Here is a 1,153,433-nt window from a genome sequence, read left to right as displayed (position 1 = left end):
TCGAGACCTGCTGGGGGACCCGGCGGTGCCAACGAGGTCTGTGGCTGCGGCTGGCCCGAGCGCCCTCAGGGGCGAGGACGTGACCGTGCCCGGTGCCGGCAGCAGGCCCCCCTCTCCAATCCGACACGGCAGAGAGGACGGCAGGAGGTGCGCACCCAGCGCAACAGAGTGTACAGCAGCAGCCGCCTGCAAACGAGGCTCATGTGGCCGAGAGGTAAGAGCGGCCCGCAGAGTGCGAAGTACCATAGGCATACCCACCCTCTCAAGCTGCATTCACCCAGCCGGCGTGGGTCACCTGCCGGAAGGCCCCAGCTCGTCCGGGCATTAGGCACGACCACCTACTTTCATTGATAGACAAAGAGCCTCTCCACCCCCGCTGAACACAAACTAAGAAGTGGTACACCAGTGAACAGACGGCGAGAGGCCGCCCCCCTCGCCCGCCCGCAGGACTACAGCGGTCAAAGGGCCATGAGGCATCAGTGCCCCAGACCAGAACGAGGGGTGAAAAACTAGAGTGTGCCGCCACCCCGGCCTAAACGGGACCGAGAGTCAGGCCACTGTTGCTGACGCTGCCCCGGATCTTGGCCAGAACAACGACCACAGTGACTAGTGCCAGCAACACGCCTCCCAATTACCCTACGTCCGGGCCACAACTGTATCTCACCAACCCAGTGGTGAAGATGCCACACTACCCTGACATTGAGGCCTCCGTTGCAGTGCCACCCGAGAAAAGCAGAGTCCGCGGGCAGTGTGTGCTAGCAAGGGGCGTGCTCCCACAATGCCTCTCATCCAATCTCCCAAGAAGCTAAGAGCTCAGCACAATGCCTACTACAAACAAACTACATCAGCACTGACCAAAGAACCCCCTGAACTCCGGGACCCCGCGGGCGCAGATCTGCCACGACGCTCCGCGATCCCTGGGTCGCGCCATTCAGGATGCCCACAACACAGGAGCAAAATACACCTGACACCGCCGACTCCACCAAGTCATCACTGACACTATATATCCTACACTAGAAAACCTTACTCCAACAAGCAATATCCTGTAGCACATCATGGGCAAGACTGACAAGTCCCAGCGAAAGCTGAATTTTGAGCCTGGCTTCTCCAAACCCGAAAGCAGACCAGAGTCGTTCGTGCAAGATGACACCCCCGAGGAGGAGCGGACCCAGAACTCAGATATCTGAGAAATTCTACTCGACCTAAAAGCCGGAATAGGAGGGTTAGGCTGTAAACTGGACTCACTGTCCTCAAAGGTCGATCAATTGCAGCATTGCCTAGACAAACACGCAGACAGGCTAGATGAAGTTGAACAACAGGTATCGAATCTAGATGATGGCGCATTGTCTCTGGCTACAAGGGTGACATCACTAGAGACTCAAATGAAAGCAATGACAGCAAAAAACAAAGATTTGGAAGGAAGGACCCGCAGAAGTAACATCAGGATTGTCGGGGTCAGAGAGCAGCAGCTCAGAACCAAAATGGAAGACCATGTGGAAAAGATCTGCATAGAACTGTTAGGAGCTCAGTCCCTCTCCCAGCTATTCGTTGTTGAAAGAGCTCATAGGGTCCCCAACACCAGACCAATCCCAGGGGCGAACCCGCGCCTAATAATAGCCAAACTCTTAAACTATAAAGACCACGATTCAATTCTCAAGTCAGCCAGAGAGAAGGGAGACCTTCAATACGATGGGGACAGTATCCAATTCTATCCAGACTTCTCGCCAGCTGTGCAGGCTCAAAGAAGGTCGTATACGACCGTCAAACGTCAGCTGCAAGATAATGAGATACTGTACTGTAATGCTCTTCCCCGCAAAACTGCGCATTCAACACAAAGGTAAAACCCAGTTCTTCAATACTCCCGAAGAAGCAAACAATTACTTAGACCGAACTGGCTGCAGACCCGCCTCCAATAACCCCAGACCACAGCGCAGAGACCGAATGAGAAGAGAACCACCATAAGCCAACATCCGAATATAGCAAAAAATGGAACCAAGTCACACCACTACCACAAGATCGCCACCACAGAACCACAATCATACAAGCTAAAGGAGCCCTCCATCCTGGGAGGCTACGAGTGCCCCAAGCACAGCACTGTTAATGTTCTTGTTCATAAGGGAGGGATCAATGTGGGCCAGTTGGGAGTTGCCCACAGGAGGGAGGGATAACAGTTCTAAGAAGACGCCATCGACGGCCCACCTATTTTTCATCATGGCTCGGCCCCAAGCTCCCACCACACCACCCAAAAAAACCAACAGCTCCCTACATATCAGGATGGCACCACTCCTGCCCGTCAGCCACTGGATGGACACACTCAAAACATTTATCAATCACTCATCAGTACTGCTTAAAGTAGCTACCTGGAATATCCGGGGGGGCAACCAACCGGCGAAAACCAGGAGAGTCATACAATACCTCAGAAGGCACAAAATCGACGTGGCTATACTGCAGGAGACCCATCTCCTCCCCGACTCAGAACATCACTGGGCTAGATCATGGGGTTGTCACAGGTACTTCTCGTCATATTCATCATACGCGAGAGGGATGGCCATCCTGATCGACAAAAAAGCAGGCTTCAGCCTAATAGAATCCAAGAAGGACACTGAGGGAAGAGCGCTATTGGTGAGAGGGATTCTTGCAGGAAAAGAGATGACCCTAGTGAACTCGTATGCCCCCAACACAGATGGCTCAAACAACTTCAACTGGGTCATGTCACACCTCGGAACAACCAACCCAGGTACAATCGTCTGGGGAGCGGACCTAAATACAACACTGGACCCCCAAATAGATAAATCACACAACACAACTACTCGCCCCTCCAAAGCCAGTCTACAGGGTAGAGAAATCTGCCAGGCATTCGACCTGATTGATGCATGGAGACACTCTAACCAGAATCTGAGAGACTACACGTTCCACTCCGCCGTTCACAACACCAGTTCACGCATCGACTACCTCATGGTATCAGCGCAGAGCCCATTCTGATGGGGACCCAGTCACATCCTTCCCAGAACCCTCTCTGCCCACTCAATGGTAACACTCGAGTACACACTGCCTAACACCAAATCCACCACACTCAACTGGAGATTCAAACCAGGATCACTATCAGACCACATGCTTGTAACCGAACTGCAACAAGAAATCACATCTTTCCTAGTGATAAATAAAGATTCGTCAGCTCCCCAGGTACCCTGTGGGAAACGTTGAAATGCTACATACTGCATGGCAAAAGAAAATGGCATTCTGAAATTAATAAGACACGAACTGGCAATCAGCGAAGACCGACTAAAAGAGCTTGAACGCAAACGCACCACGTCTGACGACCCACAGCATCAAGCTGACCTAAAGGAAGAGTAGCTAAGGTTTAACGAAACAGCCACTCGAGAACTAGAGTTCCTCGGACGCAGACACCAAGTTCGGCAATATGGAGAGGGCCAAAAACCAGGGGCCCTACTGGCACGCTTGATAGCGCTTGATAAAACACCCACCCGAGTAGAACATGTTTACGACTCACAAGGGATCCCAGCATATACCGAGGAGGGCATCATTACGGTGTTCCCCACCTTCTATCAGAACTTTTATGGTTCCAAACATAGCCCACATCCTGAGGCATTGCAAAACTACTTAAACAACACAGAACTCTACTTGGTAGTCAGTGAACTCAGAGAACCACTAAACGCACCCATATTGTTAGAAGAAATCACCTTAGCCATTAAAAACCTCCCAAACACCAAAGGTCCCAGCCCGGGTGGTCTCACAGGTGAATTCTACAAAGCCTTTGCAACCACCATAGCCCCGCTCTTACTACAAGTCTACGAAGAAGCCTTAGAACGCAGAACACTCCCATCGACAATGCCTGAGGGCAACGTTATCCTTCTACACAAGACAGGCAAACCCCCAGACGATTGTGCCTCTTACAGGCCAATCTCCTTGATCAATCTGGATAACAAAATACAGGCCACAATTTTAACAACACGACTACTCCCCCTCATGCCCGCATTGGTGCTAGGCGATCAGGCAGGGTTTATTCCAGGCCGCAGTACAACGTACGGCATCAGAAGACTGTTTGGTATCATAGAGGCACTAGACCCCTCGCAACAAGCAATAGCTGTCCTACTCGATGCAGAAAAGGCATTCGATTCAGTCGAATGGCCTTTCATGTTTGCGGTTCTGAAACAAATGGGACTAGGGAATTTCTTCATCAAGCTAGTCTCGTTGCTTTATACCGACCCCCGATCCTTCAACACCTTAGGCAACATGAAATCTGCTAGTATAAAACTTGAACGCGGCACCAGACAAGGCTGCCCTCTGTCAGCACTTATCTTCACCCTAATAATGGAACCCCTAGCCTCACAGTTACGTGCCCAACAACTCCACAGAGGCCTTACTTTCGGACCCCATAAACTGGTTGTCACACACTACGCTGATGATGTGATCCTATTTGTGCACGATCCCCAAACCAATCTTAACCCAATAATGCGTGAAGTCAGGAAATTTGGTAACGTCTCTGGTTTTAAGACCAACCACTCTAAATCAGTGATTTTTCCCCTAACACGACAGACCATTACATTTGTAGACGATCACAGGTTCAGGTGGGAAGACTTCCAGGTCCGCTACCTGGGCATCCACATGTCCCTCAATCACGGTGACATATATAGCGACAATTACGGTCCGACACTGAAATCACTCCAAGAGCGCATACAGAGATGGAAAATGCTCCCGCTAATGCTCTGGGGTAGAGCCTCCTTGATCAAAATGACGATTCTCCCCAAGCTTCTCTACCTATTCACAAATATACCGCTACTCCTCCTACAGTCCTTTTTTAAAAGAGTTTAAAGTCTCATTCTAGATTTACTATGTGCAGGGAAACCAGCAAGAGTACCTACACAACTCTAATATTGCCAACGTCCCACGGTGGCCTCGCATTACCCGACCGATATGGAGAGGTACTTTTGGGCGGCTCAGGCACAATTCCTGAGCCATTGGTACACCACACACTTTATTCGGTCGCACATACAGATAGAACGAGCCCTAGGCTCACCTAATTTTCTGAGAGCAGTTATTATCTGCCACATGCCAATACCCCAAAACACAATGAATACTGTCCTCTCCACTTATGCCATCTGGAAAAAACTAGCACGAAAATATAATGTACAAGTTAGATTCTCCCCTCTGCTGCCAATCAAATTTATGCCAATCAAATTTATCCAGTGTAAAAGCTGTTCCACCAGTGGCGCGATAAAAAACAATGTCCAATCCCTTAGTGATCTGTTTCCTGAAGGCACATTTATAACACCCCAGACAGCCAAAGAAAGAGGAGGTGACTCATCACTTGACACATTCATGTACTTTAGGCTACGCTATACCCTGCAATCACTGTTCCCATCATTCCCCCAACAGCCAGAGACATGGGATCTCCTGCATAACACGATACAGGCAAAAGGAGAAGGGAGATTGACTTCACTGATATATAAATCCCTGCTAACAGATACAGTGACGTTAGACACCCGAACGAAGAGACGCTGGGAAAGGGCCACCCAAGCCACGATCCCAGAGGAAGACTGGACATATATCCTGCGGCAAACACAGAAAGTGGCAATAAATACATGCTTTAAGCAGATCCGTTTTAACTTTGTGCACCAAACTTATTTTACCCCAGCCCGAAAACACAGACAGCATCTGGAATCAACAGCACAATGTGAAATGTGTGGCGCCCAGACAGCTGACTTCTTCCACCCCGCTTGGGACTGCCCCGTAGTCTCTCAGTTCTGGTCTCAAGTACTACAAACGACAGCTGCAATAATAGGCGAGGAGCTAGTGCCACTCCGCTCGGGGGCCCTTCTCAGCTTGACCAAATACCTACATCCCTCAATAAGGAAGCTAGCAGCTCTTCTCCTGGTACTGGCACGCAGGAGAATCGCCATGTCATGGGCTTGCAGACCACCCCCCTCCCTGGCAGCCTGGAAAAAAGACATCCTGTATTGTCAAGACATGGACACTGAATTTCTGCGAACACTACCGCTACACGCACGCCCGCCGGACATATGGGGCCCCTATGTTGCACATCTACTTACGACAAAAGCAGACGAGAGCAGACCACATAAAACACTGAATCAGATGTGGACCATCCCAAAGCACTGCTATTCACGAACTGAGAAAAAGGGAGCTAGTCGCTGCAAAACGCCTGCGCACATTGATGATATGGATGGAAGAGTTGGAAGGGAGGGGGGGCTGGGAGGCGCTGGGGTTATTGCTGCACCCAGTTGCTGCAGGTTGGTTTGATTTTATGTATAAATCAAAAAAATAAAGTCTTAAAAAAAGAAACATTAAGAGACCTCGAGAAATGGGCAACATTGGTCCAATAAAGGTTGCCAAATACAAAAGGGAATAGTGAGAAGCCCAAAGGTTGGAAAGGTTGCCATTCAGGTTCGGAGGTACCTATCATTGTGGATGATGTGGATTCACATTGATACAGCCTAAATAGAAGCAGGAAAAGACTTGATCCTGAACACTATTTTTGGTATGGATGCAGAAAGGAAAGAAAAGTGGCAAACAGGCTCTACTTCTGGAGGTGGTTATCTAGAGGGAGATGAGCATCGTTTGTGAGGCGGTCCAGACAGGATCAATGGGAATGCTCTATTCCCCAAAAGCAGTTAACCTGCTTATGATAAAGAAGGCCATTGAGGTTGTTGTTATTATACTGTGAAAGTTACCATTCAAGCACTTATCGGTTTTGGTAGACGGGCAGGCGAGTAGACCCATAAGGCAAGAGGTGATTGCCCTGAAGAAACCTGATGAAAGGTTACACCAGGTAGTAGAAGGAGCAAGTGCTGAAGAGTGGTACTGTTGGAAAGCAACATATTACATTGTGACATTTGGGGGAGGAATTGTGAAAGCTGATTGGGGAAAAGTTACAATTCTTCCTGCAGTCAAACTTAAAGCATGCCATTCTTACCAAATCATTTATTGTTGCCATAGATGTGAAGGCGTTCGTATTCCAGGAGGTGTGAGGGTTTATCACTTTTTCTTTCAAGATACCTTGGGAGGGTTCTTAGTCCAGGAGGAGTGAGAGCTTTTGACTTGGACAAGTTACTTCATTCAAACAACAGAACTTTATGTTAAAGTTGGAATTCCTTGGTTTTCCTTTGAACTGTGAAGAGAACCCTTGGTTGTAAAAGGGAAGAGACAAGAGACATTGGTTATACTGTGAACCAGGTTATATGCTGTATACATTTGTTTAATTGAGTTGCTATATTATACCTTTTTTGTTTTGATTGTTTTGTTAGTGTGAGGATTAGAGATCCCTCGGTTACAGTGTTTCCCTTTTAGTTTACTTTAGGCAGGGATATTCACGTTAGGGCAGGGATAGTGAGACATTTATTTAATCTGTTTCATTTTATAAAATGACCGAAGTTAAAAACTCTTTACAAGGTGTCCGCCTCATATTTCTGACCCCTCAAAGTATTCAGGCAGAAGTGCAATGTGAGGGTGTGATGCAAGGCTGTGGCTGTCAAGGAATATGGCAAATGGGCCAGAAGATGGGTGGAGAGGTTCCTGAGCAGAGTAAGCTTTGCATTTCTGCACCCTGCACTAATGGAGAAAGTACAGACGGGGAAGGTGGTTGAGGAGATCATGTAGCAAATGAAGAAAATGAAGCAAAAAGGGGTCAAGGTAGGCAGTAGGTGAGGATAGTATACCAAGAGATACAAAGGCTTAATGGGACAACTAGGCCCTATGCTGAATAAGTTAATGACTTGGTCAGAATAGATATCCGCTTTGAGCTACTGTGATTACAGACTTAGTGAACCCTAACACCTCCTCATGTGAGAGCAAAAATGGTATTCACTTTTTAAACTAAGGACCGACAATATATAGTGCATCCTTTTACAAGGGTTTCACATGACTGTCAGGACAGAGAGCCGCTAGGCATGGGGAAGGCATTACGCCAGGTAGGTACTGTGTTGATCGTTTTTCTGTGTAATTGGGAGAAGGTGATGGGCAGCTGTCAAAGATTTGCCCTACCGATTCACACCGCATTGTGGCAGCGATTTTTCTCTCCTGTTACATCTGCAGGCGATTAAGCAACATAGGCAACATTAACGGGTTGAGGTTTGCCCTAAGATAACACACCCTCTGCTTCTGCTTCCTCTTGCTATGGTCTCAGTCACAGTCCTATACTATGGAGTTTGAGGTTCAGATTAGGTTTATAACCGTGCCAGTCTGGGTTGTAGCATGGTCGTCAGGGGGTCAGAGGGAGGCAACCAAAAGGGGCAGTTAGTCTCACCTGCTCTTAGATATTAGAGAGCATGGGAGAGGCAAATATTGGGGTGGCATTTGGGTAGAGGTTAGCTCTGTCCAAATTGAATTTGGACAGAAAGCAATGGTATCCTAAAGAATAGGAGTTTGAGGCATTGTCCCGGGGGATCATGAGGAAGGAGTCCATCTGCTGCACACTACTGTGATGAATAAGAGATGATCATCCCAAAGACCCCGGTCATGGACCCTTCTCATGTGGCCAGGCAAAGGCAAACACTTCCTGATCCTGACCCTGGGGGTGGTGTTCTGCAGGAGGATCACATGTGAGGGAACTCAGATCAGGAGAATTGAGAGACCCCTCTAACCAACTTCCCTAATAATCCCACAGTTTTAAAGGGTGTTTGTAAAATTGAAGCTTTGATGTTAAAAGGAACGAGAACATTAGGACCTGCAAGTCATATAATGCTCAAGCTTCTGGGACGAGGAAGATGGGATCAGAGGTGCTGAACTGTAGTGTGCAGTGTAGTGTTTCTAATGGCCCAAACCTGGGCGGGACTTGTAAACATTTAAACCCCCGCAGATGTAGGCCATTAAGAAGAAGCAGTGTAAGCAGAAGAGACAGGAGGAATGAGACAGAGCCACTGTTGTAGTGGAAGCGGGACGCTGCATCGTGGAGGTAGCAGAGGTTGGAAGCCCTGAAGAATGCAGAGGACATGCATTGGCAAGCTGTAAGAAGACTGACTGTCCCAAGGGAGAGAGGAGCTCTCCTGGTTCTGCGTGTGACTCTGGTGTGTGGTGTTCACCAGAGTGCGAGTGTTGCAGAGAAGCCTCCAACTACAGGAGGCGGGAGCGAGGCAAAGTAACCAGAGCTGTCAGATGCCATTGCAAACCTGACTGAGGAAGAAGGAGCAGCGGGTCCTTTGAAGGCGCACGGAAAGTCTAGTGAGTTGGCCAATCTCCATTAACCTAAAGGGCGCTCCAAAACAGACTGCTGACTCCAGATAATGTTTTTGAATGCCGAACTATTGCATGGTAACCAACTAAGCGCAACTCTTAAATTAAGAGAGATCGAATTGAGGGATATTGTATCCACCATTTTCAAAAGTGTGCGCAACTCTTACAATAAGAGAGATCAAGTTGGGAAGAATCAAAAGAGATCAAAAAGGGAAGAATATTCATACACCGTGTATGTGGTTTAAAAGAAAAATAATTTGTACAAGAAAATGATAACCAATGTTGCCAAAGCCATAAAAAGGCAATTAAGGAAAATCAATAATGCCAAAGAAAGGCAATTGAGGGAAAACAAAGATGGCAGAATAGAAGCCCTTCTTGTAACAATTATCAAGGGACAAAGGAATCATCTGCATTGCCTGGGGCAAATGAATCAGAGTGAGAGACATTGTCAATATGTTGTGACTTACTGATGAAACAGTTGTTGATCTTACATTTCCTCATTGAAGTGTGGAAAGTTTGAAGCAGCCTCACCAAAGAGTATCTGTAGTAGTGGAAGGAGTTTTATGCTGACAGGCGAGGATTCCAGGAAAGGCACTATCGGTGGTTAATCCTGGCAGGATAGTGGACCAGATAATTGAAGTACTGCAAAGTGGTAGAAGGTTGTGGAGGCAAGAAAGTGTCAAGTCCATTAATGTGTTGTTATGAACTGTGGTAAAACCATCCTGACAAAACTTTATTGTTTATGAAGAAGAAATGTGAAAGTGGTTGTTCTTTAAAGAAGAGAACGTATATTGAATACCGACTGGACTTGTGAAGACAAAGGGCCTCATCACGAGTCTGGCGGTAACCCTTAAATGCAGCGGTATCGCTATTACCACTGCATTTAAGGGTCCGCCAGATCATGGGCTTGGCAGATTTGCCCCCAGCTCTGAGCTGTCTTTTGGTTTATCAAGCTGGAACTGTGGAAATGTGATAACTATTTTGAGGAGTTTATGTTAATGTTAAACAGTATTTTTTCTGCGCACTATCAACACCGGCGTGGTCCCCTGATGCTCTGGCGGATCTGAAAAGGAGGCAGTGTGAAGGGGGGTGCGGGAGGTGGTTAGTAGGGTAAAGCAGGACTAGGTGAAGGGAGAGTTGCAGTGTTCTGTTGGCAGCTTCAGTTTGGTTTGCATCGTTTTCTGAGCTTACGTGCGTTTTTCGGGTTGGTCCAATTCCCATGTGCTGTTGTGCATGGTTATGTGTTGTTTGTATGTTGTTGCGGTGTGGTGATGTGCTTGCAGATTGCTGTGCAGAGCTGTGGTTGTGTGTGTTTGCGTTGGAGAAGTGTATGTGGAAAAAAACATTTTTTTCAACTTGGGTTAGTTTTTTGTTTTGTTTTTTCTTGTTTTTCTTTTCTGTTCTTACCTCCTTGTTTTGGATTTCTGTGCTTCTCATCTCTGATCGTCCTGTGTTGTTGGATGTTATGTGGCAGTCAAGTCGACAGGCACTTTGCTGGTCAGTGGCTTTCCCCTGTTGGTTCTAGCGGTATGTGGGCATGACAGGTTGAGGTGGCCTCCACCCGCCCACGGGCTGGTGATGGTTAAGTTAGGGCATTTGGGTCCCTCTTTGTTTTCCTAGTTGTTCACATCTGATTCTGATGTGAGGAACCAAGTTTTAAGTAGTTTCCTGAATTTCAGGTGATTCCTTGTATTGCCTATGTTTTTTGGGTATCAGGTAATGTTATCCCCATGTATATGGTCGCCGTAAATATTATCGCCGGGAAAAGGTTGTGGCGATATTATATGGGTGACCATATATATGGGGACAGGGACAGGGGCAAAAAAAACCAAAAAAAAAACAAAACAAAAAATTGGGGGTTGCGGGGGTGTCCCCCGCATGTTCCATGCAATAATGTTGCCACAAAAAACAGCCATTTTTCGGCGATATTTTTGCATGGCGACATTTTTGTGGCAACATTATTACATGGAACCGTTTTTTAGGAGGCAGTTCCAGGCTTTTGCTGCTAGGTGAGAGAAAGACGACCCTCCGAATGTTCTTTTATTGTATGATTTTGGTTATAGGCGAACGTCATTGATTGATCAAAGTGGTCTTGCTGGCAGGTAAATGGTTATTTTCTTTTTTGATGAACTCTGCCCCTTGGTCGTGGATTGCTCTTTGCGTTATGCACATTGTTTTGAACCATATCTGTTGTTTTATCGGTAGCCAGTGTAGCATTTTCAGCGCTAAATTGATGTGTTCTCTTCGTGTTAGTCTGAGCAGGAGTCTGGCCACTGCGTTTGGATTTGTTGTAGTGATAAATCCTGTATAGCAATTAGACAATTCAAGTGCTAAGTGAAAGACTTATGGAAAAGAACTTTGTGATGTGTTCAGAAACAGAACTTGGTTATTGAAAAGAACTTTCTTTATTTGAACTTTGATTTGGAAAATCCTGAATCAATCCTGCGGAAGGGAATCCGACCCAGGTTACAAGGATTTATTTTATTTATTTATTTTGACATTTGTAAAGCGCACTAAGCCCGTGGGCATCAAGGCACTGGTTACAGTAATGGGAAATGAAACAGAAAAACAGGCAGGAAATCAGAATTATAAACTTTGACCATTACATGGTTCAGCTCGCAGGCTTGCTTAAGACATAGAAACAGAACATGCTACACTACGGTGGAGGAAAACGCTTGTAGATAGCAGAATAAAGGAAAGGGTTCATTTGGATAGTTGGCAGAACTGTTACTTCAGGTCATGATCGAAGAGCCATGTTTTTAGGTGCTTACTGAAGGTCCAATAGGAGTTCTCCGCTCTCAATGCGGGTGGTAGGGTATATCAGTTCTGAGACGCAATGACCGGGAAGCTGAGACCTGCAGCTCTTTGCAATTTAAATCTAGGGATGATGAGGGGGTGCATATATGAAGAGCGGGTGGGTCTGGTAGAATGCCCTTTGTTGATTTTGAGAGATAAGTACCTAGTGTTCGAGAGAAATTTGTGTGTGATGGCCAATGTCTTGGACAATATGAACAATATACACTCACGAATAGTCAGCCAGTGCGCTTTTTTTCACAGCAGAGATGTAATATTTCTTTGGAATATTCAGGGTGGCTCGCAGAGCATTGTCCTGAATGATCTGTAGTTTGTTGATGTGCCGTGTGCTAGTGCTAGCGAAAAGTGAGTAGCAATAGTCAAGCCTAGATTCTATAGGCGCTCTAGCGATGGAGATCCAATTGTCCAAAAATAGAAAGGGCTTGCAGGCATTAATACGTTTCATGGTGCAGACTGCCGAAGAGGAGATATCATTAACTTTCCTCTTTAGATACAGGTTGGAATCCAGATAGACTCCGAGAGTCTGGACTTCCTGAAAGACTAGAATGGAAAGCCATCAATGGTAAATGATCTGTAGACTGCGCCAAGCTTGGTAACCTGGGATTGTGAGGCAACCAGAAGCAACTCTGTCTTATCGTCATTGAGACAAAGTGAGTGATGGGCCAGTGATGTATAGTATGGTAGATTGCTAGTTGGAGTCGGTGAGATAGTCTCCTGTGATAGGTAGGAGGATCTGGGTAGCATCCGCATAGTTTGTGTAGGTGATACCCTGGGTGTTGAAGAGGATGAAGTGGGGCTTATTGAAGATGTTGTACAGTGTTGATGAGACACAGGAGCCTTGTGGTATGCCGCAAGTGACAGGGGCTGGAGTGGCTGAGGCTATCGGGGAGAACACTCTCATGGACTTGTTAGAGAGGAAAGAGGAGTTCCAGGCGGTGGCTTTGCCAGAGAAATGGGCTGCATAAGTCAAGTGTTGGCAAAGGATTTGGTGATCCACCAAATCAAAAGCAACAGACAGGTCTAGTAGTAGGAGGAGAACAAGCTTGCCGGCATCCTTGAATTCATCCATTTGATTCTTTAAGTCAAGGAGTGCGGTTTCAGTACCATAGCCAGTTCAAAACCCGGATTGATGTAAGACTAAAAGGTCATTAGCTCCAAGGTGGTGCTGAATTTGAAGGTATGCCGCACTATCCAAAACTTTGAGTAGGAATGGAACTGTGCTGATGGCATGGTTATTAGTAGGGATGTTAGGATCTAGGTTTGTTTTTTTAGTAGAGGTAAACCGATGCATTTTTTAAAGTTAGTTGGTAATGAACTGGGGGCAAAAGAAGAGTTAGAGAGTGATGTTATGAATAGGGCCAGTCCTTTGGCACAGTCATTGATTACAGTGGCGAGGCAAATGTCACCTTGACATCTAGAAGGTTTAAGCCCTTTGATGATTTTAATTACCTCTGTTTCTGAGACAGGCTTAAGGTAAAAGAGGTGAATGTTATGAAAGTGTTTTGAGCCGGGAGCGGCAATAGGAGGTGGCACAGTGTTTTTCTTTAGTGCAATCGTTTTTGGAGGGAGGTTATTTTGCCCAGTAACCCGTTTTGTATTTTGGTACACCAGATAGTGTCTTTAGGGTAGTTGTTAATAGGAGGATCTGGGGAATGTTCTCTGAGTATGGCAAAATGTTCATGGGTGCTAGAGTTTGCTTTGCTGATTCGGTCGTTATATGTGGCATTCTTTGCTAGGAGTATGGCTAGCTTGTCATTAGAGAGAGTACAAAATAGATTTTTATTTAAAACTGGCGGGTCATTCCTCCAGGCGGTTTCAGCTGCCCGTTAGTTCAAACGGATTGCTTTAAGGTGAGGGGTAAACCATGAGTTAATGTGGGCGATAGGTTTAGCTATACGTTTCACCAGTGGAGCCACTGTGTTGATGTGTGTAATAGAGACTGATTGTAAGTGTCTACCATCTTGGATGGGTCTATAAAGGGGTCATGGTGGACAGTAAGAGCCTTCAGCAGTGGCAGGATACTGATGTTTCTGAAATGTCTGGTTACAGTGACAGGTGCAGGCTTGGTCAAGGCCTGGGTTTGGTTGCAGATCAGTATACTAAAGGCAATAATATCATGATCTGACCAAGGGCAAGGTTTGTTAGATAAGATAGTAATGTTAATACAGCCAACCAGTCTAAGGTCCAGCCTTTATTATGGGCAGGGCTGGTGATACGTTGCTTGAAAAGTAGGGCCTCAAGGTCGTTGTCTAGCGCAAGAGCATTGTGGTTGGTACTGTCATTAAGGTCTAGGTTCACATCACCTAGGAGGATGGTTCTGAATGTTGGCTTAGCTTCTGCATAGAGAAGTTTAATATCCTCAATGGGGGGCCTGGTGGTCAGTAGATCATGTGTAAGTTGAAGGTAGAAGAGTTCTTAGGTGATCATTTGATAGACAAGAGATCTCCTGAAGGGAAGTCTTGAATACGTGATTCTCTAATGCCTAGGGAGTCTTTAGCGATTATGGCCACCGCTCCTCCTGTGGTGTCCAGCCTATCTTTGCTGAAGATAGTGTAGTTAGTTGGGATTGCCAGGTATAGGGATGGTCCTGTGGCTGCATGCAGCCAAGCTTCTGTAATGGCAAGTAGGTCCAGGCGGCTGCTCGTGATCAGATCAAAGATGTCCAGTACATGGGCTATGAGGAACCTGGTGTTGATTAGGGCACCCCTTATAGTTGTGTTTATGGTCTGGCTGTGTTTGATCTTTGGGCTAGCCAGCGAAGGCATCCATGGGCAAGGCAATGTAGGCATCCCTGGGTTATGCAGCACAGGCATTCCTGTGGTACGCAGCGCAGGCATTACTGGGCTGGGCAGCGCAGGCATCCCTGGGCTGGGCAATGCAGGCATCCTTGGGCTAGGCAGCACAGGCAAAGAGCAGGTGGGGCCAAGTAGGATGGCCTGTGTAGGGTCAGTGGTTAACAGGCTAGTGTGGTGAAGCCAAGGTGTTGCTAGCAGGGGATATGGAGCATGTAGGTGTTAGAGGTGGGTAGGATGTGCCTAGGTGGCATGGATCATTGGTGCTAGTGGGCATGGGTGAGGAGAACGTTTTCTTGCGCTTAGAGGGGCCTAGGAATTCATGGAAGGTGAGTGAGTCACCGGAGTGGGGTAGGCTGGGGGCACTTGAAGTACTTCATGGGTACTCATTGTTAAAGAATGTTGCGCACAGTTTTAGACACTATGCATGACTCTTTAGTGGAGCAGCTGGATAATGAGCACTTAGATTGCTGAGTTCCTGATAGGGTAGTCGTGTGTAAAGTGCGGTTTAATGGGTGAGGCTTGTAAGCGCGTCTGGTGGAGGAGAACTTGGTAGTGAGGTAGGTTCCTGAACGGGATGTAGTTATGATCTGGTTTGCAAGGTGAGCATTCCGATCACACATCGCGGTATGCATACGTGATCCTAGCTATTTATTGCGGCAGAATGAATTCATGGGAGTAGCTTGCAATGTGCTGTGAGACACTGATATCCGAGTGCTCCTAGGCTGGGACATGTGGGTTGGCATAAGCTTGTTGCGAGAGGGAAGGTAGGTACGAGGCAGCAGGAAGTTGGGGGAACAAGTTTATCTTGCGGCAAGATGACAGAAACATATAATCTGATCGCATTTTTTATGACAATTACATTTTGAGGAACATACCGTGCAGTGGTGCACCCCATACGGCGACCTTCAGCAGCCTGACAGGAGAAGAAAATGGCCTTAGCAGTTGACCTCTGCAGGGCGCCGGCATTGACCCTGGGAGCTTGGCCAAAACAACAGAAGCCCAATCAGCAGCATTCAGAGGCAGGCTGAGTGCTTGCTTAACATCAGTGGAACAGCTCAGGGCAAATAGGGTGGCCATTTTGGAAGGGTCAAATTCTGATTCTAGCACACTCGCATCTGGGCATTTGAAACTTGAATCTTGGCAAAAATCTAATTATGTCATTTCGTTTTTTTCTGCAGCCCAGTAGGGCTTACCTTGGAAATTATTATGGTGCTTTCATGGATACATGGTTACAAAATTTATGTTTGAATATAACTGTTATTTTTTGGAGTTTAAATTGCCAATTGATACCTGTATGATTTGGTTGTATGTATAAGAGTGAGGGACAGAAACCCTTAAACCCTTGGATATTGGACTGTTTTACTTTAGTGTTAGTTTGACAGGCAGGGAAACCCTTGTTAGGTTAGGGAAAGTGAGGCATTTATCTCACCCTTATTATTTAATAAAATGGCTACTTGTGAGAAAACTCTATCTACTCGTCCCCCTCACATTTCTGACTTCTTATATATGGTGTCCGAGTGGGATCGTAATCAATTGAAACAAATTGGAAAACACTTACATTTGAGAAACTTAGTAGAAGAGCCTCTGATCCTACCATTGCTACTGAACAGACTATTGGATTTGATATCTATAAAAGTAGAGGAGAATGAATTCAAGTACACCTCAGAAAGTAGGTTGGTGAGTATGTTAGTGAGGCGCAAGTACAATAAAGAGTCCACAAGTAGAAGGGCACACAAGACATTTCAAGGTACGACAAGGCATAAAAGGCATAGCAAAGCCTTAAAAAGAATATCGAAGCACAGAAAGACCCAACAAGGCCTGACATGCCCCCCACACTCCAACTACTGGCCTCTACATCTAGTTCCAATGTGCCCCTCTTCTCCCCCTCTCTCCCTACCCTCTCTCCTCTACTGCTCTCTTACCCTTTCTACCCCCCTTTCCGCCCCCAGGCCGGATGATATGCTAGTGTTGTAGTGCTCTACCAAAATATCTTTGGTACTCCACTAACCTCTATCAATTTCATTGCAGCCGGGAGGCCAGGTTTTTCTAACAGCCATTCTATTAATCTCCTTTCTTGACTTTTTCTTGATTCCTATCCTGCCAGGTACCTTGAGGCGTCATTGCAAGAAATACACCATACAAAAATTACAGTGGATTCCATCAGAGAGGGTTGAGAGAGCCTGAGAAGGAGAAAAAGGGACATGTAAGAGACGAGGGGTCTAGGATTGAAGATGTTCTTTTTGTTTACCAGGAAAGATCCAGAGTCTTTGAAAGATCTGTTAACCTGACCACTCCTTTAGAACCTTATTTTGACATACCCACTAATCCCATCCAGAAAAGAATGAGGCCTAGAGACTAGAGGAAGCTTGTGTTGAGAGAGGGTCAGGCACTAGAAGCAGGGGAAAAATCACACTATTGTTTTTGTTTCTCTTAACTGCCTTATATTCCCTGATGAGTTCAAATCCTTTCCTGAGAAGCCTTGAGTAAATATTATACTTAATACAGTAAGTTAATCTTGTGTAGTCTTGCTGGCAACAAATATAAATATGGAAGAGTGTAGGTGGAAGAATAGTCTTGTGGGATTCTGTAAGTAGATAAGATGGTGTGGGTGGTGAAGGTGCCTTGGCATGCTTTGGAACAGCTGTTGGATAGAAAGGACTTGATTCATATTAGAGTTGCAGGTGTCGCATGGGCCACAGAAATGAGATGGTCAAGAAATATTCATTGCGGCAGAGAGATAGAGACGCGTGTGGCTATTTGAGTCACTGATTGAGCAGATGTTGTCTACCACACTCAGCATGGCATTTCAGTGCCTTGTTTTGATCAAAATGCAGATTGCACTGGTTTGAAACACTGTTACTTTCGAGGTGAGATTGGATATGATGGGCGGATAAAGAATCTGTGACATTTGTCACAAATGTGAAGACAGCAATCAATCTGTAATTCATTCAAGTTTTGGGATCGAGCATCAGTTTTTTGATTTGTGATTTAATCCAGGCGATTTTCATTGATCTGCAAAGCTGGCTTGAGAAAAGCTTAAGCTTCAGAGGTGTGAAATTAATATGGCATGTGAGAGACTCATTTCTGTGAGGAAGCAAGCAGCAGAACTGTCTGATAGAGGCGCCTACAGGTTGGTATTGCAGATTGTAGAATGATGAATTGATGAATGGTCAGTTTAAAGTGGAAATGGCAGAGCGTGAGTTACTTGCCAATAGGACAGGATATTGCATCTGGGAAGGGATAACACATTTAAGTGCATATAGTACTAGGTTTCACTAGTACACCAAATTAGAATTAGAATGAACTGTCAACCACAGTTATACATTCTCCTTGGTGATCCCCTTTGTCAGCCATCTTGACCCTAACCCTCTTAAGTAAGCTTTGTATCATGTTTCTATGCATGTTTTTGCACCATATATGTACATGAACTGCTCACAATTCATTAAATAGGGTTTTTATGAACTATTCCTGCACATAATACAATTTATTTTCCTGTTGAAGCACCTCAGGAAGTTACTTCTGAACACACGCTCAGTACAACTTTAAAGACATACCTTTCCTTGGATGCCGACGGCTTGGGATTGGCTCTCATTCAAAATGGACCCTACCTTCAAATTGTGGATATTGTTGAGAATGGTGCTGCTGCAAGAAATGGACGACTAAAACCAGGTACTTCATCTCCAATTATTTTATCAGTGCAGAATTATTCGGTCATAATACTCACAACTTCTGAATTTTGTGGGTCAGTTCCTAAGTGATGGCACAAGGGCTTCCAACAGCGTATAATGGCCCAATGTCATCCATATGTTTTTTGAAAGCACAAAGGTGAGGCTCAGAATCAAACCGTAATACTGATTTAATGCAGACATTAATCGGGCCTGGTGGTCATATGTTTCTTTTAAGGTCCCTAAAATAATGAGTGGTTTATAGTATTTGTTGGGGAGTAAATGTGGACACTCTGATGCACAAACACTTGCTATGCACCCTTTAAATAATCACTTGAAAAGGGCCTGTTTGGTCACTATGAAACAGTTGAGTAGGTATCCTGTCCTATTTACAAATTATTTGGTCTTTCCTTACACAAGTGTCAAACACGTATACTATTACTTTCTTGTTTAGAGATGTGAACATCAACGCATATAGTTGTCCTTGTTCTCTACGTCCTTTTGAAACGGGTATTGGTTGTGCTCAGTCTACCCGAGAGAGACATACTTCCACAAACTGGTACCCAATCATTTGTGTTCAATCTTTAGTCATAAAGCCCTGGCATCCTCCACATAGTAATACATGCTAAATTGAGGATAAGTTAAAAATGAATACAATTCTTTTTCAGTAACTTCAATCCACAGAGTTGTGGGAGCTGCTGAACCGCATGTTATGATATTCATTATGCCATGCATTCCAGAACCTAAGCTCCACCCCAAAGGTGGTATAAATGCCCAGCTGGCACTGCGGCTGGGCATAGCACTATATCCGATGCAAGATCTGGGGAAAGTTGGATCTCTGCACTTAGCACATGACAGGATTACAATTAGACAGCGAAATCAATGTGGATCTACCTCTAGAGTATCTAGAAACCAATGCTTATTGACCATCTTTACATGATAAACATTAGAAATATTTACTCTTGCAATGTCTTTTATGCACCTAAATAGAAACACATTAAACCTGCTCGCACTCTCTTGTTTAGAATTTTTATGTATAGCTATTCTCATGTACAGAGACTATATGTGCTTTCAAAATAGTATAGTCAAACGATATATAGTTCACAATATGACCAATAAAGCAATTGATTAGTTTCCCAGCATCCTACTCTTCTATTCCTTTCTAAAATGTTAAAGCAACCTACAAACAATCAGCATTGTGGCTGCAGCCTTTGTGATATAATAACACTTTAATTCATACTCACAATAGTGGTTCTTAAAGCCTTGGTGAGCCAGAGGATAGGGTAAACAGACCAACCCCTAAATAACCCATTAAATGGGAATGGTTAAAAATTGTGTCAGAATTCCATGGCTTCTAAGGACTGTTAACTAAGAGTACCCACCCTAAAAGCAATCTACAGCCATGGATACAAATTACAGGCAAAGCATGTTAAATACCCTGTAAGGATTCCTCTCACCCTTCTTCTGTGCTTTGATGGATCCACATATTCCCGGTCAAAGAAGTACGAGAGGCTGCACAGGCTGGTATTATGTGGTGAGCAGAAACTCACTACCATGATAAACTCTGTGTATCGCCAGCAGATGGAAAGTTAAAGGTTGCCTAGCAAAAGTACATCATGTTATCTATTAATGGTGTAACCATGGGAAAGCAACATATATGCTGCACACATTTGTATAAATGGCTTATTTTAGCCCTCAAAATATTGAAATAATCAAAATGTTTAATTTGGAAAAATTGACAAAAGTGCCACATTTAAGGCCCAAAAGCAGTTTTACTTTCTCAGGTGAAAGGCATCAGAAAGGGGTTTGCTTCTTCTTATTAATGCATTTCAGCTCTTTAATTTCAGTATGTGTTCTCTAATTTATAGAATCAAGCTTTAAAAATTAGAACTTGGAGACATTGGCAAAGTGACAATTCTAAGCCTATATATTAGAACTAAAATCACGACCTAGGCATTAATTTAGCCGCTTGTTTTCTCTTAGACAGTATTCAAATCTTGTGGAATCAGAAGGGCCCTCCAAACTCTGCCAGCCAGCTGTTATTTTCACCAACCTGGCCTCCGGCTGCTTTTGGAATTTGTAAGCTCTCTGCTATCAAGTGCACCTAGTAAGATAGGGTATACCCTTATGTCCTTATTAGCCAATCATGAATGAAATGTGGTTTTCTCTTATAAGTGTTAGGCTATCCTGGATTATGGACAGTTGCTAATCTTCACTTTGACGACACAACCCCAAGGGGTTATTAGCTCATCTTTTCTGAGCAAGACATTACAGATGGGACTGGTTGCTTTTATTATTCACTATTTTATTCGATTACACTCCACAGTATAGTGTATATTTTATATTTTGTTTTGTATATTCATGCTTATTTGTTGTGTGTATTGCCTTGATTTTGTTCACCTCAATTTATTGTTTACACATTTTGTTTAAATATTGGGTTCTGTAATTGTATGCACTTATGGTATTGTAGGGTAGCAACAGTATGTGGAAGCATCTACATGCAGCTTGGTTGCTTCATACTGTTTTTTATGGTTTACACATCTCTTAATTGTTTTTTATTTTATTGCCTATATTCGTTGCTGCACAAAATCTGGTTTGAATAATTTCTTTATACTTCTGTATGATTAATACACATGTATTACGTTAAAATTGCTTCTACAGACATTAAAACAACTTAATTTGACTTGTTTCCATAGTTTTGTTTTTGTATGGTGTACTCGCCCACTGTCATCATTTGCATTTATTAACATTTCTTGAATATTGTTTGGCAGCACTAGACTTGTGCTCTCAGGCATTAGGCTTCCTCCCTTGCAGTGTTAATCATTATTTATTCTGACTGGCCCTTTCTTTATCCCATAGGATAACATAGGATAACATGGGTTTTTTGCAAATATACCTTGCATATAATTGTATTTATTTATTTATACATTTGTTTCAGCACGCAAACCAAATGGGCATCTAGGCGGTAGTTACAGAAGGGTGAACAAAAGTCAGCGGGTGAAAAGAAAGGGGAAGACAGTTAGTCATACAGCAAAGTTTTGATGTGCCTTCTGAACATGTTGTATGACGGTTCAGATCTGATGTGTTAAGACAGCTTGTTCCACAAGGAAGGTGCCTGGACAGAGAAGCTTGCCGCTTTGACTAGTTTGTATATGGGCGATGTGGTGGTGGCTGTAGACTGCTCTGGTAGGTTTCAGAGAGGCATGTCTTTTAGGCAGTCCACCAGGTAGCCAGGCTCATCGTTAGCAAGGCAGCGGTGGGTGAGGGACACATGTTTGAAGGTAATTCTGTCTTTGACTGGGAGCCAATGGGCAGATCTTCTAGCCGCTGTGATATGGTCCCTTCCAACTATGTCCAAGGCGGCTCTGAGAGCATTGTTCTGGGTGGTTTGGAGTTTGCGAAGATTTCTGCCACTGAGCAGGGAGTTGCAGTAGTCAAGTTTTGAGCCGATCAGGGCTCGTGCAACTTCCAGGTGGTTGGTGGTGATGAGGAATGGTCTACTGGTGTTGATAAGTTTTGTAGCATAGCTTGCAGTGGAGGCAATGTGGTTGACATGGCGGGGCATGGATAGTGTCGAGTCAAGGTAGACTTTGAGGTTCTTGGTGTGGGATGCGACAAGGATCTTGTGGACATCGATGACAAAGGACCTGTACTCAGGAGAAAGACTCTTCCGACGGGCAGGGGATCCGATGAGCAAGAGTTTCCATTTTCTTATCATCGCGACAGAGACAGTGTTCAGCCGTCCAGATTTGGATAGTATCATAAATTTGGTTGATTTTAAGCATGTCTGTCGCGTGATTGCCAGTCAGGGGAATAAGGATTTGGGTATCGCCGGCATAGTTGGTTTACGAGATACCCAAGGCATTGAGACAGTCAAAGAGAGGCTTAGTGTATACATTCTACAGGGTAGGCGAGATGCATGAGCCTTGGGGCACTCCACATGAGTTGGGCATTGGTGTGGCACTGGCCTTGCCTGCAAATCCTCTAGAGGTTCTGTTAGCAAGGAAAGATGTGATCCGTTTGGTGGTGTCAGAGGAGAAGCTGTCAGGTGTCTTGACCCACGTTTGAATCATTATGCTACAACATTTGATGCCGTGGGCTTAAAAAATCCAAGACGGCCGAAAAGCCCACATTTGCGCCAGAATCCAGGAAAACCGCGCAGTTTTTGCGCACACCAAAATGGTTGCCTGACCTGCCACCCACCAGTGCGAGCGTGAGAGGCCAGAAGCACCAGGAGTGAAACGTGGTGCCAAAGGAAAAACAGCAGTGCCTGTTAGCTCAAAAAGCGCTTTGAAATTACCTTTGTTTCTCTGAATCAAAGCTCAAAATGCCTATTTCAAACATCGCAAGATATTCAAAAATATTACTGAACACCAGCAGACATCTGGCAGAATGAAGTCTTGTGTGCATACAAAATCTGGAAAGATTAAGAGCCTAAAATAATGTTCATAACAAAACTGGCTGAGCTCTGGATGTCAGCAGCTTAAGTGAAATTGGACTTAAAGCCACTAAAATCGAAATGTTTAAAATCAATGAGTGATTTTCTTTGGAGTGTCACATAGGTTGCAACTGTTTAAATGTCATAGTTTTGAACTTAGAATCAGCGTTCTAGCTGCATGTGTCAAAATTGTAAGTTTGATTTGAATGAAGAAAAATGGGAACAAAAGTGACATTTGGCTGAAGCCTGGCTTAAAGAGATTGAATTCTGACTGGCAACTACCCCCGACAGGAGTTGAAACTTGCCCAGCAACTGCATTCACAGGCCTGGCCTGTCTTCTCCTGCCCCCACCAAAAGGAGATTACACCTCTCTGATTGAATTAGGGGAGGGGTACCTGAGACTGCAGGAAACAGAACAATGAACTTTCCTTGGCTCAGGCAAATGCTAAATCAAGGGGTCGTAAATGGCTTCCTCCCGGAAGGAAATGGGAGGGGCACTGCCTCTGTGAGCCAGTTGAGCTTGGAGGCGGGGACGAACAAGGAATTCCCCATGTGCTTTGGGACCTAAACCACACCCATCTGGGCCAGAGCATAATTTTAGAAAGATGGATAATTCATAGTACATAATTGTCAAAATTATATCAATAATATCATGATTCCTGTGATTTTTCTGTGCACATTTTAAGAGGTGTTAGGACTCTGTGGTATGTTCTGGGGGGTAGTAGCGGAAAATAGGGTATTACTCCAAATGTATGTCTGTTAGAAATCTGACACTTCATCATCTAATGCCCATATTCCTTGCACACATTTGTGTAAATTCTGGAAAAGTTTAGAGGTTGTGTTCTGGATGAAAAGGGCAGAATTCTGTCAGAAGTGAACACAACATCTTCCAAAGACAGGGATAGGATGGTTTGGTGCTACAGAAAATATGTTAACTGGACATATAATATCAGAAAAATTGTACATAGATAAATATGCATTTAAGTCAAAAATTGATTTGTGTGCAAAGTGACAAGGGGAGTGTTCTTTCTGTATGCCATAAAAAGGATGCCGGATAACTCACAGTTCAGTTCCCCCGTCAGGCGACAGAGAATCCTAAAGCCTATCAGGATCCTCAGAGGGTTGGGCATAGAAAGTCAGTCTTCCCACCCACTTTCAAAAGACATAAAAATAGCCACTGAGACCCAAGGAGACCCAGTCACTTTCCACTTTCTTGCAAAGCACTTTGCCGGACCAGACAATATCCAGAAGGACCATAGACTCCAGATAGACTCCAGAACTTGAAGCAGAGAGGCCTGAACCAAAAGCTGAATCCTTCTCAGCAGGCCTCAGAATCCAGCCACCTAACCAAACTATTCAAGAGCAGGGAGAGCTTTTTGATTCTGGCTAGAACCCTGTGCCAAGAACTTTTGCCAAAAACAGAGACCAGACCAGGCCGCTGTGCAGTGCAAGAACTTTTGCCAAACCAGAGACAAGAGCAGACCGCTGTGCAGTGCCAGAACTTTTGCCAGAACCAGAGATCCAGACCAGCAGAGCAGAGAGAACCGCAGCTAAACCTGTTGACCAGATCTGTGACGAGGCCCATTCCTTCCAAAATTAGGAGTGAGTATCCAGCCAGAGCTGTGCAAAACCATCTCTCTTAGTTTAAAATAATCTAATTCAAACCATTTCAACCTATTTAGAACTGCATAGAAATCGTGTGTGCATTCTGTGATTTCGAACCTGTGAAAGTGTCATTTGTCATTTGAATCTTACTTTATTTCTGAGAATCTACCTCCACAAAATCGTCTGTATCTTTTGAACCATACGTGCTAGGAACGAGATTTAACTTCCATTTTAAAGCTAAGATCCTCAGCTTTCCAACAAGCCCTACTCCCTATAGTTTCTCTGTAATTGCAATTTGAATCAAATTTCTCCACCTGTCAAAATCGCTGTCTTTTGCTTGCATTGCTGAAATTCATTTTCAACCTGATAATCCCTCATGAATCACTTATAGTGTTGACCTGAACCAATCTTAAGTAGCTATCACCTACCCTGAATCTCCTATAGGGAATTAAAATCATTTTTAGCATATTTTTACTTCTTTGCAAATCACATTTAAAGTATTTTTGCCTGTGCTTTAAAATCATCCCTGTTGCTCTAAGCTTGCTTGGGGGGAACTGAATTGGTATTGTATTTGATTGTATTCCTGAAAATTGTGTGCTCTCCTTACATCTCCTTATATTGCATAGGGGGGGGGAGTGAATTGTCAAAAGAAAAAGTGATCATATTATCTCTTGAGGAAACCATCTCAGTTTATTTCTGTGCTGCATTCTTTTCCATCATTGCATTTCCTTGAAACCATAAAAGCATTCTCAGCTACTTTATCCTCTCTATACCAACTCCTAAGTAATTAAAAATATGTGCTAGTGTAATATTATCCATTGTTGATCACTGTCATATTCATAAGTGTGCTATCAAATATTAATTTATTTATAAAAGTGTGATATATATCTTGATTAATTTTTCAAATAAATCTTTTAATTTGCAAAACAAACCTACTTCTTGGCGCAGTGAGGTCAGGAGGATTCAAAGAGAGGGGCGTTATACAAGGGTTTATCATCCAGATCTATGAACTTGTCATAAAAATATACAATTAAGGGCTTCCCTTGGGCATCCCAGACTCGGCATTGACTTAGATGGAGTGCTGATTTGAGGTCACTTAACAAAGTGGGCAGTTGAGGTGAACGCTTGGCAAAGGAGATTGTGATCTATGAGTTCAAAAGCTGCAGGAAGGTCGAGGAGGAGGAGCAAGGATAGGATCCCTTATCCATGGCCGTGTCCTGTTGGTTTTTGAGGTCCAGGAGGGCTGTTTCTGTTCAATGTTGAAGGTGGAAGCCTAACTGGCGGATTCCTAGAATGTGGTGGAGTTCGAGGTAAACTTGGATTTGTAGGTAAGCTACTCTGTCCATGATTTATAGGAGAAAGGGGATGGTCGTAATGGGGCGGTAGTTGGTGTGGACGGCAGGGTCAAGGGAGTGTTTTTTAGGAGTGGTGAGATCCAGGATTCTTTCAGTGAGAGAAGGACGGAACAGGATGTGAAGGAGGAGTTGATGATGGCGGCTATGAGCGGGAGTAAGAGCGCCACACATTCTTTGATCAAGGAGGCTGAGAGTGCGTCACCATTGCATCTAGAGCGTTTAAGAGGGCAGTCACGGTGATGGGTTGGAGGATAAAAGGTGGTATATCATCCCTCACAAGGTCTGGTGTGGTGGGTGGGAGGCAGTGTGGCTTGCATTGAGTGGATTTTAGCTTGGAGAAGTTAGATTTACCCTGTGAAGGTGTCTTGAACCTTGTTGCACCATGTATTGTCTTTGGTAACAGCATCAAGTGGTGTAAGGGGGGTCTCAAGTTCACAAAAAATGGTGAAGAGTTCCCGTGATCTGGAGGCTGTGTTGTAGATTTTCACTTTGTAAGTGGCGACTTTGGTAGTGAGGATTAGTAGTTTATACTTCTGTGAATCTGAGGCTAGGATGCTTTTGTTATCAGGGCTGGGATTTTTGAGCCAAGAGGCTTCTGCTGAACGTTTTGCTGTCCTTGTGGCATGCAATTCTGGGGTGAACCAGGACTTGTGGTGTCTGTGGTTTTTAGATTTCTTGGTTTTAAGGGATGTAAACTTGTTAACAGCGTTGGAGTTCAACGTGTTGTAGTGGTCGACAAGGATCGATGGGTCTTGTGTGTCTGGCAGAGGGAGGTTGAGGAAGGGGGTGATGTTGGAGGTCGTCAAGTTATGAGAACTACGAGCCATGGTGGTGCTACTATCTTGGATGGGTTTGGGGGGGTTTACTGATAGCTGTGATGGTATGGTGGTCTGAGCATGGGCAAGGCAGCTTGGAGGTTACTGTGATGTTACATTGGTGGTCTAGCAAGCAGTGAAGGGTGCGGCCATGTGAATGCGTGGGGCCTAAGATGGTTTGAGTGAAGCCGGAAGCAGCAAATGCAGAGGCAATGGCAGAGTTATCTGTGTCGTTGGCATCTTTGTATCCTAGGTTGAGGTCACCTAGAATAAGAGTTTGAGTGGTGGGTTTAAGGTTTGTAGTAATGAGATGGTGAAGATAATTCTCGAAGGTAGCTATATGTCCAGGAGGGCGATATATGAGGTGAATGGCAATGGTATTGTTTTGTGAGCATCTAAGTTTGACTGATAAGGATTCACAGTTGGGAATCAATGTAGATGGGATGGCATGTAGTGGGAGGGAGTCTTTGTAGATGAGGGCGACCCCTCCACCTTTTCTGTCTTGCCTGTCACTACGGACAATGGCGTACCTATCAGGATTGGCAATGGAGAGGGTAGGCCCAGAGGAAGGGGATAGCCCGGTCTTAGTGAAGGCGAGGATATCAAAGTTGTTAGACATGATGAGGTCAAGGATTTTGTGGGGTGGGGCTGTGACGTTGTGATAAATCTACTGTAGTACACCCAGTTATGGTGAAATCTGGCTCTGGCTCTGTCAATACCAGGCTGATCAGCCACATGAAGGGTTAATTCTAACTTTCAGATGGAGGGAAATGATTGACAAGAATATTACCCAATCACTGTCTGTCTTCCAATTGACAACTATTGTTTTGTTTTCCTATATGGTTGCTAGGAGACGAAGGGAGACAAGATCCTGAACGAAGGTTAGGAGTGGGAATATTAAGTGTTCGGAGGAAGGAGAACTAAAATGAAGTTAAAAGGAAGTCTTGATGCGCCGTTGCACTTTTATTTAAAGTTTTGTTTGTAAAGTTAAAAGCGAACGTCTTAGTCGCTGTTTTGCTAAAATATCTGAAGTGCCACTTCGCCAGTTTCACGAATAGAAAACAAGTGCTGCCAGTGCCGTGGTTGGGAGTGAGAAAGAAGCGGCTCGACACAGTGTTCATTGGGAAGAGGGGCCTTCGTAAAAGCATCCCGGAACGGTGAAACGATACATCGGAAGGCTGAAAGTTGAGAGAGCAGCGCCGAAGCAAGCGGCAAAACTACGCTGCATTCCCAGCTGAGGGGGCAGAGTCCAGGAGACGCTGACAGGCCGGCTCCCCAGGCGAAGGAAGGGGGTGGAGTCCAACCGCTCTCCCGAGACAATTAACAGCTGAGCTAAACGGAGAATTGTATCGACTGAGCCATAAGTGCGGAGAAGGGAAGGAGAGAAAAATAAAGTGAAGAAGGTACGTGGAAGGTGAGGGTTGTTTTAAGCGGCGGAGTCGTAGAGTGTGAAAGGGTCATTTGAAAGCACGAATCTAAGAAAGGCCAGAAGAAGGGACCAAAGACTGAATGCTATTACTGTGAACATTTAATAAATCAGCGTCCTAGAAAGCAGTGTTACAAGGAAATTATCGATAACAGTTACAGGCTATCTAAAGGGGAGATTGTGAGCCATTAATAAAAAGACACTCAGGAAAAAGGCATGAGACAAGAACAAGGATAGAATAGTTGGTAAAGATTTGTAAATTCAGATAACAAGAGAATACTTCACAGAAAGAGAGAAGATGACCCAAAGAGACTGTAAGAGAGAACTGAGACGCTAGCAACGAGAGCATAGATGAATTCAAGTGAGAGAGTATACAGAAACATTGGGAAAGTTGTCAGAGACTTATCTGAGAGCAATCCAAGAGTGTGCTTGGAGAAGTACTTGTGTTCCAAGAACTCAGAAAAGAAGAAAATGTATCCTTTTCTATAAGAGAAAGAGAAAACAGAAGAAAGTTATATTGAATAAAAGTTGTTTCTGTAACAAAATAACACCTACTTTTGTTTGTCTCAGTGTACTTATTTGACAACAAACAGAGTGGCTGTCCTCTTTACAATTTGGTGCCAGAAGTGGGATTGAGATAGAACACCATGGAAGAACTCATTAAAACGCTGAGTGAAGGCCAACAGCTTCTCCAACAAGCCCTACAAATACAGAACCAACAAGCACAAGCGGATAGGCAAGCTTTCCAACAGGCCATCCAAGTCCAGCAAGCCCAGTTAATAGATGCTACCACCTTAAGCCGACATTCTCAAGTACCGGCTTCAGTACTTCAAAAATACACTGCTGGAGAAGACCCCGCCCACTTGATGTATCCTTTTCTATAAGAGAAAGAGAAAACAGAAGAAAGTTATATTGAATAAAAGTTGTTTCTGTAACAAAATAACACCTCCTTTTGTTTGTCTCAGTGTACTTATTTGACAACAAACAGAGTGGCATCTTTACTGACGGATCGAGTGTTGAGAAGGGAGCAGTGCAGGGGAGAGGTCTGCCGATAGTTAGTGCGTTTGGCAGTGTGTGTTTCGCATGACGGGTGGGAATCCGTGTGGATAAGAGAGGGTCCGGCAGAGTCAGTGGAAGGTGGATTGGCTGGGAGGCAGTGGACGCAGGATGTGATGGTTCTTAATTTCAGGGAAGCATTGCGTACATTGATGGTAGGCAGGAGTGAATGTGGGGCCACCAGTGTGGTCCTGAGTTGCAGGATGGCATTCCTGGTGGTGATGCTCGGTGTACGAGAGTGGTGACTTGGTTGCTTGGGGGTGACATAGGGCTTGGCTGCAAGGTGGCAGATGGAGATAGGATGGAGCAAGCAGTCTGGTGCTGCTGGGTCGGGCAACGAGTGATGGCTTCAGGTGTGAGCTGGGGGGCGAGGTGCATGCGCGAGGCAGTTAGTGAGGTCTGTGATGCTGGAAAGTTAGTGGGGACGAATCGTGGTGCGAACATGATGCTAGCAGAGGACATGTGTAGGGAGGTGGTGCATTTGGCATTGTGGGAGTTGTGCAGTCGTGTTTTGGCGGTGGTAATGACTAGGGCTGGGAGGCTTGAAAACAAGGATGTTCACCTAAACCACACACTCACACCTAGCACCACCTATCCAGTTCTTACTTGAGGGTGCAATATTATACTTTATTAGTAGTAGCTGGTTCACCTGTAACCCGTCGCAACACCCAAACCGCTATGTTTGTTTCTCTCTCCTCTGCACATGTTCTTGTCGGTACCATGTTCTCCTGTAAGCTCACGAAGTTCGGACTGGCTACTTTGTCATGCCTCTGGAATTAAGTAAACTTCTGTGTAACATCGCCGTGATGCCTAAGGGCTGCCTTGTACGCTTTATAAATGTAAAAAATAAATAAATGTGGTAGGGACTGGCAAGTCTGTCTGGCGGGAGTAGCTGATGAGGAGGTTAGGGCGTAGGAGGAGTGGGAGGAAGGTGGTCGGGGGCACAGGGATGGAGGTGGAATGAGGTGGTAGGTGGTGGCAACCATGATAGGCAGTGTCTGGGTGGGCACGATGCACTTTGTGGGGAAAGAGCCTGTTGTGTCCGTTTGACCAATGTAAGTCTGAGGGAGTGTCGAGAGGCGTAGGCGACAGATCGAGTTTGGTATGGCCATGTCGGCAGCTTTGAGATGCGGCAGGCGTTCTTGCATGCTGTGGTCGATGAGGCACGCAGAGGGGTGTGCGCAGTACCTGGAGGAACACCTGCTAGTGAGGGTGTCTATTGGCGGGCCGTTTGCTAGGATGCAGGTAATACAGAGGGCATTATGTAGAGCCAGGGGCTTACCTTTATAGGCAGGTTCTTTTTGCTCAGGAACGCGGCCTGCAGATAATGTTTTGCATCGCGGGAGCCGCGGCAAGCAGCAGAGCACTGCCGAGAGTGAAGCCCGCTTTTGCTCTTGGCCTTCACTTGTTGCCGGCTTCGCCTGCCGGTGGTGGGGCTGCATTATTAACGGCTGGATGGGAGGCCAATCAGGCACGTTGCTGCACAGAGGTGCTGAGGAGGCACACGGCCTCAGTCTGCCGTCGATGGCGGCGTCCATCTTTGCAGGGGTCACCATCGCTGTAGTCTGCTGTGTAGTGGCCTTCGCTCGTGGTGGGGCTCCATTATTATTGGCTATATGCGAGGCCAATCAGGCATGTTATTGCACCCAGGTGCTAAGGAGGCACACGGCCTCAGTCTGCGGTGGATGGCCATCTTTGCAGGGGTCGCTGTAGTCTGCTGTATGGGGGCACACTTCTTTGTAACACCCCCAGATGAGTCTCCTCCTACTGCAGGCCTCTTTCAGCTCATCTCTAAAAGATGTTCGGGTCGGCCAGTTCTATTTGCATATACTTTGCACTGAATTGCAAACATCACTCTGTACATGGCAATCAAAGAGTAATCTAAAAAAGTCATCCCATACTTAATCTTAGTCAGCCCACAAAGGAAAGACTGTTGTCATAAAAGAAATGCTCTATGTTATTTTAGCATGAAACCGCCAATGTTAATTTCCCATTGGCATTCAGCTATCTATTTTCCCATAGGGTATCATTGCCTTCTGAAAATACAAGTGTCCAACTACATGACATTTAAAAAATTAGCTCACTCTTCCATTGGCCCAAAGAAACAAAACGGCCGAAGAGCCGATTTACAATTCACATGTATTCTAATAATGAAGAATTTCAGCTAACTAGAAAAGTGCTTTGTTTTGTGGAAGTGGGAGGCAGGCTAAAATGGGGGAGGCCGGCCAAAATGGGGGAGGCCGTGTGGGGCACCCCAGTTAGAGGCACAGTTTTCGACCAGGGAGTCAACAAACCCAGTGGGGGTGCATTGTGTACTCAGGCGGACTGTATCCTCCTCTGCCAATAACAGACAGGCTGCAGTGAAAAGTGGGAACACAATGAAGGCACCAAAGTCTTTGTAGACATCAGGAACAGATTTATTACGGGAAGAGGAGTAAACTCATTGCCAGCAGGATTGGACTAGCTAGGCACACCCACTGGCATGGAACCCAGGGCCTGGGGAGTACCCTTGGATGTAGGGGCAAAGGGAGACCAAGGGAGAAGGAACGGTTGGATAGGGAGGCTGGTAGAGATGGTGAGGGGGAAAGGGAGAGAAAGAGAGGGGCAGGTGCAGAGGGGCACAGAGCGAGACACACAGGGAGATAGAGACACAGGGAGACAGAAACACAGACCAGGGAGGAAGCAGGGCATAGAAGATAAATAGAACAGTTTGGGGAAGAGGGAGAAAATGAAAGGTAGACTGGGGACAGGGGTACCTTAGATAGGAGGCCTCTCTGCCCTCAACCCCCATGGTCAGCACACACCACCAGCTGCCAAAAAGAAGGAAACCCCCAGTCCTCTCTCCACAGGCTTATATAAGGCAAGTGTTTGTTTGGAAAAGTGTTGCCAGGGTCGTTTCCCGGGCTAGCCCCCTCACTGATTCAAGTGTTTGTTTGGGCAAGAGTTGCCAGGGTCGTTTCCAGGGGAGATGGGATGCAGAGTGGGACACATACTTTCAGGTATTCTGTGTGATTCCCAGGTCAGGGGAGTTGGCAGTTTGAGCCCACAGGGGATGTTAATTGTAGGGTATGGGGCGATTAAATTATACAGTGCAGGGTAGTTGGGGCCAAATGGCATACTAATTGTTGGGTGGGGAATGTAGGTTCCCAGCAGGAGCTAGCTTGGTGACTTGCAGAGGGTAGGTCAACTCTCACTGGGTAGCAGAGGAGGGTCTCATAGGAGGGGAGTAACAATTCAGCCCTAGGCTGCAGATTACATTGGGGCTGGTTTCTGGTTTAAGGAAGCTGCTGAACAGGTTTTCCAACAGGGAAGTCGGCCAGATCTTTGGGAAGAATGTGATCCCTTTGTTACTTGCTGTAGGCTGGTGGCCTGGGAGTAGAGACCCCAAGTGAACAATGTCCAGTGTGCCAGAAACAAGCAGCTATAGGGATTATAAAGGTACAAAATATAGTGATCAGGCAATGTTGGGGAACATGCAAGCACTTGACAGAAATAAACAGCTAGCATAAACAGTGCAGTGAATATACATTCATATGCAGTGCAAGGTGGAAAATACATTTGGGAAACATGAAAGTCACGCAATACATTGGTAAAATGAAAACCTTCACTAAAGAAGTGACATATGATACTGCCATTTCCACAGCCACCCTCTGGTCCCGAAAGGGGCCACATCAATTGGGCTGGGGACCAGCGTCACCCCTCAATCAGGGAGAGTCTGTAAAGTTCTTGGTTTAGGGAGTCTGGATTCCAGGATGTTAGGGGGATATGAGCCATGGTCAAGTAGGGTCCAGGGGTTTGATAATGGTTTGATATGAGGCACCAGAGTACTTTGCAGATGACAATTAGTGCAAGCAACCCCCCAACAGCATAAAGATATATTAAAGCAGTTTTCCCCAGAAAGAGATGAACCAGTCTTTTATTCCTTCGAGAAAGTCTTTAGATGTATCCTTGGGGGTGGCCGGAAGGGAGGTGAAGTGAACGGCATGGTCAAGATTTCATCAAAGGGGTCTGGTACAAATACACAACACTGCTCCAATTTAACAAGTACACCCACTCTGCCATGCAAAGCCAAAATCATGTTGTGGTTTCTTTTGAGAGCCAGTTTTCTCAACTCCCTCTGCTCAGTGGCCAATGTTCACAGTGAGACAGCATTTGTATTGGCCCCCACTTCCAGAATTGCTTGCAACCAATATTTAGCCCAGTCTACTCTCATGACACCCATCTGGGCTATTAAGGTGGTGCCATACAGCTGTGCGTCCGTCATAGGAGTGTAAGTGATCATTAGGCCAATACCATTCCGGCAGGACTTATAGTACGGAATGAACTGTCTATTCTTAACGGATAAAGAATATACTACTAATTTTAGCCCCATTGCAATCAAATGTAACAGGGACTTAATGGTCCTATCCATTACTACTGTGCAAAGAATAAGTGCAGAAATACAGAAAGACCTGGATAGGGAGGAAGAGAACATTCTTTCGAACACAGCACCTCCGAATGCTCGTGAACAATTAAGAGAAATAAACAAGCTCTTTGATGATTTCAAAGCAGTCACCATCGCAAAAAAGACAAAGGGGGTCATTACAACCCTGGCTGTAGGGGGTTATCAGGGCCGGTAGAGCTGCCGGCCCTGTTAACCCCCTACCGCCTCATTACGAGGTCCGCTCGCGGGACCCGCTAAGGACGCCTGGTTAAACCAGGCGTCCTTAGCGGGTCCCGCGAGCAGTCCAGCATGCTAACGGGCCCTTCATTAACAGGCCCATTGTTAGCATGCTCCCCATTCCCATTGAGCCCTATGGGGGCTCAAATGGAAATGGGGATGCACAGGGTCTGGGATCCCTGAATGGGGAAATACCGGGCCCTCCAAGGTCAGAATGGCCCAGTATTTCCTCATTCAGGGAACCCAGACTCGGTACCCGGAATGGGGGTAGCCATTCCGCAAATAGCGGCAAGGCTACCTCCAATGTTGTAATGACTCCCAAAGAAACCAGCAAAAGAGATACGAGAATTAAAATTAGATCACATCTACCCATGTACCTCAGATCAATTTAAAGAGGCGGCCAAGAAACAACCACTTGCTCAACAACAAGGACAAGGTAAAAGGAGATGTGTGACCTTTTCAGACTCGAGCAGTGATTCGGATGACTCATCTAGATATAACCAACAACCACAGCCACCCCCTTTTTTAAAGACTCCTATACTAAGCCAATTTTTAATTTGATGAACATAGAACTCTCCCATCCCCAGATTTCTATCTTGTCCAAATGCCTATCATTTGTACCATCACAACAGAACGACGGGTTTGCATTGGAAATGCAAGTCTGAAGATTCCTGAGAACAGTTTGATTAAAAACTTCAAAGACTCTCCCAACAGCGAAAAAGAATTAGACTCAGGCTCACATGTACCATCCACCTTTACTCCACAAGATAACCAAATTCCACGGGATATTATCACATTTGAGAAATGCATCTTGAAAGATCTAAATGCATTAAAAGCAAAAAGAAAATTCCTCAAATATAATATCTCCAAAGATGAAAATGCAGCTCTAATAAGTCTATCAAAAAGTCCTGACAGAACCGTAAAACCAGCTGACAAAGGCACAGGGAATGTCATTCTGTCCACTTCTCAGTTTCAACAGATGGTAAACGTCCTGCTACAGGACACAGTCAGTTATAAAACTTTGAAGAAATACCCCACCAAGGATCTAAAAACAACAATTGCGGAAACAGTCAAATTAGGATTTGACTGAGGATGGATCACAGACAGAGAATCCGAGTTCCTCACAACCAGTCAGGGTCGCATCCCCACCATTTATGCCCTACCAAAAATTCATAAAAGTACTGTCACCCCCACCTGGCAGACCGATAGTCTCAGGTTGTGGCTCAATCCTTGAACCACTATGCAAATTTGTGGACACCTTTCTCAAACCAATGAGTATATTGACAGCAACAGATCTGAGAGATACCACTCATACCATTCAAACTTTTGAGAACCAAGAATTTGACCATCCAGACAACGGATGGTGACTATGGACATCAAGTCACTCTACACCAGTATACCCCAAGACTCTGTGATTGAATGTATGAGGGAACATCTGACTAGTTATAACTTACAAAATCGGGTCCCCCACAACTTTATAATTGAGTTAAAGACCCTTGCGCTTTATCAAAACTATTTTGAATTCAACAAACAATTTTATTTACAAACGAAAGGGACAGCTATGGGAGGGGCCTTCGCCCCAATTCTACCCATCCTATTTATGGTAAACCTTGAATCCATCAATATCCTCTCAGATAATCCATTTCGCAACCAGATTATGTGCTGAAAAAGGTACATTGATGACACTGGGCCTCATTACGAGGTTGGTGCTAGTCATGGCGCGTGTCCGCCCTCATTCAATGGGGACTTACCGGTCCAGTCCAACCTTGGCGGGACCGGTAAGTCCCCGTTGTAAAAGCCATTCCCCATTCCCATTTGAGCCCCCATAGGGCTCAATGGGAAGGGGGAAGGCGTCAATAACGGTACCGCAAATTGCAGTACCGTTATTGACCCCGGAATCCCTTAACGGGTCCCGTCCATAACGCCTAGTAAAACCAGGCGTTAAGAGAGGGACCTGCTAAGGGACCTCGGATAGGGCGCAAACGGATTACCGGCACAAGCAGTCATTGCTTGTACCCGGTATCCCTTTCCGCCCACCTCAGAATGAGGCCCATTATCTTCATCTGGGATGGATCTGAAGACAGACTCAAGTCCTTTCTAATATGGTTGAATAATGTAGACATCAATATCCAATTCCCTATGGAATATAGTAACATTTAGGTCCACTTTCTTGACCTTAAAGTCCAACATCAGTAAGGAAAATTCAAATGCGGCCTGTTCCGCAAGCCAAGTGATAGAAACACATTATTGCATTTCTCTAGCGATCATCCTCAACATCTGAGAGAGAATCTACCTTATGGACAATATCTCTGTATTCAGAGAAACTGTACAGTACTGGCAGATTTTTACAGCCATGCAAATGATTTGGACTCCGGATTTAAGCAGCAGGGCTATTTCAAAAAGCTTCTAAGTAGATCAAAAAACAGGCAGGATTTACCGACACAGATACCCTACTCACCCCCAAAACTCCACCCAATGTGGAACAAGAAAAAAAGATGACATTTGTGATCACACATGGCCGCCACACATTTCAAGTGAAAAAACTGACTTTAGCTAAACTTTGTCTACCGAATGAACCTACTCCCAGATTTGCATTCAAATGGGTGCAAAATCTGCAAGGCAAACTGGTACATTCCAAATTTACAAAACATACACCAAGGACTGGCCTTTGGAATTTACGAACTACCACTGGACATTTCCCATGTGGCAACTGCATAACATGCAAATTAACAAAAAAGATGAAATCCTTTAATATGGGAGACCACATCTGGACCCTGTCTAACCTATCCAATTGCAAAACTAAACAAGTGGTTTACTGCATCGAGTTCCCCTGTGGTCTTAGACACGTGGGACAAACCATTAGGCCCATCCACATAACGATTTCCGAACACAGGTCCAAAATCTGGTGTAAAGACCTCCAAGCACCACTTGTAAACCATTTTATTGAATATCAACACTCACGCAATTACATTCTATGGTGGGTGCTGGACACAGTAAAAGAATCATCCAACATAATGAGAAGCCTCTTTGTAAAAGAAGCCTGCTGGATCTACAGATTGGATGCTCATCGACGAGGCCTTAATGAAGAATTCCATCCATTACCATGACCGCCTCACTGATCCACTAGAATGGACCCTCTAGGCAGGCCTATCTAGGCTTCACAACCTGAACTGACGCACTACCACCTCCCACAGAGGTTGCATGAATCTCAATAACCTAATAAATCTACTTTGTGTAGCTGGGAACAACATAATACGACTAATAGGCGCAAGACACACTTGCTTCATTCCAGAGTCACAGGACACAAAAAACAAAAAGAGGGATTGAGGGAAACAAGCCCATATAAGATTGTCCTCAACAATCACAGCCCTGCATCATTCCGGAGCATTCGAGAACGGTACCTGTGATCACGCCACCATGTGTGCCAATATTTGCTTTCACCAGTAATATTCTCTGCCCCTCAGCATTAACTTTCACTTGGGACACAGCACACGGCACCTGCGCCGTGGTTACTTTGATGATGCGTATACACAACTAGACGCAACCACGTGTGATCACGCCAGCCGTCTGAACGTGCCTAATCCAGATGGAAGTTCAGGTTGTCATAGTGACGGTTATAAAAACAACCGCGTTCACTCCGCAGAGAATCTGTGAGACACGGCAGCTGCCAAACGAGGCTCCGACCTTCGATTCAAGGTACATTCTTAGGCACCGCTTTACTGCACGCACTACTTGGTCTCTCCTTTGACACGCCATTACAAATGCTAATTGGCTCTTCCTTTTTCCCTGCTTTTACAACCTGCTAGACCCACATGTACAGTTGAAGTCACACACTACCCTACTGTGCCACAGTCGCAGCACACATGAAATGGCACTGAATGAATACCAACTGAGGGTACTTCTACTTCTTTTCCAAACTATTAGCAACTCATGCACATATATACAGTTCTCACTGTAAGAACCAGCAGCAAAGTTAGTTTTGTCCACTACTCGAGTTGTATTTTTCTCGAGCTACCATGACTCCAAAACGAATGGACCCCTCCCATTATTTTATGTGCCTCTTTACCACAATTCAAACCAAATCAAACAAAAGGGAAGGCTTGACTCAGATTGCGACACCGCCTCTTGCTGGAAATGTGATATATGGAACTCCCCTGCACACCCATCAGAGGGTAAGTTTACCCGGGGAGCCTTTGAACTACAGGTACATGCAATCATATAGGGTACACCTGGCAGGTGTCAGTCAACTTACCCACTCCCCTTGTTGTCTGCTTCCCCCTAGGGTGTTCCCAACTGCCCTGAGGAAGGCATTATTGACTGGCAACTTGCTGGCCCCCGCCACAATGTGAGGCTGAATCCCATCACCATAATTGGGGTTCACAAACCCAGTCAGGATAAATACGTAGGCAGGCTCCAAAATGGACACTCAGACCTAATGAATGAAAGAGAAATCAGTTCTCTTAAAAATCAAGGCAGAAATGAATTGTACAATAGATCTTTCTGTTTAGTTATCTACAATATTTGTTCATGAATTTTGATGCTTGTAACTAATTGATTGTTATGAAATCGATTACCAATTGGGCAACTAATGACTCAGACTTAGCTCATTGATTGATGTCCACGATAAGCAATCAACAAATTATCTACAATATTTGTATGTTATAAGTCACAATTAATTGATTGTTTCTCTTCTTTGAGTTCTATCAAGTTTTATTGTATATTTTCCTTTGACTCTTCTGTGTATTGTGCTACTCTGATGTTATAACACTGGTGTGTGTTTCATCCCTTCATGAGTAATTGAATAAACTACTCTTCAACAGTCTAGCAGTTATGGGGTTCTTATCTTTTTATTTTCCTTTGTGTTTATAGAGCACCTTTTTGTTAATGCATTCAATATTTTTGTAAGGACTTTTGGCTTACTCATTGAAACAATTTGCTGTGTAAGATTTCCTGTTTTTGGTGTGACCCAGCGCGATATCCATGCTGATACACGCAACTATTATGAGTTAACTTTCTTCTAAATTGAGAAGTACTCAATATAGCGGGGACTATTTTCTTGATGATAAGTTCATTAGCTCATGGGCTTGTTGTAGGTCACAGGCATTTCAGATCTTGCCATGATGTCTTTCTTTGGTGACCAGATCTAGAAAACCTCTTGAGGTGCCAACCAGGTGTCTGTTGGCTGGCACTCAGGCAAGGGTATCTTCCGTACCTGGCAGGCAATCTAAGGTAGAAGGCGGTCTCACAGGGAGAGGCTGTCCAGTTTGTTGCATAGCGAGGGGTGCTCGTGCTACCCGAGCATCGTAGACTGGCATCTGGCGGTGGTTCCCACATTTTCTGCCCCTTCTCTTTTTCACTTGAAGCACACAGGGAAGGTGTCCTTGTACAATACCATTAGAGCCACTTTTCACAGGTGTGCACTGAGCTTCCCGGGATGGTGGAGGAGACACTGGCAGGTATCCACTGGAGCAGTAACTCTGCGCCATGATGGGGAGGCATATGGGCACAGACCCAGCAGTATGAGTTTGTGTGCCGCCAAATGACAGATCTGGAGGAAAGAGTTCTCTTGGTAGTCCGTTACTGCAGGAGGGAGGAACAGAGCAAGCGTGATTAACTGGCTGATGGCAGACATTACAAAATGGCTTTGGGGACCCACAGGGAGCAAGAACACCCGGATGGAGCAGTGCATGTGCAGATGAGTCAGTCTCTCCAGGAAGCCAATAAAAAGTTCACTAGATCCAAGGGGAAGCAGAGATCTCACAAGAAAGCAAGCTGGAAATAAATCAAAGCTGCTACATAAAGACAATGGCATAGTGCAAAAATGAAAGATGAAAGGGAAGAATGGTATGCTGGAACAGAAAATGTTAAATAAAATACACTTATAAAAAAGTGAGCTCGGTACACTGTAACCGTATGATGGTCACATTGAGATACTAGGTGACATTTCAAAAGCGGAACTGTTACTCCTTAAATGCAGGCCGAAATCCAAACACCCTTTGCCCCCTAAACACACCTACCTCCATTCTCTTCAACAATTACAACACCATAACCACACAAGCACTCAACAAAATTGCCCCCTCAAAACAAAAAAGCCCTGCAGCCACCATCATCAACCGTGGTTCAACAGATGCCCCCACTCTATCAAGCAGCCTAACCCATGACAGGCTGGGGAGGTGGAGGTAAAGCGGGGAATGTTAAAGAGTGTACGCACATTGTTGAAGGGAAGACTATGTCTTATTTTTCTGATTTTGAGGAGATTAAGTCTGGCCGCAAAGGCAGATTTGGAGATGAAGAACGAGAAGTTGTGATATGACTTTTGCAAATCGGCCTCCTTTTCAAGTTTCCAGGTGCGAGAGAGAGGGTGAGCTCGCCCACAATACTTAAATAGTTAAAAACGTATCCAAAGTCAACATGGATCAGACACAATGAAAACCTATTCACCCTGAGTATCCAAGTGTCGTCCTATATTACTTATTTGAGCATGATGGTCCGTCCTCCCTAATGATGAGCAGAGTCCTTTCACTCTGTAACGAAATTGAATTATTAAGAACGATCTCCTCGGCAGACATCAAACTGGTGGACTTTATACACCCAGAGCGACTTGACTATGTTCGTTTGGTTCTATACACTAGAACCATGTATGAAACATTCTTGGCAGCGAATGATGAATTTAACAGGATGGGTTATGATTTGATATCCTTTCTCAAAGACACTAGACCGACTTATCAAAGTGAAAACTCGAGTAACATCTTGATCGACCAAGCCAAAAAGTAAACCAGCCCAACCTCACTGAACCAAATAACGAGGAAACAAGTTGGAGATGGTTAGCCTTATCCCTGAGAGACTCTATTGCCCAATTAAGGGACATGAAGGCTCCTCCTTTTTAAAGTAAGAACTTTCGCAGTGCTCTCCTGGAATTCCAGCGGGCACATGAATCTTTTAAATTTACATGAAATCTGCAAAAAGCTTTCTGAATACTCTGTAATCTTTCTCCAGGAGACCTGGATGACAAGATCCTTCATATTAGACGGCTATCAATGTCATCAGGATATGGCCGCGCAAGACCCTATGGACCGCCCCTATGGGGGTTTACTCACGGCAATACAGATTAAGGACAAGTTAAAACTTTGTAAATGCAAATTGGTTGCAGCAGGTTTCTTATCCATACTTTTGGATATTGTGTCTTCCAAAGACACAGGGCCTCATTACGACCGTGGCGGTCCGGAAATAACGGTGGCGGTAAACCCGCCGCCACCGTTGTTTCCGGACCGCCTGATCCCGACCCCTGCAGGCGGGAGGTGATGTTCCCGCCAGGTCTGACCTGGCGGGTTTAACACCGCCCGCCTGCAGGCGGACGAGGAAACACCGGCAGCATTACAAGATTCCGGGAATCACGGAGGCGGAATGGTAATACGAGTCCGGCGTTAACCAGGCGGTTTTACCGCCTCGGTTAACGCCGGACTCGTAATGAGGCCCACAGTCTCTCTACTAATCATCAACATCTATTGGCCTGCTAAAGCCAATCTAGAAGATGCCTTATTACTTCTACAGGAACATGTATCAGATGAAATGTCCTACCGGGCTGGTCTGCAAATAATGATTGTCGGTGACCTAAACACGGACCTTACTCCTTACATATAAACAGAACAGGAATCAGACTCCTTCCATCATTTGTCATTCATTGATATAGGGAATGACACCAGAAAACTAAAGCAAGGCAAGCGATGGTTCACATTTTTCACCGACTGTGGCCTTTCCTCACCCTGTATGATCACAATTAAGGGTCATGCCGTCGCCACCTGGTCAAAGGGGACCCTCTCCTCAACAATAGACTATATATTTATCTCGCAATATTTACTAGACTCAGTCGCTAATTGTGAGACGCTTAAATCTAAATACAGTGACCATAGCATGCTCGGGATATCCATACTGTTAAGGGGACAATTCCCGGAACAAATTGTGAAGTTAATCCGTCAAGAACAAAAGTTAAATGGCATGAGGGTAACATCAAGCTAGCCAACAGGCTCTTTCTAAAATTTTTAGATAAAACCACAATTGAAGAAAAACAGATATTTTTAGATCACAACAATTTTCAGATCTTAGTAGGATCTACCTTAGAGACAATTCTAACCAGAAACTCCAAAAAAGAAGTTCCAGCAATGACTGGCAAGCACCATCATATCAACGATGAGGTTGTTAGACAAAAAAAATCCAGTCTTCAAAAAGAGATTAGGTTACTTAATAGACTATCCCCCAACTTAAATCTTTGTAAAGTCAAAATCAAAAAATTGAAACAGAAATATAAAAATTGGTTAAGAGGTTATAAACCTTCTCTTTACCAAACTGACAACGAAGGGATGATTTATGCCCTAAAAGACAACTCTTTGCAACAGTTCTGGCTAGCTATTAACAACTTAGAATTGCCACAATCCTCAGTGCAAACTAGCCCAATCTCTGAACAGGACTGGAAGGGCCATTCTGGTCTGATTTATAATAAAGCAGACCCAAGCAAGAATTCGTCCAAGTTAAATGCGGTTTTCAAATTTAACTCGACGAATTGGGCAAAGGCCCTTTATTTTTTATTATTGCAACAAGAACCATCCCAACAACTTGGCATTTATCATATATTATTCCGATTTTCAAAAAAGGGGATAGGAACTTACCTAAAAATTACCGCCCAATCGCTATACTTGATGCAGACGCGAAGGTTTTCACGGGTTTAGTATTTTTAGAAATAAACCAATGGATGAATATCAATTCCATTTGAAGTCCCTTTCAATATGGATTTAGAAAAGAAATTGGGACAGAAGCAGGTGGCATCATCTTAACAACCCTCCAACTTCGAAGTCAGAAAAAAGATGCCACTAGCATATATCTAGCGGCCATGGATCTAAGTATGGCATTTGATAGTGTTGATAGAAACATACTCTGGGGAAAACTACATTCTTTGAACATCCCCAAAAACCTCTTATTGATTCTAAACCATCTTCGTCTCCATTCTCGAGTCCAAATTAGACTAAACATGGATGGTCTTCTCTCGAATTCAATAGAAATTCAGAATGGCCTAAAACAGGGCTGCCTTTTTTCCTCAACCTTATTCAACCTCTACGTATCGGATGTGGGAACACCCTGGACAACAGTGCTTTTATTCCCCCTAAAATAGGCGACACGAACGTCGCATGGATAGCCTGTGCCTGACGACTTCCTGCGTTTAGATCAGTCCCCTAAAGGCTTACAGCACCTGATAACATCTTTCTACACATATACATGTGCCAACAAACTTAACATTAATGGAGCCAAAACTATTATCATGACTCTATCAAACAAAAAGGGCACACAATCTGGGAAAAAACACTCCTGGTTCCTGAATAATGAAAAACTGTGCGTACACTCAGCAATGATATATCTGGGCTTTCCAATTTTTGACAAACATTGCCACTTTTTGTATCGAGAACATTTTATGAAGTAAGCAGGACCTGTTACAGCACAATTAAAAAAACTTGATAATACATTTGGTAAATGTTCAATCATTCCCTTGCTGCACTATTTTAAACTAAAAGTGACCCCTAAGTTGGTCTATCGGACAGACATTTTCTCGGAGGAAGCTGTGAAAGAACTGACCAAAGTTGAGTCAAAAATATTAAAAAGAATCATGTACTGGCTTCCTAAATCAGTTCCACTAGATGTCATACATTACGAGTTAGGCTTACTGACTTGGTCTTTCTGGGTGCCATGGCGTAAATTATCTTCATACAGAAGATTAATCAGCAACTCAGGTGATAACCTATATAGAATCGTAGGCGAAAGCCTAAATAGCGGCCAACCGGGATTAGACCACTTACTAAATCTGAAAGCAACGTGTGAGAAACTTTTTCAAAAACTAGGAGTGGAAAAGGAGACCCTGTTAACGAATCCGATGCATGTAAAGAAACTGCTACAAAATGCAGATTGGGCTAATACCTCTGCAAAACTGACTGCCTTTAAACTCTATGGTCACTTAGTAACACACCAGAATCCACACAACGACTTGGAGCCACACCTAATGAAATATACCTCTCGTGCTATGCGCAATGAGACAATGCGTTTCCGCTTTAATGTGTACCCCACCGGCGAGATCTTAGAAATCCGTTTTGGCGGATCCCTGAAAGATGTGGGAAAGGTTGACTTTTCCTGCAGGTTCTGCCACCATTTAAAAACAAAGAAACATTACATCACCTACTCATAGATTGTAAGTCTCTAATGACAGAAAGGATAAAATATTTTTCTAAGTTTGTTAATTTAATTGAATTGGTTATATCTGACATGCTATGGTGGGAGATGCTCCATGGATCTGGGATTTCGCTTAAGATAGCGGTCTTTCAATTTAAAAAAGATGTTTGCAATATTTCATAACTCATTATCGTATTGTCATTCTGCACTTGAATGAATGCACCCCCCCAAAAAACTGTGGAAACGGCTTGTTTAGCACCCTTTGATAACTAAACGTGGTTCTTCATTTTGTCCTGAATGACGTAATCCTTCCATGACTTAGAACAAAGGAAACACAACTTAATGTATACTGCAATGGTGGGTTTATTTTTATGATATTTTAAGTCATAAATGCTGTATTTTATCTCTCTTAAACTTTTGTAAAGGTTTGTTTACGAGCCAAAACAATTTTAAAAAAAGAAGTTGTGATATGGGTCGAAGACGGCACCAAGGGTGTGAGCAGAAGCAGAGTAAGGAAGGTAGTCGGAAGAGGAAAATACAAGAGGGGGAGAGGAAGAGATAGCGTGTTTGGATGAAAACCTTCATTCAACATTTTGTCTTTAGGTACAAAACCCTCAGTTCAAAATACATTCAAACAGATTAAACATGTAGAAATGTTTGTACATCTTAAAAAAGACAAATCGAAACAATTAAAACTGCTGACCTAAGGGCAGCAGAATTCTAACACAGTACTAGTTTTACTATTCGGGTACATTTAAAGTCCAAGTTAGTTTACATGAGTTACAAATTCTTTAATTGCCTTACGTTGGTGCAACAGGCCGAATGGATGTATTTTGCCATCCAATACAGCACATCAAGATTGGCAGTAGGGGGGTGGCGTGTTGTTCAGCATGTGTGGCAAAAGACGTGCTCCTTTCAAACTCTATCAGGGCCAGTGATATCCTGAGTGAATTCGACCCGGCCCTGCAGGCTATGCCGACCGCAACTAAGTTCTTTCATTTGGTGACGGTGCCCTGACTGTCTTGCTTTTTTCCCAATCTGAAGCGGTGCAACAGAACACTGCGAGTGAACCACGCTCACTGCTCTCACTGGTGCAGTCCTGCCATGTTGGACTGGCATCCTGAGATGGAGGCTTCGGAAGAGCTCTGCAGGTGGCGGTGCTGCACTCCCGATGCAGACCAGACCATAATCGCCTGGCTGTTCTGGTTGGCCTGCACACCCCCTGTGTGAGTGAAGTTGTGGTGCTGCTGATATAGTGACAGGTAGGAGGGGGTGCCGGACTATTACCGCCTCAGCGGCGGGGGCCGCATCTATCTCTTTTTAGCCCATCAGTCATTATACCTCAGCACCTGTTGGCCGGTACATCATCACTGGGCCTGGGCCCGTACACCGATACATCTGGACCGGGGGAGGAGCCTTCCAACAACTTCAATGCGGTGCTCCGGACCTGATGATGTTTGAAGCACCCTCTATCTGATACAGACTCTGGGACACGCTAGCCAACATGGATGTAGCACATTGCACTTGCCGGCTTCCCCTGCACCTCTTGGGCGGTGCTCATGCCTGGATGCCTCTGAGACTAGTGCTTTTTCCTGGTGGGCCTTGCTGCTGAAGGTGATGGCGACCCGTTCCTCCCCCTTGCCCCTTGGTACTGGAATACAGTCTGCAAGGCGCTGCTAGTCTGGAGTGGGGGGGTGAGACGGAGACTGCCGCAGTGACTGGAGCCCTGCATTGTATATCTGCTCTCTGTCCCTTGCCTGCAGCGACCTGAAAAGGAACTACCTGGGCTGCACACCACATCTCCAGCCATCTATGAGACACCAGATTGCTCCTCTGTATAGGGGGGGGTTCCAATCTGCTTCTGTTATCCTGACTTTGGGACAACACCTTACTTGCAGGAAGTGCTTCACTGGACGGTGTGCTTCATCCTGTACTCCCGGATGATATGCCAAAGTTTGAGGTCTCTGGGACACGCTAAGTTGCCACGCACACCTGGGAGATCCCTGATTGGAACTGGGTCTATTGCCAGCGCTCTGACCCCCTAATGCCGTCAGATCTACACCATGGTCAAAGACAAACTAAAGAAGCCAGGGACACAGAATAAAATGGATCAGTACACTGTGAATACCCCTGAGACTTCCAGACCTTCTCCTTCCGCTACTATGCTGGCAGACAAAGAAGCCCTCCCTCCCTCAGACAAGGAAGCACTCACTCTTTGACGGATATGATGAGCGTCATAGCGGACTCCTAGACTTCTATGAAGGGGAAGATTGATGGACTTCGCTCTGATGTCTTGCTACTTTGCCATGATCTGCACATGTAAACGCACAGGATGGGTAAATCCGAGCAGCAGATCTTAAACTCGGAAGATGCTCTTCGAACAATAGTACGTTGTTTGTCCGCGGCGACTCAGAACATGAAGGCCCTTGAAGACCGAGTCAAGGATGGAGAGGGACAATCACAACAAAACAATCTTCGTTATCTGTTCCTACCTGAAAAATCGGAGGGTTCAAGTATGGACCTTTTTCTAGAAAGTTGGCTAAAGGACCTGAAGGGAAGGCATGGCATCAAAGTATGACAGACACAAGTGATCACAGTTCAAGGGTGTTTATTAAACTGTAACATGGGTGACATAAACGCCCAAGCTACACCTAACTCTAAGATGGTAGCAAGCTACTACGATCACATAATAATAATACAGTCTTTGTGGTGTCTAGTCAAATAAAAGGGCCTATACTAGAAAAAGCCTATTACCAATCCTTACCGCTATGTTACAAAAGAGTGCGGGATAATGCTCACAAGAAAAGAAAGAAGTCATCAAAAAAAATGATAAGTCAGGATGTTATGGACGGGGTCTCCCTTCCCAACATTTTTAGCATGGAACAAGGCAGGACTCTTGAGCACAGCACACTCCTGGGATTTTCCAGCACAAGGGTACAGTTCCCTTGCCTCAATATCAGGACCTTCTGTGTCCAAGTCTCTTTCATGCAAAGTCTCTTGCTTTAGAGGGTGTGATAAGCCATGAACAACAAAACAAAAGTTCCTTCTACTTATATTCACGTCTGGCGATTACTCATCACCTGTGGATCCCCCTCAGTCGGGCTCGATCCTTCTCTCAACCTTAGCCTCCCTCAGTCGGGCTCAGACCAACCACGCACTGTGGACATCCCTCAGTCGGGTTCACACTTGTCATCACAATGTTCACATAGTTTTAACACCAAAATGCGGGATTCACTTCCCTTTGCTTTCTCCTGGCATCCCTCCGTCGGGTTCACATTGCCATTTTCATACAGTTCAAAAGGAAAGTCCTTTTAGACCCCTTAGGTTCTTCCTTTACCCAAGTCTGGGTCTCAGCCCCCAGTCAGGCTTTCTCTTAAGCCACCAGCCAGGCTTCACGCAGTTCTATCATCACAATGAATTTGCATGCATCCCTCAGTCAGGTTCAAATTTGCCTCCACTACATGCCAAAGACTTTCTACTGTACAAGGGGTTTGACTTGACTCTCGTATGACTACTTTGACAGCTTACACTGGCCTCCCCTAAGTCCTCTTTGTATTAGTAGTCTCATCACTCTTAGTTCAATACTTTCTCCGGGTTCAGGAGGGGGGCACCAGCCAGAGACCTTTGAATTAGTGCCCACGTGGCGCCGGACCACTCTGTCTCTGGTGCTAATTTCACTCACAAAGTACACAAGGGTTTCCCTCTGTCGGGCTCGGACCCCTCTTAGGGTTCAAAAAGGCCTCCCTCCTCTGTGCTCGAACCCTTCTTAAAAAGTTTACAAGGGTTTTCCTCTGCCAGGCTCAGACCTCTCTCACAAAGTTCATAAAGAATACTTCCCTACGCTGGGCTCGAGTCTCCTCTCAAACCTCAGTTTTGAAAAAGGGTTTTGGGACTTCCAGTCCCTGAATGCACTGTCAGGATTTTGCTCCCACTTCTCAGCTCCCCAAAACGGCATTTGGCATTGGGAGCTGCAGGAGCTACAAGGGGATAATGCTCTGAGGTAAGGGTCTCTTCTGCTGACCCTCAGAGACCTGGGTTTACCTTACTGGCCCAGGGGAGGAGTCTTGCTGTGGGTACTGCTAGGCAACCCTAGCTGACCCTGGACTTGCCTTCAGGATGTACAGCTCCCTCTCCACAGTGCAGTCTCCTCTGGACTCACAGGGCCAGTGTTAGGGTGGTTTTCTTCTCCTCCAGGTCTCCCAAGGTCTCTGCAGCTCTTCTGGTCTTCTTCTGGCTTCCTGCACCTTCCAGCATCCCCAACTCACTCAAAGTATGCTTTCCTGGCTCACCTTTTATACTTCTTGGGAGTGGTGATTTGGTTCAGGTGTGCATGGTTGGAAGGGAATGCCTGACCCTGCCTGCCCTCGTTAGCGGGACAATATGGCAGTCATCCATAGGAGTTAATAGCCCAGGGAGTCCTATGGGTAATCCTCATTCCTCCTTGTTGATTCCTCTTCTTTGCAGCATTTGAAGGGCAGAGTGAATGAAGGGGATTCTGTGAGCTGCAGATTTTGGGAGAAAATCAGCTGAATATTTAAAAAAAGGTTTTTCAAAAAAAGAACAGTGATTATGGGGTTTGTAGTGTTCCAATGAAGAGGAGGGGAGGTTATTGTCCAAAAGGGGAGAACAGATGGGTTGTTGCGGATAAATGGGTTTTCTCCTGCCTTTTCTTAAAGGGAAGTACTGGGGTAGGATGGGACTGCGGTGGCAATATATCATAAAGACTAAAGACAGAGGGGTTGTTGGGTAGGAGTGCATCGCAGAAAAGGGCATACCGCGTCTCGCCCGAGGGCCTTCTTTCCGCAGTCCCCAAGGGCCCCTTGCACAGGTGATCCTCCCTCGCTTGCCCACCCTCAGGGTCCGGAACAAAGCGCAATGGCCTTCCCTTGGCCACCTGAACAAAGGATCCCAGGGTCTACCAGTGAGAACACTGTCAGATTTCTCACAGACCTCCTAAAACCAAACCCCCTCTCACACTTCTTTTCCATTGAAAGGGTGCACCGGATCCCAATGGGCCTGCTGATTCCCGGGGCTCCCCATCGTACTGTGATTGCCAGGCTTCTAAATTACCAGGACTGGATGCCCTCCTTCAGATGGCGAGAGTGAAATTTCTATCACTTATAATGATGCCAAAATCTCCATGTTTCCTGATTACACTAGGGAGGGCCAGTCTTTTGACGCAGTCAGGAGACGGCTCCATGCACATGGGGTCATATTTGCCCTCTTTGTCCAAGCGCGCCTTAAAATACTCCATAATAGACCGACCCATGTATTCTCAGATCCTCAAGGTGCGTTTTCCATGAGCAGAGACGCACCTGGGGAAGGACATATCAGTCGCCTGTGCGCCCCCTCCGCCCACTGACATATGCTTCATAATCATCGTGGAACGCAGGCTGAACTCTTTTGGACTTGGAAAATTTCACTGTCTCTGTGGCGGATATAAGGACAAGCCATGACCACTGCCCGTAGGCATGGCGTTGGGCTGGAAGAACTGGCCATCACTGGGATGATGCACCCACTGCCCCTTTTCTTTCTTTCTTTCTCTCTTCTTCATCAGATTGTCTCTCCTTTTCTTCCTTTCGGAGCTTCGTTTGTGAGATTTTGCAGACACTGCATTTATTTGCTTAATTGTTAGTTTGGTGACTATTTAGTCACATGTTTGGGCGACAGGTACTTCAGGTTGGAGTGAAGTATGGGGAGGTGGTGGTGGGGTTGTTGGTGCTTGGTTTTTTTTCTGTTATGAACCATGCACAATTGATGGGATGGCACAGTGGGCGAGAAATACACCTTGGCTGTACTTGGGATGCAAGATTACATTAGACACACCTCTTTCTTTTAGACCTGATTAGGACTGACAGTATGAATAAGAAGCTTTAATTGATGTCTTGGAACGTGAATGGCCTGTGTTCTTGGGATAAAAGGGGCCTGGTTCTCCAGTTCCTTAGCAGATTCCCCGCAGACATGGCCCGCCTTCTTGAGACACAATTGGCAGGGTCTGATTGCAACTTTAAGCTAACAAACTATAAGCACAATACATGGTGGCTTCTTCAGAGACTCCCGTGGGGTGTTGATGCTTATTCAAAAATAGTTGTGTTTTAGGATACTGTCTGCCAAACAAGACCTGCAGGGCATATTTGTCCAGGTTGAGGGGGAGCTGTCTGGGACGACTGTTGGTATCCTGGCCGTTTATGCCCCCGCTGTTTATGGACCTCATATACACCATTCAAAATGTGTTACTCTCCCGTCAGGCTGAATTGTGGATCCTGGGCGGTGACTTTAACGATGTGATGGACCCCACCACAGATCAAACTCACCTTTGGGACAGGGACCCCACCATATCCATTAGGTTACGCACAACTGCGCTTGACTTTTGTGATCTATGGAGGACGGTTCACGGGCAGACCAGTGGTTATTCATTCCATATGGGGGTCCACCCCTCTGTGTCTACATTAGACTACCTTTTGTTCCGCAGCAGAAAGCACATCTGATTGTATCGGCCAGATTTCTGGACAGAGGGGTTTCGGACCACTCGCCACTTCTTATAGAGTTGGAAAGTGGTAAACCCAGGCATTGGACGGGGTAGCGTTTAAACACCTATTATCTTTGCGTCCCTGAAATTATGGAAGGGATCATCCCAAAACTGAAGAATACTTTACACTCAACACAGGGATAGCCCAACAATACACTAGGAGGGGTATAAAGCGGTTCTGTGAGGGGAACTGATCTCTCTGACCTCAGGGCCCAGACACAAAAGATAACAGAGGCTGAAATCGTAGCTGAGAACCTGGAAGAGGGATTTCTCCACTCTGACACTCCTGCAATGCACAGACTACTTCTGAGAGCCAGGGAAACACTACGAAATATTCAACTTTTCAACTTGATAATGCCAAGCAGGTGCATGGGGATAGGCTAGGTAGAATCTATGAGGCAGGGGACAAGGCCTGGAGGATGTTAGCCTGGCTGGAACAGAGGTATGAGGGGAATAAAAATGTTAGGGAAATGCTCGACAAGAGTGGAGATTGTCATACGGTGGACTCTGAGATTGCGAAGTGCTTCGCTCAATATTATGAAGCACTCTATTGGACTCCTCCTGAGGCATGCACCTATTGGTCGTGACCCTCTCAACAGCATTATGCTCCCTGGCCTTTCGGAAGAACAGTCGTTAAGCCTGGATGTTGAGGTTATGGAGAAGGAGATCGTGGAAGCGATCTCCCAACTTCATCCTGGCAAAGCTGCAGGACCTAACAGGTTTCCAATAGAAGTATAGAAGAAGCAGGGCAACCGGACGCTTCCGCATTTGCTTAAACTATTTTTACACAGCAGAGAGATGGGCACCCTGCCATTGGACTTGCACCAGGCCACCATTTTAGTCATCCCAAAAAATGATAAACCCCCTACTATGGGCTTCCTATCGTTCTATTTCCCTTATAAATGGGGAGACTAAGATACTTGCGAAAGTGCTTGCCAATCGGCTTTTGCAGGTGTCCACCTCCCTGATACACTGAGACCAGTGTGGCTTCCTACCAGACAAATCCACCCAAATGAATATTAGGTGTCTCCATCTGTCACTGGACTGTGCTTCGGGTCTTCCTGAACCCCTGGCACTAGACCCAAACAGCTTCTGTCCCATTGTAAACACATGTCTACGAGAAAATGAAACATTTAGTGGACTTAAAGTCAATTGCTATAAATCAGTCCTTTTTCCAGAAAAGTGTGGCTGTCTGACGATTCCTCCTGACTGCCCCTACCGGGTCTCGCAGGAGGGTTTCAGATATTTGGGGATCCACAATGGTCCAGATCCAACCAAACACTATGCACTACTACTGGGCCTCGCAAATGACGGTGATCAGTGACTGGTTACATGGTGACCCTCACTTGACCCATAATAAGGCTGAACTGGCATGGGTGAGAGGAATCGCGCCAGGCCACATACTGTATGGGGGTGGCAGTGACCTTGCGTTACCGGATATAATTTGACACATCATTAAAGTTTGGAATGAGGTGACACTGGCATTGGATGGGGCGGGAAGCTGACGCGTGCCCAGCCTTTATGGCAAAACCCTCTATTACCTGAAAATTGCAAGATCAGTGTTTTTGGTGTATGGGCTTGCTGTGGCATTCACATGCTGAATCATGTACTGGCAAAAAACCTATGGGCTCCCGGTGATGAAAGTGTTCCGATATGTTCAGATTACCCACCATTGCACACTCAGTTCAATGATACACATGATGTCCCGCCCTTGTTCCCCCTGGCAGCTACTGTTATATCACAACCCATAGGTAGAAGGGTTACCTCTGTAATGTATGAATGAATAGTGTCCTTCTCAACAAGAGACTTGCTTGGACTACAACGTAGAAGGGAAGCAGAGGTAGGGACCATGAATCCTGAGTATTGGGTGAAGGCCTTGATGTTCCCGAGAGAGGTAGCAATTTCCCCCTGATTTTGCTTAAATCAGCTTAAAATATTGCATAGAACGTACTACTCGTGAACGCTGCTCTTTAGATGTGGTTGGGCGGCTCATTTGCAATATTTGAGGTGCAACCAAGCAGATGGTACCTTTTTTCATATCATATGGGAATGTCTGTTGATACGCCACTTCTGAGAACAAACTCTGGATAGGTTGGCGAGGGTTATAGGAGTAACAATACCTGCTGAACCCAAACTGATGCTGTTGGGAATGTGGGGAACTCACTTCTATGGCCACTTTGAGAAATTACTGATATCTACGGCTGGCATCCCGGTTAAAAGGAAAATAGCTATGATATGGGGGGTATCAGGTCATATTGTCTAAAAAAAATGTCGAATGCCATTTCGTCTAAAAAAATGTTACCAAAATTTTTTTTTCGAATTCATTTTTTTAATGTTATGTTTTTTTTGGGTTTAGCTAGTGAATAAAACAGTGTAAATAAAAAAAACGGGGTTGGGGGGGTGAACCCCCCCATTAAAAAAACAAAAAAAAAATCAACATTTTTTTTCCAGCATTTTTCATTCGGCAAAATGACATTCGAAAAAGTGACATTCGACATAGTCACTATAAACCGATATGGGGTACGCCAGATGTGCCTAGATATAATAAATGGGTATTGGAAATGGATATCTGTATGTCATATGAAAGGAGAGTGTATAATGCCCGACCAAATTCCCGAAGATAGGCATAAATGGGAGGAAGCGTCCTAATGAAGGTCCCCTTAGGGGTGGGTTGAGCGATGGGAACTGTATGTGTCCATAACTTGATTTGTTTCTTGCTTGATTTGCTTTTTTGCTTTCTGTATGCCCGGAACTCTTGGACAGTGTCAATCAAAGGTGCTGGTTTGGTTCTTTTTGTTATATGCTTTAAAACCATAAGGAAAGTGTTATAAAAAAAAAGATTGGCAGTAGGCTTGCAGAGTTCCATCGCATCGGCAACCCCACAAATGGTCCTTTGATTGATCAACGGCCTTAAGTAAGCTTTCCTCAACCCCCTAAATTTGTCACAGAGCAACATAAAATGCTGCACATTTTCCTCAGCGGTACTGCATAACACACATGAACCATTGTTTGACTCCCCCAATACTTAATGAAGGAGGCTACCTTTAAGGTGCCCAATCTAAACTGCAATAAAAGTGTTCATGCAAGAGAGGGAGTAATGAGGTCAAGGTAGGTTTCAGACCCAAAATGATATTTACTAGTAAGATTTCCAGTCCCCAGCCGCAGTGGCAAGCACGATTCCTCCATTCTCCTATGAGATAGAATCAGAGCAGATTGCTTTTCACCCGAAACAGCTGTTTTGTCAATAGTAGTAGGATTGAACCAGAGGCCGGGTAAACAGAGTGAAACTAATACCTTTCTTACATGTGCCATCCATGACAGAGACTTGCCCCCTTCTACTGACAGCCGGTGCGGGATGCTGTTAGGATGACCCATAACAGGACATCCTGATTTCTCCTAGAGCAACAGACTTAAAGATGGATTTTTTAAAATTTTGTTTGAGAATACAAAGCTTTCATAATATTTCAGAAGTTAAATTCTCACATAGATCAGCCCTACATACTTTTTGAACATAAGGTGAAACTGATAGTGACAGTAGCACTTCCATGTATGAGGACTTGTATGTTGGAGAGTTACTATTGGAAGAAGAATAGCACTGGTCCCTTTTGGAATGTTAGGTGTGACAATGACAGTCATTTCGAACCCATTGTTTGCCTTGATAAAGACTGATTGGGTCGAAACACGTGTCGGTGGGGGTTATTAGAACATTGTATGCAACACCTGTCTGAGAAAAACAATTTTTCAAAAATATTTTTAATTTCTTTCTCTTGATTTATGTTCTTAAGCTGATTTAAGGACTTATTTGATTTATTTGCTGGATTAAAATTTCATTTGGATAAGCGCAATTTATCTGGTCTGAACCTTCCTTTTTTCAACTGTTAATTTGTTATCAGCCAGGGGCTCAGCCTGATTAGACCAGACACTGCAGCTACTCAACAATCTGATACTACTTCAGCATCTATTGGCAACCTAAGCACACCACATTGCCTGGCTTAACCCCACAGCTCACACATATATTTTTGTTTCACTCTTTAATGCTTTCAAAACAGGGACATTTCTTACAATTAAACGCTACTATCCCATTCTGAGCAGGAGAAAATAAGGAGTAGGATTCAGGAACCTATTGAAACCCACAACAAAATACTTGGGCAGCATATTTGAAGAAGGGTTTGGGTCTCTCCGTTCCCTGTCCCTCAAATAAGCCTGCAACAAAAGAACCAAGAAGAAGGGTTTGGGACCCTGGTAAACCAGCAAAGAAAGACCCAGAAGAAGAGTTTGGTTCCCGCTTTAGCTTGCAATGCAAGGACTCTGGCCAAATGGTCAGTGATCTGGACTTTGAAGCCTTTGATTTAATTTCTCCCCATTTATTATTTTGCGCATTCTGTACACTTATCCCACATTTAAAGCACCATAAATCTAGATATGGGCCTTGTTCTCATTTCTGATCCTTGTCAACCCTGTGACACTTTACCCGCTCTAGATGCAGAAAAGGCCTTTGACTCATTCAAATGGCCCTTTCTTTTTGAAGTCCTTAGGCGCTCAGGAATGGTCCTTGCTTATGTGCGGTGGGTTTGCTTACTGTATGCTGCGCCGAGGGCTGCGATATACATGAATCGGATGATGGTGGAATACATCACCCCCAACTCGGGGCACAAGGCAGGGTTGCCCCCTGTCACCTATTCTTTTTGCTCTAGCAATTGAGCCATTAGCTTGCTATTTTAGGGAATACCATGCCCAACAGGAAGTGCATATCGATTCTCACATTTCTATAGTGTCATGTATGCCAATGACATGCTGCTGTATATAAAACATCCCCATGAAAAAGTACCTTTAGTGGCCCAATCGATCCGTCACTTTGGCGATCTCTCCTGACTGACAATCAACTCGTCCAAATCGGAGGTGCTCCCGTTGACCTGGGTGGTGCGACAGGAAGATATAGGGACTGATTTTAGGTGGTGCCCACAGGGGATGCGATATCTGGATTTACATGTTACAACTTCCCTGATCGCGTTATATAAAGAAAACTATAAAGAAAACTACTTAAAGGCGATTGAGTACTTAGAACATGGAGTAGAGGCCTGGATTCTTTTACCCTTATTGCAAGCTCCTCGATTATCCCTGGCCCAGATGGTTATCCTTCCGAAATGTTTATATTTGTTTAACAACCCCCCGACGTGGCCTCCGGTTACCTTTTGGTCCCTCCTACAGAAATTGATGGTCCTTCGTTTATGGGCCGGTAAACAGACCAGGATATCATATGATATCCTGACGTTACCCTATGACAAGGGTGGCCTGGAGTACTTTCTGTATGGTGGTGGTCCCCTTCCTCCGAGCTTCCACACGTCGCTTTGGAAAGGGTGATGGCTTTCCCGGATGATCTTAGAGGACTGTTGCGGGAGGGCCCTACTGTGGTAGGGGGGGCGCAGAGATTAAGCCATTGGAGATCACATGCAAGGCATGGAAGCGCTTAGTGGGCATCATCAATTAGGGTTCCCTTTGCTTCCCTGCATTTGCTATATTTGGGACTGGGGTAAACCAATCACCCATGAAAAGATATTTAGTATCCATTTTGAAAGGCTTTGGATTAATTAGTTGGGAGATCTTGTAGAGGATGGACGTCTGATTACCTGGGAAGCCCTGAAGAATAGGGATGAGTGGAACACGATGACACATGTTTTTGTATTTCCGGCTGGAAGAGGTATTTAAATCCAAATAGCCAGATTACCCTTGGGCACCTGTAACCTCCCTCCTGTTGCAATATATCACTACTTCATCATCCCCTAAGAGATTGATCTCCTCTATTTACAAGAACATCAGAATGCAGAGATCGCCTCAGTTTGGTAACTTCAGGGCCAGATGGGAATTAGCCTTAGGTAAGATACTATCTAATACTCAATGGAAGGTAATCTGCACGCAGGTGCGATTTCTAGCCTTAAACAATCGACTACGGGTGACCCATTATACGTTTCTACATCAAGCATATTTCTCAAAAGCGAAGCTGCACCGATTTTACCCTGGTAGGTCACCCACTTACACTAAATGCGATCTGGACATGGCTGACTTTCTTCACATAGCTTGGTCCTGCTCACGGATACGATAATTTTGGGCGGCAATAGAAACAGCGATGTTTACCATGTTACATACCCCATGGCAATACTCGGCCGAACTCTGGCTTCTAGCATTGGTAAAGGGCGGTTCCAGAACTGAGAAAAAACGAGTTTGTATGGCATCAGTAGTTGCGAGGACCGTTATCACCAAGTCTTGGGGGGTGGAGGGGACGTAAAGCACCGGACTTCCGAGAATGGTTGAATTACATGAATATGTGTGAAAAGAGGGAAACACAATATGCTGCAACACCACCAGCAGGCAACTGGACTATTAGGTCTCCTTCAGGCCGTATATGGCTGCTGACGTGGATGATTTGAACTCCCCTCATCACCCAGAGACTTATGATGATTTTGCTAAAATCAGTGACATAGACTGGGGGCACTGGGTGTTCCGTGTAGAAATATGCACTAGCATGTCCATAATTCAGAAGTGCTTACTACGTTCAGTTGTCAATCGCACGATCCCCGGTATATTTCTATGGTTCTGTGCTGCCTTGGTTTTGTTCTGGGCTTGGGTGGAGATGGTAAATGCGTATATTGGTTACTGTTCATGCACGCTAAAATAATAAAAAGAGTTTTAAAAAAATGAATATTTGAAGTATTATTATAACATTTTGTATCCAAATATTTGATTTCTTTAGTAGTCCTTCGGTATTCTCAAATGCCTTTCATTTATCAAATACCTATCTAATTATTTGGCCCCTGAAAGCATATTTAAATGTATCCCATGTAGTTGCTAGAGAAGTACAGGTTAAAGGAAAATAACTCTTTGTGATAATTTTGAACAAAACTCTAGAAATGTCTCACCTTACAATTATGAAATATTAACTTTCAGCGATTACTTTGACACTTATTATCCTCCATTTCAAATATAGTTAGGACAGGCACATGATCAAAGATAACCAACACACTTAAGCATGACTAGATGGCACTGTGAAAGCAAACAAAACATCAGAAACTCAGTACTGGATAGCAGTGGGTGACCAAGTCAGTTTATTTCTTAACAGTGGTGGGGAATCGGCAGAGTGTCCCCGTCCTGAAAAATGTTGCACCCGCATATAGATTCAGTGATTTTTAATAGAGTGTTAAACCATTAAAATCATACATTGATGTGATGCATTTAGTTACATTTGGACATCATGCTTCCTAACCGAACAGCCTTCAACCATGAGCACTTTGTTGGCAGAGCCACATCTCCTGCTTCCACGTTTCCACCTTTCCAGCTTTCCTAACCATGCGTCTTATTCTCTTCGCTTCTGCTGGCTTGCACCACTAGATGTGAGCATTAACAGTTTTGTGCCACCAACCTACGTGATATCCCTGTCGCTCTTAGAGTGAAACTGAGGCTCATTTTAATGGCTGGGTTTCTTTTGCTCCTGTACAGGGCGTTGTCCTAAACTGGGCTTTGCTTCACAGCCACATAGCCGCAATGCCTCATGGTACTTCTGTGATAATCAATTAAAGGTTCTAGTGGCTCTGCCTCTTTATGCAGCAATATTTATGACTGTGGTGCTGTCCTATTCAGGGCGTGTTGTGCCTCAAAACGTGAGAAACAGAAAATATTCATTAAGCCCCCACAAGACCAAAGAGTTGCAAGAATGAATAACGTCAGTCCACAAGGAGGATTTATGAACAGTGGAAAAAACAAGCAGGATTCAACCAATTCCTTCTATAATTTGTAAAAATTCTGGAGGAGTTTTACAGTTAACAAATCTTGCCCTAGTTTATCTGTCTATTGCTAAGTAAAAAGAATCATAACATTATCTACCAATGATTACATTATCTGAACCCAAATTCATCACTTTAATTTTCAAAAACACCCAAACTTCCTTCTAGTAGTAAGTAGGCCCATACATATTCACCAAGGTAATACTACCATTTGCCGATTTAAGAGTTACTCCTATTTCATCTGCCTTTGTCACCTCATTCCTGTGCTAATATCAGCAGTATTTTTTCACTCTGCTCCAGCAAATACTGATTCATTAATACATTGTTTTTTTGCTTTTTAGTTCCATTATTGATGTGTGTTTCTTGCATGCATACTTAAATTTTGGATTTTTGTTTTTATTTGGGAGATAGGGTTGGCGCTTCAACCAGAAACTTTATAAATAGTACAAATAGGTAGCACAGGCATTCCCATTTCAGTGTCTTGACAGTTACAGTAAATATGTAGGAAATGGTTGACTGGAAGGGTAGGCTGAGGATAGATGAAAAGGGGACACGTGACAGCAAAATGACATTCACAAATATACTATAGATTAGATAATAAGCAAGCAATTACAAGTTTATCTACATTAGGTTTCAATTACATAGAGAGCTTTTGAAGAAAGACAAGGAGGGCTAGGAACCTCAGTTTAAAGTTCTTTTGCACAAGCCATCATAAGCTTCCCAGCACACTCTCCTGCTATGTACCTCACTGTTTCATGACTTCTGATCAAAACCACCGACACCTTTTTGTCAGGTTTCTCTTGCATACAGATTTTCTTTTCTCAACCATTCATGTCTTTCAGCAATGTGCAATAACATATGCTTGACTCTTGGCAATGCTTGTTTGCCTCTTGAAAAATGTTTATCCCAGTTATTCCCTTAAGCTTGCATATTTGACTTTGTTTATGAGCATTGCTTTTAAAAGTTCATAACCTATTCACTTCATTGGTATCAATATTTCTTGTGGTTTTATCACCATTCATTACTTTCTGGTTGTACTTATTCTCTATTTTCCCCCAAATTGACTTAAGTAAGGGAATTCACTTAATTACAGTCTCTTTCTTTTATCTGCCAGTCATATATGCCAAATATCCCATTGACACCTGTGTCTGTACACCCAAAGTCTCCCAGTGCCCCGGGGCAGACTCACCAGTGTTGTTTGGCATGTTCAACGTCTGATGTGAGGATGTTGCACTGGTCGTGTCTCTGGGAAGCATTTTATGACCTGCCGGTCCTCTCGCGGCTTTGTGGACAGCTTCTCTCTTGCCCACCAGTCCATCTGATGCACCTCACTGCCTCTGTGACTCCACCAGCTCCTTCTCTGCTGTGGTTCGTTCAGCGGCGCTCCTTCGGCTCTCACCTGGCCCCTCCAGATGCATTTCCAGTTCAGAGGGAATCACCAGCTTTCCTCTGCAGAGATTTCACGCACCGGCCTGCTTTGTACCTGGCTTCCTGCTGCACTCGCTCTGAATCCCTCTCCGGTTTCTCAGGGTTTCGCTTCCACACGACTGCTCTCTCGTTCGGGCTTCCCTCCTTCTTCCAGCACTGGCCTTTAAATCACACTCCAACTTGATTGATTAGAGACTTGGCAACTAGACAGCGCAGAGTTAGGTCTGTAGTCTGTGTCAGTCTCTGTTGCATCTTCCTTGTTCCAGTACCAAAGCGGTGTCCATGTGTGTGGGAATTAATAAAGAGTGGAGGTATGGCTCTGGTGTGTCTCTTCCTCATTGCAGTACCTGACTGGTGTTTACTTGGAGATACTTTAGGTAACAGATAGGAAAGGGAGTGGTAATTACCTACCAAGGTCTGGGGGATATTAGATTAATTTGAAAAGGGAAATGGGGGATACCATGTCTCACCCAAGGGTGTCTCATCCCCACTCCCCAAGTCTCCTCCACATAGGTGATCCTCCCTCGCATATCCATCCACACGGTGAGGATCTGATAGGGATGGCCTTTCCCTGGCAGGAGGATATGTTAAGGAAAGAAGTGAGGATGTCCTCAGATTCCTCACACAACCCAAAGATGTATTCTCCAAGGTGGGGACCTCCTGGGCACCTGAGCTGTTTGTTCTGGCAATCTTTCTGGGTCATGGTTGGGAAGAAGGAAAGGAATGCTCCGCATTCTTATTTTTTGGGTCATTTCTTTCAGGCATCAGATGAGAGATATAGGGAAGTATCTGCCTCTGGAGCGCCTCCATGCACTAGGGTACAGGTCACAGGTTCACTCCCTTATTGATGGTCACTTTCTCTATCGCTCTATCCCCTGATGTGTCAGCACTAATGTCTTGATCTTCCTCCCACCTCTGTTGCTGTCTTGGGCCTGAACTGCCAACTTGAAATTTCATATTGTGATGGACTACTTGGGGAACCTGTTCTCCTCCCACCTTCTCATGAGATGTTACTTTATATGCCCTCTAGCTGGATGACTTTCTTCGGACCCCTTGACTTCCAGATCAGAACATCTGTCTGTCCCTCTCCCTCCCTATAAGGCCTCTTGCAGTTAATAAGTTGCTTCCGTCTCCTCCATTAACTTTCTCTCCTTCTCTAATAACACTCTCCTGATGGTAATCCTCCTTCTCCAATAACTCTTTCTCTTTCTCTCTGTCTCTCCAACCTTCAACTCTCTCCTTCCAACCGCCAACGTCTCCCTTTCTAAATGATAACACTCCTTGTCCAATATGACTTTCTCCTAATGTCAAGTCTCCTCCTCGTAGATGACCCTCTCCTAATGACAACCCACATCCACCAATATGTCTCTTTCCTTCCCACTTCCAATTAGCTTCTCCACCTCATTCTCCACATAGTACCATGCCTTTGTCAATGACTCTTATCTCCTAGTATTAACCTCCATCCTCCAATGTCAATCTCTTTAGATGGTGACCGCCTACTGCCACCCCTCCTCCTTCAGTGCAATTCTCCTCTTCAGTAATATACTCTAGTGGGGCCACCAAGCCTCCTCTTTATATACATTTCCCCTTTCCAGTAACCCCCTTTCCGGGTGTCAACCCTCCACCTTCAATACAGCTCTCCCCTTCCAACCACAAGCTCTCTTCAGCAGAACTCTCCACTTTCAATACAACTCACAATCCTACTCCTCCCAATAACTCCTTCCTCAATAGACCTCTCATCCGCCAAACTGCTTAAAACGCCTTCATCCAGCTCCTCCCCGGCATACTCTACTGCCAGACCGAACTGCCCCCGAGTACTGTGATCTGAGCTGGACTCTGATTAGGCCATGTTATCGAGGCCATGGGGGCTGTAAAGGGGCTAGTCTTAAGCTGTGCTAACCCTGGTGGCAATGTAGGAGTGTCAGGGAGAGCTGTCTGTGTTGGTTCTATGCCAGCATAGGGCCTTTGTTTTGGTAAGTACACATGAGGGGATCTCTGTTTTTTAAGATGTTTACAATGTGTCCTGATCTGTGTAATATATGTTAGTGAGCTCTCAGATTTGTTGACTTTGCAACCGGAACAGATCCAGATCCAGACTCTGAACAGATCCATAGATTCTGTATCTGTATCTGTGGAACTGGACGAATCAGCAAATCACGTGAAACCTTTGAAAATTGTGTTTTTGGTTTTCTGGGCTCACAGAGGTCTCACCAACAATGTCCTTGTTATTAATGGGCACATACAAGGATATTTTGGAGTTCTGGTGTTCTTGCGTGTTACTGTCCCTGCCTTACTATGGGGACCAAGTGTTGGCACTCTGGGTATCCCCTGTATACCTCCTGCTGGTCCTGCATCTACTCTCTCGGGGTGTCCACCAAACTCTTGAATCACACCAGTGTCATAGCTGGCAAGTTTCCCAGTTCCATGCAGAATCTTTGTGCCAGTCCTGTGTTTTTTCCCACCCTGCATGCTGAGACTTGTAGGCCCACACTGGGAAAGACAAAACTACATTTCCAGCATGCAATTGGAAGCAAAAACCAGGACTGGCTTGCGGTATGATGGATGAAACTGGGACACTTCACAGGGAGGCACTGTTGGTCATCATGGTTAGGCAGTGGACTTCATCAAAGACTCCACTGACTGAATGGGACTGAATCGATGTGAGATCGAATAGCATTGGTGTGGTGACGGACCTGTACGTTTACAGAGCAGAAGCACTAGGCAGCGGACCGGTGTCCTGGGAGAGATGGGTGGGTGAGGGCTAAAGAGTTGAGAGCCCAATTCAAAAAAGTACAGAGAAATTGACTCAATCATATACTAGTATGCTATGCCATGGACACATTTGAAAGCAAGGACAGAAACTTGAAAAAAAATTGATTGAGCATAGTCACCTGGGATGGTGATGGTATACAAGGTGGGAGAAGATCTAGGAAGGTTAAAGTGGGACCGTGTGACACAGTTTAATATTTTCCTGTGGGGAATGAAAGAGTAGAGTGGAGACCCATGGGTTTGATAGACCCATAGTCCAGTCTACTGACAAACGGGGTGAAGATGAGAGTTTTGGCAAAGCAGTGGATGTATAAGGGAAGATTTTTCTGATATTTAGAAATCCACAGCCCACAGTGGTAGCGACAGTGATAAAATGATGTAGTGGGTCTGCTGTCAAAGAGGACACCATGGCTGCAAGTTTTGAGTGGTGGCGTGAGGAGGACAAATGGAAAGGATGTAAGGAAAACGGGAGTGAGGTTGACATTGGAGGCCGGGAGAAAGATGACTTCAGTTTTTTTTAATGAGTTTATAATTAGACATTGCAGTGATTTCAAAATTGAAGGAGGGAAAGGAGAAACATATCTGGGTATCATTGGCAAAGTGGTGGCTTCAGAAGCTGAAGGATGAGATGGGTTTGTTGAGAGGATGCATTCAAAGTAAAGAGGATTTGGCCCAGTATTGACCCTTTCAGAGCGCCCACTGGGAGGGACGTAACAGACCAGGAGATGAAGAAGTGGTGCAAGAAAATGACTTCTGCCCCCGCAGTAGAACAAGGTTGAGCAACTGCTAAAAAGCCTACACAGCCCTAACACTTCTACAAAACAAGAGTGATCACAATCATAAAAGTAAAACAGGCACAGCTAAGATATATACCTCCTTTGCTTTAAATGTGAATTTGGGCCAAGAGAAGGCTATACTCTCAGAAGTGTTGTAAATGTGATCCAGTAACAACCCAAACAGCAAAGTGCAACAGTCCAAAATAAAAGGAATATCCAATCAAGGATTTATGAAAATGTATACTTTCATTAAACACACCAATGTACAAAACCTATAGAAACACTTTAAACCCCCATCCGTTTAGAGAGAATACAAAATATAGAAAGATGCAGCATTCTGGATAATGAAGCAGGGGTGAAAAGGCTATAAGCAACACAACACATTTAAAAGGAAGTGTCTTTCAGTGAAAACGGTACAAACGTGACCTAACCAGTCTTTAGAGTCCAAACGTGGACCAGGGAGATTGGTATGAGTCAATAGTACCTTTCCGCTGTTAGGTGGATCAACAGCATTGAGCCATGCTTCAAGCTGTATTGCAGTGTGGGTTGAACTAGGTTTGGGTGTGGCGAGTCATGCTGGCTCAACCAGCCAGCTGGCATCTAGTTGGGTCAAAGTGGAAGCTTGGTGCAGTTCGAGTGCGGTGTTCAGGTTGTGCAGTTGGAAGTTGTGCCCGTTTGAGAGATTGGAAACCACTGGTTTAGGTCAGCTTGGGGCACAATGCTTCTGCGGTCTAAGTCGAGGCCTGTTGGTTCAAAACAGTAAAGCAAGGTTCAAAGAGGCAGCTGTTCGAGTTTGGTCCACAGCAGCGAGCAGATTGCTCGAGTCAAACAGGTGACCTGCTCCACTTGGCACAATGCGGCAGAGAGCCAGTTGGGCTGCTGCAATGCCTCAGTAGTTTGATGGAGTGCCAAAAGCAGCATAAGTGAGTCCCTCTGGTTCGAGTGCTGAGAATATGGTTCAAATGCATTTCGAGCGACTTGATATGGTAGAACAGGGAGCTTTTTTCTGATCTGGTCCTCCAGATGCTATGAGACCCATTATAGGGGCTCTAGGACAGGATGAGTACTTTTAGGTTCCGCTCTCCCATCCTAGGGATATTTGTGGCAGAGTAGCAGGTCTTGGTCCTCAGCAAGAATCACCTCCAATGTCCCCTGGGAGTGGGTAGGAAGCAGAGCTTTGTAAGCAATATGAGCAGGAATACACACAGCCTGTTGATGGCTGGACTGGCTCACAATGTTGACACATGCACAATGCAGATTCAGGTGTGACTTTAATAATTTTGAGACAAAGCCTAAAGTCAGGAGTGTCTTATATGTAAAGTTTACAACTTCCATCAGGATAGTAACACTCATAGTTATGTGGTCTGAGATCAGAGGTGCATTTCTTAAATGCAGCGGCTGGGCTGAAGTGACTTGACTTTCATTGCACCTGTCAAGAGGGCACCTGTGACCTCTGAAACTGATCCATGCACTTGGAGAGCAGGATACTGATGTAGCACGCCACATATGTACAATATGCTTTTGGCATGAGTTTGCTAAATGGGGGTCCTTTCTGAGACAGAATTATTATTAATAAAACAAATCCAGGGCTCCCAGGTGTCAATCATTCAAAAAGAGGCAGAGTGATTTGAGGCCACTTGCGTACAGTATCCCTGAAGCCAGAGCAGGAAGGAGCAAGCAGGAATGATCCACATTGCCAAAGGTGGCAGAGAGATGGGGGTTGAATGATGATAGCAGACAGGCCAGAGTGGTAAGCACTCATGAGAATGTTCTAGAAATGAGTGAGGGCTGTCTCTCTGAAATGTCTGCTGCAGAACGTATATTGGAGGGTGTTGTGCAGAACATTGTTCTACAGGTAGTTGATAATGACGTTGTATACAATGCAAGCAAGGATTTAAGTGGGGTGTGGTAAAAGGAAGATGCATAGGTAGAAGGGAGATTGTTGGGATCATTAGTAGTTTCTTCAAGGTGGGTATGGCCATGACCACCGGGCTGTTAAGATGCTGGATGGTAGAGAGAGGTTGTAAAGTGAGGTGAGGTGAGAGCAGGTGACTGGGAAGCTCTTTGATGCTGTGGGTGTGAATGAGTTTATGGGAGCAGATGGGTTGGTGAATGGAGGTTGGGTGTCAGCTCAGTAGGGCAGGTATAAGAGAAGTGTGATAGCGAATAGAAGGTGGAGATTAAGGGCGGTGAAGTGAAGGGGGAAAGAGATAGAAAGGTGCCAGGGTGTCTCATATTTCTTTGTGATGTTAGTGAAAAGGGGGGAGATAAATTAATCAAGGAAGAGGTGAGAATTATGGTGTGAAGTTTAGAGATACAAGCATGGCTTGGTGTGGGTAATAGAAAGCTTGCGTGGGTGTAAACAGAAAAAAATTATGAGATTAACGTAACAGGATTTAGCAGAGTCTAGGGCAGTGGTGAGGGCAAGGAGAGCATCAATCTAGGCAGCTAGGAGAGCCGGCGTGCAAACGTTGTACCAGCGGGTCAAGCGAGTGAAGACACATGGTTGTTCTCAGCTGTTGAATGGCTGGGGAGATCCATGGTGTAGGGCAAGAGGTAGTGAAAGATCAAGAAGAGTAGTGCAACTCACAGGGGCAATTGCAGCTGTGCTGAACTCTGAAACTTCAATATAGTGAAGAAGTGGGGGAGAGAGAACTTGGGGCAGGCTCTGAATTGGTCGCTATAGGGGATAGTGGAGTCAGGTTTGAATTTTCAGTTTTCTTTTAGTGATAAATGAAGGAGGGGAGGGGAGAGTGTAGGGGGTGAAGATGGTGAAGTGGATGAGCGTGCAATCAGAAGATGACGGGTATGCAGAGAAGTAAAGGAAGATGACATATAGTGAGTCCCCGTTTTGTGAGCGTGATGGTTGTGTAGATTGACCAAAGAGTGGTCTGAGTGTTTGGAGTTCAGCTGTACGCAATGGGCATTGGTCAAGATGGTGAGGTTAATGTCTCCCATAAAGGCGGCAGATAAATCAGATTGTATTGAGCAGCAGGTTGAGGTTCAAAGAGGGAGAGATTGAGGGTGCCTGTTGGCCGGTAGATGAGTAGGATAATGAGGGGGGTGGGAGCAAGAACATCTACAGAGATGTATTCAAAAGAAGAGGGAGTAAAATCAGATAGTGGAAAATGTGCCTTGGGTGCTTTGCTAATCCTCAAACCAGCACCACTACTTGTCTTGGCTAGACAAGGCTTATGCTAGAAGAATGCCAGTGTGGATGACACCAGAGTGGCAGTGACAAGCAGAGGAATACATGTTTCAGTGACAGCAGTAACAGATAGCACAGTTTTATGTGAATCAAAGTGGTCAGTGATATAGGGTGTTTTTTTGCGGCGAGATTGGGCATTACAGAGACAGAGTGATATCAATAGGAGAGCAGGATGATGCTGAGAGGGTGTCCCTTGAGCTGAAACAAGTGGTGTAGGTGAGATTGGAATAGGTAGAGTGTAAGTGAGAGGAACAACTAGGGTGTTTGAGCGATGTATTGAAGATGAGGGTGAGAAGAGAGGAAAGGAGAGAGTGGAGGAGTGGTAGGACAGGTTGTGGGAGCCCTTAATACCCCCAAACAAAAGGAAGAGAGAGAACAGGCAGAAGAAGATGTAAAATGGTTAGCTAGGGTATCAGTAGATATGATGAAAAGAGTTGAAGAAGTGTTAGTAGGGGTGCGCAGAGTGGAGGCGCTCACTAGGTCAACTGGTGAGAAGTGGAGCGGGAGTTGATGCCTCTGCAGGCCAAACAGATGTCACCCTTAACCTCTTCCATATTGGTGGGTTATTCATATTGCTCTGTTCACATAGCATTTTTGCAACATAGTATAATCCTTTTCAAATGTATTTAGTTGGTTTTAATCCCCCCAGCATAGGTATTCTGACAAATCTATTTCACTTCTCACTCAACTCCAGAGCCACTTGAGCTTTCAAATACAACCAATCACACACTTGAGGGAAATATTTGTAAGTGGTCACACTTGAAACTTTTCTTTATAAGGTATATTTAGAGTACAAACCTGTCTAACTTGGCAGGGTTTTAGTTTTCATGATTGCACAGAACCGACACAGACAGGCAATGTTCACTTTGCCACTAACCTCGACACATTGATTTGTGAAATCAATTTATATCATCTATTTAATCAAATGTATTTGTTTACACAATGTAATCACCTGAACAACAAACAATCAGCTGGAGGATTTGTAGCTATAAGCAGCTGCCAGCAGACATGGGAAGAATTCCTGCGCCATGGATGAACTGGAGTAAATCATCTCTGCACGGACACATTGAGAGAACAGAACTCAGGTGCCACCTATGCTGATGCTCTGGCCTTGCCTGGACCTTGAAACAGGTGTCTGTCCCTGTCTCATATGAGTGTGTACAAAAAGGGGGTTTTGTCCTGGCTGTAGGAGTCAGAGCTAATTTCAACTTATTTATTGCAAGTCAACATTGTGGAGTATTCACTACCCTTCGGTGGCACTATTTATGCATATCCTAGGGTAGGTGTACATGAAGGAGAATAATAATCCACATGTGCTAGCTTGTTTATGAGGGGAGGAACAGTTGTTATTAAGTAACTGTCATTCCGCCCATATAACAGACCACAGTTCAAACAAATGTAAGCGGTAAGCATCGATCAAAGCCCAAAACAAATTGATGCATGAACATGCTGCATGGTAACAATGATAGAGAGAGACACAAATTCAAAGACATCTTATTGCTTCTAATACATTCTGTTCTTCTCATTGTAGACCATGTTTTTTATAGCAGGTTTTAAACAAGTTCACCTAACCAAAGTGGAACTAACATGACCTATTGTTCCTCTAAAATGAAGACCTTGGAAAGGTCTAACATAGCCAGGCTAAAGGGTGACCAAAATAATGGTCAGTTCTAGACTGCAAATACTGTCAGCATCAATCACATTTATGGGCCATTAACCCGCTCCCCTCCCCATCACACATGAATGGATGCTGCTCGCCTGGGCTGATGGCTGTGCCTCATTCAGACAGCCAGGCCTGGGAGCGTCATAAATCGGTAAGAGCTGTAAACAAAATCTGTAGGCGGTAGGACTGCATAAAAAGCAGTAGCCTACCACCTAAATCTGTAGGGTTGGCAAGTATGATTTAGCTGCAAGGAATCGGTTGGCTTTATCCCCATTTATATAGTACAATCGTTTAGTTTGCACAAGGAGGTGCGCAGCTTCGTCCGCCAGATGGGCTTCCAAGGCCGCCCTGACTTTTTTAAGTTCCTGCCATGCTCTTTGTGAGCCCCTATTTTTATACTCCATCTCGGCCTCTGCCACCTTGGCTTCCATGTCCCGCTTCACCCTTTCCCGTCTCTTGATATAGTTTGCTGTGTGCGCAATGAATTCTCCCCTTACCACTGCTTTACTAGCGTCCCAAATTGATGCTCAGTTTACTCCAAGTGTAACATTTTCTTGAAAATAATTCTTCAAGGCATGTTCTATGTCTGCTCTGAGGGCTACATCTTTCAGGATTACCTCATTTAGATGCCATAGTTTATGGGGCTGTTGCCGTGGGTTCAGAGCTTCCAAAGAGGACCGGGGCATGGTCCGATAGGCACCTCACTCCAATCTCCATTCCCGTGACCTGTGGGGCTAGCGAGTCCGAGATCCGCACCATATCGATCCAAGAGTGGCCCCTGTGCACTGCAGAATAGTGGGTGTATGCTTTTTCTTGTGGGAGAAAGAAGCGCCACGTCTCTATTAGGTGTAGATCTCTAATGAATTTTTCTAGGGCTTGTCTGAACTTATGGTCATTGGAGGTGGATGGAAGGGTTTTGTCCGGCGTCCATCACCCAATTGAAATCAACCCCCATCAGGCTCTGCCCCACTCCCCATTGTGCGATGATGGGTAGCAATTTCATCAAGAAGCGATCCTGCCCTTCGTTGGGGGCTTAGATTGATATCAGCGTGACCTGTTACCCCATCAGTTTCCCTCCCACTATCAGATAGTGGCCTTCTGGATCTTTCTTTACGAATTGTTTTTCGAAATTGATACCTTTAGCTAGCAGGATGCCCACTCTCTGTTTTTTCGTCCCACTAGAAGCGAAGTATTGCATAGGGAAGGTCCTGTGCCGTAGCCTATGTTCATCCTCTGGGAGCAGATGTGTTTCTTGCATCCATACCACCGAGGCCCACATATCCCCAAGCCTATTCATCATGGATTTTCGTTTGATTGGGGAGTTAAGCCCTTGTACATTTAATGTGACAAATGTTAATTCAGCCATTCTTATGCTTTGATCCTGTGCTTATCTTAGGTTTCCTGAGCCCTTCCCTCCTTTCAGATTTCTGAAGAATGCTTCAACTCTCCTCCCTGGCCCTTTAACCCCAAAACTTAAACTTTGCCATCCCTCCAAAACTTCAAACCCCCCCCCCCCTTCTCTCCCAGAGCTGTTACCCCCGCCCATTGTTGTTTCCCTAAAGTATTCAATGTTTGGTGCTCAGAACTATCAGAACTATCGTGCCTCTCCAGGCTTGGTGCCTCTTCCCCCCCACCCCCTTTAGCTTCCAGTTAGTTTCTGCTAGCTTTGGGGGAGAACCTTTGGCCATTCCGAAGCCGAGTGTCACAGATTTAAGATCTTTGTTCCGGCCCCTCGGCCGAGGGCGTGCTGGTCGCCATCGCTCCCTTTCTGATCTATCCTCCTTTTCTTTGCTTGCAAGCGGGGCATTGCCCCTGTCGCCACTCTCGGTTCTGTAGCACTCCCTGATGAGGTCATCCATTTCTTCTTCTTTTGTGATTGTGTATCCCTGTCACTTCCACTCAAAGCGGAGACCCGCCGAGAAAGCCCACCTGTACCACACGTTCCTGGTCCTGAGCCAGTCTGTGAGTACCCTCAGCCGCTTCCTCTTTGCTAGGGTGGCCTGGGCCAGGTCTTGATAAAGCTGAATAGACGTGGATCGGAAATTTATCGGTTCTTTTTGCCGGGCTGCTTGCATAATGGTCTTTAGTTGAAAGAGGTGTATCCGGGTCAGCACATCTGGAGTCAGGTTCTTGCTGAGCTGGAATGTGGAGTACACCCTGTGTGTGTGGTCTAGTATGATTTCTTTGTCATCCGCCGTCCCCAGGATCTGCCGGAACAGATCTGTTATGTATTGTTGCAAGTCGGAGTCCGCCACCGTCTTCGGGATCCCCCAAATTCGTATATTATTGCGTCTGGACCTGTTTCGGCATCTTCCTGTTTATTTTGGACCCGGTCCATCTGCTGTTCTAGTTCCAGCACTCTTCTGGCTAATTCATCATGCTCCTGTCCTTGTTCCTCTACCGCAGTTTGCATTTCATCAACCCTTTTTTCCACTGCCATTACCCCCTGTTGAGGTCCACAATGGATTTGGCTAGGCCTGAGGCACTTTCTTTAATGTCTTTTTTAAGCTCCTGCAGCATTGCAAGCAAATCAGATTTTCTTAACAGAGGGTCTTCTGGTTCAATAGAGCTCTCTGGGGGTGGGGAGTGTATCTGTGCCCCTGCCTGCTGCTGGCTGCGCTTCTGTGCCTCTGCAGTCTGCATCAGGGCTTGGATGTCGCCTGACCCAGCTCCTTTTGTTTTCGTTGTTTGCTTAGACATGATGGTCTGTGTGCCGGGGGGCAGTGTCTTTGCTTCAATTCAGATCCCCCCTTGTAGGGTCTGCCTAGTCTTGGTATCCTCAGCTTTGCATGGGTGCAGGAGCGCCCCTTCTTGTTTCCACCAAGGACTGCCACTTGCTGTCCTGCAGGTGCCTTCGCCATTCACTTAATGCAGCTGTAGGGGGTTAAGGCTATTGGGTGGCAAAGTCTATGGGCCACAGTTGTGGGGGGTACTGCCTCCTGCTCGTACCTGTTGTTTGCCTCTAGATCTCACCCACTTTGCACACGTGAGAACTCCTGCTCTACTGATGAAGGGTGCTGTTCGTGTGATCCTGTCAGGGTCTTGAAGCCTCCATTACTCTGCTTCTATGGGGGTTCCGCTGTGTTGGGCCATAGATCTGAAGCCTGCGTCTGTATCTGAGCGTATCTTATGGGCTTAGTCCATTGAAGATCGCCTATCTTTGCCGGCCGTGGATAATGCTGCTGGTTTTGTGGCCTGGGTGCGTAGCTTTTATTGGCTATTTAGCCTACAAATCTATCTGTTCATTGCGGGGCCATAAGTGTGTCCGCTCTCAGCTGGGGGCCGCTGCAGTGCATGGGTAACGGTCTCGGCCGGCTCCGTTCTAGGAGTGTGCTGGCCCTCTGCCCGATCCCGCCTCCTCACAAGCACTCACCGGCTCAGCGCCCCCCAGCCTCTCCTTACTTATGTGGGCATTGCGCTGCCCGGCCCCTCCGCTGTCGTTGCTGCAGTCTCCTTTCTCCCGCCGTTGCACCTTCTCCGGGCCGTGTCAGAGGGGGGAGGGGCATCCGCACACACCAGAGTTCCGGCTGGTTCAAGGGGGGGCGCCCTATTCCGTTCTCCTCCTGCAGCACCCCCCGCGGTCCATGTCGGGCGGCTGTTAGGATTTTCAGAGTGGGCGAGATTGTCTAATGCCTGCCCTTGTATTACTCGCGGCTCCGGCCCGCCATCTTTGCCATATCATGCCCGTGTCCCACGGTGTCCGCTCCAGCTCCGCCAGTTGGGCACCTCAGAGCTTAGAATTCCCAAGTCTGGTACCCCAGATGATCCTGTACCCCTGAATTCCACTGCTGGGGTGGATTCCTACATTTAAAGGTGGGTTTTGGGGCCCGGGCCGAAGGGGGTCACGGAGCTCACCGAGAAGGCATCCATCGGCGTCCTCAGTTGGCCACGCCCCTGATTTATGCACTTTTACTTTCTTCTGCCATTTTGTAACTCTGTGAGTGACATCTTCCATATTTACTAATTTGATATGTTTCATAAAAACCTATCCTAGATCCAAACACATCCTATCTGATTTACAACTGTTGCAGTTGGCTATTGGCTGTTTCCATAAAGGTCTTGGGAGATTTTAATTCTGCAAAAATACTATCCCTGACCCAATATGGTTCGGTGACAGGGAACAATGGTATTTCACTTAACTGATGGGCCTGAGTTGACAAAACTGCTTAATCCTTAGAACTTTTAAATGTTTGTTTTATTCATTTTTATTTTTTTATTTTCTTTATATTTTCAGCATGACAAAAGCACTTATAATTACACAGAAATCATGTGTTTGCCATGAATATTGTGACGTGAAGTTAAAAAGGCTGATATGGACACCAGTGGTTAATACAGAGGCAGGAGGTTGTTTATATAGCAATTCCATCATCTCCACGAAGTATCCCCCACGCCGAACTCCTCCAACATGGGAAGATAGTGCAATCAAATTTGTTTGAAGGCTTTTTTGGCATCAAGGATAATGACGACTCTATCAGGGTCGTCTCTTAGAGCGATAAGCTCAATAAGGAGCTGAAAATTGCCAGACAATAATCTCCTCAACACAAATCCAGTGTGGTCTTGGTGAATTAATTGGGGTAGTAGATGTTCCAGCCTCATAGCTAGGCATTTGGCTAAAATATTTGCCTCATTGTTAACCAACAAGATGGGTCTGCAACCTGTGGCTTGCCAGATGCTTTGGACTACAACTCCTATCATGCCTGACCATTGACTATGCTGGCTAGGGCTAATGGGAGTTGCAGTCCAAAACATCTGAAGAGCTAAAGATTGCAGACCTCTGGTCTACAAGAAGCGCATTTAGTGGGATCTCTCCCCGCTTTATGGAAATCCCCAATAGTGGCATCATACATTAAGATTGGGAAAACACCAGTTTCACACAGGCCAATCTGTTGGCCAGCTGTTCAATGAATGTCCCATACACCTCAATCGGGAGGCTGTCAGGCCCTACCACTCCCTCCCCTTGGTGAGAGAGCTAATGGCTCAAAGGATATCATTTTGTGTCAGAGGAGCATTTGGTGACCTAAAATCTCCTGAGGTGATCTTTGGAACCAGTGTTAAAGATTGCCATCTGGTAAGGGCTTAGAAGACCTAGCTTTTTTGATTTTTATTACATAATAAAAGGATGCAGGTAATCCATCTCAGAAAGGGTGGCCTGCTAGTCAGAGCCCCCCCTTTCATAATGGTCCATGCCAAAAGCATAGTACACACATGTGCCCTGCTGCATCAGTCTCCTGAGCTGCAGATCATCCCCTTATGTGACACAAAGCAGGTTCATTTGTCACACATGCCATGCACGGCAGCTGCTGTAACACAACATTTCTGCAGACAGAGGGTGCCTTTAACTCCTGCATCTTTCACCCAAAAACCTAATAATTGTGGAATTGTGGCCCTACGCATCTGGAAGCAGGGTCATTTTTAAAAAATAAGCCATAACTGGTGTTGGTATGATGACTGATAGTGCACACAATTATTAAAGCACATAAAATTGGTGTCATATTCAAGTCAACCCTATGAGTTCAGGCCAGCTATGGAGAGGCTATGTGGATTAATGGCCCCACTGCATGTCCTGGCTTCAACAAGCAAGACAAAAGGGAGGAAGGCTGTCTCTTTTGACCCTAAGGATTGTGGGTAACAACTCTCCTGCACCCAGGAACCTCTCAGCAGGAGAGCTCCTGGTTACCATGCTTCAAAGAAGCACACGCATTACAATAGACAGCCTACACTAGAGTGTTGCATATCAATGGACCTTTGAAGTTTCAGGCTTGCGAAGGGGGTCAGTTTAGAGTAGACAGAAAGAGCAGAAGGGAACCGAGGGAAGGTTTTGCCAATTTGCTTTTCTGTGGGGCTTTCTCTTCTTCCTGTCCCCTCCATTTCATGCAGAACAGAGCAATCTCGATATTATGCTGGAAAGCAAGAATCACTTGTCACAGTGACAGAGATCGGACCCATTGCAGCAGGCTTACTTTTATCCAATCCCATGCAGCCTTTTTCTGGCATAAGAAAGGGGTCCCTGGCTACTGTCTTCATTAAGTTTGAGCTTACATCAAGACAGGAAGAATGCATTGGACTTCTGTTGAGAGTGCTTTCCATTCCAAAGTCCTCCAGCTGTGAGGTGAAGATGTAGTGGTTGAGAGGCAGATGTGAGCTCTCCCCCCTAACTATCCCCACGGAACACTGGGGTAACTTCTTTTTTTTTTAAACATCTTTTTATTGAGGTAGTGGCAGGTTCACAAATCGTCCCAACATCATAACAAGAAAAAAGTATACAGTGGCACTATGCATTTTCACAAGTGATACATATTTACAAGGGGTCTTCATTGTCCGACGGGAGTTCACATAAGTATGTCCTGAACGGGCCCCAGATATCTTTCGGTCGGCTCATTCTCGGCTGAGTCAGTGCATATTGTTCCTCGTTCTCATTCAGATAGGTCAATTCTCGTAAAAAGGTGTTCATGCTCGGAGGCGTGGGGCTTTTCCAAGCCTGGAGGATGCATTTTTTAGCAACTGCGCAAGAAACATTAAAGAGTCTTCTAGTTCTCTCCAAGCACTTCCCAATATCACCAAACAGGTATTTTTGTGGAGACAGGAATGGGGATATTTGTGTTAGTTCCGCCAGTAACTCAGCCACCCCCCCCCCACAGAACCGCTGCAGCTCAGGGCAGTCCCAATACATGTGGAAAGACCCTGCTTGTGGGGCGCCGCATTTGGGTCATTTCGCTCGAGGAGTCTGGTACAAACCTCGCTACTGCGGCCGGTGTATAGTGGAGTCTGTTCAGAATTTTAAATTGTATCTGGCGTAGCCCTGCATTGAGCGAAACCCTTTTAGTGAGTGTACAATACTTTACCCATTTCTCATCAGGAATGGCTGCCTGCAAATCTGCTTCCCATTTTGTTTTCACATTATTGATCGTGGGGGTGTGGGCCTGCACCGATGCATATAATTTGGAGACTCCGAGACCCCCCTGAGTCGTGATCATTTGTAAACAAGGGTGTGAGAGTGGCTCATCAGGAAATAGGGGCCATCTAGCCTGGAATGCTGATCTCATTTGGTAGTATTGGAGCGTTCGAAGCGGTCCTCTCCCCAGTGCCCTTAAAATATCTGTTAAGTTAACAAATTTCCCCTCTATGAACATATCCCCTACCACCATTTCCCTATTGGGGTCCCATGCTTCCTGCATGTCCGTGTTGAATGTGGGAGGAATGCCGGGAAAGTTCCACAAGGGAATCTGTGGGTTATAGGGCCTTTCAATTTTAAGTCTCCGGCATATTGCGCCCCAAACCCGGACAGTGCAGCTCACCGGGTCGTATTCACACACGTCTCTATGTCGTGGGGCGAAGATAATTGATCTCATATCCGAAGGTGCAACTGTCTGTGTCTCCACCCATGCATGCAGTGCTTCTTCTGCCGTCTCATACCAGTATCTCGCGAACTGCGCCTGGGCAACTAAATAATAAAGTTCAAGGTCCGGGGCTGCTATGCCTCTGGTACTGTATGGTTCCACCATTTTCTCCCATCCCATTCTAGCAGTCTTCCCGTTCCATAGAAATGTGGTCACCATTGATCGCAGCCTGGAGAAGAATTCCCTGCCTGGCCATATTGGGTTATTCACAAACAGGTACAGCAGTTTAGGAAGAACGGTCATTTTTAGCACTGCTATCCTGCCATGCAGTGAGATAGGGATGTGCCTCCATATCGCAAGCTTCGCATTAATTGACTGTAATGCCCCTTGGTGGTTATTGGTAAATAGAGATTGTCTGCTCCCGGAGACCAGAACGCCCAGGTATCTAATATATCTCTCTGTCCATTTAAGGCCCTCTGTCGTTTCCGGGCATTTAGTACAAGGGGAGAGTGGGAAGATTTCCGACTTAGAACCATTCAAAGTGTAACCAGAGTAATCAGCTGTAACGCTCACCTGACTCCCACGGAGGCGCTGGCCTGGTTCGCGCTGCTGTGACCCTTTCTAAGGTGATGCGCAGGGTTTGGAAGACGGACTGGACCGGGCCCCCAAATCTGGCTTGTCTGGCTCGCAGAAGTATCCTTCTGTAGGCGAAAATAGGGGATTAACTGACTGAGGGGTAATGCAATCAGCCTCCCACTTTCCCCTCTCACCCTCCTCGAAACCCTTCTGTGATTCCCCGTAGCGTCTCACCTTAGGGTCTGGAAGGACGAGCTCTCCATCCTGCTTCTGATGCAGGGGCGCGTTGGTATCCAGTTACTTCACTGGATTTTCTGATTGGTGAGAACCAAACTTGCTTGGCTTCCAGGTAAGTTTTTTGATAAGAGGTTCCCCTTGTGTCCATGCATTAATGTACTAATGCTAGTGTCTTTTTCCCCATAGGGGCCGGGGTACGGAATGCCGGGGAACAGGCACCGACCCGAGATGAGAGGTGAAATTCTTGTAGAAATCAGGTAAGGCTTTAATGAGCGTTTTTTGGTAATGTCTTTTCATTCGCTCATTAACGCTGATGTCTCTTTTTCCGCTTAGGGGCCGGGGTCCGGAAATGCCAGGATGCGGTGCGGACCTGAAATGAAGAGGGAATGAATCAACAGGTAAGTCTTATCATGGAGATTTAGCTTTCCTTATTCCCTTCTCTCTCTCACCTTTTGTTCTTGCTTTTTTCTCCCTAGGCGCTGGGGCGTGACTGCGAATCCGGATGATCGCTGCTGAACATGGAGGCGCCCTGTAAAGGTGAGTGGAATGCGGCGCTGCAGCGATCGACGCAATGAGCTTTTAAATAAAAGTCTTCCTTTTCAGGATTGTCGGTGAGATGTCTCCGGGATGCGGATTTAGCAGGTAAGGACTTTTCCTTCTTCTGTTCTCTTCTTCTCTTCCTTTGCAGGTGATCCAGGATGCTGGCAGGCGTGGCAGAAGTCAGGATGCAGGAGCAGACACGGTGAGCGTCCAGCTGCTAGATGCAGAACAACGCGAAGCACGCGTGGCTGTTCGGGTGGGGTTTAAATAGCCTTGGAAGAAGTTCCAGGTATGTATCCATCCTCCAATCAGGTATGTATCCTTCCCCGACCACGCCCGGATGGTAAATTAGTCCCACAGGCAAAGTAGTTCCTTTCAGGCCTCAAGGAGGCCGGGATCCTGCAGCATGGTCTGCATCAGGTAAGTGCACCCAAGCACTCCCATAATGAGCCTGGCGCCTATGGCGCCAGGACACTGTCCAAAGGGCCCCTATATGGGGTTGCTGGGTCTTTCCTTGGGGACTGGATGTCCGCTTTCGGGGATGCAGGGCTTGAACCGGCTCCCCGGGAGCGGGCATCATGGCATCAGCAAATTCGTGTATATCTGCCATTATGGGCACCAGGTTTTTGTCGGGTTCACGGATATATAACAGCGTGTCGTCCGCATAAAGCAAAATCAGCTGATTAGAGCCCTTCATGACTATGCCTTTATCTTTATGGCGCAATCTGACTGCAGCAGCCATGGGCTCTATTGTAAGAGCAAATAGGATTGGCGAGAACGGGCATCCCTGTCTTGTGCCCCTCCCCAGTTCGAAAATGTCAGACATGGTTCTGTTAGTTTATACTCTCGCCCCGGGCTTTGTGTAGTGTAGGCGGACATATCTGATAAAATTGGGTCCCACCCCGAACGCCTCCAGCACCGAGAAGAGGTACTCCCATGAGACTGAATCAAATGCCTTCTCGGCGTCGATGGACACCGCGACCGCCTGCCTGCCCGGGTCTATTTGTGCCATGATTCCAAACAGCCTACGGAGGTTTAGCACTGTAGACCTTTTGGGAATTAACCCATTTTGGTCCGGATGAACCAGTGCTGGAACCATGGGTAACATACGATTGGCCATGGCCTTCGCGAAAACTTTTGCGTCGGTATTTATGAGTGAGAGGGGCCTGTAAGAGGACATATCCTGGGGTGGGCGTCTGGGCTTGAGAAGCACCGTGACAATAGCTTCCCTCATTGTAGGGGGCAGTTTGTGCTGTTTGAGGGCCTCCTCCCAGGTTCTGAGTAGAATAGGGGCCAGCTCCTCATGAAACTCCTTATAAAATTCGGCCCCCAGTCCATCAGAACCCGGAGCTTTACCCGACGTGAGATCCTTGATGGCTGCAGTGATCTCTTCTATTGTGACAGGTAGCTCCAAAGCCAATATATCTTCATCTGGGAGTGTCGGGAGACCCAGTGAGGCCAGGTATTTTTTCGTCTCAGTGGGGGTTTTCTGGTCTCTATTCGTGTAGAGTGTTTTGTAATATTCAACAAATTCATTGTTAATACCTTTATCGCTTGTGACCATTACAGTTGAAGCTGTTTGAATAGCGGCTATTGGGGCGTTCTTTGTTTCATTTCGAAGCAGGTTGGCCAGCATTTTCCCCGTCTTATTCCCCTCCGCATAGCGACGCACCCGCATGGGGGCCGCAATGTATCGTACCTCCCTCGTGGCTAAATTGTCAAAGCTCCTAAGGAGTCTATGAATTTCACCCTATCATGGGTGCGGCTATATATCTCTTCCAGCTCTTTCAGTTCCCGTTCCACCCTTTCAAGGTCCCGTCTCACCCCCTTCAAGAGTCCTGTTGATTTGGACATAAGGATCCCTCTAACCCAAACCTTAAAGGTTTCCCAGACCATGGATATCCGGTCCACCGTCCCCAGATTGTCTGCAAAGAAGTTGGTTATCTCTTCATGTAGTGATTCGGCCACGTTTGCATCTCCCAACAGTCCCCCCGGCATTCTCCACCTCCTGGCCTGTCTAAGAACATCTTGGAAAACGAGGCTCAATAAGACCGGAGAGTGATCGGACAGTGTGCGGGGAAGGATGGTGCAGTGTCGCAGCGTATTCGAGATGTCAGAGGATATGAACCAGTAGTCTATACGCGATTCACTGTCATGCACTGTTGAGTAATATGTATATTGCCTATCATCTGTGTGCAGCACCCGCCAAGCATCTATCAGTGACAACTGTGGGAGGAGTTGGTTCAGGGTTATCGCTGTTTTAGTGGGAGCCCTCACTACACTGGTTGACCTATCCAACATGGGGTTGAGTGCAACATTGAAATTGCCGCCCCATATAATGATTTCTGTGTCGTGTTTGTTGAGAGTGTCGAACATTTTCAGATAGAAATCCGGGTCATCTATGTTAGGGCCGTAGGTGTTAACCAGGGTCACTCGTCTGCCGGCCATTTCCCCCCACACCAACACGTATCTTCCCATTGGATCGGCCTCGTGCCCCTCAGTGCGGAATCCCAGTGCAGGATGTATGAGTGTTCTGACCCCCCTGGATTGTGAAGAATATTCTGTATAATAACTTAGCTTGCTCCATTTAGCCATTATGTTACGGTTAACCGCTCCCTGGGCGTGTGTCTCCTGCAGCATTAGGATTTGAGGACCGTGTCTGGTGGCATAATTTCCTACCTTTCTGGCTTTCATCGGGTTGTTTAGCCCTCGGACATTCCAAGATAATAAAGTTATTTTCACCCCGTTACCCATTTCTGCATATATAGAATCCATGCCATGCCATTGTTTCCACCATGTCTAGTGTTTATCTGCTGTAGCCGCATCGTGCACCCGCCAGACCTGATTTCAACCAACCTGGAACTGAAATTAAACCAATCTAAATCCCAGGTCCCAAACATGCCCTGGAAGCAAAACAATCTGTAACTTCCAGACTTCCCCCAACCCCACCCTCCACCCACATCATCCACCCCAACTTGACGATGTACCCTTAAACCTTTTTGGAACTTTCCTGTGGGTGCCACGTTGTCGTCACGAGGCCACCCGAGAGGGCTCACGACCCGTTTCGAAGGTTACTCAGAGCCCCCCAGTGGGAGCAGAATCCCTTTAAACATCGACAAAACAGCTGCATAGGATAAGTGCGCAACCAAGTTCAGTCAACAGCACCCTGGTCTCCCTCTCCCGGAGGTGATCTTCCGTTCTGGTCCGGTCCACGGCCTCTAGGTGGTAGGGGTATATTTGCTTCCACATATGCCAGAGCGGCGGACGGAGTCTCAAAAAAGTGTGCTCTTCCTCCATACTGGATTCGCATTTTAGCCAGGAATATCAGCGCATACGGGACCTGACGCGCCCTCAGTAGCCGTTTGACCGGCTCATATGATCTCCTGCTGGCCTGTACTCCCGCAGCAAAGTCCGGATAGACATGTATGCGGTTCTCCTCATATGTAGTGTCCCAATTTCTCTGCCCTTCCTAAGTATTGCATCTCTGTCCCTGTAATTCAACAGTCTGGCGATGATAGTACGCGGCGGGCTCCCGGTTTCGGCACGGGGGCCAGAGTGCGATGCGCTCGCTCAACCAGGAATTGGCTTGAAAAGGATTCTGTTCCAAAAAGAGTCTTAAGTAGGTTTTCCACTTGCTGTTCCATAGCGCCTTTCCCGAACTTTTCAGAAACTCCCACAATCCGAATATTGTTCCTTCAGGATCTGGATTCTAGGTCTTCGCACTTACTCTGCAGTGCGGTCATGCCTGCCTTGAGCTGCGCTATGTCGCGATCGTGTCGCGCAATAGTGTCTTCGCTTGTACCAATTCTGTCTTCGGCCTCGGTGATTCTAAGGCTCTCCTTGTCAACTCTTGTTTTCAGTGCTCCTATAGTGTTGACAATGTTGTCTAGTTTCACATTCAGGGATAGGAAGCCATTCTGCACTATCGTGGTAAGGCGATCAACCCTGTCGCCGCCCTCCATGCCAGGCTCCGCCGTTGACGCCGTCGACGGATCAGGCTCGTGGCCAGCTGCCTGGCTACTGGTGTACGAATCCATCGGACCTTTCTTTTTCCCAGTCGCCCCTTCAGCCGCCTTATCCTGTTTCCTAGTGTTGCCCATGTTCGCCACACCTGACGGTATCCCACCACAACCCGACGGGGGCAGCGGAATCTGTGTGACTTTACTGTGGCGGCAGGCCGCCTGTGCCGCGTAGGATATTGTTTGTCAAGCGGGTTCGCTCAGGCCTGGGTATCACAACAATAGTGTTTCATGGAGCCATCAACGGTCAGGTATCAGCGGTAGTTTGCTAATTCGACCCCTCATGCGTAGAAAAGAGCTGCACCGTCCCGCCAACTTGCAGGTAATGTAGCATGCGTGGCGCGCCCCGGCTGCCGGCCAAAAAATGCAGTCGATTCCTCGGTCGGGGATGAGAGGGTATCACACCGTCCCACGATGGCCCACTTTCCAGCACCCGCCGCGCCGGGCAGGGAGCTCCGGCTCTCGCCCAACAGGATGGTCTCAGTAACTGCAAAGGCAGGGTTCCACCGGGCACACCCGGTCAAAACCTCGTTTCCGGTCCGGAGCAGGGCCCACGAGCCAGCAACGCTTGCACAGCCACGCGTACGGGGCCCAGGGGGGGTCACTCCAGTCGCTCCGCAGTGTCCATGGGCCTGACACGGCGACCGCGGCACAGGAGTCCCACCTCTCTATGTCTCTCAAGCTAGAGCGTCAGCGGCGCGGGGCGTAGACCAGCCGGATGTCCTCTGCGGCCACCTCCCGGGCCTTCTCCCGCTCACCACGCCAACGCCGTTATCTCTGTGAGTTTTAGCACGTCGCTCTCAGGATTTCGATCGGGTGTGGACTGGGTCAAGGTGCACCCTATGCTCGACTCCACTATCCGCTGGGGGCTCCGAAACAGGATTCAAATGTAGTTCGGATTTCTGTTGGGTCGGAGCTCTCACATCAGGCGGCCATCTTGGTCGTGCGCAACAGCGCCCCCCACACTGGGGTAACGTCTGTTGGATCAAGGAATTGTATCTGCCAGCTGCATCAGTACCTCACTGGAGGTGAAGGACATCTGCAGGTGCCATGTAAGCTCCCTGGACTAGGAGTGAAGAGGAAATTGACTAAACCTATTGCAGAGATCCTGAATTGAAGCTTGCAGCACCAAAGTAGTAAAAGCAGCTGGATTCCTGAGTTCTGCTGCTTCGAACTCTCCTGGTGCCTCAGTCGACTGAGTTCATATGCTTCAAACCATTCTTGACCTGCAGTGCTGCTTTTGGCACTCTTCAAAACACTGTTTGCTTCATTGAACCAGATTGCTGCTGCATCATGCCAGCAGAGTTCCTCACCGCTCCAGCTCGAACAAGAAGTTAACTGCTGTGGCAGTCTTTGAACTTCTGTGTTTGAACAGCACCTCGAACAACCAAGATCCTTCCTTTACTCACTACAGTCGATACAGCTAGTCAATAACCTAATGGAACCACAACTTCATCGCAAGTGGTCTTGCTTCGCCCTTACCCTCCTTTCAAGCTCCATCTTTGCTGCATCATCCCACTTGAACTCTCTTTCTTTTTCTCTCACCCATCCTGGACACAAAGTGTTACAGGGTAGCCCTACACTCATGAATTCAAAAGGAGTTATTTCTGTCACACTATGTGATGTGATGCGATACGAGAAAAGGAATCTGAGTAACCCCTTCTTAAAATCCAGTTATTTTGCATACTCATCTGCACTCATTTCTTTGGCCTACAAATTAATCTTTCTATCATCCCACTGGATTGAAGATCATATAGGCATGTTCATTGGTGTTCAATACCATGGTCTGCTAGAAATTCACACATCTCGCAGGATTTGAATTGTACCCAATTGTCTGAAACTATAAATCTTCCCAATTCTCCCAAGGAAACCAATTATGCTGCTTGTATTCACATCCCTCATCGGTTGAACTGCAGGCCATTTGGAGTAATAATCCATTATGCACACCAAATATTTGCAATCTTCCAGTAGCAGTTGAAACGGTCCGGAGATGTCTATTGTAATTTTTCATCCATGCTCCAGAGGGTAGATCCACAGGCATCAATGGACTTGCATTCTCACTCTATTCTGCACTTCAGTTTCCATTCCCAGCCTTCAAAAAATCTGCTCTCAATTTCCTTCTGGTTCCATTTATACCTGAATGGCCGTCGTGAGCTAGATGCACTAATCTTACTTTCAATGATCAAAGAGGTACCAAAACTTCTCCTCTAATTACACAATTTCCATTTACACTCAGCTTTTCTGGAACTTTCCAAAAGGTATTTCATCCTCTCCTGTGGTTTCTCTCGGGTGCCCCCACCCTTAAGCAGAATTCCCCCGCTTTCATCAAGACTATCTAATTTGTCTGCCTCTCTCTCTCCACTCTTCTATTGAAATAGCTGACTCTTCCAGCCACGCAATCCCTGAATATATTTCGCCTGCACTCTCAATACAGGTTACCTCACGTTCTGAGTCAGTTTGATAATTTGTTCTAGCTACTGGTAACCTAGAATGCAATCCGTCTTTCTATTGCTCCTCCCAGGTATATACTCCATTTTAAACTTATATGGTTGCAATTTCATCAATAGTCTCTGCAAGCTCACTGGCAAGTTTGTTCCCCCTCCCGGTAGTAAAAGATAAAAGATTGTGAATTGCTTACCCCAAATGAATATTTTAAAATGTTCAACTGCTCATATATAGCCAAGTGCTTCTCTTTTAATGACAGAGTACTTCTGCTCATGCTGCAACAATGTTCTTGACGTATATACCAATATTTTGAGATACACCCTCTCTCTTTGTGATAAAGCGGCACCCAACCCATACTGCTTGCATCTACATTTAGCATACACTCCTTTTCACACTCAAATCCCTTAAGAGGTTGCGCTTGTTTGATATCTATCTTTACCTTCTGAAAACACTCCTCCTCATTGGACCATGCACATGTCTTCCCTTTTCTTAATAACCATCTCAAAGGTTCTAGATTATGAGCAAATGATTCCACAAATGGTGAATAAAACTCTGCTAATCTAAAGGAATAACACAATTGCTCTACATGGGGCAGGTAGCCCTAAAAATGGCATCTGCATGTTCTGGTTTTGGCTTTGTTCTCTAACCTGATATTCTATGCCCTAAATAGTCATCCTTCGAAACTTGCATTCATCAGCTTGCAGTGTCATTTAAGGCTGAGTCAGGCTTATCTTTACTACTGCACCTGTAATGTCTCTAAGTAAATTATGCATTATTCTTTTTAAAAAATGATGACGTACATGCCAGGCCACTGAAGGCCATTCTTTTGAATAGAAATAGACCACTTGGGGTTATTAATGCTCTCAATGATGTGGATGTCTCGTGAAGCCTCACCTGGTGATATGCACTTGTCATATCTAATGTGCTAAACACCTTTGCCTTATCAAGTAGGGCCGACATTTCTTGCAAGTTTGGTAATGATGACAGTCAGCCACTACAAATTCATTCAAGCGTATTAAGTCTAAACACATTCTTATTTTGCTGTCTGATTGTTTTGTCAATGCCACAAAACGTATTCTGCACTGTCAATGGCCTTTATCACCCCATTGTCCACCATTTCAGCAGCTTCTCCAGTTCATTTCTTGCATTAATTGGTACTTTCCGCTCCTTGCTTTTAAGTGGAATTTTGTCCCAATTGCAAGCCCTCCATGGCAGCTCCTGAACCCCACTGTCCCCTACAAACTACACTGCGTCCCGCGAGAACAGAAACGGCGAGAAACAGACCAATTCAAAGGGAAAGGGGAATTGGAGAAAATATTAAACAACACAGGAGCTATTGGGTTTTCTGAACACTGCTACCTGTACAGGAACTAAACTATTTAATTCGTAACAGCATTTACATTCACAAACCAGTTACAAAATGGCACTTTTCCAAATTCCACCCTTCAATTACCTGTGCTTCCTCTGGTACTTGCCCAGGGGACAAGACTAACTCTCGTAACGGTTTTCTGTTTAATTTTCTCTAGCACTTATTTAGACCTTGAAAGTTAGTTCTGTTGTTAAACCATTCAAAGAGACACATGTGGTTCTTTGCATTTAAAGTCTCACTTACGTAACAAATTACAAATCGACATTTCCATGTTGCAGTTTACTCTTGAATGCATGCAGATTAAAATGTATTTTCAAATATTAATCCGCATGCTTCTTCGCTTACTCACTACCACTAACAAGAAAACCTGAAATGACCATTGAACTCTGAATTGAGTCTTCTTTCTGTGACTTTTTGGCTGCAACCGAAATATGGAGATACGCATCAGTGTCAAAATGGCAGCTGGAGCCCTTCACACAAATGCGGGTTAAACGCTGCCGGGAGATGAAGTTTATGACACAGCTGAGGAATCGGAAGAGAGCGCGGAAGACCTTCAGCGACAGTTTGCGCTCTTCTCGATACAGCAAAGATTTCGGTAAAAAAAAGTTTACCTCCTAAAGCGCATTTCCTCAATGCTCGCAAGACCGCTTCAGATGTGAACAGCTTCAGACTTTTGTTTACAATACAAGTGCCATTAAATGTTTCTTGATAAACTATCATGAACTGTAGACTATATTATTTGCAACTAACTACTTTTCAAATTGCTCTACGCTACGCGCTTTTAAATGCTGCACTCCCACCAGATTGTAGTTTAAACACAAATTTTGCTGTATAGAGCGCATTACAAATAACCAATAAATGAAAATAAAATATTCCATTAAATGCCGTAGTCTTTTCAAACCGAATTCTTTTAATATCCAGTCACAAATTGACCTCTCGCAGCAGAGACCTCCACAAACTCCAAACTTCCTGTCTTCACAATTATTCTTTATGAAACGCAGTTAGAAGTGGAATCCAGACCAAACATACACTCAACATTCTAATTTAGAATCATATTGTGTCAATCCTCCGCCTTGGCCCGGGTCTGATACCAATTCTCCATCTTGAGAGAAAAGATAGCCCGATCTCTGAAGCAAACAATCAAGGAATAAACAAACTTACATTATCTCCCCCCCCCCCCCCTCAATCTTACCACTACCAACTTCCTTCCCAACCTATGTAAATACCCGCCCAGTCTGAATGTTTCTGTTACACTTCTATGAAACCTGACACATAAGTCTAAACACATTCTTATTTTGCTGTCCGATTGTTTTGTCAATACCTCTGGTAACACCCATTCTTCACTGTCAACGGCCCTAATAACCTGATTCTCCACCATTTCTCTCAGCAGTTCCTTAAGTTCATTTCTTGCATTCATTGGTACTTTCCGCACCTTACTTCTAACTCGAATATCTCCTTCCCTTAATACTATTTTGTGCACAAAACCTTTTAGCACTCCCAATGGCTTCTCAAATACTTCTGGATATTTTCTCACCATTGTTTTCATGACTTGTTCACTCACGCACAAGGGAGGAGGAGGATGGCTAAAACTAGAATAACATAACACGGAAGCCATCCATCCACTAGGCTGCCCTTGATATGTTATGTGGGTCTTTGATGAAGCGTATGATGCCTGACTTTATTTTGGTGGATTTGATAACGAAGGCCTCAAGAAATCAATTGATTTTTATATGTGTTTATTTTAACATGAGATATATTATTTGCAGGTTCTTTGTAATTTAGGAGATTGTTGTTTTCAAACACATCTTTAAAGTTGTCTACGCTGCGTTCCCGCATGACGGCAAGTTTGTCTACAATTTTTGCTTGGCGATCACTTGTACTGTATGCCTGATGTATTTAAGGTCTTCATATTTGCTTTTTGCTGTTCATGATGTGTTTTATTGTATGTGCTTTTATTTCAATCTCTGCCGAAATAACGCTCATCGAATTATTGAATTACTATTTTGTTTTTCTCCTGGTTGTAATCTCATGCGCAACCCTCCCTGGTGTATCCAGGCCAGCATTCGAGCCCCCTGAGAAGCAATATAAACCTTGCCTACAGTGCTGCGATCCTTATACACAATTGTACATTGGACATAGCCTAAAATTGTTATTTTCCCATCTCTGTAACCACGTGTATAAATGTCTGGTGAATACAGTTTGCGCTCTTGAAAAACTTCTCTAGAATCTTATAGACCTAATAATGTGTACGTTGTACAAGAATCAACCATGAAACCTTTCCTAAAACCATTACATGACACCATGGTCTCTCTCGCTCATTAATGTCTTCTGTCTCATCCACCATTAGAACAAAGCCTTCACGCTCTTTTTCACGCAACTCCATATATAGCTCAGTGTAATTACTCCTGCTCTTATTTCTCACTAAGCACATTTAGGAAACATGTCCTCTTCTTCCATCGGTGTATCATCCTTTGTCAATCGCTGACCATTGTCTATAGATCTCCAGATAATCCGGTTTCCCACATCTAAAGCAATCATTTCTACTCACTCTGGCTGAGTATGCATTATGCCCTTCTGATACTCTCCTTCCTTTCTGATCATCACCAATTGCACAGATATAATCCGTCTTTTCTTCTTCCAATGTTTTCATACTTGCTTCTGAAGTTTCGCTGCTCATGGCTATTGCAATAGTAGTGTGCAAATCCGTGTTGGCTCCTGTCCCTAGTCTCTCTCTTATCTTTTTTATTGTGAACATTCATTAGTATTTGATCCCTCAGTACTTGGTCTGGTGTCTTTCTTTCAGCCACATTTTGCAGCCAAACCCCTCAATGGTCCCACATAATCATTTTTACTTTCTTCAGGCAGTTGTTTCCTTGAATAAACATTGAAATGCTCTACTACCACATTCGTTTTATCTGCAAATCTTTCTTTTGATCTTCCTAGCCAAACTGTACACAATGTCTTATCTTCTTCATCCTGATGCAGTGGCAGGTATTTCATTAATCTTACTGAGATGCTCTGAAGTCTTCAGCAACATCACAATCCAGGTACGTCTTAAACAACTCCTTCTATAATTCCTACTTCATACTGGGATTCCCGGGTTTAGGCAGAAATGGGGATGGAGTCGTAACAGTTCAATTCATCACTCTTCTTGTGGTCTCTGTACTTCCACTTTATTTCCTCTTCCATCTTGCTTGAATTCTTAAATCCGTAATTTCTTGTCTTCCTCCTTTCCTCTCTTTTCCTTTCCCCTCTATTTTACGTGTATTTCACTTATTTCCTCTTACATATGTACTTTGACATGCAGCCTTCCTTTCCTCTGACTGCTTTGCTTATTTCAGCATGTACATTTACATTATCCTGCTTCCTCTATTCGGCCTATAATTCCTTACCACTCAAGGGTATCAGGTAATAATGTCCCCATACATAATGTCGCCGGGAAAATCCATTGGCGACATTATATATGGTGGCATTATGTATGAGGACCGGTTATAGGGCTATCCCCTGCTCCCCTTGTAAAATAAGTTTAGGGGCTGCGGGGGTGTCCCCCGCTGTTCAATGTAATAATGTCTCCACAAAAAACAGTGACTTTTTTTTTATCAGAAGACATTTTTGCGGGGACATTATTACATGGAGCCCGCTCAAGCTGTATTTTCGCCTTGAGTTGTTCACTGCTCAATTCCCTGCTAACCTCGGGCTGTTATACACAGGGTTAATTCTGTTCAGTTCAGTTAAAAAATGTATTCAGAATAAAATTCCATTAACGCACTCCTTAAAACAACCACGCTCATACTCATACAACAATCTTTGGAATCTACTAAAAACAGATTTCACAAACTGCATTAGATCTTGCAAAAAAATAGGATCATTAGAATTAATAATCATTGACATAGTGTTCGAGCAACCCCCTAAATTGTCTCTAATAAAAAAGGTACGTAACCACTTCCGCCTCAAATCTAAGAAATGTTTCCAAATCATTAGCACCCTGAGAGGCACCGTCAACCAATGAGAATGCTCGGAACGCAGGTTATATTCACTACAGAAAACCTGTGTTCCGAGCACTCTCATTGGGGTTGGACACTTCCCTTCCCCGCTCCCCCTTAGCCTTACCACCTGTGTAGCTCCCCACATGGGTGCTAATGGTGTCTTTTTTTTTTCTTTAAAAGAAAAAAAAATCTACTTACTTGTTGTGTGGTCTGGCACTGCTCAGTGCTGCTTCTGCAAAGTCTGTTTTCATGTTCATGACGACACAGGCATCAACATGAAAAACGTACTTCAGCAACGGCAGCAATGCCGGCACTGGGACGTGCAAGCAAGGTACGTTTATTTCCTTTTTTGTAAAAAGACACCGTTAGTACCCGTGTAGGGATCTATCTACACTGGTGCCAATGGTGATAGGCCCCTCGGTGGCATGCTGACCCTGTAGATAACGGCCCGTCACCCAAGTTAAGGGCCGAGCGTGGGGCATTTCGACTCAATAAAACATGGTCAATGGTGTGCATTTGAGGGAAATAAAAACACTATGGTCTGTGAAGAAGGGCTGGGGTAAAATGGCTTCATCTGTGCTTCATCTTTGCGCCCATTATACAGGTTAACTCAAGAAGTCAGCATTGGTGAGTTTGGGCCGTCTTACCCCAGCGCTTCTTCACAGACCATATTGTTTTTATTTCCCTCAAATGCACAACCACTCCACCCTGGCGATCATGACAGCCACCCATTTGTCTGATTATCATTAAGGAAGCCATCTTTCCCCATCACGAGACTGCCCAAAACCACTACATGGTGTTACCTTCAGTTATGGGTTTTCTTGGGTGCTTCTTCCACCACAGTTTCGCTCACTGTATATAGCAGAATATACAATCTCTTATGGCACTAGACCGCAATAGTTCAAGTGTATTACAGAATCTAATTGTAACTTTGGGCAATTGCTCAACGGCACTTGGCTCGTTTAGGTTCAGCTGCTTCTCACACTCCACTGTTCGCCCCCCCTTCCCAACGGTTCCGCATATGGAATTCATTGAATGTCGATCCTCTATTTTGTTTGAACTCATTTTACTCCCCATGTTCACTTTGTTGCTTTTCCTGTCCTCACCCTCCCCAAACCCTGAAAATGTTATGTATTGATAATTTCGGTTTACTCAATTCTACTGTTATAACTAATGTTTCTACATGTTTTATGTCCACTGAACAGCTTCGACAAAGACAAAGTGTCATTAAAATCTTCCTTATGTTGGCTACATATGTAGTCAATGAACTCATGATTTCTTAGGCTAGCGCGACAAACTAGAACCATCTTGTCATTTCCTATTTAGTTTTTGAGGTTGGGAGTAGAGCCTCAAAGTTCTGGTTGCGCAGCAAGCTCCATTACAAGTAAGGACGAAGAGCGCACTGGTAGTCGGTCCTACTGACCCACTTTACATTTTTAATGTGGCTCCAGGTTTCACTAAGCTCTACTTCCATGGCCCTTCTTTTGACATTGCCTGTGCTGAATTTTTGAAATATTATTTAACACTTCAATATTCCCATAACCCCACCTGTTCAATAAGGTTATTCCCTTTCTGAACCACAGGTACCGGTTTGAAACCTGGGAAGCCGTCACCTCTTTAAGGGCGTGGGTTAAATTACAGTTCATGCAATCATCTAAGTGAAGCCTCCGAAAAAAGTCCAAGATCCTCCTCTGAGCCTGAATCACCTATGCAGGCTAAAAAAATAAGAAAGCAAGAGTGCGAATATTAAGGGTGCTAACGGACACCCCTATTCATATCGTAATCAGGTGTATATTCACTATAGTTTGTACATCCGACCACCAATACTGTGTCTGCGTACAGCAGTTGGATAAGCTGTAAAAGACCACCTGGCATTCCTATTCTGTCTGCTAGCTTTCCCCACAAGGTTTTATGATCTACAGAGTCGAACGCCTTCGCTAAATCCATGAGGGCCACATAGACCTGCCCGGCCCTGATCCTTACATAGTTCTGTACTATGATATGATACTTAGCAGGAAGCACTGGTCTGTTGTGGCAAAACCCTTCCTAAAACCTGTGTGGGTGTTAGAACTTATATTATTAGCTCTTCCCCAGTCCTCATTTGCGGCTAGACAATTTGCAAGTATTTTGCTAAAAACATCTAGCCGGGCAATTGGGCGGTAGCGATACAGATGCCGTATCAACCTTAATCAGGCTTCTTTTCCATGACAGTGAAGAAAACATGGACTGTGCTATTGATTTAAAGAAATGTTCCATTACTGGTGCCCACCAGTCCGGGAACCATCTGAATAACCCTGGGTGTATTACAGAGGGGCCCTGGCACTTTACTGCTCTTCATTCGCAGAAGGCATGTTTGTATCTCTTCTTGACTAAAGGCCCCTTTGTCACAGGCTGACAACTTGGGTGAGCTGTCACCAGAGTTGTCAAGCCCAACCTTATATAAAACCTCCCGAAAGTGGTTAAGCCACAATTCTGCGTGGATATAACTCCTTTTCCTCATGGCCCCTAGACACCAGCCAGCAGAATGTCTTGGAATTATTTTCACATACGCCCATGACCGCATTGTCGTTTTAAGAAATCCAGTTTCTTTTTTTAAGAAAATGTGTTTTTCACTACATGCAATTGCCCTGAATTATGAGCTCCCCTTTTGACTTCTGTGAATAAGCACTACTTTGCACGTATGCAATCTTCGTCAATCCACTGTGCGTCCATTTTCCCTGTTTCTTTAGGGGTCCATATGTCCCTTTTTTGGGAGTGAACTTTATTTTGGAGATTACTCAACATCAATTCACACAGGTCAACTATTGTTTCTGCCACTTTTCTGTTAAGTAGTTGTAAACGGAAGCTTGTGATGTCGGCATCTCGTATCCTGCGGGCAGATTGATCCTTATTATATCTTGCCCGGTGGTGGGGACCTCACGTTGTCTGCTATTTGGGCTTCAGAGGGCCGCCGGGACGGCATTGTCCAGACAATGACAAGAGGGTTATGACCACTCTCCACCCTATTAAAGATCTCAAAATGCTGGACCTTCTAATATGAAAAACAGACAACCATACACTAATCTGTAACCGAGGCCGTGGCTCTGCAATAAATGTGGTTTTTGGAATGATCTGCCGATGGCATCTCCCATTTAATTCAACCAACTGCTCGTTGCTCATAAAGTTGTCAAAAAAAGTGCTCTTTTGCGTCCTGTTTAGAATTCTTTATAGTTCTTAATGAGATCCCACGGGTTCCTTGAGTAGTCTTAGTTCGTCAGACCTGCACGGGGCATTCCCCAATGTTGTACTGTCTAAAATCCCCCAACATTATAACATCATGGATATTTACACTGCTCATAACATCGGCTTTAGACAGATTCAAATGAGTACATGTGGGTGGAATATACACATTGGCAATCAATCCATTTACAGAATGCTGACCCCCTGTATTCACTGCAGGGATCAAAAGGACGTCCTTATAAGGCACCTTTTGCTTCACATATTCAAGTGCTAAGCCTTTTCTGCACCGTCCCCTTGGTCTTTTTTCTGCATTTACTGTAAACACCAAAGAATCCTTAAATCTTTCCTTCAGACAACCAACATCCTATAACCACGTTTCCTGTAAACAGATTATGTCATATGAGCTTAAACGTCGTAGCCAGTCCTCACATCTTATGTATAACACCGGCATCATTCCAACTAATTAATTGGAAGCACTATCTTGAGCTTCAGTGCCCCAAGAGTACTTCTTATTTACTAAAGTGAGAGAGGAGGAACGCCGACGATGCACTCATAGACTATTTCAGCACCTTACCTTGATAAGAATATGCAGGGTTGTAGCCTAATGCTTCTCGGCGTCTGTGCCAATTCCCGCCCAGACAAATCCATTAGTACTGCAGGATTCCTGTTTTTTGGTATCCCTTGTTAGTTCAGCAAGTCCGCTGCCTTGCGTTAATTCTGAGCTCTTCTCTTGACACGGCCACCGGTCCAGGCACCGCCTCCTGGCCGGAGCGCAGTGCAGAGCATTCGCGCTGTGACAGCTCAGTTCACTCACGGCCCAGCACCATCTCTTGATGATGCCATCCTTGTCGCCACTTTGTGGGGGAAGAAAGAAAGATATGTAGCCAGGAAGTAAGTAATAACTTAAGGTGCTAAGGTGCGCAGAGAGGTGAACGTTCAGTGAGGGGAAGGCGAGGAATGGTAGCCCCAACCATCATCGAATGCTCAGGAGTTCCACGAGGTTCTCACGCACAGGAGTAGCCACGTGGACATTAACACAACAGTGTCCCACCTGAAAGCACGCCCAATATTTGCCGGAAGCAACCCGTGGTAGTCTGGGCTCGCACCCAGTGGGATCTCTCTTCAGCATGTAGACCCCCAGTGCCAGGGAGTCATGCCACTGCTCCCCGATAAGGCGAGGAATGGCCTCAGGAGGAATCAACCAATGTGTTCATCTCGTGGTGCAAAAGGGCGGCGACTGGTATCTTTACTCAGCGCCTCAGATCACTGGTGAGGTCCAAGACCTGCGGGGATTGTCTTCTCACTGTATGGTCGTTACTGTGGTGTAACACTTAGTCAGTTGACAACATGGAGTGCATGCAGTAACAAACATCACTCAAAGTATGATTATATGACGCCTAAACACAAATTATGCAATAAGAACCAGATGGTACACTTTTGGAGATGTAGTTGCTTGTGAAAAATACTCTGGCAATGAGGAGTCGATTATTAATTCCTTCTTAAATAAGAGAAATGTTGCAGTGGCTTTTTGTGGTTATCCAGGAGAACATCACCATGACTCAATACATATACTAAAAATCCATTACTAGGGTAGGCATTGGCACACCAATAAGAATTGGAGAATAGAAGCAATATTGTTAAATCCCAGCTTCATTTCTATATTTGTTGACAGCACAGCTGCTCCTTCCAAGGTGAAAGCTCTCAAACTGTGAAATGACTGTTCAGTCAGAGCACTCATCAGCTATTAAGGTTCCCAACAAATGAATACACCGACTAACCACTGTTATTGTGGCTAGGGCTAAAAATGGACCTGTTCAGTACAACACGGCCTAAGAACACTGGAGCCAGAACACTGAAGTGCGTCACTCCCGACAGTGCCGTTATTGCAGCACAGCTGTGAACCAAACTAAAGTATTGACATTTTGTTACTGTGACACGGTAGTAACTCACCTCTCCAGTCACAGCTAAACCAGGCAGACAGCTCTCAATAAATCCTAAAACCAACCTTGAACAAGCATTGGCAAAGTCAACAACTTTGGCATGTGTGTATTTCCTGGAACGTGACACCATATGACCAGACACTCCCACCATTACCAGCTGTTAACATCTTATGGCCAGGGGCCTGGCATTTGCCTATTTTATGCCTACACAAAAACTAAAACAGGTGACTTTGCCGGAGCTTGTTTTTGTTGACTGCGTTATGCCTCATTCTGACCTGCCTGTGTCTCTCTCCCGCATGTTATGGGGGTGGGGGGAGCCTGCCATGGACATCGCACCAGCCCCCTGCGGTGCTATGGGACACCAGTACCTCGGAGGCCCAGTGCCTCGAGGGATTGATGTGTGGGGGCTGGTCATGGACAACGCACCAGGGGTGGTAGGGCATGCCTTACCTGCACATGCGGACCCTGGCTGCCTTGCTGGCAGGGGGGGCCCATGGCAACCTGGCCTGCAGGTCCTGCATACAGAGGGTGGGTCTGCTGGCCTTAATGAGACACGGACTCAGGTCATTCCATTTCGGAGTCTGCAGCCGTTCTGTTTCACGTGCTTGCAGGGCTCCCTTTTATTCCATCTTAAAAGGGCAATACACGTGGGAGGGACACATCCCCTTAAAGGGGCAACACACAAGGGAGGGTTACTACACAACATCGCCCATTTCTTGTATTGTGCCTCCTGGAGAGTGATGAGATCTTAGTTGTGGATGCTTTTTTTAGTTTGGGATATTAGGTGTCACTTGCAACACCTTTAAGCCTAAACTATTGCATTATAGTACAGAGAGAGAGAGAGAGAGAGAGAGAAATGGCATATGAGGGGCACACAGCTTGTAGGTGTTGTTTGGTTATTTCCCCACCCATTGACTGCCATGGCCATGCTAATCCCTATGTCAATTTCCACCCAGTTCCTACCCCTCCACGGCCAAAAACACCTCCTCATGGGAACTCTTTGGGCTCGCTATAATCAAGCCTTGCCATCAAACGTGGCACTTGAAGTGCCTGCCAGTGTTTTCCAAAGCAGTGCCTGCCAGTGTTTTTTCAAAGCAGTCTGCTGAGAGTTGATGACTTAATTGGAGCTGTAAACCTACTACCGATGCAGTAAAAATGTCTTAGCTAGGTCTGCCTTCAACCATTCGATTTAGAAACACTATCCATGTCCTTCGCTGAAGTCCTGTAAAAAAACCAGCATTGACAAAGGCAAATGTGTTGGTTTCTGTATACACATTAGGCATTTGCCAGGCACTGCTATTAGATGCCTAGGCACTCGCACCATTTTGCACCTACTACCATCAATGGCCAGTTAATAACACTACGGCTGTGCCTTGCAAGTGCCTTTCCCATGCTTACACAAAAGCCCAACTGTTGGCATTGCCAGTGCTAGTTTACATTATAGTTATTCCTATTTGTGACTTTCCTCTGGCCATTTTGCAGCAGGGCATGACCCATGAAGTGGTTCTCTGGCCGTTAATCACATATAGTACTATACATTTAGCAATTCAATGTACAGTAACTTAATCGTAACAACTAGCTGGGTTACCCGGTGTTGCCCGTGTCGTGGTGATCGAGTGGTATCTCATGTGTCCTGGAGGATGTTACTCTTGTCGGCGAGTCTTGCTTCAGTTTGCTCTGGCATCTCATTTGCCCTGGAGAAAGTTGCTCTTGTCCTCTGGTCGGCAAGTCATGCTTCTGTTTGTTGTGTTTCAGAAGCTCTTATATTGATTTTCACTTTGCATCAGATGGAGCTTTTCCAAGTGATGATCGTTTTTTGTGCAGCATGTTTCAGTCATTTAATGGCTTCAGCACATTTGAGAAAATGTCCAAGAAAGATTGATTGTGCTCTCTTCTCGTGAATGAACTTAAGTAAACTGTAACCTTGACATTTCCCATATTTGGAGTGGCGTACTAATAAATAAATACATTTTTTAATTTTTTTTAAAATGCTTTAATAATCATTTTTGAACGGTAATACATTTCAAAGGAATAACAAACACATCGGACATTTTGCTTCAGACACTTTTCCAAATGTTGCCTCCTTCTAGTACTTACTGTAGTGAATCAGGGCGAGCATCAGTAAATGAGGGTGTCTACGGAGTGAATTTATTGCATCCAAACATAGACTACAATCTTGCCCCAGACAAATGAGGACTCCATGCAAAATGTGGTAGAAGTGGGTTGAACGGTGTGGATTTGTATAGCTGGACAAACATACACACACACATCCAAAATTTCCCAAATTTGTTTTGCATATAAGATTTTTGCATCCAAACATAGACTACGATCTTGTCCCAGACAAAAGCGGAATCCATGCAAAATTTGGTAGACGTGGGTTCAATGGTGTGGATTTGTATAGCCGGACAAACATACACACACATACATACATACATACATTCAGCCTTATATATAAAGATGGACAAAAAAGCAGTCAAATTGAAACAAAAATAAATTCTTTCCGGTTTAGGCAATTAAAAATTAATTTATCGGGCGAGGATTAGATATGAGGAGTTGGAGAAAGAGGGCGGGACAGGGGGAGAGCCCCATATGGATCCATGTACTGGAACCCATAAAGGAAAAGCACTTGCTTCTGCTAGTTAACGTTTTATCAGGAGCCCCATCTCATTACACATTGATTGTTTGTTTTAATAGTTATTTTTTATCTCAATCTGCTTGAAGTCGCGATCACGTCGTAACAAGACATTGTTTCGCCAACATCTCGCTTTTCAGCACTTTTTGACAATTTACATGCAATGTGGCTTCCGGGTGGATCAGTGTGGCAAATAATCTCAGAGAATGATTTTAACTGCCTGTGTGATGTGGGGAATGAGGTGAGCACACCAATCTCATGTGATTAATATGATTTTTTAATTAGGTTCACACAAATGCCCTTTCCACTACCAGTATGTAACAGCCTAAGCTTCACCAAGTAGGCAAGTAGGTTCTATATATACATGCATAACATTCTATTATGTCACAATGCAACAGGCTGGGCAGGAGCCTGAGTCTGAAGAAAAACAAACAGCTTTAAAAGAATACATTGACTCACGTGTGAAGTAGATGCAATCTGGTTACAAATTGAAAGTAAACAATGTAACACATCCCCCTTCTTTATACAGAAATGGTGCAAAATAAAACACCTCTTACACGCCACCCTGGCTTTATTAAACATTCTTCCATCTTCTGAAATCACTGCTCCACTCAACTCCTTTTTCATAGTTACAGGACCTTCATATCAACTGTCTCTTTTGGTAACAAATCCTGGTTTGCGGATTCAAACTTTATCCCCTCCAGACACTCTAGTTAGCCTGGCCCTTTTCTGACCATCATACCTCCTCTTCATAGTCTCCTTCTTGCTCTCCACCTTTTCTCACAAAGCCCACTGGTCCCATTTTACAAATGTAGACCTCCCCAGCCACACTGGACAAATAGCACTGGAAGACGTTCTCCTCCTCCTCAACAACTCAAACGGGACCAACCCTGTCGTACCATGCAGAGCCAACCTGTAGGCATGTACTCTTTTCTCAACCTCTTCTTCCCAGACTTTTCCCTCACTGACTGCCACACAGACACCTTACATGATGGTACCATTGAATCTTTCAACCACCCCATTGGTCTCGGAATGGAAGAGATCTACAATGAATAACGCCTATGCTGGATAGAAATTGCTTCATTATTCGGGACGTAAATTGCACACGATTATCAGACAGTAATTTGCAGTGAAAACCCTCCCTCTGGAATACTAGATCCAGAAATAACACCACGGCACTAGAGTGAGCTTCCGGAATAACGTATGTCTCCACCAACTTGGAGTAAATATCCATAAGAGCAATCCTATATTTTCTCACTCCTTGAGCTCCTGTTATAGGTCCTAAGATATCGATAGCTACACAATCCCAAGGCGTTTGGGGAAATTCTACAGGATTCAAAGGTTGAACACAACATCTCAGTGTTTTGGCAGATTCCTCACATGAGACACAATCTTTCACCAATCTTTCCACCTGGCTGTCTAATTGCGGTCACCAATAGTCTGCTCTAAAACGCTGTTTGGGTTTAGACATTCCCAGATGTCCTTCATGCCCAATTTCCAGTAGCTTGTCCCTGAAGCCCTGCGGTGGAACTATGCAACCAGATCTCAGCAAAAATCCCTCCTCTAATCTGAGCTCATCTTTAACCCCATGAAGAGAACGAACACCATCCTCACTTGTCTAGTCAGACCAGTTATTCCTCACCCTATTTAAATTATCATCCTTTTTCTCAGCCTCCTTCCATTCACTTTTCAAAATAGAAGGCCCACATGTCCAAAATATCGGTCTCTCATGACAATCTTGAACACTACTTTCGCCCTCGGCAAAGCAACTTTGATTCCTGGCCAAAAAAAATTGGCAATTACATTATCCTTGCCTGAAATATGCCCTGCCACAAATTGATGTCCCTGAAAGGTTGTGACCCATCTAAGGATCCTTTGTAAAACACCACCCAAACTCTTTGAGTTAAATATACTCACCAGCTGTTTGTGATCAGTAAATATAGAAAATGTTCTGCCCCACAGAAATGCCTTAAACTTCTTGATGGGTCCAAGCTCCACACACGGCCTCCTTCTCTATGACAGACTATCGGCCTCATTACACGGTAGGCGGTAACCATGGCGCTATTAGCACCATGGTTGCCGCCAGTATTTTACCGTGTCCGCCTTGGTGGATGGCAGAATTACCGCCCTACTCCAAGGTGAGCGGGGGCGGTAATTCCCCATTCACCAAGGCACTTCCCCATTCCCATTTTTGCCCCCATAGGGCTCAATGGGAATGGGGAAGGCGTTAATTTCGGTACCGCAAATTGCGGAACCGTAATTAGCACCAAGGTCCCTTTGCGGCACCCTACTTTAACGGCTGGTAAAACCAGCCGTTAAGGTCGGGACCTGCAAAGGGAACTCGTAATAAGGCGGTAAGGGTTTACCAGTACCGGTGCCCTTACCGGTACCAGTACCGGTAAACCCTTACCGCCTACCGTGTAATGAGGCCCTATCTCTCCTCCGCCCCTTTAAGACACCTGGAGGCAAATGCTATAACCTTCTCACCTCCTGCCTGCATCTGGAGCAAAACAGCACCAAGACCAGTATTGCTGGCATCCGTTCTCACATAATAAGTCTTGCAAACTGTATCAAAATTACTCAATATAGGTGCATTTAAAACAGCTCTTTTGACATCTGCAAATTTCTTTTGACATTCCAGACCATTCAAATGTAACATCCTTCTTACACAGTCCCCTTATGTGCCCAGGGCTCTCTGCAAACCCTTCTACAAATTTGTCATACTACTCAGCCATCCCTAAGAATGGCAAAACTCCTTGTTTGTCCATAAGAGCCTGAACTCCTACAATGGCAGACACTAAACTATCCTTTGATGCAACACCTTGCACAGTGAACTTGTGTCCTAGATAATCAATATCCCTAGTCCTACATCTACACTTGCTCTTTTACAAATTAAACCCGACCTTGCTCAATATTTCCAAGACTTCATCAGCCTTTGATCATGTTCTTTTTTCGAAATGCCCGTGGGCAAGCTATCATCTTGGAAAAACCAAACACCATCAATGTCCTTCAATAGTTTATGCATCATGCATTGAAAAAAGGCTGCGGCAGATACTAGACCAAAAGGCATCCACCTCTATCTGAAAGTACATTCTTGCATAATAAATGTGGTCAAGTCCCTGGAAGATGGATGCAAATAAATTTGGTGGCAGGCCGAAGTAAGATCTAAAGTGCTAAATCATTTGGCACCAGCCATCATGCATACCATTTGCCCAATATTTGGTAGGGGAAATATGTCCACCACCACACATTTATTCAAGGCTCTTAAGTCAACACAAAGCCTGACACCGCCATTGCCCTTACATACCACAACAACTGGGGAAACCCACTCAGGACCCTCTACTTCCTCTATGATGCCCGGAGGCAATAATTTTTTTATCTCTTTGGAACCCTCTTCCCTCAAAGCAATGGGGACACCGCAAGCCTTGGAGGTAACAAGAACATCATCCAGCTTGAGCGTAATACCGTGTGAAAACCCTTTTAGACAGCCAATATTGGTTTCAAACACACTCTCAAGCCTATCTTCTGGCTTGGCCAAAACTTCTGAAACAGTTGCTATAAGACCCGGAACCTTGGGGGTCTATTACGATTCCTAAATCTGATTGCTTAAACCAACCCAGCAGACTGCCACCTCTCTTAGACACATACACATTAGCTGCTGTGTTTCTTCCAAGGCAACTGATGTTGACTTTGAAATACCCTAAAACCTCAATGCGAGTACCACCATATGCACTCGCCTTTGCCCTGGGTTTGCAAATAGTTTTTCTTGAAACATTATAATCCCAAATTGTGTAATACGAGCCAGAGTCAACTAGCACATTGATAGATTTACCATTGATGAGCAGTTCAGCATGAGGTTTTCTCCTTTTCTTATTATTAACACTCACTTCACTGACAGGCCAGGTCACTCCTTCATCTCTGGCATCATCATGCTCCTCACCTCTCTCAGCATCTTCATCAGTCGAAATCTCTTTGACCACACCTTTAGTAAACCTTTTGTAACATCTAGCAAAATTACCTTTCTTATTACATTTCAAACACACCACCAGCAATGCCGGACAATCAACCACATTGGCATAGTGCCTAAAGCGACCACATCTAAAGCACTTTCTCCCTCTAGGCATCCCAGAACTGCCTTCCTTGCATTTGATGTGCTCTATAGGTTTGCTGCCTTTATTCTTTACAGCATAAGGTTTTTTTTCAGTTCATAAGGCGACCATTATTCACCACATTCAGTGTTCAGCAATTGGGACCTGCTCAAATTCAAATCTAGTTCTTTTACACGCGCCATGGAATGCTCTAATCTCTTTGCTATGTCAAGAACTTAGTCCAAATCCTCTCCCTTATTTTATTTTCCTTCACCTTGAGCATGAGCTGGTCTTTTAACCTTTCGTCATAGGTGACACCAAACGTGCACTTATTGGCCAGTTCACGGAGGGCATTAATAAACACCTCTACAGATTTACCTTCCAACTGGTCCCTAGTATTAAAATGGTACTGTTGCAATATAATGTTGACTCTCTTCTCATAGTGTTTGTCCATTTTCTTTATAATTGTATCAAAACATTTGGCACTTTGTCAGATTCCTCATCTCCAGCAGCTGGCACACAGAGATCAGGCAAGCTTTTACCAATACGCTTACCTTCAAAACCTAAACTGTGGATAAGCAGTGCTCTGTGCCTCTCTGTGCTAAAATTGGGGTCATGCACACACAGCCATGACATTATCCAAAAAGTCTACCTTCCATACTTCCCATTTGGCCGAGGGCTTCCCAGACCTGGGTAAAAACTGTACAGGTAATGCACTCATCCTGGCCACAGAAATATGGGCAAATCTTCACCTTAACACTAATCAAACTCGAAGGCAAATCACAGATTACAGAACAGGAAGCCAATAAAAGCCAAAGTGTTAACAGTGCAAATGCACAGGCAACGCTAATTAACAGGCTGTACCACAGAAGATGCCACCTCAAAGTCAGGCAGGATGATGTCAAGACAGTACAGTCAATGAAGTTCTAACTTCTTGGGATCACTCATGCTGTAGCTGAAATACACAATATATCGAGAATAAATAAACTAATTTCTTAGCGGGCGCACAAACGCTGAGGTACACACGGCAACAGAAGTGCTGCAAAGTCACTCCTGTGGACACTCCTTGCTTACTCGACCAGCAGAAAGAAACACCCTTGATAAGGACACATATGTCTTTGCTGAGCACAGCCCAACACTTCCTGGCAAGCGTCCTATGCCGGACATAAGCACTGAAGGACCAGAAGATCCTTTGTTCGGACGTCCTCATGGGGAGTGCTGCAGCAGACGCAACAACTTCCCACAAACCTGCAAACAAATTGGGGCCACCTGCACAGCGGGCACACACCGACTGCACTTGGCAGATATGTACTGCCTGCAGACCAAAAAGAGATGCAATGCATGCCCGGGCAAGGGGAAAAAGTCTAGAACCGGAGCTCCGGAGATCCCAAACACCACCAGTAGGAGCAATTTGTTCCAGGCTCAGTCAAAGGTCCAGGAAGGAGTTGTACACCACAACAAGGCCAGAAATCCAAGCACTGCTCTCCAGAAGACCACAACTCCTGGAACCAATACGCAGGGAGAGGGACAAGCTCCAGTTCACTGCCAAATGTGATATGGGGAATGAGGTGAGCACACCAATCTCATGTGATTAATATGATTTTTTAATTAGGTTCATACACATGCCCGTCCCTACTACCAGGCTGTAACTGTATGAGCTTCATCAAGTAGGCTCTATATAGACATGCATAACATTCTATTATGTCACAATGCAACAAGTTGGGCAGTAGCTCCAGTCTGAAGAAAAACAAACCGCTTTAAAAGAATACATTGGGCCTCACTACAAGTGTGGCGGTCCAGAAACAAGGGTGCCAGTAAGCTCACCAGCATCCTTGTTTCCGACCGCCACACTATGAGGCTGCCTGCCGGGGCCGGTGCGCCCAACAGGTCTGGCCCTGCCAGGGCGCAGCGGCCAGATTAGGCAGAGCCATCACAGTAGCACCGGCACCGTTAGCAGGTAAGTGCTTCCTCTATGATGCCTCTATGAAGTAGATGCAATCTGGTTACAAATTGAAAGTAAACAATGTAACACTGGGCTAGTAATCTGCCTTGTTTAGTAAACTGTCTGTAAATCAACAAAAAAGTACACATCAAAGAAGTCCACCAGCTGTAGTAACCAGCCCAATGTTTGGATGATCTCTGAAGTGCACTTCTATGAGTCAGCGTTGGGTTGCAGTTCATGAAGTGGATCAATAGGCCAGGTCACCCAAGGGGGTGTGCAAAGAAGAACATCCCCCATAACTTGAGGCCATATGATTTCATTGCTCTTGAAAATGCTTTGTGTGTACTCTGTGAGCAGGCAGTACCACGGGCATTTAAAGTACGCATCGATGCCGTGAGGAAGGATAGCTTAGGGGCAACACTTTTGTTTTGGACGCAAGACAACGCAGCCCAATTTTAGAAGTTGGAAAATGCAAATAACAGGACACGACACTGGCTGGAGCGGGAACTTTCTTTATTTTGTTTCGCCTTTGTGTATATAATATAGGAACTGGCGTTTCATTCCCAAAACCCAGACTCCTCCCTTTCCTCCCGCTTCCCTCCTCGTGATCCCCTGGGCCTTAAAGGCACAAGGTTGCCTAACGTCACCCCTGGACAAATGTTCTGAGGTCGTCTCAACATTCTTCTACTAGGCACAGGGGTCTGCGTATGGTGCTTTGTGGGCGGACCCAGCCATCACTTGGGCCTGCGCTTTCCAGGCTCTGTGGTCCGGCTGCCAGAGTACCTCTCGCTTCTTCTGGAGGTGCCCACAAGTCATCTTGGGCTTCCCTCGCCTCGGGCTCTTGGTCTACTTGGGGTGAGTGAAGTGTGAACATTTACTTGTGATTTCTTGGCTTCACATCCTCGTCGGCAGTTGTTAGAAATTGGAACATGCAAATAACAGGATGCGACACTGGCTGGAGGGGGAACTTTATTTATTTCGTCTCGCCTCCATGCACACAATATAGGAACTGACGTTGCTTTCCCAAAACCCTCCTCTTCCCTTTCCTCCCGCTTCCCGCCTGGTGATGCCCTGGGCCTTACAGGCACATGGTTGCGTAACACTCAACACAGGTTCGAACCTCGATCCTGGGCTTAGAAACCACTAGCTGGTATTATGCACGTTATAAAAGAACAATTATTATATTAACAGGCACTTCTCTGAGATTGCACTGCATCTGCAAAGTCACTGTTTTCATCAAACGTTGCACACTCCCTCAGGGCATATCTCTCAACTCACACGCTTTTGGCGGGTGTCACCCGCATTGCAAAGGGCTGACTCACCCGCCAAGCCTCCTGCACTCCCATTCATTCCAATGGGCGTCTCACCCGCCAAAAACAAAATCGGGTGATTTCACCCGCCTTTGCAAGGCAAATGGTTGAGAGCTATGCCTCAGGGTCTGCATTTTTTGTAATGCGCATGTTATATTCCCAAGCTAAATGGAAAGGTTTCGTGCTTTTAAATCATTATTGTGTTCATTGTTATGCAAGCAGGGGCCATGGTACGGACTTTTCCATTCAGAGCGTTTTATAATCGATGCTAAACCAAGTGCATGCTGGTATGGCATTTCTCTTAAACCACAAGCTTCTCATTCATGTTCTAAGTGCATGGGTGTAAAGACCAAGTGCAATTATAAAACCTCAATCAGCGATTTGAAACGTGCATTCTTTCTTCACACAGGGGTGCCAGCGTGCATTTGTTCATGAAATCTTCTGGCCAGCCTCTTTGTGCGGATACTCGTCGCATGATCAGAACCGCACGGGATGGCTGTGGCATTTTTAAATGTTCCTGTTTGTGGCCTATCATCAAAAGGCTGTCTTCCCGGTACCTTTGTGGTATTTACTGCTGCTTCGGGAGGCAAATTAGAAAAGGGAAAGTCATTGACCTATTCCAGTCCGAATCATAGATGCAATCAGTGTTTTATCGACAAGTCACTTGATCCTTGCCTACATTTCTTCATCTGCAAGGACCCACATAAGCTTATAAATCAAATGGCTGAAGGCAGACATGGTTAAGGCAGTTTCATGACAGCACAGGTGCTGGTTTGGCTGCTTTATAGCTGCTATTAAGCAACTACCTAGAGGTCTACTCAGAACGTACAGAGCTAAGCTCAGAGTTTTGGGTGGCCATGGCAGTTAATGGGTGGGAATGGCCATAGGGACTAGCATGGTCATGGCCAATACATGGGTGGGTAAATAATCAAACAACACCCACAGGATGTGTGACCCCCCCCCTCACATGTCATCGCGCTCCTGCAGTCACTTACCATAGCAATAGTTTCGGCTTATAGACAGCGCTTTCAGCACCATCTCATACTCCAAACTAAAAAAACAGACCCTACTTTGTTTTGCTGTGAGACAACTGAGCCACTTCTCAATGCGGTGTCAGCCTATCAGTGTTCCAGAAAGTCTGCCCAAAGGCAGGAATAGCCTAGGCATCGGCACGAGAAGCCTGGGCATCGTCCCAGGGCGCCAAGTCCAAGGGGGATGTCTTTAGATGCTACTGCATTTTTCCCTCTTCAATTCATTTGTTGATAATTAGTATTGACAATAAGGGATCTACAAGCAACCAGGGGAGGAAACGGGGAGTGGGGGGGATTGCCCAGTCTGAGATTAGGTGGAGAATGGAGGGGGTGTGGACCGTGGTGTTAAGGAGGAAAATCCAGTAGCATTCCTTTGGAAATAATCTCCTTGAATTTATACCTGGACACTCTGTCGGGTGAAAGCATCAGGCAGCAGAGGCTAATTACATCAATGGTGCTATATCTAGTTGGCTTCTTCTAGATCCAGTTGCTAACATACTTTATTTGACAATAAGATAACCTGTGCAAACGGCAAAAAATAACTATGCACCATTTTAATGCACCATTAAAAATAAAAATGGTGCAATATGTAACATTCACACTTTCTTCATTAAATGCGGAACCCACGTATGGTCATAAGTGCTCCTTCAACATTTTTTTAATTAAAAAACATATATTTTATAGTGTGTATTGTGAACATCTTTGCAGTTTTGTTCCTGTTTTAACACATTTTTCTTGCTTGAATTCTTGTAATACAGTACAGTCGTACAGGGTTTTTTGAATAAATAAGAGTAGTAGAAGGATCCCCTTTTGTCTCAATCAAAATGTTGACGAGTGGCCACACCCCCTGTTTCAGATCTTAGCCCTGCCCCCTTTTTATATACGTTGATATGAACTTAATGTACATTTGATATAAAAAAATATCAAAAGCTTTTGATATCAATTTGATATCAAATGTATATTTTTATAGGAAGTGGGTATCATTTTATATCAATGGATATAAAATGAATATTTTTATATAAAGTAGATATACATTTTATAACATTTTATATAAAGTAGATATACATTTTGTATCAACATGTTGTAAAGCTGAGAGCACCAGGCGGCTGTGGTCTTTGGATGAGGGTTTTCTTTGGATGAGGGTTGAGGGCGAAGTGAACTCCAAAGACATGTGAATCTAGGGTTTAGGAGAGTGACACAGTGATGACGTCGCAATGGGGTTCCGCCCTGATGTGATAGGATGCGGATATACATTTTCCAGATGACATCATTATTTTATAATTGGAATGACACAGGCGAAAGATGCCTATATATTTGATAATCATTTTGATCTAAAGGGATGGGCCTAAGGCTATGATGGCCAGGGAGGGGCTTACAACCCGGATATATAGCCGTTGTGGTAGGCCTGGGAAACACGTGCTCTCTTTCTGCTTCCCAGGGGCTATTCAGGAAATTATGATTATGAGCATCTACAGTTACAACAAGGGTAAAACATCCCCTGGAAGCCACGAGGGTTCTGAGGATAGTTATACCTCTTATTGTCTAATGGGGGGTGATGAGCTGGAAGATGCACAGGACTTGATGGTGGAACGTGAGACTGGTGAGCTCTGTGAGAACTTGTCTACACTCTGTCGACAGAAGCCGCCACTCACTGTTATGGTTATGGGGCGGTCTGTTGGAGATTGCATTCAAACGCCAACGTAGTGTTTGAAATGGATTGATGTATGACACGTGCATCCCACCCTTTATAAGTGTTTCTTGACGAGTCATTTGAATGATCCCGTCCCTGAACAAATTACAAGCTTATCTTAAAATGTTGATATCTTCTTGACAGTAGGCCCTTAACTCTTGGTGAAAGTCAAACACGCTGTGTTAATTCGCCTTGTACCACGCCATGAATTGATCTTACTCGCTAGGCATCATGTATTGAACGCCATACTGGTCCAGGGGTGGAATCAGGCCTATGTAGTTTTGGTTAGCTGCTGTATGGAAAAGATGGGGAAAGAAGCCCTTTGTACTGGGGAAACTAAAAGCTCTTGGGAGTTTGCGGAGTTTCATGGGTAAAAAGGTCAGGGAGTCAATAAAGTGTATCTGTAGAGGTACCACAAAGGTGGTGTCAGACAGGCATGATATCAAGAGAGCCAAAGACTCAAAAGGGTTTGTTTGAAAACCTTTATTCACTAAGGTTCCTGGGTTGGTGTAATGCCTGACTGGCCCTAACTCTAAAGCGAGCGATTCCTTTAACTGATGTTTCTAATGGTCGTCGTTGTTAAAGAGTCCAAAATAAAAGTCTGTCTGTGTCTAAACCTATGCTTGCCCTCACTCTGTACACAAATGTGAGTCTTTTCAAAATAAGAAAAATAGTGGTTCAACAAAAATGGAAACCAGAGTTGGTTTCAGGTGGTCTTCTTACCATGTGCTGCTTGGTAAATGTCACACAAATGATTTCAATCCACAGGGCTATTCGTAAGACCTTCTCCACAGGTCCCTTGTAGTCATTCTGTCTTTGAGTTCCTTGGGGTTCCTTGGGGTTCCCTTCCCCAAGGTTCAGCTGAATCAAGTTTCAAAACACCATGGAACATTGTAACAGTTCATTTTGTAAGCTTCTCGGGGTTCCCTTCCCCACACCTCAATCCTTTCAACAGTACAACAAATCTAACAAGTCTTTAACTTGGCTAGGCCAATTAGGGTTCCCTTCCCCAAGCTGAGGCCCCTTTCAACCTTTAAACACAAAGTCACTTTTATTAGGGTGCTTTCTTGGATAGGCGTCTCAGGGTTCCTTTCCCCCAAGCTTTAGGCCTCTTCTAGCTTTCAAACATAAAACATAATTTAGCATAGTTCTGTCTTGAGTTGTGCCCTTCCCCAGGTTTAGGCCCCTTCAATTCAAAATACAAATTCCATTGGTTAGGATGTACATTTTCTGATTAACAATCCTTTTCACATACCATCCTTTCATGGGGGTAGAATCAGAGGCTTTCAGAAACGCCAGGCTCTCTGCTTTTCCTAGGCGCGACCATCTGACCCTTTTGCCACTCTCTTTTGCCCCTTGTTCTTGCGCTCCCATTTCCTGCTACCTTTTTGTTTCCTTCATATGCTTCCTGCACCCCTTTTTCTTCTGCTTTCCTTTCCTTTCACACTTGCACTATCTGCTTTCTTTTCTGTGCACACTTCCACCCACTTTTCTGCTTTCGTATTTAGCGTGCCTCTGGCACCTTTCTTTGCGTTTTCTCGTGCCCTTCTCTCGTTACGGGACACTCACGACTTGTTTACACTTTCTCTTGCTTTCCGTTCCAATCAGTCTTTTACACGCTTTCCGTTCTGATCTGCTTTTCTTACTTTCTGCTTTCCTTTTACTTTTAGCAATGCTCGTAGCCTTTTCCGCTTTGCTCCTGTTTTTTTAGGCGTGCTTTCAGCCTTTATGCTTTCTGTTTCACTCTGGCTCTCCGCTGTGCTTTCAGACTTTTTGCTTTCTGCTTCGCTCTTACTTTCAACTTTTACACTTTCCTTTCTTTGCAATTCTGTGCCGCTTTGCCTGTCCGTGTCTTCTTCCCGCTCCACTCTCATCCAAGCACATGCTCCCGAGTTTCTCTCACATTCTCTACAAAACTCACTGGGCAGCATCACGTTGAGAGGCAAATCCTCCAGGCAATGCAGGGTTGAGGTCAGGGTCTCACCACCTGCCCCTCAGGCACCCTTGGGGTCAGCACTGGCCCCAAGGGAATGAGCGCTCTCCTGGACATGGCCTGCAGAATGCATGCTGCACTCTTCCGGCTCCTTGGAGGCATGGGTCCCTCGCCACGCTACAGCCCCTATTCTGCACCGGGCAAGCCTCTCCACACACCGTCTTCCTCCTGCCTGCAGCTTCTGCTTCTCTCTGCTCCTGGGCCCCACCAGTCCAGACAGCATCTCTAGCTTGCTCATTTTTCTGTGAATGACTACACCTTTTATAGCTGAACACAGTCAAGCAGAGTCAGGTTTGAATGGTTATATACAAATGTCTGACTCTGTTAGTGGGACAGTGGTTTTCTCTAAAGTAGGTTGCCCTTACCTTCCCCATGTTATTCCTATGGGTCATCTTTACTGATCTTAGTGGCCTCCTCCTCGTCTCAGTATTTGTTGGAAATGGTGATGGGGAGATGGAATGGGTTTGGAAATACCCCATGGAAGCTGAGGGAGAGGGTTGTAAAGTGAAATGGGATCATAAATTAGATTGATGGTTAAGTCTATTCACTAGAATAGTATTAGGAGATTGACAATGCAGGATGGGAACATCTTCTAGCCTTGTTTTTATTTAATGAGATAGCTTTCCATTGTAGCAGAGAATTCCATCTCTCTGCTGTTTTATTATATAGGCATAGGTCTTGATAGTATTTCCTGTGGTCTAGATGGGTGACATATGAATGGCTATTAATATCACGGTCCTTCTGTCTCTGTTGTGCTTGATCTTTTCACCCGATCTCATGTACTTAACGCTTTTCCTCCTCTTACTTGGATCATGAACAATGAGTCTTGAAGAAGTAAAGACACTGTTAGGGTCAAGAGTTATAAAAGGGTTTGTTCTCCCTAGCCGTCCAGGATATTTTATCTTCCCTTTTTGTGAGGAGAAGGTCGAGCGGTAGGATGGGACTCGGGTGACAATATCTCATGAACAACGAGGGTGGGTAGGATGGATTGGGGCAAGGAATGGCTCACCTTCAGTCGCCCTCCTCGCAGTCCTCAAAGACCCTATACCCAGGTGATCCTCCCTCGCTGGCCCACCAACAGGGTTGGGATCCCAGAGTGATGGTCCTTCCCTGGCCACCTGAGCAATGGATCCCTGGGGGCTACTTGTGAGAACAACCTCAGGTTTCTCACATACCCTTCCCCTATGCAGGTTAGACCAAAAAGCTTCACACAGAGGTTGAAAGAGAGTTTTCTTCACTTTGTTTTTGTTCTTTCTGCTCTAGTCTAAAGCTACAGGATTGACGGTCTAAGGAATCCCACATAAGCCTTGGGTTTGATTGTTTCCCTTCATGTACCTGGTCCCACTCTGAGGAAATGATACGTTTATTTTCATCTGCCCCCTGCTCAAAATCGGGACGTATCGGGAGATCTAGGGGACCTCATTTTCCTGACCGGTGAATTTGTTTATATGAACACCAGGGACTCCCAGTTTCTAATGTGGTTGATGGAGAAGGGGAACTCTCACTTTCTCTTCTCCTTTCAAGATCTAGTTTATCTTCACTCCCCTCCTGAACTATCTATTTATCTATATCATTTTTTTTTATACAGCGCCATATCGCCCATAGGCCTCAAGGCACTCACATAGACACAAAAAATCATACAATTAACAAAAAGCAGTGTAGTCACGAAAGGAGGATCATATAGCTAGTAGGGAAGAGAGAGGACTTACATCATCTCTTCATCAAACAAAAATGTCTTAAGTTGTTTTTTAAATAAGGCAATTGTTGTATAGTTTTTCAGGTCCAGAGGAAGGGGGTTCCAAATAGTAGGTGCCCAGAAGTTAAAGCTGATGCCACCAATCCTTTTGAGGGAGACACGCGGCTGATCCAATAACTGATTGCTATTGGAGTGAAGAGTCCTTCTTGCATGTACTCCTTTAATCCTGCTGGCAAGGTAACATGGTGCCGTGCCCGCCAGGCATTTATACACCAGAACTAAGCCTTTAAATGGTATCCTCTGTTTTACGGGGAGCCAGTGTAGCTTCCGTCTGGCCATTGAAATCTTTGAGCGTTGGCTCAGTCGGTAGATTGCCTGAATTGCACCATATGGATTACTTGCAACTTATTTTTGTTTGTTTTAGATGTGCCCAACACGGGGCTGTTGCAGTAATCCAATTTTGTATTAATGATTGCACCAGCAATCATAGCTTTGTTAGATCCGGACAGGAATGGGTGAATTTGGCGGAATAAATTAATGAAGAAAGCACAAGTTGATTTCAAATAGGAGATGTGCCTTTTAAAAGACAACTACGAGTCCATAAAAAATCCAAGAGTGTTTACATATTCAGACACCTTTATCTCATACTCATTTATCCTGAAACAAGCATATTGATCGTCTAGCTTTTTCAATTGCTGGTGTGTGCCAACAATCAATAACTCTGTTTTTTTCTCATTCAAGGCTATAGAATTCACTGCCATCCATATTCGTATAGCTTTAAAAACCTAATTCATTTTAAGTATATTATCCTTATATACACCAGATAATTCCGAGACTATCTGGGTATCATCGGCGTAGTTAGTAAACCGAACACCCATGCTTATGAGCATATCACAAAGGGGTTTGCAGAAAATATTAAAAAGTGACGGAGAAAGGCAATAGCCTTGTGGGACTCCACATAATAAAGGTGATTTTCCGAAAAAGCAGTTCCTTTGACCACTGCCGCCATTCCAGGACCTAGAAATGACTTAAACCAATTAGCAGAATGCAAAGTACATTTTCCACCTCGACTAGTCTGTCCACCAATAGTGTACGGTCAATCAAGTCGAAAGCTGAGGAGAGGTCCAGCAACATGAGCAATGCAGGATTACCTTGCTCAACGAGCCTGGCAATATTGGACTGTAAATCCAACAGCGCGGTCTCAGTACCATGAGTAGCTCGAAAGCCTGACTGTTCGGAGGCCAACATGTTGTTGCTTTCCACAAAATGTTGGTACTGCATGTAGGCAATCTTATCAATTAGAATAAATGGGACATTAGTGATAGGCCTAAAGTTTCCGGGAGCAGAGGGGTCAAGATTTTCTTTTTTTAATAATGGGGTAATTCAGTCCACTTTTATGTTCTCAGGGACATATGCCTCACTAAAAGAATGATTGACAAACTGGGTAACCCAGGGGACAAGTGTATCAGCAAAGTCCTTAAACAGGGAGGCTGGGAAGATGTCCCCTTTACACGAGGAAGGTTTCAAATTGTAGATATCTTTCAAGACATCTTTCTCAGGCACCTCCTTAAAAGAAAATAGCGTAGGGCAGACCTGTTCCGGCCTGCTTGTCGTATTTATTTGGTCTCGAATGGCTTGCTGATGCATTGTTTTTTTTTAACAACCATTGTGAATGGCTTGGCACCAAGCATTGGTTTCCGGAATCAAAGTTGTCACTGGTAACCCCTTTAACTCCTATACAACTTTAAATAGTGCCTTGGGCTTGGTTTTAGCTTGTTCCACTCTCTCATTTAAATTATTGGCCGTAGCTTTAAAAGATTTTTGCTAGTAAAGTTTAGCAGCTTGTTTATAGGAGGTATCTGATTCTAGCGTTGGCTGTTTTCTCCAGTAACGCTCAGCTTTGCGCTTGGCTCCTCTAGAGGATTCTGATCCCGGTGAATCTTGGGAAGGTATCTGAAGTGGGCTCGGTGGGGGTTCTTCTGCTACACACCACGCAGGAAGCCAGATAAATTCATGGGTTTATTAGTGCTCAACTGTACATTATAACTCTTAGTGTAGCACAGGGGAAAACACTGGCCCATCCACACACCAGCTCAGGGCACTCTAACTATCCATCTCGCACATTGTGCTGAGCAGGTGAGCGCTAGATTCTTGGAGACCCTCTGGGCCTTTTTTGTGTAAATTGTTTATTCTCCAGTGCACCCCAGGCCCGCGTGCAGCCCTGTCCTTCCCGGCCCCTGATTTCCTGGTTCCCCCCTCCCTAGCCCTCCCACCTCCCCCGATTGGTCCACTAACTTCACCTACACCGTAGGTTTAAGGAGCCCCCTCACTCCCTGCCCGCACTTCCCATCGTGCTGAGCAGGTGAGCGCTAGATTCTTGGAGACCCTCTGGGCCTTTTTTGTGTAAATTGTTTATTCTCCAGTGCACCCCAGGCCCGCGTGCACCCCTGTCCTTCCCGGCCCCTGATTTCCTGGTTCCCGCCTCCCTAGCCCTCCCACCTCCCCCGATTGGTCCACTAACTTCACCTACACCGTAGGTTTAAGGAGCCCCCTCGCTCCCTGCCCGCACTTCCCATCGTGTTGAGCAGGTGAGCGCTAGATTCTTGGAGACCCTCTGGGCCTTTTTTGTGTAAATTGTTTATTCTCCAGTGCCCCCCAGGCCCACATGCACCCCTGTCCTACCCGACCCCTGATTTCTTGGTTCCCGCCTCCCTGGTTCTCCCACCTACCCTGATTGGTCCACTAACTTCACCTACACCGTAGGTTTAAGGAGCCTCCTCGCTCCCTGCCCGCACTTCCCATCGTGCTGAGCAGGTGAGTGTCATGATGCATACCCCCGGGCATCCAGACCACGTCCGTCAGCCCCGGGAGAAGGCATTATGTCACCTTGAGAAAACCCAGCAACCCCTGCTAGGGGCTGTCTGGGTTCAGTCCTGGCGCCAGGCTCATATGGGACATCAGTCCTGGCGCCATAGGCGCCAGGCTCATAGGTGCACACTTACCTGATGCAGACCATGCTGCAAGAAGATCCAAGCCCATGTGAGGCCTGGAAGGGACTACTTTACCTTAGGGACTATTTTGTTACTCGGGTGTGGTCGGGGAGGAATACCTACCTGGGACTACTTTGGAGCCTGTTTAAACCACACCCGAAGAGCAGCACACGCTTCGCGTTATTCTGCATCCAGCAGCGTAACACTCACCGTGCCAGCAGCAGCATCCAGCTTTCTGCCACGCCGCCTCGAACCTGGAGCACCTAGAAAGAAGGAAAGAAGCAAAGGTTATAACAAGAGTATTACCTGATTTCTTACCTGATTCCGGATTCATCGCATCTTCAAGCCAGAGGAAAGACTTTGTTTTAACCGCGTCGCATCGCCAGCAGCAGCGCCGCGCCAAACTCACCGTTCCACGCAGCATCTCTTCAATCCGGCGCTGTCTCCATCTTTACTTCGCCGAATCCCGGCACCTAAGGGGGACAAGAAACAACAAGGTGAGCAGAGAGAACAGACAGAGACTTCTTTAGCCGCCATATGCTTACCTGATTTTACTGCCAGAGGTATAATTCATCAGCACGCCACATCTTCTTATGCCGCACCTGTAAGATAAGGAGAAGGCAGCAAGTTTAACCCTTGGCATTATTTACCGGACAGTGTTGGGTAACACATACTTTTGCCGGAGCGCTTTCAGCTGTCAATCTTCTTATTGGGTCAAAGCTGCAAGATAAAAGAGGAATTGGACAGGAGTGAATTCCAGAAATTTTGAACTCTTACGAACTATATACTTATGGCTCTTCGCCAGGATCTTTTGGAGTCAGGATTCGTCTACAACTCTTCCAATATCTTCAAGCCAGTGAAGTAACTGGTCAACAATGCGCCCCTGCGTGCTTCGCAGGATGGAGGGCTCGTCCTTCAAGAATATGAGGTGAGATTGCTGAGAGGGTGTTTCAGAGGTGATTAGTGGGGAGGACAGAGGGGTGCTATCACTTGAATCCACAAGTGGCTAAATCCATCTCTCCACTTGTAGGAGAATATTTCTACGGGCCAAGCAGACAAGATTAGGAGGGCAGATCCAGTCAGCCATCGCTGCACTATGCTTCACTTGGGGGAGGCCGCAGCAGTCCGGGTCCGACCGACGCCCCTGTGGGAGCCAGGTGAGCATAACAGTGAGCGCTAGATTCTTGGAGACCCTCTGGGCTTTTTTTGTGTAAATTGTTTATTCTCCAGTGCCCCCCAGGCCCGCGTGCACCGCTATCCTTCCCAGCCCCTGATTTCCTGGTTCCCGCCTCCCTAGCCCTCCCACCTCCCCCGATTGGTCCACTAACTTCACCTACACCGTAGGTTTAAGGAGCCCCCTTGCTCCCTGCCCGCACTTCCCATCGTGCTGAGCAGGTGAGCGGTAGATTCTTGGAGACCCTCTGGGCCTTTTTTGTGTAAATTGTTTATTCTCCAGTGCACCCCAGGCCCGCGTGCACCCCTGTCCTTCCCGGCCCCTGATTTCCTGGTTCCCGCCTCCCTAGCCCTCCCACCTCCCCGATTGGTCCACTAACTTCACCTTCACCGTAGGTTTAAGGAGCCCCCTCGCTCCCTGCCCGCACTTCCCATCGTGCTGAGCAGGTGAGCGCTAGATTCTTGGAGACCCTCTGGGCCTTTTTTGTGTAAATTGTTTATTCTCCAGTGCACCCCAGGCCCGCGTGCACCCCTGTCCTTCACGGCCCCTGATTTCCTGGTTCCCGCCTCCCTTGCCCTCCCACCTCCCCCGATTGGTCCACTAACTTCACCTACACCGTAGGTTTAAGGAGCCCCCTCGCTCCCTGCCCGCACTTCCCATCGTGCTGAGCAGGTGAGCGCTAGATTCTTGGAGACCCTCTGGGCATTTTTTGTGTAAATTGTTTATTCTCCAGTGCCCCCAGGCCCACATGCACCCCTGTCCTTCCTGACCCCTGATTTCTTGGTTCACGCCTCCCTAGCCCTCCCACCTACCCCGATTGGTCCACTAACTTCACCTACACCGTAGGTTTAAGGAGCCCCCTCGCTCCCTGCCCGCACTTCCCATCGTGCTGAGCAGGTGAGCGCTAGATTCTTGGAGACCCTCTGGGCCTTTTTTGTGTAAATTGTTTATTCTCCAGGGCCCCCCAGGCCCACATGCACCTCTGTCCTTCCCGACCCCTGATTTCTTGGTTCCCGCCTCCCTAGATCTCCCACCTACCCCGAGTGGTCCACTAACTTCACCTACACCATAGGTTTTAGGAGCCCCCTCGCTCCCTGCCCGCACTTCCCATCGTGCTGAGCAGGTGAGCGCTAGATTCTTGGAGACCCTCTGGGCCTTTTTTGTGTAAATTGTTTATTCTCCAGTGCACCCCAGGCCCACATGCACCCCTGTCCTTCCCGGCCCCTGATTTCATGGTTCCCGCCTCCCTAGCCCTCCCACCTCCCCCGATTGGTCCACTAACTTCACCTACACCGTAGGTTTAAGGAGCCCCCTCGCTCCCTGCCCGCACTTCCCATCGTGCTGAGCAGGTGAGCGCTAGATTCTTGGAGACCCTCTGGGCCTTTTTTGTGTAAATTGTTTATTCTCCATTGCCCTCCAGGCCCACATGCACCCCTGTCCTTCCTGACCCCTGATTTCTTGGTTCCCGCCTCCCCCGGCCTCCCACCTCCCCCGATTGGTCTTTCCCAACAAGACGTGAGCAGGTGAGTGTGTGCCCAGGCCTTTGTGCTGCCCTCTAAAATTTGAATATATTTTTGTTTGATCCGCGCCCTAAAGCCCTTAAGCCCTGTGTTGTCGGCCTCTCCCTCCCCACTCCTGCTTCCTGATTCTGTGAGCCCACCCTCCTCCCAGCCCGCCCCCTTACTGTGATTGGTCCAGACGAAAAGATTCCCCTCCATTATCAGTTCTCCCAGGGCAGCCCTCTGCCCGGCAGCCCATTCGGTTTAGGACCTGAGGCAAAGGACGACACCTTCAGAGACCACTCCAGATCGTATCTGCAGGTATCCGCAGGAGAAGCAAGAAGCCAACAATAAGTAAGTGTGGAAAGGGCGGGGCCAGAAGCAATGACTTCACGCAATGCTACCCTACCACTCAACTAAGGAAGCCTCACTATTGTAAACTCGTTATATCTGTGGCATAATTGCATTTAGAAACTCTGTGCTATACCTGTGGAAAGTTGAATTTAGAAGTGTGTCCAATAGCCTCTCTGTGCTCTGGCTGATTTTAGAAGTGTGCCCAATAGCCTCTCTGTGAAAGTTGAATTTAGAAGTGTACCCAATAGCCTCTCTGTGAAAGTTGAATTTAGAAGTGTGTCCAATAGCCTCTCTGTGCTCTGGCTGATTTTAGAAGTGTGCCCAATAGCCTCTCTGTGAAAGTTGAATTTAGAAGTGTGCCCAATAGCCCCTCTGTGAAAGTTGAATTTAGAAGTGTGCCTAATATCCTCTCTGTGCCCTGGCTGATTTTAGAAGTGTTCCTAATACCCTCCCTGTGCAAATCTGATTTTAGAAGTGTTCCTAATATCCTCCCTGTGCAAACCTGAACCTAAAGTGTACCCAATACCCCACCATGCAAAGCCGAACTTAGAACTGTGCAAAGTTTAACTCAGAAGTGTGTCTAATTGCCTGCCCTGGTTGAATCTAGAACTGTACCTAATAACCTCTGTGTCCAAGACTTGATTTTAGAATTGTGCCTAATAGCCTCTCTGTGTAACGTTGAATTTAGAACTGTGCCTAATAGCGTGCCTGGTTGAACTGACTAATGTCCCTAATAACCTCTCTGTGCAAAGTTGATTTTAGAATTATGCCTAATAGCCTCTCTATGTAAAGTTGAATTGAGAAGTGTGCCTAATAGCGTGCCCTAGTCGAACTGACTAGTGTCCCTAATAGTCTCCCTGTGCAAAGTTGAATTTAGAAGTGTGCCTATTAGCCTCTCTGTACAAAGTTGAAGTTAGAAGTGTGCCTAATAGCATGCCCTAGTTGAACTGACTAGTGTCCCTAATAGTCTCTCTGTGCATAGTTCAATTTAGAAGTGTACCTAATAGTGTGCCCTGGTGAATTTAGAATTGTGCCTAATAACCCCTCTGTGCAAAGGTGAAGTTAGAAGTGTACCTAATAGCCTCTCTATGCAAAACTTCTATGAATTTAGAAGTGCGGCTAAATATCCCCTCTGGGCAAAGTTGAATTTAGACGTGTCCCTAATATCCTCTCTGTGTAAAGCTGAATTTAGAACTGTGCCTAATGTCCCCTCTGTGCAAAGTTGAATTTAGAAGTGTGCCCATTAACCTCTCTGTACAAAGTTGAAGTTAGAAGTGTGCCTAATAGCGTGCCCTAGTTGAACTGACTAGTGTCCCTAATAGTCTCTCTGTGCATAGTTCAATTTAGAAGTGTGCCTAATAGCGTGCCCTAGTCGAACTGACTAGTGTCCCTAATAGTCTCCCTGTGCAAAGTTGAAATTAGAAATGTGCCTAATAGCGTGCCCTGGTTGAATTTAGAAGGGCGCTCAATAGTCCACCCTGGTTGAATTTGGAACTGTGCCTAATTTCCGCTCTGTGTAAAGTTGAAATTAAAAGTGTACCTAATAGCCTCTATGTGCAAAACTTGAAGTTAGAAGCGTGCCTAAATATCCCTTCTGTGCAAAGTTTCATTTAGAAGTGTGCCTAATATCATCTCTGTCTAATGTAGAATTTATAAGTGTGCCTAATAGTCTAATATCCCCTCTGTACAAAATTTAATTTAGAAGTAGGCCTAATATCCCTGGGTAAAGTTGAATTTAGAAGTGTGCCTAATATCATCTCTGTGTACAGTTGAATTTAGAAGTGTGCCTAAAAGCCTCTCTGTGCAAAACTTGAATTTAGAAGTGTGCCTAAATATCCCCTCTGTCCAAAGTTGAATTTAGAAGTGTCCCTAATATCCTCTATGTGCAAAGCTGAATTTAGAAGTAGACCTAATAGCGCACCTTGCCCGAATTTAGAAGTGTGCCTAATAACGTGCCCTAGTTGAATTCAGAAGTACCCCTAATACCCTCTACATGCAAATTGAACTTGGAAGTGTGCCTAATATCCTCTCTGTGTACATAATATCCCTCTATGTGCAATAGAGTGCCCATTAGCGTTGAGTTATTAGTTGAATATAGAAGCATCCCTAATATCCTATCTGTACAAAACTCAAATTTAGAAGTGGGCCTAATAGCGCCCCTTGCTTGAATCTAGAAGTGGGCCTAATAGCGTGCCCCGATTGAATTTAGAACTACAATTAGAAAGTCCTCCTAAACTGCACTTAAAAGTCCACCTAAAAGCATACCTGTGGCATTGCTACATTCAATTTCTCCCTAATAGCTTACCTGTATTCCAGCTTTCTAGAAGAAAGTCTACCCAATAACGTAACGTTGCAACTAAATAGGCCGCCTAACAGCATATCCTAAGGTCTAGCTACACTTCAAAACGGCCTAATATCTGCAGCCTAGTTACAATTAGTACACTAAAACCTAGAATAAGTGAATAATATCACCCTGCTTAGTGGAACCCTGAAACCAAGACTAATCTCACCCAGTGATATAGCCGAACTTATAAAGTCCAATGAAGTGTAAGTTGCACCTGAAACTACACCTAATAGCACGTACTAACCATGAGTGCACCCATTCCACCAGGGTCGGCCGGAAACGACCATCGTGGACCGCCTCCACTCTCCGGTCAGCCTTGCCTCCCTTACCCCCCTTCCCAAATCATCCCACCCTCCTTCACATCCCCTACCCTTCCCCTTTCCAAACACCAAGCCAGAGGGGCATGATGGTGAGCCAACCACCCTAAAACCACTGCTCCCCGACCAGCCTACGTTGATCATGCCCGCTCCCCTCACTATCATACCGGGCACACCCCGCACTGCAATCATGCACCCCCCGCTTTTCCCACTAACCCCCACCATCTTCCCCCCCGACCACATCCCTTCCCCTCTCTAAAAACTGCACGCCTAGCCCTAGCAAGAACAGAAGCCTCATCCCTCTCCCCCTCTGACCCACCTACCCTCTCTCACACACCAATCGCAACAAAGACACTAAAGAGGAAACATACCTGGTCCCTCTCAATTTCTCAGCACTCATCGCCTCGCCTGTCTCAACCCACCACCTCATTCCCCCAATCACCGCCATCCCCCCTCGCTTCACCCTTCCTAAAACCCCTCTCCCTCGATTTCTCACCAACTGCAACTGAAACTCCTAACCGCCCACACCCCACCTTCAAATCCCCTGTACCAAACCCAATCACCCTAACACACACACCAATCCACTCCACACGAAACCTGCCAGCTTTTCTGCTCGCCCACTTTTCCCATCGATCATCAACCACCCCACCCCTCTCCCTCTCCAATTCCACTCTCCCCCACCCCCTTCCGCTGCAGCTCCGACACCAACCACACCTACCAAAGTGAATTGCATCCTATTTAATCCCCGATCCGTAGCAAAAAACAGACACAGCATCTTTGACCTCCTCGCCTCTGACAAACCAGACCTGGTTTTCATCACCGAAACTTGGTTCTCTGACGACTTCACCCCAATCGCCAATGAAGCCTCCCCCCATCCCCGACTACTCCCTCTAGAGGTGGGGGAATAACATTCATCTTCAAGTCTCACTTCCACGCCTCAATCATCGACAATCAACCTTCCATTCCTTCCTGCGAATCACTCCTCGTTAAACTATCCCTCTCCCCGTCATCTCACACAGCTTCCTAATAATCTACAGACCCCTTGGCTACGAAAGACAATTCTCAAATAACCTCTGCGACTCTATTGCCACCCTTCAACTTAACCATCCCAACCTCACCCTTCTTGGAGATTTCAACATATGGCCCGACATCCCCACCAACCCTATGATACACTCTCTGGTTGACGGTCTAGACGCGATTAACCTCCAACCCCACATAAACAGCCTGACTCACTATAAAGGACACACTCTTGCTGCCATCTTTAGCTCCCACAACCGGATACATCTAAACCCCCCCACCCCTATCATCTGGTCCAATCACTTCATTGTTTCTTTTGCCATTCGCTCACCCGACCCGCTTCCCGTACTCGAATCCGAACCTCCGAATCTACGCAAATGCAGGAAAAAACTAATAATCATTCCTGACCTAGCCGACGCACTCCTCTAGTCTCCTCCACCTACCTGCCAACTCATAAACAACTAACCCCCGACGCCTTTGACTCATGGCTCAACACCTCACTAATGCGGCTCACACCCTCTTGCAAATCATCAGCCTGCCGTGGCCTGTTCCCTAGATGGTTCACACCTGATTTGAACACCACTAAACAACTATATAAATGCCTAGAACGCAAATGGCAGAAAGACAAAACCCAAGAGAGCAGAGCCACCTTGGCCCGACACCTTCATCAGTACAAGGCCGAAATCCGGAAAGCAAAAAAAGCCCACTACAACTCCCGAAACCTAAACTGCAAAAACCCCAGCAAAGAACTTCAAAAAATCATCTCCGAATTCACCAAAGTGGCATGCACTACCACCGTCCCGACCCCCTCACAATCACTGTGCGACTCTCTCTCCACTTTTATGCCACGGCTCTCGAAAGAATAAATGCTCTAACCACCAAACTGGCTCTCTTACATCCACCAGTCAACCCTTCCCCCATACCGGCTAACCCACTGCCTGCGACCTCTATGCAACCAACGTTCGACTCCTTTAGTCCAATATCACCCGACCAATTTCTCAAACTTCTCTCTGCCCACAAACCATCTGGCTCTCCGCTAGACCCTTGCCCGGTCACAACCCCCAAAGAAATGTTCGCTTCTACCTGCGCAGGAGAACACGCAAGATCCATCATAAATGACTCCCTTTCCTCTGGTATTTTTCCCGACGCATTCAAAACGGTTCATGTCAAACCTCTAATAAAAAAACCTTCCCTCGACCCGCTCGAGCCCAAAAACTACCGCCCCATCTCAAACACCAGGTTCCTTGCCAAACTCATTGACCGAACCGCCTACTCCCAACTAAATGCCTTTGTCGAAGCCAACAATCTCCTAGACCCTGCACAATCAGGTTTCAGAGCCCGTCACGGAACTGAAACCACCCTAACCTCAATCTGGGATGACCTTAAAATCGCGGCAGACTCTGCGGGATGCGCCGCATTAATCCTTCTTGACCTATCCGCCGCCTTCGACACAATCAATCACTCAATCCTCCTTGACCGCCTCCACTCCCTAGGAATTTGTGGAACCGCTCTCAAATGGATAGCTTAATTCCTCAAAGATAGGTACCAAATAACGCTACTCTCCACCTATTCCTCCCAAGCCTGACCAGTCGACACGAGAGTCTCACAAGGAGCATGCCTATCTGCCCTCCTGTTCAATCTCTACTTGATCACCCTCCCACCAATAATTCCTTCACACAACATCCTGTGTTACAACTACGCTGACACTCCACTAATTCTAAAACTCCTGAACTCAAAACCCAACTGCCGACCTGACCTCGCCTCCTGCCTCCTTGACATAGAGCTCTGGATGATCCAAAGCCACCTCTTGTTAAACCCCTCCAAAACTGAAATCATGGTATGTGGCAAATCCAAACTTCTTCCACACCCACTACCCTGGCCATCCGCCATGGGCAACTCACCGACTCCCTCTAACTCAGTAAAAAACCTTGGATGCACCCTTGACTCTGACCTAACACTCTCGCGCCAAGTCAACAACGTCTCAAAGTCCTGCCACTACCACCTTAAAACTCTTAGGCGCATCTTTCCATATCTCTCCTTTCCCAACAGACTCTCAGCGGTCCAATCAATTGTTATATGAAGACTGGACTACGCAAACCCCCTCAACCTCGGAGTCCACGCTTACCAACTGAATAAACGTCAAAGGGCACAAAACGCCACAGCCAAACTGCTACTTGCGCTCAGCCCGAGAGACCACATCTCCCCAGCCCTTAAGACTCTGCACTGGCTTCCAGTGGCCCGAAGGGTGACTTTCAAAACCTTATGCATTTCTCATCGAGCATTGCATAAAACCGGACCTCAATATCTTCAAGACAAGCTAAAACCCTATCACCCTCCACATACTCTAAGATCAAGCTCAGCCGGCCTCCTAGTCATACCTAAAACAAACTCAGTCAGGTTAGGCGGATCATCATTCTCAGCCTTGGCCCCCACGCTGTGGAACGCACTCCCACCCCACATCCGCCTAACTGAAGATCTAATGTCTTTCCGCAAACTACTGAAAACTTGGCTCTTCCCCTAAAACCAACCCGTATGCAAACTAACCCAAACAGAATATCAGCATCTCAATGACACCAATCCAACAAACTACTAGATCTTGAATAACAATAAGACAAATAACAATACAACATCAAAATACATGCAAAAAATCGACAACTAATAACCACTAATGTAAACTAAAAGGACAAACAGAATAGAACGAGTAAAGTAGATCAAAGCAGTTAAGTGGATAAAAAGAATAAATTGTACGAAAATAGTAATGAGGTTTAAATTAATGAAATGGATGTAATGAGTGCAATGGACAAAATTAACAAAATGGACAAAATGAATAAAAAGAAGAGGATGGAAAGATGAATATAAGAGACTGATGAGTACACAGACAGATGACTCCGACTGTATGAGTGCATGGCATAAATAGAAAGTACAGAATAACGAGATTCAAGTACACGAGACGGGTGTAGTGCATGAAATAGATAGAGAGCACGGAACGGATCCAGTGCGTATGACAAGTGACATGGCCTGAATCGATAATGCATGATGAATGAACGAAGTGAATGGACCGGATGAAATCGTTAGAATGGATGAAGCGCGTGGAACGTATGAGTGCACTCAGCAGATGAATGCGTTGATCGGATGAATGTATAGAACGGATGAGTATGCTGAGCGGATGAGTGTGTTGAGCGGATGAGTGTGTAGAGCGGACGAGTGTGTAGAGCGGATGAGTGCCTAAGTGCGTAGGAGTGTGTAGAACGCAGGAGTGCATAGAGCAGATGAATGTGCAGAGCGGATGAGTGTAGAGCGGATGAGTGTGTAGAGCGGACGAGGGTGTAGAGCAGATGAATGCAGAAGTGCGGAGGAGTGTGTAGAACACAGGAGCAGATGAATGTGCAGAGCGGATGAGTGTATAGAGCGGATGTGTGTATAGAGCGCATGAGTGTATAGAGCGCATGAGTGCGTATGAGCGAACGACTTTGTGGAGCTGATGAGCGCATATAGCAGATGAGTGCGTGGAAAGAACGAGCGCATAGAGCGGATGAGTGCGGGGAGCGGATGAGTGCGTGGAGCGGATGGGTGCATAGGGCGGATGAATGCATAGAGCGGATGACCGCGTAGAACGGATGAGTTGCGTAGAACGGATGAGTTGCGTAGAACAAATGAGTTGCATAGAATGAATTAGTTGCGTAGAGCGGATGAGTGCATAGAGCGGATGAGTGCGTAGAGCGGATGAGTGCAGAGTGCATGTAGAGCGGATGAGTGCCTAGAGCGAATGAGTGCGTAGAGAGGATGAGTGCGTAGAGCCGCTGAGTGCGTAGAGCGGACGGAATGGGTGAAGTATGTGGACGGAACGGGTGACGTATGTGGATAGAACGAATGATGTATGTGAATAGAATGGGTGATGTATGTGGATGGAACGGGTGAAATATGTGGATGGAACGGATGAAGTATCTGGATGGTACGGGTGAAATACGTAGATGAGTGCATAAAGCAACTTAGAATACACGGAACGGAACGGATCGGAGTACATGGAACAGATTCGAATGCATGGAGCGGACTGGAGTGCGTGGAGCGGACAGGAGTGCGTGGAGCGGACTGGAGTGTGTGGAGCAGACTGGAATGCATGGAGCGGACTGGAGCGCATAGAATTGCGCGACTTACATGGAATGGTTTGGAGTGCATGGAACGTTTGGAAGAGCATGTAACCCATCATATGACATCACCACGCTTACTCTCTTCTTTACACCACCATTCAACTAGAACACAGAGATACTATGAAACCATTCGGTATAGCTGTTCTCATACCAACATCTGCCTAATACTCTCCATCACTCTAACTAAACACTGCTGTTTACACACCCCCCAGCCAGGCGTTCTCCTCAGGTCTAACGCAGCCACAATCGGTCTGGATAAATCCTGCCAGAACAAACACATACTCTTGATCTCTCAACCACCACACCTACCGCTAAGAAGCAGCTATTACACGAATGCCACACCAGCTGCACACATATCCGGTGCTCACACGCACCGTTGACTCTCTCTACTCTCTCTACTGACTTGAACTCTGGTTCCCAAGGGCGTGCAACCTACCAGCGCCTTCAGACCATACCAATGGTACATAAGGCGCTATATAAATGCAAAGTAACATAACATAATCATTCAAACCACCAACAATCCACATGAAACCATCGAGTTCCACTGACAACCAGCACACTGATAAGTAATGTACAACAAGAACATTACTACACTTCTCCCCCATTTATTCATCACACAGACAACACAATAAACACATTACTACACCGCTCACCCCGTTCACTCATTACAACAAGAAGAACCAGACACCACACATGACAAAGGAAACACACCACCCCAAGCTCACCTGCCAGCAAAACCACAAGGGAGAAACAGATGGAAAAACCTCTCACCAGACAACCAGATCAATTCTGGTACCAAAACAGCCACGTGAGCATTAGACCTACCACGGGAAAACAAAACAATGCAATACAACAACATTGGAAATCCGGGAGCCTGCACAGCACACACAGCTAACCAACCACTGCAAATGTAGACAACCAATGCTGTCCACCGGGCACAGGAGATAGCAGATGCCTAACAGTAAAAACTCCTAGACGCACCATCCAACACACTGAACAAACCAACCACACTCACCACCACTGTAACCAACAATGGTAAAACAGGGTAGGGCAAACTCCCAACTGTTACCAGGCCCCCATCACCCATCACCACCCGCTTGTTTTCCTGCAGAGGTGGTGCAAGCTCACCCTGGCGGATAGATGGAAAATGGGCAAAGGATTTGTCGACAGGGTTCACTGGTGCATTAGCTAGGTTATCTAAAAATGTGACAACAGCAGACCTGACTTTATTATTCTGACTTTCAAAACCAGCAACAGCAACATTATCAGAATTAGTTATTGATGCAGCACCTTCATCGTCGCTTATCACAACCACTTTGTGCATGACAACCCCTAGCTATACACAGTTGCTTGCAGGAAACACCCCCTTCTGCCCAGGTGTAACACGCGTTCCCCTCCCTTGAGACCATTTTCTTGAGTCGCAGTCGGGACCCATGACAACGTGGCTGTCTTATGCCATTGGACTCACACTTAACATTGTGCCGTAACTTTTGCTGCTTGGAGCATCCAAAATGTACATTGCCACATGTCCGCTACCCACTTTAAATCCAGTCTGACCTGCGGCTTTACATTTTTAAAGCAGGTTTTCACCCCCACACCAGCGGGAGGTGTGCCTGAAGCTATTGAAAATATTGGTGCCCTCACCCCCTACCCTAGCCAAAGAAGTTTGGGGGTTCAAGGATCAGGTAATATCCGCCAGAGCCCTCGATCGTGCCAGCGGTGGAGGGGCAACTCCATGGACAGGGTTTAAAACAGGAGCGCCCCCTTTGCCGCTCCATGGTTGTTGGTGTGTTAAATGTGCCACCCAGTTGCCCTGCCCCTGGCACTGGTAGAACCAGTGGTCGAAGTGGGCGGGAGCGGTGCTCCTATACTTCTATTAAATAAGTTTTACCGTTCCTATACTTTTATTTTTAAAAGAAACCATTCCGGAACAGTTTCGTTTTAAAATAAAAATGTAGGAAGAAGTTGAAACTTGCACTTTCAATGCACTCGCACTGGACGTGCCCTTAAACAACAAGTGCATGGGTTTTGAGGTTTGTATTTTACATGGGAGGGGGTCTGGCAATGGGGTTTGTGGGGAGCGGTGCAGGCGAGTAGGGAACATAGTTCCACTACTTCTTTTTGTACACTTCGACCACTGGGTAGAACACTGGGAGGTGGCTTGCCCTGTCAGTCCCCTGGTTAGTCGTCCATTTGTCAGGCCATTTCCAAGGTATTGGATGTCACGGTCCAATGCGGCCACAGCACAGAAACCATAATAGCCCTCATGAATCTTAGATATCCCTTTATCACTCGATAGGGCCTCCAATCCAGCCATGTCCATTCCCACGTGTGAAGAAAAACTCTGCCGTGTTGAGCCCTCCAATCCGGCTCTCCCCGTTGTTGATCCGGCAAAAACATGTGCCCCCATCCTCAGACCCCCAGAAGATCCGGGGCATGTTGCATCAACCACACAAATTTCCATAAATCCAAGGGGTGACGCTTGTCAGTTGGCACAGGTTGTCTTTTCAGAATATGCCTGCTGCAACATCCAGTTGTTGGAATACATCCCGGCTCTGAATTGAAAGAAAATGGAGTCAGAATAGGCCATCTTTTACACAGATACAGTCCTCCATTAATACATAACACATCACCAACCACCAAGCCCGGTACAACACCCTGGTACTTGCCACCCTTAAAAAATCCACCATTCTAGAGTGTTGTGCAAATAAATCGCAGCCACACCACTTCATCAAAGGTATGATCTTTGACACATATTCAAATCCACTGCATCTTGGTGCGTGTCAATATTGTATAAAACATTGCAAAACTTAGAAACGTATTTTAAATTGCAAGCATACAATTAACAAAGCGCTGCTTCAAAAAATGTAAAGATGCCGGCTAACACTCTGCGCTTCTCTTGCAGACAGAGAATGGACACTTTTTGTTTTACTTTGTGCCACTCTGCGCGCAGAATAAAATAAATTGTAGCCCCTACTTGGAAGTATAAGACGAATCCAGCATAATCTAAAACATGCACTGGTAAAGTCTTAAAAATGTAAAAGAAGATGGGTTTTACAAATCGCCAAACATATCAAGCCTGGTATAACACCCTGTTACCTGCCACCCTTTAAAAAAATCCACCATTCCAGGTATTCTTTTATCAAACACAACATGTGATCTTTGGCAAATACTTAATTCACATTGCACGTATTTCAATGCAATCTGATTATTTCACACACTAAAAATACGTTATCAACTTTATCAGCGCTGTGAAACTAAAACACTGCATTGTGTGCGTACAAATATGCTGCATCACAAGGAGACAAGTGCACCAAAAGTGCATTCAGGGTTTATTTTGTGCAAAGACTTTGGCTTTTTTTTTAAAAAACTGAATATTTGGGTTGGCTATAAGGGCATAGGTGAGCTCATAAAAAGAAAGAAATAAAAAATGGACTATTAACTAGAAATGCATTTGTTGCAGAATATGATGAAATGTTTGCACTGTCAGATACTCAGTGAATTGCCAGATTCTGAATACTGGGCCGCTGAATTTGCTGTCTCGACCTTATACTTTCCAAACTTTACCATTGACGTGTTTGATTGTGTAGCCGCGCTATAAACACTTACACAACCCTCTCAACTTGTTCCCAAGCGCTGTAATCAAAATCTCAAAAAAGGTTCTAGAACATATGCTCTGTGCTGTAAGAACCCTGAAGGTGTCTCCATCGCTATTGGATCCAGTTGCTGGGGGTGGACCAGTGGAGGGAGGATCACTTGGATGGGGGCTCCTCAGGGAGTGGGGGTGGGACACCGATGGGTGAGATGCGATATCACCCTGCTTTTAACACCTTTTCCCCCTCCTACCACATAGGTCGTTTGCACTAAAAATCCTACCCATCTCGTCTTTCTCAGTCTACCAACCATTTTCTTTCTTGTGACACCTTTTCCCCACCCTACCCCGTAGGACACTTGAAACTTCTAATACCCTCTTGTTCCAATACAAATACATTTTGTTACTGTGATAGAAAACAGACTAATGTTAACGTTGGTTACCTGACTTGTCCCGATAAAAGGGTCAGGCAAAGTCAGGCAACTAACCAAAATCGCACACACCTGTCGGCCCTTTCCTTGCCCCACAGAGATAAAGGGTGGAGCGAGAAAGCACACTACGAGCACGGCAGAGAGCACAACGAGACAGCTAATCCGGCACGGCAGTTCAAGAGAAGGAGAAAGGTGGCAGGGAAGCAAGAGGGTGGCGAGGAGAGAAGTGACCTTGCTCTTTTCATACCAGACCTGTGGAACCTTCGTGTAGGAGAGCCTAAGGCCGCAGACAATAGCACAAGAGTCTTGCAACAGATGTCAACGGTACACAGAGTGTGTTGACGCTGACAAGCAGGCGCGAGGGAAACTCCTGCTACCGTGGTACCGGCCTTGACTCCAGAAAAGCCAAAAGCCAAGTGGTTCATCACAGCTGGTGAGTTGAGGGGAGAACCAATAAGAACCGGGCTATGTTGAATTAGAAACACAAAGTGGCAAGTTTGAAGCTAGTTAAAGGAACCGTGAAAGAACTGTAAAAGTATTGAGGGGAGACCCACTGCAGAGGGAACTGACATCACGTGGGTGTAACTATGAGAGACTCTGGTCAAACCCTTTTTGAGTTAATGAAACTACAGAAACCAGAAGGCCATAGAAGAGCCGCCAGAATAGGTCAAAGTGGTCATACTGGAGGTCTAGTAAAATCCTTGTACAATTGAAAGACTTTGATCTACAAATCTGAGAAAGTAAGGGCAGTGAATATCGCATGGTGAAAGTAAAAGGGAAGTGAATCCCATGAACATTGAGAGTCAAAGTGAATGTGAATTTGGAGAGACTGAACCCAGAAGAGGGTTGCTAACGAAAAGGGGACAAAGTCTAAAGTCCCGGAAAACAGGGTGTTGACAAAGGTAAACCCGAACAAGGGATGTGCACCAGAACTGTTTGAAAAGACATTGATATTTGTGAGCGAAGGGTCGGCACCCAGAAGAGGGGGACCCAGGAGTGAAGTCATCACCCAATGTGAACTGTGCAAGAGAACTTTGTGTTTGTTTTGTTATTGGATACATCAGGCCCTCGCAGGCAAGAAACTTTCAGAAGAAACGTGGCTTGGCCATCGACAATTCTGATTGCTGCCATTGGAACTGTTAACTTGTGCTGGGAAAGCTTGAGTGTGTGCTGTGCTCCAGACTCCCAACTTAACCAATACAGAAAACGTGGGGAAGTCCCATTTTACCGCATCCTGACATACTATTTACGAACTCTTCTTTCTTTTCCTTAAAACTATTCCACACCCTTTTTTGTATTAGTTGTGAGGTTTGGCAATAGGTTTCTTGGAACAGGCCTTTTTGTTTTGACACAACACCACTAGTACTGCCTTATTATTCATTTGATTGTCCTGCATACAAAATTAATTGTTCAATAAACACTCTTGAACTGTGATCACTATGTCTATCAGTACTGTTGTCACCATTAGTTCCTCAAAGTGCCTATGTAATATCACACACACACACACACACACACACACACACACACACACACACACACACACACACACACACACACACACACACACACACACACACACACACACACACACACACACACACACACACACACACACACACACACACACACACACACACACACACACACACACACACACACACACACACACACACACACACACACACACACACACACACACACACACACACACACACACACACACACACACACACACACACACACACACACACACACACACACACACACACACACACACACACACACACCCACACACCCACCCACCCAGCACCTCTGCATTATCCTGGCTGACATGCAAATCCACAAAGCATTCTTAGCAAACTATAAAACACATAATTAAAAGCACACAGCTGTTAAGTTTTATAAATGCACAGCATAGTACCTTTGAGTGCATTCTAAGTGGTATGAAACATCTTTAATCGGCCTGGATCAAAAAGGGCCTGAATATCAATAAATACAGTAACACACATCCTTATCTGCATGCTTGAATAAAACCACATCTTTTTAGAAAAATACACCCAATAAATACACACAATAAATTAAAGCTATCTTAAAATACTCCCACACTCACATTTTTAATGTTGTTGGAACTAGCTTGAATAAACACCAGTTTCCAATTAAGAGGCTTTGCAGGAGGTCTCCCAGAAATACGATCAAATCCAGCCAAAAAGCAGGTTCCCCTGAGAGTTACAATCAGCTCTTCCAAGTTAATTAGTGGACCACAGGCACCACAGGGAATCATCAGGTCAACACTCTGAAAGAATTCCCAAGCCCAGGCAAAAGGCGTACCCCTGATGGAGTCAGGCACACGCTTTTAAGGTGTGAAAACGCATACCTTTCCTGAGCAGTTTTCTTATCAACATACAGATTTCCTGAACACATGTATTTTGTGCTTACTTTGCAGAAATGGGGTTTGTAACAACTCTAATTTTAGCTGTTTCCTGGGTCCAAGCTGTTTCCTGGGTCCACAGACACTGTGCATTATCAACAAAGTACAGCATTCTATTTCCTGCATACTCTGCAAGAATTAGCGAGTGGCGCTGGACCCACGAAACATCTAAAATTAACCTCAGACTGCAGCTGGTTCCCATCCCATCCTTCTGTCAGTTGGATTTAGTTGATAAACAATGTCTGTGTTAATTTTCCTGGGTTGTATTTACACAGATGTTGCAGAACATCCTGATTCTGGTGAGCTAATTACAAAGACCTGCCTGTGTTTTCTGCTGATGTGGATAGAATGCTGTTCTGTGAGTCACCACACTTTGGTGATTCCACAGGCCTTGTAGATAAAACCCCACAGCAGTGCTGTTTTCTGGGTCACAGAGCGGCAGAGGGACACATGTAAGCTGTGCACAAGATGCTGTAGAATCAAAAAAAACAATAGTTTGACTTTTGTATGGGCTCTGGTAAGCACAGTTTACCTATAACGTGTACTGTTCATTATTTAAAAGAAACAAGCCTTGTCAAAGGCAATAGTTTGAACTTTTGTACTGGCTCTGGGATGCACACTTTACTTATAAAGCGAGTTTACGTAGGGCTACCGTGCCAGTCTCTATTTACACTCTGTATCAAAGCCAGTTTTATATAACATTGATATACATTTTTATTTCAAAATTGATATCTGCATTTTTTTATATCAAATCTTTTTGGGGAAGTTTATATAACATATTTTATAAGAATGTTATCTAAAAAAGATACATTTTTATATACATTTCTGTATCAAAAAATGTGATGTTTTATATTGATTTGTATAGACCTTTTATAACAAAAATATAATTTGTATATTAATGTTTATATTGATTTTCCTATAAAAATATACATTTGATATCAAATTAATATCAAACATTTTTTTATATCTTTTTTATATTAAATATATATTAAGTTTACATCAAAGTGTATCAAAAGGGGCAGGGCTAAGACCGGAAAGGGGGGGCGTGGCCACCTGTCACAATTTTGATGGAGGCAAAAGAGGGATCCTTCTACTACAAAGCCTAGATAAACAAATGCAGCCAAACCATGTTCTTTCATGTTTCTATATAATGTTGCACATAGATGTGGACTGTTATTGATATTTTATTTTGTATTGCGGGTGCAGAATATTATTTTGCCCAGGGTACTGTCTCTGGAAAGGTGACCCTAGTTCAAAGTCAGAGATGCTGTCAGTTTGTACCTTTCATGAATGTGCATTGGCAGTAAAACATCTGCATCAAAGGATTTCAGGATGAATAAAGAAAGTCTTCTTTCAATAAAATTGACAAAAAAGATAACCATCAGATGTATTTATTACTTTGTGGGGATAGAGCAACCGGAGCTCAGTGAAGAGTGGGCATCTTGGTTGGCTCCAAGCTACACAGCTAGCCCATAACCTTCTCAATCGATCACATACGTCATTGAACACTTTAGTTCTTTGTTCCCAATATAGTCTGAACTTTCCTTTCCTTTTCTCTCTCTATTATGTCTGTAGGGGCAAATTCGTTATGCATGTTTGTTCATTGACGACTACTTTTAGTAGTGTCACATAGTGCACCAAGTGGGGGACACAAGACAACTATCAGTGCTAAACAAAATATATTTATTATGTATAGAAACCATAATGTGATTCCGGCAGGACAAGTGTAAAGAACCACTCAAAACAAAAGGTGTGTCAATAAGGAAAAGGAAAGTCAGCTTTGCATCAGCAGGATTTCTTTCTAAAGTTCTCTTGGGAGTTCATGCTTCACACCCTAGATTAAAGAAACCATATGTTTGTGAAAAGGGTAAGGAAAAAGAGGGGATCCAGGGAATGTATAAGTATGTTTCTCAGATACCTTCGCTCAGTGAAAAAAATAGCAAACAAAAGAGTATTTTACAAAGTCCTAGGGGAAGGGGTAGGGTTGCTCTCTGCTCGTATGCCCAATCAGTGACCCTTTCCTTTGGCTATGGGTATCGGGTTTGCAGGTTACTGAACCCTTGTCAGTATGATGTTTAGGCTTTCCACAGCAAATTCTGGGCTTGAAAAAAGCCTGACAAGCTCCTCTAGGAAGTTGAGGCAATGGCTGAAACTCATCCACCCTGGTTCACTCCCTTAGGTTCTCAGCGTCAGGCTCAGAGTGTTCCCTGTCCACTCAGTTTCCCTGCACTGGGGTCCTGGTCCCTGGGATACCCAATGTTTGATCACTCCTGTTTTAAGCTATTTGATCCTCAGTGAGATGCACTGCCTCGTATGCCCTCCTGATGATATGATGCTAGATTCTCACCTCTACTACAGGAATGTATCTATATCTCTGGTAGGGGTATCTGTTCTCCTGCCTCTTCAGACATCTAGATCTTTCTCCCCACTAGCTTTTCTGTCTCCTTTTCTACAGATGGTAATATCTTTAGTCTCATTGCCATTCTTCTTTTTCTCCAACCTTTATTCTCTGTCCCTCTAGATGGCGAAAGGTTTCTCTTCTCTTTCCTTGAGATCTCGCTTCAGTACACAATCCTCTCATTTGAAATAAAATTTACTTGATGTATAAGCGCCTTACAAATGCACAATAAAATAAATAAAATAAATAAAGATGGTACTCCATTTTCCTTCACCCGCCTCTTTTTCTGATGATCAACTTCCTCTTTTTCTGATGATCCACCTCCTCCACTTCCCACCAACTCTTCTCCTCCAGAAAGCAATTGCCCTCCTCCTCTAAGTAAGCTTCTTCCTCCAGCCTGCATGATTCCCTTCCTCCACCAACCAAATCTCTCTCTCAGATGGTACTCCTTCCACCAACCTCCACAAGGCTCGTACGCCAACCTCCAACTCACTCCTGCTTTCTACTCAGGACTCCTGTCATATCTCCCCACCAAATTCCTATCTCCAACTCCTACTCGATATCACCACACTGCCAGACTAATTGGCAGCTTTGTATAGTAGGATCTTACCTCCCCCTGGTTGGCACTTAATGATATGGGGGACACCTGCATTCTGAGTGATGTACCATGGTTGGGCCATGTGTTGATGTTCATGTGTTTTGGGAGGGGTTGGCAGAAGGTTACATGAAGGCCTGCTGCCATTGTTGGTTTCAGAAAGGCCACTGATCTATGTAGTTTCTTTTCCTCCCTTTTGAGCCCCTGCTGTCATTGCCTAATTTAGTCTGGGTCCCTCCATGCCCTCGGTATGACAATCTGGAGTCAGAAAATCCTGTGATGAGAAAGGGAAGCAGTTTCTTACATTAACAATGCCTCTGTCATGGGGAATTTGCAACTTTGTAATCTCTATGAGGCTAGGGAGGCTGGGAGAATATTGCTAATTTGCTTTCTTGTTCACATGGTCCAATCAGTCTATTTATTATTGTTCAAACATGGCTTTGTAGACACAGGACTTACAGGTTGTGCCAGAAAAAGTTGTAATGAGAATTGCTTCCTTTGGCTTTGGGGCCAAAAGAAGAAATACATTTCTGTGCTCATCAGTAACTTTGAAATGCTGCAACTTTGTTCCCTTACAGGGAGAGTCTGTATTTCCTATGCTGGATATTTGAGTCTGGCTGTCTAGCTGGAATAGCTCTCGGATAGTATCAACAAGGCTTCTCCTAAATGAACTTGGCTTTCCCCCTCCTCTTATGGTCGTCGCTGGTGTGGGTTGGTGCGGTGGGGGTGTGAGTGCCCCAATGACTACCCCTGTGGTGATCCTGCATGTCGGTACCAGCATTGGGTTGTGAATGACCCTGTGACTAACTCCTAGGTGTTCATGGGCATCTGTATGGGCGAGGAGGGTGTGTGAGTGCTCCAAAGACTACCCCTATGTGATCATAAGTGTATGTAGGGATGGTAAGGATGTGGGTACTACTGTGACTGCCCGCTGCCTTGGCGCGGGGTCCCAGTTGGGGTGGTCTGGGCTCTGTGCACCTTCTCTGGGTCTGGCATCCTCTAGCTCAGAGCAGTCCCATTTCGCTTTGGCCAACTCATTGTCAATCCCCAAGATCAGGCATGGGATTTCATCACAGTAGTTATACAGTGAATACCAGGTTTTTTTTGGTTCATGGCAATTTCACAGCTACTGGGTCCCCATTGTTTTTCAGTTTGGATAGGCTAATGTATTTTGTATTTTTTGTGTTTGCTTTTATACAAAAACCTTTCGCAAATACGAAAAGTAGACATAAAACATTAGAAAGTTCATCTATTCAATAGGTGAAACAATATCATTCCATCTCTAATCAAATTTTCTTCCCTTAATAAAACAGGTTTTTATAGCTCAATTAATCCTAAATATGAGAAATGATAAGAAGCATGATAGATAAAGCAGTTGATCTACTCGATAGAACAAATGACCAAAAATAATCAGGGTCAAAGTACACAGGATTAGGCACAAATTTGTTTAAAAAAACAACATACGCGGGCTGGACAACAAGTGAGGAGAAGGTACATAGGCTCTACCAATGTAGAACACAAACAAAATCAGCTTATGGGTAAAGGAGTAATTTCTTTATTTCTTACATGGGCATTCTCGTTAATTAGAATTACATTTAAGTGAAACCTCATGAATTGTGTGCTCCATTTGGAATTAAGAAATGTAGCCAAATACAGGGAAACGCCCCTTTTTCTGTGTTCCATCGATAGATGTTTATGCAATTGATAATTTGTAAATCCTTCACAAGTTGTCCGCCAGTCTAAATCCCATAGTCGCTTCTTAACAATATCTCGGAACAAAAGTAATTGCTCAGACGTCACGTCCAAGCTACTTCATAAATTAGAACATTTAATTTGAAACTGTTAAAGTTAAACTGTTATAGTTTAGTACTCACCACTACCTTTAGTATAAAGATCCTAAAATTCTATAAATAGTGAATTCTGAGGAGGATCCAACAATTTTCTAAAAAGTAATAATTGATGCCATTCAACACTTGTCCTTAGTGATATTAAACCTAGTTCAACCCGCAGTATCCAAAGTGTGAGACAATTTGGAATACGAAAAACCAAGCACCAAATTCTCTTCCTCTAGACCTTTAAGCTCCAAATTATGTATAATCTCAAGTCCATGAGTGACCTTGGGGACAATTTTCATTTTATAATGTTTAAAGATAGGAAGTATTAAGAATCTGCTGTATTTAGAGTTAACTTTTGCATTTTCGGGATTAGGTTGTCTGCCTTGGCATTTAGCAAGTCACTCACAGGAGATTTATTCGGGCTAGACAAAACTGGAAAGCCAAGGTATGTAAAATACTTTGTGTATTCTAGAGTGGTATTGTCTAGCTCTCAGAGATTATAAGGCATACTATTTTTCATTTTGGCATTGTTCATATTTAGGCAATTTAATATCTTGAGAGTCGCTGCAGACCAATTTGAGTGTGGTCAAATAATACAACGTGGTCAGCGTATGCAAGCCTATGGAGGTGGCACAACCCTACACGTGGAAGCACAAAAAATGTATTTATGAAAAGGTCACCCAGTTCTGATATATTCATGTTAAAAAGACAGGGGGCCAACACACCCCCAGTCTCAATACTCTGTGTTTATTTTCTATGTCATAGTGTCTTTGAGGTTTAACCTTACTTTTATGCTCATATTCGTGTAGGGGTCTATCTGAATGTCCAATAAACTCTCTGCTAAACCCTACTTTGCTCATTTTGACAATCGGTCATGAATCACGTGGTCAAATGCAGACGTGAAATCTACAGAACCCAAATAAATTGGGACTATTTGTCGTCCCCATGACTTAAATTGATAGTCGATGACCTGCCAATTTATGGCTGTAGCCAGTCTTACTTTTGTTCAGATGTCCTATATTAATTGCCCATGCTTCAACCTCTTTAAGGACAAGAGATGACAATGAGCCTCATTACACGGATGGCGGTAACCATGGCGCTAGCAGCGCCATGGTTGCCGCCGGAGTCCGGCATGGTGAATGGTGGAATTACCGCCCCATTCCAAGGTTGGTGGGGGCGGTAATTCCCCATTCACCATGGCCCTTCCCCATTCCCATTTGAGCCCCCATATAGCTCAATGGGAATGGGGAAGGAGCAAATAACGGTACCACAATTTGCGGTACCGTTATTTGCTCTGAAGTCACTCAGCGGGTCCCATCCTTAACGTGTGGTTGGACCACACGTTAAGGACGGGACCCACTGAGGGACCTTGTAGTAAGGCGGTAAGGGATTACCGGCACCGGTGCCCTTACAGGTGCCGGTAATCCCTTACCGCCATCCGTGTAATGAGGCCCAATATCTTACTATCTTTGTCGATCAATGTAATGGGCCTCTAGTTACCAGGGTCAAGTTTGTTGCCTTTCTTTTTTTATAAATGAGTCCACTTAGGATCATTTCCATGGAATTGGGGAATTTCCTACTCCCTAAAATATTCCTCAATAGGATAAACAAGATATCAGCCCAAAGTTCCACAGGTTCTTTAAGCATCATGTTAGTCAAGCCATTTAGACCTGAAGCCTTTGAATTACTTGAGTTTCCTATCAAGGCCAAAATGTCGTTGCAATCAAAGCTCAGTTCCCAACTTGATTGCGATTCCCTATATTTGAAAAGCTGTTGGCTAACTATAAGGGAAAAGTGAGAACTACAGTGTTCGACCCAAATACTCTCTGATAATGGGTTTAACTGCAGGTTTCATTGTTGGATTTCCATGTTGTTAATTAGATACCAAAAGTTGCAATCATCTTTAGAGACACATATTTTAGCATACATTTGCTATCCCATTGAATCATGGCATGCCCGTGCTGGGACAACCCGGTCCTGTATTTTTTTTGCCAGCTGGCTTTCGCCAACCTTAATTTAGTTTACATAAAATAAAGTAAATAAACAATACAATACATACCATTAGGATCCTTGCATATATGTCTGATCTCCTGTCTCACTTTACGTTTTTTCTCTTGAATCTCTTAATCATATACATGTGTGTGCTTAGTAGTTAAGTGTGGCCTCTTTACCTTATAATTATTAAGCACGTCAATTAGGAAGATATCAAATGCATCAGGAGAAAAAATAGTGTTCTATCTTCAATTCCAAATTATTATACCTCTATTCGGTTATTAAACATCTGAGTGTTTACTAAGTGCCCAATCACACTAGTACCTTTAGCATTCACAATTAAGGTGTGCAGGCACGTAGAGGTTCTTGATGCAATATTTATGTTGAACTCCGCTGTCATCATATGATGATCGATCTTCCTAATAGTGAATGAGGAACATTTTTGGAGTAGGTAATCATCAGCGAACATATAGTCAATTCAGGAGGTGTTCATACCCTCTTTCCATGTGTCTGCCTTCTGCCAATCACCTTCAACATTTCCATTCATCTTTGACAATATACGTTCACTATTAAGAGATCGAAACCAGTAATCTCGGCGTCTGATGATAAGTGTGTCTCCAATTGGCATGGATGGTTTGCATAGATCGACCCAATCTTAAAACCCAAATTATTTTGTATAGAAATTAATAAACCCCCATGAGAGACACCCCTGTTGGGCCCGGGTAGCTACTTGAAATGCAGCATAGTAGCCATCCAGAATTGGGGGGGGGGGACATCAGCCAAGTTTCTTGTAACAACATAATAGAAAAGTCTTGTACAAGTGCGCACAAACTTACATTTGTTAACAACTGGTGGTGACCTCTGGTATTCCAGGAGCTGACCTTCAAGAAATTCCCCTGACTGAAGACATGATAGGTTGCCGCCCAGAAATGTTTTCGGTTTCATAAAGGCAGACAGGAGCAGGATCAGACTGATGTCACCATCGAGGGTCATAGAAATGGACTTGCCACTCGAACTCTCTGACCATGATCAGGAACCCCTTCACAAGTGATCTTGAGATCATCCGTTCCGCTAAATAGCAAGAAACTTACGGTAAGGTGCTTCAGATTAGTTGGTTCACTCTTGTCCTTAAATGGGGTCCACTCCTGTCCTTAAATGGTTCTGAATCGCTTTGTTTCTGATAGCAACATGTCAGATGATTTTTGATGTGATTTTGAGCGAGACAACGTCAGTTCTGTTATCCTTTATAAATTCCACTAATTCGATAAACTTTGATGTACGAGTCTGAGCTGGGGACAGAGCCAACACATTGGCTCTATTCAATAACGCAGGCTGACCTCCGTTAAGCATAAATGCAAGTAGTAAGAGTCTCGGAGCTCTTGTATGATAAGGCTAGTAGGACTTAGGTCTTACTCTCAAAGGTCTTGTACCCCTTAGGATTCATTGATCCTGAGTACCTGCAGCAAAAGCTGATCCTAACATTTTAATCGTAAATGGCCCTCTGCCTACAAACTTGAGTGTAGTAGCTCTGAGTCAGAAAGAGGAGCAAACACAGGAACATTTGCAGGGTGGAGATCACTATTTAGTTCCGGGGAGCTCTCTTCCGTTTGTATTCCCACCTATTTTGTGGTACGTGAGGTTCCTTTGCTAACTTCCTCTGGGACCTGGAGTTCTGGAACCTGAGACAGTAATATATTTAAGGCACCAACTAAGGCTGCCAAGCTCACTGTCTGGTTGATTTCTTTATGTTCTTTGTCAACTTATCTGATTTTGTCTCCAAGTTCTTTGCTTTTTTGTGTTTATTTATTTATTTCAGTGCACAAAGCTCTGAGGCATCTAGGTGCTAGTTACAGTAAGTGCTTGTTACAATTTGTAGGTACAAGGACACACATGGGGATTACAGCATGTGGCGGTAGGTGAAAGCAGACACCATATGTAACGGGGGGCTACATCAGGCATGCAGAATCATAGGGACAAAATAGGTGCAAATATACAGACTGGTCAAGCCTCACCTCATGTTACGGGGGGCTACATCAGGCATGCAGACTTCATAGGGACAGAATAGGTGCAAGTATACAGACTGGCAAAGCCTCACCTCATGTTATGGGGCGGCTACATCAGGCATGCAGGTATCATAGGGACAATATAGGTGCAAGTATACAGACTGGCAGAGCCTCACCTCATGTAACAGGGGACTACATCAGGCATGCTTACATCATAGGGACAAAATAGGTGCAAGCATATAGACTGGCAAAGCCTCACCTCATGTTCCAGGGGGCTACATCAGGCATTCAAACATCATAGGGACACCATAGATGCAAGTATACAGACTGGCAGAGCCTCACCTCATGTTACAGGGGGCTATATCAGTCATGCAGACATCATAGGGACAAAATAGGTGCAAGTATACAGACTGGGAAAGCCTCACCTCATGTTACAGAAGGGCTACATCAGGCATGCAGACAAAATAGGTGCAAGTATACAGAATGGCAAAGCTTCACCTCATGTTATGGGGGGCTACATCAGGTATCATCAATAAAATCAGTACAAATGAAGGAATGCATAGTTGGGAAAGCATACCTAAGTGCAGAACTATGTGAATAACCATTGCAAGTAGGTGGGGAGCACCTTTAGGAGTATTGCAGTTGGCCCAAGGAGGTGGGAGTCAGTAGGTAGTCTGGAGGAGACACATAGCTCACAGCAGGTGATGCAGTGTGTTTTCCGGGGCATTTTGCTGGCCCATTGTCAATGTCCTGTGTGCAGAGTGAAGAAAGGATAGTTCTGAGATGTGTAGAAATAAGGAGGAGGCATAATGGGAGTGCCTTCCAGTGCCGGACAGGGCCAGACAAGGGCCTTAGAGGTGGGCCTTTGCCAGGGGGGCTGGCTTTCGCCTGTCGGCTCCCCAGGTTGGCCCTTAGGGTGGAGGTCGGGCCAATCACAGCCGAGGCATGTAGGAACAAAGCTGGCACTCCGGTGCCAGAAAGGGAGGCGGCCATGATGGAAGTGCCAAGGGGCACCAGGATACAATGAAGCCCAATGAGGCTTTCTGATGCGGTGCATGCAAAATTTGGAAAAAAGAGCTGGAAAACTCTGCCACCAGTCTTTCGAATCAAGACAGGCAAATATTTCGATTTTAATGAGCGCTCCAAACTCACCTTGTAAATAAAGCGCAGACCACAGGAAACCAGCCCTCGTGGGATTACATTCAGTGTGAAGTGTAGCACTGCTCCTGCAGCCTTGCAAGCAATGTGGGGATGGAGTAGAGCTGGCCACGAGGGTCTTCCATGCAGGCTTTGTTGTAGTGAAGGGAGATCCGGCCAGACAGGGGCCTTAGAGGTGGGCCTTAGAGGTGGGCCTTAGAGGTGGGCGTTGGCAAGGGGAGGGGCGGCTTTCTCCTATTGGCTTCCCGGAATGGCCCTTAGGGTGGAGGTCATGCCAATCACAGCTGGGGCATGAAGGAACAAAGTCGGCACTCCTGTGCCATAAAGGGAGGTGGCCATGATGGAAGTGCCAAGGGGCATCTAGATACAACAAAGCCCAATGAGGCCTTCTGAGGCGGTGCACGCATACTTTGAAAAAAGAGCTGGGAAACTCTGCTGCCGGTATTTCGAATCAAGGCAGGCAAATATATCTATATTAATGAGCGCACGGCGCTCACCTTGTAAATAAAGCACGGACCACAGCAAAACAGCCTTCCTGGGCTTACAATTCAGAGTGATGTGCAGCACTACTCCTGCAGCCTTGCACACAACATGGGGATGGAGTAGAGCTGGCCACGAGGGTCTTCCATGCAGACTTCGTTGTAGTGTCATTTATTAGCCACCTCCTCCAGCTCGTGAAATGACATCGCCCTTAGCAATTTCCTTGATGATCTCCTATTTGAGATAGGCTTTTTTTTATTTTTAGACTTCTTCTTTATTGGCTATTTTAGGGCCTGCTGGTTTAATTTTTGTAGGAATTGGAAGCGAGAAGACTCTACCCCAATCCTCGATTACAACAACCTCCTGAGATCAGGACCCCATCCTGTTAGATGGAATTAACTCAAGTTGATCCCCCACAGTGGGTTCATTCATTCGACCTTGTATGCAGCACTCTAGCAAGCCTACTTGTGACTGAACAAGATGGCGTAGATCTAGAGTTGAACCCCACCCGTCCATTAGCATTTTTAATGCCTCAAGTAGCATTGTGTGGATTTTTATTTCTGCATTAATATATCATATAGGTCTACCAACACTACATTCAGAGCAAATATAGAGTCCATAGGTTGGTCATGTCTTTAGAAGTTGCCAAGTCACTTAATGAATGGCTGGACTTTTGGGAAAGCAAAGTAAACTGAGTCAATCGAAACAGAAAGATGCTCTGTGAAAATAGGTGCCGTGTTTTCAAGAGAGCCCAAAGATGCCCTTGATATTAATTGAGCTGTGCCCTCCTCTAGTGGCACACTGTCAGTCTGCGGTAGAATCCTGCTGTTACAGATTATCAACTGCTCCTTATAAGAAGCCAATGCTTCTTGGGTAGCATGCTCGAAGGACAACATACTCTATGGTTCTCATCTAGATGGGTTTCTATCACCACTGGACAATTCTGGTTAAAACAGTCTGACCATCTGCGGATCCCTCTGTGGTTTTCGGGACCTCGCCAGTCCCGACTGCCTGCACCGTCCTCAGTGGAGCCACTTCCACAGAGGGGTCGATCGAATCACCTACCCCCATTGAGCCTGAATCAGTGACTTTACTTTGCAAGTTAATCATCTTTGTTAGATGAATAGTGGTTGGTTGGATTTATTACTACCCAGTCTGAGGTGACAATTAAGGGGAGTAAAAGTGATGAGATTAGAGGGGGCCCTTACTGCTGTGTCAATCCAACAGTGTGACTTAGTTACCTCCTCAGTGCCACACACTTCAGGGTGCACAACTATTGTAAATACGAAGTTGGATTACTGTACCAGTCTTTTGGTGGGCACTACCAAGGCCAATATAAAAAGGCTCCAAGTGACACAGAATGGAGCAGTCCGAGCTGTATGTGGACTGGGTCGTTGCGCACAGATTTCTGCATCTCAGAGGAAGCTGTATTGGCTGCTAGCTGAGCAGTGAATCCAATTCAAGGGTTCTGTTTTGGTGTGAAAATGCTTCTCAGGTGAAGCCCCCAACTATGTGCAACTGCACTTGGGGCACTCCGATGGCGCTTAGCACTGAGAGGCTGTTTTTGTAAGGCAGGAAAGTGTAACCAGAAAACAGGTCCATGCAGCAACAAAGTCCAATGTTCACGAGTGCAAGTGCACTCAGGGCACTGCACAAGTGTGTTGCATTTGTATAACATTTTCTCTGACCTTTTAGTTTCACCAGATTGATGGACGTCTGACCTAGTCTCTTTCCTTGGGGATTTTGGCCCGCTGGCATGGCCATATATCGTGCACAGCGCTTTAGTGGTGCATTAGACGTTCTTGTAAGATTTTGGGCAACTGTAAATGTAATTCATCTATGGATATATTATTAATTGATATCAAGGCCTCCAAGGGTAATGCCACGGGATGTTGTCTGAAAACCCAACAAAAAGTAGAGCACCCAGTGGAGGTATGTTCTGCATCTTTGCATGTAAATTTTACAAGCATCACAGCCTCAATCCATTGTAATGCCTCCATTTGAGAATCCACCCGCATAGATTTGGTTACACATTGGGATAGATGTTACAGCTGTTATCAGTCTGCAAATGTTAACTGGGTAATGGGTTTATTCCGATGCTCATGAGGTCAACCAGAAATGTGAAATAAACTTCTATCCTTGATGAGATATTGGGTCTGATTCATGGAACGCTTTCTTGTGGGATTGCGCCAATATAAAACAATTCCATGAATCAGGCATTAAATGTGGTTGGTTAGAACACGTAGGCACAACTACACCCTTTGAGAGCACCAGCTAGCTAGGATGCTCTTAGTAATTCTTGAAATGGAAAATATAGGCACATTTTCTGCTCAAATTGTCTGCAACTGCTAAAAGGGTATTAAAACATTTGCTTATGGGCAATGTTACATCGATATCCTAGAATGTACAACATGTACAACACCCTGATTTTTCCTTCCATCATGCTTTGTTTGTCCACTCTATAGGTCACCTTGGGCCTGGAGCCTAACACGCTGACAGTTTTAGCAAAAAGCCGTATTCATTGTTAGGAGGGCATAGGTTGCTCTTGGAACGAGAATCAGGTTGAGCTCCTGGACCTTTATGGTCAAAATCTCGGATCTTCGGGACGAAGCTAGATAATTCAGGTAACCAATGGACTGAGACATTCTGGTGGCTGTGATCAATGAGCAATATGTTTGTTAAGGAATAAAAACAGCACCATTTGTAAGGAGCAATGTAGGTGCTTGCTAAAGACTGGCAATTCGTTGGAGGTACTTTCTGGTTGAGAGGCTGCACCCCAGAAAGAAGGCCTTCTCTCTGGTGACTCTCTTGGAAAGGAGATTGTCATAGATATATGATATGACTCAAGATCGTGAAGCCCTGGTACAGTCCATGAGAAACTTAGATATGCAGGACACATGGTGCCTACTAAATCACACAGCAAGGGACCATATAACCTTCTCCCCCTATACAAAGCTCATTCTATGAAATTCCAGGTCGGTGCGCAGGATTAGTGAGATTGCACTATTGCACCATGACATAGTTAAAGTGACTGTCAAAGTAAATAATACAGACAGTAGAACTAGACAACAGAGACTTGATCGCTTTCGTCTGTAAGACACTGAATTTGTGGACAGGACCAAGAAGGAAATTGTGGAATAGCAGGACAGAAACATGGGCAGTGTCTCAAACAAAAATGTTGTGGCAAAGTATTAAACCATTCCCAATTAGGCCCTTTAAAGAGGAAAAAGTGAGCACAATGAGGAGAGAACCACATAAAGCCAGGGCGTTGGAAGGGTGGATCAAGAATCTAACACAGAGTTTGAGTTTAGCAGAGGCACCTAAGAAATACTATGAGAACTAGAAATAGCCAATTATAATCTAAGCATATACAACACATGGACATCCATATTTTCCTTCCTAAGAATTTAAGCCAATTATTGGAAGGGAGGTAAAAAAAGCTGGAAAAAATACTACTGCATAAACTGGCCATTGTAGAAAGTGACGGGTCAATAACCCTATCTCAGTAAATGGGAAACCACTCATATGATACTTCAAACGCATTAACAATGTGTTTTTCACATTCTAGAAAAAGCCTGCATGCAAAAATACTCTTCTCGTGGGTGAGGGCAGTAGAGTTCCCGTACACACTCCTGATCCCCAGACTGTCAATGGCAAGCCGGGAACTTCTAGAAGGGAACATAAGAATGGAAGAATTGGACAGGCCCATAACTTCTCTGAGTGCAGGAAGTTCTGAGGGCTCCACAGCTACCAGGCCTTCTACAAAACATGAAGCTGAAATAATGGCTCTTCGGCAAACATCATATTGGTGATGACCCCATCGGGTAAAACCTTGGATTCTGTGAACTGTTGCAATGTCATTCTTCTGCCAAAAGAGGGCAGTTATCAAAACCGGCCTCACTGATCAACGTAGACTCCAAGATTGCGATAATGAGGTGGATGGAACAGGTAGATTTGGCAGCAAGAGAGGTGCTGCGTGGGTGTGTTAAGCACAGAAATCGGAGCTGGAAGGTGTGCATGGTCCTGGATGCAGTAGGCTGCACCAGGTCACGAGCGGAGCGCCAGCTTCTGCTAAACCTGGATGGTATCGTTGTTTCCACAAAGTAAATTACTTTGATGCAATTTACTTCATGGAAATTAGTTCGCCAACACTTCGAAATATATAACTACTTGGGGGTGAGGGGTAAAAGGGGTGGGAAGGGGTTTGGGGTGGGGGTTGTAGTGTAGGGGACGAATGGGGGACCCCCCCAAAGAAACTAAATTCTAAATGTTTTGGCAAAGTAATTTCAACGAAGTAAATTATATTGAAGTAATTTCCTTTGCTGAAATGACATGGAACCACTTGGATGGTTAGAGTGCTTTCGATGACAGATACTGGGAATATTTTAACGCGCTGCATGGACTTTCTTTGAAGAACAAGTCTGCACCTCAGGCCATACCTTCTGCACTGGTACAAGCAAAATTATGTATACAAATGGGTTGCCATAGGCAGAGCTGTCATTACTCTGAGGAACAATGGAGTGATCATTGCGGTCACCACTATTTTTCATCATAGTGCTTGAACCTTTGCCAATCACGACCCGATGTGACACCAACATCTTTGCACGATCCGATCCAAAGTGTATATTGTGAACATCTTTGCAGTTATGTTCCTGTTTTAATAAATGTTTCTTGCTTAAGGTCGTTACAGGGTTTTTTGTATGAAATAAAACACGGGGAAGCAAATGTAGACAAACCATGGTTTGTCATGTTGCTATTTAGTGTTGCACATAAATGTGTTTGGCTATTAAGATTTGATTTTGAATGAGGGTGCAAAATGTTGATTTGCCCAGGGTGCTGTCTGGGCAAAGGCAACCCTGGTTCCTGTCTGGGCAACAGGAAACTAAATGTTTCCTATTTGCGGACAGCATGCCCCTTCTGCTTACTGGCCTGCCCCCTTCCATCACCGAGCTTACCAGGGGAGTAAAGAATTACCGTGGATATTTTGGCTACAATATAAATTGGTTGAAATCTGCAGTCCTTGCAGTTTGAAGGATGGTGCACAGGAAGGAATATGCCCACGTGCAGTTCAAATGAGAGGGGAAAGAACTGCAATGCCAGGGAATTTATACTGTAAGTAGTATGCCATATGTGCTATCAAGATACCTCCGGTGACAAATCATGACACTGGGGATTTGCAGGTGAAATATGCTGGCTCTTTGGACTGTAGTCGGTCATCCTACAGACATGGCAAAACTGTATTTACCGATTTCACTTTGTACCCAGATAGAAGATGCTGACCGAACAGGGTGGTAGGGAGGAGGCTGGGGTATAAATAATCATAATAGCCACCTAGGTTTTGCATACTGAACTAGCGCAGGAAAGTACTGATCCTATTGAAGTCGCCGATGTGAGTATTATCCCACCCCAGTATTGGTAATGGGGAATGGGGCGCTGTTCATGCAAAAGAGCATCGAACAGTAATCTATGTTTTTGTTTGAACTGTGATGGACAGGAAAAGAGTTCTCTTTTTATTTTCGTGTAGATTTGGATTGAAAAAGAAAACATGTAGGTGTTCCCCCGGGGGAGGATTAGTGTGCATGCCTGGCTGCTTCGAACGAGTGAAGTGACTATTACATGTTCATCCCAGCTCAAAGAATGTGGAGGATGCTAGAGGAGGAAGCAAGGAGAGAGCCTTAACTAAGCTGTGATTGGACTATTGCACCCCCGGGGGTTCTGTTGACATCTACACTTTTCTCTGAGGTTTTATGATAAAAGTTGTTTGTTAGGGTGTTTCTTTGTTTGCCTCTGATTTTACTTAAAGAAAGAAGAGTAAATGATTTGCCCCTGTGGCTTCAATAGAATTAAGTATACATTATAGAGAAGCCAAAATGCCTTCACTCTTAGCCAATTAGAATGGTCAGTGATTTGTTTGGCTAAAGGAGTGAAGGGAAATTGGCCTCTATATAACCATTCCAGCCCGTGGCAATGTATGTATATTTCACGTGTGGTGCCTGGGAAGTCGAGGCTGAGTACCAGGTCCCTGATTTGTAGATTATTCAATAGAATGAAGACTTTCCTGTACTAGATTGGTATGGCCAGCATGCAGCAACAGTGTGGCCTCTCCTCTATGTTGCCTTTGGAATCCATTTGCGACATACCTGTCTCGCACATTATTCTGATGAAGCATGATAATACAGCACCATGCGCTTCCCTCTGGCCCAGGTTGCCCAAGGCAATGGTTTGCAATCTTTGCCTCTACAGAAGCTTTGGACTACAACTCCCCGCAGTCCTAGGCAGCAAAGTTAATGATGAGGGGTCATGGGGGATGAAGTTCAAAACATCTGGAGAGCTGCAGGTTGCAGACCACTGCCCTAAGGAAAACTACAGCGCATGTCTTGGACACATTATGCATAATCATGGTTTGTCAATACCATAAAAAAGTGTGAATAAAGTGTGTTTCTTGTATACAGAAATTAATGGACATGAACAAACTGCAGGACCTGCATGCAGTGCCAGTAACAGAAAATGACCCTCTGCAAGTTTTTGTGCATATAATTTTGTTTCAAGTATTCACACTTGCTAAACTGCCCCGGCATGCCTCTTGGCATGGCTAACATGTTTCCAATTTGGATATTTTCAAAAGTGCCCCTTTCGTACATACAAAGGATAAACTGTGATTAAGTGCACACTTGGCATTCTTTTTTCATGTGGGGAACAGAGACGTTTTTATGGGAGGGCAAAAGCGGTGCTTGCCCTGGGCCTCCACCTTGTAGGGGCCCCCAAAAGGCCGCCTGATCTAAGAAGCAAGATTCCATTGTTCACCAGGCTTGAATAGCACACATTGGGTTATTTTATGGCATGCTGCTGAGGCTCCAAACCTATTTATTGCCTATCTGTTTTGACAAGTACATTCTACCTTGATCAATTCATCATGTGATGCTTTCTGTGTTCACTGTCATATACAAATTGACAAGGGGGGTCCTGGGAGTCTCTCTGCCAGACATTAGTCCTGGTTACGAGAGACTTACCCAGAGTCTTTAGCTCACTATCTTTCACAGAGAAGAAATATCCCAAACATATCAGTCTTTGTCCTGCCCTGGGGCGGTCCAGCACCGAAATGATAGGCAATTCTCCTCTGAACAAGAGCACCAACAGCAACCCCAGACACGTGTTCCGGCCTGGTTGAACCTCATCAGTAGGGTGTAGCTGTGTCTCTCTAAGAATAGTGAGCAAGGGGTCCACGTCTGGATTCCCCTAGTAACTTAGGGTGAGACCCAAAGCTACTTAAATATGCAAATTAACAAGGGGGGTCCTCGGAGTCCCTCTGCCAGACATTAGTCCTGGTTACGAGAGACTTACCCAGAGTCTTTAGCTCACTATCTTTCACAGAGAGGCACAGATCCACCCTACTGATGAGGTCCAACCAGACCGAAACACGTGTCTGGGGTTTCTGTTGGTACTCTTGTCCAGAGGAGAATTGCCTAGCATTTCGGTGCTGGACTGCCCCAGGGCAGGACAAAGACTGATATGTTTGGGATATTTCTTCTCTGTGAAAGATAGTGAGCCAAAGACTCTGGGTAAGTCTCTCATAACCGTTTGGTCTATTCACCTGGCACTGTTGTTGTTTCTTCTTGGAAACCCGTACATTCTGCAGTTTGGGAGATAGCCTTGCTATGGCTTCTTTATCCAGATGTGTTGGCCTTTCTTGTTTAACTCTTTCTTGAGAGGATACTGAGGACGAAGACAATGAGGAGTCCAAGCCAGAAGAGCATGTTGGTTAAAGGCATGGTCTAGTAAAACATTTTATTTAAAAAATAGATAGGCAATATAAAAAATAAAATACTAGCATTCTCTTTGTTAAAACTTCCTATGTAAACTTCCTACTATGATAAGAACTGAACATGGGGCATTTTTATTCTGAAGGCCAGCACAAAGCATCAGTTAGCTGACCAGAGACCAGAGTGTTGGAAAACGCTGCGGTTTTTCTTTCCGAGTTTCTCAGGCTCCTCTGAGCCGGAGGAGCCTGAGAAACTTGGAAAGAAAAACCGCAGCGTTTTCCAACACAATAACGTTTTATTTATGTTTGCGGTCGCTTCAAAAGCGACCGCAAACATAAATACAACGTTTTTAAAGCTGCGGTTTTATTTCTAAGTTTTCCGGGCTCCTCCAGCCCGGAAAACTTAGAAACAAAACCGCAGCTAGTGCTTATTTTAAAAAAAAAATAAATAGCACTTACCGAGATTCAGCTGCAGCTTTCCTGCTCTGGTCTCCGGTCCCCGTCTCCCTCGTACAGCACTAATGAAGGGAAAGCCACCCAGCGGTAGCTTTTGTTTACTACAGCTGGCTGGCTTTTCCTTCATTAGTGCCGCAAAAGCAAAAGCCAGCACAGGAGGGCATCCATTTCACAAAATGGATGCGCCCATGTGCTTGCTTTTGCGAATTTTGAGCTTGAATAGCTCAAAATTTTACATAGGAAGTTTTAAAAAAGAGAATGCTAGTATATATTTTTTTATGTTGCCTATCTATTTTTTAAATAAAATGTTTTACTAGACCATGCCTTTAAACTCTTTTCCTTTTTCTTGAATTTCCCTCTTAGTGTTTCAATTAGCTCCTTCCAGTCTTATGACCCGACTTCCTTTTCTCCTTTGTAACAAGACACATTTCCTGGGCAGGGCTGCTGTCCGGGAAGCAGAGATTAAGCAGCTCAATGAAAGGGGGGTGTGCAGGAAGGGGCCCACCGAGACAGCTGCCTCTGAGCTCACCACCAGTCAATAGTTAAGTTGTTTCAAATAACGGAATGCATATTCCGAATGCAGCCTCTGAGCTATGATATGACATGGCATTTATAACGCGCCTATTCACAAGGGTTTTGCAAGTGATGCCTTGCAAACACCCACCCTCCAACCCCCCCCCCCCAGCTTTGTGTTGATAGAGCCTTTAAAGCAGGGGCAATTTATAATTGATGGCTCATTTAACAAGACATTGTTTTTACACCACTATGATAAGAACTGAACATGGGGCATTTTTATTCTGAAGGCCAGCACAAAGCATCGGTTAGCTGACCAAATCTATGTCTTCTTCCAAGAGAATGAATGTGCCACAAACAAACAGTTTTAAACTATGTTCTTTATTTTCATGTCTTTATTTGACGCACCAAAACTTTTTTTGTATATTACTTTTAGTTATGCATTCCTGAGAACGTTAACTGTCATTTTCATGTCCAAGTGGTCTAGTGGTTGCTTTGGGACATGGACTAAATGCATACGTTAAGCATCAAATAACTTTTTCTTAACACGTTAACCACTGCCAGATGGCTCATAAATGTCACTTGGCACCTTGATTAGGAAAGCAGGGTTCATTGTGTCACTGTACAGACCTTAGTCTGTGGCAAATCAATGCAATGATATGTGTGCAGCAATGTTTTGTCGGCTGCACAAGTCACCATTATGTTTGAAAATCTGGATATCCACGTACTAAGAAGAACCTGGAAAGTTTGTACAGAGAAATTGGCTGGGCCCCAAGATGGGGGGGGAGACACTACCTCAATGAAGTTATCACTGGCTAAACATGTCGACCTATGGGATTGGCAGGAAAATTACTCTCGCCTTAGCAGTCTCAAAAGATATAAAGTTCATATCCTACATGTTATATACATTTAAGAGCTCTCAGAAATATCTTAACCTCTGTCCTTCACTTAGGCTTAGAAGATTTATACTATTAGTTAGAATTGACAATCTTCCTGTTTTGGCGGTTATCAGTAGCGAAAGGCAGCTGTTGATAACGGAACGCATCTGCCGTATATGCAAGGATAATGAGATAAAAGAGACTGCCAAACATGTACTCACTGTATGCCCTAACATGTCTAAGGTGTATCAAACTCACTATGGAAAATGTGTACACCATCTGGAATCTGTAAGTGAGTCTACTTTCTGGCTTCAATGCTTAAATATGAGGAACCTTAGTCTACTCATATCACTATACAACGTCTGCCTGGTAATTGAGAAACTCTTGAATATACGTATATAACTATTGCAAAATCTAGTTCTGGATATGATGACAATGCAAGCTCCGTAATAATGAATACCACTGATCTACCGTTGGGTCAGATTGAATCATTAAGTAGATGATGAATTGTGTTTATTATTGACCTTGACCAACTGTTAATGTGATTTAAATTCCTGGGATCGTTGGATTCTATTTTAGATATTAGACATTAGAGAAAATTCATATATATGTTTTATTGATTTGTTAGTTAAGTTTGTTTAATTAACCTATAAAATGGAAATGGATTGTCTGTATGATTATGATTAGGGGTGTCACGGTATTAGTTTTATGGCAGTACGATAACCTTCTTGCCAAATTACGGTATATCATGGTTATCGCGGTATAGCAGGTGGAGTTAACTAATCTTAACAAATATTTTCATAAAAGGCCATAAATTGTCAGATATGTCATCACAAAGAAAACCAGGCACCCAGGGACAGAATTGGGCTTTTCAATATACTTTCCACTGAAATGCCACCCCTTGCTTCCACCAAACAACACAAACACACGTGTGGAGAGGTAGAGGGGGGGGCCTGCTGCGACTGGCAAAGCAAAGATAATAGCTTTTCTTAAGTGGTAATTTAGGCTTTTAGCTCCCCACTGGCTACTGGTGAAGATGAAGATGTTGCCATCTTGATAATCTGCATTCCACAGATCAATGGAGGCTGATTGTAGTATGCTCTTGTGTGCATACACATACACGCACACGCAGTCTCTCTCTCTTTACGTTACAGCCTTTAGTTTACTTGCGGGCCAAAAGGTGTTCAGTAATCACAGACATGTTACCCTTTGGTATGGCAGCAGGGAATACCCGCAGAGATGAGTGAATTTCGCGGTGTGACTTATTATATGTAAATTCAATGATCGAAACAGGGAAATCCCCCATTGTCATATGTTTAGAAAACATTATCCATTATAAATATATAAACTCCAAAGCCGCCAACCCAAAGTAAATCCTTTTCCTTCTTGGCACTGTATTTATTCTTCCTATTGATAACATATTGATTTTGTGTCAGGCACGTGTGGTTTACGGAATGGCATTAAAAACTGCTCCAACTGAAACTACTTGTACCAAGAACTTTTTTTTTACATTGCCTTTTTGCATTTGAAGTTCTTTAACTTACCATCAAGTCAACGCTTTTAAGTTAACTTACGAATACGCAAGCAGGATTTTCCAGCTATAGCAAGGTAACATTTTTGAAACTTGTCATATTTAGCTGATCCTCCAGGAATCTAAGGCGGCTGCAGAATTGGTCTTTAATGGCGCTCACTCGTTGATCGCCTTGAATGAAAGAGTGACTAGTGGCAGTGTTGTAATGCACATTTTGAGCAATGAGCTTGCTGCTCAGTCACAGGTCATCGCTTTGAAAATTGGCCTCGACTTGCATTTTTTTGGAACCAAATGGCATGGGCATCATGACCCCTTGCTGTGACAAAAAGTTTGTTTTGACAACTCTTTATCCCATTAAAGGGAGAAAAGTCACTCATGTGCGGTCTGAAAGCCCATGTCATTGTGATTCTTTTGTCAAAATGTCATAGCCAACACAGACACACCAACACAGGCACACAGAAAGGTTGCATAGTGAGCTAATCACTATAGCTTGTTTACCATCTGCCTGGTGTATTATAAAGGTCTGATGTTGGAGTTACCACTGACCATGTAATCCTAAAGGGACAGCATTCAGTTGGCGCTGTTGATTTCTTTGTTGATTCTTGCAATACATGTTCATTTACCTTCTTAAAGAGAGTGGCAAAAAATAACTTTAAAAAGGACAACGTTAAAATAAATATCGGCACAAATATGGCCTAGACCACTACCTCACCAGAGCCCCATCATTACTGTTTTCCCCAGGTCTGAGTGCGTTAGTGATGTGAGTTCAGAGGGAGAAATGCTTTCATGAGTGGTGTCACAAATTGAGAATAGACCTAAGAAATATGTCACCCCCATTGCTCTGGATACTTCCAATTGAATATAGATTCCGTCCTGCCTGCTTGAGTCCAGTGCCATATGCAGAAGGCAGGTAGGTGAAGGATCAAGCAAAGCAACAACTTTAGTGCCAATGTGCAAATCTACACAGAGGACGGGAGGGGGGCAGTTTATTTACTAGCAGAAAGCACTGATAGGCCCAGTGTTCACACAGTCTACAGCAGGGTCGGACTGGGGCATAAAATTGTCTTGGGCACCAACATAAAAGTGGCCCACAGTTACAAATGGGAATTCATTCCTTTTGGAGCACGGTTTGAATAGTACCCAAGGGGGAGATTTTTGATAAAATGTGATGCAAATTGTACATTTAAAAGAATATTTATTCAGTAACAGTGGTCAAAACTATTAGCCGCAAAGTGAAGTCACTCATCACACTGGCCCACTTTGGCCAAAAAAGTTCCCCACTTTGACCCAAAAAATGGGCCCACACAAGCATTTTACGTTTCTGGTTCGGCCATGGGCCTATTGCCCTAAAGGCCAGTCCCTGCCTGGTCTACAGAGCTAAAGTTGTTTGTGGACATGCATCAGATGGGCATCCAGTTCATTCCCTATTTGAATTCCAGGATGTGTAGTTCCCCATCTTTCAAATTGGTGGGAAACTACAAATCCCATAATTCTAAGCTAAAACATAACTGGATGGCGATCCCATCCATAACCATGACCATGAGAAACTTAAGTTCCTTGAATCTAAACCTTGGGGCGAGTAATTCGATATGCATGACTTCACTGGCCGTCCTTTTTTTTTTTTTTTTACAATTTGCACAGCCAGAGCAACAGCTGTTCCAATGTGTGTTTGCTTAGTGCAGTAGGACCTTAACTTACTGAACTAATGGCACATGATGCCAGGCCAGGCTGAATCGATACATTTCTGCTCCTGCTGGCTGAGTGGTTGCTAAGCAAAGTGCTCCTGGCTCAGATGTTTTGCAAGTCACTGAACGATTTATTACATTTGTTTACATACAAACAAAAGGAAAAATAAAATGATCACTTTCAGTTCAGGCCCTCAGCTCACCCTTGTGATGTCCCTGTGGACTTGCTAATTGCCAATTGAAAATCGGGACAATCACCATTGAAGATCTGACCTGTAGCGCGAGCAGCATGACTGTGTGAAAACATTTAAAATCTGTATGCTACCTTTAAAATAAATAATGCCTGAAACAACATAACTTTGTTCTAGTTTGCCCATGAAATCTATTTCTGGTGGAGTCTATGAACTGGAGTCTCAGGTATGCGTATAGAGCCAGTCAGTCAGCTCATCGTTACCAGCTTTGCATGGGGAACACAAAGGTTCAGGCACTGGGCAGCTTTCAACACAATTTGCATAAAGTTGGCTGCTCTTTGACCCGACTCTACTGATCACAGAGAAAGAGCGGTCACAGCAGCAAAACTGCATTTATGAATGTGGCCTCACTTTCCCTATGCTCTTGTCTGCCAAACAAGGCCCCCTTGGCAGACGGCACATGCAACAGCGCAAGACCAAGACTGCGCAGCACTTGCTTACTGCAGCCTTTCCAAATCAGATTGAAAAGCTCACTTAACGGTATAAACGGTATACCGTTATAAACAATGTGACGGTTATTATTGTTCAATTAAGCTGTTCACGGTATCTTTAATGGTATACCATTATACCGTTACATCCTTAATTATGATTATGATGTATGATTTATTATGTGTAAACTTTACTTGTAAACTATATCACATTAAATACATTATGTTTGTTAAGGCGTCTATGTGCTGCTCCTCTATGGAACAGCACATATTACTGTTTTTGTCTAATGTGTCCCATGTCCATGCAATAGCACACTGGAATTGTTTGTGTATGTAGCTCTAACAGGCATGCCATACTGTCCCCAGACTTAAACACATAAAGCAATCAAAGAAGTTGCCTCAAATTGTACATCCACTAGGCCAAACACCCTTTCGACACCGCCACACCATGATTTTCACTAGCTGCAGGCCAGCACAAATGAGAGATGTTAATGCCAGTTCTGGTAGATAAAGCATGGGTCTGCTCTCTTTTGCAGAAATAACCCCAGAGGCCTGCACAATGGTGAGGAGGTAGTGGTTGAGGAACTGTGGACCTTACACCACCTATCAGAATCCGGTTTTGTTTAAAGCGCTTCATCAGCTTATTACTGGTCAGGCTAACATTTGTAAGAAGTACAATCCTTTCTGTACATGTTTCCCTCTTTATTGGTTGACTATTGTAGGTATCTATAGATATGATTCCATACAGATATTTCTGTCTTGGGGTCTGGGCCTGCTCAGACTGAGACCCAGCCCCTTCTCATCTAGAATTTTCCAGAAACAAGAAGCAAAGAGCCCCTGTACCCCATTTGAGTGGCTGATGTTACAGGCATGTTATCTTAACATGCAAAAACTTAAGATGTCCGAATGAGTATGTATTGTTCATGGCTACAAACATTTTTTTTGGGGTGAGTTGTCTGAATAGTGACGTGAGCACCAAGCCATGTATCTGTTATGTATTTACTGATTCACACATACAACCATTTTAACACAGACCTGTTTATCAAATATAGAGATCTCTTGTCATTGTTATATTCCCGAAATGCTCTGTGATTTACTACAAAGCCACAGAACACTCATTGGTGCTATTTGTCCCCTTTCCCTCTCTCATAGGGGTATTTTGAAAGAGTACAATAGGAGTGTACCAGACTGTCCACCTTGTATTGATAACCTTCTATCAGAAAATAATTCACATCGTTAGTCTAGTGTTAGCCCTTGTGAAATACAAGTGAGGTGGTTTGAACAGAACTCCTGCAACACAGGGCCAGTGGTCAATGAGCCCTCAGACAGGGGCAGGCTGGTCAGACCACAGTTTGCCAGTATGGGCAGTTTCAAACTGCATTCAGGCAAGGCCTTCCCTCAGAGCAAGTGACAGAAGAACGATTTACTTGGGCAGCAACAGCTGTGTTTCACATTAGATTTCTTCTGTAAAGTACTTGAAATACAATGTAATGAAACCAGCTTCATTTGTTTAGCAACAATTTATTGATATTGAGGAGAGTTTTGTCGTGTTACACAGATGTGTAGTTTGGGAGTGACGTGTGCCAGTTAGGTAGGCGCATTTTAGTGTTTCGCCCTGGGCACCAAGGGCCATATTACAGAAACTTAGCACCAGTGCAAGTGCAAAGTTGCACGGTATTAGCACTAGGGCAATGGGTTGCCCTATTTTTGAAAACACTGGGGCATATTAGAAAACCATTGCATCATGACAAGTGCAGTGTAGCATGGTATACAAAAATTGCCCTAGTGCAAAAAAAGATAACTTTTTGATGCATTTTTGCACTAGGGCAAAATTTGCCCTAGTGCTAATACCATTCCATATTAGAACTAGGGAAAACATTGCCCTCATGTGAAAATGTATCTTTTTAGCACAAGGGCAATTTTTGCCCTAGTGCTTGTAACATGCCAAACTGCACTTGTCATGGTGCAATGATTTTCTAATATGTCCCAGTGTGTTTAGAAATAGGGCAAACGTTGTCCTCGTGTTCAAACCTGCAATGTATCTGTTTTTGGTGAATTGACACCAGTGGAGATAGATGCCTCTCGTTCCTTTTTACACTGCATAGCTGCACAAGTTGCCTCTGGTAACGTAGAACTTAAAAAGCATAACCATTTGCCTCAGGAAAATCTCTAGGAGTGTCCGATAATACCAGGAGTCAAGTCCTAAAAATATAAGTGGGGGAGCTCATCAAGAAATGCTATGGGGTGTGACGTCGCCAAAAATGTTCATATCAAGGTGAAATATGCACATTTCATTAAATTGGCTTTGCATAACCACCCAAATTGAACAGCACGAATGTAATTTGCCTTGCATAAAATCAACACACACAAAACCAAGACGGGATACTTTCGTCGAATAGTGTTTTTGAAAACGTTAAAAGGTGTGCATGTTTTAAACTCCAAGAACCAATACAAATGTTTTCCCAGGGACTTGCAATACCGAAAGGTGACATTTCACCTTTAGTTCTTTGTTATTTTTAATTAGGTTATATAGTGCAATGGTAAAGTGTCCGGCCTACAAACCTGACGACTGCAATTTGATCCCTTAGGTCGGCTTTAATTAATTTAAAGAGGACATCCGGTGTTTCTCTAGTGGGGACTGAGTCCCCCCTCTGAATAAAGTGGGTGGACTCCTTCCCCCCGCGTGTACCCTCGACTTGAGCCCAGACCGAATGATTTCTTAGCACTCGGTTTATGTAAAGATTTGTATTTTATTGTTTTTTTTTCTTTATTGGTATTGACTTGTTGCCACTGTTCATACATGTTTTTGTTTCTTAAAGGGGACATTTTGATTAAAATCGGACATGCCAATGTGCTAGGATGCACCCTTCGCGAGGTTAGACAGATGCTGGCCCGGACTCCCATTGGAACCGCACTCCAGATCATGGTTTATCGAGACCTGGTTGATGTGCCTCAAGAGTGGGAAGCCGAGAGCCCTTCCCAAGTACCACCAACGTAAGTGATGTTTAAAGGAAGCAGGCATAGAAGTCCATGTATCGAAGCATCTCCCCGCCCTCTATGAAAGTAAGCGTGTAATGCATCCTGTTTGGTCTCTTTTCGTTTCAGCGCATCTGGAACATCTCCAAACCCTTGTTTCATTTTTCCTCACCTTAGGAAAGTTCACTGCAAAGTGTGCTTCAGAAATAGGACTTGGTTTTGAGCATGCTCTTGCATATTTCCAGTCAGGGTCTTTGCTCTGGCTGGGCAGCCATTTTAAAACTTTCAGGAGTTTTGCCTTCAGGCTTTTGCAATTTCTTTCTAACACTCTTGCAGTCAAGTCTTCTGAGGGACGGAAATGCAAGAGAATGCACTTTTCAAGAAATGGTCCTTGCAGCCTAAATTGCAGGAGGTGTGGCGTAACACGAGGAATGTCCTGGAGACTTATACATTAGTCAGGTATTGTTTCTTGAGTTGTAAGGCTAAACTGGCAATGTGGCGACTCTGTCTGACTGCATTTGTCACTGTCAGCGTCGTGCTAACTCCTTCCCTGCGTCTGTGTGTCTCTTTGCTGCTTCTATGCTATGGAATAGTAGGCCCTTAGTTAAGCGCCTTATTGTATACTTCAAGCATGATCTTGCTTTGCCTGTGCCTCGATCATAAATGACCTTCCCCAATAAATAGCCTTGAACACAGAAAAGAGAACGTCCAAACACCAACGGCTCCAACTGGTATAGGAGAGTTATGCTATATTATGTTGCCAGGTCTTGCTCTAAGCATCTTTCTCCATTTAATTTGTAAGGTCATTTGGTGCTTGCTAGACTGCTTTTTTGTATGCAACTGAAAAAAAGGCAGGCAGACGCGAATGCTTTCCAGAACTAGGCCTTGGCAAATATTTCATGAGTAATTCACTGTCTCCCTGTGTCAGAGACAGGTTTTGGTGGCAAAGCAGGAGATGGGCTCCTCATGGGGCAGCAGTCAATAGCCTTTCAAGGGAGGCGCGGGCGCGTTACAAAGGCGTAGTCAGGGTAGGGCCTGAGCGAGCAAGGCCAACCCAAAATCTGCAAATGCCCACTTGGCAGTGCTGCGTGGGCATTTACAGATGCTAATGTCACTGCGGTGGGTCCAACTACATTAGCTTCAGGCCCCACTAGGTAGACACTCCTGGCTACGTCTCTGCTGCGTTGGGATCTGACAGAGCCCTGGGGCAGTAGGGGGTGACTGCTGCCCCTGCCCCTTCCCTATCTCTGCCACAGATGGCTCTTCCTAATGTCCAAGTCAGTTTCATGGCTCCCCTCGGACTTTTGGTACAGCCTAAATCTGTCTGAATCGCCTTTCTGCCCCTTTGTTCTCCAGGTGATGTTCGGGAGATTCAGGGTGATTTGTAGGACAAATCCATAGGCAGAAGATTTCAAAGGGAGGAAAGGTTACAGGCAATGAGGGAAGGAGCAGGGGAATGGCGAGGGAAGGGGGCAGCTAGGTAGGCGAATAAGGAAGAGGACATAAAATAAGAGCTGTGCTAAGAAAACTCTCTGGGCTGTTCATTTTAGTAACCACGCATTTTGCATGAAACCACCAGCCTCACTTTCATAAAAAAAACTCTGGCTAAACGTGTTGTTAATGGTTTGTACCAGGGTGGATCTCCCTGCCAATTGGGTGCATCACTATATCAATTATAGCCATATATACACACACATATGCACTTCCTGCTGTGCACAGCCCACTGACCCAGGAGCAGCAGTCAGGCCACCTGGTCACCTTTCAAGAATAACAGTCACACATATCAGAGAAATGTGGGCATGGGATACCGAGTATCACCTATTGGCATGAGGATAGTGCCTATATCAGTGCAGTTCCTTACTTGGCACCCCTGACCTTATTTCCACCAAAGCTATTAGTAAGTGGAAGGATACTGTTCATCTGTAACTGGTAGTCCCAAAATAATGCCTAAGCTGAATGGGGGTTATTCTTTAAAATGCAGCCCCCTGGGGAAAATGCATTGGCATTTTATTTGCGTGGCAGTACTTTAGCAGTGCCATCAGCATCATAAACGGATGCTGGAAGACATAAATGTAAAGCAGCTTCTATTGAAAGGATTCTGCTGTGGTGTTAACAGAATCAAAGTCATGGTCAATCTCCTCTTTATCAGTCAAAAGTGTCTGTGACTGGAGTGGAGCTAGTGTGGGAATGATTAATACCACAGCTCCTTCTCACAGATCTGACACCAGATGGTTTGGCACAGTGCAGCATTTCTTTCGTTTTTCCAGTGACCATTTGTGGTCCATAGGCCTGTGGTGGGAAGACCGCAAACATAAGGCCGCCTCCCGTACGTAGGTCTGTAGGGGGCGCTGCCTAGATGGGAGCCGGAAGTGTGTGCCGGAGCGCAGCAGGTCAGTAGGATGGGGCGGAAAGCAGGCAGGGGGTGAAAGCCATGCAGCGGAGGACCTCCCACACCCCGAATTGAAACTGGGAGAGGAGCGGTTACAAAAGGCCAACCGGGGGATACAGCCTTTGTGGCCTGGAATCTGCAAAGACAGCCTTTTTTAAGCGGCCAATGTTCACACTTCATTCACATAGAAAGGGGAAGCTTTCAAAGATGGTGCTGAACTCAAAACAGACTATTGGGGCCTGTACACCAGGTGGGGATTACATAGGTTTAATAATTGCAGTCAGAGTCCTTAGTTCTTAGGGAGGCAGGATACGGGGGAGGGCGGGCTGAGGAAGGATGGCATCTCCTAGAGAGGGAAGATTTCTTCCCCCATTTTTGAAACTCCCGGCATGCCTATCTCTGCCCTACAGCAGTGGCAGCTGTTGAATGTTTTAATTAGAGAGGCGTAATGCTTCCTATGAATATGCGTGAGAAACTGAGCGTGGCGAGAGTCCCCAGACCCACCTAGAACATTTTTAAAATATTGGATTATAATCGGGCATTTTCAGCACAGTTTCGTTGTAAAATTGGGCATAAAGAGCCACAGTTTGCAATCGGCTTTGTAGGGTAGCACATGAACAAATGCAAGTCACTAAGGAGCATTTTCCAACTCATTTTCATGATGCTTTTGCTCACAATATAAGCCAGTATAAACCATGTTCAAGCTGGCTTTCCCCACACGTCCATGGGGACAGCACCAATATATGCCAGTATTACCATATAGTAGCATGCGCCTGTTGGCTTTAAGAGTACAAATTGCCATGCCATAGTAACAAAAAATGTCAAGGTTAGCTGCACCAATGTATTCCAGTTAGCCAGACAATAACACTTATGTTTGTTTTACCCTTGATGTCTAGTAATAAATGTAATGCTACAGTAAGAAAATATATCCAGAGTGGGTGCACAAATGTAGGCCAGTCTAGCCATATGATAATATTCATCATGTTGGCTTCACCTTTGATGCCCAGTAAAATGTGATATGCTACAGTAAAGAAATATATTCAGAATGGCCTCACCAATGTGGGCCATTATCACACAAGAACATCCTTGCTGCCTTTACACTGATGTCCAGTATAAAATTCCATGCAAAGTAAAGGCATATTTCCAGACTGGCCCCACCAATGAGGGGGAGTATCAAGTTGGAACACTAATCAATGCCATGCCACAGTAAAGAAATATGTCCAGACTGGCCTTTTCAACGTGGGCCAGCACCACACAGGAACACTCATCATACTGCCTTTACCCACGATTCCCAGCACAAAATACCATTCCACAGTAAAGAAATATGTCCAGACTGGCCCCACCGAGGGGCCAGTACCATATAAGAACACTCATCTTGCTGCCTTCACGCTTGATGCCCAGTAACAATGCCATGCCAGAGTGAAGAAACATGTCCATACTGGCCCCCACCAATGTGGGGCAGTACGACATAGGAACACTGATCATGCTGCAATCACAGGTGATGCACAGTGAAAAATGCCATGTCACAAAGAAATACGTCCAACTTGATGAGTGTTCCTACTTCATACTGGTCTGACTAATGGGGCCTCACCAATTAGTCCAGTATAATGTAGGAGTACTCATGCTGCCTTCACCTTTGATGCCCAGTAAAAGAATGCCATGCCACAATAAAAATAAATGTATTTCTGCATGCCGTCCCTCCCTTCCACTGCTCCCCAATGAGAGGCCTGCTGCCCGGCCGCCACACATGCACCAGCCTTTATACAGCATTCATTCTTCATTCATTCTCACAATTACACACATGCATCAGAAATCCTTCTTTACTTACTCTTACATTTACCTCCAGAATCCATATGCTCTTATTCACACGTGCACCCAAACATACACTCTCTCATTCATGTCTGTGCTTACAACCCAAACTATTGCATATACACACACACACACACACTTTTTATTTATTTACCTGCAGCCCTACTCCAGATTCCAGTCGATTCAGCCTCATGTGGTCTGCTCCAATATGAAATTTAAATACCCACAAACAATAGATTCATAACCATGCAATACTGATGCATGTAGAAAACACCGGGGCAGGACACCCTTTGTTATATTATATCTAAATTGCCCATAGCTCCTGCCTGTACAGGATAACCCTTTTTTTTCCCAGATGGCGCTGCTGGGCACATAGTGCAGTGGGTGCGTTGGCGGCCTATGGAAGGGGAGCTAGTGGTGCCCCTGCTTCAATAGCGGGGACAATATAAAAATATCTGGCGAGGCTGATCTATCTTGTGGCTCTCCTGGGTTCAGAAGCTCTGGAATCGAGTGCCAAAATGGCCACCAGGCCCCTCCTGTCCCAATGGCACTGGCTGCAGGAGCTTTCAGAAGTACCTGGTTGAGCATCACTAGGGATTAGCAGCAGACCAAACATGAAGTGCAGAGACAGTACAAACAAAGACAGTGACAGCAATGGCTCTACCAGTGGCTGTGGCTGAGCCTTGCGCCTCTTGGCATTTGCGTTCTTGGAAGGAGGAGGCTAGGCCTTCCTAGCGATTATGACAGAGCAGAGTGAAAGGGCAATCCTAGCAGTGTGGCAGCAGTGAAGCCATTTGGCAGAGCAAGGAGGCAAAGAGATGGTGAGCTCTCATTGCAACTCGCCTCTGCTGAAGGATTAGCCAAACATGCAACACTGACATTTGTGGGGAATTGGGCTATGGTATACAAGAAAAGGAGGGAAGATACATACTGTCAGGGGCAGATTTCTTTCGCACCATACAGAAGCTACAGATCCAGTAGTGGATCAGGTGGAGCTTGGTCTTGGAAATTTTCAAAGTAGAGAGATGGCGGGAACTTCTTAGGGGGAAAAGGCAGTGATGGCTTCTATGGAGGCAATGCATAAAAAGATTGACAAAAGTGGCTAATCAATGCACACATTATTTTGGATTATGGTGGCAAGGCTATTGGAGTTAGACGTCAGAATCAAGGTAACTAAGTTCAGCAGCTCTGGAATCGAGTGCCAAGATGGCCACCGGTCCCCTCCTATCCCAATGGCACTGGCTGCAGGAGCTTTCGGATGTACCTGAGAGCGACCTGTAATAGGTGGACTGTGCGGTCTGCAAACTGCGCCACGGCCGGGGGGAGGGGGAGGCTAGGTGTGAGAAGGAATCGTTTGAGATACTGAAGTTGAAAGTCCGAAGGACTTGGTTTTTGCATGGGGTAGGGATTCCCACAAGCAACAAGTAAAGAGTGATATTTTCTGATGGAACATTTGTGAGTTATACCTTTAGTGTTTGGAAAAGAGGTAGCTTTGAACATTGGTATGTTGAAGGATAACCAGGCGGGTCTAAACTGGAGGCAAGGGAAGCCTGAGAGACCCTGTGAAGAAGTTAATCCATATAAGGAAAAGGTACTGTGAATTTTGCCAAGTGAATCGTGAGAACTTGTGGAACTTTCTTATCTTGAGAGTTTTGAACTTGGGGAAGGGAGCCGTGGAAGAGCTCCATTTTCACACTGACTTTGCTTTGAACAATTATTAAGTTGGCCAAATCCCACACACCCTATTACTTTGTAGAAGCAGAGGCGTAGCCAGGATTGTCTAGCAAATGGGGCCTGATGCTAATGTAGTTGGGCCCAATGCACTGACAAAAATATCTGTAAATACCCACACAGCGCTGCTGAATGGACATTTACAGATTTTGGGTGGGCCTTGCCCCTCAGGCCCTACCCTGCCTATACCTCTGTGTAGAAGTGAGGGCAGGCATAGCTTTTGACACAGACAGTAGTTTACTTTTAACTGACGGACTTGGACTTTCCAAGAACTGAGCATGAAGTATGGGACTTCATCTCAGTACTGCTCCCAAACTAAGGTGCTCTTTCCTGACTTAGTGAGTATCAAAGAGGCTTGTGAATTTGGAAAGCGCCGAGGTGTCCCTAAATTCCCTGAATAGGCCCAAGTGAGCAGGAAAATTGAGCAAGTCCAAGCGACTCAGGGTGCTTTCGGGTGGTTCTTCCTTGAGAAAGAATATTGAAACAGTGCGACACAATGGTGCATTTTAATATGCAAATATCTAAACAATTTGGTAAAACGCAGTACAATTGATAATTGGTTCTGTTGGGGAACATATGAAATACTACAAAAGATACAGGTCACCTAAAGTCAAAAGGAACATTTTGTTACACATTCCCAGGCTGGGTGTCCCCAAAGAAAACCATAATGCCCTGTCACAATATATACCTGCATTGCAACAGTAAAACACGTGTTCATGCCGCTCGTGTTGAACAAAAATCACAAAGTAGGTCCCAAAAATATATGCCAGCATTGCAACAGTAAAACACATTTTCACGCTGCTTGTGTTGAACAAAAATCACAAAGTCTGTCCCATCAATAACTGCCAGTGCTTGCCCCATGTCATGCTGATTGTTACCAAAGAATAACAAATCAAATCAAGCTTTATTTTTAAACATTTTCCCTAAAAACCAATACAATTCATAAGAACAATAAAATATGCAATATAAATCTGAATGAATTAAAACCATCATAAATTCCATTGAACACAAATAGCCGTGCAAAAAAAAACCTTTAAATGGTAACTATGCTCTTAATGATAAAAGCAATGAAGCCACAGAACAACATGCAATGTGCTAATAAAGAAAATGAAGGCAGGAACTTATAAAATGTAGCAGGCCTAGCAACCATTCCCCACAGCACATTTCAGTGGAGCGTGTCATCTAAAATTAATGTTTAAACTAAGAACAAAATGCAATGAATTAAAAACATAGTTAATAAAGTACGGTGCATCCAACAGCTACAAAACATTTCAATGGGAAATGTGGTTTGAAGTTAATTATTTTTGAGTTTGGCGGCATCTACGCCTCAAAGCCTTCCAAAGAAATGTTGACACTGCCTAAGTCATGTCTGGTAAAACTGAAGATTCACAACGATGTGAAGCAGGAATGAAATCAGATGTCCCATGGGTTTTCAGACATGGGTTTCATTATATTCAGGACATTACAACAATGAATCTACTCTTTTGTTGCTCTGCACAATGGACATAAATGCGACATCTCAGGGCTCCACTTGCAGGTAAATGTGGCTACTGGGAAAAACGACTTTCTTGATGAGTTTGTATTATATCCAGGCACTCTTTGTAACAATAATAGGTTTCAGTTGTTAAAAGGTTAGAAAGATGTGTATTGGAGTGGTCATTCTTTACCCACAATTCTGAAGGTACTCAGTGAAAATGTTGCCAACAAAAATGTAGTCCGTGAAAAAAGCCGTGGTGAAAATACCTCTGCTGTGAAGAAGTCGCTAAGCAAAGTCTAGTCATGAATTCAGCTGACAAGCCAGACATGCAGTGCTGGTGGGGTAGGGCTTGCAATTGCCTGGTTTAAGGTTATGATAGGCGTTCGGGTAAGGATAGGGGTTAGGGTTAGAATTAACATTTTGGCTAGAATTAGGGTAAGGGTTCAGGTAAGGGGCTTTGCAGGAGGGCTGGTGATGTTGTGGCTTGGCTAGTGGATGGGGAAGTGTCAGGGTAAGGGTTATGGTAGGGGTAATGGCAAGGCTAGGACTAGTAGAGTAATGGTTTTGGGCAAGTGCTGAAGCAATAGAGAGGCTGGAGAGAGTTTGTGATGTTGGCATAGGATAAAACAGTGGTTAGGGTAGAGTAAGGATTAGGGTAATAATATTATGTCATTTATAAAGCGCTTTTATGTAAAGCGATTTACACAGATAACTTTATACACACTTATTACCCAGTAAAGACTCATACTCATTTTATCGACCTTGGAAGAATCAAAGGTTGAGCCAACCTTGCCGGGATTCAAACCTGTGACATACAGATCACACACAAATTGCAGTAGGGAGCGCTTAACCTGCTGAGCTATCTTACTGGCTGAAAGTAAGTGTTACAGTTGTGGTTAGGGTAAAGTTAGGATTAGAACAAGGATTTGGGTTAAGGCAAGGGCTATGCAATTTTTGGCTAGTTGTTGATGGGGTGGGTTTAGGTTCACTGTTAATTTTCTATTTATTTTGTGTTTTGTATTGAGTCACATGCAAATAAAATGCTTTAGCTCACTTAAGGGTTAGTCTTCGGTAAGGGGTCAGGGCAGAATAATGGTTGGGCTCGGAGGATAGCTCAGGGGCAATGCGCTCGCATGGGAAGCAACGCGACGCGGAGCAACACAGGTTCGATCCCCGGGTCTGCACTTAGAAACCTCTGGGTATTAAGTGCGTTATAAATAACCAATTACAATAAGAGTTAAAGTAAGGTTTAGAAATGGAATAAGGGGGATTGTGGAGGTTTTGGGTCCTTGTTAGAGTTATAGCCTGGTACTTTTGTGCATTTAAAAATAGCTTTTTGGCGACCTTATTACTGGCAACATTTTCACACTTTGCATTGCTTATATTGAATGACTACATTTTTTAAAACGACTTTTTGCGGATTACTTTTTCACATGACTACATTTTCCTGGGGACATTTTCACATAGAATTGGAGGCTTCATATGATGTTTTGGAGCAAGAGGGCACCGCTGGTCTAGACTGGATTAGGCATATTAGTGATGGTGGTCGGTCAAAATCTCGAAAAAAAAATCTCGAATGACAATAAAGTCGAAAACAAAATCACGAAAAAAAAAAGTCGAATTACTCATTTTGTAATTCTATATTTATTTTGGGGTCCGGGATAAAAAAAAGGGTAAAAAAAGGTGGGGTTGGGGGGGGGGAACCCCCCCATTTCGAATAAAAAACGGCATAAAAAAAATTCAACTTTTTTTTTTTCGACCTTTTTTTTACCTTTTTTTTCGAGATTTTATTTTTCGATTTTATCACTATAAACCATTAGTGATACTTCATGTGAATTTGGACTCCCACACTACTGGGATAATCCAGCAAGCAAAGTATAGGGAGGGACCCCATTTCCGTTACTAAAGAAAAGTAAAGGTCTAATATGCCAATCCAGTCTAGATCAGCGGTGCTCTCTTGCTCCAAAACATCATATGAAGGATCCTTTTAAACCTTCAGCTGTGAACAGGTTCATAATTTAAGCCAGTACAAGACTAGTTTCCTGCTCATAAGAGCATCTATAGGTGTCCAGCCTAATTCCAAATATACAAATAAATATGGAGCAGACAGGGGTAACCCAAGTGCTTGCTTCAGAGATGTGCTTTCAATTTGGTAAATCTGTTTGGGCATTTTCTCGGGAGGATAGCTCAGCGGCAACGTGCTTGCCTTGGAAGCAACACAACGCGGAGCAACACAGGTTCAATCCCCGGGTTCGCGCTTAGAAACCTCTGGGTATTAAGCTTGTTATAAATAACCAATCATATCATATCATTGCCCCATAGTTCCGAGGCATGGACACTCGCCTTTGCTGCTTGAACTTTGTACAGTTTTATTAGAGGACCTGCTGCCTTACACAAACCCTGAAGCAGTGCTAGAATCCAGAATTAAAAGCGTGATAGAGGTTTCCATTTGATCTGTCCAAGAACCCCTCTAAAATTCCTAAACAATCCAACGTAGCGATCCTTCCGGGAATAATTCATTGAAGTTATTGTTCTCTTGTTCCCCATGCCAGGCACCACCTTGTTTCTTGATAATTATTTACCAGGCATTTGCTGTCGCCTCTTTCAGAAAATCATAGACAGTTGTTTCCTTAGTCCAGAAAGAGTCTTCAAAATTAAAACAGCATTGTCCAGGAATAGCAATATGCTCACGAGTGAGCCATTCAAAAATGGCGCATCCGTAATTAAGGATCCTGAATAAAGATCCAGAACATTGATAAAGAGAAAGAATTGGGCAGTGGCCGAAACATAACCCTGTTTCACACCTCATTTAACAGGGAAGGTTGCAGAATTGTCCCTCCCAAGCCCCACTTGACTGTTTACAGATAATTGTGCTACAGTCTTTCCATGGTCTAAATCCAGGATCTTTCATAGCTACCAAAGGAGCTGCCGGCAGATGTGTTGGTACAAAAGCAGTTGTCTAATCAACCAATGTCATATATCATTTTTGGTTTCTAAGGAGCACATACTTATCACTTGAACGGCGTAAACTGAAGCAGTGGTCCAACATACCAATGCCCAGCTGAAAACCAGCCTGAAAGCCGGAAATAACATTGTCAGCTGGCATCCACTCTTGCAAAGTAAAATCTGCTTCTGCTAACCAGGGGATTCTCTGCCCCCTTTTTTATAAATTGGAACTCTCAGCGGTAAGCCGGGGAGTGAGCACTTGGCCCAAGTCGAGCACAGAATGAAACAGTTTTGTTAAGTAAAGTGTACATATTATGACTTCATTTTTAAATAGGTCAACTAGGGCCCTATCAGGTTCTGGGGTCTTGACTGATAATTGATATAGGATAGCAGCCCTTCCTTCCTTTACTGTGAAATGAAGACTTACCTCAACATCTTACTCTATCACTTCAGTAACTTTAAGTGGGTTAGGGACATGTGCAGTACCCACCCTCATTGCACGGTTTGATGAAATGGCGAGCCATGTTGGTTCAGGGATGCAAGATCCCAAATGGCAAAGTTGAAATTACTACCACAAGTAATTCATTTCCAAAACTTTCTATTATCATTTATTTTTGATGCCGTGATAAGATCTTCCCAGTTCTGTTCAAATAAAGTGTATTATTTACTTAGCATATTGTTGTACTCGCTACGGGCTACCACAGTGTTATCTCTTTATCTATCAGGCGATGTCGTAACCAAACTGAGCAATTTACTCTTTGAAAATCTGCATGCTCTGTCATACAAAACAACTTTTAATTTCAGTCTTATGAATAAAATAAGAAGCCAAGACCAATTCAAGAACTGATAGCAAATTATTGTATACTTTGGGTGATTTAATATTGATGTCTCGATTTTCCCCATCTCACTCTCCCGTTCTAGGTCAAAAGACTTTTTAATAAAAAAACTATTTAAAAAAACGATTTAGAAAGACCGCTCTGAGAACTCTCTGAGCGGTCTTTCTAAATATTAACTGTCATGTCCCTGCTGGACACAAGTGCGCGCAAGGGCTGACAGGCTTACGGAGATTGGCAGGGGAAGATGTGTTACAGGTAAGTGTGTGTTTGCATGTGTGTATGAAAGGGGACAATGTTTGTGGTGGGGAGGGGCCTGGGGGGAAGGTGTGTGTGTGTTTCTGAGTGTTTTTGTATGTGAGGGGGTGCTGGGGAAAAGGTATGTCTGAGTATGAGGTGGGGTTGGGATGGGGGAGAGGTTGAAGAGGGGCTCGGAGGTGAAACCCCTAATTGGAGGAATTCAAGTATTTCAAATATTAATTAAAGGAAACCCAAAATCGGGCACAAAAGAAAAAATCAGTCTTTTTTTGGTGCTGCCTTTAATATTCGAGATAATGGCCCTCATTACGACCCAGGCGGTAATGGTTTAACGGCGCCGTAAAAGGCAGCGGTGCCGTTAAACCATTACCGCCTGATTACAAGGTCCCTTTGCGGGACCCGTACTTAACGGCTGGTGTAGACCAGCCGTTAAAGTGGGTGCCGCAAAGGGACCTTGGCGATAATTACGGCAACCGCTATTAGCGGTGCCGTAATTATCGCCTTCCCCATTCCCATTATGCCCTATGGGGCAAAATGGGAATGGGGAATGGTGAATGGGGAATTACCTCCCCCGCCAACCTTTGGATGGGGGCGGTAATTCCGCCATCCACCATGGCCGAGACCGGCATGGACCATGGTGCTAATAGCACCATGGTCCAACGCCAGGGTCGTAATGAGGGCCAATGACATAGAACCGCCTCTCCTGCGTTTTAGACCTTCTTAGAGGAAGCACACTGCCATGCTCTACACAATTGGAAGATTTTTCTACGTGTAATTTTTAAATTGGAGTAACTGCATCATGATCACCTCGTATGAGCTTTGGCACGTTAGTCATAATCTCTGTAAAGGTGCCTCATTCTCTTAGGAATTTGCATTATCACTCTGTATACATGAACGCGATTTGGAGGAAGGAAAAATAGAAGAACCTTGATTCAAATTGCCCTTTTCGATGGGAACCCTTGACTGGCGGGTTTAAGTTGTATGTTGGTTAATGACCATATCCACACTGGCAATTTTACTGTTGTCTTTCGATGCTAATAGCCGTTTTCCCAGTGGAAGCACTTTTCCCTGGTAACCAGATCACTGTCAATGTCTATCATTGACATCAATAACGCCTAGAACCTGTGGCGATTCCTGCAGCTTTTTTCTCTGTGAATTCCTAACAGGATCTCCCTACACACCGCTTCTTAAGCCATTCTATATTATTTTGGTCTCACTCAGCTCTTCCTCTAAGCTATGGATTGCTTCCTTTATAGTCGCGCCACATCCATTACCTTGAAGAGTATTGTAATTGAAGTGCTTGTATAAAACAAGTTGTCCTATTTAAATTAATGCACTCCGGTATTGGGATGATCTAATAACCTATTTTTCTGACAGTGAAAGTCCGATATAGGGTTGTCACTGCTAGGAGAGATTAAAGGCACATGTTGACACCCCGTTAATCTAATCCGAGTTTGCTTGAATTGGTCAATCCATTCGATAGATTTATATTCAGCCTCAAGCCAAGGGAGAAACCCAATTGCTCGTGTGCACATTTTCATCGATGATAAAAGACTTGTTTTCCAATGCATTTTCTATTGCTTCCGCCAAAGCTGTCGGGGTAACTACGCTACTCAGTGCTTTACTAGAGCTTTCAAGGGTTACCTGCCGAGGTAACTGTGGAAGATGGCTTTCAGCAGGAATTGCTAGTGGGTCTTCATCCCTCCCCATTTGGTTCGCATTGCATGCGGTGTGAGCGTGAATGCTAGCCTGAGGCTCAGGGAGTTGACAAATTGCATTACCCTCTAACCCGCCATCTGACTTTTTTCTCTCCATCTTGTAGCGAGGGGTCCTTACTAAAATCGCAAAGTTAAGATGCAATTTCAAGGAGTAGTTCATTTGTCCATCTAAACATAGCCATGAAGGTTGCCGATTTCTTTAGGTGTGGTCCAGGAGATAATGTTGAGGTTGTGTTTATTTTCGCCATCAAATCACAGTTCTAAATCAGGCAGATTACATGCACCAAAAAAGAAGTGTTCAGATTGTTAGTAATAATCGTAAAATATGAGTTCAACGAAAAGCTAATTTCTTAAACTAACACGCCAACACATTAATATATCAATAACAATCATTGGGTATCCACTAGGCAACAGTTGCTAACCACTGATAGCTATTTTAAATAATTATAATTGGTTAAACCCCTTTATCAGTGACACTCCGGGGAAGCAAATACACACAAAGCACAGCAGTGCACAGGAACAGCCAAAGGCTGTGAGGGTAATAAGGGTAGTAAACACAACAGCACAGTGCAAACACACACACTGTTCTCTTTTGTGTGCCCTTTTGTCTTACCCTGCACTTAGCCTGTTCATGCCTTTGCAGACGTCCACACTGTCTCGTTTCGCTCAGATAGAAAGAGAAAACACAATAAGAGACCGGAAACATTCTGGAAACCTCGTCCGGCCGTAAATCCTCAACATGGGCAGCCCACACCTCTGGAGGTCCTCTCTGAGCGTCAGCCTACAGAGAACAGCCAAGCAGCCAAACAGGATAAAATTAATGAATGTCATGGCTTTTCCGAATTTCCTGGACTTCCCATTCCGACCCGACTGCCGTTGCCCTGCCGCTTAGACCCTACTTCGCTATATAGAGCCATCTTAAGTTACTTCCTGCTGGGAGGAGCTACACCGTATTGAGGCACACGTGATGCGCGCTAATGCCGGGACTGCCGTCACTCTGTTGCTTCACGAAAGAATGTCATGAGACCTGTCAAAATAAATATACCAGCACAGAATGTCCCCCATTTAGATGGTGACCAAACTATCCTATTGCAACAATGATATATTCCAGTGCTTTTCCCCTTTTTCATGCTGCTAGGGCCCAGAAGAAATTATGAGGACTGACTCAACACTATGCACCAGCACCGCACCCCATTCATGATGTCTGTATCCAGAGAAAATCACGGGGCCTGTCTCAACAATATATGCCAAAGATTGGCCCCGGTTCATCATGCTAGGGGCCCAAGACTATCGCAAGTAAATGCGACTGGGGAAGCAGGCACCACCTCAATAGTTAAATCCTTTCAATAATCTTCATGCAATTACTTCATATATTTGGATAACGACAGTCCCCCCACCGTCACAGACAGTGGCTCAATTCATATTCCTTGCTGTGGGGGCCCGCAATGGACTTCCGGCGGGCCCCCTAGAGTGCTATGAACGCCAGAACTCACCAGGCCCAATGCCTGTGGGGGTTTGGGGCCTGCCCTGGACATCTGGCAGGCCCCCTTGGAACTACAGTACGCCAGCACCATTGGGGGTGGGGGCACAGCCAGCCATGTCCCTGACCGTGTGGACCTCTGCCACCGTGCTGGCACGAGGGTCCCACAGCATCAGGGTATGCAGGTGTAGGCCTCCGGCCTACATGTAATAAGACAAGGGGGGTCATTCCGAGTTGGGCGGTAGCCATGGTGCTAATAGCACCATGGCTGCCTCCCATACCGGGTCCGGGTCGGTGTGGCTGAATGGGGACTTACCGGGTCATTCCGACCCTGGAGGACCCGGCAAATCCCCATTCAACCAACCATTCCCCATTCCCATTTGAGCCCCCATAGGGATCAATGGGAATGATGAAGGCTCTAATAACGGGCCCGCGAATAGCAGGCCTGTTATTAGCGCCCTGGTCCCTTAGCGGGAACCGTAAAGGACGTGTGGTCAGACCACACGTCCTTTACGGTTCCCGCTAAGGGACCTCAGAATTGGGCGGTAAGGGATTACCGGCACCGGTCTCCTTAACTGTGCCCAGTATCCCTTACCGCCCAACTCGGAATGACCCCCAAGGACTCAGTCGCTCCCCTTCTGGAGTCTGCAGCCGCCCTGTCTCACGTGCCTGCAGGGGCTCCTTTTATTAGCTTGGGCCATAAAGTCATGGACAGTTATGGCCTAAAAGGGCAATACACAGAGGAGAGGGCATCACCGTTAAAAGGGTAACACACGTGATAGGGTCCCACCACCACATTCCTGAGCCTGAGACCAGGGGTAAGTTTCCCCCACTGCTGCTCAATGCATTGGTATTCGTTATAGTCAGAATCATATATATTAACCACAATTGGTTAGCATAAAATATACATTTCAATAAGGAGACAAAATAGGAGAGAAAAATGTCCAATGAGCCCTTCCCCGGGACAAATCCGTCTCATTTCTCACCCCAGATTTCAAATGTCCATCTCAGGAGGAGACATTTATCTCGGGAGGATAGCTCAGGGGCAACGTGCTTGCCTTGGAAGCAAAACAATGCAGAGCAATACAGGTTTGATCCCTGGGTCCGCGCTTAGAAACCTCTGGGTATTAAGCACGTTATAAATAACTTATAATTTCATCTGTAGCGGTTATAGTGGGGTAAGACTAGGAAGTGGTCAGGCAGTTATTATTGTAGCAACCACTGCTGTCCATCAGGTTGTGGGTCGGCAAATGGTGCCGATCAACACAAGACTTGTCATTCTGCTACTCCCCGAAGAGTATCAGGAATCACAAGGTACTGTCTCATTGTTAGATGCTAAATATATTTTCATGTTGCACTCACCCAGAACATACAATAGGGCCTTGTATCAATAATATATACCAGCATGCCACTGTCAAACACATTTTTATCTTGCTGGCTGTGCCCAAAGTAGCTCACCAGGAACTGTCCCAACAATATATGCTAAAACAGCCACTTAAAAACACATTTTCATACTGCTGGCTGCCCCAGTGCAGCTCCCATGTCACTCGCAAGATCCAGTATTGCCCCCATGTTGTTGCTTTCCGGGCCCAGTTCTGTTAATGTATTGCTCTCAGGCCACTGTTCAGTGTCCATTTCAGTCCCATCGCAAACGTCTGCCCCCATGTTGCTCTTAAAGCCTACAATGCCAGCATGTTGCTTCTGGGCCCATTATGCCCCCTGTCACTCTCAAAGTTCTTTGCTCCAAGCCTTTCTCACAGCACATTTCTGCCCCCAAATGATTGATGCTCTCAGGGCCTGGATCTGCCCTGCATCACTACCAGGACCCAGTTCTGCTCACCCTATCACTTTCAAAGCACCAGTATTGCTCCCATGTTGCCCTCAGTACCCAGATGTGCTTGCTCCCAATGTATCCCTAAGTGCCTGGTATTGTCCCCATGCCACACTCAGTGCCCAGTATTGTCCCATGTCACTAGTGCCCAATATTGCCACATGTCACTCTCAGGGCCCAGGTCTGCCCCATATTTCTTCAGTGCCTATCAATGCCCCGTGTTATTCCCAGGACCCAGTGTTGCCTCAGTTGTGCTCTTCATGTCCAGTAGTGGCTCCCTTTCCCTTCTCAGGGCGTAGTTCTACCCGCCATGTCACTCTTGGCGCTTAGGTCCACCCTAGGTCTGTATAAGGGTCCGGTATAGGCAAGCACATCACTACCAGGGTGCAAACGTGCCCACCATGACACTCGCAAAGCAATTCTCTTTCCCCATGGTTCTGTAAGTAGCTGGTATCACCCCTGTGTCACTCATAGAACTCACTGTTGCCTCCAATGTCACACTCAGTGCTCAGTATTGCCCCATATTTCTTTCAGATCCAGTGTTGCCTCATGTCACTCTGTGTCTGATAATCCCCTATGTCATTTTCAATTCCAGGTTCTCCCCCAATATTGCTCTCAGGGTAAAATTCTGCCTCCGCTTTGTCACATGCAGGGCTCAGTTCTGCCCCTATGTTGTTGCCAGAGCCCAATATTTCCCCCATATTGTCCTCAAGGCCTGTATTTCCCCTGTCTAGCTCTCAGCCCTGAATATTGCATTTATGTTGCTCTCAGGATGCAGTTCTGCAACCCATGTATCATTCAGGGGTGAGACCAGCACTGATGCCACTCTGGAGGCCTTGTCTTTCCCCTACATTGCTATAAGTGCCCAGTTGTGCCCCATGCCATTCTCAGGGCCCAGTATAGCTCTCTTGTCACTCCCAGTCCCCAATATTTCCCCTATATCACTCATAGGGCTAGCTGTTGCACCCATAGTTGCTGTTAGGCAAAACGTATCCCCCATAATGCTCTTAGGGCTGCGCTCTGCCTCCCATGTCATACCAAGGGCCCCTTTTCACCCCCATGATACTGCCCGGGTTCAGTTCTGCCACATGTGGCTTTTAAGGTCCAGTCTGCCCCTATGTTGCTTTCAGGAACCAGTAATGTCCACTGTGCCAACCTTAGTGCTGATGATTGCCCTCATGTTGCTCCCATTGCTCAGTATTGCCCTCATGTGACACTCTTCTTGTACACAGGGCACAGTTAATTATCCATGCTGATGCCAAGACCCAGTTGTGCTCCCCAATGAGCTCAGTGCCCAGTACTGCCCCATGTTGGTCACGTGGCCCAGTATTGCCCTAATTTGCCCTAATTTCACTCAAGTACCAGGTGTGCCCCACATCATTTCCATCATCTCCAGAGGTATATATCTACCTCCATGTTGCTTTTAGGGTCCTGTTCCTCCCCATGCCATTGTGAGTCCCCAGTATTTCCCCCATGTCACCACCAGGGCCCAGTTCGGCCCACCGCATTGTTCACAATGTCCCCTTCTGCCCCCATGTCACTCTCAGTACCATGTATTGCCTGTATCACTCTCAGGGCATATTGTTGCCTCCACTGTCCCTCTGAGTCGCCAGAATTGTTACTGTGTCACTCTCAGTGCCCAATAGTTCTTATATGAACAAGGGGGCGTCCTACCCGCCAACAAAGTATATGCAATGATTTAGTGCACAATGAATCAAACCTTTCTGAAATTAATAGTTAATCAAAAAAACAACAAAACATGTTTGTATCACTGAACACATCCGTTAATACACACATTATACTTATATCCGCCTATTTTATTTTGGCTTTAAATGTAAGTTAGACTTTTCAAGTGCATCTGAACAGTATACAAAAAACAAACAGTACAACATATACATCTGATTGAGCTTTATGCAATTTCATCAATGCAATCAACCGTGTATTTAAAGTACATGAACAATCATAAATTCATGAATCTGATAATGTCGCAACAATAGCTGTCATATTGTGTACAGCCTTCTAAAAGCGATTAGCTCGAAACATGAACTGAATGTGTGTGTGATCCATAACATCTACTAACATGCACTGTTGTCACAGTGCGCTCACCACTAGTATACATAAATGTCCATACATTCTGAAGACCTGCCTGTTGGTTAATAGCTAGGTACAGAGTCCCCAGTGTCTAGTGTGAGCTCCCACTCGGGATAAAAATGGAGACCTGGGTGTAAGGTCTACCACAGCCTGGCAAAAAGGGTGACCGTGGAACTGGTCAAGTTGCGAGGCTAGTCGCTCGGGTGAAAGAAAATTCACATCTCACGTAAAAAGGAAACGCTATGTAGAAGTCCCTATTATAGCAAGCGCTATATCTATGGCTAAGGTAACGGGAGGGACAGCCCAGTAGCAGGTAGGATCAAAGGGCTGAGAATCAGTATGAACAAGGGGGTGTCCTACCCTCCAACAAAGTATATGCAATGATTTAGTGCACAATGGGCCTCATTACGAGTTTGGAGGTAGCCATGCCGTTTTTACCGGCATGGCTACCCCCAAACTCAGGTCCGGGTCCCGAAAAATGGGAATTAGCGGGCCATTCCGACCTTTGCAGGCCCGGTAATTCCCATTCGCGGGACCCGGACCCAATACGTCCCCATTCCCATTTGAGCCCCCATAGTGTTCAATGGAAATGGGGAGCATGGTAACAACGGCCCCATTAATAACGGGACCGTTGCTACCATCCTCTTCTGCTAGCGGCCCCGCAAGCAGAACTCGTAATGTGGCAGTAGAGTGATAACGGCACCCACAGCACTACCGGCGCCATTATCACTCCCCATTGGCTCCCCCAATAGATGCATGCAATCACAATATACATTTAATAGGTCGTACTGGTAAGTACATTACCCGTGACCACTCCAAGTACAGCCCCTTACGAATGACACAATTGTGCAGTCAGCAGAAAATGCTTCATCCTGATTGGACAAAATTATCATCCCCTCATTTGACAAGACAAGATCATGTAGTTTCGGATGTGCAGTCCCATCGAAACAAGCAAATCATCTAGTAGGTGTAAACATTGAGGTCAACAAATTAGACACAGCAGTATCCTTTCCCATAAGCTCAGTCAATTTAGCAATCCCAGGCAGTTCTCAGGCCTTGTAGTGGTTTACTTTTGCAACACCTTTTGCAACTCCTGTTTTGAAACATGTTGCTATCCCTAGCACACATTCTTCCAGTAATCTCTGGGGACCCAGGTGGCTTCATAAAAAACATAACTGAGACTCCACTTCTTGGAAATTAATTTCCCATTTATTTGTGCTACCGGGCCATCCTATGGCAGACTCAGTTGTCCCATAACTCCCTAGGGGGCAGTATGACCACAAACTAGTTTTGACGCTTTGGCAATGCCTTCACCCAAAGCGCCCGTCCCACCAAAATGTCTTTTGCAACTATTGTATTTTATCTATTGTCAAAAACACAAACCGTTATTCAACATTTCACTAGAAGCTTCCTGGGAACAGCTAAGCCTTGCAACAGTAACTAATATGTGTTCTGCACCTCACCCTTCCTCCACAGACCTTGGCATGCTGAACACTTGTTGAGGGAAGCAGGAATAAAGTTTAATTAAATGGAAACACAGAGGCTCATAACTGCGGCCCAATGCCCTTAATAACAGAAATCTACACACTCTGATGAGGCCCATTTCAAAATGTCAGGACCCTTGCTATTGTGGCAAGAGGCCCTTATGCTAATAAAAACCAGTAACCATGTTTTTGCTTCCCATTATACTACCATGTGATTGGTAGTCTAGTGTTCTCTAAGATGTGGCAAAACAAACAAAACTACATCCCATTTGAAGATGACCTGAAACACTGTGACAGAAACACTAACACTGAAAATGACCAAATCTCCATGCTCATAGAACTTCTGCAGCTAATACTTCCCTACACATTTTGGGTGTTGCACCTGCATTCTAACATTCCCCCTTTAATGAATTCATTAACTACCTTATCTGCTTGTTTCATCTTGTCAAAATCAGTCTTTGGTACCCATACCTTACTAACCTAATGAAGGCTGCCTCCTTGCTCTGCGTGTTCCTCTGGGGTACATGTAAAAACAACACCTCTCATCCCCTGTGCAGTCAACATATTCTTCCCAATAGTTCTCTTAGCCAGGAAGGGAATAAGCAGGAAGAGTTCCTGCTGGATCAATCAGTTGCTCTATTCTAACCATGTGGTGCTCAATCTCGCCATTCCATTTGTCTGTCTGTGTGTGCACAAGTTTCAAAAGGGGAGTGGTGTCACCTGATTCAAGGATGAGTGACATCATGGGCAATCCCTTGACACTGTCGTTCTGCAGCAACCCATAACCAGCTGGCAAGTGCAAAAAACAAGGACATGAATCTGTACCTTAAATATGTTACCCAGCCATGATGGTACCCATTAAAACATAGTTGAAAACCAATCGTGGTCCGTAAAGCCCCCTCCTTCTCCATCCTAGTGAGCAATGTGTGTAGTGAGTGAATTAATTGTGCTAAACTGCTGTTTTTGGCATCATTGGAAGGTATGTAAGCGCAATAGAAGCTACCTATTCCCATGCAGATGCCATCATCATGGGGGTCCAGTAAGTTCTGAACATATCAGTTTTGGAGGGCGGTCAACTGAATTGCGTAGAGTTCTTCTCTAGTTTCATTTAGCCTTTTTTCCATCTCGTTTGCCAGTTGGAGGAGCTCCCAACTTGTTATTTGAAGCCATTTTGCAAGAAGAAGTGGAAAAAAGTTCTCAACCTTACTGAAAATCCTAAACTCCTCGGGAATAGCATTTCATCTATCACTTGATTCTTGGGGAAAGTAGTTGCTGCTTGCGTTGATGATGTTGCAAACCCAAAGAGTGCTGGGCCCGCTGATGCACGAGTTGCACTGGCTTTACCATGGGGTGTATGCTGAGGGTGTTGAGATTTACATTAGGAATAACAAGCATGGGGGACTGCAGAGTCACCAAGGAACATACACCTTTCCACAGTGGCAGCACTTGGGTGTACGCTAAACTCTCGCAAACCCAGTACCCATCCATGAGAGCTGCTGTCCCCCCAATGTCTGGGAGATCCACTGCTTACATAGTATTTAAGTCCTCACGGGCATGCAGCCATTGCCTCTGAAACACAAGAAGAATCGTGTGAGTTTCAGTACTTGGGTAGTCTTCTCATGTTGATCAATCCACATTCAATTTGTAACATACTTTTTCCAACAGCAGAACAGTTCTCAATTATTTTCAATACTGTACTCTTTGATGGTCTAATCATCCCCCCTGCTTTACACCCCATTTGTCCCTCCACCGAATCATCTCCATAGTAAACAGCACCTTCCCATCTACAATTGAGGTCTTATTTTGCACTGGAGCTGTTCCTGTCCTCCTCCCTCAGGACACCTGATTCGGGGTGGTACCATAAAGACAGCTTCACCTCTCCTCTGCCCTGTTGCCTATATAAGCTTCTTTGAACCCCTGTATCTGCTGCCGTCTTTATCTTTATGTAGTTATGTGTATGCTGTGGTGTCATCCAATTGTGCTTGGACCTTGTGTGGCTGAATCAATCCTTGCATCCTACATAAAGCAAGATGCACTAAACTTTGTACTACTTCTGGTGATAATTCTTGCCGTATGAATAGTCTGGGTGTGCCTATTGCATGGGGGATTAAATAACACACATAACAAGAGTCGTTTGACTTCTCTTTTGCCACCATCTTCATCTGTTGTCTGTTTCGGGGTGATGCACATCCTTAACAATTCCTAAATAAGCTGCTGGATTTGAAACCTCCCTTCTAATTCTGGTCATGGATATACTACTATTCACTGGTCTATGTGCAGGGATAGTGATGTTACTGGACCCACCCCTAGAAAACAACCATATACATTTGGCCATAAAAAGAGAGGGGAAGAGGGAGAGATAGAGAGAGCGAAGGAAGAGGGAAGGAGTGAGGGAGAGAGAGAGAGAGAGAGAGGCGGCGACAGGGAGAGGGGGAGACAGGGAGCGGAGAGAGATAGAGAAAAGACAAAATTATACAACAAGGTTTCATTCTCTTGACGTAGTCTGATGTTTCTCGCTGCGGGGGGAAAACAATGTCAATCCGCCCAAAGGGGCACACTGAATTCAGAGAATTTAAAGAGGTAACCAAGGCACTCATTTTATTCATTGTCCGTTTCCTTCTCCTTCTGCTGGGGTGATGCGTTGGATCTGTTGTCTTTCCAGGTATCTGTTATATGTATCCAGGTCTTCTATATCAAAACAAAACAATGATAGGTCAACTACCCCTAGCTGGTAAAACAATGTCTGATGTGATTCAGGGACTAAAGGAAGGGGTAGTTGACCTATCATTGTTTTGTTTTGATATATTAGTCTCCCATTTGATAGTGTCAACCTTCCATTATCAAAAAAATGGGAGTACCCATTCTATACATTACTGTTCTAAGTCTTCTAATCTGCAACCTTCAATGCTATGGACATGGTGTAGATGTCATAAGGGCCTTCACATTTTGGTTGATTCCATTTCCATACAAAAGTTTGAATGAAGATTTTGTCGCTGGGTAGAGCTGCTGCTGCTGCGAAGGTGCTGTGCTGTGTGGTGCTGTTGCATTGTCCGTTGCTGGTTAAGTGAGCTCTCTGCAATGGGGCCCTAGCTGACCGGAGATAAATCTGACAGAATTCCTTAACTCCCTAAGATATCCCTGAAACTCATCACATAGAATCTGTGCAGAACTTTGCGCATCTGAAGCTGTGCATGCAGGGGTGAGTGGAATGTGCATCCTCCTGTCAGTAACTATCTTGTGTGTAGTAAGATGATGATCTGACCCTAGCTGATTACGGAGAGCAAATAATGCCAAAGTAAGACAATAAAGCCAGCTCCTTTTCAATGCATCACAAATGTTTGCAAGATGATTTAATAGGCCATTGAGGAGTTCCACAACTCTGTTGGCTTGTGGTTAATAAAATGAACACAATTTGGGCTTTATACCCAGTAAAAGTGACATTTCCTTGAAGAGCACATTAAAGAAGTGTGTTCCATTATCAGATCTGAGGACTTCACATATTCCCCAACAGGAAATACTTCTTGTACTAGAAATGTGGCTGCCGATTTGGCATCAGGGTGTACACAGGGACCTGCTTCAAGCCAACGGGAGAAGGGGGCACACATGCAACAATTAGATAATGGAAGTACTGCACCTGCTAACAATGTCCCCGCAGTCAAAGTGGAGCTGTCGAAATGGCCCTGAGGGGCGGGGCAATGTCGCTTTCATAGTTTTGAGGGTGCGACCTGTAGTGTACGTTTGAATATGAAGTTATCAAGATGTTCTTGGAGGTTCATCACAAACCATTCTTCCTATAATTTAGCTGCAATGTACTGTTTTGATACATGCGCAGGGTAGTGCAACTGTTTGAGGGCAACTGCGAGTAGTTCCTGGGGCATCACCGTTTTCCCTTGAAATAATCTGTCTGCAAATTAAATCTGTGGTTGATAAGGAACACCCTCTCTTGATCCATAACTCCTTCTGTTCCTTGGGGGCTTGTGCCTGCAATTCGATAATCTGAGTCACTGGGATTTCATTTATTTCTACCTGCTGCAATATTTCCACAGGGGGCACTATGGGATTCAGTATTTTCAGATACACTGCTTCTTCTGCTGCATCATTGCCATAAGAAATTGGATCTGTACCCTTGGTGTGAAGGAAGCATGCTGCACAGGTGTGCCATCTGAGATTTTTTAACCCTCGCCTCTGCCATCTGTAGAGGCCTGAATGTACTGTCAATGTGGCATCAGCTGAATCTGAGTAATTGGTGGTAAAGCAACCTTTGGCTATTTGTGATGCCGTTATTAGTGCTATGAGGTTTTCCGCACAAGCTGAGTAGTGTAAACAATCATACCTTGGATAGTACTTGGTTCTCACCTTCTTCAATACTCACTACTGCTGCTCCTGTGTGCCTGATTCCTGTGCTCTGATCAGTCGTCGATGGCCCATCAACGAAGAGCACTTCCCCCTTCTTGAGTGGGTTTTCCCTAACGTGGGTAGTGTCATCTGCAGTATCTTCATACGTAGCGCAATCATGCACTTCATCCCCTTGCTGTACTGGCTCTGCAATGAATGTAGCAGGGTTGACAGTGTGACATCTCACTACGTGAATGAATGGGTTTGAAAAAATCAGCTCGTATCCTGATGCTATTTGTGGAGTGAGAGTGGATTTTGATTTCTCGAGTATGGCAAAGACTGCGTGTTCCATGTATAAAGTGACAGGGCATCCCATTGTAGTTGCGGATGATTTCTGTATTGCAAAAGAAGCTGCTGCAAGCGCATGCTCTCAGGGGAAATGTCCCTGCATTACTGGCTCTAAAAGACCACTGTAATAAGCCAAAGGCTTGTGTCCCATTGATGTCTGTTGAGTGAGGACAGCTGTCATCACTTGGCCATTTGGATCTGAGAACAGGAAAAATTGCTTTTTGTTGCCGTTTTTTTGTTTATTTATTTATTGAGTATTTATAATGTGCTTATACAGCAAAGGTGGTTCAAGGCACAACAAGACAAAAGAGTGGGTGGGGGAGAGGGATGAAGAACAAAAAACAGTCCTAGTAGGCCTTGAGTCATTCGGATTGTGCAAGTGCAGTAACAAAAAGTGCAGGGGAGAGGGTAGGAGGGAAGTGCCGGTCACAGCAGAAAAAAGGACCCATGTGTTAAGCAAGTGCTAAGGGGAGGCCAGGTGGACAAGTGGCAGGGGAATGCAGAGTGTGCAAGGGAAAGAAGGTCCACATGCTAAGTGTGAGGGACGAGGCTGGAAGGGCTCAATGGAGTGCAGGCCCAGCCAGGCTAGTGCAAGGAGAATGAGCCTGGAAGGGCAAGTGCAGGTTAAAGAGGGGGCGGTCAGGGGAGACCAGGTGCATGGGTAGACTGGTCGAGGAGGGACTGTTGCCCTGTAAGAATCAGAAGGCACCAGGCAGCCAGTTAAAAAGAGGCATAGGAGAACATTAGCAGGGGAGAGGGAAGGAGGAAGAGAAAAGGAGGGTCTTGAGAAACTTCCGGAATTTATGGAGATCCGGCTCAAGTCTGAGAGGGACAGGGAGGCCATTCCAGAGGGTGGCACCTGCAGAGGAGCGATATCTACCCCCCACTCTCTGCTTGGAAAAGCATCTGATCTGCAGAGAGTTGGAGCTAGAAGACTGAAGGGCTCTAGCAGCAAGGTATTTAGGGAGCGATATCTGGAGGTAGCAGGGTCTCATGCCCCAGAAAGCCTTGTGGATGATGTAGAGGGTCTTGAACTTGATCCTCGCAGCAACCGGCAACCAGTGGAGATATTTTAGGGCTGGAGTGATGCGGTCCCTGGGCTTGAGGCCAAGAATAAGTCTTGGAGTCCTATTCTGGATTAGATGAAGGGGGCGAAGGCAGGAATTAGGCAGATTGAGGAAGAGGCTGTTGCCTCTTCCTCAATCTGTCCAGCCTGGAGAGGACATGAGCTCTGGAGACATTCATGTGCTGGCTCTGCAAGGATTAGCTCGAAACCCTAGAACATTTAACAACTGAATGCGAGTCAATGAAGGATTTAAGAACAATATATTTTGGACATTTGCTCCAGAAGCCAAAAACATCACTTCCGAATTCACTTTGGGTCAGCCTGTGTCAAGGGAGAAGAAATACAGAGATTTTAGCCCTGATGTCCCTGGGTTTTTGTCCCAGGGCTGAGCATGTGTCTGCTGCATGTGTATCTGAGGGATATTTGTTACCTGTTGCATGTGTGCCCGAGGGAGATTTGGTGCTCGGTATTGGATCGGCTGTGGCTGCATGGGGCATCTGGGACAGTGGATGGCAAGTGAGCTGAAATGCTGGTCCACTGGGGTTGTTGTAGAAAAATGGTTTTCTACTGCTGCATTCTTGTGCAAAGTGTCCTATCTTCCTACAAGACCACCACGGCCCTCCAAACCTAGGTCTCTCAGTTGGCCCCATCTACCCCCTCTTCCTCTCTGGTAACTGCCCCTTCACCTCTGGAAAACACCCCTTTCACTCTGGAAGCCTCCCATTTCCGATCTGCCATGTACTGGCCCTTCTGCCATCCCTGCATTAGAACCTTCTGGGTGCTCTGTCCTTGTTGCCTTTCCATGGTGTTAGTAATCACTGCTCCCTCCATGCAGAATTTAGCTAGCTTTTTCTATACTCATTTAGTTTCACCTACTGTGTTTGCTCTAAACTTTCCTTCTCCTTTTGTTGCTTCACTCTACAATAGTGTACTATGTGTGGCTGTATTTCCGGCCATGGCTTTTCTTCAAGGCCAATCACCTTTTTCATATCTGCTTGTACCTCTGGGGGGAGACCTTTCAGCAACATGTGATAAAAGACAGCTACATTCTTGTCTCATCCCTCTCCTGTCTCTAACCATCACATCTGCTGTATTTGGTGAATGTAGGGCCTCATCTACTTTCATCGTGCAAGCCACGATAGAGGTTATTTCAGACGTGTCTGGGTACATACCATCTCAAAGCTTTCCATACATGTGCTCGACAATTTTTTAATGGGGCACCATCATGTGTATTACTGCTCAATTTTATTCCCTTATACACTGCCTTTCTCCATATCTCATCTGCCTGTTTCCCTAATAGGGCAGCAAACAAACTATTAATGTCCCCTACAGCTAATGTGATCCCTGCTCTCTGTTTTTCTAGAGCATAAATCCACTTGCCCGCTCTTGCTGTGAGTCAGGGCAAGATGTGCATTAAGTTATTCTGATCCATGTGGGGCCATGGCACATATTGTGCTCTCCCGGCTCCCATCTGTAGCAACGGGAACTTTGTTCCTCGTTTTTTATCCTGGGAAGATTTCTTCGTACCCTTAACTTGGGCAACTTGCCTGAACTGCAGTCTGAGCCAGCACCCCATGGTGTTATTTCCTCCTGCTCATCTGTCTCCCACTCATCTTCATTGTCCTCTGCTTCCTCTTCAGTGTATACTGAGTCATAATCTACGGTGTCATGATGCTCGTTCCTATCTTGCGGACCCTCAGGCACCTCCCTGGTTTGGTGGATTCCTTATCTGTGTCTACCCTAACATCTTTGATAGCTTTACTGTCGATCTTAAAGAAAATCTTGTGCCACCCTCCGTTTGTCTGTGCCTATCGCTGTGCACTACCCTTCCCCTTGTTCCTGTCCCGCTTTTGCTAGCTGCTGAAATATAGCCCAACTTACAGGGGTACCCCTTAATCACACTCACACCAGATGAACGTTCATCCCTCCAGGGAATTAAGGCCAAGAGTTTTCATCTTGCAAGGATAACAACTGTAATCTGTACAGAAATGAGGATGGGGGGCAAAGGACTCTGCCCCCCGACCGGCATTCTGTCCCTCTTCTGTGGTCGGCTCCCACAGAATGGTGCCAAGGAGGAGCCTTCTATACAGTTCAACTTGGTTACTGAATACTAGCATGGCTCATCCAAAACTGTCCTTCTTCCTTACAAGGGATGCTGCAGTCTTCCTTCTTGCATGGCCGGGTTTCCATTTAGGGCAAACTACTTCGCATACTGCTGCCTATGCAGGAATACATTGTAGCTCCTGTTTATCATCATTTTGCTATATTATAAACATTTATATATAAAGATATCTTCCCACCATACTCTCCACTCGATATACTCCTATTTTATCTGGTCCAGTAATTCCCCTCAAAACCTTGTTTTCCATAGTACTCTGTATGTCGTGCATTGAGTTTTTAGTCTGCATGGATTGTTGATGGACAGGAAACAGCTGCTCAGCCACTTTGTGCCTGGTGTCCGCTGCCAGAGCTATTGGACACCAGGCAATGCCTGTAGTGTATTTTTAGCACAGGCTGCATTCCTTTTGGCACAGAGCTCTTTACCGTGCTTTGAGATTTCAAAACTACATAGAATAACATGTACAAGTGAATCCAACTAATAGTTATTTACACCTTATATTTAAATACTATCTTCATTAAGTGCCTGGCCACGCCTGTGTGTGATTATTTGTGCATGAAAAAAGCTTTCTCAGTGCTCTAGTGCTTAGAGAAGTCTTGCCTAATTGTAAAGCACTTAGGGGGTGCAGGAAGGTGCTAGCCAAGGCACTAGCTCCTCCCCAACACTGCTATTCCACCTTCTGCAATGCCACCTGCAATTCTCTACAAGTCTTATTTTTAATTTCCATAATTAATGCGTCTCGGGTCACTTCCTCAGGGTTTCCCTGATATTCTCTTTTTTTGTCAGTTGGGGCAAAAACCAGGGGTTGGTGCACCCTGCCGCAGGCTGTAACGGAAAGCATGCATAAGGGGTTGAGGTGTTGGCCTGTATGCATACTTGATTGTTTCCATCTGTTCTGTCATTAGGGGCGTTCTCTTCCTCCTCAAACATTTTCCACAATTCAAGTATACTCTGCCTATTTTTCAACTTCTTTCCTTTATAAGTTAACAAATGTGTATACATATGTTCAAAGACATTTAAACTGTGCATGGGCCAAGGTTTAAAAATGTACCCACGGTTCCCTGAACCAACTCTTGGTGGTATGTCAGGATCTTCTCTTTGTATTGTGGGAGTGTTTTACACATGTGCTCCAACGGAGTACCCATAACAACATGAGATTCCAACCTCCCTCAAGACAGCAAAAACTCCACAGACACCGGGCCTGTGGCGCCTTATTCAAACCTCACAACACACTAATAAACCTATTATTCACACCAATATAAAGACACCTGACCCTAAAGCATGGTCCGCTGCCCACACTGGCCAAGAATGCCTTACCCACGAACACCTTTATATATGCAATTCACTAACAATGCCTAAGAATCAATGCCTCTATGTACACGCTGGCTACTGAGACCTGCAACATTTATATGCACAATTATGTAGACCCTTCCTCTGCCTCCTTGCCTCCAGGTGAGGGAACTCAACCCTCCTCAAACTCCCCTTTTAGAGCTGAGGGATATCCTTTCCTTTCTTTATAGGGCCATCATTTTGCATACAGCGCTGTCTTTCCCCATTTAAGAGGAGTTTCCCCACATTAATTCTTCATCTTTACTACTCTATATGATGTCATCGCTCCCCACGGCGGGGGAGCTTCACCTCAATACTTAATCAAAACTCATGCAATATCACATAATGTTGTCTTTCCCGGCCATCAACGAGCTTCTCCTTCTATCACACTAGCAATTTACAGGCAATGACAAAAATATCAACTGCACTGTGTTTCATGCAGGAAGTGCACTCAAGTTCTATGTGATCTCTGAGTTCCCCTGAGGCCTCGTCCCCTGAAAACTGCTTGCACAGACCAGCAGTACACACACTAGGGATCAAACAGACATTCAGAGTAACACAGCATCTGCTCACCGCTCTGTTTGTGTGCATAGAAACTGGTCTCGATATGCAGGGCACCGTGGCCTGGGCAGTACGCCTGGAGGACCGATCATCATCTTTGGGAGGCACTGGATATCAGGGCCGGGGGCACCAACAAATATAAGGTAGGCCCAAAAAAAACAATCGAAAAAATCAATCCACGGAAGCAAAAATGGAATGCACAATTTGTAAGAACAACAGTTTTAATAGATTCAAATTATGGCCGTGAGGGTCAGTCAGCTCCATGAAACTGAAAACTGAAAGCACTCCCGATCCTCCCACATTGAATTACAGTATTTAAGGGAAAAAAAACATAAAATTTGAATAAATTATAAATATCAAGTACATGTTAATCCCCTGTTCCCAATTGGCTCCCACCTTTAGAGAAATATAAACACAATACACATTTAATAGGTCCTATTTGTCAGTAAACTACCCGTGACCATTCTAAGTACAGCCCCCTATGATTGACCTAATTGTGCAGTCAGCAGAAAATGCTACATCCTGATTGGCCAAAGTTATACATGTAACAGTTTTCTAAAATACAGTTGCCTCATTGGACAAGACACGTTCATGTAACTTCTGATGTGCAGTCCCAACAAAACAACCCATTCATCTAGTAGGTGTGAATAGTGAAGTCAACAAATGAGACACAGCAGTTTCCTTTCCGATGAGCTCAGTCAATTTAGCAATCCCAGGTAGTTCCCAAACCTTGTAGTGGTTTACTTCTGCAACACCTTTTGCAACTCCCGTTTTGAAACGTATTGCTATCCTTGCACACATTCATCTGGCTATCTCTTGGGAAACAGGTGGCTTCATAAAAACCATAACTGAGGCTCCACTCCTTGGAAATTAGTTTCTCATATTTATTCATGCTACCGGGCCGTCCTATGGCAGACCAAGTTGTCCATTACTCCCTAAGGGGCAGTATGACCATGATGTAGTGTTGACATTTTGGCAATGCCTTCAGCCCAAGGCTCTGTTCCCATTAAAAGATGTCTTTTGCAACTATTGAATTGTGTCTATTGTCAAAAACACAAACTGTTATTCTACATTTCACTAAAAGCTTCCTGGGAACAAATAAGCCCTGCAACAATAATTAATATGTGTGCTGCACCTCACCCTTCCTCCTCGGACCTTGACATGCTGAACACTTGTTGGGGGAAGCAGGAATTAAATGTAATTAAATGGAAACACAGTCTCAGAACCTTGGGCTAGGGCCCTTAATAACAGAAATCTACACACTCTGATGAGGCCTAGTTAAAAATGGCAGCACCTGGGCTATTGTGGCAAGAGACCCTTATGCTAATAGAAACCAGTAACAATGTTTCTGCTGCCCATTATTCCATAATGTGCTTGGTAGCCTAGTGTTCTCTAAGATGTGGCAAAACTACATCCCATTTGAAGATAAACTGAAACTCTGACGAATGACAAACACTAACACTAAAAATGACCAAATCACCATAACTTCTGCAGTTTGCACTTCCCTACACGTTTTGGGTGCTTCACTTGATTCCAACACCAGGTACTTGATTCCAACACCAGGTAATAAGCAGAGATGAGTGGGGCACGAAACAGGCACCTTATTTTCTGGTAGGGAGATTTGGTGTATCGGGCTGAGAATTATTGAAAAGGGGGTGAAATCACATGCTACCAATTACAAGCCACAAAACAGGTCAGGCGGACTGCCTTAGATCTGACCTATTCTCACTTGACCGCAGGATATAGGGGAGTTTCAAAAACCCAGGAGCATGTCCAGCATACTAAACATTTCTGAGAAACCTCTTCCATCTGTCAGAATTCCTCATGGGGAGATGAAGGATGGGCTCCTCTCCAACTCCATCCAATTATTTAGGTACCCTTTTCCCATGGGGATGGCTATAATCTGACCCTTAAGCCCCTCTGAGGCTGGAAACTGTTATTTATTGGTGGTTCTGGGTTGTGCTACTTGTTATCCTGAGACCTTCCCTTTGAAGAGTAACATGATGCAACACATTCTTAAACCTCTAGTTCTGTATTATTCCAGGGTGTGGGTCACTAGGAAGATCCAAAAAATGAGGTGTCTACCTTTATGTCCCGCCTAACGAACGAGGTAAGAACCCTACACAATATAAAAACCCCTCAACACCTACATTCGTAGACAGCAAATGGATGGCCTAGTTGCGCGCTTCAACCACACTCTGAAGAACCTCCTGTACAAGTTAGTTGATGAAGATGCCAAGAATTGCGGTCAGGTTTGCTGTTCATTAAGACCTCACAAGCATCTACCAGTTTCTCCTCATTTATGCTGGTGTATTGGAGAGAACACAAAGATGTTTTGAATATGCTTACGGATAGCTGGGAAAGTCAGGAGGACACAGCGCTAACTACTGCTAAGTTTGTGTAGAAGACCAGAGGAAGGATAGCATTAGTGAGAGAGCTAGTGAATAAACACATGAAAGATTCCCAGGATAAACATCAAATGTTTGTAAGACCGCCAAGCCCTTTTCAGAAAGTTAAGATGGGCGATCAGGTCTTGGTGTCCCTGCTGGAAACAAATGGTTGGCTTGGTGGCACAGACCTTATCTCATTACAGAAGTTCCAAGTAGCCTGAACAACGGAAGCTAAAAGATGGACCAGAAGAATCCCATAAAATATTGGACCTGAAGGTCAGCGGCCATCCAAAATTCATTAGGCATCACTTATTGTTCTTATAGGAAAACCATATGGCAGATGATCTTTCTGCATCGATTTTCAGAAGGTAAATGAGATTAAATGTTTTTACTCCTACCTGATTAAGAGAATCAGTGAGATGGCTGAGAGAGTTGGAAGCTCCATATACATTGCCTCAATGAATAATTTAACAAAAGCTATTGGCAGGCTGCGCAGGCCATAGAGGACAAGAAAAAGACAGCCTACTCCCCTGCTACTTTCCAACATCTCATGAACTTACAATGGTTACTTCACCAAGACTATGCTGGGGCCTATGTGGATAGCATCGATTTTTTATTTTATTCATTAATGCATATGGCTAATACAATGAATCCTTTTGCATACAAATCATCACACCAATTACAAATCCATTAAAACAACAATTTAAAATGTACACATAAAAGCATAACTATTAAAATCCTTATCCATCAACACATATACAACAAAATCAAGTTATCATACACAAATAGGAGCATAGGCAGATTATATTATTTAGTTTTGGGAGTGTAAACTAATAACATGTCTTGTTTACACTCCCAAACATGCATTGCAGCTCCAGTAATCACAAGTGACTCTGCCGCCACAATCATAGACCAAAAGTGATCTGTTGCAATAATGTTTGGCCCGTGCAAAAACGGTTGTAGCCCTTAATGTAAAGATCAGTTACCTTTTCATATGACGTCAAAATGTGCCTACTAGTTTCTTTATGTTTGGCACACAAGCGACACAATCTTTTTTCTGGTGGTATGTTCTGCCAAGAGCCCTGTGTGATCTAATACCGGCAACATATTTAGCTAGAGATACGTAATAAAACATCTTAGTGTGCAAGAGCTGCCTTAATCAGGTAACTGCACAGCTTATGATATTTTAAACTTTGTTTGACACACTCCTCGTAACGCCTTTTATTCTCTAATATGCCAATATATCTCACTCGTTCCCCTTCCAATTATCAAGGGCAGTCCAATATTCTCCACATAATTTTGTACTTCATCTACCAATTCAAAATGTGCTTTATGCACATTTGATAATGTGCGTGTTCTTTGGAAATAGAAAATATATCAGGAAGTATCCATAGTGACACTTGCTTGATTTATTTTCAATAATAACTTTCTACAGGTTATTTTCCTAATCTAGTTCCATTCTCAACGCAGCCACAGGAACGGTTGTAGGAGAGCCCAGTAGTGACCCAATTATTTTTCCTTCTAGTTTATCTAACCAATACACGTGATTTTCAGGAACAGTTTCTAAACCATATAATATACATGGTACGATGGCTTTGGTGTCAACTTCCAAAAGACCCTCTAATGAATCTCCACCGACCCTCCTGATAAATCCCCTCAATACCAGCCATTGTCGCATAGCCTTAGCTTTAACATAGGCACAGTATTGTGAGGATGTAGGAGCACTATAGAAGGGTAGCCCAAAGTAGACATAGGTTTTAACCTGCTCCAGCTTTATATTCTTAATATGCCAGCAAAATAGTGTGTCAACCTTGACTGCATATGTCATAACCTTGGTATTTGCAAGGTTGATCTTTGAACTATTCTCATCTGTGAACTGGACAAGGTTGTAGATAGCTCCCTGAAGACCAAGAGGGGTGCGGTAAAGTAGAACCATGTCATCTGCGTAAGTGATCCATGGTAACGCCACACCTCCAATACGAGGTGGAAAAATCTGTGTCGTACTTAATTTCTCACCCAGGTCAGTCACAGAGGTTAAACAGGGGTGCAAGAACGCACCCATATTTTAGACCCCTATTTGTAGGCATGGGGGAGTAGATGTCTCCATCTTGAAAAAGGGAACCGTAACTGTTGTGTCGGTATATAGGGCCTTGACAAAATACAAGTATTTATCAATACCCCATCTTTCTAGTTTTCACCACAAAATATGATGGTCGACACAATCAAATGCTGTTGAATAATCGACAAAACATGTGAATAGGTCACCATCAGCCCCACTCAAGACATCTGTGGCCAGCAATCGAAGGGCCCACATAGCCTGTATAGTAGAATAGTACTTCCTTAATTCTAGCTGTTGGGGTTTTAGCAGATGTTTATCGCTAACCCATTTATTCAATAATTGCAACAGAATAACTGCAAAAACGTTGCTGCTAGTATCTAGCAAAGCTAGTAATCTATAGTTGTTAGGGTCTGTGCGGCAGCCATGTTTGTGTATCGGGATCAATAATGAGTTGAGCCAACTACTCTGAATCACTCCTTTTGTACATATCTTATTATACATTTTGTTTAATACTCTAGCCCAAAATTGAGGATTGGACATCAATACAATGTTGGCTAACTCATCTGGCCCAGGGGCCCGGGATGGTTTTAATCTTGCCAAAATGCCAAGTAGATCACTTATTTCTATATTCAAAACTGGGCCATTCAAATAAGCAAAGGAAAATGTACTTTTTCCGCAATGCTTTGGTCCCAATAGAGTAATTTTGCATGAACCTTCCAAGCTTCTTCTGCTATAACACAAACTTCCTTCTGAGCCATTTCGGCCAGATAGGTCCGATATAAGTACCAGAATTTCCGAGAATCATTTGTACATATCAATCTGTAGACCATTTCCCAATTTGCTGATGCATAACTGGCTTTGTAGCCACGCAACCAATTCTTTTGTTTAGAAGATAATACCCCAATCTTGATTTATTGTTCTTGGTAATTCAGGCACTTATCTCTCTTAAAGGCCCTCACCTTCTTACGTAGCAAATGCTTTTCAATATGAATCTGGTAATCAAAAATTCTAGGGTTATTCTTGCCTTGCACAGTCATCATCCCTGCCATATAAAGGCAAGACTTAATTAGTGCACATAGTACCCCCAAATCACATTTACAGCAATATAGTATTTCTTCCGGGGAGCAAACTATTTGCACAATATACTCGTTGGCCCTTTTAAATTAGCCGCAGACCACACAACTCTATTTCCCTGGGCATTAACTGCCACCTTGCATAGATCAACCTTCCTGTTCTTCTGTGCATTCACATATAAGTTAACTTTCATTATTGCATGGTCACTAACTGGGGTAAACACAGTTTCATATTTTAGTGATTTACAATGCACAGTGTCCGTAAGGAATATACTGTCCAAGCATGAAGTACTGCGCCCATATGTCCACGTAACCACTTCCAGTATAGTTTCATTCTTACTAAGCAGCAATGGTAGTAGGTTAAATTCCAGTAATACTTCCGACCACCTCCGACCCTTTAATGCTCTGTGAGCAAGCTCTATTGGTCTTCTGTTATAGTACCACTAACCAAATGAATGCATTGCACATTATAAAAACCAGCTTTAATTTTGCTCCACTTGGGATGCTTTAACTTCCAAGTTGATAGTATCTTCATCATCCATTTCAACATTGTGGCGGTGTCTGCACCATCAGGGGATCGTATACATTTAATATTAGAGTACAACTATTCCCATCAAGAAAGTTCTTAGTTTCAACTGCCAAACCATTGAGACACAGTGTTCCAATATTGTACGCCACTGTCTCGTAACCTTGTCTAAGGCCTATGCATAAGCAACCCTTATGTCTCCCCTTCCGGGCTCTAATTGCTGGTTGAAAAAATATTTGATAACCATCCATTGTGAAGGTCGACGTCAAACAAGTTTCTTGAAGCATTGATGTGTCAGTTATGGCAAGGGCTGCATAGCCAATAGTTTGAGTGGTGAACAATCTAAATCCCCTTGTATTCCAAGATAGGAGTAGATCCAAGTTAGAGCTGGCCGATGATCAACTCCATAGGTCTTCTGCTGAGGACACCCAAGGCTTGTTAGACAAAGTTGGTTGCGTTGATTTAGTTTGTTGTCCTAGATGACCCAACCTCTTTTTGGACCAAACTGATTTTGTTGCTGCTTTTCCCCCCATGGTATACATAGGGGTCTTGAAAGGTTCCTCTTTCAGTGTACCAAGATATAGTTTCCTACAATAGCCCATGGTGGACATCTCATCGATAAATTGCATGAGCCTTTCCACCAACACACAACTGACAAACTTTACCACCACTCAATTAAATTGGTAGTGGTAACTGGGTAATTCAACGCTTTCAATATCTTCCGATGTTAAGACTCACAACTCCTCAATTTGTTGGAACGATGTCATCAAATATCCTCTATTTAGAAATGGGCTATGGTGGTAGGCTCCATTTCCTCAATGCAAATGCAATGTGGATAATATGCTAATTTAGCATGTTGTTGGTTATAACCTCGAGTCCCTGCAGATGGACATTTTCCAGCAAGTCTTGTGTGGGGCTTAGTTGGTCTTTGACTATCCTTGTCCTATGATTAGGGGCCTGAATTAGCCCATTATCAGTTATTGGCTTAAACTTTGACATTAAGGCCCTGGTCTCTCTCAGTTGCCATCTGTGCAGGGTCACTGAATGTGGTCAATCTACATTGAGTACCCATATCAGAGTTTGTCTGTTACACCCTGGTGACTTGTACTTTAACCCTTTATGTGGATGTGTTTGTACATTTCGCTACAGGCCCGGCAGTCACACTCTCTTTGAGAAATTGTAGCCATTTATCTAAGGTACCAGATCGTCACTTAGGCTATTTATTTCCTACCGCTGTATTCTGGAAATTAGCTCTCTTAGTCTTCATTAATGACACATTCTTGTTTGCATTCGGAATAGCCACCAATGCTGATGTATTTTAGGTGCTTTTGCAGTTACTTGTTTTCTATGATTGTTGTTTAGTTTTGTTTCTCTTTCTGCGCTTCCGTGTTGTTTTCAAATGATTATTAGATGACGATCTGCGAGCTGGGGAAGATTTTATAGTTGGCTGCTCCTGCATAAGCCTCCTAAGGTTTGTATCCACAAATGACAGTGAGTGATCAGAAATAGAAAGAGGAGTGTATGAGCCTTATCCTCAACACTATTTGACAAAATAACATCCACTACCTTGGATGTTATTTTGGGCCAGAACCCTTTTTATCGCTCTCTGCTCACTTAGTGTGTAGCATAACCCAAAGATGGCGTCCATTTCAACAGTATTCAAGTTTGGCCTAAAGGTAGAGTCCTTAAAGTTGGCGTCATCTTGGGTCGTGCTTTTTGAAGTGTCTAGACTCAAGGCTAAACACAGTGGGTAAATGTGTACTCACAATTATTTCGAGATCAGGTGTTATCGACAGGTTGGTGGGGGGCAGAGATTTCGATGTTGGGAGTGTTTCCTGGTAAGGATGCTCGTCTTAAATTCAAGAACATGTGTAGTAGCGAGTTATTGTTATCACTGTTAACCATTGTGTTCGGTGAACTTGCTACTACAGGAGAGCATCCAGTTGTTGTCATGGAAAGAGTTGGAAAAACATTATTTATCTTCTCTTGCTCCCGAGCTCTTGTTCCCGGTTCAGGAACCACAGTCAGTCATTAATACAGGAGGGCTATCTCTTCTCCCTTCACACGATGTTTGGTCATTGGTGTTAATGTTCATCCTCTCTATAGTGAGCTCAGTCACCCCCTGCGTAGGGCGTGATTTAGGCATGTCCTGGTTTCTTTTGCCAATAGACCTGTGGCAAACCCCTTGGCTATGTAAAGAATATACACAAGGAGGTGGCGGTTTAGCAGTGGTCTTCTTGCTTTGTAGTCCTTCCCTTTTTGACATTAATCTCAAAGTTTCTTGTGTGAAGTCAATATTATATGTGGAGGGATGGAACGTTATTTTTGCCAGGATACTAGCAATGGACAACAGTCACTCAGGTACCAAATAACCACCACCACCACCACCCAGTCAGAGGTGGCAAATAGATAAGGGGCAGAAACAGGGCATAGGCCAACAAATGCAATTGTAGTTGAGTGCTTAATAATATCATAAGACTGCAGTGAAAATACAGTGAGATGCCAATATATTAACTCAGCTCACACTCATGTCCCAGAGGGAAAGTGCAGAAAGCAAATATGCACTTGAGCAAGCACACGTAGTAAACACTAACACGCAGCTACAGGCCACTTCTGACTAAGAGCTGTTACACACTGCAAAGCATATCAGGTGTATATCATATGTAACAATATGTAACAAAATGTATATCAGGTGTATCAAGCGCTCCCCATAAGAAAAGAAAGGAAAATAAGCAAAAAGATGGGGCCGCTTCTGACACGGCTGATCACACTGCTGCGCACGGTAAAGATAAGATAAATAATAACAATCACATCAAGACAAGCTGCGTGTCTCCTAACACCGCTCCGTGGTACAAGTTCCAATTAAACTCACAAGTCGGACTCCACGCTACAGATTCCAAAGCCACAGAAGCGCCCGGCTCCTTGCCTCACCAAGCTGCAGATCGTCACAGGTCAAAAACTACAGCTGGAGTGAAATGAAGCGAGGAACTGGCAAGGCTGGCAAAGACCATGGAAGAATGAAGAGATCACACCGAAGCAGCAGTGTAGTGCAGGCCATTAGGCCAGTGGCTAGAGGAAAGAACCCAGAGAAACATCAAGCTGCACCACTCAGGACCTCCAAACTACAACGTGCAACAGCAGCCTCTTCCGATGTCTCAATGTGTTTTCTGTACCAGCATAGTAATCCACAGTCATTTATGAGGTAGCATTTCTGGATGACATAGTGATCCACAGACATATCTGGTGAGAGCCCGTTGGAATGAGAAATCCTTTTTGGTAATCCAATCCGGAGGCAAGTACTTAGGCTTTCAAGTGGGGAGAGTTCTCCGTCCAACCTCAAGAGGCGAAAGTAGATACAATGAAGATAATTCCCCCACCAACTACAAAAAAGGAACTGTGTGCCTTTCTCCACTAGCAGTATCCACAAAGTTAAGCCTCACAACCCAAGGGCCCAGTTCAGTCATGCAAAAGATCTAACGGATCACTATGGGTGATGGATGGTTCCAAAAGTATGTTCTGAAAAGAGCGGCATCCTTACAACTTTCTAAGAAAGCCAAGCATCCAATCAGAAGAGCCAAGAGGAAAGTGCCAGGGCACTCAAACCCCAAAGAAAGGAGTGACATTTCGACAACCAGCTGGCAGAACACTATCAGAAAGAGGAAAGGACTGAAGGCCTATGGCCCTCCAGACAGCTTGTATTTTTAGGTTGTTTGAAGATTTCCACAACCTTATACAGTTCTATGTAATTAATTAGCATTTTTTGTTTTTAAATAAATATCTTTAACCTTCAGACCTATTTGCTTTGAATTGTCCGTTTATCGCTCAGACATTAAAATCACACAGCTTACACATCTTGCAGGCATTTGAAATGGGGACGTCTTTCCCATACCCCCCCCCCCCATATCCACACACACTTCCAGATCAACCCTACCCAAATATTTCCTTGCTAACGTGTTGTTTTGTTGAAACATGCTTGAACAGTGCCCCCTCTTGATCAGGGTTTTGAAACCCCCTGCCCGTATCTTCACAATGGAATAAGGAAGGAAGGTGGGGGCTGCTTGATGCTGGTTGGCAGTTATAGGAAGGATCCTCTTGCTAACTCCAACACACCATGAATGGGAGGTACGGTCTCACCAAACATGCTACAGTAAGAACATTGATTAAAATGACTGGTAGACTGGCTGTCCCTTCAAGGGATTCCTAGCGTGAGGGAACTTGCCTAACAGATTGTTATGTAATTGCATGGGTGCATATGTATTACAAGTTATTTGTACAGTGTATGAAGAGTGTTTCTAGGTGGAAGAGAGCTATGGTAGATGTGCACCACAAGCTGCGGCTGGGAACATGAAGTGCAAATGCTGTCAGCCCATGTGCCTGCCCAAATCGAAGGTGGTGAATGAGCCTCTTGTAGATCTGCTCTGTGTATCACACCGCCCCAAGGCCCTGTGAATACAATGGATTCAACAAATATTTTATCTATAGTGGGGTAAATTCGGGGGCAGGGAGTTGCCACAATCTTTAAAGCCCCCCTGTCAGCTGAAAATCTCTCCTGTTAAGCCACAACATTAATTCTGATATCCTATTTGGCTGCATTAGGATCTCTAATCAGTTTTCCATTCCTTTTCTTACAGTCTATCGCCCTCCTGGGCCAGACTGTTCATTTTGCAAGCAGTTCCTTGAACTGGTGGCTGATAACTTATATCTGGAATTCCCACATCTCGTGGTTTTGGGGGATTTCAATTTGAGCTCTATTTGTACACCGCATATCGCAGAACAGCAATTTCTGGATGCCAAGAACGACCTGAATTTGGAACAACTAGTTCATGGGCCAACACACAGAAACTAATTTTTTTCCACCCATCTTTAGTTACTGTGTTTGAACTGTTAACTATTTTCTGGTCTGATCATTATGCAGTGCCTTTTCGGCTCCCGACTCCTGCCCCTGCACACAACCTACCCACCGAAAGGTACTTAAACGTTGTTGGCGTCAAGTACCTCACAAAGATATAATCTCGAACATCCTAGATAACGAGGTTAACCCTCTGGATTTAGATCTGGTGAATGGTGCACAGACGTTCAGGGCAGTAGCTGATATGCTGGCCCCTCTGCAGATGTGCAGGGGTAAACCCTGCTCTTCAGAACCATGGTTCGATTATGCCTTAAAACCCCAAGGCAAATAAAACGCCAGTCAGAATGCAGATGGTGAGCTTATTCACTGTTGGACAGATCCCTGTTCACACCAAGTTCCAAAGCCTATCATTAAGCAATTCGCTTGGCTAAAACTAAATTCAATACTGGTGCTGGTGCACTCCCGGTCCACTAATAGCGACTCAAGCAACATTATCATTCCGTCGCTATCAATGTGTGATGCTTTAGCTGACTTCTTTATTACCAAAGTCAGCAACATACAAGCATCCATTGCCACCACTGGGCTGCCACAGATTGAGAGAAACCAACAGCCCACTACCATCAACAGCACAGACAACTGGTCCGTCTTTACAGTATTTACGTCAACTATGATCATTAGGGCCACAAGGGGCTTTAAATCCACTTCCCCATCTGATGCGATGTCTCTAGCTACCTTCGAGGGGATCATCGATTATATTGCCCCCTCGCTATGTACAGCTGTCAATCGATCTTGTTCGACTGGTCATATGCCAGCAGTCCTTAAGCAATCCCGGGTTATACCTTTGCTTAAAAAACCCTCTTTTGATCCAGCAATCCTGGCCTATTTCCATCCAATCTCACTGCTTCCATTTCTGATGAAACTTCTGGAATCTCTAATCTCTCCACTTGTCTCAGGGTTTTTAGAGAAGTCACAATTCTTGGACCCGTTTCAATCGGGATTCCGTCCAGGCCGGTGCACAGAAAGTGTACTGGTTTCTGTTATGGATGACCTGACCAGACTAGTCGACCGGGGGGATAGGGGCTCCGATTCTGCTAGACCGCTCAGCAGCTTTTGACACTGTGGATATTCCACTTTGCTGTTCTGCCTCTCTCAGGCCAGCCTCTCTGGTCAGGTGCTTGCCTGGTTTTCATCATTTTTAACAGATAGGTCCCATGTTCTTTCTTTTGGGTCTTTCCTTTTCTGTTCCCATAAATGTTTTTGTGGTGTCCCCCAGGGCTCTGCCCTGTCTCCCGCACTTTTTAATGTCTACATTCAGCCTCTTTTGCTCCTCATCCATTCGCACGACTTCCGATCATACTCCTATGCCGGTGACACCCAAATCATCGTCCGGCTGGATTTGGCCAAGCTGGACACAGCATGTCAGGTACGGGTGTGTCTGGCGGCAGTGAGTGACTGGATGGGGAGCAACTGGCTGAAGCTTAACAGGGACAAAACAGAGGTCTTGGTGGTGGGTCCTTCTGCCTCCCAGCGGGGTCCTCCTTTTTCATCCTCTTCTTCATCACTCTGGTCATCTGTCTTCTGGCCCTCTGAGCTTGGCTCCTGTCCTTCACCCGCTCCGGCAGTCAGGAACCTCAGGTTCCTGTTCTCAGAGTCTCTGTCTGCCACAGCTCAAGTTAGCTCGATATGCAAATCTGGCTACTTCCATCTCAGAGTACTAAAGAAGGTTTTGCCCTTCCTTCTGGCGAACCTTCGCCCTTTGGTGGTGTCCTCGCTGGTATTGAGCAAGCTTGACTACTGCAACTCGTCGTTTCTAGCCCAGCCAGCCTGTATTATCCATCGGCTCCAGCTGCTGCAGAAATCAGCAGCACATGTGGCCACTAACACCGCAGGACTGGGACTATATGCATCCCATAAGCAGTCACTTCACTGGCTACCAATTCAGAAGCGGATTATGCTTGAATCCCTCTATTGTCCAGCGTGCCTTTTATGGTGTGGTACCAGAATTTCTCCAGGAGAAAAGTACCTGCCGGGCCGCTCATTTACATCTGAAAAATCCCGATTGTTGATCATCCCTTGTTTCACCGTGCCCGTATGGGCAGCCGCTCCTAAATTGCAGCGGCTAAGCTGTGGAACACTTCACCCTTCTCGATTCAGGCTACTCGCGAAAATTTCAGTTTTCGCCGTCTGCTAAAAACCTTTCTGTTCTAAGTCCTCTCGCCCCTGATGCCCTTTAGCACCATGATGCTTTCTGCACATGTGCGCTTTATCAAATCCATTAACATAACATAACAGTCCACCAATCATGGTCTGAGAACAATTATGAGACACATCAGAGGAGCCAACAAGGGGTGGCTAAGGGGGGCCACAGCCACCCTTATAGAAACGCTGGACCCCCACCGGCCCACCTGCCGTTCATGTGTTTCTTTTGGTGCGACACGCCCAGGCCACCCCAATAAAAAATGTCTGGGGCCGCCCGAGAGACAAAGGTGCACACACTCACTGGGAAGCCGGACCCGAGGGCGGTGTCAAAGAACTATATAAACTAAAGAGAACATAGGGGTATGTGGGTGTTTGTGGACAGAGCATGTGGGCATTTGGCAATGACTAGAGGCAGGAGAATGAGCAGGACTCTTGAGACAGGTGAAAGGCTTGCGTAAGAGATTAGGAGGATGAGGGTGAAGCCTGCGCGTGTAAAGGGCGCGCTATTTATCACTGTTTGGCTGTTTGCTGTGCGCTGGACATTGGCAGTGGACTATTGTTGTCCATTTAGGCCTCAACACGAGTGGGCTGCACAATAGGATCCATAGTGCTTTGGGGACACCAATGGTTGGACTGTTTGTGACGATCCTCCAAAGAGGGGTACGTTTTGCTCTGCCACCTGGTGAGCCTCTAATTACTGGCACTAAAATTTTGTGTGGGAATTCTTTCCTACAACCTGTTTCGCCCTATACATCTAGAGGGTACTGAAGCGGATTTTACTTTATACTGTGTCGTAGTGCAGCGACTGCAGTGAACCTGCGAACTGGGTCTGGATTTTACCATCAGTGAACTTACTGCTAACTGAAAGGAGTTTTCTGGTAGTACCGCCTGTGGGGTGAGCTGGAGTTAGTGGTGACTCCGGGACCTAGTCCTTTGAGCCACGTAGCTGGTACTATAATTATCGCTGTGCTCTTTGACTGGAGCAGTTTATCGAATCGTTCCGGAGAGACTGTTGGTACCCAGTGGGCATCTATTCCTGCAACCAGTTTCTAGGTCCCAATTTCGGAGCTCTCAACCGACTTCCTGGCCAGGGGATTCTGCAAACAGGAGGTGCAATGTACGACTTACGCAGCTCAGTGCAAGGACCCCTAAATAGTCGGGACAATCAGACTAAGACTACTGAAGTGTCAAAGAAGTCACACTGTCCCAAAAAGTGGGGGGCAAGTCTAAGTTCCTTCAAGCCCTACAAGACAGGTGGAGGCATTTTTGTCCCTCCCCCCAGTATCTATCTATCCATCCGACAGTCATCTATGGGGTCAGGCTTCCAAAATGACTCAATAGATTCGAGATATAAAGGAAGTGAATCAACCCCGATAAATCATCCGATCCGGGGCTCTCTTCCAAGGAAACCTGGACTATACTATAAGGGCAACTACGATGAAAAAGGTGATTTCCAATCATCTCGCAAAACCTGCAGAGTTACCTACGAATTGCACTATCGATGCTCCAACCACCCAAGAAGAGTCCGTAATTGACTCTGGGGTCCCCCACCTGCAGTCAATCATCGGCCTCACTGAGCCAAGAGACAAAGATCTCTTGGAACTAGAAGTGGCGGGGTCACTGAATGGGCCCGTTCAACTAGATGCCGTTGAGGTTGGAAAAGCATGGGCTATTGACAAAGATTCTTGCGCTTATAAATCCATTAATCCTCCTGCAGAGGCACAATCAACCTAGGTCATGCTTCCAGTAAATACATCTCAGGAATTGACACCGCCTACAATAATGGCCTTAAACTTTGTTCTAACATCATTGCTCAAAGTTTTTGAAAATTTAAAGATGGAAGTCCAACAACATACGGGCATACCAATGGAGGTTACAAAAGAACTGGAGATAAATGAATCAACTATGATTGCTTTGAAATCTGCCATCAGTGAGTCAATGGGGGAAGCTGTGAAGGATCTCCAAAATGAAGTCAAAGTTCAATCGGCAAAAATTGTCCTTTAACAGTTCTATGTGGAGACCTAATGACAATGTCGGTGACCATCTCAGAGAAACTTGAGGACATCGACAGAAGGTCCGAGATCCAATAGAAAGTCCCCCTCCAGAAAACCACAGTAGAATCTTTTACACAGGATACGCCCCTTTCAACCTTGGTAATGGAAGAGTTTTTGAGGATGGCATTAGTGGTGGACAATGATCTCTTTCTAGCTGATCAGGAGCGGCCGATTAATATATCTTCAGGAGACTCAGATCACGCTCTTCCACGTAGAAAGAAAGTGAATGGAAAAATGAAAAAGAAAAAGAAAAAAGAAGGGAAAAAGTATCAACTGAAGCCCCAGCGCAGCCAATCATTCAGGGCAAGCATAAAAAGAAGCGCCAGTCATCAGAGTCCAAACAATTCTTGAAAAAGCTAAAAGAGGGTATGAAAAAGGATGAAAAGAAACAGAAAGAAGTTATGCCGAAAGGGGGTCAATGGAAAAAGTCTAAGAAGACAAATAAATCAAATAGTCAAGAAAATCAGGACCCGAAGGAAAAAGGAAAATCTGTAGAAAAACTAACTGTGGGAAGCCAAACGGACAAAACTGAGCCACCGAAGAAAATTGCTCCTATATTCCTGCTGGCAAAACGGAAAAATAAACCTGCAATTCCTGCAGTAAAAATTGCACCACTTTTTCTGAAAAACGCAAAAAGTGATGCCTCCGTAAACCCTGGAGGGTCCAAGGGTCCAAACAATGAAGTGGGTGTAGCAAGTACGGTTGCAGCTTTAAATTTAAAGGTCAGGGGGCCCCCGAACAAAAATTATGAAACAAACTCTCATGAGATCCAGGCACGGGACAAGTCACACAGGGGTAATGGAGGCAATCCATTGGAAGGTGCGTCTGGGAACAATGAGGAGGTAAGAGGATCTCAGAGTCTTTCCAATTTCTGCAATCAAAGAAAGGATTGTAGAGTTTTTCATCTCGAGAAAACTTCCTTTTACCCAAAACGCTATGCCTCTAAATCGTTCAACAATCCTCCGGGAAATGAAGATGATCCCCGCCTTAAAATACTTAACATCAGCTGACATTGATGTAGTGAGCTTTCATTTTGGGCCCGACACAAACACTGCGGAAATTACTTTGACATCAAGATTGAGTGTGGACGTAATATTGGGTGAGACATCGGCATGGGACCAGAGAGGTCTGAGGATATCCCAGATATGTCCAGCACAAATAACTCCCAATCCAGTGTATATAGAGTGCCAGAATCAGAAGACAGAAAGCAAGATGAAAGAGGGTAATCCTTCTAACCCAATAAATATGTGGGAGATGGTCCCGAAGATAATCTCACAGGTTTTCCAAAATGGGCATGCCCCAGCAGAGACTCTATGGAAGAAACAACTAACTGTTCTATCTTGGAACATCAGAGGTTATAATCTTTCTCCCAAGAACCAAGAAAAACACAAATATTTAAGTCATCTGATTTAATATTATTCCAAGAGACTTGGTTAACTTGTTCAGTTGGGTTTGATGGTTTCTCCATTTCTCAGCAATTGGCTCGGGGTTGAAAAGGGGGTAGGCCAACGGGAGGCTTATTAGTGGCATGCAATAATGAGATCTTTGAGACTTCGAAAGTGTACTAAATGTCAGTGAAGGTATACTTATGGTGAGAGGGACAAAGAGAGGGATTACAGGGGGTAATAGCTGGCTCATTGTAAATGTTTACTGGAACCCCAATGCTATCTCTCTTTTTGATTTTCTCCTTAATCTTTCGGATGGCCTGGTAGATTGTTTTCAGCAGTTTCCGTTGGATGATCTTATTATTGCACGTGAACTCAATTCTCAATATATTTCCACTATGGACCCAATTTCAGGAAAATCCCATAAGAAGACCACCAATGGAAAAATCTGGGTAGATTTTATGCAAGAATGGGGTCTCCAAATGTTTAATGGTAACATCACGGGGGATATCCCAAATGCTCCATCATGGCATAGAGGACCAGCGTTCTCAACCATTGACTAACTCTTTGCCTCGAAATTTATTTTTTTCATCTTGTTCAAGATTTCAACTGGTGGAGGGGAATAGTGATGACCATGTAACATAAGGGAATCTCTGGGGCTTGAGGGGTTTCCTGATGTACTGGTTTACGACCGGGAGCTCTTCACGAATAGAGCAGGTAATGTGGTAAAGAGATTTCACAAGGGGGGTAAAGTGTTAAACTGCAAATTGAGGGGTTTGGTGTATCAACTCAGACCAACAACTTTTGAACATTTGCAACAGCCCATTTCTCTCAATTTCTTTCCAATTTGGCACCTGCCGATTCCAACCCGCAGAAACCACATAGGACTCATAAACACATCTATAACTAAAAACTAAACTAAACTAAACTATAATGTTGAAATGATTGAACAAAAGAAGCATCTCAGAAAACAAAGAGGGAGGTTAAAGAGATCTTGTACAGATTTGGAGCAGCTCAAGGAAGGTCTGAGAGTCCTCAGTAACAACTATAGAAATTGGCTTAGAGCCCATAGGTATCTTTGGTGGCAGCAGGATGGGGAGAGAATGTTATCTGCTCTCTCGCGGGGTAATTCAAGAAATTTCTGGGCTATGGTGAGGATGAATGAGGTAAGTCAAAACCAAAAAATGGATGCGGTCATTCAACAACAGGTATGATGTGACCATTTTGCTAGGGTCTATGACTCCCCGAATGCCATAGTCCGGGATAGAAATACTCAGATCAAGTGGTCCCTGGATTTCTCTGCCTCGGATGTGGAATTGCTGATAAGAAAATCATCAGCTTCCAGAGCTGTGGGTCCGAATGGTTTGAGTAATTCAATCTTAAAAATGGACCCACCCCTATAGGCAAGGGCACTAAAAAAACGTTTTGATAACAATCTTGCAAAAGAGGTTCCCAGACTCATGGAAAAACTCTACAGTAATCCCAATCTACAAAAAGGGGGATAGACTGTTGGCAACTAACTACCATCCAATTTCCCTTTTAGATGCAGACAGCAAAATCTTTACAGGTCTCATTTTAGGGGAATTGGCAACCTGGCCAAAAAAGAAGGGCGTTATACCAAGACAGCAATCTGGCTTAGGAAAAGGTTTATCCACCTCTCTTAATGGTTTGGCTTTGAGCTGTCTGATCGCACCGTCTGTCCAAGGAGGGGGTTCTCCCCTTTTTGGGGCTTGGTTAGACCTCTCTCAAGCTTTTGATACTATTGACAGGAATCTTCTATGGAAAAAACTGGATGGCTGGGGTATCTCTCCAAGTTTACTGTCAGTCCTGAGAGAGTTAGACCACAACAACTCTATGCAGGTGAAGCTTTGTAGATCAGGCCTACTGTCAAACCCGATTAGGGTAGAGAGAGGGATGCCCGTTAGCTCCTTTTCTGTTTATTTTGTTCATGGCAGACCTGGCAGGGTGGCTGAAGGACATAGGCTTAATATCTCCGCTGATTGGAAAAACAAAAATCATTTGGATGGCATACGCGGATGACGTTGTAGTCCTGGATCATTCCCAAGTGGGGCTGCAGTGTCTCCTGTCTGCAGTAGAAAATGATGCCTGAAATAACAACTTCACCATCAATCCAGCAAAGTCCAAGATAATAAGATTGAAACAACCGAGAAAGATAGTAAAGTACTATGTCTGGAATCTGGATCAACTCCCGATTGAGACTGTCTCGGAATTGACTTATTTGGGAGCAACAATCCGCTCATTTCCAACGAAATCCGGTTTGTTGCTCTCAATTGAGTTATAAGTGGTAAAGCTGGGAGCACAAATGAAAAAAATCAAATCCCAATTCTGCACATTTTCTATTTTCCCGCTCGTGAGATTCTATATAGGCAAAGTAATTCCGATAATCCTTTTTGGCTTGGACTATAATTATTTAGCCATGGATATTGAGTGGGACTCTTTGGAAGCTAAACTCTGGAAACATACACTTGGATTACCGGATTGCGTCCCAATAGTCTCTCTTCACTATGAATTAGGTCTGCTGTCCCTTAGATCATGGCTCCAGTGGAAGTGGTTGACACTGTACAGACAGGTCTTAGACCCTCCCATGAATTTATATTTTGAGGAAATAGCTTGAGAGTTACATTCTGGTAAAAATGGTTTTCTGTCCAAGTTCCAGCAGAGATGCTCTGAAATATTAGAGAGAGAGCGGACTGTGATGCTGATCTGCTCCGTCAGAACCCAGATAAGGTTAAAGAAAAAATGAAACAGTGTGACTGGATTGATGCCATAGACAGTATGAGGAGGGCGAAGAGATCTGGCTCCTTTACTCTGGTTGATAAGCGGTTATCTATGGTCCCTTCCTATTTAAAAAAAATCACCGGATTTGCGTTTTGATTTATCCTTCCTTAGATTCCGTTTAAACCTGCTCCCCACTCTAGAGATTTTGGCCACCAGAGATAGTGAAGGGAAAACAGCACCATACTGTGACAAGTGTCTTAATAACAATCTGCAATCATCTAAACTCTTATTATCTAATTGCCCGGGCACTTGGAGTATGAGGGATAGGAGATTTGGTAGGTTTGTCCATCACATATCCTGGTTAAATTCCAATAAATTCTGGCAGAGATTATCCTCACGTCAGGTGTCTGGTCTTTCAATGGAACTCGTAAGAGCCCTAAGGGAACTCAATTTGATCAGGGATTGAGCGTTGATCTGGAGAGAAGGAAGTATTTAGGTAATCGAAGTTGTGCAGGTCCGAGCCAGTGTATTCCTTTTCTTCTCCTGGTTTGGCCAATGGAGATGTTTTCTGCACATTGCTGACTTTTTGGAGACCCATTTTACTTGTCTAGTTGGGAATATGGTGTCTGGTGCTCCTTTTCCTTTTTCATTTGTTTGAATTTTTCTTGTTTCTCAGGTCTTGTTTTAGTGTTTGTGATATAGCTTTTATTATATATTTTTTTAATTGAAGATTTTAGTGAAGGAAGTTTGTAATTCATTTGAAGAGTTTCTGTGTTATTTTATTTTTTTGTATCCGTTACTGTTCTAGTGTTAAAAGTCAAATGTTGGCTATTGCACAATAAATACAAAAAAAAAGATTAGGAGGATGTATAAGGAAAGCAACAGGAATGTAGAGAAGAAGAAAATCAGAAATAGAGTGGAGGAAAGTGAATGAGGGCAGAGGAGGAGGAGAAGAAGGAGGTTGGAGCATAGTGAAACTAGTGAATGGAAAGGACAGAGGAGGGGGAAAGTTGAAGGCGAGGAGGAAAGAAGATTTGTACAGAGAAGAAAAGGCGTAACAAGCAAGATGTTAAGAGATGTCAAAGAGGGAGTTTAAGTTGAAGAGTGGGGTGCGCCAGTCACTGAAGTCTAAAAAGAATAGGTAGTATCAGGAGAGAAAGAGGCACACCTTACATGATGTAAGCCTGGGAAGGGTGGAAGTTCGATCATGTGGTTGAGCATCAAGAAGGTTCAGGTGAAGCACAAGGAAAGAAAGAAAATCCCTTGGATAGAAGCACATGGGACAATGTCAAAGTGGAAAGTGAGAGCTAGCTGTTGGGTAGAAGTGCAAGGACCTACAGACAGGGAGGTGGCAAGATTCCTACAGAAAAGCCAATGGAAGATGTAAAGTGGCTTGCTGTTGTGAGAAACCTGAAGGTGCCTTCCTCTCTAGTCCCTGGGGATCTGTCATACAGGTGGCCAGTACACAGCCATCGCTTTTGGATACAGTTCCTGGGGGTGGACCAGTGCGGGAGAGTCACCTGGATGGAGGGTCTTTGGGGAGTGGGAGTGAGACACTGACGGGTGAGATGCGGTATCCCCCCCCTTAACACCTTTTCCCCATCCTATGTAGGATATTCCAAAACACTGCCCATCCCCCCTTTTCACACTGACACCATCTGGATCATGGAGAGGGCAGGAGCCCTTTCCTATCTTCCCCTTCAGACATCTGAGCCTCCGGAACCCTGCCACATGCTGCAGAAGCATTTAACAAAAAAAGGGGGGTGCCCCCTGCGTGTTCAGTGGGAGTTCGGGGCAAAGTACAAAGAAAACACAGGGTTTTAACTCTCACTATTAGTTGACCAAGCAATTATGGTCACGGTTCAGGTTCATTTTTCCCAACCAATAAATGTTCTGCTTCGTAAGAAGTCAGAAAGAAAATAGGAAAATGCCAAGGAGAACAAGTAGGGCAAACACGAAAGATATATTCAATCATACATTTTATTAATTGATACAAACAGAAAGAAAAAAATGGTTAAAATGAATAATGTTATTCATAGTTCTGAGTAAAGAAATTTTATACAGTGATGCTTATGGGCAATACCAAACAGAATTTGCCCATAAAATGTTCAGAGAAATTTAGTCACAAAAAGCAAAAACCAATCTCTTAAATGGTTAACATTTGTAAAATAGAATGATTCAAGAATAAATACAAAAAAGGGAAAAGAAAAAAAAGCAAATATTTTTATACATTGAAACAAACAAAGTACACAGTTAGATTAAGATGTCTTGCATTGTTAAATCAAACTTTTTGTTGAGCAAAGGTAACTATCCTTTGTACATACTCATGATCAGAGTCTGATCATGCTGGGTGAAACTGCCTACGTGCAAGTTTTTAACCTGTTAATAATTGTTATGAACACAGATCATCAGTAAATTACTGTTTAGAAATTTAGAGCTGTGTTAGCGGCACGTTTCGGCTTTAGAGCCATTAGTCTTGGCCTTGATTGAAGAGCCTTCCTCAGGGCGAATAGATCTATAAGGGATCTAAAAAAAACAGAATGAAAAAATAATAAAGAAAAACGGTTTGGAGGGAAGACAGATGTGTAATTAAACACATTCCAAAACATGCACTAAATGCTGTTGGCCCCAGTTTGTAAACTGGATTTTCCATTTTCATAAAACATGATGGGAACATGATAATGCTAAAGAGTTTAAACATCAAGGTGAAAAGCTACTGCACTGAACTCACCCTGTATGTGGCACAGGGTAGTGCAGAGGTTATCAGCCTATGGGATTTGTCGGTTGCGGGTGCCTCAACAGCCTGGGTCTGCAAGGGTTGGGTCCTCGAGCAGCTACCCAATATCCAGTATGGTTTAGGATGAACTCACTCTGTAAAGAAGAAAGGGTGGGATGGAGAATGAGAGCTCCATTTATTGCAGAGTGATGTTGTGAGAGAGATAAAAAAAACCTAGAGATGCAACGAAGAAATGCAAATGGAATAGAGATGCATCCAGATATGGAGAAGAACCCAAAATGGAATACTCAGAGGGAAGGTAGTGCTCAAAGAGAGAGACCCAGTGGCAACAGAAGCAGCTGGGTGTCTACGTGCAGTCAGTGCACCATCTAACCTGAAGGTGAGCACGACCGTGCTAGGGAGCCCCTTCTCGACCACGATTTCTACAGAGCTCCACTGGTCTGGATCACAATATAATATATGCTCTTGCTCGTTCCATATATTTAGATTTACTTGATGCCTGTCCGCAAAATGGCCACCAGACGCGTTGCTAGGCAACGGCGGTAGCTTTCTACAGCAGCATTTCCGCCAGCAGGCAGAAGCCGGCCCGCTCCCGAGAAGGCCCGTGGAAGAAAGGCCCTGTTTGCGCTGATCACAGCCACACCATCTGGATCGTGGAGAGGGCAGGAGCCCTTTCCTATCTTCCCCTTCAGACATCTGAGCCTCCGGAACCCTGCCACATGCTGCACAAGCAGCTGGGTGTCTACGTGCAATCAGTGCACCATCTAACCTGAAGGTGAGCACGTCAGTGCTAGGAAGCCCCTTCTCGACCATGATTTCTACAGCACTCCACTGGTCTGGATCACCATATAATATATTTATATATACTTGCTGTCTGTCTGCAAAATGGCCACCAGACGCGTTGCTAGGCAATGGCAGTAGCTTTTTACCGCAGCATTTCCGCCAGCAGGCGGAACCTGGCCCGCTCCCGAGAAGGCCCACGGAAGAAAGGCCCTGTTTGCGCTGATCACAGCCACACCATCTGGATCGTGGAGAGGGCAGGAGCCCTTTCCTATCTTCCCCTTCGGACATCTGAGCCTCCGGAACCCTGCCACATGCTGCAGAAGCAGCTGGCTGTCTATGTGCAATCAGTGCACCATCTAACCTGAAGGTGAGCACGACAGTGCTAGGAAGCCCCTTCTCGACCGTGATTTCTACAGAGCTCCACTGGTCTGGATCACCATACAATATATGCTCTTGCTCGTTCCATATATTTATATATACGTGCTGCCTGTCCACAAAATGGCCGGCAGACGCATTGCTAGGCAACGGCGGTAGCTTTCTATAGCAGCATTTCTGCCGGCCGGCAGAAGCCGGCCTGCTCCCGAGAAGGCCCGCAGAAGAAAAGGCCCTGTTAGCGCCTGTTAGCGCATTGGTGCGCAGGTCCGGTCCGCACCCCTCTTTGCCTGTACCTCCTAAGGTAGGACTTTTCCGTCCCTGGCCTCTCACCGTGTGCACTTGTGCTGTGATTATTTTCGTCATTTCCATGCACTATATGCTCTAAAGCATCTCATGCTTTCATCATCTCCTGGTCACTGATCGCAACCACAAGGACCGCTTCCTATCCTCGCATGAGAGTATATGTCAACCCCAACAGTCGCTCAATACCACTGTGTCAACTGTCTATCATATTCTTCTACATTTATCTCGTCATTATGCCTTCTTTTGAGTACCCCAACTTGGCCTTATATCACTCTGTTTGCACGTCCCTATCGATTATGTAATGTATGTATGTTAGCGCTATGCTGTTTTCGCGCTGTACCCGGCATCTCTCTTGAGTCCAACCTTCAGGAGCCTACAGTTTTGCATAGAACACCTGGCCCTGCTTTACTATAGCCTATGCATCTTATTTGTGCCTCCGCCTGTAACACTTTATTGACTCAGCGTTTGCCTGCTGTTTTTTCACTGTTTTAGACCGTGCTGCCGCCTGTAGCATTCTACTGTTTGCCTATTGCATCCCAGTGATTTAGCACTGACTGCGGCCTGTACCATCTCATTGATCCAGCCATTGCCTGCTGCATTTCAGTATATTATCTTTTGCCTGTTGTACTCCATTGACTTAGCACCTGATGCTGCTTGCTCCATTTAGTTGATTGAGCCCCGGCTGCTGACTGTTGCATCCTCTGTTCAGGATTCCAGTAGACTAGCTACAGTCTATAGCTTACTCTGCCCAAATGTATTATCTACTGCCTATTACAAGGCCCATTCACTAATGCATAGTATTAGTACTTCTCCATCCCCCTATCAATGAATGCCTAAAATTTGACACATTGCCTATATTCTAGCTCCCACACCTACTACAATGCACAACAGCTCGCTGCTTAATCTCAGCCAAACCATACGCATGCACTAAACCACTGCCATCATCATAAGAAGCAGATAGATATATACACGACTAGTGCACCCTCCTAACTCCTCCGGTGCCACCCCAACACACCTGCCCCAATGCAAACGTATGCCTCACCACACGCTGGCAAACATCACCCCCAGACCGTTAAAGCACAGTCTAATAGCTCCGGCCACATTCCGAGAACCCATTCCCAGAACTACAACACCATCGCTATCCTCAGCTCCCTCTTCTTACTCGTACTTAGAATTATACCTCAGCATATCATGCCCAACTGTATCACCTCCATCAAAATTACCACCACCAACTTTAGCTTCCAAACCGACACCCACACAGAAAACAAAGACTGCTCTAAAGGTGCATTCATACGGCACAAGACAGGTCTGGCACGGCTTTACTGCCCCAGACACCACCCTCTTCCCTGCCCCACGCCCTTCCTCCCCAACCACCCAGCATTCCCGATCACTCAGCAACTCCCTGCCCATGCCAAAACCAACCCCTACTGGGCAGTACCCACCGTACACGTCTCTCATCCAGGACCTCAATTATTACAAAATCTAAACCCACCACTGTTTCCAAGCGCAATCCAAGACCAACAGGACGCACCCATCTCCAGCACCCCCCCCCTCAATAACCATCTCCCTACCTGTTGCTTCAAAAGCAGCACAATACCTAACCGAGATTCAGGACAACACCGACACCAGCCACCAGCAGACAACCTTCCCGAAAGGAACTCTTACCAATCGTCCCAATACCAAAGTATCCATCACCCAACTCTAACCGATCCAACCTCCTACCCCTCCCAACACCAGACAGTCCCTCCGAGGAGCCCTACTAAATGTCATATCCCTTGGAGCCCATGCAATTGAGACACACGACTGTATATTAGAATTTAAACTTGACTTCTTAGTGCTCACAGAAACGTGGTTACACCCTGCCTCAGTTCCATCGATCACACTAGCCGTCCCTAATGATTATACCGTTCTCAGAGCAGACCACTCTGACACCCTAGGAGGAGGAGTGGCCATCATTCACAAAACCTCTCTATCTTTCAGAGAATGTAAAACGGAAGCTCTTAGTGGATACGAAACTCTCCCTCAAACTAGCTGTCAATCATCAAGAAACCATCAACTTCCTAATAGTCTTTAGAACACCAAGTAAGCCAGACATCGACCTACCCCTTCTCATCACACCTCATCTTAAACCTAAAACTAAATACATCCTCCTAGAGGACCTCAACTTAGGCTATGATGACCCGCCAGACACCAAAGCTACAGCCTGCCAAAATGCTTTCCAGGAGATGCAATTCTCCCAAATAGTAGACACCCCTACTCATTGCAAAGGGAGAATCCTCGACTGTATACTCACCCTTAATACTGCAGTATCCATTATAGATGTCCTTAACTTGCATTGGACTGACCATTGACTAATTAAATTAAAAATAAACCTAGACTCTGACCACTCACCTAAACCCTGCAAACTACCACCTATTCAGGTTAGAAATGTACGAAAGCTTACCCCTGAGAACTTAAACCCTGTCCTCAGCAACTTACTTAAGTCTAAACCTCTGGACAGCACCAACACAGAGAGCATCGCCAACTACTAACACCAATGCCTGAAGTTAGCAGTTGACGAAGTAGCCCCACTCAAAACTAAAATGCCCAAAACCAAATGCAGCGCCCCCTGGTTCAATCATGAACTCATAGAACTTAGAAGAAAAAAAAGAGCATTAGAACACCTAACTAGAAAAAACAACTCCCCAGATATTCAAACCAAACTACAAGACCTCTTCAAAACCTACAAACTCATTGTCCTTTCTCACAAAGCAGAATCTCTCAATGACCGTATAGCTGCTGCAGCCTCCAACACCAAAGAATTATTTACTACTATTAGAGAATTAGAAATTCCCATCCAACCCTGTAACCTCCAGCAAAGACGGGTGCACAACCATTCAGAACGCTTTATCCTCCAAAGTGACCACACTCCAAAACAAAATAGCTTCACAAAAAAAACTCTTAGATCGCTCTACCTTGCCCATCCACTCTATATCTACTACGACTACAACAGACACGCCCGAATTCCAATTTACCCAAGTCACTACTGCCCAAGTTCTTAAAACAATAGCATCACTTAAGCCATCTAATTGCAAAGGTGATCGCACACCAGCGAAGGTAGTCAAAGATTGTGCTACTATACCAGCACCCACTATCACTAGCTTTGTGAACGAGTCCTTTAAATCTAGCGAAATCCCAGCAGCCATTAAAGTAGCTTGGGTCACACCACTTCTTAAAAAGCCTTCATTAGACCCTACAATCCCCACAAACTACAGACCAATAACAACTGTGCCCTTCCTTCTTAAAATCATAGATAAAATAGCCTACACCCAAGTACAATCTCACGTTGAACAGAATCACCTACTAGGGGAAAGACAATCAGGCTTTCGCCCCAATCACAGTATGGAGACCGCCCTCCTGGATCTAAAAAACAAGATGGACGCTCTCAGGGACTCTGGCAAACTGTGTATCCTACTACCTCTCAGCGCCGTTTGATCTGGACGACCATGACAAACTATGCCAGACCCTATCCTCTAACTTCCACTTCTCCCAGAAGGCCACCGCCTGGATAAAATCCTTCCTTTCCGAACACACATCAAGAGTCACCCTAGGGGAAGTTGCAGCAGATCCTATCCCGGTACCAGTAGGTGTATCACAAGGATCCTGTCTCTCACCCACCTTATATAACGCCTACACTAAACTACTGTTCGCAGCACTAGATGCTATGGGAGTAATTTACACAAACTTCGCAGATGACACTCAAATACTTATTCCATTACAGGTAACTTGGAACAGGACACGGTCACCATCAACACAATATACTCCCACATTCAATCCTGGATAGCCAAAAATAGTCTCTGCCTTAACGGAGATAAAACGGAAATTCTAATAGTTGGGTCCCCATCCAGGCTCAGTAAACTCCAGCCAGACTACACCACCATAGTGATCGATGGTACACCCATCATCATATCCCACAGTCACAACACTAGGAGTATACCTTGATTCCAACCTCACTATGAACAACCACATCAGCGCCCTCGCCTCCTCAACGGCCTATACTGCCAAATTGATCACACCAAGCAGACCCCTCCTATCCTCAGACAACTGCCTGACACTTGCGAGAGCCCTTATCCTTACAAAATTAGAGTACAGCAATATTCTATTGCTAGGCACCTTGAAAAAAAAACCTAACCAAACTCCAACTCCTACAAAACAAAGCCCTCAGAGCAGCACTGGGCATAAATAGAAGAGAACATATTACACAACACAGAAGAGAGGCACACTGGCTCCCAGTTCACGCAAGAATCCTCCACAAAACACTTACTACCCACAAATGCCTATATGACAATGCCCCCACCTACCTCAATGGATGCATTACAAGCAAAGCATCGCACAGAGCTCTCAGATCCAACGTCTACACTCAACTACACATTCCACGCTTCACCACCACAAGAGCAGGTAACTCTAGTTTCCCCATAGCAGCCCCCCGCATTTGGAACTCATTGCTACCACATCTGTCCAATGAAACATCACTGCTTGAGTTTAAAAAATTACTAAAAACCTGGTTGTTCAATAAATACTGAAACTCCAGCACTAGTACGCCCGCTGAGCTGCAACCTTCCAAGTTCCACCAGACTACTGCATCATTTTATGATAACCAACGCAAATATTTGCTTGCACCATTCCTGCAAATCATAATGTATGCTACCTTGATATGTTAACTGAGATATATGTAACCTATTCTATGATACTCGTAACCTGCAATTACTTTTGCATTGAAAATCAATGAAAACTAAGATATATATAACCTACGCCGTGATACCCAAGGGTCTGGGCGTGTAACCAAATGCAATAAATAAAAATAAATAAATAAATAAACATGAATGACAACAGACTAACACCAGAGCCGTTTACATGACATGTCCCAATACGAGGGTCAGGCAAAGTCAGACAATTGACCAGAATCACACACACACCTGACGGCCCTTTCCCTTCCCCACAGGGATAAAAGGTGGAGCACAAGAGCACAGGAAGAGCAAGGCAGACTGCACGATGCAAGGGCTAACTCAGCATGGCAGTTCAAGAAGAGGAGAAAGATGGCGCAGAGTGAGAGGGTGACAAGGAGAGAATCGACCTTACCCTTTCTGACTAAAGCCTGTGGAACCTCTGCTGAAAGAAACTTAAGTCCGCGAACAATAGCCAGCGTGTATTGCAACAGATGTCACCGGTACGAGAGACCATCTTCCGCTTAAAACCAAGCCGGGGAGAGACAGTGGTCTCTGTGGTACCGACCTTGACTCAAAGGATAAAGAAAGCAAAGCAGTTCATCACAGCCAGTGAGTCGAGAGGCATATTGATAAAGAAACGGAACTGTGTTGAATAAAGAGTAGCAAGTGACTCTTTTTGAACTTTGAACAAAGAACTGTTAGTTAAAGGTGGAAAACCAGCCGCAAAGGAGTCCAACACCACATGGATGTTTCCCCAAAGAGACTCTGGGCGATTACCCTAAAGTAGAAAACTACAATAACCAGAAGGGCTTGTAAGAAGATGAAAGGAGGGCCAAAGTGGTCATACAATGATCTTGCAAAATCCTCAGTACCGTCGAAAGTCTTTGACCGACAGATGACTGTGAAAAGAAAAGGACAGGCATCCCACCTGGTGAAATGAGCCCATGAACAGTGTATCAAAGGGTTAAGAAGGAAAACCCTGGAGTGGCTTAAAAATACATTAAGATTTATGAAGCAAGGAGTGGTGCGAGACAAAGAGAAGTGAACTTTCCCGCTTGCCACCTTTGGGATCTGAGCCCGGCTGAGGGAGATCCAGGTGTGAAAAGTTATCATAATTGAATAAGACGGTTAGGGGTCAGCGTCCAGAAGCCTGGAGACCCAGGGGTGAAGCCATCACCCAAAGTGTCTCAGGGGGTCTGTGCCCGGAAGAGGCGGACCTCAGGGTGAAGCTATCACCCAAAAGCATTTGTAGAACAGAACTGTGAGTTTGTTTGTTGAAACTATCAAGTCCTCGAGGGCTAGAGACTTTTTTTAAGCCATCAGAGAACCTGATAGCTGGAGCAGAACTGTTGGCTCGTGCTGGGGAAAGCTCGAGTGTATGCTGTGCTCAGGAGTCCCACCTTGTCCCGTTCTGAAAACGTGGGGAAGGGAGACCCCTGGCAATCACATCCTGACTGATTTGAGAACACTTCTTTCTTTATTGAAACCCTATCCCACACTTCTTTTGTATTTAGCGTAAGGATTGGCAATAGGTTTTTCTTAGTATAGGCCCTTTTATTTTGACACGATGCCACTAGGACTGCCTTATTTCTATTTGATGGTCGACGCTCGCTCCCATCTTAGATTTAGGTTTAGGTTGGGCGTTTTTTCCACCCTGCATTCAGTGTTCAATAAACACCCTTGAACTGTGATCCCTTGTGTCTGTCTTTACTGCTGCCACCATAAGTTTCTTACACTGTTGGAGACTCTGGGCTTTTGTGAAGGTCTGACGCAGAGCCAACACTCTATCTAATACCAAGTGGCATCTGCTAACCTGGATTTGAAATTGTGGGTGTTGGTCTAGCCCAAAGTACGCAAACTACGAAAGACCCTGCCAAGCAAACAGTAGGACTACTAAAAACTAGAGACTGTGAAGGGCTGAGAGACATCTGCATGAGACCAGTTGTGAGAGACATTCTTTGAGAAACCTTGATTTCAAGGAGCTTTCCTGACTGTGGATTTGAGTTCTTTATGTTTGACTTTGGACAATCACTGAAAAATCCCAAATAAATATGGTTCACCTGCCTTCCTGCATTGTTCCTTTTTGTAGAGTCCTACTCTGCTTCGGAGCAGGTCCTATTGCAGAACATTTTGAACAAAGGCAAGAAAACTGTGCACACAAACTGATTTTCATTTTTGTTTGTACAATAAGGAACAAAACAATATATGTGTGGCTCTGCTTTCCCAAATGCAAGATGGGACTTTGTTTGAGGAAACATCTGTTTATGTCACGCAGAAGAGTACACAAATCAGAATGCCCCTAGTGCAAAAATATGGATTGGGCAAAACGTGTTTTCTCAGTTGTGGTAACATAATTGGTGGTAAATGCTTTTGTCCAATGTTTCCCACCTCTGCAATCACAACATAATCTTGTCCCATGCATGGATACAATAAGTCTTTATTCTTTGTAAGTACTTGCAGGTATTAACAGGCAGATCAAGGACGAGACTCTCTGCCAAACACCCACTGGATCATCCCTCTGCCCAGTCTGACTCAGTCATTACTTGCATCACACATACCAATATCACATAATCCTTACTTACCTTTCATTCACAAAGGATACTGATTTTGTAAGTGATTTGTTTTTTTCCGGACATGTTAATTTCACCTCATTTGTGTTCCTTATTAGATGAATTGAAATTACATTTGTGTTCCTTGTATCTATGGTAGTCTATCAGGATCCATTTCTTACCTCTGGTGAGCTTTCCTCTTGCTCTGAATGTTTAATATGTAGAGCACTGATTATTCTTTCCATGAAATGTTAAACTGAGTTTGCCGTTATTATGCAAACAGGAATGTCATTGGCCATGCTTCTGTTTAACGGTATGTTCGTACAGATATGTTTCTATTAAATATGTTAATTTGAAACTGAATTGCATTTTGCTGTATTTTAGTCCCTTCCCCAGCAAAGAAAAAGATGCCTGGACAAGCAGTGAAGAAGAGGAAGACGAGGATATCAACTTGGAGACAAATTTTAGACATGTTATGGCAACAAAGTCCTTTTGGTACGATTCCTCTACAGAACTGCCCCCAGTATCTAAATATTGGCATTCAGTGAACAAAAATACCAGAATTCTTACTGTTGGTCAAGACATTGGTTGCGATGTTATGATTCATAGGTCATTTAAAACGGGTAAACCATTTGGGACGGAGGAGACCCAAGCCCACGTTACTTCAGATATCACGGACTCGAGCGGTGACCGTTATTCGCCTTATTGGACCATGGTGGATGACGTTGCATCCTTATCTACATCATCCTCATCAGGATCAGATGCTTTTTGGATGGACGAGTGTGCTGTCCCCTTCAATTGAAGACACTGCCAATTCTACAGACCGTGGAAGAGCCCCAAAACTGCCCAGACATGTAACCTGTCACAAACTCATTTATGTAATCAATGGAACCTGAACAATGAACTAAAACGACGCTCGTGCGGCGACACTACCAGAACCGTGTATTGTGAATTTGCATGGATTTGTCGTAACATAAATGACGAATCTGCAATGTAAGTTTATCTGCAAGCACTAAACGAGCTTGAGAAGTCTGTATTGTTTGGGCTCATTTTATTTTCTCCGAGAGGTTGAATTATTGTGATCACCAGCTCATTGATTAAAGTCCATTCCAAAAGGGGCAGCATATGATACGCTGCATTCCCGCAGGCATGACTAAGAACATTTGGTATATAATAACGCCTATGTTTTCCCTGTGGAAATTATCTGTGCTACAGGAGTATATTTTGCATGATAGTGTCTTGAGTGTAATTTGACCATGGAGTCATATCCTTGATCTGGAAAAGGTCTTCGTCAAGTTTTCCGTTGGTGCTCCACAATGAGGCCATACAATCCCATTCCTTGATGAACATTTTTTTCTTCCTCTGGTGTAGTAGGATTTAGGAACATTTAGTCCTCTAACAAATCTAAATTCAGATCTTTCAATCATTTCTTATGTTGGAATACCACACATTTGGTAATCTACTTTTAGTTTCTTTTGGGATTCTGTTTCACAGAGTAACAGATAAAAAAAACGGATTTTTCTGTATTGAAAAAAAGAATGCATAGAGCATCTCGCCCGTGGCCCAATGGTCGTGCCCAGGTAAAATTCCCTGTGCTTCTTCAGTTCCTACTTGTCAACCATCTTTTGGACAGGAAGCCGTCGGCCTAACTGCAGTCCTTTTCTCATCTAAGTCAGTCCCAAGCATTTTTTGTGTTGCTTCTTTTGGTTTTTTGTTTTATTATTGTTTTTTTCAGTCACAAATTATCATGCACAAATCTTTCCTCAGCCACATTTATACAATGTTATATTCATCCCCTGCCTCACTTTCCAGGATAAGCATTAAATGTGGCATTGGCTCTTGGATAAATCTGTTCTAACCAGATGCTCAGAATTGGTCCTTTCGTGCTGTATTTCTTATTTCGTTTTTTTTCTCTCCTAAGTTGAATGCCACCAGGTCCAGTCACCGTCCAACCCTGGGTAATCGGCAATTGCAACATTAGACAGGATATGGAAAACAAATACAATGAAGAATTATTTTCACCCATCATTTCCCTCTGCCAAGCCAATGGCGCCATTCATTTTGTAATACAAGAAGAAATGTATAGCTTCAAATAGTTTAATAACTTGCTGTCTGCAGAGCATTCCCAGAACCTGTGCTCCTAATCGCCTTTCGATCCAGAGGACCCATGCTAGCAGAACTCCTGAACTTAGGTGGCCCAAGACAGGTTCAAATATTAAGAACGTTGAGTTTAGAAGAACAATTGTTGAAGGTGTGCGCCCTGCACCATCTTGCCAGCCATAGCACACGTGATTTCCACTCTATAAGCAGTGTCATTTCTCCAATTTTTTTCACAATTTTAACCGTGTGTCCAATAAGGGGAATAAGGCAGAAAGAAAATACAGACATCCCAGTATTAATCCCGGGACTCCTCGTCCTCTTCATAGTCGGTCAGATAGCACAGCTGGTTAAGCGCTCGCTGCAGAGATATGTATGTGATCTGCAGGTCACAGGTTCAGATCCACCGCTCCTTGTCCCACCACCCCCCGGGACAACTCAGCCTTTCATGTTATGTTATGTTATTATGCTTATACCGCGCCACAGCCTGTGGGCATTCAGGCGCCGGGAGACAGATAGGTGGGAAAAAAAAGGACTACTCATAGAGGGTTCATAGTAATTAAAGAGAAACTTTTCAACTGTTTCCGTAAAGCAAGATGGTTCTCTGTTTTACGCAGCTATAGAGGTAAGGCATTCCATGCCTTGGCTCCTTGAACATGGAAGGCCCGGCCAAAACCCCGGGCTCGTTTTACCCGGTGTAGTTCCAGTAAGGAGCCTTCTGCTGAGCTCAGATTTCTCTTAGGCTGGTAGAAATTTACTCTGTCCTTCAAATAAACTGGGGCGTTACTAAAAATGTACTTGTGGCATGTAGATAGCAGTTTAAATTGAATTCTTGCTCATACTGAGAGCCAATAAAGCTTTTTTTAAAGAAGTTATACTTTAACCAGCCGGCACTGCTCCTGCCTACTCCTTTACTCATTAATAATTAACTAACCCTGAGCACCCTGGTTTTCCCCAATTTTCACACTGAGGCAATATTTCCAATAGCCCATGCTGCACATGTGCTCTTTTGTTGAGATTGCATGAGCATAGTCTCTCAAGGCCAGAGATAATCCCATTGAACTCAAAATACACACACCATTTGGGCTCATTGGTCGCAGATTCAGTAACCCTCACAAACATTAAAGCGCCACATCACAGTAATATTGCTAAACTTCTGAGAGAGCTTCTTGATTAACAGTAAACAGTTCATTTTAGTAAAAAGGGAAGGAGTCAATAATAAAGATGATGAATAAAATGGAACCATGTGCCTATTTGCCCTACCTATGGTAGTTACTGGCAAAGGCTTCAACCTCTTCGTTGCATTGCTTACCTTACGGCTCCCTAAAAGGTGGTCGCAGTCAGCACGAGTAGGAAGCACAGAGACTGACACAGGGAAGTAGTTCTTAAGAAAATAGTCTTTATTTCCATAACAGAATCTGAAGTCTGATTCTTCAGTGGCAAATTGTGAGCAAATAAAGGGACTCTTACAAAAACAAAGCTTCAGGCTTGACAAGGCCGCTCTCCAGTGTACACAGTATTACCTAGGTCTTGGTCTTTGGTTTGCAGGTCCTAGGAACCCTTTTCTGCACGAATCCACAGTAATGTCCCTCTTAGGCAAACCGGCGACCTGCCTGGCAAAGTCTTATGTTCTCCTCGAGTAGTCGCAGACACTGGTGGATCTTTCCCAACAAAGGTCAGCTCTTCCTGGTTCTGAGGCACATGCTTGAGGGGTTCTCCATCGCCGAACCACCTACCTGATCTGGGGTCGTAGTCCTCAGGATGTTCCCTTCCTCATTACCCCAGCCAATTTAATGTCCTTCTCTTTGTTCGCTAAGGGCAACTTTAGGTCCACGGGACTCCAGCAGTCTGCACTGGTCCGACTCTTTCTCGTAAATGTTTCCTCTGGCAGCGGGGCAAAGAAATGAAGTGTGCCTCCACACTTGCTGGTGAGCTCCCAGAGGCTGCAACTCTGCTTCTTTAAAGGGAGAGTTCTGAATCCCTGTGCTGGGTGTTTGGGGCTGCCCTCTGGTCTTGGATAGCTCTTTGGAAGTCCCAGTGAGATCAGCACTGATCCCTTCGAGGGTTGTGGCTAATCCCCTTGCCTTAGGGATTGCTTGGGGTGTACATGAGTTCTCGTGTGAGTGCCTCCTGCTTTAGTGCGTGGAGCCAGTGGAGTTGATCCTCCATAAACCTCATGCTGGACTAGCATCAACTAGCTCGGGGAAGCTCCCGGCCCCTTTGACTACCCTACTGCCGGTCCCAGTGCTTAATTTGTAAGACAATAAGTGCCATTGCCCAAATATTTTCTAGCATGCCTGCTACACATTGGGGTGGGCAACTCCCCGCCCACTGTTTACACAACCCACGGATGCTCCATACTTTGTCAACATATTTTTAGTTAAAGCTGCAACTCCCACCGGTTAATTAAGGGTGATGGATCCACTGTGCAATTCACAGATATCAATCGACATAACTTATTATTTGTGTCTTGATATTAGCTACATTTTTAAGTGTTTCTTTAAAACACATCATCGTTGACATTTTCCTGATCCCATCAGTGGCAAGTGGAACATGTTAACCATCTATCCACAGAAATAAAAAGCAAGCATGCTTTCCTCCTAAGGTAAATTAATGCACAAATGCAGGCAAAATCATTACTTAACTAATGTTGTTGCCTATCAAACACTGCAGCAAGATTGTTTTATATAGGTTAACACTCATGACAGGAACTCCTCTTCGATATTGGCCTTTTCACTGACTTTGCCCCTGTATTGGGGCTGCTGGCTGATGACTGTCCTGTTGTTATCAACCCACCCTGATGGTTATTACATTAGAGAATTTGCAGCAATGTCTGGCAGCCTGAGTGGAGCACTGTGCAGACATGGCCAGCATCAGTACCCAGCATTGTGACCGTCCAACTCAATGTTATTCATGAAAATGGATAAATAGCCTTGCCAACCTTGGTCATCAGGTTCGTGAATAACAGTGAGCCAGCCCATGCAGAACTCTGGCCAGTGCACACAGCAGGGCTCGGAATTAAGATTCAATGAGCAGGAGCTAGAACCAGCTAAGTCACCCGGTAAGCAGGAGCTATGGCTAGGTAAGCAAGAGCAGGTACCCAGTGCACCATAGACGTAACTTCCACATGAGATGCACAGTATCCCTTTGTCTATTATGCATGATCCATTATGTTTAAACGTGTCCTAGATATGCTCTAGTTCTTCTTGATTAACAATTTCAAACACTCAAAGTTAATGTCACATATTCATGTTTTTAAGGTACCACTTGGAGTGGGGAGCCAAAAGTAGTTCCTGGTAGCTGTTGGTTTCAAGGTAACCAGGCTCTCCCAGGGTAGAGGTAAGAGCTAAATAGCTCCCGGCTCCCAGCAATTTCGAACCTTGCGCTGTTGTTATATTACTACGACTGACTGACAATTAAAGCAATAAAGTTGCCAAAACACCACACCATAATCATGCTGGAATCAGCAATAAGTGCAAGGGCTCAGAAATAAGTGTCAGTGCTGAGCCCTGTCAAACTCCCCCCCCCCCCCAACAAATTAAGCACTGGCCGGTCCTCAGATTAGGCAGGGAACTTCATCACAAGGTTTTATCAATGGAGTGCCTCCATGTTTTTGCATATCATTATATCAAGACAGCCCTTTGGGGCATCTGTATATACGTTCCGCATAGCGGATGGTAGTGTTAGCATCACAGCATTAAGCAAAACAGTTTGTCTTTGTTGTAGCTATATGAAGGTCTGACACCCATGTGCATTGTGAGATCATCTGTGGCCCACGGTCCAGAATCCCATATCATCAGCATGTAACTTTACACTCACTTCTTTGTCATCGGAACTGCCTAAAACCTAAGAATATAGTCTTATGATTTTTTCTAGCCAAGGGCTCAATATAATGTGCAAAGAATAAGGACAAAGATGGGCAGTCCTGCACTGGGTTGTCGTCACCTCTCCTACCTGATCTAATTATCAGCTTTGTTTCAACCCGAGTATATATTGTTCAGTATTTGAAACAAACCCTCTAGGAATTGCTCTAGTTGCATGAAACTCCATGGGAATCCCCAATCCACTGCATTTAATGCCCTTTCTGCATCTAGCAGGATACTAGTCATTGGAACAGCTTGTTTAACCACATATTACTAATCCAGTGATACAAAATGAATGATTTGCAAATATTCATACTATAACAAAGGATAAAGGGACACAATTCGTAGGCACAGAAATTAACCCACCTTTCAAAAAGCACATGGGGTTATCTACTGAGAGCATATAGGAGAGTAAATCACAGGCAGGGCGCTTCCATCTTTTATATGTTTCGGCACACACATGACTAAGGAGATCCCTTGTAGGATCACTTCGAACAGAGCAGTGCCAAAAGACTATAGTATTTTATTAGCTGTGGACGTACATGGGCCACGGACAGAGACAAAATCACAGCCATAGTTGTGAGATGGCGCAGTGAGCACAGCTACATTTAGGAAGGTAGCGTGTTCAGAAATCCAGTTTGTTGCAGCACACATGAAGACCCACAAGGCCATGCATGCATGACGTTAGTCTCTGTCCAAGGCACAGGTACGCCCAGTAACACACCCTGTGTCACCAATGAAGAAGTGTTATACCGCTGGAAAACCAGAACAGGGATTATGTGGGCTCTATGCATCATATTAGGTTTTATAGGTGTAATGGAAAGATCCACTGGGGGGGTGGGGGGGGGGGGTCTGTATCACATAGGTAGGCCAAGTGGGATTGTTCAGGTGCTGTAATGCCACACTTTCTGACATCAGAGGATGCTCTGTTAGGCAGTTCATTGTTAATGTAACCAACTAAGGGCCTCATTCCGAGTTTGCTGGTAATTCTGCCGAATTCCCAGCAAAATTGGTCACTGTACCCACCACTTGGTTCTGTGGGTTTACCACAGGATTACAAGTGGTGGTAGAGCGGGGTATGGTAATTCCAATGATGTTTGCCTTTAAAGTAGCACATTTACCTCTAACATGATGCTGGAGGTAAATCCTTCACTTCAACGCCAAAACCAGGGTGGTAAAAACAGCAGTAATTCCGTTGCGCCCAAGGAAAGTGGCAGTAACAGAATGAGAACGACTCAGGTATATATAGGGTAAAAACTCAGGCTTTCCTTCAGCGGAAAAAAAAAATTCTCTCTACTGTCTGGGTGACAATACAATTCATCGATATAGAAAAGAGAAAGCAGCTGTGAATTCTGCTTATTTTGTCTCATCTTATTCCTCTTCATGTTTCTTAGTTGGATGTTTTGATGAACTGTTCTTATTTGTTTTTTTCCGATTGATTTTATATTACTAATGAAATGAAAATAAGTTTTATAAATTGTATTATTAATTGTATTATAAATTGGTGCAATTTCATGTTATGTTATTTATACGTTGAAAAGCTGATTGTTTTTCAGCTATATCAACGTTAATAAAAAAATAAAAAAACACACACATTTTCAGACATAAATGTTGGTGACTAACTCCATCCCCTATTTAATCAATGAATCTCATGATTATTAATACAATTTTGTTACAAACATCTGTATTAAAAAGGGCATTGCACAAAATGTAACATCACATCAAACCCACTACATAAAACAACATACATAATGCAATTTGAAAACAACCTGTATAGTTACATTTGTAATACAACCCACACACGGGCCTACGTGTAGATCTACAATGGTCCAAACTGTGTGGTTATCTAATCAGACCAACGTTTCTGTCCCTAAAAACACAACTACTGGGACATTCTTCAGGGACTAAACAGCCACAAACTCTGAGATTTTTAACAGGTGGGAGAATTGTTCTTCACAGCGTAGAATCCACACCATGCACTTTATTCAAACTGCTCACTTTGCAGTTTGTATGGTATCCTTCTAAATGCACAAATTCAGTCATGCTCCTCTTTAATTGGACAGGTATCCAATCAGGTACAGCATCAAAAGGTCACCCACGCCAGACTCTGATCAGGCAGGTGGCATGCGTCGAGGTGACATGGAGTAAAGCGTGTGTCCTGTAAAAGGAATAGGATGACTTTTGGAACGTGTGTGAAGCGGTTGAAAGTTCTACCGTCACCTGCCTGGTCAGAGTTTGGCGTGGGTAAAATTTGGATGTTATTTTAAAATAAGGCCAGTTTTCGCTGTCCCCATAACTTTTAATGAAAACCATGAGGTGAGGAAGATTTTGCGGAATATTCATTTGCATCCAGGGCTGATCTGAAAATGTTTGTGGGATGGGGTTGTGGGGGTTGCAATCTGGACTCCTAGTCTGGCACTGTGATAAGACTTGACATTGCTTGGGGGAGTCATTGTTCCGCAAATGGGCAACACTTTTTTTTTAACATTTGGGCAACTAGCCTGTGCTTAAAAGCAGTGCATTTTATCCACTGTATGACAATTAATGCATGTCACTTCTTAAGAGAACCAGAAACGTTTGATTCACACTAGCTGCGCTTAGGTACCAAACACCTAGAACTGTGGGCTGTCAACATTCTCAACACGTTCCATAATTCACTTCAGGATAGTCAGGTAGGTGTGCAGATAGGGCGTTTGTTTAAACAATAGAGGCTGGGCGGATAGCCAACAAGTTAAGCACTGATCTCTGATATGGAATGAAAATATATTTTCCAGGTTCGAATCCTGCTCCATGATCGACTCAGCCTTTTTATCCTTCCAAGGCTGATACAATGAGCACCATTAAATCCAGTGCCTATACTATTGTTCTTAAAAGCCTGAGGAATCCTGCAGAAAGCACAATATAATAAACACAAACGCCGTATAGTAGTGTGAGCTTGCACAGTTATAGGGTGTGGTGGTTGCTAACTCTTGTGTCCTTTTCCCTTCTGTCTCAGAGCCCAGAGCGTTTGTTTAATATTTTGTCTCCATCCCCTTTGATATGATAGGTTATTTATAACGCGCTTAATACCCAGTGGTTTCTAAGTACGTACCACCCGGGAACGAACCCGTGTTGCTCCATGTCGCCTTGCTTCCAAGGCGAGGACTTTGCCCCTGAATTATCCTCCAGACTTGCTCTTGAGCATGACTTTCATTATATAATATTGCAGAACACACATCCCTTATCCTGCATGTGCTTGTTGTCTAGATTATATCCCGACATTTTATCCATTAAATATTCTGCTCGGACTGCAATTTCTTGTGATATCCTGATCTTGCATTTTAGCTAGGGCTGTACCAAATAGTATACTTAGTATTTGGCCGAATACCGAATAGTTTGTCAACTATTTGGCTGAAGCCAAATAGTTGCTTTATTTAATAAATCATGTTCCAAACTTCAAAAAACACACTTATTAAAAAAACAAATAAAGCACCATTGTAAAGGCATTCTATACTTTTATTTCTCTTCCTTGTAATTAATGTACCATCTTTATTTAAAGAATAAAAGCCAGAAATAAAGCGGATTTAACCAAAATGAAGGGACCGAAGGGACCAAATCTACAGAGGATTGTTGCATATTCAGTGGCAGTTAAAGTAGGAGGCTACACAAATGCAAAAGGACTGCCTTTGTGAATCAGATGCATTGCATTCTCTATCCAGTTGCAAAGTTGATGCAGTTGAGTTTCGAAACTTCTTTGCAGCTCACATAGAAATGTATAAAATGGTTCATGTCGGCTCATGCAGGACACAAGTCGAGAGGAAATCTGAAATGCGTGAACTCCACCTCACAACTTTTCACCTCACCTGTCATGACCACTGTGAGGGGGCACAAGTCGTGCCACAAGCAGGCTCCCACCAGAACCCTGAGGGTCTTAAAACCACTGCAAAAGGGCTCCTGGAGCCAGTCCTGGCGCCTTTGGCACCAGGCTCAGATGTAGGAAGGAAGGGCTGTTCAAACTAGGTCCCATTTATGTACATGGGCCTTTAAATCCAACATGGAAGCACCCACACAGTCTAGTTCTAAGAACCAAGCCATGCGGTCTAGTGTTTTGGGTGTAGCAGGCCTGGAACTACTTTCCCTGGTACTACTTTACCTGGGCTATATAAACCACACCTTGACTGCAGAACACGCTTCGAGTTATTCTGCAACCCGCAGCGTGACGCTCACCGTGTCCAGCTCCTGGTCTTCAGCATCTTCCGGTAATCCTGCAAGAACAAGATTATTCTGTTTTACCTGAGAAAACACCATCCAGCACTAAGCATCTCAAATAGGCTGCAATCTGTGGAAACCGAGAGAAGCAGAAACATCACTCACCTGTGAGTACTAGCTTAAGGACTTGCGGCGAACTGCTACCACAGCTGCTGTTCGAACATTGCGACCTGCAAGAACGAGAAAGGGAAAAACAATATTAAAACGCGCACTTCCAAAACATCGAATTCCATCAGTCTTACCTGAATACCATCGCACTACGCCACGTTTCCATCCGGAGCACCACAGCAACATCTGCAAAGGAAAAGAGACATATTCAGGTTCGCTTTCAATATTAAACAATGGCACAGTGCTGTACTTACCTTAACGGATTCCGGGGGCCTGTTTTTGATCGGGCTCTCATCCACTCGCAGCACCACAGCGGCCTGTGAGGAGAAGAAGAAGAAAACACAGGTTAGCAGGTTAGCTTTAATAGACAATAAAGGTGCTGCGCTTCACACTTTCTCTTACCTAGAAAACGTCTCTCTCCATCCGGCACGCCAGCATCAAGACCTTCTCACCTGAAAAGAAGGAGATAAAGACATTAACAAATTCACACCATAAACAGAACAAAGACTTACAATTAACAAACCTACCTGCCTACCAGCAGATTCGGGGTCACAGCAGGCCTGGGCCCAAGGAAGGCGTACTGCACCAGTGAAGAAACTCGAGCAGCTCGCCAACAAACATCAAGCGCCCCTGCACAAGAACCGCAGGACGGATAGCTCACCCTATAAATAACTAAGGTGAGAAAAGAACCCAGTGAGAAGGGAATTGGTCAGAGGGAGGTGGGAGATTCACCCATTAGAGACAGATATCACATATCCTCCCTTCTGTAATTGCAGATTCATTATTCAGCACTGGGCAACTACGCATCTGGGGTTCCAGATCTCAGAGCCTTCCAGACGCCCTCGGGGATATCAGGTGAGCGTAACACCACCCAAACAAATGCTGCTCACTTTTCACTTATCTTAGCCGCTCTTTCTCGTCAGTACACAAACATATGCAACTTATAATTCCTGATAAAATATCAGATAATGTTAAACTCAGGACTCAAGTCCTTAAAAAAAGAATAGGGGGGACTATGACGTACGCAATGGGAAGTGACATGACAGGAACTGAAAGTATCTACGCACATTTCATTCAGTTTGTTTTTTCCAACTGAAAAAAGTGCACAATACATATAAACATTTGCCAAAAAAGAAGATGTTCCTGTATTGTTACAGGCTAGGTATAAAAGATGAGCACCTTTTTTGTCTAAGAATCTGCAACAAAACATGCCCTAAAGAGCAGATTACAATATAAGATATTTTTCAGCTGTGTGATAGCAATCTGTCTGGTCTAATTCTATTCAGTTTTGCAAACTGAAGTCTATATTTGCCTTTCTGAGTTCCTGTTGCATGTATTCAAATGAGAATGTCAAAGTATTCGGCAAGAGCCCAATAGCTTTTTTTCAGCCGGAATTCGGCCTAATACTTACTAGAGCCGAAGTTCAGTACACCCCTAATTTTAGCCTGCAATGTATTTTGGTATAACCTCCTGTAACATTTTTAAAATATCCATGGCACTTCTTCCGGCTCATCGTTCTTTTTGACTGTTCCTGTAGCACACATAATTTCCATTGGGAACACGTGTGGTCTATTACTTCTGTATACAGATGTTGTGATTTGCCTTCTGTTTCTCTCCAATTCTTCAACGCCAGCCTTAAAACCAATATATTGATTAGGCAATGCTTCACATTCCTGCCCCATATGAATTCCATCTTTCGTTGTTGCATTTATTCACATTCTGACTCAAAGTTTTCTTCCTGTCATGACCATCAAGTGATGCTTTTCAGCCGAGCGAGAAACCCTCTGGACCTAAGAAAACTGCTGATGGACCAGGGCCATCTCAAGGAATTTTGGGACAGAGGGCACAGACACCTTCAGCCCCCCTCCCCCCTCCCCTCAAACTAAAGAAATTAAGGGATCCAGAATCTTTGGTCATTCAATAAACAATGGCACTACCTTAAAGTCCCCTCGCCCGCTTAATCCTTATTCGAATCCGGATAATAGGTCAGTGGGATTTCGAAGGCAGCATTAGCAGTTCAGACCAGTGTCCTTGTCTTCTGGCATAAGTACAGAGCACTTTTTAGCAATAGCAGACACAAGGAAGGTATTGGGCTGTAGAATAGATGCAGGACACAGATGAGTAGCTAAATCAAAAAGGCACACATAACCCGGCATAGGTATAGGGCTGAGATTAAAAGCCTCACACAATGTAAATGTGCTTAAGCATGGATACCGACGACAGACTGCAAAACTATCAAGGTGCACATTCCCTAGCAGAGGTAGTGGATACAGATGAGAAGCTACCAGCAAGGTGCATATATCGAGACATAGGACCTCATGAGTTTGGTGGGCACCAAACAGATTACCGTTACCGGCACTCGGTCTGCCCGAATTACTGGCACATTCTGAGTGCCAGAAAGGGTAGTTACTCCCCATTCCATGGAGTCCCATATAACTCTACAGGGGAGATAGCCGGTATTACTGGCACTGGTATACCGGCTGTTTTTAGCCAGTGGGGTGCCTGACTTACCTCCAGCTCCTGGATGGAGGTCAATCAGGCCACCTCACCGGCAAACTACAAGTCCAGAAACGTGCCAGTAATCGTTATTACCGGCATGTTAATTCCAAACCGGCAAACTTGGAATGATCCCCATTGACTGAGATAAGAAGAGGACCAGGGTTTTCAGGTGGCACTGCGGTTAGTGAGCCAAGAAACAAATGATATTATGTTGTGCGATATATCAATATACACTTAAAAAATATGTATATGAATGAATACCATGGCTAGTGAAACCATGAGTGAATTTGTTTTTGAGGAGTACACTAAGAACTAAATCACTGATAAGGGCTATCAATTTCGAACTATTTAGGGACTGGCAATTTTCACCAGTTACATGAGTTGACCAGGATCACACACTTTGGTAAAGAGATGACGCTGGGATATGCGCCTAGTGTGCCATGTCTGCACTATAGTCATTTCTTTCCAATTCTTTTCATATAGCTAGGTGCAAATATTTGTGTGTGTTTTTCTTTCATGAATTAAAAAATGACCCTGCTTTGTAGACGTGAATTGGAAGTACACAAATGGCATAATAACCCAACACAACAATGTACAGAAAACTTCAGAGACGCATGTCATGGTAATGAGGAATGATTTTAGCTTAATTTTCTGCATCAACAAGGGAGGTATGCAAGTACCAGAATACTACTTTATTTGCTTACATACAAACAAGTAAAGAAGGTCTTTTGGTCACAAAAGAAGCAAACAAAAGGTAATATAGCAGATAAACAGGAGGCAGTGAGCCTCTTAAATGCAGAGAGTTTAAGTGGCACGATGACAGTGTTTGGGAAGGAGTATATTGGTCAAATTCCAGGACCAATATGGTGGCTAACCTTAGGACAAGTGTTAGCGGGTAGGCATTCTAGCCAACTAAGCATGAGCTGTGACCTCAAACTATTGAGTGATAGTGTGGTGGGGAAAAGAGAGGGAAGAGTACAGTGAGCGGTGAGGGAAGTGTAAGTAGTAAAACTGGAGAGGTGAGTCAAGAGGATCGCCCAGAAGCGAGGAATTGGTCTTTCAATTGACTTTTGAATACATCAATGTGGACCGTGTTTGGGATTGCACCGGGAAGGGAGTTCCAAGTAAGCTGAGCAAGAAGAACACAAGAACGGAAGAACAGGGTGGGCGAGGTGCCACAAGGGTGGTGGTGGTGGTGGAGGCAGAGCAAAGGCGGCGAGAGGGGTTGGTAGAAGAGGATAGATCCGGCGGTGCCGAACCATGGGTGGAAGCATGCACCAGTAGGAGAAATTTGAATTTGTCCCTGTTTTGCATAGTTAGCCAGCCAGCCTGATGGTGATAGAAGGAAGGAGGGGTGTAGCGAGGGGGTTTAAAGAGAGTCCTGCTAGCAAAGTTAATATTCTTGTCAAGTGGACAGAGTGCATAGTTTGGGAGACCAAAGAGGATTCTGGCATAGTAGTACAGTTTAGAGAAGACAAGAGTGAGTAGGAAATGTTTGGTGGTTTTGAAGGGAAGGAGGCTTGTAGTGATCAACGGAGGCGAATTTATGTAATAAACAAGAAGTTTATTTAAAGCGGGGCCCGTCGTGCCGGTACACTCCCAGCAACTCCAACGGCTACTGTGTCACGCGAACCAAGCTCCAAAAGAACACTCAGGAGAATGGTTCACGTGCCACAACATTCCATTACATAAACTCTACATATCTCCACAGAAGCACACAAGGAAAGAGTGATAAAATTGCACACTAATAAATAACTCATTGCATTAATGAATTAAAACAACAACATGCATGCCTGAGATAATATAGGATAATAATATCTCCTACACTAAATGGCACGCTGAGATAAATATGTGAAAATTAAACACAAGAATCTTAACACTTATGACACATAGTCCTTCATCCAGACCGGCATGGACCTGTATCTCTGAACACTGCAGGAACTATTTTGAGCAATTTGAACACTTCCATTCTCTCCTCTCCTCCTCCCACCATTTTCATCATGCTCACTTGTTGCCACTCTAGTATCCATACCATACGCTTTAGCAATCTTGCCTTTAGACCAGACTTCCCCTCCTTCTAATAGGATTACACTCTTCCTAACTGCAGCAATTCTCTTAGGACCCATGAATTTGCTGTCCAAACACTTATTCACCATTCTAGGATTCTTCACATACACCATGTCACCCACCTTCCATTGCCGATCCTTCACTTTTTCACGAACAACAAATCCTACTTTATTCTTCTCTTGGCTCTTTTTGATACATTTCATTATCTGTTCTCTATCAACTTGAACCACTCCTGAAATTCCCAACCACCCTGGACACAATTTCGTCCCTGGTTCTCTTCCTTTGAGAGATACAAAGGGTGATACTTTTGTCACTGAATGTGATGTAGTGAGATAATTCCACGTCATAATCCTCAACATCTCCCTCCATGGCTGCTTTACCCTCATAGCTAACTGCAGACCTTCCTTCAAAAACCTGTTGACTCTCTCCACTAGGCCATTTGCCCTAGGGTGATACAACGCAGTCCTGACATGCTTAATGCCATAACCACTGAGAAACCTTTTCATTGCCATTGATACAAATTGAACCCCCATTATCCGAGACTAGCTCAGTAGGTACTCCTTCTTTAAAGAAAACCTTCTCTAGAAATTTAATGAGTTCTCTAGCTGTGACTTCTCTTACAGCCTTCCATTCAATCCATTTCGTATGAAAGTCAACTACCACAAACAAAAACCTCAATCCATTTCCCAGACCCATTATGGGTCCCATAATGTCTACAGCGAACTTCGTCCACGGTTGCTCCGGTACCTCATTGGGAACTAAAGGAACTTCCCTTACCACTTTAGTTGTGTCACTCCTTTTACACTCCATACACTCCTTCACCCACCTTTCAGCCATTTTATCAATGTGTGGCCACCAATCATTTTGATGGAGTTTTCTCTTCATTGCCTCTTCCCCTGGATGCCCCTCATGAGCCAACTCCAGAAGACTCTCTCTGATAGTCTTAGGAAGAACTACACATCGCCCTCTCCTTAGTCTGTCTCCCCGCAAATATAGCTCTTCCTTGACCTCCCACCATATATCGAATCTTTTATCCAAACTCTTTTTATTTGGCCATCCCTTCACAGTCCACTCTTTTTTTTTAATGTAATAAACAAGAAGTTTATTTAAAGCGGGGCCCGTCGTGCCGGTACACTCCCAGCAACTCCAACGGCTACTGTGTCACGCGAACCAAGCTCCAAAAGAACACTCAGGAGAATGGTTTGCGTGCCACAACCTTCACGTGCCACAACATTCCATTACATAAACTCTACAAGGCTCCTGTTTTTTTTTTCAGATTTTACTTGATAGCCTAAACAAATATCAACTGGCTATTGCATTGTATCTTAAACATTTAAATACACCATACTCACAGATGTGTGTTTTGTTTATTCATGATGCGCAGGAGAAGTTGTACAAAAAAGCAAACTATTTATTGTGTTAACTAGGCAGACCTGAAAATAAGTTATCAGCAAGCGTTGGACAGGTGGTTGGCTCTTTTCTGTTTAGGACCCCTTCCACTCAAATAGCCTACACATAAAAAGGAGCAATGACCTAAACAATCCCCCAAAATATGAGAAGGCAAAAATGTACACAGAAGACAGCATAGTACTATACACTGCGATAAGATGATTTATCCACGATCACTGTATCGTGTTATGGTAAAGCCAAAATATGAGCCCCAACACTTCGGTTCCACAGTCTCAAATCTGGCTATCTAATCCCAATCACACTTTATGATCATTATCGGGGGTGGCTGCTAGTGTTATCAGTCTGGAGGAACAGAGCTCTAAAGGGTCACCATACTGCGGGGGGCTCGAGGGATCATCTTGGATATCACAGGAACTTCTAGAACTAGGACCTTGCCGTTGCCTTTGGGTCACAGAGACATATGTGCGCTTCAGAACTCCACCACTGGAGCCCAGAAAAACAGAGCAGGCATGTAGTGGCACCATAGAGGAGGGACTGAGTGAGTCAAATCCCCACTGCACTTGCCAGCTTCTGTGTGGAGGGCACAGTGGGGAATTACAGGAACCTACCCACGAGAGTGGGCACAGAACACACAGTGGTTCCTCATTCACATCATCTCAGTGCACAGCGTGGCCTCGGAAGCTTTGCACTTCCGTTGCAACAGAGCAGTGGTAGATCCTAAACATGGGGGGAGCTTTCTTCTGGGACTTGTTGTATTAGCAATTCCACTTCCAGCGTTCCCCGCAATGACTTAACCCGAACCACTGCTGCGACTCAGCGTCAACCCATTAGGCTACTTGAGGCCTCCTCCCCTAGCACTTAGATCATCAGTTGACCCATCCAAAATATTGCAGTGAGCTGATCAACTTGAGTGGACACTGACCATGGAGAGATTGTGGCCCAGATTCACAGAGTGTTTTCCAATGGGACTTTGCCATTATAAAACGCGTCTGTGAATTGGGCCCTACGTGGGGGAGTCTCGATTCAGAGCACATCTGCCGGAACTCTGCCTGCGTTCCAACACTGCATTGTAGGGGGTGATGTTTACCATCAACAGGATTCGGGGAAGCGCGCCAGTTTATTCACCTGTGCCCATTTTTTTTTAGTAAAGGGCGTTGATGACTTGCATGAGGTAAGGCCAGAAATAAGGCTCATACACATAATGCTTTTCACAGCACGAATAATTATTCTGATCAACCCAAAAGTTAAAGCTCTGCCCAAGTTAAGCGAAGGGAGAAATCTTTTAGCACACTCCTGCGAACTGGAGAGAAAAAACATAGTTCCCAGCAATGAGAGGTTATGGGATTTGTTCGAAAAGTACGTTGAACACCTTCAGAGAGAGAGTGAGCGAAGCTGGATGGATGCAGTTCATGAAATAGACGATGGATAAGGCCGGCTCAGCTACACAACTGGTACCTGCTACCCTTCACGATGCCTGTTGAATTACAACCATCTGAGAGAATAGTGAAGGAAAGACAAATTAGGAGGGGATAATAGAAGTGTTTAGGACTTGGGAGTATAGCGGATATGGTATGGTATTGTTCATTTATAAAACGCCTATACACAGGCAAGTGTTTCAAAGCGCTCAAGGAGCATGGGAACATGGGGAGACAAAAAAACTGTCGCTCAGAGCCCTTGAAATTCGGAGACGATAATAGTCTGCACAGGCAGAGTAAGTGCGTATAATATATCTAACAGTTGAGACACAGCAGTTTTACCAGTGCTATTAAGGGGTGAAGACAAGGGAGAACAGATAGGCGATCTTCAGGCACGGTGCATTCGGATCGTGCAAGTGCGCAGATGGTCACAGGGAGGGGCGGTCCAAGTAAACCCAATCGGTGGAGACTGGGGTAAGTGCAGAGAGTGCCACTCTCTTGGGTTGTTTCTGAAGTGCAGTGAAGGTGGGTCAGTCCCTGAGGCAAGTGCGAGAGAGGACTGACGGAGGTGCCCGGGACCTGTGAGATTCAAAGGTACACCAGGCAGCCAGTCAGCAAGTTGTAAGGAAGAGGAGGGGGTGAGGGAAAGAGCAGACAGTGAGGTTAGCAGGGTAGAGGGAGAGAGAAGGAAGAAGAGAAGAGTAAAATCTTGAAGAGTTTCCGGAATTTAAGAAGATCAGGCTCAAGACGGAGGGCGGCAGGGAGGCTATTCCAGAGGGAGGCACCTGCTGAGTATAAGGATCTCCCTACAAATCTCTGCTTGGAGAACCTGCTCATTCGCTGAATGTTGGAGGTAGATGAGAGGAGGTCTCGTGAGGGACAATATTTAGGTAGGCAATGTTGCAGGTAGGTAGGTCCCCGGCCCCAGAAAGCCTTGTGGACAATGCAGAGGGTCTTGAACTTAATCCTTGCAGTCACGGGGAGCCAGTGAAGGGATTTCAGTGCCGGAGAAATGCGGTCCCTGGGCTTGAGGCCAAGGATAATTCTTGTGGTTCTGTTCTGGATGAAGAAGGAAGGTTGAGGAAGAGGCTCTTGCAATAATCCAGCCTAGAGAGACAGTGAGCCACTCTGGGAAAGTGAGAAAAAGAAGAGTACCTCTGAGGAGGTGTAGCTGATAGACTTTTTAGAGATGTCTGAAATGTGAGAGGAGAAGGAGAGAGTGGAGTCGAAGATGGCCCTCACAGGTGGGTGCGGACACAGGGCCAAGGGAGGCCAACCAGGGTGAAAGTGGGAAAGCGGGAGCAGGGGTCCCAATGCGAACGATCTCAGTGTTACTGGCATTGAGGCAGAGGTTGTTTGTAGCACACCATGACTGAATAGCAGACAGTCAGATAGTTGCGCGTCATCCCTGTAACACCAAAAGTTAGAGGTGAAAGTGGAAATCACATATGCCAGGGCAGCCATATAGATGTTGAAGAACCAGGGGGATAGGTTAGATCCCTGGGGAACGCCACAGGTTGAGAGAGCTATAGTCGAGAGAAAGGCACATTGTTCCACCTGGGATGGGCGGTCTGAGAGAAAGGAGGTTAACACCACCAGAGCCTGACCTCTGATTCCCAGGGAGTCATGGAGATGTGCGATCAGAATGTTGTGGTTAACCATGTCAAAGGCAGAGGAGAGGTCAAGGAGAATGAGGATAGAAGGAGTGCGCGTTAGTGTCAAGTTTTGAAAGCAGGTCTTCACGGTTGTCCAGAAGAGCAGTTTCCGTGCCTCTGGATGCTCTAAAGCCAGACTGATGGTCATTGAAACAACCAATAGATTCAGTGTGGAGGGTCAGCTGAGAGATAGCCAACTTCTCTAGGAGTTTGCCCAGGAAAGGAGTGATAGAGATAGAGCGGTAGATTGCCAGAACGGAGGGGTCGGCAGAGGGTTTCTTGAGCAAAGGGAGCGCTTAAGGGCAGTTGGGAAAACTCCAGTGCAAAAGGAAAGATTGCAGAGATCAGCCAAGGCTGGGGCAAGGGAGTCAATATTGTCCTTAATGGTTTTAGAGAGGCTTGAATGAAGACTCTTTTCTTGGAGCAAATGCAGAGTCGATATTGCCTTTAAAGGAGGTGGCAGGCCAGTTTGTCAGATGGTCCGCCACACTTGCGTTTAAGGGCAGCTAGATCGGAGTCGTACCAAGAATTGCACTTTTTGGAAGGCTTCAGTCGGACCCTCATGACAGGGGCAAGAGTGTCAAGAGTGTTGGAGATAGAGAGATTGAAGTTAGCAAGTGTTGTGTCAGGGTGGGAGTCAGCCACGGGAATGGGAGGAGGAGAGTAGGTGGAGGCAAATGCAGCTACTGTCACTCTTTTCATGGGTCTGGTGACATTGAAGCCGAGTGGCCTTGCCAGGTGTGTTGCTGCAAGAGGAGAGGAGTGCTTCAGGTGTGTTGAGAGAAGAGAGTGGTCAGTCCAAGAGAGAGAGAGGTAGTGAGAGGGACAGAGAAAGGGATGTCAGTAGATATGAGAGCATCCAAAGTGTGACCCGCAGTGTTTTTGGAGCCAGAGTGTAGGCTAGAGAGGGAGAGAGAGTCGCATAGGTTGCAGAAAGGTCTTGAGGAGTCAGGAGAGTCCAGATGGATGTTGAGATCACCCATCAGGATGAGATGAGAGGAGGAGGAGAGTGAAGAGGAGGCCAGGTCCGCCCATTCCGAGAGGAAGAGAGTGGACTGTCCTGGTGGCCGATAGAAAGTGGCCATAAGGAGAGAAGATTTAGGAGAGAGTGAGAGCCTGCAGACTAGGCACTCAAAGGTGGAGTAGGCCTGAGTAGGGATGATGGACACAGGTATCCATTCTGGGAAGATCAGTGCCACCCCCCACACCCTGTCTCCTTTGGTCTGGGCGCAGAGAGGATTTTGTAGCCTTCGGGGAGGAGTGTGTCAAAGCTTGTGACAGAGCTATCCTTGAACCATATCTCCGTGATGGCAAGCACATCAAGGTCCATGAGTTCAAGGAGGTTGCAGATGTCAGACGAGTGTTTGACAGCAGAACGAGTATTGAGCGTGGCAATGTGGAGCAGCTTGCCATCTTTGAGGGTCTTCCGCGGGGGGGCACAGGGGATGATGGTCTCCACCCCCCACCCCAGGGGTGGCAGGAGGGCCAGAGAGATAGGAGGATGGTGGAGGAGCCAAGGCTGACAAGGGAGCCAGGACAGTGCAGCAAGGTAAGGATGCTGATGCAGAGGAGGAAGGCACAGTGGGCACGGGAGCCTGTGCAGAGAAGGAGGAAGACACAGTGGGCAAGGGAGCCAGGAAGGCACAGTAGGCAAGGGAGCCAGTGCAGAGGAGGAGGGAGGCACAGTGGGCAGGGGAACCTGTGCAGAGTCGGAGGAAGGCACAGTAGGCAAGGGAGCCAGTGCAGAGGAGGAGGAAGACACAGATGGAAGGGGAGCATGGCCGGATTGAGAGGTGAGATTCGAGATGCAAGGGAGGAGCCGTCAAAGAGAAGAAGGTTGGGTTGAGGACCCTGAACCATGATGGTTCCTTTGAAATAGACCTTGATGATAACTCTGGAAATGGTGAAGAGGTCAAGGAGAACCTCCCAGTGAGTGCCACCATTAATGGGAGAAGAGGCGATAGGAGAGAGAAAGCCAACCATGTAGTGAGTCCATAGGTCAGGTGAGTTAACGAAAAAGAGGATGTCTGAGAGTCTCTCTGGCAGAAGCCATGCCATAGGAGTCTGCAATAGAAAGGCCTAGTTGGAGTCCAGTATGTCCTTCTTAAGTTTCTTCTGGCCAGTTTTAGTGATAGGAAAAGGATAGGAGATAGCAAAGCAGTTAGAGAAGATAGGAGAGATAGAAAGCAACATAGTTAGCTATAGTTGTACACACCAGTCTGAACTACTGAGGCACAAGGAGGAAGGGAGGTGGGGTGAGGGCACAAATGAGGGGTGGGAGACAGAGGCTATTGCACACAACTAATGAGACACCAAGCAGCCACTAGGCACAGCTAAATTCAAATTTTGCAGGACAGAAGATGACACAATGCACTCACAGGGTGCAGTTAAATTTGTTTTTCATTTTCTTTTTCGGAAAGCGTATGTGAGGTGGGAGTCCAGATGAGATGGAGTGAGGGTGGGACAGTAGAGTTATGGAGGTAGATGATCGATCATTATTGTGGAGGGAACTAACCTTTAGCGAGATGAAAAATGTTCCATTGATTGTAGTGCACCCAGAAGTGTACAAGTATTCCTCTGCCTCCATGTGCACATGTGGGGGAGTAGGGGAGGAAACTCAGACCCGGCCAGGAAACAGCCAGAGGGAACAGACAGGGCCTTAAGATGTGGGCCTTTGGAGAGGGGGCCGGCTAAAGCCTGCCGGTCCCCAATAGGCCAATATGTAAAGCTCCCACGCCAATCGGCATGCAGGTTAGGTTGGAGAGGACGACTCCAAGCCAGGCACACGGCAGCCATCTTGGAGTTGCTACGAGGACCACCAGGCAAATGGGATATTTTTGTAGATCTCCCCTTTGGCCATTTGCACGCCGCCCCAGTGTGATAGATGGTCAGCAAAAGGCAGCGCAGGGTGCGAAGCGATCAGAAAAGCACTATCATAAAAATATTTTGCTTTTTGTGATTTTTGATTTGAAAGCGTTCTTCACATTTCAGAAATGGTCCTACCTCGTGTGCAGAGTAGAGTAGGAGAGAACACAAATGCAACATCAATAGAAAGCAGGTGCACCCTCTGGGTGTGTAGTAGGAGCAGGCCAAATCTGAATAACAGCTGTTTTAATACCAGGACAGAGGGGCTATATTCAACGTCAAAGATGATGGCAGATAATTGTCTATACTACCTGTAATGTCCTACAATTTATTAAGGCTACAATTATTTGGGGATGTATCGTTTGTTGAGTTGACGCATGTTAGTCGGGGTGCTAACCCACAAACCCTAAATGTATGGTGGGTGCTTGTGATATTTATGTGAGTCCCTGACGGCAAGGAGGAACAGTATTCCGTAACGTGTACACTTTGTAGTAAGTTATTCCTTCATTGCCTAATATCCAGATACACAATCCTTGCTCAAACATACTCCTTGTTGAAAGCTGAATTAGTGGTATATTTACTTGGTTTTATTTTATTATTGTTTGCTTGTTAGGCCCTTATACAATAAAAATATACTGTTTCAAAGTGCCCACAGGGCAGGGAGGGGGTGGCAGAGAGTGGGAAATACATTACAACACAATATTTAAGAGCAGAGGGGAAAGAGGGAGGGGGACGAACCTACTATGCCTTGGGGGTATTCAGAACGTGCAAGTGCAGAAAGGAATAGGGGTAGGTGCTGGGGAGTCTGAGCCCGCGGGTGAGCCATGGCCGAAGTGCTAGGAATGTAGAGTGCTGCACGGCCTGGGCCGTGTAAGGGAGGTTTAAGTGCGAGTCCCCAGAGCAGAGGGTGTACAGATGCAAACTGCTGTGGAAAGACAGGAGCTGGGAAGAATTGGTGTGGGAGGTCAAAGCCCCAATGATGCATAAGGGCCAAGGACACAGATTCAGCAACTGTGGGATTAGCAGAGGAGAGAAGGAGGGGAAAGAGGAGGAAAAGAAGAAAGTCTTAAGGAGCTTCTGGAATTTGAGAAGATCCTGCTCAAGGTGCAGGGGGAGGTGGAGCCTAGTCCAAAGGAGGGAGCCTGCAGAGGAAAGTGAGCGACCCCCTGCTTTCTGTATATGCCGATCCCTCAAGGAGCGTCACAGTTACTAAGAGAGTATGGAATCCATATTTTTTGTATCCTATTTTGAAAATATAATAAAAACGTTAAAAAAAATACTTTCTAAAAAAACAAAGCAAACATTGCATTTTAGGTGGACATTTACAGAATGCAGCAGCAAACATTCCAGGATACTCACTTGGTGTGGAGCGGGGAGCACTGTGAGCCGACCCTCGGTCTATCCTAGTCTAAGAAAGAAACCTCCAGCCACTGGTCAGAGTCTTCACTCTCTGTGGACACGGTAGGACTGGGGCAGAAAATTGGCATGAGCAAAAATTTAAAAAGTCCTGGTTCTTTTTGTGCCGAGATAGCCAAATGAATAACATGATTCTAACTCAACAATAATAATGATTTTTTTTAAAAAACAGAACAGCACTAGAGTGTCAGCTCTTCCCCCTTCATTCATACACAAGGAATAAGGGAGAAGGCAAACACATGAGTGAGTCCACAGTTAGCTTCCATAGAGAGGAAGGTAAAAGGCGATGAGGAATCTGTGGGAGAAGAATCCATAGAAAGAACATTGCCAGTAAGTAATTTCTCCTTCAATGGATTGCATTCTCCCATAGATTCCTCATCTAGATAGACTCTCAGAGCAGTGTCCCTACCAGGTGGTGATTATTGAAGCTAAAACTGTGCAGCGCTGCCTTACAGAAGTGGGCATCCCTGCCTCAAGCAAGGTCTAGACTGCAATGTTTGGTAAAGGTGTGCAGCGAGGCCACTGTTATGGCCAGACAAAGTTCCCTCCCTGGCACACCCCTCTGGAAGGCAGATGATGCCACTATACCCCTTTTAGAGTGAGCTCTTAATCATGGCAGGCGCTTCATTTCCTGCCTTCTCATAGCATTGCGCTATGCATAAAACAATCCAAAGTAAGATTATTTCCTTTGTAACCGCCTGTCCAGGTATAGATCAGGAAAAGCAACGAAAAGTTGATCATCTCTCCTGAAGGAATTGGTTCTTGCCAAATAGAAATTCAGAGCTCTTTTGGTATAGAGTCTATGAAACCTCTCCTTCTCCTTGGATGGGTGATGTGGTGGAAAGAATATTGTGAGCTCCACACTTACATTTTATTTTAGGAACAATGGCTTACATGAGAGCACTGGTAGCTCACTAACATGTCTAGTGGATTTGATGGCCACCAGAGAGGTTGTTTTCAATATGAGCAGTCTAACATGAATATTTCCGTAAAGGCTCAAAAGGATCTGCCATAAAAAAAAGACAAGACCAAGTTCAAATCCCAAGCCGGGACAACAAACGGTGCAGGAGGGAACTTGTTTAAAAGGATGTGAGGAATTGCCATCTAGGTTGCAAAGCCCTGGTTCCTTTGATTTTTAGTACCTAAAATGATGCATGGGATTCCTTCTCCAAAGGGGTGATCTACTAACTAGATCTCCCTTTGTCGCAACTCTGTGCCAAAAGCATAGTGCACTTCTGCCCTGCTGCATCAGTGGCCTGATCTGCAGCACTCATTCTGCTCATAGTGCAGAGCAGGCTCAAAGGTCACAAGATGTCCACTCAACCACCACAGTGACAGCAAAGTCACTGCAGCACAGGTGCAACATTTAAGATGTGCCTTCTGTAACCAAACTACAATGATCACGAATACCCCATGCTGGTGGAAGGGGAATCTCTTAAGAATACGCTATTCCTGCGTTTAGGCATAGTGCATGGTGGTACTTATAACTGTGGCCGCCAGAAACCAATCGATATTGCACGTGTTTGCTCATGTGAGTCACCTCTGCTGTGGATGGAAATGTGCATTAGAGTCAGATGGGCTAATACTGCCACACTGCAGGACAGAAACCCAGAGGACCCAGCCTTTCTTTGTGAGGGCCAGTAACCAACCCCCCCCCCCAACCTCTAGAGACTGCTGCACAGCAGGTAGCAGCCCTAGGCCCGGGTATCTAAGGAACACACCCATTCAGGATGAGTAGCCTCACATCAGGGTGCTGCATGTCTAGAGGTCTTCTGTGGTCAGTAGCAGGTAACTGGGTCAGGAGTAGGATAGGCAGGAGTGCTCTGGACAATGGAAGAAGCCTACCACCAGCTTGTTTCTCGCTGTCCTTCTTTGCCTTTACCGTCACCTCTGCTTCCTCTGGAGGAAAGCACTTTGGGTGCAAGATCAAGAGGGCAAAGGCCACTCCCACAGAAAACAGGGATTGGTCCCCTAAAGCAGGCTAGGTTTAGACCAATCACCTGAGGACCTAGGCACCTAAAAGAAGGAGTCTTGCACCCCTTCAACATACTACCTTCAGCTCTTTGAGGATCCTTAAAGGCAGACAGGATGTTCTGGGGACACTCAGCGGGACTTCCTTTGGAACAGTTGCACTGTCCAAAGCACTTCACTGGTGTTGAGGAAAGATCTATCAGGAGTGACCAGTGCTGTGGATCAGGACCCAACCAACCGATCTTCTGTGCCAGAAGAGCCCACCTTGACATGGAGATTCCTGCTCTGAAGACCTCTGCGAAGGCCTCACAGCAACCTGGAAGGCCAGACCAGCAAAAGTTCCCTATTCACCCGCACCGAAACAATCACTCTGTGTTCCCTGAATCCTGAACAAGAGGGAAGGCACTGGTGTCTGGGTTCCTCGAACCAGCCAAAGGATTGCACTGCATCTCCTTCAACCAGACATGGAATTGCATCCTAGCAGAGCCCATCAACTGCCAGGACTGAAGCATTTGCTAAATGCTGAAAACCGTACTGAATCTCTGGAAAGTCACTCGCCAATCCTACAAGGAGGTTACCACACGGCTCGGCCCAGCTAGCCCGAGACCCATCACCTCATTGCTTGCACCGCAATGCCCCCTTGATCACCACTGCCAGCAGCTAAAGCACCATTGGCCTGGCCAATGTTGAAGTGTTCTTTGCTATTGAATGTATAAGGGAATACTTGACATCTAACCTTATTGAAGGCAGGATCAATATAGAATTCCTGGTAGAACTCGTTACTATTGCGCTGCAAAAAAAAACCTTTTTTCAGTTTAACAGATGTTTCTATCTCCAGATCAAGGGGACGCAGTGGGGGCAGCCTTTGCACCAAGCTTTGCAGTCCTCTACATGGCCTCATTTGAGGATCAGTTTATCTTCACAGATCAGAACCCTTTTTCAAAAAACAATTAAATGGAAATGATACATCGATGATGTTCTTCTGATCTGGCATGGAGCTGTAACTGACCTCAAAGAATTTCATATCTGGCTCAATGAATATAACTCCAATATCAAGTTTACCCTTGAAGGTAGTGTCATGAGTGTCAACTTTTTAGACCTCAATCTTAGAATAACTGATGGACTCTTTCCTGCTCTCTGTTCAGAAACCCCGGTGAAAGAAACACAGCCTTACACTATACCAGCTTTTAACCCTAGGGGTCTGAAAGACAACCTCCCATAGGGACAGTTCCTTAGGATCAGACAAAGCTGCTCCGACCTACGGGACTTCAAAACACATGCTGAAATCCTGGACGATACGTTATCCCAAAGGGGTTACCCCAAAAAACTCCTAAAAAAAATCTAAGAAGAGAGCTAGGTACACCCCTAAAGAATGCCTTTTGGAAAAACCTGCGAAGGATATGAGCAAAAATGTTACGACATGTGTTATCACCCACTCGCCAATAACATCAAAAGGTAAAAAGTACTATTAAAAAATACTGGCCCATTGTAAATTTGAATCTGCCGAATGAAGCTATTCCCATGTTTGCGCTCAAATGCGCACCCAATCTGAAGGATAAATTGGTTCACTCAGCATTTCAAAAAGAAGCTCCTAGCAACACATTATGGAACTTACGTCCCCTAATAGGCCACCACCCATGTGGGCAATGTTCAGTCTGCAAGTTTACCACAAACACGCTTTCCTTCATGGTAGGCACGAAGGAATGGAGACTATTGGGATACACTAACTGTAAAACTAAACAAGTAGTATACTGTATTAAATGTCCATGCCATCCAAGGTATGTCTGACAAACATCAAGATCCATCAACATTCTAGTGTCAGAACACAGATCCTGGATAAGGTGCAAGGTCACTGCAGCACCCCTGGTCCAACACTTTAACTTTTAGACACTCACCTGACATCAAGTGGTGGGTCCTAGACCACATTAAGTGCAACAACAATGTTGAACAGATATTGCTCCAGAAAGAATCCCGCTGGATCCACAGGATGGGCACCCACATTAATGGTCTCAATGAACAGTTTTTGATTTAATCTCAACTTCCAACCCTTGGCGAGTTTACAACCCCCATGCTAGAGCCATCCATGGCTTCTATCTTTTTTCCAACATTTTGATAAGCTTGGAGCGATTGGCAAGAAGTTAAAATGATTCATGCACAAATGACCTTGCATTCCTTTGCTTGTGATATGTAATGTGCTCTCCCACAACCATAGACCGTAAACATTGAATTAGTGCATATGTAACAAAACCATAGAGCAAAAGAACCTTGGTAGACTCTGGGGATAGGTTTGTCTTTATTCTGCAGAACCAGCAACCATCTCTTTAGCATTCCTCATCTCAAGATAACAATAAAAAAAAATCAAAAACCTAAATTAGAGTGCTTCTACTCCAGTAAGCCCTGACTGCCACAATTGAAATGACCAATTAGCTCTCCCTATTCTATTTAGGGAGACCAGGTTCATGCTACAATCCCACAGTACGAGCAGACATCTAAAATGACCTTTTCATATAAATCAAGAATGCCCAAGATGTCACAATATTAACCCGACCCCTGTCAGACGCTGCTGCACTACTTTACAATCCAATATTCTGTTCAATTAATCAAGAATGGCAGATGTCATGCTAGTAACCTTACCCTTGACAGAAGCTGTTGAATGTATTCTGTAATCAAGCATTTGTTCCAATAATCAAGAATGCCTGAAATGCCACGCTATTATCTCGACCTTTCACAGAACCTGCTGCATGTATTCTGTAATTAAAGGGATCAAAAACATATATTAAACATCTTTTTAAAGAAAGTTCCTATGTAAAATTTTGAGCAAATAAGGCTCAAACCCAATAATTTCAAGCACTAGGAGGCATCCATTTTGGGAAATGGATGAGCCTCCTGTGCTTGTGTTAATCTCTGCCCTCGCAGCACTAATGAAGCAAAAGCCACCTACTTGTAGCTTTTATTACAGCAGTTTTTGCTTCAATTTTGCTGGAGAGCAGAGAGTGCAGGCAGAAAGGCTGCAAAAAGAATACTTCTGTATATCTTTTACTCTCCATCGGTCCACCAGGGAGTCCTGTCCTGACGAAGGCGGTTAATTCACTGATGCCAAAATGCAGCCAAACTGCGTCGACCCTGGACTACTTGCAAAATTAATTTTGCAACTTTGAGATACCATGGGTCACTTTATTTGTGGTGGTGTTTAAAAAAAAATAATGTATACACTATGTTACTCGCACCAGCCTATCACTAACACGTTTGTAATACTGTTGGTATGCAAGCCTATGTTGAATCATGCAGCAATATTGTGTAGAAATGATGCACATTGTGAATTTTAACTAATGTTCAAACTAATTAAAATGCTTGATTGAATCAAGAAAAATAATATTCACCTAATCTCAAGTTCTTTGAACAAGATGCTGTAATATAACGGATTGATTTTGTATAAAGAATGAAATAATCTTCGAACCAACCACTGGTAGGAACATCCCTCTGTGTATGAACCGCCCAGATCTGCAGCAATTGAACAGCCGCCGGCCGGCCGACCGCAACAAGCACGTGTATTCACCCCTACTCAATGCCCACTTGCTTCCAGGACCTGCACTATCCTACTTGATGGACTGTGCTTGATCAGCTCACATCAACATTCAACCGAGTTATGATGCGTCAGCCCACCAAGAATCGAATTCAGGTACTGTGACACTGAACTGCCCCCCAGCTGCCCGCCCGCCCCCGCCAGTCTCCTGGGGCCGCAGAGACTGGTTAGGTCACAATCATCCCTGTCTTCACCAAGATATCCTTTTTCATAGTACATAGTACCTTACCTACCACCCCTGGAACTAAACTCAATGTGCTATTTTCTCCAGTTTGTCGCATCTTCTCTGTCTTTCCTCTGCTGTGGGTTTTTGTAAAGTAATGTCTTTTCATTCTACGTGCAGATGGTATGTTTTATTAAAGTGTTTATATTTGTATAGAATCTTGATTGGACATTCCCTCAATTTTGGACTGTGATACTGTGTTGTTTGGGTCACTAATGTTTCACCTTCACACCCCTCTTAGGAGTACAGCCTGCTCTCGGCCTACAATACCATAAAAGGTGGAGAAGGTATCTTTCTTAACTGTCCGTGTTTTACCTTTATGATTGCTATGTGTTGTGGTTTGTAGAAGTTAAAGGGCTGAGCGAGCCATTTTGTCCCTACTCACCCTTGTACTCCTGCGAGGCAGAATCCAATTAATTACAAAGGCTTTTTAAGAACTGGGCTACAGCTGGTATAGATAAAAAAGAGCCTTGCACCAGTGTCCTCTTAAAAAGAGACAGAGCGGCCAGACAGTCCTTAAACATGCCCACTTTGAAGACCCAATTTGCCCGAGACAGCAAGAACTCCATGACTCTGGAATTGGGAAAGTCTTTACACCACACCTCAAACTTTCTCCATCTGCAGGCATACAGACACCTAGTGGAAAGGATGCATGCATGCAGACAGCAACACCTCCAAAACCTCATCATTCAGGTCCCAGTCCTCATTCATCAACCTCTCAAGAGCCACGCATGTAGGTTGAGAGATCCTGGGTTCGGGTGAAGCACCCAATCTTCCGAATGGGAAAAGAGGACTAGCATCCAGTGGGGTGGGCAAAATGCCAAATCCAGAAGCTCTGGGTATCAGGTCCTCCTTGCCCAAACTAGGGCGATTAAGATCAGGCGGGCCGGGAATCTCCTCAACCTCCTGAGAAACGACAGAATGACTGGTATCAGTGGAAACTCATAGTGAAGGTCGAAGACCCGCTACATTAGAAATGCGTCCACCATAAACCACTTGAGTGAAATTCCCTCGAGCAAAACTATCTGCATTTCACATTGTCCCTCATCACAAACAGGTCTGCAGTAGGGTTTCCTCATCAGGAGAAAATCTCCAAAATGACCTCCAGGGAACTCTCCCACTCGTGAGAGACTGTGCTATGCTCAGAGGGGCCACCATCCTTTTCTCCACCTCTGCCAGATGGGAAACAGAGGTTGAGATGTCGTTCTCTAGTACTCTGAAGCATAGCCACATGCCTTCCCTTTACACGGGCAACGGCCACACACCCCCTTGCATGTAGAGGTAATGCATGGTCATTATGCTGTCCCTCAGGATAAAAACATGATTCCCCGCAGAGAAATCACAAAATCCACCAGGAATAGCTTAACTGTTGGCAGCTACAACAAATTGATGTGCCAGCGACTGACCCCTTGGGACCAAAAGTCACTCGCCTGCAGCTCTCTGCAGTGGACACCTCAGCCCCTCAGAGGCATCCGTGATCACCTTGCCCTCTGACCATAGGGCCCAAAAAGGCTCCCCCACCCTCATCCACCAAGAGAGGTTGTCAGCAACCTTCTCCAACACCAGGAGGACATCCAACCTCTCACCCGAGTACTGTGATGACTGGCTCCCGAGAAGCCACTGTTAAATATCTCATCTGGAGCTGGCCTCTGGCACCATAAAAATGCAGTAGGCCATGAGGCCTAAGAGGCAGAGGAAGGCAAATGCTCGAGTCCTGGAATAGGTTGACCATTTGTCCGGTGCTGGTAACTCCTCAGGAGGCAAAGCCTTTCCTGCCAAAGTGTCCAGGACTGCTCCACTGGAGCCTCTGTGTTGGTGCAATGTGAGACTTCTGCAATTTCAGGGAGAATCCCAGGCTATGCAACAGTGAGCATGTACCATTGCAATGTTTGGAAACCTGCTCTGGGGACCGACCCCAGATCAGCCAGTCGTCTAGGTATGGGAATACAAAGACACCGGATCTCCTGTGGTGTGCCGCTACCACTGCAATCAGCTTGGTGAATACCTTGGGTGTGGCGGTCAGGCCAAAGGGAAGCATTTTGAACCAATAAAGAGTGTCCCCAGTGATGAACCCAAGGAATCACCTGTGCTTCTGATAGATTGGCACATGGATAAAGGCACCCTGAAGGTCCAAGTACACCAAACAGTCCTGAGATTGTAGAGCCTGGAGAATTTCCTTCGGCGTTGCCATCCTGAATGTGTCCTTCCTCAGGAACTTGTTCAAGGCCCCGAGGTCCAGGATTGGACAGAGTCCTTCCTCTTTCTTGGGTACCAGGAAATAGTGCAAGTACCAGCCCGTACCTCTCTCCCTGGCTGCTACCTCCTCTTCAAGACGAGAGTTTGCAGCTCTTCCTGGATCTCTTGTTCTGGCTGCTAAGGAAGAGGTGGTTGTCTCTCTGGGGCTCTTCTGAGGCAGGGCAGGCATTATCCTAGTTGCACCAATTGGAGGACCCAGGTGACGGAGGTCATCATCTTCCACCTTTCCATAAAACCAGAGGCTTTCCCTCCTACTGGAGCAGCGTTTCGGGAGAACCCAAAGTGTTTTGTGTGTTGCTAGCAGTGATGATGCCTCAGATGCCAAAACCATGGAAGAATGGGCTTTTAACTCCCCTCTGCCTGGGCGCAAGAACTTTTTTTGCCCTTGCTTGGCCTGTGGCAACTGTCTTCTTGCTAGAAATTTGGTGTAGCAAGGGGGCGCTGTTGCGCAGCAGTTTAATGGCTGCCTGATTGAGGAGCTCTGATCCGGGTCAAATCCTGTGAGAAATATATCCACATTGGAGCCACCCAGAGATACAGACAACATAAATTCTAGTTCATAAAGAGTCTAAGAATATCTGATCCAACTCTGGTGGAAATCCGATTTGTCACGGCCGAGAAATCTACTCAGGAAGAATGAGTGGAGACAGTGAAGAGGACAAGCCGCCTGCAGGGTCCAGGCGGTGAGGCGTTGGTGCAGCGGAGGGTGAGGTGCCACATGTGGTGACTCGTACACCCTGCAACACTTCCTCCGTGTGATTCACCCCACTGCAGTTCACCATGGCCTCCGCTGCTCATACAGAAGACCTACTGAGAGGGGAGAACCACGCACGACTTACGGATTGAAAACAGAGCTTTCCTCCATGCAGTGCCCTGACCACTGAGGTGCGGCAAACTCCCCCGCCGTTGTCATGATCTCTGCTTCCAAAAGGTCAGGGTGTTCCCAACTCCCTTGGAAGCAGATCCATAACCCAGGTTCCGAGGGCCAACCAGTCCCAATTGGGACCTTTTGGACCCAGTCCTGGCGCCAGTGGCACCAGGCTCATAAATATGCCCAGTCCCAGCGCTGGAAGCGCCGGGCTCATAATGCTTGGGTGGATTTACCTGCAGCAGACCATGCTGCTTACTTGCCTGCCAGTTGAGTCTCTGATCCTCTTCTGTGTGGAACTACTTTTCCTGTTGGGTGGGGCAGGAGCCACTCCCTAGATTCAGAACACTGGAACTCTTCTGGAAGGCAGGAACTCTTTTCTTACCAAGGCGTGGCTGTGGAAGGAGACACCTAAGCACTACAGGAGGCTATTTAAACCACACCCGGTGGATGAATCTTGCTTTGCGTTATTCTGCATTCTCAGCAGCAGAACGCTCATCGTGTCTTCTGCATCTGATCCTGGGCCTAAGGAAAAAGGCTTACCATTCTGAATCCAGTCTTCAGCAACACCTATAAAGACAAGAAAGAACAGGTTAGCATTACGGTCTTCAGTGACAGCTCTTCACTTACCTGGTCCATCGGCTGCCACCAACGCCTCGCGCTGCATTCCGGCATCTGAAAGACAAAGGCTTACCTACTCTTCGTGCGCTCCGGATCTTCACATTACATTCCGGCATCTGAAAGACAAAAGCTTACCAACTCTTTGCACGCTCCGGAGGCCTTCGGCGCTGCATCCCGCATCTGAAAGACAAAACAAGGTGCGTTTAAAGACATTGGGGAACTTTAATACTCACGTGCCATTACTCCTTTCCACACCTAACCCAGTGGGTATTCCGGCACCCTGCAGCCGCTCCGAACTTGTACCTGCAAAATAAAAGACAGTTAAAGCGCATCGTGAAGCAGGCAACAAGCGCTTACTTACGTGCTTCCAGGCGCTTCTATTCATCACACGGACTCCATCTTCAACTCACTTCAGCCCGTCATCTGCCATCGCCGGAACCTGCAAAACAAGAGACATCATTACTAAAGACTTTAAAGACAATAGAATTACTCGAAACTTACCGTTCGTGCAGTAAACGACGGACAGCAGTCCTCTGAAGTCAAGAGGCCTGCGCTACCGATCCAGTGAAGAAACTGGTTACAGCGCCCTGCCCCGAGGCAGATGGAGAGCTCGGCATTCACTTACCTAAGGTGAGAGCGTTAACCTTTGGGGGTCTACAGGAGAGCAAAAAGGAAAGAGATAGGGACACCCCAATCACCCCAGTTCATTAATCCCATATTTTCTATCTGCAGACATCTTACTCTTGAAGTCAGGCATACAGTGCACAGAGGTCCAGCCCAAGAGCCAACCGGGTGCTACACATCACCTTGGAAGATACGGTAGTCGCCCAGTCAAGACCGGCGCCTCTGCGAGAATCAGGTGAGCGTTACAGAACGCAAAGCCTACCGCAAAACTCTCGCCCAGGCGCTATGGAAACCTCGGATACTGACCACCTAGCCCGGTTACTTGGGGAACTAAGGGCGGAAGTGCATGCAGCTCGTCAGGAAACGAATGCTCTAAGAAGGGAACTAATTATTTCCAAGGAGAGGACAGACGGTCTTGCTAGACAATTGCTACAGTCACAAGCCGGACAAACCCCGTTACCCGCATCAGGGGCAAATCTTCCTTCAACATCCTCTATGAATCCAGTGCAGATCAACCTACCTGGGAATGTACCTCTGGCTCCGCCCGAACGATTTTCTGGTGACCCAAAGAGGTTTGCAGTATTTATCAATCAGTGCCGGTTGCACTTCTTATGCCGGCCAGCAGCCTTTCCAACTGATCAAGCTAAAGTAGCTTTTGTACTTTCGTACCTTAGTGGCAATGCGGCAGACTGGTCGATCCCTCTAGTTAATCAAGATGATCCGGTTCTCCATGATTTTCAAGCCTTTCAGCTTAGTATGGAAAAACTGTTCGCAAGACATTCACAGGGGCAGGCCTTGGACAATGAGCTTCTTTCGTTGCGACAGGGTAATCAAGACCTTTTGGCTTATATTGCATCTTTCAATAGACTAATAGTGGAAACTCAATGGCCTGAGGACAAGAGGATTACGCTGTTTTATAGAGGTCTACGTGGAGAGCTCAAGGACGTTTTAGCCCAAGTAGTGAATCCCCCACAAGACTGTTCGGATTATATAGACTTGGTCGTTCAAATAGATCATAGACTGCAGAACAGGAAGGCCGACCGTTCCAAGTTTGATGCTCGAGTATTTTCCAAATCGCCAACTCCTTCCAAAGGAGTAGACGCCGGGGAACCCATGCAAATAGGGGGTCTGAAAGGTCCTCTAACACAAAAGGAGCGGGAAAGGAGAAAACAGTTGCAATTATGCCTATATTGCGGAAACTCAGGGCACTTTCTTCGAGACTGTCCGGTGAAACCTGCCAAGAAGGCAGTAGGAGCTGCAGTTACCAAAGTTACAAACTCTGAGCAGGGAAACGACCTCGCCCGACAAGAATAGAGGTCCTCTTGCCGAGCGTGAAAACCAGTTCCGTGACCTCGCATTTCGTGATACCTATGGTCCTCATTAGCCCTGATAACCCGGATCGATTACATGCAATTGAAGCTTACGTCGATAGCGGTGCCATCGGCAATTATGTGGATCATGAAATGGTTTTGAGGATGAATCTAACTCTTTGTCCCAAGGCTGTAAAGGACGTCATTACTACAGTGGATGGTACGGAGATAGCCTCCGGGCCTGTAACGCATACCACTCAAGAGGTGACGCTAGTAAGTCAAGATGGACACCATGAGAAGATCGTGTTCGATGTGATCAAGGCCCCTCAGTTTCAGATTATTCTAGGAATACCTTGGTTAGAGAAACACAATCCTCTGATCGATTGGCGAGCAAGAACGGTCCAGTTTCCAGAATGTGTCTCCACTTGTCACCCTCCACCTGGTGTTGCACTGGCAGCAATTTCTTCAGAGACTCCCCAGTTACCTCCCGAATACCTTGAATACCAAGATGTTTTCCGGAAGGATCAGGCTAACACTCTACCTCCTCATAGGTCTTATGACTGCCAGATAGACCTGATACCTGGATCTACTCCTCCTTGTAGTAGAATTTATGCCCTCACCGAGCCTGAGAACCTTCACCTTCGACAATACCTGGATCAATACCTGGCGAATGGGTTTATTCGTCCTTCCAAGTCCCCTGCTTCTTCAGCTTTGTTCTTCGTTCCAAAAAAGGAAGGAGACCTTAGAACTTGTATCGATTATTGCTCCCTGAACCAGATCACCGTTAAGAATAGATATCCGTTACCTTTGATCCCTGAACTCCTGGACCAAGTCAGAAAAGCATGCATATATACAAAGCTGGATCTTAGAGGAGCTTACCACTTGGTACGAGTAAAAGAGGGCGATGAATGGAAGACTGCCTTCCGCACCAAGTATGGGCTATTTGAATATCAGGTCATGCCCTTCGGACGTTGCAATGCCCCGGCTGCCTTTCAATATTTTATGAACGATGTCCTCAGAGAGCTCATAGATGTGTGTGTTGTTGTTTACATTGACAACATCCTCGTTTATTCTTCATCGGAATCTGAACATCGAAAACACGTGAAAATGGTCCTCGAAAGATTGCGTCAACACAAACTTTTCGCTAAGTTGGAAAAATGTGTTTTCAACGTGACTGAAGTTGAATTCTTGGGATTCATATTATCACCTGGCGGAGTACGTATGGATTCAAAGAAGGTCGATGCAGTTCTCAAATGGCCATCACCATCCTCCGTAAAAGGAGTGCAAAGCATGTTAGGCTTCGCTAACTTTTACCGCAGGTTTATCCCCGAATTCTCTCGAATAGTCCAGCCCATCACTGCCTTGTTAAAGAAAAACAAACGTTTTGAATGGTCTACCGAGGCGGAACAAGCTTTCCAGGATTTGAAGACTAAATTTATCTCCGCACCAATCTTAAAACACCCTCGCCCCGAACTCCCCTACATCGTGGAAACTGATGCTTCAAGCCTTGCCATGGGGGCAGTTCTATCACAGAAGGACCCGGTAACCAATCAGTTGCATCCCGTGGCATTTTGGTCCCGCAAATTCTCGCCTCCTGAAATCAATTACACGATTACTGACAAGGAACTTCTGGCTATCAAGTCTGCCTTTAAGGCTTGGCGGCATTATCTGCTGGGGGCCCGACACACCGTTACTGTGATTACGGATCACCGAAACCTGCAATATTTGAAAACCGCAAAAGCCCAATCCTCTAGACAACTTCGTTGGGCATTATTCTTTGCCGAGTTTGACTTCATAATTACCTATCGACCTGGTACAAAGAACGGTAAAGCTGATGCCCTTTCTCGGATGGGAGTGGAAGAACACTTGATCAACCCTACACCTGTACCAATCATTCCCGAACAAAGAATTCTGGGTGTAATCGCCACAGAATCAATAGAGGAAGTTAAGGATAAAGCCAGGCAACTTGTAACTCCAGCAGACATACAGAATTGGCATCTGCAGGGAAAGGACTTTGCAGTAAAGGACAACTTATTGTATTTCCAAGAACGATTATACCTACCCAGCACAGATTTACAGAAAAAGTAATCTCCTGTTATCACGATTCTTTAATGGAAGGTCATCCCGGTATGGCCAAGACCTCAGAAAAGATCAAGCGCTACTTCTGGTGGCCGTCTTGGAAAAAAGATATCAGAGACTTTATAATGTCCTGTGGAGTATGCGCCCAAAACAAGAGTCAAAAGGAAAGACCAGCAGGCCTCTTGCGCCCTATTGACATCCCACCTCGCCCTTGGCATACGCTTTCTATGGACTTCATCACCGATCTACCTCCATGCTCCGGATACAATACGATTCTAGTAATCGTGGACTTATTCTCCAAGATGGCGCATTTCATTCCGCTCAAAGGCTTGCCAACAGCAGCAACTCTGGCCCGAGAATTTCTCGAAAACATTGTCCGACTACACGGTTTTCCTTCGGTTCTAATTTCGGATCGAGGTAGTCCATTTATTTCTCATTTTTGGCGAAGTTGCTGTCGGTCGGCTCAAATTGATGTGAGACTATCGACCAGTCACCACCCTCAGACCGACGGACAAACCGAGAGGACCAATCAAACTCTGGAACAGTATTTACGCTGCATGCTGCAACAAACTGAAAAAACTTGGAAAGACATCCTTTGGATAGCCGAATATGCCTACAATAACTCTGTCCATTCGGGAACTGGGAAAACACCGTTTTTTCTTTTGTACGGCAGTCACCCTCGAACCTCGGAGTTGGATCCCCTCCAAGATCTTGAAACTCCAGCAGTAGACTACCTGCATTCTACAATCACCCAAGCCTTTAAGGAAGCTGTTTCTCACCTTCAAAGGGCTAAAGAACAATACAAGAAAGGAGCAGACCAACATCGGAAGGAAGCCCCTCAATATCAAGTAGGGGACCAAGTCTGGTTATCCACCAAATATCTACCTCTAAAAGGGCCACGCACATTCAACCCAAGATACCTTGGTCCCTATTCCATCACTACTATAATAAACCCAGTAGCGGTCAAGTTGGACTTGCCCCCGCACATGAAGATACATCCGGTCTTCCACGTCTCTCTATTAAAACCCGTGCAACCTCAAACCCGACTAACTAAATCTCCAAAACCCATCCTAGTTGATGGAGAACTCGAGTTTGAAGTCAAAAGCATTCTGGACTCCAAGATCTCCAAATCTAAACTATTTTACCTAATTGACTGGAAAGGCTACGGCCCCCAAGAGAGATCCTGGGAACCTGCTGAATATGTCCACGCTCCTCGCCTAATCAAAAGATTTCACCGAACATTTCCTGACAAGCCAAAACCCCCGGAGAAGCCCGATTTGGGAGGGGCCTTGAGGGGGGGTACTGTCATGATCTCTGCTTCCAAAAGGTCAGGGTGTTCCCAACTCCCTTGGAAGCAGATCCATAACCCAGGTTCCGAGGGCCAACCAGTCCCAATTGGGACCTTTTGGACCCAGTCCTGGCGCCAGTGGCACCAGGCTCATAAATATGCCCGGTCCCAGCGCTGGAAGCGCCGGGCTCATAATGCTTGGGTGGACTTACCTGCAGCAGACCATGCTGCTTACTTGCTTGCCAGTTGAGTCTCTGATCCTCTTCTGTGTGGAACTACTTTTCCTGTTGGGTGGGGCAGGAGCCACTCCCTAGATTCAGAACACTGGAACTCTTCTGGAAGGCAGGAACTCTTTTCTTACCAAGGCGTGGCTGTGGAAGGAGACACCTAAGCACTACAGGAGGCTATTTAAACCACACCCGGTGGATGAATCTTGCTTTGCGTTATTCTGCATTCTCAGCAGCAGAACGCTCATCGTGTCTTCTGCATCTGATCCTGGGCCTAAGGAAAAAGGCTTACCATTCTGAATCCAGTCTTCAGCAACACCTATAAAGACAAGAAAGAACAGGTTAGCATTACGGTCTTCAGTGACAGCTCTTCACTTATCTGGTCCATCGGCTGCCACCAACGCCTCGCGCTGCATTCCGGCATCTGAAAGACAAAGGCTTACCTACTCTTCGTGCGCTCCGGAGGTCTTCACACTGCATTCCGGCATCTGAAAGACAAAAGCTTACCAACTCTTTGCACGCTCCGGAGGCCTTCGGCGCTGCATCCCGCATCTGAAAGACAAAACAAGGTGCGTTTAAAGACATTGGGGAACTTTAATACTCACGTGCCATTACTCCTTTCCACACCTAACCCAGTGGGTATTCCGGCACCCTGCAGCCGCTCCGAACTTGTACCTGCAAAATAAAAGACAGTTAAAGCGCATTGTGAAGCAGGCAACAAGCGCTTACTTACGTGCTTCCAGGCGCTTCTATTCATCACACGGACTCCATCTTCAACTCACTTCAGCCCGTCATCTGCCATCGCCGGAACCTGCAAAACAAGAGACATCATTACTAAAGACTTTAAAGACAATAGAATTACTCGAAACTTACCGTTCGTGCAGTAAACGACGGACAGCAGTCCTCTGAAGTCAAGAGGCCTGCGCTACCGATCCAGTGAAGAAACTGGTTACAGCGCCCTGCCCCGAGGCAGATGGAGAGCTCGGCATTCACTTACCTAAGGTGAGAGCGTTAACCTTTGGGGGTCTACAGGAGAGCAAAAAGGAAAGAGATAGGGACACCCCAATCACCCCAGTTCATTAATCCCATATTTTCTATCTGCAGACATCTTACTCTTGAAGTCAGGCATACAGTGCACAGAGGTCCAGCCCAAGAGCCAACCGGGTGCTACACATCACCTTGGAAGATACGGTAGTCGCCCAGTCAAGACCGGCGCCTCTGCGAGAATCAGGTGAGCGTTACAGCCGTCCCCTGCCTCACAGCTGAACGGGCCGCATCGGTCGAGCCTACTCGGCCCATCACAGGCCCCGGAGACAGTTTCTATCACCTACACATGTGTGGGTCTGCTGCTGAGAGATCTGGACTGAGACGCCACGGCCAGTGCCCACAGAACATCGGACATGCGATATAAGGAACCTCTATACGGCAGCTACTACAGCACCCGCGGTACGATGCCACAAGTTTGCTTTCCTGCTAGGCTTGCCTTCTGGAGCTGAACATAAAGCTCGGAGATACCTATCATCTTGGTACCGGCCTGCAGCCCACGAGGAAGATCTGATACGGACGCTATCCGGCTCTATGTAAACGACACTCCGGTAAGCCGCAACCCCTTCTGTCCACTACCCCTCCCCCCTGTTTGCCCCGAACATACGGCAAGACCACCAGCACCCTCTTAGGCAGCCAGCACCATCACCACATGGGCTCCACTCCACGGGCCCATGGCACACCAGTCACTCGGGTGCGCATAATATATCTTGGTGCATGTGGAGTGGTGCCATCCTAATCCGTAAGATCAGAAGCTGCTGAGGCATCTTCTGGAAGCGAGGGTCCGCTCTACACTGCAGGGGGCCACAACTACCTAACAGCATAACCAACAAAATAGCAAGAACGGCCAGCAGAAGGACCAACATTAGATCCTGAGTATCAGCAAAGGTCCCTTTGATAATGTGGGAGGGCACAATCCATCCCATTACATGTGGTGAAGTGCATACAAAACTGCTATACGAGGCGGAGGTGTGGACATTTAGCACAAGCTAAGAAGGTATATGCACCGTGGTTTGCACTGCAGATGCAGGCATCTCACTGGGGTCATTTGGTTTCTAATATAACCAGTCAAGTGGGCCTGCGACCTACTTCCTCTAGCGCGAAGGACCTCTAAAGATATCAGCGACTACATTTGCCAGACTTGCCCGTAAATTGCTGTCTCTTCCACGTTCGCCTCCTGGAGCTGCGCCATCAAGCGCAGTGGCTGCTGACAGTGTGGTGCCCGCCCTACAACTACACATAGGAAATCCTAAACCAGTTCCATCTGGATCAATACAGTGAACGCAGCAGGTAAGACAAAATCCCCTTCCCCTGCCTTCTCCTTGACCCCTTTACTGACTTTGCCATGGAATGTTACTGGTAAGAACCCCGGCTATAAAGGGGCAACGCTTAGCACTGCACGTGTGCCCTGCTCAGCATATAGAGCGGACACTGAACATTCGGATACAAATAATAAATCCTGGTACACGTGGAGCGGCGCCGGCCAGACTTGTGTGTGTGGAGGCCATTGAGGCACGGGACAGCCGGGGGGGGTGCTTAATACTGCAGCGACCTGCAATCAGTAAATAATATAAATGGGGCAATAGTGGGGAAGCGCTACAGAGATATGGTCCCCTGACCCCTCCCTTTCCTCTCCTCTCTCTCCTTCTTACTTTGCTGAATTCTTCTCTGCTAAAATTCTTTCTCTTCGCCAAAAAATGAACTCTTCTCCTCCCAGCTCCCCTCCCCCTCTGTCCTTCCACTCCCCCTCCGCTTGCATGTCTGAATTCTCTCCTATCACTCCCTCTGACGTCTCCCTCCTCCTTGCTAAATCCCACCCCACTGCTGCCCATTCTGATCCCATCCCTACCCTCCTTATTCCTAAGATCTACCCCCTCTTATCCCTTATCTTACTTCCTTATCTGTATCTCCACGGCCTCCTTCCCCATTGCCTTTAAGCACGCCTCTATTATCCCTATTCTGAAGAAACCTTCTGCTAATCCCATTCTTGCTTCCAACTTTCGTCCAATCTCACTTTCACCTTTCCTCTCTAAAATACTTGAACGCTTACCCTACTCTCAGCTCTCAACCTTTGTTACTAACCTCTCTCTCCATCCCCCTTCTCAATCTGGCTTCCGCCCTGAACACTCCACTGAGACCGCTCTCACCCATGTCCTTAACTCCCTCCTCACCGCTCGCTACTCTAAGCAATCCTCAATTCTCATTCTCCTTGACCTCTCTGCTGCCTTCGATACTGTTGATCACCCTTTACTTATCAATACTCTTTCCTCCTTTGGCTTCAACGGTTCTGTCATTAACTGGCTCTCCTCTTACCTCTCCCAACGTTCCTTTGCTGTCTCTTGGGGTGGTCGATCCTCCCCTACCTTCCGTTTGGACCGTGGTGTTCCCCAAGGCTCTGTCCTGGGTCCCTTCCTATTCTCTCTTTACACTTCACTCCTTGCCCCTATCATCTCTTCTTTCGGGATCTCTCACCATTTCTACATATCACTTTCTTTAGATGACACCCAGCTATATCTCTCCTTATCTTCCTTTACCCCTGATCTACATCTAAAGCTCTCTTCCTGTTTTACCGCCATTAAAAACTGGATGTCATCTCACTATCTTTCTCTTAAGACTGATAAAACTGAAGTATTATTCTTTCCCTCTAACACACTTCCTCCCCCACACCCCTCCTTCCATTCATTTTCCCCCTTCTAACCTAGGCATTTACCTCGATCCTTCCCTCTCTTTTTCCCATCATATATCCCTTACTTCTCGTGCATGTCGCTACCACCTCTTATCTTCTCTTGCCTCTTCTATTGTTCTTCCCTCTTCCTTGGTCTCCCTGCCTCCCACCTTGCGCCCCTCAAATCCATCTACCATTCTGCAATCCGCACCCTTTGCCTTCTCTCTTCCCTTGACTCCATCTCTTATTCACTTTCCAACCTAGGCTGGCTTCCTTTCCACTGCCAACTTAAATTTCACTTCCTTTGTCTTGTCTTTAAATCTCTCCATGACCTTGCCCCTCCAATATCTCTCCTCTCATTCAACACTCCCTTTCGCTCCCTTCGCTCCGCTGATCTCTTCTTACTTTCTGTTCCCCCTCCCCCTTGTGCCTCTTCTCCTTTCCGCTTTCAGCTCCTTGCCCCTTTACACTGGAACTCCCTGCCTCTTTCCATCCGCTCCATCCCCACCTATTCTTCATTCCGTTCCTCCTTGAAATCACTCCTTCATTCCCCCCTGACATCCTATTTTCTTTCTTTCTCTCTCTCTTTCTCTCTTTCTCTCTCTCCCTCTATTACCCCATCTCAGCTCTATCCACTTTACCCCTTCCTCCCTATGATCTCTCTTCCTACTAAGTAATTTACTCCCTAATCTTTCTCCCTCACCCTTCCTTCCCCATCCCTCTCCCCTTCTCCTCCTCCTCCTCACATGCAAATTGTTCTGCATACTGTTTTTTGGTCTAATTCATGTATATTGTTTGCTTCTACTGTTCTATGTTTTGTGTATTCTTGTTGTTAAACTGTAAAGCGTCTTGGAGTAAAGCGCTATATAAATAAAAATAAATACAAATATCACCCCCTGATCCTGCGTAATAGCAAGATTCCCTTTGAAAACGTGGGAGAGCACAATCCATCCCACTATACGAAGTGCAGTGTTTACAGAACTCCTATGAGAAGCTGTAGTGTGGATACTCAGAACTGTTTATGTGAGCAGGAGCACAGAAAATTGCTCTGTGAATACAGACGCCTAGCTGCTGATACTTGGTGCCTTGCGAGACCAGTACAGGGGGCTGTGTGACCTACTCTCCCTGCTGCACTCCACAAAGCCACTGGAGCTGGGCCCCCAGGACATTGAGATTGGTGGAAGCTCTTGTTTGGGCAAACTACTCGACACAACTCGACCAAGGAGAGACAACATAGAACTACTGAACGATACAAACCGGCCTAAACCCCCATTACAGATACTCCTCCTTCAAGTTAGACACTGTTAGAACTGGTTTGTGAAGGAGGTCTCCCCCTGATGCACAGTGGCTACCGTAACTTTTGTCAAACGGGGTGGAAGGGCTTAATCACCAACAGGGCTATATGTCCTTGACACGAAGAGCTCATTACAACACAGTAAACACTGCAAATACAAGACCAGGCAGTATATTTCCCCACCAGCAGGGCAGCCGGCCCTTGGAAACTATCCCACCACTGGCACAGTTCAGTAGACCACTTCACACGACCCACGAGGTGTCAGACGTACGGTAACAACGATAATGACAAAGGGCACAGGTGCCAAGAAGAAGGGCCTGATGGACTTGTTCGCGAGTTTCCAGACCCCAGCAGCAACAGTGACTGCATTATCGCCTGGAGACACCCCATCAACATCCACAGGGAACCCCAGAGAAGATCACTTACTCGCCACTATGCAGAACGGATTCCTATCCATAAAAGTCAAATTAGATGACATTGTGGCCAACATTGGGTCGCTCAAGCGAAACTAGACAAAGTGCCCGGATAACAGAAACCGAGGCCAGGATAAGTGTGAACGAAGATAAAAATCGACCAGCATGACCGCGACATTACATAACTGAAAGGGGAACTCGCCAAGATGCGCGGTAAGTGCGAAGATCTAGAGTCCAGATCCAGAAGAAACAATATCCGAATAGTTAGAAGCAGAAATCTTGTGTAAAGGTCCAATGGAAGTCAATGTCAAAGCCCTCCTAAAGTCTCGCTTTGGCACTGCATCGTTTTCCAATCACTTTTTGGTGGAAAGAGTCCATCGCACCCTAGCCCCGATGCCTAAAACCAGGGGCTCCACCCCGCACCATTATCACCGGGATGCTCAATTATACAGACAGAGACTTGATCCTCAAAATGTCCAGAGAGATGGGAACGGTACACTACGAGAGAAACAACATCCATATTTACGCCGACTTTGCCGCAGGAGTGCAGGCTCAAAGGAGATCCTATGAACAGGTGAAGAGGCAACTCCGACTGCACCAAATCCCATATGCACTCATTTTCCTGGCTAAAATGCGGAGACAGCACTGAGGCAGGGCACATTGCTTTCAATAACCCTACGGCAGCCATGGACTATATTGAAGCCTCAATTCCATTATTACTGCGTGATCATGGAGCAGATCAGACCATGAGTCCACGGGCCAACAATGAGAGGAGAGACCCAGCAGACTGAATGCTGTAGATTGTCATATCCTTTATATTTGTTGAAAAGTAATGTAAATGGGTTGCACCGATACATAAATGTGAGTTAACACCCAGTCGGTGGCGATCAGTTGTGGCAGACATGTAGCTACAGCATACGCAGCTCGGGAAGGTTGCAACAGTTAAATGGGAAACATCATCTTGTTGGGGTTGATGGTGTGGGTGGGGTAAGGGGGATGGGTGTTCAACAGCCAACTCCTGCTGAACCTGGAGGGTGGTAGGAAGGGCTGAGGGAGGCCGGCCGAGTTGGGGGTGTTAAAAGGTTAAAAAGGAATGGTCATGCTGCTAAGAACAGTACGAAATATAAGAGTGCAAGTAATGATAGTGGCACATATGGCAAATGCAAATGGCACACAAAACATTTATGGAAAAAGGGCTGAAAACTGAGCTATTAACCTCTAATGTCAGGTGTCTCAACCCAGGTAAGGCGAAGAAGGTTGGCGCGTACGTAACACGACACAGCCCACAGATCCTAATGCTCCAAGAAACTCCTGCATTAAAGAAAGTGAATACCGACTATCACCAGCTGGGGCCCATTTTAATACTACACAGAGTATTCTACACAGGGGAGTCCTTACACTTATCCACCCTTCATTAGGTTTCCGATACATGAAAAGCAAAATACACCCACTGGGACACTATGTTCTGGTGTGGGGGGGAAATAGCTGGTCACCCAGTGGTACTGGTGAATACTTATGGGCCCAACATAGACGACCCAGAATTTTACCAGACTATGATGGATATGCTCACCCCACTGGATGAGACATGGGTGTTTTGGGGAGGGGACTTTAACACAATCCACAGCACATTACTAGATCGGTCGTCTGATGCACCCCAGATGCTCACGAAATCTGCTAACACCCTACACCAGATATTATCACAGTTACCCTTAACTGTAGTGTGGAGGACCCTTCATCCACAGGATAAACAATACACATATTACTCCACAGTACATGACTCAATCTCGAATAGATTACTGGCTGCTGACCACTTCACTTTCGAACATGGTGCTGAGCTGTGATATCTATCCACGCACACTTTCTGATCACTCTCCGGTCTCATTGTGTCTCGAATTACATGATGCCCCCCCCACATGCTAAACTTTGGAGGATGCCCTCTGCTATCCTTGGAGACCCCAATGAGTCTGAATCCTTGCACATAGAAATTGCGGAGTTCTTTGACATTAACAAAGGCTCCGTCAATACCCATGTAACACTGGGCCAGGTTGAATCCCTGCTACGCGATCACGAGAAGAGCTACAGTATTACACACAATATGGAGACCCTAGAAAATATTAAACTATTAAGTGACTTTCACAAGCCAGCTGATAGGGAGGGGCTATACATGACCTCTGCGGTGAGGGCTCGCACTGCGGTGAGGGCTCGCAGATACGGGGCGGGGGACGAAGCGGGCAGATCCCTAGCTAACATGTTGAAAACAGAAAATCACCATAACCCCATTGCCGGTATTCAGGCAATAAGCGGCACGGTGGGGACTCAGGAAAATTATATAAATGATGAATTCACACAGTTCTACTTGGCGTTCTACTCTAATCGGGACGAGATGACAGTGGACGAGGCTTCAGAATACTTAAGTAAACAGGGGCTCCCTATGCTCCCGCTTGAGGCTAAACACTTCCTAGACTTACCAATCACCCAGGAAGAAATTGTAGATGCCATTAAGGCACTGGCATCTGGGAAAGCCCCAGGATCTGACGGCATAGGAATTGAATTAAATAAAGAATACCACGGGGAACTGGCTCCTATCCTGCTGAACATATGGGAAGAGGCTATGGAACGGGGCATACTTCCAGAATCAATGTGGGAGGCTATCAACTGTACTACTAAAACCACATTGTCCCCCGCATGACATGGCCTCCTACAGACCCCTTTCCTTAATCAACACAGATGCGAAGATATTCACCAAAATTCATGCAACTAGGCTTCTCCCCAGCATTCCCAGATTGGTTCAACCTGACCAATCTGGCTTCATTCCAATGAGGTTCACTGTCCTTAATCTCTGCTGTCTATTTGGGGTGATGGCACAGGTGAGTCCAAAAGCGAAGGCTGTGGTGGCTGCCTTAGATGCAGAAAAGGCATTTGATTCCGTATCAAGGGAATACCTATTGTTGGTGGTTGGCTGTTTCGGGATGGGTCCATACTTCATACGATGTGTTTGACTCCTATATACTAGCCCAGGCGCAAGAGTCCTCATGAACCACACCCTATCTGCATTGTTCCTCCTTAGTAGGGTGACTAGACAAGGTTGTCCCTTCTCCCCTATACTCTTCACCTTAACAATTGAACCAATGGCCACTTTTGTGCGCAAAATACATAGACACAGGGGGATTAGGATGACTGGTCCTCCACAAATTATATCACTGTACGTGGATGACACTCTCCTCTATGTCCGAGACCCCAAGCTGAATCTCAAGCCCATTATTAAAGACATTCACAAATTTGCGCAATATTCAGGATATAGAATTAATAATTCTAAATCACAACTATTCCCACTCACACCAGCTACCAAATATTAGCAGATTCAAGTGGGCACCGGTCTGAGTTCGCTACCTGGGCATCATTGTGTCAAGGGAACGGCAAACATTATATGCCGATAATCAAGAAACTTACCTACAGTTGCTGGTTGTGAAGCTACAACTGTGGGCCAAACTTCCCATCTCCCTCTACAGACGAATAGCACTCCTAAAAATGGTGGTCCTTCCCAAACTCTTATGCTATTTTGGCAATGTCCCCCTGTGGCCAGGTAGAGTATTCTTTACCAAACTCCAATCCTTAGTCACTACGTTCGTTTGGGGAGCAGGGATCGCAAGGATGAAATGGGATCAATTGGCAGAACTATATTCGACTGGTGGCCTCGTGACACCTGATTTCGTGCTCTATTATTTAACAGCACAAGCCCAATTTGCCAAACACTGGTATGACCTAGATGACACTGCTGCACATATACCACTGGAGAGAGATGCAGCGTCCCCCACTGACCTTTGTTTCTGTTATATTCAGCAAACGCCATAAAGATTCCTGTGGATTTGACCCCGTTAGTGCCACTGTTCATGCCTGGTCGAGAATTTACAGAAAAATCAACAGAGACACCATATGACCATGAGGCCCCGCTTTGGCGCTTCCCCGGAATCTCCCCCACCTTCGATGAAGCTTTACAAAGAACCTGGGATCCAGATAAACAGCTGAAAATGCAGGACATGTACCCGGAAGGCAGATATGTGAATCTAGATGATTTTCTGAGCACCATCAGGGGCGGACAGTTGAAGTTATTACAATATCATCGCATGAGGGCTGCTTTCAGTGGGAGATGGCCAACGTTCCCAGAAGAACCTGACACACATGAATGTATACGAGCTATATCATCAAATGATGGCATGAAAGTAGGCATCTCCAAATTGTACGGCCGAATACAGTCACACATCCAACCCCAGAACACCATTAAAGCGACATGGGAGTCAAATGTGGGAATGGCAATAGATGACGAACAATGGCACAAATACTGCCAATTGACGAAAACAATGTCAAATGCCGGGTTACGCCTGATCCAGTTTAAAATCCTCAACCAGTTAAAAGACAACCCTGAAAAAATTGCAAAATGTACGGAGAACTGTACTGGGGATGTTTGCAATGTGGTAGCCCACAAGCAGATGCGTTTCATATGTTTTGGACTTGTCCCTTGGTCGTTGGGTTTTGGAGTAGTGTGGCTGAGATTATCGAAGAAATAACGCTAATCCCATCCACTCTTACTCCCCTGAAATATTTATTCAGAGACATTGATAAAGCCGCTGAAACCATGAGAAGACTTTTCAATGCGACATGTGCAGTTGCCAAGAGATGTATATTAAAATGCTTGAAGGCTAGATACGCACCTCGAACTGATGCTTTCCAAGAGAAGTAACATTTGTGAACAAATCTGAAGAACAATTTGTATTGTCCATGTCTGTAACGAACCATCCCAAAGATATATGGGCCTCTTTCAGAAGCTATTTATGTGATAGGGTATCGGATAATGACAAATTCCCTGCCCCTACGTCATGTTGTGTAAACCCCTAAATGGTTATTTGCTGTTGGAAATGCTTTGCACTATGAATGAATATTATTGTAATATGTGATTACTGACATGACCATTTAATAAACAGTTTGAAAAAAATAAAAGTAAAGTAGGTGCAGCATCTTAAGCCCCTTCCCCTTTTGCTGAAGGAGAAGGCCTGCTTAGCTGGCTGCTGTACTGCCAATCCCAATCTATTTGCTGTCAGCATAGAGTCCTTAAACCTTTCCAGAGACTCAGCCATTGGACCAAACAGGTGCTCACCATAGAATCTCATGCCGAGAGGTTTCACCTGGACATTTGCTGAGAAGCCTGATCCTCACAGGTACGAGGTTGGCACAGCATCGATGACGTACCCATCGACCTCCTGACGCAGACAGTCACGTAGATTCCAGCATGGAGGACTTCGCAAGCCATCTCCTTAACATCCTTGCTATCTTGAAAGCAATCACTGACTGCTCAGCTGCCTCCGAGATAGTCCTCCAGAGAATATGGTAATATTTGGTAAAGGCATAGGAAGCGTTTATTGCCTATAGCACCATACACAAGGCAAGAACCTTTTTGGCTAAGTCATCGATCTTCTCTGTTTAGGTCGGTAGGGAGGTTTGACATCGAGATCAAAGGCCTCGAGTTAACCATCGTGGCCTGAATCACCAGTAATTTGGGTTCTCGGATGCGCTGCAAGGAAGGGTAGATCGCCCATTGATGGGTTGTATTTTTTCTTGAGCTGGACGTCAGCCCCCTGCGTTGAGCATGGTCAGTGCCATTACTGTATGACCAGGTCTCATATGGCTGCATTAAATGGTAAGGCTCTTTCTACTTGTGGCCCCTTGTCCGGAATATCAGTTAATTTGTGTTGCTGTTGTGACAGCTACTTTCTCGACCGCTTTGTGGTACTGGGCCGGATGTGCGGGTGGGGACACCTTCTGCATCTCAATGTCTGGAGACGTATCGGGTCCACTTGCATCTTGCAGACCCTCTGCCAGTTTAAGCAATTCTGACTGGTTGGTCATGAAGTTGGGCATTTGGTCCACATCTGTCCCTACCAAGGGCTCCATCCAAAGGGAATGGGGCCCCCTTCCTCAATTAATATAGTCTGCGTGTACGTGAAAAAGTCTGACCTAGACTCAGTGGTGACCTCACTGCAGACTGTCGGCGCTCCCACCGCGGTTGTCGGTGCAGAAGTGACCTTTGCTTTGGTCAAGGGCATTAGACCTTTCTTCCCTACATTCGTGCCAGACAAACTGGGCACTGTCTGTGCCGTAATCACCGTTCGCATAGAGGCGGGAGCTCTACCCACCTTTTTTTTTCTCGAAAATCTGCATCATTTGAATTTTAAAAATCCTCCCACTCCTCCCTCTAAGCCCTCTTAGAAGGGTAGGCCTTACATCCTTCACCCGATGAGTCCGTTGTGCTGGCGTCTGTGCTTCTTTTTAAGGACGAGGAGGAAGAGTAGTGGGATTCACTGCACAAGAGCAACAGTTTTTTTTATTTTTTGTGGTTTCTAAGCTCCCTTCCTTTCTTCTTGGGAGTAGGCCCCTCGGGATCCTCTTAGGACTTTGAAGCCGATTTAGACGGCAATTTCAATCAGCGCCTTCCTAGCACTAGCTATGCCAAGCGTTCCCTTATGGCCTTTGGGTTCATCGACTGATAGGAACAACATTTGTCGGTATCATGTTCCCCTGTTCCCCTACTAGGCACAGTATGCTGATCTTGCGTGGGCCTGTGAGGAACATCTTTGAGTTGTAGTCCCAACAGCATTTGCATCCCGATGGCTTGGGCCCCGACATTCTGTTCTAAACAGCGTGCAGACAAAAGGAACTGAGATAAGGGGGTGTAGGGCACATCTTATGTACAATCGCCGACATCACATTCATCAGAGTCAAAGAACAGCACAGTCGTGGCACGACGTCGTCGAAAAGACATTGAGCCGCACTATGCCAGTCATAATTTTCCAAGTAGCCAACTCCGAGAGGATAATCTATCAAGATGAGGAATCGGTGTGAGAAGGCAATCCATTGAAACATCATTTAGATCTGCCAAGTGGAAATGTAATAATATTGGTGCAAGCAGATACCCCTGTTTTAATTAATTGTATGTCCTTAAACTCTTGTTAAGAGTTCACTTTTAGCTGACGCATCTAACATTGCCAGTAGGCGATATTTCTTTGGAGAGGGGCAATTGCCTTTCTTATACACAGGGACAATGATGCTTTGTTTCCAAATGGCAGGAAATACTCGTGTTGCTCATGGCTACAAATGCCCTGAGCAGTAGCAGCCCCCAACAATATCAATTCATTGGAAAGTCCATCTGGGCAAAGGACCTTTGAGGTTATCTATGAGATTCCTCCGCATCCCTATGTATTTTCAATGGCTCTTTGGACATACATCAAAGACAGCTACTTCTTTATGAGCCTCCCATTATGATGTTAAATAGGACACCCAGACTTTCCAATGTAAGCAAGGTGCCAAGGCCTCTTGTTGCTTAATGCCACTAACAAATACCCACATCTTTCTCTTATCATGTTTCTTGATTAGATCTAACATGTATTTGCCATTACCCTGGTGTTTTTAAGTTCAAATTAGCCTTCAATCACTACTTGTACAGCTGTTTTTCTCACCCACAGGCTATTTGCTCATTAAGCACATTCTTCTCCTTATGTGCCACAATGACCTTTTAAATTGTGGCATAGCACGAGCAATTTTTCTTTTTATTTATTTATTTACAATTATGTACAGAAGCAAAATACGAAAATAATAAAACAATTACAGAAGAAATAGAGGGAAAAAAAACCCTAAAAGAAATCATTAAACACATTCCAGATCTTCTCATACAAAGACAACTTATGTTTCAATTTGTAAATCAATTTTTCTGTTCTTGACAGGCAGTGCATTTCTTGGACCCATTCTTCAAATGAAGGTGGGATCTGGCTTTTCCATCCTCGAAGTATCAACCTCTTGGCCACAATGGAAGCTCTAAAAAACCATTTTTTAAGGGCCGAGCTGATATCAGCCAATCCAGGATCAGTCTTAAAATCCAGGACAGACCCCCCACCTGAAATCCTGTCACATACATCACAAACTTCGTTCCAAAAATCTCTGACCGCGCACAGCTCCACAGCATGTGTTCTAAAGACCCAACATCCTGAACACAACCCCAACACTCGTCACTGTCAGACATGCCCCTTTTGTGTAGTGTTTCTGGACACCAGTATACACAATTTAGAATCTTAATTTGCCGAGACCTTTCAGATAAGTTTAGTGAACACAAGGAGACATTACCACACACACGCTGCCAGGTACCGATATCAATCTCAGATCCAATTCTCTCAGTCCAAAACTCTCGCAATTTGTCGTTACTTCGATAATGTGACACAATTAACTTTTATAGTCTACTGGCCAGACCACCTTCCTTCCCATTAGAATCGGTCAGAAAGATGTTCAAATCCAGGGTACCGGACCAGTCAACTTCACCCACAGATCTCCTTAGACATCTATAAGCAGAATCTGACAAGTTACCAAAATTCCATCTTTCCCTCAGCTCTGATGCGTCAAACCACCGATCATCCTTCCCAAGATCAGAGATCTGCCTAATACCAATCAGGAACCAATCAGGCCAAAACATTGTTTTAGAATTATCCCGAATCTTGGGATTCAGCCAGATAGAGGCTTTCCGGCATTTAAAAGCATCCGTGCCCAATAATGACAACACTTCACTCCAAGATGTGCGCAAAAAGGACGTCACTAACATCACCACCAGCAATTTTCGTGTTAGTGGTCAACAAAGCTTCCGGTCCAAGTGACCCATAGGCATTCGATTCGGCGACCGCCCAGGTGTCTAATTCTCCATTCAAAAAGGGAACAAAATAATGAGCTGAAAAGGCTAAGTGATAGGCTTTAAAATTCGGAACCCCCAAACCGCCCAGGTGGACTGGAAGCGGTCATTTCCAAATACCAAGTCTCTGCGGTTTTCGGTCCCATAAAAATTCCTGAAAAAGACGATCCAGCTCTTTCCAATAGCAATTTTTATCTTCAGCGGAAGCATACTAAGGACAAAATTAATCCTGGGAGTCAAATTCATTTTTAGGGCATTTACCTTACCCCACAGCAATAGATTAAGAAGCGACCACCTGTACAGGTCTAATTTACAATCTTGAATGACCTTGCCCATATTTTCATCGACCATAAGTGAGACAGGAGACGTCAGCCAAATGCCCAAATAGCGCAAGCGCACGTCACACCATGTAAATCCCAGACCTGTGACCAGTGTTTTATCACACCTATGGGAAAGAGGCAATACCTCTGACTTTAACCAATTAATCTTGTAATCCGAACATTCATGAAAACCAGAGAATATCCGCATCAGACAGGGAAGGGACACATCCAAATTCTGAAGTACAAACAAGAGATCGTTCGCATATAATCACGCTTTTTGCATAACACCCCAGCAACCAACACCCTGCAAACCAGGTTCATTTTTGATGCATATAGCCAATGGTTTGATCGCTAAAATAAATAAAAGAGGCGAAAATGGACACCGTTGACGAGTGCCCCGTTGCAGACAAAAGGGCTCTGAGATGATCCCATTAGTCTTAACGTCTGCCGTTGGATTGGCATATAAAAGTTCAACCCAAGAGATGAACTCCTCACCAAGATTCATTTCCCTCAGAACTGAATACAAGTAGACCCAGCTAACCGTGTCGAAAGCTTTCTCAGCATCAAGGGAAATTACAGCGGCATCACAGCCCGCCGCACTAGCGGTTTCCATGGTAAGCAACAATTTCCTAATATTGCTAGACATACGTCTATCTTTCATGAATCCAGATTGTTCCTCATCAATTAAGGAAGGCAACAACGTTTGTAAGCGTAAGGCAAGAACCTTAGCCAAAATCTTATTATCGGTATTGATAAGACTGATGGGACGGTAACTCGCTGGAAGATTGCTGTCCTTCCCTTTTTTCAAAAACACTGAGATAGAAGCATGACTCGTACTTTTAGGCAAAGCCCCATCCAATTTACTGGCAATAAACATATCTCTCAAGAGTTCCAAGGGCCGAATCTGGGTGAATCCTATAAAATTCACAGGGGAGTCCATCTGGGCCAGGGGATTTACCAACATTCAACTTTGAAATAGCATATTTGATCTCATCAATCGTCAGTACCTGACCAAGAAGGTCACGTTCAGCATCCTGACTTCTAGGAAGATTTAAATTTCCAAAGAAGTCCCTCCCTCTACCAGATATGCCAGCCTCATTGAAATATAAATTCTCGTAAAAGTCACAAAAAACAGTTTATTTTCCTAGGATCAAAAGTTATTCTACCCTCTTGGTCAATCACAGAAGCAACCGCTGACTCATGACACCTTTTTCAACCTGTAGGCGAACCACCTATCACAACGTTCACCTTTTTCAAAATATGTACATCTAGAGTAGAATAGACCACGTTCTGCCCTGAGCGTCAAAAAATCCTCCATTTCTTTTTTAAGTTTCTTCAAAGCCGTCAATTTGACAGAATCAGCCGGGTCAAGCATCAAATCCCGAGAAATCTCACAGATTCTTAGGTCAAGTTCCAATCTCTTTTTTTCCTCTTTGATCTGTTTACCGCTAGACAGCCCAAGACATATTCCACGCATACAACATTTAAAGGCCTCCCATGTGTTTGCCACACTGATCTCATCTGAGCGGTTCTCTACAATAAAATAGTTGGCCTCTGAAACAATTTGTTCCAGTATATCATCATCTAACAAGATAGACGTGTTCAATTTCCATGAAAAAGACCGATCACAATGAAATTTAAGCTTCAAGCAGATCGTTACTGGGGTGTGATCACTCAATATAATATTACCGATATCACAAGAGACAACACCTTCCGTCAGCGCTCCGCCTGTAAAAATCATGTCAAGTCTAGAAAACACTCCATGGGCACTAGAATAGAAACTATATTGACGTTTGTCCAGATTCATAAGACGCCAATCGTCTTTCAAGTTATGTTCTAAGAGCGACCTGAGTGCCCTATGATGATGATCGCACCGTGACACCCGCCTGACCTGACTCCTGTCAAGCATAGGATCAACAACGGTATTGAAGTCCCCCCCAAGAAGAATATTAGGCGTGATTATTTCTAAAAGAGTTTGTGCCACCATTCTAAAAAAGGAGCCATCATCCACTATTGGAGCATACACATTACAAAGAGTCAACAATTCCCCCTGAATCTCCACCAACAAAGCAATCATTCTACCATCATTATCAGCACACTCTCAAAACCTTAATTGGCAGCTTCTTCCGAATCAAAACGGCTACACCCCTGGATCTTGATGTAAAAGAAGAGCCATAGGCGGAACCAAACCATTCCTTTTCTAATTTAGAAATTTCATCAGCTAAAATATGAGTTTCTTGTAAAAAGCATATATCAGCGTGCATGTCATGTAACATAGTAAACACTATCTTTTTCTTCAGGAGGTTATTGACCCCATTCACATTCCAAGAGACAACACGGAGAGCATTGTCCATCTCTACACATTTGACAGAGAAGCAAAAAAATTGAAAAGTAAAGATAGGAAAACAAAAAACTAAAAAATAAAAGACAAACGAGAAAAATCAAAAAACGAAGTGTACAAAACAAAGAACAGTCAAGACTGTGAAGTCTGTTCAGCCTAAAAAATAATTGAAAAAACATCGAAACCATCTCTAGGACCTCTCCCAAGCCCCAATACTAACTAAATCATTACATTGCATTGTAAATCGAACCCCTTAAACAACTTAAAATTTGCATAACTGAAACCCAAAACAAGTAAAGAAACCTAAACGCCCCCGCCCCCATCAATAACTCTGTGGTCCCTAAACCACATGAACCAACCTTTAATATTATCAGGTACCTATCTAAAACAAAAGAATTGCAGTATTACGCACCACCACAACACTGATACTAAAGCTGAGTCACCCCACAAATCTCAAAAATCAGAGAGTAATCTAGATACCATTTAGAAGTTCAGAAAGGGCAATTATCTCACATTATGGCATCGAGCCAGGCAATCATAGCAGTTGATAAAAATGTCATAAACCCATGTGGATTATGTCTAAGTGATGGCTTATTACCAACATTGTTCCAATCCCAGATTAACACAGTGCCACCCCCAACCACTTGTCCAGGCTTCGACACAGAGCACTGTTCAAATGTGCTGGATACGCTGGGCACAGTCCCACGTTGCCAACCTCACTCTGGGCATCCAGGCTATTACCACCCAGAAGACAGTTATGACCACCACCCGAATGGCCATGTACAATAGAGTCAGGCGGGGGCCACTTGCTCGTGATGGAGCACGCCGCCCAATTGTACATGGGGCGGGGGAACAGCAGCCATCCGGAAGCAGAGCCATCACGGACTGTAACACACCTGAACACCTGTCCCACAACGTCTTCAAGATCTGCATGTCCGGGCCCTGATGTCTTTCAAAATCATTGTAGAATCAGCTTTAGAAGCGGCCATGACCTACGTCTTAGCTGAAAGTGCAGATTTCGCGCATCCCACAAGAGGTCGCCGGCCAATAGACAACGCCGGCGACAGGTTAGCTGATATGCGCGTCATGCGTCAAGCGTTGCAGCACGAAGGTTCTTTTCTCACATCTGGCGTACGAAAACACAATAATGCCGGAATCAACACGGAGCGCAGATTAAGGATCGCAGAATGGAATCTAGAGTGAGTCACTGGAGCCATACGTAATATGCAGAGAGTCACAAAGGCATGTCGTAGCAAGATAGGTTCCATTGTAGATATTCAAACTCCAGCAACGTTAACTGACATTTCACACCGGTGCCATTGAAAGTATGCAAAAAATGTTAATAAATAAATAAAAGTGGTATGAAAACAACCAAATGGATGGGGGGGGGGGTGCAAGCAAACCCCAGGGATCATTCACCGAGGGGAGTCAGTTTATGTATCTCCTGCCAACTTAAAGCCTGTACCGGGTCAGAAGTGCTTTTCTCACCATCTGGAAATATAACTGTAAAGACATTACTCCTGCTGAGAAAGGCCTTTAGGTTAAGTTGCTTGGCCAAGTCTTTTGCACCTCTAAACGATCTCCTCAGGAGTAGGATCTCTTTAGGAAAATCAGGGTAAATAAAAACAGATTTACCTTTGAAAGAAGCATTTCCCACCAGTCTGGCAGCATTCATCAAGCACTCCTTTGATCTTTGATTCAAAAAGAAAACCAAAATATTCCTCGCCTTAGCCCCCATGTGCTTACAAATCCTGTAAGCATTATCAATGTTTCCAATCTTGATAGAAGTACAATGAAAACTCTCCTTAAGAACTTGAATAATCAAGGAAGGTAAATCTTCTCCATTTCCAGCTGGGTCTTCCACTCCAACCAATCTGATGTTCTTAGCCCTCATCCTAACTTCCCATTCCAAGCGCTGCTCCTTTTCTCTCTGTAAATCAAATTTCAGATTATTATATGCCTGGAAGCTGCCAGCTATTTCAGAGCTCATAGTTAAAGAAGATTTTTCCAAGTCCGTAACTCTGCCATCAAGCTGACCAGTTTTCAAGTTGAGCTCAGCCATAGTCAGTTTGATATCACAAACATCTTGGGGCAACTGAAGAATGATCTTGTAGACATCCCGAATGCTCGGGGTATCCTCGATCTCTGAAATCTGTTTGGGTTTCTTTGAAGCAGGGTTTTCAGCCTTGCCAATCTTTTTCATGGAATTCATAGTAATTTCTTGAAAATGTCTTCAGGGAGAGGTCCAGAGCAGTTGAGCTAAGCTGCTACTCCACTGCCAGCCATTCTAGAATCACCAGCACGAGCAATTTTTCGATCGTGACAATACCTTTTTCAATATGGTTTATTCGAGTGCACGATTATCCTCTGGCCTCACATAGGTTCCTTTCTTGTTAAAGCAATGACTCACACTTTACAATTGTCCAGCACAGCCAAATTATGATGTTAATGTGGTGATTCTTGTTGCACTAGCGGTTCCAACCGAACAACCTCTTAATGTTCTCATTATTAGCGCTCTGCCATTTAAAACTATTTCCATCTGAAATTATGTTAATCAAGCCAGTTTTGTTTAAGACGCATACCCTTTCTTCTTGCCTAGCTCAGTACACCTTCATATGAGAGTGGTGACAGTGTACGGGATTTGACTTCTAAAAATTGCATAATGGCATAATCCATGGATTTGACTTCTAAAAATTGTATAATGGCATAATCCATGCCGCTTCAAAGTGCATTGTCTATTGTTGAGCCCGAACAAGAAGGCAAAGAAAAAAATGACATACCTTTCGCTAATATTCTCTCTGATGAATGTTCATCCCATGGATTTTTCATCTGTGATATCCTATTCACAGCGCATCTTCGGAAACCTTTACCCAGTGGGGTATATATCAATGTGCTGTTCCCCAAGACCTGTTGTTACCATTTTTCCCTAGCACTTTGACACTGAGGGACGGTGGATCCAAAGGTGTAGTAGCTATCCGCCAAGTGGGGGTTGGGGGATAGGGAGGGCAACGTGTTATCGTGGGAGGAACATCCATCCAAAAGAACATTACTGAGAGGTATATCATTTGTTCTTCCAATGGATTCCTTCCTCCCTCGATTTGTCATATATGATACACCCCCATAGTGGTACGTGGATCTTCAGGAGGAGGAAGGGGGTGGGGGTCGAGCAAGGACACCACCTATACTAGAAAGCTCTGGAGGACTGCCCTACCAAAATGGGTACCCTGCACTGACTGGAAATCCTGGCAGTAATGTTTGGTAAACATGTGCTGCGAGGCCTACGTAGCCGCCTGGCAAATGTCCAGAACAGAGACCCTCTCTTTAGGGTAGAGGGAGCAGTCAATCCTCTGGTAGAATTAAACCCTTGGGCACATCCTTCCTAACCAGATCATAGCATTCCAACATGCACAGAAGGATCCACTTTAACAGGGTTTGTTTGGTCACAGCACTTCCAGCACTGGCACCAGGATAACCCACAAAAAAGCTGGTAATCTTTCCTGACATCCCTCATCCAAGAGACATAGTAGCTGAGGGTCTGTACCAGGTCCAGCCCATGGAATTGTTCATTAGCCATTGAAGGATGGGGCGAAGGAAAAAACACAGGAAGACAGCTCTTTCGAGAGAGATGAAAATCTAAGACCACTTTCGGGAGGACAGTCTCTCTCAATGTCATCACCTCTTTGGAGAAAACCAAATATTGAGGTTTAACAGACAATGCCTGGAGCGCTCTCACCAGTCTAGTAGTGATGACCAGGAAGATCACAGCAAGGGTACACAATCTAATCGAACAAGAAAGCAGGGGCTCAAACAAAGCATCCATAAGAAAGGTTAACACCAAATTCAAATCCCACGCGGGAACAACAAACTGGAGTAGGGGAAACTGATTGCACAATCCCTGTAAAAATGGCACAACTATGGGGATTGTGGCAAAAGATCTTTGCTCAGGGGATCATTAAAAACAGATAGGATCTAGGTACCCCCATCACGGTGCCAATCATCAAACCTGATTGTGTCAAAGACACTAGAAAATCCAGGACAGAGGATAGGGGGCATGAAATAGGGTCCAAATCCCTTTGCTGGCACCAAGTGATGAAAGTATACAACCAACAAGCATACATCGACTGAGTGGAGAGTCTTGGGCTGACAAGGCCCACTCTTTGTAGCTCACCCGCTCAAAAGACAAGCATGATGGTTCAGACTGCTAAGGTTCGGATTGAAGACCCGCCCATTCAACTGGGAACAGTCCACACTCCTTGGAAGATGTCAGAGAGGGCAGATGAACATTTCCAGAAAGGTGGTCCTGAACAGGTGCAGTGTCTTGAGAACCAGAAAAATTACACTGGTGGAGTCCCTAGTGGAGGCAAATCTCCTCTAGAACTTCCTTGCAGGGCCCCCACTCATGGGAGGCTGAGCTCTGTCTGCTTGAGGCATACTCCGTGACACACTATCCTGGCAAGATGGGCAGGCATCAGAGAGGTTGCTCTCCAGAGCCCAGAACCACAGTCACATTGTTTCTCTGCGAAGTGCTAAGGGCCCCACACCACCGATTGTTGAGGTAGTGCATGGCCACTGTGTTGGTCGTAAGGATCAGCATGCATTTCCTTTGCACAGAGGAGAGGAAGGCTATCACGGCCAGCCCAATCACCCTCAGCTCCAGCAAATGAATGTGCTCCAGAGACTCTGTAAGAAGACTGTGGTCTCCCTCAGTCAGGCATGACAGATGAGCGCTCCAAACTGTCAGGGACACATCGCCACTTGAGACCATGGTTAATGGAACAAAGTGCCTTTCATCAGGTTGTCCCTCAGGGACCATCATGCAAGGTCTCGTGGCACTAAACTCTATACCTGCAGAAGATCCAACATGTGACCTCAAAACTGCAACCACTGGCAACGAGAAGCCATTGAAGCGACCTCATGCATGGCCGAGCCTCTGGGACCACCAGAATGCAGAAGGCATGAGACCCAGCAGAAGGATTGGAGCACATGAACCATCTGAGAAATCATCAGCGCTTGGCAATTGGGTGGAAAGGCTCTGTCCAGATGAGGGTCCAAGACCTCCCTGATAATCAGAGGGACCGGAACAGCGAAACATGGGACTTTTTGAAGTTCAGGGAAAAGCCCAAGCTATTCAACAGGCTGTACATGCAGAACACGCCTCGATTAATGTAATGTATACCAACAACCAAAACCTGCAGGACATTTTAATAACTCAATTACTCTAGACAGGGGAGGAGAACATATTTTAAATTTCAATGTATAATAGAATGGCTCATGAAAATGGACTAAAAACTATTCCCCTCCTAAAATCTTTGATAAACAATTGGCGAGAGAGTGGCGAAACCAATACCCAAATCATAGTTTCTGGTGATCTTAATATCCAATTTGAGCCCCTACAGCCTACTGAGGGTTACTCAGAAGAAGATTTAACCTGGGATATTCCCAATATTATGTCTGCTTATCCTAAAGGCCAACACAAACACACTTGAGGTTGCACATATCTGGATCTTGCTTGGCATGAGAGCCTGCAATGGAAGTTTTGGTGGTGACAGATCTAACAATACCTACTGAAATGGGATCAATAGCAGCAACATTGACTATATGATAGAACTAGAATCATGGAAATTAATGAAAGATTTTGCTGTGCTAGATAGAAGTGATAGTGCCCACCGTCCCCTGTGGTTAACCCTAAACAGGGACACCAAAGCGGTTCAACAATTTGAGCAAGTCAAAAAGGCAGTGTCAGTAGCCTTAGAGGGACACTCAAAGGTGTCAGTTAAATAGGATCTACTTCAAAGAAGGGACACAATACCTTGTATGTATAATGACATTTCACGATTATTGGAAATACTGTACCAAATAACTAAAGACAAGCTCTCATCAACTTTTCCTATCCTTACAGCTACAATATCTCCACTAGTTACTAAACCAAACCCATGGATAATTATGAGAGCTTCATAAAAAAGCATTTTTTTTTCATCACAAATGCAAACTGAACCTATTAGGGTCCTTTAAGATGAGGTAACAGTATCTGAGATGGATGGGGATGCAGATCTTATACATCAATAACCAGATCGACTCAGGCAGCTGGCAGTACAACAGACATCAACAGACGCCGCACAGCTTGCTCAACTTGGTCTCAAAAACATTTCATTAAAAACACAACGTTATACTAAAAATGCGTCATTACTGACATACTAGGTGGCAAAATAAGGGGATGTGATGGCCTCAACAAGGACATTTAAGTATACTTTCTATAAGGGCAGGGATTGGGATTGGGTCTCGAATGTTAGGTGGACAACTAAGCCCACCCCAAGTGCAAGTCATGGTCCATGTCAGACTGATACACAATGTTCTATTGGCTTTGCAAACTATAGGGCTCCTTGCTATGTGGCCCTCTTCAATTGGTTGGCATGCTAGTACCCTTCTGGAATATTCCACTAGCAAGCAGTATGCAAGCTGGTACCCAAGTTGCTGGAGGGTTGGCCTGGTCATGCCTCCCAACCCAATTAGCTACGGTCTGCCATTCAATTAAGTCTTTGAACTTGGCCTTGCAGTAGCCTCTTGTCTCTGGGAATAAAAGGGAGTGTGAGCATGGCCTTATGTTCTGGTCTCAGTGTAGCTCGACCCAAAGTCTATTTTAATCTAACCATTTGACAAGAGGCCACATTTTGAGCTCCTTTGCTGCATTCAATACTATTAAATGAAGAAAACCTGGCACTTCTGGTGTTTTTCCATTACTCCTCATACAGGAGCACGACTTGCTTCTCACGTTTATTGCATCTTCTTGGATAGACACCGAGGCTCTCGGCGGCCCCGACACTTGACACTGGGCCAGCCAAGCCTTCTCGAATCTTCCTTCACCATCAGCTGTTTATTCAACTGTGCCGTACTTTCAGCCCTTTCATTCAAGGGGTCCAAGTTTGCTAAAACGTGTTGTGGAACATCTAGATTCTATACATACTTACATATAAATTGATGCATCTCCTGCAGTCTATTCACTACGTATACCCAGCCTTATGAGTACTTTGTCTACTTGCGTTACTGCATCTGTACAATTATAAAACAGTTTTGCCTTTTCTCCAGCGCTTCTCCGCACATGCAATCTTTATTTTGTTCCCAAAATGTTGCACAATTCTTTACTTCGCCATCAGATTCTATATTGTCCGTTCACCTTCTTCATCAATCATCTCTTCTTGGTGCATCATTTCTGCTTCAGGTGATGTCGCCAGTCTTCTCTTTCACTCATCTTCACACATTTTCCAGAACTTCCTTTAGAAGACTGTCATTTCTCTGAGGATACATATAGGGTTTTCTCAAGGGATACCTTGTTTCAAGAACTCTTCACGGTATACGTATCATTATTGGCTTTGCGCATGTCACAATTTCCGGTTCCCAACATATAGGCAACATAGGGGCAGGACTTCTGGTAGAGGTTCTTGACTCCTCCTCTACACTCCCCCCTGTCGGCAATTTATCGACCACCTTCCCATCACTCTTTACTTCCAGACATCCTCTTCTGAAGTGCTTCTTTGGAGTCCATATCTTTCAGACATCCCACCGATTTTACATGTTCGTCAACACTCCAGGTCATAAGACTACATTGTCCATTTGGACTGCAGTAAATCTATCTTCCCACATACTGCTTGTGGTTTCTCGGATACAGGAATTTCATTCCCTCAGGTGCAAACTCAGTGAACATAGCTGTAGACACCGCATTTTTTCTTCAAGCGCGTTCTTATAGTACCACATATACTGAGTTCCTAATAGCTGCCTACCGGCATCGCTTACCTCCACTATGTATTGGTGCCCAACTACTCTCCTCCACCTATTGTACACTTACATTGGACTTGGCAGCCCCACCTACATACTAACCATTACACATATACCAGCACACTTAAGGTAGCTATTACCCACACCTTGTGGATTAGTACTATGGCCTCTGTAAACCCATACTTGGATGATCCGGCACTGTGGATTCGCCACTTTGCTACCAGACCATCTCCTAATCAACCTTGTACTATTACTAATAGAAACCTTAGACTTAATTCCAGAACTACCCCACTAAAACAGCACACATACTTGAAGCTATATGATAGCTCATCCTTATCTTGCAAAAACATCACAAACAGTCACGCTCCTACCTCACCCTGCTCTCACTACCCTAGTATTTTAACTAGAAATTCTAGATTAGGAACCCGACTGGGTACTAAAAACCCCCAACCACATGCCCACAAGAGCAACAAACACTCGCGTAGAGATAACAACCTAGCTAATCTGGCCACAGATTCAAATAGCAACCGAGACCCCATCCCTTTGCATAACCTACCCCTACCTCCACAAAAAAACCTGAAAAAGACACATTCATCAAGCAGCCTTGGTGAATGCTAGGTCCCTCCCCGCCCATGCTCTGGACATCGCCGATTTCATAACTCATGAAAAGCTTGATCTCCTTGCGGTCACGGAAACCTGGCTAAATACAGCCTCTGGTCCATCTCTGGCCCTTGCTATACCTAATGACTATGCCATCATTAGACGTGATAGAAACACCAACCAGGTGAAGGGAGGCGGTCTCGCCCTCATCTTCAGAAACACCTTTGACATTAGAGTCATTCAGGACGCTCAAATCCCCTCTGCTGAATCCTTGTCCATCAAACTTCCATTATCACCTCACCATACAGCAACAGTACACCTTATCTACCGACCACCTGGACCTATTTCCACATTCATAGAGGATATTGTATCCCTTATATCCACGGACACTAAACCTAATTCACAAACCATCCTACTCGGGGACTTTAATCTTGGTTTTAACGACCCCAAGAATACCAATGCCCGTGATCTAGCCAACACCCTATCTGACTTAGGTGACACTCACATTATTCACAAGCCTACACATATTAAAGGAAGAACACTGGACTGGCTCACTAATATTAACTGCTCTATTGATCTCCTATCTAATCATCATAAAATAACCTTTTCCATCAAAGCCAACACACCTCACACGGCTCCCATCATCGCTCCAGCCACCCGCACGAGAAACAAGAAAGACATTACACCGGATAAATTCCTTCCACTATTACTCCCCCTTCTCAACAACACTGCCACCTCTGACCCTACAGTCTTAGTGGACATTTATAATCAGGCCATTCTTAAAGCGCTGAATACCATAGCCCCACTAAAACTGCAGAAATCTAAACCACAACGCCACTTAAATACATGGTTCACTCTGCATCTAAGAGAATTACTTAAAACTAAAACAACTGCAGAAGCACATTGGAAAAAATGCCCTACAGCTACCAACAAGAATATGCTAACCCTAGCATTCTCTAGCTACAAAGAAGCCATTTTACTCGCTAAAAAAGACACCTACAACAAAAGTATTATGCAAGCAGAATCCAACACAAAAGAACTCTTCAAGATCCTAAAAGAATTAGAATCACCTATTGCCCCTATTGACAAATGTGTCACAGATGCATTATGGTGCAGCAACATCCAGAAGGCACTATTAGACAAAATAGCTCGATTACAATCGAAAATCAAGGCGAAAAAATGCTTGTTACTCTCTGACCCCGATTACAAACAACTCCCCAACAAGTCACCCACTTTTGAGTCAACTTGTAAGCCATTCAGCTTCTCACCCCTTTCTGTTTGGGAAGTAGAAAACATCATTAGGAAACTTAAACTGTCAAAATGCCAAGGCGACGCCTGCCCTGCCCCGATCATCATAGCAGCAGCACATGACCTGGCACCATTCATTACTAACCTTATCAATGCCTCCTTCAAAACCGGAGTACTGCCTGATAATTTAAAAGACGCCTGGGTCATTCCACTACTTAAAAAACCAACTCTTGACCCTGCCAACCCGTCTAACTATAGACCGATAACAACTGTACCCTTTTTACTAAAAATACTAGATAGAGCTGCAAATACAGGCTTATCTAGAATCGAACAATCTTTTGGGACTAAGGCAATCCGGCTTCCGACCCAGACATGGCACGGAAACTGCCTTGATAGACCTCACTACTCAGATCCAAATCTTAAAAGACAATGGTAAACTTGCACTCCTTTTACTGCTTGATCTGTCAGCAGCTTTTGACTGTCAACCACCAAACGCTCTGCCACCATCTGAAATCTGCAGCACACTTCTCTGACGCAGCCACTGCTTGGATCAGCTCCTTCCTGGCGAACAGAAGTATGAGGGTCTTCTCTCCCACTGATTCTGCTGAACCTTCACCGGTACCTTGTGGAGTACCGCAAGGGTCCTGTGTGTCTCCTATGCTCTATAATGTATTTACGAAGCCCCTTTTCGATATCCTTGACCATCTGGGTGTCACGTATACCAATTGTGCGGACGACACCCAGATGCTCATTCCCATATCTGGTGACTATGCAACAGACAGCATAACCCTTAATGAAATATATGCAGTAATACAAGCATGGATGGCTAATCACAGATTTTGTCTCAATGACGAAAAAACGGAGCTGCTTATCCTTGGTACTCACGCCAAACTAAAAAAACTAAATACTGCTTTTAAACCTTTCACTATAGATGGCAACACTATTCCCGTCTCAAACAACACTAAAACCTTTGGTATCTACCTGGATGCCACCTTATCCCTCTCCAAACAAACTAATGCAGCAGCATCATCAGCCGCCTACACCTGTAAACTTATCACTGCATGTAGGCCGTTCATCTCCACACCTAACTGCATTACACTTGCTAGGACGTTAGTTTTGTCCAAAGTAGACTGTTGTAATGCCCTCTATTTAGGCACTAGTCACAAAAATATTAACAAACTACAAGTAATTCGAAATAATGCCACCAGGGCAGCCCTCAACATCCCTAAGAAGTCGCACATCTCTGAGACCACACGCATTCTGCATTGGCTCCCAGTAGAGCACAGAATATCCCTCAAAACTCTTGCCCTTACACACAAAGCCAGGGCCAACCTTGCACCATCCTACCTCACCAACCAACTTACCCCACACACATCATTAAGACCACTTAGAGCAGATCAAGCTAACACCATGTCCATACCGAGATTTAAACTCCATAACTCGGGAGGAGCTAGCTTCCCTGTACAAGCCTAAAGTTATGGAACACACTCCCTGCTCTCCTCAGGTCAGAACCCTCCTTCAACCTATTCAAACGTAACACTAAGCGCTGGCTTCATGACCTTGACACAATGACAACCTAACTTCCTAGATCCTGATCTTGTTGCCTGCCTAATGTATGTTTGTAAATAATATAATATACTATATTATATGCTATATTAGTATTTGCACCCTCCACTGCCTACCACATGAAAATGACAACTTGTATGTATGTATCTGTAACACGAATGTCTGTGCTTATCTGTAACCGTAACCTTGAAACCCTGCCTCCTGCATGCTATTGTATCTGTAACCTAGTTCTCTGTAACTAGATCTAAATCTACGCACCCGTATGCCCCTGGGCCTGGCTGCGCTTTATAAATAAATAAACAAATAAAGAAACCAGCATGAATTCTGGCCTTTACATAGTCTCTGATTTCTTCATCTATCAACTCTTTGGGGTCAAACCCTGACTCAACATCAATCATGATCTTCATTCCTGTTGCTTTCTTGGCTGTCTTCTTGCACTTTGTGATTATTATTCTGACCACACAAAATCCAAACATGATCATCACCAACAAGGCTCCAAGAAACTTGAAAATATTTGCCATCCATTGTGGAACCCATGAGAAGATTAATGCAAACCAACTGTCATCTGCAATATCTTCCGCTTCATCTTCCATCTTTATGAGTAAGTTTGTCAGCATTGTTATGGCCTCTGTCAAAGTCCCATTCTCTTCATCGTGAGAAGGTCTGAATGTGCAACATGATTCTCCAATTTTGGCACAAACACCTCCATCCATGGCTGTAATCAAATCCAGGACATATCTGTTCTGAAGAGTCATCAGTCTTATGGCTCTCAGCTCTTCCTTGATATCATTGAATCTCTTTATGGTAGTATTAATCGTCTGCAGGAGCTCCCATATGGTTATCTGTAACCATTTGGCATTTGCCATCGTCTGGATCCATGGCATTAAGATTGTTACGGATACTGCTGAAGTCTGACTGAACAATCTGTGTTCATACGGAATAGAGTTAAAGGAGTCTTGATTTAGCTGAGAAGTCATTCTCCTTCTTTGTTCGATTGAGGAATCCAACTGCTCCCCTCTTTCTCAGGTGAGCATCTGCTTTCGGAAACTCTCCAATATTCAGGTCACTCTTGGGTATCAACAATGCTGGTACATGCACAAGTGCTATAGAGCATAGTCCTTCCCACTCTCTGGGCAGCTTCATATATGCTCTGGATCCACAGGCCCAGTAGTGGTTGATTATCACTACTGTCCCATCCTTCATTCTTGGTACATCGAAAATTCAACCGCATTGCTGATTCTCTCCAACTTGTCTTGCAACATTGTTTCTGAAGCAAAGCTCTGCACTAGCCAGAGGCACTTTCTGCAACAGGCCTCCTTTGTCTTCGACCCATGGCAGCAACTTTGCAAGCTTCGGCCAGAGAGGTTTGCATCCTTTTTCCACACAATCTATAACAGATTTGTGATGTCCTGTTACTGCCACAGCTCTGCACACGACTATGCCTTCTTCCCAGGCATCTGGAGAAAGTACTGTTCCCCAGATTTGCATCTGGCCACTCTCCTTACATCTCTTTGTATGACTTCATTGTTCTTTCTTTGACAATTGAGCTTCTTGTTTATCTCCCATCTGATTCCTACCCCTTTCATTCCAGGCTGCTCGTATCTTATCAAATGATCTCTAGTGTGTGCTGTTGTCTTTAAATCTTGCACGTAATCATCATCTTCTGGAGCGGACCATTCAGTCACCCACACCAAGGATGCTGTTCAACCCTGGAATTGATCTCTTGTATGGCAGAGTGCAAAATGAGTCAGGCAATGAGCTGCCTGGACGTATATTTCTATAGCTATGAATATCGTGGACTTCCCCATAGCATAAGGTAGGAGAGCGCAAACATAGCAACTCTCCTCAGAGGTTCTCTTTCCCACTTCTTTCATGTGCTCATACCACCTGTTATTCCCCAAATGTGCTGTACTGTCTAGATAATTATTTAACTCAATCATCTTCCCTTGTGCTTCTCTTAGGTCTCTTTCTGGCTAAATGTGCTCGTATAAGAAGCTCATGAAATACATCATTATACATCCTTCCTACAGGGGGAATCATAGGAACACTTGTCAGAGAAATGGATGACTTTGCATATGTTACTGGTGTAGGGATAACCACATATGGCCTTGGTCTTTTTGCAACAGCTAATTCTGCATAGGTCACTTGTGTGGGAAGGATCAGAAGGACTCCTACCTTTCTGGAACCAACAAAGTAAGTGTGTGGATCAGCAGAAACAGAAAAAAATAATAAATGATGATGATGATGCATGTATTATGCACCAATACATGAGACCCCACTCCATTGGTGTCTCTCCACGCGCATGGGTGTAATTTTAAGGGGGGGGCAGGGGTTTTTGTTCCCCCCGAACTTTCATGGCAGACCATTTTGTCCCCATTCATTTGGCTGGGGCACCTTTTCTTCAGACATAATGTCCCCACCAATATTTTCAGCAAAGTTACTCCACTGTCCACACGTCGTTGAGTCTGCTCCCTTTCTGGAACTGCATTAATCTCAATGGTCCACATTGTGCCTGTGTACTACTTTCAAGGAAGGAAATAACCTTTTTAATCAGGCAGCCTTGTTAGATGATCAGGTAGCTGCAATATCTGCTCAATTATCACTGCAAGCATTCTTCTAATTGCAGGGCCGTTCTTAGGATCCTGCACAAAAGTACTTATGTCAGTGTTACGCCCAACAAGAGCAGGATAAGCTCGGAGTGTAAAAATGAAGACAGAGAGAAGGAGCCTATGGATATCGACATCAGATAGAACCATTAATCTAACCAAAGAGAAACTCAGTGAGGAACAAATCCGGGAACTGCTTTCTCTTCCAGTCGTCGTATATAAAATCAAGATCTGGCATTTTTAGCACGTCAGTACTTTCTAAAGTTCAAATTAGAGATTCCTGTGGCTCAAGAACAGTTACTTTTGCACTCCTGCTAAAAAATCTATAAAGAGTGTCCGTGGTAAGCCACAGTCCAAATGCACACATTTATTTATTCAGCAATCTTAGCGTCCTTCTTCCTCGTCATCGATTGAGTCTTCACGTGCTGAACTGATTTTTCTGGTCTTGCTTCCGAATCAACGGGTGGGGGTGGATCGGTCTCACCGGCATACAGCTTCATGTTACCCAAATGAATCCAGGCGCGCCTTTCTTGAACTTTTGCTGCAGATAGAGTAACATTCTCCACTATGAATGGTCCACTGAAACGGGGCTCATGCCACTTCCTTGTGAAGTTTCGTACTAAAACAGGGCCTCCAATAAACAATTTAGGTACAGGTAGCTCTTTAGATATGGTTGCTGAATGGTCTTCATCTATGTCCGGCTACCGACACCCCTTATGCTTCAGTTGATCTGAAATGACAGATATACTAGCGGTCATACATGTCAAAAATGCACATAGCTCATTTCCTAACAATTGTGCAGTTGTCTGGGCATCACTTCTACTCCTCGATGGAGGTGACAGGGCGTTCTCATTCGCCTTCCTGTTACTAACTCATGCGGTGTGAGGTGGTTGTCCGACCCAGTCTGATTCCTCAATGCATTTAATGCAAGGGGCAGGCAATACACAGCCATTCCTTCTTCAATGTCAATTTGAGTTTAGCAATTCTTTCCTTGAGAAGACCATTGAGTCTCTCATAGATTCCGTTGGCTTGCAGGTGATAAGCAGAAGAAAACTTGTGTTTTATTCTAAGCAATAGACTGATCTGTTCAAATAATTCATTAACAAAATGGGGCCATTGTTGGATCTCAGCACCTCACATACCCATCTAGGAAAGACTTCTCAGACTAAAAACATTGCAGTGCAAGTTGCATCAGTGTGTGTACATGGACCTGCTTTAATCCATCTTGAAAAGGGGCACACCACCACTATCATATACCTATATTCACTACACACTTGCAGCATATCAACAAAGTCGATATGTAAATGCTGAAAAGAACCATTTGGTTGAGGAATTACTCCTCTGATTGTTCGTAGTGTGTGCCCAGCGGTAAACCTTTGACATACAATGAAAACATTATGTTGTTTTCATAATCATCTCTGCCCTCTCAGGTGTGACCTTTCCCTCATGTGAGATCAACTGTCCTAAGTACAACACCTCCTCCTGACAATATTGCAATTTTTCCTGGTCTACTTTATTTCCCTTGTCTGCTAAGATAGTCCTCAACTAATTTGAATCTTGCCTGCACTAATCTTCTGTTGTACTACAAACTGAAATGTCATCTACGTACTGCAGCACAACACTTTGCAAATCAATATTGCTTCGGTCCATCTGAAGGACCCTGTTAAAGATCGATGGAGATTCACAATATCCTTGGGGCAAACACACGCTCTTCAGCTTAGTCTGACGACACATGAAGGACGTAAGGTCTTGGGAGTCCTTATGCAATGGGGTTGAGAAAAACGCATTTTTCAAGTCAATCACTGAAATATTGCGCCTCTATAGGAATACTAGATAGTAACATTGCAGGATTCAGAACAAAAGGAAACTCTGCTTGTACAATCTGGTTCATTGGCCTCATGTCCTGATTAGTCTCCACGACCCCCGTTTTGATTTTTTCACAGGATACACAACGGGTTTACACAGTAACTCTGACGTCACCAAGATGCCTTGTTCCATCATGGCTGATATGGTCTTAAAAATACCCTCATCTGCCTCTCGAGACATTGGGTACTGCCTTGCTCAAGGTAAAATTGATCCTGGTTTTAGCTTAATCCTAACTTCTCCCACCCCCTTCAATAGGCCTACGTCATAGGGGCCTGTGGTCCATTAAGAGGTTGGCACTTTTTCCATGTCATCAAAAAACACTGGCCGCTGCCGCACTATCATTTGCTGTGGGACCTCCCTTCTCTCTATTCTGATCCAATATGTAATACTCATTTCGAATACTACTTCATCCTCTAATGGATCATCTCTAAACATATCTTTGTCTGTGATGTCAGTCAATCTATACCCTTCCCCAATAGCAATCACTGTTCTCCATGGCCTGCCCTCATCATCGGTTCCTTCGAGCATGGCCAATTTCCCTCGCACTATGGTTGCTTGAATAGTCTGTCCCCCCTCTTTGTCCATAGGTACCTGTGGTCTGAACAAGAACTCAGATATCCTCATAATCTTCCCCACTAAGCCGGGTAGCCATGTCAACAAAATGCGTACCCCATAAAGAAAGGCTTCTGGCTCTAATGGCATTCCTCGCAGAGCCATTTGCCCTGTAAACACCATTATACATTTGCCCACGTTCAGATAATGTATCCCTGATGTGGAACACACTATGCCTTCATCAGTGAAGGAAATAGTCATATTCAGCTTGGTCATTAAATCTCGGCCCAGAATATTAACCGGTGTCTGCCTTGAATACAATAATGGAACAAACATGTCACACTCTCCTATGGAGACTGGAAATTCATTAGTAAAAAGAACTCTGCTTGCAGCTCTAGAGAAACCTTGTGCATTCATGCCATTTCCTGATAAGATATTTTCCCTCTCATATACATGAGCGAGAAGCCCAGTGTCTACAAAAAAAGAAAAGGATTAGCCTCCTATGATAACATAAACCCTTGGTTCCTCTTGAGGGTCTGGCGTGCCCGATAGTACAGAACACATCAAGTCATCCTGTGAGCTGTCCTATTGTGGATACATACTTATCCCCGTACCCGTAAAAGGACTTCCTCCTCTCACGTTTCCAAAGTCCAATGTTCCTAAATACTTTGAATATAAGCAAGCAGATCATCATCTTTCATTTTACGTGCCATAATTGCACCCATATCGGACATGTCAAGATACTGTACCCTGAGCGCTCGCCAAACGTCTGCTTTACAATTATTAAATGGTGCTCCGTCATGGGCTGTGCTCTGTGCTGTTAAGGATTTCAATCAGGCAATACACCCTGGTCTCAGCCTAGTGCGCAAATGAAATACTTATTTTATTGTGTCTATAGGTTCAATATTCTGAATGATATGCCACTCATATCACACCCCTTCTCAAAATACCCCCAGGTCACAATGGACCAGGAATCAGGCTGGTTGGCAAAGGTAATATTTATTTATTTATTTAAAATTCAAATCAAACATATTTTTTAATATATGGGGGCAGCATACAAATAAGAAAGTAGGTAATGCAGTTGAATTAACGTTTATCAACACAAAGTATAAAACACAGAGAAAAGAACAGTGTTGGCTTGTTTGAAAGATAGCGCTTAAGTTAAGATTTCCCCCTGCAACTTTCTCAACTCACAAATAAGCAATTCTACACAGATGCAAGGGAGCACCAGGTGTTCAGGAATAAAGAACAGTTTACAGGATTCGAATACAATCTCCCCTTCCCAAACAAGAGAGAAAAACGTTTTGGAAATCTTACACTTTTAAAATGACATTCGAAGGGTTGGCACCAGGGGGCGCACGGATGAGCTTCAACTCTTTGTGAGCTCCTCACCCACAGGTCCGTGACGTGATTTGAGCCCTGTCTCGTGACCCCCCCCAGAAAATAAATCGAGAAGTTGTCTGAAGACCCCCCCCCGCATGCCCAGGAGAAAGCCCGATTAAAATCGGACCATGGAAAGGGGAGAAATCGCCGTCTGAAGTGGAACGCTGAAGGACTCATCAAAAGTGAAAGTAAGCCAAGGGAAACCCACGCAGCAGCTCCGAAACGGACCGTCTGAGACGGTGATCGTCAGAGCGGGCGGAGCGTAGGACACTTTCCTCGAGCCTCCCCCCCATGCGTACCATCCCGTCGAGGGGGTTGAACAGTACAAACTTCGCGCCAGTGGTAAGCCGAAAACTACCACCCTGCAGTGGATTCCAACCCGCACGCCATTGAAGACTGCAGGCGACCCTGCCGAAACTCAAGGTAAGCGGGTCCCCCCACATCATCCAGAGCACAACGGAGCCTGCGAGGCCACGCCACTTGAAAGCGGAACGGCCGCAGATGGGTGCCCCAGACCTCGCGGGAGGCCCCGGGGACCCTGTTGCAGGCCACCCACCCGATGAACACTGACCCCGGGCGCGGGCGCGCTGTCACTGGGCCAGCCCCCCCCCCCCGAGACAACCAGCTGGCCAGAGGGTGGTGAATGAGGAGCCAGGATACCCGCTGATGGCCAGAATACTCCCAAGAGCATAGCCATGATAGTCCTGCTACGCGGAACGTAACCCAGACGCTGCCATAACTACTTGTAACACATCTTAACCTAACAACGCAACAAAGATATACCAGACCATAAGCCTGTTCAGCCTACCAAAGCTCTTCCGATGTTCTAACAAACGGTCCACATATAGAGCCATACCACCGGGACCACCAGAATATAGACTCAATACCAGAATACGCACCAAGCTGCATACCCAATGAGGAGGGTGAGCAAAAGTGGGAGAAGGCCCCCCTTTCTATGATCACTGCGCGCCCACACAGGGCCTCACTTTTGTGCACGTACGATCACTGGAATACGGTGGACCACCATATTGCCCTATACCAGAGTGAAATAGAGAGATTGACCTCAAATCTTAACACTCATCGAACAGAACCACTCAAGGTAGCCCAGAATATAAACGTGCACCAAATCCCACAAGATGGAAAAATAGCAGCGAGTTAGGAACCAGAGGGTCACCAGAATAACCCCTGTCTACAAGCGCCACGGACAGTGTCCAAGGACAAATAAGGACACCCATGCATCGCCCGCCTCCTACTCACACAGTGGCGCTGACCACCGCCCATCAACTGGAATCATCCTGAAGCCATATATTCCACCCAACCGGCCTCAAGGAACAAGAACAAAGAGACAATGGATGCCTCGGAGACAGGTGCAGCAGCCGCCAAGGGCGACATTGCAGCCCTCCTTAACGAAATAAAAAAACATGGGTGCCAATCTGGGCGGTAAAATAGACAAGATAAAACAGAGAATGGACAACATTGAAGAGAGACTAGAAGGGGTCGAGAACAATCAAGCCTCCATAGATATCCTTGAAACCCAAATGGACCTTAGAATACAGGATATCGAGAAAAGAGGAGGAATTTCGACTAAAAAATGATGATTTAGGAAACCTACATAGGGCCTGAGGGCCACCGGGTGGCCCGAGATCAGTTTTTGCCAGATTCCATCGATACCAGGATAGAACCAGGATTCTGGAAAAAGCAAGGTCTGGAGGTCCCCTCACCCTTAGAAGAGCCCAAATAACTATCTTCCAGGACCTATCCTCGCTCTCACCTTGGCCTTGAGATGCCTCTGTAATCCACTAACGAAATGGCTCAAAGAACAAGGTACCCGATACGGGGATACGCATTCTCCCTCAATTTCGAACATGGAACCAAGGGGATACAGCTACGAACAGAAGACGGGATCCAAGACTGCACCGCGGAACTCCTTGGGACAGGCCCGGGGGAAGAAGACCGAGGAGAACCTGAACAAAACAGAATGCGATGGGATCTCCAGGGACCAAGGAGAAAAAGAGTGAAAGGATCAAGAACGTACAGACGGGCTAACAACACACCAGATAGCGACAAATGAAAGTAACATTTCAATGGTCTACACCTAAAAGACGGGAACCGGGAAACACATCGAGAGCGACCAACAAGACTTAGAGACCCCATACCTCTTTGACAAGAGGTCAGACCCTTTGAAGGGATCCCCCCCGGTGAGGGGGGTGGAACAAACAGCTGACGGCCGGCCGCGAAATTGCATGTATCACCCCATATCCTTTTATGAAAGTTATTGTTGAGTTCTAACTGTTGGGGGTGAGTGGGGGGGCGGAAGGGGGCTCAAAACATTAAGATTGTATTTGCAACAAGGACCGTGCGGTAGCGGTTCCCACCGGTGGTCCGACACCGGACTGACAGTTTTCACCCAGTCGGAATCGGACGCCACCAAAACAAGGATGGAATCCTTCGATACAAAGGCTAAAGAGGGAGAACGAAGATGGAGAGAAGGGGGTACTGGGTCACAAACAATTAGGGGGTGGGGGTTGGAGATAAGAACATTGACGCCCAAGATGGTCAGGCACATCCTAAAGAATACTTCGACCTCGTTGGCATCCATGGATAAAAAAAGGGGACCCTGTGAATGAACGAATAAACACAACAATGACAAATAATTACATCACCGTAAGCGACAGGCTCGGCACAATTAAAATTGAAACACTGAATGTTAAGGGACTCAATTCCTCCACTAAAAGGTCACTCCGGACCAGGGAATTCAAGACGGCGAACCTCAATATACTCTTCGTACAGGAAACTAGATACATTAAAGGGGAAGAAATAAGGGTCCTGTACTCAAGGACCGGCGCCGAATACTGGGACTCAGGTCCACACAGGAAAGCCGGCGTCGGGATCTTAATCAGCCGAGGACTCCAATTTGAAGTTCAGAAAACTTGGACGGAAGTAAGCGGCAGAGCAATTGTCCTGGTCGGCAAGATACAGGGCACCACTATTACACTTGCCACCATATATGCCCCAAACTCAGGTCAGTCCAGCTTCCTACAACATATAGTCCCCAAAATCATGCTTGAAGCAGAAGGCAAAGGGATATTACGAGGCAACTTCAACATGTGGGCAGATCCAACACTGGACAGACAAGCCGGTTACCCACACGCAAATATCCCACCAGAAGCCAGCCGCTTGGAAGTAATAGAAATGATGGACACCTACAAGCTCAGAGACGCATGGCGCCATATGAAACCCCAGCAAACAGGCTTCACATTCTACTCCGCACCACATATACCAGAATCGACTATATATATATATATATATATATATATATATATATCTCACACCAAATTTAATGGAGGCATTGTCCACTTCAAAAATATCTCCCATAACCTGGTCAGACCACGACATGGTCACGGCCACCCTCAGCCGGATGGCGCTCCCCCGCCGAAGCTCGAAATGGTGCTGTAACGAAACGCTCTGAAGGACCCGATATTCCAAGACATTGCGAAGGACATTGGTGAATACACAGGCGAAGTCCCAAAAATCACAGTATGGGAGGCAGGGAAAGCCACATGGAGAGGCATACTAATTAAAGAAGGAGCGGCGAAGAAGAGGGTGCATCACCTGATAGGGAATAAGCTCAGAAATGAAATAGCATGACTAGACCAAAGCGCCCAATCCGCTGACACAGAGAGAGAAGGAAAAATAGCCGAGGCAAACAGAAAGAGAGAACTGCGCCAATTGGAAACTGATCATACCGTGCACAAACTCCAATACCTGAAGCAGAAACACTATGAGAAAGGAGATAAGGCAGACTCATTGCTCGCAGCCCGGCTCCGTGGACAATGCCAACAAAGATGGGTATCAACCATAGAAAACGAGGACGACCCCCGAGAGGACCACCCCACCAACATCCCCGAAGCCTTCGCTGACTTCTATGAGAAACTGTACACCTCATATACCACATCAGATGAGGGAGTAATCCCAGAATACATGAGCAAGATAACAATCCCAAGTTTATCCCATGATATAGCAAATGTCCTTGATGCCCCCATCATCGACAAAGAAATAGAAGACGCAATTAAAAGACTCCCAATGGGGAAAGCCCCAGGAAACTATGGCTACACGACAGGATTATACAAAACTTTCATTGATACCCTTCTCCCGTTTATGGTCGAGCTCTTTAACCACATCCTTCAAACCGGCTCCGCACCCGAATCCTTCTCTGAAGCACTAATTACACTCATCCCCAAAGAAGGCAAAGATCCCAAGCAGTGCTCTTCCTATCGCCCTATTTCCCTCCTGAATATGGACGCCAAAATGTACACAAGGGTCCTCACTGCACAGCTGGAAGCACACATGCCCTCCGTAATCCACAATGATCCGGTCCGATTCATCCTTGGTAGACAGGGAGCAGATTCCACCCGCAAGACCCTCCACCTCATACACGAAGCCAAGAAAATACCAAATACACCGGCACTGTTCTCCATTGATGCTGAAAAAAACATTCGATAGGGTCGAGTGGAACTTCCCGGAAGCAATATTAAAGAAAATAGGCATCGGTCCGACACTCTGGCAAGGAATCAAAGCAGTATACACTTCGCCTCGTGTGTCCGTAACAGTAAACTCTCAACACTCTCGCTGGTTCCTGCTGCACAGAGGCACGAGGCAAGGCTGCCCCCTTTTGGCAATATGGTTCGCCCTATCACTGGAACACTGGCTCAAACGCTCAGAACAGATGAAGGCGTCGAGGGATTGCGAGTACAGGGAAGGGAATACAAATTGGCCTTATACGCAGATGACATCTTACTCCATGCACAAAACCTGTTGACGTCAATCCCCCGCGCAATTCAAATCATTGAAGAATGCAGCTCCCTATCAGGCTTCAAAATCAATAGAACTAAATACATCCTCTTCCCACTACACCACAAGACAAAAACTGGAACTCGATCAACTAGGCCTCACCATCGGAGGCCCGACACTCAGATACCTGGGCGTCAACCTGACAAGAGAGGCCGCTGACATATACAAGGCCAACTTCCCCTAACTTCTCACTGCACTTCACGCAGACCTCGCAAAATGGTGACCCCTTACGATCTCTTGGATGGGACGCCTGAACGCCATCAAGATGGTCATTCTCCCACGCTTCCTATATCCATTCCAAGTTCTTCCAGTGACGATCCCAGAGGATTTCTTCAAACAAGTGAAAAGGGCAATAATAGGATTCCTGTGGGCTGGAAAGAAACTTAGAATACCCTACGAAACCCTCATATTACCCAAAGACCAAGTAGGAGTCGGCCTCCCCGACATTGAGCGATACTATCAGGAGGCCCAGCTCAGAGTCCTCGCCCCTCACCTAAGAGACAGGAAAGACTTACAATGGGTACAGCTGGACAACGATAACCTGACACCCGCTACACTCTCAGAATGGCTATGGGTCCCTAGACCGAAACTCACACGAAGACTACGTGACCACCCAATTGTGGGGACGATATGGAACATATGGAAGGAAGGGAAAGGAATGGCAGGAGTAACCACATGGCCATCCCCCCTGAACCACCTATGGGCCCCAGGCATCAGAGAAGAAATGTCAGAACACCCCAGATACCAAACCTGGATCGACACAGGACTCGAAAGGATCGGACAGCTATGGAGGGAGGACAAATTCATAGCAATTACAGAACTGGAGGAAGCCCTGTCATGATGCCTACCCCCGGAGCACCAGGCCAGGCCCAGCACCCCCGGGAGCAGGCATCACGCCCCCGGGTAAAAGCCCAGCGGCCCTTTATAGGGGCTCTTTGGACTCTGTCCTGGCGCCGTTGGCGCCAGGCTCATGTTGGACATCAGTCCTGGCGCCATAGGCGCCAGGCTCATAAGGGGAAGTGTTTGGTGTCCAGTGTTGGATCTGCCCACATGTTGAAGTTGCCTCGTAATATCCCTTTGCCTTCTGCTTCAAGCATGATTTTGGGGACTATATGTTGTAGGAAGCTGGACTGACCTGAGTTTGGGGCATATATGGTGGCAAGTGTAATAGTGGTGCCCTGTATCTTGCCGACCAGGACAATTGCTCTGCCGCTTACTTCCGTCCAAGTTTTCTGAACTTCAAATTGGAGTCCTCGGCTGATTAAGATCCCGACGCCGGCTTTCCTGTGTGGACCTGAGTCCCAGTATTCGGCGCCGGTCCTTGAGTACAGGACCCTTATTTTTTCCCCTTTAATGTATCTAGTTTCCTGTACGAAGAGTATATTGAGGTTCGCCGTCTTGAATTCCCTGGTCCGGAGTGACCTTTTAGTGGAGGAATTGAGTCCCTTAACATTCAGTGTTTCAATTTTAATTGTGCCGAGCCTGTCGCTTACGGTGATGTAATTATTTGTCATTGTTGTGTTTATTCGTTCATTCACAGGGTCCCCTTTTTTTATCCATGGATGCCAACGAGGTTGAAGTATTCTTTAGGATGTGCCTGACCATCTTGGGCGTCAATGTTCTTATCTCCAACCCCCACCCCCTAATTGTTTGTGACCCAGTACCCCCTTCTCTCCATCTTCGTTCTCCCTCTTTAGCCTTTGTATCGAAGGATTCCATCCTTGTTTTGGTGGCGTCCGATTCGGACTGGGTGAAAACTGTCAGTCCGGTGTCGGACCACCGGTGGGAACCGCTACCGCACGGTCCTTGTTGCAAATACAATCTTAATGTTTTGAGCCCCCTTCCGCCCCCCCACTCACCCCCAACAGTTAGAACTCAACAATAACTTTCATAAAAGGATATGGGGTGATACATGCAGAGAAGAACGAAGAGGGGAAGGGGGGAACAAGCACACTATTCAGCAGACAGTTAATCCCCTTTCTCATCTGCAGAAGGATATTCCTACGGGCCCGACAAGCAAGATTTGGGGGTCCTGTTCAATCGGTGGTCCGAATTCTGCGCATCACGCTTGAAGAGGCCACAGCAACCCAGACCAGACCAGCGCCTCCGTGGGAGCCAGGTGAGCGTTACAGCCCTTCAACTACACCCAATACCGATCTTCCTTTATCTATGTTTAAAAGGTGTCCTATCCAAACGAGAATGGAAAACCAAGATTCGTAGAGAACTTACCGCTTTCGAGAAAATCCTTGACACGGTTAACACAAACAAAGGCCTGATAGCACGCATGTACAGCTCGCTGATCAGTAAAGATCAGAACCCGAACCTTGGCCTGAAAGAAAAATGGGAAAAAGATTTTAACAGAGAATTTGACCAACAGGCATGGGACACAATTTCCAGAACACCATCCCGAATATCAATCGCCGCGCAATATAAACTACATGGAATAAAATGACTTCACAGATGGCAATATGATCCCCACAGACTATCGAATATGTACCAGACCAACAGTCCAAAATGTTGGAGACAATGCGGAATGAACGCCAACTACTGGCACATGTGGTGGGACTGTCCCAAAGTCTGCATATACTGGAATGAGGTACTCTGATGGATTGACAAATTGATGGCATAGAAAGAAATCCAACGCCTCTCCTGACTTTATTCGGCCTAGGAGGAGGATGAAGAACTACTCAGGATAAAGGGTCTGGCATCCCGCTACTATTAGAGGCAAGAGCCGGCGTAGTCATTAAATGGAAATCTTCAGACCTCCCAGCAAAAAAAGAATGGGTCAGCATTGCAATAAACATACACAATGGAAAAAATTACGGCTGCCCTCCATGGAAAAGCAGCACGCCACGAAGAAACCTGGAGTGACTTTGCCACACTACATATGTCTGTTTATGTCTATGAGCTTATATCGCGCCATAAGCCCGCAGGCATCGGGCGCGGGGAGACCAGAAATGTTGAATTCACGGCTAAGGACTTTCAGGATTTGTGATGTCCCAGCAGAGTTGTGGAGAGACACATGAACTTCGAGGCTATTGTAACAAAAATGTTTTCAATGCCTTCCTGAAGCTAAGATAGTTTCCTTCCTGTCTCAGGGCCACTGGTAGCCCATTCCAATATTTTGCCGCCTTGACAGGTAAAGATCTCCCCCTTCCAGTTGCCAGTTTGGCCTCTGGTATGTTTAGGAGACCTGTGTCTGCTGATCTTAGACATCCTTGGGGCACGTACAAAGAGAATTGTTTTTTGAAATAGGACGGCGCCTCCCCAAGGAGACAGCTATGGACTATCGTCATCGCCTTAAACTTGACTCTGTCCTCTATTCTGAGCCAATGCAGTTCCTTTCTTCCTTCTAATATATGGTCTCTATGTTTTTTCTTTTTAATGATGCGAACTGCATCATTTTGCATCAGTTGGCATCTTATTAACTCTCTCTTAGAGGCTCCCAATAACAGTGCATTTCCATAATCTAAACGAGACAACAAATTTGCTCTTTTGATGGTGGCTGTGTTTATCTCGTTTATGAAGTGTCTGATGGCTCTTAGAAGACGCAGGTAGTACATGTTTCTTTTGTACAGATAATTAACCTGTGCTTTGGAGCCTACTGACGCTTCAACCCTCATCCACAGAGTTTTTACTTTGGATACTACTGGTATGATGGCGTCTTTAATGTGGAAGGCCTTGTATTGGGAGTCGAGTTTGGATCTGGCCTGATTTGATCAAAAAACCATTAATTCGGTTTTGGTATTGTTTAGACACATCCAGTGTCTTTGCATCCAGATATCAATGATGTTATATATTTCCTCTATTTTTCCACTGTCTATTGCACAGTCACATATCACAAACCAGAGTCAAAGACAACCTGAAAACCCTGAGTCACCCTAAACCACACACTCATACGAGAGCCTGACTCCACTTACCAACTATAGGAGAAGAGACCTGTCGCACAACATGAACATACGAAAACTAACCGTGATAAACATCACAGTAGTCACCAAATACAGACTAAGTGCCTGCCAACGAACAGGATGAAACTGAATGCCCATCTTGGGGGTGGGGGGGGGGTGGACAGAACCTACTTGAACGTAAAGGGAATGTGAAAGTAGATGGTAACACTGGTATGGCCCATGTTGAAATATAATGTGATTCTGATGTAACAATATAAAGACACCATGTGTGTACCAGCTTGCATAACCCTAATATTTGAAAATTAATAAAATTCTAATAAAAAAATAATTACATTCGAAAATGGCTGAGCAACACAATGAAAAGTTGCAAAAACCCTTAAATAAATATAAATTCCTATAGGAGCAACATGGGACAGATGCTAACAATCATAAACTATAGTTTGAACAAAAGTAAACACTTTGAATCTTTATGGAAGTTTGGAAATAATTGAAATTGAAAAATCACACGTGTAAAATTTGCAGAAATGCAAATTCCTGCCTAAAATTCACTAACGGTTTTTAAGAAAAACACCATTTTGTGATGCGGTTTTTGTGTTGAGCTATAGCTACAGGTCTTACGTTTAAGTCAGAGTTGAAATGAAGACTCTAGCTATTAAATTGAGGAAGTTATGCAAGGTTGAGTGAGAGGCGTTTTTAGAAAAATAGAGCAGAGAAAAACAGAAATCGGTTTTAAAATGACAGGTTAATTTTACTTAAACTAGATTCAATGGCTAAGAAAAAGAGAATGCCACCGTGAATCTCCACAGTTACACGGCCGCGTGTAACCCTTCACGTGGCGGATACCCAGTTTTCTTAATGGGAATTACTTTATTTAATCAAAATCACTAATGGCTTATGTCTAGTCAAATAAAAATGAAGAGAACATCGGTGCTTACACTAGGAATTACAGACAGGGTTGCAAGAATGGTTCTGACGATATTATAGGTTCTGAAGGTAAATATAGGATGGTTTATAGATTAGGAGAGGACAAGGCAAGATATGCTATGATTTATTGTGATTCCTATTAATACTTACAGTCCTATTTAAATTAAGATTTTGGACCGTAAAGTGTTCTGGTCATCTCACGGATCAGGTCTAAAGGACAGCAGGGCACATCTGGCAGAATTAGGTCAGCTGGGCGGTTCTGGTCACGTGGACTGGCACCTCGGACTGGACTGCGCTGGTTACTGGAGACCAGAGATCAGTGGGATGGCGAGTTTGGAGCAGGCAAGCATTTAGTGGTAGCAAGCCAGCTGGATCAAATTGCTTCCCTTAAATTTTGTGATTGCTTCAGAATTTGGGCCCAGCTGAAAAGAAGATCAGCAATGCTGAGGCCTTGGCTTTGCAAAGAAATCTGGAATCGGGAACAAAGATGGAGGATTCAGGAACAGGGCGCCACGCAGAAATCAGGATGGAGTCAGGAATCAGTCTGTTTCTGTGTGTTGTGAGGTTCCCTTATTTATCATGCCAAATGACATCACTCAAGTTTATGTTAGGGGCAGACTTACTACCCACACCCACAAGGCCATGATTGGGCAAGAGCACAGTTCCCGCCTGCTCTTTGCTGGTTGGATGACAGAAAGGGCTGTCATGTTTTATATGATATGATCTGGAAACCTCCCATAGCTATTGGGACCAAAAACTACTTTCCCACAAATGCATATTTGTAGTTATGCCCTCTAAGAAAATCGGATACATATATTACATATTTCATGGGTCACATTCCAATCCAACTCCCAAGTCGGTGGGACCTGGTTTAGTCTTTCTGTTGAATTTTGGCAATTTTGACCATGAAAGGTTTGGCCTAACATTTCCCAATTCTGTACATATATGCACAATCACCCCTAGAATATGGTTACACAATATTATGTTTACAAAAATAAAAGTTTCTGCGCAATTGGTCATTCTTTATAACTTCAGTTCCTTACGCAGTAAGAAATTCTACCCAATTTTCAAGTGAATAGCAAAAATTCAGATTTAGATATATGCACTTTCACCCTTTTTCTTATTCTTGCTGCCAAGTTAAATGTCTAAGTTCAGTGGCAAAATAAGCATTTTAAACCCAAAGGTTACATGTCAGTTTTTTTCTTTTTCTTCCCAAGTGTGAGCAAATGGCAAATCCTTTGAAGTTGAACAAGGGGCCTCTCTCTGGAGAGTGGAGCTTCCTGCCCCTCCACTGGAAGGAGTGTCCAGGCCTGCTATCGCCTTCGCCTGGGGCACAGACGAATGTCTACTGAGGTCCCTTTGTCATGAGTACGCAAGTCCTCCCAGCAGCAATTAGCCTTTCCTGGCAGCAGTGGAGGTGTCAACCTTTCTCAGGCTCAGAGCAGGGTTGTTTTTTTATATAGTTTATTAACTCAGACTAGGCTTAGCTTCAAGTTCCACCCAAATCTTTCATTTAAACATAAAATCAACACAGTTTATAGGGGATTTTTTTTAACATTAGCAATCCTTTGACATTCTTAAAGAATTAAGCCTTTAAACAAGAACATACTTTAAAAACAGGCGATTTTGACTTTCATTCATGAAAAAGCACATTAAACTGATTTCTTTAATTCCGATTTTCATCTGCAGCAAATACACCTTTTAGTCCGCACAAGTTCTTCCCTTGAGTGCTGGGATTGTTTACAGCATGGATACATGCATAATGCCTTTGTTTAGAGTTTCTCTCTGCACAGCTGATTCTAATACTTGTTGCAAAGTTTAGCCACATTTTCCCGTGGAAAATGAAAACAAGGGTTCCTGGGTTGTTTTTATAAAGATACTGTTGCTAGGAGCTGTCATTTCAATGAGGCTGGGTTCCTCTGAGCCACACTGGATGATCCTGGGTATTGCAGGGCCATTTTAATCTCAATGATTCAGTAGACATGAATGGATCTCGTGCACTTTTTATGGTTGAAAAGCTGTCATTTTAAAGAGGCATTTTGGGTTTACAGCAAAGTATAGCTGCGTCTTTCCTTTACTCCATGTTGAATGTTGCAGAGAACACTGGCATGCTCCTGCAGTGAGAACTCTGTTTTCACCCCTGACTGTGTGCGGCTGTCACGCTCACCTGATTCCCACAGAGGCGCAGGTCTGGCTTTGAGTGCTGATGCTTCTTCAATGGTGAAGCGCAGGACTCTGATGATGGACAGGAAGGGCCCCTCTAATCTGGCTTTGCCGGCTCGCAGGAATATTCCCCTGTGCGTGAAAAGGGAGTATTACCTACTGACGGAATAATGCTCAAGCCTCCCACTCCCTTCCAACCCTCCTCGATACCCTTCCACGATTCCCTGTGAAGTCTCACCTTAGGGTCTGGAAGGATGAGTTCTCCATCCTGCTTCTGATGCAGGGGCGCGTTGAAACCCAGTTACTTCACTGGATTGAGGTTTGATGGGAGTTCAAAATAAGCTTGACTATTCAGGTGAGGCGCTGTAAGAGTTCTGTTGCAAGTTCAAAAGTTCAAGCTTAATAATGTTCATTGTCTTATTGCAGCAAGCGCTAATGCTTATGTCTTTTTCCCCTTAGGGGCCGGGGTTCGGAATGCCGGAGATATGGCGCCGACCCGAAGTGTAAGTTCTGGATGAGCGTTCAGGTAATGTCTTTGCATTCGCTCATTCAATGTCTTTGTCTTTTTTCCCCATTGGGGCCGGGGTCCGGAATGCCAGGAAGCGGCAGGACCCGAAATGAAATGGGAATGACCCAACAGGTAAGTCTTAGAAGGAAACTGAGCTTTTCCTATTTCCCTTCCTTCTCTCACCTTGTTTTTCTTGTCTTTTCTCTCTAGGCTCTGGGAAGTGGGTGTGGATCCGGATGATCGCTGCTGAAGATGGAGGCGCCCAGGAAAGGTGAGTGAAATGCAACGCTGCAGCGATTGAAGCGAAATGCTTTTAAAATGATGTCTTCCCTTTCAGGATCGTCGGTGTGATGTCCCCGTGATGCAGCTTTAGCAGGTAAGGTCTTCTTTCTCTCCAATTCTCTCTTATCTCCCTTTGCAGGCAACCCAGGATGCTGACAGGCGTGGCTGAAGTCCAGATGCAGGAGCTGACACGGTGAGCGTCCAGCTGCGAGGAGCAGAACAACGCGAAGCGTGAGTTGCTGATCGGGCGTGGTTTAAATAGCTTTGGAAGAAGTTCCAGGCATGTATCCTTCCACCGATCAGGTATGTATCCCAGGTGGAAAGTAGTCCCACAGGTAAAGTAGTTCCATTCAGGCCTCAAGAGGGCCTGGATGTAGCAGCATGGTCTGCATCAGGTAAGTGCACATTAAAACACTTGAACACATGTCTAGCTTTATGAGCCTGGCGCCTAAGGCGCCAGGACAGGGCGCCAGGACTGTGTCCAAAGGGCCCCAGCTTGGGCCCGCTGGCACTTCCCTGGGGGGAATGATGCCTGCCTCCGGGGTTGCTGGGTCGGACCTGGCTCCTTGGAGGTAGGCATCATGACAGTACTCCCCCTCAAGGCCCCTCCCAAGGTTGTTCCCTCCGGGGGTTTTGGCTTGTTCGGAAATCTCCGGTGGAACCTTTGTATTAATCGAGGTGCGTGAACATGGTTACTAGGCTCCCACGATCTCTCCTGAGGTTCATATCCCTTCCAGTCAACAAGATAGAAGAGTTTTGACTTTAACACCTTGGAGTCTAAAATGTCTTTAACTTCGAATTCTAATTCCCCTTCAATTTGAACTGGGTCTGGAGGCTTGGACAGTCGGGTCCCTGGTTGTACTGGCTTCAAAAGTGATGCATGAAAACTGGATGAATACGCATGTTAGATGGTAAATCCAGTTTAAAGGCCACGGGATTGATTATAGCCTTGATGGGATAAGGTCCTATGAATCTGGGATTGAAGGTTCGCGGGCCCTTGAGGGGTAAATGTTTCGTTGCTAGCCATACCTGGTCTCCTACTTGGTAAGGAGGAGTTTTACTTCGGTGCAAATCAGCATTTTCTTTATACTTTTTCTTGGCTTGCTGTAAATGAGTTGCTGCTTCTTTGAAGGCTCGGGTTATTGTGGAATGCAGATGATTTACTGCGGGCATTTCCAGGGTCAGAGGTGGATCTAGGTCAGAGGTCCGAGGATGGTGACCATACAAAGTATAAAAAGGAGTTTGTCCGGTTCCAGAATGCACTGAATTGTTGTTCTGAAAAACATCTTGGAATTCTTGGTATTCTGATGGTAGCTGTACAGGGGTGGAAGTTGCTGAGGCTAGACCCATAACTGGATTTCTTGGATAACAAGTTGGTTCACAATCAGGAAAACTTATCTTCTTTGCTCGCCAGTCGATTCTGGGATTATGTGTTTCTAACCAAGGAATTCCAAGAATTACTTGAAATTGTGGGGCCTTGATCACATCAAACACGATTGCTTCCCGATGTCCATCCTGACCCACCAGTGTCATTTCAACAGTGGAATGCGTTACAGGCCCTGAGGCTATTTCGGTTCCATCTACTGTAGTAATGACATCTTGGGTTACTTTCGGGCGGAGAGGGAGCTTAATCCTGGAAGCCAATTCACGGTCTATGTAGTTTCCAATAGCTCCACTGTCGATGTATGCTTTTACAGCATGCAACTTGCGAGGCTGTTTTGGGTCCACGAGCACCATTGGCATGACAAAATGCGAGGTCAAAGAGTTTGCTTTCAAGCTCGGCAAGCGGACCCCTACGCTTGTCGGGCTAGGTCGTTTCCCGAATCAGGTGTCAATAAATCGTTATCAGTGGCTCCAACCACCTTCTTAGGTGGTTTAACCGGACAATTTCGAAGAAAGTGACCGGAAGTCCCGCAATACAGACAAAGTTGCATGTGCCGCCTTCTCTCTCATTCCTTCTGCGTTAATGGTCCTTTAACACCGCCGATTTGCATAGGTTCGGATACGTCGGTACTCTTGGAGTTAGCGTGGGTTTTGATCGGTACTCGGGTTTCGTACTTGAACCGATCTGCTTTTCTATTTTGAAGTCTGTGATCAAGTTGAACCACCAAGTCTATGTAGTCTGCGCAGACCTGGGGTGGATCTACTATCTGAGCAAGAACATCCTTAAGCTCTCCGCGCAGGCCTCGATGAAACAATGTGATCCTTTTGTTTTCTGGCCATCCAGTTTCCACAACCAGTCTATTAAAGGTGGCAACGTAGGACAGGAGATCCTGATTACCTTGTCGTAAGGATAGCAGTTTGTTATCAAGGGCCTGTCCTTGAGAGTGTCGAGCAAACAATGTTTCCATGCTGGCCTGGAAGCCCTGAAAATCCTGGAGAATGGGATCATCCTGATTTACCAATGGAATAGACCAATCGGCAGCACTGCCACTGAGGTAAGATAGTATAAAGGCTACCTTGGTCTGGTCATTAGGGAAGGCCCCGGGTCTGCATAGAAAGTGTAAATGACATTGGTTCATAAAGACGGCATATTTCTTGGGATCCCCCGCAAAACGTTCAGGCGGGGCCAAAGGCATGTGTCCAGGTAGATTGATTTGTACCGGGTTATTCAAACCCATTGATGTGGAAGTACCTCCGGAATTAGGTAAAGGAGTGTGCCCTGCCTGGGCCTGCAATAACCTTTTGGCCAGGTCATCAGTTCTTTCCTTGGATAGGATCAGTTATCTTTTGAGAGCGTTGGTCTCCTGGCGGGCTGAGTGCACTTCTGCCCGTAATTCCCCCAAAAGCTGGGCCAGCTGATCTGTCTCGGAAGTCTCCATAGCGCCTGGGTGGGAAATTGTGGGTAGGCTTCGCGTTCTGTCACGCTCACCTGATTCCCACGGAGGCGCAGGTCTGGCTTCGAGTGCTGATGCTTCTTCAATGGTGAAGCGCAGGACTCTGATGATGGACAGGAAGGGCCCCTCTAATCTGGCTTTTCCGGCTCGCAGGAATATTCCCCTGTGCGTGAAAAGGGAGTATTACCTACTGACGGAATAATGCTCAAGCCTCCCACTCCCTTCCAACCCTCCTCGATACCCTTCCACGATTCCCTGTGAAGTCTCACCTTAGGGTCTGGAAGGATGAGTTCTCCATCCTGCTTCTGATGCAGGGGCGCGTTGAAACCCAGTTACTTCACTGGATTGAGGTTTGATGGGAGTTCAAAATAAGCTTGACTATTCAGGTGAGGCGCTGTAAGAGTTCTGTTGCAAGTTCAAAAGTTCAAGCTTAATAATAATGTTCATTGTCTTAGTGCAGCAAGCGCTAATGCTTATGTCTTTTTCCCCTTAGGGGCCGGGGTTCGGAATGCCGGAGATATGGCGCCGACCCGAAGTGTAAGTTCTGGATGAGCGTTCAGGTAATGTCTTTGCATTCGCTCATTCAATGTCTTTGTCTTTTTTCCCCATTGGGGCCGGGGTCCGGAATGCCAGGAAGCGGCAGGACCCGAAATGAAATGGGAATGACCCAACAGGTAAGTCTTAGAAGGAAACTGAGCTTTTCCTATTTCCCTTCCTTCTCTCGCCTTGTTTTTCTTGTCTTTTCTCTCTATGCTCTGGGAAGTGGGTGCGGATCCGGATGATCGCTGCTGAAGATGGAGGCGCTCAGGAAAGGTGAGTGAAATGCAGCGCTGCAGCGATCGAAGCGAAATGCTTTTAAAATGATGTCTTCCCTTTCAGGATCGTCGGTGTGATGTCCCCGTGATGCAGCTTTAGCAGGTAAGGTCTTCTTTCTCTCCAATTCTCTCTTATCGCCCTTTGCAGGCAACCCAGGATGCTGACAGGCGTGGCTGAAGTCCAGATGCAGGAGCAGAACAACGCGAAGCGTGAGTTGCTGATCGGGCGTGGTTTAAATAGCTTTGGAAGAAGTTCCAGGCATGTATCGTTCCACCGATCAGGTATGTATCCTTCCCCGACCACACCCAGGTGGAAAGTAGTCCCACAGGTAAAGTAGTTCCATTCAGGCCTCAAGAGGGCCTGGATGTAGCAGCATGGTCTGCATCAGGTAAGTGCACATTAAAACACTTGAACACATGTCTAGCTTTATGAGCCTGGCGCCTAAGGCGCCAGGACAGGGGTCCAACATGAGCCTGGCGCCTAAGGCGCCAGGACTGTGTCCAAAGGGCCCCAGCTTGGGCCCGCTGGCACTTCCCTGGGGGGAATGATGCCTGCCTCCAGGGTTGCTGGGTCGGACCTGGCTCCTTGGAGGTAGGCATCATGACAGCGGCAGGGTGTACAGCCTTTTTATGGTTGTGACCCAAATGCAGTTTTGAAGATTTTGGCACGCACAGGAGCGAGCACGGTCATTTTGGGCTGTTTCCTTCATCATTTCAGTACAGTGATGTAGTGGGGCACATTGGAATGGGTCAAAATATCCCACAATGTGGTGACGCTGGAGTAACCTGCTCTCGTGTAAATGTCATCAGCCCTTTCCCCAAGAGTGGCTGCTGAGAGACCTTTAATGTCCCCTATGGCTAGAGTATTTCCTCCTGCCATCTTTTCTAGCTCATAAATCCATTTTCCTGTACCTGCCGTTAAACTAGGAACTTTACATCTTAAATTATCCTTGCCCATTTGGGGCTAGGGAATATACTTCAGTCTGGCCCCTGCTTTCTCCAATAAGGGGAATTGTGTGACCCAAATCTGCAATCGGCTCCCGTCGTCTGTCTATCCATAGTAGGGACAATGGTTCCTGATTGCCTCCTACCTGGCAATGCCCTCAACCTGTTCACATAGGCAGTGATTCCCCCCTCTTAATATACAATCGTCCTTTAGGTCGCTCTGGGTACGCCATGGGATCTGGCATCCCGTCCTTAGGCTGTTATAAATCAGACCATCTTACTTACTTGTCTGTCTGCAAACATCCCTCGGGACCGCATGTACTTCTCCCTCCTCCCACGGTAGGTTTCCTTGTCTTCATCTGACATATCTAGTCGCCAACTAGTGTGTGTTTCGTCCCTATTTAAGGTCAGCCCATCTAAAGACAAGGCTCTGTGCTTGAGACTAAACAGACTTCCCCCCCTTGCCTTGTGACTGGGCAACTATAGGTCAATCTTTTCCTCTGCTTCCCGATACACCTCTTGCCCTCATCTCCTGACAAGCTTTATCGATCCCATCTCCAATGCTTCCGATCGCAAATTTCCCATCTAGGTTTACCCTAGATGGTCCTGGCGTTGCTCCCTGCGGTGGAAGGAGCTCCTCTATATCACCCAATGATATTACTGGACTTGGTTCCATCAGCTCTTTCTGAATGCAATCAATGTCGCGTACCCTCCGTCTCCTTTTTCGCTCCATTTCTTCGTCTAATTCTCTTCACTTTCTTGCTTCTCGTCTAACCCATTCCTCTTCTTGCCTTTTTTCTTCCCTTCTTTCGTTTGCTCTACGCACTTTCTGTTCCCTTCATCTTTGCATTCTTTTATCCCATTTCTGTTCTTCCTCTTTTCTCTTCTTTTCTAGTCTGTCTCGTTCTGTCTTGTCATATTTCCTTTGCTTCTCTGCCCTTTCTTCCTTTCTTAGGTGCTCCTCCTGATATATCTGCTCTCGTCTTTGTCTATTCTTCCTTTTATACTCATCTTCTTTCAATTGTTTCTCCCATTCTGTCTTTTCTATCCTGTTCATCTTGATCTTCCCTTTACCTAACTTCCTCTATACTTTTCCCATCGAGTTTGAGCAGTATCTTTCCACCCATCCATTGTGTACGAGCGTAATCTTGTCAGCTTTATCATTTTCTCCTTTCCATCTCTTAAGCTCCTGTTCTATATCTAGGGTCACATTTGGTTGTTTAATTTTCTCCTCTTTGTTTTGTAAGACCTTAAAAGCCTCCTCGTTTCCTTTAGCCTTTTCTGAGCCATCATCACTGCTGTAAGCAGGCAGTTCATATGTCAGATTACTATATCCTGTTGCCGCCTTTAATTCCCTTAATGGATATACCCCTTCATCCTTTGTACTATCGCCATTTACTACGAGCAAGGTAAGGGGAGCAGAAGGCTCGGCACCTTCCTCTCTACATTGATTAAGCATCTAGTCCTCAGGAGGTGGGTCTTCCCATTCCTCCTGGTACATCTTCTAGAGCTCTAAACTAGCTAACCTCTTTTCCAATTTCTTTCCTGTGTACGCAGTGTGCAAGTATGTGGTCATGTGTTGCAAAACCGCTTTTGACAGCGATCCCCCTTGTGGCCATGCCATGAACATTTTATCTGTTGCACCCTGGACCCATTCTGCACTATACGGTTTAAGCTTGGTTGCATGTTTTGGCAGTGTCTTACACATATGCATCAGTGGAGCGACATCCCCCACTGCGAGAAAGTCTCAATTGACTGTCGATACTTACCGTTATTTTACACAAAATAAGTTTAGGAAAAACAACAAATATGAGCACGCACCAACAGTCGCTGCTCAAAGCCTCTACTTCTCAATTTACTCCGATCTACCTCTTCAGTCAACGCCGACAATGACTAAAGAGATTGATAACTTTTTCCTCTTTAACCTTGCAATTTTACTGTTGCTGCGCAACACCTTTCTTCAATTTCAAAATATACAAACTAGTCGACTTTACATACATCTTTTCAGTGCTCTTCGCTTTTATCTCTTGCCCCTAAAAATATTCTGACAGGAGTTTGTTATTCCCTCTCATAGACCCGTCTATGTGCCACCTAAAATACCCACTTGGGGTTAGAAATAACTCCTTATAAAAGCTCCTTGATCTTAGGACTCTGGGCTTCATAGATGCTCCACGTCATATCACATTGACGTTCCTCGTCATACATTAAACAACCAACCCCTGTTAGTTCTTTCTATTACCACAATCCCCATTCTTTTAGTTTGCCACCCCCTCAATCTACTCACCATTTGCCTTTCAGCTCCTGACCCTTGGGATTGTCTCCTCCTCCAATCTGCCACCGACGCCTTCGGTCCGCTCAGTGCCTGTGGTAACCAGGAGGGATTTCGTGAAAGATGGGCCCATCCCACCTGTATCTTTTTATTTTACAAGTATTCTATATTGGCCACTCTCCACAGCTAAATGTTGGAGGATGCCCGATGTTCCAAAAATTCTAAAAGCCTACGTAGTCGACGGGTCTAACCATCCTTTTTCTGCTACCAAGTGAACCCATTAGGGTCCTTTAAAACGAGGTAGCAGTGTCTGAGATGGATGGGGATGCAGATCTTACTCATACATCAATAACCAGACCGACTCAGAAAGTTGGCAAACATCAACTGTTTTAATAACAAGTCTTTAAAACAGGGAGTACAACGGACGCCGCACAGCTCACTCAACGAGTTCTCAAAAACATTTAATAAAAAACACAACTTTATACTAAAAATTCAGCAGTACTGACGTCATACTACATGGCAAAATAAGAAACCTACTAGGGGATGTTATAGGCTCAATGGGGACATCTAAGTATACTTTCTATAAGGGAGGGGATTGTGATTGGGTCTCTAAGGTCAGGTGACAACTAAGCCCACCCAAGTGCAAGTCATCTTCTGTGTAAGACTAATAAATAACGTTCTATTGGCTTGTCAAACTATAGGGCTCCTTGCTACGTGGCCCTCTTCAATTGGTTGGCACGCTAGTACCCTTCTGGAATATTCCACTCGCTAGCAGTACACAAGCTGGTACCCCAGGTGCTGGAGGGTTGGCCTGGTCATGCCTCCCCACTCAATTAGCTCAACATCCATCATCGCTCCTATGGTCTGCCATTCAATTAAGTCTTTGAACTTGGCCTTGCAGTAGCCTCTCGTCTCTGGGAATAAAAGTGAGTGTGAGCATGGCCTTATCTTCTGCTCTCAGTGTAGCTCGACCCAAAGTCTATTTTCATCTAAGCATGTGATTAGAGACCACATTCTGAGCTCCTTTGCTGCATGTCATACTATTAAATGAAGAAAACCTGGTTGAAGGAATTGCTGCATATTAGCAAACTTAACCGGCCCCACCATTAGGAGAGCCATACTTGTGGAATCCAGGTATAAAGAATTAGAACAATTACTTGACAAGATTCCCCAATCACCCACAACTATTAGGCTTTGTTAACCCCTTAAGTGCCAAGGGTGAGGTGTCTCGTCCTTGGGATTACCTTGCTGTTGCCAAGGACGAGATACCTCGTCCTTTATGGCACTTTGTTTTGTGTGATCCCTGCAAACCAGGGATCACACAAAACTATAATCCAACCCCCCGGGCTATGTGAGGGGGAGGACCCTCCTCACTGCCCGGGGGCTGGATTACCTTCAGTTTCACGTCAGTGTGCGTAACGCATGCCAAAATGAAACTGAAAGCATTTTCACTGCGGCAGCCATTTTCGGCTGCCGCGGTGAAGAGAGAAGGTAAGCGCCCTTCTCCATCTCCCTCGATCTCCGGTTGTATTTCAAGCCGGAGATCGAGGGAGGTGTCGTTGGAAAGGTTCTCCCCTTTCTAACGACACCTTTTGTGTAGGCATTGCTGGCCAAGGATCAGGCGCAGAGTGCTCGATCCGTGGCAGCAATGCCACTGGACCACCAGGGATTTGTTGTCAATGCGGGGGGGCTGCTTACTAGGTAAGCAGCCCCCTCCTGAGGCCCCAAAGCATGGGGCCACAGGTATGGAGAATTCTGGGGGCAGATGGGTGATCATTGGAGAAAAAAAACAATTGAAACTGGTTTGGGGTTGTAGCCCTCCCTGGGGGCAGATTTCTGCCCCCAGGCAGGAGTACATAAGGTAGCCCCCCATCCAATTAGGGGGGGGCACCAGGAAAGTGGGGTCGGGCCCCCTGGGGCAGATGGGTACCCATCTGCCCATCTGCCCTAGGTAATGGGCCCAAAGGAACAAAAGAAATGATAAAGATTCATGGATGGGTTTGGGGGGTTGGGGGTGGAGTGCCCACCCACTAGACCACCAGGGAATTGTTTTTATGGAAAGGGGGTGTCACCCCCCCCACCCAAAATGCACTGGGGGCCATTTCATGCAGCCCTCCCTGGTTGCAGTTCTCTGCTCCTAGGAAGGGGCATCTGACCCCAGGGAGGGCTGCATGAGATGCCCCTCCTCTTATCCACCCCCAGGGAGGGCTGAATGATATGTCCCCCCTGCATTTGGTGTGGGGGGGGGGTAAGAGGGCCACCCCCCTTTACATTAAAAAATTCCCTGGCGGTTTAGGGTGCCCCTCAGCCCCATTAAAGTGCAGTCTACCATTTTCAATTTTTTTCTTTGTTTACCAAACTTCCCTTGGCGCAGATGGGCACATTGGTGTGCCAATCTGCCCCCAGGGGGCCCACACCTTACTGCCCCACCCACTGGGGGGCCCATAGCATTTTTTTTGGTGGCCCTCTCCCCCCACCCCAAATGGAGTGTGGGGGGGGCACCTCATGCAGCCCTCCCTGTGGGCAGATTTCAGCCCCTAGGAAGGGGCAAATGTGTTTTTATTGGGGGGGTGAGGTTCAGTAGACCACCAGGGATGGCTTGCGAGAGGGGCCATGATTGGAAAGTATGAGTAGGTTTGTTTTTGCTGGGGTGACCGTAGGTAACATGTTTTTTGTTTCATTTACAGCTTTTTGTACGCGAGGAGCTGCAATGTTATGCGAGTACTGTTTTTTATTATTCTATGGTCAGGGCCCACTGTCAGTAGGATGGGTGAGACTGGGGCTGGATTGTTGGTGGTGTGGGTGGGAATGGGCCGTCTGGGTAGATATTTGGTGGGCTGGGACACAATTGCAGGGGCAGGCCACAAATTGCCCCCCATGAAAGCAGAACATTGGTGTTTCCCTGGGAGCGGATGTCTCCCATGTGGGTTGACGGTCTGCAAGCACAGGCTGCACCTCTGGCTGTGCTATGTTACATATGTCACCTCCGGGGACGAATGGGGATCCTGTCGGGGCTCCCTGGAGCTGCCGCTGTGCTTAGGAGATGGTACACCCACATGGTAAACGGATGTCCAAAGCTGGGGACATCACCTCCAACCGTCCTGGAGTTGTGGCTGGGCTGCATTACAGATTTTCCCTTCTGGGAGGTATTGGCACACTACCGGGACTCCCTGGTGGGGAGAAGCTGCAACGCAGGCCAGCCAGACCTCCAGCAAAGTCAGCGGTAATGTCCCTGGCCTTGGGCACCCTTCTCCATGTGGGTCTTTGGTGGGGCTTGTGGGTAATACATTCTGGGAAGATTTGCACAAGTCAGACATCTTTGGATTCCCACAGGTGTCTTTTCAGAAATGCATGGGGTTCCCGGTTTTCCTTGGTGGCTTTGACACCCTAGTCCCAATTCTGTAGGTCGTCTCCCCACACCCGTTGGGTGTTCATAGTGGTTTAGCCTTTTCCCTTTGCGCCCAGGTAGGTGAACCCACACATTTGAGGTACCGTTTTCATCGGGACACGTGTGGGTATGCGGGAAGGTAGGCCATGTGTTGGCGGCGTGTTTCGGTGGGTGGCCAGAGCGAAATGTCTGAGGATTGTGTTTATTTCCAGCACCTTTCAGAGACATTTCCCTCTGCCCAGCCACCGAAACACGTCGCCAACAACAGATGTCATACCTCCCCGCATTCCCACCGGTGTCCCAACGAAAACAGTACCTCAAATGTGTGGGTGCACCTACCTGGGCGCAAAGGGAAAAGTTTAACCTAGTGGTAACCCCAAGCCTTTCGGCACAGCACATTTTGTTCATGTGGGCGACCTACAGATTTGGGCCTAGGGTGTCGAAGCCAGCAAGGAAAACCGGGAACCCCATGCATTTCCCAAAAGAGGACACCAGTGGGAATCCACAGAGGTCTGCCTTGCGTGAATCGCACCAGAATGTATTACCCACAATCCCCGGCAAAGTCCAAACTTTGTCGAAAACACACAATTTTCAGACATTTCACTCTGTTTACCCACTGAAATACGCCGCCAACAAAACATGGCCTACCTTCCCACGTCCCCATACGTGTCCCGATGAAAACTGTACCTCACATGTATAGGTGCACCTACCTGGTGCAAAGGGGAAAGCCTAAAACACAACTAACCCCAAGTCTTTTTGCACAGCAGAATTTCAGGAATTTTGCTCAAGCGCACACCATTCAGTTTTGAGCCTAGGGTGTCCAAGCCACCAAGGAAAACTGGGAACCCCATGCATTTCTGGAAAAAGGACACCTGTGGGAATCCACAGAGGTCTGACTTGCGCAAATCGGCCTGGAATATATTACCCAGAACCCCCAGCAAATTCCAAATTTGGGCAGAAAAAACAATTTCCGCACATTTCACTCTGCTCTCCCACCGACATACGCCGCCAACACCACATGGCCTACTGTCCCGCATTCCCACAGGTGTCACGACGAAAACGATACCTCATATGTGTGGGTGCACCTACCTGGGCGCAAAGGGGAAAGCCTAAACCACGGCTAACCCCAAGTCTTTCAGTACAGCAGAATTTCAGGAATTCTGCTCATGCACACACCCTACTGATTTGGGCGTAGGGTGTCCAAGCCACCAAGAAAAACAGGGAACCCCATGCATTTCCGAAAAGAGGACACCCGTGGAAATCTGCAGAGGTCTGACTTGCGCAAATTGCCCCAGTCTTTATTACTCACAATCCCCAACAAAGTTTGATATTTGGTGGGAAAAACCACAATGTTCACTTTGTCAGGGGTTCTGTCACTTTGTCTTGGGTTCTGGGTAATAAATAATGGGCCGCTTTGCCCAAGTCAGGACTCTGTGGATTCCCACGGGTGTCCTCTTTTCGGAAATGCATGGGGTTACCAGTTTTCCTTGGTGGCTTGGACACCCTACGCCCAAATCTGTATGGTGCGCACATGAGTCAAAATCCTGCAATTCTGCTGTGCGAAAAGACTTGGGGCTACCCGTGTTTTCGGCTTTCCCTTTGGCGCCCAGGTAGGTGCACCCACACATGTGAGGTACTGTTTTCATCTGTACACCTGTGGAAACACGGGAAGGTAGGCCATGTGTTGTTGGTGGCGTGTTTCGGTGGGTGAGCCGAGTGAAATGTGCGGAAATAGTGTTTTTTTCGCCACATTTCAGACTTTGCCGGGGGTTCTGGCTAATACATTCCAGGCCGATTTGCGCAAGTCAGACCTCTGCGGATTTCCACGGGTGTCCTCTTTTTGGAAATGCATGGGGTTCCCTGTTTTCCTTGGTGGCGTGGACACCCTAGGCCCATATCTGTATGGTGTGTGCTTGAGCAACATTCTACAAATTCTGCTGTCCAAAAAAACTTGGGGTTAGCCACGTTTTAGGCTTTCCCCTTGGCGCCCAGGTAGCTGCACATGTGAGGTACCGTTTTTTTGGGATACCTGTGGGAACGTGGGAAGGTATGACATTTGTTGTGTTTACGCGGTTTTCATAACGTTTCGACCCATTTGCTGCTGCCCTTTGTCACTTAACCCTTTCATTTCCCAAGTGTGACCTACATTTAATCTCTGCTTTAGGCACCATACACTTTTGTAACCTGCACAAGTCACCTACCCTTGAAAGGGTCTGCCTGTGCTCTTTCAAAAAATGTATGCTTTCTGTTCCTCACCACATTGGTTTTCCTGATTTACACATTCTAAGTATGTCTGTTTAGGCAGTAAGCATAAAACTCCTGTGTACCATGGCTCAGTTTTTGGCTTGTGATATAGCTTGTTTTGTGAACCATTACAAAAAATGTGTGATTTCCTAACTGCAAGAGTTGGGGGAATGTGGCAGAGCATTGTTTCGCTCAAAATTCATAGAAGCCATTGCCGTGCCAGGCCAACCATTTCCACCACATACCTTCTTTTGTGTCATTTTCCCCCTTGTTCCCCAAACTATGGAATTTTTCCCTACTTAGTTGTTGCCTGATGTAAAGATACTGGTGGGGGGTGCCTGTACTTCCGCTCTCTATATGGTAGAGGAGAGGCACAGAGGACCGCAGCCAAGATTCTCTAAAAGGTAGCAACGGACAAGCAATCAAGGCCAAGCTTCTCAGGGGGTGATGCAGGCTGGTTCTTAAGTACAGTGTAGTCCCCGAACCCCCACAAAGGAATGTCCACACACTGTATTACTGAAAACACAGTCTTTATATAATTAATATTCAAAGGTATGTACACGATCACAATAACGCACTTTGTATTCGGAAATCAACAATGATAAATATATACAATTCTAAAGTGGTACCACCAATGTTATCAAATCTCATTAAAGTGCATCAACTGTACAGTTAAAATGTCACACAGATCAATAACGAGGAAACCAGCAATAGAGATAGGAAGGAAGGCACGATGGTTGAAACAATAGGCAGAATACTGGCCCCTACCACTAGACACAGTTCTGTGTGGAGATCCCCCCCACCTGGGCAACCTGTAAAATAAAGATATATAGCACAAGCCCAGTCCATATATTGTTCAATAGTCTCATTTCCTCCTATAATGTTTTACTCCCCCAATGTACCTGGCGGAGTAGAGTTCTTCGAAGACGTGTCGAAGGATCCTCCTTGAGTGACTCCCTTTAAAGCAGGAGCCACGGATCGTCGAGAGGCGTCGAAGATGGTGAACTTGGCGTCGATGAGAAGTTCAAGGGTGCTGAGACCATGACGTCGATCCAGGCAGTGCTCGTCAGCGACGTCCTGCGAGGATGAGGTGCACGGGGCACCTCGGCGATGGAGTTCAGGACCGCAAGGAGTTTCAGAAGAACTATGGCCCAACAAGGGCGTCGATTTGTCAAAGTCTTCGTGGCCTTCAGGTGGCGGGAAACCCACCGGCGGATTCTCCTCGGCACGTTGGTCGTCCTCGACTTTCTCCGGCGGGACAAAGCGGTCGACGTTGCGGACAAGGGACCCCTTCGATTTAAATGTTCTTAGGCAAAGGAGTGGGCGGCTCTGGTCGGCGGCGGCACGGTGTCTCCACGGCTGGGCAACACAACTTCGACGGGCCTCCAGCGGTTACACAAACCTGCAAACCCTGGTCGACGGCAATAGACTTCGACAGCGGCGAAGTCCGGGTGCTTTGCTTCGTTCTCCTCAGCGGCCCCGTCTCGGGTCAGCAGCCTTTCGAGGGTCTGACTTCCAGGGAGCTTCGGCGAAGGTTAGAGGTGCTCAATGGTCCCTCGGAGCACAGGAAGAGGGTCCTCTCTCGGATCAGTCGAATTCGGCAGCTTTCAGATCAGGTTGAAGCCAATGCAACAGCAAGTATTCTTCTTCCAGCTGGGCGTCGAGGATCAGCAGTTCCAGTTACTCTTCAAGTGTAGACACAGCTTCTGAACAATTTCCAGTGGTTTGAGGTCCTGTCATGATGCCCGCTCCCGGGGAGCCGGTTCAAGCCCTGCGTCCCCGAAAGCGGACATCCAGTCCCCAAGGAAATACCCAGCAACCCCATATAGGGGCCCTTTGGGCAGTGTCATGGCGCCTATGGCGCCAGGCTCATAAAAGACATCAGTCCTGGCGCCATAGGCGCCAGGCTCATTATGGGAGTGCTTGGGTGCACTTACCTGATGCAGACCATGCTGCAGGATCCCGGCCTCCTTGAGGCCTGAAAGGAACTACTTTACCTGTGGGACTAATTTACCATCCGGGCGTGGTCGGGGAAGGATACATACCTGATTGGAGGAAGGATACATACCTGGAACTTCTTCCAAGGCTATTTAAACCCCACCCGAACAGCCACACGTGCTTCGCGTTGTTCTGCATCTAGCAGCTGGACGCTCACCGTGTCTGCTCCTGCATCCTGACTTCTGCCACGCCTGCCAGCATCCTGGATCACCTGCAAAGGAAGAGAAGAAGAGAAGAAGAGAACAGAAGAAGGAAAAGTCCTTACCTGCTAAATCCGCATCCCGGAGACATCTCGCCGACAATCCTGAAAAGGAAGACTTATTTAAAAGCTCATCGCGTCGATCGCTGCAGCGCCGCATTCCACTCACCTTTACAGGGCGCCTCCATGTTCAGCAGTGATCATCCGGATTCGCAGTCACACCCCAGCGCCTAGGGAGAAAAAGGCAAGAACAAAAGGTGAGAGAGAGAAGGGAATAAGGAAAGCTAAATCTCCATGTTAAGACTTACCTGTTGATTCATTCCCTCTTCATTTCGGGTCTGCGCCGCATCCTGGCATTTCCGGACCCCGGCCCCTAAGGGGAAAGAGAGACATCAGCGTTAATGAGCGAATGAAAAGACATTACCAAAAAACGCTAATTAAAGACTTGCCTGATTTCTACAAGAATTTCACCTCATCTCGAGTCGGTGCCTGTTCCCCGGCATTCCGTACCCCGGCCCCTATGGGGAAAAAGACACTAGCATTAGTACATTAATGCATGGACACAAGGGGAACCTCTTATCAAAAAACTTACCTGGAAGCCAAGCAAGTTTGGTTCTCACCAATCCGAAAATCCAGTGAAGTAACTGGATACCAACGCGCCCTTGCATCAGAAGCAGGATGGAGAGCTCGTCCTTCCAGACCCTAAGGTGAGACGCTACAGGGAATCACAGAAGGGTTTCCAGGAGGTTGAGAGGGGAAAGTGGGAGGCCGATTGCATTAACCCGCAGACAGTTAATCCCCTATTTTCGCCTACAGAAGGATACTTCTGCGAGCCAGACAAGCCAGATTTGGTGGCCCGGTCCAGTCCGTCTTCCGAACCCTGCGCATCACCTTAGAAGGGGTCACAGCAGCGCGAACCAGGCCAGCGCCTCCGTGGGAGTCAGGTGAGCGTTACAGGTCCCCAGATATACTATCCTGTCTCTCACACACTGCTGGATCACACGCAGTAGCCAATCATACAGAAGGGCATTCATGCAGTCAGTCAGCCAATCAAGCACACAGTGCATTCAGGCCATCCTCCTCCCTCTCAGACACTCACAACAAGGAATGTGGATTGGGACAAGTACCCAGCCATTCAACATTACACACTGCATTCAGGCCAGTTTCGGACAGGGCTGTCTCAGTGTTTGTCTCTCATACCAGAAACCAGACAGCCACAACAAGAAGTGCATATTGGTCACACACTCCATTCACCCAGGTCCCACCCACAGGGTGTACCCACAACATACAGTCACTGGGAAGGCTCCAGCCACACCATATATGGAACTTCCACCCAACAGTCAGTCAGGGGGAAGGGACAGAGTCAGGGCTTCCCATGACTTTGGGAAAACAAGGTAACAGGCAATAGAAAGCAAAATCTTGTTTTCCATCAGGAACCAACTGATTCCAATGGCAGGGCCTGGGTATCCCAATATGGAGGCTACTCAGAGCACCTGTCAAATTCAGCATGGAGCTGCCACCAGCCCATACCCTGCTCTGCGGGCCACCCACAGGTGCCCAAAAACATACACTCAGGGCACAGGGTTGTACCCCCACCCATGGGTGCCGTAAGGGTATCCCATGGGTCTGTTCAACAAACCAAAAGAGAGAGCTGCACCACCAGGAGTCCCACATGAACTCCTGCGCGGAAAACATGACAGAACACACAATAAAAAGGCAGTAAAGGACAAGGATACAGAGGCCCTGTCCCTCCGATGCATTTCCAGCATCACACCTGACCTGCGCAAATCACCCCTTCCTAAACTTGGAATTTTGTCTACTTTTCAGAAATGTATGCCTTTCTGTCCTCCAATTCAGCTTTCCTACCCTTTTCTTCCATTCCTTTCACGCATGTCCAATTGGCAAAAATGTCCAAAATCGCCTACCTCTCACAAAACGGTTGATGACCACATCAAAATAAGTTTCCACTCAACCTGTTCCTGAAAAGCCAGGAAATTGGGGAATTCAGCACAGCAAGCCATTTCTTCCTAGCTCTTACAAGAAAAAAAACACAGGCTTCTTTGTACATCATTTTAATGGCATTTTTTTTTTAAACCAAGATTTTCTCCCACCCCCCTACAGCAGCCTAGGATATATGTGGGGAAAAAAGGGGCTGAGATATCTGATGTAACAAAAAAGTGACAAGGCATTGTATGGCGACATACCGAAATCACCAAAAAAGGCCTTGGCACTGGAGGGGGGCGGGGGGAGCGGGGAGGAGATCCCATGGCAGTTAAAGGGTTAAACAACAATTGGATTACAAAAATTATCTGGCTATGATCAAACCCAATTTAGCATGTACACGGTATGTTAAATTTAGATGTGGCATTTTACCATTAGGCACTCACACTTTCTTATGGGGTTTGAAACCAGCGGATAATTGTCCACACCATTTTGAACAAAGCGAAACAGAGATTCACTTTCTTTTTTGTCCATTATACATGAACCTGAGAAGATCGTACTTGAGATCTAGACTTAACGATCTGAACATTCATAATACTATGGATGCTCCAAAAATATGTATGCAAAAGCTTGAATCGCAACGATCTTGATTCTGCTGTGGATTTCTTTTTTTTTTTTTTTACATCGAGCATGGGTTTGTAGAAAGAAATTGATTGATACTCTTTCAGCAATCCAGTTAACATTCAACCAAAATGCTTATATATATATATATATAAGTGAACATTTGTGGGTTTGCGCCAAAGCTTATGTTCCAAATACAATTCCACACCATTTCACCAATCTCCACCAAATTCTGTACAGTCACCTGATAGGACCCTCCGGACACCACTGGCTACATGACATCTGGACACCCTACCCCTTTCTCCGGATTTTAGCAAAAGTGAAAATGTGGGTGTGGGTTTGTGGCTTCGCAGATGTTCCCTATACAATTCCACACCATTTCACCAACCTGCACCAAAGTTTGCACAGTCACATGTTGGGACCCTCCGGGTATTACTGGCTGTATGACATGTGGACACCCCACCCCTTACACGGATTTCAACAAAAGTCAACATTTGTTTGTAGCTTGGCGAAGATTTGTTCCTTATACAATTCCACACCGTTTTACTAATCTGCACCAAATTTTGCAGTTACCTGTACCTATGAGGGCATGAAAGCCCAGGCAACACCAGGTATATCAGCTAGTATGAAATATTGAAGAAAGGAAAGGGCTTGAACCTCCTGCCATTGAAAATGTAATGTGAACTGATAATTTATATATATGTTCACATCATGAATTGCAACTATTTAATGTGGTCCTTTACAAATCTGTAAGATGCATAACTTGAAGAAAAGACCCAATACTTTTCCAGACATGTTATATTGCTTTGACTTTTCAATTGAAATGATCCATATTGTTATTTTAACTTTTATGTATACATTTGTCTATTTTTGCAACTTATGGCTCTCAGCTGAAGGATTGATAACATGTTCTTGAAGAAAAGTGCAGAACAAACAATTTTCAGGTGATCCAAATGCCCAATTCCACTTGAAAGCGGCCATCGCCAATATCCTCAAATTCAATTTCAAATACAATAATTTCGTGGAAAAAGACTCCATGAACTCCAGGTAGTCCTCAAATTTAAAACCTTAATTGGATTCTATATCAATGCAATAACTATTTCTTAATCATTTATCACTGCTTTTGCTAATATGCATTTTATCTATACTCTCTTTTTAGGTCGGTGGTCAACACTACCAATTGTTTTTGGACCCAACCTCTTTAAAATGTATAATGCACTGTTTGTGTGACTTATTTTCTATAATGAATGTTTATTACATTTTCCTTTATACTGTGAGAAACCTGAAGGTGTCTCACCCGCTAGTCCACGGGGATCTGTCATCCAGGTGGCTAGGACACAGCATCGCTTTAGGATCCAGTTCCTGGGAGTGGACCAGTGGCAGGAGGATCACCTGGGTGAGGGGTCTTCGTGGAGTGGGAGACCGGATGGCGAGACACGGTATCCCCTCCCTGGAACACCTTTACCCCCATCTTACCAGGTAGGATACTTACAAACTCAAACCCTCCCCCTTTCCCGACACAAACACTTCCTCACGGACAGCACACTGAGAGAACGGACTAGCACCCGAGCCGTATACCTGACATGTTCCAATACAATGGTCAGGCAGGGTGAGGCAATTACTGACCTTTACACACACACCTGACCTCCATTGCACTTGTCCACACCGATATAAGGCAGAGCACGAGAGCACACTCTGAGCAAGGCAAAGCACACGAGGAAGCAGCAGTTCCAAGATGGCAGTTTAATAAAAGGCGGAAGACAGCAAAACAGAAGGGGATCGGAAGGAGGTAAGTGCCCTTGACCTTTTCAACAAGAGACCGCTACTTTCATGAACCTTCGAGAATAGGAAACTTAAGACCAGGAATCGAGGCTGAAGAATCCTGCATTGTGTGTCGGAGGTACCCGGGGGCTCGCCCTCGTCGAGAGTGAAGGGGTGGAGAATTGATTGCCGCTGTGGTACTGCCCTTGGCTCTTCCAACAAAGCAGCGCCAGTGAAGTCAGCACAGCAGGTGAGTTGAGGAGACTGATACCAGGCCGGTCTTTGTTGAAGCTAAGGTTGCGAGCAACAACACTGTATAGCGAAAGCTAAAGCGAAGAGTGTATGAAGCGTATGTGGTAATTGACGTGAAGACAATTAAGCAGATGAGTGATTGAACTTTGCCCGTCATTTTGATCAATTCTGGAAGAACAGTCAATGAAGACAATCTCTCCTCCTGTGAGTGCATTCTCCTTTACTCTAGCGAGCTCATCACAGAACTCTTCATAGTTTGCACAATCATGTACAGGTTCTCCTGTGATTGGCTCAGCTATAAACATGGCCGGATTCACTATTTTACATTGGACTATTTTAATCGCTGGAGTCGGTATGATTATCTCATAGGCAGAAGCCCTTTGAGTAGTCAACATGCTTTTTGATTTTTCTAATATTGTGAATAAGCATGTTCAACAAATAACATCATGGAGCATCCCATCACTATGTTTGTTGCTTTCTCTGTAGCGAACGCAGCAGCTGCTAAACTTTGTTCGCATGGAAAGTGACCTCTCATTACTGGGTCAAAAATTCCACTCTAATATGCAAGGCGTTTGTACCCCAATGTAGTTCTCTGTGTAAGTACTGCTGTCATAAAAGTACCATCTGTGTGCGAGAATAAAAATAATTCCTCTGCATAATTGGGAATCCCTAAAAATGGAGCCGTGCAAATGGCTTTTTTCAGTTCATCAAACCCTTCTTCCATTGCCTCAGTCCACACGATTTTGTCTTTCGTGGCTTGTGTTTTCTTTAATGCCTGTAAAAGCGGCCTAGTGTACGAGCTGTAGTCAAAGACCCAAGCTCGAACATAATTGCATAATCCTAGAAAAAACTGCATTTATTTAATCGTGTGTGGCTTGGATGTTTTTTAAATGGCCTCAGCTCTTTCAGGAGTACATTTCTTTCCCTCATGTGAAATCAATTGGCCTATGTACAGCACTTCTTGTTGACAACATTGTAACTTTTCCTTGTCAACCTTATATCCTTTGTCAGCAAGTATAATGATCAGCTGAACAGAATCGTGTCTGCATTCTTCCTCTGTGGTGCTGCAAACTAAAATGTCATCTACGTATTGCTGAACAATGCTTTCTAAAGCAATGTTGCTCAAGTCCATCTGGAGCACTCTCTTACAAATCTATGGGGACTCACAGTACCCCTGGGGGAGCCTTGTGCTTTTAATCATACTTGTCTAAAAGTAAACAATGTCAAATCTTGTAAGTCTTTATTCAATGGGATTGAGAAAAATGCATTTTTCATATCAATCACTGTGAAATATCGTGCATTAACAGGTATATTACATAGAATCGTGGACAAGTTAGGGACTAGAGGGAACTCGGCCTCCACAATCTTGTTTATTGGGCATAAATCTTGAATTAGTCTCCAAGATCCCCCTTTTGATTTTTTGAAATCTGATAAACTGACTTCTTACAGGGTGACTGACGTCACTTAGATACCTTGATCCATCATAGAGGAAATCATGTTGAAAATTCCTTCATCTGCCTCACGAGACATGGGATATTGTCGTGCTCGAGGTAAAATTGCTCCTGTTTTCAATTTAATCTTCCCTTCCCCAACTCCTTTCAGTAAAGCCTACAACATAGGGGCCTGTAGTCCACAATGAAATTGGCACTTTCGCAATATATCTTCATCAAAATATTCAGGATGCTTCGTTGCTCGCATCATTCTCTGTGGGACCTCTCTCTTTATCGCTTTGACCCATTAAGTGATGCACATTTCAAATATCACGAAATCATCAGATTTGTCATCTCCAAATAAATCTTCATCAGTTACGTCAGTCACTCTGCGGCCTTCCTAAATGGCAATTACTGTGCACCATCGTCTACCTTTGTCATCATTTGCATCAAGAAAAGCCATATTTCCTCGGAATACAGCTGCTTCTATGTCTAAGGGGAAAATACGCCCCTCTACTTCATCTATGGGTATCTGTGGTCTAAATAGAAATTCATCTGGTATTCTCATGGTTTTGCCTACTAGAGCTGTCACCCATGTTAACAGAATGCGTATACCATAATGGAACACTACGGGTTCCAATGGTATTGCTCTAAGAGCCATTTGTCCTGCCTATGTCCTAATCATTTCGCACACGTTTAAATAATGCATTCTTGGCGTTGAGCATACTATGCCATCGTCTGTAAACAAAATGGTCATATTCATTTTTGTCATTAAATCTCGTCCTAATATGTTGACAGGCATTTGCCTTGAACAAAGCAGTGGCACCTTCATATTACACTCTCCTTTAGAGACTGGTAATTATTCTGTAAAAGGAACACGACTCATAGCTCCTGTAAAGCCCCGAGTATTCATTGCACAGCCAGACATTAAAAATGTGCCCTCACGTATACACGAGCGTGTTGCACCAGCGTCCACTAGGAAGGAGCAAGCTTTGCTGTCTATAATTACATCTACCCTCGGCTCCTCACGAGGATTCGGCGTGATAAATATGACTGAACACATCAGGTCCCCCCAGTGAGCTGTCCTATTGCGGGTACAGCCTCACTTCATCACTCGTGAATGGATTTCCTCCGTCAACAGTGACACCTCCTATTCTACGCGTCATAGGCTGCTCTGTGTTTGTGTTTTGCAGAAGTTGCATAGGAGATTGCTGCAATTGTCCTTGCAGTTGATTACCTGTTACTTGCTGTGGTTGCAAGCCTGGCTGCACTTTTGGCGTTTGCTGCTGCACTGTTTGATCTTGCGCAACTCCATTTCCTCTCTGCTGCGAATATGCAGGTGGATTTGGCATTCCCCGTCTTACAAACTGAGCATTCTGTACCATCCCTTGGCTTCTACACATACAAGCTATGTGCCCTGTCATTCCACACGTCCAACATACAAGCGGTTGTCTTCCCATCTGCCCATTTTGCATGTTTTTATTACTATTTTGAAAACTCTGAAACCTTTGTTGGTTGTTCTGAAAACATCCTCGATTATTCTGCCAATATCCTTGATATCCCCTTCCTTTTGGAGCATATCCATTATTTGTCTGATCATACTGTCTTTGGTTATTTATTTGCGGCATATGTACTGCTTGCTGTGGGTTTGATACGCCCACGCTAGTTAACATTGCCCCTTCAATAGCATATTTGGATACCTTTTTCTGCACTAACTTTGCTTCTTCCCCTTTTTGTGCCTCGTCTTTTTTTCGATTCTTATCCTGTAGGAGTCTGCAATACTGCGTGATGGTCAACTGAATTTCCGACCACGGTTTTGCTTCTATCCCCACTAATTTCTTGAGCTGTTTCTGCACTTGCTCTGGCAGCCCTTGGCATAATATATGATAAAATACAGGTATAGACTTCCCCCAAGCCTCCCGTGTTTCAAGCGCCCTTGCGTCTTGAAAACTTACAATATAAAGCAACGCATCCTCTCCTTCTTTCATCTTTCTTGTCATTATAGTTCCCATATCCGACACATCCGGATATAGCACTCGAAGCGCTTTCCAAATCGCTGCTCTACAGTTATTAAACGGTGCTCCATCATGCGCGGTGCTGGCTGTAGTCACACCAGGGTAACCTGCTTGCGTCCATATGTCATCAGCTCTTTCACCAAGTATGGCAATAAGAAGACGTTTAATATCTCCTATAGCTAATGTATTCCTTCCCGTCATTTTTTCGAACGCATGTATCAATTTTCCAGTATCGGAAGTTATATTTGGGTGTTTACATTTTAAGTTTTCCCTGTCCATTTGGGGTCATGGTATAAACTGTGGTCTGGCTCCTCCTTTTTCTAACAAAGGGAACTGTGATGCTCCAAACTCATTCTCATCTGTCATCATTTGTCTGTCCACTGCTGGAGTAAGATTCCCACATCACAGTCTACCTGACAATTACCTTGGCCTGCTTACACAGGGCAGGGACCCCCCCCATCTGACCATGGGGTTGCCCCTTATGTCGATCCGACTGTCAGTGGCTCTGATGCCTTGGACATAGGAGGCAACTTTAAATCCAACCATCTTACTTCTTTATCCAAAGGCGGATGTTCTTCTAGCTCACATATAAAACTCCTAACTTCCTTCGAGTAGGTTTCCCTTTGTCTGAACTTCTTGTGCCCAACTCGTGCAACTTCTCTCATCCTCATCTCTATTTATTGTTAACCTGTCTAAAGACAGCTCCTTTTGTCTCCTCCGTGTCATACAACTGCGTACTATCAAGACGCTAAATTTTACCCTTACTTTGTTTTCTTTCTGGGCTTGCATTTCGTGATAAACTTTATCAATCTTTTCCCCAATGCTTTATTAATAATAATAATAAAATTAGTCTTCCAGATTTACTCCAGAAGTGCTTGGAAATGGCTCAGACTCTGGAAAGAATTCATCTATGTCTTCCCAGTTTACCCGTGTATTGGGATCTTACTTCCCCTTTCCAAATACTCAATATCGCATGCTCGCTGTCTCCTTTTGCGTTCCATGTCATTATCAACTTCTCTGCGCTTTCTCGCCTCTTCTCTTATTTTATCTTCCTTTCCTTTTCATAACCCTTTGTTCATTTGCCCTTCACCTTTCCTCATCCCTTCACCTTTGTATCTATTCTTTTCTTCTTTAGTCTTTCTTTTTCCTCAGCTGCTGTTTTTATTATCATGCTTTCTTTGTTCTTTTGCTCTCTTGTTTTTTTGATTGCTCATCTTGAAATAACTGCTTTCGTCTTAGTCTATCTTTTCTTCTCGCTCCTTCATCTCTCAATCATACCTCCCTTTCTTTGCCTCTCCTGTCTTGTTCGTCTTGATCTCCCCTTTGTCTTACATCTTCGATGCCTTTACCATCGAGTTTAAGTAAAATCTGACCTCCCAACCATTCGTTCTGTACGAGCGCTAGCTCATCAGTTTTATCCTGATCTCCCTTCCATCTCTTTGTTTCTCTCTGTCTAGAGATGTACTTGCTTGATCGCTTCTCTCCTTATCGCATTTCTCCTTGTCCCATTGGACAACTTTGGACGTTATATCTTTCGCTGTGTCTTTCTCTTGGCCTTTGCGTAGGTGACTCGTATGACGGATTGCTATATCCAGTCGCTGCTTTAAGTTCTCTTAATGGGTATAACCCTTCATCTTTCTTAGTCTTGTTTTTCATTTCAGATCGGGCGGGCGGAGCAGAAGGCTCTTCATTCCCCTCCTAGCATATGTTGAGTATCCAATATAAAGGAGGCTCCTCCTCCTTCTCGTGTTGATACATCTTTCAAAGCTCTAGATTCGCTAGGCGCTTCTCTTTTTCCCCGTGTATGCACGATCATATGCTGTAGAACTGTTCTCGATAATGACCCGCCTTGGGGCCACAGCATAACATTTTGTCTGCTGTCCCTTTAACCCATTCTGCACTGTACTGTTTAAACACATGCTTTGGTAGCTGTTTGCAAAGATGCACTAATGGCGTAACTTCTTCCATTTCTACCTTTTACTTCTGCTTTTATTACCACTTTGCTTATATTTTAGTTAGTTACAGTTCTGAATTTTATATTTCAATCGACATACACTTATGAGCAAGCACCAATCGTCGCAAGCTCCAATCGCGTTATAATGCAATTTTTTACTTTCATCTTGCTAAAAAAACAACCATCAAAGTTCAATCTTAAAACAATCACTTTTTACGTCTTACTTCCATATTTCTTTATTTCTTAAAACATCTTTTTCGCAACAGTGACGTCACCACACTTTTCAACAACATAAAACAAAACAGATGGACTTGACTAGTCACATGCACGTTCACCTCACGATCCTTTCCTTAGGACTTGTCTTACCCTCTACAATTCTTGTCCCGACTGGAACTTAAGCCAATTCCCTTAAGAAAGTTTTTAAACTTCTCGTCTCCTATATGTCCCTCACAAAAATGGGCTCCGAGTTAAGGCTTCTGCTAGCATTCGTTAAAAACTAGGAACAGGGCGTATCCTTATAGTGTGGCTACACACCAATACTATTTTCCTTATATATTACTTGGAAACACTCAAGTCAATATCTTACCACATATACATATATTTGATGCTCTTACTGTTGCATTATATTTTATGCTGCCTCCCTCCGTTACTCTCCGTTATTTACTATGCATGAATCCCTTTTTGTGACTCTTTGGTCTTATTCACTCGCTGTTCGCATGTGTTTGTCTTCGGACCCTCGGGCTCACTGCCTTCATTACCGCCTTTTTGCGCTGCTGTTCAATCAGCTTCTCGTAGATGTGGGAGGGGTTCCTATTCAAACTAGGGGTCCCGTCAAACCCAACTTGCAAGTTTTTTTTGGGTCCTATTTCTAATCATGATCTACCGAGAGCTTCACATCCTGTCAGCCGAATGACAAGGGTCGTGCAATATTGCAGAGACTCTAAAGTCACTTATGTCGACAGCCGATGGTATGTTATCTAACCATCAATCTCTGCTACCAAGTGAACTGGAGACTACGTGGTCCTCTACAATTGGCTGGCTACTAACCTCCGTCAATAACTTTCCACCTACTGAAGATGAGGTGCTAAGACCTTGATCGTGCTTTTCTTCACCTCTTGCATCCCATCAGGCTCTCCTGGACGTTCTGGGGCCCTCTGTTGCTCTCTAGGGCTCTCTGTTACCCTATGGGACCCTCAGGCATTTCAGCAAAAGCAATTCAAGCAGCAGGCTGGAGGCAGAGTCAGGTTGATCAGGTTTTATTTCATGTCAGACTGACACAGACCACAAACGGCATTGTTAAGTACACAAACTCCTGCTCCCTTCTGTAAACAGAGCTATCTTTTTATAGTTTTTAGAGCAAAGTCGAGTTGAGTCAAACCCCCTCCTTTTCTAAACATGTCTAGGCAAAGTTCTCTGCTTTAGCTAATAAAATCACAACCCTACAATCTAAAATTGCAAAGAAGAAAGCATCCTCGAGTTCCACTGGAACTCATACTACCCATCTGACAGATTCACCTAGAACAGCTACACAAAGTAACTGCAAACCATTCAGATTTACCAACATATCCATATTGGAAACTGAAAAGGTGATATCCTCTCTGAAACCATCTAACTGCCAAGGGGACAGCTGCCCAGCACAAGTTATTAAGGACGCAGCTAGAGACCTAGCACCCTTCATCTCTAAATTAATCAATGCCTCCTTTAGATCTAGCACTGTACCCACAAACCTCAAAGAATCTTGGGTACAGGCTCTCCTTAAAAAACAGACACTTGACCCTGCTATCCCTACCAATTATAGGCCCACTACCACTGTCCCATTTCTCCTTATAATCATTGACAGAGTAGCCTACCTCCAGATCCAAAACTACCTGGAGACAAACCAACTACTAGGATCATGCCAATCTGGATTCAGACCACTACATGGTACAGAAACAGCCTTAAATGACCTTAAGACAAAAATTGACGAGTTGAAGGATAAAGGTAAAACAGCTATGCTCCTCCTCCTTGACTTATCGGTGGCCTTTGACCTGGTGGACCATGCAGTGTTATGCAACCACCTAGCGTCTGCCGCCTATTTCTCAAGCGAAGCTATAGCCTGGGTACAATCCTTCCCAGCCAACCGTACGATGAGAGTGTTCTCCCCCTTAGCCTCAGCGGACCCAATACATATCACCTGTGGCGTCCTACAAGGTTCATGTGTCTCCCCCACAATGTACAACATCTTCACTAGGCCACTCTTTGACAAACTTGACAGACTGGGGGTAACTTATACTAACTATGCAGACGATACGCAGATCCTCATACCACTATCTGGCAACTTTGTCGAAGACACAGCTCTAATAAACAAGATTTACCTCCTCATTCAGGCATGGATGGCCTACCACAGCCTCTGCCTGAATGACGACAAAACAGAGATACTGATCCAGGGTTCTGACTCTAACCTCAAAAAACTCAGCCGTAATTATCTCGCCTTCAACATAGATGGCAATATAATTAAAGTGGCAACTGAGGTAAAAACACTAGGTTTCTACATTATCTCTCAAAAAGCAAGTCAACTCCTTGGCCTCTTCCACTGCTTACACCTGCAAATTAATCAAGGCTTGCAGACCCTACCTCTCCAAAACCAATTGTCTCACACTAGTCAACGCCCTAGTAATGTCTAAATTAGACTACTGCAACGCCCTATATGCGGGAGCTAGTAAAACTGCCATAAACAAAATGCAAATACTGCAGAATAATGCTCTCCGAGCAGCCTTGGACATACCCCGAAGAGCGCACATTTCCAACATCAGGAAAGACCATCATTGGTTAAAAATTAGCGACAGAGTTGTCCTCAAGACACCATCTCGCACCCATAAAGGACTAAACAATACTGCGCCTCCATACATCTCGGCTAGACTAACCAGAAAATCCTCTAGTCACCACACTCAAGCCTCTAACCACTTCCTACTTGAAAATCCCAGATTCAGACTAACAAAAGCGGGTGGTGCAAGCTTCCCTGTTATAGCTGCCCGAGCCTGGAATGCACTCCCTGCTGCACTGAGAGCGAATCTACCCTACTCTAGATTTAGGCACAAGGTGAAAAGTTGGCTGTGGACCAAAGACGACTAACAAACTGATCCCCTGCTCTAGGCCCGGCCCATTGCATATAATTTACCCGATACCGCTGAAACTAGACTATAGACTATCTGATTGCCCTTTGTGATGTGAGGCACCCACATCTTGCATCTCTTGTATACATGTATTGTAATTCGCTAATAACATAAGTGGAGGGGGGCTGCATTCAGTTGCTGGTACCTCATCTTTATTTCAGCACCTTCATTACACTTCCCTGTCTTGAACGATCTTGGTTTCTAAAACAATTACTTTCAACCATATCCATGTCCACCCTCCTTGATACTTATCTAAAAAATGTTCTATCACAATCCTACAATTTGTCACATACTAAGGCATCGTTATTCTTAAAACAAAACATGTGCGTCTCTAAACTGTTTTTTCTTCTTCCATTTAAGCCCCACTTCCTGTCTCCATTTGCTTTAAACTAACTGTATGCCTTAGTTATTTTCAGCCATTGTGAGACGAGAGGTTGGTCAAACTTTGAGATAACCCATTAGCCTATTGTCTCTTCGTATGTCATATTTTGTCTGAAACTCCCACCCCAATAAAATATAATCTCTCCATCTTCTTCTTCTGCCCATGCATATATATATATATATATATATATATATATATATATATATATATACACACACACACACATTTTTCAAACTATCGTTCCCTCTTGTTCCACAAATTTTCTTCTTCCATATCTTCCACTTTTCTCATCTTAGTTTGGCATCCGTGGACCGTCTGTGTCCTGTCGCCTTTGTCCTTTCTTTTGAGCTGTTTTCATAGTCAGTCTCCCAGGTTCTTTTGATGCTTAGACCGGGAGTCCATTCTTTTTTTTTAACCTTTTTTCACAAAGAGTTCACATTTATTGCCTCTCTTTCAATCAATAAATACATTGTTCAAATGAGTCCATAGTTCAGCATGGGGACACAGGGTTGGGGGGGGAAGTCTTTTGCAGACACAATTTAAATGATCAACTTTGCGTAGGGCTTTCACCGGGTTTCTCTATGACCTCCCTCTTTCCTCACACGGTTCGACATTAATTTCCTAAGGCATACAGGTCCCTCGATGTATACCTGTAATATAAAACTGAATGAGTTTCTTTTGTAAAATAAACATGTCTCTTGTATTCGCCACATTCCCTATCAACCTGTTTCATTACAAACCCCTCTCATTCACATTCCAGCTCCCATACCCTATCTCCTAAAATACCGTGAGACATTCCCCCTTATTGAACAGCCCTGCCTCCTAGAAAAGCTGTAAGACATTTTCATTTACATATTTCATTTTATGGGTCATTCCAGCCTCAAACAAAATACCTCCCATCCCTAGCTCTGTGTCAGTTGGCTAGAACCGGTGTTTGTTTAGACCTAGCATAATTTTGTCCTTCATAGGACACATTTTTCTCTTGAGGGTGACACATGCAACCCTAAGGAGACGAAAATAACAATTAAAGACGTCTTCTTTTCTGGTCTTCTCGGCACATCCGTAGCAGATGACAGAAATGTCCTTTGGGGTCCCCGCTGTCTGCAGAAAGTCAAAATAGGGACAAAAGTCATTTGGGCATGGTAGGGGAGTCAGGCTTTCTTCCCAACTTCAACCCTTTCTTCCTTTTCTGCTATCAAAAAATACTTTCTGGATCATTCTCCCCTACTCGTTGGTGCACATAAACAACTATTTTCCAACCACCCCACAGGATACTTAGTTTAGGCTTGGTTCTTTGCCCAGTTTAGCTGCACGTGTTTTCTGGTTAGCAGTAAATACTTCCTCAGCTCAGCAGCCATTCTTCCTTTTCTCTTCTTGTCTTTTGTTGGACCACGGCCTTTGCTCATGCTTTGCATTCATCCTATGGAGACAAAACAGAGGCGTTTCGCTGCACACCGCCCCTGCCTAACTTAATCTAGGCTACCCCTGTTTTTCGAGACTATGACACCACTTCTTACTATGTACCTCCGATTTTTATCATACCCAACAATGTTTGCCTCTTCTAATAATTGCATACCCCTATCACATCAACCTTTGACATTATGAAAAATAATTACTCACCTTCAATTTAACTTCCGTTTTCTGTAGTTGTCTGAAATGGCCATGTTGTCATCTATTTTCTACTCTTTCCACACCTGATTGCACCTATCTTGGGAAAAACAGCTAAACACTTGAAGACATTGGGCCTCATTACACGGTAGGCGGGAAGGGTTTACCGGTACCAGTATTTTATCGGTACCAGTAAATCCTTACCGGCTTACTACGAGGTCCCTTTGCGGGTTAGGGAATTTAACACCTGCTTTTTGCAGGCGTTAAAAACCAACCCGCAAAGGGACCCAGGGAGCTAATTACGGTACCGCAATTTGCGGTACCGTAATTAGCGCCTTCCCCATTACCATTATGCCTATGGGGCAAAAATGGGAATGGGGAAGGGCAATGGTGGAAGGGGGAATTACCACCCCGCCAACCTTGGAATGGGGCAGTAATTCCCCTTTCCACCAAGGCGGTGCCGGTATTTTACCGGCATGAACCATGGCGCTAATAGCGCCATGGTTCTCCACCTACCGTGTAATGAGGCCCATTGTGTCTCTTGCTACCTCTTTTCCTGTTACTCACCTGGATCCTCTTACTTTTAGCGCTGATCAATTTTGTGTCCACACCCTTTTAGTGTGAACTAGTACTTACCTTTTTCTTTTTTTCCCTAATTAAGTCCATGCAGATATTTTTCATGCTTCCACGCAAAGGTCCATAACTTTTCTCTGTAAAATAAATCAAAATCGTTACAGGCACTCAAAAAATTGTTTTTTACTTACCTCACTATATGTTCTTAAAATGGCTTGTGTGTGATTTTCCCTTGTTTGGTTGACTCCATTTTTTGTCAGCCATACTCCTTTTCTTGGTCTTCATGGTCACTGATGCTTTTTATTGCCCTATGCTCTGTTTTTTTGTGTTTGGCCAAGAAACCTCATAAGTGCCTTTTGTTTTGAATTTTTTGGATTTTTTGTCTGTTTTATGCTTTTGAGTTTATTCCCCATCCTTTTATTCATTTGCCCAATTGTTCCCTTCCTCAATTTTTCTGTTATTCATTTTTTATTTAAGATAATCATTTTCATCTTTTCCCAATTTATTTTTTCTGATCCTGTGTAACAGAGGCCCAAAGTCTCCCTAACGTTTTTAATTCTTTATTCTAATCCTCTTATTTATGTTGTGCATTTATTTCATTTTTTTCATATATACTAAAACACACTTCCTTTCTTTTTCTGCATGATGCTTTAAGGAAAGTACCATTTCATACTTTATTAAGCCCTATATGGATGCACTGTCATCTGTGACGTCGTTTAACCTAAATCTTTTTATCTGAACCATTACTGTCCTTCATGATTCTTATTTCATTCTGCTTGCTTCTTAATCATTTGCCATGTTTCCCTAAATGATGGCTGCCTCTAATTTCCTGGAGGTCATCTGTCTCTTCCTCTTGTTCATAAATGTTCATGGCATGCGCCTGAATTTATAAAATATTTTCATTATTTCTCCACCAGGTCATACAGCTGGCTATATTACCATGCTACCAAAATAATAAAATCCTTTAGTTTTTACCCAAACAATCTCAGTGGCCTTCTGTCGTTTACCTGCCCTCAAAATGATGCTTGTCTCTAAATGGTGCATGCCCCAGATACACAAACATGCATTTCTTGATATCCTAAACACCATCATGCTTTCATGCTTTGTCATTCAATCCTTTCTTCAACCATCTGAATCCTACAATACTAGAATCTCAACTGATCGTCCTGAATCAAAAAGGTTTTTCGCAATTTTTTCAAAAATGTTTCTCCACGCCAGCCGCATAGGCCTCAAAAAGTGTAAAATACTACTCTTGGTATAACACCATTTAGGCTGTCCTATCACGCAAGGTGGAGCTCCTAAAAAAGGACCTTTAGGAGCCCCCAAAAATCCCCATTCATTGCATTATACTTATCCTCAAAGCTCCCCAAAAAACAGGCCACAGCCGACCCAATAACCCTCTTCAACTTCAGAGGGCTTCCCAAGTCAAAAGTAATAGAGACCATGAATAACATTAGACCATTCAGCTGCAAGGCGATGCCTGCACCTGCCCGCACGTTAGTTTAAAAACCCAGTGTAAAATCACTTGCTCCACATCTCATGATGTTCACCAATACCTCCTTCAATCCCAACGCTATTTCTGCAGCTGTAAAACAACCCTTAGGAGTGTTCCTCCACTCACTCTTGTCCATGTCATGCCAGGTTACATGCTACAATCTGTTCTGTTACACTTATCATTTGCATGCCATTGCTTCCGCTTCACTACCACATTCACTAATGCCATCAGAACTTTCCTTTCCCACAAAACTATTTATTCATTTCCCGTGTCATTATCAGAGTTAAATTGGACTACTACACTGCCATCCTTGCAGGCATCCTAGCAAAAAATCTTCAAAGGCTCTAAAAGGTGCAGAGTGATGCTGTGTGCAACTCTCAGTATTCGCAAAAGGATATTCATTACTCACGCCATGCGAGCTGCTCACTGGCTACCCGTGAAGGAACCGTTAATTTCAAAATCCTAACCATTATGTACAAATGTATGTCTCACACAGCACCAGTATATCTAACTGATGCTGTTACAAGAGTCAGTTCAGCCTGACACAAAAGAAGTCACCATGTCACTCAACTACAAGTCCCACTAACCAAAAGAGCTAATTCCAGGAGGTCTAAGCTTCCCCGTCTTGTTCCCAAACCAGGGAATGTTTCCTCTAGCGAACTTAGTGCAGCACCATCCTTCCTCATTTTGTTGTTCTTTTTCCCCAAAATCCTCATAACTACCTTATTTAACTACCCCTATTAGTTTCCCCAGCGGTGTCTATACGTATTCCCCCTGCTGCTTAATTAACCTCTATGCCATGTGTTTACTCAATTTCTACTCTATCCAATGTGAGCAAAACATGCAGCTCACCCATTGTAACTACAATATGTATTTATTTGTCCTATAACTACAGCCGAAGCTGTGGCATGCAACCAATTGTGTATGCCATTTTCATTGTACTCTGCAAGCCTCTTTGTAACAGCACCCCGAACCCGAAGGGCTTCTGTGTGCTCCATGAATTCTAACAAATAAATAAAGGATTTTTTCATGCATTCAAGCCTTTCCTTTCTACTAGGAATTGCTCATTCCTTGCCAAAACTAAAATGGGCACTAATACTGGATCACTACAATGACCCTTCTCTGGGCACTCATGGACCACTTGTCAATAAAAATATATATATCTCAAACAGAATAATGTCTCTAGGCAATCCCGAATATTCCCATACAGAAGCCTCTCATAAGCCAGGAAAGAAGTGCACTGGCTATCAGTAAACAAATACATTCCTTTTTTACCTTTTGTCTACGCCCTTTCATACTTATCAGAGTGAATCACTCGTTAGTCCATCAGACCCTCCTGGTCAGTCCAATATATATGTCTGCCTTTAAATATCCACAACTGGGGGCCCCAGCTTTAGCCATCTGGCTCCTAAAAATGGGAATGCCTTCCCGCTAATACTATGAAATGAAAGAATCTTACATTGCTTTTTTTCCAAAATGCTGAAAACATTAATGTTCAACCAAGCCTCTTGGTGATCTCATCATGATGACTAGCCAAGCTGGCTACGGCAAATTCATCTCTTGTTCAATGTGTTCTTGTACCTGCACCATTGCATCCCCTGTACTCGCGCCAAAATGCCCTAATAGTCACCATGGACATTCTTTCTTATCCATACCTTTGTTAAACATGAGTATACAGTTCCTTTGATACTTGGCATGCTAGCATGCTAAATGCGATAACCTTTGCAATAAATGTAAATGCAGAGGAAGATTGATTTGAATTTATGTGGCAGGACGCCGCCCCTATGTTTCAACAGTTTGCAGCTCTGAAGTCCTTCCACATCTTTTGAGCAGTCCCTTCTGTTACGTACATGGGCTAATGTGCGCCTACATGTTTAAATAAATACCATTGAAAGGCGCCTATTGAAATCGCACCACAGCTGGCACATTTTCCTCAAAAGACTGCCACATCTGTAATCTTAAAAGCCACCTGTGCTCCATGGATACACAGTCCCAATGTCTATCATTGGACCAAAAAATCATTTTTCCTTGCCATATTTCTCCTTCTATTCTAAAACCGTAGTGCCACTTAACTCCTCTAAACATATTCGGTCAACCTCTGAGGCTGTCCTACCGTGAAACACATTCATTTTCCTGTTTTGCAAAAATATTCCTAATGTTTAGGTTGACACCTTTTATTCCCAGGTGTCATTATGTATCCTGTGTTTGAGTATTGCCGAGCCTACATGAACGCTCACTTACTCGCCATCTGCAACAATTCATTTTGCATGTATTGCACTTTATTTTCATAATAAATGCAACGTATAAAACACACTCACTTGAGCATTTTCCAGATCAATAAAATAACTTAATTACACCAGCTGTACACGTAGCCGATACGCCCATGCATCATGCAATGCTGTCTCTCTTGACTTACTTAACCTATGGTTCTCAAGGGTGTTCAACCTACAAGTGCTTTAAAGTAATTCCACTGAAAATGTAAGGCGCTATACGACTGCCAAATAACATGACATCTTTGCTCTTTTTAATGTGTCTTTTTACCACACATTTTAAAATACTGTATCTAGTTTATAATGACCACCACGAGTCATAATAAAACAAATGCAGAATGTAATGACCCAACCAGATCCGAGCCCTGCGCCCACCAGAAGTGGGCCACGCAAACATGGGCCACATCAACTCTCTTCTCACTTCAACAGGTGCATTCGCCTGGTGCGCACAAGAAATGTCCTTCATCCAAAGAATGCCCCCAAACGTTTCAAATTGTTTTGACAAGTGTTTCAAAAATGCGCGACAATGCTTGACAAACGCCTCGTATCTACAATCTGCATTTGGCACATTGTTTTTAAAAAATAAAGCCTGTCTTTTACTGCACTTGTTTGTACGCGATCAGTATGGCTTTGCAAAATGCACGATCATTTTGCATTTCTTTCACCATGGAGCGATTTGCTTAACTTGGCAGTGTTATCTCAAGGAGCTGCCACATGCACATTCCTGTCTTGATGAATCACTGTATTCACTCTCATGGGTCATCCATAACCCTGCTTCTGAGTAAATGAAAGCATTTTTCTTTTCTCGTGTATTAATTTAGTTGCATCCTGCTGAACTATTCATTCTCAATTGCGTGTTTTCAAGCAGCTGCTCTGACTATTTTTCATGCTAAATAAAATATACTCATGTTTCTGTCATCTTACAAATGCAAGTTAATTTAAAATAATAGATTTTAAAAAAACTATCTTTTAAACAGCGGCACACAGGCCTCAAACAGAACATTCCAACAAAAAAAACACAGCTTGTTGCGCTTTTGCGAGACATCCTTGTCAACACCTTTCTGAATTGAAACGCAAATAAACCCTCAGCTAGCATTTCACCAGGCTCTGTTTTTGCTTTGAGAATCATTCACTCATTTCTTGTCTAAGAACCAATTATTTTTCACACCTCACAGACTTAGAGTTCATTTCATAAGTCATAAATTACTAGGCTTTTCTACCGCAGTTAGAAGACACTTCTATACAGTGCATTCCTTTCCTCAGTGCTCTTAAATGCGTGACAACAGCACTTCTATAAATCGTTGTAACTCATTTAAATGCCAAACTCTACCGTCCTTAGCGCGATCCATTCGTTATCTTGTCTAGTACTAGGAAATCACAATTCCATAGGTGCTAGTTTGAAAAAAAAAATATGGTTACGAGTTCAAAAGCTTTTTACACTTATTTCAGAACTGTTTGACTTCTTTGAGGTGAAATCACCAAACATTTGTGTGCCTTAAGTCATAGCATCTGATCATCTACATTGTTATTTTTTGGCATTTTCAAAACCTTGGCTGAACGCCAATTTTTTTAGATTAGCTTGAAAATATAAAATTATATTATTTCCAATGTTTTACAGTGCACACAGACAGTTACTCCATAAAATGAAACAAATGAACAGCCATAACATATAACAATTACACACACACAACATAACATATGTGACAAAAATCAGACAGACTCTGCGGCCGGCTACATTTAAGTGCACTTCCTAGTGTCACCTGACTCTGAAGGTACACTCCTACCCCTATATATGTGGGTTTCTTTACAAAACATGGGTTCACCACTTTCAAGGAATCTTTAAATTCTCTTGGTCTACTAATCACCCCATTTAACTGGGCTCTGGGTGCAAAAACTCCATCCAGCTGTCTTTAACTGCTAAGCAAATGGGCGTATCCTCTCTCTCTTGGGTGTGTTCCCTGGTATCTCCCCAGGTATCTTCCTGGTATCTCTCTCTATTGCTCGGGTACCTTGAGTCAATATTTTCTCCCTTATATATACACATTATACTCTTATTCTGATGTTATTTTGTGTTCATATCCCACCTTCCTCCGTTATCTTTTGCTGGGATTTCCCATGAATGTTTTACACTTGTGATTTTCTAAATGCTGTTCATTTCTTGGCTTTTTCACAAATCTGGACTGCATTGTCATTTTTCCCTGAAGAGTTACCACAAATATGTATAGTCTCTTTCTGCCATACTGTTCTCCCTCGCTGTCCCTTCTTTTCTATCGGCTAGGGCAGCTGCAGTCTGCCCCATCCCTCTCTTCTTTTCTATCCCCTTTTCTCCACTCTCATCTTGGGCAGAACAGTATGGCTCACCTTAGTCTTAGTCTTGATTGTCCAGGCTCTTTTCGGCTTGAAGAGATGTCTGTTCATCATCCTATCCGTCCTGGTTTGGCTTGACATATGAAGACGAGGTGCTAAAACCTCAATCGTGCTTTTCTTCACCTCTTCCATCCTATCAGACTCTCCTGGACGTTCTGGGGCCCTCTGTTGCTCTATTACCCTCTGGGACCCTCAGGCATTTCAGCAAAAGCAATTCAAGCAGCAGGCTTGAGGCAGAGTCAGGTTCATCAGGTTTTATTTCATGCCAGACTGACACAGATCACAAACGGCATCATTGTCAAGTACACAAACTCCTGCTCCCTTCTACAAATGGAGCTACCTTTTTATACTTTTTAGAGAAAAAGAATCAAACCCCCTCCTTTTCTAAACATGTCTAGGCAAAGTCCTCAGCCGTCTATATTCACGCACAAGGCAATTATTCCTTATCTGTTTAAACCTTCAAAACGAAATACATTCTGGCACACATCCCAGGTTTTTGCCGGCCACACTACCCCAAACATGGTCATGCAGCTGCTTCCCTTGGCTGATTTTTCAGACATAGCCCAATTAACTGTCTGGTTTCAGAGTGCTTATCTGGTTTTTCCCACGGCACTGCAACCTTGAATTGTTCAACTCTGGGCTGACTTATGCCGCCACTGTCTGTAGGGAGTCGCTTCATTTAATACATTCTATTTACTCATATAAAGGCATTGTCAGTTAAAGGCATTGTCGGTTACATAAATTGTAGAGTTCTTTTCTGTCTGGGTATAGAAAAAAAAAATCATTTTCCTACTCAATTTTTATAATATTCATTCTGTACCTTGCCTACTTACTAAACCATGATAAAAGCATTTTCAACCTTATACACATAACACCCTTTAAAATACTAATGTCTTTTAACCCTATGAGTTCTATTTTCACACATTTACAATACTAAATCATTCCGTACACATTTCTCTGCATAGCTTTAAGTGGAGGGGGGCTGTCCCCTACTGCATTCAGTTGCTGGTACCTCATCTTTATTTCAACACCTTCATTACACTATGTGAGCAGAATGCAGACTGAACAACCAGGTGCGGGTGAGCTTGTCTCGATATCCGCTTCTCACCTATTAAAAGGACACTCCATCACCTCAATGTTTCAGTGTCAATTAGTGTCTGAAGTTGACCTTGAGTTTGTACTCTTCTCTGGGATTTTTTAAGGAGTATGGGTACTGTCTGGCTTCCGTGCGTAGGTGTGGTGATCTCATGCATCCAGATTTCTTCCATCACGTGACTGGACACCAAGAATTGAGCCTTCTTTGTGTATTTAACTGTATTTTCCAATAGTCCTCTGACGACCTTGTTTATACTTGACCTTCTTGAACAGGAGCTTCTGTTCTTTCACGTTAATTGTATATAATGTCAGCCAATTTTAGTTCTGGTAAGACCTTGGCTCTTTGGCTCATCCAACTCCTTAGCTGAAATATATTTGGTTTAATTCAATTGCTTTTGTAGCTGTGACACTGAATTTGAGGCCTTCCTCGTTGTTCGAGACTGCTATATACATAGTGGAACCTTCATTCTTTATTCAATCCATATGTATCTAGGAGGTGTATATGTTGGCGCTTGCCGTGATCTATTTACTATAAGCATTTGGCTAGCTTCATGATGGCTTTGCTGCTTGTGTTCATTGCGTCTGTACACACTTAAACGAACTAAATATCTTCCTCATGTTTGTGGCATAAGTTTCTTCATCTTGATCCCAAAATGTCACTGGTCCTTAATACCTATTCATTCTTTGTAAATCGTCTGCCTCGCAGGTCTGATTATCTTCTATCTATGGAATCGATTTGGTTTCGTATGACGTCACCATTCATCCTGGTCAGTTTCTTTAGTTCATCAGGAATAGTATTCAAATGAGCATCATATTGTCTTGGATGTAGGTATGGTTTCCTTAGTGGATACTTCATTTCCCATATTCTGTTAGGCATAGGCATTCTTATGGGTCATTGCTGCTCTTCTTGCCTTCTGATTGGTGTATATGTCACATAATTTGGTTCATACTTCTCAAGTAATGTAGGCGGGGTAGGTGGAGTAGGGGTACTTGGCTCGTCCTCTACAAGCCATTTGGAAAATGTTATGAACTCAATGATCCTCTGGCAGGAAAGCCCTACCCAGGTGAGTGTCCAAGACTGCCTCGATAACACAGAGGGACTGGGATTGCGAAACGGGAGACTCCTTGAAGTTCTGTGAGAAGCCAACACTAACAGACTACATGTCAGTACAGACGTGCCAATCTAGGGAGCGGGTTCAGATGAGCCAGTTGTCAAGGCAGGGAAAGACATTAATGTTTTCCTCTTATGAGGTTAACCATGACCACTATCAGCAGTTTGGTGAAGATCATGTGTGCCGATGATAGACCGAATGGTAAGAGTCTGAATTGGTAGTGGCAGACGCCAACCACATATCTCAAGTACTTCCTCTGATTGAGCTGAATCGGCATGAGAAGTACGTATCCTGAAGATCTAGTAACACCAACCAGTCATGCAGATCAAGGTGCTTGGAGATCTGGGCCAGAGTTACCATCTTCAATTAATGTTTGCATAGGTAACAATTGTTGTGACCTCAGGTTTGAACCCTTTAATGGTCTCCTCAATGAAGGGTGACTTTCCTCCCAAAGTTGTCGTTCCCGGGAATCCCGTGAAGAAACACCAACACTGGGACTAACGGATCCGAACAAAAAAGCAGAATGGACACCCTTTTCCAGGCTGCGCACAGAAGAAAACACAGACTTAATGTTGGTTTTACGAATACCCTGTTGGTAATTGTTTCCCCCTTTGCAACATAACCTACCTGCGAATAGAATGAAGGGTGAGGAAGACCTATGTATTCAACAGACTTACCTTAGTATATTAGAAGTCCATAGGTCAGAAGAAAAACACCCGCCGGCTGACAAGGCGGCCGCAAGGTTAGTATTAGAGTTTGGTGGGATGTAACCCAGGCAGCAGAAGGGCGCAAACTAAGGGAAAACCGAGTCCAATTCAAGAGCCAGTTGTAGCAGGGAATCTAACAATCCAGAGGAAGAGCAGCGTAGATGGTAGAAGGTGCTCGAGAACCAATGGAACCAGCAGGGTAGTATTCGGTACACACACATGAGAGTACGAGGAGCCCAAGTCAGAATCTAGGGAATATCCGGAGCCAGTGTCAGGAGGCAGGCCAAGAAATTCTGATACACAGGAGACTAACAAATAAGAACACTAAGGTCAAGCTAACATACGGGTCACTTACATCATTTAAGAAGCACAGAGGAACCTCTGTGTCTGGCTTTTTTTCTCTCCTTGGGCTACTAAATAGCACTCCAGCACACAATAGTGTGACTGTGCAGGCGACGTGTTAGTTGGGTTATTGTTTGCACTGCTTACACACCAAGTGCGTGTCTGATGCTGCAGGAGTTTCCACGCCAACCACCAACCCAGCCGAGCAGGCTGGGAGAGGCCTCAGATCCTGACACAATATCTCTGGTGTACGACCTGCAAGGCCCAAGGGTCAGATGTGGAGCAACATTATTCTTTACTGAACTGGGAATTTTTGCTCCCAACTGGGGATTGATGATGGAAGTCAGCTTCACTGGGGATGAGCACAAGGGGCAGTAAAGGTCCCTGTTGAGGGGAAGACGCCACGTCTGGGAGCACCTCTACCTCTTCCCCTGAAGGGGCACATTGGCTGCTGCTTGCCTGAGGGTTACAGTCCTCTTCCACAATGGTCATAGGAGAGGAGGGGTCAAAACCCTCTTCGTCTGCTAGCAGGCGCCGAAGTTTGCTGGACCAAAAGGTGTAAGGACTAATCTGTGGTCCTAGAAGACTGGAATCTCCAGAGGGAGTCATCGGCCTTAGCCCCAAATAGGTTATACCTGTCAAAGGCAATATCCAAGAGCCTTGCCTGCCCATCCTGGGCCAACCTTGAAGTTCTCATCCATGAGTGCCTCATCCTCATCCGTGTGTGACCATTCTGCTGGTCTCACACCTGATGTCTTGATCGCCTCCGCCCTCCCCCTCTCTACTCCCCTAACCACTCCTCTCTCCTGGAGTGATCACTGCCTCCTCTCACCTTTCCATCTCTTCCCCTCAAGCCATACCTTCCCAAGATTGCCACCCACCTTCTCGGACATTCATCCCATGAAGCATGTGTCAGTCGAGGCTTTCGCTGCCCCCTTCTCCCACTCGCCCTGCTCCCAAAGCTGACTCTCACCCTGACGCTGCCCTGTCCCTTCTCTACTCATCTATTTCTGCTACTCTTGATGCTCTTGCACCTGTCATGAGGATCCCCTTGAAGTCCAAAGCCAAGTGCAACTCTTGGTATGACACTGACATAGCTACACTTAAAAGCAAGTGTACGGCGGCTGGGAGGAAATGGAGGGCTTCTTGTTCATCCTCTGACAAACTGGCCTCCCCTCTGCTCCAAAGACAATACCGACTCGCTGTCCGTACCAAGAAGAGTCCACATTCAAGCCCACATCTCTGCGGCATCTAACAACTCGGCCAAACTCTTTAAAATCTGGAAGGCGCTGGCCAACCCCGCTGCAGTCTCCACCACTCTTTTCGCCTCCCAGGCTCTCTGCAATTCCCTTGCCTCTCACTTTATTTCTAAAACTCAGGACATCCTGTCCACCCTCTCCTTTGCTCCCCCTCCTCTTCCCTCTCGGCTTGCTGACCCTCCCTCATCTACCCCTCCTCCCTCTTTTTCCTCCTTTCCTCTAGACAAGGTTGCTAGACAAGTCTGATGTATGAAAGCCTCATCAAAACAGGTCCATCCCTGTTCCTATAAAACCATTAAGGACCACATAGATACCCTTGCTCCGGCCCTCGCCAATTTCTGCAACCTCTCCTTTGCCTCTGGATCTTTCCCCTCCCCTCCGAAGCACTACATTGTGCATCCTCTACTCAAGAAACCCACAGCTGATCCCTCCTGTCCCGTTAACTATCGCCCAATCTCTATTACTCCCTTTATGGATAAGCTCCTGGAAAAGCTGGCCATCTCTCAGCTTAACCTTCATTCCGACTCTGTTCGCTCTCTCCAGGACCACCAATCTGATTTCAGAGCTGCCAGAAGCACGGAACTGCTCTCCTGAACATCCGTGAAGACCTGCTCTCCAACCTTGACTAACATTCCCTCTGTCCTCATCCTACTTGATCAAGCCTCTGCTTTCGACATGGTCAACCACAATCGTCTGTGACAACCTGGGTATCACTGATCAGGCTCTGGCCTGGCTGTCCTCTTTCCTTTCTGATCGCCCCTTCCAGGTACAACTCAGGTCCTTCCTATCTTCTATCTCCCTCTCTACCTGTGGTGTACCCCAGGGGTCTAACCTCTCACCCTGGCTTTTCAACCAATACCCGGTAACTCTTGCCTACTACATTTCCATTTTCTGCTCAAACTTCCAGTGCTATGCTGATGACACCCAACTCATTTTCAGGCTTCCTTCAGCCACCTCCTCTCCTTCCCTTATCTCCGATTGCCTAACCACCATTCAGAATTGGTGTGCTGCCAACAATATTGGTCTAAATGCCAATAAGACTGAGATCCTCCTCATTGGTACACCTTCTCCATCTGTTCCCCTCACTCTCTGGCCGGCCTCCCTTGGCTCCCCTCATACCTCTACCTGTGAGGCTAAGAACCTCAGGGTCATCTTTGACTCCACAATTTCCTTCTCTGCACACATCTCTGACGTCTCTAAAAGTCAAACTTCTTACTGCACCTCCTTAGAGGCTGTGCCTTTCCTCTCCTTCCCTCAGAAGCTCAGTGTCTCCAAGTTCTGGTTCTCTCTAGGTTGGACTATTGTAACAGCCTCTTTCTAAATCTACCTGCCTCTACTCCGCCCTTTACAACTAATCCAGAACAGGACTGCGAGACTTGTCCTCGGCCTCAAGACCTGAAATTGTATCTCTGCAGCCCTGAAATCCCTTCATTGTCTCCCTGTGGACGCAAGGATTAAATTTAAAACCCTCTGCATTGTACACAAGGCTTTCTGGGGCCTGGGTCCAAAATACCTTCAACTATCCATCAGTAAATACCTCCCCTTTCGAGCCCTCCGCTCCTTTACTTCCAACTCCCTCAGGGTCAGTCGTTTTTCAAAGAAACTAGCTGGGGGTAGATCTCTGTCTTCTGGTGGGGCCTCCGTGTGGAACAGCCTCCCGGCCACCTTGGAACTTGAGGAGAACCATCTCCGGTTCCAGAAGCACCACAAGACCTTCCTTTTCGCTTCCGCCTTTGCCCCTTTTACCCCCTGCTGATCGGTCTACTCTCTCTGTGCTGTGCACCTGGCCACCCTCTGTCCTTCGGGCCCAGTTACCTGCTCAACCTGCCTCCTTTTTGCACTGCCTCCGGGCCACCCCTGCACTGGGGCCTGTATCTGTACCCATACAGTCCCCCTCCCACTTTTCTTCTGCACTTATCAGATCTGCACTTATCAGATCTACCCTATCTGACTAATCTAGCACTTGCCACTTGCTGGCTGCACTTCCACTGCTCATCGCCTTTATTCTGTTTCTCTCCTCTGTTCCGCACTTTCCACTTCTCCCCTGCTTCCATGCACTTTCCCCTTTCTTCCCTTCTCCATGCACTTGCGCATTCTCAATGTCACTGAGCCTAGTAAGATTGTTGCTTGTTTTGATCCAAATGTACACTAGAAAACGAAAAAGTTCCTTGTCAAACCTAAATGCATAAAAATTTGATTTGCACTTAACACTTGCCAAATAAAAAAGCTACAGTGCACTATTGAAGGGCTCTATTGCTCGTCTTTTAGAACACGTATGACAGTTAGCTTAATGAAATAGCCATTGCCATATTTAGCATGCTGAATAATTTAGCCTTTACCAAAATATATAGGTAAAGAGACTTAAAGGAAGTGGCAGGACGCCATCCCTCTTGTTCCTGGTGGTGTTTCTCTGCCAGATCTAAGTCAACCGTAGGGATGGAGGCAGGCTTCTGCCAAACCTCTAACACTGGGGCCTTCACTGAGACAGCAAGGTATCCCTTTGGGGACTGTCATTCCAAATGTCCATTAGCTTGAATTGAACTTTCAGTCTTGAAGGGACAGACGAGCCCAGTGTCTCATCCAGTGCTCCAGATACGATTTTGAGATGCGAGTATTTTACTCCCCTTGTTTAAACTTTTAGAGTAAATGTGGTCTCACTAGAGTAAAAAATGAGTTATCTCCTTTGCAATTGAGTAAAATGTATGTGAAATCCGGCCAAGGTGTGCAAAAACTGTATGGAAATCATTACCATGTTGCAGCTTCGTGCATTGTGACAGAATACACCTTTAATTATAGTTCTGGCCATTTGATCTATCCTATATATATGTAAATGTTGAAAACATAAAAACCTAATGGTAAAGCAAACCTTTGTGTTGTGTGGATTAAGGTTCAATAGCCTTTTGATGTTAATGAAAGTCCTCATTTCCTGGAACTATTACTACCTAATGGTATGCCAATGTTATGATACAACAGTGCCTGCTAAATTCTATACCTAATCTCATGGTCAAATTGTTATTTATTTAGTGCTTTTGGCAAAGCGCTATACGTAGAACATGTTTATCATAATTATCACCAAACTGAAGCTGGTACTCCTTTATCAACTGCGAAAGAATTAAAGGCTGAGTAAGCCTTGGCAGGATCGAACCGGCAACCTACAGATCATGCACAGATCGCAGCAACAAGGGCTGAATCGGCTGAGCTATCTTAATGGGTAACATTCTTCGAAGGTTGGTAAACTGAGTATAGACGGAGATATAATATGCACAGTGCCTAGATGTTGGACGAACCATGCACAAAGCGCTACATAAAGTGAAATCCCTATCTGGATTATCATAGGGACCGGTTTTGCTGAGTTTATATTTCAATTACAAATGCAACTTTCATTTGTTTGTTTTTGAACAACGCTTGCACCATGCTCATGTTACAGATCCGCCAGAGGGCCTGGAGCCCAATTCTGTTGGTGACGGTGCGCGATATAAATGCCTTTAACATTAACATAGCGTAGCGTGCCGCGTGTCCATTTCACCCAGGCAAGACCCAGGTTAGTGATTGTGCCCGTGCGGCCCCCTTGATCCTTGCAAAATGAGTAAAATTTGCTTAAAATCCCCCCCCGACCCATGTGCAGCTGCGCTCTTCCCCTTGCCTGCCTCGCCTCCCTGTTACACCTCTCGCGTGTCCATTTCACCCATGCAAGACCCAGGTTGGCGATTGTGCCCATGCGCACCCCTGTGCCCCGTAGCCTGCATCCTAGGGGCTCCAATAAGTGCCGCTCCAAATAGTGTCTGCAGGTGTCAGCAGGGGAAGCCAGGGACCAGCCGTCAACTAGCATCAACCACCCAAGTGTGGCATGGGTGGGGAGCACTTAAAGAGAATCATGAATGTTAGCCTGCGTAGCTTCTAGATATAATTGTGGATAATAGCATGTGCCACAATTAGATGAAATCGTGGACATCACCCTGATTCGCATCTAGATGGAATTGTGATTGTTAGCATGTGCCACACTGAGATAGAATTGTGAATGGTAGCATGTCCCACACCTAGATGGAATTGTGAATGTTAGCATATGCCTCACTTAGATGAAATCGGGAACATTAGCCGGAGTCAGATAGAATGCAATTGTCAGCATGTCCCACACCTAGACTGAATTGTGAATGTTAGCATGTCCCAGCATGTCCCACACCTAGATGGAATTGTGAATGGTAGCATGTGCCACACTTTGATGAAATCATGAGCATTAGCCTGAGTCACATCTGGATAGAATTGTGAATGGTAGCATGTCCCACACCTAGATGGAATTGTGAATGTTAGCATGTGCGTCACTTTGATGAAATCGGGAACATTAGCCAGAGTCGCATCTAGATAGAATGCAATTGTCAGCATGTCCCACACTTAGATGAAATAGTGAATGTTAGCATGTCCCAGACCTAGACTGAATTGTGAATGGTAGCATGTGCCACACTTTGATGAAATCATGAGCATTAGCCTGAGTCGCATCTGGATAGAAATGTAAATGTTAGCATGCCCCACACGTGTGTCACTGTGTACCCTGCTTTCCTGTTCCCGATGATGTTGCTATATATCAATATGCCCCCCTCCTGTCGCTGTAATCCCAGCCCCTGTCACTGTGTCCGTGTGTTGCTGTGTTCCCTGCCATCCTGTTCACGTGCCTGGTCCTGGGTGCTTTAAAGATAATCATATCACATCACTGTGCTTACTCTCTACTATACACCATCACACAACTAGAACACAGCTATACCCCTGATAAATTTGGCCCAGCTGTTCACTTATGAATACTACCCCATGAATACCTTATCACCCTAATAAAAAGCAGCTAGCCAATGTCATTCCAGCCTAGTTGCTGACATAAGCGTCCTTCAGGCCTAACGCAGCCAGAACCCAGTCTGGGTGTCCACCCACCAGACTGCACACATCCAACTGATATCTTCAGCACCACACCCAATGCTAAGAAGCAGCTAACATCTTCAAATTACATCAGCTGCACACACTCACCCTACAACACTCTCTCTACTGACCAGAACTGCGGTTCCCGAGGGCATTCAACCTACCAGCGCTTTGAGATCATACCAATGATATATAGAACGCTATATAAATGCCAAGTAACATAACGTAATAGAGTCAGGTTTTGGAGGTTTCAATTGTAGTCTAAGATGCGAGAGGCTATAACACCTGTGATTGGTGTAATGACAATCACTCAACCTTGAGCAAAGACTGTGCTGCCATTGACCATTTATAGTAACGTACCTCATTGACTGCAAAATTGAATGGATGTAAATTAGACTGTGCATACTCATCATTTTACACACTGTTTTCATAGTGTGTAAATTAAATTATAAGTGTAAAAATGATCTGCCTCTGCATGATTATGAACACAGCACAGGAAAATTGTGCAATACTGCTTTGCTTTGATGGGGGTGAGAGGGAGCATAATTTGTTACAAAAGATTAATTCTCAATTGCAACTTAGTTTTTCATCTTATTAATTAGAAGATCGTCAAATGCTAGGAAAATAAATATGCAAAGTGCTTCTGTTTGCTCCATGAGCATCTACACCCAACACAGCAGAAGCTGAACAGAAAGAAACCATTCTCTATCACGGTGTGCCGTTTCCTTTTTTAAAGGATTCAGAGAAATAAATACTGTTTCAGAAGCTTTTCTTCATTGCTTGCAATTACATCCATGTAGAAGCAAATCAAAAGAAGTGTTCTGGTTTCTGTCAAGTAACCTGACCTTTGCACTGCTCTGTGGTCTTAACCGGTGTGTAAATGAACACAGGAAAATAATAAGGCTGTCGTATTTACAAGATTTTCATGCGTAAAAAGGCCTGGTACGACACATATCGGGAGGCCTGGTCTCATCCACTTAGGCCCTCAGTCGCTGGAATGAAGCCAGAGACTTCCCAGGATTTAGTGCTAGCTAGATGTCCAACTCTGGGGGAAGTATCCAAGCTACTGCCTCCTGCAGGTTCGAAATCGGCTCCAACAGCTCCTCTCCAGCGCAATAGAACTCCTCTGGAAAGTCTAACTTCTCTAGGACATAGGGGTTGCAGGCAAAAGGGATAGGGTCACCTTTTTGAAAATGTCTACCATCTTTGACATGAATGCCCCCATAGGAATTGGAGCATACTTGAGAAGTTCCGGCGTCACGGCCCAAGGAGTTGGAGCGAGATGCTCTGTGCCAGAGGGAATGGGTCAGCTGAGCCATGGATCTTATTTATTTATTTATTTGTATTGCGCACCTTGCCCGGAGGCTTGCGGGCGCATGTTTAGTAGGCAGTTACAAGTTGCAGAGGAGAAGTTACAGGTTCCAGGAGAAGAGGTTAACAGTTACATAGGTAGTGATACAGTATAACATGAACGGTGAAAATGACAATGATACAGTATAACATAACGGGTGAAAATGACATAGATAATAACAACAAAGTAGCAGTACCCAAGGTTACAGTAGAAGGGTACGCGCTGTGAGCAGTTACAAATTTACAGGATGTCTTGTTCCCGTAACCAAAGTTTAGCTTTGGTTTTGAATACGTGGCAAAGCGGAATGTTCCTTAGTGCATTGGGGAGTGAGTTCCAGAGCTTGGCAGCAAGGACCGGAAAACTTGACCCTCCTGCCGAGCGTAATTTGAAGCTGGGGATGTCCAAAGTGTGCACCTGGGCAGCTCTCAAGGGTCTGGTGGCTGTGTGATGCGAGAAACGTGATATTAAGTAGGCTGGAGCTGCATTGTTCTGTGCCTTGTGTGTGAGCACAAGTGATTTGAGTGATATGCGGTGCAAGATAGGTGACCACTGGATGTTGCGTCTGATAGTGGCTATATGATTCCGTCTAGGTATGTTGAATGCTGCCCTAATGGCGTTGTTGTGTGACCTGTAGTTTGTCCAGATTTCTTTGGCTCGTCCCAAGGTATAGGGCATTGCAATAGTCTATTTTGGATAAGATGAGGGTTCTCGCGAGGGTCAGACAATTGTCTGGAGTCAGGAATGGCCTGCAGGCTGTAATCAATTTGCAGGTGTAGGACGATGCAGAGACAACTGCATTGGTTTGTCGTGTGAGGGACAGGGTAGAATCAAGGTAGATTCCTAGAGTTTTGGTGACATTGGCCACTTTGATGTCAATCCCGTCAATAGTGAAGGAATTGTAGTTGGCGTCAAGTTTCGCGAGTTTAGTTTGGGAGCCCAGGATGATTAACTCTGTTTTTTCGTCGTTAAGGCAGAGCCCATGATTGGCCATCCAGGCCTGGATGACGGAGTAGACCGTATTAAGAGATTTTGAATCGGTTACAAAATCACCAGTGATAGGGATGAGTATCTGGGTGTCATCCGCATAATTAGTGTAGGAGACACCCAGATAATCAAGGATATCAAAGAGTGGTTTAGTAAACACATTGTAAAGGGTGGGAGATACACAGGATCCTTGTGGGACTCCACAGGGGACGTGGGAGGGGTCAGCCGCTGCATCTTCATCCATGGGAGCTGGGGCCAAACCTGTAGGTGTGGGGTTGCGGTACTGCACAGGGTTACCTGATGGCTTTTCAAATTGCAGTGGTTCTTGATAGCACTGTAGCAACAGGGCCTTAGCGAAGATGTCAAGTATCTTCAGCCGAAAAAACCTCTGGAGTGGAGGATTGGGTGGGAGCTGTCTCTTACATGGATGGAGAGGAGCCGAGAGGAACTGCTGGATGAGCGAGACTTGCTGCGTTGATTGCGCTCTTTTTGGGTGGTGGGTCGATTTTCTGAGTTCTGTTCTTTACACGCGAGCTTCAAATGAGACCTCTTTTCGTCTTTCACCTTGTGGAAAAAGGTGAGGCGCTTCGCAGCACATTCCTAAAGAGCCTTCGGGTGCATAAATTGACACTACCCATACTCCTAAGGATCATAGCAAGACATTTGCCATCCCAAGGGTTGAAGCTGGAGTCCCTTGCAGGATTCTGCATGATGCAAAACTCGAAGTAGCCGTGTTCTGGAAGAGAACAGAATGCGGGAAAAAGAAGGAACTGAGCTCATGGGGTAAGGGCCTTCAGCAACTGAGTGCCAGGGAAACAGGTGGAACTGAGTTCATGGGGCATCTCAATATATATTGGGCCAACGCCATGTCCGGCACAGGGCGCATAGTGGCATCGAGCAGAGTCGTCATACAGCCACGTTGCGCCCCAAGGTGGCAGAAAAGTTTCCAAAGAGCAGCTGTACTAGTGATAGATCAAAGAAAAGGAAATGTTTTCCCGTACCTTGGTTTTGTGGATAACCACATTTTGGTCATACACTGAAAGGCCAAGAAGCATACCAGGACAACTCGCATCTATTTCCATAGGGACACATTATTGCATGAATGCTTTGGCTGCATCTTTTTTCCTCTGGCTGCAGTAGGCGTTACCTGCACAGGCTTAGGCTTTGATGTGTGCCACAAGAGCAGTCGACATTAACTCTAACGGGTCTGACCTTAACAAGGGTGTGTTGCAGTGCCAAAAGGCATTGAAATGTCAGTAATGATCCATAGAAAACAGTTATAAATGAGGAACTGGGCAGGTGTTCTGATGACTCCTTTAAGTAATCATGGCAAACGTACAGCTTGTCTTGAGATGACCATCTCAAAACATTCTCTGTAAATCCACAAGTATTACTTCAATATGCACTACGAAGCTAGTAGTTATTAAAACTAAAAAGTGTGCAAGTTAGACTTTGCACACTAAACGAAATAGTAAAATGACTGCTTTACACTGCAGGGGCGTCTTTTTACTGTTTATTGTAAGCAATGTTTTATTGTGCAAACTAATTTGAACCCATTTGCTAGCTTTTAAAATCATTTACTATCTATGTAGTTCATATTTAAGTTAGTGGTAAATGGGCAGCATGCTTAGTGAGGATTACTATCTCGAGTCGCAACACGCACTGTGAATTCACCATGGATTACTATGTAGCGAATGTTTATTCAAGACTTTTTAAAGCTAAAAATGTGCAACAGACTTGCCACAATTTAACAATGCTAAAAGAAAGAGTAAAAAGATATCCGAACATTCCCTTTGGTTGTTGTAGCCAGGGCCGGCCTTGGGGCAGCTCGGGGTGTGGGGGGAGGGAGGGTCGGGTTCTTTCAAGTGCTCCCCCAGCTGGCGTGGTGGGAGAAAGCCCGCCAGGCGCCCTATTGAAATGAAATTCGCCCAGCACGGGAGCAGGACGCATTTAACAACAATAGGGTTCTGATGCTTTCGCATCAGTACCTTTATTGAGGTGATCACCTCATGCTTCAGTGCTGGGGCCGTTTTCATTAGAATAGGGTGCTGATACTTTCGCATCAGCACCCTATTCCAGTGAGTAATTCCCTGCTACGGCACGGGGGTGTGGAGTTAAAAAACAAATGTGGCGCCACATTTTTCTTTCACTGCCGCCTGCCTCTTCGGCTAAGGCCGGCACTGTTGCCCCCTTTCTCTGACTGCTGCTCAGCGGCAGGCGCAAACACAAGCCCTACTCCAGAGCAGCACCTTAAGTAACCAAAATGCTGCCCAGTGCCTAAGCACCCGGAGTCAAACTGTATTTGGTCTTCAGGGGGGCAGGAGGGGAAATCTCCACACCCATACACGTGTCCATGCAGCACTCTATGGCAATATGACAAACCATTGTTGCTCTGCGTTTTTAGCTTAGATTTAACTTAATTTAAAGACAACAAGCAAGAAACATGTATTACAATGGCCTATAAACTACAAAGATGTTCACAAACTACACATAGATCAAATGTAACGAATTTTATAGAAATGCATGTAAAGAGCAGTGCTGATCAAATGTGTGACTTGCTAGCAAGAAATGTCAAGCAGTGATTTGATTTTACCAGGTGAATTCCATATTAAAACACAGATGTTACAACTGGATCTAGTGGAACCACTTAGATGTCAATTGGAAGTTTCATTAGCATGAGCTATTGACAGCCAGCCTCGTTACTGCTTGGGATTCCTGCCCTCAGTGCTGGAAATGGAATGAATTTACTCTGGAAAACATCTCCACCTTGGGGGGCAGGGAAGGAGGTAGAATGGACTGTGCCGAGGCGCGTGCCTCCAAACCAGGTCACAGCAGCACAATATGGAAAGGAATGGCTCCTTCTTAACACCTAGGTCCATACACTGTCCAACTCCCCGCCATACCAGAGACTGGATGATCTGGACCCCACTGTTTCCTTCCTTGGCTACTTATAGAGCCCTTGCGGACAATTGCCTTTCCTCCCCGGTTACATCCCCACTCCATTGTTTCTCTGGTGTCTAACCTTGTTCTTCCCCCTACGATTGTAAAGTGTTTGGTTGCTTCACGCAGCTAGGTCCGCGCTCAATAAATACCCCAATACAAAATAACAACAGTATCACTTCATGGAATCCAAGCCTGCCAAATTACATAGTCAGCTTAACTTTATTTCGGTCAGCAGACCATAAAAGTATTAGAAATACAAATCAAACAAAATTCGTAATACATCAACTAAAGAACAATTTACAAACTACATTACTCACGGTTATGATTTTTAAAACATTTGTTTAAAAACACTATAGTGCTCCCTTTCATTCCTATAAATAAATTCTAAAATGCAGATTATAAAAAGTATGTATTATAAAAATCAATGTACACTGCACTGGAATAGGACTGGTATGCTGGTAAACTCTTAAATGCAGACAGACTAGTAAATTCAAAACACCAAATTGTCACCCCTATTCCTAGACAGAACTCTAGATTTAAGTAAAACAATGTGATCTTGCCCTCCGTGCAATCGTGAGATAATTGACCACCAAATAGAAAGCTAAATCATCTTTTGAATTAACACACAATGCTATGGCTTTGTTCATTTCTGACTGATCTGCACATAAGTAGTGGCATGCAATATCTCTTCCTTAAATGATAGAATGAGGGGTAAAATAAAAGAAAGTGCATTACAATCTGGATTTCATTTGAACAAGAGTGCTCACAGTTCCATCTGTTCCAAACTTCGGCTAGAGGTAGCACACCCAACCGGAGCTTGAGATAAAAAGTCCTTGAACATTTTGGTAACACAATGTCCAAATAACTTTCACATCCAAGGCTCTGTTTTAGTTCCCAATATTTCCTTCCTCTGCCACTACTTAAGATATCTACCAGGGTTCCATTTGCTTCGCTATACATAAGGGCTTCCTTGATCCGTTTTTTACCCCATGACCTATCAGTTGGGGTACAAGCCAGCACTCGCTAAAACCCAATGATTTTAAAAGCATCCCTAAGGTATTGCATCCATGCCAGAGAATGACCTCCCTACCAGGGATCGAATGTCTTCAAGTGCCAATCTATATGCAGCAAGCCCTGGAGAAGACCATAGCCTGACCCAGTAAAATAGGGGTTTTGACTTAAGGGGCCAATTCTCCACACATCAACCTCTAGGAAAACAGGTATATTACGAGTAGTGCTTGGAAGCCCCAGCAAGTTTTTAATAAGTTTATTTTCACTTCTAGTTAGTCTACTGCAATTTGTTTCTCCCATAACTCTGCCTAAAAAGTACTACTGTGCAGAGTATGCTTCCAATGATACTTTTACTGCCCCATTACCATAGTCCCGGGCAGATTTTGCAATGGCGCCGCCATATCGATTAATTGCGATATCTACCTTGGTAATTTGGGATGTCCAATTGCATTTGTCTTCAAATCGAACACCCAAATAATCATACTCCTTTACCTGCTCAACGCATTCCCCTTTAAGAGTTGGACTGAGTCCGTTTACTCTTTTAGTGTTGTCTTTCATTTTTTCACATTCATGGAAAGTCTTTGTATTACAAAACTCAAACGCTAACAATTGTTTTCCCAAACCTTGCAGTGTCAAACATAGGAGTACTGCGTTATCCACAAACATTAAAGTTGGACAATTTTCCCAGCCAGTGTTGGTGCATCAGATAGTAAATTCATCAATACATCAATTATACCATTAATAAAAAGACAAAACAGCTTGGGCGCCAATACACATCATTGGCGAACACCCATTTGCAATGGCATTTTCTTGGTAACCATCCCATCAGCACTCCAGCTCACCACAGCTTAATTCCCTGTGTATGATCTTCGTATTGCCTTAAGGAGGGTTGCTGGAATCCCCATATCACACAAGGTGCTCTACAACAACACCCTGGACACCTTGTTAAAAACTGTTTTTAGATTGATAAATGCCATATATAGTCACATTTTTCTTAGTTACATATTTGTCACATAATAAGCCCAACCTTAGGCACTGATCAATTGTGCTGATATTTGCCCGAAAGCCAGCTTGTAAATGATGTAAAATATTCCTTTCCTCTATCCAAGACTCCAGGTGAACCAGTATTGCTTTAACAAATATCCTCCCCCTGCGTTGAGCAAGGATATTGGGCTGTAGTTCCCCAGGTCCTCTCTACCGCCTTATTTTATATAATGGCACAATTTCATCTCGAGTCCACGTCTGGGGGACAAGGCTTGCTACCAGGGCCGCATTGAAAAGCTTAGTAAGATATGGGGCCCATACCAAGGTTTCTGATTTCTAAACATCACATGGCACATTGTCTGTGCCTGGAGCCTTTTCTGCTTTTTGGCTATTCAAAGCAATAGTGACCTCCTCCACTGTTAAACTGAGCACGTCCAAATCTTCCTCACTGACAGCTGTCATAGGGTGACTTAGATCTGTGAACTCTCTTACTTCCGCATACAACAATGTGAAATGTGAACACCAAACTGATTCTGGAATGTTTCAGTGGATATGCTTATGGCCATCACTACTTCCTGTCCCTATAAGACTCCAGAATCTTTGGCAGTAATGGCATTCAAAAGAACATTCCACGTAATTCTACAGTATTCCTCTTTCTCTTTCAGCAGGTTCTTATAAGCAGAACAAGCTGCTATTACTGTCTCCTTGGCCCCCACTCTTTTTTCACACTTTGGATTAAGATCTCCTTGACCTTCCTACATTCTTGATCATACCAGGGGCTGGTTTTTATTGTGTGCCTACGGTTCAGTCTGGCATTGGCCGCGAATGCTGGTCTTACATTGTCCACAAGCATTGCATGCAATTCCAATACATAAAGGGCAGTTCCACCGTCATCCAATAATACATTTTCTAGCATTGGGAGCATACACCCACATATTACAGCCACTTTCTCAGTTGTCTTAATTATTGCCCACTTTTCTGGCATTTCCCGCTAGCCTCAGTACTACATTGTCCAGCGGTTCACTCACTTTCTTCAGACCAAATAATTGAGGAGCAATCCTCACATTCAATGGCCGATGGTTGCTCTCCACCCTTTTATGTACTACAAACTCCATTATCTGCATCCACATTTCCAAGTTAACCACAATATAATCAATCAAATATAATCAATCAACGAAACAAGGGGTCCATTCACATATGTAGGTTTAGCCGGGGAATCGCCAGGAAACCTCCCATTACATGCTTGCATATTTAGAGACATGAAAAAGCTAGCTATCTCAACAGCATTTTTTGTAGGCCATCTGAGGGGTGCAACATTGAGCCTCTCCACGTTCCAGAAGCTATCTTCGTCCTTGCAAATACCCTTTGTCAATGCCATGGGGTCGTATTGCAGGTTAAAATCCCGAGTGATAATTACCTTCGGGTTAGTTTGGTGTTTCATCCTCCAGTAATTATCTGTATCCACAAGGAGACCGAACAATTCTAATTATTTTGCTTGCCCTGGTTTGTTATACACATTTAATAATAAAATGTTTGAGCCATCCCTCACATCTATAGATGTTTTTTATAGCACCAACACGCAGAAAGGCCTCAGAGCGCTCACAAGAAACTTATAACAAAGAACAGAAAAAGACATGGGCATCAATGAGAATCACAAATCATCAATCAGCTCCTTTGTCAAAGAGAAATATATTTAAACTTTTTTTAAAAAAATTGTGCCATTGATGGGACAGATCAGAAAAAATGTGACAAGGCATTCCAGTCAATGGAACCCAGGAATCAAAGCTGGACCCTCCAATTCTTTTCAAGGAGATGCAGGGTTGAGCTAAAAGAGGATCTTTTGATTCGGGAACAGAGATATGAAGGGGCATCACCTGCCAAACATTTGTATACTATGCTAGATGCCTTGAATTGAATTCTCTGCATAACCGGAAGCCAATGCCGTGTCCGACAAGCCATAGATATACGAGCTCGTTGATCCATACCACAAACTGCTCTGTTTTGGAAAACCTGTAGCTTTCTAATATTTGTCTTGTAGTCCCGACCAAAAGGCTATTACAGTAATCCAATTTTGTATTTATTGTTGCTGCTGCAATCAAGGCCCTCTTTTTTCAGAAAGATAGGGGCGGATTTGCCCTAACAGGTGTGTCATATTGACACAGGAAGAACTCAAATGAGAAACGTGCTTCTCGAAAGTTAATTGGGAGTCCGATGGATCTCTAGAAAGCTTGTTGAATATATTATCAATCTGGTGTACTTGGACATCTAGAGAGGTTTCTATCCATGTTAAGAGTCCCCCCATCTTCCCTTAACTGCGGGTATTGCAAAAGTTGTAGAACCCTGAAGGTGAATTGCCTCCGTTACCCAGGTCTCCTGGAGACAGATCAATTTGTACTCTCACAAAGTCCAGCCACTGGCCATCTACCATGTTCCTAGCCAGCCCGGCGATATTCCATGAATGTGCACCATGGACGCCACCTGGCCAGCCTGATCATCCCCCTGAGACACAGGGGAGTCGTGGTGCACAATCTCATGCTCTTGGTCATCTTTCCCCATTATTCAACTTGGGGTATGCTCTCCCATTTACCGTATTTACCATTGATGACATTAACCATGTTGCAGCAGTTGTCAGAGCTTGGCCCCAGTGACCAATAAGTCGCCACAGCCCCACTGGATATTTTAGAGCTTTGTTCCATGGGTCATTTTATGAGTATTTATCCTCTATTTGTGGAACTGCAACCCTTAAAACAATCTGGGACCCTACTGGTGCGTATGCCCGCAGCTCTATTGATGACAGTCCCTGTACAAGCTCTTTCCTTGTTAGAAACACCTGAATATAATCCTGGCAACCATTAAGCATTTGTTTCCTGAGATATTTAACAATGTCATCACGCGTGATAGAGAACTTTTTTTATGCCTTAGCCAATGTAGTGACTTATTCATTAGGTTCTCAAATAGACCCGACAAGTTTTGGTTCAGTGCGGAGAAAAGAAAACGTATGGCATATTTGAGTGAATTTAGGCTGTACGAAAATCTCGTATAGCCTAAAAATTTAAACATACAAACCATTACAGCGAAGAAGGGTATCGGGCCTGCAGGGGTGTCCCCCGCACCGTACTTGACTAATGTGAGCAGGGGATGCAGGGGGGTTCCCCACTTCAGTCTCAAAGTTTAAAAAAAAAGAAAAGGAAAAGCGGACCCTAGTCTTTTCTCCCTCGAACATTTCAGCTTTGTAAAAATCACAGTAAATCGTTTGTTGGACATCACTACATAACTTGTGGGCCTGAATTATGGGTGCTACATCACTGGGGCCGGGCCACTAGGGTGTCTATACAGTTTACCATCTGGGTAGGACTAACCCTCTTTTCAAATGGCAGGGGGGTGACATCAGGCGTTCTACCAACCAGAGGTTGTCTGTTATGACCAGCCCTAGATCCGACCTCCTTGTATCTTTTAATAACATCCACAATCGGGTCAGCCCATCTCGCCTTCTCTTTTACTTTTACAGTCTTCTCCCTCATGGTCTTTTTTTTTCCTGCCCACTGTTAAGCTCCTACTTGGGCCATATTATCACTATTGCCTACCTCTTGGCCCCTTTCAGTTAATTTCACTCCATTCTTAGCCGGTGGGTTAATTCCTGGTAACTTCTCATGTGGGGTTCCTACCTCTTTCTTTACTTCACAGACACTAGCCATTAGCTGATTCATTAATTTAGTGAGGGTTCTTAATTCACCTGCGAGATCAATACTGATGAACTCCTCAGCACAGTCATCTCTACAACATGTTCTCAGCTTTTTAGCTTTGGCTGTGTCTGTCTTAGCTAGAGTACCCTTTCTTCTATTTTTCCAAACTGATTTCTTAGAGCATAGTATTGGTCCTGGCCATGGTGTTTGCTCTATGGACTTACTACCACTGCTGGCCCTTCAGGGTCCTGACAGGGCTCTAAATCCTCTAGTAAAGCAAATCTGTTTAGGGTTGGTACCAAGGAAGAGATTGCTATTTGATTTTATAAGGACGTTTCTAAATCAATCGAAAGATTGAGTCCCACCCACCCTAATCTGCTTGGTGCTATCCGGAATGACCTCAATGGAGTCACTGAATGAATTGCTAAATCTAAATCAGCGACACTACAGTTAGATGTTGTGACTTTTTGTGGTGGTGTTACTGCTGACCTCAATATCAAATAAGAGGTCCTTTATTTCGATAATTAAGACATTGACCTCATTAATGGGCTGACACATTAAACAAAAATTCTTAGACCCTTCTCCTGGAAAAACATCAGTTGATACCTCCCTTTTAGACATTAGTTACTTCAATAAATGTTCACAAACCTAAAACTCGAAGGTAAGTTTACTATTTAATAGGGCTCGATTTCAACGAGCAGGGGGTCCACCCCTAAGGATTCGATATCTCTAGTACTGTTATAGAAAAATGTAATCAGCAATACTAATTAGAGCTAACCGTAGTGTTGATGGAATGAACAGCAACGTAGATCAATCAGAAAATTCCACAGTTTACCCTCCAAATTATAGCAGCAGTAATTCAAATATGCTACCTGTATACGAACTTATAGAATATGTAATAACACTAAGGGACCCAAAGTCAGAGTACAAAAATGCAAGTTAAAGAACAGAATATAACCAGTGCAAAAATACAAAATAAAGTGACCAGGTGCAAAAGCACTATACTATTGTAATAATAATTAAAAATGCTCACAATATGTGCTGCACACAGGAAACGGTGTGGCAGGTGCAAATATGCAAAGACTACAAGATATAAAATGGTCAAGTGCAGAGTTGCTAAAATACAATATTGATAGTTGGTATGTATATAGCGCACCATCACCAACGGAGTTGGTCTTCAGGCGGGTGCGTTAGTGGGTGAAGAGGCCGTAGGAAAGTGAGAGATAGTGTACTATTGTCAGCTTCAGTTCGGTTTTCACTGTGCGCTGAGCTTGGGTGTGCAAACAGGTTCGAAGCCGGACCTCGCGTGCTGTTGTTGCAATCTATGTGTTGGTTGTTGTTTGTTGCGGCAAGGAAGTCTGTGCGGTTTGCTGTGAGAGAGGTGGCTGTGTTGGTTTTGTGTGAAGTAAGCAGAAATTAGAGGTTTTGGTTAGTGAGTTATATGTCTCATAATCCCTGTAGTTTATGTATCAGGTAGTCATAGTGGGGTGGTATATTCCCTCTCTTGGTTTAATGATTGTCTAGTTTCTGTGGCGATACTGTGGCTATTTCAGCAGATACAATGACATAGTACCCCAGGTTAGGAGAGCATTGTGCCTAGATCGATAGTGGGGTTTTATTATCATTACCCAGCTTCTTTCTATCTATTTACTGTCGGTAGTTCATAGGGTAGTATAAACTTCTCTTCCCTTTTCTGACTGTCTAGTTTCAGAGCAGGGGAAAAGTTTGGCCCCCAGCTAGGCTGTTGAGCTTGGCACACCCAGGGTGCAGGAATAAGTCCTGCTTAGGTGGTGGAGTTATATTATCTCTCCCCGTTCTTTCCTATGCATTACTGTCTATGTTCCATTGCTACCTGTGCCACCGAAGTTGCCAGGTGCCATTGCTGGGTGATACCTTGCTCTCCCTTCAGATTGAAAGGTGGGTGTTCTAGTTGCAATTGGTGAGGATTGTTTTAATTGATAAGTAGTTATGTTACATGTCCATATATCTTACTGATAAGGGTTGATGATTTAGGGAGTCAGGGTAGGTTATCCTCTCGGCCTAGTTCCTCTGTGTATGTCCTTATGGGCATTCTATATGGTTATGGGGTGAAGAGCCATGATTTGAGGAGTTTCCTGAATTGTAGGTGATCGCTTGTGTTCCTTATGTTCTTTGGTAGTTCGTTCCAGGTTTTTGGGGCAAGGTGAGAAAAGGAGGATCCTCCGAGTTTTCTCTTGTTATATGATTTGGGTACCAAAACAATGTCGCTGCTGGATCTGAGTGGCCTTGCAGTGTGGTGGACGTTTAGTTTTCTTCTGATGAACTCTGCGCCTTGGTCATGGATTGCTCTGTGAGTTATGCACATTGATTTGAACCTGATCTTCTGTTTGATGGGTAGCCAGTGTAACATTTTCAGCGCTGGTGTGATGTGTTCTCTTTGAGGTAGTTTAAGGAGCAGTCTGGCCACCGCATTTTGTGCGCGCTGCAGTTTATTTAGGAGTCGTTCAGGGAGGCCTAGATATAGGCTGTTGGCATAGTCTAGTCTGGACATGATGAGGGTGATGAAAGCAGTTTTGTTGGCGAATGAGAGGAATGGTAGGATCCTTTTAACCGATCGCAGGAGAAAGAAGGATTTCTTGATTAGGGCGTTTACTTGTGGTTCTATCTAGAGTGAGTTCATTGTCCATCAGGACTCCCAGGTTTTTTATAGTTGATAATGGGGCTGGAGTTTCACCAAGTTCAGTTGGCCATGGGATGTAGAGGTTGTCTTCTCAGTTTCTTGTGATGATCATTATTTCTGTTTTGCCTGGGTTGAGTTTGAGGTAGTTTAAGTTCATCAAGTTGTATATTTCACGAAGGCAGTTCTCTAGTGTTGCGGTATCTTCTTGTGGGTGTTGTATTTTGTAGATTGTGTGTCATCAGCATAGTTGTAGCAGGTGAGGCCATATCTTTCGATGATGTTAATTAGCTGTGACAGGTATATGTTGAATAAAAGTGGCGAGAAGGATGATCCTTGAGGGACTCCGCATGATGATTTGAGGGCTTGATTTGTAAGGTTTCATCCATATTATTTCTGTTCTATGCGTTAGGAAGGATCTGACCCAAAGTAAGCTGTCGGTGATTCCGAATTCTTCCTGTCTCATGATGAGATGTTGTGGTTGACTGTGTCGAATGCTGCAGAGAGGTCTAGAAGAATCAGAGCTGTGCTGTTGTTTATGCCTGCGTTCGCCTTTAGATAGTCCCAGATTGAAATAAGTGCTGATTCTGTTCCTCTCATTGGTCTGAAGCCTACTTGTGCCTGGTTTAATAGGTGATGTTCTTCTATGAAGTCTTGGGTTGTTCTGTATATGTGCGTTTCCAGGAGTTTAGCTGGGTAGGGGATGTTGGAGATGGGTCTGTAACTGGAGAGGTCATCTGCGTTTCCTGTTGTGTCCTTGAGGAGTGCTTCGATGTATGCTGATTTGAAGGCTTGAGGCACTCTTCCTGTTGAGATGGATTGATTGAGGATATAAATATTATAAATATATGAGGATATAAATGTTATAAATATTTGCACTACACACTTGGCGTACTCTGGCAGGTAGGTTTGAAGTTCTAAAAGCTGACAGAATTTGGCCACAAACCCGCATATACAGTGAAAATGTAATAAAATCGTCTAAAACAAGCGTGCAGGATAATACATTAAATGTGTTAAAAATAGAAATGTTGGCAAAAGCCTGCACGGCTATACATTAAAAAAAAGAAATTACAAAACAAAACACTATTTGATTTCCCATACAGTGATTTAAAATAGTGACCTAGATGAGAACCATATTTTAAAATCCCTGGAAATTATTAAGAAAATCCTTTACAATTAATATGTACTTGGGGCCCGGGGGAATGCCCAACAGTTCAGGGGAAGACCAGAGTCAGACTCCCCCACCCCCTTAGGGCCACGCACACCAAGCCTTCCGATGGCTCCAATCAAGAGTTTAGTGCACTAAAGTTAACTGTTTTTAACTAAAGGCTGTGGTTTTTATGCTACTCGCCACTGCTCGCAGCTCACTATCAGTTACTCTCTGTCATGAATGCAAAATTACACCAACTGTCCCTTGATTCAAAGTCTCGTCTATCAAGTTACTTTGTCATATAGTAATACTTGTCATTTACCAACCGCCATTCTCCTCCAGTGTTCGGAGGTAAGAAGGAAAAAAGAAATTCATGTCCTTTCCAATGTTCGTATGCACAGTTGCGTGATTACTTAATTACTTTGTTGCTTGCACACCTTTGCTTTTTCCCATGATTTAGACAGGGAGAAGGCCATTTCCGATTTCCAAACGTTAAAGGCACAGGTATGTATATTTGTTTCCATGCTGTACCATGAATGGCATTACTCAATTGTGAAACACGTTTATTTATACTTGCAGTTGTGCTTGCAATGGGGAAAATAAAATAAAAGTAGTTTGCAAGCATCAGCAGGCACTGCCATATGGAAACCGTGACCCGCTCATAGCAGCGTGGCAAAACAAATGACGGCAAGGAGCAGGATTAAGAAATATCAACAGCAGCAATGATGAGAATATTGTCGGTTAGAATCCACATTTGGTGTCCATCGTTTCTTGCACTGAATATCACTATCTGATACAAATATAAAGCAGGAAGCACAATGCCCCACCACACAAAACTACAACTAAACAGTCCCAAGGATGTTCACCCCACGGAAATCAAAGAACCAGTCAGGGCAGAAGGATATGAACGTCTGAATACACACGCTCACCAAGACTGATCCACTAGGACAACACTTCAACACGACCCTGACCCTGAACCATTCAAAGCCTTAACCGACCAGAGTCACCCTAGATCACCTGAGAATAGATATCACCCACCTAGTCCCACACCTGAAGACTAAGTTCAGACGCACCCACCAATCCAAACTATACTCAATCGGATACAATTGGATCAGCGCAACACCACTGAATCGGCCCACGAGGAACCAGCAACATCGGAACCCACAGGTATACAACTCTAACGCAATCATAAGTACCTGAACCAGGATACAGACCCCACTAACCCAACCCTGAATCTTCTGCATACTTAAACCCACACAAAACACCACAACCATCTCTCTTCCAGCAATCCGCACACACTTTACCGCACCGCATCAACACAAACTTCACCCACAGCACTCGTGGCTTTCATCCGATCCGATACTAGCACCAAAGCCCAGCACTATGTGTATACCGAGCTGAAGCTGCCAACAGCACACCACTTCTCCCACTCTCCTTCTCCCCTCCTCCCAACTAACCCTACCCCCACCCTTCCTGTTTACAGATGCGCCAGAGCGCCTGGGGACCAATTCAGTTGGTGACGGTGCGCTATACAAGTACCCCTAACATAACATGATTGGCCAAGTTCCCTAGTTGGTACTAATATGCAGCACCCACAAACACCTCATGGAGTCCAACACGCACTTCCGCCTGCACTGTCTGTATTCTTCTTGCTGATCGATTTTATCCACCAGTGGTGATTTTTGGATACTGAGGTTTGAGCCCGATTACTCCATCTTTGTGGGTGGAGTATATAGTCGTGGGTTAGGATTCTTCTCGTCTGTGTGGACTTGTCACATTCGTGCTTGTTTCACAGGGTCTTCGCAGTGATGGGGCCGCCTGCACTGGGCCAGGGGTCTGCCTTTTAAACCTTGGGTGCAGTCCACTCGGGCTGGGGTCATGCAGCCCTGAACAAACACCACCTCACGGAGTCCAACACCCCCCTTCTGCCTGCATCTGGCCTTGCCTCTATCGGGCCAGGTGTCTGCCTTTATTTTTTTCCCCTCAATCTTTATTGGCTTATTTGCATGAAAACAAACCGTAACACCCCGCAACCCCTCCCCACAACCGCACATTCCTCTGTCTGCCCTTCCCTGTTCTCACCCAGTACATTTATTCATTTGAAGTACCTGGGGTCTACAACCCCCGCAAAACAGTAAACACAGTATATAGCGACACCAATCAAGCGATTACAGTGCATAGCAACCACTTACTTACCTATATTGACCAGATTTAAAAAGTAAAAAACTGGGTTAGGGCAACTAACATAAAAGTAGGACTGACTCGTGAAAGTGACCATTCAGGAACTATACACTTCAGTAGCATTTGGAGGAAAAAGGGGTTAAAGTGTTACTTTTCGAAGAAACACACATCATAATTAATCATAAACGAACACTATCTTAGGTTGTAAAATGCAGCATTGCTTATGTGCGAGATTGTGCATTCCTGACTTTCAGCTATAAACACCCAATACAAAAAAAACGGGACCACTGCAGTTTCCAATGGGAACATAATCCTGGGAAAGGGGGACAGAGCACCAAATACTGGGACAGGCCGGAGAAAACCGGGATGTCTGGTCACCCTATACTTACTTTCACCTCACCACCCAGTTTCCCTCCCTCATGGGGGATTCAGATCTGTAGAGGAACACAACTCATTTAACATTTCACGCCAATCCACTGCCACCCCCATCTTCCTGTTCAGGGTCACTGTTTTTCTGCAATGTCTCCGATTCCACAATACCACATCTACGAACATCTGCCGCCTATTGTTCTACCATAGGCCAATGGGGCCTCGGGTCTGCCTTTTAAAGCTTGGATGCAGCCTACTCAGGCAGGGGGCATGTGGCAGAGAGAACAAACACCAAAGAGTTCAACATAAAAGCAAAGAGCATTTTGGGAACATAAGAATGCCCACAATTTGAAATTTGAAACTTGAAACGTGTCTGTGCAGGCATTTCATTAAGTACCCCTTTTGAGCGAGTAATGGTAGTTGGACTCTTTCTTTTCATTGGTCACAATACTCAACTTAACAAAAAGAGTTTGTAAATTAAAAGACCATTTAGAGAGGCTCAGCTTCACATCACTGAGAACAAGGCCGAAACACGTGTCTGGGGTTGCTGATCGTACCCTTGTTCGGAGCAGAATTGCCTAGCATTTCGGTGCTGGACTGCCTTTGTGGGTGGGACAAAGACCGACATGCAAATGGTTATTTCTCTTCTGTGAAGTGAGCTAAAAAATTGTTGAAGACACTCCTGAGTGGAAGAAATTCTATAGAACAGGGTATTTTCCAGTACATATCTAGAAAGTGCCATGCAAGCTCCACTCTTTCTTTCCCCTTGCTTCTCCTCACCTATCCTACCCCCACTCCTCACAGACCTTCTCTGCAATGCTGATACCAAACCAAAACTATTGCCTTTGCAAACGCTTTTTTGTTTTTATGCAACACTTGTTAAGGTGGTCACTGTTATGCAATTCCACTTTTTACGCTTCTAAAGTTGAAATAGGCACACAGCGATAGTGATACGACCAGGACCATGCACATTTTACAACTGTGCCTACCTGAATTTGATGGACATGAATTGTCAAATCAAGGTAATTTACCAAGCCCCCCTCCCCCCCGACCCCCAATAATTTATTATGCACTGGGTAGAAATGATTGGCCACTTTGTTTAACCGGGGGCAGTTGCCACATAACTTACCTATTCGTGTTCATTCAGAGACCAATCCCACCACCAAGGAGCATTCCCGCCCATCAAACGTTGCAGGCTATCATTTGTTTAGCTTTTCTGTGAAAGACCCAAGACTCCTAGGCGGTGACTGGCCCACAAACCTGATTGAACAAAACATACATCTAGATAGCAATAGAGGTCATAAAATGCTACATTTGAAAGGCAATGCCCGCAAACAGAAATTGCAAGTAACGTTTCCCTTCTCCGGCATTGGATCTTTCATAGATTCACATACTGTTTGAATAGATTATAAAGCAGTAGAACAAATTACTTACCTCTCGGAAATGTTCTGATGGCTGTTCCTCCCACCGATTCCTCATATATGATATCCCTATCCCAGAGCTCCACCCGACACCTCTATGCACCCAGTGGGCAGGGTCAGTATGTATAGTGGTGCAACACTCCGTGACCTCCGTTCCACCCTTTTTCCCCAGCACTCTGAAGCTGAGGTACTGTAGAACCAATGGTGCACTACCTCCCTGCAAAGAAGAACAGGCAAGTAGGGTGATGAGGAATCAATGGGAGGAACATCCATCAGAAAGAACCTTACCGACAGGTAAGTAATATGTCCTTCTAATGGGCTCCTTTCTCCCACAGATTCTTTATCTATGATCGACTTCCATAGCAGTAAGTACATCTGCAGGAGAAAGGAACCAAGAACGCCACCTAAACCAGAAAACCTTGGAGGACTGCCCAACCAAAACTGACATCCTGGCAGGCAAAGGGATTACAAGCAGTAATGCATAGCAAACATGTGCAAAGATGACCAAGTTGCTGCCTGGCAAATATGCAGGACAGGGAGTCCCCTTGCAAGCCACTCCTCTGGTCGAATGAATTCTGCCTACAAGACCCTAAGGCACATCCTCACCAGCCAGATCGTAGCATCCTGAGATGCAGAGATTGATCCACCTGGACAGGTTTCGTTTCGTCACAGTCCTGCCAGCATGAGCACCAGCGTAACCAACAAAAAGCTGGTCATCCTTCCTAGACTCTTTAATACGAAAGACGTAGAACTTAAGGGCCTGGACCGGGTCCAGCCAATTGATAAATTCCTCTGCCTTGGAAGTGTGAGGCAGAGGAAATTAAACACAGGACGATGGGTCTTCTGAAAGAGATGGAAATCCAAGACTTTGGCAGAAAAAAGGGCCTCACTCAACATCACCTTCTCTTGGGAAAAAAAAACAAAGAGGTAAAACAGTCAATGCCCGGAGCTCACTCACCAGTCTTGCGGTAATCACTTGATGGACACCAGGAAAATCACCTTAAGGGTGAGTAATCAAACATAAATAGGACTATATCTTTGCTGAATTATCACAAGAAAATGTTAAGAAATGTGTACAAGCTGTTTCAGCATCTAGTGTGAGCACGCGGTTCTCAGAAAAGACTTTCAGGGTTTATGTATATGGTGCATGTTACCTAATGTGCCTCGGGCTGATCCGTAGTGCTTCTAAAACGTATTAATTTGAAACACTCTTGAAAATTGATTGAATAACAGTGGTGCTCCCCGCCTACATTCTTTTTGGACTTTGAGAACCATCCACCCTTGACGTGGCACAGCTGCACTTTCAAAGCCCTTATTCAGGCAAGTACATACTTAAATGTTTTCTAACTGGGACATATATGCCCCCCTGGGGATTAGGCGGAACTCATGACTCCAGTGTCGTCGGCACCATTGGACAGTAACCTAGATTGGGGGACCGAGGTCCAAAGCACTGTGGCCTTGGCAAGGATCTACAGAATCTTCATTCAGAATGTCACTCATATCTCTGGAATGGAGGAGTGGGAAGGAAAACGTACCTGCAGGGTCTCTTCCTCACGTCCTTCCTTGTAGTGGTTTCTACTCTTCTTCGAAGATGAAGAGTGATGCTGCAAAGAACTGCCAGGGGATCTAAACCTCTTGCAGTGGTACTTTTTATCCTTTTGGACAGGGGACTGTTTGTTCCTTGGTGCCACGGTCTGCACCCGGCAAACTCGAAGGGATCCACTTAACACCTTTCTCCTTGTGGAAGATGAAGTTTTGCTTCACGTTCTCAAACCGCCCTCAGGTGCATCGAGACATTAAAGGCATATGCGGTGTGGGTCAGACATGGACATCGCAAAGAAATACAGAGATGTAGCAACAAATTCAATAGCAAATACAGCTAAGCGGAGCATATTTCCAAGGTTCTTCAGTGCCCACAGCACCGACGTCCAGGATGAAGTCATAATCAGCACAGAGTCGGGCGGAGGGGAAGCTCTTCCCCTCTTCTTTGCCTGGACCGAGCCCGTAGGCATGCAGGAGTGTACTTTCTATTTTCAAACGCAAGCCAGATCAAGGATCTTATTTCAAAATGCTCATTGCCATTCAGTTTCTGAAAGGGGTTAACAAACACCTTTCACCCAGCACCCTTTTCTAGGACAGGCTTGGGACTGAAATCTAGTTCTGACCTTTGCAATTCAGGCTTCTTTCAAGCTTCTTACACGGAAGAATATATTTTGAGTGGTTATTACTACCACTTGCAAGCCAGATTGTTTTCCCTATGGATTTCCCCAACTTCAACCTCCTGAGAACTTGAGGGATGACAGGGACTGGCAGAAAGTGCATAGGAGTGGGAAATTCCAATCCACCACACACGTGTCCTCCAATGCTCCTCTATGGGGAAATTCCCTGGAGTAGAACAGATCACATTTCCTGTTGGGACCGGATGCCAACAGATCGACCCGAGGAGTTCCTCAGAGGGTGAAGATCTGTAGAAGGACTTCCTGAGCTAGTTCCCATTTGTGGGAGATCATGTTCTGCCTGCTCCGAGCATCCGCCATTGGATTCTCTGTTCCAGCCAAGTGAACTACCAACAGAGAAGGGAGTAGTTTCTTACCTGTAACTCCATTTCTCCAGTGTTGGTATCTTTCATGGATTCACATGCTGTGAATACTCCCCGTCGTCAGGCTGGGAACCTCAGTCATTTTAACTTAGTGTTTTCCTATGGAAAACTTCGACACTTCAGTGTCCTATCAAAGTCCTTTTATGGGTGCTTTAGCCACCACCAATAGGACGTTGGGTATAAATAGCCCTGCCCCCGCGGCTTCCCTTGAGATTTTAACCTCCAAAGTAGAGGCAAACCGATCCAGGTTTGCCTGCAGGGGCATCCGGCGGGCGCATGTGAATCGATTACATAGCAGTACCAAACATGCATGGCGGAGTGCAAAGGCAAACCAATACAGAACCAGAAACATACATGAGACCAAGAAACCCATCAGTGATAAAGATCAAACAAAAAATACCCCGAAGCTGCGGGGCCTACCTTATTGAAATAGGCGTTGCAGGACCGCCTGTCCCACCTGCACATCCTCACCATGCTGCTGCTCCAGACAGTAATGTTGAGGAAAGGTATGAGGCACTGCCCAGGAGGCCGCCTTGCAAATGCCCACCAGTGAAATCCCTGACCATAATGCCGCCGAAGCCGTAGACCTCGTCGAGTGTGCCCTTGGATTCCTTACCAAAGGCTTCCCAGCTTTAGTGTGGCAGAATGGGATAGCAGATGACATCCAGTGAGAAAGTCCTTGCTTGGAGATTGCCCGTCCCTTGACGGACGGTCCATAGGCCACAAACAGTTGTTTAGAAAGTCTGAACTCTTGAGTATGATTCAAATAAAACTACAACGCCCTCTTGACATCCAGTGAATGCAAAGCTTGTTCTGCAGGCGTGGAGGCTAAAGCGAAGAACGAGAGCAACATAATAGAAGAGTTTATGAAATGTGGTTGGCACTTTTGGGATAAAATGTGCATTAGTAACCAGCACCACCTTGTCCTTGAAGAACCTCAAGTATGGAGTGTCCACGGCCAAAGCTTGTAACTCAGACATCCTTCTGGCCGAAGTAATGGCCACCAGAAAAGCCACCTTCCAAGACAAAAACTGCAAAGGCGTTAACGACATTGGTTCAAACGGATGCTTCATTAGACCGGACAGAACCACAGTAAGACTCCAACATTTTGACTGAAGGTCCGAAACAATCCCTTCAAGAAATGCTTGATGAGACGATCACTAAACAGAGGCAATGCATGCAGTTTCTGAATTTATCTAGAAATTGCTGCCAAGTGTACCTTTATGGCGGAGAATGCCAGACCCTTTTCTGCCAACTGCAATAAGTATGGCAATAAGTATGGTAAAACTTGCTCCGGCGAAATGTTCAAAGGGTCCTTCTCAGGTCCTTCTCAGGACCTTTACACCACACACAACGTTTTCCTTTTACGTGCATAGGAGGCATTCGTAGACTGAGCCCTTGCTGCCTCCAAAATGCACCAACAGTCACCAGAAAGCTTCAGCAGGCCAAACTCTGAGAAGTCAGGAGCCAAGCCGTCGGGCTGAGAGAGCCCGGATCGTGGTGCCAGACAGCGCCCTTGTCCCGAGACAGCAGGTCTGGCGTCACCACCAACTGAATCGGCTCTGCCACAGACAGATGAAGGAGATCCGAGAACCACGGCTGCCTGGCCCAGAACAGAGCCACCAGAATCACACAGCATGGGTATCTCTGAATCCACTGGAGGGTTCGTTGAATGAGTGGAAACGGAGGACATGCATAAGCGAACCGGTTTGTCCACTGGAACGAGAACGCATCCCCTAGAGACTGGGGATGAGCCCACCTGCTGGCAAACTCCTTGAAGGGCTTGTTCTCCCTCGTTGCAAAGAGATCCAACGAAGGACAGCCCCACTTCCGGAAGAGCACGGCTACCTGCTGCTTCTTCAGCTGCCACTCGTGTAGTTGGCTCACCTCCCTGCTGAGCGCATCCGCTTGCACATTGAACACTCCCGGCAGATGAAAGGCTACAATGCCGATGTCGTGCAACAGAGCCCAATGTCAGAGGTCCTGTGCTTCCTTTGACAGCACTCTGGAATGCTTGCCCCCTTGTTTCCTGAGGTAAAACATTGTGGTGGTATTGTCCGTCAACACCCTCCCCACTGATCGGCATATGCGCGGCAGAGAAGATTTCAGGGCCCAATGTACCGCTCTCAAGTCGAGCACATTGATGTGGAAACGTGACTCCTCCCGAGACCACAGGCCATGCACCTGCGAGTCCCTGAGATGCGCCCCCCATCCTGTTTGAGAGGCATCCGTCACAATTGTAAAATGGAATTCCGGTTCCAGCAACGGCATGCCCAGAACCAGATTGTCTGAGCACTGCCACCATCGAAGCGCTTCCACCAGATCGCCGTCGATGACCACTTTGTCGGACCACAATCCGCGAGGAATTCCTGTACCGGCCTCATGAAGAGGAGACAGTTTTTCACCAGTGGAATGCAGGACGCCATGGCCCCCAACAGTGACATGTAGGTCCGGACGGACACCCTTGCACCGATCTTCCACTCCGCTGGTTTTTTCTTTAGCTTCAAAACCCTCTCACCCGAGGGCCTCACCAGCACCAGCTGTGTTTGAAACTGTGCCACCAGAAAAACCAAGTCCTTGGAAGGCGACAGAAAGGACTTCTTGAAGTTCACGGCGAAGCCTAGCCGTTGCAACAGCTGCATGGTAGCGGCGAGACCTTTCTGCGCCTCCCCCGGTGACAAACCGCGTACCAGCCAGTCGTCCAGGTATGGGTAAACATGATGACCTTCCCGTCAGAGCCAAGCCGCCACCGGCGCCAGACATTTTGTAAACGTTCTGGGGGACGACTTTAATCTGAACAGAAGCACTCGAAACTGGTAGTGATCTTCTCCCACGACAAACCGCAGGAATCTGTGGTGCCGTTGACGCATAAGGATATCAAAGTACGCATCCTGTAGATCCAATGAGGCCAGGTACTCGCCCAGTTGTATAGACCAAATAACCTCCTGAAGCGTGAGCATCTTGAACTTCAAGAGTTGCAGAGTCTTGTTCAACACCCAAAGATCCAGTATGGGCCGCCACTTGCCATTGGGCTTCCTTACCACAAAGTACCTGGAATAAACCCCCCTGGCCTTTCTCGGCTACCGGAACCAATTCTATAGCTCCTTTCTGCAGCATTGTTGATTTGTTTAAAATCAGATTCTGCCAAGTCCACTGCAGTGTTAATGCTATGATTGGACGCCTCCTCTCCTTCGCTTACCAACATCATAACCGCTTTACGCTGTTCCTCCGGTAGATGTTCCAGCAGAGGAGCCAACCGATGCCACACCCCACGATCGTAGCGAGCCATGATCGCTAGAGAGTTGGCCGCCTTCACCATCGTCGCTCCCACGGTCAAAACCTTACCAAAGGCATCTTGTCTCCTGGCCTCGTTATCAGGAAGAATGGTACATTTGTGCTGACTCCTGGCTTTCCGGCTAGCCGCCGCTGAAACCACCAACTCAGGAGTTGGTTGTGAAACCAAGCACTTCGGTGCTGATTCCGGGGCCTTAAACTTCTTCTCCAGTCTCCCTTTGATAGCTGGTTCCGAGAAGGGGTGTCGCATAGTACGTAGGCCCTCCTGCCACACGTGGTCCAGGATTGGCACGGAAAACCCTGATTTTCATCTCTTGCCCATGTGGTCAAACAGGAAGCACTCCTTCCGCTCTTCCTCAGGAGCCAACCCAAACTCTGCACATGTTTTAGCCATTGCATGAAACGCCCCCACATCAACGGGGGAGAGGAGGAGGCTGCGCCAGACTAAGATGGTTCCATTTCAATGTCCGAATCCCACGACGGTCTCTCGAAGGCGACAACGAGCCAGCGGACATGGTCTCCCTAGGCCCACTGTCTGATTCGGAATCCTGTAGCTCACCCTCCTCAGGGTGGGAACGTGGGTGATCTTCGGGCACCTGTAGGGGTGAGCGCAATTCAGCTGAAGCCGTCTAACACGGAGGAACACCTGCAGCGTCAACGGTAGGCCCCACCGGAGCTACGTGCACAGGAGGTACTCTGGAATCCAGTTGGCCCAACAGAGATTGTAACGTGGACAACACCTGGAGCGATAGCATTGCCTGAGGATTCACCAAAGGGTAACTGGTCGGATCAGCACCCACACCCATCAATGTCGCCGAGCCAATACACTGCAGGCCCAGGGCCGACAGATCCGCCACTGGATCCCCATCGCCCTCCACTTCCAATGCAGTCTCTTGCTGTAGAATAGTGTCTGGTAGACGAGAGTCAAAAGCAGAAGTCTGCCACACCTCCCTCGTCGGTAACAAGGTGCTCGACGACTACAGTATCGGGTCTTTTTCTCCTACCGGAGCTGTAGACATCACGGTCGACGACGGTATTGAAGTTGACAAGATTGTCGACGACGGGACTCCCATCGACGACGTAGTAGGAACTGCAGCTTGTGGCGCAGATATTTCAGGCGATCCCGCCGGCTTGGCCCCACTGGACCGATGATTTGACGACTCTACTGGAGGAGGACCTCTGATGGTCCCCTGAAGAGGAGAATCTCGACAGTCTTTCTTGGCCTTCACCCGAGACCCCTTCTCAGGCTTACTTCCAGATCCTCGTGACTGGTACAACCGACAATGCTTGGACGAAGACTTCCCTTTAGACAGATGTTTACCTGAAGAGGGGCGACCACTCTCACCGGTCACTGGGACAGGCCGGGACTTTAGCCAGAGGCTCAGCCGGTGCTGACTGGCGATAATCTGCCTCTGGGGCTGGCCTCTCCGATGCCAAGCTATGCACCGAGCACACCTCCAAGGAAGGGTAGGTACCTTCATTCAGCCAGCACACCAACCACCGATTGCGGTCCTTATAGATCTCACAAGATACGACCGAATGATGGGGGAAGAGGCAATAAAGGCAGTCTATATGCCCGTCCCCTTCATACACTTTCCGCAGCCCGCAGGTTGCACAGGAAAACGATTTTCCAGAAGACATCTTCACCAATCGCACCAACACGTGTAGAAATTACAACAAACACGAGGTAATCCCAACACTTTGGAGACGGTTGAAATCTGAAGGGAAGCCGCAGCGGCGGAGCTATTTATACCCTACGTCCTATTGGTGGTGGCTAAAGCACCCATAAAAGGACGTTGATAGAACACTGAAGTGTCGAAGTTTTCCATAGGAAAACGCTAAGTCAAAATGACTGAGGTTCCCAGCCTGACGGGGAATATTCACAGCATGTGAATCCATGAAAGAACCAATGCTGGAGAAATCAAATTTTTTTTAAAGCCCAAAACCAGAGCTGCATGGTCAACTTGCACAGGGGTAGTGAATCCTCACTCTTAGACTTGCCACCACTATCGACATTAACTTGGTGAAGATCCCCAGGGGGAGGTGAGCCCGAAATATAGCACTCTTAACTGATAGCGAGTACTGCCAATGACGAATCTCAGGCACTTCCTGTGCTTGGGATGTGTAGGCACATGAAAGTAAGCGCCCTGAAGAATGAGTGACACCAACTAGTCCTATAGCCTGGAGGAGATGTGAAAGTGTGACCATCTTGAATTTGTCCTTGCTGAAGAACTTGTTCAAGCACCTGAGGTCCAAGATGGGTCACGGTCTTCCATCCTTTCTGGGTACCAGGAGGTAAATCTAATACCAGCACTGGTTCAGCACCGCTGCAGGTATTTTATCACACCTTTTTCCATCAGGGAGAGTATCTTCTGCTAAAGAAGAGGATCAGGAACTCAAAAAGGAAGTATACTCTGGGGACAATCTGGGTCCCTTTTTAGGAAAGGAAGGCAGTACACATGGGATACTATTTGTAGTTCCTGGACATCCGGTGTAATGGTACACAATTCTTGTAAATGCAGGATCAACATTCCTTCCACTGGAGTTTGATGGACAAAGCGTTGAGTGGTTTTTGGGCTGGGCTGCAGGGGACGCTGAGGGAAGGGATGAAACAGTTGCTTGGTTGGTTTTTGCACCCTGGTCTCCAAACCTGCATGAGAGAATCTTCTTTGCCCCTGCCTTTGGGTAGCCCGACCTCTACCTCTTTGAGGGAGGGGGAAAAAAAAAAAAAAAAAAAAAAAAAAAAAAGAAGAACGAAAGGGTTTTCCTTTCCAACCCTTCGGGACGAATGCAGTTGCAGGCGAATTGCTGCTCCCAAGGATTTAGCTGCAGTTTTGGAAGCTTGTAGCTTTTCCAAGCTATCATCCGCTTAAGAACCAGATGGATGTCTAGCAGCCTAGCCTGAAGATTAGGCACAAAGCCAGACTTACTTAGCCATGTAAATCTCCTAGCCTCTGCACTGCAACCCATGGACCTTCCAACGCAGCCGGCAGCATCCAAACCCGATTGGAGGGATTGGCACAGAGCTTCCTTCCCGTCAATCAGATTAAACAAACCATCCCTCGGACCCCCCCCTCCTCCTCCTCTGGGATGTTATCTGCTGCCTCGGCAACAATAGTCCACAATGTATATGAATACTTTGCCAGTGTGTGGGAGGAATTGCCTTCAGTGCCATATCCTTCGAAGGACGACCCCTATCTAGACAACCTTATTTATCACCTTCCTGTATGCAGTATTCAGTTGGGAATAGGTATTGGGTTGCTTGAACTCTAATCTATGGGCGTCCCAAAGGTTTGGCCCTTTTTGAAGGCATAGTACTGGGAGACTTTGAAGCAGAGTGATCTAGAACAAGCTTTGATTGCCTCTCCTTCAAGGCCTTGGAAGACATCGATTGACAGGAGCTGCACACAATTTATTTTGTTAATTTTACTTTACATTTGGTTCATATTTAAAACCTTTCACACAAATCACCAGTGCAAATTATTTAATACACACAACACGTCATATACACAATGCAAGTATACTAAAATTAATTTTTCCAATTAAAAAATTCAGAATTAAATTATTTCAAAAAATTCTGAAATTGCAATTGATAAACTGGTTTCATTCAAATTTAAACTTTGGGTCCACAGGTGTGTGGAATGCTCTCTGCTCGAACATCTCTGACAAGCGTCTCAGTGATTCCTGAACCCTTTTACAAAAGCAACAACTTTGGTACTAGGTTCAAAGCCCTCTTGTGAACCGGGGACCTCCCTTATTAATAAAAGATTAATCTTAATCTCAAGGCCTTTGCTCGAAAATCCCTAGAGAGATGCTTTTTCTGGTAGGAGGACAAAGTATTAACACCTTTTATGCTGCGTTCGAAATGACCATTAAAACAGTAGTTCAAAGCTGTCCTGTTCTTTAGCCATTCATAAGTATGTAGTTTAGATTTCACTTTATTTGGGTTACTTACGAGTTCCACAGCTGAGAATTGAATCCTCCAATATATTCTCGCAATTATTCCTACCATAGGTAGGGTTGCAAGGTTTGCAATTAGCATTATTGAGTTCCTGTCCCAATCTTATATACATTGATGCATGCAGAGGCACCAGTATTAAGGCGCATGTTTGCAGCACTTTCCATTCTAAAACACCAAGGTGAAACAGTTGCAATTCATGCCTTATAGCTTGGGGAGGTGAAGGACCCTTCTGAACACAAGGGCCTCTAGCGATGACCAATCTATAGTAACCTCCACATTTTCAACACCAAAGACAAGTTTTGGTAGTATTTTTTGCTGGAAAAGTTTCAATATGGGCAAAGTTGAGGAATAACCATACATATTGTCAAACAGTCGTAACTGGGAGGCCGAAGCCAGGAAGGAAGATCTGCATTTCCTAAAAGTTTCCACTTTACACTTGTTCGAGGTCACCATGGACCCCAGATATTTAAACTCCTCCACCACTTCCAATGAGTGCCTCTGATAGACCATTTAAACGATCTCCATTTGGCTTTAGTTTCATTTAAGACTAAGACCTTTGATCACCCTAATCTGTGCCACTATGTATAGATACAAGGATGTCCATTAGTGCTGTCGGGCAACCGTGCTTAGATGATTTTGACCACAGTAATTCCTGATTTACGTAATCAAAGGCCTTGCTTACGATCCTGCACCTGGGCATCTAAAAGGCTAACCAGGAAACTGTTTAGGCCCATCCCCACTCACTTCTTAAACCCAGATTGAAACAGGTCCAGCTTGCCTGAATGCTGAGCCCATTCCTGCAGAACTAGCTTCGAGAAAATCTTACAGCTTGCGTCCAATAAAGATATCTGCCTGTAGTTTAGGGGCGAGAATCTGTTCCCCCCTCACCCCCTTAAAGATCACCACCACTGTTGAGAGTTTTCAAGATTGGAGGATGTCTTTCACTGAGATAATCTTTGCCCACAATATCGGGTCAGACTTCAGGGTCATAGCTGATAAACCGCCAGGGTCCGCAGCATTTAAACTCTTGCTAGATCAAATAAGCGTCAGCAAGTCATCCATATCCCAAGTGAGGGCACCTGACCAGAACACAGTGCAATCAACAGAACTCCCTTCAGTCTCTGCCTTGTATAATTTGTCAAAGTGGTCAACCTCGATAGGGGTTGAACCTGCAAAACCAGGTTGATCCCATTTGGCCTGATCAGTTGCCTAAAATTATCTGATTTGTACCCTAAAATTCATCCTAGCATCCTATCAGCGAGAAATGACTGGCTATTTTTTTTAGACTCCTGATGTTCCGTCTCAACTTTTTCTTAAGTATCGGTTTTGCCTTATCAAAAGCGTGAACGTGGCCACCAGAGCCGGCGGCTTTCACCAGCGACCTCGAAGAGCATAAGGCTCCCAGTGTTAATTGGACAATGGGGCCAAAACTATTAGGGTTACCATAGTCAGGCGAGATCCTCCTGGAGCCGCGACTCCATTATCTCATTAATGTTTTGAGCAAAACTGTTGCCAATGCACACTATGGTCCACTGTTTTAACCGATAGTGTCAGCTCCTCTAAGCCAACAGAACATGACCACAGGGGTGGAAACGCATACCAGCATTGAGTGATCGCTTGACTGAGTGTCGTACCTCCAGGGAGCCACCCCTGGCCTGATACTCTGAGGACACGAAAAGAGAGCGCCAGAGTTATGCCACGCAAATTTAGGGGGAATATCGGGCTGCAAACTCCATTCAAAGGGAACAATTCCCAGGTGAGGAGTTCTTGACAAATCAGGTTCCCATTATGGAGCTTTTTAGTTGGAACATCCAGTTGGTCATGTTTTTGATACCATGACTGGTCCAGGAATTCCGAATTCAAATATCCGACCATTATAACATATGCACCTTTGTCGGGGGCTTCCCCTAACAGAGTAGGAGAAATCCAATGAGCCCTCCAGAATTATACATTTAGAATTGAAATAAACATTAAATACAAGGCACTGAGTATTTATCAGATGCCAACGGCTTCCAGGACAGTAGCGTAATCAACCTATCCTTTCTTGTTGTGTTAATTAATGTACCCTTAATTCCTTGGTTGTGTTTGATGGCTGTCAGCAGCCCACCATATGGATGGCCTCTTTCTCCGTGTTCAGCCTGGACTGCAAAAACCTCCTAGCCATCCATTATAGGTGAGTCGCATATAAGTGGTTCTTGAAGGCACACAACTGGGAGAGCACTCAATAATTCTTTATTTCTAGATATGTTCACAAAATCCCTAGAGTTCAAGGACACCAAAGCTGTTAAAGGCAATCATGCCTGAGAATCTAACCTCGCCGATTCCCCATGCAGTGAGTTCACAATCCTAACACAATCTTAGTTGGCTACTCTCTCACTGTCCAATTTATTAAACTGTGATTTCAGAGGCCCCTGGCCTGTTTATTGCAGAGATTAATTGTCAAGCATTGGGTATGACCTCTTGGCATGCTAGGACACGGTGGAAAGCACTGGGTAACCAGAGAAATCCTGTGAGGATCTGCGATGGACATCTTTGATTAACAGTCCTCATATCTTTTGAAACCGTTTGGTTTCGGAGTAGACATTTTCTGGAGGAAAAGTCACAAGTATTTGATGCGCAAAAAAAACCTGAGGCAAAGCCCAAACATTCAGAGAATGCTTAGCATGCAGGAAAATGGAACGGAGGCAACGAGGCATGGTGCAAGCTATTTATATCACCATCAACGTCGCATCTGGACGACAGCGTGAAAAGTGTCGAGGGACCTCGTTGCATAGCACCCCCTGTAGTCGACATTTTTTTCCAGACATCTGCTGAAGCAGGAATCGATAAATAACATGAGGAATCCGTGGGAGGACAATTCATTAGAAATAAACAGTACAGATTGTGCATTCTCAGAAACGGTCCTCTGCCCACATTTGCTGCAGGTATTAGAGTCTTTCCTTTCCTATCTCGGACATTTCCATCTCCAAGCACAAAGTGGTACCCAATTCATTGACAATATGTATTCCTCACAAAAAGAACTCGAGAGCTAAGCACTGAAGGGGGACTCCATGCTTCTGCAAGTGTGTTTACATTCTGAGGTGTGCAGTAATAGAGGATGGAGCTGTTACAACAGGCATTGCGGCTGGTGAGGCAAAACAAGCCCAACTGACAATATGAGATGATCATGTCATATGTAGGACTATGGAAATTATATATTTTCTAATCGGGTGATACCCGCCTAGATATTGGAGAATATTCAAAAGCATGTGAATCTATAAAACATTTATTGATGGAGAACCTTTACTTCCTCCTGTGTCCCATACCCTTTCCTTCCAATTTCTGGGAGAATATCAAGCACACATTTTCCAGGGAGTACGGGACCAACTCAAGCAAAAAGGTTCTAAAGGACAGCATGGTCAACCCTAGTATCTGACCGAGCACTGGTGTACATGCAGTAATGCTTAAAATACCCAGACCGCGAGGACCAAGGGAGAAGCCTTGGTGAGAATACCCCAAAGAATGTCGGTGTAACACAATGACAGCCGTTGCTCCAGCTGCATGAGCATTAATACCCCTTGGGGAAGCGTTGTCCTGTGAGGAGTAGATACAAGTAACCACCCACAAGGGTAACAGATTCCTTTGTGACATTTGGTTGTTCTCAGCCGGGCCAGGAAGTAGACTTAATAATGTCAAGTTAAAACTTCAGAGCCTTCTTAACATCTTTGTAGTGGAGCATCCCATTGAGGGTCTGGAAAAGAATGGCTGATGTTAAAGTATGATATGATATTGGGAAAAAACTGGCGGCGAGTGCAGAGCGCCATCTTGTCTCTTTGTAAAGGAGTATATGCACAGAAGCAGAGAGGACTTGTATTTCACAGATATGGCCCACTGAAATAATGGCCACCATAAATCCACTTTGCAAGTAACTAACAATTTCCAATAAAGCCAGTGTCTCGAATGTTCTGCATGAAATGCTCAAAGCACTATGTTCAGATCCCAGACAGGGCGAGCTGCCCAGACTGGTCGAAAGATGGACCAGCCTCTCAAAATGGTGCACAATCGTTAGCAGCTGAGAGACAATTCAGAAGAGTCTCTTACACCACAATGTGTAATTTATCCCCCATAGCCACCAAACAGATTGCCTCATTCCTCGCAGAAAGAACAGCCCGTAATCACGGAGGTAGTGCAGCCGCCCACCCATCTTAAGTTCCCTGTGGAGTCCCACAAGGCTTCTGTGTCTTACCAATATTATACAATATCCATACCAAACCACTCTTCGCTCATCTGGACTCTCTGGGTATATCATACACCAACTTTGCCGATGATAACCAAATCCTCATCTCCTTCAGGCAACTATGAGAAAGACTAACCACATCAACAAAATGTATGACACTATTCAAACTTTGATGGCCACACACCAGCTTCGTCTAAATAATACACAGATTCTGAATGTAGGGCCCCTCCTCACGTCTTACCAAACTTGACCCAGCATACTGCTCCTTCACCATCAATGCCTGCACGATCCCTGTGTCTTCTGCTGTGAAAAATGCTATGCGTTCATCTAGACTCAGCATAACGCATGTCAACGCAATTGTTTCCTCAGCTGCACACAACATTAAACTTTTGAATGGAACCAAACACCTTTCCTTAAAAGGCTGTGACTATAGCTGAGCAGTAATTGGCTTGCAGCTGGACTATTGCCACTCCCTTCTTGCTGGTACGTCAGAGCGGAACCTCAACAAACTCGACTATTCAGAACAATGCCATCCAGTAATCTGTGTGCTTATCCAAACAAGACCATGTCTCAATTCATAGAAAAGCTACTCATTGGCTACCAATCAGAGAACGCATCAACTTTAAAGTCCTTTCCATTACTTATTGCTGTCTCTCCAACTCTACTCCGCCGTAACTCGCGCAGAGCATCACCAAACAATTTGACAAGGCTGACGAGGCCTATCTTCAGCCACAGACTAACCACCCCGTGCTTCAGATGTAATAGAGGCGGAGGTGCCAGCTTTCCAGTCATTGTCACTTACTGTGGAACAACCTGCCTCTTCACTTGCGCTCTGAGTTTATGTAATGGCCGTTCAGAAAACAATAGAAAACTATCTTATTCCACTAGCTTCAATCCTCAACTATGTACCCACTTACCATCCTCCCCCTCCTGCGTGTTCCCCCTGTCCCCCCGCACCCACTTGCAACTAGTGCCTTGATGCCCATGGGTTTGGTGCGCTCTACAAATGTCAAAATAAATAAATGGTACATGAACACCAGATGCAGATTTTAAAATGCCTATTTATTATTTTGTTTGGTTCGATTACAGCAAAGTTCAATGGCTGAAGCTTTTGGTACATAAACCATTTCATTCAACACTTTGGCAGAATAAGGCATGCTATCTGCCTCATGTAATGCGCCTGAAAAGTCAGCTTTGTTGTAGGCACCCGTTTATTTACTAGATTGGGTAACAATGACAGCAAACCACTTGTCACTGGAAATGGGGTACAGCAGCGATGACACATCCTTACTGACCTAGTAGAGTTCAAATCAGCCCAACTGGGGAGAGGATGCTCACTCGTGCTCAAAGGAGGATGCTGAAACTCACTCAGAAGGTGCTCACATTCTTTTCAAAAGGGTTGCAACAAAGAAGGCTGACACCCATGCTGCCACCACAAAGGCCTAATCTACTTTAGGTACCTGGTTCTGCAGGTGCTGAAACTGTAGAGGGAGGACCCAAAAGAACACATGACTTGCCCGTCAGTAATATTCTTTCTGATGAATGTTCCTCACACGGATTCCTCATCTTTGATATCCCTATCCCAGCACAGCTGTTCTCCAGACACTTTTCCGCCATCAGGGGGTGTAGCGTGGCTCTGTCCAACGCCTATGCGTGCTGGATAGGACTTCAGAGCCAGTATATATAGTGCGTCGCGCACCATGAACCTCAGTTCCACCATTTTTCACTAGCACTCGGAAGCCAAGGGACTGTATAACCGATGGAGCACCAACTTTGCCCAATGAGGGCAGGCAGGGAGGGCAATGAGGATCCGTGGGAGGAACATCCATCAAAAAGAACATTACCGAAAAGTAAATATGTCATTCTAATGGATTCTTTCCTTCCACGGATTCCGAAAGCAATACATAAACCTGGAGTAGGGAGGAAGCAAAACCACCACCTAAACCAGAAATCTCTGAAGGACTGCCCTACCAAAAAGGGCATTCTGGCCCGCAAGGTAATCCAAACAGTAATGCTTAGTAAACGTGTGCAAGGACGCCCATGCTGCCACCTGGCAAATATCCAGGATTGGCACTCCCCTCTGCATGGCAGAAGTGGCAGCCACTCACCTGGTAGAATGAGCTCCGAGCCCCTCAGGCACATCCTTACCAGCCAGAGTGTAGAATTCTGAGATGCAGTGAATGATCTACCTGGACAGGGTTTGTTTGTACACAGCCTTGCAAGCACCAGCATCAGCATAACCAACAAAGAGCTGGTCATCTTTCCTAGCCTCAATAGTAAGAGACGTAGAACTTAAGGGCCCATACCGGGTCCAGCCGATGGAATTGTTGCTGTGTCTTGGAAGGGTGAGGTGGAGGAAAAAACGGAGGAGGAAAAAACACAGGAAGATGGATCTTCTGAGAGAGATGTAAATCTGAGACCACATTCGGCAGAAAGGAGGGTCTCAATCTCAACGTCACCTTCTCTTTGGAAAAATATTGGTAGGTAAAAACAGACAATGCCTGGAGCTTACTCAGCAGTCTCGCGCAAGTGATGGCAACCAGGAAAATCCCCTTAAGGTTGAGCAATGTAAAAGAACATGATTGAAGAAACTGAAATGGAGCAACCATAAGAAATGTTCAAACTAAATTCAAATCCCACGTCGGAACCACAAATTGGCGGGGAGGAAACTAGTTACACAAACCCTGCAAGAACTGCAGGACAGGGATTGTGAAAAATGAGTCCCGTTCCGCTGATCTCTTGACTAACGAAATAGCGAGGTAACCCTTTAGCGTGCCAATCTTCAGGCACGCCTGGGCCAAAGATAGAAGAAATTCCAACATAGGAGATATAGGACACGATAAAGGGTCCAGGTCCCTCACCCGGGAACCGAATTGAAGATGTACGCCGCCTGCAGGAATACATGGATTTTGTAGCGGGCCTCAGAGCTGAAAGGAGCACATCGAGGATGTCATCCGACAAGTCACATTCCTTGTATCTCAGCCTCTCAGTAGCCAAGCATGAAGGTTCATGCTGCTGAGGTTTTGATGGAGGACCCGCCCACCCCTTCGTCTTCAAAATGGGAAAGAAGTCTACTCTCCTCGGAAGGTGCAAGGGAGAGCAGATGGACATGTCCAGCAATTTCGGATTCCACATTCTCCATGCCCAGTCTGGGGCGATCAGGATCATTGTGGTTCCGAACAGGCACAATCTCCAGGAAACTAGTGGAATAACAGGGATTGGCAGGAACACAAAGGACGAAAGTCCACCCGATCAGGACAATTCCCCCAGAGCTCCCTGACAAGGAACTTGCTGGAGCAGAACAACTCGCATTTCCTGTTGACACTGGAAGTGAAGAGGTCCACTTGAGTTCCCCAACAGACAAAATCTCCCCCAGAACTTCCTGACAGAGCTGCCTCTGCCTGCTCAAGGCACCCGCAGTGACACTCTCTCGTCTGGCCAGATGCGCCGCCGTCAGAGCGACGCTGTTCTCCAGAGCCCAGAACCACAGTTGCATTGGTTCTCTCCACAGAGGCAAGGACACCGCACCACCTCATTTGTTGAAGTAGTACATAGCTACTCTGTCATCCATCATGATCAACACAGTGTGGCAGACAGCCTGATTAGCCTCAGCTCCAGTATGCTGTGTTCCAGAGACTCTGCTGGAGACCACAGTCCGCTCAACAGAAGGTCCGACAGGTGAGTACCTCAACCCATGTGATGCGTCCGTGACCGCCCTCACCTGGGACCAAGGTTGGCAAAAAAACACACTTTTCTGCAAGTCATGTGGCCCACCACTCAAGATCCTGGGCCACCTGATCCGAGACCTACAAGGGTTCCAACATGTGGCCCTGAAACTGCAACCATTGGCAACAGAGGACCCATTGAAGCGATCTTATGTGCAACCTCTCCTCCAGCATCACTAGGATGCAGGAGGCCATGAGGCCCAAAAGATGCAGGAAGGCAGAGGGTGGGACTTGCCCCTCGGATTGGAGGACATTGACCATCCGAAAGATGTTCACCACTCAATACTCAGACGGGAAGGCCCTGCCCAGTCGAGTGTCCAAGACTGCAGTGATAAATCAGACAGACTGGGACAGCGAAACCGGAGGCTTTTTTGAAGTTTTGGGAAAAGCCCAGGCTGTGCAATAGATAGCATGTGCATAGAAGGTGCTACGACACAATCTGGGGAGTGAGCTCGGATGAGCCAGTTGTCCATGTAGGGAAAGACCTGAATGCCCTCCCACCTGGGGCAAGATGCCACCGCTGCTAGTAGTTTGGTGAAATCCTTGGGACCGAAGAAAGTCAGAACAGCAGAACCTTTAACTGGTAATGCTGTTGACCCACCACAAACCTCAGGTACTTCCTGTGCTTTTGATGAATCGACACATGGAAGTGGGCATCCTAAATGCCCAGGAAGACCAATCAGTTCTGCAGATCGAGGGCTTGTGGGATCTGGGCTAGAGTAACCATCTTGAACTTGTTCTTGTGTAGGAACAAGTTCAGCAGCCGCCAATTTAGGATGGGGCGCAACCCCAGTCTTCCTTCGGCACCAGAAAATAGGTGTAGTACCACCTTCCCTCGTTCTTTGATCATTACGGGCTGAACAAGGAAAGCCTCCCCTCCCACTGGTGACGAATGGCAAAGCCAGTCAATGAGGTTTGGCACCCTGGGGTGTAGAGGGGACATCTGCCACAGCAACGCCCCCTCGCTGGGCACCCTTTTCTCCTTCTCATAGGAAGCGCCTGGCTTGACCTCTTCCAGGGGCAAAGGCGGGAAAGGGATGAAAAACACTGCCCCAAGGCTGGTGTACTGCTAGCCCCAAAAAATTAACAGTCTCCCTGGACGACTGGACCCTTAGTGTGTCAGGTTATGGTATATCCAACAGCCTGGCAAGGACATCAGCAGCAAACCACTGACGTCCTCAGCCACAAGTGTCGTCTGACCGCTGTGCTAATGGCCATGGCCCTTCCAACACAGTTCTATGTCTAGTCCCGGCTGCAGCGCTCGACATACCATTTCGACGTCAGAGATCAAGGACTGGAAACAGTTCCTCATCTCTTCTATGGTACATCCTCAGCCACACTGGCCACTGCAGGCCAAAGGCCGAAGGAGCGCGTTGCCATGGTGCAAGTGGCATTAACAGCCCGCAGTGCATGACTGCTTGACGTGAACACCTTCTTGCCCCATGCGTCCGTGGGAAGGGACGGGAAGGTAGAGGTCTTCAGGCTAGCCATTGCAGCCTGCACTACCAAGCTCTCAGGCAAAGCATGGAAAGAAAGGCCAAATCCGATGGAGGAGGACAGCATTTTATTGCAAGAAGCCTCTCCACTGCCAGAACAGAGGCAGGTTTCTCCCACACCTCCAGTATGAGGCCTCACTGCCATATTGAAAGGCATGAGTGTCTCCTTCTTAGAGGCATCGTCCCGAAGGAGTCGAAGTTAGTACTGCACCTTGGACTTGGATGGAAGAGATAGCCCCAGAGTACTGCCCACCTTAGCCATCAAGCTCTGGAAGGCGGCACAAGGCTTTCCTGGGGTGAGAGCTGGCAAAATATCCATCTCCAAGGAGGCGTTTAGGCCACTGGCCCCCTGCAGGTCCTCTGCCAGGCCCAGCACACCCTCACCTTCCCCATAGAACTCTTTCAGGACATCCCTCTTCTCCCTGGACCATAGGTTTTAGCCCAAAAGGGACCTGGTTGTGCCCCTCATCGTAGAGGTCATACATCCTTGACATGAAGGCTTCATAGGGAGTGGAACATATTCCTGCAGAGCCGCATCAGTCGGCGCCAGGGCCTATGCATGCAAGGGTGGGTCCTGTAAGCGCCTAGACACCTCTGTCTCCATCTGGTGTAGGCCAGAGCCTTTATGTGTGTGGGAGAGGATCACAGAGGGTACCCTGGAGGTCGCAACAGCCTAGGTGGGACTCTGCTGTGCCATAGCCGGAGAGTATGGCGCCGGCACCATAGGTGATGGAGCCTCCGGCACCTTGGCAAAGAAGTCCAACATCTTCAGGTCGAAGGACTCGCATTCCTCCGCCGAGGAGGACTGGGTGGGAAAAGGTACCTGTGACTCCGAGGACAGTCAGTGCAAGGACTCACTCTGGGAGCGTGACCTCTTCCGATACTGCTGCTTCTTGGCCTTTTCCTTGATCGTAGCCGCCTGCTCCTCGGAGCGTCATTCCGTGCTGTCCGACCGAGACCACAGAGCTTCATCATTCTACTTGTGGATGAAGGTAAAGATCTTTGCTGCCCTCTCCCGGGGGGGCCCATCAGGTGCATGGACTGGCGTAACCTCCAATCCTGGGTGTCATGGTCCCCGCCCAAGCAATACAAAATAATCCTGTGCAGTTCTGAGGCTGAGATTCAACTGCCACGTTCTGCGCACAGCTTGAAGCCAGAGGCCTTGGTGGCGTAAGCATGGTAAATTTCAAAAGTAAAAAAAAACTCAAGTGCATTTCGATTAGCCAACAGTGTGTGCGGAAAAAGGGAACTGCAAGGCGCTGCTATATATACTGGCCCTGTCATTCTGTCTAGGGCGGGGCACTTGGAGGCATCGGACAGAGTCGCGCTGCGCCCCTTAGAGGCACAAAGGTTTCCAGAGAACAGCTACATTGGGTAGGGATCATAGACAAGGAATCTGTGGGATGAAAGAATCCATCAAAAACAGTCCTCAAGAAGCATCAATACCTGCACTGGAGACCTTCCTTGGATCAACCAGTTGTCCAGATAAGGGAACACATGGATGTCGGATCTCCTGAGGTGGGCCATCACCAGAGTCATCAGCTTGGTGAAAACCCTGGGAGCGGAAGTTAGCCCAATAGTGAACACTTTGAACTGATGAGTGTCCCCAATGCCGAACCTTAGAAACAGGCTGTACTCTCAATGGATCAGCAAATGGAAATAGGCACCCTGAAGGTCCAGTGCCACCAACCAGTCCTAGAGTCGTAGAGCCTGGAGAATTTCCCACAACATCACCCATCCTGAACTTGTCCTTCCACAGGAAGTTTTTCAAGGCACCGAGGTTCAGGATGAGCTGGCGCCCTCTCGCTTTCTTGGGTACCAAGAAATAGCAAGAATGCCAGCCCGACCTGAACTCTTCGGGTGGTACATCCTCCACTGCATCCTTTTAAAAGCAGGGCTCCTGTTCTGATTGCTGGGGAGGGTGCTATGGTCTGTCCAGTTGTCTCTTCAGGATGGAGCAGCAATATACCTGACGAGCTGCAAGGCCCAGGCATCAGAGGTTATCTCCTTCCACCTGTTCCAGTCCTCAGAAACCCACCCTCCAACCAAGTAACGTGGGGAGAACTGAAGAGGCTTAGTGTGGTCCGCCTCCACCTCTGATGAAGTAGACTGTCTTCCGAAAGGCCAGAAGCACATCTGGCCTGGTTTGGCCTGCTACAGCCGAGCCTTCCTTTTGAAAGGAACATATCACCTGTAACCTCCGCCTCTAGAACCAAAGACGAAAGAATGCTTGGCCAGAAGCTGCATTGCAAGGCCCAAGGATTTCGCAGCAAGGTTTGATTCCTTGAACCATTCCAGGGATCCATCACACATTGGGGAGAAACCCGAAATATGGAGGTATGCCGTCCTCCTGAGCACCACAGATGCCACCATTGAATGGCTAATGTAGTCAGCAGTATCAAGACTCGCCTGGAGGGCTTGACACAGCACTTCCTTCTCATCGATTATATCCAAACATCCATCCCTCACCTCGCCCACTGGGAGATGGTCTGCCGCCTCAGCTATTGTCTTGCAAAGTACATGCAAATATTTGGCGAAGGCACAATTAGTGTTTATTGCCATTAGCGCCATTCTCCCTGACAACTATAATTTTGGAAAGAGCAGCAGTCTTTTTCGATTCCCTGCCCGTAGTCTGGATGATGCAGGCCGTGAGCCGACTGTGGCTTTTTGGCCCACAAGCCCCTCTGTGGTAAGAAGGGCAGATGAAAACGAAAGGTTGCCCCCTGGCCAGTTTGTACTTCATTAGCTCGGCGTCAACCGCAGGTGTTGACCATGGTGGGATGATTCCGATTCCATTGCGGCTATAAACCACCAATGGGATCAGATAGGGCTGCCTTGAAAGGCAATGCCCTTTCTGACTGAGGACCCTTCATCAAGGATATCAGTTAGTTCATAGGACACTCCGAGCCAGCACACCCGCTGAACTGTCTTCCAATATTGAGCATTGGGATGTTCTAAGGAGCTGCCTGCTGCATATCGAGGTCAATTGAAGTGTCAAGCCCACTTGCCTTGTGCAGCCCTTCGGCCAAGGCTACAAAGTCAGCCTGGTCTGTGAAAAAGAATTAGCAGCTGTCCCTCACTCCCTGTGGCACCATTCCAAAAGGGACAGGGGCCCCCTCCTCCTCAAAGATGGTCCTCATTGACTCGAAGAACTCTGATTCAAACTTCCGGTAGGAAAGACCAATCCAGAACTGCCCCGACAGGGCCTCTAGACGCCAAAAGGGTCATCAGCGCTGTGGTCTACTTCGAGAGCGTCGAGGGCATAAGACCACACACGTCTACCTAACTGGTGTCAGTCTCCTGTGACATTGTGACCGGAGCCGTACCCACCGCAGCTTCTTCAAATAACTGGAGCATTTGCATCTTAAATGCCTCCCACTCTTTCTTGAGGCACCCTCACTCTTGTAAGACTTAGCCCTCTCCCCAGAGAATCTGAGTCACGCCTGTGTCAACGTCTTTTTCTTTGTCTAGTTGGAGGACGACGAATTGTGGGCCTCACCCCCTGAATGAGACCTCTCTTTTGCCTTCTTATAAGGTCTGTCCTCCCACTTGTGCATGTGTCCTTTGGTCTCAGGGCACGAGGACCCAGTGACTTCAAAAGGGGGGTCGGGGAGGGAAGGTAACTTTTCTGATCGTTCCCAGAGGGACTTCGGGTTCATGTGCTGACAACAACTGCGCTGCTCAACGTCATGTCCGGCCCGAGACTCAACACACAAATGTGTGGATCTGTGATGGACATCTAGGAGCTGCAGCCCTTGTAGTGTTTAAACCCCAAAGGTTTAGGGACCGACATATCAGCAGCACAAGTGCAAAAACTGTCAGTCACGAAAGGATTGCTTTCCAAACAGTGTACAGAGCACGCGTAAAAAAGCAACCGAGGTGTGGGGGAGTAATGACATGATATATATGCTACCAACATCACGTCCTGAATTGAGGAGTGGCACGGTCGAGAGACAACGCTGAGCTGCACCACACCCCCTGACAAAAACAATTCCCAGCAGCCGATGCAGGGTCGGATATCCATCAGATGAGGAATCTGCAAGAGCATGCAATCTAAACGAGTTTTGCTTACTTGATTATTTTCCTCATAAAAAAAATGAAAAGATGGTCGGTGGCTGAATGTACTTTCCCACCTCCTAAAACGTTCCTCAAGCAGACTATCGGAGTATCACTGCGTGAGCTAGATCCTATGAATGGACTGCATCCAAACACAGGGCATGGGGGGGTCTCAAACTGGGTCCTTATGCTTGGAAGACCAGCAAACTAAAAAGCAGTTTACAAATTTACACGGCACAGGGTGAAGGGAGCTCCTGAGTTTGAAGATCATAACCTTTCTGTTCAAAAAGAGCAGTGGATAAAACAAAAATCTTACCTTGCAGATATGCAAGGAGTTCAATCCCAGGTATGTGGAAAAATGAATGAAAACTGCTGGAGGACAGGGCCAGCACGTTATGGCATTTGCCATTCATGTGCGATAGCCTTGTAGAGGAGGGGGAAAAAAATCTCAAATGAGCAGTTTTACTGTGCAAAAGGCTTAGGTTCAGTCTCAATATAAAAGCATGCAGGAAAGACGGGACACAGGAATGGTATGTCAATGATGAAAATTCTAGCAATTGTTTCTCTAAAATCCTTGACTAAAATGAAAGACCACAATATATTATATGCTATTAATTGCACTGTTCTAGAAGCCATGGACCGAAAAGTCACTATAAACAATGAGACCAACTACATATTGCACAAGTAGGAATAGCCTCCAATTAGCCATAGCAAAGAACATTTTGGAGCAAAACATGTATTTGAACATACGTATACACCGACACAGCCATATTTTTGGCCAAGAATAGGATTTAAAAGTTTTATTTTCTCAAATTTCAAACATAAATAAATGAAAATGCACCGATTTAAGTCTTGAATAAACAACAATCTTTTATTTGAGATATTCTGTTCCTTCTGAAGAACTAGTACAGTTCAAGTATTAAACAGTGTAAACCCTATAAATCTTCAAGAAATGGGGTGCTCAACAGGTTTCCACTTGCTGCCATTGACTTCTTTCCTGCGACAAACTTTTTTGCAACCTGAAAAAATAATGAACATTTTTCAATTAATGAGGACTTTAACATTGCACCATTTAGTATTTTTGAATGAATTATGCTATGTATGCGTTAGCAATTCTGCAGATCAATAATTCTCTCTCTAACAAATATTTCCATTGGCTTGACTAAACATCAACTTACTGCCCATTTTCCTTTACTCAAAACCAAAAGTTCATCAGAGTAATAAGACAGAGTGAACAAGCAAGAAGCAAATATCCTTGCTTACCACAAGAAAGTTGCTCACCTTGCATTGCACTGTGCACCTCGATTTTCTATAAGTATTTGTCTCTTGAAATTTCACATAGCAAACAGAGCTTGAAAATCACCCAGCACTGACAGAACCAAGAGGTGCTACCATCAGATGAAGTGACCTCTCCCAAATTATCACAGTATAAAGGGTGCCAATTGCACCTCATGTATGTTATACATTTTTTTCTTAAGACAGAACAAACAGGTAAACCAGTGGTAATTTAAAAAAAGAAATTAAAACAAAAAAGTGCCATTGGTGAGGGAAAAACCTGCAGAAGAGTAAACAGTTGACTTGGTTAAACAACTCCACCAGACACACAGGTCTCCTCTCAGGTCTCCTCCCAAGTCCCAAGCAGAAAGGCCAGGGAGATGGACTGCATGATTAACATAGGTATAGGAGAGGATGCAGTGCACCAGAACCCACCGCCTAACTGGTGCCTTCCAGTGGGCACTTTGTTGCATGACTTTCTATAAATCGAATTAGCACGCCGGGACCCAGGTAAGTGTGCCCTTTCACCCCCAAACCACACCCTCCTTTAGCACATATTTAACGCCCCTGTTAGGTAAGATGTTCATATTTATGATAAATATTCCTCACCTGTGTCCACCCCAGAACCACCTTTGCTTGGACTGCTTAACTATTTTACCTTGTCCCTAGGTGAAGGGGAATCTTTTTCCCTTGTCACCTAGTCTTTTACTCTTTTATAGGAGACCTTATGTAGCTCCATAATAAATGGTTGAAGTTATAGTTTCCTACAACTTTTGGGCTTAGGCTGGGTTGCCCCTTTGGGCTCCCCTGTTAATTTCCCTTTCATACACTTGGGTGAACTACTGTTCCTAAGTAGTAAAGAGGATATTCATCCCATTTACATTTTGTATAAATGAGCCAGCACACCCCACCTTATGTGGAGTTCTGTGGAGATACAATGTACCCCCCCCTTTCTTACTTATCTGGTAACATTTTGTTACAACTGCGAGCTTACATGAATGGCTGGTGGCAGTGGTTTTCCTTTATGACTTTTAGACTTTAGTCGCAAAAAAGACCATTTTGCCAAAATGATGGGCTCCTTTTTTCGCCATTTCTTGTGTGCTGTTTGAGTGGAAGTTTTATCATTCAGCGGGAATCCTATGTATTCCCTGCCAAGGCACCAAAGTGTCTGAGAAGGCAGGAAGCGAGGGAGGAGTCCAAAACTCTACAGCCCTTTGTCTCTCACCTTGCGTGAAACAAGCACAGTCTCAATGGGGGGCTGGCTGGCCTGAGTGGACAGGCAGACACCCCACCCCCTTGCTGTAAAATGCAGGGAGAGAATACAGAAATTGTGCTGTAGTTCCCGTTTAATACTACAAACCTGGAAGCTGCTGACAAGTCAAAGACTGGAGCTGAAACCAAAGAGGAAGATGAAGAAAAGACACTTTAGTGATTTCCAGCGACCAGGGAGCTTGCTCTAACCCTTCCTTCCAATCGACCTTGGGGTCCCGAACGCGACATCTCCTACCGAGGGGCTGTTGAGATCCGCTGGTCTCACGAAGACCTGCAATTTCAGCCATCCCATGGCGTGCTGTGACCTTGCTGGGCTGCAACACCCCAGTACTCTGGGACCTTGAGCCATTGTGCGGTGCACTATCTTCCAAATTGCGCTGAAACTTGGTGGCATCCTCATGGACCTCCAGTGACGATCTGAATCCTTGAAGTGCCCCTCACCAGAGTGCTGAACCAGATTAGCGACGAGAATCCGACCAGCGATATTCAGTCTTCTGCTGGCTCCTGAAAAGGGCTCCAAGAAACACAGAACCACATTCTGCAGTGAAGAAACGCTTGCCTGGAGCCTTCCCAGTTGTTCTCTGCTGCAAATTCCCTTCCATTGTCCTGTCTTCAGGACAAGGAATTCATCTACCGGGTTTTTGGCTGCAGATCCTGAAGAGGTCCTGCTGCAAACTGGTCTTCTGCGCTCATGTACTGTGTTGGCCTGGGTAGTACTTTACCTTAAGCCTTTTGTGATTCCAGTGACGCTGGGGGTGATTCATGTGATGGGAGTCCTCTTCTCCAGTTCACCCAGGCCCATTGCTAGAATCCCTCTAAGTTGTATTCTCTGAAGTCCCTGGACCCTAACTAACTCTAAAGTGTACTACTTACTTGTTTTTAATAGATTTCTTCAGGAACTCTGAATTTCCCTGCAAACTGAACCCTATCTCACCCTGCCTACAGCAGGCACTTTGACCACAAGGGTCCCTCTTCTGCCTCAGAGAACACATGCAATAGACTAGGGAAGGACTGGATAAGAAAAGGATTCCGTCTTGAAAAGTATAACTCATGTTAAAAGGTTACTTTCTTGTGAAAGAGTTGGTTTGGTAACTGTCCCTCTGAAATATGACTGTTACAAAAGTTCTTACTATCCTTGGAATGTGTTTTGAAATTCTGAAAAAGTATATGACAATGCATTACTTACCGTAAAAGCATTTCTGATGGTTGTATCTGCTTAGATTCACATGCTGTGCATAGGTCCGACATCCAGTGGTCACTGCGGAGTATTGCATTTTGTTTTTCGTAGTCGAAAAGGGGACGTCGACAAGGCGTGTCTGTAACACTATCCCTATAGTGACGTGTGTTGTACCCACAATCCCTCACGCGTCGAGGTCCCTCTGTTTGTATTTTTCTGCCCTGAGGGAGCCTTCTAGACGTGAGTGAGTACAGAAAAGAGAGAAATATAGAAAGATGTCTATGTTCCTTCCATCCAAGCGGGGAGGAAGGGTGGGCGCATGTGAATCTAAGCAGATACAACCATCAGAAATGCTTTTACGGTAAGTAATGCATTGTCTTCTATTGTTTGTTAATCTGCTTAGAATCACATGCTGTGCATAGACTAGCGAGCAGTACCCGGAGTTGGCGGTGGGTTATGAGAAGGAACAGTAGAGAAAAGATGTCTTAATACTGCCTGTCCCACCTGGGAGTCAGATCTAGAGTGTGCATCTAGACAGTAGTGTTTTGTAAAGGTGTGCACAGAACTCCAGGTAGCCGCTTTGCAGATGGACTCAAGGGGAACATTTGCAATGAATGCTATGGACGCCCCCGTGCCTCGAGTAGAATGTGCTCTTGGCCTAAAGGGCAGTTCTCTCTTAGCAAGAGTATAGCAGAGAGTGATGCATTGAACAATCCATCTAGAAATAGTGGACTTTGAAACTGCATCCCCTTCTCTTCCTGCTGCCACCGAGACGAAGAACTGATTAGCCTTCCTCAGTGGTCTGGTTCTTTCCATGTAGAACATGACCGCTCTGCGCACATCTAGTGTGTGCAGAGTCCTTTCTCCCAAGTTGGAAGGATTTTGAAAGAACGCTGGTAGTTCTATAGACTGGTTTACATGGAATTTTGAGATGAATTTTGGAGCAAACCTTGGGTGAGTGCGTAGAACCACTTTATCTTTGTGAACTGTAACAAAGGGGTCTAGAACAGAAAGAGCCTGTAGTTCAGTTACTCTCCTGATGGAGGTGATAGCTATTAGAAAAGCAGTCTTAAGGGTGAGGTCTTTAAGAGATGCTTTGTGCATGGGTTCAAATGGTGAGCCCATGAGTTTGGTAAGTACCACGTTAAGGTCCCATCCGGGAGCTGGGTCAGCTATCGGGGGGTGTATTCTCTTTACTCCCTCCATGAAGGCCTTTATAACAGGGGTCTTCCACCATGACGCTTTGAGTTGGGAAGTGGTGTATGCAGAAAGTGCCCCTAGGTGGACTTTAATGGAATTGAACACTAGCCCTGAATCTAATAAATGGGTCAGGTATAGAATAATATGTGTGGGAGAGCAGTCAATTGGGTTGATGCTCTTTCCTCTGCACCAAATGACAAATCTCTTCCATTTGCTAGAATAGCAGTGGCGAGTGTTAGGTTTTCTGGCTTCCCTGAGGATGTCCATGCATCTCTGTGGGAGCTGTAGATGTCCAAATTCTATGATCTCAGGAGCCAGGCTGCTAAGTTCATGTTCTGGGGGCATGGATGCAGAGTCCTGCCCTTGTCTTGTGACAGCATGTTGTACGGGCAGGGGAGTTTCACTGGGGGAGATAGAGACATCTCCATCAAGTGAGCGAACCATGGCTGTCGGGCCCACATTGGAGCCACCAGTATCATGGTTACTTGTTCCTGGTGCATCTTGTGCACTACCTTGTTGAGAAGGGGAGTAGGGGGAAAAGCGTAAACAAATCTCCCTGACCCTTGAATCGACAGACCGTTCCCCTTGGTTCTGGGGGTACCTGGAGGCGTAACTTTGGCATTGTGAGTTCTCCAGGGTTGCGAACAGGTCTATTTCTGGGAACCCCCATTGCGTGAAGACGTCGAAGACGATGTCTTCGTGCAGTCGCCATTCGTACTCTTCGGGCAGGGGGAAGTCTCTGCTGAGTTTGTCTGCCAGCAGATTGAGTTCCCCTGGTACATGTTGTGACAGAAGGAACATATTCTGTTTGAGAGCCCACTTCCATATGTTTTGGGCCAGTTTGGACAGTCCTGGAGCGTGGGTTCCCCCCTGTTTGTTGATGTAGTACATGGCTGTGGTGCTGTCTGTAAGGACCATCACTGTCTTGCCTTGTAGGTGTTCCTTGAAGGCTTTTAGCGCCTTGAACACCGCTAGCAGCTCCAGAAGATTGATGTGTTTGGATGCTACGTTCGGAGTCCACTCTCCGTGAGCAGTTTGATGGGATAGGTGAGCCCCCCATCCTGTAAGGGATGCGTCTGTGGTTAGAGTGGCTTCCGCCGCGGGTGTGGCAAAAGGTTTCCCTTTTTCTAGGTTTTCTTTTGTCCACCACCGTAGCGAGAGAACTAAGGCCTGCGAGACCACCACTAGGTCGTCCCATAGTCCGCTGGCCTGACACCACTGGCTGTTGAGCCACTCCTGCATTGGGCGCATGCGCAGGCGCGCGTGAGGTACCAAATAAATACACGACGCCATCATGCCTAGCAAGCGCATTGCTTTGCGTACCGGCACCTCTCGACCGGGCACATATTGAGGGATCTGAAACAACATGTTTTGGACCCTCTCTTTGGAGGGGAAGACGAGGCCGTCCTTTGTTTGAATTAGAGCCCCTAGGAATTGTTTGATTTGGCTGGGGTCTAGGCTGGACTTCTTTTCGTTGATAGAGAAGCCCAACTGGAACAAAAGGTCTACAGTCTTTTGGGTATTGGAGAAGCATGTTTCGTAAGAATCCCCTGTTATGAGCCAGTCGTCGAGGTAAGGGTAAACTGGGATGGACAACCTGCGCAGGTGGGCCGCTGCCACTGCCAGTACCTTCGTGAATACTCTCGGTGCTGATGCTATGCCGAAGGGTAGCACTCTGAACTGGTAGTGTTTGCCCTCTATCATGAACCGGAGGTATTTTCTGTGCGCTGGCAACATTAAAATATGAAAGTATGCATCTTTCATGTCCAATGTTGTCATGTAATCTCCCTGTGATAGCAGTGGGATCACTTCCTGTAGGGTCACCATACGAAACTTTTGGGGTTTGATAAACTTGTTCGCTGGGCGCAGATCTAATACAGGGTGCATGGTTAGATCCTTTTTGGGTACAAGGAAGTACACTGAATAAATACCTTCCGTTACCTGAGATAGAGGCACGACCTCTATGGCTCCTTTTTCCAGCAGTTGCTGTACTTCTTGTAGAAGGATGGTAAGATGTTCCGGTGACATGCGTCGTCCCCTCGGGGGTTTGTATGTTGGGGAACTGTTGAATTCGATGCAGTATCCGTGGGCTACGGTGGAAAGTACCCAGCGGTCTGACGTTATACCCTCGCATGCTGGAAGAAAGGATGTTATCCGGCCCCCGACCGGTGTTGCATGGGAGGGGACGCGAATCTTCGCGTCACTTGGTGTTGTTAGGGGCTTGGAAACCTCTGGGGGTGGACCCTCGCCCTCTTCCTTTGCCCCGGCGCTGTCCTCTTTGGCTGTACTGGCCACTATTGGTCTGGAAATTGGTGGCAGGGTACTGTTGCTGCTGGTTTTGTTGTTGGCGTTGGCCACGAAAAAAGCGTTTATTGCCATAGCCGCGCCTGGTAGCGGGCTTAGAGATTTGGTCAAGAGTTTTGATTTATTTATTAAAGACGCCTGTGTCTCCGGTTTGAACCCTGAGTTGCGCAGCCATACGTGTCGTTTTAGGACTATTCCCTGAACTAGGGAACGTCCCGCAGTTTCTGCCGCATCCAGAGAGCTCTTTACAATACTCTGGTTGACCTGGGTTCCTTCGCCAATAGTTGAAAGCAGGCGTGTACGTAATGGTTCCGGCGCTTCTTCGGCGTCCTTGCGCAGTTTGGCCCACTGCGCGTCCGCATAGCTAGCGAGCAAAGAATTGTTGGCAATTCTTGCCGAAAAGGCGGCCGAGGATGTAATTCTTTTTGCAGGGGCATATAACCGCTTGCCCTCCTTGTCAGGTGGTGCCTCACTGGTGGAAAGTGGTACCCCTGCCCTCTTTCTTGTGTTGGTTACCACCAGGGAATCCGGAACAGAATGTCCCCTGATGTACAGCGGGTCTGAGGGTGAAGGAGTGAAAAGTTTTTCAATTCTAGGATTGACCCCTCTGATTAGTGCGGGTGTGGACAGCGAAGGGATGATTCTTCTCCTCACTGAAGCGAGGAGGGGAATTGTCTGACTGACCGGGGGTTTCTCCTTAATTACCCTTTCTACAAAGTCTAATTCAGGGGAGAGCTCCCCAGTGTCCAGTTCGAAGTGTGCTGCTGCTCTGCGCAACAGGGCATTAAATGTGGGTTGATCGTCAATGGGAGACGTGTTTCCAACAGGTGAAATGTCAGGATGATTTAGGTTCAGGACATCAGTGTCAGAATATATTGATGGTGATTGCCAGGGGTGAGAAGGTCCTTCTTCTGGATTTTCTCCGAAGTCTTCTCCTACCAAGTCTTCTCCTACTTCCTCCTGGTTCCGTCCGTCTTCCTCGTCCATAAAATCATCCTCTTCTTCAAAATAATGTTCTTCCCCAGTGAGGTCATACACACTGTGGAAGTCTGGGGCTGTGTCCTGGTGGGGATTGCCTAATCTTGGAATTTTGGCCCTGGGGTCCTCCTGAGGCCCTTCTCTTATTCTCTTTGGAGGGTTTTGGGCGTTCATAAACCTCTCCATTCTTTCCATGCAGAGATGGAGCCTTTCCATGGTTTCATGGGGTACCCCTGAGCGGTCTAGCGGGGGAAAATTGGTGTCTTGTAGCTGAAAACGGCTCGACCTCTCCCATAACGTTGAGGAAAGTGTCCCGTCGCCCTCCGAAAAGCCTTCAGGTGTGCTGGGAATCCCTTCGACTGAAGGAGATCGTCCCTGTGTTTTCGGCGTGTCTTTCGACCTTTGCGTAGCGCTCGACGTGTCTTTCGGCGTACGCTTGTGGGCGTCGGCTACCACGATCCTCGCCAAGCTCTCAGCGACTCGTTTGTCAGCGGAGAGCTGTGGTTTCGACGTTATGGGTGTCGAACGCTCTACGGCAGCATGTGCTTTCTGCTGATGCGCTCCGGCCGATGATTTGGGGGCGGCGCCCTTATTTGCCGAAAGCCCAGTTGCTGGTCGCGGCTGCGGTTGCGAGAGGGGCTTCGAACCCGAACGGTCCGAGGAGGCCGCCGGTGAAACCTGCGTCTCCTTGGGCGCCGATGCCCTCTTTGCCTTCGGCAAAGAAGAGCCATGGGTTGTGTGCTTATGTGTGGTCTTGTGTGCGTCAGTGTCGCCGGGGTGTTCATCCCCATAAGCAGGGCGTGAGCCGAGCCCGTCGGGGCCGGGGACAGACGACGAAGCGCGTGTGCGCTCTCTAGGGGGGGTTTACGACTTCCGTAGCGGAGGTCGTGGTATCACGTTCCTCGTCACTGTCGGAGGTAGCGACGGTGGGTGGAGCGTCGGCCTTCGACATAGCGTAGGCCGCCCACCTTTTGACCCTACGGTCTTTTAGAGTCTTCGGCTTAAGAAGCCGACAAGCCGTACAACCTTCCTCCTTGTGATCGAGGGGCAAGCAGCGGTTACACCGTGAATGCTTGTCCTTCCAAGTAAACTTGCCCTTGCAAAGCGGGCAAAACCTAAAGGGTGTCCTCTAGATAGCCGAGGCAATAAAACGTGATAACCACCCCAAGGGAAAGGAAGGGGAAAAGGAAAGGCATTCTTACAAAAGAATTAGAGATGTCCCACGACCCCCACTATCCCTACTGTATTTGGCCTGCGAGGCCAGGCCACGTGTTCGGCAACGCCGAAGGATCTCCTCCGCTCGTCCCCTCCGTCGAAGATCTTGCTCGGCGGAGACAGCTTCACAACAGCGTCGAGGGGGGGGATCGATATGTTCTATATTAATATAGGAAAACGACCAAAGGTCGAGGAGATGAAATCTGCAATGTCTCTCGAGGAGCTCCGCGTAAAGGCGACCAGTAGCTGGGCAGAAAAAAACAATCTGAGGGACCTCGACGCGTGAGGGATTGTGGGTACAACACACGTCACTATAGGGATAGTGTTACAGACACGCCTTGTCGACGTCCCCTTTTCGACTACGAAAAACAAAATGCAATACTCCGCAGTGACCACTGGATGTCGGACCTATGCACAGCATGTGATTCTAAGCAGATTAACAAACATCAGAAATAAGGTTATGTTACTTGTGAATTGGTCCTCCCACCCACTTTCCAAAAGTAATGCTGTTGGGCTTCACCTAACTATTTCTTTCAGAATATAAGCGTCTACGTTTAACAAATGGGTCTTGCTTCCCCTGACTTGCTGTATAGCCTGTCTAGAATACGTCTCCATTAGGTCTTGCCTACCTTGAATAGCTTAATAAGTGTACTGTGGGTTTTACTTGCCTTGGTCTGCCTTGTGCCATCCTAAAAGAGTTATTGCTGACCTCAAGCTGTGTTCAACTGATCTGAAAAGCAACTGTAATAGTTTGTTACAACATTGGGTTTTACCTACCTTGAATAACATTATGTCATTCTTGAAGTTTAACATTGGGTTTTGCCTTCTCTGGTCTGCTTAATACAGATTCTAAAACAGTTTTAGGTGTATACATACCTTTAAGTTGGTGGTGGCTCCTTTAAAAAGTATATAGGTCTTACTCCCCTTGATTAGCTGCTGCACGTCTAAACTTGTAACCCCGAGTTGTGCCTCCCTTGAAAATGCCTAGAGCATTTTCAGAATAGTCATAGGGTCCATTACTTACCTTCAACTACCTTGGGTCTTAAAGTGTAATTGTGTTTTACTTTCCTTGAATTGCTTAGCACATATGGAATGTTAATACTTATCATTGAGTAGCTTAAGACCCCTCCAGAAAGTATAGGAGTTGATTTACTAACTCTGAACTGAATTCTTAAAAGTAATGTTGCGAGGAATACACTTGTAACAGGGTAGGTTTACCAAGTGATTTCTTTACTGAGTGTCACCACATAACCGACCGGGTCTACTACCCTTGAATTACTGACTGTATTCAAAATGAAACAAGTTACTTACCTTTAACTATTGTTCTCCAGCATGGGTCTGGCATGGATTCACATGCTCATGAATATTCCCTGTCTTCAAGCTGGGAAACCTTGGTAAAAGAAAAACCAGTTTCACTTTCACTTAAAAACTGCATTTCTCCTCTAAACCAATCACTGTCCTCTGGATCCATCTGCCCTCAACCAATGACAGTCCTCTCCCTAAGCCCCGCCTCTGGCAGCCATCTTCAGATTTGGTAAGCAAGTAAAGTGGCAGTAGGACCAAGAAGAGCCGCATGGGGGCCGGAGGGAGGGTTTGCATGTGAATCCATGCCAGGCCCATGCTGGAGAACAATAGTTACAGGTAAGTAACTTGTTCCTTTGGCAGAATGGGGTCTGGTATGGATTCACATGCTCATGATTAACTAATACACAGCAGTACACATTACACAACCATGGGTGGCAAGGCTCAACAGAAGTAATCAACACTTACCGCTGGAACAGACTCACCTCAGGCGAACAGGTTGCGTAGCAGTTCACAGACAGCTGTGAAGTCTTCCGGAAAGCTCTTTGTGTGTGTCACGTAGAACTTCAGGGCACGAGCACCATCCATTGATCGCAAGGCCCTTTCCGCCGGCAACAAAGGTTTCGGGAAGAAAACAGGGTACACTAAAGGCTCGTTGAGGTGGAATTGCGACAACCTTCGGCATGAAAGAGGGGTGCGTATGCAGTACCAACCTTGTTTCGTGGAAAGTCGGGTACAGTGGCTTACAGGATAGGGCCTGGATCTCACCTACACATCCGGGAGAGGTGATGGCTACAAGGAAAGCAGTAATTTCATGAGGGAAACTTGAGTGGGCCTGATGCATAGGCTCGAAGTGGGCCCCCCATGAGCCTCATCAGAACCACGCTGAGCTCCGACGCCGGGGCAGGAACCTTCACCAGCAGGAAAAATCGGCAAAGTCCTTTGAAAAACTCCTCGACGAGTCTGTGGGACCAAAGCAAGGATCTTCCTAGGGAACTGGTGTAGCAGGAGATAACTGCCAGATGCACCTTGATGAGGCTTGCGCCAGACCAGCCTTTGCCAAGGATAGCAGGTATTGGACGATCTGTGGAACTGTGACCCTCAGAGAGGTAATCTTGAGCGACCAGCACCACACAGCACAAAGCACAACGCTTCCGCTTATGGCCATACCACTTTAAGGTCCACAACGCCCTGACCTTGGCGAGGACCTTCCTGCAGTCCGGTGGCAACTCAAACTACAAACTCTAAGGCTGCAGGAGCCAAGCCTTCAGTTTCGGCGATCCTGGGTCGTGATGAAGGATCGCACCTTCCTCTCTGGTGAGAAGGTCCGGAATCATCGGCAACTTGACGGGAGGCGACGCTGACAGGCTGAGAAGGTCCGGATACCAAACCTGCCTTGGCCATGCCGGGGCGATGAGTATCATCCTGCATGGACACAGTCGGAGTGTGTTGATGACTCGTAGCAGGAGAGGGAATGGAGGAGAGGGAATGGAGGAAACGCTTACAAAAACAGCCCTACCCACAGGAAGGAGAACGCGTCCCCCAGGCTCCTCGACTGGTGGAATCGGCTGGCAAACGTCTGGTATTTGGAGTTTGCCGCCGTCGCAAACAGATCGATCTGGGGTCTGCCCCATTTAACTAACAGGTGGTCCTCCTGATCCTGATGAAGCTTCCACTTGTGGCAGGGGCGCAGTTTCCTGCTGAGAGAGTCTGCAATGGCGTTCATGACTCCTACCAGGTGAAGAGGAACACTCCCTGTCTGACGGTCCAGTGCAATAAGTCCTGCAGTCCCTTGGAGAGCGCCAGGGATCGAGCACCCCCCTGCATCCCGATGTAGAACATTGTGGTGGTGTCCGTGAAGATCCTCACCACCCTGCTTTTCAGAGATAGTAGGAATGACTTGAGGGCCCAGGAACACTGCCCATAGCTCCAGGATGTTATGCAGATCTTTCTCCTCAGGCAGCCACAGGCCTCTGGTGTGCAGACATCCTGTGTGAACTCCCCAACCTTCCAGGGAGGCATCCGTGGTGACCGTCTCCTGGTATGGGGGGGAGCGGGGTTGAAATCCTGTGCCTTGGGCGATGTGGGAGCGGACGCCCCACCACTATCGCCCATCGGAATTTATCTTGTCCGTGAAGCTTCCGGACACCTGTATCCAACAGGCGTCCAGGAATTCCTGTAGGGGTCGCATCTGCAACCTGCAGAGACTAACAAGGTAGATGCAGGACATCATGCCCAGTAACGACTTGATGGCCTGCACCGTGGCCGTCTTCGTTGATGACAGCCGTTGCACCTTTCCTTGAATGGCTGCTTGCCTCTTCTGAGGGCGACGCCAGGCAAGACACTGGATTGACTCTCGTGCCTAGGAACATCGAGTTCTGCAATGGCGTTAAGCAGGACTTCAGATAGTCATCCAGGTACAGGTATATGCGTATGCCCTGTAGATGCAGATGGGCCACCACTGGTGCCAGGCATTTCATGAATACTCTTGGGGTCGACTTCAAGCCGAATGGTAGGGCCCTGAACTGGTAGTGCTGGCCCTGCACCACAAAACCTAGACATTTCCGATGTTTCTTGTGAATGGGGACATGGAAATAGGCGTCCTCCAGGTCCAACGTCGTCAAGAAGTCTTTTTTTTTTTCCAATTGGCCAAGCACGAGTTGCAACGTGACTATACTGAATTTTTTAATTATTTGTTCAGATGTCGTAGGTCCAGGATGGGTCTCAAGCCCCATGTCTTCTTTCTGACTATAAAATATCTGGAATAGATTCCGAAGCCCTGGAGCTACTGGGGAACTAGCTCCATCTTCCCTTTTTGTAGCATGGCGTGTACCACTTCCAGAATCCGAGAAATGTGCTGCTCCTGATGGGGAACCGGAGGGATCCGCAGACACTGGCATTGAAATTTTAAAGTGATGTCCTTGGGAGAGAGCGTCCTCCACTCGCTGACGAACCGCGTGAGAGGGTGGGGGGGCCCACGTCCTGGCCGGATCAGGCTTGCTTGGGCGCTGGCATCTGGACCTGCGCGTGGCGATGCTGTCCTCCGCTACAGTAGGCCTGGAAGCGGCCTCTGTAGGCTTCTTGCGTTGAGGATCAAGAAGGCTGTCTTTACAACGTGGAGAATCCTTTTAAAGACCTGCTCAACTTTCCCCTGAAGGAGCAAAAAGACGAGTTGTGCTGCTGGAGAGTGCAGAGGGAAAAGGCAGTCTCCATCTTGATGGCCAGGAGGGACTCATCGACGGCCTTCCCAAACAGATCTTCACCATCGAAGGGCATGTCCAGCACCTTCGCTTGGACCTCCCAACGGAAATGAGTGGCTTTCATCCATCCCTGCCGACGAAGGCAGACACCGTTTCCCTTTTGCCAGAACCCTGTGTTGGCGACGTCCAATGCCACTGTGATGGCGTGATCTGATGTCACTTCCCCGTCCTGCAAGAGAGTGAGTGCTACCATCTAATCTTCGGGGAGGAACTCCAGGATCGGTCCTAGCTTGTACCACAACTCTGTGGTACCTGGCCCGGATCACCAGTGTGTTGGCCACCTTGATCGTGGGCGCTGCAGTGTAAATCGCCTTCTTCCCCATGGCGTCCATCCTTTTCCCCCCTCGCTGTATGGAGGGACCGAAGACAAGGACAGGTTAGCGTTCCTCGTGGCCGCGGATACCACCGGGTGCAGTGATGGTTGCGACATCAGGCACTTGGGTACAGAGTCAGGTAACCTAGACTTCTTTTCCAGCCTATCCTGCTTGGCTGGAGCTGTGCAAGAGTTCTTCAGGAGGGCAAGGCCATCTTCCCAAACATCGTCCAGAAAGGGCACCGCCATGATAGTCTTCCTCTTGGCCTCTCGCGTTCGATAGACAAAGCCCTCCTTCTTGGTCTCCTCGGGCGCCAGCTGGAATAGCTGGGAGCCCTGGCAATCATGGAGTGGAACGAACCTATCTGATCTGGCGGGGAAACCCTATGTGTGGCAACCAAATGTGGTGACTTACAGTCTGCTGCGACAATGTCCTAGTCATCCGTCATCGTGGCCATATCTGTTTGCGTGTCTGCTGGGGGAGTTGGGGCCCAACGTGGTGGAGGAGGTTGATATGGGGACGTCAGATGATGCTTCCTCTTCTTGGACGGAGGCCAATTGGGGACCACAGGTATCGGCGCTGTAGGCATTCTCATCTGGATCTCTGACGCAAAGGTGTGGAGAGTCGACAGAATATCCAGGGAAATGTCTGAGGAGGCAAAACAGGAAAGCAAAATTGATGGGAAGGCAAAAACAGGAAAGCTAGGCGCTGCGGTCGCCATCATCGTCCTTGTGGACCATATGCATGGATACCTGATCTTCGTCGTCCATGGACGAGACCTCCATAGCTTGTGCGATGACCTGGGAGGGCTGTTTTGGGGCATCCTTGCCCCCCTCCTTTTTTACTCCCTGAGGGTTTTGAACTGGGGCCTTCTGGCGTGCCTGCAGACTTTGCCAAAGTCTTGGCAGCGGTGTCACGCCGTGGGGGCAGGGACACTTTCTGGGCCGAGGGAGCCACCCTCGTAAGATCAGCACCCGTAGCTGACGTGGTGGTAGTAGCAAATGGTGGGGTCACCAATGAGGTTTTCGCCTGTGCCGTTTAAGCCTGCTTGGGCTGTGCAGCCTTCTCCTCCGTCCTCAGCTTTTCGGATTTCTCCCGTAGCTTAGATGGGGTAGATGATTATTTCCTCTTCGAAGAGGAGCTTGATGGAAGGCTGGCAATGGAGGCGGAAGGTAATGCTGATTGTGTCCCATCCACTTCGGGACCCGCTTCTGCGGTGAACGTGGTGGACTCGGACATGCAGATCTTACCCCCCCCACGGATGAGGCACCCTCAAAGGACTTAAAAGACAGCTCCTCCACAAGGCATGACCCTGCTCGGAGCACGGGTCAGATGCCTTGCCCGTGTTCAGCCATGCCGTTAGCCTACTGACCCCGTCTTTCGTTGTCTTGGAGAAATCTAGGCATATGTCGCACTCTACCCCCTTATGGTCCGGATGTAGGCAGCAGAGGCATTGTAGGTGCTTGTCCTCCACAAACACATTTCGTAGCCCGCATTTGGTGCAGGACCTGAAGAGGTACCTTCCCCTCCTAAGTCATGGTCAGAGGGGAATTTTCGATGATGTTTGCCCATGAGGGGCGCCCAACGGATCCCTTCTGTCGGCAGATGAAGAAAAGAGCACACAGGCTCTTTGAAACAAAAATTATTTTTTTTCCGTTGAAAAACAAAAAACTTACAAATAGCCCATGGAGCAACTCTAGGACACCGAACACTGAAGCGTGTTAAAATCTGAAGATGGCTGCCAGAGGTGGGACTTAGGGAGAGGACTGTCATTGGCTGTGGGCAGTATGACCCAGAGGACAGTGATTGGTTTAGAGGTGAAATACAGTTTTTAAGTGAAATCTTTTTCTTTTACCAATGATTCCCTGCCGGACGCCGGGGGAATATTCATGAGCATGTGAATCCATGACAGACCTCATGCTGGAGAAGTATATGTAACCTGATTTTACTCCCCAAGAATAGCTGATTGTATTCTGAATGTGTTGAAGGTTTACCTAACCTTGAACTGCTGACTGCTATTCTTTATAAGCAAATACTTTGGGTTGTATCCCTTAAGTATTGAGTTGGATTTTAGAATTGTGTTTATATATAATGTGATAGTACTCATTTACCCAAGATTCATCTTGGCCTACTTGTATTTAAATAAACCTTTTAGGTTTACAATACAAAGTGTTTCAGTGTTTCTTTGGACCATATGTATGTTACAGTGTTTCTTTGTACTAAGCTACAACCCTCTCTCCCTCTAAAGGTAAGCATGGCTGCTCTGTCCATGCTACCACATTCTCATTATACTAAGAGTGAAGCTTATGTACTGCCTAACAGCCCTCCCCCACCAACCTCTTACCTGACGCTCCCTTGTCCCTCGCTGGCGCATCCCTGTCGCAGCAATGGACACAAGGGAGAAGGGACTATGTAGCTCCCTTCTAACTCTTCCATGGCGACCATCTTGGATTGTAGGGTTTTTCAAGCTGAGAAACTGCGCATTTGCCGTTTCTCAATATGAAGAAAAAAATGATTAGCTTCCAGGTATTATATTCTTCTACCCCGCTCACCCTCCCCCCCACCATTCCCCCCAGCCTACTTCTGCAGGAGTCTGTCCTGATACATTCTGGTTTGGTTTCACCATTACCATCTTGTGGCCAATGCTGGATTTGACTTTTATGTACTTCAATGATTCATGGTGCGTCACCCTTTCTAAACGCTCATGCTGGACTTGCATCTTGTACTCATGGTGGCCCTGAATCAAGTGGTTCCCATCTTCATCTTGTATCCTGGCTTGCAACATTATGTGTTACTATTGACTTCTGCAATCGTATTCGCTCTCCCTCTTGCTTCTCCACTGTTTTTGACTGCTTACTCTCCCTCCTCTCCCTTTTCACCATCTCCTCCCCTTACTTTCTTCTATGCACTTACTCTATCAGAATTGTCCCTGGACCTAGTATGATCGCAACCTCGTCCGTCTCCAACCCCCATACTCGTTTTTCCCCTCACCATCCCCCTCCAGCACTATCTGAAATGTCGTCACGTCTAGTACGATAGTCGCTTGTTTTGGTCCACCCCTCCCTTTCTGCACCCCTCTCCTTTTGTTTTTCTCCGGCTCTACCAGAAATGTCGTCAGGCCTAGTACGGTAGTTGCCTGTCTGTTCCCATTTCCTTCCCACTCTCCCCCTCCCTTCCTCATCTATGTCTTAGCTCTTACACTATCTGAAATGTCGTCAGGCCAAGTACGATAGTTAATTTCACATCCTTATTGTTCATGGCCTGTAAGAATGTAATTGTATTTTCCCTTGTTCCCGCCCTTGCATTGACGTGCTTTGAAACAGGGTATAGGTGCTATATAAATAAACATACATCATATATGCCGGGTTGCTAATAGCAATAAACCAGGAGCAGGAGGGTGGGGCATTACCGGTCAAATAATGCCCCGTGGCTAGCGTCGAGGCCCTGATGCCCCGGAGCATTACCTGACTGATAATGCTCCCCCTGCTGGGGGTTTATTGCCTAGGAATATCCTTGTCTCCTAATTATGGCTAAAGGGCAAATCACAAGCTAAAATGGTGGTACTAAAGCGCCACCTAAGAAGCAAAACAAATGCTGGGGACAAAGTGCCCCCTGCAAGTCAATGGCACCAGACACGACATCCTCTGTATAAACAGGGATCCATCTGAGCACTTCGACCTACATTCCACTCATTCTTCCCTAGTCACTGACCATATGATATGATATGATATGGCATTTGTAATGCGCCTATACACAAGTGTTTCAAGGCGCGACGAGGCAGGGAGGGGGTACAAAGGGAAGACAGACAACGATCCTACTAGGCCAGGTGTCATTCAGACCGCGCAAGTGCAGGGGTAGGGGGAAGGGAAAAATGCAAGGGGGAGGGGGGAGTGCAATACAAATAGTAGAATAGAAATAAAATAATAAATAAATAGGGCCAGCTGGTGGCAAGTGCAAGGTAAGTGCAGACAAGTGCTGGGGAGGGGGTGGGGGGGCTGTAGTGATACAGAGACAGTCCCGCAGTGCAGGGGTTGCCAGGGAGGCAGTGCAAGTGAAGAGTGACTGGGTCCAGGACCGAGGTCGGTGAGAGTGGCCCAGTTGCAGGATCAGTGCAGTTTTGGTGAAGAATTTAGCAGGGGAGAGGGAGAGAGAAAGCAGAAGCGAAGAGGAAGGTTTTGAGGTGATTCCGGAACCGGAGATGGTTCTCCTCAAGTTTCAGGGAGGCAGGAAGGCTGTTCCAGAAGGAGGCACCTGCCGCGGAGAGAGATCTACCCCCAGCTCGTTGCTTCGAGAAGCGGCTGACCCTGAGGGAGTTGGAGAAGGATGAGCGTAGGGCTCGGGAAGGAAGATATTTAGGAAGAGAGAGTTGAAGGTATTTAGGCCCCAGGCCCCAGAAGGCCTTGTGGACAATGCAGAGGGTTTTGAACTTAATCCTCGCAGCCACTGGGAGCCAGTGTAGAGATTTCAGTCCTGGAGAGATACGGTCCCTGGGCTTGAGGCCAAGGACAAGTCTCGCAGTTCTGTTCTGGATGAGTTGAAGAGGGCGGAGAGTGGAGGCAGGCAGATTAAGATAGAGGCTGTTACAGTAGTCCAGCTTCGAGAGAACCAGGGCTCGGGAGACAGTGAGCTTCTGGGGGAAGGAGAGGAAGGGAAGAATACCTCTGAGAAGGTGCAGCTGGTAATGTGACTTCTTAGAGATGTCAGATATATGAGGAGAGAAGGAGAGTGTGGAGTCGAAGATGACCCTGAGGTTTTTTGCCTTGCAGGAAGAGGGCCAAGAGAGGCCGGCCAGAGAGCTGCAGGGAAGGAGGGAGTGGGTGTGCCGATGAGTAGGATCTCAGTCTTACTAGCATTAAGGCAGAGGTCATTGGCAGCACACCAATCCTGGATAGCAGACAGACAGTCAGAGATGAGGGAGGGAGAGGAGGAGGCCGAGGGTAGCCTGAAAATGAGCTGGGTATCATCCGCATAGCACTGAAAGTTGGGGTAGAGGGCGGCGATGCGGTGTGCAAGGAGCGCCAGATACTGGTTGAAAAGCCAGGGAGAGAGATTAGATCCCTGGGGAACGCCACAGGTGGAGAAAAAGATGTCAGAGAGGAAGGACCCAAGTTGGACCTGGGAGGGTCGATTGGAAAGGAAAGAGGTCAGCCACGCCAGAGCCTGACCAGTGATACCCAGGTTATCACGGAGACGGTTGAGCAGGATGGCATGGTTGACAGTGTCAAAGGCAGAAGAGAGATCGAGCAGAATGAGAACACACGGAGTGTTGGAATCGAGGTTTAAGAGCAGATCCTCACGGATGTTCAGGAGAGCAGTTTCCGTGCTTCTGGCCGCTCCGAAGCCAGATTGATGGTCATGGGGACTGTCAACAGCTTCAGCATGGAGGTTAAGCTGGGAGATGGCCAGTTTCTCCAGGAGCTTGCCCAGGAAGGGAGTGATGGAGATTGGGCGATAGTTAGCCGGACAGGAGGGGTCGGCAGAGGGTTTCTTAAGGAGAGGGTGCACAAGGGAGTGCTTGAGGGGGGATGGGAAGACTCCAGAGGCGAAGGAGTGGTTGCAAAAGTCAGCCAGGGCAGGAGCCAGGGAGTCGATGTGGTCCTTGATAGTTTTGGAGGAACAGGGGTGAATCTGTTTAGATGAGACTTTCATAGATCGGACTTGTCTGGAAACCTCGTCAGCAGAAAAAAGGGGAAAGGCAGAGAAGGAGGGAGGAGAGGTGGCTGCAGAAGGGCCAGAGGAGGAGCAGGGAAGAGAGGGGGGGAGGTGATAGGAGGAGAGTGAGGACAGGATGTCCTGAGTTTTAGAGATGAAGTGGGAGGCCAGTGCAGAGGGCCTGGGAGGGGACAGGAGAGGTAGAGACTGCAGCAGGGTTGGCAAGCTCCTTGCAGATTTTAAAGAGCTCAGCCGAGTTGTTAGATGCCGCAGAGATGCGGGCTTGGATAAGGGCTCTCTTCTTGGTGAGAACAGAGAGACGGTATTGCCTTTGGAGCAGGCGGCAGGCCAGTTTGTCAGAGGATGAACATGAAGCACGCCACTTCCTCTCTGCCACCCTGCACTTGCGTTTTAGGGTGACGAGATCCGAATCATACCAGGAGTTACATTTGGCTTTGGGCTTCAGGCGGATTTTCATGACAGGGGCAAGGATATCAAGAGTATCAGATATAGCAGAGTGGAGCAAGGAGAGGGCTGTGTCAGGGTGGGAGTCAGCCGAAGGGGGAGGGGGGGCGAGAAGGTGGCAGCGAAAGCCGCAACTGACACGCGCTTCATGGGTCGAATGACCGAGAAGGTGGGTGGCAATGATGAGGGTGGCTTTGCCTGTGGGGTAGGGAGGGTGAGGTGGGAGGATAGGAGAAAGTGATCACTCCAGGAGAGAGGAGTGGAGAGAGGGACAGAGAGGGGAAGGTCAGAAGAGATCAGAGCATCAAGAGTGTGCCCTGCAGAATGAGTAGGCCCAGATGGGAGAATAGAGAGAGAGAGAGAGTCGCAGAGGTCACGAAAGAGTCCAGTGGGGGGACAGGAGGCATCCAGGTGGATGTTGAAGTCACCAAGAAAGAGGAGTTGAGTGGTAGAGGACAGGAGTGAGGAGGAGAGGTCAGCCCACTCAGAGAGGAAGGAGGAATGTTGACCAGGTGGCCGATAGATAGTAGCCACGGTAAGGGAATGGCTAGGAGAGAGAGAGAGAGAGAGAGAGTCGGCAGACAAGACATTCAAAAGAGGAGTAGGTCTGCGTAGGAGTGACAGTGGCAGGAATCCACTCCGGGAAGATAAGGGCTACCCCCCCGTCCACCTGCACGGTTGGGTCTTGGCAGGGAGAGGATCTTGTAGCCATCAGGTAGGAGTGTGTCAAAGCTGGTGACAGAGCTGGCCGTGAACCATGTCTCAGTAAGACCGAGGACGTCAATGTCCAGTTCCTCATGGGAATCAAGAGAATGGTGTCGTACAAAGGATCATGGAGAAATACTTAATCTAACAAAAGAAAGAAACACTCCCAATGTAGAACAATTTAAAGACTAGCAACTTTCAGCCTGACCTAGATCGTCAAGAGAATTAGGCCAATATTGCATTTAGGTCCTCTAATGTGAGATTAGGTAAAGGACAGTCCCCTATGGTTGTTAAATGCCTCCAAAATACTGGCTTTCTAATCACAACAGGCAATACTGCAATTCGAAAACGTAATCAACAATTTGTTCGTATACAATAGGATAAATTACTCACCATAATGATCTCTGTGGATTCTTCTCCCGCAGATTCCTCATCTTGATAGATATCCATCATCCAGCTTTGCTGTTTGGAAACTTTTCGTCAGGCGGCGTAGTGGATCCGTCTTGTTCAGCTCTCGATCGTCAGATCCGGAAGGGATGTCAGGCCATGGAGATAGATGAACAAGTTACTTACCAACTGTAACTTTCTTTCGATTGGATGTTCCCCTCACGTATTCCTCATTTTAGATATATCCTTACCTTTAGGTTTCGCCATATATCCTTACCTTTAGGTTTCGCCTCAGAATTTTTTCTCCCTCTCTCCAGCAGGGGGCGCTCCACTCGAGGCCGCGGCATCGATGTCCCTCGGCGGCATCCGTCGAGCACCGACGTCACCCCCCGTATAAGAGCCTCAAGCGCGCCCCGTTGGCTTCATTCTGTTTTTTCGTATATTATCGTCCATGGATTTTGATAGTCAATGACATGCCTCTTTTGACCCAAGCCCTAAAAGAGTTGAGTTTAATTCACGTAAACTGTACTGTGGGGCTAGGATGGGAGGGTCGATGAGGAATACGTGGGAGGAACATCCAATCGAAAGAACGTTACAGTTGGTAAGTAACTTGTTCTTCGAATGGATTGTGTCCTCCCATGTATTCCTCATCTTAGATCGACTCCCAAAGCAGTTTTGTATTGGAGGTGGGAGTACAGTATCTTTTTCTAATCGTGTACAGAATGTAGTACAGATTTCGCAAATAGACCTCCTTGAGAAGACGAGTCCAATGCTTAATGTTTTATAAAGGTGTGCATAGATGACCATGTGGCTGCTGCACAAATAACTTGCACAGGGACACCCCTTTTTAGTGCTGTTGAAGTTACCATGACCCTCGTCGAATGAGCTCTTAGTCCATCAGGTGGTTCTTTTCCCGCCAATATGTAACATTCTGTTATGGCTAAAATTATCCATCTGGATAATGTTTGTTTAGTTACCGGAAGGCCCAGTTTACGTCCAGTGTATCCCACGAAAAGTTTATCACACTGACGAATTTTTGCAAATCTTGAGATGTAAAAACTAAGAGCTCTCCCGGGATCTAGTCTATGAAGTCGCTCCTCTTCCTTGCTTGCATGAGGAGGAGGGTAAAACGTAGGTAAAGTTATTTTCTGTGACAGATGAAAATCCGAAACAATCTTTGGCAAAAAAGAAGGTTTAACCCTAAGAACTACTTTGTCCTTATAAAAGATGGTGTGAGGAAGACCGCTCGAAAGCGCCTGCAACTCACTTACCTTGCGGGCTGATGTCAATGCTACAATGAGCGGGCTGATGTCAATGCTACAATGAGTTATTGTTTTCAACGTAAGGAGCCTTAGTGGACAAGAATGTAAAGGCTGAAATGGAACACATGTGAGACATTTTAGAACTAAGTTTAGATCCCACACTGGAACCTGGAAAGGTATTGGGGGAAAAAACATTATTTAAACCTTTTAGGAATTGAATTATCAAGGGTATTTTAAAGTAAGATTCTTCTTCGGAAGAGCGCTTAAAGATGGATAGCGCTGCTAGGTATCCCTTTATCGTCCCAACCTGGAGCCCCAGATTGGCTAAATGTAACAAAAGATAAAATTGTGGGGATATTACATTGAAATGGGTCCACATTCTTTTCTCTGCACCAGCTACTGAACTTGTTCCAACGACACAGATACAGAGATTTGGTTGCTGGCCTTCTAGCCGAAAGCAAAATCTCCATCACGTCATCCGGAAGATCCCAATCCTTGTATCTCAGCCTTTCAGAAGCCATGCGTGAAGGTTGAGTATGTTGACCTCCGGATGGAGAACAAGACCTTCCTGTCGCGAGAGAAGATCCTCTCTGCTCGGAAGACGTATTGGAGAGCAGATGGCCATGTCGAGAAGGTCCAGGTACCACGTTCTCCTAGCCCAATCCGGGGCAATTAGGATCATGGTTTTCCCGAACTTCTTCAACCTCCTGATTACTTGAGGGATTACAGGGATTGAGGAAACGCATACAGAAGTGGAAACTCCAATTCCACCACGAACGCGTCCCCTAGAGCTCCTCTTGGGGGAAATTCCCTTGAGCAGTACAGTTCGCACTTCCTGTTGGCCCCAGTCGCAAACAGATCCACTTGAGGGGTTCCCCAAAGGGCGAAGATCTCTTGAATGACTTCCTGAGCTATCTCCCACTCGTGAGAGACTGTGCTCTGCCTGCTCAGAGCGTCCGCTGTTGTGTTTTGCTCTCCGGCTAGATGAATTGCTGATAGAGAGATCCCTTCTTGTATTGCCCAGAACCAGAGTTGCATCACCTCTCTGCACAATGGTAGTGACCCCACTCCTCCTCTCTTGTTGAGGTAGTACATGGCCACTGTGTTGTCCGTCATTATCAGAACATTCTTTCCCCGTACAGAGGGCAGGAAGGCCTTCAGCGCTAGTCTGATTGCCCTCAACTCCAAAAGATTGATGTGTAGTTTGGACTCCGATGGAGACCAACGTCCGCTGATTGTCAGATCGTTGATATGGGCTCCCCACCCCGTAAGTGAGGCGTCCGTCACTTCTGTTTTCTCCGGCCATGGCTGCCAAAAAGATTTTCCTCTGAGGATATGATGTCTGCAAGCCCACCATTGTAGATCCTGTGCTACTTGGGCTGGGACCGGCAGTAGATCTGACATTTCCCCTGAGAATTGGGACCATTGAGTTCTGAGAGCCCATTGAAGAGATCTCATTCTCAATCTGGCTTTTGGCACCAGAAAAATGCAGGATGCCATCAGACCGAGCAACCTGAGAAAATCGAAGGCCGGAAGATGCTGGGCATTCTGGAATTTTGTTACCATCTGCAGAATGCGGTGAGCTTTCTCTTCGGGAGGTGAGGGTTAGCCCGAACAGGTATCCAGGACTGCTTCTATAAACTGGAGCTTCTGCGAGGTATCATGTTTGACTTTTTTAAATTCAGAGAAAAACCTAGTTTGTGAAGGAAGTGACAAGTCTTGGACAGGTGATCCAGGGCTTGTTCTGGAGAACGTGCTCTGATCATCCAATCGTCCAGATAGGGGTAGATGAGACTCGCTGTCAACCACCGCCATCAACTTGGTGAAAACTCTTGGGGCCGTGGTCAACCCGAATGGCAGAACTCGAAACTGATAGTGAGAATTGGCAATCGCAAACCTCAGGTACTTTCTGCGCTTGAGATGGATTGGCACATGAAAGTAAGCATCCTGAAGGTCCAATGATACTAACCAGTCCTGGAGTTGGAGAGCCTGAAAGATCTGAGAAAGTGTGACCATCTTGAATTTGTCCTTCCTTAGGAACTTGTTCAAGTTTCTCAAGTCCAAGATGGATCTCAGTCCTCTGTCTTTCTTTGGAATAAGGAAGTATGGGGAATACCAACCCTTCCTCTCCGCTACAGGTACATGTTCTATTGCACTTTTCGGTAGCAGGGTTAAAACTTCCTGCAACAGGAGCGGATCCAGATGCTTGGCAGAGTTGTATTCCGGAGGATGATTCTGAGGTTTCTTTAGAAAAGGAAGGCAGTAAACCTTGGGATACTGTTTCCAGTGCCCAAGAGTCCCAGTCTGCCCAGGATTCTGTACTGTGAGGAGCTGCTGCTACTGTTCGTCCTTTGGAAAAACTAACTATTCTGGCCCTTTAAGCTGGTAGACTCCACCCTTAAAAGGGTGCTGCTGGCGCGAAGTGCCGCGCGGAGTCCCGTAGAGTCCCAGTCTGCCCAGTCCGCCTCAAGACGGCAAAAGATCGGGCGAGCACCAAGAAGCGAGTATCCAGTGGAAAAATGGCTGTGCCAGGCCCTCAGACAAGATTAAAGACGCTGTTTGAGCGCCGCCAGTCGAAATTGCCCAGAGCAGCTGGCCCCATGGAGTCCACCGACATAAATGGTGAGGTAAATGCCGACATGTCTCTATCAACGTGTACTCAGTTATCTGTGACTTCTCTGGTGCCAGCTCTACAGTCGCTTGCCTCAGTATCTGTAGTCCCCAGTCCTGAGGCGGCGTGTATAACTCAGGTTCTAAGTCCTTTATCTACACATCAATTACATGCACATGTTGCTTCTGAAGTAGCAACAGACATATCTGACATACCAGGCTCACCAGAAGTATCTCATGAGTCGATGCTGGGAGGAAACGACAGAGTCACGTTGCCGAACTCCGGCGGAATTGAAAATCTAGAAGATTTGGGACGTGGTCCTTTAAATAACATTATTGATCCCTCGCTGTTTCAATCTCCATTCGATGTCACAGACTCCGAATTACTCGAAGTACATGTTCCCTTAAACTCCATAGAAGGAACAAGTTACTTACCTGTAACTGTTGTTCTCCAGCATGGGTCTGGCATGGATTGACATGCTCATGAATATTCCCCGTCGTCAGGCTGGGAATCCTCGGTAAAGAAAAAATCAGTATCAGTTTAGTTTCTGATCTGTCTTTCGTAGTAGTAACCAATCACTGATCTCTGTCATACTGACCACAGCCAATGACTGCCCTCTACCTAAGCCCGGCCTCTGGCAGCCATCTTCAGATTTGGTAGCACGTGAAGTGGCAGTATGACCAAGTGAAGAGCCGCAGAGGGGTAGACGGGAGGGTTCGCACGTGAATCCATGCCAGACCCATGCTGGAGAACAACAGTTACAAGTAACTTGTTCCTTCTCCAGCATGGGGTCTGGCATGGATTCACATGCTCATGAATAAAGAATACATAGCAGTACACACGTGCACAACCACTGGAGGTGGCAAAGGCTCAACATTAAGCATTACATCAAACTCAACATTAAGCAATTCTTACCTCCTCACCAGGCTCACCTTAGGCGAACAGGTTGCGCAGCACTGCTTGGCCGACCCTTGACTCCCCCCTGGAATCCCGATCGACGCAGTAGAATTTCGTGAAGGTGTGCGTCGACCTCCACGTAGCAGCCCTGCAGATGTCCAGCAAGGGCACACCAGATAGGAACGCCGTGGTAGCTGCGATCGCTCTGGTGGAATGGGCTCTCGGACGGCCAGGCAGTGGTCGGTTTGCCAACCGATGACAGTACATGATACAGCCGGAGAGCCATCTGGAAATGGAGGCCTTTGAGAGAGCCTTCCCCTGATTGACAGGTCCAAAGTTCACAAAAAGTTGTGACGTCTTCCGAAAACACTTCGTGCGGTCCATGTAGGACTTCAGCGCTCTAGCCACATCCAGCGAGTGCAAAGTCCTTTCGGCCAGCGACGAAGGCGACGGGAAGAAAACAGGCAAAACCAAGGGTTCGTTGAGGTGGAAGTCCGATGGCACCTTGGGCATGAAGGAGGGGTGCGTCCTGAGCACTACCCTCGTGTCGTGAAAAGTCAAGTACGGGGGCTTGCAGGAAAGGGCCTGGATCTCTCCCACTCGTCGTGCGGAGGTGATGGCCACAAGAAACGCTGTTTTCCACGACAAAAACTTCAACGGAGCCGAGTGCAGAGGCTCGAACGGAGGTCCCATGAGCTTGGTCAGCACCACGTTGAGCTCCCACACCGGGGCCGGAGCCTTCACTGGCGGGAACGATCTGACAGTCCCTTCATGAATTCTTTCACCAGATGATGACCACAAAGACGTCCGCCCCGTGGTTCTGGTGTATCGGGAGATCGCAGCAAGATGAATCTTGATGGATGCGTGCGCCAGGCCTGCCTTGGCCAGCGTCAGAAGGTACGGCAGTACCCGGGGAGCCGTAATCCGTAGAGGGTTAATCTTCTGTGCGTGGCACCAGACAGAGAACCTCTTCCATGTGTGTCCATAGCATTTAAGAGTTGAGGACGCCCTGGCCTTTGCAAGAACCTCTCTGCAGTCGGCCGGTATGTCGTATCCTCCAAACTCTAACGCTGCAGGAGCCAGGCCTGCAAGTTCAGCGACTTCGGGTCGTGATGGACGACGGCGCCTCCTTCCCTGGAGAGAAGATCCGCGTCCACTGGCAGCTTGATTGACGGGGACGCTGACAAGTCCAGAAGGTCCGGGAACCATATCTGCCTCGGCCACGCAGGTGCGACGAGGATCATCCTGCACCGTGACCTCTTGAGCTGGTTGATGAGCCGGATCAGCAATGGCAATGGAGGGAACGCGTATAGAAACAGGCCCTCCCAGGGGAACGAGAAAGCATCGCCCATGCTCCTCGGCTGGGGAAACCTGCTGGCGAACCTGGGGAGTGGCCCACCGTCGGAAGAGGCGGTCCACTAGATCCTGTCGTAGTTCCCACTCGTGGCACGAGAGCAGCTCTCTGCTGGGCGAGTCGGCGATGGTGTTTTTTATCCCTGCCAGATGAAACGGCACCAGAAACATCCCTTGGGCGACGGCCCAATGCCACAGATCCTGCGCCTCCTTGGACAGGGCTGGGGATCTGGTACCGCCCTGCTTCCTGATGTACAACATGGTGGTGGTGTTGTCGGTGAAGATCCTCACCACCTTGCCCTTGAGGGACGGAAGGAAGGACCCGAGGGCCCAAAACACTGCACGGAGCTCCAGGACGTTGATATGGAGGGACTTCGCCGTTGGAAGCCAAAGGCCTCTCGCGTGCAGATTTTCGGTGTGCGCTCCCCACCCTTCCAGGGAGGCATCCGTGGTCACTGTCTCCTGGTGGCCGGGGGTCTGGAAGTCCATGCCCGCTGTCAGATGCGCGCGGGTGCCCCACCACCGGATTGCTCGTCGGAAACTCTCGTCGAGTGTGATCCTCTCCTCGAAGCTGCCCGTCGTCTGGATCCAACGCACGTCCAGGAACTCCTGCAACGGGCGCATCCGGAGCCTGCACAGGCGGATGAGATAAATGCAAGAAGACATCATTCCGAGGAGGGACTTGATGGACCTCACCCTGGCCGCGTCCGCAACCAGCATCCGCTGCACCTTGCCCAAGATGGCACTCGTCCTTTCCTCCGACGGAGAGGCCAGAAGCGACAGTGTCGAGCTTCGCTCCCAGAAACAGTGCGTCTTGCGCAGGCACCAGGTGGGACTTGGCGTAGTTTATGGAGAATCCCAGGTCCGTGAGTAGTTGGACTGTCCTTGCCGTGTGCTCCACAGCGAGCTCCTTCGTCTTTGCTCGGATGAGCCAGTCGTCCAGGTAGGGGTAGACGTGGATCCCCTCTCGGCGCAGCTGCGCTGCCACCGGTGCGAGGCACTTGCTGAACACCCTGGGTGCCGACCTCAAACCGAAGGGAAGGGCTTTGAACTGGTAGTGACGCCCTTGGACCACGAACCTGAGAAACTTTCGGTGTCCCTTTAGGATGGGAATATGGAAGTAGGCATCCTCCAAATCCAACGACGACAGGAAATCGCCCTCCTCCAGTTGACCCAGGACGTGTTGGAGGGTGACCATCCGGAACTTCTGTGCCTAGATGAATTTGTTCAGTCGTCGTAGGTCCAGGATGGGACGCCATCCTCCCGTCTTCTTCACGAGGAAGTATCTTGAGTAAACTCTGGAGCCCCGAAGCCTCTTTGGGACGAGCTTGTGGCGCCCTTCTTGAGCATCGCCTTTATCTCCAAGAGAAGTTGAGGGACGTGATGTTCTTTCCTGGCCACGGGGGGGACACGCGGGCACCTCTTTAGAAACTAGAGCGCGTGACCCTGAGCTAGGGCGTCCAACACCCAACGGTCGGTGGAGATGGACTCCCACACGCTGACTAAGCTCGCCAGCCGGCCTCCCACCGGGGTGCTTCGGTGGGGGCCCGACCCCACGGCCGGTTCAGTCCTGCTTCGACGAGGCTTTGCCGCCTTGTCCTCCTTGGCGACGACAGCGGGGTCCGCCTGACTTGCCTCGTCCCCTGTAAGCTTCCTGTGAAGACGAACGGGCCGCTTGACGGTAGGTGGAAAATCCGCCGCTGGAACCTTTGGAGGCACCCTGTTTGCCTCCGCCGCTCCGAAAGGGCGGCCGCCGTTGCTGGAGAACCCCAAGAGCCTGGGCCGTCTCCGTGTCCGCCTTGATGGCTTGAAGGGAATCGTCCACTGTTTTCCCAAACAGGTTGTTTCCGTCGAACGGCATGTCCAAGACTCTGGTCTGCACGTCCTGACGGAAGTCAGTAGCCTTGAGCCATCCACACCGCCTAAGGCACACGCCGTTGCCCAACTGCCGAAATCCAGTGTCAGCGATGTCCGTCGCAATCGTAATGGCGTGGTCCGACGCCACCTCTCCTTCCTGCAAGATCTCTAGGGCTTCCGCCCTCTTGTCGTCTGGTAGGAAGTCCAGCAGGGGGGCCAGTTTGTACCACAACTCCCTGTCGTAGCGGGCTACGATAGCCAAGGCGTTGGCCGCCTTAATCGTCGTCGCTGCCGACGAGATGACTCTGCGTCCCATCGTGTCTAATTTCTTTCCCTCGCCGTAGAGGCCGCGCCCCCCCCCCCGCTTTCTTCCTGGCCGCCACGGAGACGACCGAGTCCGGGGTCGGCTGTGCCCGAAGGCACAGGCCGCGTCCGGGACCCAGTACTTCTTCTCGTACCGATCCCTTCTAGCCGGCGTCGTGGATGGGTTCTTGGGGAGGGCGAGGCCCTCATCCCAAATGTCGTCCAGTAGAGGTACAGCGAGGACCGTCTTCCTCTTGGCCTCGCGCCGTTGAAAAAGCAAACCTTCCTTCTTCTCTTCTGGGCAGAGCTGGAAAAGCTCGGATCATGGAGTGAAACGATCCAATCTCGTCGGGCGGGGAAGCCCGGGTGGGAGGTGACGACGGGAGATCCTCGTCGTAAACCTCGTCGTCTGTACCCGTCGCGGCCGCGTCAGTCCCCGTATCATCCCCACGTGTCGTGGACGGGGAGGAGGGCTGAATAGGGCGTGATGGCTGAAAAGGAGGTGGAGGATGAATCCTTCTCTTAGGGGGAGGGCTCCCAGAAGGGCCTGGCTCCGGGTCCCCCGTCGGGAGCGGTTCCTCCGTTGGTGGTAACGGCAGTCTCGTCCTTATCTCCGAGCATAAGGACTGAATAGCCAACAAAATGGCCGCCGAGTTGTCTCGCGGCACTGGTTGAGGGGAGTACGATGGGCGGTCAGGAGCCCCGTCGGCACCCTCGACGTTCTCGTCTCCTACGTCGGGGTCACTCCCGACGGGCTGGTCTTCTTCCACGCCAACGCCGTGGCTTAAGACTTCGATCAGCTCCTCCTCAAAGGTTGAGGCCGAATCCACGACGACCTCCTGCCCCCCCTTTTTCTTCTCCGTCGGAGGTTTCACGGGGGTCCTGTCGATGGGCATGAAAGAGGACTCCCTCCGCGGTGGCAGGGAGACTCTGGGCCCCGAGGTCGCCACCACTGGTGTAGCCTCCACAGGCTGAGCCAGGGCCGCCGCGACTGTCTCGATAGAGGCCTTGGCCGGATGGATTAAGGCTTTCACCACCTTAGGTGCGCTCACCGCCTTCTCCTTGGGGGGAGGGTCACCGCCTCGCTCCCCCTCCGATGGGGCCTTCGAGCTCGACCGAGGTCTCTCCAGGAGCTTCGTGTAACGCTCACCTGATTCCCACGGAGGCACAGGTCTGGCTTCGAGTGCTGATGCTTCTTCAATGGTGAAGCGCCGGACTCTGAAGATGGACAGGAAGGGCCCTCTACTCTGGCTTCTCCGGCTCGCAGGAATATTCCCCTGTGCGTGAAAAGGGAGTATTACCTACTGACTGAGTTATGCTCAAGCCTCCCACTCTCTTCCAACCCTCCACGATTCCCTGTGAAGTCTCACCTTAGGGTCAGGAAGGATGAGCTCTCCATCCTGCTTCTGATGCAGGGGCGCGTTGAAACCCAGTTACTTCACTGGATTGAGGATTGATGGGAGTTCAGGTAAGCTTGACTATTCAGGTAAGGCTCTGTAAAAGTTCTGTTGCAAGTTCAAAAGTCCAAGCTTAATAATAATGTTCATTGTCTTTTTGCAGCAAGCGCTAATGCTCATGTCTTTTTTCCCCCGGGGTTCGGAATGCTGGAGATATGGCACCGACCCGAAGTGAAACGTGCAGTTCCAGTAAATGGCAGGTTAGTTCTGGATGAGCGCTCGGGAACTTTCTTTGCACACGCTCATTCAATGTCCGTCTTTTTTCCCCATAGGGGCCGGGGTCCGGAAAATGGAAGCGGCAAGACGCGAAATGAAATGGGAATGACCCAACAGGTAAGTCTTATTCCCTTCCTTCTCTCACCTCTTATTCTTGTCTTTTTCTCTAGGCTCTGGGAAGTGGCTGTCTATCCGGATGATCGCTGCTGAAGATGGAGGAACCCAGGAAAGGTGAGTGAAATGCAGCACTGCAGCGATCGTAACGAAATGCTTTTAAAAATAATGTCTTCCCTTTCAGGATCGTCGGTGATGTCTCTGTGGTGCAGATTTAGCTGGTAAGGTCTCTTGTCTCCCTTTGCAGGTGACCCAGGATGCTGACAGGCGTGGCTGAAGTCCAGATGCAGGAGCTGACACGGTGAGCGTCCAGCTGCGTGGAGCTGAACAACGCGAAGCGTGAGTTGCTGATCAGGTGTGGTTTAAATAGCTTTGGAAGAAGTCCCAAGTGTGTATCCTTCCTCCGATCAGGTATGTGTCCTTCCCCGACCACACCCGGGTGGAAAGTAGTCCCACAGGTAAAGTAGTTCCATTCAGGCCTCAAGAGGGCCTGGATGTGGCAGCATGGCCTGCATCAGGTAAGTGCACATTAAAACACTTGAACACATGTCTAGCTTTATGACAGAGGTCCAACATGAGCCTGGCGTCTTGGGCCCGCTGGCACTCCCCTGGGGAAAATGATGCCTGCCTCTGGGGGTCACTGGGTCGGACCTGGCTCCTTGGAGGTAGGCATCATGACACTTCGCCGGGTGCTCGGCCTTCCTCTTACCCGAGCCAGAGCGTTGGCTCGTGGTTGATGTGGGCGGGGAGGATGCGCCCTGCCTGGCGCCCGTAGAGCCCGACCGTTCGGCGCTCCCGGTGCCAGCGAACTCGCAGTGCTTGGCCTTCTGTTGGACCCCCGTCGCCGGGGCGCCCTCAAAGGTCTTAGAAGACCGCTCGGACGACTTCTTCTCGCCTGACGGGCTCTTTCCTTCCAGCCAGTTGGCGAGACGTTGATGGCGGTCCTTCATGGTCCGCTCCGACATATTGCCGCAAAACGCACAGTCCTTCTCCACGTGCGTCTTGTCCTCATGTAGGCAGTAAAGGCAAGGGGAGTGTTCGTCCTCCTTAAAGACATTCTGAAGCTGGCATCCAGGGCAGACCCTGAACAGCTTTCCGGGCGTCGAGCTTCCCTTCTCCTGGGCCATGTCCGAGATGGGCCTGAGAAACTTCTGGAGTCCTCCAAAAGTGTGGCTCGACGAAATGTTCACCCTTGAGGGGCGTAGACGAATCCGACACGGGTCCCCGTTAATCGGATGAAGAGGCTCTTTTGACCGAAAAAAGAGACATTTTTCTGAGAAAAAACGTGAAAAAAAGCACTAACGCTCGAGGATCCCAACACTTGAACGTGCGGTCAAAATCTGAAGATGGCTGCCAGAGGCGGGGCTTAGGTAGAGGGCAGTCATTGGCTGTGGTCAGTATGACGCAGAGATCAGTGATTGGTTACTACTAGGAAAGACAGATCAGAAACGAAACCGATACTGATTTTTTCTTTACCGAGGATTTCCAGCCTGACGACGGGGAATATTCATGAGCATGTGAATCCATGCCAGACCCCATGCTGGAGAACAAAGTGAAGTGTCGTTCGATCCCCAGCTCAAAGACGTTCTAAAGAAATGCCTTGTGGGTCCTGAAGTTCACCCTCTGTTAACTCGGGTTGAAGCAAGGGTTGGATCTCAATCGGCTTGCACAGAGTATTCCGCTGACTCTGAATTGGCTTCATCCGCTGAACCTCCGTCCATGCCCCGCTCTTGCGTGAGCAAACATTCTCTAGCTCCTTCCTATCTTAAGCAGACGGTGTTTGCTTTCCCAGGCGCCTGTGACGAGGCACTGACAATCACCCACGCGGCTACAAACTGGAATGCTAAAAATAGCTCAAGCGGTGTTCTGAGTGAAAACCGAATGACAATGGGACACGGAGCCTTTGGCCCTCATAGAGCCAGTGCTATTTCATCAAACAGGGCGGTTCTAAACCCTGTAACACCTGTTCCACTCAGCGTAAAAACAGCAGTGTTCAGACATCCTGAAATACAAACGTCTGCTCAATTAAAAGCAAGCTTTGATGTGGTGGAGCGCGAAGCGCGTTTAACAAAATGCTTGTCTGAAGACTACATGAAAATAAAAGACAAGCTGGTAAACAGCTTCTCATTATCAGCCAAAAAAAAAGCGGTGGAGAGCAATGTGGTTCCGAGTTTGCCTGGAAATAATGTAACCAGTACAGAGGTTCACAGTTCGTCAAATAATAGAGACAGAAAAAGTACTCCTGAGACGAACAACAAGCGAGTAAATGTGAGCTCTCATGGGTCAAGAAATACGCCGAATGTGTCAACGCACCATAATTGCAATGAGTCGATTTCGGAAATGTCACAAAATAATGAAAACTACTCAGCAGTTTCAAATGAAGGTTTATCGATTCAGCCACACAATGAGCTGCCACTTAAGGAGAAAGACGCCGAAAGTGCCTTGAAGGCAAACATTTCTGTGGCTGCGTCAATCCATATTCATAACAATGTGTTAGCCGCCACGTCTGTGGCTTTGCTCCCATTTGTAAAACTGTATGAATCTCTGAATGATTCCATAAGAGATCAAGGGTCAATAATAGCCAATTTGGACAAGAAATTGTCGGATTTAACACACAGTTTTGTGTTGTTACAGCAAAAAAATGAAATGGAGGCAAACATATCACTTCAATGGCAACATAGATTAAGCGACCTGGCAATGAAAGAGCACACCAAGTCAGCCGACCTTATGGATGCCATCCTTGAATGCATGGAATGGTTTCGCCACCTGGACAAAAATCGTCTGAATGATCCACCTCTCTGCTTGAACGCACATGGCTGTCAACATGTAAAGGTCGGTGAAAATACAGCCAACGCAGGCAATCTTCAAGAAGAGACGAGATCTACCATTCAGCTTCCTTCTCGTCCAGCGCAGGCAGTGGGTGTAAAAGTTCCAGTTACATGCCCCACTCCATCAGTCTCAGCCGAGATGGGTAAAAAAAAAACAAGATCAGACTCCCGCAGTCGTGATAGTAGAGTCCAGTCCCATTTCTGAAATACCAGCAGCGCCAGAGCAAAATAACACAAAAGAAAATCATTGCAATACCTTTGGCATTTTTTTGGGTAATGCGAAGTCTTTAGATCTCTCCACGAAAATGTTCGACGTCACCAACAATAAGAAACCTGCCGTAAAAAAACGACCGAGAAAGCAAAACCCTGCAAAAACGAAACAGTTTATATGAAACCTGTCGACACCAAGCAAACTGGGTCTTTTTCAGCGGGTGCCCCCTGGTAAGACACAGGCTGTCTCAGCAAACAATCTCAATCACCAGGGTGAGTCGAAGAAGGACGAACAACCTACTCTTCATCAGGAGAAAAACCCCAAAAAACGGATAAGGCTAGACTCAGAATCTAAAATAGCGGAGACAGAAAAAGAATCATTGGATTTTGTTGAGTGGTCAACCTACTCCATCGACGCAGATGACGACGCCGGTAGAGAGGAAAATGAGAGTGCGCTAGGTGCAAATTCGCATAGTATGTCTCCTGCGCCTGAATCGTCCAATCACTCGCCTTGCAGATGTAAATTGAACAAAAGCAAAATAAATCAAACAAATAATCGCAAGGTGGTCTGCAGCTCGGCACCTAAAACTACTGCAAAGAAGCTGGAATTTGAACCAAAGGATGTGAATCAAAAAAGAAAACAGCTAAACACAGCTCTAAATCCAAGAGCAACCCAAGCTCAAAGGTCAAAAAATTCCGCCAAAGAACCTCAAGTACGTTCTGAAAAAAAAGTAGTCCCAAAAAATTCGATTAGGAGAGTTCGGATTGATAATATATTTCCCAACAGCAATGAATTGAATCTAAATAGAAGCAATGTGATGCGCCTATTTCATGTTATTCCATCATTGCGCACAATTACTTCAGATGACATTTGTATTGTAGAATTCCTGTCAGAGTCGTGTTCCGATCAGGTATTATTACATATGCGCTCACAAGCAGTGGAAAAAACAATATTATCAGCAAAAGACGAACTTCTCTCCTACGGATTTGAGGTTTCATACCAGAACGAAGATCCTAACAAACAACGGTCCGAGAGTTCACCATCAGTTGAAGATAATCGCTCCGCGAATGATAAACGGAGAGATGTTTTAAGAGAGGTATTCAAAATACAGCCTACCGAGATTGACAATGCACGCGCGGACAATGTGGGAGCATCAGTGGATACGCAAAGAAGGAAATAACTAGACCAGCCGAATGGAAAAGTGATGTGTGAACTGGTGTCATGGAACACACGTGGCTTTAGCCACCTCCTTCAGGATCTACCATTCTCCTTAGACAACAATTTTGTGCTGTGCTTACAAGAAACGTGGCTGCGCAAACCCCCGGTAAGAGATGGCTACTCTATACTTCTAAATCCCGCTGGGAAAAATCACAGAGGTCGACCCTTTTCTGGGCTTCTAATAATGCTTAACAACTCATTTGGCTGGGAAATAACCAAAACATATATGCCTAATTTGTTTGTTCAAGGCATTTTGTTTGTTCAAGGTATTTTGTTAGAATTCAAGCCATCTATATTCAAAGTTTCCAAAAAGATACTTTTGATCAATACATATTGGAACCCTCCCATGATTTCAACCAGTGAATATTTGGATTCAATAACATTAGTCATAGATGATTGTCTATTGATATACCACAAATTGCAGATAATCATATGTGGCGACCTTAACTGTTCCTGGTTTGATGGCACCCAGCCAACAAATTGGGCAACAAAAGAACCAGCCGAGTCCAATGAAGAGAGAAGACCGCAATGGCAAGGAGTGATGAAAATACAAGACTGTGATATGTTAAATGGAAAGACGAAAAGTGATAATCCACCGAAGTCGACATGGCGGATCGAGGCACAAAACCCTAGATTACATTTGGATTTCAAACAACTTGTGGGTCGACATTGATGACCTAAACATCTCTAGGTGTGACATCAGTGACCACGATCCGATACATCTTTCCTGGTGGTGTGACAAATATACACCTGATGGTCGCTATGAGACTGCCGTCTTAGTCAACCATGGAGGGAACAGAATAAGTATCAACACAGCCCAACTAGTCAAGTTTTCACGAAAATTTAAGATGGGGAACCAATCTCCAAAAAGCAAAATAAATTTTGCGCCTATGTTGTCAGAATTTCATGTAATAAACAAAGCAGGAGCCGGTGCGCCGAAAGTACAGAAGCATGTCTTCAGTCGATTGGTGCAGATTGAAAAAAAGTTGCTGCGAAAAGATCTAAGGCAGCTCAAGAGACAACATGGTTATAATGTAGGCCCACTAATTAAAAAAAGGAAGCTGAAATACAGGAACTGGTTAAAGTCTTTTGCCTTCTTGCGAGACCAGGAAAGAGGGGAACACATGTTAAAGTTGATTTTGAATCACAAGTCTAGGGAAACTTGGAAGATCTTAAACCAAGGATCCTTAATCCAAGACTCTATGCAGTCAAACGGAATATCGAGGATGAAATGGGAAGAACATTTCCTCAATGTATTCGGAACAACATCTTCATGCAAACTTTTTCAGACTGAGAAAAGCATTGAGCCCTAGGACGTGAAAGAGAACATCGATGATATTGAAGAAGTCAAAGCATCTAAAGAACTCGAGAGCCGCAGGGCCTGACGGCATAACAAACATCATGCTCAAAGAAAAAAAAGAAAATTGGTCCCATTTCATTGTGTATCTGTTTGAATTAATTGCATCAGCAAAAGAAGTTCCTGAATCATGGCGAACGGCCATTGTCGTTCCAATATTTAAGAAGGGCAGTCGGGACGACCCTTCGAATTATCGACCGATTGCTCTTCTAGACACTATTGGAAAAATCTTTGCAACCTGTTTGCAACAGAAATTAGCGAAATGCGCACTTGGCGCTGGGTTGATGGACTGCAGACAGACAGGTTTCACCAAAGGAGTGGGAACAGAAGTAAATCTAATATTAAATCTGTTAAAATTGGAGACGCTAAAAAGAAAGTCGAAGCTATTTTTAGCATTCATCGACATGCGTCAAGCCTTTGACTCCATAAATCGAGTCAAATTATGGGGAAAGTTAGCCAAGTGGAATTGTCCAACATCGATATTGGATCCGGTGATAGCCCTTCATTCAAATACCACTATGCGTGTACGTATGAATGCCTTGGGGGAGCTATCGAATAAAATTCCTTGAAATAGAGGCGTCAAGCAGGGCTGCCCACTAGCGGCTCTGTTATTCAAACTGTACATCTCTGACATCTCATCGGCACTTGGCGACGTTCCGTGTTTTCCACCAAAGGTGAATGGGCAACATCTGAGTTGGGCAATTTATGCCGATGATATAGTATTGGTCGACCTCACACAAATCGGACTCCAACGGTTGTTAACTGGATTTCAAGCGTATTGTAATGACAATGATCTAACAATAAATGAAAAAAAGACCAAGATTCTGAGTGTTGGAAAGATATTAACAAAGAAAGACCGTTCCTTTAAGTGGTCTATTGATCATGAGAGCATAGGAAATGTTCCCTCCGTTCGCTATCTAGAAATCCTTTTTAACAACTCAATAAGCGAAAGACTGGATGAGAGATCTAAAAAATCGGATGGCCGGCTATGGACTACAGGGAGCCCGTATACATGCCGAATATAGAAAATTTACAATAATTCCAGTACTGACATTTTATAAACAAAAAGTAGTTCCAGCGATTACTTTCGGGGCCGAAGCTGGGTGGAACCTGAGCTTCCTTTGCTGGGACACACTAGAAGCAAAGTTCTGGAGACGTGTCCTTGGTCTCCCGGCATATGTCTCAATAAAAGCTTTAAGACATGAGCTCGGTCTCGATTCTCTACATACTACAGTGCTATGGAAATCTATTACAGCTGTACGGAAACTACATCTGAACGATCATATGCCTGCATATAAAATTCTGACAGCTTCCATACAACACCCACATGAAGGATTGTTGAGAAGCTAGATCAACAAAATAAAACTAATTGTCGACGCCGCTGACATCAAATGGGAATGTGATGGCGATACCACAACTAGCCAAAAAAAATTTCCGAGAGTGGAGTTGGATAGAAAACGCTGAAAATCGTGCGAACATGAAGACTTCTTTGGATCTAGGCATTGTGGCAAATAGCTTAGATAACCTACCAAAATATCTAAACCAATTCCCATCGAGATATCACCGAAATAAATTCCTGAGACTACGTCTAAATATCTACCACACAAAAGATGTGTTGTGGACCAGACATGATCCAAAAACAACAGACAGTACATGTAGATTCTGTCAGGCCAACGATGAATCCCTGAAACATGTAATAACTGAGTGCGAGAAGCTCCTATATGAGAGATCTCTGTATTTGGGCAAATATGCGCCTCTCAATGGCAACTGTGATGAGTGGTGGTTTAGGTTGCTCTCTAGTCAAAACATCCATCTAACCTGTGCAGTGATTAACTTTCTAGAAAAGATTATACCATGCGAAGTAATGACAACGTGAATACGAGTTAACAAGCGAAGGATCTTGTCGTTGTGTTTTACCGCTTTTGCAAGGTTTCCGTTTCTGTCTTTGTCTTTTGAAATGTCCTTTGATCATGCTTATGTATATTTGCTCATTTTTCTTGTTTTCGTGTCTGCATTTTGTTGTGTTCCTTTGTACCCTGGAATTAAGAAAGGTTGTAATAAAAGTTTGAATAAACTAAAAAATTACAATTAAAAAAAAAACAAAAAAAAGTAATGCCCCGCCATTCTTCTAGATGCTGTGAGATTCTCCCTCCCACCGGGGTCTTGTGGGTCAAAACCTCAGAGTGATTTTGCAGCAGCTGCATCAGCGGCTGATGGTACAGATACTGTTGCTGGGGCTGATCTAGCACCTTTTCCTCGTCCCCGAGGAAATGTTCTTTGCCCCCTCTGATTGGGCTGCCCTCTTCCTCTTCCAATTGAGGAATAATAGCGAAAAGGACGACCCCTCCAGGAAGATGAGCCTGTGTAGGGGCGTTGCTGAGGTTGTCGTATAGCGGCACTGAGAGATTTTGCCGCTGCTTTGTAGGTCTGTAGCTTCTCCAAACTTTCATCTGCCTTGCTACCGAACAACCTCAAGCCATCAAAGGGCATATTAAGAAGTCTGGATTGCACATCAGGAGCAAACCCAGACTTTCTTAGCCACGCAAATCTACGTAGCACTGTGCTAGTCGCCATTGACCTGCTGATACTGTCAGCTGTGTCCAATCCTGATTGAAGGCAGTCTCCCGAAGCCTCCTTTCCATCCCTTATAATAGCTGGAAAGCCATCACGTTCTTCATCTTCATCTTCTGGGATGTGTTCAGCTGCCGCCGACATGCAGTCCCACAGGGTATATGTGAACCTTGCCAAGGTACAGGTTACATTAGTAGACTTCAAAGCCATACTGCCAGATGTGAAGATTTTCCTAGACCATGCATCCACCTTTTTATCGTCCCTATCTGGAGGGATTGTAGGGTTTGCCGCATTCTTTGTGGAAGTGGCTGCCTGTACTACTAAGCTTTCTGGAGTTGGATGTTTGCTGAGGTATTCCGGATCAGATGTACAAGGTCTATATTTTGCCACAAACTTTCTATTTACTGCCCCTATGGCTTCAGGAAGTTCCCATGCAGAACTAACCCTTCTTTGTAAGGCAATATGAAATGGTAGAATGGGGTCTTTTTGGGGTGTTCCAGATAATATATCCGTCATGTCATCATCATCATCATGACTGACTGGTGAACTCGTACCCCACCCCATAAATTCTGTAACTCTGCTCATGAGTCTTCTATAACTCGTATCAACCTGTTCCGATGGGTCTGGTTTGTCAAATTCATACTCTGGAGAAGTATCCAGGCCACTCGTTGTTTGCAAACATTCTTGCAGATCTTGAATTCTTGATTGAGGATGAATTCCTCTGGGACAGATCTTGTGCCAAATTTAACACCAGCAGAGGTTACTTCCTCCTCTTCTGATGAGTCTCCCTCATAGATGGATGACATGGTCCTGAAAAAATCATGTTGACTCTTAGGATGAAAAACCTTTTCAGGCATTACAGGTCTTTCCATTATTAAAGGTTTGGCGCCGAAGTTTTAATCATTTCCTTCGACATCGAAGGAATTTTCGACGATCTCGATGTAATCGTCAAGGAAGCCGTGGAAATCGTCGAAGGAGCTTTCGTGGTGTTTGAGCGCGAACTCGACGTATTTTCCTTCGAGGGAGTTGTCGACTCGAGGAGCTTCGAAGTCTTCGACGGCGTTGATGTCGACTTCGATGGCGTATGATCTTTCAATGCCCTTTTATTTCCCTCTGCCTTCGATTTATGCACCGAAGGATCTGACTTACGAGGTGATCGAGAAGAGTCTCTCGATGACGTTCGACGTCTTTTTATCAGCCTTTCTTGTTTTGGACCTTCCTCTGTCACTTTTCTTGTGAGCAGGAGCATGGTCTTCTTTAGCTATTTTTGAGGGGGTCTGGGCCGCGTTCTCAAAAATTTTTTGCATGGAAACTCGAAAAGCTTCCCATTTTCTCTGAAAGTCATGTCTAGATGGACATGTGATAACCTGTTCCCAAGATGTCGAAGAGGATGAGGGAGATCGATGCCGTCTCTTCCTAGCCTTCTTAGCAGACGAAGAAGACTTCCTCGATCTTCTCGAATGATGTTTTTTATGATATGACTTCGAAGACTCGTCTGAGTCTCTCTTTTTTAAAGTGGACTTCGAAACACCCTCCCCCATTGCCAGTTTACCTCTATGCTCTTTTAGGGCTTTGTGGGTCATTGACTGGCCCGAACCACAGTCTTCGGTACGGTGGTCGGGACTGAGGCACCATAGACAGTTCTTATGTGGATCCGTCAGGGACATTTTCTTTCCACATTTTAGGCATTTTTTAAAGCTTGTCTTCGGATTGGAAGGGTTCGAAGACGACGACATTGGTTTTTCACACAAAATACTGAAGCGCTGTTTCACTCAATCCGAAGCGAAGCTAACGGAAAAACGGATCTGTAGCCAACGGGCGCGCTCGAGACTCGTATATGGGGGATGACGTCGGTGCTCGACGGATGCCGCCGAGGAACATCGACGCCGCAGCCTCCAGTAGAGCGCCCCCTGCTGGAGAGAGAACATTTTTTCCGAGGCGAAACCTAAAGGTAAGGATATATGGCGAAACCTAAAGGTAAGGATATATCCAAGATGAGGAATACGTGGGACGACACATATATATATATATATATATATATCACGTCACTAGACTACGCCACATGCTTCATCCACCCCACCCCCCTGCGTTTGAATGCTTCAGAAGGAAAAACCACTGGAGGTGGGTAATCAACCGGTAAAAACTTTAACAAGGATTCTTACCAACAGGGTGATCACCCACAAAAATGATTGAAAAAATGGTTCTTTTTTTTCTTTTCAGAAAAAAAAAAAAGAAAGACAGAAGCGGTCATCAAGAGCCATCACCAGGTGCCTTCTCGTTTGGGCAGAAGCGACAACCCAAAGAACTGAGCGGGGATGGATGGAGGGTTGATGAGGAATCTGCAGGAGAAGAATCCATAGAAAGATCCCTGTAATTTCTCCTTCAATGGATTGCTTTTCTCCTGCAGATTCCTCATCTTGATAGACTCCCCAAGCAGTTAGAAAAACGGAAGAGGGCAGAAAGATTTAAACCAGTAGATACTGTAGAAACTCTACCAAACCTTGTATCGGCTCCACATGTAACATCCAAGGCATAGTGCTTGGTGAATGTATGCAAGGATGACCAAGTGGCTGCTCGGCATATATCCCTAACAGGAACCCCTCTCTGGAGGGCTGTAGAGGCTGAAACCCCTCTGGTTGAATGGGTCCTGATGCCCGCTGGAAGCCCCTTGCCTGCCGATTGGTAACACTCGGATATGCACAAAATAATCCAACATGACCGGGTTTGTTTAGTGATGGCAAGACACTTTCCACACAAGGAATGGGCCATGAACAACTGGTCTGATTTCCGAAACTCGGATGTGTGAGCAACATAGAAACGTAACGCTCTCTAGCAATCAAGGCGGTGGAACGGCTCTTCCACTTTTGAGTGATGTGGAGGAGGGAAAAAGACAGGTAAATCAATAGACTGGAACAGATTCAACTCTGAAGCCACCTAAGGAAGGAATCTGGGTCTGACTTTAAGAGACTTTCTCACAAAAGAACTTCAGAAAGGGAGTTTTGCAGCATGCTAACACTCCTGGCAGATGTGATTGTGACCAAGAAGGCTGTCTTAAGGGAGAACAGCTGCAAACAACATGCGTGCATAGGCTCAAACTGAGCCATCATTAGGAAGGTCAAAACCAGATTAAGATCCCAATCTCGGACAGCAAATGGGGTTGGTAAAAACTGGGCCATGACGGGAATAGCAAAAAAAGGAACTTTGGTCTGTGGACCTCTTGAACACAGACTGGGCCGCCAAATACCCTTTGACTGTGGCAACCTGACGGCCTGAAGAGGCTATTGACAGAAGGTACTCCATCACTGTGGTGGAGGGGCAAGAGATAGGGTCAGTCTTGCGTTCCCTGCACCACGCCTCAAATCTCCACCTGCACGGTACACAGATCTTGTAGAAGGTCTGCATGCAGCCAGTAACACCTCAAGTACCTCCTCTGAGAGGTCATAGTCATCATTCCTAGAGCCATGTATGTAGGTTGAAGGAATCTGGGGTCGGGTGGAGCACTCAACCCTCCTACTGGGTGAGGAGATCTGGACGCCGAGGCAACCGTTGAGGTGGACAGATGGTTAGATCCAGGAGAACTGAGTACCACGTTCTCCACGCCCAATCCGGGTTGATCAAGATTGCTTGAAATCTCTTTCACCTCATGAGAGCCCAAGGGATGACAGGAATCAGGAGGAAGGCCTATAGGAGAGGGAAGATCCAATTCATCAGAAACGTGTCCTCCAATGCGCCGTCCTCTGGGAAGTCCCTCGAGCAAAACTGTTTGCACTTCCTGTTGAACTGTGGCAAACAGATCCACTGCTGGGGTACCCCCGAGAGTGAAGACCTCCTCTAGGACTTCCTGGCACACTTCCAACTCTTGCGAGACCATGCTCGGCCTGCTCAGAGCATCCACCAAGGTGTTCTATACTCCTGCCAAATGACCTACCGAGACCGAGATTTGGTGCTCTCGCAACCAGAACCACAGCTGAATTGCCTCTCTGCAGAGTGAGTGGGAGTGCACACCACCCTGCTTGTTGAGGCAGTGCATGACCACTGTGTTGTCTGTCAGGATGAGGACATGTTTCCCTCAGGGCTAACCTGATGGCCCGCAACTCCAGCCTGTTGATGTGCCACCTGGCTTCTGATGGAGACCAAATCCTTGCAGTGGTTGGCCCAACCCTTCAGGGACGCATCCGTGACCACTCGGGCCTGGGGCCAATGGTGGCGAGAAGGGTTCCCCCGCCAATAGATTGCTGCGCGTGTTCCACCAGCCGAGTTTATGGACTACCTGGCAGAACACTGAAAGGCGATCTGTGAGCGCTCCCAGATACTGAGACCACTGGTCCCTCAGGAGCTACTGGAGGGATCTCATATGCAGCCTGGCCTCTGGCACTAGAAAAATTCAGGAGGCCATGAGACCCAAGAGGCAGAGGAAGGAAGCCGCTGGAAGGCTGGCGTGGATCAGAAACAAATGCACAATCTCAGCTATGTTGCTAACTCTCCTCGGGAGGAAAAGCCTTCCCTACCCGGGTGTCTAGGACTGCTCCGATGAACAGGAGCCACTGAACTGGTGTCAAATGGGACTTCATGAAGTTGAGGGAGAAGCCCAGCCTGTGCAGTAGAAGGCAGGTGGTCTCTAGATGAGACAAAACCTGCACGCTGACTTCCCTTGGATCAGCCAGTCGTCCAGGTATGGAAATGCATGGACCCCAGATCTCCTGAGGAGAGTCGCAACTACCACCATGAGCTTGGTGAAGACCCTTGGAGTGGAGGTCAACCCCAAGAGAAGCACTTTGAACTGATAGTGCTTGTCCCCTAAGAGGAGCCTTAAGAACTTCCTGCGCTTTTGGTGTATCGGCACTTGGAAATAAGCGCCATGTAGGTCTATTGACACTAGCCAGTGCTGAAGGTCGAGAGCATGGAGAATCTCTCAATGTCACCATCCTGAATGTGTCTTTCCTCGAGAACTTTTCCAAGGCCCTCAGGTCCAGGAAGGGACAGAGACCTCCTCCCTTCCTGGGCACCAGAAAATACCGGGAATACTAACCAGACCCTCTCTGATCAGGATGTACCTCTTCCACAGCACCCTTCGACAACAGGACTTTCAGTTCTTCCTCCTGTACCGGTTGGATTGGGGGAGGTGGAGGTCTGTCTGGAGGCCTCTTTAGAAAAGGCAAACAATCCCACAGAATCAACTGCAGGGCCTAGGCAGCAGAGTTATTTCCTGCCACTGGGGCCAATGCCCTACCAACCGGTGCATCGTGGGAGGGGAAATTCAACAGGGCTTAGAGGGCGCGGGTGTCCCTGTCGCTGTTTGCTGGCATCTAGAGGCCCCTCTGCCCCTTCCGGGACGCGATAAGGGCCACGTCCCTTGCCTGGCTTGCGTGAGCTGCGTCCTCCTGCCATAGGGTACATAATGTCTATAGCCTCTACCCCTTGAGGCGAAGCTGAAGGCAGACCTGGCCGGATGTGCCTCTAGGCCCAATGATTTAGCAGCCAACCTGGGTTCCTTAAATTTCCAAGGATTCGCCTGCTTTGTGACTGAAAAGCAGGTCACCTTTAAAAAGGCATGTCCAGCAGCCTTTTCTGAACATTCGGAGAGAAGCCAGAAGTTTTTAGATAGGCTTGGCGTCCTATTACTACTGCTGAAGCCATTGCAGTTCACTACATTCAGGCTCGTTTGCAATAACTGCTTGGCTACCTCCTTCCCATCCTCCATCAGCTGCAAAAATCCATCCTGCATGGCATCCTCAGGGTCGTACTCGGCAGCATGTTCCACAGCCTTCCATAAGCCAAAAAAGTACTTGGGAAATCCAGTCTATGTTTGTGGCTTTGAGTGCCATGCTGCCAGAGGTGAACACCTTTTTGGCCCATGCGTCAGATTTATTTCCCTCTGTTCATAGACAGATTGGGAGTGGATGCTGCAGGTCTGGTGGAAATAGTGGCAGCCTGTATAACCAACCCTTCCGGGGAAAGGTGTGAGGCAAGGAAAAAATGGTCTCCTCTTGCAGGCCTATACTTCCCTGTAAAATTGGCATTCACAGGGGGCAATAGATACAAGGGTGCTGCCATAAGGAGGCTAAAGGGTCCGCGTTGGCTGGGTTGAATGGCAAGTTGTGCTCAACTGAGGGACCCTCGTCCAAAATGTCAGTGAGCTCATAACCCTGAAGAGGTGTGTTGGATGCCTTCAATCCAAGGGTGTCAAAAACCCTGTACACCTGATCCCCGAACTTGATATTAGCATGGGTATAGGGCTGGTTTTGTTGCAACTCAAGGTCTGAGGATATATCCAAACCACTGGCAAATTGTAGACCCTGAGCTAGGGCCAGTAAAATCAGCCTGGTTGTCGAGGGGTCATCTACGCCAAATATGGATTGCATCGAGTCGAAGAAACCCGATCTCGACAGTGGCACAACTGAGCCGTCGCCGACTGTCAGCATCGAGGGCTTGAGAATAGGTTTCGAAGCAGAAGATTTCGATGACAAAGGTTCTTTCAGTGCCGTGCAACGCTCAGATGACCGATGGGCATCTTGGGTCTCGGCCTTACGGCCATCCGATGACTTATGCCTAGTAAGCGTTTGATGTCAACAGAGTGGCTGGCTTGGGGTTGGGAGCATCAATCGCTGCTTTTGCCACCAAAGCTTGCTGGTCGGGGGCCGTAGCCGCACCTACAGCAGCTTGTTGCCTAAACATATCAAGCATGGACGTTTTAAAGCTTTCCAACTCTTCCCAAGTGGGCGGCCCTGCCGAGGGCTTACCTCGTTCAGACTAGCTGGATTTGCATCAATGGCGGTGGTGCTGCATATTTCACGAGAAAGGCGACGAGTAATGGCTCCTTGAGTGGGACTATTTTAGTCTTCTTGCAATGTCGTTCCTTCCCTCAGTCTCGGCCTCCGAAAACCAGATGAGGGACCGCACCAGAGATTTGGAAACTGGTCGGCCCAAAGCCAGTTTCCCGGCCTTCTCACATAGAGACTTCAGCTGCATCTTTGCACACGACGCACAGGCCTCTGTGTCGTGACCGACACGTAGGCACCACAGACACGTCGTGGGGGTTGATTAGGGACATTTTGGCATTGCAATCGCGGCATTGCCTGAAGCCTGAAAGAAAACTTACAACTATGTACAAAATAAAAACCAGAGTAAACTCGAATGGTGTTCCCGATGAAGCGTGCAAGTGTGTGAAAAAAAGGAACTGAAGCATGGGGCAGTGTGACGTGCTATATATACGACGACTGATGTCACTTCCGGAGCGGACGATCGAGAGCCGGACAAGACGTATCTACGGCCTAGTTGAGGTCCACAACGTTCCCTGTCGAAAAGTTTCCAAACAGCAGAGCTGGATGATGGATTTCTATCAAGATGAGGAATCTGCGGGAGAAAAGCAATCCATTGAATGGGCACCTTTGCAGTCTTGAGTTAACTTTTAATTTGATGAAAATGAATAACATTTTGCACCCACAGACAGGATAAAAAAATACTTCTCAGCAATTATATTGTGCATCTGATTATAATTGGTTATTTATAACACACTTAATACCCAGAGGTTTCTATGCGCGGACCCAGGGATCGAACCTGTGTTGCTCTGCGTCGTCTTGCTTAAAAGGCAAGCACGTTGCCCTTGAGCAACCCTCCTGATCTCGTGGATTATAGACCTAGTTTTTTAGATATAGCTGAGCAAAAGCCAAAAGAGAAGAGTTCTAAAGCAAAGGAGGAAGGGTTATGCCACATGTTACAGGTTAAGACCTCAAAGTAGGATGTTTTGAAGAATGGCTTTCCCATCAAGATAATTGGACTGCTGGAGAGGGTTAAGGGCCTCTGCATGGAATTGTTTTTGGAGAAGTTACAGTAAACGATTTGCCCAAAAGGCTTGACAAACTTCTCAAATGAAAGGGTGCCCAGGGTTCCAGGCAGAACACCCGTGCCTGGGATACCGCCTAGACCATTGGTTGCCAAAGGGTTTAATTTGTCAAGATCGGGATTTGATATTATAGGCTGCCAGGAGCAGAGGCCCGATCAAAGTGGAGAATGCTAGGGTTATGGTCTTTGCAGACTACACCTTCCAGGTCCAGCAGGCAAGACGATCATTTGAGGAAGTCGAAAGGTAACTGAGCCAACAATATGCCATATATGCCAATTTTCCCAGCCAAGCTCAAGGTGATGCAGGGGGACCGCACATGTATCTTCCAAGACCCGGAAGAAGTATGGGACTGACAGGAAAGCAGAGGGATGTATCCAGCGAGAGGACCAACTCCCAGGACACACTTCTCCCAGTAGGGGGGAAGAGCGAGAGGTGGAAAGTAGCGGGAAGGGGGAAAAACTGCAAATTCGGTAGAAAGCTCAGCAGAGGAATGAACAAGTTACTTACCAAACTGGTAACGTTTTTTCGATGGGATGTTCCTCCGACGTATTCCACATCTATGACATGTAAATGTCCACAGCTGTGCACTTCGGAAATTTTTCAGCAGAGGGCGTCTTGCGTCGCTGGCGTCGAGCCGAGGTCCCTCGGGGCCTCTGTCGAGGGTTGACGTCACAGTCTGTTATACATAGGACGCAAGGCGCCCGTTGCCTCAGTTTAGTTTTTTCCCCCAGAACGTGTTGCACCAGTCTCCTGCCAGTATAACTGCCTACAGCCTTGCAGAAATGGAAGCTGCAATCACAGAGGAAATTCTCCAGAGGGGCAGGCTGAGAGGGCGATGTGGAATACGTCGGAGGAACATCCCATCGAAAGAACATTACCAGTTTGGTAAGTAACTTGTTCTTCGAAGGGATTGTGTCCTCCGACGTATTCCACATCTATGACAGACTCCCAAAGCAGTACCAGACTATGAAGGAGGGAAAGAATTTAGAATGTGAATTTAGATTACCGAAATCAAATGGCCAAATAGAGGACCATCTTACCAAAGGCCAAATCCTCCCCATGGATGGAATCCAGGGAATAATGCTCAACAAAAGTATGGACAGTATGCTTCACAAATATTCCGAATAGGAACACCGCTTGGAGGCAGCCACACCCCTAGTGGAGTGCACCGTAAGCCAACCAGAGGGTCCTTCCTTGCCAAACAGTAGCACTCAGTGATAGTTGGGACACGCCATCTGGACAAGGTCCGTTTGGAAACAGCCTGACCCAAGCGGTGGCCAGCATAACCAACAAAGAGCTAATTGTCCACTCTGACCTGGGACATCCGTGAAAGATAAAAGCTCAAAGCTCTCCTAGGATCCAACCTATGGAGCCTCTCCTCTTCCTTACCAGGATGCGGAAGAGGATAACAAGGCAGAAGAATCACCTTCTGGCTCAAATGAAATTCAGACACAACCATCAGAAGAAAAGGTGGTCGCACCCGTAGGACAACCCTGTCCTTATGGAAAACCGTAAAGGGTGGCTTGGCAGAAAATGCCTGCAATTCACTACTCTGCGTGCAGAAGTAACCACAACTAAAAACACAGTTTTAAAAGAAAACAGTTGCAGCAGACAAGAGTTTAAGGGCTCAAACGGAGCTTCCATCAGAAACTTTAAAACCAAAATCAAATCCTAACCCGGCACCTGCAAAGGGGACGGTGGAAACACATTAGACAGTCCTTTCAGAAACTAAGATTCCTTTGATTTCACAAATTAAGAACACTCTTCAGGCGACCGCTTAAATATGGACAGCGCCACCAGGTAACCCTTAATGGTAGCCACTTGAAGGCCCTTGCAGGCTAAAGAAAGCAGAAAGCAGGTTGTTGCAGGCCGCCTGGCCGAAAGCAACACCTCCATCACATCATCCGCAAGGTCCCAATCCTTGTATCTCAACCTTTGAGATTCCAAGCATGAAGGTTGAGAGACCCGACCTCTGGACGGAGAACCTGACCCCCCCACCCCCTCCCGTGAGAGCAGATTGTCTCGATAGGGAAGAGGGAAGACGGCGTGGAGGGCAGAGGACAAAATCGATAAGGTCTGGGTTCCACGCTCTCCTGGCCCAATCCGGAGCAATGAGGATCATTCGGGAACCGAACCTCCGTAACCTGCCCAACACCTGAGGAATGATGGGGACTGGAGGAAACGCGTACAGCAGTTGGAATGACCACTCCACTACAAATGCATCCCCCAAGATTCCCCTTGGGGGAAATTCCCGCGAGCAGAAAATCTCGCACTTCCGGTTGACACTGGTGGCGAAGAGATCTACCTGAGGGGTTCCCCAAAGGGTGAAGATCTCCAAAAGGACTTCATGAGCCAACTCCCTCTCGTGAGAGACTGTGCTCTGCCTGCTGAGAGCGTCCGCCTCTGCGTTTCCGTCTCCGGCCAGATGAACAGCCGAGATCGAGATTTCCTGTTGGATGGCCCAGAACCAGAGCTGCATCGCCTCCCTGCACAATGGGCGTGAACCTGCCCCTCTCCCCCATTTTGTTGAGGTAATGCATGTCCACTGTGTGGTCCGTCATAATCAGGACAGTCTTCCGCCGCACAGACGGCAGAAAAGCCCTCAGGCCAACCTGATGGCTCTCAGCTCTAAAAGACTGATGTGGAGTCTGAACTCCGGAGACCAACGGCCGCTGGCTGTCAACTCATTGGCATGCGCGCCCCATCCTGTGAGGGAGGCACCCGTCACGATCGTCGCCTCCGGCCATAGTTGCCAAAAGGATGCCCCCTTCATCAGATTTCCTTCGTCGGCCCAACATAGAAGATCCTGGGCGACCGAGAGCGGAATCTGAACGGGATCCGACATCTTGCCGGAGAACTGCGACCCCTGCATCTTGAGAGTCCACTGCAGGGATCTCATCCGCAGTCTGCCCTCCGGCACCAGAAAAATGCAGGAAGCCATGAGGCCGAGCAACCATAAGAATTCGAAAGCCGGGAGACTCTGGGCACGTTGAAAATTGTCCACCATCTGCAGAATAGGATGAGCCCTGACCTGGGGAGGCCAACACTGCCTCAGGGACGTGTCGAGCACTGCTCCGATGTATTGGAGCCCCTGGGAAGGTGTCACATGCGTCTTTAAATTTAGGGAGAAGCCCAGCTTGCGAAGGGAATGGCAGGTGACGGAGAGATGATCCAGGGCTTGCTCAGGAGAGCGCGCCCTGATCAGCCAATCGCCCAGGTAGGGGTAGACGTGAATCACCCCCTCTCCTGAGGTACGCTGCCACAACCACCATCGGCTTGGTCAAGATCCTCGGGGCAGAGGTCAATCCGAATGGCAGGACCCGAAACTGAAAGTGCAAGTCGCCAGCCGCGAACCTCAGATACTTCCTGTGCTTGGGATGAATTGGCACATGAAAGTAAGCATCCTTGAGGTCCAGAGACACCAACCAATCCTGAAGTTGAAGGGCCTGGAGGCCTTGAGAAATAGAGACCATCTTGAACGTGTCCTTCCTGAGAAGCTTGTTCAACCAACGTAAGTCCATGGTGCGTCTCAATCCCCAGTCTTTCTTTGGGATCAAAACATTAGGGGAATACCATCCCTTGTTCCTCTCCGCTACAGGTAACAGTTCTATGGCGCCTTTCTCCAGCAGGGATAGGAATTCCTGCACAAGGAGCGGATCCAGACTCTTCAAAGAGCTTCCCGAGTGGATTGTCGTGAGGCAGCTGAAGGAAGGGAAGGCAGTAGCCGTAGGCTAAAATATTCAGAACCCACGCATCATAAGTAATGTCACGCTAATTCTCCAAGATGCTGCGCGAGTCTGCCCCCAACCGGCGAACCATGGGACATGGCCTCATGACTGAGCTGATGCGGCAGTGCCTGAGGCCAAGGAGGTAACTGCCCGAGCGGCTTTGGCACCCCGAGTTCCCTGTCCACCACGGGTACCCTTATGTTGGCCCCTTTGACTGGCAGCTCCCCTCGATCTACCAAAAGAGGAGTAGAAACGAAAGGAACCACCCCTCCAATGCTGTCCCCTAGGACGAAAAGGTGGAGGTTGACGTACTGCAGCGCTCAAAGACTTTGCTGCAGCTTTGGAGGTCTGCAACCTCAAGGCTCTCGTCAGCCTTGCTGTCAAATAAATGAACACCATCAAAGGGCATGTTCAGAAGAGGGTCCTGCACATCAGGAGCAAACTCTGACTTCTGCACCCATGCCTACAGCCATGAACCGGCTGACATAGTCTGCCGTATCCAAACCCGACCGAAGGGATTCACACATAGCACCCTTGCCATCACGCATGAGAGCTAGGAAGCCATCCCTTTCCTCCCCCTGGGGAATATGCTCAGTTCCACAGTGTGTGTAAATCTTGCCAAGGCACATGTGAAGTTGACAGCTTTTAGTGCCATGTTCCCTGAAAGAAAGACCTTCCGAGCCCATCCGTCGAAGCGCTTGTCCCTATCCGGAGGGATGGTAGGGTACGCCTGCTGCCTCGAGGTGGCTGAAGCCGCCTGAACCACCAAATTCTCAGGCGTGAGGTGAGCAGAAAATAGCTGGGGTCGCCAACAGATGGGCAGTACTTTTTCGACAAATTCTTATTGACCGCCGGAAGCGATTCCGGGGCCTGCCAAGCCGATGACACCTTTTTGCAACCTCAGATGAAAGGGCAATACCGGGTCAGAGGGGGGGACCATGGTCCAAGATGTCAGTAAGGTCATCCTGAATAAAATCCCCAGGAGGACTGGACCACCCCAGGTATTTGGAGACCCTAGACATGAGCCACCTGTAGGAAGAGTCTGCATGAGCCCCCTACCAAACTCAACTTCCGGAGAAGTATCCAGGCCACTGGCATCATGGAGGGTCTGCCTCAACTCCTCCAAAAGTCTGTCATCCAAAAATCCCGGAGCCTCACCCTGAGAAGCAGGGTCTTCATTCTCCGACCTTTCCTCCTCTTCAAAAATGTCAGCCAAAGGTCTGGAAAACCCTGCCTAAGGGACAGAAGAGGGCCTGGTGCCCAATACCGGCCTCCCAGACTTAGAGGAAGCCTTCCTAGGCATAACCACCTCCTCAGGAAACTCCTCAGACACATTACACCCAAAAAGCGCTGAGGGCCTCAACGCAGAGGGCATAAACGTCTAGACAGCCGAGGGCTTAGACGCGTACTCCGTGCTGTAGGTGTCAACGCCGAGACCTTCGGCGTCGATAACGCTACAGGCGTGGGCCGATAGGACGAGTCAGACTGCCCTGGCGCCGAACGAGTCGACGTCGATACCTCCACAGGTCTCGCTGGGGACAAGGACCGAGACGTGGACGCACGTCTCTTGCAACTGCTCTTGCCACGGGACCTCGAGGGCTCCCTGTGCGAGTCGCAGCGCGAGCCCGAAGGAGTGCGAGCAGCGGTTTGAGAGCGTTCTGTGCCAGCTCCATGAGAAGGCGCGACAGGAACTGTGCCTTGCGACTGGAAAAACGCCTTCATTTGCTCTTTAAAAGCCACCCACTCCTCCGGAGTCGAGGACTTCGTGGGACAGACTACCTTACGCACAGCGCTATCCTCCGAGGAGGACGGGGAAGGCGACCGGTGCAGGCGCTTCCTAGAGTGCCACGAGGACGAGGAATGGCAGGAACCACTCTGGGACTGAGAACCTCGAACCTCCTTCGAATGCAGAGAGTCGCCCTCGAGTCGTCGGTGGAAACCCTAGACTTCGATTCGGACATACAAGACTTTGAGGCCCCCCCTACCTACCTTGAGCTTCCCCTTGCGTTCACGCAAGGCCTTGGCGGTTAGAGACTGGCATTGCGAGCAGTCGCCGGTGTCGTGCCTCTCTCCCAGACACCATAAACAAATATGGTGCAGGTAGGTCAACGACATCTTGGACTTGGAAGTCCCGGCAAGTCTTGAACCTGGACCTTGGAGTCGGAGGGGTCGAAGAAACAGACATCATAAAGGTCGATGATACACACAAGGCGCGCTGAGTTTCACGAAGCAATACACGTTCGCTGTCGGAAAAAACAGAACTAAGGCAACGGGCGCTGTGCGTCCTATACATAACATCCAGTGACGTCGACCCTCGACGGAGGCTCTCGAGGGATATCGGGTCTACGCCAGTGACACAAGAAGCCCTCTGCTGAAAAGTTTCCAAAGTGCACAGCTGTGGACATTACATGTCATAGATGTGGAATACGTTGGCGGACACAATCCCTTCGAAACAGGTTTACAGTGAATTCATATGGCATAATTGCCAGGACCACGTTAACCCTGCTCGATGACAGACACACAGGAACTGTCTTCACAACAAGGGATTGATGAGACCACAGTCGAATGAAGGGAAGGGGACATTGGGTTGTTGCAAAATCGGTTGATCTCTGAGGGGAAAATGGTCTGTCTGAGGTGTGAAAGGGACTTTGCAGGCTTAGAGGAGAAAAGGACAGGGAAGATGGCAATAAACGCATTGGTCAGGGTAAGTCCAAAAGAACCAACAGCGGCCAACAAGACGATACTAGAGACTGGTGCAGCTTGACAGTTGCTTGTTTATTTTATTTAGTGTAGCGCTCCAGACCCGGGGGTAAATGGGCACTTGAGGTCAGGTTACATAGTTACAGTATAAAAAAGCAGTTATACACTTGTGGCGAAAATAGGCCATTTATAATATGTACAGGCAGGTAATAGCAAACATTTCAGAGTATGTACAGTATATACAGTTAGTACTGAGCTTATTCTATCTGAGGATTTCTTTCACCAGAAGCCAGCTAATAACAAGTTTTCTGAACAATTGGAAGGATTTGGTCAATTTAATATTGAGAGGCAGGGTGTTCCAAAGTTGAGGGGCGAGGACAGAGAAGCTCGAGCCCCCCGCTCTTTTGGCAGAGAATCTGTGCACAATGAGGCAAAGAGTATTGGATGATCTGGTGATTCTAGGGTTTGGCTTAAGAGTAAGTTTGTTGGTGAGGTACTGGGGGGCTTATAGGTGAGGCAGAGTGTTTATGGTCGATTTTTTGTTGGATGGATAACCATTTGCACGAGATTCTTATGTGGGATATGTGCTCTCTCCTGGGAATGTTTAATGCTGCTCTCAGCGCATTGTTTTGGAGGATCTGAAGTTTCTTGAATATAGCTTGGTTGGCGCCAAGGTAGAGGCTATTGCAGTAGTCGAGCTTCGATTGTATGAGGGCCCTCGCCAGAATGAGGCAGCCGTTTGTAGATAGGAAAGGTCTACAGGCCCGGATAAGTTTGCCTGTGTAAGCAGTGGCTCAGGCGGTCAGATTAACTTGTTTGGAGAGGTTAGTGTTGGCGTCAAGGTAGAAGCCTAGAGTTTTCACATTATTCACAACTGGAATGATGTTGCCATCTATGATGAAGTTGGAATAATCAGGGCTGAGTTTCTGTAAATTGTTAGGGAACCCGACTAGGAGGAGCTCTGTCTTATCATTTAGGCAGAGGCCGTGTGTGGCCATCCATGCCTGAATGATGGCTAAGATTTCGTTAATCCTAGAGGCATCAGTATTGTAGTTGCCAGTGATGGTGAGTTGTCTGGACGCAGGTCGGTCCTTTCCTCTCACTCTCTCCCTCTCTATCTCTATCTCTGGCTTGGTTGCTCGATCTCGCACTGAAGACGGTGAAGGCAGGCATAGATGCAAACGCCGATGCTGGAGTGCGGGGTTAATGTCGGCCAAATTGGCCGAAACTGGATCGCTGAGACCACCACCTGACTAGAGTCTTGTTTTCGTGTGCTATATGTTCGGACCATCTGTGGAGGTCTGCAGCTGCTGCAGCCGTCTCCTCTTGCAGGGGGTCAATGAGTCAGGTACAGACCGTTGAAAGGCTGTTAACTGTTAAGGTGAAAGTGGGTTATGTGTTGAGACAGTGTAATGGTACACATCTCACACTACCTAAGCTTTTAGAATTCCTGTACTACTCTGAGGGGCGCGCCGACTGTGGGCTTGTGGCCTATGAGTCGTCCCTTATGCAAGTTTTGAATCGCAACAAAGGGGTAGTTTTATAGGCCTCTTCGCATGCTGGGGACGGGCACCATGCTCTGCACGGACCCTCTTCTACACCTCACTTTATCTGAGAATATTTCTATCCCAACGGCAACCAATTTTCTGCCAAAACAAAAGTTAGTTTATTGAGATACATGTGGCGAATGGAGACAGCCTCAATCGGTCTGTTGGGGCACTGAGGACATCACCTGTGCTTGCTGGGATTTTTGAATTTGAAGCCGATTCTACAGGGAAGACACAGACGTCTGAGGTGCCGGGGAACGAATCAAGTGCTTCCGAAACTGTCATGAAAAACATCAGCACTGGAGAGTGATTCTCAACCCCATAATATTCCTCCTGCTACACTGCGGGCCTTGTTGACAGCCCAAAACATTTCTCCTTTTTGTAAACCGGTCCACTTTCATGCTGTGCCACCATCTATGCCAAAATTAACTTTTGGTCCTGTGAAACATCCTAAATCTGCTCCCTCTAAAATTCCCTCTGAAACACTAGGGTCAGACCCCTTTGTGTCACAACTGATCCACTCCTTTAACATCAGAAGACGGTCTGGCGAGGAAAATGCCAGCAATGGGATGGTCAACTCCTTAGAGACCAGACAATGAAGATTCTATGGCAGGTCTTCGGCCATTACATTTGAACAAGGATTCAAATTGGACAAACAGTACATAGGCCTATTCCGAGCTAATTAAAGGATGTTGAACTACTATCGGGCTGTGAAGTTGCCAGAATATCTACACTAAGTCACACTGAGTCCCTTAAAAGGGAGGGGGCGAATGGGAAGTGGGGATACTTCAATAAACGCTCTAACAGCTTGGATTTTGGATTCTCTCCTTCCGGTCTGTCAAGGAAGGATAGAGGGTATACTGGGGCCTCTGACAGATAAACATGGGGCTATGGATGTGGCGGGCACCGTTACCAACAAGGGGGGGTGTCCAATTGACATCTCCCATATAGAAGCTAGCGAATGTGCAAAGTATATCCCCTATGTCAGCCGTAACAACTCCTGCTGGGGATTTTTGGAATAAGCCATCTCCGGTTGAGCCCTATTGGAGTACTGCACACTCAAGCTGGGAAGAATTCTCGCCAGACATTAACAAAGAACTAATGGCTCTCGAACTAGTGTCATGTGCATTGAGATCCAACACTGCCATACTTAAGGTGTTGAACGAAAAAAATGTTTTTTTGTGGAGGGGTTTTGAGGGGGCTCGCATTTAACGAGATTGTTGAGCAGTACACTGAGTCGTTAATAAAGCGGGTTGAGATGTCCGACAATGTACTAGTTGATAATGCAACAAAGTCTCCAGCTCAGGCAGATGGTTATATAGAGGCTTCATGCATATGCATCAACACACCCTAATTGGCAATCTCCATTAGTGGATTTCATTGTGGGAGCAGCCACAGATGGAATACAAATAGAATCTCCAATGTTAGAGGACCAACCGGCTTAACCCTGTGTCTGAAGTGGATTACTCCCCTCCTAGAGAGAAAGCCTTTCCTTGGTCTTCTTAAAACTTAAGTGACCAGCCAAAGGAATCTCATGGGCTAACTGTAGGAACTGTTATCTTATCTCTAGAGGCACTACAAGTCTTCTTTAGTCCCCTGGGATAGACTCAGTTGGTTCCCTGTAGGAGAGGCCATGTTCCTAGTACAACCGGTGCTTCCCTGGCTCTTGCCCGTCCAGCTGGGAAGCTGCCTGTTGGCGAAGTCATTTAAGAGTAGAACACTCTTTGACCTCTGCTGAAGTCTGCCCTAAAGGTGCCACCTGCCGCCAGTAAAGACTGCAGCTCAAGATGGTCTTTAAGATCCAGATCTCCAACAGGGGGAAGGCCTTCTTCCAGCTCTAAATCTTCAGCAGCTGATACAACCTTTCCAGGTTGTTCCTCACACTCCGCCTCAGCTGGTGGAGTAGTCACATGCGTGACTGGACAGTCCTCTCGGGGATGTCCTTGTTGGAAGCATAGGAGTGCTCTCCTGGTTTTTCCTTGAGTCCCTGGGTTTACCTGGGGTCTCTTCTTAAAAATAGCAGTTAGTAGTTCCTGTGGGCTGGCTTTTATAGCTTCCTCCAAGACCCTCTTGAGAGTCAGTTAAGGTACTCTCTCTGGCCTTCCTTGTCTGTCCCAGTTTCCTCTTACTGGGAGGCTGGGGGTGCTTGATACAACTCCAAGAGTTTTTAAGTCATTCCCCAACATGACTCTCCCAGGCACCTCCCTCTGCACACTAACGGGTATCTTGACAGTCATGTTGTTGTGCTGGATGAGAGCTGGTAATTTTGGAAGCATTTGAACAGGGCCTCCAGCAAGCTTAGTGAGGCCTTTGGGTGCCTTAGCAACATCATCAGGTTTGAAAAAAGATGAATCCACCAATGTAATGCTGGCCTCAGTGTCTCTAATGGCAGGGGTCTCCTGACCATTTACAATTACACTGTCCTTATAATATTCTTTTGTTACCTGAATTGAATTATAGACATCTAAATTCTGCTTGTCCCACAGACCGGGGGACACTAAAGAAAGACTCCAATGGGGTCGTCAGCCAGTAGTTAAAAGTTTCCACTTGCCATGTGTACTTCTCCCGCTCGTGGAAAGGCTAAGGAGGCAGTGTGGACCCCAGAAGGTTTACCCTTGCATCTGGGATCCCCTTTTACATGGTCAGTAGACCCACAAGCATAACATTTTGCAAATGTTTTGACAAATGGGAGTTTCTGCTGACCTCCGTCTGGTTTAGCACCAGAGGTTTCACTAGCCTGATTCGGTTTCCCTTGTGGCTTACCTTTTTTCTGTTTGGGGCCTTCTTTTGGATTAGAGGTATTAGAATTCTCTTTGCCATCTTTCTTCTGCTGCTGCTTCCCTTCACCCAGTTTCTGAGTTGCCCCAGAATCCTTGTGAGTAGCCCTTTTGGCAACCCATAAGTCAGTAGCTTTGGCTAGTTTCTTTGGATCAATTTCCTTAGAGTCAGCCAAGTGCTGTCTCAGCTGAGGAGAGCAGGCATCAAAAATAGATTCTAACAAAAGAACAAGTTACTTAACCTATCTGGTAACGTTCTTTCGATGGGATGTTTCTCCGACGTATTCCACATCTGACAGGTAATGACCACAGCTGTGCTGCTTCGGAACCATTTTTGGCGTAGGGCGTCGATGACGTTGATACGTTGTTCGTCGAGGATCGACGTCACCATATGTTCTATATAGGACGCACAGCACCCGTAGCCTCAGTTGTTTCTTCCCAGAACGTGTGGCACCAATCTCCTGCCAGTATGACTTCCGAAAGCCTCACGGAAACATAAGCTGCAAACGCATAAGAAATTCTGCAGAGGGGCAGGCTGGGAGGGTTCGATGTGGAATACGTCGGAGGAACATCCCATCGAAAGAACATTACCAGATAGGGTAAGTAACTTGTTCTTCGAGGGGATTGTGTCTGCCGACGTATTCCACATCTCTGACAGAATCCCAAAGCAGTACCAACGTATGGAGGGTGGGGGGAAAGAATTTACAAATTTAGAATTTTAGAATGCCCAAATTGCTGAATAGAGGACTGCGTTACCAAAGGCCAAATCCTGCCCATGGATGGAGTACATGGGAATAGTGTCTCACAAAAGTTTGGACAGAGGCCCATGTGGCTGCTTCACAAATATTGCAAATAGGAATACCCATCTGCAGAGCAGTGGAGGCAGCCACACCCCTAGTAGAGCGAGCCCGTAAGCCTACCGGAGGGTCCTTTCCCACCAAACGGTAACACTCAGAGATCGTCAAAATGATCCATCTGAACAAGGTCTGTTTGGAAACAGCCTGACCCAAGCGTCTTCCAGCATAACCAACGCAGAGCTGATCGTCCACTCTGACCAGGGACATCCTTGAGAGATAGAAACTCAAAGCTCTCCTAGGATCCAACCTATGGAGCCTCTCCTCTTCCTTACCAGGATGTGGAGGAGGATAAAACGCTGGAAGAATAACCTAGCTGAAATGAAATTCCGACACAACCTTCGGTAGAAAAGAAGGCTGCACCCTAAGGACAACCCTGTCCTTATGGAACACATTAAAGGGTGGCTTGGTGGAAAGTGCCTGCAACTCACACACTCTGCGTGCGTAAGTAACCGCAACAAAAAAATACAGTTTTAAAGGACAACAGTCGAAACGGAAAAGAATGTAAGGGCTCAAACGGAGCTTCCCTCAGGAACTTAAGACCCAAATTCAAATCCCATCCCGGCACCTGGAAAGGCGACGGTGGAAACACATTAGTAAGCCCTTTTAGAAACTGAGAAATCAAAAGGAATCTTACAAGAAAAACACTCCTCAGACGAGCGCTTAAATATTGACAGCGCCGCCAAGAAACCCTTAATGGTACCCACTTGCAGGCCCTTGTGGGCTAATGAAAGCAAAAAAGAAAACCAAAGGAATGGAACATTGGAAAGGATCCACATTCTGTACTCTGCACCAGTCGCAGAACTTTCTTCAACGGCACAGGGCTTTTGTAGCGGGCCTTCTGGCCGAAAGCAACACCTCCATCACGTCTTCAGGGATGGACCAATCCATATACTTCAACCGTTCAGATACCAAGCATTAAGGTTGAGAGACTTGACTTCTAGATGGAGAACCCGACCCCCCCCTCCCGTGAGAGCAGATCTTCTCAGTAGGGAGGACAGCGTGGAGGGCAGATGAACATGTCGAGAAGGTCTGGGTACCACGCTCTCCTGGCCCACGCCGGAGCAATGAGGATCATTCGGGAATCAAACCTCTGTAACCTCTGCAACACTTGCGGAATGACGGGGACTGGAGGAAACGCATACAGCAGTGGGAAGGACCACTCCACTACGACTGCGCCCTCTAAGGCTCCTGTTGGAGGAAATTCCTACAAGCAGAATCTTTCGCACTTCGGGTTGACACTGGTGGTGAAGTGATCCACTTGTGGGGTTCCCCAAAGGGCGAAGATCTCCAAAAGAACTTCCTGAGCCAACTCCCACTCGTGAGAGACCGTTCTCTGCCTGCTCGGAGAGTCCGCCGCCGCGTTTGTCACCGGCCAGATGAACTGCCGAGATCGAAATTTCCTGCTGGATGGCCCAGAACCAGAGCTGCATCGCCTCCCTGCACAGTGAGAGTGACCCTGCCCCCCCTTTTTTGTTGAAGTAGTGCATGGCCACTGTATTGTCCATCATAAATCGGGACATTCTTCCCCCGCACAGACGGCAGAAAAGCATTCAGGGCTAGCCTGACGGCCCTCAGCTCCAGCAGATTGATGTGGAGTCTGGACTCCGACAGAGACCAACAACTGCTGGCTGTCAACTTGTTGGCATGAGCTCCCCATGCCATGAGGAACGCGTCAGTCATGATCGTCCCCTCTGGCCACGGTAGCCAAAATGGTGCTCCCTTCATCAGATTGCCTTCGACGGCTCACCACAGAGATCTCATCCGCAGCCTGGCCTCTGGCACCAGTAAAATGCATGATGTCATGAGGCCGAGCAACCTCAAGAACTCGAACGCCGAGAGACTCTGGGCATGTTGAAACTTGTCCACCATCTGCAGAATGTGATGAGCCCTCACCTGGGGAGGCGACCACTGCCCCAGTGATGTGTCGAGCACTGCTCCGATGTACTGGAGCCGCTGGGTAGGTGTCAAATGAGACTTCTTTAAGTTGGGGGAAAAGCCCAGCTTGTGAAGGGAGTGGTAGGTGACATACAGATGATCCAGGACTTGCTCGGGAGAGTGCACCCTGATCAACCAATCGTCCAGGTAGGGGTAGACGTGAATCCCCCCTTTCCTGAGATACGCCGCCACCACCACCAGCACCAGCTTGGTGAAGACCCTCGGGGTGGAGGTCAATCCTAACGGCAGGACCCGAAACTGAACATGAGGTTCGCGGTTGGCGACTCGCAGGTACTTCCTGTGCTTAGGATGAATCGGCACAGGAAAGTAAGCATCCTTGAGGTCGAGAGACACCAACCAATCCTGAAGTTGAAGGGCCTGGAGGACTTGAGAAAGAGTTACCATCTCGAACTTGTCCTTCCTGAGGAGCTTGTTCAAAGCACGCAAGTCCATGATGGGCCTCAATCCTCCGTCTTTTTTCGGGATCAAAAAATATGGGGAACACTATCCCTTGTTGCTCTCGGCTACAGGCACCAGTTCTATGGCGCCTTTCTCCAGGGATAGGATTTCCTGCGCAAGGAGCGGATCCGGACGCTTCAAAGAGCTTTCCCAGTGGACTGTCGTGAGGCCTCTGCAGGAAAGGAAGACAGTAGCAGTGGGCTATGATCTCCAGAACCTACATATCTCAAGTAATGGCACGCCATTCTCCTAGATGCTACGCAAGTCTTCCCCCAACCGGAGAACCATGGGACATGGCCTCATGACTGCTGATGCGGCTGCAGCAGTGCCTGAGGGCAAGGAGGCAACTGCCTGAGCGGCTTTGGAACCTCAAGTACCTTGCTTTCCACCTCAGGTACTCCTAAGGTGGCCCCTTTGACTGGCAGCTCCTCTCAATCTACCAAATGTAGAGTAGTACCGAAAGGAACCTCCCCTCCATTGCTGTCCCCTAGGACGAAAAGGCAGAGGTTGACGAACTGGAGCACTCGGACTTCGCTGCAGCTTTTGAGGTCTGCAACCTCTCAAGGCTCTAGTCAGCCTTGCTGTCAAACAGATGGACACCATCAAAGGGCATGTTGAGAAGCCTGGATTGCACATCTGGAGCAAACCCAAACTTCCGCAACCACGCACACCTGCGTATCACGGTGCTCATAGCCATGGACCGACTGACACAGTCTGCCGCGTCCAAACCAGACTGAACGGATTCAAACATGACATCCTTGCCATCTTGCACTAGGGCTAGAAAACCATCCCGGTCTTCCCCTTCGGGAATATGCTCAGCCGCCAAAGATGCGCATTTCAACAGAGTATGAGTGAATCTCGCCAAGGCACAGACAGAGTTGGCTTCCTTCAAAGCCATACCCCCAGAAGAAAATACCTTCTTCGCACAACCATCAAAGCTCTTGTCGTCCCTATCAGGAAGGATGGTAGGGTTCACCGCCTGCTTTGCTGGAGCCGTAGTTGCCTGCACCACCAAACTCTCCGGAGTACGGTGCGATGACAAGTAGCAGGGGTCACTACTAGCTGGGCGGTATTTTTTTCAGAAGCGACTTACTAACTGCTGGGAACCTCTCTGGAGCAGCCCAAGCCGCCGCCGCCCTCCTTTGTAAAGCCACGTGAAATGGCAACACCAGGTCAGTGGGTAGACCTTGAATCAGGATGTCCGTGAGATCATCCTGATCAAAATCACCAGGTGGAGCAGACCACCCCAAGTACTCAGTCACTCTTGACATAAGACGCTTATACAAAGATTCGGCATGTGACCCCAGGCTCAGGCCTGCCAAACTCCACCTCCAGAGAGGTGTCCAGACCACTGGCATCATGCAAGGACTGAGAGTTCTTCCATCTGACTGTGCCCCGACAAGTCATCAGGGACAGTAGGGGGCACAACCATCTCCTTATCAGACCCTTCTTCCACCTCAGAAATACAATTCAAAGGTTGGAACTAATCTCTGGCAGGAGGACCAGAATAGGGCTAAAAAATAGGCTTCACCGACTTACTAAGAGCCTTTCTCAGAGGTTCCACAGCCCCCCAGGGCACCTCCGGTAATGCCTCATCAAACGGCGTCCAAGGCGCTGAAGGAATCGGCGTCGACGTCGAGCGAGGCGCCGACAACCTCCTCGAGGACGGAGCCCCCGAGAGTGTCCCTCGACGGACCCGGCACCAATGGATCCACCGGTCTCAAGGGCGTCGAGGACCGGGACCTGGCACGGCGATCTTCCTTGTCCGATCAGGACCTCCACGGCTCCCGATGATCTCCCCGACCACCCGAGCCCAAAGGCGTGCGAGCAGTGTACCAAGCTCGTTCCCTGCCGGCTTCTTTCGAAGGCGCGGGCGAACAGTGCATTGCGATTCGAAAATTGCAATCATCTGCTGGCAGAATGCATCCCATGCCACTGGCGACGAAGACTTGGTAGGACAAGTCAACGGTCTCGTGGAATCTTCCGACGAGGACGGGGAAGGCGACCGATGACGGCGCTTCCTAGAATGCCTCGAAGAGTCAAAGGAATGGCAGGAACCACTCCGGGACCGAGACCCCCCCCCTAGACTTCCAGTGACGCGCAGTCACCTCTCGAATCGGCGGTCAAAAGGCCAGCGGATTTCGACTTATGGGGCTTAGACACCCTACCTACCTTCAACAACTTCTTGCGTTCCTGCAAGGCCGTGGATGTCAGGGACTGGCAGTCATCGCAATCGTCGGTGGCGTGACTTTCGCTGAGGCAGATGTCGGGCGGGTCCGTGATGGATATCTTTGACCCGCAGTCCCGACATTTCTTAAAGCCAGGCTTCGGGGTCGCAGAAGAAGAAGACATCGTAATCCAAAAATAAGAATCGAGCATGGCGACATTCCGAAGCAAACAAGTTTGTGGAAAAAAATGAACTGAGGCTACGGGCGCCGTGCGTCCTATATATAACATCTGGTGAGGTCGACCCTCAACGGAGGCCCTCGAGGAACAACGTATCAACATCGACGCAGGACGCTCTACGCCGAAAAGATTTCCGAAGCAACACAGCTGCGGTCATTACCTGTCAGATGTGGAATACGGAGGAAGACAATCCCCTCGAAATAGATTTCTCATTCCTTCAAAAGTGTTAACACTGTAACCCTTTACCCAACCATCTAAGTTCTTCAAACATTCCCACACCCAGGTAGCCCAAGGGGTACCATCATGCTCATTGAGGGTCCTAAATCTCTTAAGGTACTGGGAAGGAGTTTTCCCAAATCTAGCTACTAAAGCTAGCTTCAGATTTTCATACTCCAATCTTTCAAGTTCCCCCACCTCCATTACAGCATCAGTTGCAACCAGGGAGAGCTTAGACAAAAGCCAAGGAATCAACCGATTCCCTGAGAAACCATGAATCCCATAGTTCTACTTAAAAGCAGCCAACCAATCCAAAATATCAAGCTTCACCTCATACATACTCACAGCTTCCTTAGGCATGCAAGGTCTCTTAGGACTGGAAGACCTAGAAGACTCTGGGATAGAACCATTTTCAAGAGACAATTTCTTCATTTCAAGAGCATGATACATTTCCATTTCTCAGAGTTTGATTTCTTGACGTTTACTTTCAGTTTGCATTTGGAGCCTTTTGAACTCCAACTCCAGTCTCATTTTTTCAAGAGACACATTCTGGACTCTGTACTGGACCCTGGTAGAGTCCATGTGGCTAAACGTTGAGGCCCAAGAGCCTGTTGAGGTGCAGAGGGGCTCACATCCTGAGACTCCTCCAACTCTTCTTGCTCATCAATAACATTAGAGTTAGACTCTGAATCATCATCCGCATCAACATTTCCCACATTTGCTGAAGGAGTAGGTGTAACAGACCCACTTCTCAGACTTTAAAATCCCAACAATCTTTCAAATAATTCATTTTTCTTTTCTTTAACAGGGAGGTTCCTGACCTTACACATTTCCTTCAGTTCATCTACTGTTAAAATGATCAGGGCCTCCTGTCTGTAGTCCTCTATATTAGGCATGATAAAATTGCTTTTCAAGTGGTGCTTAGCCTTGTGAAGGTTACTATTTGAACAAAAGTAAAGCAGAACTCTCAATGTAACAACTCTACAATTTATCCTCCACGCCTGCCACCAGTGTTAGGCAAAGTTTGCATGCAATACACACAACTATGACTAAAGGTGTAAGCAAAACCAACCTTTGATATAAGTCTGCACCACACAGTTTGTGGTAACGAGCTGAGGAGCCAGGCTCATCTCAAGAAGGAATGTGAGCTTGTAATGAGGTTACACAGACGTCTACAGTTAGACACTTACACTCAAGGTTGCTTAGTAAAACACTTATTCATTTATTACACAGTCAGTTAGGAGGCAATCAATATCACACAAAAATATACTACAGTACATCACACCATCAGGTTCTGAGGCATTTAAACTACTTTGAAGGAGTAGCAAAATGGCATTCAGAGCATTTGAAGTAGGAGCAAAAAGGCATAAGATAATAAAACGAATCGTAGAGTTACTCTCAAACAGTGCAAATAGTTTGAGTTCACCACAAGAGTTGTTCCAATGCAATAGGTAGGCCAAAGTCAATGGGCTAGAGTCTTGTATAAATAAAAATGGTTCTGGTATTTAAACGGAAAAGTCTTTGCCACAGTTCTCAAAAGTAGTTAATAGAAGAAAGATTCATATGTCGGGTCACAAGCTGACTAGGCCTGAAAGTTGCCAAAGTTTCATGCACTTTCACAGTGAAAGAGGTACGTTCCCTTGGTCGGGTTTTCACAGTACCTTAGATTGAAGAAAAAAGATGCAGTTGAAAACTTCTGTTCCTGGCAGTTCCTGCAGATCGTGCTGTTCCTGAGTCTCAGTCGTGGGGACAAGAGGGAGGACGTCGGGGGACTCCTGCACTGTACGGAGCTGGCAAACTGGCAATTCTTCGATTCCGGTAGCTGTCTTCAAGCACACAAACTGGTGCCCTTCTCCCTCGCTATTCGGTTTCCTGCAGCACTCTAAGGAAAATGCAACTAGCTCCGAGAATGGTGTCCAGGTGGCTTACGAGTTGATTGGTCCCACCAACCCAAAGGAAGAAGTCATCCTTGAAAGGCTTCTCTGTCGAGATGAACTTGGCGATTCAGACCTGCAGCAGGGCTTCACCGGGCAAACCAACGGTCCAGGAGTTGCAGCAGCCGTCCTCTTCTAGCTCGTCTTCGGTTCTTTCGTTCCAGTGGTCGACTCTGCCTTCCAAGCCAAGAGACTCGCCTTTAAACAGTTTTCTCCCATTCATTCCAGTCTAGCTGCCACTCACCCAGCAGGGTGGCTGTCCTTGCCGGACAGTCAGCCAGCCAATCAAGCCAGAGTGCATTTGGGCCTCCTAGGAGACTAAGCACAGGGAGTTTTCAGGCACCTCCCTCACTTCCTGCCCACCCCAGACACTCAGGCGCTAGAGGCGGTCTTCAGTCCTGAAGCCCGCCAAAGGCGTAGGAACAAAGGGACCAAAACTGGTTTGGCGGACAGAGAAACTCTAGAGGAACCTTTCCAAAAAGAAATGGCGAAAAAAGAAGAACGGGACCCATTTAAACAAAGGAGGCTCAGACGCTATCTTCAAAAACATGGCTCCCGCGATTTAACGGTACCGGTGTTCGCGGTCAGGAAAAATCATGGTAGTTTGTTGTAAATCCACTGCCACCAGCCATTTCGAGAGGAAAGGCTAGCATTTGACTGCTACATGAGTTTATAGACATAGGGGATGGAACAAGTTACTTACCTGTAACTGTTGTTCTCCAGCATGGGTCTGGCATGGATTCACATGCTCATGAATATTCCCCGTCGTCAGGCTGGGAATCCTCGGTAAAGAAAGAAAAACCAGTATCAGTTTCGTTTCTGATCTGTCTTTCGTAGTAATAACCAATCACTGGTCTCTGCGTCACACTGACCACAGCCAATGACTGCCCTCTACCTAAGCACCGCCTCTGGCAGCCATCTTCAGATTTGGAAGCACGTGAAGTGGCAGTATGACCAAGTGAAGAGCCACAGAGGGGTAGGCGGGAGGGTTCGCATGTGAATCCATGCCAGACCCATGCTGGAGAACAACAGTTACAGGTAAGTAACTTGTTCCTTCTCCAGCATGGGGTCTGGCATGGATTCACATGCTCATGAATATAAGAATACATAGCAGTACACACATGCACAACCACGGGAGGTGGCAAAGGCTCAACATTAAGCATTACCTCAAACTCAACATTAAGCATCTTACCTCCTCACCAGGCTCACCTCAGGCGAACAGGTTGCGCAGCACTGCTTGGCCGACCCTGGACTCCTCCCTGGAATCCCGATCGACGCAGTAGAATTTCGTGAAGGTGTGCGTCGACCTCCACGTAGCAGCCCTACATATGTCCAGCAGGGGCACACCAGAAAGGAATGCCATGGTAGCTGCGATCGCTCTGGTGGAATGGGCTCTCGGGCGGCCAGGCAGCGGTCGGTTTGCCAACCGATGACAGTACATGATACAGCCGGAGAGCCATCTGGAAATGGAAGCCTTCGAGAGAGCCTTCCCCTGATTGACAGGTCCAAAGTTCACAAAGAGTTGTGACGTCTTCCGAAAACACTTTGTGCGGTCCACGTAGAACTTCAGCCCTCTAGCCACATCCAGCGAGTGCAAAGTCCTCTCAGCCGGCGACGAAGGCGACGGGAAGAACACAGGCAACACCAAGGGTTCGTTGAGATGGAAGTCCGACGCTACCTTGGGCATGAAGGAGGGGTGCGTCCTGAGCACTACCCTCGTGTCGTGAAAAGTCAAGTACGGGGCCTTGCAGGAAAGGGCCTGGATCTCTCCCACCCGTCGTGCGGAGGTGATGGCCACAAGAAACGCTGTTTTCCACGACAAACTTCAACGGTGCCGAGTGCAGAGGCTCGAACGGAGGTCCCATGAGCTTGGTCAGCACCACGTTGAGCTCCCACGCCGGGGCCGGAGCCTTCACCGGCGGGAACGATCTGAACAGTCCCTTCATGAACTCTTTCACCAGACGATGAGACCACAAGGACGTCCGCCCCGTGGTTCTGGTGTATCGGGAGATCGCAGCAAGATGAATCTTGATGGACGCGTGTGCCAGTCCAGCTTTGGCCAGCGTCAGCAGGTACGGCAGTACCTGGGGAGCCGTAATCCGTAGAGGGTTAATCTTCTGTGCGTGGCACCAGACAGAGAACCTCTTCCATTTGTGTCCGTAGCATTTAAGAGTCGAGGACGCCCTGGCCTTTGCAAGAACCTCTCTGCAGTCGGCCGGTATGTCGTATCCTCCAAACTCTAGCGCTGCAGGAGCCAGGCCTGCAAGTTCAGCGATTTCGGGTCGTGGTGGAGGATGGCGCCTCCTTCCCTGGAGAGTAGATCCGGGTCCACCGGCAGCCTGATTGGCGGGGACGCTGACAAGTCCAGAAGGTCCGGGAACCATATCTGCCTCGGCCACGCAGGTGCGATGAGGATCATCCTGCACCGTGACCTCTTGAGCTGGTTGACGAGCCGGATTAGCAGTGGCAAAGGAGGGAACGCGTAGAGGAACAGGCCCTCCCAGGGGAACGAGAAAGCATCGCCCATGCTCCTCGCCTGGGGAAACCTGCTGGCGAACCTCCGGCACTTGGAGTTCGTCGCCGTCGCGAACAGGTCGATCTGGGGTGTGCCCCACCGTCGGAAGAGGCGATCCACTAGATCCTGCCGTAGTTCCCACTCGTGGCACGAGCGCAGCTCCCTGCTGAGTGAGTCGGCAATGGTGTTTTTTATCCCTGCCAGATGAAACGGCACCAGAAACATCCTTTGGGCGACGGCCCAATGCCACAGGTCCTGCGCCTCCTTGGACAGTGCTGGGGACCTGGTTCCGCCCTGTTTCCTGATGTAAAACATGGTGGTGGTGTCGTCGGTGAAGATCCTCACCACCTTGCCCTTGAGGGACGGAAGGAAGGACCTGAGGGCCCAGAACACTGCACAAAGCTCCAGGACGTTGGTATGGAGGGACTTCTCCGTCGGGAGCCAAAGGCCTCTCGCATGCAGATTTTCGGTGTGCGCTCCCCACCCTTCCAGGGAGGCATCCGTGGTCACTGTCTCCTGGTGGTCTGGGGTCTGGAAGTCCATGCCCGCCGTCAGATGCGCGCGGGTGCCCCACCACCGGACCGCTCGGCGGAAACTCTCGTCGAGTGTGAGCCTCTCCTCGAAGCCGCCCGTCGTTTGGATCCAGGGCACGTCCAGGAACTCCTGCAACGGGCGCATCCGGAGCCTGCACATGGGAATGAGGTAGATGCAAGAAGACATCATTCCGAGGAGGGACTTGATGGACCTCACCTTGGCCGCGTCGGATACCAACATCCGCTGTACCTTGCCCAGGATGGACCTGGTCCTTTCCTCCGACAGGGAGGCCAGAAGGGACACTGTCGAGCTTCGCTCCCAGAAACAGTGCTTTTTGCGCGGGTACCAGGTGGGACTTGGCGTAGTTCACGGAGAATCCCAGGTCCGTGAGAAGTTGGACGGTCCTTGCCGTGTGCTCCACGGCGAGCTCCCTCGTCTTGGCTCGGATGAGCCAGTCGTCCAGGTAGGGGTAGACGTGGATCCCCTTGCGGCGCAGCTGCGCCGCCACCGGTGCAAGGCACTTGGTGAATACCCTGGGTGCCGACCGTAGTCCGAAGGGGAGGGCTTTGAACTGGTAGTGACGCCCTTGGACCACAAACATGAGGAATTTTCGGTGCCCCTTTAGGATGGGAATATGGAAGTAGGCATCCCCCAAATCCAACGACGACAGGAAGTCTCCTTCCTCCAGCTGACCCAGGACGTGCTGGAGGGTGACCATCCGGAACTTCTGCGCCTTGATGAACTTGTTCAGACGTCGCAGTTCTAGGATGGGGCGCCATCCTCCCGTCTTCTTCTTCACGAGGAAGTATCTCGAGTAAACTCCGGAGCCCCGAAGCCTCTTTGGGACGAGTTCGATGGCGCCCTTCCTGAGCATCGCCCTTACCTCCAGGAGAAGCTGAGGGACGTGAAGCTCTTTCCTGGCCACGGGGGGGACGCGCGGGCACCTTCTTTGAAACTCGAGCGCGTGGCCCCGGGCTAAGGCGTCCAGCACCCAACTGTCGGTGGAGATGGACTCCCACACGCTGACGAAGCTCGCCAGCCGGCCCTCCCACCGGGGTGCTTCGGTGGGGGCCCGACCCCACGGCCGGTTCAATCCTGTTTCGACGAGGCTTTGCCGCCTCGACCTCCTTGGCAACGACGGCGGGGTCCGCCAGACTTGCCTCGTCCTCTGTAGGCCTCCTGAGACGACGAGCGGGCCGCTTGACGGTAGGTGGAGAAACCGCCGCCGGAACCTTTGGAGGCGCCCTTGCCTCCGCTGCTCCGAAAGGGCGTCCGTCGTTGCTGCAGAACCCCCAGGGCCCGGGCCGTCTCAGTGTCCGCTTTAATGGCCTGAAGGGAATCGTCCACTGTTTTCCCAAACAGGTTGTTCCCATCGAACGGCATGTCCAGGACTCTGGTCTGTACGTCTTGACGGAAGTCCGTAGCCTTGAGCCATCCACGCCGCCTAAGGCACACGCCGTTGCCCAACTGGCAAAACCCAGTGTCGGCGATGTCCGTCGCAATAGTGATGGCGTGGTCCGACGCCACCTCACCTTCCTGTAGGATCTCCAGGGCATCCGCCCTCTTGTCGTCCGGTAGGAAGTCCAGCAGGGGAGCCAGTTTGTACCATAGCTCCCTGTCGTAGCGGGCCACGATAGCCAAGGCGTTGGCCGCTTTAATCGTCGTCGCTGCAGACGAGATGACCCTGCGTCCCATAGCGTCCAATTTCTTTCCCTCGCCGCCCGGTGGGGAAGTCGATGTGGAGGCCGCACCCCCCCCGCTTTCTTCCTGGCCGCCGCAGGTAGGCTGCGCCCGGAGGCACAGGGGGGCCGCGTCCGGGACCCAGTACTTCTTCTCGTACCGGTCTCTTCTAGCTGGCGTCGTGGAAGGGTTCTTGAGGAGGGCGAGGCCCTCATCCCAAATGTCGTCCAGTAGAGGCACCGCAAGGACCGTCTTCCTCTTGGCCTCGCGCCGTTGATAAAGGAATCCTTCCTTTTTCTTCTCCTCAGGGCAGAGTTGGAAAAGCTCGGATGCCCTGGCGATCATGGAGTGGAACGATCCAATCTCGTCGGGCGGAGAAGCCCTGGTGGGAGGTGACGACGGTAGATCCTCGTATACCTCGTCGTCCGTACCCGTCGCTGCCGTGTCAGTCCCCGTATCATCCCCTCGGGTGGACGGGGAGGAGGGCTGGACGGGGCGCGACGGCTGAAAAGGAGGTGGAGGGTGAATACTTCTTTTCTTGGGCGGGGGAACACCAGAAGGTCCCGGTTCAGGATCCCCCGACGGGAGAGGTTCCTCCGTCGGCAACGGTAGTCTCGTCCTTATCTCTGAGCATAAGGACTGTATAGCCAACAAAATGGCCGCCGAGTTGTCTTGCGGCACTGGCAGAGGGGAATCCGACGGGCGATCAGGGGCCCCGTCTGCACCCTCGACGATGTCGTCGTCACCTGTGTCGGGATCCATCCCGACGGGCCGGTCTTCTTCCACGCCAAGGCCGTGGCTTAAGACCTCGATCAGCTCTTCCTCCGAGGTTGAAGCCGAATCTACGACAACGCCCTGCCCCCCCTTTTTCTTCCCCGCCGGGGATTTCACGGGGGTCCTATCGATGGGCACAAAAGAGGACTCCCTCCGAGGTGGCAGGGAGACTCTGAGCCCCAATGTCGCCACCACTGGTGTAGCCTCCACAGGCTGAGCCAGGGCCGCCACGACAGTTTCGATAGAGGGCTTGGCCGGATGGATTAAGGCCTTCACCACCTTAGGCGCGCTCACCGCCTTATCCTTGAGGGGGGGGGGACACTGCCTCGCTCCCCCTCCGATGGGGCTTTCGAGCTCGACCGGGGCCTCTCCAGGAGCTTCGCCGGGTGCTCGCCCTTCCTCTTACCCGACCCAGAGCGTTGGCTCGTGGCTGAAGGTGCCGGGGAGGGTGCGCCCTGCCTGGCGCCCGTAGAGCCCGACCGTTCGGCGCTCCCGGTGCCAGCGGACTCGCGATGCTTGGCCTTGTGTTGGACCCCCGTCGCCGGGGCGTCCTCAAAGGTCTTAGAAGACCGCTCAGATTTCTTCCTCTTCTTCTCGCCTGACGGGCTCTTCCCTTCAAGCCAGTTGGCGAGACGTTGATGGCGGTCCTTCATGGTCTGCTCCGACATATTGCCGCAAAACGCACAGTCCTTCTCCACGTGCGTCTTGTCCTCATGTAAGCAGTAGAGACAAAAGGAGTGTTCGTCCTCCTTAAAGACGTTCTGCAGCTGGCATCCAGGGCAGACCCTGAACAGCTTTCCGGGCGTCGAGCTTCCCTTCTCCTGGGCCATGTCCGGGCCTGAGAAGCTTCTGGAGTCCTCCAAAAGCGTAGCTCGACGAAATCTTCACCCTTGAGGGGCGCAGACGAATCCGACACGGGTCCCCGTTGATCGGATGGAGAGTCGGTGGAGCTTGAGGCTCTTTTGACCGAAAAAACGAAGTTTTTGAGAAAAAACATGAAAAAAATAGCACTAACGCTCGAGAGCAATAGCACGAGGATCCCAACACATGAACGTGCGGTAAAAATCTGAAGATGGCTGCCAGAGGCGGTGCTTAGGTAGAGGGCAGTCATTGGCTGTGGTCAGTATGACGCAGAGACCAGTGATTGGTTATTACTACGAAAGACAGATCAGAAACGAAACTGATACTGGTCTTTCTTTCTTTACCGAGGATTCCCAGCCTGACGACGGGGAATATTCATGAGCATGTGAATCCATGCCAGACCCCAAGCTGGAGAAACTAGGTAACTCCTGCAGCACTCTATTGTAAGATAAGAGTGTGCTGGGTCTAGGAATTTAAAAAGACAAGTAAAGGCAATTTAACTTTACTTTCTCTGGGAAACAGTAGTTTATCCCAGAGAAGGTAATTAAACCTTGTGGCAGCCTAAAAAGGCTTCCCTGTGTCACTGCACTGAGGATGCTGTGCAACACACATGAAAAGATGATGCCTATGGAGTTGTCAAACTCCATAATCAAAGAACACAAGAGTAAAACACACATCAAAATACGAGAGAGTGGGAAAAAAGGCTCACACTCTCCAGAAAAAAAAAAGTCCAGAAATGTTGCTGGGGGTCTCTAAGGTGAAGGGAATTAGCACATTTATGAGAATTATCACTAACAGGTCTCTCTCTCATTTGTATAGCCCTACACACCCTTGCAGGATTTTTGGTGAATGTACCAGCGTGTCCAGGAGAGAGCTGGCTGCAGCAGTTACTTTCAAAAGCATGTTTGACTCTTTTCTATTGTCCAAACCGCGTTTGGCCCTGGACAGTGGTCAGTGCCTAAAATGGCCATGCCAGGAGGTTCTTCTTTCTGTCCTCTGGCCATTTTGTCCCTTTGCCTTCCCCAGGTCGAGCAGACCCGGGAGATTCCTTATTTGGTCATGCAGACCTGCACGCAAACAAGCTTTTGCAGGCTTCTGCATGCCTTGTGTGTGCGCGTCCAGGATGTGGGCTGGAGCCGTCTAGTTGCAATACACATCCTGGGTGCCAGGATGTCTGGTGTGCTGGGAATGACTGGGACCACCGTGGTCCATGATTGGTCCAGGTCTGGGATGGCTGAATGTGAGCAGGTCTCCCATCGTTCTCTTCTTTTTGGCGCCAAGATGATGCTGGATAAGAGAAGGCACACTACACCCATTCCAGGACGATCTTCTGAGATCACACCGAACTTAGTAAAGGAGCCAAGTATCCTGAACCAAAGAAGCAGATCCGTGGAACCCCATGTGACCTGCTGGAAGGTTTGGCACCCCGACTCCGCTGTTGTCCCGTCGGAGTCCCTGTTTCTCATCGATCATAGAAGGCATGCAAGGGCGCTTCAACCCGTTGGAGTAGGGGGACTAACTACTCTTGGCACCTCCTGCTTAACCTGCAAACTAGCCTGCTCTGAAGTGTTCCTGGACGACCCAATGAACTGACCAGCTCATACACGACCTTTGCCTAGGAACTGCCGCCGTCTTGAGTTTCGACCCAACCTTGGGAACCTGTAAACTCTGGGTAGAAGGCACTCTCCTGCTGAGTTTCATACACCTAGCATTCCTAGGTCTGGAATTAGGAGAGACCACCCGAACCAGAGCATATGCAGTACCAGGGTCACCCTGCTGTGGTGACGAGCTTTGTGGGTGTCTTGCCGCTGTGCCACCCTGTGCCCTTAGACGAGCTGCAGTGGAACTGGCCCATTCCCTTCACCAGAAGCGGAGAAATCACCATTGTCCGGCCACGGTCTGAGGTCCCAGAACACAACCCCTGAAAGCTGGTGACAACAAGGGGGGAGATTGCCTCAGCTCACCTTGCTGGTGTGGGGTCAGGTGAGGAGACACTAGATCATCCTCGCTGAAGTCATTAGAAGGGCTGTTTTGGCACAGGGCAGGGATCCTGTTGTCTCTGGCTTCCTCTCTGTAGCCTTAAGCAGGGCTCCAAGTCCATCTCTCAAGATAGACTCCTCCACACTAGTCACAGGAAACTTTATGGTAACCTTCCCAGGTCCACCAAGGCCTACTGAATAGTTTACCTTGCCAAGCTGTGAAACATGGCAAGGTCCAGACCACCCACATGTGTTCAAGGATTTACAAAAGTAAGTTTGACAGGAGCAGGTCCCACCTCCTTCTCTGGGGCTCACTAAAGGCTCCAATCAAACTTAAGAGCTTTGACAAGTGTCTCTCTCAGAACATCTTCCAATGAATGACAATTCAGCGACACTGGACAGGTCACTTCACCCTCCTTCCACTTGATCCAACCACTACTGAGCACAGCAGCGGAGCTACCCCAGGGACCGTCATTTAGTAAGGTGTCAACGACTGACTTGGCAGTCATTCTCTGTGAGGTGGCACAAGGACATATGGGATTGTGATCAGAAATCACCAATTGTAACCTATTGCCTCAGGTCTCCAGTCTCAAAGGGCTAATCAAATTACGGCCCTATTTCTGGTGATGAACTGAATTCCTGTCACACCTGTCAACCTGGTGACAGATAGTGAGACTCCGACACTGGTTTTCTTCTGGGGCCCCCCCATCATGGGCCAACAAGATTGTGTGTTCGACCACTCTGGTGGTATCCTGACACTAGGATGATCCACAAGGGGAAATTAAAGTTACTTACTGTAGTGAATAGAGTACTCATAGTCCCCTTTCCTCAATTCTTGTGGGCGTCCCCCAACATGGGGACAGTTCCGGAACCTTTGGCAGCGAAAAACTGAGCTTCCTCTTTAAATTTAGTGGTGCGTGTGTGTGCGTGTGTGTACACGCCTCGCCGAGGCCCCAGCCTCTGGCACCTCATATCAGTCCCCTTTGAACACTCCAGACACTTATATACCTGGCTACTCTTAGTACATATTAGTGCTTGGCATATCAGTGGGGGAAGGTGGGTGGGACATTTGGGGGGGAAGGGGACTATGAGTGCTCTAGTCACTACTGTGAGTACCTTTAATTACTCATACGTCCTGTACCCTTTCCTCCATCCTTGCGGGTGGAGAACCTTCAACCAAACAAGAACATAGGGTGGAGCTGTGGCAACCTGCCTCATAACTAGGACGAAGCACAAAAATTCTTCAGAAACGCCTGACCAAACTCTGCATGGTGCCTGGAGCGGATGTCCAGTGAGTAGTGCTTACAGAAGGCCGACGGAGTGGGCCAAGTAGCCGCCTTGCTGATGACATTCCTAGAAACATGTCTCTGAAACGCGACAGCCATGGCCTTAGCTCTTACCGCATGGGCATGAATCCCCTCATGGATGGGTTTGCCCATGGCTGTGTACGCCTCCGAAATGGCCTGAACCATCCAACGGGCGTTGGTAGCCTTGGAAGCCCGAGAACCAGGGGAGGAGCCCCCAAAAGTCAAACAATGCCTCAGACTTCCTGAAGGATTTCGTACGAGATAAAACTTGAGGACCATCTTGAGGTCCAAGGAATGTAGGGGCCCTCTCTGACTGTGGGTTTGGGAAGAACACCGTCAGGCAGATCTCTTGATTCAGATGAAAGGGAGAGACCACCTTGGGCAAGAAGTTTGGGTGAGCGTGCAAGATTACCTTATCGTTGTGAAATGTGGTGAAGGGCTTGCACGAAGACAACGCCTGTAGTTTGCTAATCCTGCGCACAGAAGTGAGAGCCACCAGTAAAACTGTCTGTAGTGTTACCAAGAGGATGTCCAAAGAGGCCACTGTCTCGAAAGGCTTGCGCTGCAAAAGCCACATTGAGGTCCCAGAATGAGTGCGGCCTATGCAACGGAGGGAAAAGCCTAGACAACCCCTTAAGGTTGGCCTTAACCACCGGATTGGCCGCCAAAACACATGCTCAGGGGAATTCTTGTAAGCCCCAATGGCCGGCAAATAAGTGCCGCAAGTATCCCTCTGAACTTCAGAATGAGCCAAGTGTGCTGAAAAAGCCAGTATGTCACCCAGAGGACAGGGTCCAGACCCTTGCCATGAGCCCAATGGCACAACCTAGTCTATTTACTTTTATACTGGGCCCTGGTCGAGGGCCTCCTGGCACGCTGAATGATGTCCCAGTTGTCATTCGAAAATTGAGCATGTTGAAGCCTCAGCTGGTCATGAACCAGGCTGCCAGCGCCAACTTGGCCAGGTCCAGATGTTCCACCCGCCCACCCCTGACTTCTCTGCTGCGTCAGGAATCCCCTGCTGGAGATTGGAAGGAACCCTGGGAGCACAACTGTTGCAGATCCGAAAACCAGGGTCTAGAAGGCTAGTAGGGGCAATCGGGACGAGGCTGCAACCCACTGAAGCCCAAAACCTGCGGAGAGACCGTTGGAGTAGAGGGCCAGTGCTGTGGGGGTTGGGGGAGGGTACTGGAATGCATAACCCCTGCGACCGTGCCAACAGATCTGGAAGGCATCTCCCAGAGACCCCCCAACCCTGTCCTGCCCACTAAGCAAACTAATTCAGAGGGGATGCAAACAAGTCCAGGACGCGAAGCCCCAACACTGGAACAGGGGCAACATTGCTGTCCCCTGGGAGGTGGACTGCTGAAATCAAAACCCCCTCCGTCAGGGCACATTCCCAGATCGATACTGCATCCATGCAGAAAGGGTCTGGGGGGGGAGAGAGACAGAGCCACCCTGCTTGTTCAAGTAAAACATTGTAGTAGAACTGTCTGTCCTGTCCATCCAGGACAGACATGTCCCTGATGAGGGGCAAAAACACCTTGAGGGCCGGGCCCACTGCCCTGAGCTTGAGCAGATATGCAGAAGGGCTTTTGACCTGGACCATGAATCATGTAACCCTCCATCCCGAAAGAGGAGTCTGTCGTCACCAAAAGGGTGGGCTCTGGTCGGGTGAAGCAGGCTCCCACTGAAATGTTGCCATCCATCGTCCACCAGCGAGGATCGGGTAAGAGCAGTGATATTGGTATCCTGCCTGAATAAGACCCAGTCTCCTGATCCCAATTGGCTGGCAGATGGAGCTGTAGGCGCATCATCTTGAGGCGAGCGTGCTGTACAGTGAGCATACAGGTTGCTATCAGGCCCAGAATATGCTGGAACCACCATGCCGAGGTGGTCAAGTTGGCCAGAAAGTGCCCCACCGCCTTGCGGAGGGACAGGAGCCTCTTGGGCGTAGGGAACCAGCTGAACCATAGTGTTCCAACCCACACCTAGGAAGCCCAGCTCCTGAGATGGGCGTAACTGACGTTCTCTGTTTGAGGGACAACTCCAGTAGATGTAGGATTTCTGGCAGGAGCGGGACACCCCCTCAGTTTACACCGCCCTCACCAGCCTGTCGTCCAAGTAAGGGTACAGATGATGGCCAGCCAAGCGGAGAAGGCCCGCCACTGCGTTCAACTTTGTGAAGACACATGGGGCCAAGTTCAGGTAAAGACAGATTTAGAAATGGCAACACTCAGGCCAGCCTGGTTGTTCTTGGGTACTGCAAAAATCCTAGAATAGTACCCGGAGCCACTGTCTGCGAGGAACCGGTTCTATCACCTGCATCTCCAAGAGCGACTGGACCTCCCGTAAGAGCCAGGGACACGATCGGACCAAGAGGAGGTGAGGATAGTAGAGGGAAAGCAAGAGGAAGACTGAAGCCTGTGCAGACTACAGATAGGATCTACAGGTTGTTGAAGACGCTTCCAGGTGTCCTGAAAGAGCCAGATGGCCCCCCCACAGGCGAGCTGTGTTCCCCAAACCTTGACGTCACTGCTTCTTGGTGGCGGGGGCAGAGGAGGGGGGAGCAGAAAAATCTGTAACATCCTCTTCTGCTTCCTCTTGTTGTCGCTGGGCAACCTGTCAGGCTTGGATTTCCCTTAGGCTTGGCCAAGGCAGCCTGATTCAGAGACCACGTGTTTGAAGGGTCTGGTGAGTATATCAAGACCCAAGTCTTGAAGACTAAGCTCACCAAGAACTCTTCTAGGAACTTCTCTCCCAACATTGACAGATGCCCTAACCCTTTCTCTATTCAGTGCTAATGAAAGGTGCTACTGGAACATTCCGAGGGTGTCTACCAGCAAACTGAGTATCCCCCACAGGATCTCTGGCAAGAACCTGGGAGTTTACAATGGAAGACGCTACATCAGTAGGACTGGGCCCAGTGTTCATAACAGTAGAGGTCCCTTATCCCTTTTCCTCTATCGACTTTGCTTCTCATTTCACCTTGAAAGTGTCTAACCTCTGCAAGGCCTATACTCTGGATCATCCTAGGCCTCCAAGTAAGCCCAACCTGTCCTTTGACTCAGTTTTCGCTTCTTTTGTCCATTTTACCGACACAGATACTGCATTATTCCTTCACAAGCTCATCCTACTGTATCACCATCTGCTCCTCTTCCTCCCTCTTATTTGTAAAATATATCCTCTACTAAATTTCCTATATTACTCTTCCCTAATTGTTCTGCAGTCTTTCCTCTAGGTTCCAAACACACCACCATTAGTCCAATCCTAAAGAAACTTTCACTTAATCCCTCAGTCTTATCTAACTTCTGCCCAGTTTCCCTTATTCCTTAGATCTCTAAGATCCTTGAAGAAATTCTCCATCAAATCTTGGATGACTGCAAATTTCTTACACCAAAACACTTCTAAAACAGATTTCATTTGTCCTCTTCTATTTTCCCTGCCTATTCCTCCTACCCCTATTTTTCTTTCAGCCATCACATCTCAGTCTTTCGATCTCTGCGCACAATATCAGCGTCATCTTGGATCCTGCTCTCATTTTCTCTTCACAAGGTCCAAGCAAAGTCCTTTCGTTTCCATTTGTTTAATATTTTTAAAGCTCAGTCTTTTCTCACTTTTAATGCCACCAAAATGCTTGTTTCTAGTTTTATCATCTCCCATCTGGGCTATCCTTCTCTTCTACTTGGATTACATGTCCCTCATATTGTCCCTCTGTGCTCTATCTTTAATTTGCGTCATCTGTCTCCTCCCCCACCCCCTTAATATCTTTTGACTCTTGCCTTCAATTCCACTTTTTAGGCCTGGTCTTTAAATCTCTCTATGCTATGGCTCCGTCCTTATTCGTCATCTTTGATTTCTTGGAACCAGCCTACCCAGTCTCAATTCTTCTAGTCTTGCCATCGCACCGCTTGTACCCGGTCACGTTTTCATTCCTTCTCTCCTGGCGACCTAAATGTAAGAACTCCTCCTTCCATTTGTTCCATTATTTATTTCTCTCACCCAGCTTAAATATCATTTTTCTCTCAACTACATAAAATGCATGTAATTTGCAACATGGTTGCTAGTTTCTGTACCGTTTAAATTTGTACAGCGCTTAGGCGTTATAAAAATCTAAATAACATTTTAAAAATACAAATTACTGGCAACTGAGTCACAGGTAGCAAGATAGTTTTTCAATGCTCCAATTTTGCTGTGACAATGGACTGAAGTCTAAGAACCTTAGCAAGACTCAAGACAGACGCTGCATATCCAACACTCAAAGACCACATTTACTGGGTGTGAGAAAAAGATGATCTGAGGTAATGTGCTGAACTATGTCAAATACAACGGGAAACAATGGATGCAGGCGCCTGAAAAAACAAGCAATGGGCCCATCACCAAAAATGAAATAAACATTTTTTTCTGCTCAGCAGAAAATGCATAAGATAAATGTTGAGGGAAGAAGGTGCATCAGGTTTGACATCCTACTGTGCACATTCTTTAATAACTGAAAATGTATCGGAGCTGGATCACATGGAGTTTTTTAAAATAACTTCATAGAAGGATTTTATGTGAATAATTTCTTTGAATTGTGTTTGCATTACTAGGTATTACATATACTTACATTTATAATATCTGTAGTAGACACTGATTCTATGTTGTGCACAGCTGTAGTTGAGGGTATATATGAACCAGAGGCCAATGCTTGGGATCCAATCTCATTGAGCAAACCATCCGATGACTCAACCACCATCAAGTATCTAACTATCAGTTGGTTTCTACAGGAAGGAAACAAATGAACACCATGTCAATGGATAGGAAGTTTGTATTAAAAACATACAATATTTATGAACAATTACCTTCATGGTGATTTAGGTTCTCTTACTTCATGATATCTTGCCCACAAAGGGTTGGGACAGCCTGCATTTTCGAGGCCTTATGCGCATGCATCCCTCCATGCTCAAGCTCCACCCTCACATCACCAACCGCTACACCCAGTTCCATTATGCTTTTCTTGCCTGTGGCAGTCGTAGCCAACTATGTGCTCTACTGAGGAGGATTGTGAAGGAAGGAGAGCAGGGACTAAGACAACCTGAATCATTATTGTAAGGGAGAATTCTCTGTAAGGCTAATTTCCCAAACCTAGCGAGTCCCCCAGCAGCTTTGCTGGATTTTTTGGGGTTTTTTTTTATTTTTTTCGCTCCTGCTAAGAGTGAGATTCTTTTGCTCCCATTTTTAGACATGATTTGAGGTGTTCCTTTAACTTTCCATGTGTTTTATGGGCTGTGGGGTCTTTTACTCCACGGGGTCTCATGTGTTTTTTTGATGTGGGTTACACAGCACCCGCCGTGCCGTAACCCAGGGGTGTCGTGGCGACCCCCCAACATAGACCCCGTCCCCTGGGACTGACTACTGCCTCCCAGGGCATGTAAAGTCACCATTGGCTTTGCTAGTCCCAAAGTATGAACAGAAACCAGTACAAACCATCATATTGTGGACGTAGTGGTCGGGGCATTTCGATTGCCCCTGGGTCTGTTGTTCGAGGGGGCACGTCTCCGTCCCCCCTGATCGAGTTTTGGCTGGTGGCAGTGGATACTACTTTTTACATTCGACCGCAAATATATCTCTATGGGATTTTCCCATTGTTCGAGGCTACCAACTTTAATTTTTTAATTCTTATAGCCTCGAACATACTGCCGGTTTATTTATATAATATTAATTCGCCGGTTGGTGTTTTTGTGCCAGAACTCGATTCTAAAATGGCGTTTGTGTTCTCTTCTGTGACTCCAACCCAAGCCCTTTGTTCCACTTTTTGGCGGGCTTCTCCACAGAAGCCTCCAAAAGTGGTGCCACTCTGTCTGGGTACCACAGGGGGTGTGGGAGGGGGTTTAGGCACCCTGGACTGAGTTACCTTGGTAACTCAAGTCGCACTCGTGTGATTGGCCCAAGTGGTGAGCCGGCTGGCTCACCACTTAGCATGTTTGATTGACAGCTAGACTGAGTGAATGGGGTATGCTGCATAAAAGCAGGGCTTTGGGGACTGGAACTTGAGCAGTCTCCACAGGACCCAAGAATCCGAGGAGGGAGAAGCTGAGCCGGCCTGCAACGACACCACCGGTGGAGCCCTGCTGAACCATAGCACCACTTTTCCCAACGACAGAGGAGATCTCCAGCCCGGAGAGTCTTCTTCCTTCGACTGGTGGGGATAACCAGTCTACCTTCTTTTCACCTTCCTGGAGCATCTCGTGGCCGCCTTGCCTGTGCCAAACACCCCGTCAACCGGGATACCATGTTTTCACCACTACCGCGAACCGAAAGGGTAGTACCTTTGTACCGAAGAACTCCGCGGCTGGTTTCTTCCCTGGCAGTGCAACGACCTTCATCTTTCCTCCACGACGAGATCTTCTCTTCCTCTGGACGACGCTGCAACTTGCACCCGCTGCCAGGAACAACTGCCCTCGCTGCAGGATCCTCTCCATTTAAGGTACCGTGTTCCGCCTGGCTTCCCTTGCAACCATTTGAACGGGCTGTATTAATTCCTCGTCTCTCGACCTGGGTTAGCCTGGGACACCTTAGCTAACTTTCCTGCACTGAACTAAACCTTTTTCGAACTATCTCCACAAACTTTGAAGACTCTGTGTAACTGTCTGATGTTGGGCATCTTCCGCCTGGCTCTCTTGAAAGTGGGCCTGGCACCTAAAACTTCCTTGCTCAACAGTAGTCTTTGCCTTGCTAACTTGCTGTGGTTGTTTAAAAAGTGGTTAGTGTGTATGCTTCCAGAATTCTGCTTTTTCCTCCCTTTTTATTTAACTTGTTGGAGTGCCATCGAACGTTAAGCGCTCACCTCTGTCTGGAAACAAGTGGTGTTAACTAAGACTTGTCCAACAAGTAATCCGGGATGTACATATGATAATAGTGATTGTGTTTTGAACTTATCTTACCAATTTAGTGCTAGTATGTTTTATAAGTGTGTGTTGCTCTATTAGAATTGGAACAAGAAAGTATGAGTTTTGAAGATCTAATGACAGCACCCAGTCTCCGCCAGATCCTGAGGCATCGTTACCATATCAAACATCTCCATAAGAAGAAACTTGTTTAGATTGGAAAGGCCCAGAAAAGAGCTTATGCTGCCATTTTTTTTGGGGAGTGGAGGATTCATAACATGCCGGGAGTAGACACCCTGAACCTTTTCCTCTTCTAGGACCAATTCTATTGCTTTCAAAGAGATTTAAAAATCACTCTGAAAAGCGCTGGCAATGCTTTTTGGAGCTTTGGCAGCAAAGGAGGCTAGGGAATAGATAGGGCTGGAGAATAACCAAGAATAATAATTATCAAAATCCAAGTATCCAGAGTAATAATTTCCCAATGATGTGAATACATTTGGAACTTCTACCCGGTGATGCATGTTCCTTTATGCGATTGGGAACCGGTGACGTACACATACCTGGGTTCAAATGTAATGGCTTCCTGAGTGGAAGGAGATGAAGTTGGAGTGGACTTCACTTTAGGCTCTAAAACAGTTTTCCAAAAGGACCAAACTATTGTGTGGGAAGTTCTCGAAAAACTCCACATCTGCCAGAAAGATTTTCAGTGCTTGCATGGCTTTAGGGAACTTCAAGAACATCTTTAATGGAGAGATAAACTGATTCCCCTGACCTGTATCAGTCTCATCAGAGACTCTGTTTTTACTTGGAGGAGTTGGTGCTATGTTCTCAGGCCCAAAAGAAGCTGCCTCTGAGCCAAAACAACTCTAAAACCTCTAAAAAGGGATCATAAAGCATTGTGTCTAATACGATTTCAGTAATTCTCTTGGCCATATTTTAAAGCCCTGCCTAATCCTCTTCTGAACACAGAGGATTTAGATGAAAAACCCCATCAGCAATTCATCAGGAATCAAAGTAAAATTTTCATAAATGTGATAAATCTTCCTTACCCGTGTCAATCCCAGATGATTTTGCTGGACTTCGTGATTTTTTTCTCCTTGTTCCTAGGTGAGTGGGACTCCCTCCCCCCTGACCTAGCCTTTTACTCTTTATGGGTGACCTTTTTAGGTCCCTCCATACTTTGTGTATGAATCTATAGTTCCCAATAACTTTAGGGCTTTGGCTGGGTTGCACCTTTGGGCTTCCCCTTTTAATTTCTCTTATTATCTCTTGGGTGAACTACTGTTCCCAAGAAGTAAAGTGGGATTCCTATCCCCTTAACATTTTATATAGTGAGCCAGCACACCCTTATGTGGAATGCTGTGGAGATGCAATGTATCCCCTTTCTCACTGTCCTGTAACATTATTGTTACAATAGCAAGATAACTGATGGCTGGTGACAGTGGTTATACCTTAATACTTTTTAGTCCTTTTATTTGCAGGCTGTCAAAACAGCCGCGGTAACGCATAAGATGGTCACCATTCTGTTAGAATGGTCGGCTTCTCCTTTTGTGCCATTTAAAGTATCTTTGTTGTTTCCTGGGTCGTCTTCTGACATCCTGGGGGGGGGGGGGAGATCCTGATTGAAGTTTTGTCTTCGGTGGGAACCCTTTGTGTTTCCCACCGAGGGTCTAGAGTGTCTGAAGGCAGGAAGCGAGGGAGTAGTCCAAAACTCTGCAGCCCTTTGTCTTGTAGTCAGCCTGAAAGAAACCAGTTCCTACTGGGAAGCTGGCTTTCCTGATTGGACAGCCAGCAGCCCCTTTCTGTAAACTGCAGAGCGAGAGTTTGCATAAGTTATGCTGTCCTTCCTGATAAAGACTCAGATTCTGGAAGCTGCTGACAAGTCGACCACCGAAGATGAAGATAAGACAGCTGTAATGAATTCCAGCCACCAAGAGCCTGCTCTGTAACTGGAGCCTGCTTTAACCCTTCCACTCGACCTGGGGGTCCCAAAGACAACTCCGATCCAGAGGCTGGTGGAACCCACTAGTCTCAAGAAGAACTGAATTTTGAGCCATCCCTCGACGAGCTGCGACCTTGCTGGGCTACAAACCACCAATACCCAGGGTCCCTGAGCCAGGGTGCGGTGCACAGTCTTCTGAAGTCAGTTTCCTGACAAAACCTTAGTGGACTCCTGCTGGACCTCCAGAGACACGATTCAAATGCCTGAAGTCCCCTCACCAGAGTGCTGTATCGAGAGAGAGAAGAGAATCCGACCAGCGATTAGTTCTTCATCTGGTATCAGTAAAAGGGTGCCAAATCCAGAGTCACGAGAAGCCTTGACGAATCAATTGTTGGAAGCCTTTTCTGTGGACTGCTGCTTCAAGTTCCCATTCAGTGTCTATCTCTTAACAGACAGATTGCAGGGACCTTGCTGCTGCATTGTGAAGCCATCCATCCAGGAGCTCTTTTTTTCTGCTGAGGTACTGTGTTGGCTTGGGTAATATTTAAATTCAGTCTTGTGTCGATCCTGTACGGCTGAGTGGGTGATTTGTGTGCTTGGGAGTGTGCCCATACCGGTCGCCCAGGCCTAATACTGGAACGCCTATAGCGATCCTTCTGTTAAGTCCCTGAACACTTAACTAAGTCTCAAGTGAATACTTGCGTGTTTGAAGAAATATTCTCTGGAACTCTGTCTATCCTGCAACTGAACCCTATCCTGACCTGCCTACAGTGGCTCCTAGACCAGTAGGGTCCATCTTATGCCTCTGAGAAAACTCATGCTCTAGAGTAGGGAGAACCTTAAAAGATAAGGTTTCTGTCTTGAAATAATATGTGTTGAAAGTACTCACTTGTAAATGAGTTTGTGTTGTAACTGTATTTAAGTAATAGAATAAGTTAAACTGTCCTTAAGTTTATTCATTTATTGATTGATATGTACACAGCCAACAAAGGCTTTACATATAGAAATAAACATTACGAATTCCAATTTAAACATCCAATATCAAGTAAAATCATCACGATAAAAGTCATTTTCAATTAAAACAAGGTGCCGAAAGTCAATTCCCTTTAAAATAGATGAAGTTACTTACCAACTGGTAACATTCGTTCAACTGTTCCTCCAACGTATTCCACATCTTTGACATGTAATGTCCACAGCTGTGCACTTTGGAAACCTTTTCTGCAGAGGGCTTCCTGCGTCAATGTCAGGTCGATGTCCCTCGAAGGCCTACGTCGAGGGCGACATCACCGGATGTTATAAATAGGACGCACAGCGCCTGCAGCCTCAGTTTTTTCCCTCAGAACGTGTGGCACCAGTCTCATGCTTGCTTGACTGCACATAACCTTGCGGAAACGTAAGCTGCAATCGCATAGGAAATTCTCCAGAGGGGCAGGCTGGGAGGGCTAATGGAATACGTTGGAGGAACATCCAGTCAAAAGAACATTACCATTTGGTAAGTGACATGTTCTTCGAATGGATTGTGTCCTCCAACGTATTCCACATCTTTGAAAGACTCCTAAAGTAGTACCAGTAAACGGAGGAGAGAAAAGAATTTAGAGTACCCAATCAGATTGCGGAATAAAGAACCGCTTTTCCAAAGGCCATATCCTGACCATGGATTGTATCCAGGGAGTAATGTTTAACAAAGGTATGAATTGACACCCATTTGGCTGCATCACAAATATTCCTAATAGGAACCCCCCGCTGGAGGGCTGTGGAAGTAGCAATGACCCTAGTGGAATGAGCTTGCAACCCATCAGAAGGGTCCTTACCTGCCAATCGGTAACACTCTGTAATGGTGAGGATAATCCACCTGGACAAGGTCTGTTTGGTAACAGCCTGGCCCAATCGGTGTCCAGCATATCCTACAAAGAGTTGATCGTCCACCCTGACCCTGGACATCCTAGAAATGTAAAAGCTTAGAGCTCTAAAAAGGGTCCATCCTATGGAGTCGCTCCTCTTCCTTGCCAGGATGAGGAGGGTAGAAAGATGGAAGAACCCCCTTTTGAATCAAATGATATGCAGATACTACCTTAGGTAGAAAAGAGGGACATACCCGCAGTACAATCCTGTCCTTGTGAAACACAGTAAAGGGTGGCTTAGATGAAAGTGCCTGCAATTCACTCACTCTTCGAGCAGAAGTAACCACAACCAAGACCACAGTCTTGTAGGACAGCAATCTCAAAGGACATGAGTGCAAAGGTTCAAACAGAGCATCCATGAGAAATTTCAAAACCAAATCCCAATCCCAAACCGGAACCTGCAAAGGGGACGGTGGGATTACATTAGTCAGTCCTTTAAGAAACTGAGAAATCAAAGGAATCTTAAAGTAAGAATATTCTTCAGACGAGCGCTTAAAGATGAACAGCGCCGCCAGGTAACCCTTAATGGTACTAACTTGAAGGCCCCTGTGGGCCAAAGAAAGTTAGAAAGACAAAACCATGGGAATGGAGCACTGAAAAGGATCAACATTGTGACCTCTGCACAAGTCGCAGAACTTATGCCAATGGTACAGGGATTTTGTTGCAGGCCTCCAGGCCGAAAGCAACACCTCCATCACGTCATCCGGGAGGTCCCAATCCTGATACCTCAACCTTTCAGATACCAAGCGTGAAGGTTGAGCGTCTTGACCTCTGGATGGAGAATCTGACCATGCCCCCCACTCCCATACCAGCGCGAGAGCAGATCCTCTCGGTAGAGAAGACGGCGTGGACGGCAGATGGACATTTCTAGAAGGTCCAGGTACCACGCTCTCCTGGCCCAATCCGGAGCAATGAGGATCATGTGGAAACCGAACCTCCACAACACTTGAGGAATAATGGGGACTGGAGGAAACTCGTACAGTAGTGGGAATGACCAATCCACCATGAACGTGTCTCCTAAGGCTCCTCTTGGAGGAAATTCCCTGGAACAGAATCTCTTCGCCACCAGTGCCAACCGGAAGCGGAGAGATCCACTTGCGGGGTTCCCCAAAGGGCGAAGATCTCCTGAAGGACTTCTGAGCCAACTCCCACTGTGAGTGATTGTGCTCTGCCTGCTCAGAGTGTCCGCCGCCACATCTTCATCTCCCGCCAGATGAAATGCCGAGATCAAAATTCCCTGCTGGATGGCCCAGAACCAGAGCTGCATTGCCTCTGCACAATGGGAGTGGCCCTACCCCCACTTTTTTGTTGAGGTAATGCATGGCCACTGTGTTGTCCGTCATGATCAGGACACTCTTCCCCCATACCGAACGCAGAAAAGCCTTCAGGGCTAGCCTGATGTGGAGTTTGGACTCCGACGGAGACCAACGACCGCTGGTTTTCAAATCGGTGGCATGGATGCCCCATCCTGTGAGGGAAGCATCCAGCACTACAGTCACCTCCGGCCATGGTTACCAAAAGGTTCCCCCCCTCAACCGGTCCCCTTTGCTGGCCCACCACAGAAGATTCTGGGAGACAGAGTGGAATCTGAACAAGATCCAACATCTTGCCCGAGAACTGACCACTGCATCTTGAAAACCCATTGCAGGGATCGCATCCGCAGCCTGGCCTCTGGCACCATAAAAATGCAGGATGCCATGAGGCCGAGCAACCTTAAGAATTCGAAAGCCGGGAGACTCTTGGCATGTGGAAACTTGTCCACCATCTGCACAATGTGATGAACCCTCACCTTGGGAAGCGAGCACTTCCAAGGACGTGTCTAACACACCCCCAATGTACTGGAGCTGTTGGGAAGGTGTCAGATGCGACTTCTTGAAACTCAGGGAGAAGCCCAGTCTGTGGAGGGTGTGGCAGGTGAGAACGAGGTGATCCAACGCTTGCTCGGGAGAGCGCGCCTGGATCAGCCAGTCGTCCAGGTAGGGGTAGACATGACCCCCCCCCCCTCGCCTGAGGCACGCTGCCATCACCACCATTAGCTTGGTGAAGAACCTCGGGCGGAGGTCAATCCGAATGGCAGGACCCGAAACTGAAAGTGTGAGTCGCCAGCCGCAACCCTCAGGTACTTTCTGTGCTTGGGATGAATCGGCACATGAAAGTAAGCATCCTGTAGGTCCAGAGACACCAATCAATCCTGAAGTTGAAGGGCATGGACGACTTGAGAAAGGAGTAACCATCTTGAACTTGTCCTTCCTGGGTCTCAATCCCCAGTCTTTCCTCAGAATCAAAAATAAGGGGAGTACCATCCCTTGTTCTTCTCCGCTACAGGCACCAGTTCTATAGCGCCTTTCTCCAGTAGGGTTAGAATTTCTTGCGCAAGGAGCGGATCCGGAAGCTTCAAAGAATTTCCCCGGTAGATTGCCGTGAGGCCGCTGAAGGAAGGGAAGGCAGTAGCCGTGGGCTATGGTATCCAGAACCCACGCATCTGAAGTAATGGCTCGCCATTCTTCAACATGCTGAGACAGTCTGCCTCCAAACGGCGAACCATGGGACATGCCTCATGACTGTTTGGAAGCGGCTGCGGCAGTGCCTGAAGGCAAAGAGGCAGCTGCCTAAGTGGCTTTGGCACCACGATTTCCCAACCCACCACAGGTACATTTTCACTGGCCCCTTTACTGGCAGCCCCTCTCGTTCTACCAAAGGAGGAGTAGTAATGAAAAGAACCTCCCCTCCATTGCTGTCCCCTTGGACGAAAAGGCGAAGGTTGACGCACAGCTGCGCTTAAAGATTTAGCCACAGCTTTCGAGGTCTGCAACCTCTCAAGACTCTCGTCAGCCTTGCTGCCAAACAAATGTGCGCCATCAAAGCGCATGTTCAGAAGACGGGCCTGCAAAGCCGGAACAAAACCAGACTTCCGCAACCATGCAAATCTGCGTATAACGGTGCTCGTAGCCATGGAGCGGCTAACACAGTCGGCCGTATCCAAACCCGACTGAAGGGATTCGCACATGGCATCCTTGCCATCTTGCACGAGAGCAAGGAACCCATCCCCTTCTTCCCCCTCAGGAATATGCTCAGCCGCTAAAGAACCAGTTAAACAGTGTGTGAGAACCTTGCCAAGGCACAAGTGGATTTGGCCGATTTCAAGGCCATGCTCCCAGCAGAAAATATCTTCCGGGCCCAACCGTCGAACCGCTTGTCATCCCTATCCGGAGGGATGGTAGTGTTATGCCGCCTGCCTCGAGGTGGCCGTAGCCGCCTTAATCACCAAATTCTTGGCAGTGGGGCGAGTAGATAAATAGCTGGGGTCGCTAACGGAAGGGCGGTACTTCTTTGTCAAAGATTTATTAACAGCTGGAAGAGTTTCCGGGGACTGCCAAGCAGCTGCCACCCTTATCTGTAAGGGGAGATGAAATGGCAAACCCGGGTCAGAGAACGGACCTTCATTTTAGATGTCCGTTCGATCATCCTGCACAAAGTCTTAAGAAGACTGGACCAGCCCAGATACTCCATGATCCTAGCCATGAGCCTCCTGTATGATGACTCTGCATGAGCCCCATGCTCAGGCCTACCAAATTCCACTTGCGGAGAAGTGTCCAACCCACTGGCATCATGGAGGGTCTGCCTCAACTCCTCCAACTGACTGTCTCCAGAAAAAAGTGGACCTTCATCAAGTTCACCAGGGTCCTCAAACTCAGACCTTTCTTCCTCTTCATATATGTCAGCCAGAGGGAGACGAAACCCAGGACTGGAGACAGAAGAGGGCCTGGAGTCCAAAACTGGCCTCACAGAATTCACCGTAGCCTTCCTAGGAGGATCCACCATATTGGGGTACTCCAAAGGCAGATTTCGGGCAAAAATACCCAAAGGTGCCCAGAGCGCCAAAGGCTTCGACAACCTCGATGTGAGCGCGTCAATACTGGTCCCGATGGCATTGTGGGCTGATAACATGGCAAAGCGTCGACTTCCGAGTCAACACCAGCATCGAGCTCATAGGAGGTTGCAACGGTCTCGCTGGGGAGGACTGAGACCTAGAAGCACGTCTCTTTCGACTCTCCAAAGCCTTGTACGAACAGGACCTCAAAGGTTCCCTATGCGAGTCGCGTCGCAGACTCTCACCTTCGGGCTCGGGCCACGGTACGAGATCAATCCTGGCCGGCTTTGTTAGAAGGCGCGTCCGGACCCGTGCCCTGCGATTTAAATATCATGAACATTTGCTCCTTAAAGGCAGCCCATTCCTTCAGAGTCTAGGACTTTGTCGGGCATGCCACTTTCCTCGTGGCTCCCTCCTCCGAGGGGGAAGGCGACCGATGATGGCGCTTCTGTGAATGCTGCAACAAAGTAGAATGGCGGGAAACACTCCGGGACCGAGAACCCTGGGCCTCCAACCGAAGCAGAGAGTCGCCCCTCGAGTCGTCGGTGGACATCCCTTTGGACTTGGATTTTCGGGACTTACTGGGCTTCGAGCCCCTACCTACCTGGAGCTTCCCCTTCTGCAAAGCCTTGGCAGTCAGTGACTGGCATTTCGAACAGTCGTCGGTGTTGTGCGACTCGCCCAAGCACCACAAACAAATGCGATGCAGGTCGGTGATCAACATTTTCGACTTGCAGTCCCGGCAGGTCTTGAAGCCAGACCACGGAGTTGGAGGGGTCGAAGAAAAAGACATCTCAACGATGAACACACGAGGCGCGCAGAGTTTCACGAAGCAACACGTTTGCGGAAAAAACGGAAATGAGGTTGCGGGCGCCATGCATTCTATTTATAACGTCCGGTGACGTCGCCCTCGACGGAGGCCTTCGAGGGACATCGACCCGACGTCATTGACGCAGGACGTCCTCTGCTGAAAAAGTTTCCAGGTGCACAGCTGTGGACATTACATGTCAAAGATGTGGAATACGTTGGGAGGAAACAATCCATTCGGAAAAATTAACTCATAACATTTCATCATGTGAAAAATAAGGTTCAAATAATTTCCATGTAGAAGAGATTCCCATATATCATACATATTCTCATTATTACTGGTGTTGTCGTATGCCTTCAAAAAATGTATTCTTAAGGAGTTAAGGCTCTCACAATTACAATGTGTTCTGCAGATTCTATGGCAGATGTACCACACAATCAACATTGTCTTAGTTACCTAGCAATACCATATTTTGCTCCCATAATTTCCATTGTATCACACATTAAATTTAAAAAGTAGATACTGCCTAATGGTGTTGCAGTCAGGGAAAGCAGTTTGATATTTTGGTTTTATAAAATCCTTCATCCAAAACTCCAAATATAGAGCACTATTCTTAGTTGCAAGATTAATCATTTCATGTTCTTTGCCATAATCATATATCAACGTTTTTAGCAACTGTTTAACCTTTGCATAAGAATATAGGCCATGACTAGGCATTTTCCGATGCCCATCTAAGATACACATCGAGTCTATTACATTTAGATCCTGCTGATTCTCCATTTTGTTAAAAACTTTCATCAACTCAACAATAAAAGTGGCATCATCTAAAGTGGTTAATTTCACAAATAGCATTGCCGTTTTAAATTCTAAAATATCACTAGCGCAACACTCCAGTAAAATATACTCAGAGGATAAAAATGTCGACATTCTGAATAAAATCCATAACATTTTTAGTTTGAGCTTATCTATTTCATTTTTAAAACATTTGCCACAGATTTCCGCAGCATACAGTAAACAGGGAACAATTTTAGCTGAATACAACAATGAAATAGTGCCAACAGAGAAACCCCCTTGTATACCAATAAAATGACTCAGTGCCATAGCAGATTTCATACATACATTTCATTTTTGTTTCATTCCATTGTTGCTTCCAACAGAGTTTATGGTCGATTATCACTCCTAGATATTTGTAACATTCAACAATTTCGATCTGTTATTAATAAACCACTTAAAGTTCATAGAGCGAGAGCGTTCGATTTTACCTCGGAATGAAATTACTTTAGTTTTGCTAATGTTAATTTCCAGACCATTTACAGCTGCAAACCTTTCTAAGGCATTCAATTTGGTCTGTAGTCCTTTAGGGGTGTAATCTAACAAGAGGACATCAGCGTAACCCAACCAGCCTAACTTCAAGGTGCCCAGTTTAATATCATCAGAAGGTATTTCGCAAAAGATCTGCCGAGAAGTCAGCTAGGTACAGGTTAAATAGCCTTGCCGCTAAAATGCAGCCTTGCTTGACTCCTCGCAGTGTGGTTATAGCTTCAGATAGTTCTGAAGTTTATACATATCTTGAAGTTGTTGGTTGCTCCTTTAAAAAGGATATCCGTTGGTTACTTTTAACTAGCGTCTCTCACTCTTAAAAGTACTGTTTTATTCTGAAAAGGAATGAGTGTAACAGCATACCAATAGGGTTTACCTACCTTGAATAACTATCATTCTTAAAGTGTACCATTGGGCTTTGCTTCCCCCGATTTGCTTAGTGCATATCTAAAACAGTCCTAGAGTTATTACTTGTCCTAGAGTTGGTTACTGCCCCTTTGAAAGGTATATAGGTCGTTACTTACCTTGAACTGCTGATTGCCTTTCTTAAGTCTACTAGAATTCTTACTTACCATCCAAATTGTATTCTACACTTCTGAAAAGTATCCTTGGTACAACTATATTGGGTAGCATATAGTTCATGTACCAATAGGGTATACTGATCTTGAATATATTCTGCTCTTCTTAAACTGTAATGTTGGGTTATACTTTGCCTGAAATGCTTTAGCACACTTCTAAAATAGTCTAATAGGTTCTTACTGGTCTAGGAGTAGCTGAATGCCCCTCTGAAAAGTACATGAGTTTGTTTACTCTCTCTGAACAGAGTTCTTAACAGTAGAATTGGTGTTGTAACTGCATCCATTCCTAGTAGAATAAAGTTACATGTGTTGCAAGATATACTTGTAACAGTGTTGGTGCAATTAAGTGATTCTATAACTGAATAACACTAGGTTTGGACCAAAAGGGTCTGCTGCCCTTGAATTAGTTATGGTATTCTAAAACTCTAACTACTTATGTTTTACTCTCCAAGAATAGATTAATTCCATTCTGAATGTATTACATTAGGTTTGACTCGCCCTGAACTGCTTATAGCTATTCTTAATAAGGTTATACTTTGGTTTGTATACCATAAGTATTAAGATGTTATTTATAATTGTGTTTAGAACTTATGTGATCATACTTACTCACCCAAGACTTATCTTGGACTACTTGGATTTAAAATAAACCATTATTTTTACAATAGTTAGTGTATCAGTGTTTCTTTGGGCCATATGTATGCTACAATTTCTTCGCACCAAGTTACAGCCCTATCTCCCCTCCTAAAATAAGCCTAGCTGCTTGTATACAAGAGGAGTTTTTGTGCTGCTTCAGATGAACAACTTACCCAGGGTAACGTTCTTTCGATTGGCTGTTCCTCCCACGTATTCCTCATCTTTTGATATATCCATTTCCAGCTTTAGCTGCTTCAGAATAAATGTCCAGCACAGGGCACTGCACGTCGATGCATGGCGACTCGATGTCCCTCGAGGGCCTTGTGTCCATGTTGACGTCCTCACTGGTATATAGTGCTTGCAGCGACCGCTGGCTTTAGTTCTGTTTTTGTGCGTAGTTCCAATTTTCTTTTTGGGTGTAGCTTATGCAGGACAGCGACTCACCCTGAAAGAACGTAAACTGCAATAACAAGGAAATTCTACAGCAGAGTAGGCTGGGAGGGGCGATGAGGAATACGTGGGAGGAACATCCAATCGAAAGAATGCTACCATGGTTCAGTAACTTGTTCTTCGAATGGATTGTGTCCTCCCACGTATTCCTCATCTTTCGATAGACTCGCAAAGCAGTGTTGCAGAAGAACAAGTTACTTTCTTACCTGGTAACGTTCTTTCGACGGCATGTTCCTCCGACGTATTCCTTATCTTTGATATACGTTTCCAGCTTGCTGGCCTCGGAAATGTTTTCTCTGTAGAGGGCGCTGCGCATCGACGTCCGCCGAGTCGATGTCCCTCGACGGCCACCGTATCGGCGCCGACGTCCCCATGCCCATAAATAGACACGCGCTGCGTCCGTTGCTCAGTTACGTTTTGTAGTATAAGAAAGACATGCCTGAATTGGTTAGTAACCTTGAAGGAGCGAAAGCTGCAACCACAAGGGAAATTACCACTGCGGGGATGGATGGGAGGGGCGATAAGGAATACGTCGGAGGAACATCCCGTCGAAAGAACGTTAACCGGTAAGAAAGTAACTTGTTCTTCGAAGGGATTGTGTCCTCCGACGTATTCCTTATCTTTGATAGACTCCCATAGCAGTGGTATGTAATTGGAGGAGGGAGTGATAGTGTTATATATCCCTTTAGGGATGGACCGAGAGTAATACGGCTTTGCCAAATCTGGTCTCTTGAGACGTGGAGGAATCCAGATTGTAAAATTTTGTGAATGTATGTGCGGACGACCATGTGGCAGACGCACATATGTCCCAGACCGGTACCCCTCTCTGGAGAGCCGAAGAAGCTGCGATACCCCTGGTTGAATGAGCCCTGAGGTTTTGGGGTGGCTCTTTCCCTGCTAGTCTATAACATTCCAGGATGGCCAAGATAATCCACCTGGAGATGGTTTGTTTTGTTATGGGTAGTCCCAACTTGTGACCCGAGTATCCTACAAACAGCTGGTCTGCTTGCCTGATTCTAGCCATTCTGCTGATGTAAAAGCTGAGAGCTCGCCTAGGGTCCAGCCTGTGTAGCCTTTCCTCCTCTTTCCCCGGATGGGGAGGAGGGTAGAATGAAGGCAAAGTGATTTTCTGAGTAATATGGAATTCAGAAACCACCTTTGGGAGAAAATTAGACTTCACCTGGAGGACAACCTTGTCCTTGTGGAAGATTGTACGTGGGGGTTTACAGGAGAGAGCTTGTAGCTCACTCACCCTCCTAGCCGATGTTAGTGCTACAAGTAGGACAGTTTTAAGTGTGAGAAATCTTAATGCGCAAGAGTGAAGTGGCTCGAATGGAGTGCCCATTAAGAAGTTTAAGACTAAATTTAAGTCTCATAATGGAACCTGGAATGGTTTTGGAGGGTAAACATTAGTCAGACTCTTGAGAAATTGTACCACTAGAGGAATTTTGAAATATGATGGTTCCTCCGCAGTGCGCTTGAAGATAGAAAGCGCTGCGAGATAGCCTTTTACAGTGCCAACTTGAAGGCCTGAGTTTGCAAAGTAGAGTAGAAACGATAGCACCGTTGGTGTATCGCATGAAAAAGGGTCGATATTCTCTTCCCTATACCAGCTGCAAAACTTGTTCCAACGGCAGCGGTCTAAAGACTTTGTTGCTGGTCTTCTGGCCGAAAGCAACACCTCCATGACGTCATCAGGGAGATCCCAATCCTTGTACCTCAACCTTTCAGAAGCCAAGTGTGAAGGTTGAGGGTTCTGAAGTCTGGATGGAGAACCTGACCTCCCTTCTGCGAGAGAAGATTCTCTTTGAGTGGAAGACGGATTGGAGGACAGATGGACATATCTATAAGGTCCGGGTACCACGCTCTCCTGGCCCAGTCCGGGGCAATTAGGATCATAGTTTTCCGGAATCTTCTCAACCTCCTGATCATTTGAGGAATAACAGGGACTGGTGGAAACGCGTAGAGGAGTGGAAACTCCCAGTCCACTACAAACGCGTCTCCCAGAGCTCCTCTCGGGGGGAAATTCCCTTGAACAGAACAGATCGCACTTCCTGTTGGTGCTTGTGGCGAACAGATCCACCTGAGGGGTTCCCCAAAGGGCGAAGATCTCTTGAAGGACTTCCTGAGCTAGCTCCCATTCGTGGGAGACTGCTCTGCCTGCTCAGAGCGTCCGCTGTCAAATTCTTCTCTCCGGCTAGACGGACTGCCGATAGAGAGATTCCTTCCCGAATTGCCCGAAACCAGAGCTGCATTGCCTCTCTGCACTGTGGTAGTGATCCTACGCCTCCTCTTTTGTTGAGGTAGTGCATGGCCACCGTGTTGTCCGTCATTATCAGGACATTTCTCCCCTGTACTGATGGCAGGAAAGCTTTCAGCGCTAGTCTGATCGCTCTCAGCTCTAATAGGCTGATATGTAGTCTGGACTCCGATGGAGACCAACGACCGCTGATGGTCAAGTCGTTGGCATGGGCTCCCCACCCTGTGAGCGAGGCGTCTGTGACTACTGTTATCTCCGGCCATGGTTGCCAAAACAGTTCTTTCAAGATGTTCTCTGAATAGGCCCACCACTGAAAGTCGTGGGCTACCCTGTCCGGAATCCGCAGGAGGTCTAACATTCTCCCTGAGAATTGTGACCACTGACTTCAGTGCCCACTGAAGAGATCTCATCAGGCGAGCCTCTGGCACAAGGAAGATGCAGGATGCCATGAGGCCTAGCAACCTCAAAAAGTCGAAGGCTGGGAGACGTTGGGCATTTTGAAACTTGGTGACCATCTGCAGAATATCTTGAGCCCTCACCTCTGGTGGCGAGGCTTTTCGCAGTGTCCAGGACCGCTCCAATGAACTGGAGTCTCTGAGATGGTATCATCTGTGACTTCTTTAAATTGAGGGAGAAGCCCAGTCTGTGAAGGAAGAGGCAGACATAATCTAGCTGGGTCCACGCCTGTTCCGAAGATACGGCCCTGATCAGCCAATCGTCCAGGTAGGGATAGACGTGGATCCCTTCCCTCCTTAGACTCGCCACCACTACCGACATCAGCTTGGTGAAGACCCTCGGGGCGGAGGTCAGCCCAAATGGCAGAACTCGAAATTGATAATGAGAGTTGCCAATTGCGAACCTCAGGTATTTCCTGTGCTTGAGATGGATTGGCACATGGAAAAAGGCATCCTGAAGGTCCAGAGAAACCAGCCAGTCCTGGAGCTGGAGGGCCTGAAGGATCTGAGAGAGAGTTACCATCTTGAACTTGTCCTTCCTGAGGAACTTGTTCAATTCTCTTAAGTCCAGGATGAGTCTCAGTCCTCCGTCCTTCTTTGGTATGAGAAAGTAGGGGGGAGTACCAGCCCTTGTTCCTGTCCGCTAGAGGTACCGGTTCTATGGCACCTTTCTCTAACAGATCCAAAATTTCCTGCAAGAGGAGCGGCTCTGGAACCTTTCGGGAGCTGTTCCCTGGTGGATGACTCTGAGGGATGTGTATAAAGGGTAGGCAGTAACCTTGGGCAACTGTCTCCAACGCCCAAGCATCTGACGTTATAGCCTGCCATTCCGTCAGATGGTGAGTTAACCTGCCCCCTACAGGTGTCTTGTGTGCAAAGGCCTCAGAGTGGTTTGGGGGCGGCTGATGCAGATGTCGAGGGTAAAGGGACACCTGCTGCGGTCTTAGTACCTTTCACCCGTCCACATCGGGTGGATCTTCTTTGGCCTCTTTGCGCCGGCTGTCCTCTGCCTTTTCCGAATGCGGAATAATAGCGAAAGGACTTTCCTCTCCCAGAGGTTCCTGAGGGGCGAAAAGGAGTTTGGCGGATAGCAGCTCCTAAGGATGTTGCTGCTGCTTTAGAAGTCTAACTTTTCCAGACTGTCATCAGCCTTTTTTCCGAATAACAAACAGCCGTCAAAGGGCATATTCAAAAGTCTGGCCTGTACATCTGGAGCAAAGCCAGACTTTCGCAACCACGCATGCCTGCGGATTGTTGTACTAGCCGCCATGGCCCTGCTGATACTGTCAGCGGAATCGATGTCAGTTTGAAGAGACTCGCACATGGCATCTTTGCCATCTTGAATGATGTTAAGGAAGGCTTCCTTCTCCTCTCCATCGGGTATGCAGTCAGCCGCTGATGAAGCACACTCCCATAATGTGTGACTGAACCTGGCGAGCATACATGTGGCGTTGATGGGCTTCAACGCCATACTACAGGCAGAGAAGACTTTCTTTGCCATAGAGTCGTACCTCTGGTCATCCCTGTCCTGTGGGACAGTAGGGTAAGCAGTCCTACTGCTGGATGAAGTTGCCGCTTGAACCACCAGGCTTTCTGGGGTCGGGTGTTTTGACAGGTATTCAGGGTCAGCAGCCGCTACTCTATACTTTGTCGACAGTCTTATTGACTGCTGGGATGACTTCGGGAGTCTCCCAATTGGATGCAATTTTTCTTTGTAGGGCTGCATGGAAGGGGACCACCGGGTCCTCCTGTGGGCCTTTGTCCAATATATCCGTTAGATCATCCTGTTGGAAAACAGGTGAAGGCGCAGACCAACCCATACATTCAATTATTCTTGCCATCAGGGTTCTATATGGTGTTTCGGCATGTTCCCCTGGGTCTGGCTTTACAAATTCCACTTCTGGGGAAGTGTCAAGTCCACTGGCCTCATGAAGTGAGTCCTGTAGTTCCTTCAGCCTCCTTTCTTCAGAGGTGAAATTCTCTGCAGCAGGCAGTGAGGATTTCTGTAAACCAAAAGTTTCTTGGTCAGAGTCTTCTTTTTCTTCATAAATTGAAGACCAGGGTATTCTGATCTCTGAAATGGAGTAAAGTCCATTTCTAGAGCTGAAGGAGCCAAACTAGTTATTGGACGAGAAAATATCAAAGTCGTCGACGCCGATGTAACCGGCCTCGAAGGCGCGGAAAATGGCATCGAAAAAACTGGAAGGGGCCTCGAAGAATTTGAGAGGATCGGGATCCTACTCGAGGGCATCGGCGACGGTCTCAGCGTCGTGCCGAAGGCCCTTGAAAACACCTTTGGCTGTGGAGACTTGGTCCTCTTTCATCGGCGTCGATCGACCGATGCGTCGAGGAACCCTTCGACAACGGCGTCGATGGCGCCGACCCGTTCGTCGAGGGAATCTTCGACGATGGCGTTGAAGGAACCCTCGACGACAAAGACGGTGCCTTCTTACCCGATGGCTCATGGCGCTCTCGGGTGGAATGTTTCGCCGGGTGCTGCGACTCGCAGCGTTTTGATTTTTTGGGTTTTTCACCCGGGGAATCACCCACAGCTGTCTTCGAGGGGGTCGAGGCCACGTTTTCGAAGACGCTTAACATTTTCTTTCTGAATTCCTCCCACTCAGTTTGAGAACTGTTTGGTGGGAGAGGAAACTCTTTCTGGGGACACCGAAGACGACGAGGAATGGGACCTTCGACGTCTCTTTTTTGAGTGTCTAGATCTCGACGAATGGTGGGAGCTGATTCGAGCTCTAGAATGGGAGTGTTTTCGACGGCGAGGAGACGAATGCCTCGACCGACGAAACCTTCGAGGAGGTTTTAGCTGACTTACCTCTCTCGAGCTTCCCCTTTCACTCCTTCAGGGCTTTCGCCGTCATGGACATGCAGTCCTCACACTCCGAACAATGGTGCTCGGACCCCAAGCACCATAAACAGACCCTGTGTGGATCCGTTATTGACATTTTTTTACCGCAGTCTCGACATTTCTTGAAGCCGGATCACGGCGTCGTAGGTTCTGATGAAGAAGCCATCGAGAACGATAAGGAATATTCGTCGAAATAGATTTAGATAAACCTGACTGAACTGAGCAACGACGTTCCGAGGCCCCACGAAGCGCGGAAAAACGGAACTGAGCAACGGACACAGCGCGTGTTTATTTATGGGCATGGTGACGTCAGCACCGATACGGTGGCCGTCGAGGGACATCGACTCGTCGACGCGCAGCGCCCTCTACAGAGAAAAAAATTCCCAGGCCAACAAGCTGGAAGCATATCAAAGATAAGGAATACGTCAGAGGACATAATCCCTTCGAAATGAATGTTATGTATGCACAGAGTGCAACACTGCTTTTCCAAAAGCAGAATCTTAGCCTGTGGAGGAGTCTAAACGGTAGTATTTAGTGAAGGTGTGCACAGACGACCATGTGGCAGCTGCACATATATCCTTTATCTGAACTCCCCTCTGCAACACAGATGAAGTTGCAACACCCCTGGTCGAATGAGCTCTTAGATGTTTTGGAGGGTCTTTACCTGCCAGTTTGTAACATTCCGATAGTTAGTATAATCCATCTGGAGATAGTTTGCTTGGTGGTGGCCAGTCCCAATTTGTGACCTGAATAGCACACAAATAACTGGTCATTCTGCCGCAATTTTGCCAATCTGGAGATATAAAAGCTCAATACACGTCTAGGGTGAAGCCTGTGAAGTATTTCTTCCTACTTCCCCGGATATGGTGGAGGATAAAAAGATGGTAATGTTATCTTCTGATTAATATGAAACGCAAACAATTTTGGGGAGAAAAATAGGCTTCACTTTTAGTACCACTCTGTCTTTATGAAAGACAGTATGAGGAGGCTTGCAGGATAAAGCCTGTAGCTCACCCACCTTCGGGCTAATCTAATTGCCACTAAGAAGACATTTTTTAGAGTTAGAAGTCTTAATGTACAAAAATGTAGAGGCTCGAAAGGAGCTCCCATTAAAAAGTTCACCAATTGAGATCCCATAGTGGGACCTGAAACGGGATTGGAGGGTAAACATTAATTAGTCCCTTTGAAAATTGCACTATTAGAGGAATCTAAAGTAGGAGACTTCCTCTGAATTGCGCTTAAAAATAGAAAGCGCTGCCAGGTATCCCTTGATGGTACCAATCTGTAGCCCCAGATTTGCCAGATGTAATAAAAAAGATAACACCATCAGTGTATTACATGAGAAAGGGTCAACATTCTCATCTCTAAACCAGCTGCAGAACTTATTCCAGCGGCATAAAGATTTGGTTCCTGGCCTTCTCCATTACTTCGTCCGGGAGGTCCCATTCCTTGTATCTCAGCTTCTCAGAAACCATGTGTGAAGGCTGAGAGTTCCGATATCCAGATGAAGAACCAGACCCTCCTCTCGTGAGAAAAGGTCCTCTCTTTGTAGAAGACGTGTCGGAGGGCAGATAGACATGTCCAGAAGGTCCGGGTACCACATCCTCCTGGCCCAATCCGGGGCAACTAGGATCATGGATTTCCTGAACCTGCTCAACCTCCTGATTACATGAGGAATGACAGGGATTGGAGGAAACGCGTATAGGAGTGGAAACTCCCAGTCCACCACAAACGCGTCTCCTAGAGCTCCTCTCAGGGCAAATTCCCTTGAGCAGTACTGTTCGCACTTCCGATTGGCATTGGTCGCAAACAGATCCACTTGAAGGGTTCACCAAAGGGTGAAGATCTCTTGAAGGACTTCCTGAGCTAGTTTCCACTCGTGGGAAGTTGTGCTCTGCCTGTTCAGAGTGTCCGCCGTCGTGTTCTCTCCGGCAAGGTGAACTGCTGATCGAGATATTCCTTCATGTACTGCCCAAAACCAGAGCTGCATTGCCTCACTGTACAGTGGTAGTGATTGTTAGGCAAAGTTTGTACGCAGTACCCTCTGGGAACACCACCAACAACTTTGACTATAGGTATAGGAAACCCAACCTTTGGTATAAGCTTGTACTACACAGTTTTGGTAGCGTGTTGAGCAGCCAGGTTTATTTCAAGAAGGGTCAATGTGAGCTGTAGTGGAGTTACACAGAGATTTACAGTTACAAGTATTCAAATAAACTCTTACATCCAAGGTTTCTTGCAGTAACAATTATTAATGTATTTATCAGTTAGTTAGAATAAGGCTTCTTCAGAAGGGCACAATATAAAGTAACACAAATACACTACAATCCTGTACACTTAGTTTCTAAATCAGTAAAGACCCTTTTGGGATGGCCCACAGACACAACCTACACCCTCAGGCAACTTCAGTAATTAGGGTGCTGGGGACATTAATATCTTACTGTTGGCATTTAGAATACTGTTAAATTTAGTAAAAGGAAAAGGTTATATTAGAACAAAAGACCACAAATATTCTTAAGCAGGCAATTACTTTTGGGTCCCCCCCCCCCCCAAGAAGAGTCATTCAGTTCAACAGGCTAAACCAAGCCAAAGTCAATGGGCAAATGTCTTATATGGGATGAAGCACTTCCGGTAGGTAAATGAAAAAGTATTTGCACAATGTTTTAGAAGTCTTTGGAGTAAAGAAGAATCAAATGCAGGGCCACAAGCCGATTAGACTTCCGAGTAGCAGAAGATGCAAGCAACTCTACAGTGCGAGGTAAGTTCTCTCAGACTTAACAGCACCTTTGCACTGAAGAAAAAGTGCAGCAGATGACTTCTGTTCCTGTGCAGCTCTGCAGATCTGTGTTCCTGGATCTCAGTTGTGGGGACAAGAGGGAGTACTTCTAGGGACTCCTGCACTGCAATGGGACGTCACTGCTCGCAAACAGCAATCTTCAAATCAGTAGCTGTTTAGTGTTTCAGCTCCTCGCGCCAACGGTCGAGGAATTGCAGCAGGTGTCTTCTTCGGTTCCTTCGTCCAGTGGTCGACTCTGCCTTCCAAGCCAAAAGCCTCAACCTTTTATTGAGGTCTCTCCCATTCATTCCAGCCTAGCTGGCAGTCATCCTGCAGGGTGGCTGTCCTTGCCGGACAGTCAGCCGGCCAATCACCACAGAGTGAATTTGGGTCTCCTAGGAGACTAAGCACATGGAGTTTCAGGCACCTCCCTCATTTCCTGCATAGCCCAGACACCCTGGAGCCAGAAGGGGGCTTCATTCGTGAATCCCACCAAAGGTAAAGCGAACAATGGGACCAAAACTGGTTTGGCGCACAGAGTAAATTTCAAGAAGGACCTTCCCACAAAGAAATGGGGAAAAAAGACCACCAGGTTAATTTTGACAAAAATGACATCCTTGGGTGCTTTACTGCAGCTGTGAACGCAGCCCGCGGTAAATGCGCACCATGGTAATTAAAACGAAACCACTGCCACTAGCCAGTCAGTAAGAAAAGGGTAACAAAAAATGTTACATGAGAAGCTAGACAAAGGGGATACTAGGTAACCCCTCCAGCACCCTATTGTAAGATAGTGTGTGCTGAGTCTAGAAAGTTACAAATGTAAGTACAGTCAATTTCACTTTACAGCTCTTGGAAACAGTTTATCTAAGAGAAGGTATTTAAACCTTTGGGAAAGACTTTCCTGTGCCACTGCACTAAAGGGACTGTGTGACAATTTAAATGATGATGCCTATGGAGTTTGTCAGGCTCCATACCCAAAAGAAACGGTTCAGAATCACATTAAAATACATGAGTGCGAAAGAGGGTCTTACTCTCTCCAGGTTAAAAAAATCAAGTCCTGAAAATCGAGCAAAGTTGCTGGGGGTCTCTAAGGTGGAGGGAATTAGCACATTTCTGAGAATGTACCCTAACAGTGATCATACACCACCTCTTTTGTTGAGGTAGTACATGGCCACTGTGTTGTCCGTCATAATCGGGACGTTCTTTCCTCGTACAGATGGCAAGAAGGCCTTCAGCGCTAGTCTGATTGTCCTCGGCTCTAAAAGTTTGATATGTAGTTTGGACTCCGATGGAGACCAACGACTGCTGATGGTCAAATCGATGGTATGGCTCCCCATCCAGTGAGTGAGGCATCCGTCACTACTGTTATCTCCGGCCATGGTTGCCAAAACGGTTCTCCTTTCAAGATGTTCTCCTGACGGGCCCACCACTGAAGACCAAGAGAGTCTCTGTTTGGAATTTGTAGGAGATCTGACATCCTTCCTGAGAATTGTGACCACTGGGTTCTGAGAGCCCATTGGAGAGATCTCATTCTCAGGCAAGCTTCTGGCAACAGAAAAATGCAGGATGCCATAAGGACGAGCAACCTCAGAAAATCGAAGGCCGGTAGATGTTGGGCATTCGGTAATTTGGTCACCATCTGCAGAATGTCTTGAGCCCTCACCTCTAGTGGCAATGCTTTTCCCAGGGATGCATCCAGGACTGCTCCGATGAAGTGGAGTCTTTGTGATGGTATCATGTGGGACTTCAAGTTGAGGGTGAAGCCCAGTCTGTGGAGGGAGTGACAGGTGGAGCCGAGATGTTACAGGGCCTGTTCTGGGGAACTGGCCCTGATTAGTCAATCGTCTAGGTTGGGGTAGATGTGAATTCCCCCTCTCATGAGACTCGCTGCCACAAACGTCATTAGCTTGGTGAAAACCCTGGGGTGGAGGTCAGCCTAAATGGCAGAACTCGAAACTGATAATGAGAACCTCCAACGGCGACTGTCTGTGCTTGTGATGGATCAGCACATGAAAGTAAGCATCCTGAAGGTCCAATGACACCATCCAATACTGAAGCTGGAGGGACTGAAGGATCTGAGAAGAGTAACCATCTTGAACTTGCCCTTCCTGAGGAGCTTATTAAAGTCTCTTAAGTCCAAGATGGGTCTCAATCCTCCGTCCTTTTAGAAAATATGGGGAGTACCAACCCTTGTTCCTCTCTGCTACAGGTACTGGTTGTAGAGCACCTTTCTCCAGCAGGGTTCAAATCGCCTGCATAAGGAGCGGATCTGGAATCTTCAAAGAGTTGTTCCTCATTGGATGACTGAGGTTTTTGCAGGAAAGGTAGGGAGTAACCATGGGCAACCGTTTCCAATGGCCAAGCATTTGAAGTAGTAGTCAGATGCTGCGACAATCTGCCTCCTACTGCAGTCTTGTGTACGAAGACCTCAGAAGTTTTGGAGTGGCTGATGCACTGGCTGAGGCAGCCGCTGCTGTTGCAATCTTAGTACCTCTCCCCCGTCCACCACGGGGGAATCTTATGTCCTCTTTGAGCTGGTTGTGCTCTGCCCCTTCCGAACTCTGAATAGGGCATACCTGTGGGGCGGTTTGGAGTTTGTCTTATTGCAGCCCCAAGGGATTTGGGCGCTGCCTTGGAAGTTTGCAGCTTCTCCAAACTCTCACCAGCTTCATTTCCAAATAAATGCGTGCCGTTAAAGGGCATGTTGAGAAGTCTGGATTTTAAGTCTGGGCAAATCCTGACTTTCGCAACCAAGCAAATCTGTGAATCACTGTACTAGCCGCTATGGCTCTGCTGATACTGTTAACAGAGTCGAGACCAGTTTGGAGGAATTCGCAGAGTGTCTTTCCCATCCTTAAAAACACTAAGGAAACAGCCTCGTTCCTCCCCCTCGGGGATATGGTCAGCCACCATAGAAATGCACTCCCAAAGGGTGTGTGTAAATCTCGCTAGCATGCAAGTAGCATTGGCAGATTTTAAAGCCATACTGCCGGGAGAAAAACTTCTTGGCCATGGCGTCATGGAAGGGGCTGCTTGCACTACCAGACTTCCTGGTGTTGGGTGCTTGGAGAGGTAATAATAGTGAGAACTAGAGGCTCTGGATTTGGCCGTTAGTTTTTTATTTACAGCTGGAATAACCTCTGGCGTTTCCCATTTGGAAGTCACTGTCCTTTGCACTCCTGTGGCCCCTTGTCTAATATATATGTGAGAACGTCCTGTTTAAAAACAGGCGTGGGTCTCGACCATCGCATCTATTGCATGACCTTTGTCATTAGCTGTCTGTTACCTCTGCATGGTCTCCTGGTTCTGCCTTTCCAAAATTAATCTCAGGAGAGGTATCAATACAACTAGCTTCATGAAGACATTCTTGTAAATTCTTCATGCGGGACTCCTCAGATACAAGTTCCTCAGGCACTGATGGTGTCCCACATTGCAACTCAAAGGGTCTTTCTTCCTCAGAGGACTCCTCTGCGTCTTCATAAATTATGGCAGTCGTCACAGAAGCCGAAAACGTCGAAATTGTCGACAAATGCGTCAATGGCTTCGACGATAGCGTTGATGGCTTCAATGATTGTGCTGAAGGGATTGACACATGTGGCACCAAGGAGGTTGACACTAGAGGCGTTGATTGCTTCTCCATCGGTAAGAGCACCGATGATGCACTTTTCGGTCCTGTAATAGAGGTTTCCTTCGACATCGTTTTTTTAGTCTTTGAGGAGACTCTCTCTCGACGGATGAGATTGCTCTCGAGGAGACTTGGCCGCCAGGTCCGAAGACGCATGGCGTCCGAAGACTCACGGCTCTTGTGCCTCTGAGGTCTTTGGACTGGAGCAACGCCTCTAGGTGTTGTCGAGGGAGAAAAGGCCACATTCTCAAAAACCTTTAGCATAGAGTCTAAACTCCTCCCACTGTGCTGGTGTCATGACCCTTAACCCCTGGCCCTCACTGGCAAGTCAGCCTTCCAGTTAGGGCCAGGTCAAAGGCCTTAAAACCTCATCCAAGACTCTCTTGGAGCCAGTCCTGGCGCCTTTGGCGACCAGGCTCATAACCATCATGAAGACCAACATTAGAATGGGACTATTTACTTGGGACTATTTAACTTGGGGGGGTTCAGCCAACATGGAGGCACACACATAGCTCAGTTACAAGGAACTGAGCTATGCGGTCTAGTCTTTTGGGTGTGGCAGGTCTGGGACTACTTTACCTGGACTACTTTGGGTGTGGCAGGCCTGGGACTATTTTACCTGGATTACTTTACCTGAGACTATTTAAACCACACCCAAACAGCAGAACAAGCTTTGCGGTATTCTGCTGTGGGCAGCGTAACGTTCACCGTATCCAGTTCTTTGATACCAGCTTACCTGAAACCAAGGACCTGCAGAGAGAGAAAGAACACTACAAAACTTACCTGGAACAGAATCCTGTCTTCAATCCATTGCCGACTTCAGTTCCACTCACCTGAAGGTACGAACTCCATCAACCGGCACCGCTTGCATCCTGGAATACCATAACCTGGAAAGAGGAGAAAGAAAGACAGCATTAGTAAGCGTTTACTCACGTTTCCTCCCGATCGAAGAAATCCAAACAATTCTTACCTGGGTAGTCATCTCCTGGTCAGTATCATCGCTAGAACATTACGGCGCTCGGCGAGGAACCTCGCGACCAGCAAGGAGAGAAAAGACACAGGTCAGCAATATAAAAGGCGAAACAGCGCTGCGCATTGCGCATTACTCACCGGACAGCATCACACACACTGCGCTTTCGCCTACCGGCCCATGCTCATCATCCAACTGCATGACACCAAAATACCTTTCCGTACCTAAAAGAAAAGCAGCAAGACATTATTCGAACTAAGAGGAACATAAGAACTGCATATAAAGACTGTAAAGCAACAAACCTACGGAGTCGCAGCAGGCCTGGATTCCCACAGGGGGGGGGCTTGCACCAGTGAAGTAACTTGGTTGCTGCTCGCCCCCCACATCTACGCGCCCCTGCCACGAGGAGCACGACGGAGAATCCACCTTTTACAAACTTAAGGTGAGGAGAAGGCCCAAGGGGGAGGAAGGAGTTGAGGCCAAGGGAGGTGGGAAAACAAATAATCTGGTATTAAATCCAGCTCTCCTATATTGCAAACGCAACATTAACCAGAGGCCTTACCAAGGGACTGGGAGAGGGTTCGAGAGTGCAAATCATCCAACCAAGGCTGGTTGGCGTCTCCGTGGATACCAAGTGAGCGTAACAGCTGGTGTACTAGATTTGGAAGGACAAACGACCTGTTCACGTGAACTGGACGACGAGGTGAACGGCGACCTATGGCGCCTCTTTTTTCCATGCCTCGAAGAGTGGTGCGAACCACTTCTCGAACGGGAACGTTTAGACCTCGTTCTCGACTTGTCTGAGGTCTTTCATTTAGATGGAGTAGAGTGGGATTTATTAGGCTTACCTGTCGCCAACTTCCCTCTACGCTCTCTCAAGGCTTTGGCTGTCATCGACAGGCAGTCCTCGCACTCCGAACACGGATGATTTGACCCCAAATACCACAGGCAGATTCTGTGCAGGTCCGTCACGGACATCTTTGCACCGCAGCACAGCACTTCTTGAAGCCGGATCGAGGGGTGGACGCCGCAGAAGACAAAGCCATATCGTGTCGAAACTCGAAGTGATGATGATTTTGAAAGTATTCCTGTCAAGAACTAGGCGTTACACATCCAAGCTGTGAAGCAACGAAAAACAGAACTGAGGCCAACGGGCACTGTGCGTGCTACATATATCTGCGGTGACGTCGAGGCCTCCGAGGGACATCCACTCGACCAGGGTTCGACGCACAGTGCCCTCTGCTGAAAAAACTTTTCAGAGGCAGCAAGCTGGATATTGGAAATATCAAAGATAAGGAATACGTGGGAGGACACAATCCATTCGAAGATTGTTCCTTTGGATTCCGGTACCGGATCTCCCAAGTTTGCTTTTCTTTTAGTCTTACATTCCTTATAAGTCTCTCCAGTTGCTAGAGAGAACAACCTTGTTTTCCCCTTATATTGTCAAGTGGATTTGTACCATACTGGGCTTCAGCACTGTTCCCTTTAGAAGTCCACCCTTGTGCAGCCCAGGTCTGGTCCCTGAGGTCTACTGTTTTTTTGCAGTCCATCCAAAGACAACTTGGCGGCACAACAGTGATCCCTAGCCTATGGGTTTCAGTAAGGAAATGTCCACTATGGTGCAATGTCTTTTTTGTTTCTCTGTGTTGTGAATAAGGGGGGAGATCGTTGGAAGAGGAAGTCCGGTTGTAACTTACTGTCATCCTTAATTTTCTATGTTTTTTATTTTCAGCCTGGGAGAGAGAAGTGCAGCATTCCTTCCACCTTTTCCCTTGAATGGAGCGTGCATGATTGTTTTCCACCTTTTATGCAGTCTTATCGGGAGGTAAGTATGCTGCTTTTCTGGGCGTTTGTTTTTTTTTTTAAAACTGGGTTCTGAAATATAAAAATGAATATTCATGCCCTAGCTATGCCCAAAACTTATTTCTGGCATATGGTCTGAGAAACAGAAAGCGTGAACTACCCAATAGGACTGGCAACAAATCAGTAAGAGGGTAAGGGATTTGGAAAAAAGAGGGTGCCCGAAACATGCTAAATTTGGTGCTAACACAATGTAAACCTGGGGAGCAATAGGGGATGCAATCCTATGGGATCATGTCCTAATCGTTGGTCAGCCTACTTCTGTACTCGTTTCACACACCACTAGATCCTTCTCATGCCAGAAGGAAATCGCAGGTGCAGCATTCTTCATGTAGAGATTATGAATGCAGAGGAAACGCATGCAAAGGTGAATAAAGGTTTACAAAATCTTTAGCAGTCAAGGAGGCAGACAGCAGGACAATTGGCTTTTAGCACCTAGGCATGGTTAAGTTCCTTCTATAATCTCCTTCAGTACAATGAAAACATGCATAATCTTTTCAGTGGTTGCTATATAAGTACTTGAACGTTACAATATTTGAAAATCTGTTAAATCATTTGTATGTATGACCATGTGTTGAACTTACTTCGCTCTTGTAACTTCAGCCTCAGTGAGTTTACCCTGAGCAACGGACTCAACCTGGCTCAGTGCAGCTTTGATTACCTAAAACAGTTGAAATAAAGGTGTTATTCATAATAAATGGAAGCCTATAAAGACTGCATAAACAATACCTGTATATATGTTCCTTAAATAATATAGTTGACATAACTACCCTGCTACATTAAGAAAAATGTTAGCACGATTGTGCAAAAATTTACTTTTAATTACCAAGCAATATCATTACATCTTCCCCGAGAAATGCAACGGCTGACTAACTTATAGTATACCATTCTTCTAAACTGTCTTTGACAATTATAATAACACATGTGTGCTAGTCTATTTAACAAATTGCTTCATTTCAGCAAAGGCGAGCATAAATCCACATGTTATACAAAGCCAACCTTTCAAGCGACTTACATTGGTTCACTAAATAAATTGTTGGTTTTATTTCCATTATACAGATAACTAATTTACACATCTCAAACCAGATAAAGTCCTCAAGTATTGAAGGGTGGTTGAGGTGATGTTGGTATACATTAGAAGAAACAATACACCCTCCCTACTTTGTAACACCTCTTACTCCAAAAAAAACAAACAAAAAAAAAAACATACTTGCGGTTTAATATTTCCCATTGACAAGCTGCCACTCTCGGGTAGCATTAGAAAGCAGTTAATAAGCACCATCAGTGTCATTTTTGGGCCTTTTGGCACGTATCCTTAGGTTAATTCCCATAGTTTAGTTCCACCCCTGGAAACAAACTTCATATTATGATCTGCACGTAGCACACCTGTTAGGGAGAATTCTCAGAAATGTGCTAATTCCCTTCTACCTTAGAGACCCCGAACACTTTTTGCTGGACTGAAGGCCTTTTAATTTTTAACCTGGAGAGAGTGAGACCCTTTCCCCACTCAGGTATTTTTTTCTGTGATTTGGACTCCTTTTTGACTTTGGAGTCAAAAACTCCATAGGCCTCATCTTTAAATTGTGGCACACAGCACCTTGAGAAGTATTCCAGATTTCCCAAAGGTTTAAATACCATCTCTTGGTGAAACTACTGTTTCCAAGAGAAGCGAAGTGAAATTGACTTTACTTACATTATGTAACTTTCTAGACCCAGCACACTATCTTAAAGGATGCTGGAGGGGTTACTTAGTATCCCCTTTGTCGAGTTTCTCATGTAACAATTTCATGTTACCCTTTGTACAATTAATGGCTGGTGGCAGTGGTTTACTTTTAACTACCGTTGTGTGTCTTTACCGCGGGTTGCGTTTGCAGCTGTAGTAAGGCACCCATGGGTGCCCATTTTGTCAAAATGGCCCGGTCTTTTTTTGCCATTTCTTGCTGGAAAGGTCCTTCTTGAGATTTACTCTGCGTGCCAAACCAAGTTTGGTCCCATTGTTCGTTTTGTCTTTGGCGGGATTCACAAGTGAAGCCCACCTCTGGCTCCAGAGTGTCTAGCAGGGGCAAGAAGTGAGGGAGGTGCCCAAAACTCCTTGTGCTTCATCCCCTTGGTTACAGGAATGCACCCAAAGGTGATTGGCAGGATGGCTGTCCTTAGAGGACAGCCACCTGCTGAGTCATTGACAGCTATGCGGGAATGAATGGGAGAAACCTGCATATTAGGCAAGGCTTTTTAGCTTGGAAGGAAGAGTCAACCACTAGACAAAGGAATCCGACGAAGAACTTGGAAGAGATGCCCGCGGCAACTCCTTGACCGTTGGTTTGCCCGGTGAAGCCCTGCTGCTGTGCTGAAACTCCAAATTCGCCTCGACTAGAGAAGCCCCGTGGGTTGGTGGGACCAATCAACCCCAAAGTGAACTCAGCTGGACATCCTCTCGGAGCTGGCTGTACTTCCACTGCTGCTGCTGGAACCGAAGTGCCAGGGAGAGGAACACCAGATTGAGTGCATCAATTTTAAGTCTGACCAGAGCTTGTGGAAGCTCCCCCGGACCCCCAGGAAGCAGGACTGACCAAACCTGAGCCACAACAGAGTGCTGGACCACAGATGCAAGGAAAGTCCATAGTTGTAGCCGAGAACCACGGTGGTGCCATTTGCTGAGAGGCGAGGAGCTGAAACAGCAAAGTGCCGCTGAATTGAAGTTTCCCCTTTGCTGCTGCTGACCATCCCATTGCAGTGCATGAGTCCCCAGACGTTCTCCCTCTTGTCCCCACGACTGAGGCCCAGGAACAACAGGATCAGCAGAGCTGTACAGGAACAGAAGCAAGCTGGAACCATTTCTTTTAACCAAAGGTACTGTAAAACTAAGGGGACTTGCCTGCTTGCTACTTTTGCACCTCACAAGCCTCCCAGCTTGTGGCCCTACATTGATTCTACTTTAGCTACAAAGACTTCTAAAACATTGTAAAATACTTATTTATCTGCAAGAAGTGCTTCAGCTCACCTAGACTTTCGCTAACTTAACATTGGCTGGCCTGGCTCCCTGAAAGAATCATCTTACCTCTGACTTTGTGCTCTAACTTTCCTCCAGCAAAGGGTTAATTTACTTTGCATTGGAGGGTTAAAACATACTTGCATGCTTCAGAATATTTGTGTGACCATTGTTTTATTCTTGAACCCTTTTCTTTGACACCAACTCAGTATTGCTCTAAATGTACCAGTGATATAGTAATGTCCACAGTGTCCTGGTTATTAAAGTCACCTCTGGGTGTAGGAATCTGTGTGCCATCCCAAATGGGTACTTGCTGATTTAGAGAAACTAACTGTGTATTTTGAAGTGTATGTGTGTGTGTGTGTGTGTGTGTGTGTGTGTGTGTGTGTGTTACCTATATATTGCCCCTTCTGAAGAAAGCTTATTCAACTGACTGTTAAATTAATAATTGTTTAATCAAGAAACCTTGAGTGTTAGAGTTTATTTGAATACTTGTCACTGTAAACCTCTGTGTAAAAACACAGCTGCTCGCATTGACCCCTCTTGAGATGGATCTACGTGATCAGACTGCGGCTGATTTTCCCGCGGCCGAAAAGTTTGCATGTGAAGTGTACGAACCACAAAAGGTTTGTACATTTCCCATGCGCACACACGTTCAAAACCCCTAAATACCCACACCCCCACCCATGACACAGCCCCCACCCACACCCCCAACATAAACAAACCCTACTTACCTTTTCTTCAGGCTGTGTCCCTGCGACGCCTGTTCCCTTTCACTTCTGTGATCGGGAACTGGCGCCGCAGGGTCCTTTTCTTTTTTTTCCCGGGAGCTGCAGGGGCTTCCCGCGCAACACCCACTCACTATACTCTAAAGTGTAGTGAGCGGGGTGTTGCAGGGACAGCCCTGCATCCCCCGCAGTCTTTTATATTTACCTACAATGCTACCACCAAAGGTTCAAACTTTTGGTTTTCGAACGTTTGGTGGTAGCATTCTTCTGACTTTTTGTACGGTCAGACCTTTTTTTCGGTCCGATCGTCCAATTCCCTTGAGATAAGCCTGGCTACTCAGCCACACTACCAACCTGTGTAGTACGAACATATACTAAAGGTTGGGTTCCTAGTGCCAGGAGGTCAAGGGTGCTGTAGTGCACCCAACGGGTACTGCACACAATCTTGCCTAACACCATAAATATGGAGCCTCATGTTGGGTTGGGACGGGTCACATGTGAATCTTTGTAAGACACTAATGCTGAAAAACCCTAGTTACAGTAAGTAACGTGACTCTCCAGCATTGCATCTTTCACAGATTCACATGCTGTTAAATAGATCTCAACACAGTAGGAAAAGAAACATCCAGCCAAATGCAAGGCAGCTCACCTTATGCAAAAACAATGTACAGAACTGCCCAACTCTAATCATCTGCTGCTTGTGTATCAATACAGTAAGACTTTGTGAATGTGCTCTCATTGAAGGGGCTTTAGTGAAGAGCTCCAACTGCTCTGCTGTAATGCAGCCACCTGGTGATGTCGCACTTCCAATATTCCAGAGCGTTTTCCACTGGTGCCAAAGGCTGCAAAAAGCTGTGAAGATTTTGCATAGGCTTAGTCTGTTCAATGTAGTATTTCAACATCCTATTATGTTGAGGGAATTTAGTAAACTGTTTGCTAGAGTAGATGGTTCATAAAAAAATATTGGAACCACCATTGGGTTCAAGTAGAATTAAGAAGGAACCTTAAATAAGAATCTTTAGCAAATATATAAAAAAGGGTAATTGATAGGATAGCCACAGGGGACACATTTAAGATCAGTCTTGTGCATAGGTTCAAAAGGGTGCCCTGTAACCTTTCCGAGCACTGTGCTTCGCCCCCATGCCAACCATTCATCCATGATGGGAGGAAAGACTGAATAGCCCTTTAATTCATTGTTTAATGCGTGTGACTCCTAAGTGAAGAGCCTTGAGGCTTTCGAATGTATGGAGACATTTTTTTGGAAAGTGCACATTAATGGAAGAACCAGTCAAGCCGTCCTTGGCGAACTAAAACCAGTCTGGCAGAAGTTTTTGAGAGCTGCAGTCAAAAGGTGAGATTGTGTGATGACTGCACCATATACAGATGTGCCTCCACTACTTGAAATAAAGCTTTAGGGCAAGAGCTGCTGGAACCAACATATCCCTACCCATTTGAGATCTATTTAAATTACCCAACTCCCCGAATTCAGGAGACACTCCATGAGGCTCAAGGTCACAGTGAAGAATAATCCCCGTCTACCTGGAGAGTAGGTCTAGGGTCAGCTGAAGATAGATGAGCTCTGTGATAGCTGATGGAGGTCAGAGAATCAATATTGATGCACACAAGACTGAGCAATCAGTAATCCTGCATTGCTCCAATTTCATTTTGTGTAGGACAAAATTAAGGGGAAGGTTGGCTGTTGGGGAGAATTCTAATTTCTGTGCCAATTCCCTTCAACCTTAGAGACCCCCAGTTCTTATGCTGGACTGTAGGACTTAATCTTAACCCTGGAGTAAGTGAGACCTTTTTCTCACTCTGTGTTTTGACCTAATTTGTATTATGAGTTTTTTCTGTTTTTGGAGTTTGACAAACTCCATAGGCATCTACTTTTTGTATGGCGACACACAACACCCTCAGTGCAGTGTCACAGAGAAATCCTTTAGATTTCTCAGAAGGTTTAAATACCTTTTCTTGTGTGAACTACCATTCCCAAGAATAGTAAAGTGAAATTCACTTTACCTACCTTTTCTCTTTGTAGGTTCAGCACATCCACCCCATTTTATGTGGAGTGCTGGGGGCTACCTAGTAGCCCCTTATCCTACATTCTCATGTAACATGTTTTATGTTATCCTCACCACTTTAAATGGCTGGTGGCAGTGGTTTAATTTTCCTACCATTGTGCTTTTCTACCGCATGCTGAACCCCCCCCCCCCATCTGCAGTATAGCACCCATGGGTGACCATTTCGTAATAATGGCCCAGTCTTTTTTTGCCATTTTCTGTTTGTGAAGTCTTTCTTGGGTTTTACTCTGTGTTGAGCCAGGTTTGAGTCCTTTGTTCGTTTTGCCCTTAGCGGGCTTAAGCCTGAAGCCCACCCCTGGCTCCAGTATGTCTGGCAAAGCAGGATGTGAGGGAGGTTCCAGAAACTCCCCTGTCCTTTGTCTCTATGAGTGCATGAATGCAATCAGTCCCGATTGGCTGGCACCCTGTCTTTTCAGGACAGCCACCCTGCCGTTTGATGAACAACCTAGGCTGTGCATGAATGGGAGAAACCTGCTTTAAAGGCAACAGTTTTGGGACTAGAGGCAGAGCCGACCATTGGGAGAAATACGAGATGAAGAAACCGTGAACAAAGCTTGCTGCATCCTCCTGGACCTTTGAATTGGCCGGTGAAGCCCTGCTGCTGTGTTGAAACTCCTTTTCCACTTCGACAGAGAAGCTCCGGAAGGGATGACTTCTTCCAGTGGGCTAGTGGGACCAATTAACCCCGAGACGAACTCCACTGGACCATCTTCCCTGACTGGCTGTACTTCTTCGCTGCTGCAAGAAACGAGTGCCAGAGGTCGAGAAATCCGAAGTCGAGGGAAACGTCTGAAATCCGGCCAAAAACTCCAGGAGCCCCCTAAGGACCCTCCAGAAGCAGGGCGACCTGAGCTCGAGTCCCCTCACCAGAGTGCAGGACCCAGGAGGGAAGTAAGCCAAACCAGTATCCAAGATACATGACGGTGCTGTTTACCGAGAGCTGAAACCGCAAAGTGCCCCTGTTCCGAAAAGAGCCCGTACCTGCCACAGGAGCCCTCCAGACGTCCTCCCTCTTGGCCCCACGACTGAGGCTCAGTAACCCAGGGTCTGCACCACTGCAACAGGACAGAATCCAGATGGACCACTCTTCTTCAAACCAGAGGTACTGTTTAGACTTGGGGTACCTACCTCATTGTCTTTTTGGCTGTGCTCTTCTCAGTTGCGAATTGCATTGGCTACTGTTAGAGTTGATTCCAACTCTCCTTTCACAGGCTTAACAGCTTGTGACCCTACCAGTGATTTCTATAAATTCTCTAACTTTGTGCAAGACTTATCTAAGAAGTGCCTCAGCCCCATAGACTGTGCTTCAATTGACTTTGGCTGTCCTGGCTCCCCGCAGACTTTTGTAGCCACTCACTGATATTTCTGTCCCTCATAGGTGGTAACTTGTTTTAGACTGTTATTGCTGGGAAAGGCTTGTCTAGATCTCATTGGAAGATTTAAGTATTCTCACATATACTGGAGAACCTGTTTAACTGTTTTCCTTCCTTAAACTTTTCCTTTCTGCAACCTCACAATCTGATATATAAATGCTGTTACAGTCCTTGTGAATGAAGTCACCTCAGGGTGTAGAAAGTGTGTGAAAAGCATATCTAAAGAGTATCCACTAACTTGTGCTGCTCTTGAAATGTATTTTTAAAGTATATTTACATTGCTACATGACTTCCCTTTTTAATGAATGCTCATTTAAAAATGTACGTTAAATATTAATAACAGAAACATTGAGTGTAAGTGTTACTTGGTTATCTGCATTTACGGATTTCATTGCTACAGCTCTACAGCTAACATTTACCCCACTTGAGATAGGCCTGGCTACTTAGTCACACTACCAACTTGTGTAGTACAGACGTATACCAAAAGGTGGGTTACCTAATACCAAGCAGATAAGTGTGGTGTAGTCAGACACAGTGGGACTGCACCAATTCCTATCGAAAAATACTACCAGGAGGATTTCTGTTTTTTCGTCATTTAGGCAAAGGTGGTTGGCGGCCATCCAGGCTTGGATTGTTGTGTATATTCTGTTGACGGTGAGGGATTCTGTGTCGAGGGATGGTGATGATTTGGTTGTCATCGGCACAGTTGGTGTATGCTATGCCGTTGGAGTCCAGGTGGTCTAAGAGGGGTCGGTGAAGATGTTGTAGAAGGAGGGCGAGACGCAGGATCCTTGTAGAACCCTGCATGTATATCTTTTTTGTTAATGATTCTCATTTGTTCACATGATAAATGCACTGATTTATAGACAGAGTTAGTTGTTGTATGTGTATCGATGGACATTTATTTTTGTACACACCAGATATTGGTGAGGTTCTTAAAGAATACAATGTTTGTAATGAATACATTCTAAGTAAAAAGAAAGCGAAGAAGCAGAGTCAAGATTAGGTCTAGCTAAAGCCTGTACTGTTACTCGTACTGATCTTTTTGGATTTACTAACATCCCATTTGTGAAATCAAGCACGCATTTATTAAGGGTACAACAGTTTCATACTTCATAAAATGGTAATCAGAAACACATCAAAGTGGTTAGCTGAATTAGAGACTGAGAAAATCACAAGTCTTACTTAAAACAGGCCCGAAAGAAGGCAGAATGTTAGAACTGTCTACTTAAAGGAAGCAGTTCCCATTCACCAACATGAAGACTTAACATGAATGAACAAGGGTAAACAATGCAACTTACTTCGGTGGCATCTCCAGCCTGAGATATGGTGTACACTCCAAAGAGACCACTGTCCTGGTAATTTACGTTGAATGCTGAAGCCTGCAAACAGAAGAAAATGCTCCACAGTAAATATTTTAGGCAGGCAACTCAAAATTATGTTATTTAATTTTAAAAACAGCATTTAATGTTTAGAACGCACAAAAAAGCAATCGCTTAAAAGCTATACTCACAGTAGCAGTGACCCAAGAGCACAGGGATTTGGACTATTTGTGAAGGACGCAGACAACTAAATCCTAGTGCCACTAATTAATTATGCGGGCCACACTGGCAGGAATTCCAGTCGCAGCCAAGTTATAGGCCCAATTCTTTTTTTTTGAAAATATAAATTAGCAATAACAAAATGTTTGCAGTGCAATCAAGGAACAATCCTTTTTGCTTCCATCGGCTATAAAATTGCCTTATGTTTGCATGGGCGATGGAGTGCATCTGGCAAGATGGTGTTTTATGCTTTGCAGCATAGCATTTTGAAAGCGAGGGCTCTTTAGCAGACTCAGAAAACCACCATCATTTTGCGTAGCAAAAATAAAAAAAAAACTCAGAACTGCTAACCCTTGCAGATTCTATTCTTTCACAACAGTGATGCATTATATTAAAGTCTCAATTAACTCATAGGTAAAAGCAAAAAATCCAGACTTTGGGTTGAAAATCATGGGACCTCTGGTCAGTAAGATTGTCATATCAAATGATAAATCTTCCTGACCTGTGTCAACCCCAGAACCTTTTGCTGTGACCAAGTAACAATTTCCCCTTGTCCCTAGGTGAAGGGGAATCTTTTTCCCCTCTCACCTAGTCTTTCACTCTTTTTATGGGTGATCATTTTATGTCTCTCCATAGTGTATGGTTGAAGTTATAGTTTCCTACAACTTTTGGGTTTAGGCTGGGTTGCCCCTATGGGCTCCCCTGTAATTTTCCCCCCTCTTTAGTAAAGAGTGATTTTCATGGCCGGGGTGGTGGTGTAATATAATGTATCCCCTTTCTTACTTACCAGGTAACATTTTGTTGCAATTGTGAGTTAAACATGAATAGCTAGTGGCAGTAGTTTTACCTTTATGACTTAGTCTTTATTACTTGCAGGCTGTTAGTTCAGCTTCTAATGCACATAAGGGCCACTATTATTCTAAAATGGTGGGCTCTTTGTTTGCCAATTCTTGTGTACTCGCTGTTTGAGGTCTTCCCCTGCCATTCTAGGCGGGAACTACTTCAGTGGTTGTTTTGTCTTTGGGGAGAATCCTGTGGATTCCCCGTCCAGGCTCCAGGGTGTCTGGAAAAGCAGGAAGAAAGTGAGTAGTCCAAAACTCTGCATCCCTTTGTCTTCCACCTTGCCTGAAAGGGAACTACCAGTGGGGGGCTGGCTATTCTGATTGGACAGCCAGGCCGCCCCTTGCTGTAAAATGCGGGGACAGAATGCAGAGCTTGTGCTGTAGTTCCGGATTAAACCTCCGAACCTGGAAGCTGCTGACAAGTTGACCACTGAAACCAAAACTGGAGAGGATGAAGAAAACCGAGCCGAGACAATTTCCAGCAACCAGAGAGCCTGCTGTGTAACCAGAGCCTGCTGTTACCCTTCCTTCCAATCAGCCTGGGGACTCCAAAAATGTGCGGCGACCTTGCAGGGCTGCAATATCCCAATACCGTAGGATCTCAAGCCATTAGGCGGTGCAAGGTCTTGCGAATTTCGAATGTGCTGAAACATTGTTGGCATCCTGCTGGACCTACAGAGACATGAATCAAGTGAGAAAAGTCCCCTCGCCAGAGTGCTGGACCTTGGAAACGACAAGAATCCGACCAGCAATATTCTGTCTTCTTCTGTGCTCCTCAAAAGGCGCCAAACCCGCACATCCGGATCCAGCCGCAAGGAACATCTTGCCTTGAGACTTCTTCCGTGATCCCTGCTGCAAAAGTTCTTCCAAAGTCCTGTCTTCCATCTTCTAGACAAAGGAATCCATCTAACAGGTTTTTGGCTGCATATCCTGAAGTCTTCCTGCTGCAACACTTATTCTGTACTGAGGTACTCCGTTGGCTTGGATATTTACTTACCTTCAGTCTCTTGTGATTCCTAATTATCCGTGGGGTGCTACTGTGATTGGGAGGTCTCTCGTCCAGTTCACCCAGTCCCACTGCTGGAATCCACCTAGGGTGTCTTCTCTGAAGTCCCTGGACCCTAACTAACTTTCAAAGTGAACTGCTTAGTTTTTTGCCCAGTCTTTCTCATGAACTCTGACTTTGCCTGCAACTGAGCCCCATCTCACCCTGCCTACTACTAGGGTCCCTCTTCTGCCTCAGAGAGAACTCATGTACTCGAATTGGGAAGGAGTAGAAACTTTAAAGTGTCTGCCTTGAAAAGTAAAACAAGTGTTGAAAAGTTTACTTGTAAATGCATTAGTTGGTAACATTAAACGCAGAATGAATAGTCGCAAAAAGTTATTACTTACCTTAGATATGTTCTGCCATTCTGAAAAGTATATATAGGATTTACTGACCTAGAATAAGCTGTGTGCCTTCTTAAATAAGTATTCTCAAAGTCTTACTGTCTTGCCATTCTAACAGAAAGTATATAGAAGGTTAACTTACTCACCTGTGAATTGGGTTTCCCTCTTCCCAAAAGTAATGTTTTTGGTTTCTCTTTATTATTCCCGTTAGGATAATTGTACGAGTGTCCAAAATTGGGTCTTGCTTGCCCCCCGACTTGCTGTTAGCCTGTCAGAATAAGTATGCCTTGGTCATAATTAACTTTTAGGTTGCTGGTTGCTCCTTGCAAAAGTATATAGGTTTTACTTACCCCAAGTATAACTTAATTTAAAATAAGTTATACTGCTTCCATTAGTCTGAACTTAAAAGCAACTGTAATTGAATATTACGCCCCAAGGTCAAACTCCCCTAGAATAACGGTTATCCTGAATCAGAGTTATGGGTTTTTACTGTTCCTCGAATAAGTGTTCCACTATTCTGAAAAGTCGATTGTCCAGTTGACTTACTATGTGATTTCTTGCTAAGCGGCACGGTACAACTGCTAGGGTCTACTAACCTGTATTACTGTAAGTAATCCAAAAGTAACTATTGGGTTCGACTTCCCTAGAACTACTGTTAGGTGTTCCAAAATAGGTTATATGCTTTGGTATGTGCACTTTCAAGCATAGTGTTGTGTTTTTATAATTGTGGTTATATATAACGTGATAGTACTTATACCCCCCCACCCCCCCCCACTCCCACGATTTATCTGGGCCTACTTGTATTTAAATGAACCATTTATTTTTTTACAATACATAGAGTTTGTGTTTCTTTGGACCATTTGTATTACAATTCCTTTGTACTGATTTATACAGCCCTCTCTCCCTCCTAAAATAAGCCTGGATGCTCTGTCTACACTACCCTGAACTCAGGTGCTACAGCCTTATACTAAGAGTGGAGTCTTGTGCTGTCTCAGTTGAACGGTTTTACTAAGCCCTTAGTTGGACTTCAGAAAAAAACTGTCCCAACAACCTCAAGATGGGCCCATAAAAAATGCCAAAAAGTCAAGTATGTACCCTTTTCAGTTACTATGGAGTAGTTAAAACCTTGACTGAACGACTCCTTTGAGGAAAGTTACTAAAAACAAGTCCATAGGCAAACAGTGGTTACAGTTTAACACTAGGTTAGTACCAGTTCTGCCATACAGGGACAATCAAAAGGAACACCAGAGGGGGTCCCTTTGAAGAGTTCCAGGTTTGAAGGATGGAAGCAAAGCAGGATCCCGACCAATGGAATCCATGGTGAATTGCAGTGTTGGGGGGAGGGAGGAGTGGGGAGGGGGGGGGTGTAGTTGAGTGCAGCTGCAAAACCCCACTACTTCTAGACCCAGTGGACCTCATTCTGAACAATGTATCCGGAGCCAGGGACAAGTACGCATGAAACCAGTCACCAAAAATGTGGTTCAGAGATGGTGCTGGAAACCGTTAAGTAGAAGCCGCCTTTTTCAGGACTGGGACAAGCATTTTTCAGCTGCGGACTTACCGCCAAACCAGTGAAAACTGCAACAAAGAATAAACCATGCTTCCAGGATTGCGACCCACCAGCCAGAAGTAAGCGCAGAGACTCAAAAGGCACCAGGGCGATGGAACAAAACAAAGGGCGACTGCAGGGCTTAATGTGAGACAGCCAGCTGACAAACAAAGGTCCCATAACAGGAGCAACATATTGGGTCGACAAAGGGTTTGGCGGTCTTTGTAGGTCTGTGACTCTGGTCCACCCAACACAGGATCTTTATTATGACCATGTGGGGGCAGAAAACAAGGCTACGCCTGTTTAAGCCACAGTAGTGGGTTCAGGTATGGTCTCAGAAACCAATGACAAATCATCCATTTTAAGCCTGCCTCCTGGTCCCTACAGACGAAGAGATGGGCCAAAACAAAATGGCTGTGAATTGGGCTTAAAAATGCATAAGTACCTGTTAAGATGGATTTTCAGAATCAGTCCCGAGGATAGATTCTGATCGGTCACCTTAATCAGATGAACAGGAAAAAAAAGAATTTCTAGCCAGACTATCAAAGTAGTGTGACTGAGAAGGATTAGACTTAGGACAGTGTGTTAAAGCACACACAGTGCATTAATAAAATATGTTAGGCAGAACGTATACAAAATAAAATGTATTTAGTCCCTGGATAACTCTTAGCAGTTAGAAACCAGAGGTACATGTTATACTAAAAACATACACCATTATATACTCATTCACTTTATGGATGCTCCGACTAAAGAGTACCATCACTTTACTTTTGAACACAGACTAGTTTTAGGACACTGCAATGTACCAAATCAAATGAAGAAAAACAGGTTAAGTAATAACCACATTGGAGAACTAGTATGCAACTAAGGAAGGTGAATGAAGCACAGTACAAGACTGTTCCCATGGGTGCAGGGGTCGAAGCACTAACGAAGGCCGGCTTGAGATCTGGACAGCCATTCATGGTAAATGCAAAAGTGCACAAGTAAAATGTATCAAAAACAGTAAAAATATCACAGTTGCCACCAGCTTGTGTTAGGCACACTGTAAAAATAACCCAAAATCCATCATATGAAAAGACACAAACGTACAAAGTATCTTATCTACAATTCATTGTAAGGTGATGAGTGCAAGTGCAACAATACAAGAATTCACAAAGAGGCCTAGTCTCTCAGTACGGATAGTCTAGGGGACCAGTCGGTTTCCCCTTCAAAAACAGGCAAGGGAAGTACAGGAGAAGGATTTACTCACCTTTATAAAGAGCAGAGTCCAAAATGAGCAAAAAAAGATAGAGCAGCCCATAGAAGTCAATGGGAGGAAAGCAGCAAAAAAAAAAAAAACCTTTAACACATCATGCAATCACAAAGTTGTCGAGAGAGAGAGAGTGAGAGAGAGAGAGAGAGAGCGAGAGAGTGTGAGAGAGAGAGAGTGAGTGAGTGAGAGAGTGAGAGAGAGAGTGAGAGAGAGTGAGAGAGAGAGTGAGAGAGAGAGAGACTCTTTTCCCACTCTCTCATATATTTTAATGTGATTTTAACAATGTTTCTTTTTGGTATTTGGAGTCTGACAAACTCCATAGGCATCTTTTTACATTGTGTCACGCAGCACCTTCAGTGCAGTAGCACAGGGAAGTCTTTCAGATTTCCCCAAAGGTTTTAATACCCTTTTCTTGGATAATTACGGTTTCCAAGAGCAGTTAAGTGAAATTGACTTTACCTACCACTGTAAATTTCAAGACACATTACACACTATCTTACAATAGGGTGCTGGAGGGGTTACATAGTATCATGCCCTTTGTCTAGCCTCTCATGTAACATTTGTATGTTACCCTTTCCTCGATGAATGGCTGTGGCAGTTGTTTACTTTTTACTACCATGGTCTGCCTTTACCCTGGGCTGCGTTCACAGCTGCAGTAAAGCACCCTTGGGTGCCATTTTATGTCAAAATGGCCCCAGTCTTTTTTCACCATTTCTTTGTGGAAAGGTCCTTCGAGATTTACTCTGCGCGCCAAACTTGGTTTGGTCCCTTTGTTCGCTTTGCCTTTGGCGCGATTCACGAGTGAAGCTGGCCTCTGGCTCCAGGGTGTCTGGTGGGGGCAGGAATTGAGGGAGGGGCCCGAAACTCCTTGTGCTTAGTCTCCTAGGAGACCCAAATGCCCTCTCGTGATTGGCCCACTGGCTGTCAAGTAAGAACAGCCATCCTGCTGGGTGATTGACAGCCAGGCTGTAATGAATGGGAGAGACCTGAATAAAAGGTTGAGGCTTTTGGCTTGGAAGGCAGTGTCCACCACTGGACGAAGGAACCGATGAAGACGCCTGCTGCAACTCCTGGACCGTTGGTCCGCCGGGTGAAGCCCTGCTGCTGTGCTGAAACTCCAAATTCGTATAGACAGAGAAGCTCCTGCAAGGATGACTTCTCCCTTTGAGTTGGTGGTACCCATCAACTCAAAAGTAAGCCACCTGGACACTCTTGAAGCTGGTTGCACTTCCACTGCAGTTGCTGCTGGAACCGAAGGGCCAGGGAGAGAGACACCAGTTTGTTTGCATTGCTTTTAAAGTGGGCCAAGAGCTCCACGTAGATCCTTCGGACTCCCAGGAAGCAGGACTGACCGAGCCTGAGCCACAACAGAGTGCTGGACCCCAGATGCAGATGCAAGGAAAGCCCATCTCGACAGCCAGGAACTGCGGTGGTGAAGTTTGCGGTAGACGCGAGGAGCTGAAACACAGAATTGCCACTTGTTTGAAGATTGCTGGTCGCTAAACGTCCCATTGCAGTGCAGGAGTCCCCAGAAGTCCTCCCTCTTGTCCCCACGACTGAGGCCCAGGAACCCAAGATCTGCAGAGCTGCATAGGAACAGAAGTCATCTGCTGCATTTTCGTTGAACTAAAGGTACTGTAAAGTCTAAGAGAACTTGCCTCTTGTTGTAGATTTGTGTCTACTCTTCACAAGCCTAACAGCTTGTGGCCCTTCATTAATTCTTCTTTTTCACCAAAGACTTCTCAAACATTGTGCAAAGACTTTTCTTACTTACCTGCAAGAGGTGCTTCTGCTACATAAACCTTTGCCCATTGACTTTGGCTTAGCCCGTTTCACTGAAAAACTCCTCTCCTCTGGTTTTAGGGAGGGTTGAAAACAATTTGCCTGCTTAAGAGTATTTGTGATCTCTTGTTTGTTCTAACATTTTCTTTGAAGCTCATCTCAGTACTATTCTAAATGCTAACAGTAATATATCAATGTCCACACTGTCCTAACTATTGAAGTCACCTGAGGGTGTAGGAAGTTTCTGTATGTCATCCCCAATGGGCGTTTGCTGATTTAGAAAGTAAGAGTGTGTCTTTTGAAGGTATTTGTGTATTACTATTTTATTGCTCCCTTCTAAAGAAGGCTTATTCAAATGACCGGTAAATAAATGTTTTTATCAAGAAACCTTGAGTTTAAGTGTTTGTTTGAATACTTGTCACTGTGAATCTTTGTGTGACCACTCTACAGCTCACATTGAGCCCTCTTGAAAGAAGCCTGGGTGCTCTACCACACTACCAACCTGTGTAGTTCAGACTTCTACCTAAGGTTGGGACCTATTGCCAGGAGGCCAATATTGTTGTAGTGCACCCTAAGGGTACTACCCCAAATCTTTACCCAACAAGCGATGTGTACAGTATAAAATAAACACGACATTTCACAAAGGGAGACAGAGTTCCCCTGCAGTGATCGCCATAGGGACTGATCAGTGCCCCAATACAGATGAGCTTAGCAAGTTGGTGAATGAACCCTTTGCGCTACTATAGGACAGCACATGATTGAGTGTTGAAGTCACACAGGCACACCATCCATACAAGTCCCTCTTCATAAAAATAGAGGGAAAGATCTGGGAAAAATATCAGGGGATAAAGGAAAAAGAGAACCCCAACAAGGAATGTCTGTCCTATAAGTAGAGCTTTTAGTGGTGTTCATCTACCTTGTGTCTCTAGTGTGCAGAGATGGACACCTCAAAACCAATTGAGAAGTGTGTATCCTAATTGCCATTTGCAGGGAGGGGTGGGGGAGGAGGGCGTGAAAGGCTGTTTTAGCAATAGGTTTACTGCGTTCCCCCATTTTAGAGTACTAATGACTTTGTTACAACCACTAGATCCTCCCATCTCCGGTGTCTTTTGTCCAACTTGCACTGAGCCACTGTTGGAGTGGTGGCATGTGAAGCTATTATCCTGGCATTTGCACGGCCTATCCCACTGTGCATTTGACATCCAGCTGTTGAAGAAAACTTGCCTGGAAAGCTTGAACCCTATTATTGGATTGGTGGACCATCACAATGTGTGTGTTCATTTTGGTTTCTAGAATTATGGACACTAAGACTGCACATTTATTGAGAAAGTGAATGCTATAGGTCTCTTGTATATGCTGGTAGCACTGCATAGCAAAATCCCATATGATCCAGTTGTCAAGTAGAGGAAAAAGTGTATGCCCTTTCAGGTGAAAATGTGTTGCTATCATCGTTGTAAATACACATGGTTGCCCAGACTTGTGGGGTTTGAAGGCAGCCCCAGGATCAAAATGAACTGCCTCTAGCCACATTGGGCCCAAGAATGCAGAAATCCTTTTTGTAATTGGAAAACATATTGTAGACTGGCAGAGAAAAACTGCAAGATCATGAAAACATTGTATTTCCTTGGATAAAACAGAGGCCAGGGAAATGTGGCCTTCTGCAGATTGAAAACCTGGAACAAGGAATATGAGACTACACTGCAGAAGATAATTCAAAAGGTGCACAGTTGGCTGACAGACAAAAGGGCACTATTGTACTTGCAACTGCCAAATATCAGAATGCTGTTTTCAGAGCAAGAGAAGAACAAGTTACTTACCAACTGGTAATGTTCTTTCGACTGGCTGTTCCGCCAACGTATTCCTCATCTTAGATGTTGAGGGTGACGTCATTGGGTATACAAGTAGCACACGTGGTGCCCGTTGGCCTCAGTTCTGTTTTTTTCCCCTCTTTCTCTGTTGTATAGATAGAGTAGGTAGCCATGTGTCAGCCTTGCGAAAGTTGGAGTGGCTACAACCCGGAAAATCTACAGAGGGAATACAGAGGATGGGAGGGCGATGAGGAATACGTTGGAGGAACATCCAGTTGAAAGAAAGTTACCAGTTGGTAAGTAACTTGTTCTTCGAATGGATTGTGTCCTCGAACGTATTCTTCATCTTAGATAGACTCCCAAAGCAGTGTAGAAAACTCTCTGGAGGAGGGAGTTAGATTTTTATTATGTAGCCGAATATAGTACTGCTTTACCAAAAGCGAGCTCTTTAGACTGGGAAGCATCCAGACAATAAAATTTAGAAAAAGTGTGCAGCGATGGCCAAGTTGCTGCTTCACAAATAGATTTTAAGGGAACACCTCTTTGAAGGGCTGTTGAAGAGGCTATGCCTCTGGTAGAATGGGCCCTTAAGCCTTTGTTTTGACACTGATTTACCCAATTTCCTTCCGGTGTAGCCAATGAAAAGTTGATTATCCACTCTAAGCTTGGAAAGCCTAGAAATGTAAAAGCTTAGAGCTCTTCTCGGGTCCAGCCGGTGCAATCTTTCCTCCACCTTACTGGGATGAGGTGGAGGATAGAATGCGGGCAGAATAATTTAATGATTTAAATGGAAATCAGACACAACTTTAGGTAAAAATTAGGGTTTAACCCTCAATAACACTGTCCCTGTGGAACACAGTATAGGGTGGCCCAGAAGACAGGGCCTGCAATTCGCTCACTCTTCGTGCAGATGTTAAAGCAACCAGGAAAGCAGTTTTCAACGTTAGTAATCTTAATGGACAAATGTGCAAGGGTTCAAAAGGGGCACACATTAAAAACTTTAGAATCAGATTAAGGTCCCAAACTGGGACTTGGAAAGGAGAAGGAGGGAACACATTGGTGAGTCCCTTTAAGAATTTTATTATCCAAGAAATTGTAAAGTAGGAACATTCTTCCGAAGAGTGCGTTAAAATGGAAAGCGCTGCAAAATAACCTTTAATGGTCCCAACATTGAGGCCTCCATGTGCCAGGGACAAGAGGAAGGACAACACTTCCGGGATACAACACAGAAAAGGATCAACATTCTTTTCCCTGCACCAGTTGCAAAACTTTTTCCAACGGCAACGGTATAGAGATTTTGTTGCTGGCCTTCTTGCCGAAAGCAACACCTCCATTACGTCATCTGGAAGGTCACAATCCTTGTATCTCAGCCTTTCAGATACCAAGCATGAAGGTTGAGAGACCTGACCTCTGGATGGAGAACCTGGCCCTCCATTTGTGAGAGAAGGTCTTCTCTCTGAGGAAGACGGAACAGAGGACAGATGGACATGTCTAGAAGGCCTTGGTACCACCTTCTCCTGGACCAATTCGGGGAAAATAGGATCATGCGGTTTCCGAACCGTCTCAATCTCCTTATGACTTGAGGAATGATGGGAATCTGAGGGAACGCGTATAGCAGTGGGGAGTTCCACTCCACCACGAACGCGTCCCCTAGTGCTCCTCTCGGGGGAAATTCCCTTGAGCAATGCTTTTCGCACTTCCGGTTGATTCCAGTTGCAAACAGGTCTACTTGAGGGGTTCCCCAAAGGGTGAAGATCTCCTGAAGGACTTCCTGAGCCAGTTCCCACTCATGGGACACCGTACTCTGCCTGCTCAGAGCGTCCGCCGTCATTCTCCTCCCCAGCCAGATGAGCTGCCGTTAAGGAGATTCCTTCTTGAATTGCCCCAATACCAGAGCCGCATTGCCTCTCTGCACAGGGGTAGTGACCCTACACCACCTCTTTTGTTTAGGTAATGCATGGCCACTGTGTTGTCTGTCATTATCAGGACATTTTTTCCCTTGACAGATGGCAGAAAAGCCTTCTACATTAGTCAGATTGCTCTCAGCTCTAAAAGGTTGACGTGTAGTTTTGACCTCCAATGGAGACCAACAACCGTTGATTGTCAGATCATTGGCATGAGCTCCCCACCCAATGAGTGAGGCGTCCGTCACTACTGTAATCTCCGGCCATGCTCGCTAAAAATGTTCTCATTTAAGGATGTTCTCTGTGCAAGTCCACCACAGAAGATCCTGCCGAACCTTGTTCTGAATTTGAAGGAGGTCCGTCATTTGACCTGAAAACTGGGACCATTGAGTCTTTAGAGCCCATTGAAGGGATCTCATCCTCAAGCGTGCTTCTGGCACTAGGAAAATGCAGGATTCTATGAGGCTGAGCAACCTCAAGAAGTTGTAGGCCTCCTGGAGATTTTGGGCATTTTGGAATTTGGAAACCATCTGAAGAATGTCTTGAGCCCTCGACTTGGGAGGCGAGCTCTTTCCCAAGGATGTGTCCAATACAGCCCCCATGTACTGGAGCTGTTGGAAAGGTGTCATTTGTGACTTCTTGAAATTGAGGGAGAGGCCCAGTCTGTGGAGGAAGTGGCACCTGACTTTCAGATGATCCAGGGCTTGTTTGGCAGAACATGCCCTGATCAACCAATCGTCCAGGTAGGGGGAGATGTGAATCCCCCTTTCCTGAGGTGCGCTGCCACCACTACCATCAACTTGGTGAAGACCCTCGGGGCGAAGGTCAACCCAAATGGCAGGACTCGAAATTGATAGTGCGAATCGCCAACTACAAACCTCAGGTATTTTCTGTGCTTGAGATGGATTGGCACATGAAAATAAGCATCCTGGAGGTCCAAACACCAACCAATTCTGAAGTTGAAGGGCCTGAAGGATCTGAGAAAGTGACCATCTTGTACTTGTCCTTCCTGAGGAGCTTGTTCAAGCCTTTTAAGTCCAAGATGGGTCTCAGTCCTCAGTCCTTTTTGGGAATCAAAAAATATGGGGAGTACCATCCCTTGTTTCTATCCGCTACAGGTACTGGTTCCATAGCCCTTTTCTCCAGCAGGGTTAAGACTTCCTGCTGTAGGAGTGGGTCTGGAAACTTCATGGAGCGTCTCCCTGGTGGATTGCTTTGAGGTTGCGTTAGAAAAGGAAGGCAGTAACCTTGGGCTATTATTTCTAGAGCCCAAACATCTAAAGTAATGGCTCGCCATTCTTGCAGATGCTGTGACAGCCCGCCTCCCACAGGTGTCTTGTGTTGCAAGTCCTCAAAGTGGTTTTGTGGCGGTTGCTGCGGCCGCTGATGGTAAAGCGGCTGCGTTTGGGGCTGGCTTTGCACGTTTTCCTCATCCACCATGAGTGGCTTTTCTCTAGCCTCTTTGACTGGCCATTCCTCTCGCCTTTCCATATGAGGAGTAATAACGATAGGATCGTCCCCTTCAAGATTGTCCTGATGCAGGTAAAGGCTTAGGTTGCCTAATAGCAGCTCCTAAAGATTTGGCAGCCGCTTTTGAGGTCTGCAACCTCTCAAGATTCTAGTCAGCCTTGTTGCCAAAAAGGTGGGACCAGTCAAAGAGCATGTTCAAAAGATGGTTTTGCACGTTTGGTGCAAAACCTGACTTTCACACCCACGCAAATCTGTGCATTACTGTGCTAGTGGCCATGGACCTGCTCACACTATCTTCAGTGTCCAATCCAGACTGAAGGGATTCCTGCATGGCCTCCACTCCATCTCTAACAATGCACTCCCACAGAGTGTACGAAAACATTTCCAAGGCGCATGTGGTGTTGGCCGATTTTAACATCATACTCCCAGCTGAAAATACGTTGCGCGCCCAACCATCCACACGCTTGTCGTCCCTATCCGGAGGGATGGAAGGGTACGCCACCTTATTTTAAGCTGTGGCTGCCTGGACCACCAGGAGTAGGATGTTTGGACAGATAGCGGGGGTCGCTACTGGAAGGGCAGTATTTTGAAGTGAGGGACTTATTCACCGAAGGAATAGAGTCCGGGGTCTCCCAATTTTTGGACACCCTATTTTGTAAGGGTAGAATTGGATCTTCGGTGGGACCATGATCCAATATATCGGTCAGATCATCCTGGATGAACTGAGTTGGTGGTCTAGCCCATCCTAAATATTCAACCACCTTTGTCATTAGCTGCCTGTATGAGGAACTGGCATGTCCCCCTGGTTCTGGCCTGCCAAAATCTGTTTCAGGTGAAGTGTCAATTCCACTTGCATTATGCAAGGTTTCCACCAGATCTCTCATTCTGTTTTCCTCAGAAAACAGGCATTCTGGGACATTCGGGGTGCCATCCTCCTCCTCAGACCTCTCTTGTTCTTCAAAACTTAAGTTAAGGATTTAAAATATTCTTTTCTTGGAAGAGGTTTTAAAAAAAATGTACGGAAGAGGTCTTCCAGTAGAGACTGAAGGCTTTGCAGCTTTTTCTTTTGCTGCTATTTTGACAGCTTCTGGCTGAATTGGAGCCTTTGAAACATTCGGCGCAGAGTGCTTCGGGGTCGACATTGACAAGGGAGTCGATGGCGCCGACGAAATAGTGGTCGATGGAGCTGGCTTTGAGGGCGTTGAGGCGCTCTTCGAAGGCTCGCCCTTCGAGGTGCGTCATGTTCCGGACGGCGTCTGTGACCTCGAACGGTCGACTCAAGCTATCTTTTTCGCTCGGGGTCCTGGAGGGTTCCCAATCTTTTCTCCTACGATCATCCGGGCTCGAGGGCACACTAGTGTCAGAACGGTAACGCTCCCGGCCAGCTTCCGAGGAAGGCGCGGACCGAGGCTTAGCCTTTTCAAAAACCTCCATCATTTTAATTCTTAATGCTTCCCGTTCTTCGGAGGAAGAATGTTTTGTGGGGCATTCCATTCTTTTGGGGGATTCGTCCGAGAATGAGGTGGAAGGGGACCGGTGGCGTCTTTTTTTGGACTTTTTCGTCAAAGATGAAGAGTGGTGTGAACCACTTCGGGACCTAGACCGATGCTTTTGCCTTTCGCATTGAGATTTCTCCCCACGGGACCTCAACTCAAAGCTAGAGGCTTTTTGGTCGGGTTTTCGACCGACCTGCAGTTTTCCCTTCCTCTCTCGTAAGGCCTTCTCCGTCATTGCCTGACACTTCGTACAGGCCTCCATGTCGTGGCCTTCACCAAGGACCACAGACATTCTCTGTGCGGTTCCGTGATGGACATTTTCAAACCGCAGGATTTACACTTTTTGAACCCCGAACGCGGGTTAGCCTGGGTCGACGACATTCTCGAATATCGCAATACAATAACTGCGTCACAGAACTACTCGAGGCGCGCCGAGTCTCCGAAGCAACACGTACGGGGGAAAAATGGAACTGAGGCCAACGGGCGCTGCGCATGCTACTTGTATACCCGATGAAGTCACCCTCGACAGAGGCCTTCGAGGCACTTCGACACACAGCGCCCTCTGACAAGAAACCATTTCCGAAGCAGCTAAAGCTGGATGGAATACATCTAAGATGAGGAATACGTTGGAGGACACAATCCATTCGAAATACAGACACTAAATGGGCCTATGCCAAAGGCCTGAAACTACTTTCCATCACGTGACTAAGGTCTGACAAGCAGATCAAAGAATGAAAGGTAACTTTACAAAAACAGAAACAGTTACAATGTAAGGTTATGGTGGTTTTAACAAGGTTTGAAAACAAACCTTTCACCTGGTGGCTACTAGGTGGCATTGTGCAATGTGCGACTTGGCTCAAATGATTTTCCTACTTTCACATTTTTAGGTGAAAGTTTTTTTTTCCCCAAACCTTTTTAAACCCACCTAACTTTCTTGGTGTTGTGAAAACGTGGCCAAATGCTCCAACCACAAGGCTGTCAGGACTATACTGCACTGATGATCCCCAATAAGGGTGAAACCAGGTTTGTAGCTGTCCAGCCTTGCAAAAAGTATGTCTTGGGTTGATAAAGCCATGTATAAAATAGCACTGCCCTCAGAGACAAAGGCAATTTCCGGGAGAAAAAGGTTTGCATTTGAGTTAATTTGCATGCCGACAATGACTTTCTGTTGTGGCTCAGAACTGGAGGTGAACTTCCAGCGATGGCTGCTAGGTGGTATTGCCGAATATGGGACTTGGCTCAAATTAACTTTCCTATATATAAGGGATACATTACTAACCATAATCGTATTTCTGGTGCTTGTATCTGCTTAGATTCACATGCTCTGCATAGTCTGAGTGGTAGTCGTGGAGTATTACAAGATTTGTTTTCTAAACTCGAAAACGGACATCGACAGGGCGTGTTAGTAATACTATGCCTAGTGTGATGTGTACTGTACCCATGGTCCTTCATGCATCAAGGTCCCTCAGATTGTTTCAGACATGAGGTTGCATAAAGTGTAGCACGAGTACAGATGTGATCAAGCAGAAACAGTGATAACTCAGAAAACATCTATGTGTCTTCTACTCCAAAAGGGGAAGAAGGGTGGGTACATGTTTAAGCAGATACAAGCACCAGAAATACAGTTAGTAATGTATCCTTTCTGGAGCTTGTGGATCTGCTTGGATCACATGCTCTGCATAGATTAGCGAGCAGTATCTGGAGAAGGAGGTGGACAGTGAAAAGCTACAGCAGCAAAGAGATGTTTTAGAACCGTTTGTCTCACCTGTGAATCTTTTTTAGAGTGTTATCAATGTTATAATGTTGTGTGAACGTATGGATAGAACTCCATTTAGCAGCTTTGCAAATGTCGCTAGAGGGACATTTGCCTTGAAAGCTAAGGTAGTTCCTGTACCTCTGGTAGAGTGAGCCCTGTGGGTGAAAGGTAAGCCTTTCTTGGATAGGGAATAGCAGTGCTGTATATGCACTTGACTAACCATCTGGAGATGCCGTTTTTTGACATGCGATTGCCTTCTCTTCCAGGTGCTATGGAAACAAAGAGTTGGTCTGTTTTCCTTAGAGGTTTAGTTTTGTTCATATAGTACAAGACCGCCCTCCATATATCAATTGGAGGCTTCTTTCTGCTGAGTTAGAAGGATTTTGAAAGAAGGTAGGAAGTTCCATGGATTAACATGGAACTTTGAAATTAACATGTGTTCTGAGGACAATCTTGTCCTTGTGTATTAAGAAGAAAGGGTATTGTACGGATAAAGCCTGTAGCTCACTGACTTGTCTTATAGAGGTGATAGCTACTAGGAATGCAGTCTTGAAAGTCAGATGTACCAGGCTGCCCTCGTGCATAGGTTCAAAGGGTGGACCCATGGGCTTGGAGGGCACAACATTGAGATATCAACCCGGGGGAAGGTTGGCTATTGGGGGGTATAGCCTCTTTAACCCTTCCATGAATGCTTTAATGACAGGAACTTAACACCAGGACACTTTGTTTTGTGAAGTGGTGTAAGCTGACGGGGCCGCCAGATGCACTTTGATGGAGTTGAAAACTAGGCCGGAGTCTAGTAGGTAACGCATGTAATGTAGGTGGTTTCCTGGGGAATATTCTGTTGGGTTCAGAGTTTGTGATGTGCACCATATCACAAATCTCTTTCACTTATTGAAATAGCAGTGTTTGGTGTTGGGTTTTAGTGCGGATATCCAAACACCGCTGTGGACGATTCAAGTGGCCAAATTCTAAATCCACTGGTCGTGGGCTGTGTGGTCAAGGAAGTGAGCAGCCCCCCCCACCCCCAATCCGGCGAGTGAGGTGTCTAGTTAGGATTGCCTGTGCTGGTGGAACATGAACGGGTTTTCCTCTCACCAGGTTGGCCCTGGACCACCAGCGAAGAGCCTGTACAAGAGTTAGCTAAACAACCACTAGATCGTCCCACTGACAGCTTGCCTGAGACCATTGTTTTGCTAACCATTCCTGCATTGGGCGCAGGCATGCGTGTGGAACCAAGTGAATGCATGAGGCCATCATCCTGAGCAAGCGCATTGCCCTGCATAGTTATCTAGTGACAGACTTTGTTGTGAGGTACTTGCAACAGCATGTTTTGTACTCTCTCGAAAGGCTGCTCCTCCTTTGCCTTTAGAATAGCCCCAAGAAACTGTTTTATTTGGCTGGGAACTAGGCTTGATTTCTTTTCGTTGATGGAGAAGCCCAGACTGAAAAGGAGGTCTATTGTCTTTTGAGCATTTTGTTTGCAAATTTGAGGAGATTCCCAGGTAATTAGCCAGTCGTCCAGATAAGGGTATACTGGGATGGACCTTCGGCGCAGGTGTGCTGCCACTACTGCTAGCTCCTTTGTGATGACTCTTGGTGCTGAGCCGATACCGAAGGGGAATACCTTGAACTGGTAGTGAACTCCCGCTATCTTGAAAAGCAGATATTTTCTGTGCGCAGGGGGCATTGAAATATGAAAGTATGCATCTTTTCATATCCAATGTTGCCATGTAGTCCCCCCGTTTCAGGAGCGTGCTCTTAGTCCATAGTCCCCTTTCCTCTATATACTGTATGGCCGTCCTTCACTAGGGACAGGAGACAACCTTTTTCACCAGAAAAAACCTTCTCCCCTTTAAATCTAGAGGTGCGTGGGGGTGCGGCCCTGGGAGCATGGGCTCCCCCGACTCGGCCCACGGCGCCACTCCTCAGTCCCCCCATTGAGGCGTCGACAATATTATAATTGCTTTATGGGGGGGGGGCTATGGAGGAAAGAGGACTATGGACTATGGACTACGAATAGTCACTACGGTTTAGTTACTCTTACATCCCGTCCCCTTTCCTCCATACTGAATGGTTGATTACAACTGAATGTAGCCCCAGGGTGGAGAGGAGGCCCTCCCCTTAAGACAAGTTCCTTAATGCTGCCTGCCAGAATGCTGCGTCTGACCTGGAGCCGGCATCCCAACAGTAGTGCTTACAAAGAGTAGAGCGGGTGGCATCCGTGGTCGCCCTGCTAATGACCTGCCACGGTACGCGTCTCTAGAGGACGACCGCCGTGGCCTTGGCTCTGAATGTGGGGGCATGCATGTTTGTCGGAGGTGGCTTGTGTTGCCCCTCCTAGGCCCCCCCATCCACCTTACTATGGAGGCCTTGGACGCCTGATATCCTGGCCCTAACCCTCTGAGGGTGATAAACAGAGCCTCAGACTTGCTGACGCTCTTAGTCCTGTCCAGTTATAAGTTTGGCGCTCGTCTAGCATGAAGACAGTGCAGAACCGTCTGAGCACCTTAGGGTCAGCAAAGAAAATAGGGAGTATTATCTCATCATTTAGATGGAACGCAGAGACTACCCCAGGTACGTACGCGGGATGCGCTCCAAGGACCACTCTGTCCTGTGAAAGTTAGTGTATGGCTAGGGTGCCATCGGAGCTTTGATTTCGCTGACACAGCGTGCAGACATAAGGCCCACCAAGAGGGCTGTTTGAATGGTGCCTAGCCTGATGTCCAAGGACGGTATTAGCCCAAAGGGTTTATGTGTCAAGGTGCCCAACATTATGCTGAGGTCCCACACGAGGTGTGGCTTCTTGATGGGAGGGTAGAGCATGGAGAGGACAGTCAAATGTCTTAACCACCGGATTGGAGGATGAGAAATAAAGTCGTCCTCAGAGTTCCGGTAGGCTCCGGTTGCTGCCAGATAGGCTTTGAGGGCGAGCCAGTCGACGAGGGCCACCTGTTCCTGATAGAACCCGCTCTGTGGACCCTCTGGCTGTCCAAAGTAGCTTCCCATCCCGCTAGGGATGAGTCCGTGGGGATGGTAACCTGCAGAGCTGGCTGACGAAGGGGCCCATCTGTAAGTTGCTGTCCGTGCTCCACCAGACTAGCTTGTGACAGATGCGGTGGAATGCTGACGACTCCGCCTGGGAAACCTTCTCCTAATTCCAAGAGGCTGCACAGTGTAACTGCAATTTAGGCGTTGGTACCACCATGCCGCAGTCACTGTTCTGCTGAGAATATGCTCCCAGGGCCTCTGATGGCTGTGATCTGGTCCTCTGAGGCGAAAATTCTCTCGGAGCTCGTATCCCAGATGAGGCCCAGGAATGTTAGGGTACCTGGGCTCCAGCTGTGACTGATGGGAAATCCCAACTCGTGTATTGGGAGCATAAGGGCAGAGCCGGTGTGGAGGGCTGCCTCCGGAGACCTTGACCTGATGAGCCAGTCTAGGTATGGATTGGCGTGGTGACCCTGAGCCCCAAGTGGGGCTGCCATATGATCATCCGTCCTGTACAGACCCTGTGGGTCGTAACAACAGTTACAGGTAAGTAACTTGTTCCTTCTCCAGCATGGGGTCTGGCATGGATTCACATGCTCATGAATATAAGAATACATAGCAGTACACATGCACAACCACGGGAGGTGGCAAGGCTCAACATTAAGCATTTCAACAACTCAACATTAAGCATCTCTTACCTCCTCACCAGGCCCACCTTCAGGCGAACAGGTTGCGCAGCACTGCTTGGCCGACCCTGGACTCCTCCCTGGAATCCCGGTCGATGCAGTAGAATCACGTGAAGGTGTGCGTCGACCTCCACGTAGCAGCCCTGCAGATGTCCAGCAGGGGCACACCAGATAGGAAAGCCGTAGTAGCAGCAATCGCTGTGGTCGAATGGGCTCTCGGACGGCCGGGCAGCGGTCGGTTTGCCAACCGGTGACAGTGCATGATGCAGCCGGAGAGCCATCTGGAAATGGAAGCCTTCGAGAGGGCCTTCCCTTGGTTCACAGGTCCAAAGTTCACAAACAGCTGTGATGTCTTCCGAAAACTCTTTGTGCGGTCAACGTAGAACTTCAGTGCTCCAGCTACATCCAGCGAGTGCAAAGTCCTCTCGGCCGGCGACGAAGGCGACGGGAAGAAGACTGGTAACACCAAGGGCTCGTTGAGGTGGAAGTCCGACAGCACCTTGGGCATGAAGGACGGGTGCATCCTCAGCACCACCTTTGTCTCGTGGAAAGTCAAGTACGGAGGCTTGCAGGAGAGGGCCTGGATCTCTCCCCCTCGTCGTGCGGAGGTGATGGCCACAAGAAACGCCGTCTTCCACGATAAGTACTTCAACTGGGCCGAACGCAGAGGCTCGAATGGCGGCCCCATGAGTCTGCTCAGCACCACGTTGAGCTCCCACGCCGGGACCAAAGCCTTCACCGGCGGGAATGAACGGAACAGTCCTTTCATAAATTCCTTCACCAGGCGATGGGACCACAGAGATGATCGCCCAGGAGTTCTGGTGTAGCGGCAAATCACTGCTAGATGTATCTTAATGGAGGCATGTGCTAGCCCCGCCTTGGCCAGCGATAGCAGGTACGGCAGCACTCTCGGGGCCATAAACCATAGGGGGTTAATCTTCTGTGCGCGGCACCAGACAGAGAACCTCTTCCATTTGTGTCCATAGCACTTGAGAGTTGAGGACGCCCTGGCCTTTACAAGAACCTCCTTGCAGTCCGCCGGGATATCGTACCGCCAAACTCTAGTGTTGCAGGAGCCAGGCCTGCAAGTTTAGTGACCCTGAGTCGTGATGGAGGATGGCGCCTCCTTCTCTGGAGAGAAGATCTGCATCCATCGACAGTTTGACTGGGGGTGGAGGGGGCGCTGACAAGCCCAGAAGGTCCGGGAACCAGATCTGCCTCGGCCACGCCGCTGTGACGAGGATCATCCTGCACCGGGGCCTCTTGAGTTGGTTGATGAGTCGCAACGGCAACAGAGGGAACGCATACAGGAACAGGCCGTCGCAGGGGAACGAAAAAGCACCGCCCATGCTCCTCGGCTGGGGAAACCTGCTGGCGAACCTCTGGCACTTGGAGTTCATAGCCGTCGCGAACAGGTCGATTTGGGGTTTGCCCCATTGTTGGAAGAGTCGATCCGCTTGATCCTGACGCAGCTCCCACTTGTGGCACGAACGCAGCTCCCTGCTGTGTGAGTCGGCGATGGTGTTCTTTATTCCTGCCAGATGGAAGGGCACCAGAAACATCCCCTGGGCGACGGCCCAGTGCCACAGATCCTGGGCCTCCTTGGATAGGGCTGGGGATCTGGTGCCTCCCTGCTTCCGGATGTAGAACATCGTGGTGGTGTTGTCGGTGAAGCCCCTCACCACCTTGCCCTTGAGGGACGGAAGGAACAACCTGAGGGCTCAGAACACGGCTCAGAGCTCCAGGATGTTGATGTGGAGTGACCTCTCCTCCGGGAGCCAAAGGCCTCTTGCGTGGAGATCTCCGGTGTGCGCTCCCCTTCCCTCCAGCGAGGCGTCCGTCACCGTCTTCTGATGTGCCGGGGTCTGAAATTCTGTGCCCGCCGCGAGATGTGCGCGGGTGCCCCACCACCGGATCGCTTGGCGGAAGGCCTCGTTGAGCGGGATCCTGTCCTCGAAGCTGCCCGGCGCTTGTATCCAACTGGCATCGAGGAACTCTTGCAGTGGACACATCCGCAGCCTGCACAGGCGCACCAGGTAGATGCATGAGGCCATCATGCCGAGAAGGGACTTGATGGATCTCACCCTGGCGCAGCACCTTGCCCAAGATGGCCTTCGTCCTCTCCTGCGACGGTGAAGCCAATCGCACCACTGTATCGAGCTTTGCTCCTAGAAACAGTGCAACCTGCGACGGAACCAGGCGGGATTTCGAGTAGTTGGAGAATCCCAGATCCGTGAGCAGTTGGACGGCCTTTGCTGTGTGCTCAACGGCGAGTTCTCTTGTCCTTGCACGGATGAGCCAATTGTCCAGGTAGGGGTAAACGTGGATCCCCTGCAGGCGCAGCCACGCCACCACTGCTGCTAGGCACTTGGTTAATACCCTGGGCCCCGACTTCAGCGTTGGCTCGTGGTTGATGGTGTGAGTGAAAGTGCGCCCTGCCTGGCAGCCGAGGAGCCCGACCCTTCTGCGCTCCCAGTGCCCTCGGACTCGCAGTGCTTTGCCTTGTGTTGGGCCCCCGTCGCCGGGGTGCCCTCACAGGACTTAGAAGACCGCTCTGACTTCTCACCTGCTGGGTCCTTCTCCAGCCAGCTGGCGAGCCAGATTCGACGATCCCTCATAATCCGTTCCAACAAGTTCTTGCAAAACACACAGTCCTTCTCCATGTGCGTTTTGTCTTCGTGAAGGCAGTAGAGACATCTCAAATGCTCATCCTCCTTGAAAACATTCTGTAATCCGCATCCAGGGCAGTTCCTGAACAGCTTGGATCCGGGCTGCCAACTGCCAACACATTACCCGCACCGGGAGGCCTGGAAAGGTCCAAAAGCCTCGGGACCCCTTGAGCGCTGCAAGTTGGAAGCAACTGCTATACGCAGTTCAAAGTTGGATAGTTTGCTGTTCTCATTCACTAGAATGAACGATACTACTGTTGGTAAGTCTTCAGGCGGTACCGGGGGGAGGGGAGGAGGCGAGTGGAAGGCGGGGGGAGCCCATGCCCTAATCCACACACAGGCGGGGTCCTCAATATCCGAACCACGAGCAATCAAGATGGGGAAGCAGGACAACCGTAATATCCTCTTCGAACCACCATGACCACAACAGCAATAAAAATAATGACATGGAACCTGAGGGGCCTGAGCACATACCTCCGCAGAAACAGAATTAAGGCCTACTTACATAGAAAAGGGGTGATGATAGCACTGCTACAGGAGACCCACTGCACGGCAGACTCCATGACCAAACTCCAAACACATTGGGGGGGGGGGACAGGGATTCGGCACCACTTATTGTAAATATGCTAGAGGAGTCTACACCTGGATCCACCCACAGCTCCCATTCGGCTTGGCCAAGTCAGAGATAGATCTGGAAGGCAGATTTGTAATGCTATGGAGACACATTGAGCAGACAGCAATATGCATCATGAATTCTTACCTCCCCAATAACATACCGATTTACCTGAACTCACTGTACCCCAGAACTGCACAACACAGAAGCGGCCTGTTTATCTGGGGGGGGGTGATTTCAATTGCGTACGTGACCCAACGCTGGACAGATCCATACCCCAAACAAAAGGCCCATCGGCAGCAACAACAGCCCTGGCCGCCATGATAGAGAGGCTGGACCTGGCAGATGCATGGCAAGAAACACACCCAGCAATGCAAGGTTATTCATATCTCTCGTCCCCGCATAATCTACACACGAGATTAGATTATATCCTCATAGGCAGGGAACACTTACCCCAGGTGGAAGGAGCACAATACTTAGGAAGAACCATCTTTGACCACTCCCCACTCTTAGTGACATGGAACCACAATGGCCCCAGACCACCGATCCCCATGTGGAAAATGCCTGTAGAAGTCCTGAAGGACATAGCCTTTAGAGAAGAATAACAAGATTCTAATGACAACTATATAGAAGTCAACACGGGCAGTGTAGAATACATAAGCACAGTGTGTGACGCTCTAAAAATAGTGATAAGGGGGGGGGAAACCATTGCAAAGGCGGGGGTATCAGGAAATTACTCAAAAAAGAATTAGACCAAGTGGAGAGGGAGATTGAAGGCCTGGAGGCCATCCCCACAAGCACCCAGCAGGGGGAAGCCGAACTCAAAAAACTCAGAAGAATGCAATTGCGTGGAGCAGGCTAGAAAAGTTCGACTACATCGCCAAAACAAACAGAGCACATGTAGAGGCGGACAGACCGGGCAGGCTACTGGCCTTGCTCTGCCAAAAGGAACACCCCAGACACCCTACCACCTCACTGCGAGATGCAGAGGGGGAACATACACCACACACAGCAAAACATAAATGACACTTAAATGTTTTTATGCACACCTATACTCCCACGAAGACCAGGTCACCCAAGAACAGATAATAGATACACTGGAGGAGATAGGGCTCCCCAGATTGTCCCCTGAACAAGCAAACACACTAAGCAGAAATCACGCCGAAGACATAACCGAAGCCATTAGGTCCCTGGCCACGTGCAAGGCACCTGGCACTGACCGACTACCCTCAGAGATTTATAAAACATACGAGTCCTCCCTGACACCCCTGTTACATGAGGTATACCAAGAGGCACACGAGAGGGGGATACTACCTGAAAGCATATGAGAGACGCTTGTGGTCCCGATCCTTAAGCCCAACAAACCGGCAGACCAATGCGACTCCTACCGCCCACTCGCAATGCTTAATTATGATGTGAAAATCTTAACTACAATATTAGCTAAGTGGCTGTCCAGAATAATAGGAGATATAATACACACCGACCAGCGCGGCTTTGTACCGGCCCGTAATACATCCATGAACCTACGCAAGCTGCAACATATTATAGCACAAACCGACAAAGACAAGGACTCCTAGGCACTACTATCCCTGGAGTCCATAAAGGCATTCGATTCCATATATTGGGAGTGATTAGTGGCTGTACTCAAGGAATTCGGCTTCGGACCTGGGTTTACTAGATGGATTACAATACTATACACTAAACCAAGAACTAGGGTGAATTCCGGGAAGCACGTGTCAGAGGCCTGGGACATATGCAGAGGGACCAGACAGGGCTGCCCACTATCCCCAATGCTGTACATATCGGGACTGGAGCCCATAGCCATCTACTTTAGGAAGCAGTTTTTCGACGCAGGCATAAGGCTGGGAGACGTAGACCACACCATCTCACTCTACGCAGATTATGTCCTTTAATATGTCATAAACCCACACCTCAATGTGCCCACCATGCTCGAAGTTTTGGACAATTACTCTAGGGCCTCTGGAATCCAATTCAGCAAGTCGAAATCCTGCCTGTTCCACCTAGCGGCCCTGAAACATAAGGACATGGAGGCACTCCCGGCAGTGGGGATAAAATGGCAGACTACTTCATTCCGATACCTCGGAGTCCAAATAATGCACACCCCTGCACTGATGCATGAACACAACACAAAGGCAGCACTTCCAGCACTGTCAAATCAATGAACTTTTGGGCGAAACTCCCCCTATCGATGATGGGCAGGGCCTCAAAAGTCAAAATGATTTTTCTCCCACGGTTGCTCTACGGGTTCCAGAATGTACACTACTATATCAACAAACCCTTTTTCCGACTGCTTGAGACTATAATAAGAGTTCTTATGGGGGGAAAACAGACAGGATAGCGCTGTCAGCGTTAGTTCTACCATACAAACAGGGCGGAATTCAACTTCCAAATCTGGAAAAATCTTACCTGGTAGCCCAGCTCAGCTTCGTGACCAAATGGTTAGCCGACGAGCCCACATCTGAAACGCCCTTGCTGCAAGCCATGATCCTCCCGTTTCAACTGAAGGAACTGGTCTGGGCACCCTCACAACTACTGGGAAACATACATTCCCTAGCTGCTCTGGGGAGGAAGGTTTGGCGCAGAGCGAAAATGCTTACCCACTCGCAGAACCCCTACGCTCCAGAAGTACCACTGATCGCAAACCTATGCACAACGGTCACGGACCTGAAACAAAGACTATGGGAAAGGGAGGGGGTCTACACCTGGGGAGACCTGTACGATGAGGGCACCTTCAAAGAGTTTGCCTCACTACAAGAAAAGGAAGGCATCCACACAGGCCAATTCCTGTGGTATCAAAGAGTCTGCACCACAGCACGACACAAATGGGACACATGGCTTGAACAGGATACGGATCCATTCTTAATGCTGCTATACAATCTAGGGGAGGGCTGCAGACCAATATCCCGAATATACGGCCACCTGAGCAATACACCAAATCACTGAAGGATGGAAATGAAAAATAAATGGGAAGTGGACATAGGCAGAGAAATGACAGAGGGGGAGTGGAACAGAGCGCTCACATTCCCCAAAGAGGTGTCCAGAAACCACAGATTCCGACAGATACAGATGAACGTACTACACCAAACTTACCTAACCCCAAGTCTAATAGCTAAATTTAACAAGCAAGCACAACCAAACTGTACCTGGTGCATGGGGGGAAAAGCTGATCTGATCCATATGCTGTGGGAATGCCCCAAAACAAGGTCACTGTGGGACAAAGTAAAACAGACTTGCAAGAAAGCAGGCATGATCAAATATAAATGGACACCCGAGGAGTGCCTATTAGGAATTTACCCCAGACTAGCCAAGCTCAAGCACACGGTAAGACTCATGGACATATCGTGCATACTGGCCAAAAGAAACATTGCAATGTCTTGGAAAAAACCTGCTGGACCACAGTACAAAGTATGGTACAGCGAAACGGAACGATGGGTGTTAGCTGAGACCAAGGCTTGAGAGGAATGCGTTGCCAGGTCCACTGACTACTCCAGCAGGGCGCTCGAGGCATGGAAAGAACTCGCCAGACAAATGTGCCACCCCTCTGATAAGCCCACATGAACTAAGGACCTCATACCAAGCATACCCACAGCACAAACAAGGGAAACCAAGGTGAAGCTACCGAGGACAATGTTGGTCCCCTGAGGACCCCCCCGCTTCTTTGATACTACCTGATCGTTCCCCTCCCACCCACCCCCTCCCCCCGGGACATGTAATACACACACAAACAAAACAAGGAGACAGTTATTGTTTATTATAATGTTAATGTTAAGTTAAAAATGCATTGTTATTTTTACATGTGTAAGGCACATTTGAATGTCATGTGACTGATACCACTATAAAATGCCAATAAACAAATTTAAAAATAAAATAAATCAAGGGATCCTGTCCTGGAAGTTCTGCTTCGACCGTGACTGGAGTGACGCCTGCTGTCGCCAGTGTGCAGTGACTGTCACTGGAACAAGCCCCCTCCACCTACCCCCATCTAGCAGTGTGTCCTGAAGAGGCCTGCATCGGTGCCTGCTGCCTTTGTCATTGCAAATGGTTGCACTCAGCTCCTGCACCCGACCAGAAGAAATGTTGCACCTGCAGCTCCTGGGCATCTTCTACTGTATCCAACGGCAGAAAAATCTACCTCTGGCGACTCCCAGTCGAACTGCCTAGCCACTTGGGAAAATATGAGTCAGGGGTGTGAGTACACGCAAAGCATTCTGCGGCCCTGTCACCCCTATAATAAATAGTAGAATAAACTTTGGTTTATTCCATTACATCGCTTTTTGATCATTTGATCAAAAAGCTGTTCTAAAGGATAGGAAAATAATCTTACCTACCTGTAATATTGTGGCCAAATCTTCTAGAACATTTTTCACCACCACAAGAACTCTTCCTACATCTGTCCCCTCTCCTAAGAAGGAGCTTTGTGACTTTTGGGCACAAGGCTCCATTCAACATAGGGACTGAACTTATAAAGTTAGGGTATCATTCTTTGTGAACTGGTGTTACTTACTGCATCACTACTTACCTTCTGTCAGTTGAATAAGCTATTGTATGCATTTCTACAAACCTAAGGTGACTGTATATATGTTTGTGTGATAATGCTACATGCTACTTTCATTTTGCTAGTAGGTTTCTAGGCCTATAATGAATAGAGTATTTTGGTACTTACCTGTCTAAAGTTAAATAGTGTGTGATTCACTGTGTGGACTCATTGTGGACCCTTGAGCCCACTCACTTTCTCCTGAGACTAAGCCTTGACCACTCCGAAAGTTTACCTTGATTGGGTGTAGCTAAACCACCCCCTCCCCCTCCAACCTCCACAACACATCAGAGTATCCCTGTTAATCAGAACTAGGGTGGCCTTCTAGAATCTTTACACTTTGCCAGATTGTAGAACTCAATTTTAACTGGTTGAACATAGTATCAGTCTTTCATGCCTTGAGTGCAGGCACATCCTCTCCAGACTTTAGAATCCAGTGGATAACCTCCAGAAAGGCTCCAGGAAAATTCGGATTTTGGTTTACCACTGCCCACCAACAGCAAGGATCTGCACCAAACAGATATGGGTGGATAATAACGGACAGCTACAAACCCCACATCTGCCCTACAGACTGCTAGGCAGAATTATATGCAGTACCCTTTGGGAAAACCACACACACTTAAGACTACAAGTGACAGTATAAATTCACCTTTGGTACAACCCTGTACTACACAGTTAGAGTGGTAGCAGTAGCGGAGCAGCCAGATATCTCAAGAGTAAGTGAGCAGTATCAAATAGTGACACAAAGGACAGCAATTACTATGATTCAGGCAAACACTGACTCAAGGTTTTCAAGTAAAAGAATATACATTTATTTCACTCTTCAGTTGTATAACATTACACAATTATAAGCAGTTCAAAAATCACACTCTTAATACACCACACCACATCCCATCCCATCCCATCCCTTAAATTCCAGACAAGTTAAACTCACAAAATGAAGTGAGAGCAGAATGGCACTCCAGCAATTTAAAAGGGAGGGAAAGACAGTAGTTAATAGAAATTAAAATCACACCAACAGGTAAGTACTCAGGGCAATTGAACAAGAGGAACTACAGTGACAGAATCAGGTAGAAAAGGCTTAGGGCCAAAGTCAATGGGTCAAAAAGTCTTTTGCTCAAGATCACACAGTTCAGGGTAGTTTGCGGTAAAGTTTTTGGCACAGATTCCGGACGAGGTTGGTTGATAGAAAAGTTAGTTCAAAGAGAAGAGAGGACAAGCCCTCAAATTGGAGAAAGATTTCAAACACTTTCACCGCGGTTGAACGAAACGGACAACTGGATTTGCACAGTACCATAAAACGGAGAGGGAGCTGTAGCCGAGGCGAACGTTCCTGGTGGTCCCTGCAGGCTGAAGCGACTGTCGGACTGACACAAAGTAGGAAGTTGGAGGGTCCTGCGCCACCCAGGGAAGAAGCCAGTAGCAGAGCAAAACAACGAATAAAAGGCGCACTCCTTTAAACCCAAGCAGGGGCCGACCTTCCTGGCTATCCGGCCCACTGTAGCTCTGTACAGCGAATTCGACCAGAGAAGGGGTCCTGGCTTGCAGTTTGGGAGAACTGGGTGGTCCCACCAGCTCAAGGGAAGAAGTTTCTCCGTCGTCGGATTCTGAAGATTCGGACCTGCAGCAGGGCTTCACCGGGCAGTTCAGTCATTGTAGGGGTCCTCTTCTGTCAGCTCCTTGTTAGTTCTTTCGTTCCAGTGGCGACTCTGCCTTTCCAGTCCCAGAGACCTGCTTTTTATGCAGTTTTCCCCCATTCATACAGCCTGGCTTGCAATCACAGCAGGGTGGCTGTCATGGCAGGACAGTCCCCTCAGCCAATCAAACAGGATTGCGACTTGGGTTACCAAGCGAACCCATGGCAGGGGTCAGAAGGCCCCTCGCTCACATCCTGCCTACTTAGACTTTCAGGAGCCTTAAGGAGGGCTTCTGTGCAGAAGCCCACAAAAAGACAGCGAACAAAGGAATCATCCCCGGTTTGGCGCACAGAGAAAAACACGCGAAAGACTTTAACAAAAAGAAATGGCGAATAAACCCAGCCAGAGCCAAAAAAAAATGTATTTGGTCAAGCGGGTTTATGTTCGAGACTAACATAATAGCCTAAAACAATACCATGATTATATAAGATAACCGCGGCAGAAAAGTTTGGGTAGTTACCACTGCCACCAGCCAAGTCTCGATGTAAAGGGAGCGAAACAAGGCTCCGAGAGACACAGACAAAAAGGGATAAGAATTAACCCTTTCCAGTACTCCATGGAATTAACCCTTTCCAGTACTCTATGGAAGATGGGGTGTACTGGGTCTGTGGTTTAAAGTGACTACAGTAAAGTTAATGGCAACTTTACCTTTTCTGGAGGACAGTAGTCAGCCCCAGAAAAATGGAGTCAGTGGGAAGTCTAAAAGACAACCATGTGTCACTGCACTGAAGGTGCTGTGTAACACATGAAAAATAGGAGGCCGTGGAGTAGGTGAGGCTCCAGTGCTCAAGATCACACAAAAGTGAAAAAACACAGCAAAACACATGTAAGAGTGGGAAAAGGCTCACACTCTTACCAGGTGAAAAAAAATAAATCCTAGAAATCCAGCAAAGCTGCTGAGGGACTCATTAGATAAGGGAAATCAGCCATTTATGAGAATTCTCCCTAACACTCCCCCCTATACCCCCCCAGACTAAGGGACAGGAGGATTTAATCCACTCCTGGATGAATCTCTACCTCTAGTCGGTTATAAACATCCTAGAGACCATCAGCATTTTGGTGGTGACATCTTGCTCTGTACTTCATGGTAAAATCAAACCCTTGCAGGCAGATTGACCATCTTAGTAGTTTTGGGTTCTCCCCTTTCATTTGCATTAACCATCTCAAGAGTTGGTGGTCAGTTTGAATCACAAAAGTAGATCCATACAAGTATGGTCTAAACTTCTTCAAAGACCACACAATGGCAAAACATTCACGCTCTATGGTTGCCCACCTTGTTTGTGGTTCCTTCAGTTTCCTACTGATGAAGCAAATGGGGTGCTCCCTACCATTATCCAGTTGACTAAGGACTGCACCTATACCTATATTGGAGGCATCTGTCTGCACAATGAAGGGTTGGTGATAATCAGGAGTTTTTAGGACTGGAGCTTGACAAAGGGCTTTCTTCAGGCTTTCAAACGCTTGAGTGCACTCCTCATTCCACCTAACCCTTTAAGGGAATTTTGGAGAGGAGATCACATTTGAGGGAGAAGCTATGGTCCCATATTCTCTATGAAATTCCTGTAGTACCCAATGAGACATAGGAAAGCTCTCACTTGGGTTTGAGTAGTAGGGGTGGCCCAGTTTTGCACAGCTTGTACTTTGCTGGGCAATGGCCTCATTTCACCTCCTCCTACCTCATGACCAAGGTAGACCACTTTACACTGACCAATTTGGCATTTGCTTGCCTTTATGGTCAGATGGGCCTGCTCGAGAGCCTGCAAAACATATCCCAGGGGATCAATGTGTTCTTTCCATGTAGGGCTGAACACTGCCATGTCATCCAAGTATGCCATGCAGAAGTCTTCCATCCCATTCAGAACTTGATTAACCATCCTTTGAAATGTAGCAGGTGCATTCTTTAGTCCAAAAGGCATTACCTTAAACTGGTAGAGGCCTGCTGGGGTGGAGAATGCAGTTCTCCTTGGCATGGTCCGTCAGTGCTATCAAATGTACTGAGGTACTTGGCTGAACCAAGTTTATCCACCAGTTCATCTGTCCTTGGCAAAGGGTGGGCATCAGTCTTAGTGACTGTATTTAAAGCTCTATAGTCCACACAGAATATCAACTCCTTGGATCCTGCCTTTGGTACTAGAACTGGACTAGACCATGGACTTGTAGAGGGCTCTATAACCCCGAGATCAAGCATCTTGTTGACCTCTCCTTTGATGTAGGATCTCACATGCTCTGACATTCTGTAACCTCCGCTTTTCACAGGTAAACAGTCACCAGTGAGAATAACATGCTGGCCCCAAGGGGTCAAGCCTGGTGATCGTGATAACAGGGAGGCAAACTGATTCAACAGAACATTGCACTACTGTTGTTCAGAAGTCAGCTGAGAAGAGATTAACTCCTATCTGTTCATCTAAAGGTTGGCCTCTGAGGAGGTCAGGTAGAGGTTCACTCTCCACTTCCTCTTGAGCTGAAGCTAGAAGCAAAGCTTCTACTTCTGGTGTCGAGACACAAGCCTTAAAAGGGTTGGTGTGAGACACTCTGGGAGCCTCCTTAGGTCTGCCTAAGTCAACCAAATAGTTCACCTCTCCAAGTTTGCCCACAACCTTGAAGGGTCCTATCCATTTGTCCTGCAAGGCCCTCTGCCTTGCTGGCACCATAACTAATACCAGCTGGTCTTCAATAAACTCAACCATGTTGGCCTTCTGGTCATGCCAATGTTTGACCAGAGCCTGACCTGCTTTTAAGTTATCACTTGCTTCTGCCATCATGTGTGACATACTCCTCCAGAGACCTATCACATAGTCAGTTACTCTGACTGGCTTGGGGGAAGGAGCACTCTTCAACCCCTCCTTGATCAGTGCCAATGGCCCTCTGACTGGATGGCCATAGAGAAGTTCAAAGAGACTGTAACCAACTCCCTCCTGAGGGACTTTTCTATATGCAAAAAGAAGGCATGGCAGTAGAAGGTCCCACTTTTTCTTAAGGGGTTCTTCTAAAGCACCTATCATGCTCTTCATAGTACGATTAAACCTCTCTACCAATCCATTTGTCTGTGGATGGTAGGCTGTAGAGAACTTTTAAGTGACACCACAGTTTTTCCACATGGCTTACATGTAGTGGGACATAACATTGGATCCCCTGTCGGTTATCACTTCCTTAGGAAACCCTACTCTAGTAAAAATACCAGGTAGAGCCTTAGCCACAGCCTGAGCCGTAACAGTTCTCACAGGTATGGCTTCTGGGTATCCTGTAGAATGGCCTACTACAACCAGGATAAACCTGTTCCCTGAAGATGTGGGAGGGTCAAGGAGACCGACAATGTCAATGCCCACCCTCTCAAAAGGAACTCCCACCACTGGGAGAGGCCCCAAGGGTGCCACATTCTTGCCAGAGGTTTGGCAAGTGTGACAGCTCCTACAGAATTTGTCAACTTCTGAACCCATCTTAGGCCAGTAGAAGTAGAGAGAGCCTTTCCTTGGTCTACTTGAAACTCAAGTGACCAGCCAAGGGTATCTCATGGGCTAACTGTAGGAACTGGAGTCGGTTAGAAAGGGGCACTACAATTATTTTGCAGTCCCCAGGGATATAGGGATAGACTCAGTTAGTTCACTGTAGAAGAGGCCATCTTCCCAGCTCAACCTGTGCTTTCCAACTTCTTGCCCATCAAGTTGGTTACCAGCCTGTTGTCGAAGACCTTCAAGAGTAGGACACTCTCTGTCCTTTGCAAAAGTCTGCCCTGTTGGGTCCACCTTCTGCCAGTAAAGACTGCAGCTCAGGATAGTCAACAGGGTCAAGATCTCCATCTAAGACAGTGTCTTCTTCTAGATCTGATTCTTCAGATACTGGTTCAACCACACAAGGTTGCACCTCACACTCTCCCTCAGCAGGTGGAGGAGTCACAGGTGTGACTTTGGACAATCTTGGGGATGTCCTTATTGGTAGCACAGGGGTGCTGTCTGACTTTTTCCTAGAGGTCTTGGGTTTCCCCTTTGCCCGTTTTCCTAGAAATAATAGTGAGCAACTCCTGTGGAGTCGGGGTGATAGTTTCCTCTGTCAACTCCTCTGGAGAGCCTCTCAAGGCTCTCTCCCTTGCAGACCTTGTGAGCTGTTTTCTTTTACTGGAAGGCCTTTGGGTGCTTGACACAAGGTCATTACTCAACACGACTCTCCCAGGCACTTCACTCTGCGCACTAACAGGTATCTTGACAGTCATATCATTACACTGGATGAGAGCTGGTAACGGGGGAAACATTTGCACAGGGCCTCCAGCTAACTTGGTGAGGTGTTTGGGTGCCTTAGCAACATCCCCCACCTTGAAAAATGATTCATCCACCACAGTTATGCTGGCCCCAGTGTCTCTGATGGCAGGGGTTTCCTGGCCAGTCACAAGAACACTATCTTTATAATACTCTTTAGTATTATCTGGGATGGAACTATAGACCTCTAAATTCTGTTGTTCCCACAAGCCCAGGGACACTAAAGAAACACTCGCTGATACTCTCATGGGTTCATCAGCCAGTAGGTGAAAGTTTCCACTTGCCATAGGTCCTTCTTCCCCTGGGGAGAAGGCTAAGGAGACAGTGTGGACCCCCAAAGGTTTACCCTTGCATCTGGGATCCCCTTTCACATGGTCAGTTGACCCACAAACCTAACATTTCCCAAATGTTTTGATGAAAGGGGGTTTGTTCTGACCTCCATCTGGTTTGGGTCCAGATGGTACACTAGCCTGATTTGGTTTCCCTTGTGGTTTACCCTTATATGTTGCTGTTTGTGGCCCTCTTCTGGATTGGAGGCATTAGAATTCTTTTTTGGTTGTCTTTCTTTGGCTGTTTCCCCTTATCCTTTTTTCTGAGTAGCCCCAGAATCCATGAGTAGCTCTGTTGGCAACCCACAAATCAGCAGCCTTAGCTAGCTTCTTTGGATCTATCTCCTTAGACTCAGCCAAATGTTTTCTGAGCTCAGGAGAGCAGACATCAAAAATAGACTCCAACATAACAAAATTTCTCATTCGTTCGTTAGTGTTTACCCTGTAACCCTTAATCCAACCATCTAAGTTTTTCAAACACTCACATACCCAGGTAGCCCAAGGGCTACCATCATGCTTTGAGGGTCCTAAACCTCAAGGTACTGGGAAGGGGTCTTCCCAAATCTAGCAATTAAAGCTAGCTTCACACACTCATAATCCATCCTATCCACCAACTCCATTACAACATCATATGCAACAGTGGGTAGCCCAGGGAAGCAATTGATTCCCTGAAAGACCTTGAATACCATGGTTATATTCAAACATTGTTAACCAATCCAAAATGTCAAGCTTAACCTCATACATACCCACAATTTCTTTAGGCATACACGGTCTCTTAGGACTGAAGACCTAGAAGACTCGGAGAGGAGCATTCTCAAGAGACAATTTCTTCATTTCAAGTTTATGATTCAACTCCATTCCTCTGAGTTTAAGTTCTTGGTGTTTGTGTTCAGTTTGAGCATTTAAACGTTCTAGTTCAAGCCTCATTTTCTCTAGAGCAATGAATTCAGGACTGAGTGTAGGACCTGTGGGGGTCCCAGTGGACAAGGGTTGATGTTGGTGAGCAGGCAAGGGAGCAGTGGGGCCTACATTAAGAGACATCTACCTCTTCCAACTCATCATTGACATATCATCCGCAATACTTTCAACATTTGCTAGAGAGTCAGGTATTTCAGACCCACTCCCCAGACATTAGTTTGTTAACAACTTTTCAACTAATTCAATCTTTTTACCTATGGCAGAGAGTTTCCTTTCTTTACACAGGTTTCTTAAATAATCAGCAGTTTAACTCAGGAGGGCCTCATGACTGTGGCTTTCCATATTAGACATGATTAATATTGCTTTTTAGTGAGGTTAGCCTTGTGGTTAGTTGATCCAAGATAATAGCAGCACTCCAAGTCTAATTACTATACTTTGATCCCACCGCTGCCACCAGTGTTAGGCAGAATTATATGCAGTAACCTTTGGGAACACCACACACAATTAAGACTACAAGTGACAGTACACATTCACCTTTGGTACAAGCCTGTACTACACAGAGTGGTAGTAGTAGCGGAGCAGCCAGACATATCTCAAGAGTAAGTGAGCAGTATCAAATAGTTACACAAAGGACAGCAATAACCTTGATTCAGGCAAACACTGACTCAAGGTTTTCAAGTAAAAATATACATTTATTTCACTCTTCAGTTGTATAACATTACACTATTATAAGCAGTTCAAAAAAAATCACACTCTTAATAGAAATTAAAGCACACCAACAGGTAAGTACTCAGGGCAATTGAACAAGAGGAACTACAGTGATAGAATCAGGGCCAAAGTCAATGGGTCAAAAGTATTTTGCTCAAGAGCACACAGTTCAGGGTAGTTTCTGGTAAAGTTCATGGCACAGATTCCGGACGAGGTTGGTTGAAAGAAAAGCTAGTTCAAAGAGAAGAGAAGGACACGCCCTCGGATTGGAGAAAGATTTCAAACACTTTCACCGCGGTTGAACGAAATGGACAACCGGATTTGCACAGTACCTTAAAACAGAGAGGGAGCTGTAGCTGAGGCGGACGTTCCTGGTGGTCCCTGCAGGCTCACGGTTCCTGAAGCGACTGTCAGACTGATACGAAGTAGAAAGCTGGAGGGTCCTGCGCCACCCAGGGAAGAAGCCAGCAGCAGAGCAAAGCAACAAATAAAAGGTGTGCTCCTTTAAACCCAAGCAGGGTCCAACCTTCCTGGCTATGCGGCCCACTGTACAGCGAATTCGACCAGAGGAAGGGTCCTGGCTTTCAGTTTGGGCAAACTGGTTGGTCCCAGTGTTAGGGAGAATTCTCTGTATAGGCTAATTTCCCAAACCTAGCTGGATTTTTGGGGTTTATGTTTTCTCCTGCTAAGAGTGAGACTCTTTTCCTCCCACTCTTAGGCATGATTTGAGAATGTCCTTTGACTTTGTAATGTGTTTTATGGGCTATGGGGTCTTTTACTCCATAGGGCTTCATGTGTTTTTGGTAAGTGTGTTACACAGCACCTTCAGTGCAGGAACACGGGTGTGTCCTGGTGACCCCCAAACAGACTCCACACCCTGGGACTGATTACTGTCTCCCAGGGCATGTAAAGTCACCCTTGACTTTACTAGTCTTAAATTGTGAACAGAACCAATACAAACCATCATATTGTGTTCGATTGCCCCTGAGTCTGTTTTTCGAGGGGGCACTGTCCAGTCCCTCCTTGTCGAGTTTCTGGCTGGTGGCAGTGGTTACCAAGCAAAATATTCCACCGGAATACTTCCTATGGGATTTTGCCATTAATTTTAAACGCACCACTTTTTTTGGTGCAATGTTAAAGATACCTCTGGGTTATTTATTTAACTTTTATTCCCTGTTTGGGTCTTTTTGCCGGGACTCGGTTTTAAAATGGCGTTTGTGTTTGCCTCTGTAACTCCAACCCAAGTCGAGCTCTTTGTTCCACTTTTGGCGGGCTTCTTCACAGAAGCCTCCAAAAGTGGTGCCACTCTGTCTGGGTCTACAGGATGTGTGGGAGGGGGGAATAGGCACCCTGGACTGAGTTGCCTTGGCAACTGAAGTCGCACTCTTGTGTGATTGGCCCAGTGGTGAGCCGCCCGGCTCACCACTTAGCATGTTTGATTGACAGCTAGGCTGGTGAATGGGGGTTTTGCTGCATAAAAGCAGGGCTTTGGGGACTGGAACTTCAGAGGTCGCCACAGGACCTAAAGAATCCGAAGAGGGGAGAAGCTGAGCCATCTACAACGACACCACCACCGGTGGAGCCCTGCTGTACGAAACTCACCACTTTCCCGACGACAGAAGATCTTCTTCCAGGAGAGTCTTCTTCCTTTTGAGCTGGTAGGACCAACCAGTTCGCCTTTTTCGCCTTCCTGGATCGTCTCGTGGTCGAATCGCCCGTGCCAAGCACCCCGGCAGCCGGATAGCCACACTTCACCACTACCGTGAATAAAAGGGTACTACCTTTTAACCCGGGACACACCACGGCTGGTTTCTTCCCTAGCAGTGCAACGACCTCCAGCTTTCCTCCACGTCGAGATCTTCTCTTCCCCTGGACGAAGCACCGACTTGCACCCGCTGCCAGGAACAACTGCCCCCGCTGGAGCTTTCTCACCATTTCAGGTACTGTGTCCCACCTGGTCTCCCTTGCAACAGACTGTTCAAGGTGTCCCGTAAATCCTTGACTCTCTATCCTGGGGTGACCCCGGACCCGTTAACATTAACTTTCTATCATGATCAAACCTCTTTTTGACTTTCCTGCAAAGACTTAGTGCATTTCCACTGTGTGATCTTGGGCACATTTCGCTTTGCTCTCTCCAAGAGTTGGCCTGGCCTATGACATTTTTTTGCTCTACAGTAGAACCTGCCTTTCTGGACTTGCTCTGGTTCTTTAAAAGTGTTGGTATTGTGCGTTTTTCCTATTTCTGCCTTTTCTCTCCCTTTTTAAATAATTATTGGAGTGTCAGCTATGGTTACGCGCTCACCTCTGTTTTGCTAAAGAAGTGGTGTACTAACCTAGACTTGTCAATTAATTAGGAAGGTGTATATATTTCTAGTGACTGTTTGAACTTGCTTGACATATTAGTGCCAGTGTATTTTTACAAGTGTTTTATTAAATAATTATATACTTTTATACCAAAGCTCTGGTCAGTGTTTGCTTGTGCTACTGTATTTTTGGTCCCATTGTGTATATTCTATATACTGCCTAACTCTTCTTGAGAGAAGCGTGACTGCTCAGCCAAAGCTATCAGGTAAATCTGGGTGGTGCTGACTGCTACCAATTGGGTTTACTGCTAACACCTGTAGTCTTAAACTTTTTGCAGTGGTCCCTAAGGGAGCTGCACAGGTTTCTGCCTAACACCCTCCAGCTCAAGGTAAGAAGTTTCCTGAAGGATCTTCTCCGTCATCGGATTCTGAAGATTCAGACCTGCAGCAGGGCTTCAATGGGTGGTTCAGTCGTCGTAGGAGGTCCTCTTCTGTCAGCTCCTTGTTGGTTCTTTCGTTCCAGTGGCGACTCTGCCTTTCCAGTCCCAGATACCTGCTTTTTATGCAGTTTTCCCCCCATTCATACAGCCTGACTGTCAATCACTCAGCAGGGTGGCTGTTCTGGCAAGGACAGTCCCCTCAGCCAAACAGGAATGCGACTTGGGTTACCAAGGGAACCCATGGCAGGGGTCCAAAGAACCCTCCCTCACATCCTGCCAACTTAGACTTTCAGGCGCCTTAAGGAGGGCTTCTGTGCATAAGCCCGCGAAAAGACAGTGAACAAAGGAATCCTCCCCGGGTTTGGCGCGCAGAGAAAAACACGAGAAAGACTAACAAAAAGAAATGGCGAATAAACCCAGCCGGAGCCAAAATAAAATGTATTTGGTCAAGCGGGTTTATGTTCGAGGCTGATATAATAGCCTAAAACAATACCATGGTTATATAAGATAACCGCGGTAGAAAAGTTCGGGTAGTTACCACTGCCACCAGCAAAGTCTTGATGTAAAGGGAGCGAAACAAGGCTCTAAGAGAGACAGACAAAAAGGGATAAGAATTAACCCTTTCCAGTACTTCATGGAAGATGGGGTGTACTGGGTCTGTGGTTTAAAGTGACTCTGGGGGACAGTAGTCCGCCCTAGAAAAATTGAGTCAGTGGGAAGTCGACAACCCTGTGCCACTGCACTGAAGGTGCTGTGTAACATGAAAAATATGATGCCATGGAGTAGGTGAAGCTCCAGTGCTCAAGATCACACAAAAAGTGAAAACACACACAGCAAAACACATGTAAGAGTGGGAAAAAGGCTCACACCCTTACCGGGTGAAAAGTAAATCCTAGAAATCCAGCAAAGCTGCTGAGGTACTCTTTAATTAAGGGAAATCAGCCATTTATGAGAATTCTCCCTAACACAGACACTTCCTGAAAATAATGACTATTGTCACAGTATCCAATCCAGCCCTAGTCCCGACTAATTAAACCACACAAAGTCCAAGCAGAATCCTACAAAGGTTCATGCCCTTATTTGTAGTTTCATGACCCGGAGGACAGGATGACTGTCAAGAATCAAGATTGTCAATGGACAGGCCTTAGACCACATGGAATGGCCATTTTGAGGATATGGTACTCAAAATGCCATTATGTGTTAAAACATTATGGTGCAAGGCAATGGAAAAATATGAAACACTATTCACTGTCACCAGACAGTCATAGGCACATCAAAAAGGCGTAAAGAATGTTGCCAGACAAAATTGAAAAAAGGATGAAAGGTACTACTACAGCAGAACTTGACTAGGGGAAACGGTCTCCATGCACTGGTAGCCTTAAAGGCCGACCGGTGCCCACAAAATAAATGAGCCGAGTAGGAAACTGATGCTAAAAAGTATTTACCCCAAAAATGAGGCAAGTGTTCAAGACAGAAAAAAATGGTGGGGGTTCCACTGAAATCTATGGTGGGGAAAATGCAAAACGAAATGTCTTCCGTAACTGTTTGACATATGCTATAGTCAAGATGGTGCTCCATACAATACTGGTTTAGGTTAAGATGCAACTGCCCAATCAAAGTTCCTCTCTGCATTACAGAGACGGTTGTTAGGGATTGGGAGCATCATTATATTGTTCAAACTAATGCAGCACATAAAAGGAAAATCCATCAAGATGCATGTAAATAAAAAAAAAAAGCTCTTAAAAGAAACGATAGCAAATGGTCTCCTGAACTAACAGTTGCACTAGCTTCTGCAAATTGTCCGATTCCAGTACAGAACTGTATTATGTACTCTAAATGCATCACGCAGCAACGAATTGTTGGCACAGCCAAACTTAAAACTGCTACAAAAAACGACGGCAGAGAGCAAACAAAGGCTGGCTAGACAGGCCTAAAAAATACGCGAAATGTTAAAAATCATCAACAGAAAGAAGTTTGACTCACATCAAATGGCTGATTTGTTGTCTTAGATATGCTCTGTGACAGTTTGCTTCCAAAAGAGCTTCCTCTCTTGATAGAAGGTCCAGCTCCCAAAACGTGTTGAAGAACACTGTAAGCATTGGCCTCTGCACTTCCAGTGGCTGCCCCTTCAGCCACAACAGCAGCATGTACAAGACTATTACCATTTTCCTCTCGAATCTCGGCTGGAAAAAAGTGACGGAGATTATCCTCTAACAAAATGAACATGTTCATAATAAAACATTTACATTCAAAAGGTCCCAACATGTAGAACAGACAATACATTTTAAGAATGAAAACACTTCATTTCACCTGAAAAAAAAACGATCTTCGCCATAGTGGATAGTGTACAGTTAGTGGGTTCTATGTGAAAATGTCGCCTGGGAAACCGCAGGTAGGCGACTTTTCCCTGCACCCCTAGAAGCGTTCCCCCACATATTCTAGGACGGGTATTATTTACTATTCTAACTCGTGTCATAGAATATTTGGGGAAGTGCTTAATTTTCTTGCGAGTGCAAATTTGGGTAAATGTCGCTGCCTTGCAACCTTTTCCCAGGCGACTATCACTGGATGCCTCTTGGTCCATAATGTCCTTGCTTTCAGGGTGATGTGACTTGAGCATTACACATAATGTGGAATGAAAAACATTGCGCCAGGTTCATGCACAGCAAGGTTCCTCCCTCGCGTATGCTCCCGTCCCAAACTGCTTATTTTACCAAACGCTCTTTAGCACAGGCTCTATATAAAGGAGGTGAAGAGAAGGCCAAATGGAGCAAAGGCAAACTTAAGTAGGAGTGCAGAGGTCACCAAGTCACTGCAATCAGTAACTAGTTGGTACTTCAACATTCATCCCCTTCCAGCCAATACTTGTGGGAGATTTCTAAGTGATCTGATAATTGGGAAGAACATTTCCACAGCCCTCTAGTGAGTGTTGAAAAATGATCTATGCTCATTGTCAGACAGGGTTCAAACCACAAGTTAAACCCCACTCTTATTGGTAGCTATGGCTTAGCAGAGAGGCTTCAACTCGGAAGAAAGCTGGTTGTGAGGTACAGCTCTTCCCAACAGACACCCCAAGGGAACACACTACACAGAAATACTGAAACCTATACTCTATTATAGAGATGGAACAAGTTACTTACCTGTAACTGTTCTCCAGCATGGGTCTGGCATGGATTCACATGCTCATGAATATTCCCCGTCAGGCCGGGAATCCTCGGTAAAGAAAAAAAATCAGTATCAGTTTCGTTTCTTATCTGTCTTTCTCAGAAGTAACCAATCACTGGTCTCTGGGTCATACTGCCTCCCGCCAATGACTGCCCTCTCCCTAAGCCCGCCTCTGGCAGCCATCTTTAGATTTGGTAGCACGCAAAGTGGCAGTATGACCAAGTAAAGAGCCGCAGAGGGGTAGGAGGGAGGGTTTGCATGTGAATCCATGCCAGACCCATGCTGGAGAACAACAGTTACAGGTAAGTAACTTGTTCCTTCTCCAGCATGGGGTTTGGCATGGATTCACATGCTCATGAATATAAGAGTACATAGCAGTACACACATGCACAACCAACAGGAGGTGGCAAAGGCTCAACATTAAGCATTACATCAAAAACTCAACATTAAGTAATTCTTACCTCCTCACCAGGCTCACCTTAGGCGAACAGGTTGCGCAGCACCGCTTGGCCGACCCTGGACTCCTCCCTGGAATCCCGGTCGACGCAGTAGAATCTCGTGCAGGTGTGTGTCGACCTCCACGTAGCAGCCCTGCAGATGTCCAGCAGGGGCACACCAGACAAGAACGCCGTGGTAGCAGCGATAGCTTTGGTCAAATGGGCTCTCGGACGGACAGGCAACGGCCAGTTTGCCAACCGATGACAGTGCATGATGCAGCCGGAGAGCCAGCTGGAAATGGAAGCCTTCGAGAGAGAGAGAGAGAGAGAGAGAGAGAGCCTTCCCTTGGTTCACTGGTCCAAAGTTCACAAATAGCTGTGATGTCTTCCGAAAAATCTTTGTGCGGTCCACGTAGAACTTCAGTGCTCTAGCCACATCCAGCGAGTGCAAAGTCCTCTCGGCTGTTGACGAAGGCGACGGGAAGAAAACCGGTAACACCCAGGGCTCGTTGAGGTGGAAGTCCGACGGCACCTAGGGCATAAAGGAGGGGTGCGTCCTCAGTACCACCCTCGTGTCGTGAAAAGTCAAGTATGGAGGCTTGCAGGATAGGGCCTGGATCTCTCCCACTCGTCGTGCAGAGGTGATGGCCACAAGAAACGCAGTCTTCCATGACAGGAACTTCAACAGTGCCGAATGCAGGGGCTCGAATGGCGCCCCTATGAGCCTGGTCAGCACCACGTTGAGCTCCCACGCCGGGGCAGGGGCCTTCACCGGCAGGAACGATCGGAACAGTCCCTTCATAAATTCCTTTACCAGGCGATGGGACCACAAGGACGCCCGTCCTGTGGTTCTGGTGTATCGAGAGATCGCAGCCAGATGTATCTTGATGGAGGCGTGAGCCAGTCCAGCCTTGGCCAGCGACAGAAGGTACGGCAGCACTTGAGGGGCCGTAATTCGTAGAGGGTTAATCTTCTGTGCACAGCACCAGACAGAGAACCTCTTCCACTTATGTTCGTAGCACTTGAGTTGAGGACGCCCTGGCCTTTGCAAGGACCTCTCTGCAGTCAGCCGGGATATCGTACCCTCCAAACTCTAGTGCTGCAGGAGCCAGGCCTGCAAGTTCAGCGACTCCGGGTCGTGATGAAGTATGGCACCTCCTTCTCTGGAGAGAAGATCTGCGTCCGTCGGCAGCTTGACTGGTGGGGACGCTGACGGGTCCAGAAGGTCCGGGAACCAGATCTACCTCGGCCACGCCGGTGCAACGAGGATCATCCTGCACCGGGACCTCTTGAGCTGGTTGACGAGTCGGAGCAGCAACGGCAACGGAGGGAACGTATATAGGAACAGGCCGTCCCAGGGGAACGATAAAGCATCACCCATGCTCCTCGGCTGGGGAAACCTGCTGGCGAACCTCTGGCACTTGGAGTTCGTCGCAAACAGGTCGATCTGCGGTTTTCCCCATCGTCGGAAGAGTCGATCCACTTGATCCTAACGCAGTCCCCACTCGTGGCACGAGCGCAGCTCCCTGCTGAGTGAGTCGGTGATGGTGTTCTTTATCCCTGCCAGATGAAAGGGCACCAGAAACATCCCTTGGGCGACGGCCCAATGCCACAGATCCTGGGCTTCCTTGGAGAGGGCTGGGGATCTGGTTCCTCCCTGCTTCCGGATGTAGAACCTTGTGGTGGTGTTGTCGATGAAGATTCTCACCACCTTGCCCTTGAGGGACGGGAGAAAGTACCCGAGGGCCCAGAACACTGCACGGAGCTCCAGGATGTTGATGTGGAGCGTCTTCTCCTCCAGGAGCCAAAGGCCTCTCGCGTGAAGTTCTCCGGTGTGCGCTCCCCACCCTTCCAGGGAGGCATCTGCCGTCACCGTTATCTGGTGGGATGGGGTCTGAAAGTCTGCGCCCGCCGTCAGATGAGCGCGGGTGCCCCACCACCGGATCGCTCGTCGGAAGGTCTCGTTGACCGGCATCCTGTCCTCGAAGCTGCCTGTCGCTTGGATCCAGCGGGCGTCGAGGAACTCTTGCAGAGGGCGCATCCGAAGCCTGCACAGGCGCACGAGATACATGGAGGAGGACATCATCCCAAGGAAACGCTGTACCTTGCCCAGGATGGCCTTCGTCCTTTCCTCCGACGGCGAGGCCAGACGCACCACTGTGTCGAGCTTGGCCCCCAGAAACAGTGCGACTTGCGACGGGACCAGGTGGGATTTGGGAAAGTTGATGGAGAATCCCAGGTCCATGAGCAGCTGGACAGTGTTCGCTGTGTGATCTACGGCAAGCTCCCTTGTCCTTGCTCGAATGAGCCAGTCGTCCAGGTAGGGGTAGACGTGGATCCCCTGCAGGCGCAGTCGCGCTGCCACCGGTGCGAGGCACTTGGTGAACACCCTGGGTGCCGACTTCAATCCGAACGGGAGGGTCTTGAACTGGTAGTGCCGACCTTGGACCACGAACATGAGGAACTTTCGGTGTCCTTTTAGAATGGGGAAGTACGCATCCTCCAAATCCAACGACAGGAAATCGCCCTCCTCCAGCTGTCCCAGCACGTGCTGGAGGGTGACCATCCGGAACTTCTGTGCCTTGATGTACTTGTTCAGTCGTCGCAGATCCAGGCTGGGGCGCCATCCTCCAGCCTTCTTTTTCACGAGAAAGTACCTTGTGTATACTCCGGAGCCCCGGAGCCTCTTCGGGATGAGGTTGATGGCACCTTTTTTGAGCATCGCCCTTACCTCCAATAGCAGTTGAGGGACGTGATTTTCCTTCCTGGCCATGGGGGGAATGCCGGGGTACCTTTTTAGAAATTCGAGGGTGTGCCCCCTGGGCCAGGGCATCCAGCACCCAACGGTCGGTGGAGATGGACTCCCACACACTGACTAACTTCGCCAGCCGGCCTCCCAGGGGTGCTTCAGTGGGGGCCCGACACCGCTGTCTGTTCAATACTGCCTGGAGGACGCCTTGCCGCCTTGGCCTCCCTGGCGACGACGGCAGGGTCCACCCGACTTGCCTCGTCCTCTATAGGCTTCCTGCGACGAGGAGAGGGCCGCTTGGAGGTACGTAGAGGAGCCACCGCCGAATCCCTTGGAGGCACCTGCTTGCCTCCGGTGCTCTGAAAGGACGGCCTTCGTTGCCGGAGAACGCCTAGGGCCTTAGCTGTCTGTGTCCGCCTTGTTGGCTTGGAGGGACTCATCCACTGTTTTCCCAAACAGATTGTTCCCGTTGAACGGCATGTCCAAAACCTTGGCTTGTACGTCCCGGCGGAAATCCGTCGCCTTGAGCCACCCTTGTCGTCTAAGGCAAACGCTGTTGCCTAGCTGGCGGAAACCGGTGTCGGCAATGTCTGTTGCCATCATAATGGCGTGGTCCGACGCCACTTCGCCTTCTTGCAAGATCTCCAGGGCCGAGGCCCTCTCGTCATCCGGAGGCCCTCTTGTCATCCGGTAGGAAGTCCAACAGGGGGGCGATCTTGTACCATAACTCCCTGTCGTAGCGGGCCACGATCACAAGGGCGTTGGCCACCTTAATCGTTGCCGCCGTCGAGATAACTCGCCATCCCATTGCGTCCAGCTTCTTTCCTACACCGTCCGGCGGGGAAGTTGACGTTGAGGCCGCTGGCCGCCGTTGAGACAACCGAGTCAGGGGTCCCAGATGTCATCCAGCAGAGGCGCGGCGAGGACGGTCTTCCTCTTGGCCTCGCACCATTGGTAAAGGAAACCTTCCTTCCTCTCTTCGGGGCAGAGCTGAAAAAGCTTGGATGCCCAGGTGATCGTTGCATGGAAAGATCCGATCTCGTCGGACGGGGAGGCCCGGGATGGGGGCGATGGGAGCTCCGTCCCGTCGTCACTGCCGACGTCGTCGGTACCCGTCGTGGCCGTGTCCGTTCCAGTGTCATCCCCAGGGACGGGGGACGTGGGTAAAGGCTGAGAGGGCTGAAAAGGCGGGGCTGGATGGATCCGTCGAGCCTTGTCCCGGATCCTCTGTCGGTGGTAAGGGCAATCTCATCCTTCTCTCCGAACATAAGGACTGTATCGCCAACAAAATGGTGGCCGAGTTATCCTGCGGCTCCGGAAGCAACGGGTGACTAGGACCCTCGCCCGTGCCACCGTCACTCTCGTCGTCACCTTCGTCGGGATCCCTCCCGTGGGGACGGGCCTCCTCGACGCCCTCATAGAGGCCCTCCAAGAATTCTGCCAGCTCCTCCTCGGATGCTGTGTCCGTGTCCACAATGGCCACCGGCCCCCAGCCCCCTCTTTTTCCGCCGAGGTCTTTTCGATGGGTCTGAAAGAGGCTTCCCTCCGCGGAGGCAGGGAGACTCTGGGCCCCAAGGTCGCCTCCACTGGTGTAGCCTTCACAGGCTGCGCCAGGGCCGCCGCGACTTCCTCGATAGAGGCCTTGGCCGGGTGAATCAAGGCCTTTACCACCTGTGTGGGTCTGTGGCCTTCACCTTGGGGGGGAGGGGGGGTCACTGCCTTGCTCCCCCTCGGCCGGATCCTTCGAGCTTGACCGGGGCCTCTCCAGAAGCTTCACCGGGTTCTCGGCCTTCCTCTTCCATGAGCCAGAGCATTGGCTCGAGGTTGATGGCGCTGTAGAAGGGTGCGCCCTGCCTGGCAGCCTAAGAGCACGACCGTTCGGCACTCCCGGTGCCCGCGGACTCAGTGTTTTGCCTTCTGTTGGGCCCCCATCGCCGGGGTGCACTCACAGGACTTAGAAGACCTCTCCGAATTCTCCTCACTTGACGGGCTCTTTCCTTCCAGCCAGTAGGAGAGACGAAGATGTCGGTCCCCGACAGTCCGTTCCGACATGTTCCAGCAAAACGCACAGTCCTTCTCCACGTGCGTTTTGTCCTCATCAAGGCAGTAGAGACATTTCGAGTGCTCGCCCTCCTTGAACACATTCTGCAGCTGGCAGCCAGGGCAAACCCTGTACAGCTTCCCAGGCATCGAGCTTCCTTTCTCCTGGGGGTAGGCAGCAGAAACTTCTGAATACTCCAAGAAGCGTAACTCGACGAAATCCTCACCCTTGAGGGGCGTAGAAAAATCCAACACGGATCCCCGTTATCGGATGTAGAGACGGTGGAGCTTGAGGCTCTATTTGACCGAAAAATGAGAAATTCTCTTTGAAAAAGCACAAAAACGCAGCAAAAGCTCGAGAGCTAAACACGAGGACTCCCAACACTTGAGCGTGTGGTAAAAATCTGAAGATGGCTGCCAGAGGCGGTGCTTAGGGAGAGGGCAGTCATTGGCTGGGGGCAGTATGACCCAGAGACCAGTGATTGGTTACTACTGAGAAAGACAGATCAGAAATAAAACTGATACTGATTTTTTATTTACCGAGGATTCCCTGCCTGACGGGGAATATTCATGAGCATGTGAATCCATGCCAGCCCCATGCTGGAGAAACAAATATAGCAACTATCAGTTAAAATAAGTAACGCAGGTTAAATTGAACACACAGTAAAACATGTGCAAAAAGAATAAAAAGGCCTAGGCAGACCCTTCACACTCCAAAGCTAAATGGATGGTGTATGTACCCAGAGGTTACCTCAATACCTATAAGGCAAAGAGGTTAGGAGAAAATGGATTCTTGGAGACGAGCATCACACTTTACATAATCATGTCTAGAACACACTATCAATATATGAACATTCCAATTATTACTCAACCTCTAGTATAAGTAAAAAGGTTACACAGTTAAAAACTATATACTGAAGTATGCACCTAGAGGGAAATAGGGTAACACATTTAAACCATACTCCAAAGAGCCAGGAAAATTCAAAATACAGTAAAACTAAAATTACCAGACCTACATGGTCTTATGACAGAAAAGAAATGGTAAGATACAATTTAACCACTATTCGACACAGTATCCCATTACATTTCAATGGCAGAAGTGAAGTGCAGTGAATGAATACATCTAATTCTGCAGTATATCAAAAGTAATTATTTCAGGGACCAAATGGGAACCCCATGTAACATGTCAACGTTCAGTTAAGTATCTTTTTAGGAGAGTTTTGAAGTTTTAAAATGTCCTTTATATGATTAATTGGAACATATCCAACAGGAAGAGCTGTGGTTATATAAACTTCGTTAAGTCCCTTTTCTAGCCATACATGTGGCCAAAGGAGCAGCCACTCTCAGATGCCACAAGATACCCCCCTGAAAAAGTTCCAGAACCAGGTTCGCGACCCAGATGACCAGAGAAGGAATGAAGCAAAGCAGGATTCAAGCCAATCGATTCCAATGGCGAAACAGTGAGGGGGCTCCTTTTCTACAGCTTGCCAGGGAGCAACAATGAGAAACCAATAATATACCAGTACCCCGTGTCAAGTACTGACGTACTACAATGCAGAGGACTTGGCCCAGGAATTGCGAGAATAGAAACAGCCGTATAAGGCTTGAACTAAAGAGAAAGGTTCAGGATCCGTTACTCAGAGGCTTGCACTCCACCACAATCATAAGGTCAAGGACCAAGAAACTCAATAGGAAAAAGAAAAAAGGTTTAGGGGACCCCCACCCTGCAGCCTTTTTGTAATACCTCCAAGCTTCCTTGACCCGTGGTATTCACCGGACCTGAAGTGCTATTGCCTGCTGCTGGGCTGGAACCAGAGAGGCATTGTGCTGCTGCTCAAAACCAAACCTACTTGCTCCTTCATGGGACATCTGGGCTTCAAACTCTGCAGCTGCACCTCCTCACGAGTCCTGCCCCAGTCTTCACTGCAGCATCCTGGTGACCAATTTTAAGGAACAAGTTACTTACCTGTAACTGTTGTTCTCCAGCATGGGTCTGGCATGGATTCACATGCTCATGAATATTCCCCGTCGTCAGGCTGGGAATCCTCGGTAAAGAAAAATCCAGTATCAGTTTCGTTTCTGATCTGTCTTTCGTAGTAATAACCAATCACTGGTCTCTGCGTCATACTGACCACAGCCAATGACTGCCCTCTACCTAAGCACCGCCTCTGGCAGCCATCTTCAGATTTGGAAGCACGTGAAGTGGCAGTATGACCAAGTGAAGAGCCGCAGAGGGGTAGGCGGGAGGGTTCGCATGTGAATCCATGCCAGACCCATGCTGGAGAACAACAGTTACAGGTAAGTAACTTGTTCCTTCTCCAGCATGGGGTCTGGCATGGATTCACATGCTCATGAATAAAGAATACATAGCAGTACACACATGCACAACCACGGGAGGTGGCAAAGGCTCAACATTAAGCATCACATCAACTCAACATTAAGCATCTTACCTCCTCACCAGGCTCACCTCAGGCGAACAGGTTGCGCAGCACTGCTTGGCCGACCCTGGACTCCTCCCTGGAATCCCGGTCGACGCAGTAGAATTTCGTGAAGGTGTGCGTCGACCTCCACGTAGCAGCCCTGCATATGTCCAGCAGGGGCACACCAGATAGGAACGCCGTGGTAGCTGCGATCGCTCTGGTGGAATGGGCTCTCGGACGGCCAGGCAGCGGTCGGTTTGCCAACCGATGACAGTACATGATACAGCCGGAGAGCCATCTGGAAATGGAAGCCTTCGAGAGAGCCTTCCCCTGATTGACAGGTCCAAAGTTCACAAAGAGTTGTGACGTCTTCCGAAAACCCTTCGTGCGGTCCACGTAGAACTTCAGCGCTCTAGCTACATCCAGCGAGTGCAAAGTCCTCTCAGCCGGCGACGAAGGCGACGGGAAGAACACAGGTAACACCAAGGGTTCGTTGAGATGGAAGTCCGACGGTACCTTGGGCATGAAGGAGGGGTGCGTCCTGAGCACTACCCTCGTGTCGTGGAAAGTCAAGTACGGGGCCTTGCAGGAAAGGGCCTGGATCTCTCCCACTCGTCGTGCGGAGGTGATGGCCACAAGAAAAGCTGTTTTCCACGATAGAAACTTCAACGGGGCCGAGTGCAGAGGCTCGAACGGAGGTCCCATGAGCTTGGTCAGCACCACGTTGAGCTCCCACGCCGGGGCCGGAGCCTTCACCGGCGGGAACGATCTGAACAGTCCCTTCATGAACTCTTTCACCAGACGATGAGACCACAAGGACGTCCGCCCCGTGGTTCTGGTGTATCGGGAGATCGCAGCAAGATGAATCTTGATGGACGCGTGTGCCAGACCAGCTTTGGCCAGCATCAGCAGGTACGGCAGTACTTGGGGGGGCCGTAATCCGTAGAGGGTTAATCTTCTGTGCGTGGCACCAGACAGAGAACCTCTTCCATTTGTGTCCGTAGCATTTAAGAGTCGAGGACGCCCTGGCCTTTGCAAGAACCTCTCTGCAATCGGCCGGTATGTCGTATCCTCCAAACTCTAGCGCTGCAGGAGCCAGGCCTGCAAGTTCAGCGACTTCGGGTCGTGGTGGAGGATGGCGCCTCCTTCCCTGGAGAGTAGATCCGCGTCCGCCGGCAGCTTGATCGGCGGGGACGCTGACAAGTCCAGAAGGTCCGGGAACCATATCTGCCTCGGCCACGCAGGTGCGACGAGGATCATCCTGCACCGTGACCTCTTGAGCTGGTTGACGAGCCGGATTAGCAGAGGCAAGGGAGGGAACGCGTAGAGGAACAGGCCCTCCCAGGGGAACGAGAAAGCATCGCCCATGCTCCTCGTCTGGGGAAACCTGCTGGCGAACCTCCGGCACTTGATGTTCGTCGCCGTCGCGAACAGGTCGATCTGGGGTGTGCCCCACCGTCGGAAGAGGCGATCCACCAGATCCTGCCGTAGTTCCCACTCGTGGCACGAGCGCAGCTCCCTGCTGAGTGAGTCGGCGATGGTGTTTTTTATCCCTGCCAGATGAAACGGCACCAGAAAAATCCCTTGGGCAACGGCCCAATGCCACAGGTCCTGCGCCTCCTTGGACAGCGCTGGGGACCTGGTTCCGCCCTGTTTCCTGATGTAAAACATGGTGGTGGTGTTGTCGGTGAAGATCCTCACCACCTTGCCCTTGAGGGACGGAAGGAAGGACCTGAGGGCCCAAAACACTGCACGGAGCTCCAGGACGTTGATATGCAGGGACTTCTCCGTCGGGAGCCAGAGTCCCCTTGCGTGCAGATTTTCGGTGTGCGCTCCCCACCCTTCCAGGGAGGCATCCGTGGTCACGGTCTCCTGGTGGGCTGGGGTCTGGAAGTCCATGCCCGCCGTCAAATGCGCGCGGGTGCCCCACCACCGTATCGCTCGTCGGAAACTCTCGTCGAGCTTGATCCTTTCCTCGAAGCTGCCCGTCGTCTGGATCCAGCGCGCATCCAGGAATTCTTGCAACGGGCGCATCCGGAGCCTGCACATGGGAATGAGGTAGATGCAGGAAGACATCATCCCGAGGAGGGACTTGATGGACCTCACTTTGGCCGCTTCGGCCACCAACATCCGTTGCACCTTGCCCAAGATGGTCCTGGTCCTCTCCTCCGACGGGGAGGCCAGAAGGGACACTGTGTCGAGCCTGGCTCCCAGAAACAGTGCGACTTGCGCGGGCACCAGGTGGGATTTGGCGTAGTTCACGGAGAATCCCAGGTCCGAGAGGAGTTGGACGGTCCTTGCCGTGTGGACCACGGCGAGCTCCCTCGTCCTGGCGCGGATGAGCCAGTCGTCCAGGTAGGGGTAGACGTGAATCCCCTCGCGGCGCAGCTGCGCCGCCACCGGTGCGAGGCACTTGGTGAATACCCTGGGTGCCGACCGTAGTCCGAAGGGAAGGGCTTTGAACTGGTAATGACGCCCTTGGACCACGAATCTAAGGAATTTGCGGTGCCCCTTTAGGATGGGAATGTGGAAGTAGGCATCCTCCAAATCCAACGACGATAGGAAGTCTCCTTCCTCCAGCTGACCCAGGACGTGCTGGAGGGTGACCATCCGGAACTTCTGCGCCTTGATGAACTTGTTCAGACATCGCAGGTCCAGGATGGGGCGCCATCCTCCCGTCTTCTTCTTCACGAGGAAGTATCTCGAGTAGACTCCGGAGCCCCGAAGCCTCTTTGGGACGAGTTCGATGGCGCCCTTTCTGAGCATCGCCTTTACCTCCAGGAGAAGTTGAGGGACGTGAAGTTCTTTCCTGGCCACGGGGGGGACGCGCGGGCACCTTCTTTGAAACTCGAGCGCGTGGCCCCGGGCCAGGGCGTCCAGCACCCAACGGTCGGTGGAGATGGACTCCCACACGCTGACGAAGCCCGCCAGCCGGCCTCCCACCGGGGTGCTTCGGTGGGGGCCCGACCCCACGGCCGGTTCAATCCTGCTTGGGCGCGGCCTTGCCGCCTTGACCTCCTTGGCGACGACGGCGGGGTCCGCTAGACTTGCCTCGTCCTCTGTAGGCCTCTTGCGACGACGAGCGGGCCGCTTGACGGTAGGAAGCGAAACCGCCGCCGGAACCTTTGGAGGCACCCTTGCCTCCGCCGCTCCGAAAGGGCGTCCGTCGTTGCAGGACTCCAAGGGCCCGGGCCGTCTCAGTATCCGCCTTGATGGCCTGAAGGGAATCGTCCACTGTCTTCCCAAACAGGTTGTTCCCGTCGAAGGGCATGTCCAGGACTCTGGTCTGGACGTCCTGCCGGAAATCCGTAGCTTTGAGCCATCCACGACGTCGAAGGCAAACGCCGTTGCCCAGCTGGCGGAACCCGGTGTCGGCGATGTTCGTCGCCACGGTGATGGCGTGGTCCGAGGCCACCTCACCTTCCTGCAGGATCTCAAGGGCCTCCGCCCTCTTGTCGTCCGGCAGAAAATCCAGCAGGGGAGCTATCTTGTACCAGAGCTCCCTGTCATAGCGGGCCACGATAGCCAAGGCGTTGGCCGCTTTAATCGTCGTCGCTGCCGACGAGATGACTCTACGTCCCATAGCATCCAATTTCTTTCCCTCGCCGTCCGGCGGGGAAGTCGATGTGGAGGCCGCACCCCCCCCCCCGCTTTCTTCCTGGCTGCCGCGGAGACGACGGAGTCCGGGGTAGGCTGCGCCCGGAGGCACAGGGGGGCCGTGTCCGGGACCCGGTACTTTTTCTCGTACCGGTCTCTTCTAGCTGGCGTCGTGGAAGGGTTCTTGAAGAGGGAAAGGCCCTCATCCCAAATGTTGTCCAACAGAGGCACTGAGAGGACCGTCTTCCTCTTGGCCTCGCGCCGCTGATAAAGGAAGCCTTCCTTTTTCTTCTCCTCAGGGCAGAGTTGGAAAAGCTCGGAAGCCCTGGAGATCATGGAGTGGAAAGATCCGATCTCGTCGGGCGGAGAAGCCCTGGTGGGAGGTGACGACGGAAAATCCTCGTCGTATGCCTCGTCGTCCGTACCCGTCGCTGCCGTGTCAGTCCCCGTATCATCCCCTCGGGTGGACGGGGAGGAGGGCTGGAAGGGGCGCGACGGTTGAAAAGGAGGTGGTGGATGGATCCTTCTTTTCTTGGTAGGGGGAACACCAGAAGGTCCCGGTTCTGGATCCCCCGACGGGAGAGGTTCCTCCGTCGGTAACGGTAGCCTCGTCCTTATCTCGGAGCATAAGGACTGTATGGCCAACAAAATGGCCGCCGAGTTGTCTTGCGGCGCTGGCAGAGGGGAATCCGACGGGCGAGCAGGGGCCCCGTCGGTATCCTCGACGATGTCGTCGTCACCTGCGTCGGGGTCCATTCCGACGGGCTGGCCTTCTTCCACGCCTAGGCCGTGGCTTAAGACCTCGATCAGCTCCTCTTCTGAGGTTGAGGCCGAATCTCCGACGACGCCCTGCCCCCCCTTCTTCTTCCCCACGGAGGGTTTCACGGGGGTCCTATCGATGGGCACAAAGGAAGACTCCCTCCGAGGAGGCAGGGAGATTCTGGGCCCTGAGGTCGCCACCACTGGTGCAGCCACCACAGGCTGAGCCAGGGCCGCCGCGACCGTTTCGATAGAGGGCTTGGTCGGATGGATCAAGGCCTTCACCACCTTAGGTGCGCTCACCGCCTTATCCTTGAGGGAGGGGGCACTGCCACGCTCCTCCTCTGCCTTAGAGCTCGACCGGGGCCTCTCCAGGAGCTTCGCCGGGTGCTCGGCCTTCCTCTTACCCGACCCAGAGCGTTGGCTCGTGGTTGATGGTGCCGGGGAGGGTGCGCCCTGCCTGGCGCCCGTAGAGCCCGACCGTTCGGCGCTCCCGGTGCCAGCGGACTCGCGGTGCTTGGCCTTATGTTGGGCCCCCGTCGCCGGGGCGCCCTCAAAGGTCTTAGAAGACCGCTCGGATTTCTTCTTCTTCTCGCCAGACGGGCTCTTACCCTCCAGCCAGTTGGCGAGACGTTGATGGCGGTCCTTCATGGTCCGTTCCGACATGTTGCCGCAAAACGCACAGTCCTTCTCCACGTGCGTCTTGTCCTCATGAAGGCAGTAAAGGCAGAAAGAGTGTTCGTCCTCCTTGAAGACGTTCTGCAGCTGGCATCCAGGGCAGACCCTGAACAGCTTTCCGGGCGTCGAGCTTCCCTTCTCCTGGGCCATCTCCGAGACCGGGCCTGAGAAGCTTCTGGATTCCTCCGAAGTGTAGCTCGACGAAATCTTCACCCTTGAGGGGCACAGATGAATCCGACACGGGTCCCCGTTGATCGGATGTAGGATCGGTGGAGCTTGAGGCTCTTTGACCGAAAGAATCGAAGTTTTTTTGTGAAAAAAGCGCGAAAAAAAGCACTAACGCTCGAGAGCAATAGCACGAGGATCCCAACACATGAACGTGCGGTAAAAATCTGAAGATGGCTGCCAGAGGCGGTGCTTAGGTAGAGGGCAGTCATTGGCTGTGGTCAGTATGACGCAGAGACCAGTGATTGGTTATTACTACGAAAGACAGATCAGAAACGAAACTGATACTGGTTTTTTATTTACCGAGGATTCCCAGCCTGACGACGGGGAATATTCATGAGCATGTGAATCCATGCCAGACCCCATGCTGGAGAAAAGGTTATTATTCATGTCCTCCCTTCTGCTTCTTCAGTCATGTGCGTCTTTTCATGGATCGCCTTGAGGGGGTTTTCCTCATCTAGCCAACTCTAGAGGGGGTTCTGCTTGCAGACCCAGCAAGAAAATCTAGCACAGACTAAAAATAAAACCAGACCTGCAACTCCTGGGCCTTTATGGTGTGCTTCCAATGCCCTCCACTGACATCAACTGAACACCCCCGACCCCTAAATTATTGTTATCCCTTTAACACCATACTGACTTCTGGAGAGGAGTAAACTTTGCTTTCCTTTCCTTGCTCAGCTCTTATGGCTACCTGTGTAGGCGGACCCTGTCACTTTTGCAAGATTCCTTTGTTGTTTTACTGTAACACACATCATACACTAAAGAGCTACAGTGGTACCTTCCATCCCTTTATTCCCCTTCTCAACATTTCTCTTACTTTCTGATGTCTCCAAGATGGGCTGGTGGCAGCAGATTTTTCTACAGTGTTTTTCGTTTTTAATTGCATGCACATTTGTTTTACGTAGAATGCCATTTTTAGTACCAAATACTCAAAATGGCCATGCCAAGCGTTTTCTCGCTATGTCCTTTGCCCATCTTGTCCTGCGGCTTTCTTACTGCAGGTCAGGAAATGACAAATATTGTAAGCCCTTTCCCTGGCCCATACCTAGAGTTTCCAGGGCAAAGCGGCAGTTTGTGCATCCTTGCAGGATGTGTGGGTTGGAACTTTCCTGTGCCAATCCACATTCCAGCAAGGTGATGTCTGTTGCTGGGTAGATGTGGGGCAAGAGGCTGTCCATGATTGGACAGCCCTTGCCTGTTTGAATGGTGCAGATCCTTAACATTGGTGGGCTGGGGCAGCGCCAGCTTGAATTTGAGTGAAAAGGAGTTCTGCAGCCATTCTTCAGATGCTGTTTTTGAGCAAAGACCCCTATTAAGGAAGCTGCAACCACTAGCCCTATGCGACAGGCTAACACACCTGACAAGAAGGGAAGCCAAACCGCTTAGTGTAGGTAATGTGGACAAAGTGACAAGGCTTTACTCTCAGGTACGGGTAGTAGGCTGACAGAAAGATACAATTGGCGCGCACACACACTAGCAAATACACACTGATATACTAAAATATATATACTCTAACACATTTGAAATTATCAGGCCAAATAAGGGCTTACGTAATACACATTGTTGACATATACTAAGCATATTATCAGAAAAACAGTAAAGACTATACAATGACTCTCTCAAACACAATGTCTACATGTTGGCCCTCTAGCAGAGGTGAACACACATAAAATTAAAAAGGGTTGGAGAGAACCAGGGAACCATAAAACCAAGCGAGTAGGTAAATCCCCTACGAGCCTGCACAACAGTGCAGTTTCCCAAGGACACAACCCAACCCTGGTACATTTGAAAGACTCTAAACCTGGTGGTCATCACCTAACACATATGGGAGTGTGTGAGAAATAAGGGAACACCATTTTAAGCGCAGACCAATATATGTTGAAATCCCTGAGCCCTAACTACTACCCCACACTCATTTGAACTCCCGGGGGATTCTATAACTTAACACACAAGACACATACATTATAGCCCAAGAAAGCAGGAAACCATTGTAAACTACAGCCAAAGGCGTCCAAGAATCAATATAACAGTTTAGTAACAGTTACCATCCTTAAACATTTCAGGGAAAAATATACATTACCAGAAATAGTTGGTGTTTAAAGTACATTCCGCATAAATGAATTGCAGAGTATGACTTGAAAAATGAACATAAAATCACTGGTAACTACTTAAAATATGAAACTTGGTTCAGAGTTCATTAAACCCCTAAGGGACTCGGAAAACCTCTCTAGTGGAGGAATGCAGGGGGGTCAGGTAAATGCCCCAGAGTCAATTGTATGAGAGTTACAAGTAAGTTCACATTCCATTGGCAAAAACGAGAAAAGTTTAAAGAGTCATCCGCTTAACTGGAGGCAAGTCGAATGTACCCCAAAAGAACAAGTTACTTACCAACTGTAACGTTCTTTCGACTGGATGTTCCTCCCACGTATTCCTCATCTTGTGATAAATCGTTATCTCCAGCTTTGCTGCTTCGGAAAAAAATTCTCGCCAGAGGGCGCTGTGCTCGAGGTCGTGGCGTCGATTGTCCCTCGACGTACTCCGTACTCTGTCGACGTCACCGATGGTATAAATAGCTCGAGCCGCGCCCGTTGCTTCAGTTCTGTTTTTTCGATGAATAGATATATCATGGGAATGTCCCATGACCGATACATTCTTCGTGAGAGGAAAGTGTAAGAAAACCTAAACTGTACTGTGGGGTAGGATGGGAGGGTCGATGAGGAATATGTGGGAGGAACATCCAGTCGAAAGAACGTTACAGTTGGTAAGTAACTTGTTCTTTGAATGGATTGTGTCCTCCCACGTATTCCTCATCTTGTGATAGGCTCCCATAGCAGTATCAATTTTTGGAGGTGGGAGTACTAATTTCAGTTTTCGTGGACAGAATGCAGAACTGCCTTTGCAAATAAACCCTCGTTAGAGGAGGCAGCGTCCAAACAATGTTTAACAAAAGTATGCATTGTTTTCCAGGTTGCAGCTGCACAAATATCTACTGCCGGTACTCCCCTATTTAGAGCCGCAGAAGTAGCCATTCCCCCTGTAGAATGGGCACGGAGCCCATCTGGTGGTTCTTTTCACGCTAATCTGTAGTATTCAACTATGGCTAAAATGATCCAGCGGGAAATGGTCCGTTTTGTTACAGATAAGCCTAATTTATGACCAGTATAACCCACAAATAGTTGGTCATCTTGTCTCAATTTAGCCAGCCTTGAGATGTAAAAACTAAGAGCCCTCTTGGGATCTAGTCTATGTAATCTCTCCTCTTCCTTGCCCAGATGAGGATAAAAAGTTGGTAGTACTATTTTTTGTGACAAATGGAAGTCCGAGACTACTTTTGGCAAGAACGAAGGTTTAACTTTAAGGACTACCTTATCTTTATAAAAAATAGTATATGGTGGTTTGCATGAGAGAGCCTGAAGTTCGCTAACCCTGCGGGCTGATGATAGGGCCACAAGGAGGACAGTTTTTAGAGTCAAAAGCCTCAATGGACATGAGTGCAGAGGCTCAAAAGGTATGCAAGTCAAGAATTTTAATGCTAAATATAAGTCCCAAGTTGGTACATGAAAAGGTACTGGAGGGTATACATTAGTAAGCCCCTTTAAGAATTGAATTATTAACGGTATTTTGACATATGAAACCTCTTCCGAGGAGCGCTTGAAAATGGACAGCGCATCAAGGTATCCTTTGATTGTTCCTATCTGGAGCCCCAGATTAGCCAGATGTAGTAGAAACGAGTACCATTGGGGTGCCACACTGAAAAGGGTCCACATCCTTGTCTTTGCACCAGTTACTAAACCTATTCCAGCAACATCGGTACCAAGACTGTGTTACTGGTCTTCTGGCCAAAAGCAAGATTTCCATTACGTCATCCGGAAGATCCCAATCCTTGTATCTCAACCTCTCAGAAACCATGCGCGAAGGTTGAGTGTCTTGACCTCTGGATGGAGAACCCGACCTTCCTCTTGAGAGAGAAGATCCTCTCTTTGCGGAAGACGTATTGGAGGGCAGATGGACAGGTCTAGAAGGTCCAGGTACCACGTTCTCCTGGCCCAATCCGGGGCAATTAGGATCATGGTTTTCCTGAACTTTCTCAACCTCCTGATTACTTGAGGAATCACGGGGACTGGGGGAAACGCGTACAGCAGTGGAAACTTCCACTCTACTACGAATGCGTCTCCCAGAGCTCCTCTTTGAGGAAATTCCCTTGAGCAGTACTGATCGCACTTCCGGTTGATCGCGGTGGCAAACAGATCCACTTGAGGGGTTCCCCAAAGGGCGAAGATCTCCAGAAGGACTTCCTGAGCCAGCTCCCACACGAGAGACCATCTCTCCCTGCTCAGAGCGTCTGCCGCTGTGTTCTTCTCTCCGGCTAGGTGAATTGCCGACAGAGAGATTCCTTCTCGTATTGCCCAGAACCAGAGCTGCATTGCTTCTCTGCACAGTGGCAGTGACCCTACACCACCTCTCTTGTTGAGAAAGTACATGGCCACTATTGTCCGTCATTATCAGGACATTCTTTCCCTGTACAGAGAGCAGAAAGGCCTTCAGAGCTAGTCTGATTGCCCTCAGCTCCAATAGGTTGATGTGTAGTTTGGACTCCGATGGAGACCAACGACCGCTGATTGTCAGATCGTTGGTGTGTGCTCCCCTACCCCGTGAGTGAGGCGTCCGTCACTACCGTCATCTCCGGCCATGGTTGCCAAAAAGACTCTCCCTTGAGAATGTTGTCGTTGCAAGCCCACCATATAAGATCCTCAGCGACTGCGCTCGGGACTTGCAGAAGATCCGACATATTCCCTGAGAACTGGGACCACTGAGTTCTGAGTGCCCATTGAAGGGATCTCATTCTCAACCTGGCCTCTGGTACTAGGAAAATGCAGGATGCCATGAGGCCGAGCAACCTGAGAAAATCGAAGGCCGGTAGATGTTGGGCATTCTAAAACTTCGTTACCATCTGCTGGATGTGGAGAGCTCTCACTTCGGGAGGCAAGGCTTTTCCCGATGAAGTGTCCAAGACTGCTCCGATAAACTGGAGTTTCTGGGATGGTATCATGTGGGACTTCTTGAAATTGAGGGAGAAGCCCAGTTTGTGGAGGAAGTGGCAGGTGATCGAAAGATATTCCTGAGCTTGTTCTGGAGAACTTGCTCTAATCAACCAGTCGTCCAGGTAGGGATATATGCGAATACCTCCTCTCCTGAGACTTGCTGCCACAACCGCCAACTGTTTGGTGAAAACCCTCAGGGCGGAGGTCAACCCGAATGGCAGAACTCGAAACTGATAATGAGAATTGCCAATCGCGAACCTCAGCTACTCTGCTTTGGATGGATTGGCACATGTAAGTAAGCATCCTGAAGGTCCAATGATACCAACCAATCTTGGAGTTGGAGAGCCTGAAGGATCTGGGAAAGAGTCACCATCTTGAACTTGTCCTTCCTGAGGAACTTGTTCAAGTTTCTCAAGTCCAAGATGGGTCTCAGTCCTCCGTCCTTTTTTGGGATGAGAAAATATGGGGAGTACCAACCCCTGTTCCTCTCCGCTACAGGTACCAGTTCTATGGCACCTTTCTCTAGAAGGGTTAAAATTTCCTGCAACAGGAGCGGATCCGGAATTTTGGCGGAGTTGGCTCCCGGTGGATGATTCCGAGGCCTTTTTAGAAAGGGGAGACAGTAACCTTGGGCTACTGTTTCCAGTGCCCAAGCATCTGAGGTAATGTCCCGCCATTCCTTCAGATGTTGAGAGATCCTGCCTCCCACTGGTGTTTTGTGTAACAAGGTCTCAGAGGGATTTGGAGGCTGCTGCAGGAGTGGCTGAGGGTACAGATGCCGCTCCTGAGGCTGATTTTGCACCTCTTCCTCATGCTCCACGAGGGAAGTTTCTTTTGCCCCTTTGAGAAGCCTGTCCTCTTCCTCTACCAAAAGAGTAGTATCGAAAAGAACGACCCCTCCAGGAAGATGAGCCTGAATAGGGTTTTAGAGGCTGGCGCAAAGAGGCGCTTAGTGATTTAGCTGCCGCTTTCGAGGTCTGAAGTTTTTCTAGGCTTTCATCAACCTTTCTACCAAAGAGCCTCGAGCCATCAAAGGGCATGTTAAGGAGTCTAGCTTGCACGTCCGGTGCAAATCCCGAATTCCTCAACCACGCAAATCTGCGTAGCACAACGCTTGCAGCCATGGATCTGCTGATACTATCAGCAGTATCCCGTCCAGACTGGAGACATTCCCCATTGCCTCCTTCCCGTCTGACTATATTCAGGAAGCCTTCCCTTTCCTCGCCTTCCGGAATATGATCAGCTGCCACCGAAATACAGTGCCACAGGGTATGGGTAAACCTGGCTAGGGTACAGGTGACATTTGCCGACTTAAGTGCCATACTGCCCGACGTGAAAACTTTACGTGCCCAGGCATCAATTTTTTACCCTCTCTATCTGGAGGGATAGTTGGATAAGCAGTTTGTTTTGAAATAGATGCTGCCTGAATGACTAAACTCTCTGGAGTCGGATGTTTATTCAAATATTCAGGATCCGTTCCAGCTGGTCTATATTTTCTTGGAAAAGTGCTATCTGCAGCAGCAATAGTTTCTGGTTTCTACCAGTTTTTCTCCACAGTCCTTTGAAGGGCCCTGTGAAAAGGGAGAACAGGATCTTTCTGAGGTCCCTTGACAATTATATCTGTCATGTCACCTTGTTCAAAAATGGGTGAAGTATTACCCCAACCCATATATTCAAATACCCTGGTCATAAGACCCCTGTACCCAGCATCTGCATGCTCTGCAGGATCAGGTTTGGTGAACTCTAATTCTGGGGATGTGTCAACTCCACTGGCAGAATGTAGAGTATCACTCAGGTCTCTCATTCTAGATTCCTAGTCAATAAGTTCCTCAGGAACTTGTCTTGTACCATAAGTAACTCCCAAAGGAGTAACCTCGTCTTCTTCTGAAGCAGACTCTTCATAGATTGCTGACATAGATTTGAAAAAGTCTGACCTGGGCAAATGAGTGAATCTCCTTTGTTCCTCTTCCATTTGCTTCGAAGGAAATGGCAAATCCCTCGAAGTTTGAGGGCGTCTTCAAAGTTTTCGAAGATGACTTTGATAATGGCGTCGATGACGCATTTGGGTTTGGCGTCGAAATTATCGTCGTCGAGGGCTTCGACGAAGTTGTCGAAGTCTTCGATGACTTGTGTTTCTTGCATGGCACTGGAGAGGTGCTCGTCTCTCAAAGGGTCTTCGACAGTTTTACGTCGACTCGAGGTTTTTTGTATTCCTCGACGCTACTGGTCTTGGCCATGGTAGCCTTGGACTTCCCTTTGTCGTCCAATGGAGCGAATTTAGGGGTATGGCTTTTTCGAGAGTCTTTCGAGGGGGTCGGGCCGCATTCTCGAAAACCTCCATCTTTTTGCGGAATTCTTCCCGTTTACTGGGAGAATCCGATTTAGTCGGACAACAAATTTCTTCGGTCGACTCTGAAGAAGATGAGGGAGATCTATGTCTCTTCATTTTTTCCGATGACGACGAAGAGTGTCTCGATCTACTCCTACATCGAGATCTCTTCGAGTGCCTATGGCGATCCGATTCCTTAGAATCAGTCACTTTCTTGTGTCTTTTTGACAAAACCTTTTTTGAGGCCTCCCTCCCCACCGACAGTTTACCTCTCCTCTCAAGAAGAGCTTTTTCGGTCATCGATTGGCAGGACCTGCAGTCGTCGGTTCGGTGACTGGAACCGAGACACCAGAGATAAATCCGGTGGGGATCGGTGATCGACATCTTAGATCCACAATCTGCACACTTTTTAAACCCAGTTCTGGGTGTCGAAGGGGACGACATTTTCTTCACAGAAAATAGAAGCGCGCCGTTCTCGATAGCGAAGCGATCGGAAAAACGGAACTGAAGCAACGGGCGCAGCTCAAGCTATTTATACCATCGGTGACGTCAACAGAGTACGGAGTCCGTCGAGGGACAATCGACGCCACGACCTCGAGCACAGCGCCCTCTGCCGCAAATTTTTTTTTCTGAAGCAGCAAAGCTGGAGATAACGATTTATCACAAGATGAGGAATACGTGGGAGGGCACAATCCATTCAAAGTGTGGTTTCTGCAACGCTCAAACTCTGGGAAGGCCAGTGGAGACGCAAGGAAGTGTTCCAGAATTCAAAAGATGAACTGAGGCCACACAAGAAGTATCAGAACAGGTGGACCCTCAATAGAAGTCTGTGCAAATGCGATAAAGCCTCACCTAATAAGAATCTTTACCACTGACCCGGGGGACAACCAGAAGTAAGTATCTCGAATAATCACCCACCACACGACCCACAGATAAGTAATCACATTGGTGGCTTCAGAGAATGAGTAAATATCTTTTCCACAGGTGCGGTTTTCAGGATATCGTTCCCCAAAACTTTCACCTGGAGCCAACAAAAATTCCAGAACACTAGGAAAGGAACAAGGGCACTTCACAGGACATCCGCCTTCACGACAGGAGTGAAAAATACAGAAAGGAAGACTCTAGGAAGAAGAGGAAGCCAGTAAAAATGACTCCAATCAGCTCAATGATCAAAAGAAGGCAGCAGCACAGCAAACAGCCCCAGAACGGGGACAACAGCTGGTGCAACCCTTATACGTCCTGAACTGAAGATCAGGTGGGTAGTTGAGGCATCGACCACCTTCTGAACATCAGAAGCGACCCACAGGCAATCAGATGATGCTGGCGGTAAACGGTCCACAAAACAGTTCTCGAGTGGAAGGCTCACAGGAAAAGTCCTTCAGCAGGAGGCAGGAACAAAGAAGCAAGAGTGCAACAGGGCAGGGCGAAGCCTAAAAACCATTGCACAAAGGGCCTGGCCAAAGGCCAGCAAGCCAATCACTAAAAGAAAATCGGGGCAAAGGGTGGGATTACCAGCTGAAAGATTTTATTTTTGCTGCTTTTCTTCCATGGGACACCTTTTTCCTTTCTATTCAATCTGGACCTTACTTTTTGGAGACAGTACCTTCCCTTGTTTTCAGCTCATTTTTATGGAGAGACTAATCAGTCCATAAGAATATCCAACTAGAATAAAGGAATATGGGCGCTAAGACTCAAAGATTAGATGAGAACTGTTCTAGAAACGTCGTTGTCAGCTGCAGACTGGCTAACCCTGCCTAGCGTAATGTGACAAGAAAACAAAGATGTGCAAAAATCAATGCGCCAATATGAAAATGAATAGATTCGAATACAGTTGGTGTCAAATAAGTATTAAAATCATCAGAAATCCTATTACGGTGAGTATCTGCTTAGATTCACATGCTGTGCATATAGTCAGACATCTAGTGGTAATCGTGGAGTAAGGGGAGGTCAACATGGGTGTGACTAACACTATCCCTAATGTAACGTGTAGTGGACCTAAAATTCCTCACACGTCGAGGTCCCGCCGATTGCGTTTTTTTCTGCCGTGAGGGAGCCTTATAATCCGCATGAGTGAGTACAGAAGAGGGAAGGTGTAAGATGTCCATGTTCCTTCTACTCCATGAGGGGAGGAAGGGTGGGTGCATGTGAATCTAAGCCAATACAATAATCAGAAAAGCTATTACGGCGAGTAATGCATGTCTTCTGATGCTTGTGAATCTGCTTAGAATCACATGCTGTGCATAGACCGGCGAGCAGTACCCAGATATAGTGGGATGTGAGAAGGAACAGTAGCAAAGATGTCTTAGCACCGCTTGTTGCCCTTAGGAGATCTAGAGTCTGTATCTAGGCAGTAGTGTTGTGTAAAAGTGTCTACAGAACTCCAGGTTGCTGCTTTACAAATGGACTCACGAGGAACATTTGCAATGAATGCTATGGTAGAACCGGTGCCCCGAGTAGAGTGTGCTCTATGTGTGAAGGGCAGAGCTCTCTTGGCAAGAGTGTAGCACAGTGTGATGCAGTTTACGATCCACTTTGAAATAGCCGATTTAGAGACAGGGTCCCCTTCTCTACCAGCTGCCACTGAAATGAAAAGCTGGTTTGTTTTTCTTAGTGGTTTTGTCTTTTACAGGTAATAGATCACCGTTCTCCTCACATCTAGTGTATGGAGGCTTCTTTCTGCCTCGTTAGAGGAGTTCTGGAAAAAGGTGGATATTTCCAAAGACTGGTTCACATGGAACTTTGAAATAAATGTAGGCCTAAATCATGGGTGAGTGCGCAGGACCACCTTATCCTTGTGAATCGTGATGAATGGGTCTTGAACTGAAAGGGCTTGCAGTTCACCAACTCTCCTTCTGGATGTGATCGCCACCAAGAAGGCGGTTTTGTAGGCGAGTGCTTTGAGGATAGCTTTGTGCATTTGTTCTAAGGGAGGCCCCATTAGTCTTGCAAGTACAACGTTCAGGTCCCACCCGGGAGCTGGGTTGGAAATAGGGATATGAAGTCTTTTTACTCCTTCCATAAATGCTTTAATTAATGGAATTTCCCACCACAAAACCTTCTGGGACGTGGTGTATGCTGAAAGCGCAGCTAAGTGAACCTTTAGGGAATTGAAAACTAGGCCTGAATCTAACAGGTGAGTTAGGTACAGGACAATATGTGTTGGTGTGAATTCAATAAGATTGATGCTTTTGCCATTACACCAGATGACAAAGCATTTCCATTTGCTGGAGTAGCAATGTATGGTGTTAGGTTTCGGTGCTTCCCTGAGTATGTCCATACATCTTTGAGGGCGTTGGAGGTGCCCGAACTCTATGACCTCAGGAGCCAGGCTGCTAAATTGAGAGTTTGAGGGCATGGATGTAGTGCCTCACCTCGGTCTTGCAATGTTGTAAGGTCATGGCAGTTTCCTGGGAGGGGAGACTAACATTGCCATGAGATGGGATAACCAAGGTTGGCGGGCCCACATCGGGGACACCAGAATCATCCTGTCTGGCTCATGGTGCATCTTGTGCACTAACCTGTTGAGCAGGGGATGGTGGGTGGGCTAGCGTAGACATTTCCCTGACCATGCTATCCAGACACTGTTCCCCTTGGAGAGGTTCTGAGGGTACCTGGAGGCGTGATCTGGGCATTGTGCATTCTCCAGAGTTGCAAACAAGTCTATCTCTGTGAAGCCCCAGTCTGCAAAGACGTTGAGAACAATGTCCTCGTGCAATCGCCACTCATACTCTACGGGTAGTGGGAAGTCTCTGCTGAGTACATCTGCCAGAGGATTTGAGTTCCCCTGGAACGTGTTGTGACAGGAGGAACATCTTGTGTTTGAGAGCCCATTTCCATAAGTTCTGTGACAGTTTGGACAGCCATGGAGAGCGAGAGCCTCCTTGTTTGTTGAAGTAATACATGGCCGTAGTACTGTCCGTGCGGACTAGAACTGTCTTCTGCTGGAGGTGCCTTCAGGGCTTTGAACACTGCTAGCAGTTCCAATAGGTCTATGTGGTTGGATGCTACCACTGGGGACTGTGTGCCTTCTGATGAAGCAGGTGAGCCCCCCACCCTGTCAGAGATGAGTCTGGTGAGAGTGGCTTCTACTGCGGGGGTGGTGAAGGTTCTCCCCTTGACCACCACTGCAGAGACTGAACGAGGGCTGCTGAGACAACCACTAGATCGTCCCATTTCCTGCTGGCTTGACACCATTGGCCCGAGAGCTAGTCTTGTATGGGGTGCATACGCAGACGTGCGTGTGGAACTAGGTAGATGCAGGAGGCCATTATCCCTAAAAGTATAATGGCTTTGCGTATGGTCACGTTGTGACTGGCTACATAGTGGGGGATTTGGAACAGCATGCTTTGAACCCTCATTAGAGGGAAATACGAGGCCGTCTTTGGTCCGAAATAGAGCCCCCCAGAAACCTTTGTACTTGGCTGGGGTCTAGACTGGATTTTTTCTCATTGATCGAGAAGCCCAGGCTGAAGAAGAGATCTACCGTCTTCTGGGTATTTGTTAGGCATGTTCCGTTTGAATCCCCTGTTATTAGCCAGTCGTCGAGGTAGGGGTGAACTGGGATGGACTGCCTGTGCAGGTGAGCAGCTAATACCGCCAGTACCTTCGTGAACACCCGTAGAGCTGAGCCAATGCCGAAGGGAAGAACCTTGAACTGATAGTGCGTGTCCTCTATCACAAACCTTCGGTACTTTCTGTGCGTTGGCAACATTGAAATATGAAAGTATGCATCTTTCATAACCAATGGGGCCATCTAATCACCCTGCACTAGCAGTGGGATTACTTCCTGCAATGTTTTCATTCAGGATTTTTCCAGTTTGACATATTTGTACGGTGGGTGCAGGTCCAACACAGGGCGCATGGTGAGATCCTTTTTGGGTACAAGGATGTACACTGTATAAATACCGTTGTTCACCTGGTGAATGGGGACGACTTTTACTGCGCCCTTTTCCAGAAGGATCTGCACCTCTTCCAGCAGGATTTGAAGGTGTGCTGGTGATAGGCGTCTGCTCTTTGGTGGGTGATATCGAGGTGGCCCATGGAACCCAATGCAATAACTGAGTGATGGTCTTGAGCACCCACTGGTCTGATATGATCTCCTCCCATGCGTGAATGAATGACAATCGCCCCCCGAACGGGGAGGCATGGGAGGGGACCCGGACTGGCGAGTCACTTGATGTGTATGGCGGGGAGCCTCTTGGGGTAGTGTTTCTGCTTCTACCCTTGCCTCTGCACTGCCCTCTTTGTTGATACCGGCTGTTGCCAGATGAACCTTGTCCGGAAGACCATGGGGTACTTCCAGCGCATATTGCACATGGGGAGATCGGGAGAAGGACTGATCTCGAAAGGAACAATGAGAGTTTGAACCTTACCGCTGTTGGAAAGGCTTGGCTGTAATCCAGTTGTGCGATTTCAGAGTCATGTTTTTTTTTTAAGCCGTCTCCAAGGCGTCATCGACCGCCTTACCAAATATGTTGGACACTGAGTCTCTGGTTTGAAGCCTGAGTTTTTCAGCCAGGAATGCCTCTTGAGTAGAGTCCCTTGTGCTAGAGTGCATCCAGCAGTTTCAGCAGCGCCAAGAGTGTTCGTTAATATATTATGGGTCACTGGTCTGCACTCAGTGACGACCGCCAGCAGGCTGATTGAGTGGTTTCAGGGACCTCTTGGAGTAGGCTCCATTGTACGTCGCTATAAACTGGCGAGAAGGGCCGCATTATTCGCAATCCTGGTTGAATAGGCTGCAGATGTGGCAATAGGTTTCCAGAGGGCATAGAATTTTTTGCAATCCTTGTCCAAGTGAGGACTACCATGGACAGTGGCACCCCTGCCCTCATTCTGGTGGTTGTAACGACCAGCGAGTCCGGAAGTTAAGAAGTGGAATAGCCGGACTAGTGGGAGGTTTGTCTTTGAGAATGTCCTCAACGAAGTCAGAATCCTGGACAGCCTCCTGTGTAGCGTTCTGAAAATGATCTGCGGCTCTCTTCAAGATGGCATTAAAAAAGCATTTGGTCATCTATTGGTGATGATTGCCTTTGTTGAGGTGAAGGCGGCGGGTCTAGACAATGTCTGGGTCTGCGGTATGAGTGGGTGAGAGCCAAGACCCCTGATCTGCTGGCTGATCTTCATCCCCGTCTGGGTCCTGGTCAGCTGTGTCCTGATCAAAGGGATTGTCCTTGTAGGTCTCTCCTTGTTCTGAATAATCAAAAACCTCTTGATGGGTTTGTGAAGGAATAGGAAGCTTCTGCAGCTTTGGTGGAATGGGATAGGAGTCTTCCTCCTTAGGCCTCTTGGGGGAAATGTATTTATCAGAGAAGCCAATGAATTGGACCATCTTATACAGGGATGAAGCAGAGGGGACTGGAGGAGGAAAAGGTTGTTCAGAAGGGGGAGATTTACCTGGTCAGTCCTAAAGAGAGGCTGGGACGCTTCAGAGAACTCCTCTGAACGAGAGGGTGCCTCTGGGTTGTTTCACTGCTGAAACAATAGCCGCGAGACTCTTGTATTTTCGGCGGCTGAATGCAGAGTTTCGACGCGCCTGTAGACGTCGTCCAGGTTGACGACTCTGCCGAAGCCTTAGGTGCTAGTGCGCCGTTGGACGACATGTCGTTAGCCGTGTGCTTTTTTTGTGGGAATGCCCTTTTGAGAGGAAAGCCCAGTCGCATGCCAAGAAGACTGATGCGGGCAGGTGCCGGTCCGCGAGGTTCGGCAGGCACCGAAGTTTTCGGTGGGCCTGTTGGCGTTTCTTTGCCATGTCCGTCGAGGAGGCCTTGGGGGTTGTGGGTTTTGTCTTCGGTGGTGCGTGTGTGCCCTAGTCACCAGGGTGTGAACTCCCCATAACAGTGCCAGTGGCTTGTCTGTCAGGGCTGGGTTTCTGGGAACCAGAAGTTTCTGCCGAAAGATCTATGGCTTCCAGGTCAGAGCCATGGCTGCTGCTGGAGTCCTAGTCATCCGAAGCGACGGTGCAATGGAATGGGGGGATAACTTTCGGCCTGCATTGCGTAGGCTGCCCACCGCTTTGCCCGCCTATTCTTTAACGTCTTGGGACAAAAGTTTGCAGGGCTTACAAGAACGGTATTCGTCGTCACGAGGTAAACACATTGCAAAGGCGATGGGTGTCTTTCCAGGGGAATTTACTGTTGCACAACGGACACAAATTAAAGGGTGTCCTCTCCATAACAGAGGTAGACTGCAGCCACACCAAAAGAGGGAAAGAGAAGGGAAAAGGAAATGCTTTCGCGAAAAAGATTCAACCCAGGGCCCCACTCTCCCTACTGTAAGGGCCTGGCTATGCAGTTGACAGACGACCAATGCACCAGTCGCCGAACAGCAGTGGATGTCTTCAGAGTGGGAGTCCACGAAGTAGTCATCGAAAGGAAGTAGCGAAGACTAGACTACCACCGGTCGTGAGACAAAAAAGTAAGTAATTAGCAATATCAACTCTTGCAAGCTCCGCACAAGGCAACCAACTAGTTGGGTGGAAAAACAATGAGGACACATACAACACTGAATTAATCCAGGGCACTACCGCCCACAATAGCTGTAACATGAGGGGGATAATAGCGCCACTTGTTATCCAATGGTCACACACCATGCCATATGGGGCAGCATCACAAGGCATGCCCCACTTACTCCATCAACCATACTTGGTCGGATCAATCGAACTCACAAGTGTAGGCTAACAATACTTAATAGGTCATTTTTGATACATATGCTACACCAGGGCTTGCAATGGGTAGAAATGCAAATCAGTTACTTCCAACATTTAATCCTGCTGCACTTTTTAGTTAGACGTGGTTCGGAAGAACAGACACAAATACACCACCTGTCATATCTGATGCAGACACACTAGTAATATTAGGGCTTGTAATGTGCCTCAGTGTACATAAGGCATCCATAACATTAAGTCCTGCAACACTTTATTTAAATGTGGCTCGGAAGCACGGGGAACGCAATCCATTCCACACGGCACGTAGCATTCAAATACAGGAAGCAAGATGGTGCCCACGGTAGGTCACATGCAGACGCTGGCAGGGTGGGCCACAGCAGGAACCCGTAAGGAATAACGTTTTGAAGTCTAACCGGTAAGCTTACTCGTGGTGAATAGGCCAATAATTTGAGACTGCAATTATGTATGAATTCATGCTTTTAAGACAACATCCATATTAGTTTAAGGATGTAAATGTATCTAAACGCAAGATCAAGCCATCAGCAGGACTGTATACCAGCAGGATTGTATACCACATCGGGATTACATTTTAATCGGTGAGCTAATCCGAAGGCTATGAGTGCATGTTTTGTCCATTGCTTCACATTTAATGCCCACCTTGGTATTGAGAATTCTCTCTTTAGGCTGAATTTCCTAACCTAGTGAGTCCCCCAGCAGCTTTGCTGGATTTCTGGATTTTGTTTTTTTAACTCCTGCCAAGAGTGAGACTCTTTCTCCCACTATTGGACATGATTTATGGTATTCCTTTGACTGGTACTGTGTTTTATGGGCTATGGGGCCCTTTACTCCATAGGGTCTCATGTGTTTTTACTGTGTGTGTTACACAGCACCCTCCGTGCAGTAACACATGAGTGTCATAGTGACAACCCACCATAGACTCCATACCCTGGGACTGACTACTGTCTCCCAGGGCATGTAAAGTCACCATTGGCTTTACTAGTCCCAAATTATTAACAGAAACCAGTACAAACCATCATATTGTGGACGTACTGGTCGGGGCAATTCGATTGCCCCGGGGTCTGTTAGTCGAGGGGGCACGTCTCTGTCCCACCTGATCGAGTTTTGGCTGGTGGCAGTGGAAACTACTTGTTATATTCGACCGCAAATATTTTCCTATGGGATTTTCCCATCGTTCGAGGCTACCAACTTTATTTAATTCTCATAGCCTCGAACAAACCGCCGGTTTATTTAATCAATATTAATTCGCCGGTTGGTATTTTTTGCCAGGACTCTATTCTAAAATGGCATTTGTGTTCTCTTCTGTGACGCCAACCCAAGTCCAGCCCTGTGTTCCACTTTTTGGCGGGCTTCTCCACAGAAGCTTCCAAAAGTGGTGCCACTCTGTCTGGGTACCAAAGGGGGTGTGGGAGGGGGTTTAGGCACCCTGGACTGAGTTACCTTGGTAACTCAAGTTGCACTCTTGTGTGATTGGCCCAAGTGGTGAGCCGGCCGGCTCACCACTTAGCATGTTTGATTGACAGCTAGGCTGAGTGAATGGGGGTATGCTGCATAAAAGCAGGGCTTTGGGGACTGGAACTTCAGAAGTCGCCACAGGACCTGAGAATCCGACGAGGGAGAAGCTGAGCCGACCTACCACGACGACACCACCCGTGGAGCGCTGCGGAACCGACTCACCACTTCCCGACGACAGAAGATCTCCTGGCTGGAGAGGCTTCTTCCCCCGACTGGTGGGCACAACCAGTTTTACCTTCCTTCTTCGCACCCCAGACCGGTTTGTGGTTGAACTGCCCGTGCCAAGCACCCCGGCGGCCGGATAGCCACTCACCACTGAACCGCGAATCACCGGACCGCTCCTTGTACCTGAGAAACTCCGCGGCTGGTTTCTTCCCTGACAGTGCAACGGACTCCTGTCTTCCTCCACAACAAGATCCTCTCTTCCCCCGGATGAAGCACCGACTTGCATCCGCTGCTAGGAACAACTGCCCCCGCTGGAGTGTTCTCACCACTTTAAGGTACCGCGTCCGCCAGGCCTCCCTTTCTAAAGATTGCTACAAGGTAATAATAACCCCTTAACCTTCTGGACTGGGCAGGCCGCCTTGACCCTCTAACTGGTACCTTTCTTTGGTCCAACTCCTTTTTGAACCGGTACAAGACTTTTGTGCACTGCAACCGTGTGACCTTGGACACATTTCGGTTGGTCCTCTTAAAGTGGATCCAGCCTATTGAACTCTAACTTCACGGTTTTACTTTGCCTTCCTCTCTTGTTATGTTCTTGTAAAAGTGTTGGGATCTGTTTCAACTCATTCTCTGCTTTTCTCTCCCTTTTAAAAACAAACTATTAGAGTGCCATCTACGTTAAGCGCTCACCGCTGTCTGAAAATAAGTGGGGCTTTACTTAAGACTTGCCTTATATTCTTTTAAGGTAGTGTATATCTTTTAGTGACCGTGTTTTTGAATTGCTTACTATTAGTGCCTGTGTGTTTTTCCAGATGTGGTTTTAAATAAATAATTATATCTCTTTTACACCAAGCCCTGGTCAGCGTTTACTTGTTCTATTGTGTTCTCTTGACCTATTGTGAATACTATGTATACTGCCTAACTCTTCTTGAGGGAGGTCTGACAGCTCAGCCACAGCTACCAAGTGAATTTGTGTGGTACAGACTGCTACCAAGTGGGTTTACTGCCAAATACCTGTAGTCTTAAATCTTTTGCAGTGGTCCCAGAGGAAACTGCACAGGTTTCTGCCTAACACACCTCAAACAACTTTGCATGCACTTCGTCCGTTATCCACATTTGGACGGTAACTCGCACTTAACAAGATCGGACTACTTAAACACTCTAAATGGATTAGATAGTGATATATGCACCAATACAATCAGGGCTAACCTGCATCCTATAAGACACGATTCCTTTTAAATTTTGAAATGGTAAACATACAGTAACATGGTTAATAGCATTGTGGGGGCTATGCATCTCACGTGTTTTGATTGAACCGCACAATGCACTATTAAATGGGAAGCGTTAACATTCAGGACCTGACTAAGGTATTGGACACCGGCATGAAAACACTTCTATACGCACTTATGGGAATCGTCCCCACAGGACTGCTTGTCGTTCAGTACAGAAGCAACCTATGTGCTTTTGACTTATTTCAAAGCATATAATTGGCTTTTTCAGTGCTTCGTATTTTTAAAACACTCCATTTGGATACTTTGAAGTGGATCACCATCACACCGACATTTGGACAGTTTACAGTCCCCCAGGGGTGGAGTACTGCAGGTTGCATGCTACTAATCATATTGGAAAGATCTGGTTCCGGGCTCCAGAGGGCACAGCCGGCTGCGCACATTGTGCCATTAGAATAGACCGTACTCAACAATTAAATATAGGTGCCTCACAACCTGGAATGGCATTTTGCTACCACTTTCATTTGAGTATATCATAACCAGAACCATATAGGCATGCTCAGTCATGAAGGTCTTTCAGTTTTAGCTAGTCCACCACCACAGACCCATGTTATCACAAGCTGGTACCATGGCATCAAAAGCCATAGACCTGCTATCCACTTGAACACAAGAACAAGAGTCCGGACATGCAGGTTATTTAAAAAAATAAAAAAAACTAATTTAAGAAGGGCATTTAACATGCAATTTAGCAACACTCTGCTGCAAGCTTTAATGTTATTCAATGGAAATCTAACAAATCACATATATATATATATATATATATATATCTGTCTCTTTTGTCCACCCCCCCCCTCCAGTCCCCATCTTCCTTTCCTGATTTCAATCGTTTTAATATATCAATTGTTCTTCATGCGTTGGGGCACTATATTTGGATAATTTATTTTGTGTCATTAACTGTGTATTGTACTAAGCCTTGTTCTTCTGATTTCTTTTACCATGATGAAATGGAAATGTTATGGTTTTATGTGTCCATGATAAGTGTCTGGTCATGACACTATGGCATTGTGTAACTAGACATTGACTCAATCGACTTACCTTAAAGACCGCATAGGTCGAAACGCGTGTTGGCAAGGAGGGCAATCAAACGGAAAATAAATCTTCACATGATTTACTCAACTGTAACTTTTGTTATTTGACACCAACTGTATTTGAATCTATTTTCATACCAGCGCATTGATTTTGGCACATCTTTGTTTTCACAAGACTATCAATCTTTATTTCGGTTTCACAAAAAACAAGATAAACTATATTATCAAAACTTACCAATTAATGGCTGAGATTGCACAGACTCAAGAATACAATCACCACAATAAAACATTGATATTGCAAAGAACACAGGCATAGCAGTATTAGATAACATAACTGCTTCTCTTTTGGTTATAATGCAATAATTGAGAACTGGTTTAAGCCATTTACGTCTAGCGACTTCATGTAAAGGACATGTAAATAAGAAATGCAATTTGTCTTCATCATATGATTTACAAAAAGGGCATTTTGATGTGGTGCCAGTGCCCCAATGAGCTGAACATGGGGAGTAGCAAAATGCCTAAATGAAGTATTGCATGAAAGGTTTTTGCACTTCTGGGGGCAAGGAAAATCACAGTAAGTTTCAAAGCCCAGTAGAGCTTTTACTAAAATCTACAAGGATGTTGTCTCGCGAGAAACATTATACAACAAGATATTTTAGAAATGTACCAACTGGGGTTATAAGGGTAACAATGAAACAGTTCAGGCAGATGTGTAAATACAATCAATTTATTAGCGAAATAAATTATTCAAAAAAGTTATTTTCGATTTAAAAGCACATATTACATGCAGATAAAAGGGACGGCTATGGGGGGTGGCTTTCGCCCCCAATTTTGCCAACATATGTAAATGTGAACAACTGTTTATATTGGTTGACACTAATCCTTTAGACAGACGTTTACATTTTATAAACTATATTGATGATGATATCATCTGGGACAGCAACAAAGGGGGTCTTAACCTTTTTTTGGAGTGGATCAATTCACTTAATTTCAGCTTCGGGTTCACTATGCATTCCACTCCTAGACAAATAGCATTTTTAGATTCCTTAATTCGAGAAGACAGTGGTCATTTGATTGTTGACTTGTTTCAAAAATAAACCGATATGAAGACAACCTTAAGGTATGACAGTTTCTAATTAAGGAATCTAAAAATGCTATTTGTCTAGTGTCGGAAAGCATAGTGAGAAGACCGAACTTCTGTTAATTGGATCCCCGTCGTTCTTGGGTAAATTTGACAAGCAATACAGCTCCGTCACCGTTGATAACATCCCCATCGCTGCCTCCCAAGCCATTAAGACGTTGGGTGTATATCTGGAAAATAACTTGACCATGAATAGACAGGTGAATGCTATAGCATCCTCCTCAGTGTACCATTCCGAACTGCTTAATGCAGCCAGACCTTTCCTATCCCAACAGAATTGCCTCATCATTGCTAGGGCAATAACTGGGTCAAGGCTGGACTACAGTAATGCCCTCTTTGTAGGGAGCTCCCGTAAGAATCTGGCCAAGCATCAACTAGCTCAAAACAACGCACTCAGGGCCGCAACTGGCATCTCACAAAGGGACAATATCTCGGAGGTCAGAAGGCAGGTCTCCACTGGCTTCCCGTCAAGGAAAGGATAGTTATCAAAAACCCTCGCCTTGACGCATAAATGTCTCCACTGCTTGGCTCCCCTTACCTAGCTCAAAGGATTGCCAGACACATTCCATCCACAGCGGCATATTCCAACAGAATCACCAACTATAACCCACAGCGTGTGTGCGGGCGGGCGGTACCAGCTTCCCAACTATGGCTGCCAGGTTTTGGAACACCCTCCCTTCTCAGATCAGGTTGATTGACTCTCATGCAGCCTTCTGGAAAGCCATCAAAACCAGGCTCTTTGTTTGACAGTGCACATGTACCACCTGTATGTATCTTTGTATATACAACTAAGCAAGCTGTACCAAGGTATTCTTGTTGAGCAGCATTCTTCTGAATCAAGCCTTCTTACGCTCCTTCATAGCGCCTCAATGCCTGTGGGCTGTAGTGCGCTCTATAAATCCAAAAATAATAATACAATAGTTTCCATTCACAAGCTCCTCGCAAAAATATTCCATATGGCCAATTTCTTAGGGCTAGACAGAGTTGTACAAACTTAGATTATACCATTCAATCGAATCTAATACATGAAGGGTTAGCTAAAAGAGGTTACCCAGCAAGATTACGGAGACAATCTAAAAAAAGAGCGAGAAATCAATTGAGAGACAACTTATCGAGTAAAAATGGTAGGACAGAGGATGAATAATCTGCAATTTTTTTGCCATGACATACAATACACACTATAATGAGTTTAGGAAAGCTATCGCTAGACATTGGTACCTACTGCAGTTGGACAATCCAAACTTACAATGCAAAATGTTCGCCTTTAAAAAGGGAAAGAACTTGAAGGAATGGTTAGAGCTCCAAAAGTTAGACCCCCCCCCACGATTACATCGATGTGGGGGATGGCACCAATATTGGGCCATATCCCATGTGGTAGCTGCAGCTCCACATCCTTTTGCAATTCCATTGTTATTAACCACAAGACATGGAGTTTGAGAAGCCACACTACATGTAATAGCAGTAATGTTAATGTAATAAGACTAATATTGGAAAACATCAAGATCTGTAAAATTAAGGTTTAGTGAACTTAAGTCCAGGATTCGGATACAGAGTTCAACAATGCCATAAGTTATTAATTTTCTAGCAGAAAAACATGGCCCTAATGATTTTAAATGGTGGGCAATTGAAAAGGTGTTTGGAAACGATGTTCAGAATACATCAGTCAAACATTCTCAACATAAGCAATGGTGGTTATACCATACACAGAGCTATATGAATGGCCTCAATCAAGAGGAATGGAATCAGTCTAATATAAATGTGGGTTCCATTGATATTTAAAAAGGAGATGTAGAGGTGATGTGCTCATGCCCTTCCTAATTATATCTTCCATATCATTGATCACATCACGGTTTATAATAATGAGAATAATATATCTTTCAGAGGCTATTTTTCATTCATCTATTGGGTGTGATATTGATTAATACGAGTGCTAAGTGAGATTATCATGAGAATATATAAAACTTAAATATTGGCATTGGTGACTGTATGGAGAAATCATATGAGGTGACTTATTCCATGCCAGTTGCTTTTATGTTATAATATTTTATGGTATAAGGTATAAATGTGATGAAATAACCTTTAGTCGCTGCTTACGTTTGCCTCTGGTAGGCGCTCTAGTGCTCTGGTAGAATAAAATGTACTTTTAGCCAGTAGAGTATGGCGCTCGGTTTCACAGTTGTGAGGAGTCCGTTTATGAGCATTAATTATGCACGTAACATCTTGAGGAAGATGGGGCCGTCATTATTGCAACGTTAGTCATGAGATGCTATTTTCGATTTATATTGAGAACAATGTATTCACTTTGGTTGGCGATTCCAGCATTGGCCCAATCCTGTACTTTTCAAGTTCGCTTTATAAAGCAGAGTATTGTTAAAAGCCAGACATGGGGGTGAGGAGGGGAAATGATGAGGGCAAGTAAGTTGAGTATTTTACCCACGATGTGGCAAGAGTTTTTAATCGTGGACACTGGTGCAGTTATTTTCACCTGTTTATGGTTGCTTTTCAGGGCACCAGTAACCACAACCACTTGTTTCATACTAGGATTTTGTTTTCCAGGGAATATTTGATTACAGATTGCTGGGTTTAAAAAGTGAGCACCTTTTATACTTTGCCAGCATATTTATTGAAAGACTTCCTCTCAGGTTATTGGTCTGGTGTTCATTGCTTTATCGCCCAATGCCATTTTGTCTTGTGCACTTTCTTCTAAGGAGAAGGTCAATTGAACTACATTTGTATATTTCACGTTAAAATATGTGGCCACTTACTGTGCGTATATTCATGGGTGCCAGCTTTTGATTTTCGCTATGGGGCAAAACTACCTGGGCATGTGTTATTTTTGCAGCCAATCATTTTTTACCCTTTTCTGTGCTGCTTAAATGCGGGTATTTGATGCATCACAACAGTCACCAAGAGAACGACCATAAAATAAGGTGCTTGTAGGACGCTGCTTAACCAAGGTGTGTTATCCTCAGCAAAAACAATCGCACAGGCTATTTACTAAAAACATTGGGAGTTCTCAAAGGCTGCAATGTTTTAGATCTAGCTATTTTTACAGTTACAGGCACATAGAGGGTGACAAATCACTGGTGCCGCAGGTCTCCCATTCATGCAATAACCAGGACTGATTCTGCTTAGCTTCAAACTGAGGAAAAGGCCAGCCACCTCAGGTCATGGTGCCCAACACATGAGACAAAGTTACAAGACCACTTAGAGCAACATGGCCTGAGGGGGCTAGCCCCTTCCTCACTTTGATGCTAAGCAGTACTGTGCGTATATTCATGGGTGCCAGCTTTTGATTTTGCTATGGGTGCAGAAAGTACCTGGGCACATGTTATTCTTGCAGCCGGTCATTTTTTCCCCGTTTCCGTGCTGCTTAAATGTGGTTAGTTGGGGTCGTGCGATGTATTATAACAGTCACCAAGAGACCAGACATAACAAGGGGCTTAGAGCACGGGACAGGACATTTCAGCATGGCCAGTGAGGTGCACGCCGTTATGGCGTGACCGTTCGCTGCAGTTTGTTTGGACATGCCCAGTTAGAGGCAGTCAGTTAGGCAGGGACATCTTGGCGCAAGGAGTCGCAATTGGCATGGCATAAACCTGCAGGCACTTTGCACTTCTTGGCGCAAGGATGTTTTGGCGCCAGAGGTCGCAATTGGCATGAACCTGCAGGCACTTTGCATTTTGTAATATGGATTAAACGTGAAAGATTTATTTACTGCAACATTATAAAACAGGATGGGAGATGTATTACACCGTTGTTGCAGAATTGAACACGTATTAAACATGAAACATTTATTTATGAACTGCATGCAACTATCGCTCACAAACAACTTCACCATTTACACACACGCAATCATATCAAATGCACACACAAAAACACATTGCAGGCACACCCTCTCAGACGACATGACATGCACACCCTCACACCACACATTCCTCAATACACTGCACATATATTCAAAAAGAGTACTACACCTTCTCTGGGCAACATTATAAAACAGAAAAAATGAAATGAAAAAGAAAAAAAAAATCACATTTATGCAGAACGCTGTTATCAGAGAACCCTTAAAGAGTTCAAGACGCCGCACTTAACCATTGTGCTACAATTAAGTTATTGTTTGGATTTCCACAAGTTTCATAGCTAGCCTTTTATCATTGAACATATTAAATTATAGGCTAAGTATAAAATGTATGCCCTATGAAGTAAGTACCAAGCCATTGTGGCCTAGTGGTTAAATGTTGGGCCTCAAACTCTGGCAGACCAGGCTTCAAGGCTGTATGTTTTTTGTTATTTAACTAATTTAATTAAAAGAAAAGCAATGCTGGTGAGGTTGGTTGCAGCGCAGTCTAGTCATTCTTTAGCATGAGGGCATTTAGACGTGGCTGCATTGTCAGCCATTTCGAAAAATCCCTTGCACCATAATAACAGAGCCGGAATTTTGCGGTGGAATGCCTGTGCCAAATTGGCCGGTGCCAAAATGATGGCGCCATAAGGGGTGTACCGCTAGGATACCGCTGCTTAACCAAAGAGTGTGCTCCATGGCAAATAATTTAATCTCACTGCACAATGCCTAAAAACATTGAGTTCTCAAAGTTTTAAATATGTCATAACACATGGTATCAGCGGGGTGTGGTCTGAGCCCATGGAGTGAAGGAGTGCCTCTGCGGAGCTCCTGTCGTAATCCTGACTACGATCCTTGCACGCAACGTTAACTTGAGTATTATTCACCTAAACACACCTGTGATACGATAGGGCATTTATAATGCGCCGATACACAAGTGTTTCAAGGCAGGACGAGACAGGGAGAGGGGACGTAAGGAAGACAGACAACGATCTTACTAGGCCAGGTGACATTCAGATCGCGCAAGTGCATGGGAAGGGGGGGAAGGGAAAAGTGTGAGGGGCAAGGGAGAGGGGAAAGTGCAGTACATGGGATAATAGAATAATAAGATAAATAAAGGGCCAGCTGGTGGCAAATGCAAGTTAAGTGCAGACAAAGTGCTGGGAGGGGGGCTGTAGGGATACAGAGACAGTCCCGCGGTAGGGAGGCAGTGCTGGGGGCAAGTGGCTGGGCCAGGGACCGAGATCATGGAGAATGGCCCGGTGCCGATTCAGTGCAGTTTCAATCAGGAATTTAGCAGGGGAGAAGAGGAGAGACAGCAGAAGCAAAGAGGAAGGTTTTGAGGTGCTTCCGGAACCGGAGATGGTTCTCCTCAAGTTTCAGGGAGGCAGGAAGGCTGTTCCAGAGGGAGGCACCTGCCGCGGAGAGAGAGATCTACCCCCAACTCGTTGCTTGGAGAAGCGGCTGACCCCAAGGGAGTTGGAGGCGGATGAGCGAAGAGCTCGAGAAGAAAGATATTTAGGAAGGTAGAGTTGAAGGTATTTCGGCCCCAGGCCCCAGAAGGCCTTGTGGACAATGCAGAGGGTTTTGAACATAATCCTCGCAGCCACTGGGAGCCAGTGAAGAGATTTCAGTCCTGAGGAGATATGGTTCCTGGGCTTGAGGCCAAGGACAAGTCTTGCAGTCTTGTTCTGGATGAGTTGCAGAGGGCGGAGAGTAGAGGCAGGCAGATTTAGATAGAGGCTGTTACAGTAGTCCATCTTAGAGAGAACCAGGGCTCTGGAGACAGTGAGCTTCTGGGGGAAGGAGAGGAAAGGAAGAATACCTCTAAGGAGGTGCAGCTGGTAGTGTAACTTCTTAGAGACGTCAGAAATGTGACGAGAGAAGGAGAGTGTAGAGTCGAAGATGACCCAGAGGTTTTTTGCCTTGCAAGTAGGAGCAAGAAGAGGGCCTAAAGCACTTCCCCAGCTTCATATTGCAAAACAGAAGAAAATTGGAGCTGGTGAAGCCGAGAACGAACGCGGCAAACAGAGATCCTTGTGCGGGCAAGATGGCAGCCATGGCTGCGACCGGGTGCTGAAAAGAGCAGGGACCCAGCCCAGGAGTGAATGTCCCTGGTTCACGTAGCACCCTGGCTGGAAGGCAGCAACTACAATGGTGGAGATAAGGGGCTTGCTAAATGAACCAGCTTCTGGTGCAGACCTACTTGGGAGCGCGGACCTACTTGGGAGCATGGACCAGCGGTAGCCCGGCAAACTTAAAAGGCGCGTGAGACAAGCAGGAGGCGCTGCCAAGATGCAGTGGGCGAGACCCATGTGGAGCCGGCAGATGACCGAACCAACTGCTGCTTGGCGAATGAGCCGTTGGCTATATTTGTCCCCTATACTGCCGGGCCGCATTCGGAGGGACGAGAAGGGATGCATTGTCACACGGAGAGTGGAGCTGCATTGGCAGATGGCGCGGTGTCCCTAGGGGGCCTTGGACTGGTATGCAACGAGGGAGCTGCTTCTGCCGGATCAGAAACCTGCCGGCAACGTACAGCTGCAAGTGAGTCCACAGATAGTGGTGGGGGTGACGCACCAGTTTGTGCTGATGTGGGGGTCTGTGTGCGTTGAAGGAGAAGGCAAACAAAATGGGACAACCCCGGAGGACTCGCACCACGAGGCCCCGGCCCTTGATGCATCAGAACACTGAATGGAACGTCACGTACAGTCAGGACTGAAGGAAGCTACACTAAGGTCATGAATCAATCTGGAGAAATGTGGGGCTAACTCGCGCTACGTCCCGCAATACGGCTCACAGCAGGGCAGAACACTAGCAGCAGCTTCCCCAAGCTTGGGCAAGAAAATAAGCCCACAACCCTCTTCTCACCACGCAAGCTGCCTAAGTGGGGCATAATCCGGCTAGAATTGCCACCAAAAAACTAACTAGCACGCACATTGAGGATAGCGTCGCGAGAAGCCACCCAAGCCACTGCTTGACGTGTTGGCACTACCTGGAAAAACAGAACACCCCAGATGGAACACCCGAGGAGCAGCGACCCGTGGCAGGCCCGCCCGCAGTACATAGCACCATGTACATCCAAGGGCCGGACCACAGCCGCACGGAGGGCCCGAGCGAGACGCACAGGAGCTCAATCAGACGAACTGGAGCCGGGTAGGGTGATACATGTCCCCCTCTTCCTTAGATGCACAGCACAGAATCCTAGATATTGAAGTTGTGGGTCATCGAATGGCGAACTGTGAATGAATGGAGAGAAGGGCCAATGCCTGCGGCCCAATTTACTGATCATACTCAGCTACACGGACGGCAGTGAATAGCCTAAAGTATACCATGTTGACTGCATTACTGGGCCCAGGTGATAGACCTGCGTGGTGGGGGGTCATGATAGACTCCTAAATACGCCAAAGCTTGTCAGATGAAGGTCCACACGAAGGGCGCACTGCGGACAGAATACCACACCACAAAGAAGCCAGATTTCGAATAGACCTGTGACCGTCACGTGAGTAGATGCACAACTGGCCCATACCCGAGGCAGGAGCATGGCCAAGCATGCACGAATTGGAAATCCTCACCTGTACCATTGCAACAAAGGATCCCGGGATGCGGCTTTAATAGGTCCGGCAAACTAAACCCATCACTGGCACAGCCCTGCTGAACTGAAAGGCTGCTGAACGAGGGAGTGTCAAAGCTCAATGCAAACACAGGGGCATGTCCCAGACTAAAGTAAAGAAGAAATCCACAATTATGACTCAATGCAGTCAGGGCTAGCGAGCCAGAGCGTGGCATCACTGCTACACCAAATACAACTGAAGATTCACAATGCTGCCAAAAATGACAACCGAGTACTGGGGGAGATTGCAGCATTACTGTCATTCAATGAAACGAAAATTGATGAGGTAAAAGTTGATATGCAACTATGGAGACAAGACATATGGAACCTGCGGGAAAGAGTGACAACAGAGACCAGCTTAAAAGAAACCAGCGAGACCATGAACAGTCTGGAAACGAGACTGAGAAACGAGAAACACTGCTGGAATCACACTCAGAAGACGCAGAGGGGCGGGCCCAACACAACAATGTGCGACTACTGGGAATCCCTGAGGGGCTCGAGGGCCCAAACCCCACAGGTTTTGTGGAGACTGTACTGATGCAGGCGGTGGGTGCGGACAATCTCAGGGATTCGCGGGGGCAAGGGCTCACAGGTCCTTGCAGAAATGCCCGCCACCTGGGTCACACCCGCGGCCGATGATGGCAAAGATCCTTAACTTCAACGACAGGGAAACCATATGAAATTTTCAAGGGAGGGAGAAGTGATACAGCGAGACAATTCTACGGTTGCCATATACGCGGATTACACGCCCACGGTTCAAAGGGCCAGACTCTGGCAGCTCAACATCTAGTACATGCTAATGTATCCATCCAGGGTAAATGTAATCTACAAGGACCACCCATTTTCCTGGAGACCCCACAGGCAGTCATAATGTGGCTAGAACACAACAATCTGGACAAAGGGGAAGAAACTCACATTAGCGGTAATCTGAACCTAACGGAGGGTTGGACGCCTGGGTCCTGTGCTATCCACCGCAATGTTTAGGATGTTGTATAAATGCAGATTGGGCACTTGGAGCAAGTTCATTGGTGAATCCTAAATTAGATGTGTGCGATGCCTGGCCAGTTGCCTTGGACTGATTGGCCGAACCCACGCATAGTTTGAAGTCGGCCAGTTGACGATACAGTTCAACTCACACATTAAGGCCTGGATAGGTCATGACGGTGCAGGGACGCCAGAGTCATGCACGGTTGATGCAGCAGCTGGGCACAAATGTTATGTTCTAGTTACTGTTTGGTTGGTTTTTAGTTCTTCACGAGAAAAAGGTACATGTGGTGGATGGGGGTGTTGTCCTGGCAATCCAATGGGGGTGAGGGAGGGCGGGAGGGGGGTGACCATACATGACCATGGCGGGTAGCATCAAGGTATTAACTTGGAATGTGCGAGGGCTGGGAACAGGGTGAAATCCTTTCTCAACAGAAAAAAGTGTCTATTGCCTTGTTGCAGGAGACCCATCTCACGGAGGGGGAATTGGCAAAGGTTACAGAAAAAGGAGGGGGGGGGGGGGTGTACAGGGATATGGAGCAGCATATTCCAAATACGCGTGAGGGGTTCTTACTTGGATAAATGGTGATGTGCCCTTCCGGCTGAGGGGGAAGAAGTCGGATGAGCAGGGAAGGTATCTGATACTATGGGGCCACATAGAACATGTAGAAATGTATAATAAACTCCTACTTCCCCAATCACGGAATCCCATCTTGCCTCAACACAATATGTACCAAGATAACACCACACCAAGAATGTCTTAGTCTGTGGGGGTGTGGGGGGGCAATTTCAATTGTGTTTGAGATCCTGCCTTAGATAGATCTCTCCCAACCGCAAACTGGTATGGGGTGGCCTCAGTGGCCCTGAACACACTGCTGGGGAGCCTAGATCTTGTAGATGTGGGGAGGGAACACCCTACTGACAGATGCTATTCATATTACTCCTCACCACATGGCCTATACACCAGGATAGACTACCTATTTGTGGGAAGATCCCAGTTAGCAGAAATTGAACCGGCACAGTACCTGGGTAGATCCATCAGGGACCACTCCCTGCTCATAGTGGGGAAGATGAGAGGTCCAAGGCCCCCCCCCCAAACCACTATGGCGTTTGTCCACAAACACTATCAGATCAAACCTTTAGGGATGGGCTTCAAATGAATCTAGAGGAATATCTGGAGATTAACACGGGTAGTGTAGGCGAATGGAGCACGGTGTGGGATGCAATGAAAGTGGTAGTGAGGGGGGAAGCCATTGCTAGCGCGGGGGCATTCGAAAGACGTTAAGGGAGGAACTGGAGAGAGGGAAGGAGGTCATTAGACGGGTGGAGGCCCAAACAGCGGGCACCCGAGAAGAGGAGGCACGCCTGGCTGAAGCCAGGAATAGTTGCCAATTCGACTGCATGGCAATGACCACCAGGGCACATGCAGAAGGAGATAAACCAAGCAAATTACTGGCATGGCTGTGCAAAAAGGAAAACCCGTAAGTCCCGACCACAGAACTCAGATGATGAGGGCAATACACATAGGACCCAACAGGCGATTAATGACACATTTACTGGATTCTATTCTCACCTCTATAAACATGAGGAGCTAGTGCCCCAAGAGAAAATATTAGACACCCTAGAAGAAATAGGGCTCCCTTGGTTGGGCACAATCCAACGAGATGAGCTGGAACTAGAGTGAACTACAGAAGAAATAAGCGAGGCGATTAAATCGCTGGCCACCAGCAAATCTCCCGGGAGTGACGGACTCCCACTGGAGTTCTAAAAATCATACGCACCAACCCTGCTGCTGGTGCTACATGAAGTGTACAAGGAAGCCTTTCAAAAGAGTAAACTCCCAAAAAACATTAGAAACCCTAGTGATCCAGATCCCCCAAGCCAGGGAAAGCCACGGACAGATGTGACTCATACCGACCACTGGCGATGTTAAATTATGACAAAGTTCCTTATGACTGTACTGGCAAAGAGGTTGTCCAAGATGATTGGGGGAGTGATGCATGGGGACCAGAACTGCTTCATACCGGTTCGCAGTACAGCCATGAATCTACGCAGGCTACAACTTGTCATAGCACAAACGGTTGATTCGTCAGCGCAGTATGCAATCATTTCCCTAGACGCAATCAAAGCATTTGATTGCTTTTAGTGGGAATGGCTCCTAGCAGTACTAAGGGAATTTGGGTTTGGGGAGCAATTCGTTAAATGAGTACAGATACTGTACACCAAACCGGTGGCCAGAGTTAAGTCGGGGAGAGTTGTATCACAGTCTTTGAGCATAGAGAGGGGCACCAGGCAAGGCTGCCGGCTATCGCCTATGCTGTATGTCCTCAGGCTGGAACCCATAGCAATATATCTCAGGAAACAATTTCTAGAAGCAGGCATATGGGTGGGAGGAGTGGGCCACCTGTTATCGCTCTATGCTGATTATGTGTTACTGTACTTTAAGACCCATACTGCAATGCCCCACTGATACAAGAGGTACTAGACAAATATGCAAGGGTTTCAGGAATATGCTTCATTAAGGCGAAGTCCTGTATATTCCCACTAGCAGGCCTGAGAGGGAGGAGGATGGACGAACTACCGGATGTCTGGCTCCGTTGGCAACTAGAAACTTTTAGGTATTTGGGGGTGAACATTGGGCACACACCAAAGAAGATGCAGGACAGTAACACAGTGACGGTGGTGAAGGGACTAAAAAGGTCCATAGCATTCTGGTCCAAGTTACCATTGTCCCCAATGGGCAGGATAGCCATCACGAAAATGGTAATTTTACCAAGGTTCCTCTACTATTTCAATAATGCTCATTACTACATTAAGCCTCCCTTCTTCTGATTGCTAGAAGTACTGCTGAGGGGAGTCTGGAAGGGCGCGGCCCGGTATAAATTAGCACTCGCAACCCTTTTGCATGCCCTACAAGTTAGGGGGTACACAACTGCCAGATCTGGAAAAATACTTTGTAGAAGCGCAACTCAGCTTCGTGACTAGACGGCTCTCAGATGAGGAGAGCTCAGAATCAGTGCTACTACAGCTCCTTGAAACCACGAAGGAGATACTGTGGCTACCACCGAAGTGTCTGGGCGGTGTGCCTATGATTGTGACGCTGAACAGGCAGGTATGGCACAGGGCCCTGCCATTGCTGAAAATTGAATGTCCCTACTCCCCTGAAGTCCTGTGGGTGGCAGATGCATGTAGAGACATAACCGATATGGCAGTGGCGAGACAATGGCATAAAAAGCTATCTACACTTGGGGTGATATGTTCGAGGGGATCCATGTCATTTCATTGCGGGATGTTTTTTCGCGGGTTTTTTTACCACATTTTTTTAACGAAAAAACCCATCTAATTTTTTTTCAATTATACAATGGTTTTTTAAGAAAAAAAAAATCACAGTAAAAAAACCAGTGAAAAAACATTCCGCAATGAAAGGACGTCGTACCGTTTGAGGGGGTCTTCAGGGAATTCGGTCCCTGCTTGAGAAAGAGGGCCTACACAAAGGGCAATTTCTGTGGTACCAAAAGATTAGGAAAACGGCGAGCGCAAGGTGGGCAGAGTGGCCTGGAGAGCCTGCAACCAACCCCTTTACTGGCCCTAATGTATAGCTTGAGAGATGGCTGGAGACCGGTACCCAGACTGTATGGACCTAATGATAGACAGGCCCAACTCCAAGAGCACTGCATTGAAAGAACGCTGGGAGGCCGACTTGGGGGGAGGAGTGAAACTGTGGAAAAAGAATGGGAACAAACTATTGTACCCTCAAGCAGTAGCTAGGAACTTCCGCTTTAGGTTAATTCAACTGAATGTTCTATACCGCACTTATATGACACTGCATAGGGTAGCCAAATTCAGCAATGCTGTGCAGGCACTGTGTCCCTGGTGTGGTGCAATGGAAGCAGGGCTAATGCACATTTTTGGAACTGCACACATGTACAACGATTCTGGGCACAAATAGAAGCCTGCAGAAAGGCTGGGATAATATGATATAAATGGTCACTGAAAGAATGTTTGCTGGGGGCATACCCCCAGAGTTAATAAGTTTAAACAGGTGGTAAAGTTCATGGACATGGCCTGCATACTGGCCAAAGGAGCAATGGCATGGAAATCAGTCAGGGGCCCACAATTTACACGTTGGCCCAGGGGCTTGGAACGTTGGGCAGAGGCAGAGTCAAGGGTGTGGGGGTAGGGCAGCTACCGGATTGGAAGAGAATGCAGGGGCCAACCTCAAAGCCTGGAAAGTGCTGTCTGGGACAAGTTCCATCCCTCAGATGACAAACCCCCATGAAAGACCGCAGACTACTTGTGAGCGGCTGAACCATTTTGTAAACCGAAGAGACTGGGCCATTGCTGCTACCCATGGTGTAATGTTTAGATAGGTATGGACAACATCCAAAACGGATACCCCTAACTATCTACAAAGCGAAGTGATATGATGGATACCTAATGGAACCTGAAAAGTGAAGAAAGTTAAACTGTTTTGTTAAACTGTTTATAACGTGCGAATATGCGCATGGATAAGATGCATTGCAGAGAATGATACCGCCCATTTACATACGTTAATGTCTTTACATACCAATACCATTTTTTTTTTTTTTTTTAACATGGCATCCGCATTATTTTAAAACCATGCTGCTGTCAGTCCATAAACGTTTTGCACTCAGACCATTTTTTTGCCTATTGCTGAATTGCATTCTAGTATTTGTAGTCTCACAGTCAGGATGTGGGGAATAATGCCACAATTTTACACTTTTTGCCTAACATAGTTCTATAAGGAGTAATATATTTCAGACACACTATGGTATGTGTACTTTTCAAGTTAGCTTTATAAAACAAAAAGGTCCTTTTGAAGGAAAATGCCAGACCGTTCTTGTGTCTTCAATGTTAGCTTGGACTCCTGGGGTGCAGGGGGGGGGGGGCACATTTGTATTTTATTTATTTATATAGCACACCGGGCCCGAGGGCATCCATTGAGTGCTATAATCCCAATTCCCTAATTCTTTCTTCAGAACCAAATTTCTGAATGTCCAATGACTGGGCTTTGGGTCCGCAGTATAACTTGTTCAAAATTGACTGAAAGATCCCTTTTTAAAATTGATAAGCCCATGTGCTTTCCCATGAGCCAGCTTGCTGACTTTGGACAAACGGGAAGTGATGAATATTATTCCTGCATATTTGCTAGCCTCTCGGGTCTCTCACCAATATCTTTGACGCTGGGTCTGCTGTTGCTCCTGCTGCTTCTGTTTCTTTTCCTGGTGCTGCATCTTCCAGCCAGGCAGCCAGTTCAGGCAATGGGATGCTTAATCCTTCGCCATCCAGTGAACAAATGGTAGAATACTCTCTTAAGTGGCCAGGGGAGGTGGGTCTAATATCGAAAGAGTGTCTGTGCAGCTCTGTCCTTGCTGAAATTCTTACCTTAAAGAAACTGGTTCTATCATTGGTGGATGCTGTTGGGAAGGTCTGAACATGGGGGAGTTAGCGCACCATCAAAAGGATGGAAAAAAGCTCCTAAATTCCATGGTGGAAGCAGGTTCGACCCCTTCTGAAATATGCCCCAGTACCACCAGAGTCACTAAAACCATCAAACATACTGTGGGCGAGAGGGAAATCAAGCAGCAGCCCTATTCCTGCAGTTGCAGGCAAAAGATTGTCACTTGAAATGGTCACCACTAGTTGTATTCATTATAGGAGTGACCAAAAGCCAACCAAAGTGCCCCAGAAAACCAATTTGCAAGCGGTCAATGAACACAGCTTAAACGCTGCACCCAACAAGGCGGAGTAGAACGGGTCACCCCCCCCTCCATACCCGGTATTTAAAAACCTGGAATGCAATTAGCACCTCAGACTGAGGGGACTGTATATTTGCACATGGTTTCCAAATTGATGACAAGTGATAATTAACCGAGGGAAGCACTCATTAACAAGTGCACACATTGTCTCAGAGTAGAAAGAGGGTGCCTATTTGTGACACAAGAACACATTTAGGGTACACTAGAAGGGCAATAACGACTTTGATTCTGTAGAAATTGTCTTCAAGAGTCCAATTATAGCTAAGCACATATTGAGCTTCCGGGCAAGATGCCATCCCTCAGTGAACAGTGCAATTACATCCAGTGGCTATGGTCAGGAAAATACATCAGGACCAAATACCATTCCACTTGGGAAAAGGTTTATAGGCGACACCTTCCAGCTGAGACCTCCATAGAAAATGCTCAGACAATGCTAGTCTGTCCTTATCCAGGGTCTGCTTGTGCTATAATCCCAATTCCCTGATTGTTTCGTCAGAACCACATTTTTTAATGTCCAAAGACGGGGCTCTGGGTCCGCAGTATAACTTGTTCAAAATTGACTGAATGTTCCCTTTTTGCATTTTTTCCTTCTCTTTTTATTTTCTTCTTCTTTTCCCTTTTAATAACTGTGTTGTTTTATATCTGTTTTGCAGTACTTGTATGAAGCAATACCGAAATAAAGTAATTGACTGGCAAGTCCTTGCAGTGAGTGCCCCAATCCTTCAGAGTGGCATCCGTGAACACTCAGGCCTGAGGCCACGGAGGCTAGAAGGGTTCCCCTGACAGGAAATTGATACTGTTGGCCCGCCAAGACAGGCATTGGCCACTGACCTGGACACCTCAACGAGGTCCTTGAGTGTTCTAAGGTACAGCGACCACTGGCCTTGTAGGAGCCATTGAAAAGCTCTCATTCGCAGTCTAGCCTCTGTATAGGCGCGTTATAAATGCCATATCATATCACTAGAGAAAAACCAGAGGCCAAGAGACCTAAGAGGCGGAGGAAGGAAGCCGCTGGTAAGGTGGCGTGGTTCTGGAACAGGTTCACAATATGCAAATGCATATCACTCTCTCCACGGATGGAAAAGCCATCCCTACCAGAGTGTCTCGGACTGCCCCGATGAAGTGGAGCCTTTGGACTGTTGTCATGTTGGACTTCTGCAAGTTCAGAGAGAAGCCCAGCCTGTGGAGCAGTGAGCAGTATCCTCTAGATGGGATAAAAACCGCTCTCCTGACTTTCCTCATACCAGCCAGTAGTCCAAGTACCGCAATACGTGGACACCAGCTCTCCTGAGGTGAGCCGCGACTACTGCCATGAGCTTGGTAAAGATCCTTGGAGCGCAGGTCAACCCAAAAGGAAGCACCTTCAACTGATGGTGCTTGTCCCCTATGAGGAATCTCAGGAACTTCCTGTGCTTTTGATGTATCGGCACAATGAAGTAAGCGTCCTGAAGATCTATCGACACCAGCCAGTCCTGCAACTCGAGAGCATGGAGAATTTCTCTCAACTTCACCATCTCGAATGTGTCCTTCCTCAGGAACTTAAGTTCCTGAGGTCCAAAATGGGACGGAGACATCCTCCCTTCTTGGTGACCAGGGAATACCAGCCAGACACTCTGCTCAAGCGGTACCTCTTCCACAGCACCCTTCAACAGTGTTTGCAGTTCTTCCAGGAGCTGCTGTTCCGGTTGGCATGGCGGTGGCCGGGGTCTGCACAGAGGTTCTCAAGAAGGGCAGACAATAACCCCAACGCACGAGCTCCAGGGCCCAGGCATCGGAACTTATCTCCCGCCAGTGGGGCCAATACTCGGACAGCCATCCTCCAAGCAGGGAGTTGTGGGAGGGGAAAATCAAAGCGGCGTCAAGGACGGAGCCACCCTTCCGCCGATTGCTGGCCTCTGGAAGACCCTCTGCCCCTACCAGAGCACAAGAAATGCTTCTGCCACCGCCTGGCCTGCGGGAGGTGCGACCTCCTACAATATGGGATGTAACGACTGTAGCCCTTGCCCCTGGAGGCAAAACTAAAGGCAGGCATGGCCGGCTGCGCAGCTAAGCCCAGCGATTTTGCGGCAAGCTTAGACTCTGCACTTCGCTAGGGAGTGACCGGCCTTTGGACCGAAGAGGAATTCCCTGTCAAAGGGCATGTCCAGCAGCCTATTCTAGATATTAGGGGGAAAACCCTGAGAAGCGCAGGTAGGCCCTTTTCCCAAGCACCACGGCCGAACCCATTGACCGGCCAATGCTGTCCGCCCTGTCCATGCACGTTTGCAGTTACTGCCTGGCCACCTCCTTCCCATCATCCACCAGCTGTGTAAAGTCATCTTGCAGCTCCCCTTCAGTGAAGTACGAGCTGAGTGTTCCACTGCCTTCCAAAGTCTGAAGGAATATTTAACAAACCCACATGAAACTTTAGTGGCTTGCAAGGCCATGCTGCCAGAGTAGAAAATCTTCTTGGCAACCGCATCCACTCTTTTGTCAGGAGGCAGATTTGAGGTAGATGAAGCTGCCCTGGTGGAGACCGTGGCTGCCTGTACAATTAATCCCTCCGAGGAAGGATGAGAGGACAACACGGATGGATACCCTCTTGACGGTCTGTACTTTCCACTTAAAGTGGAGCTGGCCAGGTGAAGAGAGCAGGTTCATTTCCATAAGGAGGCAACTGGGTCAGCTATAGCCGGATTCAATGGCATATGTTTCTCCATAGTGGGACCTTTAGCCACTAGATCCGTCAACTTATATCCCTGGACTGGAACTGCAAAAACAGAGACCTACATGAGTGCAAGGCTAAGTCTGTTCTAACTCCATATCCGGGGATGTGTCACGCCCACTGGCATCATGCAGCCCCTGAGTCAATGCCAGGAGGTCTGCCTTGTCGTCAAAATAATCAACTCCACCACCCCCTAAATGTATGGGGTCGGCGTCCCCGACATCAGCGCTGAAGATCTGCACCATGGAGCTTAAGAAATCGGTCCGGGAGAGTGGGAAAGGATCGATTGCTGAAAGTCGGCGGCTTATCCTTTGACATCGAAGGGATGGCTGTCGGCTGAACTTTGGGCACTGGGGGTGCATCGATAGGGGCCGAGCCCTGTGGCTCACGGCAAAGACCCGGCTTGGAAGACTGAACCACCTTCTTCTGTGCCGAGCCCGAAGGCTCTACTGACACTGAGGGCGTCTGTATCAGTGCTTGCCTGGGGTTGGAGACACTGAGCGCCGCTGAAGCCACCGGGTACTGCTGTTTAGGGGCACACCCGCAGCCACCTTCTCAAACATTGCAAGCATCTGCTATTTTTAACCCCTCCCCCTCTGGTCAAGATGTCAGCCCCGCTGCAGACTTACCTCGTTATGAAGAACCAGTTGCGTTGATGATGGCGACGCCTCTTCTTATGAGAGAATGATGAAGAGTGGCTCCAAGAGTGACAGCGCTTATTAGTCTTGCGCCAATGTCTTTCTCAGTGGTAGGCCCCTCTGTTTAGGCCTCCGAGGACCGAACGGTCGACCACACAGGAGATTTTGACAGCGGCTGACCCACTGTGAGCTTGGCTGCCCGCTCCCGAACAGACTTAAGTTTCATTTTCGTACACGACGCGCACCCCTCAGTGTTGTGACCCGTGCCGAGGCACCACTCAGATGTCGGGTGGGTCGATCATCACGATCTTGGAGTCGCAGTCAGTGCTACACTAGAACCCCAAAATCAGTGGCACGGACATCTCGCGGAAAAGAAAACACAAGGCTTTGACGAAAAAATCATTGAATAGAGTTGAGGACTCGAGATTAAATCGCTATGTTCCTCAGGAGCAGTATGTCAAGCTTGCATGGAAAAAGGAAGTGAGGTAAGGGGCATAGTGACGCAGTATATATACAATGCCCGACATCTGGTCTGGAGTAGACAATCGAGGAACAGGCAAGACGGATCAACAATCGAGTCGAGGTCCACCAAGCCCCCTGCCGAAGAATTTTCAGAGAAGCAGAGCTGGATGAGGAGATCTATCTGATGAGGAATCTGCGGGAGAAAGGCAATCCATTGAAGAGAAAACCAGAGGAAGCAAACGCTGGTGAAAGCAAGCCGACAGCAATACAGAGCAAGAGGGAAGCTGTCAGAGAAACCACAATTCCGAAGACGTTCTCCTTCACAGTTTGAGGTAACTGTGACCGGGAATTACGGAGGCCCAGAGGAATTATACCATACAAGAAACTCGTCACATTACAATTCACGAGGAAAAGTTGAATGTGAAACTTATGAACTTGAAGTGCTGTGATACAAGAGAAGTATTGAAAATCGTGAGTGTGTAAGTAAAGAACAGTGTATAACAATACCCTGGGAAAAGGGGAAGTACCCCGGTACTCTATACAAAAAGAAAACATCTTAAGAGAAAGACTGTTATGAGCCAGAGCTCAAACCAACTGTCCCGTTGAACATTATACAAAATCAAAAAGACAAGAACAAGGTGAACCATAGTTGTCCAGGAGAGAAGGCCTACCAGAGAAATAATATTTTTCAAGAATACTTTGAAACAATTAACCAGGAATACAGATCTTATAAAAGATCCAGTAAGGCTATATACAACAAGGAGAGAAAAGATAATAGCCCACTTGAAGAATTACAGAGACTGATACAAGAAATAGAGACTATTTGAAGATAATATATTAATAAGGAATCCTAAGACTGGTACCATAAATACCGTCAAGAGAAGGGAGACTACTATATTGATATGGTGGGATATGGGGTCATGGTATGAAATTCTGCTGTATTGCTTCCTGCTATTGTATATTTTGCAGTTCAATGACTTATGATGATGATACTGCTTGTTGAATATTGTTGAAAATGAGAAATAAAGAGTTTAAAAAAAAAAAAAAAAAAAAGAGAAGGGAGACATTCTCCTGACTCAAGTTAGTTATCATAGTGGTAGGGTCTGTTAGGTTACTTTGGACAGCAGACTAATTCTTTTGGACATTCATAAATGACTGAAGAGCACCTTAGTAACATAGGTAGGGACCACCATAGTGATGGGGAAAGTTAGAGCTGATCATTTTTCCTTTAATAAAACGTGAAAAATGGCACGAGAGTGTCTGCGTCCTCCTGATTCGCCACACTATGCATGATTAGATAGCCACTGCCTGTTTGAATGTTGCAGATCCTTACCATTGGCATGCATGGGCAGGCTCACAGCCTAAATCTTGGATAACAGGAGGGCTTCTGCAGCTATTTGACAGATCGTTGGAACCAAGACCTAGTGCAGCCCACTCACGACCAGAGGACGATCCCCGAGGCACTTAGGTTTGCAGAGATAGAGATTGTGTTTCCCGGGGTGGAACTTCTTTGGTCGATATTCCTTTTGGTAGGGAATTCTTTTATATTTGTGGTGGGGAGGTACTGAAATAACCAATATTTTGGTGAGCTCCCAGGGGTGGAAGCCTCCCTGTGGAGCTCGTCTCATGGTTCAAATATTGTTTTGTATTGGGATCTCAGGATTTCTGTGTGGGTGGGGTTTGGTAGAGAAATTCAGGCGGTTTGAGTTAAAAGTGGCAAAATTCAGAGTAATTAGGTTCATGGAGGTATCTGGGTCAGAGTGTTAAGGTAGGGGCTGGTATACACAAAGCAGTGGGATTCGGGAGGTAAAATTCAGAGAGTTGGCATTCACATGGACTTAGGTTTGAGGTAGCAATAGCAGATATCAGGGTTCGAAGTGGCAAGGATTAGATTGTAAGATTCCAGGTGGTTAAGTTCAAGAACGGTAGAGTTCAGATTTCTGGAATTTAGACAGGCAAAGCAGGGGTCAGGTTTTCAGAGTGTAGGAGTTCAAGGTAGCAAGCAATTTGATTTAACAAAATGTCAAGGGCAGTCGAGAACAAATCGGAACAGGTTGAAGCAGCCAATTTAAAAAAGCATAAATCAAAGCTACAATCAAGGTAGTAAGCATTTACAATGAAAAGATTGAAGTACAATACGAATCAAGGGCTTTAAAGTGGATAGAGTTAGGAGCAGCAGAATCCAATCAGTATAGTTTTAGCATGGCTAAATCAGGAGCGGTGGGAGTTCTGGAAGGCAAACTTTAGAGCAGCAGGAACAAGTCAGTGCTGTTATTATAGTGGCTGAATTTCAGAAGCTTTGTAAACCAAGTCAGTACGGTTTTTGAATGGGTACATTCAAAAGTCAAAGCAGTAGAAAGTTAAAGGCAGCACACTTTGTGCATGGCTAAGCTAAGGAAGGAACAAGTTACTTACCTGTAACTGTTGTTCTCCAGCATGGGTCTGGCATGGATTCACATGCTCATGAATATTCCCCGTCATCAGGCTGCGAATCCTCGGTAAAGAAAAATCAGTATCAGTTTCGTTTCTGATCTGTCTTTCGTAGTAGTAACCAATCACTGATCTCTGCGTCATACTGACCACAGCCAATGACTGCCATCTCCCTAAGCCCCGCCTCTGGCAGCCATCTTCAGATTTGGTAGCACGTGAAGTGGCAGTATGCCCAATTGAAGAGCCGCAGAGGGGTAGGCGGGAGGGTTCGCATGTGAATCCATGCCAGACCCATGCTGGAGAACAACACTTACAGGTAAGTAACTTGTTCCTTCTCCAGCATGGGGTCTGGCATGGATTCACATGCTCATGAATAAAGAATACATAGCAGTACACACATGCACAACCACGGGAGGTGGCAAAATGCTCAACATTAAGCACTACAACAACTCAACATTAAGCATCTCTTACTTCCTCACCAGGCTCACCTTAAGCGAACAGGTTGCGCAGCACTGCTTAGCCGACCCTGGACTCCTCCCTGGAATCCCGATCGACGCAGTAGAATCTCGTGAAGGTGTGCGTCGACCTCCACGTAGCAGCCCTGCAGATGTCCAGCAGGGGCACACCAGATAGGAACGCCGTAGTAGCAGCGATCACTCTGGTCGAATGGGCTCTCGGACGGCCTGGTAGCGGTCGGTTAGCCAACCGGTGGCAGCGCATGATGCAGCCGGAGAGCCATCTGGAAATAGAAGACTTCGAGAGAGCCTTCCCTTGATTCACAGGTCCAAAGTTCACAAACATCTGTGATGTCCTCCGAAAACTCTTCGTGCAGTCCACGTAGAACTTCAGCGCTCTAGCCACATCCAGCGAGTGCAAAGTCCTCTCGGCCGGCAACGAAGGAGACGGGAAGAAAACAGGTAACACCAGGGGCTCGTTAAGATGGAAGTCCGACGGCACCTTGGGCATAAAGGAGGGGTGCGTCCTAAGCACCACCCTCGAGGCATGGAAAGTCAAGTACGGTGCTTTGCAGGATAGGGCCTGGATCTCTCCCACTCGTGCAGAGGTAATGGCCACCAGGAATGCAGTCTTCCACGACACAAACTTCATCGGTGCGGAGTGCATCGGCTCGAATGGGGGCCCCATGAGCCTGGTTAGCACCACGTTAAGTTCCCACGCCGGGGCTGGGGCCTTCACCGGTGGGAACGACCGGAACAGTCCTTTCATAAACTCTTACCAGCCGATGGGACCACAGGGACGTCGGTCCTGTGGTTCTGGTATATCTGGAGATCGCCTCCAGATGAATCTTAATGGAGGCATGGGCTAGCCCAGCCTTTGCCAGCGATAGCAGGTACGGCAGCACTTGCGGGGACGTAATCTGTAGGGGGTTGATCTTCTGTGCTCGGCACCAGATAGAGAACCTCTTCCACTTGTGACCGTAGCATTTGAGAGTCGAGGACGCCCTGGCCTTTGCAAGAACCTCCCTGCAGTCGGCCGGTCTATCGTACCCTCCAAACTCTAGCGCTGCAGGAGCCAAGCCTGCAGGTTCAGCGACGCCGGGTCGTGGTGGAAGATGGCACCTCCTTCTCTGGAGAGAAGATCCGCGTCCGCCGACAGCTTGATGGATGGGGACGTTGACAAGTCCAGAAGGTCCGGGAACCAGATCTGCCTCGGCCACGCCGGTGCAACGAGGATCATCCTGCACCGGGACCTCTTGAGCTGGTTGATGAGTCGAAGCAGCAACGGCGGGAACGCATACAGGTGTAGGCCGTCCAAGGGGAACGAGAACGCATCGCCCATGCTTCTCGGCTGGGGAAACTTGCTGGCGAACCTCTGGCACTTCGAATTCGTCGCTGTTGCGAACAGGTCGATTTGGGGTTTGCCCCATCGTCGGAAGAGTTGATCCACCTGATCCTGGCGCAGCTCCCACTCGTGACACGCGCGCAGCTCCCTGCTGAGCGAGTCGGCGATGGTGTTTCTTTCTCCTGCCAGGTGGAATGGAACCAGGAACATCCCCTGGGGGACAACCCAGTGCCACAGATCCTGTGCCTCCTTGGATAGGGCTGGGGATCTGGTGCCTCCCTGCTTCCGTATGTAAAACAATGTCGTGGTGTTATCTGTGAAGATCCGCACCACCTTGCCCTTGAGCGACGGGAGGAACGATTTGAGAGCCCAGAACACGGCTCGGAGTTCCAGGATGTTGATGTGCAGGAGCTTCTCCTCCGGGAGCCAGAGGCCTCTTGCGTGGAGATCTCCGATGTGGGCGCCCCAACCTTCCAGGGAAGCGTCCGTCGTCACTGTCTCCTGGTACGCCGGCGTCTGAAAGTCCTTGCCCACCGTGAGGTGTGCTCGAACGCCCCACCACTGAATCGCCCGCCGGAACACCTCGTTGAGGGGGACCCTGTCTTCGAAGGTGCCCGTCGCCTGCATCCAACGGGCGTCGAGAAATTCTTGAAGAGGGCGTATCCGTAGTCTGCAGAGGCGCACCAGGTAGATGCAAGAGGACATCATCCCCAGGAGGGACTTGATGGACCTCACCCTGGCCACGTCCGTGGCTAGCAGGCGCTGCACTTTGCCCAGAATGGTCTTCGTGCGTTCTTCCGACGGTGCCGCCAGGCGCCTCACTGTATCGAGCTTCGCTCCCAGAAACCGGGCCACCTGCGACGGCACCAGGTGGGACTTTGGGTAATTTATGGCGAATCCCAGGTCTGCGAGTAGCTGGACGGTCCTCGCAGTGTGTTCAACGGCGAGTTCCCTCGTCCTTGAGCGGATGAGCCAGTCGTCCAGGTAGGGGTAGACGTGAATCCCCTGCAGGCGCAGCCGCGCCGCCACAGGTGCTAGGCACATGGTAAAGACCCTGGGGGCCGAATTCAATCCGAACAGCAGTGCTCTGAATTGGTAGTGGCGTCCCTGGATGACGAACCTGAGGAACTTTCGGTGACTTCTGAGGATGGGAACGTGGAAGTATGCATCCTCCAGGTCCAGCGACGATAGAAAGTCGCCTTCCTCCAGCTGTCCCAGCACGTGCTGGAGGGTGACCATCCTGAACTTTTGTGACCGGATGTATTTGTTCAAACGACGAAGGTCCAGGATGGGGCGCCAGCCGCCCGTCTTCTTCCTGAAGAGGAAGTACCTTGAGTACACCCCGGAGCCCCGGAACCTCTTCGGGACGAGCTCGATGGTGCCTTTCCTGAGCCCGTACTTCCAACAGCAGTTGCGGGACGTGATTTTCCTTCCTGGCCACAGGTGGAACGTGAGGGCACTTCTTCAGGAATTCGATAGTGTCCTCTTGCCAGGGTATCCAGCACCCAACGGTCGGTGGAGATGGACTTCCACACGCCGACGAACTTCGTCAGCCGGCCTCCCACTGGGGTGCTTCGGTGGGGGCCCGAGGCCACGGCCGGTTGTCCTGCTTGGAGGTGGTGGCCTTGCCGCCCTGGCCACCTTGCCGACGGCGGCGAGGCGCTCCCTGCTTGCCGCGACCCCTGTAGGCCTCCTGAGACGAGGAGCGTGCCGCCTGGCGGTAGGACGAGCCACCGCTGGATCCCTTGGAGGCCCACTGTCTGCCTCCAGAGCTCCGAAAGGGCTGTCGTTGCTGAAGGGCTCCTAGGGCGCGGCCTGTCTCCGTGTCCGTCTTTATGGCTTGGAGGGATTCGTCCACCGCCTTCCTGAACAAGTTGCTGCCGTCGAACGGCATGTCCAACACCCTGGTCTGGACGTCCTGACGGAAGTCGGTCGCCCGGAGCCAACCACGTCGTCGTAGGCAAACTCTGTTGCCCAGCTGGCGGAACCCGGTATCGGCAATATCGGTTGCCACCGTTATGGCGTGGTCCAACGCACCTCGCCTTCTTGAAGTATTTCCAGGGTCTTGGACCTCTTGTCGTCCAGTAGGAAGTCCAATATGGAGGCCAGCTTAAACCAGAGCTCCCTGTCATCACGGGCCACGATCGCCAGGGCGTTGGCCGCTTTGATCGTCGTCGCCGCCGACGAAATGACCCGTCGCCCCATGGCGTCCAACTTCTTTCCCTCGCCGTCCGGAGGGGAATTCGACATTGAGGCTCCTGACCCTGCCGCTTTCTTCTTCTTCGCCGCCGCCGAGACGACCGAGTCTGGCGTTGGCTGGGCCCTGAGGCACAGGGGAGCGGTCTCGGGGACCCGGTACTTCTTCTCGTACCGGTCCCGTTTGGCTGGTGCCGTGGAGGGGTTCTCGAGTACTGACAGGCCCTCCTCCCAGATGCCATCGATTAGAGGCACCGCGATGACAGTCTTCCTCTTGGCCACCCGGCGCTGATAGAGGAAACCTTCCTTTTTCTGCTCCTCCCGGCAGAGCTGGAACAATTCGGACACCCTGGCGATCATGGCGTGGAATGAGCCAATCTCGTCGGGCGGAGAGGCCCGGGAGACGGGAGACCCGTTCCGTCGTCGCCCTCAGAACCCGTCATCGAGCCCACCGCACCGTCATCTCCCGACTCGTGGGAGGATGAGGGGGGAACTGCAGGCCTTACGGGGGCGAGCGGAGGAGAGGGTTGGGTCCTCCGTCGTTTGTTCTGAGGACTTCCCGACGGGCCAGGTTGCGGGTCCTCCGGCCTGGGCCGTGGTAATCTCGTCCTTATCTCAGAGCATAAGGACTGGATCGCAAACAAAATGGCTGCCGAGCTATCCTGAGGCCTAGGTTCCGGCTGCGCCGGAAGGGAAGGCTGCTCTTCCTCGGTTATCTCCCGAGGTTCTTCCTTGCGGGATCGAACCTTCTCGAATTGGACTTCGAGATTCCTCACGACCTCGGTCAGTTCCCCCTCCGAGGCTGACTCCGAGCTCGAGGAGGCTACCGTGTCCCCCCCCTTTTTCCATCACGGGGGCCATGACGATGGGCTGTAAAGAGGATTCCCTCCTTGGCGGCAGGGAAACTAGTCCCGGAGGCAGTCTCCGCTGGCGGGGTCTCTGCCGGCATGGCCAGAGTCGCCGCGATCGCCTCAATAGAGACCTTTGCCTGCTGGGTAGGGGCCTTCACCACCTTAGGTGCGTCCTGGGCCTTCTCCTTAGGGGGAGGGGCGACGCCTCGCTCCCCCTCTCCCAAGATCGGACGGGGCTGCTCCCGAAGCTTACCCGGGGTCTCGGACTTCCTCTTCCCCAAACCGGAGCGCTGGCTCATGGTTGACGGTGCCGGGGAAGGTGCGCCCTGCCTGGCGACCGAAGAGCCCAACCTTTCGGCGCTCCCGGAGCCAGCAGACTCGCGGCGCTTGGCCTGGTGTTGGGCCCCCGTCGCCGGGGCGCCCGCAGAGGACTTAGAAGCCCGCTCGGACCCTTTCTTCTTCTCACCCGTTGAGCCCTTCTCCAACCAGCTGACAAGACGGGATCGACGGTCCCTCATGGTCCACTCCGACAAGTTCTTGCAGAACTGGCAGTCCTTCTCTACATGAGTCTTGTCCCCATGAAGACAGTAGAGGCATTGCGAATGTTCGTCCTCCTTAAACACATTCTGCAGCCCGCATCCAGGGCAGCTGCGAAACAGCTTGGGTCCGGGTGACGAACTCGCGCCCTGGGCCATCTCGAAGTAGGCTGCAAATCTTCTGGAATCCTCCAAGAGGTTGATTCGACGAAATCTTCCCCCTTGAGGGGCGCAGGAAAATCCTGCAACGGGTACCCGTTAACGGAAGTAGAAACGGTGGAGCTTGAGGCTCGATTAACCGGAAAAAAGTGAAAATTCACCTGAAAAAGCGCGAAACACGCAGCAAAAGCTCGAGAGCTAAGCACGAGGACTCCCAACACTTGAACGTGCGGTAAAAATCTGAAGATGGCTGCCAGAGGCGGGGCTTAGGGAGATGGCAGTCATTGGCTGTGGTCAGTATGACGCAGAGATCAGTGATTGGTTACTACGACGAAAGACAGATCAGAAACGAAACTGATACTGATACTGATTTTTCTTTACCGAGGATCCCCAGCTTGACGACGGGGAATATTCATGAGCATGTGAATCCATGCCAGACCCCATGCTGGAGAAGGGCAGAGCTTAAACCATGTATTAGAGTGGTTAAGCACAGAAAAGCAGAAAGCAAGTCAGTACAGTTTTGGGTGGTCTAGTTCAACAGCAGCTTAGAGCAGAGTGCAGTTTTTGAAGGGGTCAAAAAAAAGCAGCAGACGCGATATTAGCATAGTTTGAGAGGTAACATTCAACAGTAGCAGTAAACAGACCAGCACTGTTCTGAAGTGGCTAAGTTCGCCAGTAGCACAGGTCAGACCAGTGCAGTTTGTGTCTAAATTCAGCAGCAGCAGAAATCTGACTAGTTCAGCTTTCGAGTGGTTAGATTCAACAGCGGTAGAAATCAGCCCATTAAAGTTCTTGAGTGGTTACATTCACTAGTATCATAAGTCAGACCAGTGCAGTTCTGAAGTGGTTAAATAATGTAGCATCAGCAGAAGACAGACCAGCGCAGTTGGGGTGGGGAAGGGATGCAGCAGAAGGCATACCATTATAATTATGAAATGAAATGGCTAAAATCAACTCTGGCAGGCACCATTTTTTGAGTCCCACATTGGCAGTGGCAGAGAGCGGATCAGTATAGTTTTGAGGTGGTTATATTCTACTGAGAGAGCAGGCCACTACAGTTTTTTAGAGGTTAAATTCAACAGCAGCAGAAAGCAAACCAGTATGGTTTTGAAATGGCAGAATTCAACATTGGCAGAAATTAGGCCAGCACCATTTTTGGTGGCTAAGTTCAACAGCAGTAGAAATCATACCAGTAACAGTTGTGGCTAAATTTAACAGCGGTAGAAAGGAAATCAGTACAGTTTTAAAGTGGCTAATTCCACAATGGCAGAAATCGAACCAGTGTGCTTCTGAAATGGCTAAATTCAATGACAGAAAGCATACTAGTACAGTTTGTGGTGGCTAAATTCAACAGTAGTTGAAGGGAGACTAGTACAGTTTTGAGGTGGCTAACTACAACAGCAGCTGAAATGCAGGCCGGTACAGTTTCGGGGTGGTTAGGTTCGGTACGGCCGAGGACACCCTGGAGTGTCGGAGGTTGCGAACTCCCAAGTTATCAGAAACAAAGCTGGTCGGGGCGGCATGTATCACTACAACAAACCTCACAATGTGATGCAATGTTTGATACCTTCTTTTCTGTGGTTCCCTGGGTCGGGGTCCTGCAGCGCAGGGCTAGGCGCCAGGCAAACAGGAAGATTGCCCTTATCCACAGCCCTTTGCCGGCTGCCCAGGGAGGGTCCAATAAGAATGCTTTTTGGGTCACGTGACCTTCAGCAACACCGAGCAAGGCCTGGGGAGGGTCTGGAGGTGGGTTTGGGAGGTTTAGATAAAATGGGGGTTGAGGGGCACCGAAAAAGGGGTGTGGAGGTTTAAAAATGAAAATGGGGCTGGTGTCACAGGTTGGGGTGGTTTTAAAACTGAAAAAGAAAATGGGGATTGAGGGCTGAGATCACGCTAAAACAAGTGGGGAGGTTTAAAACTAAAATGGAGTACAGGGGCCACAGATTGATGGCCCGAGCTGCCTTAGCTTACCTTGATGAGTGGCAGTCTCCTCTGCAAATCATAATCCCTGGCATCACCAATCTCTTCCTAAATCTACCTGTGAAGCATATACTTAAAAAAAATGGGACTTTTGGGCACAAGACTTTATAAGAGCTAGGGAAGTTGTTCTAGGAATATCAGGAAGTGTTCCTTCTACAATACATCTGAGTACGCATGTGTTTCACTGGTCATTGAATCAAATGCTATTCTATCTCCTAAGGGTGAATGTATATATCTGTTTTATTAGTGTTTGTGTGACAACGTTTGACTAACGATTTTACTTGCTTACTGTGCATTTTAAAAGGTCCAATAAACGAATGCATATTTTTATACTTGCCGGTCTAACTAGAATTATTGGTGTTGCTCTGTGCGGATTCATGTGGCTTTAGACCACTGTCACACCCTTCCTGAGACTAAGCCTTGTTGCTCTACTACCTTACCTTGGATTGGGGTTGGCTAAACTCTGTCTCCCGGTTCTCCATAATAGGGCTGCCTCCCAAAATCCATGACTAGGCTGATTTAAGAAATCCATCTGAACACTAACCCTGCGGTTAAGAGCCGAAGAAATGTTCCACCAAGAGTTGCCCCCAATTTCTGCGATGTGGTTTTTTAAAATGTATATGGCAAAAGATCACTCACAACTGTAGTGGCCCTAAAGTGGTGACGCTTACTGTATAAAAAGCACTTCCATGACCACTCTCCAGCATGCTTCAGTGGAAGCTCTTCACAGAAGTAAGTAACTCCATCTGGCCCTTTAAGAATTGTCAGATTGGCTAGAATTGGCTACAACGGATTTCAGAGTGGACACGCTGAGTGGAGCAAGCCTGGACTTGGGGTGGCAGTTGGAAGGGATTCTGGATGTTACTAACCACAACCTTGGTCATCAAATGAAGGAGCAGTACTGAGAATCCCCAATAGACACTTTCCTGAGGTGACACCTAATGGCCCGAACATGCCTGCAGTAAAAGTGCCACTGATGACATGGAAGCAGTGGCACAACTGGTGTGGAGCCAGAACACTAGATATTTAGCCAATGGAATGCAGCTGAAGCAAAGAATTCACAAATACGTTTTGGAAAATTACAGCTTGAGGAACATCCACGAGACTTCAAATAATTAATTTAAAGCTTCACTTACCACCACGATATTTAGCCTCAACACTGCTCGCACCAGCTCCACTTCTGATATTCAGAAACTGTTCCCCAACTTGTTTCAGTACGGAATGACTTACACCTGAAATAAAGAGTGTTAAAATGTGGTGTTATATGGTATACTTTATTACAAAGCGCGAAGCTGAAACTTGGGGCATTCCAATTGGAAGGTGTGTAGGGAAAGAGGTGTAGTGGTTCAACACAATGAAGAAGGAGAAGTCGTAGCGCTTTCGGGGAAGACATCACGAACCTCCTATCCACCAACACCAAACTCTGATCCCAAACTATCCTTTTAGGAGATCTCAACCTTGGCCTTCAAGACCCCAATGACGTTCATGCCTTAGCTGTGGAAAACTCCATCACACATCTGGGCTTCAAACAGTCACTAAACCGACTCATTCCAAAAGTCGAACATTGGAATGGGCGTCAAACCTACACTGTTCCAACACCATTCTCCAAAACGACCCATTAGCCTGGTCGGATCGCCACCTCATCTTGTTTTCCATCCCAGGATCTTGCCCCTCTAAGGCCACCACAGCCCCCCTCCTTCTCCATCTAGCAACTGTTTTAATATAAACCATTGATAGCTTGCTTGCAGCCCCTCATCAACAACATTCTCGACGAGTCCAAGTTCAAGAGCCTGGGTCCTAACAAATTGGTTGACCTTTACAACACTAAAACCAGCGCTAGATATCGCGGCACTGCTTAAACTAAGAAAAGCTAAACCCATCACACACCTCAAAAAGTGGTTCACTTCAGAACTAAAAATCCTCAGAAACGCCAAAAGATCAGCAGAATCCACCTGGCGGAAATCGCCCACTAACAGCAATAAAATTGCATTCTCGTCAGCCTCCGCAACCTACAAAGCTGCTATCCTTTCTGCAAAAAAAGAAGCCTATAACCCCAGAATCCACAACACAAAATCAAGTATCAAGGAGCTCTTCAGTATCCTAAGAGCTAGAATCCTCAGCACCTCCCCCTCAGGACTGTACCAAAGATGCAGAATGGTGTACTAAACTTCAGCAAGCCCTTGCAGACATCACCCTACTACAAAAAAGATTGAATCCAAAAAGGCTAGTCTCCCAAATGGCTCCCACTCCTTGCCCGCCCGTGCGAAAAATCTACGTAACTGTACTGCCTTCACTTTTTCGCAAGTAACACCAAAGGAAGTAGAGGATATCATATTAAGTCTAAAACCCTCTCATTGTCAGGGGGACATTTGCCCAGCCTCCATCATCAAGGAAGGAGCACAAAACCTAGTCCCCTTCATCACCACCTTGATAAATTCTTCTTTCTCGTCCAACCAGGTGCCTAATAACCTCAAGGAAACCTGGGTGACGCCCCTCCTATAAAAAAAAAACCAAAATAAATAAATAAAAAAACCCTTGATCCAAATATACCCACAAACTATAGGCACATCACCACCGTACCGTTCCTTCTAAAAAAAAAAAAATCATGGACCGGGTGGCCTACTTGCAAATTCAGAATTTTTCATTAACTGCTTCATAGTTAAAACATGTTTTACTTTGGGTTTTGAACAGATGTTAACATGGGATTTCCCCATAGGAAAAGAAAATATGTTTTTCATCCCAAACATCACGAAATTGTCCCCTTCGATTTTTTAAATTTTCAGCATGCATCTAGATCACATCAGGAATTTGGGCACTGAAAAAAAAATAGGCTTAGGCAATTGTGAGATTTTAACAATTAAAAATATAGCTCTATGTTACATATGCACAATAAAGATTGTACTTTTATAACAAATTGTGTACGCATAAACATAAACATACACTGCATATTATAACACTACAAAACAAATATTCTGGCAGAAGCAACAACTGCCTACATGATACACACCCATACAAACTAGAGGAAGAGTAAGGAAATAAACCAACTGCATAATTGCAACGATGGGAAAAGCGCTAAAACTTAGCAATTATATTGATTACAGAAGGATTTAATCATACATAAACATTAATGCAATATATGACGTATTAATGTATTAATGCACACTCAATAGGAGTTACATTTTCAACTTTAAAAGCACGAACAGTCAGGCCACAATTTTAACAGCGAATGCAATTATACAAATGTACTGCGTTGAACACAAAAAGCATGCAACCACACTTCCATTTTAAAAAAGAAAAGCGTACGCAAATCTAGCAAGTGCTTAGAAACATGTTGTACACATAAGGGATTATATACGCATTACCGTATTACTTGACCAATGCCTTCAATATGTTACATAAAAATAAACTATTCCTTGCATTGTTTAAATGAAAAGTCAACTTTAGAAATGCTTGAATTGTTACTTTTTATGTTGTGGTGAAATATGCAATATAGCCCATGTTGAAAGAAAAATTGTGAATTATATCTATTTACAGTCATTATAGCACAATGCATTTTATGATTATTTGCATTTCCCGGCTTCCAACTTTTACGTGCAGCTGTCATGAAAACACAATTTTGCTTCTTGGGAACAAACCTACTAAAGTTAAGTCACTTTATGTTTTTGGCCTAATTCTGCTTTTTTCATGTACCCCAAGGCATTGCCGCCAAGAATATAACATCAGGGATTTAACCACATGCATTATAATGAATAACTTTTGCAATAATTTCCTCAATTTGCCACTGTGATATCTTTGCCATTGAACATCGACATACTCTAATCCTACTACTTTAAGCACTCATTCTAGTTTTCAAATCAAATGATCCACGAATGTCCAATAAAAAACACGTTCTTTCTCTGGATTTAAAAAATAAAATAATTCCCAATTATGGAATATACATTCCCACTATTTATTATGTAAAACACGAACAGATATACTGTACAAATTATGTGGTACAAGCTAAAAGTTAAACTACCAGGTTTTCAAAAACCCTTTTGTAACAATTACTCTGGTTTCGTTTTTAAAGAAACTGCAACGTTCGGTTCACTGTGTACATCATTCAATGTGTTGGTTCGTTTTTAAAGAAACTGCAACGTTCGGTTCACTGTGTACATCATTCAATGTGTTGGTTCGTTTTTAAAGAAACTGCAACGTTAGGTTCACTGTGTACATCATTCAATGTGTTTTAAAGTTCAATTTACTTATTTACGGCCACATTAATATGGAGTTACCTTTAACACAACACACCAGCATGAACTTCCAGCAGGTACTTACATTCATAAGTAAATGTACAACCGTAATAAATATGTCAGCTTTATTCTAAAACATTTCCACTTACGCCATGAGCTACACCGATTTACTGTTGAAAACACAACCAAAACTAATTTTAAAATGTACGTACTTTAAAATTAATATGGCAGCATATATTTACGGTATTTAAAACAAGTTGAACTCATTTTAAATTGAACTTACATTCATACAATTATGGCAGTGCATTGTAAACTACGCCTATACTGCTTAATTAACACACAAATTGCTATTGTTAACTAAATCGTAGTCTGCTGCACTTGTTTATCCGAATGCGCACGAGCAAAGATAACTGTGCAAGCATGCTGTAAACAATACCCTTGCCGCTACATGAACAGACGTACTGTGTGACAGGGCATATGCTATTTAATGAAAAATAACGAAAAAATAAGCACACCAGTTCTGAAAAAGCCAACTAATTCAACATTCAAAAACACACAGCCACACCTATTTTTCATTAAACGCAAGTGCTGTTATGTGGGCAAACCACCAGCACCAAAAGCATTGTATAGTTCGCATGAACATATTAGACAAAGAAAACAGTCATTAATATTGACTCCAAAATTAATTTAAATACGTAAATTTTTCTATTACTGCACATTAGAAAATAGATCAAACTGTCCAAAAAAAACACAACCACAAGGCAAGTTGGCAAATTGATTGTTTTCACACTTTATATTCATGAGTGAATGTAGTATGTATTTGTGTTTACACTTTATTAAAATGCGGTGTACACTTTAAACAATTTTGACAAAATACTAACAAAATGTTTAAGCTTTCTGTAAGCTTGTAACTATGTACACAACTTGCAAATTGTAATACTTCTAGCATGTACACATTTAAGTTTCATATTTTGATAGTAAATATATGTGCATAGTCAACATACAAATAGTATATATGCATACATTTCTTAGCATACAAATATTTCACAAGAATGTATGCATGATTGTAAATGCATACTACAATAGTTTAGTAACTGATAACAGATTTAGGTGCACCTTACAAATGAATGTAAATAGGTGTTTACAATAAACACATTTTATTAAGCAAATGCAAGCACAGTTATTAGGGAAAATAAAACATGGTGTATGTAAAATTTCCCATTATAATATGAACATTTAAAAATGTACATTTCAAACCATAACATTTAGCTTATATAAAAATACATATAAAAAAAATAAAACGGTTTTAAAATAAGTATAATTTATTACGTAAAAAAACTTCACATAGAAAACTTTAACACTTAAAACTAACTATTGAACATGTAGCTAAAATACAACAAACATCACATTCCTTAGAATGTGTTACATATAAGGAACCATTTCAGAGGATAAAATGCATTTAAAAGGCAGTAAGTAAAAGTTCACATAACATCTCCTTGTATTAAAAGCCACGCTTTTAAGTAAATGCAATTGGCTGAAGAATGGTTTCACTTCACATTAGAGGTTCTAGAGCATTTTAATCACGATTAGTAAATACTTTCAGTTTAATATATAAAAATAGATTTTAAAAAACATGTGCACTTTGTAAGCCAATACAAATTGTTTTAACAAAACAAAAATATGTCACTATTGGCTTTAATTTTGATATACATTTTAAAATAAACACTAACATGTCTTCCTCCTTCTGCAAAACCTATGGCGCAGCAAAGAATTTGACTAAAATAACATGGAAAAAAATCAACTTTAAAGAGGGTTTATTTAAGGTTGCCTTTAATTTATTACTTACAGCTTGCAACATTGTTGGCAAAATTATCTTTGTACTGATAACGTTTTATTTACTTTAAAAAAAATGTATTCATCTTAAAAAAATGTATAAGTGGAAGTATTTTATATTAGTGTTTAATATAAAAATATTATTTGGAGGTAGTTACTTTAATACATTAAAACGTGTATCATGTTATAAAGTTACAAAATGAAATACATTTTATAAATACGTATTTTAACAAATTATGAGCAAAATACATGAAATTAATAATTTATCAACAGAAAATGGATATGTTGGCATTGGTACATAAGTAACCACATTTACACTATGTATACAACACAATTGCATCTTTAATAGAGCATAATTTACAAAATATGCAAAACATTTGTGTTTGCTTATATGTAACAAAACCCTTAAAATACAAAATATGGATTCCAAGATGGCGGCTGTGAGGGGGGAAGATGTGCGTGAGCGGAGCTCCGTCTCCCCTCCCGATTCGCGACAATAAAGAGCAATAATAAAGCGGATTCTTAGACCAGAAACAACTCATCCGTCTAGTGGCAGAAGAGCACGGAAACTCCCAGAGCGCAGGGTCGGTGAGAGACTTTTGGCGCCTTGCAGGGGCAAACTACTGCGGGCAGAGTGGGGGGTGGGCCTCATCTGCCGACCGTGACTGGCGGGCCCATCTGCTGAGCTCGCCGCAACCCCTCATGAAGACGGAAGCAGAGACCCCTGTAGAAGCAGCCGGTACACGAAGGACCAGCGCGCAGGAGCATCTCTCACAATTTACTCGCAGCCCTGGTGGTGCATCAGCAGATGGAGGTGAAGAGGGCCCACACGACAGCCAGCGCATCGCAATGAAGACGCGGAGGCACTGCCCCGTGGTGCCGGTGAGCATACCAGCAGGTGGGGGCGAAGCGGAGCCACACCGATAAAGCGCACCAGAAGGGAGTTACAGCAGCACAGGCCCGCGGAACCGGTGAGCATACCAACAAGGGGGTGCAGCAGAGCCACACCAAAGCCAGCGCACCAGAAGGAAACCCCCCCGGATCCCCCTTCTCCTTTGCAGGCTGCGGTTGGACCAGCACTGGGTCCAACGGGGCCAGCTGAACCATGCTACGCCAGCCCCACCCCCCGCCTCACACTCCATGACCAGCAGCGGGCCAATAAGTCAGGCGGACACGCACTGTCTTCGTGTGGCTATCTGGAGCAGCGGAATAAGAACACAGACAGCCGGGCCGCCGGAGGGAACAAACAAGACTGCACCCCCCCCCGGCTCAACACCCGGCATCGGGGAGAGAAAGAGGAGACCGGACCTCCCTCTGCATGGACACAGGGAGGAGAGGACCCCGACAGAATTCGAGGTGAGGAGTTCCGCGCGGTGGGAGACCCGCATATACATAGACTCAAATCCAGGGGGGTGAGGATGAGAATGGACGCGCACAACCCGGCAGATACTAAACGTTTGAGGCCTATCAGCTACCCCGACAACGGCCAGGGAACAAAGCAGCAGGAGGGGCAACCTAGAGCCGTTGGGACCCAAAGACATGGCCCTCCCACCAAACACAGGCTGCAAAAACTGCCCAAGTGGCCGAAGCCCTGAGGCCAAGTGCCAGGAAGGTAGGCTCAACTTCTGCATCTCCTAAGGACAGCAAGCAATCAAGGCCCCAAGAAAACCGGCCGAGAGCTGGCCACGAAACCAAGGAAGGAAAGCAGATAGACCATCCTGCTCCCTAATACTCACCAATATGGGAGCCAGAACCCAGAACTCAAACCTGGGTGGCTGGAATTAACAAATAGTGGTGATTTAGATAACGCAGGCACGACCAATTAGCAAGACCCCGTCGGGACAGCTATGCCCACATCACCAGCCATCCTACCAGCAAAACAAGCAGGCCACTTACACACCCACAGCTGTCAAAACAAAAGTGGCCCCGCAGAGTCCCCCAAGAAGCTAGCGGATCCCACAAGGAAGGCATACATGTCAAAGACAAGGGGGAAACAGCCAACGGCAGCGCAGACCCCTCAACCAAGGCAGGAACCAAGCCTAGCACAATACTGGGGAACAGACCCCCCCCCCAACACAGGTAAAGGTGAGGACGAAAAGTGAGCGACCCCTTAGGACTGACTGATACCACCAACGCAGCAATGGCCACGGAGGAGGAAATGAAAGCATGATTTGGGGAATTCCAGGCCCAATCTATGGCCTCTATGAACACCTAATTTGAAACAGTGAAAAGCGAAATAAAAACAGCGGTAGAAGAGCTAAAAGTAGAAGTGGCGAACCTGGGGGAAAACGGATACCATGGAGAAAAAAGTGCAAAACTTGGAGGAAGAAATGCAGCAAAGCGCTGAGACCCAGGAACATCTGGTCCGTTTGGCCCACAACCTCGAATTGCAATGCAAGGACTTAGAAAACCGCTCCCGGAGGTCAAATATCAGGATAAAAAAAGACAAAGAGCTGAAAGAAGCGGAACAACAAGTCTTCAGAGACATCCTGGCGTCAGAAGAGGATACGGACGTCCCAATTGATAAAATCCATAGATTAGGACCACAGAGAACAGGTGAACCAGGCTCCCTACCTCGTGATGTTCTGGTGGCCCTTTCGGCCTACACGCAAAAGGAAGAGATCCTACGGAAAGCACGGACAATGGACCATATCAGAACGAACGGAGTGAACATACAACACTACCAAGATCTGGCCCAGGCGACTTCGCAGAAACGGCGTGAAATGGGCTCAGTCACGAGAGAATTGGCAGCCAAACACATCAGGTACAAGTGGACCTTTCCATTCGGCCTTCTCCTCTCATGGGAAGGAGAACAGCAAAGAATAACGACTTGCGAAGGGGTCATGCACCTGTTGGGCATTCAGGAACCAGAAGGAGACCACCAGGGAAGCCGTGGGGAGGGGCCCTCTGCGCAAAGATCCCCATGGGAATGGAAGCCGATCAACAGACATTCCCAGACGTCCAAGCAAAAAGAAATTGCCCGCACCGGACCCACGACAATTCCATACAATGGTCCGGATCTACAGGTGCTCGAATACACAATCAGACGACCGGGGGGGTGGCAGAGGAGGGGTTTAGTACTCCCACAAAGTTATCCCTGAGGGCATGGCCCGTAGGGCTCTACGCCTGAGAGGTCATAGGTCCCAGGGCCACCCTCAGGCAGTTATGGGTGGGGGGGAGGAGGGGTGCTACGCAAGTTGGGGGTTGCGAAGATTGGGGACAAGGGGGAAGTTGGGGTGGGGGGGGCGTTCGAGAAGGAAGGAAACACAGCCAGCATACAAACGTCCAACTGCAGCCCACAACATGAAAGAATGGCCTAAAAATGTTGACCTACAATGTCCATGGAATTCCCCAGTAAAAAGGAAGAAGGTGGAGCACTTTTCTACAACAAGGGAGTGATATAATGCACCAGGAAACCATATAAAATAGGCAGGACAGCAGGAGGCTCCGGCTAAAAGGTTACAGTCAAATCTACCAGTCCAACGAGGCAGCGAAGAGTGGGCGTCTTGATCACATTTCATAAATCCATACACCCACAAATCCAGGACATCCAAGCAGATAAACAGGGGAGGATCCTATTCCTAAACATGCATATCGATGGGTACCCCCCTAACACTGGCAACTATCTATGCCCGAACACGGGCCAGTATGGCTTTATTGGGGACTGCCTGGACAAATTCGAAACCTTTGCTAAAACGGAAGGTGTCCTGGGGGCGGGTGGGGACCTCAACATCGCCTGGGACCTAATCTAGATCACTCTAGTTTCAGGCTACCGGGCCAGGGAGCACCATCGAAGGCCCCAAGACTAGAAATGGTAAATCTAGCATTGGAAGACGTTTGGAGAGGAGTTCAGGGTCAGACCCAGGGGTTTACACACTTCGCGCACATCCACAACTCCAGATCCAGAATTGACTACCTCTGGGTCTCCTCGGGAAGGTCGATCACAAAGATAGGAGCAACTTCCCTCTCGGATCACGCCCCACTCTGGGCGGACATCCACCTGGCTCGCCGTCGCACGGCTTTGTGGAGTTGCAAACTCCCAGCGGAGATACTACTGGACCCTTTCACTGGAAACACAATTAAAGAACACATAATATAATACTTTGCAAGAAACAACTCCCCGGAGGTGTCAAGGGCAACCTTATGGGTTTCCTTCAAAGCAGTGGCCAGAGGGGCATTTCATTGCACTTGAAGCACAAAGAGACAGACAGAATCGCCAGTGGGAAGAGGAACTGGAAGGCAAAAACCATTCTTCGAAGTTAAAGAGCCTTCAGGCATATCCAGGGGCCGTTGGAGACCACCCGCACCTGAAACACTGGGATTACATAAGAGCAAATAAAGCCTACAGACTCCTGGCCAGGCAGTTAAAAGGGAAGCAACAGAAACAGGCAGTTAAAGCACTGAAGGATGAGCAAGGCCAAAGTCACAGACAACGGAAATCTGGAACATCTTGAGGGACTTCTATCAACGCCTATACACCTCGGACAGTCCCTATGAGGCGGCGCAAGATGCATATCTGAACGGGATCTCACTCACAAGGAACTCGAAGGAGGAGAAACTACAACTAGACAGCCCAATCACAGAAGACTAAGTAATCAGGGCAATCCGGGACCTTCCCAACAACAAAGCCCCAGGCCCGGACTGCTATACTGCACAGTTCTACAAATTATATAAAGACAGTCAAGCCCCCATCCTCACTGAACTCTTCAATACGTTTAAAGAAAAGGGCACCATCACACAATCTATGAACGAGGCCAAGAAAGTGGTGTTGCCAAAACAAGGGAAAGACCCGACACTTCCCAGCTCCCACCATCTGATTGCGCTAATAAACTTAGATGCAAAGCTGTTTACCAAAATACTCACCAACCGCCTCTCGAGGGTGCTCCCGAAACTGATCACCTGGACCAATCGGGCTTCATCCCCAATAGACAGACCCACGACAATATCGGGAGAATAACACACCTGATCGAGAAAGTGGTAATTACACACACATCTGCAGTTCTATTGGTGATAGACGCGGAAAAAGCATTTGACTGCGTATTTTGCATCTTGGGGAAGATGGGCATGGGGGAAAAACTACATAAACATGATAATGGCAAATTACAGCACGCCCAGCACAAGGATTGCAGTAAACGCTCTAGAAAAGGTCAGGATAGAAAGGGTGACTAAACAGGGGTGTCCCCTCACGCCGCTCCTGTACACAATATTCCTTGAACCCGTCCTGACGCGAATAAGGGACAAAGCAGATCTAAAAAAGCATCGACATGGGGAGGGCCTCTCACAAAATAGCATATGCTGAAGATATGTTGGTGGCCCTGGGAGACCCGGTGAAGTCCCTGCCGATCCTCCTTCAGGAGACAGAAACCTACAGAACTTTCTTAGGGCTACAAATAAACAGACAGAAGTCGGAAATTCTCATACTGGCGGGACACAGAGGCTATCGAGAGGCAAACAATGGCTCTCCAAATGAGGGTGGCTGCTAACGGAGTCAAGTACCTGGGAGTCAATCTGACCAGCCGCATAGACAAATTATATGAAGAGAACTATACCCAATAACTAGGTAAAATCAAGAAGGACATGGAGAGGTGGAACCCCCTATCAACATCTTGGTGGGGCCGGATCACTGCAATAAAAATGACAATACTGCCCAGACTGTGCTACTTATATACCCGATGGTGTCACCCTCGACGGGGGCCTTCGAGGGACCATCGACTCGACATCGACGCACAGCGCCCTCTGCCGAATAAATTGCCGAAGAGCAGCAAAGCTGGATAGAATACATCTAAAATGAGGAATATGTTGGAGGGGACAATCCACTCGAAAGTGGGAAACTACTCTCGCAGGGAGGGAGGGAGGGGTGAGGAGGGGGGTGTTGGAGTTCCAAAACGCAATTGGGAACATTTATGGAGGGCAATCCCCAAACTGACGCGGGCCGTACAGAGAAGGGAGATGTGGACAAAGATCCTCTTACAATGAACTACACCACAGAAAGGTTGCACACAATATACAAATACACCCCTAACAAGTGCTGGAGAGAATGCGGGCCGAGGGGAATTGGAGACATCTGGTTGGACTGCCCGGCTATACAGCAATTCTGGACAGACGTCAAAACTAAATAGAAATCAATATTTGCCGGGGCATGGGACTTGGGGGATGAGGTGTGGCTATGTGGCCTCTGGGATCCCAGAGACAAAACCATGACTAGGACACAGAAGCGGAACCTCATGGGCCTGCTAATAGTGGCTTGGCTGGCCATCGCCCAGAAGTGGAAACAGAGAACCTCACCAACACTGATCGATTGGCTACAAAGGATATGGACACACATAGCAATGGAACGTATCACTTATTGTCACGGACATGTTTGGTCCGAATGTCGCTGTTTAAAAAATGCAATAAAAATACTTAAATAAATACAAAATATGTATTCTAGGACTTTAGAACTGCAATTCTAATACTACTGTAGTATTTGTTACTATAAATTACACAAAAACATTTCAAATTTTTGTTTAAAAAATACATAATGGTGCTTATGTGCATGTGGTACCTAATGATTCATGTGACAAATGTACAGATGTGTAAAATACACACAATGAGCATGTTCATATTTGCATACAGACAAAAGTACATGTAATACAATCTTTCAAAATGAATACGTATCCTAGGACATAAGTACTATACTTTTACTAATGTAGTATCTGCAAGTATAAATTACACCAATACATAAAAAATATGCAATAGTGCTTATGTGCATCTGGTACACAATCATTTAAGTAAACAACTTAATATGCATTTACTATGTATGTATTGCCTAATATTACAAAAATGTAACAGAACTCAATAGTTTTGTAATACAAAAAGTGCAACTTTTGTACATCATTTCAGCAAGAAATATAGAAATGATGTGTTGTAAACATCAAAACTATCACACATTCTTTAAGGACCCGTCACCCCAGGCCTGACACTTAACTTTTGCCTGCATAAAGAAAAGTTTAGATGTCAGTTTGCTTTTTCCACTTCTGCTCCCCATAACAGATGAAGATAAAAAAAACAATCTGAGGAAGTCATACACTTTTTGGAGCATTGTGGGTAGCAGCAACACATAAATTGCTCCCATTATAGGAGGGTCTATGTTAAGTTTTAAACATATTCTAATACTCTAGACCAGCAACTAGATTACGGACTATGCAAAGCATGTGAATTCAAAACAGATTGCATGCTGAAAAATTCCCGGGAATTGACCTATACACCCCTTTGCATGCTGAAGGTGCTAAACAAAATATACCAGCATTACCCTATAAAACATTTCCCTTGATGGGACTGCCCTATACAGCACTGCCCTTGGAGAGCACCCGCTGGTTACTATGTTTGTAAGAGCTGATAAACTCTTGTGAATGGAGTTTATATAACCAGGAATAGAGATCGGAAACTGTGCATTGGTGAGCCCACTGTCTAACACTTCAGCGCACGCATTAACTCACAAGGACCATATAGGTTTTCGATTATGCCAGACTCTTACGCCGTATTCCACAAACAGCATGATGCATCTTCTACCTAACATTTGTCAACAATACAGGGGAGCATTCAATCTTGAATAATGAGCAGACCTACACAGACCATGTATATATTTCATAAAATACAAAAAGGCAACTTGGTATATGACAGTGATTTAATTTCTTGGGCGACAGCCATGGCACATTCATGCTTTGGCGCCCCTTGGTTTCAACAGATTGTGGTAGATTGCTGGCACCAGAGGTGCATGATGTGGTCAGGGATCCCAAGAGGTCCCATATCAGATGGCTCTATCTTACAGAGTCTTGTTATTTTACATTATATTTTAGGACATGTAAGGTTTCTTTCACAATGTGAATTCTGCTACTCAAGTCTAGAATCCAATGGAGCTAAAAGGAGTGGATAGCTACTCAGAACTGACAAGGGACAGAGGTCAGATCTGCAAATCCATAACCACTGCAGCACAGGTAACAAAAAGCACCTAAGATTATCTCATTGTCCATAGCTCCTGCTATGCCGTAAGGCAAACCAAAAAAGGTGGGCCACACCAGGGGGCCTTATAGAAGGCAAATAATGCTAAGTGGTCCCAAGAGTAAGCAGAAACATTGTAACATGCCTTAAGGGCTATAACCACTAAAGTGACAATCTTGTGGCCGAGATTATCTTTTTGACTCCCTTGGTCAGGAAGAAACTCCCATGTTGAGAAAGAGGTACACCACCTCTTTCAAGCTGTAGTGAACACTAAGGAGCCAGGAAAACAGGGAAAGCTTTATTTGTTTTCTCTCCGGACATTTACCCCCAGACTTGAAGCTGTTGTTCCATTTATATGATGTTTTACAGATTAAAATAAAGGAATACAAATGGGGGTGGGTCTCAATACCTTTTTGTTCTGCCTTTCTTGCGTTTTAATCATGAATTTGGAGATGCTTCTAGGTGGGGGAACTAGCCGAACGGGTTCAGCATTATCTGGGGAGTCCACTGGGTATTCCAATGGATCCTCTGGTTCACCCTCCTTTAGTTGCTCATCCTACTCTAAGTCAATGACCAAAATGAGCTCATGTGGCGATTAATACATTCTAGGAGCCTTAGCAAATGTGAGGGTGTATCAAAAGGAAGCAGAATCTTTCTTTGCTGCCCTTACTCCCTTTCTTGCAGGACAACGTTAATTTGACAGCCTCCTGGAAATATAGGTTGTTGCAGGGTGTTTTCCAGAAATTTGGGCCTTAAGGGTTAACCTCCACTTTTATTTCTACCTCTTCTGTGCCTTCTCTCTCTTACTCCTCTGGGGAATTACCGGTGTGTAATGTAGTCAAATGTTTAGGTCCATGGGCAAAAGGCATACGCTGTGAGGCTGGCTTCAAAGCCAATGATATTGTTAAAGAAGGATATACAGAACCAGCCTTGTGGGAGAGTTCCAAGTAGCCAACCTAGTCAGTGAACATAGTGGACACTTTAGTGTAGCCAAACTCAATCTAAATAACATGAGCCGAGCAGTCAGGCTGACTTTAGGCGCCATGGGGGTGGTGTATAGTTACAATTAAGCACACATGAGACAGTCAAATAGAATCTACACAGAAATACAACATATGCAAATGTATCACTTTTTAAACACTGAGCAGGTAAAACTCAAAAGCAAATCTCACAAAAACAAACAGATGCGTACACAGTTGGTAATCTCAAAGTCAGAAACAATTTTCCCAGCCTTATAGAGGGCAGGCACCCAACTTCCACACTCCTTCCTCGTGCAAGTAGTCAAGTTCAATGTAAGGCCCAATGGAGGAAGCGGAGCACTAAAACTGGATACTTTGATTTTCTGAGTGACTAACCCTGGAGTACTCAGTTGCTGGGTCTCAGGAAAGATATCGTTTTTGTCACTTTCCCTGCATAGGCTTCAAGGAGACACTACTTTTTGCTATGTTGAATCTTTCACTTCACTACCTTGCCACGGTCATCTTTTTGGGGGCAGCTGATCAGTCCCTATGGCTAGCAATGCCTGCCAATACAGACTTGAGTGGTCTGAAAACAATTCCACAGCACAGATGCCGCTGCGCTGCCTTGTTCGCGCGACCGCAAGACGGCTCGAGCCCCCTCCACCGGGAGAATCATTTCATCTAATCTGGAGAAAGTCAGCTGCAGCACTGCGTGTTATTAGGGTGAGCACAGAGGAACTCCAGCACTCTGCCCACCTTCCGTTCCCGATCTCGTGCTAATTTTGTGTTTTCACTAGCATACAACGGAGCGATATATTCTGGCAATCCGACGATCAAGGATGTACGATAGTTATGTTCGAATTGATTAAGCCATTTCAAAATGACCCCGCCATCCTCAAACCCTGCTTGGAGTAGCCTGGAGCCTATTGCCAGATCGTCCCGATTGGCCAGCTTCCCCTAACTTAGCCAATTGCACTGGTCGGTGAGCGGAAGCCAGCCCTCTCCACACAAAGGCCTGATCGCAATAAGGCCCTACCTGTGCCTGACCAGGCCGCCGGAGCCACGGGGCCAGCCACACTGCCCGTCTGCATTCTTCCATCTTCATTCCAGCCTGTACTGCAAGAAGTAACAGCAAAAACCGCCTGTGTCCTACCAAAGTGATGCCATCAGTAGAGCGGTAAGCAAGACCCAATCGTTACCCATTCTTTAACAAGACCGCTAACGCACTCTCGTTCAACCACCGGATATCAGTTTTAATCCATCATCCTGCTGTCCACTGGATGCAACCTACTAGGTCACGTTGTACTGATACAAACTGTTAAATGCTCGATTCGGCACCGAAACATCCTTTACTCACCCATAGCTATACAACTGCCATCTTACTGTGGCACTAAATCATCTTTTTTAAAAAAACAATTTTATTAGTTTCTTCAAACAAACAATACAAACCAAACATGCAGTGCATATGTCAGTCTTATTATACGTTGTGAAATTCTGATCACTGCTCCCTCTATCCCACCCCCCACATTCCAAGCCTATTACTTCCCACATCCTATTCCTGCATCTTGTGGTAGGGCCTCCCCTTCCATGAGTTCTGCCGGGTCTTGTATTGATCCAAACAATTCCGCTATTATTTCCAGCCCATCAGGGTCTCTGCTCCTCCTCCCACCAGCGCTGTACGCTTCTTGCCAAACCATGGTTTCTGCAAGTCCTTCCACCACACTTCTACTCACGATCTGTGGCATGTCTTCCACCCCATAGCAATTCTCCTCTTTGCAAGCACATATGCCAGATCTTTCAGTTTACTCACATGCCTAAGTTTCTGCGATCTAGGGAACCCCCCCAACAAACAGGCCCACACTGTGTCCACCATAATCTTGACCCCTTTCTCCGCTAGCTTTTGTGCCTCTTTGCTCCAGAAGCGCTCAATAACCGGGCATGACCAGAACATATGCACCATACCCACCTTCTTCTCATCACATTTAGGGCATGCTTGTCATCCTGCATTTTCAAACCTAGATATCCTCTGGGGTTTCATACACCCTATGCGTAATATACAGTTGTATCTGCTTAAATCTCGCATTCCTCGACAATTTCTTATGGTACCCCTGAACTCGTTCCCACATCTCGTCCTCCATCGGGGCTCCTACTTCCGCTTCCCAGTCTTGTCTCAATTGCATTACCTCCTTCCCAACCTTAGACATCTCATATATTCTAGATATCTCATGTGTCCCCCCTCCGTTATATCATATCTATAGTAGCATCTGGTTCTTACCCCAGTATAGCTTCGGGTCATGTTTTCTTAATTCTCTGCACCATTCTGTGATACGTAATATACTGGCCCGTGTGTAACCCAGTTTCCTCACCCAACACCTCAAAATCCATGATCGATCCCTCTCGCCAGATATCTCCCGTTGTTGCTAGCCCAAGCGGTTCCCAGTGATTCCTGATTATCATCCTCAGCTGCTCGTCTCCCCCTGTCAGTGCAACTAATGAAACCTGCGGGGAACATGGGTATGGATTCTCCATCATTTGGCACACCCTGCGCCACATCTTCCATCCCAGTACCATCATCTTGGACGCCCTTCCATTTCTGTCTTGGGCAACCACAATCTCTTTCAAGTATAATGGGACACAATCTTGTCCAAACAACCTGGATTCGGAGGTCAGTTAATCTGAGAGCCATTTGGCAACACACTGCAGTTGGCTTGCTACATAGTAGACCTCATAATTAGGCAGTTTTAGCCCCCCTTTCTCATAAAAGTTCTGTAACTTCCATAGTGCCACTCTATTGCGCGTGCCGTGCCACAGGAAATCCCTGCACATACTGTTCAGTTTAGTAAAAAAACTTCTTGGGTATCAGGTGTGGTATATTCCCAAAATAGTGCAGGAGCCTAGGTAGGACCACCATCTTTAGCATTGCCCCACGTCCCATCATTGCTAAGGGCAACTTCACCCAAAATCTCATGCAGTTCGATTTTTTTTTAAAGGCTACTTCCGTGTTGTGCCTATGCTCCTCTTCCACTGTGTGGTATACATCTATCCCTAAATAACGAAATGTACTAACCGCCCATGGTATTTGTAACACCGGTAACTGTTCCATTGGAATCCCCTTATATCCTCCTAACAGGAACATGCTAGATTTCTGAGGGGTCTATACCAGACAACCCTGCATATCTCTCCATCACTTCTAAAATATATTGGAGATTTACTTCCGGGTGCCGCAAGTACAGCAGCATGTCATCAGCGTATAGGGAGATCAGATGTCGTTCCCCTCCCACAGCAATGCCTAGGATGTCATATTGCTGTCTCAAGTATATTGCTAGGGATTCCAGGGCCAATATATAAAGCATCGGAGAGCACGGGCATCCTTGTCTGGTGCCTGTGCGTAGCTGCCATCTTTCCGATATCACTGCTCCCGTTTTAACCCTGGCTAACGGTTCACTACATAGCATTTTCGCCCACCGTATATATCCAGGCCCCATCCCGTAACTCGCCAGGGCCTCCAACAGCCATGGCCACTTGACCGAGTCGAAGGCCTTTATTGCATCCAACTACACGATTGCCATTTCACCCTCGTTCTTGCTCCCAAACTCAATAACTCGTTGGAGTGGTCTGTGGCTATTGGATATATTCCTGTTCGGGACATAACCCATCTGATCAGGGTGTATCAATTTCCCAATAACCCTCTTCATTCTATTCGCCAAAACAGCCGTATCTTGCTGTCTTGATTCAACATCGACAAGGGTCTATAGGAACCGCAGCTATGCCCAGGCTTGTTAGGTTTGGGAAGCGGTATTCTAATCGCTTCTCTGTGTGACTCTGGCAATCTTCCCAACTCAAACGCTTCATTCAGCATTTCTAACAGTGGGTGAAACACCTCTTCTTTATACACTTTATAAAATTCACTCGGGAGACCATCAGTCCCGGGGTCTTACTAGTGGGCAACTGTCTCACCACTGCTTCCAGTTCCTCCAACTTGATTGGTGCATCCAACTCCTCTCTTTCCTTCGCACTTATCTTGGGCAGTCCTATATCCTCCAGTGTTCGTTATCTTCGTGTGACTACTCTCCCCCTCATCTCCGTATAGTAGCCTATAATAGTTTGCAAACTCGTGATTAACTCCCTCTTGGGTGTCAGCTACACCACCATCTTTCCTAGGTATTGTCCTAATCGTGGGCCTGGAGGTTTCGATCTTATATAGCCACGCCAAGAGCCTTCCTCGCTTATCCCCTCCCATATGCTGTCTCTCTGTATATTTTTTTTATAGTTGAGGTTACACAGTCTTTCCCAGTGACCCACGCATTTCTGCTGCAGCCTGAGTATCAATTCCATTCCTTCCTTAGTATTACTTCCATCCCTCAGTGCCTTTTCCAGCTCCCCTTCTGTCTCCCGTAGGTCAGCCAGGACTCCCCCCCCCCCACCCACCCACTGCAGACCTTTAGATTTAGCTATGGCTACCCCTCTCATGACAACCTTGAAGGCTTCCCATAGTATACCCGCCGAGTCCACACTACCGGTATTCGTCTCTGTAAAGACTGGTAGGGGGTGTCTGTACTTCTGCCCTCTATAAGGTAGAGGAGAGGCACAGAAGACCCCAGCCAAGATTTTATATAAGGTAGCAATGGACGAGCAATCAAGGCCTAGCTTCTCAGGAGGTGATGCAGGCTGGTTCTTAAGTACAGTGTAGTCCCCGAACCCCCACAAAGGAATGTCCACACTGTATTACTGAAAACACAGTCTTTATATAATATTCAAAGGTATGTACATGATCACAATAACACACTTTGTACTCAGAAGTCAATAAGGATAAATATATACAATTCTAAAGTGGTACCACCAATGTTATCGAATCTCAAAGTGCATCAACTGTACGGTTAAAATGTGTCACAGATCAATAACGAGGCAACCAGCAATAGAGATAGGCAGGAACGTAAGATGGTTGAAACAATAGGCAGGAAGCTGGCCCCGTTACCTAGAGACAGCTCTGTGTGGAGATTTCCCCCCCCCCCACCTGGGCAACCTGTAAATAAAGATATATAGCACAAGCCCAGTCCATGTATTGTTCAATAGTCTTATTCCCTCCTATTAAGGTTTTACCCCCCCACAATGTACCTGGTGGAGTAGAATTCTCCGAAGATGCGTCGACCGATCCTTCTTGAGTGACGCCCTTTAAAGCAGGGGCCACAAATCGTTGAGGCGTTGAGGAACTCTGCATTCGGTGTCGGGGAATCGACGGCCCTTCTTGAGTGCCCTCCCTTTAAAGCAGGAGTCACGGGTCGTCTGACGGAGAACATGTTGAACTAGCGGTGCTCGTCGACGACAGAGCGTTGGCGTCCTGCAAGGAAGAGGCGTGCGGGGCACCTCAGTGACGATAGTTCTGGACTGCAAAGAGATGATGAAGAACTGTGGCCCAGCAAGGGCGTCGAGTCGTCGGCGACTGTGGTCCTTAGGTGGTGGGAAACCCACCGGCGGATGCTCCTCGGCGTGTCGACGGTCGGGCCTTCTCCAGCGGGATAAAGCGGGCGACGATGCAGACGAGCGCGTCTGATGATCAATGAAGTACTTAGGCAAACAGGAGCACGACGGCTCCGGCCGGCGACAGCGGTCGTCAACAGTGGCGGACAACAGTCCGAGTGCTTCTCTTTGAGATTCCGCAGCTGTCCCCGTCTTGGGTCGGCAGCCTGTCGTAGGTCTCTCTACCAGGGAGCCTTGGCAAAGATCAGCTGTGCACGATGGTCCCTCGTAGCTCGGGAAGAGGGCGCCTTACCAGGTCCTCTCTGGGTCAGTTCTTGGAGGCACAGCAGCTTTCAGATTGTGAAGGAGAGCAACAGCAATTCTTCTCGTCCAGCAGGGCTTCAAGGTCAAGCTTCAGTTACTCCAGTTACTCCAGTTACTCGACGTAGTGGACTTCAGCTTCTGAACACGATTCCTAGCAGTGAGAGGTCCCCAGATATACTGTTCATCTCCCATTCATTCCGCTGGGTCACACTCAAACATCCAATCACGACTAAGGGCATTCATGCAGGCAGGCAGCCAATCAGGCACACAAGGTATTCAGGCCATTCACTTCTCTCCAGACACTCACACAAGTTATGTGTATTGGGACAAGTACCGAGCCATTCAACACTCCAAGCTGCATTCATACCGTTTCGGGCAGGGCTATCTCAGTCATTGTGTCAACCACCAGATACTAGACATCCACAACACAGAATGCATATTCGTCACACACTCTATTCACCCAGGTCCCACCCACAGGAGGTACCCACAACATACATCACCGGGAAGGCTCCAGCTAGTCTGGTCGGGCCTTCACACCACCATACATGGCATTTCCACCCAACAGCCAGTCAGGGGGAAGGGACATTCAGGGCTTCCCAGGACTTTGGGAAAACAAGGTAATGGGTAATAGAAAGCAAGAGGCCACATGGGCCATCTTGTTTTCATTCAGCAATCAACGGATCTCAATGGCAGGGCCGGGGTATCCCAAAATGGAGGATACTCCGCGCACCTGTCAATTTCAGCATGGAGCTGCCACCAGCCCATACCCTGCTCTGCGGGCCACCCACAGGTGCCCAAAAACATACACTAGGGGCACAGGGTTGTACCCCTACCCATGGGTGCCATAAGGGTATCCCACGGTCCGTTCACCAAACCAAAAGAGAGCTGCACCGCCAGGAGTCCCACATTAACTCCTGCGTGGAAAATACAACAGAACACACAATAAAAAACAGTAAAGGACAAGGATACGGAGGCCCTGTCCCTCCGATGCATTTCCAGCATCACAGTCTCAAAATAGTTTATAATCTCCTCCCTCATAGATTCCCTAAAAAAGGGGTATCTCAGTGCCTCCGCTTGGAGGCGCCATGTCGGAATCCTTGCTCTCGGGGGGCTGTATTGCCATCAGAGGCGAGTGGTCCGAAAGGACCCTTGCTTTACATTCTGCTTGTGTAATCTCTATTAGTACCTCTGAAGTAGCAAAGACATAGTCCATGTCATGATGCCTACCTCTAAGGAGCCAGGCCGGGCCCAGCAACCCCAGAGGCAGACATCATTTTGCCCAGGGAAGTCTCAGCGGGCCCAAGTCGGGGCCCTTTGGACTCAGTCCTGGCGCCTTAGGCGCCAGGCTCATAGCGGACCCCAGTCCTGGCGCCTTAGGCGCCAGGCTCATAGAAGAGGATATGTGTTTAAGTGCTTGGGTGCACACTTACCTGATGCAGACCTTGCTGCTTCATCCAGGCCCTCTTGAGGCCTGAATGGGACTACTTAACCTGTAGGACTACTTCACCACCCAGGTGTGGTCGGGGAAGGATACATACCTGATTGGTGGAAGGATACATACCAGGAACTTCTTCCAAGGCTATTTAAACCCCACCCGAACAGCCACACATGCTTCGCGTTGTTCTGCACCTAGCAGCTGGACGCTCACCGTGTCAGCTCCTGCATCCTGACTTCAGCCACGCCTGCCAGCACCCTGGAACACCTGCAAGGGGAGAAAGGAAGAGAATAGGAGAAGAAAAGCCCTTACCTGCTAAATCTGCATCCCGGAGTCATTTCTCCAACGGTCCTGAAAAGGAAGACATCATTTTAAAGGCATTTCGTTTCGATCGCTGCAGCGCTGCATTTTACTCACCTTTGCAAGGCGCTTCCATCTTCAGCAGCGATCTTCCGGATTCAGCTACGCCCCGGCGCCTAGAGGAAAAAAGACAAGAACAAAGGAGAGGGAGAAAAGGAATAAGGAAAGCTCAGTTTCCTTTTAAGTCTTACCTGTTGGATTATTCCCACTGCATTTCGGGTCCTGCCGCTTCCTGGCATCTCCGGACCCCGGCCCCTATGGGGAAAAAGACAGACATTGAATGAGCGAATGCAAAGACATTACCTGAGCGCTCATCCAGAACTGTTTCACTTCGGGTCCGCGCCATATCCCCGGCACTCCGAACCCCGGCCCCTAAGGGGAAAAAGACATAAGCATTAGCGCTTGCTGCAATTAGACAACGAACATTATTATTAAGCTTGAACTTTTGAACAGAACTTTTACAGCGCCTTACCTGAACAGTAAAGCTTACCTGAACTCCCATCAATCCTCAATCCAGTGAAGTAACTGGGTTTCAACGCGCCCCTGCATCAGAAGCAGGAGGAGAGCTCATCCTTCCAAACCCTAAGGTGAGGCTTCACGGGGAATCGTGGAGGAGGTATCGTGGAGGGTTGGAAGGGAGTGGGAGGCTTGAGCATTGTTCGACAGTTGGTAATACTCCCTTTTCACGCACAGGAGGGTATCCAACAAGCCAGGGAAGCCAGAATAGAGGGGCCCTTCCTGTCCATCTTCAGAGTTCTGCGCCTTCGACGCCGCGCCTCCGTGGGAACCAGGTGAGCGTTACAGTCCAGCCTCGTGTATAACTGCTACGGGGAGGAATAATGCAAGTATTGCCTTTCCTGGGGGTGTCTCATCCTCCACACATCTTCCAGGCCAAAGTAATTCAGCAATGTCTGCAGCGCTTTAGCAGCTGGGGCCGGTCTGTCCACCTTCCCATCTGATCTACCCACTCTAGGGTTCAATACACAGTTAAAATCCCCTCCCCCAGATCACTGCGCCCCCCCCATACCCATGCTTAAATTAGTACACAATGTTCTGAAGTATGCCGCTGTATTCTGATTCGGGGCGTACGTATTTACAATGCTGATCTCCCTATTTTCCACCAATCCCCTCAGTATGACCATCCTCCCCATCCATCTCAACTGTCTCCTGCAACCGCTGAAATGGAACATGCGGCGCCACCCAGACAAGCACTCCCCTGACATAGGCAGAGTATGACGAGCCCACCACTACTCCTTTTCATTTTTTAGCAATCAGCTCCGTTTTATCCCATGTCAGGTGGGTCTCCTGCAACAGTGCAATGTCCATCTTCTGCCTGCGCAGGTACAACATGACCTTGTTCCTCTTTAAATAGCCATTAAGCCCCCTGACATTCCAGGTAATTATTTTAAGGTCCCCCATGATATATTAGAGTTCCATCCCGCCCCCCACCAGTGCAATCTAGATCCAGGTTCCATCTCAATCTATATAGGCTTGTTTCCCAATTTAAACTCCCCTTAACTAAAACACACACCAAAACCCCCAATCTCCCTCACTCTCACCTCCCTATTCCCAACTCCCCCCCCTCCCAACTGTTGCCCAGCTCCATCCCTGGATCTCAGGCAGTCCCGCATCTAGCACTTTCTGGCAATAGCCTGTACTCGCAGCTCAGCAGGGTGAGGTCACCCTAGTGGCTATCCTACTACTACTCGGGAGGGGGGGGACATGGTGCCTTCGTCCTGCCACTCCTATCCGCTTCAATTCAACCACGCATCACTACTCAATTTACTTATGTACTCAACATTCTATATTCCAGTCCAGTAAGTTCAACAAAATCAAGGATACCATAGCCTAGTTCCAGCATTATCCGTCCGTACCCCTCTATCATTAACTTTATCATAGTCTCCACTGGGATACCCCGCTCTGTGTCATTTAAATATACATATAATATCCCAATCACTTATTGTTTTCTTCATTAGCCTGCTCCGCATCTTGCTCCGGGCAGCCCTGTAGATCCAGCCATGTCGCTGCTTCCTCTGGGGTGTCAAAGAATAACATCCTGCTTTTGTGTAACACTTTCAATTTCGGGGGGTACAGGAGCATATATTTGATTCCAGCCGTGCGTAGCCTTATCTTGACTGCCACATAGCTGTACCATTGCCTTTGGACTAACATTGTGTAGTCAGGATACGCTGTGATGGTGGTTTAAGCTCTCGATCGTTCCCCCTTTACGAAAGTACTCCAAAATCTTCTTGCAATCCTTGCAATTATTGCGCGGGGAGGGGCCCCAGGCTTCGGTTTCCTCATGAGGGCTCTATGTGCTCGCTCCACTGTAAATCCTTGCGAAAGTTTGTCGACCCCTATTTCTAGCAGGATCATGTTCTCCGCATAGTCTGTAGGGTCCTGGCCTTCTTCCCCCTCTGGCAGGCCGACCACGCGGATGTTATTCCTTCGGCCTCCTCCGCACAGCTCTCCAGATTGGCCACCTGTTGCTTTAGTATGTGAACCTCCTTTGCATTATTGGTGCTGGTGTCGGTGTTGGTTATCACCGCACTCTCCAGGCTGCTCGTTTTATCTGCCAGCGCCCCGACATCTTGTCGCAATAGGGTGACCTCTATGCCCACTGCGTCTTTTACCCGCCAAGGAAGTTTGCAGCTCCGCCATTGCTATCCCCCAAGAGTCTCTCAGCTCCGCTATAACCGATAGTATCAAGTGGTTTTCAGTCACCAAGGTACTCTCTGCGGATGCGATAGCACCACTATGCGTCTGCGCTGCAGGAGATTGCCGTGTTCTTTCAAGTGTTTGCAGCGTGGATTGCTTGCTTTTGCTCTTAGTTCCTCTCGCCGCCATCTTGCGATCTTAGTTATGAGACTGAGGTTATTTCGTTCGTGGTATGGTTATTCTGCTTCTCTGTCTTGCTGTGACACCCGTGAGTCACTTCAGGTCTGAGGCCATTGTCCTGAAGAGCCCCTATATATTTGCATGCGCGTTGAGCTATGTCTTCGGATGAATTATGCCCTCCCACGTTTCCAATTGTCCTTACTGCCTCTTGCAGACTTCCTCTGACCTCCAGCAGGACCATCCGTCTCTTGGGCTCATTACACTCTGCGCACTACTGCCTGCATTCGCCGAGGTCACTCCAGTGTCATCACTGACTTGGCACAGCCCCGTGTACCACACCTTCCAGTAACAATGCCCAACATCACTTCTTCAGGGCCATTTGCTTATCCTTAGCGCCTTAGGGGTCATGCAGCGCCTAACTGTGTGCCCCTATATTCAATGAAGCGTCAGCACCAGCCCAGTAGCTTAATCCCATGTCCTCCTGTGGGCATTGCTACACGGTGCCCACTCTCGCAATTATCTGCTGCCAGCTTCCATGGCAAACAGCTTTAAACCAGCTCTAGCTTTCATTTGTGCTTGGATCGTGTCAGCTCCCATTCTCAGTTCGACTCCCGCACCATCGCAGGCCCCCATCCGCCCTGAGGCCGCCCCGAACACACAGTTCAGTTATACGGATCTGCTACATATGTAGCCACAAGTTCCTGCTGCGCAGTCGCTGACTCCGCTACAATGTTTAGCCCGATGGTTATATTTGTGCCATTGGGCTCCGATTCATCTCGCATCCCGTCTCCACCTCTGCTCAAGCGTTCCCAGCGGGGATGCGTCCAGCCAGCCTCTCCATATAATTTCGCTTTGTCAACGCCGCGCAGCAGGTCCTTTCCGCTGGTGCGCTCAGAAAGCCAGCTATTGTATCCAGTTCGCCTCTCCCTCCTCCTCTCGCGGGCTTCCAGTGACCCGCAGCGTTACACGACAATGTGCTTGGTGAAGAAAGACTGCCTCGCACATATGCTCCAGCGGACGCGCTGCCAGAAGCCAGTCCTTCGCTTAGTCACCACGGCCCAGCTTGGTCGTTTCAATGATCAGGGCAACGACCCTTTGTTGTCCGCCATTTTGTGTACGTTCGTGCCCACGGAGCCACGAACTCGGAGTACTATATCTACGGCGCACTGCACCTGAGAAGCTTGATTCTTGCAGTTGTTGTAGGGTTCATCTTCCGACGCATGTACTGGCATTTATAGGGCGTTTAGGCTATTTTGTACGCGGTTCTTCGACTAGTTATCGGATCAGCAGGAGCAGCTCCAGCAGGACACGTCCTACTCCATGGCTAGTTAGCCACGCCCCTCACTAAATCATCCTTGCCTGTAATGTCAACTGCCTTTTGCTTACCACCTATGATCGATAGCTTTTCGTATTGTGACACCATTTGTTTCTGCCTGTGATACGAGTTGCCAGTTACTTAATACCTATAGCCACGTGTAACTAGTCTAGTTGCCAATACATGTATTATTTTAATGTTAGCCTCCTGCGGCTAGACGTACCCGTCCTTATCAGAGGATTACAGTCCAACGCATGCTACGCATTTACTCAATTAAAATCACCTTTACTGAATGTCATTCAGCGAACAATGCCTCAGCTGTATTTCCATGTCTTGCTTAATGTTTGACGTTATATGTGATTGCTGTGCCGCCCACAATCAGTGCTTTCTCACTGCATCGGGTGTACCTTATTAAACTACCTTAATGTGGCTCTGCCACTCAGTTGGAGGTCTCCATTAATCCCAGTCACCAGTTAACTGTTGTACTAAGTCTGGGATATGTTGCTGCTTGCCCCGCCAGTTACTCGTACACCCAGTTATGTCTCAACCTGCCCACTTGACCCCTTCCTTAATGGGCACACCCAGTTGGTCATGTGCCCCGAGCTGCCACATCGAACTTTGGCTTCTTTGTGCAAGTCTTCGCTCCCAGCCTAGTTAGCATGGGCTCATTACTAGGGTTTCACTTACTGGGTCTGCCAAAGCAGTTTCCATTTTACATACCCTTGTGAGCCACCCATACACAGCAACCTTCCTACATCCCTATCATTAGTTAACACACACAGCCTTGCCAAACGATCAACCAACTTAGGTTTCTCCACACTATTCTCATTAGGTTACTTGTACTAACTGTCATGCTATTGTGAGGCCTAGTCTGAATTGTACCACTTTGGCTCTACTACTGAGACTAACTGACTGGGTCTGTTAGGGTAATGTTTATATAACTTATCCCTTACAGCCTTCGCAGCATTCATCTCAGATTTCACTGACCCTTCTATTCACCCATCTATTACTATTGCTCGCCTTCCATCCAATAGGACCTAGTCTGTGCTTCAAGCCGGTCGACATACACGGCCACCTTACGCAAAACTATCCTCACTATGGCTACCATCCTCCCTTTATTCAACACCATAACTGCCACCAGGTTTCTACCCCCACTCAAGCCCAACCTACCATTGCCTAGTATTAATGCCTTTACTGTTAACGATACACACTGCCTCATCACTCCTGCACAATGGATTCCACTCTACGTATCCCCGCCCATTCCTAATCTTCCCTGCCCATTAAGCATTAGGAATGCCAGACTAGGTTTGCGCTTCAACCGAATAAAGATGTTCAAACTACCGCGCATTTTTCTCACCAAGCGCAAACATGTCCTCAACACAGCCACAATTCCCCACACTAACCCTAGCCCTATCAGAAATGTGTCACCTCATGCAACCAGTACCACGGCTCCTGCAGCACCCTTCGCTGACACACCATCAATCAAGGCAGGGCCATCTCTGTCCCTAGCCCTCCCTGAGAACTACACCATTATCAGAGCAGACAGATACCTGCAGACCGGGTGGAGTGGCCTTCATAGCTAAAACTCACCTTGGACTTCAAGAATTCTCAAAAGAAGGTTTCCCTTTGGAGGAACTCCTCTCTGTCAAACTCCCTCCGACAGCCTCTAGTACCTTGCTGCCACATCTCATATCAACCTCAGGGTCCTATAACCTCCTTTGAGGAAGACATCACTTTCCTCCTCACTTGCAACACCAAACCGAGCTCCCAAATTGTACTGCTGGGAGACTTTAACTTAGGTTTCCACAATGTGAAGGAAATTAACGCAACAGGGGTGGGGAACGCCATGTAGCAGCTTGGCTTTGAAAACCGCGTCAGTGGCTCCACTCACAATAAGGGAAGAATACTGGATTGGCTCACAGACCTAAACTGTACTACCAAGATCCTGGTCAATTCACCTTGCGCATGGTCAGATCACCATTGCATATCCTTTACCTTACAAGACAGTGCTTGCCCTAGCCCTAGTACCAAAAAAGAACAAAATATTGTCCTGACAGGCATGAGCCTCATGGCTCAATCTATATTAATATTGATCACTGGTTGTCTCCGTACAATATGGGACATCACAAAGAGGATATATATATATATATATATATATATATATATATATATATATATATATATATATTACTCAACTGCTAGAATGTCCTATATTAGGCTCCTTGTTGAATAGAGAGCTCCTAGATATGCGTTTTTAATTTGCATGTCTCCCTATGTCTGCATAAAAGACCCTTAGAAATCTAAGGGTCCAGAGGCACTCAATCCAATTGAGTCGTTTCAAGTGTAACTTATTTAATTACTAATGCACAAAAAAAAATGTAAACTTCAAGCAACAGATGCTGCATCCAAAATAATGAAAAAAAGTTAAAAAAAAACAATATATACAATTCAATAAAATCAAGGATCCTATACACAATATACATACATAGATGGCGTAATGGCACAAAGAATTTTGAAGAAAAAGATATCCTAATATTTTTAAACAAAATTACAAAAGAATTAACACTAAATTAATTTTTAGCTAGAGTTCCAAAGCAAACAATTTTTTTAACATACACTTGGGTACATGTTATCCCAAGTGTTACCTGAGTAATGTTCTTAATTTCAACTATTTTTCAGGACATTCAAGGATTGACTTCCTGGGTAACTAGACTGAAAGTCTTTCAATTTTAAATCCCAATACATTTAAGGATTAGTTTCCAGCCTAGCCCCACAGGTCCGGTCTAGAAACAATCGCAACATCACAGCAATTAACTTATTGCCATTACTACCGCTCCTGCGAAAAACCTTGACAAAGACCTGTTTCTACTAGTGGATTTCAATAATCACACCCTGCTTCAATCTTTAAACAAAATTGCCCTGTTAAAATTGAAAAAGGTTAAACCAAGAGCCCACCTTAACAATTGGTTCACTACAGACTTAAAAGCCTTACGCAGCTCAAAAAGAATCTCTGAAACTGTTCGGAAAAGAACTCCCACTCTCCCCAACAAGGAAATGTTCTCACTCGCTGCTACCACCTACAAAGCAGCTATACTAAATACCAAAAGAGAAACTTAACACCAGAATTCAAAATGCTAAATCAGGTTCTAAAGAACTATTCACTATCTTAAGAGAATTGGAAACTCCTGTTCCACCCACAGAATCCTGCACCAAAGACGCCTTGTGGTGTACTAGTATCCAAAAAGCCGCACTGGACAAAACAGCTCTGCTACAAGCTAAAATCGAAGCAAAAAAGCAAAGCCTGACTCTAATCACTAACTTCAACAAGCCTCATGACCCTCAGCCTATACTGTCACCCATTCCAATTTTCTCCAGTCTCTACTAAAGAGGTAGAAGCCATCATAACCAGTCTAAAACCCTCTAGATGCCAGGGGATATTTTCCCAGCACCTTGCATCACGGCCTTGATTAAAGCATCCTTCCAAACCTGCATAGTCCCAAACAATCTCAAGGAGGCACGGGTCATGCCTCTCCACAAAAAAAAAAAAAAAAACCTAGATCCAAACATCCCTGCCAACTACAGGACCACAACGGCAGTTCCTTTCCTCCTGAAAATCATCAATAGAGCGGCATACCTCCAAATAAAAAAGCACCTAGAAGACGACCACCTAGGCTTACGCCAATCTGGATTCAGACCAACACATGACACGGAAACAGCCCTCCTTGATCTTAAAATCCAAATGGACGAATCAGAACAAAGGAAATCTGGCCATCCTCCTGCTGTGGGACCTGTCAGCAGCTTTTGACCTTGTTGACCATCAGTTTCCTCACCAAACATCTAACTACAGCAGCCTACTTCTCCCATAACACTGCTACCTGGATTGAATCCTTGTTAGCCAACTGGTCTATGAGGGTTTTTGGCTCCCTACACTAACTATGCAGATGACACCCAAGTCCTTATCACACTCACAGGCTGCTATGACAAAGACAGTAAGATGCTAAACGATATCTATCTTCACATCAAGGCGTGGATGGCCGCCCATGACCTATGCCTAAATGATAAAACTGAGCTACTTATCATAGGCTCTGAATCTCAACTAAACAAGCTGGATAAAATCAACAAATCTTTCAACATTGATGGTATCATCATCAAGGTCTCCAGAAAGGTCAAAACTATAGGTATCTACTTAGACTCCACCCTCTCCCTCACTAGACAAGTCAACGCTACTTCCTCAGCAACAGCTTACCCCACCAAGTTGATCAATGCCTGCAAACCTTATCTACGCAGAGCTGCATTACTTTAGCTAGAGCTCTGATACTATCCACGCTCACCTATTGTAACACTTTATACCTAGGTTCCAATGTATTAAAATTGAGCAAATTAGAAGTGCTTCAGAATAACGCACTCCGAGCAGCCTTAAACATCCCGCGAACTAACCACGTTTCAGCAATAAGAAGAGAGACACACTGGCTCAGAGTGTGAGAATTTCACTTCGAACTCTAGTAGTTACTCACAAATGCTTGTCCAACACAGCACCAAAATATTTGGTTGACAAATTCATCAGGAACCAATCTGCCAGATCGACTAGATCAAACTATTCACATTGCCTCAACATTCGAAAGTACAAACTACAAAAAGCCAGCGGGTCCAGCTTGCTGCCAAGCTTTGGAACTCCCTCCCCACAGCACTTCGAGCCGAACAATCCTTCTGGTCCTTCAGAAACAAGAGTAAAAGAATGGCTTGTCGCCCAGGAAAACTAACACTCTTAAAGTTCCGACCAGGTCTGATTCTCGGTACCTATTGACTATATGCAACCTTGCATGTCCGGCTCACATTGCCATTGTCGGGCTTGACATCTTAATTCTTGCTCATTGCTGCTTATCTGTACCAATTGTTTCCTGTTGCACTTTTGTATGCTTTGTATATTAGGCTGCTACCTGGCTTGATTACTTGTTGCATCTTACCTTGTTCATGTTCTACCTTTCTGGCATGTCGACCGGATTTGTAACACAAGTCAACTGCTTTTTGTTTGTTTCTGTAACTTTTGCTCAAGTGTAAGCACCCAGATACTCTAGGGTTAGGTGCGCTCTATAAATAAACTAAACTTGTTTCCTTGCAGCATCTGAAATGCCTGGAGGCATTGCCCACAAGCCCAAACTTTCCTACAAAGCCCAAGCACATTGCATGCGCCCTGATCAATGCAAGCTCTATCTACGCCCATGTGCATCCAGCATCCTGATTGGGTGCCCCCCCCCCGCCAAGCAAATCCCGAGACTCGGCCTTGACCAAAGGCTCTGGCCTAATGCTCCTTTCTTCCTCTTGCTGCCGCTCCTGTCGCTCTACACACGATTTACGGACTGCCGCTAAATGGTATGGTGCCTACCTCTCTTTTTACAGTCCTGCACCAACCAACCGGTATCGTGCCTCCGGTCCCAGGTAAGAGGTGCCTCAGCTCCTCACGTGATGACGTCCCCTTTGCCCACAGAGTCTCCTGCTGCTTCTGAGGCGCGCTCCACCTGAGGGCATCTTCCCTTGCCGCACACTGCACCGAGCTTGGTTACCACTCTCCACTCCTTCCTCCCCATGCCCAAATGCTCTACTACGCGTGTCCCCCTACCACCACCCACCAGCATCCTGCCTCCTCTGCCATGGAGAACTACGCGTCCTGTCACTTATTCCCGCTCTCCCCTCTTGAAGCCGCCCGGGCATAATAACTCGCCAAGCACCCGGTAACTAGATTAACATATCTACAGCGGCCTTTCACCCTGCAGCGAGCCCCTTTGCTGTACCGACCCACCTGCCAACTCTGATACCCCTTGAAGTGTGCTTCTCTCCATGCCTCAAACTACATTCCGGCGGCTCCACCCACCCCAACAAAAACATTGATGTGCATGATCTCATGACACTGACCTCCCTGGCTTATAATGACCCATGCTGCACTGCACCTGCTTTGTGTGCTGCACACACGGCCACTAATATTCACTTCAGGCTACCTGATGCCCCTCTGCCTCACACTGGCTTACTCTACCCTTCGAAAGTCACCTGTGATCTATATGCGGATTCTAATGTTTGGAATAAGCTGCCACCTGACCCCCGCCCAACGCAATTGCTGACCCCCTATGCTAAATATTTTTGCTTATGCATCACATCTACAGAGTCTAATGTTTGTACTAAGTTGCCTAAACTGCCCTGCACAGAGGCTGTCCCCTTATGTAAAACAAATGCTTCATGTATTTCATGTACGGAATCCATTGTTTGTATTAAATTGCCCGTTACCCCCTGCCCTAAGCAGACGCAATCCCCCTATGCACTGCACCTATAAAATGCAATGTTCGCAATACGATGCTTGGCGCCCCCTGCCAACCCACGCTACCTTGTCATGCTGGCCAGTATTGTCCCAAATATCTCACGCCACCACTATCCTCACGCATGCACCTCCCTCCGCGACAACTTAGCAACCCTGCAGCTCCCCAGACTTCCCTACCCAGCTACCTGCTGAACCCCACCTCCCTCACCGTTCGTGCCCATTCCGAAATGGATTGGCACACCAGGACACCAGACAAGCCCAGCCAAGCCCAGCCATTCTACCTAAACTCATGCCAGCCCTCCCCAAATCCCCTACCAAGACGCTTGCCCAAACCACCCACCCAACCCGCCTATAATCAGCATTGCCCTGCGACCTCACCACCCCACACTGCGAGGCACACAGCACCCTGCTAGGGCTCCACATGCCTGCACAGACTCTGCTCCAGACCGGCTGAACCGTCTAACCCCCTGAAACACACCACCACTTATCCCCCTCGGCTGAATATTCACCCACATGCCTGCACGGGCACCGCCAGACTGCAACACATCCGATCCCAAACTTTGGTGCCCAAAGTACCCTTGCATACGAAAGCTAAAAGACCCCCACATATGCCCATATCAACTCCCCCCACAGCACGCACTCAGTTAAAACCACCCCCATAATACCCACCACAAGCCCAAACTTTCCTACAAAGCCCAAGCACATTGCATGCGCCCTGATCAATGCAAGCTCTATCTACGCCCATGTGCTCGACATCCACTACCTACTTGACAACAACCTTGACATGCTTGCCATCACAAACATGGCTGCACAAGGCCCCATTATTATCCCTCGGCCTACCCCCTGGCTATGCTATCCTCAGAACTGACAGATGGTTTCGGAGGCAGAGTAGTCGATATTATATCAGTGCCTCCCACCCTTGCTATGCTACTACTAGCAAAAATTTAACCCCACCGTCAAATTACCATCAACCTTCTCCTTTTTCCAGACAACCAAATAACTTCGGCCCCCCAGACGCAGACATACCCTTGCTCATCGCCCCATTACTGAAGCCCAACACCAAATTTGTGCTACTAGGCAACTTCAACCGAGGGTTCAAAGACCCCAAAGACCAGAAGTCTACCGCCCTCTCCACAGCTCTCCGTGAGATGAATTTTACCCAAGCTATCTCTGCCCGACCCATTCTGAGGCAGAATTCTTGACTAGATCTCATCTGTCAACATTCCCACCCAAGTCATCTCCATCAACCCTGGACAGACCACTCCGTGATTCTATTCTCCATTGCCCCCACGTCCTCAGCCACAAAAGAAAAAACGATGAACATTCACTCATCACTGCTAGGCATACCTGCAAACTAAGGAAATACTGGAACCCACCATTCCTGCCTCTACGGTGCTAGGGCCCAACAGTTATGACCCTGAAGTAATTCTTAAAGCCTACAATTCTCTGTTCCCCCAAATGCTTTGGGCCAGCACGCCCCCTCAAAACTATCTCGCAAAAAAAACACAATCGGGGGTGCCCCTGAGCATCAAAGAAGAATGGCAGCTTGAACGTGAGCTCCGGCTCAGACAAAATCCTTGATATGCATAAATCCTGTTTAGTGCCTGCATTTTTCATTCACTGCAAGGGCAACTGCAGCTGTTGACATGAGGCAGCAGCGGTCCCAATCTGTTGTCTCCCTGCAGCTGGGACACCGCGATCCGACAGACTCAAGGAGTGGGTGGCGTGGAGCGGGCGCCGGCTGGCATCTCCAGTGAGAGCAGTTTATCACTAAATTATACCCGGGGAATCAGGCAGCCTGCATGGGGGAGGGGCCGCCTGGTGCGTGGTCCCGCGTTGAACTTCTGCGCATTACAGGCTGAATAAGACAAAAGTGGGCAGTGCTGGCGCCGCTGTCCCTCATTGTGGGACGTGCAAACCCTGCGTGCAGGGCTGTGAGGGACAGGCACGGAAGTTCCGACACAAGGTGATGGTGTATGCCCCTGCTTGATATGGAGTTCGCTGGAGCAGCACCTCAAGCTCTCCTCCCTTTGCGATCATACGTAGACTGTAGCCGCTGATTGCTAGCTGGCCAGCTCCAGATTGCGGTCTGGCCCTGAGGTAACGTTCCTCGAGGATGGGCAGACTATGTAGAGTGAGCAGATCCGGCGCTGTCATGGCCGTGCTCCCCTCCCTGTGGCGGAAACTACCAGATACTGGTAGATATCTATGGTATGAATGGGACTCGATGACCCCACATGTGATGTAGTTGAATAGCGAAGTGACTAACACTTTCTAAGCGAGGAGGTGGCCCCGTGGTCAGGACCTGGACCAGGACGTGGTCAGAACTTTGCCCGGTTGGAGCACTGACGTGGTGTGGAACGGTGGATCATCATACATCTCCCGGAAAACACTATTTGCTTCGGTGCATTTTTTAGCAGAAATGCCATAATATGGTTAGGTCTGTGTGGAAAAATACTGTGGAATCGTTCGCCGTTTGGAAGACAAAACTAGCAAAAACCCTGCAGGTAGTTTAAAGGCGATGGTTAGCGGAGCAACACGACTAAAGGAGCTGGTAAGAAACGTGGCCCAATGGATTCATACATCAGCAACCAGGCATCAACCAGTGGGCCAGCAATCCTTGAACAAGGGGAGGCTTAAATGTCTCGACTGGTGAAGTTCCGGATGACCAACTGTTGATGGCAATGCAAAGTGGTTTCATGGCAGTTAATGTCAAATTGGATGATATCGTGGCAACCATCGAGTCTCTAAAATCCAAACTCGAAAAGGAAAGCGGCCACATTAATGAAGCCGAGGCCAGGATAGACGAAATGTGGAAGACAAGGTGGGCCAACATGATCGTGATATTGCAACATTGAAGACTAAACTCGCCAAGACCCGAGGGAAATGAGATTATCTTGAATCACAACAAATAATGTGTGCATAGATGGAGTGCCCGAAGGAGCATGCAAGGGGCCTTTTGAACCATTTGTTCAGAATCTCCTAAAAGCTTTGTTTGACGCATATCAGTTCGCTGCACGCTTTCGAGTTGAACGTGCACACTGTACTCTAGACCCAGTTCCAGGAGCCTCTCCACACACACTCGTTGCATAAATGTTTATAGGGACAGAGACCTCATTCTGAAATTGTCCAGAGAACAAGGGACGCTCCGCTATGAAGCTAATAACGTTCATATTTACCCTGATTTTGCGACTGGGGTCCAGGCCCTGAGAACATCGTATGACCCAGGGAAGAGGCTACTGATGGCTAGACATGTTCTGTATGCCCTGAGGTTTCCTGCAAAATTACGCATCCAGTATGGTGGTAGGGCACACTTTTCTGAAAATCCTGCAGATGCTATAGCTTATGTGGAGGCTTCGATCCCGTTCTCAATGCCAGAGCGCGGGTAAGATCAAAACCAGGCCCCAAACCCCAAGGGAAGACGCCAGACGGAACGGCATGGAGGATTAATTAGGAATTTGTACTTTGGTTTTGCCGAACACCGTGAAATATGCAGGCACGAGTAATCATTAAAAGGTAGTCTGGGTGCGTGACCACCTGGCTGGCTTACGGAAGCTGTGACTGCTCACAGCGCGCCACAAGTAATTTCCATGGTTATACGGTGACTACAAGTCGGGGTGGACGAGGACGGTGGGTGGGCTGGAGAGGGAAGTTTATAGGATATGTTGGGCTATTAGAGTGGGGGGCATTGGATGGGCATGTTGGGGAGTATTGATGGGGTATTTAAAGAGATTTTCAAAAGCTGACAGTGTTGGGTCGGATGTCGGATGTACTACATAGCAATTGGTTTTCGGAGTCACATGCATGGACATTGTTTTTGTTTACAACTAAATGCCAGGTGAAGTAGTACGAATGTTATAGTGGAATGTTCGGGGCCTGAACAATTCTATTAAGGTTAGGAAGATTATAGCATACCTGGACAGCCACTCTTCCAAAATAGTAATGTTACAAGAAATTCACACGTTAAGGCCACTACTTGACAGGTTGGTACCCAAATGGGGGAGGCAGAGATATTACACTACCTATTCATCTCAAGCTAGGGGAGTACTTACAATGGTGCATCAATCGTGGCGGTTTCAAGCAAAGGAGATATAGGTGGACACTGAAACCTGATATGTCAGACGAAAAGGGTCATATTGGTCAACACCTATTGCCCAAATATCGGCAACCCAGGTTTCTATAACCAGGTGTCTGAGATACTTGTGAAGATGGCAGATGCCCTCATGTGGGGTGGTGATTTTAACACAATTTTAGATATCCTTAAGGGCCGGTCAAGTACCACACAGCAAGGATTGACTGCTGCAGCTAAAACGATCAGGCAGGTAATGGAACAACTGGGGCTGATTGAGAGCAGCCGAATATACATATTACTCCACAGTCCACGATGCTATGTCACGGATTGATTTCTGGTTACTCTCAGCAATATGGGTGCCATGACTGCAGGGGAGCAGAATTTTGCTCTGCACCTTGTCAGATCACTCACCGGTCGTTCTGTCACTGGAACTCAGTGACTCACTGCGCCCCTGACCCTTGTGGACGATGCCACGGTCCGTGTTAATGGACAGTGCTCTGGTGGAGGAACTTTGTGAGAAAATTGTGGTTTTCTCTTTTAGGCGAATGAGGGCTCGGTTCCAAAGTACGCCATTATATGGGAAACCTTTAAAGGTCTGGTTGCATAGCATAATGATTTCGGTCATGAGTGGGCTACTGAAGACTACTATGCGGGAGCTAGTGGAGGTCGAATGGGAACTGTGCAGGCCAGAGAATGAATACGGCACAACCGCCAATAAGGCGCTCTTAGGGGTAATTAAGGGTAACCGGTTAAAGTTCAGTGATTTAGCAGATCGAGAGATCCATTATATGGCGAAACCTGCCCAGGTCCGTCAATACAGAGAGGAAGAGCAACGTGGACGTCTCCTAGCGGGAGTGGTTAGGGGCGAAAGGGGGTGGGGGAGAGATGCATATGAAGACCATCACGAGACATTGCAATGCTCTGGCAGTTAAATTAGAGTTATGGGCTAGAGTCACTATTTCCTTACATGGCAGATCGTCCCTATTGAAAATACTGTTGGTGCACAAACGTTTATATTTTAATACTATACCAATTTGGCTGGGGCGAGGGTTCTTTCTAAAACTCTGTTCTATGGCAGTACAATTTGTTTGGGGAAGCTGTGTACCCTGCATGAATTGGGAGAGGCTAGCTGAGCCTTATAATGGGGGGCCCAGCGGCTACAGACTTTGAATTATATTATCTGGTCGCCCAAGAACAATACGCAGGACACTGGTATGTTCCAGATCCCAGCTGAACACATCGGACGCAGGAACTATATGGAGCGGCACCAACAGACCTGCGAGCGGTCATTTTGGGTGATCAATACACAGATTCTTGGAGATTTTAACCGTTGTGCGTGACTGTTAATGCATGGGCCCGAGTGTTTAAACGGTTGGGAATAACAACCCCCTATAATGATGAGATCAGCCTTTGGAATTGCCCGGGACTTCCTCCCATGTACGACTGATATACAAGCATCCTGGGACCCAGGCAATGCAATGGTGCTGGGTATTTATTTCCAGGGGGAAGATTTGTGACACAAGATGAATTCTCAGCGAAATGAGGGACTAACACCGTTAAATTATTACAATACTTCTGAATGAGGGCTGGTGCACGCCGGAAGTGGCCATCATTTCACCGGAAACCAGAATCATGAGAGTGCATAGATCCAGTTGCGTTGAGGAACGCACCTAGGGGACTAATGTCGAGGCTATATAAGACAGTACAGGCGGCTAAAGTGCCACAGAATAAGGTGAAATCTAAGTGGGACAGAAAATGGAGTGTGCATCGATGAGACTAAATGGCATAGATATTGCCTTCTAACAAAGGATGTCACACTTAATGCACGCAATTAAGGTCTTAAACCGATTACACTACACACCTGCCAGTGTGGCACAAATCTTTCCAGGCTTAGTCAACAAATGCATGAAATGTGGATGAGGGGCGGACACGATTCATATGTTCTGGAATTGGCCTAAGATATCACCATTTTGGCAGGAGATTGCTGAAGTGTTACATGTCATGATTTGGATCCCTTCTACGCTTCTTCCTCTTAAATACTTACTGGGCAATACTGGGAAAGCTTCCACTAAATACACAGATTAATATGTGCTGTATAGTTGCGAAAAAATGTATTGTACCGAAATGGAAATCTAAAGTGTCACCATCATATGAGGAATGGCTCAGAGAATTAACTTATGTAAAAGAAAAGGAGGAGGGTTAGATTATGACTAACTGCGGTGAGTAGACCTAAGAACATATAGGGTCCATTCTGGGAATACCTAAGGGAGGTTCAACCTGGGAATAAAGTAATAATCCATGTGCAGAATGTTGATGTGCAATGTGAACCACTGCAGTAATGTTTGTCAAGAATGATGAAAACGGTGTGCGACCCATGTCCAGTCCGTCTACCAGTTTGCTTAAATGAAGTTTAAAAAAAAAAATAATAATCTATAAAAAACCCCCATCATTGGTTCACCGAAGAACTAATCGCCCTCTGTAAACTGAAATGTGCCAAACACATCTCTGAAGGAAACTCTTACCTCCTACAACAAGGAGGCCTTCTCCAACTCTGCCACCTCATACAAAAAAGCTTTTGTCACCACTAGCCAGCATCTACTACACCTGAATTAGTGAAGCTAGCTCTAACTCCAAGATCCTCAAGGAGCTCCAAACTCCAGTCCCCCCCTCCCACCAGCGTCCCTAAAAATAAAGCCTGGTGTTCCCTTGTTCAATCAGCCCTTGGTAGCAAAACCATCTTCGCAACAAAAACATTGTCGAGAAATCCCTGCTCCTCACCACCAAGGACACCCCTCCAGCTATCGCTCCATACACCCCTACAGCCCCCCCTTCAATTTCTCCTCTGTCTCACCAACCGATGTACTCACCACCGTCCAACGCCTCAAAGGTTCCAATTGTGTAGGCGACATCTGCCTTGCTAAACTCATCAAGATGTGCGCCGACCCCCTTGCTCCCACCATCGGTACATGTATCAATGCCTCCTTCGATTCCCACACAGTCCCCAATTCCATCAAATAAGTGTGGTGCACACCACTCCTGAAAAAGCCCACCCTTGACCCCACCCTTCCCACCAACTAACGCCCTACTACAACCGTGGCCTATCTCCTGAAAATCCTCGACCGCAGTGCCTACGCCCAACTCCAAATCTATAGAAACCAACAATCTACTTGGAAATCTGGTTTCACGCCCCGACAGCACAGAGTCCGCCCTCCTCGACCTAAGGAACCAGCGTGATCACATCCGTGACACTGGAGACCTTGCTGTCGTCCTCCTACTTGACCTCTTGGCAGCCTTCAACCTCGATCATGACATTCTCTGCCACCACTTCACCAGCTCATTCAACCTATCCCTCGAAGCAGCCAAATGGATGAAGTCCTTCCTGAGCGAACAAACCTCCCAGGTCTTCGCTGTGACTGAATAGGCAGACCCCCACACCTGTCTCCCTATGTATCCCCCCCTAACCCCCACCCCCCCCCCAAAGGAACCTGCCTCTCACCTACACTCTACAACATGTACACTAAGCCACTCTCCAACCACCTGCATAACCTAAATATTCCTTACACAAACTTTGCGAATGACACACAGGTCCCCCTTAAACTCACCGGCAACCACGAGATTGACTGACAATATCAACCGGGTCTACAGCATCATCCAGGACTGGATGGCCAACCACCACCTGTGCCTGAATGAAGGCAAGACTTGCTCATTGTTGGCTCTACATATCGCCTCAAACACCTAGACCCTGTTTTCACCTCTTTTCGCATTGACAGCAGCATTATACCCGTTTCATCCCATGTCAAAACACTGGGGGTCTACCACGACGCCGAGCCCAACATGCATAACCATGTCAACGCTGTCGCCTCGAACGCTGTCTATTCCACTAAACTGATCAACCTAGCCAGCAAGTTTCTCACCACCAACAACTGCCTCACAATTGCTGGAGCCATTATAGGTATCAGACTTGACTACTGCAATTCCATCCTTGCAGGGACATACACAAACCTCAAAATACTGCAGCAGATTCAAAATAACGCCCTCAGAGCAGTGTGGGGTTTGAAACCATCTGATCACATCTCCAGAGTGAGACGCGAAGCTCGCTGGTTACCAGTCCAGGCGCACATTGAGTTTAAAATCCGGTCCCATCACTCATCGCTGCCTACACAACACTGCCCCCCACCTCACTCACCGCATCTCCAAAATGTCCAACTTACGCAGCCTGCGCTCCTCCTCTTGTACCTCACCATTTACCCCTAGCTTCACCAGAAAAGGATCTGGAGGAACCAGCTTCACAGTTATTGCCCCACCCTCTGAAGCAAGCTGCCACCCAACAGCAAAGAAGATTCCAAGCGGGGCCCGCCCTCCTCATCTCGCACTCAGCGTACCTACCGCCACACTTCCCTGTGCCTGCAAACCACCAGCGTGAACTTTGATCCAGTCTGCTGCCATTCCACAGGACATATTTCAGGACTGTGTCCACGCCCTCAGCAAGGTACGTGAAAATTGACTCAGGATCTTCAATAGTGGACTCCAACCGCAGTGCACCGCACCACATCTTTCCAAAACAGTGCCTTGTACTTTAAAAATCATTTCTCGCACACTCTGAAACGTATCGTGCACCCATCGCACCGCCATGTGCAACTGCTCCACCCCCCCCCCCTGATCTCACAATACCAGTCAAAACTAGAAACTCGAGACTCAGATCCCACACAGAGCCCTTGCCTCGCCCCAGGCTCCCCAATTCTACGGTCAAAAGAAATCTAGGAATCAGCTCCCGCACCAAAACCAACCACTCTCAGCACAATCGCCCACCTCTCAAAACAGCTCCTGCTCACTGCCAAGCACCCTCAACCCCTCCACGCTACAGGACCCTCCAGCATTAACCTTACCCCCAACACCCCACACTCCCTTCCACTAGGACCCCACCAAATCTTTGCTCACACGTGTCCTCAAATGCGCCCACATCAATGCTCGGCCCCTTCCTGCACACGCCCTAGAAATCAACCTCATCACCAGCCTTGACCTAGACCTACTGGCCATTACAGAGACCTAGCTTAACGAGGCCTCCGGCACAGCCATCTCGCTCGCACTCCCACAAGGCTACTCAATCATTCGCCAGGACTGACAACTTTCAAAAGGCGCAGGTGTTGCACTCATAACCAAGGACAAGTTCCATGTTAGACTATGTAACCACACCTGCGAAAGCAACACGGACTTCCTCTCAGCTAAACTTACCCTATCAGCCAACTGTTCCATTAATATAGACGTCATATACAGGCCGCCCGGCACACCCAATGACTTCCAAGGACAGCTTCTCCACACCCTCAGAAACAATCTGAAAATCTCTACCAAATCCATCCTACTGGTTGACCTTAATCTCGGCTATGCTGACACAAAGGACAAAGCCGCCTCATCCCTTAAAGACCTCCACGACCTTGGCTTCACACAAAAAGTCACTCTCCCCACCCACTCCAAAGGCCGCACCCTCGACTGGGTTGCAAACTACAACTGTTCCGCCACCATAACCTTCAACTTGGCATACCCATAGACGGATCACAATTGCATCCAATTCTCCATCCTCACGAAACCCCCTACCAAACCTCTCTTCTATGCCCCCCCAGCTATGGTCAGGAGCTCTAAAAAAAACTCACAGCCAATAACCTCCGCCCACTCCTAGATATCAAGGAATTTAAACCCCCCCTCCCCTTTGTCAACGACCCCAACACTCTTGCTGACATTTACACCCACACTCTCACCAGAGCCATCAACACCATAGCCCCACTTGAAGCCAAAAAAGAAAAATCCTTGAACACCAACTCATGGTTTACAGATGACCTACTGATACTCCGCTCCAACAAACGCACAGCACTAACCAAGTGGCAATCTAATCCCTGTGACTCGAACACTGAAGAATTAAAATAAATCTCTAAACAATAAGAAAAAGCCATCTTCCTTGCCAAATCCAATGCCATCAACACCCGAATCTCAAAAGCCAATTCAAAGTCTAGGGAACTCTTCTCCATCTTCAATCAAAGACCTCACCTCACACCAGCCCTGACGAAATGACTAAAGATGAAACCTGGTCTACCAGTATATAGGAAGCAATAAAAAAAAAAAAAAAAAGAAAATCACCCTACTCCAGGACAAAATACAAACGCAGCACAAGGCCCTACAGAAATCCAACACAAACCACCTAAACTCTCCTACCCCTAAAAATCCTCCCCATCCTCACTTCGCATTTAGAGAAGGAACAAGTTACTTACCTGTAACCGTTGTCTGGCATGGATTCACATGCTCATAATATTCCCCGTCATCAGGCTGGGAATCCTCGGTAAAGAAAAAATCAGTTTCAGTTTTGTTTCTGAACTGTGTTTCTACTAATAACCAATCACTGGTCTCTGGGTCATACTGCCCCCAGCCAATGACTGCCCTCTACCTAAGCCCCTCTGGCAGCCATCTTCAGATTTGGTAGCATGTAAAGTGGCAGTAAGACCAAGAGAAGAGCCGCAGAGGGGTTTGGAGGGAGGGTTCGCATGTGAACCCATGCCAGACCCATGCTTGAGAACAACAGTTACAGGTAAGTAACTTGTTCCTTCTCCAGCATGGGGTCTGGCATGGATTCACATGCTCATGAATACAAGAATACATAGCAGTACACACATGCACAACCACGGGAGGTGGCAAGGCTCAACATTAAGCATTTCAACAACTCAACATTAAGCATCTCTTACCTGCTCACCAGGCTCACCTTCAAGCGAACAGGTTGCGCAGCACTGTGTGTCGACCTCCACGTAGCAGCCCTGCAGATGTCCAGCAGGGGCACACCAGTCAGGAACGCCGTGGTAGCAGCAATCCCTCTGGTTGAATGGGCTCTTGGACGGACGGGCAACGGTCAGTTTGCCAACCAGTGACAGTGCATGGTGCAGCCGGTTAGCCATCTGGAAATGGAAGCCTTCGAGAGGGCCTTCCCTTGGTTCACAGGTCCGACGTTCACAAACAGCTGTGATGTCTTCCGAAAACTCTTTGTGCGGTCCACGGAGAACGTCAGCGCTCTAGCCACATCCAGCGAGTGCAAAGTCCTCTCAGCCGGCGACGAAGGGAAGAAGACTGGTAACACCAAGGGCTTGTTGAGAGGGAAGTCCGACGGCACCTTGGGCATGAAAGAGGGGTGCGTCCTCAGCACTACCCTCGTCTCGTGGAATGTCAGGTATGGAGGTTTACAGGAGAGGGCCTGGATCTCTCCCACTTGTTGTGCAGAGGTGATGGCCACAAGAAACAGGCTTCCAGGATAGGAACTTCAACGGCGCCGAATGCAGAGGCTCGAATGGCGGCCCCATGAGCCTGGTCAGCACCACGTTGAGCTCCCACGCCGGGGCCGGAGCCTTCACCGGCTGGAACGAGCAGAACAGTCCTTTCATGAATTCCTTCACCAGGCGGTGCGACCACAGCGACAACCAACCGAGAGTTCTGGTGTAGTGGGAGATAGCCGCCAGATGGATTTTAATGGAGGCATGCGCCAGCCCCGCCTTGGCCAGCGACAATAAGTACAGCAGCACTTGAGGGGCCACAATGCGCAGAGGGTTAATCTTCTGTGCACAGCACCAGACAGAGAACCTCTTCCATTTGTGTCCATAGCACGAGAGTCGAGGACGCCCTAGCCTTTGCAAGCACCTCCTTGCAGTCCGCCGGGATATCGTAGCCTCCAAACTCTAGTGCTGCAGGAGCAAGGCCTGTAGGTTCAGCGACCCCGGGTTGTGGTAGAGGATGGCGCCTCCTTCCCTGGAGAGAAGATCTGCATCCGCTGGTAGCTTGACTGGGGGTTTGGGGGGAGGGACATTGACATGTCCAGAAGGTCCGGGAACCAAATCTGCCTCGGCCACACTGGTGCGACGAGGATCATCCTGCACCGGGACCGTCTGAGTTGACTGATGAGTCGCAGAAGCAACAGCAATGGTGGGAACGCATACAGGAACAGGCCGTCCCAGGGGAACGAGAAGGCATCGCCCATGCTCCCCGGCTGGGGAAACCTGCTGGCGAACCTCTGCTACTTGGCGTTCGTCGCTGTCGCGAAAAGGTCTATCTGGGAATTGCCCCATCTTCGGAATAGGAGATCCACTGGATCTTGCCATAGTTCCCACTCGTGGCACGAGCGCAGCTCTCTGCTGAGTGAGTCTGCGATGGTGTTCTTTATTCCTGCCAGGTGGAAGGGTACCAGGAACATCCCTTGGGCAACGGCCCAGTGCCACAGATCCTGCGCTTCCTTGGATAGGGCTGGAGATCTGGTTCCCCCCCCTGCGTCCGGATGTAGAACATCGTGGTGGTGTTATCTGTGAAGACCCTTACCACCTTGCCCTTGAGGGACGGAAGGTGCGACCTGAGGGCCTAGAACACGGCTTGGAGCTCCAGGACGTTGATGTGTAGTGACCTCTCCTCCGGGAGCCAAAGGCCTCTTCCTTGGAGATCCCTGGTGTGCGCTCCCCATCCCTCCAGGGAGGCGTCCGTCGTCACCGTTTCCTAGTGTGCCGGGGTCTGGAAGTCCATGCCCGCCGCTAAATGCGTGCGGGTGCCCAACCACCGGATTGCTTGGCGGAAGGTCCCGTCGAGGGAGATCCGGTCTTCAAAGCTGCCCGCCGCTTGCATCCAACGGGCATCGAGGAACTCCTGCAGTGGACGCATCCACAACCTGCACAGGCGCACGAGGTAAATGCACAAGGACATCATGCCAAGCAGGGACTTGATGGACCTCACCCTGGCCACTTCCATGGGCAACAGCCGTTGTACCTTTCCTAAGATGGCTTTCGTCCTCTCCTCCGACAGAGAAGCCAACCGTGCCACTGTGTCAAGTCTTGCTCCCAAGAACAGGGCGTTCTGCAACGGTACCAGGTGGGACTTCGCGAACTTGATCGAGAAACCCAGTTCCGTAAGCAGGCTGACGGTCTTCGCTGTGTGATTGACGGCAAGTTCTCTTAACTTTGCTCAGATGAGCCAATCGTCCAGATAGGGGTATACGTGGATCCCCTGAAGACGCAGCTGCGCCACCACTGGTGACAGGCACTTGGTGACGACCCTTGGTGCCAACTTCAACCCGAAGGGCAGGGCCTTGAACTGATAGTGTCGTCCTTGGACCACGAATCGCAGGAACTTTCGGTGTCCTTCGAGTATGGGGATGTGGAAGTAAGCGTCCTCCAAGTCCAGCGACAGCAGGAAATCGCCCTGCTCCAGCTGTCCCAGCACATGCTGAAGGGTGACCATCTGGAACTTCTGGGACTTGATGTATTTGTTGAGGCGGCGAAGGTCCAGGATGGGTCGCCAGTCTTCTTTCGGACGAGGAAGTACCGTGAGTAAACTCCGGAGCCCACAAGCCTCTTTGGGACAAGTTCTATGGCTCCCTCTCTTAGCATTGCTCGTACCTCCAGAAGTAGCTGTGGGATGTGGTTTTCCTTCCTGGCCACGGGTGGTATACAGGGACACCACCTTTGAAATTCCAGAGTGTGCCCGCAGGCCAGGGCATCTAGCACCCAACAGTCGGTGGAGATGGACTCCCACACGCTGATGAATTTCGCCAGCCGGCCTCCCACCGGGGTGCTCGGGTGGGGGCCCGACGCCACGGCCGGTTCAGTCCCGTTTTGTCGTGGTCTTGCCGCCTTGGCCTCCTTGGTGACAACAACAGGATCCTCTGGTCTTGCTGCATCCTCTGTAGGCTTCCTGTGACGAGGAGCGAGCCGCTTGGCGGTACAACAAGGAACCGCTGCCGAATCCTTGGAGGCACCTTGCTTGCCTCCGGAGTTATGAAAGGACGGCCGTCGTTGGAGAGAACCCAAGGCCTGGGCCGTCTCGGTGTCCGCCTTGATGGCCTGCAGTGAATCGTCCACTGTCTTACCAAACAGATTGTTCCCGTCAAAGGGCATGTCCATTACCCTGGTCTGCACGTCCTGATGGAAATCGGTGGCTTTGAGCCAATCACGCTGGTGAAGGCAAACACGTTGCCCATCTGGCGAAAGCCGGTGTCGACGATGTCCATGGCCACCGTGATGGCGTGGTCCGAAGCCACCTCGCCTTCCTGAAGGATTTCCAGGGCCTCCGCCCTCTTGTCTGGAAGGAAGTCCAGGATGGGAGCGCTCTTAAACCACACCTCCCTGTCGTAGCCATGATCACAAGGGCGTTGACCGCTTTAATGGTCGTCGCCGCCGACAAGATGACCCGTCGTCCCATGGCGTCCAGCTTCTTCCCCTCGCCGTCCGGTGGGAAAGTGGAAGTTGATGCCGCTGTCCCCGCCCATTTCTTCTTGGCCGCTGCGGAGACAACCGAATCCGGGGACCGTCATGCTCTGAGGCACACAGGGGCGGAGTCCGGGACCGGTACTTCTCGCACCGATCCCTCTTAGCAGGAGCCGTGGACGGGATGTTCAGCAGTGCCAGTCCTTCGTCCCAAATGTCGACCAGTAATGGGACTGAAAGGACAGTCTTCCTCTTGGCCTCTCGCCGCTGGTAGAGTAAACCCTCCTTCTGTTCCTCGGGACAGTGCTGGAAGAGCACTGATGCCCTGGCGATCATGGCGTGGAAGGAGCCAATTTTGTCAGGGGGTGTAGCTGGGGGGGGCAGGGGAGGAGGTCCAGGCAGGGGGTGATGGTAGATCCGTCCCGTCACCACCACCGTCGTCGTCCGTCCCTGCCATCGCCATTCCAGTCTCATCCCTCGGTGGAGGGGAAGGAGGTGAAGGCTGGAAAGGAGTGGGGAGGATGGATTTGCCTCTGCTTGTTCAGTGGGCTTTCCGACGGTCGAGGCACCGCTGGATCGTCCATTGGGGGAAAGGGCAACCTTGTCCTCCTCTCCGTACACAGGGCCTAGATTGCCATCAGGATTGCTCCTGAGCGACGGCTGGGGAGTAGGGTCTTCCGTCTCCTCCACGGTCCACGGCTCCTTGTCGGCACCACTGTCGCTTTCTATGTCCGCCTCGTCGGGATCCCTCCCATAGGCCCGGACTTCCTCGGACCGCTTGTCCAGGATCTTTGCGGCGCCAGCCAGCTCATCTTCAGAGGTGGTATCTGTCTGTAATGGCTACCGTGCCCCCCCCCCACCCACCCACTTTCTCCACCTGGGGTTTCACAGGGGTCTTATCGATAGGCTGAAAAGAGGATTCCCTCCAGGGTGGCAGTGACACTCTAGGCCCGGAAGTCGTCTCCACTGGGTTAGCCTGCACAGGCTTCGCCAGGGCCGCCACGACTCCTTCCATTGAGGCCTTGGCCGGGTGAATCAGGGCCTTTGCAACTTTGGCCGCGTTTGAGGACTTCACCTTGGGGGGGGGCAGGGAGAGGGGGGGGGGGTCGCTGCCCCGCTCCCCCTCAGCTGCCGCCGTCGGGATTGACCGGGGCTTCTCCCAAAGCTTACCCGGGTTCTCAGACTTCCTCTTCACCGAGCCAGAGCGTTGGCTCGTGGTTGATGGCGTCGGTGACATCGCGCCCTGCCTGGCAGCCAAAGCGGTTCTTTGCCTTTTGTTGGGCCCCCGTCGCCCGAGCGCCCTCAAAGGTCTTAGAAGACCGCTCTGACGTCTTCTCAGCTGCTGCTGGGCTTTTCCCCCTCCAGCCAGTTGGTGAGTCGAATGAGACGATCCTTCATTTTCCATTCAGACATATTCTTACAAAACGCACAGTGCTCCATGTGCGATTTGTCGTCGTGAAGGCAGTAGAGGCACCGAGAGTGCTCATCTTCCTTGAACACATTCTGTAATCCGCATCCAGGGCAGCTCCTGAACAGCTTGGATGCATGCATCGTGTTTCCTTTGTCCTGGGCCATGTCCACGTGGGGTAGCCCTCAAAGATCTTCCGGAATCCTCCAAAAAGTGAAAACCTCGATGAAAATTCGGGTCCCCGTTTATCAGAAGAGAATCGGTGGAGCTTGAGGCTTGATTGACCGAAAAATAAATAAAAATCGCAAAATGCAGTAAAAGCTTGAGAGCTAAAGCACTTGAACGTGTGGTAAAAATTTGAAGATGGCTGCCAGGATACGGGCTCAGGTAGAGGGCAGTCATTGGCTCGGGGCAGTATGACCCAGAGACCAGTGATTGGTTATTAGTAGAAAGACAGTTCAGAAACTTAAACTGATTTTTTCTTTACCGAGGATTCCCAGCCTGGCGGGGAATATTCATGAGCATGTGAATCCATGCCAGACCCCATGCTGGAGACGTCTCAGTTACCGAAGTCACAGCTCTCATCCAATCCCTCAAATCCACATTCAAAAGGTGACATCTGTCCACCTAGCATTAAAGAAAGCACGGACTCCCACTCATCACAGCATTCATTAATGCCTCATTCACATCAGGGACTGTCCCACCTAGTCTAAACGAAGCATGGGTCCGCCCCTTCCTTAAAAAACCCTCCCTCGATCCCTCCTCCCTTAACTACCAACCCATCACCACCGTCCTGTTCCTGCTAAAAATCCTTGATAAAGCCACCCACAACCAAATCCAGCACTTCCTTGAGACCAACTCCGTCCTAGGCAAAAGACAATCCATATTCCGCAAAGGCCACAGCACTAAAACTGCCCTTCTGGACCTGAAAAACCAAATCACTAAAATAATGGTCAAAGGAAAACCAGCCCTACTACTACTAGACCTCTCAGCAGTGTTCGACCTTGATCACAAACTCACCTCTCACCTCACCAATGCAGCACACTTCTCTAAACAGGCCACCTCATGGATAACCTCATTTCTGGAAGGCAGAGCCATGAAACTCTTCTCAGACTCTGCCAATGCCGCCCCCACAGCCATCTACTGTGGCGTTCCTCAGGGATCCTGTACTGCCCCCACCCTCTATAACCTGTTCACCAAGCCCTTCGACAGACTGACTCCTTCGACAGCTTACACAAACTATGCCGATGACACACAAGTCCTTCTGCCCCTCTCCGGCGCATATGACCAGCTCTCAGCAGCACTATCACAAATATACGCCACCATCCAAGCTTGGATGCCAGCCAACAGACTCTGCCTTAACGGAGAAAAAACTGAAATCATTATCCTTGGCCCGAAAGAAACATGAATAAACTAGACCATAAATACATCAACTTCCTCATTGATAACACCATTATCACAGTATCCTCATCAGTTAAAGCACTCAGAGTTTACCTTGACACCACTCTATCCATGAATAGACATGTTAGTGCCATCGCCTCTGCTTCCACCCACACCACTAAACCTATAACCGCCGTCAGACCATTCCTCTCTAGTCAAAACTGCCTCTCTGTTGCCCGAGCCACCATTGGTGCCAAGCTAGACTATTGTATGCCCTCCTTGCAGGCACATCGGCTAAAAATATAAACCGGCTTCAAAATATCCAGAACAATGCGCTCAGAGCAGCACTCAACATTCCCAAAAAAGACCACATCAAACCAGCAAGAAGAGACGCCCACCGGCTCCCGGTTAAGGAGAGAATTACCTAGAAGACCCTCACCTTAGAACACATGTCTCAACCTTAATGCCCCCCCCCTACTTATCCGAAACCATCATCAGGGACACCTCCACAAGACCTAAAAAAACACATCACACAAACAAACGGATCATTCTGCCCATCAAGAGAACCAAAGCAGGGGGTTGGGCTTGCCCCACCTTGCTGCCCAATTGTGAAATGCCCTGCCCAATGCTCTTGGAGCAGAAACCTCTCTCACCACCTTCAGCAAAAACCTCAAAACCACACTCTTCAACTGACCTTCCATCCCACTCCCTGCTGCCACCCTGCTCACCCCACACCCACTGCCCTATTGTAACTAAGTATGTATGTATAGCACGCCAGACTGCATTTATCCATGTATGTCACTGTACATCTCTAACTGTTATACCCATTGTAACCAGACATGCTTACTGTAAACAGCGCCACAATGCCTAAGGGCTGATGCGCACTATACAAATGTTAATACATTTTTAAATCTTGTTTGACCTTCCTGCCCTATCGGAGCGTTTTTTTCTATGCATGGTAAGCACTATCAAAGGGAAAGCTCCAGCATTGGTGGGCAAACTAACAGTATGTGTGTGGCAGGCTGTGGTGCTGGGTCCGCCTATACCCAGTTCACATTCGTGCCCGACTTCGTCTATTGCTGGGCAATTGCAGTGGAGAGGCTGTCCAGGATTGGACAGACCCTACCAAGTTTGAATGGTGCAGATCCTTAAAATTGATGGGCTGCAGGAAACTCCAGTTCAGATTGTGGATAAAAGGGGGGGCTCCCATAGCCGTTTAACAGAGTGTTAGAGCCAAGAACTCTACGAAGCAGAGCAGACACTTGAATACCTGGACCTCATCAGTGGAAGCTAGCCAACAGCAATTATTTCACTTCCCGGCAAAGCCCTGTCTCTGCAGATCTCCTGAAGACCTACATTTGTGTTTCAACCAGTCCTGACCTCTGCTCAAAGATCAAGATGCTGGAAGCATTTGGAAGAATACCAGAACCATCCTGTGGGCTAAACAAAACATCCTCCTGGGCTACTTCACTGCAATGGTCGCCGTTCCGAGTTGAGCCATGGGACTCTGCAGATCCTTAGCTTATGGAACAAAGGGCATTTTTTTCCTCTGAAGTTGCAGCTTTTCACCACGAAGAGGGGCCTTGCATGACCAATTTGTTTCAATCACAAGGGTAATTGTCCCCCTTGGAGCACTAGCGTCCTTGGAGCCCTCGCAGGTCGTCCGGTAGTGTGAGTCCTGGGTGTCCAGTACAAATCAATCGAAACAAAGCCAGCCCCAATAACCAGATGCCTGAAGTAACCTCTGCACCAGAGGTCCCTGGACATCCTTCAATGGAAGAAAGGCACGAATCCAGAAAGCTCAGCCAATTCCAGAACTCCTACAGTGGTCCTGGAGTGAATCAGAGTACTGGGGGGAGGGGGGTGGGGTGTTAAGCATACCTGTTTTGCATCCAGTCTCCATGGGGTTGTATGGGCGCTGCATCCTGACCTTACCTCTCCTTTGCTTAGTCTAGAGTGGTGTTCTGCTCAGGTATCCCCCCCCAGGGTGGCTGAATTTGGAGGAGGGTCTATTAAGAACATTCATCCTGTTCTTATTGTACTTTGGAACACTTACAAACTGCCTATTGGCTCTAGCCAACACTTATTCAACTTCCTAAAGAGAATTCGAGCCCCCTGAAAAGACTTATTGGGACCTGTGAATAGGGGCACTCACTAGGCCCCTTTTGTTCTAGCTAGGGGAGGACTTATAAACAAATGTATTTTATACATTATGTCTAACTTGTATTATAAAGAGTGATCTGTGTATGCTATAACTGAACCCTTGACAACTCACACCAAGTCCAATTGTTTCCATTCAGACACACTACCCAGATTAGTGTTTGTCCCGGTTTATCAGAATAGGGAGGTCTCTCAAGAGTCTGTCCACAGGGCCAATTCTAAAAATCCATCCATCCATCAAAAAAACCTGCCATTGATCCCATCAATGGCGCTCCGGAAGTCCCAGGTGTAGTGGCTTAAGACTGTCAGGATTGGATCCTGCTAAGCAGCTTTTCTGATCTGCAGTTCTGCTACTAAATACTTGTACCTGAACAACAGCAGCTACAGCGGGTCCCACAACATCTGAGAAGAGACCTCTGGGAGACAGAAAAAGCAGCAGCAGTGAAGAAGACTTGATGGTGAGTCAGGAGGGAAATCTGACGACAGTTAACATATGGCTACACAATGGCCTCTCTTTATCCACAAGAATAGCAGGAGGGATGTTCTTAAGCCACAAGTCGCCAAACTGCAGAGTCCCACGATCCAGCTCCGGATGGCGGCCGGTGCAGCAGAGGCCTTTGCAGAATATGGGAAAATCACATGATGGTCCCAGAATACTTTGGATGTCTTCTGATGGCAGAATTCTAATGCAGTGTTCAGGAACGATTGGTCCACTCCCACCAGTCATATGGTCGAAGCACTGGCGAAGGTCTTCTGTGGAGCATGAGCAACAGAGCTTTTGGAATGCTGGTTGCCCGTAACAGCAGTAGTCTTTTGGGTCTTCAGCACGGGCTACTTGTCTTTGGTGTCTTGGACCAGTGGATGAATTGAGGAACGGCTGTGGGGTTCATTATCCACAATTGAGGTTGATGGCTGTGCCAGCTCACCAGTGACAAGGCCCTGCAGCATTCAAAAAGGTAAGTACTATCCAATCATGCACAGCCTCAAACCCCACATCTGCCCAGCAACAGACATGCTCTGGCATGGATGTTAATTGGGAACAGGCGGTTATCCGGTGAAAAAGCATAATTTATGGCTTTACCAGCCATAGAAGGTGGAAAGAAGGCCAACGAACAAGATGGCCAAAGGTAAGGTCTTAACCCACATGGCAGAGCCATATTAGTACTCTAAATAGCACAGTGATTATTGACATCAGCCGGTCCTAGACATCCCAAAAGGTTTAAACAATTTGCCAGAAAATAAAAAAAATGGATACAACAAACCCCTGCAGGCCTTCACTGTAAAGTGATGTGTGCTATATTAATAACACTGGGATCACAAAAGAAGGACACAGTCCAATCCTCCATGGCACCAGTAACCTTAATGGCTGACCAGTGCCCCCGAGCCCCCCAAGAAAATGAGTTAAGCAAGAAAGTCAACCAAAAAGGCTTTACTTGCCTCCAAAGTCAGGTTCAGTTTCAACCCCATGGAAAATAACTGGGGGTACCATTGAGGTCAATGTGGAAGATGTGTTGAAGATGTGAGGTAGCCTCTACCTTTTGAGACAAGAGTTTTTTGTGTGTTGTGACCTTATTAGTAGCTCATCTGGGGTCCAACAGTGCAGGATTTTTTATTAGGTGTTGTCTCAACACCTTGTTTCACCATGTCAGTATGCAGACCTTCGTGAATAGTAAAGGCTTTGCTCAATTTGGTAACTTGTTAAGCTGCAGTTTCAGAACGTGTTGAACTATGCTTGGAAGGTGGAGTCTGATCACACCACCTTTAGGGGATGAGGTGTCGGAGCAGGCGGAAGGTTTGAATGCCTTAGCATGGCCGGAAAAGTTTGGGGGTTTACTTTGGTTGTTCATGAAGTGCAGTCTTGAGGTCGCCGTGGGAGGGTTTGCGGGGCCAGTTAAGTGGATCTCTACAGTGCTGTTGGTAGACTCTGAAGGTGCTACTGAAGCTTCCTTTTGCGATGGCTCTTTATGGTCGGAGTTCCCGTCTCCTGGTTTATCAACATCTACCACTGCTTTGTTGAGGTGTCGGGGGCTAGCATTGTCTGCGGCCTGTGCCTCCATGGCATGAGCTGTTGACCTCATGATTCTTCGTTCTTTAAGTTTTTAACTCATATGCACACCAGGCAGTTAGCTTCAGTGTGGTCCCGAGCCAAGCAGTAGCCCTCTGTGCATCCTGCTGGGGAAACTTAGTGCTGCTCTATTTGGGGAAAGATCAGCAGAAGCCTGTGAACGGGGTCATGAGTGGGGAAATAAGGCATTCTCACCCAGCGGAAAAGAAAACTGTCCCTACTGTACACTGGTGTGTCGTGTGGGCAGTCCCGTCTCCACTAGAGTTCTGAATCTCAGCATCCGTCAGATGTAGCCGATTTGACGTCTTCCAATGATGGGCTCTGTGTTCCAATTATGGAACAAGTTACTTACCTGTCACTGTTGTTCTCCAGCATGGGTCTGGCATGGATTCACATGCTCATGAATATTCCCCGTCGTCAGGCTGGGAATCCTTGGTAAAGAAAAAACCAGTATCAGTTTCGTTTCTGATCTGTCTTTCGTAGTAGTAACCAATCACTGATCTCTGCGTCATACTGACCACAGCCAATGACTGCCCTCTACCTAAGCCCCGCCTCTGGCAGCCATCTTCAGATTTGGTAGCACGTGAAGTGGCAGTATGACCAAGTGAAGAGCCGCATAGGGGTAGGCGGGAGGGTTCGCATGTGAATCCATGCCAGACCCATGCTGGAGAACAACAGTTACAGGTAAGTAACTTGTTCCTTCTCCAGCATGGGGTCTGGCATGGATTCACATGCTCATGAATAAAGAATACATAGCAGTACACACATGCACAACCACGGGAGGTGGCAAAGGCTCAACATTAAGCATTACCTCAAACTCAACATTAAGCATCTTACCTCCTCACCAGGCTCACCTTAGGCGAACAGGTTGCGCAGCACTGCTTGGCCGACCCTGGACTCCTCCCTGGAATCCCGATCGACGCAGTAGAATTTCGTGAAGGTGTGCGTCGACCTCCACGTAGCAGCCCTGCAGATGTCCAGCAAGGGCACACCAGATAGGAACGCTGTGGTAGCTGCGATCGCTCTGGTGGAATGGGCTCTCGGACGGCCAGGCAGGGGTCGGTTTGCCAACCGATGACAGTACATGATACAGCCGGAGAGCCATCTGGAAATGGAAGCCTTCGAGAGAGCCTCTCCCTGATTGACAGGTCCAAAGTTCACAAAGAGTTGTGACGTCTTCCGAAAACCCTTCGTGCGGTCCACGTAGAACTTCAGCGCTCTAGCCACATCCAGCGAGTGCAAAGTCCTTTCAGCCGGCGACGAAGGCGACGGGAAGAAAACAGGCAACACCAAGGGTCTGTTGAGGTGGAAGTCCGATGGCACCTTGGGCATGAAGGAGGGGTGCGTCCTGAGCACTACCCTCGTGTCGTGAAAAGTCAAGTACGAGGCCTTGCAGGAAAGGGCCTGGATCTCTCCCACCCGTCGTGCGGAGGTGATGGCCACAAGAAACACTGTTTTCCACGACAAGAACTTCAACGGAGCAGAGTGCAGAGGCTCGAACGGAGGTCCCATGAGCTTGGTCAGCACCATGTTGAGCTCCCATGCCGGGGCCGGAGCCTTCACCGGCGGGAACGATCTTAACAGTCCCTTCATGAACTCTTTCACCAGACGATGAGACCACAAAGACGTCCGCCCCGTGGTTCTGGTGTATCGGGAGATCGCAGCAAGATGAATCTTGATGGACGCGTGCGCCAGTCCAGCTTTGGCCAGCGTCAGTAGGTACGGCAGTACTTGGGGAGCCGTAATCCGCAGAGGGTTAATCTTCTGTGCGTGGCACCAGACAGAGAACCTCTTCCATTTGTGTCCGTAGCATTTAAGAGTTGAGGACGCCCTGGCCTTTGCAAGAACCTCTCTGCAGTCGGCCGGTATGTCGTATCCTCCAAACTAACGCTGCAGGAGCCAGGCCTGCAAGTTCAGCGACTTCGGGTCGTGATGGAGGATGGCGCCTCCTTCTCTGGAGAGCAGATCCGCGTCCACTGGCAGCTTGATTGACGGGGACGCTGACAAGTCCAGAAGGTCCGGGAACCATATCTGCCTCGGCCACGCAGGTGCGACGAGGATCATCCTGCACCGTGACCTCTTGAGCTGGTTGATGAGCCGGATCAGCAATGGCAATGGAGGGAACGCGTATAGAAACAGGCCCTCCCAGGGGAACGAGAAAGCATTGCCCATGCTCCTCGGCTGGGGAAACCTGCTGGCGAACCTCCGGCACTTGGAGTTTGTCGCCGTCGCGAACAGATCGATCTGGGGTGTGCCCCACCATCGGAAGAGGCGGTCCACTAGATCCTGTCGTAGTTCCCACTCGTGGCACGAGCGCAGCTCCCTGCTGAGCGAGTCAGCGATGGTGTTTTTTATCCCTGCCAGATGAAACGGCACCAGAAACATCCTTTGGGCGATGGCCCAATGCCACAGATCCTGCACCTCCCTGGACAAGGCTGGGGACCTGGTTCCGCCCCGTTTCCTGATGTAGAACATGGTGGTGGTGTTGTCGGTGAAGATCCTCACCACCTTGCCCTTGAGGGACGGAAGGAAGGACCTGAGGGCCCAAAACAATGCACGGAGCTCCAGGACGTTGATATGGAGGGACTTCTCCGTCGGGAGGCAAAGGCCTCTCGCGTGCAGATTTTCGGTGTGCGCTCCCCACCCTTCCAGGGGGGCATCCGTGGTCACTGTCTCCTGGTGGCCGGGGGTCTGGAAGTCCATGCCTGCCGTCAGATGTGCGCGGGTGCCCCACCACCGGATTGCTCGTTGGAAACTCTCGTCAAGTGTGATCCTCTCCTCGAAGGTGCCCATCGTCTGGATCCAGTGCGCGTCCAGGAACTCCTGCAACGGGCGCATCCGGAGCCTGCACAGGGGGATGAGGTAAATGCAAGAAGACATTCCGAGGAGGGATTTGATGGACCTCACTCTGGCCTTGTCCGCAACCAACATCCGCTGCACCTTGCCCAGAATGGCCCTCGTCCTTTCCTCCGACGGAGAGGCCAGAAGCGACACTGTGTCGAGCTTCGCTCCCAGAAACAGTGCGTCTTGCGCGGGCATCAGGTGGGACTTGGCGTAGTTTATGGAGAATCCCAGGTCCGTGAGAAGTTGGACGGTCCTTGCCGTGTGCTCCATGGCGAGCTCCCTCGTCTTGGCTCGGATGAGCCAGTCGTCCAGGTAGGGGTAGACGTGGATCCCCTCTCGGCGCAGCTGCGCCGCCACCGGTGCGAGGCACTTGGTGAACGCCCTGGGTGCCGACCTTAGTCCGAAGGGAAGGGCTCTGAACTGATAGTGACGCCCTTGGACCACGAACCTGAGAAACTTTCGGTGTCCCTTTAGGATGGGAATATGGAAGTAGGCATCCTCCAAATCCAACGACGACGGGAAATCGCCCTCCTCCAGCTGACCCAGGACGTGTTGAAGTGACCATCCGGAACTTCTGTGCCTTGATGAATTTATTCAGTCATCGTAGGTCCAGGATGGGACGCCATCCTCCCGTCTTCTTCTTCACGAGGAAATATCTTGAGTAAACTCCGGAGCCCCGAAGCCTCTTTGGGACGAGCTCCATGGCGTCCTTCCTGAGCATCGCCTTTACCTCCAAGAGAAGTTGAGGGACGTGATGTTCTTTCCTGGCCACAGGGGGGACGCGCGGGCACCTTTTTTGAAACTCGAGCGCGTGACCCTGGGCTAGGGCGTCCAGCACCCAACGGTCGGTGGAGATGGGACTCCCACACGCTGAGGAAGCTCGCCAGCCGGCCTCCCACCGGGGTGCTTCGGTGGGGGCCCGACCCCACGGCCGGTTCAGTCCTGCTTCGACGAGGCTTTGCCGCCTTGACCTCCTTGGCGACAACGGCGGGGTCCGCCTGACTTGCCTCGTCCCCTGTAAGCTTCCTGCGACGACGAACGGGCCGCTTGACGGTAGGTGGAAAATCCGCCGCCGGAACCTTTGGAGGCACCCTGTTTGCCTCCGCCGCTCCGAAAGGGCGGCCGCCGTTGTTGGAGAACCCCAAGAGCCCGGGCCGTCTCCGTGTCTGCTTTGATGGCTTGAAGGGAATCGTCCACTGTTTTCCCAAACAGGTTGTTTCCATCGAACGGCATGTCCAAGACTCTGGTCTGCACGTCTTGACGGAAGTCAGTAGCCTTGAGCCATACACGCCGCCTAAGGCACACGCCGTTGCCCAACTGGCAAAATCCAGTGTCAGCGATGTCCGTTGCAATCGTAATGGCGTGGTCCGACGCCACCTCGCCTTCCTGCAAGATCTCTAGGGCATCCGCCCTCTTGTCGTCCGGTAGGAAGTCCAGCAGGGGGGCCAGTTTGTACCACAGCTCCCTGTCGTAGCGGGCTACGATAGCCAAGGCGTTGGCCGCCTTAATCGTCGTCGCTGCAGACGAGATGACCCTGCGTCCCATCGTATCCAATTTCTTTCCCTCGCCGTCCGGCGGGGAAGTCGACGTTGAGGCCGCAACCCCGCTTTCTTCCTGGCCGCCGCGGAGACGACGGAGTCAAGGGTCGGCTGTGCCCAGAGGCACAAGGGGGCCGCGTCCGGGACCCGGTACTTCTTCTCGTACCGATCCCTTCTAGCCAGCGTCGTGGATGGGTTCTTGAGGAGGGCGAGGCCCTCATCCCAAATATCGTCCAGTAGAGGCACAGAGAGGCCCGTCTTCCTCTTGGCCTCGCGCCGTTGATAAAGGAAACCTTCCTTCTTCTCTTCCGGGCAGAGCTGGAAGAGCTCGGATGCCCTGGCGATCATGGAGTTAAACGATCCAATCTCGTCGGGCGGGGAAGCCCGGGTGGGAGGTGACGACGGCAGATCCTCGTCGTAAACCTCGTCGTCCGTACCCGTTGCGGCCGTATCAGTCCCCGTATCATCCCCACGAGTCGTGGACGGGGAGGAGGGCTGAACAGGGTGCGATGGCTGAAAAGGAGGTGGAGGATGAATCCTTCTTCTCTTAGGGGGAGGGCTCCCAGAAGGGCCTGGCTCCGGGTCCCCCGTCGGGAGCGGTTCCTCCGCTGGTGGTAACAGCAGTCTCGTCCTTATCTCCGAGCATAAGGACTGTATAGCCAACAAAATGGCCGCTGAGTTGTCTTGCGGCGCTGGTTGAGGGGAGTCCGACGGGCGGTCAGGGGCCCCGTCGGCACCCTCAACGTTATCGTCGTCTCCTACATCGGGATCCCTCCCGACGGGCTGGTCTTCTTCCACGCCAACGCCGTGGCTTAAGACCTCGATCAGCTCTTCCTCAGAGGTTGAGGCCGAATCCACGACGACCTCCTGCCCCCCCTTTTTCTTCTCCGTCGGAGGTTTCACGGGGGTCCTGTCGATGGGCATAAAAGAGGACTCCCTGCGGTGGCAGGGAGACTCTGAGCCCCGAGGTCGCCACCACTGGTGTAGCCTCCACAGGCTGAGCCATGGCCGCCGCGACTGTCTCGATAGAGGCCTTGGCCGGATGGATTAAGGCTTTCACCACCTTAGGTGCGCTCACCGCCTTCTCCTTGGGGGGAGGGACACTGCCTCGCTCTCCCTCCGATGGGGCCTTCTAGCTCGACCGGGGCCTCTCCAGGAGCTTTGCCGGGTGCTCGGCCTTCCTCTTACCCGAACCAGAGCGTTAGCTCGTGGTTGATTGTGCCGGGGAGGATGCGCCCTGCCTGGCGCCCGTAGAGCCCGACCGTTCGGCGCTCCTTGTGCCAGCGGACTCGCGGTGCTTGGCCTTGTGTTGGACCCCTGTCGCCGGGGCGTCCTCAAAGGTCTTAGAAGACCGCTCGGATTTCTTCTTCTTCTTCTCGCCTGACGGGCTCTTCCCTTCCATGAGCATGTGAATCCATGCCAGACCCCATGCTGGAGAAGTCTGGTTACTTTGACTCGCCACCAGACCAACGGAAGAAAAATAAAACCTCAATTTAAAGACATTGAAGCATGGATCATCATGGATACCTACACATCCAACCTAGGGATATTGTGAAGTACAACCCTTAGATGTCTTGGGGCCTTGGACGCAAAAGTCGCTATTTCCAAAGTATAACTTCTTCAGGTAGGTTTATATAGAAAAGAATGCAGTGGGCTGTTGTGTGGATTTTTAGAAAGTTTCCAACAGTTAGATCAAAGTTCAGGTGAGTACTCGACTCAATCCAAAACACTAGGATAGGCCTAGGGAAGGATCCTTTATCCATGCTCCACCACCATAGGCCAGATCAGGTCAGAGTGACATAGGGTCAGGACGTTACGCTCAAATACCCAATGGGAGATAGGGTGATAAAACAGGTGTGTACAATTACCGCCCCGGATGTTCTGGATTCCACTTGGGTAGGTTCCAGACTTCGGTCTATGCTTCTTGTTCTATTCTTGTTCCCACTGCGAGGGTTGTCTAAGAGTCTAGACAGTAGAGATACTCTGTTACAACGGATTTTACTTCCACTTGAAGACTCGAACAAAGAAAAGGGAAGACTTCTGCGATGGATGAAGACAAGATCCAAAGAGAGTCACCACGGTCAGGTGGCGAGAGGTGACCATATAGCGGCAAACAGGAGTAGCCCCAGCACAGCTTCCCTTGGATTGGGATAGTTGAAAATGCAGGAGTAGGCGACTTGATGCACAAGCTGGAGATATGCAAAGTTCCAAGGATCTGCTCACAACAGTGACGGTTTCAGCATGGTAGCCCAGGAGAGAGCTGGTCAGTCCACCGGATGGGATCTGGAACACTTCTGAATGCTCGGTAGGCACAGATCCTCGAACAGGGGCTGAGACTGGTTGTTCCCACCGGTCAACAGGGTTGAAGCACCAACAAAGGCCTCCTTGAGATAAACACAAAGGATCAGTGTTTCCCCCGGCTCGGACAGTGAGCTGATAAACAGTTGCAGGAGCCTTCCTCTTATTCAAGATTCAGGTTGGGAGCTTCACCATTCAAACAGACAGTGGTTATCCAATCGGCGACAACTACTAGTCATCCCATCTGTCCAGCAACTGACTTTCAGCCACCAGAGGGTGTGAATTGAGATGACAGTCCCAGCCCCTTCCTCTGGCGCGCACACACACACACAGCGCCTTTGCCCGCGAAAGCAAAAGCTTTCCCCTGGGAATGGGAATTCCATAGGAGGCATTTCCTGACCTGAGGAGGCAGAAAGAAAGCCAAATAGCAATATGGCCAAAGAAAAAGCAAAATATCTTGTGGCACAGCAATCTTAGGGTGCAAGCCACCTTTAGTAGACATTTGCAGTAAATACAAAAGTGCAAGAGTAAAATAACAAAAACGGTAACAATTACACAGCTGGCACCAGCTTATCTTAGGCACATTGTCAAAGACGCCAAAAAGCCATTATATAGTAAGTTAGAAGGAAAGTATCCTAGCAGCACTTCACTGTAACGTGATGTGCAGTTGTAAAAATACAAGAATTCATAAAGAGAGACTCGAGTACTGAGGTCCTAGGGACTAGTGAGTTCCCACTAAAAATGAGCAAAACAGGCAAGGGAAGTAAAACGGGAGGCTTTACGGACCTCCAAAAAGTCAGTACAGGGTTCAAAACAGGCAAAAAGAATGAGCGTCCTTATAAATCTGAGGGGAAGGGTGTAAAAAGAAAAGCTTTCCCAACAGATCGTGACACAAATGCACCTGTCGACGATCTAACTTTGAAAGCAAGCAACATGTAATATCACAGACCATCCACTAGGTGGTGGAATATGCATAGAACGAGAATCTAAATAATAAACCACGGAAATTTATTATACGCTCCCCTATAGTTAAGATCAAAGCAATTTGTATTTACTTTCCCTAAAGTACTATTGCTAACCTTTTGACTGGGTGGACGGATTTGGATCAAAGTTTCCGAACAAAATGACTGCCACGGGCCAATCTAAACTGAAGATCATGGAGCGCATTCGTTCAACACTTGAAGTTACTAAGAACATTTTTCTTTCCTTGATACAAGCAGAAAAAGAAAAGTGGTCAAAATCATATTTGGAGGAGGGAAAAGTGTGATTTTACAACCGGGTAGTGGTGGGGCGGTGTAGAGATGGAGAGAGGATCACATGTGTAGTAGGAGAGGAAATGTCACAACACGCTCAGAAAAAAATGCATCATCACACGACGAGGGACCTAGGAATGAGGAAAGGGGCACATTGAAAGTTGCAGAGTGGATTGAGGTAGACAAATTGTCGAGAGGTTTCAATTCCAGCCGTAACCCTGGAAATAAATGCATTACCAGGGAATGATTACTGATAATCGCTAAAATGGGAATAGAAAGCAGCATGGTGGTGACTGCGATCATTTTCTCCAGGGAAATTCCCATGGTCACCACTATTAGGGGATGGAAAAAGAGGGGTCCTGGGCCAGTGATAAAGGCCAATGCGTGTGGGATCATGTCAGTTACTAGACAGGGCGGTATGGGCCACAGCCTTCGGCCGTGGCCACTGGGCCTCTGCCTTTTTTTCATAATTGGGGCGATATGGACAGTGGTTGCAGCCTTTTTCAACCGCCAGTGGGCCCTGCAGAAGCTACAACATAACAAAACTCTTGAATTTCAGTGAAAAAATACTTTCGTTAAGACAGAGTTAAGATGATCCGATTCACTGAAGAAAAAACCCATGAAATTCGGCGGATGTGGGTAGTGACAACCATCTTTTAACTCAGACTCCCAGTGGCTCAGCCCATAAGCATCAGCTGGGATCAACAATGACATCAGAACTGACATCCATATTTAATGGGCGTCAGGGAACAGAGTTAAGATGGTCTTCACTTCCCACACCGACCGAATTCTTAACTGTCTTATCTAAAGATTTTTCACTGCCAAAAAAATATACACAAACACTCTGAAAAACGTTAGCTAAAATGAGTTCGAGTTGATCAGCTGGATGCTACAAACTCCTTGAAATTCAGTGACTAAAACGTTAGTTTAAGTGACGCCAAGGTGCAGGTTTAATGCAATAAAACCCTTGAAATTCAGCAGGTGTTGGAAGTTGCACCCTCTTAACTCGGAGCAGCCCATGGTACAATGACATCACAGATCACAATTCATGGCATCCCATAACCAACAGCTTAAATCGAGGGAAGCCATGCATCTCCACAAGCCCTCCTTAGAGGACTTTTCGAAAATATCTCTAACAGATACCTTTGAGATCTGTATTCTTTTGTTCTTGTAATGGACAAAAGTGGCACAAGTGGCTTTAAAAGACATGGCCCGGAGGGAGGCAGAGGATAGGAGATTAAATAAGGAGGAGCCCGATCTTCAGACGTCTGTTTTTAAGAAGAGTGAGGCACAGCCACATATGGAGAGAGTTCCACAACTTGGCTCAAATAAATGAAACTCCACCTTCGTTTCTACCATTTTAACATGAAACTGGGTTTCCAGCTGAGGGCAGAAATATCATCAAGCGGAAAACCTGGACCTTAGGGGTGCTGGAGCAAGTCAGCAGAGAGCTTTGTAGAGAATCCAAACACTTTTGAATTTGTATTCACTTGTATTGTATAAGCTAGTGGAGGGCACAAGGGACCACTCAGACCAGTGATTGAAACACATTAAGATTCTGGCTGTTGCTTTCTGAATCCACCAGAGACTGTGTAATTGGCCTAGTTCAACTGCTGTCATAGTGGATGCGTGAGACCACCAAAACAATCAAGGCAAAGACTATCTGGAGCAAAGATATTCCATTGCAGTTTCAGGTGATAAAGCGACATGCAGGAGTACACAACAGACCTCACTTAAGCATTGTCGATGAGGAATAAGGTTTCTGACTGTGCACAAGAGATTCCAATTGAAACACAAAGGCATATTTCTCTTAAAAATATCTGTGCTGCCTTTTAGTGGTCATTATTGTACTGAACACATCAATACAAGAATGACAGTAACTCACCGTATTGACTACCTTATTCCTAGTCCATAGGGAACAAGTTACTTACCTGTAACTGTTGTTCTCCAGCATGGGTCTGGCATGGATTCACATGCTCATGAATATTCCCCGTCGTCAGGCTGGGAATCCTCGGTAAAGAAAAAACCAGTATCAGTTTCGTTTCTGATCTGTCTTTCGTAGTAATAACCAATCACTGGTCTCTGCGTCATACTGACCACAGCCAATGACTGCCCTCTACCTAAGCACCGCCTCTGGCAGCCATCTTCAGATTTGGAAGCACGTGAAGTGGCAGTATGACCAAGTGAAGAGCCGCAGAGGGGTAGGCGGGAGGGTTCGCATGTGAATCCATGCCAGACCCATGCTGGAGAACAACAGTTACAGGTAAGTAACTTGTTCCTTCTCCAGCATGGGGTCTGGCATGGATTCACATGCTCATGAATAAAGAATACATAGCAGTACACACATGCACAACCACGGGAGGTGGCAAAGGCTCAACATTAAGCATCACATCAACTCAACATTAAGCATCTTACCTCCTCACCAGGCTCACCTCAGGCGAACAGGTTGCGCAGCACTGCTTGGCCGACCCTGGACTCCTCCCTGGAATCCCGGTCGACGCAGTAGAATTTCGTGAAGGTGTGCGTCGACCTCCACGTAGCAGCCCTGCATATGTCCAGCAGGGGCACACCAGATAGGAACGCCGTGGTAGCTGCGATCGCTCTGGTGGAATGGGCTCTCGGACGGCCAGGCAGCGGTCGGTTTGCCAACCGATGACAGTACATGATACAGCCGGAGAGCCATCTGGAGATGGAAGCCTTCGAGAGAGCCTTCCCCTGATTGACAGGTCCAAATTTCACAAAGAGTTGTGACGTCTTCCGAAACCCCTTCGTGCGGTCCACGTAGAACTTCAGCGCTCTAGCTACATCCAGCGAGTGCAAAGTCCTCTCAGCCGGCGACGAAGGCGACGGGAAGAACACAGGTAACACCAAGGGTTCGTTGAGATGGAAGTCCGACGGTACCTTGGGCATGAAGGAGGGGTGCGTCCTGAGCACTACCCTCGTGTCGTGGAAAGTCAAGTACGGGGCCTTGCAGGAAAGGGCCTGGATCTCTCCCACTCGTCGTGCGGAGGTGATGGCCACAAGAAAAGCTGTTTTCCACGATAGAAACTTCAACGGGGCCGAGTGCAGAGGCTCGAACGGAGGTCCCATGAGCTTGGTCAGCACCACGTTGAGCTCCCACGCCGGGGCCGGAGCCTTCACCGGCGGGAACGATCTGAACAGTCCCTTCATGAACTCTTTCACCAGACGATGAGACCACAAGGACGTCCGCCCCGTGGTTCTGGTGTATCGGGAGATCGCAGCAAGATGAATCTTGATGGACGCGTGTGCCAAACCAGCTTTGGCCAGCGTCAGCAGGTACGGCAGTACTTGGGGAGCCGTAATCCGTAGAGGGTTAATCTTCTGTGCGTGGCACCAGACAGAGAACTTCTTCCATTTGTGTCCGTAGCATTTAAGAGTCGAGGACGCCCTGGCCTTTGCAAGAACCTCTCTGCAATCGGCCGGTATGTCGTATCCTCCAAACTCTAGCGCTGCAGGAGCCAGGCCTGCAAGTTCAGCGACTTCGGGTCGTGGTGGAGGATGGCGCCTCCTTCCCTGGAGAGTAGATCCGCGTCCGCCGGCAGCTTGATCGGCGGGGACGCTGACAAGTCCAGAAGGTCCGGGAACCATATCTGCCTCGGCCACGCAGGTGCGACGAGGATCATCCTGCACCGTGACCTCTTGAGCTGGTTGACGAGCCGGATTAGCAGAGGCAAGGGAGGGAACGCGTAGAGGAACAGGCCCTCCCAGGGGAACGAGAAAGCATCGCCCATGCTCCTCGTCTGGGGAAACCTGCTGGCGAACCTCCGGCACTTGGTGTTCGTCGCCGTCGCGAACAGGTCGATCTGGGGTGTGCCCCACCGTCGGAAGAGGCGATCCACCAGATCCTGCCGTAGTTCCCACTCGTGGCACGAGCGCAGCTCCCTGCTGAGTGAGTCGGCGATGGTGTTTTTTATCCCTGCCAGATGAAACGGCACCAGAGAAATCCCTTGGGCGACGGCCCAATGCCACAGGTCCTGCGCCTCCTTGGACAGCGCTGGGGACCTGGTTCCGCCCTGTTTCCTGATGTAAAACATGGTGGTGGTGTTGTCGGTGAAGATCCTCACCACCTTGCCCTTGAGGGACGGAAGGAAGGACCTGAGGGCCCAAAACACTGCACGGAGCTCCAGGACGTTGATATGCAGGGACTTCTCCGTCGGGAGCCAGAGTCCCCTCGCGTGCAGATTTTCGGTGTGCGCTCCCCACCCTTCCAGGGAGGCATCCGTGGTCACAGTCTCCTGGTGGGCTGGGGTCTGGAAGTCCATGCCCGCCGTCAGATGCGCGCGGGTGCCCCACCACCGTATCGCTCGTCGGAAACTCTCGTCGAGCTTGATCCTTTCCTCGAAGCTGCCCGTCGTCTGGATCCAGCGCGCATCCAGGAATTCTTGCAACGGGCGCATCCGGAGCCTGCACATGGGAATGAGGTAGATGCAGGAAGACATCATCCCGAGGAGGGACTTGATGGATCTCACTTTGGCCGCGTCGGCCACCAACATCCGTTGCACCTTGCCCAAGATGGTCCTGGTCCTCTCCTCCGACGGGGAGGCCAGAAGGGACACTGTCGAGCCTCGCTCCCAGAAACCGTGCGACTTGCGCGGGCACCAGGTGGGATTTGGCGTAGTTCACGGAGAATCCCAGGTCCGTGAGGAGTTGGACGGTCCTTGCCGTGTGGACCACGGCGAGCTCCTTCGTCTTGGCGCGGATGAGCCAGTCGTCCAGGTAGGGGTAGACGTGAATCCCCTCGCGGCGCAGCTGCGCCGCCACCGGTGCGAGGCACTTGGTGAATACCCTGGGTGCCGACCGTAGTCCGAAGGGAAGGGCTTTGAACTGGTAATGACGCCCTTGGACCACGAACCTGAGGAATTTTCGGTGCCCCTTTAGGATGGGAATGTGGAAGTAGGCATCCTCCAAATCCAACGACGATAGGAAGTCTCCTTCCTCCAGTTGACCCAGGACGTGCTGGAGGGTGACCATCCGGAACTTCTGCGCCTTGATGAACTTGTTCAGCCGTCGCAGGTCCAGGATGGGGCGCCATCCTCCCGTCTTCTTCTTCACGAGGAAGTATCGCGAGTAGACTCCGGAGCCCCGAAGCCTCTTTGGGACGAGTTCGATGGCGCCCTTTCTGAGCATCGCCTTTACCTCCAGGAGAAGTTGAGGGACGTGAAGTTCTTTCCTGGCCACGGGGGGGACGCGCGGGCACCTTCTTTGAAACTCGAGCGCGTGGCCCCGGGCCAGGGCGTCCAGCACCCAACGGTCGGTGGAGATGGACTCCCACACGCTGACGAAGCCCGCCAGCCGGCCTCCCACCGGGGTGCTTCGGTGGGGGCCCGACCCCACGGCCGGTTCAATCCTGCTTGGACGCGGCCTTGCCGCCTTGACCTCCTTGGCGACGACGGCGGGGTCCGCTAGACTTGCCTCGTCCTCTGTAGGCCTCTTGCGACGACGAGCGGGCCGCTTGACGGTAGGAAGCGAAACCGCCGCCGGAACCTTTGGAGGCGCCCTTGCCTCCACCGCTCCGAAAGGGCGTCCGTCGTTGCTGCAGGACTCCAAGGGCCCGGGCCGTCTCAGTATCCGCCTTGATGGCCTGAAGGGAATCGTCCACTGTCTTCCCAAACAGGTTGTTCCCGTCGAAGGGCATGTCCAGGACTCTGGTCTGGACGTCCTGCCGAAAGTCCGTAGCTTTGAGCCATCCACGACGTCGAAGGCAAACGCCGTTGCCCAGCTGGCGGAACCCAGTGTCGGCGATGTCCGTCGCCACGGTGATGGCGTGGTCAGAAGCCACTTCACCTTCCTGGAGGATCTCAAGGGCCTCCGCCCTCTTGTCGTCTGGCAGAAAATCCAGCAGGGGAGCTATCTTGTACCAGAGCTCCCTGTCGTAGCGGGCCACGATAGCCAAGGCGTTGGTCGCTTTAATCGTCGTCGCTGCCGACGAGATGACTCTACGTCCCATAGCATCCAATTTCTTTCCCTCGCCGTCCGGCGGGGAAGTCGATGTGGAGGCCGCACCCCCCCCCCGCTTTCTTCCTGGCTGCCTCGGAGACGACGGAGTCCGGGGTAGGCTGCGCCCGGAGGCATAGGGGGGGCCGTGTCCGGGACCCGGTACTTTTTCTCGTACCGGTCTCTTCTAGCTGGCGTAGTGGAAGGGTTCTTGAGGAGGGAAAGGCCCTCATCCCAAATGTCGTCCAACAGAGGCCCTGCGAGGACCGTCTTCCTCTTGGCCTCGCGCCGCTGATAAAGGAAGCCTTCCTTTTTCTTCTCCTCAGGGCAGAGTTGGAAAAGCTCGGAAGCCCTGGAGATCATGGAGTGGAAAGATCCGATCTCGTCGGGCGGAGAAGCCCTGGTGGGGGGCGACGACGGAAAATCCTCGTCGTATGCCTCGTCGTCCGTACCCGTCACTGCCGTGTCAGTCCCCGTATCATCCCCTCGGGTGGACGGGGAGGAGGGCTGGACGGGGCGCGACGGTTGAAAAGGAGGTGGAGGATGGATCCTTCTTTTCTTGGTAGGGGGAACACCAGAAGGTCCCGGTTCTGGATCCCCCGACGGGAGAGGTTCCTCCGTCGGTAACGGTAGCCTCGTCCTTATCTCGGTGCATAAGGACTGTATGGCCAACAAAATGGCCGCCGAGTTGTCTCGCGGCGCTGGCAGAGGGGAATCCGACGGGCGAGCAGGGGCCCCGTCGTCACCCGCGTCGGGGTCCATTCCGACGGGCTGGACTTGTTCCACGCCTAGGCCGTGGCTTAAGACCTCGATCAGCTCCTCTTCTGAGGTTGAGGCCGAATCTACGACGACGCCCTGCCCCCCCTTCTTCTTCCCCACGGAGGGTTTCACGGGGGTCCTATCGATGGGCACAAAAGAAGACTCCCTCCGAGGAGGCAGGGAGATTCTGGGCCCTGAGGTCGCCACCACTGGCGCAGCCTCCACAGGCTGAGCCAGGGCCGCCGCGACCGTTTCGATAGAGGGCTTGGTCGGATGGATCAAGGCCTTCACCACCTTAGGTGCGCTCACCGCCTTATCCTTGAGGGAGGGGGCACTGCCACGCTCCTCCTCTGCCTTAGAGCTCGACCGGGGCCTCTCCAGGAGCTTCGCCGGGTGCTCGGCCTTCCTCTTACCCGACCCAGAGCGTTGGCTCGTGGTTGATGGTGCCGGGGAGGGTGCGCCCTGCCTGGCGCCCGTAGAGCCCGACCGTTCGGCGCTCCCGGTGCCAGCGGACTCGCGGTGCTTGGCCTTATGTTGGGCCCCCGTCGCCGGGGCGCCCTCAAAGGTCTTAGAAGACCGCTCGGATTTCTTCTTCTTCTCGCCAGACGGGCTCTTACCCTCCAGCCAGTTGGCGAGACGTTGATGACGGTCCTTCATGGTCCGTTCCGACATGTTGCCGCAAAACGCACAGTCCTTCTCCACGTGCGTTTTGTCCTCATGAAGGCAGTAAAGGCAGAAAGAGTGTTCGTCTTCCTTAAAGACGTTCTGCAGCTGGCATCCAGGGCAGACCCTGAACAGCTTTCCGGGCGTCGAGCTTCCCTTCTCCTGGGCCATCTCCGAGACCGGGCCTGAGAAGCTTCTGGAGTCCTCCGAAGTGTAGCTCGACGAAATCTTCACCCTTGGGCACAGACGAATCCGACACGGGTCCCCGTTGATCGGATGTAGGATCGGTGGAGCTTGAGGCTCTTTTGACCGAAAGAATTGAAGTTTTTTGTGAAAAAGCGCGAAAAATAGCACTAACGCTCGAGAGCAATAGCACGAGGATCCCAACACATGAACGTGCGGTAAAAATCTGAAGATGGCTGCCAGAGGCAGTGCTTAGGTAGAGGGCAGTCATTGGCTGTGGTCAGTATGACGCAGAGACCAGTGATTGGTTATTACTACGAAAGACAGATCAGAAACGAAACTGATACTGGTTTTTTCTTTACCGAGGATTCCCAGCCTGACGGGGAATATTCATGAGCATGTGAATCCATGCCAGACCCCATGCTGGAGAATGTCATTTACTTCATTACTTGTGGGACATTCCATCCATCGGGACGGGACCGGAGCACTTTTGAAGCATCAAAAAATTACTTTTTTGTCCTTTTATTTTTACGTGGGTCCACCGCACCAGACCGTAGCCTCGCCTTCCTGAGCTCTGCTCCATGCATCGCCCTTCAGTCCTTTTCTATCGCCAGGTCCAGGACCAGGACCATTTAGCAATAATAGAGGATACTTATTAGAAGGGACATCTGGCGTATGGAGGAAAGGGGACTATGGACTCGGAGTAAGGTAGTCACTACAGTGTCTAACTGTCATACTCCTACATCCCGTCCCCTTTCCTCCATACATGTTGGAGATTCCCAAGCACTAACCATAGGAAATACGGGTGGATAGAAATGTCCCTTATTGGAACAAATTCTTAAGAACTGCCTGCCCAAATTGGGCATTAGTCCGTGAGCTCAGGTCAAGACAATGTTTGCAAAACGCTGAAGGGGAGGCCCACATAGCAGCTTCAGCTATGGACTCCCAAGGGACTTATGAAAGGCAAGAGCACATGTGCATGAATGCCCTTTGGAGGCGGAAGGCCTTGAATTTTGTAGGCCTTGGAAATACATGAAACTATCCAGCAAGAGATGGACACTTTGGAGGCCGGTTTCCCTTTTGGGTCACGAAACGTAACAAAGAGTGAAGAACTTCTACGTTGGCTCGTTCTGTCGAGGTAAAACCTCAGAGCACGTCCGACATCTAGGTTGTGTAAAACCCTTGGCATCGGAAACCGGGTTCTGGAAGAAAACTGGTAAAGATATTGACTGGTTTAAATTGAATTCAGAAACCACCTTGGGAAGGAAAGAAGAATGTGTGTGAAGCACAACCTTATCCTTGTGGAAAGTCAGGAATGGATGTTCGAAAAAGAGCTTGAAGATCACTTATTCATCTTGCAGATGTTACCGCAATCAAAAAGGGCATCTTCCAACAAAGGTACTGGAGTTCAGTAGTGGCCATAGGTTGAAAAGGCTTATGACATAAGGCAGTGAGGACCACATTCAGATCCTATTTGGGATGAGGGGCCCGAACCAGCGGAAAAAGATTAAGACCTGCAAAATGTTTCTTGATGACTGGGTTCGGCAGTGAAAAAGAGCAACTGTCTCTAGACAGATAAGCCAAGGTGGCAGATAAATATGTCCTGCATGATAAGACATGGATGCCAGAGACTGCAAGGTCAGATACAAAAAAAGGCGCAGTCAATAGCAGACTGTCTGGGATCAAGCTCTTTGGCTAGACACTAATGACAAAATCAGAGCCGCTTGATCCTGTATTGAGCTCTCGTAGAGGGCTTACGTGCTGCTTGAATTATATGCATGTTATCCTCGAATAGGTTGAACTGCGCTATTGATCGGAATTCGGGCACCAGGCCTCCAAGCTGAAGGGTTGTGTGGAGGGGTGCCACAACTGGGGATTGCTCTGGTGAAGGTGGTCAAGAATCTGCGGCAAACTGATTGAGGAACACACACAGGTGCTACAGTTCCGAAAACCAGAACATGGCTGGCCACCAAGAAGCCATGAAGATTAGCGAGTTTCCAAAGTGACCGATTAATCAGCGGCAAAGGAGGAAAAGCGTGAGCCTTCATGTTGTCCCAAGGGATCTCGAGAGCATCCCACAAGGAAGACACCGAGCCAGTCCCTGGATGCATAAAGAGGAAGCTTCTGGTTCAATGAGGTTGCAAAGCGGTCCACTGTTGGAGAACCCCATTGCTGGAAGATCTGGGTGAACATCGGTGTTCATTTCCCACTCATAACTCGCCGCAGATTGGCATCTGAGGGAGTCTGCAGCCAAATTGATGTGACCTGGAATATGCACAGCTTGAAGCCAGACATTGTGTTGGATAGCCCAATTCCAAATTTTAATAGTTAGGTCCACCAGAGAAGGAGACTTGGTGCACCCCCGTTTGTTGATGTACAACATTGCTACAAAATTGTCTGTGCAAATTCGAACCACACTGTTGGTGATAGAGGGTTGAAAAGCCTTGAGCGCCAGAAGCTCTAGGTAATTGATATGGAACCGCCTGTCCTGCGGCGTCCACAAATCGTATACCTCGAGGTGACGCAGTGTCGCCCCCCAACGGAGGAGTCTGTAGTAACCGTTACTTGTGGGGAGGGATCCTGAAAGTAGGTCCCCACTGAAAGGTTGTGGGCGGCAGACGCCTATTGAAGATTCACCGTCATGCAGGATGGGACTGGAATCATCTTGGAGTCCGGAACTGTAGCCTGGGACCAGCAGCTCCAAAGAGCAAGGTGAGTGTGCCTCATTTTTAGGCAGGTCAGAGGAAGAGCTTACACGCAAGAGGCTATGAGGCCCAGGGGCCTCAGGAACCACCAGGCCGACATGTGGGAGGACTGCAGGAAGAGCTAGCACATGGTTGAAAGGTCCGCAATCCTGTTCTCCGTCGCGAACACTCTGGTACCGACGGTATCCCAGCGGAAACCCAGAAAGATCAGGTCTTGAGCAAGCGTCAAACTATTTCCGCCAGTTCCCCCGACAGTCCAAGATGGAGCAGGAGCTGAAGGAGTGACTGAAGATTGTCCGTAGCGGCTTGTGGGCAAGGACTGCGCAGGAGCCAATCGTCCAAGTAGGGATATACATGAACTCCCTGCAGTCATTCGGAATGCTGCGATGACAGACATCTTTGTAAAGACACGCTGCGCTGAGCTGAGACAAAACGGTAGCACACGATAAGTGTTCTGTTCCCAAGGAGAACAGCAGATATTTTCGATGCATATCCTGATTTGAAGCCCGCATGTAGGCATCTTGAAGCACTGCTATGCTGAGCCAATCGCCCTTCTGGAGAGAGGACTTTATCTGGCTGGGCGTAATCACCTTGAATTTCTCTTGAGGTAGAAAGAGATTGAAATTGGAGAGGTTGAGGATAATGCGCAGACCAGCCTGGTTGTGTTTGGGCACTGTAAACAGACGAGAGTGACAGCCCTCCACTCGTTCTCGCAAGGGAACAGGCTCCACTGCTCTGAGGTCTAGAAGTTTCTGTACCTCAGCTCGAAGGAAGGGCGACCCGGTCTGTTGAAGAGGAGGGTGAGAGGGAGGGGTAGGGGCAAGCAAAAACCCACCCGGGCGATGGACAAAATGCATTGGTCTTCTGCAATTGTCTGCCACGCCTCCAGATGAGACGAAATTCGTCCTGTAGAGGAGCAGCCGAATGCCTCTACAGGAAGTCCCGCCCCATACTTCCTATATGCTGGAAACCAGAAGTCGCACCATGCACGACACCAGTGATTGTGCCTATTCCACGGAGAACCTTCGAGAAAAGGTATCCACTAAGAAAACCCTATCTGATGTATCCTTAACCCTATCTAGATAATCTCTTGGAAGAAGTCCCCAAAGGAATATGAAAATGAGAGAGAGAAGCTGGTGACGTCACAAGAAGTGAGTGAAATAGAGAAGATTAGTTGAAGGGTATGTATAGACTGCATAGAAACTGGTGACGAAATAAAAAAATCAAGTAAGCCTTCAGGTGCGGGAAAGAAGATTGCATGTGTCAAGAGTACTGCAGAAAATGCAAGCCATTTAATAACTGTACAGATGCAGTGAATGGAATGGAATGGACTGCAGGCGGTGCCGCCATTATATAGAAGCTGGACGTCAATGTCACAATACTAGCAAGCTCAAGTCCATGGAGAAAGAAGGATCAAGAGCTGAAGCTGTGTCGCAGCAAGAAAAGCAGCTAAGAATCATGGAAGGACCATAAAGGGCTGTCTGGCCCGATGTCAAGGGCTGGGGCTGCCAAGAACTGGTTATCTATTGTCAAAGGCAGTAAACGTGAGAAGCAGAATCGCTCCTTGTTAAGTTGCAAGGAGAGAACACCACGGGTGTCAAGTTTATTAATTCAAGACAATTAAATGCTGAAAAACAGGCTGAAGTATGGTCTCCGGTCTCGTGAGTCGAGGATGAAAATAGAAGTGGGCATGCAGACCAGAACTTAAACATGTGCTCACACTCCCTTTTATTCCCAAGAGATAAGAACCTACTGAAGGCAGAGTTCAAAGGCAATCTTTGTGTCAAAGAGCATGAGTGGTGAAGGATGAAGGGCTAATTGGGAGGGCAGACACTGTCATGTCCACCTCCTAGCACCTGGGGTCTGAGCTTACGTGCTGCTAGTGAATCGAATGTTCCAGAAGGGTGCAAGCATGCCAACCAATTGTAGAGGGCCATATAACGAAGGGCCTAATACTTTGAGAGCCAATGATATACCATGTATCTAATAACTGTTGAGGATGACTTGCACTGGGGGTGGGCATAAATTGTCCACCTGACTGTAGAGACCCAATCACAACCCGATCCCTTATAGAAACTATACTTGGATGTTCCCCTTAGTCCAACCACAACTCCCTGTAGGTTTTTCTCATTTGACAAGTAGTATGACATTACGTATGACATTTTTTGTATAAAGCAGATTTTATGTGAAATGTTTGAGAGAACTTAAGCGAACGTCCGCTGTAACTCCCTGTTTTAGACAATTGATATTAAAAACAGCCATCTGAACAACTTCCTGAATCGGTCTTAAGAGTTATTCTGCATCCCATCCGTGCATATGTTACGTTACTAATTAAGGACCTTATGTTCAGTCCTCCCACCGGAGTCTCGTGCAACCAATGAAAAACATCATTTAGATGGTTTATCAGCGGGGAGACCACCCATTGCTGAAGAGGAGGCGGTTGACAGAAAAACCAGCCACCTCGCCTTTGCTGCTTGCGGCAAGGGCCACCAGCGGGAGCCCCTGCCCGGCGCGCACAGCGGTCTTGAAAGCCTCTGAAACCAGAGCAGGACCTTGTCTGAGACCCCGACCTCCGAGTATAAGGTGCCTTAGCTGGGGTTTTGCCAAGGGCCGACAATGACTTAGCAGTTTGCGCGCTTGCCTTTGGCGAGTTCCTCATCAGTGGAGGAGTGAAATAGTTCCCAACCCTAGAAGGGAAGATGAAGCACCTTGTCCGGAACCTCCTTTGAGAACTTCATAGCAAGCAGCCATGCTTGGCGGGAGAGGTCTACCCCAACTATAAGGTCCCGAGCAGAAGTGTCAACATGTTGGTGCGCAGCCTCCAGCAGGTCCTGTGCCAGAACTCTGGCATCGGATAAGCCGCCCTTAAAGTGTTCGAGCTTATCAGGAGGAGAACATTCCTGAAACCCGTCAAGCTCCTTCCACAACTTGATATTAGCAGCAACCAGGATGAGCTTGGTGTTAAGCTGACGCAGCTGAAGAGCCGAATTGGAAAATACTTTTTCCCCCCCCAATGGCGTCAAGAAGCTTGTCCTCCTTGGAAAGGATCCGAGACGCTGCAGAGGACAGCTTAGACGGGAGCGCAGCTGCAGCCACCACCGTCAATGAGGGGAGTGGGCATGCAGTCAAGGATAGGTCTTCAGGCGCGTGTAGCTTGTAGCAAGCGTCAATTTTCCTGTTTAGTTGTTGCCCGGAATGAGGTTTCTCCCAGAGCTTGCAGGCTTCGGCCAGGACATCCTTTTGAAGGAACAGGCCGATGCGCTCCTGTGTCAGAGTAAAAGCTCCAGACAGTTCACCTTCTTGTGGAGCCAGAGCCTCAGGTATTGGGATGGCTAGCCACGCCATCATATCCACCACCTGGTCGTGAAAGGCTCTAATAGAGCGGGCGGGTTGTCGCTGTCCCGGTCCGCTTGGTCTCCATCCAGTGCAGCAGGAACAGAATCCTGATCTGCGGCACGTGGCACTTCAGGCCCAGAGTGCAGGGTTTACTGTGCAAGAGGAGTCTTTAGCACAGGTGAAAGTGGAGGCAGAAGAGGCAGTGGAGGCCCCACTGGAAGTGGTGGAGGTGTTGGCACTACCGGGACCTGCAGCAGGATTGCCGGAGCAGGGGGTGGCTTAGGATACATTTCCTTGAATAAATCCTTAAGTATGCCTTCATTGGATCAGAGTGCATAAGCGTCCGAAACTTGCCAAAAAACGCATCCTCAGAAGGCGGCCTAGGCACTGCAGTGGGTAGAGGCTGCTCTGAAGGGGCATACCCCCAGGATCACAAAGAGGATGGTTGCCAGGACAATCCTCCACCCACTAGACCCACGCAAACCAAGGGAGCAGACGTAGGAGGGAGCGAGACGGTGTGTGGCAGCAGAGACCGAGCACGCCAATCCATTGGAGGGCAGAACGGGTTCTTATTATCCACAAAACGTGGAAAAGGCTGCTCAGCCCCGTAAACAGGCCCCTCTGTACCAGCCGTTGAGAACATTGTGCGAGGGGGGTAGTCAAAACGGCTGACTTAGACCGTGGGGGTTGGACTGCCATTTTGTTAACGCCTGAAGTGAACTGTGTCACAGGTGTCAGTGAGGCTGTGGTCACCACAGGGGTGTCAGGGGACTTATGTTCTATTTTAGCATTGTGACAAGGAACCTCGGCAGAGCCGGTGCTAGCACAGTGCAGAGCCGGTGCAAGTAGAGTGCTGACCCCTTAGAGACTGCTGATTAATTAGCCCCCAGTGAGGGAACCTCGGCGGAGCCGGTACTCTACGTTGTTCAACCGGCTTCTTTGCCCCTTCAGCAGGATCGTTTCGACCACTAGTCTGATAGGGGGAAGGATTAGGGTCACCCGCTGAAGCCAGAGCCCTCGAAGGGGGTCCCTCAATCTTGCTAGTCCGCGACGGGGATCCTCGGGTGTAACCCCGGTACATTTAGTTACCTTAGCAGGAACCTCGAGAGGAGACTCGGTACACTTAGTTCCAGATTTGGAAATCTCAGGAACAATCCCGGCGACAACATCCCCAGAAGTACTCGGCTTAACCTTAGCCCCCAGAAGGTCCTGGCAGCGCCTTTGCAGGGAACCTCATAGGGAACGCCGGAGTGCCGGTTAGATCCCTTTCGGGAAACCTCAGGGGAATCCCTGGTACCAGAGCCACTTGGGCCCCTCCCGGACCCAGAAGACCCCGGGAAGGAGTCCCCCGGCCGGGGTGCCCTAAAAAGGAACAAACGTAATGGTTGCTTCATTTTTTTTCTTCAATGAACTGCTGTAAGTATGGTGGAGGAATCCGCTGGAACACCTCCTCCCACCTGACAAGCCGATGCTGGAGTGCCCCTACAGAGGGAGTCGCAGTAGAAGCACGAGTCCCACCAGTGTTCCGGGCCTAGGCTCTCCAGGCAAAGAGCGAGAGAGTGGGGATCCGCCCCCTCGTGAAACGACATTTGCATGAACAGGACACGAATCCCAGATGCTCCGCCATAATCGGAAGAAAGACCATGGAACCGGAGCAGGAAAATGAAGGACAAGGGAACAAAAAGATAAATATTCCTCAAGATGCAAGTGCATCCGCACCGACCGAACAGAGAAAAAGGACAGAAGGGTGATGTGCAGGGGGGAGCTCAGGAAGGCGGGGCTACGGTGACATGCGGTGGCTGCCCCGTAAATATAAAAAGGACAACAAGTTAATTTTGTGATGCTTTTAAAGTGCCCCGGTCCCATCCAGATGGACGGAATATCCCACAAGTATGGAGGAAAGGGGATGGACGTAGGAGTAAGATTAATACAACAAAGCGAAAGAATATGAAGACCAAGGGCAAAAAAGTGATGAGGTGAACAAAGAAAACACTTAATAAGCAATAGATACAAAGTGAAATAAAAGAAACACATTCAAAAAGTGGATGACGACAAAAATAAATCCCATTTCAAAAGGGGAGAAATCTCCAAGGTGGGAACCAGAGTACAAAGGGAAATGTTGAGATAAAATTAGGAACAAGCATTTTGACACAAGGCAAATTAATGAACATTTACCTACACAGACCATATTCGACTTAATTATATAACATACATACCTAGACCCACAAGAGCCATTCTTGCACTTGTAAAATTATTCTGTACAAAATGATGAAGCTGAGTAAAGAAATAAAAGTACATGTGAGACTGGCAGCAATTGTATTCAAATTAGTCAACTTTTACCATATTCACAATTAAATCAAAACTGGTTTGAAAACCGATGCTGCCAGATTAAAATCTGCATTAAAGATTCAGATTAGCCAATGCCAGCGCCCCTTCTTTTCACTGTAACAAACCTCAACACATTGTTATCCAAATGATCACCGTCAGTAATTTGAGGTCTTGTCATATTTCTTTCTTGGTGCATGAACATTTCTCAAATACCTTTTCTTTGCTAAAACTGATAAACACATTGGTTTGCTACTCAGATAGTATACCCTATCACAATGGCACTACCTCTCCATCATCTGATTTAACTTGCGCTACATTGAATCAGAGCAAGGGTCATTAGAAACACATCTCTTCACAACTTCCAATTGTATCCCACCTGACAAAGATTGAATTTATATTTATTAACTAAAATTGTTAATCCAATTTCTCCTTCACTATTCAGATTTAATAAGGGACTTCCTGCAGTGGGTTCTCTGTGTTGAAGAACATTCCTCAATAAATCTGGCTGAAGGAACAACATGAAGCATACCAGACTGCACCACATCATTTAATACAGGACCTAGTTCTTGCTAGTAGGGTCTCAATCATCCATCAATTCCCAGATTCAAATTTTTGTACATCAAGTACCATTTCAGATTAACTGCTCCGTCTTTGACGGGGTGTCCAATTACTTTCATATCACTTTTACATTGCATTACTTTCACAACTCTATATATGAACTGTTAAACGTCCCACAGATTTTTAAATTCTCACCATGGTGAATATATTGTGTTCATTTTGCTTTTTAAACCAACTTTATCATACGGCTATTGCCTTTAGTGCATGTTAAGACAATTTCATTTTGGGAATTCTGTAGAACCGTTTCAGGGTCCCCTTGACCATTTGCTTTTGACCTATTTTTGGATCACTAATATACATTTGGTGGATAGAGGGATTTCGACTAAAGGCCCCCTGCAAGTGCAATCTTTTTCCACTCAGTTCTGTTAGGCTATTGGGATTTGTATGACGCACCACTGTCCTTATGTCCTCAAGGCGCTCATGTGGATCTGAACAGGAGCAACTGGCATGGATGAGGGTGTTTTCTAGGTGGATTGCGATTTCCACGCTCTGGGTCTTTCGGTTCCCAACTGGACAACCTGCGATGTCTGGGAAGGTTCAAGGTGTTTTGGCCAGAGGATGAGTTTATAAATTGATTGGAGAAGAACAAGAACAGAATTGCGACCATATTGGTGTGGGTTAAGGGTTTTGGTTAGCCCTTTGTGTTGAGCGATGGTGGATGACATGTAACCCATATAATACTTCATCAAAAAAAGCGAATGGAAGAAAATGCAGAATATGGCAGTGAAAAAAAAAACTGATCCCCCAAAAATGTCGATCAAGTAGTGCGGGGGTCACCTGCTTCCATTAAAAAAAAAAAAAGCTAAAAAAGAAAATGAAAGTGTGTGTGAAGGGAACCAGCGTCACAGAGGGATGGGGAAGGCACACTTCCCTGTGTGCCCCCGGAAGGTAAGAGTTGGTGGGAGCGGGTTGCAAGAAATGTCTGGGGGGAGACAAAATTAAAGTTATTTTTGTTAACATAACTCGTTTTTTTCTCCCTCGGACATTTCGTATACAATTTTATCATGGAGAACCGGATGACATGAGGTTGCTAGTAGGTTATACTCTTTATACTCTTTATACATGTTTGTGAACACAGTTAGTTTGACATGTTTCGATTTATCATGAGTCTTGGTTCTAGGGAAATTTATGAGAGATGTGCGCAATAGCACCTGGAGCGTTCCAAGTGCCGAATGGGATTATCAAATAAATGATCTCACCCAAATAACCAGACCGACTCAAAGAATATGGAAAAATACTATTTTATTATCAGTTCAATAAAGTAGGGAAATCTGTTCGACAAACAAATTGTAGCTCACAATCTGCGCATTTCAATTACACAAAAGGCTTTATACTTCAATGTATGTCAGCTATGACATCATCCTACGTGGCAAAAAGTAAAAACCTACCAGGTGGAGGGATTGGTTAAGGGAACATATACAATATAAGTGTTAATATCATCATTGGCTGCCCCTTATCTGGTAGGCACGCCTTGAACAACCTCTGACCGAGGAAAATACAGATACTAATACCAGCAGCGGATAGGCTTCTGCAACAATATATGGTCCACCATTACTTAGACCCTCATGATTTGTTGGCACTCTCTTCCAATCTTGGACATTCGTCTTGTTAGCAACACGTAGGCAATGAAACCCGGGTACAACTGCCTATCTTAGCTAATTAGCGTACCATCTCTCATCAGTTAGGCCCTAAGCAAAGGCTTCCCCCTTTGTAGTTGACCTTGCAGGCCGTTCTAATCCTCAGAACTTAAAAAGGTAGTGAAGGTACATTACTATTTTCGTCTTGAGCTTTATAAATAGGCCTAGTCTTTTGGTCTTGCACCGCATGTGAAGAGACCATGATTTTGTCCATGCTATCCTTTCATTGAATGCCATTTGATTCAAATATATTGGGTGCCATTACTCCTCTAGAGACTGGGTTGCTCAGTATTCCATGTGCTTTCTGCATCTGTGATTGGCACTCAATTGTTCACTCCCTTACTTAATCAGAGAGAAGTTACTTACCAACTGTAAAGTTCTTTTGAGTGGAAGTTCCTCCCACGTATTCCTCATCTTAGATAAATCCTTACCTTCAGCTTTGCGGCTTCTGAATTTATATTTCCTCCACCAGAGGGCGCTCTGCTCGAGTCTGCCGCGTCTATGTCCCACGGCGGTATCAGCCGAGGGTCGACGTCATCCGCTGTATAAATAGCTCGAGCCGTGCCTGTTGGCCTCAGTTCTGTTTTTTCGTATATTGTAGTCAATTAGTAGCTATGGCGTGTCCCTATCACCAAAAGCTCTAAAGGAACCTTGATTGTAAGAAAATTACAGTTGGTCAGTAACTTGTTCTTCAATTGGATTGTGTCCTCCCACGTATTCCTAATCTTCGATAGGCTCCCAAAGCAGCCTGAATTGGAGGAGGGAGTACCAGAAATATTAAATCATACACAGTACGAAGTATTGATTTTGCAAAGAGACCCCCCCCTGTGAAGAAGTCTAATCTAGGGAGTAGTGCTTTACAAATGTGTGCATTGATGACCAGGTGGCTGCTGCACAAATATCTTGTATCAGGACACCTCTCTGAAGTCGCCATGCCCCTGGTTGAATGAGCTCTCAGCCCATCCGGAGGATCTTTCCCAGCCAATCTATAACCACCTGGACAATGTTTGTTTCGTCAATGCCAGCCTTAATTTAAGGCCAGTATATCCCACAAAATGTTGGTCACACTGACTAAATTTAGGAAATCTCGATATATTGAAACCAAGAGCCCTTTTAGAGTCTAATCTGTGTAATCTTTCTTCCTCAATTGCGTGAGGAGGAGGATAAAAAGGCAGGCAAGGTTATCTTTTGTGACAGGTGAAAATCTGAAACAATTTTCGGTAGAAAAGAGGGTTTGACCTTATGAACAACTTTATTTTTATGAAAGATGGTGTGAGGAGGTTTGCTAGAAAGCGCCTGCAACTCACTCACCCTGCGGGCTGAAGTAATTGCCATTATCATCTTGGTGAACAGGGACTCAATCATGACAGCAACCGGTGTGTATTAAGAAGGCTGGGCTGACTGTACGCACAACCATGGGTACAACCAAGGAAGTCTTTCCTTCCTCAGAAGGCTTGTTGCATCCTCCAGGGAACAGGTACACTCCCTGGGAGATCAGCTGGTAACTAGCACTCTAAAAATAGTCCTGCCATTACAATGGCCATGTCTCATGGGGGTACAGATTACTGGAGAGTTTTTGGTGTAGGCAGACAGAGCAAGAGGGTAGAGTAGCCCAGGAAAGAGCTTCAGCCCACAGAGGGTTCCCACCATTGTGGATTTTGCTAGGACTTCTGAACTTCTTTGTCCCCCTTCCAGCAGACAAAGCACTCTGGGTATGACACCAGCAGGCAATGACACTTGTTACAGCAGCCTGGAGAAGACCCTTGACAGGCTTGCTAAGGATCAATCAGCTGTGGCATTTTGCCTATGAGGGTGGAGGGAGAGGTCCTCCCCTTAGCCGATTCAACTAATTCTTGAAGGATTCACCTGGAACTATGCTGAGGGTACAGTCTGCTCCAAAACCCTATGCAATAGAAGTGAAGGGCAGAGCTCCAAGAAAGAAGTACGAGTTTTTTCATATTTTCATATCCATTTTGGATGACCAGCTGGTTGGACAAGGCATACTGCAACTGAGACACTGGTACCCAGGACCCTGTTCACACGATGTGACAGACCCCTACAAGTGCTCCCTACAAATCTTCCTGGTTGGGAACGGCAGAGGAAAAGACTCCACTTGCCACCAAGATCCTAGACTGGGGATCTCAGTGATTGCAAAACCCAAAAAGTAGACCAAAGCCGATCTACCCCCTCAAGACAATGATCAGCCTTACCCATGCTCGTCTTGCTTCAAGCCACTACAGGGTGGGTGGTGGTGACTTTGGTACTACAAATACTTTGATCCGCTTACCTGTGTTTTGAGCCATCTCTATGCTGGAAACCTATTGAACCACATCGTCCTGCATCAATTAAACAGCCGGCTCAATTCCAGGGAAGCACTGGACTCACTGTGTCTCAACTGTCAACTCGACCCAATACAATTATTGTCTCAACTGCTGACCCGACCTACCGAAACCTTAATAATGGAGGAATCTCAGTGTGCACTTATAAAGCTAATAACAAAGTGTGGTCTCTATCTATATCCGGGGAGTAGATGTAACAAAGGAACTATAAGATAGAGGCCAGACATTGACAGGGCGAGAAGCTGAGAGATAACCTGTCAGTCCATCAGCATGAATATAAAACTACATTTATTATGTAACAAAATACAAAAGCAATTTGGTTTAAAAACATTCAAGTATAACCATCACGAAATGCTGCTATTAATGCAGCGTAATGCAACAATTTACATGGGTGAAATCAATCTAATATGGACAGTCAACTGTCTGTTGGTCACAGCAAAATAAGTGTCTCATACATCAATACATCAGATCACAATGGTCAAATTGATATCATGTGTACTCTCAATTTTGAGCCTGTGTGTCAATACACAAGTTACAATCTGTACTGGACCTACTGGAAGCCATCAATTCAACTAGTCTCAAACGTAGACTCAATCCAGTGGATGCCCAGTCTCGATGCAGACTCGGAATTGGGACAGCATGACTAACAACGCAACACCAGTTTGACTACAGAAAGCCTAGCCAAACTATGCGGAGCCCTGATAATAAAGGAATATTTTTTACTCACCGTAATCCTATTTCTGGTGCTTGTATCTGCTTAGATTCACATGCTATGCATACGCCGACATCTAGTGGAAGCTGCAGAGTATTAGTTGTTTTCGAAATTCGAAAAGGGACGTCGAAAGGGCGTTCCAGTAATACTATCCCTATGTAACGCTCACCTGATTCCCGCAGAGGCGCCGGTCTTGACTGGGTGAATGCCGTATCTTCAAAGGTGATGTGTAACACACGGTTGGCTCTTTGGGCTGGACCTCTGTGCACTGTATGTCTGACTCGAAGAGCAAGATGTCTGCAGATAGAAAATATGGGATTAATGAACTGGGGTTATTGGGGGCCTCTCTCCTCTTCCCTTTCTCTTCTCCTGTAGAACCCCAAAGGTTAACGCCCTCACCTTAGGTAAGTGAACGCCGAGCTCTCCATCTGCCTCGGGGCAGGGTGCCGTAACCAGTTTCTTCACTGGATAAGGGTTCAGGCCTCTTGACCTCAGAGGACTGCTGTCCGTCGTTAACTGCACGAACGGTAAGTTCTGGGCACTTCAAACGTTTTAAAAGTCTTTTGTAATGATATCTCTTGTTTTGCAGGGTTCCGGCGATGGCGGATGGCGGGCTGATGAGAGTTGAGGATCGAACCCGCGTGAGGAATAGAAGCGCCTGGAAGCACGTAAGTAAGCGCTTGTAGCCTGCTTCACGATGCGCACTAACTGTCCCTTTTATCTTGCAGGTACAAGTTCGGAGCTTTAGAGAAGCTGAAGGGTGCTGGAATAACCACTGGATTCGGCGTGGGAAGGAGTAATGGCACGTGAGTAATAAAGTTGCCCAATGTCTTTAAACGCACCTTCTTTTGTCTTTCAGATGCGGGATGCAGCGCCGAAGGCCTCCGGAGCGTGCAAAGAGCTGGTAAGCTTTTGTCTTTCAGATGCCGGAATGCAGTGCGAAGACCTCCGGAGCATGCGAAGAGCTGGTAAGCCTTTGTCTTTCAGATGCCGGAATGCAGCGCGAGGCGTTGGTGACAGCCGATGGACCAGGTAAGAGATGCGCTGCCACTGAAGACCGTAGTGCTAACCTGTTCTTTTTTTGTCTTTACAGGTGCTGCTGAAGACTGGATTCCAGGATGGTAAGCCTTTGTTCCCTTAGGCCCAGGATCAGAAGCAGAAGACACGATGAGCGTTCTGCTGCAGAGAATGCAGAATAACGCAAAGCAAGATTCATCCATCGGGTGTGGTTTAAATAGCCTCCTGTAGTGCTTAGGTGTCTCCTTCCACAGCCACGCCTAGGTAAGAAAAGAGTTCCTGCTTTCCAGAAGAGTTCCAGTGTTCTGAACCTAGGGAGTGGCTCCTGCCCCACCCAACAGGAAAAGTAGTCCCAAATAGAAGAGGATCAGGGGTTCAACTGGCAGGTAAGTAAGCAGCATGGTCTGCTGCAGGTAAGTCCACCCAAGCATTATGAGCCCGGCGCTTCCAGCGCTGGGACTGGGCATCTTTATGAGCCTGGTGCCACTGGCGCCAGGACAGGGTCCAAAAGGTCCCAATTGGGACTGGCTGGCACTCGGAACCGTGGTTATGGGTCTGCTTCCAAGGGAGTCGGGCAAGTTCTGATCTTTTGGAAGCAGATATCATGACACCCTAGTGGGACGTCCACTGTACCCATGATCCCTCATGCGTCGATGTCCCTCAGATTGTTTTTCTTCTGACATGATGCGTCATGTGAGTACAGTTGTATCCAAGCAGATATATGTAGAAGCTCATAATATCTATGCACCTTCTCTCAGGTGAGGATGGGTGGGCGCATGTGAATCTAAGCAGATACAAGCACCAGAAATACGATTACGGTGAGTAATGTATTCCTTCTGTTGCTTATATAATCTGCTTAGATCACATGCTATGCATAAATTAGCGAGCAGTGTTATGAGAAGGTGGTGGGTTGTGAGAAGGAGTAGCGGCAAATAGATGTTTTAGAACCGCTTGCCCCACCTGTGTATCTGTCTTGGAATGTGTGTCAATGCAGTAGTGCTGAGTGAAGGCGTGAACTGAGCTCCATGCAGCTGCTTCGCAAATGCTGTCTAAGGGACGTTTGCAATAAATGCCAAAGTAGTCCGAGTGGGCTTTTGGTGTAGAAGGCAGTGTCTTGTTTGATAATGAATAGCATAATTGTATACACTTAACTATCCATCTGGAGATGGCTCTTTTGGAAACACGCTCTCCTTGTCTGCCTGTAGCCATGGAGACAAACAGTTGATCAGTCTTCCTAAGCGGTTTGCTTTTATCTACGTAGTAGAGAACTGTCCTCCTCACATCTAGTGTGTGGCGTTTGACCTCAGCTGAGCTAGTTGGCTTCTGAAAGAAGGCCGGAAGCTCAAATGATTGGTTTATGTGGAACGTGTAAATGAATTTAGGGGAGAACCTAGGGTGAGTCGTAAAACCAATTTGTCTTTATGGATGATGAAGAAAGGGTCCTGCACTGACAAGGCTTGGAGTTAGCAGACTCTTCTTATGGAAGTAATAGCCACTAAGAAAGCAGTTTTATAGGTAATGTGTTTAAAAAGTAGCATGATGCAAAGGCTCTAAGGGAGGGCCCATGAGTTTTGCTAGCACTACATTGAGATCCCAGCCTGGCAGGATATTAAGAGATTGGAGGGTGTAGTCTCTTTACTCCCTCCATCAATGCTTTAATGACTGTCACTTTCCACCATGAGACTTTAATTTGAAAGGTGGTATAGGCTGATAAAGCTGCTAGGTGGACTTTTAAAGAAGTAAAGACCAACCCTGAATCCATCAAGTGGAGCATGTATGTTAGAATGTGTGATGGAGTACATTCTATTGGGTTGATTTGTTTAGATTGGCACCAAATGACGAATCTCTTCCACTTGAGGAAATAACAGTGTTTGGTTTTTGGTTTCCATGCTTCCTTTAGGATACCCATACACCGCTGTGGAAGATGGAGGTGTCCGAACTCTGACTTCAGGAGCCATGCTGCCAAGTTCAAAGAGTAAGGTTGTTGGTGTATCATTGTCGCCCCGTGTTCAGTCAACAGGTTGACCTGGTACGGGAGCTTGAGGGGATCGCACATCGCCAGCTTGCACAGATGTGGATACCACGGTTGTCTCGCCCGCATAGGAGCAACTAGGATGAGCGTCATCTGATCCCTGTATATCCTGTTCACTATTCTGCTGATTAACGAGTCGGGGGAAAAGCGTGAGCACATTTCCCTGACCTGCTCATCCATAGCGCGTTCCCCTTTGAGTCTGGTTGGGGAAACATGGATTCAAAGACTGGGCATTGCTTGTTTTCTCTTGTAGCGAAAAAGTCTAGAGAGGGGTAGCCCCATAGAGAGAAGATGTGATCTAACACATCCGTGTGTAGTTGCCACTTGTGTTCTTCTGACAGAGGACCTCTGCTGAGAGAGTCCGTTCAAGTGTGGAGTACCCCTGGAACATGTTGAGAGGGCAGGGACATCCCTCGTTTTGAGTGCCCACCTCCATAATCTCTGAGCCAGTTTGGACAGATTTGGAGTGTGTGTGTACCTCCCAGTTTGTTGACATAGAACATTGCGCTGGTGCTGTCTGTCAGGACTTGTACCGACTGGTTTGTTAGGTGGTTCACGAAAGCTTGCAGTGCTTTGAAGATTGCCAATAACTCTAGTAGGTTGATGTAGTTCTGTGCAGTAACTTGTGACCACAGGCCGTGTGCTGAAGCTAGTGGGCCCCCGCCACCCGGAAAGTGACGCGTCTGTTGTGACCACCGCTAGCGCTTCCGGTTCGTTCAAGGGTTTAAGGGTTTCCCCTGGAGCAGATTTTCCCTTGACCACCAGTGTAGGTTTTGAACCAGTGTAGGCGAAACAACCACTAGATCCTCCCACTGACCACTTGCCTGAGACCATTGTCGCCAACCATTCCTACACTGGTCGCAGGCGCGCGTGAGGGGGGTCGATATGGTAAATGCACGATGCCATCATGCCTAGCAGACGCATAGCTTTGGGTACACTTATCTGGAGACCGGTTTGATACTGGGGTATTTGCCAAAGCATGTTTTGTACTCTTTCCATGGATGGGAAAGCTAAGCCTGTCTTTGTATCTAACGGCTCCTAGGAACTGTTTTGATGTGTTTGGTACCAGACTTGACTTTCTCGTTTATTGAGAAGCCCAATTGGAAGAGAAGGTCTATGGTTTTTTGAGTGTTTATCTTGCATAGATAGTAGGATTCTCCCGTGATCAGCCAGTCATCCAGGTAGGGGTACACTGATGGCCTCCCTGCGAAGGTGCGACGACACCACCACTTTCAGTACCTTGGTGAACACCCTTGGAGCCGAGGCTATCCCGAAGGGCAGCACTTACTGGTAGTGCTGGTCTGCTACTTTGAATCGCAAGACTCTTCTGTGCGCTGGGAACATTTAAATATGAAAAGGAACAAGTTACTTACCTGTAACTGTTGTTATCCAGCATAGGTCTGGCATGGATTCACATGCTCATGAATATTCCGTCGTCAGGCCAGGAATCCTCGGTATAGAAAAAAAATCAGTATCAGTTTCGTTTCTGGTCTGTCTTTCTTAGTAGTAACCAATCATTGGTCTCTGGGTCATACTCCCCCCCAGCCAATGACTGCCCTCTCCCTAAGCCCCGCCTCCGACAGCCATCCTCAGATTTGGTAGCACATAAAGTGGCATTATGACCAAGTGAAGAGCCGCAGAGGGGTAGGCGGGAGGGTTCGCATGTGAATCCATGCCAGACCCATGCTGGAGAACAACAGTTACAGGTAAGTAACTTGTTCCTTCTCCAGCATGGGGTCTGGCATGGATTCACATGCTCATGAATAAGAGAATACATAGCAGTACACACATGCACAACCACGGGAGGTGGCAACAAGCACAACATTAAGCAATACAACAACTCAACATTAAGCAATTCTTACCTCCTCACCAGGCTCACCTTAGGCGAACAGGTTGCGCAGCACTGCTTGGCCGACCCTGGACTCCTCCCTGGAGTCCCGATCGAGCCAGTAGAATCTTGTGACGGTGTGCGTCGACCTCCACGTCGCAGCCCTGCAGATGTCCAGCAGGGGCACACCAGACAGGAACGCTGTGGTAGCAGCGATCGCTCTGGTCGAATGGGCTCTCGGACGGCCGGGCAGCTGTCAGTTTGCCAACCGGTGACAGTACATGATGCAGCCGGAGAGCCATCTGGAAATGTAAGTCTTCGAGAGAGCCTTTCCTTGATTCACAGTCCCAAAGTTCACAAACTGTTGTGACGTCTTACGAAAACTCTTTGTGCGGTCCACATAGAACTTCAGCGCTCTAGCTACATCCAGCGAGTGCAAAGTCCTCTCAGCCGGCGACGAAGGTGACGGGAAGAAAACTGGCAACACCAAGGGCTCGTTGAGGTGGAAGTCAGACGGCACCTTGGGCATAAAGGATGGGTGTGTCCTCCGCACCACCCTCGTATCATGAAAAGTCAAGTATGGAGGCTTGCAAGATAGGGCCTGATCTCTCCCACTCGTCATGCGGAGGTGATGGCCACGAGGAAAGCGGTCTTCCATGACAGGAACTTCAAAGGCGCCGAATGCATAGGCTCGAATGGGGCCCCCCATGAGCTTGGTCAGCACCACATTAAGCTCCCACGCCGGGGCAGGAGCCTTCACCGGCGGGAATGATCAGAATAGTCCCTTCATGAATTCTTTCACCAGGCGATGAGACCAAAAGTACGCCCGTCTCGTCGTCCTGGTATATCGGTAGATTGCAGCCAGATGTATTTTGATGGAGGCGTGAGCCAGTCCAGCTTTGGCCAGCGACAGTAGGTACGGCAGTACTTGAGGGGCCGTAATCCGCAGAGGGTTAATCTTCTGTGCACGGCACCAGAAAGAGAACCTCTTCCATTTATGTCCGTAGCACTTGAGAGTTGAGGACACCCTGGCCTTTGCAAGAATCTCTCTGCAGTCGGCCGGGATGTCGTACCCTCCAAACTCTAGTGCTGCAGGAGCCAGGCCTGCAAGTTCAGCAACTTCGGGTCGTTGTGAAGAATGGCGCCTCTTTCTCTGGAGAGAAGGTCTGCGTCTGTCGGCAGCTTCACTGGTGGGGACGTGGACAAGTCCAAAAGGTCCGGGAACCAGATCTGCCTCGGCCACGCCGGTGCGACGAGGATCATCCTGCACCGGGACCTCTTGAGCTAGTTGATGAGCCGGAGGAGCAACGGAGGGAACGCATAAAGAAATAGGCCGTCCCAGGGGAACGAGGAAGCATCGCCCATGCTCCTCGGCTGGGGGAACCTGCTGGCGAACCTCCGGCACTTCGAATTCGTCGCGAAGACATCGATTTGGGGTTCGCCCCATCGTCAGAAGAGTCGATCCACTTGATCCTGGCGTAGTTCCTACTCGTGGCACGAGCGCAGTTCCCTGCTGAGTGAGTCGGCGATTGTGTTTTTTTATTCCTGCCAGATGAAGAGGCACCAGAAACATCCCTTGGGCGACGGCCCAATGCCACAGATCCTGGGCTTCCTTGGACAGGGCCGGGGACCTGGTTCCGCCCTGCTTCCGATGTAGAACATCGTGGTGGTGTTGTCAGTGTAGATCCTCACCACCTTGCCCTTGAGGGACGGAAGAAAGGACCTGAGAGCCCAAAACACAGCGCGGAGCTCCAAGATGTTGATGTGGAGAGACTTCTCCGGGAGCCAAAGGCCTCTCGCGTGAAGATCTCCGGAGTGTGCTCCCAACCTTCCAGGGAGGCGTCCGTCGTCAGCGTCACCTGTGCCCGCTGACAGATGGGAGCGGGTACCCCACCACCGGAACGCCTGACGGAACGTCTCTTTGAGAGGGATCCTGTCCTCGAAGCTGCGGGATCCTGTCCTCGAAGCTGCCCGTCGACTGGATCCAGCGGGCGTCGAGGAACTCTTATAAGGGTGTCATCCGAAGCATGCAAAGGCGCACCAGATAAATGCAGGAGGACATCATCCCGAGGAGAGACTTGATAGATCTTACCCTGGCCATGTCCGTGGCCAGCAGACGCTGCACCTTGCCCAGAATGGTCCTGGTCCTTTCCTCCGACGGCGAGGCCAGCCGCGCCACTGTGTCGAGCTTGGCTCCCAGAAACAGGGCGACTTGCGACAGAACCAGGTGGGATTTTGGAAAGTTGATGGAGAATCCCAAGTCCGTGAGCAGCTGGACGGGCTTCGCAGTGTGCTCCAAGGCGAGCTCCCTTGTCCTTGCCCGGATGAGCCAGTCGTCCAGGTAGGGGTAGACGTGGATCCCCTGTAGGCGCAGCCGCGCCGCCACCGGTGCGAGGCACTTGGTGAACACCCTGGGTGCCGACATCAATCCGAACGGGAGGGCCTTGAACTGGTAGTGCCGCCCTTGAACCACGAACCTGAGGAACTTTCGGTGTCTTTTTAGAATGGGGATGTGGAAGTACGCATCCTCAAGTCCAACGACGACAGGAAATCGCCCTCCTCCAGCTGTCCCAGCTCATGCTGGAGGGTGACCATACGGAACTTCTGTGCCTTGATGTACTTGTTCAGTCGTCGTAGGTCCAGGATGGGGCGCCATCCTCCCGTCTTCTTTTTTACGAGGAAGTACCTTGAGTAAACTCCGGAGCCCCGAAGCCTCTTTGGGACAAGCTCGATAGCACCCTTCTTGAGCATCGCCCTTACTTCCAACAGTAGTTGAGGGACGTGATTTTCCTTCCTGGCCACGGGTGGAACGCAAGGGCACTTCTTCTGAAACTCGAGGGCGTGCCCTTGGGCCAGGGCGTCCAGCACCCAACGGTCGGTGGAGATGGACTCCCACACGCTGACTAACCTCGCCAGCCGGCCTCCCACCGGGGTGCTTCAGCGGGGCCCGACCCCACGGTCGGTTCAATCTTATTTGGAGGCCGCCTTGCTTCCTTGACCTTGTCGACGACAACAGGCACCACCTGACTTGCCACGTCCCCTGTAGGCTTCCTGGGACGAAGATCTTGCCGCTTGGCGGTAAGTGGAGGAGCCACTGCCGGATCCTTTGGAGGCACCTTGTCTGCCTCCAGAGCTCCGAAAGGACGGCCGTCGTCATTGGAGCACTCCCAGTGCCCGGGGAGTCTCGGTCTGTCTTGATGGCCTGAAGGGACTCAACCACCTTCCCAAACAGGTTGTTCCCATTGAAGGGCATGTCCAAAACCTTGGTTTGTACGTCCTGGCGGAAGTCCGTGGCCTTGAGCCATCCTCGTTGTCTCAAGCAAATGCCGTTGCCAAACTGATGGAAACCGGTGTCGGCGATGTCCGTTGCCACCGTGATGGCGTGGTCTGAAGCAATCTCCCCCTCCTGTAGGATTTGAAGGGCCTCAGCCCTTTTGGCGTCCGGAAGGAAGTCTAACAGAGGGGCCATTTTGAACCACAACTCCCTGTCGTAGCGGGCTACGATAGCCAGGGCGTTGGCCGCCTTGATAATCGTCGCTGCGGATGAGATGATCCGTCGTCCCATCCTGTCCAACTTCCTGCCCTCACCGTCCAGCGGGGAAGTTGATGTCGAGGCTGATGGCCCCCCCCAGCTTTCTTCTTTGCCGCCGCCGAGACGACCGAATCCGGGGTAGGTTGTGCCCAAAGGCACAAGGGGGCAGCGTCGGGGACCCGGTACTTCTCGTACTGGTCCCTCTTTGCCGGCGCCGTGGCACGGTTCTTGAGGAGGGCGAGCCCCTCATCCCAGATGTCATAAAGAAGCGGTACGGCGGGGACCGTCTTCCTTTTAGCCTCGCGCCGTTGGTAAAGGAACCCTTCTTTCTTCTTTCCTTCTGGGCAGAGCTGAAAAAGCTCGGATGCCCTGGAAATCATGGCATGAAAGGATCCAATCTCGTCGGGCGGGGACGCCCGATCATGGGGTAATGGGGGACACGTCCAGTCGTCGCCTCCGTCGTCATCTGTACTTGTCGTAGCCGTGTCCGTGCCTGTATCATCCCCGTGGGTAGTAGACCGGGGGAAGGCAGAGCAGGCCGCAGAGGTGGCATAGGATGCGTCCTGTCGGGGCTGGCTCAGGTACCTCCGTCGGGGGAAGGGGCAACCTTGTCCTTATCTCCGAGCATAAGGACTGAATCGCTGACAAAATGGCCGCCGAGGTGTCCTGCGGCGCTGGAAACGACGGGCGCGAGGGCTCTTAAGGAGCCTTGTCGGCGACACCGTCGCTCTCATCGTGATCCCTCCAGACGGGCTGGGCCTCTTCCACGACTTCGATGAGCTTCTTCAGAGGTCGTGTCCGTATCCACGATGGCCCCCAGCCCCTCCCCCACCTTTTCCAACGCGGACTTCGTGGGGGTCTTTTCAATGGGCCTGAAAGACTACTCCCTCCGCGGTGGCTGGGAGACTCTGGGTCCTGAGGGCGCCTCCACTGGTGTAGCCTCCACAGGCTGAGCCAGGGCCGCGGCGACATCCGCAATCGAGGCTTTAGCAGGGTGAATTAAGGCCATCGTCACCTTCTGGACGCCTGGGGCCTTCACCTTGGGTGGAGGGTCCGCGCCTCGATCCCCCTCTGCCGGAATCTTCGAGCTCGACCGGGGCCTCTCCAGAAGCTTCACCGGGTTCTCGGACTTCCTCTTACCCGAGCCAGAGCATTGGCTCGTGGTTGATGGCGCCAGGGAGGATGCGGCCTGCCTGGCAGCCAAGGAGCCCGACCGTTCGGCGCTCCCGCGGTGCTTAGCCTTTTGATGGGCCCCTGTCGCCGGGGCACCCTCACAGGACTTGGAAGACTGCTCATACTTCTTTTTCTTCTTCTCACCTGACGGGCTCTTCCCTTCCAGTCAGTTGGCGAGACGGAGGTGGCGATCCTTCATGGTCCGCTCCGACATGTTCCCACAAAACGCACAGTGCGTCTTGTCCTCATGGAGGCAGTAGAGGCATAACGAATGCTCGTCCTCCTTGAAAACATTCTGAAGCTGGCATCCAGGGCAGGTCCTGAAGAGCTTCCCGGGCGTCGAGCTTCCTTTCTCCTGGGCCATGTCCGGGGTAGGCCTCGGAACTTCTGGAATCCTCCAAAAGCGCAACTCGATTAAATCTTCACCCTTGAGGGGCGTAGAAAACTCCGAAACGGATCCCTGTTGATCGGATGCAGAAACGGTGGAGCTTGAGGTTCTATTTAACCGAAAAATGAGAAAAATCTCCTGAAAAAGCGCAAAAACGCAGCAAAAGCTCAAGAGCTACAGCACGAGGTCTCCCAACACTTGAACGTGCGGTAAAAATCTGAGGATGGCTGCTGGAGGCGGGGCTTAGGGAGAGGGCAGTCATTGGCTGGGGGCAGTATGACCCAGAGACCAGTGATTGGTTACTACTAAGAAAGACAGATAAGAAACGAAACTGATGCTGATTTTTTTTCTATACCGAGGATTCCCGGCCTACCAACGACAGGGAATATTCATGAGTATACAGGGAATATTCATGGACATGAAAGATGCTTATTCTCCAGCATGGGGTCTGGCATGCCAGACCTCATGCTGGAGATTAAGCATCTTTCATGTCCAATGTTGCCATGTAATTCCCCAGTTTTAACAGAGGGATTACTTCTTGTAGCGTTGTCATGCTGAATTTTTGTGGCTCGACCAATTTGTTTGCGGGGCGCAGGTCTAATACCAGGCGCATGGTCAGATCTTTCTTTGGAAGTATGTTGAATAAATACCCTTGTTTACCTCGTTGTAAGGCACAATTTCGATGGCGTCCTTGAGGAGTAGAGCTTCGACTTCTTCCACCAAGATTAATTGTTCCTCTCTTGACAGTCTTTTCTGGCGCGGGGGAGGTTTGATGGGATTCCCTGGAGTTCTATGCAGTAACTTCCTGCTACCGTCGATAACACCCACTTGTCTGTTATCCCCTCCCATTCATGGGTGAAGTGTGAAATTTGTCCCCCGATTTGGGAGGCACGGGAGGGGACTAATAGCGGGGCGTCATTGCTTGGAGGGTGTTCCTCCACCTCTGGTGAGAGAACCTCTCCCCTTTCCACAACCATGGCGTTGTCCCTTGGGATGCCTGTTGGTTATTGTTCCATGAGGAACCCTGGCTTTGACTATAGCCGGTACCTCTGAGTTTTGTCCACGGAACCGCCAAAAACGATTGCCTCCTCTTTGGCTTGTTTGTTAGTTAGTTGGCCAAGGGACTTAGTGTTTCGTAGTCGTCCTTGGCGGACCTCAGCGCGTCCTTAACTGCCTTTCCAAATAAAAATGTAGGCTCAACAGGCATGTTGAGCAGGGTAGCCTGTGTGTCTAATTTGAATCCAGACTGACTAAGCCAGGCATGGCGTTTGAGGAGGGTGGCCTCAGCAATAACGTGTCCAGCGTTATCTGCTGCATCGAAATTGTTCTCGAGTAGGACGCTTGCCGTTGCTATGCCTTCAGCAGCCACAAGGGAGAGCCTAGATTTGAGTGGTTCCGGCGCGGATTCTACAAGGGCCGTAACTTCATCCAACTTAGTACAGTCATAGCTTGCTAGCAAGGTGGAGTTATTAGCAATTTGTGCCTGATAAGCTGCCGAAGATGCTATTTTTCTTCCCGTTGTATATCGTTTTTTACTCATTGTCCGGAGGAGCTTCGGAGGAGGCCAAGAAGGTACCCGCTCTCTTCCGGTTAGTGGTAACTACTAGAGTGTGGTTTAAGTTGGCCCCTTATATACAAAGGGTCCGAAGGTGCTGGGCGGAAAAGCTTTTCGATTCTAGGGTTTACCGTCCTAGTCTGATTAGGCATTTCTAGAGAAGGTTGAATCTTTCTCTGTACCGGCTTGAGTAAGGGGATAAATTGAGTTGCCTTTTTTTGTCCCCTAAGAGGTTTTCAGCAAAATCCTTATTTTGCTGGATTTCCTGTGTCTCGATACCAAAATGTTCAGCAGCCCTGAGAATTAGGTAGTTAAAAAAGGGTTGGTTCCCCACCGGGGAATCGGGTAAGGGAGGGTCCTGCGGGACTGGAGAGTCCATGGCAAAGCCTACTGACTCAGTGTCACCCTGATTGTCCCCTTCACGGACGTCGTCAACTCAGAGGTCATCATAATAGGTATTTTCGTCTGGGTACTCATCAGCTCCGACATCTAGGTCTTAACGGTCAGTGCAGAAGTGTGGTGCCTTGTAGACTGGTTCTTCAAACAGTTCCACTAGGGGGTGAGATCTCTTTCCTGATGGGTGTGTAGACAAACGGGACTGAGGGGCCACAGGTGAAGCCTTAGAGCTAGATGCCTGGGTAGTGGGAGCCATGTTTGCTAGGCTCTGAAGAGCCTGGGGGTGTTCTTAGAAAAAAATGTGCAAGAAAGGTCATACCTTTCATAACCCCATCTATATCCTGTGCAGACCGGGTTGCTGTACTGGGGATAATCCACAGGTAGGTAGAGGCAGGGATAGAGGGGTTAGGTAGGCTACCGTATAACTCCTCCTCCTCTATGATAGGATCAGGCTGATGTGGAATGTCCACTGTAGGAATCGTATCAGGTCCCGGCTCTTCCCCAAGTTTGTCCCTTTTATCTTGCCTGTCTGTGTTCTTGTCTTTCGGAGAGGAATCCCTGTATGTAGGTTTCTCCCTATGATCTGTGCTCTAATAAGCTGACTTTTTAGAGCTAGAGACCGTAGTAGGGGCCTTGGGGACATGTTTCTCCACTGGACGGGACAGTCCTGACTCCCTGGGCTTTTCCCCAGTTGTGTGGATCGAGTTTTGACTTTGGGAACTGCTTGCACGGTGTCCTTAGACATCGGAAGGCCGGGAGAGGGAGTTTTATGTCCGGTGTCTTTTGACTTAGCAGACTTGTCATGAGGCAGCCGCCCGGGGTGCCCAGAGGACCGTGAATCCGAAGATTTGCCCTTAGACGTCAGCTCTCGGCGTGTGACACTCATATCGCTGTGGGGTATGTGCTTGGTGTGGGGGAGTTTGGTGCCTTTGCCGCCGGGTGTCATCCCCACAACAGGACCGCCGGCCTGTCTGCTAGGGTCAGGGGCTTGCACTGGGGAACGCAGAGGTTCCCCGTCACCCTCGCCGTCCAAGAGGACGCTGCCGTCGCTGGAAGCTCCTTAGACGTCCATGGCGGCCTCGGCCTGCATGGTGTGATGGGCCCCAACGTTTCGTCCCATCTTTGAGGGTCTTGGTCGGACCAGTTTACAGGCCCGGCAATGAGTCTCGTAGTGGTCCCGATTCAAGCAAATGTTACACACCCTGTGCTTGTCGACCCACATGTACTTTTTATTGCAGGACGGGCAGAATTTAAATGGTGCACATTCCATATTGGGGGTAGGCAGCCAGGTGACCCAGAGAAGGGGTGGGAAAATACATGTTATGACCACCCCCCACTCTCCCTACTGTAAGGCCTAGGCCCGGTGGGCCTTCTGAGGCTGGGTGGTTCCGTCGAGATCTCTGTTCGATTGTCCGTCCGGTCCTTTCTTGAAGTCTTCGCCGTGTCGAGGCACGGCATTGATAAAGGACAGAAAGATGAATATTGAACACTTTATAAGTCAATGACGTAAGCTGAAAATGCACTCCGCTTCTAGGCGACCGCTCACGATGGCAGAAAAATAAAACAATCTGAAGGACCTCGACGCGTGAGGGATCATGGGTACAGCAGACGTCATACTAGGGATAGTATTACTGGCACGCCCTGTCGACGTCCCTTTTCGAATTTCGAAAAGAACAACTAATACTCCGCAGCTTCCACTAGATGTCGGCCTATGCATAGCATGTGATCTATGTAGATTACACAAGCAACAGAAATAAAGCTATTTGATGTGGACCTGTTCCCCAGACACCCCCCCCCCTTAAAGGACCCTAGGTCACTGATATTTCCCCTTCTCTACCTTTTGAAAGACATTCAATAACACATTCTTTGCTGCATAAATCATTGCCAGACCACCCCCTTTCTACAAACCCAGAGTGCAAATCCGGTGTCTCATTCCACAGAACACAGGTGAGAGAGTTGAACCCCACTTGCAGGACAACAGTGTGCTACCATTCAACAAATGTTTTCGTTCAAGGAATGTCAGCGCATATATATATGCACGGCAGAAATTCAGAATACATTCGCTACTGGATCGAACAACTAACACATCGATATTTTAAAAGGACACAATTGGCAGGCGTTAGAAAGTACTGGACAGATGGTTTTTCCGTGATGAGGAAATACATTCATCTCTCACATACCCTAAAGGGTTCAGGGGCTTCAGAGAAGACTTCCTGTAGGCACCTGGACAAACATGCATGGGCAAACTGCCAAATACACAAATCAGCACTCCAGCAGCAAAGGCGCAGCAACGCAACTCAAGTAAGTTCTACCAAGAGTCTCACAGTACATCAGACGTGAAGAAGAGGATGCAGCACGATACCCCCGCGGTGCAGCAGCAGACCCCAGTCACCGGATTCTTGGACACTGGAATGGATCTCACCGAATCAGTCAAGTGGAGTGGCTCAGCAACAGATTCTGCAGTTTTGACGCCCCTTTTCAAAGCACCACTAAAGAACGGTTACCGCCTGGTCGATTCAGCTTGCTAGTTCGGTTCAGCACTTAGAAGAGGGGAATTCAGTGAGCAGGTCCAAGCGTATTGGAGGTTTGCAGATGGGCGTAGGACATGGGGAGGGACAGGGGAGACCAAACCCCCCCCACAATTTTAAGTTGGGGGATATAATGGCATATGTCCCCCCCCCCCAATCCCAGAATCTCTTGTTGTGCACAGACAGTGTACTGCCACTGTCTGCTGCTGCACACAATTCCTGGCTCAGCTAGGAATGGCTGCCAGTGCCGGGCACAGAGCAGTCACAAGGGGGGTGCAGGAGGGGCAAATTACCCCAGGCCTTGCACTTGGGGGCAGGGAGAAGGGCTCACGGAGCATTCAATGACTAACCGTAATTCCACACCTATAGAGGCCCAGGAAATACCGTCTCATGGAGCTCTTAGCTGCTATCGGACAATGGCCCATCTTTTGGCTTGACAGCTTTATATCCGCGATAACTAGGGCGGTAGCAAGTCAAAGACTCAGAGCTTGTATACTGTAACTGAGGTGACAACACAAAAACACGCACACACGCGCGCGCGCGCTGTGGGAGTTCGACCTGCAGGCTGGCATAGATTTTACTAATCTATTACAGAACATCATTTTCAGAAGGGGCAGTGACTCCTATTAAGCTAAAGAACCAGAAAAATAAAAACGTACCTGCTGCTTGCCTTCCACACCACGTGCAGAATGGATGTTACCAACCTTCGAAAAGGAACAAGTTACTTACCTGTAACTGTTGTTCTCCAGCATGGGTCTGGCATGGATTCACATGCTCATGAATATTCCCCGTCGTCAGGCTGGGAATCCTCGGTAAAGAAAAAACCAGTATCAGTTTCGTTTCTGATCTGTCTTTCGTAGTAATAACCAATCACTGGTCTCTGCGTCATACTGACCACAGCCAATGACTGCCCTCTACCTAAGCACCGCCTCTGGCAGCCATCTTCAGATTTGGAAGCACGTGAAGTGGCAGTATGACCAAGTGAAGAGCCGCAGAGGGGTAGGCGGGAGGGTTCGCATGTGAATCCATGCCAGACCCATGCTGGAGAACAACAGTTACAGGTAAGTAACTTGTTCCTTCTCCAGCATGGGGTCTGGCATGGATTCACATGCTCATGAATAAAGAATACATAGCAGTACACACATGCACAACCACGGGAGGTGGCAAAGGCTCAACATTAAGCATCACATCAACTCAACATTAAGCATCTTACCTCCTCACCAGGCTCACCTCAGGCGAACAGGTTGCGCAGCACTGCTTGGCCGACCCTGGACTCCTCCCTGGAATCCCGGTCGACGCAGTAGAATTTCATGAAGGTGTGCGTCGACTTCCACGTAGCAGCCCTGCATATGTCCAGCAGGGGCACACCAGATAGGAACGCCGTGGTAGCTGCGATCGCTCTGGTGGAATGGGCTCTCGGACGGCCAGGCAGCGGTCGGTTTGCCAACCGGTGACAGCACATGATACAGCCGGAGAGCCATCTGGAGATGGAAGCCTTCGAGAGAGCCTTCCCCTGATTGACAGGTCCAAAGTTCACAAAGAGTTGTGACGTCTTCCGAAAACCCTTCGTGCGGTCCACGTAGAACTTCAGCGCTCTAGCTACATCCAGCGAGTGCAAAGTCCTCTCAGCCGGCGACGAAGGCGACGGGAAGAACACAGGTAACACCAAGGGTTCGTTGAGATGGAAGTCCGACGGTACCTTGGGTATGAAGGAGGGGTGCGTCCTGAGCACTACCCTCGTGTCGTGGAAAGTCAAGTACGGGGCCTTGCAGGAAAGGGCCTGGATCTCTCCCACTCGTCGTGCGGAGGTGATGGCCACAAGAAAAGCTGTTTTCCACGATAGAAACTTCAACGGGGCCGAGTGCAGAGGCTCGAACGGAGGTCCCATGAGCTTGGTCAGCACCACGTTGAGCTCCCACGCCGGGGCCGGAGCCTTCACCGGCGGGAACGATCTGAACAGTCCCTTCATGAACTCTTTCACCAGACGATGAGACCACAAGGACGTCCGCCCCGTGGTTCTGGTGTATCGGGAGATCGCAGCAAGATGAATCTTGATGGACACGTGTGCCAAACCAGCTTTGGCCAGCGTCAGCAGGTACGGCAGTACTTGGGGAGCCGTAATCCGTAGAGGGTTAATCTTCTGTGCGCGGCACCAGACAGAGAACCTCTTCCATTTGTGTCCGTAGCATTTAAGAGTCGAGGACGCCCTGGCCTTTGCAAGAACCTCTCTGCAATCGGCCGGTATGTCGTATCCTCCAAACTCTAGCGCTGCAGGAGCCAGGCCTGCAAGTTCAGCGACTTCGGGTCGTGGTGGAGGATGGCGCCTCCTTCCCTGGAGAGTAGATCCGCGTCCGCCGGCAGCTTGATCGGCGAGGACGCTGACAAGTCCAGCAAGTCCGGGAACCATATCTGCCTCGACCACGCAGGTGCGACGAGGATCATCCTGCACCGTGACCTCTTGAGCTGGTTGATGAGCCGGATTAGCAGAGGCAAAGGGGGGAACGCGTAGAGGAACAGGCCCTCCCAGGGGAACGAGAAAGCATCGCCCATGCTCCTCGTCTGGGGAAACCTGCTGGCGAACCTCCGGCACTTGGTGTTCGTCGCCGTCGCGAACAGGTCGATCTGGGGTGTGCCCCACCGTCGGAAGAGGCGATCCACCAGATCCTGCCGTAGTTCCCACTCGTGGCACGAGCGCAGCTCCCTGCTGAGTGAGTCGGCGATGGTGTTTTTTATCCCTGCCAGATGAAACGGCACCAGAAAAATCCCTTGGGCGACGGCCCAATGCCACAGGTCCTGCCCCTCCTTGGACAGCGCTGGGGACCTGGTTCCGCCCTGTTTCCTGATGTAAAACATGGTGGTGGTGTTGTCGGTGAAGATCCTCACCACCTTGCCCTTGAGGGACGGAAGGAAGGACCTGAGGGCCCAAAACACTGCACGGAGCTCCAGGACGTTGATATGCAGGGACTTCTCCGTCGGGAGCCAGAGTCCCCTTGCGTGCAGATTTTCGGTGTGCGCTCCCCACCCTTCCAGGGAGGCATCCGTGGTCACAGTCTCCCGGTGGGCTGGGGCCTGGAAGTCCATGCCCGCCGTCAGATGTGCGCGGGTGCCCCACCACCGTATCGCTCGTCGGAAGCTCTCGTCGAGCTTGATCCTTTCCTCGAAGCTGCCCGTCGTCTGGATCCAGCGCGCATCCAGGAATTCTTGCAACGGGCGCATCCGGAGCCTGCACATGGGAATGAGGTAGATGCAGGAAGACATCATCCCGAGGAGGGACTTGATGGACCTCACTTTGGCCGCGTCGGCCACCAACATCCGTTGCACCTTGCCCAAGATGGTCCTGGTCCTCTCCTCCGACGGGGAGGCCAGAAGGGACACTGTGTCGAGCCTCGCTCCCAGAAACAGTGCGACTTGCGCGGGCACCAGGTGGGATTTGGCGTAGTTCACGGAGAATCCCAGGTCCGTGAGGAGTTGGACGGTCCTTGCCGTGTGGACCACGGCGAGCTCCCTCGTCTTGGCGCGGATGAGCCAGTCGTCCAGGTAGGGGTAGACGTGAATCCCCTCGCGGCGCAGCTGCGCCGCCACCGGTGCGAGGCACTTGGTGAATACCCTGGGTGCCGACCGTAGTCCGAAGGGAAGGGCTTTGAACTGGTAATGACGCCCTTGGACCACGAACCTGAGGAATTTCCGGTGCCCCTTTAGGATGGGAATGTGGAAGTAGGCATCCTCCAAATCCAACGACGATAGGAAGTCTCCTTCCTCCAGCTGACCCAGGACGTGCTGGAGGGTGACCATCCGGAACTTCTGCGCCTTGATGAACTTGTTCAGACGTCGCAGGTCTAGGATGGGGCGCCATCCTCCCGTCTTCTTCTTCACGAGGAAGTATCTCGAGTAGACTCCGGAGCCCCGAAGCCCCTTTGGGACGAGTTCGATGGCGCCCTTCCTGAGCATCGCCTTTACCTCCAGGAGAAGTTGAGGGGCGTGAAGTTCTTTCCTGGCCACGGGGGGGACGCGCGGGCACCTTCTTTGAAACTCGAGCGCGTGGCCCCGGGCCAGGGCGTCCAGCACCCAACCGTCGGTGGAGATGGACTCCCACACGCTGACGAAGCCCGCCAGCCGGCCTCCCACCGGGGTGCTTCGGTGGGGGCCGGACCCCACGGCCGGTTCAATCCTGCTTGGACGCGGCCTTGCCGCCTTGACCTCCTTGGCGACGACGGCGGGGTCCGCTAGACTTGCCTCGTCCTCTGTAGGCCTCTTGCGACGACGAGCGGGCCGCTTGACGGTAGGAAGCGAAACCGCCGCCGCCGAAACCTTTGGAGGCGCCCTTGCCTCCGCTGCTCCGAAAGGGCGTCCGTCGTTGCTGCAGAACTCCAAGGGCCCGGGCCGTCTCAGTATCCGCCTTGATGGCCTGAAGGGAATCGTCCACTGTCTTCCCAAACAGATTGTTCCCGTCGAAGGGCATGTCCAGGACTCTGGTCTGGACGTCCTGCCGGAAGTCCGTAGCTTTGAGCCATCCACGACGTCGAAGGCAAACGCCGTTGCCCAGCTGGCGGAACCCAGTGTCGGCGATGTCCGTCGCCACGGTGATGGCGTGGTCCGAGGCCACCTCACCTTCCTGCAGGATCTCCAGGGCCTCCGCCCTCTTGTCGTCCGGCAGAAAATCCAGCAGGGGAGCTATCTTGTACCAGAGCTCCCTGTCGTAGCGAGCCACGATAGCCAAGGCGTTGGCCGCTTTAATCGTCGTCGCTGCCGACGAGATGACTCTACGTCCCATAGCATCCAATTTCCTTCCCTCGCCGTCCGGCGGGGAAGTCGATGTGGAGGCCGCACCCCCCCCCGCTTTCTTCCTGGCTGCCGCGGAGACGACGGAATCCGGGGTAGGCTGCGCCCGGAGGCACAGGGGGGCCGTGTCCGGGACCCGGTACTTTTTCTCGTACCGGTCTCTTCTAGCTGGCGTCGTGGAAGGGTTCTTGAGGAGGGAAAGGCCCTCATCCCAAATGTCGTCCAACAGAGGCACTGCGAGGACGGTCTTCCTCTTGGCCTCGCGCCGCTGATAAAGGAAGCCTTCCTTTTTCTTCTCCTCAGGGCAGAGTTGGAAAAGCTCGGAAGCCCTGGAGATCATGGAGTGGAAAGATCCGATGTCGTCGGGCGGAGAAGCCCTGGCGGGAGGCGACGACGGAAAATCCTCGTCGTATGCCTCGTCGTCCGTACCCGTCGCTGCCGTGTCAGTCCCCGTATCATCCCCTCGGGTGGACGGGGAGGAGGGCTGGACGGGGCGCGACGGTTGAAAAGGAGGTGGTGGATGGATCCTTCTTTTCTTGGTAGGGGGAACACCAGAAGGTCCCGGTTCTGGATCCCCCGACGGGAGAGGTTCCTCCGTCGGTAACGGTAGCCTCGTCCTTATCTCGGAGCATAAGGACTGTATGGCCAACAAAATGGCCGCCGAGTTGCCTTGCGGCGCTGGCAGAGGGGAGTCCGACGGGCGAGCAGGGGCCCCGTCGGTATCCTCGACGATGTCGTCGTCGTCACCTGCGTCGGGGTCCATTCCGACGGGCTGGCCTTCTTCCACGCCTAGGCCGTGGCTTAAGACCTCGATCAGCTCCTCTTCTGAGGTTGAGGCCGAATCTACGACGACGCCCTGCCCCCCCTTCTTCTTCCCCACGGAGGGTTTCACGGGGGTCCTATCGATGGGCACAAAAGAAGACTCCCTCCGAGGAGGCAGGGAGATTCTGGGCCCCGAGGTCGCCACCACTGGTGCAGCCTCCACAGGCTGAGCCAGGGCCGCCGCGACCGTTTCGATAGAGGGCTTGGTCGGATGGATCAAGGCCTTCACCACCTTAGGTGCGCTCACCGCCTTATCCTTGAGGGAGGGGGCACTGCCACGCTCCTCCTCTGCCTTAGAGCTCGACCGGGGCCTCTCCAGGAGCTTTGCCGGGTGCTCGGCCTTCCTCTTACCCGACCCAGAGCGTTGGCTCGTGGTTGATGGTGCCGGGGAGGGTGCGCCCTGCCTGGCGCCCGTAGAGCCCGACCGTTCGGCGCTCCCGGTGCCAGCGGACTCGCGGTGCTTGGCCTTATGTTGGGCCCCCGTCGCCGGGGCGCCCTCAAAGGTCTTAGAAGACCGCTCGGATTTCTTCTTCTTCTCGCCAGACGGGCTCTTACCCTCCAGCCAGTTGGCGAGACGTTGATGGCGGTCCTTCATGGTCCGTTCCGACATGTTGCCGCAAAACGCACAGTCCTTCTCCACGTGCGTCTTGTCCTCATGAAGGCAGTAAAGGCAGAAAGAGTGTTCGTCCTCCTTAAAGACATTCTGCAGCTGGCATCCAGGGCAGACCCTGAACAGCTTTCCGGGCGTCGAGCTTCCCTTCTCCTGGGCCATCTCCGAGACCGGGCCTGAGAAGCTTCTGGAGTCCTCCGAAGTGTAGCTCGACGAAATCTTCACCCTTGAGGGGCACAGACGAATCCGACACGGGTCCCCGTTGATCGGATGTAGGATCGGTGGAGCTTGAGGCTCTTTTGACCGAAAGAATCGAAGTTTTTTGTGAAAAAGCGCGAAAAATAGCACTAACGCTCGAGAGCAATAGCACGAGGATCCCAACACATGAACGTGCGGTAAAAATCTGAAGATGGCTGCCAGAGGCGGTGCTTAGGTAGAGGGCAGTCATTGGCTGTGGTCAGTATGACGCAGAGACCAGTGATTGGTTATTACTACGAAAGACAGATCAGAAACGAAACTGATACTGGTTTTTTCTTTACCGAGGATTCCCAGCCTGACGACGGGGAATATTCATGAGCATGTGAATCCATGCCAGACCCCATGCTGGAGAACTAACAGTGTGGGATGTACTCTTGCAAACCTTCCAAACCACACTCCGGTTTAAGGCACATTTCTCCTCTTATAAAACACACTTGAAATGGGTAAAATATGACCTTTCCATCTTCGAATGCACTATAACATGGAACAATATGTTCTGCATGAACCCACAATAACATGGAAGAGTGATATGTACTGCATGAAACCACTACAAACGAGCATTGATAAAGCCAACAGATTTGGCTTTTGTGTAGCCATGGGATATGCATTTGGCATGCACTGCCTGAATGGTGATACTTGACAATAATACAACAACAGTTGCAAAATGGTGTGAACACATTGGAAAATGATACCAGTGCTTGGCAAATGCCTATGATACCTATACACAATCCAAAACTGTTGTCTTTGAGAATGCTTGTTTTTCATATGACTTTAGTGCAAGGAAGAGATGCAGGGACACACACACACTACTTATAAATCAAGTGGCTGAAGGTACACTTGGTTAAGACACGTTCCATTACACCAGTAGCTCAATTACAGCTGAAATTATTATTTGTAATTTTTTTATTATTAGGGTTATTGAGCACAGACCGTGCTTTGGCAAGCAACAAAGTGCTTAACAAGTCTTAGGAGAAAGTACACACTGAGCAGAGATTCAATGAATCGGGGAGCAAAGAATGGGGGTGGGGGAAGTTAGGCAGTTTGGCAGCAATGGATATACAAGCAAACAGGGGAGGAAAGAGGAGGGAGAAGATCCCACTCTCAGAAGACTGCTTAGAGATAACACTAAGGCCCTCTACTGCACAAAGTTTGGTGTTACCGTTTGAGAGAGATTGCTCAAAGAGTTCTCATGAGGATGTGTTTTGGTTGGGAAGATGCAGGTAGTGGGTTGGTATGGAGATAGAGGTTATTAGCATGGGGTAGTCAATCGGTGAGTCAATAACCAAATACCCACAAGCGGTGTGCCTCTCCTGATATCCAATATCTCCTATATGTATAGTTATGGCTCATAGGGGGCGCTTAGGCACCACCTCATAACCAAAACTAATAAGGGGTGCCTCCTGCCACTCTGAAACAGAGAGAAGAATCCACATATTGCATTAAGAACACCGATATTGAAATTAGCTATAGCATTCCACCTTTGCAGCAAATCTGAAAACGTAAAATGTGCCTACTTCAAACCTCCCAGGCATCTCACCCTGTGATCCAATCTGAGAACAATCAAACATGTACTGGCCTAAGAATAAATGTATTGACAGCCCAATACCTCTGAAAGCAGACCGTCAGTGGTTAGTTAGAGCCTGATGTGTGACTGGCACACTCTATCCCAACTCTGCTGACCTCTCATAGGCACAGACCCTTTGAGAAATGCTGTGTGTCCAGCAGTGCGGGAGCCAGCTTGCTCCCACACTGGGCTCCACAGTGCAGAAAACGTCCCATGGCCATGCTAATCCCTATGGCAATTCCCGCCCAGTTCCTGCCTACCCCCACCCAAAACACCTCATTAGAGCTCTTTGATCTAACTTCAATCAAGCCGTACCATCAAACTTTGCCCTCAAAGTGTCTGCGAGTGGTTTCTCAAAAGAGTCTTCTGAGAGTTAATAACTAAATTAAGTTATAAACATGCTACTGCTGTAATAAAAGTGTCTTGACCAGGTCTGCCTTCACCCACTTGATTTTAAAGCAGCACCTGTCTTTCACTGAAGTCCTGTTTAAAAACAAGCAATGGCAAAGCCAACAGTTTTGGCTTGTGCATAAGTATTAGGCATTTGCCAGAAACTGCTATTAGATGCTCAGGTACTCAAACCATTTTGCAGCTGCTACCAGGCAGTTAATACCAATACAGCCGTGCCTTTCCCATGCCTACACAAACGCCCAAACTGTTAGCATTGCAATGCTTGTTTTGCTTTGTCCTTGATTTACAGGACATGCATCAAGGGTAAAGCAAATATACTACTTGGCTAAACTGAACCACATTGAATATAGGCCGATCTAGTCAGTAATAGCATGTATGGTGCATAGTCAGCCTGGACATATTTTCTTTTACTGGCTGGGAGTCCTTATATGGTAATAATGGCATATATTGGTGCAGGCTGAATGGACATACATGGGAAGAACCAGCACGAATGAACAAGTTACTTACCAACTGTAACGTTCTTTCGACTGGATGTTCCTCCCACGTATTCCTCATCTTGTGATAATTTGTTATCTCCAGCTTCGCTGCTTCGGAAAAAATGTTCTTGGCAGAGGGCGCTGTGCTAGAGGTCGTGGCGTCGATTGTCCCTCGACGGACTCCGTACTCTGTCGACGTCACCAATGGTATAAATAGCTCGAGCCGCGCCCGTTGCTTCAGTTCTGTTTTTTCAATGAAACATATAGGATGAACACCCAGGCGTGCCCCATGACCGATACATTCTTCGTGAGAGGAAAGTGTAAGAAAGCGTAATACTGTACTGTGAGGTAGGATGAGAGGGTCGATAAGGAATACGTGGGAGGAACATCCAGTCGAAAGAACGTTACAGTTGGTAAGTAACTTGGTCTTCGAATGGATTGTGTCCTCCCACGTATTCCTCATCTTGTGATGGGCTCCCCTAGCAGTATCAATTTTGGAGGCGGGAGTACTAATTTCAGTTTTCGTGGACAGAATGCAGAACTGCCTTGGCAAATAAACCCTCATTAGAGGAGGCAGTATCCAAACAATGTTTAACAAAAGTATGCATTGTTTTCCAGGTTGCAGCTGCACAAATATCTGCTGCCGGGACTCCCTCTTTAGAGCCGCAGAAGTAGCCATTCTCCTTGTAGAATGAGCATGAAGCCCATCTGGTGGTTCTTTTCCCGCTAATGTGTAGCATTCAACTATGGCTAATATGATCCAGCAGGAAATGGTCAGTTTTGTTACAGATAAGCCTAATTTATGACCAGTATAACCCACAAATAGTTGGTCATCTTGTCTCAATTTAGCCATCCTTGAGATGTAAACACAGAGCCCTCTTGGGATCTATTCTGTGTAATCTCTCCACTTCCTTGCCCAGATGAGGAGGAGGATAAAAAGTTGGTAGTACTATTTTTTGTGACAAATGGAAGTCCGAGACTACTTTTGGCAAGAACGAAGGTTTAACTTTAAGGACTACCTCATCCTTATAAAATAGTATATGGTGGTTTGCATGAGAGAGCCTGAAGTTTGCTAACCCTGCGGCTGACGATAGGGCCACAAAGAGGACAGTTTTTAGATTTAAAAGCCTCAATGGACATGAATGTAGAGGCTCCAAAGGTATGCAAGTCAAGAATTTTAGTACTAAATTTAAATCCCAAGTTGGTACATGAAAAGGTACTGGAGGGTATACATTAGTAAGCCCTTTTAAGAATTGAATTATTAACAGTATTTTGAAATATGAAACCTCTTCCGAGGAGCGCTTGAAAATGGACAGCGCAGCAAGGTATCCTTTGATTGTTCTTATCTGGAGCCCCAGATTAGCTAGATGTAGCAGAAAAGAAAGCACCATTGGGGTGCCACACCGAAAAGGGTCCACATCCTCGTCTTTGCACCAGTTACTAAACCTGTTCCAGCGACATCGGTACAAAGATTTTGTTGCTGGTCTTCTGGCCGAAAGCAAGATTTCCATTACGTCATCCGGAAGATCCCAATCCTTGTATCTCAACCTCTCAGAAACCATGCGTGAAGGTCGAGTGTCTTGACCTCTGGATGGAGAACCCAACCTTCCTCTTGCGAGAGAAGATCCTCTCTTTGCGGAAGACGTATTGGAGGGCAGATGGACATGTCCAGAAGGTCCAGGTACCACGGCCTCCTGGCCCAATCCGGGGCAATTAGGATCATGGTTTTCCTGAAATTTCTCAACCTCATTACTTGACGAATCACAGGGACTGGGGGAAACGCGTACAGCAGTGGAAATTTCCACTCCACTACGAATGCGTCTCCCAGAGATCCTCGTTGAGGAAATTCCCTTTAGCAGTGTTGATCGCACTTCCGGTTGATCGCGGTGGCGAACAGATCCACTTGAGGGGTTCCCCAAAGGGCGAAGATCTCCAGAAGGACTTCCTGAGCTATCTCCCACTCGTGAGAGACCGTGCTCTGCCTGCTCAGAGCATCCGCCGCCATGTTCTTCTCTCCGGCTAGGTGAATTCCCGAGAGATTCCTTCTTGTATTGCCCAGAACCATAGCTGCTTTGCCTCTCTGCATAGTGGTAGTGACCCTACTCCTCTTGTTGAGGTAGTACATGGCCACCGTGTTGTCCGTCATTATCAGGACATTTGTTCCCTGTACAGAGGGCAGAAAAGCCTTCAGAGCTAGTCTGATTGCCCTCGGCTCCAACAGGTTGATGTGTAGTTTGGACTCCGATGGAGACCAACGACTGCTGATTGTCATATCGTTGGTGTGTGCTCCCCACCCCGTGAGTGAGGAGTCCGTCACTACTGTTATCTCCGGCCATGGTTGCCAAAAAGACTCCCTTGAGAATGTTGTCGTTGCAAGCCCACCATAGAAGATCCTGAGCAACTGCGCTCGGGGACTTGCAGAAGATCCGACATATTCCCTGAGAACTGGGACCACTGAGTTCTGAGTGCCCATTGAAGGGATCTCATTCTCAACCTGGCCTCTGGTACTAGGAAAATGCATGAGGCCGAGCAACCTGAGAAAATCGAAGGCCGGTAGATGTTGGGCATTCTAAAACTTCGTTACCATCTGCTGGATGTGGAGAGCTCTCACTTCGGGAGGCAAGGCTTTTCCCGATGAAGTGTCCAAGACTGCTCCGATAAACTGGAGTTTCTGGGATGGTATCATGTGGGACTTCTTGAAATTGAGGGAGAAGCCCAGTTTGTGGAGGAAGTGGCAGGTGATCGAAAGATGTTCCTGAGCTTGTTCTGGAGAACTTGCTCTGATCAACCAGTCGTCCAGGTAGGGATATATGTGAATACCTCCTCTCCTGAGACTTGCTGCCACAAACGCCAACAGTTTGGTGAAAACCCTCAGGGCGGAGGTCAACCCGAATGGCAGAACTCGAAACTGATAATGAGAATTGCCAATCGTGAACCTCAGGTACTCTGCTTTGGATGGATTGGCACATGAAAGTAAGCATCCTGAAGGTCCAATGATGCCAACCAATCTTGGAGTTGGAGAGCCTGAAGGATCTGAGAAAGAGTCACCATCTTGAACTGGTCCTTCCTGAGGAACTTGTTCAAGTCCAAGATGGGTCTCAGTCCTCCGTCCTTTTTTGGGATGAGAAAATATGGGGAGTACCTTTCCAGTTCTATGGCACCTTTCTCTAGCAGGGTTAAAATTTCCTGCAGCAGGAGCGGATCCGGAATTTTGGCGGAGTTGGCTCCCGGTGGATAATTGAGGCCTTTTTTAGAAAGGGGAGACAGTAACCTTGGGCTACTGTTTCCAGTGCCCAAGCATCTGAGGTAATGCCCCGCCATTCCTTCAGATGTTGAGAGATCCTGCCTCCCACTGGTGTTTTGTGTAACAAGGTCTCAGAGGGATTTGGAGGCTGCTGCAGGAGTGGCTGAGGGTACAGATGCCGCTCAGGAGGCTGATTTTGCACCTCTTCCTCGTGCTCCACGAGGGAAGTTTATTTTGCCCCTTTGAGAAGCCTGTCCTCTTCCGCTACCAAAAGAGGAGTAGTATCGAAAAGAACGACCCCTCCAGGAAGATGAGCCGGAATAGGGTTTTAGAGGCTGGCGCAAAGAGGCGCTAAGTGATTTAGATGCCACTTTCGAGGTCTGAGGTTTTTCTAGGCTTTCATCAGCCTTTCTGCCAAAGAGCCTCGAGCCATCAAAGGGCATGTTGAGGAGTCTAGCTTGCACATCTGGTGCAAACCCCGACTTCAACCACGCAAATCTGCGTAGTACAACGCTTGCAGCCATGGATCTGCTGATACTATCAGCAGTATCCAGTCCAGACTGGAGACATTCCCCCATTGCCTCCTTCCCGTCTGACCATATTCAGGAAGCCTTCCCTTTCCTCGCCTTCCGGAATATGATCAGCCACCACCGAAATACAGTCCCACAGGGTATGGGGAAACCTGGCTAGGGTACAGGTGACATTTGCCGACTTAAGTGCCATACTGCCTGACGCGAAAACTTTACGTGCCCAGGCATCAATTTCTTTATCCTCTATCTGGAGGGATAGTTGGATAAGCAGTTTGTTTTTGAAGTAGATGCTGCCTGAATGACTAAACTCTCTGGAGTCGGATGTTTATTCAAATATTCAAGATCCGTTCCAGCTGGTCTATACTTTCTTGGAAAAGCACTATCTGCAGCAGCAATAGGCTCTGGTTTCTCCCAGTTTTTTTCCACAGTCCTTTGAAGGGCCCTGTGGAAAGGGAGACCAGGATCTTTGAGGTCCCTTGACGATTATATCCGTCATGTCATCTTGTTCAAAAATGGGTGAAGTATTACCCCAACCCAAATATTCAACTACCCTGGTCATAAGACCCCTGTACCCAGCATCTGCATGCTCTGCAGGATTTGGTTTGGCGAATTCTAATTCTGGGGATGTGTCAACTCCACTGGCAGAATGTAGAGTATCACTCAGGTCTCTCATTCTAGATTCCTGGTCAATAAGTTCCTCAGGAACTTGTCTTATACCATAAGTAACTCCCAAAGGAGTAACCTCGTCTTCTTCTGAAGCAGACTCTTCATAAATTGCTGATATACATTTGAAAAAGTCTCACCTGGGCAAAGGAGTGAATCTCCTTTCTTCCTCTTCCATCTACTTCAAAGGAATTGGCAAATCCTTCGAAGTTGTCGAAGGGGTCTTCGAAGATGACTTCGATAATGGCGTCGAGGATGTTTTTGGCTTTGGAGTCGAAATTATCAAAGCTGAGGACGTCGACGACGTCGAAGTCTTCGACGACTTGTTTCTCTTGTATGGCACTGGAGAAGTGCTCCACTCTCGAAGAGTCTTCGACTGCTTTACGTCGACTCGAGTTTTTTTGGATTCCTCGACGCTACTGGTCTTTGCCATGGTAGCCTTGGACTTCCCTTTGTCATCCAATGGAGCGACTTTAGGGGTATGGCTTTTTCAAGGGTCTTTCGAGGGGGTCTGGCCGCATTCTCGAAAACCTTAATCTTTTTTGCAGAATTCTTCCCACTTACCTGGTGAGTCAGATTTAGTCGGACAACGAATTTCTTCGGTCGACTCTGAAGAAGATGATGATGGAGATCTAGGTCTCCTCTTCATTTATTTCCATGATGACGAAGAGTGTCTCGATCTACTCCTAGATCGAGATCTCTTTGAGTGCCTATGGCGATCCGATTCCTTAGAATCAGTCGCTTTGTGTCTTTTTGACGTAACCTTTTTTGAGGCCTCCCTCCCCACCGACAGTTTACCTCTCCTCTCACAAAGAGCTTTCTCGGTCATTGATTGGCAGGACCCGCAGTCGTCGGTTCGGTGACTGGAACCGAGACACCAGAGACAAATCCGGTGGGGATAGGTGATCGACATCTTAGACCCACAATCTGCACACTTCTTGAACCCAGTCCTGGGTGTCGAAGGCGTTGAAGATGACATTTTCTTCACAGAAAATAGAAGCGCGGCGTTCTCGATAGCGAGCGATCGGAAAAACGGAACTGAAGCAACGTGCGCGGCTCGAGCTATTTATACTATCGGTGACGTCGACAGAGTACGGAGTCCGTTGAGGGACAATCAACGCCACGACCTCGAGCACAGCGCCCTCTGCCGAGATGTTTCCGAAGCTGGAGATAACGAATTATCACAAGATGAGGAATACGTGGGAGGACACTATCCATTCGAAATATTTTTATATTAGCATGTGTTGTGTGCAAAAATTGGAAAATGTTCCTGTGCATGGTTGGTGACTCAACTATTGGGTTTTTTCCTGTGCTTCCGTACAAAACCAATTGCAAACTGTATTTTCTTGGGAGTGAGACACCCCTCAAACTCTCCTTGTTTGGTTTGGTCTCCCTCACTGTGTTTTATCGATCCTGCATAATTGATGCAAACATGTAAGCCTCTTCAGTTCAAAAATTCAAAAATTCACCAGCCCCCACTTTACATCATCTGTCACTGTTTATGAAGTGTGTTTTAATGTGCACATAGGGGCAGGATGCTTCTTAATGCTGGTATGACGCACCACACGCTGTCATACCATCCTATATATCTTTATGCATATGATACAAAAGTTAGTCTGGCATACACCTTTCTTTAGTACAAAAATCTAACTTTGCTGTAGTTGATTTGCAGTTGTAATAATTACCTACATTTGGGTTCCTCCACATAAACTCAAGGGGAGATTTCTCGTGTCTCCTGTTTGTGGCGGTGCCGCCGCTGGCCCAGTGCAAAAAATGGTAAGGGGGGGACTCACCCAATTTTTTGCTCTGAGCCTCATCACACCTTGTGACAGCCCTGGCCGGGCAGTTGCTTGCAACTTCACTTGCATGCAAAGACGAAAGTTCTGCTCATGGCATGCCATGGCCCGAGACACGCGTCTGTGCATAGGACTCCAGGAACTGCCCGGGCGAGAAACAAACGGCACGTGCCCCTGCGAAGTGCACTGCTGCGCAGCCTCCAGAGTCCGATCACAGTGCTGCCGACTACTGTCGTCGAAGCGAGCACGTAGCATGAGCGAGCAGGCTGACTGAGGCAGCAATGCCGTGTGCGGAGTCTCAGGCTGGGCAGGGACGGTCACATCCTATCTGGTTTTGCAGCAGCAACCAGCGAAATTCAAGTGGTTGCAGTCTCGTTTGCTGCTTGCTGGGCTGTCTGCCAGCCTGCCTGCGCCTGATCAATCTGATCGTGCGTTTGAAAATCGATTACTCGGACTGTCTCAGACCACGGGTTTGCTGCCAACCTTAAGGTAGTGTGTCCGTGTGTCAGTGTGTGACCCACCTTGAATGAAATGGTTCAGTTATTTTCAGAACTTGCCCGTTTTCACCTCAGTGGGATTCTGTGGCATGTCAGGAATATCATTGCTGCGTCTTAAATTAGTTACCTCCTTAATTTATTTACAGGATTATTGATAGCTGGCTGCTGCCTGGTTTTATGTTTGATAGCCTATATGGGAGTAGTTTCTTACCTGTAACTCCATTTCTCCAGCATTGGTATCTTTCATGGATTCACATGCTTAGAATATTCCCCGTCGTCAGACTGGGAACCCTCGGTACACATATATATAGTCATTTCCAATAGGAAAAACTTCCGCCCTATCCCCGTCTGCGTCCTCTACGGGGCCGCCCACGTACGCCCCGTTGGACGTGATGGTATATAAGCCCCGCCCCCGCGGGTCCCTTCAGATTTCGACCCCTCCAAGATAACGGGGGGAAAACTTGCTTGCATACCAATCTTCCACATTGCAGTCCGGGGAGGCCGGAGGGCGCATGTGAATCCATGAAAGATACCAATGCTGGAGAAATGGAGTTACAGGTAAGAAACTACTCCCTTCTCCAGCATTGGATCTTTCATGGATTCACATGCTTAGAATAGATTGTAAAGCAGTAACATCAAGAAGGAGGTGAGAGTGCAATGTAACTTACAGTCGTAGAGACACCCCCAAACACTACCGTTTACACCATGTATGTAAGCAACAACTTATTATACTGATACGAAACGGATTTTCGCCATACAATGCTATGTCATATGACTCAGTATGCACCCCTTGCGCACATATCTACCCAACCACTTATGTTTAGGTCAATAAACTATGCACCTCCATGTATACACTCAGAAAAACCAGCTGAGGCCAAATAATAATAATAGGCAGCATTTTACTTGAAACTTTGGCTTACCTCATTGAAAAAGGTGGCGAAGCACTGCCCTTCCCATTTGTACCTCATCCGCGTGCTGCTTTTCCAGGCAGTAGTGGCGCGTAAACGTGTGCGGAACAGACCATGCCGCCGCCTGGCAGATGTCCGTCAGCGGAATTCCTGCCCATAGGGCCACGGAGGAAGATGTCGATCTCGTGGAATGGGCTCTGGGACGATGTAGTAGAGGTCTCCCGGCCTTGGAATGACACAGGGTAATCGCCGAGGAGACCCAGCGAGCCAGACCTTGTTTGGAGATAGCCTTACCCCTAGCCGAGGGGCCGTAGGCGACGAATAGCTGTCTGGTGGTTCTGATATCTTGCGTTTTTTGTAGGTAAAATTTTAGTGCCCTTTTGACGTCCAGAGTGTGAAGAGCCTTCTCCGCCGTCGACGAAGGAGATGCAAAGAAAGTAGGGAGTACCAGGGTCGAGTGCTTATGATAGACCGACGGTACTTTTGGGATGAATGAAGGGTTAGTTGATAAAATAACTTTGTCCTTAAAGAACCTCAGATATGGAGGGTCTATGACCAGTGCCTGTAGTTCCGACATTCTTCTAGCCGAAGTGATGGCAACTAGGAACGCGAGTTTCCAAGATAGAAATTGTAGAGATGAAGAGGACATTGGCTCAAAGGGAGGCTTCATTAAGGCAGCTAGAACCGTGTTCAGACTCCACGACGGTGGGAACCGTTTTTCCGGAGGGAAGGTTCTAAACCGACCCTTCATGAAATGCTTCACTAGCCTGTCACTGAATAGTGGAGGGGACTGTCTTCTTCTGGTAAATCTTGAAACAGCCGCCAGGTGTACTTTGATTGACGATGATGACAGTCCGCTTTCCGCAAGATGAAGAAGATACGGGAGGATTTGCTCCGGAGTTACTTCCAAAGGTTGTATATTTTGTTGTGTTTGACACCATATACAAAACCTTTTCCATTTGCTTGCATATGATTTGTTAGTGGACGGGGCTCTGGCCGCCTGCAGAATCCTTCGGCAATCAGTCGAGACTTTTAGGTTCCCGAACTCCGAGAAGTCAGGAGCCATGCAGTTAAGTTCAGGCTGTCCGGATTGTGGTGCCACACGGTCCCCTTGTCCCTGGACAGGAGGTTCGGTACTTTCCTGAATGGTATCGGCTGATCCAGCGACAGATGAAGGAGGTCTGAGAACCATGGTTGTCTCGGCCAGCGCGGGGCCACTAGGATGAGCCGGCAATTGTACCTGTGGATCCCCTGGATCGTCCTCCGTATGAGGGGAAATGGAGGGAAGGCGTAGAGGAACTTGCCTGTCCACGGAAACGAGAACGCTTCCCCCAGGGAGTCTGTTTGGGGCCATCTGCTCGCGAACTGAGCACATTTTCGGTTTCTTTCCGTGGCGAAGAGATCGATCGACGGGGTCCCCCATCTTTCGAAGATTTCCCCGAGTTGAGTGGAGTCCAGCTCCCACTCGTGTATTTGTGACATCGTCCTGCTCAGGGAATCCGCCTGTAAGTTCTTCGCTCCCGGTAGGTGGTATGCTACTAGGGAGATGTGGTGTTTTAAAGCCCAATGCCAGATCTTTTGAGCTTCCTTCGAGAGGGTCCTGGATCTGGTGCCACCCTGTTTTATCAGGTAGAACATAGCTGTCGTATTGTCCGTGAGCACTCTTACTTTTGACCCCTTGATGTGTGGGAGGAAAGATTTCAGGGCCCATCTCACCGCTCTTAGTTCCAGGACGTTGATATGTAGGCGAGATTCGGTCGACGACCACCTGCCTTGGGTTTGGTGACGTGACATGTGTGCTCCCCAGCCCGACAGAGAGGCATCTGTAATGATGGTGTTCTGAAATTCCGGCTCCTGCAAGGGGACCCCTCTGTCCAGGTTGCGCGCCACTTTCCACCATCGGATGGCTTTGATAACTCGTTCGTCGTCGACTATTATCTTGTCCGACCAGCGGCCTGTGGCCTGCTTCCATCTGTCTGATAGGAACTCCTGTAGAGGTCTCATGAACAACCGGCAGTTCGCGACTAGGTGGATGCACGATGCCATGGAGCCGAGGAGAGCCGCATATTTTCTTGCTGACAACCTTCTCTGTAAACGAAGTTGGCTTGTCAGGTGTTTGATTTTCAACAACCTTTCCCGGGATGGTTTCACTAGTCCCGTGTGGGTGTCGAATTGAGCACCTAGGAACTTCAAGCTCTTCGAGGGCTTTAGTGAAGACTTTTCGTAGTTCACTGCAAATCCCAGACGCTGTAGCAGTCGCAAGGTGGTCAATAGGCTGTCGTTGGTCGACGCTGGGGAGGATCCCCTCACGAGCCAGTCGTCGAGGTACGGGTAAACGTGATGCCCTTCCTTCCGCAGCCAGGCTGCTACGGGTGCTAGGCACTTTGTAAAGGTTCTTGGGGAGGACTTCAGGCCGAAAGGGAGCACAGTAAATTGGTAGTGTGTTTGGCCGACTAGGAACCTCAGGAACCTCCTGTGGTGAGTGCGCACCGGAATGTGAAAATACGCATCTTGGAGGTCCAGAGACGCTAGGAAATCGTTCTTTTGGACCGATCTGATTACCTCCTGTAGAGTAAGCATCTTGAACTTTTGACTCAGCAGGGTTTTGTTGAGGTCCCGTAGGTCGAGGATGGGGCGCCACTTCCCGTTTGGTTTCTTTACTACGAAGCAGCGTGAGTAAACCCCTAAGCCTCTCTGTGAGGCAGGTACTACTTCGATGGCGCCTTTTTTTAGCATGAGCGCAACCTCTCGACGCAAGACGCTTAGGTGTGGTTGAGAGAGGCATATCGGTGGACGTTTTGGAGGTCTGGATTTGAATCTTAGGGAATGTCCCAGTCTCACCGTGTCCAGAACCCACCGATCTGTCGTAATAGACTCCCATTCCTCGACGCAACTTGACACTCTCCCTCCTAGAACGTCATTGTTGATCTTTTTGTTTTCCCGTCGACGACGAGTAAGTGGGACGTCTCTTAGAGGCCTGGAAATTTCTGCGTCGGGTCGAGGACTGTGAGGCGCGTCTATAACCTTGGGACGGATATGAAGACCTCCCGAATGCTCTATCCCTGGATCCTGCAAATCGTGCGTTTCCCGTAGCTCCTCTAAAGGGGCGAAAGGAACGAAAGGGCTTACCGCTTTGGAGGGAGCCCAGCGAGCGCGCCGTCTCAGAGTCCTCCTTCATTCCTTTCAAGGCCTCATCCACCTTTTCGCCAAACAGGTGGTCACCTTCGAAAGGCATGTCGACGACCTTATATTGCACCTCGGGTCTAAAGTTGGTGCATTTGAGCCAGGCCTGGCGTCGTAGAACCACTCCATTGTTAATTTGTTTGAACCCCGAGTCTGCCAGGTCCACCGCTATATTGATAGCATGGTTCGAGGCTTCTTCTCCTTCACGAACCAGGGACATAGCTGATTTTCTGTGTTCTTCGGGGAGGTGGTCCAAAATGGGTGCCAGTCTGTGCCACATCTCCCTGTCATACCTGGCCATGATTGCCAGGGAGTTCGCTGCTTTCACTGTTGACGCTCCCACTGACAGGATCTTCTTACCGAAAGCGTCTTGGCGTCTAGCTTCGGAGTCCGGCGGGGTAGAGCACTTATGCTGGGCCTTTGCCTTTCTCGTCGCCGCCGCCGATACCACCGAGTCAGGCGTGGGTTGCGCAGAGAGGCATTTTGGCGTCGAATCTGGAACTTTAAATTTTTTCTCTACGCGGCCTTTGACCGCAGGTTCCGAGAATGGATGCCGCATGGTTTGGACGCCCTCTTTCCATACGTGGTCCAGTATCGGTATCGAAAAAACGGAACGCCTATTCTTGCCCATGTGGTCAAAGAGGAAGCAGTCCTTCTTTTCTTCTTGTTGGGTCAAACCGAACTCCTTGCAGGCTTTTTCCATCATGGAATGGAAGGCCCCTATGTCGTCCGGTGGAGATGGGTGAATGGGACTTTTCGGAGGATCCACCTCCACATCCGAAACCCATGACGGGTCTCTCGACGGCGAGAGGGAGATATTAGAAGCTGACCCCTGTTCAGAGAGGGAGTCCGAGAGCTCACCTTCTTCCTGGACTGTTGGAGCAGTTGGGCCCACGACCGATCTAGTCGGGCGGTGTGAAGGTCCGGGCTCGTCGACGAGGGGAGTCGTCGGAGCAGGCGGGAGCCTTTCGTCCAGGGACTTCAAGAGCGAGTGTAAGGAGGAAAGTACCTCCATGGAGAGAGTAGCCTGGGCGTTTGGAGGCTGGGTGAAAACTTGAGAGCAGGTTGCACCAGAAGGAAATCTGGGCCGTAGCCCCAGGTCTTCCGGGCTCACTATTCTGAAGCCGTCGTCCTCTTTGGAGGCGATCGAAACTGGCTGTTCTTGTAGCAGTGTGTCGGGTAGCCCCATGTCGAACGTTTCTGGCCTCCAGGCCTGGAACTCCGTCGACGAGGGAATCGTCGTCGACGATGAGCCCGTTTGAAAGGCGGGGGACTGTGACGGAGTGGGCACTTGGATCGTCGCCATCGTCGTCGTCGACGGAAGGCCTGCAGGTGGCTTAGGCGGTCCCGCCTTCGCGGAGCTCTCCCTGTGTTTATCCGCCTCTCTACTCGTAGCTGATCTTTTCTGATCGCTCGAGGAGGATTTTGGCCTGTCCTTGTCTTTCTTCGACGAAGAAGAAGAGGAAGATGATTTCTTCGTCGATTCTTTCGATGAGGCCTTAGAGGAATGACTTCGAGGCACGTCCTTCCCCGTAGGCCGTGATTTTTTGGCCGGAGGTTCCGACGGATGTGAGCGTCGGGAGGCTTCTGATGTTTTCGCTGAGGCGATACTGCGCACCGATCCTACCTCCGATTGAGGGTACGCTCCAGCGCCGTCGTTCAGCCACGAGACCAGTCGCCGATTCCGGTCCTTCAGGGTTTTTTGGGAAAACCCCTTGCAGATATCACATTGGTCCGCCGAGTGGTGGGGGTGAAGGCAGTAGATGCAGTCAAGGTGGCCATCCCCTTCATAAACCTTCTTTAGACCGCACGTGGCACACGGGCGGAAAAGAGGCTTACCCGACATTATTGCCAGATTAACTAACAAAACTCGTAGGAGTTGGAAGCGGACCAAACAGACCAACTCGCAGGAGTTAGAAACAATCGATAAGTATTTGAAGAAAATACACGAGGAGATCCCACTATCTTTGGAGACGGTTGAAATCTGAAGGGACCCACGGGGGCGGGGCTTATATACCATCACGTCCAACGGGGCGTACGTGGGCGGCCCCGTAGAGGACGCAGACGGGGATAGGGCGGAAGTTTTTCCTATTGGAAATGACTATATATATGTGTACCGAGGGTTCCCAGTCTGACGACGGGGAATATTCTAAGCATGTGAATCCATGAAAGATCCAATGCTGGAGAAATAATGAAGATATTTGTTTAAGGGGCACAGGGTGAGTATGCATGCTCGTTGCAACTGGGCCATGCAAGCACTGAATTGGCATCCAGACACACATGCACCCATCACCAACCTGAACATCTCTACACTCTTCCTCCCATCATCTATCTGTGCATCGTTAGATTTAAAGATAAATGTGCCTAGACTCGTGCCTGCTTGGAAGGGTGCGGTGGGATGCCAGATGGTGTTGTGTAAGAATCAAGTCTTTGCTGATATTTGTTTTGTACAGCGAGACAGCCCTTTCTATGTGGGGTCTCTTGCTGCATTTAGCAAGTGTTTCCTCTTCATTGTGGAGTTTTCAAATCCATGTTCCTTCAAACATGCTCAGCTGAATTTAAAAACAAATGCTGATGACAAAGCCAAGGGCAAGGAGAGAAGAATACATGCTAAGGACACAAGGGTACTATAGAGGGTGGACTGGTCATACATGATTAGGCTGCAGGCAGAGGCTTTGATTTGCTGCAATAGCTGGCAGTGTAAGATGATAGATAGAAGGTGTGACTGGACATAGAACTTTAATGCTGTGAGGTTGCAGGGGTCTTCTTCAGAGCTCTATGATAAGGGCTCTACGATAATGGTTGTCAATCTGTGTAATGTGCCCTGAGAACCCCAGGCGTAGACTTGCACAGCACTAGCAGCAGAGAGCAATTCCGGGGGGGGGCGTGGGGGATGTGTGTATATGTGTATATATATACATATATATATACATACACACATATACATACACACACACACACACACACACACACACACACCCCCCACCAGATATGAATAGCAGATGAAACACCATTCAGGCAAACTGCTGGGGTTGGATAATTCAAACAACCTTTATTCAGCGATTTGCAGTTTATAAAATCTTTGTTCCACAGTAGCGCGGGTGACAGCAGGCAGCCTGACTCGTTTCCCCACTAACCAGTGGCTTGAGAGAATTGAGGTAGCGCCTTGTATTGGCCGATAATGTTTTAGGTGAGAGGGGGTAGGGAGGGACAGGTCCCAGGTATGGACTTTTAGTTTGTGAATCGATTGTGGGGGGTAGGGTGCTCGCAGATGTTGGCCTCAATGTTTCCCAGGTGAGCTTGAACTGTTGTCAGGCATGTATGGGCTGTGGAGACAGGAGGTTTGAGGTCGCCATGTGCGTCTTTCAGGAATGGGCAGGTAGTATGCGAAAAAAAGACAGGAGGGAAGGGCCCTCAGGCATGGGATGGCAAGTGTTGTGCAAGGTGGACAAAAGGTGCACTATGGATACTCAGAAATGGATAGGTGGGGAGCAAGGTGCTCTGGATGGACTGGAAATATGCAATTCAATCGAAGCTAGGCTGCGTAGGTTGTAGGCTGAACAGATATGGGAAGAGTTAGGCCTGGCGGTTCTAGGCTAGTCAATATGGGTAGAGGTAGCCTTGTAGCAGAGAGTCTGGTGTGGACAGAGGATGGCCTTCAGCAGAGATTCTGATGTGGGCAGCAGGGCAGGCCTACATTAGAGATTCTGGTATGGACAGATGTATGCCTGTAACCGGGAATCTGGTGTGGACAGAGGTAGGCCTGCAGCAGGGATTCGGGTGTGGGCAGAGGTCAGTGGTTGTTCATTGGATAGGTATTTAATTTGGATCAACCTTTAAAAATATAGAAACTGCTTTTTATTTCTTCCACATTTGCCTGCGTTTCTCCCGGTCTTCCCTGTCCCAGTTTTCTTCTATCCGGCCTCTTGTTCTCATGCCCCTCTGCTTATGGGTGGGGTGACGGGTCGGCTGCCTGAAAGGAGAACAGTCGTTCTCTTACTGTAACCCACAATGTCCCCATGCTACATCAGGGACCGGGTCACGGTGACCCAGCCACCCTGCAGCTACTCTAAAATGCAACAGGGGCATTACAGCACAGTGCAGGTTGATTTTTGGTATTCGGATGATTACTGAATAGTTTAGCACTGGCCATTGGCCGAAGAGGTGCTCTGTGCGTCTTTTCAACACCCATGAAACTGCCAAGGCAAAGAGGCCAGCCGGTAATCTCACGACAGCCCACTGGTTTGCACATCTTACATTATTTGGTGTGCACGTGAACCACCTGTCAAAAGGCTGCCGCCAGCCCCTAACTGATGGGCATGCATAAAGGGGGCCTAGAAAATGTCCAAGCTCCGAAGGCTCAGAACCACCTATGTCTCTTGTTCTAACCATTAATGGTCAACAATGGGAATCGCCATTGGTGGAAATTCGGGAGAGAATTGGAGGTTACCCACCTTTGTAATCAAGGTACATTGGTGGAAGGGAACTTCTAGCTGGAGGAATGTTGAAAAGAATACATTTTAGGACTGGACTTTAAGTATCTTAAATGGGGAAGTGAACAGAGGCACGTGTGTTCTGCAACCTAGCAGAACTGCCACCCTTAATCCAAAGCTTACCGCGCTACACAACCCAATGTTTCACTGTAGCATGTAAGCTTTCCCAGGCTATGCCGCACTCTCGACAGTCTTAAGGAATTGCTCTGTGGAATAATGACCGACAGTGGCACTAAACCATTCCTTGCCTGAATGGAAGATTCTAGGAGTGCCCTCAATGCTACCCACATCCAGCTCAGACTAAGCCAATCCTTGGAATGCTGGCATTCCTCCGCTTCTGGGGTTCAGCATGTGCTGGGCTTGTCACCTCTGCTGAAAGAATATGTGTTTGCTTGAAAGCAATAGTTCATAAATTACACGCTCCTATTTCCTGTAATGACATGAAGCAGCTTCGGGTGCTCTCGTAGCCTTTTTCACAAGCACAGTTTTCACCCGAGTGCCTTGATGTGGGGAAGTCGCCTCTGGGGGCTACATGGGTAGTTTCTCAAGCTGTGTAACATTCACTCTGTGGATTACCCTGCATTCCTGTTGAGGCTCTCCCTTTGTCTTCCTATATTACTTCTCACAATTTTGGGTGTTCGTGCATACTTGACAAAACAAGGCAGGACAGATCTGCGCCCCCCCCCTCCCACCACCATCCCCAATGTGCTCTGGCTCTCTGCCAGATTCTCTACGACCATTCAAATTCGCTTTCAAATATTAAAGCAGATAGTGGGGTGACTATGCATTTTAAGCACTCGTTACTCTACTACGACACATGAACATATAGTATAGTGTATGTTTCTTGACCTTGATTCGAGCTTCAGCTTCGTTCCTGTATGTGGTCATGGCTCTCCGTGGTCAGTGACTGCAATATACTTTATCCCATGTGCAATTCACATGTGCGCTGATTAAAAACACACCGCTGTTGCAAATGTGATTAACCTTTGGCACTCTAAACACCCGTGTTTCTGCTGTGGGTATTATGTTAATACTCTAATTTGTCTGTACTTTGTATCGCTTGAATCCGAAATTGCACAGATGAGCTCGGTGTCTGTCTTGAGCCACCTCACCAATAGTCACATTACAGATTAGACTCAATCATGTTTGTGTGTGCAATATACACAAAGATATAATGGATCTGGTTGACATACAAACAATAGCAACAGAATTTATCATGCGTACAGAGCGCGCAAAAAAAGTTTTTTTGAACAAACGTGCGTGATCATCACTCACTACAAATAAATTGACCGATCGTTTTACTCTGTGGTTTGTGTTTGTAGCAAAGTCCCCAAGGTGTCCCCTGCCCCCCCCAGATTTGATGCGTCTTCTACACCCCTGGGTTTGCAGCCGATGAAGGTCACAGGTTGTCGTGGGATGGCTGGAAATGCAGCTCGTCTTCAGACTGGTTGGTCCAACCAGTCTAGAGGAGGAAAACAGGTTTGGAGCTTCCCGGTCATGTGGAAAAGAGGGCAGGAGCAGCAACGATCACTCAGATGGCTCTAGCGGTCCCTGAAGGTTGCTGCAGACGTGGTCCTTCTCTTCGGAATGAATCTACCAGTGGTTGACTCTGGCTTCAGCATCAAGGCACTCACCTTTTATGCAGGAACCCAGCCATTAAACATGCATGCTTTCATTCATACATGGGTGGGGGAGGCACCCATTTTAAACAGTTACACTAGAGGGCAAAGACCTGATGAGTTTCGGCGTCCTCCCAGACATGCTGGTGGCATCGGGCGGGCTTCACAAAGGGACCCCAGCAAAAACAAGAGACACAAGGACCTCTCCCACCCTGCACAGCAACAGAAAGACCAAGAAAGAACAAACCATTGAGAGTATGGGAGGGGCATCTTGCCATGAAGGTCGGAGGCAGTGGCTAACAGGGCGAGAACAAAAAGGTGTACATAGGCTGTTTGGAACTAATAGACTGATGGACATTATTAGTGCGACCGTTCTCTAAACCCATAGAGTGGTAACGTGAAACAATCAATATCAGACCTTCTAGAGCAATTCTTTTCAAGAAGGTCAGAAAGTAGGTTATCAATTTGGGGCATAATTCCAATCAGCTAGACAATACTCACTGTATGAGGGGCAGGAATTTATAAATCGCAGAGAGAAAGATAGTAAAGGTAAAGCCAGCAGTACAGCGAAAGCAAAAAGCACTCCCTGGCACAAACCGGCTCATGCGCGCCTAACTTATCTTTAAGAGCACCAAGGGGCTGATGGGAGATGCAGTCCAGAACGCAAACTAAAATTTAAAAATACAATCACTCACTTCTAATGAGTAAGGCACTGGAGCCAAGTGTAAAAGTCAATAAAATGCAATTAAAAGATGCAATCCTAAAACTTTTTAATCAATTCTAAATGTTTTTTTTATCTACAAGAGCACATTAAGCTAGTATGCTTAAATTCATCTGAGCGCAGCCTTATTTCTTAACAGCGCACAAACACAACATGTAGATGTTCAAATGCTCAGGGAATTATTATATGTGGTACATTAATTGTACAACTAATCAACCTGGTCCGACTCCTCTGACGTTTCCAAAGCCTCAGAGTATATGAAGGTGATTTGGAAGACAAACCACAACACTGAAATTACAAACACTTAAAACCGGGGTCTGTAACCAGTGGCTCTTCAGAGGTTTTGGACTAAGAATCCCATGATCCCTCCCCATTGACTATGCTGGATAGTTGTAGTTCAAAAAATCTGGAGAGATAATCTTTACAGACCCCAACATTTAGAATATACTTGCTAATATTGACATTGGAATAATGAAAAAGTTACCTGTTCAGATGTGTATTTGCCAATCATAAAATCAGGACAGTACAAGGAGTTGGCAAGAGCATTACGGTAAGAAGCTGCATGCAGATTTTCAAGGACACCTACAAAAGCAACAGAATGATAAGCTTTTAAAGAAACTAGTTTCATTAGAAGGAATATGCTAAGCAAAGCATTTTTTGGCCTGAACTATTATAGAAGCATAATTACTCACGGACCTGGGTTATTAACTCTCTTCAAGAGATACAGTGAAGTTAAAAAAAAAAAAAAAAAACAGAAAGGCACCAATTCTACATTGCTGTCTCATTTATGCATTAGTTTGATAATATGACCAAAATCGCCCAACAGCACTGGAGAGTTTCATAAGACAACCAAACATCACTCAAAACTATTCCAAAATTAAAACTTATGAAATTAACTTTAATGTGAGCACTATTACTAAACATAATTGCTGAAATAAAGGTGCCTTTATTGCAGGTAGGAAGAATTCACTCAAATCAGATGACAAAGAGCTAAAAACCAGCTCCAATTACTGCCAAACCAGACAACATGCACAGTGTGTCCGACTGCTTTTGAATACAATTCAGCACCTGCATCATTGGAATACCTTTGCTTCCCTGAGGTCTTTGTGAACTACACTTTTTTGGTACCTAAGTGGCGGTTGGGCTGCAGGAGACTCTGTGCTGCTGTCATCGTTCCTGCTGCTCCGTCCTCGGAGAAGCTGACAGTTTCCAAGAACGCCGTAACGTGCTGTTTTACTTCATTGCCTGGGCTGCAGGAGCCTGTGTGCTGCTGCGGACCTAAAGTAAATATTGGTTTCTTATGGCTTTGAAGTCACTAACTTTACCCAGAGCGGATTTCTGCTTGTGGACTTACTACTGTGGACTGGGTGGACTCTCTTCTTTGGACGTATTTACTGACGTATTTTCTTTTTTTCTCTTTTTGGTTCACAGCATGCTCACGTTATTCAGTGGCCCCGCCCCAACATCTGGCGTCGAACTCGCCCATAATACACCACTTTCCTGCGCACCCAAGTGGTACTTAAGTGGCTGTTGGGCTGTTCGGCGTGGGGTTAGGGGCTGTCTTTCTGCTTTTTATTTTTGTTGTGGTATTGTAGATAAGGCTTTGGCTATATATCCCTACTGAGCTTTCGTTTTTTTTTCTCTTTCTTGTGGTCTCCACCTATTGTAAATAACCCATTGCACCTAATCACAGTTACATATTCGCTACTATTGTAGATCTGTGATATTTAAGAACTGCACACACGGTCATATATGTGTGTCGTGGTGGTTGTGCTCAATAGCAGTCACTGGGGAATGTAGATGATTAAATCTCGATTAAATCATTTAACTTACAGGTCGATACGTGCATGTTGAACTGTATTTGCAGGTAATACTTCCTCAGGAATCAATGGCAACGCAGCTTGTGGGAAACTCTGTAAGGCACCTGAACATCTGATACGCCACATCTCCACTAATCGGGAACTTACAATTAATTCTGTGCCAATAGGCTTCTTAGACCAGGAAGATGCACCCCCCTTGGAAATAGTAGTTGATGACAAACTTGATCACGTGCAAGAAGTGGAATTTGCTTTTATGCATTCACAGATTCAGGCGCACAACCCACTCCCACGCATAAGAAAAGATGAATATGGACACTCTTGAATACAACCGGCCATGATATTTCTTCACCCCACACTAGTTTCCTGAGTACTCGTGAACCACCTCTGAATACACAGGGTGATATTTCTCCCATACAGACGCCACACAATACCATAATGGATGTATCTATGCTGGCATCAGCAGTAATATCCGAATTAGCAAAACGTCTCCGCTTGTCACTGCAAATAAAAATGGACTGGAGAATGTACATCTCTTTAACAGGCTTTATAAAGACTAACCATTCTCCTATGACATAACTAATAAGGACAAATGTCCACTTCCATCAGCTCCTCTATTCAATGATAAAGAAAACAGCTCCCCCAGTTACAATGTGGAAGAAGAAGCATATCAACCTCAAGACCCCTTCCTGAGCTCTGCGCTGGAGGAGGTCCCGCATTCTTCTACACAGGAGCAATCCCCTTACCCTCTCCCCACGTCAGAGTACGAACAATTTGGAAACTCGATCCCGGTCCTTTCCAGAATTTTAAACCTTTTGGATAAGGGCCACAAGCGTACCCATATTGAAATCCGGGACTTAAAGCGTATTTCCTATGAAACCCTTACGAAAGTAAACAAAATCGAAGGCTTTCTTATGGGAAAGGAATCGGATTTGGGGAAACATGAGGGAGAATGCAAACTAACAGCAAACAGAACCAACTCTCAAGGCACTAAAACCATTCAAATTAGAAAACCCCAGTCACCTCTCCAAGTATTCACAGGCACGACTTTAGGCGAGTGTTGCTCCGACCTATGCTGAAGTCTTAATGTCTACTAAGACGGAGCTCCCCTCTACCAAGCAAATGGAGTTAGGGAAAATGCCTGCATACACTGGAAATGTAATGGAAAAACTTGTTTCGTTGGAACAAGGCTTCGTTAATCTTACAACTACTTGCCTTCAGTTGTCAAATGCTAGGGAACTGGATCCATCTTTGGAGACAGTAAACAATCTGTACTCTCCAGATACCCCAACAGCATTAACCACCATCATATACTGTGAAAAGGCTAAATTAAAAGGGGAGGAAATTAACGCCCTGAACCTTGACATTGAGGAAATTAAATACACAGGAAGTTTACTTATCCGAACGACAAAACGTTTGGACCAGGAGGTAAAATAAATAAATAAAAATGCGCCGTATAAAAAGCAATTAACTACCTCCTAAAAATCCGAATAATGTATTAGCCGAAGTACTTTTTGGTGATTTGCAGCAACTTGAGAGTCGGAATGCTTTGCAATTACATGATTCCCAATTTTTAACAAAATTGGAGCAGAGTCCTAAAAAAAAAAACTAAAAATTGAAATAAAAAAAAAACTATAAAAATAACCCTTCCGATTGGAATAACCCAGATATCAAGAGTAATCGGGCTGATTCCTCACTGGAAGGGACATAACAAAAATGACAAAAGAAAATAAGCAAGCTCAACTCTCAACGTTTTACAAAGTTGTGAAATCTACCAAACAAAGATCAGAAATGCCCTGTTTTAGATCTCAAACCCCAATCTAATTCTCAGGCCTTTTCTGGCTCCTCGAAGTAAAGTGCCGGCTGTGGATGAAATTGCTCCCTCTACGGTAGAAACAAATGTGAACATTATAGAAGAGCTACCTCCAGGTATGACTCCCACTATGGGAAACTGATGGATATTCTTCCAACTCTCCTGAACACGAACATTGCTCAGATCAGTTTCCCTGTCTACTTCAGGTGTAGAATGCCCGGCACGGCTACTGAAAGACGAAGAGGGTATCTTAGAAAATCTCAAGGAGAAATCCCTCAATGGTGTGCCAACAGTAGATCCGGCAAATACAGAACCTATACAGAGTCGTTCTTTTGGAATCTCCTCCCTAGGGACAAGGGGTTTAACACAGGCAACAGCACATGTATGGGGAAAATTCCTCTAAACATGTTAAAGACAGTGATTTGCAAAATACTGAGTGGCGAAAAATAGCTTATCCAGACTCCCCAAGTATCCTGCTATATAATCTCTGACGATGGGGATCCCTCATCTCTCAATCGCCCACGAGTATTATCATTAATGAATGAGGTCCCACAGCCGAGACTAATTTCATCAGCGGACATTAAACTGGTGGATTTTATTCATCCAACCAGGTTAGACCATGTGAGAATTGTTCCAACCTCAATGAAAACATTTGAGGTAATTGCTGAACAGTCAGAACAATTTCAACAGAAGGGTTATGATATTTTGATCTTTGGTACTGGAGTAGACTCATCTTGGAGATCAGATGAATACCAAAAAAACCAAAAACAAACCCAAGACCAAAACTGCAATGAAAACTATAAGACTACTCCACCCTCCTTTGAGGAAGAAGAGAATAGCTGGAGATGGCTTGCTCTCTCTCCGAGAGAATCAATCTCTGAAATTAAAGGCACTACAACAAAAACGAACCCTCTTTGCTCATAAACTGACTGGAGTTTCCTTTCGTGGAACTCCAGAGGCCATCTTAATTTTTTGAATTTAAGGAATTTTGTGATAAATTGCGATTCTTTGAAATAATATGTATTCAGCAATCATGGTTGACTTATCCAATTCAGTTAGATGAGTATACATGTAAACACCACCTGGCTAAAAAAGTCCTTAGAGGCCGTCCTTCGGGTAGTTTGGTTATTGCTATTCGAACATTGAGAAGATTCATTATACTTTAATCTTGTGATGTTTCTATTGGTTCAATGATGATGGTCCTAGAGATCTTTGATAAGATGGGTCCCCTTCATATTCTGATTATTAACATATATTGGAACCCCTGGCAGACCTAGCTAAAACTACCAATATGATTCAAATCTGCATTACCAGTATGATGACAAAATATAAAGGCCTGTTTCTCTTGGTGGAAGTAGATTTTAACTCTAATCAGGCAAAACATTGAATAGCCTCTAAAATATGAGACTTCTGGCCCCTTATGCTTTGCTAATGATCAGGAAAATCAAGCTGTACCCTATGGCTATAATAGAAAGTTTGTTCAAGGTCATATCTGGGGAAATCTGTTCAGAAACTGGGACCTGTATCAGAAATGTTATTTAACTTGGACACCTAGGTGTCTACTAGGTCAAATGGCTCCAAAAAATCTTGTATTGACTATATATTTGTAACTAAAAAACTGCTTGATGCTTGTATGAAATTTGAGATTGAAGATTCGACAATGAGCGATCATAAACTCTTGAAATTGACTGTACGCTGCAGATCCAAGATGACAAATGTGGATTAAATTACCAGAATGCTAAAAATAAATCAGAGGCAATAGAATCTCGTGGCACCCAAGAAATGTGGACAAATGTAATGCTACTTTTTTGCAGGATCACCACATTAACACATGGCATAAGAGATCTTGTCTATTCAGGGTTGACTCCTTCTCAGGCTATATGAAATCATTGTTAGACTCCGAGAGTACAAAAAGGCCAACTTGCCCCATCCTTCTCGATCTCATGTTTATGATCCATTAGTCAGAAATCTGAAAAACTCGACTAGTCGGGAAATACGAAAGATTACTAACTCAAATTTAGAATGGTCACAAAAACAAAAACTCATCGGAGTAGCAAAGCAAAAAAGGAAAAATTGGCTGAAGAATCACAGAGCCAGTATGCTAAAAGCAGATAATGAGGCAATGATGTAAGCCTTAAGACAGACCTCTGGGCGTACATTTTGGTCACTTATTAATCATCTAGAAACTCCTGGGGTGATAATCCAATCGAATTCTAGATTATAAACTACCTAGGTAGCTAATTTCTCTTCCCTCTATTTAGGGGGGGAAGGGGAGTTCGATCGGAACTAATTTAAAAAAAAAAAACTCATTCTTGGGACTGTTATTTTTCCATCTTTGATATAGGACGACAGATTAGGGCTTCTTGTTCATCAAGAGCTCTGGGTCCAAATGGGCTATCAAATGTGGTTCTAAAGGCCAAGCCGGAGATGTAGGCAAAATGTCTTTTCATATTATTTTTCGATACAAAATTGACGAGAACTATCCCTTCCTCTTGGAATACTTCTTACATTGTTCAGATCTACAAGAAGGGGGAATAGGAGCCTTCCAACAAACTATCACCCTATTCCGATAATGGATACAAATTCAAAAATGTTTGCAGGTATTGTCCTCGATCAGATAGTTGAATGGAGTGAACATGGTAATAGTCTATCTAACAAGCAATTGTATTTCGTAAAGGTATGGGCACATAAATTGGTGGAGATTTGTTTACTTTGTTATTGGAAAAAGCCTGTAAATCTTCTGCTTCCTCTATATACGTAGCAGTAATCGATCTTTCTTTGGCCTTCGACAAAGTGGATAGAGGACTCCTATGGAATAAATTGTCAAAACTGGGGATGCCTTGGGGTCGCCTTACTATTTTAATCCATGTCCATGAGGGCACGCTAATTCAGATACAAGTCTCCAAGGGAATCTTTCTAGATCTATAATAACGAAAAATGGGCTTCGTCAAGGCTGCCTACTTGCACCGACTTTATTTAAACTTTACGTTTCGATGCATGGAGGAGCCTTGAATCAAATTCTCATATCGCCAAAAATCAAGGTCTGTAATACTAATTGGTGCGCTTACGTGGATGATTTTATGCTAATAGACGGTTCCCCTATAGGATTGCAACATAAGCTTTCGGCCTTTGAAACTTATATCAAAGAAAATAACTTGGTAATAAATAGAAGGAAAACTGCTATAATCTTAAATAAAAAAAAAAAAATTAACTGCCGTTTAAATGTACTTACCCTTCCGAGAAATTGGGTCTATGCAGTATTTAGGATATCCTGTTTTTTATTCCCACAGGAGAATGCTATACCGTATTGCCATTTTCGATAGACTTCCTAACCCGATTTCCCAGATGAAGAAGGTGGCCTGTAAATACTGTAAGTACTCTCTCATGCCGCTATTCAGATACTATAACCTAAAAGTGGTCCCGAAAATGACCTGTGGCCTTGAGCTTTTACCATCTCTTTCTGACACACTTTTAATGGAATTAGAAAGTAAATTATGGCATAAAATATATTACTTACCAAAAAGTGTGCCCCTGACTGCTTTGCGTTTTGAATTGGGACTATCATCTTTAGATTGCACTATACAATGGAGAAGATTAGCGCTCTATAGGAACCTGATCTTGGCACCCACTAATAATTTGTTGTCCTCTTTAGGAGAAAGGGGTCATCTCTGAGTCAACTTGGTTGTTAACTCTACAAATAGAATGTCTTAAATTGCTGGAAGACAGGTTTAAAATATGAAACTAATGGTAAACCCAACAAAAATTAAGACATTATTGCAATATATTGACTGGATAAAAACTGGAATCGGTATGAGCTTAAAAAATCTACTGTCATCTTGTGCCGTACGGTAAACTATTAGGAACTCCTGAAACATACCCAATAACATTTCCAGATCCAGTTTTACGTATTATGTATTTGAGATTCAGGTTTAATGTGTTGATGACAGGAGACAAAACAAATTAGAGGGGGTTTGGATCTCCATCTACCCTGCAGATTCTGTAAACACCCCTCCCTCATAGAAACACTGAAACATCTTTTAGTTGAATGTTTGAATCTGAAACCTCAAAGAGTTACAGCATTTATCAAATTCGTCCCAAATCCAGATTCGGTCAACCTTGATGCATTATGGTGGTAGATGCTATATGGCAAATCTATACCGCTAAAAATAGCAGTAGTAAGATTTGGCACAAATATGTGGTCTGGGACCGACTGTTCTTCAGGAAAAAAACTAATATGTACTTTGTAAATGCCTGTACAACGTGGTAATCTGGCCTAATAGGCAAAAAAAATAAAATTTAATTCTGATTTAAGGGACACTGGAATGTTTGTTTATGGTGTAAAATGTTGCTCCTTTTTTAATGATACTTTTCTAAATAGAGTGTATTATTTAATGCCTAAACATGATTGAAAATAGGGAATAGGATTTTTTTAAATTGTTTTTTTAATAATTGAAATTTAATGATTTTGTCTGACTGAATATGCTGTGAAATGGGAAAAGGAAAAATTGGCTAATATATATGTGTACATCTGTTTGGGATAAATCTCCCTTTTCTGTTTTAATTGTAAAACATTTTTGTAAAGGTTTAATTTGAACCAAAACAAACAAAAAGTTTAGTTCATCTGCTAGATATGTAAGGTTTTCCAGGTGTGCAATTTATTTTCAAAAAACCATGCCATAGTTTGAATTTAGGGATTCTAGTGGAAGCCACTAGTAGGTACGTCACACAAATAGGTCTAATAGGTTTCTTAGGGTGTACCACCCTTGTTCCTGTGCAGATGTGCCCACTTAATTCCTCAAAGATAGAAGCAGGACTGCATGGAGGGTCCTTTTCAAGCAGCTCAATGACAGGCGCAACTCTCCTCCAAAGGGTGTTGGGCAGTTGCTAATTAGTAGACTAATGTTCTTCAGCAGGATGACCTTCTGGGCATGTGACCGGGTGATCGCAGCCTCTGACAAGCCTAGATCCACAGACACCAGTCCCAAGGTAACCACGCTGTTTTCAAGTAACACCTTTGCTCTGACATTTCCCTAGAAACTAATCGGAACAAAAGTAATCTTGTGATGTACCTGGATAGTCAGAATGGCAGCCAAGACTCTATTCATGCCTGTACTAGATAGCCTAGTGGGTACAAAAGGGCACTGTATATGGTCCCATGGTGTAAGCAGTGCACACCATGATATGGGTTCTATTGTCTCCTAATGCATTAGTATCCTCCCCGTTAATAAAGACATGCATAAGGTAAAGGTGCGTGTTAGGAAGAATATCTGCCATCAGCTCTTGTGGTGCCCCAAATCCCTCGCTTTGACATCAGTGAAGAGCCTTCCGAAACAGGTTTGAATCCCGGCAGGGCCAAACTCAGCCTTTCATCCTACCGAGGTAGATAAAGGAGCACCACACACCATGGGTAATAAAAAGCAGCGCTCAGATGCCTGAGGGTTTGTAACGTTATATAAATACAAAATTATTATTAGAGGATTACTGCTGATGGGACACCGATAGATTCATCAGAGGGAAAGATTAGGCTGTCGGCCTGCAACTGTTAAGAAAGATTTCTCTTTTTGCAACTTTGCCTCCATAGTTCCTATGTACCCCTATTCTTTTCGCTCTGTTTTTAAACCTGTTCTGACTTTTTGAAGGAAAGTAAAACCTTAAGCTTCACTTCCCTTTTGTTCACTGTTATGGGTAAACTAATCAGTCCTTCAGACGATCAGTACTGGAAAACATTCCCCTTTTGAATTCTTGTATTATTTGAGACCATCACTGATGGACGGTTATATCTCACTTATATGTATAAAGGAAAAATATTTTTGGGAATATCCGAGAACCTCAATTGGATTATGATTTGGGAAAACTTCTTGAGCTACCAGCACCTGAGACAATCACAGAGGCTTGATTAGACATAGCATTATAGTGGAGGATTATGTTTCACGTATGTTCACCAGACTCCTAGGATATCCATGACCTTCAATAGGTATGAACCTTTTGTGCTATCTGGTACAATTGGTACTATTTCTTAGGACTATACCGTTTATTGCAATGATGTAACATACCTTGCACGCACAAAAGGCTATGTTTCGTTATTTGCGCTATTTTCCATGATAATATTGAATTTTTCCAATTCATATGTACCCCTGTTTGGGGTGACACTCGCACTACTGGTAATCAGGGTTCTGTTCCTACTACTAGGACGATTTTTCAAGGCAATTTTTTGCTTTATACTTGTGTGACATGTGCGCTCCATGCATCATTTTGGAACTGTTCACTACATTTTAACTCATGCATAGAGTATATATGTAGAATGGACAATTACAATACAGTTGAACCTCCAATAAAGATGGATCATGGTTTTCATGGATGTCATTGGCGAGGGACATCCATGTAGGATTTTCATTGTTTACATGTGACATCACGCACAAACATACGCGTGACATGTTAACGTCTTTTGGCCGCGTTCACAGTTTTGGGATTTAAGGTCGGCTTCTTCAGATTGGCGGGTCTCTACCATTTGTACATGAGATTCAACCGGTTTATAGTCATAATATCGAAAAAATAATGTCGAATTACAAAAATGTCGAAAAAAAAATGTCGAATTCAAAAATGTCGAAAACACATACATGTAATAGAAAAAGTCATTAATTCGAAAATAAAATGTCGAAAAAAAATCGAAAAACCAATGTTAAAATAACTATGTAAAATATCACATATACTAACGTTTTTTATTGGGGGGTCCCCCCCCCAAACCCCTCCCCCCAACCCTCCACTCCTCCCCATCCCCCCCCCTCCCCCCCAACACCCCCCATGGATATACCTTTAATTTTTTTAAAAAAGTATTTAATAAAACATTAATTAAATAATTATTAAAAAAAAAACATCCCAAACCCCTACCCCAACCCCCCCCCCTCCTCCCCATCCCTCCCACTCACCATGTATATACCTTTAACCATTTAAAAAATATATGTTTTATAAAATATAATTAATTATTTATTTAAACATTATTTCGAAAAAAAAATTCGACATTTTTGTAATTCGACATTTTTACTTTCGATATTATTGTATTCGACATTATGACTGGACACCGATTCAACCCGCAATTTTGTGAACTCCAGATTTGTGGTAAGATATGTTAGCAATGGTATTGGTCTGTGACAATTGATCATTTTTAGTTATAATTAGGTTGTGGACCATGCATTTGGGAGCTCTTTCATAATACATGTCAATTGCTGGACATGGATGCAACGTGCTACTATAATGACTACGGTTAACTTTATTGCACCTGGTGTGTGCTTGCTTTTGGATGCCCAAGATAATGTTTATGCTCCTGCACGTAGGAAATCTGTCCCCATGTTGCTAGTAGGTTGGAGATCAATCATGGAATAAGTTAGCCCCATTACATAGGGCTTAAAAGTTTGTGATATAGAGGAGTGTACCCCTCCAACCATTGGGTATAACTTTAGGACATTGTTTTGCATCTTGTTTCTAGGCATGATTTGAATGAATGTTGTGGATATACACAAGGAATCCTGTACTGAATTGTGCTACTGAACATCTTTACAAGTCAATATGACGCCATTCTATTAGGTCACACCAGTCTATGGTATGATTTATCCAGTATATACTAATTTTATGATAAGGGCCTTACTAACTTTCTGACGCTAAAAGCAATTCGCATTCATTTTTGCAGAAGATGGACTAGTGAGTTTGACCCATGGTTATTTACAACATATTACATAAACTATCTCTGAGAGACTAGTTACCTCACCAAGGTATGTGATTTAGAGCACACTGCCACTTTATCACTTGGTATATTTGGCACTTATTTGTCCTTATTCTTGTCACCATGATGAAACAGTGATCCTATTATCTTTTAGGGATACCCCACTGAACCAACAGACTAGGGTAAGCTTATCAAGTGATAAACCACATATCACTGAGGCACACCACCTTCATAATGAATATTTATAAACTTATTCTTCACAATCTCCACTTACCATAAATGCCCCACGGAACAGAATCTGTTCCGTCACCAATGGGAAGATAAGATGACGGGCTTACCATAAAATGCCTAATCTAAGAGATAATATGTGCTCCACATCCGGGAATGTCAATATAATTCAAACAAAGCGGATGTGACTTGTTAAATATGGAAGGAAAAGCAGAATGTTGATCTTGCAAATTTCTGTTTTCTCATATTGATTTCATACTTGAATCAACCACCTGTCTACGTCCTGGAATGCGGTATGTTTGGGTGTTTTGGATAATTCCATTTTTTCTATTGTGCAATTTGTTGTTCATGGTATTAATTTTTACTGTATGAATTGTCATGGTACATCTTGGAATAATTCATCTGTCTATTGTCCAATTCTAACAACTTGATTGAACTTTAGAATGTCACTATATTGCAAACAGTCTTGAAAACGACCGAGAGGTCGAAACACATGTCGGCTGTATCTATGCACCAACGTGTGGAATAAACCACATCAGAGACTTCACAGAACTGTCATATTATATTTTGTATACAAATTAATTTTTAATCTGAGCGCAAATTGCCCTCCCAGAATTTCAATCCTTCGTACTTTTTAACGTAGCACAGCAATTTGCAGTGCAATTGGGATACTTTTGCATCACCCTAGCTTTTTACACTTGGGATTTTTGGTTATTTCTATAGGTGCCTAAATACATGCTTCTTGCCAACGATACATTTTTACAATTTTTGCATTCTTTTTAGTGTGCTGCATATGGCTATTAATGACACTAGTGTCATAAAATGGCCGTGCCACCTCATACCACACTTGCTGCTTTGGCCTCCTTCCTGCATTGCCAGGTCAGGAAATTCCTTAGAAGTTCATGCACTTCCCCGGGAAAGCTGCTGCTTTCACAGGCTAGTGAGGCCTCTGTGTGGGCCAGGAAGGGGGCCGCACTGTCTAGTCCCATGCCACATCCATGGTGCCAGTGAGTCTAGGCATGGGGCAAATGTGAAACAGTAGTTGAACCTGATTGGAAACTACAGGCTGTTTCAATGGTACAATTATGAAGAACATACTTTACAAAATACAAAGCCGATAGCCACAGGTGATGGGTGGCCAGCACTACATCTAAACCCCTGACAAGGTTGATGGTAAGGGGGGAGGCAGACTTGGGTCCCCTGGAGGAGGGGGGACTGGGAGAGCACCCTGGGGGTTACTAATGGGATAGCCATTGATTCATGGTTCAGGGCCATTCACTACAATATCCTACACAGGGTATAGGCCCTTGTAGGAAGGAGAGAGAATGGGTGCCCCAAATGCAAGATAGAGGTGGGCACGTTTTACCACATGGTCTACGTGTTCTAAAGTGTACCGGTTCTGGGGGAGAGGTGTTGATGAATCCACTGGTAGATGGGTTTATGTTGGAGCCGGCGCTGTGTAGGCTGGGCATCTGGGGGAACCGTGCGCTTTCGGCACAGGAGAGGCGTTTGGTGGGACTGGCACAGGCCAAAAGGGTAATTGCAATGGGGAGCAGAGGAGGGCCCCACAATAGGAGCTTGGGTGTACTGGATAGATCTATGGAACTCGAGAAATTAGTTTATAAGAATAGAGGTTATCCACGGAAATGCAAGAAGGTGTGAGGAGGATGGATAAAGCACAATGAATAATTGTGAATAATGGATGGAAATAGCCCAAGGAATAGAGGAGGGGGCTGTGACAAAAGATTGTAAACCAGATGTGGGGGCAGGTAGTTCGGGAGGTGAGGGCAGTGGAAAGCCGGGGATGAGTGTGGGGGGGTCAGGGTGTTGATGGGCTAATGGATATATTCATGTTTTTAATGTAATTGGGATTCTTTTTGTCAATTCAAAATGCAATAAAAGTGGTTTAAAAAAGTAACTTCAAAATAAGCAAATCAAGACAAAGCACAGTTTGGTAACCCCACTTGGCTTGCGCACCTCTACTTCAGTATTAAAACAGTTCAAGGAAATTCTGTTAAAGTATAAAGTGGGGAAAAATGTTAGACAAATTATCAACTTTACAAAGTAATATGGCACCACAATGCGTTACTTAACTTATGTCGAAGCCCTGTCCTATTACAATTTACTGTGTCACAGGTAGGTAGGTAACCCTCTTGTGTAGGCTATGTTTCTTTTGGGGGTTAGGAGGAGGGGATTTGAAGAGTGCCTAAGACTCCACTAGATCTACCATAAGAAAATAAATGCGTGAAAGACTCTAAAAGCCTCCTATTTATAGACCAGCTACTTAAAGTTAGGTTTCCTACAGGGGAAAAGGTAGACAACCAATCCTATTGTGGGAAGGGAGTGGTGGGCTGGGTGAATGAGAGGCAGCAGGACTGCCAGAGTCTGGTTCCTGGTAGGCTCACTGCGTTTTAATGCAGCAATAAGTTAATGGGGTTCCAGTAGTGTGGAAAACACAAATTGCAGGGTTTCCAGTACCAAAGCTTGATAGTTTCCATGCACACATCCAATCTCTAGCAGGCGAGGAAGATAGAGCAGTACTGAATACTAAGTCCTGTTAGGACAGATTTGCTTTTTGAAACTTTCCTTCAATAGTTTTCTATGGAACCAAATTAATTTTGCTTTGTTTTTGATCCTGGGCAGATTTTTTGAAGGGTACGTAAAGCTTTCAGCAGCACTTCCTTTTTTCTCATTTGTTATGGGGAAACCGATTAATCCTTCAGACTTTAACAGTACTAGGAAACTATAGTTCCCTTTCAAATTCTTCCATTTTTAAAAATTGCACACAGCACCTTGCAGTGCAATGGGGATACTTTATAGTCACCCTAACTTTACATGGGGTATTTTTACCGTTGCTGCTTCATTCTTCTAGTCCAAAATCGCACTTACCGTGTATGGCTACTAAATGTGGTAGTGCCCGGTTAGGTTAGATTTTCATTTTGTTTATAATCTCCTCCACATGCGAGTCCCCCAGCACTTTTTGCTGGATTTATGTTCTGTTTCCCTGAGTGGGAACCGTTTTCCACTGTGGAAAATTATGAACAAATAATAGTAATTGGAGTCAACATTAATTCTATAATCAGTTGGTCTGTGCACACAGTTAAAGTGGGTTTGCTTTGAAGAAAAAAAAACAATTTGCTTTGCACGTATGCATTTATTTTTGGAGCAGGCTCTAGGAGTGAAAATAGCAGTTCGGAGATCGATCATAAGACCATACCGGGAAATGTCGCACTGAGAACATTGGAGGAGATTGCAAAGGAGGGACAGCCATATCCTGAATACCTGGCAAGATGTCGAAGGCGAGCAAAGGGGGGAACCATCTAAACTTCACTTCAACACCCCCTCCCAATCGCAAAGCCACAAGTCCATGGAAGGACCGCCCGATGGGAGCAATCAACCAGTAACCCACGATGCCCAAGTAGTGTTTTGTGACATTAAGGAGATGTTCAACCAGCTGCAAAACAGCATACAGTCTCTCGATGGGAAGATGGACAAGTTAACATGCAGGTCTGCCTCGACAAACACAGAAAGATTGGACGAAGCAGAAGGGCGCATCTTCACGGAGGAGGATGAATCATCGGCAACATCAAGGGAAAAGGCACAGATGAAGCGGGCAATAAAATATCTTACCTAAAAACAGGAGGATGTTGAATCTAGATCCGGGAGAAACAATCTGCGAATAATCGTGAGGATCTGAAGCGGTGGAGCAAAGATTCATGGTATCCTTAATCAAAGAGAGTCTAAAAGAAGCACTAGGAGGAGAGGACTTCTCAACAGTACTTATAGCGGAAAGAGCACACCGGATACCAAGCGGGAGGAAGCCAATACCCGGGGCCCCTCCACGCCCGATCATAGCCCGAATGTTAAACGACCGGGACAGAGACTTGGCCCTTCGCAAAGCCAGGGAAAAAGGATCCTTAACATACAAGGGGGACAGCATCAAACTCTTTCCAGACTTCTTGGATAAAGTGCAAGTATCCTCCAGGACCTACATGGACGTGAAAGAAAAAAAAAAAAGACTACGCGATAGAGGCCTACGCTATGCCATGCTGCTCCCAGCTAAACTGAGAGTAGAACCTAGGGAACGCACACTGTTTTTCACACTCCGGAAGAAGCCAATGCCTTCCTTGAACAGTTACCTCGGAACCCCAGACACGGGGGAACAATGGGTGACACTGCATCCAGTATAACCTGCCCTAGCTAGTTAACACCTGACGACACAAGTAAGGGATGGGGTCCTGACCAATGGCCAAGGAGCGAATGTTATGTAACTGAGGTGCGGGGGACAGTTGGGCACCTAGCTGCCTCTGAAGCGGAACCTCAAGTTGTTAAGGGGGGCGGGGAGGGAGAGGCTAATTAGTTGGGTTTATCAGCTGGGGTGGGGACCGGGGATCAGATTACTGCCAAATTGTGGTTCAGTGGGAGGGAGGGGGGAATGGAGAAAGGGGTAGCGGGACGCAGGATAGGGAGTTTAACTGGGGGGCAGGGGGAGAACAAAAATGGCAGTGTACATAGATACTGAATGTCACAAAGTATTGGATTATGTAGAAGGAAAGTCAGATTGGTTATACAACCTACGAATGTGGGGGTCAGGCATGTGCATAGGGGTCAGCAATGTCAGGATCACTTAGAAACATAATGTGCAATGTGAGAGTTCTGAACAGCCCGTCCAAATGTCCTACTATATATGCAGAGACACCAGGTGGGAATTGCGTTCTTACAAGAAACGCATCTGTCACCAGAGGCGGAATCCAAGTTCGGGAGGGAGTGGGGCTGCCACCACTGCTCGTATGCCAGAGGGGTGTGTATACTAATCCACAGGTCTGTTGGGTTCAGAATGGTCACCGTAAGCAAATATCGGGAGGGACGAGGCCCAATAGTACAGGGCATCATACAGGGCAGAACATGCACACTTGTCAACTACTACGGCCCGAATCAAGATACCACAGAGGCACTTCATTGGATAGATGTCGAATTGGACAGGCTTGCGCCCGTGGAAGTAATTTGGGCAGGAGACTTCAACACAGTCATGGACCCAACCTGGGATCGCATTAGGGGGGCCCCAACGGCAGGTACCCAAGGGGACAGGCAAACTACAAGGTCTGTGTCTGACATGGGGGGTTGGGGACGTGTGGAGATCAGGAATCCAGAAACCTCAGTGTATAGATAGCACTCCTCGGTTCACAACTCAGCATCTAGGTTGGACTTCTTCCTGGCTTCTCACTCACTGGTGGGTAAGGTGACAGAAGTGAACATGTTAGAGAGCACACTATCAGACCATGCCCCAGCATTACTAGGGATCGAACTGACGGGTCGCAAGAAAGGGAGGACAGCTTGGTTATTTAAGAGTGAAGGAGTAACGGATGTCGTGTTCCGAGAGGATCTGGCAGGCACAATAGACACATTTTTTGAGATTGAGGGGTTGGTGGAATCACCCGGAGTTCTGTGGGAAAGCTTTAAATGTGTAATACGAGAAGAATGTATTTCAAGAAAATCCGGGGTACTGAAAATGATAAGGAAGGAACTAGCCGATACAGAGGCCCATATCAGAGGAATGCAGTCCAAGGCACCCACGCCTACACTACCGGAACAAGCCGAGATTAAGAAATACTTTCAGCACTTTAATGAACTAGCGATCAGGGAAGCCAAATTTGTACAGCAATTGGGGGAAGGTCAGAAACCGGGCAAGACACTCGCAAGGGCCTCCAAGCTAGCTAATCTCAGAGACCGGGTCCTCTCCATAAAAGACACTCAAGGAAAGGATAGGCACGCAGACGGTAGATAGTCCAGGAGTTCTGCCAATTCTACACCCAGCTGTACTTCCCTCAAATTCAGGTCTCCCAGCAGGGGGTTAAAAACTATCTAGATCAGGTGACCCTGTACTGGTGGAGGAAGAGGGGAAAATGGTCGAGTCGCCAGGTGTTCCTGGAGGAGGTACAGGGACCGATTAGGTCTCTTCCCTCTGGGAAAGCCCCTGGACCTGACAGATTCACAGCAGAGGTTTATAAGCAGTATGCAGAGCAACTGGCTCTGTACAAACTTCAAATGTTCCATCAAAGCCTACAGGATGGTCGACTACCTGAATACTTAAGTGAAGCAGTAGTGGTCGTGTTACTTAAACCAGATAAAGCCCCAAATGATTGTTCCTCCTACAGGCCTCTATCCCTTATTAATCTGGACAAAAAGATCCTTGCCAAAATATTGGCATCTTGGTTAGCACCTCTGATGCAAAAAAAGGTAAAAGCAGACCAGTCAGGATTCATTTCAGGAAGATCCACCTCACATGGTTTAAGGAGGATGTTCGGGTTGATTATGGCGGTACAGCAGGACAAATCGATAATAGCAGCCCTACTGGATGCCACTAAAGCATTTCATTCAGTAGAATTGCCCTTCCTGTTCACAATAATGCGCCAAATTGGGATGGGGGTACTGTTTATTTCCATGGTGTCACTGCTATATTCACTACCGACAACTAAGATAAGGGTGAACGGACAGTTCACACCTAATAGAACACTCGAAAGAGGCACACAACAGGGGTGCCCGTTGTCGCTGCTGCTCTTCGCGTTGGCTATCGAGCTCGTGGCGGAGATCGTAAGAGAGAGACACCTGCAGAGAGGTGTTCAGTTATATAACCACAAGGTGATAATTTCCCTATATGGTGACAATATGGTGCTGTTTGTCAGGGACCCCAAACACAACTTGGACCCAGTGATGCAGGAGGTTGTCCAATTTGGAGAGTTCTCGGGGCTTAGAGTAAACACCACTAAATCAGTTCTATTCCCTCTGAAGGGGATCATCAAGCAGTACAATGACGGATGGGGGTTCAGTGGCACATCGAACACACTCGGTATCTAGGGGTTCATATTGCCCAGGGCTCAGCAGTCCTGTAGAAGAGAGCCCTCATCCAAGCCCGCATCTCTGCGGCATCTAACAATTCGGCCGAACTCTTTAAAATCTGCAAGGAACTGGCCAACCCTGCCGCAGTCTCTACCTCTCCTGTCCCCTCCCAGGCCCTCTGTACAGCCCTGGCCGCTCATTTCATCTCTAAAACTCAGGACATCCTGTCCTCACTCTCCTCCTATCCCCTCCCCCCTCTATTCCCTGCTCTCCCTCTGGCCCTTCTGAAGCCATCCCTCCTCTCCCCTTCTCTGCCTTTCCCCTTTTTTCTGCTGACGAGGTTTCGAGACGAGTCCGATCTATGAAAGTCTCGTCAAAACAGGTCCACCCCTGTTCCTCCAAAACCATCAAGGACCACATCGACTCCTTGGCCCCTGCCCTTGCCGACTTCTGCAATCACTCTTTCGCCTCTGGAGTCTTCCCATCCCTCTCAAGCACTCCCTTGTGCACCCCCTTCTTAAGAAACCCTCTTCTGACCCCTCCTGCCCAGCCAACTACCTCCCTATCTCTATCACTCCCTTCCTGGGCAAGCTCCTGGAGAAACTGGCCATCTCCCAGCTTAATCTCCATGCTGAATCTGTTGGCAGTCTTCATGACCATCAGTCTGGCTTACAAGCCGACAGAAGCACGGAAACTGCTCTCCTGAACATCCGTGAGGACCTGCTCTCGAACCTTGATTCTAACATTCCTTGTGTTCTCATTTTGCTTGATCTCTCTTCTGCCTTTGATACTGTCAACCATACCGTCCTGCTCAACCGTCTCCGTGATAACCTGGGAATCACTGGTCAGGCTCTGGCATGGCTGACCTCTTTCCTCTCTAATCGACCCTCCAACTGGGGTCTTTCCTTTCTGACATCTTTTTCTCTACCTGTGGTGTCCCCCAGGGTTCTAACCTCTCCCCCTGGCTTTTCAACCAGTATCTGGCACTTCTCGCCCACCGCATCGCCGCTCTCTGCCCCTACTTTCAGTGCTATGCGTATGATACCCAGCTCATTTTCAGGCTACCCTCGGCCTCCTCTTCTCCTTCCCTCATCTCTGACTGTCTTTCTGCTATCCAGGACTGGTGTGCCGCCAATGACCTCTGCCTTAATGCCAGTAAGACTGAGATCCTACTCATCAGCATACCCACTCCCTCCTTCCCTGCAGCTCTCTGGCCGGCCTCTCTTGGCCCTCTTCCTGCTCCTACCTGCAAGGCAAAAAACCTCAGGGTCATCTTCGATTCCACACTTTCCTCTCCTCACATATCGGACGTCTCTAAGTAGTCACACTACCAGCTACACCTCCTCAGAGGTATCCTTCCCTTCCTCTCCTTCCCCCAGAAGCTCACTGTCTCTAGAGCCCTGGTTCTCTCGAAGCTGGACTACTGTAACAGCCTCTATCTAAATCTTCCTGCCTCTACTCTCCGCCCTTTGAAACTCATCCAGAACAGAACTGCGAGACTTGTCATTGGCCTCAAGCCGATGGACCGTATCTCTCCAGGACTGAAATCACTACACTGGCTCCCAGTGGCTGCGAGGATCAAGTTCAAAACCCTCTGCATTGTCCACAAGGCCTTCTGGGGTCTTGGGCCAAAATACCTTCAACTCCCTCTTCCTATTATCTTCCTTCTCAAGCTCTTCGCTCATCCGCCTCCAACTCCCTCATGGTCAGCCGCTTTTCCAAACAACGAGTTGGTGGCAGATCTCTCTCCGCTGAAGGGGCCTCCGCCTGGAACAGCCTTCCTGCCCCCCTGAAACTTGAGGAGAACCATCTCCGGTTCCGGAAGCACCTCAAAACCTTCCTCTTCGCCTCCGCTTTATCTCCCCCTCTCCCCTGCTAAAGTTACTAAACTGCACTGAATCTGCAACTGGGCCACTCACCTTCTCAGTCCTTGGCCCAGCCACTCTCCCCTGCACTGCCTCCCTGGCACCCCCTGCACTACGGGACTGTGTCTGTATCCCTACAGCCCCTCCTTCCCAGCACTTATCTGCACTTACTCGCACTGCCATTAGCTGGCCCTTGTTACTTCCCTGTATGCTATTACCCTGTACTGCACTTTCCCCTCTCCCTTTCCCCTTGCACTTCTCCCTTTCCCCTCCTCCCTTGCACGATCTGAATGACACCTGGCCCAGTAGGATCGTTGTATGTCTCCCCTGGTTTTTTTCCGCCCCACTGCGTCATCGCGCCTTGAAACACTTGTGTATAGGCGCGTTATAAATACCATATCATAAGCATAATTATATGAAGGTACTTGAGCAGGCTAAGACCACAATGGACAGGTGGGGAAACTTACCTCTGAATCTCTGGTAGAATCTCCCTGGTGAAGATGGCACTATTACCACGATTCTTGTACATCTTTCTGAACGTCTCAGTGGCACTAGCTGGTGAATAATTTCGGGATTTAAAATCGGCACTGTTGAGATTTATTTGGGCTGGGAAGCAGGCCAGAGTAGCCTGGGACAGATTGACAGCGCCGGTGCAGGGGGGGAGGTCTCGCATTGCCCGAGTTTGAAACATACTACAACATAGCCCAAGCAAGCTTCCTCCTGTATTGGTTTGGAGAGAGGGGGGACAGATCGCAGAGTGTTGATGGCACCTTATCTATTGCGGGCAATTGTCATTACGGCACCAGCAAGATCACTCGGGCGAGCAAGATGGTGGAATTGACTTGCAGGGCATGGTCACACATCGAACATAAAAACAGGGGAGATGCCCTGTACCCCCTGGAGCTGCAAGTTACTTACACTCCCAGGTTCCCACTCACTAATGAGCCAGGCTATGTCACCCTGATGAAGTGACTTGAGATAACCTGCTACAGGGAGTTATTCCCAAATGGGCACTTCAGAACATTGGAGCTCAAGACAAGGGGGCACTCAATGCCTTGGATGTGTTCCTGTACTATAGGCTGAGAAACTCGATGAGGTAGCTATTCCCGAACTTCCCCAAACAACCAGAAGTACCCGCTATACTCGACAAAGTGATTTGCCTGGGCCACAGCAATAGAGTGGTTTCGACCATTTACGCCATGTGCATCAACACTAGGGTGGAACGGGGGCCTCCTCCAGAGAAAAATCGGAACTAACCCTGGGATGAGAGGGATCAGGCGAGATGTGGAGGTACTGTTGCGAAGGCATGCAGAAAATCGCTGTTAATGCTCGATTTAAGTTAACCCATTTTAAATGCAGGCACCAATTCTACTATACACCTGATCAAATCAGTAGGTTTTTTCCAGACGCCGTGGGAGAATGTGCGAGATGTCACAGCGCTGCAGCAAACTTCTTACATGCTGCATGGGAATGCCCCCCAATCTCTGCATTCTGGGACCAAGTTTTTGAAACACTAAGTGGGGTAATGGGTGACCGACCGGAGCAAAGCCCACTGATGGCACTGTTGGAGTACACAAACGTATACCCAAAGAGGAGGAAACGAATGGGATTGCTCCTGCTACTAGCCAAAATATGGGTGGCAATGGTGTGGGGGTGAGGGGGGCGTAACCAATCCCTGATGATGGATCAATGGAGAGTCGATATTTTGTATAGTAACGGTATGGAATCTGAATACAATGCACCAACGAACAGATACGCTACCACAAGGGACATATGGGTCCATATATACATTATCTGATGACACACTCACAAGATATGAATAGAAACCTGACAAATGCACCTGGAGTTCAAGGGCACCAGGAAATGTAATTAAAGAGGACATTGCAGACAGGAGGGGTAGGTCTACACCCATGAGGCGGGCGGAAGCACACACAACTCTCAAAGACTTGTTCTGCGAAGCATAACCCTATGCAAGACTGACATGATGAAAATCATATGTACACTGCAATAGAACTGTTTGCAGGGTTGGGGGTATGGTTAATGTTGGCACTGTGTGATGGTTGAGTTATAAATGCCAATAAAAATACATTTAAAAAATAACTAGGAGGCACGGACGAAGCAGTCGCTTGTCGTCCGAGCTTCGCTTAAGCGTAATATGAATAATCTATGGCTGTGAAGTCTGAATTCTTCTGTGCTGGTGTCTCATTCTGCTGGTTATGGGCACAGGCAGGCATTATGAAAGATATTGCTCTCAAATTGGAACTCGTCGCAGTTAAGATCCAGTTGGAATATTGTGACAGTCGGAGAGCAGGCACTGGATAGGCGGAGGTCGTGGAGCACACAGCACGAGTTGGACAGAGGCTTCCTACAGCCACAACTTTCACCCACCAGCCAGTATTTGACAAGTTGATCTCTGCAACCAAGGAAGTGGAAGGGAGACTTGCACTCCACTCCTGTTGAAGCTATGGCACAGAAGACTGCACAATAAAAAGGGTGCAACTGTTTCATGCAGTGTATGATGATTTAATGCAGAATGATGTTGTGCGGTCTGATGTCATCGTGTAATGTATTTTATATGGGAGCATACTGTTAAATGAGCAATAGAGGAATACAACCTATTGTACACAGGTTGAAACCATGGGATGGAATAATCATTAAATGAGCGTGCAGTTTGTATTGCGTTAAGTGGGACATTATCAATGCAACCTAGTGATCACAAGAAACAGTTACTATGACAGAAATGGGAAATGCATGTACTAAAGGATTTTGTGGGTTGCAATGTTATAAGAGTCGTTCAGAATTAGAAAAATGTGTCTATTCCCCTGGAAGGTACGCCAGGATGAGAGTTGATGATCAAGAAAGGTTTGGGGTAGTGTTTTGCGCAAATGGCACAAATACACTGCCAACAAATGAAGGCACGCCCCTGTCAGAGCAGAAAAAATACAACCTGCTAGGGAAGAAGGGAATAGTTTCTTACCTGTAACTCCATTTCTCCAGCATTGCTATCTTTCATGGATTCACATGCTTAGAATATTCCCCGTCGTCAGGCTGGGAATCCCCGGTACATTATATAGACCCTTTCCCGTAGGAAAACTTTCGACGCTTATGGGTCCTATCCACCTCGTTTTGTATCATGCGTGCCCGCGCCATCAGGACGCCATGATATAAATACAGGACCCGCCCCCGCGCTCCCTCAGATTTCGGCCCCCAAAGTAGTGGGGGAACCAGTTTGCATGCCCAGGGGAGGCAGGCGGGCGCATGTGAATCCATGAAAGATACCAATGCTGGAGAAATGGAGTTACAGGTAAGAAACTATTCCCTTCTCCAGCATTGGATCTTTCATGGATTCACATGCTTAGAATAGATTACATAGCAGTACCATCCCGAAAAGAGGAGGCGTGCATGCAAACTCACATACTTTCCTCACAATGCCCGTTCCCTATGGTCGTGTACCCATCAGCAATTGTTAACATAGAAAACGAACAATATTCAATCATAATTGCAACAAGATCTAACCCCTCAACCGGGGCTTACCTTATTGGAATAGGTGTCAAAGCACCGCCTGTCCCATCCGAGTATCTTCGGCATGTTGTTGTGACAGGCAGTAATGGCGGGTAAAAGTGTGTGTAGCCGCCCAGGTAGCCGCCATGCAGATGTCCCCCAGAGGGACTCCAGACCACAGCGCCGTCGACGATGCCGCCGCTCTAGTTGAATGAGCTCTTGGGCGTCGCAGAAGAGGCTTCCCAGCCTTGGAATGGCAGTACGAAATGGTAGACGATACCCATCTTGACAGTCCTTGCTTTGAAATGGCTTTGTCTTTAGCACCCAAACCATAGGCCACGAACAATTGCCTCGTTTTCCTGAAAGGTTGCGTGCGATGAAGATAAAACTTGAGAGCCCTTTTCACGTCTAATGTGTGTAACGTGCGCTGCGCTCCCGAGCATGGCTCTGGAAAAAACGTAGGTAAGACAATAGAGGAATGTTTATGGAACACTGAAGGAGCTTTCGGTATGAACTGTGGGTTAGTGGCAAGGACCACCTTGTTCTTGAAAAATCTTAAGTATGGTGGGTCTACCATTAGAGCTTGGATTTCCGAAATACGTCGGGCTGAAGTGATGGCCACCAGGAAGGCCAATTTCCACGACAAAAACTTTAGAGACGATGAGGACATTGGTTCAAAAGGAGGTTTCATAAGAAACGCTAACACCAGATTGAGGCTCCACACCGGAGGAAATATCTTCTCGGGAGGGAAACTCCTGAACAAACCGTTAAGGAAGTGCTTAATCAGGCGGTCGCTGAATAATGGTGCGGAATGTCGTTGACGTGTAAACCTGGAGATGGCGGCCAGGTGTACTTTTATCGACGACACCGATAAGCCCTTTTGAGCTAAGAACAGCAAGTATGGAAGAAGCTGTTCCGGCGTAATCGACTGCGGAACCAAACCTGGTTGATCCACACACCACTGGCAGAAACTCCTCCATTTGTACGAGTATGAAGTGTTTGTGGAAGGTGCTCTTGCAGAATACGACGACACTCCTCCGGAATCGTTAGCTGACCAAATTCGGCGAAGTCAGGAGCCAGGCCGTCAACTTGAGGCTGTCCGGGTCGTGATGCCAAACGATACCCTCCTGTCGAGACAGAAGGTTGGGGATCTTCCTGAACCTCATTGGCTCCGCTGCCGCCAGCAGGTCTGACCACACCTGTCTGGCCCAATACGGGGCCACCAGAATCACCCGACATGGGTACTTGAGGATCCATTGCAACGTCCTCCGGATAAGAGGAAATGGAGGGAATGCGTACAGGAATTTGTTCGTCCATGGGAAGGAGAACGCATCCCCCAGTGAGCCCTGCTGAGGCCATCTGCTTGCATACTGCGGGCATTTCCTGTTGTCCTTCGTCGCGAACAGATCGATGGAAGGATGTCCCCACTTCTTGAATACATGTTGTAGTTGCTGGTCGTTCAGCACCCATTCGTGAACTTCGTTCATTTCCCTGCTGAGGGCATCTGCCTCCACATTTCTCACACCTGGCAGGTGGAACGCCAAGATTAGCATGTTGTGTTGCAGGGCCCAATGCCAGATTTTCTGTGCCTCCATCGACAGGGACCTGGAACGTGTTCCTCCTTGTTTCCTTAGGTAAAACATTGTAGTTGTGTTGTCCGTCATGACACGCACCACAGAGTCTCTCAGTTGAGGAAGAAAAGATTTTAGAGCCCACCGCACTGCTCTCAGTTCTAGCAGGTTGATATGCAGGGAGGACTCTTGCAACGACCACCGGCCTTGTACCTGTAACGTATCCAGATGAGCTCCCCATCCGCTCAGCGATGCATCCGTCACCACCGTCTTCTGGAACTCCGGTTCCACCAGAGGCATTCCTTTCGTTAAATGAGTAGAAACTCTCCACCAACAGAGTGCTTGTACCAGTTGTTCGTCGATGACCAGTCTGTCGGACCAGCGACCTTGGCTCTGCGCCCAACGGTCCGCTAGAAATTCCTGGCAAGGCCTCATAAACAGACGCCAGTTGTTTATCAACGGAATGCAGGATGACATGGTCCCTAGCAGGGACATGTATTTGCGCACCGACACCCTGGTACCGCATCTCCATTCCGACGCCTTGCTTTGTAGCTTCTGTATTCTTTCGCTGGATGGTCTTACAAGGCTTGCGTGCGTATGAAACTCTGCTCCTAGAAAGACCAAGGTCCTCGAAGGCTCTACGGAGGACTTGCTGAAGTTTATCGCGAAGCCCAGTTCCTGTAAGAGGGACAACGTGGCCCCCAGACTGTTTCGTGTTTGTTCCATGGACGAACCTCTGACCAGCCAGTCGTCTAGATAGGGATAGACGTGGTGACCGTCCTTCCTTAAATGGGCCGCTATAGGGGCCAAACACTTGGTGAACGTCCTGGGGGAGGACTTGAGACCGAACGGGAGGACCTTGAACTGAAAATGCTTTCGCCCGACGACGAACCTTAAATATCTCCTGTGTCGTGGACATATTGGGATATGAAAATATGCGTCTTGAAGGTCTAGCGACGACAGATAATCCATGGGTTGCACTGACCTAATAACCTCCTGGAGCTTTAGCATTTTGAATTTTGAGCTCTTTAGCCATTTGTTGAGTACCCTCAGGTCGAGAATGGGCCTCCATTTTCCATTTGGCTTCTTGACAACCAAGAACCGGGAATAAACCCCTTGTCCTTCCTGTGCCACAGGAACCCGTTCTACCGCTCCTTTTTGCAGCATAAGCGCCACCTCTTGTCTTAGAACTCTAAGGTGGGGCTGGGCCGAAAACACTGGCGGAAGACTTGGAGGCTTGTTTTTGAATTGCAGCGCATGACCCATGCGAATCGTGTCCAGGACCCATCGATCTGTGGTGATGCATTTCCATTGGTCGATATGATGAGAGACTCGACCCCCCAGGACGTTCCGAAGGCCGTCATTGGTTGCTGGTTTGCTTGTCCTTCGTCGACGAGGGACCCGAGCCGCGTCGTCTGGAGGCTTGATAATCTCTGCCTCTACGTGCCGACTGGGATGCACGTCTGTAACCTTGTGAGGAGTATGAGGGCCTGTTAAATCCACGGTCCCTAGAGGCTCCAAAGCGGGAGTTTCCGGAAGCACCCCTGAAGGGGCGAAAAGAGCGAAAACTTCTACCTGTCTGGAGGGCGCCGAGAGACCTAGCGGTATCCGTGTCTTCTTTCATCCCCTTCAAGGCTTCATCTACCTTGTCTCCAAACAGATGTTCTCCTTCACATGGCATGTCTAGGACTTTGTATTGGACTTCAGGTCTAAAAGTAGTACATTTGAGCCACGCTTGTCGACGTAGTACTACGCCATGATTGATTTGTTTGAACCCAGACTCTGCTAGGTCCACCGCAATATTAATTGCGTGGTTCGAGGCCTCCTCACCATCTCGTACTAGCAACATGGCTGCTTTTCGATGTTCTTCCGGCAGATGTTCTAGGATAGGGGCTAGTTTATGCCACATCTCCCTATCGTATCGTGATACAATCGCCAAGGAGTTGGCTGCTCTTACCGTCGTGGCGCCGACTGAGAGCACCTTCTTTCCAAAGGCGTCCTGCCTCCTGGCCTCGCTTTCTGGTGGGGTTGAACATTTTTGCTGTACTCTGGCCTTCCTAGCCGCTGCCGCCGATACCACAGAGTCTGACAGAGGCTGTGATGTTAGACATTTTGGAGTGGACTCCGGAGCTTTAAACTTTTTCTCAATACGCCCCTTAATAGCCGGTTCCGAGAACGGATGACGCATCGTCTTGAGGCCTTCTTGCCACACGTGGTCCAGGATTGGGATGGCAAATACCGATTTCCTCCTTTGACCCATGTGATCAAAAAGAAAACAGTCTTTCTTTTGCTCCTCAGGAATTAAGCCGAACTCGGAACACGCTTTTCCCACATTGCATGGAAGGCTCCCACATCATCCGGAGGAGATGGTTGTGCCTGGCTCCTCGTAGACTCTACCTCTACATCCGAATTCCATGTTGGGTCTCTCGACGGTGACAGGGAAATGTCCGACCCCGAGTCACCTCGTATAGAATCGGACTCTGATAGCTCACCCTCCTCCTGCGCTCGAGAACGATCCTTCACCACCTGGGAGGCCGACGGGCTTTTGGTCGTCGAGCGAGCTGCTTGAGCTTGTTCGTCGACGGAAGGTGCAGAGAATATCAACGATGAAGTGCAAGGCTGAGGGATCTGCGTATCCAGACGCTACAGGAGCTTCTGAAGTGTATTAAGCACATCCAGAGACAAAACCGTCTGGGGGGTCAGCAACGTCGAGGATAGAGGGACCACACCCCCACTCGCACTCATCGTCGACATATTGGAAGGCCGTAAGCCCAAGTCCGACGGCTGCATAACCATGCCACATTCTCCTTCCACCGACGAGGCTGTGTCTGGCTGCAGTAGGACCTCAGGGGGGGCCGGGTCACAAACCTCTGGCTGCCAGGCCATAGATTGAGTCACCGTCGACGAAGGAATCCCCACCGCTGCCGCCTGAATAGTAATAGGCATCGTCAGCGACACCGGGGTCGACTAGCAAGTAGCCGGCACCAAGCCTTTAGACTTCGTAGCTGATTTCGCTGCCGACTTCCCTGCTGAAGCGTCTCAACTCACGGAAGACCTAGGACGGACCCCTGAGGAGGATTTTGATGCCGCTTGCCTCTCCGTCTTAGAGGATGAGGAGGACTTTTTGTGTGATGAGGAAGACCCAGCATGCTTCCCCGTATGCTTGTCCGCAGGGCATTTTTCGACAGGCCGCACCTTCTTCGAGGGAGGTTCCGACTTGCTCCTGGAGGCCGTGGAGCCAACTTCTGATGCCGGATAGGCACCCGCTCCGTCGTTAAGCCAGTCAACCAACCTTCTTTTCCGGTCTTTAAGGGTTTTTTGGGAGAAACCCTGGCATATCTCGCATGTATCCGCCGTGTGGTGCGGGTGGAGACAGTAGATACAATCCATGTGGGCATCACCTTCATAGACTTTTTTGAGTCCACATGTCGCACAAGGACGAAATAAAGCTTTTCCGGACATATTTTTTCCAGAATGTAACGTCGCCGAAGCGAAAATACAACCTAATTTCGATTAGCAGTAACCACGAGGATTCCACTACTTTGAAAGACGGTTGAAATCTGAGGGAGCGCAGGGGCGGGTCCTGTATTTATATCATGGCGTCCTGACGCCGCGGGCACGCATGATACAAAACGAGGTGGATAGGACGCATAAGCGTCGAAAAAGTTTTCCTACGGGAAAGGGTCTATATAATGTACCGGGGATTCCCAGCCTGACGACGGGGAATATTCTAAGCATGTGAATCCATGAAAGATCCAATGCTGGAGAAGATCAAAGATACGCTTGCCAAGTTAACAAGTGTTTATTTTCACTAAACAGAAAAAACACCAGCAAATGACTCTGCTGCACGAGAACACTTGGACCACTGGGAGCACTTGTAGTACCTTTTAACTTCACACAGCGTCACTCATTACGACATTATATACAGTACAATTCTACCATCCTAATTGGAGGGGCATTACACAGAGGGTCTGTTCCATATGGGACGCCAGGCCATTGGTCCATCTTCATCTGTCCATCTCTGTCCATGTGGGTGCTGCTGGGCTAGTCATCCATGGTGAAGTTGGTCTAACAATGAATTGGGGGAGGTGCAGGGGTGGGTGTGCCGGGTGGTCCATTCTCAGCATCTTCAGGAGGGGCGAATGTGCAGCAAGAAATGCCAGTTTGTTTGCACACGCCTCTTTCCATGGCAGTAAGCATGTCCAGGACGTACCTGTTCTGTACTTTCACTAGTCTTAGGACACAGAGTTCCACTTTTATGATGTTAAACCCTTGTTTGGTGTCATTTGCTAGCTGTATTCGTTCCCAGCTGACAATTTGCAGCCATTTGGGTTTAGCTGCTGTTTGCACCACGGGCAGCATCAATTAAGCAAAAAATGTCTCTGCTTTGCTAAAGAGCCAGTATTCATCTGGTATTTCGACCTCTTCCTTTTTAGATGTTCACACCTTTCTTCCTCTGGGAGGAAGAGAAACTGTGGTACTGGCAAGGTGTTTCTCATTTCTGTCAAGGGGGCAGGGGAAAAAGTTTGACCCACCTAGCAGGTGTGCTTTTGGAATTACAAGTAGCGCGGCGTCCAGTGTGGACAGCGAACTATAGCCCCCTCCATGATGGTGGGAGGTGCAAATAGGCTTGTTGGCCACATACTCAGTAGTAATCCACAACTGTCACCGTTGTTGCAGTGTTCATTAGATCCTACAGACAGAATTTCAGCACTGTAAAAGCAAAGTTCATATTTTTCTTTGCACTTTTAATGGTTTCTCCATTGCTTCAATCCATGTTAGTTTTGTGATGTGTTCAGTTCAGAATTGCATGCAGCTTCCACCCTTGCCAGAGCCCCTTCTTCCTATCCCACAAGGCCCTCTGCAATGCAGCCCACTGTTTCCTGCCATTTGTTATTGGAGTAGTTCAGTCCTTCTATTACTAGATAAGGTCTTTTTAGGCATTTGTTGCTTTTTGGGTTATTGCATTTCAGGCGATCTGCGCCCACCACTTTGAATCTTACATTGTGTGCCTGGAAAGTGCCTCCGACCCTATACAGTGCAAGATGTACTAGGCATTGTGTCTCTATAATTGGTGCTTCCTGTGGCACCACGCCCTTGGGTGACCCTGACGCATGCAGTATTAATGAACACACATAGCAGCTTCCATTCACTATCTCTTCCCACCACACTCATACCAGGATACCAACTGTTAAAACAGTTCAGTGTGACGTATATCTTCTATAGCATCTAAACCAAGTCCACTATATGCATCATATTTTTGCTTTCAGGCTTGGCTATTTGGATGTGTGGGTACCCTCTATATCAGTTTATGAATGTGGTTGCATTATGTGCATCAACAGGGTTGGTAAATTTGGGAAACAGGGCTCTAGCACTATATTCTAATATTCCAGCTGGAGGTGGTGGGGTGTTATAATTTAGGGGCATGAGGTTGTCCTTTGGGATGATACATTAGCTTGTGGGTTATGCTCTGGGACCAATACATACTTCTTTACCATTGTTGAATGTTTGGATTTGTCTGATTCTACATGCCAGACACTATTTACAGTAAAGTTATAATTTCCTCTTGCCCTTCCCCCCTATTATCTTACCCTCCAACATAAAAATACTCACTAAATAAAATCCCAAACTAACCACGGACATGGCAAATACAAGAGAAAGGGAAGAGAGGGGGAGAACGAGAGAGAGATATAAAGGCTAGCGCAAGAGGGTGCCTGGCAATCTAAACTAAGTTTTGGCAGCTTTTTTCATGTGCATGCATTTGGTGAGGATGTGAACATGAACTTTGAGCTATGGCAGTAGGAAAATGAAATGAGGTAGATTCCACTGACAATTATTGAAGTGCTGGTGTAACGTCCGGCGGGGCTTTTTCGAACAACTGGATCCAGTACCGGAGGTCCTTCACTGACGACAAGATGAGTGGAATAGACCACTTCAAATGGTCAGGTGAACCTGGGGCTGTTCCACCTACAGACAAAGGACCAAACGTAGACAAGTTCTCCTGGCATCGGTTGAGTCAGTGGGCGTTCAGCTGTGCAGTCAGCAGTGGCGGTTGGTGTGTCTTCAGATCAGGGCAGTGCAATCCATCAGGAAATATATTTAATGGCGCGGGTTAGGGTTGTTAAATAGTCTTTAAACTAGTCACCTACAACCACTGCTGCCCCATGCGCATCTGACGCTTTGTGAATAGGAGAGATTGGTGCGTGAATGCAATGACCAGTCACCACCTCATGGGGCGTTTATCTGATCTTAACACATCGCACACGCCCCATCAGGGGAACACTCAGTGGACCAGAAATTTGGCCGCGCATTTGGCATCCAGATGTGCACAAGGACCAGCCTCTACCCAACGTGAGAAGGGCATACAATAACTTATCAGGACCCGCTGCATCTCTCCCCCATGTCCACATAATCGATATGCAACTCGCAGGACAGCCCTGTGGGGCGGAGTAGTGTCTTAACGTTCGTTGGATCATGCCTGTGCTGAACCTTAGAGACGTGGTGCATATAATGACCATGTTTGTTAGGTGTTCCTGGAGATTTGGGACAAACCAATCCTCCTGTATGTCTGCAGCAATATGATGTTTGGAGCTGTGAGAGGGGTGATGGAGCTGATCAACTGCAGTTACAAGCAGTTTGCGTGGCATTACCATCTTTCTTGCCTCCACAATGGATTTGTAGGGGATTGTGTGCAACATCTTTTTACCCACAATTCTCTCTCCTCATCGGGGGAGCTTCTCTGTACTTCAATAATTTGCGCAATAGGCAGGGCATGGTAGCCGTAGGGGGGTTGATCAGTGGCGGGTGTTGTGAGAACATTCATTAATATTGGAAACTGGGAGGTATGTTGCAAGTTTGGCCCAGGTGTCAGCTGCAGCGTTTCAGTGTGACACTATGTCAGTGGTATTAGTGTGGGAGAAGCAGCCACAATAGAAGGTTGGGACAGTGCGAAGATCAGTTTATCAGTGCAGCGTGCTGTACCAGGGACCAGTCTGCTCTTCTAAAGCCCCGCCTTTTCCACTATGACAGACCGGAGTGCACAATGGTAGTGACGTATGCAGAGTCTGAGTAGATGGTCACGTGGCACCCTAGTAATGCTTTTAGTGCTTCAGTCAGTGCAACTAGTTCTGCTGCATGGGCAGAGTGATTGTTATGTCGTGCCTTTGGTCATAGGGTTCACTCCAAAGGACACTCGGGATAGTCAGGCCAGGTACTCTTAGTGGTTACTTTCTTAGCTTCTTAGTTACAGGATCAGATGTCATCAAGTCATTAATATACAAAGAGGATCAGGGACAAGATCCCACTGGCTCCCACCACCCAGGTTCACATATTGTAACTGCCAGGGTTAGAACCAATTCAACTCCAAACATTCTAACCTCACACTTTACACTCACAGCCTACATTCTGATGATGGCATCAATGCTGGCACAGCACACATGCAAGCATAAGAGCCAACCCCAACAACTCCTTTCCTACAACAAACACACACATCTCAGGGCCACCTGGAGGAAGCCAACCCTAACACCTCCTCCTCTTACAGAAAAGCAACCCACTACCACACACTCGCAAACAGAACACTCCTCAATCTCAACCATATTCCACAAACACCCGGGAAACAAAATTGTACCAACAGGCGTAACTAACATCTACGACAGACCCAGCCGCCACAACTAACGCTCCTAACCAATCATAACACCACAAATCACCTTCCATTCCCCCTCCCACAAGGGAACCCCGGACTGCCACTTCCGACCACTAACTCCCAAAACCAGGAAAAAACCAGGTACTATCGTTGCACAAGACACTAACAACCCAACAATCTACCAGAGTGAACAAGCAACCACCATCTCAACTCATAATGCTGTTAGCACCACTCAGAAATGCAAGCAAACACACCAGGTCACCAATCACTCACCCAATCACACCAATAAATAAAAGGCAACAAGCTGTCACTAAAACAACCACAACTAGCCACAGCTACAAATGTTGGCCAGACACTTGAGCCCTTCTAAAAAATTCAAAACACCCCCAAAGTGAAAGCAGCTGCAGATGAAACATTGCCAGGCCTCAAATTGATCAAGAGGAAACCCAAGAACAATTCCAGAAACCACCTAAAGTTCAAGAAGAGAAAATAAAAGATGCAATGTCACCTGCATCTTCAGGATTTCAAGCTAAATCCATGGCCCCTAACAACTTCATAAGGTCTCCAAAAACATCAAAGCTTCACACAGCTTCAGGCACTAGTCCCCTGCTAGATGCCACTGGGCTCCGCAGAGCCATAACCCAAAACATCAAAGCTTTGCAAAGCCTCACGTGAACTCCGCAGAGCCACAAATCACAACATCAAAGCTTCAGGCTCTAGTCCCCTGCTAGTTACATCTGGGATCCACCTAGCCACAAATAAGCACACATAAAACACCTCCAAATCCACAGAGTTCCTCGACCACTCCCCGGTCATGCACTAAACACTCACATACTAACATATCAAGACACAAACACAGCCAACCCATACATAGAATGTAAAGCTGCTAGTCAGCACTGTAGTCGCCCTAGCAAAAATCTTGGGTTACACAGCCATGAACATACACCCAAGCAAAACACATACAAACTTCAAAATGGTTATTCTAAACATTACATTTCAGTACACATTAACACATTGTACATTTAGGTCACATTTCCTAATAGTCCATGTTGCCAATACACAGGCAACTATAAAAGCTGAAATGCCTCAAAAGGTGTTATGCTAAACGCAGTATGGACATTACTCTGATCATGCACAAAACCACTTACCTCACAACATGCCACACAAACAAAACACATCACGATGAATGAATGTGGCAAACACTTTAATTCAAACCTAAAAGTACATGTTGTCATTTTGCTTGCAACTCTAGAATGCCTCAAAATCTGTTATATCGTACAGAATGCATGTCACAATCACACCCAAGATGTCATACATTTCTCCACACAGGACTTCATATTAATACCATGCATCTCACTACCAGATCTCACATGCAAATCCACATTGTCTAAGACATGCATGCTAAAACCTGCAAATACCCCTATACCTTGCAACAAAGCACTCATCAGCATGGATGAAAACCCTTTAAACAAGCCACGCTAACCGTCATCCTTCACCGTCAAGTGACTGACATACTCATTTCTAAATCATAGCCAGCAACTCAAAAGATGTACTGTCATACAGATTAGAATCCTCCAAATTATTAACATTGGATGACCTTACTGCAACTACATGTGCCCAACGTAATAATTAGGCATAACTTGAACAACCCGCTGCCAATAATAACAGTATAGCGTTCTCCGTCGCCCCCATATGCCTCTTACTTGATGGGTGGAGAGACTGCCTTACCCAGGTGCCACACTCACAATAAGGCAGGCCGACTCCTTGGCCCAACATTACTCTCAACTTGACTGCGCTGCGTGCTTTACAGGCACGACTACCCTTTTGTCCAAAGTCGCACTCTCCTCAGCCACGCTGGTACAACCGACAGCAAGATGTACCAGACAGTACCACTAGACCCACGTAGGACACTTCAGACCGACTTCCTTGCCACATACTGACGTTCTCTAGGGTCCTTTACTCTAAGTACGTACCAACAGCTTCCTCACGCCGCGTATCATTACGACAGAAGAAGTGGACTACGGCCCAGTTCCAGGACCGAATCCAGGTAAGCTCAGTATTCCGAGTGATCACTATCACCTACTGCAAGTCTCATGACGTCACGAGTCTCACAGCAACCTCGAAAGTTGACAGATCTCTCCAGCTCCAACGGCGCCCACAAACACTGCAGACCGCACAGTTCCTTAGGCAGTTTCACGTATTCTCTCCACGGTCACACACAGCCTTACAGGGACCAGCGCCACTTCCAATGCAGCTGTGGGGCTGCCCTGAAGTCTTCTACTCTTGGGCATAACTTGCAGCATTTCGACAGCCAGCATGTTTTATTGCCTGGACGCCCTATGGACACCTCCTTACATGTCCTGCCTGGACATCAGCACATTAGACAGCTCCCATGCTCTTCTCTGGGGGACTACCTTAATTAGCCCTGGGTGCTTCACTTCTCCTGACCTTTGGGCACCATCTAATGACCCAGATTGAGCTCCAGCCGGTCACTCTTCCTTCTCCCCAGGAGTCTCCTGGGATAGGCTGCCCCTTCCAGCCCTAAAACAGCCCTGGGTGGTGGGCGCTAGACAGTCCATGTGGGGCAGTGGGCTCTCCCTCTCTTCCAACAGTCACCTTTTGTCCCCTTGCCTGCACCCCCCCACAGCAGTCTCTTTCCTCCCCTCACACATGACATAACACAGGTACCTGCTTCCTCTTGCTTCACTTGATGTCCATGCCAAGGTCCTCCTTCACCATAACTTGGACCATCCTCGTCGCCAATTGTTATGTCCTGCCTTTGGTCATAGGGTTCACTCCAAAGGGCACTCAGGATATTCAGGCCAGATACTCTTAGTGGTTACTTTATTAGCTTCTTAGTTACAGGATCATATGTCATCAAGTCATTAAAGAGGATCAGGGACAAGAGCCCACTGGCTCCCACCACAAAGGCTCACATATTGTAACTGCCTGGGTTACAACCAATTCAACTCCAAACATTCTAACCTCACACTCTACACTCACAGCCTACATTCTGATGATATCAATGCTGGCACAGCACACATGCAAGCATAAGAGCCAACCCTAAAAGTGATGCATTGGTAGCCTTTTTAAAATCAATGTTTCATATTCACCATCCACTAAGCATACTACCACTGCCCCAGTGTGCCTGAGAACTGTGTCTTGGCCAATTGTCACTGAACCGTCAAAGAAGAGCCCCCCCCCTTTCAAGTGTCTTGTTCTTTGCCTTGGGGAGGTCATCCTCCACCTCGTTCGTCCCAGGTCCCAGTCATGCCATATCTTCATCAGTGCATGCTTCCGTAATGAAGGTTGCAGGGTTCACCGTTTTACAACGCACAATGTGAATATTTGAGCTGGAGAGAATTATTTCATATGCTGATACTATTTGGGTGGTCAAGGTGGATTTGGATCCTTCTATGATTGCAAAGATGGTATGTTCTACATAGAGGGTGACGGAACAGCCTATTACAATTGTGGAACTCTTCTCTATGGCAAATGCTGTTGCAGCAAGAGCCTGTTAACACGTGATCTGGCCCTGCATCACTGAGTCTAACACACCACTATAATAGGGCAGTGGCTTGTGTCCCATTGTGCTCTTTTGGGTCAGTACTGAGTTGGCCATTGCAGTGGGAGAATAGGTCAAATTCCTGTGTGTAATCTGGTGTTGCTAACACTAGGGCGGTTGAAATTACTTCCTTGAGATCATTAAAGCCCTGTACCATCTCTTCAGTCCATACCACCTTATTGTCAATCTTTTGTGACTCCTTGAGACCCGGTAAGAGGGGCCATGCATATGCTGCATAATAGAGTATCCGTGCCCTGCATTAGTTGCACAACCCTAGGAATTTTTGCATCTCCTTCACTGTCATGGGTCATGGGATGCTGCTCTGTCATTCTTTCCCCCATTTGCTGATATGAACTGCCCCAAGTATAAACACTTCTTGGAAGCAGAACTGCAATTTCGTTGTGTTAACCTTGTATCCCTTGCGTGCTAGGAGGTGTAATAGTGTAAGAGAGTCCTGTCTGCACTGTTCACAGTCGCTGCATATGAGCAAGTCATCAACGTACTGGATGATCATGCTGGGCACTTGGATGTTGCCTAAATCTGCGCGTAATATTCTGTTAAAGGTACTGGGGCTCTCACAGTACCCCCCCTCTCCCCCCGACGAGGCAGTCTTCTGTGTTTGAATATCTTTCCCCATGGGTAAAGCCGGTGAGGTGCTGGGAGTCTGGGTGTAATGGTATGGAGAAAAACGTGTGCTTTAAGTCAACCACTGTGAAGTGCGTTGCTTCCTTGGGGATGCTGCATAAGATAGTGGCAGGGTTGGGAACCATGCAAAATTCTTGCTGTACAATATCATTGAGGGGGCGCAAGTCCTGGATCATCCGCCAACTCCATCCTGTTGCCTTTTTCACAGGGTTGATAGCCGTATTGCATGGGGAGGTGGATGGTACAATTATCCCTTGGGCAAGCAGGGCACTGATTGCACCTGTTATTCCCTCTTCTGCCTCCCTTGAAAGCGGGTATTGCTTCACTCGTGGTAGTACTGCTCATGGTATTAGTGCAATTAATGCGCAAGGAGCCAAACGTCATGGGGTTAGTCGTCCACAGTATCTGGGGCACCTGCTCCAAGTCTGTCCTGAAATGGAGGTGGGGCTGCGAGCGCCATTATGGGACACTGGAGCTTCCAGTACTGCACCAGTATCTCACACGGGATACATATTTCCAACACAATTTCTCCACCCCCCCTGGTTTGTCCTCAAACAATTCTGCGTCTGTAACCTCCTTCAGGAGGTATTGTGGGGTCAATGCAAAGTACTGTGCACCACTCATACCCATGCTGGTCAGTCCCCATCACCACAATCCTTTTTGCTGAGACCACCAATCCTTGTAAATCTAGGGACAATATTGTACCTGGTGCCAATTCAGGTGACAACAGGGCGAGAAGTAAAAATCGGAGAGCACTCGCCAACAACCTTTGCCAATTTGAGGTACCACCTCCATAAGCACAGTTATTCCTTACACAAACATGTCTGGGTCAATGGGAATCCCCCGAAACACCACACCTCTCTCCCAGTGCGTGTATTATCTACATTGCCCATATGGCGCAAACTATGCTGTTGTCAGTGAATGAAATAGTCATGTTAAGCTTGCTGAGAAGGTCACTGCCTAACAAGTTAACTGGCAAACATTTGGAATACAGTACGGGGACCCGCACCACCTTTCCCCCCTATTTTGATGTCAACGTTTTCAGTGTATGGAACAGTGGCGACAGCCCCCTCACTGATGCACGATTGTGTGGCACCCGAGTCAACCATAAAAATGAAGTGCTTGTTTCCCATCTCTGCGCCCACCAAGGGTTCCTCATCCGGGTGAACGGTCATAGATCGTACTGAGCACGCAAGCGTTCTCTGGGGGCTGTCCTAGTATGGGTAGGTGTAGGACCCCGGAAACATGAACGGGTTTGTACCCATCACGCTCACCCCTCTGCAAGGTACCATGGTGCAATTCAGGACCTTGTTGGATGTGTGCATATTGCCCCCTCCTTGCTGGGGCATAGGCTATTGTGGGTACTGTTGCTGATGTATCTGCGGTGCTTGCGCCCCCGGGGGACGGGAGTTGCATATATGCCTGGTGTATCTCATAGGAGATAGAGGTCATCCTTTGAAAGGGCATTTGTGGAGAGCTCTGGGGTGCTAAGTGCTGTACATGTTACATCCACCCCCTTGTCTGCTTCTGCATTCCTGTGAGAAGTGTCCCCACTTCCCGCAATTCCAACACTGGGAGGTACCCATGCCGGCTCCCCTCTGCCCCATTCCTCCAAAGCCCCCTTCAGCTACCCTAAACCCACCCTTTGCAAGCTGCTGACCTCCTTGTTGCCACTCCTGGGTGGGGTACTGCTGCCCTCCTTCTGGCCACATCATTGCCATTCCAAACCTCTGTGGAACCTTGCATGCCCCCCGTTACCTCAGTTTGTGCCAGTGCAGATACTGCCCCTTCTACAGCTCCTTTAGCCAGCTTCTACTGCACAAGTTTTGCCTCATTTGCCTGTAGCTGCTAGGCCACTTCCCTTTCGCACTTTATTCGCTTGCAGTGGTGAATAATTATAGTCTGTATTTTCGCCCACCCCTTCGCCTCAATGCCTATACATTTTGTCTAGTGTCTTCTGCACTTCCTTCAGTAAGCCCAGTTTGATGACACAATAGAAAAGAGGAATTGAGCGGTCCCAATGGTCGCCCAGCTCGGCTCTCCACATCTCCTGAATTGTAATGTACTGCGCAGGGTCTTCATCACCCATAGTGTTTTGCATTATGGACTGCAAATCGGGCGTATTTGGGTAGGTGCACCAAAGCGTGCCCCACACCTGTGCCTTGATATTGTTGAGGTGCGGCATCATGCGCACCGTAATCTAACCTCACCGTTAGGTATCCTGCCTTAATTCACAAATCTCCAGCTTGCTATCCCACTATCGATACTAAAACTTTTCATGTCGCACACTGCAAGGGGTACACCCGCTGTCTGTTTCTCAAACGCAGATAGCGGGAGCGCTTTTATCAAATTGTTTGTGTCCATCTGTGCCCATCCGACTGTAAAGCTCACCTGGTATCCACGGGGACGTCACTCAGCCTGTTCTGACCTCTTATGACCTTGAACCCTTCCCTGGAGGATATTCGACTGGAGACTGGGCCTGAAACACAGGATTGGTAGAGTTTAACTCCCTATTGTCTTGGTGTGCTTGAACCCCTTCTTCCCCGGGGTCCAACCCTTCCCTTTGATCCACAGCTCACCTTGTATTCTTGGATAGTGTGCTCTCTGTCCTGCTTTCAGCGCAGGGGCGCCTTGATTGATGCGGGCTCGTTGCTGCCTAGTTACTTCACTGGCAAGAGTCGACAGGTAAGTATAATGAGTCTTTTGAACAGTTTTCTAACTTCGTTCCTTTCCTTCCTTAGATGATGGCCGGCATCCGGGGATGGCGGCGTGCTGCTGAGATGAATATCGCTGAAGGTGAGTGAGAGCGCGATGCACAATGCACCCCTTTCGTATTTGTATTGAACTGAGTTATTTTCCTGTGTCTTTTAGGTGCCACGACATTTTCAGCATGGATGCCGGTTATGAAGAACAAATGCGGCGAGTAAGCGCGGTATGCAGCGCCTCTAGATGTTTCCACGCTAACCTGGAGTGTCTTTTCGCTCTTGCAGATGGATGAGAAGTTCCGGAGACAGAGTTCCTCCAGAGCGGCTGGGATTCAGGTACGCGTTTGAAGCTCGTACAGCATTTAAAAATAAGCGAAGATTTGCAGAATGCTTACTAATGCCTTTTTTTCTGTTCTTTTCCCTTTTCCTTAGGAAGCGGCGGGATGGGAATGACACCGCTGAAGATGCCCGCAGAACAGAAGGAGCGATGAACGATGGACAGAAGCGCCGCAAGGTAAGGCTGTTCCCAACGGTGTTCTTGCAGGAGCTGAGCGCAGAAGAAAGATGCAAGCCTACTGGAGACCGATCCAAACACGGCGAGTGTCACGCTGCAGGTTCAGAAAACACAAAGCATGTTTCTCAGCCTGGGCATGGCTTAAATAGTCTCTGGGTATCCCAGGTGTCTCTGGGCTGAACCACACCCAAAAGACTAGACTGCACATGCAGTTCTGGGAACCGAAATATGTGGGGGCATCCATCGTGTCCCCATCAATGCACTACAAGTCCAATCCCCAATGTTATCCTATGGGAGGGAGTGAGTCTGGTGCCACAAGCGGCAAGTCTGACTTCAAGTGGGTCTTTGGAGGGATGGAGAGGCCCTTGAGGGCTATCTAGGTGATCGTGGCCTGGCTCCAGCCTGACATCTTGGAGGGCTGGGGACATGAGGGGGCTCTTTCATCCCACAAGCTTTCCACCAAAGGTGTTAGTTGCTGTGCTTCATCCTCTACGTCATACTCCAACTCATCCACGGTGGTCCACCACTCCTCCGTCCCCCTACCTCGCCCCCTCCCATACGTTAGTTCTGTACCCAGCATTGGCTGCCTGCTCATCCTCTCTCTTTTCTATAAGCACGTCCTTTATTGTCATACTGTCAACTCTGAACAAAGAGTCTCTCGCTTTACATTCATGAAGTCCGTCTCCTTTGTTTCACTCTGAACTGCCCTCAATTGCTCTAACAATGCCAGTCCTGATTCAAGCACCTCTATTAGTTCCTTCTGTCCTGCACAGTCCTGGGCGGGGCTGTTGCTGCAAGGGGTGCGTATGAAGGTGGAGACAGTGGCATGCGTGTATACATAGGTTAGGTTGCCATATTGTGGAAATCAGGACAGTAGCCAAAGTGGAGCTCTGTAGACCTTTATTACACAATGTCTTAACCAAGGTAGTTGGACTCCAGGTTGACCCCACAGTTACTTCACTGTGAGGGAAAGGCACCAGGAATTCCTCTTCTCTTTAAGTTTCTCCTACTCTCACGGACCCGGATAGGTCCACCAGTTGCTCTCACTCTCCTCTCCTTCTCCCTGCAAAAAGCAACAAAAACGCCATTAGGCCAGTCCCTTTTATACCTGGTGTTTGAAGGGAAAAAGGACCAATCGGGACTAACTTCCCTCCCCCCCTGTTCGATTGGTGGGGACTCTAGACACCCACCCTCTATAAAAAGAGCTGCCTCCTCCCCACCTCCTCCTTTAGTCTGGCTGCCTGGTTCTGGCTTCCCCTCCCTGTTGTCACTCCCCCTTCATTGGCTCCGCCCCCCCAATATGGTGTCTCCCTCGAGGACTGCCTCCCGGAGGCCCGCACTGACTGAGGCCCCATGCTGCCGGTTGGCGTCTGCCCTGCACTAGGTAAGGAGGGGGTTCTGGTTCTGGTTGATTCCCCCTTATGGGTTCCTACCCATCTGTCTGGCGCACCTCCGACGTCGAGCGGTCGGCACGGGTCGGGCCCTCTAGTTCCCGAGCCTCGCCGCCGCTCGCCGCCGGAGGTCACCGAAGTACACTCCGTTCGCGGGTCTCCCAGCCGCAGCGCCAGTGAACCCGGTCCTCGCGGGCACACGCGGCGCTGCGGCTGTGAGCACCCGCGGCGCCGCGGCTGTAATGCCGGCACTGTCGCGGGACGCTGACAAGGCACTCCCGTCAACAGGGAGACCTTCCCGGCGCCCGCCCCCAGCGTCGCGCCCGCCCGCGGCATAGCGGGCTCCCCTGTCCGTGTGTCCCGCTCCAGCCTCACATCCTCACATACCCCCACCACAGATCCAGGCCGGTCGGGCCGGATCGGACTTCTGGATAAGTAATCCGCTACCAGCTGAAAGCTGGCAGGTCTATGCAAGGTAACGAAGTCGAAGGGCTGGAGGGACAGGAACCATCGTAGAACTCGTTGGTTGGTGTCCTTGTGTCTCGCCAACCACTGTAGCGGTGCATGGTCGGTATATAACGTAAACTTCCTCCCCAGTAGGTAGTATTGCAATTAATCCACCGCCCATTTAATGGCGAGACATTCCTTTTCGATAGTGGAATACGCCAACTCATGCGGAAGGAGCTTCCGACTGACAAAACAGATCGGTCGCAGGAACCCGTCTACCTCCTGCGTCAGGACCGCCCCCTACCCCATGCCAGAGGCATCCGTCTGCAGAAAGAAATGCTTCCGGAAGTCCGGGCATACCAACACCGGGTGGGATGATATACAGTGCTTCAGCCCCTCAACGGCCAGTATGGCTGCGTGATTGGTTGACAGGTCTGGGGAACCCCCGTTTTTCAACGCCTCGGTCAGTGGCGCAGCCAGGGAAGAAAAACCGGGAATGAAGCGTCTATAGTACCCTATAAACCCCAAGAAGGCCCTAATTTGTTTTCTGTTAGTTGGTACTGGATCCCCTGAATAGCCTCGATTTTGGACACCTGTGGTCGAATCACGCCGCCACCGACTATGTGTCCGAGGTACTTGGTTTCCTGGGTCCCTAGTACCGATTTCACTGGGTTGATGTGGAGTCCGGCCTGGGCCAGGGTGCCGACCACCTTGCGTAGGTGGGTTAAATGGTCATTCCATGATGCGCTGTATATCACAATGTCGTCCAGGTAGGCCGCAGCGTATCGGTCGTGGGGCTGTAAGAGGACGTCCATCAGCCTCTGAAAGGTGGCCGTAGCCCCATGCAACCCGAATGGTAGCACTTTATACTGAAAGAGTCCCTGGGGTGTAGCAAATGCGGTTTTTTCTTTGTCAGATTCCCGTAGTGGGATCTGCCAGTATCCCTTGGTGAGGTCCAAGGTACTGAGGTAACGGGCAGCACCCAGCCTTTCCAGCAGTTCATCCATCCTGGCCATGGGATAGGCTTCATATTGGGATATCAGGTTGAGTTGCCTAAAGTCCATACAAAATCGTACAGCCCCGTCTGGCTTGGGTACGAGTACGATTGGAGAACACCACGCACTGGTTGAGGGTTCAATGATGTCCAACCTAATCATCTCTTCGATTTCTTTCTGAATGATCAACCTTCGGGCCTCCGGGATCCTGTAGGGTCTCAGCCGGACTGTCTGTCCGTTTAGGGTTTCGATACGATGCTCCATTAGGTCGGTCCTTCCAGGTAAATGGGAGAAGGTGTTGCGGTATGGTTTGAGTGTCTCCCGTATCTCGTTCTTCATGTGTTCAGTGAGTGTTTCACCCCATTGCACCTCGTCCAATTGGCCGGTTGCGTGTAACAACCCCGCATCTTGGGTGGCCAGAATATTGACCGGTGCAGGCTCGGTCCATTTCTTTAGTAGGTTTATATGGTAAACCTTATATGATGGGCTTCGGTCAGGTTGGTGTATCCGGTAATTCACTGGTCCCACCACATCTTTCACCACATAGGGACCTCTCCACCGAGCCAACATTTTGTTCGTACTGGTGGGTAGTAACACCAGTACCTTATCCCCTGGTTCTAGCTTTCTTAGGCGACAGCCCTTGTTGTATGTCTTCTCCTGTCGGTCTTGGGCTATACTCAGATGGGATTCCGCTAGTGCCCTTAAAGTAGACAGATGGTTTTTAAGGTCCTCAGCGTACTCGGTGAGGGATGTTTCCTTAGTGTTTTCCCAATCCTCTTTAACCAGATCTAGGATTGTTCTAGGCTGTCTTCCAAACAGCAGCTCGAATGGGGAGAATCCTGTTGAGGACTGGGGTGTGTCCCTTAATACCATTAGGATCAGGGGTATGACTCTATCCCAGTCCTTTCCCTCCGGGCCTGTTACCCTCTTCATCATTTTCTTTATTGTTTGGTTGTACCTCTCCACTAACCCATCCGTTTGGGGGTAGTAGACTGAGGTACGCAGCCTTCTGATCTGTAGTCTTTCACAGACTTGTCGCATGACAGCTGACATGAAGTTCGTACCCTGATCGGTGAGGATTTCGGTGGGTAGGCCCACACGTGCAAAGTAGGGGATGAGCTGGTCACATATCTGGTTAGCCGACGTCCCCTTTAGGGGGAAGGCCTCAGGGTACCGGGTGGCATAGTCCACAATGACCAGCAGGTATCGATATCCACGACTGACAGGCTCTAGCGGGCCTACCAGATCTATGCCTATTCTTTGAAAGGGTATGGTGATCAATGGCATCCGCTGCAGCGGCGCTTTGGCTGGCTTTTCCCCACTCGTCAACTGGCAGATTTTGCATTCCTTACAGAATTTCGCCACCTCCCCATAGACCCCCGGCCAGTAGAAGCGTTTTAGAATGTTTTGCTGTGTCTTTAGGGAGGCCATGTGGCCGCCACAAGGGTGATTATGTGCCAACTGGAGGACAATGCCCCTGTGTGTTTTGGGCAGGAGTAGTTGTTCCCTCCGTGCACCTCCCTCTTCCTGGAAAACCCGATAGAGTAGGCCCTGTCTAGATGTAAAACCGGCTCCCTTGGTCAGGTCTGGGTCCCCATTAGTGATGGCCCTTTCGCGGGCCAATGTTAAGGTAGGGTCCGTCAGGGTTTCTCCCCGGATGGAATCCTCATGGTCCTCTGGGTTCCAGGCTATCCGTTGGGTGGCATACACGGATGCGCACTGAGCAAGGCGAGCTTCCCTTCTTTTCATAGTGGGTCTCTCTCGTCCCTGGGTGTTCGGGGGGATGGGCTCCCTGGCAAAGGGTGCTTCTTCCCACCATCCCTGCTCTAGGGTTTTGATAGTCTGGTGGAAGTGGGGTAGATCGGTCCCAATCACCACTGGGGCGGGTAAGGAGGGGAGGACGGCAGCTTTCATCTCTGTAATATTAGGGCCCACTTCTACTGTTATGGATTTCATGGGGTAGGTCCTCACATCCCCATGTATACATCGAATGGGGATACTAACATTGGCGAGGTAAGACGAATCACTTACGGTTGGTAGTACCGCCGTCTGTCGACTTCCACTGTCGAGTAGGGCCCTGGCTTGGTTCCCGTCTACCCGGACGTCCATCTCGTAGAGACCTTGGCACCTTGGTCGTTGCTCGGTCCTCATGAATCCGATCTCCATCGGCTCGGTGCCTCTCTTCCGGGGACAAAACCGGGCTATATGGCCCCACTCGCCACAGTCATAACATTGCAGTTGTCGATATCCCGTGGACAACTGGATAGATCGTGGGTCGGGACCGCTCCTTTTCTCCTCGGATCCAGAAGGGCGTCCTTCCGTTGCTCTCCATTTGGGAAGCCCTCCTCGCAGGCTCTTGGTTGGGAGGGGTTCCAACGGTGTCATCGGATTGCGAATGGGAGATCCGCCTCCAAGGGGTTTACCCGCTCCCCCTGCCTTTTGGTAGGCCGACGCTATGTCCACCGCCTCAGATAAGGTGGGCCTGTGATGTTGTCGGACCCATCTTTGCATCGGAGGGGGTAGGGCCTCAATGAACTGCTCGAGGGTGACTTTATCTAAGACGTCTTGGAGGCCTGTTCCCGGTACTTGTAACCATTTCTCGGTGAGATCTTTAACCCGGTAGAAGAGTTGTCGGGGGTTCTCCCCCGGCATGAGTTTAGTGTCGCGCAGCCTCATTCTGTAGGCCTCTTCGTCAAGTCCTAACCGGTCCAATACTGCCTTTTTGATTTCAGCGTAAGGCGTGGTTCCGTTTGGGTTAACGGCCTGGTAGGCTCCTTGCATGATGCCGGACAAAAGGGGGGCAACATACTGGCCCCAGCGGTCCACCGGCCACTGAGCGTTTCGGGCGATTCTTTCGAAGGTGGTGAAAAAGAAAGCCGGGTCTTCGCCTTCCTTGAATTTTTGCAACACTGCGGAAGGGACCATGGGCAGGTTTCGGGTGCCGGTGACAGCATCCGTCAGGTGTTTTATCGTCTCTTGGTGTTTGTCCTGAGAAGTGGACTGCAGGGTACCTTGCAATTGTATTGCCTGCTGAAAGGCTTGGCGATCAGCGGCCGCCTGCTGGGCCTGCAGTTGGAAGAGCTGTTGTAACTGTTGTTGCCCTTCTGATCGTGTCTGTATTATTTTCTCCATCGCGTTCTCTCTATCCTGCCGACTACGCCACTTGTGGAAATCAGGACAGTAGCCAAAGTGGAGCTCTGTAGACCTTTATTACACAATGTCTTAACCAAGGTAGTTGGACTCCAGGTTGACCCCACAGTTACTTCACTGTGAGGGAAAGGCACCAGGAATTCCTCTTCTCTTTAAGTTTCTCCTACTGTCACGGACCCGGATAGGCCCACCAGTTGCTCTCACTCTCCTCTCCTTCTCCCTGCAAAAAGCAACAAAAACGCCATTAGGCCAGTCCCTTTTATACCTGGTGTTTGAAGGGAAAAAGGACCAATCGGGACTAACTTCCCTCCCCCCCTGTTCGATTGGTGGGGACTCTAGACACGCACCCTCTATAAAAAGAGCTGCCTCCTCCCCACCTCCTCCTTTAGTCTGGCTGCCTGGTTCTGGCTTCCCCTCCCTGTTGTCAGCCACTCCCCCTTCATTGGCCCCGCCCCCCCAATATGGTGTCTCCCTCGAGGACTGCCTCCCGGAGGCCCGCACTGACTGAGGCCCCATGCTGCCGGTTGGCGTCTGCCCTGCACTAGGTAAGGAGGGGGTTCTGGTTGATTCCCCCTTATGGGTTCCTACCCATCTGTCTGGCGCACCTCCGACGTCGAGCGGTCGGCACGGGTCGGCCCCTCTAGTTCCCGAGCCTCGCCGGCGCTCGCCGCCGGAGGAGGTCGCCGAAGTACACTCCGTTCGCGGGTCTCCCAGCCGCAGCGCCAGTGAACCCGGTCCTCGCGGGCACACGCGGCGCTGCGGCTGTGAGCACCCGCGGCGCCGCGGCTGTAATGCCGGCACTGTCGCAGGACGCCGACAAGGCACTCCCGTCAACAGGGAGACCTTCCCGGCGCCCGCCCCCAGCGTCGCGCCCGCCCGCGGCATAGCGGGCTCCCCTGTCCGTGTGTCCCGCTCCAGCCTCACATCCTCACACATATCCTGTCACCGGGAGTGCTGCTAATGGGTCTAACCCTTTGTGTTCAGTTCAGGCCCCTCTGCTGCTGCGCGCCGTACCCCTCCTTCATTGGTCTAAGTTTTTGATCATCTTCCATAAGTCTAGAACTTATTAAATTTTTCTGGTAGGAACGTTGTCATAGGCTCCAGAATTCCCTTATTATGGGTACCCTGCTCTAGCCAGGAGGTAGACATCCCCCCCTCGTGTTTCTGCCACACACCGTTTGTGATACTTCGACCTTTTCCTGGTACAAGGACAGGGTCTTGTACATATATTCTAAAGTTGTTTACCCTTCCATTTCAGCGGGATGTGCACTCCAACGCTTCTATGCGCTTCTAATCGCGCGCTGTGCATGCTGTAAAAAGTCACAGTAAAAAAACAAAACAAAAAATGTTCCCTTCTCCCAGTCAGCCTGCATTATTTTCCCTCCCCTTCAAACACACCCACTCTTACACTCCGCTCACTCAACACACCACTTTTTACAAGCTGCCCCCCCCTTGGGCCTCCACCCTACATGATAACCACATACCCAATCATCAAGAATAAGCTAAAATAACAACCACTACTGTTCCCGAGCCCACTAATTATGCGGGGCTCCTATGCATTTCCTTTATCCTCCATTATACAATATAAGGGGTACCACCTTCTCCCCTCACTCGGAGAGGCTCCCCAACACTCCGTTTTCCTTTCCCCAATATTCTTCTGAAAAATTCAATACTGCTAAAAAAAAAAAAAAAAAAAAACACAAACCACAACCACACTTAACCAATACTTTCGTACTCCACGTGCTTGCAACTTCCCACACTTTCCCATATACCCTTCCCCCACTTGCAAGAGTATACTCACATGCTCATGTTCAGCCAAACTCTTCCATCACAGGGTTCCAAGACCGGCTTGCACTCTCTCCTGTGCCGTGCCCCGCTCTCAGGAGCGGACAGGAATTCTGCAAAGCCAGCTCCTGTAAACCACACGATATTACGCGTTTTGGGGACTGATCACTATAGGTGGGCGCTGCCCCTCCGGAGAAGTGTACTGGAAGCCTCTGCCAGCACGGGGGTGCTGGGATCACATCGAGGTCACCAAATAAAGGCATGCCCCTGTACTCACACCGGACAAAAAGGCCCAGATAAAAAGTTTATTTCCACAAAACAGAAAAAACACCAGCAAAGGACTCTGCTGCACGAGAACGCTCTGACCCTCTGGTAGCACGTGTAGTACCTTATAACTGCGGACAGCGTCTCTCATTACATCATTATATACAGTACAATTCTAGCATCCCAATTGGATGGGCACTACACATAAAGGGTCTGCTCCATATGGGATGCCAGGCCATCTTCATCTGTCCATCTCCATCCGGGTGGGCTGTTCATCTGTGATGAGGTTGGTGATGAGGTTGGTCAAACAATTAATTGGCTACTCTGTTATGCACAAAGCGATGAGCTGTAAAAGAGCTGTGGTCACACTAATTCACATGCTTCAGTCAATTATAGGCAGCTCAGCAACTCCCAAGGTCCTTTGGGCTATAATTTAGTTGGTAGCCTGCCCCTCGGTGCACAAATCACGCAACTCATTTATGAAGGAGTCTTGCCTTCTGATCTTAGCGATTGATCGAGGGGTGTAAAATGTAATGGTCGGTGGTCTGGGTTTGGATGGTGCTGTGGCATGCAGGGGTCTCGGGATGAAAGCATTGCAAAGCTGTATTTCTCATGTTGGGATCATTGGGGGCAGGAAGTGGCTATCTGTCTCACAGGATGGTACTGCCAAGAGACGCACTACTCCCTTCTCATGACCTTGGAAGGAACATTCTCCCCTGTGTGCCAGGGCCTATAATTCCTTGGAACAATGGAGGATTTCATGGGCTGTGTGGGACCTGGCCGGGTGTTCATGCTCATGTTTCAGAATGGCTGCCATTTATCTAACATGGCATTTGCGTTTCTTCTATAACGTCTATTACACGCATTACAGTGATCGATCAACCCCTTTGTGTTCACCCTCCTCCTCCTGCTCCCCGAAAGGGTCTTCTATCGCTTGTACATTCGGTATTGCATAGAGGGGTGGGAAGACCCGGCCTACTCCCCAACACAACCCTGATTTACAGTTTCCCGTACATGGACATTTTGACCTGGAGAAAATAGGGTACCCAAGAGAAGCACTAGCCGCTAAAGGCAATAAGACCCTTGCAATGGGCATCAGACAATGGGAAGAATATGCTAGACAAAAATCTATGAGAGAAGAACAAGTTACTTACCAACTGGTAACGTTCTTCCGACTGAATGTTCCTCCCACAAATCCCTCATCTATGATATTCGTATCTCGCCAGCTTCGGATAAATAAATTTGCCAGAGGGCGCAGTACACAAGGTTGTGGCATCGATGTCCCTCGTCGGTCTCTGTAGCGCGTTGACGTCTCCAGTAGTATAAGTAGCTTGTGCTGCGCCCGTTGGCTTCAGTTCTTTTTCGTATAATCAATTAACTATTCAGTCGTGCCCCAGACTAAGCTCTTTGTGAACGCAAAGTGTAAATCATTTGATTTGTACAGAGGGATAGGATGGGAGGGGCGATGAGGAATATGTGGGAGGAACATCCAGTCGAAAGAACGTTACCAATTGGTAAGCAACTTCTTCTTCGAATGGATTGTGTCCTCCCACATATTACTCATCTATAATAGACTCCCATAGCTGTGATAATTTAGGAGGTGGGAGTACTAATTAGTTTTATCACGGATAGAATGAAGTACAGCTTTTGCAAACAATCCGTCATGGGAAGAAGAGGCGTCTAAGCAGTAATGCTTAACGAAAGTATGGATTGATGCCCATGTTGCAGCTGAACAGATAACTACAGGCACTCCCCTATGAAGAGCTGCCGAAGTTGCCAGATCCCTCGTGGAATGGGCACGAAGCCCTTCCGGCGGGTCTTTTTCCAGCTAACCTGTAACCCTCCACAATAGCCAAAGTAATCCAGCAGGATATAGTTTGTTTTGTCACTGCTAATCCCAATTTATGACAAGTATAACCCACGAAAAGTTGGTCATCCTGGCGCAATTTTGACATTCTTGCTATATAAAAACTCGGAGCCCTTTTTGGGTTCAATCTGTGCAACATCTCCTCTTCCTTTCCCAAATGAGGAGGAGGGTAGAAGGTTGGGAGCGTTATTTTGTGTGACAAGTAAAGTCAGAAACTACTTTCGGCAAGAAAGAATGTTTAACTTTAAGTACTACCTTGTCCTTGTGAAAGGTAGTATACAGAAGTTTGCATGAGAGAGCCTGTAACTCACTAACCCTGCGGGATGATGTTAAAACTGCCCTTCTTGTCGCTTTAAGTGTTAAAAGCCTTAATGGACAGGAATGTAAAGGCTCAAAAAGGTATACAAGTTAGGCATTTCAACACAAGATTCAAATACCAAGCAGGTACATGAAATGGTGCTGGAGGGTACACATTGGTGAGCCCTTTCAAAAATTGGATAATTAATGGAATTTTGAAATAGGAAACCTCTTCTGAGGAGCGCTTGAAAATGGAAAGCGCTGCCAGGTATCCCTTTATTGTTCCAATCTGGAGCCCCAGATTGGCCAAATGTAGTAGAAAAGATAGCACCATATGAGTGCCACATTGAAAAGGGGTCCACATTCATATCCTTGCACCAGTTACTGAATTTATTCCAACAACAACGGTACAAGGATTTAGTTGCTGGCCTTCTTGCCAAAATCAAAATCTCCATTACGTCATCCAGGAGGTCCCAATCCTTATATCTCAACCTCTCAAACTATGCGTGAAGGTTGAGCATCTTGACCTCTGGATGGAGAACTCTACCTTCCTCTTGCGAGAGAAGATCCTCTCTTTGTGGAAGACGTATTGGAGGGTAGATGGACATGTCCAGAAGGTCCGGGTACCACGTCCTGGTCGAATCTGTGTCAATTAGGATCATGGTTTTCCCGAACTTTCTCAACCTCCTGATTACGTGAGGAATCACGGGGACTGGAGGAAACGTGTACAGAAGTGGGAACTCCCAGCCCCCCACAAACGCGTCTCCTAGAGTTCCTCTTGGTGGAAATTCCCTTGAGTAGTACAGTTTGCACTTTCGGTTGGCACCAGTCGCGAACAAATCCACCCGAGGGGTTCCCCAAAGGGTGAAGATCTCTTGAAGGACTTCCTGAGCTAGTTCCCACTCGTGGGATACTGTGGCCTGCCTGCTCAAAGCGTCCGCCGTTATGTTCTGCTTTACGGCTAGGTGAACTGCCGACAGAGATTCCTTCTTGTACTGCCCAGAACCAGAGCTGCATTGCCTCTCTGCACAGTGGTAGTGACCCTACGCCTCCTCTCTTGTTGAGGTAGTACATGGCCACTGTGTTGTCCGTCATTATCAGGACATTCTTTCCCCATACAGAGGGCAGGAAGGCCTTCGGCACTAGTCTTATTGCCATCAGCTCCAAAAGGTTGATGTGTAGTTTGGACTCCGATGGAGACCAACGACCGCTGATTGTCAGATCGTTGGTGTGGGCTCCCCACCCTGTGAGTGAGGCGTCCGTTACTACTTTTATCTCCGGCCATGGCTGCCAAAAGATTCTCCCTTCAGAATGTTGTCCTTGAAGGTCCACAACAGGAGAGCCTGAGCGACTCGGTTTGGAACCTGAAGGATATCCGACATCCTGCCTGAGAATTGAGACCATGGAGTCCCAAGAGCCCACTGAAGAGATCTCATTCGTAGGCACGCCTCTGGCACCAAAAATGCAGGATGCCATGAGGCCGAGCAACTACAGAAAGTCAAAGGCCGGGAGACGCTGGGCACCTTAAAATTTGGTGACCATCTGCAAAATAAGTGCTCACTTCCGTTGGCGAGGCTTTTCCCAGAGATGTATCCAGGACTGCTCCAATGAATTGGAGCTTCTGAGATGGTATCATGTGTGACTTCTTGAAGTTGAGGGAGAAGCCTAGTCTATGAAGGGAGTGACAGGTAGAGCTGAGATGTTCCGGGGCTAGTTCGGGGGAACCAGTCCTGATCAGCCAATCACCCAGGTAAGGGTAGACGTGAATCCCCCCTCTCTCCTAAAACTCGCTGCCACCACCACCATCAACTTGGTGAAAACCCTCGGACGGAGGTCAGCCCAAATGGCAGGACTCGAAATTGATCATAAGAACCGCCAATGGCAAACCTCAGGTACCGTCTGTGCTTGTGATGGATTTCCACATGAAAGTAAGCATCCTGAAGGTCCAATGATACCATCCAGTCCTGAAGCTGGAGGGCCTGAAGGATCTGAGAAAGGGTAACCATTTTGAACTTGTCCTTCCAGAGGAATTTGTTTAAGTCTCTTAAATCCAAAATGGGTCTCAATCCTCCGTCCTTTTTTGGAATTAGGAAGCACATGGATTACCAACCATTATTCCTCTCCGCTACAGGTACTGGTTCTATAGCACCTTTCTCCAGCAGGGTCAAGATTTCCTGCATAAGGAGCGGATCTGGAACTTTGAAAGAGCTCTTCCCCGGTGGATGACAGGCTTTTTAAAAAAAGGGAAGGCAGTAACCCTGGGCAACTGTTTCCAATGCCCAAACATGTGAAGCAAGCACTTGCCATTCTTTCAGATGCAAATCTGCCTCCCACTGGGGTCTTGTCAACTAAGACCTCAGAGAGGTTTTATCTATTTTTTATATTGAGTTTATTATTTTCAAATGCAAACAATACGTTCAACATTATCAAACTTCCCCCCCCCACCCCCTCCAACACTCTCCCTCCCCACCCTCCCCCTGTGGCCTTATCAGTCTGTAAGGGTTCCTTGTATCCGTAAAATATATCAGTTACTTTGATATTATGAGGACACCACTGTTCCATAAAGTCTGACTGTAAGTAGTCCTGGACTGTTCCCCATTCTTTTGCAAATGCATCACCCGTGCCTTGGATTGTATGAGTCACTTTTTCCATTGCCATTTGGGCCCATACCTTCTGCAGCCATGTGTAAGTCATAGGGGTGTCTTTCTTTTTCCAGTATTGGGCAATTGTTGTCCATGCTGCTATGAGTAGGCCAATGAAGCTTCTCCATTGAGACTTATTATAGTTTTTGGCTGTTTGGTCTTTCATTCCACATAACCATACCCTTTCCCCCAGTTGCTCTACCACCAGGAACATTTCCCCCCCCCCCCCCCCATCTCCACCTTTACCTCCTCCCAGAATGGTTTGATCCCTTTGCAATCCCACCACGTGCATCTCCATGTTCCCACTTCTTTGCACCCTCTCCAGCACCTATTTGATGTTTGGGGGAACATTATGTGCAGCCTTTCTGGGGTATAGTGCCATTGGGTTACTATTTTGCTCCACATTTCCCTTGTCTGTGCTGAGCGGGTCGTTTTGGGAATCTGAACCCACAAGTCCCTCCACTGTTGCGTTATTGGTTCCTCCCCCAGGGTATTCCCCCATTTAATCATATATGTCCATTTTATTTCCTCTTATTGGGAGTTTATGAAGGAGTATAGTGTCGAGACCCACTTCTTCGCCCCTGACTTTGAGGTGATGTAGGTTTCGAACCGTGTGAGATTTCTTGTGGCTGCCCTTGTTATTTCTGGTGACCTTCGCCAATGTCGGAGTTGCTCATATTTATATTAATCTCCCTTATTGAGGTGTAGGAGGGATTCGCAGGCCTCGAATGATCTAATCTCTTTGTCCTGGAACATTTCCCCCATTTTTATATATCCCGCCTCCTCCCATTTCTCCAAGGGCCCTCGTTCCATTCCTGGTGGGAATTGCGAGTTCCTGCAGATAGGTGTGAAAGTGCCTACCTGCGTGGTCATTATACCCCTTAGTGTTTGGTTACCCCATACCTTCATTGTGGTCTTCAGGATTTCACTTATCCCCAGATTGGGGTGTCCGTTTCGGTTTCCACAGCAATTCCACCAGAGGAGTTCTTGTTTTGCCCATATTGTTTACGGATCCTCCCCCATCCAGTCCTGTACCACCCTTAATTGCGCCGCCTGATAGTATTTTTGAAAGCAGGGGAGGGCCATCCCCCCTTCCCGGGTCGTGCTGTAAGTATCGCCCTGGCTACCCTCAGGGGCTTTCTTTTCCATATGAAGGATGTTACCGCCTTGGACAGTACTTTGAAGAATGATCTAGGTATCCCTCCCGGGAGCGCCTGAAAACAGTACAGTATCCTTGGAAGAATGGTCATTTTAACTGATTGTATTCTGTCCCACCAGGATATCATCAATGGGGTAAACCTTTCCAGGTCTCTGCTTATGTGTCTTAGTAGCTGTGGGTAGTTCTTTTCATAGAACTGTCCTACCTTTTGTATCAGCCTTATTCCCGGGTACCTAATCCCATCTTCTGCTATCTTCAGGTCGAGTGCTGTTGCCTCCCTTTTTAATGCTTCCTGATCTCCCGCCAGTATCAGAATTTCTGATTTTCTCCTATTTATTTTAAGTCCAGAGATAGCCGCGTGCATTTCTAACTCCCCAACCACTGCCGCCAGTGTCCTCCCCGGGTCTTGAAGGGCTATTAACATGTCATCTGCGTAGGCAAATCCCCTTGTGTTGCATTCCCGTCATTTCAATCCCCTTAATATGGTTGGACTCTTATCTTCAATAGAAGAGGTTCTAAGAAAATCGCATAGAATAGCGGGGAGAGTGGACATCCCCGTTTTGTTCCCCTTGAGATAGCTACCTTTCCTGTAACATCACAGTTGATGGCTATTCTGCTTGTAGGAGTATTATAGTTGGCTCTAATCACTGCTATAAATAGTTCGCCAAAACCCATACGGTTCAAGATCTTAAAAAGCATTGACCATTCCAACCGGTCGAATGCTTTCTCCGTATCCACCGATAGCAATATTGTGGGAGTGTGTGTGAACCCTGTTTCTTCCACTAGGTGTGTAAGTCGCCTAATCTTGTTGTGCGTTTGTCTACCCGGGATGAAGCCAAATTGATCCGGGTTTATCAGACTGGGGAGTAGTAGAGATAATCTTGCTGCCAGGACCTTTGTGTATATCTTTGCGTCTAAATCTATCAGGGATATCGGCCGATACGACGCAGGGGATGTCGGGTCTTTCTCGGCTTTATGGAAGACTAGCACCTTCGCCTCATTCATTGTTGGGGTTACATTGCCGCTCTCCATAAAGGAATTTAGGAGCCTGGTTAGAAAGGGGGACAGAATGTCCACATACTTTTTATAAAAGGGGGCCGTGAAGCCATCTGGGCCAGGTGCTTTATTCATCGGGAGGTCCGCGACAGCCTTTTTCACTTCCTCTTCCCTGATCGGGCTCTCTAGAGCTATTCTGTCCGCCTCCGATATTTGTGGGATGGGTAGGGTCTGTAGGTACGCGTCTTGTGCGTCCCCATCTGGGGTGTCCGTGGAGTATAGATTTTGGTAGAAATCTCTGAATGCGTCCCCCATGTCTTGTGTGCGCGTCAGTAGCTCCCCCTGCGTATTTCGTATGCTTTTAATCGTCATCTCCTTTTGTTTTGCTCTGAGTTGTCTAGCTAACAATCTATCCGCCTTATTGGCCTTAATGTAATATCTTTGTTTGAGATATAGCAGTGCTCTCTGCGTCTTTGGTGCGTAGCATTTCTAATTGACCCTGTGTATGTCTTAACGATTTGTTTAATGCCCTTGTAGGCTGTATCAAGATTTTCTCTTGGATGTTTGCTATTGCTGTTTCTATCTCCCTTTCCCACCTATGCCTCGGTTTGTCCTTTGAGGCCCTCAATGCTATCAGTTTCCCTCAGATTACCGCTTTAAACGCCTCCCACACTGTCCCCAGAGAGACATCCCCTGTGTCGTTTTGCTCGAAATATTCTTCTACCATCTCCCTGATTGACTTTCCGGCTACCGGATCTTGAATTAAGTCTCGAGGTAGCCTCCACTTCCATAGCCCATTTGTCTTCCCTGGTAGGTTCACCTCCAGCCACAAGGCAGCATGGTCCGACAATGATATCGACCCCTTCTCAATCCCCTTCCCCAGAATACCCACTGATGCCCAGAAGTAGTCTATTCTCGACATGGAATTATGAACGTGCGAGAAGTACGTATATCCCCTCTGAACCCCCTTAAGCTCCCTCCACACATCGCATAGAGCTAGCTGTTCCATCTGCTGTTTGAGGCGTTTCGACGGTGCCCCTTGGCCTCGTGGATATCCCGAGCTTCTATCAAGTTGTGGGTGCCATGCCACATTTAGGGTCCCCCCCCAGGATCACTTCTCCCTTTGCAAAGTCTTCAAGTTTCCCTAGCGTATCCTTTAGAAAGCCTTCTTGTCCTACATTGGGGGCATATATTGATGCCAGGGTAATGCAATGTCCCTCTATTACTGCATTAGCGAATGCAAATCTCCCCTCTTTATCTGTGTACTTGTCTACTAGTCTGGCTTCCCCTCCCTCCTTTATTGCCATTAGCACTCCTGCTCTTTTTTCAGTTGCATTCGCCTGTGCCTATATCTTGTAGCCCTTTATGCGTACCTTTTGCTTATCCCGGGCTCTGATGTGTGTTTCTTGAAGTAACAGTACCTCCGCTTTTTCCACTCTTAAGCAACTTTTCAAATTTTACCCTCTTCGTAGGGTGATTAAGTCCCCTAAGATTATTAGTCAGGATGCGTATCTTCCCCATGGTATCATGTCCAGGTGCATTGCCTTAGTTTCCCCTTCCTTACTGCATTAGCCTTCTTCCATGCATCCCAACTCCCTCCCCCTCCCCTGAACGATGCCCATCAACCAACAACAATGAACCAAACAACTTTCCCCCGAGCAGGGCGAGGGTTCCTAAGGATGCTAGGGCGTTGCGCCTATCGCTCCCTGCCCTCCTTAAACTCAGGGGGGGGGGGGGTAACTTCGCGGGGAATCCTAAACCCCACATTTTGGACTGTTCTTACCAGGTGCCAAGTCCAGGGTTGCTACCCGGGCCGCCTTCTCCAATGTCTTGCGCTGCTCCTGAATTTCCACCTCCCAGACCCCCGAATGAATGCCTTTGCTGGGTGCCCACGGAGTCTTTATGGCGCTGGCTATGCCCTCACACGGTCTGCTATGGCGACATCCTGCGGCCCTCCTTCCCTATGCTTTTCTTCCTTTGCTTAACCGTTTCCCATCCTCTCGGCCTTCTCGGATGTTCTCCTTGTTTTTGGATCCACTTCATCCTCTCCTGCCCGTAGTTCCATTATGCTGAAGCCTTCTTCCCACGTAGTCACCCTTCTCCGTTTGCCCTCCCATGTGAACAATAGCCCAAAGGGGAAGGTCCACTTGTAGCGGATTGGTCTCGCCACTAATGCTTTTATCAGGGGGGCCATCGCCCTCCTCTTTTGCAGAGTCACCAGGGCTAAGTCTTGATATAATTGAATGTCCATTCATCCCCTTATGTGATCCATCTCTCTTGCCCTCCTTAGGATATGTTTTTTGCGGGTATGACGAGAGGGCTACCAGGACATCCCGCGGTCTTTCCCCTGGTGCGCCTGATCTCTTTGGGCCCACCCTGTGCACTGTCTATCCAGATTTCTTTCATATCCTGTGCTTTCAGGATGTCCCTAAAAACCTCTTACCGCCATCTTGAGATCTTTATCTAAAACGGTCTCCGCCATGTTTTTTATGCGAATATTAGACCTTCTGGAGCGGTTCTCCAAGTCTTCACATTGGATTTCTAGATTATGTGCCAGACTCACGAGGCGTTCCTGTACTTCGCTGATCTGCTGTGCATCCTCTTCCACACCTTGGACTGATCTTTCAGGTATATCTGTTCTTTCCTCCATCTTTGACATCTCCAGGTCTTGGATCACCTGTTTCATGTCCGCCTTCATTGTTGCAAATTGTTCTTGCACCGTAGCCATGAACTTTTCTTGTAGCTCCATGAACCACATTTGCATGTCATCTCTTGATGGTAGCCGTTGTTGTGACGTTGGGCCGATAGTTTCGCCTTGCTTGTCCTCCTGGCCCTTTCCTTTAGTTTGTGTTGTGGTGTCTGCGGACCACATTTGTAGGATATCTGCGTCCTGCTTTGAGTTCTGTGGGGGCTGTTGTGCTGTGCCTCCTTTCCCCTTGGCCTTGGACATGATTGCTGCCTTATGACTGCTCTCCTTCGGCACCACCACTGCTGTCTTCTCTTTAACGTGCGTAGGAGGCTCGGGGGGGGTTTGGGGGGGTTGCCGAGAACAGATTCTATGACCAGATGCTCGGGTCCAAATTGCCCTCCGCCGTGACCCACCTCCTGCTGACTGTGGGTCTTTCTCACATGCTACCCCCCTGTATCTCGCCTTGCGTTCCTCCCTTGTTGCTGGCGGGCTGCCTCTCACCTCTATCCCCCAGTCCGCCGGCCGCTGATTCCATGCCTGATGGGGGAGGGGCCGTCACACATCTCGCGCTCCCGCGTCGCTCCGTGGCCCCGACCGTGAGTCGAAACTCACGGATTATCCTCGCCCGGGGGGAGGGGGCAGGGGGGCGGAGGTGGGCATCATGGAAGCATGCTCAGAGAGGTTTTGAGGCGGCAGGAGCAGTGGCTAATGGTAAAGTCCACCATGGAGAAATCTTTTCTGAACTATTTGATTGAACAGTCCTCTTCCCCCTTCCAAATGAGTAAAAGTGAAAGGACCCAACCCTCCAAGGTGTGCCGGTGATGCAATTTTGCGGCTGTCTGATCGCAGCACCAAGGGATTTTGCTGCTGCTTTGGTGGTCTGCAGTTTCTCCAGGCTCTTGTCAGCCTTGTTACCAAATAGATGGGTGCCATCAAATGGCATTTTAAGCAGTCTGGATTGCGCATCTCAAGCAAAACCGGACTTTCTTAACCAGGCAAAACTGCGCATTACTGTACTAGCCGCCATGGTCCTGCTGATGCGGTCAGTTGTGTCGAGACCTGTCTGGAGGGATTTGTACATTGCGTCCTTCCCATCATTTACTATATTCAAAAATCTGTCTCTTTCCTCCCCTTCGGGGATATGCTCAGCCGCCACTGCTGCACATTCCCAAACAGTATGAGTGAATCTGGCCAACATGTAAGTAGCATTCACCGACTTCAGGGCCATACTTCCAGCAAAGAAAACTTTCTTGGCCAAAGCGGGGCAGCGATTGTTACCTTTGTCTGGGGGTATAGTCAGGTATGCATTTTGTTTTGAGGTGGCTGTGGCAGCCTGTACCACTTAACCTTCAGGTGAGGTATGTTTCATCAGATAACTAGGGTCACTACTGGATGCCCTGTATTTGGTTGTTAGTTTCTGATTCACTGCCGGAATTAATTCTGCCGTCTCCCGATTGGTATTTACTCTACTTTGTAATGCCACATGAAAAGGAAGAATAGGTTAATCCTGGGGTCCTTCATCGAGGATGTCAGTAAGATCATCCTTTTTATTTATTGGTGTGGGTCTTTTCAACCCCATGTATTCCACCACCCTGGGCATTAATTGCCTGTAAGACTTCAGCATGGTCAGTTCTCCCAAACTCTAATTCTGGGGGACGTATCTAGTCTGCTTGCATTTTTGCAGGGACTGCTGTAAAAAAATGTTAACCTTACTTCCTCTGAGATAAAGGGTTCAGGGACCCCAGGTGTTCCATATTGAAGATCAAAAGGTTGTGAATCTTCAGAAGAATGTTCTGCTTGATCATAAATCGAGGAAAGTGACTAAAAAAAGAAAATAAATCCTTTCTTGGTAGTGGTGTATATACTTTCTGTAATCCTCAATGGCGGCGCCAAAATCTTTGACACCATTGACATCGAAGCGAGGGCTGCAACGCTTTCGGCGGCGAGGACTTGTTTTGGTCTGTCGAGGAGTCTTTTGGCGCCAATGACTTCCTCGAGGAAGATTGGTCTCAACTCGAGGGATCCTTCAACCACTCTCGGAGATTTTTCTTTACCTCCCGGGCCCGAGGGATCACAGGTTTTGCCCTTATTGTCCAATTTTTCAACCTGGGCATGGCTTTCATACGTCTTCGATGGGGTGAATGCCGCATTCTCGAATTCGTGCACCTTTTTAACTCTGAACTTCTCCCACTCAGCCAGAGAGGCTGATTTCGTTGAGCATTTTACCCATTCTGGGGAGGAACTCGACAATGAAGACGGCAATCTATGGTTGCGTGATCTCAATCTTTTTATCTTCTTTCGACAAGGAGAAATATTTCTCGACTCATCTGAAGACTGTCTTTTTTTCAAAGGGGTCGGCGAAGGGCATTTTGACCTAACTGCCACTAATTTTCCTCTTCGCTTTTTCAGGGCTTTCACTGTCATCGATAGGCAGGCCTTACAGTCTAAGGTAGCGCGAGAGGAACAGAGGCACCACAGACACACCCGACGGGGGTCCGTAAGGGACATCTTCGCCCCACAATCCTGGCACTTCTTAAACCCTGATCTCAGAGTCGAAGACGCCTATGATGATGCCATTTTTAAAGATTTTTACTCGAAGATTCTCAATAGGGAACCGAAGCGCACTGATTCCAAAGCGATTCCGGGGAAAACAGAACAGAAGCCAACTTTTCGCTGTGCACGCTTTATACCATCAATGACGTCGACATCAAGACGGAGGCCTCTGAGGGCCATAGAGCCGATAGACGCGCAACGCCCTCTGCTGGAAAACATTTCCAAAGCAGCTGAAGCTGGATATGGAAATCTGAGCAATACGTGGGAGAACACAATCCATTCGAAAAATAGATGTGATAAAAAGGCTCTGAAAACGGTTTGCCCAGCTGTCTCCTCCAGGTGCTAATATATAATGCGATCATAATCAAAGCAAAGCAAGCTCTTTGGGCTAACTACAGTATATGGTAGTGCAGTAGATCTGCAGATGTACAGACTAGATGGAACTATTGATCACTCTGTTGCATAAATATCTAGTTAGCTTTGTGTATTCATTAGGTAAGAGGAAAGAAAGACTACGCAGACTGGATGGCGTAGCAAGCAGAGAACTGGGCAAGCTAAATTGAACATTGCAGTTTGTGGTCATCTCACTTTTAGGGTAGTGGGTATAAAGTAACAGGGTGATCATATAGAATGTCAAGGAGCGTGGGATCGCCGATTGGTTGAGCACCCGTTGCACAAATGTATGCAACCAGTAGGTTACAAGTCTAGGTTTGCCGTCAAAAGCATTTGAAAGTGTGGTCATATACATTTTCAAACGTGTTCACTCATCAATACGATGCATCTTCCCCAACAAAATGAAAGAGTTATTGAGATTGATACACTTACCTAAACTTTACTGTAAAGCATGTGCATGATGCAGTGTTTTACAGTATCAATACTGTAATTAAGCATTACGTAACAACTTTGTTTTAGGAATGGAATTGCATGACTGTCTTTTTAAAAAATATAACGTTAACACATACTGGTCTTTGCCAGAGCGGATATGGAAAGCTTAATAAGTATCCAGATTACTTTGGTTTGCAATTATTTGAAAATTGTAAATACATTGTTGCCTAGCACAGGCTTTTGGCACTTAGGATTGGAGTAGATGATTACTGCTGCACTCTCCATTAGCACTTGAAATCACTCCTTTTCCACTCCCCACCCTGACACTGTTATCCCCTCGTCCCCTTTCTCTCTCCTCCCTCTAGTAGCCCCTTCATACTTCCCTTTACCTGCCCCTTTCTCTCCTATGTCCTCCCTCTTGCTTCCTCACTCTATTCCGCTTCTCTCTTCCTCATTTTCCTCCCCCTCCTTTTTACATCATAGGCTAATTGTTCTACATACTGTTTTACTGGTTTAATATTTTGTACATTTCTTCTACTGTTATGTTATATGTATTCAAGTTAACTGTAAAGCACTTTGGAGTAAAGGGCTATTTAAGAATAATAAATACAAATACACTTGAAGTGAACAGAGAAAAGAGGGTGAAGGGAGCACCAAGTGGAAGAGGAATGCAGTGCGAGCTGTGCGTCATTGAAGTGGGCAACTTAAATAGCTTGTTTTGCTACACAAGTGTCAATTTGATTAGCAAACGTACAGAATTGCATACCAAATTGCTATGCAACACTGCTTAATTGATGCCTTGGACAAGAGGAACTTAAGGACCGAGGTCGGGAACAGCATAACCAATACTGGGACATTAGAAGAGAATAATGAGCAACATCATAATTATTTTGACTCTAGGCAAGGCCAGCAATATTCAGCTAAGGATTAGGAGAAGGATTACAGTACAATGAAATACATAGCATAAGGCTGCCCTGCCGAGGGAAAAGGGTGCATAAGTATCCCTGTAGATTCAAAGAGGCCATTTGTAAAAGCTACAGTGCAAGGCAAACAGCGACATTCGTCCTTGACACAGGTGCGTCCAATACATCATCAATTTCCCACTACTTAGTGCCCTATATTCCCCTCTCCGGGAAAGTAAACACATCAGTGGGATTCTCCAATAATCCGGTCCAAAGTCCAATATATCACCCAGTACATTTTACTATAGCTCCTAGATCCTGCATGGCTCAGCTAGTTGTCACTGATAAATGTGCTTTAAATCTGTTGGGAATGGATTTGCTGAAACATTTATATGCAAATATATATTGCTTGCCTGATGGTGTACCTAACATGTAATGCTGAGTCTTTCAAAATGTTTAGTCAATACTACTAATTATTTGCCATCTGAACTTAAAGGGAAGGTCTAGTAAAAAAAATTTATTTAAAAAATAGATAGGCCACATAAAAAAAAAATATTAGCATTCTCCGTTTTAAAACTTCCTATGTAAAATTTTGAGCTATTCAAGCTAAAAATTCGCAAAAGCAAGCACAGGGGCGCAGCCATTTTGTGAAATGGAGGCCCTCCTGTGCTGGCTTTTGCTTTTGCGGCACTAATGAAGGAAAAGCCAGCCAGCTGTAGTAAGCAAAGGCTACCGCTGGGTGGCTTTCCCTTCATTAGTGCTGTAGGCGGAGGACGGGGACTGGAGACCAGAGCAGGAAAGCTACAGCTGAATCTCGGTAAGTGCTATTTATTTTTTTTACAAAAAATAAGCACTAGCTGCGTTTTTTTTTCTAAGTTTTCCGGGCTGGAGGAGCCCGGAAAACTTAGAAATAAAACCGCAGCTTTAAAAACGTATTTATGTTTGCGGTCGCTTTTGAAGCGACCGCAAACATAAATACAACGTTATTGTGTTGGAAAACGCTGCGGTTTTTCTTTCCAAGTTTCTCAGGAAACTTGGAAAGAAAAACCGCAGCGTTTTCCAACACAACCGCGTTGTTTCTGCCTGAATCTGCTTTACCATTTGGGGCTCTCGGGCTCGGAGCCCGAGAGCCCCAAATGGTAAAGCAGATTCAGGCAGAAACAACGCTGCATTGCGGAAAACAACCGCGTTGTTTCTGCCTGAATCTGCTTTTCCATTTGGGTCTCTCGGGCTCTCCACGGGGAGCCCGAGAACCCCAAATGGAAAAGCAGATTCAGGCAGAAACAACGCGGCATTGCGGAAAACAACCGCGTTGTTTCTACCTGAATCTGCTTTCCCATTTGGGGCTCTCGGGCTCCCCACGGGGAGCCCGAAAGCCCCAAATGTGAAATCAGCTGCAGGTAGAAACACTATGCGGCATGTAAACATAACCGCGTGTGTTTCTGCCTGCTGTGGCTTTCACTTTGGGTCTCCGGTGCTCCCCTGGGAGAAACACACGCGGTTGTGTTGGAAAATGCTCCGAGCCGGAGGAGCCTGAGAAACTTGGAAAGAAAAACCGCAGCGTTTTCCAACACAATAACTTTGTATTTATGTTTGCGGTCGCTTCAAAAGCGACCGCAAACATAAATACGTTTTTAAAGCTGTGGTTTTATTTCTAAGTTTTCCGGGCTCCTCCAGCCCGGAAAACTTAGAAAAAAAAAACGCAGCTAGTGCTTATTTTTTGTAAAAAAAATAAATAGCACTTACCGAGATTCAGCTGCAGCTTTCCTGCTCTGGTCTCCGGTCCCCGTCCTCCGCCTACAGCACTAATGAAGGGAAAGCCACCCAGCGGTAGCCTTTGTTTACTACAGCTGGCTGGCTTTTCCTTCATTAGTGCCGCAAAAGCCAGCACAGGAGGGCCTCCATTTCACAAAATGGCTGCGTCCCTGTGCTTGCTTTTGCGAATTTTGAGCTTGAATAGCTCAAAATTTTACTTAGGAAGTTTTAAAACGGAGAATGCTAGTATTTTTTTTTATGTGGCCTATCTATTTTTTAAATATTTTTTTTTACTAGACCATCCCTTTAAGGGAGTTGACCATATGATCTGGGCCACGGGATTTAATGATTTAGGATGTATGGCAGTTGACCCAGTGAAAATATGAGCTAAGCCCATTGCGGTATTACCGCAAATTCCTCAGTATAAAATACCCATGGAAGGGTTAGAAGGAATTACTAGTTAAAGTGATTTTAAGAGAAATGATGGGGAGTGCCTACAACAGCCCAATTCTTCCTGTGCAAAAACAGATTGATGGGAAGCCTTGTGTTCCAGCACAATGGAGACTGATTATCTATCTCAAATAAAATTGTAGAACCACAGTATCCAGTGGTGCCGGATAGGACTTCCCTGTTCAGCATGATACCGCATTCAGCCCAATATTTCACTTTGATGGTCCTCAGAAATGCTTTCTTTAGCATTCAGATCCATGAAGACAGTCACTTCTTCTTTGCCTTTAATGTTGAAGGGCGGTCCTACACCTTCCGTCCCGCCCCCCCCCGCTCTCCCCCCCCAAGGTTACACTGAAAGCACAAGTATTGAAAACACAGCTGGACATTTTTACACCGACTGCAAATACCATACTGCTCCAATACATTGATTTGTTGATAGCTGCAGATACCCAAGAGCAATGCATGGATTGCAGTGTGTGGTTATTACAATGGTTGGCACCACTGGGACAAAGGTTCCCTAAAAAAGCGACAGTTCAGTAAAACCCATGTCACCTATTTAGGGCATTAATTGTCAAAGGAGAGCGTAGATTACACCCTCGGCGCATAGAGGCTATAATTAAAATACCTGTCCCCATCACACAGAAAGAGGTCAGAGTGTTTTTAGGGATGATTTCATGTTGCAGGCAGTGGATTCCCAATGTTTTGCCTTTTAGCAAAACCACTTATAACCAACACTGAGTAATACACCAGTCCCCTTGCCATCAACTGCTGCTCAGCAAGGGAGTTTTGATGTTTCAGAATCTGCATTGTGTAATTCACCCGTTTAGGCAATCCCGATTATACTAAACCATTTATGTTGTTTGTGCATGAAAAGCAAGGCTGTGCATTATCTGTACTAAATAAACAGAAAGGGGGTAAAAACCAACCATGTGCATATTTTTCTTCTACATTGGAACCAGTTGCAAAAAACACTTCCAAATTGTTTAAGCCGTGTCGCGGATGCAGCCATTTCTATGAAGCAAGCCGATGACAACATTGGACACCAATTTACATTGTCTGTGCCACATGCGATTGATATTTTATTGCACAAAATTAAAATGCAGCACCTGACAAATGCCAGGTTATTGGCTCCAAACATTGCCATACAACGTTGTAACACTCTAAATTCTGCCACCTTACTACCCCTCCCATCTGATGAATCAAAAGTAATGCATGATTGTGTATTAATAACAGATAATGAAACAAAGGAACGGATAGATTTGGTGTATACTCTGATTAATAAACCTAATGGTACATTATATGTAGATGGCTCATGTTTAAAATTACCAGATGGTACTACCACGGCAGCATATGCCATTACAACACATGATCCCAATGGCAGGGGAATATTGTTTTTGTTTCATTGATTTTTTTAATTTATTGACCACAATATAACTTCCAGACTTCCATAAACCTTTACATAATACAACTGGATAGTGTTTGTGTGTCCCCCTTTCCCCTCCCTCTCTAATCCCCCCCCCCCCCAACCACGGCCTATACACCAGCTTGCTCTTATATGCTACATTGACTGTACATTCCCATACTCCGCCTCTCATGACGGGGTTAGCGCTGCCTGCGTTTCGGTGTGCCTTGAGGCCATCAGTTCCTGCACCATGTGTTTCCATGAGTCCAAGTCTGCACTTTGTTCCCCTTGGCCTCTGTAGGCTGCCTCCTGCCTCAATGCTGTTTCCGCTAGTGTCCACTTCTGAAGGTCGCTCCACCACTGGTTTACATCTGAACCTTTATGAATTTTCCAGCCCATCGCTATGCTGCGTTTCGCGAAGATGTACACCAGGTCCTTTAGCTTGGACACGTGTCATGCCGCGTGGTGCATCCAAAAAGAACGATCATACAAGCCTTGGGAGGGTGTGGGGGGGGTTGAGGGGGGAAGAGTAGAGAGTCTATTCAATGTGATACCCGCCTTGGCTAAGACCACGGCTATAGCATCCCAATACAGTCGTATCTTACCACACACCCAGCACATATGTACGAAGTCATCATTAATCAATCCACATTTGGGGCACTTCTGTTCAGTGGCCTTGTCAAATTGGGCTATCTTCCCGTCGGTTAGGTACGCCCTATGCGTTGCGTACAATAGGATTAGCTGGGACTTCGCATTCCTGGACACTTTCCTATGATAAGACAGTGTCCTGCCCCAATGCTGCATCTGTCAATTCCTCCTGAAAAATCCGCCTCCATCTACGCCTAGTCTGCACAAGTGTATCCGAACTCTGGGACATTAGTAGCTCATATCTTCGATACAGCGTGCCCCACTTCTGAAATATCAAAAACTTTCTATCTTGTCATCTACCTGCAGTATCCCATCTGTTCCCGACCATTTCCATTTTAATGTAGTTGTGAGCGAGTCATATTATATGTTGCACTCCATATATGCCTGTCTCTGAAACAAGCGCAGCAAAATCTATCAGCGTACCCTTTCGCAACAAATCTTCCACCGTTTCTACTCTCAATATTTCCTCACATTTAATCGGAGTTGAGAGTCTTCCTCTTTTTAGCATCACTAATGGGATCTGGGGAGGCTGGAGGGGGGACGTATGGTGTGGGTTTCTTTAAAAGGCATATCCTCTGCCATATTGACTTCCCCAGCGTTAACAATGGGGATTTTGGGACATGCTGCCCGCTGTCCATTTTCCCTCCTTTAAGAAGAACGGGGTGCATGCCGGCTGCAGCATCTGCATTTCCCGAGTCTGCTCGTCCGACAGTCAACTTGTGACGAACTGCGGTGGCATGGGAATATTTACTATCCTTCCTAAATTTTATATTGTGAGATTAGGACACCCCCCCATGTGGAGTGCTGAGGGGTTACACAGTATCCACTTTCTCACTGCTCCTGTAACTTTTTGTGTTACAGTGACAAGCAAATCTGAATGGCTGGTGGCAGTTGTTTTAACCTACCCACTTTTGTGCCAATTCTACTTCCAGGCTGTGCTCACACCCACGGTAGTGCACAGAAGGGTCACCATTGACCCAAAATTGTGGCTGTATTCTTTTTTCAATATTTCTCTTGTCTCTTCTTGGTCCACCTTCTGCTGTGCAGGGGGGGGGGGGGGGGGGGGGGTGGTAGGTTTGACTTTGGTCTTCGGCGGGAATCCTTTGTGAACCCCACCATTACTCCAGCGTGTCTGTGAGGACAGGAAACCAAGTCTGAAACTCTACTGTACTTTGTCTCCTGGTGCGACTGCCTGGAACCAGTTCCAACTAGGGGGATGGCTGTCCTGAAAGGACAGCCCCCACCCAGAGGTTGAATGGTGCATGGGTGCCGACTGGCTGGCTACCTGTATAAAAGGCATGGATCCTGAGGCTGAAGACAAGCTGACCCCTGGAACAGAAGAATCGACGAAGAAGAAGGTCCGCAGTCACTTCCAGACGTCCAGAAATGCCTTCTGTGTAACTGCTGTTGCTGCGGCTGCTCAACCCCTTCTTTCAAGCGTCGAGAGAAAACCAAAGAGGACAACTATTCCCTTTAGACTGGTGGGACCAATCAGTCCTGAAACTACCTGCATTTGCGCCATCCCACGACGATCAGAGAGCTTCCTGGGCTGGCAGTCGCCAATATCTTGGTACCTGCAACATCTTGCAGTGCATCGTCTTCTAACGATTGAAACCTCCGGAAACGGTGGAATCCTTCTGGACCTTCAGAGGCAAGATTTCACTCCTTGAAGTCCCTCACCAGAGTGCTGGTCCGAGAAAACGAGGCAAATCGAACAGGCGACAATCGTTCTAAACTCTTATCCTGAAAAGGACACGAAAAACCACGGAGCCGCGAGAATCCCTTGCTAGAAGCTTTCTCACTCGACTGCTACTGCGAGATCCACTCCAGCATCCTCTTTCGTCTTCCTGGCCAAGAATCCGATGACCAGGTCTGCTGCTGCATCGTAGAGGCATTGTGCTGCAACCTCTTCACTCCTAAGGTACTGCAAGACTCTTGGTAGAACTTCGAGCTAAATTGCTGCTCTTGTGTTGCCGAAGTGCTGATTTGTGCGTTCCAGAGTTTGCCCACACATGTTCGCTAGGCCTACAGGGAGACTTCTCTGAAGTCCCTGCCCCTTTTTCCAACAAAGACTGTTACTTACTTGAAACACTTGTGTATAGGTGCGTTATAAATGCCATATCATACATCATATCATATATACTGAAGACATTCTCTGGAACTTTAACTTTCTACAGCTGTCCCTTACCCGACCTCCAAACTGACAGACACTCAACTAGTTTGGAATGGACTTGTAAAAGTCCCTGTTGGGTGTTGTTACCAGCACTGCCTGCATGTGCCCACTTCACCCAAGGCGACCCAGGTTAGAATTGTGTGTGCCGGACCCCCTTGGGCCCAGTTTTTCGTCATAAATAGGTGAGGGCCCCCCCCCAGGCCTGCGTACAGTGTAGCTTTCCCCGACCCTCTCCTTCGTTCCAACTCCCTCCCACACCTTCCTTCCACCTCGCAGCCCTCCCCCGATTGGCCAGATCCCCGTCATTAATGACCTCCCTAGGGCAGCCCTTTGCCCGTGCAGCCCCTGTGGCTAAGGGCCCCTAGGCAAAGGGCGGCTCCAGCTAGTGTCTGCAGGTGTCAGAGGAAGCCAGTGGCCAGCCGTCAATCAGCAGCTACTAAGTAAGGTAGGAGTGTCCTGGGTTAGGAATAGAGCCTTCACTCTACCCTGATAACCCTGCCACTTAGCAGACTCTCAGACTTAGGTGGGTTTTCTCCGGTATTTAAAGTTGCATTGTGAAAATTGTGCCGCTTTGTGGTTTTTGCCTTCTTAGCAAAGCATTCATCTAGCAAACTTTTCTGCCATTATCTGAACTCCTGTTGTCTTTTCCAATGTGTCTACCATTGTCTTGTCTCAGTTTCGTCTGCTTGCGCCCCTCCCTTTGTCCTTCCCTAGTGTTCTTCCAACCCCCTTATTCTCTCACCTCCCTACCTACTCTATGGTGCTCTGCTTCTCCTATCTTTTCAGACTGCTTCTCTATAGACTAACCTGCTCTCCTCACTAAATCTGGTAGGAAGAAGTTTAAAAAGGACATCCTGGTCTCCAACCCAGGCCTCCCTATCACCGTCACCTATACCAGCGCCTCCTGCAGGCAATCCCTCACTGTCATCCTTTTTGTTTTCTTGCCAGACCTATGGACTCTTCATATGGTCTCTGTGCTTTCTCCCATCTCTTCTTCTCCCATTAGTGGTGGGACCCGGTGGGAGGCCCTCTTGGGCCCATTCCACTCCTCTAAGGTTATCATTAATGCTTACCTGAATGTTACCATCTTGGTCCAAGGCCCTCAGGCCAATTTTCTCTTTGATGGACCATTCCTGCGCCTCATCAATTTCATTTCCTCTCCTGCTGTTCCCTCTTCCCCTACAGCTTCCTTGCCTCCCCTACTGTCTACTCCTTGGCTACCTTGCCGTCGACACGTTCCTCTTCTGCTACACCTCCGCAGGGTGTACCTCTGATTTGTACCCCTCCCCGGAAGTCTTTCAAGGACAGCAACCTTCTCCATATTGCCACTCTTAACTCTCACGCCGCTGTCAAACACTCCTCTGATATCTGCCACCTCCTGGAAGAACTTGACCTCTATGTTCTCGGTCTCACCGAGACATGGTTAACAGCCAGCTCTGTCACAAGCTTTGACACTCTCCTCCATGAAGGCTACAAAATCCTCTTGCACCCAGATCCAATCGTTCCGGAGGGGGTGTAGCCTGAGTGGATCCCTGCCTCTGTCATTCCTATGCAGGCCTACTCTTTCGAATGCCTCGTCTGCAGGCGCGCGCTCTCTCTCCTGGCCATTTCCTTACTGTGGCTACCATCTATCGGCCACCTGGTCTGATCTCCTCCTTCCTCCCAGTGGGAGGACCTCTCCTCTTCCCTCCTGGGCTCAGCCACTTAACTCCTTCTTGGAGACTAACATCCACCTGGATGCTTCCGGTCCTTCCTCTAGACTCTTTTGCGACCTCTCACTCACTCCGATTCTCTATTCTCCCCTCTGGCCCGACTCACTCTGCTGGGCACACACTAGATGTTCTGATCTCTTTAGACCTTCCTCTTTCTATCCCTCTCAGCACTCCTCTCTACTGAAGTGATCACTTTCTCCTTTCCTCCCAGCACACCCTCTCTACCCCTCAGCCCAAGCCACCTCCAGCACTGCCATCTACCTTCTAGGTCATTCCAACCTATGAAGCATGTGTCAGTTGAGGCACCCCTCATACCTTTGCCGACTCACACCCTGACACAGCACTTTCCATGCTCCATTCTGCTATATCTGATACTCTTGCTCCCGTCATGAGGATCCGCTTGAAGCCCAAAGCCAAGTCCAACTCCTGGTACGACTCAGACCTAGTCATCCTCAAACGCAAGTGCAGGGTGTCTGAGAGGAAATGGAGTGCTACCGGTACATCTTCTGACAAACGGGCCTGCCGCCTGCTCCAAAGGCAATACTGGCTCTCTGTCCGCACCAAGAAGAGAGCTCACATCTGCGGCATCCAATAACTCAGCCAAAACCTTTAAAATCTGCAAGGAACTGGCCAATCCTGCTGCAGTCTCTACCTCTCCTGTCGCCTCCCAGGCCCTCTGTACGGCTCTTGCTTCTCATTTAATCTCTAAACCTCAGGATATCCTGTCCTCCCTCTCTTCCTCCCCCCTCCTGCCTCTACTTCCTGCTCTTCTTCTGGTCCTCCGGCCACCTCTCCTCCCTCCTTCTCTGCCTTTCCCCTGTTCTCCCCAGACGAGGTTTCTAGACAAGTCCGATCTATGAAAGTCTCGTCAAAACAGGTCCACCCCTGTTCCTCCAAAAACATCAAAGACCACACTGACACATTAGCTCCTGTTCTGGCTGACTTCTGCAACCACTCCTTTGCCACTTGAGTCTTCCCTTCCCCCACCCGAAGCACTCCCTTGTGCACCCTCTTAAACCCTCTGCCGACCCGTCCTGCCCGGCCCGGCTAACTATCGCCCAATCTCCATCACTCCTTTCCTGGGCAAACTCCTAGAAAAGCTGGCCATTTCCCAGCTTAACCTTGACACTGAATCTGTTGGTTGTCTCCATGACCATCAGTCTGGCTTCAGAGCTGCCAGAAGCACGGAAACTGCTCTCCTGAACATCCGTGAAGACCTGCTCTCTAACCTTGATTCCAACACCGCCTATGTCCTCATCTTGCTTGATCTCCCTTCTGCCTTTGACACGGTCAACCATGCTATCCTGCTCAACCGTCTCCGTGATAACCTCAGTATCCCAGATCAGGCCCCGGCTTTGCTGACTTCTTTCTTCTTCAATCAACCCACCAGGTCCAACTTGGGTCCTTCCTCTCTTCTATCTCTACCTGTGGTGTTCCCTAGGTTCTAACCTCTCTCCCTGGCTGTTCAACCAATACTTGGCACATCTTGCCCATCGCATTGCCGCTCTGCCCCAACTTTCAGTGCTATGCGGATGACACTCCGCTCATTTTCAGGCTACCTTCAGCCACCGCTTCCCCTTCTCTCATCTCTGTCTGTCTGTTATTCAGGAGTGGTGTGCGGACAATGATCTCTGCCTTAATGCCAGTAAAACAGATTATCCTCATCAGCACACCCGCTCCCTCATTCCTGTCACTCTCTGCCCAGACTCTCCTGGCCGTCTTCCTGCTCCTACTTGTGGGGCTAAAAACCTTGGGGTCATCTTCAACTCCACACCCTCCTTCTCTCCTCACATCTCTGCCATCGCTAAGAAGTCAATACCATCTGCACCTCCTCAGGTATTCTGCCTTTCATCTCCTTCCCCCCAGAAGCTCACCGTCTCCAGAGCTCCGGTTCTCTCTAGGCTGGATTACTGCAACAGCCTCTTTCTACATCTGACTGCCTCTACTCTGCGCCCTCTACAACTCATCCAAAACAGAACCGCAAGACTTGTCCTTGGCCTCAAGCCCAGGGACTGTATCACTCCAGGACTGAAATCTCTGCACTGGCTCCCAGTGGCTGCAAGGATTAAGTTCAAAACCCTCTGCATTATGCATAAGGCCTTCTGGGGCTAGGGGCCTCAATACCTTGAACTCTCTCTTCTTAAATATCTTCCTTCTCGAGCTCTTCGCTCTTCCACCTCCAACTAAGTCGCTTCTCCAAGCAATGCTTTGGGGGTAGATCTCGCTCTTCGGCTGGGGCCTCCCTCTGGAACAGCCATTGTTCTTGGGCCCAGGCCCCCTTCCCGCCAGTTGCACACCTGCACTGGCCCCTGGCAACCATTGTACTCTGGGGCGGTTTCTGTATTCCTACAGCCCCTACCAGCACTCGACACCTTATGTTTGCACTTACCCTTGCACCTGCCACCAGCTGGCCGCACGTATTTATTGTTTTTATTTATGTACTGCACTCCCGCCCCCCCCCTCTTTCCCCCCTCACACTTTTTCCCCTTCCCTCCCATGCACGATCTCAATGTCACCTGGCCTAGAAAGATAGTTGTCTCAGTCTTCCCTCTGTTCCCTCCCCCGTTGCCTCATCGCGCCTTGAAACACTTGCGTATAGGCGCGTTATAAATGCCATATCATAAAATGTTAGGCCTCTGAAATTATTGCTAAGTATTTACTTACCTTGTGTTGGTTTCGTTTCATTTATCGAACGATGGAACAAAACCGGACAAAAATACTATAGTCTATAGAAAAACTTGAATTATCAAAAAGGCTCGAAGAGCAAGAATAGAGGACTTCCAATACTGAAACGTGCTGTAAAGCCACCCGGGGTGGAGCTTAGAAAGACGACTGTCATTGGATGGGGTAGTATGACTCAAAGGACAGCGATTGATTTGAGGAGAAACGCAGTTGTCAGACCAAAGCGAAACTGCTTTTTTCTTTTACTGAAGATTCAGCTTGAGGACGGGAATATTCATGAGCATATGAATCCATGTCAGACGCCATGCTGGAGGAATAAAAACAAACCATTATTGTTATATATCTTTTAGTGTGTCAGTGTTTCTTTGGCCTATGTGTGCACTCTACATTCTTTGTACCACCTGTTCTCCACCCTAAAATAAGCCTGGGTGCTTAGCCATTGCTACCAACATACTTGTGTGCTTCAGGCCTATACTAGGAGTTGGAGCCCTGTGTCCCAAGTGAGTCTTCTAAAGCCTTACCTGTTGGTGCACTTTTACAAAAGTCCCAACATGCCCTAAAATGGCTGCGTCACAAGATTTTCACTTTTTCATTGGCCAAATTGTAGTCCGGCCTTCTTCCTGCCTTCCCAGGTAAGGAAATCCCTTATACGGTCATGCACTGGCACGAGAAAAAGCGCCTCCTGTGACAGACTAGTGAGCCTGTGTGTGGCCCAGCGAGGGGGCTGGGACTGCCTACACCCAGTCGAATTCCCTAGTGCCAGAAAGTCTGCAACTGGGGTGGATGTGAAACCAGTAGTTGTCCCCGATTGGACTTGCTTTCAGCTCCAGTCTTGGATAAATCTTGGATAAGAGGACTCCTGCAGCCATTCTTCAGATCTACGTTGGAGCCAAGATTCTTTCGAAGAAGCACAGCCCATGGACACTTCTCTAGTGGACCAGAATCCCCTGCATCGATTGACCCGGTGAAGCCCTGCTCCTCTGCCTGATCTGTCAAAATCCTCATCAGTGCTTTAGTCGAAGTCCTCGAGGATCCAGCCCCTCATAGCCTGGAAGTGTCACAGGACTTCCAGGTGGACTGACCAGCTTCCCCCTCGTGGGCTACCTTACCAGAATAGTCGCCATTCTAAGTTCAAACCGAGAACTATGGTGGTAACCAGCTTGTGCCATGAATCGCCTCCTCCTGAATTTATCTTCCCAACATAAAGGGAACCTGTCCTGGAGCCGCTTCTTTGACCGTGACTGGAAGGACTCCTGTCATTGCCTGCAAACAGTGATTGTTGTTGGAACGCTCATGCCTCCATCCCGTGAAGTGTCCTGAAGAGGAATAAATCGTCTAAGTCTGCATTTCTTCATTGACTGGGCTTGCATCTTGCAGTTGCACCCGACTGGAAGAAGCCTCGAACCTGCAACCCCCTGGGCACCTTCCACCCGAATAAAGGATAGAAGACCAAGCTCCCAGCGACCCCCAGATGACCCATTGTGATCCCTGGGAAAATCTAAGTCAAGGATAAGTAAGCAAACCTTGTATAACACTTGTGTATAGGCGCGTTATAAATATATATCATACCTTTGCCTGCATGCCCCATCCACTCTGTCCTCCATAGGATAACATTGGGTGCAAAGACCTTTGGCTCCTATCTAGTTGAACCTGAGTCCAGTTCATATCCCTGGGTTAGCTTGGGTCTGGAAGGGAGGCAATCGTCTCAGTCTTCTGGTAAATTGTTGTTGAACTTTTCTGTGTGGACTCATTAAGGGCCCCTGACCACGCTCACACTCTCCTGAGACTAAGCCTGGACTACTCTACACACTACCTTGATTGGGTTTTGGCTAAACTATCAGTCTCCTCTGTTTCCCATAACAGGGTGGACTCCTAAAATCTGTCCACCAGGGCTGATTTTAGAAATCCATCTTGACATGGGGCAATCCCAAATCCAGAGACGAGATAGAGAGGGAGCATCAAGGACAGAGTGATTGAATGTGTCAACAGCAGCAGACAGGTCAAGGAGAATTAGGATAGAGGATAGAGGATAGGATTTAGATTTTTAGTTAATTGCCATTAGAAACCATAGGTTTATAGATTTTTGAAGGTATTCCTATTTAATGAATTTACAGTGGTTGGTATAAACTCGCCAGTTTACTGGCTCATCAATCCTGAAAACACTACTGTGTCATATTGTAAATGGTTATGCACATTGCTGATTGATTACTAGAAATGAATGATAAGAGTAGGATGCTAGGACTAAATTCAACCTTAATAGCAGAGTGCGGAGGAAGGATGCAGTTGCACTGGACCTCATTGTTGGCAGCTGGACCTGCTGTGAGGACAGATATCGGTGCAACACTGCTTGTGTTCAAAATATCGAACCCAAAGCGGAGTGAGGTTGCAGTAGAGGCGCAGAGCTGGTAAGGTATTACCTCCTACCTTAAAGCACTGCTCATAGTTTGGTCAATCAGGCAAAGCACTCTGCTCTGAATATGTATCAACTCTGCAGTAAAGCCAAAGAGCCAGTGAATCCCGTTGAGCTGGATGGTTTGCCACAATCACCCACCCTAGGTTTAATTAAAAAAGCTATTTCGCCAGATAGGAGTACTTCGGTCAAAATGGCCCCGGATGCATGACTTCTTCCCATCTAAGAATCTGGAAGATGAAAAATCCAGAACAAACTATCTAGGGAAAGTAGAGGAAGGTAGCCCCGACTATTAAAAAATAATCATGATGAAGAGCAACCCCAATTGGTGGCGGTCGAGTCGGACAATCTGAAGTCAAATGTCAGACCGGGAGGAAGCTACGCTTGTTAAAGTACCAGCAACAGGCTTTTCAACTTCAAATACTCCAGCCATGTTTAAGGTTGGTCTGGGGGACACATTGCTGGACACATATGCAACATCACCCGACACTACTTTGTGGTCTCCCCCCTTTTGACCCAGTTACCGTAGGAGTTACCCACCTTGGGCCCGGCCTCTATTTCAGCCTTCAACATGGTATTATCTTCAATTGTTATTCTATATGACAGCATACGGGTGGAAATAAAAAAACAGTTATCTTAAATACTATTCAAAATAATTTGGATAGTGTGCTTGTTGAAAGAGCCTTATTTCCTCCTCCTCTAATCTGCAGAACTCAACCCGGTGGGAGGGAACTATGGAACAACCATTCATTTATTGCAGAGGTGCAAACAGAGGAAGGTGGTTCAGTAACTAGCCCAGTCCAGTTGAGGTCAATAGTCCTAATGGAGAAATAATTGAGCTTCTCTGATTTTATACAGTCTACAGTTGATGTCCTGTCATCAGGAGGGCAAGCAAGTGAGAAACTAAAAAAAATCAAAAGAGAAGCAACCCTAATAAGAAATCCTCCAGGAAGTTCCTTCAAGCTCTCATGTTCCACGGTATATGGGAAAGGTCGGCCCCTATTCAAAATACCGCACATTTGAAATCCACCAAGACCAAGAGGAAAGTCAAGGGCAAAAAGCCACCTTCCCCTGGGTGGGGACAGGAGACTGTAAATAGGTTAGAAACATCAATCACTCTTGAACCTTCTAGATGATGGTGAATTGGCCACTTATGATACATCTGTGGTGGAGGAACAACTTTATAACATAAGAGGTTGCTGGATCCTTGCAGTACGGGAGGGGGTTAGAACTGTTGCTGAGCAACTGATGAGCAGAGGAAGATTTCTTAACTAAACCTTAGTAACTGGGCAGATGATACGGCGAACCCTCAATGCTGGGGGGCAGAATGGCTAATAAACAAAGGCCATATTCATGTCTGAACATTTCTAATGACAACAAACGGTCTGGTGATGCAAACTAGGGATATGACCATTAGGAATCACACTATCGGAAAACATAGTACATACATTGATTCTGGAGTTCATACTGCCCGACACCTATAAGCCTTTGTTAAACAGAGCAAATGTACTGGCCCCGCTCCACAAATTTCCTAGACTGATTAATTTCATCCGGTGACATCGAATTGGTGGACATCATCAACGAAGACCGGGAGGACTTGGTCGCTTTAGAAATACCATCAAGGGTAATACGAGACATGATCTTAGTGGAATCAAGAGGACTTAAACTCCTTGGGTTATGACATACCCCCCTGTATTGAAGGGTGCAGCACAAACAAATCTGGCCCATGTGGTCGCTGAAGAGTTATAAAGCTAATGTGTTAAAAGAGCTACCAATATCTTGCACTAATAAGGACTGAAACACTTACAAGAAAGCGGTTAGCATGTGTAATAATGGAGAGAATCAGAATTCGGACTGGTCTTCATTACAAGGGGTCCTTGTAAACCACTCCAAGCTTGGGAAATACCCACCTCAGATGCTTTAGTCTGGAATCACTGTACAAAATGAATTTCATGAAGTGCAAGAGGCCATACACAGCTCCATACAAATGCTGATTTGTGCAAACATTTAGGGGCATACTCTATTATGTTACAGAAAACTGTCTACTGATCCTATTTATTTTGATGGTTATCAATCCTCTGTCCAGCCTGCCACCCAGGGCACGACGGGCCACCCTTCGGGTGAGCTCTTCATAGCATTTGGAAAATCTCTTGGTGAGAGGGGTACTTAAGAAATTGGAGGAGCAGGGAATGTTGGCTACTAAATACAGGTTTGCTGCTCTCAATCAATAATGTCTACTGGAATCCGTTGAAACATGAACTCCAGGGATTTTTTTTTGTGAAGTTGGATAATAGAATTGAGGACTGGCTAATAGAGTCAGACAAAGGCCTGATACGGATAGCCGGAGATTTTACAACCCTGGAGATAAAAGGGGACTCGACAAATGTAGTAAAGACTAATACAAAGTCTGGACATGTACGGGCTGAATTCTTAAAGAAAATGGACCTTCGCAAATTAAATGGCAACGTAAAAGGCGATATGGAGGGTGTCAAAACATGGTACAGATGGCTGCAATCATCGCACATTGATTTATCTATGTAAGTGCACCCCTATTTCACAATTGTCACCGATTTGTTGTGATGAAAGAGACAGTATACTGATCACAATATGTTAACTGAAGAATCTAGGCCAGCGACCAAGGGCCTAGTTAATTTAACATTAAATGCTGCAGGGAATAGGGTTATATGAAATATGCGACAAATTGAGAAACGTAACACGCTGATCAGTGATGACTTAACAGATGGGTGAGAAGGAGAGAAAAGCAGTATTTACACCATCATTTGTGAATACATTTCTTCAAGACGGTTTGGTAACATCAGCAGTATGATTTTTAAAAAAAGGGACGTTTACATGCTCATGTACATACAGCCACAGGGAGAAGGAAACAATCAAGAACTGACGTTCATCAAGTATGGTGACAAGGATTAGTAGGAAAAAATATCAAATAAGAAAAGTAGTCAGAATTATAAATATTGGCTATTGCAGCCCAAGTATCAGATGGTACAGAATGATTGAGAAAATGTTGCCAATAATTGGAGCCAATAATGACACATTTCTGGAAAGTAAACAAACTAGAGTGCAGTCAACTAGAAAGACAAATTAATCCCATCTCAGAAAGTGTATGGGTGATACATTTGAATAAACTATACACCGAGTAGGGGATAAAACAGGCCCTCTGGTTGAGGTAGGGGAGTGGAATGTGAGGTTCTCAAATAAAGATGTACTACATGTAATTAAAATGGCAAGTGGTTCACAGGCAGTGAATGAATGGGCTAACAAATTGCATCTTAAAAGCAGCTCCCAAATTGTGGGCCCATGTTCTCAACACCCTATTTGCATGTTTGGTATAACAAAATACCTGCCTCGAGTAAACTCTCTTACATGGTACCTATTTTTAAAAGGGTAAAAACTGGACCCACTAGATTGATGGGAGGTCGAAAGCAAAACTTTCTCTACAATAATCCTGAAGAAGCTGGAATCCTGGGCAGTTGCCTCAGGCCATTTAAGTGGGTACCAGTAGCGTTTTAGAAGGAATGTAAGCACTACCTTAAAGTGAGCATATTAAATTTGCATAACAAAACCAAATGCCCCAATTCACAGAAAACCTTTTTGAGCTTCATAGATTTCTGGTCCGTGTTCGATACAGTGGACAGGAACAGATTGTGGAGAAAGCTATCAAGTTGGAGGTTGCCACAGTCTATTGCGTATCTTGGTATACCTTCATAATAACACATCCTTGTGTGCGGCTTGATAGCAAGAGAACACTTAAAAAAAAGGCTGACACAAAGAGCGCTCTGACAGGCGTGTGTGCTGGCCCCATGTTTGTTCAACCTGTAGATCTTAGACATGGGTACGGTCTTGGAGGCTGCCTCTATGACTAGGTAATACACGACTCCACTGGCTTTCTTGTGCCAACAATATTCTCATATTCGACTACACAAAAATAGGTCTTCAGAGAATGTTTAACGCATAACATGGATATCCAGAGTTAAATAGTTTGGAAGTGAACAAAGGTAGTCACCGGAACTCTGTGCCGCCTACAGGCCGTTATCACTGATCAATGTAGAGGCCAAGGTCCTTGCGCGGATCCTAGCCAACCGGCTACTGAGCTGATCGATTCCCTAATAAACCCAAACCAATGCAGGTTTATGCCCTCTAGATACATGAGCATGAACCAGTGCAGGGTACAGTTTGCCATTACTCAGGCCTCAGTGATGCCAGACCCACTGGCGCTTCTGGGCGTGGACTTCGAGAAGGCAGATGACTCGGTGGGGTGGACCTCCCTATGGGACATTATGGGCTGAATGGAATTTGGGGAGGGTTTCAAGCTGTTATATGAATCCCCGGAGGCGATGGTGCGGGTGAACGGGGTGTCTTCCAGAGCAGTTACCCTGGGACGGGGGACCAGGCAGGGCTGCCCCCTCTTCTTTGTTTACACTGGCATAGAGTAGTTAGCCATAAAATATGTAGAACCGCACAGGTATGACAGCATTCGCATGGCCATGTGGGGAAGGGGCGGGTCGGGAGGGAGGACAGGTTTTCACTCTACACTGAGGATCTCAGCTATACAAGTAACCCTGTGGTCTTCTGCCCCATCGTAAACAGAATATCAGCGTTTAGCGTATTTAAGGTCAACAAGCAAACATCTGTTCCCTTTCCTTTACGGGGGGGGGGGGGTGAGGCAATCCCTAGGGAGTGCCCATACTCAATCTCGATCTCTGGCCTCGAGTATCTAGGCATTCATGTGAGCCTGAGCCCGGTGGACTTCCTTCGCCTCAACCTGCCCCCTTTGATCGACAGATTTTCTGTAGACACGGTTCACTGGCTGGCCCTTCGACTGATGATGCTGGGTAAGGTGGCCCTTTATAAGATGCCAACACTCCAGAGGTTTCTTTATATCCTTCAGAACGCCCCACTCTTGGTCCCCAAGGCGGTTTTTACAACCATCAATACCATACTTCAGGGGCTGCTTTGGGGATCTGGGGGGGCAGCCACGTATTGCACAAAACTCTCCAGCGCTCGATATGGGAGGGGGAAATTTGTCTGCCCTGCCTTCACAGGTTACTGGGCAGCGCAAATGGGGGTAATGAATGATTGGCTTAATGGCGACCCTAGGCTTCCCCATATAGAGGGGGAGAAAAAGAGAATGGGACTGAAATCACCCATACAAGTACTGTACAGGGATGGGAAGGGGACGGCCGATCTGCCCGGGATGACGTTACCTAGACGTGCCTAGACTTGAGATCCGGGGCGAACAATACGAGGTCAAACAACGTGAAATGGCCAACCAACTTCTCCATGAGCTACAAGCGGCGCAAAGTTCAGTGGTGCCAGAAGGCCAGCGGCAGACACAAAATCCAAGACGGCCTTTGCCCAACCAGGAGTTCGTAAGAAAGTGAGTGGAGCGAGAATGTTCAGGAAAATGAACGCCTCTTCACCGAGGAACCTCAGGTGAGGCCAGGCTGTAACTGTATAGAGTAGTGAAGGGTTAGATATTTCCACTGAAAATAACCTGCATTTACTTCAAAGCGTGGGCACTTGTTAGACTGAAGTGATAGAGCGGTTATGAATATTGGTTTAAGAGGCTGAAGGGGGTGACAAACTAATTCGGGCGGCCCAGGAATGTCGGGACATCTCAACCGTATTTGGTTACTGGAATCCACTGTTTTTCATTTTAAAAGGATTGTTGGTGTTAGGAATTCAGACCACCGGAGGGAAGGTGGAATTAAAGGGGATGAAGAGGCATTTTCAATTCATGCATAAATGTCGAGCCACTGTTTAGGATGAATATGGAGATCACAGGGTTGCCGCAACCAGGAGATTGTTAGTGGGCAATATAGGTGAGTTCCAAGTAGCAACTCTAAATGTGAAGGGGCTACACCTCAATTCTTGTTTTAGAATGTATTGCCTGCACAAAGAGGAGAGGAGGCAAGGCTGCTCTGTAGGGAAATTGTACAAACGTTCTGGGCCTGGGAAAAAAAGAAGGGCAGGGGTGTATCATTCTTGCGAACGTGCTACAGAGCAAACTAAGAAAATGGGGAGGCTACTCATGATCAAGGGATATATCGTACAATCCAGAGTTGCTCTGGTCACACTCTACACCCCCAAACACAGGCGTTCCTTAAGTCGGCCCTCAATGGGATTAAGCAATGGGTGGGGGTGTGGGGGGTTCGGATGGGGGACTCGTGATATTTTATTGATGTATTAATAAAAACCACAGAATGCATTTTTAGCAAAAAGGTTTTAAAAATGTACCACAGACAACAGGGCGGAGGACATGGGTCCTTAACAATGGGGGCGAGAGAATGACTTGAAGACCAGATGTTGCAGGGGAAGGTGGAAACAAACCAGGGACAAGGACAGGACAGAATGACATAGGAATGGGATCGTGAAGAAAGTGATGAAGTGCGGAGGGGTGACAGAAAAGTGCTGTATGGTTGTCCATGAAGGGTAGGCAAGAAGGAAAACGGGGCGATGCAATAGCATAGCGTGCTAGGAATCGGGTTCTTCAGGAAGAAGAGCCTCGAGTGTGAGGGGATCTTAACATGATCATAGGCCCCAAACTAGATTGGACAATTAACAGAGGTGATGCCCAGAGGGAGCGCAGTAGGTAAACAGAGGAATTCTCATCTCCTTACAGACGACTTTTGGGTGAGGACTCCGCACTGTCACCCAGGTGGGTATACTTTCTTTTCGCCCCTGCATAGTGCCTACACTAGGATAGACCTTCTGCTGGTCCCACAGGAAAAAATAAAATATTAGGGGTCCTCTGGGGTGGAAACCATCACTTGGTAGGACCAGGATATGGTAATCGCAACATGGCAGTTGGGAAGAGGGCGGAGGATCAGCTCTAAATGGCGCTGTAATGACTCCCTCCTTCTGGATCTGTGTTTTAGGATTGTCCCGGAAAAGGAAATTAGAGGTTTTTTTGAGGTTAATGACACAGGCGAGGTGGTTATGAGGCATGTATGGAGGTAGCAAAGAACATGTTTAGGGGGCTCATGATTGCTGATGGAGCCAGTGAGTAGTGGGGGCATATAGAAGAGACTGAAAGAGGACATGCGCTTGTTACAAGCGAGTCTATCGAGTGGATCGGTTGAAAATCGAAACCACCATGCTCTCCATGAGAGAGAAAAGGCAAGAGTGGCCCTCTACTCTTGGGGAAGTGCTCCGGAAAATGAGGAACACTAAACAAAAGTACTATGAAAGAGGCAACCGGTTTGGCGCGATCTTTGCCAACAGATTGTGCACGATGAGGGACGACAGGCGAGTGGTGCAGATAAGGGACAGCAGAGGCGAATTGGAGACAGCCCCAGAGTTTCACGAATCCCTATATAGCAGTGAGGAAGGGATGATGAAGACTGGTCGAGGGATACTTAGGTGAGTTGACTTTGCCCTCACTAGCCCCAGAGGAAAGAGAAAAGTTAGTTTTACATCACAGCTAAAGAGGTTTGAAGGGCTATTATGCATAGGAAACACAATAAGGCACATAGAGAAGATGGCTTTACTTCTGGCTTTTATAAACAGTTGCAGGACATCCTAGTACCCTACCTGGCCAAAGTCTTTAATGCGATTAAGGATATAGGAGATACACCAACTTCCTTCCCTGGCCGCTCTGATAATGCGGGTTCCCAAGGCAGGTAAAGATCTGAAGCAGTGCTCAAACTACAGGCCCAATTTGTTGCTAAACAGATATTAAATTATTCCTGTGAACCTTGGCACCAGACTGGAGGTCATCCTCCCAAAGCTGGTCCATCCTGACCAAGAACAATTCATTAAAAAAATACACTTGGTTCGGAAACGCCTCCGAAAAATGTTCCATTTACTGATCTCTACAGAGGTCCAAAGGAAGATGGCTCCCGCACCGTCCTTGGATGCCAAGAAGAGATTTGATCAAATTAGTTGGCCCTTCATGAGGGCAGTGCTGAATAAAATTGGCTTGGTGCGACGTGGATGGGTTGGATCGGGGCATTGCACTCAACACCCAAAGCACAAAGTCTTGGTAAAGGAATCAAGCGTATTTCCCGCTTGTATAGGGACCAGGCACGGCTGCCCACTATCCACACTCCTCTATGTGCAAGCAATGGAGCTTTGGTTGTGAGTGCAAAGGTTGACAAAAGGATCACATGCATAACAGTCCAGCGGATGGAGTTCAAGTTGAGGCCGTTTGCAGAGGACGCCCTATTGTATGCATCAGCGCCCCAGGAATGGATTCTGCACTTGCTGTGAGGATTGTCAGAATATGGGAGGCTGTCTGGGTTTAAGATAAAACTGGATAAGTCTGAGGTCTTTCCGTCAAGTTCGTTTCAGGCAGAGGGGTTGGAATTTATCAGTGGTTTGCCATTTGTGATCCAGGAAGGAGGGTTCAGATACTTACAGTTCCCAAAGAACTTGAGAAGCCTATTTGAGGAGAACTATCTTCCCCTATGGACCAAAGTCAAGCAGAATATAGACAGGTGGGGAAGAATGCAGCACTCTTGGATGGCCAGATTTAATTGCATCAAAATGACAACGTTCTCATTTCTATTCCAAATGCTGCCCACAACAGTGCCTCATACCTTTATTTTAAGGGTGCTGAAGTTTCGCTTTGGGGCGGCAGGGGAGGGACCATAATTAGGATTGCTTATGGCACCCTCTTCCTCACCTGGAACTAGGGTGGGGGTCCCCGACCTCCTGCTATACTATAAGGCCGAACAATTAAGGGTACTATTGGACCACCTTTATCCACAGACCAAGCAGTGGGTGGTGCTGGAAAATGCAGTTCTCACCCTGGTATCGCTAGGTGATTGGATGTGGGTCTCACAGAGTAGAATCCCCATGAGGATTATTGAGCATCCAATTCAAGGAGTATTGTGGACTATCTGCAGGGAGGGGAGTTTGACGGGATGGCTCGTGTCCTTGCCCGTGTCCTGGCCGTCGCTCCTAAACTGTATTTGGGACCCTCTGTTGAGGGACCTCATCGATGAACAGCTTCACTTCCAGTCATAGTATAAAGCTGCACTGGAGAAGGTGCGTCAGCTGTGGGAGTGGGGTAAGTTCATGTGCCTCGAGAGGCTGGTGGAATGCCTACACATTGGAACACTCCCAATATTCCGGAAATCCCAGCTAAAGGGGATGTTCTCAGCAAACACAAGATGGGGGTTGGGGAGAGGTATCCTTTGTAGGGGGATTTACATCCTTCGAGACGACCCCTATACAGAAAAGGGATTCAAAGGGACTCATAGCTAGTCTATACAGGGAGTTGCTTTCGGCAGAACTGGTTGGTGAAATTAAAGCTAGGGTGCAGTGGGGGAAGCGACCGTGACATGGGCATCCCTGTCGAGTTTTGATTGAAGATTTGTCATACAGTGTCATACTCCACCATTTCTGTACAATACAGAATGCATGCACACAGGTGGCATTAATCCTCCAACAAACTGGCGAGAATGTACCCGGGGTAAACATGAACTGCTGAAAGTGTGGTCAGAGGAACTATCGGCACATGTGGTGGAATGTGGTCACATACAGAAGTTATGACTGGATGTTATGTCTTGGATAAACGATTAGACGGAATATCTATGAAACATATGCCATTACTGATACTTTTGGGGGTGAGCAATGATGAGGATGAACACAACATGAGCCATATGTCTTATTGATGGCCGCCAGGACCTGCGTGGTGCAATTATGGAAAAGAGCCACGTTGCCTACGAAAAGAGTTTGCAGAGGGACCGTGACACATACAGTATGGAATACCTTACATACCTCATCGATGAGTGTAGGGGCAATATGGAGGAACTTTGGCTACCCTTCTTTGACAAACATGGAAGGTAGCCCCCAATATTGTCAACATGTATCAGTTGACTGACTGCTTTGTACAACATACGTGGACTTGGGTGGGTAGGGAGAAAGAGGGAGCGAGATAGGAAGCATTGGTTTGTATTGGCATATTCATGTCCTGTATATGCTTTTATTCTCCCTTTAAAACTGTAATAAGAAAGCAAAAATGGAATGAACCTGGACCAAAAAAGAACATCATCAAATATATTGTCCCACAACACCGACAATAAAACTCCCTACAGAATGAGTGGCTGATGTCGGAGTTGGCCACTCTGAAGAGGGCAAATAGTGCCAGGCGTGGTCAATTGGACAGGTACAAGGCTTTTAGGGGGAGCTAAAACTGAACGAACCGCGTATTCAGATTAATTGCAAAACAGTGTGTTCAACTACGATGGCTGCGATGCTGAGAGGGGTACGGTTACATCCTTTGTGTTTCTATGAAAGTTCAATTTGATGTATAAAATAAACAAAACATTTAAAATAGTAGAATGAAAATCCACTTCGTTTTTGGTTACCTATGATTACATCTCTTACTGTAGCCCAAGTTCTTGGTATTATCATTTTGGAATATTTTTTACAAATGCAATCAGTCTGCTCTTTAGCCTGCTCACAAAGTGTTCTAGCAATATCGGAGTTTGCTCTTGAATGTTAACATCGATTTCAACTGCGAAAACAAGGGAGTAACAATGGGAGCAAAATGTCCCGGGCTAGCATATTTATGGGTAATTACGGACTTAAACTTGCATTCCAGGTATCACAAACCCTAAAGTGGTAAAACCTGTGGTGTGCCAGTCCCTCTACAGGTGAAAAACATGTCACTTATAAATGAAGACTATTACTTGATTAAACTCAGAAGCTGAATTACAGCGTTGGAAAACTTAAGTTACAACCCAATTGTATTTATTTCAATAAAAGCATTTCTAGAGCATCATCACTTACATATGATCACAATGGAAACAATTCATTACAACAGTTCATAGGGGCACATTCTGCCCTCAGAAAATAAGGTTTAAAAACTAAACCTAGAAGCCCTCTCAGACTGGGAATTTCAAAATTATAGATCATAATATGTAGCAAGAAGGTTTTCATTTCACAGTGAAACAACATCTCAGAAGAAGGCAATCAAAGATAGCTAGTCATACTATGTGGCGATCAAGAAAATGCTTGCCTCTGGGTCTGAGGTTTTACATTTTTACAATTTTGAGTAAGAAATTCACTTTGCTGCGAGAAACTATTAGTCCCAGAGAGAAGTAGTTTTGTGGCAAAGTGGGTGGGGTGCTGTAAATATAGTGTATTAAATGCCATGAAGCCAAACAAACTCAGGACTATGAAAGGAAGCAATAGAACAATGCCAGGAATGGTTTTAAAGGATCAATTCTGCACAGATACTGAATACATGACCTCTAATGCTACGACTGATGTGACACAGGAATTAAATTAAAAGACGGCTTGGAGCTGCGAACCAACAATATTTCGCACTAGCCCCTTTTAAGCAGAGGGATAATTTAGGATCTAAAAGGGGCCCCCAATAATCTGGCTAATTTAGCTAAGGTAGTACCATATGACCAACTACAAGTGCATTTAACCACATATGAATTTGACCCGCAAGCTGCTTCCAAAAAGAAAGCAGGAACTATCATTAGAGTTACTAAATTTAGGAGATGGCATCCAAAATTCGATCATTGAGCGGTTATGGCCCAGGCAGCCTCCTTTAAGGAACCTGAAGTTAAAGTTGAGGGCCATCAGCATAACGATGGATAGATGGATTCAACAAAATCTGCAAACAGTTCCATCAGCATCTCCATATTGAGATAAAAAATCTTGAGTGATAGTGAAGACCCTTCAGAGGACGAAAAGCTAAAGGCCAAGGGGCAGATGTGGGGGCCACAACTGAGCAGATCGCAATATGCAAGGAAGAAGTGATCAGAAAAACACCCTGCTACAGTGCCACAAATACCAGGGCAAAAATTAAACAACAAATCTGTCCTAATTTGATTTCTTCAAAATTCAGTATTTAATGTCTAATGTGGAGGTAATCGGGCATTAAACATGCAGGATAAAGAGTAGTGAGAGCGTCAGAAATGATATCAAGTTGTTGATATATAAGCCTGTTCATTTTTACCAGCTTCCTGTCTACCTCAAGGAAAGAACATTTCATCAAATATCTGAGTTAGCAAATCTTCCAAGTTAATTTGCATGGCATGTAGTACTTTGTGTTCTCATGTAATATTAATATAAGTAAGACATCAAGTCAACATTTCATTTTCAATATTGAATTTCAATTTAAGCTAGCTCTGCAGCACTTCTCAACATGTTTCACGCCCTTAATTGCTTTTTCAAATCATGGCTATGATTTTTGTACAAAATTCAAAATTCAGTAAACAATTGCCAGTGTCAAATAAATCTCACTTGGAGGAACCTACATAGCACAGATGCTGTGTCATGTATTGTTCACAAATGACCAACGAATGAGAAAGCAGAGGAAAATAAAAACACACAATACTGCACTTCATCAATCTATGTTAAACCAAAACAACCAAATACAACTGATTTTGATCACAACATAAATCCAACCAGCACAATTTTTATTGAATTTGAAATACATAAAAAGCTCTAGACTCAGTGAAGTTTACAAAACACTTCAGTGAAACGTATTCAACTAAATTACCTTTAATAAGCATGCTAGAGGGTACACCAAACCCTTCAATAAAGATCTGCAGGGCTCCTATGGCACCATCTATAGGACAACATAGGGACTCAACCAAGTGTTCATAATAGGGACTCAACCAGGGAACATAAAGATGTACCATACTAAAACTCAAAAGGTTAGCATGCCACCAATGAGCAGGGAAATCAAAGCCATTCACGCAATGATACCTGCATCGCCTGGGGAGATTATTGTCAGTCAGGGGTCACATTGATTTGAGAGTCCCAGCAGAGGACTGAAATGAGGTCTCATCAAGGAAAAGGGTAGCTAAACCAGTTAAACCAGTCAGGAAAAACACAAGGCCCGGTTAGCGGGTAAAACTTAGGACTTTACCTGTGCACTTTTTTTGCCGGCATGAGGTATAGATGTTGCAGTCGGTCTTTTGGTTATGCAAGAAAAACATGGTTAATAATTTCTACTCAATGCGCAATGTTAAGATTCCTTTAGGGATTCTAGGGCCACTTCATGGGGACCCTGGACTTTGGCTTCCACCTCTTTACACCTCTAAACCCCCACTCATCTTTTTTTGCTGGTGATAGGGACCTCTGCTGAAATCCCCCTGCTATCATGTCCATTCATACCTTACGTTTATGGTATTGGGTTGCCCCAAAGGTGCTCAAACTAGGGGTGCCTCTCAGACTCCCAATTTCTGCCCATGGGTGATTCTCATCCTACACATGTTTTAAGGAGTGGGTTGGTGGCAGTTAGAGTTTAGTTTTGACGTCACCAAGGGCGCAAACCATTTTACTGCATTTGAAGCCCAGTGTACCATTTTGGTAGCCACTGAGGTACCGATGTTTTTTTAAAATCCTGCTCTCAGCCATTTTGCATTTCAGGCCTTCCTTTGTTCAAGGGGATCATGAAATAAGCCTACAATGGCAATGTGAACACGTGGGATTTTGTGATGCCATCCTGGCAGCCTTCATATTGGTCCTAACTAGTTTAGGCCAATGGATGTACCTAGACTACCCCACCTCCCCCTTCTCACTTCCTGCGGGTTGGCTAAGGCAAAGTGGCAGTTCCACTGACCAACCAGTATGGTCGATCTTTTCCCAAAGCCCCTTTTAGAGATTGGATGGCTGTCCACTGCCCAGCACCTTTTTGCCAGGGTACTTTGGTTTTTTTCCTGCCCATGTGGCTTCCTTGTTCATGCAGCTTGAAGGTATCGGGTGTGCCGACCTACTGACAGTTTTCAAAGAGTTGAGATGGATTTTCAGAATCAACCCAGGAGGTGGATTCTGCGAGGCCAACCTATTATGGTTGTTAGAGCAGTTTTTCTGAAGTTTTACCCAACTTTCTCAAAATCATTCAACTGAGACAGTTCAAGACTCACTCTTAGTATAAGGCTGTACCACCCGAGTTTGTGGTAGCGTAGACAGAGCATCCAGGCTTATATTTGGAGGGAGAGAAGGCTGTAAACCGGTACAAAAATCTATAACAAAAATGAATCAATGGAAACACTGACAACCAGAAGTATTATTGAAAAGGTTTATTTTAAATATAATGAGGCCAATTTAAGTCTTGAGGTAAGAACTAGTCAAAGTCTTACAAACACTATAGAACACCACAACACAATGCTTGAAGGTACATAGACCAAAGCATATAACCTTATTTGGAACACCCAAGAGTAGTTCTAGGGAAGTAACGTTTTAAAACAAAATCTGTATAGGACACACCTATCCTTGGGGAGGAAAACCAACAGTTACTTTCATATTACATTCAGTAATACCAGGGTAGTAGACCCTAACAGTTGTACTGCGATGCTCAGAAAGAAATAACAATAAGTCAACTGGACAATATATGTTTTGTGAATAGTGGAACACTTATTCTAGGTACAGTAAAAAAAAACTATTTTCTCTGTCCTAACCAAGAAGAGAGCGCATATCCAAGCCTGCATCTCTGCGGCATCTAACAACTCGGCTGAACTCTTTAAAATCTGCAAGGAACTGGCCAATCCTGCCGCAGTCTCCAACTCTCCTGTCCCCTCCCAGGCCCTCTGTACGGCACTGGCTTCTCACTTCTTCTCTAAAACTCAGGACATCCTGTCCTCTCTCCTATCCCCTGCCTCCCCGACTCCCTGCTCTTCCTCTGGCCTTTCTGCAGCCTCCTCCTCCTCCTCCTCCTCCTCCTCCTCCTCCTCCTCCTCCTCCTCCTCCTTTCCCCTGTTCTCCGCTGCCAAGGTTTCTAGACAAGTCCAATCTATGAAAGTCTCATCAAAACAGGTTCACCCCTGTTCCTCCAAAACCATAAAGGACCACATTGACTCCCTGGCTCCTGCCCTGGCTGATTTCTGCAATCACTCCTTCGCAACTGGAGTCTTCCCATCCGCGCTAAAGCACTCCCTTGTGCACCCCCTTCTTAAGAAACCCTCTGCCAACCCATCCTGCCCGGCAAACTTTCGCCCCATCTTCAGCACTCCCTTCCTGGGGAAGCTCCTGGAGAAACTGGCCATCTCCCAGCTTAATCTTCACAATGAATCTGTTGGTTGTCTTCATGATCATCAGTCTGGCTTCAGAGCTGCCAGAAACAAGGAAACTGCCCTCCTGAACATCTGTGAAAAGACCTGCTCTCCAACCCTGACTCCAACACCCCATGCATCCTCATCCTGCTTGATCCCTCTTCTGCCTTTGATACTGTAAACCATGCCATCCTGCTCAACCGTCTGTGATAACCTGGGTATTACTGGTCAGGCTCTGGCATGGCCGACTTCTTTCCTCTCCGACCGACCCTCCCAGGTCCAACTTGGGTCCTTCCTCTCTGCTATCTTCTTCTCTACCTGTGGTGTCCCCCAGCGGTCTAACCTCTCTCCCTGGCTGTTCAACCAATACCTGGCACTCGTGGCCCACCGCATAGCTATCTGCCACAACTTTCAGTGCTACACTGATGTCTCAGCTCATCTTCAGGCTACCCTTGGCCGCCTCCTCTACTTCCCTCATCTCGGACTGTCTGCAATCCAGGAGTGGTGTGCCGCCAATGACCTCTGCCTTAATACCAGTAAGACAGATTCTCCTCATCGGCACACCCGCTGCCTCCTTTCCTGTAGCTCTCTGGCCTGCCTCGCTTGGCCCCCTTCCTGCTCCCACCTACAAGGCTACAAATCTCGGTGTCATCTTCGACTATCTACACTCTCCTTCTCTCCTCACATCTCTGAGTCACACTACCAGCTGCCCCTCCTCAGAGGTATTCTTCCTTTCCTCTCCTTCCCCCAGAAGCTCACTCTCCAGAGCTCTGGTTCCCTCTAGGCTGGACTGCAACAGCCTCTTTCTAAATCTGCCTGCTTCTACTCTCCGCCCTCTGCAATTTACCCAGAACAGGACTGTGAGACTTGTCCTTGGCCTCAAGCCCAGGGATCATATCTATCCAGGACTGAAATCTCTGCACTGTCTCCCAGTGGCTGCAAGGATTAAGTTCAAAACCCTCTGCATCGTCCACAAGGCCTGTGGCCTCGATACCTTCAACTCTCACTTCCCACATAACTTCCTTCTCGAGCTCTTCGCTCATCTGCCTCCAATTCCCTCATGGTCAGTCGCTTCTCCAAGCAACAAGTTAGTGGTAGATGTCTTTCTTTGGCTGGGGCCTCCCTCGAACAGCCTCCCTGAAACCTGAGGAGAATCAAGTTCAGTTCCGGAAGCACCTCAAAACCTTTATCTTTACGTCTGCTTTTTCTCCTCCTCATCCTTGCTGATTTCCTGGCTGACACAAACTGCACTGGTTACCTGGCCACCCTCTGATCTCAGGCCCAGGTCCCCTCCCCTGCCAGTCGCACTCCTGCACTGCCTTCCTGGCAACCCCCGCACTTGGTGACTGTTTTCTGTATCCCTATGGTCCCACCTCCAGCACTCGACACCGGACGTCTGCACTTACCCTTTCACTAGCCACCTGCTGGCCATATTTTTACTTATTGTTTATTATTGTGTTATACCATGTACTGCGCTGTCCTCTCCCCTTCCCCCCGCACTTCTCCTGCTTCCCTTTTTCATGCACTTGCGCTACCTGAATGACACCTGGCCTAGTAGGATCGGTGAGTCTTCCCTCTTTTCCCCCCCTCCCTTGCCTCATCACGCCACTTAGGCGCGGTATAAATGCCATATCATAACAGTTATACTAGGTGAGTAAAGACTAAGGATGTAATATTCAATTACAGGTGCTTTTGAGATCAGTGAAACACTCATTTTTTTTAGCTGATTTGGATTGTGTGTTTTCACTGTTTACAGGCATCTCCTTTTGTATGGTGACCCACAGCACCTTGAGTGCAGTGTCACAGAGAAATCCTTTAGATTTCTCATAAGGTTGAAATACCTCGAGTGAATTACTGTTCCCAAGAATAGTAAAGTGAAATTGGCTTTACTTACCTTCTCTCTTTGTAGGTCCAGCACACCCCATCTTATGTGGAGTGCTGGGGGGGTTACGTAGTAGCCCCTTTTCCTACATTCTCATGTAACATTTTTATGTTACCCTCACGACTTTAAATGGCTGGTGGCAGTGGTTTAATTTTTCCTACCATTATGCTTTTCCAACGCAGGCTGACTCCTCAGCTGCAGTACAGTCATGGGTGACCATTTTGTCAAAATAGCCCAGGTTGTCTTTTTTCGCCATTTCTGTTATTGAGGTATCTCTCATGAAGCTCGCCTCTGGCTCCAGTGTGTCTCTAGGAGTGCACAACCCGCTTAAAAGGCAGAGTCCACCACTGGGAGAAACACCAGACAAAAACTGAACAAAGCTTGTTGCATCCTCCTGGACCTTTGAATTGTCTGGTGAAGCCTTGCTGCTGTGCTGAAACTCTTCATTTCGACAGAGAAGCTCCGGACGGGACGACTTCTTCCCTTGGTTAAGTGGCACCAACTAACCCCAGAGACGAACTCCACTGGACCACCTTCCCTGACTGGCTGAACTTCTTCGCTGCTGCAAGAACCGAGTGCCAGGGGTCAAGAAATCTGTAGTAGAGTGCAACATCTGAAATCCGGCCAGAAGTTTCCTAAGGACCCTTCAGAAGCAGGACAATCCAAGCTCGAGTCCCCTCACCAGAATGCAGGACCCAAGGAGTGAATGAAGCCCAACTAGTATCCGAGCGCTGAAACCGCAAAGTGCCGCGGAACTGAAACGAGCCCATAGCTGCCGGCGACCTCCAAACTACTGCCGCAGGAGCCCTCCAGACATCATCCTCTTGTCCCCACGACTGAGGCTCAGAAACACGGGATCTGCACTGCTGTAACAGGACAGAATCCACCTGGACCACTCTTCTTCAAACCATAAGCACTGTTTAGACATGGGGTACTACCTCATTGTCTTTTTAGCTTTGTGCTTCTCAGTTGAGATCTGCAGTGGCTTCTTTATAGAGTTGATTCCAACTCTGTTTCTCACAGGATTAACAGTTTGTGACCCTACAAGTGATTTTCTACAAACTCTCTAACATTGTGCAAGACTTTTCTTCTAAGAAGTGCCTCAGCTCCATATACTGTGCTCCAATTGACTTTGGCTGTCCCGGCTCCCTGCAGACTCTTCTAGCCCATTGGCTTTGAGATTTCTGTCCCTCATAGGTGGTAACTTGTTTTAGACTGTAATTGCTGGGAAAGGCTGGTCTAGATTTCATTGGAAGATGTAAATGTCCTCACAGATACTGAGAACCTGTTTAACCTTTTTTCTTTCCTTTCTGCAACCTCAGAACCTGCAAAGTAACTAGCGTGATATATAAATGCCATTACTGTCCTTGTGATTGAAGTCACCTCAGGGTGTAGGAGGTGTGTAGAAAGCATATCCAAAGATTATCCACTAACTTGTTTTGGTTCTGGAAAGTCATTTTAAAGTAGAATTGCCTTTTTAAAGAATGCTTTTTAAAAATTGATGTTAAATGAATAACTTATTTATAACTGAAACCTTGAGTGCAAGTGTTACTTGGCTTTTGAAATTTACAAATTTCATTGCTACAGCTCTACAGCTCACATTTACCCGTCTTGAGATAGGCTTGGCTACTCAGTCATACTACCAACTTGTGCAGTACAGACCTATACCAAAAGGTGGGTTACCCAATACCAAGCAGATAAATGTTGATTAGACACACAGTGTGACTGCCCCAATTCTTACCTAACAGGCAGTAACTCATTTTAGGATGGCATACAGCCAACTCAAGATAAGTAAAACCCATATACATTTTCAAGGACCCATCAACAACTTGAGGCAGGTATAAACCTAAGACAGTTTTTGTGTCTGTCTAAAACAGAACCAGGAAAGCAAAACCCAGTGTTACGCTTTATAACTGACCCAAGGTTATTCTAGGTAGTGTGGCCTGGTGAAATCTGCCCTGCACCACTATTTGGCCCAATTTTTAAGATTCATTTTAGCTTCATTTGAGCCCGTTTGACTCCCTCTACCCTCCGGACTCTCTCCGCATCCACTTCCCTATCCGCCCGCCTCTCATCCTGCCCACACCCCTCCAGATTGACTCTTCTGGTCATAACTGACCCTCCCTGGGCAGCCCTCTGCCCGGAAGCCCCTGCGGCTAAGGGCCCCAAGGCAAAGAGCAGCTCCTACAGAGGCGGCTTCAGAAATTGTCAGCAGTTGTCCGCAGGAGACGCCAGGGGAAGCCAGCCGTCAAACAGCACCAACCACTAAAGTAAGTGTGGCACAGGTGGGGAGTAGAGCAATCACTTTACTCCAGAAAGCCCTGCCACTCCACATGAACATTAAACTACCACTGAACAGTGAATGCTTGCATGAGCCACACTTAGACCTGTGAATGATAGCATGCACCACAACTCGATGTAGTCAGGAATATTTAGTCTGCATCTAAACCGCATTCAGATGGAACTGTGAAGTTTGGCCTTCGGTAGACCCAAAAAACAATAGTTAATAATAACAACCTCCTCTTAAGACTGTCACTTCTAGATAGCACAAACAAGATTACTGTCTTGTACTCTGCCTCTTAAGATTGTCACATCTAGATAGTGCGCTGAATGTTTACTGTGTTGTACCCATCCTCTTAAGACTGAGTTACTTCTCGATAGCGCGCACAAAGATCAATGTGCTGTACTCCACCTCCTAAAACTACCTCACATCTAGATAGTATGCCGAAAATGTACTGTTGCTGTGCTCTGCCGCTTAAGATAGTCACATCCAGACATTCTGCCAAGAGATTCTATGTTGCATTGAACGCTCTTAGCTCATCTCAAATCCAGTTAGAGCACTGAAAAGTCACATCTAGATGGGGACCCCATCTCGCAAATATACACCTCCCACACCCGCCCATATTCCTAGAACCCCGCGCTCCCTCCCTCCCGTCCTCACTCATCCCCCACGGCTCACCACCCACACACTAGCTCCCACAGCCTTCACAAGCCCCACAACCAATCCTTCCCAGAGCACACCCGTAGAAATCCCCTCGTCCACCTCACTTCAGCATATTGCCACTCGCCCAATCCCCCCCATCATTACCCCACAACGAACCCTAAAATCAAAGCTGCACTCTGAAACGCCAACCACCTCTCTGCCCCTTCCCATCCAAAGGCATCGCTCCCAACCCTTCCTCTGACCACTTCCGAGAACTCCCCAATACAACATGAGATGACACCCTGCCCCATATCAAACTCAAAAATCAGAGCCACACTGACGAGCCAACCACCTCCCTCCCCCGAAACCTATCCAGCCCCTCCATTCCCACCCAAATTCATCACCCTCCCTCCCTCTGACTGCTATTGAAAACTCCCTAATCTCCCTCGCCATGACATCCCCAACCCCCAATCCAACTCCCAAACCAGGGGAGCCTGCTGCCGCGCCAAATAACCCAAACCCTCATCTCCCTCAACCCTGACCTCCCACCCATCGGCAATCATCCCACCCCTCGTTCCCCTCGCCCCATACCTCAGAGCCCCCATCCCATATCCAATCTCAAATGTGCAGCCCACCACCCACAAACCCGCCTCCTTAACCTCTCTTCGACACCTGCCAACAACTTTCCCCCCACCATATCCCTTACCCTCACTAAAAACAGCTCGTCTCGCCCTCGCAAGAACAATAGCAGCATCTCCTTTGCCCTCCGACCCGCGCACCCTCTCTCACCCCCCCCCCCCCCTGCACAAAAACTCATGAAATTTAGAAAACGATCCTGGTCCGGCTCCATGACTGCCTACACCTCACCATTTCTACCCACCAAATCTCTCCCTCCTCATTCCTGCTACACTCACCCTTGCCCTCGCCCTGGCTAACACCCCCTCTCTTGACTTCTCACCCTGCACACAAGACCACTCCAATCCCTCGAGACTCACCAGAGACTCCCCTCTTCCCCCAGGTCCCCTTGACCAACATCCATCCGCCCACTCGCACCCCCTAATCTCTACCCACACCCCTCCGATCTCCTTCTCTGCACGCTTACTCTTCCCAGCCACCACAGACCTGCCTCCACCCTCCACCCCACCCTTCCCTTCCCCAGCCCCAACCCTCTCCTCCACGCACCTCCCGCTCGGACCCCAACTACATCCATGACCACAACCCACTCCGAAGTGAAGTGTATCCTCTTCAACGCCCGCTCTGTAGCGAAAAACAGACCGCATCATCGACCTCCACTCCTCTAATAAATCTGACCTAGTCTTGATCACTGAAACCCGGTTCTCGGACTATGCCCCTGTTGCACACAAAGCATTCCCCCCCCCCCGTGACTTCTCCCTAATCCCACTCAACAGACCCTCAAGAGGAGGCGGCGTGGCTGTCCTCTTCAAATCTTGCTTCTCTGTCTCACTCGTAGATTCTCAGTCATGCATTCCATCATGCAAATCCCTTCTTGTTAAATTCTCTACCTCCGACCTACGCCCACAGCTTCCTAATCATTTACAAACCCCCCCTGGTTACGACAGACATTTCACAACCAACCTCTGTGACTGTCGCCACCATTCAAGTCAATCACCCCTCCCTGACTCTCCTAGGAGACTTCAATATCTGGTTAGTCATCCCCAACAACCCCATGACCCACTCACTGGTCGACAGTCTTGATGCGCTCAACCTCTCCCTTCACATGAACGGGCCAGCTCATTCTAAAGGGCAAACCCTAGATGCCATCTTCAGCTCCCATTTCCCGTTACATCGAGCCCCACCTCCCCAACCACGCATGTGGTCCCACCATTTTGTTGTCACTTTCTCCATCCTCTCCCCCAACCCCTGTCACCGCAAATGCTGGATAAACACTAAAGATCCTCCCTGACCTAGCAGAAGCGCTGCTTCTCAAACTCCCCCCACAACAAGCCCCCTGATGGATCTTTAACCATCGACTCCTTCGACTCATGGCTCAATGACCAACTCCGCTCACCTCTCGTGCCCCCCCCACCCCTCCTCACGCCTTGGACCATTTCCCAAATGGTTTACTCCCGAACTGAGGAAGGCCAAAAAACTAAATAAATCCTTGGAACGCAAATGGCAAGCAGAAAAAAATTGTCTCAGTGGATCCACCTTCGCCTTTCACCATCGCAACTACAAGGCAGAAATCCAGAATGCCAAAAAAGCCCCCTACAACAATAGGATCCTCAACTGTGGAAACTGCAGCAAGGAACGCCACATAATCATATCTGAATTTGTCAAACCCACTTGTACCTCTACCCATTCTACCCCATCAAAATTGCTCTGGCACTCTCCCTCCACTTCTACACCACTGCCTTTGACAGAACGACTTCCCTTAACAAAAAAAAAAACTGTCCCTCCTCTCCCTGCCCCAAATACCGTCCAATCCAGAAACCACTCTCGCACCTGCCGCCACAACCCCTTCCCCACCCACCTTTGACTCCTTCAAACCAATCTCCAGAGAAGAATTTCTCGACCTTACATCTGCTCGCAAACCCTCTGGTTCCCCCTTGAACACCTGCCCTGCCTCAGTCCTTAAAGAAATATTCTTGTCCACTTGTGAAGGAGAGCATGCACGAATCATCCTGAATGATTCCCTCAGCTCTGGAATCTTTCCTGATGCATTCAAAATTACACATGTCAAGCCTCTTAAAAAACCATCCCTTGACCCCCTCTACCCCAAAAGCTACCGTCCCATCTCGAACACCAGATTCCTTGCAAAACTCATTGACCGAACTGCATACTCCCAACTAAATGCCTTTGTCGAATCTAACCACCTCCTTGACCACTCCCAATCAGGCTTCAGACCACGACATGGAACCGAAACCACTCTGGCCTCAATCTGGGACGGTCTTAAGATCACTGCAGACTCTGCAGGATGCGCTGCACTAATTCTCCTCGACCTGTCTGCAGCCTTCAACACCATCAACCATTCAATCCTCTTTGACCGCCTACACTCCCAAGGAATCCGTGGAACCGCTCTCAAATGGATCGCCTCCTTCCTCAACAGGAAACAAATAAAACTCCTCTCCCCTTTTGTCTCGGCTGCACGCCCAGTTAATACTTTAGTACCGCAAGGCGCTTGTCCATTAGCTCTCCTTTTCAACCTCTATATGTCCACCCTCCCTGGAATCATCCACCTACACAATATCCTGTGTTACAACTACGCTGACGATACCCAAATCTTCCATAAACTACACAACTCCAACTCTCAGTCTGCCTAATACATATTGACCGTTGGATGACTACAAACCTCCTCCTAAACCAGACTAAAACTGAAATCATGGTGTGCGGCAACACCAAGCTTCTCCCTCATCCACTCCCATGGTCCCCTTACATGGGCCAACCAGTCACCCCCTCCGTCTCAGTAAAAAACATTGGATGCACTATGGACTCTGACCTAACCCTCTCCCAACAGAACAATGTATCTAAATCCTGTCACTACCATCTCAAAATTATCAGGCGCATTTTTCCCTACCTCTCCTTCCCGAACAGACTTGCCGCTGTTATGTCCATTGTAATGTCGAGACTGGACTATGCCAACTCCCATTATCTTGGACTCCCAGTGTACCACCTTAAACTCCAAAGAGCGCAAAATGCTGCTGCTAAAATGCTACTAGCCCTGGATCCAAGAGACCACGCCTCTCCAACTTCAGAACCCTCCACTGGCTGCCAGTTGGACAAAGGGCCACTTTCAAGATCCTCTGCATCTCCCATCTTGCAGGGCACAAGACCGGCCCTCTATACCTGCAAGATAACCTAAAACCTTACCTCCCACCCCGCACCCTAAGATCAAGCTCTGCTCTCCTTTCAGTGATTCCCAACCACCAACTCCATCAGGATCAGAGGATCCGCTCTCTCAGCATTGGCACCGACTTCCACCTCACATCCGACACCCAAGACTATGACGTTACGCAAATTACTAAAAACATGGCTCTTTCCATAACACCAACACTAAAGATATGTCTGAAATAACGACCCAATACACAATGAGACTCTACCATGTGCCCAATGACCTCCGTTCCTACCCACAGGTTAGGAAGGATCGATGGAATGGATGAAGGGAATGGATCAAGGAAATATGTGGATGGAATGATGGAGGAACAGACCAACAAAATGGAATGAATGCTGCTGATGCATGTATGGAGTAATGAACAGAGAGAACGGACAGAGGATGGAATGAATGGAACAGATAGACTTATGTGAAATGAAGGATTAAATGTATGGAAGGTATGTATGATGTGTGGATAAGAATGGACGAACTAGAGAGAATAGAAAAAAATCAATAGAACGGATGGAGTTGATGGGCAGATGTAGTTGATGGATGAGGGGAATCGATGGAATGAATGCTGGACGGAATGGGTGGACACAATAGATAAAAGAAGGAAGGATAGAAGGTACTGATGACATGGATGATGTGGATCGATGCATGTAGGACAAGTGGATGGAACAGATGGTGTGGATGCATGAACCCGAGAAAATAGACATCACTGATGAAGCGGAAAGGTTGCTGGAGTGGATGGATGGAATCTATGGAATGGATGCTGGTGGAAATGGATGGGTGCAATAGATAAAAGACGGACGGATAGAAGGGATAGATGTATGAAGTGGACAGAATCGACGGAGTGGACAGAATCGATGGATGGATATGGATACAGTGGATGGAATGGATACAGTGGATGGACTGGATACCCTGCCGTCCTGTTCACTATGTTGTCGCTATAGATCCGTATCCCACCCCTGTCGCTGTAACTCCAGCCCATCTGTGTGTTGCTCTGTTCCCCGACATCCTGTTCACATGCCTGGTCTTGGGCGCTTTAAAGACAACAATCATATCACAACGCCCACCCTTACTTTACACCATCCGTAAACTAGAACACAGCTATACCCCTGACTAATTCGGCCCAGCTGTTCACATATGAATAGGACCCCATGAACACCTCATTACCCTAATAAAACGCAGCTAACCAAGCACATTCCGGCCTAGAAAACTGGAAAACAGGGCCCCTACTGTAGCGCTTCTCTGTTTCACAAAGTAGTAGCAAGAAATGAATGGTTTTGAAATCATTACGAGAAAAAAAGTTTGAATTCTTTTGAAAAATGTAAAAACTCGTAAATCAAAGATTAAGTTAAATGCACTTCTAAATAAAACAAGAGATGTTAAAGTCACAATTTAGAATTGGCTTGGTGCCAAACATTGAAATGAAGTCCAAATATTTGAATATTCGTAATACTCTTTGATCAGAGTTTTTTACAGCACAAATTAATTTATGCTGAGTTACGTTCGCTTAGTCTTGATGAACAATATATTTCTAGAGTGTAGCGAAGTAATTAGAAAAGTTCTCTTGTGGTCCTTATTAGTATTGATAAGGAATTGTGTCCTTTGTTGTTGTTGAAGTAGCTTTAAGGAGCAATTGGCTCAATTTCTGAGAAGAATCCTTTTGAGGGCAACACAGAGGCAGAACGAATCCTCGTAAATGTTGATGAAAAAGTAAAAGGGGAGTCCTTTTGAGGACAGTACATGAATGCCTGGTTAATCCTCGACACGCGATTCCCCACTGCTTGGTCACGGTGGCTCTTCAGGAGGAGAGTATGTTGACATAGGATTTTTCCATTTTTTTGTTTAGGTTTCCATTGGGAACACAAATTTTTGTTTTCTGAGAGGAAGAATAAGAAAATGATTTGTAAACCGTTGTGTCTTGCACACACTTGTTTGCATAATGAAAGAGGTATACTAGGTTGTGGAGAAAAAGCGGGTTGATACTTGCATATTAAAGGTTAGATTAATGGTGTTCAAATGGTGCAGGAACACTTGTAAGTTATGTAGAGAATCAGGTATCATTCCATAATGGTAATCTGAAACAGAGTTATATGCTGACTATCAATTTATTGTGCAAAAGATTTTTTACCTTTTTCGTACACACTATAGGTGAACAAGGATATGGTTAATACATATTCAACTGCTGGCAAGATAAATTGTTTGTGGGGGGGGCGATAAGGATGGTGTGGAGACTGTACATTAAACTTTCCAATGTAGAGCTAACAGACTAGTTAAGTATAGGCTAATATTAGAAAAGGAGCACTGCTTACCAGTGTGGTGAATTGGTAAGAAAAACACATGGGCTGGATGAGGCCAAAAACATGTAATGAGGCTGTATGATATACAAGCAAGCTTACCAAGGTTGTGCTAGGTCCTTCTCTTTCGAAGAGATGCGACGTCCACCTTGCTATGCGCATCACGGAAGCCGTATTTATAGCGCAACCATGTTATTTGGCGTGCACGTGATGACATCATGCGTCATCACGTTAGTGCGCGATGACTTCATTGTGTCCATTCCCAATTACGATCCGCCATCTTGGAGCGGTCCAAAATCGCATCATCTAAATTTGCACAGTCAATGTAAATAATGGAAAAGGAGGCGGTTTTTAAAAGTAATGGTTGGTGAGGATAGATGGATATAGGCAAAGGTGTAGAAGGAGAAGCAGGCGGTCTCGCCATCTTGAAAAAGCGTGAGCCATGTGATGGTGGTCTGCTGAATGATTCTCCATTTGGTTTATAGACACTACGATGAAGCCAATTGGCTAATAGGAAGAGATGGATATTAACAGAGTAATGATTCAAACAGTGTTCCAGAAATTAACAGGAGACTTCAAGTTGACATGGGCAGTGAAGATCGAGTGATAAGTATTGAATTAAGAAAAAAAAAGTAGGTTCAGAACAGAGGGGGGAAAAAAATGAGTGGTGCAAGGCAAAAACTCAGGTATTCAAGTATGGTAGTAGCTGGTGTAGCAATTCGAAATGGTGAGTGGGAGTTGAGTAGAAAGAAAACAGTTGGTCTGGATGTGAAATTGGGTGAGGGCTGGTGTGCCCAAAGTGCAAAGTGGTAGGTAGGGATTCGATCCAGCGTGCTTCCTGTTGTCTCAAATTGAGTTCAATGTTACCTCCTCTTGACGGGGGTTTGAGCTTCGCAATTCCAAAAAACGTGAGTTCATTGTTCTGTGCCGGTCGGTGGAATTCCATAAAATGATTTGCTATCGGAGATTTCTTGTCTTAATTTGTAATGGCTCTGATATGTTCACTGATTCTGGTTTTGAGTTTTCTGATAGTGCTAACCATGTATAGTTTATTGCATGTTCAAGTGATGACGTATATGACAAATTTACTGCTACAGTTGATGAGTTGTTGGATGGTGTGGATGGAGCCATTTGGTTTGATGAAGGTGGTTCTTGCGTTATCTGAACATTTGCATACCGAACATTGGCCACGTTTGTAGCTCCCTTTTAGTGGTTTCTGTAGCCATATGGTGTGCGTCGGGGAACAAGTTGGATTATAAATTCAAAAGAGTATACACATTTAACAAAAGACCAACAATCTTATCTAGAGGATGATCATCCAACCTCATTACACCTAACAAACTACCAGCAACTCCGCTATCATCTGGTACTGACACAGTGAGCGACAGTGAACTTGAAGATAGAGGCTCAGCACCACCTAATCAACCAATCAAAGAAACCCCCTCGACCAGTAAGAAAACACAACATACCAAATAAGTATCCTCTTTTAGAGGAATTTCAACAACAGAAATTAATGAGAAATTATCAAAATAATACCCAACATCAAAAACCCTACTTCTCCTCAACCAGAACCAAACGTGGCAAGAGAGGAGGGAAACACAATCAATCAATAAAAAACAGGTGTACAGGTCCGATCACAAAACCCACTAACCCCACGTAAAACGTAGTCATAAACCTAACGGGAGAAGAACTCCCACAATCATTAATCCAAACATTGAATAAGGGACTCAACTTTTGTCCGGACCAAAATTACGATTACTTTACGACGATCGTGGACCTCTACACTTTTTGCAGGAAACTGAAAAAATTCTTTGCAAATATGGACGTCAAGAAAAAAGTCTCAGATACCACATCAATACCCTCCGAATTATCCATAGAACATGTTGAAAAAACACTAGACCTCATCAATATCAGAGGAAAACGAACAGTTCACCATGGAAAGATTTTTAGAAGAACAAAACATCGCAACAGGTCTAGCTATCAATACCAAACTCAAAGACAAATCCAAGTTCATACCAACTTTACCACCTGAGAATGCAATTGATACCTTCTCCAAAGTAGTCCAAAAAGAACTCAGGGATATCTACATCAACAATAATACTATTCAGAAGAAGCTCAAATACTGTCAATCTCACAACTGCTCAAACACAAGCACTGAGACCTCAAACAATCAAGACATCACAACCAAGTCATCCGACAAAGGAGGCAACTTTGTGTTATTAAAAACAAATGACTATATACTCATGGCATCAATGCATCTGAAAGACAAGAAATGTTATGAGCAAATCAGCGACAACCCACTCATTGAAATAGGAGAAAGATGGAAAACCATGAGCAGCTATTGGAGGGACCTATCACTTTTGACAGAAGAGGAATATCAATACATGACCATTACTCACCCAATTATTCCAACCATTTATTTTTTACCGAAAATCCATAAGAAATTCATCAATCTACCATCAAGCAGGCCCATCATCAATGGCATTGGATCAATCACTGAACACATTTCAGAGTACATAGATCACCAGCTTCAACCATTGGCAAGCTCACTTGCTTCATACATTACATCAGAGACACCACTCATATCATCCAGCTAACTGACAATACACCATGGAACAAGGACTACTGGCTGATAACTATGGACGTCGCATCACTATACGCCAGCATACTTCATGATGAAGGACTCACCACCACTGAATACGTTTTGAAAACTCGTTCCGTTTCACTTCATGACCAAAACAAAATGATTCTCAAGATGCTACAATGCACACTGCAAAATAACTTTCACATTCAACAAATCGCTCTACCGGCAAATACAAAGCACAGACATGGGTGCGAAATATACCCCACCATATGCAAACCTGTACATGGGCCACTATGAACTAGAATTTGCATGGCAACATACATCATTTACTCACCTCAACAATATCGTTTTCTGGGCCCGATACATTGATGATATTTTTTTTCATATGGAATGGACCAATACAAGCATTCCAGGACTATTTTCACTATCTTAACCAAAGCACCTACAACCTTAAACTCACAACAGAATTTAGCCAAACAAATATCAACTTTCTAGACATCACTTTCTACATCCACAATACCATCTGTACCACACTCTACACCAAACCAACCGCTGTCAACAGTATTCTTCATGCATCCAGCAATCATCCACAACACACCATCCGCAATATACCCTTTGGTGAAATTTTGAGAGTTAAAGAAATTGTACCAAGGAAGATGACTTTGCAAAACATGCTACACAAACAATGCATAAGTTCATTGAAAGAGGATACCCAACAGCACTTGTCAACAGAAACTACCACAAATCACTTACAAGGACCAGACAATCGCTGCTACAAGTTACATCCGAAACAAACAGATGGTAAAGAAAAGAAAACCAACTTCATTATGAAATACAGCTCAAATAATCTAATCATTCGGAAAATTTTCAACAAGTACTGGAACATTCTTCGATCTGATCCACATCTTTTTGCCACAATGGAAGCATAACCCACCCTGACCTTCAAAAAAGCAAGAAACTTAAAAGATGAACTGAGCCCATCACATTTTCTGAGTAATTCAATCCCAAGGAACCCTGACACACACACCATGTGGCTACAGAAACCACTACAAGGGGGCTACAAATGTGACCAATGTTCGGTATGCAAATTCTTAGATAAAGCAAAAACCACAGTCAAACCAAAGGGCTCCATCCAACAACTCATCAACTGTAACAGTAAATTTGTCATACGTCATCACCTGTCCATGCAATAAACTGTACATAAGAAGCACTATCAGAAAACCCAAAACCAGAATCAGTGAACATATCAGAGCCATTACAAACCAAGACACGAGATCTCAGAGCAAATCATTTTATGGAATCCCACCGACCGGCACAGATCAATGAACTCAAATTATTTGGAATTGCGAAGCTCAAACTCCCGCCAAGAGGAGGTAACATTGAACTCCATTTGAGACAACAGGAAGCACGCTGGATCTGTCTGATGGACACTTGCAACACTGGCCTCAACACAGACCTAGAATTATGCTACTTCCTGTGAACCACCCCCACTGGCGATATGCAGCATTTACAACAACTGTCAACTTACAGTTAACACCTTCCTACCATTACATAACATGGACACACCAGCCTCCACCTGACATCAGAGAGTCTACTTCGAATCCCTCCCTACCACTTGGCACTTTAGGCACACCAGCCACCACCCAATTTCACATCCAGACCAACTGTTTTCTTTCTACTCTCAACTCCCACTTAACATTTCGAATTGCTACACCAGCCACTACCATAGTTGAATACCTGAGTTTTTGTATTGCACCACTCATTTTTCCCCCCTCTGTTCTGAACCTACTTTTTTTTCTTAATTCAATACATATCACTCGATCTTCACTGCCCATGTCAACTTGAAGTCTCATGTTAATTTCTGGAACACTGAATCATAACTGTGTTAATATCCATCTCTTCCTATTAGCCAATTGGCTTCATCGTAGTGTCCATAAACCAAAGGGAGAATCATTTAGCAGACCACCATCACATGACTCATGCTTTTTCAAGCAGGCGAGACATGGTGAGACCACCTGCTTCTCCTACACCTTCGCATATAGCTATCCTCACAAACATTACTTTTAAAAACCGCCTCTTTTTCCATTATGAATTGACATTGACGGTGCAAATTTAGATGACGCGATTTTGGACCGCTCCAAGATGGCGGATCTTACTTCGGAATGGACGCAATAACGTCATTGCGCACTAACGTGATGACGCATGACATTACGTGCACGCCAATTAACATAGTTGCGCTATAAATACAGCTTCTGTGATGCGCATAGCAAGGCGGATGTCACGTCTCTTCGAACAAGAAGGACCTAGCACAACATCGGTAAGCTTGCTTGTATATTATACAGCCTCATTACATGTTTTTGGCCTCATCCAGCCCATGCGTTTTTCTTACAAATTCACCACATTGGTAAGCAGTGCTCCTTTTCTAATATCAGCCTATACTTAACTAGTCTGTTAGCTCTAAATTGGAAAGTTTAATGTACAGTCTCCACACCATCCTTGTCGCCCCCCCACAAACAATTTATCTTGCCAGCAGTTGAATATGTATTAACCATATCCTTGTCCTCCTAAATCTCCGGCTAAAAACCATTTTCTCAATATCTTGCCTTCATAATATGTATAGTGTGTACGAAAAAGGTCAAAAAAATCTTTTGCACAATAAATTGATAGTCGGCATATAACTAATCTGTTTCAGATTACCATTATGGAATGATACCCGATTCTCTACATAACTTGCAAGTGTTCCTGCACCATTTGAACACCATTAATCTAACCTTTAATATGTAAGTATCAACACGCTTTTCCTCCACAACCTAGTATACCTCTTTCATTATGTAAACAAGTGTGTGCAAGACAACGAGTTACAAATAATTTTCTTATTCTTCCTCTCAGAAAACAAAAATGTGTTCACAATGGAAACCTAAACAAAAAAAAATGGAAAAATCCTATGTCAACATACTCTTCTCCTGAAGAACCATCACGCGGTGGGGAAAACACGTGTCGAGGATTAACTAAGCATTCATGTACGGTCCTCAAAAGGACTCCTTTTACACAGAGCCTATTGCTCTTCCATGCTACTCTAAAAAATAACTAAGAGCATACTTTTTCATCAACATTTACGAGGATTCTTTTTGCATCTATGCGTTGCCCTCAAAAGGATTCTTCTAAAAAAATTAGCCAATTGCTCCTTAAAGCTACTTCAACAACCAAGGACACAATTCCTTATCAATACTAATAAGGACCACAAGAGAACTTTTCTTATTACTTTGCTACACTCGAAATATTGTTCATCAAGACTAAGCGAACCTAACTCGGCATAAATTATTTGTGCTATAAAAAACTCTGATCTAAGAGTATTACGAATATTCAAATATTTGGACTTCATTTCAATATTTGGCACCAAGCCAATTCTAAATTGTGACTAACATCTCTTGTTTTACTTAGACTTGCATTTAACTTAATCTTTGATTTACGAGTGTTTGCATTTTTCAAAAGAATTAAAACTTTTTTTCCTCGTATGATTTCAAAACCATTCATTTCTTGCTACTCCTTTGTGAAACAGAAGCGCTACAATAGGGTCTTGTTTTCAGTTTGTTTCAAGCCCAGGTCAGCCTCTGTGGCATCCCTTTGTTGCAGCATCTCTGCTCTTGTCAATTTGAACTCTTTAGACTTCCGACTTGGGGCGCCACCATGCTTTTCAGGCTGATCTTTTCTTTTCACACATTCCGGCCGAGTTGCTCACATATGCGTCCTTCAGGCCTAAACGCAGCCAGAACCCAGTCTAGGTGTCCACCCACTCAACTGCACAAATACAACTGATATCTCCAGCACCACACCTTCCGCTAGGAAGCAGGTCCCACACAGCAATTACATCAGCTGCACACACATCCGGTGCACCCTACGACACTTTCTCTCACTCTACTGACCTAAACTACGGTTCCCGAGGGCGTTCAGCCTACCAGCGCTTTGAGGTCATACCAATGATATATAGAGCGCTATATAAATGCCAAGTAACATAACAGGTACAACCTAATAAAGACTTATTCTGGACAAGCTAACAGCAAGTTGGGGGAAGCAAGACCCAGTTGGTAAACTTACACACTCATTTAAAAAAAAACGGGTAACTGAAGCCAACAGCATTACGTTTGGGGAAGAGGCACAACCAATTCACAGGTATAGTAAAATAACCTTATATCTACTTTTCAGAATGGCAGAACATTTCTAAGGTAAGTAATCCAACCTTATATATATACTTGCCAGAAAGGTTAGAACATACTTTCTTATAATGTGAAGACAGTTTCAAGCCTCTAATGAAATCTAGGTAAGTCTTTCCGAGCAGTAAGTGTTCAACACATTACAACCTATGAGGGGGACAAGCAATGCCAAAGTCAAAAGATGTAGAAGGGTGCAAGGACAGCCAAAGTAAATTGGACTTCATCAATAGTTCTGATGCACTTCTTGGACAAAGTCTTTCACAAAGTCAGATAGTTCAAGAAACTCGCTTAAGGAAAACAAGCCGTTAAGACTGTGCAAGGGAAGTTGAAATCAACTCCAAAAGGTAAGCCAGTGCACTTCTCAAGTAAGAAAGCACGACGTATGGCAATAGGGTAAGTACCCCAAGCCACCACAGTACCTCTGATTTGAAGCAAGTGTTCCAGCTGGATTCCTCCTTGCTACAGCCAAGCAGAACCTTGTTCCTGTGCCTTAGTCGTGGGGACAAGAGGGAAAACTTCTGGCGGGCTCCTGCGGCTTTGTCAGCTACAGATTTTCTTAGATTCAGCAGCTCTTTGTGGTTTCAGCGCCTTTCAAACAGCACTGATGAAGAATGAATATCGCTGTTCGGATTCTTGTCGTTACAAAGGTCCAGCTCTCTGGTGAGGGTACTTTTGGACTTGAATCGTGTCTCTGGAGTTCCAGCAGGATGCCCACAAAGTTCCATCATGGAATTCGGAAGACTGTGCACTGCCAGATGGCTTGAGGTCCCAGGGTATTGCAGAACGACGTGGCATAGCTCAAAATGCAGGTCTTCGAGTCTCGTGGGTCTCACCAGGCTCTGGGTCAGGGTCGTTGTTTTCGGAGTCCCCAGGTCGATTGGAAGGAAGGGCTACAGAAGACTCTGGTTACACAGCAGACTCTCCAGTCGCTGGAAATCGCCTCAGCCGCTTTCCCTTCATCATCCTCTTTGGTTTTGGTTCCAGTGGCCGACTTGTCTTCACCTTTCAGGTTCAGAGTATTTAACAGGAACTACAGCACAACTTCTGCATTCTCTGCCTGCATTTTACAACAAGGGGCGATCTGGTTGTTCAATCAGGCCAGCCAGCCCTGCCACTGGGATTTGTCCCCATTTAGGCAAGGAGGAAGACAAAGGGCTGTGGCGTGTTGGACTCCTCCCTCGCTTCCTGCCTTCACAGACAGACTGGTGCCTGGTTGTGACTCCCGCCGAAGATAAAAATAACACAAAGGAATTTCCCACCCTGGATGTCAGGAGAAGGAAGGACACGAAACACTAAAATGGCGAAGAAATAAGACAGGCGCCATTTTGGCAAAATGAGCACCCTTGGGTGCCTTTACTGCAGTTGTGAAAACAGCCCACGTTAAAGATGCACCGAATTAGTAAAAGGTATCACTGCGACCAGCCATTAAAGATAAGCTTGTCCCTGTAACAGAATTGTTACAGTGTTAGTATGAAAAGGGGATACATTGTATCTCCCCAACACTCCACATAAGGTGGGCTGTGCTGGTTTCACCAAATAAAATGTAAAAGGGATCCAAAGATCCGTTCTACCCTTGGGGACTGTAGTTCTCTCAAGGTTAGCCAGAGAAAGTTAGAAGGGGAGCCCCTAGGGCAACCCAACAACAATAGGCAGTTATTGCCAAAAAGATGTTAAAGAGGATAACTTTTAAAAGACACCATGGAGAGCCTTACAAATGGCACCCATAAAAAGAGTTAAAGATTCTGTGAGTGTGGAAAAAGGTTCCTACTCAGAGTTACAAGGAAAAAGAATCCACCATTAAATCAAAAAGTTCTGGGGTTGAAACAGGTGAAAATGTATCATTACTATGAAAATATTACCGAACACTGATGAACAGGAAAAACACGGATGCCTCGCCAAACCCAGTCAAGTTAAGTAGAGCACTAAAGCTTAGACTCAAGAGGGTGCGAGTGGTCTAGGGCTGCGATGACACAGAGCACTCCAATAATTCAAGTTAGACAGAAGATTTACAAAAAGCTATTTAAAATTAACTTTTGGGTAAGTGCTGTTGTACAAAGTGTTCTTTTGCACATATTCTATGTCTTCCATGTGATGGTGCAATCTTCTCTTTGAAATTGCAAATAACAGTTCAATCAGCTGTGAGTAGAGTAATAGTCAGGAAGTGCCCACTAAGCCTTGTGTTCCGTGTGCGTTGGCACGCATCAGCTCTGTTTCCTTTCAGTAGTCAAGGAGCTGTCCTCCGTCTGGAACGCTGGAATTTATCCGTGCCAACGTACAGTACACACAGCACAATTTCAAAGAGAAGATTGCACCATTACATGGGAGGCTTAGAATTTGTGCAATGAATAATACTTTGTACAAGAGCACTTAGCCAAAAGTCGAATTTAAATAGCACAACTAAATATGTAATGTTTAAGAGCCCTGAAGAACAGCATAGCTCGAAAAACATAGGCTCATTCGATTTTTGTAACTCATGAACTCAAGGCACAATAAATCACACCTTTTAACTCATAAAGCAGAACTGATTTTTAATCAATTGGTAATATTGACCACCAAGTAGAGGATGACAATGCATTACTTACCGTAAAAGCATTTGATGGTTGTATCTGCTTAGATTCACATGCTGTGCATAGGTCCGACATCCAGTGGTCACTGCGGAGTATTGCATTTTGTTTTTCGTAGTCGAAAAGGGGACGTCGACAAGGCGTGTCTGTAACACTATCCCTATAGTGACGTGCATTGTACCCACAATCCCTCACGCGTCGAGGTCCCTCTGTTTGTATTTTTCTGCCCTGAGGGAGCCTTCTAGACGTGAGTGAGTACAGAAAAGAGAGAATATATAAAAAAGGTGTCTATGTTCCTTCCATCCGAGCGGGGAGGAAGGGTGGGCGCATGTGAATCTAAGCAGATACAACCATCAGAAATGCTTTTACGGTAAGTAATGCATTGTCTTCTGATGTTTGTTAATCTGCTTAGAATCACATGCTGTGCATAGACTAGCGAGCAGTACCCGGAGTTGGCGGTGGGTTATGAGAAGGAACAGTAGAGAAAAGATGTCTTAATACTGCCTGTCCCACCTGGGAGTCAGATCTAGAGTGTGTATCTAGACTGTAGTGTTTTGTAAAGGTGTGCACAGAACTCCAGGTAGCCGCTTTGCAGATGGACTCAAGGGGAACATTTGCAATGAATGCTATGGAAGCCCCAGTGCCTCGAGTGGAATGTGCTCTTGGCTTGAAGGGTAGTTCTCTCTTAGCAAGAGAGAAACAGAGAGTGATGCATAGAACAATCCATCTAGATATAGTGGACTTTGAAACTGCATCTCCTTCTCTTCCTGCTGCCACAGAGACAAAGAACTGATTAGTCTTTCTCAGTGGTCTGGTTCTTTCCATGTAGAACATGACTGCTCTGCGTACATCTAGTGTATGCAGACTTTTTTCTCCCAAGCTGGAAGGGTTTTGAAAGAACGTTGGTAGTTCTATAGACTGGTTTACATGAAATTTTGAGATGAATTTTGGTGCAAACCTTGGGTGTGTGCGTAGAACCACTTTATCTTTGTGAACTGTTACGAAGGGGTCTAGTACAGAAAGAGCCTGTAGTTCACTTACTCTCCTAATGGAGGTGATAGCTATTAGGAAAGCAGTCTTAAGAGCGAGGTCTTTAAGAGTTGCTCTGTGCATGGGTTCGAAAGGGGGGCCCATGAGTCTAGAAAGTACCACATTTAAGTCCCATCCGGGAGCTGGGTTAGCTATTGGAGGGTGTATTCTTTTTACCCCTTCCATGAAGGCTTTGATAACTGGTATCTTCCACCACGACACTTTAAGTTGGGAAGTGGTGTATGCAGAAAGTGCCGCTAGGTGGACTTTAAAAGAATTGAACACTAGACCTGAATCCAGTAAATGGGTCAAGTATAGGACAATGTCAGTAGGAGAGCAGTCAATTGGGTTGATGCTCCTATTTGTACACCAGATGACAAATCTTTTCCATTTGCTAGCATAGCAGTGGCGAGTATTTGGTTTTCTGGCTTCCCTGAGGATGTCCATACATCTCTGAGGGAGTTGTAAATGGCCACATTCTACGATCTCAGGAGCCAGGCTGCTAAGTTCATGGTCTGAGGGCATGGGTGCAGTGTCTTGCCCTTGTCTTGTGACAGCATGTTGTATGGGCAGGGAAGTTTCACTGGGGGAGATAGGGACATCTCCATCAAGTGAGCGAACCAAGGTTGCCGGGCCCACATTGGGGCCACTAGTATCATGGTAACCTGCTCCTGGTGCATCTTGTGCACCACTTTGTTGAGAAGGGGAGTCGGGGGAAAGGCGTAAACAAATTTCCCTGACCATTGAATCGACAGACCGTTCCCCTTGGATTGGTTCTGGGGGTACCTGGAGGCGTAACTTTGGCATGAGTTTTCCATAGTTGCGAACAGGTCTATTTCCGGAAAACCCCATTGCGTGAAGACGTCTAAAACGATGTTTTCGTGCAATTGCCATTCGTACTCTTCGGGCAGTGGGAAGTCTCTGCTGAGCTTGTCTGCTAGCAGATTGAGTTCCCCTGGTACATGTTGCGATAATAGAAACATGTTGTGTCTGAGAGCCCACTTCCATATATTCTGGGACAGTTTGGACAGTCCTGGAGAGTGAGTGCCCCCTTGTTTGTTGAGGTAGTACATGGCTGTGGTGCTGTCTGTGAGGACCATCACTGTCTTTCCTTGCAGGTGTTTCTGAAAGGCTTTCAGTGCCTTGAACACTGCTAGAAGTTCCAGTAGGTTTATATGTTTGGATGCTAAGCTCGGAGTCCACGCTCCGTGAGCAGTCTGATGGGATAGGTGAGCCCCCCATCCTGTGAGGGATGCGTCTGTGGTTAGAGTGGCTTCTACCGCGGGTGTGGCAAAAGCCTTCCCTATTAGCAGGTTTTCTTTTGTCCACCACCTCAGTGAAAGAACTAAGGCCTGCGAGACCACCACTAGATCGTCCCATTGTCCGCTGGCCTGACACCACTGGCTGTTGAGCCACTCCTGCATTGGGCGCATGCGCAGACGCGCGTGAGGTACCAAATAAATACATGACGCCATCATCCCTAGAAAGCGCATAGCTTTGCGTACCGTCACCTCCCGACCTGTTACATAATGGGGGATCTGAAACAGCATGTTTTGGACCCTCTCGTTGGAGGGGAAGACGAGGCCGTCCTTTGTTTGAATTAGAGCCCCTAAAAATTGTTTGGTTTGGCTGGGTTCTAAGCTGGACTTCTTTTCGTTGATGGAGAAGCCCAGTTGGTACAAAAGGTTTACGGTCTTTTGGGTATTGGAGAAGCATGTTTCGTAAGAATCCCCGGTTATGAGCCAGTCGTCGAGGTAAGGGTATATTGGGATGGATAGCCTTCGCAGGTGGGCCGCTGCTACTGCCAGTACTTTTGTGAATACTCTTGGAGCAGAAGCTATCCCGAAGGGTAGTACTCTGAATTGGTAGTGTTTGTTCTCTATCTTGAACCCGAGGTATTTTCTGTGTGCTGGCAACATTAAAATATGAAAGTATGCATCTTTCATGTCTAGCGTTGTCATGTAATCCCCCTGTGATAACAGTGGGATTACTTCCTGCAAGGTCACCATACGGAACTTCTGTGGTTTGACAAAGTTGTTCGCTGGGCGCAGATCTAATACAGGGCACATGGTTAAGTCCTTTTTGGGTACAAGGAAGTACACTGAATAAATACCTTCTGTTACCTGAGATAGGGGGACAGGTTCTATTGCTTCTTTTTTCAGCAGTTCTTTTACTTCTTGTAAAAGAATGGTGAGGTGCTCCGGTGATCTGCGTTGGTTTCGTGGGGGTTTGTACTTCGGGTAACCGTTGAATTCTATGCAGTATCCGTGGGTTATGGTTGATAATACCCATCGGTCTGACGATATTCCCTCCCATGCTGATAGGAACGATGTTAGGCGGCCCCCGACCGGTGATGCATGGGAGGGGACCCGAATCTTCGGGTCATTTGCTGGTATTGGGAGTGGAACCTCTGGGGCTGGAGCCACGACCTCTTCCTCTGCCACGCCGTTGGCCTCTTTGACTGAACTGGGTGTTACCCTGGTTAGAGGGCCAGTTGGTAGCAGAGTAACATTGTTGTTGGTTTTGCTGCTGTCTTTGGCCACGAAAGGAGCGTCTATTACCATAGCCTCGCCTGTTAGGGGGTCTAGATATTTGATCAAGAGTCTTGATGGTATCAAACTCTTTCTTAGCATGTTCTAGTGCCTCATCAACTGCCTTCCCAAACAGATGCGTCTGTTCTATGGGTTTATTTATGAGGGAGGCTTGGGTTTCGGGTTTAAAACCTGAATTGCGTAGCCAAACGTGTCGTTTCAGAAGTATTCCCTGAACCAGGGATCGGCCAGCAGTTCCAGCGGCATCTAGGGAGTTCTTAACGATGCCCTGGTTTACAAGTGTTCCCTCTGATATTACAGTTAGCAGACGTGACCGCAGGGGTTCAGGTGCGTCCTCTGCCTCGCTGCGCAGCTTGCTCCACTGTGCATCTGCGTAGCTAGCTAATAGGGAGTTGTTATTAGCAATTCTAGTAGAGAAGGCGGCGGAGGTCGTGATTCTCTTCCCAAGTGCGTACAGCTTGCCTTCTTTGTCAGGTGGTGCTTCACTAGTGGATAGTGGTACCCCTGCTCTTTTCCTTGTGTTGGTAACTACAAGGGAGTCCGGAATAGAGTGTCCTCTGATGTATAAAGGGTCAGAGGATGAAGGGCTGAAGAGCTTTTCTATTCTAGGGTTGACCCCTCTTACTAAAGCTGGATTAGAAAGGGAAGGAGAAATTATTCTTTTAATAGAAGCCAGGAGAGGAATAGACTGGCTAACAGGGGCTTTTTCTTTAATAACTCTTTCTACAAAGTCTATGTCTGGAAGAGCTTCCCCTGTGTCAAGCTCAAAATGCGCTGCTGCCTTGCGCAATAGTGCATTGAGGGAAGGTTGGTCATCTATGGGAGAGGAGTTCCCAATATGTGAATCCTTGAGAGGAGAAGGGTGAAAGGCATCAGGGTCTGAGTGCACTGATGGGGATTGCCACGGCTGCACTGACGGGGATTGCCAGGGCTGCGATGTAGCTGTATCCTCTTCGAAATTAGTGTAAGGATCTTCTTCGAACCCCTCTTCCTCAAGTTCTTCTTCTTGCCCACCCAAACACTCATCTTCCTGAAGGTATTGCTCCTCCTCAGTGAGGTCATATACATCTGTGGAAGGGGGAACCAGCCTAGGAATTTTGACTCTAGGGTCATCCTGGGGCCATTCTCTTTGTCTTTTGTGAGTGGGTGGGTCTTGGTTTCCTAGAAACCTTTCCATTTTTTCCATGCAAGAATGGAGTCTTTCAAGGGTCTCATGGGGTACCCCTGAATAGTCTAGAGGGGGGAAATCTGTGTTTTCACCTTCGAACCGCTTCGAACGCTCCCACAACGTCGACGAGAGGTTACCGTCTCCTTCCGAAAAGCCCTCCGGTAGTTCAGAAGCGTCCTTAGATGAAAGGGGCAGTTCTTGGCTACCTTTGTGCCTTTTTGTCGCGGTATTCGACGTTTGTTTCGTCGTCCGCGCACGTTTGTCTTCGGAGGCAATTCTCGCTAGGCTCTCGACAACGAGTTTGTCAGTCGAGGGCTCTGGTGTCGACGTTGTGTGCGTTGCGCGTTGTACCTCGACGGCCGCTCTATGGAGCGTTACGTCGGATGTTTTTGGGGTAGCGCCCGTGTTAGATGAAAGCCCAATCGCTGGTCGCGGCTGCGTTTGCGGGTGGGGCTTGAGACCTTTACGGTCTGCGGTAGACGCCGGAGTGCCCTGCGTCCCCTTCGGCGCTGATGGATCCTTCGTTCTCGACGAAGAAGAGCCGTGGGTTGTATGTTTAGCCTTATGGGGTTTATGTGCGTCCTTGTCGCCGGGGTGTTCATCCCCATAAGCAGGGCGTGAGCCGAGCCCGTCGGGGCCGGGGACGGACGTCGAGGAGCGTGAACGCTCCTTCTGGGGGTTCATGACTTCCGTAACGGACGTCGAGTTATCGCCCTCCTCGTCACTTTCAGTAACAGCGGCAGCGGGTGAGGAAACTGACTTCGACATCGCGTAGTCCGCCCACCTTTTAACCCTTCGTTCCTTAAGGGTTCTAGGTTTTAAGAGCTTGCAGGCTGCGCAGCTGTCCTCTTTGTGATCGAGGGGCAAGCAACGATTACAGAGCTTGTGCTTATCCTTCCAAGTATATTTGCCCCTGCAGCGTGGGCAGAACTTAAAAGGTGTCCTCTCCATAGCTGAGGCAATAATAGCTGGCGATAACAACCCCAAGGGAAAGAAAGGGGAGAAAGAAAGACATTCTCAAAGAGAAGATAAAAGTTCGAACCCCCACTTTCCCTACTGTATGTTGGCCGTCGAGGCCAGGCCACGTGTTCGGCAGCGCCGAAGGATCTCCTCCGCTCTTCCTCTCCGTCGAAAATCTGTTCGGCGGAGAAACAGCTTCACAGCTAACGTCGAGGGGAGGGATCGTTAATAATATATTAAGTATAACAAAGGACCGAGGTCCGTGGCAAGTATTAGCAATGTCTCTCTAGGAGCTCCGCGAAAGGCGACCATAAACTGGGTGGAAAAAAACAATCTGAGGGACCTCGACGCGTGAGGGATTGTGGGTACAATGCACGTCACTATAGGGATAGTGTTACAGACACGCCTTGTCGACGTCCCCTTTTCGACTACGAAAAACAAAATGCAATACTCCGCAGTGACCACGGGATGTCGGACCTATGCACAGCATGTGATTCTAAGCAATTTAATATTTTTCAGTACATTATATATTATAGTAGGGTGGGCACTTTTAGAAATTAAGCAACCTGCGTATGGGTATGCAAATTCACCCCACCTTACTCTGCAACCACTTCAGGGGTTCTTTCTTTTAGGCCTTATCCGGTCGAGGGAGATCCAGGTGCCGTGAGGTTGTAGAGGTCACTTTCATGGTCGGGTTAGGGTCCAGGTAGTGGTGTTCCTGGGCTCTTCAGAGTTCGTTCTGAGGACAGGACAGCTGAATATCCATGCCATGACAAGAGGAAGACCTCCAGAGAACGGGCAATCTCGGGACACGGTCACACCACGGCCACGCAGTGGCAGGCGAGCCTCATGGTGCGAACGAAGGAACAGGCCATGAACTACTTATCTTTGGTCAGGAAGGTTGAAACTACAGGAAAAGATATTGTGTTACACAAGTTGAAGACTATGCGTTCCAAGGACGAACTTGGAACAGCGACAGCTGCAGTGAGGCAGCTCAAGAGAGCTGATCAATCCGCTGGGTGGTCCAGAGGTACTTCCGAAGACTCAGCAGGCATGGATCCTCGAGCAGGGGTCAGGACAGCTGGACCTCTGATTTTTTTTATTGATTATGAAAATCATGTTCTATATTTCTGCAATTGGACTGCATTTTTAACATTATCAAATAAACTAACACTATTAATTTTTCCCTGAAATGTATTAATAAGCTTCCAGTTTCTAGCATTATTTTAACATTTTTGAAAGTATTTAACTTTGGTTTAAACTTGTTTCCAACCTCCTAAGACTGATGTATTATCAAGTAAACCTATGCATTAATTCTAATATTGTGCCTTTGGCGTGCTAATGAGTGTGCATTATTGCTAGAGGCTTTAGGGATTTTGAACATATCTTTCCCATTGGTAAAATTGCCTTTTCAACCCATACCGACACTATATGCGTTACGTGCTGACCACCAGGTCTCAGGCCTTCCACATATAAAAGGGTAGGCATGTCTCTTTAAAACACTGCACACAAGTGTGCAGGCACGTAGGAGGCTTACCCTGCTTGCTACGTTTTATGGTTCCTTGTTTCTTTCCGCCCACCCTGTCATTTTATGTTTGGTGCTTACCTCTGGTAGTGGGCCCACATATATACATTGAGGTTATGAGAGTCTTTGTATAGGCATAACTGTTTTCATAATATGTTTGGTATCTTTTAATGCTGTGCATTATTACTGAGTAATTATTTTAACTGGTAGTTTTATTTGCGCTACTTTAGAAAAAAAAAATTATTTTTCAGTATATCAGTGTTGTGTATTTTTTAGACTTATGTGGCTTAATCGTACCTTTGTGCCAGCCTGCAACCCCCGAGTTAAGCCTTGTCGCACGTTACCTAGCGTTGAGGTTCGGCTTCCCTTTCACGTCAGGTGTGTTAGCCTTCACCCTAAGGTTAGTGGTTTTAGCATCATCAGAAGGTGGTACAAAAACTGCCTTACCACACAATAAATGCATTTGAAAGAGATGGCTGATACTGAATGTGTGTAGGAAGTGGGCGCGATCAGTGAAGGCTGAGAAAAGCCTGATACAAACAGCAGCGAGGCAGCTGCTTTGGGTAAGTTAAAGACGCTTTGTTTGAATCGAAAAGTTCCAACTGAAACTTGGGAGGTACTCGTCACCAGATCTCCATCTGTGCATCTTATTACACAATCATAAAGGATCTGTAAGTAACTATTAAAGAGCAACAGAAACAAAAATATATCAGTTTGTAGAGTAAGCGTTTGTTGCCAGAATCAGGTCACATTTATATTGATAATTTGCATTTGAAAATAATGAACACGCCACGCCTACACTTGTTTTGTACCTAGCATTTGTTCAAGGCAGCATAATCTCAAGCAACTTGTTACATTTATCTTTAACAACTTGATCGCTGGTGTCACATTTCCTTTAACTGTCCTTGAATTATTTTTCCTTGTGGTAATAGCACTGCATAATAACGTGATCTGTGTACTTTGACACTTTGCTTATATTGGTAAAGGTATGGCGTGGAATCTCTATCTTGCAATAATTAGCCCCATGAATCCAGTTAGTAATGAAAACACTGATCTCATTTTTCTCCCAAAGCTCCCAAAGCAGAGAAAATCCTTTTACAACGAGCGAACAAATTATCAGTATAAGAATGCGACTTTTCTACTTCTCAATAAGAGTAATTTGCGTGTATTTCATGATTGCATTAACAAGTATGGCTACAAAAAGAGCAGGTGACTAGTATCTCGCTGGCATTCAATTTGCCTGTTCTAGTTAATCTAGGTACTATGTGTGTGTGTGAAACCGAAGTAGAAGATGAAGAATCTGGAACCACTAGACATCCAATCTAGTCTTCCTCATGTCACCAGAATTGTGTAAACCTGGGCAACCCGCATTTTCTCTATAACTCGGTCCACCCATGCAGCAAAACTGAATGCCTAAAAACAGCGACAGCCTAAAGTAATAAGTTCTATTTAATCACGGACAGATTCTGTTCTGCCAGATCCAGACGTTTTTATCAAGGAGCTTGAGGCGAACCGGCCAGACAAATGCCCAGCTGAGCCCAACTCTACACAGTCCAGCAGGACCACTAGTGGAAGACATCCACCTCAAGCAATCAACAGGAAAAACCTAACCAATCGGTTAATGCACGCAAACATACTAGCCTTGAAAAAGACAGAGGTCGAAGCGTGTGACGGCTGACCACTTAAATCACCCCATTAATAAAGAACACAATGGTTTACAAACAAGGATACCCCTTTGCTTCATGCGCAAGGCATCTGGGAAAACAATTACTATTCCGAAAAAGAGTTGTGGGCAACACCTGATCTAGCAGCCAATCAGTAAAATTAATGTTTTTAAACAAATACACCAGAAAGTATCTAGTGCAAGTGGACTCAAACCCTAGTGCCCAAACACCTCGACTCACTAATTAGAATTAAGGCTCACAAATAAGTCATGAAATTAGCTAATCAAATATATTTGCGAAACAATGGTGAGAGAATTTGGAGATCGAAATAGCCAATTTGAACATTAAATAAAGAACCACTCTGGAGACAAATGCAAACTATGGTCAACTGGAGTGAAAAGGTAGAGTTGTAAACATGCCGCAGAGCCGGCATTAGTTAAAGAATTGTAAGGCAGCTGCTTATGTATCTTCGACAAGAAAGCTACCAATTGGCCAAGGATGGGCATAAGAGGAGTGGGGGGGAAGAGAGACTGGAATAGTGAGAGAAGAGGGCTGTGTGAGAAAAAGATGCCATTTAACTTACTGCTATCCTTAGGCTCAGTGTGCAGACACTATAAAACTTTTTTTAAAGATTCAACGGCAGGACCACAGGTCTTGGAGGATGAAATGGAAAGGATGGCGCGCACATCAGAACCCCCATTATTCCTAAACAATGATAATCCATATGTACACCATGTGACAAACCAAGAGCACTTGTTACGGTCACATATATACACACCCCCCTAAGGCCACTCAAATGGTAACACATTAACCTTTATCTGGGGTAATCAGAATGCTTGCACCGCCCCTGCATTTCAACAGATGAACACTCTTATCAGTTCACTGACCTACCCAGGTAGACCAGGAATTGTGAAATGTAGTGCCCATCAATGAATTCTCCATAATACTAACAAACAGTATGAAGGCAGGGCTAACCAATTTTAGGAAATTAAAACTATGCCACATGTTAAGGAATAAACCTACCAACTTGTGGATTCTGATACGCAAATGATTTATCGAGTCGTAGTTTGGACTGAAGGTCAGATACTTCCCAACGCCTGAATTCTGGAGCAGTGGTGACATTAATCAAGTATTCCATTACAGTATCACTGTTGAAGAAAAAAAAGATCATGAAGTTCAAATAGCATATAATGTTTAAAAACAAAAATATGAAAAAGGGAAATCTCAACAAATTGTTTTAGTCAGAAAAAGCCTTGGACATTAAGAGGGTTCTTCAAAACCTGCTATGCTGAGGGGTTTTGAGAAGCCAACGTAAAGGTGCAACCAGTTTACACTTAAGACTTTGACCAATCTCTCAATGATGGATTGGGTGAACGGTCAGGCTTATACTGTGGAGGCTAATAAAGTACAGTTAATAGGAGCAAGTTCTCTTAAGGAACAGAGGGCCAAACATGAAGATACACAACTATACAATGTATTAAACAAACGTGCATTAAGTTCAACACACAACTAGCAAGTACCATTGCTATAAAAGATAAAACAACTGATCGTTAATACCAAAAGAGATTACCTACCACTTTAGAATGCAGCACAGTCATAGAAATGTACACTACAAAGTGGGGAGGGGAGCAGGTTAAGAATAGTTTCCCCAAGTCAAAAAAGGGCGAGTGTTGTGCACATTTTTGCACAACTCTGATGAGGGCTGTGTTTCCATCTAACAAAAGGTAGAACAGTGTTTCTCACCAAAAGGAAGGCCCAGACGCCACAATGGTAAATGCAGGCAAGCAGTCAGGCTTAACTCAGGGGAGGGAGGCAGGAGGGAAGTAAAGTTATTCCCAACAGTCAACCCTGTGCACACTACAGTGCTATACTGATACATGTACAGTTATTATAAGGCCACACAGAATATCTAGTAGCTCAAAATAACTACTTAGGTTAAAACATAAAACAGTAAAGTATAGGGTAGGTAGAAACACATTAAGTCAGTTAAGACCCAACACCTTTGACGAAAATCTCAGTCCACTATTTGGTGACGGACACATACCACATAGGGTTTAAGGGATGGGAAGAGAAAGGGACCCTATGGCCAAAATGCCACACCAAACAGCCACAGGATTACTTCTACACTAGAACAAGGTCATATTTTGGAGATGTATCCCCTAGCAGATGTTAGAAGGCTAATGCAAATCACAGGAGTCTCCTGTGATCGAGGAATGAAGGTGAAGGCAGAGTTCTTTTGGAAGGTCATGAAACTCCAAGGTGACTTGCAATATCCTTTTTACATATGGTAGGGGGCATTTCATTCCTTATAATACATGGACATACAGGTCATCCCAGTTATACCAGTCATTGTGATTAATCTAATTTAAAAGATTCTGCAGGCATTGATGCATATAATCAATGTAGTATTTTGTAGGGTAAAACACAAAACATGCAGCTTCTAATGTGCAGCAGAAAAATTGCATAAGCTGCTCAATAAAAAAAAACACATCTATAAATCTTGCATGCGTTAAAAAACATTCTTGCTCTCATGTGTGTAACTCCAGCAGTACACGAAATAAACATCCTCCCATAAACAGTTCTTTATCAAATCAATGGATGTAAAGGGTCACAGAAGAACAAGTTACTTCTTACCTTGTAACGTTCTTTCGACGGGATGTTCCTCCGACGTATTCCTCATCTTAAATATATCCTTCCAGCTCTGCTGGCCTCGGAAAATTTTTTCTCCAGAGGGCGCTGCGCGTCGACGTCCCTCGAGTCGATGTCCTTCGACAGCCGCCGTATCGACGCTCGACGTCATCCTGCCTATAAAGGCCGCGCGCAGCGTCCGTTGCTCAGTTCCGTTTTGTAGCCCACAGTATTACTGTCTGGACTAGACTAATCACCCTGAAGGAGCGTAAGCTGCAAAAACAAGGGAAGTAGAACTGCGGGGATGGATGGGAGGGTCGATGAGGAATACGTCGGAGGAACATCCTATCGAAAGAACGTTACAAGGTAAGAAGTAACTTGTTCTTCGAAGGGATTGTGTCCTCCGACGTATTCCTCATCTTAGATAGGCTCCCATAGCAGTATTCTATATTCGGAGGAGGGAGTACTGACTTCACGCTGTCTTCTATTGATGAATAGAATGCAGTACAGCCCTTCCAAACCTAGTCTCTTGACTAGAGAAGGAATCCAGATTGTAAAAACGTGTAAAGGTATGGACAGACGACCATGTAGCGGCCGCACATTTGTCTTTAATCGGCACGCCTCTTTTGAGGGCCGATGAAGCTGCAATACCTCTGGTCGAATGAGCCCTAAGGTTTTGAGGGGGCTCTTTCCCTGCCAGTTTATAACATTCCAGAATGGCTAGAATGATCCATCTGGAAATGGTCTGCTTAGTTATTGGTAACCCCAGCTTGTGACCTGCGTAACCTACAAACAGCTGGTCTGCCTGTCTTATCCTGGCTAGTCTACTAATGTAAAAACTTAAAACCCTCCTAGGGTCTAGTCTGTGTAACCTCTCTTCCTCTTTCCCCGGGTGAGGAGGAGGATAGAAAGATGGTAGGGTAATCTTCTGAGAGATATGGAATTCAGAAACTACCTTTGGGAGGAAATTAGGCTTCACTTGCAGGACAACTTTGTCTTTGTGAAAGATTGTATGAGGGGGTTTACAAGAAAGAGCTTGTAATTCGCTCACCCTTCTAGCAGATGTAAGTGCTATTAATAAAACAGTCTTAAGGGTAAGGAATCTTAACGAACAAGAATGGAGAGGTTCGAAAGGTGTACCCATCAGGAAAGTTAGTACTAAGTTTAAATCCCATAGGGGAACTTGGAATGGTCTTGGGGGATAAACATTGGTTAACCCCTTTAGAAACTGTATTACCAAGGGTAATTTGAAATAGGATGGTTCCTCCGCAGTACGCTTAAAGATAGATAGCGCTGCGAGATAGCCCTTAATGGTGCCAACTTGAAGGCCTGAATTTGCCAAATATAGTAGGAAGGACAAAACCATTGGTGTACCACATGATATTCTGTTCTCTACACCAGCTGCAAAATCTGTTCCAACGGCAGCGGTATAAAGACTTTGTTGCTGGCCTCCTTGCCGAAAGCAACACCTCCATAACATCATCAGGGAGGTCCCAATCCTTGTACCTCAGCCGTTCAGAAGCCAAGCGTGAAGGTTGAGGGTTTTGATGTCTGGATGGAGAACCTGACCTCCCTTCTGTGAGAGTAGGTTCTCTCTGAGCGGAAGTCGAATTGGAGGGCAGATGGACAAGTCTAGAAGGTACGGGTACCACGTTCTCCTGGCCCAATCCGGGGCAATTAGGATCATGGTTCGCCGGAATCTTCTCAACCTCCTGATCATTTGAGGAATGACAGGGACCGGTGGGAACGCGTACAGAAGCGGAAACTCCCAGTCCACTATGAACGCGTCTCCCAGAGCTCCTCTCGGAGGAAATTCCCTTGAGCAGAACAGGTCGCATTTCCTGTTTAGGCTGGTGTCGAACAGATCTACCTGAGGGGTTCCCCAAAGGGCGAAGATCTCTTGAAGGACTTCCTGAGCTAGCTCCCACTCGTGGGAGACTGTTCTGCCTGCTCAGAGCGTCCGCTGTCAAGTTCTTCTCTCCGGCTAGGTGAACTGCCGATAGAGAGATTCCTTCTTGGATTGCCCAAAACCAGAGCTGCATCGCCTCTCTGCACAGGGGTAGTGATCCTACGCCTCCTCTTTTGTTGAGGTAATGCATGGCAACCGTGTTGTCCGTCATTATCAGAACGTTCTTCCCTTGTCCAGCTGGCAGGAAAGCCTTCAGCGCAAGTCTGATGGCTCTCAGCTCTAACAGGTTGATGTGTAGTCTGGACTCCGATGGAGACCAACGACCGCTGATGGTCAAGTCGTTGGCGTGGGCTCCCCACCCAGTGAGTGAGGCAACCGTGACTACTGTTATCTCCGGCCAGGGTTGCCAAAACTGTTCTCCTTTCAGAATGTTCTCCTGACAGGCCCACCACTGAAGGTCTCGAGCCACCCTGCCGGGAACCTGAAGAAGATCTGTCATTCTCCCTGAGAATTGTGACCACTGAGTCCTCAGTGCCCACTGGAGGGATCTCATTCTCAGGCGAGCCTCTGGCACAAGGAAAATGCAGGATGCCATGAGGCATAGCAACCTCAAAAAGTCGAAGGCTGGGAGACGTTGGGCATGTTGGAACTTGGTAACCATCTGTAGAATATCTTGAGCCCTCACCTCTGGTGGCGAGGCTTTTCCCAGGGAAAAAAAGCTCTGATCAGCCAATCGTCCAGGTAGGGGTAGGCGTGAATCCCTTCCCTCCTTAGACTTGCAGCCACTACCGACATTAACTTGGTGAAGACCCTCGGGGCGGAGGTCAGCCCAAATGGCAGTACTCGAAATTGATAGTGAGAGTTGCCAATTGCGAACCTCAGGTATTTCCTGTGTTTGAGATGGATAGGCACATGGAAATAAGCGTCCTGAAGGTCCAGAGATACCAACCAGTCCTGAAACTGAAGGGCCTGGAGGATCTGAGAAAGAGTGACCATCTTGAATTTGTCTTTCCTGAGGAATTTGTTCAATTCTCGCAAGTCCAAGATGGGTCTCAGTCCTCAGTCTTTCTTCGGAATGAGAAAGTAAGGGGAGTACCAGCCCTTGTTCCTCTCCGCTACAGGTACCGGTTCTATGGCACCTTTCTCTAGCAGGTCCAAAATTTCCTGCAAGAGGAGCGGATCTGGAGCTTTCTGAGAGCTGATCCCCCGGTGGATGACTCTGAGGTATACGTAGGAAAGGCAGGCAGTAACCTTGGGCGACTGTTTCCAATGCCCAAGCATCTGACGTGATAGCCTGCCATACCGTCAGATGTTGAGTCAACCTGCCTCCTACAGGTGTCCTGTGAGGGGAGTCCTCAGAGTGGTTTTGGGGCGGCTGATGCAGATGCCGATGGTAAAGAGGCACCTGCTGTTGCTGCGGCTTTAGAATATCTACCCCGTCCACCTCGGGTAGTTCTTCTTTGACCCCTTTGAGCCGGTCGTCCTCTACCTCTTCCGAATGCGGAGTAGAAGCGAAAGGACTTGCCCCTCGCAGAGGTTCCTGTGGGACGAAAAGGAGTCTGACGGATTGCAACTCCTAGGGATTTTGCTGCTGCTTTTGAAGTTTGCAGTTTCTCTAAACTGTCATCCACCTTTTTCCCGAACAAAGAAGAGCCATCAAATGGCATGTTCAAGAGCCTGGCTTGCACATCTGGGGCAAAACCCGACTTTCTCAACCAAGCGAACCTCCTGGTTGATGTACTTGCCGCCATTGATCTGCTGATACTGTCAGCCGAATCAATGCCCGTCTGGAGGGATTCGCACATAGCGTCTTTACCGTCCTGTATAATATTCAGGAACGCATCCCTTTCTTCTCCCTCCGGGATGCAGTCATCCGCTGTAGAAGCACACTCCCAAAGTGTATGGCTGAACCTAGCAAGGGTGCAAGTAGCATTAACAGACTTTAACGCCATGCTACATGCTGAAAAGACTTTCTTTGCCATAGCATCATATTTTTTATCGTCCCTGTCCTGTGGGACTGTAGGATAAGCCGTCTTGACATCGGTAGAGGATGCTGCTTGTACCACCAGACTTTCTGGGGATGGATGTTTAGACAAGAACTCTGGGTCTGTGGAAGATACCCTGTACTTTGCAGCCAGTTTTTTATTTACTGCTGGTATTACATCTGGGGTTTCCCAGTTTGTCATGATCTTTCTCTGAAGAGCTTTATGAAAGGGCACCACAGGATCCTCTTGTGGGCCTTTGTCAAGAATATCCGTGAGGTCATCTTGCTGGAAAGATTGTGAAGGTGTAGACCACCCCATGAACTCTGTAATCCTGGCCATTAAGGCTCTGTAGGGGGTTTCAGCATGCTCCCCCGGGTCTGGCTTAGCAAAATCCACCTCAGGGGAAGTGTCAAACCCACTTGCCTCATGTAAAGAATCATGAAGATCCTTTAATCTGCGCTCTTCAGAGGAAAATTCCTCTCTAACTGGGGTTACAGGTCCCTGTAACTCAAATGTGTCTTGTTCAGACAAATCACCCTCTTCTAAAATTGAGGATATAGTTCTTAATTGTTCTGAACTCATAAAGGGAGTAAATCCCATTTCCAAGGCAGAGGGTGCCGAACTTGTCATTATTGGCCTCGAAAACGTCGATGTCGTCGACGCCGAAAGCTTTGAGCGCGGCGTCGAAAACAGAGGTGGAGGCCTCGAGGACCTCGACAGAATTGGAATTCTACTCGACAATATCGACGCCATCGACGTCGAGGGCCTGGGGATCGTCACTGGATGTGTGGTCACCGTGACTTTTCTCGGCGTCGATGCCGGTGTCGAGGCCGGCGTCGAGTCGACAGACCCATGTGTCGAAGGTCCCTTCGACAACGGCGTCGAAGACATCGACCTCGACGTCGACGTCACCTTCGTCGACGGCGTCGACGGAACCTTCGAGGAAGGTTTGGAGGTCATAGTCCTACTCGAGGGTTCGAGACGCGCTCGAGAGGTTTCTTTCGCCGGGTACTGCGACTCGCGGCGTTTTTGACCTTAGGGTCTTTCGACCAGAGCATCGCTCTCGGCAGTCATCATATTTTTTCTGAATTCCTCCCATTCAGCCCGGGAACTATGTTTCGTGGGGCAAGGGATTCTTTTTGGCGAAACAGAGGAAGAGGAAGACGGAGAAGGGGATCTTCGACGTCTCCTCTTCGAGTGCTTCGATCTCGAGGAGTGATGAGACCCACTCCGAGACCTGGAGCGCGAATGGTGACGAGGAGACGAATGTCTCGACTTCGTCGACGAAGAAGCTTTAAAAGTCTTACCTTTCTCCAGCTTCCCCCTACGCTCCTTCAGGGCCTTAGCTGTCATGGACATACAGTCCTCGCACTCCGAACAATGGTGTTCGGCTCCCAAGCACCACAGACAATTTCTGTGAGGATCGGTCAACGACATCTTTTTCCCACAATCTCGACATTTCTTGAAGCCGGATCGAGGAGTTGTCAGTTCCGACGAGGAAGCCATCGAGTACGGATCGAATAACTCGAGGTAAATAGGATTATCTGACTAAGAAACTGAGCAACGGTATTCCGAGGCACCGAGTAGCGTGGAAAAACGGAACTGAGCGCGGCCTTTATAGGCAGGATGACGTCGAGCGTCGATACGGCGGCTGTCGAAGGACATCGACTCGAGGGACGTCGACGCGCAGCGCCCTCTGGAGAAAAAATTTTCCGAGGCCAGCAGAGCTGGAAGGATATATTTAAGATGAGGAATACGTCGGAGGAACATCCCGTCGAATGCTATTACTCAAGAAAGGAATTTCAAAAGCTTCTCATGACTTTAGTAAAGTGCTGTAGTGAAAGCTGGGATTCTGCTCTGTGCTAAATCGAACAAAAGGTATTGTGACGTCACAACTCAACATTGATAACTAATTACAAAGCAATAGTGTTAGCATTTTCTTTTTATGGGCGCGTATGGATGTCACCACTAGGTTGTAATAAGGGCATGTACAATGCTTTCATAAGGGTATTGCAGGCTGCCATGTTTTATGTGAAAATTAAATACGCAGACTATATAGTTATATAGCTCCTAGAGCGAGGCAGCAAGGTTACACAATATCCAAAGCCGCCTTCACGGCTACCAAAATCGAGGATACATTTAGTCTCACCGTACCCAGACCCATCATGTCATATTACACTTCAAGTAATACGTTGTAGCTGAAGAAGCAGGAGTGTAATACAAGGAATTACAAATGTACAGTAAACCCGAGGAAGTAGCTGAAAAATCAAAGTCTTGTGTTAAGCTTCAGGGACCCAGGGAAACCCAAGACAAATGTCAATGTTCAGTTAAATATCTTAAAATAGACACTAGGAAGGAGCTTTCAGAGTTGGAGAAGCTATCCCATAGATCTCAACAGGAAAAGTCTGTAGGCAGACCTGCAGTCATGGTGAAAAACCAGGCAAGGCCCAGTCCTACCCCACAAGTGCGCTGTAGGCAGCATCCTACCCCAAGAGGAACCAGAGGCGACTCAATGCCAGGTTTGAGAACCAACTGTCCCAGGAAGAAAGGAACCTCAGCAGTAATCGGGCAATGCAAGCCAAAAGGAAAAGCGTGGTATAAAGGGGCCTGCAGAAACCAAAGACGATTTGGACCTCTGATGGTTAAGTATATAGAGTAACCCAACAACCCACACCCCAGGCATAAGCAATGGCAGTTCCAGAAAACATGGCTATGGAATGGCGAACAACCCAGTGCGTAAAATATCTTCTCTTGCATGATAAAGTACAAGTTACTTACCAACTGTAACGTTCTTGCGACTGGATGTTCCTCCCAGGTATTCCTCATCTTATGATATTCGTATCCTGCCAGCTTCGCTGCTCCGGAAAATATTTTCTCGGCAGAGGGCGCGGTGCACGAGGCTGTGACGTTGATGTCCCTCGACAGGCTCCGTACCATGTCAATGTCACCATCAGTATAAATAGCTTGTGCCGTGCCCGTTGGCTTCAGTTCTGTTTTTTCGAGGAACACCCAGGCGGGCCTCATGACTGATGGACTATTCGTGAGAGGAAAGTGTAAGTAACGTAAACTGTACTGCGGGGTAGGATGGGAGGGGCGATGAGGAATACGTGAGAGGAACATCCAGTCGAAAGAACGTTACAGTTGAAAAGTAACATGTTCTTCAAAAGGATTGTGTCCTCCCTCGCATTCCTCAACTCATCTTATGATAGACTCCATAGCAGTGGTCATTTTGGAGGTGGGAGTACTAGTTATTGTTCTCATGGACGGAATGAAGTACCGCCTTGGCAAATAAACACTCATTGGAGGAAGAGGCATCTAAGCAATAATGTTGCGCTCTGAAACACTTGTGTACGAGCGCGATAGAAATAAAATATCAATCAATAATGCTTGATGAAGGTATGCATTGATGCCCACGTTGCAGCTGAACAAATATCTGCTGCAGGGACTCCCCTCTTCAGAGCCGCAGAAGTAGCCAGCCCCTTGGTGGAATGGGCTTGCAGCCCATCTGGTGGGTCTTTTCCCACCAATCTGTAGCACTCAATTATAGCTAGAATGATACAGCGGGATATAGTTTGTTTTGTCACCGCTAATCTCAATTTATGACCTGTATAACCCACAAAAAGTTGGTCATCTTGATGTAATTTTGACATTCTTGAAATGTAAACACAGAGCCCTTTTGGGGTCCAACCTATGCAGTCTCTCCTCTTTGCCCGAATGAGGAGGATAGAATGTTGGGAATCTGATTTTTTTGTGACAAGCGGAAGTCAGAAACTACTTTTAGTAAGAAAGATGGTTTAACCTTAACCACGTTGTCCTTGTAAAAAGTAGTATATGGAGGTTTACATGAGAGAGCTTGTAGTTCACTAACCCTGCGGGCTGGTGTTAAGGACACAACAATGTCAGTCTTCAATGTTAGAAGCCTCAAGGGACAGAGGCTCAAAAGGTACACAAGTTAGAAACTTAAGTACTAGATTTAAATCCCAAATTGGGGCATGAGAAGGGACTGGAGAGTATACATTAGTAAGCTCCTTCAGAAATTAAATCAATTAATTTTTAAGAAACCTCTTCCGAGGAGCACTTGAAAATAGACAGCGCAGCTAGATATCCTTTAATTGTTCAGATCTGGAGCCCCAGATTTGCTAGATGCAATAGGAAAGAGCACCATTGGGGTGCCACATTGAAAAGGGTCCACATCCTTATCTTTGCACCAGTTACTGAATTTGTTCCAACAACACCAGTACAAAGATTTTGTTGCTGGTCTTCTGGACGAAAGTAAAATCTCCATTACATCATCCAGAAGATCCCAATCCTTGTATCTCAACCTCTCAGAAACCATGCATGAAGGTTGAGTGTCTTGACCTCTGGATGGAGAACCCGACCTTCCTCTTGCAAGAGAAGATCCTCTCTTTGCGGAAGACGTATTGGAGGGCAGATGGACATGTCCAGCAGGTCCAGGTACCACGTCCTCCGGGCCCAGTCCAGGGCAATTGGGATCATGGTTTTCCTGAACTTTCTCAACCTCCTGATTACTTGAGGAATCACAGGGACTGGAAGTAAGGTGTACAGAAGTGGAAACTTCCAGTCCACAACGAACGCGTCTCCTAGAGCTCCTCTCGGTGGAAATTCCCTTGAGCAGTACTATTTGCACTTCCAGTTTACTGTGGTCGCGAACAGATCCACTTGAGGGGTTCCCCAAAGGGCAAAGATTTCTGCTCTGCCGGCTCAGACCGTCTGCCGCCGCGTTCTGCTCTCCGGCTAGGTGAACTGCCGATCGAAAGATTCCTTCTCGTATTGCCCAGAACCAGAGCTGCATTGCCTCTCTGCATAGTGGTAGTGACTCTACGCCTCCTCTCTTGTTGAGGTAGTACATGGCCACTGTGTTGTCCGTCATTATCAGGACATTCTTTCCCTGTACAGAGGGAAGGAAGGCCTTCAGCGCTAGTCTGATTGCCCTCAGCTCCAATAGGTTGATATGTAGTTTAGACTCTGATGGAGACCAACGACCGCGGATTGTCAGATCGTTGGTGTGGGCTCCCCACCCCGTGAGTGAGGCGTTAGTCACTACTGTTATCTCCGGCCATGGTTGCCAAAAAGATTCTCCCTGGAGGATGTTGTTGCAAGCCCACCATAGTAGATCCTGAGCAACTTCGCTCGGAACTTGCAGACGATCTGACATACTCCCCGAGAACCAGGACCACTGAGGGCCCATAGAAGGGATCTCATTCTCAATCTGGCCTCTAGCACCAGAAAAATGCAGGATGCCATGAGGCCGAGCAACCTCAGAAAATCGGTCGGCAGATGCTGGGCATTCTGAAACTTTGTTACTATCTGCAGAATGTGGAGTGCGCTCACCTTGGCAGGCAAGGCTTTGCCCGAGGAAGTATCCAATACTGCTTCGATAAACTGGAGCTTTTGGGATGGTATCATGTGAGACTTTTGAAATTGAGGGAGAAGCCCAGTTTGTGAAGGAAGTGACAGGTGATCAACAGATGTTCCTGAGCTTCTTCAGGAGAACGTGTTCTAATCAAACAATCGTCCAGGTAGGGGTAGTCGTGAATCCCCCCCCTCTCCTGAGACTCGCTGCCATAACCACCATCAGTTTGGTGAAAACCCTTGGGGCAGAGGTCAGCCCGAATGGCAGAACTCGAAACTCAAAGTGAGACCCGCCAACCGCGAACCTCAGGTACTTTGTGCTTGGCATGGATTGGCACATGAAAGTAAGCATCCTGAAGGTCAAATGATACCAACCAGTCTTGGAATTGGAGAGCCTGAAGGATCTGAGAAAGGGTTACATCTTGAACTTGCCCTTCCTGAGGAACTTATTCAAGTTTCTTAAGTCCAAGATGGGTCTCAATCCTCCGTCCTCCTTTGGAATGAGAAAGTAGGAGGTGGGGCACCAATCCTTGTTCCTCCCCGCTACAGGTACCTGTTCCATTACAACTTTCTCTAGTAGGGTTAAAATTTCCTGCAACAGGAGCGGATCTGGAATTTTGACAGATTTGGTTACTGGTGGATGGTCCCGAGGCCTTTTTAGGAAGAGACAGGAACCTTGAGCTACTGTCTCCAGTGGACAAGCATCTGAAGTAATGCACTGCTATTCTTTCAGATGCTGAGACATTCTGCCTCCCACCGCGGTTTTGAGAGATAAGGCCTCAGTGATTTGGAGGCGGCTGCAGGAGCGGCCGAGGGCAAAGATGCCGTTCCGGAGGCTGGTTTTGCACATTTTCCTCGTCCACCACAAGTGACATTTCTCTTGCCTCTTTGAATGGCCTGTCCTCTCCCTCTACCAAAAGAGTAGTACCGAAAAGAACGACCTCTCCAGGAAGATGAGCCCGAATAAGGTTTCTGAGGCTGTCGCATGGAGGCGCCAAGAGATTTAGCTGCTGCTTTTGAGGTCTGTAGTTTTTCTAAGCTTTCATCAGCTTCACTACCAAACAGCCTCAAGCCATTCAAAGGCATGCTGAGAAGTCTGGCCTGCACATCTGGTGCAAACCCAGACTTCCTCAACCACGCAAATCTACCTAGCATTGTGCTTGCAGCCATGGAACTGCTGATACCATCAGCAGTATCCACTCCAGACTGGAGACATTCCCCCATTGCCTCCTTTCCGTCTTTGACAATATTCAGGAAGCCTTCCCTTTCCTCGCCTTCCGGAAAATGTTCAGCCGCCGCCGAACGCAGTCCCACAGGGTATGGGTGAACCTGACCAGGGTACAGGTGACCCTAGTTGACTTGAGAGCCATGCTACCTGAGGTAAAGAGGTAAAGCATCCACTTTCTTATCCTTTCTATCCAGGGGAATAGATGGATATGCTGTTCGTCTTGAGAAAGTTGCAGTATTTCTGAAGTGGGATGCCTGCTTAAATAATCAGGATCACAACAAGAAGTTCTACACTTTGGAAAATTGTTGACTGCAGCAATTGTATCGGGAACCTCCCAGTTTTTTTCTACCATTCTTTGAAGTGCCCTATGGAAGGGGAGAAATGGATACTTCTGGGGCCCTGATCAAGTATGTCAGTCATATCATCCTGATCAAAAGTGGGTGAGGCTCTACCATGTATTCAACCACTCTATTCACTAGACTCCTGTACCCTGAATCTGCATGTTCTGCAGGGTCAGGTTTTGCAAACTCCAGCTCAGGTAACATATTAATGCCACTATCAGAGTGAAGGGCATCATACAGGTCTCTAATTTTTGATTCTGGATTGATTAATTCTCCAGGGACCTCTAGTACCATATTGTACTCCAAAAGGAGACACTTATTCAGAGCCACTTTCTTCAAAAATAGAAGACAGACTTAAAGAAGTCTGAATTAGGTAAAGGAGTAAATCTCCTTTGCTGTTCATGTGTTTGGGTCGAAGGAATCGAAGGAACCTTCGATGGTATGGAAGGAGTCTTCGAAGACACTGATGGCTTCAACAAAAAGGTGTCTAAACGCTTTTGGCTTCGTCAAGGGTTTCAACGACTTCTGTTTTTTTATACAGTTTTGGGGAAACACTCGATTCTCCAGGAATCTTCAGCGATTTGACGTCGACTCAAGTCTTTCGAGTTTCCCCCATACTACTGGGTTTTACCACAGTAGTTCCTGACTTCCCTGTGTCGTCTGACGGAGCAACCAGGGTCTGGCTCTTTTGAGGCTTCTTTGAGGGGGTCGAGGCCGAATTCTCAAAGACCTCCATCATCTTCCTTCTAAGTTCTTCCCATTTTCTTGGGGAATCAACTTAGTCGGGCATTGTACCAATTCGATAGACTTATCCGAGGAAGAAGAGGGAGATCTAGGTCTCCTCTTAACCTTTTTTGAAGAGGAAGATGAAGAGTGTCTCGATCTACTGCGAGGTAAGAGTGTTTACGACGATCCGATTCTTTCGAATCGTGCGACTTCCTAGGTCTTTTTGACAAGGCTTTCGAGGAGGCCTTGGAAGCTTCCCGCCCCACTGCCAGTTTACCATCGACAGACAGGAGCCACAGTCGCCGGTTCGATGGTCTGAACCTAAGCACCAAAGAAACTCAGTGAGGATCTGTTATCGACATCTTCGATCCGCAGTCGATACATTTTTTGAACTCCATCTTGGGAGTAGAAGGGGTGGAAGACGACAACATGTTCTGAAGAAAATTTCAAAGCGCCCCGTTCTCGTGAGCGAAGCAATCTGAAAAACAGAACTGAAGCCAACGGGCGCGGCACGAGCTATTTATTCTGATGGTGACGTTGACACGGCACGGAGCACGTCGAGGGAAATCGATGCCATGACCTCGTGCACAGCGCCCTCTGCCGAGGATTTTTTTTTTCCCAAAGCAGTGAAGCTGGCAGGATAAGAATATCAGATGATGAGGAATACATGGGAGGACACAATCCATTCGAATTACAGGTCTCCGTCACCCAAGGAATGGAAGCACAGACGAACGACGACCCCAGATAACCCACAGGAAGAGTAGGCCTTCAAAAAAGTGGGACCCATCAGGCAGGAGTGAAAACAATGATGAACATAGCCCCAAAAAGGAGCAGAAACCCAGCCAGCAGATTCAGGCAGCCAAAGAAAAGGTGGATTAGCCAGAAGAAAACATCCCATGACAATGGTGGAAGAGACCCAGGACAGCCCCAACAGAGGTGGGAAAGTGGTGTCCCACAACCATTCTGGATGACAGTAACTTACAACCCCAAAAATCCCATCAAATGAGGTAAAACAGGAAGTCGCAGTAAAACGGCACAGAGGCTGTTCCACCACAGAGTCCAAGCTCATCAGTTGTGAAAGACCAGAAGGAGGACAACTATAGCCTAGGAAGGGCATCCAGCAGCCAGAAATCAAAACCAGAGCACAGGGAAGCACACAGGATGCAGGCAGAATGGGCAGGCCCGGTCCTAAAATTTCAGCAGAGGCAAAATCTGCCAGCAGGTAAGTAAACATGCAGAGTTCAACAGAACTCTAGGAAAAGTCGAGCAGAACTGAGGCATACTTAGGTTTTCCTCATGATGTATCCATGCACTCATGGGCTGGCTGGTAGTAGCCCTCCAATCAAATACTGGGGCACCTGAACAACATTTCTGCCTCATGGTTTCGCTAAATAAAGAAAAGCCACAAAAACAAAATTGCATAAAACAGGAACTGGAAAAACATCAGTACCCAAATGGGTACCAAAAAGGTACATTGGGCTTCCATTATGGTAAATGGAATTGCACTCCTATTGAAGCTTAAAATAAATTACAGCTGCCAGCAGCCGGTTCCCCAAACATCAATGGAGTGTGATATAAATCACCCATATCAGAGGCTTAGGGCGCCCCTGTTCCATGAGTCGTATGGTCAACCATGGGACTGTATACTAGAGGGTTGCAGTGGAAGGAGGATTTCAGCATATGTCTCGCACAAAACATAAGCCAGAGATTCTAAAAATCAAAGAAAAAAATCAAAAAGATTTGTGGTCCCATACAATAGCACACAAAACCCCCAAAAATTGCATTTTTCCCTGAACAGCGAGCATACCTTAATACAAGAGCAATGCTTAGGAAGTCCACCCCCACCCTTTTCAGAGTTCAATCTGTTACAAGCAAACTATCACTCTGGGAAGGCCCAGTTAGTAGTCCTGCTATGGAGGAGTAGACCATCAGTCCTCCCCAGGCCCAAGATGGCAGAAGGGAAGACATCCGAGCTAGGCTCGATAGCCTGGTAAAGTAGCTAGTTTCGGATTAAGGGCTTACACGTCAAATGCAGGTCAATGTGGGTTAGGAGCACGAGGAAATTATCTTCATCCCCACCCCGAAGACTCAGACATCCAGCACTACATGACGTGTAACTAAGGTTTCTGCATTCTATGTAACCGCTAAGCTTTTTTGTATCCTCTGTAAGCCAGCAAATTTCTCTGTAACAGCGCCTCGATGCCCAAGGGCTGCTGTGTGCTGTATAAATGCTAATAAATAAATAAATGCATAAAATGACAAGAACTCAGTGAGGACATCAGTGAGGACATCAGTGCTGACTGTGGCTGAAGGCTCACAGGCGGCAGGTTTGAGGCTTTCGTCAGTTCGGTCAGGCCCTTGCAGAGAGATCCCTGGGCAGGGTGAAGATCGCTCCAATTTGGATACAGCAGCACAGGAGGGCCCTCCTCAGGAGTAGCAGACCAGACTAGTCTGTGTACCCCAGGGCACATTCAGCATGCCCTTAAGAGACAGTGCATTCAAACCTCAGGTTCCAGCAGGTCTTCCCTCATGGTGAGAGACTGAAGCAGTAGGTCGACAAGGTCCTAGCAGAGCTGGGAGGAAGCCAGCAAAGTAACAGAAAGGGGGGGCGGGGTCGTCCATAAGTGCAATTGTTGAGACAGACGAATGTGTCATGCACGACTACAGCCCTCCCCCGGCCCAATACAGCCCAGGTGAGAAACGTTACGCTGTAAGGCAACAATATCGGCCAAATGCTGAACAAGTGCAAAAGGATATCAACACACTAAGCTAACGATGATGAGAATAAACATGCTGTCAATGAAAGTGCACATATGCATCCATTAGACATGAAGCACATGTGCACTCAACACGAAGAAGACGCACTAGGTAAAATATGCACTTGTACACAAGGAATATCAATAGCATCAATTTAAACATGAAGAATACCAACATAAGCAATGTATACACTGAATGCAACATGAATGATATACGTATATAGCTCAATAACAAAAACACACCAGTACTAAGCAGCCATCTTTTCCAAAATGGAAAAGATGCAGCGCACACTGAAGTAAACCAAAGGCCTTAAGGCTTCGAGAGAATATAAAATGCTGAAATCACAGAAACACAGCTCTGTGTAGGGCTTAGACAGCAGTTAGTAAAATAAGCCAAGGTTAGGAAGAACTTAAGGAGGGTCTGCACGTTGCAGAGAAGGAACCAGATGAGGATTCCCAGTATGCAAGAAGTATACTCCCGAGCTAATTTACTTCTGGAAGACCACATCCAGCCGTTGTAAGTCAAGGGCAGGATAATTGTAAGTCAGAAAACCAAATGAAGAACAAGCTCAAGAGCGTCCTCCGTGGTGAAAGGAACCGCAACACGAATACCAATATTAGCTCAAATAGTCATAAATGCAGGGTGAAACAACTCAAAGCACGGCCCTTTCACATATGACCCTTAATTCAAGAACACTATTCATTAGTGCAGACACAGATAAAACACCTGCTTTACTCTTTATGCCCATTTCCAGACATAAAGGCGTCACATAAGGTTAACTCCAAAGAAGTTGCCCTGGCTCATGGCCTAGGGATAAGTGAGGGTATTTTTTAAATGGAGTGAAACCAGTTTGCGGACCTCTGTCTTTACTCCCGTCCGGCTCATGTCTTAACGACCTGTCAATTGCTCATGGTTGGTCAGCAAGATGCCAACTAATGAAAACCCCCAATGCCAGGCCCCCAGTACTTATTAAACCAATCATTTGCGGGAAAGGGGATGTCTTATTTTTGTTATCAATTTACAGATGGTCCAAGCAGGAGCCAGTAGATAAGTGTTACCCAATTCGAAGGTTAAACCTAATTGAAATGTATATGTAATTTATACATTAGGCAATCCCCTAACCCTGTAGGTTTTGTATTCCGATATAATTGTTATGACATGTTTTGGGTTTAAAATACAATGTTTTGAAGAGCTATGAGAGAAACAATTTTCTGTTTGTTGCTGGTCCTGCTTTATGTTGGATGGCTAATAAAGGGAGTTTTGCCTTTCACATGGACTATTTTTGTAATTAATGGCAGGATTTCCTGGCCTCATTTCTGCTTAAACAGTTTTCCAGATCATTGAAAAGTCTTGGGTTCAGCTCACTGCGCCAGCTAGCTAAGTCTGCAGTGGTTCAGTTGGGGTTGTGGCTTGCTGCATTTTCAAAAGGGTCCCAATTTGATATTATTGAATTGTTTAATACATTTTCTGTTATTGCATAGTCCTAAAAAAATGATCCTTAGTCCTCAATAATAAATGATCCTCTACACTTGTTTCAGCATTCTCTTCATGGCTCATCAGCAGGAATTGAAAACAATCGTTGCACATTTAGCAGCAGCGATTAGTCACTTTCAACTTGTGGTAATACGTGTCTTCATTTAATCTGAAATTGCAAACAAAACACCTTGTTGTCGGTCAATTTGAGAGTGTTGTATAAATGTGAATGAAAAGTACAGTTGTGGATGGGATGCCAACTCGCCCTTGTAGATTCTACACCAGCTAGATGAAGATGTCTAATTGGGATTCTCATGGTCAGGTAGAATTCCCTGTGTGCAAAAAGGAAGACTAATAAAAAAAAAATTGTTAAAAAGATTCTCACTCATGGTATTAAATTGGAGAAGTCTCTTTATAGTTGAACTACAGTGGCATCATGTGGTGATTAGAAGGGGTTAACAGTACTTGCCCTTGATAGTCTAAAATAAGATAATTAGCCCCACTCACCCATTTGTTCACTGGATTCTTGCACCAGTCTCCCAAAAGGTTTTTAGAACAGATTCCAACGCGATCCTGTAGGATACAGCGTTCCAAAATGGCTGCCCTTTTATGCGTCAACGTGACGTCACCGAACATGCGTTTCATGCAAGATGACGTCACCGCATCGCCGCTGCCTTGTTATGCTCTTGCCATGTGCATATGCATTCAATAAAAGGGAAAACATGTGTCCCTTTAAACAATATTACTGTAAGAGGTGCAGCACACCTCATTTTAAACTATCCCCTTTACCTGCATGGGGAGAACTCGCTATAAAAGGGGACTATTGTTCCATACCTTAAAAAGGTAATGGAAATGCCAAATTAGTTGTTGGCAAAATAGGACATTTAGTGAGAGCGATGAGTGTGTTGATGCCTCGTATTAGAGACTAGCGACAAGCAATATTCAATGATTGTTTATGGCCCAATACATATTGTATTGTAGTACCTATATTTTCAACAATAAATGAACTGAATGATCTGTACTTTCAACAAATTTCATAAGGTGATGCAGATCCTGCCAATCACAGTTTACCAGTGTATGGAAAATTGAAGACTGCATTTGTTATAAGTTAAACAGTAGATAGAATATTGGAAAAAATTGGACAGTAAATAGAACTTTTTAAACGTGGGGCCAAGGTCGAATAGGGCGTTATCAAGATAGGAAATTTTAAAGTTTTCCAGACCGTCTTAACAGTCGATTTTCAGGCAAGTTCAGGTCAAATGCAGACCAGATGACAACTCAGACCTTGGAAAAGCAATGGTTGTATATTAGGGCTTCGAACAGGTGGGTCAACCAGTCCAGAGGATGAAGAATTCCGAGTAGATTTAAAGGCAGTGATCAAAAGAACAGGTTACTTATTACGTTCTTTCGACTGGATGTTCCTCCAACTTATTCCACATCTTTGACATGTAATGTCCACAGCTGTGCACTTCGGAAACTTTTGCGGCAGAGGGCATTCTGCGTCGAAGGTGTCGGGTCAATGTCCCTAGAAGGCCTCCGTCGAGGGCGACGTCACAGGAGGTTATAAATAGGACGCACGGTGGCCATGGTGTCCAGTCAAATGGTCGACAGTGATTTGGTCGACAGACAATTGGTCGAATGCCAAATGGTCGAATTTTTTTTTTTTTTATATATATGTATATGTGTTTTGTGGGTTTTCGTGTGGGGGAAAAAAAAAAAAAGAAAAAAAGGGGGTTGGGGGGGGGACCCCCCCCAAAAAAAACCAAAAATGGGTAAAAAAAAAAAAAAAAAAATTCGACCATTTGGCATTCGACCAAATGGTGTCGACCAAATTGTCTGTCGACCAAATGTTTTCGACCATTTGACTGGTAACCGGTGGCCATAGCCTCAGTTTAGGTTTTTTCCCCCAGAACGTGTGGCACCCGTCTCATGCCTGCTTGATTGCACTTAGCCTTGCGAAAACAGAAGCTGCAATCGCATAGGAAATTGTCCAGAGCAGCAGGCTGGGAAGGCGATGTGGAATACGCTGGAGGAACATCCAGTCGAAAGAACCTTACCAGTTGGTAAGTAACTCGTTCTTCGAATGGATTGTGTCCTCCAACGTATTCCACATCTTTGACAGACTCCCAAAGCAGTACCAGAAAATGGAGGAGGGAAAAGAATTTAGAATACCCAATTAGATTGCGTAATAAAGAACTGCCTTCCCAAAGGCCATACCCAGGGATTGTTTTACAAAGGTGTGAATGGAAGCCCATGTAGTGGCATCACAAATATTCCTAATAGGAACCCCCCTCTGGAGGGCGGTGGAAGTAGCCACGCTCCAAGTGGAATGAGCTCTCAACCCATCAGGAGGGTCCTTACCCTCCAATCGGTAACACTCCGTAATGGTAAGAATAATCCACCTGGACAAGGTCGGTTTAATAACAGTGAGGCCCAATCGGTGTCCAGCATATCCTACAAAGAGTTGATCGTCCACTCTGACCCTGGACATCCTAAAAATGTAAAAGATCAGAGATCTCCTAGAATCCAACCGATGGAGTCGCTCCTCTTCCTTACCAGGATGAGGAGGGTAGAAAGATGGAAGAACCACCTTTTGACTCAAATGGTATTCAGAAACTACCTTAGGTAGAAAAGAGGGACGTACTCACAGTACAACCCTGCCTTGTAAAACAGTAAAGGGTGGCGTAGATGAAAGTGCCTGCAATTCACTCACTCTGCGAGAGCGGAAGTAACCGCAACCAAGAACACAGTCTTGAAGGACAGTAATCTCAAACGACAAGAGTGCAAAGGTTCAAACGGAGCACCCATGAGAAATTTCAAAACCAAATTCAAATCCCAAACCAGCACCTGGAAAGGTGGGAATACATTAGTCAGTCCTTTAAGAAACTGAGAAACCAAAGGAATCGTAAAGTAAGAACATTCTTCAGACTAGCCCTTAAAGATAGACAGCGCCGCCAGGTAACCTTTAAGGGTACCCCACTTGAAGGCCCCTGTGTGCCAAAGAAAGTAAGAAAGACAAAACCATAGGAATGGAGCACTGAAAAGGTTCAACATTGTGATCTCTGCACCAGTCGCAGAACTTACGCCAACAGTACAGGGATTTTGTTGCAGGCCACCTGGCCGAACACAACACCTCCATCATGTCATCCGTGAGGTCCCAATCCTTATACCTCAACCTTTCAGATACCAAACGTGAAGGTTCAGAGTCTTGACCTCTGGATGGAGAACCTGACCCCTCCCCCATCCTCCCCTCTCCTCCTCCTCCCTTTGCCCCCCTCCCCAATGCCACCCCCTGCCCTTGTCCCCCCTCAGATCCTCTCGGTAGGGAAGACGACGTGGAGGGGAGATGGACATTTCTAGAAGGTCCGGGTACCATGCTCTCCCGTCCCAATCCGGAGCATGAGGATCATGTGGGAACCAAACCTCTGCAACACTTGAGGAATGACAAGGGCTGGAGGAAATGCGTAGAGCAGTGGAAATGGCCAATCCACCACGAACGCGTCTCCTAAGGCTCCTCTTGGAGGACATTCCCTTGAGCAGAATCTCTCGCACTTCCGGATGACACTGATAGCGAAGAGATCCACTTGCGGGGTTCCCCAAAGGGCGAAGATCTCCTGAAGGACTTCTTGAGCCAACTCCCACTCATGGGAGACCGAGCTTTGCCTGCTCAGAGCGTCCGCTGCTGCATTTTCGTGTCCGGCCAGATGAACTGCCGAGATCGACATTTCCTGCTGAATGGCCCAGAACTAGAGCTGCATTGCCTCTGCACAACAGAAGTGACCCTACCCCCCCTATTGTTGAGGTAATGCATGGCCACTGTGTTGTCCGTCATAATCAGGACACTCTTCCCCCGTACAGAGGGCAGAAAAGCCTTCAGGGCTAGCCCGATGGCCTTCAGCTCTAACAGACTGATGTGGAGTCTGGACTCCGACAGAGACCAACGACTGCTGGCGGTAAAGTCATTGGCATGAGCACCCCATCCTGTGAGTGAAGCATCCATCACTACCGACCCCTCCGGCCACGGTTGCCAAAACTGTACCCCCTTCATCAGGTTCCCTTCGTCGGCCCACCACAGAAGATCCTGGGAGACCGAGAGTGGAATCTAAACAGGATCCAACATCTTGCCGGAGAACTGGGACCGCTGCATCTTGAGAACCCACTGCAGGGATCATCCGCAGCAGAGCCAGGTCTGGCCTTAATGGATAGGTCCTACGTCCTTTCCATGAGATCCAGTTTCCTAGTTAAACTGCTAGGTGTACTGGCTAGACTGTCGGTCATCCTCACTGGCTGGGCTAGAACTCTTTCACCATTTCTCGGTAGTTTTACTGGTGTCTTCCCGAATTAGCTTAATGATCATGTGCCTTGCGGTAGGAAGCCTCCATCATCCAGTCGGGTGGTGGGTCAACACTAACTTTAGTTTCGCCCATCCCGGGTCACCACCACCATCGGTTTCCTTCCTGGAATGGTCTTCTGTTGGCTGGTTGGCCGGCCCTCTTTTCCCTTCAAGCCATCAACATCTTTTTGTCGGGTTCCTCACTCTTCCTAAAGCCAACTTTTCTGTTTTCACTCGTGCCTGGTGGGTCCACTTCAAGACAAATCAATTGTTGTTCTTTTCGGTTGCCTGGGACCCCTTTGGGTCCCTGTACTTTGCACCCAAGATCTAGAGTTTTAGTTGTATTCCTGGTTGTCAGCTGGCTTTTAAATCCCTGCATTACACTTCTGCCTTCTGAAAGGTGCAACGATACCATGTATAACATGTGTCTGAACTGCATTACGTCCGATATTGGAAGTCCAAGCCTAGTCTGATTTTGGGGAAAAGAGGGGCCATGGGTCCTGTTGGGAACTGCTAGGTCCTTTTCTCCCTCTAGGACTTTTATTAAATATATGGTTCACATATATTATGATAATTTTACATGTACTAGTGGTTGGGAGAAATTACTGTGACCATCATACGACATAGTAATGTGTGTTTTTGTGTCTAGGAATCCCCTTTTTTCTCTGCACCTTTTAGCCGTGTGTGTACTGCATCTACCACCAGGTAGTGAGCGAACATTTAGCTCAGTAGTGAGTAGGATATGCCTAGGCCTGTTTTTCTGTTTTAATTTACTCCACTGTGTTAAGTACTTATTTGATCTGTCTTTATGTGCAACCCTTTATTTAAAAAGTATAATAAATCCTCTTGCCCCCGTCATGAGGATCTGCTTGAAGCCCAAAGCCAAGTGCAACTTTTGGAACGACTCAGACCTAGTCACCCTTACACGCAAGTGCGGGTAGCCGAGAGGAAATGGCGTGCTTCTGGTACATCTTCTGACAAATTGGCCTGCCGCCTGCTCCAACGGCAATACTGGCTCTCTGTCCGCACTAAGAAGAGAGCCCACATCCAAGCCCGTGTCTCTGCGGCATCCAACAACTCGGCCGAACTCTTTAAAATCTACAAGGAGCTGGCCAATCCTGCTGCAGTCTGTACCTCTCCTTCCCCCTCCCAGGCCCTCTGCAAAGCCCTGGTTTCTCATTTCATCTCTAAAATTCAGGACATCCCGTCCCCTCTCTCCCCCTCTCCCTCTCCCCCTCCTCCCTCTACTCTCTGCTCTTCCTCTGGCCCCTCTTTGGCCACCCCTCCTCCCTCATTCTCTTCCTTTCCCCCGTTCTCCCATGGCGAAGTTTAAAGACAAGTCTGATCTATGAAAGTCTCATCAAAACAGGTTCTCCCCTGTTCCTCCAAAACCATCAAGGACCACATTGACAACCTGGCTCCTGCTCTGACTTCTGCAACCACACTTTCGGCACTGGAGTCTTCCCTTCCCCCTGAAGCACTACCTTGTACACACTCTTCTTAAGAAACCCTCAGCCGACCCCTCCCGGCCAGCCAACTATCGCCCGATCTCCATCACTCCTTTCCTGGGTAAACTCCTGGAAAAGCTGGCCATCTCCCAGCTTAATGTTCACACCAAATCTGTTAGTTCCGTCCATGACCATCAGTCTGGCTTCAGAGCTGCCAGAAGCACGAAAACTGCTCTCCTGAACATCCGTGAAGACCTGCTCTCCAACTTTGATTCTAATGCCCCCCGTGTCTTCATCTTACTTGATCTCTCTTCTGCCTTTGACACGGTCAACCATGCCATCCTGCTCAACCGTCTCCGTGATAACCTGGGTATCGATCAGGCCCTGGCCTGGCTGACCTCTTTCCAACTTGGGTGGTGTGTTTTTTTTTCCCCTCTCCTCCCCGGGGTCCAACCTCTCTCCCTGGCTATTCAACCAATACATGGCACTTCTTGCCCACCACATTGCCGCTCTCTGCCCCAACTTTCAGTGCTAAAGGATGACACTCTGCTCATTTTCAGGCTCCCCTCTGCCACCTCTTCTCCATCTCTCATTTCTGACTGTCTGCTATCCAGGAGTGGTTTGCCGCCAATGATCTCTGCCTTAATGCCAGCAAGATAGATTCTCATCGGCACACCTGTAACCCTCCTTTTCCTGTCACTCTCTGGATGGCCTCTCTTGGCCCTCTTCCTGCTCCCACCTGTGAGGCTAAAAACCTCAGGGTCATCTTCGACTTCCACACTCTCCTTACCTCCTCACATCTCCAACGTCTCTAAGAAGTCACACTACCAACTGCACCTCCAGAGGTATTCTTCCTTTCCTCTCCTTCCCCCAGAAGCTCTCCAGAGCTCTGGTTCTCTCTAGGCTGGACTACTGCAACAGCCTCTTTCTAAATCTGCCCGTTTCTACTCTCTGCCCTCTGCAACTCATCCAAAACAAGACTGCAAGACTGGTCCTTGGCCTCAAGCCCAGGGACCGTATCTCTCCAGGGCTGAAATCTCTTCACTGGTCCCCAGTGGCTGCGAGGATTAAGTTCAAAACCCTCAGCATTGTCCACAAGGCCTTATGGGGACTGGGGCCTCAATACCTTCAACTCCCTCTTTGTAAATATGTTCCTTCTCGAGCCCTTTGCTACTATGCCTCCAACTCTCTCAGGGTCAGTCGCTTCTCCAAGCAACGAGTTTGTGGTAGATCTTTTTCCTCGGCTGGGGCCTCCCTCTGGAACAGCCTTCCTGCCTCCGTGAAACTTTAGGAGAACCATCTCTGGAAGCACCTCAAGAGCTTCCTCTTTGTTTCTGCTTTCTCGCTTCCTCTCCCCTGCTGAATTCCTGGTTGAAATTGAAACTGCACTGGTCACCTGGGTACCCTCTGTTCTTGCCCAGGTCCTCTCCCCGCCAGTTGCACTCCTGCACTGGTTGCCCCCCTGGCAACCCTTGCACTCAGTGTTTCTGTATCCCTACAGTCGCCTACCAGCACTTGACACCTGATGTCTGCACTTACCCTTGCACTTGCCACCAGCTGGCCTCCCTTTTTATTTAATTGTGTTGGTTTTATTTGTTCTACTGTGTGATCCATGTACTGCACTGCCCCCCCCCCCTTTCCCCTCGCACTTTTCCCCTCCCCTGCACTTGCGCGATCTCAATGTCAACTGGCCCAGTAAGATCGTTGTCTGCCTTCCCTCTTTGTACACCGCTCCCTTGCCTCGCCATGCCTTGAAACACTTGTGTATAGGTACATTATAAATGCCATATCATATTTTGTCAGTACATCTGTGCAGTGTACTCTTGGTGTGTATTAGAAATCTTAACTGTACCTGTCCACCAGCCTTCTTACCTCCCTTGAAGTGAAACCCGACTATTCTGCCATAACTACCAATTTAGACAGTGTCTTTCTTTGGGCTGCGACCCTGTGTACTCCTACGGTACACTATTTCACACCACTAACCAGAGGGTTGTGGAAAAATATCCCTAGTGGTGCTCTCAGGTGTTCCCAGGGTTGGTAACTCAAAACAGCCAATAAACTTGACTTTTGGCCTTTTTCTTGGCTCTGCTTGGTCCCTGAAATTATCTGCCACAATTCACAAATTAGAACTATATATGGTACCAGTGATGTATTAGGGAATGCTATGTAATACATTACTGCAGTTCATTCATTTTCTGTAGGCTAACACTGGACATTATTATTGTGTTTCTAAATGCATCTATGAGTGAACTGGGACCTTAACTAGACCCAGTACAGTATATAATTCACTGGATTTTTGGGTGCTGCCCTGGTTTCTAATTGCTTTGACCCTTTGACTCCCTCCATGTAATGTGTGCCTAACATTCTTCCTATTAGTAGTATGCAGTGCCGTAGCACAAAATGTAGGGGGCCCCCTGCAAGCCATGCTGAGGGCCATCCCTGCCAAACAAGCTTGGCAACAAAGCACGGCCCGCACTACACTCCGGGCCAGCCTGGACCACCACGCATGCGCAATACACACGATATTCATGGAGCTGCAGGGGCACGCTGCGCACTGCACTAGGAGAAATATATATGTGTTATAATCAAACCTTAAATCTTTCACCAAGTGTAGAAACAAGGGGACTCCTTAATGCCAGTAAAAATGTCTTGCCACAAGAAGGCACGCCATTGCTGGCTACAGAAATGCCTGAAATACTGAAGAGGGAAACTCTTCAAGTTGTCCTCAATGCCAGCAAACCATGCAATGCTACAGTAAGGTAACATTTCCTTGTTTGGCTACACAAATGCCTCCACCCGCCATGTAAGAACACAACAGTGGTCTTCCCCCATATGCGAGCAAATAAATGCCACAACATAGAAAATGTGCAGTCTGCTTGCCACTTTGTGCTATAAACCCCTCACCCCAAACACCCCTCCATTTAATAACATCCATCAAGTTGACTTTAAACATTTAAGAAAACATCCATGTTCCAATGCCCCTTGCCCGGACCCCAAGCTTGCACGCACACATAAATACCCATTCACCCACCAGTCACTTCACCCAGTGGCGGCTGGTGAATTTTTTATTTGAATGGGAATAATCGCATACTAGAGTGGCCGAGCATAGTGAGGGAGTACAAGCCATCCAAAGGGGATTTGTGGGTTTCCCCCACCCAAAGATAAATGTTTGAATAATGGGCTAAAATGGTGCATTATACAACACACTTTGAGAAAAATTGGCTAAAAAAACCAGAGCTTTTGCAATTGTTTTTGTACGGCAACACCATTGCAAAAATCCAATACATGCAAATCGCCAACAGTGCACAGAAACATTAATGATTTAATTAATGTAATGCTTTACTATAAAATGCCATGCCACAATAAGAAAACCTGTCCAAACTGCCTGCACAATGTAGGCCAGTCTAGACACGTAATACAAATATTACAGTAAAACATGCCATGCCATAGTAAGGCATACCTAGACTGGTTGCACCAAAATGGCAGTCTGAAGCATGTAATAACACTATCATGCTGATTTTATCAAAGATGCCCAGAAACATATACAATGCCACAGTAAGAAATAGCTAGACTGGCTGCACCCAAATGTCAGTCCAGCTAGGTAATTACACTTATCAGGATTGCTTAATCAGAGATGCCCAGTAAAAAAAAGTGAAACAGCAAGAAATGACTAGACTGGCTGCACCAAAATGCCAGTCAAGCCACTAATGCACATCATACCTGCTTTATCATGGATGTCCATTACGATTTGGCATACCAACACCCGAACCCCCACACGTCCCTTCTTACCCTCTACCCCCAACCAGCTCCACGACCCAGAATTACCTTCACGTCCCTCTTCCTCGTCCACATAATTACATATGAGGCATCTTGCTGCATATGTAAGTACTGGGATGAGGAAGAGTGAGACTAGGGAGTAATGAGGATTACATTTAACGAAGCCAGGCATTGCCTCCATGTCCCTCAACCTCGGACCAGTACCTGTGTTTGAGGCAAGGTGCCTCAAATAAATGCTGGGACTTGGAAGAGTAGGGATAGGAGTAATTAAGATTACCAATAAGTAATTCAAGCATTAAACACAAGCGCACACACATTCACAAACCACTCGCTCATTTATATGTGCACTCATTCACTGCACACCCACACCCAGCCACTCATGCATCATGCACTCACTCATTCACACATATCACACATTTTTTTCTTAACTTTTTCGAATTCGTTGCTCCAAAGAACGAGGCCCCCAACTCCTGCAGCATGAACGCTTGTTAATGCCATGCGCAGAGGAGCTATGTGCATCCATGTCATGTGGGAGGCAGGGAGGCATCTGACTTCAAAAGAAACCATTTCTTTTGCATGGGGATTCCACACCAAAAAAAAAAGAACAAAATCGATATTTTCTTAGCCGCCTGCTTAGGAATCTCTTTCTCCACACTCTTTAGCATTATATGGTACTGAGTTTATCACCAGGACATACATTAGGTTAGGAGTGGGAAGGATGTGTCCCAAGGCCCTTCTATTGCTTTTATACTTGCACTGTTTTACTGTGTATTAGGTTCTACGCTAAAGTACCGGTTTGAACCTAGTCTCTTAAAGTGTATTTCTATAATATAATATATATTGTTCAGTATTCTAGATCAGTGTAATGTCGTGGGTTAGTTGTTTGGACTAACTGTGCCTACCAATCGACCACCTACCCCCCCGCCCCCGCCCGCCCAAGCATAGTCCAGGCCATGCTGCCATTGCTACCCCATAGAATGATTGTGGTTGGAACCCAGTTTACTCTTTGGATTGATGTTCTCACTAGGGGTAAGCGAAAATAATCTTCCTAACACTAATCAAAAACTGTGGCAAGCAAAGCTCAGCCCATTATCAGTAAAGTCTTATAAGCAAATTATTTAGGCAACATCATTCTTAAGTGTGATGCACCCAGATTAGTGTTTTTTCCTTAGGAATAAAGGGACAAAGCTACTTTATGGGAGTAGTTTGCAAACATATGGTTTACTAGGACTAATATACATAGCAACAAGCCTTAATTAAGGAGTAACGAGAAAGGCGCAGTTGACTTGTAATTGTAGTTTTCTATCACAGGTAACTTAATTAGAACCATACATACATGTCTAAACTTGTAAGTGAGTGGGATTCCGGAAAAAGTTACAAGAGAAGTAGTTCCCTGAAAGAAATCAGTTTTAGCTAATGTGTTCATAAGGCTACTTGCCAAACCATAAATTAAGGATGGTGTAGTTACAATTATGATTCACTGGGTCAATGGTGGATGGTCCGCTCTAAGGAGCCCAGGCTTGTCTTTCAGGCTGCCTCCTCTCCTCCTGATAACACCCTTATTTCTGACTCTTACTCTACTTACCTGAAGTCTTTTTTGTTGTGTGGAACATCGGGAGAGTCTGTTGTGTAATTCTTTTCACTTTTGAAACGTACCAGACCATGATGAGATGGATTTGGAATTTAGATATAAATTGTAAAAAGAATGAACATTTTAAAAGCAAAAAAAGAAAATGAGTACTTTAAAAAAAACGGATTCAATATTCAAAAGGTAAATACGTGCAGTGCCCTTTTTCTGCCCATTTCTAAACTGGGAGCCTACAAATAATATGAAGCACGTTTCCTGTAAGAACCCAGGGGACCATCAGTTTGAGAAAACCACATTGATTGCCAACAATGAACTGCAGTGTACGTTAGTCCTCAGATTCATTTTGCCCCAGTGGACAGATACTTCTGAAAGTATGATTATGGCAAGTCATGTATAATGCGCCTGTACACAAGTGTTTCTTCATAATCCGATAGGGAGCAGAGTGGGTCATTTCTGACCAGAACAATGGAAAACTAGGAGTACAGGTAAGAAACTTTACACCATAGTATCTTCATTATTAACGAAACACTTGGATAGAATAGTTCGCTGAAGGAGAGATGCAGGACATGGCAGATTAAATCGGAAAATGTTCCGACACTAAAGTGCTTCTCTTCCCCAATAAAGAAATAAAAGCGGGGACATATGGAAAAATTAACGCAGGGCTCTCTTGGGCTCACCCAAGAGATTGCAGAGAAGCGTGATCAACTTGAAAATCAGTTCTAGCAGGCCTTGTAAAAGTGTTCAATTAACATTCACGTAGCTGGTAGGCAAATACTTGCAATGGGGATAAACCCCAAGAGAACAGTTGCGGATGCTTCACCTTTATGGAATGTGTTTTTGGTCTGCTTGGAAGGACCTCGCAGCATTCTCTTAGTAGTGGATGATGCAAGAGAACTATTTTACAAGAGATTGTTTTGCAGCTGGAAAGCCTATGTTGACAGTTCAGCCTCTTGGTCTTTTTGACTTCCATGTTTCAGCTAGGCAGAACGAAGGGAGCCTTCTTAAGGTTGAGCACAGTAGGAATGCTAAGCAGAGCGAAAGGAATACATAAGGAAGGGAAGGCGATGTAGACAATATCAATGGCAAAGACTTATTTCAGATAAAATCATGCAAGAAAGTGCAACACAAATTAGGCGGACATCAAATGCCTATAGAAAACTCCTAAAACAATTAAGATTACCCTTGCTATCTGCGCAGGGAGTATTAATTCTATTAAAGACTGAGGTGAGCATTATGCATTATGCTTCAACTTCATTTATTTACTACTCTTCAGCAGTTCAACAAACTCACATATAAAGCTTTGAAAAGTGTTCAGAACTTTTCCTTTTTCCAAACTACAAAACCCAAGAGTCTCTGTAGTCCACGTCCTCTCATCCAGTCACAACCCACTTCCTGTGCTTGGACTCCTCTGCTTTTACTCGCTCTGAAAGTCTATCAAATTCCATAACTTTTCCTCACTAATGTTGCAAAGTATTTCTTGAACTTGACAACTCAACTGCCAGTGAACCTCCGGTCTCCTGTAGCACTCTGCCGCTTACTCTGCCTTCAGTTATTCTTCTGATCTTCCCCTATGAAACATACAATGGGAGATTTTAGGGTGGCGTCTGTGTAGCGTACTTGCTAACATAATACAATACAATTTTAGACAGTACAATACTCGGGTGGGAATTTAATGCTCGCCTCCTAGTCTTTAATAGAATTAATACTCCCTGTACAGATAGCAGGGGTAATCTTCATTCTATGACATGACTGGAGGCGACCATTATGCTTGTTCAAAGCTGCCCCAACACCGTTCCTGCTAGACTCCTGTTAGTTTAAAATAAAACTTTAAACGTACGATCATTTGACCAATCTGCTGCTAGCGTGATGTCTCTTAAAGGTACCCCTGCCATCACGGCTCTATAAGCCATTGCTCCTCTCACTGAATGGGCTCCATACATGCTCACATTCACACCTGCTGCTTGCATAATCTCTTTGACCCATCTCGTGATGGTAGCCGAAGTAACTGCGTGAAAGGGCTTCCTACGTGCTATTAGCAGCGGTGTGGTATTTACTGCCCTGCTCTCTGCTGTCCTATTTTCATACTCTTTAATGCACCATGCCACGCACCATTTAGTATTCGGGAAATGGGGGTTATGGACCATAGTAGTCCCTGTCTTGGTTCTTCTGACTATAGAGAAGGTCACTCCCTCCGGCCCGAAGAACCATCTGTTAATCTCCAGGGCTTTAACGTCCGATACTCGTTTGCATGAAATTAGGCATAATAGCATTGCTAGCTTACCTGATAACTGCTTAAGGGAAAGGTACCTATCCGATGGCCAATCTTCTAACAAACACAATACTGCTGACACGTCCCACATTGTACTATACCTGGGCTGTGGTGGAACTCTGTATCTCGCACCTCTGATTAGCCTCACTACTGCAGGATCTTCTCCTGCTGGGACGCCCTCTATAGGCAGGTATCCCGCTGAAATTGCTGACCTGTAAACTCCTATCGTATGGAAAGCTCTTCCGTTCTGCAATAGATTTGCTAAGAAATTCAGTATTTCCACTACAGGTGCTGAAACGGGATGAACACTTCTCCCCTTACACCAGCTTGTCCACTTTGCCCAAGCTGCGTCATAGCTCCTCCTAGTGGATGGAGCCCAGGATTCAGCGATAAGTTCTGCAGCCTGCGCCGAAATTCCTGGCAGTGCCCAACGTTTCCCAATATCCTGCACGCGGCTAGCGGGAGTGTCCCGCTCACTCGCAGAGGATGATACAACCCAGCTGGGTCCGTGAGCAGTCGCTCTCCTTCGGGGAGGACTCTGGTTATATCCGTCAGTAGTTCCATCAGGGTTGGAAACCACACCTGAGATTTCCACAATGGCACTACTAAGACCAGTTCCGCCTTCTCCCTCCGACATTCCGCTAGAACTCTGCTCAACATCACAAAGGGAGGAAACGCGTAGTGAGGACCTCCTGACCACTCTTGCAGGAAAGCATCGGTCCCTTGCGCTCCCTGGTCCAGCCTCCAGCTGAAGTAGTGGCTCGTCTGAGCATTGAGCTGGGAAGCGAAGAGGTCCATGTGTACTGGCCCCCATCTCGTGTTCAGCCTCCGAAACACTGTTGGATGCAGTCTCCAATCGCTGGAGTCTGTCAGATATTTTGAGTTCCAATCTGCCACTCTGTTCAGTGTACCAGGCAGGTATTCTACTGTCACCGATGTCTCAGAGCGTAGGCAGAAATGCCAAAAGTCCTTCGCTAGCTCCGCCAGCATCTTGGACTTCGTCCCACCTAGGTAGTTTATGTATCGCACTGCTGATATGTTGTCCATTTTCAGCAGGACGCATGATTTTACTCTTCCTTTTGTGAATGCCTTGATCGCAAATTACCCTACTATGGAGTTCCAGGCAGTTTTATGTGAAGACTAAGCTCCTCTTCGCTCCACTTGCCTCCGGTCTCTAGACTTCCACATCTGGCTCCCCAGCCTTTCTGGCTGGCGTCTGATTCTATTATCAGATCCGGTCTGTCTCCGAATAAGGCTCGCCCATTCCAAGTGTCCATATTCTTTAACCACAACTCTAGTTCTGTAATTGACTCTTGATCTAGAGGCACTTGATGTTATCTCAAGCCCTTTTGAAGGTGCTTTTTCTTCAACCTCTGCAGTGCTCGAAAGTGCAGAGGACATGGGAATATGGCTTGAATAGATGCTGCAAGCAACCCTACTATTCTCGCCAAGGCTCTGAGCGTTACTTGTTGCTTCTCTAAGCATGCTCTGATCTCCCTCTTGATATCTTTTATCTTCCGAGCTGGAAGCTCTAGGGTAGCCTTCTTGGTATCTAGTACGAAGTGATATCTGACGTCTCCATGTTCACAAGGAACCCCAGTGATCCCAGTAGGTCCTGTACCCATTTCGTCTGGCACGCTAGTTCTTCTTGATCTTCTGCCAGGAGTAATAGGTCATCTAGGTAGATAATCAACCTGATCCCCTTCTCCCTTATCGCTGCTGCTACTGGCTTCATTAACTCTGAATGCCCAGGGTGCTGAAGTAAGCCCGAATGACAGTTCTGAATTGCCATAATTGTCCTTGCCAGTGAAAAGCTAGGAACGTCCTGTACTCCTCGAGTACTAGGACTGTAAGGTACACGTCCTTCAAGTCTAGCCGCGTCAACCAGTCTCTCTCTCTCAGGGAATCTCAAAACTACCTCTGGGCCCTCCATCTTGAAATGTCAGTATATGATCCATCCGTTTAGCTCCTTGAGGTTTATAACCGGGCGCACTTTTTCTTTCCTCTGCACTAGGAACATGTTGCTCATAAACCTCCGAGCTGCTTTGCACCCCTCTATAGCCCTCTTCTGTGCTAACTGCGCTAGTTTGCCGTCTAGGCAATCCTGTTCTGCCTGCGCTACTATCTGCCTCTGAGGCCTGCGCTGCTGGACTGGAGTCTGAAATCTAGCTGCAAACCTCAGACGGTCTGCAATATCCAGGAATCGTTTGAAGGCGCGCCAATTCTCTAAAAACATGCATGTCCTCCCTCCTACTGGAGGATACTGAATTGCTCTCACCTGGTGTAAATCCTTGACCTGCACCTCTGGACCTGTGACCTCTCGGGAATCTACCTCTGGACGGGAAAAACGTGTCCTGTTGCTCATTTTCCCAGTATTGTGCTCTGGGATTCGGGGGTCTTCCGCCCTGACCGCGACCGGCTGCACGACCCCTCAAGCGGCCAGTCCAGCCAAAAACTCTGCTCGGGAATATTTTTCTGATATATGCTTGCACTTTTTCTAGCGATGTGTAGGTTCCGACGAATCAGCCCATCTCCTTGCCAAAGGTTTCTCCAAACAGGAGTCCTTGTGCTCCTTCTCCTGCTTCCTAAAATGCCAGGTCGCTGAGTTCCGGGTCTATTATTAGCAGCAGACCCCTTCCTTCCGAAGCGATTGCAGAGTTCGCATTACCAAGGAGACAGACTGCTCTTCACGCCCAGCCGACGAGAGCGTCCGGTTTCACTTCCTCTCCGGTATCCTTTGCCCTTTCTGCTAGATCCATGATCTTAGCGAGGGGTCCTGCCAGATCCAACACCTTCTCCTGGCAGCTCCTCCATGACCTGTCAATACCCTTGCGTGGGTCCTTGTTAGTCTTTGACACGAGGGTCAGCATCTTTGGATCTAATTCGGGAGTCTCCGCTACCTTCCCTGGGAGGTCTGGTCACGGGCATTCCGCTCGCAGGCGCTGTCTCACCTCCTTCTCTAGTGCCTTTCGCAGTCTTATTGTCATATACTGCGCTACTCGGGGGGGGGGGGGGGTGGCTGCCACTCCGTGGACCTTGCGTTCCAGATGCTGCCCGGATCCAACATATCCTCTCGAGCTTCCTAGAGATGTTTCTCCTTACGTGCTCTTTTACCCCCACTAGGCTTAGCCCATTCTTCCTCTGCGACCGCTTCTCCTTGTGAGGCTTGGTCGTCTACCAGCTCTTCTTCCGAGCCTGGGTCCTCTCCTGTGTTATCTTCCCCTGGAGAGGAGGTCATGAGGTCTGGCAATGCCTGACGCTGAAGGTAAGCCTCCTTCAGCTTTGCTAAAGCGTTGGCTACCTCTGGGGCCTTCTCTTCTGCCCAGTCCAATGAGCCCTGGGGGTCGTCGGAGGCTTTCCTCTTAAGGGCTGTCTTACTCCCCTTATGCCCTCTTTTTGAGGGTTCGGTGGGCGTGCAGTTCAAGTCTCTGGTGCTACTACTGGTTTGTGAGAGCATAGCCTCTAGTGTCTCCAGTCTCTCTTGTAGGGGTCTAACCCCTTCCACCACTGCATCAATCAGGGAGCTCCCCAGCACTACTTTAAAGCTGGCAGCGAGATCCAGAGGCTGTTCCTCCTCACTCCACTCAAACTCAGACATACTATTACTGTGCTGTGTGCCCATGTACCTGAAACGGGTGTCTTAGCACGCCCACTGCTCCTGTGATGACTTCTTTATTTATGTATTATTCTTCTTTCTTTTTTTATGTGGCTGCACCAGTTATAATTATTCTCTGCCTTCAATAGGCTGCTGCGAGGTCCCTCGCTCACTTGCGTTCTATTCTTTAGCCCCTTGCTGTCTGAGGATTCTATAGAGCTCTGCTTCGTATGGCTTGCCTTGTCTGTTGCTCCTGAACAGCTGATCTGTAATGTTAACTCTGCTGAGCGCACGAGATCGCTATGATCGCTTTCTTTAATGAATTACACTCCTTCCAGCCGAATGTATGCCAGGCGTGCGGCTCTACAAACCATTCTGTCGCTTAATAGCAATGTTCGCTCCTGCCGGATGTCCCCGAGCGCTCAGAATCCTCCTCCCCAAGGGAGGGGGCCGGGCGCTGGAACATCGTGCGCGCCTCACTCTGCCCTCTCAAGGGTGGGGGCCTGTGCCCCTGCTTTCCTCTGCGCTGAGGGGCTCGCAAGCGCCAATCTCCGCCTACCCGAGGGTGGAGGCTTGGTGCTGCAGGAGCTCTCCCTCACGTGCAGTAGGCCTGCATATGCAGTGAGGCTGGCCGAACTCCTGGAGTGTCAAAATTGCCACACGGGCCACCAGCATCGCGGATAAAACTGCAATACGTTACCCGTCACGAAAGCGGAATATCCAGGAATCGCTTAATCTGCCTCCCTGTCACTCACTCCTCAACGCATGTGCGCAAATTCCCCTCATAACTTACAGTGGATTATTTCGAAGCGCTCCTCACGTTATTCACTTGCTCCTAAAGCATTTTACTCGCACTCCCCATCAGTGCTTACACTCTCACATTCACTCCACTCAATTTACAGTCTATCATATCCAGATATACAGAGAGGAATGAAATGGTACTTATCTGCTTGAAGAGCAGTAAAAGAAGAGGAGGAGTCCAAGCACAGGAAGTGGGTTGTGACTGGATGAGAGGACATGGACTACAGAGACTCTTGGGTTTTGTAGTTTGGAAAAAGGAAAAGTTGAACACTTTGCAAAGTTTTATATATGAGTTTTTTGAACTGCTGAAGAGTAGTAAATAAATGAAGTTGAAGCATAATGCTCGCCTCCAGTCTTGTCATAGAATGGGCAGAATTATCTTTCCTTCGTATCATTAATGCTTCTAATAAAAAGAGACTGTAGCACAAGTTAACGCATGGCCAAATAGGAATTGTAAAAGTGCAAAAAAGCAGGAAGAGATTGAGAAAAACCACATATTTTAAGAACAGGTATAATTGTGTGTTGGTATATGCGCTGATACGCAAGACAGAAAAATAAAAGGTGCTTTGCAGTTTCTTCGTACAGAGGACAGAACGGGCATATACAAAGGTCTTCATCCAACCCAAACCATACGGGCAAAGTATGCCCAAAAGGTAAAGTACCAACTGGGTGAGCCATTTTCTCTTGCTGGTGTTTCCAATACCCATTTCAGATAAGCCATCTTCTATTGCTGGTGCTTCAAAAACCCATTCTAGGTACTGCTCTATACAACCACATCTGTTTAATATAAGTTGTGACCTATTCTGCGATTTCCAGTTCCTTCCCATCTGCTTGCTTTATAAGTAAAGATTTAAGCTGCCTCCTCTGCAACCTACTCGCTGAAGCAGAGTTACAGTACAAATCAGAAGAGTTTACCAAGGAAAATGTCTCTTTAATGTACTTAAGCCATGGAATCTTGGCGAACAATCCCTCATTCATCTCAGACATCATTACAGAAAGAAAATGGTGTCTAAGGGCAACTCATCATTATACAGAGCATAATGCTTTAGTGAACACAGCACCCTATTCCACCCAATTTCCTCATCGAGATCCAGAAACGCTACATTCTAGTGGAGATGTTCTTAATCTATCCTATGAAAAGTCTCTTGGGATAAACCATTAAGGGTAGAATTCCATTTTCAGGAATTATGCAGTCCTACTTTGTGGGACCCCTGTACTTTGTGTTTTTCCCCTTTGGTTTTCTAAGATCTGACTTATTTTTGTGGCCACACATACTTCTACAAACATTCCACCGCATTAGCAACCCTTTTTTAGTATATGGTAGCCCATATGGCTCCTAGGACATAGGGTGCTTTTTTCTGGCCCTAGGGTGATTCCATTACGGTAAATTGGTTTTAGGTAGTCGACTGGTGGCAGCTGTGATTTAGTTTTGGCTACAAAAAGGAGTGCACGAAATTTGCCACATTAGTATCCTAAAGTACTTTAATAGTAGTCAATGGTATATTTATATTTTTGTTAAAGTACTACTCAGTCTTTTTGTTATGGGGAAACTATATGACTAAAAAATGACTTATAGCATACCATGGCAGTTGTGCCAACATGGGTTCACTCTGAACCTAGCCCTCCATCCCCTGCAGTCGTTCAGACTGGTCCCTGGCCAATGGGAGGCAAATACACTGGGTGAGTGGACCTAAGTGATTGGTGTTCATTGGGGCCAGCCGGCGTGGCTGGCAGTCAAACCTTTGTTTGCCTAGGTGCGATTAGAGGGCTATCTTAGGCCAGCCCAAGGGTGAACGGGTATATCCAGGGTTTAATTACATGTTGCTGGATGGCTTTTGCTACAAAACCATGATGCTACATTTAAGACCCGGTCTATCCATACTGGCAGGGTCCTATCCCCAATTCCTGTAGCTCCAGTTTTTCATTTTCTGTCGCTTCATTTCTGTCGAGGAGGATTCCCAAAATCAACCCAGGGGTTGGGGAGGATTTTGGGAGGTAGCCCTATTATGGCGAGCAGGGAAGGCAATGAGAGATTAGCCAAACCAAATGTATGTACAGTAGACGAGCTGCAAGTCTTAGTCTCAAGAAGGGTATGAGCAGCCTAGGGCTAAAGTCCACAAACAGCAACAGTTGACACAGAAGCATGCACATTGTTATATATTAAGCCTGTGCACACCAAGATAAAACATCTAGGTAAATACTGTCACACAAAGCCCTTATAAAGTAGATATATCACAAATATTACTTAACAGTATTTGTGGATCTGCTTACAATCACATGCTTTGCATGGGCTATCTAGTGGTTAGTGCAGAGAATGAAATCTTTTTTCGAATTTAAAAATACAAAAATAAAAATGGGTATTTGACAGGGACGATAATCTATGTATACGGCGACCCATGTCTCTTCACGCGCCAATGTCCTCCGATTGTTTCCTGGCATGGTATGAATAAGTACGCTGTCTTTGGAATTTATTCTTTTTTTTATTCCCCTTGTGCTCCCGTGTGGCGAGGATGGGTGGGCGCATGTGATTCCAAGAAGATACAAGCCACAGAAAGACTTCCTGGTAAATACTATTTATCTTCTAGGGCTTGTGAGTCTGCTTAGATTCATATGCTTCGCATAGACTACCAAGCTGTATTCTGTGATGGGTGAGCTGAAGGAATAGGTGTAAATAAATGTCTTAAGATCGCTTGACTTCCTTGAGGGTCTACACTAGATTGTGTGTCCACACAATGTTTTATGCAAGTATACACTGAACTCCACATAACTGCCTTGGAAATGCTCCAGGGGAACATTAGCTGGGAAAGAGTTGCTCCCGTCTGGTTGAATGTGCTCTTGGGAATGTTTTGCTAGCTATGGAGTAGCACATTTGAATATATATGATAATCCACCTTGGAACGGTTGCCTTGGTGATGGCATCTCCTTCTCACCCAGTTGCCATAAACACTGATAATTGGAGGGTTTCCCTATATCGTTTGTTCTGTTGAGGTAGTACATTACAGCTCTACACGCCAAGTGTATGCAAAGCTCTTTCCCCTCAACTTTGCGGATTTTGGAAAAAAGCTGGTAATTCAATTGATTGGTTAACAAAGTACTTTGATATGAATTTTGGCAAAAACCTGGTATGCGTTCTCAACACCACCTTGGTTTTATGTATTGTTACGAATGGTTCAGATTGTATGAAAGTTCTTTAAGTGGTGCTTTGTGCATTGGCTCAAATGGTGAGGCCCATGAGGCATGAGAGTACTGTGTTCAGAATCCACCCTGGAGGGTGAGAAATACTGGAAAGTAAATACATTTAACACTCTACATAAAAGCTTTAACTACTGGTATTCACCACCATGCTATGTTCTGTTGCAATGTATTATATGCAGTCAATGCTGCCAAGTGAACCTTAAGGGAATGATACAGTAGATCGGAGTCCAATAAGTATACAAGCTATATGTCCACATCTGCAGCTGAACAATCTATGGGATTGATCTTGTTTTTCGTACACCAAATGACAATTCTTTTCCAATTGTTGAAGTGTTTGGTTTTATAGCTTCTTTTATAATATCCATATCTAGTGGGAGGGGGGGGGGAGGAGAGGAATAAACCAACTATGATCTCAGGAGACAGGTTGCTAAATTGGTAGTCTGAGAGATCAGGTGTTACTTTTTTTTCTCCATTGTCAGCAGGTCTTGGATTGTTTAAAGCATGATTGGCAGTGTGACAAATCTGGACCATTCATCCCTTCTCCCCTGAGCGGAGTCACTCCCCTTGAGGATAAGGAGAGACTGCTAGGCAAGTCTCTCCCTAGGGGTCTGGGCAAGTGGGACCTCACTGGGAGTGACTCCCCTCATGGGGACAAGGACTTCTATTCAAACAAGGAATTTCCAGTCCAACATATGTTATCTGCATACATGGAAACTGAAAAGACTTATTACTCGATTTGAAACCAAACAGTGATACTTATTCTCTCTCTTTGCCTTTGGGTAATGCTGGATCTCGCCTGAACGCCACAAGCCACCGTCAAAGAGCTTGTGACATTTTGGATTCACCGAATAGTGCCTTTGCTCAAACTTTTTGGCTTCAGGCAATGCTGAATTTCATCTGAACGCCATAAGATGAGAGACACATCCTTTCAGTTTGTAAAGACTTATATAAAACCAAGAGGAATTTTGGGTCGAAGAGACTCCTACCGGGGGAGAACTGCTATGCAGAGGCGATCCTCCACAAAATGGAGGGGCAGAGCCACAAAGGGACGCAGTGCCTGCGGCAGCAAGGAAGAGCAAAGCGGTAGCCGAACACCGGAGGGTTGGCATTCTACCAGGCCGGGAAGCAAGGTCAGAGGAGAGGCAGAGATGGACACACAATCACCTCATCTGGTGCGTGACCACGAAGCGGTGGTGGCCCTGCAGGTCTATAACTAATGCTGAGACCAGACCATTATGAGGGAGCCCGGGTCCGAGCTCCTCACATGTCAGACCTCAGCTACTGACCAAGTAGCAATAGGGTGAACCGAAAGAGGTTACGGGAGCCTGAGAAACCAGAGAGGATATACTGTCACAAGGTACAAACATTGTGTGTAACAGCTGGAAAAGCCATCAAGTTTGCAGGAGCCTGAGAAACCAGTGTGCTAATATCCAATAAAAGGGGGGAGAGAAAAAAGAAAGAAAAAAGTAAAGATAAACACTTTGAATCAGAGCTACAAAAGCCACAGAAGTATATTAAACGTTGAAAAACCAGGGTGGCAGTTGCCCAAGTAAAATAACTTGTGTGAAAGAAAAGTAACCTGTCTGACAATTACACAACTTTGGGGAGTCCCAACACCTCGAAGGTGGAACAGAAAGACGTTTTTTTTGTTCCAAGAAATCCTGGAGGAATGGAAATGTTCACACCAAGAGACTATTTTCTTTGTTAAAAATGGGAGAGTGAAACCCACAACTAGATATAAGGACTGGGAAAAATATCCTACTGTGCTACAAGAACTCTGAAGAACATTCTTGATGGACAATCCATAAAATCCCATTGTTGGACCAGGCAGAAAGAAGTCTCCCCCAGAGGGCTTGTCCTGGTCTCTATTCTTTTGGTTGGTTTTTGGTAGGGCCTGTCAGCTGGTTAGGACTCGGATGAAATTTTTGGACTTTAACATACACCCTTAACTTTTGTTTCATTAGGTAGGGAACTTCCCCTCATAGAAATAGGGCAAGTTAGGCGTTTTGACTTTTTGAATAAAGCCCTTGAATAGGGCACTAACTCATCCAACTCCTCCTTCGGTTTCACCACAGCAGGCATAGAGACCTGCTTAGAAGGTGCCCCCATGTTGCAAAGATCTGTCCGAGTGTATTGGTGTTGAGTTTCCACTCATGTTCTGGCATTCGAACTCTGCTGATGGATCTGCCTGACAGCTGTGTAGCCCTGGAAAATGTTGTGCTTGGATGAATATGTTCCTTTGTATGTACATTTTGTGTGCGAGTATGGCCAATCGTGAGTTTTGCCTTGCTTGTTGAAATAAAACATAGCAGTTGTGTTCTCCGTTTATAGGAGGTTGCTTTTACCTTTCAGATTAGCTTGGAAGAAAAGCTGTGCCATCTTTATTGCTAGAAACTCAAACCAGTTTATGTGGTATGTCTTTTGCTTTGTTGTCCATTTTGCTGAGCCCCTTAGGTTCTTATGATTTCTGGCGGTAGAGAAATGAAAGGTCTTCCTTTGTTCAAATGGGTTGCTGACCACCAAGGAGGAGTTTGGTTTGCGAGACTACCACTAGATCTTCCCACTGGCCTGCTTTTTGTAATCATTGCTCTGCCTGCCAATGCTGTGTTATTCACATTCTGAGACGTGCATGGGATATTAGGAATATACATGAGCCATCCTACCTAGGAGCCAGGAACCTCAACTTTTGACCGTTGGCATCTGTCCCGCCTTGAATTGAGGAACGAATTACTGCAAAGGCAGCAATCTTTCTAGCGTTGGGTATGCTGTAGCTGTTTGAGTGTTTAGCACTGCCCCTTGAAAGACCTTTACTCTGCTTGAAATGATGCTTGACAACTTCTCGGTGATTGAGAAGCCAAGTATATGTAGCAGGTTTACGGTGCGTTTAGTGTGAGCTAGGCACTCCTGTGCATTCCTTCCTGTTATTAACCAATCGGCTTGACCGGGACTGCATTGCAGAGTAAACGTGCCACAACCACTGCAAGCACCTTGGTGAATAATTGCAAAGGGTAGGACTTGGAACTGGTAATGTTTAGTAACTTAATCATTTCCTTCCCGGGGGTGGAGGGAGACCGTTGCAACCTCTCATACGCAGAAACCGCTAGAAAACCACAGAGAAAAGCCACCAGCCCACATAGTGCCTGTCGATTAATCTGCCACATAATGTCCAACACAAGGACTGACAGAGATGATGAGCACAGAAGTTCAAAGCAATGAGGTGAGAAAACCATCACTAACCCAACTCTAAAACCTTTATTTCCACATGGACTTCTCTAACGCAAATATACACAACCACATCTCTACACAGCAATCTGCATGCACTTTACTACTCTGCAACAACCAACACAGCCATGGACAACAGTACATGGAAATTGTACCGACCCGTAAATAGCACACAAGCTCAGCGAACAGTGAAAAACGAACTGAAGCCGTCAACAGAACACCACAACTCTCACTCTACCTATTCCCGCTATACCCTACTGACCCTCCACACACACCTTTCAGAACTGCCAGGGGACCACTCCGGAGGTGATGGTGCGCTGTACAAGTGCCCTTTAACATAACATCTTGAATCCAAGGTACTTTCGATGACCTTGAAACATTGTAATATGAAAGCATGCATATTTCAAATGCTTTATTCGTTTTAGACCTTCAGCACAATTCATCACATTAAAATCTTATATCAAAAACACATTTTTACAATGATTGTGTACACAAGAAAAACCTTAAATGCACATGACAATTAAAATCAAGTATGCATATTTAAAATCTAATGTCATGAAGATTCCTCTTTTTAAGATAGGTATGACCTCCTGTAGCGTTGTCATCCTGAACCTTTAGGATTTTACATACTTGTTTGCAGGTGTTGGATCTAATACTGGTCTCATAGTCTTGTCTTTTTTGGGTACCAGAAAATAAGCATCTGAATCAACGCACCAGGAAGACTTCTAAATGTCCTGCATGTGGAAATCCAGGTGCTCATTGCAAAGGAAGCAATAAATGTTGTCCCTACTGCATCACCTTTTCTGTGAGCCACCTTTGCAAGGCGCAGAATGTGGAAAAGCCAATGCAGTAGGAAAAAGGAGCAACCTGAGCAAGTTACAAGCGGAAAAAGGTCCCAAGACAAGAACCATGGTGGGACCATAACTTAAGACTACCCAAAAAAAGTGCTGAGATGAGGTAATGCTAGCCCCACCACCCTTCTTAGAAGAAGGCTTCCTTCCCAAAGGCGCTACAACCAAGAAGGTATAATGGGAAGGTGGAGGAAAAATGGCCTGGAAACGTTCCAAGCCCATCCAATGAGGACCAGGGAAGGGTGGAAAGCCCAGGAAGGACATGGTTAGGAAATGTTTTCTTTTTGCTGCTTTTCTCCTATAGACCTCTATTGAACACACTTTCTTGTGCTTGTTTTAAACCCTCTCCTGACTTTTTGGAGGCAAGCGAAGCCTTCTGCTGATTAGTTCCTAAGGTTATCAGTCCTGACAAACTGTCTCTTTGGGAATTCGTGTATTGCTACAATTGAACACATCACTGCAGTTAGGATACTTTGCATCCCTATACTTTTTATATAATGGCTTTGTTACTTTTATAATTTGCTTAAAGGGATGGTCTAGTAAAATTTTTTATTTAAAAAATAGATAGGCAACATAATACTAGCATTCTCCGTTTTAAAACTTCCTATGTAAAATTTTGAGCTATTCAAGCTCAAAATTCGCAAAAGCAAGCACATCGGCGCATCCATTTTGTGAAATGGAGGCCTTCCTGTGCTGGCTTTTGCTTTTGCGGCACTAATGAAGGAAAAGCCAGTCAGCTGCAGTAAACAAAGGCTACCGCTGGGGGGCTTTCCCTTCATTAGTGCTGTAGGTGGAGGACGGGGACCGGAGACCAGAGCAGGAAAGCTGCAGCTGAATCTCGGTAAGTGCTATTTATTTTTTTTTTTTAAATAAGCACTAGCTGCGTTTTTTTAGCGGACCAGCATCAGCTCCAATGTTATCCTTTGGTGCTTCGACCCCTGGGCCGGTGGGAACAATCAGCCTCAATCCCTGCCTGAGGATCTGCCTTCTCAGCCTTCGGATGTTCCCCTGGACCAACCAGTGGGCTGGCCCGCTCTCTCCTGGGCAACCTTGCTGCAGCTGTCGCTGTTCAGAGCAGATCCTTGGAACTTTGCAGATCTTCAGCTTGTGTCCCAAGTCGCCTTCTCCTGCATTTTCAGGCGTCTCTCACCAGTGGAAGCCGAGCTGGGCCTGCTCCTGTGTTTGCCGCTGGATAATCATCTGTTGCCGCCTTACGGTGGTGTGTTTCATTTAATCTCGTCTTCATGTCACTGAGGTGTCAACATGGCCCTCTGTTCAGCACAAGTCTTCCCATTTTTGTGCTTGGGTGTTTCTCCTGGAAGCTGTCAGGAACAGTTTCGCCAAGTACCACGACTGACTGAAACTAAATCTAGCAAAAAACAAAGTATCTCCAGTCGAGACATCTAGACGACCCTATCAAAACAAAGAAGAACAAGCCTGCAACAAAGTCTGGAACCTCCACAAGTGCAATCTGAAGAACTCTGATCAGTCTACATACCTGTTCCTTTCTCCCTGCCACCATAGGGTAACAAAGGCGTAAAGTCCTGACCGTAAATCACTCTTACCTGAACTTTGGTGGTGGAACCTGGGTTAAGGATTCCTCCCTTAGGTCTATCCTAGTTTGTTGGGAATGAGTGGAGTCCTGGTCTAAACTTTAACTTGTAATGACTCATTAATCAAAACAACTGGCACTGAAAATCTCTACATAAACCTACCTGAAGAGTGTGTACTTTGGAACTGTTGACTTTTGGGCACAAGGCCCCAAACCGTTTTAGGGCTGTACTTTATAAGAGTTTGGGTAGCCGTTTTGCGATTATTGTGAGTACTATGCATCCGAGTACTTACCTGCGTTTCACTAGTCATTGAATCAAATCCCATTCCATTTCTTCCCGGGGTGAATGTTTCGGAGGCTTGTGAATCTGCTTAGATTCACATGCTTTGCATAGGCCGCCATCTGGTGGTTGGTGCTGTATATGTTACATGTTTTTCAAATTCAAGAAAATGGCCGTCAACAGGAGCATACCTGTAACAATATCCTACTTGCAATCATGACCCTTCCTGTGTCGACGTCCTCAGATTGTTTTTTCCCACCATTAAGCTGAGGCAAAACGCAGAGTCTCGATAAAGAAGCAAGTTGAAATCGAATACCAAGGCCTAACCGAGGTGCACCTCACAGAGCAACAGCATTGGATGCCAAATCGGATGCACAAAGGCGCATCACTCCAAAAAGGCGAGACAGTAGAGAGAACATGTCCTGCGGGTGGAAATCCAGGCACTGATCCTAAAGGAAGCAACAGAAATGGTACCATGTAAACAGAGGAATACACTCTTATTCTACCCATCGAGCCTTCCAGATACACTTGACGTAGATCATCTGTCTGGTGTGTTCTCCGCCGTTGCTTTTACTCCTTGCTGGTAGGTCATCCCCCAGGGAAGGCAGATCATCATTTGTTTGGGAGGCTGCTGGTCTGTGGTTGAAGTCCCTGGGAGACCAGATCCTGTAACTCTATCTGCAACTGAAGATAATTACTCACTGGGTTGTTTCAATGTTCCTGATCAATGTTCTCTAAAACATACACCGTCAGTACTTACCTTTGGTATGTGGGTTTGAGGCATCTAGATGACAACTGTTTAAGAAGCATTTTGAGGGGCTTATGAGAGGGGATTTCAACTTGAGAAGGAGGCATCATCCAAGCTCTTGTAAGAGACCTCCGCAAAGAGGCAAGCGTTTTACAAGTCCAATGCGACACCTGTAGCTACCAAATAGGGGGAAGGATGAATCCAAACTGCAGACTAGAGGATTAGGATTCCTAGTCAGGCACCAGAGGCAGACGCATGCGCAGACCGGCTTGCTTCTATACTGGTAACGCATGCTCTGCGTTAGCTGTCACAATAGACTTAAATGCCTAAATTACTAAATCTTAGCTTTACAGGTGCGAGGCTGCTAAATTCAGTGATTGGGGGATGCCTGAAGGATCTCCCCACCCCACTCCTGGGATAAGATATCACTCCTTTGGGGCAGTCGCCAGAGCGAGGTTCCGGAAGTCAAACAAAAGAAAATTGCTATGGCCAGTACAGGACCAACAGATCATAGACGCCCAACTGCTTCCCTGACACTTCCTGTTCACTATGTTGATAAAGGGAAAGGGAGGGAAGGTATACATGACTAGGCATCCCATGGAATCGTCAGAACATCTCCAAAGAATTCAAGCCCACCACTTGCTGTGAGGCGTATAATGGGAATTTGGTATCCTGGATGCATTGCAAACAGAATTGAAACCCAGATATCAGGAAAAGGTTCACTACCTGAGGGTGAACCTCACACTCGTGGTTGTCATAAGACCCCCACTCCCTGCTGAGGAAAGCAGCCTGCTCATTTTTAACAGGAAGGTGTACACCCTAGAGAGGGAGATATGGTTCAACAGAGTCCATAGTCCCACAACTCCACTGCTAAGAGCACCAACTGTGGAAATGTTGTGCCGCCCTGTTTTCTTAAATAAAACGCACCGGTTGTATTGCCTGTGAAGACCAATACCACCTAAATAGAACAGCTTGGAAGGAAGGCCTTTAGGGCACAGAAGATTGCATGGAGTTCCAGGTGATTGATGTGCTAAAGCATCTCATTATAACCCATGGATCTCCATCCCGCTCAGGCTTGCTTGCTGGACTAGCAGCGACAATTCTGTTCTTGTAGCCGAAGGATCCACACAAAGGGCACCCCCAGCATATGATCAGCCAGGTTGGTCTACCGGCAAATGTCCCTCTGCAGTCTGTACAGAATTGGCAGTATAACCTCCCGACAAAGGTGCAACTGTTTCCACACTGAAGATAAATGTGTGCTGCAACGATTTACTAGGTGTGGTTACTTCTCCCGAGGGGGGGGGGGCCCCCTTCCCATGAGACTAGGGAGGTGAGGCTGCTACCCAATATCCCCCCCAGGGGTGGTTTAATGCGGGAGGAACTCAGGGAGAGGGAGAGGACAGTCCGGGACGCTGGCCAGGCTAGGAGAGCAGCACGGGAGACAGCCCAGTCCCGGAAAACCAGATGCAGAGAACGCTCCAGGGAATCAGAGCGGTCATCTGCTGGAGACGGGATGCAGGCTGCGAGTATCCTTTGCCAGATGGAGCTGGTTGCGAACGTGGCTGGGAAGCAGTGGTGCGACCTTTGGAAGGTGAACCGTGCGGCCTTGCAACAGCGCCTAAACCGCCGGCCGAGAGAACGGGAATGAGATAACAGGATCAAAAGCCGTAGAGACACAGAAAGGCTATGCAGCGCTCCCAATTGAAGACCGGCAGCGCGTCCAGAAGCCAGTGACGGTAACGGGTGCAGCACAAGAACCAGTAGAGTTGGAGAATGAATGCAAGTTTATTGAAAGTAACGATACAAGTAATCTCCTTTGTGGCAGTACTTGGCTGGAGAGTGAGCCAAGTGGGCCTAGCATCAGATGGAGAAAGGAAAAGGGTTGGAGTCCAAGCAAGATACAGGTCTGGGACCCGAACCAGCCCAAACCAGAGCGAGTCGCCCTCTTGACAGTGGCAGAGATCAGCCCACTGGCCACCAGGGAAGGATCTGGGACCCTGTCCATAACCGCTGTGGGGGAAGAGGAGCCCACTGGCCACCAGGGAAAGGTCTGGGACCCCACCCAGCGTAACAGTGGGGAAGAAGAAACTACTGGTCACATAAGAAGGGTCAGGGACCCCAATAAAGCAGAGGAAACCTTCCTCACTATAGTGGCTGAGATAAGTCCACTAGTCATACGAGAAGGATCGCGGATCCCAACAAGATTTGGGACATTGTTGAAGTAAGTCACAAAGTCAAAGTGTGCATTATCCTGAAAGCACTGAGAAAATATGTTGATCAAGTAATTCTTTTAAAGCAAGTAATACTAGGAGAAGGGTAAAAAAGCAGATGTTTCGGTAGCGATGCAATGGGGCGGGGGCCATTCCCCTTGGACTTCAACTGCTAAAACACAACAAGAGAAGGGAGACATTCTCTTGGTTCTAAACCAGGACTTGATGTGAAACAGCCAGGAGAGGGGAGTCGTTCCCCCTGGTTTCATTTGAAGTTGTGCAGAACCACACTAGAAAAGGCAGCCATTCCCCTGCAGAGAACATTGTAAAGACTGATTTGAATGTGGGAAACCAGGGAAAGGGAGTCATTACCACTGGTACTTTGTTTTGAAGGAACATTTAGTTAAACATCATTCAAGACGCAGGAGAAGGGAGCCACTCTCCTTGAAGCAGGAACTTTAAGTGAGTTACCTTCTTAGTTGTCTTAGTTGTAGTGTGAGGGATAAAAGTAGCTTATGACAGGACGGCAGAATTTACTTTGACGGGCATTCCGACAGACCCCATTTAGTAATCATTTTGAGGCAGTGGAAACCCCTTTTAGAAGTTAGAAATAGTGAGGACCTCTTTTCCACTCAGAAAATTCTATGACAATATCTTCTCTCTTAAAAACCATATTACCTGAACCATTATCTAGTTTGCGGATACAAGAGCGTTCAGTAAAACCTTTTAATCTTCTCGCCAGCAACCTACCGCTACAATCTTCACTCTCCCAGAAACACGGTTTCGAATAGAAGATACCACGATCAGCTTGAACCTCCACTTCGCATTTCAACAATTCTCTCACCTTATCCATATTAATACGGTCTTCCCTACCCTTGGTACGGGCAAACGTAGACTGAAGTATACCTAATTCCAATTCCAGATCTTTCAACTTATTTTCTCCTTTCCGCCTAATGCTAGCAGTCCAGTTCATCAGCTCTCCTCTTATCAAGGCCTTAAGAGTCCCATAATATTAGACTATCAGCGGAACCAGTAATCAGTGAAATTAAAGCATCATCCTCTTTCAAAATGAAAGGTTTTAATCTCCATCTACCAGAATCTCGTTTTAAGATTCCAAAATATAGTTTGACTTTAACTAATGAATGGGCAGATAGAAACCGTTCACAGATCTTTGACACTTTAGTTGAAACTGTGGTGGAGGCAGAGATGAACACTTAATCAAGCCTGGAAAACGAGTCATGAGCTGGAGAAAAAAAAGAAAATGCCCTTTCCCCTTGATGTAAAGTCCTCCAAGAATCAATCTGATCAAACGTTTCAATAAAATCTTGAAATTCCTTAGTAGACTTCTGGCCAGTAAAATGACATTTTGAAGACCTGTCCAATTTGTAGTCCAGGACACTATTAAAATCCCCTAAGACAATAAGTTCTGCTTTCATACCACTCAACAGCTTAGTTAGAGAATCAAAAAAATCACCAATGACACATGGGCCATAAACAGAACCTATAGTAATAACCCTATTTTCATATATCAAGTCAACCAGAATCGCACAACCTTTCGTTTTCGTTCCTTTTACTCTACATGCTGAGGGCTATAGTCTGTCAGTGATTGAACTTTAAGAGTTTTTTGATAAAATTCAAGTTCCCTGTCTGTCTAGTGATGCTAGAGAGTTTCTTTATTCGCCAGTAATGGTTGATGAGGTCCTGCGGGCTATCCATAATTTAAAAATTGGAAAGTCTCCGGGACCGGGTGGCATGTCGACTGAATTTTATCAATCTTTTAGTGAGCTGCTTGCTCCGGTACTATGACCTTTACAATAGATTTTTGATGGAATGTACACTATGTCCTTCAATGAGGGAAGCTATTGTTACTGTAGTTCCAAAAGTAGGGAAAAATGCATCAAAGTGTGGTAATCATCGTCCTATTTCCCTTCTGAATGTGGATATGAAGATCTTCACTGAGATCCTGACAGACTTCATAAACATATAGGTGCCCTGATAGATTGTACTCTGGTAGTTTTTATGAAACAGCGCTTTGGGTATGATAACATTAGAACGCTAGTAGATGTTTTAAATCCTTCTAATGCAGAAGCTGAAAATTAACTTTTTATTTTGTTTGATGCCGAGAAGGCTTTTGACAGTGTAAACTGGACCTTCTTGAAATTTACATTGATGAAGATGGGTTTTGGTCCATTGTTCATTAACGCTGTTGGGGTGTTACAATTAGATATTAGTGCTAGGGTATGGTTAAATGGGTTACTGCCAGCTTCCTTCAAATTATTCAAAGGTACTCATCAAGGATGTCCTTTATCGCCCTACCTTTTAACTTTGCTTTGGAACCGTTTTTGCTTTATATTCAACAATCTCAGAACCTTTCAGGATTCAGGATGGGAGAAATTGAAGTTAAGGTGTTGGCTTATGCTGATGATGTTGCGATCATCCTTGGTGATTCTGAAACGGGTGGTAATATACTTCAAGATATGGTTGATGAGGTGGGTAAGTTCTCAGGGTATAGAATCAATTGGGAAAAAACGATAGTATTCCTGGTCTGTGACACTCCTGTACGTGATCAATTGTTAAACTGGAACTGTAAATGGGAAAATAGTCCTGTGAAGTATCTGGGTGTGTACCTCACTAGAGATATGAAGAGGATAGTTGAGTTCAATGTTGATAAAGTCATTGAAACTCTTCGTAAATGGGAAAGACTGCCATTGTCGGTTTGGGCTAAAGTTAATGCCATCAAGATGGTACTCTTACCTAAGGTTTTATACATTATTCAGTCTCTTCCATTAAGATTTTCAAAAAAAACTCTTGGTCGGGTAGGGGAATTTTTATGGAGTGCCAAGAAAAGGCCCAAGATACTGAGGTATCTAATGATCAGGGGGACTTCTGAAGGTGGTTTTGGATATCCCATTCTTGAGAATTACTTCAATGGCTTTCTATTAAAGAAATTGTCTATTTACTTCTCTATGAATAGTCCTGTGGTTTCGCTTTGGGCTCGAATTGAGGAAAATATGTTTAGTCCTTTCCATGTTGAAAGTTTATACTCCTTTGGTAGGTTGCCTAGGCAAGTGGCTAATTGCAATCTGTGATGGTCACTAAAGTTGCTATTGTCTCTTTGCTTTGGTGTGGTCAAGGATTATATTTATATGAGGAAGCTTCCATCTGGCAGAATCCGGGTTTGCAGATTAATAATAGGATGTTGTGTTGGAGAAGCTGGATTAATAGGGACATATTATTGTTAGGCGATATCTGGTATGAAGTCTTGAGGATTTGAAGGTTACATTTGGTTTACTTCAGAAGGAATTGCGAAGATTTTGTCGGCTGCTTTAATGTTGGAGAGGAGTCAGATGATTGACCTGCCTCTATTGCAGAGACCTGAGAGGCGTGATTTTCTCTCTACTGTTCCACATAGGGCGTCTAGGTTTTTAAAACTCTTTCCGACTGCAAATCGTTCGTTAGTACTATGGGATAAATTGAGATGTAAACGGTCTGAAGAACTTGGAGAGGTTATACCTTTGAAGGATTGGGAAAGTATGTGGAAGGTAACTATTAGGGCAAAGGCTGATTTGAATTTGCGCTTTATTCACCAGAGGACTTTAAGGCGCCTTTTTTGGACCCCGGATAGGATGTTTAAATTGGAACTTGTGTGATACTGATAGGTGCTGGGGTTGTTTGAAGGAGAAGGGTACTATGTTACACATGTTATGGGATTGTGAAAAAGTAGTGGGGTTTTGGAATTAAGTTTTGGATAGGGTTGATATGGTGTGTGAGATTGCTTCTGCTAGAAATCCATTAGCTGTGATATTGAAATCTTTGAGCTGTGCGAGACATCTTTAATATCACATGTTGTGTTGTATTTATAAAGTCTTCTTATATTGCGAGTCTGGAAGACTAGGAAAAAGCCGTGTGTGGAAGATTGGTTAGTTCAACTGCAAATTCTTTCTCGTTTTGAGAAATTGAGTAGACTACACAAAGAGGATATTTACAAAGAACAATGGAGTTAATTCAATGAGTTTTATGCCTGATGCCCTGTAAGAATGTGATGCCCTGTAAGAATGTCTTAGTTTTTTTTTAATTATCTTTTGTTTATTTTTGTTTGGGCGGTGGGTGGTGGGGGGTAGGGTTGATGTTTGTGGTGTCTTTGATGTTGTATTTTTGTTGGTTAAGTGTAAAAGCAGTGTTTAAGATGTTTGATTAGTGGTGCATTGTCAATTAAGGATTATAGAGTTTTTTGCCCTCATTGTATTTGACTCGATATAGTTATCATATTTTATGTTTTGTCATGCTCTGTTTAATTTATGATTGTCTGTTCTGAATTGTAATTATTTTTGAACAACCTAAATAAAGAGTTTATATTTATTTATTTCTTAAAAAAGAAAATTAAATTCTATGACCACAATCATGCCAGCTTTGTGTCAGTCTCGTTCTTTGACACCCTTACAGTGCCCCCAATTTTCATTCTGGCATGAGGCACTGAGAACAGGGACAAGGCCATAAGGCCCAGCAGCCCCTGGCATTCCCGTTTAGTTGTCAGTTTGTGGCTGAGAAAAAAGGAGCAAGAGTGAAGTAAGTCCTGGATTTTCTCCTACGTTGGAAATACCCTGGCACTGTGTCCCAGAGGAAACCAATAGAAAAAAAAATAAATCATGTTGCATGCAGTAGTCCAGAAAGATTTCCTGGGGTTGACCGAAAGCCGCAGATCAAAAAGAAGATCCAGTAGACGACTCAGTGTTTAGACCGCCACCCCCTAGCTGGTGGCCCTCAACAACCAGTCATCCAGGTAGACATTTTTACCCTTTGGAGACGAAGGGTAGAGGCTACCGTTGTAATCAGTTTCCAGAATACTCTGAGTACATAGTTCAGATTGCAGGGCAACACCTGGTACTGGCATTGTCTCACACCAGGAAAAAGCACTATAACCTGTAATGGGGCTCCTATATAGGGGGTGTGTTGGTACTGGTCCTGAAGGCCCGCCACATGGATTCAGCTTCCTTAATCTCTTGCAGGTGAGTTAGGGCCCTGAATTGCCAAAACAGTGGCCAGAACGGAGGGAACAAAATCCCTGCTTCACAACCAAGAGGGCCAACTGGTCGACATAGATGGCCCTCCAAGATACCAAGTGGAGTGATACTCTGCATCCCTGCCCCACTGGAATGATAGGGGGGCAAACCAAACAGTCATTGTTTTAACTTTACCTCGGTTGAAGCAGATGAAAAACCTTGGAAAGAATCTGAGGCATGGAACATTGCTCATTTCTGTGATGGCCAGAGGGCTAAGTTTCCTCGCTGTCTAGATCTATGTTCCTGAAACCCTTTAAATCCCCCAAAGTACCAAAATCTGTGTTTCTTCTCAGAGGAGAGAGAAAGGGTTTTTGCTGCGGCTTTGTCCAGACTGCAAGGGACTTGGTAATATGCATTCTGTCCTATTTGCAAAGCTCCTCGTCTACTGCCGAACTGACCAGATTAATCCATGAAATGGGAGAGCTAGGATCTTCTCTTGTACATGCTGTGAGAAACCTGAAGGCGTCTCACCTGCTAGTCCCCAGGGATCGGTCATCCCGGTAGCCAGGACGCAGCCATCACTTTTGGATCCAGTTCCTGGGAGTGGACCGGTGGGGGAGGATCACCTGGATGAGGGGCCCACAGAGAGTTGAGGTGGGACACCAGAGGGTGAGAAGCGGTATCCCCCTTCCCCAATAACACCTTTCCCCATCCTACCATGTAGGATACCTAGGAATTCAACCCCCTGCCCCTTTTCCGACACAAACTCTTTCTCACAGAATGTTCACTGTGAGCGACAACCGACTAACACCAGAGCCGTATACCAGACATGTCTCAACACCATGGACAGGCAAGGTCAGGCAATTATGGATTATTACACACACCTGACTTCCATCACACTTCCCCCCCCCCCCCCACAAGGATAAATGGCAGAACACGAAAGCACACTCTGAGCCAGGCAACCCACACGAGGAAACAGCAGTTCCAAGATAGCAGTTTAATACAAGGGTAAGACGGCGAGATCAGAGAGTCGCAAGGAAGGAAGTACCCCTGACCTCTAAAGACTTACTTTCGTAAGCCTAGGAAGGAACAAGTTACTTACCTGTAACTGTTGTTCTCCAGCATGGGTCTGGCATGGATTCACATGCTCATGAATATTCCCCGTCGTCAGGCTGGGAATCCTCGGTAAAGAAAAAACCAGTATCAGTTTCGTTTCTGATCTGACTTTCGTAGTAATAACCAATCACTGGTCTCTGCGTCATACTGACCACAGCCAATGACTGCCCTCTACCCAAGCCCCACCTCTGGCAGCCATCTTCAGATTTGGAAGCACGTGAAGTGGCAGTATGACCAAGTGAAGAGCCGCAGAGGGGTAGGCGGGAGGGTTCGCATGTGAATCCATGCCAGACCCATGCTGGAGAACAACAGTTACAGGTAAGTAACTTGTTCCTTCTCCAGCATGGGGTCTGGCATGGATTCACATGCTCATGAATAAAGAATACATAGCAGTACACACATGCACAACCACGGGAGGTGGCAAAGGCTCAATATTAAGCATCACATCAAACTCAACATTAAGAATCTTACCTCCTCACCAGGCTCACCTCAGGCGAACAGGTTGCGCAGCACTGCTTGGCCGATCCTGGACTCCTCCCTGGAATCCCGGTCGACGCAGTAGAATTTCGTGAAGGTGTGCGTCGACCTCCACGTAGCAGCCCTGCATATGTCCAGCAGGGGCACACCAGATAGGAACGCCGTGGTAGCTGCGATCGCTCTGGTGGAATGGGCTCTTGGACGGCCAGGCAGCGGTCGGTTTGCCAACCGATGACAGTACATGATACAGCATGAGAGCCATCTGGAAATGGAAGCCTTCGAGAGAGCCTTCCCCTGATTGACAGGTCCAAAGTTCACAAAGAGTTGTGACGTCTTCCGAAAACACTTTGTGCGGTCCACGTAGAACTTCAGCGCTCTAGCCACATCCAGCGAGTGCAAAGTCCTCTCAGCCGGCGACGAAGGCGACGGGAAGAACACAGGCAACACCAAGGGTTCGTTAAGATGGAAGTCCGACGGTACCTTGGGCATGAAGGAGGGGTGCGTCCTGAGCACTACCCTCGTGTCGTGAAAAGTCAAGTACGGGGCCTTGCAGGAAAAGGCCTCGATCTCTCCCACTCGTCGTGCGGAGGTGATGGCCACAAGAAACGCTGTTTTCCACGACAGAAACTTCAACGGGGCCGAGTGCAGAGGCTCGAACGGAGGTCCCATGAGCTTGGTCAGCACCACGTTGAGCTCCCACGCCGGGGCCGGAGCCTTCACCGGCGGGAACGATCTGAACAGTCCCTTCATGAACTCTTTCACCAGACGATGAGACCACAAGGACGTCCGCCCCGTGGTTCTGGTGTATCGGGAGATCGCAGCAAGATGAATCTTGATGGACTCGTGTGCCAGTCCAGCTTTGGCCAGCGTCAACAGGTACGGCAGTACTTGGGGGGCCGTAATCCGTAGAGGGTTAATCTTCTGTGCGTGGCACCAGACAGAGAACCTCTTCCATTTGTGTCCGTAGCATTTAAGAGTCGAGGACGCCCTGGCCTTTGCAAGAACCTCTCTGCAGTCGGCCGGTATGTCGTATCCTCCAAACTCTAGCGCTGCAGGAGCCAGGCCTGCAGGTTCAGCGATTTTGGGTCGTGGTGGAGGATGGCGCCTCCTTCTCTGGAGAGTAGATCCGCGTCCACCGGCAGCTTGATTGGCGGGGACGGCGACAAGTCCAGAAGGTCCGGGAACCATATCTGCCTCGGCCACGCAGGTGCGACGAGGATCATCCTGCACCGTGACCTCCTGAGCTGGTTGACGAGCCGGATTAGCAGTGGCAAAGGAGGGAACGCGTAGAGGAACAGGCCCTCCCAGGGGAACGAGAAAGCATCGCCCATGCTCCTCGCCTGGGGAAACCTGCTGGCGAACCTCCGGCACTTGGAGTTCGTCGCCGTCGCGAACAGGTCGATCTGGGGTGTGCCCCACCGTCGGAAGAGGCGATCCACTAGATCCTGCCGTAGCTCCCACTCGTGGCACGAGCGCAGCTCCCTGCTGAGTGAGTCGGCGATGGTGTTTTTTATCCCTGCCAGATGAAACGGCACCAGAAATATCCTTTGGGCGATGGCCCAATGCCACAGGTCCTGCGTCTCCTTGGACAGCGCTGGGGACCTGGTTCCGCCCTGTTTCCTGATGTAAAACATGGTGGTGGTGTTGTCGGTGAAGATCCTCACCACCTTGCCCTTGAGGGACGGAAGGAAGGACCTAAGGGCCCAAAACACTGCACGGAGCTCCAGGACGTTGATATGTAGGGATTTCTCCGTCGGGAGCCAAAGGCCTCTTGCGTGCAGATTTTCGGTGTGCGCTCCCCACCCTTCCAGGGAGGCATCCGTGGTCACTGTCTCCTGGTGGGCTGGGGTCTGGAAGTCCAAGCCCGCTGTCAGATGCGCGCGGGTGCCCCACCACCGGATCGCTCGTCGGAAACTCTCGTCGAGTGTGATCCTTTCCTCGAAGCTGCCCGTCGTTTGGATCCAGCGCGCGTCCAGGAACTCCTGCAACGGGCGCATCCGGAGCCTGCACATGGGAATGAGGTAGATGCAGGAAGACATCATTCCGAGGAGGGACTTGATGGACCTCACCTTGGCCGCGTCGGCCACCAACATCCGCTGCACCTTGCCCAGGATGGTCCTGGTCCTCTCCTCCGACGGGGAGGCCAGAAGGGACACTGTGTTGAGCCTCGCTCCCAGAAACAGAGCGTCTTGCGCGGGTACCAGGTGGGATTTGGCGTAGTTCACGGAGAATCCCAGGTCCGTGAGAAGTTGGACCGTCCTTGCTGTGTGAACCACGGCGAGCTCCCTCGTCTTGGCTCGGATGAGCCAGTCGTCCAGGTAGGGGTAGACGTGGATCCCCTCGCGGCGCAGCTGCGCCGCCACCGGTGCGAGGCACTTGGTGAACACCCTGGGTGCCGACCGTAGACCGAAGGGGAGGGCTTTGAACTGGTAATGACGCCCTTGGACCACAAACCTGAGGAATTTTCGGTGCCCCTTTAGGAAGGGAATATGGAAATAGGCATCCTCCAAATCCAACAACGACAGGAAGTCTCCTTCCTCCAGCTGACCCAGGACGTGCTGGAGGGTGACCATCCGAAACTTTTGCGCCTTGATGAACTTGTTCAGACGTCGCAGGTCCAGGATGGGGCGCCATCCCCCCGTCTTCTTCTTCACGAGGAAGTATCTCGAGTACACTCCGGAGCCCCGAAGCCTCTTTGGGACGAGTTCGATGGCGCCCTTCCTGAGCATCGCCTTTACCTCCAGGAGAAGTTGAGGGACGTGAAGTTCTTTCCTGGCCACGGGGGGGGACGCGTGGACACCTTCTTTGAAACTCGAGCGCGTGGCCCCGGGCCAAGGCGTCCAGCACCCAACGGTCGGTGGAGATGGACTCCCACACGCTGACGAAGCTCGCCAGCCGGCCTCCCACCGGGGTGCTTCGGTGGGGGCCCGACCCCACGGTCGGTTCAATCCTGCTTGGACGAGGCTTTGCCGCCTCGACCTCCTTGGCGACGACGGCGGAGTCCGCCAGACTTGCCTCGTCCTCTGTAGGCCTCCTGAGACGACGAGCGGGCCGCTTGACGTTAGGTGGAGAAACCGCTGCCGGAACCTTTGGAGGCGCCCTTGCCTCCGCTGCTCCGAAGGGCGTCCGTCGTTGCTGCAGAACTCCCAGGGCCCGGGCCGTCTCAGTGTCCGCTTTAATGGCCTGAAGGGAATCGTCCACTGTTTTGCCAAACAGGTTGTTCCCATCGAAGGGCATGTCCAGGACTCTGGTCTGAACGTCTTGACGGAAGTCCGTAGCCTTGAGCCATCCACGCCGCCTAAGGCAAACGCCGTTGCCCAACTGGCGGAACCCAGTGTCGGCGATGTCCGTCGCAACGGTAATGGCGTGGTCCGAAGCCACCTCACCTTCCTGCAGGATCTCCAGGGCCTCTGTCCTCTTGTCGTCCGGCAGGAAGTCCAGCAGGGGAGCCAGTTTGTACCAGAGCTCCCTGTCGTAGCGGGCCACGATAGCCAAGGCGTTGGCCGCTTTAATCGTCGTCGCTGCCGACGAGATGACTCTGCGTCCCATAGCGTCCAATTTCTTTCCCTCACCGTCCGGTGGGGAAGTCGATGTGGAGGCCGCACCCCCCCCCCCGCTTTCTTCCTGGCCGCCGCGGAGACGACGGAGTCCGGGGTAGGCTGCGCCCGGAGGCACAGGGGGGCCGTGTCCGGGACCCGGTACTTCTTCTCGTACCGGTCTCTTCTAGCTGGTGTCGTGGAAGGGTTCTTGAGGAGGGTGAGGCCCTCATCCCAAATGTCGTCCAATATAGGCACTGAGAGGACCGTCTTCCTCTTGGCCTCGCGCCGCTGATAAAGGAAACCTTCCTTCTTCTCCTCAGGGCAGAGTTGAAAAAGCTCGGATGCCCTGGAGATCATGGAGTGGAACGATCCAATCTCGTCGGGCGGAGAAGCCCTGGTGGGAGGCGACGACGGTACATCCTCGTCGTATACCTCGTCGTCCGTACCCGTCGCTGCCGTGTCAGTCCCCGTATCATCCCCTCGGGTGGGCTGGAAGGGGCGCGACGGCTGAAAAGGAGGCGGAGGGTGGATCCTTCTTTTCTTGGTAGGGGGAACACCAGAAGGTCCCGGTTCTGGGTCCCCCGACGGGAGAGGTTCCGTCGGCAACGGTAGTCTCGTCCTTATCTCTGAGCATAAGGACTGTATAGCCAACAAAATGGCCGCCGAGTTGTCTCGCGGCGCTGGCAGAGGGGAATCCGACGGGCGATCAGGGACCCCGTCGGTACCCTCGACGATGTCGTTGTCACCTGCGTCGGGATCCATCCCGACGGGTCGGTCTTCTTCCACGCCGAGGCCGTGGCTTAAGACTTCGACCAGCTCCTCCTCCGAGGTTGAGGCCGAATCTACGACGACGCCCTGCCCCCCCTTTTTCTTCCCCACGGGGGATTTCACGGGGGTCCTATCGATGGGCACAAAAGATGACTCCCTCCGAGGTGGCAGGGAGACTCTGAGCCCCGAGGTCGCCACCACTGGTGTAGCCTGCACAGGCTGAGCCAGGGCCGCCGCGACAGTTTCGATAGAGGGCTTGGCCGGATGGATTAAGGCCTTCACCACCTTAGGTGCGCTCACCGCCTTATCCTTGAGGGGGGGGGACACCGCCTCGCTCCCCCTCCGATGGGGCCTTCGAGCTCGACCGGGGCCTCTCCAGGAGCTTCGCCGGGTGCTCGGCCTTCCTCTTACCCGACCCAGAGCGTTGGCTCGTGGTTGATGGTGCCGGGGAGGGTGCGCCCTGCCTGGTGACCGTAGAGCCCGACCGTTCGCCGCTCCCGGTGCCAGCGGACTCGCGGTGCTTGGCCTTATGTTGGACCCCCGTCGCCGGGGCGTCCTCAAAGGACTTAGAAGACCGCTCAGATTTCTTCTTCTTCTCGCCGGACGGGCTCTTCCCTTCTAGCCAGTTGCCGAGACGTTGATGGCGGTCCTTCATGGTCCGCTCCGACATGTTGCCGCAAAACGCACAGTCCTTCTCCACGTGCGTCTTGTCCTCATGTAGGCAGTAGAGACAAAAGGAGTGTTCGTCCTCCTTGAAGACGTTCTGCAGCTGGCATCCAGGGCAGACCCTGAACAGCTTTCCGGGCGTCGAGCTTCCCTTCTCCTGGGCCATGACCGGGCCTGAGAAACTTCTGGAGTCCTCCAAAAGCGTAGCTCGACGAATCTTCCCCCTTGAGGCGCAGACGAATCCGACACGGGTCCCCGTTGATCGGATAGTGAGTCGGTGGAGCTTGAGGCTCTTTTGACCGAAAAAACGAAGTTTTTGAGAAAAAAACGTGAAAAAATAGCACTAACGCTCGAGAGCAATAGCACGAGGATCCCAACACATGAATGTGCGGTAAAAATCTGAAGATGGCTGCCAGAGGTGGGGCTTGGGTAGAGGGCAGTCATTGGCTGTGGTCAGTATGACGCAGAGACCAGTGATTGGTTATTACTACGAAAGTCAGATCAGAAACGAAACTGATACTGGTTTTTTCTTTACCGAGGATTCCCAGCCTGACGACGGGGAATATTCATGAGCATGTGAATCCATGCCAGACCCCATGCTGGAGAAAGTAAGGAATCAAAGACCAGGAACTAAGGCTGATCAAACCTGTACAGTGTGGCAGAGGTACCTCGGGCGCTCTTGCGTCGATAACCAAGGTAGGGAGGAGCGATACCCTCCGTGGTATTGTCCTTGGCTCCTACAACAAAGCGGCGTCAGAAAAGACTGCTCAGCCGGTAAGTCGGAGAGACTGATACAAACCAGCTTGTGTTTTGAACCAAGGTTGCAAGCAGCAACATTGTACAAAAAACAGTGTGAGACGTTTGCAAAGAGCAACGCAGATATGAGTGAAAACCAAACAGAGTAATTGAACATTTTAATTAAACTTTGGAGACCAGGAAAAGATACCATACACATAGTGGTCCAGCACCACATGGGTGCTCATTCAAAAGTCTTTGTTAGGAATCCAACTGATGCAGAGTCTGAGAAAGGGAATATCAAGATTGAATGCAGCTAAACCCTGTGCACATTCAAAAGTCTTCAATAGTTCAAAGAACATCACAATTGGTCCGAGCCCGGCTGAGGAAGACGAATCGAGTGAAAGAGAGGGATCTGAGCCTGGCTGAGGGGGATCCAGTGTGAACACCCAAATTGAATACTCTAAAGGGAAAATAACTTTTCATTGTTTTTGTGTACTAGACCCTCCGAGTCAAGAGACTTGCAAGAAACAAGGAGACTTGAACACAAAGTCTTGAACTGTAAAAATTGAACTGTATCGTCGAGCCGCATAAGCCAGAGTGTGCCCCTTGCTTGAGTGAACCGCCTTGTCCCGGTGTGAGAGAAGTGGCTCGGAAGTGGCTGTTGTGCTGGGGAGAACGCTCCGTGATTTCTGGACTCCTGTTTTCAGTTGCTGTGCTGATTTTGGCCACGCCCCTTTTCTCCACGAGTCTTCAAAATTCGCCACTCGTGCACTCCAAGAAGTGGCTCGGAAGTGGCTGTTGTGCTGGAGAGAACGCTCCGTGACTTCTGGACTCCTGTTTTCAGTTGCTGTGCTCGTGCTGGTATGCACTCTAACATCCACCAAACTTCTTCTGTGGACAAATACGGACTATCTAATATAATTACCAGTGCTAACACCGAATTATAGTAGCTAAATATCACTTTTATTTCACTTTTTTTTCCATTATTAGATTTTGGCCACGCCCTAAAAAAGGTGTTGTTCAGGGTAACCCTATTACTGATTATTTTGCAAAAACTCCAACCACTATCCCTACCATAAAGACACAGCATGTGCCCAGTGATAAGGAACTTCGAAATATGGCATCTGTTGATTTAGTGTCTGACCTGACAAGTGACCTTGGATGTGTGAGTGCCAAGCTCCTTTGCGATGTCTTTGGTGCCCACCCGAATACCAATTGTGAGGATCTATCTGAGGCTAAGGGTTGTAACAATAATGCCAATCCTAGTGTCATCCCTAGTCACTTCGAAATATGGCATCTGTTGATTTAGTGTCTGACCGGACAAGTGACCTTGGATGTGTGAGTGCCAAGCTCCTTTGCGATGTCTTTGGTGCCCACCCGAATACCAATTGTGAGGATCTATCTGAGGCTAAGGGTTGTAACAATAATGCCAATCCTAGTGTCATCCCTAGTCACCAGGACCCTAATGCTGATGATTTTGTGCCTGATATCGCCAGCTCTAGCACCATTAACCCTACTATCGCAACGCTTGGGGCCACAAGTATTAGTGGCTTACCTGCCAATGGTAGTACTAACGCTATCTTTCATAGGAATCATATTAATAATGGTAAGAGCACTACTGATATATCCATCTCCGAGCTTGAACTAGATATTGAGTACATGGGCATTGATCCTGAAATTTGTTTAGCTGAAGTCGCTCCTACCCCAATGTCATATACTCCGCCAACTAAGATGGCATTATCATTGGGACCTGATAATCTTATTGCTCCCAATGGCAATCCCGTATTGAATGATGGCAGCTTTGACGTTGAGATCCCATCTATATTTTGTTTTAACACTATGTCATCACCTAAGGAAAAACAATGCTCTTCTCACAATGTTATTACTGACTATGGTGAAGGTTCACGTGTAAATGATGTGGATTCAAGTATGAATTCAGATGAAATGTTTAATGCCCTTGAAAATTTGCTCACGATGTTACTTGAAAAATGTGCACACTTAGAAACTAAAATTGACGTCCAATCCCTACTAATTCACTCCTCATTGAAAGAGCATTGTTGTGAAGTGTGTGCAAGTAAGCGAAGTACTTCTCCCACAAAAACCCTGCCTGAAGTACAAGTTAAGAGAAACGTTAAAGGTCAATGTGCGACTGTAGTGAAAAAGACTACCCTGGTCAAAAGGAAACCTAGTACCGTCCACCAGGCCATTATGTACAGTAAGCGTATTGTTAAAAAGCACTAACACCAAGCCATCGGATTAGCTGATGGACTTTCAAATGCCATCCCTGTGATTGGGTCAGAAGTTCCCATTGTAGAAGAAGCAGTGAATATCGGTGAATATCACTCGAGTCAATGAGTTGCCCTCAAATAATATCCAGACTGTTCCAAAATCTAATTGTGTGCTGGTAGAATCCTTGCAGTCTTCTGTAATGGCAACTGAGCCATTAACAAGGCCGTCAAAGGCAACAGGACCTACCAATAATCAATCCACATTACCTGATGCCTGGGTTTTAAAAAAACACTGCAGATGCCTCTTCATCCAATGCAAACATTGGCAGTGGTGGAGATAGCACTGGAAGGCTATCAGCTCTTCAAATTACGTTAGTTCATATGGAAAAGTGCCCTTCCCCTCTGAACCGTGCTGCGGTACTGAGCTTATTCAAAACCATTGTTCCATTAAGGGTAATCACCTCCAGTGATATCCGTTTGGTTGATCAACTTGAACTTCCGAATCAATACATTACAAATGTGTGTTTTGAAACTGAAGCTACGCTGAACTATATCCTGGATTTTGAAGTCGAGCTATTGCGTCTTGGTTATGCTAATCATAAAGTATTTATACCTGCTGTAAAAACGCGTAATCGCACTGTAGATCAGAGGCCTAATATTACTATCCCATTTGCTCCTATTGCCAACTCACAAGCAAGTGCGGTATATGAGAAACGTCCGCCTATTCAAGGCACTAATACTGTGACAAACAATACTTATGTCATCCCTGAAGGTTATTGGCAATGATTGCCTCTGAGTTTCAAGCCCCACTTTGCTGAATCTCGCAAATGACCAGATTCATTGCAGTTGCTCTACTCCTGGAATACCCGTGGGCACACGCATTTGTTCCAGGACGAGGGCTTGATCGAATGTATGGCACTCTTCAACATCATCGCACTTCAGGAAACATGGTTGACTGTGGAAATGCAGATAGATGATATGTGGGTTGTTGATATCTGTGCAATCACCATGGACGATAACGAAACTTAATTAACCGAGCATGTATTAGTAGCTAAAATAAGTTGGCTGTCGGTCGCTCTAATTGTCAACATATATGATCCTCCTAATATGGCCAATACGGCAAAGAACATTATGACGGTTGATACTGTGTTGAAACTGTACAACCATCGTTACCCTTTATGGCTTCTGGGTGATTTGAATGCTAAAATTGGAGATTACTGCCAATCGGACGAGATGTTGAGCGTCTCGTCTAAATCAAAAATTCATCCGGTGTCCAACAGACAAGGCAAAAATGGTTAAATGTAATTCAGACTCAATCTTGTGAAACTTAATGGCCTAACTCCCAGTGATGTGCCTATGAACTACACTAGGGTGAAGGGTAGATCTGCAGCCACACTTGATTATATTTTTACGAATCAGTATGGCTTTCACTTCGTTATTGATATGGGTGTTGTTGAGAGAGATGAGAGCGACCACCTACCCCTGTGTTTATTATTTGCTACTCCAGGAAAAGAAGTAGAAAGCCATGACTATAATGACAATGGGATGCTTAGCATCAATAAAGGCAATAATAGAATTGTCCGGCACAATCGTAATATTGAGCATGTATCCCAACTTGTATCCACTTTACTACCGGAGTTTATGAAGGAGGGGGTGTCTGGCATGAATGCTGGTAATTTAATCTTGCAAAACTTTACTGAGCTTATGCATAATATACAGAAACAAGTGGGTGACCGTAGAAAATACAAATCATCTGGGGAACGCTCTAATATGGTTATTCCGTGTAGGCCTGGGAATGACAAAAAGATTAATGAAGCAAAAAAGAACCTACGTAAGGAAATTTGCGATGTAGTAAGAAACAATGATTCTCTGTTGACACGCGGTTGCATGCCATATTAAAAAAATGTTTAAAAAACTATAAAGATTGGCTTAAAATGCACAAACGCGAATGTGAAACCAACTTGTGGAAAAAAATTGCATTGGTCGCTCTGTCTAACAACAAACAAGGTATCTGGCACCTGCTCAGGAAACGCAAAAAAACGTGATTTGACAATCAATTGCATAACTGAAGAAGTATGGGCCCATTATATAAATGGTACACTGGGTAAAGTTGAATTAGATGCTAATATTTCTCTACCACCTGAAGTTACATGGGATTGTCAATCTTCCGAACTCGACAGTCAAGATTATTGAAAATCTTAAGAATTTCCGGGCAGCTGGACCTAATGGGGTCTGTAATTTAGTTCTGAAAAAGCAGCCCGAGTTGTGGGGTGCTGCACTTATGCTATTATTCAAACAAATAGGGAAGCTTGGTGCAATACCTCCATCATGAAAGACAAGCCACATTCTAACAGTGCACAAAAAAGGGTCATGGGACAACCCGGCAAACTTTAGAATGTTGGCTATGTTAGACGTTTCTTCTAAGATCTTTACTAAGGTATTGCTCCAGGAATTTAATGTATGGATTAGTGAACACAATATTCTTCCCAAATTGGCTTCCGTGACAAATCAAGCACCACACACAATCTGTTACTACCAACATCATCGATTGGGCATGCCTGGAATAAACGCAATCTTAATGTCTATTGCGCGGTGTCCAGTCAAATGGTCGACAGTGATTTGGTCGACAGACAATTGGTCGACTGAATTTGGTCGAATTTCATTTTGGTCTACATCCAATTTGGTCGGCATTTAATTTTGGTCGAAATGAAACATACACTCTTTTTAATGTATTTTATTTTGTAATATGTATAACCATCTTTATAGTAAATGCTTTTTAAACGTATTAACGTTTGTAATGTAACTTTTATAATATATATATATATAATTAAATAATTAAATATACCAACAGCTTTTTTAAACATTAAATGTGTATTTCTTTTCTAACACTTGGTGGCGCTATTGTATTAGCTTTGTATAGCATATGTACAGTACATTTTGTAAATATTAACAAGTGTGACGTGTTACGTTTACGACGTAGCCGCCATTTTGGAAGTTCCGTGTTCGTCGTTCCAGACCTGTTGCGCGCGCTCCTGGATTTTCCGATGGATTGATTTTATTTTTGGGATTTTTTTGGATTTGTTTCTTATTGGATTTTTCGCCATTGGATGTTTCTGCTTCCATGGATCGTGTTTTGGAAAGAGTTTTTCAAGAATTCGGAGATGTTCACCGCAACGGATGTATTTTTTTCGCAAAGACCAGCTTCCTCTTTTTCATGGATTTTAATGGAATTTCTTATGGATTTTTCTTTCTTGGATTTATCGATGGTTTTTCGTATGGATTTTATTTGTCTGGACCGTTTTTTTCACTGGATTCTGTTCAAGATGTGTTTTTTTTTTTCATGGATTTTGCTTATGTTTACATTTTGCAACGTGAGGAGTTCTGCTTTTTATAGTTTTTCAGGGGTTTGGTTTTTTTTTGTGCATTTCGGGCTTTTTTGCCAGTGATGGATTTTCCTGTATTCTGCGGATCGTTTTCGTGCCTGGAGTTGGTTTTATTCAGTCTGGTGAGTTTTTATTTTTTTTATTTTTAACATTTCAAATTGTACGCCACTGCTTCCAGGAACTGTAAAGGCTCTGTATTTGTAAAATTGTGTACTATGCTTGCAATTCTATCCTCATGGTCTCTGTATTTTTTTTTGATTACCGGTTGGTTTTCTAATGATAGTGTCTGGGATAGTTTTATTTCTTGTCTATTTTGTTCAGTTTTAAGACTTTTGAGGAAGTGCCATAGTGTCGGGTTATTAGAATTAAATTCCTTATTTATCTTGCTGTGCCAACCTTCTTGTACGTTGTTCGTTTTGGTTTTTTTTGTATTACAGATGTATAGCAATTCCATGTTAATGCTATATTTTCCCTTTCGTCTCGTTCCTTGTCTCGTAAGTTGGCCAATCCATGTGTTTTCCATGTAGTCAAGTAAATTACACAATTGTTCTTCATGATTAGTATAGTAATTAGATCCAATTAAAGTATCATAATATTTAGTAACCATGTCCTCTTTTACAAATGCTAAAGCGTATAATCTCTTTATTTGGTGCTGAAATTCCGTATCTTCTATGTACAATGTTCGTAATCCTAATTTTTGAATTCGTCGCCACAATGATTGGGTAAAATGAAAAAAACAACCTTGAATACGAGTGTCCGGATACATTTTCGAAAAAGCGTTCATTTGTCCCTGTTCATAGTCCATGATTATTCTTTCTGGTTTTTTATCTGGCAGTGTTTCATGAATTAATTTGTATATACAGCTGTATTGTTCTTCTGTTTTTCCAGGCATTAACACGAAAATCAGAGGTATAACAGTGTCATTGATTGTACCATGAATGCTATAAAACTGATGAAAAGGTGTTGGACAGGTTTTAAACGTTGCGTCCCCATGCCAAGTGTTTGAATTTCCCAAGTGCTTTATGTTCTGAATAGTGCTGAAAATTAACATTTTTTCCTTTTTTATGTCTATAGTTTTCCATAGAAACTGATCTCCTTTTTCTGTTAATTGTAATACATCAGGTATATACATATTTTCATAATTTTGTGGTGCTATGGGAAAGTTTTCCTTTTGTTGTTTGTCGATTTACATTCCGTGTTACTGTTTTCGTATTTGGCATCTGTGCCGTTATATGAAGCGGTAAACTCCCATATGTCTTTGCTACTTGTGAAGTCGATGCTTCACTTATATTCTTCTCTACATTTTCCTTCAATTCGTTAAGTGTTTTCTTTATGATGACTGCCGTAGTGTCCGGCATATGGTTATGTTCGCTAGTCAAACGTATATTTTCGCCTTCCGTTATTGCTCTTCCTTTGCATGCATTTGCCTTGTACTCCTTACACTTCCAATAGCTTTTTTCCTGTCTTGTGCACTCCTTATTGTATATATATCCTTCATACGTCAATTGCGCTGCGCCTCTTTGTGATGTTATGAATTCCATTTTTCTGTATGAAGCAGTATCTGAAAAACCAAATTTATGAAATTAATCTACCCGTTTCGTTATTATGTTCAGTTAAAACTGTGTAATTCAATGTCTGTTTCTCAAAAATGCCCAAATGAATATACAACTCGTTAAAAAATAATCGCTTTCTAATTCTATTTGTGGGACGGTTCGCAATTCTATATCGATTCAAAAAAAAAAAAATGGGCGGTTCATGGATTATCTCCTCATATCGAAAATATAAAATTGTGAGAACCACGCTTTAATTTGCTTATTTACTGGTTTTCACTCACCGTTTATTCCTAGTCACGTATATCTCTTTCACTTGCGTGTTTTGTTCAGCTGCTCTGTCACTTTTCTGACGGAATGACAGTTTGTTTATAACTGTCATCTGTGATCATAGGTATCGTACAAGGTGCTTTACTCTTCACTTTATGTTATCTCCTGCGACCTTCTTTTATGTCAATCGTACTTTCGCCCCGAGTACAGTATTTACGTGAGTGTCGACCATTTGACTTTCGACCAGTTTGAATCGACGTAATGACCCGTCCACATTGTCTTAATGGGATGTCGACCATTTGGCATTCGACCAAATGGTGTCGACCAATTGTCCTGTCGACCAAATGTTTTCGACCAATTGACTGGTAACCCTATTGCGCATACATCGACTTCTCTGCAGCATTTCATACTATTCTTAGAAATAGACTTTGGAAAAAACTCAGCTCATGGTGGATCCCACAAGGTCTCCTAAAGATGCTTATGTTACTACATTCAGAGACCTCTGTACGCATAAGACTTAACGCGGCTGGTAAACTTTCTAAACTCATGGCCACTAGTTGTGGTGTGAAGCAAGGCTGCATGATCGCTGCCATCCTGTTCAACCTTTATCTGTCAGATACGATGAAAGCATTTCTTATCCCAGAGGCTAATCCCGTGAGAGTTAATGGTGTGGCTATTGGTTGGCTTGCCTATGCTGACGACCTGCTGTTACTGGATTATACTCCGGCGGGTCTTCAGCATATGCTCGACTCCCTGGTCACTTATTCCTCTGAAAATGGATTGACCATTAATATTGACCAGAGTAAGATAATGGTCTTTTCAAATAAACGTAGAACTAAGAAACACTTGTGGAACCTAGCCCTCAAAAAAGTTGAACAGGTAAAATCCTACAAATATTTGGGTGTTATCATTGATGAAAGGTTGAATTGGGATGAACAGTGGTCTACAATCAAAAGCCGTTGCACCGTGGCCGCAAATGCTCTGAGTGTATTCATTGGTAGAAATTGTTTTTCTGCCATTGCAGTTCTTAATATCTACTTGTCAAAAATCAGATCAATGCTCCTCTATGCTGTTGAAATATGGGGTCACAAGTTTGTCAAACGTTGCGTGGTTTTTGAATGCAAACTTCTTGCGTCTACCCCGAAATGTGAGTGTTGAATATCTATACTTGGAATTTAACATCAGAAGTTATTTGTATACATATATTTGTCAATGCGTTTTGTCGTATGAGAAAGCTGTGACACTTTCCACTGATACAATTTTTGTCCCAGATGTTAAAGCCTACCTTAGTCTTGAAGGTAATGTGCTGATTGGTACAATTGGTACTATCCAAAGGCTCCATCGCACATGGTCTAATGGGTCTGTCCCAGGAACTATGTCTCTGCTAGCCTTCAAAATGAGACTTAAGAAAAAAGTCCATGATTACTGCCATGAACTTAATACAGTAAATTTAGCATCTAAAAGGTTCAGTGGCTGGTTTTTAGATGAGTATTCGAGTAGAGTTTCGTCTCCTCAATACATTAATGCCTATCCCAATACAGGTACTTTTCGCACTTACCTTACGATGAAATTCAAACTCGACTGTTGCACTAGAGACTAATTGTGTCAAAATGGGGTCTCCACTCACGTCAAAGTATTGTCGTCTATGTGGAGTAAACGTTGTTGAGTCCCTTCACCATCTTTTTATGTGTTGTGAAAGCTTAAATGAACTACGAACCCCGTGTTTTAAATCCTATAATAATGGCATTGTGTTGACTGATATATCCGACCAATGGATGTTTTTTATGAGAGGAAATGATATTAATCTGATATATTTTATTGTTGTTTTTTATCTGAAGATTGTGGCAATTTTAAAATGTATTGTATAGGATATATTGGAAATGTAATATGTTTTTAGATTTTGTGTATTTATGTTGTTTGTTTATGTGTTATACAAAGCCTATTGGCTAGATGTAAATCTAATTAATAAATAGATATATTGACCCACTCAACAGTATTTCCCCACATCACCAAACTGCATGTGCGCAGAAACAGCAAAATGGCTGTGCTAGCTCCTGTGAGCGCTATGGCCTCAAAAGTGTGTTTTCTTGCAGCAACAAAAAGATGGCTGCACCTTCTTGCCAAGCACACGGGGGCAGGATGGAATACTTGTTCGTGCCTTGAAACACTTGTGTATGGGCGCATTATAAATGCCATATCATAACAAGGGGACACACTAAGGGAGCTTGCCAGTGTGTTCTTACCTGTACAAAAGAAAGAGTGAAAAGGCAGCACTGCTTTGCCGAAAGCCCAAGATCTCCATTATAAAGGAAACTTTTCACCTTTAAAATAATGCTGCTGATGCTGTTTCTATGTGTTCTTCCTTAAATCACTGATTAATAAGGCCCTGCCATGCCCAGCATCTCGTTGCGCCTCAGCAAAACCAGGCATGATTTCTGAACGACAGGCCCTGTCAAACCAACTCTGAGAGAAATCAGCAAGGAACTTCACTTTTACTTGCAAGGGAAAACCTGTTTATTTCTTTAAAAATGTATCAAAGCTCACAAGTTCAAAAGAGACTCCAGCTATCTGAGCCATGTCAGTTTCAATGCATCTGTGCTTCAAATAAACTACTGCCTAGAAGAAAATAACTAAGGCTGCAAGGCAATATTGGGAAGTCAGGTGGCAAAATCGAATTTGAAAGGAAATGCTAGCAGTTCAACACGTGTAAAAATGGGCTTTTGCAAAACTAAAGGAGAAAAATGCCTGTTTAAAAAGTAACTTGTTGAAGGAAAGCCTGCCATTACCTAGCAATGTGAAGGGGTTTTTGGCTGGTGAAAATACATACATGGGCTATTTTATTCCACAGGTTTGTTTTAATTCAGGACCAAATATCAGAAAATAAAGGTTTAAACCGCCTTGGCTGGATTTGCAAGCTGTCAAAAACAAGTTATTCCGGTTGGCAGAGTTAAAGCTTCCCTCTAGGAAGGGAGCCACACCATAAACTTACAGGACACGAAAGTGATAATTTCTAGCTTGAAAAAACTTTGAATAGACCAAGACAAAAAGTTCACACGCTCGTCAGACATTCGTCTGTGCTCCAGGCTGGGACAATAGAAGTCCTGGGACACTAACATGTCAAGTGGAGGGGGCCACAAAACCTTCAATCAAACTGGGAACCCCCACCCCACACAGGGATGAAGTGACAGTTGAAGAAAGTAAACAAATGAGCCAGTGACAAAGGACTGCCATTTGCTGCCAAAGACTATTTTATTAATAACCTTTAAAGACATCTCTGCAGCATGAATTAGTAAAAATATGAAAATGTTATAGTTAAAATATAATTTTATGGGCTTTTATTGAAGACATGGTAGAATTCACTGACACTTTGGGGACAGAAATGGCAAAGTATTGCTAATTACAAGAAAAGCATCCATGTTGAAAATGCGAAATTTTGTACATACATCCCTTATAATCATCCACACCCATGTATAAAGTTATGGAATTTTAGGCCGAACATTTCACACTGAAAATGACCAAAGATTATTAAATGTACACAATGCAATGTCACACAAACTGAGGGATTGTAGGGCTGTGCTCTACAGAAAATATGTAACCTGATTATGTCATTTATTAAGGTGCCACAACTGTACAAATGTGTAATATCTGGTATGACAGATTTTTGGCTGAAAGGTCTGTGGGAAGTCTTTACATCATAAAATGCAACCTCCTGAGTTGAGTCACATCCCAGGGGAAGAAACCAACATTGATTGTCCAATCCAGTTGCTTAGCTAAGCCGGCCCAGCAATATAGTCTAGGATGTCACTATGCATTATAAATAAGAGTCCCTGACAAGACTCTAGACACACACTCTTCCGGATGTTCCTGCGCTGTGTTCCTGTTGCATCCATCCATCCATCCATCCATCCATATTCAAGATCCCCGCTACAAGGCCAAAGCATTGCTGACCATACTCCAGGGTCCACTGCCAAACCCAAGCATTGCTGATCCTATTCCCAGCAAGGCCTCAATTCTGAAAATCCACTAAAATCCCCAAATAACCAAAGGGGAAAGCTGTGGTGTTTTTGGAAGGCATCCTGATACCACTAACTGCATGCTTGCTGCAATCCTGCCACCCAGCTGATCTTTAGTATCCGGTGACGAGAATTGCCAGTCCAGAAGTGCCATCCGGTGACCAGAACTGCCCAGCTGTTTGCCAGGCTCGCTGCCGTGTAGTGACCAGAAATGTTGACAGTCCAAAAATCCCAAAACTAAAAAGGTAGACTGCGAGTATAAATCACCACCCCATAGTAATCCATAATATATCTTGTCTTTGTCCTTATCCCACTCTCTAAGTCATCCTAGTCTTATCCTGATAATTTGTTGAAACTGTCACTCATTCTTGCAACCCTGTCCTTGATTTCTAGTGGTAGCGCCATCGCTTTAGTAATTTTGGCTTGTGTAATCCTAAACCATTAGTCCTATTTCCAGTGATCAACTGGTTTCCACCAGGGTTGGGCGCTGGGGTGGTGGGGTTGAAGTCGCGAATCAACCCTGGCTCTGACTGTGTCCATTTTGGTGGCCTAGCCTGAATACTCTAGTGTAAAGTAAAACTGTTCTTGTCACAACTGATTTTACTTTCCTATTTCACAGCTCCATTTTACTCAAAGTGCACCTTTTTATATCTTGCATAACTCACCCAAATTACCAGCTAGAGACTTAATTTCACTCCATATTGTTCCTGTGATATACCTCCATCTCCCCAAATTTCAGGCGGGAATCGAAAAATTTCAAAGTTTCCAACGTGTCATTTTGCTGCAATCTGTTTTAAACTTTCCACTCATTTTCAAACGTATTGCTTTTGGTAATCCATTCTTTGTGATTGTTAATGTCTCTGCATTGTTGCTTTAGTGAGGAATTCTATTTGCTTCAAGGTTTTTAACACACATTCATTATTTATTTGTCCATTTCCGAGTGTCATTTCATAACATTGCAAGGGGTGTAATGCGGGATTGCTGCCCCATATTAAAAAGTGTATGATTTCTTTTGAATTAAAAAAAAAACATATATGGGATACATTACTCACCGTAATCGTATTTCTGATGCTTGTATCTGCTTAGATTCACATGCTGTGCATAGGACATCTAGTGGAAGCTGCAGAGTATTAGTTTGTTTTTCGAAACTCGAAAATGGGCGTCGACAGGGCGGGGCGTGCCAGTAATACTATCCCTAGTGTGACGTCCACTGTACCCATGATCCCTCACGCATGTAGGACCCTCAAATTGTATTTTTTCTGACATGAGGTAGCATGAGGAGAAGCGCAAGTACAGATAATCCAAGCAGATAGAAAGAAAGGTAAAACTACAAGTATCCATGCGCCTTCTCTCAGAGGGGAGGAAGGGTGGGTCGCATGTCAATCTAAGCAGATACAAGCATCAGAAATACGATTACGGTGAGTAATGTATCCCTTCTGAGGCTTGTGGAATCTGCTTAGATCACATGCTGTGCATGGATTAGCGAGCAGTACCTGAAGAAGGAGGTGGGATGTGAGAAGGGTCATGAGCAAATAAATGTCTTAGAACCGCTTGTCCCACTTGGGTATCTGTCTTGGAATGGGTGTCAATGCAGTAGTGCTGAGTAAAAGTGTGAATAGAGCTCCAAATAGCTGCTTTGCAAATGGTGTCAAGGGGGACATTTGCAATGAAAGCCAGTGTGGCCCCAATGCCTCCTGTAGAGTGGGCTCTTGGCGTGAAAGGCAGTTTTTTCAGAAAGGGAGTAACACAGCTGGATACAGTTAATAATCCACTTAGAGATGGCACCTTTAGAGACGCGATCCCCTTCTCTGCCTGTAGCTACGGAGACAAACATAGTAGAGGACCGCCCTACGCACATCTAGGGTGTGTAGTTTCACCTCAGCAGAGCTCTGTGGGTCTTGGAAGAAAGCCGGAAGCTCGATGGACTGGTTCACATGTAATTTAGAAATAAACTTAGGTGAGAACCTAGGGTGTGTGCGTAAAACCAGTTTATCTTTATGAACTGTAAAAAAAGGATCTTGCACTGACAGAGCCTGCATTTCACTGACCCTTCTTATAGAAGTAATAGCTACTAAGAAGGCTGTTTCATAAGTCAGGTGTTTGAGACTGCTTTTATGCATGGGCTCGAAAGGGGGGCCCCATGAGCTTAGATAGCACCACATTAAGGTCCCATGCTGGTGGTGGGTTTGAAATAGGAGGGTGAAGTCTCTTTACTCCTTCCATGAAGGCTTTAACTACTGGTATTTTCCACCACGACACCTTGTTATGGGAGGTGGTGTATGCTGACAGAGCTGCCAGGTGTACCTTTAGTGAGTTAAAGACCAGTCCTGCATCCAGCAGGTGGAGCATGTATGTGACAATAGTTGGAGTGCAATCAACCAGGTTGATTTGCTTATTCTGGCACCAGATAACAAATCTTTTCCATTTGTCAAAGTAGCAGGGCCTCGTATTTGGCTTCCTAGATTCTTTTAGGATGTCCATACATCTCTGTGGCAAATTGAGATGTCCAAACTCTATGACCTCCGGAGCCATGCTGCCAGGTTCAATAAGTTGGGTTGAGGGTGCATCATGTGCCCTTGGTGCTGGGACAGTAGGTTGTACCAACCCGGGAGCCTGATGGGTTCGCACACTGTTTGTCTGCGTAGGTGTGGGAACCACGGTTGTCTGGCCCACATGGGAGCAACTAGGACGAGCGTCATCGATTCTCTGTTCATCTTATTGACCACCTTCCTGATGAGGAGAGTTGGTGGAAAAGCGTACGCAAACATCCCTGACCAGTTCATCCACAGGGCGTTCCCCTGGGAGTCTGGTTGGGGGAACCTGGATGCAAATCCTGGGCATTGTCTGTTTTCGCTTGTGGCGAATAGGTCTATAGTGGGGAAACCCCACTGAGAAAAGATATCTTCTACGATTTCTCTGTGTAGACACCATTTGTGTTCCTCTGGAAGGGAGTCTCTGCTCAAAGCATCCGCCAGAGAATTGAGGTCCCCTGGAACATGTTGTGATGACAGAAAGATGTTCCGTCTGAGTGCCCATATCCAAATTTTCTGGGCAAGTTTGGACAGATTTGGCAAGCGAGTCCCCCCTTGCTTGCTCAGGTAGAACATGGCTGTCGTGCTGTCCGTCCGGATCTGCACTGACAGATTCTGCAGGTAGGGCTCGAACGCTTGAAGCGCTCTGAATACCGCCAGAAGCTCTAGTAGGTTGATACGATTCCTGGCCACTGAGTGAGACCAGAGACCCTGAGCTGTGTGGTGGAGATAGTGAGCTCCCCACCCTGTCAGGCATGCATCGTTTGTGACGACCGCCTGTATCTCGGGATCGTAAAAGGGTTTCCCCTCGGACAGATTTTCTCTTGTCCACCAGTGAAGGCTTTGTACAAGTGTTGGCGAAACGACCACTAGATCGTCCCACTGACCACTTGCCTGAGACCACTGTTTCGCCAACCATTCCTGCATGGGACGCATACGCAGGCGCGCGTGGGGGACCAGGCAAATACAGGACGCCATCATGCCCAGCAAACGCATTGCTTTGCGTACAGTTATCTGGCGACCGGTCTGACAATGCGGAATTTGCAGCAGTATATTCCGAATTCTTTCCTCGGATGGAAAGGTCAACCCCTCTTGGGTGTCTAGGATAGCTCCTAGGAATTGTTTGGAGGTGCTTGGCACCAGACTTGACTTCTCGTTTATTGAGAAACCCAATTCGAAGAGGAGGTTGATCGTCCTTTGAATGTTTGTTCTGCAAATTACTGGGGTCTCCCCCATGATGAGCCAGTCGTCCAGGTAAGGGTACACCGGGATTGCCTCCCTGCGTAGGTGTGCTGCCGCCACCGGCAGTACCTTGGTGAATACCCTTGGAGCCGAAGCTATCCCGAAGGGCAGTACCTTGAACTGGTAGTGCCGACTGTCCACCTTGAAGCACAAGTACTTTGTGCGCTGGGAACATGGAAATATGAAAATAGGCATCTTTCATGTCCAATGTTGCCATGTAATCCCCCTTCTTTAGGAGGGGGATTACCTCTTGGAGAGTAGTCATGCGAAATTTTTGGGGCTTGGCATACTTGTTTGCAGGCCGTAAGTCCAATACTGGGCACATTGTCAAATCTTTTTTTGGCACAAGGAAGTAAGTTGAATAAATACCCTTGTTTACCTGGTGTCCCGGGACGAGTTCTATCGCGTCCTTTGCTAGCAGATTGACTATCTCCTCGAGGAGGATCTTCTGGTGGTCTAAAGAATGTATTTTTTGTCATGGAGGATGGTTCTGGGGACGCTCAGTTCTATGCAGTACCCTGAGGATACTGTGGACAGCAACCATCTGTCTGATGTGATCCCTTCCCCAAGCTTGGGTGAAGTTGGAAATGTGTCCCCCTACTGGGGTTGCGTGAGAAGGGACCCTGAACGGAGCGTCACTGTTTTGGTGGAGGCGTGCCGCCGCCTCTACTGGGGCTGCCTCTACCTTTACCACGTCCTCTTATTATCCCTGCCATAACCCTGGGTAGACTGCTGGTTGTTATTGTTCCATGGTGTACCCTGCCCCTGGGAATAGTTAGATCCTCTCTGGGAATTTTGTCCGCGTGGGCGACGAAAATTGCAATTCCTTCTTTGATTAGGGGGTTTATTGGTTAGTTGGCCTAGGGATTTGAGTGTCTCATACTCATCTTTGGCACTTTTCAGCGCGTCCTTGACCGCCTTACCAAACAGATCCGGCTCCACCGGTTTATCTAACAGTGATGCTTGGGTTTCAGCCTTGAATCCAGACTGCCGTAACCAAGCATGTCTCTTGATAACAGTCCCTTCTGCTATCAATCTGCTGGCGTTATCCACGGCATCAAAGGTTGCTTTTAAAATGCAACCGGACACGGCTCTTCCCTCTGCGGAAACTCGTGCCAATTGGCTCTTTAAGGGTTCTGGGGCGGAGTCTATGAGTGCCGCGACGACTTCCCACTGGTGGCAGTTGTAACTGGCCAACAGGGTGGTGGAGTTTGCAATCCTTGCCTGGTAGGCGGAAGTGGAGGCTACCTTTCTGCCCAACCCATATTGTTTCTTGCTCTTTGTCGGGAGGAGCTTCGGACGATGACAGGGTGTTCCCGCCCTCTTACGGGTGTTTGTAACTACCAGGGAGTCTGGCTTCAGATGCCCCCTTATGTATAGTGGGTCTGATTCGGGCTGCCCTGAAAAGTTTCTCAATCCTTGGGTTCACTACCCTGGTGAGGTTGGGATTTACAAGTGAAGGGTCTATTCTTCTCTGAATAGACTTAAGGATAGGGATGGCCTGCGCAACAGGTCTCCTTTCTCCTACTAACTCCTCAGCAAAGTCTCTCTCTTCCTAAGCACCCTGGGTGTCAATGTGGAAGTGTTCTGCCGCTCGGGACAGAACTTCATTCAGGAGAGGTTGATTGTCAACAGGGGAGTCGGTAATCGGGGGTCCTTTCTCTACTTGGGAATCTACTCTGTAGGGCTCCGGGTCTTCCTCTTCTTGGTCCTCATCATCCCCATAGTAGCCCGTACCAGTTTGCTCTTCCAACATGCCCAAATCTGGATCCTCACAAAAGGATGCATCCTCTTGATATTGAGAGTAGGGCTGTACATAGAAGGGGTCCGAAGACCGTGTTGGGGCTTCAAACCAGGACTTCTTACTTGGAGGTATTGGATCCTTAGAGCCTGAGGGTGCTGACCCGTCTGGATTATAGGAGAGCAAGTGTTCAGGGTTTTTTTGTGTAAAAATCTGCCAAAGATGACATCCTTGACATAACCCTGTCTATGTCCTCACTAGGCCATTCTCTAGAACTGGGAATGACCCTTTTAGGGACATTCTCCGCCTTGTCCTGACTAGACTTACTGGTTTTAGCAGGGGTCCTAGGGATAACAGAAGACTGGGACTTGTCGGTCTATGTGGAGTGGAAAGTTTTAGAGGTGTGCAAGGAGGCAGAGACTGCTTCCTTTGTTGTTTTCCCCCCTCCCCGTGGGCGGAAGAGTGTTTTCCCTGCCTTTTCGCTCCTCCGGATCCTTCCGACGACTGGCGTCGAGATTCGGGGGTAGTGTCCCTATCTTTAAAACGTGGAGGTAGGGACTCGGGAGCCGCCCTTACGCGGTCTGCCTGCACCGACTCCTGGAGTGCGGTCTGGGGATGGAAGTCGGCTTCGTCTTCCGATGATCGAACTTCCATTACCTTGTGGAGCGAGGCACTCTTGGCAACAGTGGATGATTGCCTGGAGTCATGCGGCGATCTAGATCGAGAACGCCCAGAGGACACCGATTCGGACCGTTCTCCATGTGCCTCTTTCTGAGAACTCGACGTGCGCGTCGAGTCTCAGTTGGACGTCATGTGCTTTGTGGAAGTGCTGTGGGTAGCGCTTGTGTCGCCTGGGGTCTTCCCCATAGCCGCCCTGCCGGACGACCTTCCGCCCTCGCCGTCTGAAAGCACAGCGTCGCTGCCATCACTGAAGGCGCCCTCCGCTGCCATGGCCTCCTGACGCCTGGCGTGGTGGGCCCAACACTTGATCGAACGGTCCTTAAGTGTTTTCGGTTTAAACCTACTACACGCTCTGCAGTTCGCCTCGGGGTGGTCCCTCGGCAAGCAGAGATTGCACGTGGCGTGTGTCAACCCAAGGGTACTTGCGGTTGCACTTGGGGCAGAATTGGAAAGGGGTACCCTCCATACGCACCTTGTGGCAGCGGGCTGTTAGGTGTAGGAATATATAAAAATGTACCTATATACAAAAAGAGTGTAGAGTATGTCCACCCCCCACTCTCCCTACTTGCAGGGCCGAGGCCAGAGGCCTTCCTAGGCCCGGGCCGAGGCCAGAGGCCTTCCAAGGCCCAAATCCGTCGTGCAGCTGTCGACGGTCGATTTCTTCTTCGGGCCGACGTCGAGTGTGGAAGTTCGGTGACTCGACGTTGGGGTGGAGAATGGGGAAAATATAACGATATTTTCCAAAAGTATGGCTAATGCCAGGGAACTCCACGAAATGCTTCCGACCAGTATGGCGGAAAAAAACAATCTGAGGGTCCTACACGCGTGAGGGATCATGGGTACAGTGGACGTCACACTAGGGATAGTATTACTGGCACGCCCATTTTCAAGTTTCGAAAAACAAACTAATACTCCGCAGCTTCCACTAGATGTCGGCCTATGCACAGCATGTGATCTAAGCAGATTCCACAAGCCTCAGAAATATATAATATTTTACCAACCAGCCTGGCTCATGGTCCATTGCGACCCTGGGTATTGATGTGGGGATGGGAGGCCATGGCCCAATCATCCTGACTTATTTTGTCAAAACTTTTTTCATGAACATTACCCCACATTATCTGTAAATTAGTAGTAAGGATTGCCAATAGTTTTTTTTTTAGTATAGGCCCTTTTTATTTGACAAGACTCCACTAGGACTGCTTTATTATTTGATGGTCGTAGCTTGCTCCCATCTGTAGATTTAGATCAGCGTTTATCTCACCCTTGTGAAGGATAAACACCCGTGCACTGTGGTCATTTGTGTCTGACTTAATGTTGATACCATGCCTTCCTTACAATGCCAATTAACGTACCCCTTGGCATCATAACTATATGGTCCCCAGCAGACTGAGGTCCTGTGCTACGTGGAACAATTATGTAAGGCAGGCCATGAAACATTCAAGCTTGTCCTGGGGATGGAATTGCATGAATCCCAAAAGCTCCTTCCAGAGCCTCAGATTTGCAGCAGCTACTAGAAGAGCATCAGTGTTTGCCTGACGCAGATGAAGGGCATGGTTTTGGTAGACTCTTGTCTATGCTCTCAAGTAGCTTGTCCTTTCCTAAAATAGAAGACTAGGACCCTAGAGTCGCTTTGAAATTCATAGGTGTTGTGTTTAGCTTCAAAGAACCCTGTTTTGTGCAGAGGTATGAGCGTGAGCCATAAAGGAGGTGTTAAATAGAAATACCACCCAGAGATGTTAGAGGGGGCCATCATTACCAATGTGCATATTGGTCACTCAGGCACGACAGGTACCAATGGTCTGGTCAGGGAGAATTTTTGGTGGCCCAGTATGGACAGGGAAGTAGACATGTCAGAGTGCAGTCAGTGCAATGACAGTGACAAGAATGTAATTACCAGAACACCACCTTCGGTGTCGCCTAAGAAACCAAACTATGGTTGAGGGTTGCTATGGATATAATAGGACCATTTCATGGGTTACTAGCGGAAAAAAAGAAATACACTGGTATTGATAATTACTACAGTCATTGGCCTGAAGTGCAGCTTGTCAGAGATGTAACCACTGCGACAGTCATAACATTTTTACAGGCAGTATTGCAAAGGAAAGGAATCTCGAAACAAATTGTGACTGTCGATGGGATGCAATTTGAGTCCACTAAAATGGTTGGATTTATGAAAGAGAAGGGGGTTAAACACATTAGTATGCCATTATATCATCCACTAGCTTATGGCTTAGAAGAAAGATTCAACAGATTTGCTGCAGAAAAGGACGAGCGGTGTGGATGAAGTATGGACTTGAATAAGGTTGAGAGGAGGAGAGAAAGAAACTAAGCAATAGTATGACAGAAAAAGGGGGATGTGTTATGTTGGCATTAAGGAAGGGGGCAGTGTTAAGATAAAGTTACCTTATGCTGTGCATAAATCCGGTTCGAAGTTCAGTAAAGTGGTTAAGGCAGTTAGAGTTACATAAACTAGTGCCTTAACGAGTGATGGTTGTGCAGTTTGTGTAGGGTGGCAAAGGTGAGGATGGAGTGAGGATCAGAGAGTGTCTAGGTGATCGAAGGAGGATATGTTGTGTTTAGCTTGAAAGAATTGTGTGGAGAGTTTCTAGAATGAAAAGAGACGGAGCTGGTCGAGGAAGGAGGAGGACTGTCTGAAGCTGTAGCCACGTTATATATGAAGAAATTAAATACATGGCAAAGTAGACTTGCCGTTGTGTAGTCATCATTTGAAGGGGAGGAGTGAAATCTGCTGCGGCTACCACCAAGAAGAAAATCTAGGGTTGCAAAGCCAAGCAAGCTTTTGATGAGTAAAAAAGGTCTGTAAATCACACCCACCCTACTGCAGACTGTCGTATGTGGCTTTTGCGCCTCGGCCAACACATCCCTTTGCATACTGACACTAGTTAACACCTGCCCCTCCAATAGCCAGCAAAGCTGACAGGACCCCAGGTTCCATCTGCGGGTTGCCAGGAAGGTGTAAAGCCAGGAAGTATTGCAGACCGATAACTCCCTCATTGGAAGCTTTAATGGTCTAGGGAAGTTCATTGGGTCCGCAGCAGGGTGAAGTGGTGGGGTGCCAGCACAGACATTGGCGCAGCTGATGTAGACGGTCAATGTGGCACCCGAGGTACAGGCACGAAGTGAGAACCCCGGTGAAGAGGAGACTGGGCCAGCAGGCAGAATGTTTGAAGGCCCAGACTCTGCCAAGGATCTGAGAAGATCAAAGAGGAGGCAGTCTGCAGTAGATCTACTGTGGGTAAAAAGGACATTCTCGTTGGAGCCCACAATTTAACAGAGGGATCAAGGCACCCTGCTGAGTGGAGCACCCATCTCCCTCCCTGAGCGAACACCTGAAGGCCCTGGTGCCTTGAGGGATGCCAGAGACACTGGAGAAATGGTTGCTGAACTGTCCAGCTCTTTGGTACGTTTCTCCACCTCACTGCCATATGGTGCTGATGAAATGGATTACTGTTTTCCGCTCTTTTTGGAGCCCTGTCATCTTGTGAGGAGGCTTCGATGACCCTCCACAGATGTGGAACTCCATGATTGGGGAATTACACAGTCACTCCGGCACTCAAATGCCAGAAACGGTAATAGCCTTTGCCGGTATCCGGTCGGAATTACCGCCAGGATTTCCAGCAAGGTCATAATGAGGCCCAATTTGTGGGAAGAGAAGCAGTTTATTAATAGTCATTGCAGGCGCCTAGATGCCAAACAGAACAGTAAATATGACTCTAAACCTCTAGGACTTAGTATTTGGAAAATACTAATGTGCACTTTACATTCAGCCACCAGCCAACTCTCTAAAGCAGATGACCGGTGAAATATACATCCTACGGCCAACATAAGGTGCTAAAAAAGCACCCCTGCCTCCGGAGCCTACTATTAGTGAAGAAAGAGATGAAGTGGCAGTGGTACTTCAGTAGACATCCCTCGGACTACTACTAATATTTCAGTCATCCAGAAAAAGAGCAAGGGGAAAAAGGTGTCAAGGGGACACAAAGTGACCAACATAATTCCCCAAAATTACATGGTCTTAACAATAGCTCCTTCAGGGAAATGTTTATTTTTGGCCAAGCATTTTAATGGAGTTCAAATTATGTAAAATAGTTACGTTGAGTTTCTATAAATTGCTGCAGAACCAAGGTAGTTGTTGCTGTATTCACAAATGTAACTACCAGACAAGATTCTCCAGACTAAGCACGAAGCAGAGTACAAAATAGACACTGCCCTTTACTGGATTCATTGCAATACCTATGTACGTCCTATGCTGAACCATAATGTTTAGGGACAGTAGGTTTTATTTCTTGAAGAATTTAGATTTTGTATTGTGATCAACTTTGTAAACCTCTGATAGGAGACGGCCACTGCTGAGCTAGACTAACTCAGCTGTCAAGGAAATGGGATTAACCATCTTGTGTGTATTGAGTGTAATGAGGGACCACTGTAGGAAAGTTGGTGAAGGATGTGTGGCTGTTGTCGATTTGACTGAGCGTGAATGTGTTAAATTACCTGGAAATGAGGAGAAGTTGCTTTAAGCCCTACACAACGCTAGTGTGACAATTGAACAAATTGATGTGAAATGGAAGATGGCTGCTTGGGGCGAGTGTGTGAATGCTACAGCCCGGTAGGAAAAGATATATAGAATTGGTGATAGGTAACCATCAACAGGGGTTCGGAATAGCGTTCATGTCAACAAGTGTGTTGCTGTGGCCTATGTTGCCACTCGAACCACAAAGTGTAAAATACCCACTCTGCATGCCCCATCCAGCACTCTAATCTGGGGGTGGGGGATTCACAAAAAACTAAACAGCGCCTGCTACCTCTCCCACAACGTTCACTTTCATGCAACTGCTCAATGGCAAAGCGGAAAGGCTGGGTCCTGCAACGCTAGGAAAGAATGCTAGGTTCAGCAGCAATCCTGCAGCAGTGAGGCTTACTTCTAAGTGTGGGGCTGCTTCATGAGAACATGGGTGATGCAGGAAAGGCCAGCGACTCATGTGCTGTCCAAATGCAGCACTGTGCTCAGGAGTACACCCATCACTGCAGCAGTAACGATACATTGAAAGCAGTTGTACATTCTTTACAGTTATGTATATATTGTTGCCTTCTTAATGCAACCAATGTTGCTTGATGCGTTTTGTTAGGCAGAGTTTGTATGCAGTACCCTTTGGGACCACTACACACAACTAGGACTACAGGTGTAAGCAAAACCAACCATTGGTATAAGTCTGTACTACACAGTTTTTGGTAGCGTAGCTGAGCAGCCAGGCTTATCTCAAGAGAGAATGTGAGGTGTAAGGATGTTACAGTGGTCAACAATCACAAGTATTCAAATAGACTCTTACACTCATGGTTTCTTGGTTAAACACTTACTAATTTATTCAATAGTCAGTTATAAAACATTCACTAGAAGGAGGCAATCTATATCGCACAAAAATATACTTCAGTACTTTACACAGTACGGGTCTGAGGCATTTAAACTACTTTGAAGTAATAGCAAAAAAAAAAGATTAACAAAAAGAAGATAGTTACTCTTTAGACAGTGCAAATAGTTTGAGTTCACCAGAGGAGCCGATTCAATGCAATAGGTTAGGCCAAAAACAATAGGCTAAAGTCTTGTATAGGATAAAGCAGTTCTGGTAGTTCAACCAGAAAAGTCTTTGCCAAAGTTCTCAGAAGTAGTTTGTAAAAGAAAGAATCATATGTTGGGTCACAAGCTGACTAGGCCTGCAAGTTGCCAAAGTTCCAAGCACTATCGCAGTAAGTTCTCTTGGTCGGGTTTTCACAGTACCTTCCAATGAAGAAAAAGATGCAGCTGAAGACTTCTGTTCCTGACAGTTCCTGCAGATCTCGCTGTTCCTGAGCCTCAGTCGTGAGGACAAGAGGGAGGACGTCGCGGGACTCCTGCACTGCACGGGGACTGGTCATGGCTGGCACTTGGCAAATCTTCAATTCCGGTAGCTGTAGTCAAGCACACAAACTGGTGTACCTCTCCCTGGTTATTCGATTTCCTGCAGCACTGAGGAAATTACAACCAGCTCCGAGAATGGTATCCAAGTGGCTTACGAGTTTATTGGTCCCACCAACTCAAAGGGAGAAGTCGTCCTTGCAGGGCTTCTCCGTCAAGGTGAACTTGGCGATTCGGACCTGCAGCTGGGCTTCACCGGGCAAACCAACGGTCCAGGAGTTGCAGCAGCCGTCTTCTTCCAGCTCGTTTTTGGTTCTTTCGTTCCAGTGGTCGACTCTGCCTTCCAAGCCAAGAGACTCGCCTTTTATCCAGTTTCCTCCCATTCACTCCAGCCTAGCTGCCACTTACACAGCAGGGTGGCAGTCCTTGCCAGTCAGCCAGCCAATCGCGCCAGAGTGCATTTGGGTCTCCTGGGAGATTATGCACATCGGGCACCTCACTCACTTCCTGCCCACCCCAGACACTCTGGCAACAGAGGCGGTGTTCAGTCCTGAAGCCCGCCAAAGGCGATGAAACAAAGGGATCAAACCTGGTTTGGCGCGCAGCGAAACTCTAAAAGGACCTTTACAAAAAGAAATAGCGAAAAAAGAAGACCGGGACCGGTTTTACAGAGGGGGCTCGGACGCCATCTTGAAAAACATGGCTCTCGCGATTTAACACTACCAGTGTTCGCGGTCGGCAAAAATCATGGTAGTTCGTTGTAAAACCACTGCCACCAGCCATTTAGTGAGGAAAGGGTAGCATTTGACTGCTACATGAGTTCTAGACACAGGGGATACTAAGTAACCCCTCCAGCATTATATTATAAGATAGGGTGTGCTGGGTCTAGGAATTTAAAAGACTAGTAAAGTCAATTCCACTTTACTTACTCTGGGAAACAGTAGTTTATCCCAGAGAAGGTATTTAAACCTTGGGAAAGCCTCTAAAGATTTCCCTGTGCCACTGCACTGAGGGGGTGTGCGACACAAAGCAAAAGATGCTGCCTATGGAGTGGTCTAAAACTCCGTAACCAAAGAAAAACACAGAAAACACATTGAATGGAAAAGTTCAAAGTCGCAAAGTTTAGCAAAAGAGATGGAGGGCTCTAACGAGGGAGGAATTGGAACATTTCTGAGAATTCTCCCTAACACTTTTGCTCCAGGCCTTTTATCCATAATGCTTTGCAATCATATAGTGACCACTGATGGTCGCTAAAAGGACTGCATAATGTGTAATGTTGCGCTTTAATCACTTTAGCCTAATGACCTGCATCATCCTGTTACTACCGTTTTCTATACATCCTCTCGCTAGGTTGTACTATTGTTGCACCACCAGTATTCCTAAAATTTTATAATCTATTTGAGTTTACTGCAATCGCATAAATGTTCTCTCTCACACTTGGCTATCTGTGGCGAGTCAGAAGACTAGATTTTTCCATTCCGATCATGATTTTATTTAAATAATATGAAAACTGCCTCAATTCCCCTACATTATGTGTTTCCTAACCGAAATAACTGAGGTGCTCGGTCAATTGTGAAGTCAATGTAATAGCTTGTTCTCCGTCCAAATCTACCTACTCTGACCCTCATCACTAAAACGCAACTAACGTCCAGGAGAATGACCTTCTCCTGGGGCTGCTTCCTCAACCAGTTGCCATCAATATACAACCTTCAGATAGTTCTAAGCGATCACTGTTTCCAATTCTCTCTTTAAAGGCATTCCTTTGTCTTTACGTTATTTCGCTTAGGTTTCTTAACAAACTTGAAAGTCTCTCTATCGGGAATCCAACGTGCATCTCTAGTATTATGAACCATCATATTCTTATAAGAGTTCTCACTCCTCCATTTGGCTTGTCACTGGGACGAGTATGATGAACCCAGTGATGGTTCACCCTCTTCTGGTTACTTTGTGTCTTACTTACAAGAGTACGAGTATAGTATTCGTTATATTCGCTACCCTTCCCGGGTCTCCCGCTATTCCCATAACCTTTGTGGTGTTGGAACTGCGTCACCGGGTTGGTAGTTCGCCTTCCTGGCGTCTTCTCTGTGGGTCAGTACAGCAACTTCAGTTGTCACCTACTCTCTCAGACACCCTCCGCTATGTCAATACGTGCGCCATTTCATGGTTGGGAAAGTGTTTCCCAGTATTTTCTCCTCGCTCGTCAGGTCTCAGTGTCTCATTCCAGATAGTTCTGATGCTGCGCTGAAACTTCCCCAGCGTAACCTTAGAGTCTGTCTTCTGTGTTGGACTGGTGTTCATTATTGTTCCATTGGTTTTCTTTGTCACAGTACCAAATCGGTACTTTTTATCAAGTGTAATGTCACAGTAGAACATGTATAGTGATCAAACCAGTTTTCTTTCAGCAGGTTTCACTAGTTTTGGTTGTTGAGGGATTTGGATGGGGAGATCCTCGCCCAAACGGGAGTCCTTGTACCCGTGGTGGGAGGTAATTATATCCCAGTGAGGTCCTCCACCAACAGCGACGGTATCGCGTAGCGGGGTCACCTCCTTAGCCTCACAAGGAAAGGCTCCCCCCGGGGAGAAGTGGCGAAATACTGCGATTCGTCACACAGCCCAACTCCATTAAAAACCCTTCACAATACCAGATTCTAAAAAATAACAATGTCATCATTTTGTGTCCGTTTTTTGTCCCCCCACCAGGCACTGCCCAGGTGAGTGTTGATCCTGTAGACCCTTCTGGGCCTAGATTTTTTGGAAAATAGTAGCCTTGTTGACCCCCCCAGCCCTGGTGTGCTCCCTTGCTGCTTCCCGATCCCCCTTCCCTGTCCAACCTCCCATCCCGCGCCCCCCCTCATGATGGGCCACATGGGTGCTTTTTTTAACCCATCTTCCCAGGGCAGCCCTCTTCCCGTGCAGCCCCTGCGGCTAAGGGCCCCGAGGTAAAAGGCGGCTCCTTCAGCTCTAGGTTGTGTCTGCAGGTGTCATCAGGGGAAGACAGTGGCTGGCAGTCAACCAGCAGCGACTAGTAAGGTACGAGTGGCCCGGATGAGGAATAGAGCCATCACTCTACCCTGAAACCACGCCACATAGCAACCTTACACACACTAGAATAATACTGCAACTATTGGCCTGTGCCACATTGAGATAACACTGGTCATTGGCCGTATTGTAACTGCATTGTGAAACCTAGGCCTTTCCCTCACTATACAGGACTCTCAGACCTAGGTGTGTTTTTCTCTGGTATTTAAATTGCATTGTGAAAGAAGTGTTGTCTTTGATTTAGCCTTCTTAGAAAAGCGTTCATCTAGCAAACTGCTCTACTATTGTGTGAGCTCTTGATTTGTTCAATTGTGTACTATTGCCTTGTCACTCCTTGTCTCGTCTGCTTGTGCCCCTCCCTGTGTCCTTCCCTAGTGTTCTCCCTGCCCCTAAACCCCTCCCTCCCCAATTCCTCTTCTCCCCTCTACCTGTTCTATGGTGCACTCCGTCTCTCCATCTTTTCTACTGTTTCTCTATTGACTATCCTACTCTCCTCACTAAATCTGGTAGGAAGAAGTTTAAAAAGGACATCCTGGTCTCCAACCCAGGCCTCCCTATCGCTGACACCTATACCAGTGTTTCCTCCAGGCAAAACCTCACGGACATCCTCTTTGTCGTTCCCTCGCCAGACCTATGGACTTTTCATATGGTCTCTGTGCTTTCTCTTCTTCTCTCATTAATGGTGGCACTCGGTGCAAGGCCCGCCTGGCCTCCTTCCACTCCTCTAAGTTCACCATTAATGTTCACCTGAATGGTACCGTCTTGGTCTAAGGCCTTAGGCCAACCTTCTTCTCTTTGATAGACGCTTCCCGTGCCTCATCAATTTCCTTTCTTCTCCAGCTGTGCCCTCTTCCCTCCATGGCTTCCTTGCCTCCACCTGCTGCCTCCTCCTTGGCTACATGGCCCTCTCCTTCCTCTTCTGCCCCCCCCTTGGGCTTCTTCTACAACTCTGCAGGGCGTACCTCTGATACCTACCCCTCCCTGAAGTCTTTCAAGGACAGCAACCTTCTCCATATTGCCACCTAAACTCTCACTCAGCTGTCAAACACTCCTCTGACATCTGCCGCCTCCTGGAAGAACTTCACCTTGATGTCCTTGGACACGGTACACGGCCAGCTCTGTCACGAGCTTTGACACTCTCCTTGACCGATAGAAGAGCCTCTCCGTAACCAGGTCCAATTGTTCCAGAGGGGCTGTAGCCCTGATCTTTCCTGAGTGGATTCCTACCTTGGTCATTCCTATGCAGGCCTACTACTCTTTTGAATGCCTTGTCTGCAGGCTCTCTCTCTCCTAGCCATTCCCTTACTGTGGCTAGCATCTGTCGGCCATCTGGTCAGATCTCCTTCCTCTGAGTGGGCAGACCTCTCCTAGTCTCGACCACTCAACTCCTCCTTCTTGGACATCTACCTGGATGCTTCCTGTCCTTCCTCTGGACTCTTTTGCAACCTCTGCAACTCTCTCACTCTCTTATCCTCCCCTCTGGCCCGACTCACTCTGCAGGGAACATTCTGGATGTTCTGATCTCTACAGACCGTCCCCTTTCTATCCCTCTCACCTGAAGTGATCACTTTCTCCTTTCCTCCCAGCTCACTCTCTCAACCCCTCAGGCCAAGCCAACACCAGCACTGCCACCTACCTTCTCAGTTATCTGACCCATGAAGCATGTGTCAGTTGAGTCTTTCACTGCCACTTTCTCACCCACCCCCCCTCCGTCTGACATACCTTGACACAGCCCTTTCTATGCTCCACTCTGCTATATCTGATACTTTTGATGTTCTTGACCCTGTCATTAGGATCCGCCTGAAGCCCAAAGCCAAGTGCAACTCCTGGTACGACTCAGACCTTGTCACCATTAAACACAAGTGCAGGGTGGCTGAGAGGAAAAGCGTGCTTCCTGTACATCCTCTGACAAACTGGCCTGCCGCCTGCTCCAAAGGCAATACCGGCTCTGTCTGCACCAAAAAGAGAGCCCTCATCCAAGCCCGTGTCTCTGCAGCATTCAACAACTCGGCCGGACTCTAAAATATGCAAGGAGCTGGCCAATCCTGCTGCAATCTCTACCTCTCCTGTCCCCTCCCAGGCGTCTCATTTCATCTCTAAAAATCAGGGCATGATGTCCCCTCTCTCTTCCTCTACTCCCGGCTCTTCCTCTGGCCCTTCTGTGGCCACTCCTCCTCCCTCCTTCTCTGCCTTTCCCCTGTTCTCCCCAGATGAGGTTTCTAGACAAGTCTAATCTATGAAAGTCTTGTCAAAACAGGTTCTCCCCTGTTCCTCTAAAACCATCAAGGACCACATTGACACCCTGGCTCCTGCTTTGGCTGACTTCTGCAACCACTCCTACGCCACTGGAGTCTTCCCGTCCCTCACCTTGAAGCACTCCCTTGTGCACCCTCTTAAGAAACCCTCATCCAACCCCTCCTGCCCTGCAAACTACCACCCAATCGCCATCACTGCTTTCCAGTGCAAACCCCTGGTTAAGCTGGCCATCTCCCAGCTTAATCTGCATACCAAATTAGTTGGTTGTCTCCATGACCATCAGTCTGGCTTCAGAGCTGCCAGAAGCATGGAAACTGCTCTCCTGAACATCCGTGAAGACCTGCTCGCAAACCTTTACTCAATACCCCATCTGTCCTCATTTTACTTGATCTCTCTTCTGCCTTTGACACGGTCAACCATGCCATCCTGCTCAACCGTCTCTGAGATAACCTGGGTATCACCGATCAGGTCCTGGCCTGGCTAACCTCTTTCCTCTCTCATCAACCCTCCCAGGTCCAACTTGGGTCCTTCCTCTCCTCCATATCTAGCTCTACCTGTGGTGTTCCCCTTCAACTCTCTCTTCCTATATATCTTCCTTCTCAAGCTCTTCGCGCAGCCGCCTCAAAGACCATCAGGGTCAGTCGCTTCTCCAAGCAAACAGTTGGGGGTAGATCTCCCTCTTCAGCTGGGGGCTCCCTCTAAAACAGCCTCCCTGAAACTTGGAGAACCATCTCCGGTTCTAGAAGCACCTCAAGACCTTCCCCTTTGCTGCTGCTTTCTCTCCTCCTCTCCCTTGCTAAACTCCTGACTGAAACTGTACTGGTCACCTGGCTACCCTCCGATCTTGGGCCCAGGTCCCCTCCCCACCAGCTACACATCTGCACTGCCTCTCAGGCAACCCATGCACTTGGGGGCTGTTTCTGTATCCCTACAGTCCCCAACAGCTCTTGACACTTGATGTCTGCACTTACCCCTACACTTTCCACAAGCTGGCCGCACTTCTCCCCCATTGTTTTATCCATTTTATTTTTGTGTTTATTACTGTGGATACTATGTACTGCACTGTCCCCCTCTCCCTGCCCCCCACACTTCCTTTCCCCAATCCCCTGAACTTGAGTGATCTCAATGTAAGATCGTGGTCTCGGTCTTCCCTCTGTTCCCATGCTTTGCATCGTCGCAGCTTGAAACACTTGTGTATAGGCGCGTTATAAATGCCATTTCATTGCTGAATGACAGCAGCAACTGCACTTCGATAAATTGCCATTTTGCAGCCATTTCTTTAAGCAAACACGACCAGCAAAAAACATTCCGGGACCTCCGCTACACTTATGATCAGACACCTAATATTGTATGGATCATTTGGAGTGAACGTGATGGACTGCATGCACAGCTCCAGCAGGGGTGGGAATGTAGGGAGACCGGGACTTGGGTGGGGAGGGAATGAGCTGATGCAGCTAGTAGGGAATTTTGGTACTGGCGCGTGACAGCAAGAGGTTGGTGGTGTGTGGCTGGCAGGGCTAGGGAGGATAAATGCTGATGGCGAGGGTCTCTGCTTAAGGTGGAATTGACCCAATTTGGCTAGGGGCTCAACTTCAGGCATCAATCATCTTCTGGCTGGGGGAGGGGGACCAGGGAGGGAGTGGATGCAGGGAACAAGGGTGTGGGGCTTAGCTGGATGGGCACCGCCTGTGCACGCCCTTGGTGGACATTAAAGAGGGATGACAACTAGCCCTTTGCTTCTACCCTTCCTTATATTATCCTTCAGTGCTTTCACTCATTGGCCCTCATTACGACCCAGGCGGTAAGTTATTGCCTGGGTCGTACCCTTACCACCATGGCGTAAACTACGTTTACGCCGTGGTGGTTGGCGGATTTACCGCCCCATTCCAAGGTGAGTGGGGCGGAAAATCCCCATTTCCCATTTTACCCTTCCCCCATTCCCATTTTCGCCCAGTAGGGCATAATGGGAATGGGGAAAGGCGATAATTACGGCACCGTAAATTACGGTGCCGTAATTATCGCCAAGGTCCCTTTGCGGCATGGATTTTAACGGCTGCAAAAAAGCAGCCGTTAAAAGCCATCCCGCAAAGGGAACCTTGTAATCAGGCGTAAAGGGTCGGCGCCGTTTACGGCGCCGTAAACCCCTTAACGCCTGAGTCAGAATGAGGGCCATTGACTGCTTCATTTATTTTACCTCATAAGCAACACATGTACTTGGGACATTTGCCCTCACCCTTGGGCAGCCTACGTGGGTATACAGTTTTGCCGCCTGTTCACCCCCCTCACCCCACCCCCAACTAGTTTTTTACGAAAAATGTTATTGAAAAATAAAGGGTGGTGGGTAATGAGATAAAAGGGATGGGGTAGGGATAGAGATTAAATAATATGAAAAGGGAGCTTCGGGGGCAAACCCCCCAAAAATATTTTAATAAACTAATTTCAATGAGTTTTTTTTCAATTAAAAATATTGATTAAAAAGCTAATCAACAAAAAAAAACTGTTAAGAACACAGAACTGCCTATTTATCTAGACTGTTTAAAAGACACATCCCACCCCTTGGTATGACCCTGGTCAACCAGAATCTACAATATATGTAGGATAGCCCAAGAAAATCTCGAGCCGCTCTTGCACCCGCACTTTATATATACACTTACAATACAGTAATCCCCACCTATCCATCACCTGCTTCCACGCATTCACTTGATGTGCACCATATTTTACTTCAGCACAATGCTCTTCTATCACACCTTTCTCCAGTCAATGCACCTGCGCACCCTGGGCAAGACTTAACCTTAACTTGGACAAGGGTTTTGCGCTTTGAGACCACTATGGTGGTGAGCCGGCACAGTATATATAAAACAAGCAATGTCAACGGTTTGGGCTTTTGTGTAAGCACGAGAAAGGCACTTGGACAGACTCTGCGTAGTGGTATCAGCTGGTCATTGAGGGTAGCTCAAAACGGTGCAAGTCCCTGGGCATCTAATAGCAGTGCCTGGCAAATGGCAATACTTATATACAACCCAAAACTGTTGGCTTTGCCAGCTCTAGTTTTTAACAGGACTTTGTGAAGAACACGTATAGTGCTTATAAATAGAGTAGCTGAAGACAGACCTGGTTACGACATTTTTATTACACCAGTAGCGGGTTTACAGCTACAATTAATTAATTAATTCTCAGACGACTGCTTGGAAAAAAACATAGGCAGATACTTCAAGTGCAAAGTTTGATGATAAGGCTTAATTACAGTGAGCTCAAAGAGGTACCATGAGGAGGTGTTTCTGGGGATGGAGGAACAGGAACTGGGAGGGTATGGCCATAGGGATTAGCATGGCCATGGGCAGTCAATAGGTGGGCAAATAACACCTTCAAACTTTGTGTCCCTCCTCATATGGCATTTGTTCCTATCCACACTTGAATGCAATAGTTTTGGCTTATAGGTGGCACTGCCACCTAATAGCCCAAACTATAAAGTATAAAGAGAAGTGAATTTTGCAAGTGGTGGTAAAGAGTAAATTACCCTTCTGCGTGAATTGACAATGTCTGAAAGGAGATGTTTTGCCTGTGAATGGACTATTCCACAAATTCCAGGTTTAGTTATGTAGCGTCATTATTACAAAACAATTTTACTTAATGACTTTGTACAACTCCAGCAGGTTTGGCAAATGAAAAGGAGAAGTTGGTATCAATTCAAACAGGTCTTTCTGGGCTAGAAAAAAGCCAAAGAGGTCTGAGCAATTGCCATTCCTGGATACAGCATATTGCTGAATGTACCTTCAAAAGGTTGGTACTGATCTTTCCCCTATAGCACATTGTTAGGCAAGATTGTGTGCAGTACCCTTTTGGAGACTACAGCAACCTTGACCGCCTGGAAATAGGAACCCAACCTTTGCTATACGTCTGTACAACACAGGCTGGTAGTGTGGCTGAGCAGCCAGGCTTATCTCAAGAGGGCCAATGTGAGCAGTAAGGTTTTACACAGATCTACAGTGACAAGTATTCAAATAAACTCTTACTTGAGGTTTCTTGATTAAACAGTTATTAATTTATTTAACAGTCAGTTGAATAAGCCTTCTTCAGAAGGGGCAATATATAAACACACAAATACACTCAGTTTCTTTAAATCAGCAAGTACCCATTTAGGATGGCACACAGATGATTCCTACACCCTGAGGTGACTTAAATAACTAGGTCACTGTGGACATTAATATATCACTGGTACATTAGAGCAATTTGGTGTTCAAGAAAAGGGTTCAAGTATAAAAACGGTTAAACAAATATTCTGAAGCAGGTAAGTACTTTAACCCACCAATGCAAAGTAAAATAACCCTTTCCTGAAGGAAAGTAAAACACAGTCAGAGGTAAGAAGAGTCTTTCAGGGAGTCAGGCCAGCCAATGTTAATTGAGCAGATGTCTAGGGGAGCTGAAGCACTTCTGGTAGGTAAGTAAAAGTCTTGCACAATGTTTTAGGAGTTTTTGTAGAAAAAGTAGACTCAATGTAGGGTCACAAGCTGGGAGGCTTGTGAGGGGCAAAGCTGCAAGCAACTCTGCAAAAACAAATCAAGACAAGTCTCAGCTGAGAACAAGTAAGGCTACACAACAAGAGGCAAGTTCCCTTAATTTTACAGTACATTTTGTTAGAAGAAATGGGTCAGCTGACTTCTGTTCTTGTGTAGCTCTGCAGATCCTGTTCTTGGTCCTCAGTCGCGGGGACAAGAGGGAGGATGTCTGGGGACTCCTGCACTACAATGGGAAGGTTGGTGGCAGCAATGGGCAAACTTCAATTCAGCGGCACTTCGCGGTCCCCGCTCCTCACGTCTCAGCAAATAGCAGCCCTGCGGTTCTCATCTACCACTATGGACTTTCCTCGCATCTGGGGTCCAGCACTCTATTGAGGTGGCTCAGGCTTGGTCAGTCCCGCTTCCTGGGAGTCCGGAGGATCTTCCTGGAGCTTGGGTCTGGCTTAGAAGCAATGCTCTCAATCTGGTGTTCCTCTCCCTGGCACTTCGGTTCCAGCAGCAGCAATGGAAGTACAGCAAGCTCCGAGCGGATGTCTAGACGAATTCACTTTGGGGTTGATTGGTCCCACCTACTTAAGGGGAGAAGTCATCCTTGCAGGGCTTCTCTAGTCGAGGTGAATTCAGAGCTTCAGCACAGCAGCAGGGCTTCACCGGGCAAACCAACGGTCCAGGAGTTGCAGCATGCGTCTCTTCCAAGTTCTTCTTTGGATTCCTTCGTCCAGTGGTCGACTGCCTTCCAAGCCAAAAACCCTCGCCCTTTATTCAGGTTTCTCCCATTCATTCCAATCTAGCTGTCAATCACACAGCAGGTGGCTGTCCCTCCAAGGACAGCCAGCCGCCCAATCAACTTTGGGTGCATTCCTGTAACCAAGGGGATTAAGCATAGGGAGTCGGGCAGCACCTCACTTCCTGCCCCTGCCAGACACGCTGGAGCCAGAGGCGGGCTACACTCGTGAATCCCGCCAAAGACAAAATGAACAAAGGGACCAAGCCTGGTTTTGCACGCAGAGTAAATCTCAAGGACCTTTCCAACAAGAAATAGCGAAAAAAGAAGACCGGGCCATTTTCACAAATTGAGCAACGATGGGTGTAAGGCACTGCAGCTTGCGAAACACACAATGGTAGTAAAAAGTAAACCAATGCCATCAGCCATTAATTGTAGAAAGGGCAACATAAAAATGCCACATGGGAAACTAGACACACGGGATACTAAGTAACCCTCCAGCACCCTATAGTTTGATAGTGTATGCTGTTTCTAGAAAGTTACAAAATGTAAGTTAAGTCAATTTCACTTCACTACTCTTGGAAACAGTAGTCTCACCAAGAGAAGGTATTTAAACCTTTGGGAAATCTAAGACACTTCCCTGTGCCACTGCACTGAAGGTGCTGTGCGACACAACTTAATGATGATGCCTATTCAGTAGAAACAAATCCACAGAAAAATACATGAGTGGGAAAAGGGTCCAGCAAACGTACTTGGGGTCTGTAAGGTAGAAGGGAATTAAAACATTTCTGAGAATTCTCTCTAACACACACCTAAAATGCATTTAAATGTTTGCAAAATGTTGGCCTGGTTTTTCTAAATATAGGAACATTTTGTGCACAGGTTTTGCCAATTAAAATGCAAAATACACTATCCAATTAATCCTAAAAGTGGGTCATACTGCAACCATTCCCATTATTGTAATCAAAAGCCTTCATTAAAGAAATATGAAGGCTGATACTTACACATAGTCACGCAAGCATTCCACAGTGTAAGCCATATTTTCCCTTGTAGATGTGACACTGAAATAAAAACAAAAGCTAAACGTAAGTGGCATGTAAAGAGAATTCTGGCACGACATTGGAAGAAATAAATTTTTAGGTTTTCACGTGGGCGATAATCGAACATTGATTTAATCATCATGTTAACGGATTAGAATGACGATACGTTTGTTTAACCTATATTAATTGCACAAAAGTGATCGTAAACGCAACATGAAGTTGACGTGCAACTATATCAGTTGCACCTAAACAGCCTATTTTTAGAAGCAAAACACTTTTCCATACCCACTTCTCCATCACTACACCGACAGGTAGAGAGGTCCTGAAGTTCTGCACACTCGAGCCAGAGTTTACCATGTGACATTAAATATAGCCTGATAAGTGTGTACTGTTACCTGTACATGATCTTGTATTGAATTTAAGCAAGCCCCATGCATTTTCTTGGTTGTGTCCTTCCAAAGATTGTCACCACATCTTCCTACCAACCATGATCTAAAATTGTCAACTAGGGTTTACGATGTTAAAGAGGAGTGGCAGCTTATATAGACGAGGCCTCTGGAGGATGTGGCTGCCTGAAGAGAGTGCTCAGAGGTGATCAGTGCCTAGGCTTCCTCCCAGCTGGACTGATCTGCAGTGCCCAGTGTCGAAGCTGCAAATATTACATCTGATCAGACCCTTTTGCAAAACACACAAGAGAAAAAACAAATTTCCCAGTTTATGGCAACCACCTTGTTGCCAACTACTGAAAGCCCAAGGTTCCAGTCCAGAGGCGAAGTCCTGATTCTCAGAGTGGGGTGAAGGAATGAGGAAAAAGAAGTCAGATTAAAATAGGCAATCTCTGGATCCTGTTGGAAAGTCCTTTTTGCTCCATTGACTTCAATTGAGTTATCCAGCATATGGACTAATGGTCTGGGTCCTGACTGATGGTTGCAGTGTGTGAGGTCCTTTTGCCTCGTCACCGGCTCAACTCACTTTGACTGGGGTGCACTGGTCAGCCTCTCAGCTACCAGCACAGGGAGGTCCTCTCCCATGTTCCTTCCAACTTTGGTTTTGCATTTAAGCACTTGCCTCCTAAGTGGAGTGCTTTAGCAACATATTTTGTGGCCTTCTCTTTCCTGTATTAACATTTTAGTTACCTTTGAGTTGCACACTGAATAGACAAGCAGCCTTTCCCAGTGCACTACCATGTCTTTACGTAACAATGACTTTCTTTCTGTGAACCAGATGCCCAGAATTGCTGTTATGTGGTTGAGCCCTGTTTTGGGTCATCCTCTTTAGCTCCCACATTCTGCCCTCTCAAGACTGTTTAGTGGTTTCTTCAGGAAGGGGAGGCTGTAACCATGGGCGACAGTTTGTACAGCCCAGGCATTTGTTGGTACTTCGCCACTCTTTCAGATGCTGGGGTAACTTGCCTCCCACCACTGTCGATTGTTTCAAATGTTCAAAGTGGTTTTGGGGCACCAGTTGGTGCGGAAGGCAAGGCAGCGGGGGTGTTGCAGCAGCTCCTCTGCCTGTGGGTCCTTGACCGCCTCGAGGTTGCCTTCTCTGTCCCCTTTGCGTAAACTGACCTCTTGCTCTCCCAACAGAGGAAAAGTACCGAAATGAATGTTTTCTGCATCCCTGTGCAGAAGATGGAGCTGATCGACCTTTATGGGACTGCCTAATGGCGAGACTCCGATTTAGCTGCTGCCGTAAACTACTTCAATTTCTCAAGGCTTTCGTCTGCTTTTTTTCAAACAAACAAACTGCATAACCAACAGCCTGGATTGCACGTCAGAAGCAAACCCTGATTTTCTTACCCAGGCGAATCGCCTAAGCACTGTACCACCACCAGCCATGAACACTACAGTCAGCAGTGTCCAGTCTTGATTGAGCATCTTTTCCGTCCCGAATAATGCTCATAAAACCATCCCTCTGTTCACCTTCTGGGATGTGCTCAGATGCCAAGGCAACCACCTCTCACAAAGTGAAGGCAAACTTTGCTAATGGTTGCCTTGGTTGCCTTCAGAGCCATACTCACGGCAAAAATATTCTTTCCAATGGAACCAAGCCTTTCATCCTCGCTGTCTGGAGGAACAGTGCGGTAGGCTGCTCCTTTAGAAGCAGAAGTGGCTCCTTGGACTACAAGAATTTGGGGACTAGAATGAGTTGATAGAGACTCAGGATCCATTGATGATGGCCTGTATTTCTTTGTAAAGTCCTTATGGACTGCAGGAGTGGTGTCTGGTCTTTTCCAGTTTAAGACCACATTCTTGACCGCAGCGTGAAAAGGGAGGATTGGGTCCTTAGGTGGCCCCTTTATCCAAAATGTCAGTCATCTTGTTCATACTCAACAGATGATCTTCCCCAGCCCAGGTATTCGATTACCTTTGACATTACTGATCTATAAGAAGCATCAGCATGACCCGATCCCTCAGGGGTGGCAAAATCAACTTCTGTGCATCCTTTAGGGTGTCTATGAGGTCCCTCCTTCTCGGTTCCTGGCATATTAGCTCCTCTGGAACATCAGGAGTGCCATACTACAGACCAAAACCATAATTGGAGCTTTCTTCCTCCACCTCAAAAATAGAGGCCACAGACTTAAAGAGTCTCCTTTGCCCCATGGTTTGTAAACCTTCGACAGTTCTGAAAAGGGCGACGAGTTCCTCAACTCTGTCGACTTTGATACCTTCGACAATGTCGAGTGGGTCAGAGGAGTATCCCTTTGAGGCGTAGACGCCATAAGAGGCGCACAAGAGGCATTTGAGGTCTTTGAATCCTTTGAAGCCTTCAATGACCTGCTGTCCGGGCTCTTGGGCACACGTAGATCGGTTTTCATCGACTTCCTGTCTGCCTTCGGCACAATGGGGTCGGAAGTCTCTAATGTCTCCTTCGAAGGGCCGATTTCGTCACCTTCTGAAACACTGGCAACACCTGCAGACGGAATTTCTCCAGTTCTGCCTTACAAGCCCCCTTCTTTGGAAAGCTTACCAGTTTCCCTTCGGACGAGGAATACGTAGAGGATGAACTGGAGCAAAAACACCCTTTCTTAGATCTCCTCATGAAGAGGACTCATCAGATCTCGAACGCTTAGCATGCTTGCTGTGCCTCTTGGCCCGGTGCAGAGACCTATATTAGGCTCTTATCTTTGGACGATTTAATGGGGGTTACTGAAGACTATTTTGGTGAGGGTTTGCCCAAAGCAAGTTTCTGCTTCCCCTTTTCCAGTCAGACTGGCACGAGCAACAATCGTAGACGATGTGGGCCGACCCCAGGCACCAGAGACATGCACCATGAGGATCGTTAAAGATATTTTAGCCGAACACTGGGCACATTTCTTGAAACCCGTTTTCGGGATATGAAATGACATCGGACAAAAACTCCTAACTATGCAGGTATCGAACACGCTGAGGGGGGAGGGGGGAACCGTTTCTAGCAGCTGTGCAGCAAAACGGAACTGAGGCAACGGACGCAGTGCGTGCCTTTTATACCGACATCAACGTCATACTTGAGGACGACGGAGGCCCTCGAAGAACACGAGGTGCACAGCGCCGTCTGCTGAGAAAAGCTTCCGAGCTGCAAGCAGGATATCAGTATATCAAAGATGAGGAATACATGGGATGACCATCCATTCCAAACTACCACTTATGTTTGTGCAATTTCATAGGGCTCCTGCACAAAAGTCGCAGTTATTGCTTTGTGCGGCTGAACTGGCTGGAACTGGGCACTAGGGCTACCTGGGCCCAATACATGTCAGAGTCAGATACACAGATGTGGATTAGCTGGCTCTACATGATTGGCCAGCCTCTACCTATTTGACTGCTGCAGGTTTCTTCCATTGGAGTTCTGTCTAAACCTGAATTTAGGATATGGAGAGGATCAAGAGCCATTCACCATGTCAATCAATGGAGTCAATTATCCTGTGTAGGAGGGCCATCAGAGGGATGCATGCAGGCAGACCGCTGCGGAAACCAGCTATGGCCCAGCCAACCAGCAGAAAACAAACCTCTGGCTCTCTTCTTTGGACAAATTGGACCAACCAGCCTCGAATCTGGCTTGCTGTCCCAGAGCGCAGAAGCGTCACAGGGCTACATTTCGCGTGCATCTTCAAGGATCGGGACTGTATTGGTACATGTTCGCTAAGGAAAATTTTACCCAACCTTCTGAACCAATGGTGAAACAATTCCAATCAAATGGGAAGTGAAACATCTCTTAAGTGGGCAGCAATAGCAGCGCAGTCAAACTTAACTTCTGGAGGGAAGGAAGGTAGGTAGGTAGGTAGAAAAGTTAAATTAGTCCACTCAGTGAACCAAAGAAAATATCCAACACTGGTATACTGACAAAAATACACATTTAATGAAGTCGCATCTATAAACTAGATCGGGCCAAAACAAGTACTTTTAGTTACACATTGCTCATGATGTAGCCAGTGTATGCATTACAAAAAGGGGTTAGTGAAGACCCAATCCACCCATTCTGCTAACATGTAAATTCACTATATAGTGATAGACACCATTCATATAGTGTAAGGAGTGGAGGTGGGAAGACAAGGGGATTATGGCCACAGTAAAACATCTCCGTAACAGTCAGTATCAGGATCCCGGATGCCACACAGGGAAAAATAAATGCCCTAGCAAGTACCTGTAAAAGTCACTTCATCAGTGTTTCAGGTAAACTGAATAAACTCCTCTGGAATAACAGGACAAAGTCCGTAGGCAGTTCTGTGGTTGTGGTGAAAACCATCAGTTCTACAATATAGGTACAAAGAGGATAGCAACCTCCCCGAGGGGACACCAGCAAAGACCCTCTTGAAGAGAGCCAGTGTCAAGTTTGAGGCCCACCAGTCACAGAGAGAAGAGATGCACTGCAGTATAAAAGTCAATACAAACCAATGACACAATGTGTTGAAGGGGATCTGCATAACTGGGGTATCTTGAATAACCCACAAACCAAGGACATTAGAGGTAGGCACTTAGGTGCCATTTCCAGAAAAACATAGCCAAGGAAGGGCTAAACAACACAGTGAATCAAGTGTCTTGCTTTGCAGGGTGAAACACAAGATTCAGTCATCCAGGGTCTTGAACTCCGGACTAACGTCAGCCCAAATAAGCAAAAAATTTGACTGCCTAGGAGTGGGACCCAACCAGCCAGAATAACCAGAACATGCAGGACCCAGCGTTCATAGAACAAAGAGGCAGTGCACCAGCAGAACTAATACACAAACAGAATAGTGTGGCCACCCAGGAGAGCAGAGGAGGCTGGGTAGTAGAGTACCACAAACCTTTCAGGTGATTGCAGCTTCCCGCAGCAAGGCGCACGGCCCAGGAGGGAAAATGGGAAGCTGCAGTAAATGATCCAGAAGACTGTCTGAGCCAGGATAGCCTCACAGTCAACGAGGTGGAGAAGGGGAAGAATGAGGATAGCACATAAGAAAACGTTACTTACCCCTGGAAACGTTCTTTCGACTGGACGTTCCTCATCTTTGATATTAGATATCCAGCTTCATCTGCTTCAGAAATACATTTCGGCAGGTCGCTTTGCGTCAATGCAGTCGACTCAGTGTCCCTCGAGGATGATTTCATCGAAGGTATATATATCAGGCGCAGCGCACATGGGCTTCAGTTTTTGTTACAGTAAAAAAACTCCCAGCATAACCACAGGTTTGACCGTGCTATAGCTTTGATTGAGTGAATGCTGTAATAGCATGGGAAATTCTACTTTACGGTAGGCTGGGAGGGAGATTAGGAATACGTGGGAGGAACCTCCAGTCGAAAGAACGTTTACCAGGGGTAAGTAACTTGTTCTTCGAATGGATTGTGCCCTCCCACGTATTCTTCATCTTTGATAAGACTCCCAAAGCAGTGTTTGTTTTGGTGGGGAGGGGGGGGGGGGGGGGGGTCAAGAATTTAGCAAGCAATGGTTTCCATGAACTGAACAGATAACATCCTTTCCAAAGCTTCCATCCTGACCGAGGGAAGACTAAAGGCAGTAATGCTTTGTGAACGTGTGTACGGTAGGCCACGTAGCTGCCTCACAAATGTTTTTGATCGGGACAGCCCTTTGCAGAGCCGTAGAGGTAGCCATGCCGCTGGTGGAATGGGCCATTAAGCCTTCTGGAGGATCCTTGCCCACCAGCATGTAGCATTCTGAAATTGCTAGAATGATCCATCTGGATAAGGTCGGTTTAGTCACAGCCTGACCCAGTTTGTGACCTGTATAGCCTATAAAAAGCTGATCATCAATACGAAGTTTGGATCATCTAGATATGTAGAAGCTTAGAGCTCTACGTGGATCCAATCTATGTAACCTCTCCTCTTTGCCAGGATGAGTTGGAGGATAGAAAGTGGGCAATACAATTTTTTGTCCTATTGTCCTACATGAAAATTTGAAATGATTTTAGGTAAAAATGAAGGCTTAACATTCAGGACCACCTTATCCTTGTGGAAAATGGTGGCTTTGATATATCCTACAATTCAGTTAATGCTACCAAGAGAATTGGTTTGAAATGTTAGTAACCTTAGACATGTACGTAGAAGGCTGCACACAAGGAATTTTAATATCAGATTAAGGTCCCAAACTGACACTTGGAAAGAAGATGGGAGCTGGGGGCTATGAGGAGGGGAACACATTGGTGAGTCCCTTTAGAAATTGTGTCACCGGTGGGATCTTGAAATATGAAGATTCTCCTGAAGAGTGCTTTAAGATGGATAGCGCCGCCAAATAGCCCTTAATTGTTCCAACCTGGAGCCCCAGATTGGCTAGGTATAGTAGAAAAGGTAACACTTCCGATGTTAAGCATAGTAAAGGGTCAACATTCTGGTCCTTGCACCAGCTGCAGAATTCGTTCCAAAGGCAAGGGTACAAAGACTTTGTTGCTGGCCTTCTGGACGAAAGCAAAAACTCCATTACATCATTCGGGAGGTCCACAATCCTTGTATCTCAGCCTCTCAGAAACCATGCATGAAGGCCCGAGTATCTTGACCTCTGGATGGAGAACCCGACCCTCAAGAGAGAGAAGGGCCTCTCATAGTGGAAGAGATATTGGAGGGCAGATGGACATGTCCAGAAGGTCCGGGTACCACGTCTTCCTGGCCCAATACAGGTAATTAGGATCAAGTGTTTCCTGAACTTTCTCGACCTCCTGATCACGTGAGGAATGACAGGGACTGGAGGAAACGCCTACAGGAGTGGAAATTCCTGGTCCACCACAGTTTCAGCACAGCAGCAGGGTTTCACTGGGCAATTCAAAGGTCCAGGAGGATGCAGCAAGCTTTGTTTGTGGTTTCGTCTGGTATTTCTCCCAGTGGTCAACTCTGCCTCTAGTCCAAAAACCCTCGCCTTTTAAGCAGGTTTCTCCCATTCATACACAGCCTAGGCCGTCAAGCAAACAGCAGGGTGGCTGGCCAGTCAATCAGGACTGGTTGCATTCATGCACTCCTAGAGACAAAGGACAGGGGAGTGTCGGGAACCTCCCTCACATCCAGCCTTCCAGACACACTGGAGCCAAGGGCGGGCTTCAGGGCTGAAGCCCACCATAGGCAAAACAAACAAAGGGCTCAAACGTGGCTCAACGCACAGAGTGAAACCCAAAGAAGACCTCACAAACAGAAAATGTGAAAAAAATAAGACCGGGCCCATTTTGACAAAATGGTCACCCATGGGTGCTATACTGCAGCTGAGGGTTCAGCCTGCGGTAGAAAAGCACAATGGTAGGAAAATTAAACCACTGCCACCAGCCATTTAAAGTAGTGCAGGTATCAAAAATGTAACATTAGAATGTAGGATAAGGGGATACTAGGTAACCCCCCCCAGCACTCCACATAAAATGGGGTCTGCTGGACCTACAAAGAGAAAAGGTAAGTGAAGTCAATTTCACTTTACTATTCTTGGGAACAGTAGTTCACATAAGAAGAGATATTTAAACCATATAAAGAAATCTAAAGGATTTCTCTGTGACACTGCACTGAAGTGTGTCGCCATACAAAAAGGAGATGCTTATGGAGTCTGTCAGACACCAAAACAGTAAAAGCACATAATCCAAATCAGGTCCAAAACACAAGAGTGAGAAAAAGGTCTCACTTACTCCAGGGTTAAGATTAAAAATGTCTTAAATCCAGCAAAAGAGCGGGGTCTAAGGTTGAAGGGAATTAGCACAGAAATGAGAATTCTCCCCAACAGCCTCAAATATTTTTAGCATTTCCGACCTAAATGCTTCCCATTCGGCTGCTGTGGAGGCCTTTGTGGGACAACATACCCTCTCACTGGAGGTGTCCAATGACGAAGTCAAAGAAGGCGACCTGTGGTGCCTCTTTCGATTTACTCGACGACGATTAGGTGTGGTGGGAGCCGCCACTCGATCTGGATCTTTTAACCTTCTTCCTTCGAGTCGCCGCCTCTCGGCTCGTCCAAAGAAGGTTTATTCGACGGGGTACTTTATGGCCGTCAATTTTCCCTTTCGCTCCTTCAGAGCCTTTACGGTCAGACTAGCATTTGGAGCAGGCCGAGGTCTTGTGCGCTCCACACCGAGACACCACATACATACTCGATGTGGGTCGGTTATCGACATCTTGAGTCGCAGTCCTGACACTTCTTGAACCCGAACTTCAGGGTGGTGGGTGTCGAGGAAGACGACATTTTTGCGAATAGAACAAAAGTGGGACGTAGTTTCTCGAAGCGTAAACTTACTCGGAAAAACGGAACTGAAGCCAACGGGCGCTGCGCATGCTATATTGGATTCATTACGCACTGTGATCGTATTTCTGGTACGGTTATCTGCTTTGATTCACATTCTCTGCATAGTCCGACATCTAGTGGAAGTCGCAGAGTATTACAAAATTTGTTTCGAAAACGGACGTCAACAGGGCGTGACTAGTAATACCATTCCTAATGTGACGTGTGCTGTACCCATGGTCCTTCACGCGTCGTGGTCCCTCAAATTGTTTCTGACATGAGGTTGCATGAAGTGTAGCGCAAGTACAGATGTGAAAGCAGAAACAGTGGTAACCCAGAAACCATCTATGCGCCTTCTAATCCAGTAGGGGAGGAAGGGTGGGCGCATGTGAATCTAAGCAGATAGAAGTACCAGAAATAAGATTACGGCGAGTAATGTATCCCTTCTTGAGCGTGTGGGTCTGCTTAGATCTCATGCTCTGCATAGATTAACGAGCAGTAACTGGAGAAGGAGGTGGGAAGTTAGAAGGTACAGCGGCAAAGATGTTTTAGAACTGCTTGTCCCACTTACGAATCTGCTTTAGAATGTGTGTCAATGCTGTGTGAACGTATGGATGGAACTCCATGTAGCAGCTTTGCAGATGGCGTCCAGAGGGACATTTGCAGTGAATGTTAAGGTAGCCCCTGGTAGAGTGTGCCCTTGGGGTAAAAGGTAGAAGTGTTTTGGATAGGAAATAGAGTTGTATGCATCCAACTATACATCTGGAGATGGCGCTTTTTGATAAGTGATAGCCTTCTCTACCAGGCGCTATTGAAACAAAGAGTTGCTTTGTTTTCCTTAGGGGTTTTGTTCACATAGTACAAGACCGCCCTCCGTACATGCAGTGTATGGAGGCTTCTGTCCACTGAGATCGATGGATTTTGAAAGAAGGTGCGAAGTTCTATGGATTGGTTTACATGGAACTTTGAAATGAACATCGGTGAAAACCTCGGGTGTGTTCGGAGGACAATCATGTCCTTGTGTAAAATGAAAAAATGGGTCTTCTACGGACAAAGCCTGTAGCTCACTGAATCGTTTTATGGAGGGGATAGCTACCAGCAATGCAGTTTTATAGGTAAGATGCTTTAGGCTGGCTTTGTGCATAGGCTCAAAGGGTGGCCCCATGAGCTTGAAGAGCACAACATTGAGTTCCAACGTAGGGGGAGGGTTGGAAATTGGGGAGAGGGCCTTTAGCCTCTCTAACCCTTCCATGAATGCCTTGATGACAGGGACTTTCCACCAGGCCAACTTGTTCTGTGAAGTGTTGTAAGCCGATAGGGCCACCAGGTGCACCTTTAAGGGGTTAAATAATAGGCCGGTAAGTAAAGCATGTAGTGAAGAATGATAGCTGGAGAACATTCTAATGGGTTAAGGATTGTGATGTGCACCATACCACAAATTGTGTCCACTTATTAAAATAATGCCTGGTGTTGGGTTTTCGTGCCTCCAAGGATAGCCATACACCTTTGTGGAAGGTTAGGAGGCCAAACTATGACTTCAGGAGTCAAGCTGCCCAGTTCATTGATTGTGGGCGTGGGTGGCGGGTGACCCCCTTGTGTTGTGTCAACATGTCGTACATGCACGGGAGCGTGACTGAGTCGTACATCGCCAGTTTGAGCTGATCTGAAAACCAAGGCGGTCTCGCCCACATGGGAACAACCAGGAGTTACATGTTCCTGGTGCATCTTGCGCACTATCATGCTCAGGAGTGGTATGAAGGGGGGGAAGCGTAAGCAAATTTCCCAGACCAGTTCATCCACAGGGCTTTGCCCTTGGACTCTGGCTGGGGAAACCTGGACGCAAAGTCTGGGCATTGTGCATTTTGCTTTGTGGCGAACAAGTCTAGTGGGGTATGACCCAAAAGTGAGAATATTCCGTCTAGGATATCTGTAGAGTTGCCACTCCTGTTCTTCTGGCAGTGGGTGTCTGCCAGAGAATTGAGTTCCCCTGGAACGTGTTGAGATTTTGGAACATGTTCCGCTTGAGTGCCCACTGCCATATTTTTTAGGATAGCTTGGACAGATTTAGAGAGTGTGCGCCTCCCTGCTTGTTCAGATATAACATGGTTGTGGTGCTGTCAGTGAGGACCTGCTTCGTCTGACCCTGTAGATGTTGCTGAAAGGCTTGGCGGATTGCTAAGAGCTCCAGGAAGTTGATATGTCTCTGGGCAGTAGCGCATGTCCACTGTCCCTGGGCTGTGTGGTGGAGGTAGTGCGCCCTTCCCCCCCCCAACCGATGAGCGAGGCGTCTGTAGTTAGGATCACTTGGGCTGGTGGAGCGCGAAAAAGGTTTTCCTTTCAACGGGTTGTCCTTGGACCACCAGCGAAGCGTCTGAACCAGCGTTAGCGAAACAACCACTAGATCGCCCCACTGTCCTTTTCCCTGAGACCCCTGTTCTCGCTAACCATTCCTGCATTGGATGCATGCGTGAGGAACCAAATAGATGCAAGAGGCCATCATCCCTAGCAAGCAGTTTCCAAGTTTTGGCTCCTAAACACTGGAACTCCCTCCCATTAAAACAAAGATGCTTTCCATTGCTTCAAAAAATGACTAAAAACTTGGTTATTCAACCAATTCTAGCCAACTGACACAATGATCAACAATAGTCTGCAACCTCAGCTCTAGGTAGGCGCCTACCTAACGGAGGCTCCCTACAGAGCATGTAAATAATGATGACCTTTGTAATGTATTACCTATTTTTTTTTTTAATAGGCAAATCTATGTATGTCAAAGTCTTATTCAATAACTTCTTTTTCTATCATTGTCTTTTCATATGTATGTACTTTGTATACGCTAAATCAATGCCAAGATGTCCTTAACTACGGCGTGATACCTCAGGGTTTGGGCATTTAACAAATGTAATAAAAAATTGCTTTGCGTACTGTTATATGGCGACCAACTTTGTATTGAGGAACCTGCAACTGTATATTTTGTACTCTCTCGTTTGAGGGGGAATGTCAACTCCTCCTTTGTGTTTATGATAGCCCCCAGAAACTATTTTATTTGGCTGGGGACTAGACTTGATTTTTTTCGCATTGATAGAGAAACCCAGATTGAAGAGTAGGCTTATTGTCTTTTGCACATTATACTTGAAAATTTGAGGAGATTCCACAGTGATTAGCCAGTCGTCCATCTAAGGGTATACTGGGATGGACTTTCTGCGCAGGTGTGCTGCCACTACTGCAAGCACCTTGGTGAACACTTTTGGTGCAGAGGAGATGCCGAATGGGAGCACTTTGAACTGGTAATTACTCCCGCCATCTCGAAACGCAGGTACTTTCTGTGCGCAGGTCGCATTGAAATATGAAAGTAGGCATCCTTCATGTCCAATGTCGCCATGAAGTCCCCCCTGTTTCAGGAGTGCAATCACCTCCTGAATCGTGGTCATGTAAAACTTTGTGGCAACATTTGTTTGCGGGTACAGATCTAATACTGGGTGCATGGTAAGGTCTTTTTCTGGCACATGGAAGTATATTGAATACATCCCCTTGATTAGCTGGTTTGCCGGGACTATTTCTATTGCGTCCTTATCGAGCAGCACCTTTCTTCTCCTCCAGCAGTATGGCTTTTTCTTCTGCTGTTAGTTTCTTTTGTCTTGGTGGGCAGTATGGTGGTTTCTGAAGCAACTCTATGCAGTACCAGATTGCCACGTTGGACAACACCCACTTGTCCGATGTTATCCCCTCCCGCGCGTGGCTGAATTCAGTGATTCGGTCTCCTACAGGAGTGGCATTGAAGGGGACCTGAAACGGCATGTCATTGTTTGGGAGGGGCTGAGGCTCTCGCATATGAGGTTCTGCCTTTACCTCTGTGTCTTTTACTCCCTCTATGAAAGATGGACGAGGAACCTTGGCCTCGAGACTGGTTCAAGGACGAGTATTGTCCTCCCTGGGAGTATCCAGAGGGAAGCTGACAACGTCGGCTCCGAAATCTCTTCGAGTTTGGGGAACCCCGTTGAGAATAAGGTTGGTTAGCTGGCCAAGTGTTTTCAGTGTCGTACTCGTCCTTGGTAATCTTTGGGTCATCCTCTACGGCCTTACCAAATAGTATGTTTGGCTCTATTGGCATGTTGAGGGTCTCTAGCTTTAACACGGACTGCCTAAGCCAGGCATGCCACTTAAGCGTTACTTCCGCTATGATGTGCCCTGCGTTATCTGCCACATTAAGATTGTTATTCAGGATGCAGCTTGAGACTGGTTTGCCTTCCGATAGTCTTAAGAAGTTGGGCTCTTGGTGGTTCTGGGACGGCTTCTAGTTGTTCCAGCTCGTCCCGTTTGTTGCAGCCGTAACTAGATAACAGTGACGTATTGTTGTTAGCAATTCTTGTCTGGTATGCTGCAGAGGAAGCGACCTTTGTCCCAAACGTATATACATCTTTTTACTCTCCTTATCTGGTGGGGCTTCTGCCGACGCCAGGGGAGTGCCTGCCCTCTTTCTGGTGGTGGTAACTACCAGGGAATCTAGTCTGAGCTGGCCCCTAATGTACAGGGGGTCCAAGGGCACAGGCCTGAACAGCTTTCCCATCCTTGAGTGGACCGCTCTTGTAAGGTTAGGTGTTGTCAGTGATGGTTTGTATATGTCTCTGGACTGACTGCAGGAGAGTTATGAATTGTGTGGCTGCCTTCTACTTGTGTCTCCTGTGTGTCAATGTGGAAATGTTGCGACCCGTTCAGTAACAAATCATTGTACTGGAGTTAGTTGTCAACTGGTGAGTCTGCAACAGGCTGGTCTTGATGGGCTGGTGACTACCATGTAAATGTCGTCATCGTAGTAATGGTCTTGGTCCTGGCTATAGAGGTCCCCCTGAGACACCTGCCTGGTCGTCATAATACGAGTCCTGATATGGGTCTTGGTAATGAGTGTTGTTTTGGGAAGCCGAGGTCGGAGTGTCTAGAGCAGAGGTGCTCGGCGGTGGCTCAAGGCGATACTTTTTGGTAGGGGGTGGCTCTGTTGATGCCCCTGGCTATGGGGCATCGCTAAGCGCCGTTAGTTAGTTGGGGTGTTTGTCCATGAAGTTCAGGAAACAGGAATTCCTCCCCAAAATGTTATTAAATTGTTCTGGTTTAAAATGACATTCTGGTGGGAAGCCTGAGACGACAGGGCCCTTGGAGGGAGTGGCATCTTTAGCAGGGGTGGGCTTTAAGGGAATGGTATCTTTATGGCGCTTAACCCCCGAGAGGGTGTCTAGGAGTAAAAACCTCCGTTTGGGTGACCTTGGGAGTGAGGGGCATCAAAATTGTGGTTTTTTTCAGCGACCTTGCCTTTAATGTTTTTAATTAACGCTTGTATTTTCGGCGCTCTTTTAGGAGATGCCGAGATACCTTTTGACGCCCGTTCTTCGGCGCGCGAAGCGAGGGCCTTTTTATATGCTTTATCCGAACAGACCTTCGCTTTCAATTTTTCAGGAACTGTCGGTAGGCGAAAGCGTGCACAGTGGCCCAGAGGACAGTGAGGACCCCGAGGTATTATCCCCAGTCATCGCATGGGCCTCAACGCTGGAAGATGTTGTCGAGAGTGGGCTGTGGGGTATGTCCTTTGCGTGCTTGTGTTTGTGTGTGCCGTGGCCGCTGGGTATCTTCTCCATCACAGGACCACAACCATGCTTCTCAGAGTCGGGGGCCTGCACTTGGGGTCCTGACGGATCCCTGATCGCCCTCGGCGTCACTCATGACTCCGTAACTGCCATCGCTGGAATCTTCTGTCACGTCTATGGAGGCATTGGCCTACATGGCGTGAGCGGCCCACCGTTTCGTCCGTCCATCCATTAGGGTTTTTTGGCCGAAAAAAGCTGACAGGATTTACAGTGCTTTTCGGTGTGATCCCTCGGGTGGCAGTGATTGCACACTCGGTGCGTGTCTTTCGACTGGAATTTACAGTGGCATGAGGGACAATTCAATGGGGTTTTGTCCATTGCCGCGTCTGGGCATCAATCATCGGTCATCGACGCCGTGGGTGTTTGTCACGAGCCATTGAGTGGATGAGCAGTCGTGCAGCAAAGCGGACAAAGGAAAGGAAGAAATACTACGACTATAACTTTAGTAAATCAAAAGGCATCAGCCTGCAAGAGAACTGTGCATTAGCGACCGACTTCGATGGCGGAAAAAAACAATCTGAGGAACCTCGACGCGTGAAGGACCATGGGTACAGTGCACGTCACACTAGGGATAGTATTACTAATCACGCACAGCGTTCTCGGACGAAATTTGTTTCCGAAGCAGCTGAAGCTGGATATCGAATATCAAACATGAGTTCTACATGGGAGGACACAATCCATTTGAAAGGACGTCCAGCACCTGAAAATCCAAACCAGAGCCAAGCCCAGAACAGAGGGTGTGAGAATGCCACCTGTAAATATGGTTATACCCTTAGTCATTTTAATATTTATTGATCAAATGTGGGTAATTTTGCCTCAGAGTGAGCTCTGATAATTAAACTCTCATAGAATACTCCATGGCAAAAATTATAGTGTGCACATGTACTTCTGCTGCGACTGCCTATAGACTACCCCAGCATCTGCATTGTAGTGGCACTAGTGCAGGCTCAAAAGTCATGTGCTTTTCTGAACACAGTTGCTGGAACCCCAAGTTTCCAACAGACAGGGGTTGCCCTTAAACATGCCAATATTATAAGTGAGGGCCCCAGATGTCTGGTGGCAGGATGTAATCATTAGTTATGTGTGGGTTTGACATGGGGGCTACAAAACGATATAGCCACAAGAAATTGTTAACATCTTATTGTCAGCTTGGTAGGCAATGACTCATTCATTACATGGCTTGGTGTATATTCTGTTTGTCTGGGCTGCTTTCACCAAAGCAAACATTTTGGTCCTAGCCAAGAAATCCTCACATTGATCCTACTGGGAGGAAAGGTCACCTTCTCCAGAGCATAGGAATACTCCCTGAAGGGTTAGTGGGCAGCCAGTACTTCAAAGACAGCACTGTAAGCACCATCAGCCCTTCACAGCAGAATGCAGATTACTGGGGGTCTTTTGATGTAGGCAGACAGGAAAGGGGAGGATTAAAGAGTAGCCCATGAGAACGATACAGCTCACAGGCGGGAGCCACTATCTCAGGCTTTCCGAGAGCTTCCAAACCTCCTGTCCCTTTCTCCAGTTCCTGCAGCCAGAGCACTCAGTGAATGACTTGTTACAGCTGCCTGGATTTGACCCTTGGGCTTCTTGCAGAAGGCTAGAAAGGAACCAATGCGCAACAGCCTTTGCCTAGGTGAGCGGCTGGAGGCCCTCCTTTTAGTTGAGTCATCTTTGGACTCTGAAAGAAGAAGGCTTCACCTCAACCTCTTTTGGGAGTAGTCTACAACGAAGTTCTCTGGCATAAAGTTAAAGATAGAGCTCCAAGGAAGAGGCAAGCTCTTCTCCCTAACCATCCCAAGAGAATAGTTGAGGTGACTGCTGCCTGACCAACAGCTACTGTGGCTGAGACCACTGCATCTAGAACCTACTAAACTGGAGGGGACAAAATGTTACAAGTGCTGCCAACAAACCTTCCTGGTTGGGACGAGCAGGGGGAAAGTACTTACATTACTCCCAAGTCCCTCGACTGGGTATCCCAGCAACTCAGTAGCCGACAAGCAGGCCAGAGCCCATCTTGCGCTCAAGATGATTTTAGAGCCGAGTTGATTGACTTCGATAATCAACAACAGCTTCCCCACCTAAAGCCTTCCTACCTTATGGGGCAAGTACACTTAACTTAAAAAAAAAAAAAGGAAGGCTCCACACTCACTTCCTATCGAGGGCACTCCACTACACAATTCGTAGTGTATTTAATCATCACTTTAAAGACAAATTTCCATTATCACAAAATACATTTTATTCCATATACATGCACTTATTCTAAAAACAATGTATAAACCTATACAGTTAAGAAACATACAATTATTTTTCACACATAATTTGAGACCCAACATGAATTTGTTCACATTCTTATTCACAATTGTTCTAAATCAATTGCACTTGATTGACTGAGCCATTACAGGACCTGTGGTGCTGCCTTTGGCACTCAAGAGCTTCAATCCCCTTACCTGTTTTTCGAGCAGTCTTGGAGGCAGACTCAACCCATTGAAGCGGATCATCCCAACTGGACAGCTGTCTTAACTCGCTGACTCTCGGCCAACTTGATCCAACATCTTACCAACTCAGGCTGCTCCCAGGGATGCCAAGCAGGACGCTGGATTCTGACTTGCGGCTGTAGCGACCTTGCTACAGGCTCCCCTCTATCGTGTTACCGAAGGCTGATGGTGAGATTTGAATGGTGCACGACTAGGGTGGGGGTTTGTGAGGCCAGGGGATGATCCATTTGGATCTGGAATTTATGAGTTGGGCTACCTGCCAAGTCTTTCAGGACTCAAGAAGAGCACTCTGGGGAACGCATGCTTAATCTTTAGTGTGAAACCAGTCCTTAGGACAGTTTTTCTGAAGTCCAACTAAGGGCATAGTAAAACCATTAAACTGAGGCAGTACATTAGTATAAAGCTGTACCACCTGACTATAGGGAAGTGTAGACAGAGCAACCAGGCTTATTTTAGGAGGGAGAGAGGGCTGTAGGAAAGTACATTGAACTTGAAGTACACCAAGGATACAATAGAAAACACCGACAACCAGGACTATTATAAAAAAATAATAAGATGCATTATAAATACACATAGGCCAAGTTAGGTCTTGGGGTTAAGGACTAGTCAGTCAAACATTTTTTTTGTTTTGTTTTAATATATAACACACCACTACTATGCTTGAAGGCACACAGGCCAAAGCATACAACCTTATTTGGAAAACCTAACAGGGGTTTTAGGGAAGTCGCACCAATAATTACTTTTAGATTACATACAGTAATTCAAGGGTAGTAGACCCTAACAGTTGTACTGTGACGCTCAGCAAAACAAAAAAAACAAAAAAAATCAACTGGACAATATACTTTTGTGAATAGTGACACTTATTCTAGGACAGTATAAACCTATAACTTCTTTTGGGATAAATCAGTTATACTCAAGGGAAGTAAACCCTTGTGTAATATACCATTACAGCTACATTTCAGCTCAGTGGCACACTGAATAAGACAAGCAAGAACTTTGTAACTTATTTTAGATTGGTACACAGCCAACTCAAGGCAAGTGAAAACTCTACTTTTGTAAGAAGCTACCAGCAACCTAAAAATAACAAGCAGTATTATTCTGTATAGGTCAACAGCAAGTCAGGGGAAGCAAGACCCAATTGAGGACACTCATACAATTATCTGAACAGGAATAATAAAGTGAAACCAGCAGCAGGCAGGGTGAGATAAGGCTCAGTTGCAGGTAAAGTCAGAGTTCCAGAGGCCGACTGGGCAAACAAATGTAGTTCACTTTAAAAGTTAGTTGAAGGTCCAGGGGCTTCACAGAAGACACCCTAGGAGGATTCCAGCAGTGGGCCTGCCACTGGATGGGTGACCTACCCAGCACAGCAGCACCCCAAGGATACACAAGAATCTCTCAGGCTTAATGTAAGTAAATACCCCAGCCAGCACAGTACTTTGCCAGTGAAGAAGAGTTCCAGCAAGAAGACTTCGGGAGCTGCAGCCAAAAAACCCAGTCGTTGAATTCTCTTACCAAGAAGATTGAAGACAAGATGCTGGAAGGACAGTCGCAGCAGGAATCACAGGGACGGCTGTAAACAAGATGTTCTTTACATGGACTACTCAGCACAGAAGAGGATGCCAAAAGGAGAGACTTCAGGATCTGCAGACAAAAACCCAGGCATTGCATTCTTTGTCAGGAGGACAGAAGACAGGGCCCCCGATAGGCTTTTTCGGCACAGATCGACACAGAAGGCTTCAGCTTCAGTCGAGGGTTTCTTTGCGGCTTGTCGTGGCTCTGTGGATTCGATGCCTTTTCAGGAGCACAGAAGACGACAGAATGTCGCTGGTCGGATTCTAACTGTTTGCAAGGTCCAGCACTCGGGTGAGGGGACTTTTTGCACTTGAATTGTGCCTCTGGAGATGCAGCACGATGCCCAAGACGTTTCAGCGAGATTCAGAAGACTGTGCACCGCCACATGGCTCAAGGTCCCAGGATATTGAGTATTGCAGACCTGCAAGGTCGCAGCATGTTGTGGGATGGCTCAAAATGCAGGTCTTCTTGAGTCTAGGGGGTCTCTCCAGGCTCTGGGTCGAGGTGGTCCATTTCAGGATCCTCGAGTCGATAGGAAGGAAGGGCTACAGCAGGCTCTGGTTACACAGCAAGCTCTCTGGTCGCTGCAAATCGTCTCAGCTGCGGTTTCTTCATCTTCCCCTTCAGTTCCAGTGGTAGACTATCTCTTCAGCTTCCAGGATCTGCCATTTATGCAGGAACCCAGCCAATCATACAGCCTTGCAACATTCAAACGTGGGGGTTGGCAATCCTTTCAGGACAGCCAGTCGCCCAGATTGAACTGGATTCTCACAAGCAAGCTGGGAGACAAAGGGCTGCTGAGTTTTGGACACTGTGGAGCCTGGGCAGGGAGTCCATAGGACTCCATAAATCAAACAAAGGAATTTTCCGCCCTGGAGATCAGAGGAAGGAACAAGAAACGCGAAAATGTCAGAAAAAAAGACGACATGGGCCATTTTGGTGAAATGAGCACCCATGGGTGCCTTCACCGGGGCTGTGCAAACAGCCTGCGGTAAAGGTGCACCGAATTAATAAAAAGGTTCACTGCCACCAGCCATTAAAATGCAAGTTTGTCCTTGTAACATAATTTAAAATGAGAAGGGGAATAATCATCTCCCCAGCACCCCACATAGGGTGGTGGGGTGGGGGGGGGGGGGGGGTTGTGCTGGTCTCACCTAATAAAAATGTAAAAGGGATCCAAAGATCCTTTCTACCCGTGGGAACTGTAGTTCTCAAAGTTAGGCAGAGAAAGTTAGGGCAACCCAGCAACTATAGGCACTTATTGCCAAAATGTTGTCAAAGAAGATAACGAGGATAACTTTTATAGGGTACTATGGAGAGTCTTAAATGACACCCATAAAAGAGTAAAAGATTCTGCGAGTGTGGAAAAAGGTTCCTCCTCACAGAGGTATAAGGAAAAATAATCCACCAGTAAAGGCAAAATGTTCTGGGTTTACCCAGGGCAGGAAGATTTCATTGCTACGAAAATCTTACTGTTGAATGAATTTACTCAGAACTCCTCCCTTGGTGTCCCCATGCTTATAACTTTCCCCACGTGTTTTATATTTATGTGCAGAATGTAATGAGGCTGCAATGTAGAAAAATATTGAGCCCTAGAAAAGTTCTTGGAAGAGTCTGTTCCATAATAGAGCCACATTACTTTCAAGCAACAGAAACCACAGTGGTAAGTTCAAACCAAAAGTCTATGTATTTCTTTCTTCATGATTAAACTGGCCCTTAAGGGTAGACCAAGGTTTTGGCTTGCACCAGCCCTGGTAATTCTCCCCGGTAGTTACTTGCCATTAAGGCAATACCCAAGTTCTCCATACTTGTGCAGTGATATTGTGGTAATAACTTTTTCCTTACAGATGTAGAGAATTTCCAAAGTAAAGATCTGATCGAAAGGTAGAAAAAAACTGTTCTTATTTTTTAACAGGTGCAGTGTCGGTCTGCAGTGAACCTCCAGTGGCGAAAAAAGAACTGCAACTGCAGTTAAGTTTGAGCAGGAACTGCAGAATGTCCTGCACTTGCAGCCAGGAGGAGCAGCTTAATATAGCTGCTGGAGATCATACAGCGTTTCCCAGACCTCACATGAGTTTGCATACATTTGGTCTTCAGCATGTTTGCTACAATGTTACACATTCCTACATTTGTCCAGATCTCATGGCTTGGTCCCATTAGCCGTCTGCTTCTTCATGCTCCGATTCTTGCTGACCATTTCCTAAGGGTTCTTTTACGTGATCCAAGGAAAGACAGGCTTGATGTTGAGGGGACCATCTTCTAGGGACATGACAGACCGGACCCGCTGGAAGCAATCGACTTGCATGTTTCTACTACTAACTCTATCCTTCAGAGACATTGCCTCGACCTGACTAACGCTTACTGGGACCCCTCAACCTGAAACATCTAGCTACCGATTGGCCATTGGAAAGCTAGGCTCAACCGTCTCACCCAAAGCTCAAAAGCAGCAAACTGCCCAGAAGCCCAATCAACTCTTTAGAGCCGCAAAGCATTACATGGTATTTTAGGTGATCCAGTCCCGCATTAAAGGGTCCTAGATCTTTTAAGAACCCAACACTCTACCTTTATAAAAATGCACCCATAATAACATTGACATTTTGGATTTTTTGTACCTTTCTCTTATGACAGTTGGGCACTGGGCTCTCCTCCTCCCTCTCCAGGACCTTGGGTTTCACAAATCTGCTCTTGCCTGGATCGCCTCCTACCGCGAAGGTTGATCCTTTAAAATCTCCGGGCATTTGAAAAACTCTGATATCAACCCTCTCCGCCAGCATCCCCAAGGAATCAGTTCTTGGAACTCTGCTCTTCACGCTCTATACTTCTGCCCTAGGAAGACATCTCCTCCGTTGGCTTTCATGATCACCTTTTTTTGCTTTCCCTCCTTCACCCCAGGTATCTCGGAACAGATTACAAATGGTCTCACTGCACTGGATGACTCTTCGCTGATTCATTCTGAACGCTTCAAAAACAAAAGTGAACTTTTCCCCAACTTCCAATGCAATCACTACCCTTCCCTCTTTCTCCTTCCCGTCTGACCTTCTTGCCCCCCTCACCTAAGGCTTGCAATCTTGGGGACCTCTGATAGTGGACTACAACAATTCATCACTACCACGCTACTGCCTCTGTTCGTATTAACCTCAGTATTCAGAAAATATGTCCTTTTCTTACTAATCACTCTACAATACAAGGGGGGTGGGGAGAGCGGATCTGGGAAACTTTCTGCCAGCAGCATGACCACAGCCCATTGACTTGTTCTTGGGTGGATGGCCCCTGGGAGAGCCTCAACCAAGTCGTTAGCTCACTGTTTTCATAGAGAAGAAATATCCCCTCATATCAGTCTTTGTCCTGCCCAGGGGCAGTCCAGCACTGAAATGCTAGGCAATTCTCCTCTGAACAAGAGTACCACAGCAACCCCATACACATGCTTCAGCCTAGTTGGGCATCATCAGTGAGGTGAAGATATGTCTCTCTAAGAGCAGTGAGCAAGTGGTCCACATCTGGAGTCCCCTGGTAAGTTAGGGTGAGACCCAAAGTTACTTGGTATGCAAAACCAGGGGGCACGGGGTCTGGGAAATTTTCTACCAGCACAAACACAGCCCATTGACTTGTTCTTGGGTGGATGGCTTGCCTATGGGGCATGTTATCTTGAGGGATGACAGGGAGGGGGGGGGACAAAGGAGCCATACGGCACACCTGGCGAAAATGAAAGACCTCATGTGTGTATTGGCAAAGCACAGGATAGCCATGGCCTGGAAGTCGGTGACCGGCCCTAGCACTGAAGAATGATGGGGAGATTCACAAAAGGTGGGCAATGGTGGAGACAGTGGTCTGGTACAGGGCTGTGTATAGGGGCCTAAGAGAAGTGAGCAAAAAGGTCAAGTCCTGGAATCCGCTTAAACATAAACAGGCAATGTTTGGTGCCCCCCCCCACCTAATCCCCCACCCACTTGAAGAGCGGTCCTTGCAGGATGGGACATAGTGGAGCCCCTGTTTGATATATGAAACCGGCAGAGATGGTGGAGGAACTGTAGGAACCCCCTCACCCCCTTAACGGTCGGTCTGTTTTTGTAGTTATGCTTGCTCATAGGTCATTGGGCGCAAAGTTTAGAGCCAACTTGGGGAGGGGGGCGACAAGGGGGTGAAGTTATTGGTAAAAATGTAACGGGGTGATAAAGCTGCACCTTCTTGATCGAGGAATGTACCGAAGGGTTTTGATGGACCACAATGTCGCAATGTAATGGGTAACCTATAACATACAAGGAATTCATAGAGCGCAAAGCTGACTGGTGGCCGCGTCTCTTATCCCTTCAAAGGGACTTTATGACACAAAGGGGTACTCATGAACTGTGGATTTTGGACAATTAATGGACCTTCTTGACCCTGCGTTTAATATTCTAGACAGGAAACGCACCTTACACATTGATGTTAACTGGGAAGGGGCAGAGTTATTGAATGTTTGTTGTTATGTAAAACCTAATAAAAACAATAAAATAAAAAAACACTACAAAAACTCTAATCTTCAGTCTTGTGCTCAGCAAACTAGACTACTGATCAAGCCTACTCGTGGCCTGCCGCTCTAATCATTCCTCCCTCTAAACAAAGTCCTCAACTTTGCTATCCGCGCTCTCGAATACCTACACAGATCCCCCTCTCTCCCCCAGTATCGGGATTTACTTCTTACCTACAACTAGGGATCTACACACTCAGCACCAAAGTTCTCCGATGAGCTTATAGGTACCCTTAAATGAGTTTAAGAACTAATTTCAGATGTCTATGTATGTGGGTCTTCAACATCACAGCCATTCCGTCTAGTACCTCTGCCCAGAATGTCTTGCCTCGATACAATACCACAACATATGTTTCTAGACACCTCCTTCATGTCCACAGCCCCAAAGGTGCATATCAAGGATCCCCAGGGTTTGCATCCTTTCTGGGGACCAGTATAGTCAAATTACCTTTTGTTGGACATGTTAAGTTAAGATCCAATTTAGCACAGAAAGGGTAAACACTACAGATCTCTCATTGTTCTAGAGGAAGATTTCGTCCTAGGGTTGCCTTCCATTTTGCCACAATAGGTACCTTGCCCTTGCAAACTTGTTCTTCAGCCACGAGGAGAGGGTCTTCTTAGTTGCCTTAAAATGTGGTTTCTGTTGCACGGTAGTCTGTCTAGAAAATATTGGTTATTGAGGATAAAAGGTCTGACAGAGTAATCCTCCATGTCCACCCTGAACGGTCTGTCCCTGTCAGCCAGATTGCACCAATGAGCGGTCTTTTTAAGTATTAATCCAATGTTGCATTTATTCAGTTTGGAATACCTATAACTCACCCTGCCTGATGCAGTGCGAGGACTTAGCATGAGATTTTTGGCACTTTCCCGGCATCCAATAAGATAGATTGAAATAACTTGTCCAACCAACCCTTTCAAGCATGGCTTGCTAAATTCCAGTGAGAATCATTCGATTATTTAGGCCGAGATCTACCACCAGCATACTCAATTTCATAATGTTCCTTTTCATGGCCACTACCACTTTATTGAAGAACAAACTGGTAGGAGAGCCCTTAATGCCTTATTGCCAGGGCCAATATCTCTCAAATCAAAAACAGTGGCAGAATGAGGATACAATGCCAATAGAAAAATATAATTTAGACATATTCCATATTTAAAAGCCGGCTCATGATTGGATAGCAAAACGCTGTGGACACAATACAAGTAAAAACCATCACAATATATATCCCAAACAATGGTCTTAAAACCTAATGTGCAAAAAAACGCAATAGCCACCAATTGATGGCGGAAGACGATGCTGAACCACCTAAGTGGACAAAACATGCACAAAATGATGCTGAACCACCTAAGTGGACAAAACATATACATACCAACACTACAGCCAAGATACGGCTTTGAAATGGGAGTCTCCTATCAGGTGAAATTGGTATAAATATAGGGGTTAAACAGGGCTGTATGATGCCCCTCGCCTCCTCTTCAATTTATATTTGTCTGACCTGATTTGCAGATTGGAGGTCCGTGCAAAATGGTCACCTAGGATAAACTTGGAAAAGATAACAGCAATATTGTATGCAGACGACTTGATATTTTTTAACCATACAGTTGCTGGAATTAATTACTTAGCGAATTAGATCCTTACGCTAAGGAAAATGAGTTGGTGGTTAACCTCGAGTCTAATTCAGTACGCACCCTCAAATATTTAGGTCTCAAATTGTGGAACTCTGCTAGTTATGAAAGTATAATAAAGTCTAAAATTGGGATGGAGAGAGTTTAATTTCCTTGAAATGAAATTTGCAAAAGAGGGCTGGCTTTTCCAGGAGCAGGATTTTGCCGTTATACAAACAGTGGTTTTGTCCCTCTATATTTTACGGTTTGGAAGCCTTGGAGATGGTCAAATTGGATTGGCTCAAACGTATAGAGGGTTACTTCTGGCGTAACGTGTTGAGTTTGCCGCAATCAACCTCGATGGAGTATTTGCGCCTAGAGTTGGGAATTTCATCTATGAAAGCAATGACATTAAGATGAAGGGGAGAGTTGTTTTTGAGAACTCAGACTATTAGTAAAGATAACCTGTTGGCGCGTATGGTCTCATACAGTCCTGTTGGGACCCAGAAAAGTAATAAACATTTGTAATTGATAAACAACATGTTCCTTTCCGTAAATTGCTACCCTGATTAGTCGCAAGACAAAATAAGAGGTCTTGAAAAAAATCATTGCAAAAAAGGTGGCATGTTGGGATTGGACCTGTAATTACGAACATCTGATATTATTACACACGTACACACCGGTGTCTATGGTAATCCACAGATTTAGGAGACCTGAGCCTTATTTAATGTTTTAGGGACAATAAAGTCTGCAGACTAAGGCTGCTCATACTTAACTACCAGTGCTCGCTACTATAGGAGCTTGTTTGAAGTTGCGAGAGGACTGCAGATATTGTAGAATTTGTATGATCCTCAGGAATAAACAAACTGTCAAACATTTTCCCAGCATGTCCAAAGCTGGGACCATTATATATGACTCACTTTGTACACTTGGTAGGTATATAGCTATGAAACTATTCTAGACTAGGAATTCTGGACATACCGTCTCAATATACACTCCATTCATGTACATATTGCTATGTATCAAATATGGCTTCGCATTAAGAAGCATGTTTGTAAGAATATTTCTTAAAATCACTAACTTTTGTAGCTGATGAAATGTTGAAATATGAATTTTCATGAAGAGTTGTATGATGTTAAATTTTGTATGCACGTATTATTAAGTATGTATGTTTCATTAGTGATAAGTAACTAAGGACCGATTGAAAAAAAAATGTTTTGGCTTGAAGTATAAATTGTGTAGTTTTAGATGAATTGTAAGGTGTGTATGCAATGCGTATGTAGTGTATTACTCTATGCGTAAAGTTCTGATGAACTAAATAACGTAAGAAATAAAAATATACAGCGATATGACCCATTTAAATAAAGCCAAAGTCTACTAGGCGAGACAATAGTGTAGTAAGATAAAATTGTCTAATATCTTATTGAACTCTTTCTCCAGGGCTCGCAAAATATACTAGCCCACTAGCATTGACAAGTAATTTTTATGAAGGGCGAGTACCATTATACTCGACCTTGCTAGCTAGTATGGGGATGTTAATTTACTGCACACACTTGGTTTGCATTAAATGGAAATTACAAGTTTCACTGTGCATGCTTGACATCATTGCACCGAATATGAAGTGTGCTTATGGTGGCATGCACCATTTTATAAAAAGCACTGTGTGAGAAACCTAGAGGTATTTTCCCATGTAGACCCCAAGAATGCTCTATTCAGGTGGTCTGGGAGGGCCATCACTTTTGGGTCCCCAACCCTGTGTTAGGTAGAGTTTGTATGCAGTACCCTCTGGGACCTCTACACACAACTAGGCCTACAGGTGTAAGCAAACCAACCTTTGGTATAAGTCTGTACTACGCAGTTTTGGTAGCGGAGCTGAGCACCCAGGCTTATCTCTAGAGGGGAATGTGAGCAGTAATGATGCTACACAGAGGTCTACAATCACAGGTGTTCAAATACACTCTTACACTCAAGGTTTCTTTGACAAATACTTATTAATTTATCTGTCAGTTATAAACCATTCATAAGGAGTCAATTATATGCCACATATACTTCAATACTATTTCAGAATACTTTTCAAGGAGGTGTAAAAGGCAAAGATTATTAGAACATGAAAGGTTAAAATTATTCTTAGACAGTGTAGATATTTTAAGTTCACCAGAAGAGTAAATTCAATAGGCTAGGCCAAAGTCAATGGGCTGAAGTCTTGGATAAAGCGGTTCTGGTATGTAAACGGTAAAGTCTCTGCACAAGTTCTCAGAAGTAGTTTGTAAAAAGAAGAATCATTTGTTGGGTCACAAGCTGATTAGGCCTGCGAGTTGCAAAAGTTTCAAGCACTTTCACAGCGAGAGGCAAGTACTCTCAGTCTCGTTTTACAGTACCTTTCAAATGAAGAAAAAGATGCAGCTGATGACTTCTGTTCCTGTAGATCTCACTGTTCCTGTGCCTCAGTCATGAGGACAAGAGGGAGGACATCGGGGGACTCCTGCACTGCACTGGGACTGGTCAAAAAGCTCGCAACTGGCAAACTTCAATTCCGATGGCTGTAAGTAGCGCACACAGCTGGTGTCCCTCTCCCTGGTTAGGTTTCCTGCAGCACTCTGAGGAAAATGCAACCAGCACCGAGATAGGTATCCAGGTAGCTTACTGTCGAGTTGATTGGTCCCACAAACTCAAAAGGGAGAAGTCATCCTTGCAGGGCTTCTCTGTCGAAGTGAATTTGGCAATTCGGACCTGCAGCAGGGCTTCACCGGGCAAAGAAACGGTCCAGGAGTTGCAGCAGCCGTCCTCTTCAAACTCATCTTCCGTTCTTTTGTTCTAGTGATCGACTGCCTTCCAAGCCAAGAGACTTTTATACAGTTCACTCCCATTCATTCCAGCCCAGCTGTCACTCACCCAGCAGGGTGGCTGTCCTTGCCGGACAGTCAGCCAGCCAATCACCACAGAGTGCATTTGGGTCTCTTAGGAGACTAAGCACAGGGAGCTTTGGGCACCTCCCTCACTTCCTGCCCACCCCAGACACTCGGGCGCCAGAGGCGGTCTTCACTCCTGAAGCCCGCCAAAGGCGATGGAACAAAGGGACCAAACCTGCTTTGGCGCGCAGAGAAACTCTAGAAGGACCTTTCCACAAAGAAATGGCAAAAAAAGAGGACGGGACCTGTTTTTACAGAGGGGGCTCAGACGCCATCTTGAAAAACATGGCTCCCGCGATTTAACGTTACCGGAGCTACGAATAGTTCATGATTGGGAACAATCATGGAAGTTTGTTGTAAAACCACTGCCACCAGTCATTCTGTGAGGAAAGGGTAGCATTTGACTGATCTAGACATAGGGGATACTAAGTAACCCCTCCAGCATTCTATCGTAAGATAGGGTGTGCTGGGTCTAGGAATTTAAAAGACTAGAAAAGTCAATTTCACTTTACTTATTCTAGGAAGCAGTAGTTTTATCACAGAGAAGGTATTTAAACCTTGGAAAAGCCTGAAAAGTTTTCCCTGTGCCCCTGCACTAAGGGTGCTGTGTGACATAAATGAAAAGATGGTGCCTATGGAGTTGTTTAGACTCCATAACCAAAGAAAACACAAGAGTAAAACACACATCAAAATACATGAGAGACTGGGAAAAAGGGCCACTCTCTCCAGGTAAAAAATCAAGTCCTCAAAATCCAGCAAAGTTGCTGGGGGTCTCCAAGGTGAAGGGAATTAGCACATTTTTGAGAATTCTCCCCAACACCCTGGGGTTGGACAAGTTACAGAGGATCACCTAGGTAGGGGAGTCTGGGGCCGCCATCAGGAGAATACCCTAGGAGCGACGCAGTATCCTAACGGGATAATAGGTGGAAAAATCCCAGAAGCCTTTGTGGGCTATGTAGGCCACATTAATCCTAACTCAAAAGAGAAACTGATTATCCCAGAGCAGCCCAAGGGAACGGAGGAAACAAGGTGAAACAAAAACCGAACCTCAATTTCAATGCATCTTGGTCCTTCCCCCCCCGTTCAGATCATGGGAAGAGATACTGTTAGGGAGAATTCTCAGAAATGTGCCAATTCCCTTCTACCTTAGAGACCCCCAGCTCTTTTTTGCTGGACTTTAGGACTTTTAATCTTTAGCCTGGACAGAGTAAGACCTTCTTCACACTCATATGTATTTTTCTGTGATTTGGACTCTTGTTTCTTTTGGTTTTTGAGTCTGACGAACTCCATAGGCATCATCTTTTTACATTGTGACACACAGCACCTTCAGTGCAGTGATACAGGGAAGTCATTCAGATTTCCCAAAGGTTTAAATGCCTTCTCTTGGCTAAACTACTGTTTCCAAGAGCAGTGAAGTGAAATTGACTTTACTTACATTTTGTAACTTTCTAGACCCAGCACACACTATTTTACAATAGGGTGCTGGAGGGGTTACTTAGTATCCACTTTGTCTAGTTTCTCATGTAACATTTTTTATGTTACGCTCTTGAAGACCCAAGTCCTCGAAATGGGTGCTGTGAAAACAATCCAACAAGAGCACCTTCCGCAACCCGCAAACAAGGAAAAACAGGCAGGAAAAATATTGTGCCTCCCCCTGCTGCTGAAGGGCTCCGTTTAATGTAGATAAAATACAGGCAGATAAAATGCATTTTGTGTCTAAATAAATTATATTTTTCTATTGGAATTGTATCATCATTCCGGTGTGGTTGTTGCACTGCAACTTTATTGACATTGAACTACGAGTTTGCAGAGGTTTCAGACCAGATGTATACACAAATATGTAGTCTCTGCCAGGGAGACCACTTACAGTTCCACCTTTTAAAACATCTCCTGTGGCAAGCCACTTTCAGGGGCAGACTCTCAGTTTTAGATCAGTTCCCCTTGAGGCTTGATAAACCCACCACCAACCTTGTTAAAAAGATCTTCTAATGGGAGGCTGCAGTCTTGTAAGTCAAACAGAACAGCCATAACTGCGTAACTAATTGTTTTATGTTCAGTTTCGTAGCATACAACTCACTTTCAGCATTTGTCTTTGCCTTATATAAAGACTGACAGGGGTAATGTTGAACATGAGCGGTGAGAGGATATCATTGCCTGGTTCCCCTATCCACTAGCCTAGTCCCTTGCTGCCACATCTCTGTGTAGGGATCTAAGCATTTTTATTAAGTAGTCCCCAAAACAAAGGCTACCCACAGTGCAATCGAGAAAATTCCAGTTGACATCGTCAAAAGCTCTCTCAACATCAAAAAGTATAAATGAAGCAGTACTCTGCTTTGCCAGTCACTCCTAGCACATCAACTAGGCATCTGATATAGCCATTGCCATATCACAGTTACACAAAACCAGTTTGTGAGGGGTGCATTACCTCTCTTATACAATTGTCTAGCCGGGTGGAAAATATTTTGACAATTAAATTTAACATCTACATTGATCAGAGATATACGACGCTAATGCTCATATTTGTATAGTTTCTCCAGGCCTTGGGATCAGCGTCAGAGGTCTCCCAACTCCAGCAAATAATTGAAGAGCCGGCCCAGAATATGGGCAAGGCAGCTGGCGAAGGATTCATAAAATTGCACTTAAGTTCAGTCATGGTGATTCGCTAGTGTTCGACCGGCTCAGTACAGTGAAAACCTTCTGCATACTCAATGCCAGCTCCAGTCTGAGAGACATGCAAACTCAAACGTCCCTAAAAGATGTAATTAGAACATACCAGCCACGTTTCATGGTATTCTATAGTGCCCTTATTCACTGCAGGCATTAATAATGAGAATATTTAATTACAAACCTCAGACTCCCACCAACGGCTTCAATTCCACGTGTTATTTTGAAGGAAGATGCTCCTTTAGTGGTCTAAAAGAAATGAAATAAAGCATATTTGTTTTTGATGCAGGAATACTGCCTTTAAGTTTTCTAAACATCCCTAGACCAACGTCAACCAATTAGAACAAGCTGATAAGGCACTAAAATTGGTACTACAAAAGAGACACCTTTTCAAGTCACAGTACAGAATTACATTTAGATTCTGTAAGACATTAGCATTTCAAAGTAAGGCAAATACATGATTTCCGTGGGTCTTTATATGTAAACATTAGCAAATAGCACACCAAACGTAAATATAAACTGTACAGGCAACATGTAATGCAGGGTCTGCCAATCTTTTCATGTGTTACAGGGAGGAACTATAGCGTACCTGTTAGGATTGATGATTGTGTAATTAACTTCTAAGAAAATGTAGATTTTCTTTTTTAATCGGCTCTAATCACAGGCAACCTATTCCTATTTGGGGGATACTGATTGAGCTATGTCCAATTAAAGTGCAAGAACAAACATAAGGACAGTTTAAAAAGTAACTATTTTTTCTTTACTTTATAACAATCATTTGTCATGTTGATCTACAAAAGCCAGGTGAGAACTTTCTAGAGGTTTTATTTTAAAAGCAGGAGCAACTAGAAGATGAGGCGCTATACATAGAACAGAAAGGCATGTGGGGTCCGGTTAAGACTTCATTAAAGCTGCCAGCAAGTGATGGGCAAAGAAAACAAGAAATAACGCACCGTACCATTAGGTCTTGCGTCTTAAAACTGCAACATGTTAAAATGTGGGCAAGTGATTTGGCCAGAACCGCATGTCACAAAGTCATCAATTAAGCAGATGGACATCTTATTTTATGGAAAGAGAGAAGCTGCAGTCGAACAGATTTGTCACCTTGAGGGCTATTCTAAACGCATAATAGCAGTCACATACAAACGTAAAAGGGGTCTGAAACATTGTTTTTTTAGAACACATAGGCTTTCTATAGTTTAGGAAAACAAAAGGAAAATGTTACTTACTAGACTGGAGGAAAGCCGGAGCAGATGATTGATTCCCAAATTGTCTGCAGTTTCATATCTGCTGCCTGCCTTAACAAAAACTCCAATTTGTGAAGCTGGAGAATAATTTTCCAAAGAGGCAATCACCAAACCATTCGGCAATGTTGTGATCTGAAAATAAAACACACACAAACTGAGCTTTATCTTTGAACTTAAGTTTCTTGTTAAAGACTAACAAATAAAAGCCATCCCATCTTTTTCCCCAAATCACAAATGCTCACACCGGTAGTCCAACGCTTCTATGACCATACAAAAAGCATCCTTCTTGACAATTCTTGTACGCTCATCCATGGCTATCCATATTTCAGAACTTGCTGTGAAAGGCCTGCTCCTGCAGGTCTGGCCAGAGAAACTGCCCTAAAGAGGCTTCACAAATTGTAATTGTTTATTTATAACGCGCTTAATACCCAGGGGTTTCCAAGAGCGGACCAGGGATCAAACCTGTGTTGCTCTGCATCGTCTTGCTTCCAAGGCAAGCGCGTTGCCCCCAAGCTATCCTCCCGAGACCAACAATAATAAGCATTCAGAAGATCCCAGTTACTCAAACCTTCAAATAGGCAGCTGGGTACCTTTGGGCCTCTATACACCCATGCCCAGCACCCCAACTGACAGTCTGTATGGCAGCCATGAGTACCGATGGGATGGCATGGTATTTTGAAGCGGAAGACCACAGATCGAGTGATTGAACCACCAGAAGAACAAGTAATTTACCAACTGGTAACGTTCTTTCGTTACCAGTTGGTAAGTAACTTGTAAAAGGCCATATCTGGACCATGGATCATATCCAGGGAATGATATTTAACAAAGGTGTGGATAGAAGCCCATGTAGCTGCATCACAAATATTCCTAATGGGAACTCCCCGTTGTAGGGCTGTGGAAGTAGCCACGCCCCAAGTGGAATGAACTTGTAACCCTTCAAGGAGGGTCCTTACCTGCCAATCGTTAACATTCAGTAATGGGGAGGATAATCCACCTGGACAAGGTCTGTTTGGTAACAGCCTGGCCCAATCGGTGTCCAGCATATCCCACAAAGAGTTGATCGTCCACTCTGACCCTGGACATCCTAGAAATATAAAAGCTCAGAGCTCTCCTAGGGTACAACCTATGGAGTCGCTCCTCTTCCTTACCAGGATGAGGATAGAAAGATGGAAGAGCGCCTTTCTTACTTAAATTAAATTCAGGTACTACCTTGGGTAGAAAGGAACGATGTACCCTCAGTACAACTCTATCGTTGTGGAACACAGTAAAGGGTGGCTTAGATAAAAGTGCCTGCAATTCACTCACTCTGCGAGCGGAAGTAACCGCAACCAATAACACCGTTTTGAAAGACAATCTCAACGGACAAGAGTGCAAAGGTTCAAACGGAGCACCCATCAGGAATTTCAGAACCAAGTTAAGATCCCAAACCGGCACGACGGGAACACATTAGTGAGCCCTTTAAGAAATTGTGAAATCAAAAGGAATCTTAAAGAAAGAACATTCTTCAGACGAGCGCTTGAAGATGGACAGTAACCCTTAATGGTACCCACTTGCAGGCCCCTGTGGGCCAAAGAAAGATAGAAAGACAAAACCACGGGATTGGAACACTGAAAAGGATCAACATTTTGTCCTCTGCACCAGTCACAAAACTTACACCAACGGTACAGGGATTTTGTTGCTGGCCTCCTGGCCGAAAGCAACACCTCCATCACGTCATCTGGGAGGTCCCAATCCTTATACCTCAACCTTTCAGATACCAAGCGTGAAGGTTGAGAGTCCTGACCTATGGATGGAGAACCAGACAACCCCCCCACCACATAGAGATATATAGAGATATCGCCCTCTCGCCCGCCCTCTCTCTCTCTCCCTCCCTACCCCGAGAGCATGCGCGCGATAAGATCCTCTCGGTAGGGAAGACGGCGTGAAGGACAGATGGACATTTCTAGAAGGTCCGGGTACCATGCTCTCCTGGCCCAATAGGGCGCAATGGGGATCATTTGGGATCCGAACCTCCGTAACCTCCTAAGACTTGAGGAATGACTGGGACTGGAGGAAACTCGTAAAGCAGTGGGAATGACCAATCCACTATAAATGCGTCTCCTAAGGCTCCTCTCGGAGGAAATTCCCTTGGGCAGAATCTCTCGCACTTCCAGTTGGCACTGGTGACAAAGATCCACTTGTGGGGTTCCCCAAAGGGTGAAGATCTCCAGAAGGACTTCCTGAGCCAACTCCCACTCGTGAGAGATCGTGCTCTGCCTGCTCAGAGCATCCACCACCGCATTGTCCTCTCGGGCCAGATGAACTGCCGCAAGCGAAATTTTCTGCTGGATTGCCAGGAACCAGAGCTGCATTGCCTCTCTGCACAACAGGAGTGACCCACCCCCTTTTTTGTTGTGGTAATGCATGGCCACTGTGTTGTCCGTCATGATCAGGACACTCTTGCCCCCGCACAGACAGCAGAAAAGCTTTCAGGGCCAGCCTGATGGCCCACCGCTCTAACAGGTTGATGTGGAGTTTGGACTCCAGAGACCAGCGACCACTGGCGGTCAAGTCTGCGGCATAAGCTGCCCAACCCGTGAGGGAAGCATCAGTCAGTTCAGTCACCTCAGGCCATGGTTGCCAAAACGGATCCCCCTTCATCAGGTTCCCCTCGTTAGCCCACCACAGAAGATCGTGGGAGATAGAGTGGAATATGAACAGGATCCGACATCTTGCCCGAGAACTGTGACCACTGCATCTTGAGGACCCATTGCAGGGATCTCAACCTGGCCTCTGGCACCAGAAAAAAAGCAGGATGTCATGAGGCCGAGCAACCTTAAGAATTCGAAAGCCGGCAGACTCTGAGCATGTTGAAACTTGTCCACCATCTGCACAATGTGATGAGTCCTTAGCTTGGGAGGTGAGCACTTCCAAGGACATGTCCAACACAGCCCCAATGTACTGGAGCTGTTGGGAAGGTGTCAGGTGCGACTTCTTGAAATTGAGGGAGAAGCCCAGCTTGTGAAGAAGCAGCAGGTGAGACTGAGGTGATCCACTGCTTGCTCGGGAGAATGTACACGGATCAGCCAGTCGTCCAGGTAAGGGTAGACCTGAATCCCCCCCCTTGCCTGAGATACGCTACCACCACCACCATTAGCTTGGTGAAGCCCCTCAGGGCGGAGGTCAATCCGAATGGCAGGACCCAAAACTGAAAGTGCGAGTCGCCAGGCGCAATCCTCAGGTACAATCCACAGGTACTTCCAGTGCTTGGGATGAATCGGCACATGAAGGTATTCATCCTGTAGGTCCAGAGACACCAACCAATCCTGAAGTTGAAGGGCCTGAAGGACTTGAGAAAGAGTGACCATCTTGAACGTGTCCTTCCTGAGAAGTTTATTCAACCAACACATATCCAGGATGGGTCTTGATCCCCCCCCCGGTCTTTCTTTGGAATAAAAAAATATGGGGAATACCATCCAGTGTTCCTCTCCACTACAAGCACCAGTTCTAGCGCCTTTCTCTAGCAGGGTCAAGATTTCCTGCTCAAGGAGCGGATCTGGAAGCTTCAAAGAGAGATTCCCAGTGGATTGTCGTGAGGCCGCTGTAGGGGGAAGGCAGTAGCCGTGGGCTATTGTAGCCAAAACCCACGCATCCGAAGTAATAGCTCGCCATTCTTCGAGATGCTCAGACAGTCTGCCCCCAAGCGGCGGACCATGGGACATTGCTTCATGACTGTTTTGGAGCTGCTGCGGCAGCTGCCCGAGCTGCTTTGGAACCTCCATTTCCTAGACCACCACAAGTACTTTTACGCTGACCCCTTTGACTGGCGGCTCCTCTCGTTCTACCAAAGGAGGAGTATTAAAGAACCTCCCCTTCACTGCTGTCCCCTAGGACGAAAAGGCAGAGGTTGACGCACAGCTGCGCTTAAAGATTTTGCAGCAGCTTTGGAGGTCTGCAACCTCTCAAGGCTCTCGTCAGCCTTGCTGCCAAACAAATGTGTGCCATCAAAGGCATGTTCAAAAGACGGGGCTGCGTATAATGGTGCTCGCAGCCATGGACCGGCTAGCACTGTCGGCCGTGTCCAAACCTGACTGAAGGGATAAACACATGGCATCCTTGCCATCTTGCACGAGAGCAAGGAACCCTTCTCTTTCTTCCCACCCCCCCCCCCCCCCGGAATATGCTCAGCCGCAAGAGAAAATTCCACAGTGTGTGTGAAAAGCTTGCCAAGGCGCAAATGGAGTTGGGCGATTTCAGTGCCATACTCCCTGCAGAAAACACCTTGCGTGCCCAACCGTCGAAGCGTTTGTCGCCCCCATCAGGAGGGATGGGAGGGTACGCCGCCAGCCTCGAGGTGGCCGTAGCCGCCTGAACCACCAAACTCTCAGGAGTTGGGTGAGATGAAAGGTAGCTGGGGGGGTCGCTACCGGAAGGGTGGTATTTTTTAGTTAACGATTTGTTAACTGCTGGAAGAGATTCCAGGGTCTGCCAAGCAGCTGCCACCCTTTTCTGCAAGGTCAAATGAAAAGGTAACACCGGGTCATAGGACGGACCTGGATCCAAAATATCCGTCAAGTCATCCTGAACAAAAAAGTTTCAGGAGGAGTGGACCAACCAAGATATTCCGTGACCCTAGCCATCAGTATCCTGTAGGACGACTCGGCATGAGCCCCAGGCTCAGGCCTGCCAAAATCTACCTCAGGAGAAATGTCTACGTTACTGGCATCATGAAGTGATTGCCTGAACTCTTCCAGTTGACTATCCCCTGAAAAGACAGGAGCCTCATCAGGCTCAAAATCTAAATCGGACCTCTCCTCCTAGTCATAGATGTCATTCAGAGGGAGGTAAAAGTCCTGTCTCAGGACAGTCGAGGGTCTGAAGTCCTTAACAGGCCTTACAGACTTGGAAGTAGCCTTCCTTGGAGGATCCACCGTACCAGGGACCTCCAAGGGCAAATCCCAGCCAAAAGGCCCCGAAGACGCTGATGGCTTTGGCATCGAGAGCACCGACTGCTTCGGCGTCGACAATGGTGCCGCCAGTGCAGAGGGATGGTACGACATACAGAGTCGACGCCGACCTCAAGCCCTTAGCAGGTTTCTGCGGTCTTGCTGGGGACTAGGACAGAGACCTGAAAGCACGTCTCTTGCGACCATCTTGAGCTTTGTCCGATCGGGACCTCGAAGGTTCCTGATTAGGATCGTCCTGAGTACCCAAGCCTGAAGGCGCACGAGCCACGGATTGAGACCGTTTCTTGCTGGCTTCATTAGAAGGCGTGGACAGAACTGTGCCCTGCAATTAGGTTTATGTTTATTATTTCTATTGCGCTCCAGGTACCCAAAAGGCTTAAAGGCGCAGACAACAAGAAACAAACAATAGAAACAGTTCTCAACATGAGACAAGAATGAACGAAAAATATAACCAAAGCAATATGCAAAGCAAACAATCAACAAAAAACATGGCATTGAGAAAGCAAATAAATAATCAAATTGCAGCTGGTGAATCCCCTCGGCATATATCTGCACAGTCTTAGAAAGGCAAGTAGGGAACTGGACCCACACCCCAGCAGGACGCAGTCCTTATTGTCATGTGAGCTCCAGTCTCTCAGGTCCATCCTATGAAGGATTTTAAGAAAATCGCCAACATCTGTTCCCTGAAGGCAGCCCATTCCTCCGGTGTCGAGAACTTTGTTGGACAAGCCACTTTCCTTGCGGCTCCATCCTCTGAGGACGGGGAAGGCGACGTGTAACGGCGCTTCCTAGAATGCCGAGACGAGGAGGGCGAATGGTGGGAACCACTCTGGGACCGAGACCCCCGGGACTCCTTCCGATGTGGAGAGTCGCCCCTCGAATCGTCGGTGGACATACCCTTGGACTTAGAAGATTTATGAGACTTACTGGGTTTAGAACCCCTACCTACCTTAAGCTTTCCCTTACGCTCCCGCAAGGCCTTAGCAGTCAGCGACTGGCATTTGGAAGTCGGTGTCGTGACTCTTGCCCAAGCACCACAAACAAATGCGATGTGGGTCGGTAATCGACATCTTAGACTTGCAGTCCCAGCAAGTCTTGAAGCCAGACCGTGGAGTCGGAGGGGTTGAAGAAGAAAACATTCACGAAGAATACACGAGGCGCGCCGAGTCTCCGAAGCAAACACGTTTGGGGAAAATACAGAACTGAGGCTACGGGTGCCGTGCGTCCCATTTATAACATCCGTTGGCATCTCCCTCGGCGGAGGCCTTCGAGGGACATCGACCCGATGCAGGACGCCCTCTGCCGAAAAAGTTTCCAAAGTACACAACTGTGGACATTACATGTCAAAGATGGGGAATACGTTGGAGGACACAATCCATTCGAAGGTAATCTTGGTGGGAATAGATCACACTGCAAAACATTGATCAGGAGAAGTTGCAGCTCATGACTAGAGTCTACAAGCAAATAGTTTTCACAGCCATGAGACATTGGGGGAGCAGAGTTTACAGAACACATTGATGTCTAAGCCAGGCAAATCTCAGAAATGGGCACAGGCCTCTAGAAGGCTACCAAAGCTGCCTTCGATCTAGTGGAGTGAGCATGACGTTTCTGTGGCAAGAGAAGAATGTATAAACCATAACAAAGCATGACAATCCATATGCCAATGGTGGGTGTGACCGCCTTGAGTCCATGAGAAACCTTGACAATCTAAAGCATAAGCCAAGACAAAGTGTGTTCTTTCCAAATAGAACTACAGAGTTCTGGCCATATCATAGCTGCAGAGAGCCTCATCAACCAGAGAAGCATGCAGAAGAGGCTGAAAGAACCGGTAAATTGGTTCAAATAAAAGTTGGACATGCCTGTCTTAAGAGCCACCTTGTTGGTATGAAAGACTTCTTACAATTCACTCACCTGCTTGTCAAAAGAGGACAACAACTAGAAAGGCAATCTCCCAGGACAGAAGGCCATGGCTCCCAGAGTTCTTCATCAAGGAAATCAAAACAAAATGCAAGTCCCACAGAGGTAGAGGTTTTTCTGACAGATGTAGAAGGGAAGAAGGCAGCTAAAACACCCCATTAACCCTGTTCTGCATACTAATTCTTGGCTGCACATAGTTTGAATGTTGTGTCCACAAATCCCCTCATGAGCATAAAGCTCCTGAGGGGACAAGCTTAGTAATGATTGGGAGGGGTGGTGGATTAACCCTTTATCTAGCGAAAGGTCTTCCAAGAGGTGAAGATGCAGAAGGAACATGTCCAATAACAGTAGTAGATCACAATTCTAAACTGGTGTAGCCAGTTGGGGATGATCAGAATTAGGTTGTGCTTGCACTGTACCTGAACTTCTGCAGCACCATTTGGATGAGCAGCGTCAGATGGAAAGTGTAAAGAACCACTACGAACCAATTTAGTAGAAAGCAGTCCACTAGAGTATTGAAAAAATAGCACCATCCATGTCTGCCACTTCCTTTTGTAAGTATGGGCGGGTGGGGGCTGGGGTTCACGGGGCTCTGGAAGGGGAGCCCTAGAAAACGTATCCTCTTGATTCCACCAAAGCAGATCCTGTAAAAACTACCAATAACTTGCGCTCCGATTACCAATGCTGGTCCCACTGGCTGAACAGCTGAAACTGGACACCCCCCCAGACCCCACAAACAACACGAATTAAAGAGGCCATGAGACCCTAACAAGATTTGTCTCAATAGTGGCTTTTGACTTAAAGACCATGACAGATTTCCTGATGGCAACTATACTTTCCAGGGGATGGAAAGCCAGGACCAGAAAAGTGTTGTGAATCGCCCCAAGGCATGCATACTCTTCACCAAAAACAAATTATAGAGTTTCAAGTTCAATAAAAAACCTAATCTACACAGACTGTTGCTAACCTTCTCAAACAGGCTACAGACAGTGGTTATTATCAGCTTGTCACCCAGGTAAGGATACAAGTGTATCCCCCTGAAACATCAGCTGTATTAGGTGTTCAAGGTGAAAAATTTAGTGCAAGCAATGTATTCAAGGTGATTGTCACTGGAGGATGTCCTGGGGTAGGATGGACCCTTCCCCTCTTCTAGAGAGGCTCTACCTAAATAGCCAATAACTTTGTTTGAAGACAAAATGTCGAGAAGACAAGCAGACAGCAACAGGGAAGTTGTCTACGCAGCCACACCTCCTCAGATTAATAGAAGGCCATGGGTGAGAGAGTATTCCAAAACATAGCGTGGCTGTACAAGGTCTCTAAAAAGACCAGAGCCGAAGGAACCAGCAGCCCCTTAACGCTAATTAAAAACATTTCATTGGGGTAAAACAGCTGCAAGAATAGCAGAAAAAAAAAAAAGCTATTTGGAATAGGAACCTCCTTTGGTACCGGATCCATACCGCAGTAGAAGCAGATCCCATCGAAGAGTAGGGCTGGTGCTTCTTAATCCCTCAAGTCCTGCAATGCCTCTTCTTCCACGGCCAGGACTCTGGTTACCAGGAGGTCAAACTTATACACCGATATACTTCCTCTTTTGACTATTCTGATGCTTGTCAGGAGCTCTAGCTAGAGTGGATGGAGCCAACTCTGGTGAATCCCCAGGGATCTTGAATGCCGCTAGGGCATCCAGCACCAAAGAACTGGGCATGTGGAGGGAGCAATGCAGAACTTCTTAAGCTTGGACAGATGGTAACACTTCAGCCTGATCACCCCTAAGGCTGGAATGACCTGTGCGGAGCAGACATTTTAGCACCCCCCCACTTTGCATTAAGCGTGTCCAGGAGGAAAAGGGGTTACTGCAATGAAGGTGTGAAAGGAGCTACACCACGCACATTGGTAGGTCCAGACATTACTAGTGTGCAGTAAGAGCTGGAACTAAATCCCTGAACAGTGCTGGTAAAGCCCATAAACTGAGGTGGGGCTGTGGTGGGAGTTGTTAAGTACCAACCAAACATTCCACTACCTACTTCATGGACCAGGCCACTAGGTGCACAAACGGGTATTGGCTGTTTGGGGAAGCAAGGCATGTTATATAAGCTAGTGTAGATACTCGGTTGCGCAATGGATTACCGTAGCACAGTCCTCAATTTGAATAATTATCTCTCTCCATTATGCAACATCTAAAAGTAGTTTTCCAGTACCACTTTCTACAGGGCCTGGGTATTTCTATCAAGTTGATAAAATGGGATGGCTTAAAAGGATGGAACAGTAATGATGTTTTGTTACTGGTTCTGTAGCATATTACACCAGTCCAATGTTACTAACCAGAGGGTTGGGAAACGAAATCCACAGAAGGCAAGATCAGTTGCACCTTCAGGGCAGGCATATCACTCATCCTTTTCTCACCATTCAATTCAGCCCAGTCTAAGGCATAGCTCCATTGACATGGTGCCGTCTCACCAGGTGAGTGAAAGTGACTTCCAACCAAATACAACTATTGGAAAATGAGATGTGCCATACGAAACACAAAACGTTCTCAATGTGTGAAATGCTACAGGATGATGAACAATACCAGAAATGAGACATCTCCAATTACATACCCCACATAGCCCCATGCATCCTTAGCCCTACTGCTAATGTGCTCCACAACGGAATCCCTCAGCAATTCATAACCAGTATTATATGCAAATAATGTTGGAAACGCAGGATTGGAGAGAGGATAGTTGTAAATGAATGGGATTAAGCATACAAGACATAGGAGGTTTATTGCTTTCTAACTCTTGCATTGATCACCCAACACTCGCAACATGTGAAAGAACCAAAAAAACAAACTATACGGTAGAATGGATTCAGTGGCTGCTACCACTAGACAAAAATGTTCAGTGGTTAATATCTAACCAAACAGCAGTTATGCTCTAAAACTGGTGACTAGCGCCTACAAAAGGCATCAGGGGTAGCCCAGATAGCTGATCTAAAGAGGATGTTGACTGCAACTTGGCTCCGACAGAACAGCATGGGCACACTTCTCAAGGAATGTCACAATAACTTTGAAAATCCTGGCGATGAAGGACACCAAGCAGGAAACGAAGGAACTGGGCAGTGACTGCTACATGGATTCACCCCAAAGCCACAGTACAACTGAGCAGACTGCCTGGCATAATTTGGCCACACAAACAATTTTAGAGTTCGAAACATCAAGGTAATTTGGTTGCTCTTTCATCCTTAAGAGAAGCAACCTTAAGAAAATGGGGAGAGACTGGTTGATATGGAGGTCAAATAGCAGCTGGCAGATATGAAAAGGGTTGGTACTCCGTTCTGGTGCAATACTGTATATGGGTCTGAATCCGAAAGTGATTGACACACTAGCAACAGTTATAATCGTGACGCGGAATGCCATGTCCACGTCACCAGCTGAATTTAAGAATTGGTTGAAAACTGCACTTAGAAAAACATGGTAAAAACAATTTTCCAATTCCATCAAAGGTGGGGGTGGGAGGAACAAACAATCAGAACAGTTTTGGATGAATGAAAGCTAGCATGGCTATTGCCTTGAAGACTGTGGTGTGGGATCAGATGTGCAATAAACTCGTTTGGTTTCTCTAAACCGAGGTCATAGGTTGACCAAGACATCAAGATTTGTACTCACCACGAGCCATTGGCTAGTAATAACTGACTCTTGGCAAGTATGAAAAGGTGCGCTGTGTGCATGTGGAAAACCGAGGGGGGGGAGAAACTTTGTATGCCTGGCTAGTAACTTGAAATGTATCCTTGGGCGGACAAGTTATTACTCCAGACCAATTACACCCTCATCAAAATCCCAAAAAAACACCCTACTGTGTCTGGCACCGGCCCCTGAACTAAACAAAATGATGCCGACCTGGCCTGCTGCTATATTGAGAATATGTTACGTTTATTTATACCACTCACTGATACCACCCAAAGGCAGTCTCCAGGCTCTCACGTAGCTTTGCAAGAAAAAGTACAGGGTTGGTTAGTGAGGGAAGAATGATAGGATAGGTCCAGAACCAGGAGAAACTGGCATCTGTATGTGTTGGCTTGATGGATGGATAGGTTGCATGCACTGGCTTGTATCCGAATGGGTAGGGTCCAATGCCTGGGATGTTGTCTGTGTGGCTGTTGTGTTGGGTATGTCTGTGTGTTTTATGTGTAGAATGGTGGTATTTGGGGTTGTGAGCACCTCTCCGGCTTGTTGTGTCCGTATGGGTAAGGTCCAGTGTCCGGGTTTGTTTGTTGCAAGTGTGCTTGCTTGTGTTGGGTGTGTGTAATCGTAAAGGTTGGCTAGCCCAGTGGCCGTGGATAGTGTTTGGCTGGTGCATTTGAGGAAGTAGAAGCCTTAATGATCCTCCCTCGGAGTGAATACATTTTTATCTAAAAAGAAAGTTGCTGTAACATTCCATCAAGGGCCAGTGCAATACTGGTGGATATGTGTGCCCTTACCAACTGTTTCAGGATCTTGCATTATTACTTGTTGGGGGGAGGGAGCAGGGGATGTCCAAAGCTGCAATTTGATTTTCATAAAAGTTACTTTATGCAGTAAAAGGTGGGTCTGACCTAGAACCTTTTTGTCATTTTCAGTTTGATAAAAGAGGAACACTAACTTATTACACAACACATCTAATATAGAACATCATAGTAAAAAGAAAAAAGCAAAACAATCATAAGTCAACTAAAAAATGCTTTCAAAACAAAACGAACTAGGCATGTCTAATACAGATAGGTACAACGTATAGTAAATACTGAAATGGAAAAATTTGACTGCATAACAGACTTGCTACCGACCTCAAGATCCTCAGCAAGCAATCTTGCAGAAGCGGTTGCTTCATGTCTTGATGCAGCTTGTGTTGAATAAAGCCGCCTCTGAAACACATTAAATACAGTATAACTTGTGTGCAGAATTAAAATGTATCCACATTGTCAACACTTTAGGCTTTCAATTGTGAGTTGTGTCAAGTAGGAGAATGGGAACAATAACTACATAAAAAACAGAAAACTTAGGTTCAAGGTGGTTTATTAGGAAACAATAACAGGGAGGGGCAAAACAAACTGAAATGGCATAAAGAATAACAAATAGGTCATCATATGTCTGCGATTTCTGTTAAAATTGCAGAGCAACAAAACATTCAAGAACAGCTTTTCTGCAGCCATAGAATGGGTCTGGGTTTCCTTTCTGGGGTAAACTGTTCACTATAAACAAATGAGGCGCACTACATAGACGGATTCTAAACTTCAATTTCTCACAGATGCCTATACTACGTGATGTTGCAAATAAAGAATGCGAAGGACAGCGCCCAGATGAGGCCCACAAGTCGCACTGGAAAAATAAGGGTCTACTGTTTTTTGACCTTGAGACAGGGACCATGCCGAAAGAACTACATTTGAAGGGGGTGCGCAATAACGTAAGAGACGATAAGGCAGAAAATTCAGAAACTAGACGGAGTTTCATTTTAGTTCAGTATACGAAAAATCATTGTCAAGAGCACGGTCCGTTTTACAGACTGCATTACGAAGAGACACAATGGAAATTTCAAATATAATGTAAGTAAATCTTTACACGCTTTTATACCGGAATGAAGATTTAATGAATGGATGCATGAATAAATGAATGAAGAGCTAGGAAAACTAAAACGTGTTCGTAGTGGGCACATGGGCATGCAGGTCCACTGGTCTCACCGATCTCGGTCCTTGGCCCAGCCACTTTTCCCTGCACTGCCTACCTGCACTACGGGACTGTCTCTGTATCCTTCAGCCCCTTCTCCCGGCATTTACCTTGCACTTGCCACCAGCTGGCCCGATTATTTAATTCGTATTCAACTCACCATGTACAGCCCTTCCCCATGCGCGATCAGAAAGATACCTGGCCTAGTAGGACCGTTGTCTGTCTGCCCTTGTTCCCCACATGCCTCGTCACGCCTAGAAACATTTGAGTATTGGGGCGTTACAAATGCCATATCATATATCATATCATTCCTCACGCATGTAGACCAACTGTCGTTTATCTTTGTGTGTTGGCCTCGATTTATTTTGTTACTTTTCGCATTGATTTTAGAGCCGAACATACTCCATTGAACTATCCTTGCAAGCAAATAGTTTCTGATCGGCTGTAATAAATAAAATAAGTAATATTAATGAAGATCGGCTGGCGAGACTAATTATAATTTTTTTGTTTTCATAACAGGTATTTGTTCCCCTTCTGCTACTGCCATCGGTTTGAGACACCAGCAGATGGCTTTTACAGTAGACACCTGCAGCTCCGTGTGAACAACTGGAGCACACTAACAATTTTATGGGACGATCGCCAAGGGCCCACATGCCCTTACGCTGTACTAGTGGCTAGAAGCAACATATCAACCTTTACGATGGACTAGTGCCTAGTTGATGGAACAGCCTTGCGGTTCACCGTGCTTCCAAAGTGCTTCTTTTAACGAAAAGCAACACCCTGTGTACCATTGCGGATACAGATAAAAGAAAATAAATAGCTTTCGGAGTTCATATGGCAATTGCTGAATATTCTCTAAACATTTAATGTAAAATAAATGTACTTTAAAATCAAACAGCAACACGCTACATTTGGTAAAGTACAGTTTCATATACCGAATTGTTGTGCTGTGTTGTGAGATGGTCTGTGTTGGTTTCCGGGTTCTGTGTGGAGTCGCGTAGAAGACGACTGGGCGAGTTTGCCTACGCAGCACAGTAACGTCACGGAGAGAGGCGGGGAATATGAATGTTTTGATAATGTCAGGCTCAGGGGCGGGGGAATTTATTTAGTGCCGCAAAAGCAGGTCAGCCAGGGCGATGGGGGAAAAGATAGGATTATCAGAAAATGGCGGCTCCCTGGTGCTTGTTTTCGCGTGCGTTTAATGGACGAAAACTCGGGTAAGGTCCATAGGAAAGTTTTCTAAAATCGAGCCACTTAGGCTTAAAAAAACATGGCCGACCCATAGGGACAAACATTTTTACTAGACCATGCCTTTAAGCAAAGACACTGGTTTCCAAATATCCGCACCATGCCTTCTCCCGGGATAAGTGGATAGATCCGATTTTCAAAGGGACACCGCTTTCTTTATTGATCTTTTCTTAGTGATCTCTGGTAATCCTCAGGATTTCTTGATTCTAAACCTCTAGGCACTCCGTGGGAACCTCCCCCACCCCCAACCAACTCTCAAGTGGTGGGAAGGAGGGGTTTTGGGAGTGAGCATGGTAGGTTCTGAAGTCATGGAAGTGGACTAGGACACAGTGGTAGAACAGGAGTTTGGCCAACTTCTCCAGATATTCCTCCTATGTCTTGCCACCTCCTCACCAGCCCTTATCCCACTCCCCAGATCCCCAAGATCTCGCAATCATAACTGGCTCAGTTTGCCTGGCAACCATGTCCCGGATTTCCACGTCTCCATTTGCTCGGTTTACTCTTGTTACGACTCCTCTCTTTCTAGAACCACTTTTCTGCCTCTCTTGCTAGCTTTTCCAGCAGTGCCAATCCTTTCCTCTTCTCCAGATTGTAGTCTACACCTCAACCCGAGAGCCTGTCTTCATGCCTACACCAAATTCTCCTCCCATTTTTCTGGTCATTCTCCCACTCTCTAATCCTCGGATTCCTTGGTCAACTTCCCAACTCGTCTCTATGCTCTTTTCCACTCTGCTCTGCGCCTTGCCTTCTTCATTCCATAGGCCACCTTCCTTTTCCCAGCCCTAAATCTCTAAATCCCAACAGTTTTCACACATCTAGCTGCCAACCTCTCTCAGATCACCTTTGTTGTCTTTGTCCGACACTCCTTACCAGCAGTCGCAGTCATCTTGGATCTTGCCTGCGTTCTCCTGGGTCTCTGCTCCAGGTCGGGCAGGGGGGTTGGGGTCCAGCCTTCGAGACCTCTCTGCCAGCTTTGTGGGTGGCTCTGCTACCCCATCCTTCGCAGGTTCTTCTGGTCCATCCTCCAACCTGCTCCAAAAACAGCTCCAGTCTCTAGCTCCTACTCCACCTGCTTCCACTTTCAGGCTGAGCACTTTTGTTTTTAAAAGGGCATCAGCCCTGCCTCACAGCAACTCTTGTGAAAGGCGACTTGTGGCACTACAATGGGGATTGGGTGTTGTACTCTGCCTCTTGGGATGGCAGACACACTGCTTGCTCTGTAACATGGGATTGGCTTGTCCCCTTCACAAATGGGGCTGAGAATTCCTGACTCTCTAAGTCAAGGGAAAACAAAGGTCTCTTCAGCCAACTGTTTAGGGATGGGCTGACAAGACCGACCCCTGCCCACCGAGGGGATGGCCCCCAGATTTTATGTGGGACTTGGAGGTGTTTGTCCCTTTTGGGTGATCTTCTCTCCAGTTATCAGAGGCCTACCCGGGATGGTATAATAACTGGGGCCTGAAGCCAGTGCAGTTGGGCCCACCGCAGTGACAACATCTGTAAATGCCCACACAGTGCCGCTGAGTGGGCATTTACAGATTTTGAGTTGCCGTTGCCCGCTCAGGCCCTACCCTGTCTATGACTCTGGTTGTCATGCCCCATGCACAAAAGGGTGGACTTTGTGAGCCCATCTGTTCCTAACTATATGAGATTGGGGCATTGAAGGAGACAGGTTGACTGCTGGGTTTCCATTCATGTGCCCAAGATTTATATGGATTTCCTTCAGCAGTGTGATCTCCACGGCCTAAGTGTAGAAGTTGGGCCTCTTATAATGGCTCATGTCTACGATTGGCAATATGTACCTATCCTCTACCCTAAGGTGGTGTACCGCTCCAAGCACATCACCTACTGGTTTAGGGAGGCATGTGGGTCCTACTGGGGGTCCCCAGAGCGAAGCAGGACACCGTCATAGTTGCTAAATCCAATATGAGACTAAAAATATCACCAGCATGATTCATATCGTCAGTGCTATACAGAGAGGACACAAAAGAGCTCATGTTCCATAGTGGCGCAACGTGAATAAAAGGCATAAGAACCTTGAGTAAGGCTTGAACGCCTTCCATTCACGCAACTTACACTTCAGCCACCTTCCTTCCTCTCCGCCATACTAATGCTCCAGCATTTGCGCTAGCATGGATTTTCATGCCAGTGCAAATGCTAGAGATACAGAGATACCAATGAGCTTTACGCACCAGAATAAAGCAGGCGGACCCCATAGGGATACATTGTACAACTTGCCTGCCATACACGCCGCCTTTTGCCCGGGACATTTGCACTCCGCCGTGCAAATGATGAAATATTGGTGGCAGGGAGACATTTACATTGCAGTGCCAACGTAATGGCTCCCCACTTCAAATTATGATTTGAAGCAAAACAAGCTCCAAATCGTTGCATGCAGCTGCAAAGAAATACTGTTTGGCCAAAGGGCATTTCACCTCTTCATATCAGCTCAAATCAGACCGTGTGGAGCCGCTGGAGGAAGTGCAGTGGTATGCAAATCAGCCTTTTAGTGAGCTTGGGCAGCCATTTCAACCACTGATTGATGCCTTTTGCCTAGGTCGAAAGCTATGTGTAGCAAGATGCCTCCCTGATTGGAGGCACCATTCTTATAGTAACTGTGTATGCATCCGGTAAGTCGTTTGTTTGGGAAGAGTCATTTGTGTACCATGTCAGGGCACCCCAAAAGAGGGAACTCATTGTCTGCTTGTTCTATGCACCCCGAGTCAGTGGTAAAGACATGGTTGAGCATGGTTAGGAAAGATTTTCTTTGGCACCTTCCCCTCCATTGATTTCAATGGGACACCCTTCTTGTTGCCAGTTTTTTTTAACCTGTCCCGACTTTTTCAAGGGAATTAAAAACTTCAGCTTCACTTGCTCGTGTGAGAGTGCGAGCGAGAGTGCGAGCGAGAGTGCGAGCGAGAGTGCGAGCGAGAGTGCGAGCGAGAGTGCGAGCGAGAGTGCGAGCGAGAGTGCGAGCGAGAGTGCGAGCGAGAGTGCGAGCGAGAGTGCGAGCGAGAGTGCGAGCGAGAGAGAGTGTGTGAGAGTGTGAGAGTGAGTGTGAGAGTGAGTGTGAGAGAGTGTGTGAGAGAGTGTGTGAGAGAGTGTGTGAGAGAGTGTGTGAGAGAGTGTGTGAGAGAGTGTGTGAGAGAGTGTGTGAGAGAGTGTGTGAGAGAGTGTGAGAGAGTGTGTGTGAGAGTGTGTGTGAGAGAGTGTGTGAGAGTGTGAGAGAGAGAGAGTGAGTGTGAGTGTGTGAGTGAGTGTGAGTGTGTGTGTGAGAGTGAGTGTCCCCCAAGAGAGGGGTCTGGGACTGTCTGGTCCCAGTCCATCCCTTGGTGCCAGAGAGTCTGCTGCTGGGTGGGTGTGAAACCAGTAGTTGTTGCTAATTGGACAACTACTGACAGTTTGAATGTGGCAGAGACGTCACTGTTCCATGATGAAGTCTGGAATTTGGGTGGTCGCCAGCTTGTGCCACATGCCGCTTCTCCAAAATTGTCAGCGTCCTACCATCAAAGGATGCTGAACTGGAGCTCCTTCTGTGACGCGCCTGGAAGATCGCCTGTCGCCACCTGCAAGTGGTGGCCGTCACTGGAACTCGTCTTCAGCCATCCAGTGAAGTGCCCTGACAAATGTTCGCATTCCTCATCATCTGGTGTTGCACCTTGAAGTTGAACCCGACCGAAAGCAGCACTTGCACTGGAGTCAAAGCGGTAAGTAAAAATAACTGTTCCGGTCGCCCCCTGTTGTCCATAGAATAACATTGGATACAAAACCCTTTTTCTCCCAACTCCATATTTAAACCTTGGTCGTCCTGGTCAAGTATCCTAGAACTGGCTTAACCTTGGGACTGGAAGAGAAAGGAGAACTTACCAGTGTTTGGGCAAATACTTATTCCTCTTTTAAATCATTTTGAACTGTTTGAAAATTACCACAAGCCGTTTGCATCCTTTTAGAAAATACCTTCCCTGTAGAAACGCTGTGTTGAAGCCTGTGAATTGTGGGCACTAGGCCCCATACATCTTAGGGCTAGACTTCTTAAGTGAAATTGAATTTTGATTGTGCTAGGTCTATTCATTAACTGCATCCGATTATTATCCGACTTACCTGTAAATTACTGACTGATGTATTGTAAGTGAACCTATTTGTGATATAGTTTGTGTGATAATACTACCTGCTAGTTATTTCTTAGTGTGTTCTTAGTGTGTTCTTAAAGGCCTAATAAATAACTATTTTTAAACCTACTGTCTAAGCTGAATTGTGTGTTATTCTGTGCGGACTCTGAGGGTGTAGCCAACACTCACTCACAAGATTAAGCCTGGACTGCTCTGCCATGATACCTTGATTGGGTTTTGGCATAACTCTTTGAGACTTCCCTGTCCACCATAACTAGGGTGGCCCCCTACAATCTTCCCCTCATGGTCGATTTTAGAATTCCATCTTAACAAGCACCCAGCATGATCGTTAAAGGAATTTGATAAAGTGTTAAATTTAACCCATTTTACTTTTTTGGTACTGCCGTTAACGAGAAAACTAGTCCATAGTCCCCTTTCCTCCATACTTGTGGAATATTCCGCCCATATTGTCAGACCGGATCACTTTTTTGTAGCATTCCAAAAGAAATTGTCCTTTTTTAAATTTTTATGTGCGGGCCAACGCACCTTTGGCTTTAGCCCTGCCTTCCTGAGCCCCGTGCATTGTCTGATCGCGGTAAACATTAGTAACTAAAGGACACCTTTGAGGGGGCAGTAGGCGGGTTTATTGCAGAAAGGGGACTGTGGACTAGGAATCTGTTAGTCACTACCGCGATTAACTTTCTTACTCCTACGTCCCGTCCCCTTTCCTCCATACTTGTGGGAGATTACTACAAGTGGGTGGCTGGATAAAAACTCCAGCATTAAAAAGGGATGGGATGGGATGATATAGGCCTCTTTGGTGTAAAGAGCATGTAGCTCGCCAAGCCTCCTTGCCGAGGTGATCACAACCATAAAGGCCAGGACAGGAGTTGAAAGTCAAAAGGTAGCCATGAGCGCAAACGGTTTATGGCAGAGTGTGTTGAGCGCCACATTAAGTCCCATTTGGTTTGAAGTGGTTTAACAGGCAATTACAGATGGAGCAGCCCATCAAAGATGCTTTATCACTGGATGTGTCAGGGGGAAAAAAGCAAAAGGTTCAAAGTTCAAATAGGCTGCAACAGCTGAAAAGTTTGTCCTACAGTAATACATCTGCATTCTCGTGGATGTGTGCAGAGAGATAAAGGAAAGCGCGTTACTGACCGAGGACAAAGCTGGATTGATCCTCTTGTCTAAGTACCAGTGACAGAAACAAAGATATTTGCTTCTATACTGGAGCGCGTGGCTTGCGTACCGCCTGTATAATGCGCAGATCATCATCTGAAAGGTCCATGTGTGCTAGGGACCTGATCTCAGGGACCAGGCTGCCCAGTTCAGAGATTGTGGGGACGGGTGCCACACCTACCGATTGTTCTGGTAAAGAAGATTCAGGAACTTGGAAGAGATTTTTCGGGTCCGAGAACCAGAAACTGGCTGGCCACCAAGATGCAAAATATACCACAGCTCAATGTATTGCTTCCCAGTTTTAGCAGGGCCTGGAGAATCAGGGGGAGAGGAGGAGAGGCTGACACTGTATCCCAGGAGCACTCCATTATGTCTCAAAGAGAGTCTGGGCCTAGACCCTGCCTGGATGCCTACAGAGGGAAATTTCCTGCTGCGTGTCGAAAAAATAAGTATCTGCTGGGTTTCCCACTCACAACACAAGATCAGGGAGAGGACGTTGTCATTTAGTTGCCACTCATGATATGCTAGTGTAAGGCGGCGGAGGGAGTTAATCGCTGAATTGGTCTGGCCGGAATGTTCACGGTTGAAGCCATATCCCTCTCTCGATGGCCCGTTGCCACTACTGTAGGATAGCCGAATTAGCGCAAGAAATCTGGTCCCCAACCCTGCTTGTTAACATAGTACATTGAGACAGAGTTGTCCATCCTGATATGGAATATCTTGTTCGTAATGCTGATTCAAAAGGCCTTCAGTGCCAGGACGATGGCCAACAGCTCTAGGTAGTCATGTACTGTTCCCTCTCCGTCAGAGACCACAGATCGAACACCTCCAGGTGTTCCAATGTTTTTCCCCAGCATGGAGGAATCTGCAGTTACGGTCACCCGAGTGGTTGGTTTGGAAAAGGAGAGGTGAACCGTAGAAAAGATGGGTGAAAATGAGAGACAAGAATTTGGTAGCAGGGAAACAGAGAAAAAGTCTAGCCTTTCGGATATTAAAAAGGTGAAAACGTACAGGAGCAGGAAAGAGTGGAAATAAGACAGGAAAAAGAAAGGGAAGAGTCAAGAACACCACCAAAATTCAGGGCAGAGAGAATAGGGAACGAGGAAGGGTGGAAAATAAATGAAAGGGGGAGGCAGAGGAGGGCATACAGCGATGGCAGGGAAGAAGTGAACTTTTGTCTTGGATAGATTGAGATGGAGGGTGTGGGCCAACATCCAAGACTAAATGGCAAGAAGGTGAGAGTACAATGAATAGACAGAGAAAATGAAAAAGAGCTGGGTATCGTCAGCATAAAGATGATGGGAAAGGCCGAAAGAGAAGGAGAGAGGAATAATCTAGAAGGAGACAAGCAGGTGACCAAGGACCACGCCCTGGATAAATCATACTGAAAAAGGAAGGGTAGAAGAGTTAAAGGGGGGAGTTCTAATTTTATTGGCTCAATGGATCACGCATGCATTTTTTTTTAGCATATATCGATCGGGAAAAAAATCCAAAGCATCTCACCTTAAGTTTTCTCACATTTACACATATGAAACTCACGGGTCGGAAACCGTCATCTTGTACTACTCTTATCCATTGATCCATCGTCCTAAGTTAAAGTGCCCACGCGGTAGTAAATCAGATCACCCCGCCCCTCAAGCTGACATTAAACGCTTACACCCCTTGTCACAATGCCAGTGTACGTCGCATTTGAATATCCTCTGTGCACAATCTATCTATTGACATGTCTCCATGGAAAAGACGCCTCTTTCTTGATCGGTAACAAACCCTTTCTGATAAGACAACATTTGAGTTTCTTCTTCCTTCGTGTCAGTCCATTTCATTCCGAGCATCCATGTCCTTTTTGCTCTGTTCCGCTATCAGGTACGTCGTACTAAGAACAGGCATTTACACTAACTCAAATGAATTGAACTGTGTTAGCGCTTTATATTTGAAAATAATATAATTTACAAATGTCTTTACTAAAGCATTCAAACATTTTATATTTACAGGACTTATTTTTGACATGTGCCAATGCAAAATTCAAAGCTTGGGCCTAATCCGGTCGTCTTTGCACAATGGGCTTTTGAAAAATGTCAGTTTCTTCTCACATTATTATTTACCATTACATTTACAACTAAAAGCTCATTGCATTACTTTAGCCAAATTACAAATACTTTTCCTCCCACCATTGCTTTTATACTGAATTATGGCAACAATTCAGCCCTACCTATACGAGCCGGAGTATACAGAAGAGGAAATGTTGGAGAGCGATAGAAGGCAAAATGATGGGCAATCACTAAGTCATGATCAATCACAGGATCCTGATCCTATTGGAATCAAGACATTTACAGCCTTCGATGTGAGGAAATGCCAACTTTAGTCGAGAACTGCTGTTGCAGAGAAAACGGACTACTTGGCCTACATGCTCACTGAAGATCCTCCACCGCTATGCGTTACCCTTCAGCATGACTTCAGGGCAGACTGCCTTACAAGATCAGTCTTGAGAATGAGGATGTCCTGATGCATGAACTTAGAGCAACTCGCCCTGGTTCTCCAAATAATGCATATGTTTTGTGTTTCAACATTTTACTTGTGACAACCTTGAACTGTAGCCGTTTATGTTAATTTCCTACTAAATTGTGAGTGTGATGGGTGACGGACGATCAAAGTTTTCATAAATTAGAAAATAGGTAGTTCTTACTTCAAGCCAAACTATTCAATATTGTATTTAACGATGTAGAATCACTATTTAATTTACTTTAAAGATATATTTTTTTTTTTTACCTAGGTTCCCATGTATTATTGTTTGAAAGGGCGTACACGTTTCTAAATCATCCAGACTTCTCTGTATTTGTTACCCAGATGGTACAGGCTTGAGCCCACCTAGCGTTTACACGGTGGATTGATGGAAGACTGGGATTCCGCGTTCGACGAGTAATACCTGCCTGTGTGTTTCAAACCATTCATGATAAATTCCCTAGTGAATTCGGACACTATATGGGATTTATACAGACAATACCTCAACCAAAGCAGTATTATTTGTTGTTGGTATATTCCATCAATCTTTAGTTTAAAAAGTAACTTTTTGTTTTAAATTTTATTTAGCAAAAAAGGTACTTTCAATAAAATCATATGTATAAAATACTTTTGCGTAGGATTTTCTCTAATTATTTCAAATTTACTATGCGTTTTATTTTATGTTTTCGGTCTTCCTCTCAAGCCTCAGGTTTTCTGCTGCGATATGCTCTGTTGTGATGTGGTGAGATCTGGATGGAAGGAAGATGTGTTGTATAATGCTTGGGATGGATGTGGAAGCCTGTTGAGCTCAGAGGAAGAGCTGCTGATCACCATCGAACAACTCAAGGCAATTAAATGCAAGGGTGATCCTTTCTCTTCCTTGATCATTAAGACTTGCCCCCCCTCATATCACAAAAGCAATCTGTAAATGTGTGAATGCCTCCTTATTAGAGGGCTGCATCCCCGGTAATCTGAAACAAGCCTGGATAACCCCCATCCTGAAGAAGCCAGGGCTTGCTATAACCCACTCAACTACAGACTAATTACCAATACCCCTTTTTTTATTAAAGATCCTTGATCGTGTAGCATACTCGCAAATTGCTCTCCACCTGAACCAGCATCCTATTCTTAACACTCATCAGTCAGGGTTATGATACCGAGACCTCCCTGCTGGACCTAAAGTCAAGACTCTTAAGAAACATGGATATAGGTCTAGCCTCCATTTTGGTTTCTTTAGATCTGTCCGCAGCATTCGACTTGGTCGACCACACCATCATGGTGTCTAGAATGGCGGAGGTTGCTAACTTCACCCCCTCTGCAGCATCCTGGATTAAGTCCTTCTTGGCAAATAGACAGTCTGCCTCGGGGAAGCCAAAGCCTCTCAAATTTCTGTGCTCTTTGGGGTTCCTAAGGCAGCCTGCACGTCTCCCCGTCTATATAACATCTATACAGCCCCCTTCTTTAAAATGCTAGAGGAGGAAGGTATTACTTTTCCGAATTATGCTGACAATACACAGGTTCTCGTCCAACTTTCTGGAATGCACCCCCATGATGAACAAGAGCTCAAAAGAATCTTCACACTAATTGAAAACTGGATGATGTGCAATAATTTGGCTCTGAACAAAAGCAAAAAACAGTTGATGATAGTGGGAAACTCCAACTATCTCGCCAACCTGGACCCTACATACAAATCATTCAGGCTAGGATTAGTCAAAGTTTTTCCTCAACCAAAATGAAAAATATTATGTGTGGAATTAGACCAGTCGCTTAACACGAGAGCACACGTGAGTAACGTCCTCTCAGCCTCGGTCTATTATGTGAAACTTTTAGCCCACTCGAGACCTTTCATCTCGAAAACTACTGCAGAATCCATCACTAGAGCTAAAGTTGGGGCAAAGATTGACTATTGCAGCGGCCTCCTGGTCGGTCTTTGCAAAGTTGACTCCAACAGACTCCAGGTAGTCACGAATGGAGCGGTTAGAATGATCGCGGGCATAGCCCGACGGGATCATGTCTGAGGTTCGGCGTGCCTTACACTGGCTCCCTGTCGAGGCTCGATCGAAATTCTGATTATTGACGATTGTCTTTAAATGTAGACCGGGCATAATGCCCACATACCTGCAAGACCATATTCTAGAGAAGGCCAGTAGCAGGTCATTAAGATCATGCAACCAAAGCCTGTTGATACTTACGCGATGCAAACTTAAGAAGGTTGAGAACAGGGCCTTCGTCATTGCTGCACCCAAACTCTGGAATTCATTACCGCAGACCCTAAGACAACATGCCTCCATCACGGTTTTTAAGAAAGCCCTTAAGACTTGGCTCTTCTACTGACCACTGAAATGACATTTGTCAAAAGCCATCTTTAACCAGATGGGACTCTGTCCTCTCGTTTTATTATTTGTTTGTTTTTGTCTGCGCCCTCAGGCCTTGGGGTTCACGGCAGCGCAATATAAATTGATTAAAGTAAAGTAAGAGAATGTTGGCTGTGACTGAGAGAATGTTTATGTGCGAGTGAGAATGTGTACAGTTCGGATTCTAGGGACAGGAGTTGGAGAGCCCCTGCCTGGGTGATGTGGTCATCTCTGTAAGATCTTGATGTAACGGGCTGATGCTGTAATAAAGGAACTGTACTGGAACTTACCTGTGAGCCTTAGGATCCTACATTATTTCATTTTGAACAAAAATCGGGGCATATATGCTGCAATAAAAGTAAATAAATCTGTACTTGCATTGAAAGGGCTAATGAAAATCATGTGTTCAATTTATTCACGTTACAGTTTTCATTAATGTATTCCATATTACAATACATTTTATTTCTGCATAAACAACTCTTTCGGGGGTGCTAGAGAGCCCACACCCAAGATGTCTGCGTCTCTGGGCGCTCTGTACCAGATTGGTAATGAGGGGAGGCTGAAACGTGGCCCATCGGGAACAACGCTAGTTCCCAAGCTGGGGAAACCATTCTGAAAAGACGGTCAGCTGGCGGCCCAAGTTTGGTGCTTGGCAGGGCCTCAGTGGAGCCGTACTAGGACTGAGATCCTGAGAGCATGGACTGCCTAGGAGGTCGACCTGGTGTGAACGCCGAGCTCGTGCCCGGGGGGAAATGGGGGGACCCTGAGAGTCACGGGCTACGGCCGGCGCTGCGGCAGAGTGTGGTGGAGGCCAGGCGGGCCTGAGCCCTGGCGGGCAGTGGAGGAAGAGAAGGCAGCCCCCCCCCCCCACACCCGCTCCTGCGTGTGCAGGGCCCGGCAACACAACGAGACGGAGGTGGGAGCTCTGATAGAGCCACCGACCAGCTGAGGAGGAGCGCGTCCGTGGTGACTGATGAGGCAGGGAGAGGTGGAGGGGCAGTGGGAGCTCACCACCTCCCAGTTAAAAAGAGGCGCAGAGAGACTGGTGTCTCCTGCTGAAGAGAGTAAGCCAGCCACCGGTCATCAGGAGGGGGGGACCAACATGTGCGACTGGGGAAGACCAGTCCCCGGAGTATGTGCAGAGCTTAAATAAGAACGTCGGGAGAGCCGCGATGGGCTGGAGAGTCTCCCCAGCAGGACTTCTGAGTGCAGTGTCGGCTCTGTGTGGTGGCCCGAGGTGACGGGGGTCTGAGCTGTGGAGGAGGTGGCACCACTGGTTACCATCAGCCAAGTAGATGTTGGCTGGGGCGCCCAGACCACGGAGGAGGAACTGGTTTGTGGAAGGCATGTCGAGTGGCAGATATGACGAGCAGTATCCCCTGCGGTATTTGTGATGAAAGGCAACAGTTCTGCCAGCAAGGGATTGCCACCCAGTAACCAAGATGTGGCAATTCCAAGCCCCTGGACTTCCACAGGTGCCTGCATCACACCTGCCGGCCGGAATCAGTAGCTTGGAAGAAGGGAGAGCCTGGTCACGGGCATTTCCACACCAGAGGTGGTAAGGCGCCTAAAGGGTGGAGCAAACCTGGCCTGCAGACGGATACCCGCGCCCGAGTCTGACGCATTGGGGCACCACAGTAAGAACAGCAGCCCCAGGAAGTTGAAACAGAGGAAGACAACTGGTAAACCCCGGAGGAAGTGGGTCTCCACCTAAGAAACCGCAGCGCACACAGGGTGGTAAAAGATTGAATCCTGCAGGTCTCGTTGGCCCCGACTGCTCCTTCTGAGGTGAACCGGTGGTGCCACAAGCATATTGAGAGCAAGGCGTAACTGCTAGAGGCGACAGCGAAGCGAAGGGGAGCCTAGTGTAGCCACCGAACAGGACAAGCCACGTGGAACACCTGACGGGATTCACTTTTTATGGCTGTAAAGTCATGGAGGTGCTTTGGTCGAGCTGCAAATCAATTTAAGTGCACGAAAAAGGGGGAGGGTGACCCCAAATTACTTGGACATTATCAGAAAGGAAGACCTGGACCTGCCCTGGGGTCGGCGATGAGAGCCAGATTTGGGGAGAAGACCATCCAGGGCGCTTTACCCCCCCCCCCTGAACTTTGCCTGTGCTGGGGGGTGGGGACACTGCTGTGCACCTTACAGAGAGCTATATCGCTAAAGGGAAATAAGCGGCAGTCCTGCTTACCATTCACTCAGAAAGAAGGGCTGCACAGGGAGATCAAGAAGACGCTGGGTCGAGCAGGAATACCCCAACGTAGGAGCTGGGCCTGGTGCTAACAGAAATGGGATCAGGCTTTGCATCCATCAACAAGAAGCTTGACGGGATGGCATATAAAGTTGACAGGATGCAGGAACACATTAAAAAAGAGAGTGGAAGAATCTCAGAAGTCGAGCTCCGGGTGAGCACACTGGAAGATACCAGCAGTGAAGTGACGCAGGCGATCCGGGAGCTGCAAAGAGAGGTGAAGACCACCAAGGACAAAAATGAGGACTTGGAGGTGAGACTGCAGAGAAATAATATCCGGGTGGTGGGGGTCCTGGAGTCAACCCCGCAGCAGAACATGGTCTTCATGGAAAACTTCAAGCAGGTGCTGCAGGGAACCCCCTGTCCACCCAATTCCTGGTGGAGAGCGCACATTGGGTGTCACAAGAGGCCCCTACACCTGGCTAGAACCCTCGCTCACTAATCGCGCGAGTGTTGAACCATCATGATCGGACACTATACTCCGCAGGGCAAGAGCACTCAGATCTCACCTACAGAGATCTGAGTGTATCATTCTATCCAGATTTTACCCAGTCAGTCCAGAAGGCCCGCCTTTCCTTCCTGGCGGCCAAAAGGGTGCTCCGTGGGATGCAGTACTCCATGTTATATCCGTCCAAACTGTGAGTCCAGCATGGAGGCCAAACTCACTTTAACGGACCCTGGTGGAGTGCAAGACTTTCTTGAATCCTTACCGAAGTAAAGCGCTGGGCCTTTCAAGTTGGGTATGGGAGACTGAGTAGAGAAGGCATGCCACTCCCATGTTCCACAAGAATCATGCCGAAATGGGGCCTGGTTAAATCGATGTCACATGCAGGTTCTTCCCGATGGGTATTTCATGAGCTTGCTTGAGAATGTGATGCATCAGCCGTGCTGCATAATACGATGATACTTTGAGGTCCTCCTCATCGCGGTCTGGAGGTCACTTGGGTGGCGGAGTCCAGCGCCCCCGAGGTGGGCCCCATGGTCATTTGGATGTTGAGGGCGGTTGGGTGGGGGGGGGTTCAAACCACCGCAAGTTGGGGGTGGGCTGTGGGGGTGGGTCAGCCGGGGGCTTGTTGGTGGGGGTGCGCAGAGGGGGCAAGTAGTTATAAGGGAAGTCGGTTCACATTCATTCAAAAAGCTTTGCATCTCACGAAATTGGTCAGCAATCGGGGTATGAATTGGGCAGGTGAATATGAGGTGAATGATGTCCAGCTCAATAATGGCGAGTAAAGTGATCAGCTGGAATGTGCAGGGACTTAACCTGCGTAATGTCCACAAAGTGGTCAGTACTGTGAGACATGGCGCCAAAGTAATCTTACTGCAAGAAACCCATCTGGTGAGCAGAGGGAATGAGGGGGTAGCCAAGAGCTGGGTAACTAAATACTACACCTCATACTCATCACTCTGCAGGGGTGATGACATTGGTGCATAAATCCGTGGGATTCCTCACAAGCGACCGTGATTGATCCACAAGGTAGACAGGCCATTGTCTCGTGATGTTGGGGCAACAGGATGATTACATTTGTCAACATATATGGTCCCAATGTGGATGAGCCTGGATTTTTTGAGACCCTAGTGACCCGGTGTCACAAATTCCTACATACTAACATCGTGTGGGTGGGAGATCTCAATGTAGTGCTTGACCCAAGGAGAGATAGATCGGCCAGGGAGGAGAGACGCCCCCCCAAAGCTGCAGATGCGGTTTTAAGTGTCATGCGCAAACTCGAGCTGGGGAGATTTGTGGAGTTTAAGGCCGGAGGGGTGGGAATATTCACATCACTCGACGATGCATGGCACCTCATCGCGGTTGGACTACATCCTGGCCACCTCGTGCACCAGTAGACTGTGTTCTGCTCCCAAGAACACTACTATCTGACCACTCGCCGGGCCTATGGTCATCATGCCCGGATCAGGAGATGGCATCCCATCCCTGTTGGAGGTGCAAGGCTGCAGCAATGTCGGTGTTTAAAAGTGAGGTACATGACCTGATCAATGCTCATTTTTGAGAGAATCTGGGCTCTGTGTCTGTAATTTGCTCTCTATGGGAGGCTTTCAAAGTGGTACTCTGGGTGGGTGTCTCTCGCTGGAGCTGGGAGTGTTAAAGCTAATACACCGGCAGTTGAAAGAAACTGAGCCGAAGTCAAAAGATGCGAAGGGGAGATGGATATGGGAGGAGGTTCAGATTCCCCGGCTAAATTGCGGGAAGCACTGGACCGATTTAATGACCTAGTGGAACGGGAGGTCAAATACCTGGCGTGCCCGGTAATGGCTCGTAGGTACAGTGAGGATGGTAGGCTGGGCAGACTGCTGGCAGCAACGGTGAGGCAAGAAAGGGGTAACAGGGAAATAATGGAGGTGAGAACAGCAGAGGGGGGTTGGTTGGGGGAGTGGTAGTGAGGCCAGAGGCGATAGTGGGCGCATTCCGTCACTATTACGAGAACTTGGATGCGTCGCGGAGTACGCTGCCAAGGGCAGAGCTAGAGGAGTATATTAGGGAGGCGACCCTACCAAAGCATAGTGATGCGGCAGTGGAAGCTCTGGCTGCGCCCATCACACTTGAGATCCTTCTGGCAATTTGCACCCTGCCCTCTTCCAAAGCACCCGGCACGGATGGAATAACGGCCGAGTTCTACAAGGAGTGGGGCCCTGAGGTGGCACAACATAGGTTATCGGTGTGGGAGGAGGGTATGTTGGTGAGGTGTCTTCCACCAACAATGCAAGACGCAGTAATAACGCTGATTCTGAAGCCAGACAAGGACCCCCTCGACTGCTCTTTGTACCGTCTAATATCCTTGCTGGATCTTGACACAAAGATATTCGCTAAGGTGCTGGCGGATCGTCTGCTCCCGCATATCTCACACATTATGCACGTGGACCAGTTCGGTTTTATACCGGGGAGGTCGACATCACTGAATTTACGCCAGCTGTTCGCAATCCTGGCCCAGATCGACCCCAATGTGCAAGCTGCGGCCGCCCTGCTCGACATGGAAAAGGCATTTGACACTGTGGAATGGAGTTAGCTATTCGATGTACCAATTGGAGGTCCCAAAATACTTTCTCTCAGAAGTACGGTTGCTGTATGCTGGGTCGTGTGCTCAAATTGGTATTGGTGGTACGCAATCTCAAGTCTTCGAGGTGGGGGGGGGAGGGAATAACCAGGCAAGGATGCCCGCTCGCACCCTTGCTTTTTGCGGCAGCGATAGAGGTAATGGCAGCCCGGCTGCGTAGATTCCATGGAACTAGGGGAAGTTGCGATGGGGGAGTGGGGTTCGGGGGGGGGTGAGACCAGGGAGCTGATTTCGCTCTATGCAGATGATGCAATTTTATACTTCAAAGATCCCGCACACAATCTGGCTTGGGTCCGCTGACACGAGAGGTGTCAGTATTCGGCGAGGCCTCGGGTCTCAGGATCAACAGTGCCAAGTCCAATTATTATTACATGATATTTTACTCCAACATCTACCAGGAGCTACTTTTGGCTTCCCAGGCCAACTGATGCTCAACCAACAACTATGTGAAATTAACTTCTTTGAGGCAATCAGTAAATAAACATTAGGACACATCTATAAAACAATTCAAGCATAGAGATAATGGACAAAATGATATGTTGACACGCACCTCATGTGGAAGTTAGATTTTTGGTTGCTATGCACTAGTTCCTTGTTACCCAGTGGCAGCTCCTGGACAAAGGTTATTGTTAAATACACGGGAGCTACATTTAGCTCCTGCTTATCCAATCCTAAATTTGATCCCTGGATTTATTGGGAACTATCTGTGGGAACTGTTTGTCGCACTCGATGGATTGTTGGGGCAAGAAATGCGTTGTACTTGGATGTATTGTTGGGGGCAGGAAATGTGTTGCTTCCAACTAACCGTACTAAATCCTCAGCATTCTGCATACTCTCTCTAACCCTCTGAACTAAACACAACCATACCTGTACCCCACCACAAACCGCACACACTTCACAACCCCAAACATGAAACCAAACCATGCATAATCATACCGCAACAGCACCAACCGAAAACGCACCAATGCTCAGTGACCGGTTTCTCCGAACTGAAGCTGCCAACAGACCATCAAAGCTCTCTTGCTCTTCTCCCTCGCAATCCCACCAACAACCCGTCTACCATCCTTCCATTGCCGATCCGCCAGAGCACCAAGATACCATGCAAGATCCCATAAGACCCAGTAACATAATGTAGGTGTGTTGTGCCATTTTACACTTTGACCACGAATACATCCATTATTTTGAGATACACACAAAGTTCAATGCAATGTGAGCATTTCTAAAAAAAGGTTATCGCAGTATCTGAAAATTGGTCATTTACAAAATGTGATGATTACAATGTCTCATTATATAGACCACAGTTATGAAGTCCAGACCCTTAACTCTGAGGAAATGGCAGACACTTCCAACACTCAAATGGTGAGCCCTATTTACATGGTGGTAAACTGATCTATATAACCGTCTGTTTTTTATGAATATTATATCTTTTGTATTGTCCATTATTATGAATATATTAATTTAATGCAGGAACAAGTGTTCTCATCGACAACTGTTCTGGAATCAACATTAAGCTCATTTCCAAGTAATATTTCTTTCTATTCTACATTTATATGCGGCTATTATACATTTAAAAGGTCAGGTTATGAAAAGAATTGATTATTATTATTGATCCGATTTCTTATTGATAATTAGAATGTAGGATTGTATTACATTATTCAGTCTTTTTAATGTACTTTATTTTGCTATACTTTTCTTCCAACCATACAAGTGTAAAATAAAACAAATGTATATACAGGTAGTTCGGCAACATTCTCTTCTATTGCAAGTGTTCTGGTGGATGAAGAACAACACGTCCTACTATATTGAATGTTATTACTGATTGGTGTGTAATATTTTGTTTTAAAGTAATAACAGATCATTTCTCTAGAATATTAATTTTGAAAAATCTTAATGCATGCAATCTATCTTGTTGAGTCATTCACCTTCCAACACCCCACAAGACAGTAACCCATTGCAAAAAGTAGGATTGTCGAAGAATTACATGGAATCTTTTATTTTAATCGTCTATGTATGTATCAATATAATATTGCTCGACATGTAAAGTGCCATTTATATTCAAAATTACAATACACCATGTTCTGGCGTCAATTTATTCGCTTTATTTTTGCGGTATGACATCATAGGGCTAACCAACGCCAATTCCCTGTGACATCAGTGAAGTTCAAAAGGTACATTTCAAAGTCAATTACTTAAAATTAGATATTTACTAAAAATGTTCAACTTTATCTTTTTAAATAATGCATTTTTTAAAGTTAATAAAAATGTCTTCAGGTGATTTACCGTTTGTGTTCTATGGATAACTAATGGTGGAAAAATAAACGGACAACTTAAGATGTAATCTTAAGGAGTGTTTTCCATACTGAAATGGTCTTCTTGTAATTGTATTTATGTCTTGTAAAATGGAACATTATGGTTGTTTTCAAAGTTTTTTGTGAATGCTCAGTTTCAGTTGGGTGATTGTATCAACGCACACTTGGAAAACTGAGGTAAATCTCATCCACGATATTCATTTTTCTTTAAAGTGGTGGTTTAGAAATTGTTTCATTGGTATTACGTTGTAAGATTGTTATTTATATGCTCAGTAGGTGGGAAAGAAAGAATGTTTTTTTCAAAATTTTTTACAGGCCTAGGAACAAGAGCAGTAAGGCTCAAGACCACACCACTAACAAATGATGTCTCTTGCCCGACCGATGTGAATTGGGAGCAACTAATGTTTGAGGTTGAGCATGCTCGTCCCAAAGTTCAGAGTCGGAATGCTGATGTTGAGTGGCCAGAAATTGAACTGAAGGACATAATGTTCCCAGTTTCCCCAAAACATTTGGAACACCCCGAAATATCACAGATTGAAATCACTGAAGCATCTTCGGATTTGATCGACAACTATGATCATGACCCGGACTTCACTATTCTGAGTGTGAGTTATCCAACACCATAGAATCAGAAACCACTGTACTGCAGGAAGATTGGCTATTATGGGAGCCGAAATACATTGCATTTAACTGCTTGCTACAAATGATTAAAAGCGACCATAAAATATGAAGGAGGATTTGTGGGGAGCCATTGGTGAAATGTACTCAAGTAGTCAAAGGCACCAACCTTAAGATCAAGGGTAGCTGTGTCCACCAACACATTTTCATGGTCCGCCCAACCCATTCTTGGAAAAGTGCCTGCTGGAAATGTAATTTGTTCCTCTGTTGTTCAGTGGATCAAAATTCAGTAAGATCGCGCGTTTCTGTATATTGGAGTTCCTTGCAGAAACCGCTTGCTACAAATATCAGAGAAAGTTGTTGTTCCCCGCTATTAGTCAGGCCTGGAATCTCAAACCGATATCGATAGACAATGTTCTCACAGGCAAAACAGTCATGGTTTTTCAGCCAAGTACTGCGCTTACCATTTCCAGGACACGGACATCCAGAAAATAGTGAGTTCTGTCATGGTGCAAGTGTCTGAATGTACATCTTCTGTTGCCATGGAGAAGTAGGTTTCATTAAATACATTGAACTTCTGCAATCAAGAGGAATGCAAATAGAACTGATAGCCACTGACCGGCAAGTCGAAATAGCAAAGGTCAGGCGAGACAGTTCCCACACAACATCAATTTGATATATGGCATGATGCAAAGTCAATATCCCAAAAAAAAAAACTGCTGCTGGTGGTACAAAGAGGGTTCATAAGAGTTTTTTAAATGTTCACAAGTCCATCAGCAACCATCTTTGGTGGAGTTAAAAAAAAAAAATGTTGATGTTCCGTAGATATGCTTGTTGAAAAGGGCTCAATGCTCCACCATTGTTCAAACCTGCTCTCATGGGAGGAAGACGAGCATTTTCACGTGTGTGTACATAGACCTTTGCGTGAGGAGCACGAACGTAAGAAAAAGTGGTTGGTGCAAGGCTCCCCTCCTCACAGCCCTTGAAAGAATTATGTGCAACAACCCTTTCAAGAGGTTATTGTTGGTGCAGCCTTTGAGCAACTGTTGGCGAGTTTCCTTAGTAATAATGATGCATGTTATTATGCGGCTGCGCAAATTTGGATACTTGGTTATTGCGGCTGCCCTATAATGATGCAAAAATGAAACAATGTTCAGGTATCCTTGGTTGTGCACTCCAATCTTATTAGCACATTTTTATTTTACACTGTATGGTAGTTCTCCCAGTCAATATACTCAGTCAATGTAACATTTGTTGCAAATTGCATTCATACATTCAATCAGTGATTCATCTCTATGCAAAAGCAGCAGATTTACTATAAAGTTCTACTGATTCCAAACTCCTGATGTTGTCTTGAATGGCATTGGGTTGTACCTTTTGGGGACGTTCGCTCTTTATTTACATTCCCTCAACACGTGTTTCCCCCATTCATTTTTAATGGTTCTTCAGGAGGTGTTTTAAAGTGGTGATTTGTTTGCTCCATATGCTGTATGTGCTTGGAGCTTTAAATTGCAGCTTGTGATACTTGTTTATTCGGATTATTTTTCTAATTATTTTTCGAACTCATGCCTTTCTGCATTCGATTTTGATCACATCGGCATGATAACCCTACGGTTATCATGCCGATGCAACCAAAATCGAATGGAAGTAAAAGGTTTACAACGCAGAATGGCATGAGTCCGAAAAATTATCGGAATAAACCAAGTATCACAAGCTGCAATTTAAAGCTCCAAAACTAATGGGGAAACACGTGTTGGAGCGCTCCCCTCGGCTGGAAAAAAAGCGCAGCTGAGGGAGCACTCAGTGTTTCACTGGGCTGGCTCCTCCATAACAGGTGAGGGGGTTGTTCAACCGTATATAATGTATTGTATGGTCTGTTATTCCTGGCTGTTTGGACATTGGTGGAGGGGCAATCAATACAGCAAGCCCGAGGGTGGAATGGTGGCAAGTGCTTGCATGCTCAATTTTTGGACATTCTGGACTGTGCGCTGGAAAAACGCATTTTGTGACTGTGTGGACTTGGTGGAGGGGCAATCACCAATAACTAGCCCAAAGGGGTGTGTTGGCAAACATCGGCACACTCAATATTCTGCCTGGAGGAGGCCCATTGTGAGTTGCGGCCCCAGTGCTCACGTGGGGTGCTTGTTGCCTCACCACCATGGCTGAACAGGAAGACGGTGCAGGAGCCCCGGCAGCGCAGGCAGGACCAGCGGGCACAGTGGGTTTGCGGGCACCGAGACAGCAGCAAGGGGCACTCGCGCCAAAGCCCGAGTTTGATATTTATAGGCCCACCCCCCAAATCAAGCCTTGGACCAAGGTGGAGGCTCTGGATATATCTGCTGACCATGTACTTCCGAGCCACGGGTGAGACAGATGATGATAGCAAAGTGGCAACACTTCTATATTCGGCAGGACCAGCAGTGCACAACGTTTTTCGGTCCCTACAACCATTGGATGCATCGTAGACGGCGGCCAAGAATGCGCTGCGCGAGCATTTCATGCTGTTGGCCAATGCGGACTATGAACGCTTCGTCATATGTAGCGCCAGGCAGAAAGATGATGAGTCTCTGGACACATTCTAAGGACGTTTGTGCCAGATGTCTTCGGTGTGTGCCTGGGACACCCCCACCCCCAGACCATGGTCAGGAACAAACTCATACAGGGCTGTTCATCTGGAAATCTGAGAAGGCAGGTGCTGCAGGAACCGGGACTCATGCTGCCCCGCATATTGGAGCCAGGCCGGTGTCATGAGGTGCGGGCGTCAAAAATAGATGCCGCGATATGGCCAGGGAAGGCAGAGGAAGTGTGTGCCGTGGGCCGAGGTCAAGGAGGAAGAGGGGCCCTGACATCCAAGAGGTGGCCAGCGTGACAGAGGAGCCAGAACCCTCGAGTCCTGCCTCAAAATGTGGTATGATCTTCCATACCCCGCAGAATGCTATTTATGCCTGTATGTGCAGGGCACCATTGCCGGTTTTGGTGCAGAGGGGGCCGTCAAGGGCAGGCTTCTTCAGGCCACAGCGCCGGCCCAACGTCTCCCAAGTAGATCAAGGGGAAGATGACGTGACTCACGAAGAAGGAGGAGGAGATCATCAGCATCAGTGCGCTACGTGCCACCACCAGAAGGCAGCCAGTGCTGGTGGACACAGGGGCGTCAGTCAACGTAATGGCCACGGTGCACTATGATGCCACATTGCAGAAGCCCAGGGCGTGGCTAGTCACTTTTGGCAGTGAGCAGCCCATTCCATTGGCCAGAGCATTTGTGGCGAAGGTTGGGCATAGAGGGTCGTCCATCAAAGTGCGATTCTATGCGACGAGCGTAAGCAGCAACACTCTCCTGAGCTGTGTGGCAGCAGAAGAATTGGGCATCGTGAGTTTGCAGTGTATGTGGAAGATGTAGAGGGGCTTATCGCAAAGTACAGCTAGCTCTTTGAATGAATAGGCTGCATGGTCTGCGGACCAGTGATGCTGCTTATTGATGAGTCCATACAGCTGATTGCGCTCAAGCACCGCCGAGTCCCGTTCCATCTGCGGGACCTGGTAGACAAAGAACTGGACAATTTTGTGTCGCTGGACATCAAGAAGGTGGATGGACCTACCCCGTGGGTGTCGCCAATAGTTATTGCAAGGAAGCCAAAGCAACCGGATTCAGTGAGGATCTGTGTGGGTATGAGGCTCCCGAATAAGGCCATCAAGCGAGAAAGGCACCTCACGCCCACGATCGATGACATCATTTTGCTGAACTGCAAAGGGCACGTTTCTTTTCGAAGCTTGACCTACGGGTGGGATATCAGGTGGAGTTGCACCCGGACTCAAGATACATTACCACCTTTACCACGCACCGAGACTTGTACAGATACAAGCACCTGAGCTTTGGGGTGTCATTGGCGGCACAGGTGTTCCAAAACATCATCCGTGGGGCCCTAGCAGATCTAGAGGGTGTCCTCAAAATCAGCAATGACATCGTGGTGTTTGCAAAGACAGAGGCGGAACACATGGAACGGCTGGTGAGGACTCTGGAACAGTTGCAGGCATTGGGGCTGACCGTTCACAAGGAAAAATGCAAATTCCTCAAACCAAATATTGAATTTCAAGGAGGGAGGTGGGTCACCCGACTCCCGAAAGGTTAAAGACATTGTGGAGGCAAGGCCCCCGGGAATGTATCTGAAGTCCGAAGTTTCCTGGCATGGTCACCTACTGTGGCCGGTTCATCCAGAACCTAGCCTCCAGGTCTGAGTCCCGAGAAGTCTCACCAAGAAAGATGCAACGTGGAAGTAGGGTCCGCTGGAACAGGCCCATTCAAAAATTGAAGGGAGCACTGACAGCAGAAGACACCATGGCGTTTTTCGATCTGTTCGGGACATCAGAGATCATGGTGGACGCCAGCCTGTTTGGTCTGGGTGTGGCCCTCACTCAAACAGACGCTAATGGGGAGGTCAGACCGAACGCTTACGCAAACAGGGCACTGTTGGAAACAGAGCAGCACTACTAACAGATCGAGAGGGAGGCCCAGGCAGTCTTGTGGGGGCGTCGGCATTTGCGACTGTACGTGCTGGGACGGCCAGTGACAGTGGTGACTGACCACAAGCCCCTGCTGCCGATCACGGCTGGCTCATCATCCAAACCTCCAGCCTGGATTGAAAGGTGGACGCTGGCGCTCCTGGAATATGGGGTCTCAGTGTATCGGCCAGGCAGTAACAACGCAGCAGACTGTGTCTAGGCATCCCACAGGCGGGGCAGAAGGACGTGAAGACATCAGTGGTGATGAGGCTGACGAGCACGATATGATGAAATGATATGGCATTTATAACGCGCCTATAGACAAGTGTTTCAAGGCGCGACGAGGCAAGGGAGTGGGAACAGAGGGGAGACAGACAATCCTACCAGGCCAGGTGTCATTCAGATCGCGCAAGTGCATGGGATGGGGGAGGAGGAGATATTGGGAAGAGGACAGTGCAGTACATGGGAAAAATAAATAAACAATAGTAAAGTACGGCCAGCAAGTGCAGACATCAGGTGTAGGTGCTGGTGGTGGTAGTGGGACTGTAAGGATACAGAAAAAAAAAAACTGTCCCCAAGTGCAGGGGTTGCCAGGAAGGCAGTGCAGGAGTGCGACTGGCCGGGGGGGAGGAGTTGGCCAGGTAACCAGTGCAGTTTTAGTGTCAGTTAATCATGTGCAGCTAATTGACGAGGCGACAACCCCAAACTCTGTGCCTCTCCAAGAGCTTGATACTTGATACTAATACTGAAGGCAGCCCTTCAGCAAGGGTCGTGGAAGTCGGTGGACACGCTGGAACAAAGGCGCTGTTGGCGCTGGAACAGCTGTGGAGAGTAAAGCAAGAGCTGACATTTGTTGAGTCAGGGCATTGCTCAGGGGAGACCGCATAGTAATACCGATGTGCAAGATCACCCTCACCCCCCATCCCCCCACCACCTCCCCAATACCACCCCCCCCCCCGGCCCCCACAATCCACCCCCCATCCCCAAGTCATTGAGCTGGCACACCAGGGCCATCAATGAACGGCCAAGACAAAAGCAAGGGTGGAGGAGTTTGCCACCCTGTGTGTGGTGCCAGGCAGCTGCTCGAGCACAGAGAAAGCCCCTCATTGAGACGATGCCCAGAGGAACAAGGCCCTGGGAGAACGTGCATGCTGACTTTGGGTCCACGGGCTGGGACACTCACTTCTTGGTGGTGGTGGATGAGTGGTCACGGTACCCAGAGGTCGAATCCATCGAATCAGTGTAATTTGACAAGGTAGCCGTTGCCCTAGAAAACATTAGCCACTCACGGGCTGCCTCACACCCTGTGCTCAGACAACGGACCGCCATTTCGCAGGTTGATGGGAGAATACGGCATACAACACCGGAAACCAGTCTGGCCCTGTGCCAATCGCGGAGCACAGAGGTTCATGAGGACTCTGAACAAGGTGTTCTGCATCGCTCATGGCCAGGGACACTGCCTGCAAAGGGCGCTGTACCAGTTCCTGAGAAGTATAGAGCCACCCCTCATAAGTCAACTGGAGTGGCACCAGCGGAAGCTATGTTTCGGCGGTGTCCAAGGGGTCTACTCCCTGAAGTGAGGGAGCGAGAACCGGCCGTGATTAATGATTCTCAGGGGGAGCGGGAAAGACTACTCAGGACAGAAGGAGAGAACGTCAGAAGAGGGCTCCGGCCCCAGCAGCTGACTGCCGGGGATGAAGTGCTAGTGAAGAACCGGCATCCACAAGGCAAGCTCTCACTGACCTATGAGCCTGGTCCCATGGACGTGGTGGCGGTGTATGGCTCGATGGTGACTGCATCGGACGGGATGGCCACTGATGCCCGAAATGCCTGTTTTTTCAAGAAAGCGGGTGAGACCAGGCCGGAGGAGATCCTGAGAAGAGACTGTGTCGAGGTACTGGACGAGGGCGGTGGCCTGGCCCATCCGCCGAGTCCCCTAGGACAAGGGGACGCAGGTGAGGAGGGTCCGATCCGGGAGGCGGACAGGAGGTATCCACAGCAGGTATCAAGGGGGAAACCTGCCCATCTCAGTGACTATGTGTTGGACCCCTGAACTGGTGGGCCCAGCCCACGGGCTGAGCAGAGACTTGTGGGACTGGGAGGGAAGCAAATAAAGGGAAGTATCTATATGTGCCTTCTTTTGTTGTGTTTGTTATGAAAAAGGAGGAGTGTGGTGCCTGCCCCTATAAAGGCACACACGCGGCAGAGTGATGCAACTCCGCCGCGTGTGCACATAATAAATGGGGCGTGTCACAGATCGCCAGTGTAACCGTGGAGCCGGGACAGTAAGCATTGTGTGCTGTGTGCTCTACAGCTGTTTGGGGGGAGGAGGGCTCAAGGGCCGGATGGGCACACCGGCGACCTGTAACAGCAATCATAATTGCATTTAGTCCAATGAGCATTCCTTACGCTTCTTCATACTGTTTCTGTTCTTAAGATGTTTCTATCAGCTTTAATACTTTTTGTATAATCCCCTCTTGGCAACAGGTTGACTTATCAGAGAGGGGTTTATAAATGTGTTTGGCAGGCGATGATATCAACGTGACTGCAATTTCGTTGTTTCCGAGATGCCAAGGGATGGGTGTTGTCCCCAACAGTTTGGTTACGTTGCAAACCTTTGTGTGTAGTTTTACTAGGAATAAAAAAGATACAGGCAGTGCCCTTTTTGGAGGTTTCTAGAGCTTTTATTTTTGAGGAACAAGGGATTGTGAAAGCATTTTCTCATGTATATATTTTGTAGTGGTCTGGCACTCTAAAGTGATGAGGACATTTAATATCAAACCTCTCTCTTCCCCAGAACTTCAGGAATGAAGGTTCATACTCCATATCGCTTTGCTTATGCATGGAATTATTAGTAATTGGTACAATTAAAACTGGTTCATCATCGCTTTCTTTTTAAAGCTTTAAAATGCTATTCTTAAAATCTTAATCCAAGGATAAAGCGTTTTACGCCACTCAAGATTATTGCTATAACACCTACCAACAGGTGGGGATGTTCTTTCATGTAAATATATTATGGTCACATAGTCATTTTTTTGAAATGTTATTAGGCAACATTTGTGTACTAGATGATGGGTCTGTATTGGTTATTCATCTTATTTCCCCAGACAAAAAGATCCTAGATCCGAAAGGCTTGATATGATTTAATCTGTCCTCTTGGGAAGCACATAGATCTGGATTCTGTCAACTAAATACTTTTTGCTTCACAAAAAATGTAACTGAGCTACTTTTGTAAAGTGTATGACGATTTGATTGTAACCAGCAGTGACATTGGTCACAAGGATAGTCCCAGCAGCCCAGGACGTGCCTGTGAGTGGTTTAACTGTTTGCATCTTTAGGAAACAGCATGAAATTAAAATATTAACTTTTGTGGTGCCCTCTTCATTTAAAAAAATAATGGGTAGCGATTGAAAAATTGCAGTACTTTCATGGTCATTTGGATAGTCCTACAAAGATGCAAGAAGGCAAGGAGGTTAAATTGCATGGTTTCTCTGAATTTTACAAAATGTATATGCATGTGCATCTGCGAAAAATACTGCATCTTATTCGAAAGAAGTTTGTGGTGGAAGTAGGGTTGGGCGATAAGGACCAAAAGTCATATCTTGATATTTTTGGGCTGAATGGCGATATATCTCTCGATATTGTTTAGGTGGGTTAAATGCTCAGTTGTAAGGTGCAAACTAAATTCGAGATGTCAAACACCTTTATTTATAAGACATCGATCAAAAAAAAGTGCAAATACAGGGTTCCTCTTCCTGTTTGAAAACACACACAACTAATATATATATATATATATATATATATATAGTTAAAGGACATTTGTACCGCGCACTATCACCACCGTAGTGGTCCCTTGGCGCTCTGGCGGCTCTGAAAGAGAAAGGGAGGTTGAGTTAGTGGGAGGAAGCAGGAAAAGTGCAAGAGAGCAGTGATGTGCTGTTGGCGGCCTCAGCCTGGTGGGTCCGTTGGCTGGGCCTGGGGTGTTTGCGGCCGGTAGTCGTTGTGTACTGTTGTGCAAGGCTGTGTGTGTTTTTGTTTTGTTGTTGCAATGTAGTGAAGTTTGTGCGGTTTGTTGTGCTGTAGGTTTTGGTTGTGTTTGGTTTGGAGTTTGAGAGGTGTATGCAGAAAGGGAAATTGTTAGTAGGGTTGGTTAGTTTGCGTCTCTATCCTGACTTGAAGCGCTCGGCTTGCGTAGTCTCCCCTGTTGCGGCTCTGTCCTGATCTGGGTCTGACTGGCATACAGGTTCCATTCTCATCTAGTCCCCGCCTGTAACATGCTCTCTGATAGCTCCCCTTATCCTCCATTTGGACTCTAGTGGCCAGTGCATCTGCCAATGACATGCTAACATTCACAATTTCATCTAGATGCGACACAGGCTAATGTTCCCAGTTCTATCTAAGTGTGGACATGCTAGTATTATGGCACTCTATGTTATTTGGAGGTAAGATAAGAGTGGCAGGGGTTTTCTGGAGTAGAGTGATTGCTCTACTCCCCACCCATGTCACACTCACGGTTTTTTGTTGGTGTCTGTTGGCTTCCTTGGCGGACACCTGCAGACACATCTTGGAGCCGCCAATGTCGGAGCCACCCTTGGCCTTGGGGCCCTTAGCCACAGGGGCTGCCGGGCAGAGGGCTGCCCTGCAAAGGTTGATATGTGGCCAGGAGACCAATCAGGGTGCCGGGAGGAGGGTTGGGAGGCGGGATTTGGGATGGGGAAGGAGGAAGGGGAATCGGAGCGCCGAGCGCGCTGGAATGCTTTTTAAAACACTTTTACAGTGTTTAAAATGGTAGATGGGGCATCTGGGGGCAAGCTCACTGTGGCCAGCCTCATGGAGAGTGATGGTGGTGGCGAGGACGCCACGCTTCCGAGTTGGTTTCCTTTTTTTTCTCGATGTTCACGATATATTTTCAAAATCTATACAAGTTGAGACAATATCGATATATATACAAAACTCTATATACAAAACTCGATAGATCGCCCAGTCCTAGATGGTAGCCCCTGCACAGTTCTGTCAGTTTATAGCTCTAAACTAGGTCTGCCACTATTAATCCGTGAGGGCTTTGGGCGATTTGGTGCATTATCAAGAATTAAAATAAATGCAGTGCTTCTTTTGCAAATCCCATAAAGCCCAAATAAAACTAGCAAAAATCAGTAGCTCATGCAATATGGAATTAGTTTTGGCTCCTGTAAAATGTATGAGCCAGTATGGCAAAAACCTACGTCACGGTGAAATGCATTCTTCGTAATCCGGAAAGCATCCAATGCCCCAACATCACTGTTAAGAAGGATTTCTGAACTCTGACCTGGTGGGCAGAGGTTCAGAAGGCCGGCCTATTTTCTTGAAACAGGGTAACCGCTGGACAAGCCAGACCAATCAAGGTAGCTTTGGCAGGTGGTCAAGACTGAGTCTCAGTAGGGGTGAGGGTGACAAAGACCTCAATGAGCATACAAAGCAAGGACACTTACAAATTACTCCAGACAGACGTTATATTAAAAATATAGACACATTTATTGCAAGGCCTTTGTAACAGACTATAGCAAATAATCACATTAACACTAGGTAAACCAATACATCAAACTCAATACAATATATATATATATATACACAAGACCATTGGGGTCTAAAAGGGATGACTGCATGAAATATGTCGACCACCTATAGGGGAAGGAAAACAGGCAGTGCTGGTACTCTTTAGGCACAGTTCCACATCAATAACACACCTAAGAGGCAGTCCAAGCCCTACACTGAAAGGAGCTTTGTTCTCAATAATACTTGCACACCCTTGTGCCAATGGGCGGAATAGGGTCTCTTCAATGGTCTCTAGCAGCTCAGGAAGGTGGATGAGGCGATGCAGAACAAGTTCCCACTATTCAAGAAGTACCTCCACTTGAAGGCAGAGGCAGTTTGAGAGTGCGGGATGGAGTCGCTATTTCGCAATAGCCGTGGAAAGGAAAGCAGCCCTCAGTGCCACTTGTGCGTAAAAAATGGGCTCCTGCGCTAGGGGCCACCGTTTGGGGTAAGGAGTACTCACTGGTCCCCGACGCAGGCAGACCCAAACTTCGCCAGTTCAGTCCACGTCGCTGGCAGGTTCGAATGCGTCAAAAAGGATGTCTCAGCACCTTTCAGTTCCTGAGATACAGCGAGGATTCCCAAATGGGACAGTGGTGATTTCTCTGCTCTGGGTGGAGGAATCGACCCAGTTTCACTGCAGCAGGCTTCAGAGGTAAGAGGGTCACAAATGCAGCGACTTGCACAGGTCGTTGCCGTGGCAGGGCAACATGGTAACCACGTTTACTGCGGTTCCGCCACACTTGTCTCACTTCAGACCTAGGAATGCCAAGTGTACGAAATTCGGTGCGAGGGTGCCAGGGACACAGAGCTAGTAGTATTCCAAGTTTCGAGGACCTCCTAGAAACGGCAGCGGTGACAGAACAAAGTAACTGGGTAAGCTGGTCAGTCCACTGTTAGGCCCAGGGACATTTCCGAGAAAGCTTACTTGCAGGGTTTGAAGAAGGTGCCGAGAATAGTTGGTCCCACTATTCCAATGGGTCAAAGCGTCTTCGCAGACCTTCTAAGACGATCAGATACAGAGGGGTTGGGCGCAGGATGCCAAACCTTCCAGCGGGTCACCAGCGGTTCCTCGACTCGGCTTCATGTTGCAGGATACTTGGCTGCTATCATTTGTTGGGTGTGAACTCCGGAGATCGACATGGTAGTGGTGTTTTCAGCCTCCTCTTATCCAAAGTTCCCTTCGCGCCAAAACAGAGGACCCAATGGGAGATCTGCTCACAAACACACTCCATATGTGGACCAATCACGGTGGTCCCAGACATTCAGGGCATTCCAGACTCTCTGGCACCCAGGATGTATATTGGGATCAGACATCCCAGCCCACATCCTGGAGGCGCACATACAAGGCATGCAGAAGCCCGCGAAAGCATTGGGATTCACAGGAAAGTGCATGACCAAATAATGACTGACCCGGGTCGACTCAACCTGGGGAGGGTGAAGGGGCAAGATGGCCAAAGGACAGGACAAAGAACTTTGTGACATGGCCATATTGGAGCCAGGCCACATATTTGTGCCAAACGCGGTTAACATGGCAGGAAAGGGTTAAAAATAATGCAAAAAGATAGCGGCCACCAGTCCTGTCCCCGACACATCTGCACAGTTCATAAAAAGTCCAGCAAGAGTTTCCATGGCCTTTGGAAATGACGAGACTCACATGTGCTGTATGGTGGGATACATTGCACACGTGTTAAATGTTGCACAAAAGCTGCAACATGAGGAAAGGACTAAGGGAAACAAAGTCTCCCAGTACTGACTGTCTTAAGGGCATGTCAGTTTCCCCATAAAAAGTGAGGGAGTGCAGCTGAGGGCTGTGCTTCTCTGGCAAAGTCAGGCAATGGTGTCTAAACAGCAGCAAAAAGTTTGGCGGTTGACACATGGAGGGAAATTTACACACAATTATGAAATCTTTCCTAACAATCACTGTCCGATTGACCCCCGTTAGCCACAAAGGACACAGGTAGGCTAATTTCTTTAGAATGTTTTAACAACTCCATTTATTGCTTCTTTCAGACAGGCAGCATGCTATAAAAAGGATTTTCTTGCCAAGGTTTCTTTTAATTTCGCTTCCAGTGTCATCTGTGGAGGGGCAATTATTTGATTGATATATAGCAAGGTTAGCGAGTAAATTATGGGCTCAGCATCAAAGTGCCTTTTAATGAGTGAACTTCTTAGTCTAACTTGTATACCTCAATTCATACAGACTATTAACCACTGCACCGGTTTCCAAAAGCAATGATGCTTTGGGAAATTCTATTCATCAAAGCCACACGGACGAAAGCAGTAGCAATGAACTCACCAGAAGAGCATATAAGAAAAGAAGCAAGCCATAAAAATGTTACATGGAAATCCATCTTTGCCATCGCGCTAGAACATGCACACAACCCTGGGGAAACCTACGTACTAAACCTATGAAAATAACATGTTCAAATTTAAATGTGAACTATGCAGCACAAAAAAGACAAAGAAATAATATTGAATTAGTGAAAAAAGAGCCTTTGTTAGCTATTTTATGATACTTCAGCAAACTTGGATTCCTCTTTTTTTTCTTGAAGAAATCACAAGGAGCCTCAGCCACATTTAGGTTTGCCTGTTTGCATTAGGACTAATACAATAAAACATTTCTGTGGAATGGCAGAATTTGAGGCTTAATGGTTACAGACACACAATGAGCCTACAAAATTAAGTGGTTATATCCCGAGTGTGTTCTAGCCTGTGCTGTCTCCAACACAACAGTACAAGAAGTGCAGTATAAAATACCTTGCATCTGTGTTCTGGCAATCATGCCAGCTACCAGAACAGATGGTTCAGTTAAGACGCCTTTACCGTATGTCTGGTAAATGCAACAACGCTTTTGTGCAACAGATTCAAAATGTTTTGCGACATTAGGTTTGGGTCTCTACCGTCCAGTGCAGCAACTAATGATGTCAGTGTCTTTGTGATGGATTGGTGTTAAGATCCAGTGAGCTGCACGCAAGGCATTCTTGATGGATGCTGTATTTCTTAATTGTGGGATGTCTAGTACAGTGAGAGCACTACACAATTCATCCCGGCCAAACTTAATCTACATGCCATGGAAGCACACAGATAACTACTTTTTTGCCCTGTATACCAGCTTCCTGAAAATGCTCAAGAAGCATCTACGTTCAAACATTTTTAAGATAGAAGAACTACAAACCAAATGTAGCAAGAACTACAATTTTCAAAGTCTGCTAGAAACCACAGAAATGTAAGTTGTCTGAAAACACGAAGGAGTTTGACAATGTTCTGGGGAAGTCTTACCCAACATTTAAAATGTGGTATGAAATGGCAACAGTGAAATATTTGTAGCAAGAAATAAGGTTTAATAGTTCTGGTGACTGGAATGTACACATTTCATTAGTGGGAGCAATCATTGGGCCTTATTTTTAGTTACTTTCGGAATAACTCTAGGGTGATGGTATATTATTTTACAGAAATGTGTCCTTTGAAAGAGTTCTGAAATATAGGAAGAGTTTGAAAGAGCAAACCGGGTTGTGAGGAAAACGAATATTCCATTCTAGGCTCTTGGAGACGATGAAGCACTTGAACATCAAAACAAAGCTTTTAAAGTTACAGAAGGTGGAGTAGGCATAACATCACCTTAAGGCTCTTGCACTATATTGGCGTTTTAAACAGTGCAAGCATTACCATACATCTGAACAGATATCTAGCATGGCAGGGATAACAAAGTTAGCCGAATCACACAAGCATCTTTATGCCTCTAAAGAAGCAGTAAACAGAGGATATTGCAATGAACAAATTGCTTATTGAAATTAAATGGATTGGAATCCCATTACCACATGATGGACCCGACCTTGTCCATCGCAACCAAAGCGGTTTTTAGTGAGATTGTCACAAAATATGATGGCCAGGTCCATTCTCTTGGTATAAGAATGAACAAGGAGTTAAAAACAAGGACTAATCTGCGAAAGCAGCACGCATTAAGAACAAAACTGCATTTCGGTTCAAGCATCGAGAAGAAACTAAATGGTTGATACCATTACAGATTTAAGAGCAAACAGATCACTATTTACTCAACTACTCGCTATAAAAATCAGAGCGTTAAGTAGGTTTTCTTGAGGCATTAAGAATTTTCAGAACCACGATTATTATGTAAAGCTATATGCATCTGTGACAGCAGAAAAACACACTAATGGAACCTTGAAGCAGATACTACCACCGCTGCAACCACAGCACGGATATCAATTCCACTTTTGGGGACTTTGATATCTTGCCCTGAAGGACAGTAACTCATATTCAAGGCAAAGATTACAAAAATTACCAAACGTGCTTTCTATTTCTGTATGCCTCATCTCAGAGAAAAGTCTGTTCAGTATAAATATAAAATGTTGATTCATCAAGCTCTGAATAAAGAAATAGAAAGACTGGGCCAAGTCTGAATCTCTTCTGTGTCTACTGCCTGTACATCTTATACCATGCTCCTCTCAGGATTCCCTTCAATCGCTAGGTGGAAGTGGCCCGTCTCCAGCTATTTCACATCTGCATTTCATTAAAAACAAATATATCCATTTTAGCTCAGGCACTGGTCTTGGCTTTGAATGAGTGCAAGAAAACACAGCTGGTAGATTACAAAGAGGCATTTATTTAAAAATCAGTTTTTAGCCATCTTAGTCAACATAAAAAAAATCTAGGCTGATGCACCTTTTTACACAAGATATCCACACTTCATGAATCCATTCATTACAATAAAATACTACAGAAGGGGTGCAATTGCATTTTACCATCTTCAAACAGGTATGTCTGTTTGTAAACTAAGTACTTAAAAGTATAGTTTTGCACCTACGTTCTCTGTCAAGTACTGTCTCCACACTGAACTGGCAGATCTAAACTGAAACATGCTTAGTATATTGGTCTCACTCACAAATGCAATGGCCTCTCAGTGTGCTAGAATGTAGGTTTTGTCAAACTAACGTAATTAAAATACTCCTTTTCTTGCTGTACTGTAATAAAAAGATTTCCCCAAAATGCTTCTTTGTATCTGTATTAATCTTTGTTGTATGTGCTAATCGACAAGGAATTCTATTCTGAAAATGCAGTCTTAAATCCTTTGCTTTGTATCTCACTAGGAACTCTCAAAATCCATCCCTTGTATCATTAGGAATATTCAAAATGTTTCCCCTTGAATCTCATTAGAAATATTCAAAATGCTTTCCTAAATACTTTCCTTACATCTCTTTGACTAGCACATGCACTTCTATAAATAAAAAGCAATTCTAAAGAAATGCATCTATTTTTGGCTTGGTCATAGTTGCATCTTCAGATGCAAGCAACAGACATCTTGTCAGAGCTCATATCTTCTCGGCTCCCTCCCATCTCTCATGGGCTTCTTCTTGCATGGGTGTTTCAGCTGTACTCTTCTCCCACCTTCAGATCTTCTGGACTTCTTTCTATGCTCGACCTGCACGGCTGTAGTAAGGCACCTAAGACCACCTTAGTCTTCAGCTGTTTTGAGGCTTCTAACTCAAGCTAATCCGATGCCTCTTTTTATACTGTTTTAGGGCTAATTAAAATACAATCTCAAGTGTGAATTGAGTCTTACATTACCTACTTTAAGGGCCAATTAAATCGATTTGCAGAGTCTTGCATTAGTTAACCGGACACAAATGTTTCAGTCACTTGTTTTCTGGTGGTGATCTCCAGGGAAGGTAGGAGCTTGTAGGAAAGGTCATATCCCTGCGCCTATCTGCTTAGTAAATCATGCTTCCTGCAGCCGTTCCAGGGTTCCTGCGGGACAGAGCTCCTGAGGTCCAGAGGTTTGTGGAAGAATAGTAGCTGTGGTTGGACCCCTGATGGTAATGGTGCTGATCCGACTGTTATAGGTCTTGCAAGCAAGTTTTTGTACATTTGCATGACGGGGCCTAAGTGTACACTCACGGATCGCGGTTTTATCCAAGGACCACCCAGACCTATGCTTTTTAGCCTTGATAAAGACCCCTGGTCGAAACACGTGTTGGCTTTTTTTCATCATGCAAATGTACGAATACTTGCTTGCAAGACATAGGCAACCTATTGCCCGTTAAAAACCAATACAAACCAACAACATGAAAACCTAATTGTTTCCAGCAGTGATTCCGTGATCATACACTCGGGCATCCCTTTAACAAGTGACAACAGTCAGATCTAGCACCATTTCCATCAGGGATCCAACCACAGCTACTGATGGTGATCTCCTTGGTTACAAAACTTCCCCAATTGGGTCCTTATCCTTCCCTAGCTAACTGGATCCTTGTCCATTTTCCATCTGTTTGGTCTAATTGCTTCATGAGATTACAAAAGGAAGTCTCCTTCGTAAACTGCCCCCCCCCCCCACCCCCGACTGTGCGTCAGCAAATTTTAAAATAGCTTTATGTCTTTCATCTGCTGAAAGATGAATGATAGCCTTTTGACTTAAGGCCTTTATTGAAAACATAGTATATAAAATATTTTCAAAAAGCAACCTTTTTCTAAGCGCTTTAGAAAGGAGCGTGTGTGGGCACTGAATACATGGTTACTTGAGGAGTTGTGTTGCCACCAAAGTAATGATATATGTACCTGTAGTGAATGCACAAGCTTAGTACATTACTATCTATAGAAGCTCTATTGTATTAAACTGGCTTTTGCCAATCTATACATTAGTATGCATACCAGGCGTCACGTGTATGCTGTACATAATTCTAATTACCTATGTCCTTCCAAACCTCTGCAGCTGGACAAAATGCTTAATATTGTGGTTTCAAAATATATATTTCTAGCCTAGAAAAAGCTAAATATGACATCAAACAAAAACAATTACCATTCTTCTCATGAAAGGATCTTATATGTTGCATTGTTCATGGCAGAGAAACAAGCTGTAGATAAATCCAAAAGCATTCAGAAATAGTAAGATCTGGCTGAAGTCTAGAATGAAATACTCAAGTGTTTCACACACAAAAATCAAACTCAAATTGAGAGTATGAGATGGCAAAAGAGGTAGCAGGGAATTGCTCTAGCCCACTAATAAATCATGGCCAAAGCAAAGCTAATGTTACAATGAAGACGTTACTTTCGCAAAACATCAAAAATGATTTAACTAGTTCAGAAAATGTTTGAGCAAGCATAAATGACAGAGCAAATAGTAGTGTTGTGGCATACATAAGAGGCCCCCTCAGGTTTTTCTTTAGACTGTCTTAGTAGTACACAGAAACAGCAGGCATGAAGATAATGATCCATGCCAGCAATAGAATATACTGTTTCAATGCACCCAAAGGGCAGGGAGGGAGGGTACATTACAACACAGTATTAAGAGCTGAGGGGAAGAGGGGCAAACCTACTATGCCTTGTGAGTATTCAGAACTTGCAAGTGCAGAAAGGAAGAGGGGGTAAGCGCGGGGGAGTCGAAGCTCGTGGGAGAGCCATGTAGAAGTGCTAGGAACGTGGAGTGCTACACAGCCAGGGGCACGGGAGGTTTAAGTGCAAGTCTCCAGAGCGGAGGGTGTGCAGATGCAAAGTGCTGTGGATAGACAGGAGCTGGGAGTAATTGGTGAGGGAGGTGAAGGCCCCGAAGATGTATAAGGGTCAAGGACACTGATTCAGCAACTGTGGAACTAGCAGAGGTGGGAAGGAGGAGGAAAAGAGGAAAGTCTTAAGGAGCTTCTGGAATTTGAGAAGGTCCTGCTCAAGGCGCAGGGGGAGGAGGAGGCTATTCCAAAGGAGGAAGCCAGTAGAGGAAAGTGAGCACTCCCCCCTCCCCAAACACTCTCTTTAGAAAAACACTTTAAACACAAAGTTGGTGCCAGAGGAGTGAAGAGGTCCCAGACAGCCTTGTGGATGATGCAGAGGGATTTGAATTTAATCCATGCAGCAACCAGGAGCCAGTGAAGACTTTTTAGAGCAGGATAGGTGCAGTCCCTGGGCTTAGAGCCAGAGATAAGTCTCGCTGCCCTGAAGGGGTCACAGAGTGGAAGAAGGAAGATTCATGAGAAGGCTAATACAGCATGTTCACTTGTGGAAAAAAATTATTGAGTCCACCATGTAGATGTTTAGCACATGGAGCGTGGAGGAAACAGACTATGTGAACTGGCAACTAGCCACCGACAAGTACTTTTGGAGAGGAAGACGTGGTGTGCTTAAGGATAACTGCAATGTATGCCAAGAAGCAAGAGATTACTACCTAGCAACTTCACATTTTTTTAGCTCTGGTGAGAATGATTCTCACAAATCTAATTTAGCAGACCGACAGTGAAGATAATTTCAACAAAAATGATGTTGATCACAATTAGGGCCCTGCTAAAGGACACAATAAAATGAGTATCTCCAGGTTAGTAATTTCAACTGTTCAAACAGAGTCCATAAGCATATTTTGCAAATTAAAACAATGTAGCAATTGCTCACTGTTCATATCGATCGGCTTAATTTTCTTTGGAAAATCCAATTACAGTCCATTTTTGAAACACAGTTGACAGAGTAAATGTTGTTGAGGCCACTTTTTAAGGTCTGAAAACATCCTTTGCAGGTCCTGAGAAATTAAAATCCCCCACACCCCCAATAAATATGGAGAGATTGAAGATTGTATTAACATAGTTGAGGGCCATCTTGGCGACGTTATCAATTTTACATGCCACGCACTATAGAGCGACACCACTGAAATGATTCATCTGTTGGTACAAGATCAATCCGACCTTTTCCTCACCATGATTGCCACAAAAAAGGTACATATATGCCCTGACTATGATGCGCGATATGGTCATGTTGGCATTACCAGGAGCTGCATGTTTGGGTGCCTGACCATACTCATCTGTGAGGTGAGTTGAGATGAGCCAGGCGCACCTATTCTCTGGGGGCCACCATATGCTGCTCTGCGAGTAGGTAGTATGGTGGAATACATGTTGCTTGTTTGCTCCTCAATGAGGCTATAGACACAGTGGTACTTTGAGGAGGAGGGGATGTGACTGGAGTGAAGGGATGTTGGTGTGCATGTTGAGCACCCCTTTATTGAAGTGGGACTTGAACATAGGATTTTGTTAGGGGTGCATGTGGGGGAGATTGTGTGTGCTCAAGGATGCCTGTACGCAACAGAGTTATACATAAAGAATCTTTTGAGATGGACTGGTTTAAGTTGGCCCTTATGCTGGATTGTACTTTTCCCCACAATCACGGATATCATCAGATGGTTCACTGTCTATGAAGAGATTGGAGGTTTTCGTTGGTTGGTCTGCGTGTATGGTAACAAGAGTCTATACAAGACAGGAGTATGGTGGTGTTGCCCACTGACTGGTAGCATGACGCTGCTTAGTACTTCTTTTAAATGGTCTAACCCTCTGAGCAAACAGCATGATCCATGGCTCAACAGTGCTATGATTCCAAGGGGGCTGCGGCCAGGCAGTGTCCTCTGACATGCATCAAGTACTGGTGCATACATGCCAACAAGACTCTTCCATTCAAAAGGTATTTGTAAAGAGGGGTTAAAAGTATTTCTTTGAAATAACAAAACACATTCACCCTAACCACAAAGCTCTACCTGAATCCACTGGGATACCAACAGAATCATCAAGTAGTCCCTCATATCCATATACAGTACCCTGGTTATCAGGACAAACAGAAGGGTGCTCAACTAGATGAAATAATGCAGCAATGCTCCACTACGGTCCCTCCCATAGGTCCAAGACTCTGCAATACTAGAAACTGAAAATTCTGTTCAGAACAAATATGTTACCCAGCACGGACCCCAGTTGTCACCAAAGGCGAGTGAATAGCTTGTGCCCAGTCAAGAGAATTCCAGAAAGGAGCGGCATGCACTTCTTAGTCTGGCCGACTGTTAGGGTGGCGTCTTGAATAGATTCAAGCCGTCTTTGGTACGAGCAGGATTATGAGGTAGATACGGCCGTAGAAGGTATCTAGTTGGGACAAAGGTTAAGTATTAGTCCGCAATGCGAGAAATAATGTTTTTAGAATAGATGGTTGCTAGAAAAATTGGCCTACCTTGTGAAAACACCTTAACAAATTTAGGTAGGTCACCCTCTACAACCTTCTCTTTTCCCCCAGACACCATGGCTATGATCACATTTTAAAACACTATTATTTCTTTCTTTCAAAACATAGATGGAGCTTGACACCATCTACAACAGCTGTCTACTTTCATAACATCACTATTGTCCTGACGACAGTTCAGTACCATCAGAAAATCTGCCAAAAACATTGCAACACTTGATGGTCTAACCACTAACATGCACTACTTGTGTCGACAATGATTACGCACTGCTACATACTCAGCAGTTTTTGAAAATTGCAATTATGTATACTAACCCAGGCAAAGGAACAGTTTCTTGACTTGGTATTTTTTGTGTTATAGGCCTTTGCCTATTTTAATGTTCCTTTAATCTACAGTTAAACTTTGTTTTATGCTATACTCATTTCTCTGTGATCCTTGGGCGAGAATATGCTAATCTAGCCTATCTGTAACTAGGGTGCACCACCTGTGCGTCTATGAAAGGGGTAGCCGTTGACTCTATACCCTGTTCTTGTACTTTAGGGCCTAAAGGAGCCTGGTTAGCTTGATAACTACCAAGAGCTAGTTTTGGCCCTCCAAGCCAACACATGCCACACAAAAATGCCTATCCGATATTGAATCTGTGTCTGGGTATTTTTTTTTGGTAATCCCCTTGAAGGCATGTAAAGCATCAATGCGTATATGCAGCCCTCCAGATAAGGTACGTATCAAGCCTTTTTACTCACAGAAATCTTGTCAATACGGCCCTTTTAATCCTTCCTTACGTACGTACTGCTTACACGGGCTACTCATAGCAGCACCCCCATAAATCTGGGAGGTCACTGGAGACAGGCTGGGCGGCAGCAGCAGCTTGCAAACCCACTCTTTAGCAATCGACACAGTTCCTTGAAAGAAGCAACTGGGATGAGTCCTGGTCTATTTTTTTAACACTCCGTTAATAATTCTAACAAGATAATACTTTCAGAGTAATGTAGAAGGGAATTTGTGTTTTGTTCACTTTGTTCAACTGTCTGCATTTCGTAGGTTAGTGTTATTGAAGCATTTTGAATCATGAGCACGCTTTTCAGATTGCTTTAGGACACGTGTAGTATTGTGTCAAATGAAATGGTCTTAAACTAGCGCTGCATTTCTGCTTCATTTTCCTCTGTTTTGATCAGCTTTAATAGAGGCAGCGCAGTTGCAGCATCATGGGCATTTCATACTTTGTCTTCTTTTCATCACAGAAGCAAATCAATTGTGTTTGATGTCTCAAAGTAGAAGTGCCTCCCAGCGAGCAGTTTGGCATTTGTGAGGAGGAAAAGCTTTTGGTGTTCTATATGTAGATGTGTTTTATTTAGTCTGAAGAGTGTATGTGTCAGTGTGCATGCATCAATGAAAGGGCACTGTACAGTTTGTCTGAAGAGCAAGAAATAGCTGGGCATGGAGTCTGTACTTTACTGTAACTCCCTTTCTGACCACCCGCCCACCGCAAGCGGTGCTAATGGATGCAGGTAGAAGCAGTGCTGTATAGATTTTCAGTGGCACAGACTGTACAGGTACCTCTGAACAGGACTGCTATATATTCAGGCAAAGTAGCCTAATTTATCAGCAGAGCTGCTATACACATGTCATGGCAAAGTGCCAATTATTCATAGCAGGGCTGATTGCATCATGTCCACATTTCTTAGCAGGACTGCTATGTTTTGGGACAGTACCTGAATTTCTTAAAAGAGCTTCTGTAATAACAAAAAAATAATTTGGCATTTATGTAGCGCTACGAACCCTCAGGTATCTGAGCGCTGCTTATCATTACTCACGGTGTGTGGTGCTCATTTAACGACCTCGGAAGGATGAAAGGCTGAGTTTGGCCCCGCCGGGATTCGAACCTGCGTTAGCAGACTCTGCACCGATGTCAAAGCGAGTGATCTACTCGCTGTTCCACTTGACCGGCACAAACCTGTGGTGGCATTTTCAGCAGCAAGCTAAAGTACTGAGCAAGAACAGTGTCTGAGCTCTTCCCACCGCTTTCACTACAAAATTCCTGAATCCCATTACTGCGATTTAGAAAACCTTGCATGGAAAACAAAAAATGTCCCCCAAAGAATAGATGGGGAGGGGCGTTGGGTAAGGGTATTTAGTGGGTGGATGTGGAGGGGTTGTGCTGCGAGCGGTCTCCCCCTGCTTTAAAAATACACAAAAAAAAAATGCGTTTTACATGCAGGATTTTCGACCTGGCAGTAAAAATGTGGTATTTTCACATATATCCTTCCTACCACCCTCCCAAGGTGGCATGATGCACACTGGTGGATAGTGTGAGAAGATGGCAATGCTGTCATATTTCAATCCCTCCTACACTGCGTTGCGCGTTTCAAAACTTCTGCTTCTCCCATGTCACATTACTGAGGTCCACTACCAGAAATCTGTCACGACCCTCGCCCAAAACCCCCTCTGGCAAACCCATTGGCCAGGTGGAGTCAGGACTCGGCCTCTAGAGCCAGGCATCCTCTTCAAAAGTCCTCCTGGGGCCAGTCCTGGTGCCTATGGCGCCTGGTTCATACACCATGAAAAACATGTGCTTGGGAACTACTTTATTGTGTTGTCAGCCAACATGGCGGCATCCACATAGCTTGGTTCCTATGAACCAAGCTATGCGGTCCAGTGTTTTGGGTGTGGTAGCCTAGAGACTACCTTTTCCTGGACTATTTTGTTGGGGCTATTTAAACCACACCCGAGCAAGACAACACGCTTCGCGTTACTTTGCAGTTTGCAACGCGACGCTCACTGTGTCCAGCTATACCCACGAACCTCGGAGAAGCAGAACCTGCAAGGAGACAAAAGGAACATCATTAGCAGCAGCATCTTACCTGCAGTCTTCATCTTTAGCTACTTGCAGCTCCTGAGAACAGCTTCCTTGAATCTGCACGCCTCCCGGACTGAACGACCTGAAAGAGGAAGATGGAAAGCAACATTAAAGAAAGCATAAGAAACATTGAAAATTACGAACTGCTCTAAGACTTACCTGGCTGGTCGCTTCTCGGCTGGCACCACTCCAGAAATTCCACACGCACCGAGGAACACCGTGACCTACAAGGAAAGAAGGAAAACAGGTTAGCAAAGGCAAGACATAGTGGCGCTGCGCATAGCGCTTACTTACCGCATCATAGCTCTCTTAATGCGCCATCATTTACCAGCGAGGCTCAACCAAGCCAGTTCACCGCGCTGAAGCTCTGCATACCTAAGGGAGAAAAAGAGACATTATTAAACAAAGAAAGGCATGCAGGATAGCAACAGTACTAAAAAACAGCAATGAGACCTACCTGAACAATATCAAACGGGCCGGCGTCAGTGAAATAACTGGACCGCACACGCCCACGAAATACAACATGCCCCTGCAAAGAAGGCAAGACGGAGAGCACACCTAACTCTACCACAAGGTAGGGCCTCAGAGGGGCTGAAATCAGACGGGGGTGGAGGGAGGATACTTACCCCGGTCGGCCAGTCTTGAACACAGTCCTCCTGTATTTTCAGGCAGAACCTTCCCTGCAGACCACGTCTGGGCACCATTGAGAAGTATACCAGCGAGTAACCCGGCTGGGTGGCGTCCCTGTGGATACCAGGTGAGCGTAACAAAATCTAGCACATTTCAAAGCCTCATTATGAATCTACTGACTCATGCATGATAGTCCAAATAGGCGGAGACATTTTGACAAGCCTCACATTGAACTGCAAGTGCCCTAACCCTATGTGCCTTTCCAGGTCAACAGCCTGTTGGGAAAGGTAGCTCAGTTGGTCAATAACCCTGCTGCAGAGATCATTGTGTAACACTGATCCATGACCCGCGGTGTAGCAGGAGCTCCATCTGGGCACTGCAGGAGCAGTGCTCTGCCCAGGAGGAAAGAGCCCTATCCAGCACATAATCGGTAAGCAGACTGCAATTCTGCACCGAATTTCCAACAGTCGCTCTGAAAATAATTAGAGCACTCCCGATTACTGAAGTGCGTGTTGCTAGCACATCCGCATCCATTCCGATTTCAAAATTGCATTCTAAATCGTAATTTGCCGCCTGCATGCCGAATCCACCATTGAGCACCACGAGGAGTGCACCTTCAAAGATGGCCGACCTGGATTCGCCTGCCTAGCACCTCCACCCAACCAAGCCTAAGCTCTACTGCCTGGCTTCGGATTGGTTACCGGTGCCTACATCACGGCCTATCAGGCGCCGGCTGGCGTAAGCCGGCCCACCTCAGCAAGGCACAGGAAACAAGGCTGATCCCTGTCCTCAGCCTGTCACCAGCCGTCTGCCGGAACACTTTTTGACTTGCACCCGATAAGGTAACATTTATGCCTGGTGGCCTGTGACATGCATACTACGCAAACCCATTGCCACCAATTCCTCGCAATCGGGTCCCTATCTTACCGTGTTGTTAAATCTGCTACCCTGTACTGTAATTTTGCATCTGTATTACCACTCCTTCCGAAGTGCCTCATATTTACCTGACTCTAGATACAAACTACGCCATGACATATTGTTTCATTGATCCGACCTGTACTCATGCCATTCTTATATTGCACCACCCCTGCTAATTACAGTCACCCCCTCCTTTCTCATCTACTCCCACTGCCAACTGTGTCTTGTGGCTGATGTCTTTGCATGTTTTATTATAACTGGATTTCTTGCCTTACTGCGCCATTTAGCGCCTACTGCCCAGTAGCATTATCACACCTATGGTCGCCAATAGACCACACCTGATTTGTGTTGTGCCTTATGGTCGCCAATAGAGCACACTTGATTTGTGCCTTCTGACTTGTGCTGTGCCTTATGGTCATCAACAGGTGAAACACTGCCCTAGTTACTTTATGTATCCCAATGTGTTTTTGGCTGCGCTGTGACTCTCGCATTTAGGTGATACACTGCCCTAGTCAGCTCATCTGTACTTGCCTAGTTTGCCACCACTTGTACTGGCCAGTTTGCCTAGCTACCTAGGTCCTAGCCTATTTGTACTTGCCTAGATTGCCAACTACCAATATACGGTCTCTTACTAGATTGCTTAGACTCCCCTGCTACCAAACTGCTATAACTTATATAGTTACACGCCTTTGCACGCAGCACCAGTCTACACCTATAGCCTGAATTTGGACTTGCCTATCATTAACTCCTCCCTGCCCACGACCATAATGAAAATTACCCAATACCAAACATTACACCTTGTACTGAGCCTCCTCACCATCATGGCACTTGTATCCGCTGCCTCATACCCTCCTAAGGACAGAAACATGAGACTGAGGGCAAGATTGTCCCGTCTCCATGAACCATCATCCCACCACAACTATAGAGGCTACATCGATCCAGCTAACAAACGCTCGCAATACTTCAAATCTGCCACTCTCCACCCTACCCCCATAACAACTAAGCAGTCACCATCACAAAGAGTCACCCCTACTAAAAATAAACAACTTCCCTCGACTAAACCAACTAGCACCCTATCACTAACTGGGTCACCCATCAATGCTAGATCCATGGTAGCCCACGCTACAGAGATCTCGGACACTTTAACCAATGAGAATTTAGACCTACTAGTCATAACCGAAACATGGCTCCATGAGGCGGCTGGCCCTGCCATCATGCTAGCAATACCCGACGGCTACCAACTACTATGAGTCGATAGACCCAACACCAAAGGAGGTGGCCTAGCTATCATCCATAAATCTACCTTACCTATTAGACTAGCTACTACCCTGCTATTTCCATCATGTGAACTCCTTACTGCTAAACTCCACCTTTCTTGTAACTGTACCCTCACCATGTATGTCATCTACAGGCCACCTGGACCACTAGGAACCTTTGAAGACGACCCAACTAGTATCCTAACTAAAAATACTAAAAACCACGCTCAAATTCTATTACTGGGAGACTTTAACTTGGGCTTTAATGACCAATGACAAACGCGCCCTATCTGTTGCCTCACTTCTGAATGACTACGCCCTAACACAAAAAGTCTCCTCCCCTACTCATGCCAAAGGCAGGACCCTAGACTGGGTTGCTGATCGGAATTGCAACATTAGCATTACCAACATAATGCCACAATCCTGGACTGACCATTATTTAATTGTATTCAATGCCTCACTTGACCTTATCCGGCCCAAACCTATACTTATGGCCCCGCCACTCCCCACCAGAAGCAAAAAAGACATCACAGCAGAACAACTCTTACCCCACCTCCTCCCCACTCTCGACAATCTAGATAACATCACAGACCCCACTTCGCTTGTGGAAGCCTATAACAGCACAATGATCAAGGCACTTGACTTGATTGCCCCTACCAAAATACGCAAAAGCAAACAACTTTGTCACCTAAACAAGTGGTTCACACCACACTTGAAAGACCTCAGAATTCAAAAAAGAAAGCTGCAGTCAATTTGGCAACACTCACCCACTGAGGAGAACAACATTAAATTAGCCACTCTCGCCAAACAGTATAAAAAGGAAATCATAAGCACTAAAAGAAATACCTTTAATGATAGAATATCTAAGGCCAAATCAGATACCAAGGAGCTATTCTCCATCCTCCGTGAAATGGAATCACCCATAACCCCGACTGATAACATTCCTAAAAATAAGCTCTGGTGCACTAATATACAAAATGCCCTGGCGGGCAAAATTAGCTTGCTCCAAACCAAAATTGCCAATAAAAAAGCTTCCCTGCTCCTGCCAACGGAGCCTACACCTCAGCCACAGCTCCCTCCAAACCAGCCTAACACCCCTCACCCATTTAGCTTCGGACAAATATCTATAATAGAGACAGAAAAAAATCATACTATCTCTAAAATCTTCCAACTGCAAAGGAGACAATTACCCTGCCCAAATTATAAAAGATGCAGCTAGAGACCTAGCCCCCTTCATCTCTAAACTCATCAATGCATCCTTTAAGTCTAACCTAGTGCCCATTAACCTAAAACAATCTTGGGTGCTTCCCTTGCTAAAAAAACAAACACTTGATCCCGCAATACCGACAAATTACAGACCCATTTCTGCTTAAAATTATTGACAGAGTAGCGTACCTGCAAATTCAGGACTACTTAGAAACTAACAACCTACTAGGCTCACGGCAATCTGGCTTCCGTCCCCTTCATGGTACTGAAACAGCCCTGATTGACCTTAAAACCCAAATTGACGAGTTGAAGGACAATGGCAAACCAGCTATGCTACTCCTCCTTGACCTATCTGCGGCCTTCGACTTGGTAGATAACGCAGTCTTATGCAATCACCTCAGTTCCGCCGCTCATTTTTCAAGTGATGCCATAACCTGGGTACAATCCTTCCTTGCAAACCGGACAATGAGAGTCTTCTCCCCCCTAGCAGCCGCTGATCCCACACAAGTTTCATGCGGTGTCCCTCAAGGATCATGTGCATCTCCGACGATGTATAACATCTTTACTAAGCCTTTGTTTGACAAGTTGGACAGACTGGGTATCATCTACACTAATTATGCAGATGACACTCAGATCCTTATCCCCCTTTCGGGCAACTTCTTGGAAGACACGGCCTTAGTAAATAAGATATATCTCCTCATCCAGGCATGGATGGCATCTCACGGCCTCTGCCTGAATGACGACAAGACTGAGCTACTGATCCTCGGCTCAGATCTGGCCATCAAAAAACTTGACCCAAACTATGCCTCATTCAACATCGACAATAATGTCATCAAAGTGATGCCTGCAGTCAAAACCCTCGGGGTCTATCTCGACTCAGCGCTCACTTTCAAGAAACAAACTAACTCACTAGCATCTTCCACTGCATATACTTGCAAATTGATCCGAGCATGTAAACCATTTCTAACTGAGACTAGCTACATTACACTAGCTAATGCACTCATATCCAAGCTGGATTACTGTAATGCTCTATATGCAGGATCTAACAAGTATATCCTTGATAAACTCCAAACTCTCCAAAATAACGCTATTAGAGTAGCTTTAAATATTTCTAACAGAGCTCATATCTCCACCTCTAGGAAAAATATCCACTGGCTTAATATCAAAGACAGGATTGCCCTCAAAACACTTTCCCTCACCTCCAAATGTCTTAACAATATAGCTCCCCCTTACCTGGTAAACAGAGTCAACAAGAGAACTTCAAACCGTCCCACTAGAATGGCTAATGCCTACACCTTAGTGGTGCCTAGATACAAAAAGAGTACAGCTGGCGGCTCCAGTTTTCCGGTCATAGCTGCGCAAACCTGGAACAAACTCCCTATGGATCTCAGAATGGACCAACCTTACCCTAGCTTCAGGCGGAAAGTCCTCACCTGGATACGTTCCAATGACACTTAGCTCGACCGTCCCACTGCCACCTGCTCCAGAGACCCTAAATGACTGCAACTAGATGAATTGATTTCTGGTTAACTAGCTTGAACTGTAGTTTTGCATTTTCTTGTACATGCACCTTTGTTACTAATGTGAACTGTATAACTGTATTTTTCCTGTAACCAAGTTCTCAAGTATCCTTGTATTGTCTGCGCCCAACTACCCCTTCGGGTTTGGTTTTGCGCTATACCAAATAAACAAACAACAACAACCGGTTAGTTCAAATCCTGTTGATAGGTGAGGTAATGCGTCTGCATCAGAGGTAGGCGTTTAAGATGCAGGTAACATTCAATTTTAACAGAGCCGATTTAGCTTTTACTAAATGTTCAGTGATTCAGAGCACACACCTCTCATCGGGATCATGCAATTACTGCGCCTTTTTTACGGCGACCACACTGACAATGTTTTATTTTGACCCCATATATATATGTGGGGGGGATGGGTATAGTATATAATGAATTTAGGGTGTAGCAGAGGGTTCTTCCCCTGTATGTGTGTGTGCATATATTTATATTGAAAAGGGTGTTGGATTTTTATTTTTTAAAAACAGCATTTCGGGTGGTTGCAGTTAAAACGGCACAGTGATCACATATATCCCCTCTCATCAGGACTGCTATACCTGTATTGGCTCGGAACACACATCAGATCAGGGCTGCTATACTTGTAATGGTTTAGAACAAACACATTCAATCAGGGCTGCTATACCTGTAATGGCTCAGAACAAGCACATCCCATGAGGGCTGCTATACATGTAATGGCTCAGGGGACACCTCTCATCTGGGCTCTTACATTTGTAATCGCATACAGTGCTGGTAAAACATCTGCATTCCCAGGGGTGGCAAGACAACCCCCAACCCTCCGATGGATGCAGAAATTAGACTAAAAGCGATCCGAAGGAGGCAACACAGAAGTAGGAACCCCTGGGCCAAACCTGGGGTCAACGGATTACATAAACCTTTCAGACTTCGCGTCGTCGGGCGAACTCAGGCCAAAGAAAAGGCCTCTCCAAATAGAGGGCAATAAAACAGGACTGGCTCCGAACATGGCTCAATGTGTAAACAGATGTCCCCCTGTGTCTCCCCTCTCTCCCTACCCCCCCCCCCCATTACTTCCTTTGGTCCCCTCCCAGAGTTAGAGACAATGTTTGGTTTTGTTATTATCATTTTCTTTCAGCCTGTTAAATTGAAGCTCTAAAGAAGCCTTAATATCTGATGTTATTTTGGAAGCTGTATGTATAAAACCAATAAAAACAGTTTTGAAAAAAAAAAGAAAAATTGATACATCTGCATTCAAGCAAGTGCTTTATCTGGTGAGACAACCCTCCAACTCTACAATTCCCAGCCTAATGGCCAAAAGAATGTTTGCACGGAGCACCCAATGGTAAAGCTGATCTGGATTTGTAAATGGAAAATATTGATTAGTGCTATGTCAAAAGACAAAAAGGCGAGAAAGAGCAACTCTGAACCTAAGCAATACAGGGGAACAAGGTAAGGGGTGGGGAGAGGCCACGAGAACAATGACAACAAACGTATTAGACAATCCAAAACAGGAATTCGAGCAACAGGAAGAGAGAGACCAATGAGCTACATAAGAGCACCAAAGGACGCGAGAAAGGAAACACAAGTAAATAATAGGACACACACACACACACACAAGAATAGTGAGGGATAGAAACAGAGCAAAAACAGACAGACAGTAAAATAAGAGAAAACAGATAACAGCAGATGGGGAGATCTGGAAATAAAAAAAATCCAGATTAGAGAAGGGCAGGCCAATAACAATCAAAAGGAGTAGCACCACAACAGAGAAAATGAAAAAACAGATATAGTCAGAGTAATGACATGAGAGAGGAAGAGGAGGTAGATCGCTGTTACAGAACAATGTAGGAGGGAAACAGCAATAGAAGAATGCAGAGGAGGAAGAGTGACGGAGCAACCTCAAAACGTGGCATAGCAAGAGTGAGAGGTAGAACATCAGAAAATGAGAGACCGAGGAAACCGTAGCAAAGGGAAAGAGAGATGGAGTAAAAACATGGAGCGTCTGTCAAGCAGGTATTGCCAGGCAGCAATAGTAGGCCCAAGGGGCAGAGAAGTGATGCTGGTAGAATGAGGGACTTGATTTATGATATAACTAGCTGGCATCTGTAGTAGTTACCAGAATTTTGGTGTCCAACTATAATGAAGATGAAGCTGGGTAGTGCGGATCGACAAGTTATTTGTCACTATCCATATATAAGGGATAGTTGTCAGACACTTTTACTCTCTTGCCAAGGAAGAAACTAATTTTTAATCTTGAAATTGGATTACTCTCCAATTCTAAAAACTGGGAGTAAAATACTCTCACGCCAAAATCTTATCTGGTGCGCTGCGTATATTTACTGTATACTTGTGCAAAGAGAGGCCCAATTAGACAGGCAAGGGGTACTACAGGCACTGTAAACAACAATAACAAACCCTACCTATGGTTGTTTGTACTCGCCGAGTTACACCAAACCAAACACTGCCTAGTTATTATCTTGTCCAAGTCCAACATGTATATCATAAAGTTTGACACAATTACACAGTAATCTTATTACAAAATATTTAATAGTACAAACCTATTTCTTGAAAAAAAGACGATTCATATGAAATGTGCGTGTTAAAAATCAAAATACGGATGTGAAAGGCTCAGTTTACAAGCGCCCGCTGCCATAATCGTGGCATGGTTTACACAGAAGCAGGCTCATTTGGGAACCTGCCGTGAAACGGAAATCCTTGGTAGCGCCCAAGCTCACTGATCTGGAGGAGTGTAAGAATTCAAGGATACACGAGGAGCGGGAAGATTCATTTAACCCCGCCAGGCGACTGATGTTTTTCCAAACATTGATCATGAACAAGTTTGATGGAAGGGAATTCTGCCAACATAAAATAAAAAGAGGAATCCTTGGAAGAAAGTTCCATACCAACATTTGGACTGCACATGACTAATAAAAAAGTCAAGGTACATATATTTGATAATGTTAGTATTTATTTGCTTTTGTGGAATTGGTAATTTATTTCATGTGACTTTGAGTGACTGGTTGGTGGTTTCATTGGTTCTAGTAGTTTTTCTTGATTTCTTGGTCTTCGTTTCCCTATGCGGCGACATTTGGACATTTGTATTCGTGCATTTATTAGTGGATGCACTAACTACCATTAAATAGGTGACCAAGTTACGCAATTGAATGATTTTTAACATGTACATTTTATATGAATAATCTTTTTTCAAGAATTTGGTTTGTACTATTAAAAGATATTTTGTAATAAGAACAGTGTTATAAGATTATTAACTAGGCAGCATTTGATTTAGTGTAACTCAGCGAGAACCAACCACAGGTAGGGGTTGTTCATTATTGTTGTGCTATGTACTTGCAGTTATTGTTTTATCTCACCTGGAAGTTAATGTTGTTACATAGTATATACTAGCCGATAAGCCCAGCGTTGCCTGGGATTTTATTTTCTCATAGGTATTATTTGTTAGAAATACCTTAAGGTAGTTGCGCTTTTTTGAAAAAAAAAGGCTCCTTAAGAAAGGTGAAAAACAAAATGAAAAAAAAAAAACTACATTTTTCCAACTATTTCACATTTTTAAAATGTTTTCTCAAAGACTAAATACCACAATTTATTGTTGTTCTTAAAAACTAATTCTGCAACGTATAACTACGTGAGAACAACATGGAGATTTCTGAGCAGCATGATAGGTGACATCATGCCAACAACTATGGACCTAAAGTTCAATATTACTAAAGTACATGTTCATTGTAAGGCTGGTTTCTAAACAATATTTTTTGTTTCCCTTACCAGGATACACTGTTGCTTCAATTACGTTGGGCCGCAATTTAACACATAGCCTTGTGCCATTACACAGCTGTAAACAGGCGGGTCTAGATTGCGAAGCAGCACGATGGGTGACCCAACTTTCAGTCGAAGGTGATGTGGTGGCATTCCGGTAAGGGGTGGGGGTTAAGAGAGGAAGGCGCCCCCCCCCCCACCCCTGAGTGAGTTGAGGAATTCTGTTGGATAGTTTACGGCTTTGTCGTCAACCACCACATCGATTGAGTTGTACTCAGTAACTGTGCCCAGAAGCATATCCTGAATCTGATCCTAGGGCCTGGACCTCATGTTTTGCTCCTCGTATCGGAACCAGTTCTTCTACGACCACATTTATGTTTTGCCGATTTCAGGCAACCGTCTCATGTGTGAAGGTGCTGAACTCTGGGGGAAAGAGTGGGGGTGTCCAAATGCCATGTAGCTAGTAATGTCCAGAGATTCCCAACGGGTAACTATGCAAAACGTGGTGCAGACTGGTAAAACAGTGTGGAATTGTAAAGGAACAAAGCTTTGCCACAAATCACACCACAAACAAATGTTCACTTTTATATATATAGATTAGTACCTCATTCTGCGCAGAAGCAGAAAGAAAGTGAGCAAGGATGCATCACAGTGGCAGCAGAGAGAACATGTTTTGACAGTAGAGAATTAATGCAGTAACATATGTAGTGGCACAGTTACATAGCTGTAAAGATTAAATGAGAGGTAGCAGCAAGATGGAAGAATGGACAGAAAAAAGTAAAATAAAAGAAGAGGAAGCAATTGAAAGCACGTAATACAACATGGCAAGAGAGTGGATTGAACACCAACGGTCAGCCATATGGAACAAGACAGTTTAAAACTGAAAGAGGGGTTCAAGGTATGGGCATTTTCGCAGTATGCCAAAGTGTAGGGAAACATTATGCCATCCTTCAGGCTCTCCATTCAGGAGACTGAACTGACACACAGGCTACTTCCAGCTCCTGCGCCATGTATCGCAATTTTGACCCCGGTCAGTTCACATAACTTGTTCCCAAAATATTCACCATAGTTAGCTGGACAGCAAAAACTATTAGGTACACTGCAAACGCCGGAATTTAATGGCACTGAAAATGGGAGAGAAATCTTTCCAGTTAGATTACCTTCAAGCCTCCCGATCTGACCAAACCGGAGAGTTTTAGGGTTCTACAGGTGGCCCGAGTCTCTCATACAGGCTTCAGTGACACACAAATCAGAGAACCTAGGAGATCGGGTTCTACTCCTAAATGAGAGGTTTATTCCTGCCACAAGCTATCAGTGTAAATTTGCTGCTACGTTGCTTTCTGTGTTTTTACATATTTTAGGCCACTCATTTAGTATTGGTGTTTTAGTATTGGTGATTATTGGCAAACTAAAGTTGTTTTAAATTGTCATCAGTGCGATTTGAATCAGAACTCGACTAACTCTGCACACACTTTTGCTCTGAAATTACATCTCCCAGAAGGAGTTGTAGTTCAAAGAGCTCACTTTACCTGGACACCCGGCGCGAACGTGCTGGCCATTGTTCTATCCTATGCCAATTGCAGCTCCCATCTTTTTTACAAAAAGTGCATGAACCTTGCGAAATTCTTTCTGAGTGTCTGGATGTGCTACTGAATAAAACTGAGGATTCTGATGACACAGAGACTCAGCAGTACTTATAACAAGGAGATAAAAGTATGTTAGATAACTTAAAACCAGAACAGTCAGAGATATACCTAATCAGAAATGGTTCTCCCCGGCTTTGGTGAAGCTTAAAGCTAGAAAAAGACATATCGAACATGCCAGGTTGAAAGAATAAAACCCAGAAAAATCAGGCAGCATGGAAACTCAAGGAGGAGGAGTATAGGGCCATAATTATAGAAGCAAAACGCAGCTTCTATAATGGCCAAATAAATCAGGCCGGAAACCAAACTAAAGAACTCTTCCAACCTCTTAGATCTCGGGAAAAACCTAAAGTCAAAAACCCCATTATCAAACCCACAAAAGATTGACTGTATAAGAGGTCGAAAAGCCTTCTCCGACAAACTGCAGCAAGTGCAAAAAAAACATCAGGGAAGAGCTAACTAGGCAGGATCTATATCCAACAGTCATGACTTGAAGCAGTAATAAGAAAAATAAGGGAGGTGGGTAGTGTTAATGTGAAGGTGGATCCCCAGAGCATAGAGCCCATGGCCAGGGGAAATACCCTATGGGCTTTAGGTTTTCCAAGATGACTACGGTAGAAATTCACAATATTCTAGAACTATAGACCCCACTAGTTGCCCGGGAGAACTCCTTCCTTCCAACATAATATTGGAACACAAGGAAATTCTTGCTCCGTTTATCTGCAGGTCAACGCCTCCTTTCAAACAGGCGTCATCCCGCAGACAATAAAAGACGTAGCGGTTACCCCACTGTTAAAGAAGGCGGGTTTAGAGCCCAATGACCCTGCTCATCTTAGAACTATTACTAATACCCTTTTTTTCCTGAAACCGATTGATAAAGTTGCAACGGTACAACTACAGACTCATTCTACATAAAAAGCAATCTGGTTTCCATAGCTTTCACAGTACTGAGGGCGCATTACTGGATCTACAGACCCATATGCTATCTAAGCTAGATTTGAGTAAATCGGGGCTGCTGGTATTGTTGGATTTATCGGCTGCTTTCGATTTGCTCGATCACAAGATTTTGCTAGATCGGAAGGCCACTGTAGGAGGTCTTTCAGTAGAGGCGATTAAATGGCTAAAGTCCTTTCTTGAGGGACATTGCACAAGAGTTCACTGGGGTGAAAACGCCTCTGAAATTGAAATCACTACTTGTGGTGTCCCTCGGGGGGCACGTCTCCCCCCCCCGTACTTTTTAATATATCTATTATCCCTCTATATATGGATTTGGAGAATCTAGGTCTCTTCTGCAACTACGCAGACAATTTTCAGCTGGCTCTCGATATCAGTGGGAACCACGAAAATGATCAGAGAAAGCTGGATTTCGCCTATCAGACCATCAAGGGTTGGATTACCACTAACTGGCTATGCCTAAATGCAACAAAGACTGATCTATGGATCTCGGCATGCCAGCGACAGGTTGAGTCAGGTCTTTGCAAGCTTTATGATTGACGGTAGTCAGATTACAGTCATGCCTAAGGTGAAGACCAGCCTAGAAAGTGGTGCCCATGTTGAGACAATAGTGAAAAACACTAATTACCATCTTAAAGTGCTACGACAAGTAGCACCTTTGGTCTTAAAGGAAAACCGTGTAAAACTGGTCAGAGCTGCGATACTTCCGCGGGTGGACTATTGTAATGCTCTTCTAGGTGGGGCAAACAAAGTAGACGTTCAGAAATTGCTAAAGGTACAGAATGCTGCAGTGTGCGTTATATCTCAGATGTGCTATGCTGAACCTACTTCTGCGGTATGGAGGGATCTGCACTGGCTGGCCATTTCAGCAAGGATCCAGTTGAAGTTGTTGACCATCTGTCATAGATGTGTCTTTGGAAATGCCCTGACATACCTTAAGGGTAGGTTCAAAGTCTATCGCCCTAAAAGAAACCTTTGATCCGCCAAGGCCTGTTGTCCAGAAGTTGATCGCATAAAAAGAGCCTCTGGAAACAGCTATGCTTTCCATGCCCTAGCAGCACGGGCTTGGAATGCCTTAACGGAATAGCTGCATAAGGAAGAAAACCACCTGGTGTTCAGGAAATTGTTGATGGCCACATTGAGTAATACTGAGAACCTTGCTGGCTTACTCTTTTCTGTTAAGGGCGCCTGGATGCCTTTGGTGCGATACAAATTCATTAACATAATGATGATCTAAAGAGATTCAGGAGAGACTGAGGTAAGAGGTGTTAATTTCGACGAGTTTGGACACCAGAAAGCCATAACGTGTCTGTCTAGGGATTTTACAACACATCAGGCAGCACTACAGACGAGTCCCCTTTTTGAGACGTCCTACACATGCCACTGGGGTGAACATATCACTTGAGCAATGCAACTGGCATAAATGTATCTGAAACACAGTAATTTTCTTTGTTGAGAGTTGCAAAGGCATACCATCTGCAAGGATATGAAAGTTCTAGCCTTTTTATTTGTAATCATAAAATGGTGCATGTAGTTCTGCTTCTATAAGGGGGGGGGTCAGCTAATCGGAGCCACTTTTCAAAATGCTCCATGCCAAAATTAAAATGCACATCAATGCATTGCTTTAACTAGGCTACTGACATGACAGTGCCAGTCCTGCAGTGGCACATAGCAGGTTCGAAGGTCACCTGTGGATCGCTGATATCTGAGACAAAGTCACTACAGGCAGAGGTAGCATTTTAAGTGACTGCACCTCTGACAAGTCTAATAATTGTCTGCTTTAGTCAGTCTGTTGGCAGGCAAAACTCCAATTATAAGGCATACCTAGTTGTAGCTTTGTGGCTGCTAAAGAGCACACAATTAAAGAGTCACATCAATATGATATCTCGCCAGTGTGAACTCTACGAGCAGGGCTTAACCATGACAGGACTGGTGTTTATTGAGATCTAGGCTGAATGTCTACAAGCTGCCTAGTGTACCAATAGCAATTATACTGCCTCCTTTGATTCTCCAGTAAGGAGGGACACACTTTCCCCCAGTGTGACGAAATTACTTCTACCCCGCAGCAGTACAAGGACGAGTAGTAACTAAACTGCCTATTCAGGCCCATTACTTCTACAAGAGACATCCATCCCAATCAAAAAGGTGAAACAGAGATGGGTAAGAAATATGCCTCCTTCGCCGTTTGTACTAACTTGGGAAGAGGGCAGTCTATACTCTCAAGAGGGATGTGAAACAATAGCAACCCAAACAGCAAAACACAGCAGTCCACAATAAAGGAATGGCAAATCAGGGTTCTATATAAATATACATACTGTATGCAAAAATAACTAAATAGAATACACTACAAAAACCACCCCTGTGTAAAGCACACAGAATATGCAAGAGATGGAAAGATGCAGCACTCTGGGTAATGACACAGGGGTAAAAGGCAATCAATAATCACAATGTTCATAAAAGGATATGTTCTGGTGCGAATAAGGGATTAGAAATGACCCAATCAGTCTCTAGGACCCAAAGATCGACCAGGTGGACAGTTAAAAGTCAATAATACTTTTTTGCTCTTCTTTGCAATTCAATACTGTTGAACCAGGCTTCTTGGTACCTTGCAAGCTGTTAGAAGATCAAAAGTGCCAGACGCAGCACCGGTGGTCTGAATATGGCTTTCATGCACCAGCAGGGCGGGGGTGGGCGGGGCGTACATGGCCGGTAGCAGCTCGCCAGCCCAAGCCATGGTAGGCCTGAGCAAAGCGGCCATATCTGCCGCCCCCGCAACTCCCTTTACCGGGGTGTGAAAGCCATTTACAACCCCGGTGTTAATGACTTTCTTTTTTATCCTCCAGAGATTGGCTGCCGTAAGCGACGCAAATCTCTGAAGGAAAAAAAAAAAAACAAGGCGTCCGCCTCCATAGGGAAATGGGACTGAGTGTGTGCCTTTTCCATTTCTATGGCGGCCGGATTGTGAGGTGCACCATATCGGAGCATAAAGCTCTGGTTCTGCAGGTAAGTGGGGAGGGAGAGGCTCCCTGTGGCCACCCCACATTAGGAAGACAAGGCCACCCGGGGAAGGGCCTAGGTTGGCTGGAACAGCAGGCAGAGAATGTAGAATCTCGCCCACTGTTCTAGCCACCTGATTGGCAATGGCACTTCCCGGGTGCGAATGCGTCGAACGGACTTGTAACACCTCAAAGCAGTTTCACGATGAAAATGAGTGGGATCCTGGCTGATCTGGCTCTCAGGTTGCAGTAAGCCCCAAACCAAGAGTTGTGGACAAGATCGGTCATTGTATGGGGAGGCTGGCAAACACCCAGAGGGGTCCTTCACCTCCAGCAAAGTCTTGGGTACCGGTGTAGCTGACAGACGCAGGTCTTGCTCCAGCAGCACGTCACCCTAAATGTGCCCTGGGAATGGCTAGGGCACAGTTTGCCTCTGACTTTGATCACCTGCCTTCTTCTTACAAGTGGAAAGGTCTGCTCTCGCAGAAAGGTCCATTTAAATCATCTTGAAAGGGTTGAAGGCCAAAGATGCTTCAGAGAAGGAGTGAGAGACACCTTTTATGGGCAAATGTCTACAGGTGATTGGATTAAGGTAAGCCTGCTTAAAGCGGTGTAAATCATGTTCTTGGAGACAAGTGGTCTTTGCCTTCTCACATCATGCCCAAACTGGTTTGTGCTGAAGGAAGTGGGCAGGAAGGAAAGAGATGTATAGAGATAAACAAGATAGTGGAACCTTCATCAAACCATTTATTCTTGTCATTTGTTTAGTGCCTTTCACCAGAATTATGGTCCCAATGAGCTGTTTGAACGCCCTTGGAGGGACCGGAGTCCAAATTTGGGAGATGCTATTATGTGTGTGTGCATTTCAGCCATTAAAGTTTAGTGAGGGTGGCCAAGACCCTGCTAGTCACCCATGACTGAATAGCATGTACTAAAACAGGGGTGGATTGTGTTTAAGGATATAGAGAAATTATGTGAGAAGCTACAGTTCGAATTGTCGTTAAAAGGAAGCTTCATTCCTATGGCAGAGGTACTGTGCAATAGTGTTTGTGTTATATGTGAGTGCAGGATGTGTGGAATAAGCATGTGCCTTCCACCAAGTTACAAAGTTGCAGCTGTGCTGAACTCATCTGTCTACACAAACTCTGCCCCCTTACCTGGTCCATGGTATCAAAGGTCCTTTGGTATTCAGCACCCTGGTGTGAGGCTAGTCCTTTTGTATAGGATGTGCACTTGATTCTGGTTTCCCAGGAAAAGCCCTCCTATGGGGTTGTCTCTGTGTAGAGAGGTGTTACCCAACCTCAGAAAGGATCAAATGAGGCACAGCCATTCAGTCTCTTGCTTTGCTAATGGCAGCACCAGACTGTCTGACCAGAATACACACAACCCTTTGACAGCTGAGCTGGGCTCACAGTGGTGGCACATGCATGATATCAATCATGCTAGTGATCATTGCTGGCTTAGTAGTACTGAGGGGCTTAGTAGGCAGCTTAGTTCATCATCCCTGCACTCCTGCAGAGCAGTAATCAGTTTGTCAGGGTACTGGCAGGTCACAGCCAGTAACATTAGCAGGTACAGCACTTACATGGAGCCCGGTCCAGAAGAAATCAGGCAAAAAAATAAAACTGAGCATTATAGAGAAGTCACAATTGTGTCCTGAGTAATAAGCAACATACACAGTAATGAAGTTAATTAACTACATGATCACAACACATTACAATTTCTTGGCTAATCCCAAAAAAGGACACGTCCTGACAAGCAATACTCATGCACAGATCCTCGTCATCATGGGCAGTCTCAGTGACCATGACTTCACAGGCCTGGCCCCTGCTAGGTGAAATGCAGAAAAGGTTTAAGCAAACATCAGTGGCACACTCCAGCCTCAACAAACAGCAATGACCGAGACCCCTATGTTCCATTCTTTCCCACAACCGTGAAGATCTTCTATCTGCCTTCAAAACAGGCCCAGTGTCAAATTGAACAGTTGCTAATGTAGAGATGTTATACGCTCTTTGCAGCATGCTTACCATAATCTTAGGCTTCAAATTAGGAATTTATGACAACTATCAAATTACAAATAAACATTGCCAAAGCCAATGCTTTCTATAAATAAGTACCAGGCAATATAATCACATACCCAGCTACTCAAACAATTGTCCAGCAATTGCAATTATGTGCAAAAGGGTCTACCATCTTTGATCGTGTGTTGCCACGACATTCTCTCATCAAATGGCAGGTATTCCTATCATATAGCAGGGTTCAAAGATTTTATTAGCAGGAGCTAAATCCAGCTCCTGGGTGTCTGGCATCACCAAAAGCTACCAGGATATGCTACTTTAACTTTTCACTCATTCTGTATAATACAATGTGTTTAAATGGCTATTTGGTGTGTTCTACTTCTTCTTTGACACTTAATATCACATATACATGTTCATAAGGCACCAGTTGTCCACGGATCCATAAGTTGTTCCTGGTGATATGATAGGTTATTTATAATGGTTTCTAGGTTTCAAGCTAACCAGGCTCTGCTAGGCTAGAAGCAGGAACTAAATAGCTCCCAGCAATGTTTAACCCTGTCATGCCATGTACAGTCACGGAATGTAGGAACACTGAAAGAAACCGCACACACCAACATCATTCCAGGTGTTACGAAAAGCCCAGTTATGGGCACTAGTCTCAAGAATATGCCTAGTTAACATAAGAGTGCCAGGCTCCACTATGCACCACAAAGTCCCGAGTCCATCATGCCCAAATAGAAAGTACGGCTAGATTTCAATATGTACAGTAGCAAAGAAGAATTAGCACAACTGGCCAGACAATCCCTATACGCTCAGTGAGCATCACACTGGCCATTTATATTATGACCACTGTGCATGCTTGTACTTCCATTAGAACGATTTAGCACAGCAGCGACAGATCCTTCATGTAAAACTAGGGCACTGTGGCTGTATTTTCATTAGGCCCACTTAAAGCAGCAGTGCAGAAATCCATGATTTCAGCTAAATATCAGCTAGCACATCACTACATGTTTTCATTTATTGCTAAGAACCAACTCCTCAAGGGAAATTGCTAACCAAACCTCAGTCAGGTGCATCACTTTGACTAGAGCTCTCATCTTATCCAGATTAGACTACTGTAACACCCTCTAAATTGGTACTAATAGACGCAACATAAGAAAACTTCAGGCGATTCAAAATAACGCTCTAAGAGAAGCGCTGAACATCCCAAAAAAGAATCACATTACTATGGCAAGAAGGAAAGCCCACTGGCTGGTGGTCCAAGATCGAATCCTGTAGAAAACCCTTTCCTCGACAAACAAATGCATCGGTAACTCAGCCCCCAAGCACTTATCCAACAAATTCGCAAAAGGAAAAAACCAATCAACAGACCTACGCGCATTTACTCACCATTCCTAAATATAAACTACAGAAAGCATAGGGCAGTAGCTTCCCAGCGATAGTGGAAAAACACTGGAACACACTACCATCTACATTAAGATCTGAATCGTCAGATAGCACAGCGAATACAGCGATCGCTATGACTTCCTCTAGAGCCTGCCAATGCAGGTTCGAATCCGGGCAGGGCCCAACTCAGCCTTTCATCCTTCCGAGGTCGATAAATGAGCATCACACACTGTGGGAATAAGCAGCACTCACATGCCTGAGGGTACGTAGTGATATATAAATGCAAAATGATACTTATTGTATTATAATCTTCCTTTGGGTCCTTCCGCAAAAAAAAAAAAAAAAAAAAAAAAAAAAGAAAACCTGGCTATTCTCACAAGATCGTCTAGATTAATCTAATCCTCTCTTGCCACTTTACATATCCATGCTTCCCATCACCATTTATCTATATGTTTTTTTGCGGAATTGAACTGCTTCCTACGCATGTTTGAATTTATATGTGATGTACTCCCAAACTGTATTGCAACTTTTATGTGACACATTTCCACAATGTATTTATTAAAAAAAACGAGAGCCCAGATAGATGCCTCAGAGTTAGGCGTTCTTTACAAATGTCAAAATAAAATAAATAAATGTGCCCCCTCTCCTTACCCTAGCCCTCCAACAGCCATCCTATCTTTACCCACATGGCATTAGCAACACCAACTCCTAAAGCACCCGGAAATGGGAATGCTTCCACTGTCTGCTTGTATGTATGGTGCTTCTAGTCGAAGTGCCAACCGTACTACCCAAACACCTACAAAATGCATTTTGTTTGAAGTTTGGTGGGCTTCAGAAGGTTCGAATTCAGTAGTTATTGTGCATGTAGTTTGTGGATGCGCTGCAGAAGAACAAACATGCATTTTTGCCAGTTACGTTGCTTCCTCCTATGGGGCTGGATAAACATATAAAAAGGTGTTAGATCTCCAGAGATGTTTGTGCAAAATGTATGTATGTATGGTTCGTATTCTGGTAGGCCAGGCTCTGCCTTTCACCCTTACATAACTATAACATGGTAAGTATTTACTAGGTATTATTTAAACGCTGAAAAGCTAATGCTTCTTTCTGTAAATCAGAAGTTCACGTATCCGCTGGGCTGTAGTGGTGCTGTCTGATGGGACAAATTAGATTAAGGAGATTGACAGCAAGGTTCAAAATTGAGATTCGATGAGCAGGAGCTAAAACCAGCACCTGGGTGTCCGGCATCACCCTGTAGGCAGGAGCTACCCGCAGGGGAACAAGGAGCTACTAGAGATGCCCCTTTACCTTTTTGTCCATTTTATATTAACCATTGTGTTCAAATGTATATTAGATGTGTTACAATGCTTCTTTATTAATAATCTCAAATAGTCAAAGTTAGTTCGGAAGGCACCAGTTGGCCGTAGGAGCAAAAAGTAGCACCTGGTAGCTGTTGGTTTCAACCTAACCAGGCTCTACTATGCTAGAAGCAGGCGCTAAATTGCTCCAAGCTCCCCTCAATTTCGAATCCTGGGTAGTGTTGCCACCTTTAATCTTACGTTGGGAAAGTGAGACCCAGGGGCCCTACATAAAAAAGCCCTACTAGACTTTTTCCCTCTCCAGTAGGCTGCTCTAACAGCAGGCTATCAAAAGGGGTGTTGGGTTAAGGCGGCGCAATCTACCAAAAAGCCAAATGCTTCACTGAACTGAAACCATACTTTAAAAAATGCCTCCATTTCCCCCACTACACCGCCCAAAACGGTCACATCCATAACATTGGGTTTACTAATACAAGAACATACCTGGCAACTCACCCGCTGTGAACTATTTTCAACCAGACAAACTAAATGCTGTCCTCTGACTTCCAAGGGATATAGTCCTCCAAGCATACCTTTATCCCCCTCCCCAAAAAATGCCCCGTCTGCCCCCATTAACTTAAATGGGCTCATACGCCAAATCATTTGACCCCGCCAACCGTTTAGACACAACAGGTTGCATGGTATGCCACGGGTTTAACCGTATTCTGTCAATGTGTGCCCCGTGGCGCGTTGCTGCCACGATTGATCCAATGGGGGTGCACTCAGCTCAGGGTGAGATCGGTGTTGGCTGTGCAGGGTTGCCGCAGAGTGACCTTCAGACAGGGGGGGGGGCATGGCAGCTCCAGAAAAAACAATCGGAGTGTCATTACCCGATACCCCGTACTGCCATGACCCATGCTCCGTACTGCCATGACCCATGCTATGATCTGCGGCACGGACCCCACAGTACACAGAGAATGAAGTGGTGTAAAATGACACAGTCAACAGGAAAATGCTATTAAGTACTTTTTGGAAATTACTATGGAATGCTTAGTGGAGCCGGACACGAAATGAGGCAAAAAAAAATTAAATTCTTACAGAAAGACTGCGGAGACTGGTTATGAACTTCATCCTGCAGCACCACTTCTCTCCTTCAAACCGTCCCTGACAGAAAGAAAATATGGCGAGTGCGACAGGAAACTCCCAGCGTGCACTGCAGCTTCGCCAATGTAACTATTTCCTGTTTTCTGAGTGTGCTGCACTGGTAGTACCTGTATTACATGCACGCCTAAAACGCCGGCAAACAAGCGACAAAGAAGTTTCAGACTCCTGCTCTATTTAAGCGTGCTTTTATTACGTGCGCAGAACTCAACCGGCTGCCAGGGCTACATTAAGAAAAAACTGCAGCAACCACCCAGTACCGTTAAATGAGGTCACGGAGTTGCATTATTTAACCGCATTGACAGCACCCGACTAACTCTACAGCCTGTAAACCGGACGGCCCCAGATTTTACATCCGAAAATAGGCAATGCCAGAGATATAGAAGAAGGACTGTGTATTAGCAAATTCAATAGTATAGACATAAAAGAAAGACTTTGCGTTTTGACGTTCCAGATTAGCACATAGAGGGCAACGTATTTATAAGTGACCCCTAGGTGTACAGAAGTGTGACCTGCGTTGTCCCCCTCACCTCTAGTTCCTCCCTTTCTCTTTTGTTTGTAGTTTGTTTTATTTCTGTTTTGGCGTTTAAACAAAACCTTTAACAATGTAAAACACAATACTGTTGTTCTTTATCTCTCAACATTGCCTGCCAATTTAATAGATTTTACCAAAATAATAATTATATGTTATGTTATCGTGTATTTGTATAGTGCCTGATGTATCATTGGTATGATCTCAAAGCGCTGTGTGTTTAACGCCTTTGGGGATCATAGTCCAGGTCAGTGGTGTAGTATCTTGCAAGTGGACCTCCTCACGCTGTCAGTGAGTCACCCTCATGCACACAAGGATACACCGACACAGGAGCTGGGGTGCAACACCTCTTTACTTAATGGCCGTCAGCCTCAAACTGCCTTTCTGGCAGTAGCCCCGCCCCTTCCTACACGTGGGTCGCAGCCCTCTGAAAAATGGCAACAAACAGAGGACACATCCTCTGAACAAATAAACAATGGCGACACCACACCCTTCCGTTACTAAACATTTAGTCGTGCTCTCACTTCATTTCTTCAATGAGGCGATGTGGTTTCTTTCTTGTTCTCTGTGGTCGACCATCCACTCTCGCCGATGAATCTGTCTGTGTTTTTGGTGCTGTGTCGCCCCCGGAGGCTTCGCTGTCTCCTTCATAGGGAGCATCCCATTGCGATAACGTGTCATTTATATTTGTGTTGCCTGAGGCTGGGATATCAGGCATCCTTCTGAAGTGAGATGAGTTTCTTGTTATGACCCTGCAGTCTCCTTCTGCAGTGATGAGTGATCCCTTTTTCTTGATGTTGATGAGTGGTTCTTCATTGAATGGAGCTACGTTTTTGCGCTGTTGAGGTTGTCGGACCACTACCAGGTCCCCTGGTGCCAGGTCACTTCCCTTGGCCCTGCGAGTGGCATCGGCAGCTCTCTTCATGTTCTCTTTCGTGAGCGTATCTTTCTCTCTCATTTCAGTGTCGTTCTCATATTGATCTTCCTCAGCTGCCACATGTGGTAGCCGCGTTCTGATAGTTCGCCCAAACATCACCTCGGATGGTGACTTCCCAGTGGTGCTGTGTGGGGTGTTTCTGTAGTCTCGCATGAGTTGGTATAATAGTTTCTGACAGGTTCTACGGTGAGGCGCGCAATTTGTGTCATGCGTTTGATGTTACTCATGATCCGTTTGCCTGTGGCCATAAGGGTGTCACCTTTCTGTAGCGAAAACCCATATATTCGGCGAATCTTTGGAAATCTTGTCCAGTGAATGGAGGTCCGTTGTCGGACTTGACTACCTTGGGTATTCCGTATGTTGCAAACATCCGATCTAGGGCTGGGATGGTGTGATGTGCGGAGGTGGACGGGACTATCTGCAGGTCGAGGTATCTTGAATATTCGTCCACAGCTACCAGTATGTATTCACCCCCTTCCATGGGCCCAAAGTGCTTGATGGCTATTTCCTCCCATGTTCCTTCGGGCAGCGCTGTCATGCTCAGGGGTTCAGATGATGTGTGTGGCTTCACGAGTGCACACGTGGGACAGTTCTGCAGTAGTTCTTCCACTGATGTGTCTAGTTGGGGGAACCATAGTCTTTGTCTTAGCATCCTTTTAGTGGATACAATGCCCCTTTGTCCTTCGTGTGCTAGTTCTAGCACTTTCTGTCTCAAGCTTCACAGGATTACGAGCTTGGTTCCTTTGAGTAGTAGTCCTTCCTCCGACTTCGCAAGTTCTTCTCTTACGGCTAGAAGGCATGTGACGTCTTGTCTCGTGTCACCATTCATTGTTTCACGGATCTGCTTTGCGTGCTTCCATCGCCCTGTTTCTAGGCATCTTAGTATGATTTGTATTCCTTGGTCAGTATTAGATTCACGCGTTATCTGCTCCATGTCAAGCCCTTGTGGTGTGCTGCTGTGGATGACATATCTTATGTATTGATCAACTATGGACGGTTCTGGTCCGCACTTTTCTCTTGGATGACAGGAGAGAAAATCCACAGGGTTTTGTTCTTTCCCCGGCCTGTGTGTGATGGTAAACTGGTAGTCCTGTAATCGAAGTGCCCACCTGGCTATTCTTGGTGGCATTTTCGCTTGGGGGTTGCCATAGATGAATATGAGTGCCTGGTGATCTGTTACTACTACGAAAGGCTTTCCATACAGGAAGAGGTGAAAATGCTCGCAGGCCCAGACGACCGCTAGTCCTTCCTTCTCTGCCTGAGAGTAGGCTTGCTCAGTTTTGGAAAGGCTTTGACTGGCGTAGGATACTATGTGCTTCCCACTCCCTTCTCTGTCGTCCAGTTGCGTGAGAATGGTACCTAGGCCGACGGGACTGGTGTCGACGATGAGTTCCGCGGTTTTCTTTGGGTCAAAGTATGCCATGTTTCGGGCCTCGGAGATGCGGTCCTTAATGATTTGGAATGCCTATTGGCATTTGGGTGACCAGACAAACTCAGTGTTTAGCTTGGTGACGGCTCTGAGAGGTTCGCTGATGGACGCAAAGTCTCGTATGTATCTCGTGCAATAGGATCTGAGGTCTGAGGTGGTGGTGGGTGGCTCAGCTTCTCGGAGTACGTTAAGTTTCTCCGGATCTGGCGTCATGCCATTTTCTGAAAATATGTGTCCAAAGAATCGGAGTGTCCTTTTGCGAAACTCACACTTCTCCTTGTTTAAATTGAGCCGGGCTTCTTCACGGGCCATGCTGACTCTCATTAGTGTGTCATCGTGTTGCTCTTGAGTCTGGCCAAAGACTAAGATGTTGTCGCTATAGTTCAAACAGTTGGGCACGTGTTTGATAACATTGTGGATTTCTGCTTGGAAGATTTCCACCGCGGAGGATACCCCAAAGCTGAGCCGTTTATAACGGAATAAACCTAGGTGGGTGGCAAAGGTTGTTATGTAGCGGGAGCTCTTGCAGAGTTCCAACTGGTGATAGGCTTTGTTTAGGTACAATTTGGAGAATACTGTCGCTCCATTTAATAGATGCACCATGTCTGTTATTCGAGGAGCTTGATGTCGTTCTCTCAGGATGGCTTCGTTTGGTCTCCTCATGTCTACACATATCCGGATGTCGGGGGGAGTCTCTTTTGGGCACCGGTACTATGGGGGAGACCCATTCTGTGGGGCCTTCTGCTGGCTCAATGATGTCTGCCTCGAGCAATTTGGTCAGTTCATTCTCGACTTGCTTTTGAATGTTAATGGGGATACCCCTGTAGTGTTGTGCCACTGGTGGGACGCTGGCATTGATGTGGTATTCGATCTGTCTGTTCTTCAGTTTTCCAAGGCCTTTGAATAATTATGGGAAAACTTGGTCAATGCTTGCCGTCGTGTCTAAATATTTATGCACCATGAGGCGGTATAGTATGTGAATGAGTCCCATCTCTATAGCTGCCTGATAACTCTCTTCTGATGACGCACTTGACACGCTGTCCGATTGTGACTGTTCTATGAGGCACCGTACGTATCTCCTGGGTCTTCGCCTTGTCTTGGATGGGGTGGTTTTGCTCTCCCTCCAGCCCTTTTTCTCTTGCCTTCTTTCCGGTTGTTCGTCGTAGTGTCTGTGACGTCCTTGTTCGTGGGGTTGGTGTGCTGCCCGGTGGTGCTGCATGGGCGGGTTTTGCTCCAGTTCTGTTGTGGGTTTCCCGCTTCTTCCTGCCCCTCTCATCTTGCTGCGGAATATCAAACACACAGCCTTGTAGTGGTTGTCACCACCACATGCAGAGCATGTTTGGCCCATGGCGGGGCACGTTCCTTCATGGGGGTACTCATGTCCACACCGGTAGCAGAAAGGATCACTGTTGGTTCTCGCTGTTCCTTCTAACTTGTTGAGACTTTCGTGCTTACCGTGCATGATTTTTATTTCCTCCAGGCCCTCTACTTGCACTGCGAGGGCAGCATCTGATCGTGCCAGCCGCAAGATTTCCTCTAAGTTTCTCGGCTGTTGTAGTAGTCGTTTGCGAAAGTCAGCGCTTTCGCACCCCACTATGATCTGCGACCTGAGGGCCTCCTCGTTGGAGTAATAGTTGAAATCACACTGCTTCATTTTTTATCTTAATCTCATGACAAATGCGTCTATGGTTTCTCCTCTGTTCTGCTTGGTGGTGTGGAATACATGCCGTTCGTAGTCCACATTTGTGTGGGGCGTGAAGTATTCCGTGAGCGTTGTCTTTAGTTTGGCGTAGGTGTCTATGGTGTTTTCAGGTATTTCGTCAAGAATGTCTCGCACGTTAGATCCTACGGCATGTTTTAGGAGGTTTAGTTTTTGCTCCTCCTCTAGTGGTCCGGCCGCTTTTAGGCATACTTCGAAATCCCTCAACCACCTTTTCCATCTTGATCCGAGGGTGCTGGTGTCAGTGAGGTCAAAATTTGCTGGCAGTTGGGCTAAAAGGCTGTCTGTCATTTTTCTGGGCTCTGGTCTGGCTGGAGTCGCTCTGATTGTCAGTGACTCCCCTTCCGATCCACTCATGGACTGACCTTCTGGGGCTGTTCTAGCTGTGTGGCTCACGAGGCCTACTGTCCCGCGTGTTGTTGGGCCTGAGGGGCCTAGCTTTGGTGGCGCAGCCTGGAGCCTTGTGGCGCGGGGGTCCCAATTTCGTTTGCGCGCGTTGGGGTTTGTGATATTACCCTTCTTGTCTTTGTGGAGAAAATCGGGAAGCTGTGTCCCTGCCGCTCTTCTCTGAGTTGTTTTCAGCCATAGCCGTTGGCGGGCGGTCAGTGCTCCTTATCCGCCCGGAGATGTGAACAGGGAGCCGCTGCTCCACCTGCAGGTGATTGGATTCACCTACCGGTGTCGTTGCCGTTGACGGGAAAGTTTTTCACTTCCCCCCCCGCCCGGATGGATGATACGCGGGGAGACACTGCAGCTGCTCCGCCCGCGTGGGATGTGCGCGTTGGAGCCTTAGCGGAGTTTCCAATGGGACTCGTTTCGACGGCGGGGAGCCTTCTCCGTTCAACCCGCTGTCTCCGGGAGTCCTCGACCGGAAGATGTCTTGCGGCTCCAGTGGTGCCTCACTGCTCACCACGAGCGCTTTGGACCTGAGCTGGTGGGCACAGTGGAAGACACGTGTCCGCTTCGTCACCAGTGTAGCATCTCGCAAGTGGACCTCCTCACGCTGCCAGTCAGTCACCCTCATGCACACAAGGATACACAGACACAGGAGCTGGGGTGCAACACCTCTTTACTTAATGGCCATCAGCCTCGAACTGCCTTTCTGGTGGTAGCCCCGCCCCTTCCTACACGTGGGTCGCAGCCCACTGATTAGTGGCAACAAACAGAGGACTCATCCTCTGAGCAAATAAACAATGGCGACACCACAAGTGGAGTGAGGAGAGTAGCATATAGTGCTAGGGTGCATTCGGTATGTGTGCAGCAAGTGCGGTTTGCACGGAGGTGGCCGCATTCTAATGCTAGGTGTGGTGCAGTGTTTGTGAGAGATCAGTAAATTGTGTGTTGTCTATCCACAGGCAGGCCATTCCATAGTGTTGTGGCCTGGCAAGAGACTGCACTGAGTAGTGTAGTATGAAGCCTTTAATCTAACATGGGAGATTGGTTTGCTGTCTGGATCGGGACTTTGTGTTCAAAGCAGAGTATCTTCCTGGAGCCAGAATCTCGGTTATGGTCTGTTTGTTTTTTCCAGACATCTCCAGAACAGAAGCAATTGGAGGTTAGACAGGGCTCTCTGCCAAGATCATGTATCGTTGAGTTCCGATTAATGGTTCTCTTTGCCTCGGGATTTATTTATTTGCATTTTTAAAGCACTCACACAGCCCGGGGCCATCGAAGGCCCTGTTACAGAAATGTTTTTGTTTTTGTTGTTGTCTTAGTTGCATATTTATAACGCGCTTAAATACCCAGAGGGTTCTAAGCGCGGTCGTGGGGATCGATCCTGTGTTGCTTCCTGTCATCTTGCTTCCAAGGCGAGCACGTTGCCACTGCGCTATCCTCCCTATGATAAGTTTCCCGGCTCTACAGTTAGAGTTCGGATCCCAGTGCACTGCCTTCCGATTCTTTCCTCCAGGATTGTTCGAGTCCCTTTTTTCCGTATGTTTTTCTCCTTCCCATGATAGCAAGAGTCTTGGTTCAGGTGCGTAGGTAGGCGACAAGGCTAGTTTTGACCTTCCCGGGGGTGGTTCACAGTCCTTCTTGAATTGATGCTGGGTATTACTCGTCTCGTCCCTCTTCTCCTGTGGCCTCGCTCCTTCCTGGCAGGTTTCTCTTACAAGCTGGTCCTTCAGGGACTCTCATCTCTTCCTGGTGCTTCCGAGGGCATTCCAAAGACTCTATCTGTGTTATCAAGGACTTCAGGGCAGCCTAGTTAAGTGAGGGGAACCTTTAGCTTGGAACCGCTGGGTTAGTTGGTGCGTGGCTCAATTTTTAGGTTCAGTTCCCCCTTACAGTAGAGATAGGTAACTTCTGGGGAAGTTGTTTAAAAAGGGCAACATTACATGTTGATGAATTAATTTAGCTGCTACTATCTCAACTAAACATGTCGTTGTTAAGGGTGAGGTCAGTGGATAGGCAGTCCTTGGTGCGCAGGGCCTTCAAGTCCATTGGCATTAGGGTCCCACCTAAGCTAGGTGTTTTTTCTTCTAGGGGATGTTTATATCGTATTGGATTAGTCTGTTTCTTTGTCCTTTCTAATGAAGTTTTGTCTGTGCTATAACTGTTTTCCAAGTTATCCTTATGGGTTTTGTTCCTGTTTAAGATGTTTTGTCTGGTATCAGAGCATTAGATATGGACAATAAAATGTTCTCTCCCCAAGGGGTCACTTACTTTATAGCCAGGAGGTGTAAATGTTTGATTTTTGCCATCTCTTCCTTAGGTTTTCTAGAATGTTTTAATGTATGAGTTATTAAGTGTCGAAAAGGTTTTGACTTGAGGTACAGAGGCTCTTAGCTTCATAATACCTCTCAGCTGCTATTCCTATGGGTACACTATTGCAGGGTCCCTTGCCCCCCTTTGGCCAGATAGATAGTAAGTTATGCAGAAAGAGGGAGTTAATTACTCCTTTGGTTTCTTCAGTTAAAGGTGCTATGGTGTTTAGGACATTCTCCTGGGTGTGGCCTGGGTGGGGGCGAGGGGGGGAATTATCAAAGCAGCTGATTGGTCAAGGGAATAATCATTTTAAACATGTTTACTTTTATCACAAGTGTAAGGCTCATGTTGGGTTTAATGTGATGCAAGAGCTTTCAACTTGCATAATATGAAGCCTCCTGTCATGCCATAGAATGGTTAATCCCCCTCACTAACGTGAGACGGGGATAAGATTCTTTTAAAGGCATGAGGCGAGTATTATCCCATCCACCCACCCTCTTTTCTATTTTTTATTCCACCCACCCACCCTGTTTCATATTGTTTCAGCTTTCAGGCGAGAGGTCCTATCCAGAAGAGTCTGTTGTAGTGTCTGGTTGCAGAGAAGTTGAGATCCCTCCAGTTTCTCAGGAACCTTTTTCTCTGCGCTTCACAGTTGGATAGTTGCAGTGGACGTCTGGTGCAAGACAGCTGCAGAAAGAGGAGTTGGTATTAAAGTAAAGGACATATATAGAGGAGGGTCCCTGCCAATTGGTCACCTGCAGGGCATGACCTGTCCTCCATGTTGGATTGGGGAGCTCCCCTTACATTGACTGTGAACTGTATTTAGTTCTGCTCTTTAAACCTTTTTGTTTCTAAAAGGTTTTTCTTTGCTGCTGTGGTTCAGAAGTAAAGATTGTAATGCACAATACTTGCCTCCTGTCTTTAATAGAATCTAAAACCCTCTCACATTAGTGAGGGGGATTAACCATTCCCTTGCAAGACCCAGCAATCGACAACCTTTTGAGGAAAGAAGTGCGCACAGGGCTGGGCCCACTCAGCAGGAAGGTGGGCATGCTGTAGGACTGGATTGTGTTCTGCAGGGCCCAAGGGCAAGCAAGTTCAAGCCCCCACAGAGAGCGAAATATAGGAAGTCTCTGCAAGGGGAAGAAGCAAAACCTGAATGGCAAGGAGTGCTCTAACCCCCCAGGCTCCCTCCATACCGAGCACCTAGACGCCAAGCAAGCTTGCTCATGGTCTAGCATTGAGCAGACACAGCTACAGGGTCACCATTTTCTTGGGGAAGGCCCTCCAGCCCAGAGGAAGAGCTTCAGAGCGAAAATCTCGCCTGGGTAACGCGGCAATGAAGAATCCGACATCTCCAGGGGCTCTACAAGCTCAGACCTTAGTGAGGAGCAAAGCAAGAAAAAACCATGAAACAGAAAAGGTGCAAGGAAGACGTTCGGGAAGAACAATCAGAAAACAGATTGGACCCAGATTTGCTAGTCCGCCTGGGGTCCTCCTATTGGTAGCCTCCCACCAAAGGGGAGAACTACCTATTTAAGCGGCTCTGAATGCCTCTGAACATGAGGGCCAGAAATAAGCTCAAGGAGTCTGTACCAGGCCATTGCTTCAAGGAAAGGTGGCATAGACAATAGTGGGTTATAGGCCAAAGGGTTGAATCAAAAGGATCGAAATGCAATAGGGTGGAGTCAAAAGGACCGAAAACAAAAAGGTCGATTTTTTTTGGGGGGGGCCCCCCCAAACTCCCGTTTTTGGTGTAAAAAACACTTTTTTTCCTATACGGAAACCCCCAAAAAAATGTACATTTAAAAAAAGGCATTCAACCTTTTTTTTTCCTGTCCTATTGGCTCGACCCGATTGTATTCGATCCTTTTGTTTTAGATCCTTTGACTGTGAATAGACTCACGAATGCTCACCTTTATGGCCAAGTACAGCAGAGACGACAAGAAGGGGATCAGCTGTTCATGGAGCGTCTGTCAAGATAAACTATTGGACGAAGTGGGCCCCTTGGCAAAGATCCTCCAGATGGCAGAGGAGGTAAAAGAGGACAACACCACCATGACCCACACATCTTACCAGGATGGGCTCAAAGAGCGATTTGTCTCCTCGGGAATACACATTTTAAGATAGTGGTGGAACTGTTAGGCGATCCTCTGCACACCAGGCCACGACACATCAGAACACTGCTCACATTCCCCCAACATCTCCTCCCAAGCTTCGAGGCTCAAGTGATTCGGTGAAGCCACAGAACCGAAAGCTCCGTACCGTTGTACGGGCTCGATTGCAACCCTTTCTGCATTGGCAACTGCCTTGGAGAACGTATAGCAGAAAGGGCGGCCTTACGTCTCCACGCCGGTCACGTGATACGCTATGGCGTTCCCCATGTGATCTTGGTGGACGTCACATGATCCAGCGAAGTCACGTGACCCAGGGGCGATCAGTATAAAGGTCTGAGAGACAGAACGCTCATTGCTTCTCAGCTGACTTCGGACACTGTTTGGCGTTACATCTTGCTCCTTGTTACCTTGATCACGGAACTCTATCTCGGACTCCCTTGGACACCCCTTGGTACTTTTGCTTGGAACTGTTTACCTGTTGCCGGATATTTGGACTGCACCTCGACTTGTCTTTGGATCATCCCTTGGTACCTTGCTGATCTTCTACGCCTTTTCCCTACTGGGGATTCAAGTCAAGCCCTGACTCCCACAGGTGGCTACCCTTCATCCACGCTAACCTGCGGTTCTACTATTCCAGGGACCGCCGCATCTAATGAGCCTCGAACCTCCCTACTAGGTTACCTGGGTCTCCCTTACACCAGATAGGTAAGACACTTTAGACTCTTTTGTTTACCTGCCTGTATTGTGATTGCCTGGTGCTTAACCTCCTTCCTTCTTGACAGCAGCATCGGTGTTCCAGAGGCTCCGTGGATCTGGGAAGACATCTCTCACCTGTGGCCTCAAGGGTCGCACAGCGGGTTTCTATTTCGTTCCCCTGTGCGTCACTTGGGGACGGAGGTCTCATCGGTCTACACGACACTCAAGTCAGAACAGACTGAGAAGCCGTATAGTCGTGTTAGACGATGCAGGGATCCACGGACGAACCCATAACTGCTTTAGTTCAGGCAATTACAATACTAAGGGCAGATATGGCCGCCGCGAACACAGTGATCCACCAAAGGCTGGATACCATACAGAGCGTTCAGCATCCCCTTCCTGCAGACCCGGAGTTTGGAGAGGGCAGCTCCTCCCCTACACCGCCAGTACCGACTCCAATAGTCCTCCCAACTCCTTCCCCCCTGGCTGCTCCTGAACGTTACCAGGGTGATCCCAAGACATTCAGAACCTTTGTTAACCAGTGCAAGTTACATTTCTTATGCAGGCCTTTGGCTTTTCCCACGTCCACTGCTAAGGCCGCCTTCGCCCTTTCCCATTTAGCTGGAACAGCTGCCGCTTGGGCTAATCCCCTGTTAGAAAACAATAGCCCGGTTCTTTATGACTTTGATTTGTTGGTCCTAGAAATGTCCCGAGTATTCGATACTCGGCACAAGGCACAGTCTAGGGATTTGGAGTTGTTGGAATTGACTCAGGGCAAAAGAACGCTGATAGATTACATCACCAGGTTTAATCAGCTAGTTGCGGAAACATCATGGCCAGAAAATAAGCGGGCGGTGGTCTTTTACAGGGGGTTGAGTAACACCATGAAAGACGCTTTAGCAGTAATCCCTTCTATGCCTACTCAGTACCAGGAATTGGTTGATCTCGTCCTGCAGGTAGATGCACGCCGAGCGGAGCGTAGAGCTGAATCGGGGGCCTCCTCCTCTCCTCCTCTTGTTAATACTCCCGTTTCCGTTACTGAAGAACCTATGCAAGTGGGAGGGGTACGCAGTCCTATTACAACATCTGAGAGGGAACGAAGAAGGGTTGATAATGCGTGCTTTTACTGTGGCACCACTGGACATTTCGTGAAAGAGTGCCCTCGACGTCCCAAGAAGAGTCAGGTTTTTCGGAGGGCTCGACCTTAGAACCGGAGACCAGGTCGAGTGTCCCATCTTCTTCTCCGGGAACCCCTCTTACCTTTGCTCGTGTTCAACCTATCTCCGTAAAGGCTACTCTATGTCCCTCTACTGGCCTTCTGCATGCAGTCAATATCATTATTGATTCTGGTGCCACTGGTAATTACATAGATATTGATTTGGCCCATTCCCTCAATCTACCTTTAGTGGTAAAAACACGACCGGAACCTGTCCAAGCCGTAGACGGCTCCGCATTGATTTCTGGTCCTGTTAGACATCAAACCGCACCCCTCTTGTTGAACGTACAGGACATACACACAGAAACCTTGAGTTTTGATCTGATCACCGCACCTCAATTCGGTATCATACTAGGGATACCCTGGTTACGTGAACATAATCCATTGATCAATTGGCAAGCAGGCACTGTACTCTTTGAGTCCGATATTTGTCAGAATTATTGTCTCCCGATCCATCAAGCCCCTGACACACCCTCTCGGGTCTTGGGAGCCCTAGCACAACTCACACTGACGGTTGACGATCCAGAAGTCATACAGTCCCATACTGTTGGGGGGTTGGTGTCTGGGATCCCGCCAGAATATCTGGCTTTCGAATCAGTTTTCGATCGAGGCTCGTCTGAGGTACTTCCTCCACATAGACCTTATGACTGCCCAATCGAATTGCTTCCTGATTCCACCGTTCCTTCGGGCAGGATCTACTCTCTGTCTCCTTCGGAGGAACTGGTGTTAAAAGAATATGTACAGAATGCCCTGCGTTTAGGACACATCCGCCCCTCCACTTCACCAGCGGCAAGTCCTATCTTCTTTGTACCTAAGAAGGAGGGGGATTTACGTCCTTGTGTGGATTATCGGCGTCTTAACGCGATCACCAAGAAGGATAGATATCCCATCCCGTTAATCACTCCACTTTTAGATCATTTAACACATGCTACCGTTTTTACCAAACTTGATCTACGCGGCGCATACAATTTGGTACGCGTTCGCGAGGGAGACGAGTGGAAAACTGCTTTCTGTACACGTTACGGATTGTACGAATATCTTGTCATGCCCTTTGGCTTATGTAACGCCCCGGCCACGTTCCAACGGTTCATGAATGACATTTTCAGGGATATTCTGGATGTGTACATGGTTGTATATTTGGACGACATCCTGATCTTCTCTCGTGACCTGGATGATCATGTAAAACACGTCCGAGAAGTATTAACCCGTTTAAGCAAACATTCCTTATTTGCCAAACCTGAGAAATGTCAGTTCCATAAGACCTCTGTTGAGTTTTTGGGTTTCCACATCACCCCTGGGGCGGTTTCCATGAACGAGTCTAAGGTCAAAGCAGTCTTAGATTGGCCAGTACCTCAAACACTCAAGGCCTTGCAGGCCTTTTTAGGATTCGCCAACTTCTATAGGCGTTTCATCTCTTCCTTTTCCACGATTGTAGCCCCACTCACGGCCCTGACTAGTCCTCGGGTGCCATATCAGTGGCAGAGAGAACAGCAGGAGGCTTTTGAGACTCTGAAAACCGCCTTTACTACCGCACCGGTACTCCAACATCCCAATCCGGATCTTCCGTTCATAGTCGAGGCAGATGCCTCTTCCTTTGCCCTCGGGGCGGTGCTGTCACAAACGTGTCCTAATACCGGCAAATTACATCCAGTGGCATTCCACTCCCGTAAGTTTTCCAGTACTGAGTCTCATTATACCGTTACGGAAAAAGAACTCTTGGCGGTCATGGACGCGTTCCGTGTTTGGCGTCATCATCTTCTGGGGGCTAAGTATCCTGTCACAGTATACTCCGATCATCGGAACCTACAGGATTTGGCCTCACTGAAATGCATTAATAGCAGACAGGTCCGATGGCATCTTTTCTTTTCCTCCTTCGACTTCCGTATTATGCACCGTCCTGGAACGGCGCATGGGAAGGCGGATGCCTTGTCACGTTCCCCGGGGGGGGTCCAATTGCCTATTTTCCCCGACACTGTTCTCGAAAAGAGTCATGTGATTTGTCTCTGTACTCCCTCATTGTCACTGATAGACTCGGTTCGATCCTGGACTAGCGATCATTCTGACCAGTTACGAGAATGGGATCCGGTATATTCTGATGGTTTACCTTTCGTACATGAACGCCTGTTCCTTCCTACACCTGATACACGTAATCTTGCCCTTGAGTGGTCTCATGACGCCCCCTTTAATGCCCATCCCGGACAAGAGCGCACTTTAGACCTTCTCAAGCGTTGGTGTTGGTGGCCTTCTATGAAGCGCGATGTGGAGTGTTACGTCAGGTCTTGTGCGGTATGTGCTCAGGCTAAACATCAAAGGGGTCGACCGATTGGGTTGTTGCTTCCGCTTCCGGTACCTCCCAGGCCCTGGCATACTTTGACGATGGATTTCGTTACCGATCTCCCCAAGTCGAAAGGCTTCGATACCATCTGGGTAGTGGTGGACACGTTCACAAAAATGGCCCGTTTTGTCCCTTGCAAAGGTGTCCCTTCGGCCCCTGTCTTGGCGGACTTGTTTTTTGAACATGTGTTTATGCTATTCGGCCTCCCTTCGGTCATTGTTTCCGATCGAGGTTCACAGTTCACCTCTCGGTTTTGGAGATCCTTGACGAAACTATTGGGCATTGATACGAGGTATTCTTCGGCCTATCATCCGGAGACCGATGGTCAGACCGAAAGGACGAATCAATCGATGGAACAGTACCTTCGTTGCCTCATATTGCAACACCAGTCCTCTTGGTTGGCCGTTCTGCGGCTTGCGGAGTTTGCGTATAACAATGCGGCTCATTCAGCTACTGGTTATTCTCCTTTTTACGCCCTCTATGGTCAACATCCCAAGGTTTTGCCGGTCCCTGATGCCTCTGGTTCTTCGAATCCTGCGGCCACGACATGTCTTAGGGATCTTTCTGCTATTCATGCGAGTACAGTGGTTCATCTCACTGAAGCAAAGGCCTCTATGAAGGCCCGTGTGGATGGCAAACGTCGTGCTGCTCCCCCTCTGGTGGTGGGTTCTAGGGTCTGGTTATCTTCCCGACATCTTCGCCTAGTGGGTTGCCGGAAATTGCTGCCTCGCTTTGTCGGGCCGTATGTGATCTCACAGGTTGTTAATCCGGTGGCTTTCCGTCTAGTCCTCCCCAGCTCTTGGCGTATCCATCCTGTGTTTCATGTCTCCCTCCTCAAACCCTGTCCTGACTCAGTCCGTCTTCGTACCCCTGTTGCGCCGGTGTCCTTGACCTCTCCTGATGTTTTTGAGGTATCGGCCATTTTGGGTTCTAGATGGTTTAGGGGTAGGCTCCAGTATCTGGTGGATTGGACGGGTTACGGCCCGGAGGAGCGTTCGTGGGTTTCCGCATCTGATGTGAACGCCCCGCGGTTGGTAGCCCGCTTCCATAGGGATCATCCGTCCTGCCCACGGGGTCGTGGGCCGTTGGGGGGGGGCTATGTTAGGCGATCCTCTGCACACCAGGCCACGACACATCAGAACACTGCTCACATTCCCCCAACATCTCCTCCCAAGCTTCGAGGCTCAAGTGATTCGGTGAAGCCACAGAACCGAAAGCTCCGTACCGTTGTACGGGCTCGATTGCAACCCTTTCTGCATTGGCAACTGCCTTGGAGAACGTATAGCAGAAAGGGCGGCCTTACGTCTCCACGCCGGTCACGTGATACGCTATGGCGTTCCCCATGTGATCTTGGTGGACGTCACATGATCCAGCGAAGTCACGTGACCCAGGGGCGATCAGTATAAAGGTCTGAGAGACAGAACGCTCATTGCTTCTCAGCTGACTTCGGACACTGTTTGGCGTTACATCTTGCTCCTTGTTACCTTGATCACGGAACTCTATCTCGGACTCCCTTGGACACCCCTTGGTACTTTTGCTTGGAACTGTTTACCTGTTGCCGGATATTTGGACTGCACCTCGACTTGTCTTTGGATCATCCCTTGGTACCTTGCTGATCTTCTACGCCTTTTCCCTACTGGGGATTCAAGTCAAGCCCTGACTCCCACAGGTGGCTACCCTTCATCCACGCTAACCTGCGGTTCTACTATTCCAGGGACCGCCGCATCTAATGAGCCTCGAACCTCCCTACTAGGTTACCTGGGTCTCCCTTACACCAGATAGGTAAGACACTTTAGACTCTTTTGTTTACCTGCCTGTATTGTGATTGCCTGGTGCTTAACCTCCTTCCTTCTTGACAGCAGCATCGGTGTTCCAGAGGCTCCGTGGATCTGGGAAGACATCTCTCACCTGTGGCCTCAAGGGTCGCACAGCGGGTTTCTATTTCGTTCCCCTGTGCGTCACTTGGGGACGGAGGTCTCATCGGTCTACACGACACTCAAGTCAGAACAGGAACACAGATGATTGATTCTAGTGGGGAGTTGGTTTCCTCAGAGGCTGCAGCGGCAGCAAAAGGGTTGCTCTCCAAGAAAGCTTTCAAGAGAGACATGGTGAAGTTTGTCAGCAAAGCCCAAGTAAAAACAAAAGAGGGGATGTCTGGAAGGTTTAGAATGAATCTTAACCTCTGGCATTGCACTGAGCAACCCTCCAGACCATCGTTCTTCGCCTGCTAAGCCATTACAGAAGGGGAAAGACCATATGCAAATCAGGATTGGTCCCACCCCAAAAGGGGCAGTTCAGCCCGAAATGCTAGGTCACATCCCCTCTACATGAGACCACATGCCTCCCCAAACATGTCTCAGCCTTGTTGGGCCTCACCAGTGAGGAGTAGCTTGGGTCTCTCGGCCCTGCAGGCACGGGACCCACGTCTGGGCATACCCGTCCCACTCGGGTTGACAAAGCAAAAACAAAAGAGGTGATGGCTGTAAGGTTTAGAATTAATCTTAACCTCTGGCATTGCTCTGGGCAACCTTCCAGTCCATCGTTCTTTGCCTGCCAAGCCATTACAGAAGGGGAAAGACCATAAGCAAATCAGGCTTAGTCCCACCCCAAAAGGGGCAGTCCAGCCCAAACTGCTAAGTCACATTCCTTCTGCACGAGACCACAAGAATCCCCATACATGTCTCAGCCTTGTTGGGCCTCATCAGTGAGGAGTAGCTTGGTTCTCTAGACCCAGCAGGCACGGGACCCACATCTGGGCATACCCGTCCTACTCAGGGTGACAAAGTAAAAACAAAAGAGGTGATGGCTGGAAGGTTTAGAATGAATCCTAACCTCTGGCATTGCTCGACGCAACCCTCCAGATTATCGTTCTTCGCATGTCAAGCCATTACAGAAGGGGAAAGACCATATGCAAATCAGGCTTGGTCCCACCGCAAAAGGGGCAGTCCATGTCATAAATTCAGCACCCCGATTCCTAGGAATTAGGGTGCTGAATTTATCACAGATTGCAACGCCAAAGAGTTACAAGATGTCTGCTGAAGGACAAGGGCAAGAGCTCTGGAAGGCTTTTCAAGCAATGTCCCAGGAATTACAGGGGGTGAAAACAGAGAATGCCCTGCTTAAACAGATGATATCGGCGAGGGAGCCCCCCTCCAGAATTACCGCCCATGGCACGTTCCTCAGGGAAGTTTGATGGCTCTCCTAAGAAGGTGAAGGAGTTCTTGCAGGCGTGTACGGTCTATTTCACTTTCAGGCCTCGCACATTTTCAACGGACCAGGCTAAGGTGGGGTTCCTAATCTCTAATATGACCTGGGCCATCCCGTTAGTGACAAGCAGTAATGCCATTCTTCAGGACTTTGAACGGCCCGAATTGTCCTTTACCGCCTCTGAGGAGTTGTTAGACGTCAGACAAGGCTCCTTGGACGTCTTGTCATATATCTCCTCTTTCAAAACGTTGGCGGCCGGTGCGGGATGGCCTGAACCAGCACAATATGCCATCTTCAGAAGCGGTTTGAAGGAGGAGATCAAAGACGAGCTGGTCAGATCTCCTCGCTCTCCCACTTTCTCGGATTTACTAGCTGCCACTCTACACATAGAATACCATCTCCAAGAAAGGAAGTTGGAACGCCGCAAACAAAGAGGCTCAGGATTTCCAGTGAACCCCCGTTCATACTCTCCCCCTGGCTGCTCTCCTGCGACCTCTTCTGAAGAACCGATGCAGATCGGCACCACCAGAGCACCCCTGTCTGCCGCCGAAAGACGGCGAAGGAGAGAGAAGGGACTGTGCGCATACTGTGGTTCTGATCAGCACCTGCTAAAAGACTGCACCGAACTGCCGAACAAGAGGTCGGGAAATGAACACCCTCGACACCAATAGGGACTAGTGTCTGGGGGTTTCCAGACTTTTCTAAATGTCCCTATGTTTCTCTTTTGGTGTCCTCTCCCGACTCCAAGGAGGACTCTAGCCTTATGGTGATTCCAGCGGTTCTAAATTTGGAGGACAAACAGGTGGAGACCCTAGCCTTACTGGAATGTGGAGCGGCAGGGAACTTCGTCGATACCCTGTGGGCCGACAAGGTGGGCCTACGCTGGATACCTCGGAAGGAGGGTCAGAAAGTGGAAGGAGTTGACGGGTCTCCATTATCTTCCGGGCTCATCACACATACTACAGAAGACCTCTCCCTGACTATCAATCAACACTCTGAAGTTCTGAAATTCGACATCATCCGGGCCGCCCACTTTCCCATTATACTGGGTATCACATGGCTTCTAAAACACAATACTTGGATTAACTGGACAGACAATCAACTGAGCTTTTGTTCCTCGTATTGTACCGCCAACTGTCTTCCGATGGAGAGTCGGGGGGACCTTCAGCCGGTTAAAACATTCTTCAATAACCACGTTGGAATTCATGCTCTGCCCAGCTATTGTTTGGGGTATTCAGAAGTTTTTCAGAAGTGCCTTCATTCCAAACTGCCGCCCCATCGGCCAGAAGACTGCACAATAGATTTTGAACCCAATGCCCTGGTTCCATTCGGACAAATGTTCTCTCTCACACAGACGGAGAAGCAAGTACTGCGAAGATTTTTGGATACCAACCTGGAGAACGGTCTGATCCAGCCCTCAAAGTCTCCTGCAGGAGCCCCCCTGTTTTTCATCAAGAAGAGGGGCACCACTGATCTTAGGCCCTGTATTGACTACAGGGGTCTAAATAAGGTAACTGTACGAGATCGTTACCCCATGCCGCTGATAACCGATATCATAGAAGCGGTACAAGGAGCCAGAGTGTTCACCAAACTCGACCTCAGGAACGCCTACCATTTGCTGCGAATAGCCAAGGGAGATGAGTGGAAGACTGCCTTTCGCACCCCATTCGGCTTGTATGAGTATAGGGTAATGCCATTTGGATTAGTGAATGCGCCAGCCGCGTTCCAGAGGTTCATGGACAGGATGTTTTCCGATATGCTCTCAATATCAGTCATCATCTATCTCGACTTTATTTTGGTTTCCTCCTCGAACATGAAGGAACACATCATTCAAGTTACTCAAGTTCTAGAGCGTCTGCAAGAAAATCAGTTGTTGGTCAAAGCCGAAAAGTGCCACTTCGCAGTCCCTTCTGTACAATACCTTGGGTACGTCTTATCAGAAGAAGGGATAGACATGGATCAGGAGAAGGAAGCCATTCTCGATTGGCCCGCTCCTACTTCAGTCCGGGAGGTGCCGAGATTCCTGGGACTTTCAAACTACTATAGGAGGTTCATACCAAATTTCTCGGAGGTAGTGTTTCCCATTACTCGACTACTCAAAAAGGATGCTTTCCCATTTACATGGTCGGCTGAGGCTGAGATTAGTTTCAGACATCTCAAAGACCTTTTCTGCTCGGCTCCAATTCTCCAACATCCGGATCAGTCAAAACCTTTCATTTTGGAGACCGACGCATCAGCCATCGCCATAGGGGCAGTGTTACTCCAGGAAATCAATGGGGTAGAACATCCGGTAGCCTACCTGTCCAAGCCACTCTCTCCCAGTCAACTGAACTACTCTGTCCTGGAAAAGGGGTTACTTGCCATGAAATTGGCCTGTGAGGAATGGTGTCATTTACTTATGGGTGCCCGAAACCCATTTCTTATCAAAACGGATCACACAAATCTGAAGGTTCTACAGGAGATGGAGTGTTCGAATTCTAGGCAGGCAAGGTAGGCTTACCTTTTTTCACAATATGACTTTCAGATCACATACATTCCAGGGTCGCTCAATCGCCTGGCTGATGCATTATCTCGAAAGGATTCCAGCAAGGAAAAAGCCTCAATCAATGTCAAACCCATGTTTCACCGTAATCAAATTCTGGCGCTAGTAGGCTCCTTTCTTCAAGAGGTAAAGATGGCAGTGGCTCAGGAACTTCCACAACTGCCGCTGCACCCCAATTTGTTGTATCAGGAGAAGAACGGCTGGTTCTTCTATAAGAAGCGGTTGTACATTCCAGAAGGGCCACTACGAAGAAGGATTCTCGATTGGTGCCATAACTCACGCTCGGCGGGTCATAGAGGAAGAAACAACACTTTGGAACTCATTTCAAGGTCCTTTCTCTGGCCAACCGTGAGAAAGGAGACCTTAGAGTACGTGAAGTCTTGCCCGATTTGTGCCAGGGCCAAATATATGTCAGGCAAACCCCTAGGATTGCTTACTCAATTTGAGATACCTACTCGCCCCTGGGGGCTTATATCCACAGATTTCATCGTGGACCTCCCTGAGTCCGAATCATGTACCTGCATCATGGTTACCGTTGACGCCTTTTCCAAGATGGCACATTTTTCCCCTCTTCCGGGAGTCCCCACGGCTACTAAGATGGCAGAAGTCTTTGCAAGGGACATTTTCAAACTCCATGGCCTACCGGACAAAATAATCTCGGATCGAGGAAGCCAGTACATCTCCAAGTTCTGGATAGCCTTATGTAGCCGATTGGGGGTCGAGAGAGCCCTTTCCTCGGGCCTCCACCCGCAATCTAATGGTATGACAGAACGTCTCAATGCCACTCTGGAACAATACTTGAGATGTTACATCACTCAACATCAGGACAATTGGGCTTCTCTACTCTCCACGACAGAATTCTCCTATAGTAACACCAGACACTCTGCCACCGGTCTCTCACCGTTCTTCTGTACCTACGGAGGCCACCCACAGTCTGTTTTACCTGAGGTACCCAGTTTCACCAACTCCCCGACCGCCGAGGAGGTCTTGGGGACTATTAAGGAAGCACATGCCACCGCATTACGAAACTTGGAAGCCAGTAGGAGACAGACTAAGAACTAAGATTGGTGCAGACAGACATCGCAAAGACTGCCCGGAATGGAGGCCAGGCGATAAGGTGTGGTTGTCCACAAAGTTCTTACCTAAATGGACACGGCCCTCTAAACTCTCTCCTCGCTTTCTGGGTCCTTTTCCCATTCTCTCGAAAATCAATCCTGTGGCTTATCGCCTTCGGCTCCCCCCCACTCTTAGTCGCATTCACCCAGTTTTCCATTCTTCCCTTCTTAAGCCTCACTATTCTGATCTACATCACAGACCCGTGCCTCGTCACTCTCCCACACAGACTCCGGGCACAGAATAATATGAGGTCTCCACTATTCGGGACTCTAGGTTTTACCGAGGCCGATTGGAATACCTCTTGTCCTGGAAGGGTTACCCGGATTCGGAGGATTCTTGGGAACGGCTTCCCAGGTTCATGCCCCCCGGTTGCTTGCCAAGTTCCACCGCCTGCATCCGGGGAAGCCTGGGGTGGTGAGGACTGGAAGAGGGCATACTGTCATCCGCAGAAGTCTAGATTGGCGGATTCTTCGGTGTTGGGGATGGATGCGCAGAGGTAGGAGGGTTTAGTCCCTTCTTTGTGTTCATGCCGCCATTCCTCCCAAGGTAGCGCAGTGCCACTGGGAGTATATATTCCCTTGTGTCCCAGCAGACCTCGCATTGCAGCCCTCTTGGATGCTCTCTGCTTCCGGGTTCCCTCGCTCCTCTCGGCTGTCGCTCCTTCCCTCAGATCTGTCAGCAGTGTTTCCTGGTTTCGCCTGCTACGGTGAAGCTTTCTCGCCACTCCCTCTTTCCGCCTCTCCAGCAGCTTGCTATCCTTAGCCTTCCGCGGTCCCGTTCTTGTGGACGTGGCGCCGCCTACTTTCTCTCGTTTCTTACCATTTCCTTTCTGTTTGCCTCTCTGGACCTCCGGTCCCCCTTACCTTCCTTCGGCTAGGCTGGCTGGGCTCTCCTGTGTTCCGCCCAGGTCCAAGGACTATCCACACCTGCACCGACGGAGCTCTCAACCTCCAGCGTCAATCAGCTGTTCTTCATTACCGCTCCATCGGACCCGCGATTCCGCAAAGAATCTACAGCCTTACCTGCGACCTCGCTTTCCAGTCTGTGCTCCACCTTCCATGCAAAAGAAGTAGCGGAGTCTTATTACACGCCAGCAAGGGTTTTTTCCCCACTTGGGGTTTTTTCCCTCATTCCGGCTTGATCCCGGAAGAGAGGTCACGGGAGGGCTGTCTACCAGCGGTCACTGTGGCCTCCCTCCGTGACAAGCACGCTCACCAGAAAAAGGAGAAGGATTATCTGGCCTGAAGACACCTGCAGGACACAAACAATGATTCCTGCAATTCAGGTGAGGAGAGCGTGAAAGAAGGGGGTGAGAAAGGAATCGGGGTGCTGAATTTATCACAGTCCAGCCCAAACTGCTAGGTCACATCCCTTCTGCATGAGACCACAAGCATCCCCAAACATATTTCAGTCTTGTTGGGCCTCATCAGTGAGGAGTAGCTTTGGTCTCTCGGCCCAGCAGGCACGGGACCCACGCCTGGGCATACTCGTCCCACTCGGGTGACAAAGCAAAAACAAAAGAGGAGATGGCTGGAAGGTTTAGAATGAATCTTAACCTCTGGCATTGCTCTGGGCAACCTTCCAGACCATTGTTCTTTGCCTGCCAAGCCATTACAGAAGGCGAAAGACCATATGCAAATCAGGCTTGGTCCCACCCCAAAAGGGGCAGTCCAGCCCGAACTGCTAGGTCACATCCCTTCTGCATGAGACCACAAGCATCCCGAAACATGTTTCAGCCTTTTTGGGCCTCATCAGTGAGGAGTAGCTTGGGTCTCTCAGCCCAGCAGGCACTGAACCCACGCCTGGGCATACTCGTCCCACTCGGGTGACAAAGCAAAAACAAAAAAGGAGATGGCTGGAAGGTTTAGAATGAATCCTAACCTCTGGCATTGCTTTGGGCAACCCTCCAGACCATCATTCTTCGCATGTCAAGCCATTACAGAAGGGGAAAGACCATATGCAAATCAGGCTTGGTCCCAACCCCAAACGGGCAGTCCAGCCCGAACTGTTAGGTCACATCCCTTCTGCACGAGACCACAAGAATCCCCAAACATGTTTCAGCCTTGTTGGGCCTCATCAGTGAGTAGTAGCTTGGGTCTCTTGGCCCAGCAGGCACGGGACCCACGCCTGGGCATACCCGTCCCACTCGGGGTGACAAAGCAAAAACAAAAGAGGTGATGGCTGGAAGGTTTAGAATTAATCTTAACCTCTGGCATTGCTCTAGGCAACCCTCCAGACCATTGTTCTTCGCCTGCTAAGCCATTACAGAAGGGGAAAGACCATATGCAAATCAGGCTTGGTCCCACCCCAAAAGGGGCAGTCCAGCCCAAACTGCTAGGTCACATCCCTTCTGCACAAGACCATAAGCATCCCCAAACATGTTTCATCCTTGTTGGGCCTCATCAGTGAGGAGTAGCTTAAGTCTCTAGGCGCAGGAGGCACGGGACCCACGTCTGTGCAAACCTGCCCCACTCGGAGTGACAAAGCAAAAACAAAAGAGGTGATGGCTGGAAGGTTTAGAATGAATCCTAACCTCTGGCATTGCTTTGGGCAACCCTCCAGACCATCGTTCTTCGCATGTCAAGCCATTACAGAAGGGGAAAGACCATATGCAAATTAGGCTTGGTCCCAACCCCAAACAGGCAGTCCAGCCCGAAAAGTAGGTCACATCCCTTCTGCACGAGACCACAAGAATCCCCAAACATGTTTGAGCCTTGTTGGGCCTCATTAGTGAGGAGTAGCTTGTGTCTCTTGGCCCAGCAGGCACGGGACCCACGTCTGGGCATACCTGTCCCACTCGGGGTGACCAAGCAAAAACAAAAGAGGTGATGGCTGGAAGGTTTAGAATGAATCTTAACCTCTGGCATTGCTCTGGGCAACCCTCCAGACCATCGTTCTTTGCCTGCCAAGCCGTTACAGAAGGGGAAAGACCATATGCAAATCAGGCTTGGTCCCACCCCAAAAAGGGCAGTCCAGCCCGAACTGCTAGGTCACATCCCTTCTGCACGAGACCACAAGCATCCCCAAACATGTTTCAGCCTTGTTGGGCCTCATCAGTGAGGAGTAGCTTAAGTCTCTATGCCCAGGAGGCACGGGACCCACGTCTGTGCACACCCGCCCCACTCGGAGTGACAAAGCAAAAACAAAAGAGTTGATGGCTGGAAGGTTTAGAATGAATCCTAACCTCTGGCATTGCTTTGGGCAACCCTCCAGACCATCGTTCTTCGCATGTCAAGCCATTACAGAAGGGGAAAGACCATATGCAAATCAGGCTTGGTCCCAACCCCAAACAGGCAGTCCATCCCGAACTGCTAGGTCACATCCCTTCTGCACGAGACCACAAGAATCCCCAAACATGTTTGAGCCTTGTTGGGCCTCATCAGTGAGGAGTAGGTTGGGTCTCTCGGCCCAGCAGGAACGGGACCCACGTCTGGGCATACCCGTCCCACTCGGGGTGACAAAGCAAAAACAAAAGAGGTGATGGCTGGAAGGTTTAGAATGAATCTTAACCTCTGGCATTGCTCTGGGCAACCCTCCAGACCATCGTTCTTTGCCTGCCAATTCATTACAGAAGGGGAAAAACCATATGCAAATCAGGCTTGGTCCCACCCCAAAAGGGGCAGTCCAGCCCGAACTGCTCGGTCACATGCTTTCTGCACGAGACCACAAGCATCCCCAAACATGTTTCAGCCTTGTTGGGCCTCATCAGTGAGGAGTAGCTTGGGTCTCTAGGCGCAGCAGGCACGGGACCCACATCCGGGCATACCTGTCCCACTCGGGGTAACAAAGCAAAAACAAAAGAGGTGATGGCTTTAAAGTTTTAGAATGAATCTTAACCTCTAGCATTGCTCTGGGCAACCCTCCAGACCACCGTTCTTTGCCTGCCAAGCCATTACAGAAGGAGAAAGACCATATGCAAATCAGGCTTGGTCCCACCCCAAAAGGGGTAGTCCAGCCCGAACTGCTAGGTCACATACCTTCTGCACGAGACCACAAGCAACCCCAAACATGTTTCAGCCTTGTTGGGCCTCCGCAGTGAGGAGTAGCTTGGGTCTTCAGGCCCAGCAGGCACGGGACCCACATCTGGGCATACCCGTCCCACTCGGGGTGACAAAGCAAAAACAAAAGAGGTGATGATTTATTCTAAACCTTCCAGCCATCACCTTTTCGTTTAGCTAAAGTCACCCTGAGTGGGACGGGTATGCCCAGATCTAGGTCCTGAGTCTGCCGAGGCCTAGAGACCCAAGCTACTCTTCGCTGATTACGCCCAACAAGGCTGAAACATGTCTGGGGATGCGTGTGGTCTCGTGCAGAAGGTATGTGACTTAGCAGTTCGGGCTGGACTGCTGCCTTTGGAGTAGGACCAAGCCTGATTTGCATAAGGTTTTTCCCCTTCTGTAATGGCTTGGCCGGCTGAAATACGATGGTCTGGAGGGTTGCCCAGAGCTGTGCCTGTGGTTATGATTTATTCAAAACATTCTGGCCACCACCTTTTTGTTTTGCTAAAGCAAACCCCAAGTGTCATTGAAGAGAGTATTCACCCATAGAGGTTTTTGAAGGCACGGCAAAGTAAGGGGACTCTTAGCCAGAAAAGCTGCAAGGCAAAGGCACTACAGCAGGCCACTGTGGTAGAGTCTGAATGACAAGAAGCCAAACCACTTTTTCCCCTCTTGAGGTAGAGGCAGAGGCAGGGGATGGAGGGGAACCAACAGGCAACACCTAAGCCACCATCTCAGGTGAGCACAGGGGGTACAGGTTTCCGGTGCACTGGCGAGTGTGATAATACCATGATAGGCATCAGGCTGGCAGTGCATGAGGAAAAATTGTTGGAGTTTCTGAGATTTGTGATAGACTCAGTCCAGGGATCCCTGAGTCTCGCACTGCCAAAGCCAGTGCTATTAGGAGGGGATCTTGCTGATAGATCAATTTGTGTCCAGACTGAACCGGCAATTGCAATGGTTTTACAGGTGGAAACAGGATCCAGAAGCATTGACAATGACACTTTCTTGCAGGTCTTGATTCCTCAGGCGAATTACGCTTTGCCCCCCTCCATGATGATCACAAGGACACTAGCACAAGCAACAGGTCAGCAGGCAAGGCTAGTGCTGAAGATGTCAGCCTAGAGGGGTCAAGCGTGATTCCTGGATCCCCTAGAATTGTCTTGCAACAGCCCGATTCTCCTTCTACATCGGCAGAACATATTAACAGATCTGCCAGGCCTTCTGCATTCATTGGTCCTGCAAGCAGCCCTGAGATTAATGGCATGGTCGATTTCAGTGGTTCCTGGTGAAAGCAAGGACTTTCTGAAGAAGGTGATCGATTGATTGAGGAGTCCTAGGCCCCTAAAACGGTTAAATCCTACAGAGCAGCTTGGCCAAATGGCATTGCTGGTGCCTGGCAGGGGATGTTCATCCCACTGCTGCTGATGTTATTCACATAGCTATTTTCTTAGCAGCCCTGTCAGTGTGGGGCAAAGCATATAGAACAGTAAATACATTTAGATCTGAGATTTCATCCGGGCACGAGGCTGCTCAAAGGAGTAACATTCTTTCAACCTCCAACACCTAGATACACACATGTATGGGGCATGACCAATGTCCTTCAACTCTTTCTGGGATAGCCAGTCAACAGTGCTTTGCCCAGGAAGGCTGTTACAGCCAAAGTTTTGGAGATTTTCTGTTTGCAGTCCCGCACGAGAGTATATGGTGTGGGCATCTTGGAAATGGACAGCAAGTCTTATTCTCCTGAAGGAGTGACCTTTCACATCAGGAGGAGGGCCAAGACAGCGATTAGAACGGTCACTTACCCAGCATTTCCGGCGCAGCCCAAGCTTTGCCCAGTCAGAAGCCTCAAGGTCTATGAGGCAAAGTCAGAAGAGCGCGGGCTGCCCTGAGAAAGTTGAGTCTTCATTGCACTGTGCAAGCCCTTCAGAGCTGTATCCGTAGTTACCATAGCCAGGTGGGTGAAGTGGTGTATTCAGCAGGCGGGCACAGACACAACCTTCTTCGGCGCACACTCTACGTGAGAAACAATAGCTTCCAAGGCCTTCGCCGTAGGGGCCCGCCTGGGAGACATACTGAAGGCTGCAGACTGGTCGAGTGAGTCAGTGTTTAAGACCTTTCATTTCAAGCCAATCGGCCAGGTAGCCTTGTTGCTGGTAAGTAAGTTTTAAACAAGCATAATACAAGCATCTGGTCTTGACATAGACGTTAGTGCATGACTAAGGTTGCAACTGCCTGCTGTGACGAATCCAGGGTATTCGTCCCTTCTCCCCTGGAGGCAGCCACCCGCTTTGAGGTTAGGGAGGTGAGTCCGGTATGCAAGACTCTCCCTAGCGGTCTGGAAAAGTGGAAGCTCACTGGGAGTGACTGCCCTCTAGGGGACAAGGACTCCCATTCCTGTATGGTCCTCCCTATCACAAATACAGTGTCAGCATATATATATATATATATATATATATAAAGGACTGATGTTACTTCTGTTTTGGATTCAAATAGCCGTGACATTACTTCAATCTCTTTGGCTTCAGGTAATGCTGGATTCTCTCTGAACCCAACAGTCAAAGAGAAACGACACACCCCTTTCATTATTGATAACGAGAATAAAAAGACGAGGAACCTCGAATGGAAGAGAAAGAATCATACGCAGAGGAAAGTCTCTGATGGGAAGACATCCTGGAGGGGGAGAGCCACTGTAGATTGTGGAGCCGGCAATAGCATGTTGTGACGAATCGGAGATGATTCCTCCTCCCAGAAACCTGGTCTGGGACTCTCCTCATGTGGCATGGTAAATGCAGACGCTTTCTGATCCTGACACTGAGGGTGGACTGGGACAACCCCCTCTTTAACTTTCCCCGTAATGCCCCACTTTTCATGGCTGTTTGCCAAAAAGCAGAAGTTGAAATAACTAACTTTGTTGAAGGGAACTACAAGTTCCCGAATTACAAAAGGACTGAGACAAGAAAGAGGGCTGAAGAGGCATGCAGTTGTAACAGTCACGCAATTAAGCCTAACAGCAATTGTACTAGTTAGGCAATTGGGCCTAACAGTCCACACCTGAAAGAACCTGGGATGAATAAAAGGCCCCCTCAGGTGCAGGTAGGAGGAAGGAGTGGACAGAGCTGGAATGTTAGCTGGAGTGCAGGCTGAGCAGTGAAAGCAGAAAGAAGGCACAAGGCTGGCAAACCAAGCAGAAAGGGGAGAACAAGAGGGACACCGGAATATGGAGACAGCAGATTTTACCTGCGTGTTCTGAGAGAATCCTTTCCTCTCAAACTCTGAAGTGCAGAGGCTGCTGTGAAGAATCAGAAATGATTCTCCCCAGAAACCTGGCTGTGCAGCGGAAGACATGCAGGAGAAACGGTTTTCGCCATGTGAGCCTAGTTGCTGTGGTTGCCGAACTGCAGGCGTGCTGGAGGCTGAGGCAAGAAGAAATTGTCAAGCCTAGCGTCTGGGAATTAAAGGAGACTCCCTAAACATGTGGCCAGACCGGAGACACCTGTTCAGGAGAAGGGTGTGTGTCTCCAGCGAACCAGAAGAAGTATAAGTCATAGTAGAAGTCGGGAAAACAGTGTGACCCACAGACCAAGTGTTTCAGAAGCCGGTGAGTGAAGAATGGCATCCTAAAACATTCCGCGAGCCTTGCCGGTAACAGTAACCCACTCCTTAGCCACTCGCCTAAGACTTGCAGCGAATAGAAGTTGATCGCTGTATTGAAAATCCTTTGAACAATGGAATTGTAACACATGCGTAGAAAGTGAAAAGCTTCTTACTTGCGTCAGAAACAAACACTACTTACATCCATTGTTCCACTATTCAGAGACTATTCCTGTTCAAATAGTGGTTTTGTGTCCCTAATTAAGGAGAGGGAACGCTGATACGCCATTTCCGAAAATGTAACTTTAATGATCTAATAGTTACAATCTTTACCGTGGGAAAACTACATTAAGGAATGGTCACAGGTGCCTTATTGTGATTCCCCAAGGAGGCCTGAACTCTATCCTTTTCTACTATGGGAATACAATTACATATTTACCATTAAAGCTTGAAAACTATATCAAAGAGTGGTCGTGTGTGCTTAGTTGTAGTTTTTACCGAAAGACTGGACCTTATACTTTGTATAAAAGTGAACGTTCTTGCATTACACGATAGAAGAAGAGAACACGCATTGCCTAAGCCAACAGATAGCCCATACAATGTGTGAAGTTGACCCTTTGATGGACGTTAGAGCAATCCTGCTGCATTGTGAAGTCAATAACAATCAAACTACAAGTTTACAAGTATAACCTGTAGCTAATAGAGTGGCACCAAGGCTTCTGGGTAATTGTTTGGGCTGATAGCTGGGAGAAAGGCAAAGGTAAAGTTGGGGAAGGGAAACCGGCTGCTTGTAAAGACTGTTTTGAAGCAGACTCAACCTGTAAGGCCCAAGACTGTGGAGGCCAGAGAGATGATAGTCTTGAAGGCAAGCGCTGCTTGTCATTGTCACTGTTAGAGGCTAAGAGACTGCACTTTTGAAGAAAGCAATTCAAAGGAAGAGTGCCTAGCTTACCTGAGGAGGTTGAAGTACTTTAAAAATCTATCTTGTCAAAGTCTGTCTAAAGGTCATTGAAGCTGTGGCAGTAGTCCAAAGTATTGAAACTGAAGTTGTGGCCGTAGTTAAAAGTATTGAAACTCAAGAGGTATATCTGGTGTCAGTAGATGCTACAGTGCAATTGTTGAAACCAAGGTTAAATATTGTGGGACAAAGGTGACCGTTCTCATGGAAAAACAAGTCGAAATATAGTTGTTGAAGCAGCAGTACTAAGAAGACATACTGACAAATATACCATTTCGAATGTTGAAACTATAATTCAAGGAATCTTAACTGTTATCCAAGAGGTGTGTATCATTGAGAGTGTGGATATTGCATTTTCTTTTGTACTGTGGCAAATCTTCCTGTCGGAGTGACAAAGCATTTTGGCCAGGATTACCATTGGGGCTATTTTGCTAGAAGTGAAAAGTGGATAAACTTCACCCAAAAGAGGAGATTTGTTACCAGTGGAACTTTTGTTGATGAACTTTCACTTTGACTTTAAAACTTCACGAACTAAGTTTGAATCCAAAGTGACTTGAATCCTAGGGGAAGGGAAATCTACCAGGACATTACAAAGTCATTTAGGAAATGTGAATACGATTCATGTCATGTTGAATTGCCATACCTTTTCTTTATGTGTTTGTTGTTTAGTGTGAGGGCCAGTTATCCTGTGTTAGAGTGTATTCCTTAGCTTTTAGAATAAGTAGGGAATTCCTCAGCAGAGTAGAGCCAGTGAGGCATTTTGATATATTTTCTTTATTGATAAAATTGCATATTCTGAAAGATCTTCAAACAGTTGTCCGTCTCACATTACTGAACCCTCAAATATGGTGTCAGGGTGGGATTTGATTCAGTTGATACAAAATAGGGAACCCTTCAGTATGAGATGCTTAGTAAAAGAGATTCTAATCCCACAATAGTTACTGAACATTCTCCTGGATTTGATATTTATATTATTAGGGGAGAATACAACCAGGGGAAAGAGTTTTGATCCTCACGGATTTGATCCTTGCTCCCTCCAAGGGTAATTTGAATCAATCCCAGGACACTAGAAGGTCATTTAGGAAATGTGAATATTGTTCATGTCATGTTGAATTGCCATACCTTTTCTTTGTGTGTGGTGAAAGTATCATGAATCAAGACGCAGACAACAGATTCAAAGTTCAAATAAAAGATCTTTATTAACTCAGGATGGTGTAAGGCCTAACCTGCCCTATACTAAAGTGGAATTTCCCTACCTAAATAAACTAAGGATAGCCTGAGTCAGTAATTTCAACTTAAAAATCTGTGTCCAAAACATATACTTGCCATCACAACTAAAGCTAAACAATGTGTGGGGATGTCAACAACAAAAGAAACAGTGTTCAAACTAAAGTTTCAAAGCTTCTTCCAGCTCCTGGTTTGCTCTTAGCTCCCTTCCCCAAGTTCAAGACAGGTCCAACAAAATGGCCTTGGGGTTCCCTTTCCCAAATTCAAAGCAGTTCCACAGAATGGTCTCGGGGGTTCCCTTCCCCAAGTTCAACACAGTTCCACAGAATGGTCTGAGGGTTCCCTTCCCCAAGTTCAACACAGTTCCACAGAAGGATCTCAGGGTTCTCGTCCCCATGTTCAACACAGTTCAACAGAATGGTCTCGGGGTGCCCTTCCCCAAGTCCAACACAGTTCCACAGGTTTAAAACTTACAGTAATATGCACTTGTTTAGTTTGCCTTCTAGCCTTGTCACTTGAACAATCTTAGGCCGACCAGTGTGAGAAACCTGATGCTGTCTCACCTGGTAGTCCCTGGGGATCTGTCATCCAGATGGCCAGGATATGGCCATTACTACTGGATCCAGTGCCTAGGGGTGGACCAGTGTGGGAGGATCACCTGGATGGGGGGTCTCCGGGGAGTGGAAGTGGAACACCGAAGGTTGAGACACGGTATCCCCTTCCTTATGACACCTTTTCCCCATACTGCCCAGTAGAATACTTAGAAACTCTACCCCCCCTTTTTCCAAAACAAACACTTTCTCACAGCATGAATGACAAAGGACTAATAAACGAGCCATTTACCTGACATGTCCCAACACAAGGGTCAGGCAGAGTCAGCCAATTTACCGACAACTACACACACCTGACTACCCTTTCCCTTCCCCATAGGGATAAAAGGCGGAACACAAGAGCACACTCCGGGCAAGGCCGGACGGCAGTTCAAATGGAGGAGGAAGGCGGCAAGACCTGAAAGGACGTCAAGGAGGGAGTTGCCCTTGCCCTTTTCAACCCAGACCCGCAAGGCCTCAAATGAAAGAAACATAAAACCGAGAATCACACCTGGCGAAAGCTGTGACGGATGTCAGTGATACATAGACCCCTCCCGCACTGATTGTCAGGGCGGGGAGACGCAGTTGCCATCGTGGTACCGTCCTTGACTCCTGAGGCAAAGGTATCACCTACGAGTTCAGCATAGCCGGTGAGTCGAAGGAACCTGATAGTCGACCGGACTGTGTTAGGCTCAAGGTTGCAGTGGCAACGTTAAGAAGATAAATAGACAAAAGGTCTTTGAGAACAAACTTGGTATCAGAGAGAGTGGTCCGGCACCACGTGTGTGCTCAGTTGAAGGTCTCTGGATGGTACACCTCTCTTGAACAAAGAGACTACAGTGAACTTTGTGAGTAAAGGAACTACAAGTGCCAAGAGGCCATATGTAAGGCCAGTATAAGGTGTTAAGGTGGTCATACAAGTCTCAGTTGGGATTGGCAGGTGCTCTGGTTGGTCTGAGCCCGACTGAGGGAGGCTGACGACAGAGTTAAGGATCGGAGCCCGGCTGAGGGGGATCCAAGGGTGAAGGGTAATCACCTGATGTAAAGGTTAGCAGAAGGAAATTTTGTTTTGTTGTTTTGGCGTATCAGGCCCTCTGAAGCAAGAGACTTTGAATGAGAAGAGACTTGGGCAGAGAAGGCCCTAATACTAAGAAAAGGAACTGTTATGTTATGATAATGATAATGATGTGTTATTTATATAGCGCCTTAATCCAAAGCGCTTTACAAAGCACATATTTACATACAATATCACCCAACTGAAATTGGTACTCATTTATCGACCTCAGAAGAATGAAAGGCTGAGTTGGCCTTGCCGGAATTCGAACCTGGAGATCACGTGCAGATCACAGTGGCGAGCACTCAACCCACTGAGCTATCTTATTAGGAAAATTAGTAAAGCGCATGGTCACCCGAAAGTATCATGGAGCCTAGAGGGAAGAGGAACAGACTGACCACTCCCATCTAGAATAATTAGGCCTTCAGAGATTTTCTGAATTCAAGATGGTTAGACACATTTTTTAATGGGCCTGGCAAGTCGTTTCACAGTTGGGCTGCGGCCACAGAAATGGCCTGACCTCCAATGCGAGCAGGACGAAAAGACGGCACGCAGAGCAGGCCGCCAGAAGAAGATTGCAGTGTTCGATTAGGACAATTCGGGTGAATTTGGCTCACAGATATTCCGCTCCTAAGTGGTGCAAAGCCTGATGGACCACACAGAGCGCCTTGAATTTAATGCGCTGGGTCACATGCAACCAATGGAGAGATTGCAGAACTGACGAAATATGTGCCCCATAAGGGTACCCAGTCACCACTCGTGCTGCCAGATTTTGTAAACGCTGTAGCCGCTGGACGAGGCCTTTAGGCTGGGCCAAGTATAATGAGTTACAATAGTCCAGGCGGCTAAGGACCAGAGCCGCTACCATCGATGGCCTGCGATTCGGGGGTAAAAAGGAGAGTATATTTCGCAGTATTTTAAGATGAAATTGACCAGCTTTACAAACAGCGGACACCTGCATCTCCATAGTAAGAGTAGAGGAAATTACCACTCCCAAATTTTTAACTGTAGCAACCGGAATAGGAAGCAGGCCAAGAGAGGACGGCCAGAAAGAAGACACCCAGACTGCAGGGGAAGAGCCCACCACCAACACCTCCGTTTTGTCTCCATTTAACTTCAGCCATTTGTGGTTCATCCAGTCTCCCATGGCAGACAGGCACCGGTGCAGGCACAATGACATCTCAGCCTGCTCAATATCTAGCCGAATCAGGATCTGAGTGTCATCGGCGTACAAATAGCACCTGATACTGAAAGGAGTGGATGAGACACACCATTGGCCAAATATAGATGTTAAAAAGAACAGGAGACAAGGCAAAGCCTTGAGGAACCCCACAACAAGGGGACACAAACTTGAAATAAAAGGAGGGAGTGAGAGTATTTGGGTTCTGTCTGCCAGAAAAGAAGTGAACCAGGCCAATACTTGGCCAGACATTCTGACCTGTGCTAGACGGGCCAGCGGGGGTAGGGTGATCCACAGTGTCAAAAGCCGCTGATAGATCGAGTAAAATCAGGGCACCAACCCCCCCTGCATCGACCAGCCTAGCCATATTGTCCTGTACTGACACCAGAACATTTTCAATACCTCAGCCTAAACCCGACTGAGCGGGGTCAAAGAAGTCAGATGACTCCATAAAAGATGACAGAAGTGGTGAGATCAGAGACTCCAAAAGTTTCATAAAGAAGGGCAGAAGTAAAACAGGGTAAACATTTGAAGGAAGTGTATGGTCTAAATAAGGCTTTTTGAGAAGGGGAATCACTGTCGCTAACTTCAATTCCTGAGGGATAAAACCCGTCTGACAGGAGGCATTAATGGCCACCGAGATCTCACTTAGTAGCTCCTGGGAAATATCCTTCATTACTGCCAGGGGCATGGAGTCAGACGGGGCTGCGGATTTAAGTTGGCAGATGGCATCAGAAATCTCAGACTCAGCAAACTTCGGAAAGAAAGACCACCCCGTGGGTACAGCCACTCTATTTACAGCAGGTGGCTCCCTTACAGGGGCAGATGTCATCCCCGTCACTGATATACTGGCCCGAATGGTATCAATTTTAGTTATACAAAACTGAGACAGAGAGTCACAGAGTTCCTGAGAAGGACTCACCATAGGCACAAGGCTGGCTGTAGATGTCAGATATTTAACCACAGAAAAAAGTTCTCTGGGTGTACACAGGGCCTGCTCAATTTGCTGTGCCATGTATGACTTCTTCACGGCCACGATGGCTGCAGAATAAGCAGCTGCACAAACTTTATAATGGGATCAAAGGCAGGGATCGTAAGCTCTCTGCCATTTCCTCTCAGCCTGCCTTAGCTCGAGTCGAGCCAGTTTGAGCTGCTCAGAGAACCAAGATTCAGACGGGAGCCTCCGTGGCTGAATTCGTACTGTAAATTCGTGCCAGAGAAGTCCAGCAGTTTACTGTGCTTGAGGGTCCCAACTTGTTCCGTGCTAAAAACATGGGGAAGGGAGACCCAGGCCATAACATCCTGACTTATAATTTTGTGAAAACTTCTTTCTTCTCTTGTGAACATTATCCCACACTCTTTTGTAGCATAGCGGTAAGGATTGCAAATAGGTTTTTCCTAGTATAGGCCCTTTTTATTTGACTAGACTCCACTAGGACTGTATTATTATTATTTGATGGTCGTAGCTTGCTCTCATCTTAGATTTAGGTTTAGATTAGGCATTTATCTCACCCAATTTACAGTTTAAAAAACACCCTTGAACTGTGATCACTTGTGTCTGTCTTACTTTGATGCCATGCCTTCCTTACACCAGCCTCAGCCTCTAGACTTCTCTTGGTAATCAACAGTTAACTCTGACTCTCAACTCACCCCGCGACTGTAACCGACAGTCAAATCTCAACAACTCTAAACTCCAAACTCCAGACTGTAATTACAGTCAACACACAACTGTAACCAACATTCTAAACTCTGGCTGCAATCAACAGCTTTGACACCACTCATCTCTAAACTCTAAATCACCTTACGACTGCAACCAACAGTCTAAGTTCAAAATGATACGACTGAAAACAACAGTCTAACCTCTAAACCCGGCTGTAACCGCAGTTTAAACTCTGGCTGTACCCAACAGCTTTGACACCACACACTTCTAAATTCTAAATCACCTCACAACTGTAACCAACAGTCTAAACTCTAAATTCCACGACTGCAAACAACTGTCTAATCTCTAAACACAATACTCACCACACAACCCCCCCCGACAGTAACCAACAGTCTAAACCTGGCTGTAACCAACAGCCTAAAATAACCACTCACGACCCCCACGACTGTAACCAACAGTCAACCGTGGCTGTAAGCAACAGCCTATAACACCTCACACAACCTCCACATACCATAACCACGCACCACACCCAAAGGTACATAGACAATTACAACACACAGAATCCAAAACAGATGAATTACAGTAAAATCAACATCACCAGCAAGGATGTGAATTAACCATTCCCAAAAGTGGAAGAAAATGTCCCAGCACCAAATAGAAATCCTCCAATTTGTCCACAGAGGTCCCGCATGGCCAGAGTTTAGACCTCAAAATCCCCCATTGCATGATACAACCCGCACATCCAAAATTCATTCCTGTAAAGGGAAAACGTTCATTTCATGGCAAAACACAAAGTCACATTGCCGCAAAATCAGGAACATTCCCTGCACCCAAATGTCCAAAATGCACCCCTGAAAGGAAAAAAGAATATTACATAAAAACAATTACAAAGAGGAACCAGGCGGCCACAACGTAAACATCCACACCATCCCTAAAAGGCCCCAGACATACATCTACCCATGACCATCCCACTACAGAAGCACTAACCCGGAGGCCACACCACCAAACATCATGACACCCAAAAATGACTGGCCTCACCCCAGGCACCTTGGCTACTTTAAGTTGAGGGCCTTCAGCTGGACATAAAACCCCCATAGATCAGGATCCAGCTCCCTCAAGTTCTCCACAAAACTGCTGCACCTTACACATAACTCCTCACTTGCAGGTTTACCCATCATACAAATGGGACAGTTCTCCATGTCCAGGTAACACACCGCTTTTTCCGTTCATGTTCCGCAAGTAAAACAGTCGACTGCTGCTTCCCCTTTATTTCTTTTCCATTGCCACATAACTCCCCTGCACTGCCATGCTCAGCGATAATCTCTGCGCTGATCACCCGTTCCAATGCGGCTCGATTCGGAAATTCTTTGGGAAACATATTGCGCTCGAAAGAGACGTTGTGTTTCAGTGGAACGTTACGTTCCAACACTGTCAGCCAGGATGCCCCACCAGCACTTGGTGATGTCACCATTCCTCCTCGGGCACCAGATGAAGGAAGTTCTCAGTTCGCCATCCACTTGCTGCTGGCACACTCTAGCAAACGGCCCAACGACCTGCCGTCTATCTTCGTTATGGACGCCATGCTACTCTCCGCACTTCCCCAGTGGTCCAGCACTTTTCCGTTCTTGCACGGACACCCTCCTCCTCGATTGCGTGCACCACACTAATAACGTGGTTGCCTGACCAAAGGTATACACTGCTCCAACCGTGCTGCAGAATGCTCTCCTCTGCACTGCGCCACCCGGCTGCAGGACTCTTGTGCTCTTCTGCGCACACCTGCTCTCAGACTGCACTAGCACCCCCGTTTCCTGGGGGGCCCAGTCCAAACACTCTTCTGCGCCACCTGGCCAGGGCACTCGGCAAACAGCCACTTGGCCTAAAAGGCAGGCGCTACTCCCACTGCTCCTAGCAGTCGAAGCACTGCTCCACCTGGATACAGGCACCTTGTCACTCTCGCTTCCCGTTGTGCCGCCTGAGCAGGGGACTCCTGTTCCACCCGGGCACAGGCACCTTGTCACTCCAATTGGAGAAACATCAAATTAGCACACCTGACAGTTCCTCCTTGCACCGCCACCATATCTGCAAGTTTCCGCTGGTGACTCCTTGGGTGGGTTTCTTTGGGGGAAGAGCATCACCCTTCTCTGCTCCCACGCAGCAGCTCCAAATTTGTCGTCAGTGAAATAATGGGATGAAAACTTGGGAGAGGTACTCCCAAGTACCTCTCCGGACACCAGGTGAGTTATCAGCTTTATTGTCCAGATGTACACATAAGTCATCAAGTGTGCAGAGAAGAAAACACAAAGGAACACTGGCCCATCCACACTCCAGCTAAGGTTTCTCTAACTGTCCACCTCACACATCATCATTCAAAGAACACCAACATTCCACAATACACATCACATTCCGCTGACACCATCACATTCCACTGACATCCACCACACTAGTAAGTAATGTACATCAAGAACATTACTACAGATTGGTTAAGGGGATTGACTACATATTGTGAAAGCATCATGAAGTAGACACAGACAGCAGGTTCACGTTTGGTTCACAAATGTTTTATTAACTGAAAATGCAGGATGGAGTAAGGCCTAACTTGCCCTAGGCTAAGGTGGGATTTTCCTACCTAAAGAAAACTAAGAATAGTCTGTGTCAGGAAGTCCATATCAAATGTCTGTCTGTGTCCAAAACCTATACTTCCCCTCACAAGTAACTGTATACAATGTGCAGGGATGTCAGCATCAAAATGAGTAGTGTTCAAAATAACGTTCAGAGCTTCTTCTAGCTCTAGGCTTGTAATCAGCTTGCCCTTCTCCAACTTCAAAATGGTTCACAAGGCCTCAGGGTTCCCTTCCCCAAGAGTTCAAATCGTCCAGCTTTTCAACAAAAGAAAACAACACAGTTCCTTGAGACACTTCACGGCTCTTTGAATATTGGCACTTTTCACAAATTCACCACAAAGGCAGTTCTGTTTCTTGACTTCAAAATCACACGAGAGATTGTTAAAAAACACAAGCTTCTTTATCAAGACTTTCAGTGGTTTTTTCATACATGGGCCCTCGGTCTAGGAGCAGTTGTCGGGCCACACTGTCCAACCATCACAGGTCACGCAACCAGTACCGCTTCTTGACTGCTTTCCATCAACAATGTGCCACTGCTTCCATTTGACAGTATGCTTGCTTCATTCCGCTGTTTCACTCTCTCCTGACACTGTACAGTGGCATGGTTGCCCACCATGCACTTGTTGCAGTTTCCTATATTTTTCTGGCTCTTGCCAATGCAGGTTTAATAGCTTCATTCGGTATTCAAAATGTACTTGTAGCTCAACAATTCATACATGCTTTATCGCCCCCTCGCCGGGCGCTGGCCCCCCTCTCCAGGCGGACTCACCAGTTCCTGTGTACGGCGGTTCGGCAAGTCTCTGCCTGCCACAGATCACCTTCTGCCTGTGGCAGCTAACGTCTGTGGTGTGCTGGCATTCGGCAGCTTTTCTTTTCCCACCAGCAGGCTGCCAGCAGGACAGAGACATCCTCGTGGGTCCTCTGGCTCTAGTCTGCTTCACTGCAGCAGCCCAGCCTGGACCTCCATCTCGCTCTCTGCATCCTCCTTCCGCTGCTCCTGCTCTGTACTCCTCGGTACGTCTAGAAACCTCTCACCTACACGCATGCCACCGATTGTGGCTCAGGCTCTCCCAGCTGGCTTCAGCCACCCCGACTTGGACTCCATTTCTGTAAGGCTTCCCCATTTTCAAGTTCCTGCAATCATGATTTGACAAAGAAGGACTAGACAACAATTCATACATGCTCTATCGCCCCCTCGCCGGGCGCTAGCCCCCCTCTCCAGGCGGACTCACCAGTTCCTGTGTACGGCGGTTCGGCAAGTCTCTGCCTGCCACAGATCACCTTCTTCCTGTGGCAGCTAATGTCTGTGGTGTGCTGGCATTCGGCAGCTTTTCTTTTCCCACCAGCAGGCTGCCAGCAGGACAGAGACATCCTCGTGGGTCCTCTGGCTCTAGTCTGCTTCACTGCAGCAGCCCAGCCTGGACCTCCATCTCGCTCTCTGCATCCTCCTTCCGCTGCTCCTGCTCTGTACTCCTCGGTACGTCTAGAAACCTCTCACCTACACGCATGCCACAGATTGTGGCCCAGGCTCTCCCAGCTGGCTTCAGCCACTCCGACTTGGACTCCATTTCTGCAAGGCTTCCCCATTTTAAAGTTCCTGCAATCATGATTTGACAAAGAAGGACTAGACCGCTCACTGCTGAAGCAGCAGTCCTGCCTTACTCTTGCTGTCCTCCTCCTCGTCTCAGTACCCAGTTGAGGTGTACGTGTGTATACATTAATAGAATGAGGATGTATTGCTCTAGTTAGTCTCTTCCTGATCTCAGTAGAGTACTGTTGATTCTTGGGGAATGTTTTAGGGGAAAGACAGGGAAAGGGCTGACAATAGCCTATGAAGGATCGTGGGATGGAGGGTTCATTATGAAAATGAACTCGCATATCCACCCCCAGGGTCACGATTCAAAAGCGATCACCTTTTCCTGGTCTGAGAAACCTGAAGGTATCTCCCTGATTAGTCCCTTGGGATCTGTCATCCAGGTGGCCAAAACAGGGCCATCGCTATTGGATCCAGTTCCTAGGGGTGGACCAGTGAGGGAGGATCACCTGGATGGGGGGTCCTCTGGGAGTGGAAGTGGGACACGGATGGGTGAGATGCAGTATCCCCCTTCTTATAACACCTTTTCCTCTTCCCACCACGTAGGATACTCAGAAACTCTGCCCCTCCACCCCTTTCCGACATGAACACTTTCGCACACCACAAAAGACAATAGGCTAGCACTAGAGCCGTTTACCTGACATGTCCCAACACAAGGGTCAGGCAAAGTCAGGCAATTGACCAGAATCACACACACACCTGACGGCCCTTTTCCTTGCCCACAGGGATAAAAGGTGGAGCACAAGAGCACACTATGAGCAAGGCAGACCGCACGATGAGAGAGCTGTCCAAGCACAGCAGTTCAAGAGGAGGAGAAAGGTGGTGAGAATCAAAAGGGTCACCGGGAGGGAAGCAACCTTGTCCTTTCCGACCACGATCCACAAAGCCTCCATGGAAGGAATCGTAAGATCGCAAACAATAGCTAGTGTTTGTTGCAAGAGATGTCAAGGGTACACAGAGCACACCTACGCTGATAAGCAGGAAAGAGAGAGACGTTTGCTACTGTGGTGCCATCCTTGACTCCAGATACAACAAAAGCCAAGCGGTTCATCATAGCCGGTGAATCGACGAGAGAACCGATAAGAAATCAAACTGTGTTGAACGAAGATCGCAAAGAACTGTTAACAGCTGCAGAGGGACCTGGCACCACATGTGTGCTCATTCGATAGACTCTGGTTCATCCCACGTTTGTGACTGGCGTTCTGCCCAAGCAACTCAATTGAATCTCCATCGGGTTCTTGCTCAGAAGGCCTGTTTTGGATTACATTCAAAGGGCATTTCCTTGCGGAGTACCCCTTCTTCCTGCAGGAGTAACACTGTTGGCCTCAAGGACCCCGTATCTGATCTCTTGGTGCTTCCTGCAGAGGTACATTGTTTTGTCTTCTGTTGGTTCTGGTACAACTTCTATGGATTTAGAGAAAAGGGGATGCTAAATGGCAGAAAATGACCCCAACGATGGGGTTTTTAGAGACCGGAAAGTTAGATTGGGACTCTTGGGACGTGGACATTCCCTTTTCCTATATTTTGGCTTCCAGATCTTCTCCTTCCCTATCCATGGGGCATGCCTCTAAGGCGGGGTTCCCATCTCCACAAAAATAGCATTTCTCTATCTCAGAGGCCTCTGACATCACTAAAGAAGAAGTGGAATTAGACTTTTTCAGTTGGTTAAAACATTTTCTTGGAGGGTTGACATTCTCCATAGGTATTTCTCTATCTTCTCCTGAGTTGGGCAAGTCCCTAAAAAATTGTTCTGGTGGGGATGATAGAGGTTCTCTAGGCTCAGGAGGATGGATGTTCCTAAGAGCATTGAGCTCTTGCCATGCCGATTCTAGAATTTCAGAGGAAATGAGAGGAGGTTTAAGAAGTATCTTTTCCTCCGACAAGTAGGTTGATTTCAGAGGTCTACTTTCTTCTCTTAATTTCTTAAACCCATCAGGGTATCCCTCTATGGGATCTTTGGGGAAGTTATACCTACAAGAGTGGAAGAGAAGTTAAGTAGGACCAGCCTCAGCCCATCTCCGCACAAAAGAATGGGTCATATTTGTTAGTCTTTCTTATGGTGGGGCACTATATAAATGGCTGAGCTGTTGGGGAAGTGCATCTCTAATTCCATAGAGATTAGTATTCTATCCCTCCCTAGTATCAGACAATTATGGGGACACAAAAAATTATCTATATTTTCCTCCACCACTTTCCTTTCTGGAGGAATTGCCTCAGGGGTTAGGAGACAGAAAGTAATTCCCCTTTTACAGATGGAGTGCTTTGGGTTAATCAACGAGTCTTCCATAGACTTCCCCCGTTGATGGAAAAAGGGTTTGAGGAAAATGGGCTTTCTTCTTGGTAGAGAAAGCTGGATTCACCTTTGGGAGATTGGCAGTCAGTGGAATTTTGCCTTAACCCCGCTGGTAAGGTATAAGGTCCTAAGGGTGTTGGTCTCTACTTTGGCGTGGTCCCCAACTTGTCTCAGTTGAGTCAAATCCCATGCCTGACACCATATTTAAGGAAGGCATGGTATCAAAGTAAGACAGGCACAAGTGATCACAGTTCAAGGGTGTTTATTAAACTGTAATATGTGTGAAATAAATGCCTAATCTAAATGTAAATCTAAGATGGAAGCAAACTACGACCATCAAATAATAATAATACAGTCCTAGTGGAGTCTAGTGTCATGATGCCTACCCCTGGGCATCCGGACCCAGCCCAGCAGCCTCGGGAGCAGGCATCCAGACATTTATTGAGACCCCAGCAGCCCCGACTGGGGGCTATCTGGGTTCAGTCCTGGCGCCTTAGGCACCAGGCTCATAATAGAAATCAGTCCTGGCGCCATAGGTGCCAGGCTCATAAACATTGAACAATGAATCAAAGCCAACGTGAGGCCTGGATGGGGCTATTTTATTACAGGGAATATTTTTCACTCGGGTGTGGTTCTGGGAACTTCTTACCTGGGACTACTTTGCAGGCTATTTAAACCACGCCCAAACAGCAGGCCATGCTTCGCGTTATTCTGCCCTTCTGCATCGTGACGCTCACCGTGCCTACAGCATCCAGTCTTCTGCCACGCCCGCTCGAGCCTGGACATCATCCTAGAAGAAAGGAAGATAAGAACAAGAACTTACCTTTTAATCTTCATCTGTTCCTGAATTCGCCGCACTTCCGAACTGGGAAAAAGATTTTAGAAATAAAAGCATCACATTTCTAGCAGTAGCGCCGCGCCATACTTACCAGTTGGCATCTCCACGGTCCAGCACTGCTGCCATTATTTTGTCACCGCATCCGTGGCACCTGGAAGGGACAAAGAGAACAAGGTGAGCCGGGAGCCAAAGACAATCAAAACAACCATATTATACTCACCAGAGTTTCCGCTCCTTGACATCTTTCATCAGCATTCCATATCTTTAACGCCGCACCTGTGGGAGGAAAGGACACTGGTTAAAGACATTTACTTTCTTTTACTGGACAACGCTGGATAATACAGACTCCTACCTACGCGCAACCTGCAGCACTTCAGCTGAACTCTTCCCGGATCAAGCTGCAAAACAAAGGAGAAAAGGGGAAAAAACGAGTGAATAACAGACAGTTGAACCCTATAGACATTATACTTACGGCTCCTTGCCATTTACCGCGGAGTCCAACACGTCGGGAACTCGCCCAAAATCTTCAAACCAGTGAAGCAACTGGGATTCTACGCGCCCCTGCGCTCGGTGCAGGATGGAGAGCTCATCATTACAAACAATAAGGTGAGACAACAAAAGGGGAATATCGGAGGTGTTTAGAGGGAACGAATTAAACAAGTGTTTCCTTACATCCACTGGGTGGCTAATTCCCTCCTCCTGCTTTTAGGAAACTACTTTTTTCGAATCAAGCAGACGAAGCTAGGAGGGCCGGTCCAGTCAGCCGTCTCTGCACTACAAATAACGTTGGTGGAGGCCTTAGCAGTCCAGTTTCGATCGACGCCCCGTGGGAACCAGGTGAGCGTAACATCTAGTCAAATAAAAAGGGCCTATACTAAAAAATCTATTGCCAATCCTTAACACTGTGCTACAAAATACTGTGGGATAATGTTCACAAGAAAAGAAAGAAGTGTTCACAAAATGATAAGTCAGGATGTTATGGCTGGGGTCTCCCTTCCCTACGTTTTTAGTCCGGGACACGGCGAGATTCTTGAGTACAGCACACTCCTGGGCTTCTCTGGCAAGAGATTTCAGTTCCCTTTCTCAATATCAGGACCTTCTGTGACCAAGTCTCTTTCCTCAGAGGCCTGATATGCCATTAACATCAAAACAAAAGTACCTTCTGCTAATCTTCATGTCAGGTGATTACTCTTCACCCTTGGATCCCCCTCAGTCGGGCTGAGATCCTTCTCTCAGTTGTTAGCCTCCTTCAGTCGGGCTCAGACAACCACTCATTGTGGACGTCCCTCAGTCGGTTTCATACAAGTCATCACAATGTTCACAGGTGAATTACTGCTCGCCCTAAGTCACAGGCATCCCTCAGTCAGGTTCACATTTGCCAAAATAACAGTTCAGTTAGCTTTACCACAATACGGGATTCACTTACGTTAGCTTTCTCCATGTATCCCTCCGTCCGGTTTCCATTGCAATTTTAGCATAGTTCAACAGAACGTCATTCTAGACCCCTTAGGTTCTTCCCTTACCCAAGTCCGGGTCTCAGCCCCCATTCAGGCTTTACACAGTTCCATCACCACAATGAATTTGCAGGCATCCCTCAGTCGGGTTCACATTTGCCCCAGTAACACAGTTCACTTTGCTACCATTACGTGTCAGAGACTTTCGACTGTACAAGGGGTTTGACTTCACCCTCGTATTACCACTTTGAGTTTGACACCTCCCACCGGCCTCCCCTAAGGCCACTGGGTGCTTGTAGTTTCAATAATCTTTCAATACTTTCTTTGCTCAGGAAAGGGGCACGAGCCAGAGACCTTCGAATGAGTGCCCATGTGGCGTCGGACCCTCTGTCTATGGTGCCTATTTCACTCACATAGTTCACCAGGCTCTCCCTCTGCCGGGGCTCGCACCCATCTTATGTTTCTCAAAGGGCCTCCCAAAAGTTCTCTCCAAAAGTCCACAAGGGTCTCCCTCTGCCGGGCTCGGATCCCACTGCCAAGCTTCACAAAGGGCCTCCCTCTGCCGGGCTCGGACCCTGTTACAAAGCTCACAATCTTCTTGCCAAGAAGGCTCCCCTCAGCAAGGCTCGAGCATCCTTTTAAAGTTCACTATCCACAAAAAGGGTTTTTGGGACTTCTAGTCCCAAAGTACATGGTCAGGATTTTACACCCACTTCTCAGCTCCCCAAACGGCACTTCCTGGTATTAGGAGCTGCAGGAGCTAAAGGGGGATAAAGTTCTGAGGTCAGGGTCTCTTCTGCTGACTCTCAGAGACCTGGATTGCCTGACTGGCACAGTCTTGCTGTGTGTACTGCCAGGCAACCCCAGCTGCCCCTGGTCTTGCCTTCTGGAGGTACAGCTACTTCTCCAGAGTGCAGTCTCTCCTGGATTCATGGGGCCAGTGTCAGGGCGGCTTTCTCCTCCTCCAGGTCTCCCAGGGTCTCTGCAGCTCTTCTGGTCTTCCTCTGGCTTCGTTCACCTTCCTGCATCCCCAACTCGCTCTAAGTGTGCTCTCCTGCTCCGCCTCTTATACTTCCTGGGAGTACTGATTGGATCCAGGTGTGAGTGGTTGGAAGGGAATGCCTGTCCCTGCCTGTCCTCGTTAGCGGGATGACATGGTGGCCGTCCATAGGAGTTAATGGCCCAGGGATTCCTATGGGTAATTCTTATTCCTCCTTGTTGCTTCCTCTTCTTCGTAGTAGTTGAAGGACAGAGTGAATGACAGGAATTCTGGGAAATGTAGTGAGTTGCAGATTTTGGCAGAAAATCGGCTGAATATTTAAAAAAAGGTTTGTCAACTAAAGGGCAGGGATTATGGGGTTTGTAGTGTTCGACAGAAGATGAGGGCAGGTTATTGTCAGAAAGAGGGGAACAGATGTATCGCTGTGGATGAATGGGTTTTCTCCTGCCTTTTCTTAAAGGAAAGCACTAGGGTAGGGTGGGACTGTGGTGGCAATATCCCATAAAGACTGACGGGTTGTCAGGTAGGGGTGTATCGCAGAAAAGGGGATACTGCGTCTCACCCAAGGGCGTTCCTTCTGCAGTCCCCAAAGGCCACTTGCCCAGGTGATCCTCCCTCACTTGTCCGCCCCCAGGGTTGGGATCCAAGCGCAATGGCCCGCCCCTGGCCACCCAGTGAGAACACCCTCAGGTTTCTCACACCTGCTAATATTCTTCATGTATAAATACATATATTACGTAGTGGTTGCATTTTTTATGTTGAATGCACATTTGCTTCATGTCGAATGCATGCACATGTATTGTTTCATTGTCAGTGTGTTTATTCTTGCCATCTTTAGCTTAGATCGTGTCCATCTCATGTTGTACCTGCCTAGGATATGGGCGGTATGGTTGCATTAGTGAGTAATGTTTCTTGTCTATACGGTATTGGGCCGAGGAAGGCCGTTGCTAGTGATGATGTAGCCATCTGCCTCCCAACACCACCGTGATCATGTAAGGGGCCGGTTGTTATGCTCTGTAATCCCAGGTGAAGTTAAAACTACATTCCCAAGTACCAGCCAGGGAGGAAAAAAGGACTCCGAAGCCAGTCATTAGGACCACAGGCGAAACTGGAAACACTGCTCCTGGGGCACGGTGGCTGAAAGGAAAATGATAAGGTTATAGACAGTGTTATACACACCTTGCCCCCACTGGTCAGAAGATGCACAGCAAGGTATTACCTAACACCAGGGGAACTCACACCAGGGTGGTATCCAGGTGTGAAATATCTTGCACAGGACAGTGGCGGACCACAATAATGATGGAGGAAAAGGGGCAAGGCATCCAGAGTAACAGTTCCAGGCAAAATAAAAGTCACTAAATTCAAAAGGCACAAATATCCGAAGGAATAGAAACAATACAGTTCACCAATGCAAATAAACATCCTGGGGAAATCCAATGAACAGAGCCAAGTCCAAAAACACAGTTTTCCAGTGCCAAAAAGGAAATCCAGGGACAATCCAATTAAAAGAGCCAAGTTCAGAAAACAGTTTGTCAGTGCCAAAAGGGTACATCATGGGACAATCCAATGAACAGAGCCAAGTTCTAAAGAAACAGTTTGCCAATGCCAAAAAGGGAAATCCAGGGGCAATCCAATGAGAAGAGCCAGAGATTCAAACAGCCTGGTAATCAAACAAAGCAAAAACAGGAACGCTGGAAACGAGGTAGCTAACCACACGCTTTATAAGCACCATTGCCTGAGTGCTCTCCCCTTAAATGCTGGAGGCGGTGTGCTGTTTCCTGTTTGTGTGTGTCACATGTCTCTCATAAGTCACGTGACTGCTAAGATTCTGTGCCTGAACCGTGGCTGACGCCGATGCAATGCAGTGTCTCGCAGGTGCCATGGTAACCTTCAGGGAGAATGCAGGCTCTGGGCGCTACTGGGAAGCGATGCCACACTCCGATTGTGGTTCGTCTTCCACGGCTTGATATTGGGCCCTTTGGAGATACGATGGTAGGCTCTGCTTGTTCATGACAGATTCCCCCACTAAGGCCCTCGGTCGTTGAGGATGAGAGCAGTGGAATTTCTGCAGCAAGGTGGGGGCCTGTATGTTGACAACCGGTTCCCAGGTCCGTTGCTCTGGGCCATAACCCTTCCAATCCACAAGGTACTGGAACAGCCCCTATAATAACAGGAATCAAGGATGGCATGGACCGTGTATTCATCAGCCAAACCCGGAGCGACCAGAGGAGGTGGGATCACAATGCAAGTGGAGGGTGGAGTAGAGTGAGGCTTCAATAGGGAGGCATGGAAAACCGGGAGAATGCACCAAGAGACAGGTAAAGACAGACGAAAGGACACTGGGTTGATGACTTTAGTGATTTTGTAGGGCCCCACAAAATGGGGTTGCAGCTTACGGCAACCAGGAATGTGCAGATGGCATGTAGACGTGTAGACAACCACACCTTATCACCAGGTTTGTAAAGGGGGGCAGGTTGACGATGCTTGTCAGCTGCATGACAGGTCTTCCAGAACCCTGCGGAGGTTGGCATGGGTGTGTTCATGAATTTCCTTCAGACTTGAGTAACAGGCGTTGGCAGCAGGAATGGAGGTAACAGGGGCATCTAAGAGAGGTAACTTACGGGATGCTGACCACACAATGAAAAGAATGGAGTAAACCCTGTGGAAGAGTGTGGAGCATTGTTATAGGCGAACTCCGCCATACTCAACACGTTGAACCAACTATCCTGTTGTTGGAGGAAAAGACAACAAAGGTACTGCTTGAGAGTTTGGTTCACACGTTCAGTCTGCCCGTCTGTTTTGGGGTGATAAGAAGATGAGAAGCATGCATCAATGCCTAGCATAGCTGTCAGGGCTTGTCAGAAACGAGAGGCGAACTGAGATCCCCCATCAGAAATGATAATGGAAGGGAGGACCAAGAGACAAAAGACGTGCCGTAAGTATAGATTGTCCAAGACAGGAGCAGAAAGCAGGTCAGAACACGGGAGAAAGTAGGCCATCTTTGTAAAGCAATCAATCACCACCCATATTGTGTCATGGGTTTGGGCTTTTGGTAGATCAGTGATGAAGTCCATAGATACGGTATGCCATGGTTTATGTGCTATATGCATAAGTTGGAGCAAACCAAGAGGCTTACCCCTGAAATTTATTCCCTGAGAGCAGAGCAATCATGTATTCACATAATCAATGGTCTCACGTTGCATAATTGGCCACCAACACCCGCGTTGTAGAAGGGTGAAGGTTTTACTTTGCCCTGGATGTCCATTGATCAATGCATCATGTACCCATTCTAACGGTTGATGTCTGGCGTGCTGAGTCGAGAGTAACAAGCGACCCTGGACCAAGGGCAAACCTTCCTGGTAGTCCATGTTCCATCCTTGTAAATCATCCTGGTGTAGGACCACCCATTCCTTGATGGAGGTGAGCAGAGTAGGAGGAGTACAGAGGCAGACTAAGTTCACTTTCTCTAGTACTGTGTCTGGGACAACCGGAAGTACGTTGCCCCCACCGTGACGTGATAGTGCATCAGCTTTTCCATGAGCCGCACGCATGGTTTTATGACAAAAATGAAGGCGACAAAGAACAAATGCTCACATACTTAGCGCCTATTCATGCACGTCATGGATGCCAGATTCTGGAGGTTACAGTGATCCGTAAATACAGTAATGGGCCATTTGGCTCCCAACAAATGGTGCCTCCAGGCCTGAAAGGCATCTTTTACTGCCAATAGTTCCTTCTCTGTTACTGTAAAATGTAATTCATTCGGTGTGAGTTTATGTGAGAGGTAGGCCACTGGATGGAAAAGATCTGAGGCTAGACAGGTCTGAGGCAATACAGCTCCTAGGGCAAACAAAGAGGCATATGCTTCTACTATAAATGGAGTATCCGGGTTTGGATTTTGGAGAACAGGAGCTCTGGTGAAAGCTGTCTTTAAGATGTCAAAGATGTTTTGCTGGGATCTGGACCAAACAAAGGTAACTGCCGGGCTCATCAGTCTGGTTAACGCTGTGGCGATAGCAGAAAACCCAGGGATGAAATGCAGATAAAAATTGGCGAATAGTAGCACATGCCATTCCAGAATAGCCTTTATTTTAGTGGTGCTCATAGACAGCCCTCCCGCTGTGATGTGAAACCCAAGCAACTCTATTTTGTGTATGTGAAATGCACACATCTCAGTTTTGGCTTAAAGTGCATTACGCCGTAATCTAAGAACGTGTGCCTGATATGTTGGGGAAAAAATCAGAATATCACCCAAGTAGACCATGGCATAAGAATCAAGTATGTCATGGAAAATGTCGTTCATGAAGCGTTGGAATGTGGCAGGTGCATTAAATAAGCTGAAGGCCATAACATTATATTCATATAAGCCATATCGCGTACAGAATGCAGTTTTCCATTCATCTCCTTTCCTAATGCGAACCAGATTGTAGGCCCCCATGAGATCCAATTTTGTGAAGGTGGTAGCTTGGTGCAATCGCTCCAGTAAGGCAGATATCAAAGGGATTGGATACCTGTTCTTTGCCGTGATCTGATTGATACCTCCGTAGTCTATTCAAGGCCTCAAATCCCCTTTGCATTTCGAGACAACAAATATGGGGCTGGCGGCAGGGGACTGAGAGGGCGTGATGTGTCCACTGCGAAGGGCAGAGTCAATATACTCCTTCAGTGCCAGGTCCTCTGCGGGAGTTAAAGAATAAATGCATTCCCAGGGCATTTCAGCACTCAGGGCTAGATCAATAGGGCAATCATAAGGGTGGTGAGGTGGTAAACCCTCTGCCTTACATCTGTCAAAGACTTCCAAGAACGACGCAAATTCTTTCGGAATGCCAGAGTTAACGGAGCCAACCACATGATCTACGCTCACTAGGCCCTGGTATGGAGATAGAAAGCCTAGGGGCCGGTCAAACAGTGCTCTTGACAGTAGGGGGAATGGAAATCAATGGTACCTAGTACCCAGTCAATAAACAGGTTATGTTTCTTCAATCAGGGAATCCCTAATATAGCCCTGATTTGAGAAGTGGCTATGAGATCAAAAGAAACAAGTTCTGAGTGGCTGCCATGAGTGAGTGGTTGAGTCTGTTGTTCTCCCAGATACTCTCCTTATCCTCACCTGGAGCTCCAAATGTAGTGTCCAAGTTCTTACGTGGATTCCTTGTCTCCTTTTTCCCAGGTGACCTTCAACCCTCGAAGAGAAAAGGTCTGTCCTTGGAGGCAGCCACTCTGTCGAACAGGATGGTCTAGCTGGACTGACAAGCCCTCACCCCAGGAGCAGTGGGGAAAACGCCAATGAAGACAGAAAAAACCTCAGGGTCCGTTGTGGAGGAAGAGGCTGCACCCAGGGGCTGCGATGGACAGATGTACGGGAGAACGATATGGAAGTGCTCTTAAGAGAAGACTTGAGAAAAAGGGAATGAAAGAGGAGAGGGAAACAGAGGACCGAAGCCAGTTCAGGAAGCTATAGGCAGAAGAGGAGCTGCAGGGCACTGGGATGAATTCCATGCGGAAGAGTGAGAGAGGAAGACCAGAGAGGGTAGAGAGGAGAAGGCATGAAAGAAAACATAAGCGTCTTACCCAAAAGCGCAAGCAGGAGAGTTGAAACGCAATGCTCAGCAGTTCTGAAAAGAAGATATGCTGGATGGCAGGCGCCAACTTGGAAAAAACAACTGCATGCACCATGAAATTAACACACATCTGAGAAGGAATGGGGAATAGCCCAGACCGGAGTAGAGTGTAGAGAAGAAGTGATGTGCCTGAATGGGAGGGATGTTTTCTTTTTCAGGGGAAGTAGATGGGACCGACTTAATTGGACCACTGATAGAGGGCCTAAAATGGAAACAGGGGAGAGAGAGGTGTGCTGATCTCGGAACGGATGGAATGCAGAGCACAGGGAACACATACCGCCTGGAGGAACCCATGGGGATGTTAATTGCTGCACACCAAAATGTACTAAAGGGCAAGGAACATGGGCGGCAATTAGTCTGAACATTGGAGGTAGAAAAGGTACTACCACTAAATAACCCTACTAAAAACCCACACTTCTGTATACCTTCAGATACCCAAGTACAGGAAAACTGGGCCTTTTCAGTGGCCAGCCCCAGGCTTTGGAATTCGTTGCCTGAAAATTTGAGAAAAATGTAGGATTTCCTATCCTTCAAAAAGCATCTCAAAACGTTTCTCTTTAGATAAAGCTCAGAGATATCCCCTTTGACACCTGTGTTTCGTTTACATCTATCCTGACTATCAGTTGTTTGAGCGACATGATGCGGTGGTAATTGCAGCACACCATAATGTACGGCAGGGGAAGGGAGATGGGCCACAGTTAGTCAGAACAGCGGAGGTAGGAAAGGGTACTGCCAATAAACAATCCTACTAAAATGCTCACCCTTCTACATACACCTCTCTAGCTCTGAACTAAACACAATCATACCTCTACAGCACAACAAACTGCAAACACTTCACTGCATCACAACAATGAAAAAAACCACACATAGCCTCGCCCAACAGCACATGGCGCCTACTAACCGAAACAAAAAAACACCTACGCTCAGTGAATGTTGTCAAGCGAACTGAACCTGCCAACAGCACATCACAGCTCTCTTGCTCTTTTCTCCCACTCAGTCCTACTAACTTACCTCCCTCCCCCCTTGTTTTACAGATTTGCCAGAGCGCCAGGAAACCATGCAGCTGGCAATAGTGCGCAGTATAAGAACCTTTAACATAACATAACTAATAACTGCCCCCCACCCCGTTCCGTTTTGGACCATAGAGACTGGCTAGGTTGCTTTAATCCCTTTTCCATTAGTGAGCACATCCTTTTAAGAACATTCCGGTTGAAAGAACTTTTTTTTTAATCTGCCTTTCGCCCCTGTTTTTTCATTACCCAGAAAGTTGCATCATTGTATCTTGCATATTCTGTGTTGATGCAGGCTTTGTGGTTCCCACTCATAAACAAGTCCCACCAATCATCCAAAGGCGGAGTCTCCATCAAACCGATGGTTTGTAAAGAAGCTATCCTCATTTTCTGTAGAGACGTGCATTTACACAAAAATGCTTTACCGACTATAGAGTCCCTTCTCCGCATAAGCAACATTCCCTGCTTTCTCTTGGGACGTGATGCCAGGCCCCCTCAATTTCCCTTGTTCTGACAATAATACATTTCAGTTTTAGATAATCCCAGACCAAAAAGTTTCCCACAAATTGCTGAATATAAACAGACGTAGACTTCCGGTCCTGGTTGTATCTAGCAAACTCTGCGGCATGATTTTTTGCGGCAGGGTTAACTAAAGACTGTTCCTGGCCATGATCAGCTAGAATATCTTTCATGGTCTTTTTAAAAATGAAGAGCACAGTAAGTTCCTAGAAGCGACGTATAAGAGTTGTATTTTTGACACTTAAGTGAAGTTACTGGGGCATTAGCTAACTTCCAGAGGGTGGATAAACAGAAGAGTTGTATTTCACATCGAACAGGCATGACATTGTACTAAAAAAAATGTCAATAGCAGTACATAATGGCAGACATAAAAGGCTCTTATAGACCTGTCTAATTTATACATCTCTTCAAGATTTACCAGTGCCCACATTTCATCATCGTACAGTATGACTGAAACTAGTTTAACTTGGTAGAGCTGAATCATAGAACCAGTTGAGAACCCCCATCCCTTTTGGACAAAGGAGCGAATACAGCCCATTGTTATGTGGGTCGTCAATCTGACTTGATCCAAATGGAGGGCATTACTAAATGCATTCCCAAATATTTATGTGAGGAGACCACCTCAAAAATAACCCTGTCCATCTCCCATCTCGCCTTTTTTGGCTTTTTACCAACTGGATTGAAAATCATGATTGTAGTTTTAGAGTTGTTTATAACAAGCGAGGTGAGATCAGCATAGGTTTTCAGTGTATTCAATGTAGATAGCAAGCCCCCAGGAGTGAGATCTAGAACAACAAGATCGTCTGCATAGCCAAACCACTGTATAGGAGTGAAGCTTAGTTTAGGCGGAATGGCAAAGGAGTTGCTAAGGGCATCACCCAAGTCAGAAAGGTGTGGATTAAAAAGCATGGTGGCTAATATGCAGCCTTGTTTAAGGCCTTTCTGCATTGGAATCCATGAAGTAGTCCCACTATGCTGATCTAATTTAACCTTAACCCTAGTTTGTACATGCAGAGAGATTATCATCTTTAGGAGGGCAAGAGGGAAGTTCTGATTAAGCAACTTTCTCCACAACCTATTGCGTTCTACAGTATCAAAAGCGGCACAGCAATCAATGTATGCCACATAGACCGGAGGTTTCCTGATCATCCACGCTTGTTGGATGATAGTAATTAAAGCAAGGGTGTTTATAGTAGTGCTGTAATTCTTACGAAACCCTGTCTGGTTGTATGGAATGATGTTATAAAATTTGGTCCAGTCCTCAAGCTCTTTGAGGAGGACCAGGGCAAAATTCTTCACTGAAACATCCTTCATGGCGAGAAGACGATAGTTATTGGGATTATCGGAATTACCCTTTTGCCAAACCGGTACAATTCGGTGTAGTTCCATATCTCATCTAAGTCACTCAGGTACAAATTGAATAGCGTTGCCGTATAATTACATCCCTGTTTTACTCCAATGTATGATTTGACTGGGTCTGTTAATGCACCCTCAGCAGTGGTACAGATCTTAAAGGATGTGTTATTATGAAATTTGGCGAGCCAGTTTATATATATCGGAATGCCAATTTTCAACATTTTTTGCCATAACACTTCACGGACCACTCGGTCGAATGCAGCCGTCATATGAATTGACGCAATATACACAGTCACTGGGCCACTCTCAGTGACCTCGGTCCAGGGCCCAGCCACTCTCCACTTGCACTGCCTCCCTGGCACCCCCCTGCACTGCGGGACTGTCACTGTATCCTTACAGCCCCCCCTTCCCAGCACTTGTTCTGCATCTACCTTGCACTTGCCACCAGCTGGCCTTATTTATTATTTTTTACGCTACTTACCTTGTACTGCACTTCCCCCCCTCCCCTTCCCCTTGCACTTTTCCCTTCCCCCCACCCCTGCACTTGCGCGATCTGAATGACACCTGGCCTAGTAGGATCGTTGTCTGTCTTCCCCTTGTTCCCCCCCCCCTGCCTCGTCGCGCCTTGAAACACTTGTGTATAGGCGCGTTACAAATGCCATATCATATCATAGTACTCAATTCCCTTGCTTTTGTTCCAGCTAGAAGATTGGCCATTATAGTTGCATTCAGAGAAGTGGTCATTGATTTTCTAAAACCAATTTGTGCCTTAGAGTATGCATTCAATGAAGCTAAGTGCTTATCCATTTCTGAGAGAACAAGGATTGACATTCTTTTTGCGGCTGCGTCAGTCAGAGAAATCGGCCTGTAATTCTCAGGATTTCAGGGGTTTCCTTTTTTATATATTGGTATAAGAATTGCCGAAACCCAAGATTCAGGTATTATACCCAACAACAAAGTCTTATCATATTTCAATTTCAGAATACTCACCCAAAAGATTGGATCTGCTTTATATACACAAGCTGGAATGTGATCTGGGCCGGCAGCTCTTGAATTGGTTAGTTTACTAATGCCCCATTCGATGGCTGTAAACGTCCAAGCAAACTGAGAGTCTTTGGGGGAGCATGGTAATATAAATTGTTTGGTTGAGAAGCGTCCTGGCAATTCGAATTTAGATCCAAAGAAGGTCCTCCAAGTATATGCATGAATTATATTTTTAACATTAGATCCCCTCTTAACTGAAGAGTGTCATGACCCAGAAGAGTGAAGCTCCTTCTGGACTTCCTGGTCCTTGTCACGGCGGGGCTTGCATTCATTGTTTCTCCCAACATGGCCGTATCACGTGACACGCCTCGCACCAGCCTTCACGGCGGACATAGTACGTTCCATAAATATGCCACACCCCCACAGCCCTGCGCATCTCAATGCTATTGCGAAGTAGCGACCAGACTGTGCTCCGTAGCTCGCGGTATTGTTTCCCTTGCTTCTGCCACTCCAACCCCATTCTAGTCCCTGTCCTTCCTTTCTTGATTCCTGGACTCGTGTGCTAGTTGCGCACCATGTTATTTCCTGGATTCCTGGATCCCTGCATCCCGGTACTTGAACGCACGCTGGAGTCGGAAGAGACTCGTGCAGCCTTATTCAAGACTCGAGAAGTACGCAAGAAGGCATCAATCAAGAAATCCAGCAAAGATCGAACTGCTGCGGTCTCCACCAATGTGACGCGTAGGGCCGAGATGACGGACTGGACTGGCCCACCTAGCTTCGTTTGCTTGGGCCGTAGGAATGCTCTTCTGCAATCGAAAATTCCCATAGCTCCGCAGTCCACCAAGGCCAAAATGGGATAGGTCTTATTCTTGGAGGGCGACAGGAAGGCTTGTAGGATCACCAAATTGTTTTGTCCAGGAGAGTTCAAGGATGGAATTTACTTTTAAGCCCTACTACTTTTCCACTCCCAGGGCCAAAGTGGGCTTCATAATTTCCCACCTTTCAGGAAAAGCCTTAACCTGGGCCACGCCCCTCGTTAATTCCAGCGACGTTCTTCTAGATGACTATGAAGGCTTCATACAAGCCCTTAAGACCATGTTTGACCATCCAGAACAGGTCTATAGTGCCCAGGAACGCCTGTTAGACTTTCAGCAAGGATCCCAGGATATGCTCACCTATGTTACCCAATTCAAGCAGTTAGTCAAGGAAGCTGATTGGTCCCCGGAGGCGAGTTTTACCCTTTTCAGGAGAGGACTGAATGAGGAGATTAAGGATGAGTTGGCCAGAGTGGCTCGCCCAAACTCATTCCAGGCACTAATGCACCTTGCCATGCAAATAGATTTTCGTATCCAGGAAAGAAAGGCAAAGAAGAAGAAATCCAAAACTAATCCTCCGAAGCCGTCCTTTGAGAGTACCACCAAGGCGGACACAAACCCAGGCTCAATCTCTGAACCAGAACCCATACAGATAGGAGCCTTCCGTGGACCTATATCCCCGCAAGAAAGAATGAGAAGGATTCATACGGGGTTGTGCATGTATTGTGCCTCAGACAAACACCTGGTTAGGGAGTGTCCTCTGGCCCCTACTCAGCATTCGGGAAACGTCAGCTCCCGATCCTAGATGGAGCAGAGCTTCGGGAGAGAGATGTTTGCTCCACATCAACTCCATCCTTGAACTCTCCTGGACAAAACAATTTGGTGATACTACAAGCCTTCCTGTCGCCCTCCAAGAATAAGACCTATCCCATTTTGGCCTTGGTGGACTGCGGAGCTATGGGAATTTTCATTGATCAAGACTGGGTTGTTAGTCATCATATTCTGTACGAGACACGAAGCACCATGCAGCCGGTGGAAGCAATCGACGGAAGACCCCTCTCTTCAGGACCCATAAGCCTGCAGACAAAAGAGATCCAACTTTCCATAAACCATTACCAAGAGCGGATTACTTTTGACATCATTAAGTCACCCCATTACCCCATGGTATTGGGCATGCCCTGGTTACAGAAGCACAATCCGTATATCAATTGGACAGTAGGATCACTATTCCTAGGCTCAGAGTTTTGTATGTCCCACTGTTTAATCCTGGATCCCTCCTCGACACCCCTTAAAGAACCACCAAGAGACCTGAAAACACCACTCATGGTTTCTAATATCATACAAGTCCAAGAGGCCTATCATGGATATGCTGATGTATGTTCAACTGCCATAGTCCAGGCCTTACCCCCTCACAGACCTGAAGACTGTGTCATAGATACAGATCCCTCAGCAGTGATTCCTTTTGGCAGAATGTTCATTCTTTCCGAACCTGAGAAAAAGGCCCTCAGAGAATACCTGGATACCAACCTTGAAAACGGCACCATAAGACCCTCAGAATCTCCAGCGGGTGCTTCATTGTTCTTTGTTCCCAAGAAGGACACCAAGGAACTCAGACCTTGCCTCGACTATCGTGGCCTAAATCAATGCACTCTCAAAGATAGGTACCCACTACCCCTGATCTCGGATATCCTGGAAGCTGTGAGAGGCGCCGTAGTATTCACGAATAGTATCCATACCGGAGGTACAAAAAATGATAGCATCTTTGAAACCCTCGAATTGCAAGGGGGACAGTTGCCCCGCACAGATCGTAAAAGATGCAGCCAGGGATCTCTCCCCCTTCATTACCAAATGAATAGACCCGTCATTCTCCAATAACTCGGTCCCTAGTAATCTGAAACAATCCTGGGTCCTACCACTACTAAAAAAAAAACAACCCTCGATCCAGACATACCCACGAATTATAGACCCATTACCACCGTCCCATTCTTACTAAAAATTCTTGACAGAGTGGCCTATCTACAAATACAGGATTACCTCGAGACCAACCATTTATTAGGAACTCGCCAATCTGGCTTTCGACCACAACACGGGACAGAAACGGCCCTTGTTGATCTCAAGTGCCAGATAGACGAACTCAAAGATAAAGGTAAGGCTGCCATTCTTCTTCTCCTCGACCACTCCGCTGCCTTTGACCTGGTTGACCATAAAATCCTGTGCAAACATTTGTCATCGGAAGCACACTTCTCCCACTCTGCGGTCACATGGATCCAATCCTTCCTGGACAATAGGACCATGCGGGTCTTCTCACCCCTAGCAGCGGCCGACCCTATCCCCATTACTTGCGGTGTCCCACAAGGTTCTTGTGTCTCACCTACTTTGTATAATATATTTACAGAGCCCCTATTCAACAAGCTGGATCATCTGGGTGTCACCTACACAAATTACGCAGATGACACCCAGATACTCCTCACCCTATCCGGTAATTACAACTTGGACGCCAACTGGATCAATGAAGTCTTCTCCATCATTCAGGCATGGATGTCCACACATGGCCTTTGCCTGAATGATGACAAGACCGAACTTCTCCTTGTCGGCTCACCCAACACCATCCGGAAACTCTGTCCCAGCTACACCAGCTTCACCATTGACGGCAACACCATTCGCATCGCCAAGAGTGTAAAAACCCTTGGTTTCTACCTAGACACGAATACCAACCTAGCCAAACAAATCAATATGACTGCCTCAGCCACTGCCTACACTGGTAAACTAATTAGGGCCTGCAGACCGCTGATCTCCCCCAACAACTGCCTCACTCTAGCCAGAGCACTCATTCAATCCAAGCTGGATTACAGTAATAGCCTTTATGTAGGCGCCAACAAAACGGTAATCAATAAATTGCAAGTTCTACAAAATAACGCACTCCGTGCCGCACTAAATATTCCCAGAAGAGAACATATCTCCGCTACAAGAATTTCATACAAATGGCTTTCCATCCAACAAAAAATAGACCTAAAAACCATATGCCTCACCTACAAATCTCTTAACCACCTAGCCCCGCCCTATCTCACTAACAAATTTACATTAAGACAGAATACCAGAACCACTAGATCCTCTAATACATTACAACTGACAGTGCCCAAATACTCCCTTAAAAGAGCTGGTGGATCGAGCTTCCCAGCTCTAGCCTCATAACTATGGAATACCATTCCAGTGGATATCAAATCCACACCCACCTTCCAACCCTTTAGAACTAAGGTCATCACCTGGTTACTCAACAAATAACCAACCATGTATGTATGCATACCTAATGTACGAATGTATCCTTTATTATGTTTGCCTATTATTATCTATGTACTAACTGCTTTCTTGTCAACTATACATATGCCTCACTACTGTACTATTGTTCCCTAACGTTGCCTGTAACTTGATGTTTAAAGCGCACATATACCCCTGGGTCAGGAGCGCTATACAAATAAATAAACAAACAAACAAACGAAGTTGGATCTCCGGGGTGCCTATCATTTAATCCATGTCCGGGAAGGAGACGAATAGAAAACAGCCTTTAGAACACCCTTTGGTCACTATGAATATCCAGTCATGCCCTTTGGACTAGCTAATGCCCCCGTGGTTTTTCAACGTTTTATGGACAGGGTGTTTTCTGACATGTTATTCCTTTTTGTCATTGTCTATCTGGATGACATATTGATCTTCTCCAAGGATCCTCTAAAGCATGAAGAGCATGTAAAGGCAGTACTGCAACGACTCTGTGAACACAAACTTTTAGCCAAACCCGAAAAATGCTTGTTTCACGTTACTTCTGTTCACTACCTGGGATTCATTCTTAGCCCAGAAGGAATTGGTATGGACCCTTCAAAGGTAAAGGCCATAGTGGCATGGCCTGCTCCCACCTCCGTGAAACAAGTTCAATCCTTCCTGGGGCTTGCCAACTCCTACGGAAGTTAATTTCTACCTTTTCCGAGATCGTCCAGCCGATTGTTGCTCTCTTGAAGAAAGACACTCCCTTTATCTGGTCTACACCGCAAGACAAAGCATTCCAACGATTGCAGACAGAGTTCACGCAAGCCCCCATCTTCGCCCAACCAGACATAAATCGGCCATTCCTAGTGGAAACGGATGCCTCTAACTACGCCATAGGAGCGGTCTTGAAACAGGAACTTGAGGATAAATTGGAACACCCCGTTGCTTACCTCTCACGATCCCTGACTCCCAGTGAGACAACTATTCCATCCTGGAAAAAGAAATGTTAGCCAGGCCTTTACTGAATGGCGACATCTACTTCTGGGTGCTAGATATCCAGTTCAGGTCCGCACGGACCATCGCAATCTTCAAATTCTACAATCATTGGAGTGCAGGAACTGTCGTCAGGCGCGTTGGGCCTACTTCTTTGCCCAATAACAAATTCCAAATCACTCATGTTCCCGGATCACAAAACATGATTGCTGACGCCTGATCTCGATGTCCTCACTATGTAACTACTGAAGACATGGCCTATCCTAAGATGTTTCCCCACACAATCTTTGTAGCTCAAGCAGTCAACCTCCTGGAAGAAATTCGAGTACAAACCCAATCCTCTGACCTCTGGAAGGATATTTCAAGGAAGAATCCATGGAACCTAAGACTTAAGGAAGGATACTTATTCAAGGGCAATGCACTAATCATTCCTGCACAGAAATTACAACAAAGAATGATACACCTCTGTCATGATACCCTTCACTCCGGACATCGTGGCATAATCAACACCCTCCGTCTTATACAAAGACAGTTTTGGTGGCCTGGAATGAAGACCGAAGTACAGCAGTACATCAAAGCTTGTGCTGTCTGTAGTCAAAACAAACATGATAACAAGAGACCGACGGGTCTTCTAATGCAACCATCACTGCCAACAAGGCCATGGGAATTCATTGCTACAGACTTCATTGTGGAATTATCACCTTCCCGAGGGTACACAACCATCATGGTTACCATAGATTTGTTCACTCATATGGCTCATTTTACACCCCTGTGTAAGTTACCATCCTCGTCCGATCTTGCTGGAATCTTCCTGGAACACATTTCGTTTACATGGACTCCCTTTCAAGATCATATCTGATCGAGGACCTCAGTACGTCTCATCTGGTTATCTTCCCCAGACCAACGGGGCCACAGAACGTGCTAATCAGACCCTGGAACAGTATCTTCGATGTTTCGCCACCAAGGTTCAGGATGACTGGTCGCTCCTGGTACCCGTGGCTGGATTCACCTACAACAATTCTGACCATTCAGCAATTAAGACCAGCCCCTTTTATTGTATCCAAGGTTTCCATCCATCAGTTCTACCCTCTGTTCTCCCTCATCCTACACCAGTACCCACTGTCTACTCCTGCAATGAAACCCTCATCAACGTACACCAAGAGGCCAAAGAAAATTTAGAGAAGGCCAGAACACAGACTAAGAGGTATGCAGATTTAAAAAGGAGACCAGGTCCTTCTTATGCAATCGGTGATCAAGTCTGGTTATCCTCGAAATTACTACCCCGGCATCTACGGCCAAACAAGTTGGCCCCTCGGTACTATGGTCCATTTTCCATCAAGGAAATTATCAACCCAGTTTCATACCGGATTAGTCTACCAGACTCATGGAAGAAAATTCACCCAGTATTCCACACATCCTTATTAAAACCCTACCACCAATCCTCCTGGAAATCCTACTGACCTCCTCCTCTACTGGTCGACAACCAATTGGAATATGAAGTATCTCGAATATGTGACTCCAGGTATAAAAAGGGTCAGCTTCAATACCTGGTTGAATGGAAAGGATATCCTCCTAGTGAAAGAACCTGGGAACCACTTTCTAATCTCAAGACCCCTCGACTACTCAGAAGATTTCACCTTATACACCCGGGCAAACCTGGTGGAACAGGTTTTCGGAGGAGGCATGCTGTCATGACCCACAGAACGCGCCCCTTCTGGACTTCCTGGTCCTTGTCACGGCGGGGCTTGCATTCATTGTTTCTCCCAACATGGCTGTATCACGTGACACACCTTGCACCAGCCTTCACGGCAGATGTAGTACATTCCATAAATATGCCACCCCCCGCGGCCCTGCACATCTCAATGCTATTGCGAAGTAGAGACTAGACGTGTGCTCTGTAGCTCGCGGTATTGTTTTCCTTGCTTCTTCCACTCTAACCCAATTCTAGTCCCTTTCCTTCCTTTCTTGATTCCTGGACTCGTGTGCTAGTTGCGCACCCTGTTATTTCCTGGATTCCTGGATCCCTGCATCCCGGTTCTTGAACGCACGCTGCAGTCGGAAGAGACTCGTGCAGCCTTATTCAAGACTCGAGCACTACGCAAGAAGGCATCGGTCAAGAAATCCAGCAAAGATCGAACTCAGGTGAGAAGGGGGGGGGAACTCCTTGACAAAGAGTTCTTAATTACGGACCATAAATATCTGCTATTATTCTTACATACAGCACTTATTATATCACAGTTATGTTTGATGTAATTAAGTATGTGAATTTCTTCTTTGATTTTATTCTTATATTTTTCTAGAATCCGATTTTTTTGGCACCTATATTGACATACGTTCAGGTTTGCTCTTTTTAAAATGTCTCAAGTCTCTATTTTTACTCCATTTTAGGATTTTCATATCATAATCAAAAGAATGCTGATTATCCGTGCTACACACTTTTTGATTTTTTACCAGATATGCTAATGCATTATTTCTGGCAACTGCCACCATTTTTTTTCCCGATGCAGTGGGTCCCTAGAATCAAGCGCGTAATGATCTTTTCTTCCATATAATTCAGCAAATACTATTTCCACTATTTTTCTACAGGCATAAGGAGTCCATCGAATTGATATCTCGTTACGCTTGCTCTCTGTCAGTGTCAATAACTCATCCATCTCCAATGTGTTATATATCAATTGCTAATGACATTTGTATTGTGGCGTGATCGCTATCCATAAAGTCGTTTACCCTTGCACTTACAATCTTTACTGCGAGAGTCACAGATGTGCAACAATAATCGATTGTTGAGCTTAGCAATCCTCTTTTCCAAGTGCAAACAGATGTTGCATTGACAAATTGGACATATAAAATTTCCCAATCCCGAAAATATGATCTCCATTTCTCTCCTTTTAATTGGGAATGATTCAAATTAGGGGGCATGGAACTCTTTGAAGTATCATTTGTTCTACTACGTACCGAATCAAAATCCCCACCTATGATTATCTCGTAATCTAGGTTGAGTGTGAGAGCATATTCAATAAAACTATCGATATCGTGAACATTTTCGTCGATAGTGTATTTCAGAGGGTTTCAATACAAACTAATCATTATCAATGGGTTACACTCAATCGGCTTCAAATCAATTGAAACAGATAAAATGTGGACTGAAGAATATATAATCTTGGAATAGCAGTCAAGAGATATGTTAATACATATTGCTAGCCCTCCTGCCGTGCACCCTCCCAATCCTTTATGTGCAAAAGAACAGTAGGTATGAAATTCAGGGATCACCAATGCATCGGTTTTCATTGTTTCTTGCAGCAGTAAGATAGAAATAGAATTATTGAATGCTAATGCATGCATCAATTTTAGGAGATTATTAAAGCCGCATGAGTTCCAGGACACCACATCAAGTCGTATAGAAGCCTTACTCTATAAATTCATAGACTCTGACTTGTTTGCAAAAATAGTTTTCAACAACGGTTCCGACCATCCCAAATCATTATTATTCGGAGCAATATCCACAGTTTGGGAGATACATAACTTTTCACCCAGTGAGTAGATTGTGTGGGGGTTGTATATTCTAGGAATTCCACGGCTTCTTTTTCATCATCAAATGTATGCAGAGTAAAACCCATATCTCCTAGTTCTTTTCTATATGACCAAATCAGTTTTAGCACATGTTCGGAGAATAGATGGCAAGTCATCCTGTAATTATTATGAGAAGCCAGAGCAATCTTATAAAAATCATTAGATCTAAGAATACATAATAATGGAATCTTATGAATCAGGTCTAGAAGATACGTACTGTTGATTCTAGCTTTCTCCATTATTTTTTGCTGACTAACCAAACCCATCATGTTAATTCCCTTTTTGGGTGCTAGTTCTCTGGTATTGGTATCTGTAGTTATGTACATGGGAGCAGTGGTGTTCACTTTATTATCGCTGTTACTATCGAAGCATAACTTGTATCCTTAGAATTAGAATTACAAGTGGAGGTTCCTAGTTGGATGCAACTATCAGCATCTTTATTGTTACTAATATCGTGGATTTTCAATGGTTCATTTGAGCTATGTTGAGTAGGAATCTCTAATAGTTTGGTCGCAGATTCCAGTGTCTTCATACCATTTTTAATCGCTCTTTCTAACTCAGCATACTCGCCGCCCCCCATCACCGTTGGTCTGTTCGATTTACCACAATATGCCTGGTTTTCCTTCATAGGAGACTTGTCTTTGTGGTCTGAATTATTCAGATTAGAAATTAAGATTATATCTGAGACCCCCCCGTTTGTCGGCATTAGTGCCGCTTTCTAATAGGTGCATCTGAGTGTTGCTGGCTTTATGTGTGGGACTACCACTGATGATTGTCAGTTCTCTACTTTTTCCCATACCAATCTTCATGATAGGTAGCCATTTATCTCCCTATTACTTGTTAACTCCTTGTGAGTCTTATTACAGATTTCTGAATATAAGGGAGTTTGGTGTGTTGAATCAGCGCTTTTCTCAGTGTTATGCTCACCTGGTCTCTGCAGGGGCATTGGGGCATGGTTGGAGCCCTCCCTCGACTTGGCTCCCCTGTATCGGCTGTCTTCCCCAGCTGTGGCAGAGTATGCTGTTCTGGATGCTGGTATTGCCCCTGGGAGAAGATGAGGCAATGAGAATGGCGTGGATGTGTCACAAATTCCCTCGACCCTTTTGTGCCAAAATGTAGTGCGCAAGAGTTTTCCCATGCAAGCACACCTGTTCTTTTGTAATGCTGAGTTCTCCGTCCTGCTTCCTTCAGCAGGGGTGCGTAGAGTGGGCCTAGTTGCTTCACTGGCCCGCGAAAGTGGCGATCCAGTCCAGCTACGACCAATCCACTTGGAAGGTAAGTCTTTGGATATGGTTATTGTTCGTTTATAATAATGTCTTTGGGAATGAGTCTTTTGCCTTGATTGTAAAGTAATAATAATTTTTGCAATTTCTCTTCTCTTCGCAATAGGTGTGAAGATGGTAGATCGGAAGCATGGAGCAGATCCGGGGATTCCCTTGATGATGATGGGGCTTTGAGAGTCAACAGGTAAATTGGCCGTTATAATGGAATTCAAGAATGGTGCGGCCAAATGTTCGTTATTTATAAGATTTCTAACCTGTTGTGTGTCTTTTGCCTTGCAGGAGAGGTCTGACGGCGTGGAGCAGAGTCTGGATGCTCGAAGGCCATTCCGCGGCTCCGGATGAAGATACCGCGAAGATGAGGAGAGGAAGCAAAGCTCCCGTGTCGCTGGACGTCCGGATCGGGTGAGGAAAGGCTCAGACTCCGATGGCGATGGAATGCAGGTAGGATATGCGCACAGCGATGGAGCGGCTTGAATCAGGTAAAATGTGCCTTAAGCGATGGAGAGGCTGGAATCAGGTAAGGTGCGCCTTCAGCGATGGAGTGGCTGGAATCGGGTAAGATGCGCCTTCAGCGATGGAGCGGCTGGAATTAGATAAGATGCGCCTTCAGCGATGGAGTAGCTGGAATCTGGTAAGGTGTGCCTTTTGCGATGGAGTTGCAGGATTCAGGTAAGATGGTCTTCAGAGATGGAGTAATAGGAATTAAGGTGAGGAACAGCTGTAAGCGTCACGCTGCAAAGCAGAATAACGCGAAGCAAGGGCATGTGGTTGGGCTGACATTAAATAGGCTGGCTCTGGCCCCTCCCTTTGGCCCCACTTTGTGGCTCCACCTTGCCCCTCCCAGGGTCTCTTGCACGTGCGTACCAATGATGTTCTATGGCCATGCCCGGCCCTGATGCACGTGCCTTAGGCACAGAGTGTGCAAAGCACAATTTTCTATGAGCCTGGCACCAGAGGCACCAGGACTGGGTCAATATGGTCCCTGGGGGTGATGAAGGCCTGGGCCCTTGCCCAATGGCCATGACAGCACTCCCCTGCAAGGCCCCTCTCACGAGCGTCCTTCTCCGTGGTCCAGGTTTGGTAGGATTGTTACGGTGAAACCGCCTGATTAGTCGAGGTGCATGGATAAATTCCACAGGTTCCCAAGTGCGATCTTGAGGTCCATAACCCTCCCAATCGATTAAATAGTATAGTTTTGCTCGTACCATTTTCAAATTCAGGATGTCTTTAACCTCGTACTCAGGTTCTCCTTCGATAATTTCTGGCTCCGGAGGTTTTTTATTCTAGTTTCAGGCTTCACAGGCTTCAGGAGGGAAACGTGAAACACTGGATGAATTTGCATATGGGCGGGTAGATCTAGTTTTACCGCGGCCGGGTTGATAATGGCCTTGATGGGGTAAGGTCTGAGATATCTGGGACGGAAGACTTGAGGTCCTTTTAATGGTATATTTCTGGCAGCCAACCATACTCTATCCCCAATTTGGTAATGTTGGGCTTCCCTTCTATGCCTGTCAGCAAACTTGTTTTGTTGTTCCTTGGCTTTAGTTAAATTCTTGGTTGCTTCCTTCAGAGTTTGAGTAATAGTTTTATGTAAGGAGGTGATTGCCGGCATTTCTAGCTCATCAAGCGGGTCAAAGGAGGAAGTCCGGGGGTGCCGACCATTCATGATATAGAATGGGGTTTGTGCAGTACTAGTGTGGACGGAGTTATTGTATGCAAATTCAGTTAACCAGAGAATGTCCTTCCAGGATCCTTCGGTTAGCTGCAGCATGCATCTCAGGTATTGTTCTAGCATCTGATTAGTCTTGACCATCGGTTTGGGGATGGTGACTGGTGGGGAGGCGAAGGTCGATCTGTGCTATCTTGCAACAACTCCTCCAAAATGCTGAGACAAAATGCGTTCCTCGGTCAGAAATCAATACCATGCAGTTTGATTATTTGTTCTAGGAATAGTCGCCAGCAGTAGGAAGTCCCCTGAGGGGAAATAGGTGTACCATCTTGGAGAATAAATCTACCACTACTAAGATTGTGTTGAAGCCGTCGCAGGGAGGTAAATCTGTAATAAAGTATATGGATAATGTATGCAAAGGACTAGTGGTATAGCTAGTGGACGCAATAATCCTGCAGGACTTGACTTTTGGGATTTTTGCTGTGCACAAACTCTGAAGGTTGTAATAAAGTGGACCACGTCCTTTCTCCAGGTTGGCCACCAATAATTCTTCCTGATTTTGGCTTGTGTCTTAGTAATTCCGGGATGCCCCTCCACTAATGACTCGTGGTAAGTTGCAATAATCTTGTTTTGAGTTTCTTTGTCTTTGATGTATATTCTCCCATGGAAATAGGGTAAGTGTTACACTCACCTGGTCTCTACGGGGACGTTGGGGCACGGTTGGAGCCCTCCCTGGATTCGGCTCCCCTGGATCGATTCTCACCCCCTGCTGCTGCCCAGTACACTGTTCTGAATGCTGATACTGCCCCTGTGGGAACATGAGAGGTAATAAGAAGGAGGTGGAGGTATTGTGACTCTCTTCGGATCTTTCATGCCAAAATGAGGTGAGTAAGCTGTAGAGGAGGTCCCAAATATGGCCTGCACTCCAGCCACCCATTTTGAAGTACCAGGAACGTTCACACCAAGATATGTGATGTATGATGAGCAAATAAACCAGCAGAGAGCCGCATTAGGACTCTGCCCAGTGCCCATCAGAAAAGCAACACCTATTGAAGTGCCAATAACCAGACAACCATGGACAGTAAGGTATCCATTGAGACAACCCTTCCAGCAAATGACACAAATTGAAGGTTGCTTAAACACTGTCCCAGAAGAAACTCAAAAGGCCTTAATTGAAGATGAATGGTGATGATACAAGGGCCCGGACAGACTTATAGATGAAAGAAACGACAATCAATAGATGACACACAAAGACGAAATATCTGAATAAGAATATCATGAACTTAGAAGGAAGACGATGTTGAAATATGAAAAGAAACTCAAACTGTAAAGCAGGATGAAAATATCCAACCAGTTAACGCCTGTACATATGCTTGTAACGTAAGAAGCTAAGAAAACCGTGCGGCTTGCTATGCTTAGTTGAAGAATAGAGCGGCAAGCGCCAACTATATATCTACCTCAACGAAGCACACTATATAAATGCACATCCACGTTATACAAAAGCAGAATTAACCCAGGTTACTAAGGGTCAAAACAGGACAGGATTCTTATTCCAGCTAAAACAAGGAGAGATGGCGGAATCGAAACTCAGCAAGGAGCAGGCCGTGCGTGGGATGCCAAAGCGCGAAGGGGTACCAACGTCTGATGTCACCCAAAACCACAAGATACCATAACTTTTCCTGACAAGAAGCTCCAGTTTCGAGGCCAACCTCAGCCAACTAATTGACACATAGCAATAAAGTATTGATTGATGGAAGGGAGGCTGGGTGAATCTTGGGGCATCCTGCATCTGGGTGACCATTCTGCATGCTGCTAATTGAGATGTATGCCTGGGGTTGTAGCCAACCCAATCACAATGGACCAAATAATCTAAGGTCCTATAGCTAGTAGAACCAATGAGACCTCGTACTTTTAGTGATGTTTACATGAGTAATGTTAGAGGGGAGGGCGTAGACGCCCACCCGGTAAGAGTTATCCAATCCTCACACCCCATTACCATATACAGATATAGCACCTATACTTAAGTTACCTTTTCCAACCAATAGAATTGTATGGCAAATTTATGAGTGTTACACGTCAATGATGATGAATTTTGGGTATAACTGTTAGTGTTCAATGAAGATTGTTGGGAGTTGAAGCGAGACAGGCTATCGCATCACTGTTGATCTCCATGTTTCCCCGTTTTCTGTACTTGTCATTAAACGGACTCCCCTTTGCCAAACCATTCAGTTGTCCTTATTGATTGGTGTTGGAGTAAGAGAATCCTGCACCCCTTCCACCTCAAGGTGCAGCTATCTTGTCTTAAAGTACTCGAGTGTGAGCTCTGACTCTATGGGCTGGTCAGGGGTCACTCCCCCTCCCGTACACTTGGTAGCAGAGGATGGTGGAAACCATTGATTATCGATTATTGATTATTGATTAAAATAAGACACTTATTGACCGTCGACACGGAACAACTCTAGGTCTTCTGCAATATCACGAGTCCTTCGCCATTCGGCTGAGTAGACTGTGAAGCTTCCCGTGGACAATGGTAGTATAATTGACCCAAGACCGCAGTCGGGGCCTGAAGGGACCCGTTTTAAAAACATATCCCTTTCCATTCCTACGGGCAGCTGATTGGACGAAAACCTGAAGGAGGCGGTAATGGAGGCGGTGATCCCGAGGGTCCAGAGATGAACGGTCCGAAAGGTGAGTGAAAAGAAAAGAAAAATTGAGTGCTTTGGCAAATGACGTAAGCCTTAGAACAAGTAAAGGGAAAAGGTAACAGAGGGAGGAGGAAAAACAAAATAGTCAGAAGTGGAGAAGACTATATATATATATATTATCCCCATATATATATATATATATATATAAATATATATATATATATATATATATATATATATATGGGGATAATGACTCGAGAATAATTGAACAAATAGAGAATACCGGGGTGGACACCCGAGAAGAGAGATGATACCAGGTCGGACACCTGAGAAGTGAGAGGATACACCTTATTCCTGCGCTTTAACATAGCGGTCAGAAGAAACGTGAACCCAGAGTCCCACATAATGGGGAACAATTAGGCTACCACCACGGTTAAAGATGTCGTGAACAGGGTTCGTTTAAACTCCATGTAGGGATAATGATTAGAGGCAGAGATATTTGTGTCCAGCTAGTTTCTGTCTAGTATGTTAAGTGTCTGTCCTATATGTTTTATGTGGCATCATTTTGTGAAATTGTTATTACAAGAACTGGTTGAAAGATTGTTGAGCGATTCGATAATTGAGACTGAATCGCACCTGAACTAAATGTTTTTGAGCAAAGTGGTGATATAAGAGATTTTTGTTTGGTGGACAATTTGGTTTGGAGCTTGCAGTGTTTGGTGCTCGCTCATATTGTTACAAGGTGTTGTTATCACACAAAGTATTGACAAGTGTTGTATAAGAGGAAAGAAACCAGATATAAACATGGAAGACATAACTCCATTAGCACACTTATGCAAACAGTTGCCGAAACACGCGCTCAAGCTAAAGAAGTATAGCACCGAGTGGGTTAAAGGTACTGCCCACAAGATGTTTATGCCATGGCCACAAAATGGGTCTTTAGCCAAAGCCGTTTTACAACACATGACAACATATTTGCATGCCACATATACAGGCAAAAAGCTAGAGAAACGCCTTGCTGTTCTAGAAATTTGGAAAATGTTTGAACAGTGAAAGGAGGAAGAGCCACCTGCAGATTGGATATTAAATATATGCAGAGAGGGGGGTGAGACGCCTAGCGCGCCACCTGCCCCACCTGAAACAGAAACCGAAGAAAGTAAGGCTGAGGGACTCTACCCATTAAGAGAGCTTAAAGCAGCCACAGGGTACAGCAACCCCACATATGAGTCACCTACATACAGTAGTGACGAAAATCAAGGGAAGGATAAGGACAAGAATCTTACCTCCTCAGTCCCGAGGGACAAGGGGAGACGCGATGATGAAAGAAAGGATCAGGCACAGACAAGTGCATTTACCGACAAGGAGAGAGAGGGAAAGAAGTGGAAAGGAAACGAAGACAGAACTGATGAGATAGCATTCGCAAAAGACGAATGGATGGAAGGACAAATCTTATTGAAACTCGATGGGAAAGGAAGTGATGATGTGAGACCTAAAGATAGGTTAGATGAGGCACAGAGAAAGGAGAAGGAGAAGGAGTTAAGGGACGAAAGGATAAGAAGGAAAGATAGGCTGAGGCAAGAACAGCTATATTGCGAAGAGCAAGAAAAGCAGCTCGATCGCAAACCGAGAGCAGCCTATGATCAAGACAGACAGAAACAGCAAAGGTTGGAAGAAGAGCAAAGGATGCGTGAAAAAAGGATAAGGAGACGAAGAGATGAGGAAATATGAAGGGCAGATGAACGTAGAAATGAAAGAGAAGGGAAGAAGATAGGGTCAGAGAAGAGGTGAGGAAGCACAAAGAATTTGATGACGACATTGAACGTAAACGTAGACAGAGGGCACGCGATCTCTAATATTTGGAGAGGGAAGTTAAAAAACCAGATCCAGTGGTAGACTGGGAAGACATTGAAGAATTATTTCATGTGTACGATTCAGTACCAGGCATGTCTAGGGCAAATATTGAAGATGACTTCGACACCAGAAGCATCGGGGAAACGATTGATAGAATATGTGATGAAATGACGCTAGAACAAATACGCCACGGAGAGGGGGAGGATGAGCGCCTGGAGAGCACTCAGCTATATGACAGTGAGGATGTCACCCGAAGTAGTGGGGGTAGGAAACTGTCCCTGGATAGATTAGAAATCAGTAGAAACGATGACGATACAAGAAGTTGCGTGAATTTGGAACAAACAATGTCCGACTCCGAAGAGGAGGAATGCGAGGCAAATGAAGAAGGGAGATGGCGCGAAAGACGACTCCCAAGGGAAAGAGGGGTATGATGGTCAGATGCTAGCGAGTCCGCACATAGGGCATCAGAGGCTGGCACACAGTCTGACCGGCATGAAGGAACACCCCATGGTCAGAGGGGGGTGTCATCACCGCCCTATGTAGATGGATTAAGGACATTGCCAGGTAGTAAGCGATGCAGGAATATTACCCCTGTGATAGACAGGAGAACAATGAGGGAAGAGAAAGAGGGCTGCACACTCCAATTTCTGGTACTAGAAAAGGGGGAGCAAGACCACAGTATATTCCATGGCCACACATGGATCGAGAAAACTTGAAGACCAAGCTTCCAATCCTGACATCGGGAGCCGGAAAATGGATACATGAGTTTGGAAAAATGACAGGAGGAAACATGTTAGCTATAGGGGACATTAAAGATCTCCTGATCGCCATACTTGGTGAGGAAGCAGACGATGTGTGGACACTGGCAGGCTACCCTGGTGTAACCACAATTAACACTGCGCATGACAGAGCGCCATTCAACAACTGCAGAGCAGCAGTATGGAAAGCGCTATGAGTGCTTTACCCAGATACTTCCGATATGGGAGCTACAATGACTCGAAAAATGAAGGAGTCGGAAGATCTGTTAATTTATATCCAGAATTTCCAAGACGTGTGGGTGCTCAAAACGCATGAATCTTGGACGAAATCAATACCTGTGTTTTACCACATATTGTGTCAAGGGTTGCCAGAACCAGTGCAGAAACAGCTCAAGAAATTGGTAGGGGTTGAGGCTAAACCTTGGAGTGAAATACAGTTGACTATCGCACATTACTGTAGACTGTTGCAAGAAAAGAATGGGGAAAAAGAGGTGACTGGAAAGGGTGAGGAAGCAAAGCTGGTACAAAAGAAATGATCAAAGTATGCTCTCGAAGGAGCCATGCTAACTAATGCAGCTGGACAAAACATTCAGCAGGTAGTTAACCCGCAACAGAATAACTAGGGTAGCGTAGGATTTTACCTGAGGGGAAGAGGATTTAGAGAAAGAGGATGGCAGATTAATCAGGGAGGTTTCCAGAGTAATCAAGGAGGCTTTCAAAATGTGCAAATTGGTAATCCAGATATGAGAAATGGACAAATAATCTGACCAACGCCAGTATGTTGGCTGTGTGGAATGACAGGGCACGTGGCACGCACGTGCAGAAGTCAAGGCATGTTGCAGAACGGCCAAGGAATGGGAGCAGGCACCCCGAATCTACCTTCGGCCTCACAACAGGGCGTTGCACAGAATCACATGGTGCAGCAGCAAACGCCAGGAGTGCAGCAAGGTGTGCAACAAGGGGTGCAACCACACAACATGGGGAATTTTTCACAAGGGCAATCCTAACAGACACCGTCACACGTGTCACACACGATGAGCACAGGGCAAGTCCAGAACCCTGGAAGGGGAAGCAACACTGGGAATGGGGAAAATCTGCAAGTGCACAGTGGGCCAAACTTATATATAAACTAGGACAGCTCACTGAGAACCCTGATGTGCTCTATCCTATCAGTGACACCAGACCCTCATAGGGAACCTAGGGTGGATGTTGTTATAGGGGGTAAAGAATATTCCTTCCTAGTGGACATGGGTGCAACACGCTTGTGCATACGTGAAGGCAAGTTTTCCTTGTCCAGCGAGGCCATAGATACTCAGAGTTTTACAGGTGCTCACTCCCAGTCTCCATAGGAGAGTGCAAAATGAATGTATCTCTATTATATTCACATCAGACCCCAGTAAACATTTTGGGTCGAGACTTAATGACAAAGTTGAACATGACAATCTCGTTCACGGAGGAGGGCATAGTATGCTCCACTCCAGGAATACACTATTCAAATGTATGCAAAATGATTAGAGCATACTCAGGACACATAGCCATGAGGGCCATACCATAGGAGCCAGAAATGTTTGCATATGCCATGTGTGTACTTATGGCAGGATTGCCAGGCCTTGCAGATAGAACTATGAGAACCCCTGATGAGTTTTTATTTAGACCACAAATACCTATGCATGAGGAGGAGGGACAAGTATTTCCCTTGATGATACACACAGCAGTAGTGTGAGGGAAATTAGCATTGGTTTACGGATACGATGATGAAGGCAGACAATGGTGCGCGATTATCGCCATCGAAGAAGGGTATCGAGGGACTGATGACGCTCTGTTTGAAGAACAGTCAGACACGGAAGAGACAGGAGTGGAAGTGAGTCTCGTATTTTGGGTAAAAATGATCAAAAGAGAAGTGCCCCAGAGAATGATGTTGGCACTGAAACGCCCGGAATATTTTGATGAGGATATAGCTAAGGTACCTGTCTCAGTGTGGACTACAGGACCCTTTGACGTAGGCCTCTTGAAGGGGATGGGAGAAGTGAAAATTAAACTAAAGCCAGGAGCAATTTTGCCGAGAGTCCGACAATATCCCATGTCCAGAGAGGCAGACAAAGGGATTTTTAAGACAATTTCTGCAATGATGGACAAGGGCATCTTAGTGACGTCAGAGTCATCATGTAATACGGCGGTTTATGCTGTCAAGAAATCAGAGTCTTGACGTTTAATCCAGGATTTACTAGCAGTAAACAATATTGTTGAAGCCGAGTTCCCTTTAGTCCCTAATCCATCTACAATTCTATGTAGGATACCTGTCAAGGCAAAATATTTCACGGTGATTGAATTGAAAAATGCCTTTTTCTCAATCCCGTTGCACCACGACTCACAAGATCTGACGTCATTCACGTTCAGACAAATGCGTCTGAAAAGCACGAGTCCCTGTCCAGCTTCAATAGAGTCCTATAGATGGACCTAAGCAATATTGCATTAGAAAGTGTTGTCTTGCAATATATGGATGACATTCTAATCTGCAGTACCACAGAAGAGCAATGCAGGCACAATTCTGTTCAGCTACTGACTACACTGGCTGAGAAAGGCTATAAGGTTGACAAGGAAAAGTTACAATATTGTCAACAGTAAGTGCTGTACATAGGCCAGCTGATCTCTCATGAAGGAAAGAAGGTGACCACAGAAAGGGCTGAAGCAATATTGAACACGGCTAAGCCACACACGATAAAGCAAATGCAGAGCTTTCTAGGCCTGTGCAACTATGTTAGGGCATGGGTTTTCGATTAGAGCTTGTATACTAAGCCTTTACTTCAGGCCCTAAAGAAGGCTCAAGTGACAAAGGAAAAAATGGAATGGTCTGAGACGATGGAGAAAGGGTTCACTGAACTCAAGAGAGCGATTTGTACGGCTCCAGTTCTCAGTATTCCTAATTATGCAGAGGAATTCTACCTGTTTTCGCACACAGATGGTAACGTTATGACGGCAGTGCTCGCCCAAAGAACCTCGCTGGGGTACAATCCCTTAGCATATTAGAGTGCGAACCTGGACCCAGTGATGAAGGGCCACTTCCCATGCGAACAAAGTTTAGCTGCTGCGGCGTTCACCATAGAAAAAGCGATAACCATTGTAATGGGCTGTTCCATGATATTGCACGTCAAGCATTCATTATTTGCCATTTTAGAGAAACCAAAGGGCGCATTCACATCTCAGAGAGCTTCTGCTTATGAAGTGATCATATCAAATCCATCAATTAAAATAGTCTGATATAAAATAGTGTTCCCCCTGCTATGTTTATAGCAGAGCCAGTCACTGAAGGAGAGCCGATACATGACTGCACGAATTATGAAGAATTCTATGATGAAATCCCGAGGGTAAAAGAAAATGCCTTGGCGAGGAGCGAGATCGTCTTTATTGATGGATCTTCAAGGATCGACCAAAGTGATGGACAAAGATACACAGGCGTTGCTGTGATGAAACACATAGCAAATGGAGAATTTCGAGTACTAGTTAGTGCGCAGATACCATCTCACTACTCAGCACAGGCTGCAGAATTATTGGCACTGATACTCGCCATTGAGAATCACGCAGACCAGGAAATAACGGTGTACAGTGACTCCGCCTATGTGACGTCAACAGTGCACGCAGGTTTAGAGCGCTGGAAAAGGAGGGGCTACCTCCGAGCATATGGCACACCAGTACAGCACGCAGCCTTATTGGACAGGCTGATTAAGGCACTACAGCTCCCAGTGGGCATAGCGGTCGTGAAATGCGCCGCCCACACCAAGGAGACAGATTTTGTGTCACTCAGAAACCATGCAGCAGACACGGAAGCCAAGCGTATGTCATCCAAAAGCGAGACGGTAATAGTAGTGGAAGTGGCGTGCACCCATGAAAGGATGATGGTAGCATGAACCACACCAGAACCCAATAGCAATCTTGGGCAAACGCAACTAATGGAGCTCCAGGGGGAGGCACCACAGGAAGAGAAAAACCTGTGGAAACGTCAAGGGTATTCTTTAAACCCCTCTGACAGCTTGTGGCGACAAGACAGCACTGGTAAACCAGTAATGCCTGTATCCCTACTAAAAATAGCGTTCGAACAATTGCATTACCCGACGCCCATGACAAAGGAGAATTTAGCTGCAACGCTCGCGAAAAACTGGTTTATACCGAATTTAGCTGAGCATGTTGCATTCTTTATGGTGAGCTACATAATCTGCCAGCAATTCACCTCTGGGCACCCATTAAAAGTTATGAGAGGAGTCATCCCCAGGCCAAATGGGCCTTTTTAGCAATTGCATGTCAATTACGTGGACATGATTCAAGTATGCAACGGATACAGGTACTTAATTGTCGTGGTGTGTAAATTCTCTAGATGGATAGAAGCAGGTCCACACCCAAACTCTACCTGTGCAGCCAAATTCCTTGCGAGAGAAGTGTTCCCTAGGTGAGGGGTGTGTGAAGTAATGAAATCAGATAATGGGTCTCCTTTTGTAAATTTTGTAAATGCAGTCTTTCAGCAGATTAGCTTGCTGCTTGGTATAAAGCACAAGTTCTCGTTGGCGTATCATCCAGAAGGTAATGGGATCTGTGAGAGGCTCAACGGCTTATTAAAGGAAAGGATAGCCAAGTTGAAGCTTACTCTAAAGAGGGGATGGTTGCACTGCCTTCCACTGGCACTGTATACTCTTCGGAACCAAATTGGCACTGACCATCATCTTACGCCACACGAGATAGCCACAGGAAGACAAATGCGCACTCCCCTGATGCCCCGAGATAGAGTTAGATGCGATGCAAAATTATCTGAACTGCATGACATCTTGCCTTACTGTAATTTCAGAGCAGCTGCAGCAACGACGTACAGGGTGCAAGGCAGCGCAGGACACAGAAATATACAATACATCAGACACAGCTCAGGGTTTACATGTGCCACTCGTCTTCCCTGGAGATACTGTCCTGGTGAGAAACTTCACAAGGAAAAAGTAGCATGAGCCAAGATTCAACGGACCATTCACAGTTGAAGACGTTACTCCTTCCGCAGTCAAATTACAAGGGAGAATAGCGTGGATCTTCCTGGGTGATATCAAGCCATACGTCGGAGGAAACGCCCTGCTGCACACCACCGCGAAGAAACGACAGACAACTGGGAAGGACCACAGCACGTGCAGACGAGATCCATGGCGAAGAAGAAGGACGCATGACCAGCAAAGCAAAGACAAAGAACGCCTTTGCAAGTTGTGGCTTAACTTGGACGTTTCCTCTAAACAAAAGGGGATAAGGACATAAAAAACATACACTCTGTGCATCCTAGTTGCAGGGTGAAGAAGACAATTGAGCATCTAGCCACAACACGTTTGGTGATGCGAACCTTTGAACCAAGTCATACTTAAGCCTTGATGAGGAAAAGACTATAACAATCTTTTGATCAAATATAGCCAAATTGGAAACAGATACAACATCCCAGTTTATCCAGAACCGAGACTTTGTTTGACAGCACTTATGGTGTCCCACAATAGGGACATCACAAAGGACGTGGTTACGTACTTCCACTTAATGCTAATATCATACCCGTCACTGGAAGGGAGGGTCACCAGTGTCACAGACTTTATTCAAGATCCTGACAACGAGAAAATGATGCTTACTGTCATTGCAGAAGCATTCATCGTACTCCCGGAGTACAGTGAGAAGGACACAAATGCTTCCACCACAGGTGATACTAGATGAACTCATCAATACACTTTTCTTTCGCATAATCGAAGAGTGCCCATCTATTGTCAGAAGAACCACAGATACATTGACATTTCTTCGAGATCCAGCAAACACTAAACATTTGAGTCATCTGTTAAATAAAATTAGCATTTTGGTCGCACTCCACACAACTGGACAGTGCAAACATTGTTTGGGTCAAAGAAAGAACATATAATCCCGTTTCTCAACAAAGACTGGACGAATGTCCCTATCACCAGCAGACAGCAGATTATCACACAGTGTTTTTTTCACATAGTTGCTGACTTTCCGGAATTAGTGGGGCGACCTATCGAAGTTGACATCCTCACATTCATCCGAGATCCAGCTAATATCGCACAATTGGGGATGCTCATGCATGGAATAATTCTCCAAATGGAACTTTCCAATCATTAGAGAAATTATTTGAGGAGATCCTGAAGAAACTTTCCGCCGAGGGACAGATCGAGGGAGCAGAGTCAAGAACCTTATTTGTTATATTTGTTGTCATTTTACCCATATTTCTCCATACTGACCAGTGTCCAACACGTCCTCAGGACTGAAGCAGATTTAAGGAGTGAACTGGGAACTAGCACACTTTGAACTTGCACAGTGAAGGTGTCTCACTGAAGTGTTATTTTAATCTATTTTCCCTTGGTAGCAAAGGAACTGTATCCTGTATCAAGAGACAATTACCTTCCGCAAGAGGGGGGACATGTGTGAAGCACTTGACACTTTCTGACACTAAAACTGTCCAAGGAACGATATTGGGGGAGTGGGGATAACAGTGACATTTGGCGAATGATCGAGATAGGGGCCCAGAACAGTAACCTGGTCCTCCCACAAGCAGAGAGGCACCCCGCCTCTCTAGAAGAAAATGCTGTTGCCTTACATATCGAACTATAATGTACTTATGCATTGTGTTTATCATTATTTTACTATCATTGATGATAAGAACTGCATTCTTCATTGGTGCACGAAGCGTTCCAATTTCAGTGCACCCACCTGATGATGTACGCCTGAAACCCACAAAAGCACCCAGACCTTATACAGTCATTCCAGTCCCGAGAAAATCCGATGGTAAAGTAAATGAACTGGAAATTAATGTAATTTGCAGCGATACACACACACGTGAGGTAATGAATGAAGATGAAAGCTGGAGACAGGGTCAGCATGAGATGAATGAAAACATAGCAGTGACAACTACACGCACACACACACACACACTGAATGCACACGAATCAGGCCAGATGGCAAGAACCACAGAACATCAAACGAAAGCAGCAGAGAAGACGAGACTGCCTACTGAAAAAACCTTCACAGGAGATAGTGAGAAAAAACGAGATGAAGTAAGAGCAGAGCCAACAGAAGCAGTCCTGTCAAAAGCCCTAAAGAAAACAGAAGCAGCCACAGAAAGACTCTCTGCAAGGACACAAATGTTAGTAGACCTTCTATTTCCACACCTGACTAGAGCAAGAAAACGACAAGAGGAACTGAAGAAAAGAACAGGGGCTGTACTATCCAGCACACATAGTCCAACACAAGGAACAAGTACCAGGCCTACAACACAGCCATATACTGGGCCAGCGTCAGGATGGTGGTTGATTAAGGCACTTATAGATGGCAGGAACAGGATGCAAGAAGAGAAGGAGAGAACTGCAAAACCTCCACCTACCCCATTGATGCAGATAAAGAGACCTGCACCGTGGACCAGAATATCTGAGAGTCCTCCAGCAAGAAAAAGCCATACAGATGCATTTAGGGATGTAGTTATAGCAAACTACAGGAAGACACTAAGAACCAAGAGAAGCCTACATGAAGATAATAACGAACTGAAGGATTACCTGGACAGCACAACACATCTAGGGAACAACATTTGGTACCAACACATGAAAGAAGTTGGAAGGCGAACTTCAGAAGGAGAATGCTTCATTTGTGCACTTCTACCGTACCGCATGGGAAATCCAAGATCTTCGTGGCTGTAGAAATTGATGTCCTGACAGCACATTGTCTGTCACATGTAGCAATGTGCAACACCAGAGGCCAGTTCATGGGAAGGGATGCCTCATTGATATGGGCAAATGAGACAGATTACCCCGATGAGGATGATTATGTTCAGGACATTAAGATGAGAAATAGAGCTCATACTAGGAATCACGTGATCAGGTATGAAAAGCCTAAAGTCAAAGGAGCAGGAACAAGATGGGAAGTAAACCCGAGACTGAAATTCCAAGGAAAAACTCCAGAAGAGGCTCAAATTTGGAAAAACAGAGGCCAAATGCAGATTTGGGGAACAGTGCTTTCACCAAACGGATGGGAAGAAGGAGTGGTGATCTGCCGAGCATGGATGGTCCTTAGAGCCTGCAAGGAAGCAATAGAAAACTCACAGATTGTGCAAACCTTTGTGGCCGAAACACACGAATACTGACATGGGTCTAAAACAGAGGAGGACCCCTGCAGATAGTGCCACTGGAAAGCCCGAAAATGTGCTTCAGAAACAATGGCACAAGAAGGATGGGAGAGAATCAGAACTGCGGACACATTTTTGAAGCTCATGGAATGACGCATGGAACTGCAGTAATTATGGATCATAATTGGACGTGTGGATCCAAAGCATACATCAGACTGCCGAAAAATTCGGGAGGCATATGCACAATAGTGAATGTCCACGTTCCAGCACTAGTGATCCCGAAAGGGGGCCTGAATATTGATAATTTCCCGAAAGCAGATGCTCACCTGAGGAAGAAGAGATCTGTGGAACTGACAACTCGACTGAAAAGAGAAAATTACTTTTCTGCCGAATCAGAAGAAGCATTTCATGCAATCCCATACGAACACAGGCTGTTCAGCCTCACCTCATCAGTATTCGCGACAATCCTCATGCCAAGATTCCAAGTTGGAGCAAATACTAAATGGTTACAGATAACCAGATGGGAGTTGCTGCAAATCATCAACTCGACAATAAAAGGATTCAATGCAATCAAGGAAGAGTTAAGAGCAATCCGACTGATGACTCTCCAGAACAGATATGTACTTGACATGATTACAGCTATGGAGGGAGGTGTGTGTGCAAAAATCAGAGAATCATGTTGCACATTTATACCTTCGCACGACGAAGAAAATGGAACTCTAACAGAAGCCATAGGTATGCTGTCAAACCTACATAACCAGGTGATCAATGAAACTGATGAAGTTGATGATGACAGCTGGTTTGGATCACTATTCTCGTGGGTCCCACAATGTATGGCAGACATATTCAAGTTTCTGGGAGCCCTGCTATTGATGATACTACTAGGATTTTGTGTTATCAAGATAATAATCTCGCAATGCCCGAAAACTGCAAAGAAAGCCATAGGGATGAAGATCATGATTGATGTCAAACCAGGATGGAAGCCCAGAGACTTAACTGATGCTGAAATAAAGGACTTTGTGAAGGCAAGCGAACATGCACCAGAAGGTACGAAGTTTCTGTATCCCAGGAACTGCAAAAATTATGAAGGGACATGGATATATTGTAGCCCAAATGGACAATGTCAGCTAATGACATGGAACAAGGATGAACATGTAAAGACAGCAGGAAGCCTGAAAGGAGTGATACAAATATGGACTCCAAAGAGACACTCCTTCAAACGTCATGTACAAACCCAGAAGATGAAGAAGAAATGGATACAGAAGAACCAAGTAAGATGAATCCAAAGCAGGAAGTGGAAGTGGTCGATAAACCGACCAGAGGGGGGAGTGTAGAGGAGGTCACAAATAAGGCCTGCACTCCAGCCACCCATTTTGAAGTACCAGGAACGTTCACACCAAGATATGTGACGTATGATGAGCAAATAAACCAGCAGAGAGCCGCATTAGGACTCTGCCCAGTGCCCATCAGAAGAGCAACACCTATTGAAGTGCCAATAACCAGACAACCATGGACAGTAAGGTATTGTCACGACCCTCGCCCAAAACCCCCTCTGGCAAACCCATTGGCCAGGTGGAGTCAGGACTCGGGCCTCTAGAGCCTGGCATCTCTTCAAAAGCCCTCATGGGGCCAGTCCGGGCACTATGGCGCCAGGCTCATGCACCATGAAAAACAATGTGCTTGGGAACTACTTTATTGTATTGTCAGCCAACATGGAGGCATCCACATAGCTTGGTTCCTAAGAACCAAGCTATGCGGTCTAGTATTTTGGGTGTGGTAGCCTAGGGACTACTTTACCTAGACTATTTTGTTGGGGCTATTTAAACCACACCTGAGCAAGACAACACGCTTCGCGTTACTTTGCAGCTTGCAACGTGACGCTCACCGTGTCCAGCTATTCCCTCGAACCTCGGAGAAGCAGAACCTGCAAGGAGACAAAAGGAACATCATTAGCAGCAGCATCTTACCTGCAGTCTTCATCTTTAAACACTCACAGTTACTGAGAACAGCTTCCTCAAATCTGCATGCCTCCCGGACAGAACAACCTGAAAGAGGAAGATAGAGGCAACATTAAAGAAAGCAGTAGAGACATTTACAAATTACGAACTGCTCAAAAGGCTTACCTGACTGGTCGCCTGTCGACTGGCACCACTCCGGACATTCCACTCGCGCTGAAGAACACTGCGACCTACAAGGAAGGAAAACACAGGTTAGCAAAGGCAAGACTTCGCAGCGCTGCGCATAGCGCTTACTTACCGCATCATAGCGCTCTTAATGCGCCATCAGCGGGGCTCAACCAAGCCAGTTCGCCGCGCTGAAGCTCCCCATACCTAAGGGAGAAAAAAGAGACATTTTAAACAAAGAAAGGCATGCAGGATAGCAACAAAACTAAAGAACAGCAATAAGACCTACCTGAACAATATCAAACGGCCCGGCGTCAGTGAAGTAACTGGACCGCATTCGCCCATGAAAGACAACGCACCCCGGCAAAGAAGGCAGGACGGAGAGCACGCCTAATTCTACCACAAGGTGAGGAGAGGGCGCCAGAGGGACTGAAATCATATGGGGTGGAGGGAGGATACGTACCCCAGTCGGTCAGTCTTGAACACAGTCCTCCTGTATTTTCAGACAGAACCTTCCCCGCAGACCACATCAGGGCAAAGCTGAGAAGCATACCAGCGAGTAACCTGGCTGGGTGGCGTCCCTGTGGATACCAGGTGAGCGTAACAGGTATCCATTGAGACAACCCTACCAGCAAATGACACAAAATGAAGGTTGCTTAAACACTGTCCCAGAAGAAACTCAAAAGGCCTTAATTGAAGATGAATGGTGACGACACAAGGGCCCGGACAGACTTACAGATGAAAGAAACGACAATCAATAGATGACACACAAAGACGAAATATCTGAATAAGAATATCATGAACTTAGAAGGAAGACGATGTTGAAATATAAAAAGAAACTGAAACTGTAAAGCAGGATGAAAATATCCAACCAGTTAACGCCTGTACATATGCTTGTAACGCAAGAAGCTAAGAAAATAGTGCAGATTGCTATGCTTAGTAGAAGAATAGAGCGGCAAGCACCAACTATATATCTACCTCAATGAAGCACACTATATAAGTGCACTTCCACGTTATACAAAAGCAGAATTAACCCAGGTTACTAAGGGTCAAAACAGGACGGGATTCTTATTCCAGCTAAAACAAGAAGAGAGACGGCGGAGTCGAAACTCAGCAAGTAGCAGGCTGTGCCTGGGAAGTCAACGTCAGACCAAGAAAGGGAGGTGGACAGAAACTTCAGAGAATCGAAACTTAAGAGCAGAGCAGCCTGCCCCGTGAAGGTCGAGATAAGGAGGCCCAGGCAAGTGGCAGGCCAAAAGGAGAATTTAATGCACAAATAGAAGGAAAACAAAGCCGATTCATGGTGTACTAACACGTGACTAGCCAAGCGCGAAGAGGTACCAACGTCTGATGTCACCCAAAACCAGAAGATACCAAAACTTTTCCTGACAAGAAGCTACAGTTGCGAGGCCAACCTCAGCCAACTAATTGACACATAGCAATAAAGTACTGATTGATGGAAGGGAGGCTGGGTGAATCTTGGGGCATCCTGCATCTGGGTGACCATTCTGCATGCTGTTAATTAAAGTGGAGATTTATGCCTGGGGTTGTAGCCAACCCAATCACAATGGACCAAATAATCTAGGGTCCTATAGCTAGTAGAACCAATGAGACGTTGTACTTTTAGTGACGTTTACATGAGTAATGTTAGAGGGAAGGGTGTAGATGCCCACCCGATAAGAGTTGTCCAATCCTCACACTCCATTACCATATACCGATATAGCACCTATACTTAAGTTACATTTTCCAACCAATAGAATTATATGGCAAACTTATGAGTATTACACATCAATGATGACTGATTTTGGGTATAACTGTTACTGTTGAATGAAGATTGTTGGGAGTTGAAGCGAGACGGGCTATCGCATCACTGCATGTTTCCCCATTTTCTGTACTTGTCATTAAACAGACTCCCCTTTGCCAAACCATTGAGTTGTCCTTATTGATTGGTGTTGGAGAAAGAGAATCCTGCACCCCTTCCACCTAAAGGTGCAGCTATCTTGTCTTAAAGTAATCGAGGGTGAGCTCTGACTCTATGGGCCGGTCAGGGGTCACTCCCACTCCCGTACAAAGCGTTTACCCATATAGGCTGCCCTGGTATTTAGTGAGGGTGAGCTCTCCGTCCTGCTTCTTATCAGCAGGGGGCTTCCTGATGACCTAGTTGCTTCACTGGTCCGTTGATGTGGTGGCTCAGACCGGCTGTGACCAAACCACTTTGAAGGTAAGAGTTTTTGGGTTGATTATTGTTCATATGAGTATTAATTGCATGTCACATGATTTAAGTTTGTTCTCTTATAATATCTCTTTCTCTCCTACAGGTGACGGCAACCCAGCGGAGCCATTACACCGGTGCAGGACTTTGAAGTGTTCCCCAAGAGGATTACAAGTTGGAATCTTAAGGTAAGCGCGAGATGCGATGGGGTGTGACCTTAATTAATGTCTCTATCAGGTTTCTAACCTTATTTCTTCTTTTCTCGTGCAGGGATGGTCTGGCGGCATCCTGAGAAGAGTTGCGGAGCACGGACCTGACGGCGGTGAAAGAAGTCTGTGACCGCGATGAGGCTGACCGGTGAGTTGGTGCTCGAGTCGAGAGTCAGGTAAGTGCGCCCTGGCTGGTCAAGGATGGAGTCATTGCGAGCAGGTAAGAGGCGCTTCAGCGATGGTTTTGCTGACTCTGCAGGTAAGGTGCTTCTCCGTGATGGTTTTGCTGTTTCTGCAGGTAAGATGCTTCTTGTCATGCCCGCGCCGCTGGCGCACGCATTGGCAACCATCATGGACTACTTGGTACTCATTTATCCTCCTAATACTCCTTGAACAACTCCTTTTCACGCCTTGGTCTTTTATTTCCATTTGCCCAACTTTGGTTCTTTCTTATTTTATTCAATTAACTACATTTACCATAATGCACCTGGCTGCATTCCTCAATTCCTGGCTATTCTCATTCATCGTTATTGGGACCACAATCCCCAGAAGCCCTAGCGGCCAGTGCTGCTTCCACCTGCTCAGGACCAGAGAGGGAGGAGGCAGATTGTCTTCAGGTGTGCTGCTACAGGTGCTGTCAATTAGCCTGTCTCAGAACAGGGCAGGGCTGCGTATAAGCAGCTGCCTGCAGGAGCACAGTGTCTTGCATCTTGAGTTCTCCCCGCTCCTGTTTGCCTTGACCCTTTACTTTGTATGCTGTTCCTGTTGCTGCATTATCCTGTTTTGTTCCAGTGCCCTTTCCGGGCTCCCTGCCTTGCAGCCGATTACGCTCCGCTGCCTTCTACCTACAGCCCTTGTCCTCTGGGCTTCCTGCCTTGCAGCCTATTACAGTCCTCTGCAGCCCTCTACAGTCAGCAGCCCTGCTCCTTTGGGCTCACTCCTAGCTGTCCTGCTCCTCTGGGCTCCTTGCCCTGCAGCCTGCCTCACTCCGGCTGCCTACAGTTCTTGTCCTCTGGGCTCCCTGCCCTGCAGCCTACCTTACTCCGGCTGCCTACAGTCCTAGTCCTCTGCAGCCCGCCTTGCAGCCTGCCCCATTCCGGCTGCCTACAATCCTTGTCCTCTGGGCTCCCTGCCCTGCCTCACTCCGGCTGCCTACAATCCTTGTCCTCTGGGCTCCCTGCCCTGCCTCACTCCGGCTGCCTACCGTCCTTGTCCTCTGGGCTCCCTGCTCTGCAGCCTGCTTCACTCCGGCTGCCTACAGCCCTAGTCCTCTGCTGCCCGCCTTGCAGCCTGCCTCACTCCGGCTGCCTACAATCCTTGTCCTCTGTGCTCCCTGCCCTGCAGCCTGCCTCACTCCGGCTGCCTACCGTTCTTGTCCTCTGGGCTCCCTACCGTGCAGCTTGCAACCTTCTGCTGTCTCCAAGCCCTTGTTCCCTGGGCTCCTTACCTTGCAGCCTGCACCTCTTCGCTGCCTACAGCCCTGCTCCTCTGGGCTCCCTACCTAGCGGCCCTATTCTTTTGGGCTCTCTGTCTGTCGCCTACTACTAATCTCTCTCTGTCCTGTTCTTCTGGACTCCCTGCCTTTCAGCCTACTACAGTCCTCCGCAGTCCAATACAGTTTGCCTGCACCTAGTGCCACTCTTGACTGCAGACCTGCTTCCTACTTTGCAGCCTTCTTTTTTCCTGACTGCTGCTCCTTGTTCTCTTCCTTGAGTCCTCTGTACTCCACCTTAGGTTATCTATTTCAGTCTAACTGCCTTTCCTTCATTTCCTTCTGCTAGATTGCTCATTGACTTCCTTTTCGCTGGATATTTCTGTTCTTGTCTTCTCATGTGTCTTATGTAATCCCTTTGTACAGAGCTTACCTGTTGGTTTCCAGCAGGCAACCTCTGCCCTTTCCTTTGTTGCGTTTTCAGTGTTACAGACACCCACTGATGTTGTTCCCAGCCATGAGCATACAGCGTGGGCCTCTGTTATAGCAATCTGTGCAGAAGGCTGGAGTTTCCTAAGGTTCGTGGAACACTCTTCCCCATTTCAGCATACACCCCAAGAGGGAATCCAGTTTGTTTGTACCTTTGTATCTTTTGCCCCTTTTGGCTCACAGCTACTGTTTCCTACTCTTCTTTCTTGTTGAACTTCCTGCTGTGTGTGCTTATCTGCTACCTTACCTCAGCACAGCCACCCAAACCCTACTTGGGTACCCTGTGCCACTCTTGACAGAGTGCCATTCCTGATACTTCTCCGTGATGGTTTTGCTGTTTCTGTAGGCAAAATGCTTCTCCGCAATGGTTTTGCCGTTTCTGCAGGTAAGATGCTTCTCTGTGATGGTTTTGCTGTTTCTGCAGGTAAGATGCTTCTCCGTGATGGTTTGCTGTACAACAGGTAAGTGGTTTCTCCGAGATGAGTCGTTGGAGAACAGGATGGATGCTTCGCTGAGATGGTTGGACAGGAACATAGGTAAGGTGCTATTCAGGCTGCGGTGAGCGTTACGCTGCTTGGGCAGAATAACGCGAAGCCTAGACCTGCGGGTGGGGCAGGCTTAAATAGCCTGGTCTCGGCCACGCCCCCTTGTTCTGCTAGATGGTTCCACCCTGCCACTCCCAAATGCTTCTGCACGTGCAGCTTCTTGGATTCCCGTGGCCACGCCGGGCCAGATGCAAGTGGCTGACTGAGATGAAATGGAATAGCACGTGCCCAGGGGAAAGGGTGTGCAGAGCACACTTTCTTATGAGCCTGGCGCCAGGACTGGGTCCAGCTGGACCCTTTAGGGGATGAGGACTGGGGTTCCAGTCCAGTGGCCATGACAGTAAGTTGTCCTTAATGGAGTACTGGTTCCCCTTGTGTAACCATTCTTGTTGGGTGGCTTGGTTCATTTGAGACTGGGGGTCGATCTTCAAATCTTCCCAGCAGGCGGTTACTGCGATCTGATTTTGAATTTGCTCTTCTGGAATGATGGATACTGGTTCTGATGGTATAAATGCGTCTTTATCCTCTCCCATTCGCAACAGAGCATCTGCCTTTCCGTTACGCACTCCCGGCCGATATGTGATCACAAAATCACACTCCGCGAAGAAAAGAGCCCAGCGAAACTGACGAGAAGATTGGGCCTTGGCAGTTTTCAAATATTGCAGATTACGGTGATCCGTGATAACAGTGACAGTATGTCTAGCTCCTAAGAGGTAGTGTCTCCAAGTTTTAAGAGCTCCTTTGATCGCCAGTAATTCTTTGTCGGTTATGGCATAGTTCTTTTCTGGTGCTGTAACTTACAGGACCAAAATGCTATGGGATGTAACTGCCCTGTGTCCGGATACTTTTGCGATAACACCGCCCCCATGGCCACACTGGAGGCATCGGTCTTAACTAAATAGGGCAGATCGGGTCGGGGATGCCAAAGGATGGGTTCTGAAGTGAAAGCCGATTTCAATTCCAGAAAGGCTTTTTCGGCATCGGGAAACCAATAAAACTTCTTATTCTTTTTTATTAAGGAAGTGATAGGATGAACGATTTGGGAAAATCCTGGGATGAATCACCGATAGAAATTGGCAAATCCGAGTACGCTCTGCACTCCCTTGATCGATGTCGGGGATGGCCACTGAACAATAGCCTCCACCTTACGAGTGTCCATGTGCACCCCTCGTGGGGTAAGCATAAAGCCCAAGAACTCGACTTTCGTGACATGAAAGGAGCATTTTTCCAATTTGGCAAACAGTCGATGTTTGCTGAGTTTTTCCAGAATGGCTCTTACATGGCCCACATGATCTTCTTTGGATGCTGAACAGATGAGGAAGTCGTCGATGTAAATTAAGACACAGACGTCCAACAATTCGTCAAATACATCGTTCATAAAGAACTGAAATGGTGCTGGTGCATTGCATAACCCAAAGGGCATGACCTAGTACTCAAAAAGTCCATACTTGGTTCGGAATGCCGTTTTCCATTTGTGGCCTTTTTTCACTCTTACCAAATGGTAAGCTCCCCGTAGGTCCAATTTTGTATAGATTCGAGCATTCTTTACTTGGTCAAGTAGTTCGGGAATGAGCGGCAGAGGGTACCTATTCTTCACAGTAATCTGGTTTAATGCCCTATAATCTATACAAGTTCTGAGGTCCCTGTTAGGGAGAATTCTCTCTTTAGGCTGAATTTCCTAAACTAGTGAGTCCCCCAGCAGCTTTGCTGGATTTCTGGAGTTTGTTTTTTTCTCCTGCCAAGAGTGAGACTCTTTTTCTCCCACTCTTGGACATGATTTATGGTGTTCCTTTGACTGCTAATGTGTTTTATGGGCTATGGGGTCCTTTACTCCATAGGGTCTCATGTGTTTTTACTATGTGTGTTACACAGCACCCTCCGTGCAGTGACACAGGGGTGTCATAGTGACACCCCACCATAGACTCCATACCCCGGGACTGACTACTGTCTCCCAGGGCATGTAAAGTCACCATTGGCTTTACTAGTCCCAAATTATTAACAGAAACCAGTACAAACCATCATATTGTGGACGTACTGGTTGGGGCAATTCGATTGCCCCGGGATCTGTTAGTCGAGGGGGCACGCCCTCGTCCCCCCTGATCGAGTTTTGGCTGGTGGCAGTGGATACTACTTTTTATATTCGACCGCGAATATATCCCTATGGGATTTTCCCATTGTTCGAGGCTACCAACTTTAATGATTTAATTCTCATAGCCTCGAACATACCGCCGGTTTATTTATTTAATATTAATTCACTGGTTGGTATTTTTTGCCAGGACTCGATTCTAAAATGGCGTTTGTGTTCTCTTCTGTTACTCCAACCCAAGTCGAGCCCTTTGTTCCACTTTTGGCGGGCTTCTCCACAGAAGCCTCCAAAAGTGGTGCCACTCTGTCTGGGTACCACAGGGGGTGTGGGAGGGGGTTTAGGCACCCTGGACTGAGTTACCTTGGTAACTCAAGTCGCACTCTTGTGTGATTGGCCCAAGTGGTGAGCCGGCCGGCTCACCACTTAGCATGTTTGATTGACAGCTAGGCTGAGTGAATGGGGGTGTGCTGCATAAAAGCAGGGCTTTGGGGACTGGAACTTCAGAAGTTGCCACAGGACCTGAGAATCCGACGAGGGAGAAGCTGAGCTGACCTACCACGACGACACCACCGGTGGAGCCCTGCGGAACCGACTCACCACTTCCCGACGACAGAGAAGATCTCCCGGCTGGAGAGGCTTCTTCCCCTGACTGGTGGGCACAACCAGTTTACCTTCTTTTCCTTGCATCCCAGGACGTCTTGTGGTCGAATTGCCCGTGCAAAGCACCCCGGCAACCGGATAGCCACTTACCACTGGACCGCGGATAAAAGGACCGCTCCTTTTACCTGAGAACTCTGCAACTGGTTTCTTCCCTGGCAGTGCAACAGACTCCTGTCTTCCTCCCCGACGAGATCCTCTCTTCCCCCGGACGAAGCACCGACTTGCATCCGCTGCCAGGAACAACTGCCCCGGCTGGAGTATTCTCACCACTTTAAGGTACCGTGTCCGCCAGGCCTCCCTTTCTAAAGATTGCTACCAGGTAATAATAATCTCTTAACGTTCTGGACTGGGCTGGCCGCCTTGACCATCTAACTGGTCCCTTTCTTTGGTCCAACTCTTTCTGAACCTTTTCAAGACTTTTGTGCACTTCAACCGTGTGACCTTGGACACATTTCCTCTTAAAGTGGATCCGGCCTTCTGAACTCTAACTTCAAGGTGTTTTTGAACTGCTTAACATTAGTGCCTGTGTGTTTTACTAGATGTGGTTTTAAATAAATAATTATATCTCTTTTACACCAAGCTCTGGTCAGTGTTTACTTGTTCTACTATGTTCTTTTGACCTATTGTGAATACTCTGTATACTGCCTAACTCTTCTTGAGGGAAGTCTGACTGCTCAGCCACTGCTACCAAGTGAATCTGTGTGGTACAGACTGCTACCAAGTGGGTTTACTGCCAAACACCTGTACTCTTAAATCTTTTGCAGTGGTCCCAGAGGGAACTGCACAGGTTTCTGCCTAACAGTCCCCTTCCTTCTTTGGCACGAAAAAGAGCGCTGAAGAGGCTGGGGACTTGGACGGACGAATGAACCCATTAGCTAAGTATTGATCTAGGTATTTTCTTTGGTGCTGCTTTTCTTGCTCAGTCAGAGCGTGGATTCTGCTGCAGGGAATTTGTGCTCCTGGGACCAGATCGATTTGGCAGTCATAAATTCTATGTGGAGGCAGGGTATTAGCTTGTTCCTTTTGTAACACGTACAGAAAATCTTGATATTCAAAAGGTAATGAACCAACAATTCCTAGGATGGATTTCCCTTTGAGTTGTAGTTTCCTCCCGTCCCTGTGGTAACAACTTTTTGCACATTCCCGAGGAAAGGTCAGCTTCCTTGTGCGCCAGTCAATCCTTGGGTTATGGGTTTCAAGCCACTGCATTCCGAGGATCATTTGGAACTGGGGGGCCCCTATGAGATCAAACAAAATGCTTTCCTGATGACCATACTGACATGTCAGCATTACCTTATCAGTGTGTTGAGTTACTGGCCCAGAAGACAGCTGCGAGCCATCCACGGCAGTGACGTTTTCCGAGCATGGTTTTTGCTGAAGTGGAAGTGAAGTGGTCAAATCCTGATCAATGTAATTTCCCAATTCACCACTATCATTGTAGGCTTCCAGGACATGGACTCATGACGGTTGTTGGTGGTGGGTTATTAGTACCGGGATGACCAGGTGGGAAGTCTGTACAACTTTCTTAATTCCTCTCGACAAGTGGACCCCTACACTTGCCGGGCGTCCAAGTTTTCCGACTTCTGTTCCTTTGCTTCATTTTCATTGTCCGTGGCCCCCACCATTTTCTTGGGGGGTTTAATAGGGCAATCTCGCAAGAAATGTCGAGCTTTTCCACAATATAAACAAAGTTGTTGTTGTCTCCTCTTTTCCCTCTCAGCCTTGGAAATGGGAGCTCGCAATCCCCCAATTTGCATAAGTTCGGTAGCTTCATGAGCCTTGGTTGGACTGTCCCTAGGTCACAGGTAAACTGACCTCCCTTCCGCCCTTGTGCGATCAATTTTTCGGTCTTGTAGATGATGGTCCAGTTGCACAGTCAGGTTAATATATTCCGCACAACACTCGGGCGGATTGACCACTTGAGCTAGCACATCTTTTAATTTACCCCATAGCCCTCGGTAAAATAGTGTGGTTCTTTTCTCCTCCGGCCAATTAGTCTGTGCTATGAGGCGGTTGAAGGTGGCAATGTAAGTCAATAAATCATGGATCCCTTGTCTAAGAGATAGTAATTCGTTGTCTAATGCTTGTCCTTGGGTGTGCCTGGCAAACAGTGTTTCCAATTCCCGTTGGAATTCCCCAAATTTCTGAAGTATTGGATCATCCTGGGTTACTAATGGGATGGACCAGTCAGCTGCACAACCTCCCAAATAGGAAAGTACAAAAGCCACCCTTGCGCTGTCGTTAGGGAAGTCTCCTGGTTGACACAAGAAGTGGAGACGGCACTGGTTCATGAACACAGCGTATTTGTTCGGGCGCCGAAGAAGCGTTCTGGAGGAGCCAGTGGGACTGCCCCCGGAAGTACCACTTACACTGGAGGTGATGGCTGGGGCAAAGGAGTTGGTGTAATCCGGGGTAACGGAACTTGTCCTGCGTGTGTCTGGAGAATTTGCCTTGCCAGCTCATCCGTCCGATCTCGGGCTACTATGAAGTCTCTTCTCAAGGAATTAGTCTCTTGTCTCGAGGCATGCACTTCAGCCGGCAGCTCCCCCAGTTATGGGCTAATTGGTAAGTTTCAGAGGTTTCCATTACACCCAGGCAGAGATTTGGAGAGGCTTCGCGTTCTGTTACGCTCACCTGGTCTCTGCAGGAACGTTGGGGCACGGTTGGAGCCCTCCCTCGACTTGGCTCCCCTGTATCGGCTGTCTTCCCCACCTGCGGCGGAGTATGCTGTTCTGTATGCTGGTATTGCCCCTGGGAGAAGATGAGAGGCAATGAGAATGGCGTGGATGTGTCACAAATTCCCTCGACCCTTTCGTACCAAAACGTAGTGCGCAAGAGTTTTCCCATGCAAGCTCACCTGTTATTTTGTAATGCCGAGTTCTCCGTCCTGCTTCCTTCAGCAGGGGCGCGTAGAGTGGGCCTAGTTGCTTCACTGGCCCGCAAAAGTAGCGATTCAGACCAGCTGCGACCAATCCACTTGGAAGGTAAGTCTTTGGTTATGGTTATTGTTCGTTTATAATAATGGGCCTCATTACGACCCTGGCGGAGTGGGTTTACGCCAGCGTTATTCGCGGCGGACCCGTCCGCCCTACTACGAGTTTCCGTAGCGCCATGGAGCGTTTTCCGCCTGGTTTTTCCGGGCGGAGAAATCCATGGCGCTACGGGACCTTGTCGTTAATTACGCCACCGTATTTTGAGGTGGCGTAATTAACGCCTTCCCCACTCCCATTATACCCTATGGGGCAAAAATGGGAATGGGGAAGGGTAAAATGGGGGATGGGGATTTACCGCCCCGCCAAGGTCGGAATGGGGCGGAAAATCCGCCAACCCCCATGGCGCTATCGGCAGCTTTCCGCCGTGCTCCATGGTGCATTTTGCACCGCGATTTCCGCCAGGGTCGTAATGAGGGCCAATGTCTTTTGCGATGAGTCTTTTTGCCTTGATTGTAAAGTAATAATAATTCTTGAATGTGTCTTCTCTTCCCAATAGGTGTGAAGATGGTAGATCTGAAGCGTGGAGCGGATCCAGGGATTCCCTTCAGGATGATGGGGCTCTCAGAGTCAACAGGTAAATTGGCCGTTATAATGGAATTCAAGACTCAGGTATGGTGCGGCCAAGTGTTCGTTATTTATAAGATTTCTAACCGGTTGTGTGTCTTTTCCCTTGCAGGAGCGGTCTGATGGCGTGGAGCAGTCTGGATGCTCGAAGGCCTTTTCGCGGCTCCGGATGAAGATACCAAAAAGATGAGGAGAGGAAGCGAAGCTCCCGCGTTGCTGGCCATCCGGATTGGGTGAGGAAAGGCTCTGATGGCGATGGAATGCAGGTAGGATGCGCGCACAGCGATGGAGCGGCTTGAATCAGGTAAGATGCGCCTTCAGCGATGGAGCGGCTGGAATCCGGTAAGGTGCGCCTTCAGCAATGGAGTGGCTGGAATCGGATAAAATGCGCCTTCAGTGATGGAGTGGCTGGAATCAGGTAAGACGCGCCTTCAGCGATGGAGCGGCTTGAATTAGATAAGATGCGCCTTCAGCGATGGAGTAGCTGGAATCTGGTAAGGTGTGCCTACCGCGATGGAGTTGCAGGATTCAGGTAAGATGGTCTTCAGAGATGGAGTAACAGGAATCAAGGTGAGGAACAGCGGGAAGCGTCACGCTGCAAAGCAGAATAACGCGAAGCAAGGGCATGTGGTTGGTCTGGCCTTAAATAGGCTGCCTCTGGCCCCTCCCTTTGGCCCCGCCTTGTGGCTCCACCTTGCCCCTCCCAGGGACTCTTGCACGTGCCTCCCAATGATGTTCTATGGCCACGCCTTAGGCACAGAGTGTGTAAAGCACACTTTTCTATGAGCCTGGCGGCAGAGGCGCCAGGACTGGGTCCATTTGGACCCTGGGGGTGATGAAGGCCTGGGCCCTTGCCCAGTGACCATGACACTCAAGGATTTCTTCCATAATTATTACTTTTCGCTCGTCAATCTTTTTCTTTGAAGTGCTCTTGTGTTACGCTCACCTGACTCCCACGGAGGCGCTGGCCTGGTTCGCGCTGCTGTGACCTCTTCTAAGGTGATGCGCAGGGTTCAGAAGACGGACTGGACCGGGCCCCCAAATCTGGCTTGTCTGGCTCGCAGAAGTATCCTTCTGTAGGCGAAAATAGGGGATTAACTGTCTGCGGGGTAATGCAATCGGCCTCCCATTTTCCCCTCTCACCCTCCTTGAAACCCTTCTGTGATTTCTCGTAGCGTCTCACCTTAGGGTCTGGAAGGACGAGCTCTCCATCCTGCTTCTGATACAGGGGCGCGTTGGTATCCAGTTACTTCACTGGATTTTCGGATTGGTGAGAACCAAACTTGCTTGGCTTCGAGGTAAGTTTTTTTGATAAGAGGTTCCCCTTGTGTCCATGCATTAATGTACTAATGCTAGTGTCTCTTTCCCCATAGGGGCTGGGGTACGGAATGCCAGGGAACAGGCACCGACCCGAGATGAGAGGTGAAATCCTTGTAGAAATCAGGTAAGTCTTTAATGAGCGTTTTTTGGTAATGTCTTTTCATTCGCTCATTAACTCTGATGTCTCTTTTTTCCCCTTAGGGGCCGGGGTCCGGAAATGCCAGGATGCGGCGCGGACCCGAAATGAAGAGGGAATGAATCAACAGGTAAGTCTTAACATGGAGATTTAGCTTTCCTTATTCCCTTCTATCTCTCACCTTTTGTTCTGGTCTTTTTCTCCCTAGGCGCTGGGAAGTGACTGCGAATCCGGATGATCGCTGCTGAACATGGAGGCGCCCTGTAAAGGTGAGTGGAATGCGGCGCTGCAGCGATCGACGCGATGAGCTTTTAAATTAAAGTCTTCCTTTTCAGGATTGTCGGCGAGATGTCTCCGGGATGCGGATTTAGCAGGTAAGGACTTTTCCTTCTTCTGTTCTCTTCTTCTCTTCCTTTGCAGGTGATCCAGGATGCTGGAAGGCGTGGCAGAAGTCAGGATGCAGGAGCAGACACGGTGAGCGTCCAGCTGCTAGATGCAGAACAACGCGAAGCACGTGTGGCTGTTCGGGTGGGGTTTAAATAGCCTTGGAAGAAGTTCCAGGTATGTATCCTTCCTCCAATCAGGTATGTATCCTTCCCCGACCACGCCCGGATGGTAAATTAGTCCCACAGGTAAAGTAGTTCCTTTCAGGCCTCAAGGAGGCCGGGATCCTGCAGCATGGTCTGCATCAGGTAAGTGCACCCAAGCATTCCCATAATGAGCCTGGGCCTATGGCGCCAGGACTGATGTCTTTTATGAGCCTGGCGCCATAAGCGCCAGGACACTGTCCAAAGGGCCCCTATATGGGGTTGCTGGGTCCTTCCTTGGGGACTGGATGTCCGCTTTCGGGGACGCCGGGCTTGAACCGGCTCCCCGGGAGCGGGCATCATGACATCTTGCTACCATTAAGTGGAAAGTAATTGTAGAATAATATTTACGTATTGGTGGAGTCTTCCCCTATATCTGCTTTTATCTGATCCCCTGGATCCTTCTTCATGTGATCTGCTGTCTGGCAGTCTAAAGTCTTAGCGGAAACATTCTTCTTAGACATCATACGAGGTACGTTTGCCGAAATGTCTACTTTTGAATCGCCTTGAACATTGTTTACATTACCATTGTTGGCGTCCAGATGGAGCTGGCTTTCTTTTGAAAGCTGATCAACATCTATCACATCCTCCTCGCCGTTCTCGGTAGACTCCACACTATCTAAAGTGACACAATGGTTGTTGCAGTTTTTTTGTTTTTTTAATTTTTTCCTTAGCAGAACACCTTCTTTTCTATGCCCGTTTTACAGCCCGATTCTGTAATTTGCAATGGCGTCT

The 1,153,433-nt window shown here is 46.9% G+C and overlaps 2 protein-coding genes across 2 annotated transcripts; one reads left to right on the top strand and one right to left on the bottom strand.

Moving 5' to 3' along the window:
- Positions 1-18,280: 18,280 nt before the first annotated feature.
- Positions 18,281-218,999, top strand: PDZD9 (PDZ domain containing 9; the record flags this gene model as incomplete). Its single annotated transcript, XM_069646548.1, has 3 exons — positions 18,281-18,485; positions 157,319-157,493; positions 218,392-218,999. Coding segments are annotated over 3 exons (798 nt in total), but the record flags the coding sequence as incomplete, so codon positions are not given.
- A 173,525-nt stretch (positions 219,000-392,524) lies between these two features.
- On the bottom strand, positions 392,525-1,058,632 carry UQCRC2 (ubiquinol-cytochrome c reductase core protein 2). Its single transcript, XM_069647677.1, has 14 exons — positions 1,058,200-1,058,632; positions 994,066-994,143; positions 982,388-982,537; positions 981,343-981,407; positions 951,092-951,148; positions 856,432-856,556; positions 736,101-736,198; positions 689,176-689,233; positions 612,226-612,321; positions 548,833-549,032; positions 509,203-509,283; positions 501,315-501,391; positions 472,159-472,312; positions 392,525-392,758 (listed from the first exon to the last, which is right to left on the bottom strand). The coding sequence occupies exons 1-14, from the start codon at positions 1,058,230-1,058,232 to the stop codon at positions 392,675-392,677; spliced, it is 1,356 nt and encodes a 451-aa protein (XP_069503778.1). The 5' UTR covers positions 1,058,233-1,058,632; the 3' UTR covers positions 392,525-392,674.
- Positions 1,058,633-1,153,433: the final 94,801 nt, after the last annotated feature.

This window comes from Ambystoma mexicanum, chromosome 2q (genome assembly GCF_040938575.1).
Source record: "Ambystoma mexicanum isolate Mex_15411 chromosome 2q, UKY_AmexF1_1, whole genome shotgun sequence".
NCBI classification, from domain to species: Eukaryota; Metazoa; Chordata; class Amphibia; order Caudata; family Ambystomatidae; genus Ambystoma; species Ambystoma mexicanum.
The sequence above is the reverse complement of the archived record's forward strand: the minus strand, read 5'-3'. Positions and strand labels throughout refer to the sequence as shown.

What these genes read in the sequence shown, in the direction of transcription:
- UQCRC2 (XM_069647677.1), bottom strand. Translation starts at nt 1,058,232, where the DNA reads ATGAAGTTCATAACCAGTCTCCGCAGTCTTTCT. An exon ending in TGCTTGCTGAGGATCTTGAG is followed by an intron (nt 982,538 to 994,065) that starts GTCGGTAGCAAG and finishes TTTTATTTTCAG; the next exon opens with ATCACAACATTGCCGAATGG. An exon ending in GTATCAGAATCCACAAGTTG is followed by an intron (nt 736,199 to 856,431) that starts GTAGGTTTATTC and finishes TTGCTTTTGTAG; the next exon opens with GTGTCCTTGAAAATCTGCAT.